This window comes from Gopherus evgoodei, chromosome 10 (genome assembly GCF_007399415.2).
Source record: "Gopherus evgoodei ecotype Sinaloan lineage chromosome 10, rGopEvg1_v1.p, whole genome shotgun sequence".
In the NCBI taxonomy this organism is placed as follows: Eukaryota; Metazoa; Chordata; order Testudines; family Testudinidae; genus Gopherus; species Gopherus evgoodei.
In genome coordinates, this window is record NC_044331.1 from 24,318,994 (window position 1) to 25,472,426 (window position 1,153,433).

Genomic DNA, 1,153,433 nt, shown 5'->3' on the forward strand with positions numbered 1-1,153,433 from the left:
TTAACTGTGCCTCTGGGATGCTGCGAGGAAGGTGAAAAACTCCAATTTGGCCTCTGTGAGAAGTGGCCAAAACAGGCAATTGGTCAGACCCGCAGAATCCACAAAACACAGCTCTGAAGCCACCACAACAGGGTGAGGAGCACAGAGATGTGGAAACAGAGCAAAAAGAGTCTCCACGTGGCCCAACCACAATCACTACCAGCCCCATCAAGTTTCCCACTGGTGATGTGAGAAAGTGCTAACTGACATCACTATTGATGGTTTGGAAAGAGTATGAGCAATTTCAATCTTTCTGATCAGTGTATTATAAAGAAACGTATTTGAGAGCTAGTGAAGGTACAACAGAAAACCTACTCCACTATGATGTTAGAGATGCTTTGTGGTAGCATTTTGGACTAAATCAGGCCCTGAGTAATTAGCTCTGCAGGAAAAGGAAACCATAGGTAGGTCTACACTTATGGTGGCATGTAGCGTGCAGATATTGTACGCCCAACTAGCACAAATATGAACAGCAGGGTAGACAGTGAGGCATGCCTTGGGTGAGTAGAGTGCTCTACCTGCCTGAAACCTAGGATACATCCCTAAACAGCTCTCAACACACCCAAACAGTGTCCCCTCACATCTACAGTGCTATCTTTAGCAGTGTAGAGGCCTTCATCCAGGGAGGCATGGGAAAGACTCCACTCTCACTGCATTTCCTCACTATTGGAGCCTTTCCCCACTGCCTCCCAGCTGCCAGATCATTTCACTGCAGTGTGTAGCTATACCTACCCTACACACTACCACACATGTAAACAAGGTCAATGAAAGAGTGCATGACAGCAGAATGAAGTTTTGATTAAATATTGTATTGAGTCCTGATACTGTGGGAAACTTGAATTTCTTTATTAGAAGGTTCTAGAAATATCACTGGTTCTAATGGTAGTCGCCATTTTAAACATACAGAATATTTCTGAAACTTGTAATGTTTCTAAAATCAGATTACACTTTTTAAGTATCAGAGGGGTAGCCGTGTTAGTCTGGATCTGCAAAAGCAGCAAAGAGTCTTGTGGCACCTTATAGACTAACAGACGTATTGGAGTATGAGCTTTTGTGGGTGAATACCCATGTATTCACCCACGAAAGCTCATGCTCCAATATGTCTGTTAGTCTATAAGGTGCCATAGGACTCTTTGCTACTTTTTAAGTACATTCACACTGTACATCAGTTGTGCTATGTATCATGGGTCATTTGAGATTTCATAGCAATAACAGGGATAGGACTTGAATGTACAGGCCCCATCAGTAAAGGGGAATCTCTTTTAGCAGTACAGTTATAGGGCCAGTTGTCTGACACAGAGAAGTTCTGAATCTTTCCAGTAGAGGGCTGTTATAGATGTACACACTAGGCTGTTCAATGGGATATGAAATATTGTATACTTGGGTCATTGGCCTTTCAACTAAAAATACCACCAGTGTTTTTGACAGATTACCGATCGACAAAATATGAAATAACCACCAAGGGCTGTAATACCTGTGACAAACCAAGTGACATCAGATAGACACAAGCTTGGGAAAATGGCTAGTCATCTCTTCATGTTTCTTCAGGGAACTCTTAGTCTCATCTTGCCTAGAGAACAGAGCTTTGTTCAGCTTATGTGCATTAATATGCAATGTAGGGCACTGAGACACTATTTAAAATAGGCTTATGGAGTATATAAATTGTTGACTGCATTCTATTTTACACTTGTGGCTATAACAGGAGACCAAGAACGGAAAGACTGAAATATCATGAAGCAGCATATCCTCAAAGCAATTCCCACTCCGCCAAAACCAAGAAGCCGAGCAATTTGCATGTAAAGCCAATTCTTATGAGTTTTGTAAGCCAACTCATATTTCAGAGACTTAGGTCAGACTCATATAAGCATATAAAAATGTAGATTCTTATCTACAGCTGTTCATACTCATCATACTAGTGATACTATTTCTGAACTAGTCAATTAAAAATGAACTGTATAATTTTACTAATTACACCGATTTCCTCAATACAGATTTACAGAAGTAAATCACAAAACTAAAAATGCAGTATGTAAATCCAGTGTAAACTAGTTATGTGTTGTTTAGTTGGCTGCAGGTACTGAGAAACCAATGTTTAGCTCTTTTGTTTTCCATTTCTTAAATTCAGTTTATGGCAAATATAAATTAACAAGCATCTATGCTGTAGGCAGATGACTAGATAGTGATTTCAAAATCATGTCCTCATTAGTGCTAAAGTAGAGTTTGTTATTCCAAGAAAGGATGTAACACCTCTGTAATTAGGGACTGCTCAGGACTCAGGGGAATCCTAATAAAGGAAATTTCATACATTGATATGCTTTCCATTGCTTCATTTCTTTGTTCTATTGCCCCTGTTGTTAATAACACCCTGCAGCAAAAAATGTTCATGAAGCCAAGAGCTGTCCAGATAAGAGAAAAGGTCATGATCCCCCTAGTGCGTGTTCATCAGTGAATGGACACCAATCTGAAAATAAGAGGATGCCTGTCAATATGGAGTGGAAGGCAGCAGCATAACATCAAATTAAAGCCAACGAATGCTCATACAGTTGTACTGGGCTCCAACCTTAACCAAAAATCAATAATCAACAAAGTATTATAATATAAAGTGACTGAATTGTTGGGGGAGGAGGAAGAAGAAGGGGGAAGCACTATGAAAGCTTTGCAAACACATTCACACACACACGCACATATAGATATATAAAAATATATGAAAGAAAATGACAGACCATCTCACCTTCTTACATTTTATTGAGAAGTGCAATATTAGCTATCGGGGGAAAGAAATATAGGAAAAGATTCCAAGCATGCCCATATAATTAATGGATGATGCAGCAGGTGCTTACCCCTCATCTTAAGCAAGGTCCTGAAACCAATATAATGTAGAATAAAAAGCCTTCATGTTTGATCTCAGCTCCAAACAGTAAGGCCGACTGGTAACCATAATTCATGTATATTTTATTACAATACAATTGCTTTGGATAATCACAGTAGAAGCAAGCATGTTGCAGAACAAGCAGCTGCCTGATGATATTGTGGGAAGAGACTTGTCAAGCTACTTGGCTACAATGAAAATAGTTTTTTTTTTTAAATATGAAAGATTTTGTTGGGACTAAACCATGTAGCTGATTTCCTGATAAAACTGCAACTCTCATGACCAGTGTATTCTACTTAAAAGCAGTTACAAATGTTTTGTGAATAATATAATCCTCTGACATACCTCATGACAGATTCTATGTTTCTAACTTTGACTCTAACTTCCTGCAGCTAGACGTTTTCATGCTTCCATTTTGGGGCACTGAGCATCTGATAAAAAAGCTCCTGAAATCAGTTGTAAGGACAATAACCTGGACTTTAGTTGTTGGGACATGTAATCACAAACTGTAGATGCCTCTTAAAAATAAGTAGTCATGTCCCCTTTCTTCTCTTCCTGCACCATTCCTGAATACAAAAATGCCAAACACACCAAATGCTGTAGAAATTATTAAAAGCAAATAGATATGCAAATCATGCTAGAGCGCCCAGGTGAGTGAGGTAATAGCTTTTATTGAACCAACTTCTGTTGGTGAGAGAGACAAGCTTTGAAGCCCCATAGAGCTATTCTTCAGTCAAGCTTGTGTAATGATAAATATTTCTACCAAGAAGTCAGCACTCTATATATGAGCTATAAGGGAAGTTTACATTTTTGATGGTTTGTGGCCAAGTAAAAATCATGCAGGTGGGTTGCTGTTGTCAGTTTTGTTCTGGTTACTATGGCCACCATATATTTGCAAGATTAATTTTACTGCTTAAAGCCCAGGCCTGCATATAAAAGTGCCTGATTTTGAAAAATGACCTGAATTACCCCCTATAACTCTGAACCCATAAGTAATTGCAGGAATGTTTAATAGCATTTGGATATCTAACTAAGAGAATGAACCTGCAAAGTGCATAGACAGCCATCTAAGTGTTATTAAATGTCCCTGCAGTCATCTGAACTTCCAAAATTACACAGAGTAGTATTTTTAAAGTTTGCAGTTATTTCCAAAATGGCACCCACGATACTGGAGGCCAAGTTGAGGCTCTTTTAAAATGATGGGCAAGTAAGGCTGTTCTCTCATGGCTTGTCAGAAAAGAAACTCTATGTATTGGTCTTTGATATCGTTCATCATACTTGAAAGCTTTTAAGAACAAATGGTTAGAAAAGCCAGTGCCTACATGGGAATAAAGCATCCAGTAAGGATCAGGGACTAATTGTGCTAGGTGATGTACAAATATATAGGAAGACAAAGTCACTGTCTGAAGAGCCTATAATTTAAAAAGACCTGAAACAGAAAAAGGGTGGGAGGAAGGGATACAGCGTACAGAGAGAGCAATCAAGGTGATAGCAGGCAAATGGCATGTCAGGTCCATTGGGTTTTGTTTGTGCCTACCTATATTTCCCTCCACCCTCGTTACAAACAATTATAAGTGATTTTGTGGAGGAACAATGAAGTCTTTAGACTCAGCCTCTCAGGGATTTAGACAACTACAGAATGAAAGGGGGTGGGAGAGCGCTCAGTCTTTTCCAAAGTACAAAATTTGTTCTTATAAGATACGCTCAGATCAGAACTACTTTGTTATCTGACTTCTTCATTTGGTCAGTGGATTATGTGGAGCCTATGTTGGAGCCCTTCATTTTACCTGAGCCATAAATTTATAGGACAAGTAGAGCTTGCAACCTCCAGTGCAGTCTTGATTCCAGTAACGCAAAAGCCCTTAGCATCTAATTTGTTGTTTGCGTTGTTTCTTCCAGGAATCATGCTCCTTCTCATCCTCCAGGAAAGTCCTACCTGGCACAAACAAATTCTGAAAAACTGCAGCATCAGCAAGTCTTTAAGTTTACTACCTTGTTAATTAGGGTCATTGCCACTAATAATTTAGCCAATAATCTGGTATTTTTAATCAGGCAGTTATTGCATTTATTATTTCCTTTGGGTAAAGCCGTAATAAACGTTATGAAATACTTTAATTTATGACAGTTTTACCCATCATAAAAGCTACTATAGCCCTACATTTTCTTTAAGCGGTTGCTTTTGTTTCTATTATTTCAGATCTTTTCTTTCAAACCCTAATCTAAAATAGAAATTCTCGTTGATGGCACACATTAAGGGCATGTTTACACTGCAAGTTAAAGCTGAGACTGCAGTGTGTGTAGGCATACCAGTTCTAGCTTTTATTGGGTCACAATAGCAGTGTAGATGTTGTGGCAATCCAAGTATATACCCTGGGTCCGTGGAGAACTTGCACTCCGATTGCTAGCCTGTGCCACCATGTCCACACTCCTATTCTTACCTGGGCTAGCTAGATTAAAATTAGCCTACCTGTGCTACAGTCACACCTTCACTTGCAGTGTAGACATACCCTTAGGGACTCATCCTGTAAATCCTTATTTATGCAAGCAGTACCTTAATCAATGAGACTATTTGCAGAGTAAAACACAGCTCAGTATGTGAGTAAGGTTAGCAAAATCTGGCCCTGTGTAAGTGGGGACCCTGTCTGGTTACTAAAGAGTTGACAGGATTGCAATATGGTAACACCTTGCTAAATAGAGATTTTGTGATTATATTACTACATTCTGGTTCTCAGAACAAAAGGAATAACTCAGTGTTGTAACTATTACTGTTCTATTTTGGATGTTTATGTGGCATTGATTTGTAAACTTGTTAAAACCTCCTAAATAAACATTTATTTAAAAGAAAAGAAAAGAAAAGAAAAGAAAAGAAAAATATATCAACAGGATTGTGCCAAGAGGCTGAATTTTAGTGAAGGAGTTGAGATGAAGAACATTGGGTGGCTCAACAGAAAAAATCCAACAAGCTATTCTAGTGCTGAACATATGTAATACCTTACACAAGTTGGAGAACATTGGAGAATTACCAAATGCTCCCACAAGAGAACAGAAATAAAATACATCTAATGATGCACAGTCCATGGGGATGCTAGCTCACCTCTACAGACACACATGTGTACAAGTTAAGGCCCTTTCCTGAGAATAGAACATTTACTATGATGAATTTCCCACAGCACAGTAACATCTTCAGAGATAATAAGCTTAATTGCTCAATGCTGTAGTAAACATAATGCTGATGCCCAGTTAACAATACTATTATTTTATTATTATTATTTGTACTGTAGTAGCTGAAATCAAGACCCCGTTGCTTAAAGTTTCTAAGTCTCTGCCACAATGACATTAGGATCAACGAGAAGCAAAGGGTGGGAGCAGGGAAGTATTATTAGCCCTGTTTTATAGTTGGAGAGCTGAGGCACAGAGATAAAGTGACTTGTCACATAGGAAGTCTACGGCAGAGCTGGGAATTGAATCCAGTTCTCCTGACTCCCCTTTCTCTATTGCTATATAATTAATAGTACTTTGTGCTACATATAGTGTCTGTCGCCCAAAAACCTCAGACTGCTTTACAAATACTAATTAAATCTAATGATGACTCTGGGATTACGCTAATTAGCATCATGCCCATTCTATGGGTCTAAACAAGCAGTTTCTAATGCACATCATACCAAGGATGCCAAATTACCATCCTGGCATGCAAAGTACCATCTCAATTCACACTCTGGATATGGAAGAGAAAAAAAAAAGTGCAACATGCCAGATGGAGGTTTGCAAAACTGTTAAGTACTATGTCCCTTTGGTTGGATGCTTAGCAGGCCACTCCTACAGCATAACCAAGGAGGTTCAGACCTGTGCCAAAAAGGAGAGATTCTGCACACAGGTGGACAAAAGAAGCAACATCTATTAACAGCCACAGTTGAGAAGGGACAGAAAGCAGCAGGGAGAATTAGAACTCTGGGCCTGAACCCCTTGAAGCCTCAAGCCAAAGGGCATCCACTGCACCCAAAGCAATTGGAGAGATTGCAAAGCAAGACCCCGTGAAAAACGGTGACCTAAACCACTGCCCTGCAAGGCAGATGCTGACATGGAATCCTCAAGCATATTTTTCTCCCTCATCCCTAGGTTGAGGTAGGTTTCTTTTTATGAGCATGATTACAGCTTAATTTATGACTTTACTTAATTGTCTGAGCAATGCAGGGTTAATGTCCTGTGCGAGGACAAGTCATCTTTCCTTTATTACAGCAATCACTTAATGTAAAGTTAGGCTGTTAGATTTTATCTCCATATCCTTGGCAATGACCAGTACTACTGGGCTTTATTGCAAATTCTCCTTTTACAGTGATGCATCACATAACACATTTAAAAATATTTTACAGCCTGCCTAAGGGCTGATATGCTACCACACAGAGACAACGGTCTGGGTGCATCCCTCTGACCTTGCTCCTCATGCAGGATGATAAGTTCAACTACTGAGAGAAGAATAAACTGATCTAGGGTTCGTTTGTTCAAAAGTGTAACTAGGTACTGCTGTTATGGCTTACATAGGGTGACTAGATGTCCTGATTTTATAGGGACAGTCCCAGTTTTTGGGTCTTTTTCTTATATAGGCTCCTATTACCCCCCCAGCCCCATCCCGATTTTTCACACTTCCTGTCTGGTCACCCTAGGCTTATGTTACCAAAGCGAAGCAAGAGATTAATAACGGTGGCAGAGAATGGGTGAGGAAACCTTCCTCCCTCTTGAACCAGTAGCATGGATCTTTCATTTCCTCTGTTATTCTCATACAATGCAAAAAACCCTTATTTTGAAAGCTAGCGCAACTAGGAACAAACAAAGTGCATTATAGGAGTCTTTCTCCTGTGTATATACTTCACTTTTCTAAGATTGAAAGACCCCTGAGAAGATGTTTCTCCTTCGATCCAGTGAAAAGACTTGGGATCAAGCTGTGTTTTGGCATAGGCAGGTGATAGTCCATTTCAGTTAACAGAGTTGTGCCCACTAACACCAGCATGGAGTTTGGCCCATGAAGTGGAGATACAGTAGGCCCATGCCTCAACATGAAGTCAGAGGAATACACAGTAGAACCCAGATTCCCTGAACACTCCAGGAGCCGCTCAAAACTTTCTGGTTAATAAAAATGTTGGTTAATCCCTGATATGAAATTATGTCCTTCTCAGAGTAGAGTGGGAACTACAGCAAACCCTGAGGGAGCACATCTAGCCTTCAGGTAACCAAGAGTTATGGTTAACTAGAGTTCAGCTAAAAAGGGTTTTATTGTGTTTGTATGATGTCCTTCTAGTAGCTAGAATCCATGCAGGCTGATCCTTGTGAAATCTGTGAAATGAAAGCTACAGAATCCTGAATGCCAATATGAAGCAGGCAGGTTGTAGAGATGTGAGTGCAGACAGGATGGTGTGAATGCTTTGTGGTGCTTGGGGAAAAGTAACAAAGTAATACAGTAATAAATTAGAGCCTAATTCAGACAGTTAACATCGTCCCATAAATATTTAAATTACAATTTTTAGAGACGCAAAACAGAACACAGACATTTAATTTTTCCCTTCTAAATATAAAGACAAATATCATTTTAGTTGGAGAATTCTTTCGATGGATTATCAAGGGACTGGCAAGGGAACTTTTGCACATAGCACCCCAAATACTTCATTCTAAGTGCTCATGAACGAAAAAGTGCAAGCAAGTGTACAAACACACTGTAGAAAGAATAGGCCCCGGAATTCAACGAGGGCCCCACTGATGGGTACCCAGGTGGGGTGCAAAAGTAAGAACAGAGACTGCATTTTTTATAATCATAATGAAGCAGTTAACATTGTTTCAAAAAATTAAAAATGCGAGCATTTGGAATGAACATTTATATATTTTCACTGCGTGCATTTCACCTGTAGAAGTAAACTGACTTGTCATCAAGTTAAAATAATCCATCGAAAGAATTCTTCAGCTAAAATGATATTTGTCTTTATATTTAGAAGGGAAAAATTAAATGTCTGTGTTCTGTTTTGCATCTCTAAAAATTGTAATTTAAATATTTATGGGACGATTTTAACTATATCGAACAATATTATAGTGAAACCTGATAGCACAAATTACTTGAGAGCTCTTTTAAAATCCTAATTCTGTCCAGTGTCTACTCCTTTGAAACAAACACTCTGCTATAATGACCCAATCTGGTTGTTACTATGAAGAATTATCACCAATATGGGCTACTTCCCTGGACATATTACTTAGAACTAAGCTGTTACCATCTGCCCTCGCTGTTAATTGTGAAGACAAAAAGAACATCTTTCATAATTAGTATAAGTATAAATATAAAGCGCTTTACAGTATGAACATGCAGCATGTTCTACATACAGTACAACATGGATTGATTATATGCTGAGCATGTTTTAAACATAAAAGGTGGGGAAATTGGTTCTATTTCCTGGGGGTTTTGTTTTTGTTTTTGTAGCAAACAGGACTGAATACAAGAAGCTTTTGCTAGATAGGTCATATTATCGTGCAAGAACTAAAGAATATACTCAAAAATCAAATAAGAATGGTCAGTGAGAATGTTTGTTCACCTATTTCTGAGCAGACCAAACAGTAATTGCAGTGAAAGTAGATTTCTCCCATCATGCCTTGTGCTCTATTGAGTTCACTCAAGATGTAATTGGAAAACAAATACAGCAACACCATCATCAGGACAGACACAAGTGCTTGTCTTGGGAATGGGTTGTTGTATAATGTGATAGGTCTTATTTCCACTGACACTCTTTATTCTTATCTAATAAAGTATGCCAGTACAGCCTTTGCAACCCTATAGTAATAATTAAATCTCATACATATATATTGTTATCCTGTGCAGATTCCAAGGGATATTTTAATAACTATTAAATGTTAAAAACCAGGGCAAGTCTGAATTAGGGTCTAATTCATTACTGTATTACTTTGTTAATTTAAAAAAAAAATCAGAGCAAGCCATAGGCAAGAGCTAATAAGAATGAATCTTACTTAAGTTTGGAATCTATCAATGAATGATATCCCTCTTATTAAACAGAGCTGACTTTTTGCTAGATATGCAATGTAATGAGTTACAAGCTATGTTTATTGTTAACTTCTACATGTATAGACATTTTCCTTGTGCCCAGCACAGTAGCAGTGTCTGAGTGACTCATAAGATTAAAGATATATCAGTATGTTTATTATGATTTCTATAATCTATAGAAATAAAAAGGAATGAAGAAAACATGGACCTGTGAGAAATGCCACACTATTTAAAAACACCACCAGACCTAAGAAGCTAAATTTGATAAGATTGCACATTTGACCGGACTCATTTGTTGGATGGTTTTAGTCTTAACAGACACTTGGCATATCCTGAAAGGATAATTTCAAAATAAATGCAGTGCTATTAGCTTCTGGACACCACAAAAATCTTACCAGAATAGTACTGCAAAGTCAACTGAACTAAAAATATTTCAAGAGACACTGTGACACTGCCAGCAACTGCAGCCAAGAAGCTTTTATCTGCTCTGGAAGAAAGGAACTGTTAGGCATTAAAGCATGTCTTGGCTACCTGAAGCAAACCTTCATTATTTTTTTACTGTCCCATGTATGTAGACATAACGTGTAGCATGCCGCACTACAGGAATCCATTATAATTTAGCATTATTTGTAACCACCTATCCAACATGACACTGTCATTAATTATGTTACAACCAGTAGGAAAATAACAAGGGAGCACAATTGCTGTTTCATGTACAACAGTTTAGAACGACACAGGGAGTTTACATGAACAAACCATATTAAAGCTATATGACCCGCTTGTACTGATAACACTAGCAATGTACATTATCTGACTCTTATAAATGTCCATGACATGAAAGGATTTCCCTCCCAATGCTGATAAATAGAAAACTTAAGATTTATCACAGGAAATGCAAAATACACAACTTGTCAAATAGCATTTAGCCTCACTTACATATCACAATTATTTGGTTATCTTCTGTCTGCTTCCTGTCTGCTAAGTGTGATGCTTTTGTTTTGTTTTTGCTTTTTCCCCCCCTGCCTAATATCCTGTGAAGGTGCCAATTACCCTGCTGCTTATCAGTTGAAAACTATGCTTTGTGCAAAGGGAGCATCAATTATTTGTGAGCAGAGAGCAAAGCGTGTTTGAATCATAATGATAGGATGCTGGGGTTTCCAGCAAATAGAACATATCAAAAGGTAACATAAATCTAATAAAGTGTAGGCCATAAGGGATCATCTCCAAAGTCCATGCTTCAATCTTTAATTGTTAAAATTATGCTAGTTTTACAAAAAGGCAGGGTTGTGATTGTATCTGAGCTCACTATAGGTTAAATGATTGGAAATAAACCACAGGAGAATAATGCATTTCCTTCAGTCATCTTTGTCTTTAAGACACGTTGTCTATTCCATTCTATTCATTCAAATCATTAGACTTTCTACTGTTGTGCTATCACTTATTCCTTGATTCTAAGTTGATAACCATTCTGCAGCAAACCCTCACTTCTCTCAAATCAGATATAAACATGTTTCAAGCCCTTAATCCTCCATAGGCTGCAGAGTGAGGCCATAAAATGATTTTGTGGGTACAATGGTCACTTTATTTTGTATCATTGATGCCTTTACAGAGTCTTTTTCATTCCAGGCTAGCTTTTGTGTTTTGGGGGATATGGGGCAGAGAGATTAGATTATTCTTGAACTACCTCTGTAATGTCAACTCAATGTGCTTTTCACACCCAATTTGAAGCTTTGGCCCTACTTTTTCCCTGCAAGGACTGCAATATACTAGGTTACTACTACAGACCATTATATCATCATAACAACCTACTCGAAGTGGTGGACTGAAGGGATAGTTCCTATGTACCCATTCCATTCTCTGTTCACCTGCTGACTGACACCACTTGACTTAAATGAGGTACAGGAGTGCACCAACCATTTATGGGATTATCATGTTTCTCCTTCATGAGGCTGATGATTCCCATTCTGATAGCAGGACAAAACTCGGAAAGCAATGGTCCTACAATAGATTTAATTCTTTTGAGAAACCCAGAGGTACATGCTGCAATATTTAAGGACCAAAACTCAGCAGTCTCATTATGAAGTATTATTTTATGTTTTGATTTGGGATTATTACATGGTTACTGGGCACAGTAGGAGTGCTGCTTCTAAGGTAATTGTTGGAGTTTACTAAACTATGCAGTGCAGAATATTACTTCACTGTACATGATCATCCAGGCCACTAAGCCTTAAACAAAATGTTATTCCTTCTTCCTGGTGAATATACAGACCACTGTATCAGTAATGTAAGAGAAAAATAGTGGTGCCACTCTCTCAAACTGGTCATTTTAAACATTGTAGCATGAACAAAACAAATCACAGATGCAAAGTCTGACTACCTGTGACTTGTGGTCACTACAATACACGGTTATGGAGGGGGTGGTGATGGGAAGTTTGGAACAGCAGGTGTGAAAGGGAAGAATGAGTGAAAGAGAAAGCAGAGCAGAGAAGCCATGGAATAGTGTCTTTCCTACCTAGTCTCTGTGTGGATTTACTTCTCTCACCAAGCTACAGTGTTCAGTAACCAATTATTATGTCTGCAAATCACCTATTTGGTGATCTGGATAAAAGGATATTCTTTAGCTGAAGAGTTTGCTCGCCAACAACACCAGGCACCTCACTTCAGAAGCCGTACCATATGTATAGCTTTGCAAATCTCTTCCCCATTCCTGAGCTCTGAACCCATGCAGAACACACAGGCAGTCTTTGACGAACCTGTAACTGCTGGTTGTTTCCAATCATTAGTGATCCTACAATATAGAAGGAACTAGTGAAAAAAACTCTCTTTGGCCTCTCTAGCCCTTCCTCACTTCAATTGTCACCTGTCATTTACCATCCTCTATTTAGAAAAAAAACTCACACTTTATTAATCCTAGTAAGAGGTGAGCTCCACCATTACATTACACTGCCTCCATGTTTTCTGTCTCATTAGGACACTGTGCCTTTTGCCTAACCTGTCTATGTTTTCTCCTGTTCATTACATGAATACATCACTTGGTTTTAAAGGGAAATGATTCAGAATGCCAACATCACAATTGCCATCATCAAGTGATGTATTCATGTAATGAACAGGAGAAAACATAGACAGGTTAGGCAAAAGGCACAGTGTCCTAATGAGACAGAAAACATGGAGGCAGTGTAATGTAATGGTGGAGCTCACCTCTTACTAGGATTAATAAAGTGTGAGTTTTTTTTTCTAAATAGAGGATGGTAAATGACAGGTGACAATTGAAGTGAGGAAGGGCTAGGGAGGCCAAAGAGAGTTCCCTACTGTATGTGTCATGGTCAGATGAGGTAACCACGGTACAGAGATTAGCTGCTGCTCAAGTCTGTAAAATCACAGCAAGGAGAGGGGAACAAGATCACCATAACCCATGTATAGAAGTACCCCTATAGAGCAACTATGTAGTTTGGTCTACAAGCCCATGCAGGGCAGTAAAGCCCCTCCTAATTCTGCGGCATGGACTACCAACATTGCCAGCTATGGTGGGTCACAGGAGTGAGGGGGTGCAACTTCCCCAGAGACTTCTCTTCTCAAGCAGGTAGAGAAGGAGTCAGGGGAGATGGGTGGGGAAAGTCTTGACTTCGCCCCTCAACACACCAACTAGAGAAGCTCAGCTGGCACAGAGCGAGATGTAATCTACTGATATCAACCAATCTCAAATGACTTCCTGCCAAGAGTTAGCTGGAGGAGACAGGGAGGAATTGTTTTCTCAGAGTCACAGTTCCCTCCCTGCTCTGATTCAAGGGCAGTGCAATTGCATGATGTCCCTTGCTCAGATTATAACCACTAATCTACCCCATAGGTTGTGCAGCAAACTATTAGAGTGTGCTAGTTAGTGACAGGCAAATACTAAGCCATTCAGATGTTCTGTTCTAATAAGCACCAAGGAGTTAAAATACTTATATATCCAAATGTCTTGGCATGCAAAACTAGACTGAAACGTTATGAAGGCAGGTCTCCTGTGAGATTTCTGGTACTTCCTGCTTCTGACTGAACTGGAAGTAGTACATGAATAACTCCTTGGTGTATTTGGGCTTCAGAGCCGGCTTTAGGAAGTGCCCAATTCAAACAATTTCGACGGGGCCCCAGCAGTGATGACTAAAAACTAAAAAACCCCAAAAACCATGTGTAAAAAAATACATGGGGCTTGTACTCACCGGGCGGTGCTCTGAGTCTTCAGCTGCTCTTGGGTGTTGGGTCCTTCACTCGCTCCAGGTCTTCAGTAGCACTGAAGGACCCATTGCTGAAGTGCTGCTGAAGACCCAGAGCAAGCGAAAGACCCACTGCCGAAGACCTGGAGTGCTGTCAGGTGAGTAAAAGTTAAAAAGGCACCTCTAGCCAGGGAAGAGATTCTCACTGGGCACGGGGCCCACTTAGGCACGGGGCCCGATTCGGGGAGATTGGTAGAATAAGCCTAAAGCTGGCCCTGTTGGGCTTCTATTCCCAACTGGAACCTACTATACTAAGGTTAACTTATCCATTTGGTTTGTTAATCATGTGCCCATTGCTATGGATGTATCTACTATTAATACAAAATGACAAAGATTCAACTTAACCAATATAGCCATTGAAAAGCTTTTCCACTCCACCCTAAGAAAGAAACAAGACCTCATCTTACTCTCACTCAGCACATGCCATCAGGAGCAGCCAGGCAGATTAGACTGGCCTTACAGTGACCATGCAAAGCAAATTAGCAGACTGGAGTTTTGCCAGACCAAGGGAGCCACTAATGCAATCTGAACATCCAGAAGCAGCCAGTGGTCCAACAGGACCCCTACAATGTGAGCCTGAGTGACAAAAGTTGGGCACTCTCTCAAAACAGAGTGTGGGTACCACTTCTGCCATTTCCTCTGATTGCCTCCCCAGTCCACTAGCATTAGCATTAGCCTCAACTTATTTAATCTGAGCCTCAGCTAACTTAATTTTCTCCAAGCTCTGAGCATTCGCTTGATACTGGGAAAGTCGAACAACTGCAACAAAATAGAGCAAAATACTGAAGGCACCATGACTTCCACCATCTCATTATCTCACTTACCACCTACATTTATACTGAAGAGGAGTGCTGGCAGGATAAAACCGGTCTGAGAGCCCTTAGGACAGGAGACAACCCTCCAGTCTTGTTAGAGAGAAGCACAACCACTCAAGACCACATCTCTCCATGTACTAATGTCAGTACAGTGGTGTCTATGACAGCTGTTAGACCACAGAGAATCTGCCTGTTCACTACATGTGTGTGCAGTGTATGACACAATGGGGCACTGTCATAAACAGATAGCTAAGGGTTAATGTCTCTTTCACCTGAAGCACCTGACCAGAGGACCAATCAGGAAACCGGATTTTTTTCAACTCTGGGTGGAGGGAAGTTTGTGTCTGAGTCTTTGTCTGTCTGCCTGCTTTCTCTGAGCTTTGGAGAAGTAGTTTCTGCTTTCTAATCTTCTGTTTCTAAGTGTAAGGACAAAGAGATCAGATAGTAAGTTATATGGTTTCTTTTCTTTGGTATTTGCATGAATATAAGTGCTGGAGTGCTTTGATTTGTATTCTTTTTGAATAAGGCTGTTTATTCAATATTCTTTTAAGCAATTGACCCTGTATGTGTCACCTTAATACAGAGAGACCATTTGTATGTATTTTTTCTTTCTTTTTTATATAAAGCTTTCTTTTTGAGACCTGTTGGAGTTTTCTTTTCTGGGAAATTTCAGGGAAATTGAGTCTGTACTCACCAGGGAATTGGTGGGAGGAAGAAATCAGGGGGAGATCTCATAGACTCATAGACTCTAGGACTGGAAGGGACCTCGAGAGGTCATCGAGTCCAGTCCCCTGCCCTCATGGCAGGACCAAATACTGTCTAGACCATCCCTGATAGACATTTATCTAACCTACTCTTAAATATCTCCAGCGATGGAGATTCCACATCTTCCCTAGGCAATCTATTCCAGTGTTTAACTACCCTGACAGTTAGGAACTTTTTCCTAATGTCCAACCTAAATCTCCCTTGCTGCAGTTTAAGTCCATTGCTTCTTGTTCTACCATTGGAGGCCAAGGTGAACAAGTTTTCTCCCTCCTCCTGATGACACCCTTTTAGATACCTGAAAACTGCTATCAGGTCCCCTCTCAGTCTTCTCTTTTCCAAACTAAACAAACCCAATTCCTTCAGCCTTTCTTCATAGGTCATGTTCTCAAGACCTTTAATCATTCTTGTTGCTCTTCTCTGGACCCTCTCCAATTTCTCCACATCTTTCTTGAAATGCGGTGCCCAGAACTGGACACAATACTCCAGTTGAGGCCTAACCAGCGCAGAGTAAAGCGGAAGAATGACTTCTCGTGTCTTGTTTACAACACACCTGTTAATGCATCCCAGAATCATGTTTGCTTTTTTTGCAACAGTATCACACTGTTCACTCATATTAAGCTTGTGGTCCACTATGACCCCTAGATCTCTTTCTGCCATACTCCTTCCTAGACAGTCTCTTCCCATTCTGTATGTGTGAAACTGATTGTTCCTTCCTAAGTGGAGCACTTTGCATTTATCTTTATTGAACTTCATCCTGTTTACCTCAGACCATTTCTCCAATTTGTCCAGATCATTTTGAATTTTGACCCTGTCCTCCAGAGCAGTTGCAATCCCTCCGTTTGGTATCGTCTGCAAATCTGTGTGTGTTGGATTTGCTAGCCTGATTTTGCATTCCCTCTGGGTGAAGAGGAAAGTGCTTTTGTTTCCAGGACTGGGAACGGAGAGGGGGAGTCACTCTGTTTGGATTCACAGAGCTTGTGTCTGTGTATCTCTCCAGGAGCACCTGGAGGGGGGGGAAGGGAAAAAGGATTATTTCCCTTTGTCGTGAGACTCAAGAGATTTGGGTCTTGGGGTCCCCAGGGAAGGTTTTTCAGGGGGACCAGAGTGCCCCAAAACACTCTAATTTTTGGGTGGTGGCAGCAAGTACCAGGTCCAAGCTGGTAACTAAGCTTGGAGGTTTTCATGCTAACCCCCATATTTTGGACGCTAAGGTCCAAATCTGGGACTAAGGTTTGACAAGCACTCATCCCTGATAGGGGCCTTAGGCACTACCACCGTACAAAGGACTTCTGATCATCATAACAGACACTTGGGGCCTCTTTCCTCACTATCTTGCACCTTACAAAATGGTAGCAATATATATCCATGTTGCACAGGTGCAAATGGCTGCCCAAGATACATGGCAGCTAAAAATGAACTCCATGATCTTCACCAGGTGTAGGGAGGAGATCAACAAGCAAACTGATTGATGCAAGTCTCTGCACTATACCAAGGACTGAAATCAAACATTAGCAAAACATACCTAAAACTTCTAAAATGGTTTGATTCGGGTCTTGGTGAAAGATTTGGAGTGGGACAGAATTTGTTTCATCTGGACTGGTTTACCCAGCCCTAAGAGAAGAAATATCCTCCTGAACATAGTGGCCTTTACTGTTGGGTCCTACACTCCTTACTGGGAGTGTAGACCCAAAAAGAAGCATGTGCAATTTCATGCAACCACTATAGTGTGACTAAGGCTGAGGAAGAAAGCTACTACTCTTTGCCTGATTGTTTTTAGAGAAATCACTCTTGGCTCCCTTCACCAAGCTATGTGGTGAAGGGTTATCTTCAAAGTGGGGATCCCCTACACACTGTGGAGCTCAAAAGCTTGTCCCTTCTACCAACAGAAGTTGGTCCAATAAAAGATGTTACCTCATCCACCTTATCTTGCTCACATCCTGGGACCAACATGGCAATAACAACACTGCAAACAAATAAATAATAATAATAAGTGGGACATGATTTTTTATCTAGAATCAGCTTTAATTAGGAAAGAACCTGACCATAATATACAGTGTTTTTTCCTGATATAACATTTACAGCTGCCTCTGCTCATATTGCAAACACAGAAGAAGAAAATACAGTAGGCAAATTCTATTAAACCTGAAATTTGCATGCTGCCCTCCTGAGCTCTCAGCATGATCCCTATTTATTAATTAATCTTATATTTTAACTTAAATGTTAAGCTCCTTGGGGGCAGATACCACCTTTTCATTCTGTGTTTGTACTGTACCTGGCACAGTGGGGTCCTGGGCCATGAATGAGGCTGCTAGATCGTATTGCAATACTAATAATATGTAAGTAAATAATAAAACTGAGAAATGATTGTATTAAAAATAACCAGCTGCCGAAGTTATCTTACACCACAAACCAGAACGAGAATATCAGTACACAGGTAACAGCCATGTGATTGTATCTAGGAGCTTCCGAACCTCCCACAGTTGGGAAATATAATGGGCAGGCTTATTCAAATTATTCCAGCCTTAGGAGAGAGCCCATTTCTCTCTACCAGACCCACCACTAGTCTCTTCATCCCCTAGCTATCTTGTGAGAAGGCTCAGCAGCCATTCACACACCCTAAAAAGTTTACCTGAAGAACGCTCAACTCCCCCACTCCTTCACTCACAGTAGTTTCTGGGGATGCCCCACAGCCAGGGCCAGCTCTAGGCACCAGCGTTCCAAGCATGTGGTTGGGGTAGCACTTTTCAAGGGGCGGCACTCCGGCCTTTATTTTTTCGCTTCAGTGCTGGCACTCTGGCTTTTTTTTTTTTTGCTTGGGGCAGCAAAAAACCCAGAGCTGGCACTCCCCACAGCTCCCTTTTCCCATGGCAGGAAATTTCAGATTTTGCAGAGGAAAGCTATTGGTTCTGCCCCCCCTCTTTCGTATGGAAGAAAAACCTTTACAACCTTTCGCATTAGCAGCAGCTCTTTTTGAGGAGAAGACTGTATGATCTCCTTACTACCTATAGCATTTTTCAGAAAACAGTTTCACAGACACTCCCTGCCAACAACAGAAGCAGCCGCCAACATCATCTGCGGTACTTTGCCTCTAGCTGATCCTTCTGAGTGTTCACACTCTGGGACTCTCTGAGCTTATACAAGATATGTGGATTCCCAGTTGTGCTGTGCATTCTGGGAGATCTGTAGGGAATGCCTCAGAGTGCAGCCTCAGCAGGTCAGCTTCCACTCTCAAAAGAGCAGATGAAATTGCAACCAAGTTTTCCTGTGCCAGAGAGAAAGATTTAGATTGGGTTCAATTTGTCATACAGGCTAAGGCTTGGGTTAGTGTTTATTTTATCTGAGCTGATTTTAGCCATCCTTAGAGATTTGTAAGCTACTTGCTAATACTGGTAAAGGCCCACTTCCTTTAAAAAAAAGCCTCTTCTACCTTGCATTGTCCTTATCATCCACTATTTGTGATATGACTATTTACTGCTTTGTCAGCACACAATTAATGGGAAAGAAAACAGAAAAAATAGGATCATTTACTGAGATTGCCAAATACATTTTTAACATTTCCTGAGTGTTACAGTGGCTCTTTAATATGATACACGGTCATCAGTTTTGTTAGTGTCTATATCTCAAGTATTAACTGTTTTATCTAGACTGAAGGTGCTAGTATCTGCATATGTTTAAGAACTCAAAGGGAGATCAAGAGAAATGTGTGGGTAGTAGAAAGTTACTTCTTTGAAGTATTTTTCCAGCTTTCTCGTGGATTCTGGGTACTGGTGACCTTAACCTCATTATTGCTGGGTAGTAAAAATAATAGACTTAGCCAACTATTGAAAACAGAAACTTTAAACTTTATGGGGTTTACAGACACTTCCTAGAGTATTACAGGACACTAAGGATGAATGCCAAAGAGGAATTTTTTCTCTCTCTCCTTCTTCCACTCTGAAACAATCATCAATTACCCTTATCCACCTGCACCATCTCATCTAAGTTCATTTTCAAGATGAAGTTTCCTCCTTGGATGGTGGCTGTCCAATCCTCTTTCTGTCCATCATGGACTGCTTTAGAGCTGTCCCCAGATTGACAGCCTGAGAGCGAATCAATAATAATTATCAGACTGCAACCACAGTGAGCTGTGTAATTCTGTGATGGTATAGCACTGAACAAACAGCCCCATGTCTGCCGCTGGAGCTTTAAATATGCTGTTCGGGGTTGTCCATTTAGCTGCTCTGATCATGTGATTAGTAGTAGGTTGTTGGCTTTTTTTCTTCTTACATGAAAACCTTTAAAAATAGCACGCTATTTTCTGTGACATATGACTGATGATACCCACAGAATTTCACTATGTAAAAAGCCATTTGCTAGCTGACATAAAATAAATCAGTGAAATGGAGTAGTAGATAATCAGGAAGGAGGAAGCAGTTGTTTTTCTTGATTTTGTCCCAAATGTGCACCAAATGTAACAGGAAAAACACTCCTAGGACACCACATATAAATTGATGTAACCTGATACAGCAATGTGACCACATGCATTATATTGCTTTAGAAATGGCACTCCAAACAGCGTAGTTCTGTGTTCTGTAATGGTGTGTGAAAGACAAAGGTCTCTATGCTTTCCCACTTAGTGACATAGGAAAGTCAGTATTTTAGTGTACACCCAGGTCCGAATGGTGGTACACACTATTTAGCGTAAAGTCAGATGGCAAGGTGGCCTTGAGGGAAATAGTGCAGAAAACTTGAATTAATGCTGAACTAATTGCTTTAACAATCAATAATATTTTCTGTGAGCTTGGGTTCATGGTTCAACATGTCTGAGGTAATCATAGGTCTGTGTGAGTAGAGGTAACTTTGTACAGTGAATGAGGTATTTCCAAAAGAGGCATTGGGGAGGGCTAGAGAGCTAATTTCTCTACTCTGTTGGAACATGTAAATACTGAATATTATCATCATGGACCCATAGGGTTAGAAGGGACTAAAAGGGTCATTTAGTCTAACCCTCTGCCATGATGCAGGATTTGTTGTGTCTAAACCATCCAGGACAGCTGGTTATCCAGCCTCCTTTCGAAAACCTCCGAATAAGCTTCCTCAATCACCCTAGGCTGCCTGTTCCATTGTCCTACTGTTCTTATAGTTAGGATTTTTTTCTTGAGATTTAATCCTAATCTGCTATGCTGGAATTTGAACCTTTTTCTGCCCTCTGTAGCAAAAGAGAACAACTTTTCTCCCTCTTTTTATGGCAGCCTTTCAAGTATTTGAAGACCACTATCATAACCCCCCTTAATCTCTTCTTTTCCAAACTAAACATACCCAGTTCCTTCAGCCTTTACTCTTATGGTTTGCAATCCATCCCTTTGATCATCTTTTTTGCTCATCTCTGGAACCTTCCCAGTTTCTCTATATCCTTTCATCATTCAGGTTAGTAGGAATTTGTGGACAGTACAGTTCTGCTGTTTCTGTGTGTTCATACTTTTGTCCAGGGACTGCTCAGTTCAACACACATGAGCCCAGTTCAACAAAACAAAACTCTCTACTCACAGAACTGCAGGCTGGGAACTTGCTATTCAGCTTAGTCAGTTGCATCACAGTAGAATGTGAGGGGAGGAGAACTCCCACTTGCAAAACAGGAAATAAGAGAGGTGTGGATCAGGGCTCTATCCCATAATACTCTAAGTAACCCAGTTAACTCTATCACGACCACTTTGCTGCAGATGAAAAATTAAAACTTGCAAAGTGTTCCTGCAAGAACTGTAATGAAGCATTGGCAGCATCTCCATGATCAATGCTCCCTCCCCTCAGCTTTTGTCAAATGTTTATGGGACTGGGGTAAACACTATATATGGATGACATTACTATCTGATCAGAAATTTAGGTCACATTTTATTAACTCAGCCTATAAAACTCTTATGACCATGGTACTGTTTTTGCCAATCTTGTTTGAAAGCAGTTTCATTTAGTTTAGCTAATGTCTATCACAACAGATTTCCAGCAAAAGTATTTATGAATGATGCATTATATTGAGATACCTCATGTCTTTAATTTGAGAGATATGATGCTGAATACCTTTTCAGCCAACCGTGCAATTTTCAGGTATAGGGAAAAATTCTCATAGCACATATGAAAATCTAACCTGTGAATCCAAAACTAATTGGCTATCTGCTTTTTAATGGCCACAAGCAAACACAACTACTTATTTAAATCTTTCAGATTAATTACATTGTTTTAAGTTTCATTATGCAATGTTATAAAATATCAGGAATGTAACAACCGGATTCTAATGAAATATTATATACAACATGCTACAAAGAAGGATCTTGTATATCTAATAGCTTTGTAGAACTCCACACCTAATGGCTTTTCATAAACAAGCTGAAACTGCTAAATCATAATAGTTCTGAGAATAAGATCACTGCATCACACAGTCTCATTCTGAATGTGTGTGCTTAAAAACCTCAGTCTGGAAGAAGAGGATGGGAAAAACTGGGGATCATGCACTGAGCATTTGAAAATAAATATGTAGTGGTTTTCTCTTGAAAATATTTCTATATTTAATAGAGGCTATAAAAGGCAAATGACAACGTGAAACTATTAGTATATTTACACCTCTTCTTCAGGAAAATGGTGTTCCATTCTGTGTGACAACAGTCAACACCAAATTATAAAGTGCTGCCTGAGGTTAGATTCTCTAGTATAACTCTTTTTTTAGTATAACTTGATGGAGTTGATTGCATTATCAATGGATTTACACTGATTAATACCAGCTGATGATCGGGACCTCAATTTTTAAGACTACCATAGTCTTTGAACTAGAAGCATTATTACTTTGGTGAACATGTACTTCTCTAAAATATTTAATTTTCCTCTCATTTTTATACTGTATCATCACTGTGATATCTGAGCGCCTGTATCATGGGTATCCTTTATTGTTTATCAGATGGGATTCTGAATCTCAGATTGGAGATATATGCCAAGTTTTTGTATTTTGCAGTTGTCTTGTCTAAAGAAGCAGCTGGGCATGCAGAGGAGTATGAGCAGGCACCCTTATGCTCTAGGAGGGACCATTCAGCTTCAGGTTATATTATAAGTAATGGAAGAACAGGATAGCTCAAGTGCTTGGACATAATGTACAGTATACTGGGACCAAGAGAAAGGAATAACCTGTCAGGGCAAACTGGAATTGAAGCAATTCTTAAGGCAGTTTTGAGTCTTGATTACAAATGTAAATGAGGCTAACTGAGGAAGAGTAACTATCACCTAGTTGATTCCGCAGTTAAAAAGAAAATTAATTAAAAGAAAAGGATACTGTTGGGTATTATCGTATGTGTGTTGGGAGCACTGGAAGAAATGTAAATGGATTGATGGAATAGGAACAATGGGGAAAAGTCATGGGTGTGCACTGGAAAGTGCTCTAAGATACATAGAGATGAACAGTAGAAATACATACAGCAATTCAGGATAAGAAAGAAAAATGTGTGTGATATAACTGAGAGACCAGATAGGTGATGTAATATCTTTTATCGAACCAACTTCTGTGGTGAGAGAGACAAGATTTTGAGTTTACACAGAACTCTTATTCAGGTCTGGGATATAACTTGCAGATATAGAGGAGGATTGGAAGGCTATTAGAATGAAGATGAGACATGATTATAAAGAAAAATTAAAAGAAAATGCAGAGGAGAAATACTGTCAAGAAAATTTTCATTTATTCCTTAAATAAGTATGTATAGAATCTGAGATCAGTGAAGTGGGGCTCTGAGGAGATTGCAAGGATAATTTACTGACACAAAGAGTGGACATTTCTAAAAATAAATAAATAAAATGAATTCTATACCTCAATCTTCATAAAAGGGGATGGGGATGGATACTTGATGCAGACATAAATTTCCCAGGGGAGGCAAGACAAATATAGAAGAAAATAACTTAGGGCTGATTTTGCAGTGCATTTCTCCAGTTTCACCACATTGTAACTCCATGCAATTCATGGAGTGACAAGTGGCAAATCAAGCCCAAGGATCATGCTTGGTCAGGCAAGGATTAGGATTTCTTAAGAAAGTCAAGTCACCATGCCCAAATGGTACCCATCCTAGGTTGCTAAATAAAGCGATAGAACAGGCCAGGGAACATTATCAGATATATGTTAAATACCCTGAGAAATAGTGAAGACGCCAATCTCACCTAGAGAAATGACTATAGTATTATTCTTAAAAGACAAGTTCATGGGGGAAAACAGGGAATTATATCATCTCAGCTATGAGGACAATACTGGCGGTTGATTGGGCAAAAAACGGACAAAGAGCTGGAAAGCATGATTTAACTAAGGATAGTCAGTTAACATGGTCTGAGCTCGTGCCCATTGAAATCAACAACAAAGCTCTCACTGATTTCAGTGACATGGGACGAGAGGGCTAGGGCACATCATAGAAATCATGGATAACCAACTGTGTTTTGCTGAGGGAGTGACAAGAAGCTGTGGACATAATTTAGATCACAAATTTAGACCAAATCCCCTTTACTATTAGGTGAGCATGTATGTTATTTGAGTTGCTTTTCTTAAGTAGTTAAACAACTAGCTGGGCTACTGGCATAGGGTAGCTAGACTGGAAGCAGTCTAACATCGGCATAAATAATATTACACTGCCACCAGTTCAATATTAGACCTTTTTATTATTACTCTTGGCAAAGGCCGAGGACAAAAAGACAAAGAAAGGGACTATATTTTGTTAAAGATTAGTTAATATATCAAATGGACTATCAAGGGCAGCAATACATGAAGATGATAAGTAGAGACTATTTACGAATAAAAAAGTATAATGAGATCCACATCTAGTTTAAATCCACCATAGTTGAATTTCTGGCTTTCTGACTGGCTAAAATTACCTGGCTCTGTGATCAAGCTAGCAGAATTATTGGCCATTTAGCAATCAGAATAAAACAAGAACTAAGAAAAAGCTTAGTGACCCACCAAAATGCAAGGACAGTGAAAAAATGGCCTAGTCAGTCACAGTATTGAAGTCAGGACATGGTCTTGAGTGTTACCTACCTTGCTAAATATTGGAAAGCCTTATGAGTCAGAAAGGCGTTGCATATTATGTGTGTGCGTGTGGAGGGCAGGGGGGAATTAACAGCTATAAAACTATTATTGAAAGAATGATTTCTGAAAGCACTACAGAAAATCTCACTCTTTAGTTCCAAATACAAAACAAGCTCATCATGTTTATCTTAGAATTCCCATGGAAAGTTCCCAAAATTCTAGCTTTTCTTGTGTTTTGTTTTGGTTTTAGGGATTTCTGCAGAAAAGTATTTGCTTCATTTAAACATGTGTAATTGGTCAATTTCTACTGGCAGGGAAAAAATTAAATGAAACAAGCCAGAGGCCTGATATTAATGTGGAGTGCATTAGAAGAAAAAATGACAATATGAACAGGGCAGTGACTGATTTATAAAATCAATCACTTACTTTTGGCTTGATGTGTTGTTATGAAAAGAAAAATAACCTTGTTTACATGAACAGGAAGATTAATCACTGGTTTTCTACTCTTTAGGATAGACATTTTCTGATTTTTTTTTAGGGCAGTGACTAAGTTGTTCTACAATGTAAATCTAATAATCATATTCTGATTATGTGATCCCAACAGGCTTACATACCTAAAAGGTCTGTCAGTAGCAATTCTAATACAAATTTACAGGCATTTCTAACTAATCATAAAAATTAATTCTGGGATTAAACTTGATTTAAGAAGTTTTATCAAAGGAAAAAATTTTATTAAGAAGAAATTTCTTCAGATGACAATAGTTGAATAGATTTCAACTCAAGCATTTTGAATCAAATTAAAATGGGGATTTTTTTGTTCTGTTCATATTGAATGGACACTTAAATTAACAAATTTTCAAAGCACTTAAAATGTAACTGCTCAGGGTTCAGCAGTTAATCATAAATTTGCAAAAGTCTATTACCAGTGTACAAGAGAGTTCTCTTTTACACTCTGCCAGCTCTGTTAATTGCATGATAACAGCCATTACTGAGATCTCAAACTAACTTTTAAAGCACATCTGAAATTTTGAAAGTTAATAAGTCTTCTGCACAGATTGTGACAACTCATACCTTTACCTCCAGGCGCTTCTATTTTCAGGGTCATATATAAAATAAGGGAAATTAGAGAAGGAAATACAGTAAAGTACTATGAATGATAATGAAATTAGAAATTGTATTGAGACCAAGGGGCAACTGTGTATAGTGTCAGCTTTTAAACATTGGGATCTTGCTACACTCTTAGGAATTCTGTTCCAAGGTAGACTTGAATTCTGTAGGAAAAGAGTTCTATGAAAGCATTTTAATACTACTGTCAGACCTATTGGCAGCTTTAAAGAAAGGGGAGACTGGAGTTCTCTTTGTGTTCCTAAAAGTGAGTGCTTCCCATTATGAGGAAGTTAGAATTCTGGTATTAACAGCTGGCATTCTGATCAATAACACAAATCCTCAGCACTCGTATCTCACACAAAAATAATGATTTGTACTTTTAAACAGAACAGAAGATTTTTTATGTAGTGTCAAGAGAAACACGAGCTTGCCTTGAGGCAATCCCTGTAAAGTTCAGGCACACATTCCTTGGGTCTCTATTTAGATTGTAAGCTTTGGGGAGCAGGAGCCATCTTTTCACTGATTTGTCTACAACAGCTTGCACAATAGAATCCCAGTCCTTGAAACAAATACTACTAAGTCTTTACTACATTGGCAGTTTTGCGTATAGAAGAACTGCAGGACTGGGCTTTGCGCTGATTGGAGCTTGAAAACTGACCACAGCCAGCACAAAAATCTCTCTCTCATTCTCTCTGAATGTTTATACCTACCCCATCAGCATAGTAGTAGAGCACCTAACAGATTGGCTCCTAGTCATAGGCCTGCTTAAAGAAAATGGGGAGATTTAGGTGAACCTCTGTGAATTGTGGTATCTAGTTACAAGTTGAATAAGAGATAGTACAGAGCCAAAAAAACCCATAGAGAGATCAAGAGGAACTGTGCCTCAAGGATTTTGCACCAGTCAAAAACTGGTTCATTTTTCTCTCTGAAATAGCCCTGTGGAGTTGATTAATGTAACCTCTTTCTTTCCAGCTTCTGTCATACCTTCATAGCCCCATTCCAGTCCATATGAACTGAATTTGCTAATATTTTCCTTGTCTGTTGCTCTGATCTCCTCCTCCTCTTTGTATTGTTCTACTTCACCACTTGATATCAAGCTTCTTATCCTCACATTCAAATTCTTTAACAGTTTTGTTCCTTATTGCATCACTCGTCTTTTATGCTTACCCATGAAGGTCAGGCTCAACTCAATCTTTGAGCATTCTTCCCCACTGCCCCTTATGCATGAAATGCTCTCCCTGAACTAGTCAATTATACTATGTCACATGGTGGGCTGGTGTTGCAGTGAGGTGGCCTCAATCCTTGCTAGATGCTAGACTTTGAAGCAGATACAAGGGACTCTACTCAGCTCAATAGAGAGACCTGCACAATGGCTCTTGCTGGAGCTCCAGGGTCAGAGAGATTCCAGCAGGAAAATTTACCCATTGTAGAGCAGGATAGATGGAAGGAAGTGCTAGGAGTCCGTCTGCAATTGGCCCAAGGAAGAGGTCTAGAGAAAGAGAAGAGGAAGATGGCTGTGGGAAAGGCTTAGTGACAGGCCTATGCAGGAAGTATTCTAGGGACGTGAAAAAGGGGGTCTGAGTAGATAGACCTTCTCTGTTTATTACAGTGTCCCTGAACCAGAACTCACAGTATAGAGAGAGTTTGGGTTTCCCTTCAAGACTACAGAGGAAGGTGGTATGAAAACCCCCTGACATAAGGGGCAGAAGGACTGTTGAGCATGGAGTCAAGGTGAAGACCCACTGTGAGGTTGCTGGACATCTCTTTTGTTGGACTTAATTGTTTCCTAAATCATGAAGTGGAGGATATTTTTGACTTTTAGCTGGAAAATCAAGTCACCTCAGTGATCCAAACAGTGCTGAGAGCCAGAGACTACCAGAGGAGACAGGGAGTTGGTCAGAGTGGATAAATTGAGGCAGGTGCAAGTTAAGGTAACCTGGTCACAGACTGCAACACTTTTTCTTATCTCTCCTCTGCTGTGATGCCTATATGAATTTCACTAATTAATGGTGCCTTGATGGGTAAAAGTGTCAACTGGTATATTATTAAGGTATTACTATTTTTATAATAGCTAAAACAATGGGAAATATATGTATACAGAAATCAGATCCTTTCCCCCACACTTTTGATGTATTCCCTGCCTCTTTAGATGCAGACTTTTTAGGGTAGGGATTGCATTTTCACATTTGTTTGTACATCATCACCTAGCTCTGTGGTCTATATAATAAATAATAATAATTGGAGATATACCAATCTCCTAGAACTGTAAGGGACCTTGAAAGGTCATCAAGTCCAGCCGCTGCCTTCACTAGCAGGACCAAGTACTGATTTTTGCCCCAGATGCCTAAGTGGCCCCCTCAAGAATTGAACTCACAACCCTGGGTTTAGCAGGCCTATGCTAAAATCCTTTACTGTATTCAGTTATTTATTTACATGTTTATTAAGAAAATGCAATATTATGGTTATAAATTTCACATTGCAAGAGACTTTACTGCAAAATATATTTTAAAATGTATTTCTGATCTTTACCAAAACTTCAAATAAAAAGTGCATTTCAATCCAGCAACAGTCAGCTAATAGAATAAAATAGCCTTAGTTTCTTAATTGAATTGGGTTGAATTGTTGTTCACTTTAAGCGATAGCCAGCAAAACATGAGGTTTTAGCGTGGTTCCAGAATATACACAACTCACTTACTGGATCAGACAACAAAAGGACTATTTCCTGCCAGTGAAGAACACACAAAAAAACCCTATTGTCAGCAGTGAGGGTACTTCTTTCAAATTAAAGAGCATTGACTGCAGACCCAGACTTGCATGGTTAAAATGAGAGTATATTAATATAATTTATCAAAACGAGGATGCAAAGAAGATCAAAGTTAATTGATTAAAACAGCATTGATTAAATACATGGAAAATGTTGTTAATCTAATCAAGGAGAACACATCCCTTTTTATAGAAAATCTGTAAATTGACATTTACAAGATGAGTGCTTCTAACAGTAGAGTGTTTATGCCTCTCATTGCATGGAAATCTAGCTTTCAGATGATACAGAACCTGCAGAAATCCTACTGATGCAGGAGATGTAGAAATAAGATAATTCAAGCAACAATTTAATTTGAAGATACTTTCTGGCATATGTTTTCCAAGATGATATAAGACAAATTCTGCCATCTCTACTTATATGGATTAATAGCCTATTTTCTAGGTAGTCTCATTTTAAATGGAATTACTCATGAAGTTAGTTACTACTCAGTATGAGTAAAGATGGCAGAATCTGGTTCATTGTAGCTAATTGGATTTATACTACAATTTTTTTAAAACAATTATTTCAAATATTAAACATTAAAGAAGGGTCGGTATTTTCTAAGAGACTTGTAACTACCCAAAGTCTCCAGATTGATAGCGTAAAATAAATCCAGCAGATTAACTGAAGTTGGCACATTATCATGTTTTCAGTCATTCTCTTTAGAACTGGGAGCTGCTTTATGCTATCTTTTTCTCAGTCATAAAAGTGTGAACTCTAGGGCATATGAAGACATATCCATCAACATCATCAACGAACAAGCATTTTTAAATAAGAAGGAAATTGATCTCCACCAATTTTATTAACCTATATGGCACCACTAGCAGTGTGGGGTAAGTACTTAACAGACAACTATGACAAGCCCTGAGTCTTCAGAGGAGGGGCCTTGCTTATATGGTGCACCAGCAGGGTGTAAATTTTAGCGCACACCAGAGTGTCATGCACTAAGTGTCCATGTGGACCCTGCTGATGTGCACTAAAAGTTCCTACTGCGCATTGACATACAGTCCATACAGACAATTTGTGCAAGACACACTGGTGCGCATTAGAATTTGCCCCCCCAGCTGATATGTGTTTTGTAGACACCACAGACAATATGAAGACAAGCCGCCTACTCTGAAGACTTACAACCTAAGGAGATCACAGGAGACAAAGGATAGAGGAAAGGGAGCTGCAGTAAGCAGTGTAATAAAGCATTATGGTTTCCATGTGTCTTTCCAATTCCATGAGTTCTGCTGAAATTTTTTTAAGTAATTGTTACACCACATACAGTTGTCCTGGTAACTTTCATTTCATTCTGAATGTCAACAGACCTCCACTGAAACTCAACGTAATTGAAACAACTATCAGAAGAAGGAGAAATAACCAATTGTCATGATTTAGATTCTCTTTCCATGACATGCATGACAATGAGCTTTTACACATCTATGGACAATTCACAGGCAAGAAAGCTTCATGGGATTACTTCAACACACATGTGAGTTAAACATTGTTAGCTCCCTGGACATCAGAGTCACGGATACAAAACATTCATCATAAACATTTTGAAATGTTGCTTTTTAGTTAATAAAAAAGTAAATTAGTCTATTTAAATCAAGGGGGCATCTTTCAATTATTCTAAATGAGGATTGTCCATCAAGAAGCAGATTGCAAAAGCTCATTCAAATGCCGGTAAAACATTACAGACTTACAGGCTCTTAAAGAAGACGCGATGAGGGCTCAAGGCCTGATGCTGTACCTTATCTCTTTCAAAACACAATACTTTAAGTATCATTTCAGATGTTGATTTGTTTGAATTATTTTATGTGTATAAAGTCTGACCCAAAGAAAAAGCAGTGAAGACACTAGATTAACTTGTTTAAATGGAAAGAATTTCATTTAAGTGCAATTCCTCTGATAGCATTAATTTGGTAAAACGCCCTGGTACGTGACCCTATCCTAACCTTATATTGAGCAGCCAAAGATAGCGAAAAAAAAAAAATCATTGTCAATTCCAAGCTGCAATTGCACTCATTTGCCACCAACAAAGGCACCTCATATCGTGTGTGCAAAGTAACTAATAAGGGCCTGATTGAAGTTTTGACTTCTATTAGTCTAGCCAAAGCCAGAGCAATTTTCTTGGTCTGAATGTCCAGGGTTTAGATGGATTCCCCTGAGGATGAGCCGGAAATACCACTAGACAGAAGATGCTATGTGCCTGAACTGCTTCTTCTGCATTCAGTGCCGTTCTGCTGTTTTGGCTGCTACTCCAGCCTCTCTACTAATCATGTTTTTGTATGTGAGTGGTGGCTTCCAACACAGTCAGGACATTATTCTTAAAGGATACATGAAATTTCATGTTAATCATGAAACTGCATTTTCTCCTGGTATATATTTCCCCATGCTTTCTTAGGGAGCATGCTCCAGATTATATCAGAGAAACACAATTTTTAGCAACCCAACTCTTGGCTCATTATTTCCAATTTATAAGTTTACAATAATTATTTTACTTAGGCATTCAGATGCTACCGTGACTGAGTTTAATGGGTTTTGGATTATGCTCTGTTGCTGTGGTATTTTAACTATGGTTAGCCCACAGTATATTGAGAACCCTGATTACACAATAGCCTATCCAATAATTTCTAGCCAGTTCTCTCTACCTTATATCTTGCAGGGGTTATGCCAAATTGCAAATTATTACTTGTTTTTATTAAATCGATTTTGAAGCCAGTGGGCTAAATCCTGAGGTCCTTACCCTTTCTTTCCCTCAGGCAAATGCTTAACCCCCTCCAACTACAACGGGAATTTGCTGAAGTCAGTGGGAGATGAATGAGGACCCGGTATGCATAGCAATTTTAGAACAATTTTTATTGACTGATTTATCATGTGGTAGCGGTATGCATCAGTTTAATGTGCCTTACAGTGGAGTTAACTTGTATGAGCATAGCAAGCTGGGAAAAGATTATACAGGATACGGAACTTCTTTACTTGTTCTGTAAATTGATCATGAAGAGTTTGCGCAAGAAGAAATTTTATTGAAGCTGTTACTTATTTGGTGATGCAGTCTGTGCAGAGCTACAAGATGTGCAAAGTTTACAACGTGCTGAACAAAACCAGAGCTAGATTAGCTGGGATGGATTTCTGTGTATTATTATATGGGATAACATCATTTGCAAAATGTGAGTCTAGAGCTTTAGGAGGGAAAGACAATGTTTTATGAGTAAAAGGTCAGATAAAGCAAGATTTTGCCCTGCCTAGAATGAAACTAAGAAATGAATTTATTAAAGCTTGAAATCTGATTAAAGAATAAGTGCCCTACTCCATCTGGGAATTTCTATTTATTATTAATTAATTATAATAATTATTATATTAATATTTTAATATTTAGACTGCAGCACTTAGAGGCACCAAATGAGAATGGGGCTTTATTGTGGTAGGTGCTGTACACACACATAAAAGACATTATATTTCCATTTTTACAGATGGCTAAATGTGGCACAAAGAAATTAAACGGCTTGCCCAGTCACATAGGAAGTCTGTAGTAGAGCTGAGAATTGCACCCAGATTTCACCGCACGATCACCTTCCTCTTTTAGAATTGAGGAGATGGAGGAAAATGAGGGGTTTCCAGTGTGGATCTCTCTTGTAGAAGGAGCTCCTACTGCCCCCGATGTCCATCCATTATGTCCACTGATACTCCTCTCCCCTGATAACCCTCCAATATCTCTTCTCCCTATTTTGGTGATCTGTTTGTGGGACCTAGCACCTCTGGCAATCTCTCTGCTATGTCATAAGTGCCATGAAAATTTTACAAGCTTTGTGGCATATGAGTGTCTCATTCAGCAGCAGTAGGGAAGCTGCAAAGCTTACTGATCCCCATCAGGCCACCTGCTACTATTGCTGCAGTGACCATCAGAAGAGAGAAAGCAACATGGCCCCCAATTCCCCTGGTGAAGAATCCTTGAGCAGACAGGGAATAAAGCTACAGAGTCCTAGAGAGAGAGAGAGGGAGAGACCTTTCTTTGATGATCCTTTTGTTTCTTCAGTGAGAGAGGAGCAACGCTTTAACTGGATCTTCAAAACAGGGCTGATTGCACTGCTTTGGCTAAAACAAGAATCAATTCAAACCTTCACCTGAAATAACAACAAAGCACAGGCTGAGCTGCTTTTAGGGCTCAGAAAAGGTAAGATAATGAATTGTCCTCATGCTTGAATAAAGCTGTTCATACACCCATGAGCAAGGACACATTTGATGTACTAGTGCTTGCATGCTGTGGATAGATTCAGATACCTATGCATGCAGGTGAGAAAATTTTCCCAATTTTCCCAAAATTGTCCAATGTGTGCTGGATTAGAATCTCTCACTTGAATAATCAGGTGTCACTGCACTAGAATCCTAGCAATAAATAATGCTATATATAGTCATATGAATAAATATCAGTCAAGTAGAGGCATAGCCAGTCAATTAACAAGAACAATGACATGTAACTTAGTTGCCATAATCCCTTCCCCTCAAAACATGTCTCAAGTTGTATAAATTACAGTATTTATTTTTACATAGTTTTTTTATTTGAATTTTAATAGAAATTATACCACGAGCAAAATAAAACACCATTGCCAGCTCTGTGGTCCAAAAAGCTATGGATTGCTGCAGCTGCACATTCATAAACTAATATACTTACATTCTGCCAGGACTGATACACATTATTTGATTTCTAACAGCACAAAAGCAGTGATATATGTTAACCTGAATATCTGATTTTCAGCATGGATACCTAAGTACTGCTTAATGTTGACAGTTATAGATGACTTAGCATTTAACTTGAGTCTTTCTTGACCTCAATTACCACATTAAAATAGTGTTAACAAATTTGGAGTTACACTGGCTTTTATTATACAAGATCAGGTTCACTCTGACTTAATTTACATATTGTCACCAAGATTGCCAGTTGCTTATATCCTGACATTGTCTGGAGGAAACCCGCCAACACGTTAATATGGGCAAGTCAGATGCAATTAAGAATAAGAGACTTTTTCTGCTATGGGATGTTTTAGCAATACATGATGGTTAAAATCCTGGACCCACTGAAGTCAATAGGAGTTTTGCCATTGACTTCAGAGGGGCCAGGATTTCACCCAACCATGGTGGATTTCTGCCAATTATTTGATTTCCCATTGTAATTTTAAAAGTTGATAGTATTAAATATAATATTATTTTACATTTATATAGCAAATTTCACCTGTTTAGAACCAAAGTGAATTTGCTTTTGGTTTTTTAACATGGCTTAAAGTCCGATGTATGATTTGCATTTTTTTGGTGTGCAATTGACTATTATGGTATGTATATTTTCACCAAGACCGACTTTACAGATGACATGAAAACCAAGTTTTCATATATAATGTGCAGTTACTTATGTATATAGATATAAACATTAAATATATGAAAGGTGTTTTTAAACTAAGGGCTGGGGAAAGCCAACAGGTGTGGAGGAGCACGGTGTGGACAGACATTTCTTAGGGAAGGATTTTTACGGATACTCTATGCCCTAATAAAGAGTAGATGATAGAAGTTGATAAAGTACAGGTAGAAGCTGAAAAGAAACAGTTAAACAAGAGTGTCCCATTCAGTGATATCACATGAAGGAAAACAACTACATTTTATAAGTGCTTGTACACAAATGCAAGAAAGTTTAACTACTAAGATGGGTGAATCTGAGTGCCTGGTATTAAATGAGGAGAGTGCTATAATAAGCATCACAGTAACAATGATAATCAGTGGGACATAGTGATACCAGGATACAAAACATGTAGGAATGACAGAGTAGGTTGCACTAGTGGGGAGGTAGCACTATATGTGAAAGAAAGAACAGAGTCAAATAAAGTAAAAAACCTTACATTAATCAAACAGGACCATAGAATATCTATGACTAGATATGTCGTGCTTCACTAATAAAAGTATAGCAATAAGGGTTTATTACCGACCAGGATACTGATGGTGATTGTGAAATGCTCAGGGAGCTTAAAGAGGCTACAAATACAGAAAACCCCAAAATAACGGGGGATTTCAACTATCGTCATATTGACTGGGAACATCTCACCTCAGGATGGGATGCAGAGACAAAATTTCTAGACACCATTAATGACTGTTTCTTGGAGCAGGTAGTACTGGAATCCACAAGGGGAAAGGCCATTGCTGATTTAGTCCTAAGTGGCAAACAAGATCTTGTCCAAGAGGTAAATATAGCTGAACTGCTCAGTATTAACAACCATAATATAATCAAATGTAACATCCTTCTAGAAGGGGAAATATCAAAGAAACCCATGACATAGCATTTAACTTCAAATTGGGAGACTACAAAAAATGAGGAGGCTAGTTAAACAGAAATTAAATTGTAGTCACAAGAAATGCCTGAAATGCCTGCAAGCTGCCCAGAAATGTATTTTAAAATGCCTAAATAGAGGCTCAAACTGTATGTATGCCCCAAATTAAAAGTAAGAAAAACAGTAAGAGGACCAAAAGGATGTCACCATGACTAATCAGAATAAAAGAGGTGGTTAGAGACAAAAAGACATCCTTTAAAAATTGGAAGTCAAATCCTACTGAGAAAAATAGAAAGAAAGCTGGGAATGGGTGACAGGGGAGGGATCACTTGATGATTACCTGTTGTGTTCATTTTGAAGAACCTGGCATTGGCCACCGTTGGAAGACAAGGATATTAAGCTAGATAGACCATTGGTCTGACCTAGTATGGGCGTTCTTATGAACATGAACTCTGGCAAGTCAAGTATAAAAGTATAATTAGGCAGGCCAAAAAACATTTGAAGAACAACTAACAAAAGACTAAAAAAATAACAGCAATTTTTTTTAATGTACATTAGAAGCAGGAAGTCTGCTAAACAACCAGTTGGCCACTGGACGATCGAGATCCTCAAGGAAGACAAGGCCATTGTGGAGAAGCTAAATGAATTCTTTGCATCAATCTTCGCTGCAGAGTGTTGTGAGGGAGAATCCCAAATCTGAGACATTCTTTTTAGGTGATAAATCTCAGGAACTGTCCCAGATTGATGTGTCAACAGAGAAGATTTTGGAACAAAGAATAAACTAAACAATAATAAGTTACCAGGAACAAATGGTATACATCTAAGAGTTCTGAAGGAACTCAGATATCAAATTGCAGAACTACTAACTGTGCTATATTATCTATTGCCTAAATCAGCCTCTGTAGCAGATGACTGGCAGATAGCTAATGTAATGCCAATTTTTAAAAAAGGCTCTAGGGGTTATCCTGGCAATACAGGCCAGTAAACTTAACTTCAGTGCCAGTCAAATTGTTTGAAACTATAGTAAAGGACAGAATTATCAGACACACAGAGGAATACAATATATAGGGGAAGAAGCAAAATGGCTTTTGTAAAGGGAAATCATGTCATCAATCTATTGGAATTCTTTGAAGGGGTCAACAAGCAAGTGGACAAAAGTGCTCCAGTGGATATAGTGTAGTTGGACTTTCAGAAAGCCTTTGATGAGGTCCCTCTCCAAAGGCTCTTAAAGCAAAGTAAGCAGGCATGGGATAAGACATAAGGACCTCTCTTGGATTAATAACTGGTTGAAAGATAGGAAGCAAAGGGTAGAAATGAATGGTTGGATTCTGCTGTGGAGAGAGGTAAATAGCAGAGTTCCCCAAGGATCTGTACAGAGAACAATGCTATTCAACATAGTCATAAATGATCTGGGAAATGGAGTACTCAGTGAGGAGGCAAGTTTGCAGATGATACGAAAATTTATTCAAGTGAGTTAAGACCAAAGCTAATTGCAAAGAGTTACTAAAGGATCTCACAAAACTGGGTGACTGGGCAAAATGGCAGATGAAATTCAAATGTTGATAAATGCAAAGTAATGCACACTGGAAAACATAATCCCAACTGTATATACAAAATGATGGGGTCTAAATTATCTTATCACTCTGGAGCGAGATCTTGGAATCATCATGGATAGTTCTCTGAAAACATCTGATCTCAATGTGCAGCAGCAACCAAAAAAACCCCCAACGGACTGTTAGGAACCATTAGAAAAGGGATAGATAAGATGGAAAATATCAGAATGCCACTATATAAATCCATGGTATCCCACACCTTCAACACTTCATGCAGTTCTGGTCATCCCATCTCAAAAAAGGTATATTTGAATTGGAAAAAAGGGCAGAGAAAGGCAATGAAGGGTGTAGAACAACTTCCGTATGAGGAGAGAGAGAAAAAAATGATGACTGTTCATTTTAGAAAAGCAAAGATTAAGAGCGATATGATAGAAGTCTATAAAATCATGAATGGGGTGGAGAAAATGATTAAGAATGTGTTATTTACCCCTTCACGTAACACAAGAACCAGGGATCACCGAATTTAATTAATAGGCAGCAGTACTACTTCATACAACACACAGTCAACCTGTGGAACTCATTTCCGGAAGATGTTGTGAAGGCCAAAAGTATAACTGGGTTAAAAAAAATTAGATAAGCTTATGGAGGATGGGTCTATCAGCAGCTATTAAGCAAGATGGTCAGGGATGCAACCCCATGTTCTGGGTGTCCCTTAATCTGTTTGACAGAAGCTGGGATTTGACGACAGGGGATGGATCTCTCGATAATTGTCCTGTTCTGTTCATTCCCTCTGAAGCATCTGGCACCAGCCACTGTCGGAACACAGGATACCGGGCTAGATGAACCATTGGTCTGACCCACTGTGGCCATTCTTATGGTGTTATGTAAATATGTGTGTACATACCTACACATTAAACATATGAAAATGCAATACATATTCATATACATGTGTTGTTCCATGTGATATACAGCTTTCCTGTATTTTAGAGTTGCTGTTGTCTTTTGTTTCACCTTATCCTTCTGACCTGTTATGTTTAGTTATAAATGCATACATAAGGGACAATTCATGAAATCTTCACTCAGTTTATACTCTATCTTTCAACAGAGAAAACTTCTAGTGACTTCAGTAATGACTTAGTGGATGACTCCAGGATTTGGCCTACTATTATTGGACAATGCAGAGAGAGATTACAGGTATTTCCATCCTGCCCTCAACAGCTACAAACCTAAAAGAGCATATAGTGCATTACAATAGATTTAATAAGAAATGCCTTGTTAAAGGAAGATTTCCAAGGCATATAATCCTTTTAGTAAAAACATCTGTTTATCACAGCATGCAATAAAAACTATAATGGCGAAAACAAACCTGTGAATCCAAAGAACAGCTGATGTCCAATGACGAATCGTAAATGTTTCTTGCGTCCTGTAGATTGTGCTGTTCTGTCTGATAACTTTATTTTGTGCTAGTTTTTTAATTATTATGTAGTTCTTGGGGGAAGGGGAGTGATACATTGTTATTCTTTTGGAATTTCATGAAACTGTGCCGGCCATTCACTCAAATTTTTATGTGATCTTTTGTTTAGTTGCAATATGATTTTATATTGACTCACCAACCTCTGTAGGTCTGGTATTCATTCATCCTGTTCATTTTGTTTTGTTTTGAAGAACTAAAAAAGTTATTAGGATAAATTAAAAAAGAGAACATTGTATGTAAATACACAGATGTGTCAGCAAGCGACTGCCTGACTGTGTGAAGAAGTTTTGTACATGAATCACAGTCAGAATCTGACTGTCTTTAGGAAATGTTGCCACATTTTCCTCTTCAAAAAAGCCTTTCCAGCATAAGAATGACACATTCTTCACTGTCACCCTCTTGTACTCCCAAATCCCAACTGAAAAACAAAGGGTTAACCCCCCTCCTGGCCTTCAAGCAGAGTTTTGACCCCAAAAAGGGAGACATGCCATAAAATCCAAGAAAGCCACTAGAGATTCAGTTATTGCAATTAATTTTACATGGAAGGCACTCAGAAACTATGGTGATGGGTGGCAGCATAAAATCCTAAAATAGACACATCTACCCTGTCTGGTTGAATGGATGACTCTCAAGCCCATTTTCCTTTACTTCTCTTCTTTGTTTTATTTTTTTCTATTTTCGTGCCTGATTCTGCAAACACTATGAAGAGGATTGCTATCTACTTTGATTAGTTGAATCATTGCAACTGAACAATATTCAGAAGTTGAGCTTAAGAACTGCCAATAATATAATGCCTATGTCATACTCTATTTCTCATAGTAAGAGAAAATATTTAAGGACTATATCCTGATTCTACCATGCATAGTGCTTACAACCATCAATAGAAGTCACTGGTTACCTTTCAACTCTGTGTGCAGGGCAAGATCTCACTTATTCAACTTTTATCTGTAGAAGCAATGTCCTTAATTTCTTGCATATGACAACCCAAGGTTGTATGTTGTGTTTCCATAATAAAAGAAACCTAATAAAATTAATTAATTTTTAAAAATGAAATTGTGACACTTGATTTCCCCCTACTTGTTAACTATTTTAAATCAGAAACATTTTAGTTTCACAGATAGGGAATAAGGATAGGACAGAGGATAATTACACAGACTTTACTACAAGGACAGGAGGTGAATACAAAAACATCTTCTTTTTATCATATCATTTCATTTTTATTCTAGTGCTAACCTGTAAGCTGGATATCTTTGCACAGCCACTTCCAAAGAGATAGAGTAATGCTGGGGAAAAGAAGAAGAAAAAAAATCAAGGAAGAAACCCTTAACCAAAATGTTTCTCCAGTTAGGGAGAGAGAAGCTAGGAGAAAATTCATCATCATCTGAAAACTGTAGCTTTTATCTTAATGTTCCTGGGGCTTTAATGGGGGACTAACACTGTGGCTGTCTGACCTCTCAGGGACATAGTAGAGGGTGAATCAGAAACCTAGCACTGTTCAGATCCATTACTGTTATTACCTATTTGTACAGTCCTTTCTTTTAAGTTCTTCCAGAAAGTGGCATAAGTTATTTCTAGTGCATAGAATAGCTACTTTGTGAACAATTGCTTAGTTGTTTACAGTGCCTCAAGTTTTCCATGCTATAAACTGAAAGAATCCGTGCAAGTCAGAACATTTGTGATAGCCAGATGGGATTTGTCATTTTTTTTCTTTTCATCTTCTATTTTTCCTCTCTTTGTCCCATTATCTCTGAGTTCTATTTTAATAAAATGCTGATTCAAAAGTTCAGTCCACCTTCCTTCCACAGCGTACTCTTTTACTCATGTTCATTTGCCCAGTTTTAAATTTAGAGCAAGAAACTGAGATTCTAGCCTTCAGACCTGAGGTTCTAGTCCCAGCTTTCCCATTAACTCACCATTTGACCATTGAGAACTCACTTGTCCTTTCTGAGTATCAATTTACTCATCTATAACTGGGTAGTGTCCAACTCACTGGGGCGGCCTGAGGCTTGATCAAATCATTTCATGTTGTTTGGAAATCTTTGGCTGAAACATGCTATATTTAATGCTAAGCACTATCATCACAAATGTCAGAAGCAATCTTAAGGTGTTCATGTCGATGGCTGCTACTTTTCATTACAGCTGCCTTTGGATTTCTACCCATCACAATATGAATTTTAGCCACACCAGGCTGCAAGGACTGACTGTGGGCAGAAAATTGTAAAGTACAGGAAGGGAAGAGTTTATATGAATAAGTTCTCAATCCCCTGAATTGCTACAGAACTTCCAGGTATAGCTTCTAACTTTCTGCCCATTTCCTCATCACCCGCACCAGACCCCTGAATTGATTGACCAGGAGTGCCTGGTCTTCCACAGCCTGCAAAGTTTTGATGTCTTTGGTTACAATAGACTACTCATAATAAGTAGACAGCAGATGCACTTACAGTTTCTAATTTCGATAGCCTGTTAAAAGGAACACTAGACTACTGAAGGATTAGTGAAAGATGGAAGCACCATAGCACCAGCTGCCAACAAATCATGTTACTCTAGCCACAACACCTCACCATTGCTCTTACAGTATCTCTGTAGTGTAAAATGGTTATGGGGAAGGATAATCAGAGCCTACTCGATGCTGAGCTCTCTGATACCACCATTGTCTGAGCAGGGCTTGCTGGCAACACCTATTGCAGTGAGATCACTTGATTGGATCCTATCTCCTTACATGTGTAGGAAACTGACCACTCCAACCTGAGGTAGGTGTCTGCATCTCCAATTTCCTTTTTCATTGGGGTATGTAGCTGTGCTCCTCCATGTTGCTGGTCCATGCAGAGTAAGTCTGACTCATAGAACATGTTGTAGTAGCTGGAGCAGCACACAGCAGCTTTAAGCCATGTTTTAAACAGGATTGCCAAGGTGGGTCCAATGTTTGTGCTGTCTGGTGTCTAATACTTGACCCTGCTTAATACTCAGGAAAGTAGATTTCTTTGTTTCTGACTTGAGATTTTCAGTGACTTTTAAAATCACTTTGTCTTTACTTTTCAGATATTGGTGAATCCTTATAATCCCCTTCATTAAGGCCTCAATACTACAACAATGGATACTTTAGAAATACCACTGATACTTATAATTTTTACTGCTCTTAGTTTTTAACATTAATGTGTGCTCCCCACCCAGTCTCTGAGAGCCCTATCAGTTATTAACAATTACAATATCAAATGGCACATCTCAGTCAGATTCAGCCCTTCTGCAAGACAGCAGCTTTTAATGTAAGATACCAAGAACCCCCTACTCACACATCAAACAGTACCTGAGCCTCCTCTAACCCTCTTCAAATGCCTGGTGAAAAAAAATGGGCTCCATAAGCATCCCCTAGAAATTGCCAGTTTCACACCACATCAGGCATTCCAGAGGCCTAGCGCCCACCCAGAGAAAGCCCAGCCAACAGACCCACTGCTACAGAAAGACTAATAGTTCTCACCTTCCTAGTCAAAGGACTTCTGCGTGCATCTTAGAGAAACGTTTCAATTTTATTATAAAATGACATTACTTCTTTTTATTGCACACTTAGTGGAGATTTCTTGTAGAGATTAATCATATGATTAACTGTTAGATGGACTTTTAATACTGTATGGGCCATGTATTGTTAAATGTCCTTCTTGACCCTTTATTTGCAACTGGAAATGCTCATGGGACACAATATGAGAGACAAATCAATACAATGAGATATTTCATCCAGAGCTTCCTCCCCTACCCTAAATGTACATTATTTTAAATCTGATTATTTAGAAAAAGGTACCAGATTAAATTCACAACTACCAAAAGCCATTAAAATCAATGTAGTTCTACCTGCTTATACTAGCAGTGAATCTGACCAGTATCATACATTTTAATCTTTATTACCTTGACCCTGCACAATGACCAAGGAGAGTTTGGCAATAAAATGGTGATACAGAAAAATATTTCCATATTTAAAGCTGTATCCAGGAGACAAGCAGCAATCTTCTGGAGAGAGAAAGTCCCATAAGGCTGCATATGGGGAGTATAAATAGAGTGATGCTATACAAGACAAACTGTCCAGTAGGGAAGGGCAAAACGAACAAAAATGGTCTGCACTCAGTACTTTCAGAGCTGTTCAGTGAAGATGGAGCAGGGAATATTCTCACAGACATTCATCTGCCGTGCCAGTGGTGCTGCTCCTTATTCTCATCTCCCTTCCCCAAATGATACTATGCAATTTCCAGAAGTTACTACAGCGTGGCTGGAAATAAGCAGGATCTGGTACCAATTTAAAAAGGAAAGCAACGAAAGCATGTGTCTGTGCATGGGCTTCTCCTGCACACCTTCTCCTTGATTTTTGTCTATGTCATGGACGGATGAACAGCACATTGCTGCTGAGTAGGTAGGCCCCTCTCCCTGAGTCAGGAGGCTGTCTTGTGACCTCTTCTCTTCCTTTATCCTGATATCCCGCTGAAATCCATTCAGAACTGTCAGACAGAGAGAGGGTGATTCCCGGCTCCAATAGCCACTGTGTGACTTTAAGCCATAGATCATGGTAGGGGTGATGTGGAAGTATATTGCTTAGATTGTAAGCTCTTTGTGGCAGGGACTGTCTTTTTGTTCTGTGTTTGTGCAGTGCCTATCATAGTGGTTGTGACAAGGGCTCCTTGGTGCTATAATATAATAATAGCTCAGTGATTGGGACAAGCATAAACTGCAGCTCATTAATGATCAGCCACCAAAACTTCCCACCAAAGGCAAGAAATGAGAGCATTTTGAGAGCTATTGCACTCTCCCCAGATTTTTCCAGTGGATCAGCATAAAGTTTAGCAACGCTGTTTCTGTAATTGTGATGCACTGAGAAAAGCCACTGTTCAGTAGCCAGCAAACTTATAAGATTATTTGTACGATGTGGTGGTCTTCAGAAAAAGGCTGGAAGTTGGTTCAAGATCTACTAGAATTGTATTCCTTCTTTGTTCAGTTAAATGTATATATTTCTGCATTTTCTGTCTCTCTTTAAAATATATTTTCTGCATCTTGAAATTCCTAGGACGCTGTTGCCTGCAAAAGTAGCTGCCATTTTATGAAGCAAAGCTATTAGTACATACTAGAATGGAGATTCATTCTGTGCTCTCTCGTGTAGATATTATTTTTGTTTCTTCTTAATTTTGTTGTTTTCCTTTAATCCGCCGTAAGTGTCCTTCATTATATGGTAGCTCTCTGTATATGGGAAACATAACAAAATGTTGATGCTGGGGCCTAACAAGTAGCTCAGACAATGTGCAAAAGCAAAGTTGAGAGATCTCCTAATTAAAAGGAAGAAAACCAAAAGAAAGGTAAAATGTCCACAAATGGAAATGTGGAAGGATTTCGATGTAATGAAAGAGTGAAATGACAGGATCATATATTCAGAAACTTGAATAGTATTTTTATACAATAATGACTGGAAAAACTTGAATCCCAAGTAGAATTAGTAGCGGTACCTAAAACAATGTGTACCAAAAAACCCAAACAAACTGAAGGATGTAAATTTTCATCTGAGAAATTAAATAGAAGGAGAAACTCTTAATTTCTTGCTTCCACTTTTTGACATTGTTCACTAGTATATGCTGGCTGACATATAATAATATTTATTATCTTCAATGAGCTCCAATGACATTAAGCACAAATGTTATAACAGTGATGTAGCCTAAATTGGCCTAGAACATAATCCTGTTCACTTATGCTAAATATCCCATAACACCTTGCATTTGCTGAAGTAAGCATTTGGCTTAAGCAGACAGGAAACTTATCAAAATCAAGATATATTTGTTCAATGTCTTAGTAGAAGCTGGGAAATTACCTCCACAGACCAGTTCCTGGAATGCTTGTACACAAGACAAAGATAAGGAAGGAACAGAACACTAAGTTAGGGAATTGGGACAAACTGATGGGTTGGATTTTAGTGATGTGTAAAGAGAGGTGTAACTTCATTGAATCACAGAATATTAGGGTTGGAAGGGACCTCAGAAGGTCATCTAGTCCAACTCCCTGCTCACAGCAGGACCAATCCCCAACTAAAGCAGACTTGTAAAACTATCATGTAAATGATATCAGCCGAAATGTGTAACTTTGGGAGCACACCTTCTACATAAGGTGAATGTAACATTGCTCAAGAGACAGCTTCCCAGAGACTGGAATCATATAGGACCCTTTTCCTGTACTATACTATTATTATTATTTGGTTAGAGCAAACCTGACTGACTTTAGTCATTCGGCTTCTTGAGTATATTTCATTCCAAACCAACGTGTGGTCAAGCAATTGACTATACAATTTATCAGCAACATTTTGGCAACCTTTTATCCATATCTGACCACCTCATAATCTTTACTGTATTTATCCTCACAAAATCCCTGTGCTATAGTGAAGTACTATTACCTCTATTTTAAAGATGGAGAACCGAGGCACAGAAAGACTAAATGACTTGCCCAAGGTCACACAGGAAGTTTGTGGCAGAGCAGGCTAATGCTCTAACTACTCTTCTTTTCCCAGCTTCCTACAAGCTCTTAGAGATCATTTTAGACCTTAGAGAGGCAGTATGACACAGTGGATAGAGCACTGGACTGAGACTCAGTAGACCTGGGTTTTATTGCCAGCTCTGGCCAACTGGGTGACCTTCAGCAAGTTAGTTCACCTCTCTGTATTTAAGTTTCTCTATCTGTAAAATAGAGTAATGATAGTTCCTGTGTGAAGTGCTTTGAGATCTACTGATGAAAAGTGCTGTATAAGAGATAGGCATTATAATTTCATTATTTTCTTGGTTCTGGGATAAGGAATCCAAAATTCAGAGAGAGGAATTTGCACTGAAGGACCTGTGGGTACAGTTTTAGTGTTTGAGTCCACAAAGAACAGGACTACAATTCAGACATGCACCTCTGTCAACTTGCAAAGCATGGGGGGTAAGGACCAGTCCATAGGTAAAGAAGATAACACGATTCACCAACCCACATGACATAAGCAAACAAGACAGATCCATGTTTCTGTTGCTTGGGAACATTGCAGCAATTGGAACAGTGTTAATCCTCTATAGTGCAGAACTTGTGAAGGAAACAGGTTGTCCAGAGGCATTGCAGGTGCTGAGCATCTAAAGAATGCATTGAAAGGAAATCTGTAATGCCTACAAGTATGAATCAGCACACTAGCTAGTGAACTATGGCACAACCCTTACTAGTAAGTGTCTCCTCACCTCCATGCACCGTAGTACCTGGGAGGATGGGTTGGGGTTAGTCCAGAGGAGCAGCAAGAGAGTCTCATGGATTTGAAAATCCTCATATCGGTCAGCCATTGCCCGTGGCAGAAGTTCAGGTGCTTCAGATGGTTACAGACTGAGTGCTTTGTAACCATCACAAATTTCCAGGTGAATTCCGCTGGGACAGCAGGCCTCTGCACCAGCCCTGAGGATTCCCTGATGCAGGACTCGTTCCAGGGCAGGCCAGAGACTTATCAAGCACAAAGGGCAGACTGGAGAAGAGAGGGCCATGCTGAGGGTAGAAAGTAGATTCTGTGCCCCAGTAATTCCCAGCTGCTGCGGCATCCATACAGACCATAGCAGCAGGGAGTACACATTAGGGTATCCTTCAGCCCTAGTGACAAATCCGCCGCAGTGACAAATCAGCCCCAACAGCCCTTGAATTGTGGAATTACAAATCCTCCTCTCTCCGCTCCCACACTGGGGTCTCCACCAGCGCAGGAACGAAGTCTCTTCTCTGTATTTTTATTTATTTACTCACAGTCTATTATCATTATTGAATTCTAGACTGAACCAAGTTGCTATTTCATGTCTGATGGACTCCATTCCCCTAAGGATATTTATTTGTCCATTTGTTTTCAATATAATACACATTTACATAGGGGAAAGACTCTACAGCTGCACAGCTTTTGAACCCCCTCCCCCCAAATGTCTCAGTTTCAGTTCTGTAGTCACAAAGGATCCCAATTTGTGAGTTAGAAACTATGGGACATTGTTCCTAGAAGGTCAATACAATGACGGATGGATTTGAGCCAAACTGCAGCAGAGGGCACACACTCCATTCTCTGTTGAAATAGCTGAAAAGACAAATTAATACTGAAGTAGAGAATATTGAATTGGACTGTCTTGCAATGCACCAAAATAGACTGGAGTAGATTACCAAAACTAGACATATACACTTCAATCAGCTAACAGAGCTCTGCAGAGTAAACATTAGGGGTCAGAAACAGACGTTGATGCAATTTGTTGGGGGGAAAATGGTGACTGGTTTGGTTTGGTAACTACAGTATGTGTTAGTTTTATATTTAAATACATTTTCCTCTCAACTTTTCTTACTCTGATGTACCTTCCTTTACTTCAGCAGAGCAATTCCTGATTTACGCTGGCAGTGAGAGAAGAATCTGACTCAGGAAACTGTAAAACTTATATTTCAGCTCTTTCACATTCTCACAGTTCCATAAAAATTTACAAATGACAGAAACTTAACCAACAAAATTTTAATTCATCAGCTCACTTTCTAATTAGATGGTATAAAGAAAGAACTTACATCCTTTCCCCTTTTTCCCTTTATGGTTTTTCATAAGTTTACCCATCTTAAACCCTTTCAAAAATAATCTTACATGGCTTTTATTTAAAAATAAAATGTAATTAGCTGAGTCCGTAATGGATTCTCTTTTTTTTAATATTATGATCTCTACTGTATTGTCAAATGCCAATATATTTAACTTCAAAAACTGAAGAATTTTAAAAATACTTTTCACAGGTTATACAAACTCTGCAGGCAAGAGTTACAAAGGTATTTATAGGCCTAAAGATGCAGCCATTGAAAGTCGATGGGAGTTAGGTGCCTAACTCACATAGGCATCTTTGTGAATCACACTAGGTGCCTATCTGCATCTTTTGGCACCTAAATACATTTGTAAATCTAGCCTTTCCACCTTTACTCATGTTGATAACAACAGGGCTATTCGGATAAGGTACTACTCATGGTAAGTAAAATTGGCAGAGTCAGACCTTATACACTGATTTCTAAGTCTTCTGCTTATTTGAATATCTAGAGTGGATTTTTTGAATGTTGTTAATAATGTTTTAGATAGTTTCATAAAAGACCAGAGTGTTGTTATTATTGCCTATGAGGTAGATATTATAATATTTTTTTAAATATTTACTTTTAAGCAATAAAGATAGAAATGCATGGCATTATCTGGTGAATTAATGACCAGGTGGGAATTATTGATGATCTGAGGGAAATAAGTGGCACTCTTCCATCTGAGTCAGAAATGAATCAGTGTCCCAGCATGATAGTCTGCAGTATTATGTTGTTGGAAGTGCTGTATTTCAGATCAGATGGATAACAAAGGCCCTGAACACCAGTTGTCATTAAGACCCCATGGCATTTTTTTAAACAAGAGTAGGAGATTAACTGTGGTGTTGTGGTCAAATATCCAAATTAGGTAGTTACAACCTGCCCACCCACTGGTACAATCCTGAAGTTTCAGTACAATTCTGCATCCTTCACTTCCTGTCCTCGATTGTTGGATAGCATTTTCTGTGCAGTTAAACAGCTGCCATATCCCACCCCAGAGGTGGCTGCGTCTCAGTAGTGAAATACTATATAAACCTATATATGAATGTGCTTTGGAATGTCTCAAAATGGATGCAATGTAATATTATGATTGTGCCCTCAGTGATAGCTTGGGAATTAGAACTTCTTTAATTGAGAGAAGAACAGTTCGCAAGGACTACTCTCATGGTAAAGTACCACTGAAATTTTAATCACCTACCTAACATTCACCAGAGACAGGTAGGAGGGGACCTTAGTTTAACATTTCATCCTAAAGATATTACTGTGTCAGTAAAGGATAGGAGCAAAATTCTGTTGTGGCAATTAAATACATAATGTTTGTCCCAGAGGCTAAAGACATATGGGTATCAGGACTTGAACCTGCACACACTTAGGCACATGAGTTACTCTATGCCCGATAATGCCTAAGTGGTTGCAAGATTGAAACCTTAAGCATCCATCTCTCATGATCAGGCCCAAGTGTTAATCCACTGTAAATTTGCTTTAAATCAGCTGAAAATCACAAGATACACAACGATTGATTCCTGATCTGCATCAAACCACTCCTAATAGAATCTGTTCCTTCACATCAATTGATGAGTTCATCACTGCTGTTCTCTGCTTTTCTTGCAGAGTAACCACAAGCCACAACATCTGCATTTCCAAAGTAGAAGGAACAAGAACAAAAATAAACTTAGACCCACAAGCTGGGACAGGTCTTTACCTACTATGATTATTCATCCATAGAGAATAAAGAGATTCACTTATTGGCAGTGTGCAAATTTTTCTTAACAGTTCCTTGCCAGAAGATGGTCAGTTACTATATGTTTAAGTATCATCATATGAGTCAGATACATTAGGGGACAGATTCTGGGGTCTAGCTCTAATGCATTTGTTGTGTGACTGCGTGGAGGGACCGGTGATTTAAAACTATTACAGGAGTGGGTGGGATGAGGTTCTATGGCCTGCGATGTGCAGGAAGTCAGACTGGATGATCATGATGGTCCCTTCTGGCCTTGAAGTCTATGTCTCCAACAAGCCCCCTAGATTTGAAACAGGAAGCAGATGATATAAGGCCGTCTTGCAAATTCACTTCAAGTGAAAGGCATAATCCTAGGAGATATCATACGGATTAGAAATCAATTCTTATCAGCAAACAATTTTTTTTTTATATTTCACAGACTCATCCTGAGAGGCCTGGATCCTAACCATGTTACAGCACAATGACATTTCTCTTGGTAGGATTAAGCAGCTTCAGTCTGGCTACTTCAAAACCTTGGAAACCCCCCCTGTAAACTTGAGTGAACACATGATCACTTACAGCTTGTTTAATATCCACACCTTTGAAGATTTATGAAAATAGCACAATTAAAACAAGTATTACGTAAGACCCATACTGCAGCAGACCAAAGGTCCATCCAGGGCTGGCGCTTCCATTTAGGAGACCTAAGCGGTCGCCTAGGGCACCAGGATTTGGGAGGGCGGCATTTTGCGGCCCTTGGCGGCAATTCTGCTGTGGGGGGTCCTTCCGCGCTCCGGGTCTTCGGCGGCAATTCTGCAGAGGGTCCTTCACTCGCTCTGTGACCCACCGCTAAAGTGCCCCGAAGACCCGGAGCGCAGAAGGACCCCCACCTAGGGTGCCAAAAACCCAGGCACCAAAAGCCCTGGCGCTGCTCCTGGGTCCATCTAGCCCAGTATCCTGCCTTCCGACAGTGGCCAGTGCCAAGTGCCCCAGAAACTGTCGGTGGCAGTATGTTTTAAATTGCTGTCAAGTGTGGGGTACAATTTTCAAAGCTAAAATGCCAAAACTCTTTCACGATGAGCCTCTGTGTGTGCCCAACGTCAATCCCTTTGAAAGGCTTTTTGAAGAAGCAGAGTGATAGAATGCATGACTGCTTGTCATAAGTTGTACAAGTGCTGTGTTGCTGGGTGTCCCTTGTATTGTCAGTATCTGAAAGGTTTCTTTTTCTAATCTATTTTACAGACCGATGCAACTATTGCTCAATGAATACATTCTACATCATCTCACTATTTCATTGAGAGAGTCTGATTTTCAACATCAGATTGGGTGCATATACACTTGCAAAATATGCACCAAAATTGTGCACACAATTATGCATGCACAAATACCCTCTATTTTAGCAGAGATGGTGATGGAGGAGGTGGTATGATTGTTGAGCAAATGGCCAGCCCTGAATTCCAAGGGAGGGTGAGTCCTCTGACACTAGGGCCTCTCAACCACTTTTCCTCCCCCATCCTAGAATACATATGAGGAATCGTGTGTAGACAGAGGCTGAGGAGAGTGGAACAAAGTCTCTGCCTCTGCTGGAAACCCATTAGCCATTTCATAGGAGGGACATGGAATCAACTGGCTTCAATGAAGCCTGCATTCTCTGTGTTAAGCATTCCTGGATGCACAGCAGCCATTCTTGCTGCTGAAACCTGGCCGATCCACCCTCCCATATAAGGGTTCTGTGCTCTCCTGACAATTCAGGCATGCATTTATAAAACACATTTGTGTATAAACTTCAAGTGTCAAATTTTGAAAATTAGGCCCACAATGCATACGCATTTGGCCTTCTAGCTCTCTGAAAAAGTGGGATATTACTGAATTCTAGGTTGTTGTTTTTTTCTGAGGCCCATAGATAAGTCTAATATTCTGATACCTGCACAACCTGATTCTGTCCTGGACACCCCATTAAGGTTGGTGCTATTGCACAGACATAAATGAAAGCAGAATACGGCTCATTGAGGTTGCAATGTATGTGTCCCTTGAAATGGCTGTGTGCATTGTGTCACTACCAATACTCTTCACCCATCAAAGTCTTTTTCTCTAACTTACTGAAGACAGGTTAGGTCAATTTTTCTTTATAAGTCATGCATTCAAATCCCTCAGTCATGTATTTGTTTGTCTTCCACCGCACTTTTTCAGGCTCAGTCAGCAATGTCCTTCTGATAATACAATTTGGAATTGCAGATAATGTTCCAGATGTGGTCTGACTAGTGCTTTTCATAGTGGTAGAGGAATGGCAGCAGATATCTATGTGCTTGTCGGCATTTGCACTTCTGCCAACATTTTCAGTTCAAGAACAAATTTGAATCTACAGTTTCCCAGGCTAGTTGGAAGTAAGAGCACCTCAGAATGAAAATGCCTGACCTCTGGCTGGGGCGATACGTCCACAGCACCCCTACTATGCAAATGCTTAGAATGGCACTGATAGACTTTCAGAGGGTGCCACAAGTCTGACCCCCCCCCCACTAGGATGTACGATGCAATCACTTTAGTCTTCTGCTAGTCACTCTAGGTATTGCATGATGCGGTGTTGTTGATTCAGTAAGTGATATACAACCATTTGAATTGGTTACTAGTATCAGTACCTCAGCATGTTACGGGGTTCTATATGGCTAGTGTTGCCGTCTTTTGGGTGAGATGTAAAACTACGGCCTGAGATCCTAAGGAGCATTTTGCAAGAGGTTTTAAATCTAAAGTCCTGAATTCCAACTCATGCAATTACCTTCTACCTATCAAAAACTCCCCTGCAGTTTCAGTTGGTATGGTATTTTTTTTCGCTTACCATCCTGAATTACAGTGTAATGTGTTGTGCATTGAAAAGGCTGGATTTCACCCCAAAGGGGGCATCATTTTAGCAGTGAGTGAAGTAATTCCAATGTATACTCTATATTAGTTCCAAGGTGCTTTGGGATGAAAGATGCTGTATAACGATCACAGCCAGTCCCCAAAAATTATTTCCTTAGTAAACAATTGTTTGATCCTTTTTGTCTGGGATTACTGCCCTAAAATCCCATACCTGATACACAACAGGGGCTCTTTACAGCCTACGCTTGTGTTTACCTGTTAGGATGACACAATGCCTGGTTGCTCACACAATGGTCAGACACTTCCTTTAAGGCAGGGCCGGCGCTTCCATTTAGGAGACCTAAGTGGTCGCCTAGGGCGCCAGAATTTGGGAGGGTGGCATCTTGCGGCCCTCGGCGGCAATTCGGTGGCGGGGGTCCTTCTGCGCTCCGGGTCTTCGGCGGCAATTCTGCGGCAGGTCCTTCACTTGCTCCGGGACCCGCTGCTGAAGTGACCTGAAGACTGGGAGCGCAGAAGGACCCCCCGCCTAGGGCGCCAAAAACCCTGGCGCCGCTCCTGCCCTAAGGCATATGTTCCAGGGGAATATGAGTTCAGATAGGTAGCCTAGATAATACTTCAAGTGCCATCTCTTTTATAGGAAGCCCTTTTCACTGTGACAGCTCTGCCACACTGGTGTCACATCCCCCTTTACACTTCATCACGCCTGTTCACACTTTGGCGTGATGAAGATGAATCAATTAAAGCATTTTTCCTGGTGCTCGCTCTCTCTCTCTCTCTTCTCTTTGCATCAGTAGGGGACAATCTGATCACAGAGACAAACTTTCACATTCTGCTTCTCAAATTCTTCCATGAGCTAATGAGAAAACATGTCTCAAATGCAAAGAAATTGACATTTCAAGACGACAGTGGAATATTCACATGGATTTGGTTTGGTTTGTTACAAAGTTTGCAGAGCTGTGACTGGTGGCCTGCTCCCCTAGAAATGCTAAATTCGAAGGAATGCCTGACTTCCTTTACCAGAAATGTACATGCAAGGCTTCACAGTATAAACAGTATAGCTTGATGTTGTGTGCTAAGACTCTTGTACGCTATAGCCTCACTACTCAGATACAAACCGTGGTGCCTCAAGTTAGCCTCTTGAATCTATGTTTAGGTATCTAAATAGAAGTGGCTTGATTTTTGGAAGTGCAAAGTACTCACAAATTCCACTGAAGTCAATGGGAGCATCAAGTACTCAGACGCTTTGAAAATCCAGATACTTCTAGTTAGGGGCCTAAATATGGTTCTATGTAAGTGCCTATGTTTAGGTTCTCATGTTTGAAAATGCTTGCCTCTCTCTCTCTCTCACACACACACAGTCTCTTTAGCTTCCTATACTGATGAAGTAGCCATGCTGCTGCTGATGTAATATTCTGGCACTTATAATGTAAGTGCAATTTTACAAATGAGCTGTGTCACAGTTCTGGGCAATCTCCCCCAGCGGGACAGTCACCATGCTGCTGTGGTTGGGTCCCAACAAGCTGGGTCCATGTGCATAAAGGTTCCCTAGGTCTCAGTAGGCTCCAGCCACCATTTCTGGCTTCAGCCCCTCTAGTACACTTTCTTGGTACAGACTTTCTGTTGGCTACCCCTTCACACAAGTGAGACCTGATGGGACCTAGGCCCCCAGGACCCTACCCCCAAGACACCCCAGTGGCTTAAGCACCCTTTCTCAGATCTCCAACCATTTACCTCTCCAAGGACATGGGATAGTTGAAGCACACAACACACAGGCTTTGCAAAACTTTCTAACGCATTTACTCTTTAGTTTAGATAGCTCAAGAACTATATATCTCTAGACAAAACAATAACACACTTGTATGCATTGCACTGCCTCAGTTTTCTCACCACTCCTGAGTGGTCTTTTGGCTTAGGTCAGAGCCCTTTAAGGAATCCCAGATCCTTCCTCTCCTCCTGCCTTCCTCCTCCTCCTCCTCTCAGTATATGGAATCTTCTATCACTCCTGCAACCAGTATGCTGATTCTGTTGTCAGTGTCTCTCTCTCTCTCCCCCTCTCTAACATGTTTGATGAGAGCCTCTTTCTTTTGTCAAGTGGTCAGTCTGATCAGTCTCATTTGGTGATCAAAGCCCTCCATCATGTGATCTGTTGCTTAGGTACCTCCTCCTGGTGTTCAGACTTGAAAAAATGGTTTGCCCTGGTTAGTGGCTGTCTCTTTGTTCAAGAGTGTTCCATGTAAATGGATGATCACCAAGATTTAAGGACTCTCTATTGTTAGCCTGGTGCTAAGTTGAAAAATTTCTCCTGTTCCCTCCTATGACAGCAGAGAAGGCAAGCAGGTCCCACATTCAAAATGGAATTTGCAGTCTGACATACATACACAAAGAGTCTCCAATATCAAACCAAATCCATAAACTCTACAGAGACAGATTCCCCAAATCATCACATCATCTATTTTTCAGAAGTCTGAGCACATACAGATTTAGGCTGAGGTTCAAAGCTCTCTAAGGGGTTTGCACACACTGTTGTGCTGGTGGCTTTGAAATTCTCACCTTAGTATTTTAATTAAAGGTTGGACTATGTTATGAAAAATAGATACAAATTTAGGCATAGATCTGAACATCTCCAAAGTTTAGCAGGGGAGGTTCAGATCTGGTGCTCTGATCTGGACATGGCTCTAATCTTAAAGTTTACTTTGAAGCAGACATGAAACAAGTGAAAAGTTTACCAGGTAGCAGGAAATATAACTAAAAAATGAGGGAATTTTGCATGACAAAAATGAGACTTCTACTGCCTTAAAATAAGGAAGAAAGAAATCACTCCTAAGATGAGGTATTAGCTCTAGTCATGCTCAGGACTGAGGCTCTGGTCCCTCAAAGAGCTCCACATGAAGGGACCCCAGCACTCCACTGAACTCTGCTAAAGTCGGGATCAAGGCTTAAGTTTGTGAATGCTAATGTTCAGGGCACTATAGTAAATATTTTTAATAATTCCAAAACAGTTCACTTTAAAGGACTAGCTGAGTGCAAAATGATCATGAAACAAAATAATGGGTGACCCAAAGACACTGTTACTACATAATAAAAAAAAAAAAAAGATTTTGCATCATGCAGTAGGACTATGGTTTGAATTTCAGCACCATGACAATTTGAAAAGAAAACACCCTGAACCACAGTCTAGTAACACTGCCCTATCATGAAGTATACATCTATAATGCAGATAAAAGGTTCAGACCTTCACTCCGAACCCCTGGGAAAATTCCCATTGACTTTAGTGGGAGTTTTGCCTAATTAGGATTTTCAGGATTGGGCCCTACCATAGTGTTAATTTCCAGCTATATGTTTTTAGAATGGTATGTAAATAGCTAAATTAAAACAACACATCACTAGTTACATTTATATCAAAACAACAGACTAAGCTTTTCCAGAACAATTTTATTTTAAGTAGGTGAAGTAAATGAAACTTGCATTAATGCTTCCATAACCTTTAATTCACTGAATTAAGTATTTCCCAATTAGAGAAGAAAGCCGTTCCTGGAAAAGTGACATGTGAGCATTTACTTTCTGTTTAAAGACTTTTTGGATTAAAAGATATTGGAACGGATAACACCACAAAATTAGTTTTTGCTGTGATTGCAAGGTTAAGGCTTCTGCTGTTGCTAGGATATAGTGCCCTATCATAGCCGATCTTGACGGTGAAAATTGGTGCCTTAATTTCCCAGTGGTCCATGCTACTTCTGACTTAGGCCTCATTCTGGTTAATCACACTGTCATTCTCGCTACAGATTGCCTTTTGACATCTTCATCTGCAAAAAGATTCCACAGTCAAGCCTGACTATGTTGAGTCAATTCAATGTTTCAGTGGTGATCCAGCCTACCCAGTGGTCAAGTTTACTGTTTCTTATAGCAAGAAGAGCCTCACTAAAGCATGAGTAATATTATAACTGAAGAGTTATTTCACTTTGCAGAGGTAGGTGTGACCACATCTGATCAAAATGAAATTGGAATATACTTGGCTCATTACACTGCAATGTTAAGACCCATTTAACAAGTGACCAAAAATATCAAAAGCTTGATTCATTCCTCACTTATCATCTTAACACCAGTGTAATTTGACTGGAGTCGCTCCTGACTTACATCAGGGTAACTGGAAGGTAGGTCAGACCTGATGTTGTCTTACTGTATAAATTCAGGTCAGAATGATAGCTACATTTCCATAGTTTAAATGTTAATAAATACCTGAGATTCCCTTTGAATTGTGGAATGACATCTTCCACTTTGCATTACACTCAATGACCAGATTGTGTTACTGTACAAGCTCTGTAGTAATTTCATTCCAAAGCTCCAGATCAGGCCTTTGGCTAGGGGCACATTTGAGATATGTCTCTCTCATGCCCATGCTGCATATGAAAAGGCAGCTTAGTGGGATATAACAGAGACTCAGCAGAGCATGCCCAAAGAATATATCACTGCTATCAAATGTTGTATAACAAGGCCTTTCAGAGACTGACTGACAGTTCTGAGAGAGCAGATTTCTCCTGAAGTGTAATACATATGGGTCTTCATGTAGGGTCCAGTCAGTATACTAAAAAGGAGCTATATGTCTGAAAAATGCTATTAACCAATATGCTATTAAATAAGACTTTAACCAGGATTAATGATATAAAAACTACAGGAAACCTGTCCCTGCAACTCTTTCTAAGCCAGCTAACTTATTTCCAAACACAGTCTCAGCTATTTATTTATACTGTGTCTTTCACCACTGTCTCTGAGCATCGGTTTGATGCATCCCTAATACATGTATATGCTTCGTTTTAGAAGATAACATGTGCAGGACGTCAAGTGAAGTTGTAACTATAGAGACATGCATCCAAGTATAAATGTGCTATTTAGCTTTAGGTGGGAGTGAACTACAGGCATATGAGTATTTTAAATAATTTATTAACATTTCTTTGAAAAGCAGATGCTCCCTCATTAAAGCTGCCTCTCTGATATCTGTTGTTCTTATTATCGATATTGGTTTTGGTGCCAGTTGTCTAATGTAGCTTCCCATAATTAAGAAAGTGTGCCATTCACTACAGAAATAGTGCAGGAGAACAGCTGAACTGATTTGCAGAAGTTTATCCTGACAGTTACTGTTACCTGAATAAAAAAGTGGTTGACATAGTCTGGTGTCTTCAAACACGGTACTTGACACACAGTGGGTCTCTTTGCTTATACCTGTGTTTCCACACAATCAGGTGAAATCTTCACTACATAAAATCTGAGGGGCAAGTTCTGCCATTCTCATTGGGAACATCCTCATTTAAAGTAAATGTGTCAGAATCTGGAGTCTCATTGGAAAAAGGAAAATTGAGTACCCCCTGAACACAGAATTGACCAAGAGGGCCAGTAAAATAGTTAAATGTGTAATGCTGGGTGTCCAGGTGCCAGCTCATGCCAAGGCCTTTAGGTTTCAACTGCACATTGACAAATACATAGCTGGAGCCAGTCTGGCTCACCTGTGTGTTGGTATTGTTAAAATAAGTATTAGAATTAAAAGAATGTTTAGTGTTTAAACTTTATGAAATGCTTGTAAATTGCTGCATGCATTAATCTGACATAAATCTGTATCCCATGTTATAAGGTAATATTTAAGTGCTTGCTCCATAACTGTAAATCACCGGAGAGGAGAGAAGCATTAATAAATGTGAAATATTAGTTTCCAAAGGGGGTATTATCTCCTGCCCAACAAAAGAATGCCCATCAACACCAGACATATCCTTGTCGGACATCAAAGGACAAAAGACTTTGATGATTACTCCTCATCAGAAGAGGAGACATGCAGCTGAATATTTCCCAGCAGGTGAATTTGCAGCTTGAAGCAGAAGTGGGGAAGGAATAAAAAGCCCTAATAAGGAGGAACTATATCTTTTATACTGCTTGGACTCTGAGGGGGTAAGGATTACTAAGCATAAGCCAAAGCTTTCCCAGGTGTTTGGCTTGGGTGAGCTCTAAAGGACATATAGATCTTGCCTATTATAGATGTTTCTATTACCTTTTCCAACCTAAGGTGAACTCATTTGTGTTTTTTGTTTACCTGCTTTAACCTTGTAAATAACTCTTATTTCCTTTTCCTAGTTAATAAATCTTTAGATAGTTTATTATAGGATTGGCTACAAGCATTGGCTTTAGTGTATGATCTAAGGTAATTGACCTGAGGTAAGTGACTGGCCCTTTGGGAGTGGCGACAACCTGAATATTATTGTGATATTTGGTCTAAGGGACCATCTTAGTCTAAGATTTTTGGTCTAAGGGACCAATTTGACAAAATGGCTTGGAGGTTCCTGGAAGGCGACATGGCTGGTAGAGACCCCAAAAGGCAATGGGAGTAACCAAGTGGATGGAACACAACAGAAAACCAAACCAGGTGCAGAAGCCTTGGGCGGGTGGTGGCCAACAGGACTAATGGGGCAAATACATTGGCCAGCATGTGTGAACCAAACAAAACTCAGTTTGAGTCTGAAGATTCTCCTTTAGGAATTGTGTCTGTTGCTTCCCATGCCAGGACTGTGCATTGTACTGAGCTCTCCCACAACTAGATAGTAGCATCTGTGGAGCTCAGTGTCTGGTATGGGGGTAGGAGATGCCACAGCCCCAATACCCTCAGTTTATTTCTTACTGCCTTAGGCATAACCAGCTCTTTGTTTTAATTCCCTCTCCCAGTAGTCCTACTCCTTATGGAAATGGGAGGGAAGGGGAATGGAGACTCCCCTATAAGCAGCAGAAAGAAACCCTTTTGCCCAGAGAATATAAATGTCTTGAGGTGGGCAATGTATGAGTGACGGGGTATTTGTGTGGTGGGACAATGAATCTGATTGTGTTTGGAGGGGCCATGAGAAAAAGTGTGAGAGAATATGTTGGGGCCTTGTGGATAGGGGGTTTGCGAGAAGGGACAGTGAGTATGAGTGGGTATCTGGTGCAGAGTGCAGAACTGACTTCCTATCTTGCTGCAGCCATAGAGATGGGGTAGTTTCTTCTTGAGACAACAGAGACTTGTACTCTCATTGACTTATACATCCTTGTATGCAAAGGTAAGGGTGAGACCCTGGAAATACTGATCAATAGTTAATTGCTCCCAGAGCAGGCTGATATTCAATCACTATTTACAATATCCATTAAACTTCCAAAGTCACTTCACTGATGTGTTCAGCCATTCTGTAGGGAATTCCATTTCCTCAGCCATCTCTGCTGGTATAGAGCTATTTCTGCTGACTCCCTGGTAGCCAGACCAAGTGAGTCCTATCAGTGCCAGCCTAGAAGATAAATGAGTTTGAGTTTCTCTTTTGACAAAGAGAGAACTAGGGGAAGACAGAGAATTCCTATGGGGAGCAAACCTAGAAATATTAAGGTCAGAAATGAGCATTGGCAGGAAATTTAGTTTATTATTTAAGTTGCTAACATAGAAAAGTCAAGGAAGGGGTAAGCTTAGACTCTAGTGTATCTGTGTGTGTGTGCTTGCACATATTAGCAGCAGGTTGGAGCTAACCTTTTACAGGAAGACAAGACAAGACAGAGTACATGGGATCCTCAGAGGTCCCAGCTAGGCTCATCAGCTTTGATACTGCAAACTCCTGGCTATGTTGGCAGAGACTCTGTTTGTTGCTGTTGTTTTTGCAAATAGTTCTTGTATTTGACCCAGTGTTTTTATATGACAGGAGTAAATGTGCCCCTGTAACAAAGATTGTGCAAAAGACATTGCTAGTGTAATACTGATATAAATATAAATCTGAGAAAACGTTTTTACATATTTATTCCAACAGTTCAAAAGTCAAAAAGGATTGTGTGAGTACAGTAAATAAGCTTTCTTTCTTTCTTTCTGAAATATAACCTCTGACAATAATACATAACAAACAAGACTGTAACAGGTATTTTTAACTAAGCTCAGAGCCACAACCAATCAAAAAGGCTGTCAGTTAATATCACTACAACGAACTCTGCCAATTCACACGTCCCATGTGTAAAGACCCCATTCTCTCTCTGCAGTTAAGCTAAAAGTGATATTCCATTTCAAACCAAAATAATCACATACACACCATGCAGATGGTAAACTATGGAACGAGGTGATAAACTGCATTTCTCATGTACCCCTGACTATCTCACATGCACTCTACCCACTATTAACCTTCCAAACCCCTCTACTGGTTTCAGACCACCATCATTTTTTTCAGATAATAACCTGCCAAAAATGTTTCCTTCCTACATATAAGAAACTTACCCTCAAAATGCATTGTTTTGGGGTTCAGGGCACCCCTGAACAGGTAACAAGTTTAAAATCTAATATCTCATAAACATGAAGGTTAGAAATGGTTGCTTTATCCAGTGTTTCTCAACAACCGGTCCATGGACCAGCGTCGGTCCCTGAGATTTCCCTGACAATTTAGAAAGGCAGCAAGTCAGACCTTGGGATCAAAAAGGTTGAGAAACACTTGCTTTACACAAATGGAGAAGAGAAAAAAATTCCCATTTCCAATTGTTGTCTAAAAGCCTTTTGATTTTCGTTCTGGTAGATCATAAAATGTCAGGCCTTAAAACTGCAATGTTGTTATGGACAGAAAAGCTCTTAGATCATGTTTACACAGCTCTAAAATTAGTTACTCACCTCTCTCTCTGAGGCCTGTACAGTTGAATTCCTGGCATGAAGGCAGGATGGCTCTACAGGGTGTGTGTGTGTGTGTGGGGAAGCCAATAAAATGTTTCAAAATTCTCTAAAAGTTTTCTAAACATTTCTTTACATTATGTGATATAAACAAAGCAGCTGCTGGGAGGCATAAAGTGCTGCAAGTGGGTTCACAGGGGTGCAGAACCCCACAGGGGTACAGAGCCTCTTCTGAAGTCAACAGGCTTTTGCTTGTATGGATCCAGGAGCAGGACTGGGGTATTTATCAGTACTCATTTAGGCTGACCTGTGTAACCCTACTGTAGCTTCACTACACAGAGGGTATGTCTACACTGCAAAAAAAAAAGGTATGTTTTCCTAACTCTGTTAGTTACCTCAGGTTGAAATAGCAGCAAAAACACCGCAATTTTGTTTTTTACTTGGGTTAACAGAGCCAGTTCAACCCCAGATTCCCCAGAGGCTTGAACTTGAGCTGCTAACCTGAGTCATTGTGTCTTCATTGCTATTTTAACCTGAGTTAAAAGTGTGCCATTTCTTGCACATTAGACATACCCAGAGATGATGTGTTCATGGCAATCACATGCCAATAAAATCCTTATACCACCCTTATCATATTTTTGAAGAATAAAATGTATTTTTAAAAGCCCTCTCACACCACAACTGAAAAAAAATCCAGTCTCATCTCCCTGATATGACGTTGGTGAATTTGCATGATACAGTGCATTGTAAGACCTCAGCAAGAAATAGACCTTTCCACACAGTGTGTACCGGTAGCTACTTGTCCTCCTTCCTTATTGCCCTATCGATTGCCCTCTTTCATTTACAAAGAATGTACCACTTGAGGAGGAAGACAAATGGCCGAGAGAGTCTGCCCTGACCCCTCCCCCTTCCTAATGAATGAGGAAATAGGAATGTGGAACATGATTTTGGGTCAGTGCCAAACACACCTGCTAATGAAAAAATAACAACAGTTAATCCACGCTAAATGAAGAGGAAAAGGCAAATCTGCATGTGCTGTCTCCCCTGAGCCAGCTCCACTTAGAAGCAAGCACCAAATAGAATTACCCTTTATAACCATATGTTTTAGTAAAAGTCACACTGTCTTTCTGCAGAAATCACACTTTGCCTTTTTATTTTGGTGCATGAATAGATTCAGTGCTAGTATAAATGTTAAACTGAACAAAATACGTTAGCCACTTCTGCAACAAGAAGACAATTTTGTAGTAAAAGTCATTCAATAAAATGTCAACTAAGTTCTCTCCTTTGAATAGCTATGTAACTCTCAGCTGACAAATGTAGAATACTTGGGGTTTCTTATTTCAGATGTTCTCCTTAAAACCTTTGTCTTTTCCCCCCTTTTCTTGCCTTTATGATTTATGACAGGAAGTGAACAAAGTAATTAACCTTCCTTCTGTTCTGTAACATTCTGAAATGGCTACTGAAGCAAGATGACACTTTCAAATAATCAGATAATCATTATTAATTCATTTGTATTCATTTTAACAACAGTAATCATGATGTACTAATGTTATGTTAGTGTGGTGCTAATATGGGCTTCTAAAGAAATTCAGAAAGGCACTGTAAAGATCAAGAAAGGATAGATTAACAGACCGACACTCAGGAGAGAACATAAAGATTTTTTTCCATCTGAAAGAAAAAATGGTTCACCACGTTCTTTAATTTGCCATTTCTACTATGCAGAATGTAGTTTGCCTTAAATTCAGTATAATTAGTAAGTATCACCTATAATAAATCAGTGTTTTGTTGAAATAAGTTATATGATGTATGAATAGTCAAAAGCTCTTGGCTTATAGTGAATTTCAAGGACTGCTTCCAGCTAACCATGTGTTTCTGTGATCAATGCCGGTCAGGTGTACACAATTAGTTTTTCCAGTAAATCTCACATGTACACTCTCAGGTTTTTAATCCTTGGATCCCTACAGAACAAGCTTCTTTAACCATTTGCAAGCCACATGTTCTGAAAAGATGTAAAAACTCGATTGATTTTCTAACTCCTTGAATCAGACAAGCTTAAGAAGCCTTGCCTGTTTTGTCACAGATATTGTCCTTCATTTGCGCTGTTTGAACAAAGCACCTCTGAGAGCTAGATTACACAGTAGTGTAAAATGACAAATATATTTGACAATTTAAGAGGAAAAGTGACTTTTTTACATTTAAAGCCAACCTAAATCATATGCTGCTCAAGACTAAATTCTGCTCACCATAATCATAGATTATCAGGGTTGGAAAGGGCCTAAGGAGGTCATCTAGTCCAACCCCCTGCTCAAAGCAGGCCCAATTCCAGACAGATTTTTGCCCCAGATCCCTAAATGCCCCCCTCAAGGATTGAACTCACAACCCTGGGTTTAGCAGATCAATGTGCAAATCACTGAGCTATAAAATGTCTGACTGAAGTCACCAAAAAATTGCCATGAATGAAGTCAACAGGATTTGGCCATTAAAAAAAGATCTTTGGTGAAATCCTGGCCCCACTGAAGTCAATGGGAGTTTTGCCGGTCACTTCAGTGGGGCCAGGATTTCACCCCTTATGAATAATGTCTTCCAAAAGATTCTGCTCACATCATAGACAATGGAAGCTTTGACACTGAATTAACTGGGACAGGATCTAGTCCACAGTTAAGTCACCAACTGATGGATTTTCTTATCAGTTTATTTTTCCCCCCACTATTTTTGCTTGTCGGCATGATCACTTAAGGATAGTCAAAACAACAAGGTCTCTACTTACCAAGACAAAAAGGTGATGCCTGTCAGCCACCCATCAAAGGACCTATTGTTACTCCTGCCACCTGTCAAGAACCAAATGGTGAATACTATGCCTAATTTCTAGTTATGGAGCATTTGTTATATTCCCTGGATACCATTTTTTGGTTACCCCAGTTAGCTAGTTCATCCTTGCTTCAGTCCACAATTTACAAGTGAGATCACACCAGGGCTGTGTAAGATATAGATCATTTTGGATCTACAATGAGATATGTTTAAGAGAAAATCAACAAAGTAAAGAAACATTGCAACCAATAGCAACCAAACATTGCAACATTGCAAGTCAATAGCAAACCATTGACTTGCTGCTTCTGGCTCATACAAAAATCCTTAAAACTCTACAGATGTACTAACAAAGATGACACCATAGTGAAAAAAAATGTATTTACTTTAAGATATTTATGTTTTATATAGTGATCACAAAATAAAATGCAAAAATTCTTAGAAACAATGTAAATTAAAATTTTGAACCCTGATTCTCACTCACACTAAGATTTCTTTGCACCTCCCTGTCAGTGAAAGGGAGTCCTTAAGTCAGTGTAAATTTAACCTCTTCATGATTATGTGGTTCAGAAGAGAGTGACAATTCATGAAGCCAGATTTCATAACAGATTTAGGCCGTTACCTCTTCTCTTTGTATAGTTCTATACAATTTTATAGACATCTATCTGAAATGTGTTTTGCACTGTTAGTAAGTTGGAAACCTGCTGAGTGTAGCTAGCAAAGGTTTATGGAAATACAGTACAGTAACTCCTCACTTAATATTGTAGTTATGTTTCTGAAAAATGCGACTTTAAGTGAAATGATGTTAAGCGAATCCAATTTCCCCAGAAGAATGAATGTAAATATGCGGGGTTAGGTTCTAGGGAATCTTTTTTTTGCCAGACAAAAGGCATTATATACATTTTAAACAAGCAATTTAATACAGGTATAAGTTTTAAACAATTTTTAAACAAGCAACTTAATACTATGCTGGGGGGGAGTAGTGTGCAAGTGCTGTGTGCTTACAAACATACTGTACACACAGCACAGTACTATAGTTGGGAGGTGCCCCTGCCTTACCCCACACAGCCACAGCCCACTGGCACTGGAGATGAGGCAGGCAAGAAGGCTGAAGGTGCTGTAGGCTAGGAGAAGCATGTTGTGCAGGAGCAGCAGCAACTTCCCCTACTCTGCAAGCATGGGGGGGAGGGGAGGCTCAACCCTCAGCCCGCCCACTCCCCCCCTTCCCCAAGGCCCCATCCTTGACCTGTCTTTTTTCCCCCCACCCACCTCCTCCCCCTTTACTTCCCAGGCTGTATCCTCGCTCCTCCCCCCTCCCTCCCCTCTCTTCTAAACCTGCAAGCCAGCTGATTGCCACCGGCAGGAGGCAGGGGGAGCCTGCTGAGTCCTCACGCCTCCCCCCTCCCTCCTGTCCCCGAAATGCCACAAGCCAGCTGATTATCATGGGCAGGGGGAAGGAGGCGCTGATCTGCAGGGTCTGCCAGCAAGTGGGAGGTGCTGTGGGGAGAAGGGGGCATAGGGAGGCTGCCAGCTGTGGAGAAAGCAGGCAGCCAAACAAGGTAAGAGTGGAGCATTGCACAACTTTAAATGAGCATGTTCCCTAATTGATGAGCAACGTAACAATGAAACAACGTTAACCGGGACGACTTAAAGTGAGGAGTTACTGTACAGTTGTTGGAAGTGTAAGAGTGAAAAATTGCCGAGTAGTAAAATAAAGCACCATACTGTGAAGCATTGCCTCAAAATGAAAATTCTGGAAACATCAGTGTGGTTAAATAAGACTAATACTCAAATTATGGATGGTACTTTATTAAAACAATAAAATGAATAGAATTACAATACTTCAAGGTGTGTTTTTAAGGATAAAATCACAGAAAGTCTTATAGCACAGTAAGTAAGCTAAGGAGTGCTCTTGAAGACACACAAATTAAAAATTTCTTTACCTTCATTCTTTATAGATTTTAGCACCATTTTCATCTACGTGTGCAGATTCATACCATTTTTGTGATCTAAATGATCATTTGCGAGCGTGCATTTATGTAGTATCTTTACTCTTAAAAGTTTCCAGAAACCTTAGGGTCAGATCCAAAAGCCACTGAAGTTAATGGAAATAATCACATTGACTTCAGTGGGCTTTGGATCAAGCCATTGAGCTGCATATATGGTATATACAAGATTTAAGTCTTCCAACATTGAAATGCAGCTGCTTCTTGGGATGTGTAGCACCTGTACTATCACACAGTACAACTGTTGCAGAAGTTAATATTGTTCAAAGACAGAAAGGCAAGCTCCCACTGTTAAGAAAATTGCCATGTATTCATTTTATTTTCATGGCAGCAGTTTAGCTCACACATGACAAACATTATTTCTTTACCCATATTATATATACCAACTGGAATTGTTGCATGCAGACTGGATACCCAGCTGCCCAGCTATTACCCAATTTACATGTGCAAATATAGACGTGTGGACATCTTTGTGATCACAAACATTTGAGTCCAGCCAAAAACGTGGCTGTTAATACCAAAACAAAGCAGACAGGAGCTCCACTTTTAAGATCCCGTCCAAAAGACCCCTACACAGCTGAATCCTGCTGCTTTCAATCCTCATGTAAGAAAATCTCCCACTGACTGTAATAGGAGTTTGCCTGCATAGGAACTGTAAGATTTGGCTTCTAATACACTGTATAGAACTTATCTGATTTTATCTTGTAAGAGTGAAGAGTTAACATGATCAGTTTTCAATAAAAATATTAATATGATGGGACAGGGATGTCCCAATGTGACTTTTTAATACCTTCCATGGACTTCTATACCTCATCAGCATTAGTATTTGCATTGTTAGCATGGGGCAGAGACATCTTCAGGTCCATGAGACTGAGCAAAATCTAACCAGAAACTGGCCTCACATTAAACAGGAGGAATGTAGATGAGAAATCATTTAAAAATAAACATTTTGTTTATTATTTATTATCAATTGTTTAAATCTGAGTGATACAAAATGATTTAAGTTTATACTTTTTCCAAAGGGAAAAGAACAATGTCCAGTTAATGCTTTGCTTGGTCGGAACTGAAGTGGGTTGTAAATGCACTGCAGAGCATATTCTCTGTGCTTTCCTTCATATGTTGTGATTATGTGTTCTGTAAATAGCATCTAGACTATGAAGACCTTGTGAAATTAAGCAACATTAACTCATTAAGTCAATAATTCATGGATTCTTTTATCTAAAGTGGCAACATCACACCATTAATTCACAAAACAGCCACTTCTCTGAAGTGTATGTGATGATAATAATGGATTTTCTAACAATAGTCTCTCAGAACAAGGTCACAGCGCACAGATGCAGTGGACACCATGATCTGACCTAGGTTAGCAAAACAAGCTTTATTATTGAACCTAATTATGAACTATCAAGATAATGGCCCAAACTAAACTGTTTCCTAGGGGATTATTTAGAAACTAGTCAGCCATTTTAGATTTAAATGTACTGTACAGAACACTACCTGCAAAGTTACAGCAGTTGCTTTTGGTACCATGTACTCTAGGTACAGTACATGTTTGCTTGTGGGCACACACATATGCATGACATTTTAAATATACACATAGCTCCCTCAGAAACCATAAATCACCCACACTATACATATTACAGTTGTCAGTGCACATCCAAAATACCAGAACTGAATCATTACATAGATATGTCAACCTGGTAATGGGCTCCTCTAAGAGGGGGAAGCATGAGAAGAGGAGAACAATGAGACGTATAAAGTTGCACTCGGCACAAGAGGGCACCAATGTGGACCAGTACCTCTTCCATGGAGACTTGGTTTGAGTTTGACCTGGATCGCAGAACCAGCAGTGTGTCACAAGCGTTGCTCTTAAAGTGGTTGCTTCAATTCTGTGGGTGTCCATCTGGTTTTGGAAGCTATCTGATGGTCAGCAGACTGTATCACAGTATGACTATTGTGGCTGCTTGCAGAGTATTTTGAGTCTAAAACTGGTTCCTTTGGATAGGTCATATGCGAGGAATTACATGGCATTTCTCAGCTGTCCCTGATTAATTACATTTATTGCATGGAATCAAGAATGGAAGAAGTCACTTTTGTGCAGCAGAAGCCATTTTAATTTGATTTTCCAGGGACAAGGAAAGCATTTTGGTTGAGCTTATTGCTCCATCTGGAACAATCATTAAAATGTTAGTTGCCTTCTCTGTAATTCTCCCATATATAGACAACTGTCTCATTATTTTATATTTCAGCTCATGTAATTATACCCCTGTTTTAAAAAGGAATACTTTCCTGAGATCAGAGTTCTTGGTGTGTTGGAAGTGAAGCTAACCCCTCAGTACTCCTGCAAGGACAGATCAGAGTTCTGGTGTTGCATTAAAATGGAGTCTTAATCCTGCTTCCAATTCTGGCAAACCAGTCAACCTGTGTGAATTAGCCTGATGTGCTTGACCTACACCTCTCTAATGAGATTTTTCAATCCAAGGGGAAACTGTGTTTGCTGAGCCCCAAACCTTTATTAATTGCATGGCCTGTGAACCCATGTGAACTGTGTCTCACACAAAGTTAAATTACCCCTTTCAAATCAAACTTGGAAAGGTTCACACCACTCTAGCGCTAATACAGCAACTTGAAGCAAATTTTGTAAGGCTTCATTCCCCACTGACATAATAGAATATCAGGGTTGGAAGGGACCTCAGGGGGTCATCTAGCCCAACCCCCTGCTCAAAGCAGGACAAATCCCCAGGCAGTTGTTTGTTTCCCCAGTTCCCTACATGGCGCCCTCAAGGATGGGACTCACAACCCTGGGTTTAGCAGACCAATACTTAAACCACTGAGCTATCCCTCCCTCCATGGCCTCAAGCTCTAGGCCAAAAAAAACCATGGGGGAAGAGTACATTTTCACAAAAATCAAGTTAAAAGAATGACCAGACCATATAGTGATAGTAAAAGTCCTTGGGAACGGAAATAAGGAAAGAAAAAAAAGCTTCCTGTACAAATTATCTCTAAATATCAGAGGGTACATTCTCTTCTTTGTGCCTCTAATCAACAGCCCTCCAGATGTTCTGTAGAAAGAGGCCTAATTCCTGTAGTAAGCCCTCTGATTTTTGTGGCACCCACTGCTAAATTCTGCAACCAACTGAAAATTCCATGGCAGTGTTAACTGATTGTGAAACCATTCCAGAACATGTGGTTTAAAGGAAATTTTAATATGTGCCACAAAACTGACATATAGTATTTTTACATATATGCTGTACTAGGACACCAAGCAGAATAATACATCCAGAAAGTTCCTGATTTGCAGCAAAGGACTAATACCTAACACATGTGGGCTCCGAAAAGCTATTGTTGTCACCTCACTACCCAGCTTTAGGCTGCAAAATTGTCATATTCCTGGAAGATGAAGTGATAATAGCAGATTTTTGCAGCCCATACACCAGGTGTGAGCAAAGGCAGGAATGAACAACCAGCATATAACCTACTGGAAAAAAACAGATGATTATAGGGTGAAACCACTTAGAAAGGTGAAAGCCAGTTAAAAACAACAAGAACAGGGAAGAGGTAATTTTTTTTTCAAAAACCAGGAAACCCCTTGAGGAAAGTTTGAGAGAACAGTAGCAAAATACACAAAAATGGAAATCATGAAAAGCCAGAGAACCCTAGAGAGGAGAAATACAATTACAGGGTGTGACCATATGGAAAAGAAAACATTAATAAAACTAGCATATCTTTAGAAGAAGAGATGAGTACAAGTTTTAAAAATTAATTTAAGAAAGAAATACCCCAAATATATGGCCTGATCCTCAGCTGGAAGTCAATTGAGCCACATCAGCTACAGATCCAGCTCATAAAAGGGAAATACGTTTTCAGTCAGTTTTTTTAAAATGGTATATTAACAAAAGAGAAACCTTGCTGGCTGGTAGCTTTCTTTTACCGCATCAGCCAGGACTCAGACACTTAGGAATGAGGCTGTGAACAATTTGGCCAACATTTTCAAACTTGGGTGCCTACAGTTAGGCACTTAATTCCATACTAGGTATCTAAATAAAACCTTTATTTTCATTAGTGCTGCACATCTACAAATCTCATGAACTTCAGTGGGATCTCTGAGTGGTCAGCTCCTCAGAAAATCAGGCCACTTTGATATATATTCCTAAATATGGATGTAGAGGTCCAATTTTAGGCACCCAAGTGTGAAAATGTGGGCTTTTGTTTACAACTTTCACAAGCGCCGTTTAAATCCTAATACATGTATACAGTTTGAGTTGGGCATGAAACTTAAGATGGCAGCTGAAATTATCTCAAACACAAAAGAAGAAATTCTGTGGCAGAAAAGAGATTTATGTAGCACCAGGGATAAAAGATAATCCAACATTCATGGAACCACTATAAAAACAGGGTATTCATGTAACTCTGGAGGACACTGGGGAAGTTTTATTGCTCTGAGCAACCCTGGAAGCACTGGTTCAGATCCCTGCATGGTTGACTCTGCCTCCCATCCTTGCAGCACAGATAAATTGAGTTCCTAGCCATGTTTCAGATAAAGTATTCAAAATAAAGAGCTTCTCATGTGCTATGGCTTTAGTGATCTCATGGCACTAAGAACACAAATGTGTGTACATAGTCCTTGCAAAAAACAAAAATGATCCTCTCCCCCCACCTTCTTACCCCCCACCCCACTGTGATACATAGACCTGCATGCTAATTTCCCGCCACCTGCCACACCACAGAGAAATGCATTTCAGTGAGTGGCGATGTGATGCTGGTTTGTATGTTAGGCTTGATTCAAATCCCACTGAAGTTGATGAGACTTTCCATTGACTTCACTGGGCTTTGGCTCTGGTCCATAGTTCGTTAAGCACTCTGGGAATACTGGGGATGGAATACATAGTAGGCAGAATATTATTATAAAACAGATTAACATTTGTGAGTGTTTTATGTAACTTTCTACAGGAAAGTTATTATAAAAGTCATAAGAGGGCAGTCATCAAAAAAGAAAGGGATACTCCTGAGATATGAAGGACACTAGGAGATGTCACATGATTTACAAATATCAATAGAAGCAAATACCTTGTGTCATTCAAAAGATTCAGGAAGAAAATACATGTTGGTATAAATACACCCAGGATCAACACTTCAATAGGTCAACCTTTTTCTCTGCCCCATGATACACTGGTGCTGATTCAGGCCTGCATATTGCTTCATACAGAAGTACAAGCAGCAAAATCAATGATCTAGAGCGTTATCTGATGTAGTCAACCAGTGGGAGGCACTTTACATTTTGCTTATGCCTATCCCTCTTCACTGTTTCAAAATAGAAGGGCTGAAAATTGTGTTAGCTTTCTGTGTACATTTAGCTTGGTATTATTTCATTACAGTTACTACATCTTAGGGAAGAATGTACGGAAGACAAGACACACCACAAGGCATCATTTCTAAGAAAGGTTGAATGAATTTATTTGATAGTGCTTTGAGCATCATTTCACTGAATTTCAGGTTAAAGAAAATAGAAGGTAAGAAGGAAAGAAATGAAGAATTTATAATGCTGATACCTCAATAGCAGAGGTAAAAATAAACCTGTTGATAAATTGGATGTATGTTTTATTTTTATTCCTTATTTCCTTTAAACCAGGAACTAAGGAATAAAAATAAAACATACATCCAATTTATCAACAGGTTTATTTTTACCTCTGCTATTGAGGTATCAGCATTATAAATTCTTCATTTCTTTCCTTCTTACCTTCTATTTTCTTTAACCTGAAATTCAGTGAAATGATGCTCAAAGCGCTATCAAATAAATTCATTCATTCATTCATTCATTCATTCATTCATTCCCCAGAACTTGATTGGAGACTAACCTTTTTTTATCTGATTATGATTGTGTGTAAGAATCAAAGTACTAGAGTTACTAAATACAAGAAGAGAATTCCAGTCTCACCAATTCCACTTTATTCCAATAAGCACTTCTTTTTAATTGCTCTTTGACAGAAATCAGTCATTTTTTATTAAGTGCAGATATATGGAGTTGCATTGATTAAAAATATGGCCTGATTCTTTGCTGACCTATGTCTTGTGTAGTCATTTACACCAGTGAAAACTGGGGGTAAAAAAATACCACATCAGGATGGTATTTTTTCTTTTAAAGTTTTCCAGAAGTTTGGCTACTTTGGGAGAGCAGTCGTGACTGCTACCATTAAGGTTATAAAATCCTTTCTAATGTAACCTACCTGTCATTCATAACTTTGCAACACAATTTCCCTTTGGCTTAAAATTTTGTAGATTTGGTCTTTACCTGAAGATTATTTCTATTTTAATTTGAACGAAAACTGTTCAGTTATTTTTGAGTGAGAGGAGCATGAAGAAAATCCACTTTACCTACTATTAAAAATATGCAATAATGTATTAAAAGACTACATTGTAAAGAATATACACAAAGGGACAACCTGTGGATTCAAAATTACCGTTCTCAACTTCTGACTGCACTACAAGAGTTACCATAATCCCTGATATCATTGTATAACATGTCATAGATTTCATGTCATTAACACATTGCTTTGTTTGTTAAATACATTGGTACTCAATAATATGGCTTTATGGAGAATACATTGCACCAGTTCTTTACTTCTTATTCAGACAATTATATTGCTCCAAAGAAGGTCCATGCCGTAACTAAAGTTAAAAAAAAATAGTTCTATATATCTCCAATGCACAACATTCCCACAAAACTGTTTGTGACTCTTATAATGACACGCCCAACTTGGGCCATGTCTACGCTACAAAATAATGTCAGAGTACAGCCACTGCAATTATTAAATTGCGTTGCGTGTGCACGTGCTCAGCTCCTTGTGTTGGTGTGCATCCTCACCTTGTATCGGTTGTAATGTCAAAGTGTGGCACTTTGGGATGGCTTCTGAAAGCCAGTAACAGTCAATGTAAGCAAAGCAATGTCTGCACTGACACTGCATCAACCTAATTACATCGACCATGATTCTGTGTCACTTGGGGAAGTGGTGTTACTAAATCAGAGTACAGAAGGACTTACGTTGGTGGGAGCCAATTTAAGTGAAGACATTTCCACGGGTAGGTTGAAGCCAGGCAGCTTACATCTATGTAACTGTGTAGTGTAGACCACGCCTTAGATATACATGGCTGACATTTCTGAGCTTCAGTAAATGATATATCTAAGTAGTGCAAGATTGGCATAAAAGCCACTAATTTTTACTGTAGATATAACTGATGTAAGGTAATAAGAGTTAGATCAGGGTGGTGCACGTCCATTAACTACTAATTGACTCCAAAATTTTAATAGCCTTAGGCCTATGGTTATTATTCTTTCAGAGATATCAGGCATCTTTGAAATTCTACAGTAAGTGTGAGATGTAATTTAAAATCTCTAAATTTCCAAGGAATATTGAGGATCTCCTTTCAAGACATAAATACAACACTTCATCTTTGACAATAAGATTACAAGAAAAATATAATCTTTTAATTTAATGTCCAAACTTGCAAGGCATTTAATTTTTTATCTGATTACAGCTACTTGTCCTTACTTCTTGTAGTGCACAGCACTGTGTATCACACAAAGAAATGAACAGGAAGATATTTTATGAACTAGTCATTGATCTATATGAATTTATTACAAACACTCTGAACCCTTATTCTAAGAACATCCTTGAAAGGTAAGCATTTTGAATGTCACAGGGAGATGTTGCTATAATAAAGGTGAATGTAATAGGCCTTCATGTACAGTATTTGACAGCCAGAGAATTTTCATCAAAGAGAATAAGATAAGAAAGAGCCTTATAAGGAAGGTAGATCCCATACATATTGCAGTTTGAAAATTTCTTTATATATTACATTAAATTCATACTAACTAGGATTCTGTTTTCTGATATTTTCAGATGTACACATATAAACATATTAAACTATGTATCCATATATGCTTTGGAAGGTGTATAATCTGCCCAACAAATAAATAATATATATCACGACAGTCTACCATGAAGATGGGTAGAGAACACTGGCATTATTGACTCAGTTTTACACCACTGAAGTCAGTAGGAGCAAGAACATGCCCTATAAATACCAAAATATATATACAATGTGGTCAAAATGTAAGATGAAAGTTATTTTATGTTTTGTCAATTGGATACTCATTGATTGTTAAAAATACGTAGCTCTTAGTTACAGTCTTGGGTGCCTAAACTGGGCAATCAAAGCCTATATTTGGGTGCTCAAATGGGCATTAACATAGCCAGAAAGAGTGCCTATTTGAGCTTCCGAATGTGGAATTTGGATTAGCAATTTAGGCCTCTAAAGCTGAAGGGTTATGCATATTTGAGATTAAAAACCTAAACCAAGGTAAATGATAGCAATAAGGCTTTGTTTGCATTTCTATGCAACCTTCCATCCAATGACTTCAACTCTAGGTGCTTTGTTTTCCATGAGCTCTGTTGATCCTGTGACTAAATTTCCAACTGCTTTAGTTGAGGTTTGTTCTTTTTAAAAAAGGGAATGTTTTTCTTTTGAAAGGTTCTAGACTTCCAGATTTATGGCATTGAAAATTGAAGTAATTATTCCAACAGGCAGGTATATCATTGGAAATGGCAGTAGTTGACCAAGCTTTACTGAAGTGCTCTCTCAATCCTGACCTGGAGGAATCACCCCTCAAGATAAGATAAAAATTAGATCTTTGGCATCTTTAACTGAGAGTGCCAATAAAGGTACCAATGCTGATGATCATTTTTGTGATATTGACCAATATCCATCTGAAAGAGAGAAGATTAATTTCAAACAGCCCAGTAATAAATTTTAGTCAATATCAATCTTCCAGGATTTGAGCCAGTGACCTACAAGTTGAAAGCTCTGCATTCCTTCCCATTGCTACTCAGATGGGCTATTCAGTCAACTGCAGGTCTTACATTCTTCATGTCAACTTGCAGTAAAGGTAACATTCAAATGACTTAAAAATGCCATAAGAATCTTGTGTTAAAGATTTCTATCTTTTTCATCTCTTAATTGAAACATAGGCTGTGAATAGTTTTGAGGACTTGCCCTCCTGGCCTTACTCACTGCTTCATTTCTCAGTACTTACAGGACAGCTTCATTTCTCAGCAGCTAAATAATGAAATAACTGATGTAGGTTAATGTTTTTTAAAACTCAGACAGTATATTTTTATGTATAATGTTTGAGTTGAGTGGTCTTAGTTACATATGGAAATTAAAATGTGAGCAGGTAACTTACTGATGTCGACAGAGCGGGAAAATGATGAGGACAGACACATGCATGGAATTAAGCGGCAGGTTGTAACTTTTATTAGACTTTAACACAGGGATCTACCCATCACCTGCTCTCCTATACCAGACATTTGAATGGTTCCAGTAAAGAGCTTACAGGGCTCCTTACCACATAATCAATAATGGGGAGTAGGCACTCCTGATCCTGCCTCCCAGGACTCAGCTCTCTCTTAGTTCTAGTACCATCCCTCCACCCCCTGCAAGGTGCAGCAGGGTGGGAACCTCGGCCTGTGAGGGCCATAAGGTCTGACCTCAGCCCACGAAGGCCACAAGGCCTTACCCTATCACATGAGCCCAAGGCCCAACACCACAATCCCAGGACTTTTACCTCTGGGAACTGTTAATTTTAGTTTCTTAACGCACTGGAAACTGGCCACAAGTTGCAACAGTTAAACAACTCCCCCCCAAGAATCTCAGCTAGGTACTAAATGAGTTCCTACTTAACCCACTGTGGCTTGAAAGTGTTGCAAGGAAGGCAAAAAAAAAGGACCTTCTGCTTCTGTGCCAATTGGCCCATGGGAGAAAAAATTCCTTCCTGACTCCCTGAACAAGCGATCAGCTAGACACGCAACATCTGTCAGGCGGGGGGCCCATTCCTAGTTCAAATGGGTAGTGTGGGCTGCTGGAATGGAACCAAAAGAGACTCCACATGGCCCCTGCACTGGGCTAAATCCTGGGAGTTGGGGAATGCTGGCCAAAGAGCACTCCTCTGCCTCAGCTGGTCAATGAGTGCCCGAGATTACCTAGGGAGTAGCTACCTATTGTCCCTTGGTGAGTCTTTCCCTCCCCTGCTACTGGAACTGTTCCCCTTTCACCACTGGCCCCATCAAGTTCTCCCACCTGTTGTTGCAGGTGGGTGGCATGTCTATGGGTAAGTTAAAGTTGGAAAGGGTCAATTTAACTTGCATCACTGTACTTGTATAAGTGCTCACTTTCACGTAATGAGTATTTTTACCCTTTGCTCTCTATTTTCCACACACTAAATGATAGTATAGCCCATAAGGAAATACACACATCTCAAACCTGAACTTATTTTAACAAAGGGCAAAATACTACAGTCTTACGCCCATTTCAATTATGCAAAAATCTGAGCTATACAGAGCAAACATGAGTTTAACAGTGTTGCTGGAACATATTGGCACCTATAGTTTACCACTTTGAAAACCTGGAATATTTCACAAAGCAATTCTCAAGTTCTGCCACTTTTCTCTCTCTCTTTTATTGTTGATCTGCACTAGCCACTGTTTGCCTTCAAAGCGCAAGTTAATCCAAAAAAAACAGAACAACCAAAGCCTTTCTGAACAATCAGTTTATCCAGCCTAAGTGCCATGCTTCCTTGAGCACTGTTGCTCCATTTCAGAGGTCTCTTAGTGAATTGTTCAGACAGCCAGCTAGGGATTCTGATGCTTTGCATATGACCACTTCAGCTCTTCACTGGACAGAAATCTGATTGTTTGTCCTTAATGCACAGTTCCCACAGGATATAAATGAGCTGACTGAACTGTCTGATTGATGGGGTCAGTACCAGTTCAAACATTTACACCTTCTTGTATATCAAAACTATGGGTTTCAAAGTGGTAGCTGTGTTAGTCTGTATCAACAAAAACAACGAGGAGTCCTTGTGGCACCTTAGAGACTAACACATTTATTGGGCATAAGCTTTTGTGGGCTAGAATCCACTTTATCAGATGCATGGAGTGGAAAATACAGGACCTGCTTCTGTATTTTCCACTCCGTGCATCTGATGAAGTGGATTCTAGCCCATGAAATCTTATGCCCAAACGAATTTGTTAGTATCTAAGGTGTCACAAGGACTCCGCATTGTTTTTATCAAAACTATAGTTTCAGAAAGAAAACGTGGACAGCAGGATATTTTTTGGCTTCTGTGAAATAGATACACCCCCCCAACCCTCACCCCCAAAAGTTGGCTGAATAGAAAACTCAGCCCCATAACCTTGGTTCTGGCAAATAACATAAAGCTAGCTGAATAATGTAATATTTGAATACAGTTTTCAAGACAAATACAAATAATGCATTTGATTAATGCATATATCAAAGCTTGGGACCTGGGTTACAGGTATAGTCCCAATGCACATTTGCCTGAATCTGAACTTTCACCTCAAAATTTATTCAATATTTTGTCTTATGAATACATTGATGAGAAAGTTTTCCATACTACATATGCAAGAGTATAATGGCTGACGTGTGCACAAATCTGGTATTAGTGCATGCTCTTAGCAATGCACACACAAATCTCCAATTGGCATGCATGCAGCAGGCATTGCACATGTGGATGTTGGGCATCTGCATTTTCAAAACTGTGGGCCATAATTATAGCTGGGATAATACTGTTCTGGAAAGCTCAGATACATATACTGTGAAGCTTAAGGAGAGGTGTTCAATCTTAAAGAGATTTATCACTGAGACGCAACTGATCATGAACTCAGGGCCGTCCTTAGGCATAGGCAGAATAGGCAGCTGCGTAGGGCCTCACTCTCCCTGAGGGCACCACTCTCCAGGCAGCCCAGACAGTGTAGAAGCAGGGCTGCTGGGTCCTAGAGAGAGCCGAATGCAGCACAGTCTGAGGAATGGGATTGGCTGCTGGGATCTCTGGGAAGGGGAGGGGGTAGGGTTGGGAAAGGAGCTCACCTGTGCGTGTGACTCTTTCCCCCCGGCTGAGGTGAGGTGAGGCAGGCTCTGTGGCTCTGGAACCAGTATCCTTTGTTGTCTCCCATAACATCCATTCTTCTACCCCCTATCCCACGGAGCACCCCCTCCTTTCTCCCTCCTCCCCAGCAGCACCCCTCTCTCTCTCCTCCCTCCCCTCCGTCAGGGCTGGGTTGGGTGAGGTGCTGGGAGATAGTTGGGGGGGAGGGGAGGCTGGCTGCCTGCCTGCTGAGGAATGAAAGTGAAAGTAACTCACTTCCGCTGCAGGCAGCCAGAATTGGAATGTCACACAGGGCTTGGCTGGGGTTAGCCAGATGTGTGAAAAATCAGGATAAGAAATTGGAGTAGGGTGAGCAGATATCCCTATTTTATAGGGACAGTCCCAATTTTGGGGGCTTTTTCTTATATAGGCTCCTTTTACCCCCCCACCCATCCCTGTCCTGATTTTACACACTTTCTGTCTGGTCACTGTAGGTGGGGGTAATTGGTGCCTATATAAGACAAAGCCCCAAATAACAATCCTGAATCCAATTTCAATGTTTTTTTTAAATCAATATCTTAGCCAAAAACAGAAAATTAAGTTGTTGACAATTATTAGTGACAGGTTTGATTTGAGGCAGGGAGTGGGTCAGTTTTCATCAGAGAAACAAAAAATGTTGACTGACTTTCCTGTAGCCTGTTACTCCTGATAAGAGTCCTCCAACAATTGTAATATGCTCATCTCCTTACTAGTGTATAAAGCAGGGTTCGGCAACCTACGGCACACCTGTCAAAGGTGGCAGGTGAGCTGATTTTTGATGGTATGCAGCAGCAGGCTGAGCGGCTCAGCCCATCACTGCTCGGGGGTTCCGGCTGCTGTCCTATTGCCAGCTGGGATACCAGCCATAGGCCCCACTCAGCACCTGCTGCTGGCCTGGGGACCCCCAAGGAACCCCAGGCTGGCAGTGGGCTGAGCAGGCCAGTTGAACCGCTCAACCTGCTGTCAGCCTAGGGTTCCATTCACTCAGCCAGCAGCGGGCTGAGTGGGCTGGTGGCGGGCTGAGCGGGCTGGTGGCGGGCTGAGCAGGGCCGGTGGGGGGTTGAGTGGCTCAGTCTGCTGCCAGTCTGGGATGCCAGCAGCACTCAGCCTACTGCTACTCCGGGGTTCTGGCTTCCGGCCCCTTGCCAGTCAGGACCTCAGCAGCCAGCCCCACTCTGCCTCCTGCCAGCCTGGGTGAGCAGAATCCCAGGCTGGTAGCTGGCTGAGGGGGGGTTGGCGGCCGGGATCCTGGCTGGCAGGAGTTGGTGGTCAGAACCCCAGACCAGCAGCGGGCTGAGCAGGGCCTGGGATCCTTGTCTAGGGTTCCAGCCACCAGCCCGCTGCCGGTTTGGGGTTTCATTTACTCAGCTGGCAGTGGCCTGAGCAGGACCGGTGACCAAGACCTCAGATAATAACAATAGTTTATTTATATAATATAGACATAGAGAGAAACCTTCTACAAACATTAAAATGTATCACTGGCACAAGAAACCTTAAATTACAGTGAACTTGGCACACCACTTCTGAAAGGTTGCCGACCCCTGGTATAGAGTGACCATATGTTGTACTAAGATTCTCCTGCTTTTTTTTTCCCTGTGAGTCAGCATAACTTTTGCCAGCCCAGAAGTTGGGCAGCCAATGTTTTACGTTTTCACAATGTTTTCTCCAACTTTCATAAAGTAAATACATAGTTAATATGAGTTTAAAAGGCCAGGGACACTTCTTTGTGAAGAATCTGTACAGCAGATCATGCCCATAGACAATCCAGAAAAGAAATTTGAGGTTGAATTTTTTAATGTTGTGATGGATAAAGCAGTATCTGCTGTTGATGAAAGGTTTAATACCTTGCAAGTACACCATGAACAGTTTGGATTTTTGTATGACATAGCTAAATTCAACAAAATAGGAAAACAAGAGCAACTAATGACAAAGTGCAAGAATCTAGAGAGCCTCCTGAAGCACGGTGATAGTTTTGATTTAAATGGACTTGAACTGTACGAAGAATTGAGTACACTGTCATCAATGTTGCCACATGCAAAATCGGTGATGGACATTGTACAGTTTATTCATACCCGCAAACTTGTTGACATATATCCTAACGTGTACATTGCCGCTCCTATTCTACTGACAATTCCTGTAACAGAAGCATCAGGAGAACGGAGTTTCTCAAAACTAAAGCTCATTAAAAACTATCTTCGCTCTACAATGAGTCAGGAACGCTTGACTGGTCTTGCTATTCTTGCGATCGAACAAGACATGACTTTGTCTTTGTCATACGATGACATTATTACTGATTTTGAAGCCAAAAAAGCCAGAAAGATTGCTTTTAATTAAAAACAAATCTTTGTTTCAATACCTCTTCATATAAATTTCCAATAAAATTTTGATAAATTGAAAAAATATATATTATTTGCATCATTCTGTCATATCAGAATTTTTTCTATAGTGCTGCTTCTTTAGTGCTAGTCCATCAGCATTACAGTGTGCTTAATTAAGTTAAACTGGTTTTAATAATGTGAATGTGGCAAGTTTTCCAATACTATAAGCTTATGTTTGTGTTGCTAAGAGCAGATCAGGCACAGGGGCATCAGTTTAATAATCTCGCCTAGGGCACCATAAATCCTAAGGCTGGCCCTGCATGAACTGTAGCATTTTTGGAAGTGGTGCCTTACTTCTGGGAATGACATCACAGTGCTACCTGACACTGAATGGAACTGGCTGATACTGGAGATGTTATTCTTCTGGAAACACCATGTCATTAGAAATGTGTTGCTTAAAAATATGTTGGGTCTTGCAAAGCTGGATGCCTGTAGTGAGGAAAGAGTCTGGGTTAAGCAGATAGTTCAGTCCTGGCCCTACTCTAACTTCACAGATTTTTTTTTTTAATTGATCTCATAATCTGCAGTGCAATGGTTTTCCGAGTGTAAACAATTCATAAACCAAGATATGAAATTCTGCAAATAAAACCTAATTAAGGCACAAAATTAGATGCCTTAAATGTCAAATGAATCTTCCACATTTTACCAGAAGTATAGTACCAGAAGACATTTAGTTGTCAAAGTATAATCTCTATTCAGCTATTCTTCAGAGTCAAGAAATTTACATAGCCATATATACAGGCGGTATTCTTCCTCATGTAAGGGGATACAATAACTCATAGCTCCCCAGGAAGAATTTTGAGTGACAATACACTTGATCAATGTAACAAGTACTATACATACAAAACAAATTAACTTTGGCTGAATATTCCATGAGGATGAGAAAGACATTGTTATCTAAAATTATTTGAATACTCATTTTAGATCTTTTGTCAATGGCAGCTATGTCAGAAGACACTTTTCCTTGCTGTGATACAGGAATTGACACCGTGAAATGTTTTTGTTTGCTTGCATGAGCATAACCAGTTGGCAGCAGAGATACCTAAGAAAATTATTCTAAGTTCATGATGCAAGTAAGACGAACAGATTTACTACTAATATGCTTAGCATCTGAAAAGAACTACACCACAGCTGACCACAGGCATTTCTTCCCAACAGAAATCCTTTCTATTCAGATAAACTGAGCTAGCAAGACATCTTCGGTAGTATATATCCCAAGCTGAGCTTCCTATAATCAAGATGTGTGAAGAAACAATTTAATGAAGTTCACAGTTTTCTCATACAGGTCTAATTTTCCTGGGAATCTGATAGATAGATAGATAGATAGATAGATAGATAGATAGATAGATAGATAGATAGATAGATAGATAGATAGATAGATAGATATGTGTGAAGAAAGGAGGAATGACATGGAAATATAAGTAAGGGAGAAGGAAATTAGATTCTCCATGGAATATGGTTCTTGAAGGAGGAGAGGCAAGTCAGTCTGTCTCCATGTAAAGCTTAAAACCTCCATCTAGGTAGTAAAGAAATGCAAATTAATTTAAAGTATAGCTGTGTCTATGAAGAAGCGTGAAGACAAAAATAACCCCTAAAACTATGCCTAAAGCTGTCTATGTAGAATACTCCAATCCTAATTTCCCACACTTCCTTTTCGGAGTGAGATCGGAGTCATCCACAGCCATAGAAAGAAACTTCCACAGAAGACGCGCAAATGATATTTGTCACCTTGGAATTTTATTTGATAAACCCTGGTAGAAATATTTATTTTCCATAGCTATGTGACATATGATAGGAAAACAGACATTTTCCTGTAACTTCAGCAATCAGAATGAATATTCACTATTGTGGAAAATGGATAACTGCTTAGCCAGCATGATATCATTCTTGAATAGGGGATTTTTCTCTTTGAATGGGCTTTTTTTTTTATACCTAGGTATATTTACATTTTGCATTTCATGCAAGTTTTTTTCTCGGGGTTAGGTAATTGCTTTGGCGAAGAAAAATAGTGGCTGCTTGTTAATGTTATTAAGGATATATTAGTATTTTTGAAATATGCTTTTCTGTTTTACAAATCATCTTAATCAAGGTTTATTATGAATATACTGTCAATAATAATATGTTAAATGTTTTCCTGGAATGAAAAAAATTCTCATTTTGCTAATGCATCATGTGACTAAAAATATTTAATTGACCTAATGTCTCTGAACAGTTAAAATTGTTCTATTAGTTTCTTCTGGAATAAGACTCCTAAATTAATCATGGGGAAAAAAAATAAAATAGCATCTTTTCAAAGTCTCTGGTCCTAATCCTTTGTTATGTTAAAGCTCCTTTTTATAGCTCCTGCAGTATAAAGAAGCCTTAAAGAGAATGTAAATATAATTTATGCTCACTTTAAGGTACCTTGTCAGAGGGGTAAGCTAAATTCAGTTGGTCAAAGAAACTTTTTTGCCTTAATATTTTTTTTAAAAATTAATTCACTTGAGAACACTGCATCTTTTGGGCCAAAACTTGACAAATTAAATGATGTAAAGATTAATATTATCTAGCGTCACAGAGTTAAAATATTTTGTTCTAATTAACATTTTCTGGAAAAATGACTAAATTACCTTTCTAGTAAAGATTAATGTTCCGGATAGACTTGATGGCTTAGTATTCCAGCATAAATCATATTGGGATGATGCTCGAAGAATTCATTTAAGTTTATTAATTGCAAATATATATATGGACACACACACACACACACACGCACACACACATCATTGCACTAGCCGAAGCAGCAGCAAAGAGCATCTACTAATCCAAAGCACTAATAGTTTTTAAATTACAACATATAATTTTTATACACTACATTAGAGGGTGAGTAAAGCAGACTAGCCTCCGGGCTAAGTTTCACAGCTGGCACTTACGCATTAGACAAACACTCACTGACCTTTGCGGCATTATGGAAATACTGTGTTTACAAGAATAAACGTCATCCTTTCCCTTAGGCAGTTACGCAGCTAGGAATTAATATTCCCTGACCCAGCTCAGCTTTTAAGGGGCACATGCCAACTAGAAAATCTAACTTCCCAGTGGGCAGTGACACAAAATCTCTGCAAGTCTAAGCTCCAAGGGTTTCACCAATGCTCTTTTCCAGGCTTTTATTTTTATTTATTTATTTTGTTGTTTTGTTATTTTATGTTATGTAATGTGTACATGTAGGACCTGGATCTGCCACCTTTACTCACACGGGGCAGTTCTTTATCCACAAATAGTTCTGAATGGTTTGAAGGGGATTTAACATTGCCACTGATTTCAATGTCAGTGAGAATGTTTGAGCGGAGCCCTTATTTATTTCATTTTATAGGGTTCCCATATGATAGGCCCCAATTCAGCAAAACATTGAAGCCTGTGCTTAAGTACCTTTGACTTCAAGTATGTGCTACAGTGCTTTGCTGAACTGAGGTCGTATCTCTTTAGAAACACTTAGACACAAAATTTAAATGGACATTTGATTTTTGTCCATCTCCGAGAGAAGATTATTGACTGAGATGAGCAGAATTTCGGTGCCACACCCAGGCCTAAAGTAAGATTAAAAGCTGTTAAAGAAATCTGAGTTCCACAGCTGTCTTTTCAACAGGACTCATGCCATCTGATTGCATTGGGATGGACTTTGTAATTGAAGAAGAAATGAAAATTGTAGTAGTACCATCTGTCTGTGTCATTTTAGCTGTTGGTAGGTAGGGATGGTTAGAAAATTTCTAAACATTCAAAATTTAATTAAAAAAATGAGGAAATATCTGCCAAAAAAAAAAAAAAGAATATTTTCATCCATTCTTTGACTGGCAAAAATGTTTAAAATCTCTGAAATTCAACTGTGGCCAGAAAAAAAAGGAAAACATTTTTCACCATTTTTCCCTATTTTTCACTCAGATGTGCTGATGAGTAAATTACAGTGGTACCACAAATACTACAAGCGAATCAAAGATTTCACTCACCCCCACAGTCAAATACAGTATTTCATCTCTTGTGGCATACTTGGAGAAGAGCACAGCAAATCCTGAAAAATATTTTCAGAGGCTCGTCAGTCATGTGTTTTAAACAAATTTTCTTCTCATTTATTTGTGCCTCTTTTGGTATTTTTTTCCATAAAAATCCTAGTGTACTGGAATGCTCTCACCAGTAGTTTAGTTGGTTTGTACAAGGTGGTGGTGGGAGGGCAAAATTAGGTCTAATTGTGTGTGTCAACACAATGTGATGGTTAAGAATTAATGTGTACAGAACACAGGAAAATTTACAAATTGATTTCCTACAGCAACATTTGGAAAAACATCAATGGCTACCCTGATATAACGCTGTCCTCGGGAGCCAAAAAATATTACTGCGTTATAGGTGAAACCGTGTTATATTGAACTTGCTTTAATCTGCCGGAGTGCACAGACCTGCCCCTCCAGAGCGCTGCTTTACCGAGTTATATCGGAATTCATGTTATATCGAGGTAGAGGTGTATTATATTTCTGTATATCTATCTAAATATCAGGCCAAATTCTGCTCTCAGTTACACTCTGGAAGGCAGAGAGGTTGTCCGGGTGTAACAAAAAGCAGAATTTAGCTCCTCATTTTCATTTCTAGCAAATCTTTCATTGTCTTTTTTTTCTGCTCTGCAAGAAAAATCAACACTCAATACCTCATTTGTCTGTTTGCTGGAAAATCAAGTTGTTTTATTTTTAAAACTGTAATCAATAATCTAGAGTATAGAAAGTATACTTGGAGTCAGGCTTTAGGCTTCTTAATAAGGGATCTGGGGTACTGAGATAAAGGAAACCAATGAAGGTGTTCAAAGTTGAACCCAGTAACAGGCCCTGATATTTATTTGTACCTCTGTTTGAGTGCTTCATGTTCACAACCATTACCACACCAACCATTATGAGACTTGAATTTGAAGGCTGTCTGTATTTAATTGCAGAAGAAACAATAACCTATAGCCTGATCTGATACAGGTGACATTTGCCCTGTTCACTAGGGAGCAGCTCTTTAAAGTGTTTGAAAGAACAACCGCCTACTACACTAATTTAATGGTTGCTTTGAAATTTTTGTGCAGATACAGTTATGTACAACATGATTGCAGGGAAAAAAAGAAAAGAAAAGAAAATCAAAAGGGGTTAACATTTATCCCTGTGCGTAGGGAATTACATGTGCAACTCCAGTCACTGTTTATGGGAAGTTTTGTGTCCAATTCCCCCCATGCTGTGCTGAGATCTTATCTCACCACACAGCTCAAGTTCGAATGGCAATATTTAGTGCTCTCTTATACATTTAGCATTGCAATTTTCATATGGTGAGAAATGGGGTAAATGAAAGCATGTTGCTTTGCTATCTCTGGGCTCTTCTATTTTAACTCTGATACTGAAGAGACTCAGCACGTGACCATTCTGATACTTCAGTGCAACACAATGCAGTATTTTGTAAATCTGAATATTTCCCTTCACATATAAGCATCCCAAGACACTTCACAAACGTAACAAAGCAACAGGCTATGGAATTTAATTTAAGTTAAAAACAACTGAGATACTCCTAAAAAGAAGCAATAATGAGTCTTGCCTTCAGTCTTATGTATTATTTATTTATGCAATTAAGTTACAATTTAGAATATGTTTATCACAGCTCTCACAGATTCTACACTCATTAAATTGATGGTCAAACATTCATTTCAAAGGCTGCAAGATTGGGTGCGTATTTACAGCAGGACTAACTCTTAAGAGTTAAGGTTGTATAACAGTTTCCATTTCAACATAGGCCTGGTCTACACTACATGTTTAAATCGATTTTAGCAGCGTTAAACCGATTTAACGCTGTACCGGTCCACACTACGAGGCCCTTTATATCGATATAAAGGGCTCTTTAAATCGGTTTCTGTACTCCTCCCCGATGAGAGGAGTAGCGCTAAAATCGGTATTACCATATCGGATTAGGGTTAGTGTGGCCGCAAATCAACAGTATTGGCCTCCGGGCGGTATCCCACAGTGCACCACTGTGACCGCTCTGGACAGCAATCTGAACTTGGATGCAGTGGCCAGGTAAACAGGAAAAGCACCATGAACTTTTGAATTTCATTTCCTGTTTGCCCAGAGTGGAGCTCTGATCAGCACAGGTGGCCATGCAGTCCCAAATCCAAAAAGAGCTCCAGCATGGACCGTACGGGAGATACTGGATCTGATCGCTGTAAGGGGGGGGGGCAAATCTGTTCTATCAGAGCTCCATTACAGAAGACAAAATGCCAAAGCATTTGAAAAAAATCTCCAGGCTACACAGTGCTGCGTGACAAGCATAACAGAAAGCCAAAGAATCAAACGGACGCTCATGGAGGGAGGGAAGGGTTACTGAGGACTCCAGCTATCCCACAGTCCACAGCAGTCTCTGAAAAATATTTACATTCTTGGCTGAGCTCCCAATGCCTATAGGTTCAAACACATTGTCCGGTGTGGTTCAGGGTATAGCTCGACAATTTACTCCCTCTGCCCCTACTTGAAAGAAAAGGGAAAGAAATCTTTTCTTGACTTCTTTGAATGTCACCCTGTGTCTACTGAATGCTGCTGGTAGACGCAATGCTGTGGCAGTGAAGAGCAGTATCCGCTCCTCTCCCCTTCCTGGTGGCAGATGGTGCAGTAGGACTGGTAGCTGTCCTTGTCATGAGCCTGTGAGTGCTCCTGGCTGGCCTCAGGTGAGGCTGGCCTGGGGTGCCTGGGTAAAAATAGGAATGATTCCCGGTCATTCCCAGTAGAGGTACAGAATGGCTGGTAACCGTCCTCATCATAGCAACTGGGGGCTGAGCTCCATCAGCCCCCTCCCTTTCCTGTGTAAAGAAAAGATTCTGTACTGCCTGGACTATCATAGCAGCGGGATGCTGGGCTCCTCTCCCCCGCACTGCTTAATGTTCTGCCTGAACTGTCATAGCACCGGGAGGCTGCCTCCCCTCATTTTATCTCACTAACAAGTCATTGTTTCTTATTCCTGAATTCTTTATAACTTCATGACTCAAATGGGAGGGACACTGCCATGTAGCCCAAGAAGGTTGGGGGAGGAGAGAAGCAACAGGTGGGGTTGTTGCAGGGGCACCTCCCGTGAATGGTATGTAGCTCATCATTTCTGCAGGATCTGACACGGAGCAGCTGTGCTCTCTGATACACTGGCTCTCTAGTACACTTGCCCCATATTCTAGGCAGGACTGACTCTATTTTTAGAAATCATAAAGGAGGGATTGACTAGGGGAGTCATTCTCAGTTTTGCCTTTGTGCTCCCTGCTGACCTCAGCCAGGGGCATCCATGATAGCAGCAGACAGTACAGAATGACAGATAACTGTCATCTTACTGCCAATTTACAATGGTAGCAGATGGTATAGAATGACTGATAACCATCTCTGCTATCATGCAAAAGCAAATGAATGCTGCTGTGTAGTGCTGCAGTAACGCCTCTGTTAGCGGCATCCAGTACACATACGGTGACAGTAAAAAAAAGCTGAACGGGCTCCATGGTTGCCATGCTATGGCGTCTGCCAGGGCAATCCAGGGAAAAAGGGCGCAAAATGATTGTCTGCCATTATTTTCCTGGAGGAAGGAATGACTGATAACATTTACCCAGAACTACCCGCTACAATGATTTTTGCCCCATCAGGCACTGGGATCTCAACCCAGAATTCCAAGAGGCAGGGGAAACTGCGGGAACTATGGGATAGCTACAGAATAGCAACCCACAGTGCAACGCTCCGGAAATCGATGCTAGCCTTGGACCATGGAAGCATACCGCCGAATTAATGTGCTTAGTGTGGCCGCGTGCACTCGACTTTATACAATCTGTTTTACAAAACCGGTTTATGTAAAATCAGAGTAATCCCATAGTGTAGACGTACCCATAGTGTCATTCCATATGGTTTTAGAACTTATTTCTAATAGGCTGAAATTTTCAGAGTTTTGGGGCCTGATCCTCCTCCCGTTGATGGCCCCAACTGAAAGCCCATGAAAAGTCAAGGGAATGACCCATATTGATGTCAGGGACTTTGAATCAGGTCTAAAATAGTGTTTTTTACATTGACTTGATGCATTGATAAGGACCGCAGTTTCTGCCTGAATATGTGAGTTTGTGTGCACACACATGTGTGTTTAAAGTGAAACCTCTCAGCCCACTGCCAGAGACACTGGGCTGGCGGGAGCCAGGGAAAGCCAGATTGCCAAAAGCCGTTCAGGCTGGCAGGCAGGGAATGGCCATTTCCATTTTCTTGATGGAAAATCAAAAAAATTCAACAAAATTGAAATTTTCTTGTGGAAAATTTGATTCTGTGAAAAGGGCATTTTCCATCAGCAAATCATTAAGCCAGAGAATTCCCAATCAGCTGTAATAATATTACCGACAAGCAGAACAGAAGGCCCAGATGACCACAATGCACAGAAGAAGCTCGGATAAACACCTTAGAACAAGCTTCAGTCATGTAACTGAAACCCAGAGCAATTAACATTGCCAGCTATTATGAAAAAAATGATGCAACCGTAAAGATTTCTGAAAGTGGAGCTAGTACATCAGGCTCAGAGTAAATGGTTTTTTTCTGAAATCTCCACAGCCAGTCTCTGTGGGAATGGAAACAGAAACTGTATATTCTTTTCTAACAAGGAGGAAACATTATCTTTTCAAACTGTATTTCCAGGTATAAAAGGTGGTACAGCTAGAGGCAAAATTAAAACTGTGAGGGAAAAGTAAGTCTAATATATGGCCAACTGCAAGTCAAGTAAAGCAGACAAATAATAATTCCAATAATAGCAGGGAACTTTCACAGGCCTCAGACATGAAAGCCTTCAATGTTTTCACAGTCGGGCAAAACCCTGAAGACATGTGGTTTAATCCTTTGGGGGTGCAAGAGAACTCTGGGGAAGCAACCATCTTTGTAGACAGACAGCAGAACTCTGGGGAGACATCAGACTCTTCAGACAAGGAACAGAACCCCAGGGAGGCAGCAAATCTCTAAAGAGGCAGCAACTTCTGCAAACAGGCAGGCAGGAGCTAACAAAGCAGCAGGCTTTGCACACATATATAGACATTGCAGGACATAATCAAGGTCTACAATGGGATTCAATAAAGGCCTCAAGTCTTGAAATAATAATATTTTTATTCTCCAAACAAAAAGAACACAACTTTCCACACAATTATTTCCCTTCGATGATTTTCTCAGAAACAATCAAACTCTGTCCTTCTTCCCCTTCCTAAAATATTACATCACATATTCTCAGGTGCAGAGGACATTTCAGCCTGAGGTTTCTTGGGTCTCACAGTGAGTTTCTTTTCTCTGCTCTGCTTCACATTAACATCCATTTACATAAACAAGAATTCCAGTTTTGAGATTTACCTGTGTACCCAAGTGAAAAGGTCTCAGCAACAGTCAGCTCTGGTGTTCTGAGCATGCTCAGTCCTTGGGAATAATTCTTTAGCAAACAAGCAAAAAAGGCCACTCTTCCCAATTTTCCTGGCCCCGCTATCGCATTACCCCCAGTAGGGTAAATTTGGCCTTATAAAATTGTCAGATTAACCAAGGGAATTCCACAAATCAATGCAGGGGATTTCAGCTGGCTGGAACACTGGATGACAAACGCTAACAATAATATGAAATGTTTTAACATGAATGTGTTGCACAGATGCTTAGGTGTACTAACATTTAAGAAGAGCATTCATACTTCACTTCCTAATTTTAAAGGGCCCAGGGTCCGCAATACATATTCATGTCGGTAGTAGTGTTGAATTCATTGGGACTACTCTTGTAATTAGGTAATACTCTGTGTGGATTGCAGAATTGGACCATTTGTTAGTTGGGAAACAAAGAACCAGATTCTTTCATCCTGATTCTCATATTGAGTATTACCCAACTCCACAGGTAGACCCACAATGGGGAAAGATGTAAGCCTTCCAGCCAGCATAATTCAATGATGAAAAAAGTGCATAAGCTTGAATGTATTGTACTACTTATATATCTTGCTCCTTCTTCTTCTACTTCTTCCATAAGCTCTTTGATGTTAAAGCATTGTGGATAAATACAGAATTGCTCCTGTAACTAATACACAGCAGAAAACTTTCACCACTTTAACACTACTGATTTATGGCATTTAAAGTGACAGTAAAGGAACATTCCCCTCCATCCTTTCCTGCACAAAGGTTTGTGAAAAGAGGGATATGTTCTGCTACGACTTGAATTGTCACCAGGCATTAAACCAGTCCACCTTCTGCACATGCAAAGAACACATTTAGTGTAGCAGCTGTTGTCACTGACCAATGAACAAACATCAACACAGAGATTGTACAGCCATAAGTGAAACATGAGGACCTTTTCACTAGGAAGATTCTGCTCTAGCTGTTGCAGATGCTGCTCCTGTTGCTGGTCTGGCAGCTCCTGATATACTGTAGCTTCTGACATTGATAGTGATGAGTGGTGTGTAATGTCAGTTCAAGACCTACGACATATTAGTGAAAAGGAATCCTCTGAACATGAATTCCATGATGCCACAGCAGCACTAAAGAGTCCTACTCTCCTTTCTAGGCGATGACTGACTAAAAGACCAAGCATTGAATTAATTTATTGCCAAGCTGGTTTAAAACTGGAAAAACAAAGATTTACATGTTTTCAGTGTTACCATGATGTTAAAGCACTTTTTTGGCAGAGGAATTCATTCTGAAGAGACGCAACCAGGGTTGGAAGGCCCAAAGTGACATATTTGTATTTGTTTGCAAGATACACACAAACACCAGTGTTCTTGTTCTAGTGTATTCCAGTATCCTAGAACTCAAGAGTGACCCTACAATAACTTAAATGAGACCAAGTTTAAGTCTATCCCTACATTTTGTTGCTCAGGCCTAGATTTGAGGTGAGCTTTAGAGACATTTATGAACATAGGGCCCTGCATGGAGTGGAACATCTCCTGTGAGTAATGACTGTTGAAGGATTGAAGGAGATGACCAGCATCTTGCAGGCTCAGATTGATAAGCAAAATTATTTCTCATCTTTTTTGGAGTGTAACTTTGTTTCTCTTTGGCATAGCCAATATGTTCAGAGTGGCCTTTCTTTTATTATAGAAGTGTTTTCTAATTACATTATTGAATTAATAGAAGGCCAGTTTTTATTTATTTCCTATTAGAGACCTTGAAGTTCCTTTTCGTTGGATCAGATTTCTTTTAATGACCCTTCATAGTTAAGTGTTAATCCTGAAGGACCTGTTCTGACTGTCACTGACACCAAGGACAGTTCAGCAGGAGGGATACGGATTACTATTGTTCTGTAAAAACAACAAGGAGTCCTTGTGGCACTTTAGAAATCTAAGGTGCCACAAGGACTCCTCATTTTTTTGCTGTTCTGTGTTGCAAGTTGATGATATTTCACAGTCAAATTTTGTAAAAAGCAATTAAAAATAAGTTCACTGACAAAGCAGCACTACAGCAGGACCCTGATTTTATGAACTGATTGACGTTGAGGAGCTCATAAAACTGAAAAGTTCATAAGATAGAACATCTCAAAATTACAGTAGGTTTGGTGCATAAATTACAGCATAATGCACTGCATGGCTTGCTTCTTGTCCTCCAAAGCACTGCAAAGCAATTTCCAGTGCATTGAAGGTACTGGAATGTGAAAGGTTGTTGACTTGCTCTTCATCAACATCACTTCCATTATGTGATTCTTTTCCCCTCATTGAGAAAAAGGTTCCTATAGCTGGTCATTTGTAAGATTAGAGCTCATAAAGTTCAGGTTCTATTGCATTCTAAAATCATATCAATTGATCCAATAAATAATTTTGTTTACATATGCAATGCTTTTTTAGAATATAGTTTTCTAGTAACCTACACTGCTGATAAAACAATAGATACTTATAGTAGTGTTGCTTTATTATTTTGCTGGTGATATATCCAATGGATGCTCAGAAGCTGTCAGCAACAATGAGCTAAAGGTGTGTTAATGCTAACATCTCTGATACCTTATCTGATACAATATTAACAGAGGAACTGGAAGAACTCACCTTAGGAAATAGCTCAGTGTTTGTTGCTGAGTTTTCTGAGGCTGCCTGACTCAAGGGATTCCTTGTACCCCTTTGGCCTGATCCACACTACAGCATTAAATCGATTTAAACAGCGTTAAATCGATTTAACGCTGTACCCGTCCACACTACAAGGCACTTTAAATCAATTTTAAGGGCTCTTAAAATCGATTTCTGTACTCCTCCCCAATGAGAGGAGTAACCCTAAAATCGATATTACTATATTGATTTAGGGTTAGTGTGGACGGAAATCGAAGTTATTGGTCTCATTCTTTTACTGAGCTACCTAGAGTGCACTGCTCTGGAAATTGATGGTAGCCTAGGACCATGGATGCACACCACCGAATTAATGTGCCCTAGTGTGGACGCGTAAAATTGATTTTATAAAACCAGTTTTATAAAACCGGTTTTAATAATTTCGATTTTATGCTGTAGTGTAGACATGGCCTTTGTAACAAGTTGACCAACTTCACTAAAATGTGAAAAAATCACCTCAAACAGCAAGTGCATAAGACTGTGATTGATCGAAACTTTGCTAGTGTATAAATTAGTTATACATGTGGTTTTTAAATTCAATTTAGTATTGAGAATCTAACCTTAAGGGTTTGAAATAATGGGACATTAATTTCACTGCCTTTTACAAACTACAGTGGAACATAAGTAAATGACAAAGATAAATAAAATAAGAATGATAAATAGTTTATGGTTGGTATTTTTTAAAAAAAATGTTACTGCCATTGAAAACCTAAGTGAAATGAATTTGGTCATTTCAGTTTAGTCCCTGGTGAACAATAGTCCACGTTTCAAAAGCATCACACATAATTTGGCAAAATGGGCAGCTTCTGCTCAGATGTGGCTTAGGTCTGAGTAAGCAAGCAATTCCCTTAGTGAGAATGTTCCTTTCCTTCAGGGTTAAGGTCAATGGCTAGCTAGTGTGGGGTAGGGAAGCTTTTTCTGCTTGCATTTCACCTGAACTATAGATACAGTATTTCAATTGCCAGAGACAGTCTTCCAGTGCTCACAAGAGTATTCACAGCCTCCCCTCAGCGCACACATACTTGACTCCTCAAATTAGTGAAACCTTCTCTCTCTCTCTCCAGCTCTTTCTATTCCATTTTATTATCCTTGTTTTACTTTTCCTTCGCATCTCCCTCCAAAGTTATCTTTCACCTTCTACTAGATCAAAGGGTTTCCCATTCTTGACCCAGAATTTAGCTGCTTTATATCCTAGTTTAATGGCAGAAAAAAGGGGCATCAATGGAAATGATAGAAAATCACATTGAACAGATGTCAGGGAGCTCATCCAGCATTGTAAGTATGTAGGATGGTCCATCAGACAAGATTATGGAGATGAAAATGCTGAGATCATAAAAAGAAACCACTTTAACTGTTTCTTATTCACTTCAGTGAGAACTTAGATGGCTCAGCTCTTCTCAGGCAATGCGTAGGTCCTTGAAGCGTCAAACCCACAGTCAGGTAGTTAAAAAGTTAAATCCCCTCATTTGATAATAGACCTAAAAGGACTTTATCATTTTGCAAATCGCACTTCTGCCCGAACAGCTTTGACTGACTGTTGTTGGCAATAACACTTGAGATTGCCATAGCTGAAGGGGATGGGAGAAAAATCTCTCTTTTGCTCTTTTTTCAATTTTAATTTGTATTTTTGGCAGCACTTTGTACATAATAAGTTTAATTATTTCCTTTGTGTTATCAGTTAGTAACTTTGACCTTGACTCAGGAAATCAACATTATTCAAGAAGTGAAATTAAGCACATGCTTAAAGTGAATTCATCAATAGAGGTAGCTTTAAGCGTGTGCTTCAGCAGTCCCTGAATTGTAGACTTTTCCCCACTTCTCTTTGGGTGTTTCCCACAGCAACAAGGGAGAGAAATATCATTCACAAAACAGGAAAATATGATTGTAAAATTACAAAACTGGCAGGAAGACTCAGAGACTGGTGCAGTGCTTCAAAGTATGTTTAACTATGTTTTTTAAAAATCATCTCAGTTTCTAGTTGATGGCGTCCTTTTAATTGCAGGTGTAATTTAGGGGTCATTTTGAGGTTCATTTTACAATTTAGCCCTTGGAGTGAAATGATGAGCTATATATGGATCACATTAGAGAGGGAGTGGCTTCAGGAAAGGAGAATCCTTAAGTGAAGCCAAACTCTTCTCCTTATTAGGATGAATTGTTCAGCCTTCTGTTAGTTCGTAGGTAGTTTTCAGACAGCAAAAAACAAATGTACCCATCATTTCGTGGCTCTCCTCATAGTCTTAATTGCTTCAACCAAGCCAGTCCAGCTCATCTTTAATTGGAATGAAACTGTTAATCTTTCACACGGAGCACCCAGCTGAGTCTTTGTATGCATTTGAATGTGTAAAAGGGCTTTTGGCAGTTCAGAGTGTGTGGCAGGCATTAGCTGGATTTAGCTCATTAGCAAATCACAATAGGCTCTGCTGACACTGTACTCTTCTGGGTAAAATACATGAGGCCAGCCTACACCCTGTGGATATGTACAGCATAACTGCATAATAAACAGGCATTTATTAATAATTTTATCTGTCACACATACAGAGGGAGGGGGTGAGAAGTCAAAAGCTGTCATATGTTGTGACAAAAGAGGCATAATTAAAATGATAAGTGTCATGTGATTATAACCCTTGAAGAATTAATCTAGCATGAAACAACAATGGTATAAATACAACAGCATATGTTCCAAAAATTAATTTCACATAATAGGCAGCTGATGTAGCACTTAGATTCAATTATACATGGTTATACAATGACAGCTGATGCATGGAAAATACTGTACAGCAGAATAATCCCATTATATATGAGTGAATAGATGAATAGCATTTGAATGAAAAACTTCCTTTAGTCTTACAGAATGTATGCCTGAGTGTGTGGGAATAGAGAGCTAGAAAAACTAGAATATATGTGGGAATAGACAGAGAGCTAGAAAAACTAGAATTTGTGAAATTATATATATTTTCTAGTTTTTCTAGCTCTCTGTCTATTCCCACACACTCACACAAATGCTATAGTCTCTCTCTGTGTCTTTCTAATGCAGTTCCAATTTTCATTTCCTTAAGGACATATTAACAAATAATTGTCAATTTTTAAAAATATATGCAAATACACTACATATTTGTTTACCTAACATTCTTACACATGCAGTTACACATTCTGCAAAAGCAGCATTTGTCGGTGCACTGGATAGAAACAAAAATATTATGAATGCAAGTAAGCACCTCCATGTGAAAAATTGGCCTTAGCTGTTTTTGGTTTTTTTAAATAGAGAGTTGTCTAATTTCATTATTTTTATTTTGCCCAGATTATTACCCTTCCAGTAGTATTAGTATTGCCAAGTTCTCAGTTTGAAATCAAATGCAATAAAAATATGAAATACTACAGAAGTGTGATGATCGCAATCCCTTATTTTCCTTTATCATTTAGTTCACTAGTTACTGAAATAAATGAATTTGGTTTATGTACATTGAGATATTCATTTGGATGCGCGAATTAATTTTGTCCGGTCAGTATTCTTTGTTCCTGGCATGCTAGATATGGAAATTTTGCACATAAATTTGATATGTTGGTGCCTTCTACTTAAACTGCTCATGTGCACAGGAGCTTTGCTCTATGCCTGTCTATTCACCTTGGCTCAGTTAGCGTGCCATGCAATGTGACATCCCAAGTTGCAGCTTGAGAGCACAATGTGCATCCAAAATTTTAACCCTGGAAGCACAGATAAGAATTCAGATGCACACAGATTACCTTCCGACAATGACAAAAATAAACGTATTCTGGAGAGAAACGATATCTATTGATTTTATGTTTGACCCTGAAATCACTTTGTCTGCTCGTTAGGGCAGTCAGAATGACCTGCCATATGTTTCCATAGTTGTGTTTCTTTCTTTCAAATTATGTAACTTTTAGTTATGAAACTGTGAACATATTTACCATTGACCAATGACATTTGATACTTTGGTGTCACAAGTGTTTCCAACTTCTTGTTCCAAACAGATGGATGGAAACAAATTCTGCTCATTGTGTCTCAAAAGTCAATGTACTAGGCAAGGAGAAAAAACAATGGCAGCATTATAGCATTATGACAAGAAAACAGCATGATCTACTCCTTGAAGTTAATGTTAAACTGTAAAATAACAGTGTTCTGATTATAGTACCAGACAAATCAATTTCAACATAGATGGAAGAATAGATATGGGTTAATCCTTACCACCATTCACATCAAAGCTGTTTTGAGAACAAACAACAAGTAATGAACAAAGTTTTTGTAATAAAGATTTGGTGAAGAAAACTATAGGACCTAACAAACAAAGCTCTTTTTTGGTCTACATGTTTGTATTTTCCATTATTTTGGTCCAAGTCTTATTCTTCAGCATCCTTAAATCATATAATAAAAAAGTTTAGGCTTACTTTATTAAACTGATTATTTTAAGAACAGATTAATTCTTATGGACTAAAACATACAGTATAACCAGCAAAAGTCAAATACAAAAAACCCTCCTGGGATTCTTGGGCTGCATAGCTATGCGTTGTTCCTCATTTGAGCTGACTTGTACCTCCAAATTAGAAGAACTGGACAAGATTTTTGGCAGAAATAAGTTTAACATTAGGCAGGCAAATAATATTGTTACGGCAGGGGTCATGATATGGCAATGGTACACATAGTCTTACAAGTTCTTTTTCTAAGTGTGTGAACAAGTTTTTAATCTTGGAATAAAATGCTTTATTGTTGTTGGTTTTCTGATGCAGTTTGTTTTGGGGGAGCTGTGGTTAGCAGCATGTGATTTTGCTCTCTGCCGTCATCTCTTGAACTAGAGTAAACTCGAGAGGAAGACTTGTTCCCTGAGAACCAGGCATTGGCACTGGGGATGAGATCCCAGAAAGAGGGGAAATGCCTCTGTGCTGTTGGTCATCACTTCTATTTAGGACTGTTGTAGATAATGCAAAATAAACAAGTTGCATCCCAGAGTTGATGTCACTGATTTCTTCTCCAGTGGGAGGAAACCAACCTGCAATGCACCAAAATCTGCTACTGCTTGGTGGAAAGGTGAAAATATTTATTTGAAAAGAAAAAAAGCATTAAAGAGTCTTTAAAACAGTAGGGCCAAGCACTAGCGACTTGAGTTGAAAAAGAATTGGCAAGTTGGTGTGAGCTTCTAAAAAGAAGGTGAGCTTCTGCTTTTTCCATTGCCTTAATATACATGTGTGTGCCTAGATTATTTTAAAATGTCAGCTGGTGTTCCTCATCTGTGATTTCATTCCTGTTGGCACAAAGTAGCTTATGATTACTTATTACAAATGACTATGTTAAGTTTCAAATCAAGTCAGTGCAGTAGGTATAAGGCAGAGTAGCATTGTGTTTCTAACTAACTGCCACTTTTTAAACAGCAACCCCCTTCCTTCTTGATGGCTACTGTGAGAATACCATCCCTGGGGATGATATGTCTGAAGGACTGTTAAAAAAAGTGATTGTTTAAAGTATTGCTTTCCCCAAGCCATGGGTCAGCTGTGCCAAACTCAAACTTGTTACAGCTGAGGGAAGGAGGCAAAGGTAGCTGTACAATTAATTTTCTCTCTCTTTTGATGCTGGGTCCAGCTGAGCCCCATAACAGCCCCTGGCAACAAATTAGAGCAGCCACAGGACTGCTCTGCCTTTTACTAGCTGTAAAGGTCTCTCAGAGAACTATCCTACACATTAGGAATTGCTGGAGCATGGCAGCAAGCTCTCTGGCCCCACCCCCTTCTGTCCCTGGCCATTCCTCCAAGCCAGCACATCTCCTACCAGGTTAGGGGGTAGATGTGTGGGTGGGAGTGTATTGAGCAGAAAAGGTGACCTACAGCCAGCTGAGATGGGGATTTCCTCAATGACACGGGAATCCACAGATGCTAGAGACACACAGGAGCTTAGATTGCACCAACCATCTGTCCCCAAGTCCTTAACTGGTTTTAGACTTATTGTAGTTAGGTGCGAACATTGAAAATTCTTATTATTACAGTTCTAGTAGATTTTTCCCCGTTCTTCTACTCTGTTCTTTCAGGATCTTGCACCCACTTTAGGATACTGCACCTATCACCACATTCATTAAGTGATAGGACCATCGTAACTGAAGCTCTAGAAAATGATGCAAGGTATAGAAAGGCCTTCTAGGGGGAGTTCAGCTGGGATGGTTTTGCATGATCAGGATTTGCACGTGGAGTTGTCGAACACCTGCAAGATGACATATATGGGTTTGAAGGGTTGAGAGCCATGGCTGTAAGTGAATATTACAAAGAAAATAATGAGTTGGAGGTCTTTAAAGTTCAGATCTTTGACCTCTAGGACTATTGTCAAAGCCAAGTCTAAAGCCCTGGCTATCATGTATTTTGTCATTTCTGGTTTAGATTCCCCAGTAGTTAGTTTCTTTTATTCAGGGAGAAGTTGCTTGATATAGTTTAAATAGAAGGATATTAGTGTGATATCATATCATCTGTTTACCCAAAGTTATATATAAAAGATTTCAGAATCAATGTAAATATATTTTTAACAGTGTTGAAGAAAATAGTGAGATGTACAGACATTAAAAGACTCTAAAATGAAGTATTTATATTAAATAGAAAAATACATTTACATCAAGTTGCAAAACTAGCATCAGTAACATTAATTAAAGAATTATTTTCTCTTGGTAAAAGATGTCTTCAGTGGATAAGCAACATAAGTGTACTACTGGAATTCATTCATTAAAATGAAAACAACACTGCTAATTACCTTACAACTACTGATGTTTTACAAATATAATAATATTACTCTCTTATGGATGTATTTCATTAGTTAAAAGGGTGACATTACTCACTATTAATGAAATACAGTGGGTATCCAAGTAGATAAACTTGGATGTATATATCCAATTTTAACTGAAAGATTAATTATGTTTCATAGTCAATAAAGAACATGTTCAGGATAGGAAAAAATTGCCAAGTATGTAGGGTCCATGGAAAAACTGTTCAGTGAGTTTATAATATATCAAATGGTTGCTTCTATGTTTTTAAATAGTATAAGTTCCCGATATTTCTTAGTCTCTTCAGGGATACTACATGTGAAAAGGCTGTAGAAAATCAAAGTATTGCCAGAGTTCCCTTTTTAATAAAGATGTTTCTTCATTGCATTTTTCTATTATTTTTTATTTGATACCTGAATAAATATTTCATTTCTTTCTGTGACTATTTCATGTTAATTTCAATAAGCAGCCATATAAAAGACCCAAGCTACGTACATACATGCAATATTATTCTGTCAATCCTTCCTATTATTCTCCTTCTTTTAATACTTGTGTAAGAGAGATTCCAAAGATATCAGAATGAAAGGGTGTTAGAAATTTGGAGTATTGTTAATTCTTTGGGGAAAAACACACCATTTATTAACAGCAGTTGGCCAGCTGGGGCTTCCAAGATCTGCATGCAAGCAGATTCAGTCAGTTATAGCCTGCTCAGAACTGGGCTAGTCATTTTCTAACTCTCTCAATGTTTTTTATTGCAAATAGATCGTGAAATCAGAAGCAAAGACTGCTCTCATCCTGATTTCTTGGCCTATGAGTCTATATTTATGTGCCATGTATTAGGTTATTTAGTACAAAACATTCCTGACTGTATTTCATTTAGAATGTGTATAACACAGGAATAGTTTAGAGCTAGAACTCACATTAAAATAGTTTATGTCTATTTATAATGGTATTGTGAATATGAAAAAGTCACCACTGATTCTCAGATGTATCTTCCTTACCTAGATATCACATCTCTTGTATGTAAGGGAGGTGCAAGCCACTTTTCAGGCACCATCCCAGCCTTTCCTTTCTATGTCCCAAGAGAATGTAGGGTCTGCAGTGTTACCAACTTCTGTGATTTTTACCATGAGTCTCATGATCTTGGGGTTTCTTTTAATGTCCCCAGTTCCTGGAGTCAGCTTCTTATCTGGGAATCTCAGCTTTCATTTTAAAAAGGAAGTGTCTAGACCTCATGGTTGTAGAGAAAAACTAGAAAAAGTGATCCCCCCAACACACACACCGCATGATCTCCAAGGATATTCCTCAGAAAAAGTAATATGGCCTAATTCTTGGAGCCCCCTCAGCTGCTGGGAATTGCCCCTTTAAGGATCTCCAGGGCAGCTCTGGCCAGAGAGCTGGGTTGGCTGAAAGAACAGAGATAATATGGAGCCACAGGGCCTCTGCACATATGACCCCAGCTTCCTGAAGATACCACTTGATCCATGGGCTTGGAAGTGGGCCCTTTAGATCTTTCTGCAGGAAAGCAAAGTTGTCCTACACTCTCCAATTGCACAATCAAGTCTAAATTCTATGCAGGAATCTTCATGGAGATTTCTCCATGGTTGTGCTACAGGAGGTCTTGGCTAAATATTTTTTTATTATTGTTAGGAGCACAATGCAAATCTTGCAAAAGAATATTCATCAACAATCTCTCAAATCTTAAAGCAAATTTTCTCTGAATAAGGTCATACTATTCAGATTCACTTCCTGTTAATAAGATAGTGAATGAATCTTCTGGAAGCAATTGTTGTGAACGCAGATCTTGTTAATCGTAGAAAATGCTTGCAGGAATCAAATTTTAACAAATGTTCTTGATTATAGGAATTATGTTCAACCAGTAAGGGAACAGCAACAAGACCATGTGACCTAGCTGCTGACTTAAAATTAACACTGCTTTTCGTTTTGAGACTTTGCAGATTGAATGTGCATAATGCACTGGTTATAAACCATCTGTAGATTACTCACAGAAACTATTCACTGAATGTTCAGTAGTGACTTTCCCACAGCCTTTGAAGAAAGGGCAATGCAGAGTTGCAAGGCTCTCAGACCAGACCAAGAACAAGATTGTGACTTAGTATCCTTGTCTTGTTCCTTGTTCCCACCTTGCTCTGGGAAGAGGAAGCAATTTGTACCAGTCCTATGCATGATGTGGGTTGCTTCCCCTGGCACATTGACTAAGATGTCCTGGCCAGTGGGGATTGGAGCTAAGATTTCATCCATTCCTTGCCTCTATCTGCATACTTGCATGAGACATTGAGTAGCAGCTCCAGGAAGGCAATTCATGCAAGGGATTATTTCAAATAGCAAATAAATTCAAGAAAATTGTAACTGCTTATAGGCAACTCACAAAGAGAAAAGGAGGCTAAATCTATCAAATTAATTATCCTTTATGAATTATTCTCACCACTTACCTGCTTTTCCTGGCTAACATATATCCAAGGTGTACTTAACACCATTTCCTGTTACCATGGAACTGGAACCATGAGTTTACACTCAGATAATTATGTTCACCCCTGGTGTAGCAGTACTGAAGTCAGTGTTTTGCCCAAAATTTGCCCAGAGCTTTGTAAGCAGTGTTTTCCCTCCCAATGGGAGGAGAGGATCTGGACTTAAGTTATTCATGTTTTCCTTGTTCAAAAGTAAATGGCATAATAGGTGAGTCTGGCTATTTAAAAATATATTCTAACATGAAATGTAAATGAGAGTGTATTTCATTGTAAATCAATAAAATATTCAAAATCCAGCTGCTGTTTGTGATTATAAGCAGAATTATAATCTAACTATTCCAGGACAGGAAACTGTAAAACTTAGTAAATTTCTATAAAATCTATAGATTGCCATATTTGCTAACATAGGCTGATAAACTAATGTTATAATTAACTAGTTAGCAAATATAAGCAGAAATTTCCTACTGTATTTGAAAAAGGAGCTGAAATAGCATCTTCTCATAGATCAAGAAAAGGCTTAAATAAAAAAAAAAATCCTCCTCATTTTGTGATGTTGCTCTGCTATAAAGTGCCCATGATTACCATTACCTCCTGTAGATTGGAGCTGTATGAACTTCATCTGACATTCCGAGCTAGTTTTCTAAGTCAATATTACCATTGAATAGAACCCATTGATCAACCAAGTGAAGCAGTAAAAAAATGGATTCCAGCCTGAGAAAAAATTCACTTGGGAAGCTGTAAATGTAGCTTGACCTGGCTTGGCAAGGCTGAATTCTTTGTGATTCAACTGGGTTATAACTGGGGCCTGCGAAGCCAAATAGGCCCAAGGCAATTACAATCTAGCTTTAGCAGCATGCTGCAGTTAAAATAGCTCCCAGACTCACAGAGTTCACTTGGGGAGGTCAGTAGATGAAGCCTGACCTGGCTTGAGTAGATTGAGCCAATGATATGGTTTGATATCGCTATGTGGTCAAACAAAAGCCTAGTTAATTATAGTGTTGCCAGGAGCTTGACTTTGTAATGAGAAGTTGGCGGCAGCATTGCTGGTTCCCTGAATGCCTTTCTTGCCTTTTGGTTTTTTCACATTTTAATGGAGAAGAAGAATAGGTATAAGAAGGCATGGGGAGAGATGAGGGAGGGGGAAGCAAAGTATGGGGCTATGGCCCAGCTGGTCCAGCACAGCTCACTTATGAATAAACTAACTAATCCTTAGCAATGGGTGAAGATTCGTCATGAAGAAAAGTGGCCATTGTGATAACCATCTGTTTTTGCCTTATAAACATCGCTGTGAAGGGTGATATACTTGCTGTACCTTTTTGGTACACAAACGGCTTCTTTCTTTAAGCAGTAGGGAAGAAGGTCAATAATAAATCAGCATGCAGGGGCTCCTTTAAGGTTAATCCTGCATAAAACATACTATGGCAACATAAGGGCAAGTTTGTAATGATGTTTAACAAACCAGGAAATAGAGCAGTAAATGTTACACATCCAGAATTATTGTAACGAGTTCTGTACTCTAAAAATATGCTTTCACTAGTTGTCAAGGAAAGCACAGGTTGGTTGGTTTTTTTTACTGTTAGCCTCACAGGGCAAACAACAAAGAACATCCACAATATTAGTCTGTGATGCTAGCTAATCCAGTGACGCTGATCTCAGGTGAAACTAGTTATTAATATCCCACTAAAAGCTATTGGGGACTGTTTAACCAAAGAAGTTCTTTACTTTTCTGCCTGCATCTTTCAAACCCTTTTGGCTTTTCATTCTTGATTTAAATAGCAGTGTTTGGTTTTGTATTTTAAATTAGCACCTTCAATCTCAAAACACGTTACAGATATACCACTCAGTAACTGAAGATACTGCTTTATTGTTAACATGCTGTGTATCTACAATACTAATTTAGAGAAGAGAAACTATTTTTTCACTGCAGAACGTTATCTGGATCAGAGGTGGTTTTCTGTTCTGTATAGGTTTTTGTATTGCCTTGATCACTTTCGTATCCTAGCACCTTTCAGTAATGCATTAAGTGATGTGACTAACCAATTGTCACGTTTTGTGTTTGGTTTTTTTGTTCTTATCCTCTCCCCAGGTGGAGGATTGAGCTTAGTGTTTTGTTTTGGTTGGGCTTTTTATTGTTGATTTTTATTTTATTTGGTTTTGTGAATAAACAAGTGCACAAACCATAAAGTTAAGAAAACATATAGTGTCTCTGTATGTCACAAAGATACTATTATTAGTTATATGTTGACAGTGTGCTTGGTACTGCACAAAGAACAAAGGACTGCATGGACTCCACCTTGGGGAGTTAAGGTTTGTCATGTGTCTTACAGAGTCAAGAACTCCCGGATAGTCTCACTGTACAGAGAGCATAAGGAAAACACATTTCAGTTTGGGGCTATTTATTCAAATCTGAAGGCGAATATTGACAGAAATATCCTAGAGGACTGATACAATACGAAGCATGTTATGTATGGGTTTGCTGGTCAACTTGCAAGTAATTTGTAAAGCCAAAGTCAGTCTTGACTTTGAAACATTGTATCACTGTGATTGAAATCAATAGTTCTTGCACTGTCATTTGTCACATATTTACAAGCCTGAAAAATAGTTCATTTCTTTCTGATCCCATAACTCAAAAGATTGAATCAGAACCCTGGAGGGATCTGCCAGTGCCACACATTCATTACTGATCACTAGTCTTTGGTAATTCTATAATCAAAGCCACACCAAAAATGGAATGCAAGTTCAAATTAAAACACCACGCCCTGGGCACTCCCATATTTCTTTTCTGCTCAAAATCATTAAAAACCAATTGGTAAACATAATCAGCTCCCCTATGTTAGAACTACCTAACAAGTGGATTTATTTTTGTTGCAATTCATTTGCTTGTTTTTAATCTTTCTTTTAAGAATAAATGCACAGCCTTCTTGTTTGAAATTTTTGAAAAAGAAATACTACTGTAGTTAACCAATGTTCATTAAGAAAACCAAGCCAATACATATTTGTATCCATTTATATTTCCTTAACTTAAACTCTGTCCAAACTGTTACAATGGAGTGAGGGCAACTCTAGTCTAAATATTCTTCTGTGAAAGGGTTATGTTCCAGTCAGGATGTGTAACCCGAATGTAGCCCATTAAGGGCCTGAGCAGCAACATTGAAGTCTGTGGGAGTTTTGCCAGTTATGTCCACGAGACCAAAATTACAGCCTAATGCAGACTCTGGGCTCAGTTCTGCTCTCATGACGGTCAGTGGCAAAACTCTCACTGAATTCTTTGAGAAGAGGGTTACCTCCTCTCCACACACCCTGTTTGAGGGTGCGTTCTGTATAATCTATGCAGCGGTTCTCAGCTAGGGGTCCAAGGCTCCCTGGGGGGCTGTGAGCAGGTTTCAGGGGGTCCGACAAATAAACCAGCTAGCAGGGCCAGCATTAGACTTGTCGGGACCCAGGGCTGAAAGCCGAAGCCCAAGCAACTTAGCTTCGCAGAGTCCCCTGTGGTGTGGGGTCCCGGGCAATTGCCCTTCCTGCTACCCCGCTAATGCGGCCCCTGGCATTTAATCTACTGGATATGCAGAAAAAAATGTTGTTGTGGCACAGGTGGGCCATGGAATTTTTATAGCATGTTGGGAGTGGAGGGCTCAGAAAGAAAAAGGGTGAGAACCTCTGGTCTATGGGATAATGTGGTCCTGCACTGCCAGGACAAGAAGAGGTCGGAACAGTCTCTGCTGCAGCTGAGCCTTACTCCACTGGTTAGGGTTCAAGAGGATGGCCATCACAATGCCTCCTCCCCACCCTCTGGGGAGTTCAAGGACTGCCATTATGAATGACCCTTGCAAGTGGGGAGACAACATTTTGCTAACCCCTCCACCCTTGCACATACACCTGTCACTATCTAACCCTCCAGAGTAGAAGAACAAAGGCCAATTTTCCCCCTGCCCTGCTCATGTTGTGTAGTGCCTTAGCAGGCAAGAAGCCCCATAGTAATATTTTCTAAAGCAATTTTAGGGTAGTACAGGTGGAACCCCACCCCATTGGAGTTTTTCAGCTCCTGAAAAGCAGGACTGAGCCTCTAGGGTTCTGTCTGCACAGCATTTTGGAGCCCAGCCATGGCAATGAGCCTTCAGCCCAGACTGGCAGACTCAGGCTCATGATAGCACTCTGAAAATAACCTGAGCTTTGAAGCTGTATTTTGGGCTGGAGCTTGGGCCCTGCAGCCCAACCCTTTCCTAGGAGCTTCAGCTCCTCGTGAGAGTCTGAGGCCAGGACGGAACAGACTGGAAGTGCCTACAAAAGCCAATAAGGAGGCTTCTGATGGCATGGTTTATACAGACAATTTACTGGGCCCATGAGGTTGGCCCAGTAAACTGCTCCTGGGTTGGAGGCAAATACTTGAAATGGTTGGAATAACAAACTGATGTCTCCTGCAAAACAAAATGCTTTTCCTGTGTCTGCTTTGGTTACTCTATTTCTTCCTACCTCCATGTATGGCCCATTAAAATCCAGATTCAGATATCTGAAATGATATCAAAGTCTTATCAGAGACATCTAAGAAATTTGTGTCTGATTATCAGCTGATGTAAATGAGTGTAGCACCATTGAAATCAAGTTATACCAGCTGAAAATCTGGCTCTGGATCTCTTTAAAGTGGTGATTTTGTGGGATTCCATGGTGAACTGTAATACTTCTTAAACTATTCCCCTAAACAGTGTTTGTGAATTCAGTTGTAACCATCATTTTGGCTTTCAAACTTTATTTGCTGTAGTTGAAGAGTTACATAAAACGATAACGTTTTTACAGTATACTATATTCCTGCAGTGTGTTTCTGTGTATGCCTGAGAAAGTATTGGGGGAAGGAAAGAGAGAGAGAGAAAGGCAGCAGGAGGAAAAAAGGTGGAGGGCAAAGTATCAGTATTAGATTAGGTAGTCCACGGATAGTTCCTCCTAAGGTGCGTGCCCGCACACCAGAGAATGAAGGGCCACCCATCTAATTAGTGGAGCTGCACAGGTTATTAGGTGTCTGGACCCTGGAGAAGACACACATGTAAGGTGAGGTGGGGGTGTTGGTTGGAATAAGGGGTATGTGGGAGGGGGTAGTGGGTTGAGAAGGGTTTGGGGAATTTGGCACGTGCAGGGCTGCAGCAGCCAGAGAAAGAGGTGACTTTCCCCAGCTCCAGGGCTGCGGCTGCTGGGGAGAGATGGCCCTCCTTCCTAGCCTCAGCTCTGTGGCTGCTGTGGCAGGAGAGAGCCCCTCCACACCCTTCCCAGCCCCAGATTAGGGGCTGCCGCGGTGGGGGAGAGAGGGCATTAGAAAGGTAAGACTGATATTAAAATATGAATTGTGTGCTTTTATTTGTAGAACAAAAATAGTTAATTATTATTAAGTTTTTTATATATAGTGCTTTTATCCAAAGTGCTTTACAATAGTTAGCTAATGGTACAAACAACATTTGGAAAGATCATGAAGTGGTCAGCCAAGACCCTCAGCAATTTTCAAGTGGTCTGCAAAATAAAAAAGTTTGAGAACCACTGCTCTAGTAAATAAGTTTTCTGGCAGAAATGTTTGTGAAAGCCAGAAAGGTTAAGCACACATGAAATAATCTTTATAATAAGCAAAAATGTTACTTGTAGTGCCAGGTCTGCATCCATCAGTGGAAACCCCATTCTGAAAGCTACACTTACTCATTCAGGGAAAAAGAAAAAAAACACCATGTGTCCTAAATGTCCCATCAAAACTGACCAATGTGGCCAGTATTTCAAATACAAAACACTGCTTGTGACCAATCTACACATTAATAATAATTTGGATCTATTATTCAGTGAATAAGTTCAAATACAATGTGATGTACTCCTGAGGCAGCTAACATACTACTTAAGTCACTCCTAAGCTCTCCAAATAGGGTATAATGTAGATTTTAAGCAGTGTATAGACTGCTTTCTGGTCCTTTTCATAGTGGCAAATTTCTTCCATTACAAATTCATTTGAGAAGATAACTTTTTTAGAAACTTCTATTTTGTTCTATGTTATTTGTTTTTAATATAGTAAAATTGTAGGTGTTTGAAAATAGTTCTAAGTATGTACAATAAGTTCCTTTCTTTAACTTCAGAAACATTCACTTGAATTTACTGAATGTTCTAATCTTGTTGCAATGGCTGCTCTAAAAGATTTTATACATCTGATGTATTTGGCTGAAATCTGCTGTGACGCTTCAGGTAGAAGCGGAATTGGCAAGAAAAGCAGATTCTTTTTTAGTTCAATAGGGAAACCTACTACTTTCAGATGCAAAGATCCCTGGAATCTTTCATGGCTCGGATAAATATTAGATATTTGCTGCACTCATACCCTTCTGTGTTCTGTACTGACAATGCTAGGTTCTGCAGGATGGGGATAATGGTACTAACTTCCTTTGCAAAGGGCTTTGAGATCTGCTGATGAAAAGTGCTGTAATAGGTATTATTTACTATTATTATTATATTCCTCTTAGAACTCATTTAAATCCCAGTCCCAGTCCATGTTTACTACAGGTGAAATAAAACCTGTGTAATGTGCCAACACAAGCCCTGTTCACTCCTTAATTCCAACTCTTGTGATGATCGGTGTCCAGGATCCAAAGAAATATATTTAATCTGAGTTCTATTTTAGTCACAGTTTCTACGCCACTGCAAACTATATATGTGCATATCTGTCCAGATTAAAAAAAAACAATTGAACTTAGGTATTTGCCAGTGACTTTAATAGGGTTAAGAGCCAGTAAGCTTTTCATATTCATTTCTAGTGTTAATCTGCACACTTCCTAATTCTTCATCTGTCATTCCATGAAATCTGATCCCCATTTCAGTAAATCTCCATCATCTTCATTTGTGAAGCCAGATGCAAACTAATTATTTAATATCTCTGCTGTTTCTTTATCCTCTGTTTCCTAATCCTTGCTATAGTATCATCCTTAAGAAGATCAATGTTTGCTTTTGACATTTGTCTCCTGAGTGTTCGTAGTACATGAGAACTTTTTAGTAACAGTTGAGATGGTTTACATTATTTGACACTAATTATTCATGATTACTTCTGAATTTATTACTTGCTTTATCTTCTTTTTATAATCTGATTAATCTTTTGTGACACAAAAGGTCAAGCAACATGACCTTTTCAACAATCAAGAAATCCAAATGTAAAAACCAAAGGATGATAAGGACGAAACTATTGCAACCCATGCGTTTGGTAGCAAGCAAGTTCCATCTGCAGATTTCTATGTTTTCTGTACAGTGTGCCTACTGCTTTTCTTTGTGGAATTGCATGTTGTTGAAATTCAGACAAATTGGACTTCATAGGTGCCAAATGAAACCCAAGTATATATAGCTGGACTGTTGTATAAATACTGTATGTATTGTGGATATTTAACCATACCCTATCGACTCACTTCAGAGAACTAGCTAGTGAAAGGTTGCATACAGTACCTACTTCTAAGAAGTATTTTCACACAAGAGACAATGGAAAAATGAGAAGAGATACATTTTGCCCATCTTATTTCATCAATGTGGCTCCCCTAAGCTTCTGTTCCTGCCTTTGAGTCATTGTACCACCCATTACAAATATGGATATATCTTGATAGTTTGTAGAATAGTGTTTAGATTAGAATACCTATGTAAAATATACATCACGAACTTGCAGCAATAGTGTTTTGTCTGCAAGATGGAGTGGCTTCAGGGAATTACAGAAGGCTACACTGCTCTTATCCATTGCTATTATACATATGGATGGCATGGGACATCCCACTGGCTCACCAGGAACTTTCATAACCAAGTGAGAGTTTGGAAAGAGAAGACAGGAGAACATGGGGTCAGGAAGCCCTTCAAAGTAGGTTTTACTTTAATATAGTTAGACCTTGCCCTGAAAAAATTGTCTTGTGTGAACATGAGGTAGGCATTATGGACTTGGAAAACAATGCCTGAAAATTACATTTTTGCTACCATTAAGCAAGATTAAGAAACAAGACTACGAGATTTTGTGTGTATTTAAGTAACGCTGAAGAACTGAAATGGAGTCATTTTTATATTAAACATGAGCATTTCCACATAGCTCTGCTTGTGCAAATAGACTAACAACAGACCCTTTCTGGTGGTTTGAAATGCTTGTATCCTTGGAAGGAGAGGAAAAGGAAATTAAAAAAAATTCTTTATTTTTAAATTGCTGTTAAGATAGAACAGCTGATTGCAGCAACAGTCATATTAACAAAAATGTTTAGAGTTACTTACGAAAGTTAGTTAGATTCTACAATGAACAAGGTTATTGAGACACTTTAACATTTACAAAGGGTCTTCTATAAACATGTATGTATTTACAACCCCAGTGGGTGTCTTCTATTAAGGATAACTTCAACAAACAGTAGTATATTAGCCTAAGGAAGGGAGTATCTACTGTTTACATGATAGTTATATAGGGTATGTCTACACAGCAATGAAAAACCCTGCTGGCTCATGTCAGCTGACTCAGGCTCACGGGGTGCCAGAGCTCAAGCTCCAGCCCGAGCCCAAGCATCTACATCACAATTTTACAGGCACACAGCCTGAGTCCTGTGTGCCTGCAGCAGGTGTTTCATTTCTGTGTAGACATACTGATAGATGTGTTTCTGTTTAGTCCTTTATCCCTTTCTCCGTGTCATCTGTCTTTGGATTTTGAACATCCACCATCCCTCCAAGTTTGGGGGAATTCTAGGGTTGGTTTGGACCAATATTAAACATAAGGTTTGTGCATAATTTGGATCCAGATCTGGATGAGGAGTTTGAAAGGGGATGCTTGGATCCAGCATTTTGGTTTGGGCCCAGTTCCACTGAAAGACCTCCATTTTCAGAAGTGACTAGTGGTTTTGAATACTTCCATTTTTGGACACACTTTCAAAGAAGTGATTTTCAGAATGTAGGAGTTCAGCGATTTCTGAAGATCAATGTCCTCATAATTTCTCAGAGCTTGGCCTCTCTTTTCTTCATATCCCTCTTTAAAACCCATTGTTTCCAGAAACCCTGCCTTAGCTGTTTTTCTTGTCCAATGTTTCCACCGTCTCCTGTACCTGAACCATTGTGCCATGTCTTGCCTTAGTAGCAATGCCTCCTTTGAAGACCCTCTCCTACCCACCCTAAAAAATACACAGGCAATCACATCTGTCCTTGCAAGTCCTTCACATTTTCTGGCTCACCCAACTCTAGCTATGGCAGCTTATATTAGACGCCACAGAAATTGCATTTGTAAATTCTATGCTTGAACAGAAAGGAAAAATTCATCAGACTAACATATGTCATTTCACCGTGCAGAGTAGTTAATCAACTTAATGATGGTAACCGTTTATCTAACTTTTATAGATTTGTCTTATGAAACAAGAAATCCTCTTTCTTTGCAAAGCACTTGAGACTTACAAATCTACTAATAAGGTGCCTCCTGTTGAGCCTATGGTTTAAATTGATCAGCACTTAGCAAGGATGATCATCTTGGTGAAAAATACTTTCTCTTATGCATTGCTTTCAAGCTACAAAATTTCTGTTCCACCTTTCTTGAGAGAGTAACGCTATTTAAGACATCATTTGTCATCATTATAGGACAATATGAGCAGCTGTTGCAAAGCCATTATCAAAATTGCTGAAGATGGCCACTGGTATCCTCCTTGCACACTCAGAAATCATTTCCCTTTCGGTAGGCTCTTGTCCCTTATTCGGGATCACTCAATAATAAAGTAAACAGGAAGCAAGGAACATGAGACTCATCTGAAATGGCTGAGCAGCACTCAGTCCAACGGCATGAGAGAGATTCAAATGGAGCTGAACAATAAGGCTTCACTTACACACACACACAACTCTGGAGAAAAAAGGCCATCCTCTCTGGACATAGCAAGGCATGCATTAATGCCTCTATGGTTACAGTTTCTCAGAATTTATTAACTTGGAGCATAGTTACAGATACCAGCACCGTCCAGCCATTAATAGCACCTTGATATTTTTCCTATTTACTTTTTAATTTACTAACTTCTCCCATAATACCTTAGGATGGTTTGCACAGGGGTTTCTTATACTAGAGAATTGTGAAGGCTAACAAGAAGCTCCCACTTTGCTGCTTATGTATCTATATAGAGCTATATCTTTACCTATATATAGGTTACCTGGACGATTCATCAAATCCCAAATGGTCGACAGCCTTTAACAATGACAGTCATACAGCCCGATGGTGAAAAAGCTGACACCCTCAAAAAGCCAAAAGTAGCTTTTGAGTAAGTAAGATGTATTGCATGCATCAATAATTTCTCTCACTGTGACCAATTTTCTTTTTACCACTAGCTCCTGCTATACTTTCCTCTGCCTGGGTTTGTGGAAGACCGTACAGTCCATCAGATGATGCCAGCAGCAGCAAGGTAGCACAGGGGCCAAGCAGTTGCTAAACAATAATGAGGAATTTCTACATCTGTTCTGAATTCATTTGCAGAAGGTGTCCAGTGTCCACTTCATACTGTAAATGCACGAGTGCATACCAAATTCCCTGTCGCTACTGCCAAATGGTGAATTTTGAATCAGCAAATTAAGTACAGAAAGTTTAAAAGCGAAGGTATTCTCTTTGTGCTTTGGGTAGCGGGAGAGCAGGTGGTTGGGTATGGGAACGTCAGAGCTCAGAGAGAATGCAATTATTCTTCACTATCCAGTGCAGCAGGGGGGAAAAATTAGAGAGAGAAAAGCAAGCAGCTGTGTTTGCTAACGCATCAACAAGAACTTTTATGAGGATGAGCCCATAGCACCTGGGAAGGCAAAACAGGTGCTCAGCCTTCTGATCACTTCATCACACAATATTTTTGAAATTCAGACATGCAAGACAGGTGTCCAGCTTAAGCCAAAAGGATATTGATCACTGATGGAAAAAGAAGTCCACAGCCTTCCCCCCACCGCAGGCACCAAGAGCAAGGAATTAAAGAGAAGAAAATTGCTTTTGTCTTCCCCTACAAAGCAGGCATTTTTCAAAATCAAAGATCAAAGTAAGCAGTGTAGTCTGGTGATTAGAGCAGAGTACCAGGGTTCAGAACTAAATCCATTTGTGGCACTGTCATTGGCTTGCCATTGATCCTGGGCAAGCACTGAGCCTCAGTTTACCCAGCAATATACTCATCACCATTGAGCCAATTTACCCATCACCATTGATACTGGGCAAGTAATGAGCCTCAGCTTACTCTTCAATAAAAGGGGCTGTTATGAAGGTTAGTTAGGTAATGCTCAGGAAGTACTTTGCAATAAAAGGCTCTGTGGAAGAAAAAGAAAAAGAAAACAGAAGTTATAAATAGGGAGAATATTGGCTTAACTCTTAAACACTGTCACAAAAGCATAATTAGTGGCCACAAAAAAAAAGGAGGAAAGACAAACCTATCCCACCCCATAAAAGTGATTACATGTATCTATCGACTTATATAACCCTTGGTACTGTAGTATCTGCCTACCTCACAGTCATTAATGGATTTTAGGGTCAATTCAACCTGGTGAGGCAGGAAAGTATAATCCCATTTTACAGATGGAAACTGAAGTCCAGGACAGATTAAATGACTTGCCTAAGATCACCCATGTATTCTGTGTTGAAGGTAGGGCTTAACTCCATGTCTCCTGAGTCCTAGTCTAGTGGTCTGCTCACAGACCGTCTTTCTAACCCTTTCTTCTCTTTGGTTGAGGAAAGAGAACTGAGAAGAGAAGAGAATCTACCCTCTTCCCCCCTCCACTTTGCTCCATCATTTGTGAATTTGTATTTCTCAAGCTCTCATATCAAACTGCACACTACCATGCATTTCATAGTATATGGAATTATAGTGAGAGAACAGGGTCCATAATTCGTGCGATGCAAAGCCTCAAGTGACTTTGTCTCTTCCCACTCATAAAGAGCTGTTATAATTTACCAATAACTTCAATTTTTAACTTGTGTTGTGGGCAGTCAGCACATTCACCTGTTCATCTGAATCAGTAACTCTGGAAATGGTACGTCTTCTTTGTAGCTTCTGAGTCACAGCTCTCCCTAATACTACTAGTGTATTGCTCCTGGAATAGTTGGGTTGAAGATTCAGAGCTCTGAAAGAAGCATTAATTAAAACAGCCACTTGTAGACCAGTTTTCACACTGAGCTCACCAACCTGCAACACAGGCAAAATATAAAATATTTACAGTGCTCATTAATAAGCCCCTCTTGAACATGGAAAGGCTGAGATGTATCTTCCCCCACATTTCCCCAGGAAATTAGTTAACTGTATCTGAATGTGTTCTGAAAAGGTTCACAGAGCTGAGCACTGTTCTTTATATGGGGCTCCTCCTCTTGAATACTTGGCACTGAGTTAGTCACAGTGTTTTCTTGCTACAGGCAGTTGTGTTTCAGAACACATAGAAATGTGTGTTTAAATAGACATGTGGTCCCAGCAGGGTTGAAGTTATAAGCCTGCACAGAACACGTATCTGAAGTTTTGTAAACCTATATCTCAACTGAACAAATAATAATACAAAGGAGGTTTACCAGTGTATATAAATCTTCAAACATCCCAGTTTTCAAGTTAGCCACAAATATGTTTGGCACATAACTGCACTTTCAGTCTTTGTAGAAATGGTTCTACAGAGATCTCTCTCTAGTGTCCATCTGTGATTTTTAAGATCTGAAAAGCTAAAAAATCTGATTTTTTTTCCCTTCGACATCCTGAAACAAAATCAAACACCTACTTTCAAGGTAATTTGGATGTGCAGAAGAATGGCAGGTAGACATGGGCGGCAGGTTTGCATAATTTTTGGTGGTGCCCAGAATGGGTCCAAGCAGAGTTGTCCTGTCCATAGGACGGACCGGGGCAACCACTCCGGGCCCCACACTTTGGGGGGCCTCCATGCTTTAAGGGGCTGCGAGTTCCAGGGCAACCCATGGGGCTAGCAGGGGTCCTGGCGCCAGCAGCAACAAGTGACCCAGCTCCACTCCACTCCACCCCGCTGGCTCCTGGCATCACTTGGGGGAGGGAGTGGAATCCGTAAAGAAGTGGGGCATGGGCTTGGGGAAAAGGGTGGAATGGAGGTGGGGAGGGGGCATGGTGGCGGAGCAGGGATGGGAAAAGGTGGAGCAGGGCGGGCTGAGACTGGGTCACTTGCTGCTGCCAGTGCCAGGCCCCCCACTAACCTCCCAGGCTGCCCTGGACCCCACATCCTCCTGAAGTGCAAAGCGCCCCAAAGCACAGGGCCTGGGGTGGTTGCCCCGCTCTGTCCTATGGATCAGACAGCTCTGAAAACATAAGCCCAAACATTGATGGAGCTGGGCCCATGTTCCTGAATATTGGTGGAGCACGGGCACCATGGATCCATATAACTCACCGCCTATGCAGGTAGATGCCTGCAAGCCTCCTAAACAAAAAGTGGGTTCCCTTTCCTTATTGTTAAAAAAATACAAAACAGTAGAAGTTTCTTCTTTCTCATGCTAAATCCTGTTTCTCTGTCTCTAGGAGCTGTGATGATGTAACGCTTCAGTGTACTAGCTCAGTCCTAGTCCTTTTCTAAATAGGAGCTGCCAAACGTGCCAAATTGTGGCAATTATGTGTTGGTTTTGTGATGTGGACCACTGCCCACTTGGGACTCAGCTTTGACAACCAAACTGATTTAACTTAGGACTGCAGGATGGATTACACTAGGGCTACAAGCACAAAGGCCACTGCTGTTAAAATAGTTTAATCTCTATTATAAACAGATACAGACTGAGACTTTGCTGAGTTTTCGTGGGGTTGATTTACAGATGACAAAACAGATCTAGAACATTATTATTTTAATTATTATTTGCTCAGGTTCCAAAGTGGTAGATCAACCATTTTAAATGTAGGTTTTTACTTATAAATAGGACTCCAATGAAAAACAAATATGGAGAAAGATTTAATAGGGCACAATATCTGTTACTTATCTTTATCCAACACAGCCATTCTTACAAGTAATGGAGTCACATTTTTCTTTTCAAATCCACTTGCGCCAAAAAGAAGTGTCAGAGTTCAGATTGGGACTGGTTAGATGCTCCTCACAGAATGCATATTGGGATTTTTAGTTTGTCACATATGTTTAATTTAATTACAATTAATGAATTACAATTTACCCTGAGGGAAAACTGGCTTTCCTTGCCAAAGAGATGTTTAGTGGATAGCATTCAAATTCATGACCTAGACCTCAAATTAACAGGCTATCCATTAAGAATGCATGAGTGGCTTTAAAGACTGCATTTATCTGTTATGGTCCCTTTAATCCCTTGTGATGTCTTAAAGAAGACAATCAAAATACTATAAATGGAGATTCCAATGTTGCCTTGGATGTATGTTTTTTCACTACAAAATATATTGAGCTCTACTCGGTTACAGGCCATAAAGAGATTTTCTACTAACCCATAGTGGAACAAGGTCCTCCTGTCTTAATCCTATTCTGCTGGTAACTCAGCTCTCTTAAATCCTGATGCCTCTTTGGGGGCAGGAAATAAATACTAGGACTTAAACTAGATTAATTGTTAGATATGCACTTCCCTGATAGCCGAAGAAGGAAACTACACAGAGCTATTTGAAACAGTTAATGTAGGCTTGAGCACAATGGAATCACAAGGTGGAGGTGTGTCAGAAGGACAAGCCTAAATAAAAGAAGAATTACAAATTACGAATTCCCTGTAGATCTCCTCTGTAACTACCAGATCACTGAACTATTTTAGCACCTGTTCTTTAGATGCTAATGTTAGTGGAGTGTAAAAATTAAGCACAACTTCAAGAAAACCTTGGCCCAGTTTTTATTGCATTCCTGTCCATAGAAACCTGTATAGCTACAGAGTGGAGACGCGCAGAAGTTTTTATATGGCGCAACAAGGGGGCGAGGGAGACTAAGTACCGAGAGCTCAGTTCACACCTACTATACGAATGACCTGTATTTATCGTTAACATATTATTTGCTTATTTCAGAGCTGAATGAAACAATTCTTTCATACAGGGCCAAATTCAGTCCTAAAGGAAGCAAGACAATCCCACTGACTTTACTGGAATGACACCAATGCTGAGTTTGGCTCATAAGGTATAGACCACTTTGCAAAGTATGTTGAGTTCCTTTTAGATGAAAGGATTATTTAAATGTAAACCAGCCTTACTGTAACAGTAGCCACTAAAGTCAGTGCATACTGGCCTATCATGTGAGATGGGTATTGATCTTTGTGAACGTAACCCTGGCTGGAGGCCAGGAAATGTCAAGTTTCTCCGCAGCACTCCTGTGTGTCACAAAGACTCTCATATAAGTATCATTATGACTAGAAATGTGCTCAAGTCAAACTCGCCACTCTGAATATTCCCCAAACAATGGGAAAGTTTAGACCAAAATCCAGATCCAGCCAAACTTCATAGCGGTGTCTCTACCTATATTGGACTGATCCAAAACCACAGTTCCAAACACCCTCAAACTGTGAGCAAGTCTCTGATCCAGAGCTGTATCGAATATTACAGCTCAAGCGCATCTCTACTTATGTATAATTTTGTAAAACTCTAGAAAGCAGCAAAAAGCAGCAAACTCTGAGTTTCTACCTCAGAAAAGCTCTCCTTTACTCTGACTTAAACCATGAGCACTAACACACTATTCAATGACATACTCTTTTGGCACCCACAAAACCCTGATAATTCCCTCATTGCTAGTAAACCAGTAATGCACGAGTTATTACAGTGCACTTCTTGACCTATTAACACCAAGCAAAAGATAGTCAGTACATTACTTTTATTAGCAAATATCAGCAAGCAGTCTGCTTAAGCCACCTCCGGCACCTGGGAAGAATGTTCCAGACTTTTCTAAAGTCAGATACCCTCAATGGAATGTAAAGGCATCAAAAGCCACAAGAGCTGAGTCAGATGCCCAACAACATGGCTAAATGTTATTTGAACTTGTCAACTTAGTTGGTTGGACACAAATCCAGTCACTTTATTCTAGGAATACTTTGGTCTTCCAAAGAAACTCAATAAGTTAAAGTTTGACTAACCCCAAAAGGGTTAGATGCCACCATCCCGATTTACATCCCAATCAAGTAGGTGAAGTGTACATAGCCTAGTTCGCTAGTTAGTCAGACATTTGTAATTGAAAGGTGTGATATGGCTGGGCTGTTCAGGTATCTGGGAGAAAGTGTCACAATATGAGGTACTGTAGGAGTAATGCATATTGACTAATGGCCAGATTGTGCATTCTGGCTGGGAGCTATGTGTGGGATAAAGGCTCAAGAGATACCCAGCATGAAGTGTGCATATACTGCACTATCCCTTTTGTAGGGGTAGCCTACAGACCAAGACAGCATGGGGTAGTGGAACCCATGGCTCTGCCTCCTTTGGGGATAGTTTAAAAAAAAAGCGATGATTGCAATCTGCAGCTCTACCACTGCCGCTTCAGGGTATGATCGACCTATTGTGGACTGATTTATTGCATCTAGTGTAGACGCAATAAAATCAATCCTCAATCACTCTGCCGTCAACTCCGGAACTCCACCGTGCACGAGAGGCAGAAGCGGAGTCGACGAGGGAGCGGCACCGGTCAAGTTGCCACCATCCTCATAGCCAGGTAAATCAACCTAAGATATGCCGACTTCAGCTACACTATTCACATAGCTGAAGTTGTGTATCTTAGGTCAACTCCCCCCCAGTGTAGACCTAGCCTCAGTCTTTGGTGGCAATTCAGCGGCTGGCCCTTCGCTCCAAGAGGAGGCCTGGTCTACGCTGGGCGGCGGAGGGGGGGAAATCGATCTAAGATACGCAACTTCAGCTATGAGAATAGTGTAGGTGAAGTCAACATATCTTATTTCGAGTTACCTCCCGTCCTCACTGCGTGGGATCAACGGTTGCAGCTCCCCAGTCAACTCTGCTCCCATCTCTTGCCCTGGTGGAGTTCCAGAGTTGACAGCAGAGCATTCGGGGATCGATTTATCACATCTAGATGAGATATGATAAATCGATCCCCAAAAGTTTGATCGCTACCCGCCAATCCGGCAGGTAGTGTGGACGTACCCGGAGTAAGGGACCCGCTTCCAAATTGCCACTGAAGACCCAGACATGCCGCCCCTCACCATTGGCTCCCCCAAGCATCTGCTTGCTGCGCTGGTGCCGGCCCTGGACAGGGCACAATCTGAACTTAAATCTATGCTTTGTCTGCCTGTTTTCCCAGAGAACAGAGAGGGTGTAATAGATGTTTTGATGTTTTTCCTGCATCTTTTTATCATGTTTTCTCTGAATACAATCAATCATAGCCAAATAAACTATCCAGGGACAAAAAAGTTACCATGATTATTCAAGTCCCTCTTGAAACTGACTAAGAGCTGGCAGAGAGGTGCAAAATTATTTTATTAGTGATAGTGTTTAGATTTCAGTTACACCCAAAGTGCTCTAGGTGTTTTTCAAAAGCAAACAGAGACACAATCCCTGCTCAGAAGCTTATGACTGAAGTAGACAAAGGTGGAGGAAGATAGGGGTACCTGTCTCACTGACATAACCTTATTCCCAGATTTGGACCTTAGCGTCCAAAATATGGGGGTTAGCATGAAAACCTCCAAGCTTAGTTACCAGCTTGGACCTGGTACCTGCTGCCACCACCCAAAAAAATTAGAGTGTTTTGGGGCACTCTGGTCCCCCTGAAAAACCTTCCCTGGGGACCCCAAGACCCAAATCCCTTGAGTCTCACAACAAAGGGAAATAATCCTATTTCCCTTCCCCCCTCCAGGTGCTCCTGGAGAGATGCACAGACACAAGCTCTGTGAAACTACACAGAGTGATTCCCCCTCTCCGTTCCCTAGTCCTGGGAACAAAAAGGACTTTCCTATTCACCCAGAGGAAATGCAAAATCAGGCTAGCCAATTCAACACACACAGACCTCCCCTGATTTCTTCCTCCCACCAATTCCCTGGTGAGTACAGACTCAATTTTCCTGAAGTAAAGAAAAACTCCAACAGGTCTTAAAAGAAAGCTTTATATAAAAAGAAAGAAAAAATACAAATGTTCTCTCTGTATTAAGATGATACAACACAGGGTCAATTGCTTAAAAGAATATTGAATAAACAGCCTTATTCAAAAAGAATACAAATCAAAGCACTTCAGCACTTATATTCATGCAAATACCAAAGAAAAGAAACCATATAACTTACTATCTGATCTCTTTGTCCTTACACTTAGAAACAGAAGACTAGAAAATAGAACTACTTCTCCAAAGCTCAGAGACAGCAGGCAGACAGAAAACAAAAGACCCCGAGACACAATTCCCTCCACCCAAAGTTGAAAAAATCCAGTTTCCTGATTGGTTCTCTGGTCAGGTGTTTCAGGTGAAAGAGACATTAACCCTTAGCTATCTGTTTATGACACGCCCCCCAAATTGCAGACAGTGGGGAAGCTCACTGGCGGCAATTTCCTTCTAGAACTTGAAAATAAACAGATTAATACAACACATGCACCTTTACATATACTACTAAGTATATAACTAACAGACTTTTACATTTTAAGAACACTTTTTAACTACTGGATTCTGGGAAACTCTCACGGGAGAGTGCATCAGCAACTTTGTTAGAAGCTCCTGTGATGTGCTGAATTTCAAAATCAAAATCCTGGAGAGCTAAACTCCAACGAAGAAGTTTTTTGTTGTTCCCCTTGGCAGTATGAAGCCACTTTAGTGCAGCATGGTCAGTTTGTAGTTGGAACCGCCGTCCCCAAACATATGGGCGTAGCTTTTCCAGGGCGTACACAATGGCATAGCATTCCTTTTCACTGACTGACCAGTGACTTTCCCTCTCAGACAGTTTCTTGCTGAGGAACACGACAGGATGGAAGTTGTGATCTGTTGCTTCCTGCATGAGCACTGCTCCTATACCACGCTCAGATGCATCTGTGGTTACTAGGAATGGTTTGTCAAAATCCGGGGCCCTGAGTACAGGGTCAGACATGAGCATCGCCTTAAGCTGGGTAAAGGCCTTTTGACACTCATCAGTCCACTTAACTGCATTTGGCTGGGTCTTTTTGGTCAGGTCGGTCAATGGGGCAGCGATTTGGCTGTAGTGTGGTACAAATCGCCTGTAGTATCCGGCCAAGCCTAAGAAGGATTGGACCTGTTTTTTTGACCTTGGGACAGGCCACTTTTGGATAGCATCCACCTTGGCCTGTAGGGGGTTTATGGTTCCTCGACCCACCTGGTGCCCCAGGTAAGTCACTCTGTTTTGGCCTATTTGACACTTTTTGGCCTTAACAGTTAGTCCTGCCTGCCTGATGCGCTCAAAGACCTTTTCCAGGTGTAGGAGGTGTTCGGGCCAGGAGTCTGAAAAAATGGCCACATCATCGAGGTAGGCAACTGCAAATTCTCCCAGTCCAGCTAGTAGACCATCTACCAGCCTCTGGAAGGTGGCGGGTGCATTTCGAAGGCCGAAAGGAAGGACATTGAATTCATACACCCCCGCATGGGTGACGAATGCTGACCTCTCCTTGGCAGGTTCATCTAGTGGTACTTGCCAGTACCCCTTGGTTAAGTCTATTGTAGAGATGAACTGGGCACGTCCCAACTTCTCCAATAGCTCATCAGTGCGTGGCATTGGATAGTTGTCCGGACGAGTTACCGCATTTAGCTTACGGTAGTCCACGCAAAAGCGTATTTCCCCATCTGGTTTGGGTACCAGAACCACTGGAGATGCCCATGCACTGGTAGATGAGCGGATTATACCCATGTTCTGGATCTCCCGTTCTATAGCAGCTTGGGCATGAGGAGACACCCGGTAGGGTGGGGTTCTGATTGGGTGAGCATTACCTGTATCAATGGAGTGGCATGCCCGTTCAGTCCGTCCTGGGGTGGCTGAGAACAATGGGGCGAAGCTAGTGCACAGCTCCTTGATTTGTTGCCGCTGCAGACGTTCCAGGGTGGTTGAGAGGTTCACCTCTTCCACGCCACCGTCTTTTTTCCCGTCGTAGTAGACACCGTCAGGCCACTCAGCATCATCTCCCTGGACTGTAAACTGACAAACCTGTAAGTCTCTGGAATAGAAAGGCTTGAGAGAATTAACATGGTACACTTTAGGCTTTAGTGAGGAATTGGGAAATGCTATGAGGTAGTTTACAGCTCCCAGGCGCTCTTGGACCGTGAATGGCCCTTCCCATGATGCTTCCATCTTATGGGCCTGTTGCGCCTTCAAGACCATAACCTGGTCTCCTACCTTGAAGGAACGTTCTCTGGCATGTCTGTCATACCAGGCCTTTTGCTCTTCTTGAGCATCCTTTAGGTTCTCTCTAGCAAGGGCTAAAGAGTGTCGGAGGGTGCTTTGTAGGTTGCTTACAAAGTCCAGAATGTTAGTTCCTGGAGAAGGCGTAAACCCCTCCCATTGCTGCTTCACCAACTGTAATGGCCCCTTAACCTCGTGACCATACACAAGTTCAAATGGTGAAAACCCTAAACTGGGATGTGGTACAGCCCTGTAGGCAAACAGCAACTGCTGCAACACTAGGTCCCAATTATTGGAGAATTCGTTGATGAATTTTCGTATCATGGCCCCCAAAGTTCCATTGAACCTTTCCACCAGGCCATTGGTTTGATGGTGGTACGGGGTGGCAACCAAGTGATTCACCCCATGAGTTTCCCACAGTTTTTCCATGGTCCCTGCCAGGAAATTAGACCCTGAATCTGTAAGGATGTCGGAGGGCCAACCTACCCTGGCAAAGATGTCTGTTAGGGCCAGGCACACAGTGTTAGCCCTGGTGTTGCCTAGAGCTACTGCTTCTGGCCATCGGGTAGCAAAGTCCACTAAAGTCAGTACGTACTGCTTTCCTCTGGGCGTCTTTTTTGGAAAAGGGCCCAGAATATCCACAGCTACTCGCTGAAATGGGACCTCAATTATGGGGAGTGGCTGGAGAGGGGCCTTGACCTGGTCTTGGGGCTTTCCCACCCTTTGGCATACCTCACAAGACCGGACATACTTGGCAACGTCCTTGCCCATCCCCTCCCAGTGGAAGGACTTCCCCAACCAGTCCTTGGTTCTGTTCACCCCAGCATGGCCAGTGGGATGATCATGGGCTAAGCTTAAGAGCTTTTCCCTGTACTTAGTTGGAACCACCAACTGTTTTTGCGGCTGCCATTCTTCCCGGTGTCCACCAGAAAGAATTTCCTTGTATAAAAGTCCTTGGTCTATAACAAACCGGGATCGATTAGAAGAGCTGAGAGGCGGTGGGGTGCTCCGTGCCGCCGCCCACGCTTTCTGAAGGCTGTCATCTGCTTCCTGCTCAGCCTGGAACTGTTCCCTTGAGGCTGGGGTCACCAGTTCTTCCTCAGACTGTGGACTTGGGCTTGGTCCCTCTGGAAGCGATGTAGGTGATGGGGTTGTTTCCGTTGCTGGTGAACCGCTCTCCGCTGGTGCACCTGAGGGTATTTCAGGCTCTGGCTGAGCCTTTTGGGTATGGCTGTCGTGTGCTTCTGCCAGTTCTGGCTCGCTGGCGCCCTCTGGCGTTGAGTTTGAAGATGTGGTTGCACTTGCTGGTGCTGGTTGCTGTTCCAGTTCCGGGCCTGGGACTGGAGATGCTGTGGCTGTTTCAGTGGTAGGCATGGAATCCGGGTCCACTACCTCTGTCTGGGTTTCTGGTAACACAGACGGGGCCTCTGTGGACGGCTCAGGAACAGGAATGGGTCTGGAAGCTTGCCTGGTTTGGCTACGTGTAACCATTCCCATTCTCTTGGCCCGCCTCACCTGGTTGGCCAAGTCTTCCCCCAGTAACATGGGGATAGGATAATTGTCATAGACTGCAAAAGTCCACATTCCTGACCAGCCTTTGTACTGGACAGGCAGTTGAGCTGTAGGCAAGTCTACAGCTTGTGACATGAAGGGGTAAATTGTAACTTTGGCCTTTGGGTTGATGAATTTGGGGTCAACGAAGGATTGGTGGATAGCTGACACTTGTGCCCCCGTGTCTCTCCACGCAGTAACCTTCTTTCCGCCCACTCTCAAATTTTCCCTTCGCTCCAAGGGTATTTGAGAGGCATCTGGGCCTGGGGATCTTTGGTGTGATGGAGGTGTAATGAATTGCACTCGCATGGTGTTCTTGGGACAGTTGGCCTTGATATGTCCCAGTTCATTACACTTAAAGCATCTTCCATCTGATGGGTCACTGGGCCGAGGTGAGTTACTGGAGACTGGTGAGGTTGAAGGGTAGGATATCTGTGGCTTTACTTGGGTGGTATGTGGGGTCTTTGGCTGTCCTCGGTTGTAGGGTTTATGGTCTGTGTGCCCCCTGTGGTAATCGTTCCCCTTGACAGTAGCTTTTTTGCTTTCTGCCAGTTCCATCCATTTGGCTCCAATCTCCCCCGCCTCAGCGATAGTTTTGGGATTTCTATCTTGTATGTACCGTGTGATGTCTTCAGGAACACCATCCAAGAACTGCTCCATTTGTATGAGGAGGTTCACTTCTTCCAAGGTTTGAATGTTGTTTCCTGTTAACCAGGCCTCATAGTTTTTTGCAATGTAGTAGGCGTGTTTGGGAAATGACACCTCTGGTTTCCACTTTTGGGTTCTGAAGCGCCGACGGGCATGATCTGGGGTTATCCCCATCCGGTATCTGGCCTTGGTTTGAAAAAGTTTATAGTCATTCATTTGCGGCTTGGGCATTTCAGCTGCCACCTCTGCTAAAGGTCCACTGAGGTGTGGCCTTAATTCTACCATGTACTGGTCTTCGGGGATGCTGTACCCAAGACAGGCTCTTTCAAAATTTTCCAAGAAGGCCTCGGTGTCATCACCTGCCTTGTAGGTGGGAAATTTTCTGTGCTGTGGAGCAATAATTGGCGCCGGGTTGTTAGGGGTGGCTGGCACATGCAGCCCAGCTTTTGCCAACTCCAGTTCATGTTTCCTCTGTTTTTCCTTCTCTTCATTTTCTTTTTCCATTTGTTTTTGTTGTTTTTCCATTTCTTTTTGGTGTTTTTCCATGTCTCGGCGGTGGGCCGCCTCATCTTCTGCTTGTTTCCTTCGGTAGGCCACCTCTTCTTCTTCTAGTTTTCTTTTGTGTGCTGCCTCTTGGGCTGCCTGTTCTCTTTGGAAGGCTGCCAGTTTCATGTTTTCTTCCTTTTCTTTTATCTCCATCTCTTTTTGTTTTATTTCTAGTTCCTGTTTGTGTTTTTCCATCTCTCGCCTGTGTTCAGCTTCTTTGAATTGGTCTTCGGCCTCCATTTTTGTCCTGGTAGACATGGTTCCTGTTTTCTTGTGTTGGGGTGCCCTCCGGTGTTTCTCTTTTGAACTGCAGGCTCTGTTGCCTCCTGAAGTCTGCCTAGCAACAGTGTTTTTTTTCCCCTTTCTCTCTCCAGCTAATGTTCAATTAAGGGAAACCAGAAAAACCACTTTATTTGCATGCATATAAGTGCTGGTACTTGCCACCTAATGGGAGGGCTATTGCATGACAAAAGACCCTCAACAGTCTTCTCGCTTAACATGCAAACCACAAACTGCTAGAGAGAGCAGAAAAAAAAATTCTCTCTGGTTCCCTTTTAAAACCAAACTGTTTCTCTCTGCTAAAAAGCCCTTAGCAGAGAAAAGAAAAATATAATATTCCTACTGGCTGTCTAGATCCCACCGCTGCTACACCATGACATAACCTTATTCCCAGATTTGGACCTTAGCGTCCAAAATATGGGGGTTAGCATGAAAACCTCCAAGCTTAGTTACCAGCTTGGACCTGGTACCTGCTGCCACCACCCAAAAAATTAGAGTGTTTTGGGGCACTCTGGTCCCCCTGAAAAACCTTCCCTGGGGACCCCAAGACCCAAATCCCTTGAGTCTCACAACAAAGGTAAATAATCCTATTTCCCTTCCCCCCTCCAGGTGCTCCTGGAGAGATGCACAGACACAAGCTCTGTGAAACTACACAGAGTGATTCCCCCTCTCCGTTCCCCAGTCCTGGGAACAAAAAGGACTTTCCTATTCACCCAGAGGAAATGCAAAATCAGGCTAGCCAATTCAACACACACAGACCTCCCCTGATTTCTTCCTCCCACCAATTCCCTGGTGAGTACAGACTCAATTTTCCTGAAGTAAAGAAAAACTCCAACAGGTCTTAAAAGAAAGCTTTATATAAAAAGAAAGAAAAAATACAAATGTTCTCTCTGTATTAAGATGATACAACACAGGGTCAATTGCTTAAAAGAATATTGAATAAACAGCCTTATTCAAAAAGAATACAAATCAAAGCACTTCAGCACTTATATTCATGCAAATACCAAAGAAAAGAAACCATATAACTTACTATCTGATCTCTTTGTCCTTACACTTAGAAACAGAAGACTAGAAAATAGAACTACTTCTCCAAAGCTCAGAGACAGCAGGCAGACAGAAAACAAAAGACCCCGAGACACAATTCCCTCCACCCAAAGTTGAAAAAATCCAGTTTCCTGATTGGTTCTCTGGTCAGGTGTTTCAGGTGAAAGAGACATTAACCCTTAGCTATCTGTTTATGACACTCACTTACAGGGAAAGCAGCTCTTTAGACCCCTCTCACTCCCTCTTAAGTGCAACCCACAAGTGACAGGTCTGGCTTCTTTTGCACCTCTCTCAAGGGTGAAACGTTGGCCCACAGCCCAACCACTCTTTCACACGTTCTCTAAGTGGCAGTCTCCCTACTGTGTTTGGCACCTGTAAGCCTTTCTCCTCCAAGGACTTGTGACAGCAGCTGATTAAAGCGACTCAAAAACAGTTTTGTTTTGTTTTGTTTTTTCAAAACAAAGCATTATTCATTCATCCAACAGTACATAACATGTAGCCCACAGGGTAAAAACAACAAAGACCTATACACATACATCCCTCTACCCCATGCTTTGTTACTCTTAAGTCAGGCATAAAGGGAATCCCCGGGCAGGAGAAGGAGTTTGGGGCCCTCAGCCAGAGAGCACTGAATTGTAAGCACGGTGGTTCATTCACACCGGATTAAAAATGTATCAAATGCTTGGTAATAACAGCAACAATACACACCCAATTATGTGTCAATGACTCTTCATTTACCACTCTGTGAAATTATTCATTTTCATTTTTAACAATGACAGTGTGCTTGACCTTTATGTATGTATGTGCACGGAAAGTGCAGAAGCATCCCTGCCTATGGTGGAAACCCCACCCAACAGCCCCATACTCTCTGTGGCAGCCCTCAGCTCCATAGTTAAAGTTAGAGCAGCAGCAATTGGAACAAGAATGTTTCCAGGCCTGTTGCTACACCAGCTGGGTGAAGAGGCAGTGTACCCCATGGACTGGGTGCCAGGGAAGTGATCTTCCCCTGCAGCACTAGGGGAATAGTCCAGCTGGCCATCCTCCAAATATCCCTAAATAGGAGGAAGAAGATGTTGAAGACATTGCAAGTAAAAGGAATAAAGGGTCTATCCCTTTCCTGTCCCCAGAGGGGGACACAAAATTCTCCTGAAGGAGAGGGTATGAAAGGGAACTATGACTGGCATAGAAACTTCACTCGCTTCTTCCAAGACTGGAGGGCTCTAGCTGACTAGGGCCCTCATTGCTCCATTCCCTCACAGAAGGTGGAAGAGAGACTTTCACTTCCCCTTACTCCAAGGTGTGTGTATATGTGGGGGGGAGGCAGGTAAGCACCAAGGAACACCAAGCGAGGAGATTTCCTGTTTTAGCTGGGGCAAACCATAATGTTGATAGGTAGCAGATGTACCAGTCAGCAAATATAAAATTTGATTTTTGACTTTCACAGGAGAGGTTAAAGGTCATAGTTGTCAATTTTCATCACTAAACACTTCTGGCCTTGTAGGTGTTTGAATGGAACAGATGTAAAGTGGCTCCAACATAGGGAATGAAAACGTCAATCAACCCATCAACAACCATTGTCCAGCAAGGGAGCTACAATGCAATGACTCACCTGCATGAGGCCACACCAGGGGAATTGCTCAACTTTGATTGGAGAGACTGAGCAATGCCCCCAGACATGCCTGGACTTGTGTTTTCCAAGCACATAGACTGAGGGTATAAAACAGACAGAGTGGATGCATACTGCCCCCACCCATGCTGCAAGCAACCAAGACACTGAGAAGAAGACAAGACTTCAACAGAGGAGATTGGCCCAGGTTAAAGGAACAAACCCGTATATTAAGGACTGCAATATCCAGTGGGGTGGGAAAAACTGCTTAATCTAGTTGTTGCCCAGTCTAATAGGGTTGAGAGTTTAGAGCGCGTGCTTATATTTTATTTTCTTTTGGTAACTAACTATCTTTTTGCCTATCACTTAATATCACTTAAAATCTACCTTTTATAGTTTGTATGAGGTGTGGGGCAAATCTGCTCAGGTGTGACAAGGTTAGTGTATGTCCACTTTCCATTGTTGAAGTGGTGAACCAATTAATAAATTGCACTGCCCAAACAGACAATTTCAAGAGTCTTATTCCAAGGTGCGGTGGTGGTGAATATTTTTCCTGGCTGTGAAATGGCTGAACATTTGAGATCAAAGAACAGATTGTGTAGAGGGTGAATTTCACCAATATCCTTATATTTCCTATACAGAAAAATTACTGCTCAAAGTACTGCTATTAAAATGGCAGTTCGTAAACTGTTTTTTTTTAATGTGAATTCAACTTCTGTGCATACCAAGAAAGCTTGGGTTAACTACTTTCCTCAGATACCCACTAAGAATCTGTCAGTGTCTGTATGGGAGCCCTTTGATATTTAGATACCAGAGAGATAAGATTTCTTCTTTAAATATTAGCTTGTCAAACTGTGTTATGTCTTATTATGTTCCATAGGACTGGATTCAGCACGATGAAGTATAACTGCACATGCTGAGAGCATATAAATATCACATAACTTAGTGAATAACGTTAAAGGACAATAGACCCAGGTACCTGCTTACCAATATTTTCAGAAGAATAAACTCCAGCCACACCAGTAAATGTAACTCACGTTTGCAAAACTGGCAAATACCTTGTTTCACCAGCTAGCTCATTTGTTTTGTTGCTGTTCAGAACAACTGCTGTGTGTACTGCACTATGTTTTTTTACTATTTTCAATCACAATAATATTTACACAGTGCTTTTAAGGAATGTATGTTTTGTAGTTCTCAGTGGAGCAAATTGCCATCTGACAGGCATCCTCCAGTTCGGGTGTGTCCAGTACAAATGAGATCAACATGAGAAGCAGTAAAGGGCAGGTTCTGAATTGTTCAGCAAGACTTAAGAAGCACTCTCCTATTTAATATGCTGAGTTCATTCTGTGCCTCAAATATCGTATACATTTAAACCCCTTTCACCAAGAAGAAAGGTTACTCTGCACTTTCAAAAGGTAACTGCTGAGTCTAACAAGTTGCTCCAAAGTAGGCTGAAAATCTGCCACCTAAAATTGTGCTCCAGAGTTCTGAGAGGAACTCAGTTTGGAACTCCAGTCCAGCCTGGAGGATATTTTTCTCATGTCAACTTTTATTTTCTCCAAATTTGGCCTACTAATTTATTAATGTCAGATGAATTTTTATTTCCTCCAGATTCAAAGATCACATTTTTAAAGGACAAATATTTATGTTTAGGGGGGAATTAAAAAGCTGACCTTCACTGGACTTTTTTTTCCAGTGGTTTCCAGACTAACTGCTCAGTACCTGACAAATGAGGCAATGCAGTTCTTCCATATTCTGTTTGGGGTCTATTGGCTGAGGAACTCTTGGTCATCCTACCTGCCTGACGTCTAGGATCATGATGAATTGTCTCCAACTCTAGCCTCAGATTGTTTTTTAACATTTAATTTAGTTTCTTCCTGTGCTTGGATGAACATGGCCATGTTATGGATTTCTGCTCTAATGTACACCAGCAGGTTGGAAGAACAAGCCTCAGCAAGCTGTGGAAATTAGAGAGACTGGATCAATAGTCAAGGTCACGACCCTGGCTCTGATTTTGTACACTGTCCTGAGATTTTCTTCCTTTAAAAGCCTCTGACTGCCTCTCATGTGAATCCAAGTGCGTGCATGCCGAGGAGGAAATTCATAACAATCCACCCCCAAAAAGGACAGGTGTATCCATATCCTCTTGCCTTTTGAATCTTACACATGGGGCAGACTAGAAATGGGAATTTCTGCATTTGGTATAAAATTCAGCTTATTGTAAAAAGCAACCTTTTTGATGGAGAGAAAGGACAAATTAAATGGAAATAAAACCTTTTGTTATCTAGTGCAATAAAAGCATAGGCAAAGAAAATAATTTACACAGTCATTTAAAAAACATCCCAGCTCTACAGTAAATGCAACATTACATTTGATTTAATCAAGGTGCAGAATGGTTATATCATCTGAATAGCAAAAGGGATTCACTTTGCAAGCATTTTGCATTGGATATTAGAGGTAGAAAACAGCATCATAAGGTGTTGTAAAAAGGCAATAAAGATGTTAAGTCTGCCTGCCTTTGTGTTGCAGATAGAGCTCTGAGTCTTCAAATACACAACAGCAATGCAATAAGGCACATTTCTGAGCGGGCAAGAATTTTCCACGGCAAGGCAGAGTCTTCTTGAGATTTAGGGCTTTTAAAACAGGAATTCAGACTCTTGTAAAAGAGTATTTAAGGTATCAATACTGAAAAAAAAATCCACTGATATAGATAAATCATCATATTCACTAAAATCCAGCTCAGAATGATGTGGAGTCAATATGATAAACAATTCAGTTTACAGTAGAGATGAGCAAAAAAATTTCTCACAGAAAAAAAAATCCAAACCTTTTTACTGTTTTTGTGAGAATGAAAAAAAAATAACTTTTCACTTAGTATCTGTTTGTGACTTTCACTTAGCGGAACTGAAAGCAGCACGTCACAGTGGAGTGAGGGAGCTGAAGGTCAGTTGGTAAATTCAGCTTGTTGCATGACATGGTCTTGATCTGAATCTGATCCACATGACCAGCAGTGGGGTGGCTGCCAAAGCACTGGAAGGAATATCTATTGAAAACAAATATTGCTCAAAATTTCCCCACAACAGGTGACAAGTGCTTATATGTATGATTTTGGTCTTGAACTTATCACAAAGTAATGGAGTGGGAGTTTATAGTGTTTTCTTTTGCTATTGAAACAAGTGTATGCAGACCAAAAGAAAGAGAAGGACATGTGAGCTATGGAACCATGACACAGATTAAAAGCCAACCCCCCGCCCCAAGAAGGGGAAGGCACTAATACAATACATACATAATTTAGGCCTTGTCTACACTGCCACTTTACAGCACTGCAACTTTCTCGCTGAGGGGTGTGAAAAAACACACCCCTGAGCACTGCAAGTTTCAGCGCTGTAAAGTGGCAGTGTAGACAGGGCACCAGCACTGATAGCTACTCCCCTCATGGGGGTGGTGTTTTTTACAACACCAGGATTGCTCTCTCCCAGCGCTGGTGCCATGGCTGCACAGCCATGTTAAAGCCTTGCTGTTAACGTTGTGTAGTTAATGTTGTGTAGTTTACGTTGCTAGTGAAGACATACCCTAAAAGTACCTCTCATTTGCCCATGGTACTCCTATTTCTGTTCCATATTAGGCAGTACTCCTCCAGACACTGGAGACTAATCAATGGGATTACCTCACTTGCATAAAGCTGTTCACATAGTTTGGAGGATCAGGGCCATAAACTGTAAACTCCTTGGGGCAGGAGCCTATCTTTTTACTTCCCTAGAATGTGCCATGCACAACTGCAGCGTGATAAAAGTTGTAAATAATAATATCATCCTGACACTACAGAATTGTAAGATATGTTAAGCACTGGAATAAATTGCCTAGGGAGGTTGTGGAATCTTCATCACTGGAGACTTTTAAGAGGAGGTGAGACAAACACATGTCAAGAATGATCTAGAATCTAGACTTTAGATAATACTTAGTCCTGCCTGGAGTGCAGGGGACTGGACTAGAAGATCACTTGAGGTCCCTTCCAGTCCTACGATTCTATGATTCTATGTTTGGGTAAGAGTAGTTGGGCAAGGAAACCAATTAAAATAGTTATCATCAAAGGTACCAAAATCACCAGAATTTAAAATGAACAAAACAAACAAATAACAGAGTAGAGTCGACAGAAGTTATAGTAATATGTCCACCAACTCCTATAACCTTGTTAGTGCTGCATTCTCTATCCCAATATGGCCCCTTTCTCTGCTCTATCAGGGGTCAGAAACATGACTGATAGAGCCAGGCAGGATTTTCCTGTATATAAAAGAAATCCTTTGGGTGATGATGCAGTGCAACAATAGGGAGTGTATGTAACCGTTTGATACTCCACAATCCTCACTACAGGAGGGTGGCCAGATTAAAGAGTCATAGCCAGATTGTCTCTATGCTGCCAGAACAGTTCTTTGAGGCCATTGCTAGTTGGGCGTAAGTTAGAGCAATCCTAAGGCTGCTCCATTTTCTGCTGGAAACTCAATCATCTCTTAAGTAGCCCCAGAACTAAAAAGCCACACAGGTGTCATAAAACCACTTTTGCCTTCCCTCATCTTTGGGCCCTGTGCCAAGCGCAGTTCAGCCAAACCCCAGAATCAAGTCCATAAGCTTGAAGTGTGGGATACTTTCACCTCCCGGAAGCAGCCATTCAAATTTCAGCAGTGCTAACTTGTAACTTCATTTTCCCAAGGAAAATGAACAGTACCGTGAAGTTAAAAGTGGTGGGAACTCAAAAAGGAACCACTACAAACCCTACTGTGCTCTCTGCTGTGTGTGGCCATTACATGTACCATGGTGGTTCCCACAAGACCCCAATGACTCTGTTCATTTTCCTTCTCCCATAATTGTGCAGTATGCAATATGCCAGTTGGCTGCCACCCTGTGCCATCAAAGAGGCTGAAGTTAATAGTGCTGTGTGATATGTATGTAATCTGTAAAGAACTTTGGGATCCTCAGGGATTCAAGGCACTATAGACATTCAAAAATAGCATCAAATATCCCTTCTGCATCCAAGCCACACCAGGCATGAACTCTTCATCTATCTTCATCTTACAGCACCTTCAGCATGGGGCTCTGCTCTGAATACTGCTACAACATGCTCATCCCCAAGAAAAAGCAAGCATGGCCATGGAGGGTGTAATGAGGCGGTGTGGCTCCCCTTCTCATCCGGGAGGGTCGAGCCCCGTCATTCACCCAGAGGGGGTGGGCCACCAAGCGGAAGTCCCACCCCTCAAAGGGTCAAGCGGTGACCCGGAAGGATAAAAGCTGGCCCTCAGCTCTCAGTTGGGGCCCAGCCGCTGTCAGGAGCAGACCTGTCAGCAGGAGCTCCTGACTGGGAAGCTGCTGAGGCCGCACGCCGGTGTCCGGACTGGCTGGGGCCTCCCAACGCTCGCTATACCGAGGAGCTGCCAGAGCTTCCCTACGCCCGCTACAACGAGGAGCTGCCAGAACCATCCGGCCCCTGCTGCGGCCCCGAGGACACCCCGGAACAGGCCTGGCCAAACTTCCTGGAGGAGCTGCCGGACTTGCCGCCCAGCCCTGGCCGTGAGGAGCCTCCGTGGTGGGGCGTCCCCGAAGCGGGTCCCACGAACCAGGTAGGGTCGGAGGGGGATACTGGAAGTAGCCCGGGGGCAGCCGACTCGAGTCAGGCTGCAGATTTCCCGATACCCATGGCAGTGTGTTGCGGTCAGGATCCCCACTGACCACCTGCAGCGGTGATCACCACTTCTAGGGCCCCAGGCTGCAACGCAGTGGAGTGGGTGGGCCTGCCCCCGGGCTACTTCCAGTATCCCCCTCCAAGCCTACCTGGTTCGTGGGACCCGCTTCGGGGACGTCCCACCACGGAGGCTCCTCATGGCCAGGGCTGGGTGGCAAGTTCCCTCTCCCCCCTTGGCCTGAAGAGGCCAGCTAAGCTGAGATAACTGTGTGTTGGTGCCCCGCCCGAACCAAGGGCTGGGCCCCCTTTGACTGTGCCACTGCTCGGTCCTGTCCCAAAGGGCCCGAGCGACCCGCACCCTTGCCAGCCCGTCCCTGAACCAAGAGGGCCAGAGCTGAGATAACTGTGTATTGGTGCCCCGCCTGAACCAAGGGCTGGGCCCCCTTTGACTGTGCCGCCACCCAGTTCTATCCCCAGTGACTGAGCTCCCCCCCCCGACGGTGGGCTACAGTTCCAAGGACCGAGACCCTCAGACGACAGGTCGAGGCCGGTGTGGCTCCCCTCCTCATCTGGGAGGGTCGAGCCCCGGCAACGCCAGTGGTACAGTTGGCACCTGACCAGGGACCTGAACCCTAGCCCCTGTGAGAAGAGGCTGGCAGGAGGGCGGTAGTGCGACCAGCCCTCCTTAACCGGAGACATGGATATCAAACGGCTGTTCCAGCTGCTGGCAGAGAGCCAGGAGTGCCAGCAGGCGGCGCAACTGCTGCAGCAGCAACAGCAGCAGGCCGCCCATCTCAAACAGCAGCAACATCGGGATGCCGCGCACCTCCAGCAGCAACTGCAGCAACATGCCGCTCAACTGGAGCGCCAGCAACAGCTGATACAGCAACTCGGAGGTCAGCTGCAGCTGCTCCTCGAACCTGCGTCCCGCCCCATTGACCCGGCCATGGGAGAAGATGTCGGGGGCTTCCGCCCGTCAGTTCCCCTGCACCTGACCAAGATGGGCCTGGGGGATGACCCTGAGGCCTTCTTGGTCACGTTTGAGCGTGTGGCCCTTGTCATGGGGTGGGCCCGGGACCAATGGGCCACTCTGTTGGCCCTGTACCTAACCGGACCAGCCCAGCTTGCCTATCGCGGGCTGGCGACGGAAGAGGCCAAGGACTACGATCGGGTGAAGGCGGCGGTCCTGGACGCTTTGGATGTTAGCCCCGAAACCTTCAGGCAACGGTTTCGGGGCCTGACCTACCTGGCAGGCACCCGGCCCCGGCTGATCGCCCAAGGCTTGAAGGAGGCCTGCCGCCGCTGGCTCCAACCTGAAACCCGTACGGCGGAGGAGGTAACCGAGCAGGTGGTCTTAGAACAATTTGTGCATATTTTGCCTGCCTGGGGAAGGGCTTGGATACTCCCCCACCGGCCAGCCACACTGCGGGCGGCGGTCTCCCTGATGGAGGACTTCCTGGCCGTGGAGGCTTCGATGGGGGCCGCCGTTCGGCCACCCACCCCGGGGCCTGACCAACTCCGTGGGGAGACAAGGGCATCCACCTTGTCCGGGCCGCAGCGCCCGAACCGCGGGCCAGACCCTGCGTCGACCTTCCAGGTCCAACGCCTGGACCCTGCCCCGCACTCGGCCCCGAGGGCCTCCCCCGCAGGCCTGTCGGGGCCCCGCCAAAGCCCCCCCCGCAGCCCTCGAGCCGCGGTCCCCGGGGCGGACGCCCGGAAATCGGACCCTGCTTCGGATGTGGGAGGGCCGGCCACTTACAACGGGACTGTCCCAAGATGGAATGTGACTTTGGGCAGGTCTGTGCAGGGGAAGGCCGGGCCCGAAGGCCCCAACCCCCCAAACTCACAAACCCGGTGGTCGTAAGGGACCACGCCACAACGGCCCTAGTAGACTCAGGCTGTGGGCAAACGCTGGTCCACCGGGCTCTGGGCCCCCGATCGACCCCGGTCTGGGGCCCATCCATTTGCAGTGCATCTATGGGGATGTCCGACCCTACCCAAGCGCCCGGGCCCGATTGACGGTCAATGGCCTCACTTGGTTGTTGGTAGTCGGCTTGGCTCCCCGACTAGTCTACCCCGTGATCCTGGGACGTGATTGGCCCGCCTTTGAGGGGCTCCTCCAGTCCATACCGGCCTCAGAGGCCGAGCCCCAGGAGCCCCCGTTGGAGACAGAAGAGGACTCTGAGGAGGTTGGGACAGGAGACACAGAGGCCGAAGGCCAGGGGGAGGAATCCCCCGCCAGGCCTCGCTTTGATATGGACTTCTGTCGGGATCAACGGGCCGACCCCACTCTCAGCCGGACCTACAATCAACTCGCGGCAGTCGATGGGTCAGTTGTTGACCCTCACCAGGCCACGCAGTGGCCACACTTTGAGCTCTGGTGAGACAGACTTTATCGAGTAGAGCGGGACCCCCGCACACAGGAGCCACGGATGCAACTTCTTGTGTCCCGCTGCCACCGACACGCCGTGATGAGCCTGGCTCACAACATATCAGCAGCGGGACACCTGGGGCACGAGAAGACCCTGGCCCAAATTCAGACCCGGTTCTACTGGCCGGGGCTCGATGGGGATGTAAAGCGATACTGTAACTCCTGCCCGGAGTGTCAGTTGGCCGCCCCGCCTCAGCTACCCAAGGCGCCCTTGGTCCCCATACCACTGGTCGAAACGCCGTTTGAACGCGTCACCATGGACCTGGTAGGCCCACTGCCCAGAAGTGCGGCTGGTTTTCAGTATATCCTGGTCCTTGTCGACTATGCCTCCCAGTTCCCGGAGGCTATCCCCTGCGGAGCATCACGGCCCGAACCATTGCGGGTGAACTAGCGAAGGTGTTTTCCTGCGTAGGATTGCCTAAAGAAATCCTGACCGACCAGGGCACTAACTTCACCTCCCGGCTACTGAAGCAGGTCTGCCACCTCCTGGGGGTAAAACAACTCCACATCTCCGTTTATCACCCCCAGACGGATGGGTTGGTAGAATGGTTCAATCGAACCCTTAAGGATATGCTGAGATGGTTCCCACCGGACGACCTACGCCACTGGGACCAACTCCTATCACCTCTGCTACAAGCCATCTGGGAAGTCCCCCAGACGTCAACCAAATTTTCCCCCTTCGAGCTCCTGTATGGGCAGAGGCCACGGGGCCTCCTGGACTTAATGAGGGAGATGTGGGAGCAGTCGGCCTCCCCAACCCAGGGCCTCCTCCAGTACGTTCTCCGGCTGCGGGAACACCTTACTCAGGCGGGGACCCTGGCGCGGAAAAACCTGAAGGTAGCCCAGGAGAGGCAGGAGCGGAGTTATAATCAAGAAGCGCAGGTGCAAGAGTTTGCCCCCAGAGACCGGGTTCTGCTGCTCCTATCCTCCAAGGAATTGAAACTATTGGCCCATTGGCAGGGCCCCTACGAGGTAATTTGGAAAGTGGGCCCCGTTGATTATGAGATTCACCAACCAGGCCGCCGGAAGAAGAAACAGCTATACCACATCAACCTGCTGAAGCCATGGCGGGACCGGGAGGGCCTCTTGATCAACCTGTGCCCACCGGAATTGGAGCTAGGCCCAGAGGTGGTCCAAACGAAGGACTTGGCGGAGACCTCACTGGGGTGTTCCCTGACGGACGAACAGCGTAAACAGGCTCAATGCCTCCTGCAGGCGTTCCGGCACACTTTCGCGGCGCTACTGGGTTACACGACCTTAACCTGCCACACGGACCAAACTGAGCCCGGGAAGGTCATACGGGAAACTGCCCAGCCGGTACCGTATCGAATGTGCCAGGAAATTGAGGAAGAGGTCCAGGCTATGTTGGTCCTGGGGGTCGTCGAACCATCTCGGAGCGAGTGGTGCAGTCCGGTGGTCCTGGTGCCTAAACCAGACGGCTCCCAGCTGTTCTGCATTGACTTCCGAAAAGTCAACGCCATATCACGCTTTGATGCCTACCCGATGCCCCGGGTCGATGAGCTGCTGGGCCACCTCGGGGAGGCCCGATCTATCACTACGCTGGACCTGAGCAAAGGTTAGTGGCAAATCCCGCTCGAGGAGGCCTCCAAGGAGAAGACTGCCTTCGCCACCCCGTCGGGACTTTATCAATTCACATGGATGCCCTTCGGTCTCCATGGGGCCCCGCGACCTTTCAGCGGCTCATGGACCACCTCTTGAGGCCGCATCAGGAGTACGCGGCCTCATACCTAGATGACGTCCTGATCTACAGCCGCTGCTGGGAAGACCATCTAAACCAGGTCGCGGCGGTTCTCAGAACCCTGCGGCAGGCGGGGTTGACGGCGAACCCCAAGAAATGCCGGATAGCCTGGCAGGAGACCACCTACCTTGGCTATACCGTCGGGCAGGGGCAAGTAAAACCCCTTGTGGGGAAAGTACAGGCCCTCGCAGAGTGCCCCCTCCCGACAACCAAACGACAGGTACAACACTTCCTGGGACTCGTGGGTTATTACCGGTGGTTTATCCCGCAATTTGCGTCCATTGCCGCACCGTTGACTGGGCTGCTGACTAAGAACAGCCCTCGACAGATACAATGGACCCCCGAGTGTGAGGCGGCCTTTAACATGCTCCAAAGCTGCTTGTGCCAGGAACCCGTCTTGTATAGTCCCGATTTTGATAGACCATTTATCCTCCAGACGGACGCATCTGATGTCGGCCTAGGGGCGGTCTTGTCTCAGGAAGGGGACGGAGGAGACCACCCCGTACTATACCTAAGCCGAAAACTATTCCCCCGAGAGCAGAACTACGCAGTGATTGAAATGGAGGCCCTCGCAGTGAAGTGGGCCTGCGAGGCCCTTCGGTTCTTCCTCCTGGGCGCTCCGTTCACTCTCATCACAGACCACGCTCCCCTTCAATTGCTCATGCGTATGAAGGACAACAACGCCCGCATCATGCGCTGGTACTTGTCCTTGCAGCCCTATGTGTTCACCATCCAGCATCGGGCTGGCAAGGACCATGCTAACGCAGACTTCCTCTCCCGCCTCGAGGAGGTGGAACTGCCCGGCCCCAACAAGCGGGAGCCCGACTTGAGGGGGGGAGCGTGTAACGAGGCGGTGTGGCTCCCCTCCTCATCGGGGAGGGTTGAGCCCCGTCACTCACCCAGAGGGGCGGGGCCACCAAGCGGAAGTCCTGCCCCTCAAAGGGTCAAGCGGCGACCGGAAGGATAAAAGCCGGCCCTCAGCCCTCAGTTGGGGCCCAGCCACCGTCAGGAGCAGACCTGTCAGCAGGAGCTCCTGACTGGGAAGCTGCTGAGGCCGCAGGCCAGTGTCCGGACTGGCCGGGGCCTCCCGACGCTCGCTATACCGAGGAGCTGCCAGAGCTTCCCTACGCCCGCTACAACGAGGAGCCGCCAGAACCATCCGGCCCCTGCTGCGGCCCTGAGGACACCCCGGAACAGGCCTGGCCGGGCTTCCCGGAGGAGCTGCCGGACTTGCCGCCCAGCCCTGGCCTTGAGGAGCCTCCGTGGTGGGACGTCCCCGAAGCGGGTCCCACGAACCAGGTAGGGTCGGAGGGGGATACTGGAAGTAGCCCGGGGGCAGCCGACTCGAGTCAGGCTGCAGATTTCCCGATACCCATGGCAGTGTGTTGCGGTCAGGATCCCCACTGACCACCTGCAGCGGTGATCACCACTTCTAGGGCCCTGGGCTGGAACGCAGTGGAGTGGGTGGGCCTGTGTTCCCCCTGCCACCCGTGGACGGGTGGCAGAATCCCTCTCCCCCCTTGGCCTGAAGAGGCCAGCTAAGCTGAGATAACTGTGTGTTGGTGCCCCGCCCGAACCAAAGGCTGGGCCCCCTTTGACTCTGCCACTGCTCGGTCCTGTCCCAAAGGGCCCGAGTGACCCGCACCCTTGCCAGCCCGTCCCTGAACCAAGAGGGCTGGAGCTGAGATAACTGTGTATTGGTGCCCCACCTGAACCAAGGGCTGGGCCCCCTTTGACTGTGCCACTGCTTGGTCCTGTCCCAAAGGGCCCGAGGCCCCCCCCCCCCGGACGGTGGGCTACAGTTCCAAGGACCGAGACCCTCAGACGGCAGGTTGAGGCTGGTGTGGCTCCCCTCCTCATCTGGCAGGGTCGAGCCCCAGCAACACCCGCGCTACAGAGGGTCACAGCTCATTGCAAATAGTAATATTGTTGCTATTGACAACATTAATGATTTAAATTGAAAATAAAGACGATGTTTGTCTCTTTCTCTATTGTGAGGATAATTTTTCCCTCCCAGGAGAGGATTTTCTCAGATTTGGTCCTGATTCACCCTCCCTTAAAGACCCTTCAAACTTTGCTCAGGTCCAGTAGAAGGCCCCACTGTGGTTCATAAGCCTGGTCTTGGTCCTCTTGCACAGACTCCCTTGATTCTTACAGGTCCATAGTTCCTAGCTCCATACTGTAGATGAAGACAGTACTCATGCTGTTCTTCACTTGTTCGATGCAGTTTGTGTCAGTGATTCCCTCAGTTGTGTTACTAAAAGAAAATATTTTCTTTTGTTGTCGCCCCAGGGTAGGCAAATTACACACTAAGAGGTGCACTCTAATGGACTGAGCATAGGACAAGCAACCAGGAATTCATTAGTTCCAATTCTGTGTTCAAATGTTCAAAATGGCCTCTATTTTCGGGGGCCTAATTGTTGGGGTACCCAGCTTTCAATATCTGTAGCCTGGTTTTTAGAGGCAGTGGGCACCTGCTGCAGTATTAAAGTCACAGCTACCACTTGAATATGCAGCTTTTTTCTAACATTATTACTTGCTCATTATATTGATTTTGTTCAGAAAAATAAACCTTATAAATAAAAAGTCTTTCCCTGTGGGGAAAGTCCATCAAATCAGCTAAAATTTCTGTGCTAACTTTGTCCCTGAAAGTCCACACTATTTGCAAAACAATAATCCAATACTAGGAACTTTTATCTCATGACAGTTCTATATAGACTTAAGAAGTGCAATATTTTCCCTTCTTATCTGATTAAACTAGATATCATTAAGGTCATCTCTCTTAACTGGGGGAATTTATTCTAACAGTCAAACCTAGGACAGGTAAACAATTTTATCCATAGTTTAAATTGGAATATTCTGTTGACAATAAAGGAGAGTTTCTTCATGTTAGGTATCTGTACGTCTCCTATAGACTGTTTGCACAAATAGCCACAATTTAGTTATGTTCTGGTGCATTCACAATAAAAAAAAAATTATTTTTCATTTCAGGCATTAACCCATTCCCGCTCTGAGGTCCGTATCTTAACATGTATGCAGTCTAATTCTGATTCAGGAGACAAAGGACTACATTATATGATCCTTTTTCTGCAAAACTCACTGTGATGTAAATGAGAAACAGGCATAGAATGGAAGCAGGTTTTCAAAGGCAAATGCATAGGAAAGACACAAACTGTGTCCCAAAGAGCTTAAAATCTAGATAAAGAATAAATCATAATAGCGTCTAGGGACTCCACTATCATTCTCAGGGAGTTTTCTGACAACGCTCTCCTGGGTAAAATTTACCCCCCTGTGCAGAAGGCCATATGAGGCCTAAGCCTCCTTAAATCCCATGCAAGACTTTTTTTGACTTATGTGGTGTATTGTCCTCACGCTACTCCAAGGCACATGGGTGAATTTCATCCCTTGAGAATATAATTTGTTATTTGTGATGAAGAAATGTAAGGAAGGGAAATGATCTTCCAGCTTCCAAAGGTAGAGAGCCAGTGATATTTTAAAAGAACAGAAAAAAGGATGAGGAGAAAATTGTCCTTAATTTATTAGAAAAAGACCATAGTCTTAACAATAGGAATTCTGTTAAAAACATTTGAGATTTTCTATACAGGCAAATTTGACCAATCCCAATGGTAATTTGCATATGTAAATTTAGGCACTGGAAGGCAGCAAATTCACATTTATATATTGCATTAATTTCTTATGACAAAATGTCTTTTTTGCTTTTGCAGAACATCAGTTGCTTATAGCAGCTCAAAATGCATTAGAAGACCGACAGCGATAGCTACCAGACTTGTATTCTGTGGGCCAACTCCTTCTGTGCTTATTCAGACAACGCCCCAGTCAATGGAAATTTTGCTTGAGTAGAGACTGGATTTGACCCAAACACACTGAGACCTGGCAGAGTTGGTGGTGAAATGCACAGCCTAGTAATGAGCAGCCAAGATCTGCAACCTTCGACCACTCAGGAAGGCTTATAAAGCTCAACAGTAGCCAGCAGCTAGCTGCAAGGGTAAGCACTTGAATCTTATTGTTGTTTCTGCATCCTGGAGTAGAGCTGAGCAACATGAACTACTCCAGGGAACCCTAAGCTAGAAACAGTGTTGTATTGTGGGAATTATATTTCTCCATCCACATGTTTTTTGTAAAATTCTCTAGGAAACTGTTTCACATAGAAATGATCTAGGTTTACTTCACTAACTAGTCAGATTCTCTGTGCTGAATGGATATTCTGAGTAGTTAGCAGGGGTTGGGGAAGTGTTCATATACCAATTAGATCAATAACATGTTTATTGAATGCCATACACATCTTGTTCCAAATTCCACTCTCATTTAGACATGTGTGAATGGAATTGCTCTGTCGTAATTGACAGTAAAATCTGGCCTCTTCTTTGCTTCAGTCTGTGGAAGCAGGAGGGAATGTGAGCCAGCAAAAACATGGAACCTGGGGATCTGCAAGGAACTTTGCCTCCATCCACCATGCTGCTCCTGGACGCTAATTCTGTCCTGTTCACCCTATTTCCACGTTCTGGAGCATGTGACATTGGCTGTCGTCCTTCCCCAAGCTGTAGGGGGGCATTAGCCAAAGAGCCACATTAACTTCAACTCAGCCATCTGTCCAGATAACCATGGGATTCAAAGTAGAGCCATGAGCATGCTGCCTATCTCAGTCTCCAAGTTCACAGAGACATGCAGCTTTGCAAAGAGTGGCTTCCCCAGTGTGTTTCAGCAGGTTTGGCAACTGCAACCCTCTCTCCTAACTTGTAAGTCAAGGGCTGGAATATGACCCTATGTTAGCTAATATTGTCATTGCCGATAGCAAGAAGGTCCACTTCTGAACCAAACTTTTTCCATCTTGTAATACTTTGCAAGGTAATAGTCTAAGAGGAGCATGTCTACTCTGCGGAGGAGAGGGAAGGCCTCATTCCAGCTCCTAGCTCTGCTTATGTTTGTCTCTTGGAATCTCCTTTTATACTACACAGATCTCTCTTTTTGATGAGTCTTAGTTCCATATTAAACCCATCTCTCTCTCTCTCTTGAACTCTCATTCTTCCACAGAGGGGCTCTCGCTCTTGATTGCACACATACTGTCTGTTTCTTATAGTGACTCTCTTCCAACGCATCTGAATACTGCTGTGACGGTGCGGGACTCATCCTTGGGGCCTCCTGCTGGTACCTTTTGGGAATTAGCTCTCCAGCCATCAGAGTGCCCTCTGCAGGCTGGTATCCCGCTTTTTGCGGCCCTCGTGTTCCTCCCAGACTCAGTGCCCCTTGCACACCGGGGCACTGCCCCCTGCCAGTACACCCCTCAGTCTCTGAGTCTCCCCTCCCAGGGAACCCCCACCCACTATCCCCGCCTCAGTCATAGGCTACTGCCAGTCATCAACTAGCCCCCGCTCATTGGGGCAGACTGCAGTATAAGCCACACATCAGCGGCAAGGACCTGATGCTTCCGCCTATAGTGGAGCTGCCCCTCTGCAGCCGTAGTACCCTCTAGTGGGCCCTTCCTTCGGCCTGCAGCCTGGGGCTCTGCTAGGCTGGAGCTCCCCAGCTCTTCCCCAGCACTGCTCCACCCTTGGTACCTTCCTCAGTTCTCCAGGCAGCCTAGTCCCTCCCTCTCCAAAGAATAGAGAGAGTGTCTCTGGCTTCTGGCCACAGCCTCTTATAAGGGCCAGCTGGGTCCTCATTAGGCCAGCCTCAGCCTAATTGAGGCATGGCCCCCATCTGAGGCTGCTTTCCCCAGTCAGCCTAGTAGCTGCTTTTCCCCCTGCCCCAGCCCTCCCCAGGGCTGCTTTTAACCCCTCCGGACTGGAGCGGGTGACCACTACAACTGCACAGAAATCCTTTTCCCCTTGAGACAGACTTTTCTTGACTCCCTCTATTTTCTTCCTGAGTTCAGTCTTTGAAACCCATGCACTGGGCTTGCTCTTTGTTATAGCTCAGTAACACACATAAATTATACAAAAGAATGCAAAATGTAACAGGCTAGAGCAGTGTTTCCCAAACTTGGGATGCCACTTGTGTAGGGAAAGCCCCTGGCGGGCTGGGCCAGTTTGTTTACCTGCTCTGACCACAGCCGATCGCTGCTCCCACTGGTCGCAGTTTGATGCTCCAGGCCAATGGGGGCTGCAGGAAGTGGCGCGGGCCGAGAGACGTACTGGCCGCCACTTCCCGCAGCCCCCATTGGCCTGGAGCAGTAAACCGCGACCAGTGGGAGCCGTGATTGGCTGGACCTGCGGACGCAGCAGGTAAACAAACTGGCCCGGCCCACCAGGGGTTTTCCCTACACAAGCGGCGGAACAAGTTTGGGAAACACTGAGCTAGAGTCATTCATAGCAATGCCCCTGACCAATTGCTACAGAAGAGACATGACCCTTCTTCCACTTTCATATTTGTTGAAATTTAGTCCTCTGATATTTAAGGACCATATTTTTAACTCTGTCATATGATGAAGATGAATATCCACTCACTTCCATGGCAAGTGTTTCATCTTTGCCATTTGTTCAATACCAGGTCCATTTTAAGTCACGTATATTGCCTTTTATTATGCACACCTATGCCCCACCTGGACACTTCTTTCCAGGACCACATGTACTACAAACAGTGCTAAACATCCCAATCAAACTGCTACTCTAAACTGGGGCCAGGCAAATTTTGGGTATCTGCTAACTCAGTGAGCAGGGGCAGCAGCAGGTAGTGCCCATATATATACCTTCATATCTGGGATAAACTTTTACACAGACAAAAAGCTACTAGCAGGACATTGTCATGTGCATTGTATTCAGGCTTGAGTACATCTGGTCCAGATGTGGCTTAGTTTTCCAAACATTCAAGGATATTGGGTCCATTATATATTTTGTCCAGATTATGACTCAAATCCAAATCCAATTTGAAAAACTGCTTCTCAGGTTGGCCAAAGAAAAACTGCTTAAGATCTAGGCATGGTAAAGCTTCATAGGTCTCAAAGGTAGAAGCAAAAAAAAAAAAAAAACTTCTGGAGAATTCCAATCTATTTTAAAACATTGTCTGACAGTAAAGTCAGCCCCAAGCAGCCTTTATCCTGGACAGCTGACAGCTTCACTTTTTAGAAAAAGGGACTTCTCTGTTTGGTCTATTGCAGGGGTAGTCAATAGACAGACCGTGAGATGAATCCAGACTGCCAGACACTTTTAAATGAACCCTGAAATGTTTTTATTTACTTCTTGCTGTTATTATAATCACCACCATTATTATTTTCTTTGCAGACTGGACCTTGACTATACCTTGACCAAGAAATTTGGACCTTGACAAAAATTATTGACTACCCCGGTCAATTGCATGTAATATTTTTTTTTTTCTTTCTTAAGGAGGCTACAGCCTCTAAACATTGCATGTGGGCTTAGAGGTTTATTGAGCCCCAAAATGTCCAGGTTTGGTGCCTGAAGCAATATTTTATATATGTAGGGACTCAAGCCTAAAAATGTTTAATAGATTCATAGATTCCAAGGCCAGATGGGACCACTGCGATCATCACTTCTGACCTCCTGTATACAACAGGCCATAGAACTCCAAAATAAATTCCTTGAGCAGATCTTGATTTAAAAATGGTCAGGGATGAAGAATCCCATCATGGTCCTTAGTAAATTGTTCCAGTTGTTAATTACTCTCATCATTAAAAATTTGGTTTGATTTTTATCATCTCTGCACTAACCCCTGTAGTTTTTCCCAATAAACAAATCTAAGCTGTCTGTGGACTTGCAGAGATTTCATAAAACAAATTCAGCTCTTTTCAAAAGTGATTCCCTTCCCCTCCCTGCCCCCTGCCCCACGTCAACCAGACTGGCCAGATGTTTGTGAAAACTGCAGTTTCCACAATCAAAAGTACAAAATTTACCATGGCTTTTATCAAAGATTTCAATTCCCCTCATCTTAAGGAAAATGACCCTTTTATTTTGTTGTGGACATAAAATTATGGCCCTTGGAAAATTGGAAGCATTTCTGTTGAAGGAAATCAATTTTCTCACTGCCATATATGATCAACATGTCATAGCCATCACCCAGATAATAATAGTAAAGTACAAGTAAAATGGTTGGTAATACTGGCTTCAGGGGGAAAAAAGGGAGCAAGATAACACCCTTCTTTTCCCAAATATGCAAAGGTTTTTCCTTTGATCAGAGCCTTTCAGATCAAGAATGTGTTATTTTGTATATTACAAGGCTAAAGCGTTGATGAAACTGGGAGAAATTTGTTCTTCCTGGAAAATGGTAAGCGCTTTATATGTAAAGCGCTCTGGCTCCTTTTCAATCAGACTGTTAATGGGTGGCTAATAGTAAAGAGATGTGACCAGCCTGAGATGACCCAGGAGTCTGTTTAGGTGGAGGTATCGGTAAGAGTATAGAAGCATCTTCTTAATTTGCAAACAAAAGGAGGCATCAAATCTGACCTTGCTGTGGGAGTGTTAATGGCTTCTACCCATCATTCCTCTGCCACTTAGCATCTTTTGTGCCCTACCTTGGGAAGCTTCCCGGCAGAAATGTGCATTAGCAGAACTCTGCAGTAAAAAAACCCTGGCCTAGACAAGGAAAAAACCATTACAAGTGATTAAATGATGGGTTGATGTTCACTACAATAGACATACTACGTCACTGCATTACAGGCAAACCTCTCCAGGAATGTTATATGTGTGTGCTTCACGTCAGTCGGAACTCCCTAAAACAAAGTGCAATCATTTAGCTTTGCTGGTTACAGAATAAATGCTGGCAAATAAAACCCAAGCAGGTGTATTGAAAGAAACCTGGGGATTATCAGAAGACAATGACAAAATATGCTGACTCTAATTTTCTATATGAGCTTCAAAACTCAGTGCTGTCCAGTGAGTCTGTCTGTCTCAAATATTGTTGCAGTAACTTGAACTTCGTAAGAGTTCAAATGGGAGATAGCATGTCCACAGAATGCTGCAAAGAGTGTCTACGTGCTATGACTTTGGGGTAGTGCTAAGGAGATGGATGAGATTTGGGGTGGCATAGATACATCCTATTAATCTGAATTGCAAACTGGTTAATTTCCTGTATTTTGTTTTAACACTCTTGGCTTTTGCAGTGATGCTTAATTGTTAGCCCTGGTAAGGTTTTGTCTTTTAATTAATTGTTATGGTGTCTACAGCTGGGTATAAATTTCTTTTTTTTTTTAACTTTATGCAGATCAAAATAAATTAAAAATAAAGAAATTGCAATATGCACAGTATCTGAAACCATTTACTGGTCAGTGACATGAGATAAATAGGAATGCTTTAGCTTGATTGAAGATGATTTGATTAATTGTCCTTCCTTACGTTTCGGGGGCTTAGACTGGCACTCTGACTTAGACTAGTTTGGTCTAGATGTCAACGGTTTTTAAAAAATGCAGTTTTCAACTCCCTTTGACTTCCCTCAGGCAAAGCACCCAGTGAAGACTGCAAGATTGAATACCCTTGTAACAAACCCAAAGGGTTAGATCCTCAGGTGCAGCCAACATGCACAGCACATTGGTCAGAAAGGGATGCTCAAAAGAGACAGCAAAGAATCCTGTGGCACCTTATACACTAACAGTCGTCTATAAGGTGCCACAGGATTCTTTGCTGCCTTTACAGATCCAGACTAACACGGCTACCCCTCTGATACTCAAAAGAGACAGTTTTCTCCTGTGCATGGCCCTGATACTGGAGCTGCTCTGTGCATGATTATTACTTGTGCTGTTTTAGAGTAGCCTGGGCCTCCTGGTTCTGACTGGGCCCAGAAGCATGGGAAAGGCTCTGTTCTCCAGCTGTGCTCATCCCCCAAAGAAACTAGAAATCTCATTAGAAAACATTTTCTTATGAGATTTTCAATTTACTTTTGTAACCCCAGACAGTTTAGTGAATGGATAAATAAGTATCTGAACATTTGGATGCTTTTATAGAGCTAACTGGAAGCTAGAAATTTCAGTTCAAGTGGTTTCGTTCAGTCTCCACCTCTGTGGGGTAACACTTTCACCTCCTGAGCTTTGCTTTGAGTTTAGGATTTGGCCAAACCCAAAAAACTGGTGAAGGAAACAAAAACAGTTGAAACCACTGAGTTTTGCCTGATTTTGCACCACAGCTACAAACCCAGGTTCAGAAGTATGATAAAACTTATCAGCAAACCTGGGCTGAATTTCTAGGGCTAGATTCCGAGATGCTTGATGTAGATGTAGAACCTTAGAGTGGAGGATCAAGAAAGGTGTTCCTCACTCTCTGACCACCCAAAAATGTTCCCTACACCTGAGTTGGGAGATAAGGTAACATGGAGTTGTTCTAATACTAGGACAATAGTATGAAATCCTCGTTACTTTCCACTGGAACCTTTACATAACTGCATATTATAATTGCTTTAGGGCAGGTCACTGTGCCAGAAGAGCAGCATAAAGGGGACAGAGCCAGTTTGTGACCCTTGAATTTGAATGCACAGATTGGGGAAATAAATAGTAGATAGTGCAGATCTGCACTACATGAACATCCTTCTTCTTTCTTCTCTGCTTTAATTGGCAATGAAAGTTAACAACATTGTCATCAGTTGGCTACAGAGATAACTTCCCATTTAGATGAATTGTGCCATTTACATCTCCCCCAGCCCTTGTTTCAAGCTCTTTCAAAAGACAAGATGTCACTACATCAGTTACACTCAGTTCACATACTGAAGGTTTTCTTTGCAACCAGATGGGTTACAAATGTGACTTCATAAAAAAAAAAAAAGAAACTTAGAGTCTGTAGCACAAGATTAAGACTCCATAAAAAATACAACCTGCCAACCTGCCATGATCCAGCAAGCCCAATTCAACTCCTAGTACTGCAATTTCAACCAGGCTACTTTTAAACGCTTTGTATTTCCTTAAGAATATTTTGCATAGTTCTAAAACTCAATCTCTCTTTATGATTAAATGCTGCCAGGAAATTTCACCTGAAAATATCTTTCTTCAGCTTTAAAGCTTACTTCCTCCTTGTTTTGTTGAGTCATGTATTAAATAACTACTGCTTTTCAGAAAGATTTTGTTTGTTTGTGTATACTTGGACAATTACCCAGAAATGGTAAGTTTCCAACTCCTCTGTTGAAATAGGTGGCAAGTGTTCTGTGTCTTTGTACATCTAAAATACAATAAGCATAATTGGTGTTACCTGAGAGTCTCAAGCACAGTTATCATAGACAGAGCTCAGGCAGGCTTGGTGATTCTTGGCAAATAAATGATAATTTCTATAGTGTGTATATATATATATAAATGATATTTTTTAAACAGAATGAAGTTATATTGCTACACCTGCTGAAGACTCCAAACTAGCATGTTTTTCAGAATCCAGCACATTGGAATTACTGCATTGGTATGTATTATTGTAAATTGCTTCAAACCATTTTTCGTCAACAGTTAAATCTAAAAGTCGGAAACTTTCTCTCAAGACTGAATCTTTTCCAAAACCTTTGTGCTTAGCTCAGCCACAAATGATGGACTTGATTCAGGAGTCACTGGGTGAAATTCTGTGGCCTGTGTTATGCAGCTCGGACTAGATATTCAGGACAACCTTGAAGTCTTTGAATCTTTATATCACGACAGGGTAGTCAGAGAAGCCAAAGCTAAACTTTGTTTCTTGTTAATATATTTAACTATAGAAAGCAAATAAATGTGATTGGAAATAAACTGAGAAAAACGATTGGGTATTTCTTAGCAACTTTGTTTCTTGGGTTATGGTGAGCCCTTTAGTATGGTGGTATAAAATGGTATTGGCTAGCTACATTTGGCATTTATAGAGGTTTTCGGTTCTTGCTAATGCTGAATGTTTAATATAAAAGATATTGAAGCAAAAATAGATCATACCAGTAACAATGACATACTATTGATGACATACTATTGATCGTAATGGCCTGGTGTTAGCAATTTTACAAAAACTTTATCAAAGGCACCAATTTATCACAGTCCTCTCCCACCCCACTCCTTCCTGTTGCATCACTGACTTTCTCACTAATATAAAATGTAGAGAAAACCTTTATACGGTTTATTCCTGAAAAGAGAAAAAAAGAGCGCAGTTTTAAACCGTACAGTTTCACCAATGGGTGGTAATATCTTTGTCAGCCATTCTCAAAAGTAGTCCTCTGTGCCTCTGCAACAAGCCTCTTCTGCAAACATTCCCCACTCTGAGCGTGAGGAATCACATCACAGCAGCAACATTCAGCTCACAAACAGTTGTCACATGTGAAACTTACTCTTCACTTGCAAATCCCCCTCTGCTGGTATACACACCTTAAAATAAAAATGAAAACATGACTTCTCATTTAAGCACTTAAGCACATGCTTATCTTTAAGCATGTGAGTAGACCTGTTAATTATTAACATGCTTACAATGAAGCATACACATTAAGTGCTGTCTAGTTTGGGAGCAAACTATGAATTTCATAAAAGAGCATTAGCACACAAGTTCACCAGATTGCTTAACTTTCAGCAAATAAGGAGCTCCACTGAAATCAATGGGGCTACTCAAATGCTTAAAGCTAAACACGTGCTTAACTGCTTTGTTGAACTGGGACCTAAGTGCACAGATTTTAAAAAAAAATTCTGTATGCAGAACTGCAAAGAGGCCTTTTGCAGAAACCTACTTCTGTGTAATAATTCATGGTGAATAAATGTTAAAATTTTAAAGCGTACAATTGATCATTCTAAAGGTATTGAAATACTGGAGACGTTCTGCAACTTTAAATACAATATAGTTGCATCTTTTTTTAAGAAGTAGGAAATATAGATAAAAATGTACTAACAACATGGCAAGGACCTTTAAAACCTTTTTAACCTTTAATCCATTATTTAGCGCTTCATTCTTTTAAGAGAAATCTGCAGTTATATCCACTCAGAAGCACAACCTTGAAATAAAGTGTTTTCAGACATGCACAGAAAGCATTAGCTGCTTTCATTGCAAGATGACACCTGTGTACCCATATGTCCTGATCCCTGAAGTCATACTTCAGAGTATAGACTTATTCATTCAAAAACACTTCACCTGATTTATATCAAAGTACCTGCTCCTGGCTACACAGACTAAGTAAATGTCCAACTTAGACAGTAAACATTGTTGTCTCAAAATCTTTCATTTTGGCATAGTATCATACATTTATCATTATGGTGTTTCATACCTATGTATCCATAAATATTTGGTTTTGGTGGTAGACAGACCTAAATGTCATGGAAAGTTGACCTGCAAGTGAATCAGAAGAAAATCTTATCTCTGGCCTTGGAGAAAAGGAGATAAAAATGAAGGGAAAGTTGGAATATAGTGAGGGAAACTTTTTTAACCTAAATTAAGTAAATGTCTTCTAGTTAATTATTAACTTTTCATGGTACATGTGGCTGTTTGGATTAGAAAGAGGTTATCTGCTCTAACATTTCTTAACACTTCCATAATGTTATCAAGCATTAAAAGGTAACATTTATCAAACATTTACAACATATGTGAGTCAGAACAAAGTGCAAACATACAGCTCTGATAACATCCAAGCTGTCATTATAAAACATGAGCAAATAATTCTGGAATATTTGCTTTTAGATGATACATTCTTTGTCATGAAAACATTTAACTTTTGAAATAAACATTCAGTTAAAGTCAGAGAACCTTACTTTCTTTTAATGATCCCTAAACCCAGATGAAATAGATGAAGAGATGGAGGAGAACTAGGAAGATGAGCCAGATAAAAAGGGGGCCTTTGCATGAAGAGATCTAATAGTCCTGTATATCCTTACATGATTACTCCTTATTCATCAATGGGACTACTCAGTTGAAGAAAAAAGTTTGTAGGATCAGGCCTTAAGGCTTCTGACTGCATGCCTCCTTTCTCAGCAAAGATTTGTGTTAGAAAATCCAGATCCAAAATCTCAATTGTAAGCGTCTGGCAATGCCTGAGAAATGGCAGGAGTAGGTATGAAGACCTCTAAAGGCTAAGAGTAACTCCCATTGAAGTTAATAGGAGAATCTCCTGTTATGCCAGTTGGATCCCTGGATGTACGAAATCCAGACAAACCACTATTATGGATACAGTCATAAGGCCAAGACCCCAACAGGTTTCTTTTGTACTAGGGGTAGAGCCTCTTACACAAGGATAGTACATTTAAAATCAGTCATTTAAAAAACAAACAAAAAAAAAACTACTGCACCTCTACATTTGGTAGCAACCTAGTCTACCTTTCTTGCCTCCTGTTTTTAAAGCAGCCTTCATTAGATATCGACACATAACCACACCCAGAGAGGACTTACTGTAGATGGAGAGCTGTCTCTAACTTATCCAGTAGTAGGAGTGGTGGCAATTCCCTTCTTCAGCCAGTCTATTCATAGAATTGTAGAACATTAGGGTTGGAAGAAACCTTAGGAGGTCATCTAGTGCATCTCAAAGCCGGTCCATAGTTTGTTCAGGTAAAGCCCTTGGCGGGCTGGCATGGTTTGTTTACCTGCCGCGTCTGCAGCTTCTGCTGATCACAGCTCCCACTGGCCGCAGTTGGCCACTCCAAGCCAATGGGGCTGCGGGAAGCGGCGCAGGCCGAGGGATGTGCTGGTCTCCCTTCCCACAGCCCCCATTGGCCTGGAGTGGTGAACTGCGGCCAGTGGGAGCCGCGATCGGCCGAACCTGCGGACGCAGCAGGTAAACAAACCTGCCTGGCCCGCCAGGGACTTTCCCTGAACAAGCAGCACACTGTCTTTGAGAACCACTGATCTAGTCCAATCCCCTGCTCAAAGTATTCTACTGATACTGCTGCAAAGAGTGACTGGGATGATTGTAGGATCTGTCACTGTAGTACAATTTAAAATGAAAAACTATTCTCATAGCATGCCTGTCATAAGAGTGAATGTAGAGTGTGCTGCTCACTTTCTAGACAAGGTGGCCAGGGGAGAGGGAAGGAACATGTAAAAACCTGATCTAAAAAAGCCTGGACTCTGCTGAAGTTCAGACCAAGATCCAAACCAAACATGCCCATTGCGCATTGCACCTGCACATCTGTGTTAACAGTTGTGTTTCAGACAACGGCAGCGGCAATAGTAAATAACTGAATAAAGAGCTTTAGCTACAGGCTGCAACAAATGAAAAAATATCAAATCAACAGTTTGTTTCACTGGTGCTGCACAGCTCCCCAGCCATTCAACACCTCCTGAAATTTTATCAGCTAATTGATTGGTTCTGGCTCATTAAAACTACACACCTTTCCTGTTAGTTTGCAACTTTTTCCCCCACCGATTTTAAAATTTGTAATTATTCATCATCATGGGGGTGTGCGGATGGAAGCATGTGGGGATCTTATGCTTCACTCTTACATCGATGAGAAGGACATAAGCTGGAGTCTGGCATATAGGTGCTATCATAAGGGGGATTTAATGGGGTAGGTGAAATTTTCTCCACTGCAAGAGCAGCATAGGGCCAGCATAGACAGACAACTCCTATGCTACCCCTATTTGCAGGTCCTGGCATAGGGGGCATGCTAGAAATGTGACTGCAATGGGAAGGCTTGAATCGAGGAATGGTAGCAGGCATAATTTTAGTCCTCAGCACAATTCCCTGGGACTGTTCCAATTTACACCATGGACTGTTTCTCTCACATCACTTCAGTGCTAAGGTGGCAAAAAGCTACCTTTGCCTACCCTGTACCTTGACTGTGCTTTCCAGGTTGATTTTCTCAAGAGAGGTAACACAGAATCTAGAGCTACATTTTCCTCTTTCCTGTCACTGGTGGATCTAATAATAAATAAATAAAAATAATTAATAAAAGATTAACAATGATAGACAGCTAATTTCCTCCACTATGGTTTAGGCACATTGCTGCGTCTCTCTCTGATGCATTAATGAGTTCTCAGTAGTAGATACTGGTTCTTAAACTGAATAAAACTGGTGTAACAGGTAATCAAGCCCAATACTGGTACCTTCCTGCTTTCTTTTCTGATGATAAACATTTACAAAAACCCCTTCTTGTACCTTTTCCAAGCACCGCTATGCATCAGCTTTTGAGAAATGCAGGCAAATTCTATTAAACATTTGTGAATCTCTTGATTCAGATTATGTTTCACATATATATTTTTTCATATATTTTGTACAATTTTGTAGAACCATTTTCATGAATCAAAACCCAGTGATATTCAATTTTATTTAATAATTGCTTGAAAAATATTGGCTGATTCTCAGAACCACACTGTTCCAAATATATTTTGGCAAAAAATAATTTTATTTATTTAAATCTTTGTGTAAACTGAGCTTCCATTTTTTACAGCCCAAGCAATTCAAGACTCCACAGAAAAGTGTTTTTCTGGGTTACACTAAATTCAGTTATTGTATTCATTAGGATACCATTGTCAGAATTAGCAATGCTAGGCCAGAACCAACAATCTATTCTGGGCCATGTTCTGATTCTAATTACAGTGGCATAAATGCAGAACCACTCTGTTGAGTTTAGTGAAATCACTCTGGATTTACTTTGGTGTAACTGAGATCAGAATCAGGCTGTGTTTTAAGACATTGTTCTCTCAGATGCCTAGCCAGATTAATTGGCACAATTATATCCTCCTTTCCTCTTCCCCCTCAGGTCAATCTATATGTCAGAGGTTTACAAGCTCTGTTGATTCAGAGCTGAACAAGTGCTGGAGGGAATGGGCTGCTATGATCTGCCTAGCCTGTAAAGGTCCAAACTGTTTTGTCTTTGATGTAGAAGTCACAAAAATACTCTAACCTTTCATTCACTCAGATTTCCCCTTCTTCGTTTGAAGGACTAGAGACATTTCCAGAATGGAATGGGCTGTCTCCCTTCACTTGAGAACCAGTTAATGAAACCCTTATATGCACTTTTTACTTCTCCAGCCACAAGACTAGAAAACATTTAGCATTCACAGTCAGAAAGTAATCTTTCAACTAGATTACTTAGCTTAGCCAAAGGGGATGGGCTTAGTGATCTAAACATCTAGGGTCAAAAAAAGCCCTGGTGTAAAAGGGAGCAACTCCACTGACTTCAGTAGGGTTCTACCCACTTATTCTGGGGATAAATTTGGCCACCAGACTCCATGGAAACACAGGTTCAAATCCTGACATGCAGCGATGGGTTAAGAATGGTTATGTCAATTCAGCAGCATAGGAGAAGGTATGTTACAAGCATCAAGATAGGGTGGTCTATTCTGAGTATGGCTCCTTATTTTGCTTATTGAGGTAGAAATGCAGCATGGCCATAAGTATAAATGCTTTGGTTTGTATGGAGCTATGAATTTGTGCGGAATAGGAATCTAACCTCTGTCTTGTATTTCTCTTTTTATTTTTGTTTGAATGTTCATTGAGTACATATATATATATAGATAGAGAGAATACACTGTAAAAATATTGCTTTCTCGTATTTCTGTATGAAAAAAGAGTATTTTATAAAGCTGAATTGGACTTAGGCCCACCAAAATATTGCCAACACTCCACTGTTCCCTCCCACCAACCCCCAAATTCTTCCTTCAACAAAGTCTTCTAACCTCTTGCTCCAGACTCTTCCTCTCTTCAGAGTTTGCTTCTAGTTCCAATTCCCCCTTTCCCCCGTGCTCCCAAGTCTCTTATTCCCATAATCTCAAGTCTCCCTTGGCCAGATTAATTGAACTGTCAGATAACACATACACATACACATTATACATATGTATATATGTATGTTCTTGGAGTCGCTATGATGTATTGACAATACTTTAAGGAAAAAGAGCAGAAGTGAAACCATTAAAAAGTTGCAGTGTTGTTTCATATCTCAACTCGTGTTTTACTTACATCAAGGCTGCAAAAAAGCAATAAAGCATATTCAAATTCACACAACCCTATTTCACGTAGCTATATCAAATTCTATATTACTTTATTGGAGGTTGAGGTTATTATGAACAAATGTGCCTGTATGCCAGCACACCTATGAATTCTATCTTAAGGTGAAGAACAGGAGTACGCCATCATTCAAAAAGAAACTGTATATCTGTCTGAAATTATTTGTATATTGCTACGGTGCCCCCTGAACACCAATGAATGTCAATTATTGCCATGTGCAGATGTTTTCTAGATACTGCCAAGTAATAATATACCATTATTAGGTCTTGTCAAAAAAATTCTGTCAGTTTTTCTTAATGGAAGAATTTTTTTGACTAAATTTTTATGACAATGTCCTCAAAACATTTTGATTTTCATCAGAAACCCAAACCTCAAAAGCTATTTTTATTTTGTGCAGCTGTCAGATGAAAATGTTTTAGGCCTTGTCTACACTATGGGGGAAATTCGATCTAAGCTACGCAATTTGAGTTAAGTGAATAGTGCAACTCAGATCGATGTAGCTTAGATCTACTTACCGTGGGGGCCACACTACGCGATGTCAATGGGAGACTCTCTCCTGCCAACTCCCGCTACTCTTCTCAATCTGATGGAGTACAGGAGTCGACGGGAGAGTGATCTGCAGTTGATTTAGCGGGTCTTCACTTGACCCGCTAAATCGACCACTGATGCATCAATTGCCTCTTGTCGATCCCTCACTAAGTGTAGACAAGCCTTAGTTTTCAGCAGTTTTAGACAAAAAGTTGTCAAAAAAATTGGTTTTCCAGTATTCTTTGTTTGGTTGGTTGCTTTTAATTAAAAGTTGAAATTTTATATGAAAAAAATAATCCTATTTCCAACCAGCTTTAGTCATTATGTATTGAGTTAGTGGTTTGTGATGTCATTACTTAAAGTATAAATATCATCAGCCACCATACTGCCACAAATAATTTTTTTCCTGCATCTTTTGGTAATGTCATGGTTATGTCACTTTTTTGTCTATTCTATTTTCTGTCACCTCAAACATTTGATCTCATAGCCTGTGTCATGGTATAATTCCCCACTCTGAACCTTAGCGTCCAAGAGATGGGGTACCAGCATGAATTCCTCTAAGCTCAATTACCAGCTTAGTACTTGTAGCGCTGCCACCAACCAGGAATTCCAGTGCCTGGTACACTCTGGTCCCCCCAAAACCTTGCCCGGGGACCCCCAAGTCCCAGTCCCTCTGGATCTTAACACAAGGAAAGTAAACCCTTTCCCTCACTGTTGCCTCTCCCAGGCTTCCCCTCCCTGGGTTACCCTGGAAGATCACTGTGATTCAAACTCCTTGAATCTTAAAACAGAGAGGAAAATTCACCTTCCCCCCTCCTTCTCTCTCCCCCTCCCAGACTCTCTCTGAGAGAGAAAGTAATCCTAACACAGAGAGAAAATTAACCTCTCTCTCCCCCTTCCCTCCTTTCTCCCCACCAATTCCCTGGTGAATCCAGACCCCGTCCCCTGGGATCTCACACCAGAATAAAAAAACCAATCTGGTTCTTAAACAAGAAAAGCTTTTAATTAAAGAAAAAAAGTAAAAATTATCTTTGTAAATTTAAGATGGAAGATGTTACAGGGTCTTTCAGCTATAGACACTGGGAATACCCTCCCAGCCTAAGCATACAAGTACAAATTAAAATCCTTTCAGCAAAATACAAATTTGAACTCCTTCCAGCCAAATACACATTTGCAAATAAAGAAAACAAACATAAGCCTAACTCGCTTTACCTATCTAGTACTTACTAGTCTGGACATATAAGAGACTGCATCAGAGAGATTGGAGAGAAACCTGGTTGCACATCTGGTCACTTTCAGAACCCAGAGAGGACCACCACCAAAAACTAACAGCACACACAAAAAACTTCCCTCCCTCAAGGTTTGAAAGTATCCTATCCCCTGATTGGTCCTCTGGTCAGGTGACAGACAGGATCACTGAACTTGTTAACCCTTTACAGTCAAAAGAGACATGAAGTACTTCTGTTCTATTAACCCGTAAGTATCTGTTTATGACGGCCTGCAACTCCTCATTAACAGAAAAACTATGAATGGCAACAGCTCCATTGGCCAGCTCAGAAATGTCTTTTTAAAAAATAATTCAGGAAAATTTTTTCTCCTACTTGTTTCTTTCTAATTTCTCTTGTCCTTTGTGTTCAAGGGAGTTATTTCCTTCTTTTTCCATTCCCATTCCTACAGTATTTCAGCTCATCTAAGGAAAGTGATCATATTTTAGCTTAAAAAGGGAGACCAGTAAATTAACAATAATACTAGAAATTCCTTTCTCTAACCTACTGTGGCTTACTTTCACATTCAGAAAAAAACCAACACCAGCATCTATCCTCTCCTGTTTAGACTTTAGACTGTTTAGACAGGGGAAAAGGCTGTTGCTTAGTGGAGTGCAAAGACAATGTTCCAATATTAGAAATCTCCCAACCAGAAAGTTGTATTTTGGATCTAGCAAAGTCCCTGGGTGCTGTTAGGTGGCAATTAAACCTTACGCAAAAAGATATTGCAGATCACTGATTCTTGCAAATCTCCTCTCCTTTTAAGTAGATGTATTTGCTTATGAATGAAGATACAAATACTTTCACCTTGAAATCACAGGAATTTATTCTTTCCATTTAGTCCTGGAAACCCATGAATTAAATGCTACAAAGATGCGGTAAGGCAGCTTGATCCTTTAAGCATTATCTAGGAAGGTGTGTAATCTTACTTGTCTGAGTAGTCTCAGTGATTTCTATGGGAATATTAACGCGAATAAGGATTACTCATGAAAAGTTTACAGGATAAAATTCATAATTATATGGGTCCAATCTTGCATTGGACCCAGGTGAGTAAGATTTATTCATGTGTGTAATCTCATTGACTTCAGTCTTAGACTATTTGCATGACCAATGATTCCTTATGGGAGGTGAACTTGCAAGACTGGGTGGTATGGAACTAAAGACTTATTTAGAATTAAATAATGGTAGAATTAAGCTCTTCTCCGATTTTATGGAGCATGGACTTCTGCAAAACTTGACCTGAAATTCAAATTGATTTGATCTTAAATGCAGGAGATCTCAGGTACCGTCCAGGCAAATATGCTCCATATGTTAAATACCAGTAAATATAGTTAAGTTCTCCATTGCCTACGAATGGAATACAGAGCAGATTTTCTGTAAAGACCAGATTCTCCCTGAGCAGGAGAGGATTTAAAAAGGTCAGTACTAGTAATGATCAACTGAAAACAAGGGTTTGCCTGAAAGCTGTTAGAGGGTTTGTGTTTCCTGTAGGTCCTAAAACCCCTCCTTTGACAAAGTGATTGAAAATGAAGTAGAAGAATTACATGAAATAAAGCCTCCAATTATTTCCTAGAGTTAATGCTGTTTGCCTGTTTATCATAGATTAAATAGCTTTTCACGGAAATAGTGCACCAAGCGCTTTAGTATTATCAAAACAATCCAAACTGTGATAAGACTCTTCAGAATTAGTATTTATTATAACATGAGCATTGTGACAGAAGGAGGCAGACCATGCTTCAGGGTACCAGCCACCCTCTAACTGATGGGAGTTAGGAAGGCACTTTTTCTATTGGCTGCTTATTTCATAACGGTCCCCTACATCGTTTTGCATTTCCCCCTAAAGCGTCTCATATTGACTCCCATCAGAGACAGGACTATATGAATGATAATGACCACTGGTCTAATCTGTTATGCAGCTTCTATGAATTTGTTCAGGATATCCTGTATTTTGAGGAAGAAGAGCAATACAATTTCTGTCCAAGAGACAGATTGTGTATTCAATGCCAAGAGCTGGCAGGGAGGGTGGGGTGGAGGTGGGAGGGAGAAAGGAGGAATGACAACAAAGTGTTCATGGCAGGAGGCTTGATGAAAGCTTTTGGGAACAAATCCTGATATGTTTACTTTATTTTCTTTTTAATGGGATGTCAGTTCTGGAGAATAAACAGCCCTTCCTACATCCAGTCGCATAAGCACTTACTGGTCTAGATGAAGTACAGAAAAGAAATATTATATACTGTGCACCATAAGTCATCACTATAGCTCTTCAGGTAAACTACCAAGGTATTTCTATTGCTGAGCTTTCACTGTGCAACTCTGTGGAACACAAATTGGTAAGCTAAGTACCAACCAAACATGGTTGTTGGAACAGTCCAGAGTTAACACTCACCAGCTCATCTTAATCTTAGCCTGTGATAGCTTCTTTGATGAAAGATTTTTCTGATACCATAACAGCAGCAGCTCTTCCCTTGGAAATTATACAATTACAAAAAAGACAGCAGTCTATAGCATATGCATTATACAGTACAATAGCTGAGAGGTATTTTGGGGGTCTGAAGGGCTTAAATATTTTTGTAGGGACTGGTACCCTGACATACATCTGACAAACTGTGAGGTGTTTTCAGAAAATTCTCTTAACAGTTGGGAAGGGTTTGGGGGTGCTGTGGAGGAGTCAAGACTCATGGTCTCCAAGCTCTGCCAAACCATGGGAAAGGAACCTCCCATTCCATGGATGCTGCTCCCATCCTCTCGCCTTTCTCAGCCCAGTTATTAGTGCAGAGTTATTTAGATAGCCACTGCCTAAAGAGGGGAGAATGCTACACACCGCACTCACGCTCTCATCATCACTGACCCCAAAGCCCAATGAAAGACATGAGCGTGATTTTCAGAGAATCTATGGAAAAGAGAGACCACACAATGAAGCATAAGGCCATTTTCTCTCCTGTCTGGGGTTACAATGTAGATGTTACAAGTGCAATATCAAGTACATTTACAGCTGAACAAAACTCTGTGAAGTATAGTCACATCTTCATAGGACCCCCTGTACCAGGAAGCAGCTAATCCAGTATCCTGTCTCCCACAATGGCCAGTACCAGAGGTTAAAGAGGAAGGCGAAAGAAACCCAGTATTGGATGATTAAGGAATATCTTGCCAGCTTCAAATAGGGATCTTCTTTTATCTCGTCTATCATTGAGGCCAACAAAAAAGAAAGGGCTTACATTAAATCTTTCATACAATCTCCTTGGCCTCGCTAAGTTTCATAACATTCTCAGGATAATTAAATACCAAACTATGTCTCCCTTAGTTCACCCTCAACTTAGCTGTTGAGAGTGATGCTCCAGTCTCAGCATTTCCTGTTAGCAATAGTAAACACCTGTCTCTTTTTATCACATTGTGGAGTGTATATAGCAAAAAGTGCAGCCCCTAAACTCCACGTGTCCTATAAACACAGCAATGTTGGAATGTTGGTTTGGGGCAAACAAGTCACAAGTCCCTTCCCGCTGCTTGGGGATAATCCTTTCTGCAAGTCAGCCTCCTGACTGCACTGAGGACTCTGGGCTACTTCCTCAGCTCATGTAATTCAGCATAGCCCCACTGACTTAATTCACACTGATTTATACCAGCTCTGGCCCTGTGTTTCACAGTGTCCCAGTGAGTCTAGTAGAACAAAACAAAACAAAAACCCAGCTAAAGAACTCCTTGTACTCTACTTTTTTCCGGATATCAAATAGCCCCAGATTGCTATTATTTCACTTTGTTAAACATGGCACCCACTTTGGAGCTTATAGTTTATCCTTTTTAAACAAAATATCACTGGCAGCATTTATATGTTTAAAGCAGCCATGCAGCTGCCACAGAGTTATTTCCAAATCCAGATTCTACTCCGGCATCATTTTTCATGCACAGGCTCTAATAACAATTTAATTGGACATCCGTAGCTTCATAAAATACTAAAATATTTGCATAGGGCAAAATGTGCTAATGAAGACATTGAATTTCAGTTTGCTATTAATTTTAGTTTGCTATTTATAAACAGCATATGGATTTAAACTTTCCCCTCAACACTGACACTGTTGAAACAACCACTTGATCTATTAAATTTTTTGAGTAGCTCTTTAAATTATAAATAGTGCTCAGTTGTTTATTTCAAGTGCTTTCAGTACTCCAAATGTGGTTTAATTGTATTTGAAAACTGCCAAATACCAATGGAGATCAATCCTATCCCATTGATCTGTTTATGCTGTTAAACATGTAGAATATCAGATTCAGGCTCTAACATATTTAAATACTCCTCTATTGATCAACTACTGCCATGATCTAGCTCAGAGGATAGTATAGATGATTACAGCAAACTATCTGCTTTGTTTTGTTCAACCAATACTTCTTATTTCAAAATGCCTTAAGAATGTATAGCAAAACCGATTCATAGTGCAAAACATAGAATACTAGACAAGCAAGCATGTGAGGTTGTTTTACAAAGATACTGATAATTTCAGTGTGAGAATTTTAGTATCTAAGATCATCTGGCCTGAAAAACTGCAAAAAAAAAAAAAATTATTGTAAAACACAAAGGGCCATAAGCACCAGGGTTAGTGCACCCACAGAAAAAAAATTAGTGGGTGCTTAGCAGCCAAGCTCCCTTCACTCCCCCAGTGCCTCCCACCTGCCAATCAACTCCTCCCGCTCCCTCCCAGTGCCACCCGCTCGCTGTGGATCAACTGTTCTTTGGTGTACAGGATGCACTGGGAGAGAGGGGGAGGAGCGAGGACAGGTGCACTCAGGGAAGGGGGCAGAACTGGATAGGAAGAGGCAAGGAAGAGCTGAGGTGGGGGCAGAAAGAGATGGGGCATGGGTGTGGCCTTGGGGGAAGGGGTGGAGTGGGGGCAGGAAGAGGCAGAGCAGAGGTAGGGGTGTGGGGGAAGGGGTGGAGTGGGGCAAGGTCTGGGGCTGAGCACTGCTGGGGAAAGTTGGAAGCTGGCACCTGTGCAAAGGGCTGTATTAAAATCCTGCACTTTGGATGCTCAGTGAGGTGTGTTAGAAGAGCATTGGTCTTATAGGAAGCATGGAGAACTTCTTCACCACAGAAAAAGTAGTCAAACACAAGACTGCAGTAGGAGTTTTGTTCAGCTCACATGCCAAGGCATGTCCTGCGAAAGAGGGTGTCTGCAGTCCCATACATGCACTAGACTCTCATAGAAGAGTACTGGACTATTCCACCAAACAGGGGCACAATTCCAGAGCTTACAATAATGCATGCCGTTGTTTGGGGCTAGTATATACTCTTGGGCTACTGTATAATACTCTAGTGGATTCTTTTTATAAGGCCTGACGGCAGGTCAGGGTGCACTTATGTCTAGCTCAGAAGGCCCATAAAAGTGCACCATATAGTCCTGTACTGCCAACTGACTACTCCACTCTCTTTCCTCTGTTAGGGACTGTAGATGACTAGATCATAGGGCAGCTAGCCAAAGCAGTGCTTCAGCACTCTATTTCTAGCATGCTAGTTCAACCAGAGCTAGCGTGGGTACATCTCCTCAAGCTGGAATGAATTTATAATGTTAGTCAGGGATTAGATTACAACAGAACAATAACAACAGTGCTAACTCTGAATACTCTACCCCGATCAGAAACAGTAACGAGGATGGTCATCCCTAGTGGTTGGAGCCAGAACAGTCAGGCCTAGTGGTCTGAACTGGAATCAGGAGTGCAAGGTGGGGTTTGGAGCAAGACCACGACTGGAGCAGGCTAAGGCTTGGGAAGTCTCCTGCCACTATCACACAGGAAAGAGTTCCAAGCTCTGGAGAAACATTGAGCAGACAGAGATGCTGTTCCTGCTGAAAGGCTTATATACCGAGTCTGGGAGTTACAAGACTGGTTCCTGGCTTGTGAATTGGCTGGAGCCTAGCACAAGAGTGACTCTTCAGTTTACAATACCATCCAAAGAGCCTTGGAGAATGGTGGTAAAAGCCACCAGGATTATCTCATTAAGGCATCAAAAGGCAGCAGGCCGGAGGAGGTTAGGAAATGGAGGTGGGTGGAGACAGCTAAACTGACCTAAAGGCTTGATTGGACCTGTAAAGGTGAGGAGGTAGGGATAAGTGATTGGGGCTAGATGGGACAAGAAAAAGCAGTGCCTCAGCAGAGCTGGTGGCCAGACATGGAAGTAATGTGAGTATAATATTTCCTTCCCTGGAGCCAAAAATGTCTCTCTGAAGTTTTGGTGGCCTGGTAGATGCCAAACTATAGGGCATGGCCTGGGATAAATAGGCAAACACCCACTCCAATAATCATGATTGGTGTGGGGAAGGGAAACATCATAATGCAGAATGTGCATATTACACAATGAGTTACTATTCCAATTAGTTTAAATATTTAAATTCATGGGAGTTCAGTGACTAATTCCCTTAGGTTCTTTTGAGAATTTCAGCCCTAAAAATTTAGTAACATGATAATGGAGAGGTCAAAGCATATAGGGATTACCTTTCTTAAGAGCACACCACTTCACCTGTACCTGCGTGCAAGGTCATGCTGGCAGGGGGCACAGTGATGCACTCTTCAAAATGACATTCTCTGTTGACACTGGAAAAAACATCCGGTTTTATCTGAGTACCGGACAGTGAACAAACCCTAGAAAAACAAGACTGTCCAGTTTCATACTGGACAAGTGGTTTGCCTAAGTTAATAAAAACAGTTATTTGGAATCTAACTGTGCCAATGTGATTCCCTCATTTTCTTAATGTTGTGTGGAAAGTGAGGACGCAAGAATTGGCAATGAAGGCAGGATCCTACTCCAGGAATAAAGAGTGACTGCAGAGCCTTAAAGAAAGAGAAATCAAAATTACAACACTGTCAGTGAGTAACCCTACGCATGAAGCTAGAAAGAGGGTTAAATATTTCTGCATGTTTAGGGAATTGACTTGTTTGATAGTTCAGTCAAGCATGGGCCACCTACACCAAAAGACAAGAATAGTTTGTAGAGGTAATGCTCTCGGATGAGAAAAAGGGAGCAGTTTCACTGAGTATAACGGGCTAAAACCCATAACTCGCTGTACTGCATAACAAGCTCCTGTTAAACAAACAGACAAAGTATTTGCTGCAGTTGTGGAAATTTCACTAAATCAGCTATCTCCCAAACCACTGGTGATTGTACTGTTTCTGCATTTAGAGCTGGAAGCAAAAAGAAAACGAAACAATTCCTGAATGTGGGGTTGCATTAAGGAAATAAACAGAGCATAACCAGTTTGGAAAGAGTTTAAATGACACAGTAAGGGAACAGTTAGTGTGTGGCATTCAAAATGAAGCAATCCAAATAAGATTGGTTACTGGGCTGATTTGACTGTATAACGTACACTAGAAATTGATGTTTTCATAGAAACTGCTACTAAAGATGCCAGAGAGTTGCAACAGCATATTGAAATCTGTGCAACAAATAAAATGGGGATCAAGCAGAAAGCACAATGTGGACAACATTCAAAGGTTGTGTGCCTTTGTTATGGGAAACAGTCTCACAATGCAAATAATTGCTGGTTCAAGGGCAAACACTGTAGAAATTGCAAGATATTGGGTCGCAGGACAGTGCAAAAAATCACAACCACTGCCTCACAAGGCAATACCAGAGAACCTCAGATTTATCAATTGGCAAATGACAACCTGGAATCCACTGAGACTGCTGCAGCATCTCTGTAAGTATTTCATTTATTGTCTTCTAAATTAAACATCACTTGGATTCCTTTACAAATGGAAGGAGTAAGATTTAAAAGAGAGTTGATATGGGATCTGCTGTTTCTGTAATTTCATAGCAGGATTAGCAGAGAGTATTTAAAAGGGTAAAGTTGCAGAAAACCTAAGAACATATACAGGGAAATCCTTGCTCCCCTGGGTGTTTTTACAGGGAAGGTAATGCATAACTGTAAATATCATGTTCTAAACCTCTATGTTGTCAAGCGAGGGGGGGGTCATGTATTACTTGGTAGAGAATGACAGAGATTCAATTGGACTGGCAAAGCATAAAGTGTCTGCTGGCTTCAAAATAAAATTATGAACTCCAGCAAAAATTAGAATTAGCTGAATTTGTAGACAAAGCACTTGATATCTTTCAGAATGGTATCAGACCCTTCAAACATATGAAAACAAAAATTGTCCTTGAAGAGGAAACAATTCCTAAATTTTGCGAAGCTCCTTTACTACCTTTTGCAATACAACCAAAGGTCGAGGTAGAACTTCGGCACTTACAGGACTCTGGAATTATATCCCAGGTTAACAGGAGTAAATGAAGTACTGGAGCAGTGCCAGTGGTGAAAAAGAACAATGCTGTCTGAGTGAGTACAGTCTCAGACCAAATACAGAAAAGTGTGATTTTTTTCAAAATTCAGTTACATATTGTGGTCACACCATTGACAGGGATGGTTTGTATAAGTCACAAGGAAAGGTTGAAGCTATCCTTAAGGCACCTGAACCACAAAGTATATCCAAGTTATGCCTCTTTCTGGGGATGATCAGTTACTTCCAAAAGTTCCTACCTCACGTAGCAATGGTGTTACGTCCCTTGAATGAACTGTTATACAACAGATGGAAATAGTTTTGGTCCATGCAGTAGACTAATGTTTTGGATAAGGCCAAGAAGCTATTATAATCTGAAATGGCCCTTACACTGTACAATGCATCTTTGACTGTAAAGTTAGTTTATGACACTTCCCTATATGGACTGGAAGCGGTAATTTTGTATGTTATGGAAAATCGCACTGAAAAGGCCTTTTGCTTTCTTGATCTCCCACTTTGGCAGAACTTAACTATGCTCAAATTGATAGAGGAGTTGGGGAGATAAGTTTTACCAGTATCTCGATGAGGAATTATTTACTCTGGTTACAGATCATTAGATGCTAGTTTCAACTTTTAACCCAAAGAAAGGAATACTAGCAATGGCTGCAGCAGTTACAGAGATGGGCAAAATTCTTGGCAACTATTGAGTTAAAAAAAACCCAGACAATCTGGAAATGCACATTGCATCTCACACTTGGCATTGGAAATGGCAGGTAAGGATACTGAAGTGGAACCAGAGACAGCTGATATGTTCCACATGGCACAAATTGAACCCTTGCCAGTGACAAATGCCATGGTCCACTGTGAAATTAAAAACGATCCAGTGCTAGCTGAAATGTCTGACATTATGATGAGTGGATGGACTCGTGCACAAACAACTGTGTCCAGAAGTCTTTGTTTTGCTTAAAAAGAACAGTTAAGTGTATGTCAAGGTTGTTTAATGTGTCGTACCAGAATAGTGATTCCTACAAATCCCAAGTCCCATGTACTTCAGGAATTACATGGAGGCCATTTGGGAATTGTAAAAACGAAAGTCGTGGCCAGGAGTTTTTTGTGGTGGCCAAGGAGTGATATATGTGAATGGGAAATGGCACAACAATGTCATGGTTGTTAACAAATGCAACACATGCCTAAACGTGCTTCATTTCATCCTGGGGATGGCCAGCTACCTTGTGGCAGCAAATTCTTATAGACTATGCCAGACCATTTATGGCAGTATGCTTTTGATTGCAATAAATGCTCATTCCAAATGGCCTGAAGTAGTTAGGCACAGAGGTTGGAAGTGTTAAAACTCTTGTTTTCTAGGACAGGAATTCCTGAACAGACTAAGTGACAATGAAACTCTGCTCATATCTGAAATGTTCCAATTGTATCAAAATGGTATCAAGCATGCCACCTCAGCTCCTTACCATCCTGCCACAAATGGACAGATTTTTTTCAGACATTCAAGCAAGCAATTCATGCTACAACCCCAGATAATGATAACTTACAACACAGATTGAAATTTTTCTGTTGGACTACAGAAAGCCAGTACATGCGACTATGAATTAAAGGCCAGCAATATTGTTTATGGGACATATTTTAAGGTTTCAGTTTGACTTGTTAAAGGCTGATCTTCAGAGGGACATTCAAAAGAAACAGTGTGATCAAATGGCTGCAAGTTGTCGCACCTGGCTGCACAGTTTTCACTCTGAGAAAAAAGTCATAGTATGAGACACCTGAGATAAATTGTGAAATCTGATGTTTTTACATCACAGCCTGGTCCTCTGTCTTATTAGGTAGAAGGAGCACTGAACATGTCATGGAGAAGACACATAAATCAGCTTTGGAGCACAAGTTCAGCAAGGATGTGCTACACCAGTGATGCCTGTTGAAAACCCCACTTCTACAGTACAGCCACAGACAGTGACTTGAGATAGCACCAGTGAGCTTGTCTGTTGTTTCTACTACAGGTGACCTCAACACGACAGAGCAAGAAGAAGTTGCTGATACAGCTACATTAAATATCAATTTCTGTTTCTAGGATGAGGTTCTTAGAAAATGAGGAAAAATGCCTTTTAAAGTTCTCCTAGGTGTTTTTTTTTAAAGGTTTTGATTTGTTTTGTTTTTGTTGACACCTTTGCTTGAGGGTTTAACAGCCCAATAATGGGTTGGCCTTACCAAATGCTGAGCCAGCACAACCGAAAGTTCCGCTTCAAGCTCTGATTAGTACCCCCCAAATTATACACATTTACATTTAACAGAATAACCCCCCCCCCCACACACACACAGTTAGGTTAACTATTCACATATTAAGGCAAAGCTTATGTCAATAAAGATGTATTGAATCAGTATGACAATGGAAGTTGCGTAACATGCAAGAATGAAAGTATCTTACCAAGTGCTACATGTGTGTATGTAAAGGTGTTGAGTTTTGTGATGTTAAATTGTTATTTGAGAACGAATGTGTGATGATATAATAAAAGGGTGTATTGTAAAGTGCACACACAGAGAGCTGAGTGAAGAGTGCACCTCCACTCTGAATGCTGACTTTTGCTGATTTCTGGGGATGTAATCATGCAACCTTCATGTTTTTTCTTAATGTAGTTGTTGGCACGGAATGTGCAGCAGCTGTATATAAAGGGCCTGATCAAAACCTCTCTGAAATCAATGTATTTCCTTTGACCTTAACAGACTTTGGATTAGGCCCATAGTGAATTAATAGTAAATATACATTGCTATAAATAGTTCTGTTTGCATTTTAAAATCATTTACAAAGTTTAATTTCACACATGCACACACAAATACACACACATACCCATCACAATGGAGCTTTCTTGGATTTATGTGCCATTCAAGTCCAAATTGGGCATTCAGCTTATGCTCTTGTAAGATGCCTCTCAGAATATCCTGTAGTGGCTTCAGAGTTATTACTGTTTCTTCAGGCTCCACTCTGTGCCTCGTCTATAGTTTAAAAGCACCAAGAAGCTTCTTGAGAGAGGAAAAATTACATTTAAGCACTTAATATAATTTTCCCCTTACTTTTACAGGAATGAGTGGCTGATAGCATCTGACTCTGATATCCTATTTATCTCAGTACTGATACAGCTTCCATCACTATAGTATGTGAGTGACTCACAAACATTAATGAACTTATCCTCACAAAACTCCTGTGAGGTAGGGAAATTTTATTAGTCCCCAATTTACAAGGGGAACTGAGATGTAAAGAGATTCTTGTGACTTGCCCAAGGTCAAATAATAAGTCTGGAGAAGAGCTGGGAACCAATTCACATCTCCTGAATCCTAGAGCAATGGCTTAGGTATGGAATCACCTTTATATATTGTTCTCATGCTCTAGGTACATTTAAGCAACTTAGCTACAGTGTATTGCTCTCACTTTAGTTTTCTTTTAATTTATCTATGTCTGCTAAGGAGAAGATCTATAAATACTTCACCTTACGGACTAATTTATGGACAGCTAATCTCAAGAATAATAGCTACCTTTATCAGGTTAGGCAGTGTGTTCGATCATAAAATATGTATATTAAGTTTAGTTTTTACATACAAGAAAAGAACATCCAATACGTGCAACTTTCCACTTTGTTTCATTTTAAGAAATATAATATTGTGTTTGAAAGGCCCAGTAGCTGTTGATGAGAGGTCATTCTTGATTCCTCTGTTCCTCTTCCAAGTAACCAGAATAGAAAGATGATTATATTCTCAGCTGTAAAATGTCTGTGTCAAAATGGTCAGGTCTGAGGCTCATCCCATAGTCATCACATCGTTGCTGCTTTTATCTGTTCTTAAAAGAGGCTGTGTGGATCATAATTATTCTCTTCAGATTGGGGTGTCAATTATAGAATAATCAAAACTACTTTCTGCAGCTGCCCTAGCATGGAAAGTCTCCCTATATAAATGCTGTCCCAGACCTATCCTGTTTACCATTCATTATCATTGTGTAAATTGATTTAGTGGTTACTGTGTGTCTGGTGCTGCACAATACACAAAGAAAAAAAAGACAATCCCTTGCCCAAAGAGCTCATATTTTTGAAAGACTGCTACAGAGAGACAGTCCAGAGACAAATCCAGAGACAAGCAGAACACAGGCCCTGAGCCTGCAGTCGAATCCATCAGCATGGATAATTGTTTCCTGGCTGAATCCCACTGTAAAAATGTATATGAACGTCCCCAGAATTCAGAGATGTTCAGACTCAGAGTTCTAGCCTGGCATGTTATAGAAATAGACTTGAGTTGGAGAGGCCAGATTTGGATCTGTATCCAGCCCTAAACTTCCCAAAGGTCAGGAGGCTTCAGATCAGGTCACTGTTTTTTGTTCCCATCTTTTTTTTTTGTGCCGGAGCCAAGCGCTGTTAGATTTCGAAGAAGCAGTTATTTCCAACCCCAGACCTTTCATTACATTTGCTGAGCCTCTGACTCTGAGATGATAATTAAATCCCTTTACAATGCTTTCCCCTTTGGGCAGAGGATCCATCCACGTTTATTATCAGACATCAAGTTCCCTTTGGCAGTGTTACTGGCTGTTTTCCCTCACCTTATTTTTCTCTCTCTCCTTCTCATTTTTATCACTTATTTATATTGCAGTGGTGCCTGGAGGCTCCAATCAGAATCCAAGTCATTGTATTAGGTGCTGTACAAATGTGCAGGTGATGTACAAACACTGTTTAACCCACACACTGTCTGTATGTTCCTTGCACATGGATGTGTATTTCTATGTATACTTGAATGTTGCATGTACATGAACACATTCACAGATATATGCTGTGTCAAGAGATGGAAAAAAAGAATGAATAGATCATGAAGCAAAATATACTAATTCTTAATTTCACAAATGTGGTTTGAAGTTTCCCAATGACACCAGCGAAGCACAGAGATACATGAATTAGATTAGTCTTAACCATGAAAGTCATGAGCATTCTTGATCTTGTCACTATGTTTTATCTGAACTCTAGCATACAGGCATATCACCCTGTGCTGTGATTTTTACCAGTAAGAGAAAGAGTCAGTTCCAGTCTGGGTTCACATCAGAACTCCAGGGAAACTGTAGCAGTGGGGCTGGTGACCCTCCTTTTATCACTGACAATGTTCTGGTGTGCTAAGCGTGGTGATGGGAGGTGGGGAAATGAAGTGGGTGCTGCCTTGTGGATGATGTAAAGCCAAATGCCCAACCATCTGATGCCACTGAAAATCGCTTGGCACTATCCACAAGAACACATCAATTGGATTTCACTCAGTTGTCACTTCTCCTAAAAACACTGATGTGTAACATCAGTGGTGTAGAATACTGAATCTTGCCACAGAGACCATTCCATTTCAGTAGCGGGTGAAGTGATCCCAGTACACTTTGCCAAACACTTTTGGGTTCTTACAAATGAAAGACGCTATATAAATGTCAGGTATTATACACCACTTAGGAGAAATGTTGCCACTTATTCCTCTGGATTTACTGTTGAGCATGTAGAGATCATAGTCATTGCTGGTAATTGCAGTAAGAATAACATCTCAAAGGCAGCAGTCTGTAGCTTGTTCTTTAGGCTCCTTTTTCCTTCTCTGTAAGGAGAGGTCGTATACTGATAAGTGGGAGGAATTTTTGACAATACAGTTATGGAGAAATAGCTACTTTCCACATTATATAGTCAAGGGGCAACTCTCAGAGTTATTTATATGGCTTCATCTTATACATTGTAGGATTACAGACCAGATGTCAGCAAAGAGTAGGTTGCTTTTTATGATGCTTTTTTCAGACTAATGTAATAAAGCCAACTCCCTATAGAAAAAACATCCTTTAAATAATTTGCTTTATATACCTTTGCATATTGGTTTGTATTTTATTAATTAGTTTCATTAGGTTTCATTCACTTAGTTGCATGCTTTCCTATAATACCTGTGCTATATTTCTATTTATAGTTCTTATTAAGTTAAAACTCCCATTTACTCTAAATACATCAGCGTAAAGTCACTCTACTCTGCATTTTCCTTAGCATAACAGAGCCAAATATAGCCCATTATAGACTTTAATGGGCATGTAACCAGGCTGACTAGTAATTTCAGACTGCTTGTGTTCTCCCCTATAGCTCTTATTGCTCACAGCTATAGTCTAGCAAATCAAACAGGTTTTAGAAAGCCAGAAAAAAAAATTCTATTCTAGGCTATCACCTGAGCCCTAGAATAACTGAATGCAAAGTCCTCCTTACTCCACCCCAACCTTGTTCTACTATCTCCCATGTAGCTACTCTTATAGACTTTTTGCCTTCCTGCTGGGGTATCTGATTGGTCCACAGTCTCCATCCCTGCCTCATTATCTTCTCCTGAACACCTGAGCAAGGAAAAGGCGAGGACAAGCTGGAATTAACCCCCTGATTGCTGCTGACCAAGAAGTGCCTCTGAGAGTTTAGCCCAAGTAAAGGCTTGGTGAGGATTAGGGACAAGACTGTGTAATGGAATAAAAATCTTGTAATCTGGGGAGTCAGGTCGGTGAGGTGCTTGGGCTAGATCCACAAGGCACTTAGATGTGGCAGGAATCAGTGCTGCAGCACCTACCTTTTATGTGCCTTGCCACCCAGTGAAATCCACTGTGCTGTGTTAGTCACTTAGGCTCCCTATGCCAGGGGAGTGGGAGGAATAGGTGCCTAAGAATGGGATCCACAAAAGACAGCATGCTGAGAAGGGAGGCTCCTAAGCTAGTCAAGGGAATGCCAAGGAGAAAGGTGGATCCTAAACCCCAGCAGTCAAAAGGAGTTAGGGGCTTAAGTCTGAGCCAGAGGGACGCGCCCATCTGCACTTGGGATTCACAGTTGTGAACTCTCTTCTGGCATTACGAGCTAAGTTTTTGTTGCAAGAAAAACAGGAGCCCCCTTAGGACCTTTAGTCCAGTGGTTAATCACTCTCTTGGGATGTGGGAGACCCACCTTTAACTTCCCTCCTCTGGCTGATGTGCAAAAGGGATTTGAACTCAGGTTTCCCACATTCCAGTTGCTTGCCCTAGCCACTGAACTATAGAGGCATGCTCTGGCTTCTTCTATATTTAATTATTTATACCCCATGGAGCTTTGCCAGGCAAGACTGAGACTGCCCCAGAATATCCCATAACCATAAGTGGTTAGGGCTCTCACATGAGAGGTAGGAAACCCAAGATCAACTCCATTCTCTTCAGCAGAGGGGAGAATTCAACCCACATCCTAGACATAAACCCTAGCCACAATGTTATGGGGAGGGGGAAACTGCCAGCCATTTGGTTTGGCATTAAGTATGTACTGAGAATACCTACCAAGGCCAGCCCCCATGGTGAGATAGGTGGGGGAACACTCAGTTTGAGAACCATGCTGGGGCTTAGGCATTAGATAGGCAGCCAGGTGCCTAGATTGAGGGAGCTGGGTGCGTGCTCACTAGCAGAAACATATGCACCAATGGGATTTTAACCGTGGAGGTGCCTCACTGGCATCTGAGCAGGAGTTTGGAGGATCTCAGTGGCACCTAAAATGGCAGTGAGACCTAAGTCCTTCCGGATCTAGCTATGGGCCTCTGCTATGGTCACTTGGCTCCACTGGAGCTGTGCAAGGAGACCATAAACTAGCTCTAAAGGGGCTGCTGAGGAGTCCCCTAAGCTGCCCAGCACAGAGTCCATGAAGGCATCAGGGGCAAACCCCAGAGCTCCATGGCTGCTCTTACTTGTGCCAGCATCAGGTACAGATCCCCAGTAGGCTTAGGATCAAGGAAAACTAAATATTGCTGAGATCCTTCTTTGCCTCCCCACCCTCGCCTGCACCAGGCATAAACTCAATGAGTTGAAGGTGCTTATTACTCCAGAGGAGATACTCAACACTTTGCAAAAACAGTTGCTCACTATGCAGATAGCCACAAGCCAGTCCTCCTAGAATAGTAGGTCTTAAAAATTATATGTGTCATGGTATATTTTATTTTATATATTATTTATATGTGCCATATTATAATTGCCCTGCATGGCAATTTACCACATGGATTTACCACAAGATCTCAGATTGTATCTGGGACATTGGTGTCTCAGTAATTTGGCCATTTTTAATATATTTATTCCTGGAATGGGGACTGTTACTAAGGTAGTTTACTTCTATTTTATTTTTGCCTTATTACCATGTATTTGTAACTGTGATGAGGTGTCCACTCCACACAGGACTGCAAGGGGTTAAGGTAGCCAGGGAGGCCAATTAACTCCACAGGGTGCACCTGGAGGAGTCAGGGAACAGAGAAGGAAGTGATTGCAAGAAGTTGTGCAGGAACAGACAGGGCCTATAAAGCCAGGTAAAGGGCTACAGCTAGAGGCTGCTGGGAAAAGGTGGACATTTCTGCAAGAAGGGGAAGAGTGTTTGATGACTGCAGAATGTGTAGCTACAGTCACTCTTTGGGAAAAGGAAGGAGGCTTTGAGATCTGGTAGATTAAGAAAGAGAAGGGGAACCAGGGGTAGGAAGCAACCCAGGGGAAGAGCAGTGAGGGTAGAGAAAGCTCAGGTGAGGTGAGGGTCCCTGGGCTGGAACCTGGAGTGGAGAACAGGCCTGGGTTCCCCTACTGGCCACCGAGGGAGCGGCACCATGGGATAGTGAGAGGGAAGATGAGGAAAAACTGCCTCAGACTGTTAGGAATATGGGACATTGCTACCTCAGAAGGGGAGAATACTGAGTGACCCAGCTGGATGGCTGAGTCAAGAACAGGATATGGTGATTCCTGGGATGAAAAAGATGCTGTAGACCTGTGTGAGAGACTACTGGTGTGCAAACTGTGGAAGGGGGGGTGTTGACCTCAAAAGCTAATACCAGAGTGACCAGGAGAAGGCTCCAGACCAATGGTGAGTGAAGAACCCCTCTGACAGTAAGTGACCAGTCTCATTGAAACCAGTGGAAGTTTTGTCACTGATTCTTTGAGAACAAAAGGAATGAATATGCTGACCAAAGCAGATATTTTTTGTCACGTGTTCAAAACAATCAATAAGGAAAGAAAAATTAGAGGTATAGCAGAACCAGGAAAAGAGCAATATCTGAGATGAATGTTTAGTTTTGGGGGCAGGCCAAAAAGATGGAATAATGTACAGTGTTGAATGTTTCATTGAGCTCAAAGAGAATAAATAAGGAGCCAACAGTAGCAAAATTTGCTTATGAAAAGAGCAGAGCAGTTTCCATGCTTTGGTCAGAGCAAGCCCCAAATTGAAATGCCTGAAACACATACAGGGGTGTAGTCTGAGACATGACTGGAGAGATGAGAGAAGCACTATAGGAACTTTGCTACAAAAGGGACTGTTAGAGTTGCAAGAACAATATTACAAATGCACCTTGTAACAAGAATGATACCACACAAACTGCAGACATGATATATCTTTTGAATGTAAACTATGTAAAGCTCGTTGCACAAACACATAAGCTGATCAAGATAAACTGATGAATGGCTATTAGCCAAATATGACAGGTAATGGATCAACCCAAATCTTCTCAGGAATTTCTTTATGAAAATGACTAAAGAACCTCTGTAATTTAATCACTTGTCACTGTAATTGTCTGACTGCCTGTTAATTGCTTGCGCAACTCCCAAATTGTCAGACCAAAAGACCATCCAGTGATTCATTGGGCTGTCAGCCCACATAACTAAAGCAACAAATATAAGAAACAGTTCCTGGAATGAATCTTCACTTGTGGTGTCTTCTCTAATGTCTTCTCCCAGTACACAATCCATTAAAAACCATTCAGCAACTTAAACAACTCAATCCTCACTGTGGCAGATCTCAAGTTCCTAAAGAGCAGATATACTCTGAGAAGTGACTGTAAAAACAGCACTGATTCAATATTCATTGCTTTTTCAGAGTCTCCATATCCTATTTTCTCAAGTAAATAGGTGGCTTTTCTAATTCTAGGCCTACAAATTCTATCTGTCTGGTATTTATATGGCTGCCTCCTTTACTGTGGTATTTAGGCACCTCACAATCTTTAAGAACCCCCCAAGAGTTGCGTCTTCCTGAGAAGCAGAAGCTAGGTTGATGGGAGAATTGTCCCATTGATCTAGCACTGTCTACACTGCGGCTTACTCAGTTTCACTGTGTCGCTTAGAGGTATGGAGCATTTATAGAGGCACCATTTTTTCTTAGCCATTTCCCTGACCATCGTCACACAATGAATACCATTCTCCTCATGGGATTTATGGATGGGCATATGCCACTGTCCAGAACCTTCATTATCAAATTTATAATTGCTTTGTTGCTACTCTCCTTACAGCAGCCAGTTTGAAGAATGAAAAGTTTTTCAGCATGCAGCTGGTATGGTAATGGAGTCTCCAACAACACACAGCGATTCTCTCCTATTTCCTAGCTGGATGTGCTGCTGAAATATACCAGGCCAGATTAAGTTCAGTGCCAAGCTTCTGCACTGTGTAGTAGAGCAGGGGGCACCCAAGTGGTAGATAAGCTTCCCCATTGTATGCCCAGCTCTGGCACGAGTTACCCACGTGACTCCATGCCTGCCCTAACCTGCAGCAGCTGGCACTGCTACCCAAAAGAATCACTCAGCTGAGGATAGTTTGAGCACAGTGGGCACCAGCTATGTCTTACTGCTGTTCCCTGTAAGGGTCTACTATGCCATTCAGCTATGTTGGCTCTATGAAGACTTCCCCCCCTTTCCCCACTAGGGGAATTCCTTCCAGAGCAGATAGCCGGATTCTGCCCCCTTTGCTTTGCCATGAACATGCAGCTAAACAGATGTGTACCTGTCTGCTTTAGAGAGCAGGCTACATTTAATACACTGTGTAGAGGGGCACCATCCTGGGAGAGCTCCAGCAAGGATTGTGCCCCAGTGCATTAGGTGGCTCTGAGGGCAGCACCCCAAATCTAATCCCCAGTTTTGTCAATGGCTTCATTTTGTGGTGCCTTTTTTCATAATTATTTGAGTTGTGGGAACACCTAGCAGTCCCAGTCATAAATCAGGACCCCATTGTGGTAGATGTACAAATGCAGAAGAAAGACCATTCCCGCCCCAAGGAAATTACAATTGAAGTCATTCCCAGTATAGACTCTGCCACTAGTATTACTAGTAGCTGTTGTAAGCCTGTGCGATGAGAACTATTATCTCTTAGGGCATTTGGCCTTCTTGCTACTCCAGCTGCTACTGAACTCAAAGCACTGAGGGAAGTATCACAGATTCACCCCCAGTAGAAGTCAGTTTGCCAAATAACCACCCTTCCTCTTCACCATTTAAAAAAATTCTTTTCTATTCAAAGGGACTGGAAGTGAATGTGCTTTCCTGAGTTTGCCCATGCAGCTGCTCCTGTGTCACTAGTCACTGCTTCTAATCACCTGTGCAATGCCTCCTTTTATCCAGCATGGCCTGAAAATGCTTCCACAAAGCCTCAATGAGATTTCAGCTGATGCTGCAGAGACAGAGGCTGTCACATGCTTAGTTTCACTGCTTCTCTTTCCAATCTTCTGTGCTTGCACCAAAAGTAAACGTGAGACAGCATACAATTCTATCCTATATCAAGTTATTCGGATGTGGACCCTCACACTGGGCTTTGCAGGATAATTTATACTATTTTCTATAAAGTACTATGCTTAGCAAAGCCCCTAGTGCAAGAGTCCACACTGTGCACCCAGTTATCTTTCCCTGCCCATCTTCCTTGTCTTTATCATGGACAGCAACCTACATAACCAATAGCCTCCTACCTTCAGCCATTGCTATTTCATAATCACCACAAAGAGAAATAAAAGAAGCGAATGCCCTGCTAAATCTTCACCTGCTTTGATCCCCCACAGAACCAATTTTGTACATGAAATCTAGCAAAGCAGAAAAATACTGCCGATTTAATGACCATAAACCAAATACAACAAAATGCACAGAGAACAAAATGTGATTTAGATTCATATTAATAGATATGATACATTGTCAGATACTGTAGAAAGCCTTTTAAATCTAGCTATTGTGATGTCATATGCTACTTAAAGGTATATGCAATCATGCTGATATTAATCTTAAGATCAGCCTTTTATGTCATGTCAACAAATATTCTTGAACAATGTGTTGTGGAATGAAGCTTCACTAAAAGCTGATGTGAATTTCAAGGCTTGAGTGTTGCTGCCATCTACATGGCAGGAAGACTATATACCAAAACAAACAGATGCATTGCATTTACTGGGGAGTTCTGTAGAGAGTCTGCCTGTCAAATTATATATGTTAGAGCTATGAACATAAATTACATGCTTTTTACTATCTTGATACTGTACATGGGAAATCTACAGTGACATTTAGTACAAAGAGCAACTTACCAACATCCCTAGGGTTCAGAAGTCTGCACATTACTTTGCAAGATTTGAAGGATAAAGGAAAATAGAGTGAATTATATTTTGTTCAGGATGTTCTTTATATTTTTGCTGCTGAGTTACTGTAACGGGAAATCTATCCTTATGACATTTGAAAAAACTATCAGCTTTATTTTGCATGGAACAGGAGTAATGGACATAGTAATGCTTAAATGTATTTATCACTGAGATGCTGTTTCCAGTGGAAGTTTTTCCCAAGGAGGGACAGCAGAATCCACTCCTAATTCTGCATGATTCTTAATGTAAACTCAGAGTACAACCATCTCTGCTTCAAATAAGCTGCTTAAAGGTACACAGATGAAAAACAGAGGTGCAGTTAAAATTTTATTCTCTAATTTGGACAACAATTGTGTTTCCAACCTCATGCTGAAACCATCCTACAAACATAAGTAAACTTGATAATCTTCTATAATCAGAAGTAATATTTAATAAACTGCATTGCTTCATCTCAACTAAACGTATTGTTTATACCTCTTGGCTGTCACATCTGCCCTACTATAGAAATGTCTGTGCAAAATAGATAATTGTGTAGGCATTTGGGAGTGCATCTGTATTTGCATACACTTGACCTTTTTCAACAGGTGCCATTCAAATTGCAAAAGTTATTGCATGTCTTAGTGAGAGAGGATCTCTGAGTCAGTCATCTGTTAAACTTCATGTTGCAGCAGAATGGAAATTACTGCCCTTAATTGAGGTGATGTATTTGAAATTCACATGCTAATAATGGAGCTGTAGTAATAACATTACACTCCGCACATTCAAAGTTTAAAAAATAAGCAAAACTATTATGAATATCAATGCTGTCATGATTTCTTAAAAATGTCATTGACTTGGCTCTTGCCTTTCACAGGGAAAACCTCCAGGAAGGGAAAAGTGGGAGGATCAGCTCATGGAGTTTCTTCTGCTAACACTGGGAAAAGATGCATGACCCATAAATTCAGCAAAAACCTTTGTCCTGTTTGAGAACCAGCCTTCTCTCTTCACAGATCCCAAACCAGTAGTAGCATAGAGAGCTGTCTCACTGTGGTGCTCTCTAGCCAATCCTTCAGACCTGGCAGCAAAACCACCTCAAGCTCTGTGTTCCCACTGCCTCTCTCTCCGAGTCTGCACTGTAACTGCCATACTCCTCCAAAGGGAGGAGAAAACACTATGGAGAGGTAATGCTGCTTATTTCATAGGAGACAAAATGCTGCACAGGGTGGCTGTTCCACTCACTTCATCTCTATATGCCCCACCCCTGTGTGCTTGCAGAAGAGCTTTCACAGGGCTGAGGTTTGAAAACATTGCACAGGCCAATTACTCTTCCCCTTCTCTGTGCACACTTCTCCTTTCTACCAGCATAATTGGAGGGGAGCATCTGCACCTCTGAAAGCAGCAGACGATGACTTCTTCTTAAAACGTTTCCCTGGAACACTCAAACACAACAGCATTGTGCAAGTACATATAATCCTGAAATTGAAACAATGGGTGTTTGTTTCACTGTTTAAGGCTAAAAGTAAGTCAACAGCACATCAGAGATCAAACTGCTGAATTTTGGACTGTTAATATGCATCCTAATCCAAATATTGCAATGTTTGGATCTGAGAATTTGAAGCAGCCCATTAGAAGAGATAGGAGCCAGGTGCAAAATTCTGATCTATATCCACATTTATACTGGAAATTTCAAGTTTCAAAAGGGTTCCTAGGTATGGAATTTTGGTTTGGACCCATCTCTAGTGAAAAGTAAATTCTATTTTAAAGTATATTTTAAAAATCATGCAATGGATTATGGGTAAAATTTTCAAAAATGCCCAAGTGACTTAGCAACCTAAGTCTCACTGACTTATGAAGATTTACTTATGAAAAATACTTATGACTTTTGAAAATGGAACTTAGGCTCCTAGCTCACCTGGGCATTTTTGAAAACTTGATATAACTGCAACCCTGATAAGGACACTAAAGTATTAGACTATGCCTTTCATCTTAATGGCATCCCTTTAACTTAATAAACTGAAAAATACATTTGCAAACACCTTGTAACTGCCTTATAAAATAAAAATATCTAATAAGTATCACTGCAAAGGTGCATCAGATTGCATTAGAATAGGGATGTTTTTCTTCGCCATTGTGGCTCATAGATACTGATCGTAAATGTAGGATGTTAATGCATATTTCTGTATATAGATGTAAAGTGGTTGAGTAGGTACAAATATGTTGTCCTAAGCAAAAGTTGGTCTTCAGCCTCTGTTGGTACGCCTATGTTTAAAAGGCATCCAAACACCATTTGGAAATACTCTCTAGGACAATAAATGCACCTAATAAAAAAGTTAATGCATTACCTTGCAGATACTTGCAACTATAATTATCACAAAGTGAATAAACAATGGCATGCAGAAGCATGTGCCAAACAGCAATCTTCACTGCAGAAAGCATTTCAAAGTGTTATCAGTATTGGCAGTCTGCTGGTATGCAGTGCTTTGTAGAATAAAAAGCAAGCAATCAAACATCATGTTGCACAAATATAATTGTTACCACAACAGGATATTGTGGACAATGCTAATTCCTTGATCTGTGCAACATCCTTTGACCCAGCATAGCTTTTTGGGAGACAGAGACTACTTCTTTGGTGGAAACAGTGTTGGGCCCAATTTGCAGCCTTTACATTAAAGAAGAGAATGAGGTGAGTAAGGCTTTGTCTACACTACACAGCTTTTAGTGATACGGCTGTGCCGCTACAAGGCGTGCAGTGTAGCCACTGTTTGTCAGTGGGAGAGAGAGCTCTCCTGCTGACAAAAACCTTCTTCTAATGAGCGGGGATTGCTCTGGCGGCAGGAGAACGCTCCTCCCGACAAAGCGCTGTTCATACTAGCGCTTTTCCTTGACAAAACTTTTCTTTTGGGGTGTGGGTGTGGCTTCTTTTAACACCTCTGAATGACAAAAGTTGTGTCGTTCACTTGCCAGTGTAGACAAAGCCCAAGTCTACTCAAGAACAGTAATAGTTACAGAATTCAGAACTGGATCCTTAGATAGGGATGTGACTATGCAGCACAAAAAAGAATAAGATGATCCAATGATAAAAGGTGCACTAATACAACACATGAACATGGCTGCAATACTCATAAGCTGCCAAGATGATGTGTTTTACGTAAGAACTGGAAAAGTTGTTAGAAGGATCATGGCTTAAGCAATGCCTCTGAAAGCATCACTACTCACAGAAGCAAACTATCAAGACTTGGGCTCCTGCTTCTAGAAATAAGAGACTGCCGTTAAGACTAGAAGGTGGTGAAGGCAAGAATGGGGCCTCCTCACACTCACGCATTTGGATTACTGTCTGCCATCTGTGAAACTGCATATTATATATTTTGCTAGGTGTAGTTATAAATTTATCATGTTTTACATTGTTGCTGTTTGCATTTCTGCTTTTATTATAAACACTGAGAGCTAGACTAACCCTCTGTTTATCTCAAGTGACAATATGGGTCATATCCTGCTTTCAATTACACCTGTGTAAATTTGGAATAAAGTCTAGTGAGGTCGGTGAAGTTACTCCAAAATAAGTGAGCAGAATGTGGCCCACGTTACACAAGATCCAGACAAGACTCAAGACAGGATCCAGGGACAAGCATGTAGACATGTGAAGTATGTGTATTTTCAGTGCAGATATAGATTTCAATATGTTTTATTCCTCATTCTGAGGAATGCGAACAGCACCTCTATACACTGCACCATTTCAGCAGGGGATGCTATGGGCAACTTTCTCCAAATTTCATATTGATATTGACATGTACACACAATTTTTCCCCCTAATATTGATTTCTGCAGAATCACTTACCTACAATGCAATCACATACATTAATTTTTAATTTTCAGTTTAATTAAATGCTTACATTTTTTTTCTTCAAATTCAGGCAAACATTGATGCACAAGTTGTTTTAAATATATTTGGTCTTCTCCAGGTTGAAATGTTATCAATAATAAATGTAGTTTAGTAACAAGACAGAACATTTAAAATTAATTGAAATCTTCAAATTTATGTCAAGTGTAATATTTACCAGCTAGATTTACGATAATACTTCTAAAGTGAATTTTACTAATAATGACAACATGTCTGTGTCTTGAGATTGGGAGTCATTCCTTCTGTTAATGGAAAAACATCTCAAGAACAAGGAATCATATAATGTTGCATACGTTAACAAAAATCTAGATTATATTCAATCAATGTGACTCTTCTGAAGGGCTATCATTGTACATGGAACCAATAACTAAGATGAGAAAAGCAGATATGAAAGACACTTTTGAAAATTAATTCTGAAAGGTACAGTGATAAATAATATAAATTGAATATTTCTTGTATCAAAACACAGTAAAGAAAATCTGTTGTCCTATGAAAGAGTCTTGTATTTTCAGTTCCTCTGCTGTACTTGACTACCTTCTAGTTCCATTGAATGAGCAGGCTTATTTAACACACCTTGCAGGAACACACATTGGACATCCAAGGATGCTGTTTCATCTCATCTGGAAAACAAATGTATTAATTTGACTTTGGAACATTCTGTGGTGTGATTAATAGGCACGATTTCACTTGTTTAAAAGAGTTTGTGATAAATCACTTTATAAAATGATAAAAACCCTCAACACACTTTGTAGTGAAATTAAGCTATGCATCAACATTATGCTAGTATTCAAGTATACCACAATCTACAACCACAAAATATTTTACCCCCTCAAAGAGCAGACATCACAAAAAGCAACATATAAGTCAAATTGGTTTAAGAGTGCATATATCTTCTCGAAGCAATTCAACACAAATTTTCTTTAGATGTGCAAAACTTCTCAATTTTGGAAGGAGACAGCTAATTCTTGTTAAATGCTAACAGATTATTGCATTTTCTCTTCACTTGCAGATGGAATGCATGCATTCTTCAACTGGACTCATTGTAGGATAATGGAAATAAGAGTAATAGTGATTTATACTATTCAGGTATGACATCTTAGTCCTGTCACAATTTATCAAGAGTCTACCAGAAATGGGAATTAGTCAATCAATCAAATTTTTAGTCGCATGAATTTTCCTAGCTGATATATGATAATCTTATAGCCTAAATTAAATATTGCTTGTTGTTAGGTATTTTATAAGCCATTGTTTAAGTGGATGTAATGAAGAGTATAGGTAAGAATAAAGAGAGAGAGATAAAAGGCAGTCAATTTTTTTGCAGTCCTATAATTACAGCCAAAAATCCAGGAGATTAGAGTCCCTAAAAGTAGATATCAATTTATATTGTTATAGATATAAAACATTTTTTCATACCACACTATGCGTCTTCTTGACTTACTCCCTAATTCATGTGAAAAAAACAGAATAATAATTGATACTTTGAAACTTAATGCTAATTGGCACATGGGATATTTTAATATTATCCTACAGTTACTATGATAAATGTTTATGAAGTTTTATTTAACACAGACCATGACCAATATGTGTTATCTGTGGTAATGATTAATGGGTGTCCACACATTCCACATTCTTTCTGCTTCGTGCATCATCAGCAACTGCTAAATTCCATTCCTGAATACTGTCTTGTTTAGTGTTACCTAATTTTTTTGCTGTGAATTGGTACCTGAGCAGAAAAAGGAAAAAATAGCCCTGATTTTTCATAAGGTGCTCCACAGTTGGAAATTTAATGGAAAAGCCTTGATTTGAATATTCAAGTTTCATACAAAGAGGATATTGATCTATAGCTGTAAATAGTATGCATTTATCTACATAACATACCTTAGAGTCCTTGCATAAACTGAGTGTTAATTCAGGTATTCTAAGGGGTAATTATAACCTGTCTCTTCACAACACAGTCACACTCAGTGCTGCATACTCATGGCTCTCAGGTGACTTGGCCATTGAATCTTTCCTTTTGATGTATTTTCCCACTTAGTGTAGCGCTATATCTCACGATGAAATCTCAGGGAGGGCCACAGATTGTTCTCCCCCACATTTGTGAGCAGGGATTTTCTGGTACATGAAACTAAGCAAGGTGTGAAACTATAGGGATTTTTCACTAGTGTCTGAAATACAAGCAGAATTTTATTCTGGTCAGGCTGGTCAGAGAATGAGGGGCAAAATATTTAGAAGCAATGTTTTCAGTGCGAAGTGACAGGAGGGATTTAAGATGCACAAATGAATGTTCTTGGCTTAACCAAGGAGGTACTGACAACACTTTTGAAGGCCATCACATAGGGTCCCACTCTCCTTTAACAGCACTAACCCACTGTGAAGGGGAAAACTCACTGCCAGTGCTGCCTAGTGGTCAGGCACGGGATATGGCAGGTTGTCTTCCTCCTGGGCACTCCCCCTTTCTCACTACACCTCTTCCCTAGGTGGTTTGTCCTTTCAGCAACTCAGCCCTCTGGCTAAGGCACACATTCAAGTCCACCACCCTTCAGGACACACATAAAGACTCCAATAATGTGGAAGTCCTTCAGAAATTAGCAAGGGTTTGTTCCCTTGAGACAGGTCTAGGGTCTGGACCTAGGGACCTTGGGGTCCTTCCCCAATTAATTCCCTGCTGAGGGACAGACATCTATCACTGTCACCTCTTTAGGTGCTGGTGGGGGAGCCTGGTCCTGCCCCTTATCACACTCCAATCCAGGGCCCAGTGGTAGGCAGCTAAGCCCTGTGCATTGAGGTGCTATGCAGCTGCCTCTCTGGATACACTCCTACAGTCCTCCTCTTCCCACAGGATAAAGTAAATAACTGAATATACAAACTAAGTTTCTAACCTTCAGAAGTCACCAGTCCCTCTTTGCACACTTGGCCAAGTCAGTACCTCAGGCAGCAGGAGCTCCTGTGAGACTTCCTTCCCAGGAATTCAGAGTGCACATCTGCTACTTCTCTTATCTGCCTGCCACTGAGCTACTCTGCTTCCCTTGTTAAGCTCATTCTCCAGCTTGTGCAGGCTTTGAGGGTGTGATGGGGCAGGGCTGTCTGGGCCCAGAGGGCCTCCTTAATCCCTTCATCTCCTGCATGGTTTTGTATACTCTATTACATCCACACAGGGGAGAAAATGTTCTGCTAGTTTCAGCCTCCAGTTTCTTACTCACTGTTCTATTGGAGGAGTGTGATGTGTCCCCACTATCGCTGGAAATACCTGGGTTTCTACCTGCTTACCTGATGAATATGGCAAGATTTGTGCTGGGAGGTCCAAAGTAGGCAAGGGACATTTATGCCAATGTGCATTGACTATGTTCTTCCACCTGGCCCCACTTGCTCTCATCTATCCCTAGACAACACTGGTCCTGCATGAGCCAGGCTTTCAGGGGCTCTCTTTCCTGGGTCTGTGCTAAAGGACAGCACAGAAGGCAAAGAAATCTCAGGCTGCATTAACTTGTGCTGCTTTCTCTCCATGTTCCAGTGGGTAAAATTCAAAGAATCTTTGTCTGGTCCCCTCCAACTCCAAGGAGCTAAATCCCTAAAATGCCTCCCAAGAGACTTTGCATGGTGGTAGGGGAAGTATGCCTGCAACGATACTCCTCCTGGACAGGTACCTAAGCCCCCATGAGAGGAAGCATGGTCTAGTGCTCAGGAGTAGGAGTAGGACATCTGGGTTCTATTCCCCAACTCTGCCACAGACCTTGGTGCATTAGCTGAACAAGTCCACTTAACACCTCTGTGTTGCGTTTCCCAACCTGCAAGAGGTGGTGTAACCCCTACTCACCAGGGCATTGCGAGGGCAGTTAATATTTGTAATGTATTTTGATATGCCCAGATAACCAGTTCTATAACATAGTGTTGACATTATTTGATTATTGTGTTACAGGCCAAAGCAGGGACAAGTTTAAAGAGCCATGGCTTTGCATGTTAGAGAGAAGTAGTCCTCAGCATGTAGGGAACTGGCAGACACAAATCTAATATTAGACATCTGGGACAGAAGCCCAGCATTTCCTCTGTGTGAGGGCTGATACAAACATGAGCCACTATCTCAGATAATGGCATCTTGTAGGTACATGCAAGAGAGCAACTAAAATCCAGTTTGCCCAGGCAAGAAACCCTAGTCTGATATTTACCTGTGTCTGGTGCAGGTGAAAAATGTTTACTAATGAATTATCCAAGAGGAAAGTGCAGGCTGAGGGGTTCTATTACCTGTCAGACACTAGTCATACCATATTATGAACACTGAAAATTACAGGTAAATCCCAGTTTATTTTCTTGGCTTGTCTAATGGATTCCTGCTATTCACCTGGGTATATGCCCTTTTCTGTGATTGCTTGAGGCCAAATTTGCAGCAGTGGGAGAGAGTGTATGTAACCCATACTGGTTCCAATAAAATATAGTAAAGTACCTTTCTAAGAATACTTATAGAGATCTTTGAAGATGCACCGTAGTACTTTCACCCTAACTTCATCAAAAGAGATGGTAAAGTCAATATACTCTTTACTGGTGTTTCTGTAGGAAATGCAGCATATGACAAAGTACTGTAAGCAAAATGCAAACTACTCTGCAAACATATATAGGTCATTTTTTAATAACAGCTTAGGTGGAACTTTTAAGTTTTCTTCCCAGGCTTTGAATTCATGGGACACAGATTCTGAAGTTGTAGGTTTCAGCAAGTCAAATGCTGACATCCTTCATGCTCTCAAATAGTAAAATATGCTACAAAGTAAAAACATGTGACAGACTAAAGAAAATAGTACCCAACTAAATGTTATGTTACTGTTTTAATGTTTGCCTACGAAAAAGTAAGTGGTAAGCTTCAAGCATTCTATCACCAAAATCTTTCTTTCAAACAAATGCTTCTGTCAGAAGTGTCTTAATTTCTTATCACAGAATTTCAATCCACACAAGGAGCAATAAATAATTCATGTTGCTGGCTCTTTGTTGTGTGTCCCTGAACTGCACAGAGCTGGAAGGCTGACAGCTGTGTCGGACAAGCACCAAAGATCTGACATGACAAGTGACTAACAAGTTCTTTCAAGTCTATAGTGAAAGAAGACAATGGCACAAAGTGCAAAAACGAAATCCTGAAACAAAATGAAACTGTTCTTTCTCTTTACCTAAGTGTTTGCTATGAGCTTATTTCCGACCCATAACCTCTGGTCATTTTATAGTACTGCCCAGCCCCCTTTACTCCTCACATTCGCCTGGCCATTTACGCCTGTCCACGGATCAATATGGAGCAATTCCTTGGAGAAATACAATTGCCCCAGGACAACCAAGCCACAAATTCTCAGTGGAAAAGCTGTGAGACCAGTAGTGAATCTCCAGAGATTTTCAGACCTACAAGGCAAGATGTCTTAAAATGCAGGAATGGGCAGAGAGAAAAGCCAGAGTAATTCATTCTTTATTAGCAGTTTAATGATGTCAGATGGACAGAATGAAACTCAGTTTTTAAGTTGAGATTCTTTATCAACACACATTTTTCCCAATCAATATTCACCACTGGACAGTTTTACATCCTTTTCTTTATTTCACACACACATATGGTATGCAGAACTATATATTCTACACGCCCATCCAGGGCCAGGCGCATTCAGTCACCCAAAACAACTTAAAGGAAGGTTACAATTAATATCATCTTTAGACAGAGGGAGTCCTAAATTAATTCTCACCTGAACCAGTTATGACTATAACCTTAATTAATTCTTTCTAACCTTCTATCCAAAATAGATAAAAAATGAGGCTGTACATTTGTTATCTGTAACAGTTCTAGAAAGGTTTCTGGACAGTTCCTGAAGGGCATAAGCCTTAAAGTACGGTACCATCAATGGTTTGGTATAACTGAAGTATGGAATTAAATGTGTCTCCTAACCCTGGTACCTATTATTTTTAAATCCAATGCTGCATTTTGCAGTGAAGTAGTGAGACCAAGCCAAAATGATTTGAAAATAGGTGCAGATTTACAATTCACTGATTTCACTTATTCTAAAATATACCATTGCTCATTTCTGTGGAAAAGACGAAAAAAATGTAGTTCAAATCAGGTACATGACAGCACTTCAACTCCCAGGGAATCTTGAAGGAGTGGAGTGCACTGAAATATAATCCCAGAGCCATGGGTCCTATCTGGGTTCTGAGATGACTTAGGGGACCTGACATGGATTTCAGACTGCACCCTTTCACTGAAAATTAAATCTCAGCAGCGCTCCTTAGGGAAGGATCAGGGGACTGTTGGCAGCTGCCCCCTGTCAGTGCAGGCTGCAAGATTTGGAAATCTCTTAACTAAGCTGACAGGCCGCAGAGAGGATGAATCAAAAATATGATACACGGATCAGCACACAAAGATGCAAGAGGGTGCACAGAAACCAGATAAAGCAGAAAGGAAAATATCAAGTGAAAAAAAGATGTTTAACTCTTTCACTAAGGGATACTGTGTACATGTTACGTACACGTTGGTATGTGGGCCAGACCCATACCTTGCTTACCTTTTTTAAATTTAATCACATACTATGTTTTTTAATCAGCCACAATTAGATGCAATTTACATTTAACTGCTCTCCCTTCAGATTCAATTAATATTATTACATATACCATACATAGATAGAGAAATAAGCAACTTTAAGTCAAAGTCCATAGCCACTAGAAGGGAATGCAGCTTATGTACATCACTGAAATTAATCATTTAATGTTAAAAATCATTATTGAAATAACTACTGTGAGTTGATTTGAAAAAGGAATCGGGTTATACACTGTCAATTTGGCTTTTCTCCAGACCTATAGCGTCCGAACGGCTACTTTATATTCAGCTATAGTAGGGACAATCCTTCTAATTTTTCATAATCTTACTCTACCTTCAAAGGGTCAGACACTGTACATATATTAACTAAGCAGTTTAGTCCAAAACTAATTATAATGAACTAGTAGTGTCAGTTTTCTTTTGGTCACAAAGCCTTTATCCTTTCTAGGACTGGAATGCTTGATGAAAGAGGAAAGGATAACAGCTCCACACTATGACCCCAGGAGGTGACCATTAATTTGACATTCCAGCTGCTAAAAAGGAAGCAGCATTACAATGTGCTTTATTTGATTGGCTCAAAAGCTGTGTCATATTTATCATTTGATACTCGGGGACTATCTTTAAAGGGCTCTCACCTGGACTCTCGGACTCTTCCATGACACATCGGTCAGGCATATACTCAACTGCTTGGAAGTTTGCCGAATTTGAGCAGCTGCCATGCTTGCCCACACTCACTGCAGCTATAAAGAAGGAAAAATAGGGTAGAAACTTGTAATATATTCACAGATAAAACCCTTCTCTTCTTTGTTACAGTTTTTTCAACACTGAGATAATTTTTTGCAAACAAATAATACATTACAAAAAATAAAACAGAACCTCTTAAATATTTATGGCAGGCACATAACAGTTAAACTCTACAGATGTGACTTTTTTGGGAGAGAAGTTTGAGGGATCAGCTTAAACGCGATCCCTTATTCGTTTTCCTTGCATAAGCCTGAAACAATAAAGTAAATTAGTAGTCCAACATAATGCTTCCTTCCTCCAGCAAAAGAAACCAGTAAATGGAGTAAACAATCAAATTAAAAGGTCTTGTAAATATTGGAGTCACACACTGGAGAGCGGACTTGTGTTTTATTTTGGTCTACATTAATATATTTTTTAAATGTGCTACATAAGACACCTCAAATGTGATGCTATTATTTTACAATATTTACATTGTAACAGCATAAAAGGAGACTGAATTGTAGTTTGGAGATTATCTAATTAGGAAAATATGTTTTTTTATCTAACTGGTAAACATTTGTGATTCTGAAGATAAGAAGCTACACTCAATGAGATCTGAATTTTAAAATTTGTTTATATACAATTTACCCTGAATATTCACATAGCTCCAATGAAAGTTTTCCTATACAGCAAATAAGCTAGAACTCTGTCCAGACAGTCACTGTCTTTGTCACAGGAAGTAAATGTTTCTGCATCATCTCTGCCCCAAACCTTTGCTGATCAGAAAACATATATTACATTGGTAATAAAGGTTAATTACACAGTTAATGTAAAACTGTTCCACATTATTTCATGGAACATACACAGTTAAGGCTTGATCTAAGTCCATTTGAAGTCCTCAGTCCTTACCTTCATTGGTAACACCAGTAACTGGACTTGAATTTTTTCTTAATTGTATAACTAACTTAGGTCCTAATCCTGAAAATTGATTAATGCAGATAGACCCTTGCACCTGCGTGCAGCCCCAAAGTAGGTGTTCTTCACAGACACCCTTAGGATTAGTTTTCAGGATCAGGGTTGTGGTCATGACTGTGTGCCAGTCAGCTTTTGCTGAATTTTGCAAGGTGAGTATGTGATATAAGAAGGGAATCCTCTCCAGGTAAACTTCAATGAACAGTCCCCAACATTAAAAGAAATCAGGTTTCTGCTCATTTCAAAAGAAACTGGTCCACATGAGATACATGGACCTTTTTTTTTTTCTTCTGTGCTTCCACAGCACCTAGCATAATGGAGTCCTGGTCCCTGAATGGGACTCCTAACTGCTGCAATGATACAAATAATTAAGAATAATAATGACCACACTGATGCCCTGCATTTTCCGTCAGTCTATAACATTTGGAGCCAATCCTGCAATCAGCTCTATTAGAGTGGACCTCTGCATCCACATGGAGCCCAACGTAAGCCAAGAATGCTCTAGATCCAACTGCAGGATTGGGGCCTTAAGTAAATAATATAGTAATGAAATATGTGACAATAATATAAAACCTTTCACCCGAAAAAAAAACAACTTTTTCAATGAACTGTATGTCTGGGGCAGCGCCAAGATAGCAACCAATCAGTGTATAGCAACTTGCACAATGAAGAAGGGGCCAAGGATATCAGGAAAACTTCTAATCTTACAAAAGGGTCTGTGGAATTATTAACATCCACACAAAGAAGAACTTTGTTTTTTTCAGGTCCATATGAAAAAGCTGACACAATAAACTGCATGGAACCTAGTGTATCTATATGGGAGAGTAAAGAAAGGGCCGAGTCAACTCTGAAGGGGAAGAACAGTCAATAATGAACAATGAATTGTTCACACAATGTCTTGTACACATGCAACAGAGGTAATTTGCAGGGGGTGGGGAAGAATTCACCCCTGTGCAGAGAAGGCCAGGGTAAGGTCTATGCATCTTGTCAGTCTCACTTAAGGTCTCAAATTAAAGGGAGTACAGGCCACTAGCTAGCCCTCTGAACAGATCTAAACACCAATTGTCAAAACATTCAGAAGAACAAAAAGCTCTTTGAGTGGCTATTCAAAATAGCAAATTGGAGAGAGGTACAAACTGTCAAACCATTCTGAATTCATGCAGAAGTTCATAGATGCTATTTTTTTGCAGTGTTCAACTAGCATGAATTCTGACTGAAATGCATAATTTCCTTCAGAAACATTATGCCAAAACCTGTATTTTACTGGCATATATTTTATAAATTCCAAATTTCCACATTTTGATAAAATTGCTAATTACTTGAAATGGAAGCATTAGCTTTTTGATGCTTTTGTCTTAAGCATCTTTTCTTGCAGTAAGAAATCAAGGAGTATAATGATAAATTGTTGCCCTGGAATACATTTTTGCCAAGGCAAAATGCATGTTTTGTTTTGTTATCCTAAATATGTATGTGTTTTTCAAATCCACTAACTGGGAATAGGGCAAGTAGTTGTGAAGAGAAGAATTCCTTGAAGTGTCCACAAGAAATATTTGTTCAAAAAAAATAATGAGAAATTTAAGCTTACATGCTGGATTTTGAAAGAAAAGTTTTTGTGCCCAAAGTAGTGGAGTGTTTTTCTAAAACAGCCCATCATATTAAATATCCTGGACTCTTTTGAGGTAAGTTATAGATTGGTTTGACAAGGTGGGTGAGATAACTTTTGTTGAACCAATTTCTGTTGGTAAGAGAGACAAGCTTTCCAGCTTACATAGAGCTCTTCTTCAGGTCTGGGAAAGTAAGGGTATGTCTACACAGCAGACATTAAAACACTGCCCCCGCAGTGCTTTAATGTTGGCTGTGTAGCCATGGCTCCAGCGGTAGGAGACAGCTCTCTCGGCACTGTAATAAAACCACCTCCAAGAGGGAATAGCCACCAGTGCTGGGAATGCCGCTCCCAGCGCTGTAGCACTGTCTACACCAGGGGTCGGCAACCTTTGAGAAGTGGGGTGCCAAGTTTTCATTTATTTACTGTAATTTAAGGTTTCGCATGCCAGTAATACATTTTACATTTCTGGGGGCCGGTGGACGGAACCCCAGTCTGGCAGCAGGGGTGGCAGATGGAACCCCAGACCGGCAGCAGGCTGAGCCGCTCAGCCTGCTGCTGTCTGGCTGTTCCGTCCACCAGCGCATGCCAGACAGGATCCCGGCCACTGGTTCCGCTCAGCTCACTGCTGACCCTGGGTTCTGTCCATCCATGCCGGCAACAGGCTGAGTGGGGCTGGCAGCTGGGACCCTGGCTGGCAGCAGAGTGCCACTAAAAATCAGCTTGCGTGCCGCAGGTTGCTGATCTCAGGTCCAGAATGCCACTTTACAGAGCTGAAACTTGAATTGCTCAGGAGGCTGTTTTTTCACACCCCTGAGTGAAGGAAGTTTCAGTGCTGTAAGTGGCAGTGTAGACAAGGCCTAACTCAAGGCTTGTCTTCACATACAGTGCTACAGCAGCTACTGTAGCACTGTAGTGAAGACGCTACAGATGCTGACAGGAGAGCTTCTTCCGTCAGTGTAGTTAATCCACCTCCCCAAGAGGTCACAGTTTTGTTGACAGGAGAAGTTCTCCTGTTGACATAGCGCTGTCTACATGGGGGGTTAGGTGAGTAGTATACGTCCATTGAAGGGTGTGGATTTTTCACACCCCTGAGCGATGGTGTTTTATATATATATATATATATATACACACACATACAGGTCTGTAGTTTAGATCTGGACTCAAGAGTGTCACAACTAAATATAAGGTGGAACAGATTGCTTAGCATAAGTAGTTAACACATTTTCAAGGGATCATTCAAGGTAAAGTGGCCTATTAACAAGGGTTTGTTAGTGGGTTATAGATAATAAGTCATAAATCCAGTGTCTGTTCAATCCATGACTTTTAGTGTCTAGCTAAATTATGAATTTAAGCTCCCAGGTTCGTCTTCTGTTGTAGAGGTTTCCTTCCTTTCCTCCTTATGAGGGGAGGGGTGTTAATAGGCCACTTTACCTTGAGTGGTCCCTTGAAATACGTGTTAACTACTTATGCTAAATAATCTGTTCCATCTTGTAGTTAGCTGTGACACTCTGACACAGGGCATGTCTACACTACAAAATTAAATTGATCTAACTTATGTCGGCATACAGCTGCAGCAGTAATTAAACCACTTGTGCATGTTTACATTTTGCTCCCTGTGTTGGTGAGGTGTATCAGTACCAGGAGCATTTGTACTGATTGTACTGTCAATGTGGGGCAATGCGGGATGGTTTCTGAAAGCCAGTAACAGTCAATGTAAGCAATGCAGTGTCTACACTGACACTGCATCAACCTAACTACATTAACATTGACTATGCCTCTCATGGAGGTGGAGTTGTTAAGTCAGCATAGTGAGGTAGTTATGTTGGCAGGAATCAAATTTTAGTATAGACACTTACATAGTTAGGTCAGTATAAGCTGTCTTGTGTCGATCAGGCCTGAGTAAGAGTTCTGTGTAAACTTGAAAGCTTGTCTCTCTCACCCACTGAAGTTGGTCCAATAACAGATATTACCTCACCCTCTTTGTCTCTCTAATATCCTGGAACTGACATAGCTACAACAAAACTGTATATATAGGCTGGGTTGTTAGTTATATACATGTGAATCTGAAAGTTAGAGCGGCTCAGAAGAGCATTAGGAAAGTTTCAAATACGGAATATTGTGGTGACAAGGGAACCTCTCACAGCAACTGCCTCCCAGCAGAGAATGAAAAAAATACCCTCCCCACCTCCGCCCCTCAAAAAAGTCTAACAATGACCACTAATGCTGGCCCATCCTCAAATCCTAATGGGTTCCTGGTGCAGCTCATGACTCTCCAGAGGGTAGGTGGGCTCTATTTTCACTTGGTAGTCTGCCTCAGATGAGGTGTTACTAGCCCTCTAAGAAGCCACTTAGTGATCCAGGTTTTGCTTGGGTTTTGGCCTAGGCCTGCAGTGATTATTAGAGACTGACTTTGTATAATATTTCACCCAGATAAGATGATATCACTTCTGTGACAGAAAATACTGACTTATAGTTTAGCCCAAAATGTGATGTGATATTGAGTCACATTTCACACTTCTGAGTCACAGTTCCTTTGAAATTCCTCTTTGGGGAATTATACTGCGGGAGGGGAGGGGAGTATACAGCGTAGGGCAATTACATACACTCTCATGCTCAGTCATCTCAGGTAGCCAAAACATAGGGGAGGTAAAGCCATGGCTTTCTTGGGGGGAATATTGGTGTAGCAGCCCCCACCCCGACCCCAAGACTTGTGATCCAGGTAATCAGGGAGATCAGATGTGTGGGGCGTTACCAAGGGGTGGGTCATAATTCAGTCCTTTTTCATTTTGTATATATGTATTAGTCACTTGTGCAAATTAGGCCTGCAATTTTACAAATGTGTTTGCCTTGACAACTGTGTCCCTGCCTATGGAGAAATAGTAGCAGAATTTAAAATCATTTGAGATCAAAATGAATAAACCAACATCAGTATTGCCAACCCCAAATATTCAAAAATTATGAGACCCAAAAATGAGATTTGACTTAAAAATCTTGAGATTTTTTTTTTTAATAAAATCAGAAGTTCTTTTTATTTTTCTTCTGGTTTTTGAGCCGTTATCCTTAGTGTTTTCAAGCATTTTTCCACATGCATCACTAGAACTTTTTTTTTTTAGGAAAACTCAGACTCTCGTGGAATCTCATGACTCTCAGAGCTCTGGCTTTAAGAAAAACACCAATAACATGAGACTCTCAGGCAATTCATGAGAGTTGGCAACGTTGTGAACGTAAATGTAGATGGATAATCATAGCATGTAATTTAGTCATAATTTAAACTACACAATTACTGTATGTACTGTACTACTTATAAAGAGTTTCAAATCTAATTCCGAAAAATCATTGTAACATAAGGAAGGTATTAATAAAAAAATCATTAATAGATCAAACAGCCTGCAGAGTTTGTGTATCTCTGCCTAGTCAGTGATACAGCAGTACACAAATCTCACCAGATAAAACTCAGATATACCCCACAGTACCCTAGTTAAATTATGTAATGATAATATCAGAACTTTTTTTTTTAAATATCACATATTTTGTGCACAATTTGAAGTGGAATGTTCCTTACAAAAAATCTTCTAAAAGACAAATGAACAAAGGGAATTGAAAAGTTAAAAATAAGAAAGGAACACTCTGGCCCAAATAAAGAGTGAAAGTCAGAACAGTATTAGGTAACACTGGAGAAAGTGCAGCAAGTTAAAATCTTACAACTGACACTATTTACCCTATTTTAAAATATCCTTGTGGCAGAAAAAGAGGATTTATTATAAAATATCAACAAACTGAAAAGATTCTTAGTAAGGTTCTGGTACCTAAAAGGAACTATAATCTTTCCCACAACATTGATGGTCATTTATTCTTCTTACCATATGTGCAATGTGCCTGAGGTGGCATGTGACCAGAATTCATCACCGAATATGGTACGCTGGTTGGATCATTAGCTTGCCCAGCTCGGCTAGGTACTCACAGTGTGTGCAATGTGAACAATCTGATCCACATTCACAGGAAGACCCCTTTGCCCTGCTCTGGCAGTATAAAGGGGCCTTAAAGTAGGTTTAAACTATATTTATGCCCACTTTAAAGCCACCTTACATTGCCAGAATGGCATAAAGAGCTTTAATAAAAATGAGGCTCAAAATCAACAGGGTCTGAGAGAAAGCTAGTAAACAAAGGGAGAGGTTTTGATAAAATCATTATAGTGATATTTTATTTCCACTCTATTAGCTGTAATGTAACTACATGAATAGGACCAACATCAATTTAGCCACAAAATTGAACTAAGAATAAATGGACACATTCTGTAAATGGCACATAAAAACTTTGAGGTTCATGAGAGCTAGGGTTGCCAGGTGTCCGTTCGGTGGTGGAGCGTGGCTAAGGCAGGCTGCCTACCGGGCTCCACACAGCTCCCCAGAAGTGGCCAATGGGAGCTGCAGGGGCAGTGCCTGCAGGTGGAGGCAGCGCGCAGAGCTGCCTGGCCACCCCTCCACTTAGGAACTGAAGGACATGTTTCTGCTTCAGGGGCCGAGGTAAGTACCGCTGGGAGCCCTCACCCCTTCCTGTGCCCCAACTCCCTGTCCAATCCTAAGCCCATACACCACACCCCCTCCCATATCCCAATCCCCCGTCCCAGCCCTGAGCCCCCTCTCACACCCAAACTCCCTCCTGGAGTCTGCACCTTGCATCCCCAGCACCGCAACTCCCTGCCGCAGCCCTGAGCCCCCTCCTATAGCCCGCACCCCACATCCCAACCCCGTCCCAGCCCTAAGCCCCCTCCCACACGCAAACTCCCTCCTGGGGCCTGCACCCCACACCCCCTTCACCCCAATCCCTGAGCACCCTCCCAGAGCCTGCACCCCAAACCTCCTCCTGTGCCTCAACCCCCTGCCCCAGCTCAGAACCCCCTCCTGCACTCCGAACCACTCGGACCCAGCCCAGAGCCCCTTCCTGCACCCCAATCCCCTCATCCCCAGCCTCAGCCCAGAGCTCGCACCCCCAGCTAGAGCCCTCACTCCTCCTCCCTGCACCTCAACCCCCTGCCCCAGCCCAGAGCCCCCTCCTCCACCCTGAACCCCTCATTTCTGGCCCCCTCCTAGAGCCCACACCCCCAGATGAAGCCCTCACCCCCTCCTGTCCCCAACCCCCTGCCCCAGCCCAGTGAAAATGAGCAAGTGAGTGAGGGTGGGGGAGAGTGAGTGACAGAAGGAGGGGGGATGGAGGAGTGGGGGTGTGGTCTTGGAGTGGAGGGGGAAGGGGTGGTACCTCAGGGAAGGGTTGGGGCAAGTGTTTTCAGTTTTGTGTGATTAGAATGTTGGCAATTCTAATGAGAGCGACTAGAAAAATCTTCATTTTACAGCATCAAAACTTGCAAATTTTAATGAAAAAAATTTGCTATTTTTCAACATCCTAACAAGTAGTTACAATATGGTTAGTGAAGTCAGTTGGCCATGACATCACATCAAAGGGCCCGCCAGGCAGGAAAATGTCACAAACCTTAATATGAAATCCAGATTTGATTGGCTTGGTGCCTTGAATAGCACAAGCATGTAATATAATCCTTATCTAAATTGAAACTTTATGTAAATGGTTTCATATTATTTCAATATTACAAACTCAAATCACAAAAAAAAAAGTACTTCAAGACCCCTCAGATACCTTGTGTGAAAGACACTTTTCAGAGATGAGCAGTGCTTTAGAGATACGCTGCAGGAATTAATCCCTGTCATTTCCATCTATCCTCAGTTTAAACTCTGAAGAGCCTTACTAGACTCTGGCTGGAAACACCAGATAGTGAAGTAAATATACCTTTGATCTCCATACAGATTCTGAAAAATGGGATATGGAGAAGAAGAGGCTTTTCATTGTATAGGTAAATAACCTGATCATGGTTTCATTTTGATTTTTAATAAGGCTACATTATTAATGATTTAAAGAGAGATCATAAAAGTCAGTGGAGAAATCTACAAGAAACTTGCCATCCTAGAACAAACTGGTGCAAAAACAAAAATTACCCTTCAGTCAAAAGAGAGGGAAGCTGGCCTGTGTGACTAGAGAACTAAAAGATTTATAAATGATATTAAGGTTTGATACATAAGATACAGCAACCTAAATATGAGTAAAGTCTGTAGTTGACCAAAAAGGGGGTTGGGGAATGGGTTTCTTCAGTAAACAAGTTGGAAAAAACCTGTTAGATGACAGTACTACAGGAATATGCAAGGACTACAACCTTTTACTATGCTGCACCTAGGAGGCCAAGTGCAAAGGTAGGGAACAAAAGCTAGTATCTTATCCTGAAATCCTATCTAATAGGTGTCAATCTCCAGAGAGAAGATTACTGCATGCCTCATAATATTAGTGAAAAACTGTACAAAATATCTTCAGTGTTCTACAAAATCATTTTGAAACAGGATATCCACATAGGACAGCACAAATATCCTTATTCCATATGGTACACCCTGCAGCGCACTGTGGCAGGATGCAGAACTATGGAAAATGGGAAGAGGATTCATAAAAATGGGAAAGGCATGGTTAAAAATGGGAAAGGCAGATAGCCACCTTTTGCCCCTCAAAACTGTACGTGTTCTCACATGGAGATGAGGGAGACATAACCATCCGGAGGTGCATTAGGGAGACATAGATCATGTCCCTGTATGATGTTGCACCAGTTTGTTCTACTAAGGTGTAACATCAGTGACACCTCTGTACCTTGTGTACACTGCAGGAAGGCAGCTGGATGCAGTTGTCAGGGGAACCAAACAAGAACAGCAAAGCAGGGAAAGGAAACATACTGCCTGGGAGGTGGCCTGGGAGGAGAGTAGATGGCTGGCCATCTGTGGGAAGTGGCACTATTGTTCCTTTAGAATTAATGAGCCAGGTTATACAGGGGCCCTCCTTGGCCCCCATCTTCTTTCCCACAGAAACTGCACAGAGTCCTCCAGGCGTGCTCTCACTGAAGCTTCACCAATATCACCACAGTTCCCTGTGCTCCCACCTATTTACAGTGTTTGCAAAGGTTTAGGCCCTCTCAGCAGGAACTGAGGAGAACAGAGGTTTCCCTACTCTGAGCCCTTTGTGTGACTAGCCTCAGCTAGCCCTGTTCCCCTCTTCTCCTCTCTTTCTGTACTTCCTTCCTGTTCCTCTTGTTATCAGCCCTGCGCTGATGGAGTGAACTGCGTTCTTACCCCACCCAGCCCACTAGCCTGATTGAATCATTACACCCCAATCAGCCTCTCCGAGCGGGGGGTGGGGACTAATTAGCTTCCAAGTGATCCGAGTGCAGGGTCACATGCTCACTCCCTGTACTGTCACACATGTCCTTTGCTGTTTGGTGCTGCAGCTGCCGCCACCCGCAGGACGATGTGGAAGAAGCAAAGATGATGGGGTTTTAGGAGTAATACCTCTATCCTCACTTTTTTAGTCTGGAAGACAGAATTGTGTTAGGGTGTATAAACCCCGCACTGGTGTCAAAGGGGTTAAAGAGCTGCTGTGGACGGGGCTGGCCTCAACTCTGAAGCCTCTATAATTATGTCAGGGGCAGAGTAAAGGTTTAAAAGCAGGAAGTCCCAGATGATTGTTGGGCAGCTCTGGGGGACAGCAAACAGCAGATCTACACTAAAACTTCTGTTTATGCAGATGGAGGCACCCTCTGGGTTTTGCAGTGTCCAGACAGCAGGAGTGTCCATCAGTCACCCAAGGACCACGACAGTGATATGGACCGCTGGTTCAAAATTCATCTTAGTAACAGGAAACATCAGTTTTAGGCTAATTACTGAATTTTGCTGTCATTTTCTAAAAAAAATCACTGATTTATGTAATTGGAATTTAACTGAGAACAGCCAGTTGTTATTTTACAGTAATTAAATATCAGATTGGCACAGTTTTCATTACCCTTTTCTTAAAAAAACAAAACGACAGATTAAAGAATTAATCTGTACAGTCCCTTAAATTAGGATTCTACAGTAAATGTAGCCACATATGGCAGTTGGTATCACTTTTAAATAAACTAATATAGAATGAGTCCATCTGGAAACTAAATGGAACTAAAGCAACAAAGTTAATAGCACTGAGCTAGGACAAAACATCAGCAATTATCCTGCAGGGCACAATCCTGAACTGGCAGGGAGAAGACTCGAATAGATAATCTAACAGGCCTTTTCCTTGTCTAATTTCTACAATTATGACCAAACATATTAAACAGATGCATAGTACTGCTCCTACCTCCTACTTCCCCAGAAAGTATCTGTAAAAAGCAGGCCAGGAGGAATCTCTGCTTACTAGCCATTAGTTCTTCCCATTTATGGATCACAAACTTGGCAATACAAGACTTAAGTCTTCCAAAATGAAATTATGTCTTGACTGTGAGGCAAAAATATTACATTTTAGCTGGTCCATAGAACATAATACAGATGAATCTGACACTAGCTTCCTAATGCGAGTGACAAGAAGGTATCCTAACACTTTGGAAACAGATGATCAAATCTTGAACAGAGTAATATAAAAATTATTCATGGTATCAGACGTCAGCATTATGTGGTTATCGTTAACTTGCCTCGTACACTTAGAAATGCATAAATACTATGCCATGTACCTGGCGCAGCCAGGGTCACTTCACTTAGCAAGGACTCATTTACTGTCAATGACATGGCAGAAACATATGACTTCCCCTGCACGCAATGAAGTTATGGGCACATCACGTGCATAGCCCACCCCACACTGAGTGAATGAAGACTAAAATGTAATGCAAATAATATTTTTTCCTTCTAAAAATATTACAGCAGATTTAAAATCTTTATATATTTTAAAAAGCCATGTCTTTGAGGACAGCACTTTCCCACGATGGTGAAATAGGAATTTTCTGTGATTCTTTCCCTAATATCCTTTGAAGTTTTATTCATCCAGAGGGACTTCCTTATTTCTCTCAACTAGATATACAAGCATGTAACGAATTATGCTTTAAAAGGATGTCCCATTTTTGTTTCATTAGTGCAATGAAACAGTCACTCAGTTTTTAAAGCAATTGACTTGAGCTTAGTTGTGATTTACACCAGTACCTGTCCACATACTGAATATACTATAAATAATAAAACACCTTACTAGTAAAATTTGTCTCTAGATTCTGCAATAGAAAATGGAATACTTTCACATAAAATCTTCCACAGTATTTCTTGCAAAGCACTGCAGTACAAACATCACTGAACTTTGTAAAGGGGAAAAAAATCAAGGAAGATGTAAGCCCCCTTTAATTGTTTTTTTTAATTAGACATTGCTTTTATTTCCTGGCTTTCTTCCTTTCCTGCAAAAATTGTTAGTACAAGTTTTCACTAAATATGGTGCAGAATTAAATTACTCACTCTGTCCTTGTTTATATCTATCTCCCTATTCCTCCCTCCCCCCCAAAAAAGATCAATGAGCGGCAGTAGAAATCAACTTTTTATGGGAAGTGGAGGTACTAGTAGTTTTTAATTTTTGTTACTATATACAGCAAGCAGAATTCCATTCACTTCAGCACTGGAATCAAGGGGGAAATATTGTATGTGTAATTATCCATCTGCATAGAAATACTTTTTGTAAAACAAACAAATAAACCAAAAGCCACTCATAACTTGACATTATAAAATATGAATATTGTCAAAATATTTCAGAAAACTTGATATACTTAGGATTCAGCACATTACAATATGTGTTAACGTGAGTCAAAATCTTTGTAGCTTAGATTCTGTTTTACCCCATTGCTGCAGAAGAATCCTAATCACACAGAAGCCAAAGTGTTTGGTTTAAAAAACTGTATCATGGCATTGAGTTATATTCCTTGGCACCATGTAAACATTATAGTTTGCATACTCTTCCCTCCTTTTAATCTATGATCCTACAAGCTAAACTCATGAAAAACAAATTTGGGGAGACTGCCTTGATTAACCTCTCTTGGCCATTATTATTATTTTGCATTATGACCTTCAAGATGTATTACTGATAGGAAGGTAAAGCCAACAGCAGCACAGCATGAATCTGCTGAATGGCTCCTGTATGAAAGTGGAAGTACTTATTTCCCAGATATTTCTTTTATGTTCCCTACTGCTAAAATGTTATCTGACTTTAAAAGATGTTCAATCCTATTGTAAGTAATAAGTAAACTCAAGCACTATGGTACAGTATATTGAAGAGTTTCACTTGCTGGTCAAACAGGCATTATTCCAAGAAACTAATGTTGTATAGGACTGCTTCCTGGTGGCTGAGATCTCCGATTGGCAAAAGACAGTGGACTTTTCAGTCAGCAAGCTAGTTACCGATGGATGTGGCTCAAGGCTGACACACAGATTGACTGGTTCACACTAATTTACTTCACACAGATTCCATTTATCTCCTAGAAGATCCCCTGGCAGCAGCTTATAATGGCATATCCTAGGATGCCTGCCTGCATGCGTTTTTAAAGCGGCAGAGCTTGATGAATCTAAGTCCAGAAAACAGTTCACAGATTGAGGACTAGGTGCAATCAAAAAACATCAAGTAGCACAGCTGGGACTTGCTAGCTTGCTTGACTGGTTTGAGCAGCTGAGCATTAACTACGCTTGCTTTCCTGCTGGCAGCCCTGTGTCACAAGGACAAATCGGAGCACCACTCGAAAGGGAAAAAAAAAAAAAGAAAAGAAAAGAAAAGAAAGAAAAGTATGGGCTCACACAAAGTAATATGCACAGCTGCAGGAATAACTCATTGGAACATTTAACCTTTAATCTTTAAACAACTCCAGGATTCTAAACTAGCTAATACTCTATTTAGCAAGTTTTAAAGTTAAAATGTTGAGCAATTGCTTTTGGTTATTCAAACAGTACTTAAGTAAAAACCTGGAAGAAGCTGAAACAGTTTCCACTGATTTTTTTCTGTTTTTAGACAAAACCATTTACCATCTGATAACACATGCACAGAGAATGACAGACACCAATATACTGAATTTAACATTATAACAAGATGAAGTACAGGTCAATAAAATCCCTCCAATCCCCCAAATGTAGAACAATTGGCTTTGGTATATACTGAGAGTCCTAGAAGCACAGAATTATAGAATATTATTTTTAAAATCACTGAAAATGTAGGTTTGCATTGCAGCTCACTAAATGCAGATGAACAGGAGATGATTCTTTAAAGACCCTTGTCAGAAATCAAGCAAAATTAATGTTATTAGACAATAATATTTGACAGCAAATGTATTGCAGGAGATCTAAAGCACATTTAGTACTGATGAGGTTAAAGACTTGGCTGTAGTGTTAGTTGATGAAAAAGTAGGATTAAGGCTTTAGTATGAGTCTTGACATGATCATGTTGTCTGCCTGCTGTCTTAAGCTTCGAAAAACAGCTGGGATCATCTTCTTATAAGCTCCAACTCAAAGATGTTTAAGCAGTTCCCAATCCAATTAAACAGAGGTAAATATAAGGAAGGGTCCTACTGAGTCCAATCATCTTATTTTTTAATGAAAAACAGCATAATTGCAGGTTACACAACTCCTTAATCTCACTTTAAACCTAATAGACTGCTGTTTTATATTGCACATGGAAGGCCCAGTTAGCCTAAGCTTTCTATATTGGTGTGCTTAATTTTTGGTCATTATCCTTTATTATGTTACTTGTAATCCTAAAAGCCTGTGATTGTGTCTAGATATTTGGTAAGGATTGTACCTGGATATACAGGGATTCATCTTCTAAGAATAATGGATTAGCTGAATTGTACTGTATGACTAATATAGAGTTCTCCAGTGAACTACAGTGCAGTTTGTAATTTGCCAAGTTCCTTAAATTGCTGCCTCTTTTTTGTCCCTCTCCTCTAAGCAAAACTGCATTCGTGAATAGTAGCAATGCTGCTTTAGGAACCTAAGCTATCCATGACATTTGAAAATACAACTATGACAGGGACTTCAGAAATAACTGCTAAATACAGTTACCTGCTTACTAAAATCCTGAGAACAATTAATTGAAGAGATGGAAATCCTATTTTACAGGTGCAGTGACATCTTAAATTTAAATGAGTGTCTCTCAGTCACACATAGTCTCAGTTAATTTCTGAGTTTATAGCTCTAGGCCACTTATCTCCCACAGTTAAAGGAGTTTGGGGGCATAAACGTGTGATCATATAGTGCATTTGTCCAGGTGTGTAGTTTAACAGTGATTTCACCTAATATTATAAAAGCATAAATCCATGTGTGTAATCCTCCTTCTCTATCATATAAATATGTACCAGGAAATTCTCTGAGGATGCTGTGAGGGCCAAGGAAAATCTCATCAGGGACTACTTCAAATACCAGTTCCTCATGTCCATAAAAGCTCGGAGGAAATTTAAATGATCTGGAGTGAACTGTTTGAGGTAGCTGTGTTACATTATGCATGATTCTTGACTGCACAGTATTTAATTAACGATTTTCAATTACATGTTAAGTTTTGTAGTGAACTGGGGTTTAAGGCAGTGTACTACTATCTAACATATTTTGTATTTGTTTCCAACTCTTTCTGAAGTAGATGTGCCCTCCCAGTGTAAATGGAAATGTCTTTTAAACAAGTGGGTCCTGATTCTGCATTTAGTTAAGCCAGTGTAAATCTGGGATAAATCTATTGATGACCCATCCACACTATTTACCTCTCTGTTGTGTCGCATGACAACACCTTTTGTTCAGTCACTAACAAAATAGCATAGGCCACATTCTGTTCTCAATTCTAGTGGTGCAACTGAGAACAGAATGAGGTCTATGCTGTTGTGTAAATGACTGAACAAAACGTGTTCCCATGCCTAAACAACAGAGACGTAAATCATGGCGATGATGGGCCATTAATGGAACTATCTCACTGATTAATTTGACCTCTTTTATTTTAGTGATGCCAAAGAGGAAGACAAAACTTATTTTAGTGATGCCAAAGAGGAAGACAAAACTTTGGGGAGCAGATCATCTGCCCTCTGTAAATATCACAGTATACAGAGCCCCTAAACCAATCTAGTGTTCTCTTATTTGCAAGATGCATCTGTACAAAGACAATGGGTCTGAATCCTTTTGAACTTTGGGTGAGTTTGAATCCAGATCTGGACATAAACACTAAGCGAAGATTACAGTAACAAATGATAGACTGTGGATGGGATACAGTCCATGGACAAAACCATATTGGAGCCCTCTAAGAGAGAAAGCAGCTAAAGATAATGCTGCCAAAAATGTTGGCAGGGTGGAAAAACTGGATGTGAGGAATCTTAATAAGTAACCGCTTTCCCCACAACTGGTGATGATCCATAGGTGAAATCTGTGGACCATTAGTGCTGCTGGAGGTAGCATTAGGGTATGTATGGTTTTACAAAAGGTGGATCGTGCCAAACCAACTTGATCTTCTTCTTTGAGAAGGTAACAGATTTTTTAGACAAAGGAAACACTGTGGATCTAATTTACCTCAATTTCAGTAAGGCATTTGATATGGTTTCACATGGGGAATTATCAGCTAAATTGGAAAAGATGGGGTTCAATATGAAAACTGAAAGGTGGATAAGGAACTGGTTAAAGGGGAGACTACAACGGGTCATACTGAAAGGTGAACTGTCAAGCTGAAAGAAGGTTACTAGTGGAGTTCCTCAGGGATCGGTTTTGGGACCAATCTTATTTAATCTTTTTATTACTGACCTTGGCACCAAAAGTGGGAATGTGCTAATAAAGTTTGCGGATGACCCAAAGCTGAGAGGTATTGCTAATACAGAAAAGGACCGGGATATCATACAGGAAGATCTGGATGACCTTGTAAACTGGAGTAATAGTAATAGGATGAAATTTAATAGTGAAAAGTGGGGATTAATAACAAGAATTTTGGTTATAAATTGAGGACACATCAGTTTGAAGTAACAGAGGAGGAGAAGGACCTCGGAGTATTGGTTGATCATAGGATGACTATGAACTGCCAATGTGAGATGGCTGTTAAAAAAGCTAATGCGGTCTTGGGATGCATCAGGTGAGGTATTTCCAGTAAAGATAAAGAGGTGTTAATACTGTTATATAAGGCATTGCTGAGACCTCATCTGGAATATTGTGTGCAGTTCTGGTCTCCCATGTTTAAAAAGGACAAATTCAAACTGGAACAGGTACAGAGAAAGGCTATTAGGATGATCCAAGGAATGGAAAACCTGTCTTATGAAAGGAGACTGAAAGAGCTCGGCTTGTTTAGCCTAACCAAAAGAAGGCTGAGGAGAGATATGATTGCTCTTTATAAATATATCAGAGGGATAAATATCAGGGAGGGAGAGGAATTATTTAAGCTTAGTACCAATGTGGATACAAGAACAAATGGATACGAACTGGACATTAGGAAGTTTAGACTTGAAATTAGACAAAGGTTTCTAACAATTAGAGGAGTGAAGTTCTGGAACAGCCTTCCAAGGGGAGTAGTGGGGGCAAAAGACATATCTGGCTTCAAGACTAAGCTTGACAAATTTATGGAGGGGATGGTATGATGGGATACGCTAATTTTGGCAATTAATTGATCTTTGATTATTAGCAGGTAAATAGGCCCAATGGTCTGTGATGGGATGTTAGATGGGGTGGGATCTGAGTTACTACAGAGAATTCTTTCCTGGGTGCTGGCTGGTGAGTCTTGCCCACATGCTCAGGGTTTAACTGATTGCCATATTTGGGGTCAGGAAGGAATTTTCCTCCAGGGAAGATTGAGTTTTTCGCCCTCCTCTGCAGCGTGGGGCCTGGGTCACTTGCTGGAGGATTCTCTGCACCTTGAGGACTTCAAACCATGATTTGAGGACTTCAGTAACTCAGACATAGGTTAAGGGTTTGTTACAGGAGTGGGTGGGTGAGATTCTGTGGCCTGTGTGGTGCAGGTCAGACTAGACAATCATAATGGTCCCTTCTGACCTTAAAGTCTATGAGTCTACACTACCCGCCGGATCGGCGGGTAGTGATCGATCTATCGGGGATCGATCTATCGTGTCTTATCTAGATGCAATACATCGATCCTCGAATGAGGTCCTCGTCGACCCCAGAACTCCACCAGGGCAAGAGGCTGACGCGGAGTCGACAGGGGAGCTGCTGCCATTGATCCTGCATCGTGAGGATGTGGAGTAAATGATTCTAAGTCAATCTAAGATACATCGACTTCAGCTACGCTGTTCTCGTAGCTGAAGTTGCGTATCTTAGATCGATCCCCACCCCCACCCCCAGTGTAGACCAGGCCTTAGTTCCTGCTGATTCTCTCTGTGGAGTCATGGGGCACAGCTCAGTGTTAATAAATTAACCCCTATACAGAAGAGGAAACTTTGGGCCAAGTCTATTATAATGGCAGTGCCTTAAATTATCAACTTTTTGCCAGAGAGGTTTATGGAATCCTGTAGAATCTTGGCAACATTTTGTTCAAAGCAATAAGGACCCTGTGTGGGGCCCGCAGTTTAACTTCACATTTGTCAGCTGCGGGGTTTGTGTTTTCAGGCTGAGGTTTTGTTATATTTTTTAACAGAATAAAAATAATACATGTGTTGTGGAAACTTGTCTTTGTGTAATGTTCATATTACCTTATTTTTAAATTCTAGGGGACAACAATTGAAATGTATTATAACCTTTATTGCTAGCCATGGCTTTTTATCTGTTGCTGTCATAGTTTATGGCTTTACAGAATAACAGTCAGGTTCTGAACCCATTTACCCACTGGAATTCAACAGTCAGGCCAGGCTTGTCCTAGTGTAACTGATATCAGGATCTGGCTATACAATGTTTGCTGTTTTTATTTTATACTCACTGTGGTTGTTGGGTTCATTTTTTCCCTCTCAGTTTAAATTCTTGTAGTGCTAAGAAGGGGACATTGACTGGATTATATACAAATTCTGCTTTGAATACTCATGAATCCCGACTCACTTATAATGGGTTGCACAAGTGAAAGAGCAGAATTTTGCCCCATGTGTATAATCTTAGAAATTCTCAATTAGGTTCTGTACCATTCATAGAATTGCCAAACCTGAGCATTCAAAAACCTAAGGCAAGCCTCCAAAAATCATTAGATTGGCTTAAAATCATTAGGTCTTTTTCAAAAATACTGTATTTTGGGTTCTTTATTTATTTATTTATTTTTTGTCTTTTGGTTTCTGAGCCTTTAGGGTGCACTCAGGTCACACTTTCAAGTTTTCTTCACCACTGTGAGGGCTAGAAATTTCTTCTTTTTTCTTTCAATTAACATTGAGATTATCATGTAATCACATCACTCCACGGACTGGGACTTTATGAAAAACACTAAATATTGTAAGAATTGCAATAAAACTGTGAGAGTTGGCAACACTGCATTCATAAACTGTATAATCATGGTAACCATGTAACTGGTTATTATTATTCATTATTTATATTACTGTCATGCCTAGGATCCCTAGTCATGGGGCAGGTCCTTATTTGTGCAAGGTGCTGTACAAACACAGAACAAATAAACTGTCCGGTTCCAAAGAGCTCACAATCTAAGTACAGTGTACAATGCTGTTGTCCTGATTATTTTCTTGGTTGTTCTGGAATTAAGGCATATGATAAGACATACTAACTGAGAAGTTCTTCCTCTCACTTAGCAAATCAGCACGAGACAGAGAGTTGTTAGAATGGACCCTATAAGGAATTGATTTAATTGTGAAGATTGTACCCTAAAAAAGGTAACAATGTCAGTGTTTCTTTCTTTTAAAGATGATGAAAATAATAACTGCATCACAATTTAAGAGATTTTGTAATTTTGGAAAGTAGTAGTTTATAGTGTTATTTCCAACTGCTAGACAGACAACAACAGGAGTTTGCTTTTAACTACCAGGGCCCTATTCTCAAATGAGCAACTCCATCCATGTACCACAGCTTGCTATGGCTTAGACTATGCCTTTTCTTCCTCAATGACATCTAAAATACCTTTATTGAGAATTTCTGAAATCTGCCTACCTTAAGAACTTATTTATTTGTGGGCATGTAAGTACCTTCTGTTAAGGGAACACATAAGAGCCCTCTTTTTATCCTATGAGATAAAACAGAGGTTGGTGCATCTCCAAATACACAATATACATGGTGCCATATTCTCCTTCCTATACAGGCAAATAGAAAGTACAGTGAAGACGGAACATTTGAAAAGGGCACAATTCTCAAAGAAAACCCTATGTGGTGTGTCTTCTATCTGCTTTCTGCTGTAGCTTCAAACCTATTTTCTGGTGCTTCTCTATCTGCTATTGGTGACTTGCTGCTGTTACTTTATCTTTTCAGCTACTAGTCTGTCTGCACAGTCAAGAGTGAATCTAGGGACTGTCATAACTGTCCTACTCAGATCTGAACCTTAGAGTTCAGAACATGAGAAGCTAGCATGAAACCTCCAAACTTAATTACCAGCTTGGATCTGATATTGCTGCCACCAGCCAGAATTCCAGTGCCTGGCTCACTCTGGTCTCCCCAAAAACTTCCCTGGGGAACCCCAAGACTCAGATGCCCTGAGTCTCATCACCAAGGGAAATAACCCACTTCCCTTCCCCCTCTTTACCTCCTCCCAGATTTCCCCACCCTGGGTTCCCTAGGAGATTCCCTGCTTCAACTCCCTGAAACACAAGTACCGAGAGATCAAATCTCTCTCTCCCTTCACCCAGAGGGTATGCAAAGCCGGGCTTTGTAAATCTAACACAAAGAGATATTCCCCCTCCCTTCATTTCTTAGCCTTAACCAGTGAAAAACACTTAAACAGGTCTTAAAAAGAAAGCTTTATATAAAAAGAAAGAAATGACATAAAATGGTCTCTGTATCAAGGTGACAATATACAGGGTCAATTGCTTAAAAGAAAAAATGAATAAACAGCCTTATCCAGAAAGAATACACTTTAACACATTCCAGCAACTACACACATGTAAATACAAAAAAACAATATAAACCTATTGTCTTACTATCCTTGTACTTACAACTTGGAAACAGAAGATTAGAAAGCCTGGAGATAAAAAGATCACTCTCAGAGCCGAGAGGGTCACCGAACCAAGACAAAGAACAAAGAACTCACACCCAAAACTTCCCTCCACCCAGATTTGAAAAAGTCTTGTTTCCTGATTGGTCCTCTGGTCAGGTGTTTGGTTCCCTTTGTTAACCCTTTACAGGTAAAAGAACATTAACTCTTAGCTATCTGTTTATGACACGCCCCCCAAATTGCAGACAGTGGGGAACCTCACTGGCAGCGATTTCCTCCTAGAACTTTAAAATAAACAGATTAATACAACACATGCACCTTTACATATACCACTAAGTATATAACTAACAGACTTGTACATTTTAAGAACAGTTTTTAACTACTGGATTCTGGGAAACTTTCACGAGAGAGTGCATCAGCTACTTTGTTAGAAGCTCCTGAAATGTGCTGAATTTCAAAATCAAAATCTTGGAGAGCTAAACTCCAACGAAGAAGTTTCTTGTTGTTCCCCTTGGCAGTATGAAGCCACTTTAGCACAGCATGGTCAGTTTGTAGCTGGAACCGCTGTCCCCAAACGTATGGGCGTAGCTTTTCCAGGGCGTACACAGTGGTGTAGCATTCCTTTTCACTGACTGACCAGTGACTTTCCCTGTCAGACAGTTTCTTGCTGAGAAATGCAACAGGATGGAAGTTGTGATCCGTTGCTTCCTGCATGAGAACTGCTCCTATACCACGCTCAGATGCATCTGTGGTGACTAGGAATGGCTTGTCAAAGTCCGGGGCCCTGAGCACAGGGTCAGACATGAGCGTCGCCTTAAGTTGGGTAAAGGCCTTTTGACACTCATCAGTCCACTTAACTGCATTTGGCTGGGTCTTTTTGGTCAGGTCGGTCAGTGGGGCAGCGATTTGGCTGTAGTGTGGTACAAATCGCCTGTAGTACCCGTCCAAGCCTAAGAAGGATTGAACCTGTTTCTTTGACTTTGGGACAGGCCACTTTTGGATAGCATCCACCTTGGCCTGTAGGGGGTTTATGGTTCCTCGACCCACCTGGTGTCCCAGGTAAGTTACTCTGTTTTGGCCTATTTGACACTTTTTGGCCTTACCAGTTAGTCTGGCCTGCCTGATGCGCTCAAAGACCTTTTCCAGGTGTTCTAGGTGTTCGGGCCAGCAGTCAGAAAAAATGGCCACATCATCGAGGTAGGCAACTGCATATTAGCCCAGTCCTGCTAGTAGACCATCTACCAGCCTCTGGAAGGTGGCGGGTGCATTTCGCAGCCCAAAAGGAAGGACATTAAATTCATACACCCCCACATGGGTGACGAATGCTGACCTTTCCTTGGCAGGTTCGTCTAGCGGTACTTGCCAGTACCACCTGGTTAAGTCTATTGTAGATATGAATTGGGCACGTCCCAGCTTTTCCAATAGCTAATCAGTGCGTGGCATTGGATAGTTGTCTGGACGAGTTACCGCATTTAGCTTAACGGTAGTCCACACAAAAGCGTATTTCCCCATCTGGTTTGGGTACCAGAACCACTGGAGATGCCCATGCACTGGTAGATGAGCGTATTATACCCATCTGTAGCATGTTCTGGATTTCCCGTTCTATAGCAGCTTGGGCATGAGGAGACACCCGGTAGGGTGGGGTTCTAATTGGGTGAGCATTACCTGTGTCAATGGAGTGGTATGCCCGTTCAGTCCGTCCTGGCGTGGCTGAGAACAATGGGGCGAAGCTAGTGCACAGCTCCTTGATTTGTTGCCGCTGCAGACGTTCCAGAGCTGTGGAGAGGTTTACCTCTTCCACGCCACCGTCTTTTTTCCCTTTGTAGTAGACACCTTCAGGCCACTCAGCATCATCTCCCTGGACTGTAAACTGACAAACCTGTAAGTCTCTGGAATAGAAAGGCTTGAGAGAATTAACATGGTACACTCTGGGTTTTAGAGAGGAATTGGGAAATGCTATGAGGTAGTTAACAGCTCCCAGGCGCTCTTGGACCGTGAATGGCCCTTCCCATGATGCTATCATCTTATGGGCCTGTTGCGCCTTCAAGACCATAACCTGGTCTCCTACCTTGAAGGAATGTTCTCTGGTATGTTTGTCATACCAGGCCTTTTGCTCTTCCTGAGCATCCTTTAGGTTCTCTTTAGCAAGGGCTAAAGAGTGTCGGAGGGTGTTTTGTAGGTTGCTTACGAAGTCCAGAATGTTAGTCCCTGGAGAAGGCGTAAACCCCTCCCATTGCTGCTTCACCAACTGTAATGGCCCCTTAACCTCATGGCAAAGTCCACGAAAGTCAGTACGTACTGCTTTCCTCTGGGTGTCTTTTTTGGGAAAGGACCCAGAATATCCACAGCTACTCGCTGAAATGGGACCTCAATTATGGGGAGTGGCTGGAGAGGGGCCTTGACCTGGTCTTGGGGCTTTCCCACCCTTTGGCATACCTCACAAGACCGGACATACTTGGCAACGTCCTTGCCCATCCCCTCCCAGTGGAAGGACTTCCCCAACCAGTCCTTGGTTCTGTTCACCCCAGCATGGCCAGTGGGATGATCATGGGCTAAGCTTAAGAGCTTTTCCCTGTACTTAGTTGGAACCACCAACTGTTTTTGTGGATGCCAGTCTTCCTGGTGTCCACCAGAAAGAGTCTCCTTGTATAAAAGTCCTTGTTCTACAACAAATTAGGATCGATTAGAAGAGCTGAGAGGCGGTGGGGTGCTCCGTGCCACTGTCCAAGCTTTCTGAAGGCTGTCATCTGCTTCCTGCTCAGTCTGGAACTGTTCCCTTGAGGCTGGGGACACCAGTTCTTCCTCAGACTGGGGACTTGGGCTTGGTCCCTCTGGAAGCGATGTAGGTAATGGGGTTGTTTCCATTGCTGGTGCACCAGGGGTTATTTCAGGCTCTGGCTGAGCCTCTTGGGTGTGGTTGTCTGCTGCTTCTGCCAGGTCAGGCTCACTGGTGCCCTCTGCTGTTGGGTTTGAAGATGGATTTGCAAGCACTGTCGTCAGTGCTGGCACCGGTTCTGGTGCTGGCTGCTTTTCCAGTGCCTGGTCTGGGACTGGAGTCACTGCGGCTGTTTCAGTTGTTGGTATGGGATCTGGGTCCACTACCTCTGTCTGGGTCTCTGCTAACACAGACGGGGCCTCAGTGTACTTCTCAGGAACAGGAATGGGTCTGGAAGTTTGCCTGGTTTGGCTACGTGTAACCATTCCCACTCTCTTGGCCCGCTTCACCTGGTTGGCCAAATCTTCCCTCAGTAGCATGAGGATGGAATAATTGTCATAGCCTGCAGAAGTCCACCTTCCTGACCAGCCTTTGTACTGGACAGGCAGTTCAGCTGTAGGCAAGTCTACAGCTTGTGACATGAAGGGGTAAATTGTCACTTGGGCCTCTGGGTTGATGAATTTGGGGTCGACGAAGAATTGGTGGATAGCTGACACCTGTGCCCCCGTGTCTCTCCACGCAGTAACCTTCTTTCTGCCCACTCTCAAAATTTCCCTTCGCTCCAAGGGTATTTGAGAGGCATCTGGGCCTGGAGATCTTTGGTGTGAGAGTGGTGTAATGAACTGCACTCGGTTGGGGTTCTTTGGGCAGTAGGCCTTTATATGTCCCAGTTCATTACACTTAAAGCATCTTCCAGCTGACTGGTCACTGGGTCGAGGTGAGTTACTGGAGACTGGTGAGGTGGAAGAATAGGGTGTCTGTGGCTTTGTTTGGGTTGTAGGAGGGGTCTTGGGTTGCCCTCGGTTGTAGGGTTTATTGTCGGTGTGTCCCCTGGGGTATTCATTCCCCTTGACAGTAGCTTTCTTGCTTTCTGCCACTTCCATCCATTTGGCTCCAATCTCCCCCGCCTCGGTGAGATTTTTGGGTTTTCCATCTTGTATGTACCATGTTATGTCCTCAGGAACACCAACAGAGAACTGCTCCATTTGTATGAGGAGGTGCAGTTCGTCCAAGGATTTAACATTGTTTCCTGATATCCAGGCCTCATAATTTTTCCCAACGTAGTAGGCGTGTCTGGGAAATGACACATCTGGTTTCCACTTTTGGGTTCTGAAACGCCGACGGGCATGATCCGGGGTTATCCCCATTCTGAATCTGGCCTTGGTTTGAAACAGTTTATAATCGTTCATTCTGTCCTTTGGCATTTCAGCCGCCACCTCTGCTAAGGGTCCACTGAGCTGTGACCTCAGCTCTACCATGTACTGGTCTTCAGGGATGCTGTACCCAAGACAGGCCCTTTCAAAATTTTCTAAGAAGGCCTCAGTGTCATCACCTGCCTTGTAGGTGGGAAATTTCCTGTGATTTGGAACAATCATTGGCGCAGGGTTGTTAGGATTGGCTGTGTTCTGTTGCTTAGCCTTTTCTAATTCCAGGGCCTGCCAGTAGGTCTCCCTCCGGAGTTCCAGCTGTCTTTCGTGGTCTGCATCTTTAGCTGCTTGTTCTCTTTTGTAGGCTGCCTCTCTGTCTTCTTGTTCTTTTTTGTAGGCTGCCTCTCTTTCTCTCTTTCTCTCAGCTCCATCTCTTGTAGTTTTTTTTCCATATCTCGCCTGTGGTCTGCCTCTTTGATTTGTGCCTCTGCATCCAGTTTTGCCTTGGAAGTCATGGTTCCTGTTTTCTTGTGTTGGGGTGCCCTCCGTTGTTTATTGTCTGAACTGCTGGCTCTGTTGTCTCCTGTGGTTTGCCTAGCAACGGTGCCTTTTTTTTTCTCTAGCTAATCTTTTAAATGTAAAGTAAACCAGAAAAACCACTTTATTTGCATGTTTGTTGTGCTGGGTACTTAACTCTCAATCGGAGTGCTATAATTTAACAAAAGACCCTTAATAGTTCCTTGCTTAATATGCAAGCCAAACTGAAACTAAGAGAACAGAAAAAAAAATTCTCTCTGGTTCCTTTTAAAACCCACCCTTTCCCTCTGCATAAAAGCCCTAGCAGAGAAAAAGAAAATAATATTCCTACTGGCTTCTGGATTCTTGTCTATCCCACACCACTGCCACTCATGTCATAACTGTCCTACTCAGATCTGAACCTTAGAGTTCAGAACCTGAGAAGCTAGCATGAAACCTCCAAACTTAATTACCAGCTTGGATCTGATATTCCTGCCACCAGCCAGAATTCCAGTCTCTGGCTCACTCTGGTCTCCCCAAAAACTTCCCTGGGGAACCCCAAGACTCAGATGCACTGAGTCTCATCACCAAGGGAAATAACCCACTTCCCTTCTCCCTCTTTACCTCCTCCCAGATTTCCCCGCCCTGGGTTCCCTAGGAAATTCCCTGCTTCAAGTCCCTGAAACACAAGTACCGAGAGATCAAATCTCTCTCTCCCCTCACCCAGAGGGTATGCAAAGCCAGGCTTTGTAAATCTAACACAAAGAGATGTTCCCCCTCCCTTCGTTTCTTAGCCTTAACCAATGAAAAACACTTAAACAGGTCTTAAAAAGAAAGCTTTATATAAAAAGAAAGAAATGACATAAAATGGTCTCTGTATCAAGGTGACAATATACAGGGTCAATTGCTTAAAAGAAAAAATGAATAAACAGCCTTATCCAGAAAGAATACACTTTAACACATTCCAGTAACTACACACATGTAAGTACAAAAAAACAATATAAACCTATTGTCTTACTATCCTTGTACTTACAACTTGGAAACAGAAGATTAGAAAGCCTGGAGATAGAAAGATCACTCTCAGAGCCGAGAGAGTCACCGAACCAAGACAAAGAACAAAGAACTCACACCCAAAACTTCCCTCCACCCAGATTTGAAAAAGTCTTGTTTCCTGATTGGTTTTCTGGTTAGGTGTTTGGTTCCCTTTGTTAACCCTTTACAGGTAAAAGAACATTAACCCTTAGCTATCTGTTTATGACAGGGACACACACCTAGGTTCCTTTACATTCAAGAGGATAAAAACAAATTTAGTGTTACAGGAAACAAAACTGCTAGTGCAGAAGGTCACGAAATATTGTACTCCAGTCTCTCAGATGACTGAAGTGGAAATATCCGAAGGGCTTCTGCACTGAAGGTATGAATGTGCAGCAGTATCTTGATTGTTATTTCAAAGGCACAGTGAATAGCTGTGGAATAATTAATAGCTCAGCACTAATCATTCCTTTAAAATGAATCATGAAATGACCACTGGCTGCTCAAGAGGCTGAATTCAGACTTCTCTTATGCCAGTGCAACTCTACTGAACCCAGTGGAGTTTCTCTTGCTAATGCCACATCTGAATTTAGCCAAAGAAAGTGAGGTGAAGAAAGATATATAGAACCACTGAAAGGTATGTAGCAATGGTTACAGGGGAAACAGTTAAAGTAAGATACCTTCCAGTAATAATGGGCAATAGAATAAAATGAAGGTTTACTCTGGCTGGAATGTAATTAGCACACTGGAATGCATTGAAAATAGAGATAGTTCAAAAGTACAACCTTCTATCTAATCCCCCACAAAACTTTAGCAGAATCCAAATCCAAACCACTCCTATAAAATATAAACTCAGCCTTCTTGGTCCAACAGCTTGAAACCTTCATTCATACATCACTAGAAATATAGTTGTACCGCTGTTTATCTGAGTTCTAGCTTCATTGTTTTCCTGAAATTCTTGCACTTAAAATCACATCCTATTATGCACATTTTAAATATGTAGAACTTGATGCTACATTTCTTAACTCAAACAAAACTCCTAAAGAGGTCTATAGAAGTTGTGCTTGAATAAGGACAACAGGATTTAGCCTCACATATTTTAGAACAAAAAGCAGTAAAGTCTAATTTCTCTTTACTGCTTTCAAACCTACTGACTACAAAAAAACTAATTATGACTAATTCTGCAAGATCAACAGATTGTCATGTGAAGAAATCAAAAAGATAATATTTAAATAAGATTGACATTTCTCAATAAGTATATGCAATAATAATATTACAGCAAAATTTTAGCATATGTACTAAACATTAATAACCACTTAAAATACATAGGCAACATACAGTAGAACCTCAGAGTTATGAATAACAGAGTTATGAATTGATCAGTCAACCACTCTCCTCATTTGGAACTGGAAGTACACAGTTAGGCAGCAGCAGAGACAAAAAGCAAATACAGTACAGTGCTGTGTTAAACATAAACTACTAAAAAAATAAAGGGAAAGCAGCAGTTATTTCTTCATAGTAATGTTTCAAGGCTGTATTAAGTCAATGTTCAGTTGTAAACTTTTGAAAGAAAATCCACAAGGTTTTGTTCAGTTACAAACATTTCAGAGTTACAACCAACCTCCATTTCCGAGGTGTTTGTAACTCTGAGGTTCTACTGTATTTAAATACTCCTCTCAGCTATGGTCTACTTTTCCTTTGTTCCCAAATTCACCAGCAGTCATTCTTGTTGTGTCACCTGAATTAGAACTCATGCATAAGACTGTGTTTGTAGAAGATCCCTCTCTGTCCTTTTCACCAGACTCAATTTTAATCATAACTATCCAGAGGATCCTAGGCAAAATCTCCAACAGTCCTGGAGGGTCAGTTTATTTTGGACAAAGCATCATAATTTAGAACGGCTATCAAAAAACTATTACAGATACCCTAAGTTAGACATATTTTGGGTTACAAATTTTAAGAGAAAGTCTGTTCTCACTGACTTTGCAGCTAAATTTTGACTCCCAGTCTTCTGTTCATGGGAAGTGGGTCTACTATGGCTTGCACAACACAGCTCAGACACAGAAAGCCAGCAATAAGGAATTACTGAAATCCCCACCCCCCATCTATTTCAAAGGGAGATGTTCAAACACTTCATAAAGAACTGCCTTAGGACAAGAATCAGACTGAGTTTGAAAAACAGCATCCAGTTTTGCACCCAGAAAAACCCGAATGAAGGCAGATGCCTAACTACCAAACTGCATTTACAAATCAATTAGTTAGACATCTAATTGCCATTATTTGTGCCCACAATTATTGGAGGGTACAAAAATTGCAGATATGAAATGAAAAGACAGGTTAAAAATTAGATTCTGAAGGTCGGTTGTTGCCTCCTATCAAGAAAACTCCAGCTTCTCCACTTCATCATATGTACTTTATCAAGGACAAGACCAAGAGGAATTCAATGATTTTCTGGAGTGCCTGACATTTTTTTTCTTACAATATTATTTTGTTTTTCTCTTCAGTGAAGAAATGGATCTCTAATATTGTGACTGCCAGGTGATTACTTATAATTCAGTAATTAAGTTGTATCATAATTAACATTACACCATTTTGTACTGTATAGAAATTTATCTTATCTCTGTAGTAATATTGCACAATTGCTTTTGACATCCAATTATCAATCTGATTCCTTTTACCTATAGTGATTGAATGCCATTTTCCACATTTTTCCTGACTAAATTTTAGATCTTTGAAACATTTTTACGATCATATGAAATGTATTCTTGACCTTTCCTGTACACACACCTCCTATAAAGTACCTTTCATGGACATGTAACATTCATAATATATGGAAGGATGAATGACAAATGCCTTTTTTCACTTCGTAAAGTACAATGGGATAAGTGCTAGGATGTTTTTCAGGTGTTAAGATAGAAGGTGTTTTTCAGATTCTGTCACAATAGTGTGAATATTTATTATGTCATGGTTACAATACAGTGTATGTAATAACAAAGGCTATGAATAGGACCCAGGGTTGCTCATATGGTAGTATATGGGGGCCACTCTAAATGAAGCAGAGAAAGCCATGTTCTAAATGTCACAATAGAATTTGAGACTGTTCTAGAAATAACTTGCTTTTTTGGGACAGTAACATTGATTTTGAAACAGGCAAGCAAAAATGACATGACCCAAAACATACAGAAGATTTCACAATTGCAAGGTACTGAACTTACCTATTTGACAATAAGGTCAGTAATTGATACATTGCAGCATCTTTGATTTAGATTTCCAGTAAAGAAAAAAAAGAACCCAAAGTGCTATAAAAACAACTATCAAGCATACAAAAAATTTACAATATTGTATGTTAAAGAGTTTGCCAGGTAAAATATGTTTCTGTGTTAACATTCAGTCACAGTAACACTAGACTCTTGAGCTGCTGGACATATTTGAAAGAAAACATTTCATTTTGATCAAACATTTATGTATGGCTTGACATTACATAGCTATTCTGTTAGACAACTGAAACTATCAAAAGAGAATAGCTGATATCCTGGTTGGATTTGGGATATTACATCCTTACAGGTGGCAGCTCTGGACTGTCAAATCTGATTGACTGCTAGACATTTGGAACACTAAAAATAACTATATAATAAACTGAGATTCCTGAAGAATTCAGTTATTCCCGATGTTTCTGTATATTGTTTATTCGGCGTATATTTATACAATGACAGATAAAACTCTTCTAAAATTTTTTGTAAGTGGTTAAAGTTCGCCATGTTTAAGATAAGTATACTTTTTGATACTTGAAAAAATAGATACCTTATCCCAAGATTTAACAAGCCATTGTTTCAGTATGAAATTACTAGGAGGCTTCCATTCCTAAACAAGCTGTATATGCAATAGTTTGCTGAACTATACATTGTATTAATACTTCACTGAACATACAAACATTAATATCAGCTATTTGTTTACTACCATGTCAAGGTTATTCATCATATGCAGTGTCAGAAAGCACACGCTGACATCTCATATTGTCTGCTTCAAGGGCAAGACCAATGTGACCTTTGACTTCTTCTTTAAAAAGAGGAATAATGCTTAACTGCAAAGCTTCCTTTAAGAATCCATCTGCCATCTATGTTTCCCAGTTTTCTGTAGCATAGCTTGTTAAGATGTGATAGCTAATTTTCTGTTAAAAGGAGAAGTGTTTTAATGTACCCAAAGTATGTTTCAGATTGGGATTCTTTTTAAATCTTTTACTCATTCATTCCAAGATGAAAACCTGAAATGGTCAGTTCTTCATGAAAGCATGCAACAAAAGGATTTTTTCTAGGGCAGTTAAATTTCTCATTAGGCTTCTCTTTGGGGATTAATGTGTTGCAAAGCATTGTTCAATGGCTTCTCAGATCTGGAAGACACCTTGAATCAAATCAGGTTTAAAAATATTTTAGGCTCTCACTTGTTTTTCTTTGCAAAATATATTAAAAAGACATAAAACCTCTCTTAGTTGTTTTTTCCTATAGTTCCTACAGCCAAGCATCTATAGAGCTGCATCAGCTGCTGGAATCAGAGAAATATCTGCCAGTGGCATCCTGCTTCTGCTGTTGTAAAAAAAGCTACCTAAAAGGATGAGTGGAGTGAAAACGGGAGAATATCTAGGAACTAAACTATTCTGCCTTTAGCCATTTCAAAACTATTATGGTTGAAAGTGTATATTCATTTTATAATCTACTTTATATGTAAGGCAGCTAATATTTTTTTCACAAGGTTAGCCAAGCACTTACTGTATGTATATTGAGGTATATGTAACATTATACAGGCAAACATTTTGAACTTTATCAATTCCTATGTATCACTTTTTTTTTGGAGGGATGGGGTAAGATTCAAATAAACTGGTAATCATATTATCTGTGCAATATACTGGTTTCACTATAAAATTCAACCAACTAGAATACAACATCCTTTGACCTAGCTGATAAAAGGTCAGAAAGCAATTTTGAATAATAAATGAGACCCGTTGACCTCATGACCCAAGTCTGGCAGGGTCAGTGGCAGCCCTCTCACCAGATGCTGATGGCAGATATACAGACACAGACAGCTCAACTAATGAGTTTCCTGAATATGGGTGCTTCGCTCCAAGGACATTTAAGTGCTATACACTATATAAAACAAACTTTGAAGTAATCTGCATCATGTAAAATTAAAATGATATTTGTAGGGAGGTGTAATACAATTTACATTGCAATCCTCATTAAAGCAGTCACTTTACAGCTTTTCCAAGCTGCCTGTTAGCCACATAATTTTGTATCTGATGAATGTTTCCTTAAGATCTTTTCTCCTTATATTTATGTGATTCCTATGATTGTGTTTGGCTGGGATGAAATCTCATTTAGCCATAGTCATCAAAACATATTAAAAATACAGTCATTTTATCATCCTTGAATTCATACTAAGAGGCACTGTTCTGCTTGTTCACCTCTCAGAGAGTGAAATTCACCTTTGGTGTGCAGGGCCAGCATCTCTCTCTGAACCACCTGAGCCCTTATAGTGGTGCCATTCAGAATAAGCCACAGAGTAGGTGGATCAAAATGGACCATGGAAGGGGCCACAAAATCCATTAAGTACATATTCAGTGGCCCAACATGCCACACAAGTTGCATGAAAGGGCTGTGTTCATTACTCCCTCTATAGGCTGGAATAGCAATCATGGAGGCTGCACTACAGCCCTGGGTCCTGGCTCCAGGTTGGGAGGTGGATATCACCTTCCCAACCCACAGGCACTTTCCCCATATAGAATCTGGTTGCGCTGGTTCTTTTGAGATAAAGAGGATTTCACTCAAGAAGCATGAATGCATAGAGATGTTTGCATATATGTTTTATATGAATTAGCATTTGAGACCAGATTTTTTAAATTTAAATTTTGTGATGGGGGTGCTCTACAGACTTTAGTAAGTTAATCCTTAAATCATTTTTGGAAAGTAGAGAAGTATTGGTATCCTCATTTTATGGAGGGGGAGATTGAGGCACTTGAGTTCATTATGTACTAAGGAAAAAAGTGTTTCCTTTTAGCAGTTTTAAATGTGTTGCCTTTCAGTTTAATTGAATGTTTGCTTGTTCTTCTATTATGAGAAGAGAAAAATAGGAGCAAGTGGTTGATTTACTTTCTCCAGATCATTCATTATACTGTAGATCTCCACCACGTTCACTCCTATTTGTTTTCTCTTTAAGCTAAGCAGTCTTTCAGAGTCTCCTTATGCAGAAGCCCTAATCAATTTCCTCGTACATCTCTCCACCCTATTCCTGCCATATCCCTTTTGTGATAGGGTTGACAGGATAGCTCACAACCCTCCCAACATAGGATATACCATCACTGTACATAATGGCACATAATATTTTCAGTATTGTTTTCTATCACGTTTTTCTTTACACGCTGACAATGTATTTGTTCTTGTGACTGCCACTGCAAACTGCCCATGACACCCCAGGATGGAATTTACCTCTGCAGTGGTTCAGAGCCTGGCGCAGCTATAGGGAATCAGAGTTTGTATGCTCACAATCCTGGGACTCTCTAGGGTCATTCTGGTTCTTTTAAACTGTGTTGGCTAAGGCAGCCCGGAAAATTGCCCTGATTTTGTATGCAGCTGTCCACGGTAACCAGACCTTGAAGCAGACAGAGAATTGAGGCACAGGATCATCTTGGCCACAGTTCCCACCCCTTAGATAAATCCTCTTTTCCAGGGGCTCTGCAGTGGACTTCCTTCAGAGGTATTTTACTGAGCCAAGTGCATGATGGGACAGGATTTTGAGTTCAGTCAGTGTTGTGTGAATACTTATACTGTGCAGACATCATCAATACAGCTCATCGTCTATGTACTTCACCACTGAGTATTTCTGCCTTGATTCAGGGAGTGCTGAGGAACTGGGGACATAACACTAACCAAACACAAATACCTGTACAGTGCATAGTGCACAGAATAGAAAACACATCCTTGTGTGAGAGATTATAAAATCCACTTGTAACCCTGCCCCACATATACAAGTCTATACCAGGCAAGGAAATTCTTGTTGTATCCAGGGCATCAGAAAACTACTTCATGCTCATTTGACATTTTTGATGTCATTAATCTACACATATGTCAGAAAAGGGCTGCCAAATTTCCTCACAAACATAGAATCTGTTCTGCTGCACAAATGATATTACGGAATGACAGATGCTCTATAGTTACAGCTGCAACTGAGATCTCTTTGTAAACCTGATTTTCAACACACTTCTCATCTCCTGCACCTCTCTGCTATTACCCATGGCAAAACTCATCCTAAGAACAAACATTTCTGGGATGTTTGGAAATATCAGGAATAGAGTTGGAAAGTTATGGAGCCAGATTCTCTTAAGGCTGTTCTATTTTACACCCAGTTGCATGGCCCATGGGAACTATTCTGGCAGCCAAAGATCAGCTGTTCACAGCAGCATCAAAAGCATGCTTCCTTTTCCCAGCCAGGGCCTTAGTGGTCCTGTGCCATCAGAGATTTCTCCCACATGGCGAAAATCATCCACTGTTTTGCATCCATTGGGTTTATTGCAACTTTGCACTGACAAAGCAGCACAGTCTGCCCATGTTGTTTTCATGTCTCTTGTCATTAACTCTTGACAAATACCCTATTTTTTTCTGACTCACCATATTTGGCAAATGGTTCAGCCTATAAAACCCAAGATTATTTGACTTTGCTGAGAAGATGGGTTTATTTTGCATAGAATTTGGGAGCCAAGGGGAAAAGATTAAGAGGGCAATTATGAAGATATATAAGGGTAGGCAGAGAAGGAACTAAGTAGAGGCTCACTAGAGCAGGAATATAAAGAAGAGGAAGCCAGAGAGCCATGTAGAAAAGAGCAATCCCTCTTCCTTCTCATCCAAGTGAGGAGACAGACTTGAGAAGCACGCAGGTTCCAGCCAAACCTGGGAAATGACCACCTTGCTCATACTCCTTTAAAAGGCTTTTTATATTATGCACTGTTCAGCGAGGGCAGAGAACCAGAAGGAACATTCAGGGGGGAGCATGGACGGGTGACTTGGAGCTGTGCTCCCGATGTCAGACTAGAGGCTCTGAAAGAGGCAGGAAGATGAGGCACATGGATTGGGAGAGGCAGTTAGTGAGGTATAGAGGTGATATGAAGAGGTGTAGAGGGAAGAGGTGTGGAAGACGGCAGGGTGCTGGGTATTTATGAGCCTTTGTCATTGACTTTGATGGAATGTGATCAGGTCCTCATATGGGATTGTTCTTGATGTGAAATCCACAAAAGTGGTACATGATACATAAAAGTCACCAGCTGGTTCAATGATGTGACTTCCCTAATCATGTCGTATATTCAGCATCTGTAAGTTAGCACTGGGATTTCCTGTATGTGATCAACAGATATACAGAGTATTAGAGACAATGGCCCAATCTTTCGAACATGAGCAAAACTTGGAGTGAATGGCCTTTGTGCAGGAAATAAATACAGATTGGAGAGCATTAAATTGTTCCCTCCCCATAAACTGGAGACAGCATGTGGAGTGGCCACACAGCTACTTTGTGTCTGCTACTGTAGCCTAAGCAGAGCTGGCTTTAGGAGGTGCGGGGCCCAATTCGAACAGTTTTGATGGGGCCCCGGCAGGGATGACTTAAAAAAAAAAACCACGTAAAAAAACATGTGGGGCTTGTACTCACCGGGCGGTGCTCCGAGTCTTTGGCGGCACTTCAGTGACAGGTCCTTCACTCACTCCAGGTCTTCAGTGGCACTGAAGGACCCACTGCCGAAGTGCCGCCAAAGACCCAGAGCAAGTGAAGGACCCACCACCGAAGACCCGGAACGCCGCCAGGTGAGTAAAAATTAAAAAGGCGCCTCTAGCCAGGGAAGGGATTCTCACTGGGCGCGGGGCCCTCTTAGGCACAGGGCCCGATTCGGGGGAATTGGTGGAATAGGCCTAAAGCTGGCCATGAGTCTAAGGGACTGTAGTAGCAATTGTGGCTCATTAGGCACCGTTTACGTGGGAGGTTTTGGTCAGTGCATCTGTCATAGCTTTCTTTCTCAAATTTGAACCTTAGAGTCCAGGAATGAGATACTAGCATGAATTTCCCTAAGCTTAATTACCAGCTTAGATCTGATAGGCTGCCACCACCCAAAAATATAGTGTTTTGGGGCACTCTGACCTCCCCAACCTTCCCTGGGGACCCCAAGAACCCAGATCCCTTGGGTTCTTAAAACAAGGAGAAATAAACCATTCCCCCACCTTCCCCCTCTCAGAACTTCCCTCCCTGGGCTATCCTGAGATACTGATCTAACCTCTTAAATCACCATACAGAGAAGCATCTCCCTTCCCTTCCATAAAGAGGCAAACAGATTCAAGGAAAACAGAGAGAGATTTTATCTCTCCCCCTCCTGTCTCCCCACCCGTCCTGGTGAGTTATCCCAATCCCCTGGGATAAAACAAGGGAAACAGAGAAAAAACAATCAATCAATCAGGTTCTCTAAAAGAAATTTTTTAATAAAAGAAAGGAAAAAGTAAAGAATTATCTCTGTAACTTCAAGATGTAAATATTACAGCTTACAGACACCAGAAAGAGACTTTCGCACCAGTACCAATACAAATCAAAATATTCCCAGCAACTACACATATAAAAGTTAACCAGCCAGATCCACAAATGCAAATAGTGTAAAACAATTAAAAAGCCTAAACCGCCTGCTTTACTTACTATATGAAAAGAAACTTAGAGAGCCTGTAGTAATGTCTGGTCTCTCTCACACCCTCCGAGAGAAGAACAAAAAACAAAGAACTCACACCCAAACTTCCCTCCACCCGAATTTAAAAGTATCTTTTCTTCTGATTGGTCTTCTGGTCAGGTGTCCAGTTTCCTGCTTGTAACTCTTTACAGGTATAAGAGACATTAACCCTTAACACTCTGTTTATGACAGCATCTGTGTAGCAGATCCCTAGGCAGGCCCTCCCACATCACCATTCAAGGCTGCTATGGAGAGAGCCCACCATAGGGCAGTGCTTCAGAGACTGCTGTGTTCCCCTGCCTTCTCCCTCTATGCAGCAGAAGAGCAGTAGTTAATTTGCATTTTGTGTTCCCCATACCTGTGCAGGGGCAGGGAAGGTAGGAATTGCACCAATATTTTTTCACCTCATCCATCTCAAGCATGCATTAATCTTATAAATCTCTACATTGTACACGAAGAATCTGTAAATTAGGACTAACTCCAAAAATCAGCCTAGGTTGGAAAAAGGGTTTTATTGACTGCTTAACCTATAACAATGTATTTTCTAAAGCAATTAACATGCTCAGCTTTCTCCCCTCCTATACATACACCCTTACAGAAGAAAACTAAAACCCTCTTTTCAGTTTAGTACAATCTGTCCAACTGTGGGCCAAACTCTACTTCTAGATACAAGCAATTGGTCACACATCAAAGGACAGAATCTGGCTTTTTGGGTTTATCCTCTAGCTTTATGTTAGGAAGCTACTTCACATACCTCCCCTCCCACACCTCTTTTTTCCCCTCCTGGAAAGACTATGTCAATACAGTAACACTTGCCATGTTTTAATTTAAAGCTGAATGTATAGTACAGTTTTCTAACTCTCATGAAATAATCCCACTGCCTGTCTTTTTCCCACAGAGAGGTGAAGACACTGTAATCAGCTTTTTACCTCAGGTGAGCAGTTTCTCTGTATGTACAAGCTGCAACATTTCTCACAGGAGTTCATAAAAAATGCCAGGGTTTCCCCCACTATTTACCCCCACATTGTTTAATAAGAAATTTATTTTCTATAACCACTTTTTTCTCAAAAAGGGATACTTAACAAAAACCATTGTCAACGTTTGTTATTTACAAAAGTGTTTTTTCTTTTTGATGTCTTTTGAGCTTAATATATTATAAATCCTAATGAAATTTGAAGAGCTGTACAGCAACATACGCAGTTTCTCCCATGCTGACCAGCTTTTGTGCTTATAACCGTTTCTGACTCTTTATCAGACACCAGGCTGAAATCCTTTTTGTACTGTATTGGGAGTAAAGCTCATTTGCAGACAGCTGCAATATGAGCTTCCTCACCCTGCCCTGCCATTGACCTTCAACCTGATCTAAAAGAACTACCTTCTTTCAGAGTGAGAAGTTATTCATTTACTATAATAGCTCTATTTTGGGCTTCCTCAGCAAAACTAGGCAATTGTGCCCAAATTGGGATGGGGTTGCCATATTGACCGTCATTTTACAGACTAAGACAAAACCGCCAGGATATTGCAGTTAGGACTGGCTCACAGTAGGAGATAAAAAAGTTGGTATTTAGAAGTATGGCTGATGTGCGGTATTTAAAATAATAATAAAAAACCTACAATGGAAGCGGATGATTTGTCTGGTTTATCTATAAGGGCTTGCACCCAATTTATTCTCTGGCCTTCGCAGATTTTTCATATGGTGAAATGCAGGCTGTTAGGAGTTAATTGGCAGTATGTTGCACTGCTTTCAAATGTAACCAATTGAAGAGAACAAGTGAAAAAACAGAAATAATCAGACTATTGGGTAATAATTAGAAATAAATAAAATGCTTCTGATGAAAACAATTAGTCCCAAGCATTACAAGTGGAAATGCAGTCCAGTGTTAAAGAGACAGTTTAGAAGCACATGGTACATTTATCACAGCTCCACAGACAAGTTATTGAGCTGTCTGTGAAAAACAGAGCCAAACAGGAAAGCTTTCAGCAGAAAGCAGTGGTTGAGGTCCTTGATTGATAGAGTTAGATGATGCAAAGCTGTCTGATGGCCTTTCTGAAAAATAAAGTGAAGGAACTCAAGGTCTTTCTTGACGATCTCTGACCACAGATGAACAGCTACTTTATTACAGCACAGATTGAGGTTACACCTTAGTCCATATTCTGCCACTTTTTGATGCACACGGTTAACTTTACCAACAATCTACTGTGTTTAACATAAGTGTTTGCCATCTTTGCAGTATTTTAAAAGGTTACTACAAGGGACAGCTAATTGCACTGGTTAAAAGCTTTGCTTCTTCCCCTTTCTGTTTAACCACAGTGACTGAAAATAATATAGTCGATCTTGCTACAGACTTCTCATTGCTATGACAGAATTGATTGTTCTGGGACCAGCCTCTCTCATTTAAAAGATACAGAAACAACTCAGTTGTGCATAATAACCAAAAATCTACCTGCTGTGCTGTTTCTTTCAGAAAGGAAGTTATTTACCTCCCCAGAAATGCAATCTCTTAATCTTCCTGAATTCATTTTAAAACTGGAGTCTAGTATGCACTGACAGATTTTTAAAGGCATTTAGTTCTCTAAGGATGGACAAAGGTACTTAGTAGGATTTTCAACAGCATCTAGGAGCCTAATGCCCATTGATTTCAAGGGTACACAGGCATCTAGGTGCTTTTGAAAATCCCCATAGGCATCTATGTGCGTATTTACAGACCCAGATATCTGTAAAAATCTGGCCATGGGTGCCTAGCTCTAGACATAGGTGCTTAACTTTGAAAATGCTGGTCCTAAAATTTGCAGATGATACAAAACTACTCAAGATAGTTAAGTCCAAAGCAGGCTGTGAAGAGCTACAAAAGGATCTCACAAAACTGGGTGACTGGGCAACAAAGTGGCAGATGAAATTTAATGTTGATAAATGCAAAGTAATGCACATTGGAAAACCTAATGCTAAGTATACATATACAATGATTGGGTCTAAATTAGCTGTTACCACTCAAGAAAGAGATCTTGGAGTCATTGTGAATAGTTCTTTGAAATCATCCACTCAATGTGCAGTGGCAGTCAAAAAAGCGAACAGAATGTTGGGAATCAAAGAAAGGAATAGATAATAAGACAGAAAATATCATATTGCCTCTATATAAATCCATGGTATGCCCACACCTTAAATACTGCATGCCATCTCAAAAAAGATATATTGGAATTGGAAAAGGTTCAGAAAAAGGCAACAAAAACGATTAGGGGTATAGAACGGCTTCCATATGAGGAGAGATTAATAAGACTGGGACTTTTCAGCTTGGAAAAGAGATGACTATGGGGGGATATGACAAAGGTCTATAAAATCATGACTGGTGTGGAGAAAGTAAATAAGGAAGTGTTATTTACTCCTTCTCATAATACAAGAACAAGGGGCCACCAAATGAAATTAATAGGTAGCAAGTTTAAAACAAACACAAGAAAGTATTTTTTCACGCAACACACTGTCAACCTCTGGAACTCCTTGCCAGAGAGTGTTGTGAAGACCAATACTATAATGGAGTTCAAAAGGGAGCTAGATAGATTCATGGAAAATAGGTCCATCAATGGCTATTAGCCAGGATGGACAGGCATGGTGTCCCTAACATCTGTTTGCTAGAAGCTTGGATTGGGTGACAGGGCATGGATCACTTGATGATAACTTGTCTGTTCATTCCCTTTGGGGCACCTACCATTGGCCACTGCCAGAGGACAGGATACTGGGCTTGATGGACCTTTGGTTTGGCCGTTCTCATGTTCTTATGTTCTAATTTCCCAAGTTATTTCTATTGCTCACAAAATGTTCTCTAATCTCCAAAATGACCTTTCTGTGTTCAATGAGATCCAGGTTATGAGAGACTAGGAAGGCAGGAATGATGGTGAGGCTCCTAGTGCTTATCCTCTTTGCTGTTTCCATCCCGACTGACATCTTTGGCATTAACTGAATGAAATCTCAGGAACCCTTTTTCAGAAAACATGATTCTGGGCTTGAGTCTATTCGCTGCTCTATTTCAATTTCATCCTATTCCATCCTCATTGCCATCATATCTGAGCCTCTTCCAGTGGTGCATTAGGTGATATGAATAACATAAGTCATGTTTGGTTCTTTCTTGCTCCTCTCTCCCCAGAGAAAAAACTGAGTACAGTAAGATTTATTTTTCTTTTCTTAATACATGATATGTATACTGTACTATGTGTTTATAGTAGTGAAGTCAAGGCCAAAGAAGCCTGACTTGCACTTGGAATGCTTTCATTTATATCTGCTTTCATTTGCACCACAGTTACACCACTGTAACTCTATTGCCTTCAGTGGAGACACTCTGATTTACAATGGGTTAAGTGAGAGTAGAATCGGAATAGAGCAGTTTACAGCAAGCCCCAGTAATCTTAATCTCTTCTCTCTCAGGAGCCATTAGAATATTGGGCCAAATCTTCAACTGGTGTAAATAGCAGAGCTCTAATGAAGGCTATGCTCACTTGCACCAGATGAGTATCTGGTACACTGGCTCTTCTTCAATTTTCTAGCAATTTCTACTATCCAGTCAGAATGGTATGATCCTTAATGAGGCCAGCCGAGAGTATATGCTTACTTTTTAGTGCTACTTTGGTTGTAATGTCTGAGTTATTCACTCCACACACCATTCTCTTCTTCAGAATACTTTTTTCTTGCCATCATCTTAGTTTAATATCCCCTTTAGAAACTGCTGCCTGAATTATATCTGGTTTTGGAATTAACTTTCAAATTATCAAAGCATAGATAACAGCAATGGAGGAATCTACTTGAATGTCTGACCACAGAGGAGCTGACACTACTTTTGAAGTTCAGAGCCACTTTCCACTAGCAGGAACTTTCAAATTTAAAAATATTTAAAAACAAACAAACCTCTTATTTTGATCCTGATCACATGCAGGCAACAAAACTTAGGTACAGGGACAGAAAAATAAGAAAAAGAAGATAAGATAAAGCAAAGAAATAACAGCAGAACCAAAGTTTGGAGCTATGCCATTCAGTATTTAGAAATTACGATAAAATACTATCAGCCATTTTGGGATAAAGTTGCATAATCTTGTGATTTATTTGATCAATAAAGCTCATGCAATAGATATCTTTCAAATTAGAAAATAAATACACAGAAATTTCTTCAGTGATGATACGGGGCAGTTGGGCATTTTGCAAAGAATCTTAATTCACTACCCAATCTGGGGATTCATTCTCATAGCTACCAAGTGATAAGGCGCCCCTGCTCTATGAGGAGAGGTTAAAAATTCTGGGCATGTTTAGTCTTGAGAAAAGAAGACTGATGGGGGAACCACATAATAGTCTTCAAATAGGTTAAGGGCTGTTATAAAGAGGATGGGGATCAATTGTTCTCCATGTCCACTGAAGGTAGGACAGGAAGTAATGGGCTTAATCTGCTTTAAGGAAGATTTAGGTTAGATATTAGAAAAATACTTTCTAACTATGAAGTAGTTAAGCTATGCAATAGGTTTCGAGGGCTGGACTTGATGACCTCTTGAGGTCCCTTCCAGACCTCCATTTCTATGATTCTATGTATGTAGCTTTGCAGCTCATTTACTTTAAAACTAGAATACATCCAATTATGCAATAATATACTTCACCGAAGGTTATAAATCATAATGTTTCAAACAATTCATATGGATTTACTTTGACTGATGGCATAGTCACTAGAATTCCTGCAATGCTTAATACAAAATGAGGTTCTTACAGTATCATTCAGGTTTTTCCTCATCTGTTTTCTAAAGCACTTCCCACACTGTAGTACAACTTGATAAAACGGAAGAAGCTCCCAGCGGCCAGTGTTAGATATTAGTCCAATGGGATTGTGGATAATGAAATTAACATTGATCACTATCAGCAGAAACACAAGCTTTTGCCTGCAAACTTAAAGTCCTAAAATGTGTTAAGTTGAAAACGGATATTCTGCTTTACTACCTGTCAAACTTGAAACTGAGATTTGGAAGGCATACGATTATTTTAATGTTGCTTTTCACCCTACTTGATACTAGTAATGCTGTTTTGTTTTGTTTCTCTCATCCTCAGGGTATAACGATAAACATTTCATATTGTTTCTTATTTCATTCTGTTTCATGCATTTCATCTTCAAAAATATCTTCAAACCTAAACATATCTACTTCATATAAATAAAGGTGTTTTTTAAAATATGTATTGACTTTTTTCATGTATTAAGCTTTTCGGATGAATCTGGTTGCTAAATGATTGTTCTAGTAACTGTCTTGTCATCTGGACATGTATTTAGATTGTTTTTTTGACATGATGTCCCTGCAGAAATTTGGGCAATACCACATAAAGAGCATGGGTTTGCCTATCACACTGATTACTTGACGTAATAGTAAGCAAGCTTAAGTGAACTGTGTGTCTTCAATCTTTCCAATCACTTAGGGATGGGCACCAGAGGATACCATCCATCATTCCTGGCCTGAAACATATGGTGCATCAGCAATCTTAGGCTGACCTAAATGATAGTAAAAGCTGCTATGCTGTTCACAATAAGAAATTGTTGTCCACTGAATTACAGGTTTGTGATTAGATTGCTAACATGGCCAACTTGATGTATAAGTGAAGTGTCCAGGAAAGATATTCTCTAGGTTCCTTTGAAGATTAATTTGTACTCTTGAAATGTGCACCAATCACAAAGTGAAAATAGGTCAAGATATTTTTCTTATGAACAAAAAAGCACTGCAGTGGTAACAGTTATTAATTTATTTCTGGCAGTTTTAGCTAACAGAATTCAATAAACAAGATTTTTAATGGTTTCTGGTTTGTCGCAAGACTTGTGTACTGCTTCACTTCTAAAAACATGGGATGCTACAAACACTATGACAAAATTCTTGACAACAAAACCTGCCTCTCCCGTTTTCTCCAGAAAACCAACATACAATCTTTCAAACATCTTGCAAAGACAAGTGCATTGGACATCACATTATTCTCAAAAGCAAAATAAAGAAAGCTTGCTGATACTGTAGGAATACATGTGGATATGTGTTTTATCTGTTGGACCCATAGTTTAAGTGAAAAAAGCATCAAGTATTTCATTTCCAATAGGACCCTATTTTAAGAGACTATAAACTAATATATTTGACTGTTGCTCCAAAACTTTACAGTCTTGTTTTTACATGAAACTAGAGTCCATATATGTCATCTTTATTTATTTGGTCATACAATAAAAAAGGCTTTACACAGCAGAATTAGGGTTCAGCTCTGGAATGTCTAGTGATTCTAGAGACATCTTATTTGAAAGGTTCCTAAATTTAGGACCAAACTATGCCTGTTTCTGTGTGGACATACTACAGGGGGAAAGGGCACAAATGGAGCTGGGGAACACAACGAGGGGCTAGTTTGTGCTGCCTACAGTACTAACGATCCCAAGAGATGTACCTAGCCAGGGCATGGGGAGAGCCAAGGGTCCACCCAGTATAGCAATCCAGAGCAGGGTGCTTAGTGAAAGTTCAATATATAATCATGGGAGGCAATGTTCCTTCTGGGAAGCTAAAAAACAAAAGATTTTCAGAGGCATATCAGACAGAGCAGGATACCATTTCAAGAACACCAATGCATAATATCTGGGAGCTAGATACTCTGCTAGGCAAATACTGAAAATAATTTCCCATAAACATCTATTTGAATTTTAAACTAATGAATGTATCCATGCTCTTAGCCTATTTGTGTTCACTGTCTGTGAAGATTCACATGGATGCATTTTAACAATAGCAAGAATGTTCATGAAAAGCTGATCACTGTCAGACAGATTCCTCTCCCCTGACTGTGGAGCAGTTGGGAAACCACTCCGTAATTACTACTTCTGACCACTGGGTGGATTAGCTTTAATGACCCTATTGCACAGTGGCTACCAGCAGGGCTGGGAATGAAAAGGAGAGTTCCATGCTGCAGTGAATCTCCTTGCACTTCACTCCCCCAGCCTTGCTCTGTCATTCCCTCAAAAGCTCCCTGTGTGATGCTGTGCAAGAATCCCTTTGAGAAAGAGCTTCATTGTACTGGCCCTTGTAATTCTGCTTTGGTTCCATTGCCAAGATATTTGTCACAGATACAGAGGCAGGGTTTGTCTTTACATTATTAATGTTTTTTAAAAAAACTTTCCCAAATATACAACACAATGTAATATAATATTATACTACATTAAAGCAAGTGGTTGCTTAGTTTCTTTTTTCTTAGTCATTTTTTGATATTCCTCAGTATCAATTGTCCTGCAACAAAAATCCTATAATATACAGTAGATCTGCTTAGCATACATACCCATTTTGATGGTAAAAGTAGAGCCTTTTGAACCTTCCCATTGGTACAAGCTAATTACAAGAGGAATCACTTCCTATGGCATTGTAGATGGCCATAATATGCCTAGACTATCTGGAAACATCCATTTGAAGGATCTCTCTCATTTCTGTCAAAATGTAATGCTTTCCTGAAAACAAGGATGAAAAGTGGTGCCCACTTAACTTACATAACAATACAAAAATAGATTGTGTTTTCAGTCAACATAAAGATTTATTGATCTTCATTGTCAGCATCAACCTCTTCAATCTGGCAAGATGTAAAACCTTGCCAGCAGTCCATTTTTAAAAGAAATGGAGAGTTTAGCAGTAGTGCACAATCAATTTTACAAAACCTAACAGACATGATTCACTAAAAAGTCAGGTCTGCTTTTTTGGGGGGAGAAAGGGCTGTAGGGAAACAGATCAGCTGTGGGGGAGAGAAGAGAAAGAGTACCTAGATTTTCTTTCCTCTTCCCAATATAGCACTGGCATGGAAGACCATAGTCCAGACAGCAATTTAATTTATTTATTTATTACACAAAACCCATCTGGCTTCAATGGGCATTCCATTTGTGGAATAACAATGTGATGTGGTTCTTAGGGATGATCTGTACCTGGGATGTGATGTGAGCAGAGTTTAGCAAATAGCAGGAAAAGTGTTCTGTGATAATTCATTGGAATTTTAGAACAAATTTCAATGTGACTGTATTGGCAGCCTTTTTCTGTGTTCATTTTCCACTGCCATATGAGGAGCCAGCCACTATAGCATGATGTGAAAAATGAATCTGAAACCTGAGTGCTCCAATAGGCTCCGATTCAGCCAAGCACCTAACCACTTGCTTACCTTTAAGTATGTGAGTAAATGCACTGAAGTCATGGGAATAGTCATATGTTAAAAGTAAAGCATGTGCTTATGCACTCTGCTGGAGCAGGGCCTTAAGAGGCTGAAAATGAATTGGTCTTTTGCTGGTCAATTCTTAAATCATCTTAGCAGGGAACACTATTACTACTATGGCTATTGTTAGTATCATTGTTCATTTGTTTACCAGCAACATTGTACTCAGCTGTGCACAAATGACAAAGACAGTCCTGGGCCTGAAGAGCTTACAGAAGCTCATTACTTCTGGTAACATATACACTAAGAACTCATAAATTGGAATATTAAATATCTTCTGGGCACTGTTTGTGAGCTATTCACATAGGAACAAAAGTCAGAAAACTTTGGACAATTACAGTAATTCTTCACTTAACGTTGTACTTATGTTCCTGAAAAATGCAACTTTAAGCGAAATGATGTTAAGCGAATCCAATTTCCCTATAAGAATTAATGTAAATGAGGGGTTAGGTTCCAGGGAAATTTTTGTCACCAGACAAAAGACTGTATTATATATATATACACACGCACACACAGTATAAGTTTCAAACAAACAATTTAATACTGGTACACAGTGATGGTGATTGTGAAGCTTGGTTGAGGTGGAGGAGTCAGAGGGTGGGATATTTCCCTTACTGCTAAATGATGAACTAGCAATTGGCTGAGCCCTCAAGGGTTAACTCTCTCACTCTACAAGGCAGCAGGAATGGAGGGAGATATGTGCATTTCCCCTTTAAGTACACTGTCTTGTTAATTAGATCAGCTTGCTGAGACCACAGCTGCTGCAAGCTCCCTTTGTCCTGAGCCCTGGTGTGTCCCCCCTGCTCTATGGAAGATGGAGTAAACAGAGTGCAGGAGCAGGGGGAAAGGGGACACCCTGACATTAGTCCTCCTCTTCCTTCCAACACATGGCAGTGAGGGGAGGGACAGTTGCAATTGCTAGCCTGCTGGGCAGCTGCTCCACAGGGAACTTAGGGGAGTGGGGATCTGATAGGGGGAATTGATAGGGGGGCTGCCGGTCCACTCTGGTTCTAAGCCCCTACCAGCTAGCTGCAATGGGCTGCTCTTCCTGCAAGCAGTAGACAAAGCAGGCAGCTGCCAAACGACCTTAGAAGGGAGCATGACACAAATTTAAACGAGCAATTTCCCTAATTGGTCAGCAATGTAACAACGAAACAACCTTAACTGGGATGACGTTAAGTGAGGAGTTACTGTAATAAATTCAAAAATTTTGCTAGCTGCTTTGCGAACTTTTCACTAACTGAAAGAGGCAAATTTGGTGAAATTATTCATAAGAAATTATTCCCCCAGCTATAACTGGAAATGATATACCTTTCTGCAAAGATTGGCTAAGGTTTGATTTGAGCCCAACTCCTACATCTCTTGGTCTCCTATTCTTGCAACTTTTTTTGAACAATTTACAGCAGAAAATCTCTCTCCATTCTGGCTCCTCCAAAAGCCTGTGGAAAGGCTGCCTTCCTGGTTCTCCATGACATGAGCTGCAAATATATGTAATGAAGAAGGGACAAGAGGGCTGAGAGGTGATCTACATACATATACAAGCACACGGAACAAGCCATATGTTATTTGTACACATGTCATAAACTAGTATGGAATGCACGAGGGACTGTTTGTACAGTTAGTCTCAGCCTATTGTGGGCACACATTTCCACTGCTTTGGAAAAATATAAGAGTGTCTCCTTTTAGTGCTTGGAGGCTTTCCTCTGCGTCAGCCAGAGTTTGGCCCAATAACTATTTCTATAGGTATGTTCATAGCTTGCAGATTCTGTTTGTTTCTTTATTGGTGGAAACTGGTGGATGGCAAAGCTGCCAAGAAGAATGTAGCAGCATCAGCAATGACCTAACAAGGAAGAACCTAGTACTACCACACCACCACACCTTTGTAAGGATGCTGCAATCATATCTTCACTCTCAGTCAGGGCCGGCTCTAGGTTTTTTGCTGCCCCAAGCAAAAAAAAATTTTGGCTGCCCCCCACCCCAGCCCTGGGCTCCCCCCCACAGTCCCCTGCTGCTCCTGCCCTGGGTTCTCCCCCCATCCACCCACACCCCCTGCTGCCCCAGCACTGGGCTCCTTTTTCCCCCCACCCCTCTGCCACCCTAGCCCTGGGCTTTCCCCCCAACCTGCACCCTCCTGCTGTCCCAGCCCTGGGTCACTGGTAACTCGCTCCCAGGGCAGGTCATTCAGCAAGAATTTTGGAATGTGCCCAGAACACAGACAGGATTGGTTCCCATACGGTTACAGAACTGCAGTAAAATGGAACAGTTTTCAGCTTGTGTGATTGGAGGATATCTGGATGCATGTTATAAGACTGCCCTACCTAAGTGAGGAAAAGTTGAGGTGCCTTTATTATTCTTTTGTTCCACTCTTTCTTCCTATGGGGAATTTGCCAATGCAATATCACTGTCTTCATTTTAAACAAACAAACAAAAAAAGGGAATGGCTGTTGAAAATAGCAATTCCAGTCCTAAAAACCACTGGGAAGCATTTCTTGCTCAATTTTATCCAACTTTTTCGACATTAAGTTACAGTGGATCAGTATATTTGATTTAGGAGAAATGAAGTAAGAGCTGCCCGAATTGAGCTTGAGCACTCCTGAATTTTGAGAGTGTTCAAATCTGGAAGGCAGGTGCTAGATTCCCTTTCTGAATATTAACTATATCTGGAAAGGAAAAGTCAATTTCTGCTTCCACGGCTCAAAAGTGGAAATCCTCCTAAGTCCCTGATATTGTATCTAAAGCTGCCCAGGTCCAGAGCCTCTCCTTCCTTACTTTTCATTTTAAATTCCAGTGGGATCCACATACCTCCCTACTAGGCTTCAGATAGAGAGGGGCACTGTCCATTTAGTCCACCCAATTCCTTCTTTGGGGGCTGCAAGGTGAGGTCACACCAGTATCCCTAATCAAGTCTGGGGAAGTCTTCTGAACAGGATATCAGGGGCAAAGCCTTCTACTCCTTGGGCACATTTGTTCCCCATTCACAGTCCCACCCCTTTCAACTCACAGCAAGCTACAGCATGGCTCACCTACCTCACTCCCTACCCCTCCTTTTCCTGTTGATAGCTGCCAAGGGATTGCTGGGAAATGTAATTATTTCCCTGCTCCAGGCCTGGCTCTACAGGCAGGGAGCTAGGCAACGAATTACAGCTCCCAGGGCCCCGTGGATTCTCAGATCCCATGCTGGATCCCCAGCTGCTCCGCAGCTCTGCTTCTGCAGGATTGTGAGAGGGGAGGAAATGAGTTTGTATTTTTTTTTTTAAAAGGATGGCCCAAATGCTGCCCCCTGCAAATGTGCTGCCCCAAGCACTTGCTAGTTTTGCTGGTGCTTCGACCTGGCCCTGCTCTCAGTCAGACTGTCATTTTGAATCTTAAAATAAATACTTTTTTAGAGTGACCTTTGTTCAGAGTCCCTGTTTGAGAAAGCTTTGGTGCATGTATGTATGCATGCAGCAAGTAATGCATTTGATTTCTTAGAAGATATACTGGAGAAACAAAACTGATTGCTTTCTAGCAGCATTAAGTTTACCTGTCATGTCTGTATGTATGAGAATAGATATAAGCAATCTGAAAGTAGCTAGTTGAAGAACAGTCATCCTCTTGCCTTCCCATTTGATTTTGAGAGTCAGACAGCTGCAAATACTGTGGTGAACTGCTTTTTCTTTCCAGCAGCTACAGCATGGCATGCAATTTTGTACTCCCCCAACATAACAGGAACCTGTATGCTACATCACAATTGTGATTATCTTTTGACTGCCCGGAAGATAAAAGGAGGTGCAGATGGAACATTTTTAGAAAAACACACACCAAACCACTAATTATTCACATTAATAAATTTTCTCATTAGAAAAATGAAAATAGTTTTAGAGTTGCCAACTGATACATTTCATGTTTCTGAAACTCTTTGTTCTGCTCTTTAAACGAAGAAGAAACAATATAATTCAATTGTTAGAATAAAATCTAGCAATTTTACTGAACACTGATCTTTCTGGTTCTTCCTTTCTTAACTTTACAAACTTTAACTATACCCTGGCCAAAGGGAGCTTGGAAAGGGCAGAGCAGGAGCGGGGACTTCAGGGAGCTGACTATGATTCCTATATCCTGGGCTGGCTCAGTTCCAGTTAAAGCAGCTTAGTGGTTCCTTTAAGTTGCACTTATGGCATAAGATCCCCAAAGAATTGCCATCTTGCTAGGGGAATTCTTTGCTGGCCATTTTCAGACAAAATCTGGCTACTTTACTCCACTTAAGTGGTGTTCCTAGGAATCTGGCTCACCATCATTAGGATTTTGCAGAGTATTTGAAACTACAATATCTTTCCATCTAATACAGCAAATATTTAGGACTGATCCAAAGTCCACTGAAATCAAGAAGAATCTTTCCACTGCTTTCAACGGGCTTTGGATCAGGTCTTTAATTCTTCAGTACTCAGAGCAAAGGTCAACACTTATTTAAAAACAAACGCATATGCAAGAGTGAAAAGGGAAAAAACAACACTGCTACTGAGACACAGAATCTTTGTTACTTTGAACAACTTAGGAAAAAGCAGAACATGGAATCAAACCTTGAGAGATCTCAGACTACAAAAAAGAAAATCAGTAGCAGACAGTTGAATAGAAATGTCGACTTTTCACCTGAAGTTCTTGAATTCCTAATAGCTGATAGCAAACTATTGAAGCATATACCTCCCAGTGCAAAGGTACATTTAATCTTTATTGTTCATATGTGTCAATCTTTTGTATTATGTCAAAATAAATTTTTCATATCTGTGTGGATCAAGTTTTCATATACATGTTTATATAAGTAAAGTTTGCTGCTCTGAAAATAACAAGCATGACATGGCATTCTTCTGCAAGTGCAGCCTAATTATTAGTGCAAACTGCTTGGAAACTGTAGTACATTAACTATATATATGAAAATCCTATGTAGATTAAGGCAGTTAACTCATTTTTAACTATTTGAAAAAATTACATTAAGAGTAAATGTAAGATTTATAAATATGCTGTACTGTGTACAGGGGCGGCTCTATGTATTTTGCTGCTCCAAGCACGGCAGTCAGGCGGCTTTCGGCAGCATGCCTGCGGGACGTCCACTAGTAACGTGGATTTGGCAGCATGCCTGTGGGAGGTCCACTGGTCGTGTGCCTTCGGCGTACCCACTGCCAAATTGCTGCCGAAGGTAGCCTGACTGCCGCCCTCACACCGACTGGCAGGTCGCCCCACTGCGGCTAGGCGCCCCAGGCATGCACTTGGTGCGCTGGTGCCTGGAGCCGCTCCTGACTGCATAACAGATCATTTATTTATATTCTATTTGTAAGTTTGACTGGTATTTTGAGATTTGTTCTTATATTTTGCTGAGAATTCTATTCAGCTTTGTCTAAAATGTGCAGTGGGCCAATTTTTAAGATTAGCTATGAGATTAGATTGTGTTTATAACTGAATGTTAGACATGACCCTCTACTATTAAGACAGCCAACAGTTTCCATTAAAACTCTCTTATTTAATCACTCACAAGTTTCTGAAACATTAACCTTTTGGCTGAAATTTTCCATATTAGGCCTCTGTTACAAAATGATTTTCTTGATGTCTTAAAAAGTTCGGCAATTTTTTCAAATAGTTTTCAGAGTACAAAAATATTCTTGCAATCTTTTTTGAACATTGGAAGATGAAATTTGAGTTGGAAATAGATTAACAGATTTGAATATTCTAGTGAAAACTGGTTTATGAGACTTTGAAAATCATGTGACACATACACAGTGCATTTTAAACTACAACGGTGGTAAACTATTGACACAAAGACTTTAAGCTTCTTCATTAGAACAAAATCCTGCTTTCTTCCACTGAAAATTATGACAAACTGACATTAGCTTCAGTGGGATGATATTTTGGTGGTTATATTTGTTAAAACCTTGGAGAAGGGACTATCTTTTTATTTGTATCTTATACAGAAACAAGCAGTCTGTTGACCAGTAATGACTAATAAATAGTATCAGAGGGTAGCCGTGTTAGTCTGGATCTGTAAAAGCAGCAAAGAATCCTGTGGCACCTTATAGACTAACAGACGTTTTGGAGCATGAGCTTTCGTGGGTGAATACCCACTTCCTCAGATGCATGTAATGGAAATATCCAGGGGCAGGTATATATATGTGTGCTAGCAAGCAAGCTAGAGATAACGAGGTCAGTTCAATCAGGGAGGATGAGGCCCTGTTCTAGCAGTTGAGGTGTGAAAACCAAGAGAGGAGAAACTGGTTCTGTAATTGGCAAGCCATTCACAGTCTTTGTTCAATCCTGAGCTGATGGTGTCAAATTTGCAGATGAACTGAAGCTCAGCAGTTTCTCTTTGAAGTCTGGTCCTGAAGTTTTTTTGCTGCAGGATGGCCACCTTAAGGTCTGCTATAGTGTGGCCAGGGAGGTTGAAGTGCTCTCCTATGCATGGAGAGGCAGAAGTGTGTACAAAGCTGAACACCTACTCTAGTCTCCTGAAACATAGTATCAGTTTCATGGACCAAGGCCATTTCTATGTGTTGATGGGCTGTATTGCCTTCAAATGATGGCTCAATGTTTGTTTGACAGTGATTTTGGGGAAGAATGAAGGTATCTTCCTGATTCTGTTGGGGTGTGTGCGCGAAGGCTTTTTTGGAGATTTTCCATGTTTGCTAGCAGAGATAAATGATTGACTCTGTTTGATTATTGATGGCTGGTGGAGTTAATTTATTTGTATTTGTGCTGCTGGAGGATTACCATCAGGGTTCTCACATTTGCATGTTAGTTCATTTTTAAAGTCAAATCTAAATAACTAAATATGATTTTTTAAAATCTACTTTTCCTTAAATTCAAAGAAAGAATTTTAAACATGGTAGAATTACAAATGTCTGTAACACATCTTTCATTTTCAAGCAGAAATTTCAAGGCCCTTCTGACAGACTGTACTGTGTAAAAACATGTCCCTTGCCTTATTGCCAAGTAATCATTGTATTTAGGAGTCTGTTTAATTTCAGGCTGCAGTTAGTTGAATTTTATTTTCTTCTCTTGTGTGAGTTAGAAGGATCTATGGGCATGCTGCAATTTCATGATGGAAGTACATTTCTAGAGGAGTCATGTAGTGTGATCTACATTCAACTAAAACAACTGTACATAAATTACACCATAAATATTTAAAAAAATATTTTAAGTCCCAATGGATAATAATAAATTACTTGTTTCACATCACACTGAAAAGGAAAAAAAAAATAACAGAGTCAAAATGCTACATGAGAGGCCAAGGTGAAGCATCTGAGGAAAGTTTATACTGACCATGGATGAGGTAACGAACAGAAGAAACTGTATCAGAAATGTTGCAGAGGGAGAAATTCAAATAGAAGTAGAGAAGCAATAACAAATTCTTGATTTAGTGTGGGGAATGACTGGAAATAAATCTTCCACAGATTTTTAGTGATCCTAGGTTTTTTGAGAGTAGAAGAGGCAGCGATGAATGACTAATAATGAGAAGGTAAAACTGAGGCAAGCATAAAGGCCCATCAGTCTGTGAGCAGTGAAGAGAAGAGTTTCTGAGGAAGCTCGAAATGGAAGATGTCAAAGTATCCAGACACTGAGGGCATGTCTACACTTACCAGTAGATTGGCACTGCTGTAATCGATGCAGTGAGTGTCAATTTAGCGGGTCTGGTGAAGACATGCTAAATTTATGGGAGAACACTTGTCCCCTCAAAATTCTATGATGTAATTAAGAATTAAATGTATGGCCAAAGCTGGGGAGAAAACAAAGGGAGAGATGGAGAAAGATGGATAGGATAAAGGCAGAAGAAGAAAAAGATAGAAAAATACCCTTCGGGTTAAAGCAAAGGGGGTCAGAAGATCTAGGTTGTAGTTTGTACTTTATTAAAGACTTCCTGTGTGACCTGCATGACTCTTTGTCCTGCACCTTCCCTAAATGCAAAACTGGGATAACAATATTTCCTTATCTCCCAGTCATGTTGTAAGGCTTAACTGATGAATATCTATAAGGTGCTTAGACACACAGTTACAAATACCGATAAATAAATTAGTAATGGTCTGAAATGTGATGAGAGTTTATTTTTCCTCATGGCACAAACAGAACTGAAGTATGCCTTGTATGGCATTATGAATTAATATTTTAATAGTGCACAATAAAGGAATTTTAAGTTCATAAGTATTAATATGTTTATGGAATACCATGCAACAGGATTTCCACCCTCAGACTATTGCAATGGGATAGTAGTATATTGCCCCTAGTTTATGTAAGCTGAGATTGTTGGATAAGGATCATGACATTCAAAATCCAGCCCTACCTTAATGTCACAGAAATGGCAATGCACTGGAAATGATGATATACCCGAAATGATATGACTTAAACCCTCCTCCTTCAGGATCTGACTTAACTTCATCCACCTGAACCCCTAACTAGATAGTCCATCTTATCTAGAGAGGGAAACAAACAATATTTGCTATATAACCCAAATAAACAAAACCAGTGACTAATAAGTGATGCCCATCCTAGAAATGTTAACAAAATGAAGCGAAAGGTAAATATGTACTAGCAGCACACTCCTTAGAACAAACACTACATATTACCAGTTAGATAAAAATATATACTGTACACATACACACAAACACAAATGCATACACATAAAACTTAATGAATATACTGATATTAAATCCAGTAAAGATAGCACTCATTTGATGTAAAGAATTAATGATTTTATGTTATGGTTATGAGTTATTATAATTAAAATGTCTTTACTAGAATGCTATTTTAAAGTTATATTGCACTAATGATTAAATTCTCAAGGAAGATTTTGATAAAACTGAGAAGATATATATACAGCACTGCAGTAGAGTGCTGCCGGGGCTTGACCCTCCTTGAAGGGGGGGTGGGAGGGGAGCCACACCGGCTTGCCTCACTCCTTCTGCCTCGGGCCCGTCCTTTGCTGCGGGGTTGAGCACGAGAAAAACACTATATATATATATATATATATATATATATATATATATATATATATATATATATATATATATATATATATATATATATATATATATATATATATATAAGCCCAGGCCTTTAGGCAGGGCGGGGCGGCACACAGTCTATGCTCAGGCCTTTCAGCAGGGGCTGAGCAACAAGGTAAACAGTATGTATATGAGCCCAGGCCCTTAGGCAGGGCGGGGCGGCACACAGTCTATGCTCAGGCCTTTCAGCAGGGGCTGAGCAACAAGGTAAACAGTATATATATGAGCCCAGGCCCTTATGCAGGGCGGGGCAGCACACAGTCTATGCTCAGGCCTTTCAGCAGGGGCTGAGCAACAAGGTAAACAGTATGTATATGAGCCCAGGCCCTTAGGCAGGGCGGGGCAGCACACAGTCTATGCTCAGGCCTTTCAGGAGGGGCTGAGCAACAAGAGAGCTGAGACGGCCTCCTCAGGTCAGGGGAGGGGGAATCTGCCACCCTTGGAGGGGTGGCAGGGGGGACGCAGGCCCTCCCACTCCACTGCGTTCCAGCCCGGGGCCCTAGCAGCAGTTAACGCTGCTGACGGTCAGTGGGGGATCCTGACCGAAACACACAGCCATTGGCTCAGGCGAGCCTGCAGCCTGACTGCGGTCGGCTGCCCCCGGGCCACTTCCAACCTCCCCCTCGCTGGGTACCTGCCCTCTGCCCGTGTCGTCCGGGGCATCCCAGATCATGGGTTCCTCAGGGTGTCCGGCGTTGGGAGGTCCGATCCACTCCTCGGGGTACTGGGCATCGGGAGGTCCAATCCACTCCTCGGGGTACCGGGCATCGGGAGGTCCGATCCACTCCTCGGGGTACTGGGGTTCTGGAGGCCCGATCCACTCCTCGGGGTACTGGGGTTCGGGAGGTCAGATCCACTCTTCGGAGTACTGGGCGTCAGGAGGTCCGATCCACTCCTCGGGGTACCAGGCATCGGGAGGTCCAGGCAGCTCCTCCACAGGCCGAGCGTCGGACCGCTCAGTCAGCTCCTCTGAGTGCTGACCCCAGGGGAGGTCAGGCCAGTACCCCTCCGGGTACCAGGCACGGGGTAGGCTGGGCCCAGCGGGAGCTCGGGCCCTAGCATCTGCTCTCTCTGGCCGCCTCCTCCTCACTGAGCCCTAGGGCCAGGCTTTTGTACTTCTTGTCCCGCCCCTTGACTTCCGGGGGGCGGGGACAGGCGGCAGTGACCTTGGACTTCCTGTCCTGCCCCTTGACTTCCGGGGGCGGGGACAGGCGGCAGGGGCTCCGCCCACAGCCGCACACTTTCTGGCCGGTTCTCCTCAGGAGCGCGGGGGAGTGGGGCCCCCTCGCTACAAGCACTAAGTGTACTACAAACATGGGTAACTCCATTCAACAAGCATCTGGGGCAGGTAAGCATTCCATTCACTTTACAGCCAGGACTTTCCTATATCTGCTTGTATCCTGATGTGTAATGTTTGTTTAAATGGTGTGCTGATAGAGGCACACTAGGCCCTGCAAAGGATGCTGTAGGTGTCAGGGCTATACTTTGATAGGACTGCATGACAAGGGGCCAAGTAGTTCTCTCAATGGGGTGTTCCATAAAACACACTTCACAGAGCCATTTTTCAATTGTCGTTTTATTCACAACCATTAATTTTTAATATCAGCAGTTTTGTCCTCTCACCACTCTCTAACTTTTGTTTTTCTGCAAACAGATGTTTTTTGTTTAAATAGTCTTTTGTAATTTAGTGTATGAAGAACATAGTCAACATTCCACATTAAGTATATCCAACTTTCAGCTACTTTATGCAACAGTCTGGGGCCCCTGCATTTATCACTTGATTCACTGACTCCAGCTCCTGACTTAAGTTTTCCTGCTTGAAAGACAGGCACTGCAGATCACACCCCAGTGCAATGACAATATTTAAATTACTTCCTATGCACAAATTAGCATACATTTCTTTGATTTTATGGTTGATAAATAAAGTCCAGTCCTCTGAAGACCAGTTCACACCATCATGACTGCACTGGCTAGGGCCATCTATGACACAATCTTAACAACCCTTAAACATCTCTCTTAGACAGTGCTTAATGCTTCCATGCACAGCAGCTTGAACAATTGCAGATAATAGTTCTAAGGTTATGGACCAGAACTGGTTCAATACCAAATTCCTTCCTCAAAGTTAGATAGTGTATGTCTGTAGAATTAGCTTCCTCTCTCTCTTTGCATCCTGGTGAGCATCTGGTTTCAGATCTGGCAAAAGCAGGATAGGCCTAATCCATTTGTGCCTTTAAGACTGTCAGTGTCCAGATTCTCCAAAGCCTCTGAAGAACAACTGCTCAGCTGTGAGAGATTTAAAAATAAAAAAAATCAATATTTTAGTTTTATAACATGCTTTAAAACCTTTATTTTTGCATCAAGAAACTTCTTTATCTCATGGCTTAAAATTTTTTGCCCCTGGATGATCTTGATCCACCAGCCTTTTGATTATGAGCTAAACTCCTTAGTCAATTGATCCATGATCAATTCTTATCCCCAGCACCCATACCTTTAACTTCAACCCATTAAAATATTCTTATGTACAACTTACCTGTGACTTGTCTCCGTACACCCTGACATTTGAACTGTAGGGTTCTCCTATCTGGTTTCTCAGACAATGTTGGGTCCAAGGATTGTTGTTATGCTCCTCCTCTGCACTGCCCTTGTGATCATTTTCATCACCAGTTATCACAGTTTCGTGACTCTCAAGACAGGTTCTGAGGTTTCAAGCCCTGGTTGTGTCTGCAGAATGGTGTTTCCTCAGCCCCCAGCAATTTTGCCTGTGTAACATCTCTTCATGAGCTGCTTTAATTGGGGGGAGGGGAGAGGAGGAAGGGCAGATTCAACGGCCTCTTAGGCTTTTCCGTCTTTAATCCACATGCCTTATCAAGCAACACAATGACTGTGCAACACTTTAACCAGGCACAGAACTTAAAAAGTCCACTGGTTTCCCTCCTTACGTAAAAAAGACCTTCTAGTTTAGTCACACTGGGGTGAGGCCAGCAGTCAAAAAAGGGAAGATGTAAGATTAAGACATTTGCACATTTAGTTTCATATATAAATATATACATGATTTTATATTTATATTATCAAAACAATGGTATCTGCTCCTCTGGCAAGGGCCATGTGTGTTTGTGTATGGGGCGTAGGTATATGGTCGGGGGTGTCCCTGTGACTATGCAAAGTGGCGCTTTATACTGTTGGCTTGTTATTCAAAGGGAGAGCATCAGAGATGCACTACTAACGGCTTTACTAACATTTTTGTACGTTAATCAGTTTCCGCTTGAAGGATCATGGTGCCATAGGTTTGGGGGTTTTCATAGTATTGCCCTCTTGCTATCAGCGGTAATGAGGTTAGGATCCAGTATGTTACAGGCCCCTAGTTATCAGGCTTTGCCCTGTGTTCTAACACTCCTCATGCTCTAGCAGGGGTCAGCAACCTTTCACAAGTGGTGTGCCGAGTCTTCATTTATTCACTCTAATTTAGGGTTTTGCGTGCCGGTAATACATCTTAATGATTTTTAGAAGATCTCTCTCTATAAGTCTATATATTATATAACTAAACTAATGTTATATTGTAAAATAAACAAGGTTTTCAAAATGTTTAAGAAGCTTCATTTAAAATTAAATTCAAATGTTGATCTTACGCCGATGGCCCGCTCAGCTCACTGTGGAAGAAGGAAAAGAATTGACAAGGATTTATAGGGGATCTTAATGCATGTCAGTTTGTTAGCAAGAGTTAGGCCAGTTGTAACCCTAATGACGTGAGACCTGTAGAAGCGAGGATAGTGTGAGGCGCGTGGAAAAGAACTGTGTGAGAAGTTGTCATGACCTTGCACTAATAACCAAATATGTAGACTGGTGTCTTCCAGAAGTGAGAAAAATAAGATAGCAGGATGGCCTATGTATAAACAAAATGCAGTTGTTGCTTATTATTGTCTGTATTATTGCTTGTTATTGTCTGTAACAAAGGTATAAATGCTTGCTGTAATTGTTTACCTGCTGAGAGACCTGTCCGGGACTGGGGCGACCTTGTGTCCTAGGGCACTCCCTCCCTCTATTGCAACTGCTGGAGAAATAATAAAGTATTTGATTTTGCTGCACCCAAACAAAAAGCAAGAACTGAGTTTTTCTCCGACACCACTGCTGGTCTGGGGTTCTGTTCATCTAGGCTGGCAGTGGACTGAGTGGGGCCTGTGGCCGGGACCTCGGCTGGCAAGGGTCCGGCAGTCAGAACCCCAGACCGGCAGCAGGCTGTGCGGGGCCGACGGCCAGGACCCCAGACCGGCAGTGGGCTGAGCCGCTCAGCCCACTGCCGCTCAGGGGTTCCATCCACCGACTCCTGCCAGCCGGGATCCTGACTGCCGGATCCACTCAGCTCGCTGCCAGTCTGGGGTCCCGGCCATACCTTGTCTCTGGTTCTGGCCCATTCGCTTCCTCTCTCTGCACTCAGCTGAGGGTGGGAGTGGACCGAGCACAGGGCTGGGGATGAAGGGTCTGGCCAGGAGCTGGAATGAGAGAGGGGGCTCAGGGTTGGGGCAGGAGGGTTGGGTGCGGGGCACTTACCTGGGCAGCTCCCGTTTTGTGTGAGGTGTACAGGTGGGAATGTGAGTGGGGGTGCAGGAGCTCCTGTTTGGTGCTCAGGGTGGGGGTGGGGATGTGCAGGGTTCATGGGATGTTGGGGGGCTGGGGATGTGGGAGTTGCAAGAGTCAGGGCTGGGGGCATGTGATGGAGGTACAGGTGTCAGGGCACGGGGGGGCTGGGTATGTGTGGGGGCACCAGAGTCAGGGCTCGGGTTGTGGGGGGGAGGGGGTGAAGAAATCAAGCAGAGGTCTGGGTGTGTATGAGGGAGGTACAGGGCCCAGGGCAGGAGCCCCCTACCTGTCCCCTGACTGCCCCAACCCTTATCCACACCCCACCCCCAGACAGACCCCTGGGACTCCCATGCCCAATCCAACTGCTCCCCGCCCCCTGACAGGGCCCCCAGAACTCCCAACCCATACAACCCCCTCCCTCGCTCCCTGCCTGCTGCAGCCCCTCTTCACACGCCTGCCTCCTGACAGCCCCCCCACCCCGAACTTCCGACTCATCCAACCCCCCCAGGTCCTTGTCCCCTGACCAGCCCCTCGAGACCCCCCCCTAACTGCCCCCCCCGGACCCTACCCTCTGCCTGTCCCTTGATTGCCCTGACCCCTATCCACTCCCTGCCCCCTAACAGACCCCGGAACTCCCATGCCCCATCCACCTCCCTGCTCCCCGACTGCCCCCTCCAGAGACACCCCCCCCGGGATCTCACCCCCTATCCAACCCACCCTTCTCCCTGTTCCCTGACTGCCCCCACCCCTTATCCACCCTCCCCAGCCCTGGACCCGTTACCATGAGGCTCCAAGCAGAGCCAGATACACTACTCCGCAGGAGTGCACAGCCCTGCCCCTCAGAGTGCTGTGTGCATGGTGGCAGGGCTCCCAGTCATCGGGGAGTGTCTTTTCCTCCCTGTGGAGCCAAATGCTGCCCCGCGGGAGCACGCAGGCCCGGCCCCCAGAGCTCTGTGTGCGTGGCGGCAGGGCTCCAGGGGAGGGGAGGGGCTGGCGGCCTGCTGTGCTCGGCTGGTGTTCCAGCCCGAGACCATGGTCCCTGCAGCTTACCGTACCGGGCAGGATTTTTAATGGCACGAGGGGAGTCCCAGCAGGCAGCCACGTACCATTAAAAATTGGCTCGCGTGCCCACACGTGCCATAGGTTGCCAACCCCTGCTCTAGATTAAGTTGTTGGAACAAAAAACATCGAAGTAGCTAGGGCAAAACACTTCTCTGTTCAATGCTGTCCAATGCTGTCTAATGTCTCAATTCTTCAACCCAATAACAATGTGCCTGGATCTGTTTTAATTAACTGGATGGACAGATGGCTGAATAGAGGCCTGGTGTCCTGGTATAATTTGTGTCATGTCTGTGCATGTACTTTATGCCTGTGCAGGAATCTATGCAGACTTTTCAAGTATGCATGGTGGGCTATCATGACTTTTAGTTTGGTTTCTCTGTGTGTGTCTGTTTAATGTTCAGTGTTGACTGCCTTGTTTTCACATGGGCTCTGGGTGTGCATTTTCCTGCACATATATTGTTTTCTAAAACAAAGTTGTGGATTATAAACTGGAAAAGCTTTTCTATTAAGTAAAAAGGGCATATTCCTTCACTTTTCCACAAAGACAGCTACTAGAAGGCATTAATCTTATCAAAGCTTTGTAAAAAGAGTGGGGAAGGGAGGGAGAGGCCTCCCACCATATCTGTGCAACTTTCTATTATTACAGGGGTTGGCAACCTTTCAGAAGTGTGCCGAGTCTTCATTTATTCACTCTAATTTAAGGTTTTGCGTGTCAGTAATACATTTTAACATTTTTAGAAGGTCTCTTTCTATAAGTCTATAAAATATAACTAAACTATTGTTGTATGTAAAGTAAATAAGGTTTTTAAAATATTTAAGAAGCTTCATTTAAAATTAAATTAAAATGCAGAGCCCCCTGGACTGGTAGCCAGGAACTGGGCAGTGTGAGTGCCACTGAAAATCAGCTTGCGTGCAGCCTTCGGCACACGTGCCATAGGTTACCTACCCCTGTAATAGTACTTCAGTCATTATCACCTGTACTCTTTGTCTTACGAAAGCTATTTTCAGGTATCTGTGTTACAATGGAGAGCTGCAACCTCATGACAGCTTCTCTATGCAGAGACAGTGGAACCAGAGACTAGTGCCCCCACAATGGACATATTGGGGAGAGCAGATCTATGTTTCTCCTCCCTGCCCCCACCCCCTAATGTTTTCTGCTCTCACAACATCTTGTGGAGGTAAGAACAGAGCAGGACCCAACTATGTTCCACCCCTGTGGAGGAGGGACTGGAGTGGCCACTGGTCCATCGCACATGAGAGAAGGCCGGTGACCAGATAGCAGGTAGGACTCCCCAGCCCAGCCTGGTCCTATCATCCAGACATCATCGGTCATGGTGGAGACACCGAACTTGGGGGAGGGGCATGAAGAACATGTGCATCCGCTACCAGGGTGGAGGACACAACACCTGGACTGGAGGGCAGGAGAGCACACACGGCGCCAGCCACTAGGGTGGAGGATGAGACTGCATGCCAGCACCTGGGCAGGAGCACTGGTGCATAGTGCACCAGCTGTCAAAGGAATGGCACAATGAACTACTGAGATGCCCCTTCTCAGCCTGGAACCACCTGTCATCCCCTGCAGTTCCCCGTCTCTTGATTAGAATTAGATTCAGTGCCACTTTAGCTGTAAAAACTCAGAACCAACATAAAAGATTTAAGAGAAATGGAGTGACTTATTTGCCTATATTAGATTAACAATTGAGGAAAGATGGGCCAAATGGGATGAACCAATTTTAAAAAAATACAAGCCCCAATAGGCTTCAAAACTACAGCTCTACTGTATTCTATTACTATCTGTGTTTGCTCCCTCTTAGTACGAATGCAAGGATTTCAACAATTCTTTTACCTTTAAATAAAAACCCTAATATTTGCTATCTAAGAACAAATGTGTATCATTATAAATACCTAAGTATTTTACAATTTTCTTTCCAATTAGGCATAAGAGAAAACATGTTGCTGTGTTTTTAGTCAACACTTAGATTTACAAACTGTTTCCCCCTCATTTAACCACTCGCTTTGCACACATTTTAGAACACACATCTTGCTCTCTTTTTACATTTTAGCTTTTCTTATGCTTTTCCTGGGTTTTGCTGAAGTTCTTTTTTATTCCTAGGGGTGGCGCTACCATTTAAGGCACTTGCTTAGGCAACTCGGGGCATATAATACATCCTATTAGTGCTTATTGCAAGTTGATCAGGATGCTGGGATAATAGCGGGCTAGGATCAGGGTCCTCTATAATTATACAAGTGGGAAAACACGTTATTGTGCTGAGTTCACATTTAGATTTACAAACATCCAGGTCCTTTAACAGGTCTCTCTGTATATATTTTAAAACAGCTTTTTACATTTTAGTTGCTCTCATGCTTTCAGCTGTACTTCATCATTTTAGGGGTGGCTCTACGTATCAGGCTTCCGGCTTAGGGGTTCTCGGCCAGGTACTAAATCATAGTGGTTTCCTGCCCTAAGCAAGGATGGGCTAGGGGCAGCCCAGAAGCTTGGCTCAGAACCCTTTCTAATTAAAATGTACTGGGGCTCTTCAGTTCACATTAGATTATTTTTCCTGTAACATATCTCACTGCATATATTTAAAAATCTCTCTCTCTCTTACATTTTAGCTGTAGTTTATCATTTCTAGGGGTTGTACTACTTATCAGGCCCTGGTTTAGGGGATCTGGGCCATATACTAGATTTTTTTGTCTCCCTCGCTAGGTAGGTGAGCTTTGAGGAAAGCAGAGGGATATGGGTAAGGCTCCCTTCCAACTGCAATATTTGGGGGGATGGGGGGTCGAGTTGGTTCTTAGATTTACAAATATCCACTTCTTTTATGTGAGTCTCTTTGTATGTATAGCTTTAAACATCTCTTTCTGTTTATGTGTTAGGTTTTTCATAATCTTAGCTATGTTTCTTTACCATTTCTAGTGGTGGTAGTACTTATTAGTCATTGGTTTCAGGTATTTGGGCCATACATCAAATTCTATTGGTTTCCTTCCCTAGGTAAAATGGGCCTTCCAGCTGGGGTCATAGGGTGGAAAAAGTTAGGTCAGACCCTGGAAAGGTAAAAAATGTAGGTATTAACATCCTTTTCAGTATATCACCATTTCCTGTGACACTGAGGTTTGGTGAGACTTCCAGAAATAATCATCTTTATCTCATTTATCAATCTTATTCATCCGGGGCAATATACAACTGGCGATAATAAAAATGTTTTATAATTTAAAATAAAAATGGAACCCTATTGTTATAAAACTGAACTGTACATACACACACCATCAGGAAGCATACCTCTTGTAATAAATAAAATGAATGCAATTATGCCTGATGAATGATAAAGTTGACCTGATACAACATAACATAATAATTAATACTTTATAATTTGCTCATTACTTTGTTACACTTCAACTATTCATGCAGATAGCTAGGAATACATATACACAAATACTATGTATATATTTTGTCATAGAATGATGTAAAAACAGCTTCCAAAATCTGCCAAGGTTATTAAGCTGCTCCAGATAAAAGCCTTCTGCAGCAACAAATACTATGCAGCTCTATTTAAAATGTATGGCTTCCTTACTGTTTTCTTGAACTATGTCCTGGTGGAATCCTATCTCTTCGGATGTTTTGGAGAAGTCTGAGGTGGCGCCTGTACAATCTGATTTCTGTTACAAATACACACCAAATCTGATTTCTGTTACATTAAGGACTTCTCTGGTAAAATATATGGAGCAAGGAATGAAATAAGCTGTAGTTTTACAATTGGTCTTCAAGCTTGCTTCCTTTAATAATTGACCACTAATATTAAAGAATATTGGATCAAAGTACAATTTTAATTGAATATATATATGAGATGATATAGTGGCAGAGTTAAGCTGCAGGTTAGATACAAAAAAATAAAATTGATCTGTATTCTTTTACTGGAAATATTTGTAATATGAAACTACTATAAAATATACTCATTTTAATGCATATTCAGTACAGGACAAAGCAAATTGCTGTCAGTGGCTTATATTCAGACTCCATTTATCAAACAGAATGCTTAACTCATTGGTTTGCTGTTGCAGGGATATAAAATAAAATACCAATGAATACCACTCTCATTAACAGTGGTGATATGTTGATGTGGATTATGCAATCATTTCTAATAGCTCTTTGAGATACTATCCATCAGATAATAATCGTCAATGTCAAGATTTTAAACAAAACCAACAATGGCTTGACTCTGAGAAGTGAAAAAAAGAATAGAAAAGTGCCTACAGTATTTTAAAATGATTCTGTTATACAGGAACTTGTATAAGGGGTCACATTTTCAAAACATGGTCTATAACTGTGTGCATGTCATTCTGCTTCTGCAGAGTCCACTGCTGCTTGTAATGAAATCAAACGAACTGGCTGGGGAACAGAAATTTCATTTTGCAGATGATTTCTTTCCAATTCAGAACAAACCAAAAAAATCTGAAATTCTACACAAAAGAAAATTAAAAAAAAATTAATATCACTGCAGTTGAAACATTTCTGTTTGACCAAATAAAAGAGTCTAGTTTCAATTTTGACTCTTTATGTGATGTAATTTTTTAAAGGCCATTTTAGAAAAATCAAAAAGCTTCATTCCAAAAATTTTGAAATGGGATGTTTCAACACTGTCGTAACTTATTCCCTTGTTTTTTACTCCAAAACAAAATTCTGGGAAAATTAACGTAATTTTACAAAACATTGCAGTATTGACAGAACTACATTTTCCAACTGAAAACTGCTAATTTTTTCTAATCAGCTCTAGAAATAAATGAGAGTTTGCCCTTGATTTTCATGGGAGCAGGATCAGGGTAAAAATTCTGAATACACCCAGAAAAAGCATGTAGTCACACAAAACGTGCACAAATACTATTTTCTTCTTCTATACTTTTTTACTTTGACCTTATTTTCCCTGATGGATTCTAAAACAATTTCTATGTGCATAATCTTTAAATCTGCTTCCTACCTCTGATTTCTCCACTCTTTGCGCAGCCGCACATTTTCAGCCACTTTTCTTGGACATCTTACCACCATCTAGGCTCAGTCCCTCTAAAATGGAATTTATCTTTTCCCCTAATTCCTCTTTGCATTTCTCCTCTATTAGCATTGACAATTTTACTATCTTTCCTATCTCAAAGTTGCTCAGCCTCAGTGTAATCCCTGGCTCTCCTGTCATCTTCTTCTCCATATTTACTTTTGAAGTAGAACCAAAATCTACTGTTTTCTCACTGTCCCAAGTACTGAAGTCCTATTCCATGCCTTAATCTTTCACCTTGAATACGGTACTCTATCCTCATCTCTCCAGTTCATCCTATATTTAGTGCAATTTTCCTCTCCCAGAACTCCAACCCTATTTTCCCAATTTTGACTCCGATCACTGACTTGATGTCTCTTAATAAATTCAAGCTCACCAACCTCACTTCCAAGGCCCTGCATAATCTTGCCTCCACCTACAGTGCTGTTTTCATTTCCTCATCTGACGTCTTGCTCCATATGTTCTTTTTCTTATCTCACTGTTCTGATCAACCAGTTCCTGCCCTGGCATGGGAGTATGAGGGAGGGGAGAAGGGCACAAGGAGAGAGCATGCCTTCCCTGCTCCCACCAGGGCCAGGGAGAATCACAGGCCCAGCAATTACAGGAATACAGGGACTGTGCCCCAAGACCCTAAGGTCTGGTCCATAAGTCCATTGCTACAGACATTTAGCATTGTACCTCCTTCCTCTTCAAAAGTTTCCATGGCTCAGAGCCTCCGCAGCTACTCACTATCACATTTAGCTGCTGAGTAGCCAGTGGAAGTGACATCTGCTCCCTGAGAGACCCAAAAAGCTTTGAGGTGGCTGAACCAAATAGTGCTGAAGAGCAAAGCAGCATAAATATTCAGGCCATTAGGGCCCTTCCCCAGCATGAGAACAAGCAACAAAATCTGGAATAGAGAAAAGCATGGAAAACAGGAACATATTTTTGGACTGGGAATGGAGATGGCCTCTGGAGAAAGCTAGGAATAAGAGGCAACAAAGGAAGACTGGAAGCAGGAGGGAGGAAGGTGAGATTACAAGGACATGGGACTGGGAGAAGAGGAACTGTTTGCTGGGGATGAGTGGGAGCCCAGATGCAAGACAAAGAATGGAGGAAGAGGAGAAGAGGGACCCAGAAGCCAGTCCAGCTGGAATGCCAGAGGTGATAACAGCTGGCTCAGGAGTTGCACTGGGCTAGTTTGGATGAACATTTCAAGAGTGGATAGGGTCAGGGAATGGCAAGGGGCCGGTTTTAACACTGTGCTTAGGGGCTCCTGTGCACTACACACTGTTACTCTCCTGTTCACAGGGATGTTGGAAGGCTTAACGCATCATTTAATTTGGTAAATTTTGTGATATCCTTGCGTGAAAGGAGTTCTATAAATGCAAAGAATTATTCATATTATCATCATTTAATTTATTTATTTTACAACATACACCTGCCTCTTGGCAGTGTTGGACCAATTCATATTTCAGCATTATATAAGCGTGAGGAGTCTCTTTGCTTTGACTAGAACTAGCCTTTTTGCTCTGTGCTTTCTGTAAACAGCATTTTGACACAAAGCAGCACCTGCCCCATTGAGTAAGGCTGGGGAAATACTAGGGTTAATGAAGAATGGGCTTTAGCACTGCCTCAGTGCTACCCATTCATGCTGCTGTTGCCTTCACATTCTCATCTGCTGGCGTCAATGCACACACCTGGGAGATGGGATGATGATATACTCTAGATCTTCATATGCCAACACAAAGATAATCAATCTCAATTCTCTTGAAAAATTGAACTACTTTGAGAAAGAAGCAATGAGAACTACCAGTTGCTCTAAGGCAATGAAATCTTTAAAGCTGTATGTATAGGACACAGCTTGGACCTTGCAGAAATATTTACATATAAAAAAGGAAAAAGGGAAATTTGTCTTCTTGTCAGTTTCACAAATAGGAAAACAAGAACAAAATATGAACTCTTCACTTGTTGCTTGCTGTTCCTTTAGAAACTTTGTCAGAACTGAAAAACACTCGTCAGTCCCATTTTAGTCTCTACCAACCATTTGTTTTCTTTTTATTCTTCTGTGTGATTTAAATATGTTCTAAAGAGTAAGCATCGTATACTGATGATCCTCAAAAACCTATGTTTTGAGGGGACATAGCCTCTTTCATACCTCTGCTTTTACTGGTTTCTCTTTTCTACCGCATTTCAATCCAAAATCCTGCAGTCTGTTAATACTTCCTCCATTCCTCTCCTACTTACTTACCCCATCCTATTGCCCCTACTTCCTTCATATCAGAAAATGGTTCAAAATCCTATCTTGAGATTTTGGCAATGACCAATTTGCTGATTTAAGCAAACATGCCTGCACTGCCATGTTTCATGTACAATTCCCTCTTTCCCCCGCTATTTTTTGGGTCTTTCAGTGTCTGTCCTGTCCCACTCTCTCCTCTTCAATCTCTTCTCATTCTCTCTCTCCTTAGTGCAAGTGATCCTTTAATTTTTCTCCCTCCTCAATGACTTTATTATTGCTTGTACAAATGGTCAGCATGCAAACGATGGGAAAACAGCACAAGTTGCAGAAGAGAATGGCACTGATAGCTGTCCCTTTCTTTGTCTATTTCAAATGCTCCATCATGTGATAGCTGCGCACCAGTACACTCACAACAGCCCAGACTTTGGTCAATGTACATCTTTTTGCTGGGTCTGGAACCCAAAAAAAGGATTCAGGAAAAGTATATTGCTTATGGAATGAGCATAGACCCAGACCCAAACTTGGAACAATCAGCCTCAAGGGCAAATGTGTGTGGGGGTTATCCAAATGTGGAGTCTGGTGCAGACGCTGCATCTAGGGATAAAGGATGGCTTGATTACTAAGAGAACAATGTTCAAATACCATCAGAGTTTAGGGTTCTGCAAGAATACTTTACCGATCCATACACATTACATTAATATCACTAAAAGTAAATAACAGAATGAAGATGATACCCTCAGCAAAACAACAGACCAAGGCCAAGTTCTGATTTAAAACTCATGCAATCCCAGGGAAGTTAATGGGCACAAACAGTGCTTAAGTAAGAGCAGAATTTGACCCTGGGTATTAAAAAACAACAAAAAGCCACAGAGGGGTATTTGGCCAAATGTAAACAGATACCTGGCTGGCAACCAGAAGGCTCTCTGAAAAAGAATTCCACAGCCACCCCTCCATCCCACACACTATCCACACCTTCTTAATCAGGAAGCAAGACCTCACAGGGGGTAGGGAGGATTCATTTGCTACAGATAAAGACCTTGTCACAGAATGCACAGGGAGGAGTGCATAAAGTACCACTTAAATGGTTTCCACAACCAGACAGATTTTCTTCTGAAAAACTCAGCAGGCAGTGGAAGTCTGTTCTCAGACCTTCTGCTGCAGAAGGCCACTGAACTTTTCTGTTGAATAGAAGCTTTTATGTGATGCTTTTCATTGATATACTATTACTGTCTGAATATGATTCTCTGTTTTAAGAAAACTTATTGCTATATTAGTTCATTGTGTAGATGAAAGTCTTTAAAGCTTATTTATGTAATAAAGATGATTATTTACAAGGTTTGTGTATCTGTTTCATTTTTATTAAACAGCAGTTTAAACAACTTTAATATTCAAACCCCACTATTAATTTCATAATGATATATTTACCAGCAAACTCTTCATTTCACCAAGAACCAATTTTTCTATCTAAGGGTGAGGGGGCAGGGGAGGGAAAGGGGAGAGATTCAAACTACATGCAAACAACGTTATAGCAAACAGTTTTTAAATATATTTGAAAATTTGAACCATTAACACTTTCTTAAATCAGGAATTTCAGACTACAAACACAGAAGTTATTGCAAGTTAACCTTTATAGTGTGATTTATATGCATTTTTGCATATTTAAAGCATTCACTAACCATTAAATTATAGACTTCTCTGCCACGGAGACAGAGTAAAATGAAGTCAGTCAATAATAATGTTAAATATTTAGGAATAAAGCCCATACTCCAATTTAACATCATACTGCACTTCTTCAATATTTGCATTTTTTAGAATAACATGACACATTTACCCATTTATATCAGCCCCCGCCTCCATCACTCTGGTGTCTGAATGCCCCACAATCTTTAATGTATCTACCATCATAATATCCTGGTAAGGTAGAGAATTACTATTGTTCCTTTCTAAGTGAAGTACTTTGCATTTGTCCTTACTGAATTTCATCCTATTTACTTCAGACCATTTCTCCCATTTGTCTAGATCATTTTGAATTTTAATCCTATCTTCCAAAGCACTTGCAACCCCTCCCAGCTTGGTATTGTCCGCAAACTTTAGAAGTATACTCTCTATGCCATTATCTAAATCATTGATGAAGATATTGAACAGAACCAGACCCAGAACCGATCCCTTCGGGGCCCCACTCATTATGCCCTTCCAGCATGACTGTGAACCACTGATAACTACTCACTGGGAACGATTTTCCAGCCAGTTATGCACTCACCTATGCACCCACCTTAGCTCCATCTAGGTTTATATTTCCCTAGTTTGTTTATGAGACAGAATCAAAAGCCTTACTAAAGTCAAGATATACCACATCTACTGCTACCCCCCCATCTACAAGGCTTGTAACTCTGCCAAAGAAAGCTATCAGGTTGGTTTGACATGATTTGTTCTTGACAAAATTCGTCCACTTAAATTATGACTTGGTGTGACTTAGGTCCAGATATTTAGAGGTATTAAGGTGCTTCATTTTCAAAAATCTCATTTTCAAAAGTGATTTAGGCACTTAGGAGCCTAAATGTCATTGATAGTGGGAATTAGACATCCAAATGCCTAAATCCTTTTTGAAAATGAGACTTAAGCACTGAGACACTGAGCACAGAAACATCTATAAATACACCTTTAAAAATCTGGGCCTTAGTCCCTAGGAATTATCATTATGACTCCACCTTAATTCGTGAAAAAGGCAACAATATTTTGTAATGATCTTTTCTGTCACAATTTATATAATAAAAGTGTATTTTCACCTGCTAAAATCGCCAAGGACTTGAACCAAAGTCCAACTTCTAAACATTCTTGAATGCAGATGTCTCAATGCAGATCTAAAATTCCCAGACAGCTTCTCAGTAACGGACCAACTCAAAACCCCAGATTCTAAGGAAGTTTGGATCCAAATCCAGATCTGAACTTTGGGGCTGGGACTATCATAAGTTATTCTGTCCCCAACCTCTTAAGGATAAAAGGATTAAAAAGATCTCCAGTAAGCAAAATATAACTTCAAAAGTGATAATTATTCAAAGCTTTAGCATTTTTGTATTAAATACAACAGTCCCAAGTTATGGAAGATATAATTTTTCTTTGTGACCTGAAACATGCATCACTGATCATTTTTAGTGTCCTGGAACAAGTAGATTGGTAACAAATTTTCATGACAGAAACACACACTCAATGAGATTATAAATTAGCTTCTTCAGAGAAGGCTCACTAATAAGATTAGATCTAAAATTTAGGTCACTTAATTTTAAGACTCAGCTAATGGGCTAAAAAAATGGATATCACTTCATAACATAAATTCAGATTCAATCTTTTCCTACCATAAACATTAGTACTATTATAAAGTTACAACGATTAAGTTTGTTGTAAAATGAAATGATCCAACTGTAAAATTAATTTGATTGCTTATTATATAGGCTCTAGTGCAAAAAGAGAAAAGATTCCATACCACATTACAAAGTTATAAAGTTTAAGCAATTAATTTTTTAGTATAATATAAGTCTATTCTCACTGAAAGATAAATTTTAAAATCTCTTCATTTCAAATTTGTAGTATACTGATTTCATCTCCAAACACACTTTCTTCATTTGTTTTCAATCAAATTAACTATTAAAAACATTGTAACAAAAACAATTCTCACCTTTTCTTCTTTAATTTTCATTACTTAAATATGATAATAGAATGTGGATGTCCTTTGAATACCTGACAATTGTATGAGAAAATTGATAGGCTGGTAGGTCAGAAACAGGGCACTTGGCTTGTCTTGTAGAGAAATAATATATTATGAACTCATATTCTTTACATGTTTTAAGTACTAGGAAAAGTTGTGATGAAAGAATATGCCAATAAATTTTGTACTTACTTGGAAAGGGAATGTTTTTAATGCATTTCACCATCTGCTCTGTCTGCTCAGTTTTTGCCAGTGTCTGCACCTCACTATTTCCATTGTCTATCATGGTCATTGGTTGATTGCTGACTGATGTCTTTTTCAAGGTTTTCATACTTCTTTGTACTTCTGCCAGTAGTGCTGCTTGTATCACTTCAATAATCTGTCATGGATGCAGATTATTAGTGGAAGATATTTGTATTTTTAATTATTTATATGGTTTTTTTCAAATGCAGATATTAGAAACACAATTTAAGACAGCTATAATAGTTGCCATTAGAAAATCAACATTTGTCAATAGTTGCCACCTAGTGATAAAAGAGATACCATCACTTTCCTTCCCATACTTAGATTAAGAAATAACAGTTAACTGGATAGTAGCTGAGTGGTACCTATTGTTAATGATGACTATCATACAGCACGAGTTTTTGATTTTCACTAGCTTTACTATAAACTAAAAGCTCCAATAAATTAGTATACTAGAGACTATGGGTCAGTTTTTTAGCTCGTGTAAATCAGCATAGCTTCATTGACTTCAATAAAACTCACCAAACTTACACCAGCTGGGGATCAAACTCGGTATGGTTAGTATGAAAATTCTCCAATTTTTACATACTGTGGGCAGCAATGAGTAATGACTGCATAAGGACTTCATGATTTGGCTCTGCCTTCTCAGAATTCCAGTTGTTTAAATCCTCAGTGCACAAAGTTGCATTTATGTTTTGCTATTAGCACTGGTATCATATGCCTGCAGCTGCACCTCAGCCAGGCTGGCGCTATATTCTTTTTCAAAAGGAAGGAGAAGAAAGCTCTCCACAGAACTTCTGTTACCCTAAAGGAAAGGTTACATATCTGCTGGAATTACGATTGGCCTGCAATGTGAGTTCAGCAGTATGTTCTGGCAGTTGATTATTTCTGCCCTTGCTTGGTGGTGTCGCTGCATTTCAATATGAATTAAACACAGAAAATCTATTTTGAATTAATAAGGCTGAACATTTTGAATTAAATCTACAGCATGGGAATTCTGTTAAAGCTTTTGTAGTACTCGCTCATCCTTGTGCCTAGATACCACAGCCTGGTTTAAAAATATCCCCATGCTCTGAGACTCACTGGATGGAAAACAGACGTTTCAATATCAAGGTATAAATTGGCTGAGATTCAACACACAACAGTTAATTGCTTTTGTGTGTTTAAGGCTTGACATGTTTTCACATATTTTAAAGTGTTAAATTTCCACACGATTTTGGATGACACCTTAAGCCCCAAACTCTATCTTCTCTACTGGGAGATTAAAAATCTCATAGCTCTTTTCATGAGAAAAGGGCTTTTTTCAGAGGTTCTTTTCTAAAATGTCTCTTTCTTCAACTGTAGTACACTAAGCTTTGTATTGGTTGACTGCTGCCCTGCATTTTAGAGGTGGCTGCATTTCAGTGTTGCATGGTATACACGTTAAGACACATCTTTGGGTCTGGCTGTGCTGTGCTCAGTGCAAGACATGATAGGAAGGGAGCAAAGGAGGCACTACGTCATCATTGCAGTTCTCCAAATCTGGGGATAGCAAGGGGCCAGGTCACCTCTGATGCAGTATGGAGCAACCTTAGAGCTACTCTAACCATTCTTCTGGCCACAGGTTGCCAAAGCTCAAGGCACTCTTTCCATTCACCCAACAAGCCTACTATATTACTCATGGGGCCAAGAACATAAAATGTAGAGCTGGCTATGCCAGCTATAATCATTTGGGAATTCCTGTATCTAGAGGGAATCCCCAGTCAGCTGTTAGTCTTCTTTGCTTTATGGAAGCAGCACAAAGGGGGACAGGATCTGGGATCTTTGGGATCATTCATGATGAATGATACAATGAAAATATTTTTTAAACCGTTGCAGTCTCTTTACTCACAGGGATAAGATTTGTGCTCTCTCTCTGCCCACAGTACCGGAACTTTAAAATTCCATATCATCTACAGAATGGAATGTCTTTTTTTTCCAAGTTACAGGAATTAAGCATTACATAAAGACATTCATTCTTCAGGGCAGGAAATTGCATGAAGGGCAACTAGGATGTTAAGACTTCAGGACTGTACAGCTGAGAGACATTCACATATACCCACAACTCTTTAGAGGAGGCCAGCTATGAATTTAGGATAGCGCTCAGTAAGAGCTAGGCCATTGGAGACTGATTGAAATAGATGCAGAGTCAGCGCATCACCCTACAGTCTAGCCCTACTCACTCCCAGGCTGGCCTCACTCACCTTTCTGACTGCACTAAATCCCTACTCTGGACAGATTACCTGTATCAGGAGCCCACTGTGTAGGAGTGAACTGAGTAAATTCACAAGGAGTGAATCCAGCTCTTTTGTGTTTTGTCAAAACACAAACACTCCAATTATTTATTAAAAAGTGTTTTATTTTGCAAGAACATTCCTTATGTTGTAGAGAAACAACAACAAAAAAAAAGAACATTTAGTTTGGATTAGACAGGAACCAAAACAAAAGCCACAGATCTAAACAACCCTCAACTTTGGGTATTTCGGACCCAGACCCTGCAGCTGGCTCCTGCAATAAATCCAGACTCTTCAAGAAAGAGAAGCAAACACAGAGATGCTGTCCTTGTTCTATGACTACTTCTGGCAGAAAATAAAATTTGACAGAGGTTCTCAAAAGAGTTGTGGATAGTTTGCAGAAAAACATGTTCCTTATGTTGATAAGACACAGTGCATACAGCCTAAAAATTATCTGCTTTTCATGGTTTTCTGATCTGCTAAAAATCTGTCACAAGTCTGGATCAGATTTTCATTGCCTGAATCACTACTGTGTACACTGACCAAGCAGTATTTTGTAATGTGTAATTTCCTCTAACATCTTAGCATGGAATAAAAAGTGTAGCAAAATGGCACAACATGATATTTTGAAGGCATTTGTAAATCTCTGCATGCAGCTTGTCTATCACTTTGTTGAATACACATTTCCACATCACTCCATGTGGTTTCACATCTTCAGCTATGTCTGCTCCCTGGACATCTCCCAATAACGTGAATATCTCTTCTAACTTTGTCAGTGAATTTGAAATTTCCCTTCAAGAGCTTCACCTGTTTCTAACAATAGACCCTCTTCACAGTTTTCCGCTAGTATCTCTTTATTACCTATGTGCTAATTTCTACCACTTATCCATCTAGACTCCATTTTTGTTATGATGGATGAATTTCTATATTCTGTTACTACTAATGTGTTTGCCCGAACTAGCAATGGGACAATACCTGTACTTTTGTAGGCATTATTGCAAATATTAGCTGCTTTTAACATCAGATAGTAGGCGGGAACCTATGGTGATATCTTCAAGGTGACATGGTCATTAGAAATAAATGTGCTACAAGGAGGTCTCACAGAGCATAAGTGATACACTTTGGCAATAAATATGGATACCAACGCATAGAAAGCAACTGTCTGATAATCAGGACCTACAACAGCAACACTATACAACGGTTTATTCTGCTTACCACATCTATATGAAATTATACTGACAGCTCTTTCCACAGTTGAGCAATTACTTCTAATGGCTACTGTTCTCTTTGTTAGGACTGGACCAGAGAAAGAGAGCATAAGAAACTGTTTCCAAATTCGTCAGGCCACAAACTCCACAGAAGTAAACTGCTGGTCTTCTAGAAACCATGTATCTGCTGTACTCATTCTATGCCACCAAAAGACTGTGGAGGGGAACGAAGCGGCTATGTAGGAGGGTTGCTAACCGTCTAATCGCACAAACCCAAACACCTCTACCCTGGACCTTCTCCAAGGCCCCACTTCCGCACACTCCATCCCCACTCCCTCCGTCGCTCACTCTCCCCCACCCTCACTCACTTTCACAGGATGAGGCAGAGCGCTGGCATGTGGGAGGGGGTGGGGGCTCTGGGCTGGGGCCGAGGGGTTCAGAGTGTGGGAGAGGGCTCCAGGCTGAGCCTGGGTCAGGGGGTTGGCATCCAGGAGGGGGTACGGGCTTGGGAGGGAGCTTGGGTGAGGGAGGGGGCTCAGGGCTGGGACAGAGGGTTGGGATGCAGGAGCGGGTCTGAGGTGCAGGCTCTGGGAGGGAGTTTAGGTGCAAGGAGGGTGAGGGGCTGGGGCAGGAGGTTGGGGTGTGGGGGAGGGTGAGGGGGACAGGTTCCAGCCAGGCGGTGCTTACCTCAGGCAGCTCCCGGAAGCAACTGGCATGTCCAGCTAGGCTTATGGGTGGCCAGGCGGCTCTGCATGCTGCCCCTGCCTGCAGGCATCACCCCCACATCTCCCGTTGGCTGCAGTTCCTGGCCAATGGGAGCTGCGGAGTTGGTGCTCAGGGTGGAGGCAGCACACAGAGAGCTTCTGGCTGCCCCTGCACCTAGGAGTCACAGAGATGTGCCAGTCGCTTCTGTGAGCCGTGTGAAGCCAGGGCAGGTAGGGAGCCTGGATTAGCCCCACTGCGCTGTCAACCGGACTTATAGTGGCATATTAAAATCTCCCGGATTGATTTCAGAAGCCACTGGGAGATTGATTCTGATTCCAGGAAACCCCTGGCCAATCTGGGAAGGTTGGCACCTCTCTATAAATCCCAGCAGGCCTGCAGTATCTACACTGTCTGGTTTGGTGTTTTTTATAGTCAGAGACACTGGCAACCACCATCCCACTAAAACAGGAGAGGAGATGGAGGCATAGGAGGGTGGAGGGGAACCACTAGCCACAAGAAGCTGCACTGTGCTAACCCATGTTCTTCTTAACATGCTTGGGAGATTTTACCTAGAACGCCTCCATCTTCCAGAACAGACTGCATGTGGACTATGTGCAAAGGGAACCCTCTGGCTAATAAATGCAGGCACAATTTTACAGGCTCAAATAACTGTAGGCACATTTTATAGCTTTACAGTACTTAAATTCCTAAGTGCTCCAAAACATGCACAAAGTTAGCCATTGGGGCTGTAGGGCCTTCAAAATCAGGTCCTAAATTTTAATAACAAAGGCTCTAGAAACACAAAAAAAAGTTCTTTTAAAAAAAATATAATACACACATAGAAAGATTACATATAAAATGTCATAGGATAGTGTGAATATACATTTATTTCATTCCTATTACTATTATCCAGACAAGATGCCCTGTTTATTCCAAAGCACAGACATTACATTGCATAACAGTTAAGACTGCTCAAGTATAACTAACACCCGCTTAAATATTAAAAAACATAGGAAATCTGGTTATGTCAGACACACCAAATAGCAGCAAATCAACAATTTACAAAGTGCATTCTTAATCCAGCTAGACCAGAATGACTGGGAATACAGGAAGGAAAATAAAGAGATACTTGGATTGGTACGATTAACAAAATAATAACTACAAATAAACTCTAAAATTGCAAAGGGAATGGATTGCCCAGTGTTTATGCCCAGGTAGTCAGTTTATTGCTAGGGAGTTTACTGGAGTTCTGTCCATTTCCTGGTAGACAGGTAAATATATTAAGGCCCTGCTCCTGCAATGTATAGCGTGCAAGTGGCCTGCTGAACCCACAGAGAGCTCTGCTCACTTCAGTGGGACTCCACGCAAGCACAGGAGTCTGCCTATGTGCTACATGCAACATGACCAGTGCCTACATGTACTTATTTTGGCTCCAATACTGCAAAACTTTATGTACGTGCACTTCACGCAACATGAATGGGACCGCTGACTAACAATAATATCATGTATTAGGCACTACCACAGTTACACTAAATGGCAGTCTTGGCAGAGAGACCAAGAATTGGATGGGAAGGGGGATACAAAGACTGAGGTATCCTCTTTCCAATAACTATAAGGTCCCTCCATGTCAGAAACTGAGGAGCAGTGTGGGGAAGCTTGCCGATGCTGTAACTGTTCTGTGGCTAGATAAAGGATAGATAAAGCCTCCAGGGATGTCAGTCCAGCATCTTTCATAAGGACTAATGTCACACAAAAAGATTTTGAAAGACCTGGGAACAGGACAGGGAGAACTAGGTAGTGGGGAGAACTGCATTTTTCTACATGAAATGACTCAAGGAGTGTATTTGAAATTCCAAATGAAGGAATGGGGAGGAGAGATTTGAGCATTTAACATTTCAAAGCTAAGGAGCCAGGGAGAATAGGAAGACAATTTTTTTTTTTTAATAAGAAGGATTCTCAAGGGAAATCCATGAATATATCTTTCTTCCTGCTAACAGTCAGCAACAGGGAAAACATAGTTTGATTGCACTATGGACTGACTGACCTGGGGGAGGGAACTGTCCTTTGGAACGCTGGGTTTTATTGTTTGCATTTGTAACTAGATCCTGCATAACAACTGCTATATAAATTAATGTATTAAATAAAAATACAACCCAATACTCATTGCGCAGATAAAGAAGGAAATAAATTACTTTTAGTATGAAGTATTAGCAGACAAGAGTAGCCTTTATTTCCTATATTAAATGCTATAGAGCAGATAGTCCAGTACATGAGAAGAGTGAAGGAATATATATGTTAGGACAATGTGGCAAGAGGGTGTTACATTTTATTTGAAAGAGCAATGAGCGGAGTGGTATAAAAAGATCAAATACGTTTTCCTTTAAAATGATGTGAGATAGATAAGCATGTACCTATGCAATATTAGTGTAAAAAGAAAACCTTTCTCAAATTAAATAAACATTTTAAAAATACAAAGGTAAAGCTGTAATTCTTGCCATGTACAATGGACTCTGAAAACATCAACTCTGCTTGAATTTTGTCACCACGTGACCACAGCATTAAGTAAGCCTTGCTCTTCAAATTTCTCTCTGTGTGTAGCCAAACTGCTGTGAATACTGTAACATCTAAAATCATTTGTGACATGTACAATAGGGGCCTCATGTCATCAGCTATTAAACCAACTCCCATTCATGCTTTATTGCTGGTAGGCTGGCTCCGTTAACCCCTTTACTTCAGGAAGCATAGGCCCATGGCCAACACATTAATAAAGGGAGATCTGAGGCATGGGCTGTGCAGGCAGCTGGTCACTCTGACAGATTTGTCCCAAACCAGTCTTCAGATCTGAAGTTTTTTGCTCACAGTTGCAGCACCTCTTACGAGGTGTCTTTGTCAATGCTCAGTCACATTTAGTGGGTGCCTCTGACTTCTGCATACCCGCCAAAATGTTTTGTGCTGACTGACACAGTACTTGCGTACAAACACAGCTGCAGCTGCCACAAAGGCCTCTTGGCATATCTGAGAACTAAGGGAACCTGCTGCAAATGGCTTAACCGGGACTTCTGCCTCAATAATGACACAGAAGTCTGATTGTCTTGCTGAAGTAGGCAGACTACCAGGAGATCTTGTTTGGATGTTAGGATGCTAAATCCACTCGTATGTGTCCATGTTCCTATGATCAATTATGGTTTTAATACAGCTTCCACTCTATTAGTGGGAAAGTACAAATGGAGAGACCAAACGCAACCACAAGTTTCCTGGATATCTGTCTTCCAATCCACAAATGCAAGAGATCAAAACGTTTCAGAAGCTGAGCAGGTTAGAGTGCTATTATGTGGCTCTCACCTGACAACTGCAGCTACTGACACTGACCTCCTATATTTGACTTTTCATTAAAAGGATTCCGAAGAGAGAAAAACCTTGGCTTTGGGGAAAAATGTTTGTGGGGGAAAGTTGAACTAATAATGTGGAAGATGATAGGACAGAGAAAGAGAATTAATAATCCTTAATAACTTAGGTACATCAGGAGTGTACAAGAGGAAGTGATGAACTCGACTTGGACGTGAATGTTTGCAGACACCACTACTATCTATTATGGCTAATAGTGTGGTACAGAGTATTATTTCTACTGTACCATGAACGCTTCTCAGCTGTAAAGTGGTATTCTCCTCACTGATACACATGCCATTTGAAATGTAGTATATGGCTACATACTACTACAAGAAATTCAGCAACAGAGTAAAACAGACAAGGAATAAGTTTATAACAGATACTGGACTCCTTCAGAGCCACTCTTTTGTGGATGCAATGTCGCAATCGTCAAGCTTATGCCCCTGAACATCAAATGACCCAGATCACAATGCAGGATCCACTGTGTATCTATTGTCAGTATGACATTGTGATGGGGGGGCCTCACACCTGGAGGCTCAGTGCAGCAGTGCAATTACATCTCTTCCTCAGTTTCCCCTAGTGGGATTTAATAAATCCAATGTCACTGGTGTATATTTCATAGATTCCATAGACTTTAAGGCCAGAAGGGACCATTATGATCAACTAATTTTAACCCTGTCATAAACAGATAGCTAAGGGTTAATGTTCTTTTACCTGTAAAGGGGTAACACCAGTAACCTGAAACACCTGACCAGAGGACCAGTCAGGAAACAAGACTTTTTCAAATCTGGGTGGAGGGAAGTGTCTGTGTGAGTTCTTTGTCTTGTGTCTGACCCTCTCGGCTCTGAGAGTGATTTTTCTATCTCCTGCCTTTCTAATCTTCTGTTTCCAAGTTGTAAGTACAAAGATAGTAAGACAATAAGGTTTATATTGTTTTCTTTTGTATTTACATGTGTGTAGTTGCTGGAATGTTTAAATTGTATTCTTTTTTGGATAAGGCTGTTTATTCATTTTTTTTCTTTTAAGCAAATGACCCTGTATTTGTCACCTGAATACAGAGAGACCATTTTTATGTCCTTTTCTTTCTTTTTTTTATAAAGCCTTCTTTTTAAGACTTGTTGGAGTTTTTTCTTTAGTGGGGACTCCAGGGAATTGAGTCTGCAACTCACCAGGGAATTGGTGGGAGGAAGAAGTCAAGCGGGGAAAATCTCTTTGTGTTAGATTTACTAACCTGACTTTGCACACCCTCTGGGTGAGGGGGGAAGTACTTCTGTTTCCAGGACTGGAAACAGGGAGGGTGGAGTCCCTCTGTTTAGATTCACGGAGCTTGCTTCTGTATATCTCTCCAGGAACCCAGGGAGGGAACACCCGGAGGGGGGAAGGGAAATGGTTTATTCCCCTTTGTTGTGAGACTCAAGGAATCTGAGTCTGGGGGTCCCCCAGGGAAGGTTTTGGGGAGACCACAGTGCGCCAGGCACTGTATAGATTCCTGGCTGGTGGCAGCTTTACCAGGTCCAAGCTGGTAACTAAGCTTGGAGGTTTTCATGCTAACACCCATATTTTGGACGCTAAGGTCCAGATCTGGGAAAAATGTCTGGAAACAGAAGTACTTCCCCCCTCACCCAGAGGGTATGCAAAGTCAGGTTAGTAAATCTAACACAAAGAGTTTTACCCCCCTTGACTTCTTCCTCCCACCAATTCCCTGGTGAGTTGCAGACTCAATTCCCTGGAGTCCCCACTAAAGAAAAAACTCCAACAAGTCTTAAAAAGAAGGCTTTATAAAAAAAAGAAAGAAAAGGACATAAAAATGGTCTCTCTGTATTCAGGTGACAAATACAGGGTCATTTGCTTAAAAGAAAAAAAATGAATAAACAGCTTTATCCAAAAAAGAATACAATTTAAACATTCCAGCAACTACACACATGTAAATACAAAAGAAAACAATATAAACCTTATTGTCTTACTATCTTTGTACTTACAACTTGGAAACAGAAGATTAGAAAGGCAGGAGATAGAAAAATCACTCTCAGAGCCGAGAGGGTCAGACACAAGACAAAGAACAAAGAACTCACACACAAACTTCCCTCCACCCAGATTTGAAAAAGTCTTGTTTCCTGATTGGTCCTCTGGTCAGGTGTTTCAGGTTACTGGTGTTACCTCTTTACAGGTAAAAGAATATTAACCCTTAGCTATCTGTTTATGACAAACCCCTGCATAAAACAGACCAGGGAATTTCTCCTATTGGTTCCTGCATCCAGCTCAATTACTTGTGGTCGAACTAGATGGAGTAAATCATCTAGAAAGATACCGCCCCTGATCTAAAAACTCCATGTGATGAAGAGTGTATTTCTATAGCCTCATAAGAAGATTCTTTAGGCCCCTGAATTGAACTTAATGGTGTGGAGGAGAGATGCAGATGTAAATGACTCTGGATCGTAGGTGGTTAAAAGCTCATATTGTCAAAGGAAGATGGATGCTAACTTAAACTAATATTTTGGAGTGATATACATGCAAGATGGTTTGTGTGACAAGCAATTTTGCCTGAAGCATAGCTGAGTGGCTGCAGCCCCCCAAAGAGTGGAATGAACTGACCATAATATATGCCTTGCTATGTGTTGAGCCAATCTGAGAACACTGCCAACTACTATTTTTAATATAAGAATTGTTTGCTTTTTCCTATTTCATTTTTTTCTTTCTACAAGAGACAAGATTTCCTTTTCCAGTTACGGGTAATGAAATTAATAACACATATTGATAATTATTAATAATCATAGGACTGGAAGGGACCTCCAGTGCTCTTCTAGTTCGGTACCCTGGACTGAAGCAGGACTAAATATTATCTAGATCATTCCTGACAGGTGTTTGTCTAACCTGCTCTTAAAAACCTCCAGTGAGGGAGACTCCACAACCTCCCTAGGTAATTTGTTCTTAACTACCCTTACAGTTAGGAAGTTTCTCCTAATGTCTAACCTAAATCTCCCTTGCTGCAATTAAACTCATTACTTCTTGTCCTATCTTCAGTGGTTAAGAAGAACAATTGTCAATCTCCTCTTTATAACTACACTTTGTGTACATGAAGACAGTTATATCCCCCTTTAGTTTCCTCATTTCCAGACTAAACACACATAATTTTTTTCAATCTTTCAGCGTAGGTCATGTTTTCTAGAACTTTAATCATTTTTGTTGCTCTCCTCTGGACTTTTGCCAATTTGTTCACATCTTTCCCAAAGTGTGGTGCCCAGAGCTTGACATAGTACTCCAGCGGAGGCCTTACTAGTGCTGAGTAGAGTAGAAGAATTACGTCTTTTGTCTTGCTTACAACACTCCTCTAACACACCCCAGAATGATGTTTGACTTTCTTCAACAATATTCCATTGACGACTCATATTTAGTTTGTGATACACTATAACCCCTGGGCTCTTTTCTGCAGTACCCCTTCCCATGCAGTCATTTCCAGTTTTTTATTTATGCATAGTGCTTTGCATTTGTCCTCATTGAATTTAATCCTATTTAATTCAGAACATTTCTCCAGTTTGTCAAGATCATTTTGAATTCTAATCCTGTCCTCCAAAGGGCTTGCAACCCCTCCTAGCTTGGCATCATCAGCAAACTTTGTAAGTGCACTCTCTATGGTGCCCCTTCAGGGGTTCTGTTCATTTAATCCAAAGGTGGAATGTTGTACAACTAGGCTGCCATCCCAGCATCTCTAGCTGGAGAGGAAAGAGCTGAGTTAACTTTAGTCCATGAACCCCACTTCTATCCAGGCCCCTTATCAAACAGGCCCTCTTGGTCTGGGACCATCTTCCAGAGCCAGGGCCTCTTGTCTTCAGCTGAGGAAGGATCTCTCCTCTTAGATTAAGGTCCCTACAGAGGTCAAACCACAACAACCCTTTCTTGGAAAAGCACATACATCTCTACCCCAATATAACGCAACCTGATATAACATGAATTCAGACAGCACGCGGTAAAGCAGTGCTCGAGGGGGGGGGGGGGCTGCACACTCCGGTGGATCAAAGCAAGTTCGATATAATGCAGTTTCACCTATATCACGGTAGGTTTTTGGGCTCCTGAGGACAGTGTTATAATGGAGCAGAGGCGTAATTCCCCTGATCTGAGCTTCTGTTGCTACCTGGTGAACTCCTTCCACACGAACCAGGCTTCACTGAGGCTTGGCATTCATAGATCCTCCACTTTGGAGTCTCTGCCACCTAGGAGTATTCTACTTTGGTTTCCTTTCCTGGTGAGCCCCTTTACCAGGTCCCCCCAAGAAGGCCTCCCTTTAGGAACTTCCTTTTTCTACATTCTAGAGACAGTTCCTCTTCCCAGGAACCTCTGCTCTCTAGCCACTGGGAGTAGGTTCCTTTTATTATGCCCAAGATATTATTCCCTATCTAATTATCTGCCTCCCAGCTACTTAGTTAATTAGTCCCAGGTGATCCCTTCCTAAGTTGCCTTATTTCCCCTTGTGAAACCTTCCAGAGGTAGGCTGAGCCCTTGACCTCTTCAGAGGGGCCACCTATTCTCTGACAGACATGACAAATAAGTCTTATGCTACAGTAAGCACCAGGACATCCCACAGATACCTAGAGTCTCAAACAGAGCATTAACCTGCCTACCATGGCACCAAGATCAGCACAGGCAAAGGTGCAAGTTAAATTGCCTTGAGAAGCTGGAACTTGCTCCCTTTTGGGCCTGCTCTTGGGGGGATCATACTGGTATGTAGCCCTGACCACACATTCTTTTAAGGAGGCCATACCAACTTCTTCTACAGCACATATGAAATTGAGCTTCCCTAGGAACATAAAACAGGCTTTTTTTTTTTTTTTTAAGATAACTTAAAAAGTAAAGATTATTGGCTGGAACTCACAACTTTTTCGTCAAATGAGCAACATTCACCAGATCAGACATACAAGCCCTGTGCATTTGAAAATGATTCCTGTTACTCAATATCACCTAGATTAGGCACTATAATGTCTACTATGCCATCTCCAACCACACACACTAAAAACCAAAATAATTTCATAATAAATATACACTCCAGTTTAACAAGAAAATTCTCTCTCCACAGAACATCTAAATGGCAAAATGTACGTGATCCCCAAAGTCCACATTTATCATATTACATCATGATATCAACATTCACACTAAATAGCAGTGAACATCACTTTAAAAATGACATTATTACAGTCAGTGTGCACTATTTCCTACCTTTATGGATTGGTCTCTCCAGCATGAAATGAGTTTCACCAGTGAAACATTCCCAGGATCAGGGAAATGGAATCCACTTTTATCTGAAAATATATAAAATGTTCTTTATGAGCCCACAGTAAAATACACATAAATAACAAATTGAAATTTCAAATAACAAATGAAATTTCAACCGGTCTTGCAGTATACATTTTTAAATTTTGTAATGTTCAGCAACATATCTGAAACAGAATCATTTGTCATAATTTGTTTTCATTTTATGCACAGACATAGCAGTGCAAGATATATATATCATGTACTATATATAATTACATGTCCCCTAACCCTAAATCTAATGGATACATTTTATTTATAAAGGGTTAGTCCATGGTGTCTACTAGAGCTCTGTGAAACTTGGTGTCTTCTTTTTGCAGAGGTTTCTGCAAACATTTTATTCTTTTTCAGTCAGTTTGCCAGTGCCCAAATAAATCTTTCCTCATTTCAGAACTGATATTGTGCACTAGCTTTCACCAAGATCATTCAAATAAGTCTTTCTCAACGTTTCTAGGACAAGTCATGCTTAAGCTAATACAAGGCAAAAAAGTTTTAGGAGAATATTCAAAATATGCTTAGCTATTTTCAATAAAGTCTCATATTTCAAAAAGAAGTTTGTTACACTTAACTCAAATTCCAGCAAAGACCTGACCCATGCTATCACATATTTAGTAAGTGAAATGGAAATTTCCTTTGAGTATTTTCAGATGAAGGAAAAGCAGGCTTAGACTCTCAAATTTGCTTTTATATTGTAACTATGGAGATTTCAGAGTAGCAGCCGTGTTAGTCTGTATCTGCAAAAAGAACACGAGTACTTGTGGCACCTTAGAGACTAACAAATTTATTTGAGCATAAGCTTTCGTGGGCTACAGCCCACCTCTTCGGATGCATGGAATGGAACATATATTGAGGAGATATATATACACATACAGAGAGCATGAAAAGGTGGGAGTTGCCTTACCAACTCTAAGATGCCAATTAATTGGTAAGGCAACTCCCACCTTTTCATGATTTCTGTATGTGTATATCTCTGTCTTCAATATATGTTCCACTCCATGCATCCGAAGAAGTGGGCTGTAGCCCACAAAAGCTTATGCTCACATAAATTTGTTAGTCTCTAAGGTGCCACAAGTACTTCTATTCTTTTAACTATCGAGAGGCTCTGGCCTCCTGCATGCAATGAATGTCATTTAAGTCAATGAAAGCTGTGACTAAAGGCTCTGCAATGGAGTATACATACAAAGTGGGGTAGTCTAATTATTGCTGATATTTTTGGAATATCTGCACTCAAATCACTTACATGCTAAACATATATGAAATAGAAAGCAACAGTTTATTTAATCCGGATAATGAGACAGATCCTTAGCAGATGCAAACTGGCATCATTCCATTGACTTCAATTGGAGCTAAGACAACTTACACTAGTTGAGGATCTGGCTCAATATTGTTACAAGCTGACTATAATCTTCAGTGTTGTTATGGAAAAAGTTTAAAAAGCATGCTATGGTTCAAAGTTTTATACATTTTATGCTTATATCACATTGTCTTCTTTGGTATAATTGAAGATGTAATACTGCTATAGAAACTAAAAGGCCAGTTTTCTTCTATATTCAAGCTGATGTCAGATTGTCTGACCTCTGGTAGCAGCAGAGGTGAATTACTGATTTACTCTAATCATGGGTATTGCATTTTATGGAAACCAGTTTTAATGTTTGGCCTGGAAGCATGTAGACAAGTGCTTAATGTATAGTAAGTCTAAAAAATTAATACAAATAAAGTTAAAATAAAAGAAAATATGCAAAGGAGAATAGAAATAATTTTCTGATTATATTTTAAATGAGATGATGAGTCCATGAGGAGTAGACACACAACAATAAGGCCATTCCAGCTGGCAGGTTCTACTATGGAGAAAGGGGGCTGTTTTAAAGTGGCTGCTGAAATGAGTTTGTTGGAGGTTATGGTAATGTTTCTTCCCACATGAGAGAAGGCAATACATGGAGGGAGGGAAGGGAAGAAGGGGTGTTGCATTAATCAAGGCTAAAGGTACGGATAAAATAATGGATAAAGATTTCAGCAAAGGTGGAGGAGACGTTTGGATATTAATATTTTACTAAATTTGCTCCTTACAGTGCTGAAATATCCAAGAACAATATAAGTATAAAAGAATAATTATATAATAAACCCTTCCATCCTTTGTAAGGTATGTGCTACACAGATAATCTCAGGCTGGTCTAAATTGTGCATCTGACTTCTCAGATGATTTTCAGAGCAAATGCATGGTCATGAATTGGCAGGACTCTCTTGTTTAATCCAGTTCTTCCTCATTTGAAATTTAACAGGCCAAAGCCATTCATCAGCTGCTTATCCCAATATTTGGCTAATAAGCGTTGCTGCTAAATAGATATGTTGTTTAGAGTAAGTGGGTTGTATCAACCTTTAAAGTAACATGACAATCCCTGAATATTAATGCTGAGTAAATGTTCTGATTACAGCCCTGAATTGTATATGGTAGCATTAAAACATTGTCAGAGACCTAAAGTATCCTGATAAAACAATACATTATCATCAACGTTAAAAAAAAAAAGTTGGATTGCCACAGTGCAGTTTGTGGGGTTTACAGAATTATGCAGATGCTTTGTGGAGAACATTGCAAAGTCTGTGGGGTGAATTAGCACAATCTGAATTGGTTCACTATGCTTTTCAGTTGATGGCTGTGTAAGTACAATTTCACTTGTATTGTATAAGTCCTTTTATAATATATAAAAGACAGAGATTGACAAAAGCAATCGTACAGTACTTACACAGCCATCCATCCATATACGTATAGGGAAAGAAAGAAAAGAAAGACCATGCAATGTAATTTTACAGCATGAAAGAAACAGGCACAAGAGGTTACTTGAAATCATATTTTTATTAACTGATTTGACACAAAAAAATAAAACATTAAAGCACATGTGAGAACTGCCCCGAGCCTGCCCTAACTTTCTTCAGGGGCAGAACAGATCCCTTTGCAGTCCCACTCTATAGCAGAGGGGTGGTCCCTAGAGGGAAGAAAGGCTAAAGGAGGTGTATATCCAACTTTGTTCTTCACTCTTGTCCTGTGCCAAAACACCAGACTTGTGAGTTGGCCCCAGTCAGTGCAAAGAGAGTGTAAAATGGTACCATTCTGAATTGGTTGCATTTACCCATCCATTTTGTACAGATATAAATCAGTATACAAGGTGCAAGGTAGAGAAGAATCAGGCCCTGGCATTCTGAAGGGAGGCAATGTCACCTTCATGTCACAGGATGTGGAGCGGGTACTCACTCTTGGAAAGAATGTGAGGTCTCTATTGCTCAGATCCAGTGATTCTAGCTTGCAGATCCAGAACAGAGGTCCAGAGAGAAGGAATCATCAGACTGAAGAGCCCAAGGCAATCTGATTCCGACCCTAAGGCAAAAATCCTCCATTTTATATTTCCCAATCACTTCCTGTCCCTTCTCTTTCCCCTTCCAGGCATGCCTGGATGGAGTACTGAAGTCTCAAGGGTAAAATAAACTCCATAATTCCTGAGCAGAAGACAGAGAAGGAAGGAGCCATAGAAAATTGGTTGTAGACTGAGGTTTAGGAGTTTATTTGCATGTATCCCTGACTTTCACATAGAAAAGGGCCAGGATTTTGGCCTTAATGAATTTGTGTTATAAAGTTACATAGGATTTACCATATAATAGAACCACATTATGTTTGTTTGGCAAAATAGGCAGACAAATAAGTCATCCATATGCTACCTCAAGTTCTTGAAAATTGTTTGGTTGGTTGCATATTATAAAAACAAACAAATATTGACTGGTTTTCAGGGCAAGATTGGTAAACTATTGCCTGAGCGATGCTAAAGTGCTGAGATCATTTTATTCTGCCCTAAGCCAAAAGTCTGAGGGCATTATCCAAACAGCAAGATGACTGCAGTATTACAAAGGAACAGTTTGCTTGAAGTTTGAGATATTTTGTTGAGCGGGTGTGTGATGGTGCTGAGGGAGATAGAACTGGATGGGAAAAAGAAGTCAGTGTTTGTTTCATTACATTCGCTCTTGTTTTTCACATGGCTAGAAAATGCCTTAGGAAATGCAACTGGATATTTTGTTGTCACGCAAAATGTATTCTTGATTCCACTTTGTATCACTTTATAGTCAACATGTTGTTTACATGCTTTTGTGATCATCACATAAGAAAAGAACAGAACACTTCAAGCTTAAACTCATCAAACTACTGTATTTGAAGAATTAAAAAAAAATTAAACTCCAATGAATGTAAAGGGCAATAAGAAAACTGTATTACTATAACAGGATTTCAGGGTTTATACTTATATAATGTGTTTCATCTAACAACACATAAAACAAATAAAAACAAAAATAATATATATATGTGTTTGCATTGCTGCATTCTTCTATACTTACAGTTTGGTAACTCTCCATAAAAAGTGGAAAATGAAGGGCTGAATGTTTCTGGACTTCTCCATTTGTTACGTACAGATTCTAATTTCTGTGGACTAAAAATCAACAAACATTAAATCACTACATAATGCGTACAAAAACTTTGACAAATGTACCATTAGCACATATTCAATTCTATACACTTATAACAGCTACCGCATTACTAATTATTATTCTTATTACTTTTAATATAGGAATCGATCTTACCATAACCATGAAAGGCACTTACTTTGGGGAACAGTCCAGTGCCCAGTAGTGTTTGTACATTTTGGCCCTTTACCTGCTATTTAAAACACACACACCTAAGCACACATATACAAACAAATCCTGAAAGGCGATAAGCCCTAACAACTCTCATTAACTTCAACATTGTCCATGTACAGATGGAATTAGAAGAAGATTTTCAATGACAGAAGAACTTTCATCAGTGTGTAGTGACTTCAGCATCTGGCCCACAGAACTTACTATGAAGAACTTTCTCATATTATTACACAAACAAAATACAATGAAAATTATGTATTCAGGATCTTTCATGAATTATTTGTACATCTTTAATTTTAGTACTGAGTAAAAGTGTTAGTGCAATAGGCAATTTGACTTTTAGAGCTAACTTTTATGATAAGTACAAAATATATTTTAATGGTACATATTAAAAGAATGTATTTCCTTTACTGTTTTTCCCATTCATTTCAACTAGCAGTAAATCATAAAATTAAAGGAGGTCTAAAAATACTGAACAATTCTAGAAGCCTCCTGTACTGGATAGTAGTATCTTTAAGGGATTAATATGGATATAAATTTCAAAAGGCAGAAAGAGAAAAAAAATCTTTGAAGATCTTTTACCTGCTACTTTGTCCTGCTCTTTCATGAGCATATTGATAAGAAGCAGAGTAATGCAAAAGGTCTATTGTAATGGTAACATGGCTAAAAACCTTACCAAGCAAGCATATCCCAATTGCTCTTTCCCATTTTATAAGCAGAGATATTTTACTATAATTTTCAGTGTAAGAAAGCTGATCAAATAGCAAAAAAACAGATTCACAAATATTTCCATGAATAAAAGCACTCAGCTCAGTTTATGATGATTTCTTGGCTCATGTGATTTGTAATTTGTTACTGTTTTTGGACAGCAGACTTCTGTGAAAATGTTTGTGAATCCCAACAATGTCATTAATTTTAGTACAGATGACTACTGGTCTGAAACTCTGCACAAGAAACATGTTGTTCACTGTTCATTATTCTCAGGTTCAAAAAGTTTCAGCCATCCAAGCAGGGAGAAAAAGAGATACTATGTGACTTACTAGACAACACAAATAACAAAACTGTAAGTAGTTAACAGTTCATAAACAAACTATAGCTTGAAATATATTGCAAACTATTAGGTGGAAACTTACAAATAATAAATACATTGGAAGAAAAATCGGGATGACTTCATGTTCTATGAACCATTCCTATTATTATTATTAATTTGTGCTGAAGTAGTTCCTAAGAGCCCGAGCAATGGACCAGGACCCAGTTGTGTTATGTGCATTTCAAAGTCAGAACAAAAGACAGTCTCTGCCCCACAGAGTTTACAATCTAAGTAATCTATCTTTGCTTCAATAGCATTGACAGAGTACCATAGAGGTAAATTGGGCTCCCACCCAAACCATATTCAGGGTGGCAGCTGTTGGTAGGCTTTTCTCCACCCTGATATTGTTGAGTTTGAATCCCTCTGGCTCAGCACTGGATCCTTTCCCATCTTTTCCTCCAGTGGAGGTAGTGTAAGTATCTTGTCTGCATCAGACAGACCATCTGTTCCTCCACCTCTCTTTTTCCCTGCCTTACTGATGGGTTCTTTCAGTGGCATGGCAAATTGGAATTGAATTTTTATTTATTTTTCCAATGAGCATCTGGTAGGCTCAACTGGGCCAACCATGCTACTTTTCAGGATAGGTATGTGCTTGTGATTTAAATTAGTCCAATTGGGCCAGGTGCACTTGTATAGTTTTACCACAACTTTTAATTGGGCAGGAGTCCACTACTGAATGGCTCATTACCCTTATTGTGGTTAGAGCTTATACTAACGTTGAGCACAAAACTAGCAATGAGTGAGGATGAGTTATGTGGGGAGGGCTGGGAAAGGAGACATTGAGCAGATTATTGCATCCCATTGTCACATCCTTAGTCTTCGTAAGAAGGGACCAGGTGAAGGCTGAGTCCGAAAGTTCTGAGGCATGCCCTGAGTCCCATTTGACTCTGGACATATTTTCAGAGAGCAAAGGAAACAAGGGTCTTCATAAGTTCCTATGAAAGGGTTGACTGCTGGGTAGAGAGACAGACATGATTTTGTTTCTGTATTGGTGATTAATGAAATAAGTTAATAAAAATTGGGCCAAAAGCTCAGCTATTGTAAATCAGTGTAACTTCATTGAAATCAATAGAACTATGTCAAGTTACTCCAGCTGAAGGCTTGCCCCATTGCACCCATTCATTTAAACCATGAATTAGTGAGTGGCATCTTTATTCCAGCCTTGCAGTGCTGTGATAATGGTTACATTTCATAAGGCAGGGGCAGACTGACCCTTTAATCTCTGTTCTTAAATTATAAAAAATATTTCAGATAGCACGTATTATTGAAAAGCCTTTACTATTACTCACACAGAAAGAAAACATGGTCATAGTGAAAGAGTACTGGGTCCTTTGTTTCCTTGCCTGACTTGGAATTTTGATAGCATTGCTTTAAAAAATACAAAAATCTAAAGAAAACTGGAGCTAATTCCTATGGCTGTACTCCATTCCTCTCCACAATGACAGCTAATTGTTGGTTTAAATGACCTCAACGCTTTTATATTAGTAACCTTGTCTAATAGTTCGACCCTACACAATTTTGATTCTATGTGAGTATAATGGTTCTTGACTGTGACAGGGCATTACTCACAGTTTTACTGATGCAGGGAAGCAATACAAAATCCTTTACACAACATGCGCTGCTCATATCTTGTTTATTCAGGAAAAAAAAAACAGGTGGTGGGGCTGACATTGTGACTGAAGTGTCTAAAGTCTGGAAACAGTTCATGGAGTTCAATGAAGGGTCAAAGTTCAGTTTCAAACTATACTAGGACAGAGAGATGGTGGGAATGAGGGGAATCTTATTAAGATGTCATCAGCATCATAAGAGGGAAAGGCTTGAAATAATTCAGAACCTATGGGATCAACTAGCTGTTGGCAAAAATGCAAGGGTTTTTGCAGTCAGTGAGCTGATTAGGATTTCTGGTGAGATACGCTGGGTAGAGCTTGAGAAAGTAGACCACATATTGCACTTCGCAGAGAGGCTACGAAACTAGATTCTGAAATTTGCTATGTCTGAGAGGCAAGGAGTAGGAGTGCAGCTTAAAAAATGGGCAGAGCTGGCTATAGTACGGCCAAAGCAGCCAGGAAATGCACTGGTTCCACATATGCCCTTGGGCAACCTCTATTCTAACTAAAACTCTCCTTTGCTGGAATGCCTATAAAAAACTTCACAACACCTAGGTCACTAAGATACAGAAACCAAAGCCTATCATGCTGACTAATATTGTCTCACTGCATCCTTATATTCCTCCCACATCCATATCCATTTGTTCCTTCTTGTCTTATATTTCATTTGTAAGCTCTCTGGGGCAGGGCATCCACCTGTGACTGACCTGCTGCCCGGAATCCTAAGAACATTAATGAAAAGCCATATTTTCCCACCTTTGCTAGCCTGCCTCTTATCCTGTCTGTCCATGTCAAAAGGAGCAAAAGTGACCACCCTTCACATCTCAGCCCTGTGCGATACAACTAACCTTTTCCGTCCTGCCCAACAAAAGAAGAGACTAACTGATCTCCTCTCTTTTAAAAGAGACTTTGATAGGCTTTGGTTAATTTTTCAAAATATGAACATTCAATTTCAACTTTAAAGTATCTTATAATTTGCTTTACCTCCTTTTCTCTTGCGTATTCTAACCAACAAATCTCCAACTTGTGGCATGCAGTTTCTTGTGTGTTTGCCATGGAACTAAGCAAACTGAAGTCTCTGTACCCCAAATCCCAAACCCTGGTAACATCGTCTAATGTTGGACAGTGACTGAGTCATGCTAATACCTTTGACTCTTTATACTCCATCTAAATTAATGGAAAACCACATGGCAACAGAAATACTGGAGTCAATTGTCCCTGAAGTACTCAACTGAGACCGCTCTAGGTTTGCTGAATAACAAGAGTCTATGGATGATATCTATTGATAACTAGGCGTGGTTAAAGAATGTTGAACACGTTATTTTTCCCTTGATGCTGAAAAAGCATTCAGCTAAGTAAATTTGTTTTGAGTAATGTAAATGGAATTTGGGACAGGTTCTCAAAACTAGGGGCAGATGATGCCTTCAGCATCAGCTCCTAGCAGCTACCTTTACTATTGGGTTTTCGTCTCTTTGCATTAGGCAAGGGAACTAAGCAAGGTTGTTTCTGTTTCTGATGTTGAATTTGCTTTGGCCATGGAGCCACTGCCTTGAGTGGCAAAGAAGTCATGTCAGCTATGGGGAAAAGGAAGTTAGAACAGCAAAGTAGAAGTCTGCCTATATGTAGCTGGCTGTGATTTTATTTTGAAGGGACCCAGTAGTTTCACTTTCGGTACTAGGGAGAAAGATTGATCTTGAGGTAAAGGCATGGGAATTGGAGCTGGGACATCCTAGTTGTATTCCCAACTCTGACTCAGACCTTGACAAAATCTGCGTGCCTGTGGTTTCTCTTCTGTTAAACAGAAAGATACTACTACTCACTCCTCTCATATTCTGAGAGAACACTTTGTTCCACCTTGTTAAACAGAAAGATAATACTACTCACTCCTTCATATTCCACCAAACTCTCTCCCTATTTCAAAGAATGTCCATGGAAATAAGCCTGAACAAGTTTGTTGTGAGCTCCATTGTATAACTGTCGATATTTAAGAATACAAATGCCTGGATTTTTTTTTTCATATCTTTCCCTTTATTAAGGAAAATAACCGATTAGAAAAAGTTCTTACCTGTCAATTGCGCTGGTGAATTCCAAAGGCAAAGTAACTATCCTGTTGACTAAAGATACTCTGCTTAACAAGTAGAATACAATTTGTGATCCCTGTGTGCCATCAGCATTATGGTGTAGTCCATATTTCTTTCCAGTTTGTCCTTGGCCTGCAGTGATGTACTTGTTTGACAAATCTAGTACTTTTCTTGAAAACAAGTTAATTGGCATGTGTTCTTCCACCACATCACAGTGATTACAATTCCATCCTGGCAGCATTAGTGATATGTGATTTCCATTTGACACTAGTCCAAAGGAAACTGGACACTGAAGTCTGAAGATATCTAAATGTCTAACACAGTGATTGTCTACTTCTTTATCCACACCCCATGGTAAGAGACATGACAAAAGCAGTTTAGCTGTGTCTGCAGTGATGTTAGCATCGATTTTTCCTGGTGGCTGCAGTCTAATCTTTTTTGAACTCTTCATTTTTTTATGTCTTTTGATGCCACTACTTTCTTCCAAAGACCTTGCTGCACTATTATGCCTATGGACTTTTTTTTCACAAGCATTTTTTACTTGCCCATCCATTGGGAAGAGGGAGCCAGCAGTTTTATTTCTTTTTAACATTAGTGTCTTTTTCTCTGCTGTGCTTTTGGCTCTTTTTAAAGTGTCATAACTGTGGAATGAATTTGATGATTTCAGTCCACTGAGTTGAGATGACAGTAAAAGTTCTACAAGTTTTTCCAGATCAAATAAGAGAACATGAAAGCTTATGTTGTTCCATTTTGTCTTTACTGGCAAGATAGTAAAAGGCTGTTGGACATGGCTGGTACCAGTTTGCTGAAATAAAAAAGTTATGTATTAAATGTCAAAATCAAATCCACAGTTACATAAAACTTTACCTAGTTGTAAGCTTAGAATTGCATATGGAATAGGCCAAATTCATTCCTCATTTAGCTCCACTGATTTCAACTAAACTACACTTATTAATTATGTATTCACATCAGCGTAACTATGTACCAGGCACTTTCCAAATGGTAAGCACAAAAATAAATGCCTGCTCTGAGTAACTTACTAGTAACTAAATGGTAGTGTAGACCGGCCCTAAGACATCATTCCTTGTTCCTCTAGACCAGGGGTCAGCAATCTTTCAGAAGTGGTGTACTGAATCTTCATTTATTCATTCTAATTTAAGGTTTCACATGCCTGTAATACATTTTAACGTTTTTAGATGGTCTCTTTCTATAAGTCTATAATATATAACTAAACTATTGTTGTATGTAAAGTAAATAAGGTTTTTAAAATGTTTAAGAAGCTTCATTTAAAATTAAATTAAAATGCAGAGCCCCCTGGACTGATGGCCAGGACCTGGGCAGTGTGAGTGCCACTGAAAATCAGCTCGCGTGCCGCCTTCGGCACCCATGCCATAGATTGCCTACCTCTGCTCTAGACTATACATTTTTAGTAATTTTTGGATAGTTACTTGGCGCTCAATACTCCTTTTCCTACTGCTCAGCGACCAAACAAACAAAAGAAAATACTCTGAGAATGTCAATCTGCCATTGCATTCTGTGATGCCACTGAGTATAAAGTCAGAAGAAATGCTTACTGGCAATGTGAAAGTTTACTGACATTGACCCAAATAATGTCTACCAAGTTATCTTAGCTTTCTGCCTCAGGCATTTCATCCCACTGAAAGAAGATGGACGTATAAACCTTAGACATAAGATACCATTTAGAAAATATGGACCAACTACTGCAGATAACAGAAGATTATAGAGAATGGAAGGCAGGCCATAAAACTAAACGTACACTCAAGAAGTGGGAAAAGCAACTGGTGAAGGATGTTGAAAGAGAGGTTAACAACTTACATTCTATAGATCCTTCGTTCTAAGGTTCTAAAATCACTTTACAAACATTACATAGAAGTCCTACAACATTGCATAATAGAGGTAAGTATTACAGATCAGGAAACTAAGGCATCATGCGATTTAGTCGCTTACCAAAAATCACAAAGTGAGCTGATAGCAGAGCAAAGGAGAGAACTTGGAAGGACTCTGAATCTCACAATCAAAATTTTCTGTGCTTCCCTACAACGAATAGGTGTCAATAATAATAATATTCCATTTTCTCTCATTTTTGCTCTGCTCATTGTAAATCAATCTCAGTTATTGTCAATTTAGCATTTCAGTCCAAACTGTTCAGCTGGATAGTACTAGGCCTATTCAAATACAAAGTCATTCACTCCTTCTCACTCTCAACCACTTGCAAGTTGTGCTGTATAAATAAGTCAAAATGAACTAATTTTATGACATAATATAATATGAAGGCTTACTTCTCAGTGGAACTGCAAATTAAACAACCATAACTAAGGTTTATTCAGCATCATACACATATTTGGCACTCAGCACTACAGACTACAGTTTGGTAATTCTTTTATTTTTAAATTCACTACAATTATTTTAAATTATAAGTAGCACCCCTTGGCCCTGTGTTACGTAGGTGATGGATTGGCTAAACTCTTTGTGAAAGATTTTTCCCACCACCAACATCCTATTGACTTCTATTATGTAGCTAAACAAACAAGAACCCATTTTTATTCTCTTAAAGCTAAAACTTAAAATAAGACAAATGCTACAGTATCCACTCAAAATATATGACTGTTCAAAGTCAATCCTATGGTCCTCCTCATAGGTTTAATTTATTTTTGGCTTTGCAATAGCTCTACCCAAATTTTGGGAAGCTGATCACTGCCCATTTTGTGGCTGCCCAGGTCTATGAATCTGAACTGACCACTATAGCTCAAAGCTGTGGATGCACTTGAGTTGTAAACACAAGGTGACACTCCCTCACTTTGTGGGTCAGGAGCAGCAACAAGTTTCACACAAGGCTATTGAATGATGTCAACAAGAAATTATAAGTAAGTAAGGGGCCAGACTTAGTTAGTGTCATGTCCTTAACACCCCATACCAGTTAGGTTATGATTATATTCTTGAGCAGAATGAATAAGTGTTGAGAAGATATTTGCTTTGCAGTGGTCATCTGATGGCTGATCCAGAGATGGGCAGTTTAAATATAATTCTAGTCTTTAATAGTGTAAAACATACAGGATGCTTTATTCCTTGACATTTTAAAATAGATTTTCTTTAGCAGTAATTTAGAAGGATTTTTATGATGATTGATATAGTCCAGAAAAATTCACATATACATATATTGTTATACATATATATGCATCTTCATCCATAATAGGTAGTAACTTCTGAAGCTGAGTGAAAACGATATCTACCCATGATTATTATTTAGTGGATCTGATGCTGTGCCCATTAAAGTTAATGGAAGTTGGAGCAAGTCCATAAGTTACACAATGCAAATATTACCATATTAGAAGAAGAGTTCACAACGAATAAGAGCTGAAATTTTACTCATGCCAGAATTATGTAACTCACTAACATTACAGGTGCACAAACATCACACATTCTTTTTCAATAATTTTCACACTAACGTTGCTCAAAGTTCCCTTAGACAGAGGCTCTTAATCTTTCAAGACTACTGTACCTCTTTCAAGAGTCTGATTTGTCTTGCATACTCCCACGTTTCACCTCACTTAAAAACTACTTGCTTACAAAAATCAGACATAAAGATACAAAAGTGTCACAGCAAATTATTACTGTAAAAATGCTTACTTTCTCATTTTTACCATATTCTACCATAAAATAAATAAACCGGAGTATAAATATTGTACTTATATTTCAGTGTAGTATACAGAGCAGTATACACAAGTCACTGTCTGTATAAAATTTTAGTTTGTACTGACTACAATAGGGCTTTTTACGTAGCTTGTTGTAAAACTAGGCAAATGTCTAGATGAGTTGACGTACCCCCTGGAGGACTTCTGAGTACCCCCAGGGATACATATACCCCTGGTTGAGAACCACTGCCTTAGACTGCACTTGCAGCCCTCATTTTTCATAAAATATTCATGCATACAGAATTCACTTGCACAAGTATCCACAGAAAAGCAAAGAAAAAAACTTTCTAGAAATGTACATTTGTGGTAGAAATGTTTGCATGGCCATCTTGCAATTCTCTTTGTGTGTTTAACGGCGGGTCCGAAAAAAAGATAGAAGAAGTAGAAATGAAACAAAACAAACCATAAGCATCATACAGTGTTTGGACAGCAAACTGCATCACATTCTTCCCATGAACTCCCAGAGTTAAATCTTCAGTGGCTTCTTGAAATCCACCTCCTATTTTTAAGATTGACATTCATCCCTTAAAGACTAGAAACCAGCGGTGTATCATCACCTAGGCCGAAAAGGCCTAGGCCTAGGGCGGCAAATTTACAGGAGTGGCAAATTTATAACAGCATCATTTTTGTAATCATGGCATCAGTGATTAAGAATTAAGATTTATGATTAAGAATTTGAGCAGCTCTGCCAAATATACAGTTAGAATTTTATCTCGCATGCTTTACTAAGGTGCCATGGTGAAGTTACTATGTGTAGAGAAAATACTTAAGATTTCACTCTCTTCACAATGATTTTACATAGATGAAACTTAGTTGGTTTCCATAATTGACACCTTAAAGATTATAAGTAGAATTTAATTATTACCATTCTGAACACCACTAGCTTTTGTTAAAAACTCAAAAGCAGCAGAGTACCTTTTTATTTTGTTTGGAGTATTGATGCACTATTTCAAAAAGAAGCCAGCAGCACAAGAGAGTACAACTGCAATTAACATATTAGCTAGTCCCAAAACAAAAAATAATGAATAAGTGTTTAAAATGTCCTTATAAGGACATGTATAATGTGTTTAAAATAAAATAACAAATATTTAGCAGAATTATATATTCCTCTTATAACTACTTTTTTAGATTAATGTAATTCAAACATGTAACATTTACAGAGGCCCCAGCTGCAGTTCCATAGTTAAGGTTGAGTTGAATTTTTCTACTTAAAATTCAATGTCTTTGCTATGTATAAAAAATGTGACATATCCTCCCCAAAATTATAGTACACACTCTGAGAACGGAATGAATTTTCTGAGAATTTACAGATAAAACCATTATTTTAAGAGTTAAATATACTGTCTAAAATTTAGCAGTAACAGGATTTCTCTTTTTGGAGGGCTTATCTTTTTCTTGACAAACCCCTATAATTATAAATGAAGTTCCGTATACTTAGGCTTATCTCTCAGTTTATGTTTTACATAAAAGGAGCACATTTTCTCTAATTATGCACACACACACACCGTACATTCTATGCGAAACTCTAAGCTTTATAAAGATGGGTAAGTATTATCCTCAACAGTCTCCAGGCACTGAGAAGGTAGGTAACTTTCTTTCAAGGCTTAAACTGAGATAACATTACAATATTTTTTCAGGAAAAACCATTAGTGTTTCTCTCATGACTGAACACAGTGGTCATCCTTAAAAAGCTAAGAATTGCTTTAATAATTAAATAGTCAGAATTAAAAGAAATTAATAAATACACAAGAGACCTATCTCCATACAGTCCTGATGTGGAACTTACAAAGTCTGCATAATAACTGAATTTCTATAATAATGTTTGTTGGATTTGAAAAGACAGCAATGTCCTCTTAGAGTTTCTTTTTCCTTCTTTCTTTTTTTTAAAGTAACTAATAAATATTTATATCCTTGGTTTGGTCTTTACGTTTTTGGTTGTCCACTAATGTCCATAGCCATTTGTCTAATGTTTCCTAAAAAACAAGCAAAAGTGATATGTAAAACTCAATAAACTATGGTGGGCTAAATTCACAATGGCTGGTGCCCACCCACGCTTGCCCTGCTAACTATCATCATCCTCTTCACAGATTGCAGGAGTTACAACGTCATAGGGAGACTGTAGCCACTTTGTAGAGCTACCATCTTCCAGTAGACTTTCCACAGCCATGTGTTTTGCACCTTAAGTCAAAACTGGCCTATGCATTTTGGATAGTCTTAATTCAAAGTGTAAACATATCTGAGAATCCACGTTGCTGTATTAGTATTAGCAGCATTATAGGGAAGTCCTGACTTTTATTCTGTGGGTGTGGGGGATCCTACACACAACTAATCTGGCACACGTACACTGAATACAGAGCTAGTAGAATTCTGGAAGCCCATGAAATGGGGAGCTAATATCCATGAATATTGCAAGTCATTCTGTGGCAAAGCTCACTGTTTGCCACCAAACAGACAATGTTTGGGTCAGGACAAAGTAGAGTCCAGTGTATTCAAACTATGCATATCCTTCTGTTCATGGAAGTGGGATGCAAGAGATATGGACACATAGTTCATTGTTGCTCTACAGCATGGGGGCAGTTTCTGACCTCCTTCCCTCCTCCCTGCACAAGCCTGAGTACACAGCCTAGGCATAAAGGGGATGATTCTTCCTCCCTCCTGGCCTCCAGCTACATCAATATATGCTATTAACTATAACTGGTTTAAGACAGACACACTGCATAAAAATTTCATGGAAAGAACAATATAAATGCTATTTTACCTATCTACCTTCTCATCAAAGATCTTTTCCACTGGGAGTCTACTTATTCTAGGAACTGTGGTCCACTTAAAATATACACTTCCATTAGCTCGTAGGGATTCCCATATTGTTTCAACTCCTCACACACCCATTTTCTCCATGCATGGACTTTCTTTAGCTTTAGCAGATGCATTCTGTTGTGAGTTTAGTGCTGAAAAAGGGATTTGACAAGAACTGCCTTGACATTCACTTTACATAGGAGAAGTAAAGTGGTAGAGTCACATGATGGATTTGAAAGCAAGCCTGATCCAAAATATACCAATGGGTCACCTCCCCTATAACCCTGTAAATAAAGGGTTTGATTCTTCACAGCCTTGTAGTTATTTATACCTGTGCAAAGTAGTGCAAAAGTATCAAATGCGAATGCTCCACTCACAGGGTTTCTGCCTTTTATATCTATTGTGCACTTACATTACAGATATATGAATGACTGCACAAAGTACAAGGCAATGAAGAAGGTGGCCTCAAAGTTGTTAGCGACTTGGGCCTGATTCTCCTGTCACCAGTGTAAATCCTGAACAACGTAACTGAAGCCAATGAACCAAATTCCCCCATAAATTATGCAAGTGTAAGTCTATGGTCCATTAATGTCAATTCAGTTCTTCTAAATTTACTCTGATGGAACAGCAGAATTTGGCCAATGGTGTATAACTGGATTACGTAAGAGAAGAATCAGACCCCTCAAATTCTTCAGAAGGAAAAAAGCTGGAGGAAATACGTGAGACATAATTTAGGTAATTAAATGTCAGGTGCAGAATTGCATTAAATCTCTATTACAAAACAGATGTACGGCCCAATCTTGTGAATAGCTGAGTTAAATCAGTTAAAGTTGAGGAAGATCAGCATCTTGAAGGACCAGGTATGGGGCATCCAAGGGGAATATGAAAATCTTTGCAGTAATGACATATAGATTGAGTTCTTTCATGGTAGAGTGTTTTTTATAAAGCCTTCTGTCTTTTGATTGTCTTCTAACATTTTATATCTTTACAGTTTTTCATTTGTAATTTGAGAACCATTAAGATATCACTTACATATAATTCTAACAAATGAAGGCCCCAATCCAGCAAAACATTTAAGCATGTGCTTAAAGTTAAGTGCGTGCTGAAGTACTTTACTCAATAGGGAAATACTTTTGTGTTTACGACATAACCAAATTGATAATTAGTGCGTTATTAAATGGACCGGCTGAATAGGAAGATCCATTAAATTTATCAACTACGAGTTAAATATCCTGACCCTAACATGTCTTTTTATACATATGTTGATTGAAGGCAGATTGACTGTGCAACTAATATATACATAATGTATTTATGCTGCAATGCCTCATTTTACACAAGTATTATTAAACAATACCTCTAGCTAATACAGATTTCAAAATCTCTATCTTCAACCACACCTTCTCTAAGCGATAATTTCTGAAATACCACAGTACTCTCACAAGGCCTTTTTAAAATTCAAGATCATTACGGATATTTCAATCTAATTAATAAACATTTCCTTTTGTCAGCTATCATGTCAACTTTGTCATTTGACTGTAAGATGACAAATTTTAAAAATCATTTATGTCTGAATCATTCACTGTTCAGTATTTCTGTGGAAATCAATACCATTTATGATAAAGACAAGATTTTATTTTTCAGCTAAAAACTGAAGAACCTCAGTTACCAGAAATGTAGGGGACGGGTGAAATCTACAAGCCAACATCTACTGAGGTTCATGGAATTACACAGAGCCAGATCATGCCATTCACTGCAGTCTGTGGGAGTTCAGAGCATTCATCACCTCTCAAAAAACAAGTCCTGCCCAACCGTAAGCTTGTAAAAACAAAACACCGCACAATGTCAGGTGTGACTGCACAAAAAAGGTGACAGTTACTTCTAGCCTCCTTCTTGCTTCTTCCAATTGCTGGGACTGGGATGGTGGCTGCAACTGAAGCCTATTTACTGAACGCTATGGAGCCCAACTGCTGTCAGTATGAAATTATAGTTCCAAAGAGAGATCATTTCTATTTCTCCACAATGCTTTGTCCTCTCTGGCAGGAAGAAATAACTATTTTTTAAAACAGATTTTATATTGATTGAATACATGGAAAAGCTATACAAAGGGCTTTGCTTATTTAGCACTTGCAGTTTCAGCATTTATAACAAAAATTAATATTACAGAAAGAGAACATGTGCAATCCTGTATTTTGTGTCATGGTTAAAGATGCCACATATTACACAAATTATTTTGCAAAATATGAAATATATGCTTCTCCCAAGGAATTATCTGACCAAATATACAAACAATGCACAAAATGGCTGGCATAGTGTAAATTAAAGCATTGGCCATTCATTTCTAAATCCTCTGAGCCCTGGGTTGCTGTAGATGGTTGTTGATAGTGAAAAAAATTGCCTCCTTCAAATGCGCCTGGTGGACAGCAGCTTGATGATTGGCAGCACAAATAGAAGACAAACGAGAAAGCCTTCAATCTGCAGCTGATGCACAAGAAGAACATGGGGAGCTGAGTTTACAATAGAGAAAACATTACCAAGCTAATGGCACAGGCAATCATTTGACCACCATGCATCTCTGGTAGCAGCAGGGCATCCATTTTCAGTTAAGTGTTAGAGTACCTTTTTGCTTTCTCTGACCACTGCAGGGGTAAAACAACATAGTGCGTGAAACCCAGTGACTGGTAATAAATTACTATATTGGATACTTTTTGTTTTCTTTCAGCAATGACTTTACTGTGTATTCCTGCTATCATTACCAATTAAAGTGGAGACCGTTTTAGCAAGCTGTATCTAACTGTATATCAGTCCCCATGCTCCAATTGCTTTGGCAAGTATCACAGGGTCAAGAGGCTCCTTTGACCTTTCTCAGCTAAGTCTCTCTGACCACTCACTATTTGCAGCAATCTCAGCTGAACAGATGGATACTTTCCCAGACCCTATAAAGCTTAGAATATAAAGATAAATGAAATTGTGTTTCAGGCTTCAAACTGGTTTATGAGCATAAAATATTGTCAGCAAGCTCCACAAAAAGCTCTTACTTCAAAGTGCACCCCCTGTATCTATCCAATAAATGTAACACTTCTCTTTTGTCTGTGGGCAAATTGTATTATTCTGGTGCAATTTTATTCATGTAACAAAAAGCTTTATATAATTTACATGGCTACTTATTGCAAAGTGACTTCAGAATTTCAGAAGATATGATTTAATTGTTAAAAAAAAAAAAAGCAAGGAAAGGATGTAACTCCAGCCTTACACCTCAGCACTCAGAGTAGGTACTGCAGATCATAGCGTATGGTCCAACAGACCATTTAAGGCAGCAACATTCTACAACAGTCAGGTACAACAAGAGTAATTAGGGACAGCTTCAATCTTCATTTCAGATTTCTGTGATTTTATAATTTCGTGAAAGGCAGAAGACCTGCAAGCACCTTACCAGTGTTAGCCACATTAACTTTAATGACAATCACATGTCAAATTCCCTGGGAAATGCTTCAGAAATTTGAGAACAAATGCTATTTCAACATTAGTTTTCCCCTTTGATTTTTTATATTAAATCATAGATAAGAATTACTAAGAGTATAATAATTTCTTACCTTCCGAATATAGGATTAATGGATTTTATGATTTGAACTAAACCACATCAATGGACCTACTAAATACTTAGCTGAATTTTGTGTATTACTTTTACATACTATTTTTAATAAAAATTCAGAAACGTAGAGCAAAGAATATGATCAGGTTTAGCATCATGTAATGTAATAGTCTCAAAATACTTTCACATTATGCCTATACTGTAATTCAATATTAAAAATGATAAACTGAACAATATGGATGAACCTTTATAATATTTACAAATGTTCTAATATTCTAGCATACTACTATTTTACAGTATATGTACTGAGTATATATTAATAACTAGATATAGGTAATGAGTCATAATGTGGATGAACTGAAACAACTATGTGAAGAAATTACTTTAACTGCAGTAGTTGAGCTCAAATTATCAATGGTTCAGGCTATACAGAAATGTAGGTAGACCAAGAGTGGTTCACTTTTTGGTCCATATTATCAATAATGAAATACATCTGGATTTGGCCCTGTTCAATCAGAAACAGTATGGATAAGAGGAATGAGGGTGGGAATACTTATTACCATGAGAATTCCACTGCCAAAACAGTTCTCTGGAGGTGTCACTCATGGAACTGGCTAACCGTCTTTTTTTTTTTTTTTTTTTTTAAAGCGTGGCTGAGTTTTCATCTGAAGAAAACAGTTAGATATAAAGGTAAGATCGCCATCCTCCTGCAGGTGGTCACAGATCTTTTATAAACAATATTGTCCCAAGACGTTTTCCAGTCTTTTGCCCTAATATTATATCATTCAATCAACAATTTGCAATAGTTGTGCTAAAAATGCTTAGTCACTTGCAAATGCACTGCTATCTTATTTTCATGCCTCACTGACAAGATACACAGTATGGAATCTGAGCAATAAAAAGGCAAATAGCTAGAAGGGTAACAGTGCAATTGAAACATCTTAGAGGTATACATTATCTCCTTTTGCCACAACCATGCAGTGAGAAAGGGTGCAATCAGTCTCCCACACTTCTGTCCCCCACACACGGGTTAGATATAATTTCAGGCCTTGAACTTAGGGATCACAACGACTGTTTCCATCTAGTGCTCGCAGCAGCAGTAGTCTCCCAAAAGGAACAGGCAATGGACCCACTCCCTCCAAAGTAGTGCCAGCCCCATGTGATGAGTGGGGAACACATATGCAAAAGGGTGCTGCGATGACCAAGCTCCTCAGTGACTCTTGGACACACACTGTGCCTGTCTGTGGCCCACCTCATCGAGCTACAGGTGGGATATTGCTTGTCCTCTACCATGCAAAGTGGCAAGTAATTCCTCTGTCTTGTATGTATGTATGCCAATGTGTTCAGAATGCCCTTTTCGGATACCTTTGGGTTTTTTTCTTCAGAGACAATGCTTTAAAATAATTTTTCACACTGTAGTGATTAGCATTTTTAAAACATGATGTGAAAATTTAGGACTCACTCACATGCTCTAGTTTTCCTTTGCAGATCAAGCAATACACTTCATGAATCCTCACATTTTTGCCCATACAGTTTTGAAGAGAGATCTGAATTCATGATGAATTTTCCTAAACTATGTGGTGGTTTAGGGAAAACATTAGATTTTGATGACTCAGATTCATGACCTACAAAATGCTATATTTGAAGTCAGGTCTGTTATCCCTTGTCCTCCTTTGTTCCTCTCTCTACACTATCACTAGGGAATTTTTGTCCACTCATACACCTTTGACTACCATGTTGCTGATGACTCACAAATCTATCTAGTTACCTCACACCTGTCTCCTTAGTCCAAACTCACATGCCTTTCTGACCTCTCCTCATGGACGTTCTGCCATCAATTTAAATACAACATGGCAAAAGCTGAACTCTTGATTCCCCCTATCCCACCCTCAAAGCTACTAGCTTTTACCCTTTTCTCCACCACTGTGGATAATACCAACATCCTTCCAGTTACCCCAACCAGTGTTTGGGGTGTCATCTTTGACAAGACCCTGACAAGATATGGGTGGATGAATCAAGAACTGGGTATTGAAAAACAGGATGTGTGGTAGGAAGTTCATGTAAAATCTATTAACTTTCTGGATATGCCTTCTAGATCTTTTTTCTCAAGCATGAAGAAGGCTGAAGGAGGGCTAACGGGCAGATTGCTGCATGGGGCTGATGCTTAAACATCTGGTACAGAATGAAGAGGTCTATTTCTTGGTGTGTGTGTGTGTGTGTGTGTGTGTGTGTGTGTGTGTGTGTGTGTGTGTGTGTGTGTGTTTTTCTCACAATTGTGCTCTGTAATCCAAACCAACTTCCTCTTCATTTTGGGGGTGTAACTAATGGTGTTGGTTTTAGCCTAAATTGTACTATTAAATAGGTTGGGTACTGGTCTCCCTATGTGATATTATGGCAGCTGAGATTGAATGAAATGATATTACTAATCTAGCAACACATTAGTTTAAGGGAGTGTGGGACATGTCATTTTTGAGGAAGGTTCCTCAACCCTGGAATATACTGCTTGAGCTTGAGAGGTTTTTTTGGTTTGGTTGTTTTTTTTTTTGGCTCAGAAAGAGAAACGAATAGTAAGGATGAGGGGAGAAATTTGGTTTTGGAGGATTGAGGCAGAAGGAACAGATCTAGAGGGCTCAATCTGTTAGATATTGAACCTAAATTGTTGTGCTTTTATAAGTACACAAGCACCAAATATACTTAAAAAAACTAAACTAAAATGAATTACATTTGATTTAACGTACGTGGTCTCTTGTCCCCACAGGAAGCTTCACAGCTGCCTACTATGGAGTTGTAGGGTTTGGTTGGGTTTTTTTTTAAAGCTTGCTTCTACAGCAGGTTAGCTCCCTTCCATGGACAGGTCAACTTGTTGAGTGAGTCGCTGCAGCCTTTCATTGCTTATGCAGTACAGAAGGCTGTAGCTGTGCTTTGTTGGACACAGTTCTAAGTAATTTAGTCTAGTTCTTTAATGCCAACTCAGCAGCTGTCTTTAAAAGCAGTCTGATTTGATACAAACTTATTTTATAAAACATTTTTTCCCCTAAAAGGAAAGGGATTCTGCACAAACACAGTTAAGAGCCTTACTTTACTCACAAAAGAGGAGATGGGAGAGAAGGGCTGTGATGCTCAAGTGAACTAAAAAACAAAAAAAAGTCCTATACACACATACAGCACAGAAATAAACCCATGACACACTTAAGGAGTTTCCTTTATCAGACCCAGCAGAATGCACTCTGATATTCACCAGCATGGCTTCAAACTAATACTTACAGCCCACTCATGGAGGTAAAGAGGGAGCCCCATGTTCTTATCACTGCTCTTTGGGGACTTACCCTGGTAAAACAATCCCACAATGGTATAGCCTACAATGGGGTTTTTGAGAAGCTCAATACACATTAATAGAAAGCACATTTTATGCCCTCTGACATTTACCTCCCCATAAATACGTAACAACGAAAATTAACAATAGTGGAGGACCTCACTCATTACAACTACTTACATTAAAATATACAGCATGAAGAGTCACCCTAACACATTTTAATTAAAAGTTATATTTTCTTGTTTCAGTCTAGCACTGTTTCTGCAAACTCAAAAATAATAGCAATTATTTTCTTTTGCACTTATAGTGGGTATTGTTAAAAATTCAAACATTTGCTGCCCCAGCTATTGATATTAAATGTGGTACTTTCCTTTATTTAGCATAAAAGCCACAGTACCACAACCATAGAGAAAGAAAACGTTACATTTTTAAATGGAGCTTATTGTGCTTACTCACAAATTAAAAACATATTTCCTTGTGATTATCAATCACCTTACAATTTTGGTATGGCTTTCACTCACAACATTATGACGTAAGTTAACATAACCTGTGAAATATGTTACATCAGATTTGTACAAACATTGAATGCCACTATGGTACACCTGCTTTTGAAACTATATCTCCTAGGGACTGAATGCTCTTAAGCCACAAGCTATGTGTATTTTAGTTTGTTTGATAGCATTGGCTTCTCAGTGCATAGGTAGCTAAATATGGTCTTGATCCTGCAAATACTTACACACATGCATAACTCTACTCATGGGAGTCGCCCTATTACAACCAATGGGGTTACTCCCAAAAATCAAATTAAATACCTGCTTAAATGCTCGAAGGAGTGGCACCTATGTTTTAATATTAGCTATAAGCATTGAGCATTAAGTAAATACATTTATAAAGTTAAACTGGACTCTGCAATTTTTTTCCTTTTTTATTCTAGTGTATGATTCTGAGATATCTTGGTTGCAGGTGAAACCTACTGTGCAGGCCCCAGTCCTGCAAAGACTTATACAACTGCTTAACTTTACACAATAGTCCAACTGATGTCAATGGGACTTCTGAGAGTATGTAAAATTGAGCAGGTGCATAAGTCTTCACTGGATGATGAGATTTTGTAATCATATAGCTTTATGTTATACTTGACTTCTGAAGTTCTCCATACATTTTAGTACACTGGAAGCATTGAACTGGTATGAAATTGAATAAAAACAATATTTTAAAACATAACTGATTTGCAGACAGAAGTAGACCAGCATGGGGAAATGTCCCTTTTGATGTATTACCCAAGTCAAATTTATGCTTCTCCCAACTTGGGGTCATGCCCAAGAAAACTGGGGAATTCCAGCTCATCCACAAGTACTAACCAGTAAGTTTGTTATCAGCCACAACTACCACTGCCACAGGCACTCTCTCCCTATGGCGAATGAAGGCCAAATTCACTGTTGATATATTAGCTGGTAAAATTACATGTTGATAAGAGAAAGTCTACTTTGGTGTAACTTTGTTACCAACGAGTAGGTGTATGATACGGTAGAAGTTGGCATATTTAGTTAACGTCATACTTTCAAGTGTGTGTGTGTGTGGGTTGGGGGGGAGTTGTTTTGTTTTTTCTTGTTTTTGGCAGCTGCTCTCTTCCAGCCCCCTGGTGTACATTTTAGAATAACTGAGACTCACTTCTGCATTTTACATCCATGGCTTTTAATGGAGCACTGAGGGTGTACTAGGCTAGGTTCACAGTGTTCTGGGGTGAAGTCAGAGCCTCACTGAGTTTTGCTAGAGAACTAGGCCACAGCTAGTGATAAGGGGTGTGCATGGTAAAGGGGAAGCAATTTCCAGCAATCAAAATATTGTTAAGGTCCATTATTATTCCACGGCTTTCATGGTCATAATTTTTGTTCACTTCCAAATGGAGAATTAGTGACAAATTAGTGTACAGATCGCCCTTCAGACTTTTAAACATAGATGTTCTAGTGTTTCATCAGCACGGAACAGGGTTGAATTTTCCTTTCTCCATGGTGTAATAAAGAAGAAATGTATATACACATGAAAATAGACAAGAGTTTCTGTCTTATTCAGACACTACTTATCTGTACAAACTGATCAAGCTTATCTCCTTATAACTGGGGACAGAGTCCCCTTGACCTAGAGAACAAAGGAACTTGTACTTGGAGGAGACTGTGCCAGAGTTTAGAGTTGTACTCAGATAGACTGAGAGTCCATTTATTTGGAAATAGGACACTGGCTTCCGTATCACAGCAAAGCTTTGGACCTCATGTGACTAGAAAGTATGGAAGCGTTTGGGATGTTTTCAATCATATCTTGGGATTGAAAATGTTTTGGTTGATATTAATTCAATGTGCTTAATATTTAATAATGCTATTTATTTCTCTCAATATGGCAACCTACCTTCACTACTTCAGTCAGTGCTCCAAATAGAATATGTTTCTACAGATTCTGTACAGTGCCCAGAAGTGGATAACAGTCAAATTAAATACTAGCTGGATTTTCAAACAAACACCTTACACATCACTTAGATAGGTATGTGAGGAATGAGATGAAACATCTCATGTGTGCCTTGATGCATCAACTGGACAAACCTACTGCCACAGTGATCTACCAAGCAGGGAAAAATTTGGTGAACCACAACACTGTTAGTTTGACATGGATGTAATATGATTAAGATATTTAGGAGAATAACGTTGAACTACTGGAGATGTGGCCACTGTGGGTTTAGAAGAAGGCTGACAGTACTGGAACAATGTATAGTGCTTAAAAAAGGATTCACAGGAACTGAAATTGTGAAAGACAATTCGATATGGCTGATTCTTGGGCTCCAATGGGATAACACATGATGTCCTGGGTGCTCCAAATACATATTTCACATAGGCAATTGGAGATTTTAAAGACTCAGTCCTGTGAGTATAATTTCCACCGAGACAATGGAAATTTTGCATACATAAGGACTACAGGATCAGATCCTGAAAATGTGACTTCACTCTACCAAGTTACTAACTAGGTATACAGCTACATATATGCAACTCTAACATCTTTATATTATGCCCTCACTGACACCTGTGTAATTCCACTGATGACTAAAGGAGTTGCAAAGATGTCAATGAGGGCATAATGTAAACACATTGGGGCTGCACAGAGGTAGCTGAAGGTTTAATTTATCCCACAAAACCTCTGGGAAAGAACCAGGGCAGACTGTCAAAGCCCAGGGTAAGTTTGCAGTGCCAGTAGTTAGAAGAGACATCTATTTATTTTCAATTTGAACAAATCTTATACGGAAATCATTGACACACAAAGTATATGGAATCCCACAATGATCCCTTGGCTTTGTCACATTTTAGTGCACAAGAAAACTAATTTGGACATATAAACCTGTTTAGCACTATTTTTCTTTTCAGACACAGTGAGTTTCAGTTAAGTAGCTCACAGCAGGCACCTGATAGCAAGTCAGTAGCATTTGCTTATAATAGGAGGTGTAAGTGTATGAAGTAAGGGGCCTTTTCAAACCTGGGTTCTGGGGCGGAATTTCAGGAGAAAACATCCTGCAAGATCCTCAAGATCCTCAATTCAATACTTAATTTCATATATATCTGGCTGCCTTACTTATGCTAAAGTCAAAATTCTCTTCTTTTGAATAGATACAAGGAGCAATGGGGGCTCAAGAATTTGTTAAACATCTACATGCATTTATATGTTTTTCCTGGACTAACTGAACCTGAACCAGGGAAAGTATCTAAAGGGCCAGGAGCCCAATGTTACTAAGGCTTTCATTTTTGTCAACCACCAGAAGGTGGAATATAATCCATTGGGCCAAAGAGTGCAGCCACCTCTGTCAATCAGAGAACACCACTCCATTCTCTGACAATCAAGATACAAGGCTCATAACAAAGAAAATGATATTGATAGCTATTGTTTCTAACAAAACCTGCAGACAGATCTAGTTGGTAATTGAAAGATTTGCTATAAAGATTGTTCCCACACAGTACATACAATAGAAATATACAGCTGATTGCACGCAATAGTACTATCTTTTGGTCTAAAATATTCCACAGGGGCTAAAACATCAGAATTATTTCCATGAAATTAAAAAAAAAAAAAAAAAAGTACCACCACAACATTCTTAATGCTTCAAATCAGGATCAAGTTAGATGCCCAGACAAGAAAAAGCACAAGGAACTTCTTTTTTTAAATAATTCTCTTCAATATAATATCAAAAAGAAATATTGTAGAAATACAAAGGTGGTCTCTAACTTGGCTAAGTAAATATCTAGGGCAGGGGTCCCCAATGAGGTGCCCATGGGCGCCATGGCACCTGCCAGGGCATCTAAGTGCACCTGTGTACTGGCTGGCGGACAAACATCCGCTGAAATGCTGCCGACAAGCTGCGTCATCCAGAGGCATTGCTGCCGAAATGCCACCGATTTTCGGTGGCATTTCGGCGGCGACACCTCTGGATGACGCTACTTGTTGGTGGCATTTGGCAGCGATGCCTATTGACGTTGCCACTTGTCAACAGAATTTCAGCGGCTGCTTGTCCACCACTATGGTCCTCCGTGGCTTGTTGTCTGGACGAGAAAGGTTGAGGACCACTGATCTAGGGTCTTATTCTCCAGTGCCTTGCTTGTACTGTTGTCATTTACATTGTATTAATACTTGAAGGAACAGGTCTCTGTGATTCCCAAGATACCTGCTTCAGTGAAGCCTCTCTAGGAAGGATTGGAGAACCCACCTTCACTGTTCCCTTCCTCCTACACTGCCTCTTCCTGGGATAGTGTGTAGCACAGAGGTGGGCAAACTATGGCCCGTGAACCCTTTTAAGCCAGCCTGCGAGCTCCCACTGGGGTACTGGGCCGGGGGATGCACCATGTGGCTTGGCCCCGCTTCGGTACTCCAGCTGGGGCGCTGGGTTGGGGGCCGCACCACACGGCTCCCAGAAGCCATGGCATGGCCCTGCTCCAAGGGTTGTGGGCCGCTTCATGCCTAGGAGCTGGAGAAGGTACATGCACTGCTTCTGGGAGCCGCTTGAGGTAAGCACTGCTTGGAGCCTGCACCCCTGAGCCTCTCCCTAAGCCCCAACCCCCTGCCCTGATCCCTCTCCCGCTGTCCAAACTCCTCGATCCCAGCATGGAGCACCCTCCTGCACCCCAAACCTCTCATCCCCAGCCACACCCCAGAGCCTGCACCCCCAACCAGAACCTGCACCCCAACCCCAATTTTGTGAGCATTCATGGCCCGCCGTACAATTTCTATTCCTCAATGTGGCCCTCAGGCCAAAAAGTTTTCCCGCCTCTAATGTAGTAGGACTGCAAGGCCTCCTGTAAGGAGTTGCAAAGATCAGGTACACCCCTCACATTGCCATTCTCCAAATATAAGAGGTAGAAATTAAATAACAGGAGTTTCCAGCTAGCTCAACATGTTTTTTCTTGTCACTCCTGTTTCTTGCTGTTTGAAATGTACCTTGGTGTTTACTATCCTAATGAAAAATAGTAAATTTAACTGGTACTTATCAGTAACCTTTAACTAACAACGTTATTTCTAGCTACCAGATCAGAATGTTATCACAAAACTGTTTTTGTACTGTAACAAACTATTATCTAATATTCTTCTATATTCTGAACTGTTTTTGTGTGTGCAGTCACAGTATAAGTGTAGCCACAATAAAAGCAACTGCAAGTGATAACAGTTTTGTTGCTATGATTACACATTAATTCTATAGTCTGTGGAATACCTGTCCCTTTTTCATTTTGCACAAATATAAGAAAAGCAAATGTTGGCTCCCCTAGTGAAAATACTTCTCCATTGCAGGAGATTTCTATCGAGGAACACAAATTATAGTGTTGTAGATCTTTAAGGCAGCATACACAAATTAATACAGACATTTATTAAAGAAAAGTCTCCTCAGGAACAAATATTAATTATGTCAATTTATAGCATCTAAAGCCTTCTTTCCCAAAAGGTACAATGTTTGTTACCTAACACTCTAATTGTGATTATTACAATAATAGTATAGATCCAGAATAAACTCTAATGGTCACTAAGAAAATTATGTTCGTAAAGGACATTTAAGTATTTTCACTGGACTTTTTGTAATGCTTATTCAACATTGCATGCCTTGTCAGCAATGGAAGATCAACACTTTTTTCAGAAATCTTTGTTAAGTGAAACATATAAAGCATTAAACATGTTCAAAATGTTCATATATGTGTGCATGCTCATGTGCACACGTGCATATCTAGAAGTATATTTCTCTCCACATCTTTGTGTCACCATTATATCCATAGAAATGCACAAGTTAATCTTAAATTACCTAAAATGGGTCAGTTCATCTCTGGTGTAACTCAATGAACCAATGACTACAATTACACCAAGGATTAATTTGATTTATTTTTCAAACTTTTCAAAGCTAACTTGACTTCCTCATTATGTTTGTCTATAAGACGTTCTAATCACAGCTTCTTAAATAAGTGAAAAGACCAGTAAATTGTCAAGACAGTTACATTATCAAATTAATTAAACTGCAGCTGAGGTTCTCACAGTAATGATTCCTGAAATACCAAGAGAACAGTTCTTAGGAACCTCACATTCTTATGAAACAATGAAATATTTATATGATCATATGAAGCATTTTTAATTTTTTTCAAGCTTTTCACGCAGTTGCATGTTTTAAAGAATAACTGTATTTAAAAGCATAACGAAAGTTCAAAAACACAATAAATGAAGAGGTCTTGTGTGGAGAGTCTACTGTAATTAAGACTAGAGATTCAATACCTATTGCTACCAGTCAGGTATCATAGCAACCCTGTGTCACTGAATACTGCTAGAAAACTGTTCAGCACCAGCAAGAGTCTGCTTTAGGAAAATCTGCAATGGCACTACATATTGTCAACATCTATGGTGTTGCCATGGGCACCACAACAAAGAAATCTATATTAAAAGGTACGATAGGAGAATTGACAAGAAGAATCCTGGAAGTAGTAGATAGCAAAAGATAAGAAAATATGAAGGATTGTTTTTATCAAAAGAATAGTTAAGTAACTTATGTATCTACATCCTAATATCCATTTATATAAGCAGGAGAGACCAAATAATATGGAATTATAATAGCGATTAAATATGTACCAGTCTTAGAAACACTACCCTATTGTATACTAAAACTCTGCACTTGTATCTTTTATTGCCAGTTTTAATCTGAAACTAAAACAAAGCCACTTTTAAAATAATATTTAAAACTTCCAGCTATAAACTCTAGATAGTCTTGTATAAATCTGCAGAAAAGAAAAAAGCAGGTTACTATGAACAAGAGCCCAATATTGATTTTTCTGCGGTGCAGTAAAGCATCTCCATTCTATTTGGCTGCTGTCAAAGCCACTCTTTAACAGCTGGAGTCAAATTGCACTATTTACAGCAAGAGCCCTTGTCAAGTGGACCATAAGTATTCTAACAATACACTATTCAAATGGCACTTTGCCACACAAATTGCTGACTTGATGAATACCCTATGTCAATGACTAAGGCCAATATAAAAGTTTCATTTTTATTAGAGGTTTTACATTCACACATTAACTAAAGCTTTCTTTGAAGAACTATTAAGCTATATATTTCAGGCCTTTTGACGTTGAAAATAATTAAAATCTGTTTAAATACATCAAGGGAATTTGACAACATTAATATGGATTTTGTGTTAACTGCATTTGTCACACTCTTCTGTTATTGGTACTCCCACTGGCACGTGCAATACAATAAAAGAATTAAAATGGCCAAAGCACCATGAAATCAAAGCATTCTTCTTTTGTATCTGTGATTTACATGATGACAAATGTTTTGATACAAGAAAGCCTTTGAAGTTGCATTGTGATATGAGGAGTTTTTTCCTTTCTTCCTAGCATGGGGTAAATGTGCATTCATTAATGTGCAGATATTTTTTATCATATAGTAATAATAGAACATACTATAGTCTTTAAAACAAAACCAGGGCACAATCCTGCTTGTCTTCCTCATGTGAATAGTCTCATTGTGTGAAACTGGGACTAACTTGCAAAAATAAGGTAAACAGGATTGGATTCCTGCTTTTCCACATTTCATGATTCTTCTTACCCATCTTTTGAATTGGAGTATATATCACACATTTTTATGCTAAAAGATGGAGGCAAAATGTAAACAGCAATACTGACAATTAAATATATTTTAGAAAAAGTTGAAAACAGAACATGTCCTATTCAGTATTTCCTGATAAAAATCGATGTATAATTAAAAACTTGGCATTGCCACTAGATCTCTCATGAATAGTTTGTCAAACAGGCAATTTGAGAAATCATGACAACACCCAGACCAGTTAAAAATCACATTGTCATTCAGATATTAGTGTTGTGAGATTTTCATGTTAATCTGAGATCTGAGGTTGTTAATCGGACAGAAATGAGGGGAAAAGTCCTTGCTCCATTGAAGTCAATATTAAAACTCCCACTGACTTCAATAGGATCAGGATTTCCCCAGTAATGTTTATTTGTAGACTGCAATATAAGATTATTTCAAAACATTGTTATGAATTGATGTGACAAGTATGAACTCTATGAAGAATTAAGGACTCCGACATTAAAAAAAAATACTATTACAGGGATATTTTATAACAAGTAATCAAATTATTTTAAATATAGGGAACCAGATCATCATCTCCCAAACCATAACCCAAAAGAGGAGGCCCTCTGTGAGGAAATATTCTGATAGCGGAGATCCTCTGCATCACCCATTGTTTGGGCATGGTCTTTTCCAACACAGAAAAAGACACTGGCCCTTCCCCAAATCTATTGGATTTCTTTTCCCATGAGGGTCACCAATAAGAAGTCCTGTGCCTCTGCACCCTCTCTGGCTCCTGTGGCTCTCAGTGGTTTTCTGGAGCTGCATTGCCAGGGGATTTCCTTTGTCATGTCTGCCCTCTAGTGTACCCACCCAATACCCAGTCCCAGGCAGTCTCCAGCACTTCCCAAACCAAATATGCAGACCATCCTCCGAGCTGTCTGGAGGAAGGGTGGAAGTGCTGCAGAAGTGACAAAACACCCTTCTGTTTGTTCTGTGAGGGGGTTTTCATGGGTGGGGAGTCCCTTCCATTTGTGAATCTCAAAGGGAAAATCCAAGCCACAATATCTACATTTAATACACATCAGGAATAAACAATACAAATCAAGCTTTTTTGGCAGACTTAGAGAAACCATCAATAATTTCCTTTTCAAAAATAGATTTACAAGTGGACAACAGAAATGCAATTAATTGCTGATGGTCAAAAATAAAGTGTGAAAAAATGGAACCCTACAGAACTGATAAGTCATTGCTTAAGAGACATGTTTATATAACTACTGTGCTATTTCATCTCCATCAACTATGAATAATAAAGCTATCAAATTATCATACATTGCAATCAGTCACAATGTGCCAGTTAAGATACCCATTTCTTAATCAGCTAAAAATCATGATCTTTTATCCAAGGGACAGTAGTTTTTCTTCTGACCACTCTGTTAAAATTACTAAGTTTTAAAATTAAAATGCCTTAGAAAAAAATCAAGCTTCACAGTTAACTCTAATTCTACTTGTTTCTGTTTTGATTATTCTAAAAATAATGTAGGAAAAAGCCATTCTTTCTGATAATGCAATAGTGAGAATCAGATTGTGTTAATAGCCTACTAGTACACCATCTGCCCTGCAAGATGCTCAGCAGGATTATGCTCTATTAAGACTTTTCAGCAAATGGCACTAAAAGGAACTTTAGACATCAGACTGAGGTCAGTCAAGGGTCAAAGATAAATACAATGAGTTTACCAGGCACCAGTCTAAACTGAACTGTACATTTACATTTATAAGTATATTAAATATAACGTCCAAAAAGTTAATGAGATAGGCCCCAATTCTGCTGTCCGTTCTCAGACTGAACTTCCCAGTTACGGAAACAAAAGGTTTTCAGGCACTGAAAGTAGTAAAGACAGTAAGCTCAGCAGAAGTAGAGACTATTTGGCTGTCTATTTTCCATATATTGTGTGCTCCTCTTCCCGACCACTATTGAGGAACACATTTTCGGTCTACATTCATTGGTCAGGAATAGCAGTTATGACCTGCTCTGTTCTACTGTCAAGAAGAGAATTCCCAAAGCCTATTGTTTTTTTTTAAAGTTATGATCATGAACACGCCCCGCACAGAGGCCTTGTATTTAGGATACTGTATATTAAGAATGCAGTGAATATACACTCATTGTGATGGGCAGATGGTACTGGGAAAAGATAAACAGAGATTCTATGCATAACATCCTGAAACACCCTAGAAGGGGTATTTTGGAACAAATGACAATAGGAATCTATGGGAGCAGAACTATAGTGAGAGTCATCCTATCATGATGTGAAGGGGGTCTGGATAGTAGTGTAGAGGCACTGGGTCTCTGTGAAAATGCCCTTGCCCTTTGTGAGTTTTCCACATGGGTGAAAGTGGGTCTCATCCCTCTCTGTTGTGTGAGTTGGGGCGAATGTCACCACCTCCTCCCCCTGTACCCTTCACTAGAACAATACGAAGGAAACTCCACAACAAATCTTGAGTTTCCTGGTCCCTTTTTGGGTTATCTCCCACAGAGAGAGAGATGGTAAAATCATTTGGACCACTATAAGTTTCTACCAAGTAATATTCTACTTAATCACCCTTACCTTATCTGAAGATTTTTCTGTGTGGGTAAGATTGTGGGACAGTGTGTCAAGTTTGTAAGAGCTGGAGGATTTGTATCCTGCAATTTTATGTTTTTGTGTATCTTGAGAGCCTGGAAGTATAGAATCAGTCACTAAACACTCTGACTCTTCACAGGAAATAAGAATTGCTTTTGCCATTTCATCTGTTTCATGCCGTTCCAGAGTCCCTAGGAAACAGAACAGAAGAGCTTGTGAAGTTTTTAAAAATGAAGTGCTTTTTTATTTAAAAATTACAGCAGATTTTCAGCAATCACATTTGTTATTAAGGGAATACACTAACTTTAATTTTGCCCTAATTTAACCACATATAAATTTCTTCTAAAAAATTTTTGCTGCAACTTTGTCAGACACAGAATGTATGGAACTTATGATGTATTGTACAATGTATGAAAGCATTTTGAAGGCCTTTTCAAAGTATGCACTGTATAAAACTGGAGAGAAAAATGTTATTTGCCTTACCGTGTTCAAAACATTTCATTCTACCTTTCATTTTACACAGTGAGAACAATGTGTCATGTGTTATTCTTTAACAACAAAACCAGTATTTACTATATGCATTATGAACCTTGTAATCAATAACAAACACTTATGGAATATTTTAGTGCTGTCCTCTAGTGTTCTAGATTACAAACAACAAGAAGAATCTATAAAACTTTTCTCTTCTTCCAGATTTCCAAGTAACATCTTTTCTCCATATTCAACTTTTTAACTCATAAACATTACTAGCTGAAACTATGTTGTCAAGTGGTGCTTTAGTCAGGATTATGACAGTATGGATCCAGAGATTTGGCTTTAATATTACTATCTGAATGGCTCAAGGGAATCTGGCTCAGTACCTGGATTGTTATATCTGGAAGCATGTTTCCCCATGTGATACATTTTCTTTGTCTCTTGCCTTTTCTTTCCTATGTTTTTCCTCAATCTTATTTTCCATTTTCCTCTTTATTCTCACTTTAGTTCTACTCACTCTCTCTTCTGGCTAGAGTATTAACCATTAAAACTCAACATTTGCCTGCTCTAACCACAGTTACCATAGGTATCTTATTCTCTAAGCTTAAGGAAAAGCGGCAGTCATCTCAGATACCACTGTGTTGCACCTATAAATTATTATTTCTTAAAGGTGATCACTTTATTTATTATTATTTCCTTTCCCACTTCATTCTTCCAATTGGTAATTGCCTAGATTAGTACAAATAGATGGAACATTGTCAGGAAACAGAGAGATGACACAAGAAGAGAATAAAAGCTTTGCATGGTATCTTGGACCACTAATGGTATTGATATTGGTAACCTTATTCACACATATGCCTCTACTGATTTCAAATCAATTAGATGATTCACATGTGTTAGATAAGTGGTATTTGGCTTTTAATATTTTTTTAGTTAGGTCAAAAAAAAAACCCTAAAATATGGCTCAACTATCTAAAAGGGCTGGACTTCGACTTGAATTACACACCTAGAGGACTAAGAATCCCCTTTATAGCCATGCACATGATACTCAGATCAGGAGTACAGGCATGCAAAAGTAATTGGACATTGATCAAATTGTGAACAATTTGCACAAACAGAAAAAATGGCTGTTTGGCACCAAATATTGGGCCAGAGTCACTGTGTGGCTGCATTGTGCTACCCCTTCGGCATTAAAGCATCATAGACCTGGCATACTGGGACAAGTAAGCCTGTCTTACTGCTGCTTTGCATTGCCAGAGCAGCATAATGCAGGCACTGTGAATCTGTAAATTTGGCTCATTATTTGCAACACATAATTCAACTAGCTTTTGTATGCAAAATAAATCTTAAAACTCCACAAATAAACAAAAAATAACATGAGTTATTCATGACTTAAAGAGGCTTATTATATTTCTGTGATAGTACTTTTTTGTGAGCTGTACTAAATACATGTTTTAACTGATATTGGGTAAAAATTGAGTTGTTCTAAATGCAATTTATATTATATAGTATTTACATAATTAGTTTAAACTAAGCTTTTTGTATATGCCACATATTTCCCATCTAAGCAGAAAGCACAAGAAATACTGATAGAATTTGCAAGTTTCCTATAAACGACAGAGATGAAGGACATCAGGTATTTTAAAAGTACTAACCATTTGATGTGAAATGGTTTTTGTTTCTAGGTCTGAATTTTTTGTAGCCTGCAGTTATCCAACACAAATTTTCTCTTTCACTGCTACCAAATAAAAGTATGTAACATAGACGTCCTACCAGTAACAGCTGGTAAAAAAATATTGGACAGGGACTGAGGGATCTCATAAGGTTTTTTTAAAAAAACCAAACTCATTTTGTCTGAAATTTTATTTCCTTGAAAACCCACCTTCCCCCTTCATCAAATATAATATCTCGTTCATTTCTTAGACTGGCCAGCGGAGCCTCTCTTTAAATTCCAGGCAAAGGGAAGTCGAAGGCCTGATTCTGCTCTCCTCCGAATATGATTCCATTGATTTCAATAGGGTTACTACCAATACAGATCAGGCTCAATAATTCATTTTCGAAAGTAAGTAGTTAAGTTACGTCCCTTCCCACAAGCTGCCAAAGCCAGAGTCCATCATGGGTAATGGCTATCTACCACAGCAAGGATGGCAATGTGCCCAAGATTCAGGATACGAGCATCCCAACAATCAGGCTATGTACAAACACCTCAAGTTAAGCTGTCTGTTCACTTATGTGCTCACATGGGTCCCATCACTGTAGTGTCCAAGCACTTCTCAAACATTAATGCATTCATCTTCACAATACCCTGAGACGTAGGGAATTCTCTCTTATTAAGGATCGAAAGGTTGACTCCCACCTCCAACCAGCCCAGAATGCCAGCCTCCATCGCCCACTTGTTAAATTTTCAAAACAAGCACCTTCACACTTTCTCCCATGTTGCTCATCCCACTTGGGAGGTGCTCCCTGTAAACATCCACAAACTAGCTCATTATCCTCCATCAAATTTCTCCTTAAAACTCTCCTCTGCCATGAAGCCAACAAAAAGTGGACAATCATTAGGCCTCTGGTGCAGTGAGACCACAGCCTATCATGCTGACCAATATCTGTCTGATTGTTGCCTGATATTCCCCGTCAATCAATCTGCCTCCATTGGTTGACTTTAGTCTTATACTTAGATTGCAAGTTCTTTGGAGGCAGGACTGGTCTTTTGTTCTGCGTTTGTACTGCACCTAGTACAATGGGATCCTGGTCCATGACTGGGGCTCCAAGCCGCTATAACAATTAATATATCTGCATCAAACCATTTTACAAATGGGGAACTGAGGCCCAGAGAGTGTCACATTATGGGTAAAATTTACAAAGGGATTTATATGCCCGAAGATGCAGATAGGTGCCAGATGGAATTTACAAAAGCACATTCACAGGTTGGGTACCCATTTCCCATTGAAATCAGCTCCTCTGGAATGAGCTTGCCCCCTATAAGTGCTGCTGTTGCCCACCTGTTTGTCCTTCCCCCTCAATCTATTGCTCCTACTTCCATCTCCCCTGGAGGTGCCTGCTGTTTCCTCCTCTTGCTCCATCCCACAATGTGCTGCTGCCTCCCTCATCCCCCATCCCACACCTTGCCCCAGAACTCAGCTCCCCACTTGCCACAGGAGTCTTCAGGAGGGGGCATCAGCAGTGACCTATCCTGCTGTCTTCAGGAGGTGGTGGGCTGCACTCCCCCTCTCCCCACTTCTTTAGCCTCCTCCTACCCAGAACAGCCCAGCTGCAGACCCACAGGCACACTGCCCAGGGGATGTTTCACCCCCATGGAAAGACCTGCATCATGGTAAAACCCTTCTCACTGGGGTGAAGTTTCCCCTGGGCCAGCAGGTCCAGAAGTAGGGCTAGATTGTGCTGGTTGAGTGGAGGCTGCATCCCTGCACCTGAAGATGGGGTGGGAGGAGCAAAAGCTCCACAGGAGGAAACAGGAGTAGCAGCTTATCACTAATTATTTAGGGGTGCTGAGAAACTTGAAGGGCCCATGGGGGAGCCAATTACTTGAAGAATTGGGACACTGCGAGTTTTTTGCCCAGAGAAAGGGGAGACAGAAATAAGAGCTAAAAGGCAGGAATGTGAGAGGCTTCCACTTATCGCAGGGAAACCTCATCCTTCTCCTGGGCTCTGCCTATGAAAGTTAGAGCCTTTGGCCATATGCCTTTTCCCTCTTGTTGCCTGGGGGCTAGCCTGGTGGACTTGACAGCTGAATTTCCTTGAGCATGATGGGACATATGTGTGTGTGGGGGGGGGGTGTAGAGGGATGTGTGCAGAATGAATAGAGGGGTAAGTGTTTAATAAATGAGTGCATAGAATGAGTTGCTTTGTCTAGAAATGTGTGTGAAATGAGTATGCAGGGGTTGAATGAAAAGGGGTGTGGAATGAATGAGTGAAATTAATGAGTTGGGATGTAATGGAATGAATGTGTGAAGTTAATATGAATGGGATAAACAGGCGACTGTCCTTATCCAAATGTATTCAAATCAATGCATCTGTGTTTATGTGTATGCAAACTAGAAGCATACCTGCCAGCAAATCAATACATTCTATCAGCAACTCTCAGACTCTGTCAGTCACTCATGACAATTCTGTCAGAGTCATCAGACCCTTTTCAAAATGGCTGCACTGTCAGCACTGCTGTTTGTGCCACTGGCACAATCAAGCCCAAAGTGAACTGGTAGCACATGCTTTGCTGTGTATATATCAGATGGTGTTTTAATGACTGCAGAGAAGTGAGAATTAACTGCTTAATTTAACAAAAAGCCAATTATGCAAAAAAATACACAGTATCATACTGAATGAGCAAGGATTTGGCCCTGACTACACTTCTTTATATAAGGCCCTTGCATATCTAAACAGTGAGCAAGCGAAGTGTACCCCATTATATAACCTCCCCATTCCTCAAGATCATAAGGTAGCATCTTCTAAATGGTTCTGCTTGTTTTAGTAGTTTTGCTTGTTTTTTTTTTATATTCTACAGTTCTTACTTATAATAGCTTTTGGTTTCTTATATATGTATAGAAGTGTGCTGATGGGATAGAAGAGGGAATACTAGAGTGCAGGAGAATGGACAGGGGAAGTCAGAGCATGATGATGAAAGAGAGTGGAGGAATGGGAATTCTTATGGAGTGTGCAGTATCCAAGGATAACAAAAGTACTTTACAAAGGTAGGTAGATTTACCCCTGTTTTATAGTTGAGGAAACCCAAACACACAGAGGTTATGTGACTTGCCCAAAGTCATACAGCGAGTCAGTGGCAGAAATAGGATACTTATCAAATCACTGGATGAATATAATTTAATAAAACAAACAAACTCAGTTAATTTGATAAGCCAACAAAGGCATTTTGACCAACATGGGAAAAAGGAATATGCCTTCTTCCTTTTCCAATCTCTCCCATTATTTATTTGGGGGGGAGAGGAAGTATGAATTGCGTCCTTTAAAAACTGAAGAAAAAAAGAGTCAGGGAGAAAAGATGACAAAAATAAGAGTGATCAATTTAAATATTTTAAAAAGTAAATTATCCTCAAAGCATTTTACTGGGGGAACACAAATAATGTGTAGAAAGGAATAAAAATATCTCTGAAGAGCAACAATAAAATAGTACTAAAAAACCAAACAAACCCACTACGTGCAAGAAAAAGGCAAGAAAGTCCTCTACCTTTTTAAAGCTGTGACCATGGCAACCAAATCTCACGAACAGACAAAAGTTGAGTATTTCACTCGCCTAAGCAGCTTTGGACCACCAGCTGGGGACAGTTACTACATCTTATTCTTCTTCTGGACCAAGTACTACAAATTGGGTCTCTTGGTGTTAGTGCTATCAGTGAACTTCTCAGGGCTTTGCTCTTACCAAATGGTGAATTTCCACCGGAAGGGCAATGTGCATATTATCATGCCTGTGGTGGCATCGCCACTCATCACATGTGCCCTCGTGGCCAGAGGTATTTCTGCAGGGTCCTCTCTCTGCTCTCTCTTCAAGGATCCTATGGAGCACCCTATAGTTTTTGTCAGGGCTATCACCAGCCAGCCCCTGAAACTAGGTCAGTAACAAAATAATTCAAAATAGTCTTCAATGTCCCAAACACAAGGTCCATCATAGTATCCTCATAGTTCATACCCACCACCAACATTCCTGTCATGTACAGAAATCTTATTCTGCTCAGCAGAAGCCAAGCTTTCTGGCTCAGGCTTTGTTCCTCTGTCTGCACACACCCTGTTCTGACAGGAAAAGCAGCCTGTTATACTACCCTCCTGAAAGTTTCCCCAGGAAAGAGAGAGGGAAGCCCTGCCCCACCTTACACTACAGAGGTCCTGATCCCAGGCCTTTAAAGTCACAGTGATCTGGAATCTTCCCATCTGCCTGCTAATTCCTCAGGACCACCTTCCCTTTTTCAGTTTCAGCTGGTGTGTCTGAGCTTGTGCTCATACTTATACTCCTGGAAACGGGTCTTCTGGCTCCCCTCAGGCTTAACAGGACACTACACCCCATTACAGTGTCTCCTGATGAGGTATTCATTGATGTTTCATGACCTGTCATGTCATCAGGCTTCACTGTTTTATATTTGCTATCACAGCTAAAGTACTGAAAAGTCATCCTCAATATTTTGATATTGCAATGACTTGGTAACTCAGTCTAGCCTTAGAATGTAACAAGAATGACCTATGTGAATGAAAACTGTTCTTGGAAATAATTTTATTTAGAGAGACTGAACTTGTGGTTTTCCGACTTGTTGCAGATGAAGTCTACATATGCTGCTTAACAGTAAATTTGCCCCTTTCTTGACGTTTGGGTTTACTGGTAACTGAAATAATAACAGAACATAAATTTCAGCCTAAGCTTCCTCCCTAAATTTGGCTATTCCTTTGGTTTCGTGCAGGTCCTTCCTGTCACCATACGCCTATTTCATCTGACCAGAGGTTTCACCACTTCTCAGATCCTGGTGGAGTTATCCAGCCACACCTGCCACAATGAGCCAGACTAACTCAGCAGCTTTAGGTTCTTCATCAAAACCATCTTGCAACCTATGACTCTACCATCCAGCTATAAAGACAGTGGAAATTTATTTAGCACCTAATTTTTTTTAATTTACTACTTCTATCACTCCAGCAGCAAGACGCATCATACCCGGCCAGGCACCATTGTGCCTAACACTATACATACAGTATAAGACAGACTCTGCTCCAAAGTCTTAGACAAGACACAACAAGTAGGTGCAATAAATACATACAGATGGGATGTGGGGAGGAAAGGTACATACAGCTCAAGCATAGCTTCAAAACCCCCAGTCACTCTCACTTTCAAAATCCCCATGGTACTTTACACATAATTTAACAGCAGCAACATGATTTGGATCCAGGGTGACCCAAATATGGTACAGGGTGCCCTAAATATATTTGCTATGTGCATGCGTGCACAGCATTTGGCCAATGACTGAGGGAAGCTGGTTTAGCAGTAACCCCCTTGCAACTGCAATGGAGATCTTAATCAGGTGGTCCAACTGTGGAAGGGGAGCATTGCTGACATAACTGACTTACTCCCTCAAAATATACGATGACTTGTGGGAAAATGCTCCCAGCAGTTTCCCCTATGAATATCCTCCAGCCAAGGGAAGAGCCATGCTAGCAGGAGAGCTGCAATGCAAGCTCTCTTACTGTAATACAATATAATGGTTTTCATATAGAGTAGGTAAAAAAAAGCATTACACTATCCCAGCCACTACTTAGATCTAAATTTTCTACTATAGCCTAGATCCACTCAGCAGAGCAGAACTAGAAAGACCATCAGAGTTCCAATTACAACTCCCTGATACATTTCCTGTCTCCAACCTACCCCAAGTCCTGGCATACACCAGCTGGCAAGAGTCCCCAGTGGAGGATAGCCAGAATGCAGTTCACTCCATTTGTGCTCTCCCTTGTTCCATAAGCTAGGGCTAGAAGGAGGAAGTGGAATAGAGCTAGTTTTGCCAGCTCTACACTCCAGCAGAGGAGATGTGGACAGTTTCTGCTCCCATCGCATCACCTAGGGAATGCAAAAAGAGCAAAGTAGGGAAGAGACTCCTCCTCTTAATTTTTAGCCTGACTAAGCTGCAAGCCCTTCAAGGCAAGGATTGTCTCCTGTTTATGACTGTACAGCACCCAGCACAATCAGATTTCAGTCCTGACTGAACATTGGGCATTTAATATATTTTAAATATATTAAAGTAATATAATATTAGGAACACAGACTAGCTGCAATTTCTATATGGAGAGAGTTCTTGCATTTCATTCTCCCAACCACATACATAACATGTAGCTGAATTTCAATTATTTTAAATAAAACTGTTATTAAAGTATATTTTAAAGGGCCAATGTCACATTTTGATATCATAACTTCATAAACAGGAAGAGTGTAGAGAATAGGTTTTCCTGGAGACCATAACTTCCTTGGCTTGGACAAAAGATGACAATGCCATTTTCTTCTGACACTCAGGGATTTGTCAAAGCTCCAGTAGCTTTTACTACTCTATATCACTAAATACTTATTGAACTATGTCACAATCAAATTTATACAGCCAGATAACCATTTAAATTATCTATTGCAAGCAAGGACTGAATTCAGGTTTACAAGCAAAAAACATAGCATATCATGAAAACTGCAAAAGAATGGCAAATTTTAACAAAATGGCTGCCAGAACTTATGTAATTTCCATAAAGAATCAGGTATATTCTCATTTATGAGCTATTTTGAGTTGCTCATATTTTCATATGCTAATAGGTTGTTTGCTTTTTAACATATACTAGTCAGTTTTTATTCTTTTTTAAATGAATTCAAGCTATAGTATAAAATATGCAGAGGAACTGCATTAAGTCGGCAACTTTCCATCTTCTTCCTGCATTTTATCTTTTGTGTTGTATTTCACCTCTACAACAGTTTGACTTTCTGGGCTGAACTGCTTTCCTAAAGACTATCTGTAGCAGAAAAAATGAAATTGTTTAATGTTGCATTGCATCTTCCCAGAACTCTAGTGCTCTGGGCCCAAGAAGTTCTCTTGTATTGGTTCAATAATGCAAAGCTGCGTAAACTCCCTCCCTGCAGGTTTTTCCTTCTCTACAATGAAGCACAGCTCTTAAAACACACACTCTTACCAAGCATGACAAAAATCAAGACCTCACCCCACATGGTTTCCGACCTGACTATTAATGTTGAAGGTCAAACCACTACCCTTGAAGAACAGAACGGCTAAATCACTGGAGCCTTTTTCAAATATGAAAAACTCCCTTCAGGGGAGATGTAAGCCTTTCAGCCCTCAATTAACTCCTTCTAGTGATGCAACAGGACATTTAACGGTATTTGAGCCATAGCTTTATCAGCTGTTAATTACTTATTTGGTATGTATGCTACAATAGATGATAAAGTTCCATGTGATATGATGTAGAAATATCATAGTTTTGGATTCTGACTTTAAAATTCATAGGCGATATGGGTGAAAATAAAGTGTGTTTTGTCTTTTTGTGTGAGCAAGCAGATACTTAAGCACATTTTGTTGGGGGCATTTATGGAGATTATTTGAAAACTACATCTTTAACTTTAAAATAAACCTTTCAATAGGTTATATGCATAATATGGTTACTAATATTACATTGTTTCTATGATCCTCAAATGAGATGATTGGGGGGAAGAGGGTGTGAGTATGTGAGAGGGACTCTGATTATTTAAATTTTGAATCCTTGGGATAGCTGAACTAAAATTAAAGAGGTGGAGAAACAAACTACAGAATGGTTTAGAAAAAAATATCAGTATTTTCCATATCTCATTTTATCTGAAAATACAGCATCTATTTGAAAACATTACACGACCACAGCTATTAATATATTCTTCTCTAAAACAAAACATAACACTGAGTTACTTTATAACAAGTTTATATCTTTGTTTATTATCCAAAAAATCTTTAATCAGAGTTCACAAAAACAACTGGATACCCATTTCAATCAAGTAACATTTATCATGGATCTTGGCCACTTGGCACTTTTGAAGATTTATCATCAGTTACAGATGAAGTTCATTGCCTTGTTCACATGAACTGCATAGAGATCGACCTGGTGCCCCTTCCTAACAAAACCATTTCACAGTTCCCGCATCTTACTCCAGCAAATATATAAATTGACTTGGATTTCTGACCAGGGGCATAGAACCCTAGAGGTATCAAACTTAGTTAACTAAAAAAAATATTTTAAATGAACTTTATACAAACTATATGGACTATAAATAGATATTTTGCTTCCAAATGTGTTTTATTGCAGCATGTAAAGTAGCTAGAAAAAAAAGAACATTATGTATTTTTATATAACTATAACTAAAACTATATATATATAGTTCCATAAAAAAGCTACAAAATACATTAAGCAACTCACAACTGAGCTTTGCAGCAGCCCAGACCTTTAGGCTATACAGAATGCATTTTAAAAAAGGCAGTGACTACTATGACCTTGACCCTAGCTACACCATAGCCCCCAGCATTTAAAAAGCAACTGCAGGATTTATCAGCTAGGCCATACTCACCCACTCAAATCTAATTCTGACCGATGACCTGAAGAGAAACAGAAAGAGAGAGAGAGAGAGGGGGAGAGAGAGAGAGAGGAAAAATGAAAAAAAGAGAGAGAGCGTGACACTGAGGGAGACTATAAATCACTAAAATTTGCAAGGACAAAAGGGTCACAGTGATGGAATTATAATTGCCTTTGACAATTACCTAGACATAGAAATAAAGTCAATTAATAGGTGGGTTTTGATACATTTCTGAGACTTTCATTAATATCTCCCAAATTATTTCCTCATGGGTACTGGAAGAGATCTTAAACGTGGTTTTATAAGGGTTTTAATTGCTAACTTCTCTCTAAATCTAGATAGAATGTTAATCAAGTTAAGTGAGGGTTGCTTTCTGAAAAGCTACATCATCACCATTTTTATTAGTCAGTCAGAGGATTGGTCAGGTTAATGATACTATTATTTTTGAGAAAATATTTTTGAAGACTGCTTTAAATAGTGACTACTGGATTAAAAAGAAATAATTTCACTTTCAAGTTTTCCTGAAATGTATTCCACTCAGTGAATACGAATGATGTATCTACATTTTATAAATCACTCATTTATTTTATTTATCTCTTCCTGTTTCTGGTCTCAAAACCACAAATAACTGGGAAAATTCCTAATACAATACCCACTGAAATGACCAGCAGTCCTTCCATTCACTTCCATGGGCACTGAATAAGGCATTGGGAGTGTAATTTGGTCAACCATGGGAGAAAGCACCAGGCAAAAGTCAATCCTTCTTCCTATCTACTGAGTTGCCAGGAGATGGACTGATGGATTTGTAATTGGCCCATGCAACACCCCTTTCAGCGGAGATATGGTGCCACCAGAGGCAGGGAGTGCATTACCACTCCTTGGAGCAAAGATCCTTCTGTATACTCGTCCTCTCTTCAATGGTGTTGGGTTTAATGGTAGAACAACTATATTAGAGATCCTGGATAACACGAGATTGCCATTTCAACTGTGCTTGACGACATACTCAGGACTACAGCCAAGCACCACAGGGATTTTCCCCACACTGCAAACTGGTCTGACAGCTGAGTTTTTTCACCCTCATTTGACTTGGGCATATACTAACTAGTGGCATGGAGGGCCACATTTTGTTGATTATATTCCACACCCCAACCCCCATTATTTTCAGGTTCTTACAGACTTCTTGTACATTTGTTTTAAATTCCCATCCGCAGGAAATTCCAATATGGCATAATGCGTTTTCGTACTGAACTGCGATGAAAAGTCAAAAATGAATTTTTTTCATAAAATGATGAGTTACAAACAATTTCAATTTGGAAACGTTGAACTGTTTTGTCATTTTTGATAGATTTCAACCAACCAAAACGTTTAATTTGGGTTAACCCAAAACAAAACATTTTGATTTTTCTTCTGGAAAAAGAATCAGTATATTGGTAAAAATTATATTTCCAATTATTTAAGCTCAGGTATCCCCACAACAGTTACTTGAGAGCAAAACTATCAAATGCAAACACCTCATTAAACAATGTAAATAACTGGCCCTAGGCAGACTGGGACCCCGTTAGGATTTATCCTCAAACCAAAATGCCAAAATCACTTGTTTCCTTGGGGCTATGAAGAACTGAGCACTATTAAGGGACTCTAATCTCTGCGTAATCATAAAAGTTGTTCTTGTGGCCTGTCACTTGCTGCATCACATGCCCAGTGGCTCCCACATTTGTGTTCGGGTTGGGATAAGGTATAGCTTCAGCACTATATCCATATTATAAGAACTCCTGCTCCACGACATTACAAATGATAAACAGAAACTACAGCAGATCAGGAATTTTCCATCAGTGGAGAAACTGCTTTTCCCCCTAAAAAAATATTGGTGATGTGCAGGCAGGGACTCTAACTACCCTGTGGAAGGGAAGTTTGGGATGATGCCATTGATGGAGGCAATCCCCGCTCTGCACAGTGCTAATTTATCCTCACCAGAGAAGACATACAAATATTTAGGAAAAGCATTTCTTCTCCCTTATAGTGAACTAAATTGTGTCATAAAACACATTTCTAACAAGTAAAAAGATCCAGAAAAGGATATTTCTTGTTCCACTACAGGCCTGCACCCTAATTCCCACTCCATTGATTATACAAGTTGTGCGCGATGCTGCATTGTCAAAACACAGAGTATATTTGTCAGGAACAAAATACTTTTATAGCAAAGTGCAGCTTAATATTAATTTATTGCTTCAAGCCTTGGTTAGAGTAAGCTTAAAATGGGAGGACAAATGAGAAGATTCCCCAGCTCCAAGCACACACACATGCACACACATATATCCACCATCTGCAACCACATCCCCTTCTAGTACACATCGTTTCTCATAGGCTATGGGAGAAATTCTTTTGTCAGAGATGCTTCTTAAAATATTGTCAACACATAACTGCCTAAAAAAAATCTTTAATACAGTGTTTGAAAATGTTCCAACCGCTTGCCTGCCAATATGATAAAAAGTTTTAATTAAGCTAGCACTACGATATTTGTGAAATAGAAAAGCTTTTACATTATAATATATATTTTCAAAGGTAGCACTAACATCTTCCTTTGCAGAAAACGTATTAGAAATATTTCACAGCATTCTTTTTTGGTTCTTATATAATAACAACAACAATAACATGGGTCAGATTACAGAAGAAGACATGGTTTTGCCCATGTTAAAAAAAATTTGTACAATTGTTTTATTGAGAAGCTCTAGTGTCTCCAGGCCCTGGAGCAGCAACTTGAACTTGGAGCAACTTCGAGGGCAACAAAAATTATTAGGGGGCTGGAGCACATGATTTATGAGGAGAAGCTGAGGAAACTGGGATTATTTAGTCTGCAGAAGAGAAGAATGGGAGGGGGAGAAATTTGATAGCTGCTTTCAACTACCTGAAAGGAGGTTCCAAAGAGGATGGGTCTAGGCTGTTCTCAGTGGTAGCAGATGACAGAACAGGGAGTAAAGGTCTCAAGTTACAGTGGGGGACGTTTAGGTTGGATATTAGGAAAAACTTTTTCACTAGGAGGGTGGTAAAGCACTGGAATGGATTACCTAGGGAGGTGGTGGAATCTTCTTTCTTAGAGGTTTTTAAGATCATACTTGACAAAGCCCTGGCTGGGATAATTTAGTTGGGGATTGGTCCTGCTTTGAGCAGGGTGTGGACTAGATGATCTCCTGAGGCCCCTTCCAACCCTGATATTCTATGAACAATTGACCCCACAATTCCTGAGTTTCAACATTCCTCTATTGTCAGCAATATTTGTGAAACCCACTGGCAATCTCTGTGTTTCATTCTCCTTCAGTGACTGGTCTAAATAGAAGATAACATTTTGCTTCTATCAGTCACTCTGTTAGCACAAGTCACAGAGATCTGTGCCACGTATATAAATATTCCATTTCTGATTATGACACCTGTAGAGGTAGGTTTAATTCTACATGATGGAATTTCTGGTTTTTTTTCCCCACTTTCTTTTTTAAATACCTAGAAAATTATACACCAAAAACTATGTTGATAGAATGCTAAGGTTGCAAAATCATGCATTCAAACCTGAATACAACTAACCTTAATTCTGGCATTCCTATCTTAATTCAGACCTCTTGGGCATATACATTATTATAAATTCTTTAATTATATGACCATACATAGTTTTTTTCCATAGGACAGCATTCTAGAGATTAACCTGGGTTGTTTACTGAAGGAAGCTTTTGTCTGCCTCCCTCATGTGTTGCAGAAGCTCCAAGGTGTATAGTTAATGAGGCAGGGGACTTCAAGAGAAGAAAGGCTGGTCTCATGGTTAAGGCACTTGAATGCTATTATGGAAAACTGGATGCTATCTCTGCCTCCAGCACAAAGTTCCTATGTGATGCCAGGCTCTTCACTTAAACCCAGCTTTTGACCCGGGACCACTAATTGAGTGTTTTTTATTTTGAGTGCCCAATTTGAGCCCCAGGGGCTTTTCACAGCTGCAACTGAAGTCACTAGGAGCTGTGTTCAGAAGATATAAAGTGCCATATAATGCTAAGTACAGTAGAACCTTGGAGATACGAACACCAGAGTGACAAACTGACTGGTCAACTGCACACCTCATTTGGAACCCGAAGAATATAATCAGACAGCAGCAGCGACAAAAACAACAACAACAAAACTGTATGACTAAGCAAAATGGCAAGCAAGGGCACAAATGTGTCACACTTTCAGTCGACATAAAGTTAGAAATATTTAAAAAACTCAACAATGATGTTAGCTTCAGCAACATAGTAGTAGAATATGGTATCAGGAAATCAACTGATAGGTCCCTCTTAGGAAAAAAATAGAGCAATTTGCAAAAGAAGCCAAAGACAGCAGAGCAGTAGAAAGTAGGTGTATTGTACATAATGATTTGATGATGCAATGTATCTGTGGTTTTCACAAGAGAGATCAAAAGGCACTCCTAAAAGCAGTGTGATGGTTACAGAAAAGGCAAAATTACTCTGAGAAATGTATCCAGACAAAAAATGAGGACCATTTTAAAGCAAGAGTAACCCACACACTTCCTGGGCGTGGTGTTCTGTGCCATCTAGTGGCAACAACATCACTTAGAGAGAGAGTTGAGAGAGATTAATGAGTTTGCTCTACAGCCTTGGCTAACAGGCAGTTGGCTTTTAGCTCATGCAGTGGAGGCTCATGTACTAAGCTCCAGAGGTCCCAGGTTTGATCCTGCCCACTGATGACAGGGGTCTGTCAGCATTATACAAGCACAGGGTGGCTCCGTCAGTTCAAAGATCAACATGGAATATAGCAGTTGAGGTTGCAAGGAGAGTCTCTGAGAGCTGACTCAAATGCCATTGGTGAATTTCAAATCACTGAATAAGGAAGTGGTCCTGTGAAAATAGTAGTGTGTTATCATGCAATTAAAAACTAACATTATGCATATGCATGTGCAGAGGGGGACTGAATTAAGGTCACACAGGCAGCCTTAATTATGGCATCACCTCACTTTGAGTTCTTGAGTTTGCAATCTTACTGTTCCTTTAACAATTTTTTTCCTGGGCAATTATCTATTTACATTTTCCTGTACTTTGCTCTTATGTACTTAACTGTTCAATGTTGTACAGAAATAATACAATTATTTCCTTTATTAGTGATTGATTTTTTTAAATTCCTTTAATTACTCTATATGTAATTAAAAGTACAGAATACTAACACATCAAAGATAAGGCACCGGCAAACAAATGAATCAAAGATAACGAAAATCAATTTATAAAGCTAACAAATATTTCACGAAATAACAATCCATATTAAAATATGTCATGTAAAATATTATCTTTCATATTACAAACAAATCTTTTCTGACAGTACATATTTTGTGGAAATAAAGTGAAATCAACAATGCTATCCACTGATCCACAGATTATGCAACAGGATCCCTAGGATTTCTCCAATTCCTAAACAGACTGGTAACCTAATGTGGAAAATGTACATCTTGTATAAAAAAATAATGATACTTGGATAAGTTAATATCTCTAAATATTGTGAATAAGTTATATAAGCTATAAATTATAAACTAAAGTGTTCAAGTTTCTTGTTCCCAAAAGCCTGGATAATTCAATTACTTTCTTAATGCTCCTGCAGTTATTAACAAATCTGGTACTACAGTGAAACTCCACTATAACGCGATAATTAGGGTCCAAAAAATGCGATTGTGATAAATGTGAGGTCGCTTTATAGCAGGGTTACGAAAATTTACCATTTCAAGCTGGTCAGTTTAAGTCTTGTAAAAAAAATAATGCTTATCCCAGCGTGTTTTAAATACTAAAGTAGTAATTTAATTACATTTACATGAAAGAAACATTATGAAATCAACTATACTAATCGTTGTGCAGAGTCAATCTGGTTGCATGACTCCATAATTTTAAATTTCATCATGTCTTAAAAAGGCTATCAGGTGTGGTCTGCTTATTTGCCACAGACTGTTGGCTTCTAGCAAAGTCAAGAATGCTTCTGAGTTGGAGGATTTTGACGCTGTCCACATCTTGAGTTTCCAACCACCTCAAACTGACTTCTAAGTGCTTTACTGCCTCGGACACATTTGGTGGGGGAGCTGAGATGCCATCATCGTCGTCGTCATCATTAGCGCCACTGGTTTTGGGCTGTGGTGGTGAAGCTTCATTCTTCCCGCTGACATTTGCAACAATTTCGTCATCTGTGATGTGTTCATATATGGGGCTGATGTCATCTGCTGAAAACCATTTGAGGATATCATGGTGACTGTGCTCATATTCTCTGAGTGCTTCTTCAGCTAAATTTACATCGTCTTCAATGAATCTTGTAAATTCAGGCTCGTCGTCATTACCCTCATGTGTAGATGCCGGAAAAGCTGGACCGAGACCTTTTATCCAGTATCATTCAGTGCAGTCCCATTCAGAAATGGGAACTCCTTCTGAGTGAGCCTGGACAAACCATTGATACAAGGCTGAAGTTAGGCTTTCATCATTAGCAAACTTGACTTTTTTACACTGTAAACCAGTTTCCTCTTCAATAATGCAGAGTAGGCTACGGAGCTTTTCTTCTTCTTTTTTCCACCCTTGCAGAGGGGACTTGCTAATTCCTAGATCTCTAGCAAGCTGAGTTTGTTGTTTGCCCTTCTTTAGTTGATCCAGGGCGTACAACTTCTCTTGGGCAGAAAACGACTTGCATTTGTGAACTGGCATATCAATAACAATAACATATTTTTTAAAATATAGGAAATTAATAACAAGTTAATAGGCAAATGCCATACACATGTACAACCCAAGAACTAAATGCAATGGGCCTGCAATGGCCATGAGTCACTTTATCCTGTAAGACCGGAAGAACATGGTTTATTTATAAATATCATTAAAAAAGTACAGTGCAGGTTTCTGGCAAAATGCAAACAGTATTACGGGGAGCAAACTTTTGATCGTGGTATATCCGAATTTGTGTTATCGCAGGGCGCATTATTGCAAGGTTTTACTGTATCTGAAAAGTAAAATCTTTTGCTTTATATGGGATGGAACAAAAAAATTCCTCTGATAGCCAGAAGTTCATAATAAACACAAGGTCTTTAAGGGTATGTGTACATTGCAATTAAAAACCCTAGCTGCCCTATGCCAGTTGACTTAGGCGTGCAGGGCTTGGGCTGCAGGGCTGTTTAACTGCATTGTAGAGTTCCGAGGGGTGCGGGCCAGCTGCAGGTTTTTAACTGAGTGTAGACATACCCTTAATGGACTCAGATTGGTCCTGGACATCACCGAATATTAACTAACTGCCATAAAAACAATGGTTGCCACAAGAAAAAAATGTAAATTGCTTTTATTACTGTAGTTCTTATCACATTGATATTTACCTCATTTCATAACCCCCCAGGAAGATATCAACTGATCGGGAAACAATAAAAGCAATATAGATAACTGAACCAGTTTCCTTGTTAAAGTGGATTTTAAGTGCAGAAAATATTTATTTTTTACAATTAGAATGAAATTTGTTATTGATTTTCATATTTGTCTTATGGTACATACAGGTTTGGAAAATACCTGTATATGCCATAGTAATGACTACCTCAAATGTACTTTTTGAATCTTTAAGATACACAAAAAAAGAAAGCTGGGACTGGATTGCACACAACAATACAAGTATACAGAAGTAGTTCAGGAATTCTGCATTTTGAAAAAGTATCTTATCAATTTAACAGACCTATGCAACATGTGGTATCATGGAAAAATAAAAATGACAAATACTTACAAATTTGATTAAAAGATGGAGCATTACCAGCATTCACCTTAACTATACACCTCAAAGATTATAATGTATGGCTTCAATATTATTCTGTGTGGATTTCTTCAGGGTGCACATGTGAATAGTGTCATTTCCTACATGTAACATTTATAAAAAGATACTCTTCAAATTTAACTTAGTTTTTTGTTCATAAAGCACTGACTGTACTAACAGCAGTATTCAAAAGTGCTCAAATACTGATAGAAGCAGCAGGGCTACATCCCCACATACCTTGTAAAAATAGCCCCTGGCACATAGTAAAGAGAGGCTGATATAACTGCATAGGGATGTTAGTGAAGCTACCTGAATGCTGGGATAAGCCCCAAAACTGGATATTTATCTTGTAGCTCAGTTTCATAATTCTGTGTGGGTAATTAACATATGCATTTGCCATGGGAAATGCTAGCATATATCTTCCCACTCCTGCACCCCCAGGCCCATGACATGTTCTCCCAAAATTATGGAGTCCGAAACTCAGACAGAGACTACTGCAGGTATCAAGGGTGGAAGGGGGGCAAAGGATGATGCCACTTGCTCTCTTTCAACTCATACCAGCCACTTTTGACCTCTATATGCATAGCTTACTTTTCCTCCATGTTATCAGGGAAGAAGTAGTGACATGAAGGTATATAATATGCTGCTTCTTCCTTGATAACTTGGAGAAAAATCAGAAGCTCTCTGCTACCATGATGAATGAAAGTGATCAGCCAGTGTACACTAAGTATCTGCAGCACCATTTTGTATAAAACTAAGAAATACTTTGATAGAATGAATTAAGTGGCAGAAATGGATGAATGAGTCCATCTCAGTCACAGAGAGAAAAATGACAGATATTTCCAAATGAAATAAGGGGGAATGTCACCTTCAGAGTTACTGAAGGTAAAAAGAACTCAAGATTCAACAAGAGAAATGACAAACAATTCAGGTAAGCAATTTGAAGAACCACCATCTGCTAAGATCCAGAATTAAGGATTCCACTGCCATTTTGATAGCTGAGAAATGAGATACTTCTTTTAACTTTGCCTTTCCTTCCACCAACAAGCCAGTATTTCTCTAATGCTATGCATTGCTTTTTATAGGCAAAAGAGCACTATCCCAAAATACATAAGCAGAAGAGACAGACTGTTGATTATCAGACATGCTACAGCTAAAGGCTCTACACATGCAAGTTCACCTTGTAAAAGCAGGGGAGGGAGAAATAATAGCAAAAATGAGCCACTAATGACCTCAGTGGAGTTAAACAAGGGATGAATTTGACCCACTGAGTTTGCAACAAAGAAGATCCTTTGGGTTGAAACCTTGATTGATTTTCATGGAGCTACACCAATTTACACTATTTAAGGATTTGTCCCATTGTGTCTTCCTATCTAGGTTTTATAAAGGTTGCCCATCACAGTCCAAGGTACTACCTCTGGTGAACACTAATACCGTTTTTAATTTATTAATAAAAGAATCTTTCACTCCATCATACAAGAGCTCCAGAAATGGCTGTGTCTACATTTGGTCCCCTGTAGGACCAAATATAGGTCAATGGAAAAAAATCTACGTATATACATATTTTATTTATATTTTTTCCACCTCAGGATATGTCTACGCAGCAGCTAGGAGGTCCAATTCCCAGCTTGGTTAGACATATGTGCACTAGGTCTTCTCAGAGCTAGCACCTAAAAATAGCAGCATGACTGGAGCAGCATGGATAGTGGATCAAGGGCATAACTAGGACCTTGGATGGAACTGTATTTGTGTGATTAGCTCAAGCTGCTGCCCAGGCTGCGACAACCACCCTATTACCTTTAGCACACAAGCTCAAGCAGAAGTATTTAATTCATCAGGCTGAGCCTTAAAAATGATTGAATGGAAGATATTTAATTGTGATGTACATATTAAACCCATGAAAATCCATTCATAAAAGGCTAACAAGGGGCTGTCCATAAATTATCTAACACTTTTTTGGTGATTTTCAATGCCCACCCACCCCTCGTAACACTAAAACAAACATGCAAAATTAAGGACCTGCCCAGCCCCTAATTTGTTATGTAATTTATGGACAGACTCCCAAAAGAATTTGAGAGCGGGGGGAAAAAACTTCAGCTTATTTTTCAAAAGAGCCTGGTAGGAAACCTGATGCCCTAGAAAATGCTAGGAGAGTCACAGTCATGCACAATGAAAGCTTCCATGTATAAATAGTGAGCCAAAGTCTCCTCTTAATTATTTTCCTGTGTTTGGGCTGAACTGATGTAACTGAGAGGAGAATCTGACCCAGAGGACCATGTTCTAATCTTGTCTGAAATGGTGTGAATTCAGAGTGTCTCCATGAAAGTGAAACAAATTACTGTAGATTTACACCAACAAAACTATATCAAGTACCTCTTGGAATTTTTTTGGTTCACATCCTGGAAATACTAGAGGTTAGCAACTTTCCGAGTTACCAATTAATTCTAATACAAAAATAACAGTTTTGTTTTGTTTTACTGCAAATGGTAATATACCAGTTTGACATAAAACTAGATTCCTAGTACGGATTTCACTTAACCTAAGAGGTAAAGAATTAGTCATGTAGTTGACTGAACAGCCAAAAGAATAACATTTATCATTAATTATCACCATCAAATAGTCTACAGCTTCATTCAAACACAGAATCATCTTCTGGCCAGTGAAAGCAGGACTCCCACTTAAATCAATGGGGTGATATGGGCCACACCTAGGCCATAGGTAATATATGACTCATTATGCTCACCTATCAACAAATATATTACTTGCAGCCTATAGTTAAAGTCTGCATTGTTTCCATAGACAATTCTTCATTTCTGTCTGATGATACTGTATTCATCTTTTCACATAGGTCTATATGAGGACCTAGACAATGCCTCTGTCTGCCTGATTGGCACTGACATATCTATATAGTTCTCAATCTAGGTCAGACCAATTTCAAGGATCAGTGCCATAACCTCCCATGTTCTACTGTTGTACAGATATAATTTATATTAACCAACTACAGTATATCCTAGGAGGAGTTCCCTAGGTATGCTAGGTACTATTTCAATTACAGACACAAAGTGAATCAGAAAAAAATCGTCAGTATGACAAATAATGGCTGCCTTGCTAACTTCTAGCTACTTCTCACAGTTTTAGTACTAGACTGCTTCATGAAGGTAGCAACAAAATATATAAAACAGTGATTTAAAATAGTCTATAGTTTAAAAATCCTACCTCTTGCACCCTTTATGAATCTATAATCTTTGTGGGCTATTGCATCATAGTACCTTCTATTTGCTTTGCTCACCAGGATGCACAGAAGTCACCATCCATGATACAGCCTATTCCCACTGGTGTACCTGGCCTATTCAGTACTAGTCTCTGCCTCCTCACCAACCTTTTTCACTCCATCTGGGGTACAATGAGTCCTATGTGGTGGGTAAGAAGGACCAGTTCCTGTATCTGGAATGCAGGGACTTGCACTTATGTCTGGCTGCTGCACAGGGCTACAAAAACGAGAGGGCCCTCTTTTGTGTCCCCATTCACACACAGCAGCTGAGTATGATCTGGTCCATGCTACTTAATTTCCATAACCTAGGACAGAAATGACTGACATTCACTTGAGTCCTTATCCTGCAAACCCCATGGAGGTGAAATTCTTCTTTTTGTATAGAAGGCCTATACACTGTTTAAGTCTCACGTTAGCCCTCAAAACAAGTCTTGCGTGGTGCATACACTTTATGGTAGTCCTCTCCACTGGAGTACAATTCATGCTGGGGGCATGGAGTGGCCATTAGCTTCAATGAGAGCTCCACATATGGAGTGCTTGCAATGGAGAGCTCAGAGTCTCATTTCTTAAATGACAGAGTGAATTATTCACTAACTAATTAATTTGACCCATAAAGTTTGAAACACCTATGATCCATCAGCACCATTTCTACTTACGTTTAAATGATCAGTAAAAAAGCAAGAACATTACTGAAGGCTGCAAAAGTCATTTAACTTCATAAATTTGGGAACTAACTTCTTGCACCAAATTTCATTAAATGTGAGATGTAACAATAATAAATTATAGCTTCACAATTTTCACCAACATATTCTCTTTGCTCATAGATCCAAAAAAAGCACTAAAAATGTTACATTTAAAAACTTTCCCCTTGATCCACCTACTTGTGACTGGGTATTGCAGAACACAGAGTTCTGCTCTGATATACCTTCTGCAGTCACTTCATTTTCATCCAATTTAAGTTCTAACAAAATTTAGCCCTTGGTATAGAATGAACAACCAATGATATGTAGTCTCTTTCATACAGGTAAAATAGGCAGTGTTGATGCTTTTAACTCTGACTTTTCTTCCTTGTATGAGTTTAATTTACATTCTTAACACAGTTCTTCTGGTTTAATTTCCTCTTTTAAAGTATTTTTAAGTATTTCATTGATATGCTGTAGGGTCTGAGTTTCCTTAGAATCCAATAGCATGTCAATAGCCCCTTTCAGATTTAGCTGAGTTGTGAGCTTTAGCCTTAATTCATGTTTATAGTATATGCTGTAAGAGCTCCTGAGAAGCTATTACAGTGTATCCTGCAAATACATATTAACAACAGCACAGATTGCATATTATGGATCCATAGTAACAAATACATACTAAAAACGTATATGAAAAATAAATATTGTGAATGCATAGTAGCGGTTTTAAGAACATTAGCATCTCAGCTGTTTTATTTTTAATATCCAAAGTGATTAACCCATGATATGAAATAATCCCTTGTAAAACTCATTTTTAAAACTATTGTAGCTGTGATTGAGAGAGAATTACAGTGAACATCAAGAACATCATGTACTTTATTTTGTCATTCTTAAACATGAACTTGGCCAGTTTTACTTCAGAATATGCTTCAAATGCACACAACAATTCTCTGGTTAAGATACTGTATGCCAGGTTTCATCCCCAAAATATATTTGGGTGTTCTGGTTCTAAAACCTTCAAAAAAAATAAGATTTCTATGGGAAATGTTGACAAATCTTTATCCTTCAGAATTAAGGAATTGTAAGCATTTCCTAGAATATCACCCTCATAAATTCAAATTACATTCCTTTAAAGATGTCTTATCTCAGTTAGATGAAAGGGGGCAAAATTCTACCTTCCGGTATTTGCACACTCAAAATTCTCACTGACTTCTACAGGAGTTTTAGATGAACAAGGAATGCAGGATTGCGACAAAAGGATGTTAAGATTTCTCTAATTTTCTCCCTTAAAAATGTCAGAATTTACCAACAACTACCACATAGTGGTAGGTAATTATTTTTACTTCCCTATTGTTACAAAAGGAAATTAGTCTCAGATTCTATTGCGGGTAAATGTTGATTTTTCTGCTGACGGCCACTGTGTAAGTCATTTGTGGTAAGAGGCATCAACTTTTAACTCCCTGTTCTCATCACCTTATTTACTCCCATTTTTTAAAGTACAGTGTGTATGTAGCTTAAAACTTTAAAACTTGTTTTTTTAAATGGGTAAGCAATAATATTTTTATGAAGAAAGTGCATAATCCTGTGCCAAGTAGTTTCAGTCTTAGATTTAGTGTCACAGTGAGACATTTTTCACATAAGAGAATGCCAACGTACTTGAGGTTCAGTGAGATCTCAAGATTTACAAACTATGAGGTGTAAACAGATTTGCCCAGTGCTGAATTCTGAGTAAAAGTAATTGAACAGTAGGAGCCTGCAATCTGATAGGCATTCCATAGCAAGAAATGGGAAGGAGTTAAAAAAAGTACCCAACATCTTCTATGCTTATATTACATAGAAGCGCGAGTGCACTTCAAATTCATTCTGATTTTAAAGGTATTACCAGTTTCAGAGCTATTGTTCATCTTTAAAATGGAGAACATAACTAGATCCAGTAATATCTCTAGAACCAGAATGGAAGTAAATGCATCCATTGGACATATGCTTCTGTTGTTTTTTTTTAATTAGTTTAATATGTAAACATATTATATTCATGGCTTGAGGGAGCAAAGTCAGTAGGTGGGCAGGAGTGGTGCAGTGATGGACAGCATTTAAAAGCTAACCAAAAGAAGTGAGTCTTGAGAAGGGTGGGAAAGGAGGAGAATGAGGTTGCATGAAACACAGAATCAAGAAGGTATTACAAGTGTGATGTATAGTGGAAGAAAAAGAGGGGACCAATACAGATCGAGGGTAATGTAAAGAAGTGACCAGACAAGCGGAGGGAGAATGTTTTGAAATCTACAAAAGCTCAAAGGGAAGAGATGACTGAGCAGGAGGGGGGAACTAATGCAATCTAATGTGTACCTGTTTGGAGGAAAACCCTCAGAATTTGGCCGGTCAAGCACATATTTACAGAGCAGACTTAATGTACAATAAAAACGGGAATCTTAAACATTATAAGTATTAATCAGCAATTACAATTAAGAAAAAGTGCATAACCAAATAAAAATATGAATGGAGAAATGTAGCATTTTCAAAACCTCCAAAGTGACTCCAGAGCACTTGAAAATTGCTTTTGAGAATATGACTCTTAAGCGCCATGTTCTCAAGCCACTGAGGCGCTTTTGAAAATTTTATTCCACAACCTTTTTCATTGCAGTAGGATTAAAGCTGTAAATGTAAGCAGCAGTTTTAAGTCTTTTACTCACAGAACAGCAAATAATAGCACAGTAGAAAATAAATAAGCACTACACACAATTTAACAGTCTCCTGAGGTCAGTGTGGCTCTCCAGCTCAAGAGCAACATCTTTTCTGTTTCTTTTGAACAAAAAGGTGTAATTTAGAAGCATTTTCAAAACCTAGATAAAATATTTTTGCACAATATGTCTTCAATACTGGGAAAAAAACCATACTGGTTTTGGAAAAAAAACATAGTTTTCAGCAGATTTTAAATGCTAATAACTTCATTTTAAGCTAAGCCAATTTTTTTTTTTTTTAAGATTCAGTATATTAGAGGAAAAATAAGTACCATATGCCTTGGCAGTTCCTATCCTAATTACTCAACTGTATTAAATAGCTTACTAAAATCCAGGTAGCATATAATTTATGCAGTCTGCTTTTTGCCAAGTACTTCATTGAATATTGGTATTTATCACATTTAAACAGGGAACTCTGTCTAAAATAGGTACTTTTTCAGGATAGCCTTTGACTTAGCTATATTAGTTTTAGAGCAAAATATCTTTATAAATGTTGTGAATTAAGTTTTGTATAGTGAATTTTGTAACATTATATTTCCCTCTAGTTAATTAATATTCTTTATATTACATGGCTTCTAAACTCATTATGTACTCTTTTTTCACAAGATGTGTTCTCACTTGCAGAGATAAACATTGTATTGCAATTTTCAATAACATTAAAGCTTCTAATAATTTTAAGTCTCTCAACATTCAAATAAGTACATTTACCATCCTTATGAATCAGCAGCCACCCTACTGAATCACCTGTGAACCCACAATTTAAGCTGAAATTCTCCGTGTTAGTTTTCACAACTCCACAGTTGTGAGCATTGCAATTAATTATCTTCCATTATTACTGATCATCAATTAACTCAAAAGGTTGCTAAGATTGTGAGTGTGCTGAAGAAGGCAAAATGTAATGACATAATTTGAGATTGGTAGGACAGTAAATTTCTCTCTTGTTAATAATTAAAGTAGATAACTTATGTTTTTATTTATAGCTTCTAGAAATATCCAGCTCACTTCTCTGTACTGCAATATCAGCTAATCATCTGCTTGTCAGGCTCTGACTCAAGCGCTTGTATTTTATTATTGACATATTCTATAATCACATGAAGCCTTTAATTCTTGCTCATTTATAATAAAAAAATTAAAGTTTCTAGTTAATAAATGTAATCTGTTACTATCTTTGCATGGCCCCACTACAGATCTGGGTCCATGTAACCAAACATCATAGATTAGAACAAAACTAATTAGCGAGGGCTGAACAAGAAAAAACACATTACCTGTTTCAATTTCCCAAACATAAACGGAATCATCTTCGCATCCGACAATTAGCAGATTTTCAGCAAGGTGCCATTTTATCATCTTCACAGGAAACAAATGCTTCCTGGCATGTAAGAGACATACTCTCTCCTGAAGGTGTAGAAGTGCTACTGAATGATCACTGCATATACAGCACACAATCCTGTGCCCGTTTAGCTGCAAAAACATATAAATAACTCAATTTTTATGATTATTTTTATTGTTTTTATTGTGGTGGCACCTAGGAGCTACAGTCCTGGACCAGGAGCCCATTGTGCTAGGCACTGTACAAACAAACACAAAAGAGTCCCTACCGCAAAATATGTTCATTTAGAAACTAGTGTTACGTTTCAGCCTGTATTCCAAAAATTGTTTAAAAAGATTAACTATAAATCTGATCTCCAAAGGAAAGATACACATGCAATTGCATGTGTATTTGGGGGGAGGGATAGCTCAGTGGTTTGAGCAGTGGCCTACTAAACCCAGGGTTGTGAATTCAATCCTTGAGGGGGCCATTTAGGGAACCAGGGTAAAAATCTGTCTGGGGATTGGTCCTGCTTTGAGCAGGGGGTTGGACTAGATGACCTTCTGAGGTCCCTTCCAACCCTAATCTTCTATGATCCTCTAAAAAAATCACACACATCAACAGGTACTTTATTAAAGCAGCAACTATATAATCAAATATACTTAGTAATAGAGGTTTTCCCTGGAAATAAATGAAAAATTACTTTAACCCAAATCACTATTCATCTGACATAAAATTATGTGTCAGTTCTTATGACACAAAGGCCAAAGGCAAAATATCACCAGTGCAAACACTGGGTATGTTATAATTGCATTTTGAATTATGTGAATCTATCTGTTTGAATTATGTGAATCTATCTGCCTTATTTCAACAAGTAATCCTGACACAGGGTGGAACTCACCCTCAGGTAAAATTCACCCCCATGCAAAGGACCAGAAAAATACCTAGGTGCCATTAAGTCCAACACAACCCCCAAAAACAGGGCTTAAGAGATCAGGTTACTACCTTTTGTCACGGAGTGATTTTCACCTAGCAGCGCAGAGGCCCTATGAACCAGTTAAGCCTTAAAACTCTGTGTACATGTAATTTTTGCCCAAAATCCTAGTATTTACTCCTGTGGCAAACCTGAACCATCACCTATTCTATCGCATCTACTCTGCTATTTTTAGTTAGCTAGCTCAAACAAAGCTAGCACATGTATGTCTACCCAAGCTGGAAATTACACCTCCAGCTGTAGTGTAGATGCACCATAAGTGGACTTTGTGTAGTAAATAGGTTATTGCGCAGGCCCTTTGAACTAAGGTTATTTCACCTTTAAGGGGTAAAATCCTTGTTCCACGGACTTCAGGGGCATCTCATGTAAGTAAGGGTTTGCTGTATTGAACCCTGAACATTTCAAAAATGCACAAGAATATTAGAAATTAAATAGTACTAGACGTGATCACTCATTCTGAAGTAAAAGATTGTCTCTAAAGCATCTAGTTAGACATGAGAAAAAGGCCAATAGAAATTTGCTAGGTATCAAAACAATCAAACACACACATTTATACATAACTGTTATTGGCCTGATTCTCCTCTCATACAGTTTTTACACCAGCATAACATTGAATTCAGTGGAAGCCACTTCAGATTTACACCAGCATACATAAGTGAGAAGAGAATCAGGATCTATGTGCCCTCTGGCAATTATGTTTATTCAGAATTAGTTCTCTCTAAAAATGCCACATTCAGACAGGAAATTCTTGATTCTCCACTCCAGTTCACCAGGTTGATGACTTAATAGGAATTGCACTGATTTAACAGTGGTGAATCAGTCCCCAAAACAGGAAGTCAACGTAGATCTCATACAAAACATAAAGTAAGTAGTTAGTAACTGGGAATTAAGTTACAAATAAAATAAAATTATTATTGAAAATATTACTCCCCCTGCCCTCCAAAAAAGAAAAAAAAAAGTCTTTACTTACTCTGTAGTTCTCTGGTGATAACAACAGGTTCATTACTGGACCAGCTTGCAGAGTGAATTGATGCAAAATTTCCTCCGTAAATATATCCCACCAGATCACACAAGAATCCTGGCCACCTGACACCAGCCAGCTTGGATCAAACCTGGCTGATTTACCATGTGGATAAAGTAAACAAGTAACACTTCTGCTGTGGCCCTTAAGAACTTTGGAAGGCAAAGTATCTGTAAGATAAAAATGTTAGAAAAATGATTTCTGCCCTTTACCAAAAAACAAACAAACAAATAAACAAAAATGCCTTACAGATTTTTACTGTATGTGTGCTTGCAGTCAGCAAAACTGTATTATGAAAAGCATTCAAGACTAGAGTTGGCACTAGGCATAAGCAGACTAAGCAATTGCTTAGCACCCCGAGCAGCTCACAGGGATCCCCATTCGCTTTAGTATGTGTTGTCAGGGGAGGGGTCAAAAATATTCCTGCTTACGACCCCCAATGGGCTAGTACCATTTCTATTCAAGAGCTCACTCCTAAATGAGTAAGAGTTTTAGGTCAATATAGCCCTTACTCAAGATCAAATTCTTTTCTCTGTGCCACAAAAGACACACAACAGGAGCACTGATCCACAGCTCCTGAGCGGCTGCCACTCTGCTATGTTTTTTCTTTTTGAGAGCGGAATCTGAGGTAGAGGGGACTTGAGAGGAGAAATGATCAAAAGGAGCAAAGCCCAGGATCTGCAGGAGGGAACCCATTAGATCTGAAACCTTCTGTACCTCTCTCAATTACAGAAAGACTTTGGAAACATCTGCAATGCAATGTCAGCCTAGGTTTAGATAAATTGAGTTAGCAGACCCTGGATTTGTTAATCTAGGGTTTAAGCGTCTCCACTCATTTGTAACCCCAGGTTAGAAATTGTTGAACCTTGTGTCCCAGCTTGGAGCACCAGCATCCACACTGCATTTGAGTCCTACCTACTACCCATATTCCAGACTTCCTTGCATCCTCGCAAAATGTGGCCGCTCTAGTCCTTTGTTCATGGTGCAATGTGAGAAAACTTGACTGTTCAGAGGAATCGTGGGGTACTTTTGGCAGAATCCCAGAGCACGAGTCCAGTGGGGCTGCATCTATACTGCAAAGTAATAGGGTTTGAACCCTGGTTCCCAGCTTGACTCAGGCTTGGACCCTCCACCCCTGGGGGGGTCCTGGAACCCTTCGTCTGAGTCCTGAGTTAGCACAATTTGTGTATAGACAGAAGAGGTATTAGGCTTGAAGCTGAGTTCAAATGCTGGGCTTACATTGCAGTACAAACATACCATCTGTTTCTTTGCAATATGTCACAGCCAGCTCTCCTGGATATGAACAGAGCATTGGCTGTGCAGAGCTGGGCTCTAATGCAGTGGCTGCAGAGGGGAGAAGTGGTTAAGTGCTGGAGGTGGGGGGAATACTCTTATAATTTTCCCCTTGGCACTCCCTGATCCTCACCCAAGGGTCTAGGGCTTTTTCAGCTGCTCAAGTGGAGTGGAGTACAGGGTCTTCAGTCTTACTTGGGTAAAAAACTCTCAGTAAGCAGGATTAAGTGAAGACTACAAAATGTCTCCACACATTTTTAAATACAAACAAAACTTAGGACCAGTCTCTGAAAATGCTTATGACTAGGCACAGTGTTTATGATCCCAAGTAGTTCTGTTGGTCCTATTTTCTTATCAGGCCTGATTCTCCTCTCAATTACACCAGAATAAATCCAGTGTAAATGAGAGGAGAATCAGGCCTGATAAAAATATTCATCACAGTAATGAATCCATGCTCAATTTCAAGTATTTGCACAATCAGGCTCCCACTTCTTTAATGGAAAAATGCACCTGGAAAGAACCTAAGGTGCATCAACATATGCATAGAACAAATTAAAAAAAGTGACCTTATTGTATTAAAAAGAAAAAAAATCAAACTCAACCGAAACACACACCAAGTTTTAAATACCTTCTGAAACAGGAGCAGAGGAAACATTTCAATACTTTCAAGATTGAAATAAAGATTCTTTTACATATGCTCTGAAATTCAGGATTAAAAAAATGTGCTATAATCTAGTATTATTTTTAATTAGGGTTAAAATGACAATTCATAACAAAAGAAGCGTGGATATAAAATACTATTCAGAAGAAGCTAGTCAACCAGACCCTGCACTTCTGAAAATTAAAATAAATTAAACCAGTGGATTGGAATAATTTAAAGGCAAGGTAACATGACCCATATTTATATTTGACTTACGGTGGCAATTTCTTCACCTATACAATGAAACAGTGCAAATATACAGACTGTACAATACTAAACAGATGATTCATGGCAACATATCCAGGGGAGAGCAGTATAAACATGCATTTGTTCATGAGAAACAGTATTAAATAAAAAGGAAAGGGCTCAGTTCTCCCTTAGTTTCATGGCTGCTGCTCTCAGCAACACCACCAGGACCAGGACTTGTGTAACTGAGGACAAAACTGAGCCCTCATGTCCCTACTTCCTTCATCCTTTTTCATTTAGAGGAATATGAAAAGATGCTTGATTAAAAATTAGAGTAAGTAGAATCGCATTAAAAACATACGTTTCAGCAAGGAAATGTCTTCTAAAATTCTTGCTTTGGCAGCATGTAAAGCAAGTGTTACGAAAATTTTCCCATCTTCACACCCACACACCAGCTTATCAAGGTTGGGCACATATATGGATGAAGTGACTGCTGCACTTTCGGTCCCATCTTCAGATGCACAAATATGATCAATAATGCCTTCTGACATAGCATGATGTTTGTCAAAATCGTCCTGTAGAGTCCAAGCTGCTGCTATAGGGATCTCTAGTAAAAATGAATAAATAGTCAAGAATAATTCACATGAAATTTCCAGGGATTCAAAAATAGAGAACAAGTCAGAGAAGTGACTGATTGTAAACAAAAACAAATAAATAAAAAGCACACTTGCCTCCCTGACCACCTCCTCCCAAAGGGCCTGTCTTTCATCCAGTGATTTGGAACAGTAATTGTAGTTTTTCCACACTAGTTGGAGCACATGGTCCCTCAGTGGGGTAACTTTCATACACTGGCCTATGCAGACCCAGCGTGACAGCCCTTTCCAATCTGTGCAGTCTGTGCAAGGACTGTGCCTATGTTTCTCCCCTCCAGACCTATGCATGGCTTTAATGGTGTGGAGAGCCTTGTGTTAGTTTTACAGACCAGAGATTAATTCTACCCTGAATGACTAGAGAAGCTCTACTTTCCCGGGTGACTTTTCACGAGAACTGAGCTAGCAACAATGTAATTAAAAATTGCACAAAATATAGAAAATTGCCTAACCTTTTGGAGAACCATCAAGCGTGGACACTGGGACATCTGGAACATGCCACAAGGTGATTCTTCCAGATGCTTCTCCAGAAAAAAGAATCTTATAGAAAGGTTCCTTTCTTTCATTCATAAAGCCCATAACAAAAGGAAAACTCTGTGACAAAAATAACAGCAACTAGTCAACATTTCCATATGAAAAAATAGATTAAGACAATATAGTCCCTGCTGCAAAATAAAACTATAACATCTGGAAATATATCTGTAAAAATAAAGGGCTGAATCCTCAGCTGTGGCTGAACTTTCCTCAGCCAGTGACTGCTCTAAAGCCAGGGGCTGCTCTAAGTTGCACTGGCTGGTATGACCCTCTTAAAGGCCACTAGGAACGCTGGGACTGTCAGAGTGCAGCATTGCTCTACCCACAAGCTTGCCACAAGCTATACACCAGGCCAGGAGTTGGGACTGGTGGGGAAAAGCTATCCAGGGTCTACACCACCTGTGAATTCTTCTACACTAGGAGAATCCACAAGCAGCTTGTTAAGTGAATTTTCTGCCTGCTTTGTGCTACTAGTTTTGCAGAAAACAAGCAGAATGGGGGCAGGAATTGAGCCAAAAAATTCAGCTGATATAAAACCTAAATTATCTTCATAACAAACAGAACAAAAAAGCCCTGCATTCACAGTAGATTACACGATACAAGAGAAAGCAAGTCTGGGGACAGTGTTTTGGCATAAATACTTAATGGCCTACAGTGTCATCATTTACTTCACCTGCAAGAAGTTACAGGGTATATGGCTATAATATATTTGAAGAAAGCAGACTTGTTACTGACATCTATCAACAGGTTTCTGCTTATTGTGTTTCATCATTAACAGTTACTGTACAACGCTGAGAGAAATATATGTGGAATACAAATGCTTTGTTTATTGATAGGTGAAGTCATACATTCTTCCACTAGTACTGGGAATCTATACACCCTGTTTAACCAGGGGCAGCTGAATGTAAGGACTAACATATATGATACTACATACTCAATTCCAGTGGTACCCAAACTACAGGCCTGTGAAGCATTTGACAGTGGATGCTCTCATGGTCGTTATTTCCAACTTTTAAACTGCATTAAAATACAGGTGAAAATACATTAACATTGAGATTTTCAAAGGCACGAAGAGCCATTAGATGGATATCTAGCTCCTACTTAAAAGTCAATGAAAGCTGAGCTTCTAACTCTTATTTTGGGGGAAGATTCTCTAAGGCCTCGTCTACACTACGCATTTAAACCAAATTTAGCTGCGTTAAACCAAATTAACCCTGCACCCGTCCACACAACGAAGCCCTTTATATCGATATAAAGGGCTCTTAAAACCAATTTCTGTACTCCTCCTCGACGAGGAGGAGCTTAGCGAATAGGAGCTGCTAACAGGGAGTTTCGCAAGGGAGTTTGGAAGGGGAGTAGGAAGGGAGTGGGGGTCCCTTGTCGGTTTCATCTGTGACTCATTGGTCCCCTGAACCTATAAACCAAGCCACATCCAAAACCTTTCTGTTTAAAGCAGAGCAGAGCGGACAGGGAGCTGCAGATGGGAATTTGAGAGAGTTTGACAGAGGGAGGCTTACGATGGTTAGGAGGACTTGCAACACCTGTGGCAGCACTGCTTCAGTCTCTTCCACCTGCGCCTGTAGCCAGACAGAGCACCAAAGCATGGATGCTTTTACCCAGATTCTGGTGTGGGTTTGCAAAGACTATAACTTGCAATTTCCACTTACTGATATCCAGGCTGGGGGTGGCATCCAATGTGAAAGGTGCCTACTGGTGGAATCTCTCAGGCAGCAGGTGGGAGAGCTACAGGAGGAGGTGGCTAGGCTGAGGAACATCCATATCCATGAGCAATTCCTGGACAGTATCCATGTGGAGACAGCTGACGTAGCTGTCCCAGTTCACAGGACTACTGACACACCAGTGGAGGAGGAGATGGCTCAGGGTGGACACTGGCAGCTGGTTACTTCTTGCAGCAGGCAGTGCTCCACCCCTGCTGCGAACCCTCCTGCTGTGGTAAAAGATAACCGTTATGCTCTTCTTGATACAGGAGAGAAGGAATAACCCCTAACAGTTAAGGAGGTGAAGCCTCGTACCCCTAAGGCTGGGAGGTCTGCTGCCACCACTGATAGTAAGAAACGTAGGGTAGTGGTGGTTGGAGACTCTCTGCTGAGGGGGATGGAGACACCCATCTGTTGCCCTGACCGTTCATCCCGGGAGGTATGCTGCCTGCCAGGGGCGCGTATCCGAGATGTTACAGAGGCGTTGTCGAGGATTATCCGGCCTTCTGACTACTACCCCATGCTACTCATCCATGTGGGCACAAATGATACTGCGAGGTGTGACACTGAGCAGATCAAGAGTGACTACAGGGCTCTGGGAGTACGGGTTAAGGAGTTTGGAGCGCAGGTGGTATTCTCTTCGATTCTTCCTGTCGAAGGTAGGGGCCCGGGCAGAGACAGATGCATCGTGGAGGTGAATGCCTGGCTGCAAAGATGGTGTCACCAGGAGGGCTTTGGCTTCCTCGACCACGGGATGCTATTCGAGGAAGGACTGCTAGGCACAGATGGCGTTCACCTTTCGAGGAGGGGAAAGGCCTTATTTGCGCACAGATTGGCTAACCTAGTAAGGAGGGCTTTAAACTAGGTTCGACGGGGACAGGTGAGCAAACCCCACAGGTAAGTGGGGAACAAGACCTGGGAGATGGGTCAGAAACAGGAAGGAGCATGGGCTATAATGGCAGAGAGAAAGGAGGGTCAGGGCAAAGCCGGGAGGCAAGATCAAACCAGTATCTTAGATGCCTATATACAAATGCAAGAAGTATGGGTAATAAGCAGGAAGAACTGGAAGTGCTAATAAATAAATACAACTATGACATTGTTGGCATTACTGAAACTTGGTGGGATAATACACATGACTGGAATGTTGGTGTGGATGGGTACAGTTTGCTCAGGAAGGACAGACAGGGAAAAAAGGGAGGAGGTGTTGCCTTATATATTAAAAATGTACACACTTGGACTGGGGTGGAGATGGACTTAGGAGATGGAAGTGTTGAGAGTCTCTGGGTTAGGCTAAAAGGGGTAAAAAACACGGGTGATGTCGTGCTGGGAGTCTACTACAGGCCACCTAATCAGGTGGAAGAGGTGGATGAGGCTTTTTTCAAACAAAATCATCCAAAGCCCAAGATTTGGTGGTGATGGGGGACTTCAACTATCCAGATATATGTTGGGAAAATAACACCGCGGGGCACAGACTATCCAATAAGTTCCTGGACTGCATTGCAGACAACTTTTTATTTCAGAAAGTTGAAAAAGCTACTAGGAGGGAAGCTGTTCTAGACTTGATTTTAACAAATAGGGAGGAACTCGTTGAGAATTGGAAAGTAGAAGGAAGCTTGGGTGAAAGTGATCATGAAATCATAGAGTTTGCAATTCTAAGGAAGGGTAGAAGGGAGTACAGCAAAATAGAGACAATGGATTTCAGGAAGGCGGATTTTGGTAAGCTCAGAGAGCTGATAGGTAAGGTCCCATGGGAATCAAGACTGAGGGGAAAAACAACTGAGGAGAGTTGGCAGTTTTTCAAAGGGACGCTATTAAGGGCCCAAAAGCAAGCTATTCGGATGGTTAGGAAAGATAGAAAATGTGGCAAAAGACCACCTTGGCTTAACCACGAGATCTTGCGTGACCTACAAAATAAAAAGGCGTCATATAAAAAATGGAAACTAGGTGAGATTACAAAGGACGAATATAGGCAAATAACACAGGAATGCAGAGGCAAGATTAGAAAGGCAAAGGCACAAAATGAGCTCAAACTAGCTATGGGAATAAAGAGAAACAAGAAGACTTTTTATCAATATATTAGAAGCAAGAGGAAGACCAAGGACAGGGTAGGCCCACTGCTCAGTGAGGAGGGGGAAACAGTAACGGGAGACTTGGAAATGGCAGAGATGCTTAATGACTTCTTTGTTTTGGTCTTCACTGAGAAGCCTGAAGGAATGTCTAATATAGTGAATGCTTACGGGAAGAGGGTAGGTTTAGAAGATAAAATAAAAAAAGAGCAAGTAAAAAATCACTTAGAAAAGTTAGATGCCTGCAAGTCACCAGGGCCTGATGAAATGCATCCTAGAATACTCAAGGAGTTAATAGAGGAGGTATCTGAGCCTCTAGCTATTATCTTTGGGAAATCATGGGAGACGGTGGAGATTCCAGAAGGCTGGAAAAGGGCAAATATAGTGCCCATCTATAAAAAGGGAAATAAAAACAACCCAGGAAACTACAGACCAGTTAGTTTAACTTCTGTGTCAGGGAAGATAATGGAGCAGGTAATTAAAGAAATCATCTGCAAACACTTGGAAGGTGCTAAGGTGATAGAGAATAGCCAGCATGGATTTGTAAAGAACAAATCGTGTCAAACTAATGTGATGCATTCTTTGATAGGATAAAGAGCCTTGTGGATAAGGGAGAAGCGGTGGATGTGATATACCTAGACTTTAATAAGGCATTTGATATGGTCTCACATGATATTCTTATAGATAAACTAGGAAAGTACAATTTAGATGGGGCTACTATAAGGTGGGTGCATAACTGGCTGGATAACCGTACTCAGAGAGTAATTATTAATGGCTCCCAATCCTGCTGGAAAGGTATAACAAATGGGGTTCCGCAGGGGTCTGTTTTGGGACCGGCTCTGTTCAATATCTTCATCAACTATTTAGATGTTGGCATAGAAAGTACACTTATTAAGTTTGCAGACAATACCAAACTGGGAGGGATTGCAACTGCTTTGGAGGACAGGGTCAAAATTCAAAATGATCTGGACAAATTGGAGAAATGGTCTGAGGTAAACAGGATGAAGTTCAATAAAGATCAATACAAAGTGCTCCACTTAGGAAGGAACAATCAGTTTCACACATACAGAATGGGAAGAGACTGTCTAGGAAGGAGTATGGCAGAAAGAGATCTAGGGGTCATAGTGGACCACAAGCTTAATATGAGTCAACAGTGTGATACTGTTGCAAAAAAAGCAAACGTGATTCTGGGATGCATTAACAGGTGTGTTGTAAACAAGACACGAGAAGTCATTCTTCCGCTTTACTCTGCGCTGGTTAGGCCTCAACTGGAGTATTGTGTCCAGTTCTGGGCACCGCATTTCAAGAAAGATGTGGAGAAATTGGAGAGAGTCCAGAGAAGAGCAACAAGAATGATTAAAGGTCTTGAGAACATGACCTATGAAGGAAGGCTGAAACAATTGGGTTTGTTTAGTTTGGAAAAGAGAAGACTGAGAGGGGACATGATAGCAGTTTTCAGGTATCTAAAAGGGTGTCATCAGGAGGAGGGAGAAAATTTGTTCACCTTAGCCTCCAATGATAGAACAAGAAGCAATGGGCTTAAACTGCAGCAAGGGAGATTTAGGTTGGACATTAGGAAAAAGTTCCTAACTGTCAGGGTAGTTAAACACTGGAATAGATTGCCTAGGGAAGTTGTGGAATCTCCATCTCTGGAGATATTTAAGAGTAGGTTAGATAAATGTCTATTAGGGATGGTCTAGACAGTATTTGGTTCTGCCGTGAGGGCAGGGGACTGGACTCGATGACCTCTCGAGGTCCCTTCCAGTCCTAGAGTCTATGAATCTATGAGGGGAGTAGCGCTGAAATCGGTATTGCCATGTCAGATTAGGGTTAGTGTGGCTGCAATTCGATGGTATTGGCCTCCGGGCGGTATCCCACAATGCACCATTGTGACTGCTCTGGAAAGCAATCTGAACTCAGACGCACTGGCCAGGTTGACAGGAAAAGCTCTGTGAACTTTTGAATTTCCTTTCCTGTTTGCCCAGTGTGGAGCTCTGATCAGCATGGGTGGTGATGCAGTCCCAAATCCAAAAAAAACTCCAGCATGGACCGTATGGGAGATACTGGATCTGATCGCTGTATGGGGAGACAAATCTGTTCTATCAGAGCTCCGTTACAGAAGACGAAATGACAAAGCATTTGGAAAAATCTCCAGGCTATGATAGACAGAGGCCACAGCAGGGACTCAGCACAGCGCTGCGTGACAAGCATAACGGAAAGCCAAAGAATCAAATGGACGCTCATGGAGGGAGGGAGGAGGGACTGAGGACTCCAGCTATCCCACAGTACCTGCAGTCTCCGAAAAGCATTTGCATTCTTGGCTGAGCTCCCAATGCCTGAAGGGTCAAAAACATTGTCCGGGGTGGCTCAGGGTATATCTCGTCAATTTACCCCTCCTTTCCCCCCGTGAAAGAAAAGGGGAAAAAAATTGCTTCTCGCCTTTTTTCAATGTCACCGTATGTCTACTGCATGCTGCTGGTAGACGCGGTGCTGCGGCGCTGAACAGAAGCACCCCCTCCCCTTCCTTTCCTGATGGCAGACGGTACAAAATGGTGGAAAACCATCCTCATCTTCCTGTGAGTGCTCCTGGCTGGCCTCGGTGAGGTCGGCCGGGGGCGCCTGGATAAAAATGGAAATGACTCCTGGTCATTCCCGGCAGATGGTACAAAAGGCTTGGTAACCATCCTCATCATAGCAGCTGGAGGCTGAGCTCCATCAGCTCCCACCCCCTTTCATGTCCAAAGAAAAGATTCTGTTCTCCCTGGACTATCATAGCAGCGTGAGGCTGCGCTCTCCCCTCCCACACCCTTTAATGTCCTGCCTGGACTATCATAGAAGCTCGAGGCTGCCTTCCCCTCATTTTATCTCGCTAAAAAGTCAGTGTTTCTTATTCCTGCATTCTTTATTACTTCATCACACAAATGGGTAGACACTGCCATGGTAGCCCAGGAGGGTTGGGGGGAGGAGGGAAGCAACGAGTGCGGTTGTTGCAGGGGCACCCCCTAGAATGGCATGCAGCTCATCATTTCTGCGGGATCTCTGGGGCTCCGACATGGAGCGGCTCTGCTCTTTGGTTCTCTAGCACACTTGCCCCATATTCTAGGCAGGACTGACTCCATTTTTAGACAAAACAAAGAAGGGAATGACCCGGGGAGTCATTCTCATTTTTGTCCATGCACCCCCGGCCAACCTCAGCGAGGCCAGCCAGGAGCACCCATGACAGCAGCAGACAGTACAAAAGGATTGATAACCGTCATCACCAATTTCCAAATGCAAATGGTGCAAAATGACTGATAACCATCATCTCATCACCAATTTACAGTGGCAGATGGTGCAATAGGGACGGTAACCGTCTCTGCTGCCTTGCAAAGGCAAATGAATGCTGCTGTGTAGCACTGCAGTACCGCCTCTGTCAGCAGCATCCAGTACACATACGGTGACAGTGACAAAAGGCAAAATAGGCTCCATGGTTGCCATGCTATGGCATCTGCCAGGCCAATCCAGGGGAAAAAGGGCGCGAAATGATTGTCCGCCGTAGCTTTCACGGAGGAAGGATTGAGAGGTGACATTTACCCAGAATCACCCGCGACACTGTTTCTGCACCATCATGCATTGGGATCTCAACCCAGAATTCCAATGGGCGGGGGAGACTGTGGGAACTATGGGATACCTACAGGATAACTACTCACAGTGCAACGCTCCGGAAGTTGACGCTAGCCTCGGTACATGGACGCACACCACCAAATTAATGTGCTTAGTGTGGCCGCATGCACTCGACTTTATACAATCTGTTTTAAAAAACCAGTTTCTGTAAAATCGGAATAATCCCGTAGTGTAGACATACCCTAAGGCACAAATAACATTCTTATATCACTTTTCCATATAAGCAATTGTTGGAGTTGCAACAAGGATGTTACATGATTGCAAATGGGAAGAGAAGTCCACAAAATTATAAATATGGGTCCCACTATGAAAATATTTGGGAACTCATGCTCTATGTTATGATGTAGCACTTGGAGGTCGAGGTGTACAGCCTCACAAGCTACTTTGACATCACACACTCAATTTTGCCATAAAAATCACCATGGATTTTGCCAGGAAGTTAATTAGACAGGACGAAGCCAAACATCAAAGAATAAGAACAGAAAATGGATAGAATGTGGATACTTGAAAACATTATTATTATTATTTTTTAACTTGTTGGAAAAAATATACATAAGCTGCTCTGCCATCATAGTGACACAGTTATTGCTAAGCCATGTATTTTGGCTGCTTCTCTTCCTTGATGGTCTTTATCTTTTGACATCCTTCAACAATTACTCTATCTGATTTTAGATTATAAGTGTGCGAGGGGAAAAATAAACTAATGGCTATTGCCCCTCACATAAAAAATGAAACCTGTCAGGTTTAGGAAAACTATGCAGCAAAAGTGGTGTCTAAAATCCTTTACCCAGCAACGAAAAGGAGGGACTAATAAAAACCTCACACAAGCCTGTATACACAATAGTGCTTTTGGTGGAGTACAAATAAAAATATGCCTTTCTCTCATAGTCCTGACAAATACTTTAAGGGCCTGATCCTGGTCCACTTAAGTCAACATCAAAAAACCAAAATTGACTTCAACAGGAACAGGTCTTACATATTTATTATTTGGCTATGAAAAAGTAAGTAAAATTCCATAAGTACTAAGTCTTAGCCTTGGTCCAATGCTTGCTGTTCTTACTCAGACAGAATCCCTGTTAAAATCAATAGGGTTTTGGTTTTTGCCAGAGTGGGGACTGCAGTAACCAATCCTTTATTTGTATCTTTCAATCACTTAATTTCTGTTCGTTCAACAGGCCATTATCTTCTCTAGTTACACAGAGAGGAAAGCAACCATTTAGATGTATTCTTTCCAATAGTGGAGTTGATTTGAGTCACGCTAGTCTCAAGCTAGTAACTAGTAAACTCGCAATTGGCACACACCCAGGCACACATTTACAACTGGAAGTATAAGGATTCTTGATCCATCCGACTCTTCAATTTCCTCAGTACGAACTTCCCTGAACTTTAGAAACAGCTTCTTAGGCCTTAGGTGCCAATCCTGCGAAGACTTACACATGTGCTTAACTTTACACACTGAGTACTGCCAGTAAAGTCTGTTCACACTGGAAAAAAAGTTAAACACACACATAGGTCTTTGCAGGATCAGGATAGGAATCTCTGTATAATGTAATGTGTTCAAAGACTTGATTACAAACAGTTTGTGGTGGATGCATTTTGTAATAACTATGAGAGTCCTTGGGCCCAGATAGTTATGTATGTGTAGTCCTATTGACTTCAATAGGAGAATTCACATAAGTAACTTTCTGCAGGATTGAGCCCCTTGGGTGTAAGAAATTCTCAATATTCTACCTTGCCTTTTAAATTATAATGCAAATTTTGAAAATTAACAAAAAATCTCAACAAAGAGCCTTTTATAAAATACAAAGTATATCATGAATTCACCATATTTGAAAGTCAAAATTAGAATCAAGGAGTAAGCCCTTTTTATTATATTAATACAACAACTAACCCAGTTTGACTCAATGCCTTAAATGTCCAGTTTGCTGAGAGTCTGTCTGGTCATTACAAGCAAAATATGAAGTAACTTTTGAAGCTCATTGTACAATATTCTCATGTTACCTTATTTTCTTTCACATAAGTGAAGCAGAGTAAATGAGGATAAACAGTTTCTTTGAGCACTTTTCCATCGGCAGGATATATGCTTTTAGAATGCCCACTGCATAATTAAAAAGAAAATCAAATGCTTTAGAAATTCGTCTTTTTAAAAGCAGATTGGTTGCATCCATGATTCTCAAGTTCAGCTAAAGTTGTTGGGTAAGTAATTACAAGTGATTTCTTTTTGAAACCACAGCACCAGCTGCCCAAGTTCTACACGGCTAATCTTATTCCTGTATCCCCTGCTGTGTCAAACAAAGACTGGGGGCTGTCAAACTCAGGGTAAATCTTCTAGTGCCAAAGTGTTTTTGTTCTGGTTTTTCATCATTTGCGACATGCGGGGATTTTCCATAATAAACTTCCCAAAGTTCATCTTGTACCTGAACTTTTTGTGTTCATTTCCAATCTGAGCCCACCTGTTCAGCAGCTGGTAGATGTAACTGTGACCATCTTCCGTCCAGATGATGAGTCTCCGAGCAGCTAGCACTTCACCACCAGCAAAGCACTGACCACTTTTGTTGAATTCAGTGCACAGCAAGGAAAAATCACAATAATCATAGACCTAAAGAAAGAAAAAATGATAGATAAACATAAATGAACACTACAATGTGTTTCCTGTTGACTATTTCATTTTAATGCAAACACTGGGTCTGAGCAAAGATTCAGAAAGTAAAGTATTTATGAGATCGTTTTTATTGTGTACATTCAGACCACCCTATTAAATTCAATGGGGTTACACTACTGTTAAAACACAGTAAGATCAGAATCAGGCCACATGATTCTAAGAAGAAAAAACTGCCAATTAAATAAAAACAACATTTAAGGCTTAAAGGTAGAATTACAGTCAGGGGTTGGGAGGAGGCAGGGGATTTGTTTTGTTTGTCGTTACAAAATTCATCCTCTGTGTAACTACATTGAGTTCAGGAGTGAATATGGCCCATTAGAACAAAACCTTCAAATTTCCTCTTGGGAGAACTTGTACATTCCTCTGTTAATATTATTTAAAATATTGACAGTTCTCCTGGCATGATCACACTACATATGTAGCTTCTTGAACCCAACACTGTTAGATCCACCCACAGTTCTGTCATCTGGGACACACACTTCTTCTTCACCACAGATTAATTTAATCACCAAAGACAAAGCATGCAAACCCACATTTGTCCAGGAGTGCATAGCAAAAGATGGCTATCCCACTCCCAGCTCCTCTGAAAACACATATGCTGCTATTCCACAGGGCCTCCTCTCCTGCAGTTGCACGAGAATGTAATGCAGTGGTCAAGGGGGCAGCATGTGGTACGGTTTGCATACTGACTTTCAATGGGACTTAGGAACCTAAGTCACCTGTAAAAGCAACAAAGAATCCTGTGGCACCTTACAGACTAACAGACGTTTTGGAGCATGAGTTTTCGTGGGAGAATACCCACTTCGTCAGATGCATGTAGTGGAAATTTCCAGGGGCAGGTATATATATGCAGTTGAGGTGTGAAACCAAGGGAGGAGAAACTGGTTTTGTAATTGGCAAGCCATTCACAGTCTTTGTTTAATCCTGAGCTGATGGTGTCAAATTTGCAGATAAACTGAAGCTCAGCAGTTTCTCTTTGAAGTCTGGTCCTGAAGTTTTTTTGCTGCAGGATGGCCACCTTAAAGTCTGCTATAGTGTGGCCAGGGAGGTTGAAGTGTTCTCGTACAGGTTTTTGTATATTGCCATTCCTAATATCTGATTTGTGTCCGTTTATCCTTTTCCGTAGCGACTGTCCAGTTTGGCCGATGTATATAGCAGAGGGGCATTGCTGGCATATGATGGCATATATTACATTGGTGGATGTGCAGGTGCAGGTGGATGAACCGGTGATGGTATGGCTGATCTGGTAAGGTCCTGTGATGGTGTCGCTGGTGTAGATATGTGGACAGAGTTGGCATCGAGGTTTGTTGCATGGATTGGTTCCTGAGCTAGAGTTCCTATGGTGCAGTGTGCAGTTACTGGTGAGAATATGTTTCAGGTTGGCAGGTTGCCTGTGGGCGAGGACTGGCCTGCCACCCAAGGCCTGTGAAAGTGTGGGATCATTGTCCAGGATGGGCTGTAGAACCCTGATGATGCGTTGGAGAGGTTTTAGCTGGGGACTGTATGTGATGGCCAGTGGAGTCCTGCTGGTTTCTTTCTTGGGTTTGTCTTGCAGTAGGAGGCTTCTGGGTACACGTCTGGCTCTGTTGATCTGTTTCCTTATTTCCTCGTCAGGGTATTGTAGTTTTGAGAATGCTTGGTGGAGATTTTGTAGGTGTTGGTCTCTGTCTGAGGGTTTAGAGCAGATGCGGTTGTACCTCAGTGCTTGGCTGTAGACAATGGATCGTGTGATGTGCCCGGGATGGAAGCTGGAGGCATGAAGGTAGGCATAGCGGTCGGTAGGTTTTCGGTATAGGGTGGTGGTAATGTGACCATCACTTATTTGCACCGTGGTGTCTAGGAAGTGGACCTCCCGTATAGATTGGTCCAGGCTGAGGTTGATGGTGGGATGGAAGCTGTTGAAATCGTGGTGGAATTTTTCCAGAGTCTCCTTCCCATGGGTCCAGATGATGAAGATATAATCAATGTAGTGTAGGTAGAGAAGGGGAGTGAATGGACGAGAGCTGAGGAAGCGTTGTTCCAGGTCGGCCATAAAAAATTGGCATATTGTGGGGCCATGCGGGTGCCCATAGCGATGCCACTGATCTGGAGATATATATTGTCATGAAATTTGAAATAGTTGTGTGTGAGGATAAAGGCACAGAGCTCAGCAGCCAGGTGTGCTGTGGCATCATCAGGGATACTGTTCCTGACAGCTTGTATTCCATCTTGTGTGGGATGTTCGTGTAGAGAGCCTCTACATCCATGGTGGCTAGGATGGTGTTTTCTGGAAGGTCACCAAAGTATTGTAGTTTCCTCAGTTTCTCCTCCCTTGGTTTTCACACCTCAACTGCTAGAACAGGGCCTCATCCTCCCTGATTGAACTACCTCATTATCTCTAGCTTGCCTGCATATATATACCTGCCCCTGGAAATTTCCACTACATGCATCTGACGAAGTGGGTATTCGCCCACGAATGCTCATGCTCCAAAACGTCTGTTAGCCTATAAGGTGCCACAGGACTCTTTGCTGCTTTTACAGATCCAGACTAACATGGCTACCCCTCTGATACTATGTCACCTTTGAAAATGAGACATGGGCACTGCAATACAGAGCAGAGCACAGCATTAAATGCCTTTAAAAATCCAGGCCTTTATCATCCTAGCTATGCAACTAAAATAATTAGTGAAGAAATGGAGCAAGCAAGTTTCCTCTGATATCCCAAATAGCTAGCGAGCACTGTTTCATTTGATTTAAGGTGGAAAATAACTACTTACATATAAAATCAGTCATGTACACTTTTCCAAAATGCTACTGAATTGCTAACAATGTTGTATAGGAAGCATAAAGTACTAAGTGTAATGCTGTACCTTCCAACAGTTTGCAAGCACGACTAAGAGGAGTCTTTCTGTGTATGTGCAAAATCTTATTGCTTGGCAGTTTGTACAGTCCAGAGCTTTGGATTCTTGTTCATATACACTTTGCCTCTCCTAGATATTAGAGGGAAAAGTAGTAGTATTAGACAAACAAGATATTCTGGATCTTCAGGCTATGAATTTTAGGAAAGAAACCAGCTATTGAAAACATTTTGTAAATACATACGTTGAAAATGCAATGCAAACTGTAACTTTTCATTAAACAGTGACTTGGGGGTAGGATTCATGGTCCCTGTAGAGATGATGGGCATTCTGTGGGGACTGCCTTCATACTCTCATTTAAAGGAGTGGCAATGAGGATCAGGGAGGGATTGGATCAGGGAAGAGCATAGGCAGCATTGATAGATCTGCCACTATGAAGGTGCACTAGCCATTGCTCCATGTAAAGCCAACAAAGCCATAGCAGTCTATAGGCTTGCAGTTTCAGATGCACAAAGGCCAACAGGATTCTTTTCCTACAGCATGCAAACAATAGTATTGCCACTTGAGTTGTATGCTGGGTAAATGATCTTGACTTAAATTAATACTTTCCCACCACTTTTAGGGTCATTATATTCCTATCCTTTTGGATTTGAATGCATGAATGGTTCGCAAAAGAAGAAATTCTACTTTTTGCCCTTTTCAAAGTGAATATCAAAGGCTCACTATCAAGGCTGACAGATCCAAAACAGTTATGTTGGAATTGTTTTTATTAATTATTGATCACTTTACAACATACTGACATTTTCTGCCATGAAACAATCCCCGTCTCATCATCAGTCCTCCACAAGAAGGTCTACAGTGGTCAGACAATCTCAGCTGTTAAGTTAAAAGCAAAACAGCCACTATCACAGGCAGGAATGTCATGGCATCCTCTTACTCACCCTTGCAGCTCCAGGAGGGAATTACAATTGATGAGAATTGTGCTCTCTAGGCATTTGAAGGAGCTGTAGTCTCACTAACTCTGAACCCCTCCCATTTCAAAGGGCAGAAAAGAAAAGAAAATGGTCGGCATAATACCTGCATATGCTTGTGTTATGTCCGTTTGTGACTGATGGTTGCACAGTCACTCAGCTTTAACAGCAATAATTTCAAGGCTGCAGCAGCACTAGTTATCTAGGACTGATACACTGAACGGAAATGTTAACAGACTTTTTAGAACAATGAACGTATTTGTAGAAGTGACCTCAAACTTGACAGCATCTCTATAAAGGTCTGATCCTATCCATTAATACGCACCTCCCGTGAGGTGCTCCTACATTAAGATATTAATGTAGCTAAGGGTACTCTGGAGAAAAGAGGTGTTGAAAATGTTGCTAGTGTGGCTAAAAAGGCAACCTTCCTATTTTAAGAAAAGGATTATACAAATTTGAGTCCTTTATTAGTGATAGTACTAATTTTTTTATATAACAATACAAGTGTTGTGGATTTCATTGCCACAGGACATTTTTGGGGCAAGAATTTAGCAAGATTCTAAAAGGAACTGGACATGTATATGGACATCAAGAATACCCAGATTTATAATAAACAGCAACAAAAATTTTGAAAGGGATATTAAACCTCATGCTTCAAGATTTAAGTCCATCCCTATCTATTACAGACCAAGATTTGAACTAGTATGGGGGCCACATCTGTCTACTGCAGGGTTCTGACATTTTCCTCTGAAGTATCTGGTTCTGACCACTGTGCTAGACTAGATCGGCTTATGTCTGCTTCAGTCTGGCCATTTTTATGTTCCTGTGTGCTTACAAAAAGCAAGACGTTGAATTCATCCACATTTTAATGCTATTGATGTCAGTGGAGTTACCCCATGGATGAATTTGGCCCAAACCATCAAAGTCCTTGGCCAAAAGTACTTGCAGATTAAGTGGAACAAAAGAAAAGCTAGGACTCCAGTTCCAGCACAAAAAGGTATCAGGGCAGCTTCAGTGAGAATATTCATAAACCATATACAGTAAGTACATTTAAGGAGAGAGGGGACACTTGACACAGGGTAGGTGAAAGGCTGTTCCAAATGAAGAGGATAGTATGAAAGAATATGAAAAGTAGACAGTGGGAGAAGGAGACAAAAATAGTATATAGGAGACAGAAAGAAGGACCAAGAGAGCATATAGGCAGAATTATGCAGAGCTTTGAACATAATATGGAAGGAGGGAAGAAGAGGTTTGGAGGAGGGAGTGACAAGAAAGGATTATAATCTTAGCATCAGTGTGGAAGAATAACAGGCAAGATGTAGGAAAACCAGAAGATGATGCAGTAGTCAAGGCAAGAGATGTACAAAGACATGGACTAGTGTTTAGTGGATGGATTCTAAGAATTGTATTGAGAATGAAGAGATAGGGCTTAGTAAGAGCCTCGGCCTTTTCAACAAACATGCTTACAAAAATAACTAACTCTTTAATACACATTCACAAGACATTATGTTCAGATTCAGTATTTTTCTATCCTGACAATACTTCCATGCTCTACATGTTACATTCATGTTTTAGGTTAAGACTTCATGTTTCATGCAAACTGACCTGTATACTGGTCACTGATGAGGATAAATCCCATACTTTAAGATCTCCAGTTACAGATACTGCTACTAGTGAATCTTCTATAAAAAGGTAATACAAAGCAGTTTAATATGAAACTAAATTTGAATCACTGTGACTTGAGCCAAATGAGACCACAAGTACCACCAATGCTATCTTAGTGCACACTGGAGCTCCTTTTGAAAATACCAACTTTAGTCTTTTGGATCTGATGTTCCAGACTGTACACACAAAACAGAATCTCTAATTTGTATGTGCAGTCACTGTATTGTGCAGGGAAACAGGATCCTTGTATACAGAAATGCTCAATCATGCACTTAACCATCAATCTCATGTGCAAACAGGATATTTGATGAAGGTAACTGTGTGAGCAAATTGGTGAATAATTGCACAAGCACTTTGTTAATGCAACTGCACATAAACCAGGGGAAGCTCCAGGCACCAGCAAGCCAAGCGCATGCTTGGGGCAGCAAGCCACAGGGGGCACTCTGCTGGTCGCCGCGAGGGCGGCAGGCAGGTTGCCTGCGGCGGCATGCCTGTGAAGGGTAGGCTGGTCCCGCAGCTTCGGCGGACCTCCTGCAGGCGCGCCGCCGAATCCGCAGGACCAGGGACCTCCTGCAGGCAAGCCACTGAGGCAGCCTGCCTGCCGTGCTTGGGGCGGCAAAATATCTAGAGCCACCCCTGACAAACTCTTTTGAAAATCAGGCCCCGCACACACATAATCTCTCTAATTTCACATTCAGATAATCATCGTCACAGGTAGCCTATTAATTGAGCTAATTATAAGCGAAGTGTAAGAAAATAATTCTTTCCAGCTTTCAGGTTTCTGCTTAAGAAGCAAAACACAGTAGTTTAAGTCTGATTAACATTAACATGTAAATATATCTTGAAGTATCGATATTGAAGTATTTTACATCCTGAACATATTTGTGAAACATAACAATATATTTAACTATAATTAAAATATGCTATAGAAAGAATCTTTAGGCATTTGTTGCTCTATATAAAAACAAGACATGACTGGCCGGTTTACATGTTAATTTCTGCATGTCACTACTATATGTACCTTGAATCCTCGTGGAGTGAACAATGCACATGCAACTGATCCAGTCAGAAGACTGAAAAGATATTAAAGTGTGAAGAACAGCCAAAGTCTTAGCATCAATAATGACAACATCTTGATATTGTCCACAACATAGAAGCCAGCCATCTCCTGTCATTCGGAAGGAGCAATGGTAATACTGTCCAAATGGAATTAAGCAAGAAAAGGTTAACAGAGAGAGCTATACAAGTTCACTTGCATATTATTTCTGGCTTTCATACACACCATTTTTAAATTTTTTAATTAACAATAAGTATTTTAAACACATTAAAACTTATTTTTAAACTGCATCAGAATCATACAGGTGAGCCAATTAATACCTGTATATAATTCTGAACAAACAGAAAAAAAAGCTTGTTTCATCTCATGACACTAACATTCTGAAATGCATGATGGTAAAATGAAATTAATGCAAAGGAATACTTATTGAGGAGGCCTCACGCAGATACCACATCACACCAGAGCTCCATAATCTATACTGGCTAACTATTAAATTCCTGGTGAAGTTAAAGGGGTTAATTTTACTCTATAAAACCCTAAGTGGGTTTGGGATTTGTTCAATTGAGAGATCTCAGCTCTCCCCATCCACTAGACACTGCTGCCATTCTGAAGGTGCTCTAACCTAAAACCTACCCATTTGAAAAAGAGGGCTGATGGTAGGTAATTTCCAAGAGGGATTTTCAACTATGGAATTCACTTGTTTAAAAGGAGGCCAAATTTGTCAGTATTCAGCAATTTTTGTTTTTTCAGGCGTCTGAGGGTGGGATTGGCTATTGGGTGGTAGATGCAGAGTAGCTAATGTGGGTGTTGTTTGGGGCAAGTATTATGGCAAGCATGTACATTTGGATTTTGTGTGATTTTTATTTGCAATTGTATGTGTAAATGTTGTAAAAATGCCTAGGGCCTGGAACTGTTGCTTCAGATAGAATCTAAATAAATAAAGTTGTCAAAATAAATTGAGTGATCATGTACTAGCATGAAAATATACTGCTGAATTATACTTCTTTATTCATTGTTGCTTAGCTATCTATACTTTTAGTTTAGGAAACTTACTCCATTTTGTTACAGTTAACTAAATAATATCTGAAAATTATAAAGAGTTACATAACTAACAAAACAGAAAAAGATATACACATCTACACACCACAAAGAATGCATATCTGGAAATGTTACCAGAACTGGAAATGTTACTTTGGCTCCATAGAAACACAGCAACAAATGCATTCAACCATTTGTAGCTACTGCTATTTTTTAAAAAGCAGCTTTTAACTGGCAGATTTGGACAGTCAGCCCTCTAGGAAGAGAAGATCTCACATTTACTGAACCATAAATGATTAACAGGCCTGTTGCTCCTTGTGTTCAAGTTTCATTTAAAATGGCAAATGTTCAGTTTGCAGTGTCCTGACATCTGCCATTTTCTGCTGAGGCATACATAAGTACAGAAGGAACCTACAAAACTAGATTTGTGAAATGTTAATTAGCAATCAAGCCACATTTTTCATGTGCCGATACCATCAAAATCGGCATGTCTGCACCTATCTCAGAGTAACCTCATGTAGGTAGGAATGCTCTCACAGATACTAGCAGCAATCAGTACTTCTGGAGCAGTAATACCAGGTAGTACTCACTTTTGAAGGCAGTTCTTTTAAGAATGATGATTCTTGTCCTACCTATTTTTTTTCCCCAATTTTCCTCTTAGATACCCATTTTCTCCTTTTATCATCTTTTCAATGTCTCCACATACCTCCTAGTGAGGGGTGTTACTCTTTCCTGGAGATTTGTATGTTGTTTCTCCTGCCCTCCCAAGCTACCTGGCATTGAGAGCAAGGTATAAGGACTCTATCTCTGATCTCCTATAATAGCACAATGGACTGGTATTAAACCAACAGGCTAGCCCACATCTGTACCTCTTTTTAATAGTTCTCCAGGTCCTTAACTCTTTACATCTAATTGAGCCATACCCCACAGCAGAACATATTGGACCCACTGTTCCAACATTATTGCTGTTGTATATGTATGATAATATGAATTGTTGAGGAGGGATTTTCATTACAATATGGCATGCAGGCCCCAAGTCTGTTGATAAAACTATAAAAGTGCTTTAATTGTTAACTGACAAGTTAAAGAAACAAGGTCATTTAAAAACTATCATTGACATTTATGCTTAAGTCAACCAGGCAAACTAAAAAAGTTGCATGGAAACAGTATTACCTCTACAAGCTTTGAAATATTTAAATTTTCCGGTAGCTTGGGAATCTCATGAAAGCTCTAAAAAGTTCTCAGACTTTCAGCACTTGCAAACTAGACTTCCACACTCAAGAAAAACAGCATTTTAATTAACTTAGGGGCCCTGAGCAATTCTTTCATGAACACATCCAGAAATAACCGAGCAGCTCTCCGAATCAGAGCCACTCCTAAATCATATACATACATATTTCACACACACCCCTCATTCTCTAGCATCTAGGTACTTAGCAAGTACCTGAATATACTTCAAAGCAGAGACTTGAAATGGAATTGACTGAAGAAAGATTTAAAGCAATTTGACATCTAAAAATAAGTGTTCTACTGAGCTCTGTCATGAATAAAAGTGTATTTTTGGAAAGAGGATCTAATACTTTCCTGGAGGTTAGCAGCTAGGCAATCAAAACCCTCCAACTAATTTATATAGGTTTAAAAGTAAGATCACTAGCAAACTGTCTTACAAACTGTTTGGCCACAGAGTTTGCATTTACCCATTTTCAAGACAGACGACCTTAAACTAACATTTTCCATGTTGCCCTCCTGAAGGCCAAAACAAAAACCACAAGAAATGGCCTTACTGTGCATCAATACCTGAAGCTCAAATGTCACAATCAATAAATATATGGATATTACTTTCTAGAAACATTAGTGGCTGAAAAAGAAATGCTTCTATTTGTCTGAGAAATAGAGGTGAAACACAAGGCGGAATTTTTTTTAGTTTATTTCCCAGATGGAAAATGAAACAGGAATAAATAATAAATGGTAAGATGCTACATACACGGCAACAATTTTTTTGATCTCTCTGTTTTCTTCCTTATGAAGTATGTCACATTCATAAACAATTTTCACACATATTTCCCCAAAATCAGAGATTTAATAAATAAAATAAAATAATAATAATAAATAATGTGCAACTCACATTGTAAAGCACTGAAATATTCAATGACAAGTTGCTATACTTACACAGATTGCTGTATGCCTATAAGGAAGGTTTGCGTTCCCAATGCACTGTCCACTAGTGACATTCCAAACACACATCTCCCTGCCAAAGATAACTTCATATTAATCTCTATCATTTCCACTCAATTGGCTGGAATAATTTTGTGCCACCAAGTTTTTCTTTAGTACTGCACTTTTGTGGCTTTTTGTTACAGATTACTGGGTAAGAAAATGTTGCGGTCATTAGCAAGGGATGACATACAGTATCTGTTTCTTTTTGTTTTGGTAATTACACCCTGCTGCCTTGCAGCAAACCCTACTTTAAGGCCAAGTCTGGCCTACAACAAATTGTAGGTATACTGCCATTATGGCTCATCAATGTGCCACCAGAACTATCATTCGCTGAAACTACATCCTCCTGAAAATGATTCATTTCACTGAACTTAAACTACACATTCTGAAAAGAATAATGCATCTTCCACAACACCAGACTTCAGTTCTTGAAATAAGCTATCATTTTCTGTGAAGAATAAACAGTGCCACCATGAGGCTGTATCTAGTCTATTTCATCAATACGATACAGCATTTCATATGTATATTACCTAATCAGTAATAAAAATCAAAGGTTAATATTTTGAGAACAAGCTTTCAAATATTTGTGTATGTTAGCCAATGCACTTTACTTAAACCATATTCAACAAGCTTTGGAATTAATGTCTAGTAGTTGTTCAATCAAGTTTACCTGGCAAGTAAAACCCTTATGAGGTATGTCAAGTTGTCAGAGCTTGGCAGCTATGGGCCAGTTCCACAAAGGTGTTTAGGCTCTTAACTTCCATTGATTTGAATGGAAGTTAGACGCTTCTACATCTTTGTGGATCTGGGCATACATGTTAAGAAAAAAAATCTACAGACTGAGATAAATAAATTGTAACCATTATTCTTGCAGCAATTTAACCAAACGTTATGATATTCAGAAAATAATTGTTTCACAGTGTTGTCTGGAAGAGAATATATTAGGTTCACATTGGAAAAATAAAATCTCTTTATTAATATATCAGAAAAACAATTTAGAGATTTAATCTTCAACTGATACTGTTAATTTTATACAACTGGCTAATCCAAAATGATTATTCGTGTTTATTTACCACTGTGTAGACTGTAAATAAAATCTGCGTGTGGTACGTCACAGGAAGTTAGCTAAACAGAATGCTTTCTAATAATCATTGCCTGGTGGCCAAATTCTTCTCTCATTTACTCTGGTGTAAATGAGGGATAACTCCACTGACTTCGGCACTGGATATCTACACTGCTGTAACTGAGAGCAGAATTTCACCCACATTTCCATATTTTCTGCATGTTGCTTTGAAACAATAAGAGTTTGTTCCCTTCCTAGGAGTAGGTGGAGAATAACACCTTATAAATACTGTATCATGATGCCTTTTTTCTCTGACCAACACTGTCCACATCAGTGGATACATGGAGGTGGAAATATAAAATCTTAATGGAATAAATTCAACATTTCCACACAAAAAAGGACACTAAGAATTGTCCATTATGCATTTTTCTAAGGAATGTCAGCAACAGAAAAGAGGAAAGGCCCTGACATTTTAAAATGGAATTAGAGGGAAAGCTGATCTTTTTCCATGCAGTGTTCTTAACCACAATCCAAGAAGACAGAAACTTGAAAGTCATAAAAGGAATGATCCACAGCCCAGAGTACACAATCTGACAAAGCTTGCCTCTGCTGAAGACAAGGCATCCTATCTGTATCATCGCAGCTTCATCTTGCAACCATCCAGAGCTCAATGGTGAATGTCTTGCCCTTATATCAGAGTGGTAGCCATGTTAGTCTGTATCAGCAAAAACAACGAGGAGTCCTTGTGGTACCGTAGAGACTAACAAAGTTATTTGGCCAAAAGCTTTTGTGGGATAGAACCCACTTCATCGGATGCATAAAGTGAAAAATACAGGGGCAGGGGTTGCTTTACCAAGTGTGAGGTGAGTCTAACGAAATAAATCAATTGACCTCACACTTGGTAAAGCAACCCCAACCTTTCATGTATTTATACCCGCTCCTGTATTTTTCACTTCATGCATTTGATGAAGTGGGTTCTAGCCCACAAAAGCTTATGCCCAAATAAATTTGTTAGTCTCTAAGGCAGTGGTCTCTAAACTTTTTTGATTGTGCACCCCATCAGTAAAAAATTTTTGAGTACACATCCTCTACCACACAGGCTCTACCATTTTTGCCAAAGGAAAAAAAAACAACGCTCCTCCTGCCGCGCACTCCCAAGGATCCTCTTGTGCACCCCCAGGGTGCATGCACTCCACTTTGGAGACCACTGCTCTAAAGTACCACACGGCTTCTTCCTTGTTTTTGCCCTTATATGGTGCACCAAAGACGTTGTCAGTGGTTTTGTGGAGTAAATATTTAAAGGGTTCTGAAGACCATTTGTCCTTATCTATATATGTCCCAGATACACAATAAAATCCAGCCAGTAGTGATCTTTTATTGTTTCTCCAAATAACACATACATATGAGAAAGTTTTTAGTCTTTTTCTAAGTCAATTTTTACATGTATATAGTATTTAAGCAACAAGATACTTTTCCCACTTAGCACTATATAGATTAGGGCCAGAAAAATGGAAGGTCAGAATTAAGATGACAGTTGACCTCACTTTCAGTACAATGGCCAGGATTAATTTTGGGAATATAGGGGGAATTATACAAAGTTAATTTTGTAGGTCTCCAGCCTTTTTCCTTCACCTAGCTACCAAACTTATCTTTACCACTATCTCATTTAACCAAGGCAGGAAGCAGAGAGATGATTTCTTCAGCGGCAGCCTCCTCTAAAACAGGGCTGGGAATCCAGCAAGCATAGATGGAGTTACAAGGTGGCTGGCCCCTTTAAGAGGAAATAGGACTTCAGCCCATCTGTGCCCAGATCAGCTCCCCTCCCCAGGTGGGTAATAATGAATGAGATAATGAAGTCATGGGATTAACTCAGGCTAGACCTCAGTTTATGAGAGAGGAAGGGATGGATTCCTGGAGTAGCCACTAAGGGAGCCTGAATGCAAGCTGGTAACACTCTAGGTAGGAGGATTAGGCAGGACAGAAGCCTGGAAACCTGTAGCTGGTTTGAGGAAGCAGCTGCAGGGAGCAAGACTGATTCCTGCAAGGAGTAAAGGACCTGAACCCAACTTCAGGATGGAGGAGTAGGGACTTCTGACTCAATAGGAGAGAGAAACATTGAACTGGGGTTGGGACTCTGAGGGTCCTTTATTTAGCGAGGACTTATTAAGTTGTACCTCAGAAGGGGAATATTTTAATTACTGTTGGACTGTTATGGTGAGTTATTGATAAGCTCTGTGAGATAAGGGAAATTGAGGCAGTTGCGACATTCTATACCTTGGGGGAGAGTCCTGTAACCCCCATATTCCTCATTATATTTAATTGTGATCTTGCATATAAAACATTCCATGTGAAGTCTCAGGGGAAAGGTTATGAACTGTTGAAACCCACTGTTCTATCTAAATATGCATATCTTTAGTGCATATAAAGTTATGAGAATTGTGTTGTATGGTTGTCACTAAAACATGCTGTAAATTGGGGAATCAGCCAGATATTAGCTCCCCAGAGACAACAGGAAGGAAAGTAACCAACACTCGGGCACAGTGTCAAACAACACATTGTCCAGCAAAGGAGCTACAATTCAATGACTCACCTACATGAGGCCACACCAGGGGAATTGTTCAACCTTGCCTGGAGACTCCCCAAGCACATTGGACTGAGGGTATAAAACAAATACAGTGGCCCCATGCTGGGCCTTTTTCCTTCACCCACCTACACTGTAAACAACAAGGACACTCTGAAGACTCCAACTAGCAAGGCATTTTGAGAGACAGCCCAGGCTGGAGAGAGTTCAGGGGGGCACAGCGGTCCCACAGTCCCAGGCTGCACCCCGGAGAACCCATCACAGCGGGGTGCTGCTGAGCCATGAGCAGATGCTTGAGAGACAGCCAACCCTGTAACAAGGCCTGGGCACATCAACCTCTCTCATAGCCTCATTCCCTTGAGAATCAGTATGATGCTAAAGAGTTTTCTGGTCCTGCCAATGCCCTCCCACAGCTCTGTACTCCTGGTTGGCATAGGGTCTTCCTGCCCCCTGACAATGCATTCTCTTGGGAAGGGGCTCCTGGCATCACATTGATTTTCTGGACTTGCCAGCCCTCTCTGCATTCCAAGGGATGGGCTTCCCATCTCCATGTTGTGTGGGGGCCAGCTGATAGTTCGGCATGGTAGAAGCAGAGACCCTCTTTGAAGAGGAATCCTATAGAATAACTTTACTATACTAAGTGACAATTGCAACTTCCCATGTCATGGGGGAAATGGATTGAAAGTCTGCTGCCAAATGCACAATTTGTTCTTAAGCCTTGCCATATTGTTTAAGATTCAAAAAGTAATTGAAAACTCATAGTTACCTACCCATTTTCAGTAGCACTAACAACATACGGTTGTTTCTCAAAGTCTCTTGCTTTCGCCAAGCATGTTACTGAAGCAGTATGACCAAAGAGAATTTCTTTAGATGAAATCTAGGAGAGCAATGCAGTTATTTCACTTAACTAAAACATCAGAGGTGTAGCTGTGTTAGTCTGGATCTGTAAAAAGCAACATGTTAGTCTATAAGGTGCTACAGAATTCTGTCGCTTTTAACTAAAACAGTACTTTTTTGTATAAATCATCAAGTAATCCAAAATTAAGAAACATCTTCATTATTAATTTTATTACTGACTGGTAGACAGTACACATTGTATTCCTACATAAGGCCAGATTGTGCCCACCAGCGCCACGGATGCATAAGCAGAGAAGTGTGTAAGCTGCATTTGCCTTTTGCACCCCTGCACACAGCAAGGCACAGCTGCAGACCCTGTGACCACGGTGGTATAAAGACTGCCCGTTTTGAGTGGTTTCTGGTGTGCAAGATGCTCCAAAAGAGTCAGAGAATAGGACAGCCCCAGCTGTGCCACCCACTACACACCAGATAGCAGAAGTGGCTGAGCGCACTAGGGATCTGATCCAGCAAAGCACTTAAGCAATAGGCTTCACTAAATCCAAAAGGACCTATATTTTGATGGGGAAAAAGTATATTTTTCAATTAAGTTAGCTTAACTTATTGGAAAGCCCCATTAAGATGCCAGCAAACATGAGTTGAAGCCGAGTTAGCTTAACGTCATTGAAAAGTCCCGTTAAGATGCCAATTAACTCATTTGAGCTAACATGACTTCAAAAAAGGCATGCTCCCTCTGTATACCTGCAAGCCGTGGGAGGAAATCTGCCTTAAGTCCTACTGGCAAGGTGCAACTTTGCAACACTTCCCAACCTATGTTTGTTTCTAAATGGCATGCTTGAGCCCAAACGAAGAACAAGCAAGACCATGCCTGAGAATACAGCAGAATCAAAGCCATACAAATGATGGATTACAGTAAATAAACATACTTTTGCTAACAAATTACATAACTGATATATTTTATACTTCAGCCCACTTGGTCCATCTTTCCTGAAACAGTTCATTTGTTACCTTGGGGAATGTAAGGCTTTCCATTTCTCTTAGATCTTTTATTCCTATCAACAACATTTCTATAATGAGTATCTTCTCTGGAACTAGAGGACCACACTTTTCCACTGATTTTAAAGAAGAACTCTCCAGAACAGGACCCATCATAATTATACAGATTTATTAACTGCCATCATCGGCTCTACTGGATCTCAAATTGTGGTCCATGGCTCACTAATTGTCCACGGAACACTCAATGAGGCCTGCAAAGAACTGGCTGCTCCCAAGAGATTTACATTTTATTTTCACATTTATTATGTTAGTTACTTCATTTTCTCCAACAAAAAGACTCCCCCACATTATCTTTTACACTAATCGCAACTGAGTTATATATAGTCTATTAATAATGAAAGGTGAAACTCCAGCCAGGTTATTTGACACACAACACCACAGTGGTCACAAACCTTTAATTCTGATGAGAGAGTCCAAAGACATATTTGCCCCTCTTGACTTCCTGTAACAATAGTCTGCTGGTCATCTGTAATCATTATGGCAGTGATGCTGTGAGAGGGTGCTCTTTTCCCCCAAAGTGCCACAGCCGGCATTGAGGTCTTCATAGTGTACAAAACCTGAAAAAAAAAGAGGGTAAAATAGTTATATGTAACACAGGCTTGCACAACTCATAAAGCGGCAAGGGCCATATTACTCCAAAGAAAACAGCTGAGGCCCAACCCCCCCCCGCCCCACCGACCCCCCAGCGCCGCCAAGCCCCCCTCTGAAACACAGCACCCCCCCAGTGCCAGCCACCCCGCAGAAACAAACCTTCCTTCCCCAGTGCTGCCCCACCGAAACAGCAGTATTGAACCTTGGTAATATATTATAGTGGGCCCCTACGGTAGAATAATTAAGGTAAAAGAAAAATGTCTTTTTGCTAGAAGTAGAATAAGATTTTCCCCCAACTTTGTAATCAATTGCCCTGTTGAATGAATGAGGTGTGCCTGAGGAAGGTGTGGAAGACAGCACCTCCAGACAGCTGCAACCCTGGGAGAGGGGATGGGAGCCAGACCAGATCAGTAGAACAGGTCAGCCACTGACTCCTCATTCGCCTCCTCAGCAGCCCCTCCCCCCCCGGCTCGCCTCCTCAGCCCCCGCCACTGCCCACCCACCTCTTCAGCCCCACTCCCTCACCTGCCACTTGCCTACTCACCACCACCCCCCAGGCCGCACAGTGAATCCATGCGGGCCGCATGTTGTGCAGGCCTGATGTAACACAAAATATGAAAAATATAATCCCAAGCATTTCAAAGGGGTGAGCACATGATACTGCTCAAGAAGCCAGGTTTCAGAGTGATAGCCATGTTAGTCTGTATCAGCAAAAACAACAAGGAGTCCTTGTGACACCTTAGAAGCTTATGCCCAAATAAATTTGTTAGTCTCTAAGATGTTACAAGGACTCCAAGCATCTGATGAAGTGGGGTCTAGCCCACGAAAGCTTATGCCCAAATAAATTTGTTAGTCTCTAAGGTGTTACAAGGACTCCTCATTGTTTTTGTTCAAGGAGCATAAATTGAGATTTTGAGTCAGGTAACTGAATGATGACTGGTTGCTGTTGCAATTACACTACTAATTTCTCATTACTGCTACCTAGTTATAAAAGATTAAAAATATTTTGGGAACAATATGGATTTAAGACCACTGCAATAAATACAATTAATTTAATTTAGATTAATATGATGACATTTTCAAAAATGAAAAGCATACTCAAGCCATGGTTGTCCAAGCAGCTTTCCCCATAACCACTCTCTTGAGATTTTCTATATGGCGAGGGGTTGAGTTCCAGAACTGCGCTTTAACTCCCTTTGTTTGGGTTTGGGTTTTTGCCTTGTGCTGGCTCAACTTGCTGGCCTAATTCATTCCTTGTATAGCTTTCATGGGTCAAAAAGCTTGAGGAACACCTGCTATCTCATATTCACGTAATGACTTTTTCACCACACTTTTTGTTGTTCGGGTTACTGTGCTCTAAAAAAAATGTCTAATGCAAGTCTGGAGTGCTCCCATTAATGTCAACTGCAAAACTCTCTTTGTCTTCAAAATAAATAATACAGAGATCTGAATATGGTTTGTTACATTGCCTAACTTGTCTAAAAAACACGGATCTTCAAATATTTCTCATTGTTATGATTCTTCAAGGTAGTAAATCTCTGCCCTAGACGTATGTCTTCTCCTGGTCATATCATGTGAAATGATTGTTGAAAGGGGGAGCAAATAAGTGCTTGAGTCCTGGATTTTGCACCTTTAAACGTAAGGGGTTTTTTTGCACAGGAACACACGTTTTAACATTAAGTTGATTATCCTATCATTATTTGATTGCTCGTGCTAGAACCTTAAAAGGACACCGTAAACTACAGTTTTAGAATTTGACTTCTAAAACTTTATTTTTAATTCTCTGTGAACTTATATAAAATATTTTTTCTTATCCATTTTTTCCTTATCCACTAAGCAATCACTGAAGTTTTACTTTTTCTTTCATTTCTACTACAAAGTAAACATCATATCAGCTTAACTAGGAATATTCTGTTAACAGCAAAGCAAGCAGGAGGAGTTCAGTGTTTCTGTACGTCCTATAAAAATGGTAGCTACTAATTTAACAATTTTAGAGTAGGTCAAATTTTGGATATGAGGATTTAAAAGTGTCCCTACTATCTAAATACAGTGGGACTTCTCCTCCTGGACCTTGCACTTTGTGTTTTGCTTCCTTTTTATGATGATTTGCACTAGTTTGCACTCACTTTGCACAGTTATAAATGATTACATTGGCACAAGGAAGCGGAGAATCAGAACCAGTATTTTTACCTGGATTTGATACTAAACAAGTCAAGAGTAACAAAAGAGTTTCAAAACCAGCTAAAATTGTAACACAAGTCTCTAGAATAGACTGGTAGTAAACAGATTTACTGTATTTATACATTTTTTTCTTGTTGTGAACGGCTGCTATGGATGAAGAACCATCCACAGTTTATTGCCAAACTATTGCAGAAGACAAAATATTACAATTAGAAAGGAAAGTAGGTTAAGTGTGAGATTTTATGAAGATATTTTGTACCTGTCTTTTTGTATTGTAGACTCTCTAAGTATAAAAGATCCATAGTAGGCACAGAATTAATGTAATATTCTTTAGCAGTTTATTTTTCCTCTGCTGATCTAAAGTCTCTTTGAGATCAAGTTCATCTGATTCATGAAACACAGAGCTTTACAAGACATTCCATTTTGCATAACAGTTATCCTGTTAGAATGTGTTGCTTTTGTGAGTTTTTAGAAATACTGTGTACACATAAACACTTTGTCTGACAGCATTTAGCTTTATCAAAGCTATTTTGTTATGAGGATGCACCTAGAGCAAAATTTCTTGTATTTTATCAACAGATTTTTATCAGAGTATACCTGTTAAAGGTATCATCTGTTTCCACAAAGTCAAATACTGCCAGAGGCATATCTAGCTACATACAGCTTATCAGCATGTGTTAAATTCCACCAGCTCTGTCCACTCAAGCATGTCTGATTCTTGGTATTAACCCATAACCTGACTCTCAATTAAGCTTCTTTGCAATGCTAGGAAGAGACTCAGCTTGGATCCATAATAAATACTTTAAACTTTGAACAAAAATGTACAAGGAATCAGGAAGAAACTAAATTTTAGTTGTTTGGGGAAGTGCGAGGTAGGAAGTATAATATGCACCTTAATATTGCAACAAGGTGCTGGCAAAACCCTGAAGTTCAAATATTCAGTGAAGAAATTCAAAATACTCATGTACCAACACCATGTTAGCAGATGCAGTTAACAGCAAATTAAAAATACAGAACATATGATTACAAGGTATTAAAAAGCTATACAAGTTTTCTATCATTCAAGACATTTGGGCCTGCTTCTTAGTTATACTAGGGCCCTTTTCTGCCACTCCTGCAGCATAAGAGGACTTACTGGGTATGGAAATGGACCTCTGAGAATATTACCTGAACATGGAGCCTCTTCAGCTAGTGCAGAGATACCAAAAGGGCTATGCACCAATCTGTCTTCCAGAACTAAGGCAGGTGGCAGGAACAGATGAAAGTGTGTAGGGAAGCAGGTCAGAGCCCACTGCACATAAGCTATTCAGTTTCTCGTAGGCCTCACCAAGATCAATGAGAAGCAGAGTGTATGTCAGAGTAGCCCTGAGGCCAGCAAGTATGTGAAAGAGCCTGGAAATTCTGAAATGAGCCTGATGGAATGGCTGACAAAGGCTACCTCCTAGGCCAGGACCAGACTCATAGACTTTAAGGTCAGAAGGGACCATTGTGATCATCTAGTCTGACAGCCCACACAGGCTTCCAGATGCAAAGACACCTTTACAATACTGCCCCAAGCACAAGAACAGATTACCTGAGAACTAGAGGCCATTATATAATTCTCAGGGATAAGAAGGTTAACCCTCCAAAGCTCTCTTGATGAGAAGTCTATGGGTGTCAAGAAAAAAATTGGCTCCTGTCACTGCTTAGGTGAACCATTTCCTTCCCCCATCCTGCTCCCTGTCCACAGCCTAATAAACTCCTTCCTTTGTCCCTCCAATGGACCATCATGATTACACTGCCCTGAAGTCTCCTCTCAAATGGTCATGTCGCCATCTTACACCAACCTACAAGCCAGAGCTTCCCCTCCTTGTCTTGCTTCCCTTGCTGGTTCCTGGTTCTAGGGAGGCCTTAGCAACAGTGTGTTCTACAGAAGTGCAACACAGAACATTACTAGCCTGAAAAAACTGTGTTATGAGTAAAGTACAGATCATGTAATTTAGAGGATTTCAGCAATTTTACTTTTGCAATTCTGGATCATTTGTACAGAATCTAAACTGTAATTAAAAACTGAAGGCTCCTCTTATGCAGGCTGAGCAAGACCATTGGAAGTTAGGGTAGGGGCTCTGAGGAACCAGACAGCAGGTGGGTCATGCTGTCCTGGTATGGATTTCAAATAGAAATCAATTCAGGACTCCTTCTCCTGATTGTTTTCTCTTTATGGATGGGGAATACCCACACAGGAGTGGTGGGAATGACCAGGAAGTCTCAACACTGAGCAAAGAGGAGAAGGCCGAGTCACACCATGTAGACTAGAGGTAGTTCCCACACGGGACTGGAGCTTACTTTCTCTGTAGAACCCCAGGATCCATAAGGTAAGCCAACCATAGCCCACCTCTTCCCTTACCCCTTTGGTCTCTGCCCTAAGGAAAGAATTTGTCGACAACAGACTTGCTAGGCAAGTCACACATCTCTGTGCTTCAGTTTTCTATTTCTAAAATTAGAATAACAGAGGCACAAAGGGAAGGTCTGAGGATAAATTTGTTAGTGTCCATGAGATGTTCAGATGCTAAGGAGAAAATCTAAAAACATGTAGTGAGATATGAAATGTAAAAGCTAAGCCTACTCCCTTTTGAAGTCAATAACAACTCCCCCCAGTTAACCTTTGTATTGAGTTTCCTCAAAGAAACACTCCTCTTTGGAATCTTTCATAGAGCATTACTTCATTTAGTGATAAAGAATAAATGATCCTCCTAATTGTGAACATAGACATCAGAGCCCACCGTTTCTCATATGTATCATCCTTTGAATGACGAATCCTCATCTCCAGGAATTGCTGCCTCAACAAGTTGGTGAAATGAAAAATTGATTCTGACAGATGCCTCACTCAGAAGTTACAGGCCATCATACAACATGTGAATAAAAGTTCCTCAAGTAGAAATTTATATAGTGTATAAAAAACTTCAAAGAGAACTCTGCAGGTAATACCGTCAATCTACCATCTACCAGAAAAAATCTTTGTGGCTTTACATTTGTAATTATTTTATCTTTGGTAGAATCATATTCTTGGATTACACATACACTTTAATTGTTAAAATATCTTAAGAAAGGCTTTCATATTAATAAATGCCAGATCTTTCAGAAACTAATTAATTGCAGTCAGCAAATACATTTCATCACCACAGGTGCAAGAACAAATTCATACTACAGACGTGTGATCAACAATAAAAGAATTGAGATGTGAAAGACTTACTGCTTTTATTAGGTCAACAATCAAACTATTTGAGGAAAGATGGGCTAAGTGGGTTGAACTAAATAAGAGCAACAGCAAGTTTGCTTCCTCTCAGGCTTGCAAAATTCTACTTACCCAGCGAGGCTAATATATTTTTGATAGGTGAGTAAAATATCCTTAGTTTTTTTCATGAGCTTCCTCATCAAGGTAGTACATTTTAGGCACAGGCTGGTAAATTTTCATGACAGTTTTGTAAGACTGCTGTAACCAAGATCCTATTTTATTTCCATGTTTCTGTTCCCTTCTTTGGCTTTGTTTTCCTGACACCTGTGTTTTACCGCTTATGTTAAAAAAAAGCAATGGTCCTGTCAACAGTTTTGTTTATCTTTATAACATAAAATTAGTTACTTTCAATAAATGTATATTTTGACCTGCAGCCTACAGTCCCAGAGTGCAGTACTCACACAACCCCCACAAGCTCCTTACACATTATAACAGTAACACACATCATCCTTAAGGGAATAGGTGTTGGTGGTAATTAACAGACTTTTCAAAGAATATAATATAATCATTTCCAGGGCTTTAAAATTCCATTCATTCACTGTCTGTAGCAAGTAAGAAATTCCCTGTGAGAGGCAGCAAAAAATAAATAAATAAATAAATCTTGCCTTAACCATTACATAACTTGCCAAATGAAAACCAGCTGTAGAATATAGTGCTGTCTTTCTAAGTCTCCAGAAACATAGCTCCAATTCTGCTGCTGTGGCTGCTAATAGCTTTGCTGTTCATCTCAGTTGTCATTCAGAACCCTGTTTGCAGTCATGAAACTTAGAAGCATAGGTTAACTGCACTCTGCTACTGCTTGGGGAGTGGTGGATGGGTGCGTGGACTTGTATGCAGGTGGGAGCAATGGAGGGGATAAATTAGGAAAAAAGAAATATGGTATTGACAGATATTTGATGGAGAAGTGGAAGTAGAATAGAGATATAGAAGTTATAGGGGAGGAGGTAGGAAACACAATGTTGAAAAAAAGAAAGAAAGAAAGGGTGAGCAAGAAAAGGACAAGAGGAAATGACAAGATAGGAAAAGAGAACCATGATAATAAAGAAAAAATGTTGTTTAAAAACAGAAAAAGACAAAAATTATAACAAAAGCAAGAGAAATGTATTAAATTACATTTTTAAGTTATTAAATAGGAAGTTGATTGACAATATATTGTCAAATATTGGCAATGTTTGTAATACTATAAACATTTAAGTTAGGGACGCATCCATCAGAAAAACTGAGGAGAAAGACCAGAGTGTTTTAGGCAATCACAGGATGACTCTGAGCCTTCAATGTTATGTGATCATGAAAAAAGGCAAATGCCATCCTTAGATGTATCTGGTGATGCATTTCCGGTAAAGATAGGGAACAATTAATGCCAGTGTATGAGATGCTGATAAAAACCCTAATGGAATACTGTGTACAATTCTAGTTACTCATGTTCAGGAAAGATTAATTCAAACTCGAACTGGTGCAAAGAAGGGCTAGCAGGATGATCAAGGGAATGGAGAGCCTATCTTACGAGAGGAGACTAGAATAGGCTGAGAGGGGTTATGATTGCTCTCTGTACACATATAAGGGCTGGGAACACACCTGGGAAGGGTAAGAGCTATTTAAACTAGAGAACAATATTGGTACAAAAACAAAATGGGTATAACCTGAATATGAATAAATTCAGGTTAAAAACTAGAAAAATTTTAACCATCAGAGGAGGGAGGTTCTGTAACAGCTTCCCTATAGAAGTAGTTGGGGCAAACAGCCTAGCTAGTTTTGTAATGGAGTTTGATAAGTTCATGAATGGGATTATATGAGAGGTTTGTCTGCATTAGTAGGGGCCTGAACTCAATGACCCAAGAGGTCTCTTCCAGTCCTATATTCCTACGTTATTAAATACAATACACAGTGGAGAGTGCACAACTGAATGGCTCCTTTAAGTGGAGGGGACATGGCCTAAGGGTGTATGAAGGCATAAGTATGTTTTCCTTGTTTAGCAAACTCTAAACATCAGGGTAGGGTGTGTTGGGTTAATTATTCCAACCCTGAACATATCGACCCCACATCCTCACTTCTAATGTTCCTCTATATTCCTGCCAGGACCCTAAGGATCTTACATATATTATGCAGTTCTGCTTTAAAATGCCTCCTCCCTTCATATTCCTCCTTCAGGCCCAGCCTGGCTGCCACTATACTTCTATCGTAAAACTTAATGGGACTCCTCTTGGGATCTGTCAATGCTACTCCTTAATCGGCCAGAGGAGTCACTGTTGAGTGACATACAGCTCTCCCCTGGGATATGAATGTACTGCCCCTGCAGTCCAAAGGAGCAAGAGACTGGGACCCGGAATCAATAAAACCCGTTTTAACTAGCAAGAACCACCTAGTAATACCTTGTTTGTATTTCTGGAACGAGTGACACAAGAAACACTTATTTCATTCCACACAGTCATTCACCACAATCAGAAGGAGCACAGTAAGGGCAACACCATCTCCCAGCTGCTGATTACATCAAAGGTTTGCAGCACAAATTCAATTTTATGATGTTAATCTCAGCCTGCCACTCAGAAATTTTCTCTGAGGGATATGATTTTTTGGTGGATTTCATTTTAAGAATGATTTTTTTCTTCTACAATCAATAAAAGTATGTTTTCATCAAAAGACTCTATCTTGGTAGAATTCAATTGGCCATTTCAAACCCTTTTGGTGACACAATATTAATTAAAATAGTTTATGTTAGACCTAAATTGGAAAATGGGGCAGTGAAAACAGCAGCTACTCAGAACACGTGTACTTAACACACTAGCATGGTATACAGTAGAATAATCTTCACCTCTTTGAGGTGGTCATGTTATTTTATAAATTATATCATTTTAAACTTACTGAAAAAAAGTAAATGCAAAATCAAAGTGTGTGTGAGACACAGTATAAATTTTGACCACCTTTTCCCTAGACAATGAAGGCTTCACAGAAATTATCCTCTTAGCTAAACATTTATACAGCCATCAAACTTATATTTTTTGTAAGCTAATAAAAGAGACTTGCTGATTTTAATGAGAATTTTCAGGGATTCTGTATTTTACTCATTTATTTATGGAACTACAAACTATATGGTCATGGAACCACAAACATAAATTATTTTCTATCAAGTTATTTACTATCTCCATCATTGTTTCATTTGAGTGCTTTTTAACATCTACAGCAACAGCATGAAGTAGCTACAGAAAATATTCTTTTCTAGTAAAGGAGTGTAAATTCTCACAGGGGTATGAACGTTTGGTAATTCTTAAATGAGTAATGTCATGGAAGCCTTCATGTATGGGACTCCATACAAGTTATTTATGTGCTGAAATAGCTTGCTGAAAAACTTTAATCAGGCTTTGCAAAATCCATTCAACAGTGGCAATAGGAAATCTTCTCTGATGCGCCAGGCCCATCTCTTCCTGCAGAATGAAAACATTGATTCTTTAAGAAGGCCCACTCACATTGACTACAACTGGATCCAGATTTCATACTAATTTGATAGCCATCTTTACAAGTACAATGGGTTTCTGAATGTTAACTGTTCCTAATGTGAACAGAGCTGTCTGTCTGAGTCTGCAGACAAGCAGCTCCACTGAATCTGCTGCTTATTATATCTGTTGTGTGGGCAGACCCTTGCACCCATGCAAAGCCCCCTTGACTTCAATGGGACTATGTATGGGCAAACGGATCTGCCAATATGGAGATGATTGCAGGATGAGGGCCACTGTTTGTAAAGTGCTGTGGAAAGACAAACACTATTGAAGTGCTCAGTATTACTATTATTACCCAAGCCATGTCAGCCCATGGACTGAAGCATGGAGTCATGTTTAATCTATGTTATCTTTGGTAGAATTTCATTTTAATGAGGAATCCTGGGATTCTAAAATGCATTAGCCACAATTAAGCCTGCAAAGCATGTCTGCAATTAGGTTGTTTTAAAGTGAAAAGGCAGCAAAGAGTCCTGTGGCACCTTATACACTAACAGACGTATTGGAGCATGAGCTTTCATGGGTGAATACCCATGACATGCATCCAATGAAGTGGGTATTCACCCATGAAAGCTCATGCTCCAATACATCTGTTAGTCTATAAGGTGCCACAGGACTCTTTGCTGCTTTTACAGATCCAGACTAACACGGCTACCCCTTTGATACTTAAAGTGAAAAGAAAGTCTTAGAATCCAACTAGAAGTCAAGAAGAAGTGGGGAATCTGAGAAAATAAAACTCCACAAAGTCTCATGAACAAATTGACGAACAGTGCACAGCCAACTACGCTTTAAGGTAGTCAGAGTTTTTCTCCCTTAGGTGACCTTGGACTTATTTAGCATAAAAACCTGCTGATCAAATAGGTGATGTTTTGGGTTCTGCTACACAATACCCAGTAATGTTGAAACAATAAACAAAACTGGAATCAGTTACAGAAAGGAAACAAAACAAATAAGCATTTTCCATAGCTATTCTATGGCCTCTAATTAGTGGTATAATCACCTCCGATTAGTAATGTAATTAATGTATCTTACTGAAGCTTTGCAACCCCAAAATTCCCCTTACATTTTCATTTTGCTATTCACCCACCTTTGTGTATCTTCTGCAATATTAAATAGATGACTTCCCTGTACTATTCTTTGTTATATGGCATACAACTGTTTAGTGTAAACATTTACCAGTGAGTTACACATACTTTGAAAACTATTTGTAAGCAGCTCCGATACAAAGAAACTCTGTTTAGAGTGAGGTAGAAAGAAAGTTCAAAATTGATTCAGTGCACTGAATGTGCAGATTGCAATACTGGTTACAGTGAGCACCTGCTTATAGTGAAGGTGTTGTGTCAAGGGGAAAAAAACTTCACTAGAAAGGCCTACTAGTGTAATCGAATATGCTCATATTAACTAGAAAACTTTTCGGGCAGAAGTAATACACTACAATGAATGTCTGTGCTATTAAAGTTCCTAAATATCACATTGGTAGCAAATTGGCATGTCAAAACTTTACAAAATGGTTATAAACGCTCTGTTACTATTAAGTATCAGAGGGTAGCCGTGTTAGTCTGGATCTGTAAAAGCAGCAAAGAATCCTGTGGCACCTTATAGACTAACAGACGTTTTGGAGCATGAGCTTTCGTGGGTGAATACCCACTTCCTCAGATGCATGTAATGGAAATATCCAGGGGCAGGTATATATATGTGTGCTAGCAAGCAAGCTAGAGATAACGAGGTCAGTTCAATCAGGGAGGATGAGGCCCTGTTCTAGCAGTTGAGGTGTGAAAACCAAGAGAGGAGAAACTGGTTCTGTAATTGGCAAGCCATTCACAGTCTTTGTTCAATCCTGAGCTGATGGTGTCAAATTTGCAGATGAACTGAAGCTCAGCAGTTTCTCTTTGAAGTCTGGTCCTGAAGTTTTTTTGCTGCAGGATGGCCACCTTAAGGTCTGCTATAGTGTGGCCAGGGAGGTTGAAGTGCTCTCCTACAGGTTTTTGTATATTGCCATTCCTAATGTCTGATTTGTGTCCATTTATCCTTTTCCGTAGAGACTGTCCAGTTTGGCCGATGTACATAGCAGAGGGGCATTGCTGGCATATGATGGCGTATATTACATTGGTGGATGTGCAGGTGAATGAACCAGTGATGGTGTGGCTGATCTGGTTAGGTCCTGTGATGGTGTCGCTGGTGTAGATATGTGGGCAGAGTTGGCATCGAGGTTTGTTGCATGGATTGGTTCCTGAGCAAGAGTTATTATGGTGTGGTGTGCAGTTACTGGTGAGAATATGTTTCAGGTTGGCAGGTTGTCTGTGGGCAAGGATTGGCCTGCCACCCAAGGCCTGTGAAAGTGTGGGATCATTGTCCAGGATGGGTTGTAGATCCTTGATGATGCTCAGAAGCCTCCTACTGCAAGACAAACCCAAGAGAGAAACCAACAGGACTCCACTGGCCATCACATACAGCCCCCAGCTAAAACCCCTCCAACGCATCATCAAGGATCTACAACCCATCCTGGACAATGATCCCACACTTTCACAGGCCTTGGGTGGCAGGCCAATCCTTGCCCACAGACAACCTGCCAACCTGAAACATATTCTCACCAGTAACTGCACACCACACCATAATAACTCTTGCTCAGGAACCAATCCATGCAACAAACCTCGATGCCAACTCTGCCCACATATCTACACCAGCGACACCATCACAGGACCTAACCAGATCAGCCACACCATCACTGGTTCATTCACCTGCACATCCACCAATGTAATATACGCCATCATATGCCAGCAATGCCCCTCTGCTATGTACATCGGCCAAACTGGACAGTCTCTACAGAAAAGGATAAATGGACACAAATCAGACATTAGGAATGGCAATATACAAAAACCTGTAGGAGAGCACTTCAACCTCCCTGGCCACACTATAGCAGACCTTAAGGTGGCCATCCTGCAGCAAAAAAACTTCAAGACCAGACTTCAAAGAGAAACTGCTGAGCTTCAGTTCATCTGCAAATTTGACACCATCAGCTCAGGACTGAACAAAGACTGTGAATGGCTTGCCAATTACAGAACCAGTTTCTCCTCTCTTGGTTTTCACACCTCAACTGCTAGAACAGGGCCTCATCCTCCCTGATTGAACTGACCTCGTTATCTCTAGCTTGCTTGCTAGCACACATATATATACCTGCCCCTGGATATTTCCATTACATGCATCTGAGGAAGTGGGTATTCACCCACGAAAGCTCATGCTCCAAAACGTCTGTTAGTCTATAAGGTGCCACAGGATTCTGTTACTATTGCTAACACTGGTTAAAAAAGTATCCTGACAGCACTGATGAATCAATGCAGTAACACCACAAGAGTTCACGCTGATCAGAGTAAATCTCATAGAGCAAATTCTCAATAAGAGCAACACAGAACCAGACCAGTTTAAAGGGGAATGGGAATCAACAATCAGCTATTTCAAATTGAATAGCATAGGATTATAACGTGAAAATAATAAAATGGTAGTACTGTACAATACTTTCAAACCTGTGTGTACAAAGTTCATTTACCTAAATATAAAAGTCCTCATTTGGATTGGAGAAGAGATTTTTCAAAGTAGTCTAGTGGATTTAGACACCTATCCTCCACTAAAATTAATAGAAGATATGAATCTAAATCCCCTACATCCCAATCTAGATGTCTAACTTCAGGCATCCAAATCTAAATATTACAAAATGATATAAATTATGGTATTTACCCTACATTCACGTAGGTCTAAATCCTGAGGTCCTTACTCAGTTTTTACAGTCTTTACTTTGACAAAACTCCCATTGACTGCCATGAGGTTTTGCTCAAGTAAGGACTGAGTAAAAAAGCGCATAATGCAATCAAGATCTGCAGCTTAGAAAATCTGATTTATATAGCAGATTAAAGATCTAAAAACATGCTGCAAATCATAATGATCAGAGATATCAAGAGCAAAGCTCTTCTTATCCACACAGAGGTAGAAAAAAAAACAACCCACCAAACAAACAAAAACAAAATAATAGCACAAAAAAATCTCATACCTACCAGAAACTCAGGGAACTTTCCTACCCTCCCAAAAATGCTTTGGGAAGCAAAAGCCTGTGATATGCCCCTAATAATGAGAAATGTAATTATTATTATTCTCATTATTAGTGCCTAACTGCAGAGAGGACACAGCTAGGGATCTAGGCACTGTATAAATACATCTCTACCCCAATGTACTGCTGTACTCAGGAGCCAAAAAAATCTTACCGCGTTATAGGTGAAACTGGGTTATATCTAACTTAATTTCATTAGCTGGAGCACGCAGCCCCGCCCCCCCTGCTTTACCGCGTTATATCCGAATTTGTGTTATATCAGGTCACATTATATGGGGTGGAGATGTATATATAAAAAGACAGTCCCTGCCCAAAGCCAAAGCACTTTCAGTCTCAGTAAAACGTCCTCCTATTGAGAACGATGCAACTCCCCCCATAAAATATTCACAGATTTCCTAGATGTCTTACAGTTCTGAACATGGGAGGCAGGGACGAAAACAAACAAACTTTAGTCAGAAGATGGTCCCCCCCCTCTCTAACCCTGTCGGTCTGGCACAGTGTGCAGAGCTGTCCCGCTAGCGGCGCAGGCTCTTGCTGCTGGAGGCAGAGGCTCGCAGGTCCCCAAAGCGGCTTGAACACGTAGCAGCTGCGGAATCTCCCTGGAGGAGACAACGCGCGCGCGCGCGCAAGCGGAGCGGCTCCCAGCTCGGATGCTGAGGGCAGCCCACGGGCACAGCGAGCCTTACCTGCGGCGGCTCCCCGGGCCCAAGGCGGGGCGCGGGAACCCAGGAGGAGGGGACGGGGCGCGGAAGAAGAAAGTGCAGCGACGTTTTATGCCGGCCCTGGAGCGGCTGCACCCTGGCCTGACCCCGCCTTGGCTGCGGACCGGCCGCCGCCGGCCTCCTGCGCTAGAGGTGGCCCCGCAGCGGCAGGAACTTGCTGTCCCTGCTCCCGACCGGCCGCAGAGGCCGAGCCCAGCCAAGGCCCGGGACTTGGGTAGCAAACCCGCCCCGGGTGGAGCCTGGGGCTGCACACAGGCTCCCTCCCACACACTGAGCCGCAGGAGCAGAGAGCGGGCTCCCCCGGCAGGGCCGGCAGCCAGCGAGGGTCCCCAGGGCAGGCCTGCTAGGTAAGGGCTTCCCGCCTCTCCCAGGCACACCCCCGCCTTGCTGCAGCGTCTGCGAGAGACTTGTCAGCAATGCGGGCTGTTTCTGAAATGGTTATTGGGCTTTGTGTGCAGTGGAGGTAGCCCCGTCGGGCCCAGGCTATTAGAGAGACAAGGTGGGTAGGGTTGTCAATGCTGGTTGGAGGTATTCCTGCAGATTTCATCACAGGACATAACATTTAATTGAATATTATTCTTTAATTCCTGGAGACTCCAGGGCAGTGGTGTCAGCAACCCTAAGGGCACATCTTCAATAGCAATGTTAAAAGCGCTGCTGTGGCAGCTTGTGTGGTTGCGGCGCAGCGGTGTATAAAAAACCACCTGCAGGAGGGGAATAACTACCAGCGCTGAGAGCATGGCTGTCTGCACTGGCACTTTACAACACTGAAAGGTCCAGTGCTCAGGAGGGTGTGTTTTCACACCCCGAGCCAGAAAGTTGCAGCGCTGGAAAGTGCCAGTGCAGACAAGCCTTAAGTGAGGTAACTTCGGTTGGTGAGAGAGACAAGCTTTCACAGCCACAGAACAATTCAGGTCCTGGGAAAATACTCCCAGTGCCACAGCTAAATGGGAGTTGGAACAGATAGACTATGTGCTAACTGCTTATGCTAAACTAAGGGACCATTCAAGGCTGAGTGGCTCACTAACACCTCTGCAGTTGTTGGACAAAAAGAAGGGGTGTGATAAATGGAGGAGGGAGGAGCTCCCTTTTATGGACACCCACTTAGCCAGTTAGCTATAAAATTCTTCTTAGTAGTTGTTGTCTACTTGCTTTACCTATAAAGGATTAAAAAGTCCATAGGGAGTAGGCACCTGACCAAAGAGCCAATGGGAAGGCTAGAACTTTTTTAAATTGGGAAAAAACTTCTCCTTTGTCTGTGTTGTTCTCCCAGAGAGACAGGGGTGAGCAGCTATGCTGTAAGACAGAGATCCGCAACCTTTGGCATGCGGCCAGCACATCCCTCGGCGTGTGCTGCTTCCCACAGCCCCGTTGGCTTGAAACAGTGAACCACGGGCAGTGGGAGCTGCAGTGGGCCAAACCTGCAGATGCTGCAGGTAAACAAACTGGCCCGGCCTCTCAGCGGATTTCCCTGATGGGCCATGTGCCAAAAGTTGCCAATCCCTGCTGTAAGAGCTTGGGCCAGGTATGAAAAATCGTCAGATCATACCTAGAAACTACTCGTTTGAAACCCCAGATATGTAAGTAGATCAGGAAATATCTAGGAAGACACAATTAGGTTTATCTCTTGTATTACTTTATTGCTTATGGATTCCTCTCTGCTAACCCCAGGTGCTTTTGTTTTTGCTTGTAACCTTTAAGCTTGACCTCAAGAAAGCTATTCTTCCCTCTTAATTTTTGTATTTTCTCTTTTTAAATCTAGCAATAGCCTAAGTTTCCAGATGTATTTTCTTTCTTTTTGTTTTTAATAAAATGTACCTTTTTTAAGAACAGGATTGAATTTTTGTGTCCTAAGAGGTTTGTGCACTTGTTATTTAATTAGCTGGTGTCAACAGCTGATTTCCTTTGTTTTCTTTCTCAGCTGTTCCTCGGAGGGGAGGCGTGAAAGGGCTTGAGGGTACCCCACAGGTAGGAATTCCCAAGTGCTCCCTCCTGTGTTCTCAAAGGGATTTTGCACTTGGATGGTGGCAGCATCTACCCATCCAGGGTCAGAGAAAAGCTGTAACCTTGCATCCGACAAAGTGGGTATTCACCCACGAAAGCTCATGCTCCAAAACGTCTGTTAGTCTATAAGGTGCCACAGGATTCTTTGCTGCTTTTACAGATCCAGACTAACACGGCTACCCCTGTGATACCTGTAATCTTGGGAGTTTAATACAAGCCTGGAGTGGCCAGTATTAATTTTTAGAATCCTTGCGGGCTCCCACCTTCTACGCTCGAAGTGCCAGAGTAGGGAATCAGCCTTGACAGGGGATCACTGGGTTACAGAGCATTGTAATAAACCATACAACCATCACTGTCTGACCTAGCAGTCTTTCTCCTCAAAGGAAACCTGCACAACACTTTCAAAAGATGAGCCTGGGAGCTTAAATTTATAACTTTGCTAGACACTAAAAATCACAGACTGAACAGAGATACTGGATTTATGCCTTATTAAAACAATCTGTAACCCACTAACCCCCTCTTTTTGTTCTAGGACTGCAGAGGTGATAACAGGCCAATTCACCTTGAAGGGTCCCTTAGAATGTGTGCTAACTACTTGTATTAAACAATCTGTTACACCTTTTATTTAGTTGTGAGGCTCAGAGTAACCCTCAGACCTGAAGAAGAGCTCTGTAGAACCTCAAAAGCTTGTCTCTCTCTCTCCAACAGAAGTTAGTCCAATAAAAGCTATTACCTCACCCACCTTGTCTCTGTAATAGTGCTTTGGGCAGCTGGAGTGAGGCTTGTGTAAGTGAATGTAAAGTTCTGCAGCATAGACAGGACTAGCACTTTCCCCAATGGGCAGGCTCAGGTGCAGAGAAGTTAAGACCAACATTTCCAAACATGGATACCTTAGGGCTTGTCTACATTGGCACTTAACAGTGCTGCAACTTTCTCACTCGGGTGTGAAAAAAGTGCCAGTGTAGACAGTGCAACAGTGCTGGGAGCTTTACTCTCAGCCCTGAGAGCTATTTCCGTCCTGGAGGTGTTTTTTTTATAGCCGCGACTACACAGCCACGTTAAAACGCTGCCACACAGCACTTCCGCAGCAGGGCTTTAATGTTGCTAGTAAAGACGTGCCCTAAGGTTCAGCTCCTAAATAATGTAGCTTGATTTTCACAGGTGTAGGTGTTGGCCACCCTTTGAAATCAATGGGGGCTGTTGAATTTCAACACCTTCAAAAATCAAGCTGCATATGTGACTGCTTAAATATGAATTTAGGTGTTTAACTGATGCACCCAACAGTCAAAACTTTTGGTTTAGGTGAATAGCCCAGGATCATACAGCAATGGCAAAGCATGGAATAGAAACCAAGTCCTGATTCGCTATCACCTGTTCTAATAACCAGTGTGCATCTTCCTCCCGTCAGATTTCCCTCATACAAATTGTCATAGGGAATGGCTACACTTGCAGATGTAGAGTGCTTTGAGTTAAACCAGCCTTGTAGAGTGCAGTAGGGAAAGCGCTGCAATCTGTTCACACTGACAGCTGCAAGTGCACGGGTGTGGCCACACTTGTGGCACTTGCAGCGGCATTGGGAGCGGTGCATTATGGGCAGCTATCCCACAGAGCACCTCTACCCATTCTGGCGCTGTGGCAAGGGGGTGGGGGTGCGGGGCATTCTGGGTCCTGTCCCAACGCCCCGTGATGCATTGCTTTGCATCCCAGAAGTCCCTCTGCTTCCGTCTACATTTGGCGCCATCTTTCAACAATTTTTGTGTTGCGCGCTATGTCTTCCCCTTTCGGTCTGCAGGAATGGAGCCTGAACTGCTGAGAACATGCTGACAAGTCTTGCCAGCATGTCACGTTTGGCAGTCAAGTTACTCCTTAAGATCCAAACTGACAGTGAGGACTCTGACGATGATATTGACTCAAGTAAGGCATATGACATGAGACTGCGGCCATGTCTACATCTAAAATTTTGCAGCGCTGGTTGTTACAGCTGTATTAGTACAGCTGTATAGGGCCAGCGCTGCAGAGTGTCCACACTTACAGCTAGCAGCGCTGCAAGTGCTGTTAGATGTGGCCACACTGCAGCGCTGTTGGGAGTGATGCATTGTGGGCGGCTATCCCACAGAGCACCTCGTCCCACAGCGGCGCTGGGGCTTGTGGGAAGGGGAAGGAAGTGTGATTGTCTTTCCGCTTCCTGTTCCTGTTCCAACGGCCAGCGTTGCTTTGGTACACATGCGGAGCACTGTGGCAGCATTGTGACTGTACAGCGCTTTTTCTGCATTATCTTTCAAGAATGGATCCTCAGCTACTGAATACCTTACTAATGACTATTGCCAGCACATCTCGCCTGGCTGTGGAGCTATTCCTTCAGCTGCTAAATGTGAGTGAGAGTGACATTGAGGAGTCAGACGATGATAGTGAATCGCATCAATGTGCGGACAGTACATTGCTAGTGGCAGTAACAGATGTGCTCTGCTCCGTGGACTGGCGCGTTTGGGCTCGGGAAACCAGCACTGAGTGGTGGGATCACATCGTCCTGCCATCATGGGATGACGAGCAGTGGCTGCAGAACTTTCGTATGAGGAAAGCCACTTTCATGGCACTTTGTGATGATCTCGCCCCCAACCTGCGGCGCATGAACACGAGATTTAGAGATGCCCTTTCTGTGGAGAAGCGGGTGGCTATTGCAATCTGGAAGATGGCAACTCCAGACTGTTTCCGATCGGTGGCGAGCCAGTTCGGAGTGGGAAAGTCCACCGTTGGAATGGTGCTGATGCAAGTTTGCAGGGCCATTAATCGAACACTGACCAGAAGAACCGTGACTCTTGGGAATGTGCAGGACATTTTAGATGGCTTTGCAGAAATGGGGTTCCCTAACTGTGGAGGGGCAGTAGATGGGACGCATATTCCTATTATCTCTCCACCCCACCTGGCATCAGAATATGTTAATCGCAAGGGGTACTTCTCCGTGGTTCTGCAAGCGCTTGTGGATCACCGTGGGCATTTCACTGACATTTACTCTGGATGGCCTGGAAAGGTGCACGATGCACGCATATTTAGGAACAGTGCCCTGTTCAGGAGGCTTAGGGCCGGGACCTTTTTCCCAGATCACAAGATAACAGTAGGGGACGTGGAAATGCCCATTGTGATTCTGGGAGACCCCGCTTACCCATTAATGCCATGGCTCATGAAACCATATACAGGGAAGCTTGACAGGAGCAAGGAACGGTTCAACTACAGGTTGAGCCGGTGCAGAATGACTGTGGAGCGTGCTTTTGGCCGTTTGAAAGCTCGCTGGCGCAGTCTCTGTGGGAAGCTAGATTTGATGGAAAGCAGCATAACCGCTGTTATATCCACGTGCTGCACCCTCCATAATATTTGTGAAGGGAAGGGTGAAAGGTTCAGTGAGGAATGGACCTCCGAGGTTAGACGCTTGGAGAATGAGTTTGCTCAGCCAGAGAGCAGGGCTAATAGGGAGGCCCAGGAAAGGGCTTCAAGGATTAGGGATGCTATAAGGGAGCAATTTGATGCTGAGAGCCAGCAGTAATGTTTGATGCATGTGTTGTGCTTTGCTTTACCTTGCTGTGTATAATTTACCGTTTCTAGCACCAATTAAACGTATTGAAAGAAATACAAACCAAAAACTTTTATTTGTCATACAGTAAAAAACATGCAAGGGGGTATGGGTGGTTCACAGTACATTAAGAGGTTTTACTATGTCCTATTTTACTCAATTGTCACTGTCTGATGCAAGTCACCATTACTTTGCTGCAGAATGATGGGGGTGGAGTGCACTGGGTAAGAATTATAGATATCTTGGTTAGTAGGTGATCTTATAGGTGTTGGGGGCAGCTGGTGATAATAAGGAACTGGCTGCTGCAGAAAGCTGTTTTGAGGATACACAGGGGGACAAGGAAGAGTGCTTTGGGAAGGCTGTGGGTTATCACGGTATATATTTGTCTGCATGGCTACAAGAGACTCAAAAGACTTGGTTTGGCGAGACAGGAGGCTCATCATCTGCCTGGCTATTTTTTTTGGCAGACAATTCCTTTCTCCTGCTTTCTCTCTGCCTCCATTCATGTACAGTATTTCTCCATTCCTCAGTCTTCCTACTTTCCCTGTTGTAGTGGTTCAGAACGGTCTTGATCAATTCCTCTTTTGATTTCCTAGGATTGCGCCTCAAGTTCTGTAATCTACATGAGGCCGGTGATACAGCTGCATTATTCGAGTTCCCTAGAAAAAATAGAGATAGAGACATGTAATACACAGGGGCATCATTGTTTATTATCAAATTTTGAAGGACATTTGAAACTTTAGGTAGCATCCCTCTCACATACCTCACATAACACTGTAAAGGTCAAGAAAGCTAAGTCATGTCGAGCAATGGGGTGAGTACTTTTGCTAAAATTTCTCCCATGTTAGTGGGATGCCTTGGTTCCTGCTTGGACTGCTGGCTGGGGAAACAACAGAGCACACCGCGGGGCAGGGTGCCTGCTTGGAAGGGGGGCTGGGGAAACAACAGAGCACACCGCGGGGCAGGGTGCCTGCTTGGAAGGGGGGCTGGGGGAACAACAGAGCACACCGCGGGGCAGGGTGCCTGCTTGGAAGGGGGGCTGGGGGAACAACAGCTAACACCGCGGGGCTGAGTGCCTGCTTGGACTGCTGGCTGGGGAAACAACAGAGCACACCGCGGGGCAGGGTGCCTGCTTGGAAGGGGGGCTGGGGGAACAACAGAGCACACCGCGGGGCAGGGTGCCTGCTTGGAAGGGGGGCTGGGGGAACAACAGCTAACACCGCGGGGCTGAGTGCCTGCTTGGACTGCTGGCTGGGGAAACAACAGAGCACACCGCGGGGCAGGGTGCCTGCTTGGAAGGGGGACTGGGGGAACAACAGAGCACACCACGGGGCAGGGTGCCTGCTTGGAACGGGGGCTGGGGGAACAACAGCTAACACCGCGGGGATGAGTGCCTGCTTGGACTGCTGGCTGGGGAAACAACAGAACACACCGCAGGGCAGGGTGCCTGCTTGGAATGGGGGCTGGGGAAACAACAGAGCACACTGCGGGGCAGGGTGCCTGCTTGGACTGCTGGCTGGGGCAACAACAGAGCACACCGCGGGGCAGGGTGCCTGCTTGGACTGCTGGCTGGGGCAACAACAGAGCACACCGCGGGGCAGGGTGCCTGCTTGGACTGCTGGCTGGGGAAACAACAGAGCACACCGCGGGGCTGAGTGCCTGCTTGGACTGGTGGCTGGGGGAACAGCAGATCACACCGCGTGGATGCCTACGTGCTGGGAAGGGCGGGGGGGGTTTGGGGGAGGGGAAACAGAGCGCCTTGGGCTGGGGAGCCGTGAATCTAGCTCCCTGCTCTCAATTATCCCTAAACTATCAACAGGCTTTCGTACTGCCAGACATATCACTGCTGCGTGTTACCTGGGAAGAGAGGGAGGGTCTTCTACAGGAATGTGGATACCGCCCTGGCCCCTATGCAGCTTGCCTTTGTGCAGCCATGGTCCCCCCACCCCTCGCTGCACAGTGGATCAGACGAGTTAGCCTGACCGGGACAGGGACCACGGTGGCTCTCCCTATAAACTTGAGAAAGCACATTGCCCAAGCTCTAGCTGCAACTTTTAAAGAGATTACTGAGGCAGATTACACAGATGTCATAGATCACATCAATGGGCTCTTCCACGTTTAGGCATGCATGCAGGCAGCCATAACGAAAATCCTCCTCTCCCAAAACATTGCAATCTACTTACCACGAGCACGATCCTCAGCTTCCTCATCAACGTCCGCTTCCAGCTGCTGTGACTGGCTAGTCTCCTCAGGGCTGGAGAAGAGCTCCTGGCTGCCTGTGTCCTGGGACTCCGGGGTGTCTCCCTCCATGCCAGTAGCATCACTGTATTCATCCTCTACACCATCCCCCACTTCTCCCTGCTCTGAACTCTCCATCGTGCTCCTAAGATTCACGGTGGGGTCACACCCAAGTATGGCATCCAGCTCCTTGTAAAACCTGCAGGTTGTGGGGGCAGCTCCTGAGCGTCGGTTTCCCTCACGGGCTTTGCAGTATGCACTCCTCAGCTCCTTAATTTTGACTCTGCATTGCAAGGCGTCCCGTTCGTGGCCCCTTCTCATCATGGACTGCGATATCTGACCATAGGTATCATAGTTTCTCCTTCTGGAGTGCAGCTGTGTTTGAACAGCCTCATCTCCCCACACACTAATTAGATCCTGCAGCTCTGCATTGGTCCATGCTGGGGTTCGTTTGGTGCGTGGAGGCATGGTCGCTGAATGATTGATTGATTAATTGCACTCCACGCCTGGCTGAGCAAGGTGATTTTTGAAATTTCCCGGGGCATTTAAAGGAGAGGTCAGGTGAGCACAGGGCAGAGGAGTTTTCTTGATTACCAGAGAGGTATCCTCAGGTATGCTGGGATACCTGCTTATTCCACGGAGGTCAAGAAAAGCGCTGGTAAGTGTCTACACTTGATTACCAGCGCTGGATCACCAGCGCTGGATCCTCTACACCTGAGACAAAACGGGAGTACGGCCAGCGCTGAAAACGGAGTTGCAGCGCTGGTGATGCCCTGCAGATGTGTACACCTTCAAAGTTGCAGCGCTGTAACTCCCTCACCAGCGCTGCAGCTTTGTGATGTAGACAAGCCCTGCGTGTGGCATTCATAGACATGCTCACCACTGTGGAACACTGCTTTTGGGTTCTGGAAACAAGCACTGAGTGGTGGGATCCCATCATCCTGCAAGTCTGGGATGACGAGCAGTGGCTGCAGAACTTTCGGATGAGAAAGGATATTTTCATGGGACTGTGTGAGGAGCTCGCCCCCATCCTGCGGTGAGCTGCCCTGACAGTGGAGAAATGGATGGCTATTGCAATCTGGAAGCTGGCAACTCCAGAGAGCTACTGATAGGTCACTAACCAGTTTGGAGTGGGAAAGTCTACCATTGGAATTGTGTTGATTCAAGTTTCCAGGGCCATTAGTTGCATCCTGCTCAGAAGAACCATGACTCTGGGTAACGGGCATGACATTGTGGCTGGCTTTGCACAAATGGATTTCCCTAACTGCTGAGGGAGGATAGATGGGACTCATATTCCAATTCTGACACCAGCCCACCTAGCCTCCGAGTACGTTAATCAGAAGGGGTATTTCTCTATGGTTCTCCAGGCACTTGTGGATCACCATGGGCGTTTCACTGACATTAACTCAGTCTGGCCTGGAAAGGTGCATGATGAACGCGTCTTTCGGAACACTGGCCTGTTCAGGAAGCTGCAAGCTGGGACTTTTTTCCCAGACCAGAAGATCACCGTAGGGGAAGTTGAAATGTTCATTTTGATCCTTGGAGACCCTGCTTATCCTTTAATGCCATGGCTCATGAAACCCTGCACAGGGAGCCTTGACTGCAGCAAGGAGTGGTTCAACAACAGGCTGAGCTGGTGCAGAATAACTGGAGTGTGCTTTTGGCTGTTTAAAGGGCCACTGGTGCTCTCTATATGGGAAGCTGGACTTGGCCGATGACAGCATCCCCCCAGTTATATCCACGTGCTGTGCCCTCCATAACATTTGTGAAGGGAAGGATGAAAGATTCACTCAGGCATGGAACTCGGAGATTCAACACCTGGAGGCTGAATTTGAACAACCAAAGAGCAGGGCTATTAGAGGGGCCCAGCACGGGGCTGCAAGGATTAGGGATGCCTTGAGGGAGCAATTTGAAGTTGAAAGCCACCAGTAATATTTGGTCCCTGCATGGGAGTGAAGTGCAGTGTTTGCTATGCTGACTTGCAGTGCCTGTTGCTTTTCTGGGCTAAGGTATCTTTTACTTTATGCAATAATAAAGAATGATTTCAAAGCCCAAAAATCCATTTATCGAAAACAAAATTCATTTATTGAAAAGAAACACAACTGCTTGGGAAACAGAAAGAGCAGGGGGGGTGGGGTGGGGAACAGAACAATCACAGATTTGCGTATGTCCTGTTATCAAACTTAGCCCTCCTGTCTGGTGTGCTGCGCAATGAGTGCTGCCCTACAGGATGGCTGTACTGCATGATGATGGGGGTTGAGTGTAGTAGGTAAGGGTCATAGTTTTCAAGGCTGGGTGGTGAAACTACAAGTGTTGGAGGTAGCTGATGGTGATAAGAACCTGGATGTTGGAGAAAGCGGGTTGGAGGTGACATAGGGGCACAAGGGAAAGAATTTTAGGACAAGGACTGCAGGTGGGAGCAGGCACGGTAGTACTCCACCGCATGGTTACGAGTGCCTGAAGAGAGTCTGCTTGGTGCTCCATGATGCTTATCAGCTGTTCCGTGCTTTGCTGCAGGAGCGCTGTGCTTTTGTGCCAGCACTCCTCATTCTGCTGGCAGATTCTCCTTTCATTCCCCTCCACTCCTGCATTTTTAGATTCTTGTTAAGTGACTGCATGTCTTCTTTTCTTCTGCGTGGTCTTTTCCTGATTCTTTGCAGCCTCTTGGCCAGTGATAAGACAGAGGGCTGAGATCTCAAGGTTGCATCTGTAAAGGCAAAATGCAACATTTATCAGAGGCAGCATTGTTCACATCAAACAGAGCAATGGTTCCCCCGTACTTAAGGAGGGCAAGCACAGTCTACACAATAGCATAATTTGCCCATCCCACACCGAGCGCACACAACCTATGGAAGCCCCAAAATGGTGAGTAAGCACAGGGGCAAGGGGAACTGATTGTTTCAGGGCTGTACTGCCCTCTGGGTTTCTGTGCCTTGGAGAGAGCCAACAGCTGCAGGGGGCACCTTATACTGAACACTATCCCCACAGTTTCAACAGGAGTTCGTCCTGAAAGATATCTCACTGCTGAGGGTGACCTGGGAAGCAAGAGAGGGCCTCCTACTAAAATGTGTCCTCTGCCCTGACCCATATGCAGCTTGCCTGTGTGCAGCAATGGTCCCCCCGCCCCTCACAGCACAGTGGCATGGACATAGTAGCCTGACTGGGACAAGGACCACAGTGGCTCTCCCAAGAAACCTGCTCAAGCACATTGCCCAAGTTCTGGATGAGACCTTTGAAGAGATCACTGAGGCCAATTACCGTGATGTGAGAGAGCACATCAATGCCATATTCCACATCTGGGTATGCATGCAGCCCTAACCCTTCTTGCCCCAAGAGCCCGCACAGAATAACTTCTTTCCCAAAATAAAAGTTGCTTACTGGGAACCTCCTCAGGTGTTTGTCCTTCCCCAAACACCAGCCGCCGTGACTGGCTACCTTTCTCCCGGCTTAAAAACAACTGGCTGCATGCATCTAGGGATTCCGGGGTGTCTTCCTCCTCCTCAGCACTCTCACTCCCACTTTCCTCCTCCTCCTCCTGCCTTGTTGAACTGGCCTTTGAAGTGTCCATGGTGGTACTTGGAGTGGAGGTGGGGTCAAAACCACGTATCGCGTCCAGCTCTTTATAGAAAAGGCAGGAGTGGCAGTTTGCCTCACAGGCTTTGTGTTAGGCATTCGGCAGCTCCTTCACTTTTATCCCGCACTGCTGCATCCTGGTCATGGCCCCTTTCCATCACGTCCCTTGATATCTGCCCGAAGATATCATAATTCCTACAGCTGGAGCGCAGGTGGGACTGGACAGCTTCCTCCCCTCAAACACTGATGAGGTCCAGCACCTCACCATTGCTCCATACTGGGGATCACCTGGCATGTGGAGCCATGGTCACCTTGAAAGATTCACTGAGAGCACTCCACGCCTGGCTGAGCAAAGAGGAAGGGGATTTTCAAAATTCCCAGAGAATTTAAAGGGCGGGTCTGGCGGTTGGTCACCTGAGGGCAGGGCAGTAGAGTTCAAACTGATGACCAGAGTGGCTAGAATGGGCACTTCTGGAGGCCGATCAGAGCACATTAACAGACCAGGGTGTCCACACTGGCACTGCGCTGCTCCAGCTAGGGCACATCACACATTATTCCCCTCGCCAAGGCGGAGTACCAGAAGCGCTCTAGCCGCGGAGTCAGAGCACTCTACGTGCCTTGCAAATGTGAACGCATCATAAGTTAGAGCGCACTGGGCTTCTTAACTGCTCTCTTACTTGTAAGTGTAGCCAAGCCCAGAGTGTGAGAACACTTTGTGACTAATCAGTTGGAGATGTACATTATGGGCCTAAATTTCAGAACGGACCAAAATGGAACTTGGACAATGTGCACATAAACCCATTTTGACTGCACAAATGCTCATTTGCAGGTTCAGTGTAGGTAGTAAATTCTGAAACTCTGGACCTGTAGATATTTATCTAGAGCTGCAGAGTTGGTTGAATAACACTAATCAAATTATATATATAAAAGAGATAGTTTAGAAAAAATATTTGACCTTCTTTATTTACAAACCATCCTGAAATTTCTTGGCAGAGCTCTAGGTTTCAATGACGTTAAAGAGCAAGCTAGGTTACAAGGACAAAAAGGTGTTCTGAAATATCATTTGGGGTTTATATCTCATTCCATTCTGATGTGATGCCATCACATTACACATTATGATTTTGTTTGCACTGTAAAGTTATTGTGGTTACTCCAGATTTACACAAAAAACTGAATTTGAATGGAATGTAACATAGTCTGAATGAAACTGATGTAATTATAGTCTCAGATAATGTATATTTTGGAGGTGAATTATTTAATGTGATCAAAAGAAATCCATAATGCATCTGAAAACTTGAAATATACATTTCTTTCTATCTACATGTAATTTTTGTTTGTTTTTGCAGTTCTATAATTTAAAATATCTCAGCAGGGTTTTTTAAAATTTAATAAAGCAAAACCCCTTTCACTTCTGAGATAAGATCTTTTATGCCAAGTTTCAGTTTCAAAGAGATTTTATGTGTGCAAGTTATAAACACCATAAAATATAAGTTTAATGGAAATGATGACAGATTCTTGATTATAGCTGTGCCAGTGAACAACCCTATAATATAATATTTTAGGTGAAAACTAACATTGAGATATAGCTTTCTCTGCACAAGCTATCAAGGTCAAATACATTTATTTGGATTTTGGTAGTATCCACACTGAAAGCAAAATGAGATAATCGCAGTCAACTTATTTAAAAAATAAACATTGTAGTAATTTGAAGTTGTCGGTGCTAACAGAAACTTCAACTATACGTTTTATAAACAATAAGACACTTATTGTGAAAGTGAAACAACTGTCTGAGGCCATGTAATGTAATGAATAAACCCAATGTAACTTTTCCTTTTGGGAAGTTCTTGTGAATTCTGCCTGTAATCCCAAATAAATGAGTTTGACAGCCTCTCCTTAATCATCGATAGATGGAAGTTTCCATAAGAAAAGCTGTCACATACATTTTAACACAATTTGACACAAAGGGAAGTTCACTGCTCAGAACTTAATTGGATCTCACTGAGAGGGTCAAAAACTCTATAGTCTCTGTTTTGTCTTTCAGCACCATATTTTCTTATCTGGGGAAAACTAGTCATTTCATAAAAATAACTACTATGCATATTAATACTGTAACTTAATATCCAGTAGAAACTTGATCTGTCCCACAAAATATATATTCACTATTTCCATTTCCTTTATACTAAAAGATTGGTATTAAAATAAAATGTTCTTGTTACAGTCACAAGCTGTATAGCACAAGGCATTCTATTTAAATAATATATTGTTCCTCATCAATAGTATATATTTGGAAGTTTTAATATAATACTCAACATGGTAGTATCAATATGATATAATGGATTTTTTTTTTTTAGTACTGATCTTAGGCAAAACCAAAAACTGCAATACCTATTATAGTCCCATTCTGAAGTTTTCATTTTCATCCTGTAGTAATGCCAAATAACTGTTGTTGAGCTAAAGTTTCTATGTGATTAAAATAGCGTTTATACCAGGGGTTGGCAACCTCTGGCACGTGGCTCGCCGGGGTAAGCACCCTGGCAGGCCGGGCCGGTTTGTTTATCTGCCGAGTCGGCAGGTTCGGCGGACTGTGGCTCCCACTGGCCGCGGTTCACCGTCCCAGGCCAATGGGGGCGGTGGGAAGAGCTGCGGGCTGAGGGATGTGCTGGCCATGGCTTCCCACTACCCCCATTGACCTAGGACGGTGAACCACTGCCAGTGAGAGCCGCAGTCCATCAAATCTGCCAACGCAGCAGATAAACAAACTGGCCCGGCCCGCCAGGGTGCTTACCCTGGTGAAACTGGTGAAAGTTGCACCAGTTTCACTAAAACTATGATGTTGCTCCAATGTAGCTAACCTGCTGTGTGGACACTTTTATGTACGTTTAAATCTGGCTTGCATCTGTTAAGCTTGCCCCAAACTGTTAGAGGTCAGATTTCAGGGTGGCCATACAGCAAGCTGCGCCAATTCAGCTAAGCGATTGAGTTAAATTGCTACAACTTCTGTATGTCATAAGTGCTCATGTAAAGCCTGACCCAACCCCCACTGAAGTAAATGAGACTCTTTGCATAGAGTTCAATAAGAATTGCAGTTTTACCAGATCCAAGCATTTAAAAATCATAAAATTGACTTAAAAGTCATGAGATTTAAAAAATAAGACATTATAGTTCTTTTTTACTTATTTTCTGACTTTCGCACCTTTAGGGTTTACATTTGCAAGCTCATGTCCACAGCCTTTCGGCTAAAAACTTACCTTTTAAAAAAAATGAAAGTTGAGATTCTGGTATATTCACAGGACTAGTCTAGAGTTTTAAGAAAAACACCAAATAACATGAGACTTATGTTAAAACTGCAAGAGTTGGCCACATAATGGGTTCATTCATTTTTGCATAACATTTCTCAAAGGGCTTCTCTGCTGGCCAGGGTCACCAAAGTGCATCATGCTTTCGCCTCTCCCATTTTGCTCTGAAATGCTCCTCCCTCCCAACACTCTTTTCCACCAGCCTTCCTGCAGCCCACTATTCTCTGCAAAGAGAATTTATAGATGCTGCTAGAAAGCAACTGTCAATTCCATTTGCACCACTGAAGTGGTGCAAAGAGTAATTAGGTCGAGCTGAGGATCTAGTCGTCTGAGTTTAGCAACAGTTTTAGGAATCCTTGTGACCTTCACTAATTATGTTCCAAATTAAATATTTGACCATACCCATACAAGTATGTATACAAAAAAAAATGTTATTGCCAGCGCTCTGGCAAGGGACACATAAGCTTATCAAGAGTTTATTTTTATTGTTGTATTTCTTTTCCTGTTTGTGTAGTTCTGGTCTGAACAGTAGTCTGCTTACTTTTCATAAAGATAGATCAGACTGACTGGGTAAATACAGACTAAGAGCAGAGATCAAAGCAGCTAGGTTGTATCTTAGAACCAGCAATAAAAGGTCTCATACAAATACTGTTTATGCAGAATTTGTGATGTATACAGAGTATGCTTGAATGTAATTTTTTTAATTGAATCGGAGCTGAAATGGATTAGATTATAAGTGAAAGTATCACCTATTACACTAGCTAAGGTTGCTGGGAAAAATGCACAGAGAACACAACTGATAAGTAAGGCTGGTCATGCCCTGCAAGGGCACTCCACAGGTCCAAGGATAATACAGGGAAAGGGGATATGCAGTGGGCAGGCTGGAGTGCTGTAGTTGGTAAAGTCATCACCTCAACTGCTAGTGGCATTCTTTGTGAATTTTTTCATAATGTATTGCGCATTGTTAGGTAGTTTAATATATGCAACTGGGAATGAGGAGGCCTATATTCTAATTCCAGCTCGGCCACCGTTTTACTTTGACTGTGACACCTCTCAGAGCACCCAGGACTGAGAGTCACCTTGTTGCCACCTGCCTCCAGCCCCACGGAGTCTTGCCTGTGTTAGTTGGGTGTTGGCTCCCTAACACAAACTGCCTGTCAGCCACTTAAGGCACTCTCCTCTGGTTTATACTAGCCTTCCTTTTGTCTAGCAGGTTGACAATAGATGCATCCCAGCCCCCAAGTCCCTTCAAAGTGTTCCCATGTGGTATCTAGCCCCTGATCACCACACACACACAGAATTCCCAGATCCTGTATTACCAAAGGAACAATGTACCCCAGTTTTACCTTAGAGCACTTCTCCTGTATTACATATAGCACTTGAGTTCAATTGTAATAAAACAAAAGGACATTTATTTAAGAAAGAGCAGAGATTCAGATAAAAACAAATATGAGTGATAGAAACAAATAGTTACATGTAAAACACAATAATAAATCATGAAGTAAGGTCTAGACTTATTAATGGTTACCTTTCCTAGCTAATAAAGTAGAGATTCTCACCCCAAAGTTCTGTCTTTTGCAGGACATATTAGCCCCAATGAGCTAGGACCATGTCTTTCATGAACCAACCCCATTCAAGATACTTCCTAAAGTGAAGGGATCCAGAGTGTCTTTCTCCACTGAGTCTTTCGTTGTTATTCATAGATAGGGCACTCCTCTCAATGTCCTTTCATTCCTTTTCACTTCCAAGTAGTTTTGATGTTTATAGTTTGTCTTTGATGATTTCAGTTGACTTTCTGCGTTGCTGCAAAGATAGACAATTGAGCAATACATTACATAATTAGCTAACCAGGGAGGGGTGAAATTCCTTCCTGCTTGAATGGGCCTTCACTAAGACATGTGACTCCCTGGTAACTCACTTCACTTCAAGACCACAAGACCATCAGTTTAAATATAGTTACATTATTCCTTAACTATTACCCATGCCCACATCTCACAATGGTTTTGAGTATTAATAGCTTGCAAGCTTTCAGTAGAGACCTTTATGGATAAGTATCATGAAAGTGGTATATTAGGTGTAGTGACTTTGTCAGGTCTGAGACAGGAGTTGCTTGTAAAGAACAGTGAGTTTTTTGCCAGTTGGCACCACAGTAACAATGATCATGTGCAATACACTTGGGGCTAGATTCACAAAGGGGACTTGGGGCATGTCTTCACTGGCAACATTAAAGTGCTTTAACATGGCTTATATAGTCACAGCATAGCTCTCCCAGCGCTCTAAAATCCCCCATCTCCATGAGGGGTGTAGCTACCAGCACTGGTGCACTGTCTATACTGGCACATTACAGTGCTGAAACTTGCAGCACTCAGGGGAGTGTTTTTTCAGGGAGTGAGAAAGTTTCAGTGCTAAGTAAAGTGCCAGTATAGACAAGCCCTTAGGTGTTGCAAAGTAGGTGCCCTGGTGGAGTTCCCAATTTTGACTTAGCCCAGGTTCCCCATAGGGAGAGTTAGGTACCTAGATAGAGATTCTCAGAAGCGAGCAAGGTGAGCAGCTAGGAGCACCAAAAGCACCCTAAAAGTGCGGGGGAGGTCACAGGCACCCAAGTCATAGCCCTGCCCCTGCACCACCCCTTCTTCCCAAGCCCCCACCCTCCTCGGCCCAATTCTCACACTGCCCCTTCTCCGTGAGCCCCTGCTCTTGCATTGCCCCTTCCCTGCGAGTCCCTGCCCCGCCTCTTTCCCCAAGACCCTGCTCCCATCCTGCCTCTTCCCCAGTCCTCTCCACCCTCTCCCCCCCATCAGTCATCTTTATGGCCGGGAAAAAGTGATGGGGCCCATAGCCCCCTGACTCCTCCTATTCTGGCACCCTTGTGAGCAAATGAGATGCATTAGGGCCCTGATCTTCAAAGGAACTTAGGTGTCGTGGCTCAGATCAAGTTAGAAGTCTAAATATGTTTGGGGATCTAGGCCCAACGGAGCTGGGCCATAGGCACCTCCCTCCACTTGGGATTCCCAGCCGTGAGCCCTCACCTTCAGTTAAGCACCTAACCCAGGTCAGCCCTAGATTTTGGAGCCTAAATATTGGATTAAGGGGCTTGAGGAAGCAGTTAGGAGCTAGATGAGCAAAGGAATTTAGGCTCAATCTCTCGTTAGCTAAATTTAGTTATTTGTAAACTGGAGTTAATAATATGTAGCTTTGAAAAAATATTTCAAGATCTTCACATTAAAGGTTCCATGTAAGTGGAAACCACTAAGGACCTGATTCCTGCAGAAGTTAATTGAAAGACACCTCTCTATTAACTTAATTGAACCTAAATTTCAGCCCCATATTCTCATCATATTCATCATCATAATTATTGTAATCAATCAATTCATTTCCTATGCTATTTTCCCTTTAAGTTAAGGAGCCCCCCTTCACCAAAATGGGCAGGAGACAAAGTAACTCTTTAGTAGAGTAAAATATTTGTCTGGCCTCCATTAGCAATCAGGACATGTTCTTGGGATGAAGAACAGCAATTAGTGGTTAACAATGTTGTTGACAGATGTCAGCATACTGTAACAAAACAGCATTACCTTAGATTACATCAGGGCTGAGTTGTCAAGGACTGAGGATTTATTATATGTCTAATGTGATGAAATATTGATGAAATATGTCACATTTCATGTCAATAAAGCTATTGTTTTGCAAAGATAAACTACAGGCATATACACCACTGGATACACTTCTGAATATTTAAGGATGCTGTTGATTAAATCACTGTTTTATGAGAATAAATGCAATTTCAAAAATTGGGGTAGGTACATAGATGAAAAATGTCTTTTTTTCTTGTTACATTCTGGAATTAAAGTAAGGAAACGCCTACTAATACAGAATCCCATTGTTTTTCCTCTCTTTCTTCTAGTGGATTTACTTGTTGTAAGCTATCATGAATTTTTGGAGAGGATAATAACGCAAAAACCTTTGAGTCCAAGCACATAGAGAATTCCAGAATAAGAACAAATACAATAATGACTTTACTGTATCTACTCTAATTGTAAAGATTCATGAGAAATAAATATAATACATACTGGAAGACACTAGAGGGAGCAACAGGAAAATGGTTGAAGGGAATAAGGTGGCTTTAACTGTTGCATTTTTGTGAGTTTAGCTGAATAAAGAATCTAGTTGAATCCTATTAACTAATTGTTTAGCTCAGCTAAAGTATGGACGCTGTTAGTTATAGCTGAATTATATTTAGACCTGATTTTATCCATGGTAATACACCACACCCTTTTTAAAAGAGTTCTTAACTTGCCCTAACAGTTTACTTTGGGGTTAAATCTGGCTAAATAAGATTTCAGCCCCAGGGACATACTTTCTTTTTAGAGAAGTAATTTTCTCTGGCTGTAGCCTTACATAATGAATGCATGTATCTGGAAATGAGTAGAGCTAGGCAAAAAACTGATGAAATTTAGAATTAAAAAATGCTTAAACAGCAGGAAAAAACTCAATGAAGTTCTCATGTCATTTTCCCATTTTGAAATTAAATTAAATTTTGATTTAAAAAAAAATCTCAATTTTAGTGGGGAAGAGAAATGAAAAACAGAAGAAAACCATTTTTAAAAATACTAGAAATCAGTTGTTTCAGACTCCTTTGTATGTATGTTTGTATTTATGTATTTTGTGTATAATTCAAAATAGCTTAGCTTTTAAGGGCATGTTTTCAGTCAGGCGGAGGCCAGGCCTCTTTGATCTTTTTGAGCCGGCAAAAATGAAAATTGATGCAATTCAGAGAGGATACATTTCAGTAAGATGTCTCAGAAATGAAAATTAGAGATGGCCTACTTTGTCAAATCAGTCCTAATTTTGTAATTGCATATAGTGACACGAAGTAGTTTGTAGTAGGTTACTAATTCAAAATATAATTGTATATGCAGCATTTTAAACACTAGTTATCCACAGTTTGAATCCAAAGCTCATCTAGGCCTCCTTCAGCCATTAACCATCTTGTTTTGGTAGAATACTGCAATAGGCACAAAGTGTGGTATTGAACACTGATTTAGTACAGCTGCACTTAGGAAAACAGAATAGGTTAATTAATTACACACTGTCATTCTTAAGTTTGAATTATCTTGTTTTTGTATCATAGTTTGTGTCATAGTTGTAATGATACTTACATGGTTTATTTAATATTGTGTGACTATACGTTGTCATCCAGATAAAGAATGTGGGTTTACTTGCTATACATAGTACTTTGATTCTATGATGCTAATGTAGCATGATATACTGCCGAGTTAATGTTTGTATCTTATATGAAATTTGTTCCAGATATTTACGGTTGAAGGTTTTCATCTAAGTATTTTGCTGTCAGGTAGCTAAGTAATAAACTAATTAAGAATGATAAAAATGCCATTAGGACAGAACAAGTTTCATATGTTGATAGTAAGGTCCTTTGCTTTTCTTACTCTCAACTGGTAATGCCTCTTTGGCTGACTTTGGGAAAATCCTCCAACTGAGTCTCTGAAAAGTTCAAAGAGGCACACAAAGATTGTCTTACACTTTTATATTTTTCTTGAACTCAGAAGATTGATGGGCCTGACTTCTCAGTAGCTTAGAACCACAGAGCTTCTTTTATCCAGATGCCCAACTTTGTCTCTCCCTGAAACCTAAAGTCAAAACCAAAGATCCCTCATCTCTTGCAAAGTATCAGGCACACCCCTCTAATCAGAATAACTGAACAAAATAACAAAATCTCAAGCACCTGCAGTTGCACCACCGCTGCAGGGAATCTCAAAGACTTTTTGGAAGTGAGGACATGCAACGTTTTGTGAAGTTAAAGAGATGCCATTTCAGGTATATCAGCTAGATCAGTGTGATCTAGTAAATAGATCATTGGATGGAAGTCAGGTAATTTGGATTCTATTTCCACCTCTACCACGTCCTTGCTGCATGTAATCTTGTACGTCAAAGGTTGTTACAAGGAGAAGGGAGAAAAATTGTTCTTCTTAACCTTTGAAGATAGGACAAGAAGCAATGGGCTTAAATTGCAGGAAGGACAGTTTAGGTTGGATTTAGGAAAAACTTCCTGTGAGGGCAGTTAAGCACTGGAATAAATTGTCTAGGGAGGTTGTGGAATCTCCCTCATTGGAGATTTTTAAGAGAAGATTAGACAAACGCCTGTCAGGGATGGTCTAGATCAGTGGTCCCCAACCTTTCAGTGTGGCGGGCACCAGATGACTAGCTGCAGAAATGCCACAGAGGAGCACGGGCACTGGACAAGCAGCTACCGAAATGCCACTGAGAAAGCAGCATCATCATCAAGAGGCATCGCCACCAAAATGCCGTCGAGAGCAGCGACATTTCCGTGTCGACACTTCTTGACGTTGCCGCATCTCAGCGGATGCTTGTCTGGCGCCCACGCTTCTCACTGGCAGGGTACTCTCTTGTCAGTAGGGCAGAAAAAGATGCCCCGATGGGTGCCAGGGTGCCTGCAGGCACTGCATTGGGGACCACTGGTCTAGATAATACCTTGAGTGTAGGGACTGGACTAGATGATCTCTCAAGGCCCCTTCCAGTTCTATGATTCTATAAAAATTGTGGGGCAAATTAATCCTTAGAGTAACCCAGTAATACCAGTTAATATAACGGTGTGAGAAATTGGTTGGATGGTTTGGTAAAAACTTATTTTAGTATTTCTTGTCCTGGTGATTTTGTATTGATTTTGGATCTAAAACGCTATTAAATATATCTTTAAATAAAATAGCATATTTTTATATAGTTGATGATTAATAAAAGGTAATGAATGTATCATTTGTAAGTAAGATCCCTTCTCTGTTTTATATTGATAGAACTATTAGGAATATTTTGCATGCAGCTGACTCATTTTGATATAGTAGATATGAGATAAATTCTGTGTACATACTTAAAATGGATTAGCTGCTACTTTGCGTTTGTCATTATGATATTTGTGGAAGCCAGGACACGTTGCCAATTATCCAGAGCCAAAATTGTACCTATATTTTGGAGGCAAAGACTGAGCTGATTTAATTAATAGTTCTTCTCTGCAATATTGCTCACCAGTTTCTCAGAGTCAGAAATCAGCTGATTGATTTTCTGTATGTCCTGTCGCTTTGAAGATGTATCTCCTGATAGCACATTTTGTTACTGAGTTCATTATTTCCATCTTTTATCACTTGTAGAGTCTCCTGAAAATTATAGTATACATCTGGGGAATGCAGAATCCATATTTCCAGGAGATCGCGATGGACGAGCTACCAATGCTGACTTTCCCCATTTTGCTGGGTTTACTTCCTTCTCATTAGCTTTTGCTAAATGTTTTATTTATTAATTATTATTATTTATTCATTCTGATGCTACTGAGTATCTTTAAAGTTTGCAGCATGAAGACTGAGTCAATCCCACAATCAGGGGCAGGCCTAGACTAGCTGTCAGCAGCTGGCACCCTAGGCAAACCATGCAATTGGCGCCTCCACCCCCAAACCCCCAAGGCAGATCTAGGCTGAAGTTTTTGATAAACTGGGAAACATATTGCCCCTTTTTTCCTTTTAATGTTTTCTAAGTGTTTTGGTTTTTTTTAATACAGAGGCTTAATTATTCAGTTTGTACATCCTTCCATCTGTCCAACCACGGGACAGACCGTGCATGGGAATTGAAATAATGACATCTTCGTTATTTTATTTGTATTTTTTCATCTTTTTCTTTTTTTAAAAAAATGGATTTTTACCGCCCCTCAAATTTGGTGCCCCATTTAACTTGGCCAACTAGTTCGCCTATATGGACGGGCCGTCCCTTCCCACAATGAATGAAGAACTCTCTACTGCACAAAGCCTGCTCTTTGCTGCACTGCAGGAGCAGGGTTAAAAAACAGAGATTATGTCTTTTATATGTGTTGGGAGGCCACTTGCATATTGAACCATCTGTTATCTAAGAGATGCTGGTCAAAGTTAGTGGGAGCAAAATTTGATTATATTGTATTGCTTGTGTTGACTTGTTATGTCCATGTAACTTTCTTTTGTTTGGAACTGAGTATTTTTTATATATTATGGTAAAAAAGCTACATTAAAAAGCAAAGATTGAATATAGGGTTTCCAAAAACAAATTTGCTCATAAGAAATGAATCATTAGGCGTTAAGGGGAAAAGTAATCACTAGAAATGATATTTTATTAATATGCAGAGATAGAAAAGTATAGGAAGCAATGAAATTTTCTCCAACACCTGCACTCTCTGTTTTTAATCTGAATGCTGCTACAAACATTTTTTTCCAGAGAGAAATTTCTTTACATTCTGTTCACTGTAACTTTGAAGCCTTCAAGTCATCAGCAACTGTACTGTATTTTCATTTCCTTCTGAGTTGAGAAGTTATCTTCCACATGTTTTTGTGATCAGTATTCAAATCTGCTTTGCTTCCTTGTTCACCACACAATAAGTTATATTCAAAACATGTATTCATATGTTTTGATGTGCATACTTTTCTTATTACCAGTATCCTGTAAAATAAATATTTCCTGTTAAGAACAATACATGGCTTTAAAGCCAAATAGATCATCAGACTGAAACTACTTTGTTGATGAATTCATAGTCAGTCATTTTGTTGCACTGGTGAGGAATACAATTTTCAATGTCTATACTATGTAAATCGGCTTATGGGCCAGTTCCTCAGCTGCTCCAATTGGTGTAGCTCCACTGAGGTGAAGGGAGCAGCTCTCATTTATATCAGCTGAGGATCTGGCCCATTTACAATAAATATCTGAATACAAGTCTTTGGTAAGCTGGTCTTCAGACAGTGTCAGGTACTGGTGTAGGTCCACATACTTAGAAATATAATTGCACCTAAGCACTGACTTGTATTGTGGAACCTTAGATGAGGTATTTAAAAAAAGGACAATTCCCTCTGTTTGTTTTGGGTAAAAATGCAAGGCAAATAATTCCCCTTCCTCTGGCAGAGTGAGAAGCATATTGAGTAGTTATCATTTCTGATCGAAGATCTGATCCCTTATCTTCAAAGTGCATGTTGTGAGTGTTCTTTGGCCAACATAGGAAAAATCTGGGTTCTCTCTATCAGATTATGTCCCATATCCCCAAATCACCTCTTATTCCTGTCTTTCTCATCTGCTCCATATTGGCTCTCCCGGCTGACTTACACACAGCAACGTCTTGCCTCCATTCCAAAATCCTCTACACAGCTCCATTCCAACAGTAATTGTGTCCTTTCCCTAGGCCCAAAGGAACAGCTACCTTGAATGACCCCTTGGAATATGTGCTAATTATACTAAACAATCTGTTCCACCTTGCATTTAGCTATGACGCTCCGAGTACCTTTCCCAGACCTGAAGAAGAATTTTGTGTGACTCAAAAGCTAGTCTCTCTCACCAATAGAAGTTGGTCCAATAAAAGATATTACCTCCCTACCTTATTATTCTATTAACCTGGGACCAACACAGCTACAATTACACTGCATACAGCTACAATAGTAATTTATAGCCTCATAGTGAAGTAAAGGGATTACAGGGCTGCTGTAGCTCTGTTAGCCTAAATATTCAATTAATTGTATTTAAGGAAGAAGAGGGTTTTTCTCCTTATACATTAACCAGCAAAAGTTCACTTCTTAACTGGAAATGGTGTCTGGTTTATGATGGTTCTTTGTGTTTTTTCCTGATTAATCACTTATATGAAGTCATTGTCTGAAAGTTTAAAAGGCGAACAGTTTCCGTGATGGAACTATTCTTTAAAAATATTGTGTGAGAGTAAAAAAAGTTTGGACTTTTGCAAAAGCAGACATATGTATTTAATGTGTGTCACAAAAAATGAAAGACATAGCAGAGTGTCAATAGAACACGAAGCAGGTTCTATGACAGATTCCACGATGCAAGATACCATTTTATAGCCTTTTTCATGTAAGCATCCAAGGATACAACTACATTGTATTACTGTCATATTGGTAATCAAGCTCAGAGAATGCCATTTTCAATTTTCTGATTTTTCAGAATTGCTAAGGAACTGTGTTTTCAAATATATTTTTATTTGTTTGTATCGCAGCTAGCATAGTGTGCCCTGTGGTGGACATGAAGCTGACATGTAATAATTTAGGAATACTGCATGTGACCTGGTTATTGGAATGTTTACTGTATACACATGTTGGGTTAGTGAATAGCAGGGCTTTTGGAAAAAACAGGTAGACAATGGCTCCAGATAAAACATTCCCTAGTAAATAAGTCAGAAAGTTAAGAGACAATACCTAAGCTATAAGTTGTGGAGAATCTGATTCCTTAACAGCCATCTTACACAACAGTTTTGCTGAGGCTGGGAACAAAAAGATCAAAAGGACCCTGCCTGTCCTCTGGACAGAGAGACTTTTATCGGGAACTGTTTGTGGGGAACAGACAGACACAAGCAGGAGCAGTGGCTGGTACACGGGGTACTGTAGCATGGGACCCATTTTCAGACTGGGAGAAATGTAGATTTGGGTAGACCAAAACGTTTAGGCAAATTCACATTAAATTTGCCAAATTGTTTTGGTCAGGGGAAAAAAAACAAAATCAAAACAAATTTTGAACAATTGAAAGGTTTCGTGTTTCAATTTTTCAGTTTGAAATAACTTTTTGTTTCAAATTTCACTTCAGTTTGATTCGTTTAGTTGCACAGTTCTTTACACATCATGCAATGGATACATTCTTAGGTACTTATGTACTCTTATGCCACTAAATTCTTTGCCACAAGTTCAAGTTAAGGGCCTGCTTTCGACTGATGTAAATCAGCATAGCTCCACTGATTTCAGAGGAGCTATACCAGATAAGTATCTGGCCCTGAATATTCTAGGCTGCTGTGAAAAACGTTTTCAAAATAAAATTCACAAGTGAAAAATACCAACAGATATTGATCCAGCACAAACAATACCACCAGGAGAGTATATTAGCTATAGCTTCATCATACTGCATGATAGTGTGATCCAAAAACAAATTAAGTAATAAAGATTTACTTAGTGAGGGAAAAAAATAACAAAAACAAAAAACCAAGGACCTGCAAGATTCTGGAGTAGGACCAGAGATCTCCATGAAATTGTGATATGAATATTGTTGAATGGGAGACATGGATTATGAAAAAAACAGAAGAAAAAATGTGACAGATCTATGGAATGAAATCTGCAAGATTCAATCTTCCTTGATTAAAACTAAAAATGACAGCATGCTGCAAGAATGGGTAAAAACACTACAGTTTACAATCACTTTTTTATAAAGTTTTGAACCCTCATGGTGGAATACTATTATATTTTTATAAATTTATAAGCTATATCCTTTTAGAATAGCAAAGGGAGACAATGGATTTTGAGGAGACCACTTAACTCACCTTGTTTTTCCATGTGAATGCATAGGCATTCCTTTGCACTGTACTCTAGAAAAATAAGCCCAGCAGCCTGATTTAGCATGGCATAGACAGTAGCAAAAGTAAGGTTTTCTATGTGAAGATCTATCTAGCTTATATAAACTGTCTTATCTATCCCATCTTCCACCTGAAATACTTTTTACTTGTTCAAATCAAAGTTTAAATATTCTGCAAAGTAACTGAACTGAAACATGTCATCTCATCTCATACTGCATTTGTATTATTGCTGGCAAAGTTGACACCCAGAAGTGTCTTTAGTCTAAAGGCAGCTGTATACAATAAATGGAGCATGGAGGGTGAGGAAACAGCTGTAATCTCTCTCTACTCCACTCCCATCTCCTAGACTGTATATACAGAGAGGAAGGATTTGGGATTGGTCTTTAAACCCATTGGTCAAATGGCTGGCTTTGGTCCAGGTGAAACATGAGAGGAAGCTGAGGGAAAGAAGGAAACACGGGGGACACACACTTTCTCTCCATCCTCCCTCTGTCTGTAACAGTGATCATCAAAGCAGGAATAAACCTCATCCTGTTGTAATTGTGGTTTGATTTTTTATTTGTTATTCTTTAAAATAATCTGCTGGAATGGAACTTCTTTGTGTAAAAGGTAAGTGTTTAATAACCAGATCATTCATCAGAGTAGGGAGCTGTTTGTCAGCACTTGCTAAGTACATTTCTGTGAAGCCTAGATGTGCACTGCTTATTAAAGAGAATGGGAATATTTGTTGCATAGCTTCCCCATGAGACAAGCTCCAAGCATCTGTAAATTCTACAGAGTTTTTAAGCACTTGCAGGCTGGTTGAATGGCTGCTTTGATTTGGCTCTGCTCCAGGATTTGCCTGTGGCTCACATTGCAACAGTTTGATACCATTTCCTCCTGAGGCCTGAGAGTAAAAGTTTTCACTGAGTTTGAGAACTGATGGAGATGCTCAGGTTGCTGAACAGACTGTGTAGTCCAACTTCGGAGGTGGTTTTGGGGCTCAGGGGAAAAAGGGTGGAAGAGAAGAGGAAAGAGAAGAGATGTGGAAAAAATGTAGAGATTAGAGTGGTAGGTGAGGGAAGCAGAACAGAATGCATGGGTGGGTTACAGGAGTCTTCAGCAGAGAGCCCTGATATTTTATTCTTATTTATTGACAATTACCTTCTGCAGTGACAGATTCCAATAGGGAAATATATGGCTATATACTAATGCATGTGTAGCACAAGTTTTACTTTTACACGGTGGTAGTGGCAACTGTTTTGCGCCCATTAAATCTGTCTCTTCGTTGATTGGATCGGTGGGAAAAGTTTAGAACTCTGTACCTGTTTTTAAAATCTAATTTTTAGTAAACTTTAATGGATATATTTGACTTAGAAATGATGACATGGTGAGACTTTAACAAGTGTGACTTCTATATAAGTAGCGCTGCTGATAGTCCTGGGGCTTTCTTGATCAATGGAAGTGACAAGAAAGCAGATCTATTACAAGTCAGACCCTAATATGTATGCTTTCTAGTTGGTAAAGGCTAGATAACATCTTTCCCCACAGACATATAAATGCCCATTTACAGCGCACATCTTTAGATGGCAATGAGAGCTATTTAGATTATGCAAAGCCTGTGAGCTTTTTGAGTGATTATTCTCCATAGATGTTCTTGAGATACACACCAGACTCAGAACCCACAGTTCATGGATGTCACACCTTACTATTTCTCTGGCCTCGCTTCACGTTATGTCCATCTGCTAAATAGTTGAAGTGGTCGTTTATACAATACTATGGCCATGTCTGTAGAGCATAGGTATAAATATAAATTGAATATTAAACAGGATTGTGCCACACAGCAAGAAGAGTCTGCTGGCCACAAGCTGTAGAAGGGTACTGTCATGATCACCTCCTAAGCACCCCCTGAGAGGTGAGTGTGGCTGTGCTGTGACTCATCTCAGTGTCTCATCCTGAAAGAGGTAGCAATGAGGTCACTCAAACACCCTGATCAAGGAGAAGCCAAACACTCTGCTTTGCAGCAGAGTATCTCTCTTTAATAAAGCCTTCTGAAAGGAGCACTTGTACACAGGTTCAAAAGGTTCTTACCTCAGAGTCAGGATAAAAATTAAGAGTTCTAAACCAAAAGTCTCTAGTTTACAGCAGAAGGAGTTACTGGTAGAAGGCCTCAGGTTTCTCAGGTGTCTGGAGAGCGCTCCAGTCCTTCACTCATTTGCTTGAGTCTCTCCCAGCCCTCTCTGCCTGGGAAGCTTTGTAGTCTTTCTCTTGCTTGTTCAGTCTCTCCTAGACCTCCTACCTGGAAAAGCTATTGCCTCATTCAAGCACCCCTCCTCTGGAGCTTCCTTTCTACTCAGGACCTTTGTTCAACTAAGCTCTCCTAAGCCTCTTTTTAGGCCCAGGTACCCCTGACTCAATTAACTGCCTTCCAGCTATTTAGGCAGTTAGTTATGCCCAGGTTGTCTTGAATTGGCTTGTTCTCTTCCGTGGAGCCTGTCACAAGTAGGCTGGGAATCTCACTTCTTTAAAGGATCAGCAGTCTGATACCGGCAGTGCTTGTTTGAACCTTCATGGAGTCTGCCCAGTATATTTACTTCCTCCTAGACATTGTTTAGTGTAAGTGATCCCCACCTATAGTTATAAGTGAGGACTTGTAATGGTCTTCATAGGATGCTGAGTCTCATATGAGGGTTATTTTGATTGTGTACAAACTCTTTATTCATGGGGCCATATTGTGTAGACCTAGCCCAGTATTGTAGATGCGTGGAGTCATGCTACCCCAGATGAGGTGTACCTCAGAAATCAGAAATCCCCCTGGAGTTTCAGGGAACACAAGATGAATATGCACAGCACTTTCTGGTGGTGCTGCATGCTCTCTTCTTCACAGCTGCCAGCTCTGGTTGCTGGGGCAAAGATGGAATGAAGCAACTGCCTTCCTCTTTCTCCACTCAGACAGAACTCCCTGGACTTCCTAGAGTGCAGGATTGCATATGGGGAGGATAGCACAGTTGGGAGGAAAAGTTCCTTGTGCACTCTGCCCCAGGCACAGTATAGACCATAGTGACCAGTACAGACCAGTACAGTTGACCTTCTATGGCTCAAGGTTTCAACCACAATATGACATGTACAATATGCTGATTTTTCCATCTGACTGTTCATTCCCTGACCATAGTAATGTTTCTTCTTGTGATGAGACTCTGAGGAGGGAAAATTTGCATGTCTTTGGAAAACAGTCTTCTTTTTCAACTGCAGAGACAGAAGCGTTAAATGCTAATGGAATCTTACAGCTCTTGTTTCAGCTTCTCATTCTTTCTGACACAGAGTCATTCAAATTTCTTGGCATTTGTCTCCCCTCAGTCTGCACTCAAACTTCAGAGAAACTTCACCTTCTGTCTCTATTTCCAGACCATACTTATTTTTAATTTCACCTCCTCATAAAAACTAACTATTGATCCAGAGACTTAGGGAGGAGTATGTAACAGCCTTGTGTTTCCTTATGTATATTACAAACATGGCATCTTGCCAGTGCAACTAACTGATGGGTGGGGAAGACAATCCTGGAAAAAATCTTGACTCTTTATAGCCTGTGCGCCCTTTAACATGTAAACCTACACTTTATTCTCCACAGACTTGGCCCCTATGGGCTTCTATCATGCCTGCTTACTTCATTGACAGAAATCAGGGTGTCCTTTTTTTTGTTCCTAACACTGCTAAAGCATCAGAGCTAGGAAGTGAACGAGATAGATGCTATTTATCTTTGTGCATCATCAACAGAATTATAAAGTACGTGCAGGTGGCAGCCAGATAACTCCCACTCCTCACCTTTTTGCTTGTAAACAAGAACACTTGATCTAGAAATAATTGGGAGAGAATCAGCTTGGAATACTACGATTCTGTCTTTACACAGTCACTTTTCATAAGAGAATCTGTTTGAAAGTTTTCTGTAGTAAGAATGAGTGGCCTTGGAATGGTGTGGCCAGCAAGGAGGGTCCTTACAGCCAATGCCTCAGTTTATAGGCTACTAAAATCTGATGTCTCTCTCAGTTTTGACAAAACAGAACTCAACCTGGTAGAAACATGGCCAGTGATGCTGGAGGTACCATCCCCTATAGTGATGAATAAGTCCTATCACATTTATCAGAAAGATAATCTAATGGTTAGGATGCTATCCTGGGACTTAAGAAACCTACACCCTAGAGTTTGTGTAGCCTTGGGAAAGTCTCACTTTGGGTATGTCTACACTGCAATGTAAACCCAGGGTTAGTAAAATCCTGGCCTGTTAATCTAGGGCTTGAGTGTCTACATGTGTTTATACCCTCAGGCTACGAATTGTTGACGAGTGGGTCCCAACCTGGGGCTCCACTGTCTATACTACTTTATGCAGGCCCAAGTCCAACCACTCATATCCAACACTTCCTAATGCCCTCCCAAAATGTTGCTGCTTTAGTGCTTTGTTCATGGTACAGCGTGGGAAAACTTGACTATCCAGATGACAAAGAAATCCAGCCTGTAGGATTATGGGATAATATTGGCAAACTCCCAGAGGAAGAGTCCAAGTGGGGCTACATGTGCCTTGCAAAGCAATAGGGCTTGAACCCTGAATCCTGGCTTGACTCCGGCTCAGACCCATATATCATGTTTATGAACAATAAATGTGACACATACAGTGGTAGCCAAGCAATTTTGGCTTCTGTTCATGACACAAGCTATTCTCACTGAAATGGTGCCTATTTTTAGCTGTAATGAGAAATAAATCCTTGGAGTTTTATTAATTTCACAGCAATATGGCTTTGCCACATATGAGTTGTTTCTAAAAATGCCATGTTGTAAACAACACCCTATTAAAATATCTAATTTATTTTAAAAGGAAGCACAGCAGCATTTTTATAAAATCTTAGTGGCCCAAATGCTGATTCTTAACTCCATAGGATGGTATGCAACCATCCTATTTGGGGGTGGGGATTCATCCTCATATTTGCACCCTCCAGTGGCCTTCAGTCAATCTCAGCCAGTATCATTGTTGATATGCCAATAAAAGCTCACCACCATGCTGCTCTGCTGAGTTCCCCGACATACAGTAATTGTCATAGATGGTAACCGGAAAAGAAGTAGGCAGTACAATCTTTATGCTGCTATGGAAAACCTAACATGGCATTTCATGACTTCCAGTTAAAATTTTAGCTCCAGAGCCAGTAAGGTGTATGGATTTTTCAAAGGCTGGTGGTGTTTGAAATAAATTATTACTAAAGTCAGTTGTTTAGCATGGTTTATGATGTCATTAAATCAATGCTTGTTGTGTTGTGTTTATATACCAGGCATTTACTTAAGACAATTTTTTTATCTTTCCTCAAGATATTTAGAGATCTTATCCTCTTGACAAAAATTTGGACAATATTGTGATATAAGATTGCTCTGATTATGTAATTTGATATATTAATACAGATACTACTTTGATATAGAGCTCATTTGCATCTTTAAATGATGAATAATTTTTAAGAGACTGCAATTTCTTAATTTTTAAAATAATATTTACGGCTAAGAATCTTCTAAAAGTATTATAGGAATTAACATAGTTACAGGTATTTCTCTTTTCATTTTTAATAGTGAAGAAAGGAAGGTTGAATGGAGCTGCTGGTAAGTTTGACTTCCCATACTCTAAATTTGGGCAAGCATCTTTTTTTTCTTTTAAGAGCAAATATGCATTGTGCTAAAATAAATCTGTTTAAGCTAGAAATAGCGGTAGGTCCTCAGTCTATCCGAGTTAAAAGAAATAAGGACATGCAAGTTTGCTATGCAAAATTTTCTACTATTTACAAGGAGAGAAATGAACCACAGCACTTTCCAAACAAGATTAAGGTCCATAATATGACATAACATTTACTAATGTTACTTTCTACCATACTAATGCTTGAAGCATATATTTGCATGGGAAAAAGCAGCCAGAAGGTCCTGAGACAAGTGAAACCATTGTGATGGGGGTGGGAGATATTGGTGGTGCAGGGTTTGCAGCTTCATCAAAGGTAGGCAGAGACTTTGGGCAATGGAGGCAATGAGGACAATGGAGAAGCATGGATGGGAGCAGAAGCCCAATAGATCTGTAGCTGGCTGGTTCAGATGGGAGCAATAACCCATGACCTCAAGCAAAGTCTGTCTGCCTGGCATTGTTTTCAGTCAGCCTCCAGGGCAATGGACAATGGTAGAGAGGCAAGACCAGACTCATGCAGACACAAATATTTCAGTGATCTGTATACTCAAATGCAGATTAAAACCTGAGTAAGGACTTAAAGATTTGGCATAATACAATAAAATAAAATGATACATTATCTTTAACTTGGGGCACTCCAGGACATTCTTAAGAAACAATGTGTGCCTTCTTGTATACAAGAATGAATAGTACTTGACAATAGACTAGGAACCTGTCACTGGTATCAATGATTTTGCACGTACCTCTGCCCTCTGCCTTGTACACCACTTGCATATTTAGCGAATAAGCAGATATTCAGTCTCCAAAGTGTACCTCCTTTTTCGGTGGCGTGTAAGTTAATTCCCATGTTACCCTGCTAGGTACCTCTGAGGACAAATTAATTCCATGACATCTTTGAGATTCAGTGTACAGCCTGTTGTTAAAACTGAGGTTCTTATGGTAAACTAATTCTGTGTAATGATTAGTTCTCTGGAAAAGTTCATCTATAAACTGATAAATGTAGTAAAATATGGCAGTCCCTGACTGACTAATGCCACCCTGTGGTAACCCTTGCAAATTGTTTTAAATTACTTGGATTAAAGAAAGGTGAAAGTTGAGGTCATTTGAACTACTATATTTAAACCACAGAAGTGGGGAGAGGGATAGCTCAGTGGTTTGGGCATTGGCCTGCTAAATCCAGGGTTGTGAGTTCAATACTTGAGGGGGCCACTTAAGAATCTGGGGCAAAATCAGTACTTGGCCTTGCTCATGAAGGAAGAGGGCTAGACCCAATGATCTTTCAAGGTCCCTTCTAGTCCTAGGAGATAGGATATCTCCATTAATTTAAAATATGATTCTCATTTAACTCATTGAGAAGCACAGTCATTATTAGTTGCATCTGCATTTCTGAAGTATAGAACATGGTAACATTTCTTTTCATCATTATAATGCATAATACTGTCACATAAAATGATTGCACAAGATCCAGCAAATGTTATGTTTCATCTGTTCTCTAATTTACAATAGATGCTTACAATTATAGCACTGCCTGATGTAAATTAAATAAAACGTTTTAATTGGCCTTTGAATGTTATTTAGCACTAGCTATTATCAAAGTTAACAGTGATGCAGACTGAAAGATAGATTCAGAGATAAAGGCCCAGAGTTTCCATTCTTGAGGAACTGCAGAAGAGGTGCCTATATGTGGGAATTAGAGGTGGTCTTAAGCCACCCATATGTTCCCATTATTCCACTCCTGCCAGTCTTCTTCTTCACATAAGTTAGAGCAGCTGTAAGGTTATTCTATCTCGTGTTGGCTGGCCATAGCTCCACTGGGCTATTACAGTAGTCAGGGATGAGCTAGGCAAAGGGATGACCCAATAGTGCTCCCTTTCCCCCAACTGTGGACCCTGAATTGGACAGAAAGGGAGGTGACATAGAAAGTGCAATGGCAGATTTGGGCTAACAAAGATTCCAATCTTCAAGTGGGGAGTTAACTGGAATTTACCGCTGCTTTTCACCACCAGGGTATACCAGTGAATGTGTCTCAGAATCTGCATTGTTATAATTTAAGGGTTTTGTGTGTGTCTCTGTGTGTGCATGGAGGCATGTGGTGAAAGATGTATTACAAATGTTTCTTTTTCTGAAGTTTTCTTAAGTTGATCCTAATTTGGTTCAATAAAAGATATTACCTCACTCACCTTGTCTTTCTTTTTCAAAAGTAACTGGTGAGATTTCAGGGAGAGAGAGAGATGGGGGAGAAACACTGGGGGAAATTCAAATGCAGAGAAGAGACACTGAGGTCTTAAGCATAGGAGTCAATCAAGGAGAAGCAGCTGCTTGAACATAGCAGATAACAGAGCTGTAGTAAGAGAAGAAAAAATGATAGTTCAGCAAGGCAAGATTTTCTTCAGAGGTCCTCAGCTATGTGGGAAAAAGTGCTGGGGAAGCAACAGAAATGTGAGCCAGGTTTGAATACTGGTGAGATAGACTTCAGCATGAGAGGGGAGTGAAGCCATCAAATGTGGATGAAAGCTTGGAGTTAAGGGTGGATCTAACAGAGATTTTTAAATACATGTTTTTAAAGGTTAATCTGCCTGTCTAATTGCTCTGTTTCTCATCCTTTCTGGCTGCATTTGCAAATTTGCACTGAATATTTGAAAAGACGTTAGCTTTAATGTTGGATGAAAGATATTTATGTTTTTGATATTTGTTTTTTGGAGATAGAAGATTAGATTTTTGATGGTGGTGTTCAAAATCACTAGATTTAGGCAACTGATTTATGATTAATGTGGATTCCTTCCCAATGCTTATACAGCCTGATGCAAAAGCCCAAAAATGACAAAAAAATCAAAACATAAAATAAAGATGACACGCAGCAAAGATACAGAAAATTTGCAATTTTCATTCTCTGTCAGGTTGTTTGGCGTATTCAGAGAGTTACCCTGCATAATAAATGAATTATATATTTAAAGCTTTTAATCCATAAACAGCCTCTGCAGAGTTCTAAAGCTATATTGACTTTGTCAATAGTTTGTTCAGTCTGAGAGCAATGACATGATATTTGAGATGCTTGGTATGCTGACAAAGAAATTAAATAGATGACTTGGTGAATGATTATTTAGTTTACTCACACTAATTTGTTCCCATTAATTTGTTGCCCAGTAAGAGCTCCCCTTTTGGCAGACCTAGACTACTGGTCAAGTGGCATCACAGGGTAGCCTACAGAGTGTGGCCTGCATTTTGGGCCCCAACTCACAAATCTACACTGGTTTAAAATGCCAGTGTGCCTTAATGAAATATTATCATTCGCTAGCTGTTGTGGTTATCAATCTTTCTGAAAACTTAAACAATAGATGTTAATGAACTGCAGATCTTTAAATGAAGGCTGTAGAACAGGGATTGACAACCTTTTAATGCGGCCCATCAGGAAAATCCGCTGGCAGGCCAGGATGGTTTGTTTATCTGCAGAGTCTGCAGGTTCAGCTGATCACAGCTCCCACTGGCCACAGTTCGCCATCCTAGGCCAATGGGGGCTTCAGAAAGCAGCATGGGCCGAGGGATGTGCTGGCCACCGCTTCCTGCAGCCCCCATTGGCCTGGAACGGTGAACTGTGATCAGTGGGTACTGAAATCAGCCAAACCTGCGGATGCTGCAGGTAAACAAACCTTCCCAGCCCACCAGCGGATTTCCCTGACTGGCCGCATGTCAAAAGTTGCTGATCCCTGCTGTAGAAGTTAGTGATGTTACTGAACCAAACCAGAATTGGCTGCTCTAATTTGTGCCAGACACCAGTTTGATTTTTATCCTTCCCCAAGATCGAGGACATTGAAAGATGGTTTAGAGCCACCTTTGCATCCTCCCACAACAGCAGCACCAAATTCTACTGTGATGCAACTGAGGACTGAGCCAAAAGCATCTTACCATTTATTGGAAGGGACTACTTTGCTACCACGTTTAGATATACATTGGTGCCTATTTTTGTACTTCAGTGATTTCATTCCCTTCATTGCAATGTAGACAGTCATATAATGTAACTTAACGTGATTTGGAAATATCTCAAAGTTACATTTACTCTAATATGCATAGTGTGGGGCAGATTTTCAGATGTGGCCTCCATTTTTGGACATGCAAAAATGCATGTACAACTTATTTACTCATTGAGTTCAATGAGAGCTAGGCACCTAAATACCTTTGAGGAGCTGGGCTTTTCCCATGATGTTTTGTAGCTACTGCTACCTAAACAAGGAAGGCATCTCCTTCTGTAAATAATGCACCACTTTTCTCTATACCTAACTATTAGAGAACTAACTACTTCCTCATAGACTCTTAGACTCATAGACTTTAAGGTCAGAAGGGACCATTATGATCATCTAGTCTGACCTCCTTCACAATGCAGGCCACAGAATCTCACCCACCCACTCCTGTAACAAACCCTAACCTATGTCTGAGTTATTGAAGTCCTCAAATCATGGTTTAAAGACATCAAGGTGCAGAGAATCCTCCAGCAAGTGACCCGTGCCCCCCACTGATGAGGGAGGCAAAAATCCTCCAGGGCCTCTGTCAATCTGCCCTGGAGGAAAATTCCTTCCCGACCCCAAATATGGCAATCAGTTAAACCCTGAGCATGTGGGCAAGACTTACCAGCCAGCACCTAGGAAAGAATTCTCTGTAGTAACTCAGATCCCATCCCATCTAACATCCCATCACAGACCATTGGCCATATTTACTTGCTAATAATCAAATAATTCCTCAGAACATCCTAGTAGCCCTTCTCTATACCTGTTCCAGTTTAAATTCATACTCTTAAACATGGACGACCAGAACTGCACACAGTATTCCAGATGAGGTCTCACCAGTGCCTTGTATAACGGTATTAACACCTCCTTATCTTTACTGGAAATACTTAGCCTGATGCATCCCAAGACCTCATTAGCTTTTTTAATGGCCATATCACATTGATGGCGCATAGTCATCCTGTGATCAACCAATACTCTGAGGTCCTTCTCCTCTGTTACTTCCAACTGATGTGTCCCCAATTTATAACCAAAATTCTTGTTATTAATCCCTAAATGCATGACCTTGCACTTTTTACTATTAAATTTCATTCTATTACTATTACTCCAGTTTACAAGGTCATCCAGATCTTGCTGTATGATATCCCAGTCCTTCTCTGTATTAGCAATACCTCACAGCTTTGTGTCGTCCGCAAACTTTATTAGCACATTCCCACTTTTTGTGCCAAGGTCAGTAATAAAAAGATTAAATAAGATTGGTCCCAAAACCAGTCCCTGAGGAACTGCACTAGTAATCTCCTTCCAGCTTGACAGTTCACCTTTCAGTATGAACTGTCCAATATGCTCCTGCTAGAAAAACAATTTATGCAAATTTTATAAGGTGGACACCAGACCTCAATTCATACCTCTAGCTGCTTTAGGAATGTTTTGTTTTAACATATTTTGCTACACAGAGAGCCATATTGTCAGAATATGCAAAAATAAACAAACAAACTAATACTGTGGCTGCGAGTCTCATCGCTTTGATCAACTGACTTGGACTTGGGGGCCCTCGCTACAGAGCTAAACATAGCACCATAGATGTTCGCACTCAGACTACAGCTTTGGCTCTGAAACCTGGTGAGGGAGGGTGAGTCTCAAAGCCCAGGCTCCAGCCAAGTGGGAAAGTCTACAGTGTGAATCCCACCAGCCCGAGTCAGTGCACCCAGCTCCTAGCACAAAACAATGAAACATGAAGTTAATGTGTTTGTTGTTTCTGTTTCAGACACATTTAACACCTATGTTGTTTTAAAAGTCCAAAATCTAAAAAGCACCACAATAAACAGAAAAGGAAGTGAACCTTGCTGGGAACAAGACTTCATGTTGTAAGTAACAGAGATTTTTTGTCAGTTAGTTTGCATTGTGTCATAGCTATGTTTATACAACTGAAAATGGATAATGAACTCTATGACCAAACACAGCCGGGAGCTCCAGGGAAGGGAAAATCTAGCTCAGGGAGAATGTGGGCTAGCCTCCTGGCCTCAGGACCCAGAACAACAGGAGTCAGTGGTGTGGGCTGTTCTGCTAGAATGCAGATCAAGGGGAGGAGAAGCCTTTGTGATCCAGTTTCATTAAGCTTATTTTAGCCCCAGTGAATAGAGAGCTCTAGGGTGGTAGACAGGATTCCAGTAGACACAACTTGTTATTTTCCATTCCATCCTCCAGCTTGCCCAACATATTATTTTAACTGATCATTGAGATTATCTTTTAATTGCTGACCTATTAGACCCTGTATTATGTTCTTCATGTCTCTCTCCAAATCTTGCCCTCTGCCATCTCCCTTGCTTGAGCAACCTTCTCCCCTTTCCACCCCACTGCTCCACCCCTGTTTTACTAATGAGTTTTATGGCTTCCCACAGCTAGATGGGCACAGGCACATATTCTGCCTCACCTCAGCTCATTCTGTAGATTCTGTTCTCAGCTGGGATTTTCAACGGAACCTAAGGAAGTTAGATATTGAATTCCTATGTGGTTTGGGTGCTTAACACCCTTAAGTTCCCCATATCCACATTTTCCTCTGCATCCTTGCTTCTGATGACCTCTGGTCATATCCTCATATGCAGCATCACATCTTGCTGCCTTCTCCTCTCATCACAGCAATATCAGTTTTACTCCTAGCAACTAGGATTAGTGGAAAATTTTCAGAGTTAATTTTTCAGATAGAAAATTCAAGCAAAGAAATTTTTGGGAAAAGTCTTTGCTTTCCTCAAAAATGATTTTTTTTTAAATCTAAAAACCTTTAACCAAAATTTCTTTTGTTTTTTTGGCCAAAATGTTTTGGGATCAGTTACCAAAAGAAAAAAAAGTTTTCAGGTTTTCAGTTTTTTGACAACAAGTTGATATTCTCAGTAGAAACCCCCACCCCAATCATTTTCCAGCCAGTTCTACTAACAGCCTTATCCCCTTTTTGTCTCTTCCTGCTAAGTCTCAAAGAAATAAACTCCATGATCTCTTTATTGTATGCTCCCTTAAACTCATCCCCCAAAAAACCTTTTCATTTTTGAAATTTTAATTTATTTTCACATTTTCAGGATTTCAGAAATTTGACTTGTTTTTTAAATAACAACAATAGTCTAAGATCACTGTTTCAATTTAAGAATCTTAATGTTTCTGGGCCTGATTCTCATTTACACCAAGTCCAGCTTATACCTCTCTGCCAGTGTAAAGGGTCTTTAAATGTGTGCAAGGTACATTTCCACCCTCTTTAAGGCTCCTTTGGACTTCTAGAGTTGCCCTACTTTAAACCAGGATCAGGTTTTCTGTCTGCAAATTGTTGTAAAGTTGTCATGTCTTGGTGCAGAACTTTCACTGGTATATAATACTGTGTTAGAGGATTTTTGTGATATTTACTAATCTAGACATACTAGTTTTACTAAAAATGTATTGCGCCTTTTTGCATGAGAAAGTAGGTATTGTGTATGAGGACAAATAGACATTAAATTTCAGCATTGGCCCCTCTCCATTATCCTTAATGCAGAAGCTACCTTAAAAAATATGTCTCTCTGATATTTATACAGGAGGAGAGCTGTTTATGGCCTGAGTCTTCTAACTTTCCTATAACTGTTGTTGAAAATTCAGTTCTTAATGAATTTGTGTTATCTGCTGTAAAACCTTTTGCTTTCAGTCACATTGTGTCTTTGTCACATGGCAAAGAAATTACAATTGCAATGGTAAATTAACCATTTAGTAAGAAACATCACTGGAGAATTGCACTAAATGCAAGGAAATGTGTTATTTAGGCTGCAGTTTAAATCTGACGGAACGATACAAAACCACCTTTCTGGCAGTGAAGAAAATAAACAGTTTGCCCTGTGATAATTAAAGCTCATTAGCTAAAAGTTAGAGGAAATCTCTTCTGAGCCTGCTGTGGCTCCATCTGCTGCTCACTGACACATAAAAGGGAGCAGCCTTTTAAAATGCCCTATAAATAGACACTTACAAATACATTTATATAGAGTCATGTTCTAGTCCATTTCTTTAAGTGCTCGTTCTCTTCAGATGTACCACAAGAAGCAAAAACACGAGTCAACAAGTGTGCTTTTTTTAACGTACACAGCAGCTTAAGCCTTCAGCATATGTCTCTGCTTTTTGATTGCCAATGCAACATTAACATCATCATAGCACTGAGGAGATGAAAAGCAGGATTTTGCTACCGGGGTAGCTCTTCACACCTGTGTAATGAGAATCAGAATAGAAATATAACACATCCATTTTGGACAGGTGTTAGTGACCACACAATGTATAAGGCAGCAATATATCAGGCCATGACTCTTCAAGTAACCCAAACGCATACAGTATGTAAACTTCTTGTGCAATGCAGCATGCATTGGTTATATATTTTCATATTTAATACTCAAATCAGGGGAACCACCCTTTGTTGCTTCCATAGTTTTTCTTTTTAAAGGTAAATGTGAATTCACATGATTTCACTGTGATTAACTGAAATAATTTATTGTTTAACCTAAGGATTTATTCCTGTTTGATTTAATGTGTCAGATAAACATTAGAAATAAAGTATCATCACTCATACCAGCGGCAGCATAGTTACATTGTTTGTTACTACTAACACTTAAGGAAATAGTTCATAGCTGTTCATGGTCTAAGTATACAAGATGGCAAGATGTGCCATCACGAAATAACTTGTATTTCTCTCTGGGGCTTTATTGTATTGATTTTGTATCAGAGGTAAACCATACAGCAATACCTAAATGTAGTTATGAATTCCCAAGGCAGAAGTGCATGATAAAGATTTGGTACCAACATTTCTATCTTTAAAACAACAAATAATAAAATACACATACAATATAGGTAGAAAAAAAAAAGTCCTAATCCAAAGCCCATTGAAGACAAGGATTCTTCCACTACTTCTACTATGATAGTCTGTCACCTCTAGCCGGGTATGACAGTTTAGAAAACCTATCCTAGTTTTTCCTTTATACAGTGATGGCAAGTGATAGGGTCAGTATATATTGGGGCTGGTCCCCCTTACTCCCAGGTGTCTGAGAGGGAAAGGGGCAGCACTCCCCAATACCCATGTTAATCATCTACAGATGCTGCTCTCTGCAGCCTGATAGAATGGGGTAACCACCTGAGCCAGTGTTGGAAACTGTCATTATTTCATGGACATTGGGCCATAACTGCCAAACATGCATTGAGTGGGGAGGGAGAAGTTTAAACATCAAAAAAGAAAATAAAACCATGTCTAGTCTTTAAAAAGATCTTCTGGGTTTTGCAGTCTGAGTCATTATTTTTTAACTTCTGGAGTTGGTGTTTCTGCTTAGCCCTGCCCTGTTAAGAAAAACAGAGTCGATGTGTCATAGAATAGGTGGCCTCTGAGGGTGTAAAGTACCCAGTCTACCTGGATTCTTAGCAGAGCCTGTCACACCTGTGTGTAGTTAATGACCTAGGTGGCTGAATGGCAGTTAACTAATAAAGACACACTTGCACTTAATAAAGGGTTATGAGGGCTGCTTAGTCAGGAACCTAGAACACACAGAGGTAACTCCTGAGGAGAGGGACTTCTGGGCAGAGCTGGTTAGAAAGCTCACCAGAAAAGGGGACCTAGGAAAGATGCTACTGAAGATATCTGGTTCCAAAAGGTCTAAGAGTGGTAAAGCCCTATGAAGACCTGGTCCCAGCAAAAGGACCTTACTAGACAGCAGCAAAGTGTTTAGGTAATTGGGGAACTATGTGTTGGTCCAGAGAAGGAACCCTTCCCCAGGTGATGGCAGGAGGCCTGACTCTGGAAAAGGGTCCTGGGTTGAGATGGCCTTACTAGTGAAGAGCCTGGACAGAGAAGAAGGAGGGAGTTATGGGGGTGGGGGGGCAGACTAACTAAGAAAGACCCCTCTACTATGATGCTGGAGTCAAGGTGTGTTTGCATACTGTGTTCAGCTTTTAATTAAATAAACTAGACCGCTGAAGGGGCACTAGTTACTATATAAAAGCCTCACTGAACTTACTAATAGCACATTAGATGAAACTGAGGGAGGGACCCAACTATGGGTTCACACTGGGCCACCCGGGGGTGCTCCGGGGTGAGTGCTTGCCATTACAGTGTCAAAACCCACCTAGCATCAGGCTCTGACACTACCTCACTTTCCCCTTTTTGGGGTTCTCAAACACCCAGATGCTTGTAAGTCAATACCTTTTTTGTGTGGTAGGGGCTGATGTACTAAAAAATCACAGTTCAAATTCCTGCATAATTCAAAACAAGTCTTTCCACAACTCTACAGTTTCTTCACCACTTGCTGGACTCAATCAACATTTTACTTCCAAACTGGGGTTCTGGTGTCTCCTTGAGCCTTTTTTTCTTAAATCTGCCTTTCACTGCAGGTAACTTCAGACAGTCCTTTCATCTGATATAAATTGTGACTGTGTGTCGGCCTTTCATCCAGGAAGCAGGTGACCTACAGGTTATCATCTCATAACGCAAGAACTAGGAATAACCAAATGAAATTAATAGGTAGCAGGTTTAAAGCAAACAAAAGGAAGTATTTTTTCACACAATGCACAGTCAGCGTGTGGAACTCCTTGCCAGAGGCTGTTGTGAAGACCAAGACTATAACAAGGTTCAAAAAAGAACTAGATATGTTCATGGAGGATAGGTCCATCAATGGCTATTAGCAGGGATGGTGTCCTTAGCCTCTGTTTGCCAGAAGCTGGGAATGGGCAACAAGGGATTGGTCACTCGATGATTACTTGGTCTGTTCATTCCCTCTAGGGCACCTGGTAGTGGCTACTCTGGAAAGACAGGATACTAGGTGTGACCAAGATCCTAGTGGGGGCCAGCTGTGGTCACTCAGTTTGGGTGAACTGCAGAGAATGGGGCAGCAAAACCCAAAAAGCTTGTGGCTATTCCAAAACTTAGATTTACCAAGCCAGCATAAAACAGCTTCCTTATTACCTTACTGGTTACTCAGAAGTCCAAACAACAGTTCCCTTAAAGTGATCTAGCCTCAGGCCTCTATCCAGATACCCACGTCAAATCTGATGAAAATTTCTGTAAATTTTATTTCATCAAATAAAAGAAAAGGTTCTACCAATCCCAAAGGATTGGACACATTACCTTCCAGGTTAATGAATATTTCAGATCTTACCCAAATAGATGCTAAAGCCAGTTCTGATTAACTAAACTAAAATTTATTTAAAAAAAAAAAAGAGAGAATATGGTTAAAAGATCAGTGTACATACAGACACGAGTTCAATTCATTTAGGTACAGATTCATAGCAGAGATGGTGAGCTTTGTAGTTGCAAAGAGTTCTTTCAGAAATAGTTCATAGTTTATAGTCCAGTGTCAAATATTGTATTCAGGGCCTACCAGCATAACTGGGACCTCAGTCTTGTGACTCCAACTTCCCCTGATGAAGCCTAAGCAGATCTGAAATGATAGAATCAGGACCCAAGGATCTTTTATACAATTTCATGTCTTTTGACAAGTTGGAGTTCCTCAGGGAACAAAAGGCAATTAGGATGATTTTGAAGGAGGTCCATCACCAGTACTTAGTTATACAATTAAAATAAGGCCATTTGCTTGTTCCTCCACCATTCACACTACATTTCAAAGAGAGATGAATACCAAGATATCCCATGTTTACAATTCATTTAAATATCAGAATATAGCATAGACAGGGACTGTTGATTACATTGTTGACCCTACTCATACATATGTAAATACACAAAACCACAAACATTATCTTCCCACGTGTCTTTTGAGGGTTATTTATTTTGCAGGATGTTTAACCCTTTCTAGCCGTATATCACAATAGGCTAGATGGACCTTTGGTATGACCCAGTATGGCGGTTCTTATCCCTAGCCTCAAACCCATCTCCTGGGAGTCAAATATCTGAGCACAGGTGGGACTAAGGCCATAATCCTTAAAGACCAGCTCACTTTCTGAACTGTAGCAGGGTGCTGGTGCAAAAGCACCTAATTACCCCTGCTCAGATGGCTCCAATCAAGGGAAATAGATTGGGGTTGGTGAAACAGACCTGATGCCTGGCCTGCCTGGGGATTGGCTCTACCTGCGGGCCTGACAAGCCAGCAGTTATAAGGATTGGGAGCCAGAAGAAAAGCCAGCTTGGGAAAGGTCAGACTCCTTGCTGTGGGCTGACTGCAGGAAAAGAGGGAACTAACCCCGTAAGCCTTGTTTATAGCTCAACACTGGTGGTAGAAGAATTGTGTATGTGTAAATAAGCTCATGGGTGCTGCATAACTGAAAGCCTCTCTGCACTTTAGCAAAACAGCCAGCGGGCTCTGATGATGCAGGTGTTGCTTTACCAGCAGCCATGCAAAATCTCTGCTATGGTCACTTTTGCATTTCAGAAAGTTTTATTTATTTTTATCCTTGTGTTTTGTGATTACTAAATACCCTGGGCTGATTAATTATTCATGTATGTATGGTTCTGTTGTAAGGAATCTGTTACCAATGTCTTGTCAAGTACCCCCCCCCCCAAAAAAAAGTCACAGATGGAGCTAACCCAAAAAATCCTTCTCCTCACCCCAATGATAATGGGACAATCAGGCTCTAACCAGCCCCTTCTTGTAACTAAAGGGTAATGTTTACAGATTCACCCCTCGGTAACCTAGGAACTGTTAGTTTCTAATCACAGATTTATTTACAAATAGCTCTTTCAATTGGATGAGAGCCCACCTTGGCCCTTTCAATCTGTTTCTCTAGCTATGTCTCAGAGATGCTATCAAGTTGAAAAGTTAGTTTTTTGTGAAGCGCTACAGTGCTATTACCTACCAATATTTAAAAATAGTAAATAACTAGAATATGGGTTGTAAGGAGGCTTGGAATTAAGTTACTGTACTAGTATTTAATTGAGCAGGTATTTCCTTAGATCAGAGGTAGGCAACCTATGGCACATGTGCCAAAAGCAGCACGTGAGCTGATTTTCAGTGGCACGCAACATTGCCTGGGTCAATTTTATTTTAAATGAAGCTTCTTAAACAATTAAAAAACTTTATTTACCTTACATACACCAACAGCTTAGTTATATATTATAGACTTATAGAAAGAGGCCTTCTAAAAACATTAAAATGTATTACTGGCACATGAAACCTTATATTAGAGTGAATAAATGAAGACTTGTCACATTGCTTCTGAAAGGTTGCCAACCCCTGCCTTAGATTATTAAAATATATTACACTAGCCTTTAGAGAGCCAACTAACTAAGGACTAGATACACAGGTAAGTCCTGTACCTATGTGAGCAGCTGCACTAGAGGTTGGATGTATGATTCATTCTAGCACACTGGTCCTGGATTCCTCCTGAGAAGAGCAGCTTCAAAATCCATTGGAATGTCAGAGCAGCAACACTGATCTGAATCAGTGCATCTTCTGCTTACACCTCCTTTTTTTTCTGGACTATGTCAGATTACTCTAGGTCAGTGTTTCCCACACTTGGGATGCTGCTTGTGTAGGGAAAGTTCCTGGCAGGCTGAGCCGGTTTGTTTACCTGCCGCGTCTGCAGGTCCGGCCGATCGCAGCTCCCACTAGCTGCGGTTCGCTGCTCCAGGCCAATGGGAGCTGTGGGAAGCGTTGGCCAGTACGTCCCTTGGCCTGCACCGCTTCCAGCAGCTCCCATTGGCCTGGAGCAGTGAACCGCGGCCAGTGGGAGCCATGATTGGCCGGACCTGCGGACGCAGCAGGTAAACAAACCGGCCCAGTCCGCCAGGGGCTTTCCCTATACAAGTGGCATCCCAAGTTTGGGAAACACTGCTCTAGGTTTTCCAGCAAAGCCGGAATATTGGCTGCTGGTACCAGTCTGCTGCCCCACTCCTGGCAGACTTTCTGACACACAAAGTGTGGAGCTGTGAAATAAATCAGTCTAGAGCCTGAACATTAGTACCTAAGTGTATTATTGACTTGGATCATGGAGGTTTGTGTTCATATCAGTGCCAGTTACTTCATATTTCACAGTAGAACCCATATTTTATTATATAATTGGAGATTGTTCATAAAATCAAAAAGTTCACAAAATTGAACATCTCAGAAGTACAGTAGGTCTAGGGCATAGGTTGCAGTATGGTGTACTGCACTGCTTTTTTCTTTCCCTTCGAAAGCACTGCAAAAAATTTCTAACTGAAGTTATCAGAATGTGAATCGACATCAACTTGTTCTTTATTGACTTCACTTTTGTTTGTGATTTTATTTTATTTTTAGTCAGGAGAAAGTGTTCATATAACAGGTCGTTTGTAAAAGTAAGGTTCTATTGTATATTGATAATTGTGTGTGGTTATAAAGCAGTGATTCAGAGTATTATAATGGAGCAATAATAAAACTACCATTAAGATTGCATTTTCAGACTTTCAGGTTTACTGTCCTAACTCACAATTATCTGTGGTTTTTTTGTTGTTGTTGTTTGTTTATTTGTAGTGAAATCAGCGATGTTGAAAAGGGCTTTGTGGTGGAGCTGTGGAAGAAAGGCTTGATATGGGACAAACTTTTAGGTTCTTTATGGATTCCCCTAACAACTGTGGAATATGCAACAGATGTAAGTTGACTTGCTGTGCAAATATGTTTTGTGTAAAATCGATTAAAAACTTATTTTCAGTCTCTCTCCTACTGTAATTAAGTTTATGGTTAATCATAAGTGACATCTCAGTTGTTTAAGGCCTTAATACTGAGAGACAGTGCATATGCAACTCTCAAAGTAATAGATGATATGCATAAGCTGTTTCAAATACTGAATCAGGTGTAATTCAGTCAGTGGGTTAAAGTTCACCAGTGTTCACTGGTTATGAGAAATGCAGAGGCAGTGTGGTTTATGTCAGTGTTTCCCAAACTTGGGATGTCGCTTGTGTAGGGAAAGACCCAGCGGGCCAGGTCAGTTTGTTTACCTGTCGCGTCCGCAGGTCCAGCTGATTGTGGCTCCCACTGGCCACAGTTCACTGCTCCAGGCCAACGGGAGCTGTGGGAAGTGGTGGCTAGTACGACCCTCGGCCCTCCAGGTAAACAAACCGGCCTGGCCCGCCAGGGTCTTTCCCTGCATAAGCGGCGTCCCAGGTTTGGGAAACACTGGTTTATGTGATTAGAGCAGGGAGACTTGGAGTCAGGATTCTCAGTCTGGCTCTTCCACTATTTCACTGTGACCTTGGGTATGTCACTTTACATATCTATAAAATGGGCACAATACAAGCTACCTATCTTGCCGGGGAATTGCAAGTCTTCAATAATCAGAGTGTTATGATCTTTGGATTAAAGATGCTTTATGGCTGAAAAATGTTATTTTGTTCCATTTTTAATTGCTGTTAAAAATAAGTGATAAACTAGCTGACAGCATGGTCAGAAGAGGCCTTAAAAAGGGCCCTCTTAAAAAGCAAGAGTTGTCTCATAGAGCAGAAACTTGCATCCTGTGAGGCCCACAGCTAAGAGGGATTTCTTGATTTATGAGGGCCTTTCCAAAAATCAGATTCAAAATGATTATGGATCTATGGAGCATACCTTCTCTGAGTGCATTTATCAACACTCTGATGCAATGATTGCTATTACAACCATCTCCAATAGCTGTCTGTCCTTAGGCCAGACCATAGCTGTGGTATCTGTGGTTAATTGTGCCTAGTCTTAGGTAGAAATACCGAAGAGAAGGAACAGTTAACACATTCTCCTGGCCATGGCTTTAAGTAATTTTTCCCTTTCCTTTTTATAAACTTATTTCCTGACATTGGGGAAGGAGTGAAAACAGAGGAAAGGTCATAGGTGGAAGGACAGAAAAGAGAAGAGATTTTTCTTGGCGGGGAGGGGGAAAGACTGAGAAGATGGGCTACATTCAAGAATAATTGTGCTGGGTATATACTTATGTAGGACTTTGGAACTGAGTGGGCTGGGTTCATGGTGGGCTGTCTTACTCGGAAAGCAGTTCAGACTGCTGCAGAGAATAGGAACTCTGAAGCTGCATGGCAGAGTGCTGTGGAACAGGCTGGGAAAGAGACAAGTCAGTCTGTTTTCCCAATATACCAACTTATTCAGGAAGCAGGTCACTGTTGTAAAGGCTAGGAATCCTGAGGCTGCATGGCAGAGCAACATAGAACTGCCTAGGGGTGGGGGCAGGAAGGGAAGGAGCCTATCTCAAATACTCTACAATCTATCTTGCTCTGCGCAATCCATGGGAGCTACAGAAATGCTCTCTGCTGCCCCAATAGTAGAGAGCTTGGGTCCAAACCAGCTCCTGGGACACTTTAAAAAATAGCAGCAATTTATGTCCCAACCCTTGTATCTTCTCTCCCTCTTCTCAAGAAATGGTGACTGGGAACTGCAATCAAACAGCAGCAGCTGTTGTTCTTTATTTTTATTTATATGTTTCTTATGGTACAAATTACCACAGGGCAGAGAGAGTCAGAACTTTCTTCAGTTTTTACTGAAATGTCCAGAAGAGAGAGAGGTCCCGGCTTTAGCTGTTTCTGTTCCTACTGGCTGGGATCTGTGGCTGGATCCTCTGCAGTTTCGTGCCATGGCCATGTGGAGGGGGGAGACAAGATCCCAGAGTTTGTGGGGCAGGGTCTCCCCTACACAGTTCTGGGTCCAGGAGCATGCTGGGGGGAGGGGTGGCTCCAGCTGGGCCCCATTTTATCCCTTCCCCATGGTGTAGCAGTCCCGGTGTTGGCTGCTTTTGTTCCTCTGCTTCTTCCCAGTCACCGTTTCTTTTTAGGAGAGAGGAAGTAGGTCTTAAGGGTCATAAGTGTCCATGTGTCATTGGCTGGCCCTTTAAGGAGAGTCAGGCACAGCTTTGCCTGTGATGGACAGCTACCCCCACAACTGATCCTGATGATCTGAGGATCAGATGGCTTGGTTCAATTATCAGACCTAGTTGGGATGGAGTCAGATGATTTCCATAAAGGGCTGGGAGAGGTTAGCTAAGGCTGATCCTGAAGGGAGAAAATGGGAGGAGAAGGAGGATCCAGTGGCAGGCCCTGGAGAAAGTCAACACCCCAGGCAAATGGCCTAGTGGAAGAAGGGAAGAAGGGTCTAGTCTGTGGAGAACCAGAGTGAACAAAGGACTCCAGGGAGGAGGCCCAGAGGGTCAGCAGTTTGGGTAGATGTTAGGTTTCCAAGGACAAAGTCCTGTGGGTGAGCACTAGATGAGAAAGTGGGGTGGAAGGGTGGCCCATGAAGGAAGATGCTTTTTTATGTTTTCTTTGGGACTATTGTTTGATTTTGATATCAAGACCCTGACAGTGGATGCTGAGATACAGGGAACACTGATGTGTATTAACTTGAGAAGACAGATCCTGTGTAGAAGGGCTATAGCCAGCTAAGGACTGGAATATATGATGCTATCTTGGAACCAGAACTGACCAAGGTCTCATACCAAACCAAGGAAGACTGAGGACCAGGAGGGAAACCAAGGTGGGAATGAGTGGTGCCAGGGCAGGCCAGATAAGAGTGCAGTGGAAGCCAATATATTTGTCTAAATTGACATTCAGCTGCTACTACCAGGGCTCTATATCCTCTCTGAAGCAGAAGTAGCCTCTGCATGATATTACCAATGAGGCCTGTGTAACTTCTAAAGAACAGTGGCTGCATAAACTGCTTTTCTGGAGGTCTGAGGGATAGGTTCCTATTATATTTACTGTACATTAATCACTTCAGCTTTCTAGGATGTACTTGCTGGTTGGCATACACAGGGAAAACTGTCAGTAGTGCTTATGCTGGGGCCTTCAGAGTGAGGGCTGTAACTTTCAGTACTCATGTTTCTTTCACCTACCCTTGAATTGATGTATAATCAAACAGAAAGCCTAATCCTACAAATACTTACTCATGTGAATAGTCCACATAAGGATAACTTACATGAGTAAAAGTTTGAAGAATCAGGCCAAAAATATTGCCAGCTGTCAGATCCAAAGCCTATTGAACTCAAGGGAAAGGCTCCTGTTGATTTCAGTGGGCTCTGAATCGGTCCTCTGTAGCAGAATGATAATGGTGGGTGACATAAATCCTACCAAGTAAACTTCAGTATATCCTTTGTAGGAAGGTTCGGGTGCGTGGTGGATACTACATTCTGAAGTCATAAAAAATGGAAATGAAATCTGTGGCACAAAAATACCAACGCAACATGAGATTTTACTGGATGTCTACTTTGCAATACTGAATGGTAAGTTACACACTAATAACCAAGTTAAATTTGAACAGTATGAGATGGAAGATACCAACTCATTTAAGTTCATGCAATGCCCAATCAAATATCACACTGTGTCTAGGCTTTTATAGGGCTGCCTATCACTATAGATTCTGACCACCTGATAATAGTAGTAGTGAAAGGAGCACTATAAGTGTAATACTTTTTTTTTTAAAAAAGTATTTTAAAAATAAGAGTCCCAAATTACTGATATCTGTGCTGTTTCATGATTTTTAAATAAAAGCCATTAAAGAAGTTATCTGGTTGGATTTAAATACTTCCCTCCCTGCTAGCTCAATGGCCAGGTTTGGCAATGACAATGCCAGGGACATGGTGTCTACTGTCTGCCATAGTCCTGAGGCACAGCATGTGGGAAGCAAGCTTACTGGATAACACAGCTTTGTGTGTCCCCATGTGAACTGTGGAAATCAAGGAAGGAACGTGTGTCCCTGTGACATCCTCCCTCCAGATGTTCCACCGTGAGTGATGAGCTCTGCACCCCCTATTTGGACAATGACTAGAACAATTTGGCTGTTAAACTGCAAAAATAATATCCCTGTTCTGCCACCTTTACTACCTATGTTGAATTGGAATTTGCTCTCTGAGTGGTCCCACTGACATCAATAGGACCAATTCTGTAGTTAACAAGGGTGTGCACAAGGGGGGGAAGGCAGAGGCATCCTCCCTCGGGCTGTGAGACGACAGATTTTTTGGGGGAAGCAGCAGGGCATCTGGCTGCCGCTTGAGTTTCTACCCTCATCCCTATAATCTGCAGCCAGCTGCTTCTCCTTCCCTGTTGCTGGAGTCCAGCGGGTTGCCTCTGCCTTCACCCCTTGACTTACCTCAGTGGGGGTTCTGCAGGGCAGGCAGAAGCTTTGGGACTCCAGCAGCAGGGAAGGAGAAGCAGCAGCTCTAGGAATCCGGGGAGGAAGAGTTTAGTCAGCAGCCAGCCAGCTTGCTACTTCCTCCCACCCCAGACTGCAGGGACACAGAGAGTGCTGCTGCCCAGGGGAGCTGCTGCCTCCTCGCTGCTGCACATCCCTGACAGAGGCATCCCGAGAAATTGGGGGCCGGGAGGTGTCACGTGAACCTTTCATTTGTGTGTGTTTAATGTGCCCCTCCAAAAGCGGCCGAATTTAAATTCCTGTGCACACTCCTAGTAGTTAAGGTACAAAGGGGATGTGGGGCCAGTATTCCCTCTAATTTTTTACATCCATGAGTGGAATGAATGTTATGTGCACCAATATGGAGGTGATTTGTGACACAACACCTTCATATTGGTGCACATAAGAAAATGTATGTAGTGGGGGTGGGGCCAAGGGGTTCAGAGTGTAGGAGGGGGCTCAGGGCTGGGGCAGAGGGTTGGGGTGCTGGAGGATGAGGGCTCTGGCTGGAAGTGCAAGCTCTGAGGTGGGGCTGAGGATGAGGAGTTCGGGGTGTGGGAGGGGGATCAGGCCTGGGGCAGAAAGTTGGGGTGCAGGGGATATGGGTCTGGGGTGGGACCAGGGAAGAGGGGTTTGGGATACAGGAGAGGTGGGTTTAGGGCTGGGGATAAGGGGTTTAGGATGCAGGTGGATCAGGGGCTGCAGTATGGATAGAGGACTCCCCTTAGCCCTCTCTGGCAGGGCTGGGCCGAGGGAAGAGGTCCTCTCCTCTCCCCCAGCAGAGGCAGGTCTGCGTTGGGGCAGGTGAAGAGGGGCGCCTCTCCCCCAGCTGGCCATGGTACATCTGCGCTGGGGCAGACAGGGAGGGGCGCCTCTCCCCGGCGCAGCCCTGAGCCCCTGCATGGGTTTAATAGGCGCCTGCACAGCTTAGAGGGGATTTAGGGTGGGGCCCAAGTAATATAATGGAAAGAACATCTACACTTCTTTACAGCGTGGATTCTCAGTGTGATCTGAAAATCAGGTCTCTTTCAGGTGTCTCAAGTTGGACACCCAGAATCACTGAACATTTCTGGAAATCTTGGCTGCTAGTTTTTAATATAAGGTATCGGACGTAACACGGACAAAGAAATAACTTTTTTAAATGATCACCACTCAAATTGTAACACTTCACTAAAAGTTTTCCATTATAAATCAAATTTACAACAAAAAATGTATAATAAACTTTCGGAATAAAATGTTGTGGAATTTTTTTAATGAAGCATATTAAAAGACAAATATGCTGATGTGGATACAAGAGTAACAGGAAATCCACCATAAGAGAAATATAAAATAAATTGATATACAGGAGAAGAGTGATACAAGCTTGTAATATTGGAAGACTGAATTTTGGCCTGAATCTTATCCAGCCAGTGGCTTGGAGGTGAGGAGAAAACCATGTGTAAGATGAAACTTTACCCACAAGGTTAACATTGGAGGGAATTCTTTTGCTGAGGGGAAAAATAGATTGTTGGGGCAATAGTGTTCCCATTACTTTCACTAGGACTACATTTATTTTTTTCCTAATAGCCAAAAAAATAGCACTGGTAAACTTTCCCTTCTCAGGATAACACTCTTCCTTTTGTATGTTGTAATGAAACCTCAAACAAAAAGAAAACTACATAAATAGTAACTTTTTATTTTTGCTATTCAGGTGTAGTTCTGTCTAGAGTATTCCTTGCCACTGGCCTGATCTAGTTCCAATTGTATTCAGTGGAACGACTACATTGACTTTAGCAGGGAAATTCAGCCTCTAACTATAAAAGAAGCAAAGGGGGCATATTATAAAGAGGAACACTCCAGTCTGGGATGGGCTAAAGAGACTCCAGGTCCTTAGAATTTTGTGCCACAGCATCCACTAGGACAAAGAGCTGATGGTATATGTTTTTCAGTGCCACACCTATATCCCTCATTATGGCCCTAAATCAGGAAAGCACTTAGCATGTGCTTAAGTAGTTTGCTGGATTGAGGCCGAACACAAGTGCATCAAGAGAACTTGCCCCAGCTGTGTGTTTATAGGTACTATTTTTCTCTCTTTTTGGCTCAGCCAATTACTAATTAATTTTTCATAGCCTGAGGTTTTGGTTCCAGAAGAACAGATGGGCAGAAATTAAGAAGCATGGCAGATAAAGCAAGTTAACTTTTTCTATGAGAACATATTTGAAACAGCAGAGAAAGCATTCTACATAGTCAAATGCTTGTGGAAATCCTGCAGAGGTCACTGTAACATTGTATTTCTACATAGGCAGGGGAAAACAGGCATAAAACACTAAGCTTTCAGATTCTCAAATGCCCCATCCATTGTTTCACCCTTTGTTTCTGCAGTACATTTGGTGCATCACATTTTGACTCTGATCTTATGCCTGATTTTCAGCCCGTTTGTTGAACATTTGGTTCCACATCCTAAGTTGTGGCCTCAGCGTTAAGATGATTTACAGCAATTGAGGATCTATGAAAGACAGAGAATATTTTTCATTGATTCATGAAAGGTGCCAGATTGACAGGTACCAATCCAAAAGATGAAAGTCTGTTTATTTACAGACAGGTATAACACATGCAGTAGAAATGCAAGAGTTCCCCATGCTGCCCGATCAATCTGTCTTAATCTGGAACTAGAAGAACCAGCTATAGAGGTCAGGTCACAGTTCTGTCTCTATACCAATTCATTCTCTTGGGAGCCTGCTGTGATTACTTCCAAGAGTGTTGTTGCCATTTGTGCTAGTGCTTTTGTGACATGGTCACTTGTCCATTGAGACCTGCATTCATGTCACATGGGGTACTGAAAATATCTCATACTTCTGAAGTTCTGCATCCAGATACACAGTGACAAAAAAGGTATGCTAGACCATCTATGAAGACTTCAGTAGAATTAGGAACATCATGATATTACTGTCACTTTTTAAAAGGTTATTAGAACTGGATAATTTGACATTTTGATTAAAACATAGCAATTTATTTGGTCTTGTGAAACTGTGTTCTTTTGAGAGAAGAAACTAATCTTGAAATGAAAAATAGATAAGCATTGTGTTCTGTTTTTTTCTAAAAGGGGCTGTGGAAGGCATAAATCATCTTTCTTCACATTGATCAAATAATAAAATTATGTACACTACATAATGAAATGCATTCATTAAAGAGGCACTGTGTAATGAAGCATGCTCTTCATCTCATAAAGCAGCATTTAGTTATATAGTTGAGAAAACACTAAAACTGCCACGTACATTGCACAATTGGACTGCCTGATCCATTATGGGAGCAATACCCTAATGTTTTGTTCAATGTTATTTATGTTTGCTTACATGTGTGTTAAGGGCTTAGTGTGCTTTTTGAGAGGGCTGAGAAGTGGTGTAGTAGTAGAGGTTTTTGTAGTAAGAATATTTACTCTTTGTGATTTCACATTTTTATAAGTGCCTAGGAACTTGGATGCGTGCTTTTAATAAATGAAGATGATTTTATATAGCATCAATAGGGCACATAGAGCTTTACAGATGTATGAAACAAGGTCCCTGCTTTAAAGCATTTCCAGTCTAAATAGAATAAATATTGCTTTCACACAGAGATGGCATGTGTGATTCCAAATACCACCAACCATGAATTTAAGTGTGGAGGTCCTAATCCTTATTTACAGAAAGATCACTGTACACCACTCTAGCAGTGTAAAGGGGCCTTAACCTAGATGTAAATTATTTTAAGGCCCCTTTGCATTGCCAGAGTGAACTAAAGCTGCCTTTGTGCAAATAAGAGTGAAGTCCAGAGCCTCTTATATTCTGCTTTGGGGGAACACAGTACTGAACGAATTCTTATTATGCTGGCCCCTTGACTATTAACCACATTTCTGCTTATGCCTTTTTTCTTTGTTCCTGGAGTGTGGAAGGCTTCCACTACCATCTCTTTAAAAAAAGGTTGTCCAAACATGTGCCTGTGTGATACTCCCATCGCTTCCATACCCACACTTAGCTCCTTTTCACAATACACATGAAGCATTGGAAAACAAGTGGGAGAAATTTCTTCCAACCCATTTAGAAAGTCTTTGTGCCAGTAGTTCACACCCCTCAACACTTTTCATCTGCTGTTTCATGAACTGACCACTTTCCTCAAGTGTCCACAGCCCATTTTTTAAAATGTGGCAGTCACAAGGGGCTCTGACAGTATGGCACCTCTCATTAACAGCCAGAACTGATATTTCAGTAGCAAGTTCTAGTTAATATAAAAATATACATATGCAATCCATGATTTTCCCTGAAACAGGCATTAAAAGGTTCATAAGTACAGATGAACTGAAAAGACTAAATTCAGTATATAGAGTGCTTATTACATCTGGAAAACTTTCAAAAGGGGGGATGGGGTGGGAATGTTTGTGATACTGTAGTAGTGCTTCTGCACTTTGTTTGAGACAGAATAAGTCAGAATATTGCTCTGGATTGCTGCCATCTCCTCATCCTGCCTGTGCAATTGCCCACAGCATAAGAGCTCTGTTCCTTTATCACCAAGGGTACGTCTACACTACAGGATTATTCCAATTTTACATAAACTGGTTTTATAAAACAGATTGCATAAAGTCGAGTGCACGCGGCCACACTAAGCACATTAATTCGGCGGTGGGCGTCTATGGTCCGAGGCTAGCGTCAATTTCTGGAGCGTTGCACTGTGGGTAACTATTCCATAGCTATCCCGTAGTTCCCAAAGTCTCCCCCACTCTTAGAATTCTGGGTTGAGAGCCCAGTGGCTGATGGGGCAAAAGTCATTGTCTCGGGTGGTTCTGGGTAAATGTCGTCAGTCATTCCTTCCTCCGGGAAAGCAATGGCAATCATTTTGCACCCTTTTTCCCTGGATTGCCCTGGCAGACGCCATAGCATGGCAACCATGGAGCCCATTCAGCTTTTTTTTTTTACAGTCACCGTATGACAAAGGCGATACTCCAGCGCTACACAGCAGCATTCATTTGCTTTTGCATGATAGCAGAGATGGTTATCAGTCATTCTGTACCATCTGCTGCCGGTGTAAATTGGCAATGAGATGACGGTTATCTGTCGTTCTGTACTGTCTGCTGCTATTATGGGTGCCCCTGGCTGAGGTCGGCCGGGGGCGCAAAGGCAAAAATGGGAATGACTCCCTGAGTCAATCCTTCCTGTATGGTTTCTAAAAATAGAGTCAGTCCTGCCTAGAATATGGGGCAAGTGTGCTAGAGAATCAGTGTGTCAGAGAGCACAGCCGCTACATGCCAGATCTCGCAGAAATGATGAGCTGCATGCCATTCACAGGGGGTGCCCCTGCAACAACCCCACCCGTTGTTTCCCTCCTCCCCCAGCCTTCCTGGGCTACGTGGCAGTGTCCCCCCCATTCGTGTCATGAAGTTATAAAGATTGCAGGAATAAGAAACAGTGACTTGTTAGTGAGATAAAATGAGGAGGAGGCAGCCTCCCGCCGCTATGACAGTCCAGGCAGGACATTAAGCGGTGCGGGGGAGAGGAGCCCAGCATGCTGCTGCTATGACAGTCCAGGCAGGACAGAATCTTTTCTTTACACAGGAAAGGGAGGGAGCTGATGGAACTCAGCCCCCAGTTGCTATAATGAGGATGGTTACTAGCCATTCTGTACCATCTACTGGGAATGACCAAGAATCATTCCTATTTTCACCCAGGCGCCCCCGGCCAGCCTCACCTGAAGCCAGCCAGGAGCACTCACGGGTTGATAACAAGGACGATTACCAGTCCTACTGCACTGTCTGCCACCGGGCACGGGAGAGGAGTGGATACTGCTCTTCACTGCTGCAGCATCGCGTCTACCAGCAGCATACAGTAGACATAGGGTGACATTGAAAGAAGTCAAGAAATGATTTCTTTCCCTTTTCTTTCACGTGGGAGGGGGGAGTAAATTGAAGAGCTATTCTCTGAACCACGCCGGACAATGTGTTTGAACCTACAGGCATTGGGAGCTCAGCCAAGAATGCAAATACTTTTCGGAGACTGCTGGGGACTGTGGGATAGCTGGAGTCCTCAGTACCCCCTCCCGCCCTTCACGAGCATCCATTTGAGTCTCTGGCTTCCCGTTATGCTTGTCACGCAGCACTGTGTAGCCTGGAGATTTTTTTTTCAAACGCTTTGGCATTTCGTCTTCTGTAACGGAACTTTGATAGAACAGATTTGTTTCCCCATACAGCGATCAGATCCAGTATCTCCCGTATGGTCCATGCTGGAGCTCTTTTTGGATTTGGGACTGCATTGCCACCCGTGCTGATCAGAGCTCCACGCTGGGCAAACAGGAAATGAAAATCAAAATTTTGCTGGGCTTTTCCTGTTTACCTGGCCACTGCATCCGAGTTGAGATTGCTGTCCAGAGCGGTCACAGTGGTGCACTGTGGGATACCGCCCGGAGGCCAATACCGTCGATTTGCGGCCACACTAACCCTAATCCGATATGGTAATACCGATTTTAGCGCTACTCCTCCCGTTGGGGAGGAGTACAGAAACCGATTTAAAGAGCCCTTTATATCGATATAAAGGGCCCCGTAGTTTGGACGGGTACAGCGTTAAATCGGTTTAACACTGCTATAATTGGTTTAAACGTGTAGTGTAGAACAAGCCACCAACCCAGCTGCTGCAATTCCAGAAGCCTCTGATTGGTGATCTAATCTCTTCTACTATCACAGGCAGAGTAGGAAGCAGAATGTTGATCAGAGTGTGTGGGAAAGTGGGGGAGAGCAGCTTGAGAGAGAGGAAAAATCAAGGAAGACCAAGAGGAAAGAGAGGGAGGAAAGGAGGGGGAGCAGAATGTGCTCAAAAGAGAGGAGAGGACTGAACAAACAGGCTATAGCACAAGAGAGCAAAGGTCTGAATTGCCAGACCTAATATAGGAAAAGTGAAATCAAAGATTAAAAACAGAACAGCCACCACTTGCTTTAGTCATGAAACTGTCCTGGTGTGTTGGGAGTGAAATTCACATCTGTTCCATGCAGTTATATGGGGCTTTGGCCTTTGATATCAGACCCTCAGACAGATCAGTTTCCAACTATCTCAATGGGAAAGTGGGGCTATTTAAAGTAATCAGAAAAATTGACTTACAATGCTGATGCTTGCCGTCCATTACAGAAAGGAATACAGGTGATGTGGCAAATTGAAGCAACCCATAAAGTTCAACCGGACAAAATACCTCCTTGCAAGTGATAGCTAGAATTAATGCTGCCATCTGTTGCCGCAGAGCTCTCTGCAGGTCTCCCAGCCAGTCCTTTCTGGAGTTGGACCCTTGATTGGGGCCAGGCTCTTTCAGTTTGGGAGCAAAAGGGCTATGTTTAGCTTTGCTCAAATGAGGTAGCTGGACATTCTCCAGAGGGGTTATGTTATCAAGCTATGCAGGTATTTCTGGACCAACTTTGTCTGATTCCCACTCTCATCTATCACCTACTTCAGATCAGAGTATTACAACCCAGGCTTCCTCATATTTCTAGCCTCAGAGAACCAGGGACAAGCAGAGCAGAAACCACAGAAACTTCAATGATCCAGTATTCATATGATTCCTATCCAGTATTTCTGGGTATCCCCTCTGCATGTTACCTGTTGGCACATATCTAGTTCTGTATAATCTCTGATCCAATAACTAGTGAATGCAAAGAATTACATTTTTTAAGGGCTCTCCCCAGGTCATTGTTAAGGCATATTGGCAAAGAGCTTAGTATAGTAGCATTCAGAAGCCAGCATTTAAACAGTCTATGCTTTATTTCTCCTGTGGATAAAAATCCAGGTGTGATAACCTGGCCATATAGAAGTCAGAGAGAGATTTTCCAGTGACTTTATTGGGGCCCAGGAGTTCCTGTGACGTTACACTCCATATTTTTTATGAAAATATGCTTATGATATAGATCTGACATAACTGAGATATACTTTATGCAAGATGTCTCGTGTAAGATATCATTGGAAAGGTTATGATTTACTGAATGTGTTTATCCAGTCTGTATGCATGTATAATTTCTGTATCTAAAGTTAGGAATAAGGACTATGTGTATTGGAAAGACACCTACCAGACAACAGCTGTTGGATTTGATGGGCCATTGTTAAGAAACAAGACTGTGAAAGCAGCAAAGAATCCTGTGGCACCTTATAGACTAAGGGTACGTCTACACTACGGGATTATTCCAATTTTATATAAACCGGTTTTATAAAACAGATTGTATAAAGTCAAGTGCATGTGGCCACACTAAGCACATTAATTCGATGGTGTGTGTCCATGGTCCGAGGCTAGCATCGATTTCTGGAGCATTGCACTGTGGGTAGCTATCCCGTAGCTATCCCATAGTTCCCACAGTCTCCCCTGCTCCTTGGAATTCTGGGTTGAGAGCCCAGTGCCTGATGGGGCAAAAATCATTGTCGCGGTGGTTCTGGGTGCAGCCTCACCCCTCCCTTTGTGAAAGCAGCAGACAACCATTTCACGCCTTTTTTCCTGGGTGAACTGTGCAAACGCCATAGCACAGCAAGCATGGACCCTGCTCAGATCAATACAGCAACAGCGGATGTTGTAAACACCTCTGCGCATTCTCGTGCAGTCTATGCTGAACTGGGACCTGCAAAGCCAGGTGAGGAGGCAGTGGCTACGGCAGCGTGGCGACGAGAGTGATGAGGATATGGACACAGAATTATCTCAAACCGTGGGCCCCTGCGCTTTGGAGATCCTTCTGGTAATGGGGCAAGTTCTAGCCATTGAACGCCGATTTTGGGCCCAGGAAACAAGCATAGACTTGTGGGAATGCATAGTTTTGCAGTTGTGGGACGATTCCCAGTGGCTACAAAACTTTTGCATGCGTAAGGGCACTTTCATGGAACTTTGTGATTTGCTTTCCCCTGCCCTGTAACGCCATAATACCAAGATGAGAGCAGCCCTCACAGTGGAGAAGCGAGTGGCAATAGCCCTCTGGAAGCTTGCAACGCCAGATAGCTACCGGTCAGTCGGGAATCAATTTGGAGTGGGAAAATCTACTGTGGGGGCTACTGTGATGCAAGTAGCCAAAGCAATCATGAAGCTGCTGCTACAAAAGGTTGTGACTCTGGGAAACGTGCAGGTCATAATGGATGGCTTTGCTGCAATGGGATTCCCTAACTGTGGAGGGACGATAGATGGAACCCATATCCCTATCTTGGCACTGGAGCACCAGGGCACCCAGTACATAAACCGCAAGGGGTACTTTTCAATGGTGCTGCAAGCACTGGTGGATCACAAGGGACGTTTCACCAACATCCATGTGGGATGGCCAGGAAGGGTTCATGACTCTCGCATCTTCAGAAGCACTGCTTTGTTTAAACTGCTGCAGCAAGGGAATTACTTCCCAGACCAGAAAATAACAGTTGGGGATGTTGAAATGCCTATAGTTATCCTGGGTTACCCAGCCTACCCCTTGATGCCATGGTTCATGAAGCAATACACAGGCAGCCTGGACAGTAGTCAGGAGTTGTTCAACTACAGGCTGAGCAAGTGCAGGATGGTGGTAGAATGTGCATTTGGCAGTTTAAAGGTGCGCTGGCGCACATCACTGACTCGCTCAGACCTCAGCCAAACCAATGTCCCTTTTGTTATTGCTGCTTGCTGTGTGCTCTACAATCTCTGTGAAAGTAAAGGGGAGACCTTTATGGCGGGGTGGAAGGCTGAGGCAAATCACCTGGCTGCTGATTACGCGCAGCCAGACACCAGGGCGATTAGAAGAGCACACCACGAAGTGGTGCGCATCAGAGAAGCTTTGAAAACGAGTTTCATCACGGGCCAGGGTACGGTTTGACTGCTGTGTTTGTTTCCCCTTCATGAACCCCCCCCCCTTTATTGACTCCTTCCCTCTAAGCAACCCACCCTCCCCCTTCGATTACAGCTTGCTTAAGGAAATAAAGTCATAAAGTCACTATCGTTTAAAAATCATGTATTCTTTATTAAAAAGTAATTATAAAAAGAGGCAGAGAACTGACAAGATATCCCGGGTGTGGTTTGGGAGGAGGATAGGACAGAAGGAAAAGGCCATTAAACACATTTCAAAGTAATGACAGCCTTTTGGTTGGACTGTCCACGGGGGTGGAGTGGGCAGGTGCACGAAGCCTTCCCCCACACGTTCTTACACGTCTGGATGAGGAAGATATGGAACATGGTGAGTGGTGAGGGTGGTTACACAGGGGCTGCAGCGGCACTCTGTGACCCCACTGCTCTTCCTGAAGATCCACCAGACGTCGGAGGATACCAGTTTGATCACGCAGCAGCTCCAGCGTTGCATCCCGCCACCGCTGATCTTCCTGCCTACACCTCTGATCTTCCTGCCGCCATCCTCTCATCTTGAGTGTCCTCTCCTAGTCCTCACGTTCAGTCCCTCCTATCCTCACTTTGGTCCCTCCTGTCCTCACGTTCACTGGCATCTTTCCTGTACTTTTCTACCACGTCCTTCCACTCATTCAGATGAGCTCTTTCATTGCGGGTTACTTCCATGATTTCTGAGAACATTTTGTCTCCTATCTTCTTTTTCCTCCGCCTTATCTGAGATAGCCTTCGGGATGGAGTAGGGAGGCTTGAAAAATGTGCAGCTGCATGAGGGAGGGAAAAAAGGGAGAGAAGTATTTTAAAAGATAGATGTTACAGAACAATGGTTATACTCTTTCACAGCGAACAACACTATTCACCTTAGATAGCACATGTGATTTCACTACAAGGTCGCATTTTGCATCTTAATATTGAGTGCCTGCGGCTCTGGCGTTACAGATCTCACAGATGCAGGTCCGGCATCAGAATTCAGTTGCATCCGGCCATGGGAAGCCATTGTCTTTTGGCTTCTCCAGCCTTCATATACACAGTGCCCTCTGATGCCTCTTTCCTGTTAACATGCGGCAGCAGAAGCCAACCCCCTCATCCAATTCTGTGAGATGATTGCTTTACCCCGCCCCCCACCGCATAGGTGGGAGCATGGAAGATCGCTGCTAACCTACTCCGCTTTCCTCCCCCCACCGCATGGCTGGTAGCTGGGAAGATTCCTGCTAGCCAAATGCAGAAAAGCTCTGCGCTATCCTTCCTTCCCTCCCCCCGCTTGGCTACGCGCAAGGAAGGATTTCTTTTAAGCAACAGCCCAGGAGGAAAATGGCCAGCTCTGTCCCCTTAATTAAATTGCTGAATTTCAACCAGGTTACCATGAACGATACCACTCTGCTGAGGATAACAGAGCGAGATAAAAAACGGATATTTCTTGAATGCCAGCAATCACCGGGACCATACGCAGCTATGCTTTGTCATGCAATGATACCTGGTTACTTGCTACATGCATGGTGTGGTAAAGTGTCCTAGCATGGTGGACGGAACAAGGCTGCCTTGCCCAGAAACCTTCTGCAAAGGCTTTTGGAGTACCTCCAGGGGAGCTTCATGGAGATGTCCCTGGAGGATTTCCGCTCCATCCCCAGACATGTTAACAAACTTTTCCAGTAACTTTACTGGCCACGAATGCATCCCAAGCCCTCATGGCAAATCAATCATTAAAAAACACTTGCTTTTAAACCATGTTTTATATTTACAAAGGTACACTCACCAGAGGTCGCTTCCATGGCTTCACTGTCTGGGCTAGTGGCTTGGGAGGGCTGGGAGGGTAATTCCTTCTGGGTCACAAAAAGCTCCTGGCTGTTGGGGCTAACAGAGTGCTGTGTGCTCGCTGCAAGCTCTTCCTCCTCTTCCTCCTCATCTTTCCCCTCTGCAGAATCGTCGGCCATGGTTCAGATTACAACCCCCACCTTGGAATCCACTGACAGGGGTGGGGTAGTGGTGGCACAGCCCCTTAAAATTGCATGCAGCTCAGCGCAGAAGCAGCATGTTTTCGGCCCTGACCCGGACCTTCCGTTTGCTGCTTTGGTTTTCTGGTAGGCTTGTCTGAGCTCCTTAACTTTCACTCTGCACTGCACTGAGCCCCTGGTGTGGCCTTTTTCCATCATAGCCTTGGAAATGTTTTCAAATATTTTTTTCATTTCGTCTTTTGGAACGGAGTTCTGTTAGCACTGAATCCTCCCCCCATATAGCGATCAGATCCAGTACCTCCCGTGCGGGCCATGCTGGAGCTCTTTTTCGATTCTCAGGAGACTGCATTGCTACCTGTGCTGATGGGCTCTGTGTGGTCACCTGTGCTGGTCAGAGCTCCACGCTGGCCAAACAGGAAATGAAATTCAAAAGTTTGCGGGGCTTTTCCTGTCTACCTGGCCAGTGCATCCGAGTTGAGATTGCTGTCCAGAGCAGTCACAGTGGTGCACTGTGGGATACCACCCGGAGGCCAATACCATCGATTTGCGGCCACAGTAACCCTAATCTGATATGGTAATACCGATTTTAGAGCTACTCCTCTCTTCGGGGAGGAGTACAGAAACCTATGTAAAGAGCCCTTTATATCGATATAAAGGGCCTCGTAGTGTGGACGGGTGCGGCATTAAATCGGTTTAACGCTGCTAAAATCGGTTTAAACGCTTAGTTTAGACCAGGCCTCACAGATGTTTTGGAGCAAGAGCTTTCGTGGGTGAATACCCACTTTGTCAGATACATGTGCCACAGGGTTCTTGCTGCTTTTACAGATCCAGACTAACACGGCTACCCCTCTGATACAGGACTGTGAAGATACTCATCTCTCTCCCTCCCAGGGGGTGTCCTGAGACATAACTGTGACACTATTAGGTCAGGTGGTCTTGTCTAGGGTGACCAGGTGTCCAGTTTTTGACAGGAACATCTGGTCAAAAAGGGACCCAGTCAGCACTGGGCTGTTAATGGTCCAGTTGGCAGTGCTGCGGTGCTAAGGCAGGCTAGTCCCTACCTGTCCTGGCACCATACTGTGCCCCGGAAGCAGCCAGCAGGTCCGGCTCCTAGGCTGCGGGCTCACAGTGCTCCATAGGCAAGAACAGTTCATAGAGCCTTCTTCCCCCCCCCACTCCTCTCCACCTATTAGTGCTGGACCTGCTGGCCACTCCTGGGATGCACGCGTTAAGACAGGCAGGCTGCACCACTGATCAGGAGCCCCCTGAGATAAGCCCATGCCCCAACCCCAAGCCCGTGCCCCAGCCCTAAGGCCCCCGAACCTGAAGCCCCCTTCTGCATCCCAAAGCCCTCATCCCAGCCCCACCCTAAACCCCACAACCTCAGCCCAGAGCCCATATCCCCTCGTACACCCCAACCCCCTGCCACAGCCCAGAGCCCCCACCAAACCTGGAGTCCCCTTCTGCACCCTAAAGCCCTCATTCCTGGCCCCAGCCCAGAGCCCTCATACCTCTGGACCCCAACCCCTTGCTCCAACCCAGAGACCCCTCCCAAATCCTGAACCCCTCATCCCTGGCTCCAGCCCAGAGCTCTTACCTCCTCCTACAGCCCAACCCCTACCTCAACCTGCAGTCCCCTCCCATACTCCAAATCCCTTGGTCCCAGCCCCAGCCTGGAGCCCTCTGCTCACCCCAAACCTCTCATTCCTAGCCCCACCCCAGAGCCCACACCCCCACCCCAGAGCCGTATTCCCTTCCACATTCCAACTTCCTGCCTCAACCCACAGCCCCCTCCCACATTCCAAATACCTTGGCCCTACCCCCCCAGTCTGGAACCCCCTCTTGCACCCCAATCCCCTAATCCCCCCCAAAGTCTGCACCCCCAGACAGAGCCCTCATCCCCTCCCGCACCCCAAGCCCCTGTCCTAGCCCAGTGAAAGTGAGTGAGGGTGGGAGACAGCAAGCCACTGAGGGAGGGGGAATGTGGGGAGTGGGGCCTCAGGGAAGTCAATATAGTACATTTCGCAAATAATAAACTTGCTCAGGGGAAAAATGTTAGGTTAAAAGATTAGTGTCATTCTGACACTGAGATACAAAGTCACACTTTTAGCACTGTTACATTTTACAGTGTAGACTAACTTTTACATATTTGAACACTTCTTTTATTGGCTTCCTGATTACACATAAATATAGTTGTAAATGTTTACACCTTTTTTAAGTGTAGGGGTGACATTGGACTGTAGTCAGCCTTGTGCTGTACTTCTATAGTAAGAAAGGACAAGAAACACTTTTCAGGGAAATATTCTATTGCTCAAATCAACAGTTAACATGTTTTCTACCAATCATTTTTGAACAATGCAGGAATAGTCTTGTGACAGATAGGGCAACTTTCTGCAATGTCTTTGGGAGACTATATTATATTAAGTGTGTGAATGATTTTTGTATCATTGTGGGCCAGGGATTGTATGCAATGCGTGAGTGGGGAAAGGTTACCACAGCTGCTCCAGGAAGTGAAAACAGTAGGGGATGATCAAGGCAAATTCACATGAACTTGAACAGCTTATAAGGGAGTATTGCTCATGAAATAGGAAATGAACAAGATCCCATTGTCTCCAAAGTGCTATCTTTGTTTTGTTGCTTTTATTCAAAGTAAAAGATAAGACCTAATTTCCTTCTCTGGCAACCAACCAGACAATTTGGCAGTCTCCCAAAGTGAATACTTTTGAAGGGAAATTAAACTAACTCCCCTAACAACTGATCAGAACAATGTATGTGAAGGGAAGGAAAGAATAATGGGGGCATCACATGAACTCTTCTAAACAATGAAAGAAAAGTTCTGTTGATTGAGGGCTGGATTGTGATACCCTTATAGTGAATCAGTGGGACTACTTGTGGATTAAAAGATGTTGCTTAACAATATTAAAAAAGGGTAACAGAATCTATACTTCGGGGAGTACAAATGACATGTCAACGTCCTATCAGGAAACTGACCGTGTGGTCCTATAGGAGGTGGAATTAAACTTCACATAGCACTCATGCTTTAAAAACAAACATAATTAAGACATCAGTTAAATACCTTTTCAAATTTGATTGGAAAACTGAGATTCAGCTTCCTCCATCTCCAAATGCTAGTTTGTTCCTTAACTGAGAAACATAAATTGTTCCTTCCGTTTGTGAATATGCTAAAGATAGTGCCCCAAACATCTCTAACTTATATTTGAAGGATACAGAAAATCAGAATGTGATCTTGATGCTGTGATTCTGATGATCTTGAAACTAATGTAATTTAATTATAGAAATAACTAAAAATCAATTCATGTCCAACTTGCTTATTTACATTAAAGCTATTGCTTAAGTTCATAAAACCTTTGATGCCGTGAAGTTAGATGATCACTTACAACATTGGTATTTTCAATTACTATAGGAAACAGTTTCTTTTCTGTGAAACTGATTTCATGCCTTTTGGCTATTTCTAATTTATTTTTTTCCCCAACTATCAAGATTCGGATTGCAGAAGCCGTGACAGGAGGGTTTCTCTCCAAGGTGCATGTCATTCACATCAGGACACATGCAGCAGCCTGTCACCCATGAAAAGTGCTCTCAGCGTGCAAGAAACAGAACTAAGGTATTGTACTTAGTAAAATCAAACATGTAGAGTGCATTTATTGTCACTGAATAGCATTTAGTATGTGTGTATGATATAATCAAGGATATGTCTACAATTTATGTAAGGCCTTATGTTTCCATCATTAGGTGATAGGGAGAATAGCAGATCTCTATAATCTATCAGTAGGAAGGTCAGGAAACCTACAGTATGGAACAGAAGTGGCTCCATAGAGCAATTAGGACTGTCAAGCAATAAAAAAAATTAATCACAATTAATTGCACAATTAATTGCACTATTAAACAATAATAGAATATAATTTCTTTAAATATTTTTGGATGTTTTCTACATTTTCAAATGTATTTATTTCAGTTACAACACAGAATACAAAGTATGCAGTGCTCACTTTATATTTATTTTTTATTACAAGTATTTGCACTGTAAGAAAACAAAAGAAATAGTATTTTTCAGTTCACCTAATACAGTACTGTAGTGCAATCTCTTTAGCATGAAAGTTGAACTTAAAGTTGCAGAATTATGTACAAAAAAACTGCATTCAGAAATAAAACAAGATAATCTTTTAGAGCCTGCAAGTCCATTCAGTCATAAGAACATAAGAATGGCCATACTGGGTCAGACCAAAGGTCCATCCAGTTCAGTATCCTGTCTATCAACAGTGGCCAATGCCAGGTGCCTGAGAGGGATTGAACCTAACAGGTAATGATCAAGTGATCTCCTGCCATCCATCACCACCCTCTGACAAACAGAGGCTAGGGACACCATTCCTTATCAATCCTGACTAATAGCCATTAATGGACTTAACCTCCATGAATTTATCCAGTTCTCTTTTAAACCCTGTTATAGTCCTAGCTTTCACAGCCTCCTCAGGCAACGAGTTCCACAAGTTGACTGTGCTCTGTGTGAAGAAGAACAGTCCTACTTCTTGTTCAGCCAATGGCTCAGAAAAACAAGTTTGTTTACATTTGAAGGAGATAATGTTGCCCACTTCTTCTTTACAATGTCACCTGAAAATGAAAGCAGGCATTCTCATGGCACTGTTGTAGTCAGTGTTGCAAGATATTTAGATGCCAAATGAGCTAAAGATTCGTATGTCCCTTCATGCTTCAACTACCATTCCAGGGGACATGTGTGCATACTGATGACGGGTTCTACTCGTTGACAATCCAAAGCAGTGCGGACCAACACATGTTCATTTTCATTATCTGAGTCAGATGCCACCAGCAGAGGGTTGATTTTCTTTTTTGGTGGTTTGGGTTCTGTAGTTTTTGCACTGAAGTGTTGCTCTTTTAAGACTTCTGAACACATGATCCACACCACATCCCTCTCAGATTTTGGAAGGCACTTCAGATTCTTTAACCTTGGGTCAAGTGCTTTAGCTATCTTTAGAAATCTCACATTGGTACCTTATTTGCGGTTTGTGAAATCTGCAGTGAAAATATTCTTAAAATGAACAACATGTGCTGGGTCATCATCTGAGACTGCTATAACATGAAATATGCGGCAGAATGCAGGTAAAACGGAGCAGGGGACATACAATTTTCACCCAAGGAGTTCCGTCACAAATTTAATTAACACATTATTTTGTTTTAATGAGCATCATTAGCATGGAAGAATGTCCTCTGGAATGGTGGCCAAAGCATGAAGGGGCATATCAATGGTTAGCATATCTGACATGTAAATACCTTTCAATGCCAGCTACAAAAGTGCCATGCAAATGCCTGTTCTCACTTTCTTATGACACTATAAACAAGAAGAGGATAGCGTTATCTCCTGTAAATGTAAACAAACTTGTTTGTCTGAGCAATTGGCTGAACAAGAAGTAGGACTGAAGTGGTCTTGTAGGCTCTGAAGTTTTACATTGTTTTGTTTTTGAGTGCAGTTATGTAACAAAACAAAATGTACATTTGTCAGTTCCACTTTCACAGCAAAGAGATTGCACTACAATACTTGTATGAAGTGAATTGAAAACTACTATTTTTTTGTTTAATGTTTTTACAGTGCAAATATTTATAATAAAAAAATATACACTTTGATTTAAAATATAAAATACAATATGCATGAAAATGGAGAAAAACATCCAAAATATGTAATAAATTTTAATTGGTATTCTATTGTTTAACAGCATGATTAAAATAGTGTTTAATTGTAATTAATTTTTTTAATCGCGATTAATTTTTTTTAAGTTAACTGCATGAGTTAACGGCGATTAACTGACAGTCCTAAAAGCTATACTATAGTTTGGCAACATCCTGATTTCTTAATATGCACACCATAGACAGCGGATCCTCAGTGGTCTGCAATGAGGATGCAGTCTGTGAAAATATAGGAGTTAAAGATAATCCAGCTTTTCACATGGGACCTATTTTTTAACTTCCTACAGAATAAAAATATTGCCTAATACTGTTGCCTGAGGCAGCAATAAAATCTGGATGGGTGGTGTTCATAGAAGACAGCACAGGTTCATACTTGTGTGCTATGAATGACAAAACCCTTTCTTACATTTTTTTCAATGATATTTTTACATTTCAAAATTAGAGCATCCTAAAGGTTGTACAATTGATTAGCTTCTCTATGTACTTTGAAAGAGGAGAATTACTGAAAGAAATTTCTCACATAAAATTGGTTTTGCGATTCAGCAGCTCCTTTTCTCCCATGTATCATTAAACCTCAGTTTTACACTCTGTAGAGTATGTAAATAAAAAATGGAGTGAGCTTTAAAATGTGCAGGCACAACACAGACTGGACACAGACAAAGTGCATACCGATATTCAGTCATAATACAAGGACTGATGGAATTTTGTGTCCTGTTAATTTTACCGTTTATCAAGGGCCAAATCCTGAAGTCTTTAGTCCTTCCTCCCTGAAATCATTGAGAGGTGAAAGCCTGGTTCCTATTGACTTCAGTGGGATGAGGATTTCACCCTGAGAGTTTTGCTTTAGGGAAGAGTACAGGAGTTAATAATGATCAAAGTACAAGATCACTTCTGATTTCTTGGTATATACAAAAAGTCCACTGAAATCAATGAGAGGTTTTATTTATATAAGGAATACAGGACCAGGCTCTAAGTACTTACAGGCACACATCTTGACATAGAAAATGTCAGCCCTAGCAGTTAAAGTTTGTCAAAGTTATAAGCTACTTGAAAACGGGGTCTAATAATGGGAAATGTCAGGTAACCTTAACCATAGGCATCACTGTAAACCATCTATAATATATCTCATTTTTATCTCAGTGAAATTAAACATTTAAAATACATCTGGTGAATCAGAACCATATCTGAATCAGGTCAAATCATTTTACAGGATATTAGCTGCGTATTTCTCACTGATTTCACTAGAGTTCCTTGGTTAAAACTCTGCAACAGGAAACCACTGGAGGCAGTTGGGAGTGACTCCTGTTATGTGATTGGGAGGGTTCCTTCAGAAACCTGACCACAGGGACTAGGAAATAAAGTTTCTATTTCCTGCCAGCACTCCTGTGTGTGAGGCCCTCCTTGTTACAAACACTATTAGAGTACCAGGGACTACTGTCCTAAAGATCCTATACATCACGACTTATCTTCACCACGGTTACTATATAACAGAGGATTTACCCTTACTTTACACCACGTTGTGCTTCTGTGAACACCAGGGCAAGGGCCCTGGAAATTGGAGGACTATGGAATTAGAAAGCTGCTGCAACGATCCCGTTACAAGGTCCTTGGAAGTAGCCAGATCAGTCCTAAAAATGGCCAGGGAGGCACTGCCAAGGCAATCAGGGTTTAGTTCATCTATTACTTACCCTCAGGAGCTGGAGAAATTACAGTGCTACACTATTTAAATGAGCAAATTTGATTTCAATGTAAATACCCATATCTAGTAAGTGAGAGCAACTCAGTAGCAACCTCTGCACTTCCCTGAGCACAGCAGCGATGATTGTAATCAACCTTTATGTCAGTCTTGCAATAGTGGGGTGGCTCCTTATTCCTTCCTCTTACTGCATGGCCATATAAGGGGTAGTCACAGTCTAGCCCCAAGTTATGAATAGGGCCCTACCAAATTCATAGACGTATCACGAACCATGAAATAAGCCCTCTCCTGTGAAATCTAGCTATTGGAGGGGAGGCGGAGGGGCAGCCCTAGAGCTTCCTGCAGCTGGAGGAGGTATCCGGAGGTGAGTCTGATCTCCCCTGAAAGCAGACAGGTGGGGGAAGAGCAAGTCCTGTCCTTCGCCAGCCCGGCTGGAACTAGCAGCTAGGACCCCCCGGCTGGAGCACTCCCAGCAGGACAGGGTTGGTCAGACCCACCTCCCCATCCAGGATCCTCCTCCGGCTGCAGGAAGCTCCATGGCTGCTGCCTTCAGAGCCCAGCTCTGGCAGTGTAGAAATGAGGATGGCAATCCTGCAACTGCCCTACAACAGATTTGTGCTCCTCTCCCCCCACAGGATCCCCTGGTTACAAAACATAATCATAACACAAGAACTAGAGGTTGCCAAATGAAATTAATAGACAGCAGATTTAAAACAAACAAAAGGAATTATTTCTCCACACAACACATAGTCAACCTGTGGAACTCTCTGCGAGAGGATGTTGTGAAGGCCAAGACTATAACAGAGTTCAAAAAAGAACTAGATAAATTCATGGAGGATAGGCCCATTGATGGCTATTAGCCAGGATGGGCAGGGATGGTCCCTAGCCTCTGTTTGCCAGAAGCTGGGAATGGGCGACAGGGGATGAATCACTTGGTGATTACCTGTTCTGTTAATTCCCTCTAAAGCACCTGGCACTGGCAACTGTTAGAAGACAGGATACTGGGCTAGATGGACCTTTGGTCTGACTCAGTATGGCCATTCTTATGTAACACTGTCAAATTTCAGATGTAAACATCTGAAAATATGAAATTGACTTATTTTTCAAATACTATGGCTGTGAAATTGACCAGAATGGACCGTGAATTTGTTAGGGCCCTAGTTATGAAAAAAGCCTATGTAAAAGTGAAAAATACACAATACAATGAATACAAATTCCAGACCCTGCCTCAAACTTCAAACTATACTCCAGTCCATCAAAAGGAAATGTGTGATGGGAACAGTGGATTTTGCAAATATTTGCTATATGTCTATATGTTATATAAACTTCTGTACTGTATAAGATAACAGTTAATGGAGCAGTAAGAACATAAGAACATAACAACGGCCATACTGGGTCAGACGAAAGGTCCATCTAGCCCAGTATCTGTCTACTGACAGTGGCCAATGCCAGGTGCCCCAGAGGGAGTTTATATGTTATATAAACTTCTGTACTGTATAAGATAACAGTTAATAGAGCAATAAGAACATAAGAACGGCCGTACTGGGTCAGACCAAAGGTCCATCTAGCCCAGTATCTGTCTACCGACAGTGGCCAATGCCAGGTGCCCCAGAGGGACTGAAGCTAACAGGCAATGATCAAGTGATCTCTCTCCTGCCATCCTCATCCTCTGATGAACAGAGGCTAGGGACACCATTCTTTACCCTTCCTGGTTAATAGCCATTTATGGACTTAGCCACCATGAATGTATCCAGTTCCCCTTTTAAACATTGTTATAGTCCCAGCCTTCACAACCTCCTCAGGTAAGGAGTTCCACAAGATGACTATGCGCTCTGTGAAGAAGAACTTCCTTTTATTTGTCTTAAGCCTGCTACCTATTAATTTCATTTGCTGACCCCTAGTTCTTGTATTATGGGAATAAGTAAATAACTTTTCCTTATCCACTTTCTCCACCTCACTCATGATTTTATATACCTCTATCATATCCCCCCTTAGTCTCCTCTTTTCCAAGCTGAAGAGGCCAAGCCTTTTTAATCTTTCCTTGTATGGGACCCTCTCCAAACCCCTAATCATTTTAGTTGCCCTTTTCTGAACTTTTTCTAGTAATAGAATATCTTTTTTGAGGTGAGGAGACCACATTTGTACACAGTATTCGAGATGTGGGCATACCATGGATTTATATAAGGGCAATAATATATTCTCAGTCTTATTCTCTATCCCCTTTTTAATGATTCCTAACATCCTGTTTGCTTTTTTGACCGCCTCTGCGCACTGCGTGGACATCTTCAGAGAACTATCCATGATGACACCAAGATCTTTTTCCTGACTCGTTGTAGCTAAATTAGCCCCCATCATATTGTATGTATAGTTGGGGTTATTTTTTCCAATGTACAGTACTTTACATTTATCCACATTAAATTTCATTTGCCATTTTGTTGCCCAGTCACTCAGTTTTGTGAGATCTTTTTGAAGTTCTTCACAATCTGCTTTGGTCTTAACTATCTTGAGTAGTTTGGTATCATCTGCAAACTTTGCCACCTCACTGTTTACCCCTTTCTCCAGATCATTTATAAATAAATTGAATAGGATTGTTCCTAGGACTGACCCTTGGGGAACACCACTAGTTACCTCTCTCTATTCTGAGAATTTACCATTAATTCCTACCCTTTGTTCCCTGTCTTTTAACCAGTTCTCAATCCATGAAAGGACCTTCCCTTTTATCCCATGACAGCTTAATTTATGTAAGAGCCTTTGGTGAGGGACCTTGTCAAAGGCTTTCTGGAAATCTAAGTACACTATGTCCACTGGATCTCCCTTGTCCACATGTTTGTTGACCTCTTCAAAGAACTCTAATAGTTTAGTAAGACACAATTTCCCTTTACAGAAACCATGTTGACTATTGCTAAATAGTTTCTGTTTTTCTATGTGTCTGACAATTTTATTCTTAACTATTGTTTCAACTAATTTGCCCGGTACTGATGTTAGACTTATCGGTCTGTAATTGCCGGGATCACCTCTAGAGCCCTTTTTAAATATTGACATTGCATTAGCTAACTTCCAGTCATTGGGTACCGAAGCTGATTTAAAGGACAGGTTACAAACCTTAGTTAATAGTTCCGCAACTTTACATTTGAGTTCTTTCAGAACTCTTGGGTGAATGCCATCTGGTTCCGGTGACTTGTTAATGTTGAGTTTATCAATTAATTCCAAAACCTCCTCTGGTTACACTTCAATCTGTGACAGTTCCTCAGATTTGTCAACTACAAAGGCTGGCTCAGGTTTGGGAATCTCCCTAACATCCTTAACCGTGAAGACTGAAGTAAAGAATCCATTTAGTTTCTCCGCAATGACTTTATCGTCTTTAAGTGCTCCTTTTGTATTTTGATCGTCAAGGGGCCCCACTGGTTGTTTAGCAGGCTTCCTGCTTCTGATTTTGTTATTACCTTTGGAGTTTTTGGCCAGCCGTTCTTCAAACTCCTCTTTGGCTTTTCTTATTACACTCTTGCACTTAAGCTGGCAGTGTTTGTACTCCTTTCTATTTGCCTCACTAGGATTTGACTTCTACTTTTTAAAGGAAGTCTTTTTATCTCTTACTGCTTCTTTTACATGGTTGTTAAGCCATGGTGGCTCTTTTTTAGTTCTTTTACTGTGTTTCTTAATTTGGGGTATACATTGAAGTTGGGCCTCTATTATGGTGTCTTTAAAAAGGGCACATGAAACTTGCAGGGATTTCACTTTAGTCACTGTGCCTTTTAACTTTTGTTTAAATAACCCCCTCATTTTTGTATAGTTCCCTCTTTTGAAATTAAGTGCCACAGTGTTGGGCTGTTGAGGTGTTCTTCCCCGCACAGGGATGTTGAATGCTATTGTATTATGGTCACTATTTCCAAGCGGTCCTGCTATAGTTATCTCTTGGACCAGCTCCTGCGCTCCACTCAGGATTAAATCTAGAGTTGCCTCTCCCCTTGTGGGTTCCCGTACCAGCTACTCCATGAAGCAGTCATTTAAAGTATCGAGAAATTTTATCTCTGCATTTCATCCTGAAGTGAAATGTTCCTAGTCAATATGGGGATAATTGAAATCCCCCACTATTATTGGGTTCTTAATTTTGATAGCATCTCTAATTTCCCTTAGCATTTCATCATCACTATTACTGTCCTGGTCAAGTGGTCGATAAAAGATCCCTAATGTTATATTTTTATTAGAGCATGAAATTTCTATCCATAGCGGTCCTATGGAACGTGTGGATTCGCTTAAGATTTTTACTTCATTTGAATCTACATTTTCTTTCACATATAGTGCCACTCCTCCCCCTGCATGACCTCATCTGTCCTTCCGATATATTTTGTACCCCGGAATGATTATGTCCCATTGATTGCTCTCAGTCCACCAGGTTTCTGTGATGCCTATTATATCAATATCCTCCTTTATCACAAGGCACTGTAGTTCACCCATCTTATTATTTAGACTTCTAGCATTTGTGTACAAACATTTTAAAAACTTGTCCGTGTTTATTTGTCTGCCCTTTTCTGATGTGCCAGATTCTTTTTTATGTGACTGTTTATCATCTGATCTGGCCGTTATGTTATCCTCCTCCGTCCTCTGTTCCTGACTATAACCTGGAGATTCCCAATCATCAGACTCTCCCCTAAGAAAAGTCTGTGTCTGATCCACATGCTCCTCTGCAGCAGTCGGCTTTCCCCCATCTCCTAGTTTAAAAACTGCTCTACAACCTTTTTAATGTTTAGTGCCAGCAGTCTGGTTCCACTTTGGTTTAGGTGGAGTCCATCTCTCCTGTACAGGCTCCTCCCATCCCAAAAGTTTCCCCAGTTCCTAATGAACGTAAACCCCTCCTCTCTACCCTAGTGCAGTGGTTTTCAAACTGGCTTATATGTACCCCTAGGAGTACTCAAACTTTTGTCAGGGGGTACGTGAGAAAAATCCTGTAATGGCAGACAATGCATTTTATTTATTAAGACTTGGCAATTTACTGCAGAGGTGTAGCGAGCGCCCTCCGTACCTTCCGACCGGAGGGGGCCCCGCAAGGAAGGGGGCCCCTAAAAGTGGCAAAAAAAATGTAAGGTATAACTAGGTAAGTGACCTTTATTGATGCTATTGCACAATCCATGTCTGTTTTACTGACAAAACCGTGAAGTCATTATGATACATCATAATGCTATTGGCTACATCAGTTGTCTGTCGGTCAGTCTCGAATTTTAGTTGGACCCATTCAAAGAATATGTATTTGTGTTCATAATGGCGGTCGGCAGATAAATGTTATTAATTTAGTTGTTTAGTTTTTTATCGTTTGCAACGCAGAAGCGTGCTTTGTGATGTCTAAGAGAATGTATAAGAGCGGAGCTAGTAAACAAAAGGCAGCAAAAGATGCCGAGAAGGAACTTGAGAAAATTCCAAAGTTGTCAATGTATTTTGCGCTGCAATCCAACGTACAGGTACAGGCACATGAAACGGACAGCGCTAGCAGCGACGAATCGTATCCAGAAGTATCCAGAAGTGCTTCAAGTGAGGTCGAAGGTGAAGCCAGTTGTTCTACCAAACAAACTGTGACAGATATTCCAGCTGCTGCCGGGAAAGAAGTATCTGAATCTGAACCACTGACTGATGATCCAGGAGACTGGCCGTCTATAATATCGGACAGGCAAGTGTGTGACATTGTTGCACGTGGCCCACCGCAGCAGAATGAAAGTTACGAATTTCCATTTAACGAGGAAAGACGGAGGTTCACAAGTACTCATTTCTATCAAACCATGGCAAATGGCGAGAAAATAAGACATTCATAGTTAATGTACTCAGTTCAGAAAGATGCCATTTTTTGTTTTTGTTATAAATTATTTGGCACTGGCGACATACCGCTATGTCGTGGAACATCTGCTTGGAAAGCACTGTCAAAAAGACTTCAGCAGCATGAAACAGGCAAAGGTCATCAAGACTGTATGGTGAAATGGTTTGACCTTCGGTTAGGCATAGTAAACCGTACATCTATTGACCAACTCGAATTGCAGGCTTTTCTGATAGAAAGAGATTTCTGGAGAAATGTCAAACGCTTGGTTGATGTCGTTATTTTCTTATCCGAAAGAAACTTCACATTTCGAGGAAGTAATGAAAAGCTCGGCGATCCTTCGAATGGCAACTTTTGGGGACTGTTTGAATTGCTTGCAAAGTATGATACTGTCCTCAGAGAACTTTTACAGAGGATTAAGAAGGCAGAGACACATGTTCAGTACCTCAGTCCACAGATCCAAAACGAGCTGATTCAACTTGTTGCCAGTAACATTCAAGAGGCCAACATAGCGCAGCTTAAAAAAGCAAAATATTATTCAGTTATTTTGGACTGTACTCCCGACGTGTCACATGAAGAACAGATGTCTGTGGTGTTACGCTTTGTTGAATGCAACGGTGAAGATGGTGTCAATATTCGTGAAGCGTTTGTTGGTTTTCTTAATGTTCATGATACAACTGGCGAGGGCTTATTGGAAGCATTTCTTAAAAAGGCAAACAACTTAGGAATAGACATTGCTGACATGAGAGGCCAAGCTTATGATAACGGCGCAAATATGAGAGGAAAAAATAAAGGAGTTCAAGCCCGCATGCTAGAAATAAATGACCGTGCCTTGTATGTACCATATGGAGCTCACACTTGGAATCTTGTGATCTCAGACGCGGCAAAGTCATCGAAATATGCCATTGACTTTTTCCATCTGATTAACAGAATATACGATATCTTTTCTTCTTCACCTTCACGTTGGGATATACTTCAAGAACATATGCCAATATCTGTTAAAGGGTTATTGGATACTCGTTGGGAGTCGAGAATTGATGCTGTGAAGCCATTGCGTTATCACCTTGAAGAATTGTGCAATGCTTTGTCATCTTTGCGAGAATATGCGCTTGAAAAGAAAGATGGCAATACAGCAACAGAAGCCGGTGCGCTTTTAGACCATGTTACTATGTGGCCTTTTGTTCTGACTGTGTACACGTGGTACGATATACTATTTCACATCAATAAAACCAGCAAATTAATTCAGACACCAGATATGTCAATTGACGTACTGCAGGCAGAAGTTGGTGCTACAATGAAGGTTTTGGAAGACTATCGAAATACAGGATAGAACTCTGTGGTCACAAATGCACGTGAAATAGCAGAGCATATGGGTATTGAGCAGGTGTTTCCAGAAACCAGGGTGTGACGTAAGAAGAGAATGTTTGATTACGAATGTGCTGATGATTCGAGTCGTCTTTCTGCCGAAGAAAAATTCAAATCGCAGTTCTTTCTTGTTCTCACTGATCAGGCCATATCTTCTGTTTCGTCGCGATTTGACCAACTCATGGAGTGGTATAAGTTGTCTGGATTTCTGTACAACGCTAACAGCCTGAAGCAGTGTCACAGAGAAAATGAACTGGAGAATCACAGCAAAAATTTTGAAAGAAAAATGGGAGACATTGATGCCAACGAACTCATAATGGAATTGAATCGTTTTATTTATGTCATCGAGAAAGAGAGAGGACTTGTCACGGCAAACAATTTTTTAACGTACATATACAAGAACAGCCTTCAGGAGATATATCTAAATCTTTGCATTTGCATCAGAATTCTTCTGAACACACCAGTTACTGTCGCTGGTGCTGAAAGGAGCTTCAGCAGAATGAAACTGATCAAGAATATCCTGCGCTCAACCATGACAGATGACAGGCTTTCTGCACTTGCAGTTATCTCAATCGAAAACAAGATTGCCAGATCTCTGGATTATGACGTATTGATTAACCAATTTGCAGAGAACAAGGCTCGAAAGAAGCGCTTTGCGTAAATACGGAATACATGTACACTGTAGGCCTATGTATACATAATATGAACCCTGTATATTGTATAAAATAAATACCGCATTCCAGTTTCTGCATTGTAAGGGGCCCCGGACATATGTTCAGAGGGGGCCACGTTCTTTGTTGCTACTGCCCTGATTTACTGATAGGTATATCATGACCCTATCTCAGATCAGGGTTCATGGTAGATGACATTATTTGGAAAGGGGTACGTGGCCTGAAAGGTTTGAAAACTACTGCCTTAGTGGCTAGAATACTCACCCAGGATGTGGAAGACCCGCAGTACCAGTTTCACCTCTGCCAGATAAGGAGAAGGGATTTGAACAGGGATCTGCCACCTCTCAGTTAAATGTAACCACTTGGCTATTCGGTATTCTGATGTGGGTCTCCCTCGATCTCTCCCACTGAAGTTGTTCCACTTTAATTAAATATTATTTGGGCCAGAGAAAGAGTGAGTCTCACTCTATAGCTCAGTGCCGAGGGCTTTCACCTGAGAAGTGGCAAATTTTTGTTCAAATACCTAATCCTTATGAGGCAAAGGTGGGACTTGAACCAGCAGTCTCCCACATCTCAAATAGGGCAGAGGTGCTTTTGAAAATTGTATCTTATATAGAAAAATGTTCATTATATTTTTTAAAAAATCAATTAAAACACTTCTCAGCTGATGTGAATGTTCCACAGCAGGGCTGAGAATCCATACACAAAGTAGTAAGCTGGTACATGACAAATAGAAACTGAAGCAGACAGAAACAAATTGATTAGTCTAGTTTCACTTTCTAAACTGAGTGAAATGAAAGCAAACAGACAAAACCAAAAAACTCCTGCCAGCATCAGGGGCGGCTCTAGGCATTTTGCTGCCCCAAGCACTGCAGGCAGGCTGCCTTCTGTGGCTTGCTTGTGGGAGGTCCCAGGTCCCATGAATTTGGTGGCAGCCTGCGGGAGGTCCGCCGAAGCCGCAGAACCAGCAGACCCTCTGCAGGCATGCCGCCAAAGGCAGCCTGCCTGCTGTCCTTGCGGCGACTGGCAGAGCGCCCCCCGCAGCTTGCTGCCCCAAGCATATGCTTGGCGTGCTGGTGCCTGGAGCCACCCCTGGCCAGCATGAATTAATTCTTTCTAAGTACTAATCTAAGGTGGTACTGTAAGGACCATATATTTACTTGTATTTTGACATGTCTTTAAGTCTAGATGTGAAAACCAGTCATATGACTGGATAAATCTTATTTACGCACACAAGTCCCAATTCAGCAAGCTATTTAACCTGTGCTTAACTGTAAGTATGGGAATAGCCCCACTGATGTCATGGTACACAGACAGTCCTTTAATAGCTGCCATTATTAGTTAAACTTTTCTTTGTATTTTATGTACAGCAGTCCTTACCAAATCATAGCAGAGCTATACAGGTAACGTTCACAATCCACTAGGTTTGTATAGGCTGATTCTATTATAGTTTGAACTTTTTGATGTTGTTTCCTCCAATTTAATGCTCATGTGACTATAATTGCTGAATGTTATAATGAGCAGACTAGCGCAAAAAAGGGACTTCACTATCTCCAATCATTGTCGATGTTGATTGTTATATAATTGCTTTCATTAAACTGATGTTCATTAAAATAATTAACAAGATACATCAACATGTCAATCGTTGCAAAGAACCTAAAACTGAAAAGAAAGCAACAATGTGATAAATTGGTTCTAAATTGGTTCTAACTAGCTTCTTAATCTTTAGATCAAACTGAGAGCCAAATGAATGCTTAAAAAGTCTATCCTCTTTAGACATAGGGCTTGGTGGAGGAGGGTCGAATCATTTTGTTAAGATCTAAATTCACCTTTTGGAATTCATCATTTCATAGAGTTCCTGTTTTGTCTGCAGATCTTTGTGCATGCCCACCTCTGCTCAGATACTGCAACAGTGGATAGACAGACAGAAAAGCAGTGAAAATCCATGAAAATCTCTTCCTACAGCTCAGATGCAGCTATCCCTGTGGATGAGCTGTGGGAGGGAAATACTTAAACACAGGATCACTGTACAGCCCATAGCTAGTTGTATATTTGGGGTTTTCTTTAAGCAGATATTGTTGGTTCATATCGATTTGTGTTGCAAAACCACAGTTACTTTTAATAATGTGGTTGTTCCAGTGCATTATCCCCAAAATTCACATAACAAAATGGCTAAACATGACATGACTTCTGTGTTGGATACCCCATCCACTCATGTTTACTGTCAACAAGAGCTAAGGCTCAAAAGAAATAACTAGGGAAGGCATGCCAGTAACATGAGAGGTATGTCACACACACACAAGCCTTTTAGCTATAACATGCCATGTAGTTCTCTTAGGCCACTGACTTAGAGCCGGAGCTATATATATATGTTTGGGGATTGGTCCTGCTTTGAGCAGGGGGTTGGACTAGATGTCCTCCTGAGGTCCCTTCCAACCCTGATATTCTATGACTGTATGATCAAAGAAATGTCTACACAGCTATTTTTAGCATGGGAGTGCAACCCACACTAGCACTAGTCTGTTGACCCGGGCTAGGAGGCTTGCTTCCAGATGCAGTTTAGACACCCCTAAAGGGGTTGGGCACATTGCTGATCCCTACCTCTTGCCTGACTTTCCTTCGATCACTTGTAGGGGCCTCATGGAGCTTAACTTTAGGCACCTAGGTTTGAAAATATTGGCCTTTATTTTCTGGGAGCTGGCTTTAATATGTTTGTTTTAAGTTGTAAAGGAATGTTGTCTGGGGGCAGCATGTAAATTAGACATATCCATGGGAGTTCAGTATGCATGAGGATTTATTTTTGCATTTCATTTCAGGAGATAAAAGTTTAATTTATTCTGTTTGTCATGTTGAACCTCTGTAGACAAAATTACCACCTTTAAAAGATACCCAAAAAAAAACCCCAGTTCCCCTCTTTCTACCCTCATCTTCCACAACTTGAATCCAGGCAAAGATTTGTGATATTTATGAGATAAAACAATTCTAGATTCAAATAGTGTACATGCAGCACAGAGAACCCCGATCCAGACTGGGATCCTGTGTTGCTAGGTGCTGTACAAATGTGAAAGTAAACATGGTCTCTATCTCACTTTTAAATTAATGCCACTACCTGGGATGCATAAACTGTAGTTGACATTTATGAGTATTGGATGTTTTATTTAGCAGTTTAGTGAAGAAAAATATGGGCTCGTCATTAAAGTTGATGATTTGCTGCATTTGTACAAATAACAGGACCATAAGTTCTTTGAGGCAGAGACCATGTTTACCTTCACAGTTGTACAACATCTAGCACTGCAGAATCCCAGTCTGGAATAGTGTTAATAAGGGCAGTTGTATGTAATTATAAGGCCAGAACCTCAGCTGGTGTAAATCTGCATAGTTTTCTAGAAATCAATAGAGCTATGCTGATCTACACCAGCTGAGGATCTGGCCCGTACAGCGGTATATCCCAGAATATTGTATAAAGCATCCAGTATGTGTATTTTTGGTAATAACAGACACTGATATATTTTTCAGAAACTAGCATTTGTACAAAAACAGTCCTGGAATGGGAACACACAGAAAAGTATATCTTGGCCAGAATATTTCAGAAGGAGAAAACCAGTATGTTGATAAGAGATGGCTGCAGCTCTTTGTGCTTTGATTGCTTTTCTACTGGAGTTAGAGAGGTTTTATTTTTTAACCAGATGCCATTCTGCAGTATGTAACCCCTGTTCCAGAGACATGCTAAAGTGGCTGTTTACATCTAATATCAAAATGAATGACTTCCCCAATGAAGTGAATCACGTTCAAATATTAAACATAGTTCCTTTTAGCAGTTTGGAACAGCTGTGTTTGCTGCTTTGAACTACTGGAAGTCATGTGGATAGGAAAGCTAACCTGCCTCAGGTAAAGCTTGACTTAGCCTTGTATACCATTTACTTACAAAAAAGTCCAGACATGCTCTTTCTCTACCACCAAGTATATTGTTTTTACTTTATTGTCCTTTGACATTTAAAAAAAAAATGTTAATAAGTGGCACACTCCACCTCTGTTACAGCAAAGTAGATATTTTTATTAGGCAGATTTGTAATAATAGGGCATTACTAGATTGCATATAAAATTAAGCTCCCTTGAATAACACTGAAATTTCTCTCAGTTATTCCATGGGCTTGATTCTCATCTAGTGATCAGACTGGCTCTGCTCATTGGTGGTCCTTTCTGCTCTTCTGTCTCTCCCTAGTTCAGTTCTGCTCCCTTGATTTACTTGATTGGGCTTTGCCTTCTGAACTTCTGTAACTTAGAACTGCTGCTCCTGACTGAAATCAGAGCAGTTTTTTTAAAAACTATTGGAGAAAATAAATCCTTTTAAAGAGTTTTTGAAGAGTATTGCAGTGGTTAGAGCTGCAGCACACGTATGAGGAAGGTTACATGGAGTGTTAAAGCCAGGAAGATGAGACATCAAGTTACTTAGGAGAAGATGTAGAACATAATCTTGAACAAGGGTGGATGATGTTCTGTCATAGACCTCAGTGCAGTATTGAATGTATGTTAAGAAGCAGGAAAAAACTATAAGGGCCATTATTGAACTTGTGAACTTAGTGGTGTGTGACTAGAATAAACTAGCAACAGTGGGCATTGAAGAAGGGCAGAAGCAAGTGAGCTGCACAATAATAGAGAAGAAATTGTGGTCAGGACTTTCGGGTGGGGGAGAGAAGGATTTCCTAGATCTTTGGTGCCATGCGACCTTCTAATCTTTTAAGGTGTCCCCTCTCTCTCTCTCTCTCTCTCTCTCTCTCTCACTCACACACACACACACACGCACACACACCAGTTTGCCACTCTGGGGTCATCTTTACTTGGATCCAAACTGATTGCTTCTAGCTGTTTTCAGTCATCTGAAAACTATTCAGTCTATAATGCTGTGTTGTTGTTTTTCTCTCCAGTCAGTTAAGTGATTGCTTATTGACATTAGCTTTTCATCCAGAAGTTCTAATGATGTGTATAAACACCACATATTTCCCTAGTGCATTGTCCTTGGAATTGCATTTCTTGATATAGAATAAGAGAAATATAGGGCTGGAAGGGACCTTGAGAGTTCATCTAATCCACCCCTCCTACTTCCCCCCCCCACCCTCATGGAGGCAGGACCATCATTGACAGGTGTTTGTCTAATCTGTTCTTAAAAACCTCTAATGACTGGGGTTCCAATTCAAACTGGAACAGGTCCAGAGACGGGCTACTAGGATGATCCGAGGAATGGAAAACCTGCCTTATGAAAGGAGACTCAAAGAGTTTGGCTTGTTTAGCCTGGCCAAAAGAAGGCTGCGGGGGGGTATGCTTGCTCTATATAAATATATCAGGGGGGTTAACGTTAGGGAGGGAGAGGAATTATTTAAGTTTAGTACTAATGTAGGCACGAGGACGAATGGGTACAAACTGGATATTAGGAAGTTTAGACTTGAAATTAGACGAAGGTTTCTAACCATTAGGGGAGTGAAGTTCTGGAACAGCCTTCTGAGGGAAGTAGTGGGGGCAAAAGACTTATCTGGCTTTAAGACTAAGCTTGATAAGTATATGGAGGGGATGTTATGATGGGATAGTTTAATTTGGGCAATCGATCTTGGATTATCACCAGATAAGTCTGCTCAATGGTCTGCGGGGAGATGTTGGATGGGATGGGAACTGAGTTACTGCAGAGAATTCCTTCTTGGGTGCTGGCTGGTGAGTCTTGCCCACATGCTCAGGGTTTAGCTGATCGCCATATTTGGGGTTGGGAAGGAATTTTCCTCCAGGGCGGATTGGTGGAGGCCCTGGAGGTTTTTCGCCTTCCCCTGCAGCGTGGGGCATGGGTCGCTTGCTGGTGGATTCTCTGCAGCTTGAGGTCTTCAAACCAATTTTGAGGATTTCAATAACTCAGTCCTGGGTTAGGGGTTGTTATAAAAGTGGACGGGTAGGGTTCTGTGGCCTGCCTTGTGCAGGAGGTCAGACTAGATGATCATATTGGTCCCTTCTGACCTACAAGTCGATGAGTCTATAACCTCAGCCTATTCCACTGCTTAACTCTCCTTATAGTTTGAAAGTTTTTCTTAATATCTAAACCAAATCTCCCTTTCTGCAAATTAAGCCTACATTCAGTGGGAGTGGGGGGCTATTGATCACTGTCTTCTTTGTAACTTGCCTTAATATATATTTGAAGAGTGTTATCAGGACCTCCTCAATCTTCTTTTCTCAAGACTAAATGTGCCCAGTTTTTTTAACCTTGTCTCATAGGTCAGGTTTCCTAAATCTTTTATCATTATTTTTTTGTTGCTCTTCTTTGGACTGTCTCCAATTTGTCCACATCTTTCTTACAGTGTGTCACCCAAAACTGAACCAAAACTAATACTCCATCTTGAGGCCTCACTAGTGTTCAGAAGAGCAGAACAGTTACCTTCCATGTCTTAGCTATGGCACTCTTCTTAATGTCCCAGAATTATATTTGCCTTTTTCATAGCTGCATCACGTTGTTGACTCATATTCACTTTGTGATCCATATGACTCCCAAATCCTTTTCAGCATTACCTGTACCCATTTTGTATTTGTATATTTAATTTTTACTTCCTAAGAGAAGTACATTGCATTTGTCTTTATTGAATTTCATCTTGTTGATTTCAGACCAATTCTGCAACTTGTCAAGGCCATATTGAATTCTAATCCTATCCTCCAAAGTGCCAGGGAACCTCTCCCAGTGTGGTGTTACCTGCAAATTTCATAACCATGCTCTCCATTTCATTATCCAAGTCATTAATGAAAATAGTGAATAGTGCCAGACTCAGGAGAGGCCAGACTCAGGAGAGACCCCCTGCAGGACCTCTCTAGATAAATCCTCCCAGTTTGACAGCAAACCACTGATAACTCTTTCAGTGTGTTTTTCAACCAGTTGTGCACCTACTTTATAGTAATATCATCTAACCCACATTTCCTTAGTTCCCTTATGACAGTGTTTCCCAATCTTGGGACGCCACTTGTTTAGGGAAAGCCCCTGTCAGGCTAGGCCAGTTTGTTTACCTGCTGCGTTCACAAGTTCGGCTGATCACAGCTCCCACTGGCCATGGTTCACTGCTCCAGGCCAATGGGAGCTGCTGGAAGTGGCGGCTAGTATGTCCCTCGGCCTGTGCCAGTTCCAGCAGCTTCCATTGGCCTGGAGCAGCGAACCATGGCCAGTGGGAGCTGCGATTGGCCGGACCTGTGGACGCGGCAGGTAAACAAACCAACCCGGCCTGCCAGGGGCTTTCCCTATACAAGCAGTGTCCCAAGTTTGGGAAACACTGCCTTATGAGAATGTCGTGTGGGACTGTGTCGAAAGCTTTGCTAACATCAAGATAAATCACATCTACTGCTTTCCTCATATTGATTAGGCCAGTAACCCTGTCAAAGAAGTAAATTAGACTGGGTTAGCATGATTTGTTCTTGATAAATCTATGTTGGCTATTACTCAGCACCCTATTATCCTCTAGGTGCGTACAAACTGATTGTTTAATAATTTTTCCCATACCTTTCCAGGTCTCAAAGTTAGGCTGACTGTTCTATAATCCTCTGGGTCCTCTTTAGTCCCCTTTTTAAAGATAGGTGCTATGTGTGCCCTTTCCCAATCCTCTGTGACCTCACCCATCCTCCACGAGTTCTCAAAAATAATTAGTATTGGTTCTGAGATTGCATCAGCTATTTCCTTAAGTATCCTAGGGTGAATTTTGTCAGGTCCTGCCAACTTGAATAAATCTAACTTATCTAAATATTCTTTCACCTGTTCTTTACTTATTCTGGCCAGTGCCCTTCCTCCCTGTTGTTAATATTAACTGTGTTAAGCATCTGGTTGCAATTAACTTTTTCAGTAAAGACTGAAGCAAAATAGGCATTAAACATCTCAACCTTCTTGCTGTTGACTGTTGTTAACTTTCCTTCCCCACTAAGTAGTGGACCTACACTTTCCTTCATCTTTCTCTTTCTCCTAATGTGTTTACAGAGCCTCTTGTTTAGGAGTTCTCAAACTGGGGGTTGGGACCCCCTAAGGGTGTCATGAGGTTATTACATGGGGGGTCGCAAGCTGTCAGCCTCCACCTCAAACTACTGTAAAAAAAAATGACCAAAGTCTTTTGTCATTCTGACACTAACTCCCATTTAAGACAAAGAGAATACAGTAGTAGATCAGAATATAATCCAAGGTGGTTAAACTATCACTGTAATCACTCAAGAAATTAAAAAAAGAGCAAGACTGTTAACATCTATTAGAGATCTTGTGATATTTCCCTGAAAATAATGAGACCTAATTTGAGCAATTGTAATCTGCCCTATTTAAGGGGCACAAGAGAGAGCTACTTCCCTAGACTCCAAGAGGAAGTAGTCTAAATCTTCTTGCAATCAATAGAAGATTGCTACGTATCTCCCCCCTGCTAGTCTAGCTGCACAAGATGACATATTGGGAAGGCAGAACCAATGCTATGTTAACTCCCCACTTTTCCATGTCCACCTGCTTAGGGGGTAAGGGAGGGAGAAGAGAGTGAGCAGCACCTTCTTACCCCTATGTACCCAAACTCAAGGTTTAAGTAGGCTATGTAAGGGGATGGGGAGGAGAGCAGGTTAACCCCTTAAAGCCACAGCATGGCTATACAACCAGGCCTCAAGGAAATACTGTGATCAGATGTTACAGTCTTTTCTCTGGCCATATTCAGTCAAAACTTCTACTGATTGATTTAAATAGGAGATTTCCTGGTTAAAGGCTGCAGGATTTGCCTTTCTCAGTCTGTCCAAGCTGCATTCAGTGCAGGATCTGCCAAAGAGTGAGAAAAAAGTGGAATGGAGCCTGATCTAAGTTATTCCTGTTGTAACATATGCAAACAGTACAAGGTCAAAAATGGAAGCCTGGTTAAGATTGGCTGTAAGAATTTGACCAAAATAATAACAATAATCTTTAAAACTAAGCTATGTTGGAAAGGGGTTATCTGTCTAAATGATCAAGTTAAATGAGCAATGATTTGGGGCTAACTTGGTCCCCATCCCTCAAAACCTCCTAATCTATGGAGAAAAGTCTGTCTGCAGTACATCTGACCTCTTTCTCCATCTCCCTTACCTGGACTGGTTCACCATGTCTTATCTTGCCTGTGTGTGTTTTTTTCCAACTGTGTCTGCACTGGGAGCAGTGTGGAACTGTGTTGTCCTCTGAAGAGATTAGGGAGAAACTCTGCCTCAGGCAAACACAATCCCTCTCTGAGTGATATGGTGCTGAGGAGGAACATGCAGGCTTGATCATGAGTAGGCCTCCGCCCTAATGCCTTTGGGGCAATGTGTATCCCCTGCTCTCCACTAAGTGGAATGACTACAATTGTGGCTGGCCTATAACAGAAGCAATGCAAGAGGCAGTGATCCTTTCTGTACAATCCTCCTGTCAACCCATAAAACGTGTCCCTTAGGCTGTAGGAAACCTGTCCTGCTGAGTTGGCAAAGTGCTATATAAATATACAGTGCAAAATAAATTGTTTTTTATAATAATGTGAGAGCTCACTTAATGAAGACTCATCAGCTAGGGCTCCATTTGGCAGATAGTTTGTTTCATTGGTTGCTTTTTAGACCCATAATTCCCAGATTGTTACAGGAATATTAGAATTTTTCTACCTGTAGAAAGAAGTTCTGTTGAGTTTCTCATTTAATTTATTTGAGACTAATATGACAGATTCACCAGCATCTGCTTACTTGATTAAATGTTACTGAATTTTAAACCAAATACCATCAATGAACATGTGAAAAAGCAAAGGAAGATCTATTCAGATATTTAGTGTAAATAGTACTACACCTTTTATAGCTCTTTTCTTCTAGGGATCATGCACGCTGTGTGTGGGTTGAACAGGTAATAGACTTCTATTGTCATGGAAACATTCAGCCATTGGCCTGACTCTAATGCAGCACACATGAAGCTTAAAAAATCATCCTCTATTGGGACTAAAATGGAAGCCTCTGGACTTCCAAGCACTGGATGTTCTCAATGTGCTGCTTTGTAAGTTTCAGAGAAAACTGAGACGTTCCCCAAAGGAACCTTCGTTATATTTTCACTTTGCTTCAAAAGAGGTCTTTGTATAGTACAGCAGATCATGAGGAGAGAATATTAATAATGTTTAGTCTATACATTTATGACAAGATTTTCAAAAACTCCCAGCACTAGCCTAACCCTGTTCTCACTAACTTAGGGCAATGCTGAGTGCTTTTAAACATCACACTCCTAAATTCTAGTGGAATTAGCAGTTCTAGTACTTAAGTGACAGTTTGTAGTTCAAGATAAAATAGCAAAATAAAAGCATATCGACAACATAGGTTTCTCTGCAATTTTAATTAGGTTGTGAATGGTGTAGGATTGACCGCCTTAGAGGCTGAAATCCTTTACTTCCTTTATTTAGCTGCAGAAAAAGCTAATACATTACAAGGTTGGAGAGGCCCCGTGTGATCATCTGGCCTGGCCTCATGTATAACATGGGCCATAAACTTCCCTGAATTAATTCCTGTTTGAACATGCAGTATAGTTTTTGATAAAAATCTTAGCTTGATTTTAAAATGCCTAGTGATGGAAAAACCACCTGCGAATGTATTTTTGTCTGACCAACAGGGACTACTTCTAGGTTGAAGCTTTATGTGACGTCCGTCATTGGCATCTTCAGTAAGACTCCACATTTTTGATGCCAGCTTTGTTTTCTTATATATCTATAAAAAAGATACTGCCTCTGAAATAATGACAATGCAACTGCTACTGCAATACTGAAGCATTTGCAATGTAGTTGAGTTGACCTATAGACACAGCTAGGTTGACAGAAGAATTAGTGCATTGACCTAGCTATTGCCTCTCGGAGAGGTGGATTACTGACACTGACAAACAATCTCTTCCATTGATGTAGGGAGCATCTATGCTACAGCTCAGCGCCATAGCCTGAGGCAAATATCCATTCCCTACAAAGCCAAAAAGCAGCAAGGTAAAAGTACTTAAATAATACATTAGTGATGTCCAAGCATCACCTTTTGGTGTTTCTATGATAATTATATAATCAGCTTTCTGCTTACTTTTGGAAAGCAGAATCTTTGGAATCTGTGTTTGATGCTATTGACTTCAGTGGAGTTATTCTTGATCTAAACCAGGGTAAGTGAGAAGACAAATAAACCAGACTTGTGTGAGTTTAGAGTCCCAAGTATACCCTGCTCCCATGATATGTTACACTATTTGACGGTGATCATAGATACCAGTTATCCACAGTCTACTTCATCTTCCAGCATGATGACTTAGTTTTTGTGTGACTTGTTTTTAAATTCCAGATAACCGTGAAAGGAATATTTATAATAAGAATCAGCAGAAAGTAAAAGTGAGCAGCTGGATAGTCTGTTCTTACCATCATTCATCCCTTTACTGGCTGAAAAGAATTAAAGCCAAAAGTTTAGTTGCCATGATAACATACAAATGATGTCATTATCAGATAACCTGATACCATTAGCATGAATTATTTTGAGTTGTGAAAATAATGCCTTGTGATTAGGCCAACTAACTGGGGTACACAATTCATGTTATTAAACATTATATATCTACATTGTAAGAAAAATCTTTTTGATGCTGACATATATCCCACCTTTATACTCAAACAAACAATGATCATTCCTGAAATATGTATTTGAGAATGAAGCTGAGTTTAAATTGCTTGGAGGAAGAATAATTGAAGTTGCAAAGCAGATTTAAGGATCTGTTTTATGCTTTAAAGCACTGAAAAATAAAACAAAGAATAATAATTTTTGTATCTAGCACTTTTCAGTAATGACAATGAACTAGAATAATGAATGGCCAGTTTTGCCAACACAAGCTTACTTAACACCTTTTGAAAGGGGACACTGCATTAGAACACTTATGAATGCTTGAAATTGCAGAGTAATGATTTTATTATTGTGATGAACATCTAATTAGATTGAATGGAACTTAACCCTGGAACTCTGCAGGGCCCAGGATAGCCAGAATGAAATGGTATGTTCTTTCCAGAGCATAAGAACGGATTATTGTGATAGGTCAGGTGTCCCCATATTTTGTGATTTTTCTTTTACTTTATTGAGAGGTTGGTGTGGAGTAGAGAAGAATGTGCTTTCAATGATAGCCTATGTGGTCTCTTTGTGCCAAAGGGCAGGAGCAGTCGATATATTTTGTTTAAATCTTTTAAGGGTTCCTGAAGATAAATGGGCTCCTGGGCTCCTTTACATCTTTTTTTTTTGCGAAGTGGGCTTGGGAGGAGAGCTGGAAGGGGAGAGGAGGGCAGGAGATTAGTCTTGTATTTTCATATTGAGTAAGAAGTAGATTAGTAGTAGTGAAGCTCCAAAGCCACTCTTTAAGATATTGATTACATAAATGTAAATTGTTCTTATTGTTGCTGATAAATAACATAAGTAACATAATATATCCAACATCTATTAGAGTAACCCTGAAACATCGCAATTATTCAAGAAAATAGACTGAGGTGAATAATTACAACAGTGTAGATACCATTTGGTTTTAGAATCACAGAATAAAGTGGATTCATTTAGAGATGTGCCTTAATATGAGTCTGGAATATTTAATTAGGTTTTAAACCAAGTCAGTTCTAAGATTTGAATTTACCTAAACGACACCCTTCTAAGCAGTTCCCATGAGATTTCACTCTTAAAGGGTAGAAATCTCACATGACATCTCTTGAATGATGGAAGGTTTGTGAGATTGTTCTTGGATTCCTTTGCTATATTTGAATTGGAACTGGAAAATAGGATCCTTACAGTTTTGGGTCTGACCTTCTAAAACCAGGGGAACAGGTTTATATCTGAAGGTTCGACTTCAACCCCTCCACCATCCCAAAATTAAAAATATCAGAATCAAAGTTTATTTTTCTAATGATGTTTAAATGTGTCATGCATATGCAACTGTGATATTTAGAAATCACAATTTAAAAAGTTATATTGTGATTATGAACATGGAGATGTACCAGTGTAGAGGGGAGTTTTAAGAAAACAGTTACATGCAGGAAAAAAAAACAAACCTCTACATTTGTTTAAAAGCATATTGTGTAAAATTGATCCTTAATATTATTGACCAGATGTGTAAGGCTTAGGAATGCAACAGTTTTTAATGACAAAATGACTAGAAGGTGTTTAAATAGCTGGAAACAGGGTTTCAAGTAGTTATACAGTGCTTAATATTGGCATGATCTTCAGTGTATCATAAAACTTCCTTAAGTGTCAGTTAGTCTTTGTTTACCCCCTGTAGATACCACAAGGTGATCTGTTGTGATGACACAGTGGGATTCAAGATTGATTAGAAGCTGACACATTATTGGACAGCCCAAATAACTTGCTGTTGTCTTATTGACACCTACATGTGTTTTTGAGCTTCCAATCCCCGCTGCTAGTCTTGGGTCCTGCCAACTGTCTGCTCTAATTATGTGTCCTTCTGCATTATATAACTGGGACCGGTGAGAGAATGAATATAACACTGCAGAACTGAAAAAATAATGCAGCTTAAGTTAGGATTGCCCAGTTATCAAGATTGACTATGGCATTCTCCACATCCAACAGACAAGCCTGGAAGTTATTTTGTGCTTGTAAAATGTTGTGATTGGCTTATTTCCTATCTGTGACAAACAAAATAAATAAGAACCAGTCTTTGTTGTAGAGCATGCTGTGTCAAAAGGAAATATGAGATATTACATCAGGATTACCAGCAACAGGTTCCAAACTGCTCATTTTGTGTGTGTGAGGGGGGGAATCCAGTCCATGACTTTCTGAATGATATGAACTGGTGTTTAACTATCCCAAACCTGGGATATTTGTGTGTCTTTAACTAAGCAATCAATGCTTTCTTGTATAGTAGTTAAGTAGGAGAAGGTCAGAGGTCTTGCTTAGCTGAACATTCTCTCCCAGCATATACTAATCAAGTTACCCACCTAATTTTGAGATATAAAACAATGCCTTATGGAAAAGGTGTATTTCAGTAATTAAGACAAATAACTCATCAACAGAAAATCCCCGGGCCAGAACATACCTAGATTTTCTGAAGGCCAGACTTCTGAAAGAATTTCAAGGATGTCAGAGTCTATTTGTCTTAGGAGATTTGTACCTCTGGGAAATTTTGCAGTTAACCCAGAAACATCACACCTCTGTGCACACTCTAGCTGTAATTGTATATAAATCTAGCTGATCTCCATATGAATCCCGGGTAGATTTCAGTGGTAACATCAAACTTCTGTGTAAGATGTTTTGCTCTTTTTGCCAACCATTAGAACTCTATAAAAGAACATTCTTTTAGCACTCTGGTTTGATAGTGAGAGAAACACAATACTTCAGTCATACTGCAGATTTGTGCCCTAGAGGTTGTATAGTTTGTCACAACATGTAAAGCTAATATAACTTCAGCTATTTCACAGTAGAGCCAACAAGAGAGTTTAAATGATAACTTGCATTATACCCTTCTACCTATTTTTTGCCATGCAAAATATTTACCTAAAGCATGAAAAATAAATTCCAAAGGTCTGCATCTGTTGAGGTGCAGGGAAAATTGAAAACATTTTAAGTTTCCCCACCCCTCCTCCAACTCATCCCTTTTGATGAGCCATTTCTCAATAAGAAACAATCCTGGACTCTCCTTCTCAACCATCAGCATAATTTCTTTTTCAAACTGATCATGATCCTAAAAAGAATTGCTCTGGTGCAGTTCCCCCATCCCTTTACCACTAATGGTAGCTGACCAGTTCATTGTAGAGCCTCTGCTTAATCCAGCTGTCTCCTGGCCCACTTGCTGCTCCACTCAGGCATCCCAAATTTGTAGCACTTCATGAACTAAAGCTGTACTGCATTGGGGGGACATCCTGACTCCACTGAAGCCATGGCAAAACTCCCATTGACTTCAGCTGGGCCAGGATTTGACCTCAAAATTCAATCAGTGCTTTGGTGTGAATGGGGACAGTAAGACTGACTTCTACTTGATCTTGATATGTCCCTAAGAATACAAGATGCCCAAGTTCAAACTCTTTTTTAAAACAATATTTTCAATACACTGAATCCATTCCACTCAACCCATTTAAAGACAGATAATAGCAAAAAGAAAATGTCAGTTGCAATGGATCTGCAGAAGAAGTCAGACTCCATCAAATGCATAAAAGTGGGTGGTTTTCTGTAATCTACAAATTGAAAGATCCAACAGAATTCTACAGTCCATATTGAACATAATAATAGATGAAAGTGTCCCAAAGGTACCTTGTCTAATATTTTTTCAGCCTTTTAATGAGCTTGTGAACATAAGGGGTGCGTTATATGGTTAAGAAGCCATGGTTACATGGTTAACCTGTGTGAACAAACCAGACAAGGGACCAAATCCTGAAATTTTTATTCAGTTCCTGTTCAGCCAAAACTGCCGTTGAAAATCAATGAAATTTGAGTCGAAACTAAGTAATAACTTTAGGATTTAACCCATAATTTGAAGGTTCTATCTGAATGAACATTCAAAAATGTGAATGCTTATTCAACTCTTATGTCCATAAATTGGATGGAACCTATCACAGAACAGGAGGAGGTCTCATGAGATTTACTTTTTGTTTCTAGTTGAGTTGAAAATAATTTCAACACCTCTGGGAAGAAACTACAGGGAGGCATGTACTGTAAAAGCATTGCTGACATTGCGCTTTATTTGAAAGTCTCCCAGTGTTGTACACTGGTCCAGCTCCACCAGTGCTAGCAACAGTGGGAGTTGTCATGGAGACCAATTGCAGGTGTTCTTACCATTGTTATTTAGACCTGTTCTGCAAAACAGTGGTAAAAATTCCAGTAGCTGCTCTACACAAGTGCTCCTGTCACTTATACCATCAGTTCATACTTATCCTCCATCACTGTCACTCATGCTCATACATTAGTGATAGATGATATTCAGAAAAAGCTGAATGTAGATACCATGTCTGTGAAAAATAAAGGCAACTGTAAGCAGAAGCTATATGAATTTCATCAGATCCCAATTCATCATCTTATTCATCTAAACCAGTTAATTCATCCCTAGGATTAAAATATGCATGTTTCAGAACCCCAGTTTATCCATCCTATTTTATTAATATTTATGAAACAGTCTTGATTTCTGAAAAATGCAACAGCAATATTTTCCTCCTTGAAATGCTCTGCTGCTCAAACTCAGTTTATAGTTTAACAGGAAACCTGACCATGAACTGAACCAAAAGGTTTTAGTTTTTTTTCTCTATTATAAGGAAGGAAACAAAATCACTGAGAAATATTATAGGAACAGAGGAATTGCCAGACTTGATCAGACCCAAGCTCCATCAAGTCCAGTATCATGTTTCCAACAGTGGCCAGTAGAAGATGCTTCAGAGGAAAGTGTGTTTAAAAAACCCAAAAACCTGCAGTAGGTAAATATGGGATAATCAGATCCCTGCATAGATCTCTTCCTCATCTCTAATAGTTAGAGATTGCCTGAAGCCCAAGGTTTAATATCCTGTCAAAATATTTTGTTATAAATAATTATGATAATTCTAGATGGGAAAAAAAACAACCTATATTTTGTAAAAAAGAATGTATAGTAATAGAAAGAGTGAGTTTCTGCTTTGTGAGAAAAACAATAGAATTGGGATAACTGTGCTCTATTAGCATGATTTATTTCCATTTATATTCAAAACTGACAAGATTAACTATTCACTGTTAATGCCAGAAATCGATGCAGATGTTCAGGGCTGTGTCTAGGAAACAGATAAGCATTTGAAGGACACCACTATTTGCCTGCATACAGCCATGCTTTGGCTGCTATATAATTAAAAGCTTTGCAACAAAGTCCTTAATGACATTTAATTTTGCACAAATGCTATGAAAATGCAAATCACTGTTGAAATATTGGACTAATTTTAATGTATTTAGCCAACTTAATTGAGAAGGAAAACAAATTTGTTAATTAAAAATGTCATAAAGCTCCATGCCCCTTATTTTTCTTGTCTTCTTATTATCAAAGCCTTCAGCTTTCAATTAGCCAGACTGCGAAAGGCTCTTACATGTGTTCACCGGAGTATGGGGGCTGGGTAAAAATATCCTCCTTTCTCCCTTGCAGATACTGCCGAAGAGCCAGTCACAGTTTCAGTCCTTGGGCTTAGGGAATCTAAAAGATTGCTCTTCTTGGATACTCCAGGTGATATACAGCACTCCGAAGAGAGGGTCCCTCTCTGCGCTAGCCCACCAACCAGGACAGCCACAATGGTGGGGAGCAAACTGCATCATCCTAAAAGATGGAGCAGCCTGCTTAGCCCTTATGCACCCAGGGAATTCAGAGTGGGATTTTGGTACCATAGGATGATTCCAATCCCTTCAATATGGGGCTTTGCCTTAAGCGGACAATGTATCCCTCTGTGTTCAATTCAAACAGCTAGTTAAATTAACACCTTCACTTCCAAGGGTCTTTCTAAAAAGCAGACAAACAAGGTGAGTAGATGTATTTCCCTGAGGTATGTTCTCTGTGGTTATCAGGTTCAATCTGATGATACAAGCAGAACAACATTCCATCCAATCCTTCCTCAGGCAGAAGTCTCAGTCCCATAATTCACTGACCTGAGTTAAATGAGGGTTTTACCCACAGCCTAGACTGTGATTTTAGACAGAGCCCAGAGCAGGAAATGATGCATATGTTACAGTTCCCTCCTTGCTTTCCTCTTGGCCCAGGAAGATAGTACTTTGCTGATGGCCTATATCAACAGCAAATAAGGACCCCTGTCAAATTGGCTAAACTGAGCTGCATTACGGAAATGGGGAAAGGTGCACAGAGACAAAGCTCTACCCTCTCCTACTCCACATCCATCGGTGCCTAGCTGTGGGGAGCAGCAGGTGCTGATTCCTGCATGCCTGGAACCACTGCACAGAGGTTCCCTTGCAGAGGTGCTTAGTTTAACTCAATCAATCTAGAAGTCTAGAGTCAGGCCCAAAATGTAAAAAAAAAAAAAAGCCCTTAATTGAGTTAATAAATTCAGTCTACCTAGGCCAGTAGCAATCCATGACATTTGTTGTTCTCCACAGTAGCAGTAAGACATGAATTTTTAGAATCATCATCTATAGATCTCCGTAAGAATGATGGGAACTGTATTACATTTTCATTGTCAGCCTCTGCACAGGCAGCAACAACATTGAACTAAATTTGCATTTCATAGGTAGAACCCACACATTTTTCACAGATACAATAAAATATCTGAATAAAACATCAGAATTATATTTCTCTGGCCTGTGTGTCTATACAACTTTTGAACATAGGGGAAATGAGCAGCTACTGGAATTTTTACCACTGTTTTGCAGAACAAGTCAAAATAACAATGGTAAGAACACCTGAAGTCAGTCTCCATGACAACTCCCACTGTTGCTAGCACTGGTGGAGTTGGGCTAGTGGTACACCAATGGGAGACTTTCAGATAAAACTCAACGTTAACAATGCTTTTACAATCCTTTCCTCTCAGGAATGCAGAAACTCAACTTCTGACCTCAAAGGATTGTAACAGAGTTCTACTCTGTCAGCAACAATGTAACTGGGCAAATGCAAGAAAACAGTCATTTTGCGCAATATTTCAGCTCATAACTTTGGAACATTAGTTTAAATGGGAAAAGTGCCGGAATTCTCAGAGGGCCCTGATCATAATGCTACTAAATGGAACTCACCTCTGTATGTGTTCGAAAACTACACTAAGACACATATGCTTATCCAGTATGATTTTATTTAGCTCATGCTTTGTGACATTCCCACCTTGGCATGTCCCAAGAATGGGGTAAACAACAGAATAGCCTGATCACTCATTCAGTTTCTAAACTTGCACAAAATGAGGATTTCAGGGATGTATAACAATAATTGTCATCAAATGTTTGGTTTGAATCCAACTTGATCATAAAAATTTCTGAACATACAAGCTCTCATTGGAAATGAGGAGACTTCCCTCAAGATTTGTTGTGTTATGATGAAGGTTGAGTGAAACCTCATTGAAACTGGTCTGTGCAACCGCCAGCCTTCATTCCAGATAAATTTATGAAGCAGGTAAGCTCCTTTTGGGTAAGATGGCTGCAACAATGGGAGCAACCACCCAAAACACAGGCCCACCACCAGCAAGGCCAATCAGAAACATCAACCTGGTGTGTTGATGGGTTTTGCTGAATATTGTTTGGAAGTTTCTGTGAGCAGAGGCAGCCAAAAGACAGACAGCAACGTACAGGAGGAAATCCAAGAAGAAAGAAAGGGGAGTACTGGGAATGTGGCCCTGAGAGAAAATACGGAGAGAGAGAGAGAATAAGCTTTTGGGACAGAGCACTGATGCCGCTTCCAGCACTGCTCCGGGCCAATGGGAGGTGCTGGAAGTGGCAGCCAGTACGTCCCTTGGCCCGCGCTGCTTCCAGCACCTCCCATTGGCCCAAAGCAGCGATCCGTGGTCAGGGGGAGCCGCGATCGGCTGGACCTGCGGACGGGGCAGGTAAACACATTGGCCTGGCCTGACAGGGGCTTTCCCTACACAAGCAGCGACCCCTGTTTGAGAAACCCTGGATTAGGCAATAGACACACAGGCCAGATAAAAATCTCTTGGCAGCAGAGTGGCTGCTGCTTATTCACATCCTCCTCTTACAGATAGCATCATTTCAGATCTAAGTAACAAACCCTCTCCCAAAGATTTCCTGCACTCCAACTTGCATAAGTACTTTGCTGAACCTCTCCAACGAACTAGACTATTTACTAGTCATGGTTCCCCCTTTGATTGATTGATAAATACTCATTCATGCAGTGCAGATTTTTCTTCATGACAGCTGTGTCCCTCCACACCTGCATTTCATGTAGCAGAGATTCAACTTTTTTCAGAGACTGCTTTCCTTGGTTTTAGGGAACACAGCTGTGAATTGTCACATTTTATTTTTTTAACTTCAAGCAGGTTTGCAAAAGTAAATGTCATATAAGTCATCTGATAGTCTGCAAATGACACCCACTTGCCACTTGGCTGTTTGCTTTGTTGATGTACAGAGAAACCCATTAGACTTGCTAATTTGACTAGCTGGTGTAGACTCTATATACATGACTATCCAATATTAACTATTGATCATATCCATACATGAGCCACATTTACATAATTTCTCACTGATTTTGCAGCAAACATATACATTTGACAATCACCAAGGCCCCCTATCGTGCAACCCTTGCAGATTTCATTGAAGAATTCAGAACAAAGACGGTCAGAAACAACTTCCTATTTACAAAAAACCTTAGTAACAACACAGCATATATTTTGTACAATGCATACACAAGGAAGGGGTTTCAGGGATAAATATACCATTATGTAATTCCACACTACATCCAAAGTGTTCAGAATAAGTGTAAAGAAACCTACAATATTTTCGAACTCATAAGTTGCTTTTCAGTGTATAAAATCATGTTAGGAATAACATTTGCAAAAGTGTCAGCACTTTGTGTTCAGCAAAAAGATACAGATCTGTCATTAACCAGCACAGCACCTGAATAGAATACTTTGCCTTTGATATTTTTCTATCTCTGTATTCAATTTTCAGCATAATATTTCAATAGTAAGGCATCTGAACACAGCAATGGTTACAATAATATGTTGCATTTCTTTACAGGCATCATCAGAGAATTCAAATTGCTTTGCAAACATTAATAAATTTGGACTTGCTGCGCTCCTGTGAAAGGGACAAGAATCATTATCTGCATCTTACAGATGGATAAATTGCAGACCAGAGAGGTTAAAGCTCAGATCCACAAAAGGACTTAGACTCCTAAATCTGGCGATTTGAAAAAAGTTATGGGAGTAGGGGGACTGGACCCTAGAACTCCCACCTCCCCGAGTCATTCTCGTGCTATTTCTTTGGTCAGTGACTCTTTAATTGTTTATCTAAAGTGGAACAGCTTCAGCAGGAGAGACTGGGGAAGTTCCACAACAGAATATCCCGTAGGCCAGTGATCAGGGAATTTCTGTAAAGTGGAGAGGGTAAAAGTGAAACTTTGGCTTCACACATCCTGCAATGAGTGCTCTAACCATTGGGCTAAAAATTATAAAGTAGGCACTAATGGCAGGAACGCCACCTCTTCCTCCTCCGCCACAGTGTTTGTAGCAAGAACAGTTTGGGTGCCTAAGCAACTTGTCTCTAGAGGGATTCCTGGCTGTGGCTTGCAAGCAGAGATAGGTGTCTGCCTGGTGTTTGGCACCTAAGTAGCTTAGCACACACTCTTCTTGTCAACATCTCCTATTGGCTAACTTAGACAGCTCCTTATCGAGCTTGCTCACTTTTATGGATCCCATCCTTAGGTACTTCTCTCTCCCCATGCATTGTATAGGGAGCCTAGGTGTTTAATTCAGGCTTTGTGGGTCTCAGCTGCAGTTCTAGTATTGTAGCTGTAACCTTACAGACTCTAAATTTCACCATCTCACACATTCAGTGAAGTTTATATTTTAGATTTCTTCTGTAATGTGTTTTTAGTATGTCACTCTGTTTGGATTTGGTTAGTATCTTGTTTTCAACCTGTGATTTTGACTGGGTTAAGTGGGTCTTGTCTAGTAGCTGAGTGGGAAGGATCTATAACTTAGAAATCATTCATTTTCATTTACTTAAAAAAGAAACAGTTTTCTTTCTGTCTATAGCCACAAATGCTGAATCATTTTGTAGTAGTTTTGTTTGTATGAAGACAATAGGTCCATTACAACACTATAGAGTTTGATCAAATACACCTCTATCTTGACATAACGCGACCTGCTATAACGTGAATTTGGATATAATGCAGTAAAGCAGTGCTCCGAGGGAGTCAGGGGGTGCAGGGCTGCGCACTCCGGTGGATCAAAGCAAGTTCAAAATACCGCGGTTTCACCTATAATGTGGTAAGATTATTTGGCTCCCGAGGACAGCGTTATATTGAGGTAGAGGTGTATATATCTGTTTTGACATACTTTACTTAGCTGAAATACTCATTTGAAAGCTGTTTATAGCTGAATTTTGCCCTGTTCACAAGGCTGGACCAAATGTGTTATAACCCTATTGGACCACAAGCTGGTTTTACAGTTTGAATTCAATTGTTTTCTGTTTAGGTCGGGTCTAAAAAGAGAATCATCATAATTACAGATCTCACTGCTTATCAGCTTGAGATCCAGATCTGCTTTGAAAGCAGGGTTTTTTCAGTTGGTAGTGTGTCCATAAAGATATGCTGTGTATTATATCTGTTCAAATTGTCTGTCTCTTTTCATTACCATTACTGTTGACTTTGGTTTGCTTCACAGAGAAGCACTGGGTTTTTAAGCTAGGTATTTAAAAATCAAAGAAATATTCATGTTTGGTGCTAAAATCTTAATCCCCTTAACCTAAGTGATGCTAGAATCAGATGAAAATTTTGGCTTGTTTTATATTGTTTTTAGATAACTCTGAGCTTGTTGCCTTTCTGGATGGTATTTGTCACTTAATTGGATTTTGGGTCCAGACTGATTACATATATGGGCAAAATTATTTACTTTCTCCTTCTATTGGCAGTTCGTGTTCTTTGATTTCACCTTCAGATTCTTTACAACATCGCCTTGTGTCCTCATGTCATCCTATACACCCTGTCATTCCATATCCTTCCTTCTGAGTGCTCGCTTCAAAGCTCATCTGGAACTATCAAGGCTCTTCTCAACTCTGCTCACATTTCATCCTATACTCTCTCTTACCATGTCTTCCCTCTTAAATGGTTGGGCTGAGTCCTCAGTTGTGCTGAGTTTTACACCTGACACAACCAAGGAGAAAGTGACAGATGGTTCCAAACCACCTTTTCTGCTCCATGCTGGGCTGCTGGAGTCCAAAACTGTCTTGCTGTATAACTTAGAGTAGGTGTCTTTGCCAACTGTAAGCCACCTAAGGATTTTCCTCTGTCAAAGGGAATCTGATGTTGCCCCATTAGAACTCTTTGAGGAACTGCTGGATCAAGGGTTCTTCCCCTAGTCTCAGCCTTTTTGCACTTTTTATGTATCATCCCTTATGCTTGTAACAGTCTCCCAGTGGTCTCCATCCAATCTCTCCTTAAAACTCACTTCTGCTGTGAAGCATTTCTAGGCTGATCTACACAGTCATTGCATCTGTGCCTTGTTGACTTGTGTTCCATATTAGTCTGACTCAGACTGCAAGTTCCTCAGGCCTGGAGCTGGTCTTTTGCAGTCTTTTTGTAAAGTGCTGGGCTTACTCTGAGCACTGTACACAGAATAATAACCACCAGACCTTAAAGAGATTCAAACACTAGATCTATTTTCTAACTTGCATTAAAAACAACAGTCATTTGATTGCACATGATTTCTGCCACTTTGGCTCACGTAGACATAGGCCATGCAGTCTAATGCCCTCACATGTTACCGCCTGCAGATGTTTCTTTGTTGATATAGTTTTTGTTTTTTAATTGTCTTCCTGGTTCTTCAGGATATAGTGAGAACCACTTAAAGAGTGAACATTTTCCATGCTGCAGTCGCTCAGCACTATCTGCTATTCTAAGTATTCTCTGGAAACTCTGTGAAGTGCTGACAAACCAGACTACCGTTTTGCAAATGTCTAAAGATATTAGGACTTAATAATCCTAATAAAAAAGCCAAACAAAAATCATTCTGATGTTCAACCTCATGACCTCATGTTGCTTCCCATTCCTCCTCCTACTTGCTTTTGTAAATTATTAACTCCTTATACTAACCTTGCCATTTGACTGGGATATAGGACTTTTTGTAACTGTGAGCTTTGTCAGATGAATGGGGCCAGGAAATAAAGTCGCTTACCAACCCTGCTGTGTTTCACTCCCTCAGTATAGGGTCAGGGATTGTGCACATCTTCCTATTGGTCTGTAAAGCATGTAGCAGTCTGTAGGTGCAATAGAAATAGCAAAGCAATAACAACATTTAAGCAGAGGCAGATATCTTTACTATACATAGAGTACTCAGGGTGGTAAATGTTGAGCTCTTAATGGAATCCTCTGTAAGTGTGATAGGAACATAGAAATTGCCATTCTGGATCAGACCAGCAGACTTCCTACTCCAGTATCCTAATCAAATCAGTGGCCAAACCTAGATGCTTCAGAAGATGGTGTAAGAACCCTGCAGTAGGCAGCTGTGGAATAGGCTGCTCTCCACATGGGTCTCATCCTGATCTGTAACAATTAGCAATTGACTTAAGCACAAGGTTTAATATCACTTCCAGAATGTTTATTGTCATTAATTACAATAAATCTGGATATTCTTGGTTTTCCATGAAAATATCTGATCCTTTTTTGTATCTTGTTAAGTGCTTGGCCTCAACAAGTTCCTGTGGCAATGAGTTCCACATGTTTTTTACATGTTCTGCAAAAAAAAGATTTCTTTTTATCAGTTTTAAATTTCCTATTTTTAATTTAATTGAACGTCCCCTTGCTATTGTGAAATAGGGAGAACAGATCTACCTTCTCTAGACCATTCTTTGTTACATATTTCTATCATCTTGTTTATCTCCGTTCTATGGGCATTTCTATATAAACACTGTGTGTGCCACACTGGCATATAAATTTACTGTGTTCCAGTGTGCCATGCACTAACTGTCCATATGGACCCTGCTGCTGTGCACTAAAATTTCCCTAATACACACTGCTGTACAGTGCTGTAGTTTTACATCCAAGCTTCCTGTTCAGTATGTATTAATGTAGACATGTCCTCTAAGGTAAGAGCTTCAATCTTTTCAATCTCTCTTCGTATAAGAGTTTTCCCATGCTTTGATCTTTCTCCTTGCTGTTCTCTGAGCACCTTCCACTTCTGCAATATCCTGCACTCTTGGTGAGACCACACCATTGATTGATAAAAAGGTGTTCTGATAGTTTTAGTGTTCTTCTCCATCCTATGCCTTTTGCATTCTAACATCTAACACTCTACCCTCTTTTGACCACAGCTGTGCATTGAACAGAGGTTTTAATTGAACTACAGTGCTAGCCAAGCCAGGTAACTTTCTTGGATCAATAGGGTTAATTTAGAACCCTACAGGTGTAAGAGTAATTTAATTTTTCCCCTTTAAAGAGCATTATTTTGCAACTTTTTCTTTTACGTGGATGTATTGGAGCTATCTCAGAACAGCAGTTTGCCCATGTATTGATACTTTGCCTGCCTTTTCCCCAGTCACTGCTGTGATAGTTTGGATTTGGAATCATTTTACATTCGCTTTGCACAGGTGTGAACTGGACTACACAAGAGGCAAGGGGAGGGTGGGAGTGTCATCAATTTCCAGATTTTGAGCACCTGGCAGCTCCCAGTCACTTCAACAGGAGCTGCTGAGTACACAGCTCCTCTGAGAACAGGGCTTCCATCTGACTATTTCTTATACTAAGTTTTATGTGTTGTGTTCCTCATATTTCCTATTATTGTTACCATTAAATTGCCAAAGAAGATCATACTTTGAATAACTATTGTGTCTCTCTAGCTAGACCTAACAGGACCCTTTTCTCTGAAATTACTTTTTTCTCCCAGTGCATAAATTGTGTCATAACATTGTATTAAACATTTTTTTTTTTGTAAAATGTTGAAGTTGGTAGTTGGACATTAGATTGTAATGGACTAACACTAGGCTGTAGGCTACACATAAGACTCTTGTAAGCATTTTCAGACTTCCCCTGTTTTTCAGTCTTTTGTAACATGACTGTAGAAATCGGCTCTGAGTTGAATATTTGGCATTTTGATCTTGCAAATACTTATGCCTGGACTTAACTTTTAAGCATGTTGAACTCACAGTCACAAAGTGGGGCACATGTGTAAGTCTTTGCAGGATTGGAGACCAAGACCTTAGCAACGGGAACAAAAAGGCTTGTCTGTAAAGGACAAACTACAAATTTGGTATTTTAGATGCTTTTTTGTGCTCTTATAGCCCTGAAATAATTTTGATTTTTAAACAAAGTCTAAGGAGGAACTTGTACTGATACTTAACATAAAAAGATTATGCACACAAACTGAATAGTCATCATTCTTATCTAAGGCAAAACTGTAAAGTTACCTATATAATGTTGGTATTGGCTGTATTCCTTATGCTTATTATAGCCTCTGCAGCATTACTCAGTTTCTAAGATGATGCTCTGTAATTGGCAAAGGCAATTGACAAAGGCTAGGAATTTTAGTAGTCTAAAGGAGTGAAGTTCTTTACTGCCATTGAAAGTAAAGGTGGTTAGGCAGGCAGCTCCCATTAGGAAGCATTAAAACTTCACCCAAGATTATAAGTGCAGGCACTTCGTGTGTGTATACATACTCACCTAAAGGGCCTGATAGCACAGCTCTGATTCCTGTAGGTTGTCCTAATGAAATATGATTTTTTCTGAGCTTGAGTCTAACTGCGGTGTTTCACTGTGATATAATGAAAGGTTCTGGATGCCAAATTGGACCCTTAGTAACAAGTGCACAGAGTAGGCCTCCTATGACACCCAGGTCACTCTGTTGCTTTCAGGGAGATTGCACAGGGATAACTTTTTGGTAATTAGTTAACAATGCTGCTGGTGAATCATAAGAAGGAATAGGGTGCATCTTGTTCCCTTTTAGCTATGTTGGTTCTGCAATACATGAGACAGAACTTGCTTTTGTCACTCAGTGTAACTCTGCATATATGATGGGAGCAGATCTGCTGACCGAGGTGTTCAAGGTCATATGGCAGAACCAGTAATAGAACTCAAATCTGACTCACTGTTCTGTTCATCAGACTTGTTAAGATAAAATCATACTTAATGTGTTCTTGGTTGTCTATCATTGGTGGAGGATGGTGAAGCGGCCCCCTTATTTTGCTAGTCTTTCCCAGTTATCAGACCTCTCAGCCTTCATGATTTGAGGCTATCTTATGACCTAGACAAATGTCTGCCTTCATTTTTATGCATTGGAGTGCCAATGTTTAGGTGTTTAATACTCTCTGGCTCTGGAAAAGATAACTTCCAGTGTGCCCTCTTTCCCCTCTCCCGACCTCTTCCCTGAAATTAAACAAGCTAATTTCAGAGCACCAGCAAGTTTCTAGCCTCTTTGAGAAATATTTTCTGAGGTGGAGGAAAAGAGTGAAGAGGGGACTGGACAAATAGTAGAGCAAAATTAAATGTGTGATGGGGACCTTTGAAGGGAGTGGAGGTGAGTGGGAGAAGGAAAGCAGAGTTCCTCCAGGCAGCAGGAGAGTTTGGGATTGAGAAGAGAGGTTTGGTGGAAGGTGAGAGTGGCAGACAAAGTGGGGGAGAATTGTTTCCTTGGGGATTTGAGGGAGAAGAGCGAGAATGACAAAGGAACAGAGAGTGCAGAGAAGGTAAGTAGATGGGGAAGGAAATGCAAAGTAAAATCTTATACTGTAAACAGTTTCAATTACCTTTAACAGAAACACAGAAATCAATTTAAAATTTTGATAATAAAAGAAGCTGCCGGGGGAGGAAAAGGAAAAATAAAATAAGCAACTAAACAGAAAATGTAGAAAATCTCATGAGAGAAAGTAACAGAAAAGAGATGAAAGGCTGGAGTCAGGTAACATTAAACAGCATGCTGAAACATGGCTTTGAGAGAGATGATTAAGAAAAATACAGACACACAGAGGGACATGTAGGGAAAAAGGGGACATGGTAACATTGTTTCAGTTATTGATCATAATTGCCATTGATCTACCTCATGAAACAAGGTGTCCATTTTACACGGAAAAAAGAATTGTCTTGGATTCTGGGAGTTTGTGGGTATTCTGCACCACTTGTGACCAGGCTCTTTCTCCATGTTTCATCATGCACTGCCTGGCTATGACACTGGGGGGTTACATCAGTTGTGTCTCTGCTGATAAGGACACAGCTAAAACAATTACATTCCTCACAGCACAGCAGTTTGATCAGTCTGCCTGCATTTCTGGACCTGCTTTTTCATTCTCAAGATATTACACCTGTTACAGTGATTGCCAGAGAATTTTTTGTACAAAACTAATACTTCATAAAGTACAGTAACAGTCTGTGAAAATTGAATATATTGTACCCTACAGTAAAACTAAATATACAAAATAGATATCAGTTCTTGTTCATTTTGATCACAGAAGCCTCATGACGATTATTCCAACGTATGCTTTATCAGAGCTGGTTTTAGACCTGCCTAAATTCCATTATATAGATAACATTATCTGACCATATTCTGATATTTATATACATTAACAATTGTTTTTTTTCCTTTTTCCTAGCAATAAAGATCAAGTTTACATAAGTAGTTTAACAAAAGCAAGATGGACCAGAGCTATTCAGAAGGTAGGCACTTATAATTACTAGCTATGTAATGTGCTGCTGTAACGTAGTTTTCTTATGTAGGAAAATATGAGCTTCAGATCCCCAGCTGTTATAAATGAGTGCCATTCCATTACACTAACTGAAGATCTGGCTCTGGAGAAGTTTTGTTCAGGGGTCTTTGATTCACAGGAACACCTCTCACTATCTCTTGAAAAGCTATTTTCTTCAAGATAATCTAATGACTTAATTTTGTTGGATAATTTTTTTAGGATTCTGAAGGTTATCTTTTACCATAATGTCAATTGTAGCTAGAGCATTTTAGCTGCAATTCTCTTGAGTCAGAAACATAAACTCTCTTCAGAAAGTGGTAGCAGAACAAATAAAGAGATTGCAAACAGTATGATGTATTTCATTTTAATGTTTAAAATAAATTGTTGCAAGAGATGTTCTATCCAGCAAATATTTAATAAAGCTGTATTGAAAATGTCATCAATTGAAAATGCATTTTGCTGCTGGTTATGGCAATTAGAATTTGCACAAACAATATCATTTATTAACAGAGTTCAATTGCTTTAAGTGCTTTCTCGTTGCCCTTTTCTAAGTTGTGTTCTGAGTAATGTAACTTGGTTGTCTCAGATTATTGGGCCCCAGGACACACAGCTTGTCATTTCTGGGTCAGCAGTTCATATCTTCCACAAGTTGGTCAGCAGTACTCTCTGTTGTTGTTGTCTAATGGTTGAAAAGGGTCCAGCTGGAGAAAGGTGATGGTATTAATTCAGTTCCTAGAGCGTGGTGGTCCACATCAGGTTCTTCACCTATCACCATTAGCACCTCTTGGTACACTCAGCAGGGCTGCTGAATGTGGTATGCACAGAACCGAAAGTTAACTACCTGCTCATCTGTAGAGATAGTTCCTTCAGGAAAGCACTGAGTTACAGTTTTGCTAAAAAATCATGACTCAGGCCTCAAATTATGAGACTGACTTAAAATCATAAGACTCTTTAAAAAAGAATAATAGTGTGGGGTGGGGTGTTGGCTGTTGAGTCTTTACAGTAGACTCAGGTGGTGATGTAGTGTGGAGAAATGCTCAGTCATGAGGGCTAGCAACACTCCTTTTTTCCCCTTCGTGAAAGCTGAGATTCTCATCACTTGACTCCAGGAGTCAGCAGCCCTTTTTGTATCCTAGATGGCTATAGCTGGTTGAAACTTTCTCATGCCTAAATGAGAGATTATGTTTAGCATATGATGTTTTTTCACTGCTTTCATTGGCGACACAACCACCATTGATCTCTATTCTCTAAGAATGGGTTTGAGTTGCGTTGTGTTGCTCCAAACAACCATTTAGCCAGTTTTAGGTGGTAATCTGCTGAGTTCATGTTTGAGGGTCAAAATGTGTGTCTGCCGCTCCCTTGCTCCACAAGCAGCCTTGCTGATGTCAGTGGGACTGCCAAAGCGAGTAAGGTTATCACACTCTAGCCCTCACTACATATTTTACCTTGTTTGGAGAGTTTTCTTAAAGGGTAAATTCAGTTGCCAGGGCCTAGCTCAATTATCTTGTCTCAGGATGAGACACTGCCTGACAGGAATCTGTCCTTGAGGCCAAGGAAGTGTAATGGAGCTGTGGGAGTAGCATCTGTATGCCTACCATCTTGGGATGATGATATGGATAGCCCCTGTGGAACTGGGTTTTTGTCTGCTTTTCTTTATCTTGTCTTCCATTTTGCCACCAATGCCAGCTGCATAACCACAAAGATAGGGGCAGGATCTGCTTCTATGTGCCTTCCACTGTCTGATCACTTTTATACAATGTTCAGCAACCAAGAAATAGCCTCAGCCTGCATATAAAGCCAGGCTCCTGTTGGATTCATTGCTTATTGCGAAAGAAGAGGCATCAGACAATCAGCATCTATTGATTATCTAGTGATGATCCCAGGTCCTGTTGCTACTCTGAAAAAGAAAGTCTCTGCTGTTGGTACTACCTCACAAGCAGTAAGTAACAGCAGACTTTGACCCACAGTACTGTAGGAGGCAATGAGCTCTATTTATAAGAGGAGGAAGAAACTTTGTAATTTTTAACTGCTGGTTTGCCTTCTTGTGAAATGCTCTTCTAAACTATAAAGCTTTATGGATAATCCCAACTGTACATACAAAAATGATGGGGTCTAAATTAGCTGTTACCACTCAAGAAAGAGATGTTAGTGTCCTTGTGGGTAAATCTCCGAAAACATGGACTCAATATGCAGCAGCAGTCAAAAAAATGAACTGAATGTTAGGAACCATTAGGAAAGGGATAGAGAATAAGATAGAAAATATCATATTACTTCTATATAAATGGATGGTACACCCACATCTTGAATATTGCATGCGGTTCTAGTTGCCCCATCTCAAAAAAGATATATTTGAATTGCAAAAAATACATAGAAGGGCAGAAAAATGATTAGGGGTATGGAACAGCCTCCATAGGAAGAGAGATTTAAAAAGACTGCAACTGTTCAGTTTGGAAAAGACAACTTCACATGACACAAGAAATGGGTTACCCAATGGAATTAATAGGCAGCAGGTTAAAAACAAGCATAAGGCGGTCCTTCACACAACACGCAGTAAACCAGTAGAACTTGATGCCAGGGGGTGTTGTGAAGGCCAAAAGTGTAGCTGGGTTCAAACAAGAGTTAATTTCATAGAGGATAGATCCATCAATAGCTATTAGCCAAGATGGTCAAAGACACAGCTGCATGCTCTGGGTGCTCCTAAACTTCTGATTGCCAGTGCCTGGGGCTGGATGACAGGATGGATCACTTGATAAATTGCCCTGTTCTGTTCACTCGCTTTCAAGCATCTGGCACCAGTCACTGTCAGAAGACCAGATACTGGCCTGGATGGACCATTGGTCTGACCCATTATGGCTGATTTTATGTTCTTATAAGCCAATTGGGCTCTAAAAAATGAGCTCATTACAGTGTTGGCTGCCAGATATACGATCAGCATCCTTCTCCGGAGAGGTAGGGAAGATGCTTGGCAGGGTGATGAAGCCAGATCCTCAGCTTTCTGCTGTGTTGAAGACTGTTTAATTTCTGCCGTTAAAGATCACTGATTCATGATACTTGACAGTTAATCTATGAGTGTAAATCACTTTTGGGGCCTATTGCTGCTTAATTGTGTGTAGAGATTTGAGAACAAGCTCTGGTAAAATCTCATCCAGAATTCTTATTTATGTTGTTAATATTTTTTTTCTGAGTGCTCTTATCCCAGAAGAAGAGAACAAAATGTCACTTGTATCATGGTGTTGCTTCAGAATAGAGAAACAAGTGAGTGAATAGCAGATACTTGTGCCTTTTTCATGTCTGTTTTATACAACAGTGTGTGTATTTTTTTGTAAGATTATATTTGCTTGAAAAGATATTTCTAAGCCATTGCAGAATCCGGAGCCGTGTTTTGACAAAGTGTTGAAATCAGCTTTATAATTAAGACTGTTGTTAGAATTCTAATACGTTCTGCTTTGGATTCTTATGGGTCATGTTCACGTGACACAATTTGTGTAGTTAACTTCAGAATTCATTTCTTTGTGACTTGCAGAGAGGCTTTTCTGCATTTCTCAACATTTTTTTAGGAAACAACATAATTAACACACAATGGGGAAAAAATGCAGACACATTAAAAAGTTTGGGCTAGACATTGATTTTTAAACTGTTTTGTGTCATCTTTTAATATTCTGTTTTTTCCCTGTTAGGAGCTTTCTTCCTTTCATATTCAGGAGAGCTTTTAATTATCTCAGGAATGTGTTTAAGGAAAGGTAGAGAAAATATAAAACAGAGATGCATTAGATATTTAGGAGAGAGAATCTCTTGTAGAATTTACTATAAAACAAAACCAAAAACCTTTTCTCTTTTTGTAATGTTCAACTGTGAAACCTTAGTCTATTGCAAACTGTGGCTGGGGAGTGTGACCATTTATATCTTCTCTGATCGTTTTTTGGCAGGCTGTCTTGAAAGTGCCATTATGAAATCTTCACACTATAACTTAGTTTATATTTCAAGTAAGAAAGTTACTAATCCTTCAGCAAAATGCAGTTTCAGACAATCATTAGTCATATTGTAGTCTACCAGCTGGTTTCTCCTCTAAGTAATGAGTGACTGCTTCATGCAATTCTGGTGGTTGTGTAAAACTGTGATTAGGAATTTTTCTGTTGCAGAAAAGTGGACTCAGTTAAATACTATGTGATAAACTCACTTATAATATTTAGCAAGTGTGAATGGCTGCTGCATCCATCAAAAAATTCAAAGGCCAGTCCAGGAACTTCTTCCACTAACTTCAGTGTAGGTATCCTGGATTTACTCTGGTGCCCATGACACCAGAATCTGGTCCCAGATTTACATGGTCCTGTACTGAAGTAAATTTCAAACTCCATAAACTATCCATAGAGAATTCAAGTGTAATTCCTATGCCATCTCTACCAGCTTTATGTCGTCTTTTGTGGCACCCCAATTCTATCAAACAGCCATAGCCGGAGCTCAGAAGTATCTGTACTGTGCCTTTTCCCCTCAGACACACCAAGCCATCAGGGATTGTAAAGTGTAGAGATGGCAAAGTTGCTACCTCAGCTCTGTGCCACCAAGGGAATTTCTGAGTAGCTGGTGATTCTGATAGGGTGCAAAAAGGCCATATCATAACAGGATATCAGTCTCAAAGAGCTCTCTGCTCTTTAGCTCACTGGGGCTAATGTATTTCCCCCACACGTATACTATTCAGCTATGCTTTCAGCTGCAAGAAACAGACAAACCATTTTCAATCTGATCATGTATTTATGAAGAAATAGCCTGTAAAAGTACATCTTTAGTTTAGCTACTACATGGCAGTGTGTGTGTGTATCTTCTAAGCATTGATATCACACTCGTTGCTGGGACTGTCATGGTATAATTCCCCAATCTGAACCTTAGAGTCCAAAAGATGGGGTACCAGCATGAATTCCTCTAAGCTCAATACCAGCTTAGATCTGATAGGCTGCCACCACCCAAAAATATAGTGTTTTGGGGCACTCTGGTCCCCCCAAAAACCTTCCCTGGGGACCCCAAGACCCAAATTCCTGGAGTCTCACAACAAAGGGGAATAAACCATTTCCTCTCCCCCTCCTTTCTTCCTCCCAGATCTTTCCCACCCTGGGTACACTAGGAGATCACCGTGATTCAAACTCCTTGAATCACAACACAGAGAAATCAGTTTTCTCTCCCCCTCCCAGGCTTTCCCTTCCTGGGCTATCCTGGAGAGATAGACAGATTCAAGCTCCGTGAATCGAAAACACAGAGGAAATTCACCTTTCCTCCCCCTCCTCATCCTTCCCTTCTCCCACCAATTCCCTGGTGAGTACAGACTCAGTTCCTTTGAGCCTTAACAAGGGAAAAAAATACTCAGGTCTTTTAAAAAGAAAAGCTTTTAATAAAAGAAAGAAAAAAGTAAGAAATCTCTGTAAAGTCAAGATGGAATATTACAGGGTCTTTCAGCTTATAAACACTAGAAAGAAATCTCCCCCCAGCACAAATACCAATCAAAATCCATCCAGCAAAATACACATTTGCAAATACAGAAAACAATCAAAAGACTATAACCACTTTTTCTACTTAATACTCACTATTCTGAATATATAAGAGACTGTAGCAGGGAGATTGGCAAGAAACCTGGTTGCACGTCTGGTCCCTTTCAGGACCCAGGGAGAACAACGCAAAACCCAAAAAACACAAACAAAGGCTTCCCTCCACCGAGATTTGAAAGTTTCTTGTTTCCTGATTGGTCCTCTGGTCAGGTGTCCAGGTTCACTGTTTGTAACCCTTTACAGGTAAAAGAGACATTAACCCTTAACTATCTGTTTATGACAGGGACAGCTGAACATCTTCCACAAATCATGACGTCCCCATGTCAGCAAAGCACTTAGGTACATGCTCAACTTTAAATATGTTAGTCTTACTGATTTAAATGGGACAGATCATGTGCTTAAGGTTAATCACGTGCATAAGGTTTTAGCTAACTCAAGGTCATAAATGAGTAGTCTGTGTAGAGTTTCTAAAACTGTCCTCTTGGCTATTTTCTCTTTTTCTAGGCACGTGTAGACAGGGTTTATTATTATTTATTGGAATTCTAATGCAAAGAAGTGATTCTCGTTGTTTGTTCTGAAGATAGGTTTCATGGTTATTCTGGCTTTTGGCATGGAGTTACCACAGCAGAGAGTGAGCTGCTGAGAAAACGGTCCTTTTTCTCTGGCTAGTCTTAACCTGACTTGAGCCCAGACTAGAACCTACGCAGAATACCATTGGTACTAACATGTAGCTGGTGCTAAAAAACCTTACTTTCTTCAAAAATGGAAGGAAAGAAATGAGCGGGTGACTGGAAAGCTCAAGAGCATCAGGAAATGTTTTGAGGGGGAGAGGCAGAGGTCCACCTCCCTCCTCAATCCAAGAACTTGGAAATGCATATTGATAACAGTGCCACAGGTTATGTCTACAATGCAATTAAAAACTTGCAACTGACCCAGGCTCGCAGGGCTCAAGCTAATGGACTGTTTAATTGTGGTGTAGATATATGGGCACAATCCAAAGTTTAGGCTCAGGGACTCTCCTCCTTCATGGTGTTCTAAAGCCCAGGCTCCAGCCCGAGCCCAACATCTACACTGTAATTAAACCACCCCTTAGCCTGAGCTCCATGAGTCTGAATCAGCTGACTTGGGCCAGCCATGAGTGTGTAATTGCAGTGTAGACATACCCACAGTGGTTATGATGATAGCACTCAGTGTGAACAGGAGTCCTAGCTGCAGGAGGTGAGTCACAAGGAACCCAGAAATCCACAAACATTCAGAAGCCAGTCTGACAGGCGCTTGAGGGTCTCACTTTACAAGGCACAGAGAGCAGGGGCGGCTCTAGACATTTTGCCGCCCCAAGCACGGTGGCATGCTGCGGGGGGCGCTCTGCCAGTTGCTGGTTCTGCGGCTGTGGTGGACCTCCCGCAGGCTCCAGCTGGGACCAGCGAACCCTCTGCAGGCACGCCTGTGGGAGGTCCACCGGAGCCGCGGGATCAGGGGACCATCTGCAGGCAAGCTGACGAAGGCAGCCTGCCTGCCGCACTCCCGGCAACTGGCAGAGCACCCCTCCGTGGCATGCCGCCCCAAGCACACTCTTGGCGTGCTGGGGCCTGGAGCCCCCCTGACAGAGAGACCAGCTTGGTGCATTTCAGTCCACAAACATAGCAAACACATCTCAGCAATCATATAATTCATATGAACTACCGAAAGGGGAGACAACCTGGACTAATTAGACTTTGTTTTGCCTGGAAGAGCCAGATACTGTCCCTGGTTTGTGCAAGCATAAGCCAGAGCTATTGAGGTTCTGGGCCCTTGAAGGCGTTAAGTTTGCCTGATGCAGGAGAGTGACTGAGTTAAGTACCCACAATCCCAACTCTGCCATGGGGTCTGGAGCCACCTCTAAATGTGAGCAAGGCAAGGCTAGGTCTCCTGAGAGTCTTTCTCTCGGGCAGTTTCCACCAGCAGGGCTCCTAGGGAGCCCAGATTGCTCTCCCTCATGGAGCTGCCTGCATTGGGAGTGGGGGAATGATTTCTATTTGAGACTTCTACCCCCACACCCCCAATTGGTGCAGATCAGGTGAATATTGTTTCCCACCACCACCATTGCTGAATGGATGAAACCATCTGAGTTCAGCTTGGCATGTGTTTCAGTGTATGTTTGGCCTCAGTCATAGGTGTTTTGGATGCCTGCGTAAAATCCTTGTACAGAAGATGATTGGACTACTCCTTGCCAGTCTATGGCTCAGACTTCAAATTTCAAAGACCATTAAGCCACAGTGAACTTGAGGCCCTAGAAACAGCCAGCATATGGCGAGGATCTGAAAATCAAGAGAGAGAAAGCTGCTTCTAATTGATGACTAACTCCCAGAAAGCCAAATCATCAAGTCCCTGTCTGGAAAAGGAAACCAAATATAATAAAGCACCAGTGATAATAAGTCTTTGAGTATGGATAAAAGCAACAGCTTTAGTGCTATGGGGGGAGTAACCTTGATGGTGAAAAGCACATGGTAATGGACAGACCAGTCTGATTTCAGCATAGAGCTATGGCTGAATATATAGCAAACCCTCTGGGAGCTTCCTGAGCCATTTCTGCTGTTATGGTATTTACTCTAGTTTTCATTATTCCCTCATCTACTTTTTCTGTACAGTTTCTTTTGTTAATGCACGCCCCCCCATCCTCCTGTTTCCAGTAAAATGAAACAGAAGGAAATCTTGAGTTTTACTCGTGTCCCCCAAAGGGAATATAAAGGCAATAATTTATGAATCACCACTATATTGTGAAAATGAACTGAGCTAAAATTTTCAGAAGTGACTTAACTGAAGTCACATTGACCTTCAATGAGACTTAAGCTCCCAAATGCCTAAAGCCCAGATTTGTAAAGATATTTTGGTATTGCCCCACTCAGCCTTGGAACACCTAAGTCTCATTTTCAAAAGTGACTTAGGGACATAGGAGCCTAAGTTCCCAGAGACTTTCATTAGGATTTTGGCTCCTAAATCAGTTAAACACCTAAGTGTCATTCCTCATTAGAGAAAAGCTTAAATACTTGTAAAAAATCTGGGCCTTGGGACCATTTTCTAAAGGGAACACCTTTTGAAAAAGAAAATAAAAGGGGAAAGATGGTGTTTTCAGAAAAGCAAGAAAATGATCTCAATGCTTGATTTGTAGATTTGGACCAAAATATTTCGCTAAATTTTGTTTGAAAATGGGAGATGTTCTAAACATAGGTAACTGATATCCAGTCAGGTGCTTTGGAACTAAAATTGGGAAAAGAACATTAATTCCATTTAGTGGAGGATTTTGAGAATTCAGAAATTTGGTTTTATTCCAGTTCAGAACAATAACCAATGTTTTTGTAATTCTCTGCAAAATGGAATTTCCATTGTCCTTCCAGCTCTGAGAATCCTTGTGCTGACGCATTCTCATCAGACCCCTGCCTGGTTTCTGACAGAATTTCATCAAAATCAACACAGTACCATTGAATGTTTTGATTTTAACGAAGCAGCAAATTCTGATTTTAAAATGTTGGGTTTTTAAAAAAAATTTTCCATCTAGTTCTATTCGGAACTGCTCTTGCTGAAAAAGAAGGGTCCTTTCAGAAAGATTAGTTTGAAAACTCTGATTTATTGATATTACCTTTCCATTTGTTCACTATCTTTGTTACTGATTATTTGTATAGCGGTAGCACAGGTGCCCACCAACGTGGTGTCTGAGTGTCTAGGCACTGTGCCCATATATAACAAAAAGGATATCCAGTCTAAATAGAAGATGAGACAACAGATAAACACCGTGGTGATTAGAGTAGTATGCAGAGGTCACAGAACACCAGTTGCATTAACCATTGTGAAATGATTTGTGGGCGTCTCATCCTAAGTTTAAAGGGTTTTCTTCATCTTCTGTCTCATTCAGCTTTTCTTGGGGTGAGATGGAGAGGGGAATAGTGGTTTAAAATATCATAAATATAGAGAACGGGGTTGATGTTTGGAGTAACAATCTTATCCCCTGTATGCTGGGTAAAAGGCTGGAACAATGTAAAGTGGGTCTAAAAGCCCTAAATCTCATCAGAGCAGACTCCTGTGGTGGGCCATGTTAATCCCACACTGACCGAGAAGTGGCTCGGGAGAGTTTGTGTGCACTGAAGTAGTGCTGACGGGGTAGGGCTATCAATCATGCAAGGTAGGGAGCTGGGCTTTAAAAGGAGGACACTGCATTACATAAGGGGGAAGCCCTGGGAAGTGAACAAGTAGCATAGCCCCTGGAATGGCAGCAGGGCCCCTTACTCCAGAAACCTCCCAGCTCTGGGAGGAGTCCAGCAAACCCCAGGGGTAAGCCTGGTAGGGAGGGGCTAATGTGGCTACTCAGCCATAGGGACTCCAATAAAGCTGCTATCCAGGCACACCTGAAGTAAGGTGGTGCCTCATATTTTTTTTTGCCTTTTTATTGACCTCAGGAGGGACTTGTTTTCTGTTGGCCTGAACTTTTGCTTTCCCCCTATCCAGAAGTAAAGTTAGGCAGGCCTACAAGGGTGAAGTTGCTACCAGAACTAAGATGCTATGGTCTGTACTAGGCCAACCCCATGTTGGAAACTGGGCATGGTGAGAGGGTCCCAGCCCAGTTAGGGAGACTCTTTTTATACTTCCCTTGGAACAAGGGACCCTGGTTCGTTGCAAGCCCTTGAGAAGAGAGTACAGTGTAGGCAGGAGGGCATACCAGGGCTGGGGTCTCTAAGACACATCAGAGAATCTTCCTCTTTTAATTTTTCTAAATTTGCTGCATTTGAGACATTACAGTTTGCATCCCAGTCATATGTCCCTGCTGCACAACTGAACCCCAGCAGCTAGAATTTCAAACTGATGTCAAATGATATAAAAAACTATGTCATGCTCAGATGCACGCACACACAAGCAATGCTTAATTTCTTCACTTAATGCACAGTTGCTGATGTAATTTCTCAGGCGCATGTCAAAATTGTGAAGTGAAAGTGAAATGCTGGCAAACAATAAATGTATTAGGCTTCACACAGAACTTATCTAACTCTTGTATTTGATAAATCACTCACAATGCATTTTTCTTCTAGAAAGTACAGTTTTATTTTTTATCTCCTTAATTGAAATCTGTCAAACTTCCTTTAGTATCTGCAGAAAATTGTGGCTGCTTTTTCCATTTATTACATTAGGCAAATTTACACACAACATTGTAGTAATTTTTCTGTAATATTCCTATTATTACACATCCTACTTTGAGACAGAATCTATGTTGTGCAGTTAATCCCCTGTCACTTTTAATTTAATTGTACAGCAAAATGGTTGCTGACATTGCCTATGATTCATTTCTTTATAATGAAATGTTTAACAGACTGCAGGTCTTGTAAAGAATTTCTGTATAAAAATTACCTAAGTAATGGATATATCCCATCTTTGTTTTGTGGCTCTTCCATTATCATTCATTTAAAGATTACACAAATGATTCCTTGATTCACATTACTGCATTTATTTTACAGTTTGTGTGTGTATGTGTGTGTGTATGTGTATATGTGTATATATACATGCATAGAGATGTATAAATCATCTTGTTACAAATTCCACAGGAAATACAATTGTTGGAGCCTGAACTTAACTTCTCCCAACTTCTGGAATTAGTATTTCATAGATAGGCCATGTGCACTTGGAGCTGTGTTTGGACATTCCAGCTCCGGATCTGGAAATGCATGACCAGCCTTATATCTGCAATGTTGTTGCAGACTTGAAGTAGAGCTTTGTGTAAGCTTGAAAGTTTGTCTTTCTCAGGAACAGAAGTTAGGTAAGATAGTATCTTTTATTGGACTATCTTGTCAGTCTTTTATATAGTATGCCCACTCTTGATCATTCTTGCCTAAAATCATTACTGACTAGGGAAGGTAAGCTTCTGTCTTTGCAATCCAAATAAATGGAGTAAACTACCTGTTTTGTTTTTTTGTTTTTTTAAACAGGAACCAACATTTCATACACTTTAGTTGTCTTATTTTAAGTCTTGACATTGTAAATTGAACTGCACTTGAAAGTTCTTAGTGTTGCTTACAATTCTAGAGTGAAGATCTGACCGTAAGTCTTACTTCTGCATTGGGACTGCACTAGAAGATCCTGATGCAGAACTGGAGCATCGTATTGTTTGCATCATACTGAAGTCTGCTGTTGTTAGACTGTACAACAGCCGGTCCTACAGGAGAATACACCTGTGAAGAAACATATTTTTATAAAATCACGAGTGGGAGAGCAGTGAGAGGTAGTATTGAGACTGGGCAAAATAAAAGCTTTAGGAAAGGTTATAAAACAGCAAATATCACTGTCGCTTTAGGAGTGAACTTCACCTGTGATCGCTTCCCACCCTGTCCCCATCTCTCTCCCGTGGACCCTCTTTCAAGTGTCAGGCCACTACCTGCACTCTGCAGTTCATCCCACTTTAGAGTGGATCTCCTATTCCCACCATCCAGCCATGGTTACAAGGTGAATGGTACTTTATATGCCCTGACAGCCCCTCAGAAGTGTACCCACCCTTAGGGTGGATCCCCAGGTGGCCACCTGTTTCCAGCAGCATTAACATGATTGGCCCAACTGTATTTGGCACCTGCAAGACTGTCCTCTCTAGATGCTTGTGACCAGCAGCTGACTAAAGAGGCTCACAACAGCTCCTTCCAAAGGGATGCATTGTCCTTTCACTCAGTGGTACATAGCAAGCAGAGGAAAGGGTTAAGACCACCTAAGGGTCTTGCCTATAGCTCTTCATCTCCCTCAAAGCTTAAGTGAGAGCAGCTGCCTCAGACACATCCTGCAGGTCTTCTGCCTTAATTTTACAGCCCTGCTGCATGTTTTGCTTATATCTGGTCAGGGAGATATTTAGCCCTCCTGTAGTTTTTCTCTCTGTTCTCACAGCAGGTCTCCCTGAGCAGCTGCTGCCCAGTCACCTTTTCTTTGTAAATAAAAAGTAGGAAGGAAAAAAGGGAGCAGTGGGGGAAGGGAGAGTCAGAAGACTTAAAATACAATAAACTACTGCCCTGAATCATACTACATGAGTGAAAATGATATTCACAGAATTTCATTTTTTTCTTCTTCCTTTAATCTTCATCACACAACTTCTGTATCAAAAGACTGATGCCTAGAATTTTGTTCCTCTTTAGCATCTTGTTTAAAAAAATAGTTCTATTTATCCCTTGGCACTGGCTGAATGAGTCCCCATTAAGATGGATTTATGTTCATACTGTCCTGATTAAGTTACGGTCATCACCTTTCACTGCTTCACCATCTACAGATTAATCAGTTCCCTGGGAGATCTCTCAATAAAGCATCTAACCTGACTATGTAACATTTAAGTGGAACATATTTTCTAGAAATTCCTTTAGACTGGCATTTTCAAAGATGCCCAAGGCAATTAGGTGCCCAAATCACACTTACACTCAATGAGAGCTGTGAATCTAACTCCCTTAGCTTTCTTTATAAATCTTCCCCTGAGTGTTTCTTAAACTGCTACTGTACACTATCCACATACTGTGAATAACACACTAGAGAAAATTAGATGAGGGAATGGAATTGTCCCTGGCATTAGAACACAGATTGTATCCATACACAGTGAAGAATTGCATATGCAGCCTTCCTACCCTTGGCTGGCTTGTACAAGGGCTTCATAAATTTGCATCCTCTGCATGCTGGAGAGTGCAGGGACTGCTCCCTTTGTGGTGCATATTGGCCCAGAGAGGAAAGGGAATGGTAGGCAAAGCCATGGAGCCAACCTCTGACTCCACCTATAGGCATGTATGAGTAAGCTGCACCTCACGAAGGTCTTCTCAGTGACTGCGCATGTGAAATCTCCCTCCACAGGTATTGCGTAGTTGCCTACTTACAAGGGAGATAAGTATCTTTATTCTTGAAATATCAAGGGAATAGTACACAGAAGGAAACTTCAGCCAGTAGCTCCATTGAAAAATATAATTATTTGACTGGCATGATTTCAAAAATCCAAAAGTCTTGCTTGAAGAGTAAAATTAAAAAGTAAAAATGCTAGTAGAAACATGCCATTCAATTCCATTTAATAAATTCACCTTGGATTAATGACAGGGTAAATGTTAAGGTGCTCCCTTTTAGAAAAGTAAACATAAAAATGAACTTTTGTCCATTATAATCATTGCTCCCATCAGACTTCCATAGTTCTTTAGCACACAAGTCAAAACAAGATTTGTCTAGGTGCTAACGTAGGGGGCTCAGTCTGATATCTGAAAATCAAGCTGTGTTATTTCTACTGTGAATGTTATAACCCCACTTATGCCAATGATAGAGATTCTGGAATCAGAATTTAGCTGGCAATTAATCTGATCCATAAATCAGATTTATTTTATATATATATACTGAGCATTTATAACAAATGCAGAGGTTCATCAGAATGTTCAACAACCCGTCTCCAAAATTCCCCAGTAAAGATGATGGAAACATTTGGGACGTGTTAAGAATGAAACCAGAACATCTGTCATGAAGGCATGCCAATGGGCAGCTGGAGGTACACTTGCATGGGACCAGGTGAAAGAATTTCTCCATCAAACAGTACTTAGAGAGGGATAATCAGTTAGAGTTAACGTAGCGGACATACAAAAAGCTGCCCAGGATAGGCAGAGCCTTGTTTGTGCCCTAAGCAATGTTTGACAGAACAGGAATGACTGATAAATCAGAATATAATATAGTTTGCTCTTCCACAACTATACTAGACCATTGTGAAATACATAAACTCCTACTGGGCCCTGTCCCCTCCTATGAACAGGTTTCACCCTCTCTCTCATGCTAACACCCTACCTTGTCTCCTTCCTTCCTTTGACCTGCTCAGGCTTGGAGTGAAATCCTCATACCAGTTTTCAGGTCTTGGTGCCCTTGATGACGCCTCTCCCTAGACTGGGGATACAGAAGATGGAGTTGCAAGCAGGAAATGAAGGAGCACAGTGAGGGAGTTCAATATGGACTGAGGCTAGAGTCAAATAGAACTGTGGAGGGTGCTCTGACTGGCAGGGGGCAGAGTGAGGCCTTCTCCATGTCTATATCTAAATCCGCCACCAACTATGGTAAGTTGGTAATAGGCAGGTATGACTGAGAAGATGCATCTGGCCAAAAGTTCATCCCATTGACATCAAAGGAAAAATTCCCATAGACATCAGTGGGACCAGCTTTGGCCTATAAGTAGAAAATATGGCAACAACTGCAAGGTGCCATTTTAATCATTAAAACAACACTTCAGTTCTTATCTCAAGCAAAATGTTTATCCCTTTTCACTAGTCTTCACTTGATGAGTCAGTGATACTCAATTCAGTTATGTGCATCATTAAAAATTTTCTTTTCACTTAGATGAGATACTACATAGAAACTGCTCCAATTCCCACTATCCACTGCTTCAAAGTCAGTTTGAGGTCTAAATTAGATTATGATAATATGAAGCACATCGATATGAATGGGAACATGAAACTGAGTTGTCATTGTGTCACTGATTTGTTTTCTGTCACCATGTATAAAAATCATGAGAGGATGTTCAGTGGTTAATCCCAGATCAGATGGAGACACTGATGTTGGTGACTGACAGTGTTTGAGGAATTGAAGGGTAAGGTGGATAAACAAAGAGATTAAGCCAAAGTCTTGTCTGCAGCATGTGTTGTAAAGAGGTGGAAGACTTGTAATCATTAAAAGTTAAGGGAATATCATAAGCTTAAATCTTGTTATTCCATTAAAAAATCTTTTTGACACTATAGCGTCAGGTGATTCCAGACATCTCAGTTACACCCACTGTTTAAGATAAGTTTGGGCCAGTTGTCAGTGGGGACCCCATGGAAATGTGGCTTTTAAGGGTGTCAGATCCCCTTGGAGAAAGGGGGAGGGGCATACTAAAATGATAGTTCTGACACATTTATGACCTGATGTTCAGGTGTGATCTTTGATACTGTGCATGCCATACTTTGCCCTCTACACAATTCAAAATGGACATTTTGTTGGACAAATGGTGTAGTTTGTGCCCCGAAAGGTACAAAATGTGTGCATGGTTTTGTGAATGCCATGTTGGAGGTTAGTTTGAACTCAATTGAAAACTTGGCCATTGGAGTGTAGTAAACTAAACCACCCCCCTCCAACGTACAATAGGTGTAAACGGCAAAGTTCATTACATTTCAGTACGTTTTGAACTTTGTTTCTGTATTCCCCTGGGCATATATACACTCCAAGTAATTTCTTACAAAGAAAAATGAAATATACTTCATTTAATGACTTCTCATTAAATATTTACTTGCAAATGGATTTTTACTGTAGAAATTAAAGATTCGGTATTTAAATTTTTCCTTTTTCCATTTTTCCTATTAGTTAATTTTGAATGTGGTTTTCACATAGTGAAATAAATACACACTATTTTTACATAATTTGAGATCTTTAAACTCAGTTCTCTAGTTACAAAGAGGCCAATTTTGCCAGTTTTCTCACTGTTTTTTCAATTAATCCTTTGAAGATCTCTGTCTTTAGCAGCTCTGCAATGTTGGTCTAATAACTAACTTATTTAATTGAAGTCAGTGAAATTTCTCACCTGCTCAAATTTAAGCAAGTGCCTAAGTGCTTTGATGGCCTAGAGCCAAAGTGCTCACCAACTTGTTAGACTGAGCGCATCTTACATAGATCTAGTACTTCTAAGGAACTGTTTATATTTGAAATCAAAGCAGTGGCAGAAGACCCAGTGACAAAAGTCCAAATGCTAAAATATCTACACTTTATCTATAGTAATTGCTCTCCTCTTTTTAAAACTTCACTGCTCCTCCACCCCTCTCTTTCTTTCCTTTTTTAATCCTAAATCATACCACTCTTGGGGCTCTGCATTAGCTAAGTAGGACTGGACTGGACGCCTGCTGAGCTCATCGGTGCTTTTCTATGATGTGAAGGCACTCTCTGTCCTCCAAGGAGTGAACACACTGAGCCAGCTTCTGAGCTCAGTGACACTTGTGTAAATCCTGAGTAGTTTTATTGAAGTCAATGTAGTTACTCCATATTTAAACTGGTGAAACTGAGACCAGGATCTGGCCCACTGTCACTGCACTGCTCAGAGCCCAGCTGCTTTCAGAATCTAGAAGTGAAGGCCAGGCAAATATATTAGTCTTTAGTAGCTTCATACTCTACTTAGAAAAGGCCATCTCAGCTTTTGTGTTTTTCAAAAATGTGTGTATGTGTGTGCTCACATGTTTCTTAGAAAGACTGATTGATTGCTTTACTAGACTTACCTCTGTTCCAAGGTGACATTTCATCCGCAGTACATAGTACGAATAGAGTAGACTGCAATAACCAATGAAATAGGATGCTAAATTTCCTGTAATAGATTGCTATTGATTGCCACACAAAATCTAAGATTATCAATTTTATCTAAATGATTCATAAGTTTTTTATATTTTTCCATACGAATTTCCATTAATGAAACAACATGGCCATTGATGTTTGTCCATTGAGCTAGATTGCAGTTGTCTAGCACACTTAGAATTTTAATTTTGCAACATTTAAAGTGTGTTTTTTCCCTATATTATGTAAAAAGTGAAACAGTAAAACTTCCAGGCTTACAATGTTTCCTACTGAAACTTATTAGTATGGCATTCAGTGCATTGTTAATATACTGTTTGGGGGGGAAAAACTCATTTGTGACCCACAATATTTTGGTCATACTTTTAATTAATGTGATACCAAAGCTAGAGACATTTCTGTTAACTTATTTACTAAATGATTATCTTGGAGCTGAGATCATGTAAGTCCTGATCCAAAGCTCACTAAAGTAAATGGAAAGACTTATTGAGTTCAATGGGCTGTGGACCAGGGCCATGCAAAGTTTATGCATTCCAGAGGAAGGATGGCTCAGTGGTTTAAGAATTGGCCTGCTAAACCCAGGGTTGCAAGTTCAATCCTCAAGGGGGCCGTTTAGGGATCTGGGGTAAAAGTCTGTCTGGGGATGGGTCCTGTTTTGAGTAGGGGGTTGGACTAGATGAGCTCCCTTCCAACCCTGATATTCTATGATTTACTTAGGCTTCAAGGAAGACAGGATGTGCTGCTCCACAGCACTTGGGTCATTTACTCTTTGCATCAAGGTCCTTCCCTATTTTTCCTCTCTTGCCTGTTGTCATTTAGCCTCCCGGCCTCTCTGTTCTGCCAATAAAGCCAGCATTTTCCTGTTGTCTTCTGCAATCCTCTCTATGCATGGAACATGCTCCCTGAAGTAATCCATAAGGCCCTGTCTTCCTTCCAACCCCTCTTCCAAACCCACCTTTGCTGTGATGCCCACAAGAAATCAGCCAATCAAGGATGGTTTTGCTGTGCATCAGTTGATGACAGCTGACTTATGAAACATATAAAAACATATTCCCTTTAGAAATCATCCAGTTGTGCAAGTCATCTCTAACATCATGTGACTGTATTTCAATTTCAGCCATTTTCCCCATCTCACTTGTGTCCTGTCTCCAGTTACATCGCTAGCTCAGAAATTCTGTGTGTTGGTGCAGTACCTGGGCCTCTAAACACTGCTGCAGTACAAATAATAATACTAGCAAGGCGTTCTATACCTGTAGTGGAAAGACTATGGTAATACTGTAAGCGCCTTTAGAACTGAGCCCTACCAATGTTTGGTTTCCTGTAATATATTTAGAACCGATTCCATGTTGTCACTTTGTCTGCCTGGTGAAGGGAAATGAAGAATGCTATTTCTTTGATTTCCACACTTGCATTGTAGTCTCTTGAGAGTAGCAGGCTCCACACATGAGCCATGACTTGGTATTATTATTGATTATAAACCAGTTTATTTTAATAATTCATCCTTTTGATATTTTTCATGAAGTTCAGTAAAGTTCAGTTATAGAATATATGTGCATCTGCAGCAGATTGGGAGGAATACTTTAGTGTGTGCTGGGATTCCCTCAGAGACCTTTTCCACTCTGCTTGTCCAGAACACCTTGTCCAGTTCTGGGAGAACACTTAAATCTCTGGAATCCAAAAAATGCAGTTTGACTCCAGATTTTGTCACTTTGGTTCCTTTATCTGGTATATAGCAAAGCTATGCTGATTTGATCAGATTCAAGCATAGGGAGTGGATATAGGTTGTACCACACATCCAAAGTTACACAGAAATCCCCTTCCTTTATATATATATATATATTACATTGCATCATATTCTTCATGACTGGCTTGGTTACTTTTCAGGAACCAATTCCTATACAGCATGCTCCGTCCATGTGCTATTCATATAAAACCTGATCTCTACATCATCTCTGCTTTCCTGACTTACCTTGTCCACTGTTAGTAAGTGATCCCCTGGTGTTCTCCCTCTTATCTTAGCTGGCTCAGACAATCTGTCTTTTTTTTTAGCTTGCTGACCTATTTACTTATCTGACTTAGGCTGAAAACAAAACATTTGTGCTAATGATCTGTTTACCTCCCCAGTTCTATCCTGCAGGAAATGAGGTCTCCCTCCAGGTGTTAACTTCTCCTGTCAGGCAAGGCCTCAGCTAGTGTGCAGTATGAAAACAACAAAACACAATCTCTTATTTTTCACGCTCTGATCTAATACTATCTTCATAGATTCATAGTTTAAGGCCACAGGGTCCATTAGATCATCTAGTCTGATCTTCTGTACATCACAGGCCTTTAAATTACTCCCTGTTACCTCTGAATTGAGCCCATATCTTGTGTGTGTGTGTGTGTGTGTATGCCAATACTTTTATTTGGCTAAAGCATGTCTTTCTGACAGCAACTTTTCAGCAAGTTAAGGTAAATTCGTCTTTGTTACACTTATACAACACAATGAGTCAGTGAGTTCACCTTAGCTTCAGTTACAGTGAATTAAAAAGACATATTGCTAGTGGCTCCATTAATGAATGGAGAAAGAGGGAGCCACTAGCAATATGTCTTTTTAATTCACTGTAACTGAAGCTAAAGTAAACTCATCTAGATAAGCTCTAATAAAGTTTTTGACCAGCTGCGTTAGCGTCTCACAATAGACATGTCCTGTAAGTCATTTATTCGGCATTAATTTGATCATCTCTCTGTGTTCTTATTTGTAACTACACTACTTGAGTTTTAGGCTGCTGTTTGAGAATTTCATGCAGGCCATTCCAGAAAGAGGAAAAAACCTTTAGCCTCTAAAGGGGAGGTGGTGAAGGAAAGGCGTTGGATTCTTGGGCCTGGTCTACACTACGTTTAAACCGATTTCAGCAGCATTAAACCGATTTAACGCTATATCGATATAAAGGGCTCTTTAAATCGGTTTATGTACTCCTCCCCGATGAGAGGAGTAGCGCTAAAATCGGTATTACCATATCGGATTAGGGTTAGTGTGGCCGCAAAAAGACGGTATTGGCCTCCGGGCGGTATCCCACAGTGCACCACTGTGACCGCTCTGGACAGCAATCTGAACTTGGATGCACTGGCCAGGTAGACAGGAAAAGCCCTGCGAACTTTTGAATTTCATTTCTTGTTTGGCCATTGTGGAGCTCTGATCAGCACAGGTGACCACGCAGAGCTCATCAGCACAGGTAGCAATGCAGTCTCCTGAGAATCGAAAAAGAGCTCCACCATGGACCACATGGGAGGTACTGGATCTGATCGCTATATGGGGAGAGGATTCAGTGCTAACAGAACTCCGTTCCAAAAGATGAAATGAAAAAATATTTGAAAACATTTCCAAGGCTATGATGGAAAAAGGCCATACCAGTGACTCAGTGCAGTCCAGAGTGAAAGTTAAGGAGCTCAGACAAGCCTACCAGAAAACCAAAGCAGCAAACGGAAAGTCTGGGTCAGGTCCAAAAACATGCTGCTTCTACGCTGAGCTGCATGCAATTTTAGGGGGCTGCGCCACCACTACCCCACCCCTGTCCGTGGATTCCGAGGTGGGGGTTGTAATCTCAACCATGGCTGAGAATTCTGTGGAGGGGGAAGATGAGGAGGACGACCTTGCAGCGAGCACACAGCACTCCGTTAGCCCTAACAGCCAGGAGCTTTTTGTGACCCAGACAGAATTACCCTCCCAGCCCTCCCAAGCCACTAGCCCAGACAGTGAAGCCATGGAAGCGACCTGTGGTGAGTGTACCTTTGTAAATATAAAACTTCGTTTAAAAGCAAGTGTTTTTTAAAGATTGATTTGCCATGAGGGCTTGGGATGCATTCGCGGCCAGTAAAATTACTGGAAAAGTTTGTTAACATGTCTGGGGATGGAGCGGAAATCCTCCAGGGACATCTCCATGAAGCGTTCCTGGAGGTACTCCAAAAACCTTTGCAGAAGGTTTCTGGGCAAGGCAGTCTTGTTCCGTCCACCATGCTAGGACACTTTACCACGTCATGCATGTAGCAAGTAATCGGGTATCATTGCATGGTAAAGCCTAGCTGCATATGGTCCCTGTGATTGTTGGCGCTCAAGAAACATCCGTTCTTTATCTCGCTCTGTTATCTTCAGCAGAGTGATATCGTTCATGGTAACCTGGTTGAAATTAAGGAATTTAATTAAGGGGACAGAGCTGGCCATTTTCCTCCTGAGCTGTTGCTTAAAAGAAATCCTTCCTTGCACGTAGCCAAGCGGGGGGAGGAGAGGAAGGATAATGCTGAGATTTTTTGCATTTGGCTAGCAGGAATCTTCCCAGTTACCAGCCACGCAGTGGGGGGGGGGGTGGAAAAGAGGGGTGATTAGCAGTGATCTTCTATGATACCAGCCATGCGGTGGGGGGAGGGGTAAAGCAATCATCCTAGAGAATTGGATGAGGGGTTGGCTTCTGCTGCTGCATGTTAACAGGAAAGAAGCATCAGAGGGCACTGTGTATATGAAGGCTGGAGAAGCCGAAAGACAAAGGCTTACCATGGCCGCATGCAAGCTGAATTCTGATGCCCGGACCCGCGTCTGTGAGATCTGTAACACCAGAGCCGCAGGCACTCAATATTAAGATGCAAAATGCGACCTTGTAGTGAAATCACATGTGCTATGTAAGGTGAATAGTGTTGTTCACTGTGAAAGAGTATAATCATTGTTCTGTAAAATGTATCTTTTAAAATACTTCTCTCCCTTTTTTCCCTCCCTCATGCAGCTGCACATTTTTCAAGCCTCCCTACTCCATCCCGAAGGCTATCTCAGATAAGGCAGAGGAAAAAGAAGATACGAGACGAAATGTTCTCGGAAATCATGGAAGTAACCCGCAATGAAAGAACTCATCTGAATGAGTGGAAGGATGTGGTATCAAATTACAGGAAAGATGCCAGTGAACGTGAGGACAGGAGGGATACTCAAGATGAGAGGTGGCGGCAGGAAGATCAGAGGTGTGGGCAGGAAGATCAATGGTGGCAGGATGCAACGCTGGAGCTGCTGCGTGATCAAACTGGTATCCTCCGACGTCTGGTGGATCTTCAGGAAGAGCAGTGGGGTCACAGAGTGCCACTGCAGCCCCTGTGTAACCACCCTCACCACTCACCATGTTCCATATCTTCCTCACCCAGAAGTGTAAGAACGCGTGGGGGAAGGCTTCGTGCACCCGCCCACTCCACCCCCGTGGACAGTCCAACCAAAAGGCTGTCATTACATTGAAATGTGTTTAATGGCCTTTTCCTTCCCTCCTATCCTCCTCCCAAACCACACCCGGGATACCTTGTCAGTTCTCTGCCTCTTTTTATAATTACTTTTTAATAATGAATACATGATTTTTAAACGATAGTGACTTTATTTCCTTAAGCAAGCTGTAATCGAAGGGGGAGGATGGGTTGCTTACAGGGAATGACTTTAAATAAAGAATACATGATTTTTAAATGATAGTGACTTTATTTCCTTAAGAAACTGTAATCGAATGGGAAGAGTGGGTTGCTTACAGTGAAGGAGTCAATAAAGTTGGGAGGGTTCGTGAAGGGAAAACAAACACAGCAGTCACACCGTACCCTGGCCCGTGATGAAACTCGTTTTCAAAGCTTCTCTGATGCGCACTGCTTCGTGGTGTGCTCTTCTAATCGCCCTGGTGTCTGGCTGTGCGTAATCAGTGGCCCAGTGATTTGTCTCAGCCTCCCACCCCACCATAAAGGTCTCCCCCTTACTCTCACAGAGATTGTGGCGCACACAGCAAGCAGCAATAACAAAGGGGACATTGGTTTGGCTGAGGTCTGAGCGAGTCAGTAATGTGCGCCAGCGTGCCTTTAAATGGCCAAATGCACATTCTACCTCCATCCTGCACTTGCTCAGCCTGTAGTTGAACAGCTCCTGACCACTGTCCAGGCTGCCTGTGTATGGCTTCATGAGCCATGGCATCAAGGGGTAGGCTGGGTCTGTCGGGTACACTTCTGGCTCTGTTGATCTTTTTCCTTATTTCCTCATGCGGGCATTGTAGTTTTGAGAATGCTTGGTGGAGATTTTGTAGGTGTTGATCTCTGTGATATAGTGCTAGTAAGAGCTTGCATTCTAACTATAGATGCAGATATGGCATTTGACTTGGAGAATATCAATTTACATTCAGAATATTGGAGAAACGTGGTTCAGAGAGACAATTTCAGAAGCAGATCAAAATAATCTGTATAAATCCTAAAGCATGTATTTGTGGAAATGTTGCAAAGACTGAGCCGATACCATTATAGAGAGGAACAAAATAAGTATGTTACTTATTACCCTTGCTATGTGATTTAATTATGAAACCATTTGCATAAAAGATTAGAAATTCAGGAAATAAGTGTATTGGTAAAAAAAGAACAGTTTCATTATATGCAAATGGTCTTATGTGTTTCATACAAAATATAATTAAATGTTTGTTAGTATTAGAAGAAATAATTGAAGCTTTCATCAAGAAGTGGGTATAGACTGAGTTACTGTAAATCAGAGAGAGTATCCCTCAGCTCCAAAGGTATTTAAAAGATGACAAGTTATAAAAGGTAATTAAAAAATTCTATGCTCAAATTGGAAACAAAGAATATCAGAATGGAATGGCTGGGATGTCCATTAGCAGTGGGAGTCCTGGGTACTGCCATATTTCAAGAAATACTTTAGGGTGGCACAAATCATAGCAGTGCTGGAGTTGATCTCTAATGGAGAGGATCCATCGTGGATAGACAGAGAACAGAAACTAGCGAGCATGATCTCATTATATAATTATATGCTTAAACCCAAGTTCCAAAATGCTGGGCACCTGTGAGACATCACTTGTTACTTAAAAGAACAGTTACTAATTGGGCACATGTGAGACATTTGACCAAACAAAAAGAGCAGATCTCAGTAATATTAAAAATAATAGTGCTTTCACACCAACGTATTTAGATGTTGGGTCAAATATCACTATTATAAGCAGAGGGATTTCTTCAGGGATGGACAACCCTTAAAACAAACAGATGTAGGCAGTATAGTTTTTTTAAAAAGAGAGAGAGACTACAAAGTGCAAAATGAGCTTATACCAGTTGTTTGTTTTATTAAAAAAACACTTTCAGAGAAGAAAGAAACCCTCAAAATTATCCGCTTTGGATGATTTCATACCAAGGGCTCCAAGTTTCAACAATTTAGTTTATGTCTAGAACATTTAACTTCATGGTTGTTTTTAAAAGACACACTGAATAATGCTATTAGGTTTGAGTGCAAACTGTATATGTGAAATAACAGCAAATGAATGGAATGAAATCATACAGACTATAAATATTAGCTCCAATACTGACCAGGCAGTAATGAAATTGCACACTCTAGTTCGCAGAATATTTCTCCATTTCTGTACAATAAATACAGAGACCTAGGACAATAAAACAGCCAGGCCCTCTTTCAAACACACAGTATGAAAATGTTGGATGGTAAAAATATTTTGGAACTCCATTCTGAAAGAAATAATAAATAAAAATATTTGAACCGGGCTTAAATGCATGTATTTACGGGAGTGGTCTGTTAAAAAGATTTAATATGGGAATAAGAAAGCTTCTGTTATTCTAGCTCTTTGTAGTGTTTGGGGGTTTTTTAAGAAAAAAAGGCAATCCTAAATCTGTGGGCAGAGACAACTTCTTCCAGTAGTAGATCACTGGAACAAACTGTTAGTACAATAATAATGGCTGACTTAGTATATTGTGAGAACAGTGCCAGACAAACTTACAAAAAAAACCCAACAGCAGATAAATTCATAGTACACCTTGCACAGGAAAACAGGATACTAAAATAATTGAAGTGATTTGAGATGGACATAATCTTATTTTTATAGGAACAATAACGGTCAAAAAGGGCATACACAGAAGGCAACAATTGAATTATACGCTCCCTTCTATTTTTCCATATTTCCTGTCCTCTGAGATTTTCCCTCCTCCCTCAGGAAAACAGTCAGCTTCCCAACAAAGGTTTTAAAATGTTAATATAAATGGTTAAATATACATTTATCAAGTTTGGATTGGGTAGAATTAATGTGAGAATAGGTGAAAGGATAATGACATAATGCACACTTAACGCTACAATCTGCTCTTAAATATTAATGTAACAAGGTATGTATTTGTGCCGTCTCACAGCAAATGTAATGTTTTATTGTAAATGACCAGAAATATTAATAAATAAAATCCCCCCTCTATCATGTCCCACCCCCAAAAATATCCTCTTTTGAAGGCTGCAGAAGGAATGGACCAGCTGGCCAGTATAAACTTCTGGAGCTGAGTAGGAGAGTTAAAGGTCCTTAGCCCCATGGAAATGCTATAAAGTGTTGTTTCTTTCTTTCTTTCTTTCTTTTTAAATGCAAAGGGCCTGCTGGAGGACAGAAACTATGATGGAAACGGTGTCCTCAGGTTAGCCTGACTCAGGTGTAGAACTCTTTATGTTCTTCAAAACCCCAGAGAGATTTCACTTTTTCATTGAAACCAAAACCGTAGACTAAGCTTTTGGCCTGAATTTCAGTATTGATAGGAATTTTTCTGCACAGCTCCACTAACAACTTTAACAAGCAATTTCTTTTACTTCCCCATAATCAAGTTTGAAATGAACTTCCTAAAGCATGGGCAATTATTATGTAAATATATGTTCAAGGGATTTTTCTCCTTTAAAATAAAGATTAGCCATAAGTAGAATCAAATGGTTTCTCTCCCACACCCCCTCTGTCCTTCCTGTATAGGGATAGCTCAGTGGCTTGAGTATTAGCCTGCTAAAACAAGGGTTGTGGGTTCAATCCTTGAGGGGACCACTTAGGGATCTGGGGCAAAATCACTACTTAGTCTTGCTAGTGAAGTCAGGGGGCTGGACTTGATGACCTTTCAGCTCTATGAGCTAGTTATATTGCCATTTATTTTATTATTATATAATTTTGACTGTATTATTAGCTGTTAATACTATTATGCACTGGCAGTTCCCTGTTTCTGTTGCTGACATATAATCACTTGAATACAAAACCACCACTTCTTTATGATCAATAAGGTCATTATAAAATGTGGAACATGGCAATTTGAGGTCTAATGGAAGCATTATGCAGGACACTGTTAATATTGCACCAAGGAGTTACCAGTGACATCAGGCCACAGACATCCTAGATGACCTTGGGCTAATCACCTCATCCTTCTGTGCCTCAGTTCCTCAACTGTAAAAGGAGAATAATAAGACCACAGGGATATTTGTAAGGCTAAATCCAAAATTTGGTGCTCCAAGAGTGCTACGCTGCTCTTCCATAAGTTTCCAGGTCAACATTAGGATGCATGCAGTAGACAGACATAGAAGAAAAATCCTCTGAAGCTTTAGTTTTGTCTACAATATTGATTTGCTGTCTCATTCAGAAACAAAACTAGATGAATGAACACTGAGGGTGAATGTGTTCAGTGATGGCAATCGGAATTACCAGGATTAAAAAGGGAAAACCATATTGTAGTTAGTGGCCAAGAGGATATGGAATTTAAGGCAAGTTTTCCTCTTGAATGGCTTAAATACCATGCTAAGCCTACTGAAATTATACAAAACATCATTCTCACACACATCAAGGCTAAATAGATTCTTAACATTGGTAGTGTGCCCCAGGTTACTGTTTGAATGCAAATGTAGGTTTCCAAGTAGGAATAAATAGCTATTTATATTTTAGATGAATCATTGGTAATGGATGTTGTAAATCTTGGTCAGTTTAAGAATCAATGAAAATGTTCAAGCTCCCAGGAGAATACTGATTGGGTCTAAAGACTGTCAGCTGACAAACTAAATTCTCCAGAAATAAGAGATGTAACCTAAGGATCAAAAATTAAATGAGATCATAAATAGTTGATGATTTAAAGGACTATGGAATAGGTAACCGGTGTTTTTCCCTAATGCCTGTAGAAAAGGTTTACCACCTTGTTATTGGGCTAGAGCTTTTAGGAAAGGGACAAAATGAGTTTGCAATTAGTAAGCTGCCAGTATGATTGTCCTGTGTTGTGGATGTATATTGTTTAAGTTGAGTTCTTAATATAAAGGCTCCTTGTCACCCTGAACTTGAATTTCCTTGAAATAAGGATGAGAACTGCTCTCAGTTCAATATTGCTCTGTTTGATTGTAAAAAGTGTGTTTGATTTTTTTTAATTTTCTAAATATATTAAATGAAAGTTAGAAATACAGTAACAAAGACATCTTTGTATTGCAACCCAATTGAAAACATTACACAAAATTCTCAAATGTGGGTGCCTAAATTAAGAAATTTAAGTTCAAAATTAAATTAAATAAAAGTGACCGGGTTTTCAAAGAGGTGCTTTTCTTACAGCCTGAGCTGGAAGGACAATCAATTTACATATGCTAGTATTTATGCCTAAAGGACATATGTATCCTCATTTTTTCCAAGTGCTTTTCAACAGCTCAAATTATGTCATTTTTAAATGATTCTGGAGATCAGAAAAGGGAGTGGTAGAAATAGTAAATGATATATCAGAATAGGCTTGCTAAGTCATTCTTAGGGGTGTCTCTTAATGGTTTAGAACCTTAGCTGGTGGTATGAGGAAGTTCTGCTTTTAAGCAGAACTCTCTTTAATTCAATGGGAAACTCTGGTTAAAAATTGATGCCAAAACAGGGCCCATTGTTATCCCTGATGCATTAAGAGGATGAACTGCATGATCATTTCTTGTGTTCAGTAGTTAATATGGTCTTGATTGTTTGAGAAGGAGGAGTAGAGCTAGTGAGCCAGATTCTCAATTGGTGTAAATCGAGGTGACTATTCAAGTAAATGAGATCTGAAGGGAATGGGATCAATGAGAATCTGGCCCAGTAATTACTTGTGAAGAAGTTACTACAGATTTTAGGTAATTAGTAAATCAACCAGCCCAGTTATTTATAATTAAATTTTATTTTAAAAATAAATTCTTCCATATCCTTTCCTCCATCCTAATCAGATCATTCTGCCCTAGGCTTCTGTTCAGTGGCTATTATCACCTGGCAAGGTAAGGAAATGCCTAGCTCTGCTTTGGGACGAACATTTCATGTTTTATAAGACACATAATAAATTCCTTAGTTAAGGCATGACGGAGATTCTTAATGAAAAGCATGTTTGCTAATATTCGATAAAAATCAGTCTGACTCCTTTATGGGAAAATGAGGATGTGCATTTAACCCCAATGGACTTTACATACCTTTTAAAAAAAATTCTATCCTTCTAACGTTTTTTAACATCTTCCTATATTGGTATCATTAATTTTTTTTAATGTTTATATTTCAAAGTTAAATTAATCAAGCTCTTGATAAGTTGGTGAGAGCATTTCCTCAGGAGAAGCTTTGTGTGGACTTCTTATATCTTTTGAGGAATCTGAGAGGCCAGTATGGAGGGCGCAACTAGATCTCACACATCCAGATATTTGAAAGCCTGGGGAAATAAACTGAGTATGTGACTATTCAAAAATGACTGCTTGCAAGCACTGCTTCAAAAACCATTACCAAAAAATCATGATTGATATTGAAGTATAGTAGAAACCTGAATGTTCCCTCTTAAGCTTCATAAAAGGAAAGCCAGCTTTTTTTCACTGTAGTGCCGGAGATGAGGGTTGATGAGAAATTTTAGATGTAACTGATGTGACTGAAGATACAAACCTGTATTTATACACAGCAAGGCACTGGGAAACATGAGTTCCTGGGCGTTCTGGGTGGTTTTGCAATCTTAGGATATGTCTTCACTACCGGCCGGATTGGCAGGCATCGTTCGATCCAGCAGGGATCGATTTATCATGTCTAGATGTGATAAATCGATCCCCAAGCACTCTCCCATCAACTCTTGTACTCCAGCTCAGCGAGAGGCGCAGGCAGAGTCGATGGAGGAGCGGCAGCAGTCAACTCACTGCAGTGAAGACACCACTGTAAGTCGATCTAAGCACGTTGACTTCAGCTACATTATTCACCATTCACCACCCCACCTCTTAGGAGGGTTAAGGTGGGATATAATAATGATGGAGGGGTTGGCTCCCTGCCATACCATTTAACCATAGTAGTTGTTTTCTACAGCATCTGTACGTTCAGGCATGCTTTCAAAATACGTTTTGTAGAACAAATGCCGCCTCAGCCTGCTCCCTGCAAAAGGAAAGGTTAAGGCACAGGGCTGCCCCTCATTCATAGGAGATGAGTCAGCAGTCACGCTGACCATTTTGCAGCAGTTTCCATTTCCCTCTAGAAATTTTTAACAGGGGAGGGATAGATCAGTGGTTTGAGCATTGGCCTGCTAAACCCACAGTTGTGAGTTCAATCTTTGAGAGGACCACTTAGGGATCTGGAGCAAAATTCAGTACTTGGTCCTGCTGGTAAAGACAGGGGCTGGACTCTATGACCTTTCAGTTCTATGAGATAGGTATATATTTCCCCCACCATAAAGCACAGAGCCATCATTCAGCCAGCCAAATACCCCCTGTTTAAAGGTGCAGGGCAGTCATTCTGCAAGTATCTGAATCATTGCATGTCTCAAGTCATCTTTTAATGAACATAAAACTGAGCTTGGAGGAGTTTATTGAAGAAGTTGAAGGTTCTAAACTGGGATGCAATAAACCAATATTCACATCTGCAGCTTTAATTTTTTAATTCAATATCAATAAAATAATCAGAGGACCTTGCATCCTTGTTCCCACAATGCGGCCTCAGTTCTTCTCTTTTATAGATTTAAAATTCAGAGACAGATTCTGCAGCCTTCTTTTTTCTGTTCTTATTTTTATTTATTTTATTATAGAGATTTGTGGGGTGTGTTTGGACTTTCTCGAATGATTTATTGTCTGTTTTATTGCCAGTCTATGGCCGAGTCAGTATGTTATTGAATTATATGGCTCCCAGAGCATATTTATAGTTGAATTATAGGGTGTCTTATGAGTGTTCAGGCTGACAGTTAGAGAGCTGTGAAGCGGAGTGGGTTTCTCATGGCCAAAGTTTGAATGTGAGAATCTGTGTCCGTTAGAAAGCTACTTGCAAGAATTGTACCATTTGACTGCAAAACAGGATGGTGGTAGTTTTTATTTTGGTTTGGTTTTTTGACAAAATTCAAAACATTTGAATTGTTTACAGTTAATAAACCTTGACCTCTCCCCGGTATATTCATAATTGAATGCTCCATTGTTACATCCAGTAAGATGTTCCATTGTGTACGATTCCCTTTTCAAGATTAAAGGGTTAGGAATGTTCAACAAATTGAGATCTCATTATTCTAATGGTTATTATAAGAGAAGTATGTAACTGAAATACCCAGTATGCAGGTTAGCTAATTGTATTAACTCATCAGAAATGTCAAGTATAGTGAAATTCCAACTGTATCAACTCAATAAAGAAATAATATTGGATTAAAACTTAACATGATATACAATGTGAGGAGGAAGAACACTTTAAAATTATCACTCCATTTTTGATAACTGCTAAGTTCTTCTAACTTCCATGGAATTACCTAAACTACTGTAGGAAATGAGAAAAATGGAAACCACTCAAACCCAAATAAGAGAATAGTTATACTAATGTAAAACTATTTAGTATACCACAAGCTTATTTGGGAAGCTGTATCTTCTGAAAACTTACGTTTTTGAGCAAATTGTTCCCCTCTTGATGCACAAAGCAAGTGGCAGTCTATAGAAAGCACAGTTTTGTGCAGCTGGAGCAGAAGTACAACATGAGTTATGCAACCTGCCACACTGGCAAATCTGAAGGTAGTTGAAAACTCTAACTTTCTCTTTTAGCCGTATGCTGCATTATCTGCCAAGCAATCCAAAGCAGTATTTCCTGAGGTCTTGAACCATGGGACCCAGAAGTTCTGCCTCTACGAGGCTCTGCAACATGCAGTCTACAGGGTTCTAAGGGAACTGGACAATTAAAGTTCTTAAGTTTGCAAAGTCAGAACAGTGACATCTTCTCTGGTATTTTAAAAGGCCTGATGTTACACCAGTATAAAACCAGTGTGATCAGAATTAGGCCTGGTGTCCATTCGCCATTGACAAAACAGCAGCATGAGGGGGAAAAGCGAAGCAGCAAGATCAGACACCTGAAGGACACATTTTGAAAAGCAACCAGTGATTTTAGGCACCTGATTTTTTGGATGCCCAGCCGGATCTCTCATCACAGCTGAACATTCAGTTGGAATCAGTGGAAGCTGCAGTTGCAAAGTACCTCTGAAAATCAGTACCAATGTGCCCCAAGATAGGCACCCAAAATCAATGGCTACTTTTGAAAATTTAGCTGTTTCTTTGTTTAAAACAAAGAAAAGGAAATTTTTCTTCGCATAATACAGTCAGCCTGTGGAACTCCTTGCCAGAGGCTGTTGTAAAGGCCAAAAGTGTAACAGCGTTCAAAAAAGAATAGATAAATTCATGGATGATAGATCCATCAATGGCTATTAGCCAGAATGGACAGGGATGGTGTCTCTAAGCTGGGAATGGATGACAAGGGATGGGTCACTTGTTGATTACCTGTTCTGTTCACCTCTGGTGCATCTGGCACTGGTCACTGTCAGAAGACAGGATACTGAGGTAGATGGACCTTTGGCTGATCCAGTATGGTTGTTCTTATGCTCTTCAGTTTGCAGAATAGATCTCCATCCAGGCATAAACAGAGGAGTGTTTCCATTTTGTGCATAGCCATTGCTAGGAAAAGTGTAATGGCTGAGACTTGCATATGCCCATATATAATGTGTGCCCACTTCTTGTGTTTGCACAGTTTCAGAAACTTTAGTCATTTGCACATCATCTGAACTGCACATATTCTGCAGATATGAGTGAAAACTGACAACAATTAGACTGCAAGAGAATAGGTCACAATCTATAGAATGTGCTGTATGTTATATAGTACAGAACATTTCAATTTACTATGGGTTGTGCTGAATGTGTGGGGAGGGGAGATTCCAGTAGATTGTGAGCCAGCAATCTGCATAGCATGCAGTGCATTCTCTTCTAAAATTGCAATATATTCATAGCAGTACTGATTTCTTCAGCAGTAGTAACACAGCTCTAAAAAAAGATTAAAGGAGTAAAATCCACACTCTGCAAATATATTTTACCTAAAAGAGAGTTGCTCCAAAAGATTCATTTTGCAAACTTTCCATATTTTCCCCTTGCATATGACCTGTTTGTTTCTGTATGTAATTTGTAAACAAAATTATCTCACACCTCTTTGAGAGTAACCTGAAGTGTTCTATTTGGCTGAATGGCAACAGTATTATGTTTTTGGAGAACTTATGCAACAGTCTTTATTGACATTGTGGACGAGGGGTTGCCGGGGCTCAACCCTCCCTGGGGAGGAGGGGAGCCACACCGGCCTCGTCTCGTCGTCCGAGGGCCTCTGCCCTCGGGTTCGCAGTCCGCTCCAGTGGTTCGGACCCTGTGTGTGGGACCGAACAGCTACACAGTTAAATACTAGGGGCCCAGCCCTTGGTTCGGGCGGGGCACCAACAAACACAGTAACAGTTAGCTCTGGCCCTTTGGAGCAGGGCAGAGCAGTGGCAAAGTCAAAGGGGAGGCCCAGCCCTTGGTTCGGGCGGGGCACCAAACACAATTCAGTTAGCTCTGGCCTTTGGAGCAGGGCAGAGCAGTGACACTAGGTGGGAAGAGGGGGAGTCTGCCACCTGGTTACGGGTGCCAGGGGGAACGCAGGCCCACCCACTCCTCTGCGTTCCAGCCCGGGGCCCTAGTAGCGGCTGACACCGCTAGAGGCGGTCAGTGGGGAGGTCCTGACTGAAACACACTGACATGGGCGCAGGGCCTTCTGCAGCCTGACTGTAGTCAGCTGCCCCTGGGCTACTTCCAGCCTCCCCCCCGGTTCCTACCTGGTCCGTCGGGGTGTCCAGTACCATGGGCTCCTCCCAGTCCGGGCAGGGTGGTAGGTCTGGGAATACCTCCGGGACGGCGGACCAGGTCTGGTCTAGCGGCTCCTCGGGGCCATAGTGGGGATGGGGCAGCTCTGGCAGCTCCTCGTCGTAGCGACTGCGGGGCAGCTCCCACCGGCCTCGGGCCTCAGCGGCTTCCTGGTGAGGAGGGTCAGCAGGCACGTCTGCTCCTGCCGGTGGCCGGGACCTGACTGAGGGCTGAGGCCCGGCTTTTATCCTTCCGGGTCACCGCCTGACCCTTTGAGAGGCAGGACTTCCTCCCAGCAGTTCCGCCCTGGGGGGTGATTGACGGGGCTCAACCCTCCCTGGGGAGGAGGGGATCCACACCGCCTCACTACAGATATACTTAAATATTAGGAATGCTTTCAAAATCTCTATTTGCAGGTTTTGGATACCTGTTTCCTTACGCTTTCAAAGGCATTTTTATGAAAACATCCAAAGTATCCAAAAGGATGCTGTTGTATCTTTTCAGAAATGCTTTTTGACCTTCTTCACAGAATAGTTAGATTACTGAACTCAGTAGAAATGATTTCATTATATTTTCAGCTCCCTAAATTATCAAACAGAAGACACTTGTTATGACGGTTGAAGAAACAGTATTCAGGGAATGTTACTCAAAGGTCACTGCTTTTCTTCAAATAGTTTGTTCATAGATGTCACAAAAAATGACAAACAAGCTCTGTAACTGGCCACATGCTATGTATTAACATATTTTGAAAGATGGTGAAGTTTCTCAAATATATGTGATTAATACATTTTCTGTTATTTTTTACTAGTTTTTTGCCATTGTTCTTTTTATTTACTTTTTGGTTGTTGCTGTTGCTAACTATTGATTTTTCCCCCCCTCCAAAATGAAAAGCATAAAGCATTGTGACTTAATGCAGCTATCAAAGGAATCACAATTCTGGGCTTTGCAAAATAATTGTTATGCCGTGCTTCCTTGGAATTAAACAATGTTCCTATACAGAACATAACAGATTTCAGAGAACTGAAGGGGTGAAGCTAATTCAGAACACACACTCTCTCTACACTGACCCAGATCCCTTTGAGCCAAGCAGAGTTCAGAGAACTGGAAGTGTGTGCCTGAGCTGGAATATTCCTTAGAATAGTTCCTTAAATAGTTCCCCTGCCTCCTGCTCCACTTTCCTCTCAGACAGGATGCTTTAAGGTCAACAAGATCCAGTGTAAGCTACTTTTCCCCCACCATTCCAGCCCTCCTCCTACCACATTCTCTTACTCTATTTTGTATAATCTTCCTCACCCCAAACCCTGCCCCAGGGACCTCATTCCATTCTGCCTCCTTATTTCCCTTTCCCCCAGTCTCATCCTTCTCCTTAAGTGGTCTATCTCCTCAGGCTCCTTACCCTCACAATACCAGCGCACCTTAGGGCTTGTCTAGAAGAGCCCTTAGCGCACCGCAAGCCGAGGTGTAAATCTGTCACACACAAAAAGTTCTTTAGTGCGCATTGACCTGCTCCCATTTCAAAACACTATAGAACAAAGTGCAGTGGGGAGCATTCAGTGCGCAGGAGCTGGGTTCATATGAACACTTGTGTGCAGCATGCTAGTGCACTGTAGATTTACTCCCCAGCTTACCATGCACTAACTGTTCATCTAGATGAGTCCTTAGTGTCTTCCATGTTAACTTAGATAAAACATAAGATGGAGTATTAGTTGGTGTCTACTACCGACCACCAAATCACACCAGGGAACAGAATGGCCATCTCCTTATGCACCTATCTATAACATGTAGGGGAAAAAAGCTGTGTGATCATGAGGGACTTCAGTTTGAGTGACACATGCTGGAGGTTTCATGTTGGTAGTATTAAAACATCCTTGTGTAACCCTTCTGCCCCTCTGAGTTGGCAGCAACAAGGGCCGGGTTCAGTATCCAGGGGTTCTGTTTTAATAACACAATGCATAACCGGCTCGAGCCCCCACCCAGTGACCTGGGACACTTACATACCACACCCTCCTGGGCACCTCTAGGAGGCAATACTTCCCCTCTCGCAAGCACGGAGTCTGAGTGTAGCAAAATCCTTTTAATAAAGGAAGGAAACAATGCAGCATCCAATTGGAGAAACACCACAAACAGGATTATAACACAAACCATAAACAAAACAATGTCCTTTCCCCTTTAGGGTCTTAAGTCCAATTACCCCAAAGTCCAACAACCCACAAGTCTCTGGTCAGTGCCACCACAGAATTCAAGAGTTTATCTGCGAGTTTTACCCCCTTAGCCTGGGTGGAAAGGGGGGGGGGGAAGAGTCCACACAGGGTGTTAAGGGGCACCTTACATGGGCCAGGGCCAAATGCTCCACCTCTCCGTGAAGTTCTGCTGCAGCCTTCACCATGATCCGCTCCACCACACCTGCCCTGCTGCTCCTCCAGCTGTCCATGCAAACCACTTCACTCTGCTCACTGCTCCATGGGCTGCTCCAACCACAGCTGCTCCAACATGCTGCAAACCGCTCCACTCTGCCAGCCACTTAACAATAGGTCTTCAGGCTCCCCCACAGGTTAACACAGCACTCAGTGATCTCAGCTCAGCTCAGCCCTTTCAGCTCTTAGTAGGGGAGCCCTGGTGTTGGTGCACCATGGACTCAACATGAATTCAGCTCAGCAGTCTTTAGATGGACTCCTAATGGAATCAAAATTAGCTCTGCTCTTCAACAGTAAAGAGAGAAGGATGTGCAATTGGTGGTCCAGGCCCTCACAAGGGGCCCATACCATCAGGTACACACATCAGACCCCAACCTCTCTCCCTTCATGGGGTTTTGGAACCCATGTCCCATGTTTAGCAAGTACCACCCAACTGAGGTTGAGTCATCTCTGTCACAAAGCAGTCCCACAGCTCCCCATTCACACAATCAGGGTGACAAACTTTTTGTTTTTTCTGCCCCAATAACAAAGAAATTGGGGATCCCAAAGCTGTTAAAATAACCATCCCAGTCTGCTGTGGGCTTATGCTAAGTGGAGGGTGGATGCCAATGCAAATCTTTCCCCATTCTTTGAAATTCTTGGAATTCTTTCCACATTCCCTACCATTCACCACCACCAGATGTCAGGGTAGCGCTCATCCTGACTCTGCTTACACTTGAAATTTTGGAACATCACAGATCACAATTTCTGTACTCAAATTGTTGTAGCTAACACAGGGCAATTCTTTATTAGACCTTGTCTTAACAGAGGAACTGATCACTGAACTAAAAGTTAATGTTAGCTTAAATGCAAGTGATCATGACTTGACTGCATTTATAATGTGTAAGCAGAATAAAGTCCAGACCAATAATATATATACTTAGTGCATTAGGGCCAATTTTACAAGGCTGAAAACAATTAAGAGCCAGATCAGCTGGGAGGAAGAATTTAATCAGAAAAATGTGAATGATAATTGAGAATTATTTAAGAACACCTTACTAAGTGCCCCAAAAGCCCTAATCCCACAACTGAGGATGAAAGCTGTATTGGTTAAAAAATGACCTGGTTCAGAGGGGATGTAAAGGCAGCTGTAAAAAAAATTATATATAAATAAATTATATATATAAAATAGAACAAGCTAAATGGGGAAAAAGGGAACTTGATAGTAATTAATATAAATCAAAATTAGTAATAGTAGAAAATTGATAAGGGAAGCAAAGGGTCACAAGAAAAACTCTATGGCTAGCGGAGTTAAGGATAATAACCTTTAAAAATATAATAGGTAAAAAAAAAAGAATCCTTGCAATGGTATTGGTCCATTACTAGATGAAAGTGACAGAATTGTCAATAAGAATGCAGAAAAGGCAGAAGTGTTCAATAAATATTCCTGTTCTACATTTTGGGGAAAAACAGATGATATAGTTTAATATGGTGATGATCATACTCTTTCTGTTCCACTACTACCTCTGGAGCAGGGATCTCAAACTCAAATCACCATGAGGGCCACATGAGGGTTAGTACATTGGGCAAAAGGCTGCATCACTGAAACCTTTTCATACAACAATACAAAAGTATAGTCAAAAATGAAAAAAATTAATACTAATATAGTATGCTATTAAAAGTCAATGTATTAATACTTGGGTAGTGTCATATCCAGTGATGGACCACTGGATAATGAGATGAATGCACAAATATCGAAAGCAAGCCAGGCACTTGGCTGTCTGCATGTCAAAGTTTTAAACTACCACATCTGGATGTCAACAAAACTGCTTGTGTACAGAGCTGTTGTTCTTTCATCTCTTTTGTATGGGTGTGAAACATGGACACTATATAGGCATCACATCAAGCGGCTCGAAGCATTCCACATGCGCTGCCTCTGCAACATCATGAAGATCCACTGGCAAGACAAAGTGCCCAATCTTGAGGTCCTCAAGAGAGCCCAGATGACAAGCATCAAAATGATGATCATGAAGTCACAGCTACGTTGCACCAGTCGTGTCACCCGCGAATGACGTCACAGAGCACCAGCAGCGCACAACCAACTGACCGCGAACTTCCCATTTACCATCTGTAGCAAAATGTGCACCTCTAGAATTGGCTTGTATAGTCATCAGAGGACACACCATGAGACCAACAATAGATGATCTGCACAGATTTGTCATCATCAGATCGATGGACTACCAAGAGATTAACTCCTTTAAAACTGTAATGCAAAGAGGAGTTTTAATAAAATATAAACATCTGTAACTATTCCTTATGTGGTCAGTAACACTAATGATGTTCTGCACTAACAGTTTATCAACATAGCTGTAATGGCAGGAACTTTTTAAAGTAATTATTCATATAAAATACATTGCCACTTTTAACAAACATTCTTCCCAACTACTCACAGCAAAGAATCATATATGCTGAACTTCATACCTCAGACTGCTCGTCTAGTCCATGAGACCCCACCCCTGCCCTGCCTCTTCCCACCCCTTCCCCGCCCCCATTTTAACCCCTTCCCCAAATCCCTGCCCTGGCCCCACCTCTTCTCCACCTCTTCCCCTGAGTGTACAGTTTCCCCTCTCCTTCCACCTCCCTCCTGGAAAGTCTTAAGCACTGGGAGGTAGGCGGACAATTTTTGAAAAGGGTAAATGGGATGACTCAGATAGTTATGGGCCTGTCAGGCGGAGACCAATGCCAGGCAAGATAATAGAGTGGCTGTTATGGGACTTGATTAAAAAAGAATTACAGGATGGTAATGTAATTAATATAAATCAGAATAGGTTTATGGAAAATAGATCCTGTCAAGCTTACCGGATCTCTCTCTTTTTTTAATAAGATTATAACTTTGGTTGATAAAGTTAATAGTGTTGATGTAATATACTTAGACTTTGACTTGGTGCCACAAAACTTTTTAATTAGAAAAATTAGAAGGATAAAACATTAACTTGGCACTCATTAAATGGATATAAAATTGACTATACAATAGGTCTCAAAATGTAATCGAGAATTGTCATGGACCAAATGTGCTTACAATGGCATCCTGCAGGGACTGATTCTTGGCCCGAAGCTATTTAACATTTTTATCAATGACCTGGAAGAAAACTTCAGATCATCACTGATTAAGTTTGCAGATGATCCAGAAATTGGGAAGTGGTAAATAATGAAGACAACAGGTCACTGATTCAAAGTAATCTGAATTGCTTGGTAAATTGGGCGTAAGCAAACATTTTAATGTGACTAAATATGTACATCTAGGAACAAATAACGTAGACCATTCTTACAAGATGGGGGACTTTATCCTGGAAGCTGTGACTCCAACTAAGATTTGAGCAACATGGTAAATAATCAACTGAAACTTCCAATCTTACACTGGCCAAAAGAGCTAATGCAATCCTGGAATGTATAAACAGGGGAATCTCAGGCAGGAGTAGAGAGGTTATTTTACTAGTACAACTGCTGCTGGAATGCTGTGTCCAGTTTTGTTGTCCACAATTCAAGAAGGATATTGACAAATTAGAGAGGTTTCAGACAAACTCAAGAATGATTAAAGGATTAAAAAACATACCTTATAGTGATAGACTCAAAGCAATCTATTTAGCTTAACAAAGAGAAGGTTAAGAGGTGACTTAAATACTGTCTGTAAATGTGGGGAACAAATATTTAATAATTTATACATACTTAATAATGGGTTCTTCAGTCTATCAAAGAAAGGTATAACATGATCCAATGGGTGGAAATGGAAGCTGGAAATAAGATGTAAATATTTAACATTGAGAATAATTAGCCATTGGAACAATTTACCAAGGGTCTTGGTGGATTCTCCACCACTGAGAATTTTTAGATCAAGATGGGATGTTTTTCTAAAACATCTGCTGTATGATTTATTTTGGGGGAAGTTTGATGGTCTGTGTTATGCAGGAGGTCAGCTTACATATTCACAGTGGTCCTTTCTGGCATTAGAATCTATGAATCAATTAACAGAAATCACATTTCACCACACTTGCCTCTCCAAGTAGCATCCCATCTTCTTTACCCTTTTACTTCTGAATGTATCGAATAACTGCTGCCTTGAGTTTCTCTCCTCCAATAGTATCCGTGATTTCCTCCAGTCTGATTTCAGCCCTCTTAACTCTATTAAAACTACGCTCACCAAAGTCTTAAAAGAGCTCTTCCTATCCTGATTCTGATGCCTCTGCTCCATCTTCATCCCCCTTGATATCTTAACTGCCTTTGATACCAGTGACCACTTTCCATTTTTTAAAATCTTGTCCTCTTTAGGATGTTTTGGAACCATCCTTTCCTACTTCTCTTTTGATTGATTCTTTAGTGGGGGGCAGAGGGAGTACTGGGGGAGATTTTCTCTCTCTCTCTAAATGGGATCTCACAAGGCTCATTTCTTGGTTCCCTGCTCTTTTTTCTGTACACTCTGCCTTTGGGTGCTCTTAACCAAAGGAATGACTTCAAATACTATCTTTCTGCCAATGACCCACAACTTTGCCTCTCCACTAAAGACTTTCATTCAATCCCGCATCTTCGCCTGTCTTTCTGACATCTCATCATGAATGACAATCCAGTACCTTAAGCTCAATATAGCCAAAATCAAATGTTTGATTTTCCTCCTCTCCTCTACTTCTCCATCACCATGGACAATACCACCATCCTCTCAGTTGCTCAGGCCTGTAATCTGTGTGCCATCTCCGAGTTAGCTTCCTCTCTAAACTCTCATATTCAATCTGTATCCAAGTCTTGCTGCTCCTGTCTATACACAATTTTAAAGATTTGGCATTTTCTCTGTCTGTCCGGACTGCTAAGGCTTTTGTTCAGGCCCTTTGACTACTTTGCTTTGACTACTTGCCTTTGCACCTGCCTTTTTGCTCCTCTCAAGTCTACTTAAAAGCTGCTGCTTGTATAATCTTCATGGCTCATTGCTCTGACCACGTCATCCTTCTGTTTGCATCCCTCTGCTAGCATCCCCTTCTCTACCCCGTTAAACGCAAGCTCAGTGACTTTGCCTATTAATGGTTTAAACCAGCTCTATTAATCAAATCAGCTAGTTTAGCAAGCCCTCAAACCATGCCTTTGCTCTGCCAAATGCTGTTTGCTTTGATCACCCACCACCACCACCACCATTCTCTTCTCCCTCAAGCACCTCCACGTGTTGTCCCATATTACTCCCTAAGCATGAGGAAAAACTCCTCACATTTCATTAAGCCACTATTCTATCCTCCTTTGAGGAACTCCTTAAAGCCTGTCTGTGCCAGGATGCCTACAAATGACTCCCACCTGACATTGGTTAAGCTAATGATGAACTGTGACTACTGCTTTTTTGCCAAATTCTGTTCACTTTATTTATTTTTATCTAATCCTCCAACCACCCCATCCTATTTGTTTCACCCACCTATTGGAGCCCATTTGACACGTAGATTGTGAGCTCACTGTCAGTAAGGACTGTTTGTTACTTGTCTGTGTAACGCCTAGCAGAATACGGCTCTGATCCTTAATTCAGTTTCCTAGGTATTACTGTAATACAAATAAAAAACAAAGGATAATCAATAATAGAAGTATTAGAATGATATTGCTTTCATACTATGGCCTGATCCTGCTTTCCTATAAACTGCAGGAGTTGATTTGCAATGAATATTAGTATATGTTCCTTTTGGGTTATAGCTCTTAAAATGCTGCCACAAGACAAATTAGTCAGATGCATGTATTTATTGTCCTTAATAAAAAATACATATGGCATCAAGTCAGAAAGCTCCAAGATTTTCCATTAATCAATAGCCCCTCAAAAGCAAAAAATATTGTTGTGAATACAACCCCTTAAGACTTTATGCAGAAAGCCTGTTTTATTAAACATTCAGAACACCGAATTGTAAGAGAGAGATCTCCAAGGCCTGGTCTATGCTGGGGGTCGGGGGGGAATCAATCTAAGATACGTCGACTTCAGCTATGCTATTCTCATAGCTGAAATTGCGTATCTTAGATTGACTTACTTCGCATCCTTGCAATGCGGGATCGATGGCCTCCACTTCCTCATCAGCTCTGCTTCTGCCTCTCGCCCTGGTGGAGTTCCCAAGTGGATGGGGAGTGTGTTCGGGGATCGATGTATCACATCTCGTCTAGACATGATACATTGATCCCCAATAGATTGATCACTACTCACCAATCCGTGTAGACATACCCCCAGACATCACGCTGATGTTTATAGACTTGGAAGTGTCTCATGAGAATTACAGCTGAAGACACGTGGAGTTGAAACATATGCTACATTCAAGTACTTGCATGCAAATAGAGGATATTTTAATCCATTCTAGCCCTTCCATAGCTTGAGGATTTTATTTAAGAGAAATTTATTTAATTAGCTGTGGTAATGTAATAGAAGTCTCTATCATTTTCTAATTGAAATTGACATTTTTCTCTTTTTTGTTTCATGGTTTTGATTGCATATGGATTTGCAGTATCTAGTAACAGTGTTTAATGGAGTTTTGTACATATCTATATAGAGAATAACAGCTCACTGAATTATGAAGCTGTGCTACCATTATCGGGTTCTGGTGAAGTCATAACTCATGAAAGCAAAGTGTGAGTGGTTGATGTAGTCATCAGAACTTTAAGATGAAACCAGGGCCCCACAATTCAATGTTTTCTTGTTAATTTACATAAACCCATCAGGGCACTTTAAATGAAGTTGCCACCATACTGTGGTAGATTATACACTCCTCTGCCTTGACAACAACATTAAAAGCAACCTTAGTTATACATTTATCCAGGCTCCAGAATGCCAGCTCCATCTTCTTCCTGGACTGATATTTTCCACTCCTTTCCCAATGACCTCCCCTGATGCTACCCACTTTTTTCCATCCTTCTCCCTCTTCAGATTGATGCCTCCTCTCTGTTTGTTTCATCCGTCTATTCTTTCTAAATGCTGCACCCCACTGCCCACATCCACTGCCAGCGTAACTCTTAAGCTTAAATTATTTTTCTTAATTCTTTCTTTTACTGCTGTGACTGGGATCCCAGGGGAGCCAGCTGAAGCCACTCAATTAGAGTTAACTGCAAAGGATGGGGAAGACAATCCCCAAAGCTGGTGGATATTCCAATACTTAGATTTACCAAGCCAGCACTAAACAGTTTCTGTTATACCCTACTAGTTAATCAGAAGCCTGAAACACAGTTCCCTTAAAGTAACCCAGCCTCAGGTCACCACCTAGTTATCCAAGTCAGATATGATGAAAACCTTATTTTGTCATATAAAAAGAAAGGTTCTACCAATCCCAAAGGATCAGACACATTACCTCCCAGGTTAATGAATATTCCAGATCTTATCCAAATACATGCTTATAGCAAATTCTTATCAACTAACCTAAAAATTTATTAAAAAAGGCGAGAATATGGTTTAAAGAGCAATACACATACATGAGTTCAATTCTTGAGGTTCAGATTCATAGCAGAGATGGTGAGCTTTGTAGTTGCAAAGACTTCTTTTAAAATTTAGTCCATAGGTTATAGTCCAATATCCAATATCAAATTCAGGATATTCCAGATTAACTGGGATCTCAATTTTACAACTCAAACTTCCACTGATGAAGCTTGAGCAGATCTGAGATTAAAAAAGGATTGGGACCCAAAGGTCTTTTATACAGTTTATCCACTTGACCATACGGTCCTGGGTAAACAATAAGCTTTTGGTGTAACCTTCTGTTTTCTAAACCTCATCGGTAACTAATTACACAAATTAACATATGGCAATTTATCTGTTGATCACAAACTTCAAAGAGACATATAGACAATGACATTTTCACCCAAGATTCATCTCAATGTTAATATTCCTTTTTGATCTCTTTATAGTTATAGTGACAGATAGATAGCCATGTAAACAGATAGGAACTAACATTTATGAGGACGCACAAACAATTAGTATCACTTCTAACAACATAGGTTTGCATTTCAAAGTTCTAGCCAATCTACTATTGAATGGCCCTCATTACCATTCGCATGCTTTCTAACATGACTTTAAAGGTGGGCTTTGTATTGTACTTTGCATAAGATTTGTTGCAATTATATAACTGTGGTAGCAATAACAAATTGCATGATTATATTTTAATTAGACAATGTCATAACTGCTGAATCTGTTTTAGGCCCCAATCTAGGATAGTACTTAAGTGCATGATTAAAACCATTCTTGTTCAGGAAGCACTCAAGCATGTTCTTAATTTTAAGCATGTGCTTACGTATCATTGATGGGACTTAGTGCTTAAGTGTTGTCCTGCACCCAGGATGCTTCCCAGAACAGCGGCCCTGGTGCGCGCACAGAGCTGAGATTGAAAATGTCCAAAGAGGAGAAAAATATAATTAGAGGTACCACATGCTTGCATATTGTTGAGGTTTATTTGGCTGCCAAAAAGAGGGAATGTGACTGAACTATTCAGAAATAAGGGAGGAAGAGTGAAAATTGACTTCTCTGCTTTTCATTGTGGCCCGTTACACAATACTATTTTGTAGAGTCTTCCTGCCAAATATCTCAAAATATTTTGCAAACATTAATGATTTAACTCCCATAAGTCTATGTAAAATAAAGAACAAATGTTTAAATTAATGTCAGATAATTTTAGGCAGATAAAAGGAAAAATTTGTGCACACAGTACAGCAGACCTGTGGAATTCAGTGCTTCAAGAGGTTAGATCAAATACTGTACTGGAGTTTAAAAAAAGCAGGGACTTGTATAACTGTGACAGGGTGTACCTGGCCCTTCAAGCCGCCATGTTTGAGGCCCCATAGTCCCACCTAGGAAAAGGTCAGTGAAGGTGGGTTCAGACAAATACATAGATACTAAGACAAATACACTTAGTATCTATTCTTGACTCTAACAATACAGGCCTACATGTCAAGGATTCTAGTACCTTGGCTTTGCTATCTACCTTCAAGCAATAGCCCTGTTGTTCACTTCAGTTCTCTTCTAATATGTCCTTAAGGGTTGCTTTCAGGTCAAGCAGCCTGCTGCTACAGCATTTCTCAAATGCAGTCACCAGCAGATTTTTTTTTTTCCAGTTACAACAGCCTCGAAAGCATGGGTGGAGATTGGGGGAGTGGCATGGGATGGAGTTGTGCTGCCAAACTGTATACATTGATGGATGGGGGGCACAATTAAAATGTTTGGCTGTCCCCTTCGCTGAAGGACTGGGGGAGGCAGGGACAGAGAGAAGGTTTGTCAAAGTGGCCACCAGCAAGAAACTTGTTGTGAGAACCCCAAAGTAAGAGTCGCACCCCCGAGAGGCCAGTTTGCACAATAGTTCTCATTATTACAGCAGGACTCCTAAAGGCACAGTAACACAAAGCATATTCACTAAAACGAAGGAACAGTTCTCGGCTGTTTGCTCATTTCCATGTAAAGAATTCAGGCTACTGCTTCCAAAAGACATGAAGGAAAAATTAGGTGATTATACGAAGAAAGACTAGATTATAAGTGTTCTTGTTTGCCTAACGCATATGGCCCCAGGCAAGGGAGTCAGAATCTCTAAAAGTGAGTGGATATGAAGAAAAGTAATGCAGCTCTAATTAGAGGAATGTTCTTTGAGAAAACATTGAGCAGTCTCTCTGAGTTAATGTAATATGAGAGTGATCAGTATGTACAGAATGGAGAAATGCAAAAAAGAAAAACCACAGAGCAAGAAAATGATTGAGACACATAAAGTCCATGGCATTTGTATACTATTTCAGAAGTAAAAGATCCTATTTATTCATCTCCTGTGTATGCCTGAGTTAGTTCTTCAGATAGACTCATAGACTTTAGGGTCAGAAGGGACCAATATGATCATCTAGTCTGACCTCCTGCACAAAGCAGGCCACAGAATCCTACCCATCCACTTCTATAACAAACCCCTAACCTATGTCTGAGTTATTGAAGTCTTCCAATTGTGGTTTGAAAACCTCAAGCTGCAGAGAATCCACCAGCAAATGACCCATGCCCCACGCTGCAGAGGAAGGCGAAAAACCTCCAGGGCCCCTGCCAATCTGCCCTGGAGGAAAATTCCTTCCCGGCCCCAAATATGGCGATCAGCTAAACCTTGAGCATGTGGGCAAGACTCACCAGCCAGCACTCAGAAAACAATTCTCTGCAGTAACTCAGATCCCATCCCATCTAACATCCCATCATAGACCACTGGCCATACTTACCTGCTGATAATCAAAGATCAGTTGCCAAAATTAAGCTATCCCATCATACCATCCCTTCCATAAACTTATCAAGCTTAGTCTTAAAGCCAGATATGTGTTTTGCCCCCACTACTCCCCTTGGAAGGCTGTTCCAGAACTTGACTCCTCTAATGGTTAGAAACCTTCGTCTAATTTCAAGTCTAAACTTCCTAGTGTCCAGTTTATATCCATTTGTTCTTGTGTCCACATTGGTACTAAGCTTAAATAATTCCTCTCCCTCCCTAATATTAATCCCTCTGATATATTTATAAAGAGCAGGCATATCCCCCCTCAACCTTCTTTTGGTTAGGCTAAACAAGCCAAGCTCTTTGAGTCTCCTTTCATAAGACAGGTTTTCCATTCCTCGGATCATCCTAGTAGCCCGTCTCTGAACCTGTTCCAGTTTGAATTCATCCTACTTAAACATGGGAGACCAGATCTGCACACAGTATTCCAGATGAGGTCTCACCAGTGCCTTATATAACGGTACTAACACCTCCTTATCTTTGCTGGAAATACCTCGCCTGATGCATCCTAAAACCGTATTAGCTTTTTTAACGGCCATATCACATTGGTGGCTCATAATCATCCTGTGATCAACTAATACTCCAAGGTCCTTCTCCTCCTCTGTTGTTTCCAACTGATGTGTCCCCAATTTATAACTAAAATTCTTATTATTAATCCCTAAATGCATGACTTTGCATTTTTCACTATTAAATTTCATCCTATTACTATTACTCCAGTTTACAAGGTCATCCAGATCTTCCTGTATGATATCCCAGTCCTTCTCTGTGTTAGCAATACCTCCCAGCTTTGTGTCATCCGCAAACTTTATTAGCACATTCCCGCTTTTTGTGCCAAGGTCAGTAATAAAAAGGTTAAATAAGATTGGTCCCAAAACTGATCCTTGAGGAACTCCACTAGTAACCTCCTTCCAGCCTGACAGTTCACCCTTCAGTATGACCCGTTGTAGTCTCCCCTTTATCCACCTTTCAATTTTCATATTGATCCCCATCTTTTCCAATTTAACTAATAATTCCCCATGTGGAACCGTGTCAAATGCCTTACTGAAATCGAGGTAAATTAGATCTACTGCATTTCCTTTGTCTAAATAATCTGTCACCTTCTCAAAGAAGGAGATCAGGTTGGTTTGGCACGATCTACCTTTTGTAAAACCATGTTGTAATTTGTCCCAATTACCATTGACCTCAATGTCCTTAACGACTTTCTCCTTCAAAAATTTTTCCAAGACCTTACATACTACAGATGTCAAACTAACAGGCCTATAGTTACTCGGATCACTTTTTTTCCCTTTCTTAAAGATAGAAACTATGTTAGCAATTCTCCAGTCATACGGTACAACCCCTGAGTTTACTGATTCACTAAAAATTCTTGCTAATGGGCTTGCAATTTCATGTGCCAGATCCTTTAATTTTCATGGATGAAGATAATCTGGGCCCTCCAATTTTGTCCCATTAAGCTGTTCAAGTTTGGCTTCTACTTCAGATATGGTAATATCTACCTCCATATCCTCATTCCCATTTGTCATCCTTCCATTATCCCTAAGCTCCTCATTAGCCTTATTAAAGACTGAGGCAAAGTATTTATTTAGATATTGGACCATGCCTAGATTATCCTTAACCTCCATTCCATCCTCAGTGTTTAGCGGTCACACTTCTTCTTTCTTTGTTTTCTTCTTATTTATATGGCTATAGAACCTTTTACTATTGGTTTTAATTCCCTTTGCAAGGTCCAACTCTACATGACTTTTAGCCTTTCTCACTTTATCCCTACATGTTCTGACCTCACTAAGGTAGCTTTGCTTGCTAATCCCATCCATCTTCCACTCCATGTAGGCTTTCTGCTTTTTCTTAATCACCTCTCTGAGATGCTTGCTCATCCAGCTTGGTCTACAACTCCTGCCTATGGTTTTTTTCACCTTTCTTGGGATGCAGGCTTCTGATAGTTCCTGCAGCTTTGACTTAAAGTAATTCCAGGCCTCCTCTGCATTTAGATTCACAAGTTCTTCAGTCCAATCCACTTCCCTAACTAATTTCCTTAATTCTTTAAAGTTAGCCCTTTTGAAGTCAAAAACCCTAGTCCAAGATCTATTTTTGTTTATCCTTCCATCTAGTTTGAACTGAATTAGCTCATGATCACTCGAACCAAGGTTGTCTCCTACAACCATTTCTTCTATGAAGTCCTCACTACTCACCAAAACCAAATCTAAAATGGCATCCCCTCTTGTTGGTTCTTCAACTACTTGGTGAAGAAATCTATCAGCTATCACATCCAGAAAAATCTGAGCCCTATTATTCTTGCTAGCACATGTCCTCCAGTCTATATCTGGGAAGTTAAAGTCTCCCATGATCACACAATTCCCATTAGTGTTTACTTAATTAAAAACATTAAAGAGGTCTCTATCCATATTCAAATCAGATCCCGTCGGTCTCTAGCACACCCCAAGCACTATCTCAGGGGAGGCTCTAGTAGCTTTCTTTCCCAGTGTGATTTTTGCCCAGACAGACTCTGTCTTATCCATTCCATCACTTCTTATTTCTTTGCAGTTAACCTCATCACTGATATACAATGCAACTCCACCAACTTTGCCTTTATTTCTGTCTTTCCTAAACAGCACATAGCCTTCAATACCTGTATTCCAGTCATGACTGCTATTCCACCATGTTTCTGTTATCCCTATAATATCTGGTTTCACTTTCTGCACCAGTAGCTCTAGTTCCTCCATTTTGTTACCTAGGCTCCTCGCATTAGTGTACAGACATCTTAATTTTTGCCGTTTGGCTTCACTGACATTCTTTACCCGGTTAGGCACAGACATTCTACCACCAGCATCACCTGTTAAACTGGTATCTACACTACCTTTCCTCCTTATGTCAATTCTTCTATCCACGGCTGTATCCCCTCTTACTTTGTTTTCTTCCCTCTCAAGGTTAAATTCCGGCATGGAGATCACCTGGACATCTCCCAACCATCTCCCCCAAATTCCTAGTTTAAAGTTCTCTTAATCAGTTGGGCGAGCCTCCATCCTAGAAGTCTATTTCCCTCCTTACTCAGGTGAAGTCCATCCCGAGAGAACAGTCTTCTGTCCATAAATGCTTCCCAGTGGCCGTACATCCCGAAGCCCTCCTTATAGCACCACTGCCTGAGCCATCTGTTGATCACCATAATCTTGTCACACCTTTGTTGCCCTTCTCTAGGAACTGGCCGAATCCCACTGAAGATCACCTGAGCCTCAATTTCCTTAAGCGTCTTCCCCAGTCTGACATAGTATCCCTTGATACGTTCCAGTGAGAATCTAGCCGTATCATTCGTTCCCACATGAAGGACAATCAATGGATTCTTTCCTGCTCCTGTTAGGATCCTTTTCAGCCTCAGGTCCACATCCCATATCTTAGCACCCAGCAGACAGCACACCCTTCAGTTCTCTGGATCAGCTCTAGTTACAGGCCTGTCTATTCTTCTCAGTAAGGTGTCCCCAATCACGTAGACCTGCCTTGTCCTGGTGACAGTGTGATTCTCCGGTCTATCCCCTGTACCCACTGGCTGCAAGTCCTCTCGATTGATATTCACCCTTGCAATCTTCCTGGGGCTCATATTTGGTGTTGCCTCCATTGACTCCTCCCCTCTTCCTGTGGGACTAGCGCTCTTCTCTTTTTCCTTGCCCTCTCTCCTTCAGCGACCACCTGCTGTGCCCCTTCTTCATTTTCAGACCTGTTCCTGAGTTCTATTTCTCCTTTGCTGGTCCGTCTTTTCCTCTGCCTGGTTCTCCTAGTCACATGTTTCCACCATCCACTTTCCTCACCCAGCAGTCTCTCCTCAGAATTCTTTGGTCCTGCTTCCATCTGCAAGTCTGAGCTTGTCCCTTCAGCCTCCTCATGTCTTTGCTCCATCATCTGCTCAAACCCCCTTCTAAACTCGACCAGAGTCTCCACCTGCATCTCCAATCCTCGGATCTTTTCTTCCATCAGCTCTATCAGGCGGCACTTCATGCAGACAAAACTCTTTTCAGATACCCCCTCCAGGATCATGTACATGCTGCAGCTTGTGCATCCAATCATCCTCATTGTGTCTTTCACTGCTGCCTCTGTATCGGTCATAGCCTTCCCACCTAAAACCTGGTAGTCCAAGAAACACAAAACAAACCCCCAACAGGCTCCAGAACACTGGCAGACCACCACCTTCACTAGCCTGTCAGTTCCTCTGACTAGGTCTCTTAGTCTGCCCCACAACCTCCCTCTGAAACTCCCCTGTTTACAGCTCTGTTTGCTGGCTGCTGTGCCGCTGCAGCTGTCTATGCCACTGCCTGACTGGCTGGCTACCTTTATAGAACCCCTAAGCAGTTAAGCCTCGCCCCTAAACTGTGACTCAGAGATGCTTGGTATTTGCAGAAGGTAATAATCAGGTAAGAGAAGCTTTGTGCAGTTTAAAAGCTTGTCTCTTTTACCAACAGAAGTTGGTCCCACATTGTGGGTTACAGTAATTTGAGGATGTTTGTCAGGGAAACAAAAAAGGTTATCACTTCCAAAACTCAGGAATCATCAGTATCACCAAAGCCAAAATGAAAAAGCAGCTTAGAACTGTGCATCAGCAAAAGTCACACACGTAAGTGTCAAGATAATGTCTCCCATTCTTGAATAATCAATTTTTTTTTTTTTTACATACAGGCTTCTGTTTAAAAAACAATACAGTAGAAGAAGGGGGGAAAAAAACCTCCTCTGATGCTATTGAGGGTCTGATTGTTCCCCATATGGCTCAGTGCTCTGTACCTCACTGTGGAAGCTTTTCATTATAAAGACTTTTAAATTATTGTAGCAGACATTACAATGTATTGAGTTACAAATATCTGAACGCCTCCTATATTAAGCACATGATTAGTTTAGAAAAAGCAATGTGATCACTTCTGACAAATCATTGTTAATATTTCAGATTGTGTAACTTCATTTTTGAGATCATTAGCATATTATTAATATATTTACGCAATCACTTCTGTAAATTACTCCAAGCTGTAAAGCAAAATAAACATACAAGAAGTCAATGCCAGTCCATAAAGTGGCCAGCAGGGGATGCAGTAGGAGCGCAATGGCTACACTTTCCTTTTTCACTGAAACAAAACCTTATACACACATACAGTATGTCCCCATCTCCTTACTGCTCAAATCCCCAGTAGGATTAAATATCATGCTTGTGTATCTGGTGATGCTAAAAACAGCTAAAATGTTTCAATGGAGAACTTAGTTGTATAAGTTTTCTCCTCCATTCCCACCTCCAGAACATAGTTAACCTTACATTTGTGAAGTTAATGGCATTGATTAGGTTGGAATGCTATATTTTAGAGTTAAGGATCAGCTCTTATCTTAATTGTGGTGACAGAGGTAGCCTTCCTTAATGGAGGGGAAGGAAGGTTGCCCCTAAAGCAGGTGGAGAGAAAGATAAGACTTCATTTTTGTCAGTTTTGCAGCCTTCCAGGATGAAATCCACAGAGGAAAAAGCAAATTATTGTTAAGCTACTAGTTCCCCAGCTATTGTGAAGTCACTACAGTGTAAGTATTATGTAACGGAGATGTAATTGCTATAAGATGTGATTTGGATAGATTATTTAAACACAAGTATTTGTCTGTCACTGTATAACACTGACATAAATTACTGCAGTGCAAGTTCATTCATTTGATAAGTTTGATATTCCAAGTAGGGTGACCAGACAGCAAGTGTGAAAAATCAGGATGCGGGTGGGAGGTAATAGGAGCCTATATAAGAAAAAGACCCAAAAATCGGGACTGTCCCTATAAAATCGGGACATCTGGTCACCCTAATTCCAAGTTATTTTTAAAATAAATAATATGAAATTTCCCCTGACCAGTACATACAGAGATGTTGTGCACATAAATCCTTATGTTTAACAGATATATTTTTGTCAGAGTTTTTCCTATAAATAACATCCATTGTAAATACAAGTATTTCTCAATTGTAATATTAGGCTCAGCCATTATAATATCACTTTGTATATAATATTAACCCTTGTTGTACTGGGATTTTGTCTAGTCTACACTCAAATGCATCATTATAAATTTGGTTACAATTTCTGCATTCTTCAGAATCAAGTGAATAATCCTATAACTGGTACAAACTGATATTTTTCACTCTTCAGAGTGTATCATCCTACAAGAAACTGGAGTGTGTTTGAAAAAAGGGTATCGCCTCTGAAACTCTGAGTTTAATCTAGAAAGCCTTAGTTGGGGGAAAAAATGAGTTTGGCCTAAAAAAGAGCTTTGGGGTTTAGCCTATTGAATCTATAGAGTGTTAGTGAAAGGCATTTATTACATGCATTCCTGAGTGCTACAGTAGTTCTGGATGTGGAACTCCATTGAAGTCAGTGGAGGAGTTTTCAGTGTGATTCCAACTGCAGTTTCAGGTTCCCCCCTCACCCCGCCCCCCCGCGAAAAGCTGCTTTTTTTCATTTAGAAGACATACAGTCAGTAATAGTCAACCAGGGAGGCAAGTCTCAGAATCTCTCTTACTTGAGAGGCATATAATGAATATGACTTTACATTTTAAAGTTCATGTTGGGGAACTTGTTACCTTGGGGCATGGTTGTGGCATATAGTTTTTCACCATAGGTTATTAATTTGAGTCAGGTATAGGCTGGCAATGACTGAAAGCAGTTACTGTTTAATGACAGTTCAATGGCTGATGAGAAAATGAGTTAGTGGTTTCAGTATATTTCCAGTTCCACAGTTGTCCACATCACAGCTAACACTAATTGGCACCATTGTTAGAACATATGGCACAGAGCCAGAGTACTGAACTAACCCCCTCCTGACAGTAGATGACCTCCAGGACAAAGGACTCCCAGGCAGAGCTGTGTGTGAAAGTTTTCAATACTGCTTTCCATGCTATCCCTTTGTGGTGGATAAACAGAAGACCTAATTTTTCAGGATCATTACATTGGTACTTTACACAGTCATTAAAAATTAAATTTAGAATGTTCTTTAGTGTCTGTTTTTCTTGTGGGAGCAAGATGACATCGGGGAAGGTACCTAATGATTTAAGTAGTTATATTACTATCAAACCCACATGATGATGTTGCCAGTGTATCTTGCATTGTAGGATGTAATTAGTTCTTTTTTTACCTTACACAAACACAGATTCTCAAATATTTTTTATCAGTGGCGTGGAAGAAAACATAAAACTGTCACTCATAAAATATGCAGGTGACACACAGAATGGTGAAGTACGCCCTGGTCTATGCTATGAGGGTTAGTCAGCCTAAGTTATGCAACTCCAGCTACATGAATAACGTAGCTGGAGTCAACGTAGCTTAGGTTGATTTACTGCAGCGTCTATGCTGCACTGGGTGGATGGGAGAAACTCTTCCATTGACTTACCTTATACTACTCATTCCGGTGGAGTACCAGAGTTGACTGGCTAGTGATCTGCAGTCAATTTAGCTGGTCTTCACTAGAACCGCTAAATTGACGCCCCGGTGCATCAATCGCTGTAGTGTTGATCCCCGGTAAGTGTAGATATACTCTAAGTAAGGGTGTGGACAGGTCACTGATGCAGAGCAATCTGGATCATTTAGTAAGCAAACATATTTAATACAGCAAACTCTAAATCTATATATCTATGAACAAAAAATACTTTCAGAATAGGTGACTCTATCCTTGGAAACAGTCACTCTGAAAAAAACCCTTAGGGTCATGGTGAGTAATCAGCTGAACATGAGCTCCAAATGCAATGTTGTGGACAAAAGGGCAGTAAGAGTAAATGAACCCAGTAGTTTCTTCTGGCAGTAGAATCCATGAAATATCATTTACAATATAGAATGTCAAAGTCAGCCACAATTGCTCCCTTTCATTGCTGCTAAGGTGTTTTCATCCCTATTGGTATCTTTTGCCAAATGAGGGCAGCTGGGTATGATTTACCAAATTCTAACCTTAAATGCTTCTCTCATGTGACAACCATTACAGTGACTACACAGATAGTCCTATATAACCAGATTCCACTTGGCTTTCATGCAAGTGAGGTGGGAGGAAAAAGGATATATTTTCACCTTGCTTGGCCCATATTAGGATTATGTTTTCTAAGGCAGTTTATTTCTTGATCACTATTTCCTTTATTATGAGAGCCCTTAGAAGATGATTATTATTTTTTTATTTATTGTCACTGTTAGTATGGAAGGCCTGGTCCTGTGATTCAGGACAAAGGAAGTAGGCAGAATTTCCTTTCTACACATTTTTCTAATTGCATGTTTTGTTTTTTCTGTCAGAGGCGACTTGGTGTGTAAACTACTCCATACCAGCTGCTGTACTAACATAACTGTTAGGGTAGGGTATCAGAGGGGTAGTCGTGTTAGTCTGGATCTGTAAAAGCAGCAAAGAATCCTGTGGTACCTTATAGACTAACAGACGTTTTGGAGCATGAGGTTTCGTGGGTTTGGAGCATGAGGTTTCGAAGGTACCCACTTCGTCAGATGCATGTAGTGGAAATTTCCAGGGGCAGGTATATATATGCAAGCAAGCTAGAGGTAACGAGGTTAGTTCAATCAGGGAGGATGAGGCCCTGGTCTAGCAGTTGAGGTGTGAAAACCAAGGGAGGAGAAACTGGTTCTGTAGTTGGCAAGCCACTCACAGTCTTTGTTTAACCATGAGCTGATGGTGTCAAATTTGCAGATGAACTGAAGCTCAGCAGTTTCTCTTTGAAGTCTGGCCCTGAAGTTTTTTTGCTGCAGGATGGCCACCTTAAGGTCTGCTAGAGTATGGCCAGGGAGGTTGAAGTGCTCTCCTACAGGTTTTTGTATATTGCCATTCCTAATGTCTGATTTGTGTCCATTTATCCTTTTCCGTAGAGACTGTCCAGTTTGGCCGATGTACATAGCAGAGGGGCATTGCTGGCATATGATGGCGTATATTACATTGGTGGACGTGCAGGTGAATGAACCGGTGATGGTGTGGCTGATCTGGTTAGGTCCTGTGATGGTGTCGCTGGTGTAGATATGTGGGCAGAGTTGGCATCGAGGTTTGTTGCATGGATTGGTTCCCGAGCTAGAGTTACTATGGTGCGGTGTGCAGTTACTGGTGAGAATATGTTTCAGGTTGGCAGGTTGTCTGTGGGTGAGGACTGGCCTGCCACCCTGAAACATTTCTGTTAGGGTAGAAATATTCTACAATGTGAAATTCCCTCCCTATGCATAAAGTCCATCTAATGGAGCTTTCTTTCAGAAATTATCTGCTTGGAAAGATGGAAACCCTCCCTCTAATCTAGCAGGAGACTTCAGGGCTGCAGTATCACCCTCCCTAGGCAGCAATTGGCTGGAAAGCCTGGGATTCCAGGTTGTTGGGTATGTGTAATTGTTCATGCTCTGGTCCCTTCAGGGCCAATCTCCAAACTGCCCTTCTGTGCTAGCCTATTCAGGACTGACATGAAGACCCCCTCAATGGAACACAGAGGTGCAAAGACCTAATACACAATCCCTCCATTCATAGGCTTACCAGGGAGATTTAATGGCACAGAGGGCTATGATGTCTGGGTGAGTTTCTGCGCCATACATGTTGGGTGACACACTGGTGAGATTTTACTATATAGAATTGTGCCTGTCTTTCCAATGTAAGGGACATTTGGAATCATGTGAATAGAAATACAAAACACCTCTGTTGTGAGGATCAATCTGGGCCTTTCTTGTTCCAAATAATCACTGTATGCGCATCTGTAAAACTTTTTGCATCAGGCAGGATTGTTAGAAGCAAAATCAACATCTTGCTGGATAAAACAAGTTCTCTATGACATTTTAATTCCAAGGCAGATCAGTAAAGTCATAATTGCCTTGAACTGACAAGTCTACATGCTGTACTTTTGTGTGTGTGTGTGTGTTAGCGTCAGCTGAAAGGCACTCAAAAGTGCAAAATTCTCTTCTGACTTTGGGAGTTAAAAGAAAATGATTTCCAATCTGAACCGGTCAGCAGATGTAAATCTGATTAGTATAAGCAATGGGTAAACACTGAAGAGCTGGTTTATGGAAAGCAGGATTAATCTATCTAGAAAACTAAATGATCACTGCAAGCAATATTGTTTGCACACCAAGTTTCGTAATATGTGAGTTGGGGTCTACATGTGCAGTAAGCAGCCTTCCTTTCCTCTTTCAAATCCTTCCCTAAAACTTACTACTTTGACTTAGTCTCCCAGCATGATCTCTTTGGCAATGTCCTAGTCTCAAGCCTGAAATAGATTTGTATGTGTTGTAATTATCTAACTGAGGACCTGACTTCAGTGGATGTTTGATGTCTGGAACAGATTTCAGGATTAGGTGCTTCCTTATTGCCTGATTCTTCAAATCTTTGCAAGAGCAGTTCTACTGCCTCTAAGGGGTCTTCAGTGGGGCTACTTACATAATTAGGATCACTCACCTAATTAAAGGTTTGCATGATCAGACTTTCATGCTAATGGTGAGTATTTCCCCTTGCCCTCCTTAGGTGTTATTTATTGTATGAATAATGAATGTTGTTTTCTTCTTTGCCTGTGGCAAAAATGTGCAAGCTTTGAAGAACTGTTGTATATAGATTTACATGAAATACTTTGGGTTAAAAACAAAGTCCATACATCATAGGCTAATACGCCATCAGCAGGATTTGTGTGACAAAAGGTGCATTAATCTGGTTCAGAACTATACATATAATTATGATGTAAATATGCCATGTTTATAGACCACAGAAATTACAACAGGACAGAGTTTTAAATTTATGCTTTGTAATATTGTTTGTCAAAATAATGCCAATAGACAGAAAACCTCTGAAAAATAACTTTATTATTCTAAATATAATTACATTATGCTAGAAGTATCTCATTTCATTTTAGTCAGTCTTCTGCACAAAAAAAACCATTGTTTTCTGAAAATCTCATTGTTTAGTAGTGATAATGCTATAATTGCAGGAAGTAAAATTTACCACTCATAAAGCTTAAATAATTTTTAATTATATATTAGTCATTCTTTAAGAAATATGTAACCAGGTCATTTAGTTATAAGTGCTTCAGTTATTACCAGCAATTAGAAAGTTCATATGTATGAACAAGTTTATATGAAATGTACCACTATTAAAATCTAGGTTTCTTTTAGCATTTAAGTGCTATAGATTTTGCAGTTAGTAAGAACTAGAAGTAAAGTGACAGTAAAAGAAGTTTATATATGTGCATATACTACATACTTATATGTAGATATGTAAAATTTTAACGTGTATAACAGATGTGTGACTTTTTTTGTCTCAAATGTGTTTGTATACAAGATTTTACTGAATGTGTTGGTATACCCTTTGAAGTGTAAAACTGCACTGGATGTGTATATATAATACGCTGAACATGTTTTGTGACCCTTATGTATATATTAAATCACACACACTGGTAAAACAATTGATATTTTAAAGTACTTACACACAATTTTGTTCTGAATGTTTGTTAATATACAGTCAATCAATTCTGACTGCCCAGCTGCCAGTAAACAAAACTTGAGTTCCTCTGTCTATTTATTGATTGCATACTAGAAGGTTTTGTATGTTAATACTGTGCACAATGGTGTGTTTATCATTATCTGGGAGTGCTATTAAATAAACAGAGAATGATAATTATTAAATCATTCTTCAGTTTCATTACCATCAATGACCAGCAGCTAATGAAAGCCCTGCTGGAAGAAATGTGTGTACAATCATTACTCCAAGTCACGTTAGACTGATAAATGAAAGGTTAGAAGAGACATGGCCCTAGCAACCACATTTCTTCTCCAAGCAAGAGGCAGCATCTTATAGTGTTATCAGTGTTATGGCCAGTGATGCACCTGCTAGCTTTCAGGAGCATCACGTGTGTTGTTTCTGTGAGCAAGGACTCTCACTAAGCCTATTTCAGTCAATCTGTGAAGCAGAGGAGCTGCCTTCTACACAGGAGGGCTGTGGCTATTGCAGTGAATACTGCATTCAGAAGCAGTGGCAGGAGAAAACAGTGATGGGTGAAGTTACCAGCATATAAAACACCAAGATGCTTACTATTCTTAATTGTTGATGTTGTATTTGAACAGGAATAGTGAAACTGACTCCCATTTTGCAGAAATAGAATTGAGATGCAGAGGGAAATAATATCTAAGAAGAGCAAAAATCAGTTTTATGCAAATAGCTAAGTTGTAATAGAAAAAAAATACATTATGCTGCCGAGGGAAAACGATGGAATTTAGAAGAACAGATTCCATTGCAGACTAATAGCATGCCTGATTGCACTTGAGTTGAATCACTGTGAAGCAGCTTCGTGTTGTTTTGTACCGTTTTATGGCTGGATGAAGAACTGGAGAATAGGAATGTGGTTATGTAAAGTATTTCTGCATAAAAGGAAAATATTGTAGAGCTGGTATGTAATTTTTTTATTTTTTAAGAAGAATTTAATACAGGTATGTACTCTTTCTACTATAGCACCTAGTAAGCATATATTCTATGTATTCCCTTTGTTTCTCCTCCTCATTTTCATTCTCAGTGTACCTCCCACTGTTCTAGCTAATGTAATGCATTGATTTGTAACAGCTTTTTTTCTAATGCTAAAATGTTGGTGATGCTATCAAAGCTTGCAGACTTTGAGTTAACACTTTTTATTAAAATGCTTTCACTTGCAATGTTATGATGGTGGTAAGTTCACGCTGTAAGATTAGTGAAATACCTTTCACAGAAAATAGATGTGCAGGAGGTGCCTCAGGTCTTTAACTCTGATTTTATTTTAAACAGAGTTAGAGCATTTTAAAGATAATGTTGACAAACAATATAAAAAAACCAAATGGAATGATTCAGAGATCTGATCAATAGTGAAAATATGGTATGTTTTGATTGTATTGTTCAATACTTTTTCTAGTTCATGATAGGATTAGCAATAAATTGAGCTTTACAGATGCTTATGCATTTCTGGGTCTTGATTAATCTTTCAAGATGAACACTCTGCAGCTTTGCTTTGAAGGGACAGCTTTGCTTAAAATGTAAGCTTGATTCTATTTCACAACTATACTCAGATGTATAAGAATACTATCTTCTTCCCCCAAACTCCATAGCTTAACAAAGAATAACCATTTAATACCCTTATGGATGTCACTATAGATTCAGTAAGAAGGCATCTTAAAACAATAAGATAGTATAGTATTTACCACCTTGAATTTCCAGAGATTAGCACTTAATGTTTTTACTGTAAAAGGTGCCTGTTTTTTATTTTGTATAAGGAAAGAGAAAGTTATTTGAAGCTCAAATAGAGGCTGTAGTGTTCATTGACTCTTCCTTCTACTTTCTTTAAAGTACTTAGAGTGATCTCCCGTGTTAAACAAATATAAATAATCATTTTTTTCCACTGGTGAGACTGAATATTTTATTTGTAGTTCAGACCAAATGCAAATCCCTGTGTCTTTAAAATGAGGGGACTAATACTTGTTTTTGATGGGCATGTCTGGTAAAATATATCTGAAACACAAGCATTTAAGCCTCGTAGAACAGTAATGTCCATTTGCTTGTTCAGTCCTGACATCTTTCAAAACATTCAGTCAGCTGCTTAATTTGCCTCCTGGCAATTTTTAAAGTAACATTTCTTCATAACGCTTTGTGATACAAAGGGTTAATATCAGTTTCAGATTCTTAATAATGACATTACCCCTTAGCTTTCAGTAGTTCTTGTGCCTCAAAAGCTTTTTTTGGCAAACACAGTTTGACTGTGTGGTAAAGTGTAAAAACCCTAATTATAAAGGTTTAATCATAATTCAGAATGAATGATAAATATGAATGGTAGATGTTTGTATTCTGAATTTTGCTGTCAGTGCTGATATAAACTAAATCTACTCACCCGTTTTAATATATTATGCCTGTATTAAATGGTACAATATCTGAGTAATAAAATAGAAGTTAAGGATACTGATTCATATGAGTGTTCTAAAATTAGTTCTGATTCTTACAATGTGAACAGTCCATATACAAGTAAAAATGTCTAGGAAAAAATTCTACTCTTTTTCTAAAAGTTGTAAGGAAAGTGTACTATAGTGAGCCTAGATAAAATGTGCATCCACTTCATGCTGCTTGCGTTACACTGAAAAGCAAGTTAGGAAAACAGATGTAATTAACCTTCATTTGGAAAGATTTCATACAGACACAAACCTGAGTTTAAAAAAGAAATTTGCACAGAAAACCATTTAATTTTCTATTTTCTTTTTGCTCATGGTTGGAGGTGTATGTACCCATGCAAGTGTTTCCTTTTTGACTATGTCTCTGATCCTGCAGTGAAGTCATTATGCTGTGCTGAAATCATTGGTTTCTTGCTGTGAAAATGCTGTGACATCACATATGTAGTGCTGGAACTTTGGAGCAGAATCTAGGAGACGGAATCAAGGACTGCTACTTTAAAACCATCATTTATAATTAACAAAATTATAACTCTGTGAATATTGCAAGGAACTTGGATGATTTAAGTGAACCATGTTTTAAATCTGTTCTTAAAAGTTTGTATTTATAAAGTAGTCCTGGATATAAGGCTATGATCTACTTTACTTTGCCTCTTGAGACCACTATGGCAAACTGGATATCTTTGAACTATAACAAATCTCTCTGAAGCGTAAAAATTCTTTGGCACCTAATCACATTTTTAAAAGGCTTTACCATATTTCCCACAGAATTCATTAAAGTTGGGGTTCAGAAGTAGACATGCTTATTTTTTAATAGAAAATTTAAGTAAATGTGTATATGGCTATTGACTGGTTTAACTCTCCAGTAAATGGAATCAAAAGCAAGTTTATTGTAATTTCAAAATAAATAGGTATTTTATGAATTACTACATGTACAGGAGTGTGGGGAAAATATTATTGTTTTTAATTTTGGAGCTGTGATAAAGCTGGCTTCCTCACTAGTCTGGGGATTTATCAGTTACAACATATTAGTGTTTAGCTCTTGGTTCTGGGCTCCATTTATTCTTCAGATAACTACAGACTCACAAAAGGAAAACACATACATCAAGCTGGAGCTTCCTGCCCAGCCACAACTCCCTAGGGCCTGGCACCCGGAGTCTTCCTCCCTTAGGGACCACTACAGAAGACTTTTCCATCCTGCAGTTTCCCTCTGCAGTCCCCCCTTGTCCAAGCCACTTGCTGGTTCTTATAATTACATACTCCCTTTCCACCTGGGTCTGACAATTGACCAGTGCTGAGTGGCCCCAGGACTCTGGCCTGTAATGTGGAAAACCACCCCTGTTAAAGGGTCCAAATCCTGATGTGTGCTTAACATCTCCAGTTCTCATTGACATCAAGGAGAGTTGCAGATGCTTAGCAAGGCTGAGATTTGGCTTCTAGAGTATGTGTATGTACGTATGCAGAACATATGATGCTGTGTTGTAACATAACTGTTCTCTCGGCATGAGTTAGGGTGTGATGGTGGCGTTTTTCTCAAGGGACAGTGCCCCAAGTGAATGTTACAGGCCAATTTAAATAAAAGCCATAATACTAACCCCACAGCATAATGTATCTTCCACATGTTTAATAGAACTACTATTTTAGAAGTGTTTAGGGAATATTTAACATATATGGACTGTTTTTGTATCACTTCACCTGTAAACAGGTTCCCTTAGTCTGTTTCACAGTTGTAGGGCAAAGGGGGGGAGAGTGGGAATATAACTCATATATTTTAAAACCTCTACAAATTACCTAAGATTGGATGTCCTATGAAAAAAAAAATTAAATCTGTCTCTGGTCCAGGTCGGAATATTGCCTGTCCTGAGGCTTGGACAATGTAATTCTGAGGTTAAAACTATGCATTTAGGGAGAAAGAATGGGGATTATTGGTTGCTAAGTGAGTAATGGGAAAAAATAGTGGCTGTTTAAACCTGCTCAAGGGTTTGGAGTGTTGGAATAAGTCTCAGAGAGGTGATTTAGTGGTCAGAATGGAAGTAAGGCAGTGAAAAGTCTACGATAAATGAAATTTTTTAGATGTGCTTTCAATTTATTACATAGCTTTCCTCTCTAAATATGTGGTATATGCAATTTAATGTCAATTTATTACTTACGCATTATGGGCCTGATACTGAAGTCCTTATGTGGGAGATTTCCTAAAGAAGGCAATGGGAGTTTGCCAAAATAAGAATTGTCAAGATTCGGCCATAAATATGATAATGTGTTGATAGTCTGTTCATTTGATCAATAAGAATAAAAATAAATGTATATTCTTTTATTGTAACATTGCACAAAACAATGAAGAATTTTATATATTCACAATTTAGTCTATACATTAAAAATCCTCTATCTACAGTACTGTGGTAAACATAAATTGGAATTATACTAAGTGATGTATAGTTATTAATATAGTTTATAATTTTTCTTTAAGTAGAAACTTTCTTTTCTCTAAATACTTCTATGTGTGGGACTTTACATCGGAATAGTCTTTTTTTTTTTAAAAGATCCATGCTAAATCTTACTAGCTTTTGATGAGAATATTATCTAAAATAGGTGTATGCATACAATTGTAACAGACCAAACATACCTTATGGCTGTTAGTTTTTTCTATTACGATTGTGTATGTTGATTATTTGATTCCCCCCCCCCCATGCTGTTTGAGTTAATTTTAGGGATAACTGAAATGCGATGAAGCCCAGTCAGAGTTTAATAGAGTAATATGGTCAACCATCATATAACACTGAAGCTATATGCCAACCAACTTCTGTTCCTTTAAAAATCTTGTGTACATTTACACTATATTCGGATAGCATACATTGAGCCACTTAGTAATGAGTAAGGCAAAATGGATATTATTAAAATTAGAAATCTACTGTAAGGTATCTTATACATAAGAATGAAATTTAAATTTAGTTCTATCATATTCTTTAAACCATGTATTCTGATCTATAGCTTTAGTTAAGATCACTGCTCCAGTGCCCTGAGGGCTAACTATGATTTTTCTAGTTTTAGTTATAAATTCCATAGTGGACAATTATTTCTGCGGAGAAAAATACAGGAGATATGCCTGCATCCTTAACAATTTAGTCCTGGTTATTCATCCACATTTGTGGATCACTTACTAGAATCATAATCGGGTGGGGGTTGCATAGCCTCTTTTCATTGACAAATGCATATGCTATAGTGAAGTAGCACATAAAAATCGGAAAAATGTAGTAGTGCTGCACAACTGAAAAGAGTATTGCAAAATAAAATGTTTATAAAACTCAGATATTATCTATACAGCAACCTATCATGAAAATATACCAGCCATCCTAACCCTCTATTTGCTCATGATATTGGTAATAAAGTAAAGAAAAATAAAATTTTATTCTCCGTTCAAAATAATTATTCACCCCAGATGGCTGGGAAATTATAGAAGGCTTCTCTGTAGATAGTTTGAAAAATATATTACTATATACCGTTAAGTAGTTCAAATGAAACAGCTATTGACTCTCAGAACCACTTGATGTAGTCACTGATTCACAATGTTCAATGATATATTGTATGGCCAAATTCTGATCTAAGCCACACTGGTGTAAATTAAGTTGATATCAATAGAGTTACATCAGTACTTTAGTCACTCCACTTTATTATCCATTATTGGGTTTCATTAGTGTAACTTAGTTCAAAATCTAGCCCATAGCTTATAAAGACATAAATGCCAAGTTGCTAAGTGTCTTGCAATATAGCTCTGCTGTGTGCTCTGTAGATTAGTTTGCATAACCTACTTGAAAAGCATACAGTCAAATAGATGGTACAGCATAAGTTAGGTGACAGTCCCATCTGATTCTTTTCCTTCTTTGACACTTATCTGTTTTGCTTATTCTGCCACTTTATAGAGTGCACCTATCATTAAACTTTAGAACATTAGCAGAGAGACAATCTCCTTAAGACATACAGGATGCAAACCATGAAGGGCTTTATAGGTTAAAAATAAGCAGCTTGAATTGAATGAGTTGGAAGTCAGTTCACTCAGTGGTGCACAGATGCGCTGGTAATATGCTGCATATAAGAAGGACTGCTGAATAAGTGGACAGCCACATTCTGCATTATGACTGAAGTTTCCAAGTGATCTTTATAGACAGCTTCCTAGGCAAATGCAGATGGGGAAAAGGCACTCTTGGCTGCTACTGCTATATGAGCATAAAAAAAAAAAGTAAGCACCTCTAGTTGGCAAATGTTAGCAGTAAAAGGATAGTATGCTCCTTCAGGTGTGTCTAGCATCATTTCTGTCCTATCCCTACTGAGCTGCAGCCTGCCAGCTCTCATTCAAGTCTCATTCTTGTATTGATACTGAGGGCAAAACTACACTACAGTGTTACATTGGCACAGCTGCACCAATGCAGCTGTGCCACTGTAGCGCATCTGGCGAAGACACTTATGCCGACAGGAAAGTGCTTTCCCATCAGCATAATTACTCCATCTCTGCGAGAAGTGTACACTATGTCGTCAGGAGAACATCTCCTACCAACACAGTGCCAGCATGGACAGCGCAAAACTTGTATCGCTCGGTGGTGGGGACAAGGCTTTTTCACACCCCGAGTGACATAGTGTAGACTTGCCCTGGGAGAGCTGCTCAACATCTGTAACATCTGGGTTCAGTAAAGCTGCTACATGGAGTTCAATGTCATTGTCATGATGATAGCACTGCAAGCCAAAGAATCTCTCTTTCCCCACTAATGGCCTCCTGTGTGAATTGAACAGAAAGGGTGACAGAACCCTGTAGTTCACCACACAGGAAAATCCCCAGGCAGATAGTTGTCCAACAGAGAAAAAGAGCCACTCTAGTGCGGTTCTGTCTTTCTTTGCCAGAGTTTTTGTAGCAAGGTCAACTATGCAGTACATACAATATTACACTAAAATGCATTTATGTAACAATCTTTACAGACAGGTCATGGAGCACTTCATAATGCAACACATAATTATCATTATTTAAGAACAGTAAAAAGCAGCAACAAAGTATTTCTTCAAATCAAATTCATATGAATCAGGCCTTATCTACAGAGGGTTTTGTTAATTAAATTATACCAGTGTAATTAAAATCATCAAGTATGGACACAGTTATACCAGAGTAAAAGGGCATATACCAATATATCTTTTTCTGGTTCCCCTGACCAGCATACAATAGACTAATAAAAGCATAGTTTTACTGTCATAACTGTCTACCCTAGAAGTTTTACCAGCATAGCTATTAGTTTAAAAAAATTGCATCCCTAGTGGACATAGCTAGGCTAGTAAAACTGAAGTATAGACTAGACTTTAGTGGCAGAAGCATGTCATGAGACTCCAGAGACCTGGGTTCCAGTTCTTAGTCTGATGTTGACTCATTGTGTGACTTGGGGCAAGTGAACCCCTCTGTGCTTCAGCATCCACAACTTATAGATTCCAAGACAGGAAGGGACCATGTAGTCTGGCCACCCAAACAATCCAGGCCATAGAGCTTCCCCACAATAATTCCTAGAGCTGATTTCTGAGTCTGTTTTTGTATCTTGATTTAAAAATTCTCAGTGATAGAGAATCCACCATGAGCCTTGGTAAATTGGGCCCATGGTTAAGGACTCTCAACATTAGACTGAAGAGTCCATTATTTAATATTTGCGTCCCATGTAGATAGTAATCAAATCACCCCTTAACCTTCTCTTTGTTAAAATTGCCATCTATTTATTAAGCTGTGTGAATTGGGTTGATTCTATCCTAGCCCCCACATAGGGTTGCTGGGAGGTGTAGTGAATCTATCTATCTCAAATGGAAGGTGTTTATGTAAGAGCAAAATAATAATTATTTAGGGCTTCATCATGCCATGTCTTGTGTCGGTGGTGGTGCAGAGCCTCATTGCTTTGGGGAGCTCTATGGGCATTCTGGCTCTCCCATAGCTTCCTGGTGTCTGTAACACACAAACTGCTACCTCTCATTTTAAGGGGGATGGGGAAAACAACTCTCTGGGCCTCCTGGATTGTGTCTGGCAGATTGAAAGAGGGAGCAGTGCCATGGATCTGCCTATTCCATGCCCCTCCTTAGTCCTTCGGGAGCACTGTGCTTCCCCAAGTTGGCCCTTGCATGGACTCTAGACAGAGGAAGGTGCTTCTCAGTCCCTTTATTTTCAGGCTCATGAAATGGACAGCAATAACTTACCCCTTAGTTTTAAATGTCTAAATGGGCTGTGCATTTTTATAGCTATAGGAAATTAAGTTTGACAAAAAGCATAATTGCAGAAACTTCAAGCTCCCCTGGTCTCAAGGGAAAAATAAATATCAAGCCACTTTTTGATTTTGTGAGAAGCTGACATAGACCTATAACTACAAAAGACTGCATAGGTACTTTGAGCTATAGCTATTAAAGGTCTGATCCTGCTTCCATTGAAGTTAATGAGAGTTTTGTCATTATACTATATGCATATAAAAATCACATCTTAATACAAACTTTTATAGGCAGATAATGTGAAGCTGGTAGCAATGTGTTAGCACAGTAGCTGCCTGTAAGTGTATGAGCTGCTGTAGTTTGAAAATAATAAGATTCAGAATGTCATGAAATAGTGAGGGAATTAAAACAATTAAGCCTTGGAAAACCAAAACATTTGCCTGCTATATCAGACCCTTCTGGTGAAACATTCTCAGCTTGGCTATACTTTGCCAGTGATACAACCACGTTCTAGTCTAGTGACATATCCAAGCTACCTATTCACCAATAAGTGCAATGTCAGTCTAACACCAGAGCCACATTCAGCTCTGGGTTACTCTAACTGGGTCTGTAGGAGAGGCTGCATAGGGTTCTCCTGTTCTGGTTCCTTCCCCTCCCCTTCACTTCTGCAGAGGGAGCACAGAACAGATTTTTCCCCTCGCCTGTCCTTGGCCATCCCAAACTTTCCAGCACAAAACCCGATACTTGGGCTATGCATTTGACTTAAAGTAGCTAAAGCCAACTAATATTTATTTGGGTCCAATTTCATAACATGGTGAGATGGTTTACAAGACACTAAATTGTACATCTTTTTATTTTATTTTACACCAACTTGGCATGATGTTTCAATGGGAGACTCAAATCTGGACAGACAGGTCACTGAATGAGAATTCTCTGATCACTGAGAAAATTCATTTATTCCTATATCCTTTCCACAAAGTGTGCTCCCCTACTTACATCCTTCAGACTGAACCTAGCAATATCTTACTGATTAAAAAATAAGAGACATGAACTTCATCTCTGTCAAAAAAGTGAAATGGATCAGACCCAAAGAAACCATCACCATTCTATGTGGATAAACATGATTTAAACAAAAGCATTGCTTGATAGTGCAACAATAGCCTGTAAGTGTATGATAAATGCTGCTATTTCCAAAGAAACTAATGTGAGAGAACCTAAGTCAGCTCCAATTAGCAAGTCTATGTACCTCTGACAATGCAGCTTTTAAATTGGTTGGGTGTTTTCTAAAACCTGACGTGAAATAAATCAACTTGAGCTAGACGAGTTTGCAATTGTGTATAAACAATGTTCTCAAGGAACTTTGATACAGAGCATAAATTAAACATTGGATGGAAGTTAGACATATCATTGGCTGTCAAGGAAGGAGTTATTAAGACTTGTTTGAAAATGGATGGTAATGTTCCAGGTTCCAATGATAGATTCATTATTCCATGAAGTTTTGTAGCCTGAGCAGTTAAACGTGCTTTAGTAGCCAAGCAGGAAGTGGATGTAATGCATATGTTGGTGTTAAACCCTATATTCCATCATAGATCTCTGACACTCACATCTGAGTAAAGATAGTTGGTTAAAGGAGAAGATTAAAAATGCCATGAGTGGAGTATGCAGAGTCAGTCAGTTCACAATCAGCTCTGAGGCCTTGTTCATAAAATAATTATAAAAGTCCACTGAAGAAGTTAAGAGGTTATTAATTGATCTCCCTACATTTACAAACATGTCTGTTAAAAAGGGCTTCAGGATGATTCCTTCCTCTGATAGCAACATGGAAGAATTAGACTGCCTTTGCTTTAAGGAGAACTTTGTGATAGTCCACCAGACACCATTTGCACTCCTTGAGAAGTGCATGCATTCTCATTGAGCATTCTGTAGCTTCCAAGGATTGCCCACCTTTAATACTCTTGGTTCAGAGCCTAGGAGAATAAGAAGTCAACATAGCTACACTCATTTACAACAGTTGAAAATCTGGCCCATATTCTAGAAAGGTGCCATCTTGTGTAAAATATCATGCAGCTGCCATGGAGGAGGAAGATGAGTGTTATCTATTCCTAATCTATCTGCACTTAGGCTAAATTCTGATGTGGTTGTAGTTGGGGGAGGAAACAAGGCTGCTGTGCATCTTCTGCCCCAGGACTGCTGCCAGCCTGAGTTCTATTAGCCAGGCCTGGGCACCATGCAGTACAGTTTGCTGCTTCAGTGTATACTACTAGCTAGTGTGTCCATGACTGCAACACAAGCAGTAGCTGGTTGGACAGTAGATGGGGCATATCCCCTAACTAGAAAACCAAGTCCTAAGGTGCGTGGAGTGCACTGTGCTTTCTGCAGTGCCCTGCTGCTTGCACAAAAGAATGAGATTCCATATACTCCTTTCTTCCTCTCCCCTTGCGTTCCATCATGGGGTAGGTGGTAACGGTTCATATGCACTGTATGTGTACCAGATTTCTTACCTCCTTTTTGTGCCAAAGGATTTTTTTGGTTTCAGAAAGATTTAGAGATTGAAATGAAATGGTCTCAAACTGTTAATTTAAAAACTAATGCATTCAGAGGCTAGTAATACACTGTATGTTGATGATATTAGAAAATATAGGAATGGGTGCCCCAGAAACAAACAAGTCAAAACCCCAGAGATGTTCTATCCTTTCCATTCTATCTATCCCCCATCTCTGTTAGTAGCTAATGCTGAAACCTTCAGATGAAGGCAAAAGAGGAAAAAGAAAAGTGCACCCAACTGTGTACAATACAATATGTACCTTAGAGAAAATGTCTTCCTAACCTCAGCTGGTGATCATCTTCTGCCCTGAAGTCTAAAGGTTGATTGTCCTAGTAGCTAATTTTACCCTATCTGCATGCACTATTATTGTTCATATAGGGGTCTTACTCCTTTTTTTGAGTATTATACTGTGGCAATGTGTTTCAGAGGTGAGTGACACCTGTATACAAAGAGTATTTCCTTATATCAATTTAAAATGTATTGACTCCTATTCTTGTATTATGAAGTAGGAGCTTCTATATACCACTGAATATTTTATACTTCTATCATATTTCCTCTTGCTTTTCTCCCTTTTAGACCAAATGGCTCTTGTTTGTAGCCTCTGTGGCCCTACACTAGTACACCAAATGTTGGCCTTTTTTTTAACCTAATCTAATTCTTCTCTGTGTGTATTTGAGACAGGCTGACTTAAACATAAGACAATATTTTGGATAAGATTGTCCCATCAATTTTCATGGTGATGATGTGACATTTTCCATATTGCTCTTTATCTCTTAGTACAGCCAGCCGAAAATCAGACAGCTTAAAATCGTAGGGTTATGGGTACATCCTGTCCTCTGCTGCACTAGGCTAGGCAGGACTGAAGGATGGAAGATGATACAGAAAGACTCTTCCACTGAGCAGAGTCAGAGAGGATACTTCCATAGGGCACAGGAGAATCCAGGTACAGCACTACCTGCACACTATGCTCTAAAGATCTGAGAGCTAGGAGAATTGTCTAGCCTTCCAACCAGCCAAGTGTGCATGCTACTGTCAAAAAAGCTGTGAAGTACTTCCCCAGCCCATGATCCTAGTTTGCCTGGTAGAATCCTGCCCTGGCCTACAGAAAGAACTAAACAGCATTTCTGTTCGCCCTCACTGAACTAGCTAGAGGAGGGTTTGGTCTTTAATCATTTTTTTGATTGCTGCTGCACATTAAACGGATGACTTAATTAAACTGTGCAGTTTATTCAGAGGGAATGCAGACAGAACCAAAAATTGACATTTCATCTCATTTTCAAGAATCAATTCAGGGCTAACCTAGTATGATATAAATATTGCTTGTTCTTTTATCTATAAAATATGACTCCAAGACTACAAAGTGTTACTAATGTGGGTAGTCCTATCGGCTTCAATGACCTTACTCAGGTAAGCCCAGCTAGAGTAATAACATGTTTTAAAGTCCTGTAGCAATTTCCAATTCACCAATTGGAAAAGGATTAAAATTCTCTCTGAATCCTCTTTGATGGCCCTTCTGGAAGTAGTTGTTCTTCATCTGAACCAAAAAAAAACCTGTGTGTATTTTTCTTCTGCAATTTTATGTATCTCATAAAACTGGCAATCAGTGTCCCAAAGGTACAAGAATGGATTTCAATTTGCCACCTATAAGTTAGTGGCTGTAAACTAAAATGATAACGATTTCTTTAGAAATAAAATAGAATCCTAGGTAGGTACAGCGCTACCGCCTATTGGCCTGATTCTCCAAACACATACACCTGGGTAACTTTATTCACATGAATATTCCACTAACTTTAGCTGAACATATTTATACCCACTTGTAAGTGTTTTGGGGAAAGAAGCCCAATATTTGTAAAATCAAAGACTGGGTGGATGCAGCAAGAGTTCTGTGTAATTCTTCTTTTAGACACATTTAATGATAAAGTTTGCGGGGGGGGGGGGGGGGAAGATTACCATCAGACTACACAAAAGATGAAACAGCCAAAAGTGCTCACTATCAATGCAATGTATCCAATTTGCCAACTTTACATTAATTGTCTGTTAATTGCCATTGCAGTGTTACTTGTTAGACAGTTAAAACTATTCTAACAGTGTACACCAAATTGAGCTCTGGAGTAAGCAGTTACAGCCCACATTGATATCAGTGAATTTTACCCATTTATACCAGGTATGTTTAGCTCAGTGTCTTCTGAAGCTTTTGATCCAAGGAAAGAATATCTTCCCTTAAAAACTCCAGCCCTGTTTGAAAGTAAACCACATTTTGTTGGGGCAAATTCTGGATGGCCCTTACATGGCTGTACAGTGCTATTGGAATGGGATAAAGGGCTTTCACCCTTATTCCTTGTGTGATTTAATTGTGGGCCAAGCAGAATTGTGTCCCTGCTGTCCAGGGAGCTCCAGAACTTTTCCATTCCTATGTCCCTGTGGACCCTTGATACCCCACAGTGGATGGAGAGGAGACAATGCCAGGGCTTTGACACTACCGTGCACTGATCCAGTGAAGCTGAGTAAGCTGCATCTTCCAGAGGATTATGGCAATGGGTGCACTGCCTCTGCAAACATATAATGCTCTTGGAACTCCTGTCTCCCAAGGAAGAACACCTGCCATTGCTCCCTGGGGAGCAGTGTAATGCCGCATTGCCCTGTATTAAGGTTTGTGGCTAAATGGCACAGACTAGCCCTTTGCCTTTATGGAAAGCATAGGCAACAACTGTGCAAATGACACTTGCTTAACATTTCTTACTTGAACTTATTGATTAAAGAGTTCTCTAATCAAGCCAGTCTAATCAAAGTGAAGAGGCTATTTGCAGTGGTATAACTCCATTCTTCTCCAGTGGAGGTTTTCCTGATCAGGCAACTATGCAATTTGATGAGTAAAGTGAATTCAGTCACCTAAAGTGAACACTGAGCCCCTTAAAGATTTTAATGACACATAGGGGTGACTAGTTAACTTAAAAAACCTAAAACAAAATTCTATAATACAAGCATTTTGTTGTTTGTAATTGCATTTAGGTCCTGATCCAGCTCCCAAGGAAGCTAATTAAAAGGTTGCATTGACTTCAATAGGAGTTGGATCAGGCATTTTAAAAGCCAAACTATTGAGACATTAAACAGAGATAGATAGATATAGATATAATGATACAAATTGTAATGCACGACATATCTGTGTTTCTCAATGACTAGTTCATGGACCAGTGCCAGTCCCTGAGATCTCCCTAAGTTTAGGAAGGCAGCAAGTCTGTCCCTGATATCAAAAAGGCTGAGAAACTCTGAAATCTGGTTTGAATGGGCATTTATTCTAAAATTAAAAGTTTGAAATAGTTTTTTAATTGACCTGCAGTTCAACATTCTGATCTATATTCTACAGTTTGTAGAATATTTATATCGGCACATCGGTCCCTCTAAGTGTCTTACTGTATCTCTGAAAATGAAAACTAATCAGACTAACTGAAATTATACCAATGGAATGCTATGGATGAAGCATTTAAAGTATTGCAATATTCTTTCTTTTCCAATGAGAAATATAGCAATGAAGATACCATTTAATAATCTTGAACCTACCATTTAATAATTCATTAAAAATCTATAGATCCACACAGCAAGAATGCTGTTTAATATGGCATTGCTGGCCCTACTATTGAATATATTAAGTTTGATTGTATTTTAAAATTGACGTGGTCTAGGTGGTTTCTCTTATTGCCAAATGTCACATGGATTTCAAAAATGTTTAGTGTTACCATGTAATGGATTAAATGATAAATTCTGTTTTGAAAGCCATAGTAACACTATTCCCTCCCTTTTAGACACTGCCAGGAGCCATGGGGAACAGAGCAGGATTTTACAGCACATTCAGGCCTCCTTCAAGATTTGGTTTCTGATGAACACACATGCTTTTTGCTGTCAAATGATACCAAAATATTGATAGTTTACATGTTGAGCACATCCTGCCTGTCTACAGTCCCAGCTGATAAAATGTACACTCACTAATGATTCTGTTGGAGATACAAATATTTTTCTGGATCCGAAATTGCATTTTTTGTGGGGAAAGGTTAATATAAATTGCTCTCCATGGTTTCTGACCTTTTAAAGAGCCTGATCTCATCTTACATATATAAGATTTACAAAGGAATGTTTACAAAGAAATTGGGAAATAGTACAAAAAAGAAAGAGAGTTCTCAGAGCAAAAAGGAACAAGACTTAACCCAGGTCGGACAGACAAAGAATCCAAAGTTTTCAAATACTTTGAAAAGCACCGTTAAAAAGATTGCAAAGTGTCCATCTGCTCGCAACTTGTCAACTGAAGAAGAGGAAGGTAATAAAGAATTTTCACTTTCTCCAACATTCAGTTACAGAGTTGCTATTGCCAATGGACTACAAAAGAGTATTTTTGTAACAAAAAATAATAAGGAATTATTTCAAGATATCTCTTCAAATGATAGTTCATATTCTGAGTCATTAAGTGAAGTAAAGGGTAGCAACAGGAAAAAGGAGTATTTATCACATACAATGCCTGTGAGACGCAACAGAAAGAGTTTGAGCAGTCTTGCTCCATCAGATGGGAGCTCTGATGGTGAACGTACTTTGCATACCCTAAAGCTAGGAGCTTTACGAAAACTAAGGAAATGGAAAAAGAGCCAAGAGTGTGTCTCATCGGACTCAGAGCTGAGCACATGGAAGAAAACATGGGGACTAAGAAGCAAGTCGTTAGACAGAACTGGTCGTCACCAGAAATCCAATGCCCTGGAACCAGGCTTTAGTTCAACTGGGTGTATTAGTCAAACACATGATGTTATGGAAATGATTTTTAAAGAACTTCAGGGAATCAGTCAAATTGAAACAGAACTTTCTGAATTAAGAGGTCACGTAAATGCTCTGAAACAATCCATTGATGAAATCTCTAGTAGCGTAGAAGTTGTACAAAGTGAAATTGAACAGTTGCGAACTGGATTTGTACAGTCACGAAGGGAAACTCGAGACATACATGACTACATTAAACAAATAGGCCACCCAGGAAACAAAGCAAGTCTTAGGTTTTTAAACGTGCCTGAAGACAGGTTTGAAAATATTGAAAATGTGGTTTACAGAATTTTAATAGAAAGAATGGGGTTCTCAGAGGCACAAAACATGATTAAAATTGATTTGGCCCATAGATTAGGGCAACAAAGAGACTGTCCCAATGCAAAGCCTAGACCTATACTTGTATACTTCGAAACAGCACAACAGAGAGATTTAATTTTAAAAAAATCTTATAAACTTAAAGGAACCGGCATTGGAATTTCTACAGATATCCTTTCCCATGACATGAGAGAGAGAAAAGAGAGAGGACTTCCTTCCTCTCAGACATATGAAAGTATGGATATGAAACCAGAGCCAAAAACTAAAAAACATGACTGGGTATCACCTGATGACAGTGATAAAGAGCTGGAATCTGATATAAATAGGAATAGTTATGCAAAGATATCAAAATCAGCATTTCAGATAAAAGCGAGCACTGCAAAGGGAAGTGTGAAGTCTCCAAATACCAGAATCCAAAGTAGGACTATTGATGGCAGCACCTTTCCAAATAAACCAAATTATGGTGAACAGTCACCAGAATTTGACAATGTGGATAAGCAATCAAAGACCTACTATTCAGATATGCCACCTGTATGGCATTCACAGAATGATTTTACAACTCCCAAACTTAGCCGTTCGGAGTCGGATTTTTCAAAATTGTGTCAGTCTTACTCTGAGGATTTTTCTGAGAATCAGTATTTTAGTAGAACTAATGGCAGCTCACTATTGTCTTCCTCAGATCAAGAGCTTTGGCAGAGAAGGCAAGATGAAACGTGCAACTGGTACGGTAGCTCACAAGATCAGACTTTTAACCAAGATATGCAGCCTTATCCAGAGCAAAATGAAGCTGAAAACACTGAAACTGTTGACAGTGGTGTAAGTAATGGAATAATGTGTGTATCTGGAGATAGAAGCCATTATAGTGATTCTCAGCTCTCCTTACATGATGATCTTTCACCATGGAAAGACTGGAATCAGTTGGATCAAAGCACAGACTTGGGCCTAGATTCATCCACACAAGAAGCTTTTGCTTATGATATGAGCACCCCTTCAGACCAACAGATAGATTTTGGAAGGTGCCAAAATTCTGACCTCCAGGATGACACTGAAAGCTATGACTTTACCCTTGATGGTAATTCTCCATCATGTCCTGGCCTCGACAGTGAAACACAAAGTCAATGGATCGGCCAATACGATGATTATCAGGAAACAAATTCTAATTCCCTTTATCAAAATCAAAACAGATTGCCCATGATGTATCGAAGTCAAAGTGAACTACCAAGTGATGAATCGGAGGAAGCACCTCCTAAATCATGGCATAGTCGACTAAGTATAGACCTTTCTGACAAGACATTCAGCTTTCCTAAATTTGGATCTACACTTCAGCGTGCTAAATCAGCCCTGGAAGTGGTCTGGAACAAAAGCACACAAAGTTTAAGTGGATATGATGATAGTGGGTCATCTTTTATGGGGAGATTTAGGACTTTATCCCAGTCTACTGCTAATGAATCAAGCACAACCCTCGATTCTGATGTTTATACAGAGCCTTGTTATTACAAAGCAGAGGATGAGCAAGATTTAAGTGAGCCAGGTGGTGACAATGAAACAGATTACGTAGAAGTAATGGAACAAGTTCTTGCTAAACTAGAAAATAGAACTAACACAAATGAAACTGATGAACAGGTTCAGGAGTATGAACTTGAACAGTTTTCATATGAAACTCCATATGCAACACTACAAGAAGATGAATATGACAAGCAGTTTGACCACCTGACCATCGAAGATGGGTTGGAACCTGCAGAAGATATAGCTGCTGAAACAGAAATCAGGGAAGATGAAAATCAAAATGTCCCAGTGATGCCTATTGAAATTACAAAGAAAAAGAGAATACACCCATCATTTAAAGAAGCTGCTTTAAAAGCCTACAAGAAGCAAATGAGTGAGTTGGAAGAGAAGATCCTTGCTGGAGGTACTGATTAAATATTGTCTGGTAAACAAACTTTGCTGTCATAATTAAAGATTACCCTTATTTTCTACATAGGGCCCAATCCTTCTCCCATTGAATTCAATGAAAGAATGCCTGTTGACTTCAGGAGGAACAGTTATTAGACTCTAATAAAATTCATATTTTTCAGTCTTGAAGTGAAATCCTGATCCTACTGAAGTCAATGAGAGTTTTGCAGTTGACTTCAGTGAAGCCAGAATTTCACTCTTAGACTGTATTCTGGAAGAATCAGTTGAATACTTTTTTGTTAGCTTTAATATGCCACATAGATGATTTTAAAACAATTTAAAATTTGTATTGTAAATGAATAGTGGATGAAAAATCAGCATTGTTTAATTGGGTTACACTCTCAATTAAGTTGACTGTATAGTCTGTTTTTAATTAATACATTTTCACACAACTTTACAAGTAGAATAACTAGGAACAACCCAAAGTGTTCTAATATGACAGTATTTTTCCAGCTGGCTTTCATATAGATGATTGGTTTTATGCTCGTCTTGATGAACATGTAGGTTAGATTTCTGAGTAACGTAACTTTCTGTGCTACCTTAATTAGTATATAAATCATTGGTCTGTCCTTAGTTATATGAATACAAGCCCACTGAAATTAGTCCTGAGATAATAAATAAAAGGGGGAAAAGGTATATATGATAGCTTCAGTGTAAATTAAAAATATTGGGCTTGTAACATGCTTAAGTCAAAGAGATTGCACAAACAGACACTACTTGGTCTACTAAATTTTATTTTCCTTATTAATGGTTCCATACTTAGATATCCTTTCAATGGTTATATGATTTAATTACTGTAGTAATCCACAGAAGAGAGTCCATTCTTAATATTCTATATTTTGAGTCTATTAATATACTAGAACATTTGCAATTAATTAGGACCACATAATTACCACGACTAGCAGATGGTAATTGTCACCTTAACTGAATCTTTGCTCAGTTTTTAATAGTTTCTGTGAAAAAATATAATCTGATATTTTCATTTGAAAGATGAAGAATTGTGCCTTCAGCTAAAGAAATTTATTTTGTAGTAATTAGTGCTTCAGAAGCTTTGAATGCTATAAAGTTTTTTGTACTTAGAAAATTATTTTTACAATAAATGCGCAGTCAAATTGAAAGTATGTTGCACAGACGAATAAGGACCATTCAACTAAACTTCATGTTGGATTTAAATGATAACATTTATCATAGGTTGGCATTTTGCAGACATTTCTTCAATACTATGCTAGGAACCAGATACTGTATTTATGGAAAATGGGTCAGCAGTTTGACATACATTTCTCTCTAGGCTTGTTACTAGTAACCAAAACTTAAAGACAGTAAAAATAGTTAGTCATGATGCTTAGAAAATATTATAGAATAGGGACAGGATAAAGGTTAGAAAAGCAGTTGTTAAGTAAGCTACATATAGAGAATATAATAGAATAAAACTCATATTAAAGACCACTTCTAGTAGACACAGTCCAGGTCTTAGAATATATTCACCAACAAATGAGAAGTTAGATGTGTGTTTTTATCTCCTATGATCAGCTTTCTGGAATGTAGAAAAAGTGATCCCTCTCTCACTCCTGCAAGTGAAAGGATGTCCACTGAAGGCATTTAAATAGAATAAATCTACTGAAGGCTTCCTCTTAAACAAAAATCTGGTATTTCTATCATAGGAATCATAGACTATTAGGGTTAGAAGGGACCTCAGGAGGTCATCTAGTCCAACCCCCTGCTCCAAGCAGGACCATCCCCAGATTTTTACCCCACTTCCCTTAATGGCCCCCTCAGGGATTGAACTCACAACCCTGGGTTTAGTAGGCCAATGCTCAAACCCCTGAGCTATCCCTCCCCCCCTGGATTGTAAATTCTTGAACCATTTCTGAAGGTATGTTAAAATCTGAGATGGAATTCTTGTTTTGTGCACCTGGCTATTCGCCAAGGGACCAGTGTATGGGGATAGGAGCACTGAATCCTATTCCCTGGATAGAGGACTGTAGGGCACAGAACACTTACATAGTTATGGCATATGAGGCCATGGGCTGTAGTTTTGGACAGGTCTATTCCATGCACCAGGAGGAAAGCACATGGGAACCAGAAGATCTGTGTAGTTGGCAGACCAGCTGGTGACATTGACTCTACTCCCCTGGCCTGTCCATGACCCCTGTGAGCACAGAGTGAGCCCTCTCAGAGTTTGGCTCTGCATCATGATGTGTGTTACTTCACTGTTTGGCCTGCTGTTCAGTAACATCTGAATGGTTCCACTGTTTAGTCCTTTCCTCACCCACAAAGGGAGGACATGGATTGCACCCATAATTAGTCATTGTTAGTAGTTAGGATGTAGGAGTTCTCAATTCCTGCCCTTTATTGCACCTGGCCATATTTACTAACAAAACATAACTGCCCATAGTGCTTGGTTTTAATGGTTGATGTAATGTTTTATGTTAAATGGGCAGTTTCACTTGGATCTAAGTGTTTACAATATACCCTGGATTTAGGTGTGTCTAGAATGCCCAGTAGTGTTGCAGGAGCCCTGATTTTAAACTTGTAATATATACATAACACTTGGAACTTTTTTATTTGCAAACTTACTTTAAAATTTTGTTCCCTGTGTTTTCCATTTGCTGAGTGACATACTGTACTGTTTCAGCCAAATCTTTCTTGCATTATTTTTCAGTGAGCAGGAAGATGGTGGTACAGTAAAGATTTCATTCCCAGATAAGGGAAAGACATTATTAGAGTATTTCGAATCTATATCTGAAGAAGGATGTCTTTTTAATACCATTTTCCCAAAGAAAGAAAACATTAAACTCCAATTTGTGTTTAAATTACATGGAAGTTTTGAAGTAATTTAAAATAAATATAGGAAACAAAGAACCATATTAAGCTTTATAGCCCTTCACCAGTCTGCCAATTTTCAACCCCCTTTTGTTTTTTACAGGCTGACTCTTGCCTGGCCAAAGAGCATTAAAATTCAGTTAGCTAATTAAGCAGGATAGTTTTGGGTATTATATTTATATTTGCAGTAACCAGTCCTATTTTTTAAAGAAATGTGACTAGTTTAGGGCTGCATTACTTCTGTGAATAGCTTGTTGATCATTTTCCCTGGTAACTGTGATTTATGTCAACTTGTGATTTCTTATTTATGGATAAGAGTTTTGGTCTCAGTTCAGCTGTTTGAAAGAATCTTTACTATAAAGCACACCATTTAAAGATTCCGACAATCTCTTCTTTATGGCCAAACTGATTGATGGATGGCATTCTGGTCAGCCAGAGATACTACTAGATAATATAATAGTATCATTACTCCAAATTGTGCCCACAGCAAAGCTCAGATAAATAGATACATTCTGTTATTTTCACTCCAGTAACTCATGAGTTAAATGTCACCAGGGACCTTTGGTTTTATTCTCTCTTTATAGCGAGGGAGATAACATACACAGTGGCCTCACTGCAGATGTATTTATTTCCACAAGTTCCTGTTGATCTGCTGAAGTGAGCGTAATCAGATGTATGTAAGAGAGGGAAAGTGAATAACACACAGATAATCATGAGATTAAAAGTTTTATAAGCACCTCTTAGGGTGTTTTGTACCACAAACTACAGCATTGTGGTTTGTGAAACCATCCAAACTCTAGATGTGTGTGTGTGTGTGCTGTGTAAGAATAGATGGGTTCCAAGAGCAATAGCAGGAAAATACACTTCAATAGGACAGCTGTTCTCAAACTATGGGTCAGGAACCCAAAGTGGGTCACCAGGACTGGCATTAGACTTTCTGGTGTCCAGGGCCAAAGCCAAAGCTCAAGCCCCACTGCCTGGGGCCAAAGGCTTCAGCCTCGGGTGATAGGTCTCGGGTTTTGGCTTTGGTCTCCATGCCCAGGGCGGTGGGGCTTGGTTGGGCTCAGGCTTCGATCCCCCCTCCTGGAGTCGCGTAGTCATTTATTTTTTATCAGAAGCGGGTCGTGCAATGAAGTTTGAGAACCCCTGCAAAATACTCTGGTATCAGAGATACCTCAGTGCAGTAACTGTAAGGAAATAAGAATGCTTTTTAATAGTGAGTGGCTGTGGATTGTGCCCTTTTTGTCTTATGCTAACTTGAGAGATGGAAGCCATTATTTCCTTGCCTGAGATGCCAGCTCTCCCAGGGATGCCGGAGGCTAGCTTCTGTCCACACTAGACTAACAAACCATGGTGAGAAAAGTTTCATTTGTCTTTTTTAATGACTCAGCCATTCACATGATCAAAAATTCAACTGGCATCCATTTGGGAATTTCATGTCCAGAAATATAGAGACTCAGGGATTGTATTGCCACCTTTACGTATGAAAGAATGTTGCTGCTAAAAAATAAAACACAGCACTTCTGTTTAAGTTAACTCTACCTAGCCCTTGGCTGGTGTCATAAAATTATCACACAGCTACGCTTAAGGAATCCCAAGTTTTTTGGCTGACATTTCTGTGGCTTTAAAATGATATACGTTTTGATCTGCTTTAGATGGGTTTTGGGTGAAAATCACACCTGGGCAGAGGGCCAGCACAAGTACTATGCACCACTTAAGGTCTGTTTTGAAGGCTTAAGGGGAAGTAAAGCTGTGCATAGATCTTGAGCTGGCCCCTGACACTGGGGTGATGTAATGACATTTGTTTTTTAAAAAATCCTCTTAGAGATGCTTTTTCTGCACAAAGCCTAACAGCAATTTTCATCTCTCCAATCAGGAAGACTCTACGTAAAAAAATCCACTGTTAATAATAGGTTGTATGTTGTCTTGGTGTTATTCTGAAAGAATAGCCTGGACAGAGGAAAGACTTTAGAAAATAGATGTTAATAATGATACTGAGCAAGAAAATTTTAGCTGTTGTGCCTCAAAATCTGAAAGTAAAATGTTCACTGGAACAAGGTTTTACTTGTACTGTACCATATACCTAAGGGATTTTGGCCTGGAGTGATTGAAGATATAGTGATAGTCTGATATTATCCTTTGGTATCCTGATCAAACCCTATGGATTTAAGATTGTCTACACTTAAGTTTGGTCCTTTAACTATGCTAGCATAGGTAAAGTGGTGCTCACACACGGACCAACTGTGAAAACAGTTATACTGATATAACTGTTGGGAATCCAAATAAACTATACCAGCATAAAACACCTTTATAATGATGTAGTATTGTGTAGACAAATTTATATCAGCAAATAAATCACATCCCCTACCCAACATGATTACCCTGGTAAAACTTTTAATACATGGACCAGCCCTGAAGTCCAACTACAGCACTTGCAAGTTGCTGTATTAGGGCTGCTGAAACTGAAGGAGAAGATCAAGCCAAGTGCTTTCTGGTGGAGGAGGTTAACACTTTGTGGCTGATAAACAGTTATGCAAATGTGTGTCCACCTTGTCACATCTTCTTCTCTTTCTGATAGGTTTCTTTTTAGGGAGCAATCACAGTTGGCCTATGTGCTAAAAGTCAGTGAGCATTTCTGGAAAGTTCTCTTCCCCCATTTCATTAAAAAAAAAGATATCTGCATTAACAGCAGAATGGCCACTTGTAAAATATCCTGAGTGTCATCTGTGATTTCTGAATTTTAAAAAAATAGTCTTAGAATTTTAAATTTAAATTGTCTCAGGTGCTTGAGGGATACAGAGAGACAGCATGATAACGAGCCACTAATGGATCATTTTAAGAGAGTCAAATCCTAGAGTTCCTTCCACAAGACGTAGCTCTCTGATGGTTGAGTTTTTTGTGAATATGGGGAGAAACTGTAAATTTTAAACTTTTAAATTCTCTGTGGGACTAATCCCCAAAACTCAGGGCAGGACCCCAAATGAGAAGTGGTCAAAGGTGGCTTTATGCTATCCTGATATCTCTCGACTCCTTTGATCCTGGGCCCTGGGGCAGGCTGGTGGCCAGTTTGGCTCCCAAAGCAGGTTAGAGCAGCCTCAAGACTCTACTAACTTGTATCTTCCGGCAGTGGTTATCTCAGCACCATGAATGAGCAGAATGAAGCAGTTCTCCAGCAATACTACCACCTCCAGCCATAGTTCAATACACCCGCAATGTTGGGGATGTATAGAACAGGGGAATCCCTGAGTAGCTGGTTCCATCAAACAGGAGGGCAACATCTAGTGCAATGTTGAACATAAATCTAATAATCTGACTATTCAATTGAGTTTATATTTATTTTCATGTTAAATGTATACATGGTAATATAAAATTAAGTGGAAAAGATTTGTCTCCATTTAATTGTAAGGAAGTATGTCCTGTCTGTTTAGCAAAGTCTATTAACTTTATCTAAGATTTTATTAGTTTGCATTTTTATAACATAAGCATCATTCAACCAAATTCTGTTCAGCCCAGTCTTTACAACAATGATAGTATTCATCTAATTATTGGCATTTAAAATACTTTGAAATGAGGAATAAAGTTTTGTTTTGTTTTGTTTTTAAAAAGAGTAGTCCTGCAAAGTTCAGTGTCCTTTCAGTAGAAACATTTAAAAATATATTTACCAGAGCTGAAAGAACACCTGCGCATGAATGTCAGTTTCAAGGACATATTTATAAATTGCACTGTGCTGTTCTATGGAAATGAGCACAAATTAATATTTTATCACCAAGCTAAAAGACAATTTCTGTTTTTAGTTCCAAAATATTTAAGCATTTTCCTTAGATCCCTGTATTTTAGAAATGAAAAATACTGCATAATTTTAATGTAATGACTTTGGGATAAAAGGGATCCACACTGCTATTTCTTGGTGTGGAAATTAAATTATCTGAATTACTAGAAGTATGGAGAGCATGTTTAATCCACCAGGAAAATAAAGACCCAGACATGAAACATTTTAATGACCGGAAAAACATAAATTGGTAAATAACTCATAGTATAGACTGTCCCTCTTGTTTTCTTTCTGTGATCTATTGAAAGAAGCCCAATATTACAAACCTTTGCTAGACTCAGTAGAATTTTTTGTTTGATTCTCGTGCTTCATTCACACTGCCTTTTGAGTGCCATATGTTCTTTGTGCTCAGTTCTGTAGATTGTCTATTGACCAAATTTTCATTGATTTCAATGGGACTTCCGCACATAGTGAAGCTAAAGAATTAGGCCCTGTGATAGAAGAACATATCTGCGCCAACCCTAGGTCCTTACTCAAGCAAAACTTGAATAAAGATTATAGACTTTGGCTCTAAAATCTGTAGAGTATTCATTAGATAACTTGGTGGTGCAGAACTCCTGTGAGAGCTACAAACACAATGTGGGGGACTAGAACAAGGCCCTACCTTTCTGCATTTCTCCTGGTGTCAGAGACTCCCATGTCTACCTCCTGGCCAAGCTGCTGCCTGATCCAACAGCTAGCAATGTCTCTCTAGAGGAGCTGGCCCACAAGAGGTAGCATAGTTGGGGTCTTCTGCCCTATGTAGTGCTGGAGGCTTCTGAGGTCTGGAGACCCGGTCATATTCTTTGTCCTGGTCCTTTTGTTGTGTGAACAAACAGCTATGGGGTGTAACCACTAACCAAGACCAAACAACACTATGCCAGGTTCCAATGGTGTCACAGAGATCCGGAGACTTTACATTCCCTTGATGCAGCTATTGATGCTGATGGTGCAATTTCTGGTTCCACTCTGGAAGAAGTTCTCCATCAGCCACATGGCTGGTGGGAGGGAAATGACTGAGGCTTTGTGCTGTCCTGCTGGTAACCACATTTGGGCTCAGGAAGCCTTGCTAGGCCAATCTTCACTCTCCTTGAAGGGAAATGTAGCTGTAACTTAGGTTAACGTTTCTTTATAACTTAATGATCTTAAACACCATTTCTACTTTTTCCAGTTAAACATCTAGAATTTTTCCTCTCTTTATTTTTTGTCTTATGCAAATTAAAAGGTGAATAGTTTGATTTGCAAAATGGAGAGAGGCAGCTTTCTGGGTGAGAGGGTTTATTTTTTACTATGATCCAACAAATTACAATTTCCTCTTCCGTATCTGACCTACTGTACAGTATGTAGAGAACAGTCCCCGTGTTACACATTCATCTTACAAGAACGGCAGAAGGAACATGGAGAGGAGACTGTACCAATAAGGTTTGGGCAAAAGTTAAAGCAATTCTTGAGGAGTGGTTTCATGTTCAAACTAAGGCTGGTTTTAAGTCCTAAAGCTTGCATCCTGAACTGATCTTTCCACATTTAGGGAGGGGATTCTGATCTAAGATGAAATCCTGGCTCCAGTAAAGTCAATTGGCAAAGTTCCCAGTGACTTTCATAGGGACAGGATTTCACCCCTCATGTTCTGGAGCAAGTTTGTCTCTATTCCAAACCATACAAGAGTTTTGAAAACCAAGACAAAAATATAAAGAGAAAAAGGGAGAATTAACCATAAAGTATAAAAATGTGAAACCTCTTATTTCCTCTCTTTCCTGGCACCATGCTATAGTGTTTAGAGGACATGACCAGGACCCAGAAACTTCTGAATTATATTCTGCCAGTTACCAGCTCTGTTGCCTCAGCAAATTACTTTGGTCCATATTTTCAAAAGTGTCTTCTAAGTGTGGGTGCCATTTTCAAGAGTTGCTGAGAACCTCCAGCTCCCATGAAGTTTAAAGTGAGCTCTGTCTTGGAAAATTAGGTATTGAAAGTTGGGCATCCAAAAATTAAGGTATACAGAATCAAAGGCCACTTTTGAAAATGTTTGCCTTACCCTTTCAGTGCCTCCTTTTCCCCTTTCTGTAAAGTGAGGATACAGCTACTACAAGGGATTAATTACTTAGCATTTTACAGATAACTGAAATTGTGAAGTGCTGCATATACGCTTACTAGTATTTGTGTGGTTTCTTTTCCATCCCCACCTCCTCCTAGAAGCGAATGTGGAAGTAGATGTGTTACCAAAGGGAGTTATATAGAGGCAGTGCTTTCCCTGAAAAGATCTTGCTTTCACCTGCAGGCAGGAAACTGCTGCATTTTCCCTTTATAATGTCTCTGCAGTTGAAGCCTTACAGTTTGCTAATCTTTCATGTGAGTGAGCCTAAATTCCCTGGAGGTGGGAACAGAAGTATACATTAATTCTATGTAATATATGGTTTAATCCCTCACCCGCTGACTTTGGCAATCATATTGTATCCTATTCTGCAACCATTACTCACTACTTTTCTTGGCTCATTTAGCACAAGAAGGAGGGAAAGGAATTAATGCCTCTCAAGAGGCCTCTAGGCAGTGTTGATTCTGGAAGTGCTGATTGGGAGCCGTGACAGGCCGGTTGGCTGGCTTGACCTTTTATTATTAAAAACAAGCAACCCCCCCAAATGCTAAACACTTGCTTTAAAAACAGTGAAAAAGGGTGGAAAGAAAAGCAAGATTTCAGCTGTCTCTTATCTCAGAAATATGCTTTATAGATAAGACACCTGTGTGAAAGTCCTTGTACTGCAGTATGAAGAACTGTCATCTCTGTGTGTGTGAGAACTGAGAAATGAAGAATATCTTAAGGTCTTGTATTATATACAGTGATTGCATCACTTCCGTATAGAGTATTCTGCAGTCAGATTGATTGTATATGCACCCCCTCAAGTAGGCATGTTCTATACTGCCCTTAAAACACACCTTTTTGCATGACAGCATTCTGCCAGCTCATAGCTCACATTCACTCAACACATCACACACATTTTACCCCCAGTTATTCCTTACGTGTCCTCTAATAACTTCTAATGAGCACAGTTCAACCAAACAGTGCACAGTATTGGACTTGGCTTATAGAGGTACCTATGGGACAAAAGTTGGAGTGAGGAGAAGTATCTTTATTCAAGGATGGCAATTGATTTGCTCCCATCAGTGCCATCTTGTTGGCTGTATCTTTTTTTACACATAATTATTTTTCCTAAATAATGCACTAACAGGAATTAGTATGATGGATAATAAAATCTATAAGAGCTTCACACTGTGAATATTCAGTAATATGTGATATATTTTATTTAGGTGACTATAGACTCAGTAACATAACTTCCTAATAAACATGCCTGTAAAGTATAGTATGAGCAGGAGATATAGTATATGAGTAGGCATCATTTCATACTAGAAATCTGAATGGGGAACAGCACAATAGTGAGACTCTTCAGTACTCTGTGACAGAGGAATCATATCATAGAAATCAACCATAGTGTGGTGCAGACAAAAACAATGCACAGTCAGAAGAATATCAAAAAAAGCTTGGTTTGTTTTGTATGTATTTGGTATACTTACAGCTACAGTTGTAAGTCAGATGCCATGCACTTGAGTTGGGAGGATGATGACTTTACCCTTTCTGACAACCATCTGTCTCGCTAGTCATAAATGACTGGGGCTCCTGAATATTAAAAAATTATAATAACATGGGACTGCCTCTGCTTCTTCTAGGCAAGCTCATCTCTTCAACTGTCCCATTGATGGCTTTGCCACTGTTCTGTTGTATTGTAATGGCAGGTTATTTCTAATTGGGAATTCTTTCCTTACCCTTAGGTCACGACACTCAGTATCATATGTGGTTGCCTGCTGCGGTGTGTGGCTTTTTACTTGTGTGGTTTTAACTCTAGAACTACTTGTACTTAATGTTCCTGAGATAGTTCTGAAGCTGTTTGCTATTAACCTAACAATGCTAGCTGTAATTGCCTGTTTGTTTGTTTTGAGATTGTTTGTTTGCCTTCTGTTCATAGCTGTTGAATTTCCTCTGGAACATGTTGTTTTTTTTATTTCTGAAAGTTCCCCTACCTATCGAGTTCCTGTAATTCTATCTGCAGTTTGGTCCTGAAGTCTCAATTTGGTGCTGACTCCGGTGAAACTCCAATTGACCGAGCCTATTTTTAATTGCTCTTCCTAGAGCTACTTTGGATTATGAGTGTCCATTGATGTTCTCTATGAGCAGTGTTTAGCAGGTCAGACTGTAGTGTATGCCAGTGGAGCTGGAGTTAGTATTATGTTGATTAGCATAGATGATGAAGTTGTGCATGAATAATCAAATGCAGGTGTAGGCCTGCTGTTGTGCAACACAGGAGTTTTGAAGCAGGCAAGTTGTTTCTATGACTTAGGGAGCCTTCTGAAGAAGGGGATTTGAGTTACTCACTGGTAAATAGTCCAGAAGAAAACTTCTCGGTTATTGAAAGTCCTGTAGTTTTTCCTAGTTTTGAGCGAATAAGCAACTGGATTCAAATTCTAGCTCACGCAACAACAATAGAATTACTAACGTACATCCAATCTTACTCTTTTACCACCCACCAACCTTTACTGAGTTTGGTGGAGTTAAAAAGGTATAACTGGGAGCAATTTTTTTGTGCAGAATCTATATTACCATTTGATGTGCATGAGCCTAAATGACCACAGCTTGACATTGTATCCCAGACTGAGTTGTCTGCACTGCACTTGAGTGGGGGAAAACATACTTTTTACTTGTAAACTGGATATGTTTAGTGTGGAGACACTGAGACAATACATATGCCACTTCTGCCAAATCACTTTTCAGCAGAGAATCACACTTTAAATTGTAACAGTGTTGAAACAGAAACGTTGAATTGTGCCTTCTACCATTTACTGAAGTGCGTACCCCATTTTTAAAATTCTCATTGATATTAATCATATTAACCCTTCAAGTACCATCATGAACTTAGAAGTGTTAGTAGACTCTGCTCCGAGCTCTCGGTTATGTAAACTTCAAAAGGTGTAGAGGTTTGATTCATATATGTTTATCATGACATCTTAGGTGTAGAAATAGGTCTAAAAATCAAACAAGAGCAAGTGGGTTTACAATTCTGATTGTATCAGAAATAATATAAAAATGTCCTATGTGCTTCCAGACAAACCCAAAACATTAGGATATGTAAATGTACATTTTTACCTCAGGAAAGGTTTCAGATTCAATTCAAATAATGGACAAAGGTTTTGATTGTTCATTTCCCCTGTTTCTATTCCATGATGAATTAGTCTCTGCAACATGTTTTACCATTTTAGGGCCAGATTCTGCAAGGCACATCCCTGCTGCTGCACAGAGCCTGATTGAAGACAATTAGGTTTGACAATGGTCCAAACTTGCACCCCTAGAGATTCATTGGCAGGCTGTAGTCCTTACATCATCGCTGGCATTAAAATGTTTTTATCAGGGGAAAATTGCCATTTTATTACAGGTATTGAGAGAAAGAGAGAGAGATTACGCTTAGTACAGGGCATATCTCTAACACTGCACAATGTTAATTTCTTTTTTTATGGCAAAAATGAACATTTCAACTACAACCACTGTAACTAATGCAATGTCTAATGATCCAGTTGTTAGGTATCTTAGATACAAACTTAAATATATTTATTCTGCTATTAATGACACAAAGAGCATCCTGTCTAAGCAAACAAGAAATAGGTTTACACATTAAAATACAGTACTAGGTATTGGTTAATGTGGATTAACAATTTAAATATGAAGAAATAATTCTGACACCTCATTTTTGCAACCAAATCATAGTGATATATAATTGTTTCAATTAGAGTTGAATGTTAATAATGTCTGATTATTATTGATCATGCAAAGAGTAAAATATGACCTGCAACTCATCATACTGTTTAAGTATCAGCATTGTATTTGGTGTAATGTAGTGGTAAATTGATAGAAAACATCTAGATATAATAAAAACATTTTAACTCTTGGATAGAGCTTTATGGGCCACATACTGCTGTCACTTACATTGATCTGAAACTAGAGTAGCTGATGTCAATGGAGTTACTCCAGATCTCTTCAGAGCATTCACAAGCAGACAAGGACAAACAGAGCTGCAGACAAAGTCAGATGCAGAGCTCAGGAATTTACAATCCATAAGATCACATTATTAGAAAGGAAAACAGAGCTGTAGGGAACATGCGTGACACCATCTTCTATTGTGCAGTGCAGAGGATATGGCTAAAATAAAAGGGCAATAGTATTCCAGTGAACAGGCATGAGACTGCTCATGAAATACTTGACAATGACCAGTTGCACCTTAAGCGAGGAAGCCATTGCCTGACTTGCTAGGGGAAAGGGTATATCACTTTAACATGGGAGGGAGGAGAGAGAGGCACAGCTAGGGTGACCAGACAGCAAATGTGAAAAATCAGGACGGGAGTGGGGGGTAATAGGAGCCTATATAAGAAAAAGACCCAAAAATTGGGACTAACCCTATAAAATCAGGACATCTGGTCACTCTAGGCACAGCTGCTGCTGCAAAAGCAGAGCAGGTCATCGTAGGATACTGACTCATCCTGCTGAGACCAGAAGGGCAAGAAGCTGATAAAGGGCAAGCCCGATGGGAGAAGCTTCCTCTTCTGCTGAACCAGGTGGAGTAGCATCCACCTGCCCACGCTTGGAAGTGGCACAATACCAGAGTTTATCTGGACTGGCTGTGGGCATTGCACGGGCTGCTCCTTTCTCAGGGGTCTGGGTAGGAATTTTGGCCAAGGTGGAGAGGGTTTTTTTTTCACCTTCCCCACGGTGGGAATGGGTGTATGTCATTGTTAGGGTTCATAGGGAAAAGAGTTAGACTATGATGTCACAACTCATTATATAAGTGTGAGGCGAGTGTTCAGTGCAGGTATTCCATAGGGAGGAGATAGTGATCAGAAAATGTCTTGGTAATGGACTTAAAGGACATGCTTGTTAAAGGAGTGGAACAGGGGTTCCTATGACTAACCCCCCTTCTGTATAGCCCACCTTAACCCTCATTTGAGGTGGGGGATGGTAAGGTCCCAGCAGCGGGCTGACAAGGGACCAGGATAGAAGAAGGGGGTGCTGACATGGATTTACCTGCATTTGACTCTTTTATCTGCCAGTTTATCCCAGACATCTGAGAAAGTTGCAGCTTAATTAAACCATATTCAGTGTCTCCTGTCTTGGTATCGCTGGATTAAGTCTACTAGCCACTTCTGTACAAATTCATCCTTTGCTCAGAGTGGCTATATTTTGAGTTGGATTTTTAATGATGATTTTCAACTTTTTGTGTTGATTTCATTGCATAATTCCTACCTGCTTATTGATAGCTGGTTTATGAATAGATTCAATAAATAAACAATTCAATGCAAAAATATTAAAAAGAGCTAGACTTGCATCTTGTGCATCTGCAGGTACTGTAGTAATACTTAAAACAAGAGCAGCTTCAACATTACTTTGTTGGGGGCAATAGTTCTTGAATTATCAGTCTCATTTCCCATTTGTTAGTTAATGAGTCCTAATTTCACTTTTCTCAAATATCATACATGTCAACAATGACAGGGGTTGGGGCTATTTTTCTATTTCGCTTAAAAAGAAAATGATTGGACCTTGTTAGCCTTTAGCCTAAGGACTTGTCTACATGAAAACTTCATGCACAGCAATCCTGGGTGTAAATCTCCAGCACAGTAGCTTGCTGTATGCTAAGTCACTGTGTGGAGCCTGCTACCTTGCACTAAAAGTTCTCTAGTGCAGGTAAGTCAAAGGGCACTACAAAACTTAGTGTGCGGTAGCAGGATCTGCATGATGAATTAGAGCATAGCAAGCTTACTGTGCTGGGGATTTACCCTCTGGTTTCCTGCCCTCTGTCTCCATATGGACAAGCCCAGACATAAATAATAAGACCTTTCAGGAGTTTCACTGAAACACTATCACAGTATGAGCAATACGTTTAAATTGTCATGATCTAAATGCTCAAATGCCTGTGATTTTGCTCAATAAAAGTATTTGAGTTGTAATGAGTTGAGCTTTTTAGTTTAAACTGCCCACAAAATCACTTTAACGGTTGATCATTTTCTGGTTGGCTCTCACACTGAAAAGAAAAGAAGGCATGGCAGCTGTTATTTACAAATCTGTGTAATAAAACACACCCCTGCCTTTTTCAGAAGCACATGCTGCCACAAATTCCTGAGGGAATGAAATGTTTTGTATCTCAGACATGCCCTTGTAATCCTTTTGATTTTTATGTATCCTAGGTTTACCAAGCCTGCAACCATTTCACAATGTATTTTCTCTACAAATACTTAATGACACCAATTCACCTCCTTCCACTGATTATACATCAGTGTCACTCCCTTGACTTCAGTAGTGCTACTCCTGGAAGATGGAGCCCAGTGCTTCTGTTGTTTAGTTGTGTGGTGATCCTTTCTGTATGAAAGAATGGGAAGAACCGTTTATCAATACTGCACGTTCTATGTGCAAAAAGCTTTTTCTCCCCTTGTAAGAGGACAGAACGTGGGCCTAAGGCAGAATTCAGCCTGACTGGTGCAGGGAAATGTAGATTTCACTTCCCGCACCAGCAAAGCTTACTGCAGTCTGCGATGGATTCAACCCTAGTAGTGTTTCTGCTGCCACCCTCTTCTAGGTGTTATGCTAGATAGGAAAGGTTTTACTTGCACTTGGGCTCCATAGGAACTTTAGTAGCAGAGAATATTCAGAGGGATTGGTGAATCAGCTCACATCCAACCAGCGAGGCCATATTAGCTCCCTGGTTAGTACTACCCGCTGCTGGCCTCTCTAGAATACAGCAGGTTGAGGGTGCCCTATGTTCCCACCTTATTCCCCTCCCCATATTCCCATGCCCTTCCACCGAAGTCCCTAAATGTCTACCAGTACATGCCAGGATTGAGTATAACCCATAGAGATGAAGTAGGGACTACCAGCAATATATCTATCCTCCACACGTGCATGAATGTGGGACTGCCTTGGACCTAGAAGGGAATAGTAGTCTCTTATGTGTTCCCTTTCATGAATGATCATTAATTTGTTGGATGCTGATTACTGGTTGCTGCTGTTTTTATTTCTGTGCCTCAAGACGTCACACAATAATCACCCTTTTCCTGCGCCTGTGTGGCCACTGTGCAACTTTATCATTTCATAGTGCTTTGAGATATGAATAAATAATTCTTAAAATGTGCAATGTACAGGTTCAGTATCATTCTGCCTGACCAACAGCTACTTAGCCAGCAAGGCCCCAAACAAAAGGCAAAAGAAAACCCAGTCTTTCTCAGGAACAGTTATTTTACAGAGCACTAGAATTGGAGAGACACTAGTGTTGTGCCCAAGTTTGGCAGTGAAGGGGTCATAGTAGACATTTTCCTAATAATTCCTTTTGAGGGAGATATTGAAAAGCACTTGGAAGTATTTAGGAGCACAAGAACCATTGCAAGTCAATGGGACTTGTGCTTTTAAATTCCGTAGGCAAAAATGTTCCTCCTTTATTTTGATTTAAAATATCAAATGTCCATGTTGGACAAAATTCTACTTTCATTTACACCCCTGCAACCTCCTAGTCTGACCCTCAATGTGTATGCTACTAATTTTTCTACCTCATTGCTAGTGAACTGCTAGCAGCAATTTTTCCATTTCTCCTGTCAACAAAGCTTTATTTAAGTTTGACCTTTTCTGTATCAGACAAGCATCACTCATCTCTTGTGATGTACTAGCTTTAATATTAGCTTTCAAGCACTACACTATATCTTCCGAGAGTCTGCTCTAGGCAATAGAACATCCTTTAGGCTTATCTGCCTTAATATTCTGCACTGTAGTGATAATTTTAGCTTCTGGGTACAACATCTATTATTTCTGCATGGCTTAATTGTATTATTGTTTTGGACAGGCAATCTATTTCCTTAATTTGGTGCCTTTATTTGGACTTACTTGTTACCACTTTATTTCCTCTACTTAGCAATTATATACTATTGTAATTAGGGAATTGTTAAAATCAAACTACCCAGTGCTCATGACCATAGATACCTTCAAACACCCACAAATTATGCTACTTTTGAACAGCTATGCTGTGATACAATTCCTGCAAATTCCATCTCCAAAAGGGTTTGTGTCAAGGAACGACATGATTGGTGTTGGTTAATAGTTCTTGCAACACCCTTGCAGAATTATCGTGTCCAAAAATAGTATATTGAGAGAGAAATTGAGGGATCCTTAAATCACTGTGCAATTCTGGTATTGGTTTGTACCGTGAGATAGAATTGTATGCTGCCTACAAGTGTTGGGAAATAAACAGTGTCGAAAGATTTTTAGCATCTGTTTGCTTGTTGCTGGAAGTTTTCCAAACTTCTTTGGCTGAAGTATCTCTGGTGACATATGGGGCTATAATCCCATCAACATATCATAAATCATGAGAGCAAACCTCCCTCTTCCACTTCAGTAGCCCCTTCTCGGCTGGCTTACCTTCTGCTATGGAGGTATGTGCTTTTCCAGCACTCCTCTCCTCTTCCAAGCTTGTTGTTTGAGAGTGGGAGAGTAGCAATCGGTTGGCCACACTGCATCTTGTACGTCATGAATGGCAAATGGTAATATTATTATTAGAAAGCAGTGGGGTGGAATGTTCATTTGCTAACAGTGAAAAAAGGTTGTTGTCCTCCACAGCAGGTCTCAAATGTGCTCAATTTTCAAATAGACTTTGGACCATGATTAAGTTCTTTTAATAAATGTTCATTGTGATGTTTGTTTAGCGACGTTTTGTACAGCCAAATTGATCCTTGCACAGGATACAACTGATTGCCATAAGCGAGGCTGGGATTAATATTCTCTCATTGTATAATCGATAATTGAGTTTAGGCAAGGCTGCTTTTCTTCGGACCATCTCACAGGGATCATCTGGCAGAGTGAATGTTACAAAGCCCTTTGATAAGGTTGCTTTTGCCTACACGCCCAATCCTGGGTTTCTCAATAATGCACCCAAAACACCCATTGCAGTCAGTGTGAATGGGATTCACAAAGGTATTTAGGCACTTAACTCCCATTATGGGTGCACAAGGAATGCAGTAACTGGCTTATGTGCATGATCTCTTTCCAGGCACTAGCTTGGGAACCAGGTGAAAAGGAGCAGATGGACTGAAGGAAAAAGATTTCACAACTAATCAGGAATATGCCAAAATACAGTCCATATAATGCTGAGTCTTTCTGCCATGAGTTTATATGCTGCACATCTTTAAACAAGGGATGCAGAATATTTTTGTTTCTATCATTTGCACCACAATTAATATTTTTACACAAATATGATGAGCTTCTTTCCAGGATGCCTTAATTCTGCAGCATGCTACTAGTAGGCAAAGTGGGTCAGCAGGTTTCATAGTTACAATTTGTAATTGTAATTATGCTTCAGCTATCTTTCAGGAAACCTTGATTATCATGTCTTAATGCTGTGACATGTTTCCTAAAGCTTTTATATTGTAGCATCATTAACTTAAACTCATTTTCTCTGAAGGATCTTTTATTTACAGAATGACATGTGATTCTGGTTTGTTTGTGTGTCCCCTGCTTTAGTCAGTGACTTAGTATTCTTCTGTTCTTTCTGTTTTAATTAAATTATATTATAATTAGGCAGACTTGGACAAGAGAAACATTGTAACAACTGAGATGCCTGTGAATCATTTTAAAATGCTCCCCCCTTACTAATTATCTAATTAAATATAATGGAGTTTGAGATGATCAGGCAGTTTGACAGGAGTGTAAAAGGAAAAAAAATATTGCCCCTACTACTTGACTTATGTATGTAGATAGGGAGTAGGGGTGAGAAGGAGATGGACAGTTATTTGCACCAAAGGCATAGATATGGAATGTCTGGGGCTGGAATACACACAGCTATGTAGGAATATCTCTGCACAAATTTACCCTCGAAGTATGTTAAGACATTGCTCATGGTATCTGAGATATGGCATTTGTTGTCGAATACTTACATTGGTTTATAGAAAAAAATATGTATTTAATGCACTTAGGGCTGTCACAGATTTCCATATTTTTATTTAAAAATACATCTGGATTATTAAAACATTCCGTATGAAGCTGTGTGTGTGTGTGTGTGTGTGTGTGTGTGTGTGTACACCTACATATGTCATTTGTGATTGTACAGTTTTGTTTTACTGCCTCATCTAGGAAAAAAGAATGTGCCTCTTTTGTATCTGCTTCAGGTTGAAGACTTGTTATCATTTATTCCTTCTTGATAATACTAAGTGAAATGAATCATTATGAGTGATGAGATGGGTCAGTGTGCCACCTCTCTGGGGAAACAGCTGCATGACCAAAACCTGCATCAACCATTTTTAGTTGTGGCGGGAAAAATAACTTTTACTTTGACTAAAATGTAGGCATCATTCAGAATTTGGTGACAAACCTATATATGTCTTAATTGTGCTTTTAAAATATTTTTGCACATAAATATCAAATCCCTCCCTGTAGTAACTCGATTGGCTTCAATGAAGTTGCATCAAGGAGGAATTTATACAAAATATGTAATCTAGGGAGAGGCAAATCAAAAAGAGCCATCTCACACATTTATCCAAAATTCCAGTTAAACCAGAACTTTTTTAAAGTTTATAATGGTTTAAATATGTTTTTAAAAACTATTTGTCACTGCAAGAGATTGGGTGGCACAGAGGATTCGCCTTGGAATACAGAGCCTTTGACTATCCATCAGTCATTTACCAGTTTAACCTATGAAGTGCCTATCACCTTGGTATCAATGCCCTAGTCAGTGGTATCTCATGGTTATTGGTTCAAGTCTGTCCTATGTGAAAGAACATTGTTGTTCTTTAATGGCAACCAAATATGATGCAGATCTGATCTCAGTCCAATACCCAGTTTATATCACAAAATAATAATAAAACTCTTCCAGAGTTCAGACTACTTGCCATCCAGGTTGGGGCTCAGCACAGGAGCTATCTCCTAGATGACATGCAGACCAAAGTAGTCTGTAGAGGTGTTCAGGCCTATCAGGATTGAGGCGCTCTGAAAGGCCATTTCTGTGGATAAAAGGAGCCAGTCATCTGGTACTTTTCACAAGTGCTAACTTCATAGGAAAAAATAATCAAACCAATAATGCCCTTCCCCTCCACACACATCTTCACTTGCCTATTCTCTTCCTAGTTTTAGGTATGAGTAGATGAGGATGCTTCATCCCAGTAGCCGGATGGGGCTGACTCACAGCAGCTCAGCAAGCCTGCACTTTCCCATGGTGACTCCACCTTGCTCCAGAGTTTAAGATTTCATTTTTAAAAAAAAGGACATAAGTCTCAAAAGCTTTGTTGGTTTTGAAGATAACTTTCTAAATGTGAACAGATTTAAACCAATGCACTGATGTCTGCCTGAGACTGCAGACAACTCAGAACAAAAGATCTGAGATGTGCAAACTGTCCTTCTTAATTTCAATAGTATGGTACACCTAAGCCTTATGATGATGACTGTTTAAATATCCACATTACTAACCATTCAGCTGCTGAGCAGAGCATGCTAGAAAGAAAAGAGACTATTGTATTAAGAAGATTTGCATCATTTGCTCTGAGTGGCATCTTATTTTGGCATCACAAGTGAGTGGAACTTAGGTTGTGGGCAGAAGCTGAACTCAGAACTGCCACGTTTTCTGCCTCTGTTAGATCCCTGGTCACTAGAAATTTCTAGAGCTATACCAGCCAAAGCAAGAAATGCTTTGAGAGAGCCAACAATAGAGCAAAATTTCCTGTCCAGTTTTGCCAACACAAACTTAGATGGCTTGGATAAGTACCTGTAAGATTGGATGTTTATATGAACCAGATCTCTGAATCTCTTGAAGTATGGCCATCATCAGTGAAAAATCTAATTTTTCAAAGCTCTCTCTCGCTTCACATAGCTGGATTGGCTATATCACTTCTAGCTGTGATCTTGTCAGATCTCATAAACAAAACCGGGTTATACCTGGTCAGTACTTGCCTTTGATATCTTCCCCATGGCTACTAGGGTGCTGGAAGTGCTGTGTTTTTAACATACAACCGAGATCCTCTCCTATGGCATTTTACACAGCAACAGAAGTTTTAACCTCAGTGTCCTGGCCAAATTCCTTTTTAGATAATTGCATTCTGTTTGTCTAAAAGCCCCCTTCCATCCATCTAACCTACATGCTCTAGTTTCTTGGCCACCCTTGTTGTATGTGCCTGCATGAAGCTGTCTATCTGTGTTATGTACAAACGTAATGGCTGACTTTCTGGCACACTCATCTTTCCCACCTCTCAAGTGCTTTGCAGGATGCCACCGTAGATTTACCTACTCTGTCCTAGCACCATTAACTCCTGAACGTCTGACCAGCAGCACAGCCACTGACTTCTGAAGGAAACATGGTTCATAAAGCTACTGCTTTACAACCTTGCCTAGCTGAGGAGCCCCATCGGCAAGAAGCTGGCTCTTCGGGTGAGGATTCGATTCTTGTTGTTCTGAGGAACAGCGTTTTTTGCAATTAATACCAGCATTCATGTTTAAGAAACTATTGACAGTGTGTTCGTGCAGTTTGTGTTTGTCATAAAAGTAAGGCAATCTTATTGTGTCTCAAGTGGGATTTAAACGATAACACTATAAAAGTATTAATTATTATAAATAATGTTAAGTTTACTAGTCTCTTATGATCTCTGGAGTCCTTTACTGGTAGCTGTTTTCAGCTTCAACCTTCACAATGAAATAGTATTTACATAACCTTGAAGGAAGCTATGTTGAAATCCCTACTAAACAGCAAGGGCTGGTATTCTGTTAATAAGAAATCTTGAGTGTAGTTGGTCATTCAGATTATTCAGCTGGATTTGCAGTACATCAATTCAGATGTAAAGCATTTAGCTTTGATTGTCAAAATACATTAAATGTAACTAAAACAAGAACAACTTCTGAGCCAAGAAGACCTGCTTCACTGTTTGTTTAATCCTTGGAATCTTATGGTGATAAAAATTTGTGAAGTCATGAATAATAACCATATGAGCGGAGACACTGTGTTGTCTGCACGAATTATAGAACCCTCACCTTTTAGTTAGCTAGATGGGCATTTGATCTGTCCTGTTCTTCTGTCATTAGTTGTTTTATAAGATAGTTCTTGCCTGCTACGTAGAACTTAGATGGAGCCCTGCCCACTTGTGTAGGAAGGATTCCCCCTACCTCACACCGCACAGCCTGCATTAAAGCTATCCTTATTGTAGCTCAAGGGAATGCAGACTGGCTCTGCCTCATATGCATAAACCAGCTGGATGGCCATAGGGTGGGGGTATGTTGCACCCCATAAAGAAGTGTCAGAAGTTACTTCTGCTGCAGTACAACCAGGGTGGCACTGTGCCTCCTGGTGTACCCATGAACTACTCCTGCTGTGGCCCACTTGCTAAAGGCATGATCTAGCCCACGTTACACTTCATTTATTCAGGGCAGCACTTTCATTCAATTGCTTTCTTTCACAAAATATTCACTTGTTTGCCATGTTTTCCTTTCACAACAAGACATTAGCCACAGACCTTTCAGTGATATAGGGCCCAGTCATGGGAGAATGGCCCATGTAAAAGCCTGTGCTCATATGACGTTTTAAGGGGATTGAATGTAGAATCCCAAGTCTCAAGGTGACAGCAAACGTCAGGGCATTCATGCTGCTGGACCATGTCTGGTTATTGCTGAATTTATAGGGAGCAGTAAACACTGAATCGGAGCCATGTGAATCTATGCCATGCACAAACTTACTGGCCATCTTTCTGACACAGCTACCTATCCTGCCTCTCAAGTGGTTTGCAGGGACCCATCACAGAGGCCTCCTTCATACTGCACATGGCATGCAAATTCCCACAGCGTAGACTGTCTTTGTGTCGTGTTGCCTAGTGGAAAGTGCATTTCCATGGCGTTTAGCCCACATTTGCTCACATACAGTATCTGAGCTCAGGATTTTATCCATTATTTTTTAGGCTGTGAGGTTTTCAGGGCAGGGAGTGTCTTTAACTGATTGTCTCTGCTGTGCCCATACCCCAGACCTAATAGTTTTCATGATTTACACTATAGCATCATTTTGATAAAATTTAAAGAGCGAAGTTTAAATAACCAACTTCTGCTAATTAAAATGAATGAGCCAAAAGCCAGCAGATTTCCTGAGTATTAGAAATCATCGTAATTAACCACCAGCAGTGACATTAATATTTTTCTTGATTTGATTTCATTTGACTTGAGCAGTCTGGGTAGCTGATATCCAAATGGAGTCTAGCACTTAAAATTAGAGTTGTAGGCACTTCAGCAGTTTCTGTTCACAGGGGACCATGAAAACATCTGTGTGTTTGCTTCCCTGAGTTTTGCTTTGAATATCAGCTTCAACAAACTCAAAGCAAATATCGGCTTTGTTATCTATATCTACCAATAAGTTATCTACATCTACATGAAAGTATTAGGTCAATGTCATAACTAACTTCTACTTTGCTTGGGGCTGAAACAACCCGGTTTCCCTAACTTCTAGTTCAAATATTACAGTGTCTTAATTCTGCATAACACTGAGCTTGGGTCAACCAGAAAGATAACCAGCCTGGCTCAGGTGTGTAACAAGGCCTAAAGCTAGATAAGAGAGTTTAGGTTTCATTTAAGAAGCTTCCTGTTTAAGCAGATGATGGTGATTTTGGTCAAGATAATATTCTGCTAAGATTAATGTAAATTTATTGATAAGAGCACATTGTGATGCATGGGGTTAAAGGGTAACATTTTCGAAAACGTCTAATCCCTTTTCAGAAGTGACTTGTGCACTTCGGATCCTAACTTCTATTGCCCTAGGGTCATAAATATCTTACGCATTTTAGAAAATTTTACCAATGTCATGAATCTCCCATATGTGTCGGATTCCCCATGTGCTGTGAAATGTAGGAGTAAATTGTCCCTCAATAACATGGATAATGCTTTAGAGCCAAAAACTGTTGGAATAACTTTGCACTTAATTGTCATAGATTTTAAGGTCTGACAAGACTATTTTGTTCATCAGGTCTGACGTGCTTCGTAACACTGACCAGGGAATTTCACCCGAAGGCTTACTAGTCAGGGCCGTGAAAAGTCAATCAGCAATGGCCAGATTTGCTAAGATATTTAAGATGCAGATAGATACCCAATTGCCATTGATTTCAATATAAAACCTAACCTGCTTAGGCACTGTCAAGGTTTTTTCTCCCACTTTGAACTTTAGCGTTCAAAAAGTGGGGACCTGCATGATCACTTTTAAGCTTAATTACCAGCTTAAATTTGATACGCTGCCACCAGCCAGAAGTCTGTGTCTGGCACACTTCTGTTCCCCCAAAACCTTCCCTGGGGAACCCAGGACCCAAACCCCTTGGATCTTAAAACAAGGAGAAATTAACCATCCCTGTCTTTCCCCCCCCCCCCCCGACTCTCCCCTCCCTGGGTTGCCCTGAGAGGCTACACAGATCCAAACTCCTTGGATCTTAAAACAAAGAGGAATTAACCCTCCCTCTTCCTTTCCCCTCACCAATCCCTGGTGAGTTTAGACTCAAGCCCTTGGATTCTAAAACAAGGAAAAAATTAATCAGGTTCTTAAAAAGAAAGCTTTTAATTAAAGAAAGAAAAGGTAAACATTATCTCTGTAAAATCAGGATGGAAAATGCTTTACAGAGTACTTATATTCATATAGACTAGAGGGACCCCTGCCCCCAGCCTGAGATTCAAAGTTATAGCAAACAGAGGTAAAAATCCTTCCAGCAAAAGAACACATTTACAAGTTAAGAAAACAAACATAAAACTAATCCGCCTTGCCTGGCTATACTTACAATTTTGAAACATGAAAGACTGATTCAGAAAGATTGGGAAAACCTGGGTGTACGTCTGGTCCCTCTTAGCCCCAAGAGTGAACAACGAACAAAACAAACACTTCCCTCCACCAAGATTTGAAAGTATCTTGTCCCCCCATTGGTCCTCTGGTCAGATGTCAGCCAGGTTCACTGAGCTTCTTAACCTTTTACAGGTAAAAGAGACATTAACCCGTAACCATCTGTTTATGACAGGCACTTTAAAAAAAAACCACTAAGCACCTTGTTATAGCTTTAGGCTCTTAAACATCTTTGTAAATCTGACCTAGTGGGCTCTGCCTGGGGATCAAACCCATGATTTCAATACTATTAGCACCAGGTTGTAACTGGCTGAGCTAGCCAGTCCACAGTTCTAAAGGGAATAATTTAGGCATCAAGGGGAGAATGGATCGCCTAGCTGAAAAATTCACAAATAAACCACTTATTTCTACTATATACTTTTTCTAGCTATACATTCATTTGCAATGAAAGAAGAAAAAAAATGATAATATGGGGTATTCATTTCTTCTTTATGGATGCTGAATTGCAACATTCAGACTGTGTGTTCTTATTATACATACTTCTGACATCTGTCTAAACTTTAGAGTGATTCTCAACCAGGAGTCCAGGGCCCCCTTAGGGGCAGGGCCGCCCGGGGGGGGGCAAGTGGGGCAATTTGCCCCAGGCCCCACAGGGGCCCTACGAGCCCTGGCCGGGAATCCCTTCCCTGGCTAGAGGAACCTTGTTAATTTTTACTCACCCGGCAGCAGTCTGGGTCTTCAGTGGCACTTCAGGGTGGGCCCTTCACTTGCTCTAGGTCTTCAGTGGCACTTTGGCGGCAGGTCCTTCAGTGCTGCTGAAGAGGCGGAGCAAGTAAAGGACTCACCCACCGCCGCAGACTCGGAGTGCTGCCCAGTGAGTACAAATGCCACAGCGGGTGGCACCTTTTTTTATATCATTAGGCTTTCTGGGGCCCAGGGTAGTAAGCTGAAGCCCTACTGCATGAGAATGAAGCCCAGGGCCCTGAGCCCTGCCACCCAGGGCTGAAGCCAAAGCCTGAGCAATTTAACTTCACAGGGTGCCCTGTGGCTTGGGACCAAGGCAATTGCCTGGCTTGCTATCCCTTAATGCCAGCTCTGGCTTTTTTATGCAAAAAACCACTTATTGTGGTGCAGGTGTGCCACGGAGTTTTTATAGCATGTTAGGGGGGCCTCCGAAAGAAAAAGATTGAAGACTCTTGGTCTGAACTGTTGCTATTTACATATAGCTGGAACACCTGCATAAAGACATTCCCCATTATGTGGTTCCTACAGTTTGACAGGCTACCAGCTCACAGGCAAATAATTTGATAGCCTCTGAGAAGCAAAAGCACGTCTATACTCTCACTGCACTGGACATATTTGTGGTTAACTTCTAAGCATTTTCTTAGGGATTGTGAATGTTCTTGCGTGGTAAGATGCCTTAAAGAAAAAGTCTGCAATATTGATGATTGGCTGAATTTCAAGGAACATTTCCATTTCAGAACCACGATGACCAAGGCTATCTAGTGTTAAATAGTATTAACGCTATCTTGTACTGTGAAACTGCATCACTCTATATGCCTTGAGTGTTCCCTATTCAGTTGTACGTAACAAAAAGTGCACCTGAATCACAGAATGTTTGTTTGTTTCTTTGAGATTGAAATAAGTGAGATGACTGCATGGACCATATGTTTATAGTAATAGAATATTTTTTTAAAGTACTAAAGTACAAGAGCTCTGGCCTAGAATGCCAGGTGTTGAGTGATGCTCCCTTACAGATGAAAGAGAGTAAAGACTATCCATGGATTCCTCATGTAAGAAATACCAGTATTAAAACCAGCTTTGTTGTTATGTAAATGTTTAAATCATATTAACATAGAATATCAGGGTTGGAAGGGAACCTCAGGAGGTCATCTAGTCCAACCCCCTGCTCAAAGCAGGACCAATCCCCAGACAGATTTTTACCTCAGTTCCCTAAATGGCCCCCTCAAGGACTGAACTCATAACTCTGAAGTTAGCAGGCCAATGCTCAAACAACTGAGCTATTCCTCCCCAACATTGTTTAATGGTTTTAAATATAACTCTGATCCATCTAGTTCCTCCCTGTAAAATAGAACATTCAACTGAAATATTTAAATTTAAGGGTCAATTAAGTTCTTTTCTCCTGATCATCCACAGCCTTGTAAAGTGTCTTTTACAGCTATCCCCCTATTTCCCCATACTCCATTTTGTTTTTGTTCTCCTCCTGTGGCCGCCCTGCCCTGGCTGTTAAGTTGCCAGGGCCCCTTGAGTTGTTTAACAAGAGCCATTGCCCTTCTCAAAGGGATGGCCACTTGTGCTGCGTGCTAAATGGGACCACTGCCCTGTTCAAAGGGTTAGTCCTGTTATCACCTCGTTGAACCTGAGCTCGGTGTAGGGCAGGCAATGTCCAGAGCTGCAAGACCTATTGTGTTTTTAAGATCCTGGGCATGAGTCATAGGCCTCATGTGCTTTTGAGTCACCTATTGCACAGGACTCTGCCCAGACATGTTTCTGTGCTCACCTGCCTGGTTTTTCCCTGTGCCTCCTCCCCTGTGACAGAGGGAGCCTATCAGGATTACTGGCGGGAAACTGCCTGAGTTTGCCTTTAAAAACAGACATTTTTGAAACCAACATCAGAAAGGTTCCTGCATTGCTACCTGGTCTGATCAGCCAGGGGTTCTGAGGGGTCCTTTCTCCGCTCTCGTTTTATTTTTTGAGCATAACCCCGTTTTTTGAACCCCCCACCCACGAAGAACAAATTGCTACCTGAAAGATCTCCTGATTATTGAGACTGTACGGAGCCCTCCTTGCTTCTTCTGATGTTGCTGCTCCTGCTTCTGCCTTTGCTGCTGCCTTGGGGACTGGTAAGAATCCCTCTGTGAAACTTTCCCTACTTTTATTTTATTATTTTAGCTGCTGGCTCTGTTTCCCCAGCACACAGACTCAAGCTAAACCTTGGTCTGTGTCTTAAAACCTCTCTTAAACTCCGTGGCGCTTTGCTGCTAAAAATAAGTTTGTGCCGATGCTAAGCTCTGCTCCTGTGGCTTTGCTTCGGGGCTCCCTGCGTTCAGCTGTATCCCTTGGCTTCAGCCACCATCCCTTGGCTTCCTTGGGAGCTGTATCCTGGGCATATACCACTCTGTCCTCTGTGACTTCCCCATATCATAAGGTGCACCACAGGTTTTGGTTTTTTTAGTTTAATAAGTCACAGTTTGTTAAGATTGTAGAGCTTGTAAGTTCACCTGCCTTGTTATAGTTTACTGTTTTGTTGCTCCATATAGTTGCTCGTTATAGTTTTGCTTAGAATTATGACATTTGTTGTTTTGCCTAGTCGTTGGTTAAGATAGATAAGGTTTTTGTTGCTTAAATTCGTCTCCCCGCTGTCCCGATCTCTCCCTGAACTTTCCCGTGTCTGTTTTTCCCCCGCTCCAATCTCCCCCTCTGTGTACTTCTCAGTGTCTATAGATAAGGTTTTTGCTGCTTAAATTCGTCTTCCCACTGTCCCGATCTCTCCCTGAACTTTCCCGTGTCTGTTTTTCCCCTTCTGTGTGCTTCTCCGTGTCTCCCTGTTATAACCCTTTGCTGCTTTTTTCCCCGCATCTGCACTCTCTCCGAACTCCCCAAACCCCTTGCTGCTTCTCCCCCTGTGAAACTTCCCAAACCCTTTGCCGCTTTTTTTCCTTTGTTTTTGGTGTCCAGCTTGTTGCTTAAACCTCTCTCCAGCCCTTCTCCGCTGCCCCTTCCCTACCAAAGATCACCATCACGCTACTCCATTGTCCTTACCTTGCAGGGCTTCAGAGTCCCTCGCTGCTTCCAGCCGCACTCTCCTCTCACCAGTTGCCACTAATCATTCACTCCCCTCCCCCCTCCTGTTCCTTGACAGATTATGTGCTATCCTAGCCTCACAAATTAAGTCATTACTTTTCTTTTATACTGTTACATTGCATAAATTCACTTATATTCACATTTTACTTGTAATTATAACACCCCATTGGTTGCTTCCACTTTTCTAATATACTTTGTATTTGCATTGATACCATTGTGTTACATTGTGTATAAGGCCACTAACCACTTAATACATTCTGTCTAAGATTGTTGACCATTTTATGTAGAAGCTACCATTTTATTTTGCATTTCTTTTTGATACGCTTGTTGACTATACTGTGTCCCATTGTGCTGAACCCCACTTACTGTACCCCACTGTTAGAACTCCCTACACTGTTCAATAAGAAGAACCCCCCCATCATTGTCTATTGTAAACACCCTATACACCCCATCCCATCGTATTTCATTGTTAAATTCCCACCACTTCCTTTTTCCTTTAATAAAGAAATTAATTGGCACCTCACCTGTTTGGTAATTGCTCCCCAAGATCCCATATACCTGCAGGCAGGGACATGAAGATGTGATATTAGACCCAGTTACCTAGCTCAATCTATTTAACATCTTCTAAAATGTATGTCAAGGCAAGGCCTACTGCTTCCCTTTAGGTTTTAATTCAAGCATTTTAACACATGCCGAAGTAGAACTGTTTTGTCCTGACAAGTACTTTATTAAGTGTTCATTAGGTCTAGCTCAATAATGTGATCTATCATCACACCTTTAAAACCTACTCTAAACTAGACCTCAATCTCTTCTCCTCTGCCTCTTCTGAGGCCTGGCCTACACTAGAAAATAAGGTCAGTTTAACAATGTCACTGTGAAAAATCCACAGTGCAGTATAGTTAAGCCAACGTAAATATTTATGTAGACAGTGCTAGACTGATCAACAAATTCTTCTGTCAACCTAGCTACCGCCTCTTGGGGAGGTTGATGGGAGAGGCCTTCCTGTTAGTGTAGGTAATGTCTACACCACAGTGCCACTATGATGTTTCAAGTGTAAACAAGCCCTAAGTCAATGAAAGAGTTCTTCTGTTGACCTAGTTACCTCCTCTTAGGGAGGTGAATTACCTACACCAATGGCAGAATCCTTCCTGTCGGCATAATTAGTGTCTACGTTGAAGCACTACAGCTATGTCACTGTAGCATTTTAAGTATGTGTGGGGTGGGAGGGAGTACCAAGTAAAAAAAGGCATACATTTTCCTGAACTTGTGAAAGAGAAGTGAAAGGAGGGAGCAGAGTGATGACAGCATGTTTCTCTCCCTCCTGTGAGGCAGTGCAAACTCATCCATATCAACTCCAGGCAGTCAAGGCTTGACAGGTATTCAGGCAACATAGTCAGGGAGCACCAGTACTTAGTGGAAAGCTTATGTCCGAATCAGGCACATGACCATATGGATAGGCACATGGAAATTAATGCTTATCAGCATTAACTCTTGCATTCTACTCACTCTACCCACTCTTGGTGAATGGGATATTGCACAGCAGGGCTGCTTCTAATAGAGCTTGAATGCCTGCAGGGAAGGGAGGCCGGATGGCACTGGTTCACTGAGTGGAGGCACTGAAAGATGTGCTATGGATCATCAAGCTCCATGGGATATGCAAGCCAGTCACTCTGCGTCTGCTGCAGGACTTCAGACCTCTCCCCATAAGAGAATATTTTGACTGAATCTCAGGGAGTGTCTACACTGCAATGTCAGCCCATGGTTAGTAGAACTCGAATTAGAAGACCCTGGGTTTGTTAGCCTAGAGTTTGAGTGTCTACACTCATTTGTAACTCCAGGTGAGGAATTGTTGAGCCCCGAGTCCCAACTTGAGGCTTCCAGCATCTATACTGTGTTATCCAGGCCTGAGTCCATTCACCCATATTGCAGACTTTCTATTAATTTCCCCAAAAGAGGCTCTACCTCTTTGTTTGTGGTGCAGTGTGGAAAAACTTAACTGTCCAGAGGACAAAGGACGTTGGTCTGTAGACTTGTGGGATACTATTGGTGGACTCCCAGAGCACAAGTCCAGTGAGGCTGTGTCTACATTGTAAAGCAACAGAGTTTGAATCCTCGATCCTGGCTTGACTCTGCCTTGGAGCCTCCACCCCCATGGGGTTCTGGAGCCCTGGATCTAAGTGCTTAGTTAACACAATTGGTGTGTAGATGGAAGGAGGGGATTAGGCTTGAGCCTGGGCTGGAACCTTTGGTTTATTGTGCTATGTAGACATACTCTGAGATTAAATCTGTGGATTATCTGGAGAAGATTTTCCCCTCCAGTGGGTTTCTTTGTGCAAGGAAATAATTAATGGAGTAGTGTTTATGCAATGTTTAGTGACAGTCATTCAATCGCTCTATCACAGGGAGTATACTCTGAATCCCAACACATGCAGCAGGTTAGGAAGAGTCAAGCTAGCCATCTGTACAACAAGCACAATTTGATAAATAAACAAGGAGTGGAATTGGCATTAATTGTAGAGGCAGATACTTCTCCAGTGAGGACCCTTCTAGGCAGAAAACGATTGAAAAGAAGTAGGGAAATTATTTCACGAGATACAATGGCAGTCCAAAGTATGGACAAATGTGGGCAGTGCGCAGGTTATGATAGTTACCCCAAGCAGCTGTTGGTATATGCTTTAGGGCCTGATTTACCATTAGAGATTTATGAAATCAATGAATTACGTCAGTGTAAAATTGGAATAAAACAGTGGTGAATCCGAAACACAAATTTTGTGTATTAATTTTAAATATATATATATATATATATATATATATATATATATATATATATATATATATATATATATATATATATATATATATATATATATATATATATATATAATGTACTTGATACAATATCTGGTTATACATAATATGTAATTTTAAAAGCATTTTAAAATACACCCCGCCCCCGGCCACGAGTTCCCAAAATATGAAGTACAATAAAAGAAAAATAACTCCCTTCAGGCAAAAGCCAGAGAAAAGGTGTGGGCTGTAATGGTCAACAAACTCAGATACCATTGGGCCATTCCACTGCAGAATGGGATCCTCAGCTAAGAATGCTCTGACTTGAGCCTCTGGACATTCAGTCCAGGCACTGTTAGTTCAAGAACCCTAGTTGATTTCAACTGACTCTGTGGATTGCAGGGAAAGAGGAAGTCATACATTAGTTTATAGATCCAATTCAGCACCTTGAACTCAACTCAGAAGTTGTCAGGGCACTGGTTTAAATTTTCCCTGAAATAAACACTAGCAAGCAGATGAGAAGCCGCTTGCTGGACTGGTTGTAGCCTCTGAGCAATCAACAGTGTTCCTCCTATGTAGAAAGCATTGCAGAATCCAATCTGGAAGTCACAAAGGCACGAAGAACTGTGCTAAGCTCCAGATCCAAAATCACAGTTGCTATATGAGACCTATGGAAGAAGGTACTTGTAGCCATTCATAGCATTTTGGATCAGCCAGAGAGCTGAAAGCATTCCCAAACAGTGAACATATTAGATGAAGGTTTAACAAATCCCCTCACCTCAGATGCCGGAAACCATCCCTGCCATGCCCATAAGATCCCTCTGTTAACCAACTAGCATCATCTGTTTTATCTAGATTAAGGTTCAGCCAGGTCACTTTTATCTAAGTTCATCTAAGTTTGGCTGGGCACAGGGAAAATAAAGAATTACACCATATGTTCTGATAACATAGTTATATGATTGGTTTTCTCCTGATGCAGAAGTACTTCAGATTCTGTAGTTATCTTGTAATTGGTTACTATCTACTTCATTAGTTTGGGTTCACATATATTTTCTTCTTCACTGATATATCTGCAGGGTGGACACTGTGGGCTTGGCTGGATGGAGAGTTAGTGCACGGCGAGCTGGGGTTTAAATGGACAGTGCACAAGCATGCTGCACATTAATTGGTCATGTGGCCCCTGCTACCATGCACTAAAAGTTCTCTAGTGAACTTTTATCTATTTCTGTTTCAGATCAGAGCAGTTCAAAGTGCACCATAGGGAAACTGTAGTGTGTGGTAGAGGGGTCCACATGGCCAGTTAGTGCATGGAAAACTACTGTGCGGTAGATAGACCATATGTGTAGACCTACCCTAAGAGGCATAGGGTACAATCTCACGCATGTAACCCAGCATAGCACACACTAACTCTCCATGTTGACAAGCCTATCGTTTGAACTAGTATGACTTGTTTTCCTTCCAGGGACATCTTTGCTTTCTGCCTGTATTAAGTTAAACATCAGGTTGAGGATTTGTTCAGTTTCTTAAGCCCAGCCATGTGTGGTACAACCCCATGTCCAATATTGGCTCCTTGCTTATAATACCTATCTATTATAAAAACTGTTTGAACTGAAAGGCAAGCAAAGCAAATTTCAGGTAGGGCTCATCCCCTTCTCTGCCAAGTCATGCCTGCCAGAGAAACTTTTATACTTGGCTCATAAAAATACTTCGAAAGAGAAGACGTTTTGAACTTTTGTATAATATAAAAAAATTATGCCCTGGAGGATACTCCAGACTCCCTGCCTTATGGAAAAATCCTGTAGAGTTGAATACAGAATGATGGTCCTTCTGTAAGTTTCTGTAGATCCTTGCCTCCAGTCCTGACCCTTTATGCCACATAAAAGGGGCCCAAAACCCTACATATGAAAGGAAGAGAAGGGACAAGTCTTCCAGTGCAGGTGCAGTGGAAGACAGTCACAGGGCAGCCTCTGGAGAACCCCTTCACTAGCCCTAGAATTGGCTGTGTATTGGGGGCATTAGGGGCATGTTGAGGGCCAGGCGACAGTACACAGTGCTATGGATATTCTGGACAGCACTATATGGGAGCCATAACTTAGGCTAAGCCTCCCTGGGCACAGTCTCCACCAACCCGCTGCTGGACACCTGGGCTGTGGTGGCCACGCCTCTTCCCCTCCCTGCTCCACCTTGTTGCCAAAGCCTTTCACCACTGCCTACCCCCTGCCAGAGTCTTTCACTGCATTGGGGAAAAGTCTCTGGCCAGGGTAAGGCAGAGGGACACTACACAGCTAACAATAACAGTGTAGATATGGGAGGCACTGCTTGGGTGTGTAGAGGGCTGTGTAAAGTATGTATCTTACGGGTCAGGATAGGGCACTCTACTCCCCTAATCCTTGCTTCACCATCTACACTGCTATTTATAACTGTGCTAACTGGGTGTGCATTGCCAACACACCATCATATGTGTAGACCTACCCTGAGAGGCGTAGGATACAATCTCACCCATGTAACCTAGCTGAGAGTTGTATCCGTAGACATTTATATAGCAGAAGAATATAGAATTCTGTAGGATGGCTTTACAAAAATCTATGAAAGGAAACCACTTTATTAAATTCTGTAGGCTTTTTGAGTAATGTCTCTAGACAGCTTTTAGTTTCAGCCTGTAAATTCATAGAGACTTATCTATAAAGCAGTGGTTCTCAACGAGGTGTCTGGAGGGCCATGAGCATGTTTCAAAGGGTCCACCAAGCAGGGCCGGCACTAGACTTGCTGGGGCCCAGAGCAGAAAGCGAAAGCTCCAACGCATGGGCCTGAAGCCTGGGGTTCCGAGCCCTGCCACTATAGGCTAAAGCTGAAGCCTGAGCAACTTAGCTGCATGGGATTCCCTGTGGTGTGGGAGCCCAAGCAGTTGCCCTGCTTGCTACCTCCTAATGCTGGTCCTGGCTTTTGTATGCAGAAAAACAGTTATGGCACAAATGGGCCAGGAGCTTTTCTAGCATGTTGGGGGCCCTGAGAAAGAAAAAGGTTGAGAACCTCTGCTATAAAGGATACAGAAGCTTTATTTTCCCCTTCTCATGTGCAAAGCAGTCACTTCATACATTGTGCTATATAAACTTTCAGGCACTGGCCCACTTTGGGGGAAATCCTGGATTCCTACTGCTACACACCTCATATCTCTCACATGCTCAAAGACAAGTCCAGTGCTTGCAAGATCAGCCAGCTCTGCTGACCAGTGCAAAGGGTGGAGGTCCATGAACCTTCTTCAAAATCAGTTTGGGTTGACAATGCCAGCCGAGAGCAGTTCTTGTGCTCAGGGGACCATCCATGCGCCTTGTCCATCTGCACAGGAGCCAATCACTGGACAGAATATTTTTAGGAACAAATAATTTCATTAAGCATATTCCATGTATGCTTATTTGGCAGATGGTATCTTTTCCTTGGTTTAGTTTACATGGGAAAACAGCTAAATATAGTGTATTTCCAGGACCCTTTCTCCTATCCTCTGTGTCCATGAACAATTGTAGTGCATGGAGTTTTATCACTCAACATAATTCCCTCTCAGAATCAAATTATTGGCAAGTCTGACTTTGGTTCTCAATCTTAACATGCTGCAGGCATCTGAGACCAGGAACTTTTGTGTTCCAGGTTTTCTTGAAAATGTTGCTTTGGAGTGGCATGAAAGCAAATGGCACTCAGTAGGAGGATATGCCCCCCCATTTACCTCTGTTCTATTTACACTTAAATTAGCTCTGAGCTTTATCTTGAACACATCGACGCCTACTTCATTAAAGTGCCATTGCAGCCAAATGCAAATTGAATTGGACCCAATTATTTTCTTTTTTTGAATGCATATTATTTGATAGACTAGATTGTTGGCTAAAGTCAACAGTTATGGCAGGTTACACCAGTTGACGATTAGGCCCACACATCTTTTGTTTGTTTTTCTGTTCTACTAGGTCCAAGGATAACTGGTTGCACATTATCTACAGATTTTTTTTTAATTGAATCTAAAGATATACTGCTTGCCTTACCCAAATAAAGTAAGGTAGTTTTGACTCTTTAGTACTCAAGTGATTTCTCCTAAGGTCTTCCATAAACACTTGCACCTTAAACATATGCCATGAAATCTATTCAGGTAGCTGCCCAAGAGCTAATTAAACCCTGCCCATGCCACTGAAGTCAGATCACATTACTGCAAAGAATAAATTACTTATATTTTCTATTAATCAGATTTTTTTCTTTTAATTTCCTTGTGTTCCTTAAAATTAAATGTTTTTCATCTGTTCAAAAGTACAATTTACCTGAGCTGAAGGTGGTCTGTAAATGAAATGCTAAATATTTCATTTGTTTCAAATTATCCTTCTGACATTTTCTTTGCTGCATAAAATTATGAGATGAATAAATGTGGATACTTGAAACATGTTTTTTTAGAAATAATACAATCCTAGAAGTATCACTTAAGAACCTATTTGCTGGTGCTGGAAATGACCACTTGACTATCTAAAATCAGAATTTTTGCAAAACCATACTGTAACAAATTATCCTGCTTAATAAATTGTAAGAAAAGAAGAAAGCAAATTAATTACAAAAGCCATTTAAATGGTTTCATGTAAATATACGTCTCACGGTTAAGTTTGAAATCTGTATATTTTTGGCACTTTTAAAAATTATAATGTACTTAAAATCTGTTTCAAACATATATAAAACTGAGATACTACTTATTGGATTTATACAATGGATTTCTTCAACCAGGAATTGAGGCAGAATATTGCTTGCATTAGTTAGGGGATCAGTTCTGCATTCCTTTTGCACTTAAGCTCACAGTGACTTTACTGAGAGTTTCAGATGCATAGGGAATGCAGGATCAGGACCTATGATTTCTAGTACTAAATAGATTGCAATTGAATGATAACTTTGGGTCTCCATTCTGCCCCCCTTCAAATCAATGGTCAAAATCTTAATGAACCTGAAGTGCACAACAACCATTGTGTGCGTGCATGTGTAATTAAAAAATAAACTAGACTCAAGGATCACAGTGATCCCTTCTGCCTTTTATAATTTATGGACTTCTCCCCCTGCTTCCCTTTTATCAGAATTGGGAATGAGTAATGAAACCTAGCCATTGAAATCAGCCATTGAAATTAGCCTATTGGATAAAAATTGCTTCTTAATATTGGGCATACTACAAAAATTGGAGGGCTGGTATAAATAAGATGTTATGATAATCCTATTAAATGCTTTAGCTTCTATCCTAAGAAAGTAAAGATTGGTCACAGTGTCAGGAAATAGCTTCGTAAACGATAACAGGGGAAACCAAGTGTGTCCTGTGAAAATTGGTTTCTGAATAGAAATAAGGATTTTGTCCACTGGGACAAAACGTAATTGTGTGCTACCTGAACAGTTCCTGGTTCCAGCGATCTGATACTTTACTGTTATAATTAAAAAGAATTAGCTTTTTTGGTGTATGTGTGTGCGCATGCGGGGGGACTTTAAATTTATCCTTGAGTTAAAAGAACAGTTTACTTGTTTTCTTTTTCCCATCTTACTTGCTGGGAAGTCCAATATAGTTGGCCCTGAAGGGAGCTTTCAGTTATATCCTAAAATAGACTCAGCTTACACGCTAGTATGCTCTGCTTTACAAACCACAGTTGCTTGGGAGGATGTTAAAGAAAAATTGTCTGTAAATAAATTGATTTAGTTTCCCTTCTATGAGTCCATGAGCCCAAATCAGAACATTTCTGTGCAGCAGGACAGTATACCGCAAAGAATGGTAATGAGTTTATTACCCTTACAATAGGTCCGTAGTGCAAGTCTAGCCCTAATAGGTAATGATGAAAACTTACTATCTGATAGAAATTCAGTGGTTTACAGCTCTAGGAAATTGTGGTATCAGTACAGCTGCTGGTGGATAAGTTTCAGAGTAGCAGCCGTGTTAGTCTGTATCCACAAAAAGAAGAGGAGTCATTGTGGCACCTTAGAGACTAACAAATTTATTTGGGCATAAGCTTTGGATAAGTGTGTCTATCACAAAGCACACATCATGCTTGTTATTAATTAGCAGACTTTTTAGGGAAAAACAACCCCCCCCAGAGAGCCCACTATCCCCCTCTCACCCATAAAGGTTAACCGTCAAATCTAAGATTGAGTCTCATCGGTGCGGGTGAGGTGATGGAATGTGAAGCACTTTGCATTGGTAGCCCCTCCTGCACTACTTGGTATGTCGTGAAAGAGAGGTCAGCTATGCCCAGCGCTGCCAATCAAATATCTTTCACAAATACAAATCTCTCATTAATATAACAAAGAGAGTTAATTTCTATAGATGAGCTGGGTGAGATAACTTTGGGACTAAAATGCTAGTCCAAGACTTCTGAAAAAACGGAGCCTGTGAAGTGAGAGAAGCGGCAGGGCATTTCATATTGTTGCAGTTAAATGGCCAAATTCACAGTTGGCATAAGGAGTCAACGTTGGTTCAGACATACTGCTTATGTGTGTTTGTAATCAAGCGTGTAGTTATGAAGGGAACAATTACGGTGGGTGGATGCCCTGAGAGCTCCGATATGTGTGGCTAATATTCTTCTCTTGTTTAGTGATGTTTTGTGTATTTGATTAATCATGCAAACACATTGTTTCTGTGCAAAAGTCAAGAAATTTGGAGTTGAGTGCCATGGCAACCTTTACTATCCTCCCTTTTGTACACATGCTTTATGATAGGATTGCTTGTATCATAGAATATCAGGGTTGGAAGGGACCTCAGGAGGTCATCTTGTCCAACCTCTTGTAATATGTGAACTAGGAGCTGCAGTATGGTGCCAGAGAGCCTTGTTCTATGGACTCTAACTACTACCAAGAGATGGGTCAGAGCTGAAAACCTTGCATCTGGACTTGAGCTTCCTGAGAATTCAGGTATCAGAGGGGGTAGCCGTGTTAGTCTGAATCTGTAAAAGCATCGAAGAGTCCTGTGCACCTTATAAACTAACAGACATATTGGAGCATGAGCTTTCATGGGTGAATACTTCAGTGGGTATTCATGGCATCCGACAAAGTGAGTATTCACCCACGAAAGCTCATGCTCCAATACATCTGTTAGTCTATAAGGTGCCACAGGACTCTTTGCTGCTTTCTGAGAATTCAGGTTTGGCTCAGGCACGTCTCTACTATTAATCAGGCTCAAACATATTTGAATGTTAAAATCAAACATAATCAGATGGGTTAGACTATCTGAACAACTAGAAGGACATGGCTGCCTTTGGCCTCCATCATGCAGACACCTAAGCACATGCTTAACTTCAAGCATGTGAGTTGTTCCATTTAAATCAATGGACTTAAAGCATGGGCATGTTTTCAGGATGGGGATCTTTAATTGCACCTTCCTGTGACTACCAAACTGTCTGTGCTAATACAGCTGCATTATATGTATTTTAGTTTGAGCTACTGTGTAGAAACTATATTGGCTTTGAAACATAGAATACAGTAATTCCTCACTTAACGTTGTAGTTATGTTCCTGAAAAATGCAACTTTTAAAAACAAACAATTTAATACTGGTACACAGTGATGATGATTGTGAAGCTTGGTTGAGGTGGAGGAGTCAGAGGGTGAGATATTTCCCTTACTGCTGAATGATGAACTGGCAACTGGCTGAGCCCTCAAGGGTTAACTCTCTCACTCTGGAAGGCAGCAGGAATGGAGGGAGATATGTTCATTTCCCTTAAGTACACTGTCTTGTTAATTAGATCAGCTTGCTGAGACCACAGCTGCTGCAAGCTCCCTCCATCCTGAGCCCTGATCTATGGAAGATGGGGTAAGCGGGGTGCAGGAGCCGGGGGGAGGAGGACACCCTGACATTAGCCCCCCTCTTCCTTCCCTTCCCCCTGCACCCAGCACATTAAGCAGGAGTCTCAGGGAGCAGCTGCAAGGCAGAGGGCAGGACCAGCACATGGCAGTGGGGGGAGGAACACAGCTGAACTGCAGGCAGCTGTTGCACAGGGAACTTACGGTCACGGGGAGCTGGTAGGGGGCTGCTGGTCCACCCTGGTTCCAAGCCCCCACCAGTTAGCTGCAAGGGGCTGCTCTTCCTGCAAGCAATAGACAAAGCAGGCAGCTGCCAAACGACGACCTTAGAAGGGAGCATTGCACAACTTTAAACAAGCATGTTCCCTAATTGATCAGCAAGGTAACAAGGAAACAACGTTAACCAGGATGATTTTAAGTGAGGAGTTACAGTATGTCTAAAATGTGAGGGATAGTTTTGTAGTGATATCATGCTGAGCGCTGCTTATTCTATAGAAAAAAATCCTAATGATTTAGAGGGCACATATAAAATGTGCATATTCCCTGGAAAAAATAATGCAAAGTTTGTGAAGGTGACAATCTTAACAATGCACGTTTATAACTACCTAATACATAATACAAATGTTGTGTGTGTAAAAGATAAATTTATTGATGGAAGGATGTGATATACATAATTTATTACAAGGAAACAATAAGCATTTTAAATATCTAAAAAAATGAAATAAATGTACATTTTCCATCGTAAATGTTTTATATTTGATGCTGGACATGAAGAATACTGTATGACCATGAAACAGATTGTATGATATATAATACATTTCAAATGCACACGATTAAATTATGATAGTGATTATTGGCCTTCCTCTTTTAGTTTCCTGTGTCTGCATGGTAGAACAGAATAGTTAGAATATAATAATTTTAATATGCCCATTAAATGCCTGAAGAGTAGTTTTATTTTTCTTTGTGAACAAAGCCCTACTCTAAATCTGAAATCACCACTTTTTATGACCATTCTTAATAACCACTTATGACCACTACCTTAATAAAATACATTTACTAATACTAACGAATGCAGAGGTATCAGAACTGGACATTAGATTTGAACAGCATTAAGTGCTAGTTTATAAGATAACCATAAACATCTTTAACGACTAAAAAGTCTTGTGTGAGTAACTGTGGTTCATTTATATATTAAAACATCTTTGCACTTATCAAAGTATACTGTCATAGCAATCATGTTAAAGAAAACTAAACATATATGTTACTCAGATTCTGTTGTTCCTTTCATTTCTACTTTAGCAAGCTAGAATTGTAGGAGTTTTTTTCATAACTTTACATGTTTTCTTGGAGACTGTTTTATCTAACCTTTATTTCCCCTCTTCCTGGTTCTCTTTCAGATAGCAGTTCTGTGGATGAAAAGGTTTAAAATCACATATTTCCTTAAGGGGTTGTGTATTTTGTTGATGTTTGTTTGTGACTTATTTGATCTGTTTGGTTCCTTCATTTTAGTTGTGAAATGTGCATGTTTCCCAGCTTTCCATTCTTTTGTTCTCCTTTGAGTGTATTCCAGATGTGTTGCATTTATAAACAGGATAGCCTCACTGTTGTGCTTATCTTATGAAATCATAGTTGCCAACACAGGGGTCTGCTACTGTCAAACATTGTGTCTGGATTTTTGCCTCTGACTAGCTATCATCTACACTGCACATATTCTGGGATTTAAAGGGCAGCGATATTTGGGAGGCAATATCTGATATCTTCTCCAGGGTTTTACCAGTGTTTTTCACTAAATGCTGAATGCTAATCATATGTATTTTAAAGCAAAAATTAATGTAGTTTTGGCCTGGAGCTGACCCTGCTTGACATTTTTCATATTAGGTGTTATATGTACGATGCAGTTAAATTCTATCCAAAATCTCTTGGCAGAAACTGAGTAACTAAGCTTTTTTTATTCTTCATTAAAGGCTCGAATAGTAAGTGGAAGTTCTGTGGATGCTTCCAAGTTTTATGCAATCCAGGCATTTGGCGGGTAAGTACAGTTATGACCATGAACTTTGTTATATATTGAACATAGTTTCTTAATATTATTCTTCATATCACTCTCTGAAGTTTATAATTGTGTTCAAATGTCCTGAGAAAATTGAACTTTTGCATTGTAACAGGAATATGAAATAATAGATTTCACTATCCTACATCTTTTCCATAAGTCCTCCAAGACCAAAAGAAATTGATGAAATGTTCTGCTGGACAAGTTCACCAAGAATAAAAAAAAATTGGTATTTCAAATCTTTATATATCAAATGTTCTTTTCAAACCCATACAACATATTTCAGTCTTGAATCTTCATTTCAGAAAACTGACTGGCTTTGCAGTATGCTTCTAATATTTGAGATCAAGAAAATGAAAGGAAAAGTGTGTTGTCTTGTTGCTGAAGAAAATGAACATGGTAGCTTACACATTTAAGTCTATCTTATTCTTGCTGGAGTCATCTTAAATTCCAGTCTAGGGACTTCCTTCTCCATTTCCTTCTGTTTTGAATCCCATTCTTCCCTTGGAGTTGCATACTTTTCCTTTTAAAAAAGTAATTTTACTGTGAAAGCATATGGATGCTGTATATCAGGTATACACTTCAAACTATCAAGAATTATACATTGTTCTCCTGCTAGTGTGGGCAGGTAGAGTTTCCCATGGTAACATTCTGCTTCAAATTTAAGGTACTAAGACAAAATTAGCTAATTTACCTTATTGTTTCCCTTTGCTCTTTTTTGAGTTAAACTATATGATGTAGCCTAGATACTATTTTTTTTTCACTTCAATTTCCTCTGCCCTCTTTTCTGGATACAAGGGAATAATTGAACTGCAGTTCATTTGTTTAATGTATTTCTCAGAATGCTATAGAAGAAATAATTACAGTAACACTTAACTGCAGTAGTTAATTTTGTGTAGTTTACTTTATTATTATTGCTAGACAACTCTGTACAGATAAATGAGCATCATCTAACTTTGAGTGGGTTAGGTAATTCCTGTAGTCTTTTTATCATGCTGTAGAAGTTGGTTTTTTTTTCTTTTGGGGCTGGTAATAATTCCACCAAGACAACAAAAAATAGTAGTGAATGTTTAAAAATAGAAGTTATTTTAAAAGAGAAACATCAAGGACAATTATTTTTGTTTATTTGAGGGAAATGATATCTTTAAGTTGATTGATAACAGGTGAAAGTTAAGGTTTTGTCAGGACCATATCTCCTAATCAACCATTCTATTTCATCTAATCTAATCTAATCTACCATGCCAAAACATCCTTCTTCTCAGATAGGGCTTTCCAGTGCTCTCCTGCATTGGCTCTTCCCATCTCTCTGAAATTCTATAGGAGCTAGAAGCTGTGCTTATCTGATGACACTTTTGCTTTTGATACAAAGTCTGTCTCAGTCCAGTAGCCTGGCAACACATCGGCTATGGAGGACCCCAGGGTACCTCAAAGGTGGAGACTAGCTTAGCACACCCAGATCTCTGTCCACAATGACCCTGCTTCTAGATACTATCTCCAGTTCCAGAGCTTGGTAGGTTGACAAATCGTCCGATAGGTCACTAGCCAGAAGATTTAGCCTACTTGTTGGCAGCGCTCAAAGAACTTAGGCCTGGCGTGGGTGGAGAGTTGAAGTATCTTGGAAGTTCCAGACGTGTAACAATTTGGAGAGATAAATAGCGGTGCTCAATTTTTGTGTGGACAATGTTTAAAAAAATCAGTCTGTGCAATTATTGCACAATTTTCAGCTTCATTATTTTGCAGCAGAGGATTTATATTTACAGTAGATGACAAAAATGCCAAAATATTAAAATTTTGTAAAAATGAATTGTTTCAGAGGAAAGATCTCTATTGCAGAGGCCACAAAACTCTTGACCAAACAAATCATATGCCACCAGGCTCATAAATGTTTGCTATACTGGACTTTTAGAGAGATTAAATTCACTTGTTTCTTTATTCTCAGCAGTATTTTGAGTGTTGGACAGCCTCCTGCATTCACCATCTGGATTCTATTATCTATTAGGCTGTATATAATTTTTCCCTGTGTTAATAGGACTACAGTAGGGCCTTGCTCTGTTTGTATATTGGAGATTATTGATGCTCACTGAGATACCACTCGGAAGTAAAACTGGTAGACAGAGCATATCTTTTGAGTTTTGACTGATATTAGTTTCGCACTTCGATCTGGGAGAAATTCATCCTTAAACAAGTTGAGAACTCCCATTGTTTTCTAGATTTATGTGTGTGGTCATAATAGAACAACTTCTACCAATTTCTTTCATATCATAAATATCTTGTTTTTTGATGGATGGTGTGAGCAGATCTGGACTGGATTGCTTGATGACTAAAACAATGCTTTGTCTAATATCTGGGCCTACACTTCAGTGTTGTGATGTTCTTTGTTTGTTCTAGTTGCTTCATCCTGACTTCCATATACATAAAACGTCCCTAATGTTTACCTTATCTGAAAGTATACTGATTGTTTTTTCTGCATAGGAATAGTATTATCTGAAGCAACTTTTTTTCTGTTGACACATCAGTGTCCTAAATACTTATCCTAAAGATTATTCCATGATGAATTAATTATCCATGAAAACATTTACCATAAACATAATTATTCATCAGTGTCTGTGTTAATGTAACTCTTGTAGTAGACACTTCATTGAGAAGGTGTACTGTCATCAAGAGGTTAGAATAAAAAGAAAGCAATAGAATTGCAGTAAATTGTGTCATTGTGTACCATAAGGTATCATGTACATCATAATACAGAAGCTGATGCACACACACCCACCCCACCCATTTAGAGGTTTTGGGTTTATTTTGCTTTTTGCAGTCATAATTAATTGAACAATAATGGACAGGGTTTTGCTGGAGCATCACATGATAGTTGGTTGCACTTTGTGTGGCTGATTTGCACTTATTCTAAGAATTCAGCATTGTTTATCATCAGTGTTACTTTGTTTATTCTTAGGACATGAAATGGATAATCATGATTAATGCCTGAGTACTGAAATTGTTAGTGAATTTCCCCAAAAATTTCTTCATCATTATTATTAGTATACTCAGGGCCAAATATAATGCTGATGGGAGGTGGCTGGGATCCCAAAATAAGTTATTTTAATCAATAGATATGTTACTTATAACTAAATGTGTGTTTAGCATCTCTCTGAAACAAGTACAGTTTCTTAGGATTTGCAGTTCAGAAACTTCTGTGTTTGTAGCCCCTTATTTCTCATCCATATTAATATCAGATCTGAAATGTTACAGGTGCATAACTAACATATTTATAAAATATACTTTAATAAAACCGAAGTTAATTTTTAATTCTCTTCATTTTCTCTTCTTTGGCACTGATCCTGCAGACACACATGGGCTTAATTTTCTTCATATGAGTGGTCCTACTGAAGCCAATGGAACTGCTTATGTGTACGAGATTAAAGATACATATGAGGGTTTGTAGGATCTGTGCCTAAATTTGCATACTTCGTACATTTTTTCCCTGGCTCCTTTATCTTATGCACCTTCATTACTTGTTGGAAGGCAATCTTTTCCTTTACTGATACAGAATAACTTCCTTTGCTTATGAAGTAGGTCTTTCACCATTTTGAATAGTGCTATGAACCATTCAGGTGCCACTTAATTGCAAAGCATGCTCAGAAGATTTGTATTATGCTGATACACAGCAATTATTTAATTAACTTTAACTTTAAAAGTGATCATCTTTTCCCACTCTTGACCCCTTTGAATCTAGTCGATGTAGTTCATCTCCATGGCATTCATCGCTTCTGAATAGTCATCTATTAACCATTTGTATGCTTCAGCTAATGGATATTTATTATATGGATTAATAAATAAGTGCTTAGCAGCTTTGGAAATTCACAGTTCCTGATACTAAAGTGTTTATTTTGAGAAGCAGTGTTGGCTTTTTTGTTTTGCATGTTCTCCTCCTCTTAAATATTCATCCTTGCAATCATCAATTGGAATCATGCTGTCACTTATCAGTGCAGATGGATGAACTATTCATAGCAAATAATTTATTCCGTGAATGTAGTCCTTCTTTGCAGTTTGTGAACTTTTTATCAGACATTGATTTAACAAATGTATTCATGATTCAGAAGTGTCGGACAAACGTACTTCAACCTAAGGGATGTTCATGAACTATTTGGTCTTCAGCTATTTGCTATTTGTTGTGGTATACAAGTGGTCACATAGCTCACATGGTATTGTTTCTGCTTCTTGATTGTATGGCTGAAATTTTTATGAACAGAATGAGAAATTGGAGATTTTAAGGTGGTGATGCAAACACATTCTTGTACATTCACAGTCACACAAATATTCAAGACTTTTTTGCTTTCTACAAAAATCCTATGGAACAACACATCTCTTATGCTAAATGTTCACAGAAAACAAGTGTAAGTGGTTGTGAATACTGTCAAATGTTTTGGTTTGAAATTATGTGTTTGAATACTTTCCTGAAGTATTTCCCCAGCTTTCATTGACTGTGGGATTTCTTAAGTTTTAGCCTTTCTCAAGTTTTGTGGTATTATTCTAATGTGAATGTTTCACTAGTTCATTGCATATGAAGGATGTGTGTTGTTCTTTTATTTTTATTTCTGTTGGGCCAAAATGATATCATATTATATGTTTTTAAAATTCAGCTAGCATCCTGCTCTGCAGAGATTTATTTAGTTATTTTAATTAAGCATATGTATCCCCTGTGTCCATAAAGTTGTTTACTCTTGATATGTAGATGCTTCTATGTATGGAGCATGGGAATTTGTTTATGTTAGAGATGCTGTGGATACTTGCTCTGTATTGCATGTACAACAAAGCAGGAAATTATTTGCCAGTCCATGGGAAGGAGATGAGTATTTTGCTATTTGCCCCCTTACCTTCCCATAGGCCTGTTACCATTTCTTCACTGATCATACTTATCACTAATATCTCCTCAAATACTTTTTCAATTTACTTTGGCAGATGTTTTGCTGATGTTGAAATGCTAATTCACAAAGAACATTCTTCCTGACTCAGTACTTGTGTAAATTACATTTGGGGATAGCGTATAAAAGTAGCATCTGCTAGATTTTTTTTTTATTGTTCATACATATCAAGAGTAGTTTATGTTTGATTCTTTTCTGGAGAGATGCTGTCTTTGGTTTCACCTGCGTGCCTGATGGCAAGATGTCAGAGAATGATCATTTTACAGTTTGGCCTAATCCATTTTGGAATTTGGCAATGGTGCAAGATGGAGCAATGCACAGACCTTTATACATTTACCTTTTCTTAAATGACATCTCGAATATGGTGAATCTTTAACTAATTTGAATTTCATTTGCTTACAGCTCCAATATAAATATTGGAAGGCCTTGAAAAATCAATGCGTATTCTATAGTGTCATAGCATGCTACATCTGTACTAAGTGACCTAACACAGCCTGTAATATGAAGGAGGTCAGACTAGATGATCTAATGGCCCCTTATGCCATTAAATTCTATTAAACTGTGAAACAGATACAGAATATAACTTGAAGTTTCTATTCTAGCTCAGATATTCAAAAACTTTATTTTTTTGGACCAGAAGATTATGAGTGCTGTTCTTTCTATATCAGGGATGCAGTCCCATGCTCTGGGTGTCCCTAAACCTCTGACTGTGATGCCAGGGCTGGAAGACAAGGGAAAGATCACTAGATAATTGCCCTGTTCTGTTTATTCCCTTTGAAGCATCTGGCATTGGCCACTGATGGAAGACAGGATACTGGGCTAGATGGACCATTGGTCTGATCCAGTATGGCCATTCTTATGTCATATGCACAGTTCCTCTGGTAAACATAATGTTTAATGGGCCATAGTCTCAGACACACAAATACTGTTGCTTCTTTGTTAGACTTGGCAACTGCATTCTGTATGTTGGCACTGATAATTTATCTATTTAAGTATTTTCTTTGTTTTTTTTCAATGAAAAGTGCATCATGTGCAATCTAATTCAGTATATATTAACTGTTACAGGCAGTTTTCAACAGAACTATCCAAGGATTAAAAATATGATAATAGATGTCAGAGTGATTTTAAAGTCTGTTCTTTACAAGTGTTAGGTGTATCCTTGTCTAAGTGCATGAGGATTTATGCTGATGAGAGTCATATTTCTTAATTCATACTCTTCAGGATGGAAATATTTCGGTAATGAGACAGGAAAAGGCATGAAATACATCGTTAGGCATAAATCTGAAGGCTGAGTACCATCACTGTATGTAGGTATAGTTACTAGAGCCATGTTCTTTCAATAGATAATTTTTTATGAGAAAAATGTGATATCAAATCTTTTTTAAATAGCAGTGTGAAGTGATGAAACTCATCAGTTAAAAGTCCAGCAGTAAATCCAGCACAAGTCCACAACTTAAACTTTGATTTTTTTCAGCAATGAACTGTGTTATATTGCAGACCCGGCTCAAAATTTTGTTAGTCATTTAAAATTAATATCCTTCTTCTAGCTCTTGCCCTTGTCACACTATCCTTTTATGTAACATTTCTCTAGATTGCCAACTTTCTGTCCTGATAAATTACTATCTGTGGGTGAAATTCTTCCTTTTTACTAGAGAGGAGACAAAACTGAAACATGAGTTGAAACTATCCCAAACTTCAGGGTATTTAAATTTGAAACCCCAGATTCATACTCACCCTTATGTTTCAGTCAGATGCAAAACTTCTTTTCAGGTGTGGATAGTGCTAGACCTTCTCCAAATTTGTTGTAATGCAACACTGCAGCTGATCTTGCATGATTTCAGACGTTTTGAGATAAAATCTCATGACAGTAGCTCACTGCCATTGACTTTGAATCAAATAAACCTGATCTGGATCCAAACACTGTTTCTTTGTTAGGGTTGCCAGGTGTCCGGTTTTAATTGGAACACCAGGTCGAAAAGGGACCCTCCCCAGCCCGGTGAAAATGAGTGTGAGTGAGTGAGTGAGTGAAGGTGGGGAGTGAGAGTGTTGGAGGGAGGGGGTTGGAGTGAGCAGGGCGGGGCCTCGGAGAAGGGGCAGGGCAAAGGTGTTTGCTTTTGTTCACTTAGAGAGTTGGCAACCTGTCCTCTAATATTTAATAAAACAGTGTGATGTGCTTCTCCATTTATTTACTGAGATCAGTATGAATTCTAAATTGTGATTCTTGCAAAATGAATGTTTTTAAAAGCCAGTTTTTTCCACCTTGCTGTTTCACCAGTATGTGACTTATTTATTTTTTTAAATCGTGTTTCTAATGCTGCGTTATAGATATTGATTTACCTTTATTTGAGAAAGGACAATAAAAATACAATGGCTATAAGATTTGCTAGCAGAGCCATTGCTCTGCACTAACCCTGAAAAACTACTTTCTACCGTGTCTCAGCTGTGCCTCTCAAGAATCTCTGAAGCTGTTTATCCTTTGCCTTTTTTGCAGGCATTAGCTATTGCTAGCAGTGTTATCAATGCAAATAGCATTGCAATATAAATAAAAATAAATATATAGTGACATTTAAGCTTTTTCTTAAAAGTACAATCATTCATTGTCCAACCCTATCAACCTGCTTCTCCTCACTCCAGGAGCACATCTTAGTGTTCTTCATTACATTATGAGAAATGTTTATGAGCAGCCAGTTGAGTCCCATGTTTCAGATTTACTCCCTCTCTAAAGACCCTGGGTTTAAAATCTGTGTTCTTCAGGCTTCTGCTTCTTTTTTTCCTTTGTTCCCCTCTTTCTTCCTGTATCCTCTGCGCGCGCGCACGCACGCACGCACGCACACACACACACACACACCCCTTTTTATGTTGTTACTTTTCACATTTTGCTGTCATTTTCCTCCATGTTTTCTACCCCTTCTGCTGTCTTAAAAAACTTGGTAGCTGCTTTTTATAACAACTCTTCTAGAGTGTTTTGTCTCTTTATTTCCATGGGAATGAACAACAGACATTTTAAAAAGTGCACAACAGTGGATCTAAGCTGATATAGAGTAATGTGAAAAGAGCTCTCCTATAAAAGACTGACCCACTCTGTTCCACCCAACCTCTCAGACAGAACTTGAGGATGTGAGATCGTCTATCCTAAGCCTAAAGTTAAGATATTGTCCCATTGCAAAGCATAAGATCTTTGGTGTCACTAAGGGAGCATTGTTGAACAGGTATAGAAAGTGATACACCTGGTGCAGGGGTGGTGTAAAGCCCAGGTCATGGCCCAACACATTCCTTGCCCAGCAGTGTCCTTCACATGCTGACTGGTCCTTTATGGGAGTTGAGCTCAGCCTTGGCTGTGATCTAGTAATGTACCCCAGCTGATCCTGATCTGGACTCATTTAAAATGAGTGATCCCAGCCATGGAAAAGTCAGAGAGAAGGAAGAGAATTCAATGAGAGGAGGAGATTCAGGAAAGAAGAGGCAGGGAGTCCCTACTCTGTAGGAAGGTCCTTGTGAAGGCAGGCAGAAAAGGGCCACAAGGATGGCATGAGTTCCTGTGTTGGGCCCTGGAAAAGGGGCAGGGCACAGAGAGATAGTTCTGGAGGTCAGCATTCCAGAGGAGGAGCAAGGAGCTGGGAGAAGCCTGGAAACCAGAGGGAGAAGCTGTATTAACCACAGGCTACCGGGAAACAGCACAAGGGGCTTGGAGGTAGTAAGAGGTCCAGGGAAATAGTAGCACATCTGAAGGAGCTGACCCAGCTGTTCAACACAAGTCATGCACATTGGGCTGCAGCTCAGAGCAGAGGGTGGCTCTTGGTTCCCCTTCCAGCCCCAAAGAAGGGGCATAAAAACCTCAACAAAAAAATATTAAGGCCAGAGGACAGTGAGGACTTAGCCAAGAGAATGAGTTGAGGAGTAGCCCGAGAAGGGATGCATGGATCTCTGGTAGGGATGTTGTTACACCAGAAGGGGTCCAGAGAGGACGCATCTTAGCCACGATGACACCAAGATCTTTTTCCTGATTTGTTGTAGCTAAATTAGCCCCATCATATTGTATGTATAGTTGGGGTTATTTTTTCCAATATGCATGACTTTACACTTATCCACATTAAATTATATTTGCCATTTTGTTGCCCAATCACTTAGTTTTGTGAGATCTTTTTGAAGTTCTTCACAGTCTGCTTTGGTCTTAACTATTTTGAGCAGTTTAGTATCATCTGCACACTTTGCCACCTCACTTTTTATCCTTTTCTCCAGATCATTTATGAATAAGTTGAATAGGATTGGTCCTCGGACTGACCCTTGGGGGACACCACTTGTTACCCCCTCTCCATTCTGAGAATTTACCATTAATTCCTACCCTTTGTTCCCTGCCTTTTAACCAGTTTGCAATCCTTGAAAGGATCTTCCCTCTTAAATAGTCTCCCTCGTCTCTCCTTTTTTCCACAGTAACATTCCAATAGGTTCCCATCCTCTCTTCTTTCCCCATGAATCTCCAATAGGCTCCTTTCTCCTCATGTCTCACAAACCTTCAGGAGGAAGGCTATGGCTGTTTTGTGTCTCCTAGAGTATGCAAGGTTTGAATTCACTGGCTGTACAAAGGTTTATGAAACTCTCAGGAAGAAGGTGTAGAGAATTCACGAGAGTATTCTGAGATCTAATGGAGTATTGTTAGGAACACTGGCTCTGTAGGAAGATTGATGGGTAGAGATCCATGGGTTTGGGGGAATGAGAGAGCCATATGCACATTGGTGTTGAGGAGAGAAGGAGTCTTTTATGTGAAGAAATTAAAACCTGAAAGAAGTTTGGTGTTTGAAGGAATGGGAGAAAGTTCAAATGGAGTCATTTCTTTAGAACGGCTTCACCCATATCTAGGTTTAATTAAATCAAGACCTCTAAGAAAATGATTAACCAAAAGTGCTTCAAACTCTGCATTAGTTAATAGGGAAGAGAGGGGCAAGCACATTATGTTTCTGCTACTACCACATTATAGGCAATATTTCAATATTGATAGGCATTAAACCACAAGTCTCAGTAGTCTGCTGGTAAAGACACTGCTTCAGATAATTCACTTGCCCCTACTTGAGTTTTGCCATAAGGAACTCATTAATTTCTATCAAGGAAAACAGATATTTTTGTCAGCCTATTGGATTCTTACCAGGCAGGGTTCCCTTTATGATGAAAATAGCTGATAACATCTTGCCTTTTTGGTCTCATGCTGTTTTTGTCATTTATAAGTTGATCCATGAAAATGTCTCATGAGTAATCACTGTACAATTAGAAGTGGATTTGAAATGTAAGTGGGAATGCATATTAAACGGTAGGGATGCTTTATGCAGATATGCAACAGAAGAGATTTTAGGACACTAATTTAAGTTAAAAAAATCGACATTTACTATGTCTTCTCACTTTAATTAGCAATTGTCTCTCACATTCTTATTCTTTGTCTAATTCCTTATACAAATGCTTCTAATTGCTCCTATTTTGCCTATGTAAATTGTTCATTCTTTATCTGATACAACTGCACACCTCCCCCTTCTTGTATTTGGCACTGACTGAGATATTCTGCAAACATCCCTTCCATTCTGTTCCCTTCCAAATATTGTATTTGTATTTCTGTGAGATTCCTTCTCATCATAATTTCTAAGCTTCTCTGTTTATTTTTTGATTGAGGTAAAACAGCCTGCATATCACTTTTGGTTGTCACTTGCCATACATGCTGCATTTATATTGTATAATATTATCTTTATAATAAAGTTAATCAGATTATTTTTTCACTAATCCCCAGATCATTTCTCTTGTCCAGTGTTTTCAAGTCTGTGACAATAGAGTATAACCCTCTCCTTTTTTTAAAAGTATCATTTTCCTAATAACCATTTTCACATTATTTTACATTTCTGATTCTAAGCCCTGCCAGAATCCAGAATTGCAAAAATACAGGTCTAAACATTTCAGATCCTCTTGAATGCTTCAAATTTATTTCTAATAATGGGTAAAAATGAACCACTTTGTGTATCCCTAGTATCATTAGTTTATTTTTAAGTCGGTCAAAATGCTTGTCCCACCTGCTTGGTCATTATCCGTAGTTCCTCAATTCTTTTTTCCCCTTCCAGCATATTCTCACACTTGTGCTTGTTGTTATATGTATATAGGTTTGTAACTATTTAATCAAACCAACCTAATTCAAAATCCTTATAGTCAAATATCTCAATGGTAGTTTGATGGCAAACTTCTTTTTGCATACCTCATAGGTGTAATTCTTTTAGATTATCTACTATAAGAGATAATTATATTCATCAGGCCAAATCTGCTCTTTGTACTGTCACAGATTGACAGGGTGAATGCTACATCCCTGGTCTTTAAGCATTCTGCTGGGAATCACTACTTTAGTGTGCAAGACCTCAACGGTCCACACTTCAAGGGCAGGACACACAGCCTCAATGACTCTGGGACCAGCACTCTGGGACCAGCACTCCCTGTTTCCCATCATGGGCTCCTACAGCAAGTCCACTTTAGTTCAAAGTCATGCAGACACTTTACCTTCTTGGTGAGCAGTGTAACCCAGTAAGTGTTTTCAGTGAAGCAGGACAGCCTTTTCAAAGCAACGTGGCATTTATTAGTCACCTGGAATATAGCATGAGAATGTTGTTGGGCTAGCATTGAAAAGCCGAACTTAAAACAAAGTCCATATTAGGAGAAGCAGTGGCTTCATCAGGCCATGATTCTCTGAGGCCCATCTTCACTCTCTCTGACCTTGATTGTCTCCCAAGTATTCCTGTGTGACCAGTTCTTAACACAGCCAGCGGACACCTCACCCCTTTGTTCTGCACTTCAAACATGTTCTGTTCAGCTGACTGGCTTAGTAGTTGTTATGTGTTGATGTTCAGTCAATGGAACTCCCATTGCCCCTTCCAGATCCTCCATTCATATATGTTGATTCTGTTCAGTCCATGTTCAGGTATCTGGTCTCACATCAGACCACACACCATCATGTCTTGTTCTCTTTTTTCCTCAAGGTATAATAATACAGAGTGGATAGGTTTGCTAAGTCAGACATAGAGTTCATAAAAAATATTACAAATAACTCCTTCATTCGTCACATTTACATCTGCTCTACCTCATTTCAAACTAGTCCTTGCTGTTGTAAGTGTTGAGTAAAACATATGGAGAACTTTGTTACCAGAGCGTTCAGCTTTAACAAATAGTATTAATATCAAAAGCAAAAAGTACTTTAGAGTGTCTGAGAGGAAGTGAGATTTAAACAGGAAAGTATCAGTATTGGATTTAGAGGGATCTGACTTAATCTAAAATTTTATAGTATCAATGTAAAATATTCTCTGGAGAGCTGTTATACACGCAACACGATTTTTCATATTCCCTGACAAAGAACTACTTCTGCCAATGGAAACTTTTAATAAGTTGAAATATAAATCCTTTCTGTAGAGCAGTGTAGCTGCAGCAATGTACAAAAATGGCATGATAAGAATTGAGATGTTTCTGTGCCTATCTGATAGGAATGTTTATACGGTACACTCAACAGTGAAAGTAAGTGTTGAGGAATTCAATTGCACTGTAGATTAAGCTTTGAGAACTGGACTGAGATAAAAAAAATTGCCTACACGAGGAGACTGGTTTTATTAATGTAATTTTAGTCTTTTTGAAGATCTCAACTCCCATGTAGCCTAACCTTCTGAGTTCTTCAGCGGCAGAATTCATCCACTGCCATGGAGGAGGCAGATCCTTGCCACACTCATGATGTTACTTGATGATACTAATGTGCTCATGTCATCTAATGCTAATCCTAACACTGATATCGGTGGTGGAGTTTTTGCTCTAGGGAATCAAAAGGAATCAGAATGTGTAACCTGATCTGTCTGTGTAGCTGGAAAAACACATTTGATGACAAATTAAACTGATCTGAAATAGATAGACATGTTATTCAATACTGTGTGCAATTCTGGTGTCCCATGTTTAAGAAAGATTAATTCAAACTGGAACAGATGTGGAGAAGGGATACTAGGATGATCCAAGGAATGGAAAACCTACCTTATGAAAGGAGACTCAAAGAGTTTGGCTTTAAAAGAAGGCTGAGGGGAGATAAGATTGCTCTCTATAAATACATTAGAGGGATAAATATCAGAGAGGGAAAGGAATTATTTAAGTCAAGCATCAACGTGTTTCTAGTTGGATATAAACTGGCCATCAACAAGTTTAGGCTCGAAATTAGGCCAAGGTTTCTGACAATCAGAGAAGTGAAGTTCTGGAAGGGGAGCAGTGGGGACAAAAAACCTAATTCGCTTCAAGACTGATCTTGATAAGCTTGTGGAGGGGATGATATGATGAGATTGCCTACAATGGCATGTGGCCCACTGGTGACTGCCAGTAGCAAAAATCCCCGAAGGCCAGAGACAGGACACTAGATGGGGAGCACTCCATGTTACTACAGAGAATTCTTTCTCAGGTATCTACCTGGCAGGTCTTGCCTGCATGCTCAGAATCTAACTCAGGAGTGGGGAACCTATGGCCAGATTCAGCCCGCTGCTTCATTTAATCTGGCCCATGGCAAGTTTCCATGCCATGGGCCGGAAGCCCTGAGCCTCAGCACCCCCCGCCCAACTGCTGGGCTGGAGCCGCGAGTGCCAGCTTGCCCTGCTGTTGCGGGGGGGGGGGCAGGGCTAGGATAGCCAGGTTGTTAAAAGTCTGGTCACACAGCTCCCAGAAGCAGCCAGCAAGTCCCTGTGGCCCCTAAGAGCTGGGGCCATCAGGGAGGCTCCATGCATTGCCCCTGCCCCCAGTGCCGGCTCCGCCGTTCCCATTGGCTGTGGTTCCTGGCCAATGGGAGCTGCGGGTGTGGTGCATATGGGAACAGGCAGCATGCACTGCACAAAGCCCCTTGGCCCCTCTGTCTAGGGGTCAGATATGGTGGTGGCTTTTGGGAGCAGTGTGGGGCCCCGGCAGGTTGGCAGTTTGCCTTAGCCCTCCCGTACTGCAGATTGGGAGCCTCCTGAGGTAAGCACTGCCTGTCCAGAGCCCACACCAAGAACCCCCTGCCACAGCCTCCATCCCAGACCCCTCACTCCACCCGCACACAAAGCCCCTGCCCCAAGTGGGAACCCCCTCCTGCACCCTAATTCCCTCCCAGACCCCACACCCCAACTCCCTGCCCCAGCCTGAATCCCCCTCCTGCACCTTGAACCCTTCATTTCTGGCCTCACCCAGGAGCCCTGGGGAAGCACCAAGCCTCCTCGCCCTGCTGCCCCCTGTCGGCAACCCTTGCTGTTCTCCCACAGGGCTGTGTGGGCCCCGTGACTGATTTTTTTCTGTGGGTCAGTCGCCCCGATAGAAAAAAGTTTCCCCACCCCTGGTATAATTAATCATCATATTTGGTGTTGGACAGGAATTTTGCCATGAGTCAGATTGGCAGAGAACCTGGGTTTTGGGGTTTTTTTTTATTTTTTTTTCCTTCCTCTGCAGCATGGGGCAGAGGTCACTTGCAGGTTAAAACTAGTGTAAGTGGTGAATTCTCTGTAACTTGAAGCCTTTAAACCATGACATGTGGACTTCAGTAACTCAGACAGAGGTTAGGGGTCTATTTCAGGACTGGGTGAGGTTTTGTGGCCTGCAATGTCCAAGAGGTCAGACTAGATGACCATGATGGTCCCATCTGACCTTAAAGTCTATTAGTTTAATAAACCTTATTATTGTCAAGAAAAGAGGGAGAGATTGTAATGATGCTCTTGTCCCCTTAAGCTCTCTGTGCTCCTAGTTGAGTGGGGTAGGAACCAGATTTTCCATTTCCTGAGAAATTCCATGATTTCAATTTTTTTCTGTTCTAAAACAAAATAAAACAAAAAAATTAAACTTTTCCCACAAAATATGACAAAATTTTTTTTCAATAATATCAAAATATTTCGTTCCAATTTAACTTCATTGTATATTAATATATAAATTTTAAAAAGTAAAACAAAAAAACTCATTTTGAAATGGTAAATGAAAATGTTCCATTCTAAAAAGGTCAAAATAGAATGTTTTGATATTATCTGAATACTCTGTTCTATTTTTTTAACAGAATTTAATCTAATTTGGCACACTTCCACTAACCATTTTGCTTCTGTTAAAAAAGCATTTTCTAATGGAAAAAAAATTCTGTGAAAATTTCCAACCAGCTCTCATTCCTAGAGCATGTTTTGTAGTTTTGCAGAACTAGACTTGTATCAGAAATTTTCAGGTTAATAAAGTAATCTTGAGTTACTTAGAAACCAATGAGCCTTATTTTGAACTCATTCCTACTTGTGTTGTTTCATTTACTCCAATGGAATACTACTAATGATTTACACCAAAATCAGGCCTATTATTTTGCCCCCAATGTTTATTGAAAACCCCTGAAACGCTACTTGAAACCATGGTAAATTGTACCAGCATACAGATTGCACTTTACAACATATTATGCTGTTTACACTAAGAGGGCACCAAAGCAACTACACTTCTGGCTGGCCACCGATGGTGATATTGAGGCATATTCCAATTTAGGCAAGGCCTAGATTCTGAATGTTTAACCATGATCTTCAATAGGTGTGGGGGAGAAGAATTGTTTTGTGGCATGAGGGTAGTTGGCCACCGACACACTGATTAAATAAGGCCAGAACATGTGTTTTTTGAAATTGCATTTCTTCCTCAATTTAAAGACCTAGTCAGATCCTGTAACTTAGCATTCATTTAAGAAATAAGTAGTTTAGAATTACCGTATATACTTGTTCATTAATCTGTTCGTTTATAAGCCGACCTTCCAAAATGGATAGGTAAAAATAGCAAAAACTATGGCCCTTTCATAAGCCGACCCTATATTTCAGGGATTGGAAAACTATGGCTCCCAGCCTGTCAGGGTAAGCCACTGGCGGGTCAGGACATTTTGTTTACTTGGAACGTAACTTCCTGACAATTCCCACAGCTCCCATCGGCTGGGAACGGCAAACCGTGGCCACAGGGAGTTGAGGAGCTCCATGCCTGCAGATACTCCAAGAAAACCAAATGACAATGAATTAGATATTCAATTCAATGATTCCATAGAGCAGGGGTCGGCAACCTTTCAGAAGTGGTGTGCCAAGTCTTCATTTATTCGCGGTAATGTAAGATTTCGCGTGCCATTAATACATTTTACATTTACAGGGGCCGGCGGATGGAATTCCAGACTGGCAGCAGGCTGAGCGGACTGGTGACTGGGACCCCAAGGCAGCAGCATGCTGAGCAGCTCAGCCCGCTGCTGGTCTGGGGTTCCGTCTATCTAGGCCAGGAGTGGGCTGAGCAGGGTTGGCAGCCAGGACCCTGGCTGGCAGTGGGCTGAGCCGCTCAGCCCACTGCCGGTCTGGGGTTCCATCCGCCAGCCCCTGCCATACAGGGTCTCAGCATCCAGCCCCACTCAGCTCACTGCCGGACCGGGGTTCCATCCATCCAGGCCGGCAGCAGGCTGAGCAGGGCCGGCGGCAGGGACACCAGGCTGGCAGCAGCGTACCACAGTAAATCAGCTCGCGTGCCACCTTTGACATGCGTGCCGCCGATTGCTGACCCCTGCTATAGAGTTTAAAATCATCAAATCTTGGTGTAGACCCATTTATAAGCCAACCCCTGCTCTTTACAAAAAATGTTCAGCTTATGAACGAGTATTCACACTTTCCTATCAGTATTAAAGGCAGATGAGAAACTAGTGATGGGTAGGAAATTTTTGACATGGCCTTATGTCACTAAAGCATAGCAGGAAAGGTTTTCAGATTAAGCATGCAACTTTAGCTGTGTAACAATCTCTACAATGCTTCAGTATTTTCTGACTGAAATCCCAAATTCCTCACAAGTGTCATTTCTTTGAAAACAGGGAACTTCTCTCATCATATTAATTTAGTAGCAAGCACAATGCTGTAGTCAGTAGTGATTCTTCTAAGACAAATTATTTGCAAAACCAGAAAATCTTGCTAGTTTTGTTGTGGCAAGCACACTAATTGAATCTGCTTCTTTTCTCTAATATATAAATAGTGCATAGATGGTATGCAACTTGAACCTTTTAGATGGAATTTAGAGAAATACCATTTATTAAAATAATTGTGTTCCCCTTATTCATTGTCCTAATAGTATAAACCATTATTTTGATAATGTAATTATTTACTGTGAAGTGCCCCAAATTTACCAAGTATCTCAAGATCTCAGAATATTTGAAAAAATTTTAAATAAAATACATCAGCTAACTGATATTTTCCCCTATATGCCAACAGTCCTTCCAAGAAGTCCCTCATTTTCTAATCTCTTACAGTAGGTATATTTTCCTTCTAGGTTGCTGTTGTATAAAAGAAGTAAATTGGCTTTGAAATCCTTCCAAGTTTACAAAGCTCAGAGCTGGAGATGAAGGCAATATTTTTTAAAACAAGGTGTCACAGGGTGGCTTTCCTTAGCAAATAAAGTAGGTCCAGCTCCCATAGGTCAGAACAGGTGCTCCCATCTGGCCAGAAAAGAGGTCAGAACTTCGCTGACAACTATGAAGGGCCAGGGAGAATCTGACGGGCAAGACCCAGTGAGAGAGAGAGCTGGTGAGAGTCTCTCAGGAAAACTGCAGAGAGCCACCTTAGGGCTGAGAGCAGCAGAGGGAGATACCTGCCAGTTTTTGGAGCCAGAGAGCTGGGGGATGGTGAGGGATGCTGGGGCTACATTGGAAAGTCACAGCCTGGTGAGGGGTGCCAGAGCTATATTTGCTGTATTGCCTGTATAGTGGTGTTGGGACTTACTATGGTCAGTGGGTTATCTTTGGTAATAAATTGACCCCACAAGGGCCAAAGACTGTATGGACTGTTTCTGGGAACTCAGAAGGAAGGAAACTGAGGCGGGCTGCCCTATGACACAAGGATATTGATGAGATCCCTTTTATTCATTCAGGAAAAATGTCCTGTTTTAAATCAGCTTCCAAGATAACCTGAAATAGAAGGAAGACTAGATGGGTTATTTTGAGATAGACAAAAGAGGAAATTTGCTAAATTGGAGAATATTGAGAATTCAAGGTTCCCAAAACTGCTGAGTCAGAAAAAATACATATCAAGAAGGAAGAGTCAAGATACAAAGAGACACCAGTCTCTTTGAATGATGATGCTCTTGCCACTTGAGAGTCCATCTACTGTCAAGGTCCTGAAGCTGATAAAGTTTTTATTAGTTGTTGGGACTCTCTGTCAAGGCTATTGCTCTAGATAAAGAGAGAATTCTCCTCCCCAGTATGCAGTTTAATAAAGTTGGCGCTCTGATTATTAAAGGATATCTGGGGAGAAATTCTTATGAGATGAACATAGGCAAAGGTTGTCATGCTAAATTTATATTTCTTTATTATAGTACAACATATTTGAATATAGTGTCTTGTGGAGCAATTAGAAGAGGTATAACTGTATAAAGTGAGCCAGTTTGTTTTCTTATTTAAGCATGGCTGAATGGAAAAGAATAGTAGTGTCTTTGCTTAAAATGCTGCAGTGATTGGACCACAAACAAAAAAGTGATTCTTTCAGATAACTTCCATTTACCATTGCAAGTCAAGACTACGACACAAGACTGCAAAGGCTTAAGAGATTATCATTATAATGACCAATAATAAATATTTAGATAGTACTGTAAATTTATGCAGTTCTTTACTAAAACAGACAAAGTGGCTTTCCCTCTCCAAAGAGTTTACAGTTTAAATATGTTGTCTTCAGGGTGCCCAAAAATGTGTGTTCTGAGCATCTCTGATAATGTTTAAATTTCTAGGAAGATGACAAAAACTGAATCTTGAAAAACAGACCTAGGCATGTAACACTAAATAACTAAAAGGAAATGGCAGTGTTTCTAAAGTCATCAATATAATACTGCTACCTTGGGTCATAGAAAACAAACCAGGACTCTGGGGATCAGATGAGAAAGACACAGGATTGTTCTTGTCAAGTCAAGAAGCAAAAGCTTCCTTTTAAAATCTTCTCTGCCAAATCTAAGGGCTGGTCTACACTAGGGGAGGAATCTATCTAAGATACGCAACTTCAGCTACGTGAATAGCGTAGCTGAAGTCGAAGTATCTTAGATTGAGTTACCTACCGTCCTCATGGCGTGGGATCGACGTCCGGGGCTCCCCCTGTCAACTCCGCTACCGCCGTTCACGTTGGTGGAGTTCCGGAGTCGACAGGAGCTTGTTCGGGGATCGATATATCATGTCTAGATGAGACGCGATATAGCGATCCCCAAGAAATCGATTGCTACCCGCCGATACGGCCAGTAGTGAAGACGTACCCTGAGTCTTCCCCAATGAAAGGAGGCTAATTCACTAATTGTGAAAGTTTAAATCACCCTTGCCCCAGGAATGAACTATGTGTCACTGAGGGCAATATTACCACTAAAGAAAAATATCACTGAGAGAAATGCTCCACATCACATTACAGCTGAGTTAGGAAGAAGCACTCTGAGAAGAGATCGAGATCTTTCTTGTTGTGCACTAGAAATAATGATGATAACTTCAAAAAGAAACAATTAAATTCACAGCATTCAAAGTTTCATTGCTTGGCTCAGTAAAGGGGTTGTGTGAGGCAAACAGATGCACACCCAAATAGTGGCCACAAATGGTAGAACTTACAAATCTACCCAATATGTGGGTGCAAAATTGAACCTAAACAATTACAGGACAGGTTGAGGTCCTGCTGAAAATCTGGCCCTCAGCATTACCTTGATTTGTTTAAAGAACTGAACTGATATTTTTAGTAGCAGGGTTTTTAACTGATGAAAATACACATTCCTTTTAGAGCCATTTGAGACTTCTGAGCAAATTAGTAGAGGAAGTGGCAACTTCTTATACAGCTAATATTGACAGAATCAGAGAACTTGTTAACAGAGACTTATCAGAATCACTATATTTTATAATGTCAGGGCCATAGATGCTGGAACTAGGGGTGCAGGGGGTGCTGTTGCATGCCCTGGCTTGAAGTGGTTTATATTATATCCAGGGTTTACAGTTTGGTTCAATGACTCACAGCACTCCCACTGTACACATTGTTCCACCACCCCATGTCAGGGTCTGCTCTAACAAAATTACTGCACGTTCAGATAATTATTTTTTTTTTTTTAGTGTTTTGTAGATTTCATGTTGTACAGCATAGGTGGGATTTGCAGAGTGTTGATGAGAGAGTTAAGTCTCATTAAATAAAGGTTCTTGGGTCATTGGAGATATCCATATCCAAAGTCCTTAATTCCCCAAAGTGTGTACAATGGAACAGCCTGAAAAATGTATATTTAATTTTCATTCTCTTTATCAACATTTCAACACTTATCATTTCCCCTTATTATTGATTTCATCAATGTTATATTTTCTTCCATATGAAGCTGTTTTATTAAATATAAAGCTGGAAAAGCATTTTAGATAGTAAATATTTGTAGTACACTTTATTTATAATAGTGTCTATCATTAATGGGATGGACCCTCATATAACAAGTTTGCCTCTTGATCACCTTTTGATGGCTAAGGAATAAAGCTCAGATGGGAGGAAGTTTCTTTTCATAGAATTTCCCACACATAGTGTATTAATAACTGAGAAAAAAATCTAACCTCCTACTTCCTCCTACACCCTACTCTCAGTAAGTGAGATTGGATCAAGCCATATATTAGGTTAATAGATTAGGTTAGGAATCACTGAAGGGCAAAAATCACTAGTGAACTGCAACAGGAACATTTAAGTATGATTAAAGGCCAAATTCTGCCACTGTTCCTCTTGTTGAGTAGTGTGGCAGGGCTTACATGCTGTGGGTTCCTGTCCTGCTGTTGCCTCAGTTTCCCTTCTTCTCTAGTTAAGAAAACCACATGCTGTGGGTGTTTCCTCAATCACGCTACACTTTTAGGGGGTCTAGTTTATTAATGTAAACTTCAAAACATCACAGAGCTGCTACCCAATCTTCCTATTTGGCTTACAACCGTTGCAAGGTTCTTGACCTGTCTGTGCACTGCCTTTCTACCAGTAGGTTTGCTCCCCCTCTTCCTAGCTGGCTTCTGCTCCCAGAAAGCCTGCACTCAATAGGTTGTCTGACTAGGAGCTAAGAAGAATCTCTCCGTATACCAGCTCACGCAGATCTCCTATTTCTTGAGTCTTTATCTACTGAATTCAGGCTACCATTTGTGCCTGCCAGCAAGTCTAGTTCTGAAACACATGCCCCCTCATCATGTGACCTCTGGACTCATTCCCTTTACCTGCAAAAGCAGATGACACCTGGCACAGATAAAAAGTCTTTCTGGTCTGGTACACAAGATATGTGATATAAAAATAAATTGCATTAAATGCTGCTGGAGAAGCTTTAATTCAAATGCTGCCAGAGCTGGAGCTGTGGAGCCTCATAGTAGCCAGTTCTGTCATGGTGTGGGTGCTGTATTTCAAAATTCCAGTGTGCAACATTACATCTGCATATATTAATTAGAGGGTATTCTTTCATTGTTCAGGAGTGTAAAAGTAGGGTAAGTATTAGCTATGAGTCACGGGGAGTCAATTCAGTACATTAATGTCAGTGAAAAACAGTGGCGTTTACTTTCACTTCAAGACTTGATAGTGAAACATTGCCTATTTTGTTATAGAGGAGCTAAATAATTTTATTGGTACAGTACTATTCCATCTTCTTTTCACCACAGACAAACACATATAAGCTAGCTTAATTCCCTGTGTGATTCCATTGACTTCAGTGATGTTACCCATGAATGAATGTGACCCATTCATTTCCAGCAGCCAGCTTTATTTTAATTATTACAGCTATCCCAATAGCTGTGGAAGCTTTGAGATTCCCCAGAACCCCAATCACAATTTCATGTGTCATTCATTGGGCCTAATCTTGATTCTGTTGACGTCACTAGAATTCCAATTAACTTTGTTGGGAGCAGACATAGGAGCCAAAGAGCAACTCTGTGGGTTGGGAAAGAAATTGTTCAGGATTCCCCAGAATACATCCTGGTTATTTAGGCTCTTTGCTGAGATTAATATTTGTCCCTAAGTAAATAGAATTCACAAAGAAAGTGCTAATAAACAGTGACCAAGATTTTCAAAATTGAGTGCCTAATATTAAGCTCCAAATTCTATATTTAGATAAGTGGCCTAATTTTTAAAAGTATTTAGCATCCAACAGCTTTCCCTGACTTTCAGTACCTTTGAGTTACATAAGCCATGGTTTGTGTTCAGGATGACAAGAGCAGCACAACGAAAAGATCTAAGAGACAGATTTTTAAAGATAGTGGGAGTTTTGCTGAAAGTTAGGCACCTAGGTGCTTTTGAAAATACCAGTAGGGTTCCTATATGCATCTTTAGGCACCTAAATTACTGTAAGAATCAGGCCCAATGTCCTTGACAGTGTTTAACTTAATGAGTTGTTGGTGGTTTGTTGATTAAAGTAAATGCTATGTTTTTACTAGACTGTATAAAAGAATTTATATTTTGGATATGCTTCAACAGGAACTTCTAACTTGAGGAAAACACCTAAGTCTTTTTATAGATAGATAATCAGTTATTTCATTTTTGTAGTTTATTGCTATATGGGGTGGGATTAAACTTCTGATTTATGTATCCTGAAAAATCTGAATGAGAACCAGCAGCAGGGCCACCCAGAGGATTCAGGGGACCTGGGGTCTTCGGCAGCGGGGGCCTCCCACTTCAGTGGTAATTCAGTGGCGGGGGGATCCTTCCGCTCTGGGACCCACTGCTGAAGTGCCCCGAAGACCCACGGCGGGGCCCCCCACCACCGAATTATTGCTGAAGATCCAGCACTTCGGCGGTGGGTCCCACTTCCGCGGTAATTTGATGGTGGAGGGTCCTTCAGAAGGGCCCCCACCACTGAAGACCCGGAGCAGAGGAAGCTGGGCCGCACAAGAATTTTCCAGGGCCTCTAGAGCAAGTGAAAGATCCCGCTCCAGGGGCTCCGAAAAACTCTTGTGGGAGCCCTTGCAGGGCCTGGGGCAAATTGCCCCACTTGCCTCCCCCCTCTGGGTGGCCCTGACCAGCAGTTTAAACAGACTCAGATGAACTGAATCAAAAAAGTTATACCTGAATCTTCAAATTGTTGTTTCTAGTGTTTTTACATATGTCTGTGTGCGTGTGTGTATGTGTATAAAATACATATGTATACAATTTAAAGAGTTTCTCCTTCTAGTTAGATTACAGGTGAATTTGGTTTGAGATGGGCACTGCTATGTGAGAATTGGATGCATTAAAGAATTGTTGGGGTTTTTAAGACATTGTGGTCTCCTTTTCATTTGGATACCCGGATGTTTTTAATTAACATTATCCCTTATTGTTCCAAGATATTGATAATGTTATGATTAGATGCTCAGATAGTCTGATGATGAGCACCATAGGAAACTATATTTATGAAGATAAATTGAGTGTAGCATCTGGTTACGGTCTGGCATGTATCCTATCGGAGGTCTCCATCCTGCTCTTGCAGCTGTTTCTGTCTCTAACTCATATGTTCTTATAAACTTTGTGCAAATAATTTGCCATTTTACCAGTTTGGTCCTGTACTGAGGCAGCGCATTTACAGATTTGTCAAGGGTAGCTTCAAGGTTTCAAAATAAACCTTTGATGTTACTATTATATTGTAACTAAGGAAGCAATGGCCAAGACAAAGATGTTTACCCCACCTATAAACATCAAAGTCAGGTTTCCCTCTTATACTAGTTTTACAGCAGTATGAGTCCATTGATTTCAGTGGGGTTACTCCTGATTTACACTGGTGCAAGTGAGAGGAAAGTCAGGACCCATATTTCCTGAGAATAACAACTTTGCTGTTTAAAAAAAAAAGTTTAAAAATTAGCATATAGCATTTCAGATTTTTTGAAAAGTGAACTATAGGGTTAGGTACCACATTGTGTTTAGCCTGGACAATTTTATTTACTGCACGCAAGTTTTAGACAAATTGGTATACTGGATTCCCTCTGAATCCAGGCCAGGTTTTTTTAACAGGCAAAATGGGGGTGTTAAAAGGAGATTTAGTACAAACGAATAAAAAAGCAAAAAACAAGGATCTGAAACTCTGGTGCTTTGGTGCAGTTTTGCCCAAAACTACCTGAAAGTCAGCTTCACTCCCAGTAGCGGTGCAGAGGACATGATAGGTAAAGGGGTGTGGCCAGAATTTTCTTAAACCTGGGTGGTCCCCACCTGTTGAAATGGCCCTGAAGGCCCATTAATCAGCTGCCACAATTTTTTTTTTGGTGGCCTCAAAGTGCGGTGGTGGCTGCTCTGACAATTTTTCCTAAAATACTTAATTAACTTTAGGAAAAACAAATAAATATACACATCAAAATCATTGTAATTTATTTATTGCTAGCTAGAAAGTCTGCCATAATGAACAGTTTTATTTTTATGTTTAATTTTTTACAGCCTCCCAGCTAGCTACTAAGTCTGCTGTGAAAAGTGATAATAACAAACATACAAGTATCATTTTTTAGAGCAGACTTACTCAGCCCTGGCAAGTCCGGGGACAAATTAAGCCCTGAGGGGAGGTGGATGGATAGGTAGCAGAGGCCAGAGGTGTTGAGGGATAGGGGTGACAGCAGGGAGCCAGAGCCTGAAGCCTAGGGACCAGGGCCCCAGGAAGGACCTTGAAGCTCCGGGGCCATAGCCCAGAGCCCTGCAGCCAGGGAATGGGGCCGTGCAGACAGGGGACGGGGACAGAGCCTGAAGTCCCAGGGCCCAGGGACAGAGCCTGAAGCCCTGTGGCAGGAGACTGCCAACCCATGGCTGAAGCCCGAGCCCCACCACCCCCGGGAAGGTGAGGAATTCACAGGCTGCCTACTCCTCCTGTGTTATGCCTCAGGTATCTCCAGAGGGGGGCAGGGGCAAGACCCAACCCCTGCTGGCAGCCACAACAACCAACACATCTAGAAGCAACAGGGAGTGGGAGGGTGGCTGCTTTGCCCCCCAATCACTGCCCATGATGCTGTGGCCTTAAGAAAAGCCCTTGGTGGCTGCATGCAAGAAATGCTGATTTAGAGCCTCCATTATTGACACAGCTCTGGCCTATTCCTTGGAACATAGTCCAGCATTCTCCGGTCCTAGCATCAATGGAACTCAAACCCACCTTTGCATCGTGCCCTCCTGAGCTAATTCAAACTGGCATTGGGTATGTATTAACATACTCTACTACATCACAAATTCACATATCTAATCTGTTAATATCACATGGTTATGTATGAGTATATATAATACAAATGGAAAACACACTATATAAATTAAATTGCCCAACACTGCTTCACACTTGTATTCTTAAAATTAATTTCCAGAATAAACCAAGTCCTTTTACATGCATCACTCTTCTCTCGCTCACTCACTTTACATAATTTGAATTGATGCATTTCCTCAATATCGCCCATCCCATTCTATCCTGAAACTTGTATTGCTGCTTTTCACATAGTGCTGAATTAGGTAGAATGATGTCTGTTCTGCAACTGAAGGATTTGATTCATTTTTGCAGTGTCTTAATGTGATATTAAGGCTCCTTTAATCCAAATCTGATTTGCAGAGGAAGTGCTAGGTAACTCTTTGGTGGCATTTTAATATACAGGAAAGCTGTAAATCCAGTCCCATAATCTTTTTTTATAGTGCTACATTTTTTTGTTCCCAGCTTTCATTTACAATGTTGCAGCTCATAAACATGTTTTTTTTTTATTTCCAACCTACCTTGTACCTATGGCATAAATTAATATATTGCTACATTGGGTTGGATTAATCCTTCCCAGGACATTTTTAAGGTGCCCTTGTCGGACTTCATAGTCCCAGTAATTGACTTGCATTATTCCATTCTGTTTTATGTTTCCAAGGGCCAAATCATTAGTTACAGTGTGCCTTACATTATGTTTCAGTATTGCTGAACATATTATCACCTCCTTCCCCTTTCACTTCCCCTTCCCCCACTGCCCAGCTGAAGTAAATTGTGGCATCTGTAAGTTCTATTAAAATTAATGGAGTTTTCTGTGTGCTAGGACTGCAATATTCATGAACTGAGTACCTGTTTTGGGTACATATTTAGGAAATGATCTTCATACAGTTAAATACAAAATGAGGGGGATGAGACTTCTAGTTTTCTATCCATTAAGACTTGTTATTCCCCCACACACACACTACAAACAAATCTATCCCAAATCTTCTAATCAATGTTGGTTGAGAGATTTTGGACTACCTCCATGAAAATATAAATTTTTTTCATCAGGGAATATCTGTGTTTTTTCTTCTGGAGTCTGGGAGGGGTAGTGATGAAGCTGGATTTTGATGAATGCTCCAATATGGAAGATTAAAGCAGCTCAATACTTTTTATAGTCTATATTTATAACATTCTATTGAACTCAATAAATAAAATTACTCCACAAAAGCCCTGCCTATAACCATAAATACTATAATTCCAAGCAAGCACTTTAAAAAATGAAATACGAAATACTCCCATAATCTTAAATGGTATGTGCAATACAAAGTGATTTTAAAAACATAAAACTATCAGAGCTCATCACATTTTCATCATTACTTTGGTCTGGAAATGAGTTAAATATCACTCTAGTACAAAGCTGCACTAAAATACCATTCTGACTCTTTCCAAAGAACTTATGCCTAGGGTGAGGAAAAAAAAGTTGAAAATTAAACTAAAAACCTTTTATGTGAAAAAAGATTCATGAGTGGAGAAATTTACATGCTAAAACATAGCAAATATGTCCATTTTTCATTTTCCAGCATCTTATAAGGGTATAACAACATCAGCCATTTTGATGCTCTTTAATAGTGATGGTTGTTGAGAATTAATGATGTCATGATGACCTGACCTATGTTTACTGTCAAAGAGCTAATATCGGTGAACCTATACTGTGCTAGAAATCATATTTAATAGTATTTTGCTGCAAGAGTAGTTCCACTGATAACAGAAATGGCTGGGTTCTATACTTATATAACATCCAAATCCATGCGGAGTAATGCGGAGTATTATCTCGATGATTTGTCTAACCTGCTCTTAAAAATCTCCAATGATGGATATTCCAATACTTCCCCAGAGAATTTATTCCAGTTCTTAATGGCAGCAGTTGTGCTACGCACAGATGGGAGCTTTTGTATTGCTTCCACCTCCAAGTCCAGGAACAGTGAAGTTAAAATGTTCTAGATTTAATGCGACGAGCATGTGCATCAAATCCTCATCCAAAAAAAGGGGCAAAGGATCATAACAAACTAGAGGTGGAAGATGGCATTTCTGATGCCAAAACTAGACAAAGCCAACAGACAAATGAACACTTTACCTTTACTTTCTCCCCAGTAACTATGGAAATACATACTCTTCCCACACAAGAATCAGGAATTATATGCTACATGTTTTGATATTATTTCATTGGTTAATAAGGCAGAGACACAGTACTGTTAAGATGCAGCTTTTGCTTCAAAATGAACTATTTACTCTGTCCCTTTGGAAAGATACAGCAGTATTCAAAAATAATTACAGTACATTGCTGACTCCAGACTAGATAGTGGCTAACCTCCATAGAGCTTTCATAAAAGCTGACCAAAATTTCAGCCCCTCTTCTTGAACGAGTCAATGGTTCTGAGGTGCTCCTCGCAAGAAGCATGTAGTGGGAAGAGCAATGGCTTCCGCTACCCTGCTGACTGGCCATCAGAACTGGAGTGCGCATGCTTGCTCTGCTCAGCAGTTTATATACTCTCCTCCATTCTGAGGAGTGACTGCACTACCCCATAGTGTGGGCTAAGCACCATTTTAAAAATCTAGCTGTGCTTGTTTGATATTCCATTGCTGGTCTTTTCCTGTCTGGAGGAAATAGGTGTTTTAGTCCAAATCATAAAATAAGACCTCAGGTGTTTCCCTCCTCCACCCCCGGTTTAATGCAGTTAGAACCTATGTGAATGCCTCTCACAAATGTCATTATCACCCCCAAGCATTTGAATTAAGCTTTGGAATCTTTCGTCTTTGTGATTTGAAGCTGTATCTTCTGAATTATCATGCATCTGAGGAAGTGGGTATTCACCCACGAAAGCTCATGCTCCAAAACGTCTGTTAGTCTATAAGGTGCCACAGGATTCTTTGCTGAATTATCACTGGAGACTTTGAACCATTTTATTAATGAAGAGACAAATTGAGGATTTGGTCATATTTGTTTAGGAGGACTTTGGATCAGAATTGGCCATCCCCAAATCTAGGACCGTAGCTTGTTTTATTTCTTTTTTCCATCTTCAGATTTGCTACTTGTAAAAAGGATTAAAAATAAGTGGAGCTACTATGCAAAACATAAGCTGTCGGAGAAAAACTCAGTTCTCACTTTTTGTTTGGGTGTGGCAAAATCAAATACTTTATTATTTCTCCAGCAATTGCAATAGAGGGAGGGAGTGCCCTAGGACACAGGGTCGCCCCAGTCCTGAACAGGTCTCTCAACAGGTAAACAATTACAGCAAGCATTTATACCTTTGTTACAGACAATAACAAGCAATAATACAGACAATAATAAGCAACAGCTGCATTTTGTTTATACATAGGCCATCCTGCTATCTTATTTTTCTCAATTCTAGAAGATGCTAGTCTGCATATTTGGTTATCAGTGCAAGGTCGTGACAACTTCACACACAGTTCTTTCCCACTCGCCTCACACCATCCTCGTTTCTACAAGTCTCGTGTCATTAGGGTTACAGCTGGCCTAACTCTTGTTAACTGCTAGCCTGACTCTTGCTAACAGGCTGACATGCATTAAGATCCCCTACAAATCCCTGTCAGTTCTTTCTGTACTTCCACAAAGCCAAGAAAGCTTTCAGGACCTTTGCAAAACAAAGGCTCAAGAACAGTTTTGCTTTTCTTAGAAGGAAGAAAATGTGCAGGGGTTTTTTTTGGGGGGGGTGGGAAGGGGTGAGCGGAAGGACAATACAAGAAGCATGTATATTTTTGCTTGCTTTGATTAAGTGCCACTGAATGAACAGTGATTCATTTCCACTTGATACTAGGAAGTTAAAAGGAAATTCAGAGAAATCTGGAATATTATAAATATTGCCTCTTCCATTTAATAAGTGTCCTTCATGATTTACTTGTAAGTCAGAGCTTTAACTCTCATTTTAGTAAAGATAAAAAAGTTCTCTTTAAAATGTGTTTACTTAGGGCTCCATTAACAAACTATCACCTAGGTTCTATCATCCTGTGGAAGAAGAATGAATGTCAACGTTCTTTAAAAGGTGACATTTACCAAGTAGTATATTAAATGGCATCATTTAAACACTAAAGGGCCACCAGTTATTCACAGCATGGACTATAAATCATCAAGGTTCATTATACTGTAGAAATATGACCATATAATCAACTAGTTCATTTTCACAAAGTCTGCCATAAACTGTAATCCGATGTAGTGAAATATTAAAAACAGGCTGGCATTGGCCCTGGGCCCTAGCAAGTCTGAAGCCTAAGCCCCACCATCCAGGCTAAGATTGGGCTTCAGATTTGGCCCCCCTGCCCAGGGTGGCAGAGCTTGGACGGGCTCGGTCTTCAGTCCCCCCTCTGGGATTTGGGTAGTAATTTTTGTTGTAAAAAAGGGAGTCATGGTGCAAGAAAGTTTGAGAACCACTGGTCTAGAAAAATAGTGAATTACATCAGAAATGTTTAATAGAACTCACTGGAGACCTTAGAAATATTGGATCTTTGTGACACAATACACATACTTTTTACAATAGAAACAAATGTAGAGAAATACAGGAATAGCCAGATCTTAAAACCTAGGTACATCACAAATCTGGTCAAAATAATGAGAGAGAGAGATTCTTCTTATTTGAAAATATATCAATATCATCATGTTTCTGAATGACTCATGTTAACTGTTGCAAGTGTGTGAGTAAAGTTTGTATTATTTTATTATTTGTGTGTGTTCCATGGGCTTAGAGGCCTCTATCAGATATTGTACTAGTCATCTATAGACATGGAGAAATTGTCCCTGCCTTAAGGAGTGTACAGTCTTGATTTATGACAATATGCAGCAAGATAAGTGAAGCAGAAAAGATGGAAATGGGAGTGAGGAAAGCAGGTAGGAGCAGGTAACATGAAACTATCAAGATTTTCCAAGTCCAGATGTTCAGTATTAGGATATAATATGACAGCATTTCCTGGGCTGTTATTGCAATGTTTAGAAGTCTTATACAATCAGTTTCATTTCTGTATTGTGAAATTTAGTAGAATGTATTGTTAAGTAGCATTTTATCATCTGAGAGAGCAAGAAGTGTAAAGATGACCAGTTTCCAAAAGAATGGTAACATTGCTCCCTCTTATTTTCAGATAATATTTTTTCCTGTTTGGCTTTCAGGGGTATGCTTTATCCTATGTCCAAGTGACTTTTGACGTTTCCTTAATATCTCAGTGTTAAATTGTTTTGTCTATTCTTGCTAATGGCAAGATCTTTCATCTATTGTCTCATTTTTCTCTGATGGATAAGGATCATGTTGCAAGCATCCTTAAAAATGATTGTCATTTAGATTATCTCTTGGATAACTTTACTTCTGTTAGTATAGAGAAGTTCAGGTAATGCAACAATTATTAAGGTAAACTTGTCTATTTAGCTAAAGCAAATGATCAAAAGTTAATGGGTGACCACCACCCCATTCATACTCCATGCAATCTCTGGTATTTGAGAAAAGGGATAATGTGATGTAGCTAAACAAGTATTGCTGGAGAGGAGACAGCAAGATATCTCTCACAATCACAACTTGCATTTGTGGCTGCAAAACCTAGTAGGCCATCAGGTTTCCATGGGCCAACAACTGCATGGGTAATCACAATTAGATCAAACTTACAGCTGTTAAAGGCAGTGTTTACCCACTATTGTTGTTTGTTTGCATTATTTGTAGTGGACCAGGACACCATTATTCTGGGTGTTGTATAAACACACAACAAAAGACGATTCCTGGCCTCTTAAGAGCTTACATTCTAAATAGACCTGACTGATACTGGGTGGGGGAAAGGGTATAACACACAAGCACAGTAACGTGTCTGATGGCAGCAATGTCATGTTAGTTCCAGAATTGGTTTATATATATGGGGTGAGTTAGGAGGGGATAAGCTAAAGCAGTGGGAGAAAAAGGGCAGGTGAAGGGGATGGGGAGAAAGGGGTAAGAGGAGTTACATTGAGATGAAGAGACTGTATGGGAGGGGGAGATTTGGAGCAAACAGCCTATCAGCACAGGGCATAGAAAATCCAGTCAAAGTGTAGACAGTTCTCCAAATGACCGAAGTTTCCTGCTTTGGAGGCTTCAGCCCCTACCAGTGGAGTCTCTGGCTGACTCCTCTTTACAGTTTGTTCTGTACTTGAACAACTGGGAAACTGGACATTCACATTAATACACCAGAAAGAGAGATGAAACCGTGTATCTGAAACTCATTTCTTGCCCCTGGAATTGGTAATTGTAACCATGATTTACCTTGGAAGATAATCAGAAAAGTAAGGGCAAAACTATCTCCTCCTAATTCAACTATCAGCACCATAGGTACCATGAAGTCATGTTTGGTTACTTTAATGCAAAAACAAGTACTTTGGTATTGTGTTATCAGAGCACAACCAGAACATCTGTAGGACAGTGTGCTGGATTCTGTTCTGGTTCATGAATCAACAAAATCATTGAGCTAAGTTTTCATTCTAGACTCTTCATTATTGTTGATTGATTTTGAGGTTCCATATTGAATTTGAAGTTACAGGAGATAGAAAACTATCTTGGTATGGAAAGTAGGCATGTTTTGTCTGGAAGCTAGAGAGGGAGGATAACTAGGGAATGCCCCTCCAAAAATCCTATTTATTTACTTTGAATGTACTTGCAGTTGAGTGTGATCAGTAGGTATTAAAAGTGAAATGTCAAACTGTTTTCTAAACCCCCAACAGTACATTTAAGCATTTGCAGAATATTGCTTTGGCAATGAGCTACGGTGATCACACCATAAGCTAAAACTTGTCTTTTAGCTAAACAATTCTAATTTATTTTCTGGATGCGTAAATATTCTGGGTGATTTCTCCAAGTTTCCACTTCAGTAACTGGTGCCTTACAAGAAGAAGCAGGTCACATCCCTTAAAACACTAATTAACCTGAGATATCGTCTAGGATGTGAAATGATTATATAATCAGAGCATTTGCCACACATCCATTGTGTATTGCTGATTAATAATGTATGAGTTATGGAAACTTCCTGCAAGACCTTCTCCATTGAGCTAAATAATAAGCCTCAGAGCTTAAAGGCAGCACACAGGAGGAAAGCCTGCCAGCATTCTTGGCTCATGAAACTCCTGGAGTTCACAAACCTTTATTAAGCTTTCTCCTGAGAAAACTGAATTTTGAAAAGCTTGAATGATACATTTCACTTTATTCTGTGTGCTTACCTATGGTTCAATCCTGCAAGGTATCAGGGGCCTCTTGTGAGTTGCTGAGTGGCATTAAACATTGAAGGTTTGGGGCGGCACTTCAGCCCCTGCAAAATCAGACCATTGAATCCTACAGATTTGGTTTGTGTACAGTTCTAAATAAGAAAATCGTAAAAGAAACAGCCTGAATTCACCTTCATTTCAGAACTGTGTTATGAATCAAACCACATCACATATATTTTCATAGTTTGTTCTCTTCCTTGCAAGAAAGGAGTGAAGTTTCATTGTCAAAGAGGATTTGCCTGATGAATATCAGTACTAGAGGAGACCTAAAGTGTCTTATGCCTGAAAATCAGATTCACTCTCCAGGTATCTTGAAAGCCTTGTCTATTTTGTCTTGCCTTTCAATTTCAAGTGAAGGGGAAGCATCAGCTTTTTAAAAAAATAATGGGGGGGAAAGGAAGTAGAAAAGGAAAAAAACTATTGAGAATCAGAGCTTCTAAGAATCATCGATATCCATAAATTAAGAGGGGTTTGCATTAGACTTTCATCATGTCACTTTTTAGAGCCATATGAATGAGTTGAAGAAGAAAATAAAACTTGCAGTGAGATATCTTTAAGGGGCTTTTCCCTGGAAAACAAAAATTATTTACAGATTGGAATATTAAAGTAGTTAGAGCTGGATGAGCTACTGTTAGAATCTGATCCCAAACCTGTTGAAGTCTTCAAGAAGATTCTCATTGATTTCATTATGCTTTGAATAAGACATTTAGATTTTTATGGCCAGATACTAATCTCATTTATACCAGTGCAAATCCAAATTGTCTTCACTGAAGTAAATGGAATTATTCAGATTTACAGGGGTGAAATGATTTTATAGCCTGGCCCTTAGCCTGTTACCTAAGAGCTAAATGTTACCTTGTAAAGAATGATGCTCAGAGTATCTTTTTGTGCTGCTACTAGGTGGGAGGGGAGATTATCTTTTTTCTCTATGGGATGTTTCTCTATGTCAACAGATCCAACTGTACAACAACCATCTGCCTTTTGAGCTTTATTATCTGACAGCTTTGGTGAGCTCTCCATAGAATTCCCATGTAGGAATGGCTCCTTAAGAAGATTTCAGCATCCTCCAAAGAATAAAGAATTAGCACCAATTGTGACAGTTGCCTTGTGCACCAGGGGAAGGGGGAATAAATGGGATCTAGTTTAGCTCCCCTAGTCCCTTCCCCATGCAGCCTGGATTTTAGTGCGTATGACCCTAGCTGCTTTAGTCTCTCTCAGAAGTTCTTGACTCTATGACTGCTTGGTGGAGTTGGGAGAGTGACTGGAGTCAGGGAAGGTGTGGCGAAAAGGGATTAGGTAATGGAAAGGTCCCACAGATCACTGGAATGTATGCTGAATTACTGAACAATAGGCCTTCTGCTCTCTTGAACTTGGCACATGGAGGGACTCCTTCCTGAGCTCTGGACAGCAGCACTGTGTGGAAGTGTCTTCCTGTCCCTGAGCCCCCGAAGCCCAGTGTGGAGCAGACAGTCCTGGGGGAAAGAGATTTATGCAGAGGGAGCTGACCATCATCCAATGGAGTTGAATGGCTAATTTATATTTTTTTAAAGGTGTGAACAATGGTAGGGAGAGGGGCAACTGGGGATAGTCTGTGTAGAAGAGGAAAGTCCCACATTAATCCATAAACTAATAGACAGTGAGATCACCTTCTCCAGAGGCAGAAGAGGAAAATATTAAGAGAGCATAGAAACATATGGCTTGATAGGGAGTTTTTAAAAGACAATTTGAAAAGAAATGTGTGTGATTGTGATCCAAGAAGCCACTCATGGTATACCTATGTAAGCCATGTGATCTTATTACTGTTACTCTCATCCTTGCTGAGTTTTACAACTCCAAGCAGGAGAGAGAGAAGTAGTTGTGTACATGCATTCCTATGGTTATACAGAAGCTATCCAGGTGATGCTGAGGGAAGATGCACAGTTACAGAAGAACAGAGAGCTCAAATGATGGTCATGTGCTGATGGATGAAGAGCTAATAAAGTAGTCTCCAGGCTTGCAGAAATGCAGCATTGGTTCTGTTCTTGTCAACACTGTATATACATATCTGTATATAACATTAACATTATTAATCCAGTCAGTGCACTGGGGATAGTTGTTATATAGCTAAAGTTCACGAGTATGGCCCACTGGTATATTTCATGTAACACAATAGTCTGTCTAAACTTGTAAGAGTCCTTACTGTGCATCAGGCAAGATTTCAGTGGGGTAAATCATTTGTCAAAGGTTAAATAGGATGCATTTCTCCCATTCATGCAAAAGTCCAGCTGAACTTATTTTTTCCCTTTGAAGTCTCTGAACCACGATTTGAGGACTTTAATAGCTCAGACATAGGTTAGGTGTTTATTACAGGAGTGGATGTGTAAGATTCTGTGGCCTGCATTGTGCAGGAGCTCAGACTAGATGATCATAATGGTCCCTTCTGATCTTAAAGTCTATGAGTCTAAAATACTTAGCACAATATTTAGTAAAATGTCCACTAGAAGAAGCTGAAGAAACTCTTTCTCATAATAGGATACATGGTTTCAGATGCAATGGGGCTTGTGCTGGCAGGACATGCAAATCTTGAGTATTCCATATCCATATCTATAACCAGAACTTCATTGTACATTAATAAAACTAAGCACACAAAAATAAATCTGCCCATGGCCAGAGCAGTACTTCCCTGTTAGGGAATCATATTATTTGATTTTTAGTATTACCTAGGCATTGCATGATATGTTCTGTATTGTAGGAGTGCAGTATACTAATCTGGCATATTTTGAGACCAGTTAAAAGGAAAGAAGTTTGAATAGTACTTGAGTGAATGATTAGTCTAAAGGCATAAATGTCTGTTACCATTCTTTGATCTTTTATTCAAGTTCAGGTGAAAAATTAGACTTTACCAGGAAAGGAGAGTTCCCATCCACCAGACTTGAGCAACTTACATATTCCTTTCTTAACAAAAATTATTGGTGTCCAAGTCCATTCACCTTGATGAGGTTTCAGAACAAAGCAATCCTGTTACACAAGATTATAGACTCACTTTATTTTAAGTTTCCAATAATTTCAAATTAATTTGCTATTTTTAGAAACAACACAGAATTCATTTGTCATTTGTCATTCTGGGCACCTGCCCATTCTTTTGAGCTACACTTCATTTCAGAATTGGTTACAAATCCACCCTATTTTACTGAATGCCTGATTGTGGCTTTGTTAGGTGAGAATGCCACACACTCAGTTCTGGTTTATTATTATTTTTTTGAACGAAAAGTTTGCCTTGTGATAACAATTACTATTAAAGTAATAATGACAGACATACCGAAAAAGACAGTGACTTCTCCTGGCACATAGGCAGGTCATGATTGATTTCTCCTATGGTAGTTTGATTGCCCCTTACAATTTGCCACATTTTATACACATCCAAATTACATTTTCATTCATTCATTTCCAATCACCTTTAAGTATTATGAGTATTACATATCTTGAGCAATTCTCCATATAGATGCATAAACTTCAATTGGAGTAACTTTTGCTGTCCTCACTATTTTCATGTTGTTATTTCTCTTTTCTACTTGGTTTGTTGCCACTGATCATGCACTAATGAAGAATGCTTAACCAGGCCACTCTTACCCTTTGCTTTGCCTAGGATCTTTTGCCGACTTTTCTGTTTTTCTCTAATTGCCCTTTGGCAGCTCATTTTTGTGGATCTGTTGTCCTTCAATCTAAGCACGTCCTGTGGTCAAAACATCTCCTTTGTCTTATGCAACGGCAGCTGTAAGCAAATATATTCAATAACAGGGTCACTAAAAGAGACAAAATTCATGTCAGGCAAACTAGGCTGAAGCCAGACAAGTCAGCACAAATATCTTTCTATCCAAACTTATACCTCAGACATGACTTTCATAACAATTCTCAATAGCTTCTACTTGCGTTATTGGAGGAAATCCAGAGTGAGCACAAATACCTGGTTAGACCAACATAGAAAAAAGCCACCAGAGGTTTCAGAAGAAGTAGAAGATCCAATGGCACCTGGAAAATGACATAATTATTGAACAAATATTTGAAAAACTCTCTCAATGACATGGATGAAATCAACCTAACTTTACCATCAATGCCTGTCCCTCACTTCTTCTTAGCCATGTTAAGTTTAATCTAATTTGTGCTCATCCAAATCCCAATATCAGGCAGACTCCAAGAAGGCAAAGACACTGCACTCAGTCTGATTCATATGAGACTCAGAAATAAATGACATTCACATACTGCTGTGTTTGTTCCAGAAGCCTATTGAATTGGAGGGTATTAGAAAAGAACTTTGAGCTATACCATGTGAGATACAGGGGGGAATACCCCAAACCATATGTTTCAGTCAAATAAGAATGGGAATCCTTGAGACCCATACCAGGCAGTCTGCATTTCTCATGTCAAGAGAACCTAATGATCAATGGCATTAGGGAGTGAAATCCTAATCCTATTGAAATCAATGGAAGTTTTCCCACTTTAGTGGAGCTTCATTTTCACCCAGGAATTTTTGACATATCAAAATAAAATTGGGTCTGTCAGTTCTGTGAGTGGACTATAAAATTGGTCCTTCACCCTGCAAGGAACAAAGGTGGGCTTTTTCATCTCTCTCTCTGTCTCTCAGGTTTGAGGCAGTGCCAAGCCGGGGGAAACTGGGACCAAAGGAATATTTTGGGGAAGCACTAGCCCTCTAGGCAAATATATTTGCCCAACTCTCTGGGTATCTCAAATCATTTCCTTCCATGGGACAAACTCTGCCAACCCTCCCTACAAGAAAAATGTATCCTTCTGCTGATCTTTGTATTGCTTTTACCTACTTGGGCAGGATATGACTCAGTTTGCATTATTTATGTATACTACACACACACCAGTTTTGTACTGTGTGCATGAAGTGGCCTTGGGCTTGTCCTGTAATGTTTTTAAGGTACATTCTGATATATGTGTGTGTGTAGTTTAAATGTTTGTGTGAATAGAGAAATCAAACTGAGCATAAGTAAACACTCCAAATACTAATGATACGGCCAATAAATCGACATTAAAAAGTTACAGTTGGAATTATTTACTGCATTAGATATTGTTTTTTCTGCAGTCCCATGCTAACACATCAAAAGATTTTATTGCATATACTCAGAATTTTTTATATAGTTGTACTGTATAAATGACAACAGCCTGCATTTAAATATCATTTGGTATATAGGCTCTCAAAGCCCCAAATTTTTACAAATATAATTGATTAAGCCTTACCACACTCTGTGTTGTAGTGAACTATTATGAAACCTGCCATACAACTACGTGAACAGGGCACAGAAGGTTTGCTTAATGTATCCAGCTTCTCAAGGGGAGAGCTAGGAAGAGATCAAGTCCATGCCTCTGATCACTAGAACTTTATTTTTCATAATTTTGAAAAACTACTGCTTCTGTCAGCAATTAGAATGTTAATTTTGCTTTTAACTATGTGTAACTCACACACCTCCTGGGTGTGGTGTTCTGTCCCATCTAGTGACACAGAGACCACTTAGAGAGAGAGAGAGAGAGAAAATGAGTCTGAGCTACTGCCTTAGCTAACAAGCCATTGGCTTTTAGCTCATATGGTGGAGGCTCATGCACTAAACTCCAGAGGTCCCAGATTCATTCCCGCCTGCCAACAACTGCGGTCTGTTGGCGTTACATATACAGAGATTAGTCATATTGTAGCAGGGAATATGGTAAATCAACAATGTCCTCCTTAAAGATACAAACTCCTAAACTCAAACATTTTTCATCCTCTCCTTTTATGTTCTCTTAAGGCCTGGCCATGGACTGTATGGAATTGACAGCATGCCAGACCTGCGTAGAAAGAAAAGTTTTCCCATCGTTCGAGATGTGGTGAGTAACCTCTGATAACAAGAAATTGTTAATTCATTTGAAAATCATCTCTAGCTCTTTCATGTAATGGCTACTGCGTTTGTGTGGAAAACTGTTGTATGGAATACAGTGTCTAGGAAGATGAATCTAGACAAAAGTAAGACGTGGTAATTATGAGCTACTAAATATGATTATATTTCACTTAATATCTACATTTGATTTTATTGAAATTATTAATAGAATCAGATAATACCTGAGTGTGTGTCTGTGTGTACCATACAGGTAATAAACTATTCAACATAATGCAAAATTAGCTAATGAGCACAGTGTTCCTCAGTGCTTGGGATACTGATTTGTTTGACTTACTGTGCAATTGAAAGAGGAAAAACAGACATTTAAAAACCCTAAATTTAAAATGATTTAAAGATTTATCTGTTATTTTGTTATAACATGATGGGATCTGTTACCTTAGCAACCCTTGTAGGGCATAGTAAGGCAAAAAATCATTCCAGCAAGGGGGAAGGAATTTAAATTCTGTGACCTCTGATTTATGCTGAGTTTCAGTCTAGTTGAGGTTAACTAGAAATCTTTCAACTCTGAACAATATTAATTGCTATTCAAGTTTCCTTAAAGAGCCTCATGAACAATTCCTCAAGTTGCAAAAAGGAGTGGCATCTGCTGAAATAAAGTATCAGAGGGTAGCCGTGTTAGTCTGGATCTGTAAAAGCAGCAAAGAATCCTGTGGCACCTTATAGACTAACAGACGTTTTGGAGCATGAGCTTTCGTGGGTGAATACCCACTTCCTCAGATGCATGTAATGGAAATATCCAGGGGCAGGTATATATATGTGTGCTAGCAAGCAAGCTAGAGATAACGAGGTCAGTTCAATCAGGGAGGATGAGGCCCTGTTCTAGCAGTTGAGGTGTGAAAACCAAGAGAGGAGAAACTGGTTCTGTAATTGGCAAGCCATTCACAGTCTTTGTTCAATCCTGAGCTGATGGTGTCAAATTTGCAGATGAACTGAAGCTCAGCAGTTTCTCTCTGAAGTCTGGTCCTGAAGTTTTTTTGCTGCAGGATGGCCACCTTAAGGTCTGCTATAGTGTGGCCAGGGAGGTTGAAGTGCTCTCCTACAGGTTTTTGTATATTGCCATTCCTAATGTCTGATTTGTGTCCATTTATCCTTTTCCGTAGAGACTGTCCAGTTTGGCCGATGTACATAGCAGAGGGGCATTGCTGGCATATGATGGCGTATATTACATTGGTGGATGTGCAGGTGAATGAACCAGTGATGGTGTGGCTGATCTGGTTAGGTCCCGTGATGGTGGACCCACCGACCGCTATGCCTACCTTCATGCCTCCAGCTTCCATCCCGGGCACATCACATGATCCATTGTCTACAGCCAAGCACTGAGGTACAACCGCATCTGCTCCAACACCTACAAAATCTCCACCAAGCATTCTCAAAACTACAATACCCGCATGAGGAAATAAGGAAACAGATCAACAGAGCCAGACGTGTACCCAGAAGCCTCCTACTGCAAGACAAACCCAAGAGAGAAACCAACAGGACTCCACTGGCCATCACATACAGCCCCCAGCTAAAACCCCTCCAACGCATCATCAAGGATCTACAACCCATCCTGGACAATGATCCCACACTTTCACAGGCCTTGGGTGGCAGGCCAATCCTGGCCCACAGACAACCTGCCAACCTGAAACATATTCTCACCAGTAACTGCACACCACACCATAATAACTCTAGCTCAGGAACCAATCCATGCAACAAACCTCGATGCCAACTCTGCCCACATATCTACACCAGCGACACCATCACAGGACCTAACCAGATCAGCCACACCATCACTGGTTCATTCACCTGCACATCCACCAATGTAATATACGCCATCATATGCCAGCAATGCCCCTCTGCTATGTACATCGGCCAAACTGGACAGTCTCTACGGAAAAGGATAAATGGACACAAATCAGACATTAGGAATGGCAATATACAAAAACCTGTAGGAGAGCACTTCAACCTCCCTGGCCACACTATAGCAGACCTTAAGGTGGCCATCCTGCAGCAAAAAAACTTCAGGACCAGACTTCAGAGAGAAACTGTTGAGCTTCAGTTCATCTGCAAATTTGACACCATCAGCTCAGGATTGAACAAAGACTGTGAATGGCTTGCCAATTACAGAACCAGTTTCTCCTCTCTTGGTTTTCACACCTCAACTGCTAGAACAGGGCCTCATCCTCCCTGATTGAACTGACCTCATTATCTCTAGCTTGCTTGCTAGCACACATATATATACCTGCCCCTGGATATTTCCATTACATGCATCTGAGGAAGTGGGTATTCACCCACGAAAGCTCATGCTCCAAAACATCTGTTAGTCTATAAGGTGCCACAGGATTCTTTGCTGCTTTTGCTGAAATAAATGGGTTTAACAGTAGTTATTAAAAGGTTAACCTTAACCAAGTTACCCCATTGATTACTTCAGATACCACTGTTATTTTCTATACTGGGAAATTACTGCACTATCTCAGATGTCACAAGGATGGTTTCTTTTAAAGCAGAATTACTTTACCTTTCAATGAAGAATAATGATAATGACATATTGTGGACAATACACCGTTGATTAAAATATATAGCCAATTGATTGACTACACTTATGGTTCATTATTACAAATATTTAAGAGACCAAAAAACCAGGCTTCGCCAAATTTATTGCATAAAAACAAAGTGGTGAATACAAAAATACACAGTTTTCTAGGGACTAATCCATGAGAAGGCATCTCCTATGCTTGTACCAAGGGCAGCTCATGTATTTGTCTTTGACAAGTGTCATATTTGCTAATGCCAAAAGCTTTGTAGAGTGGGATATCTGTTTCTTGGCATAAGTGAGCAAAAGTGTTAACATAATTGCCCACATGATGGATATAATAGAACATTAATGTGGTGCACCCTGTGCCTAACATGTGTATTGGCTAGCACCAAAAACCATGAATTATTTACTAAAGAAATAAATAGTATTAAAAATTTGATTTATTGAAATCAGGAAAACTGAATGTACATTATTGAAATTCACAGGGGAGAAAGTGAAATTTTTCAGATCTATGATAAAGTGAGAATTATTTGCTCCTTTCTGCCAAATTAAAAAAATCTCAGGACTCTTGATTTGTAAATTACTGTTTATTATAATGCTGGTGACTGCATCAATACTAACTGAAGAAACTGTGGACCCAATTTTGTAGTCTGGAGAATGAGTCTCTAGAGAATAGAAAGTAATGGCCAAAATTTTCAAATCTGGTTACCTGAAGTCCATATTTAGGCATTTAAATGTATGTGGCCTGCTTTTCAGAAGTGCTCACTACCCATAAATCTCACCAAACTCAAGGAGAGCTGCAGATGCTCAGCAACTTTGAAGATCATTTCAACTTGGGTACCTAAATATGGACTATAATTGCCTAGGTTTAAAAATTCCAGTCATTACTTTTTCTTTAACTAACCAGGTATGAAAATATTGCCCTAAAAGAATAAATAAATAGCAAAAATGTCAAGTTTGATAGATGACATTGCCAGTGAGGTACAGAGGCCCTGAAAAGGCACTGAGTACATTCTGTGAGATCCTGACCACTATCAAAACCACTGAAGTCTTTGTAAGTTGAGAGGGGGCTTAGCATCCTGTCACAGAAACCCCATACCCTGGAGAATCAGCCTCAGAATGAACATGCTATTTGAAAATACAGAGACTGTTGAAAATAACTAAGCTCTACAAAAACATGGTGCTTCTACTATATCATCAAAAACCTGATTCATCTTTTTTTAATTGAACATTAGATGGTAGCTGCAGAGCTCTTTAAAAAATTTTCCTAGTGAAAGTTATCACTGCCAGCTCAGAAATGACTGTATCTCTTAGTAGTGTGGAAGTTAAACTAATACCTGTTTATTTTTAGTACTGTTGTAAATAACTGTGTGCATAAATGTCACTCATGTGCCCACAAACAGGAAAAAATGAATTTTGGAATATCAGATGAGGAATGAGAGAATGCTGTTAAGAATTTTTACATGTGTCAATTTGATTATCTGTGAATCCTTCAGAAATGTGGAAATAACTAGAAGTGCTTGCTGCTCAGCTGCTTTGACACTGATCAATGTACATATCATTCTTTGACAGCTTTCATGTAGTAAATCTCCCTAATTATTAATGCTCTTTCTAATTTCTTCCATATCACCGCTGGATTTGTCAGGCTATGGTAAGTGCTTTTATACCAGTGAATGTTCTGAAATGTCATAGTCTTAAGGATTTCACAATTGCCATATTTCATGCTGATGTTTAATTGCAAATTAGAAATGCTGCTTTATGAGCAAGATGTTAATCCTAAATGAGGATATGGTTTATGAAAGTAGCCATCTGCTGAGTAATAATTTTAATATTACTAGAAATTAAAATATGTACATATCCTTTTCAAAAAGTTTTTAAATTAAAAAGCTTCTGGTTACAAATGGAAACAAGCAGATAATTTAAGGCCCAGTCCTGCCAGGCACAGACTACCTTCTCACGTGGTGCTTAGGATCCTTAATGGAAGTTGAGTATGTTCAGCATCTTGAAATTGATCTTGATTTAAATTGATTTTGAATTATTTGGACAATCTTGGAAAAAACTTGTTTTTCCAAAATAAATCAGCTTTCTATGCAGTATAGCATGAGCTATGCTCTGTATTTGATATTATGTAATGTGGAAAATCTGTTTTTGTAACTTCTCTTTTGTCCCCCATTGGAAAACACAGTGTTGGCTTAGAATGAACAGCAAGTAAGATGCAATAAGAGAATTCTACCTGAGCAATCACTCTCAAATGGTTTCTTCTATGCCAGGGGTTCTCAAACTGGGGGTCCGGAGTCCTCGGGGGAGGAGGTTAATACGGGGGGGAAGGGTCACGAGCTGTCAGCCTCCACCCCACACCCGCTTTGTCTCCAGCATTTAAAATGGTAAATATATAAAAGAGTGTTTTTAATTTATAAGAAAGGGTGGTTGCACTCAGAATCTTGCTATGTAAAAGGGGTCACCAGTAAAAAAGTTTGAGAACCACTGTTCTAAGCCACACAACACTTGCCATTATTAAAACCCTGTTTTTAAGTTGCTCATAACTTTAACAACTTTTAACTATTTGGGCTGAAATTATCCATGCAGGGTGTCTGCCTCAGGCTGAATATTTTTGGAAAAATTCAGCCAAATTGGTTCAGTCATTTACAAAAACAAGACTAGGAAAACATGTTGTTTTGCCCAGGTTACAAAATTCTGGTGACTTTTTTTTTGAGAAGCCTCCATACTTAGAAGCAAGGATGTGAACTTTGGCAGGATGATGGCTTTTGTGCCAGTAATATGGTTTTTGTAGTCTCCATGAAAACCCACCCCCAAATTTGGTCGAGTTTATAAGATTTTAAAAAATTGCAGATTGTACAAGCTCAGTAGAGGCTTGCTAGAGCTTCACAGATAAATTCCCCAAAAATTCTGTTTCAACTGGGCATGCTCCAGCTTGGGGCTGAATAGGACTTTCCTTGCAATTGTAGCTCTGGGTTGCTGTGGTCTGGGCCCTGGACTGGCCCTCGAACCAAGAGCAGGTAGTCTTAATTCTGGCATTTTCTGATATTTGAATGTTTCACTTTGCAAACTTGATAATGTTCTTTTAACAATGTGTGTGTATAATATTGTATTGCAAATCATTTTGCAGAAATTCAGAAAAATGGAAATTTACTTCTACTTTACTAAGATCCTGTATATAAATGTCATTTTATTTCTCTATAAAGTATCACAGTGTAAAAACCAAAATTCTTATCCAGTGGCTTCAATCACTTTTTATATATTTGATCCTTCCTTTGTGGTCACTGAGGTAATATACCTTTTCATTGACATCATTTAACTGGAAAATATAACTAATATAAACTCTTGGAATCTGAGATCTTTGCTCTCATTTGCAGTTAGAAGCTCCTTTACACAGCAGTATAAAGGGGTCTCAGTATAAATGTGAATCAGGACCTGAAACTATAACATATCTCGCAGGGTTTTCTTTCCCATTTTTACTCTTCAATACCGAGATGAGCTTTTACAGCTTATGGTGGGTTAGACTCACTTTCCATGAATTACTTTGCAGTCCTGTGTTTATTTTGGTCTGGTAGCATGAATCTTTCACACATAGCTTGAATCCCTCTGGTGGGGAAAAAGAAAGTCCAGATTAGTTGCCAAGATAGACTGGTAGCAGTAGATAGAATACTGTCTGTATATATATCAACTAGCCCCTAATCACCATATTATCTGAATGCCTCCTAAGTATTTTAAAATAGAGATAACAGTAACAGTCTCTTACACTCTGTCTCCCTTCTCAGACTGTAGGATAATATTCTCTTATAACCTTTAATGAGGGAGGCCCTTTGACTGGCCAGCAGGGAATGAAAGAAATCCAAAACATATATGTGGTAGGGAGGTGGTCCTCCTGCCCCATCTTCGATTCTCTGCTTAATCATTGGTTAGGCAAAGGTGAATGAAGCCAGCTGACTGAGTGTTGTTTGCCCTCCCCTCCCCTCGCAATTTAAATTAAATCCAGGCTTTTTTAAACCTCTTACCCAGGCCTCCCTCTCCTTAGTTGTAGATTAGGGGTTGTGTTGCTTATGATACTACAGGTCTGACCAATCACCTCTTTTAGGGATCAGGAAGAAATTTTTCCTGTTGGACCAAATTGGCAGGTAATCCGGTGGAGGTTTTGCCTTCCTTGCTGCCTTCTGGAGGCACAGTTGGGTTAGAAATGATAGGATTTGATGTTCCTATAATGCTGTTATGATTTCTGACTCGTCATAACTTATGACCAGTGTCCAGCGCAGGTAAAGGCTAAAAGACCCAGCTCCCAGAAGTAAATGAGATTCAGGATAGTACAGTTGGACCTTGTGGATAGCGGGAAAGAGCTTGAAGTCTTTCAGGACTAAAGGGTCCAATCTTGTGACCCTTCTCATTCCATGCCACCTTATGCTGTGTGTTTCACAACTGAGTCAGTGGGGTAGAACAGTGAAAAGGGTCTACTCTGAGCGGTTTGGTTCCTCTAACCTGCACTAGAACCAGTGTAGACAATGGAAAACAATGTTGTGCCACTCCCCAAGGTATAATTAATAAATTTGCAATCTGCCATTTAAACCCATCCCAGGTGTCTTTCAATCATTCATCTGTTTCCACTGGGCAAACAGTTTGATTAGTTTTGATCATGATTTTGTTTGTTGTTCGGGTGCATAAGTTGTTGAATGGATTGTGTGTGCATGAAGAAAGTATTCCAAGAAAGCTAGACACAAGAAATAGTTTTTCATTTAGTTCTGAAAGTGGTGAGTACCACAGTAATTCTTCTATCTTGCAGGAGAGTACCATAGTCTAAACCCAGCTGCAATGAAAGTTCTGTTTGCTGCAGTCATGAGCATTCCCTATTAGTTGGCATTGTTCTAAGTTCCAGTGGAATGTAGCTGCTGTGGAGATTATTGTCACTGAAGTGGAAGTAATCTTTCAGGTGGCTAGGGCCAATCCAATGGAGGATATTGAATATCAGGACATATACCTTGTATTCATTTGGGGAATCAGCACAGAGAGCACTGGGGTGATGTGTTCACAACAACCTCTGTTACTAAGAAGACAGGTTTTTGTACCAGCTGGAGCATTTTCATAGGTATGGCTTGATTCATAGAAAGGAGACGCAGTAATCCTAGGGAAGGTCATAAATGCATGGATCACTGTGGCCAGGTAGGTGGAATCATCTTCCGGCTAGTTCCTACAGATGTGAGCATTTTTCATCATCAAGGCTATTTTTCTATTCAGTAGCAATGAGGAGGTCCAAAGGCTCCAAGACTGCTGGCTGACTTAATAATCTGATGGAAAATGCCATCATAAAAGGAAAATAAAGGAGGCAAGTTTTTCAAAACACTTCCACCTTCCCACCAGCATTACCTCAGTCTTCCTAGCTTTACATTTCTCTGTCATCTGTACATGCAGGTGATTTCAGTGATCTTTTGAGAAATTTGGGAGTCATTGCTGGTTACATTTGACTTAAAGAAGATTATACTGGGTTTCATACAATTTCATACATATGTGTAAATTTCAAACATTATGTGAATTGAACTTCTTCCTTGTTTCTTGCTGTTTGAATGTCTCCCTTCATATGCTTACTTGGTTAAGCATTGACGTAGCATGAGTATGATACCAGAATGTTGGGTGAAATTTTTTTGATATAGAATGATTAATTCTTGATATTGTGGAAAGGTTCTGATTCCTTAGGGAGAATTCCAGGAGTATTGCTAAATCAGCATAAACCACAGGGCTTGACTGAAACAATAGGCCATTGTCACCTTTTTTCATATAAATTTCTCTCCCACAAAAAAAAATAATAAAAAAAATAAAAGATTGTAGCAGGAAACAGCAATGATAGGATAGATATTTCAAGATTTAAGACACTTATCTAAACCCAGTGGGCCAGATCTCAGCTCATGTCTACTGATATAGCAACTTTGACTCCAGTGGAATAACACTAGTGTGCAAAAGCTAAGATCTGGCTCTGTTTCTGTATTACCTTGAGTGTGATTATTTCACTTTCCTAGAGTATTCCTTAATTGTGCATAAAGTTTTTTATGAAAAATTCTTAATATTAGCTTGTTAAATAAATAAAGAAAATCATATACTTTTTATATCTGCTTTATTGAAAAAACAGAATTTGAGATAATGTGGAAAAAACATTGATTGTGATTAAATTAGTTCATTTCATACCTGTATGTTGCAGAACTTAAGAGTTAGTTGCAAGCACTGGTAGAAGTACTGATAAAAATCTCCTTCTCTTGCTTTCATTCTCTTGTTGGACCTATCTTAGTATTCAAGATGACCTCTATGAGGAAAAGGTCACATTCTGATGTTTGTTCTGCAAAAATGGATGGCAAGAGAGAATGTATTTTATTACAGTGGTTCCATGTAGTTAAAGCTGAGTTGCCATTTCTGACCCCGCTTTCTGGTTTAATATCATAGCCCTGTTAAATGCTTCAAGATCAGGCATCACCTTTTTTTTTTTTTTTTAAGAAAAATCGTAGGAAGGGGATAAATAATTTTGGGTGCCAGTTTGTTTTTTTTTCAGATGCTTTCCCCCTGTGTTATATATATTCTTTTTTTGCAAAGAATATAATTCAGATCTCCAAAGTAGTATATAAATTACCTTTTAATAGTTCAAAGAGAAGCTGTTTTGAAACTAGTTAGCTATTAAATGATGAAAACTAGCATGTGGAGAACCTACTTTTTGTCTCTTTCCCCTCGGCATGAGTGCCCTGAAGAAACCTTTAAATTACCTAATAAAATATGGTACTGATTGCTGAACAGCTACTCACATTTTTCTAGCTTTGAATTTCCTCTTTTTGGTTTTAATAATCTAAAGCTTTATCCACATGGCAAGCCAGATGTATTTTATTTTCTGACAATAATTGCAGGTTTCCAAGCTGTTTTGGAGCTACCACCAAACACAAACCATGTTATTACATAATATTCTTTTTTATATGTACTTTAAACTTCAGATGGACCAAATCCTCCTTTATTATATTGGGACATATGTTAAGAGTGATATGAATATTATGGAAAATTAATAGTAAACTCATATAGTAAGGTAGTATGATGGTTGCCTATCTTCTCTCCTTGATTTGTGATATTTTTGGGGAGCAGTATTTCTGTGTATTATTTTTACTACATATAGGACCTAATCATGAAGATTTTATCTGAGGCTTCTCTCTCAAACTGGAAATTCCATGGCAGAATCAAATGTGGAAATGTTCACATGCAGATTTTAATTGAATCCCATGTTAATATGACGAACACATTAATATTTGACTATAGCTGAGAATAATGAACAAACTAGGGAAATGCAACCTAGATGGAGTTACTATAAGACGGGTGCATAAATAGTTGGAAAACCGTTCCCAGAGAGTAGTTATCAGTGGTTCACAGTCATGCCGGAAGGACTTAATGAACGGGGTACCACAGGGATTAGTTCTGGGTCAGTTTTATTCAATATCTTTATCAGTGATTTAGATAATAGCATAGAGAATACACTTATAAAGTTTGAGGATGATACCAAGTTGGGAGGGGTTGCAAGTGCTTTGGAGGATAGGATTATAATTCAGAATGATCTGGACAAACTGGAGAAATGGTTTGAAGTAAATAGGATGAAATTCAATAAGGACAAATCCAAAGTACTCCATTTAGGAAGGAACAATCAGTTGCACACATACAAAATGGGAAATGACTTCCTAAGAAGGTGTACAGCAGAAAGGGACCTGGGGATCATAGTGGACCACAAGCTAAATAAGAGTCAACAGTGTAACGCTGTTGCAAAAAAAGCAAACATCATTCTAAGATGTATCTGCAGGAGTGTTGTAAGTAAGACATGAGAAGTAATTCTTCTGCTCTACTCTGTGCTGATTAGACCTCAGCTGGTGTATTGTGTCCAGTTCTGGGCACCACATTTCAGGAAAGATGTGGGCAAATTGGAGAAAGTCCAGAGAATAGCAACAAAAATGATTAAATGTCTAGAAAACGTGACCTATGAAGAAAGATTGAAAAAAATGGTTTTGTTTATTCTGGAAAAGAGAAGAATGAGAAGGGATATGATAACAGTTTTCAAGTACATAACACGTTTGTGACATGGAGGAGAGAGAAGAATTGTTCTTAACCTCTGAGGTTAGGACAAGAAACAATGGGCTTAAATAGCAATGCAGCAAGGGAGGTTTAGGTTGGACATTAGGAAAAACTTCCTAACTGTCAAGGTGATTAAGCACTGGAACAAATTGCCTAGGGAAGTTGTGAAATCTCCATTACTGGAGATTTTTAAGAGCAGGTTAGACAAACACTTTCACGATGGTCTAGATAATACTTAGTCCTGCCATGAGTGCAGGAGACTGGACTAGATGACCGCTCGAGGTTCCCTCCAGTCCTATGATTCTATGAATGTTGGCTAATAGGGACACTTACTAAGTTCAGAAAGAAAGGGGCTGGTGCTAATACCATATTTGAAAGCAAGACATCCATTAAAGTTGATGAGGGAAGTAGATTGGCCAAAATCACTTGCAACTTAAATGATCAAGTAAGTAAAACATCAGGTATAAGTAATTTGGTCAGAGCCAATGCGACGTAACTCACACTGATTTGACATTCCATTGGGTCTGAGAAGCAAGTGTACTTTATATATTCAGAGTGGGAGGGGTAATATAGCAGGAAAAGTAATTAGCCGGAAGGTGTCAGATAAAACATGCTTCTCTACTTTAACATTGACTCACACCATGCCCAGCACTTTCATGGCCAAATTAAACCCTGGCATGAGAGGCTACAATTCCCATTTGCTTTCTTCCCCATCCATTATACCTGAGTTGAATTTGGCCCAGCAGAATGCTGAATTAGTGCAAATTACACCCACTGAGCCAGTTATTTTAACTACTGGGAGGGAGACTTCAGAGCATCTCACAGTGGGGAGAGGTTATGACATCTGGAAAAGGAAGGAAGCAGAGGACCTGAAAGCTAGGAGGAAAGAGTGGGAGAAATGAGATTGCTTCCAGTGGAAAGACGGGCTTTTTTTTAACTGATGAAGGAAAGCTTGGATCCATGGGGGAGGAAAAATCAGTCTCTCTCTCTCTTTCTCTCATGAGTATGTGTACATGCGGGCTTAAACACCAATCTACAATGTTGTGAATCTTTTCCTTGTTCCTTGCTTAATTATGGCAAGGTCTGTCTACTAGGCACCTTCAAATCGTCTGGTATTCCATCTTGTCTTGTCTTTAGGTGAATGCTTCAGAACCTTTTCTAAGGACCTTCCCACTACTCTTGTTATTAATTTCACATTTCTGTAATATTATTCCTTTGGGCCTAGTGCACTGTCAACTTTTAATATTTTTAATTGCTTAATTATCTGCTCTGTTGCAATGGCAAAGCTTCTGAACATCTCACATTGCTCTCCGAGAAAATATATCTAAGTTCTTTGAATGTTGCCTTCCACTTATAGTGGCAATATTGAAGATAAAACTCCATGTAGGCCTCAGTCACGGCCATTTTCTCCTGCCCCTCAAGGCCACAACTGTCCTGTTGTAGGCATACTTGCTTTTTATGTATTTCAATAACTTCCCAGTGATCACAGATAATTATTTTAATTCCACTTACTCTTGTTACCTTTTTTGTTAAAATACTTGCACTCTATTATTTTTAGTCTCTGCCCCAAACAGTTTACAATCTGAGGCTTCAGTCCTGCTAATAATATCATCTGTTTATGTGTGAGGCCTCATTGACTTCAATAGAGCTCCACATTGGCGCTCCAGGACACCTATATGCCATCAGTTGCAGAAATGAGGTCTAAACAGACAAAAGATGGATGGAAAGGGATGCACTGTGCAAGCAGAGTGATGACTGGCAAACTCATTTAAGTTCCATGGTTTTGTTGTGTTTTCTTTGTTTGGGGTGGGCATTTATTTTAGATTTATTTACATACCTATATGAAATGTATAATGGGCCAGGTGTGAGGTGAAGAGGAAAGGCAGGAGGGATTAATTAATAAGAAACACCTAAAACGAGATTGTAGACATTGTGAGGGAGGGGAGAAAAGAAGCAAGAGGAAAAGGGTAGGGAGAAATATGGAGGGCAGCGAGATTGTGATTGACAACAAAAGATTTGTGAGGGGGAAACACAGCCAATCAATAGAGGGGAAAGAATATCTGTACCAATTGAAGGAGAGGGAGTCTGGTATCACCACTGTCCAGAGGCTGCTAGAATAAGTTACTGCTGGCACCTTTCTGGCTAGAGGATGGGTGGGGAGGAGGCACGATTGCAAAGGTCCAGCAGGCAGTGGGGAAATGGGGATCCTAACTACGTTTCATCTCCCTTCTCCACCAGCCCATGTGTTCCAGGAGGTTGAAAGCGTCTTTAAACTTCACTGCTGTCTTAGCTGTCCAACAGACCTCTTTCCTTTATGTCATCACGACAGGCAGCGTTAGTCACTACCATGACTTTTCACTGAACATTTTAATTGTAGTTTAATTCTAATCCCAATATGCTTCTGATCACTACTTTTCAGAGTTTCTGCTACTGTAACATCTTGTACAATTGTTTTCATTATTTAAGACCCGAGGCCAAATTCAGAGGTGATGTATAAGTTGCTCATTAGTCAGGGGGTGGGGACGGCGGGGAATGTGCAAGTGAGTGTAAGACTAGGTTGTTGTAACTTACATACCAAGGAGCTGAGAGAAGGTGTAAAAAAACCACAAGTTAAAATAGATAGTGTCCTGCTTTAACTAATACGTCCATACACCTTCCTTTTAGTTGCTTTTTCTTCTATACCCTTCTCTCTCAGAATTTAGTATGCAAATAACACCTGCATAGATTCCTGTACCCTGAGTGGACCAAAATCATAGATGATGATGGTGAGGTGCAAGCTGGTATTTGGATGTGAGCGTATGAGAATCTGGTGATCTAACTTACATACCAAGGGTGCTAGACAAAAGGTGTATATTAGACCAACTTATTTGGATGTGCCTCTTAATTTGGCTTCAGGTCTGATATCAACTATGTTAGTCGATGCACATATTGAGATCAAACCAATTCTTCATTGCCGCCTCCTAGTTTTTCCTTTCCATGGATAGGCTGTTAAAATTTCTCAGTATGACAACTCTTGGCCATTTCATGCTTTTAAAACATTTTTTCTATCAGCTTACATCCTAACTGTTGTTGTTGACGTATAGTATATCTTTTTCTTTCCTACTTCTCTTATATCCAGGCCATTGCCAAATCCTGCTATGTCTTTCTCCGCAGCATTTCCAATATTCATCCCTTCCTTTCCATTCCTTCTGCCAAGATGATAGTCCATGCTCTGGTAATTTCTTGTCTTGGCCTATTCCTCACTTCTTGATTTCAGCACTGGTCCCTTCCTGCCCTGCCTCTCCCCACCCCCACCGCCCTTCATTCCCCGTCTACTCACTTGCAGAGCTCTCTGTAACTCTCTCTCTGATCCCATCTTCTCCATCCCCCCTCTACATTCCACACATGCTTTTTCTCCTGAGTATACCCTTTGTCTCCTTTGGCCAGTCCAGAATTCCTGCTGCTCTGTATGTTGGATCAGTATCCTGGTTCACAGAGGCCATACTCCTTTCATGGAGCAAGTCTAATAACTTCTAGAGGAAAACTAGATTTTTTTTTCAACCTCCTACCCTCACTGATGCTCCCACTGCTCGCTCCTCTTCTTATGAAGTTCTTCCCATTTGCTCCGCCTATTCTTGAAGCTCCAGTTGCTAAAAAAAGAAAAACATACTTCATTGCTGCTTCTTTCATGTCTGGCCACATGGTTCCCACCTCCTAGATCTGCCTAGGACTCTTGCTGCCTCCTTTCAAAAAATCTCCTAAAAGGCCACCGGCTCCATGAATCATTCCATCTTCAAGGTCTGTACACTGTTCTATAATTGTTCTCTATTGTAGGATATTAATTAATGTCTGTGTCTTTTACAGTATGTCTACATCACAAAGAAAGACCCACAGTAGTGAGTCTCATGGCCCGGATCAGCTGATTTGGGCTTCCACTGCAGGGCTAAAAATAGCAGTGTAGACGTTGGGCTCAGGCTGGAGCCCAGGTTCTGAAACCTGGCAAAGAGCCTGGGCTCCAGCCCAAGCCTGAATGTCTACACTGCTATTTTTAGCCCTATAGCACGAGCCCTGTGAGCCCAAGTCAGTTGACCCAGGCTCTGAGACTTGTTACCAGAGGGTTTGTCTTGATGTGTAGACACATCCTGAGACTGTAAGTTCTTCATAGCAGGGCTGTCTACTTGTTGGAATGTTCCTTTAGTACAGCACAGCATATTCTGACAGTGCTACAGAAATAAAAATAATCCTTATAATAACTTTGCTCACTGAAATCTCGCTAAGCTCTGTCCGTAAGAACTCTTCACTTTTGCGCTTTTCTCACAAATCCCTCTTGATCAGGACATGCAGGAAAACGAGGAGAGACACAGGAATGGTTTAAACAGCAGGCTGTTATTAACTTAACATTAGGGAAGGGCACTCTCTCTGCCCTGGCTCCCTCATACCAAGCATCTAAGTAGGTCACAGAGTCATAGAGCTAAAGGTAACTAGGTCTGTGGTCTCCCAGTTTGTCACAGGCCACCTACTCTACTCACCACCCACACACTAAACCCAACAACTGAAATTAGACCAAAGTATTACAGCCCACAGAAGACTAGACTATTATGTGCCACAGGCAGAGAATAGGAAGGACAGAAGTGAACAAATTCTCAAGACCCCTGCAATGTCAGCAAATGGATTAAGTCAGATATACCCAAATAATCCTGGCAAATGACCCACACGTGGCAGAGGGAGGTGAAAAAATGCCCAGGTCACTGCCAGTCTGACCTGTGGGAAAATCCTTTCCATCCCCCTATCAGTTAGACCAGTGGTCCCCAACGTGGTGCCCATGGATGCCATGGCACCTGCCAGAGCATTTACATGTGCCCGCCTAGCATCCAGCAGGGGAGAGAAGCTGCGACCCCGAGCCTTTTCGGGACAGAGAACTTCGGGGCTGCAGGCTGCGGGCACCGGTGTTCTCAGTCCCTGGCAGGTGCGGGGCCATGGCTTAAATTGGAGAGAAGCCGTGCCCCCACGCCTGCTGGGGACAGAGAACTCCAGAGCTGCAGGCTGCAGGCGCTGGTGTTCTCTCTCCCTGGCAGACACGGGGCTGCAGCTTCTCTCTGGCTACTTTGGGGCTGCAGGCTGCGGGCGCCAGTGTTCTCTGTCCCCGGCAGGTGCCAGGCTGTGGGTGCCGGTCCTTGGCAGGCACAGGACTGTGGCTTAAGCTGAAGAGAAGCCACGGCCTTAAGCCTGCCGGGGACAGAGAACTCTGGGGCTGCAGGTTGCGGGCGCCGGTGTTCTCAGTCCCTGGTAGGCGCAGGGCCGCGGCTTAAGCTGGAGAGAAACCATGGCCCCACGCCTGTCAGGGACAGAAAACTCCGGGGCTGCAGGCTTCATTCTATGTTAAAGTAAGAATAATAAATATATTTGGACCAGCAGTTTTACTTTTTTAAAAATAAATGTGATGAAAAGTGCTTCTGATATTTATTTTGTAAGAACTCCTTAATTTTTCTTACAGGTAGATAAAAAAGAGCAAATTCACATGGTAAGGTGAAAGAGTAATTGCCAAATAATATAATTAATACCTTTTACATGTAAAATTACCTTTTTTATCTTATGGATTCATATATTATGTAATATTAAATATGATATTTTTCTTATTATTTAATGTACAAATACAAAATAAGCCTTGAAAAATTGTTGGCACCTGCCACACTCTTCTGAAAACATGAATGTGCTACTGGCCACAAAAAGGTTGGGGACCACTGAGTTAGACCCTGAATACTTGAGCAAGAACCAGCCAGCCAAGCTCTCAGTGCCACCTCAGAGGGCTGTCTCTCCCTGTCCAGTATCCCATTTCCAGCCATGGCCATCTCTGGTGCTTCAGAGGAAGGAGACCGAACTCCCTCAGAATACTTGGGGCTGAGGGGTGAATTCCTTCCTGACCCCTGTAGTTGGCTGGCTGCAGCTCTGAAATGTGCTTTCAGGAACATAAGACATAAACCACAAGTGAGCCCTGGGGCTATTGACCCTGCTCCCATCATACACTTGTACTTATACATTTGTCCAACTCTTTCATAAAACAAATTAAGTTTTTTGGCCCCAACAACTGTTCCAGAATCTCACTCCTCTGATGGTTGGAAATCTAATTTTCAGAACCGAGTTACAGGTTTCTGCTATATAACCCATACGTCTGTTACCCCTGCAAGGGGACAGAGCATGCCAAAAAAGGAACCTCAGTCTGCAAAGGCTTCAAGTCTCCCCTTTTCCCATAGATCCAAGGTCCATCAGCAAAATGCCATGTCTCTTCTGGGAGCTGGCCCTTTGGGCCTTTTATCCACACTGGCCACCAGGGGTGACAGCAATTAATTGGTTTCATCCCTACCCCCATTATGACTTTAGGCACTGTTCTGAGCAAGGGATAATAGGTAAGCTGTGCAACTCCTGGAGCAGGCCTGGGAGAGTTTGTGCCTCACAGATACCCCATTGAAGCAAATTCCCTCCTTGCTTCCCTTGTTTCTCTAGAAGGCTAGTAGTTTGCTGCTGGTCTACACTGATAGTAAATAACACCACTCCCTGCACTGGCTGGTGCATTGTTGTAGGTCAAGGTAAACATTCCATCCACTCCCTGCCTCACATGCTCACAGCTGAGGTTCTTACTCTCTCTACAGTCCTGCACTAATGCATAATCCAAGTCACTGTCTAACCTAAAATGAGTAGCACCATATATAGTAAAATGAAAAGCAGTGCCTTGTTTTGTAAGCAGAAGAGACTTAGAGGCTAGAGGGCACAACTGTGAAGGGAACTTGCTGCAAGCAACTTAGGGCTTGTCTACATCACAAAGTTGCAGCGCTGGTGAGGGGGTTACAGCGCTGCAACTTAGGAGGTGTACACATCTGCAGGGCATCACCAGCGCTGCAACTCCCTGTTTGCAGCGCTGGCCGTACTCCCGTTTTGTCTCGAGTGTAGAGGATCCAGCGCTGGTGATCCAGCGCTGGTAATCAAGTGTAGACACTTACCAGCGCTTTTCTTGACCTCCGTGGAATAAGCAGGTATCCCAGCATACCTGAGGAAGCCTCTGGTAATCAAGCTGGTCTCCTTCCCCGGTTTGCTCTCGCGTTCCCCGAACCCCGAGCAAGCAGGTCTCCTTCCCTGCGGTTTGCAGGGTGGTTCGGGGAACGCGAGAGCAAACTGCGGCGAAGCTGGTCTCCTTCCCCGGTTTGCTCTCGCGGTCCCCGAACCTCCGTGCAAGCAGGTCTCCTTCCCTGCGGTTTGCAGGGGGGTTCGGGGAACGCGAGAGCAAACCGCGGCAAAGCTGGTCTCCTTCCCCGGTTTGCTCTCGCGTTCCCCGAACCTCCGTGCAAGCAGGTCTCCTTCCCTGTGGTTTGCAGGGGGGTTCGGGGAACGCGAGAGCAAACCGCGGCGAAGCTGGTCTCCTTCCCCGGTTTGCTCTCGCGTTCTCCGAACCCCCCTTGAAGCCGCCCAACAGCGCTGCAGTATGGCCACATCTAACACCACTTGCAGCGCTGGTTGCTGTAAGTGTGGCCACTCTGCAGCGCTGGCCCTATACAGCTGTACTAATACAGCTGTAACAACCAGCGCTGCAAAATTTTAGATGTAGACATACCCTTAGCGTAACTGACCACTCTCCGGGCTTTAAAAAAAGAAATGCTGCAAACAAACCAACAAAATATATGTATTTAGCCTGCTAATTCTGTCTGAGTCCTTTATACTCTGGAGCTTCACTGGCCACCACTGGAGGTTGTTGCCCACCCACACAAATTTTGGCTACTCTTTGTCTCCTCTGATTTGTCAGCCCCACAGTATGCATCATTGTCACAGCAAGTTTGAAAAGCAAAGCCTGGGAGATATTTCAATTGTCTTTATCATAAACATTCTATTTTATCAGCCTCACCAGCACACACATTTTCAATGTGCCCTATTTATAGAAATAAAAGAGAGAGATGGCAACAGACAAGCAGACAGAATTATTTAGTTATTAATGACTGGATAAGAAAATTAATGCTGAATGAATCTCACAGCCTAGGTAAATTGCTTAGAATTTAAGAAAAAAAAATATTGCTTGGTTCATCTATTAACTGTAATAAGGTAGTGATGAAGCAATCAAATATTTCCATGCCAAGTTCTTTTTCTTACACCATAATTAGTTGCACAAGATTAATATTTTTATATCTCTCTGAAGTTTATTATTATCAAGGGAAACTTGTTGAAAATTGGATGGCTAGAGCAGCAGGAGAAGGTAAACATTTATAAAGTTAAAACAAACAGTCTTAATATATCTAAGTACAAAAATCCATTTCAAATTATCTCCAAGTTCAAAATTGAGTTTTCACTCCAGCTAAAACTTCATGGGCCAACTCCTCAGCTGGTATAAATCAGCATGGTTGTGGTCCAATATGTGGTCACCAAACAGATACTGTAGTAGGCACAATGGTTTAAATTAAGGATCTCAGAAGGAAAATTATTACTGGAATTTCTGTGAAAATGAATTCTAGAGACCTAGCAGGCAGCTATGTGAATGTCCCAATCAGGGCAATAGACTTGAGGGTCTGTGAGCATCTAACTGCTCATCCTTGACACCACTAGCCCACAAGAGAAGAGATGCATGACAAGGCAGAGGCTTGGTAAGAGAAGCGTAGTGATAGAAGCATTCAGACACTCTTGGAATGATTTACTTTGACTGAGAAGGGAATGTTTTATCTCAGCCTCAGAGGTAACAATATTTTACAATGATGCAATGGTATTCCTGCTGGGATTCTGTATAGTGGAATAAATCCTGTCTATTCCCCCAAGAATGAAAGGGGCCTTCTGGCTCTAGAACTGATGCAGTTCTACTACACAGCGATGCTGGCAGTATTCGTGGAGGCTGTGTGTGGTGCCTAATACCACACAAGGCTTATTTCCATGGTTAATGTTGAGGACCCATTTTAGGTGATCACAACAGCAACAAAGAATGTATCCTGGCACTGGGATAGCATATAGCCACCTTATTTTTTGTATAAAAGACTTTTTTACCTGCTTTTACGCATGCCAATTTGGAGCTTATGGGTAGAAATAAGCCACATCAGCAATCAGCAAGGTCTTAAGTGCAAATCTTTACTGGATCATTATTGCCAGGTGCTTCGCACCCTTAATGCCCATTTTAGCCATTGGAATGCACTCATGGAAGTGCTCAGTGTTATGCAGAATGGATCCCTATCATAACTCCAGATGAGTTACCATAAATCAAAACAAACAACACCCGACACTCCCCCCACCTGGATTTCATTCCAGTCTTCAGAACCCAGCAACCATTCTTATAGCCTCTATTCTGAACGGCTAGGCAAAGAGAGAGGAAGACGGGAGATAGAGTTAATCCCTTCCTAGCTCTAGAGCACTTTCACTCTACCCTTACCCTTTCTGAATGCTGAGTAAATATTGTAAGCTTCTTTGATAAAGACTTATTTTCTTTTTCTGTAGTAAAGTTTTCTGCAGCTTCTTTTAGGGCAGGGCAATATTACACACACACACGTTAAAAATGGCAGTGACTTAAAAAAAGAATGATTCAGGCTGGCAACTTGAATTCTAAAGCCCACTGCAAAACAATCTCCAAATTGCTGCAGACCTTGTCCTGCTACCACATTCTGCTAGGATGCCTATCCTTGTATCACATGAATTTGCTTGGCAAAGCGGAAAAGTAGTGACAGCCTGTGGGTTAAAAAACCCAGCCGTAAAATCCTGAATAACAGGTTTTATATTAGGAATAGCAGTTCAGCTAGGCAGTGCCAATAGAAACGATGATGATGGAAAGTATGTAACATTAAAAGTTCTGTGCAGTAAAAAATAACTGAAATTTATTCATCACTTTGTTACAATTTTGCTTAAACTCACATAGAATAATATTATCAACCTCTCTTTTTTCCATTAAATTCTATAGTTAGCATTGCAGGTGTATTTGTTAACTTTCTTTGTGTCCAATTTAAACAGACACTTGCTGCCCGAAAGTCTGGTATATCCCTGGCCATGGTTATCCGGACTTCCATAAACAATGAAGAAATGGTAAGTGCTTTTCAGTGGAACTTGTGTTCATTTAAATAATGAAGAAACTTTGATAGAGCTATTTGAACATCTATTATCAATGTTATGCAAAAGATGATGATGTTGACAATTTTGTTTTGTCTTGACTGGGCATTTTTATAGTTTTGCTGTTTGTTTATTTATATATTTTCTGGTAGCATCAAGATGCTCTTCCTAATGTTGCTAAGTGCTTTACAAACATATAGAAAGACATGGTCCCAACAGCAAATTTTACAGTCTAAGAAAAAAACAGCCAAAAAATCTGAGAAGTAAGGGACATCTAAATGTACTGTTTGTCTCTCACAAACCCAGGGCTTTTTGTCTTCATTAGTGCAAAATAAATAAGAAATGCTAAATCAGGCTCTTAGGATTGTATATTTATGTTAAAATAATAAATGACGTGTTATTTTAATCTTCCTAATATGTAGTTTGGTCTAATAATATATTTGGTTCCTAATATATCGGTCTAAGCATCTGGTATGGAACAATTGAACAATTGGTTCGAACCTCTTTAGAAGTCATTCAGCTCTTTGTCATTCCAGGATAGAGTAATCTGATTTATGTGCCATTTACTGTGTGGGGACTTCCAGATAAGACAATTAAAAAAAAATGAACAAAAAAACAAAACAAAAAAAACAAGGTCCTGTCTGATATGGCAGGACAAGATTGATCTTTTATTCTTTTTCATAAGAGCAGAGATTGATTCTACTCTTCTAAATTTTCCCTTCCCTCTTTGCTATGCAACCTGGCTAGTTAAGCAGCCTGGCTAGATCTTACAGGATAAAGGTGTTACATAAATGTAAGAGATTATTATCCCTAAGAGTGGTTTTGTTTGGTCTGTCTTTCTGAATCATTCCAGTCTGGCATTTAACCCCTATGTGTATTTTTGCAGAGTTAGAGCAGATTTAGAGCAGTGAGGGGAAAAGCCTGGACTGATTTAATTTGGTCTGTTGTGGCTCTCACTTGAAATGGGTCATGAGAGACATTTTTATTTTATAAAACATTTATATGCTTTCTGTTTATGGGAAACTGTCATTTTAAAGATGTTTAACAGTGCTGTGCAGAGGAAAAGTGCCTATTGCCTTTCACTCCTGTTACACTTTGTTGTGTCATAGTTTACCTATTAGATTAGATTACAAGGACCATGTGTAATTTTTCACTACTGATAGGCACCTAGCAGCCTTTTGGCTACTATAAACATAACCACCAATAATAATGAGTGCAGTGGTATATGGTGGACTAGAATGATTATTTCCCGCATAAATTTACAGTGACAATCTTTTGAAGATAATCATATTCTGATAATCTGGCCATAACCATTTCTCACCAGTATTTTGCAAAAGAGGGTTGTTTTAATCAAGAACACAATAGATGTCATTCTCTCAATGGAGATTTGAAGTGTGATGCAAGTAATTTTACCTGGCTAAACCTAGCATGATTAAACAAAAGCACTAATTTGAAGGATAAAGGCCACTCATGTGTCTCCCCGCAGTTACCAGGCCAAACACATTCTTCTATGGTTTATTCTCCTTTGAGAAAATGAAACACATTGCATTTTCTTATAATACAGTTAGGCTCCACAATGGACATGCTGCAGGTAGATAAGTGGAGAGGCTGCTAGTGGGCTACATCTTGATACTGAAGACCTTCAAAGGAGGCCCTGTAATTTGACTGGAGATGGTGTGGTGCCATTGGTAATCACAAAAGAATAAGCTGGTAGTACTCAAAAAATTGAATGATGAAGTGGAAAACAACTAGTGTTTAAAATTATCCTTTTCAATAAAAGCAGCAGTTACCTTGTACTGCAGTCTCAAAATAGCAACAAAGGTTGATAGGGCAAAAGCAAAGATGGAATCGTAAAAAAACAGCAACAACAAAAAAAACAGGCACAGAAAAATATAATTTATATAGACCAAAATACATCACACAACTAGTGCAAAATACACATCTTTTTCTGTTATTTATTTCATATGATTATGAAAATAGCTGGTCACATTTACAAAATGTAAAAGCAATCCATATGTATTACTAACAGATACCCATGAAAAGACAATTTCTAATCATTACCAACTCCTGTGACAATCAATATCCATTCAGCCACTGACTCAAATCAGCACAAAAAAGGGGCGGGGGAGGGGGAGAGGCAGGCAGATTCAACAAATTCATTTGCACAGCTTTTCTGTTTTGTTTTGTTTTGTCTTTGAAGTGATCAGACTCTCCCTCTAGAGAACTGTAAGAGGGAGCAAGCTCTAGAGCTGACATATTTATTGTTGACAAAAGCACAGTAATGCAGACGGGAAGGACTAATTTTAACCACAGTGTTCGATTCTGAATTAACTGTAACTACTCAGGGGAAGAAAGTGGGGGTCCTTTCAGACAGCTCAATGAAAATGTCTGCTCCATATGTGTCGGCAGTCGGAAAAGTTTAATACAGTGTTAGGATGCATAAAGAATAGGATGGAAAATAATACTGCATGTATTATAAGGCTGTTATATGGCTTGAGCTCGATATCTGTTTTCAATTCAAGTCAGCCCTTATCAAACAATGTGTACCAGAAATAGAAGTCTGAAAACAGATGACAAACATGATTACAAGCATAGGAAGACATCTACATGATGAGAGAATGAAAAGGTTGTCTGATAGTTTTAGAAAGGAGAGGAATAAAGGGAACCTGTTATATGACAGTTATATAAAGAATGGTATAGAAAAGGCAAACTGGGCACATATGGGGGATATACAATAAAACTGAAAGGCAAAAAATGTAAAACTTGATAAAAGAATATACTTTTCTACCCAATATATAAGTAACCAGTGGAACTCACTGCCACAGGGTATCATTGAGACCAAATGCTTAGTAGGATTGAAACAAGGAACAGACATTTACATGAATAGTGGGAACATCCAATTATAGACAATTAATGAATGTGTAAACCCTCAATCTTTAGTGAACAAGACATCCATTGGTTGACAGGAGTTAGGAAAAAGCTTTCCTTATGGGCAGGTTATCCCCTTATAGGGTGTTTTACAACTACTTCTGAGGCGTCTGGTACTGACCACTGTTCGAGGCAGGATACTGGGGTGGCTGGACAACTGGTTTGATCCAGAAAATTCCGATGTTTGACTTTCAGCTGATGATTTCCACCTAGAATAAATTGACACCTACCTTCCATAAATTAAACTCTGGGGATAGACTGTGTATAAGGATTGGTGCCCCATGCACATGCTACAGTAGTCAATACGTGTAGTCTATGACCCTGCCAGCAGGTAGGGGATCTTGGGGGACAACTACTGCACTGGTGGGGTGCAAAATAAACTTTATTAAGAAAATGCAAAAACAGGGAAAATTCAATAGTGAGGGGTATGGGGTTTGTTAAGGTAGACATTTGGGGAGGGGTTTCTTTTAGTAAATAGTATAGGGGGTTTCAATAGTGGGGTACAATACAGTGGGGTACAATACAGTTGGTAACCAATTAACACTGAAGTATAAATGTAACAGGTAGCTAACAATTTCTATGTAAAGGGTGTGTCACAGCAGCATATAACCAACTAACCGTTATGGGTAAAATGTGTTAAATAACCAACAACTCTAGGTAAAAATGTGTCACAGTGGTGTAAATGTAAAATGTGAGGTGTGTCAGAGAGAAAAAGGGTAACCAATGGGGTTTTATGCTAGACTTCAGTAATACAATTGAGGTTTGGCAGCAGTAGGAGCGTGGTGAACACGTAGGGGAAGGGATTAAAAGAGAGAGGGAGAGAGAAAGGCAGTGGTAGAGGAATGAGGTTGGGGGATGGGGGAAGAGGAGCACGTGGTGGAGCAGAGACCAAAGGCAGAGGCGCTGCGGAGGGAGATTTAAACTCAGGGAGACACAGAGAGCAGACAGGCTGCAAGTTTAAACAGCAGAGAGACTGCAACGAGTCACTGGGGAGCTCGGGGGGAGACACGGGCAAGCTTGGTGGGGGGTTAGGGCAGCGGGAAGACAGACTTAACCACAATTATACAGAACACAGCAAAATCTTATTTATGATCTAACTTAACTAAGACTACACAAATTAGCAAGTAACAGAACACAATGCAACAATTCTTTTTAAACCTAACTTACAGAGCACAATACAAACAATTCTTTAAACCTAACTTAACCACAGCTATGCAAAATGAAATTACAACTTATCTAGACTAAGAACCTGATTCTAATAGGTGCACCTTACACTATGCCGATTCTTTGATCGGGAGGGGGAGCAGTTCCAGAGGGCAAGTGGTGTGTGCCCAGGGTACAGCCCCCGGGGGGCGGGAGTGGCTGCAGCAGTGGGGCGGCTGCAAGCCGGCGGCCCAGGATACAGTCCAGGAAGGCACAGCTTAGCAGCGGCACAGGCTTATTTTTAGCAGCAAAGGCGCTGCGGAGCAAGAAACAGATTACAGATACAGACCAAGGAGTTAGCTTGGATCTGTCTGCTGGGGAAACAAGGCCAGCAGCTAGGACAGGGGGAGTCTGCAAGAGGGAGTTCTTACCAATCCCCAGGACAGCAGCAAGCACAGAGGCAGGAACAGCAGTAGCATCGGAGGATGGAGAGAGGACTCGATTCGCTTACAATAATCAGAAGATCTCCAGACACAAATTCGTTGTTCATGGGAGGAGAGTTTAAAAATGGGGGTATGCTCAAAAACAAACGAGAGCGGGGAGAGGGCCCCCCAAAGACCCCTAGCTGATCAGACCAGGTGGCAAAGCAAGGACCTTCTTCGAGGTCCGATCAGAAAATGTCCGGCTTTAAAGGCAAACTCAGGCAGTTTCCCTCCAGTACTTTTGATTGGCTCCTCTTGATACAGGGGAGGAGAGAAGGCAGGGAAAGGCTACAGGTAAGCAAGCATAGGCATGCCTGGGCATGTTCTGAGCCACAGGTATGACTCATATGCTTAATTAGTTGGCCACTTTAGGTCTTGCATTTCTGGGCAGCGCCTCCCACACCGAGCCCGGGTCTGAACAAAGGAGCCACACAAAGAAGCAAGAAGCCCCCTCCCTAGGCAGAGCAATGGCTCCAGTTAGTCTGTACAAGCCACTCCTATGAATAGGGCTGTGACTTTAGTTAGCACAATGACCGGGAGGGGCACAGGACAAACAGAAAGGAGAGGGGAAAAAAGGAATGCAGCAGGGGGACAGCTGTAACAGACAGTCTAAAGCCCTGATTCAGCAGAGCACTTAAGCATGTGCTTAATGTTGTTAATGTCACTGAGACTTAATTGTGTGCTTCAAGTTAAAGCATAAATTTAACTGCTTTGCTGAATCAGAGCCATAGCACTGTAGGTTTGTGGTATGTCACTGATGCTCAAAATACTGCTAACTGGAAGCAAAATTATTTGTTTTTGTCCTTTTCTTAAAAGGAACGGAAAGTTCAAAAAGCATGTGACATAATGCTTGAGTGAAATTATCTCAAATTGTCTAAGAAGAATAAGTGGATAATTTTTTCAGTATTGGAGATTTTGCTGTGTATTAACAGTGCCTAGATATTGCTGTAATTGGAGCACTATAAATATACATAATAGATCAGGACAGAATACTATTACAAATGAAAGCATTCTGAGGATCAGATAATAAGATATATAAAATTATCCTTTTGCTACATGTTAAATAGCACAGAATCCATTTAATTCTTGTTATTGTTTAGCAGGAGACTGTTCTTACCAAACATATATACACAAATATCATTTGTAATATAGGGCTGTAAAGCAATTAAAAAATATTTATGATTTAAAAAATTAATTGTGATTAATCACACTATTAATCACGCTGTGGAACAATATTAGAATACCATTCATTTAAATATTTTTGGATGTTTTCTACATTTTCAAATAAACAAGAGGTGAACAGCATTATCTCCCATAAATGTAAACAAACTAGTTTGTCTGAGCGACTGGCTGAACAAGAAGTAGGACTGAGTGGACTTGTAGGCTGTAAAGTGTTACATTGTTTTATTTTTGAGTGCAGTTATTTTTTGTACATAATTCTACATTTGTAAGTTGCACTTTCATGATAAAGAGATAGCACTACAGTACTTGTATGAGGTGAATTGAAAAATACTATTTCTTTTGTTTATCACTTTCACAGTGCAAATATTTGGAATACAAAAAAATATAAAGTGAGCCATGGATACTTTGTATTCTGTGTTGTAATTGAAATAAATATATTTGAAAATGTAGAAAAACATCCAAAAATATTGAATACATTTCAATTGGTATTCTATTGTTTAGCAGTGCAACTAAAACAGCAATTAATTTTTTTATCACATGAGTTAACTGTGATTAATTGACAGCCCTAGTAATATTATATTGTACTTTAATACATATGAGTAAACTTTTTATTTCAACGGCACAACTTGCAAACCAGTTATTCAGACAAAACATATTTTTATGTTCAAGTTTCCCATAATAGCCTGATGCTAAATAATAAAAAAATGAAACATGGATTATTTGGCTTCTGTGCTATTTACTGCAAAGCAAAAGGGTTATGTAAAATGTGTTCTTTTAAGAACTACTACAATTTATTTTGATTTCTTTACACAATGTAATGATCCAAATCTTACAAATGAAATATACCCTGTGAAAATCAATGGAATTGAATAGAGTGAAAGACACAGCAGGATTTGCACTGACATGATTAATCAGATCACATGTATTATAGCAATAAGTCTGCAAAGTATCTTCGAAGACACGGTCTTTTCTGTGAACTGTGTTTAATCAACATCCTGTATAAATTCAATTGGAGATGATTTTGAGGTTTTCTTTTTAACCTCTGTATCTGGTAAGCTGTGAAGGGGGCATTCTGGGAATTGGAAAAGGGGAAGGAATGGAACATGTTGTGCTTTAGAGATCGTGGCTAGCAGAGGAGCTCCTAGTTGTTATCTATCTGCCGGTGCAAGTTAGAGAAGCTTTAAAAGAATTACTAGCTGGGAGAAGACCTGACCCAGGCAGCTCCTGGTATGAGAGGTGTAGAAAAATTATGTAGAGCCACTTCCATAGTCTCAGCTAATCAGCACCATTTATTATTACTGATATTTCTATCATGGTAACAATTCAAGATCCACTTATTGGGACTAGAGCCTCATTCTATTTGGCGTTGTACAAACAACTATCACAAAAACAGTCCTGGATCCAGAAAACTTTCAGTCAAGACTTTAGACAGTATATGGCAGAAAAGAAGGGGAAGGAAGAGAAGGTCAAAGTTATAGTAGAGACGGGTGTGATGGCATAAATTATTCAAAACAACAGTCTGATTGGCCACAGTTGCTTGCCTGCCCAACCAATACCAGACACCAGTGACTCGTAGCCATCGCATAGGTTTTAAAGAGAGATAGGTGATCCCTTTTCAAATGTGGATGGGGATTTTGTCCAAGCATAATGGAGGAAGCACAAAGGTGTTTATGTGAAAAAACAGGCAATCAAGGCTGGTTTCATTGGCAGAGTGAAGGCGGGGGCTTAATGTCACAGTGAAAAATTAGATTTTTGAAAGGCAGAGTAAGGATCTATGTTGGAGAGCATTAATAAGGATGATGAGAAGTTTGCACATGGTGCATTGGAGAGCAGGGAACAAACAGGAAGACATGAAGAGGGGGCAAGGTGGCTTCTTGCAGTTTTTCTGACAGAGCTCATTATTCTGTTCAAGCAATTAGGTTTTTGTTTTTTTAATTAACCTCGCCGCCATAGCTGCTACAACTCGGGACAGCTACCTTGATGTAGTGAAGCTAGGCTGATGAATGCCAGCTGAGGAGCTGACCCAAAGAATTTAATACAGAATTATATCCCTGCTGTAAGATTCACCAGAGGGGGTGAGACTTCATCAGCCATAATCACAAGTGTGTGTGTGTGTGTGTGTATAAATACACAGAGAGAGAGAGAGAGAGAGAGAGAACATATGCCTAAGCTTATGAGTCATGACTAATAACTGCCCCCACCTGGTGATGGTTTTTCTGCTGCAGTAGAGAGCTGTCATGTGATGGTACTGATTGTGTAGCAGTGATACTAGGTGAGCAGTCTAGATATGTGCTCCAGAAAATGTGAGACTGTTTATTATTGTCAAAATATTCCAAGTGTTATGGGGAAAATATATATCCAGCCACAAACAAAAATATCTTCCCTTCTTGCCTCATTCAAAATGTTAATACCCCTCACTTACAGAGTACATTTATCAGAGCGCAGATGGCAGTAAGTAGCATTAAAGATGTGAAATCATCAACAAAAACTTAAATTCATGTGGTGAAATGAAAAAAGCTTCAGTTCCAATCCTCTTGATCTCTTCTTTGAGCCACATTTAATACATAAGTTTAATATTAAAATGGCTATTTCCCATTCCAGACATAGATTCCTATCTTGTCTCACGTCCATACCCTCAACACATACTCTCTCTCTCGCTCACTTTCTCTCGCTCTGTATTTTTCATAAGCAAACCAGCAAGATAACTTGGTGCCTCATTTGCCTGTGTTTACCAAGTCTTCGAAATATCCAGCTTCCCTCCGTGCTGTCTCTGAGACGACTGTTCCTCCTTCACAATAGATTTATTTCACTTATTTAGAAACAGACAAGACTATAATTCTTAATATGATGCTGTCAGCCATCTGCAGTTAATCAGAGAAACAAAGTTGGGGCCTAATCCTGTATGGTGCTGAACATCACCTAAGAGCTACTGAATTGCCTCTACTTCTACTGCAATCAGTGGGCCATGGGAGCACTCAGTACCTGGCAGAGCAGATGTTAACACGCAAAGCTAAGTAAACTTAATAGCAGAGAATGTTTTATATGGAAACATATAGAGTTTTATGGCCTTGTTTTATATGCAAACCTACAGGGGCTAGTTTGTCAGTGTTCAACAGGCTTTTGGCACCAATGAGCTGCAATTCAGCTTGTTTGCAGTGCTAATTAGTGTATAGTTGATAACTTTTGTCCAGAGGTGGTCACGAGCAGCAAAATTTGGATCCTGATCCAAAGCTGCCCAAGATCTGAGTGTTCAGTTCTGGGGTTTGATTTGGACCCACTCCCACTTCTGAGAAAAAGAGAGTCTTGACTCATAAAGGGAAAGTATTAGATTCAATACTGTGGGAAAACCGCCAAAAATGGAACTCATGAAAGATGCCCACTTCAAGCCGGTGGGGAGACAATACAGGAATGAGATTTAAGAGAAGGCACTTTCTACATAATAGAGAGACATTCCATGCAGTGTATATAGTCAGACAAGTTCTTGTAGGAAGCATATAAATATTCAGGAGCCCTATATTTAAGGTAATTGCTTAAAATAGATCTGCAAATATCATGCTAATGAATTTTTGCATTTTTGCCCTAAAGATGAAAAAATGAATTATACTGGACTCTGTGTTGAAAATATAATTGACTGATCAAATACATCTTAATGCTTCTGTAGATGTAATCGGTTAAACTAGGTCATCCAGGCAACCTGCTCTTCAAAGTACAAGATGACATGAGTACATAAGTATTTTGCTGAGGACTATGTAATTTAATTTATAATCTGATATTTTGTAAAGTTGTGATGTTCATAAAATACATTTTAACTGTAGTTCACTCATGTGGAAGAACTTTGAAATCTAAGATGCCTTTTATCGATTTTTCCCCCCCATTTCACCCAACAGAAAATGCATGTTTTCAAAAAGACATTGCAGGCTTTAATCTATCCAATGTCATCAACCACTCCTCATAACTTCGAAGTGTGGACGGCTACAACTCCCACATACTGTTACGAATGCGAAGGTCTGCTTTGGGGCATAGCCAGGCAAGGCATGAGATGCACTGAATGTGGTGTCAAATGTCACGAGAAGTGCCAAGACCTCCTAAATGCTGACTGTTTGCAGAGTGAGTATTTGGTGACAGCTGATTTTTTTACAATGCTTCATGCCTGTTGACATACTATATATTCTAGCAGACCCCCACTGAAGGGAAGGGCCAGCTCCTCAGTTGGTAAAGTCAGCGGAACTATGCTGATTTACACCATCTGAGGATCTGGCAGCCATCAAGAAGCACCTGTTGTTAGTTTGGTTTGATCATTTGAATAATTTAGTCAATTGCTTCTGCTGATCCTCTGCCGTTCAGTTACAAATAATGTCTTATGACACCGATATATTGTCAACTTTCTTTTTCAAACAATCTCACCAAAAGGAATTGAAATTGTGTGACATAATGCCCTGTTCATTTTGTTTCATTCAAAATCAAAAAAAGTCAGAACAAGGTTAAAAATGAAAATGCTGCTGCTAGTGATTACAGTCACAGTAATGTACTCTCTGCAGTCATATTCACTCATTAAAATTCTCCCTGAGTAGCCATGGTGAAAATATGTTCATCATAGTCTTTGGGATTAAAAATTGGGGAACTGAGCCACAAGTCCACCCAATTTAGGCTTAATCAATTTTCACCTTTATCGATACAATTTCAGACAGAATTATTGTCACTTATAGTGTCTAGAGGTACATTTATGCCAGACAGATAATAACAGACAAGACAGATTTGATAAATGGTCCCCTGTTTACTACATTCGGGGACAGAAGCAAGTTCTTCCATCTTCCGTGATAGTCATCATCCTCTTTGACCCCTAGATCTGGTCCTTTCATCCCATTCTTCAGTTTCTGGTCTGGTTTCTCCAGTTAAGGGCCCATGTTCACTTAGGCCTTTTCTACTTTCCTACATTGCTACATTACAGATTACTTAATCTTTATCTAATTGGCTTTTAGTGCATTAACCCATACATTACATGTGCGCAAGCTTCAGTAACCCAACTTCTGCATTTTTCCTTATGGCTTTGCAGTTTCTGGGTCATGGTTTTGTGTCACTCTGCCCTGGCTTTTCCCAGAAAAGGGAGGGGAGTATTTATCATTACATGTTTGCGTATCTTTTATTTACATCCTTCAGCATGACATGTTACCTTTGTTCTGTCAGCAATAACATTTTAAGAAGATTAGCAATGCTATGTAAAAGAAGAACTGGGAAAACCACACTTACGCCAGAGAGGCCTTGGCCGAAATGTTACCTCAACTGTGCTCATTTACTATACATAATTACAAATAATTAAAAATATAGCTATCAAAGCTCTTAATCTTACCATTAACAATTTTTCATTTTATATTTCAATGCTATAAATCAGTATATGTTATTCAGTGCTACCCTTAATCTATTAGAAAGGAAGTAAGGGGGTGGAAAATATGATTCTTTAATGTCAGCATTTCTTATATGTTTCTTTCATTCAAAGTCCAGTTTTATTTGTGAATCACTACTAACAAACTTCATTAGAAATTTGTGTGAATGCATTTTTTGGGGTATCTCAATTTTAGGACCTTTATATTTTGTTGCTTTCAGTTGTGCCCCAACAGTAATAAATAAATATGAATGTACCAGCTGTAAAAATAATGAAGTTCTCCCATTCAGAAATCTGCTATTTGGAGTGGTTGCAATGAAGGAATCTTAATGAATACATGTGGCCTGATACAATGAACATTATGTACCAGTTAGGTGCATTTTCCATAATATGTATCTGCAAAAGTACAGTGCAATTAAAATTGCAAACCTCTTTGAAATAGTGGTTAACTCTCTGCCGCAGTGTCTCAGGGGAAAGAACCCAAAAAAGAAGCAGAAAAAACAAAATAATGCAGTAAAAAGTATCTCTTCAAAAGAGCATAGTGCTTCTATTTACGGAGAAAATATTAGACAGCATGATAGTACACAAGTATTTTTCAGCCCCCCCTTTCCCTTTTTTCTATTATTTGGCATTGTTGCCTCTATTAATTACAAAATGTTTATCATCATAGCAACTCCTGCAACAAATACATTAATTTTTGAATCAAATATTTATTTATAATGATCTATTTATGGAAATAACTGCTTTCTTGACTTTATAATCTAATGGTTTCAGTACTGTTTTTCCCCTCTAAAATAAGGCAAAAGCGTGTTATCAGCAGTATTTAAGAGATAAGGAAGTGCTGCATACAATTTCTTTCTTTTCCCCCTCAATCCACTCAAGCTCTTAGTAATTTACCTTATTTTACTGGGATGAAACTCATTAATAACACAAAGGGATATTTCACTGGCATTTAAAACTCAACACCCTTATTACAATCCTCCTTGCAGATTCTGGTCTTGGTAACTCCCAGTCCTGTGTTTGGGATTGGGATGAATCAAAGACCTCCCACTAATGCACTCTTACCGCATTGGATTCCTGCCATCAGGAATACTAAAAATTAATTTAGATAATCCCCTGCCAAGTGATAACCCATCTTCAGATAGCTGATAGAAAAGCTGCTGAGCCCTTATCTGGTAGATGCACTCCATATTTACAAGCATAGTAGGGGACTATACCTTATGCCTTTGGTCCTAGTGACTAACCTTCCTTCATCCCCAGAGTGAACTTTGCTACCCTCTTTTGTCCCTTTTATGGCCCAATTGACTTTGGCCACGCTGAGCATCCCTCCCAAAAACTAACTTGGGAACATTTTTAGATCATACTAAATTTGGTAGTGTTTTATACCCACTATGCATTTTGTGCAGTGCAGGGCAGTAGGGAATCAGGACCTGCCACCTTTGTGACTTGTCAATTCTGGGGCTGAAAAGAGACTTTTTTGGCCCCCGGTATATGTTATAGCAGCCTAGGGTTGCTCTGTCTTATGCATAGCCATCACATCCTTGAGGGACCATTATAGCAGCTAGGTATAGCCAGAATATATTGATGTTCCAGCCACACCCTCTCTTTCCTAGCCATACTCTCTATACCATGGGTTATGATGCTGGATGGCATAGAGCCGTTCTTCAGCTTTACGACACCCAAGGATTCCCACTACGCAGGGGGAATTGCCAGCTGACCAGATGCACAGACTCAAAGGGGCCATAGCACTATGAAGAATTTGCAAATCAAACAGTGCCTAACCTTGGTTCCATATTACGGTTGAAACTGAGCTAGTAGCAACCTTGTTTTCCACCTGTATTGCTAGTATGCTTTAATTAAACAGTATGAAAAGAAGGTTGGTTAGTTTGTGCTAAAAGTCATGTTATAAAACTATGAATGGTGTGGACTAGGGTTGCTTCTGGCTTGGTTTCAAGTTTCAGCCATGTTTAATGTAAACAGGATGCTAACAAATAAGTCTTTTAACAAGTGTGCAGAACTTCTGTTTCCTGGGCAGTACATGCCCTGAGTAAGAGGAGTGTCTATTCTTTAATATATAGCAAGTGTCAGATCCTGTCTACTCTCATTTGACCAACTGATATATTTGATTCCAGCAACATTTTAAGACTCCATCTAAAAATAATTCATTGTGTATTAGACCATTGATCTCTTTCAGTTCTGTGTAGTGATTTGATGTAGTAGGTCTATTGGGAATCACTTGGCTTATACTGCTCTGGTTTTCAAGCATAAAAGTGAAATAAAGTTGCTGTCAGGTTGTCATGCTGCTGGCAACAGAATATGTACAAGTAATTTGTCGAGTAACTGCTTATCACCCTCTATACAAGAACCAAGCAACAGTGAGCTGCCATACTTAAAATTTTAATTGCCTCTTTTTCCATTTTTATTAGCATTGGATCCAGATCGCACCCTCCCAAAGAAAAGCCAAAGGGCCAGCAATAGGCAAACTCCACAAAGTGCCCGTCATGGAATTTTCCCTAGATTGTTCTATCAGGGGCATGAGGTTCGCCTTCTAATAGAATGGGCGGGGGTACTAGAACCAGAACTTGCAGATCTTGGGAGATCCTTATGGATCTTGGCAGGTCTAATAGAAGCCTGTCCCATCTGCATCTGCTTCAGGGAATCTTGTATCACTGAGTTTGGAGCCCTGCTGCCAGGGCTTTTCACACCTACCGCTAGAAACCCCACCCTCTTCTGTGGCACTGAGAGGACTACACAAAAAGAGCAGTGGGAACAATATCTGTCTCCTACAAATACTATGCATGGATCTTGGACCTTGGGTAGAATCGTATTCCTGGTCCCGGAGGAAAGGATGTCACTGCTGGATGGTTGTACCCCTTTTTTGCATTGGAAGGGGGAACTCTACATGCAGATCTAGGAAGGCAGGGACAACATGATCTAATTGTTTAGAAGCATTTTTAGCTTATATAAGAAAAAATATCATTGCAGAGTAAAAGGTTCACTCCTTTATCTGAGAGAATACATATTCAGAACATTTCAGTTTAACATTAATTGAAGTGAAATGATGGGCGATCACTCGTTACCAAGTATGATCATCTTCCATGGGAGTTATGGGCCTTCAGGTGGCTAATAAGGCCAATCCTTGAACCACAAGTTCTATTATAATGAGGGCAGGAGGCTGTTGACCATGACTGGGGACCAGTCTCTCCTTCCTCCTGCGCCTCTTGTCCTCTTGTCGGCGAGCAATTTCAAAATGCAGGGGACCATCACGTAGGAGTTCACTCCATTTTAAGCGATCCTGGGCAAGTGTCTCCCAGGTATCAATGTCAATATTACATTTTTTTATGTTGTCCTTCAGCAAGTCCTTATAATGCTTCTGTTGTCCACACACATTACTATACCCTTCTTTCAGCTGAGCGAACAGGACCTGTTTTGGGAAGCGATGGTCTGGCATCCGGACAATGTGACCAGTCCAGTGGAATTGCTGACAGATGATCATTGCCTCAATACTGGTAGTATTTGCCTCTTCCAGAACACTAATAATGGTGTGTCTGTCTTCCCATTTGATCTTCAGAATCTTAAGAAGGCAGCGTTGATGGTGCCTCTCAAGGACTTTCAAGTGGTGTCTATAGGTTGTCCATACAACAGTGTTGGGAGAATAATGGCTTGATAAGCAAGAAGCTTGGTGTCTGTTTGAATGTCATGATCCTCAAAGACCCTGTGCCATAAATGTGAAAATGCTGCACTGGCACAGCTCAGGCGATGTTGTATTTCTGCGTAAATATCTGCCTTGGATGAAAGATGACTTCCAAGGTACAGGAAATGATCAACATTCTTCAGTGCCACTCCATTGATTTAGATAGATGAGGCATGTAATACCTCATTTGGAGAGAGCTGAGAGAGCACTTTAGTCTGCTTGATATTAGGAGTGAGACCAAGACATGCATAAGCATCGGCAAACACATTCAAGATGGTTTGAAGATCTTTCTCAGAGTGGGCAAAGATTGCATTGTCCTGAGCATACTGAAGTTCCACAATAGATGTTGTGGAAATTTTACTCTTGGCTTTCAGCCTGCTAAACCTGAACAGCTTTCCATCCATTCTGTAAGTGATTTCGATGCCATCTGTAAACTTCCCAGCAATTAGGTAAAGAATGACAGCAATAAAAACTGCAAACATATTTGGAGCAATGATACAGCTCTGTTTGACTCCTGTTTGTACTTTGAAAGGTTTACTCTGGGAACTAGTGCTGTTCAGAACAGTCACTTTCATGTTATCATGAAGCAATCTTAGGACATTGATGTATTTATCAGGGCTTCCAATCTTAGAAAGTACAGTCCAGCGATCACAACGATTCATGGAGTCAAAGGCTTTAGTTAGATCAATAAAAGCCATGTATAGTGTTCAGTTTTGCTCCCAACACTTTTCTTGCAGCTGCCGTGCTGTGAAAATCATATCTGCAGTTCCACAGCATGATCGGAAACCACTCTGTGACTCTGGTAAAATTTCTTCTGAGTGGGCAGAAGATGGGTTGCAAGGATCCGCACCAGAACTTTGCCTGCAGTGGCTAGGAGGGAGATATAATAATTTCCACAATCCACTTTATCCCCTTTCTTGAACAAGGTGACAATCAAGGCATCCCTCATTTCACTGAGTATCTCCTCCTTTATCCAGATTTTAAGGATAAGCAGGTAAAGCTGCTGAATTAGCTCTGGTCCACTGTTTTTGAAAATTTCAGTGGGGATCCCCTCTAGACCTTCTGTCTTGTTGTTCTTCATCTGCATGGTAGTATTGTGCATCTCATACAAATTGGGAGGGTCTCTGAGCTCGTCCCTAAATGGTCATTGAGGGATTTGCTCAAGAACTTCATCTACAACCATAGAATTACAGTTAAGGAGATCTTCAAAATGATGGCTTCATTGTCCTTCAGAAGTGTGGTTCCATCCTTAGAGCGAAAAGGATTCATACCATGACCAATTGGCCCATAAGCAGCCTTGGTGGCACTAAAGAAACCATATGTATTGTGGATATCTGCGAGATGTTGCAGATCTTGCGCTTTCTCAGTCCACCATTTGTTCTTAAGTTCTCTGGTTTTACGTTGTACTTCTGCCCTCGCCTTGGCATGGGCTTCTCTCTTTATATTACAATTTATGTCATTCTGCCAAGCACAAAATGCCATTCACAGAGACTTTTCCTTGAGAAACTACTTAAGAACTAAACAAATTTGCTGTCACTGTACATGGTAGGAAATTGCAGTCAATTAGGCTATTTGTGTGCTTGAAGTTAAGCATATGTTTAAATGCTTTTTCTATATCATGGTCTGAATTATCAGTATCTTGCAGTATTGAGCCCTGTGTATGTGTGTGCGTGAGGGTGGGGGGGTTCCTACTTAAACTTTCTTACACCCAGCTGCTGGTGGTTTTACCTAGTACGTTCCTCTATTGAAGTGCCTCTGTGCATACACCCTCTAAGATTCCTTTTGACTCAGTTCTGCTATTTTACTCTCATTTATCAACTTGCACCACTTCAGACCTCACCCCTGCATCTGGATTGTTACCTGTAGTTGTTAGTGGGCCAAATACATCCCTAGTTTGGATCCACTGAAATCTAATCCTTTGTTTCTCAGTTTAATAATTGTTTACATTTGAAATTAATTTCAATTTAAAAGTTCAAAAATAATTTTTGGCTTGACTTTTAGGCATAATTGCTCTATAACAAATGTTACACCACAACTACATATGCACAAACATTTGGTAGACTTGTTTTTAACATTTACACATGGTACAAACTTCTAGAATTAGATGGTAAATATAATAATAGTCTGGACTTGTTTTTTTACATAGACTGTCAATCTGTCTATCTGTCCTTTTATTTAATAGATTTTACGGTCAGAAGGCACCATCTTCTGTGATATACAATACAGGCCATACAGTGCAGCATTTCCAACCTCACCTAAGTGACTTAAGAGCGCAAATCCCATTGACTTTCAATGGAGAGTTGGTATGCTGCTCCGATAGTGAATTACCATCACTATCTAAGCTTTACTGACTTCAATTTCCAGCCATTTTCTCTTGTTAAGCCTTTGTCTGCTAGTTTAACGATCCCTCCACTATCAGAAATCTTCTCCCTATGCAGGTAATTGTGAACCCTGATCAACATGCCGCTTAACTTTTTTAATAGCTAATTAGAGTGAGCTCCTTTAGTCTCCCATTGTTATTAGAAGGCATGTTTTCCAGACCACAAATCATTCTTGCTGCTCATTGCTAAACCCTGTCCAGTTTTCCAACATCTTTTTAAACATGTGGATGTGAGAGCTGGACATGGTATTCCAACACAGGTCTCACCGCTGCCATATATATAGAGGTAATAAACCATTCCTGCTTGACACATCCAAGGACCATGTTAGTGAGGTGTTTTGTTGTTGTTGTTTTGCCACAGCATCATCCTGGGACCTAATGTTCAGTTGATACTTATGCCATACATATCACCATGCTATCTGAGCATTTGGCAAAATTACAAACCTAAAATGGGCACACACATTTAAGGTAAAGGGTGTTCCTCTTTGGTTACTCTGCTTCTTCTCCTAGGCAAGGCATAGGCAGTTTTGATCAAGTAAACATCTACAATGTAAGCAATAAACAATATAAAAATTAAATCCACATAAGGGATCCAGTCTTTGATATTTTTGGTCCCCTGATCACACTTTTGGGTGCTTTAAGTGCCTAGATATCAATTTTGGCTGCCCATGTGTAGATCTGAGTACTCAAATGCAGGCTTTGGATTCTACTATGCCACCTGTATTTGAAAATTAGGTCCTTACACAATATGTTTTTTAGGTTGAATAGAAATTTTAAAGGTTCATCACTAACATGGAATCAGCCAGCAAAGAAAATTTTAAATATTTTTCTCAATTCAGTGAAAATTCCATGCTGTTTTTTGCCCCTGTGTGTGCGTGTGAGAGAGAGAGAATGAAGACTGCAACTAGCAGTATTGAAAAAGGAAAGGCCAGCGCCTCAGTTGATTTGACCTCAGTGGAGCCACACCCATGTACATAGTCTGGGAATCTGGCCCATTGTCTCTCTTTAACACCCTGCCAGACAATCTGTCAGGCTAGCAATCTAGTGATTGCTATGATGGATTGCCTTTCGAGCAGTGGCAAGTTGGTTTTAAGTGCAGATTGCTGTCCGCTAGAAGTGAGTTCAGAGAACAAGCTCAGTTGGGTTAGTATTACAAGACGGTCCTAGACTGATGTTAAACAATAAAATCAGGGCTCTGTTGATTAAGCTGCTCATCTTCACCAAGATGCTGCTTTCAGAAGTAGTTATGATATTAAGTCAGAATTGATCTCTGTCACATTGTTTGGATCAGTCCTTGGGTAAGAAGGTTTTGTTAATTTTATTGTACAATATAGGTCACTGTATTGTCTAAATGACTCTAATCAAAAATGCATGGACAGGGCTGTTGATGGATTGGCAGTATCACAGGATGTAACAATAGTTTCATTAAATTATGCAATACAGTTTGAAAATTGTAACTTATGTTAGTTAATGCATATTTCCAATTTTATCTGGATTGCCTGGAAAATAAGCATGAGTTTTGAGAGTGACCCATTACTGCCACATTGAATGTATCCATGATTTATTGTTACAGCAAATGATTTCCTCAGTCTGTGCTTATTAATGAAAGTCAATGATGGAAAATGAAGCATGTTGCTTTCTTGATGTCTAGCAAAAAGACATATAAGGTCAAAGGTATTGTATTTATCGCATTGTCGAAGCATTTCAACAGTCATCTTTCACCTCCTCTATACAATCGGAAATCACTTGAGGTATTTTCAGGTGGTATTTGTTTTGTGTTGGCACTTAACCTTCGTGTGCGTAAGGATTTTTTTTTTCTAAACATGTCTACTTTTTCAGTTTGAAATCTTTGCTCACTGGAATTTGTCTTCATCATTCAAAAACTACGCATTTGTCAGTACCAAGCACAGAGATTCTCAGGAATTCTCTAGATAGAGAAGCCATAGGAGATTATGCTACCATGTCACATACCCCATGGCATTCCACTCTCACCTCAGCCATTGCTTTTCCAATCTTGTGCAGTGGATCAAACCATGCCTCCCATATGGCCATAAATATATCTATGTCTTTGCTGCTCTGTAAAGTGCCTCGCATCTTTCAAGCACAATATAAATAATAAAAAAGAAAATAGAAGATGATTAGCTCAAAAGATTCTATAAGATTCCATTGAAGTCCCCATGATAGAAGACCCTTTCAATACTGTCAGACAGACAGCCTCTTCTTGAGTCATGACAACCTGAGAGAGCTTTAAAGAAAAATGCCATCAAAACAAAATAGTAGCTCTTGATAGCATCATGGAAAAGGAATTATTCTCCAGCAGATTAAGCACGGAGCTGGAACTCCCAAATTCTAATTGCAGAGCAAATCATTTAACCTCACTGCGTTTTACATTCACCTTGTGTAAAAAAGTGAAAAATAATACCTTCAGTACCTCCTGTGATGGGTGGGGTCACAGAGAACCCTTTGGGACTGCCACCTGATGTGCTGAGACTACCTCTGAGCCCATTTTCCCTGGCAGCTTGGGACTTCAGTACCCTGTCTTGTTGAGCCAGACACACTAGCCTGATGCAAACACAGAGCCAGGTCTGAACCACGTCCCCCAAAAGCCATAGGCTTAACTGAAAACAGCTTAAAAAGTGCTACTGTCTCCAGCACCCAGATGCCCAGTTTCCAATGGGGTCCAAACCCCAAATAAATCCTTTGTACTCTGTGTAAAGCTTATACAAGGTAAACTCATAATTTGTTCATCCTCTATAATACTGATAGAGAGATATTCACAGCTGTTTGCTTCCTCGGGTATTAATTACTTTCTCTGGGTTAATTAATAAGCAAAAATTGATTTTATTAAATAAAAAAATTAGGGTTTAAGTGGTTCCAAGTAATAATAGACAGAACAAGGTAAATTACCACGCAAAATAAAACAAAAACACACAAGTCTAAGCCTAATACAGTAGGAAACTAAATGCAGGTAAATCTCACCCTCAAAGATGTTATAATAAGCTTTTTTTTCCACAGATTAGACTCCTTTCTAGTCTGTGCCCAATACTTTCCCCTTGTTCCAGCTCAGGTGGTAGCTAGGGGATTTCTCGTGACTGCAGCCCCTTTGTTCTATTCCACCCCTGTATATGTCTTTTGCACAAGGCGGGAATCTTTTATCCCTCTCTGGGTTTCCATCCCTCCTTCTAAATGGAAAAGCACCAGGTTAAAGATGGATTCCAGTTCAAGTAACATGATCACATGTCACTGTAAGACTTCATTACCCACTTGCCAGCATACAGGTATGCAGGAAGACTTACAAGTAAACAGAGCCATTTACAACCAGTTGTCCTGGTTAATGGGAATCATCAAGATCCCAAGCCACCATTAATGGCCCACACTTTGCATAATTACAATAGGCCCTCAGAGTTATGTTTATATTTCTAGTTTCAGATACAAGAGTGATACATTTATACAAATAGGATGGACACACTCAGTAGATTATAAGCTTTGTAAGAGACCTTACAAGAGACCTTTTGCATGAAGCATATTCCAGTTACATTATATTCACACTCCTAAGCATATTTCTATAAAGCATTATGGGGTGCAACGTCACACCTCCATGTATCCCCTCAGGAATTGTATGAGGAAGGCTAATTAGATAATGTTTGCACAGTGTTTGGAATTGTAAAAGTGCTCTACAACTGCTAATAGTCCTGATGATTCTGCTACCCTCAGATATTGTAAATATTGAAAGAGTTCCTTACGGCGGAAGGCCAGCTCAGATGCCAGAAGACCTGATCACCAAAGATTAGAAATAGAAAAAACAAACAACACCAGCTACAAAGCACTGACTTTGGTATTCACCATACAAAGCTGCCTTATCAGGGCAAATGATCTGGCTCCCTTTTTGTTATGTGGAATAGATTTCTAACAATATTTGCATGCAGTCATTATTCTTACAAACTAGCCTATTTCCCTAGGTAACTAAATAATGTGACTTCTTTATTTGCAATGTTCTATAAGTTTTTCTTATACTAATTATATTTGAGGTTGTATAGTGTATTGTAACGTAACCTCATCTATTTAACTCAGGCAAAAACGGCACAATTATAAGGGCTTCCAGTATATTTTTAGTAAAGCACTCCATCTTTTTTTCTTGAAGCATGGGAAATGGACAGGTCTCCCCAGCTGGCATAGAACTAGGATTAGGTGGCTTTTGAGAGAAGCACGCACAGCTGTATAATAGATCCCTATACAAAATAGACACTTATTTGCTACATTTTATAAATGTGCTCATAATTTGGCTCCCTCGTATTCATTGGTTTCCTTTATCCAATGCAGACTGCAACCGTTCCCTTTTCTCCAACCAGTGTATGAATTTCAAAGTGCCTAGAGCTAAAACTGGCTATGGAGGAGAGGTTTGTGGACTGTGGCTATAAAAAGCCTGAATAAATTACTTGCCTCATTAAACAGGCACCCACATTTTCTGGTTCTATGAAACTTTTAATCCTTTATTTTAAGCAGCTATGTCAGTATAAATGTACCTGAAATAGCAACTCACTGTTGCAAGCAGCGTTAGACTGAGTGTTCTACATTATACTGCCTGTGTTGTACTGAAGTCTGCTATTGTAAGGTTATATGAGTTACTCCCTCCTGGGACCCTCATGGGGGGAAAAAAGCATGTATCTGAGTTGGAGAGTGCAGAAAGCAACATTTTAAATAAATAAATGTACACTGGGATAAATGTCAGTGGAGAAATACATAGCCAGGGTCCAATTCTATCATTCTAACTCAGGCAAATCTCCCACTGAAATCAAAACTAGTCTTACCTGAATAAGGAATGAATAACTGCAGAATTTGGTCCACGGTATTCAATAGTATGAATCGACCATCAGTAGCATCTATTCCCAGAGGACCTATTGTGAAAACAAGTGATGTGTCTATTACATCACTGTTTCATTGGTTAGAAAATCTTCTTTGTATTGCTCTGTCATCTTGCCATTCTTGACAGTCTCCATATGGCATACACACCTGTGGTGTATCCTGCTCAGTGATCCCAGCTATCTCACTTCTTTGCTGCTATCATTTTTAACATAGCATTGACCACCTGTTTCTTGTGGCATTCTGCTCACGGATGTGCACTATAGAGTTTGAAATGCCATGCCCCCACTTTCCCATGCCCTCCTCAGAGCTACGTTTCCTTCCTCATCCTCATCCTCAACCTCCACCTCACACCTTACTCTGAGCTGAAAAATAAACCAATTCATTATCAGACACCTAAAACGCTGCTATGTTACTCAAGTACAATATGCAGTGATGAGGCTGCCTCTCAGCAATACTTTCATCAGATAGAAAGGAGAGGACTTTACAATGGCGTTGTTAGCTCTGAAGTTCCACGGTGATCAGTGCATACATTTAGAAAAATAGATATCTTCAAAGCCCTGTAACTTCTCCATTCATGAATTACAAGTTCAGCCGTAAGCTGTGAAGAATTTTTAATGATGCCCTCTCTGGCCTTGTGACTCTCTTTAGGCACATGTGTCTATTTTATGTACTGGGGCAGCTCTAGCAGTTTTGCTGCCATAAGCAAACCAGCAAATGTCCCTGCCTACTAACCAAGTCACCTGAACAAAGAGATGCTGAAAGTTTTGCTCCTCCTAATATTCTGTTTCCTTCCTTGGCCACTTTCATTGATTGTAGAATACAGCTGGCCCTGCCCTACACACATACTGTGTATAAATTACAGTCACATAAGCAGTATCCTTTGGTCTTTTCTGCCACCCACCCACAGTTCGGGAAATGAACAATAATGGGAGTTGTGTTAGAGAAAGAAACTTTCTTAGGCTCTGGTTTCAGAGCTTTGGGACACATTGTGCCCTGCTGCTCCTCAGGTGCTCAAAGTAGGAAGGCAGTGGAAGATACAAGGAGTCCTTTATAGTTCTCTGCCACAGTAGGACCCATCCATTTCCCTATACTATAGTGGAATTCAAGACATGGCCAAGGAGAAAGCGAAGAGGTAGGACTATGCTCACCTCTATACATCGGCTAGCAGAACTGGAGGAGGTATGCTGCACCCTTCAAAGGGGTATGGTGTTGAGAGCTCTGTCTCTGCATGCTGTGGAGCATGAGGACATAGCTTGTCTCCTCCCTGAGATGAATGTCTCTAAGGGCTCCTGTTGGGAGGAGCAGCTCCATGTCACCCTATCAGAGAACTGTGCCTCAATTCAGCTTTTAGTGTTCAGCTTTCTTCCTTCAACTTTTCTTGACATTGAAGCCTGCTGTAATGTTACATTTCTGTGCTAGTTATGGATAAGTGCTATGTGACAGCTAAACAGGGCACAGGTGGGCTCTTTCCCCGAAGTGGCCCCATGACACCTATGGTCCATCATTAGGTTTCCATTCAGGAGTTACAGACAGTTGAAACAAAGCAATACATTTCTTATCTTTCTTGTGCCTTCACTGCTTTTAATAAAGAGCTTTCTCCTATTTTGATACATGCATGTACAGATATGTCTTCAGCTTGCTAGCCCATCCTGGGGAAAGATTGCAAATCTCTGTTTTGAAGCTGGCACCTGGTTATTGTGACAGCTGAGAACAGACTAATGAAGAGTCCCATCGTTTCTGAGTGTGATGGTTAATAATCATCCTTCGATTTATTTTTTATTAAAAAATTCAAGGTTCTGTACCCCCTCCTATCCCCCTCCCAAACCATCCTTCCCTCTGCTCTCCTAGAGCACCATTCTTTGCAAAATGTCTCTAAATTGTCCCATTGGTACAACTCTTGGAAGAAACGATATATCCTGAATAATTTACCCAATTTCAAACAGAAATGAATCAATAAGGGCCAGATATTGGCCATTATTTCAGAGGCCCAAGGGAATGGAAAGCTGGCTTAAGGAGCCAGCAGGGGAGTCTAACATGAAACCAGCTCGCCCCGCTTCTGCTCATGGCACACTGAGCTTTCCAGTAGCATCCTTAGTTGGAAGGAGATGTGACCAGAGTGTGTTGCCCTCCAGTGTTCCTAGATTGGCCTTCCTGTGCTGGCTTGGGAGAAGGGGCTGTTCTACTTGGCACAAGATAGAGAAGCCCTAAGGCTGTAAGCATTCAGGCTCTGCGTTGACAGAATGGATTTTATCTGGCTTATGTGGCTTTTGGATATGGTTTTGTGGAGATGCTCTGCCATGAGGGGATGAGGAAACACTTCCTCAAGTGTATACAGTGCCTGCAGACTGGAATTTACCTTTGAATTGTCCTGAAAGCATCAGAAACTGTTCATATTTTTTGCTCTCTGATGAGAGGGGTTTATAATGGAAACAGTGACTGTTAAATTTATAATTGTCCTGCAATGCTATAATAATATTTGGCAACTGTAATACACCAAATAGTCTGTGCCTTGAAAATCAGGGTTTCCCATTCAGCATAGAATTTCTTCTAGCTTCTTTTATCAGTATACCTAGCAAGTAGAATTTTAATAATTCTCTAAGGAAACTATACAAAAAAAGGAAATATAAATGCTATTATATTGAGTGCTCAGAAAGGAAGAGTAATATTTAAAGTATCTGAAAGAGTAATGTCTTTCAGACAGGATCAGATCCTGAAAACTCTAATATAGACAGACAACTTCCCCATCAATGAGTCATTTGACGTATATTCTTTCTCAATTATAATGGCCACTTAGGACTCATTCATCACCTAGTATTGCAAAATATGAAATACACTACTTATCAGTATCATCTCAGGTAAAATTGTTATCCTAGCCTTCAGTATAGAGAATTACATCACAGTGGATGGCACAGCGGTTCCCAAATACAATTTCTCTTGTGTGATGGCACCTTGGCTTCAAGTTTGTAATATTTGGAAGAGCTGTACTCCAGCATTGTACCTAATATTGGCTAGGGGTTATAGAAGTGAAAACCAGACATGATAATGTGATGTGTTACCTGCTCCAGTATTTCTTTGAATACATTGATCACTTCATTTATTTTAAAACTCAGGAGCTGCAGAGAAAAGTTCTAAACATGGTGCAGAAGATAAGACCCAGAATATTATTATTGCTATGAAGGAAAGAATGAAGATTAGGGAGAGAAATAGACCAGAGGTATTTGAAGTGATCCAGGAAATGTTCCAGATTTCCAAAGAAGATTTTGTGCAATACACAAAGGCAGCAAAACAGTGTGTGTTGGATGGAACATCCAAGTGGTCAGCAAAAATAACCATCACAGGTGAGATTTTTTTTTTCATATTGAAATGTTCTCTAGTTGAAAGAAGCTCTTTCCTCCCCAGTCCTATTGCTACAAGTTAGTGTTCATAGAATATAAGATGAAATTTCATGTTAAATTTTATCTCAGGGGTATCTATAAATAGTTGGTACAATAGCATATTAACTGGAAGCTTGAGTAATAGTCACGGAAAATCCTGTACTCTGTGTAGACAATGTCAGTAAAATAAATGCATATTTCCTTCAGACATAAATAACTCCTTCTGTTTTAGGATGGGAAGATAACAAACTGTTCTTTTTTCATCTGTTCTGCCTCCTATCAGCACCTCCTGTGCTTGAGATTTTGCTAATATTGATCAATTGCAAGAGTTATAGTTGATGATCTCCTTTATGGGTTTTTAATGACTGAAATGCTAAGAAGCTAACAATTCCAACCCCTTTGGTACGAGAGTCCCCATCCATTTTTGTTTCTTGATTAAGATTGCGTTCCAGCTAAGTAATATTCATCTAACACATCTGCTCAAAACTGCTGTTAACTGTACTTAACCTTTGAATTTGGCCAGCTGCTCACAAAGATTCCCATTTTGCATTAAAGCTCAGGAATCAGGAATTTATTCCTTATATATTTTAGTTTCTGAATTCAAATATCAGCACAGGAAACTTAAATATAATAAGTGGTTGCACAAACTGACCTCCAGCATACGATACAAGTGCACGAAATAACTTAACTACAAGTGTAAAGAATTAAAAGCTAGTGATGTGAAACATTAAATGGCCTTGAATTTGATTAGATTCAACATTAATTTAATTTAACTTTAGTGTCATTAAAACTAATCCATATTCTGATTTTAAAAGTGAATAATGCATTGCGTTCCTCTCCAGGATTTTGGTGTACTGTCATAAGGGATCAGAAGATAAGCTTTAAAACCCTTTCCAGCTTTCACCACTGACTTGTGACTACAATAAAATAAAACAAAAGTTTTGCTTTCTATTAAGCATTAATGTATGTGTTAGTGAAACAGATATAATTAATTTTTTTACCCATTGATCAATTTGCAAACTGCTGTGCTTAATTTAGTCCCATGTGATCAATGTTTTTTACATGCAGTATGCTGGGTTTTTCTAACATGGTTCACAATATACCTTCAAGAGTATTGTGATCACATATTATATTTTTTCAGTGGATCAAAGATCCAAACACATGCATAGTGCTGTAAGACCCGGGAATGTCCTTATTACTGTTTATGCCTGTGAATTAAGCAGAACAGCACAGCCAGCATAGAGGTGTGAAGTTATCTTAATGTGTTACTGAGGAAATATGTGAATCCATTCATACTTTACCCACAGTGTAGAATGAGATGATAGATTCAAAAATCCCTGCACCAGATTGTATAAAACTAGTTTAGCCATTAAGGGCTTGATCCTACTCTCACTAATGTCGGTGGTAAAACTCCTATGGACTTTAATGGTGCAGAATCAGGGCCATGAGATGAATGTTCCCTAATTTATGTAGCCAGGTCACAAAACTAAACCCCCCAAGGGAAAAAAGAGGCACCTTTTCTTGATGGTTACTTTCCTTGCTTGGAACTGATGTGTGAATGGAGCCTTAGAGACTTGCCTAAAGACAGCAAAGCTCTAGTCATATCTGCTTGGAGAGGACAGGACACATCCTGACCTGGGGCCTGATCCAGAGCGCATTGCAATCAATAGAAAGATTCTGACTTCAGAGGGCTGTGAATCAGGCCCCAGATGCTGGGGGACAGGCCAGGGTGGTTAAAGGCAGCCAGGAGAGTACTGAGGTGGGCTGGGGAGAGACAGAGGTTAAGTGGTCCAGGCTGGGAGGAGAAAGTAGGAGCGAGTCAGAAATGCAGGAGGAGGCTTGCTGAGCCAGAAGCGAAGGAGAGAACAAACCTTTTTTAGCTACCTTGCTTCTGCTGGGTTGGTGGAACTGCAACACAGCCCTCTGTGCATACAACTGTGGCTTTTCACATCCACTATACAGAGACTCACATTATACAAATTAAATGTTTCTAGAAGGGTAACAACACCAATAATAATATCATGAGAATAATGCTTTCTTATGAATTGTTTCTGTTGTGGCACCTAAGATTCTCACTCATGGACATGCACTGCATCTTGGTAGGCACTATGCAAACCCATAACAATGTTTTACCCTTGCACAGCACCTTCCATCTCAGGATCTCTAAGAGCTTACAGCATTAATGTATTTAGCCCTATCAGTCTGTGAAGTGAGAGAGACTTCTTATCCCCATCTTCAGAAACTGAACCAAAATAGGTTAATTGGTTTGGAAATGGAATCTATCTCCTGAGTTCCAGACACGGTACATTAACAACATAGCCATCTTTCCTCTCCTGCAAAGTGCAGACTCCAGTTCTACTAATAATTTAGAGTAGGAAGGGTAGACGTACCCCCACCTAGGAGGTTCTGTTTCATTACTCACAGTGTTACTACAGTGTAATTCAACTGTATACCGCTTTTCAAGGAAATTATTTAGCTTCAGTCCTGAGCCACAGAACTCTGGACACTTCTTTCCCAGGTTCAACAATCTGGCATTGTACTCTCTCCCTGCCATAAGAATGGAGTCTTGCCCTATATTCTTCTTTTGAACTGTTTTCCCCTAGCTAGTCTCCAGTGCACCCACCACAGGCAGGCTTGTTGAGGTATTTCAGAGTCTTCTCTGTGGCTTCTGATCAGCAGCAGCATAGCAGCACCTCAAGTAAGATGTGTATCATGTCCACACTGGATTTTCCATTGTTTGGTTGCACCAGAAGCAAAGACTCCCCTCAGATTTGCAGTCCAAATCCTCCCTTAAGTGACTGCTGTGTAGCCACATTACCCTCAGTTTATGCTCTAAGTTGTACCTGTGCAGGTTTCTTGTGTTCAGTGTGATTACACAGGTAGAACTGAGGACAGAAGTGGGTTACACAGGTGACCCTGCAACTGGAATTTAATTAATTCCAGGGGAGATTTTCCACAGGCACAAAAGGCACCCTGGGATATGACTTCATTGACAGTCAGTGGGAGTTGGGTGCCAGCTTGTCATCTGTGACTTTGCAAAGCGCCCTTTCTGCTAACAATGAAGTGCCAGGCAGAAGCAAATCCAGTTGAATCCACAGAAATGTGGTGTTCTATAGGGCCGACAGGAGTGAACAGTAATGAAAACTTACTTTTTTTTCACAAAAGTCAGCAGATTTGACTCTGAACACACACACACGGAGCAGATCTGCTGGCTCAGAAAGTGCCCTTTGTATACAGTCACTTTTCTGAGTACACGGTGAGCTTCATTATCCCATGTGATTGACAGCAGGCTATGTTAACTAAATGGTACCATCAAGATATTTTAAACAATGTGTTCAAAATAATAAAACAAATCTCTGCTGATGTTAGCAGCCATGTCAAGTTTTTCAGCTGCAGGTTATTCTGGTTTTGACAATTTTGCATTCAAATGAGAGATTTCCAGTGTTATGAATTATAATGGATTTATATAATTGTGAGTGATATGTATTTATATTTACCACAGAGTATATATACATTAGCCATCATAAACTTTGAAAAATGTTTACACAGCTAATGGAGAGATAAGATGGGTGAGGTAATATATTTTTATTGGACCAACTTCTGTTGGTGAAAGAGAGAAGCTTTTGAATACACAGAAGCAGAATTCTGTGTAGTTTGAAACTTGTCTTTTCCACCAACAAAAGTTGATCCAATAAAAGATATTACCTCACCAACCTTGTCACTCTAATATCCTGGGACTAATATGGCTACAACATTCATGGCTAATGACAGTTACAATTATTTTCCTTGAATGCAGTCTTTCCATTGTTACTGAAGGCTTTTGACTGGCTGAGTATGCTATATAGTATTGGGAAAATATTTACAGTTACATTGTTTTAGTCCCATGTATGCCAAGGAGGAACGATAGGGTGAAGTGCTCATTAAGGATATCCATGTTTAGTTCCAAAATTCATGACAAACATTCTCCCAGTGCAAGCAAAACTCCTTTCTTAGATTTTAAAAGCTTTTCCTACTATGCAGGGAATCGTAAGACTTGAACTGAGTTAGACTGTAACATTACTTTGCTTGCAGTGCATTGAAACCACAGCTTTAGAAGGGAATCTCAGTGATCAGTGTTGCAGAAAATACTTGCTTTGTATCATACTGGATAGTAGATAAACGCTGCAGTTAATCTTTAGATTATGGCACATTAGCTAGATTCATAGATTTTTGCAGCCAAAAGGGGTCATTATGATCATCTAGTTTAACCTTCTGCATAACAGAGGTCATGGAATACACCCAGTAATTTCTGCATCAAGTCCCCAGCTAACAGAAGTTAAAATGATATTCTCTTCAGCACTCTCCTTGATTTCCTACTAACCTTTCTTTTCAAGACTCCCTATACTGTGTTTTTTCTCCTTTTTTTTGGCCACTGTTGCATGTGGTCCTTTACTATGAAAGCTGTGGGGTGAAACCTGTTTGTTTCATTTTTTGTTGCAGTGGTTTGTGCTCAGGGTTTACAAGCTAAGGATAAAACAGGCTCAAGTGATCCATATGTTACAGTACAAGTTGGCAAAACCAAACGGAGAACTAAAACTATCTTTGGAAACTTGAATCCAGTATGGGATGAAAAATTTTATTTGTGAGTATAGAAGATGCAACAGTTTTTAGGTTAACTTTGTGATGTAATGCTATTGAGTGAGATTATTTCATCTGTAAATATTTGTTGTACACATCACACATTTCCATAATGGATTAACTAGTAAATCTTTGGTTGGAATGACTTCATAGATACTGAAATCTCAGTTATGTTATGACTGCCTCACATGGCGATGAGCAAACCAAAGTCAAGTCTAACAGTGAACTGATCTGTTTTGTTTATTGAGCTGGGGCAAATTAATTAAAATAATTATAGCTATTGTGATTGTAAATTCTTCTTAATTTTCTTTTAAACATCTATTTTCCTGTGCAATGTACAGCAAAAAGAATAATGACATTTAGGAGTAGATTTTCAAAGGCACAGATGGCAGGTAGGTGCCTAACTCTCACTGCTAGTCAATAGGAGTTAGGAGTCTGGCCACTATTTTTGCCTTGGAAAATCTTGTCTTTAATACCTTTGCTGAGTGTGAAACAACTCAATATAGGGAACAAGGGACCCAAAAGAATATCATGAGTTGTGTCTGAAAAACCTGGTCTTGCCAAGGAAAACATTACTGTAGGCTTATACAGGGCATTTCCCTGGCAGCTGATGTGAAACTGGCTTCACACTGGCTTGCAGGGAAGTGTCACCACATGTGTACTTTGTCACAAACAACTAAAGAGACCAATCTAAATCAGTGCTTAGGTGTCCATGTACCTGTTCTAGGTACCAACTGGAACACTTAAATGTAGAAATGGCTGCCCTAATTTACGTAGGAACATTTCAATAATGGACCCAGATATTGGAGGTAGCTGATAAGGGAATGGATTTTAGTGTGTGAAGAAATGAATCTGTGTATGCAGTTTGAGATGGTTTGAAAATATTACTATACATTATATTTACTGTCTCAGCACAGAGATTTCTTGTTATTTGCTCAGGATATACAGATAAAGAAGAGCCCAGCTGGGAAAATCCATTAAAATAAATTCCTTTTTAATAATGGCAGTCTAATGAAATGTTTTAAAAGTTATTTAGATATGTTATATATAAATAAAAATAGATAAAAGTTATATATATATATATATATATATGTATATATAATGTTACATTGCCCTTATACTTGTTGGTGTCACCTCATTCATCAATATGGTGTATATGGAAAGTATATTCCTATAGTGGCCAGTGTTCTATTTGTTTAAATGTCAGTGTGTGTGTTTGGATAAGGCGGCAGGCATTAGACTAATATGTTATAATAAAAATATTTTTAATAATTAATAAATATCAGAAAGCTAAACCCTACCAGAAATTTTTTTTTTACTGTGCATAGAAAAAGCCTTTGACTAGAACTGCTTATTACCTAATTTAAAAACTTCCTTTCCTTGCAAATCAATTTCTAAAATCTGCCCATGCTTAAATACTTTGTCTACATTTTAATTTTTCCTGAGCTATTGCCAAGTGTTTCACAGACTTCAGAGAGAGAGAGAGAAAAATCTCTTCTTGGCTTATCTTTCATTAGCACAATGCAAACTACTCTCATTTTGTTTAATGTTCAAAAGTTTATTTATAGTTTAATATTAGACCTCAAACTTTGGTTGTGTATGACCTGTGCCTGATTTTACACTACCTTTACGGCCTTCCCTCCTGTAATCCTAGGTTCAGTCAGAGAACTGGTGAATTTCCAGCATGAGTTAGACCAGCCTCAGGGCTGCTCTAATTTAAGCCTGACTGCCTCAAACACAACCGTTGTTTCCTGCAGCTGGGTATCACCAAGGATTGAGATGTCATGTCCATACCTCCTTTCCTTGGCTATGCCACCCTCACAGGGAGCCAGGGGAAGGGGTGGGCTGGAACCACTATAGCTTTATTACAACTTCCAAGGATTCCCTTACGTTGGGGGAATCTTCCACCAGCCAGTTAAGCCAGCTGTGCTGGATGCTGCATTTTTCTGGGAATGACATCAGTCGGAGTATAGGACCAGTTAGTACAGTTTATTACCTCTTTGTGTCTAGTAAGGAGTATATCAATGTCAATCCATTTTTCAGCAGGATTGCTATATGCCACAGTATGATATGATGTACTTAACTGTTATTGTCAAAGGCAATTAAGGATTCTGAATAGTAAATCGAATCTCTGGGTTAGTTTAGAAAATATAACTGAAAGAGAAATATTTATTTCAAGCAAGGTTTTATGTTTTTACGATCATTTTAGTATATGCAAGTCTGACCTGGTCTTATGTTGCTATTTGATGTTAGCAGATTTTTTTTTACCTGTGTGTGAAAAACGTTAATGTAAATTATGAAAATATGGACAAGAGTAATGAATGTCATAAGAGCAAATACTAACACTTTATATAACCACATAATATTAGTAATCATTTTTGCAGAAAATACATGCAAATTGGAGCAAATTATAATAATCTAATGATCCAGTTTTGAGTTATATCTGTCCATTAAACTGTTATTAATAATGCCATTCAAAACATAATAATAAGTATAATTTTATCTGGTGAAACTCCATGTACAGTGGTGATGCACATCATCTTCTTCATTATTATGAGATAACCTCAGATCATTTACCACAGAATTCTGCAAACCACTGAGGATATTGCAAATTGCTCAGAGGGATCCAACACCTTTCAGTCCATGACACTGAATAATCGCTCATTCAAGGTGCAAAATACTCTACACTCTGGATTATAGCAGTGTTTAATCTCTGCCCTTCCTCCTGTCTGCCTTTCTAAGAAAAAAGAATCTCTACTGGAAATTCCCTTTTATATGTAAAATATTAGCACCATTCTTTTTTATCCAGGAATAACTTTCCTATGTGAGTAGATAATATGAGTACCATGTGTCCATATAAAAGAGAAGCTTTATCTTCTCTAAGGTGTAAAGTTCCAGGAGACTAAAGACTACCCAAGAATTGATAGATGAGAGGCTAAATTCCTACCCACATAGGCAGTCAGAGCCACTCTTCTCTCCTCTAAAAGAATGAGGAGTACTTGTGGCACCTTAAAGACTAACAAATTTGTTTGAGCATAAGTTTTCATAGGCTAAAACCCACTTCATCGGATGCAGTGGGTTTTAGCCCACGAAAGCTTATGCTCAAATAAATATGTTAGTCTCTAAGGTGCCACAAGTACTCCTCATTCTTTTTGCTGATACAGACTAATATGGCTACCACTCTGAAACCTGGCTCCTCTCCTCTGTCTTTCTTGACTAGAATCCACTTTTCTACTTGTAAGAACTAACTATAGTATTCCCCCAGTCAAGGCCTTACTTGTTTATGCCCTCACTACAACAATCCAGCTATTAACTTATATATGTCAATTGGTCCCATAAATTAAAATACTGGAGTTGAGTAATTCACAGTAGACAATATATTCAAGAAATGTAGCCTTATTTTCTGCTCACAGAATAGCCACAAGCAGATCAATATTTGTATTTATTCAACAAATATTGTTGTGAATTTTTTACTTCATGGATTGATTGTGAATATTCTAAGACCAGACTTTTGTTGCCTGATTCGTCCCTCTCACTGGTCTGAATCAGGTTAACTCCATTGGAGTCTATTACGTTACACCAGTATAAAACAACCATGAAATCAGAATCAGACCCCTTTTATTTTCCTCCCTAAGGAAAATAACTGCAATCAACATGTAAAAATGCCAATGTATTCCAATTGACTCAGTCTACAATCAAGGCTACTTAGAATCCTAATTAATTTTTGTCAGTTTGAGCTGGTATTCAGAAAATTACAGTCCTTGATAACAAAACAGGAAAGAATGCATTCACAAATGCAAATACAACTGTCCTTTACATTTCCTGATTACTGCTGTTGAACAGTTTAAGTCCCAGTACGCCACAAATTTGGTGCATGTCTTAACAGTTCTCTCCTGCTTTCCAAACAGCTTAAGATTTTTATTTCAGTTATCAGAGGGGTAGCCGTGTTAGTCTGGTTCTGTAAAAAGCAACAAAGAGTCCTGTGGCACCTTGTAGACTAACAGATGTATTGGAGCATAAGCTTTTGTGGATGAATTCACGTGGTATTCACCCACGAAAGCTTATGCAATACATCTGTTAGTCTGTACAGCGCCACAGGACTCTTTGTTGCTTATTTCAGTTAAACAATCCTGTCTCGTTAATACATTCTCCCTCACGCAGTTCAATAATCTCACAGTCAACAATGAAGGATACTCTTTCTAACCCCAACAGCCAACTTAATCCTTGTCAATAACACCCATTTTCTTTCCTGAATGTCCAGTACTGCTGTGGTAGTAGAATGGCTTTCAACACCCTTATTCACTGACACCACAAGGAGTATATGGAGATCCCTGACGTTACAGTTGTAATCATTTACTGACCCCAGGGAGCTAGGCTGCAATCGTGGTTTCAGATCATACCGCTCATCAGCTGATACAATAATTAAATTGATTTAAATAAAGAAAAATCTTGAGAATTAACGATTTAACTTTCAAAAAGAATGAGCTTTCTATTAATTCACTGACTGCACTGAATGCTCAGGTGTGCAAAACTCTGACTTATATCATATAAATGTGAACAGAGAGGTGGTATAATGGGTATTCTGCATAACGTCAGATAAAGACGATGAGCATTACAGGATAGTTTTTCAAAGGCACAAACAACATTGAAAATTACTCAGAGTGAAGCACATAACATCCATCTGTGTCTTTGAAAATCCCACACTACATGATTTGACCCCAAAAGTTAATGCCTGAAAAGACAGAAACATAAAAATCACAGAGAATTTGGGGTCTTGTGACAAAATAGTATGTGATTTTATAATCAAAGACTATCATAATGCACAAGGGAGCCGAATTAACATTACATGGGCAACTTTAATTCAGGCATTTCCTACCTTTTGAGTGCTTGATTTTACAACCTTAATGTTCTTTTAACATGGGGGAAGGAGAGTGTTGGGGGAGTGTGGGTTTTTTTGGAGCAGGGGCAGGGGTTATGTCAGGTTCAACCGAAGAAATCAATTTTTAAACTCACTTTGCAAACAGATCTTGCAAGTACTATTAGCATGCCTCCCAGTTTGTTGATATCATTGATACATATTACAGAGAAAGGATCAAAATCAGTGGCAGCCTTTGAAAAGGATAATAGATATGCATGATGGTGGTTTTGAATAGAGTACGTTAACAAAGAAAAGGCACAACAGTTGTGAAAAGCCTGACATTGTTTTCCTATGCTTTATTTCACATCCAGAGAGTCCATAAAGAGGACTTCACCAAATGGAGAAAGAAGGCAAACAAGAACTTTAAACACACCTTTTATTTTTATAAAACATTTCTATTTTATTATAAAATACACAGTAACTCAATTCTGCTGTTTGCTATGTAGGGGAAACAGTGCTTACCATCAGGGGCGGATTAGTCACTGCTCCAATGGGGCCTGTGCCCAGGGACCCCAGTCAATTAGGGGGCCCCTGGAAAAATGGGTGCCCCATGCCCCGACCTGCTTTGCCTACCCAGCACGCCTGCCAGAGAGTGGGGCAAGCCCTCGCGACCCAAACCCACTCCCCAGCAGGAGCGCTTTGGAAGGGGTTGGGGGGGGATGACTGCAGGCAGATGGGGTTAGGAGTGGCCCCCCACTTGCTCTGGTCCAGGCCCCACAAACCCCTAATCTGACTCTGTTTGCTATGCATATGATGGATGTAAAAGAGAAGAGAGAGATAGGAAGGAAACAAATAAACAGACACACACAAAAGGAATTAAAATGCATTATTGAAATGGTCAGTCCTCTTTGAAGGGGACTTTTGCTGCAGATTCCGAAATAGTTAACTTGAATAGATAGTTCGTGTTCCTTTGGCAACTGTATATGCCTGAGGCCCATTATTTTCCCTGTTGCTGATGTAATAATGTTGTCATAAACAGATAGCTAAGGGTTAATGTCTCTTTCACCTGGAGCACCTGACCAGAGGACCAATCAGGAAACCGGATTTTTTCAACTTTGGGTGGAGGGAATTGTGTGTCTGAGGTCTTTGTTTTCTGGCTGCCTGCTTTCTCTGAGCTTTGGAGAAGTAGTTCTGCTTTCTAATCTTTTGTTTCTAAGTGTAAGGACAAAGAGATCAGATAGTAAGTTATATGGTTTCTTTTCTTTGGTATTTGCATGAATATAAGTGCTGGAGTGCTTTGATTTGCATTCTTTTTGAATAAGGCTGTTTATTCAATATTCTTTTAAGCAATTGACCCTTTATTCATCATCTTAATACAGAGAGACCATTTGTAATTTTTCTTTCTTTTTTATATAAAGCTTTCTTTTAAGACCTGTTGGAGTTTCTCTTTACTTCAGGGAAATTGAGTCTGTACTCACCAGGGAATTGGTGGGAGGAAGAAATCAGGGGAGATCGGTGTGTGTTGAATTGGCTTGCCTGATTTTGCATTCCCTCTGGGGGAATAGGAAAGTCCTTTTGGTTTCCAGGACCGGGAACGGAGAGGGGGAGTCACTCTGTTTGGATTCACAGAGCTTGTGTCTGTGTATCTCTCCAGGAGCACCTGGAGGGGGGAAGGGAAAAAGGATTATTTCCCTTTGTTGTGAGACTCAAGGGATTTGGGTCTTGGGGTCCCCAGGGAAGGTTTTTCAGGGGGACCAGAGTGCCCCAAAACACTCTAATTTTTTGGGTGGTGGCAGCAAGTACCAGGTCCAAGCTGGTAACTAAGCTTGGAGGCTTTCATGCTAACCCCCATATTTTGGACGCTAAGGTCCAAATCTGGGACTAAGGTAATAACATGGTGGCAGCGGGTGGGAGATAGACAGAATCCAGAAGCCAGTAGGAATATTATATTTTTCTTTTCTCTGCTAAGGGCTTTTTAGCACAGAGAAACAGTTTGGTTTTAAAAGGGAACCAGAGAGATTTTTTTTTTCTGCTCTCTCTGGCAGTTTGTGGCTTGCATGTTAAGCAAGAAGTCGTTAAGGTGCTATCACAAGTCTTTTGTCACACAATAGCACTCCCATTGAGAGTCATACCAGCACTATATAAATGCAAATAAAGTGGTTTTTCAGGTTTACTTAACATTGAAGATTAGCTAAAGGCACTGTTGCTAGGCAGACTTCAGGAGGCAACAGAGAGCCTGCAGTTCAGAAGAGAAACACCGGAGGGCACCCCAACACAAGAAAACAGGAACCATGTCTACCAAGGCAAAAATTGAGGCTGAAGACCAATTCAAAGAAGCTGAACACAGGCGACAACTGGAAATAAAACAAAAAGAGATGGAGATAAAAGAAAAGGAAGAAAGCATCAAACTGGCAGCCTTCCAAAGAGAACAGGCAGCCCAAGAGGCAGCACACAAAAGAAAACTAGAAGAAGAAGAGGTGGCCTACCGAAGGAAACAAGCAGAAGAAGAGTTGGCCCACCGCCGACACATGGAAAAACAACAAAAAGAAATGGAAAAACAACAAAAAGAAATGGAAAAACAACAAAAAGAGTATGAAGAGAAGGAAAAACAGAGAAAACATGAACTGGAGTTGGCAAAAGCTGGGCTGCATGTGCCAGCCAACCCTAACAACCCGGCGCCAATTATTGCTCCACAGCACAGAAAATTTCCCACCTACAAGGCAGGTGATGACACCGAGGCCTTCTTGGAAAATTTTGAAAGAGCCTGTCTTGGGTACAGCATCCCCGAAGACCAGTACATGGTAGAATTAAGGCCACAACTCAGTGGACCTTTAGCAGAGGTGGCAGCTGAAATGCCTAAGCAGCAAATGAATGACTATAAACTTTTTCAAACCAAGGCCAGATACAGGATGGGGATAACCCCAGATCATGCCCGTCGGCGCTTCAGAACCCAAAAGTGGAAACCAGAGGTGTCATTTCCCAAACACACCTACTACATTGCTAAAAACTATGAGGCCTGGATAACAGGAAACAACATTCAAACCTTGGAAGAACTGAACCTCCTCATACAAATGGAGCAGTTCTTGGATGGTGTTCCTGAGGACATCACACGGTACATACAAGATGGAAAACCCAAAGATCTCGCTGAGGCGGGGGAGATTGGAGCCAAATGGATGGAACTGGCAGAAAGCAAGAAAGCTACTGTCAAGGGGAACGATTACCCCAGGGGGCACACAGACCATAAACCCTACAACCGAGGACAGCCAAAGACCCCACATACCACCCAAGTAAAGCGACAGATACCCTACCCTTCAACCTCACCAGTCTCCAGTAACTCACCTCGGCCCAGTGACCCATCAGATGGAAGATGCTTTAAGTGTAATGAACCGGGACATATCAAGGCCAACTGTCCCAAGAACACCATGCGAGTGCAATTCATTACACCACCATCACACCAAAGATCCCCAGGCCCGGATGCCTCTCAAATACCCTTGGAGCGAAGGGAAAATTTGAGAGTGGGTGGAAAGAAGGTTACTGCGTGGAGAGACACGGGGGCACAAGTGTCAGCTATCCACCAATCCTTCGTTGACCCCAAATTCATCAACCCAAAGGCCAAAGTTACAATTTACCCCTTCATGTCACAAGCTGTAGACTTGCCTACAGCTCAACTGCCTGTCCAGTACAAAGGCTGGTCAGGAATGTGGACTTTTGCAGTCTATGACAATTATCCTATCCCCATGCTACTGGGGGAAGACTTGGCCAACCAGGTGAGGCGGGCCAAGAGAGTGGGAATGGTTACACGTAGCCAAACCAGGCAAGCTTCCACACCCATTCCTGTTCCTGAGCCGTCCACAGAGGCCCCGTCTGTGTTACCAGAAGCCCAGACAGAGGTAGTGGACCCGGATTCCATGCCAACCACTGAAACAGCCACAGCACCTCCAGTCCCAGGCCCGGAACTGGAACAGCAACCAGCACCAACAATTGCAACCCCATCTTCAAACTCAAAGCCAGAGGACGCCAGCGAGCCAAAACTGGCAGAAGCAACAGACAGCCATACCCAAAAGGCTCAGCCAGAGCCTGAAATAACCTCAGGTGCACCAGCGGAGAGCGGTTCACCAGCAACGGAAACAACCCCATCACCTACATCGCTTCCAGAGGGAACAAGCCCAAGTCCACAGTCTGAGGAAGAACTGGTGACCCCAGCCTCAAGGGAACAGTTCCAGACTGAGCAGGAAGCAGATGACAGCCTTCAGAAAGCTTGGGCGGCGGCACGGAGCACCCCACCGCCTCTCAGCTCTTCTAATCGATCCCGGTTTGTTATAGACCAAGGACTTTTATACAAGGAATTTCTTTCTGGTGGACACCGGGAAGAATGGCAGCCGCAAAAACAGTTGGTGGTTCCAACTAAGTACCGGGGGAAGCTCTTAAGCTTAGCCCATGATCATCCCAGTGGCCATGCTGGGGTGAACAGAACCAAGGACCGGTTGGGGAAGTCCTTCCACTGGGAGGGGATGGGCAAGGATGTTGCCAAGTATATCCGGTCTTGTGAGGTATGCCAAAGAGTGGGTAAGCCTCAAGACCAGGTCAAGGCCCCTCTCCAGCCACTCCCCATAACTGAGGTCCCATTTCAGTGAGTAGCTGTGGATATTCTGGGCCCTTTCCCAAAAAAGACGCCCAGAGGAAAGCAGTACGTACTAACTGTAGTGGACTTTGCTACCCGATGGCCAGAAGCAGTAGCTCTAGGCAACACCAGGGCTAACACTGTGTGCCTGGCCCTAACAGACATCTTTGCCAGGGTAGGTTGGCCCTCCGACATCCTTACAGATTCAGGGTCTAATTTCCTGGCAGGGACCATGGAAAAACTGTGGGAAACTCATGGGGTGAATCACTTGGTTGCCACCCCGTACCACCATCAAACCAATGGCCTGGTGGAAAGGTTCAATGGAACTTTGGGGGCCATGATACGAAAATTCATCAACGAATTCTCCAATAATTGGGACCTAGTGTTGCAGCAATTGCTGTTTGCCTACAGGGCTGTACCACATCCCAGTTTAGGGTTTTCACCATTTGAACTTGTGTATGGTCACGAGGTTAAGGGGCCATTACAGTTGGTAAAGCAGCAATGGGAGGGGTTTACGCCTTCTCCAGGGACTAACATTCTGGACTTTGTAAGCAACCTACAAAGCACCCTCCAACACTCTTTAGCCCTTGCTACAGAGAACCTAAAGGATGCTCAGGAAGAGCAAAAGGCCTGGTATGACAGACATGCCAGAGAACGTTCTTTCAGGGTAGGAGACCAGGTTATGGTCTTGAAGGCGCAACAGGCCCATAAGATGGAAGCATCATGGGAAGGGCCATTCACGGTCCAAGAGCGCTGGGAACTGTGAATTACCTCACAGCATTTCCCAATTCCTCACTAAAGCCTAAAGTGTACCATGTTAATTCTCTCAAGCCTTTCTATTCCAGAGACTTACAGGTTTGTCAGTTTACAGTCCAGGGAGATGAGGCTGAGTGGCCTGACGGTGTCTACTACGACGGGAAAAAAGACGGTGGCGTGGAAGAGGTGAACCTCTCAACCACCCTGGAACGTCTGCAGCGGCAACAAATTAAGGAGCTGTGCACTAGCTTCGCCCCATTGTTCTCAGCCACCCCAGGACGGACTGAACGGGCATACCACTCCATTGATACAGGTAATGCTCACCCAATCAGAACCCCACCCTACCGGGTGTCTCCTCATGCCCAAGCTGCTATAGAACGGGAGATCCAGAACATGCTACAGATGGGTATAATCCGCTCATCTACCAGTGCATGGGCATCTCCAGTGGTTCTGGTACCCAAACCAGATGGGGAAATACGCTTTTGCGTGGACTACCGTAAGCTAAATGCTGTAACTCGTCCGGACAACTATCCAATGCCACGCACCGATGAGCTATTGGAAAAGTTGGGACGTGCCCAGTTCATCTCTACAATAGACTTAACCAAGGGGTACTGGCAAGTACCGCTAGATGAACCTGCCAAGGAGAGGTCAGCATTCGTCACCCATGCGGGGGTGTATGAATTCAATGTCCTTCCTTTCGGCCTTCGAAATGCACCCGCCACCTTCCAGAGGCTGGTAGATGGTCTACTAGCTGGACTGGGAGAATTTGCAGTTGCCTACCTCGATGATGTGGCCATTTTTTCAGACTCCTGGCCCGAACACCTACTACACCTGGAAAAGGTCTTTGAGCGCATCAGGCAGGCCGGACTAACTGTTAAGGCCAAAAAGTGTCAAATAGGCCAAAACAGAGTGACTTACCTGGGGCACCAGGTGGGTCGAGGAACCATAAACCCCCTACAGGCCAAGGTGGATGCTATCCAAAAGTGGCCTGTCCCACGGTCCAAGAAGCAGGTCCAATCCTTCTTAGGCTTGGCCGGATACTATAGGCGATTTGTACCACACTACAGCCAAATCGCTGCCCCATTGACCGACCTGACCAAAAAGACCCAGCCAAATGCCGTTAAGTGGACTGATGAGTGTCAAAAGGTCTTTACCCAGCTTAAGGCGATGCTCATGTCTGACCCTGTGCTCAGGGCCCCGGACTTTGACAAGCCATTCCTAGTAACCACAGATGCATCTGAGCATGGTATAGGAGCAGTGCTCATGCAGGAAGCAACAGATCACAACTTCCATCCTGTCGTGTTTCTCAGCAAGAACCTGTCTGAGAGGGAAAGTCACTGGTCAGTCAGTGAAAAGGAATGCTATGCCATTGTGTACGCCCTGGAAAAGCTACGCCCATGTGTTTGGGGACGGCGGTTCAAACTACAAACTGACCATGCTGCACTAAAGTGGCTTCATACTGCCAAGGGGAACAACAAGAAACTTCTTCGTTGGAGTTTAGCTCTCCAAGATTTTGATTTTGAAATTCAACACATCACAGGAGATTCTAACAAAGTTGCTGATGCACTCTCCCGTGAGAGTTTCCCAGAATCCAGTAGTTAAAAAGTGTTCTTAAAATGTAAAAGTCTGTTAGTTATATACTTAGTAGTATATGTAAAGGTGCATGTGTTGTATTAATCTGTTTATTTTCAAGTTCTAGAAGGAAATCGCCGCCAGTGAGCTTCCCCACTGTCTGCAATTTGGGGGGCGTGTTATAAACAGATAGCTAAGGGTTAATGTCTCTTTCACCTGGAGCACCTGACCAGAGGACCAATCAGGAAACCGGATTTTTTCAACTTTGGGTGGAGGGAATTGTGTGTCTGAGGTCTTTGTTTTCTGGCTGCCTGCTTTCTCTGAGCTTTGGAGAAGTAGTTCTGCTTTCTAATCTTTTGTTTCTAAGTGTAAGGACAAAGAGATCAGATAGTAAGTTATATGGTTTCTTTTCTTTGGTATTTGAATGAATATAAGTGCTGGAGTGCTTTGATTTGTATTCTTTTTGAATAAGGCTGTTTATTCAATATTCTTTTAAGCAATTGACCCTGTATTCGTCATCTTAATACAGAGAGACCATTTGTAATTTTTCTTTCTTTTTTATATAAAGCTTTCTTTTAAGACCTGTTGGAGTTTCTCTTTACTTCAGGGAAATTGAGTCTGTACTCACCAGGGAATTGGTGGGAGGAAGAAATCAGGGGAGATCGGTGTGTGTTGAATTGGCTTGCCTGATTTTGCATTCCCTCTGGGGGAATAGGAAAGTCCTTTTGGTTTCCAGGACCGGGAACGGAGAGGGGGAGTCACTCTGTTTGGATTCACAGAGCTTGTGTCTGTGTATCTCTCCAGGAGCACCTGGAGGGGGGAAGGGAAAAAGGATTATTTCCCTTTGTTGTGAGACTCAAGGGATTTGGGTCTTGGGCTCCCCAGGGAAGGTTTTTCAGGGGGACCAGAGTGCCCCAAAACACTCTAATTTTTTGGGTGGTGGCAGCAAGTACCAGGTCCAAGCTGGTAACTAAGCTTGGAGGCTTTCATGCTAACCCCCATATTTTGGACGCTAAGGTCCAAATCTGGGACTAAGGTTATAACAAATGTACTGACTGTCCACTTGTACAACACATCTTTTTCAGGAGAAATAAAGTATTTCTCATACTTCAAATTATCTAGAGTTATACTAATAAAGATTTTTTTTTAAAATAGGGTTATTAATGATCATGTTTCAGGGTATAAGGCAGCCTCTAACTGAGGGGGTGAAGAAGAAACATGCCATATAGGCAAGTTATCCCATACATGTCTTCAAGGTTTTTAGCACCTTCCTCTGAAACATCTGGTACCAGCTATCATCAGAAACATGATGCTAGATGGACCGTAGGTCTGATCTGTTATGGTAATTCTTATCTCCTTATGAATTGGTTAAGAATTAATCATATAAGAATTATATAATCTCTACATGTATATCATCTATACTTGCCATCCAAGATTAAAATTTTCGCAGAAAGGCCTGAGGTTTTAGGAATTTTAATTCTAAGATTACAAGCATGGATTTATTTTATGTTATACAAACCTTTTTCTTTGACCCAGCTCAATCTTTTAAATAATCCTGTGCTTTATTTCTAAGAGTACATACAAAATTCAACAGTAGTGTGCGAGTTGGAGGGACATTTCTGTTTATATAGGTTAATGCTTCTAGCATTTCCCCACATAGGCCATGCATACAGCCAAGTGGCACATGGGATTTTTATCTGCCTATGGAAATATGTCCCTGTCTTTCATATAAAATATTTTTGGTTAATTGAAATGGCATAACACTTGAAAGCACAAAACGTAAAGATAGTGGAATGTATTTGGTGCATTGTGGTGATAGAGAAATAATTAGATAAACATTCATAAAAGGAAAAATTTGACTATCCAAATTTTATCCTCTTTCGAGATCATGTGAGGGATAAGTGTCATTTATTGAGTACTCTAATGTGTTGCTTGCCACATAACAGCACAATTAATGTAAATGCAGGCTTTTTCCCTAACAAAATTAAGGAAGAATAAACTAGTGAAGAAACTGTAGTGTCCTGCTCTGTAAATATAGTTTGAGGTACATATGTCACACAGCAAAAGAAAAACAGTTGTGCCCTTTGGAAATTCCAATAAACTCCTCCTCAGTCCATCACTTGGCTGCTAGTGATTTATACTGATCACTGTAGTTCCAAGTAAAAAAGTAGACTTTGACTCTTGCATTGCCCAAAAACATAGCTGCTGATTGGAACTAGTTGAAAATTTCTGGCAAGATCTTCAGCTAATCTTCAGCATATTTATATTGACTTCAGTGGAACTATGCCAATTTATACTAGCTCAGGATCTGATATTTGGAATATAATTTCTGTTAAGATATTTAAATGGATGAGGTTTTTTTATTGGCTCTTCAGCCAGCACTATGTTTGTAAAGTATGCATGAATGTAGAGAGCTCTGTTCATATTTCTTGGTTTTAGGTAATCTTTGTAGAGAGCTGATGTTGACAAAGAAATGTCTGACATTTAAAGCACTTTAAGAAGACTACAAAATAGTTGAATCTGTTTTTTAAAAACATTGTAAACTAGCAGGTAGAGTTCTCAAGCAGTGCAAAGTACTGCACTTAGTGTTATGTTCTGCATTTCAGCTGAATAAGACTCTTTATCCTGCTTATCTTTATCTAGGAGGCTGGTTTCAAACCAGCAAGAAGCTTTTAATTGAACCAGTGTTAGAGTTCAAATCTCACTTCATTTAATCTAAAACTTAATTCCAAAAATGGGGAAATAACTGATGTATGGTAATTCTAATCACCAGTTTATATCCCAGGAAGGACCCAAACACTAAACTATTTTTACATATCACCATTGTGGAAGAAGCGAACTCCACTCTCAAGTTGGAAGCAACAAAATCAGAGACAGCTTCATTCAAGACATGTAATTGCAAGGGAAGAACACAGCTGACAGAGAGCATCTCTGCCTCAGTTTCTTCAAAGTACAAGCAAAATCACACAAGCATTTATACCTCTTTGTCATGTGCGTTAATTAAAAACATCTGCATTTTCTTTAGGCTATTTGCTATCTATTCCAGTATTTTCTCACTTTCTCTTCTCAAACATTGTTATCTCAAGGCTGGGTCACACTGACTATTCTACTGTTTTCCACTTGCTTCTGACATGAGCCCTGCTTCTACAGGTCTCGAGATATTAGACTAAGACTTGACAGAACAGTTATTCTGTCTTTGACACTTAAATGGCTGCACTTAAACCCTCTCTTTCTTTCCCTGCTTCCACATTATGAGTCCAATAACTCCATATCTCACTACATCAGATTATGATATGAATAAAAGTAATATTTGTTGAATATAGTGTTCAGAATTGAAACATCCCTGGTGTATATGCAGATCTAAGACCATTGCGGGTAAACTGAAAATCAGTGTACCCAGACCTAATTGCCTTCCTTTAAGGTGTGTGTACTGATCTAAAATCTTCTATAAAACTAGAGGTGGCTTTATGTGCCTACGAAATCCACAGTGATGAAGGATTTCATAATCTAGCTAAAGCAGCTCAAATGTAACCCACATTTGCCTTCCAAGGGGAAGAAAGGAATTATGTCATTCATTTTGCTTCTTAATCAGTAGTAACTCTGTTTGGTAGACCTGACTGTCAAAGGATGTTGAGGCTTTCATCTCATTGCTGAGCATGCTGCCTGAAATGTGCATTGTTTGAACATTACTGTTCTGTAGTTCAGTGGTTCTCAAACATATTTGATCATACCCCCTTCTTTGTGTTTGTAGTAGTTTATACCCCAGTTCCCCATCTCCCAGTGCCTGGCCGGCAGCCACTGCTCTCTGGGCACTCAGCTTTGGAGACGGAGTGGAGAGCGGCAGCTGCTGGCCTGGTGCCCAGCTCTGATGGCAGCACCACCACCAGCAGCAGTGCGTAAGTAAGGGTGGCATGATATTGTATTTCCAACCTTACTTCTTTGCTGCTGCTGGCGGCGGTGCTGCCTTCAAAGCTGGGGGCCAGGCCAACAGCCACTGCTCTCGGCCACCCAGCTGTGAATGTGCACGTTATTCTTTTTCCTTAAAGCTTCTAATGCCCACCCAGAATACATTCCATGCCCCCCCACACCAGTTTGAGAACTTCTGCAGTAGTTTATAGCTACGACAAGAGTTCCCCTTCTGTTGCTCACTCAGTGATATCCCAGATGCTGAAACTCACTCAAACTGATACCAAGTGTTGACCCTACTCATCATCTGCCCACAGCTGTGGTTTTGATTCAAGACTCAATTATCTTCTTTTTCCATGAACATTTGTTTCCCATCATGATTGGAATCTAAATACCTCTTGCACTTGTGCTAGTCTTCAGTCTGCTTTTCCATTTTCCCTGTGAACTCTGCAGTCTTTCTCTTCAAGGAGGGGTTAGAATCTGATTTCTGACATGATCAAAGGGTAATGCTTTAGATCCAACAAATAGAAGGACAAAGAGAGAGAGATAGAAAACACCATTTTTCTTCTGCTGGCATATGTAGAACTTAACTGACAACAGCTTGTGTTGGTTTCCATTGGTACGTTTTCTTTCTGATCTTGCCTCTGCCAATAGGATCTTCTGTAATTCCTTTAGGTTGTGTCTGTAGTGTACTTTTTGTTAATATTCTGCTTGGAGCAAGTCTAGACACTGGGTGCTTTTGTTTCTTTGTTTTTACTCTGAATTGATTATGCTATTAGTAACATGCTTTGAAGCAAACTATGTAGTTGGAAAATTAAACTTCTGGTTTAAAGCCAAAAAAATTACTTTTTCTCTATACCTTTTAATGCCTATGGGTAGGATTTTTTTCTCTCACCATCCGATTTGTAAAATGTGTTTCTCCAGTTACTCTATGCATGTATGTAGGGAGGAGGTAGAGATTTGCTGAGTAAATATTCTTGTTTTGTTTGGACTTGGCTTTGAAAAACCTTTCTTCGAATTTACTGTATCGTCTGGTTTATATGCCAGTGCTACTCTTTTTCTTAAACTAATGTCTTAGGTCTTAATTCAGCAAAGTGCTGCACACAGGGCTGGTGCAACCATTTAGGCGAACTAGGCAGTTGCCTAGGGCGCCGAGATTTGGGGGCGCCAAAAAGCGCCCCCAAATTTTTTTTTAAATGGTTGACTGGCAGCTGCTGCTGGCGGCAGCCGGCAGCCCAAGGTGTCCCCCAGGTCAGGGGGTCCCCCGGGTCAGCACGCCACCGCGGCAGCCGGCAGCCCAGGGGGTCCCCTGGGGTCAGCGCGCCGCCGCGGCAGCCAGCAGCCCGGGGGATCCCCTGGCCCAGGGAAACCCCGGGCTGCCGGCTGCCACGGAGGCGCACTGACCCTGGGTCAGCGCGCACTGCCGCGGCAGCCGGCATCCCAGGGGTCCCCCGGGTCAGCGCGCTGCCGCGGCAGCCAGCAGCCCAGGGGATCCCCTGGCCCAGGGAAACCCCGGGCTGCCAGCTTCTGCGGAGGCGCACTGACCCTGGGTCAGCGCGCACCGCCACGGCAGCCAGCATCCTAAAGGCCCCCGGGTCATGGCGCTGCCATGGCAGCCCACGGTCCAGGGAGGTCCCCCGGGTCAGGGTGCCGCCGTGCCAGCCGGCAGCCCAGGGAGTCCTCTGGGTCAGGGCGTCGCTGCGACTGCCCAGAGGTTCAGGCTGCCGGCTGCGCGCTGACCCAGGGGAATCCCTGGGCTGCTAGCAGAGGCTCAGAAATCAGAATCCCTCTCCCTCCCAGAGCAGGGGCTCCAGCCTATGCAATTTTTCTCATGGGGGGGGGCCTGGGCAGAGCTGCGCAGCTCTGCTTAGCGCATGTGGTAGGAGCCCTGCGATGGCGCAACACAAGGGCTTCTGGAGGAAAGCGGGGGCTGCCCCCTGGCTCAGCCTCCACATCAGCCCCAGCGAGGGGCAGGAGAAGAAAAGAGCCTCAGCGGTGGTCTGGTGGAGTGGAGGAAGAAAGAAGACTCTGACGCTCATGTGCTGGGCAAGGTAAGCAAGTGCTTCCCCACAGCTCGGCCTCAGGCTCCTGTGCTCCTGCCCCCTTGGTCCTTGGCTTGTCCCTGCTCCTGCTCCCCTTGTGTGTGGGCTGCTCCAGAGAACAGCAGCCTGCAGAGCTGAGCTGCCCCAGTGCCCCCAGGCACCCCCCTTGACCCCATCCCCACCACAGCCCTGACCCCCAGCTCTGAGTTCAGCTCCTCTGAGCTGGAGACCACCCTGACCCTATCTCCTCACATCCCTGAGCCCAGCCCCTGTGAACTGGGCACCCCTGAACCCAGAGCCCAGCTCCCCACCCAGCCCTGGGCAACAACAGCACCACCCCCAGGCAGCGGCAGCCCATTGGTACTAACCATCACAATCACCCATCATCTGCCCATTATGTAATTGCAAAGTATACAGACCATTACAGCTTTTAATGTTTTTAAATAATGTATTTAGTGTATTTTCAAATTATTACAGGTTAATTTTTGAATGTATTTCACTAGTTATTTTTTACATTTCCTAATACATGTTACTATAGTATTGCAAATGTTTTATGGAAGGGGCCTCCAATTTTGCTTTGCCCAAGGCCCCCTGAATCCTCTGGACAGCCCTGTCTGAGTTTTAAGCCCTGCTGCTGTGTTTTGCCTGCAACAGGCAGGCCTAAGCCTGTGAGTGACCCCCATAGCAGCTGCCTGAAGAAGTGCTTGGGGGAATCATGCAAAAGGAGCGTGATATGTATTTGAGTTCTCCCCTCATGGAGGCTGTGCTCCACTTGGTGCAGGACAGCAGTCTCAGCAGGACTCTAGGCCCAGCACCTTGCCTCAGTTTGTGGACTTGTACTGCACCCATCACCGGGCTCAGTCTGGCACCGTTACCCCTCACCAGTGCCCAAGAAGCAGTCAAAAAAGTTGGAAGGACTGGTTAGGTTAGTTGTCGTGCTGTTGCTTGGCCACTGTAGAGACCACTGAATGCATAATATTCCTCTGTGATGTTCTGTCCTGAGTACAATTGGCATGTTATGAGGTAGTGCCTGTGAGGGACAGGTGTCTGTTTATGTCATCCAGCCATCATGTCTTAGGTCTTCTGGGGGGGGAGCTTTTCCATCCTGCTTTCATTGGATCAAAGTCAAAGATTATTTTCACAGGGAAGTTAGTAGGCATTTAGAGCAGATGAACATACCACCACAAAGAGCACTTGGCAACCATTTGAGTGTGTGTGACCTATTTAGTTAGAAAATGAAATTTTTCATTCAAATTGAGTTTGTACCATTTGATGTTTTTAATCATTTGGAAGTGCATGGCTAGTTAGGCAGAATGGTTCCGCAGCACTCCCAGTCAGATTTTGATATGAAGGAAGGACGTATACGTGACTAAAAAAGGTGTATTTCTGATTACAATCAACATTGCTTAATTTTAAGGGAAAGTCATCTTGATCTCTTAATCAATATTTAAGTCAAACAGTTGATGAAATTCAAATAGTTAATTATAGTAAGTGACATGCATTCTCTATCCTTTGCTTTTAATAGTGAACAAGAAAAAGGACTGATAGGAATAAAATTTCATTTTTTTTCGTTTACAGTTGATGCAGCCTCATGGCAGATTAAAAAAAAAAAGGTCTGGGGCACAATTTCGTGACCGTGTATTGTGTATAATGTATGTGATTTTTTGGTGGGGGGGGCGCAAGATGGAAGTTTCGCCTAGGGCGCAAAATATCCTTGCACCGGCCCTGGCTGCACATCTTTTAACTTTCAGCATGAGTAAGCCCACTGACATAATTGGGACCACTTGCATGCTTAGCGTTAAACCTTAGGTTTAGCAATCTGATGATAGTTTCTGTTTAAAACATCTACTATCACTAAAAATGAGTAGACATCAACTTTTTCAACAAAAATAAGTCAGGATGCTCTTGTGGTCAGCGGATGGAGCCTTGGGAGATCTGGGTTTAGTTCCTGGTTCTGACACAAACTTCATCTGTGACATTGGGCATGTAACTTAATCTCTTCGTGCCTCAGGTACCCATCTGTAAAATGATGATGATGATGATGGTGCTTCCTTTCTCTGCCTCACCTCTTCAGGGGATGATTTACAAAGGGGAACTGGACATCTGTCTCTCCTTTGGGTCTTTGAAAATCTCCCCCTTAGACTGTTAGCTCCTCAGACCAGGAATTACCTTGCTACATGTTTGGGACCCCTATTATGCTAGACACTGTACATTCTCAGCCGGGGACTCCGAGAGCTACTGTGATATAAATAATTATTTTCTTTTGTATACCAGTGTATACATATTTAAATTGAAGTAACCAATATGATAAAGTGTGCACATGTGTGCAAGCAAGAGTAAAAGAAAGCTAACGTGATTCCAAAGGGGCAGATCGCCTCATTTTCCTACAAAATCTAGCTTTCTGAATGATACCAGTGGAGTTTTTTTATGAGTCAAACTTAAAACGATGCTGCTGGGTTTAGCTTGTATTGTTTGGCTTCTCAGCATAAGGTGGTGCAAAATCAATGTTTCTGTGCATAAAAATGCACCTGAAATTCGGCTGATCTCTGGAAAAAACGTGCTTTAAGGGCATTCTGACAGCTGTTGTTGTCACAGTTGCAATACAGAGAGAAAGTGAAGTTCACCTTTCAGCTTCAATGCCTAACAAAGCTGTAGTTTTCTTACAAAGGAAAAACAGCTGGTACTTTATCCTCACTTTTCATGGCAGGCATTTGAAAATTAATATGGGAGAACTGATAGTAATCTGATGATGGAAAAAATGTGTATCTTACTTCTGGGAGATTGTTCAATATAACAGTCCTGTTCATCCCCATTTTTAGCGTGCACTGTTTGTCTGGGTTTTTATACAGAACTGTAACATAAAAATGCCTTACCTCTTTTTTGAGCAAATGTTTATTTGAGGAAAGCTAGGTCAAAGCAATGCGTTCTACATTTTTGTATTGAAGATATTGAGATTTGTGGTGATTCTAAGATGATTTGGCAGTGAGTTCCACTGTCATGGGCCAGCTTCCAAGAAAGCTCTGTCTCCAGCTGCCATGAGACTCACTTTTGTGATTGATAATTCTATTGTTCTAGTGAAATATAGCCGTCGAGCTCTAATGGTCACATTAATACTCTGAGGACAGTTGTACGAGGTAATGAGGAAGTCCCCTTTCTATAGCTTCCTTCGCGGCCTGATACAATACTACTTCTAGGAAAGCCACACACACACACACAAAATTCCCAATAAAATACTGATCTTAAGATATCTAAATAGTGATTAGTGCCAATATTGCTTAAAGCCAGTACAGTCTGGTGAGAGGGTTGTTATGTGTTTACATGCCTTCATGCATTTAGTTTGTTCACACTTATAATAAATTATTACACGGATGATGGGAAAAATTCAGTGTTGATAAAAGAGTTCTCTGCAAGCTAAATCATAACTGTAAAATATGCATTACAAAGGTACATATCACATAATATGTAAACAAAGATGAATGATGTGTGCATTATGTCAATCTGAACTAAAGTTTTTTTAATTGTTGTTGTTGTTGTTGTTCCTATTATTATTATACTAACCAAGATTATGAAGTATTATATTTAAGAGAATCACTCAAACTGCACTTAAGAGGACATTGTAAAGGTGACATCATTGAATCAATGGAGCTATTCCGATTTACATCTGCTGAGGATCTGAGCTGGTCATCTTTATGACTGGTGTAGATTTAAGGATTGAGGCTTAATGGACTAATGAACTAATTGGATGCTTTTATGAAGCAGAGGGGTAAAAGTTTGTGTCTGGACCAATCAGGAGTCGATGCAGCTAGGATGCAGCTAGAATGACTAGCGAGGAGGCAGGACTGGCATGACAGAAACAGGCAGATTTGGTACAAGAGTTGCAGTATTGTGCTCCTTTAGAGCTACAGCCTTTTTTGTTTACACTGCTGATGAAGATCCAGTTGGCATTTGCTGCCCTGTCTACCCACTAGATTTTTTGTCCCTGTTGTAAGGGCTACCTGAATACAGAGAGGCAGAGTGGTTTGCTTTGCTTGAGGAATGAACATGGGACTGGGAGTCAAGAGTTCAAATCACAGCTCTGATAATGATGGCTTGAGTAGGTGAAATGGAGACAATATTTGTTACACAACTCATAGGAGAGCTGTGAGGATAAATTCATTAATATCCCTGTAAAGCATTTGGAAATTAAGTGCTATAACACTTAAATGCCAAGACTTATTATTTAGCTACTCCAATAAAGATGATTTTGAGGAAGAACAGCCTTGAAAAAAATGATACTGCATTTAAAATACCCTATTATGTCTGTTGTGTTCAACATAGTACAGTTTACTCCCTTGACTTTGAACTCCAAGAGGACTGTCAGACAAACACTTGATCTAATAACTTACCCAAACAACAAGATGTCAACCATTCCTCCACCACTAGAGAAGATAAATGGATCTCAGTTTAATTACTTGAAAGGATGAACAGAAATTAAAGAAAGAAGAATGGATGGCCCCAGTACAAAGAATTGAATGAACCAACTTTAGAACAAGAGGTTTTTCTACTAGAAATCTTGTCTAAAATGCTACTGAGTGAGACAAGTGCTGGAAGAATTTGAGAGCCAAATTCATTCTCGGAATATTATCACATTGGGAATTATCTATAACTAGAGATTGCTTCTCAATTTCCCAGGGCAGATGAAAAAGACATTCCTGTATCAATCAAGATAGCATTCAGCTCAGTGTAATTAGCAGTAATAAATAAGCTTTCAGACTTCCAGAGATCATTACCATCCATATGAGCAGCTTGACTTCAACTGCATATTCTTTTCAGAAATAGCAAGGTCTTTTTTCTGGATATAATCTCTGCTACGCAGGTATGGGAGAAGAACTGAATACTTAGAAAAGTCTTTTACTTAGGAAGACATTCAATTTTTTATTTTTATACCTGCCAAACTATGGATGCATAATGAACATTGACATATATTTTAAGATTATGATTTGGGGAGCCATCTGTTGACAAAGAATCAATAGGGAACCAACTTCCGCCCCCCCTCCCCCGCCGAAAAAAAGCAAGCAGTGATGATAATTGAATAAAAGACTTTTTCGAATTTGGTTTAAGGTAGCTTTACAGTTTGTGGTCCCTCTGCTTTGAATCTTGCTTCTAAATAAGTCCTCTATCAGGTCTCTTCAAAGATATGACCCATTAATATATGCGGGCATATTCTATTATTTTACCTTTTCAGTGCTAGATACATTACTGAAGGAACTGAATTAGCTTGGGGTTCACTATAGAGTTAAAGTGACAGTTCTTTCTGCTGACTCTCTCAAAAAGCTGAATAGAACTGGCATCACAGTGCTAGACATTCCATTTAGTCTTATACAGTTGTTTCTACGTTGTTAGATCATTCCACATACCTTTATAGTGAATAGCTATTTTTACACCTAATATTTATGTTGGGTAAGATGTTCTGTTCTTATTACCTTTCCTCTAGGTTTAATAGATGTATCTGCCTTGTGATAACACTGTAGGCTCAACTATACATGAAACATGGGAATGTTTAGTCGGGGAGAAATCTTGAAGGGTTTAACTGTTAGAAGGACATTTTTTATTTGTTATCTTTGTTTTCCTGACTTATGTTTGGTGATGCATTGATCAGTAGAACAATATTAACAATATAGGCTCTCAGCTGCTAGGTCCATTTTCTTATTTCTGCTAGCAGGAAAAAACATGCACAGTACATTGACTGACTGTGGACTTCTCTTGTCTGGTATCAGAAATGTGGCAGGAGTTAACAGAACTGCCCTGAGATGGTTTCATTCATTTCTCTCAGGCCACACCAGGGAGTCATAATGGAGACATAGGCCTCCACCTCCAGAGGCCTCACCTCATCTGTCCACTTCCTATCCTGTTCAATATCTATATAAAGCCACTAAAGGAGACTGTGAAATAGAATGAACTAAAATGATACTAGATATCTGAGACCCAGTTCTTGGGAAGTGGGAAATCGCTCTTACCTCTAATATGCTACTAGCCCAGCCCTCTGTCCTGTGACTTGATCATCATCAAGGCAGCTATAAATCTAAAATTCAATTGAATTCTAGTACTATCATTATTTATTTTGGAATAACAGCATTTTGATTACGTATTTATTTCAAAAGTTAAGAATTACATCCCCAGAATATTAGTTTTGTAAAAATAAGGTATCTCGGTCAAAGCAAATTACAGCAGAATCTGAGTTCTGCCACAGAAACTGTGGTAAAGAAAGTGTTGGGTCTGATCCAAAGTCATTAATAGAAAGACTTCTCTTTACTTCAATGGATATTTGATGAGATCCATTATCTGAGAAGGGAAGGACAAAATTAAAACTATACTGAACTGGTTTGGAAACTAGCTTTCTTAAACAAAAACAGTAAAACAAATTAGACGGCGAGGAAAGGACAGAACTATTGAAGACAATGACAGTTAAGCCATTTAGATTCTCCAAGTTATGGCTTTCCCCAGAAATTCCAGTTAACAGAAACAGTACTATAAGAACTAGCAAAAGATCCAACTAGTGCTTCAAATGTTATTACCTATTTTTTCTGAAATATTTTCAAATCTCATCTAAATGAGATACTAAATTATTCATTATGAAATTTAATATGTAATGCCTCAAATTTAACCTCCACTTAATGATTTCTAAACAGTTGAAAATGGATTTCTTATTATGATTTTTTAACATTAATCCTATCACTGCTTCATAATTAAAATATGGCTGTTGATAAATCACAGTTAACTCGTGATCAACTAAAAAAAATTAATCGTGATTAATCACAATTTTAATCATGCTGTTAAACAATAGAATACCAACTGATATTTATTAAATATTTTGGATATTTTTCTACATTTTCATATCTATTGTATTATGTGTTGTAACTGAAATCAAAGTGCATATTATTTTTATTACAAATATTTGCACTGTAAAAGTGATAAAATAAACCGTATTTTTCAATTAACTTCATACAAGTACTGTACAATCTCTTTGATGTGAAAATGCAACTTACAAATGTAATTTTTTTTGTTATATAACTGCACTCAGATTCAAAACAATACAAAACTTTAGAGCCTACAAGTCCACTCAGTCCTACTTCTTGTTCAGCCAATCGCTAAGACAAATTTGTTTACATTTACAGGAGGTAATGCTGCCCTCTTTTTATTTACAATATCACCAGAAAGTGAGAACAGGCATTTGCATGGCACTTTTATAGCGAACACTTTAAGGTATTTACATGCTAAAGATTCATATGCCCCTTCATGCTTTGGCCTCCATTCCAGAGGACATGCTTCCATGTTGATGACACTCATTAAAAAAATGTGTTAATTAAATTTGTGACTGAACTCCTTGAGGGAGAATTGTATGTCCCCTGCTCTGTTTTACCTGCATTCTGCATAAATTTCATGTTATAGCAGTCTCGGACAATAACCCAGAGCATGTTGTTTATTTTAAGAACACTTTCACTGCAGATTTGACAAAATGCAAAGAAGGTACCAATGTGAGATTTCTAAAGATAGCTACGGCACTTGACCCCAGGTTTAAGAACCTGAAGTTCCTTCCAAAATCTGAGAGGGACAAGGGATGGAGAATGCTTTCAGAAGTCTTAAAAGAGCAGACTTCCAATGCGGAAACTACAGAACCCGAGCCGCCAAAAAAAGACAATCAGCCTTCCGCTGGTCACATCTGACTCAGATGATGAAAATGAACATGTCGGTCTGCACTGCTTTGGATTGTTATCAAGCAGAACTCGTCATCAGCATGGATGCATGTCCCCTGGAATGGTAGCTGAACTTACCCCTTTGTCTTTGAGAAATAGGTTTAGCCACTCCAGACCTGTACAGTAAACACACTTCAGTCATGATTTTAGCTTATGTTCATAACTTCACATATAATGTTGTTTACATACATTTCACCATGATATTATTGGCCAATGAGTTTTTAGTTTTCAAATGACACCTTACAAGGCATATTTTCTACAAAAATTATTACAATAGGGGTGTATTCCATCACAGAGTGACATCACATCAGCTGGGCTTCTGAACTCCATTGACAGGGAGCCACGCCCAAGTTGACCAGCAGAGCCCTGGTGGGCATGCAAGCCCTAGAAAGTAGAAGCTAAGCCTGAGGAGTCTAGTGGAAATCTGGAGGGCATCCAGGCTCCACCCAGGGGCAGCAGAGTATGCATGAGCATAGTGTGAACATATGTGTAACCTGCTGTGTCTCATTCAGGCTTGATTTTGAAATGGTACTACTCCTTGACACCCCCAATTCAACTCCTGCTTCTTGTGATTCAAATACAGTACTCTGAAAGGCGATTTGATATTGATTGAGTACATGGAATCCCCACAGCACATTATCTTTTCAGGTACATGTCTAGAATCATTCTGAAATATAAGAAGGTTTGCAGGTTCAGCCTTTTGCTTAGTGGTTGAGGGATAATGACTTAGTTTGTTTCCAGCTACTCTAGGATTTTCCCAAGCAGCTTATATTACAAATTGATAAACTAGCAAACTTATGTCTATTATAAGCATTTCTAAGGCACCTGTCACTGTGTTACCTAAGGCCCAGAGTCTCTGCATTGGTCAAGTTGTGATCAGCTCAAGTGGAAGGGCAAAGATAACTTTGAGCTACCTTTATGAGATAGTTAGGCACCAGCCTGGTCCCCTGTGTTTAAGACAATAGCCTGAAGTTTTCTCTATTTGGCATTGTTTGCCAGCAGCCCACAGGGGCCATTCAGGCAGCTAGGGATTGGCTCTGTACAGGAGCATTTCTCCACCCACTTCTTCCCTTAAGCCATACATTAAGAAAGGGATGGCATAGGAGCTATTACAGAAGCCCTGTGTCATCCGAGGATTCTTCTATGCAAGAGGAATCTATAATTGACCAGTTCAGCAGGATTTAAGGCTGAGTAGCACAAAGCAGCCTTAACTCCCCAAGCTGAGAGGAGCTGGGGAGCAAGGGAGTATTTTGTAGTAATCTAGTCTATCCTTTGTCTGGCAGCCTCCCACATTTCTACAGACTGTATAGCTCTTTTAATTGGAGTTGAGGCTGCAAAGTCTCCTTTGACCAGGCCTTCTCCTCAACAAAAAATGTAATGCTCTTTTGTAAGTACCACAAATTCACTTTATACATACTGTGAATGCATTTGTGTTTTATTACAGTGTTTCATGCAATAAGTTGAATCGCCCAGAGCTTAGGTTCTTGTAGCTTTTAGTTTAATCACTGTTGTATGTGAGGAACAACATTAATTGCTCACAATTTCATTGCATTTGTATTTAAATTAAATGAATAAACCACTGGAAAAGTTTCTGTGGTTTCCAAGGCAGCTGTTACAATTTGCAAAGGTGGAAGTTGGCTGGTAAGGCTGTTACCAAGTCTCTGGAGGGGATTGGAAATTTAACAGACATTTTAAATATCAGTCTAAATCACAATCTGTAGACTTGCCCCATCCCTAGCCTATAATAATCTATTAATTATTTCCTGAATTTTGCTAGTTCATTTCTACGTGAAATAACAAGAACATTTAGATGTTTTAAGAAAATTGATTTCCCTTTAGCAATATAAAATCGCTGCTTTAAAGATTCAGAGTAAATAATGCCTCTGCTAATATGAAGAGAGCTCTTCCTAAACACGATGAGGAGACTGTTTCTGTGATTAAACTACTGTTCTGCTCAACACAAATATATTAATTGCCATACAACAGCATTTAGTTGTGTTCTCAGCCAAATTCATTTTCCTCATTCAGTCTCTTGGTTTAGTTACCAACATCTTAAAATTAATGATAACTTGTATTTTGGGCAATTCTATTTGTTTTCTGATTTGAATATTAAAAGAGATAGACAAGATGGGTGAGGTAATATCTTTTATTGGACCACCTTCTGTTGCTGAGAGAAAATTTTCAGCTTATACACAGCTCTTTTTCAGGTCTTCAAAATATATTCAGCACTTCACAGCTAAATACAAGATGGAACAGGTTGTTTAGCACAAGTAGTTAACACATATTTCAAGGGACCATTCAAAGTGAAGTGGCTAGTTCACACCTCTCCAGTCATAGGAGGGAAAGGAGGAAGTAGGAAAGCTTGCTTGGATTGTGTGTTAGTGGGTTATAGATTGTTGCAATAAACCACAAATCCAGTGTGTCTATTCAGACCATGACTTTTAGCGACAAGCAAAGTTAGGAATTCAAGCTTCCAGGCCCATCTTTTAAAAGTGTTGTGCAGGTTTCCTTTGAGGGTTAGAACTGAGAGGTCAGATATAATGATTGATTTGTGAAAAGTGCACATCCGCAGGTGGTGATGTTTTTATCTTTTGTCACTTTTCTGTGTGAGTTCATTCAAATGCATAGTGCTTGTCTCATTTCACCCACATAGTTGTTATTGGGGCATTTAGTGCACTGGATGAGGTACACCGCACCTTCTGACAAGCTCCCAAACTGCTGTACTGGGCAACACAGTATGGGGAGGAAATGAGCAGCCCTCAGTGGTGAAAGAACAGGTTAAGGGCTATTTAGAAAAGCTGGATGTGCACAAGTCTGTGGGTCCAGATCTAATGCATCCAAGGGTGCTGAGGGAGTTGGCTGATGTGATTTCAGAGCCATTGGCCATTATCTTTGAAAATTTGTGGCAATCAGGAGAGGTCCCGGATGATTGGAAAAAGACAAATATAGTGCCCATATTTTAAAAAGAGAAGAAAGAGAACCCAGGGAACTACAGACCCGTCAGCGTCACTTCAGTCCCCGGCAAAATCGTGGAGCAGATCCTCAAGGGATCCGTTTGAAGCACTTGGAGGAGAGGAAGGTGATCAGAACAATCAACATGGATTCACCAAGGGCAAGTTATGTCTGACCAACCTAATTACCTTCTATGATGAGTTAACTGGTTCTGTGGATATGGGGAAAGAGGTGGGTGTGATATACCTTTACTTTAGCAAAGCTTTTAATACGGATGGTCTCCCAAAGTATTCTTACCAGCAAGTTAAAAAAGTATGGATTGGATGAATGGACTATAAGGTGGTGTAGTGAGGCGGTGTGGCTCCCCTCCTCCCCAGGGAGGGCTGAGCACAGTCAATCACCCCCCAGGGTGGAACCGCTAGGAGGAAGTCCTGCCCCTCAAAGGGTCAGGTGGTGACCCGGAAGGATAAAAGCCGGGCCCCAGCCCTCAGTCAGGGCCTGGCCGCCGGCAGGAGCAGACCTGCCCGCTGACCCTCCTCACCGGGAAGCCACTGAGGCCCGAGGCCGGTGGGAGCTACCCCGCAGTCGCTACGACGGGGAGCTGCCGGAGCTGCCCTGCAGTCGCTACGATGAGGAGCTGTCAGAACTACCCCGTCCCTACTACGGCCCTGAGGAGCCACTAGACCAGACCTGGCCCGCCGTCCCGGCGGTATTCCCGGACCTACCGCCCTGTCCTGACTGGGAGGAACCTATGGTGCTGGAAGCCCCAGCGGACCAGGTCGAAACCAGGGGGGAGACTGGAAGTAGCCCGGGGGCAGCTGACTACAGTCAGGCTGCAGAAGGCCCTGTGCCCATGTCAGTGTGTTTCGGTCAGGACCTCCCCACTGACCGCCACTAGCGGCGTCAGCCGCTACTAGGGCCCCGGGCTGGAACGCAGAGGAGTGGGTGGGCCTGCGTTCCCCCTGCCACCCGTAACCAGGTGGCAGACTCCCCCTCTTCCCGCCTAGTGTCACTGCTCTGCCCTGCTCCAAAGGCCAGAGCTAACTGAATTGTGTTTAGTGCCCCACCCGAACCAAGAGCTGGGCCCCCTTTGACTTTGCCACTGCTCTGCCCTGCTCCAAAGGCCAGAGCTAACTGATACTGTGTTTGTTGGTGCCCTGCCCTACCCAAGGGCTGGGTCCCTATTGACTTTGCCACTGCTCTGCCCTGCCCCAAAGGGCCAAAGCTGATAACTGTTACTGTGTTTGTTGGTGCCCGCCTGACCCAAGGGCCGGGCCCCTATTATTTAATCGTGTCACTGTTCGGTCCCGCACACAGGGCCCGAACCGCCGGAGCGGACTGCGGTCCCGAGGGCAGAGGCCCTCGGACGACGAGACGAGGCTGGTGTGGCTCCCCTCCTCCCCAGGGAGGGTTGAGCCCCGGCAACCCCTCGTCCACAGGTGGATATAAAGCTGGCTAGATTGTTGTGCTCAATGGGTAGTGATCAACGTCTTGGGGCTTGTCTACATCAGAAAGTTGCAGCGCTGGTGAGGGAGTTACAGCGCTGCAACTTAGGAGGTGTACACATCTGCAGGGCACCACCAGCGCTGCAACTCCCTGTTTGCAGCGCTGGCCGTACTCCCGTTTTGTCTCGGGTGTAGAGGATCCAGCGCTGGTGATCCAGCGCTGGTAATCCAATGTAGACACTTACCAGCGCTTTTCTTGACCTCCGTGGAAGGAGGAAGCCTCTGGTAATCAAGCTGGTCTCCTTTCCCGGTTTGCTCTCTCGTTCCCGGAACCCCGAGCAAGCAGGTCTCCTTCCCTGCGGTTTGCAGGGTGGTTCGGGGAACGCGAGAGCAAACCGCGGCGAAGCTGGTCTCCTTTCCCGGTTTGCTCTCGTGTTCCCGGAACCCCCCTTGAAGCCGCCCAACAGCGCTGCAGTGTGGCCACATCTAACACCACTTGCAGCGCTGGTTGCTGTAAGTGTGGCCACTCTGCAGCGCTGGCCCTATACAGCTGTACTAATACAGCTGTAACAACCAGCGCTGCAAAATTTTAGATGTAGACATGGCCTTGATGTCTAGTTGACCGTCTGTATCAAGCATAGTGCCCAGGTGTTGGTCCTGGGGCCGGTTTTGTTCAACATCTTTATCAATGATCTGGATGATGGGATTAATTGCACCCTTAGCAAGTTTGCACATGACACTAAACTTGGGGGGAGAGGAGGAGGGTCTGTGGGGAGCTTGCTTCTTGATAATGAGCTTAGAGACACTGGAGGGTGTTGGAAGAGAGCATGTTGGATATACAATATAAGAAAATACAATAGAGTTGAGGCAGTGTAGGTTACATTAAGTTTACATAAATATTACATAAGTATGTTTACTTATTATAAATGTTGTTAATCCAAATCTGCACTTTGAACTCACAAAAAAGGAGTAATGGGACCATTATGAATTCATGTAAAGCACTTTGTAAGTGTGAGAGTGCAGTAGAGTACCCCTCTTCTGTTGAAGAATTATGAAAACTTGCATGTACCATTTAGTATCTGAATATACTGCAACCTTTTCAGCTTTGGAATGTAGCTGTTCCCGGAATCTTTATGCACTAAATAGCAATTCACTTCTTAGCCTCCTCACGCTGTACTTTGCCCCACGTTCATCTTTTCTTACTAGAGAGTGGCTGGAGGAAGAACGCTTCTGTAAGGGGCAAATTTTATCCTCAGAGTCAGGATAAGCTGGGCACTAGACAGGTAAGTGAGGTAGGCAGGAGGGGGGAATCCTCCTCCCCCCCACACACACAAGGACGCATATGTAGGTTACTGTAGTTCAGTGACTACAGTGGCATATGTAGTCCGTGGCATAAGATGCTTGAAAGGATTCATGAAGTGGCACAGCCTTCATAATCTCAGTGGTAAATCTCCCCATAATCTTACTGCCTCCCCATGGAGCTGTGCACCTACTATTCAGCCTCCTGGGATCCTATCCCTTCTTCCACTGCAGAACCACACTGGTTTTGCTGCCTGGAGAGCCCCCATCCATGTGGAAGAGGGGCTGGATCTGGGGCTAAGGGCTCAGACATGATGATGGTATAAATGCCTAGATAGTAATGTGTCTCACTACAACACACTAAACAAAGGTCCAGAAGAGAAAAGGATACTTTTTGTGGAGTTAGGAAGTTCTCATGTGTCAAAGTTAGAATCAGGACTCACAATTTGTCAGACCACTCTGTTTATTAGTGCAGCGCTCTGCCAATAACATTCAGAATATGTGACTGGCCATGCAAGGCCCAAACAGTCTTATTTATACAGATAAAAGAGCAGGAATTAGACAAAGGGACAAAGAAATCAAAACAGTAAAATTCACCTGGGGCACAGCATGCATATCCTATTTCCTTACTAACTGTTATGGATCTAAGGCTAATTCTTCACCAATTGCCCTTAAACGGTGCAATTGTTCTATGTTAATGTCTGTATTCCTGACACCTGGTTGCAACATTCCAACAACTTTGCTTAAAGGTACAGACAACATTTCTTTAATCCTTTGTATTCTTACTATATAATTCATTCTACTTTTACACATGTAAGTTTAGCTTTAACCCCCATTGAAAAAGACACGAGATAACAAGCCAGGAACACATCTAGAAGAAGTGGCTCTACCTGACCCACCCATTACTAGGAGGTGCATTTGATATATTGCAATTTATCAGTATTTACCTTAACTTCCAATGAGAATTGTGCTTTGGTTCCTTCGAAATCTTGTGGAGTAATTAACCTTCAAGAATGAAAAAATGTGTTATACAAATATAAGCCCCAAACTTTAGTCCAAAAAGTCTTTGCTTACACTGTGATTCAAGTAAGCAGGGACCTGATCCTGCTGTCCCACCAAAATTGCACCCAGTGGGCAGATCATAGTTGCACTCCTCTGAAGCTGAGTTCAAGGCTGGTCTCCCAGCTTCAAGAGCATCCTCAGTGCTGTTCTTAGTTATACTAGCTGCAAGCAGCTCCAAGGGAGCCAGAACTACATGAGGATTGGTGTCACACTGGAATGTCACAGTCATATTCCCTTTCCTTTGACACGCCATCTTTCCCCGGCTACACCAGCAGCTCACATGATCCTCCTGGGGTGTAATCCATCTCTATGAGCATCAAACCAAAGTTTATATAACTGTAATACTTTCTTAATGCAATACCAAACTCTTGACACCAATCCAAAAATGGAGTCCTTGAAAAATGCCAAGAGAGAAGGAAAGATCTTTCAATTGCCATTGCAAGCTACCTTATTGTAGGACTTAAAAGTTGGAGAATGCTTTAACTCTCATTTTAGTTACTTCACCAGGATCCAGTCCTGGAGACACTTACACATATAAGTCACTTTTATCACATGAATAGTCATGCTGAGGCCAACACATCTTAATGGTTACCCTGAGGATTGGGTCCTATGATTTTAGATTGTGCAGTCTAATTAGTTGAATGGCCGTGCTCAAGGCCGTGTTGGCTTTCTTCAGAAAAAGAGAGCAGATAATTAACGCATACTGAAGTACAATCTACGGGAAGCTGGTTTTGTTTATTTATTGACCTAGATTTACCACAAGCTCCCATATCTTTTGAAAAGCACCTCTCCTATCACAGCAGTTATGATGTAGTTCCTTAGAGCAACCAATGAGGAAATATTCTTCAGGCTTTTTAGATTCATTCTGAAGACAAATAGACTTTTTAGCTACTCAGCCACACAAATCAAACACTAAAATAACCATACAATGTTTTATCTTTCTTTTCTTTCCTCAGTTAAATTAATCCTTGAATGCAGCTACAGAGGAGTGATGATATTTTGGGTATATCAGTCAAATGCAAACAGCTGATTATGCTGGCTTTCACATGCAGATGTGAGCTGAAATGCTTTATTAGCCTTATTAGTTAAAGTGCATTGCTAGGCTGGATACTTCACTGATAGGAATAGGAGGGAGCAGAATCTGTAGAAAATGGAGAGAGGGCTTCAGAATGGGGAAAGCTTGAGGGAAACTCTTTAGTCCTTTGGGATCAGGACTCCACAGCCAGTGAGGAGAAGGGATTCTAAGCAAGGGGCCGCAGGTTCTGCCTCTTTATTGTATTCTCTTCTCTGAGCCTGGTTGATATCGGAATGGGAATTAGCACTCCTCCAGGAGAGTAAGATATGGCAGTAAATTAGGAAGCAGGAAAATAAAAGAATAATTCTCTTTCATCTTTACCATGGCCTTGTTTGAGTTTTATGTCTCTCGAACTGTAATGTCTATGAAAATGTTCTCATTTAGTTTGCACTGTGTATACAATACGGGACTGTACGCTATAAATGCAATTTGGGGACTTTGTCCATGATGCTAGGCAATATTTTAGAAAACACTGGAGTGAATTATTATTATTTGTTAATTATCAAAGCCCTATACATTTTAAAAATTTGGCAGTTAGTCTAGCACAAGCATTTTTGTGATACCCAAACAACTGCTACAATGAAGCAAAGTAAAAGATGGGTGTGCCATATTTACTTATCAATTGGCTCTGACGGCAATAACTCTTACCACTTAAAGTGTTTACAGTGGCAAAGGTCATTAACAACCATAATTACTGCCTTTTTGGAACACTCCTGTGAAATGCCAGTTGGGAGGTAAGTACTCATATGACCACATTGTAATGCTCTGTACCTCGGGGGAACACCCTACACCCCCATGTTCATCCTTATAAAATGATGGTGTGGTATTCAATGCAACATTTGTCATGTTGAGTGTCTTTGGATGGCTTATGAGGCGCTGAGCATTGTTGTTATAGTAATGTTATAGTAACTGTTGTTACAGTAATGTTATAGGTTGTAATTTCGTATATATGGTTATGAGGCTAAAAATATGTCCTCCTGGCTTAAAACAAGCCCAGGCAAAACTCTCTAGGAAAGGAGGGGCAGTTCACACCTCATCAGGGCATGTATGGGACAAACTCAGCCCAGCTTCACAGGAACAAAGGACACTGGCCTAGGCATCAACAAAGGATCTGTTGGACTCTCCAGTGAGTCACTCCCATTCCCTTGGTCAGCCAGGGACTACGATGAGGTAATGCTCACCTGACTCTGAAGTGGGGGGCAAAGCCAAGAGGCAAGGAAGAACATGATAAAGGGAGAGACATTTGCCATGCTCTTCCTTTCTCTTCACTTTCATCTACAGACATCACCACGAAGCGACTGAAGCGCTGATCAAAGGGGAGAGCCTGGCTGAAGGCCATCCAGCCAGCCTGTGGTGAGAAGCATCTAAGTTTGAAAGAGCACTGCAAGTGTTAAGATCAGCTTAGAATGTATTTTGCTTTTATTTCATTTGATCAAATCTGACTTGTGTTGACTTATAATCACTTAAAATCTATCTTTATAGTTAATAAATCTGTTTATTCTACCTGAAGCAGTGCATTTGGTTTGAAGCATGTCAGAGACTCTCCTTGTGATAACAAGCCTGGTGCATATCAATATCTTTGTTAAATTGATGAATTCATATAAACTTGGAGCATCCAGTGGGCATAACTGTACACTGCAAGATGGAGGTTCCTAGGGTTATATTTGGGACCGGAGGTATGGGCTGGTGTCATTCAGTTTACACAATCCATGCAGCAACTGGCCAAAAGTGCCCACTCACGTAGCTGGGAGCAGCTTACATACCAGAAGCTGTTCATGAACATCCCGGGTAAGGCTGGCTCCCAGAGTCGAGGATTGGAGTGACCTGGCAGATTGCCGGTTCAGATAACACCAGGGGAACATCACACATGTTAATACTGGAGAAACGGAGACACTCTGTCAGTTAGTGATAGAGCTGGGATTGGAACTCAGACTAGAAATCTGCAGCCATTCTCATGCTTACTCCAGCAGACCATGCTAAAGATACCGGCTTATTATTGAATTAAGACCCGTTTTGCAGGTTAAATAAAACTAAGGTAACATTTTAAAACTTTTTTTGTAGAGTTACAGAATGATTTAGCTCTGAAATAATGTAATTGCTTCTACAAATAATGGAAAGCAAGCATCAGTCTAGCTAGAGTGTCCTAAAAGTGAGCTTGCCTATAAACTGACACTGCAGCTTGCTCGTGGTTCTGCAGATTTCCTATATCTGAGGATTCCTACTGATGGCATTAAAAAGCCAACACTGAGTAATAGTTGGCTACACAGTGGTTATATGAATAAGAAGTAACTGTCAACCTGATGGGCTTTACTACAGGAGCTGATGGGAGGAAATCTCTGCAAAGTTTCCTTTCTGAGTTTTCTGTCCTGTCATTGCATCAAGACAGTATGGAGTCTGCCTCTTCTCTCTCACGTAATATACTGTGGGGCACTTCTCTTCTCTCCCACCGCTCCCTCATATCCCTCAAATTTCTTAGAATCTCAGCAGTGACCAGAAGGTCCATGAGAGGCCATGTACATCTACATGGAATCTTTGTGCCTCTACAACAGTTCCAGGCCCCTGTGGTTCTTCTGGCCCTCCACTTTGGCAGCATGGGTCTAATGGAGCTGTTCTGCCAGGGTCTTTTCCTATAGAGGGGGATCTTCACCAGTGGTGTGGTGTCCAAAAATTAGTTGTGTTTTGAAGGCTACTGCTGTTTGTTTTCCCTTCCTTCATAATTATCCTTCCCTACCATCGATTGTCTCTTGTTTTATATTGTGAGCTCTTTGGGGCAGGGATTGTCTTTCTTGTTTTGTGTTTCAATGGGGTATTGGTCAATGACTGAGGTTTCTAGCACTATGATAATAAAATTAATAAATAATAAACAGTAATTCACAAGTCTGTTTGGGAAGATGTATCATGGCCTGTATCTTGTTGTGTGTTGTTTTACAGTGAATGCCATAATTCCACAGACAGAATAAAAGTAAGAGTCTGGGATGAAGATGATGACATTAAATCCAGAGTAAAGCAACATTTCAAAAAGGAATCAGATGACTTTCTGGGACAAACAATCATTGAAGTGAGAACACTAAGCGGAGAAATGGATGTATGGTACAACTTAGGTATTAATCATTTTCTATCACTTAAAATTAGTTTAGAAAAAATCTCAAGATGTATAGTGTTGTGAACTTCGTAATGAATATTTGTTGTATGAAAATAATACTCCCCTTAATATATAAAAAGTATACTCAGTTTGGATTCCAGGTTCAAAAGGGTGGAATTAGACCATACTTTTGAGTCAAATTTTAGAGATATAATTGTCCAACTATGCCAAAAGAAGGACAGGAGATATCTGCTATGATTTTATTCAGGTTGCAACTTTACTATTAAATGCCTGGGACTACCCAGAAGATAAAAGTATACAGTGCGGGTAACTCCATGTTCATTCAATATCTACCTGGAGGCTTCTGCCAAACTCCTTCTTAATATATAAAATTATACTCAGTTTTGGATTCCAGGTTCAGGTCAAGGTGGAATTAGGTCTCACTTTTGAGTCAGACTTAAGAGAAATAAAACTTTGTTTAAAGATTGAATAGCAGGCCTACTATTAAAGGAATTCCTACTCCAAAAGACAAATTTTTGATTTAATTCAAAATGAGATTTTTTCAAAGGATTTGGTAGATAGCTTTGCTACCGCTATCAGGACAGTATAAATAAATACCTCATATCACTTTATTCACACCTCATTGTATGTGAAATGAATCTACAAAGAGCCGCAGAAAAACATATGGAATAATTTGCTTACTCAATATCAAATAATAATCATAATCATGTTATCATTTAATATATGTTTATGTATAGTCCTAGGCCTAATTTTCCTTTGACATTTCACTTGTGCTATTCTGTTATCATTGGACTCTCTTCTCATTTATCTCCATGTAACAGAGATGAGAATGAGGCCCATGATTACAAACAATGTGCCAATTTATATTTGTTCAAATAATTAATGTTTGGAAGTAGATTTTAGCTTACTTAAAGATAAGCATGCAATATTGCTTTTTTTCTGGAAGCAAGTTTGTACCCACTAGATGTGCTGTAACTCAAGTGCTACTCTCCTCTATTTGTTTGATAATATAAATATGATAACAACGTTTTGTTTAGATTGCCCGCTCTGCAAAAGGTAAAGTATGTAACAGGGAGTTTGCCAAAGTTGGAACATGTGTTTTCTGGGAAAAATCTTTATCACACGATGTAATACCCTTATTTCTCCACCGTTCTACTTAATGTTTCATTAGCCATTGAAATATATGGACACGTAAAGAAAAATGTTTGATTCTTTGCAGCAGATTAAACAAATCTTTTAGCCATATGTTTTTATATTTGTACACAGAGTAATTTTTTAATAAGATCAACAAGTCATTATCATCCTGAAAGATTTCCTTAGTATCTTTCAATTGATAAAGCTGATACAATAATATAAAGCGATTGACAAAACTGATGCCTCAAAAATTGTTGCTTAACTGATTTGATTGGAAGCAATTTAATGTTGAAAATACATACCCTTATTGTATAACTGGAGAAAAGAAAGAAAAAGTATAGACTGCAAAGCTTTTAACTATCTTCTACAATAAATGTTATAGATGGCTCCTGATAATTGTAATATCTTAAAAAGGAGGCTAGTATATGTCATTCTAGTTCATGCACACACACATTTTTTGGGGGATGGAGGGGGAAGTTTCAAAAAAGAAATGCATCAGTAAGAATGCCAAATTCTTACTCCTTATACCTTTCCCTTTATTCATGATTCATTTCACTGTGCTGTACAAAAGATTTATTTAAAAAAAAAAGTCATGCTTGTTAAATCAGATTACACTGCTTGAATGGACTGGAATAATAATAGGTGAAATCAAAGAACAGCTGTCAGCATTAGAAGTAGTAGTAACTACATAGACTAATATAGATGGCTTCATGCAAGTTCTCCAGATGTTTTCTTCAGTATGATTCAGCCCCAGTTGAGGTATCACGTCTATGCACGGAACTTGGTGTTTTCCCTCAGGCATGGATGCCTTTGAGGCTGTTGGTGAAGAGGGCAATACCCGTGGGATAGCACCAATAGTAATAATAAAATAGTAAATAAGAAATAGGAGAATTAACTCATTTCCTTTAAAAGAAAGTAGTACACACATTTGTGTACAACCTATTTTGAGTTTGTTTGGGTGACAAATTATGGGAGATTTGTTACTTCTATTGTACTCCATAGCCTGGACCATATGGGAGCTCAGGTTTGCAAAAATGTCAAGAATGATATTACATTAGAAATTCCTAACTCTGGAAATCAATATATGTTGTGCTTAACAGCTGGACTTTGGGGACATAGATAACATTACAGCATTTGGACCAAAACAATTTTTAGAACTGCAGTAGTGTTTTTCTGTTTTGACAAAATGTATTCTTGGTAAAAATTAACAATTTTTTTTCTGTTTCTTCAGAAAAACGAACAGATAAATCAGCTGTCTCTGGTGCCATCAGGTTGAAAATCAATGTTGAAATAAAAGGAGAGGAGAAAGTTGCTCCATACCATGTGCAATATACATATTTACATGAGGTATGTTGGTGAAGTTTGTTCATGTACAAGATCATTTTGCTACATAGAAATTAGATAAATAGAGAATATAGGGCTATGAAGACTAGAACAATGATACATTTAGTTTCACTGCAACAGGTTTTTCAGTTCAAACTCTTGGAATATGTATCAGTGATTGAATCTCATGACCAGATTCAAAGTCATCGTATCCAAGGAAGAGAGACTGATATGCTACTACATCAGCAGATTGGTCTTGCCAAATGATCAGAAAGTAGAAAGAGGTGAAATGGCCACGTGACTTTCTAAGCTTTGCTTCCGCAGTTCTCTACCCTCAACATTTTAAATGTCAGTCACACGCTTGCTAATGTTATCAAGAATACTAGGATTGTATTTATTTATTTTTAAATTATAAAAATAAATAAATAAATAAAACCACCTCTAGAATGCATATGCTCCCACATTATCCATGGGAGACATAAGAAATCCGTGATGTAATGTTTAGGATAGTTGACACACAGGCCATAGCAATCCATAGGGAGCAGTATTTACCCTCCTGGGGCCTGACTGGTCAGTTTTTTCTCAGTCAGATTTCCAGTTAGTTTCATTTGGACTTTGTCTACAATAGAAGTCCAGGATCAAACTGTGTTGTCAGAGCTTTACATGGAATTAGGAAAGCATCTAATAAAATCTGAAAACAATATGGCATGACAGGAGGAAAAAAAAGTAATATTTTAACTACTGATTTGGGTGGCTTATTTCTAATTTTAGACCCTTAGGAGGACTTTTATGTGACTGGGAATAAATAATATGAAAGATAGGGGGTGGGAGAGCAAGGGAGACTCTTCATTCTCTGTGTTGAACAAAGGACAATATCTGTATTATCTATGTATGTCCCGGCCTTCAATTCATTGAAGGGTGCCTTACAGTGTACAGCAGCACTAGCAGATGAGCATTAATATGTCTGCAATAGTTCTGCAATGTCCCAGAAATATAATAATATGAGGCCAGGCAGAAGAATTCCTGGGAATGATGGTGAGAAACAAGCAGCCCCAAGAGTAGGCGACCTTTGACATAAATTAAAAGAAAATTCATCACAAATAAAAGCAGCAGCTACTTGAGATCATCTCTGTGTCTGTTAATTCCTGTTTGTGTCAGACTGGATTTAATTTTTATCCCCAAAGCACAAGAAAATAGATAAACTTTGTATGGGCATGCTATGAAAGTTACAGTACTAAAGCTCTAAAGAGTATCTACAAAATTGTCTCTAGGGTATAATTGCATTGGGCACCTGTTTTCATGCATAGTGTGTATCTAAGTTGTATAGGGCCCAGATCAGCTTCACTTTGAAGTGAATGGTGGAACTCCATTAACATCAGTGGTGCAGGATCATTCTCTACATGGTTATGGACTGGGCTAAAGAGAATTGGTTGTGTAAAGGTAAAATGGAGATCTCAGAGTTGTTGGTAGTCTTTTGTCATTGAAAATATCCAGGAAACCAAATTCAACAGTCCTGGTTTTTGGATTTGTTTGTAGATAAACCAGGCAATCTGAGAAAAACAAATTCTCTCTCATTGCATGCAAATTAAATGATAGCTCTTGCTGTGAAGGTTGCTAAACCCTAATCCTTGCTGTGTCCCTTATTCTTTGAGTAATTTCTTAGATATTCTTAACAAATTGCCTATAACTCAGAATTTTTAAATCATGAAACTTGAAATTAATTGGTTAAAAATCCATTTCAAGCTGCTGGACAGTTCAGTGAGCATTATAACATAATGTTATAATTCGTTAACAAGGGCACATAAGACAAAAGAGAAACTTCCTGCACTGTTTTGTACAGCATTAGAATTGTCTCTGTCGGCAATGGTTAACTGAAATGACCTTATGTCAAGGAGATAGATCAGGTTGCTGAATCACTAGCCTGCACTGGCAGAGCTCCATTTAAAATGTATTTTTAAAGCTTTAGTCTTTCCTCTCCAAGTGATGGTTAGTTTGGTATTAGTAATTGCAGAGGCAAACAAAATTTGAAATTAATGAATACGCTGAAAAATATTTTATAATATAGAATATTCTTACATAATGCCACATAGATATTGAAATTTCCTATTAATTTGAAAAAACTCTCTTACCTTTAGAACCTATTCCATTATTTGACTGAAGTTAAATCTAATGGTAGTGTAAAAATCCCTGAAGTGAGAGGAGATGAAGCCTGGAAGGTATACTTTGATGCTGCTGCACAAGAAATTGTAGATGAATTTGCAATGCGTTATGGAATTGAATATATTTATCAAGCTATGACGTAAGTATATCATTTCTAATTTTTTAAAAAATCTATCAGAGGGGAGTGAAGAATTCAAAAGCTTCATCCTTGTTTCTTCTTTTCAAATGCAATCCTGATAAAAAAAAAGTCTGTCTCTTAAATCTTTTTCTCAAAGAATACTCAGAGTGAAGTACTTCACAGTTAGTAGTAGAATGTGAAAGTGTTTTATTAGTTATTATTTTTATCCGCAGAGTATACTTACCAATAGACCATCATAATCTCTGTGGGCCAGCCCCAGAGCCAACTGAGGTCAGTGGAAAGACTCTGATTTTCATCATTTGACTTTGGCTCAGTCTAAATTATTTTTGGATTAATCAATAAATCAGTAGCTGTAGTGATAAAACATCAGTCCCAGAAGTACAGAAAACTTAATGATGATGTCACTAATACAATAGTACAAGTTCACAATTTTATATATGTTGCTTTTATGTTATATATATATATATATATATATATATATATATATATATATATATATAGAAAATATAAATAAATATAAAAGGTATGCTGACCACAACTTCTAAAACTTGTAGGTGATTTGTAGTCTGCACTAGATAATCTAAATTGTAATACCCTCTGGTCACTTTAGAACAGAGCCCCTTACTTAAGGGGCTTTGTGTCTGGAGCTTAAAGGAGAATAATTCTCCATTATCTACAGTATATATGCCCAGTGGAAAATCTGTCAGTATAAAAGGACCAAATTCCGCTTTCAACCATGCTCATGGAAATCCAGATTAATATTATTAAATTCACTGACACTACAAAAGTAGCTGTTATAGATTTTTTTTAATTATTATTGTTCAGGGCATGTATCTTATTTCCACCATTTCTTGACAGTATATTTTAAAAACAAATTATCTTCTCTTATAATGCTAAGGCACATAAACCCCAACATTTTTCCTCACAGGATTTAAAGGCACCGTCTATTGCAATGGTTATTTCTTTTATTTACTGCAGCTTATTGTTAAATATTGTACTGGATCTCTATCTGCAAGGTAGAAGGGCATTTTTGTATTTATATGCACTTGTTTAGTGCAATTCCTCCAAGGATCTCAAAGCACATTGGACAAATGAATTAGTTAAAGTTTGCAATTCCCTCTGGTATTTTTAAATCAATACTCCGTGTAGGGAAACTCATGCACAGGGTGTGCATACATAGAACCTAAACCTCAGATTCCCAGTTCCCTGCTCTAACCATTAGATGCATTTACACTGTCTCCTTTATCTTTCCATTAACTTTGTACATCGGTACATCTTGCTTAAAGAGATGAATTATTACTTAATGTCCTATTATAATTTTATAGCTAGATTTATTTCTATTGTACAATGTTCCCATAAATGATTTAGGACCAAGTCATTTAAAGAGAAATGACATTTATTTTATAGTATAAAACAATGCAGTGCATGGTGCCTACTGCCTTCACTTCCTTGATGAAAACAAAAACAGTACTGGTTTCTACTCCATGATAATCTCATGAGAGTTAAGGCCTGGGCATGGGATGCCTTTCTCAGAAAAAAAACAGGTCTGATTCTCTGTCACAAAGTTCCCATCTAACTATCCCTGGGGTTTGATGGGTTATCTCACTGGGGGATAAACGTGCATCACTCAGAGACCTTTCGCTGAAAAATGTCTTTACTGATTTTTTTTTTTTTTGTATTTTACTTCATGATGACTAGATAAAAAAAATCTATTGTAAAGTTTGAGAGTACTGTCATTTTTCCACAGTGTCGTTTAAATCTAACTATTTCTGGATTTCGAATATGATGTAAGATAGGGTTGTATGTTTGGTTCTTTTGGATTAAGGTTTTCATTTAGTAGTAGTAAAAATAGACAGATTAATTTTTCATGTAAAGAGGAAACTGCAATTTTTGATTGGTAAATAATGTAACAGCCTGATTTTCATCATAAAAAAAAGGAAGAGAAAGAGAACTGAACGGATACTGCAACACATTTTCTATGAATCTTCATTCACTTTATTTTTTATGAATTGGCTTAGATTGGTTTGTCTCCTTTTTGTGTTTGCCATCTACAAATATTCTATGAACTGATTTTGTCAGGAATTCCAAACTAGAAATTGTAAAGCAAATATTGTAGAATATTGCAGAATGTGAATTTCAAATTCATAATCACAAGTAATTTTACCCGAAACTGGGGACTAAGAATTATGATCATCCAGTCAGGGAAAAGAAGCCTATCATGACGTATTACATTTTAAATTTTGTGTGCTCACAGTGAATGGCTCATATATAAGTTACAAACCAAGTATTGTTTGTTTAAGTAATTGGAAGTAATTAATTTTGAATAACAAACATGTTCACAAACCTGTGGACAATTTGTGAATAAAAAACTGATAATTTATCAAGTAAATTTTGTGTAGTGAATTATTCAGCCAAATCTAGTGGGCAACTCATAAGAGTATGTACACTCATACAGCTCAAGAAAGCATCTTGGTAAAAATACTGAAGTTCTACTGCAGGGAGTTTTCTTTCAGAGTGATCATCAATTGGCTTTGCTTGTGTTTATAAAAAGACATCTTTTTTGTGGAGTATCTTTAAGAGAAATTTTGCAGTTTCTTGCTTTGGAGAATTGAGTGATCAGAATAAAGAGCAGATCCCATGTGGTAAATATATCTCCAGTCTAAAAGAAAAGCAATTTTCCAGTGTACAACAGAAAGAGAATTTGAATGTAATTACTTGGCTCAGAGGAACACTTTGTAAGCATTTGACACACCAAGCTCTGGTTTGCAGACTCTGTCCATTTCACATCTTTTGTTAAAATTCACAAAAAGCACAACAACTGGCACTGATTAATACCTTTGTTGTTGTTCTCTTCAGAGAGGTTAAGTGGCCATGGAGGCCCTTTCATCCTTAGACCTGATCCTTCCAGGAAAGGTCTGCGGTTAGGGTTTCCAGGTGTCCGTTTTTTTACCAGAACGCCTGGTCGAAAAGGGACCCTGCTGGCTCCCGTCAGCACTGCTGACTGATCTGTTAAAAGTCCAGTCGGCAGTGCTGCAGGTCTAAGGCTGGGAACCATAGCCAATGGGAGCTGGGGGGCAGTGTCTGAGGGCAAAAGCAGTGTGCAGAGCTTCTTGCCCCTCCTCCCTCAGCCCAGGAGCCGGACCTGCTGCTGGCCACTTCCGGGGCTCAGCATGGTGCCAGGACAGGAAGGGAGCCTGCCTTAACCCCGCTGCACTGCTGACCGGGAGCTGACTGAGATAAGCCCGTGCCCCAACCCCAAGCCCAAGCCCCTGCCCCAGCCCTGAGCCCTCCCCAAACCCAGAGCCCCCTCCTGCACCGCAAATCCCTCATCCCTGGCCCCACCCTAGAGCCCACACCCCTGGCCCCAATCCCTCACCCCCTCCCACACCCAAACCCCCTGCCGCAATCCGCAGCCCCCTCCCGCACTGCGAATCCCTTGGTCCCACACCCCAACCTGGAGCTCCCTCCTGCACCCAAATCCCCTTATCCCCAGCCCCACCTCTCTCATCCCCACCCCCAGCCAGAGCCCTCAACCCATCCTGCACCCCAACCCTCTTCCCCAGCCCAATGAAAGTGAGTGAGGGTGGGCGAGAGCAAGCCACCAAGGGAGGGGGAATGTAGCGAGCAGGAGTGGAGCCTTGGGGAAGGCACAGGGCTAGAATGTTTGGTTTTGTGCAATTAGAAAGTTGGTAACCCTATCTGAGGTACAATGGCTGGGGATGGAGCAGTGGGAAGAGGCTTGCAAAGCCACTGCTGGTGCAATAGCTGTTCTGTATGTCAGTCATGAATTCCTGTCTCCAGAGCTGCAGCTCTGCAATTCCTCCAGCTACACTTCCTTCACCATAACCATCCCTTCCTGTATTGAGCTACTGGTTCTTTGAGTGACTATACACATGGATTCTACTCCTCTTGGCTGTGCATGCACTCTGTGTGTGCAAGACCAGATTCTTTTGGCCTATAGTATCAGTTGGGGCTGCATCTGCAGCCTAGGGGTATGTCCACAGTCCACACCACTGAAAGAAGCGTGCAGTATATAGAGAACATACGTGCAGTCAGATAGAACAGAAGCAGTACATGGAGAGGAAGACATTTGGGGCAATGGAGAGAGACTGACAAAGAAGGGGGGCAGTAATGAAGGAAAGCACCTAGATACATTGAAAAGGGTTAAATTTTCCACTGGTCCCCCATTCTGAGGATCTGTATTACATATTGTAGTATGGGGATGTATGCTGCAAACTTGAAGGAGAATCATGTGAGTGAGGCTGGGAAACTTACAATTAAAGTGGTAACAAAATAGAGAAGATGCTTCTGTCTTCTTCCCCAGTCCAGTCTCATTTCTTTCCCTTTAAAAGAAATAGCCAAACCAGGGGCAAATACCCTGATGCTGAAATTATGTATTTGGAGGCCTGGGCATGTTCTATAGCAGAGTCAAGTACAATAAGCCTTGCATCTTCTCTTCTCACTAGCAAGTGTCAGCATGGACAGCCCCTAACTCTCCTATCTCAACAACATAATTCTCATTCCAGCAGTGTAATTTCCATTTGCTGTATCACTTCTTTTGCCTGCTAGTCTTTACTGAATGTGGCTGCATTGCAGGAAGCACACCAATCACCCACTAAGGTCATTTTCTTCTATAGCTTTTGCTTCATTTAGGTGTGCTCGTTAATTAGCCTGTCCTGCATGTGACTCTGTCAGCTTCAGCGGCTGATGAGATTCATTCTAGCATGAAGAGTAGAAGAGTCACAGGCCCTGCAGATTGGTTGTGATCTTACATTGTTTTAGGGCAGCAATAAATAAAGACAGTGGGCCTGGTTTTCAGTGATTCTGAGCAATCATACTCCAAATGAAGTCAGTGGGATTTCATTGCCTCTGAAAATCAGGCCCCAGGTCAGTTTTGGCTATAGATGCAGTAGCACCATGCCACCCACTGAGCAACTGAGAGTTTCCTTAGCTTTCTACCTGATCCAGCTCTCATTCAAGTCAACAGAAATGTTGCTGTTCACTTCAGAGAAAGTAGAATCAGATCCTTAGATCACAGGCTCTTCTTTCCAGGGCTTTAGGGGGAATTCACCCCTGTGTTTTGGCCACAAAGATACACCAAGAAAAATAGCTGAAAGCAGACTGCAAGCCACACTCCTGATGTAGGGAGTCTCTTTGACAGACTCCTAGTCTCCAGAACAGGTGATACACCATGTGTGTGGGGCGGGGGGGGTGGTGCTCCCAGAGTAGGCCAGGATGGTGAAGGGAGACATGTTGGGAACAGGGAACAGTCATTCCTATGCTCCAGCTATTCCTCAGCTGCTGACAGGACCATAGAAAGGACATACCATGGCAGCTGGGTGCTGGGGTGCCCTAACCAACTCCAGGAGTAAGCTGGACCCTAGCAGCTTTAGGATCAGGAAGCTACAAACTGCATTTCCTTATTCCTTGGATCGGCATGAGGTTTCTTCTGTGGAATATAAGATCAAGAGAGTAGACCAGGACCTTTATTCCCCATCTACTTGGGATGCTTAGGCTCCACTTCTCAAATCATATTTACTACAGTGCTAGTACACTTAGTCACCTATTTGTCTTGCAGTTTTGTGTGAAAAAAGAAAAATGTCATCTAATAACACTTAGAAAGGCAATAGAAGAAATTTTATATTTTCAAATGATTTTCCTTATATTCATGTTCTAAAACCCTGCAATATAAGACTATTATTGCAGATCTACTGCTGCTGAAAATATACCACTAAGCTCCCTCATTAACAGCAATTTAAATGTTACATACTTAGAATTTCAACTATGTTGATACAGTAAGGAAACTGCATTTAGATATTTTAAATTATTTTGACACCAAGCTAATTTTATTGCAAAATTGAAGCCAGAGTGCTTGATGTTAATAATCCATGCTTTTTAACCATGCTGTGGAAAAATGTAAGCATTTCTAAAGCCTGTAGTTTCATTCTAAAAAATAACTGAGATATTGGCATTTTAATTTGTTTTATCTTACAATACAGTCTAGTCTCATACGGTATCATTTGTGACCTACGGCACTCTTCTAGCCTATATCATTCCCCCCTGTGCTTTGGCCACTTGATGCACTAGGCAAAATGGCTGAAAATGGCTCCCAAAAGCAAAACACAAATTTCCTTTTATTAACCAGGTTACACTGATCTTATGGCTGACCTTAAAAAACCTGGGACTAAGCTTGCAAAGTGTAATTTATGTGATTAATCCATACTCATAGAAACAGTCCACTTCAGTGAGAGTTCCAGCTCTAAGGAAGTGCCACAATTAAAGGGCTGAGATCCACACCTTGGGCCAGATCCTAGTTCTTTCTATGTCCTCCCTACTCCAACTGTGTAAAGGGGGTCATAAAATTGGCCTAAATCATGAGTAGCTTGCAAGAGGAAGGAAAGTGGCTAGAGCACTACTGCTTTCTGGCAATCCACAGCTGTCAGAAAGGGCATTTTGAGGAACATTGCCAGCTGCTGCAAGTTAGAGCAGCACTGAGGTTGCTCTAACTTTCACAGGCAACTTAACCATCCCAAAGCCAGTTTTAGGAACTAGGGAGCTGAAAGGCAAAGTAAAGCTACCTTTGACTTCCTTGCGCCCTCTCAGATTCACACAATGTACTATTAAGCCCAGAGTCAAGGACTGAGGCTCTTGAATGGGCACTGACCTTTCAACTTCATACTTACAGGCAGCCCCACTGAATTCAGGGGAATGACATTATATACATAAGTGTTTGCAGGCTCAAGTCCTAATTCTCTTACGTTAGTATATCTCCAGTGAAGTATATGGAATTGTATCGGTGGTCTCTAAACGAGAGGTGCTGGATTGGTATGTCTAGTAGTAACCAGAACTTATCTTGTCTAATAATCTCTTTCCTCCTACTACATTTTAAATAACCAGATTTTATAGTTTTATAATTTGATTAATGCTTTATGCCAGCCAAAAAATATGACTGTAGAATATCTTTTTAGATTTTTTTGACTTAACATAGTATAGTATATTTATGCACATTTATTATCAACTCCTGCTGAGCAGCTATATGTACCTAAAGTTTACAATAGCATGTTCTTTAAACAGCTAGGATGGAGTTAATGTGTGTCAGAAAATAAAAACAATATGACACCAGAGAATAACAAAAAGCCATAAATATTAGATAAAATATTATGACTGTGAATCGTAGGTTAAAAGTAACTCTGCTAAACGGTTGCCTATGGAGAATTCCAGCAAATTTTGCAATTTACAATCCATGAAGTGCTAAGAACAATTTAAATTTATTCCATTCCAAAAAACAGACTCTTAGCTCTTTGGATTCCTATTTCTAAAGTCTTTGTCCATGTATTGTTAAAGGTACAGCCATTTTAGAGTGAGAGTAACATTTTCATTAAAATAAAAATATAATGATTTCTAAGTCTTGAACTCCTTGGTGCAATTTCTTCCTTTTTAATGTTGGTGAATGAATATATTGCTCTTGAAAATGAAGAGCTAAAGAAACTGATTTAAACCAAACTTCCCAGTATGGACCTTCAACCTCATGGGCATTTCTTGAGCAGGCACCACCGTTTATATTAAATGTTTAAGTGCCAGATTGTGGCCTGGCTTTTTTGATATTCCCTTAATCCCCTGCCTGTATTACCTACATTGCGGATAACACTTTGAAAAGGGAAGCAGGCCCCTCAGAGCCACAATGACCCTCTTCTGTGCAGGTGGGCTGAACATGGTGGAGATGGGACAGAGCCTTCACACTACCCCCAATGCACTGGCCAGAATAACTGTGCCAAAGAACTGCACTGAACCTATTTCTGGTGCAATTTACTCCCTCCTTGGGGAGCCAGGAGAGAGAGTGTGATTGAGTCACAATCTCTAGCCCAGGCTGCTCCAGGGAATGCAGTAACGCCTAGCCCTTTCTCAGGGTTGATCATATAGTCTCAATCTAACCCAGTGCCCAGATCCTTGCAGAGGGCGGGTGCCCCATACAGATGCCATGTTCTGTCCTCGGTGCTGGTGCCCTAGAGTGGGTCTTTTGTTGTGGAAAAATGGGATGCAGAATGAGATAATAAATGTCATTTTCATTTGTGACCCTAGGGCTAGAGGTTAATTAGAAGTGAGCAATGAAAATTCAAAAACGTCAAAAATGGAGGTGTTCAGGTTTTTTTTTAATTGCTCAATTTCTCTCACAAAAGTGAAATTTTGTTAGCCCATTTTCTCTCAGAAATCTGCCTATTTCCAACTGCATATGCAAAATTTAAAAGAAAAAAAATCAGGTTTTTCAGATCAGTGTCACTTCCCATCAAAATCATGAGAAACTTCTCATTTACCCTGTTACTGATGTGAAACTAGCAATTTGACAGAAATGTTAATTGTGCAACAGCTTGAAACAAAACTATGAAAAGGTTCATATGTAAAAATAGTTGGATTTGTTTGTACAGCTCTACCTTGAATCAGGGTCTCTAGAAACGAAGGGCAAGTGCAGTAACTCATTCGGGATACCGGCTACAGCCCCACTGTCAATCATACTGTAGTATCCCAGGTAATTAAACCAAAGAATGACATTGGGGAAAATTCTGCTCCTCGAGCAAATGTAGGCTTTCTCCAATGTCAGGGAGAGACAAAAATGCACCTCCAAGGATAGATTTTTTTTTAAAATTATTTTTAATTATTCCATTCGTTTTTGAAAGATGATGATGGCTCTATACTGTTGGAATATTGAAAGATTTTTTATTAAGATAAACAGCCACTTATTTTTAATGGCCTGGAACATATGCAAAACATGCATTCCTATTCCCATTTTTTATATTTTATAATTGCTCTCTTTTTTTCTGCCTTCGTATATAAGAAAACTCCATTAGTTATGATATAGAACACTGGATCCCTTGTCAGTTCAGCAACTGATAAACTCAAAATATTCCTGTCTAGAAAAAACTGTCTAGCAAAAATTCCTTGCACTAGCAAAATGTTTGCTAAATAGAACAATAGATGGAGAAAGACAAACTGATGTATGCAGTGCTTATGCCTAATGTATTGCTGATATTGTTCAAAGACCTGCTGCACTTTTTTTTTTAACGCACATTTCTTTGTATTTGTATTTTTTGAAAAGCGAGGACAAATCTTTAAGAAGTTTGTCTTTGTGTAAATACCATGGCCGTAATGTTGTTAAGGTTAGTACCAGACTGTAATACCTACAACATTAAAATTAAAGTCCCTGCTAAGGAACTATCAGTAGTTACATTTGCACATTGACATTTTTAGAGCACTTCCCAGGATTAGTTTCATGCATTACTTTAGTTGGTGCATGTGTTCCATTTCCTCCTTTTTCACTGCTTACACCCATTTTCATTCTTTTGGACTCCTAATACCAAGTAACTACCCTACTGCTGAGTAAATAGAGTTGGAATGTTTTAGCCTACGTGTATGAGTATTACGCTTCTCAGCTAGTCATACAAAAATAGTGTAAATATTGCATACCGAATATTTGAGCTCAGGCCTTAGGGAGGTTATGATCAATATGCTGATGACCAGTTTAATTCAGGTTTCAAGTGTTAGACCAGATTTTTAAAGGTATAGCATCAGCCCTAGGGGGATGCATCAATTGTTCCAGCCCCACAGCCTGGCTCATGGTTGGGAGTGAGGGATAGATTCATCCCTGCAACCAGTGCTCACTAACCCTTCATGGTGCCTGAATCCTCTGTGTTCTTAGCTGTTAAGAATTTTGCAACATATTTTAAAATAACAAAAACTAAATAGAAGGTTAGGTATTTTTGAAGACTTTTGTGGCTGCACAAATTAATGACTTGTTTATTTCTTGGAAGTCATGATTTTAAAACAAAACTATAAGGTTACTTGTCTTGAGTTAGTTGCTATAGGGAGTTAGAAAATTGCAGTATAATAATTTTTTCCAGCCAATTGCATTTCAATTACACGGGTCAGTTGATTACATCTTTCGTGTTATATTCTTCTAGAAAAAAACCTAAAATGTTTTAAACTAAAATAAAGACAAGACATATGGTTGTAGCATTTACTGGTGGTTGGAACATTTGGGGATACACTGGAATCTATTCTGACTTCTTTTGTGATGATCTTGCTCTGAGATCAATGGGATACAAGTCATTTGATTCAAGCTCAAATGTCTGTAGCACTGACTAATGTCCTTCCTGACTGGTTAAGGCTAGTGGGGAAGAGCTCTGTCTGGAGGTGCATGGGTGTGGTGTTCTGTCCCATCTAGTGGCATTGAGACCACCTAGAGAGATTAATGAGTTTGCTCTACAGCCTTAGCTAACAACCAGTTGACTTTTAGTTCATGTGGTAGAGGTTCATGCACAAAGCTCCACAGGTCTCCAGTTCGATCCTGCCCCCCCGATGACCAGGGTCTGTCAGTGTTACACATGGTGTCCATTTTAGGACATCTCAGGAGTTATGTAAAAAAGATCCAGTATTAGAGATCAGATATACTTAAGTCTGACTCCTGATTGTGGATTCCTGACTCTTGATGCCTGAGACTTGTAATATGGAGGTAGCAAAAGATGGTAATGGGAACAATCTCCTCATCCAAGTGTCTGCCTTGTTGGTGCTGCAGGTTTCTATCTTCTCTTATTCCCTGATGTGTTCATGAAGCAGATAGTGATTGGTACAGGTTTAAACTGATGTATCACCAACATGCTTCTGCCTCATCACTGAGGTTTTCCTCACATCAGTTTGGCAGGCATTTTTGCTTTAATTATTAATAATAATGTATATAGTGTTTGCAAAGAATTTACAAAGGGCCAGTTCCTGAGGTTTGAGTTTTCCTGGGTAAAAAATGAGTAACACCAGTGCCAAACCAAGCATTCAGTAATCATGCCTCAGGCCCACAAAAATCATGAGATTAGCTTAAAAATAATGAAAATTTAAAAATACTCAATTTTGTGTTTTTTATATTTGCTGCCTGGTTTTTGAGCCCTTTGAGTTCATGTTTTTGAGGTTTTCTCAACAGCCACCAGGGCTAGAAAGTTAGCTTTTCTTAATGAAAGCTAAGATTGTCATGTAATCACATCACTCCAGAAGTTGGGCTCCAAGAAAAACACCTTGCATTGAGAGACTGGCAATCAACTCGAAAGAGTTTTTGGCAACGTGACGGCACCCTTGTAAGCACCTCCCTGAAGGCCATTTGCTTTCTCCTCCACCCTTCTCTGTCCCCCCTGGATCCTTCAATCAGAGGTACTCTATCCTCCTCCTGAACCCCTCGTATAGTCTCCTAATTGCCCTCCATGCCAAAGGCTCCCTGCGTCTCATCCTCTGAACATACCATGCCAGGGGCTCCTTTGTGTCCCCAGTGAGGGAACCTCTCCTCCATCACAGAGACAACTTATTTTCCTCCCCCCCCGAAGGAAGTGGGACAGCTGTGTGTCTTCTCTCTTTCTCCTCCTCCCCCACCAAACATGATGCAGGATATAGCGGGGCGGCTTGTTGGGAGGAAGGAAGAAAAGGAAGCTCTCCTCTAGGCTCTTCTCGTTCTCCTTACTGGCTGAGCATGGAGGTGTTGAGTGGAGTTTTTATTTCTGAGAGCTGTTCTCACACAGCAGGGGGTTGAGAGATGGCTGCCCACTGCAGCTGACAGCAGCATTTTTGGCTTTGGTGCTGCAGACCTTTCCACACCAGTCTGAGAGCTAGGAAGGAAGCAGGAGGCAAGACAGCCCTATTTTCCTCTCTTAGCATCCCTTCTGAAATTATACCTATGCCTGGAAAAGGCCTCTTTTAAGACAGGGAGAGGTTGTGCTTGGTTGACATGAAGAGACAGACTGTTCCAAGAGATCATAGGAATCTGTGTTACTGAAGGCATGATGCCAGGAATGGTACCGTGGATCCTGACAGTCATTTTTCTCTCTCCAGCAGGGGGTTTGAGCAATGGCAGCTTTTGGGACCGATCAGGACATGATCAGTCACAAGCAGATTGAGGGAGCAGTTCAGAGAAGGGATTGGGAGCACCACAGGTGGTGAATAGGAAAGTCGGAAGATATGAAAGCAATGACATAGGCTGTGTGAAATTAAGTGGGGAGTTGTGGGAATGTAGAGGGATTTAATGTGTTTTATAAACAAGAATCCAGTGACAGGATTGAAGTGGGGGAGGAGATATGGACAAGCAGTGTAAGTGGAAGGTGACATTAGCAATGGCATGAGTTAGGATATTTGGCTTAAGTTCACCTATACAAAATTAAGCATTCAATGCTTGTATTACATTTTTTTTTCTGTACAATCTACAGTATTTTGTATTTTTCAAAGTCTTTTTCTTTTTTTTTCTTCATTCAAATGAAACAGAAAAGTGTGTACCAACAATAGCATCAACTTTGTTTTAAGTTCAGGAGAAGTGTTGAAATTGAACTCCTCATCTTTTTTTACCTAGTGTAATAATACATCTTTATGACTTATACTATGTTTTTTTAAGTGTTCTGTGACCTTACAGCTGACATTGTGTTCTCATTAGTTTATCAGTAATCAGAATTACATAGAACAACTACATATAATTAGATGAAACAGAATGATTAGCAATCGATAATGACTCTAGAAGAACACCATTTATTCTGGGTTTTGCACTCTCACCTGAGTGGAAATCAGATATTCAGTATTTTATTGCCTGGTGCACTACCAATATTGATGTTCTTTGGTTTCTTTTGAGTGTAAAGCAAGATGGAAAGATTTCTAGTGTCAATGACTTTTGGAAGTCCCACTTCTTGGTAATAAAATAGCCTAAAAAATAAGCCTCAATAATACTTTAGAAAAATTTCATCCTCTTTATACTTACCACCCGAACTCTTCCAACCTGAAACTAACCTGGCTGGTGTAGACCCATTGTAGCCTTCTGTGATATCAAATTTTATATTTGATAAACATTTTTCTTTTAATACAGTCAAATATAATGCTATACATAATCACATTTTATTTTGAAATTGATACAAGTTAACATTTCTAGTTGTATTCGGTTTTGAATCAGCAGTGTACAACCCATAGCAGTAGTATAGATCAGAGCTAGATTCTGATCTCATGTATGCCACTGTAAGTCCCAAGAGTTGCCATTTGGAGCTGATGATGTTACTTGGAATTTACGTCAGTGGAAATGAAAGCAGAAGCTGGCCAGAGAACAGTTGGAATGTATCTGCATAGCATACTTCTAATATTTTAATAGTAGTCTCTGTTTGAATTTTAGGCACTTTTCATGTCTGTCTTCTAAATACATGTGTTCTGGAGTTCCAGCAGTGATGAGTACCTTGCTGGCCAACATAAATGCTTTTTATGCTCACACTATTGCTACAACTAATGTGTCTGCCTCAGATCGTTTTGCTGCTACCAACTTTGGTGTAAGTATAATTTCTTTATCCTGGCAATATGATAGAATTCCCAGTATCTACTTTCTAAGAGTTGATGTAGGGATTATAATATTGTCCCTATGACATTAGGGATGATAATATTTTCAAAAGTGTCTGAGGCTGTATCTACACTTGGAGCTAGGGTTGTGATTCCCAGCTCATGTCAACATATTCACGCTAGCTCTCATTGGGCTAGCATGCTAAAAATAATGGTGTAGCCACAGTAGCGTGGGCAGCAGTGAATAGCAGTATGGACTAGCTTCCCCAAGCACATACTCATAGGGTCCAGGTGCGTTTGTACTTGAGCAGCTAATCTGTGCCACTACTTACTGCTGTCTGTGCTACCTTGGCTACATTACAATTTTTAGTGCTCTAGCTCAATAAAAGCTAGTGTGATTATATCTGCACAACCCTAGCTCCAAGTGTAGCAGTACCCTTAGTCATTTCTGAAAAAGAGACTTAGATGCTTTTGAAAATTTTGCTCCGAGTCTCTTTGATAAGTTAACATTAGCATACTGCGTACTTTGGTCACATCTTTTTTTTAAGCTCTTACATACATAAAGATTGGCATGCACATTATTTGTGACATTTTCAATGAAATTCACATCAGAAGAATTTTGTTTTGATTTAAGGTAGAAGCTTACAAACTCATCACAACTCTGTATTAAATCGATAGACCAGTACCTCAGATGGGATATTGGCTTCAGTGGATGTACTTGGACCCAATGGATCTGGCCCTAAATCAGCAGAATAGAACCTTCAGGGAAATTAGCATAGTGACTGTCTTTTAAAAAGTGTATTTTTTGCAATTTTGCATAAGTCAGTAATAGAGAAACATTACAGTGAAGATTCAGCATCTTTTCGGATGAGAGTGTTGCCATCGTTAGTGGAAACACCAGCTAAGATTTTTCCCTCTAACTAGTTACAGGAATAATTCTACATATATAATAGAACGTGTAGTCATCTTTCCTTTGTCTCCATCATTAGAGAAAGTGCTTGCAATAATTTTTTCATCTAAGAAACTAAAAATTACACCTGCTGTTTCAGGTTCAGTACTGAACTCTCTTTCTGAATGCCTCTCTTTTGTAGAAGTACATGGCATCATGACATGACTATTAGAAAACACAAATGATCAAAGTGTGCCAATCCTGTATAGGGAAGTGAAGTTAAACAGATTTCTGTTTGATATCATTGGAATGGCTCTTAAAGTTAGACTCCTGGTAGAATAATTTAAATAGGTTCATACACTATACAAGACAAGAAAGATGGCTTATCAAGGGTCGTTTTCACTTGTTGAAAACTCAGTATGGAATTAGAGTGTGCTGCATACTCAGGGCGAGATCATGAGATGATGTAATACCTACTCTCAGGAAGTGGCAAAGAAGTCCAGGAGAGAGATCATGACTCTCCTGGTTCCCCCCAGCACCTTCAGGCAGGGAGTAAACTGTGCTGTGTCAATACCTGGCATAGTGTGTACTGCCTGGTGCTTTGGTGGTAATAGAATTAAGGATCTGCTCATTTCTCCAATCTCCACTTCCCTTCCCCTAGCTACACTGGGGAGGTTGGGGAAGGAAGGGAAAGTAGCAGCTCTGGGGAGCCTGCTTCCACTCCCACACTGCTACTTATCATGTGGGTAGCCAGAGAAGGGGCACAAACACAATTTGACTCTGAATAATTAATATATTAATTCTTCATTTTTTTTAGTTTGCATTGCTATTATTTGTATGTTAACCATTTTTTAAGGAATAATCCTCTGATTCATTACCAAATGAAAATACACTAATGATTTCTAAAATATTATTTATTAACACCTATTTTAATACATTTGAGACTTAATCAAATATCAAACACAATTAATAGTAATGAAGTACAAATTGCAGCTGCATGAAGCACTGTCTAGCATTTAAACAAATTAATCGCGATTAATTGTGTGATTAAAAGAATTGTGATTAATCATGTGATTAATTTCACTGTTAAACAAAGTGTAATGAAAATATTTCCACTTCTGCATGATTTTCAGTTTATTATCAAATAATAAAAATGTGTTGTTGTTTTTTTACAACAGAGGACACAATTTTCAGACTATGGCCAAGAATAATTCCATCTGTGCCTGAAACAAATTTTTTGTAAAAAAAAGCTTGGAATGAATTTTCTCGACAGTATGCAGTAAATCAAATTTAGATTCATAACTTCATTATGTACAGCATTATTACATATTTTCTCCATGAAGGGCCTTGCATGCTTAAATCCATAACTGAAACTAAATATTTGTGGATTAAATGCAAACCAGCACCTTTATGAAGTAGGACTAGTATCTGTCAAACTCATTTGTATAGTAATCTTGTGGAAGAATGATTCTGCTTACCATTGCTGAGCCATTCCAATGGCCTGATGCTGCAAGTGTTTACCACTGTGAGTGGTTGATTATTAACCCCCATGTCCTACTGGGATAGTACTTACTAACACTAAGACATTTTCTAACGCCCTTTGGCAACTTACTCAGATCATCTTATAATTGTATTTTAAATCATATTTTCAAAAAAAGTCTTAATTGTTGCATCCTTTAAATAAATATTGAACAAATATTGTATTACATTTCCATTTGTTGTTGTTTTAAAATATGTTGAGGTTAGTGGAGCTATTCGGGGTAGCAAGCATTGCAGCCAATAATAAAGATTTGTAGGATCAGATCCCCAGTTTGGTGGCAGCGTCTCCCAGGACTGGGATTCAAACTCAATGCACCTCAGTTTTCCCCTCTATAAAAGAGTAATAATGATATCTGTTGTTGTGAAGATCTGTAAGATTTATAGATGAAAAGTACTATCTTACTATACATTCCTACTATTATTTAATTACTATGTTACCAAATATTCTCGCGGTGAAACTTAGATGTGTTTATCCAGGTTCTAATTTTAAAAGTACATTGATGGTTCGTTATTAGGGCTGTCTAGCGATTAAAAAAAATTGTGATTAATTGTGTGATTAAAAGAATTACTTGTGGTTAATCGTGTGATTAATTGCACTGTTAAACAATAATAGAATACCATTCATTTAAATGGTTTAGGATGATTTCCACATTTTCAAATATATTTATTTCAATTATAACAGAGAATACAAATTGTACAGTGCTCACTTTATATTTATTTTTTATTACAAATATTGCACTGCAAAAAAAAAAAAGAAATCGTATTTTTCAGTTCACCTAATACAAGTACCGTAGTGCCATTTCTTTATAATGAAAGTTGAACTTACAAATGTAGAATTACGTACAAACATAGCTGCACTCAAAAACAAAGCAATCCAAAACTTTTGAGCCTACAAGCCCACTCAGTCTGACTTCTCTTTCAGCCAGTCACTAAGACAAAAAGTTTGCTTACATTTGCAGGAGATCATGCTACCTGCTTCTCGTTCACAGTATCACCTGAAAGTGAGAACAGGTGTTTGCATGGCACTGTTGTAGCTGGCATCGCAAGATATTTACAAGCCAGTAAAGATTCTTAAGTCCCTTCATGCTTCAACCACCATTCCAGAGGACATGTGTCCATGCTGATGATGGGTTCTGCTCAATAACTATCCAAATCAGTGCGGATGGACACATGTTCATTTTCATCTGAGTCAAATGCCACCAGCAGAACGTTGATTTTCTTGTTTGGTGGTTTGGGTTCTGTAGTTTCCGCATTGGAGTGTTGCTCTTTTAAGACTTCTGAAAGCATGTTCTACAACTCCTCCCTCTCAGATTTTGGAAGGCACTTCAGATTCTTAAACCTTGGGTTGAGTGCTGTAGCTATCTTTAGAAATTTCACATTGGTACCTTCTTTGCGTTTTGTCAAATCTGCAGTGAAAGTGTTCTTAAAACAAACAATATGTGCTGCATTCAGTCACAAATTTAATTAATGCAGTATTTTTTACATGAGCGTCATCAGCATGAAAGCATGTCCTCTGGAATGGTGGCCGAAGCATGAAGGGGCCTATGAATGTTTAGCAGGCACGGAAGCAGTGCGCGATAACGTGGCTCGACCTATCCAACACCTTCGGGTCCATCCCCCACCACCACATCTTCAGCACGCTACAGGAGTTCGGGATGCCGGAGACCTTTCTACGCCTGATCCGGGAACTCTACGAGGACTGCAGCACCACCATCCATTCAGTAGAAGGAGAAACCGCCGAGATCCCAATCCACAGCGGCGTGAAGCAGGGCTGCCCTCTCAGCCCAATCATCTTCAACCTGGCCATGGAGCCTCTCCTGCGGGCGATCTCAGACCGCGCTGACGGCTTCGACCTGCACGGCGAGAGGGTGAGCGTCTTGGCCTATGCGGATGACCTGGTCCTGATCGCGGATGACCTCGAGAGGCTCCAGAACATGCTCAACACCATCGGGAGAGCCGCTGACTGGACAGGTCTCCGCTTTAACGCCAAGAAGTGCGCATCCCTCCATGTCGAAGGGAGCAAGAGAGACTCGGTGCAGACGACAGAGTTCCAGATCCAGGGCGAGTCCGTCGTTCCCCTGGCAGAAGGGCAGGCGTACCAACACCTCGGCACGCCGACGGGCGTCTGCGTCCGGCAGACCCCTGAGGACACCATCTGGGAGATCCTACAGGACGCTGCCAAGATCGATGCATCCCTGCTGGTGCCGTGGCAGAAGATCAACGCCCTCAACACTTTCCTGATCCCCCGCATCGCCTTTGTCTTGAGAGGTTCCGCCATGGCAAAGGTGCCCCTCAACAAGGCGGACAACACCATCCGGCAGCTGGTTAAGCAGTGGCTGTCCCTGCCCCAGAGAGCCAGCAATGAGCTCATATACATTGCCCACAGGCACGGCGGTGCCAACATCCCCTGCATGGGTGACCTCTGCAACATCGCAGTCGTCACACACCCCTTCCGCCTCCTGACGTGCCCGGACGCCATGGTAAAGAACGTCGCAGCGGCCGCCCTATGCACCGTCATCGAGAAGCGAATTGGAAGGCCTCCGTCTGGCCCGGATGTAGCCACTTTCCTAAGCGGCTCCCTAGATGGTGAATTCGCCCAGGACGGGGGCGACATCGCCTCGCTGTGGTCCCGCGCCTGCAACACCACGCGCCGGCTGGGAAAACGACTGGGCTGCTGCTGGGTATGGAGCAAGGAACGGCAGGAGCTGGGAGTCCTGGTGCCGCGGATCGAGACGGAGGGCAACACCATCGTCAGCCCTGGAGCCAGAGGCGTGCTGGAGAAGTCACTGAAGGCCGCTGTGCACGCGCTCTACGTGGACACCATGAGGAAAAAACCCGACCAGGGCAAGGCCTTTGAGGTGACCAGCAAGTGGGACTCCAGCAACCACTTTCTCCCTGCGGGCAGCTTCACCCGTTTCGCTGACTGGCGGTTCATACACCGTGCCCGCCTGAACTGCATCCCGCTCAATGGCGCCGTCCACCATGAGAACCGAGACAAGCGCTGCAGGAAGTGCGGATACACCCTGGAGACCTTGCCCCACGTCCTGTGCAGCTGCAAACCCCACGCCAGAGCCTGGCAGCTGCGCCACAACGCCATCCAGGACCGGCTGGTGAAGGCCATTGCCCCACACCTGGGTGAGATCGCAGTCAGCCGCACCATCCCCGACACCTACAGCCTGCTGTGCCTGGACATCGTCGTCACGGACGAGGAACGGATAAAGATCATCCTCGTCGACATGACGATCCCTTTTGAGAACAAGACCCCGGCCCTCTGCAAAGCCCGAGCCCGCAAACTTGAAAAATATGCCCCCTTGGCTGACACCCTGCGGGCAAAGGGCTACGAGGTTTACATCGACACCCTGATCGTCGGGGCGCTGGGTGCCTGGGACCCCTGTAATGAACGAGTACTTAGGGCCTGTGAGGTGGACCGTCGCTATGCACGGCTCATGAGATGTTTGATGGTCTCGGACACTATCCGGTGGTCTAGGGACATTCACACAGAGCACATCACCGGCCACCGCCAATACCAGGAGTGAGCTGGCATGGTTTCTTGCACCCACGGGGGGGGAGGAGGCCTATAACCCCCCCCCCACTGAACCATATCCCCTGAGCCCTAAACCCACTGAACTGGATTCCACCATGTGAGGGTCATCCTGTCCCCATTACCCAGCCCGCTTACTTATACCCATGACTGCGTATAACCCACAGTATGAGCGATGTACCCTCACTGCTTCCTTACTGCTTTCTGATCCCACCCACTGTACACCCCGCATTGGGGACCTTACAGTCTGTATATGTTATGTGCTAACCAATTTCCAAATACCAGCGTCCCCTTATACTCTGTATGTTGCCCTCAATGACCAATGCTGACGCTTCAAACTCTTTGTATCATCTTTATTTAAATATTCTCTAATAAACTTTTATATCTGACACAGAAATACTTTGCAATGCTGGCTACAAAAGTCCTTTGCGAATGCCTGTTCTCACTTTCTGGTGACGTAAATAAAAAGTGGGCAGCATTATCTCCTGTAAATGTAAACAAACTTGATATTCTATTGTTTAACAGTGCAATTAAAACTGCAGTTAATTGTGATTAATTTTTTTGAGTTAATTGCATAAATTAACTGCTATTAATCGACAGTCCTATTTGTTATGAAATCTTTCTGGCTCTTATACTTTTGTTGAAATGGCACTCTACTGTTTCAACAAAACCCTTTATCAGATGTTTTATGTTTGATCCAGCTTTTGAAATGTGAAGTTTTGCTGTTTATTTCACCCTGGATTTTCTCTTCTTTATTTCCATTTTGCTAGTAATCAGAACATTTTCTTTTATCCTCAGCTTGGAGGGGCAGATTAAGTCCTCTCTCTGATGTTAATGCCAATTTACCTTTGACGCAAATACCAATCCAATTCATAGTTCAACAGATGGGTAGAAAGACAGTATTTAAACATCCCTAATAGAGGTTCTGGGCTCTGTTTTCAAACAATTGACTTATAGGCAAAATATAAGATTATTTTTCTCATTTCTGAAGCCCTCTGGGTCAGGTTGCATGATAGTGGATAGCTGCGCACCATTCATCAAAAAGAACATCCCAAATTCAAGTCCTCAAGCCTACATCTGGGATGGATTTGCCTGAGTATTTCAGTGGAGATTTATAACATGGCAAAAACATCCCCTTGTGTTGAACACTTAATAAAACTAGGCCAGATCAAAGGCTTTACGTGTAGGTTAGTACTCCCCTGACATATGAGAGAGAGCATGCAAGTTATACCGTGGTCACATCATTGCATAGTTGAGAAGTGTGACAGAGGTCAGAACATATGTTTATGGATATCAGATCTTGCTACTTCCAATGGTCTGTATCCTTTGCGTATTCTGATGGTGTAACTGCATGTTTCTTTGCAATTGGATAAGGAGTGTAAGTGTTTCAACACAAAGCATGAAAGGCATACAACTCTTATTAACATTACTGGGACTCACACAGCTCAGTTGTGTGTATTGGACCTTTATATGCCAAAATCACAAGTCAATCTCCATTTTCAAAGGGAAAAGCTATTGCTCAGATAGGTTTCACAAGGCCACCAACTCTAATGGATCATTGTCTGGGTACACAGCAAGAAGGACAGAAGACACTGGTTATGGATTTTAATCAGGCCACAACTTTATTATATAGATGTCTGGCACTACCTGGTAGATAAAGTGTACAGTGCAGGCAAATCCATATTTATTTATATCAATTCTCCGGCGCATCCACCAGCTCCCCTTTGTTTCCATCTGGGTCCCCCAGCCAGGGGCGGCTCCAGGCACCAGCAAGCCAAGTGCGTGCTTGGGGCGGCAAGCCACTGGGGGCGTTCTACCGGTCGCCATGAGGGCGGCAGGCAGGCTGCCTTTGGCGACTTGCCTGCAGAGGGTCCGCTGGTCCCGCAGCTTCGGCGGACCTCCCGCAGGCATGTCTGCAGAGGGTCTGCCGAAGCCACAGGACCAGCAGACCCTCCGCAGGCAAGCCGCCGAAGGCAGCCTGCCTGCCATGCTTGGGGCGGCAAAATACCTAGAACCAACCCTGCCCCTAGCCGACCCATGGCTTGGACCTTACCATCCACCATCCTCATAAGAGGGTTAAGGTGGGCTATGAGAACAGGGGGCTTTGGCTCCCTGCCATACCAATTGTAGGAGTTCCCAACTCCCTCACGCATTCTGTATTTTTACCTCCTTGCTAAAAATCCCCTGTGCAAACAAATAATGTGCCCTACAGTTTTAAAAGGTCAAGCAGAGTTTTGTAAGGAGCTGAATACAGAAACAGAACAAGCTGATCTTTTCTGACAAGCCACACACCCATCACTGAAAACCTTGGAACTTTAATTTGAATTGATACTGTTGTTGTTCAGAGTCTTCTGACAATATTTTTTCAGTTTCCCCAGGTATTTTTGTTTTAATTATTTACTTAACAACGCATCAATAATTAAGATAAAGAAAAGCAGTTTAGGGGAAAGACTGCTGTGCATCACTAATGCATTTTAAGGCTGCATGATGGTTAATGAATGCCAGAAATTTGTGCTATATTAGATGAATCATGAAATATGGCAGAAGGCATAACACACTTACGGTTTCTGATATACTTACTGTTATGTCAGACCAATGCTTTTATACAAATAAATTGAAAACTGCACACTTTCCAAACAGATCCAGAATGGAAGGCAGCAGATTGTACGCTTTGTGATAAATGTGTAGGCTGTAGATTTACACACATAACTGCAGAAACTTGGCACCCCATTGTGTCTCATGTGCAAATGTTCATGTTTTCTTTGTACAGAGGGAAAAGTTCATAAAACTGCTGGATCAATTGCACAATTCACTGAGGATTGACCTATCTAAATACAGGGTATGTACAACAGATCCTACCGAGGGACAAAATCATACATTGTGTAATATAAATATATCAGTGCACTTTATCTGCTTAGACCAGTTTTAGACATTAGTATCTAGTCTGACATGAAGTTTGAAAGAATAAAGGTGCTCACACTGTATCATCAATCCTTGAATTAGAATTCAAATTTTAGGACGTCAGTGTTTTGATAAAACCATATTTTCTGTTCCTTCTTGAGATTAAGAGCTAAGAAAAGAGAGTCATAGTGTGATATTACAACTGGTGGGGCAGTTTTTTAGAGTTTAGAAAATCAAAAGTTTCATTCAGCATAAGTGTCTGTCTGTGGGTTCCTTCAGTGTTGAAGAATGATATCCACTCCCTTTCAGACTATAACAATAGTTGACTAGTCCTTTGATGGTATGAGGCCATTAAATGACCACCAAAAATGTTTCCTGGCTATCAATCTGCCTGCTAATCTAGGGAACTCTTAGTATTTCACATAAATTCCAATTAATTATGCTTATTATGAAACTACTAACTTTATTTCTGGAACTGATTTATACATGATGGAGAGCAAATAAAAGGGTTTCCTTTAAATCATGAACAGTGTTTCTTTAACCTTCTCATTGCAGTATTTTCTATGAGATTTTTAGAATTGACAATGCAATATTTTAAAACGTACATATTGTTATCACAGGCCCTAAGAGTTCCAAAAATGGTCACTTTGGGCCTCACTCTGCTCCCATAGATGTCACTAGGCATTTAACCATTGACTTCAATGGGAGTGTAGATGGACCAACAGCAAGCGCGGTTGATAATCCCACCCACTGTGTTTATGCCGTTCTTTGTTTCCCTGAAAGTTTTTTTTTCTTAACATATTAAGGGTCTCGTCCTTAACCTTAAACTTATTTCCTTTTCCCCGATTAACTAGGATAATTTTCCTGCCAGCAATTCTGAAAGGCTTCAAGACCTGAAATCAACAGTAGACCTGCTAACCAGCATTACTTTTTTTCGAATGAAGGTACCACACTTTATCTCTGTTACTGGCATCAGAGAAACATAGTGCACATTTATTTTCTAGGAAAGCCACACTGTATTTGTTGCTCTTGATCACTACTATGAAACCTCAATGATTAAGTTGTGCTCTTGATATCTTAGTTTGATGAATCCTGCACTGAGACTCAATTTAAGATACAGACCATCACTGGTTATAGTCTCTAAATATATTTCAGCTGCTTTAGTTTTAAATTAAATCCCTAAGCTTTCTGAAGATCTAGCTAAATGGAAATCTTATACTGAAAGAATGCAAAAGGGAGAGAATGCAGAAGTGATGCAAACTATCTTTATCTTTCTCTGGTTTAACTGAAGAGAGATTATTGAACTGTAGCTCCTAAGAATATACAGTAGAACCTCAGTTACAAACACGAATGGAAGTTGTTCATAACTTTGAAATGTTCATAACTCTAAACAAAATGTTATGGTTGTTCTTTCAAAAGTTTACAACTGAACATTGACTTAATAAAACTTTGAAACTTTACTGTGCAGAAGAAAAACACTGCTTTTAACCATCTTAATTAAATTAAACAAGCACAGAAACAGTTTCCTTACCTTGTCATCTGTTCAATGTTATGACCATTGCTGTTTTCATCTCTTCAATGCTATGAGCAACTGCTTTGCAAAGAGACTCTTTCATTGGTGGTAGGACTCCAGAAATTGCTTTTCTGATGCAGAAGTTACGTCTGAGTTAATGTTTTACCTTTACATAGCTGCAAATATTACTCACCTAGTCTGTCGAATCAGCACTTTGTTGACTTTTTATCATTGTTCATTAACAGGAAGCCATTCAAGGAGAGAAAGTATTACTGTTCAAATGACAATTGTCCTGTTTGCACTTTGTATCTAGCAATATTAGAAAATAAAAATCATTCTACTGGAGAAAGCAAAATAACTCCCAATCTCTAACATTTGTTTAAAATCAGTTAAAATTAGGTTTAAAGCTTTTCCATTGGAGTAAGATTAGGGCTAGGTTTTGTGAATAGAATAAGTTGAAAATCAAACAAAAGCAGCTGCAACACCTAAGGTATTTATCAGGAAGAATAATGTTTCCTATTGGAAACTATGTCCTAGTATTATTTCAAACATCAAAAAGAGGCTAATGACATTAGGCCCAAACCTACTTACCATAGATATACAAGCAGTCAACATCAAGGTGATTGTGAATAAGGTGAGCAAGATTTCCCCATGATAAGGAAAAAATACACATTGCTACAACTGGCTCAAAATATAGAAACACAAATCAAAATTTTCAATTTTTGTTAATCTAATAGCATGTTAACAGACACATCCTGTTAGCATCAAGAGTAATATTTCAGTAACACTTATGAGCTTCAGTAATGGACTAGGACCCTGTTGGGCTCAGTGTCGTACAAACACAGAACAAAAAGATGGACTATTGAGGTGAAAGTCAGCTTACCTAGATGTATTTTAATGGATAGGTTAAATGTTTATAGAAACCAATGCTTTAAAAATATGTAGCTGTTTGTGGACTAAGACACTGATTCAAAAGAGCATTCCTATTCGGGAAAACATTTAAAGATGTGCTTAGCTGCTTTCCTGAATAAAGGCCTAAAGGCAAGATCATGCAATCGCTTAGGCATGTATTGTACTTTCCTCATGTGAATAATCCTACTGAAGTAAACTTCAATGTGGGACTACTCCTATGCTTAAAGTTAAGCATGTGTTTAAGTGTTTCTCTGGACTGAGGCTACAGTGCATAAATCGATGTACTTTTTAATATTGTATTGATCTTTATTATATTTCATTGCTCCCAATTCTGCATTGGACAGATAGCTCACTACACATAATGTACACATTTTTCTAGTCCAGCTGTTTCTGAAATTCTCTTATTTTCTGATTTTATGAAATATTCTATAAGGTCCTGGAATTGCAGAGTCCACCTCGAGCCAGTATGGTTGTTAAAGACTGTGTCAGAGCTTGCTTAGACTCTACCTACAAATATATTTTTGACAACTGCTATGAACTCTATTCCCAGCTAATGGATCAGGTAAGACCAACTCTGGAATTTCTCGATGCCTTTGTTCATACTTTTTTTGTTGGTTTATATAAGGCAGGTAATAATACAATAAATACAGAACAAAAAGAAACCAGTTGTCCAATACATTCAAATAGTCCCATTTCATATAAGGACCCTGTCTAATTCTGTTATATCTGTAGAGGAAGGAGTAAGAAGGGAGGAAGCAAGGTATAATAAACAAACTCACAGATGGGTTATGAACACTAAAATAATTAACTAAATGAGTATCAAAATGAATGTAAAAATGTCAATCCAAAAATCTATTTCCTTGCATGGGGCAAGAAAGTAAAAATGTCCATGACTTTATGGAAGAAGAAATTAGATTTGATTACTGTATGAGGTCTGTAATGGGAAAATAAAAAACAAATCTCATATTTCTTCAAACAATGTAATGGCTCCATCAAAAGATTTTTATGTTTTTCACTTCACTGGCTATAGGCGAGAAGTCTTACAACCATTTGCTGAAAGTGGTATGTCGTCTTTCTTGTGCCTTAGATTTATATTTTAATAACTAAGGGTTTGGCTACACTTGCGAGTCACAGCGCATTAAAGGAGCCCTGGGCGCACTAGCTCACTCCCCGTCCACACTGGCAAGGCACGTAGAGCAGTCTGACTCCACGGCTAGAGTGCTCCTGGTACTCCACTTCGGCGAGTAGAAATAATGTTTGATGCACCCCCACTGGAGCGCCCCAGCATCAGTGTGAATGGGGTGCTGCATTATTGCACTCTTATCAGCTTCCGGAAACTTCCCATAATCCCCTTAAGTCAAGTGGCCACTCTTGTCATTGTTTTGGATATGCCCTTTGAAAGCTCCATTTGACAGCCATTACTGTCAAAGCGGCTATTACTGTGGAATGCTGTGTGTGTGAGACAGAGAGAGGCAGAGTGGGAGGGGGATGTCTGCTGCTGTCTGAACTTACAAGACAGCTTGCTGACATGCTCTCAGCTCCCCCAAAATCCACTTTCTCTCTCTCCCCACATACACACAATCCACTCCCTGTCACACTCCACTCCCTTCCCATTTGAAAAGCACGTTGCAGCCACTTGCATGCTGGGATAGCTACCACAATGCACTGTTCTCTGTGGCCATTGCAAGAGCTGCTAATGTGCCCACACCAGTGCATTGGCAACTGTCAGTGTGAACAGACTGCAGCGCTTTCCCTACTGTGCTTTACGAAGGCTGGTTTAACTCAAAGCGCTCTACATCTGCAAGTGTAGCCATGCCCTAAGATACATGCTTGGGGACCACTTTTTGTATTTACCTGAGGAGAAGGGAAATTCGGAACTGTTATTAAAAAAGAATAGTGTTACTGCTAGAAAATTTTTGAATAAGGGTCTATCAAATCTTAGAAATCAATACAAAATAATATAGCCTTTGTCATTTTCCAAATACCACCACAAACCCTTGTAGATGTCACTTTTTTCTGTAAAGTGCTCAGTCCATTTGATAAATGTTAAAATGATTAAGTTCACACCTCTGACCTGCAAAATACCCATGCCTATGTAGAACACCGTTGATTTCCCTGTGTATCATTTGTACGATACATTTGCCCTGTTGTGAATGTTTGACTGGAAATGATATTTCAGTGACTATTCCCACATTGGAAAGAGTAAATTATCCAGTTAGGAAAAGACATATATGCTGTAGAGTGTATCCCATATAAGAACATGCATATTATATATGATTAGATACAGCAAAAGCAAACTGCAGTCAGACCCAAATACGTTCTGACATACGTCTGTCTGAGTTCAAGAAGAGCAATACATTGAGTCCATGTTGTTCTGAAATGAGAAAGGACTAGCTATGTTGTTTGTCCTGTTTTATGAGCAAACAAATTTATCTCTAGATATCAAACCTTGAGTCAGATAACCTTTCAATAGTACCCTTGAGCAAAACATTTCCTCTCCAAAAATCAATGGAGCGAATTGAACTGCATTAAGGTCTGTCTGATAAAACACAAGATTCAGTAACTTTAAGCCTCCGAATACATAAAGAGTGTATATATAGTGAAAGAAATACTTCACATTTTTTATTTGTTCACCCTTGAGGAGTTATTGACTATTTTGTCAATACTGAGAGTGTTTCCTTTTACATGAGAGCCAAGGACTTTTTTATATTGTGCTTCAAAAAAGGCGGAAAAAAGGTTGTAATGGAAGCGCCTCATGTCTTGATATTGTAACACCCACACATTTATCAGAGCCCTGTGATAACACACCAAGAAATGTTAAGGATACAGTGCTGAATCTCCATTTCCACTAACCATAAAGATATATAGTTTCATAATACCTGTTTTATTTGCTTTCTATAAATAAAGTATGAAAATTTAATTCAAATCTCATTCAAATATTAAAGTGTTAGAGTATTATTTAAATATTCCTGTGAAAAGACAATGCACGTGATAAGACATGGTGCATTGCAGCAGGCTCTGCTGCATCAATGATTTTGAGAAGGAGGCTTCCAGTAGCCTCCCTGGACCATACGGTTATGTCCCCAACTCAGGCACATAATTAGGCACATGCTTAATTTCAAGCACATGTTTAAGTCCTAATCAATTGAAGAGATGCTTTCCTAAATCAGGGCCTGAAGGAAGAAGAGAATGTTCTCTGAGAGAGCTTTTTACTGCAGTATTAAAACTATTTCTCTGTGTTAAACCATAATGAGTTTTACTACTGGACTACTAGAAAAATTTTTTTTACTATTCCAAAGAAAAATTCTCTAAGTTAAATGACAGAAAGCAAAGAGTAGAAATAAATGGGCAGTTTTCAGAATGGAGAGAAGTAAACAGCGGTGTCCCCCAGGGATCTGTACTGGGACCAGTTCTGTTCAACATTTTCACAAATAAACTGGAAAAAGGGGTAAACAGAGAGGTGGCAAAATTTGCAAATGATACAAAACCACTCAAGATAGTTAAGTCCAAAGCAGACTGTGAAGAGTTATAAAGGGATCTCACAAAACTAGGTGACTGGTTAGCAAAATGGCAGATGAAATTCAATGTTGATAAATCCAAATTAATGCACACTGGAAAACCTAATCCCAACAAAATGATGCAGTTTTAAATTAGCTCAAGAAAGAGATCTTGGAGTCATTGTGGATAGTTCTCTGAAAACATCCACTCAATGTGCAATGGCAGTCAAAAAAGCTAAACAAAATATTAGAAACCATTAGGAAAGGGATAGATAATAAAGACAGAAAATATTATAATGCCGCTACATACATCCATGGTATGCCTACACTGTGACACTATACCCCGTATTCTTCATAGTAATATTATTATGATATAATTATGGCATAATGATGATGTGTTTTATGCAAGATAAAGCATGTGAGATATCATTGAAAAGGTTATAAATTACTAAATATGATTATCCTACTTGTATGCAAATATCATTTTGGTATCTGAAGTTAGGAATATTGTCTATGTATCTATTACAAATGTGTTTACACCTGGGGAATGCCCACTAGGCAAAAGACTTTCAGTCTAAATGGCTGGCTGGGAAGGGCCATTAGGGAGAACAATAGGTCTTAGAAGAAGGAGATAATCTCCCATTGGGGAGCCTTCCTGAGGTCACTACAAACAGCCTCCAAGTCATGGCTGTGACAAGATCACCTGGTACTGGACTCCATCTTGGAATATCAGTGTTCTTCCACTACTTAAGGCAGGGGAGTGACATTACTGAGGTTCTTCACTGACTCCCTGCCCAAAGGAGACTTTTTTGAAAACACCTGAGGAACAAGGACTGAACTGGAGGGAAGTGCTAGACCCAAGCTAGAGGGGTTTCTAGCCAGTGAAAGGAATACCTAGGGTTTCTAAGTTGCAAGCAAGGGCAGCTGGCCCCTTAAGAATCTCTGCAACCAGCTTAAATCATCATTTAGTGTGAGAATTTACTACTCAGATTCAATCTCTTTACTATATTAAATTTAGATTGTGTTTTTGTTTATTTGCTAGGTAACCTGTTTTGATCTGTTTGCTATCCCTTATAATCATTTAAAATCTATCTTTTTGTAGTTAATAAATTTATTTTTGCTTTATCTAAAACTAGTGTGTATGGGAGTCATAACTTGTGGCAGAAAGCTGTGTATATTCCTCTCCACATCGAGGAACGGGGCGAATTTCATGAATTTACATTGTACAATTCTCTGTTCAGCGCAAGACGGTATAATTTTGGGTTTACCCTCCAGACGGGGGTGTGCCCTTGAGTAGCTGGGCAGTTCCTTAGCTGAAGCCTTCCCATGCAGAGCTGATCTCAGCATCTGTATGTAGCTGCAGCTGGGTGTGTCCCTACCTATATGTGTGCTGGAGGGGGCTTGAAAACCTGTCACAGTATTATAGTGTAAAGGGAACCCAGGCTTGTAGGTCAGGCGGGGTCAGTGGTAGCCCAGTTCCATGTGGCACCGTGGGAGAAAATCTCAAAAAAGATATATTGGAATTGGAAAAAGTACAGAAAAGGGCAACAAATATAATTAACAACATGGAACAGCTTTTGTATGAGGAGAGATTAAAAAGACTAGGACTTTTCATCTTGGAAAAGAGATGATTAAGAGGAGATATGAGAGAGGTCTATAAAATCATGACTGGTGTGGAGAGAGTGAATAAGGAAGTGTTATTTACTCTTTCTCATAACACAAGGGTTACTCAGTGAAAATAATAGGCAGCAGGTTTAAAACAAACAAAAGAAGTACTTCTTCACACAAAGCATAGTCAACCAGTGGAACGCTTTGCCAGGGGATGTGGTTAAGAACAAAGTTATAAGAGGGTTAAAAAAAGAACTAGATAGCTTAATGGAGGATAGGTACATCAATGGCTATTAGCCAATAGAGGCAGGAATGCAACCCCATGCTCTGAGTGTCCTTAGCCTCTGATTGCCAGAAGCTGGGAGTGGATGACGGGGTGGATCACTCAATTGCCTGTATTATTCATTCCCTGTGAAATACCTGTCATTGGCCAGAAGACAGGATACTGGGCTAGATGGACCACTGGTCTGACTGCCTATGGCCATTCTTATGTTCTGAGAATACTGGAGCCAAAATCCAATTGACAAGTCAATGGGATTTAGAATAAGTGCCTGAATCCCTTTTGAAAATATTTAGGCTCCTAAATCAGTTAAGCATTGTACACAGGGCACTGTAATGCCTACATACCTTTAAAAATGTGGGCCTGGGTCACTTTTGAAAATGGGACTTAGATACTTCTTTTGTCTTTGTATCTCTATGGAAAGATAAGGACCTCTCAGATTTAATCTCTTTGAGCTAATCTGTTATTTTCACAGTTTACCTTTATTTTATTTTTTCTGTTTCCCAACCAGCTGTACTTGCACATACAGTCTAAAGGGCTGAGGTTCCCTATAGGTGAAATAAATTCAGTGTAGACAGCTCCCTTTGGCCTAGTCACGGACCCAGAATTGCGGCACTGAAAGATGTGGTGGAATGGTTGGGTTGGAGGCTTTGATTGATGTCTTTGTCAAGGGATGGGGATACTGATGCAGGCCAAGCCTGTGATCTTTACAAAGGATTTTAATGTATTTGGGAAGGTGCTAAGATACTTAAATATCATGGCACTTGGAATAGTGTTTTTTGGAAGAAAGTGCTGTATGGCTGAACATTTGAACATAGTTGCTCCTTAGATTTCTGTAAGATGTAAACTTTGCTGCAGTTTTTGCTGTTCAGTATCCATCTCTCCTAAATCACAGTAGGAGTTGTAGGAGGCTAATTGTAAATTACTAGGGAAAATATAGAGAGTAATGCTCCCCTAAATTGCTCTTCCAGCAAGGAAATAACCAATCCTTAAACTCCAAATTTCTCCTGACTGCTCAGAAGTCGTGGCAATATTATTTAGGACAGAAGATCAGTCACTGAATGGATTAGCAATGTCTCAAGCTGAAAATAATATACTGAGCGCTATGTACAGAAAGAAGTGTGTTCTAGTGACTCAGAGCAAGAGATGGATAGAGAACTCTTAAAGTCAGCGGAACTTCCCATGTGCTTAAAGTATATGAACACATGTTTCCAGGAGCAGCACCATAGTGGTTTTTCAGCAATATGATTCATTGATGCAATTCTGCTTGATATTAGCCATGACGTTTGCTTCTGTTGTGGAGATCATGTCATCTTCTGCTGTGAATTTTGGAGCAGTGACTGTATGCGGCAGTGGCATCGACCCAGATTGCATTAAAAAGTTTTAAACTGATTTGTCATTGCTTGTTATTGATTGCCACCACAGGGTAGCAAAAAAGTTCTGAAATGATTTAAATTCCTATTAAAGTACCTGGAATTGATCCTTATTTCAGTACCTTGAGACCATTAGATAAAACATGCAAATAATTTAAGTATAATTTGCGAACCATAGAGAATATTCATTTCTAATAAATTGTGTTGTTCTAATGTACAAAATTCTACTCAGATGCCTGATCTTTTCTTTCTTTGTTTCCTTGAGATTGAAATAATGGACAAAACACAAAAGAGAAGGTTTTAAAAACACTGAAACTACTGGACATTTCACAAAAAGGATTATGTGGGGCCAAATCCTAGCTCATGGTCATGTTGCAAATATGCAGGACCTCAGATGGGGAGGGAAAGGTGCCTGTAAAGTATTCCATGGCTTCTGGAACTCATAAATTAATAATGAATCAGTCTTTGATTGAGTGTTTGTCTGTGCATTTATTCTCGACCAGATTAAATTGCACAGTGTGTAACAGTCTGAGTTAGTAGGAGGAACAGTTGCTGAGCATCATAGTTTTTTGCCACATAACTATTCTTCTACCGCAGTCCTGGAGCCGTCTGCAGACAGAAATGACCCCCGCGTAACGCAGAGAAGCCAAATAGCTGCTTTAAATTATGTTTGCTACCGCAGCCCTACAGAGACCACTGCACAGGCTGAGGATCACCGGAGTGGGTCACATTCTGCCTCCATATACTATCACCCACACTATATCCTGCCAAGTGGGGAGGAACTGGAGGAATTGCTAGAAGCTGAAAATCTCACACCACTCAGAGGTTTTTGCTGCAGACAAAGAAAAAAAAAATCAAGAGCCAAACAAAAGAAACATTTAACAGAGACACACCTGCTACAGGCAATGAGCACGTAATAGTAGAACCTAGTGGTGTAATACCCTGACACCCCAGAGTACTGGGCTGGGCATTAATGGAGAATTCTGTTTGTTCCACATTAGAACAAAAATTAAACATTTTAAAATAGTTTCACAGAGAAAGAAAGAGACTCCAAAATATCCCAGTGGTTAGAGCACTCACCGGGGATATGGGAAACCCAGCCTCTAGTCCCTGCTCTGCCTGATTCAAGCTCTTGGCTATTCTAGGATGAGTCTCTCTCTCTCTCTCACTCTCATTTTGATCAGAAATTCCATCCTGCACTATGGTAAACATTCTGATGAAATTTTAATCAAAGCCAAAACCAATACATTGCCACTAAACGTTTCAATTTCAATGAATCAGCATTTTTGATGGAAAAACTTGTGTCAAGAAATTCCTGACCAGCTCTACAGAGCACCCATATTCCTGTAGCTCCACTAAACAAAAAGTATCAGAACTTGAGAACCAGAAGACTTTAGTGCTCTGTGATATGAGTTATGTCCATCTAAATCCAGTCACCTTTCATTTATTATCATGGGGGGAAGGGGAGTGTATGGTGTATAATTTAAATATGGGAAGTGGGGTGGTTAACCAAAACAGTGAATCTTGTATCCCTATTCTCTCCTTCAGTAACTCTCATGAACATCAGAGAGCTCCTGTGGAGAAGAAAGATTTAGCCTTTTTCCTCTACCCCAACATGAATTGAGGATTCTTTCAAATTCTTTGATTAAAAAAAATCAGACAGCCACAGTATGTGAAAGGTGTTTGAACCTCTGCAGATTCATCTCCAGTAGAAGCTGCCTTTTGCATGACTGGATGAGTTTGGAAGGGGATCCATGGACCCACAAGAATTTAGAAAATCCACTGCATGATTAAGAAATGGTTCTTTGTTCCCCTTCATACTGCAGCATTTCACCTCCTCTGCTCAATTCTGTTGTTTTTGTTTTTCTCCTTTCTCCTATAACTATTGTATTGAATGCTGATAAGTAATCTTCAGACATTAGTCTTACAGTGGAATCACTTGCTTTTTTTCTACTTGGATGCAGTTCTATTTATTTTATTTTCTTCAAAAGAACAAGAACAAGAGGTGGGAGGGGAAATAGTGGGCTTGTAGAAAAAAACTGCCGGAGAGGGTGGGAGAAGATATTTTGACACTTCTGAAATTAATAGCAAATGGGAACAAGTAACTGAGCATGATCTACATCTGCAATTATTTTGTTTAACTTTGAGAAGGCGGATTGGTGTATGGAGCTTTCCACTCCCACCCCCACCCTTTGTTGTTCATTAAATCTCTCAAACCCCACATAGCTGATCCTTGACACACCCTTCTCGTGACTTGTGTGCTATCAGGCATCTAGTTTTAAAATGTAGCCTTTATTTTAAATTTGTTGTTGCCCTTTATTTTTAAAATCATATCTACATTCTCTGAGTGTTTTTATTGAGATTTCATTTGGTTTATAAGTGTTATATAAAATGTACATTTGATTACCAGATTAATTGTGTTGAACACGTATGTCTTTAGTTAAAATGCTGCACACTTTCCATGGCTTCTTGTACCCAATAAATTAATCAGGAAACAGTCTTTGACTAAGTGCTTATACATGCATTTATTCTGCAACAGATGAAAGTGCTCAATGCATAACAATGTGAGTTAGTAGAAGTAACAGCTGCTGAGGGTCATAGCTTTTTGCCATATGGCAGTCACATTTCATTGTTAACATTTACTCTGCTGCAGTTGCAATCTGGTCTGTTCAATATAACAGGCACTACCATTGCACTGAGCCCAGTGTAAATAGATAGGTTTTACCACTGTATTCCTGCCACTGAAGAAAAATAGTTAAAATGGAATATGAACCAAAATCCATTTTATCAGTCTTATTATCACTTAGCATTATGGTACCATTTAAAGCTACGTGTGTCTAAAATCTCATTCACTTCCCTTTGTGTGCCTTTGAAAAATAGACTCTATCTCTGTTTCAGCAGGTGCTTCCAAAGAAATAGGAATGTTACAGTTTTTCAGTTTTTGTAAAGAATGGGAAATTAGTTTAGAGTGACACTTTTATCCAAGTTTCTTTTTTTAGGGCATCAGGGTAGGCAAGTGGTCATTAAAAATTCTCTCTTATGCCGGGGTGCCCAACCTACAGCCTGAGGCCGTACGTGGCCCACAAGAGCATTTCATAAGACCAGTGGCGTACTTCAACATAAGATACCACTGGCCGATTCACCAGCATTTTGTCATCATGTTTAAATCATTTTAGTTTACACAAGTGTGTAACTAGGCAATACTGTACATAGAAACAACTTAATTAAAGACATAAAAAAACCAAGCTAAACTTAACATATAAATCAATACAGGTGACTGTCAATCTTATTAAAACATTTGGCTCATGCAACAGTAACGCTGTAGGTGCTCTATGGAATCCTGGTAGACAGCCAATTGTCTTGTGTGCTGCCATAATCATAATAAGAAGAAATAACAATGATAATCAATATACCCTGTGCCGCTTATGCATACAGAACCAGAGTGCATACATCCCTAGCTATATATCATGCCTTACTTGGTATGTGTCTGTGTACTATACAGCGTGTGTGTGTGTGAGAGAGCTATCTAGGATTGCTGTACACTCTCCACAAGCTAGAATTCACTGAAGATATCTGCAATGGTATTTCGTGAGAAATACTGAATGTAGGAAATTTTTCAGTTCTCTGAATTTTAACTGAAAAATAAATGACTGTCTGAGATGCAATTAAATGTGCAGTCCTTGGTAGTTCATATAAAGCTCAATTTTGAGGACTTGTAAGCTGTGTGAAACAAATGGTAACAAAATTCACAAAAACCCTGTAATTATTTCTGTTGTCCCTCCTCACTTTCCCTTCTATCCACCACCACAGAGGAGAGCCAGATTTTCTACTTACTGACAGGTGGTTGTTAGAAAGGGAGTGTGTTGGAATGAAGTCTTACCAGTGTATAGCAATCATTTCTGGGGTGCAACATGGCGACTGCTAAGAGTACTACTGTTTTATGCTGGAAAATAAGGAATAATGTATCCAGCTGCTAACAATCAAATGATGACTATGATATGTAATGACACACAGACACATTCACCATCTTCACTGGCAGATCTCCTACTGGCCTCATTATTCTAGAGGAAATACTCTGGTGGGGAAAAGCAACTACTAGCAAGCAGCAGTGCATTCAACTCCTCGTGGAGCATCTGCAACACATTCACTTTCTAATGAACACTGGGCAGTGAGTGGAAAAGCTGGCTACCATACACTGAGGTGGATAGAAAAGTAGTTTATAAAGCATTTATAGGCAGTGTATAAATATGTCACTGTGACTATTATATTTTTCTGGAGCAAACAAAAGAATTGGCTGTTGCTCACAAACTCTGCAGTCACTTCGGTAATTCTTTTTGCAGCCTCTTCTACCTGGTGAGAAGGGTATAAACCAAATCAGCCTGTGCCTGTTCTCCAAATAGCTCTTGGATCAATACAAGAGATTTAGTATCCTTTAGTACCAGAAAGTTGCAGAAAGGTGCTGGCATACTCTATATCTGACATCTAATCTGTGTACTTTTAGGAGGCTTATTCTTTGTCAGTTATTATTCATTTTGTGTTGATTTTATAAATATATTCTAGCAAACCCATATCAATAAGATGTTCACTTGAAACAGCAGTCAATATGTTACATATTGAGTAAAATTTTCAAAGGGACCTACAGGTATGTCCACATTGCAATCGGAAGTGTAACTGTGTAATGCTGACAGACCCCTAGGACCTCTGGAGCTTAGTGAATGAGCCTCTACTGCAGCAGTGGGCCACAGGATAATCCTCTGCCGGGCTGCCAGACTGTTTATTTACATTTGCTCAGCCACCTGCAGCTCCCAGTGGCCACAGTTCACTGTTCCCTGCCAATGGGAGCTGCGGGAAGCAGCGGCCACCATGTCCCTGCAGCCTGCGCTGCTTCCCTGAGCTCTCCTTGGCTGGGAATGGCAAACCGTGGCTATTGGGAGCTGTGGGCGGCCGTACAAATGTAAACAAATGTCTGGCAGCCCGGCAGTGGATTACCCTGATGGGCCACATGTGGCCCGTGGGCCATAGGTTGCCCACCACTGCTCTACTGCATGATCTAAAATCCATATGGCTGTTAGCTAAGGCTGTAGAGCAGATTCATTAATCTCTCTCTAAGTAGTCTCAGTGCCACTAGATGGGACAGAACAGCACATCTAGCAGGTGTATGGGTTTCAACTGCAATACAGTTTGGCATACGTGTGCTAGTTTTAATCTAGCTAGCACAACTAAGTAAGCAGTGAAGATGTCATGGCACAGATTCCGCATGGGCTAGGAACACAAGTACATGTACAGGGCCCACAGCAATCACCCCATGTTGACACCCGTCCTGTCACATCTTCATTGCTATTTTTAGCCATACTAGGTAGATTAAAGCTAGTACAGACATGCCAAGCCGTGCAGCAATCACACCTCCAACTGCAGTGTATATATACCTTTTGTGACTTAGGCGCCAAAGTCACCTGGACTGTCAATAAGTCTTGGTCTCCTAAATTCCTGTCACTTTTGAAAATGGGACATGGGTGCCTAAGTCACTTAGATGCTTTTGAAAACTTGATCCAATTTTTCAATAAAGTAGAAATCAGAACAGTTTGGTGATCAGTTTCCAATAGCAGTTGTGTGATAAAGAAGGTATGTAAAATACAAATTAACTTCCAAAAAATGAGACCTGGAATAGAGTTACAGAATAATACGTGAATTATCTTCGCAGGTTCTGTACTTCAGAATTATTGTCAGAAAAATGCCAATGTCTGTGCAATACCAAATAGTCTTTGCAATGAGAAACTTTACCCCATTTTCATATAGTATTAGATGCTCTAAAAGGATTACCAACAATTGCTAAAATATAGTGAATAAAGGGGCACTTTGAAGCCTTTCAGTATGTTGTTGCAGTATGTTTGATGGGCAGCCTGCTAGCCACGGTAACAGGCAAATCTTTGATAAAGTGCATTAAGGCATCAGAGGAATATGTTCTTGCTGTGCTTCTCGCCACAGAAACTTCTCTCCCAGGGGGAAACTGAATTAAAACACTGCAGACAGATTCTTATACATAAAATTGCCTGTTAGAAGCATGTCCAGGCTGACTGGTTTGAAGGTAAAGAGAACAGTTCATCATCCACTGGCAGTAGGGATCGGATAGAGGAGAAAATAGCATAAGCTGTAAAACTTCTACATTGAAGTTAGGAATAGTGAACTCCAACAGTATTGTTATCATTAGGTTGTGAGGGATGGATAAACTAGTTTGAGCAAAGTAAGTAATAACCTGATCTTTTTCCCAGCCCTTAAATATTGTGGATTGCCCACACAACCAAAAATCAGACAAATGCTGCCATTTTGAGGGCTTGCAATCATCCACAATCCAGCCTCATTCGCTATGAAATGTATTCAGTGTTTTTACATATTTTCCATATACTTCAGACTATGCCAATATTGCTCAGATTATATAGATGCTCATATAGTAGTAGCTCCTGCTGTGCTTTGGGTCCATCTGCAGCCTTTGTGGGAATAACATCAAGCTTGCTACAAAGCTGCAGATCTGTAGAACCCTGGGCATGCCAACTCTACTGTACAGCACTGAAATGTGCGTGCAGCAGAATGGTGTCTTTGTGTATTAGGTAGCAGAACAGGATCAGCAATGAAGATTGCATAGTGAAACATACAAATGACCTCCACTGGCAGGATGGAAGGCCAATGAATTACAAAGTGTGTTTACCATAAAAAGCTGATAGATGGCTGGCAATCGCATGGTTGCCCAAAGCTTCAGTGGTGTGATAAGCACAGTGATACCACAAACTAAACCTCCAGCCAGACTGCCTTAAGGACCTAGTTAGAGATCAATCTGGATGGTGCTTGGTCTGCATGGAGGCTATGTCCTTTTGAGATTTGCCACGATGATGATATAGTTCGGACAAATGATTTTCAGAGTACAGGTTGTTCACAAACTGCCTGCTTTGATTATTTGTAATGTGTGATTGGTCATGAGGTGTTGTTTCAGCTGACTGTTGGATGAATGAAAAAACCCTACACAACAGAGTCCTGAAGCTACACAGAGCCCCACGAACTGCAGCGAGGCTCCATCCTCTGTTATTGGGGCCTCCATTCAGGTGCAGGGGTCTGGCTGCATAGAATTCCTTGCAAGATCAGAGCCTAGTTGTTTTATTTTTGAAGCCTCCAGGATTTGCATAAATTTTAATTCAAACCTAAAGGCCATCTGAATAGTCACAAACAACAATAGATATTTCCTCTGATCTTCCATTTTGCATAGTAGCCACCATCCTGTTTAACAATAAACACACTTTCAATTAAGTTTCTCAGAATTTTTCAATTTCACTGATATAAGCAAGCTTTTGCATCTAAAGGTAAACTTCATGCTACCCAATTGCATCTCCCCTTCATTCCTATGTCAAAATTCCATTTCTGGCTAGCTTTGTTGAACATACAGGCCCAAATGTACCAAATAGCACAAACAGATATGAACAAGTAATTTGTGCCTTTTATTATAAAAGCACTGTGATTACATGCATTTACACAAATGCAGTTCTCAAAGTTCCAGAACAAAGAGTGCTGCTTTGATTTGGCATCTAGAGGACCTGCTAACTGCTAAAACTGCTATCACTGCCTGAGTGACAAGACTTGCGTAGGATGTTAACTAAAGTCCTTAGGCAGGAAACAAAGTTTGTCAGCTGATGCTAAGGAGAACTGGCCTTTTGCCCTTTGGACCAGAAAACAATTTCATTTATTTTAGTGTAGTTGGATGTGATTGATCTAAATCTTTGTTTTTCCTTCTTTAGAAAGTAAACTTCATGTTAAACTCTAACAAATAATAAAGTTTAAACTACAGCATATAGTCATTTAATGAGCTGCTCTATAGTGATCTTCATGATTTTGCTCCACTGAAAAGCAGTGGGCCCACAATGACTGACAATTTAAAAACAATTTGAAGTTCCATTTGGTGTGAATTTCCTAAGCAGGAGCAACATTACTGTCCCTATGCTATTTAAAAAAAAAAAAAAAAAAAGGTACCCTGGTGTTATTGTGAACCTTTGTTTTATTTATTATTGTAGAAGACTTTCAGTTTAGGTATATACCTCACAAAGACTAGGGCATTATTACAGTTGTACTTGTGTGTTCTCAAAGGCAATGCTGGGTAGTAAAGAAACTTTAAGAGCAGACCCATGCCTACCCCCGTTTCTGGGATGGGGATTTGATAGGATGGTGAGCAATGTGAGGCTTATAATAGGTGGGAGGGAGTGGGATTTGAGAGCTAAAGGTGCTTCCTCTTTCCTCCACCCCATTCCCTTTACATAAGCAGAGCTACTGTTTGACTTGTTCATTTGGGGCTGATAGGGGCCAGCCCACACCACAGCGGTACCTAGCATAGTGTCTGCAGGTTGTGGCTCCTTTACTGCCATTACTGGATATATGGGAGAAAACAGCCGAGTCTGTTTTCTCTTCTTACTCTTAACCTGATTGTTCCAATATAAAAATATAGAGGAATTGTCTTTAAAATCTATTTAAAGCAGTTTAATGCCACTCTATCCAAAGGCTCCATTTTGACTCACCAATACAATGGTCTTTGTAATCTAATGGGGAGACTTTCAGATGTTCTGTATATATGGTGCTTTTCCAGACTTGTAATTATTGTCTTCCTGGTTCTTCTAGTAATGAATGGCTTCTGGTACCATATACCAGGCCTGGAGTGGATTTTCCCATACACACATTTCCAATACACGTTACAGGTACTTCTGAGGCAACCTCTCTGAGAACTTGGGGTCTAATGATGCTGGTCAATGCTCCCACAAAAAGAGGGAGCAAAGGAGGTGGTGGACTGGTAAATGGAGATTATGTAATGAAAACTGATTTTTCTTTATGATCTTTACATATATAGTCTCCATTACTTCAAGGCTCTTTGAAACGTAGACATTTCTGTTTTTTAACCAATTCTTTTCTTCTTCTCTTGTCAAGTGTTGATTTTTTTTCACCCATCTGTTTCTAGTGGAATGGGAGCCAAAAGTATTCCTTTTTTGTTTACTTCTGTTTGTAATGATGTCAGCAACAACATGCCCCTCTCTGTAAATGGTGTTTGATAGATTCTGGGTGCAGAGCACGTGGGAAAAGCTCACCATCTATTTTCAAGAATCTCATATGGTAGCTTAGACTTGTATTTTAATTTTGCTTCAGTGGACTGGTACAATCGTGAGAGAGATTTAGGAAGGTGAAGTTAGAACTAACTTTGTTGTTTTGATTCAGAAATAACAAATTGTGATGCCTTTTCTTCCATGAGTAGTTTCACTGAAGTTGATGGGAATACTTGTGGGATTTAGGCACCTCTCTCTGTAAGTGAGGATGTCATAAACTAGCCCTAATTGTTTGTTTCTAAGAACCGAATAGTATTGCTCTGTTTGGTGAATGGAGTGAGCTCACTAGCTCATATTTTTCAGTTGCAAGTGAGGAAAAATCACCAGGTGTCACTATTTTGTTTTATTTTCAAACATGAATCATAGAATTGTAGAACTGGAAGGGACTCGAGGTCATCTAATCCAGTCCCCTGCACTCATGGCAGGACTAGCTGTTACCTAGACCATCCCTGACTAGTGTTTGTCTAACCTTCTCTTAAAAATCTCCAGTGATGGAGATTCCACAATCTCCCTAGGCAATTTGAGTGCTTAACCACCCTGACAGTTCTGAAGTTTTTCCTAATGTCCAACCTAAAATACCCTTTCTGCAATTTAAGCCTATTGTTTCTTGTCCTATCCTCAGAGGTTAAGGAGAACATTTTTTCTCCCTCCTCTTTGTAACAATCTTTTATGAAAAATGAAGCAGGTATTATTAATCCCAATATATCTGCTGAAGTACCTGGACAAGGGTGGATTCAGTTCTTGGCTAGGGTGCAGACTGTTTCAATGGAATCCATTTTGTTCTGGATGCATGTTGAGAGGTTGGAGGGGGGAGGGGGGCGGCTGGGTCATGTGTTCTTTCTGTCTATTCTGCTGAGCCAGTACTGAGCTTCCACCTCAGTGTCCCTGATCACTGCAGATCCCTAAGATCCATCCCAATTTCAGGGAATTCATGGGTTCTGGAGCTGAACCCCTGTTTCTTTAATGGAGTCAAGGGTAACAGACTCTATCTTCCCCTGCTCCCAACCCCAATGGGAAAATTCTTTGGAGACTCAGTGGAATTATCTATCTAATCTGAAGACTATTTACATGCAAGAAAGAATTGGATTTTAAATATATAGGCTATCAATAAGCATTTATTTAAGTTAAATATTCTTAAGTGAAAAATGAACAGATACATTACCCTTTGCAGTAATTAAAATATATATATTCAAAAATGACAGCGAATTTGGTTCCAACGTCAGCCTTCAGATTGTTGCTTTAGCACAAAATTTCCAGCTGGACTCAAACTAGCCTCTTAGTTTTGCACATCCAGAAATGTTATGTTAGCCCCGACAAAAGTAGTTAATGTTTGAAAATGCAAAGCATTATTTAAATGCTAAGTTTTATTATATGAGACAGCTGGTCTGCATGGTTGTATATTGTAGATACATTATCTAACTATCAAGCCATTGTTACAGCTGCAAATCAGCTTCTAGTCTCCTGTTTTCACAGGGTTTATAAGCTTTTTAAACATTCAGGACTTAACTGTGCAGCCCTTACTCCCATTGGTGATCTGTCAGTCCCATGGAATTTAAGGTTACCTTATTTCAAGTTCCCAAATAGAGGAGAAAGGGTGGAGAAAGATCGAGAGAGGGGTACTGGCACTGCTGGGGGGTATTTGGAGGGTGCTGGAGGGGTGTGTGTGTGTGTGTGTGTGTACTAAGACAGGGTATGGGGGATGTGCTGGAGGAGGTACCTTGGGCTTCACTCTTGAGGTGGGGGCAATGTCACGCTCCCTCTCATGGTGGCAGGGTGGCTGGCACAGGCTCAGGATGCAGCGTCAGCCCATCAGTCAGCGCCTCCCTCTGGGATTCTCCCCAGGGCAGAGATCCAGGGCCTGGCCCTGTCACCCTTCCCAGCCAGCCTCTGATGCCCCTCGGCAGGGCAGGCAGCCTGGACGTGAGGCGCTTGGTGGCTCTGCTTACTGGCCAGGCCAGGGTGGGTGGGATCTGGCAGCTGTGGATGAAGGAGAGGGACCGATCAGGGCACAGAGACAGCTCTTTCTGAGCTGAAACATCTGTTCCGTAAAAGTCCTGGACATTTCCTCTTATTTGAAAAATCCACCCTGATGGAGGATCAAAAGAGAGGTCACGTCTGGGAAAACCCAGACATATGGTAATCCTACTATGGATGATCTCATTGACATCAATGGAACCACTCAGATAACTCGCTGCTCAACAACTTGTTAGATGGCCTGTGATGGGACACTAGATAGGGTGGGATCTGAGTTACTACAGAGAATTCTTTCCTGGGTGTCTGGCAGGTGAGTCTTGCCCACATGCTCAGGGTTTAGCTGATCACCATATTTGAGGTCAGGAAGAAATTTTCCTCCAGGGCTAATTGGCAGAGGCCCTGGGGGGGGGGTTGCCTTCCTCTGCAGATGGGGCATGGGTCACTTGCTGGAGAATTCTCTGCACCTTGAGGTCTTTAAGCCACAAGTTGAGAACTTCAATAACTCAGACATAGGTCAGGGGTTTGTTACAGGAGTGGGTGGGTGAGTGAGATTCTGTGGCAGAAGGTCAGACTAGAAGATCATAATGGTCCCTTCTGACCTTAAAGTGTACAAATCAATGAGTATGAGTTTCCCACTGTATCGCTTTGGGGCTGAAATTTCCCAGGCCTGGGGTCTGCTGGAGATATGTTTTTGTGGAAAGTTTGACCACACTGTTTAAGGAATGGGTCTACAGCAAAAACAGCTGAAGTTTGAAACTTCCCATGAGCATAGTCCTTACTGAGGAATAGTTCCTAAAAAGACTGAATTGGATTTACCAAAGTTATAACCATCTGAAAATTGTGAATTGATCATGCACATTAATGTTACCCCACAACAGAATGTCTACCACCTAGTGTTCTTTGTGGGGGCAGTGCAACACCATATTGCCACAATGTAGGGAAGTGCTTAAATATCACAGATTAGCCTACATTAAATATATTTGTTAATGTGACAGACCCAGACCATTGGAGTACAGGAGTCTGGTAGAGGGCAAATATACTGGTCACTGGATGAGTAGTTTTCTGTTCCCTGAGTGACCAGAGCAGGGGCTGCACTAGAGTAATCAGAAACCTGCTAGAACCAATTAAGGCAGACAGGCTGATTAGAACACCTGCAGCCAATCAAGGCAGGCTAATCAAGGCACCTGGGTTTAAAAAGAAGCTCACCCAGTCAGGTGAGGGGGAGCCAGAGGAGAGGAAGTGTGTGTGAGGAGCTGGGAGCAAGAGGCACAAGGAGCTGAGAGTGAGAGGGTGTGCTGCTGGAGAACTAAGGAGTACAAGTGTTATCAGACACCAGGAGGAGGGTCCTGTGGTGAGGATAAAGAAGGTATTTGGAGGAGGCCATGGGGAAGTAGCCCAGGGAGTTGTAGCTGTCATGCAGCTGTTACAAGAGGGCCCTGGGCTGGAAGTAGAGGGTGGGCCTGGATTCCCCCCAAACCTCCCAACTCCTGATCAGACACAAGAGGAGTTGATCCAGACTGTGGAGAGGATCACTGAGATGAGCAAATCTGTCAATAAGCGCAGGACCCACCAAGGTAGAGGAGGAACTTTGTCACACTAACTTAAAGGGAATCTGAATTTTGACTATTATTATTTTACTTATGCTGTAGCGGACATTTTGTTCAATAAAATGGTAAAGTCATTGATAAGAGAAGCATTCCTGTACATTAGCCCTTTCAGAATTGTCTCATAGTATTAGTTTTAGATTTTAATATTGCTTCACATTTTGACTGAGATTATTTTTCCAGCCTTCAGCCAGTTCCCTTAATTAAAAAATGTGTTTGCTTGTAAAGCATTTAGTCTTTTTTTTTCTTTGTGTTTTGGTGTTTATTTTACAAATATAATGTTTAAAAGTCTCTTCACAAAACAGCAGTCCATGTGCCATGTTGTTTACGTGATCCATTACATGTTTGGTCCCTTGGAAATTTGACTAACAGCCAATATCAAAAGAAGTTCTGCATCAAATTGAAAAACAATGTTACTAGGAGAGGTGTATTTTGCTACACTTGTTATGTGAAAAAATGCTCTTCTTCATTATGGTGTGTACCTGCTGTCTTTCAGATTACCGTGGTACAAAAGTTAATAGATTCATAAAGATTAAAACCAGAAAGAGACCATTCTGATCACCTCACCTGATTTCTCATGTAACACAGGCTGTACAATTTCACTCAACAATCATGCATCAAGCCCATAACTTCTGATTAAACAACATGATTTGTGCTCCCAGATAATTTCATTTTAAAAGCTATTTAAAGTTATGTTTTTCCAGAGAAATTACTAATCCTCCAATAAAATGTATAGCTAAGCAATTAATGCTTGAGCTGCTCAAAAAAAGAAAAGACAAAAAGAGAGAATGAAAAATTATACGGGGGCAGGTTTTTTGATCAAAGTACGAATAAATTCAACAAGCTCTAGCACTATACATGGTATTGATTGCAAAGGTGAGGTCCTTGATAAGGGATTATATTAGTTGTGGTATGTAATTTGATTTTCTTCTACAAAAACCTGAAATCTTAGCAACTTGATGTTGATGGCAATCTTGCCATTGATTTCTGTGGAGCCAGGTTTTCACCCCCTTTTTAATACGTTGCAAATAACTTTTCACAGACTCTTACTTATTCTCATTATAGTATAGCTGAGCTTTTTCCTGTAGTTATAGAGAGTTGTCAATAAGGCCACCATTGCATGACTGTTTTGTACCTTTCTCTAGATCAGTGTTTCCGAAACTTGGGACACCGCTTGTGCAGGGAAAGCCCCTGGCAGGCCGGGCCGGTTTGTTTACCTGCCACATCCACAGGTTCAGCTGATCACGGCTCCCACTGGCCGCGGTTTGCTGCTCCAAGCCAATAGGAGCTGCTAGAAGCGGTGGCCAGTACATCTCTCAGCCCGCGCCGCTTCCAGCAGCTCTCATTGGCCTGGAGCAGTGACCCACGGCCAGTTAGAGCTGTGATCGGCCGGATCTGCGGACAGGGAAGGTAGGTAAACTGGCCTGGCCTGCCAGGGGCTTTCCCTGCACAAGCGGCATCCCACATTTGGGAAACACTGTTCTAGATAATCAGGCATAAGCACTGGTGTACAGTGAGATCAGACTATCCAGTACTATTACTTCAGTGCATCTGTGTTGTGTTGTACTGGAATTACATGATGATAATATAAGACTTCTGAATGAGTAAGGAGAAAATGACTTTGAAATCCAACTTTCATACTAATACACTAAAACCGTAGTCAATCAAATTGCACCCACAAGATTATATAATATAGTACAGAAGTTTCCAAACTCTTTCATTTTGTAGTTCATCTTGATAGAGATTTTCATCTCATGGGCCACCTTACATCTCACTGACAATTGTGCTGATCACCTCCTTCCCATTTGTTATTTCATATCCCTGTGACAGCTTAAGCATTAGCTTAAATGTAATATAAGAAAATTCATTTGTGTAATTCATCTCTCTATGCTTACAAAATTTACAAAAGCTCTGCAGACCACCAGAAGTCAATGAACCTCAGTTTATGAACCACTGATATAGACAAATGAGTGGGATTTATTAACAATTTATTATGGAAATCATTATTAGATTGCTTTCACTGTCACAAATTTGGAGTAATGCAGAAACTGGATTCTATTTACAAACCTAACATCATATGAGTGCAACAGAAGTTAGTGAAAAGGCAATTATTGTGTGGTTCAAATCAGTATTTTATAGCGCTGATAATATTGAATTTCTGATGGAAGCTTAATTTCAGATGTGATGTTATAAACTAAGATCCAGGGTTCACTTCTAGTTGGGGCCCATATCTGCTTTTAATATTTTATATTAAGGATAATTCTAAAACTGCAGCACACTCCCCTTCAACGTTCAGCAGAGTCACGACAGGGTATCGGCAGAAGTTATGGTGCAGCACCTAATCCCATAATTTTATGCCTCAATAGTGAGAAATCTGCTACTTTTTGTTGTATTTGGGCTCTGACACTACACACCTTTTAGGGATTCTACCATTCTGCCTTGGATGAGTGGATTATTGAGCTTTTGATGGAGTGGCCTGTGTAACATCTTATTATGACACTGCCCCTCCTATTTGTATCTATAGTAGCTGGGGACTTCAAAGATACCATTATTGATGGTTGCGTTATTCATTAATATCTTCTTGTTTCCTTATGGCTGATGCAAAAGAAAGCAGCTTTTGTTAATTGACAGACTTTTATTATGGGATTGGGATCAGCACTCAAAAAAGATTTCCTTTATTGCTTAGTGCCTTAATATCTCTGATTTAAACTTATTCAGTAAATAATGTATCCTACAAAATGAAAGGAAGGCAATGTTAGAAAACTGTTCATTTAAAACGGTCACTAAACTGTGTACAATGTACATATGGACCATTGATGTCATCTTGATTTATTTCTGGATTTATGTTTCTTTCAAACTTGTTAAGAGAAAAAGTTGGATCTTAATAACAATGCCGTTCTCTAAAACATTAGACAGTATACACTGTCTCATATTACTTCAGCATCTCAATGATATTATAAATGCAAATGCTGCACAGTTTCCTAACTGATGTTGGGTACACCTGATACTAGATTTACATTTTCCCCAACAGAGCTTCTCTTTTGTGTATGCAGTTTGCATCTCCGAAGGGAGATTTGTAAGAATGTTACAGCAACTTTATTTTTAATCTAGCCATTTAGATTTCCCTTTATTAGTTAGTAGATCATACTGTTTACCCATGTTTATACTCTAGTAATTACCTTTTGCATGTTAATTATGTAAACTCTTATGTATTTCTGCTTATGTACAAATTAAATCTAATTTTGACATTATAAAAGGTATCTTCCATAACTACTAGTCCATTAGTGTATTATACAGTCATGTCTACTTGTTTTCTAAAAAGGAAAAATGCATGTTATTGGGAACTAAATAGATATGGAGATACTGCACCAGTCCTAGCTGTGTCATGACAATTGCAAAATTGCAGCAGACAAATGTCTAAGAGCACGTAGAAGGAAAAACATTACTTGTCTTCCCACTTAATGACAGGGTGTACTTCTTCACTGTTAATGACAGGCTAATGTTAAGCTTATGTCACCAGAACACAGGCTTCAGGAGAACAGCGTAGAAATGAAGCAAGGGCATCGTTGCTTGGTACTTTAATTCCCAACAGCAGCATTAAATTATAGTATCATTTTTCTCCTTTAAAAATGTTTCTTACAATCTCTGACAAGTGTTTGTTAAATAAGAGTGTCAGTAATTCATACAAAGCTGGACATTTTGCTATGTAAATATGACCTAAATGGTTTTGTTTTATCCAGCATTTATTTAAATGGTATGTTCTTACCAGACTGTAGCATATGGAGTAGTTATTATTTGGTCCTTTGCTTTATAGAAGATGTTTTACTTCAGTATATGGGAATTTCCAGGTGTTAACATAAGAATGAAAATTTAAATTATATATTAGATTTAGACATTTAAAATGTATTTAATTACAATCTATTTCTGTGCCAGGGAAGCCCATGGAAAACAGCCTTTATGCTATTTCTACTGTACAGAGATAAGAAATTTTTTATGTATTGGGGCATAGAATTTTCTCATCTGTGCCAAAGGATTGTTTCAGTTACATGTTGTAGTGAATTGTTTATCTGAAATATTGTTATTGAAATGTGTTAATGGACTGTCCCTATTAAATGTGAAATGGCTCTGATTTGCAAAACTGCATTTCATTTAGTTTGGGTAAAAGATATGATACCATTGTGGAAGAATGGTGCTAAAAATAAATCTCCTACTTTTGAAAATGCAGGGTACTGTAGTGAAGGTGTAATCTATGTGAGGTGAAAGACTTTGTTGTTGAACCTTAATGCTCAAATACTCCTGTCTCTCTTTTAAAAAGTCCCTCTGTGTGCAGGACAATTGCAGGTTGTCAGTGATATAAGTCACACCACCCATTGTAAATTTTACTGAGCATTTCCTTTAATTCAATCATATTAGACTTAGAAGCTGTAACATTTGGAATTCAGTTAGGTGTACAACAAGGTGATTAATGATACTTTTCTAATGTACTTCATGATGACCTCCAAAAAATAATTATAATTGCACATTGTTAAAATTCCATTTCTGTCTTTCCCAACTCTACATTCATAGATAAACTTTCAGGTTAAGCTAACAGTGAATTAATTTATTATGAGAATAATGTAGGTGTGTTTGAACAGATGCAATGTCTATTTCCTGTCATGTTTTGTTAAAAAATAAAAGGTACAAAGTACGTACATTTAAACATTCAAAAAAACATTATTTTCTGACACATTAACTGTCTCTATAGATGAGTTTGGTGAGACTTTGTTATGGATTGAGTTATCACTTCATTGAGATTTATAGATGTGAACTCTTAGTCTTCAGTTAACATAACTGTAAGAATAAGGCCTAGCCTAGGACAAAGGGGGGTTGTGAACCTGTCTAGGAGTTTGGACTGAGTAGACAAAGAGGTTTTTTTGAGTATTGTTTTAGGTAAGTTGCAAGAGGGGGAAGGGATAGCTCAGTGGTTTGAGCATTGGTTTGCTAAACCCAGGGTTGTGAGTTCAATCCTTGAGGGGGCCATTTACAGATCTGTGGCAAAAATCTGTCTGGGGATTAGTCCCCCTTTGAGCATGGGTTGGACTAGATGACCTTCTGAGGTCCCTTCCAACACTGATATCCTATGGAGAAAGGTAAAAAGCAAGGAAGCCAAGCAATATATGTGCATGCATACATATACCAGCAAATGAAAGAAGGTATCCCTACTACCACCTGTAGTTATCCAGGCAGGGCCATTACAAGTAGCTCTTTAAAATATGGCCATTGAACCTGCTCAGAATTATCATGTCTCACTTAGGAGTTAATTTGAAAGGTACTGTGCCCTCACAGATAATGGAGATTTTCAAAGTACAGGCATTATTTCATATACCAGCTCTTTACCTTTCTCATAGCTTTGCAACTTTCTGTTACTTGGTTCTGTGCAACAAATTTATTTTTGACTTTGATGTAAGTGTGACCTCTGTTGTACAGGTTGGTGTCTGAAAAGCCAAGAGCTGAGGTGTTCAGTTGTTTGGGAGACTAGATTAAAATTTGCTAAATCCAGACTACAGAGAGATGAAGTTTTTTTTTTCTGAAAGTGTAACTGAGTGAGGCAAAAAGGACAGCATCCTCAGTGAAAGTTATTTCACCAATTAAATCCTGATAGATACTTCCAGCTAGACAGTAGTGGTCAAAATATGTGCTTATGATGTGGGGAACTATATAGGGACTTTATTATTTGCTGGATTTGTTATTCATGAAAGGATTATTTCATTTTCAAAAAGATAAATAAAATAAAAAACACACCCAGAAATTTATGTGTGAATCTGTTTTATTGCAAAAAATTCAGAATCTTAAAACAAATGTTCCACCTTGCTGCTTCAGGTTATCTGATATAACACTTACTCTGTATGTGAGTTTGCATATAGGCTGTGATTCAGTAAAAACACTAAATGCATTTTAATCCATTCCTATTCAACAAAGGAATGAAGGTGTTTGAATTCATGGGATTTGGGCACGTGCTTACAGTGAAACACATGCTGGTGTTCTTTCCTGAATTGGGGGCAGAGTACTATATGTCCTCTTCTCTCTCTCTAGCAATGATGAATAATTGAAACCACACAATTTAGATATTTTCCCTGCATTTTGTTAAATCTTGTTAACAGGGTAAGAAGCAGGAAGTTCCTCGGGAAGAACAGGGACCAACCACTAAGAATTTGGATTTTTGGGCCCAGCTCATTACTCTGATGGTTACCATCATTGATGAGGATAAAACCGCATACACACCTGTCTTGAACCAGTAAGTACCCTCCTTTGGAGATTTGTATGAAAAAAATCAGGGATTTAATGAAAGGAAATACACTAGACTTCACATTTTCAGTTTTGATGTGATTAGATTTGATTAAGTGGCAAAACTTGAAAGGCAGTAGCTTCAAACAGCACTTGGTACTCTCTTTAAAAAACTGCTCTTTCCTCAAAAGTAGAATGTAAAAACTGTGAAGAAAATGACAACTAATTTCCTCCTCCTCAACTCAAAAATAGAAATGGATAGAAATAGACATGAGCTGAGTCCTTAAGGATATTCCAAAACCAAAAATCCTTACATCAATAACATCTTAAATTTCTGATCCTGCCAGCTGAGATAGACCATCATGGCCACGTGGAGCCCCCCTGTAATTGTCAGGGCCCTGCCTCCATGGATCTGATTGTAGAATCAGGGCGGAGAGTTAGGAGAAACCAGGGTATTTACCTGTCACTTCATTTCTAAACCCCAAGCTTTCCAGTAGTGAGTTCTTATATGTCTGACAGTGGCAAGTAATAGGAATTTCATTTTTCTCAAACATTTTTCTCCAACTTTTGAGAGTGCTAATTTTACATACTTTCTGGGGGCAAGAAAGCATTGTGCTAGAGCACTTTGAATAGCACCAGTCAACTGTGTGATTGATGAGACATGACTTGATTGCCTCAATAATTCCCTTGATTCACAGTGGAATTCCCCTGGGCTTCAGTGGGGGTCTGTGCAGTTTGCAGCCTCTAATGTGATTTAAGAGAAACACGCTCTTTAAGTGAATGCAACTCAGAAGAAAAACACGGTCAGTATTTAAATAGTAAATATTCTTTTTCTGTTAGGTTCCAGACTAATTTAATACTTGTTTAACTAATTTACAAGTAAATAGAGGATTCTTCCAGGTCTGTACAGCTAATGTCCTGCTCAGTACCTCCTGTAGCAGTAGCTGTCAGCAAAGGGAAATGGATGCTTTAATGAAAAGGGTCAGTGGACCCAAACCAAAACTCTGGATTGCAATATACCTGAGTTTTGGGAAATCAAGATCTATATCCAAACCTTGAATCTCTGGCCCATCTCTAAATAAGAGCGTTCTACTCGATTAACAATTTACAGTATATATGGTGAGAGAATTCATCTAGGAATTCTGTTCTACAGTACGGAACTATCAGAAGACCCACTTCTTGTAACACTTAAGTATTTGATGCTGCGTAAAACTTTGTGAGGCGTTATTGGGCTAGTTTCTAGGAATTAATACAGAACCTACTTTCTGTTCTCTGTATGTTGAATCTGGTATGAAATGTTCTTCTCTGGCTGACTCTGCAATAGTGGATGAAGAATATCTGTTTAGTCTTTTGCAATACTAGTATCTAATTGAGGGCAAGGATTCCAGTTAAAAAAAATAACTATATGGATAGGAATCTTGTGCTTAGCACCACACCAAATATACAAAAAGAGATGGGGCCCTGGGGTCATACAACTTAAATAGAAAGACCAATTGGTATTCAGTTTTTTAACTTTTGAAATGAAATTATACAATATTTCTTTGTTTGGATTATGTTTTATGGAAGAAGTGACATGATTAAAATATGCTGTAAAATGTAATTGATATTTGCTAGATAATGTTGTAGAGCCAAATAACAATGTCAGAGAAACTTACTGGATATACTTTCCATACTTTTTTCTGAGGGAAATTTCCAGGCTAATCTTATGAGAGACTAAGGAGCTGAATGCTTGTAGCTTAAAAGCTCTGTTGTGCTTCCCAAGAAGCAGTTTTAATAGTCAGGCACTGAGTTTGCCAACTGAAACTCCAAAGGGATCTCTAATTGTTAGGAAAGGATTGGAATTTCTGATCTAGTTGAAGATTTCAATTTTGGGTATAGTTATCATTGATAGTTAATACATGTTTAGTTTGATATTCCTGTATTTACTTAAGTTCTGGCTCTTATAGTAATACCTCTTCCTATTTTGTTCAATTTGGGTTCAGTTTTCATTTTCTAGATTTGAATATTTATATGTAGCCCTATATTAGTGTTAAACACTATGAAAACAGTGTAGCGCTTTATGTTTTCCCTTTACTTGTAGATCTGCTTTCTTCAAAACATTGAAGGGAAGAGCGTATAAAGTGGCTGCATTTAAAAACTCACAGTTTACTATTATAAGAGGGATCCAGGGAGTTGACCTGTAAACCTGAGACATTTAAACATTCAAAATAAGTGTTACGTGAATAAGTAGTGACAGTGAAACCTAATTTATTCTCTATTGACAAGTTCCACCAAATAGCTTTGTACGAGTTAGGGATTAAAAACTGTCATGCAAGCGAGAAAGATGATTTTGGCAGCAGGGTTTCAGATGAACTGAAATTTTATAGTATTTCTGTGAAAGTGACAGAGAAATTGGCAAAATGATGGTCCAAGAGACAGAAATAATTGTAACAAGAAGAAACAAAATGAATCATATATAGCACTGTCATGGAGGTCTGCTTGGCTCCCTGAGACATGTGAAGATTCATGACTGCTACATGAAACACTAAAATGCCTGAAGTAATATACAGTATGTTATGTGGTCAAAGTGTCCCTGTGGAAAAATGTATTGCCCTTTAGGGGCCAAATTCTCTAGTCCTTACTTGAAGCAAACTCGTTCTTTCTTTCTTCAGTAGCTTAGAGGTAAATGAATAAACTTTGCTTCAATAAAGACTGCAGAAGTTGATCCTGGGTTATTATTTTTCATTGGTGGTGTTTGGTTATGCAGAGTGGAACCTTTAAAAAGTCAGAACATGTCAACAGTTCTCACGCTTATCTCATTTTCCATATATGGAAAATGTGTGTGGGGAGGCAGATGGAGGGGATTTTCCTCAGCTTACTACTCTGTGTTCCAGAAAATGTTTGGATACAGGGAACATAGAGAACAATGCCCTGTAGCAGGGTGGTTACCCACTCCAGCCATGACAGGGTTGGAGGGCTGGGAGAACAGCCCAGGCTGAGTGGAAAGCAGGCTCAACTGGGGCCATGCCCCAATTAGGGCCCAGTTGGCCCTATAAAAACTTGAGCCAGAAGTTCAAGCAAACAGTCTCTCTCTGGCTATAGAGGGAGATAGGCCTAGCTGCAGGAAGCTAGAGACAGGGTACCTGAGTGGAGCAGGGCTGGGGAAAGGCAGAGGTGCTGGGGAGCTCCAGCCTGGAAAGCCCCAGGCTAATAGGTACTGGGGGTTGCAGAGGGCAGCCCAATGATAGGCAAAGGCAGCAGGTCCAAACCCAACCTTGCCAATGATGAGTAGGCTGATACTGCAATCTGCCACAGGGCATGGGGGCTAAGCAGTGACTGACAGTAGTTGTATACTGAGGTGAGGTGGGGATAGTGGGTTGGGGGGTCCTTGGGATGGGGAGACGCTAAGACTGAGGGGTTACTGCCAGGGGGCAGCACCCCAGATAACAGGGCAACGGGTCCGGGAGGGACGTGGGGGCCAGCGGTCAGGTGGATCACCAGCCTGCAGGGGGGGTGCTCCAGGACACTGGAAGAGCTAATTCCTGGAGACAACCAGCAAGGGGGTGCCGCAGGGATGAGTCCCACACGCTTACATGTCCCCACATTTACAGGAAGCCCAAATCCCAGAATCATTCAGATATAGGAAATAAAAAGTACATTCAATGATGTGTAAGCAGCTGGAACACAGACTTCACAATGCATATAAGGGTGGCAGGTATAGAACAAAAAGTGAAACCTAGATACTACAGTGATGGGGGACTTACAAAGGAATATAATAGTAGTGAACTGGGAGTGACTGGCCCATACTCCACTATGCAGTGTTGGGGAGGATATGGCCCATTTAAGAGCTAATTAGAAGGGCACCCCCTATGCATGCGGGAGCAGATTGAGGCTACAGAGGATTCTCTCAGGAGCAGTTCACTCAGAGGGTAGGGAATGGATAGGGAGTATGCCATCTTACATGCTGTCTCTTCAATGGATGCCACAGAATACTGTTATGGTTGGTCTTGGATGCACTTACTGCTCCTGGTTCAAACTCCAGTAAGAAAATACTTTTCCTCCTTTCGCCTGAGCAGTTAGCCAAAATCCAGGGCCTTGCAGGGTAGCTTCCATTAGGATAAGAAATCAACAATACAAAATTGTATATTCTTGCTGTAAGTGTGTTTGTTTACAAGAATGTACATAGTCTTGTTTTCCTGAACACAGTAGAAACATGCAGCAGCCAGCAGTTTCATTGCTCCGAAATCCCCAAATCTGCCACTCTAGTAAGCTCTGTACCCCAGAAACCCTGTTTCTCTGCTTCCTCTCAGGTAGGGTCACACTCAAACCCTTCTCCAGGCTTTTTCTGCCTCTAGCGCACTCAGCCTATAAGTGATATCTTAGCCCCTACATTTGCAACCCTGAAACCCCTCAGTGCACACAACTTAGCCTAGTGCCTTGGGCATTCACCGCCTTAGCCCTCAACTGTTCTTACTACATAAAAGGGATTGATTGTTCCTTCTGTTGAGCCTGAAAGTGTGGCACACTGCTGGATTTAATGAAGTCTGTGATTGTCTTTGAATCTTTCAGCCTAACACTAGTCATACTAAGAAACCCTTGCAGTCTTATTTGCTTGTAGAGTTCCGAAGAAATTTCAGTCCACCAGCTTCAGACAGTGTGTCTCATGAACCTGGTTCACCTTTCACTTACCTACACTGAAGTCAATTTAGTTACACCAGCACTGAACTTGTGTAAAGGAAAGGAGAATCAGGCTCTATGTATATAAATCTTGTTTTGTATCATCTCAGATATTCATAGAGTGAAATTCTTCACTGATGTTATCCCACTAACTTCAGTGTAGCTACACCAAGAACTAATTTGACTTATGAACGTTCACATTTTAATTTAGAAAATACAGCATCATGTAATAATCATCATGTCATATCCCTTACATTTTAGAAGTGTTTTTGTTTAGTTTTGGTTGATTTTTGCACGTGTGTGGTTTTTTTTCCTATGTATTTCTATATATCATGAAATTTGTTTTTAATTCCTTCTAACTTCTGGCCTTGAGCAGATGCAAATGCTAATAAATTAATGGTAAGGTTGGTTGTTCAGCAACTCTGACAAACAGGTCATGTGTTCATAGTCTGAAAACAGAATATTTGTGTTTTCTATTTCTATTCCTCCTCCGACATTTGATATCAAATATAAGAAACACCAGAGCTATGTATAATGACAATTGAAAGTTGTATCTATAGCTGTCAAATACTAATTTGGGCATAATGTAATGCCACGGAGAACTATAATATGCCAAGGAATTTGTAGGAAGCAGCCTCCTTTATAAAATGCTATTTTTGGTGCCTAGTAGCATTTTTTACAGTGGACACGAGAAGTCTATGATCTTTTCCATCTTCAGGGCCTCAGGCAGAGGTGGGCAAAATATGGCCTGCGGGCCAGATCTGGCCCATCTAGCATTTCTGTCTGGCCTGCCATGACTCCGGCTCAGCAGGGCGCTCAAGCAGGCTGCCTCCATCCATGGCCCCACACCACTTCCGGAAGCAGGCAGTTGCTGTTGGCATGTCTCTGCGCAGCCCTGGCAGGGGGGTGGAAGTGGCTCTGTGCACTGCCCTCGCCTCCAGCACTGTCCTCACAGCTCCCATTGGCTGGGAACCGGCCAATGGGAGCTGTGGGGGCAGTGCTTGTGGCCGCGGGCCATGCACAGAGACCCACTGCCTCCCTCCCCACAAGGGGCACGCAGAAATGTGTCAGCAGCAGCCGGCCGCAGCCACTTCTGGGAGCAGTGTCAAGCCACAGCATGCAGGCAGCCTGCCTGCCTGAACCTGGCTTTACTGCCAGCCGGGAGCCACCTGGGGTAAGCACCTCCCAGCCAGAGCCTGCACCTCACATCCCCTCCTGCACTCCAACCCCCATCCCAGGTTAGGATCCCCTCCTGCACCCAAGCTCCCTCCCAGAGCCCACACCCCTCACCTTCTCCTGCACTTCAACACTATGCACCAGTCTGGAGCTCCCTCCTGCACCCAAACTCCCTCCCAGACCCCACACTGCCTCCATTAATGTAGTAGACGTGTGGCCCATGACAACTTACCAAAATTCGTGGAGTGCCCCCCCCCCCGTGAAAATTATTGCCCACCCCTGGCCTAGGTATGTAACCCTTCTGCCAGGTGGACCCAGCAGCAGCCAGGGTCAAGTTCAATATCTAGGGGTTCCTTTCCACCGCTCCAACCCTGAACCAGCTTGAGTGTCCACCCAGTAACCTGGGAAATTTACACATTACCCCTGGGCGCCCCTTCCCCACTCGCAAGCACAGAGCCTGAGTGTAGAAAAGAAACTTTTTATGAAAGGAGGGAAGTAACTTGGCATTAATTTGGGGAAACACTGTAAACATGGTTCATAAACAAACCATGAGTAAAAGACCCACCCCAAGTAGTTTGGGAAGCGTCCTTTTCCCCTCAGGTTCTTAAGTCCAGCAACCCAAAAGTCCCCTTCACATGCCCGACCCTTCTCTGCACCCCACTCACAGTTGTTGCAGACTAGAGTTCAGCGGTGCATCTGCAGAGTGCAGACCTAGAGTTCAGAAGTGCATCTGCAGAGCTCACTTCCCACTCTGGGTTGGAGGTAAAGCAGAGGGGAGGGGTAAGAGGCATCTTATTCGCTCATCACACCTCTCTGCCACTGCCCTGCCAGCTGCCTTTTCGCAGCTTCCACCACCTCTTAAGGCTTGTCTACACTGGCACTTTACAGCGCTACAACTTTCTTGCTTAGAGGACTGAAAAAATACCTGTCCTGAGCTCTGCAAGTTTCAGCAATGTAAAGCATCAGTGTAGACAGTGCACCAGGGCTGGTAGCTAGAGCCCTCGTGGAGATGGTTTTTTAGAGCACTGGGAGAACTCTCTCCCGGCGCTCTGCCATGACCACACAAGCCACGTAAAAGTGCTGCCACGGCAGCGCTTTAGCATTGCCAGTGTAGTCTAGCCCTTAGTGCAGTGATTCCCAAAGTTGTTGCTTGTTCAGGGAAAGCCTGTGGCAGGCCAGGCCGGTTTGTTTACCTGCCATGTCTGCAGGTTTGGCCAATAGCGGCTCCCCCTGGCCGCGGTTTGCTGTTTCAGGCCAATGGGAGCTGCTGGAATCGGCGCAGGCTGAGGAACGTAGTAGCTGCTGCTTCTAGCAGCTCCCATTGGCCTGGAGCAGCGAACTGCAGCCACTAGGAGACGCGATCGGCTGAACCTGTGGACGCAGCAGGTAAACAAACCAGCCCGGCCTTCCAGGGGCTCTCTCTGCACAAGCTGCAGAACAAGTTTGGGAACCACTGCCTTAGTGATTTTAGCTCTGTGCAAGAAGCACAGTCCTATCACACCTGGTTTCAGCTCTGATTGAGCAATTAAAATAAAAGAGGTTCCTAATTAAGCCTATTTAGCTCTATTCTTTGAACAGCGAGGGGAAACAGGTTAAACCACACTAGGGAGGACTCTTGAGGGTGTGCAGTCTGTGGACTGGCATTTCTGCTGCCACTCCTTTACTTTCCTATTCGAGCTCTTGCTTTACCAAGGTACTTTAAACTGAAAGTGACTCTTTCCTTTGGCACAGGTTAAGCACAGTCCTTTTCTATATTTTCACAATCGTTACAAACATTGGAAACCATATTTCACTACCCCTGCATTCAGCACTAACAATTTGTGACTCAACACTAGCGAAACACCTCTCTATCAGCTGAATATCTAGCAAATCTAAGGCCTTGGCTACACTTGAGAGTTACAGCACTGTAAAGCCACCACCAGTGCTGCAACTCACTCCCCTCCACACTGGCAAGGCATATACAGCGCTTTATCTCCCTGGCTACAGCGCTGCTTGTACTCCACCTCTGCAAGAGGAATAAAGAGTATAGCACTGCTGCTGCAGCACTGGGGTGCCAGTGTAAACAGGGAATAACCTTAGTGAGCTGTAACTGACCTCCGGAAGCTTCCTCTAATCCTTTTTTAAGTAAAGATTACTCTTTGTTTTATTGTGATGCCTCTCTTTATTTTGTTGTCAACTCTGGGCTCCCAAGCTGCTTATCTAAAAAAACGAACACAGCTACTGTTTGCTGTGACGGAGCAGAGGCAGGCGGTGGGCTCCCTTTGGAATGCCCACAGCTACTGTTTACTTGAGGAGAGAAGCAGCGTGGCGGGCAGGAGGGAGGTGGGGGTCTGTTTCGGGAAGTGGCTGCTTATCTGGTCTGTGAGGAAAAAAAGCTGTTTGCTTTCAGTGAGTGAGAGAGGGGTTGGGGAGGGAGTCAGAACTTGCAAGGCAGGGAGCTGACACAATGTCGGCTCCAAAAATCCACTCACTCTCTCTCCCCCACACTCCCTGTCACACTCCACCCCACCCCCTTTTGAAAAGCACTTTCACTTAAACGCTGAGATAGATGCCCATAATGCACCGCTCCCAATGCCGCTGCAGATGCTGTAAAAGTGGCCATGACAGTGCACTGGTAGCTGTCAGTGTGGCCAGACTGCAGCGCTTTCCCTACTCAGCTGTACGAAGACAGGCTTAACTCCCAGTGCTGTACAGCTGCAAGTGTAGCCATACCCTAAGAAAAGCAGGAGCAAACTGTATTTACATAAACACACCCAGGGTCTCTTCCCCCTCTCCCCAACCCCCAGGCTAGCTGTCAGGGAAGCATTCATTCAGACCCTGTTTACAGGTATTAAAGATTAGGTTTTAAAGAGACAGTTTAAAATATTACATGTACAAAATATTTCTGAAAGCAAGATAGTCTGTAAAGATTATACAGTGTTGAATAGTGAAACAGATTAAAAGCTCAGTCCTCCTGTGCAGATACATGTTGCTGCATATCTTGTAAAAATTATGATATGTGCATTTTTGCACAGTTACAGTAGTTCAATTTATAAGCAGTTGGGCGCAGAATGTGTATTCCCTAAAGTGAATGTTAGCTTATGAAGGACTGAGTGGAATTTTTCTCCTATAAACTATGTTCAAGCAATAGGGTGACCAGACAGCAAATGTGAAAAATCGGGACGGGGTGGGGGGGGGGGGTGTAATAGGAGCCTATATAAGAAAAAAGACCCAAAAATCAGGACTGTCCCTATAAAATCAGGACATCAGGTCACCCTATCAAGCAGTGTATTTGTGACCTATATACTCTGGGTCAAATATGAAGGCTAATTTACCAAGCTGTGTCCCTTAGTCCATCTGGACTCCCTTCCAGGGATCGATGATCAGCAGTCCGACATTCCAGCCACCATATGCAACCACACACCCCAAAGTCTAATCCCTCTTGTCAGAGATCGGGCGTAGTCTATAATGGCCGCTCCCTAAGGCTAATGGCTGGGTGTACTGCAAGGAGGAAGGGGGAGACCCAGGCCCGCCCTCTACTCTGGGTCCCGGCCCAGGGACCCTCTGGCGTCAGCCTCGCTGTCCTCTTTCTTTCCCCTCCTCTGTCTGTTCCCCTGGGCCGCTTCCCCTACGGCCCCTTGCACCCGCTAGGCCCTTCCCTTCAGGGCCTGCAGCCTGGCGGCTATGGGCTAGAGCCTTTTAGCCTTCCTGAGCCTGCGCTGCGCTGTCCACGGTGCTAGTCTCCCCCTTAGAGACTGACCTTCCCCTGTCAAAGGCCTGGGACAGACTGACCGCTCCTGCTCTGGGCAGCTTTTATATATGGTGAGCCTGGCCCTTATTGGCTCCCCATAAGCCCTTTTCTGATTGGCTCCCGGGCTGCGCAGGCTCCCTGGCCTGCCACAGCCCAACCTCCCAGGGAGTGGGGCAGTCCGCCCCATTACACTTCGCCAAAGGAAGAGAGTCTGGCAGCGGTTGCATTGTAGCGCTGCTTATGTAAATAAAACCTTCACCACAGTATTTGCAATCTCAGTGGGACATTTAGATAATGGAGGCACAGTGGCAAAGCTTTTACTAGCAGGTTTTTTTTCCTTTTCTCCTTCTTCAAATATTTGATGAACATATTTCAACAGAAAAACAGCTGGAATTTCCCATTCTTGCTTACTTCCCATTTTTCTCTGAATAGTTATTATTTAGTGTATGTATTAATTCAAATAAGATCCCAGACCCTGCAGTGGACAGGACACAGAATTAGGATTCAGGAGACCTGCCTTCTAGTCCAGGCTTCGCCACAGACTTGCTATGGGACCTTGGGCAAGTGACTTCCATTCTCTTCCTCTGTTTGCCTTCCAAGGCACCATCTGTCTTCCCTGTTCAGACTGTAAGCTCAGGAGAGCAGTGATTATTCCTTACTAAGTGTTTTTACAGCACCTATCACAATGAGCCCCTAATCTCACCCCTATGCTATACTATAATACAAATAATGGATTATTTTTTAGTGTTGCATGTGAGTAACCTTAGACATCTGAATAGTCACACTGGAGTCAGTTGGACTACTCATGTATAAAATTACTCAAGTATGTAAATTTTGGCAGGATTGTGGCCTACTATACTTAATACAGAAGCTTCGTGTAAACGAATTGGGATTCACCACCCGCGGCACCTCCTGCTGGTGATTTTGGGAATTAGCTAAATTCCAGTGGAGCGCCCCCTCCAGGTGGTGTCCTGTCCATTGTTCTACCCTCTGCTCTCCGCTGCTGTCGCTGAACCCACATTGCTCCCTGCTCGGCGGTGTCCTCTTCGAGGCCACCGCCCTCCGGCAGTGTCCCTTAGTCCATCTGGACCCCCTTCCAGGGATCGATGATCAGCAGTCCAGCATTCCAGCCACCATATGCAACCACACACCCCAAAGTCTAATCCCTCTTGTCAGGGATCGGGCGTAGTCTATAATGGCCGCTCCCTACGGCTAATGGCTGGATGTACTGCAAGGAGGAAGGGGGAGACCCAGGCCCGCCCTCTACTCTAGGTCCCGGCCCAGGGACCCTCTGGCGTCAGCCTCGCTGTCCTCTTTCTTTCCCCTCCTCTTTCCCCTCCAGCTTACTAGAAAATACTGTTTTTAAATCAGTTGATTTTTTTCAGATTGCTGTGCATGCACTGTGGCCAAATAAAAGTTGTTTGTTTACATGTGTTTTTACAGTTGTGAAGTTCTTAGTCAGAGAAAATTCCCAAGACAACTGAATGATCTTAACAAGTGGTGATTAATATGGTCTGCCTATTGTATTTAAAAATTGTCAGCTACTGGTAAACTTCCATGTACTTTACACAGAGACATATGATACAAGTGGAGGAAGATAAATGTAGTCATGTCTATGGGTTTCCTGTAACCATAGCTGCCTGCCAATCACAGACTTTTTTAAAAAGAGCCATTTGGTTTCTTTCTTATGTTTTTTAGGCTTTGCAGCTTCTGGCAGGTGCCCAAAACAGGAAATAATCAATTGGGGACACTTTAAGCACTGGGAATGGGATCCAGTGGTAGTATTTTGGAAACAGAAATGAAAAACTCCATTAAGCTCCGATCCTAACAAACTTTTATGCTTACAGAGTTATCTTGAATCTCTGACCCTGGCCTTTTTCAAGTGCCCCCCTTTCAAGTAACAGGCTACCATGCCTTCACTCCTCTCTGGGTGCAATCCTGTAATTCTCCCATTCACAGCCGAGGTCCCAAGGCTACATTACCCTGTATACCAACTGTGTTTCCTCAGCAGGTCCAACTTGGTTAGCACTTGCAAGAGGCATTCTTTTGGAAGTTGTGTCCAGCAGGTAAATGCAGTGACTCAGAACAGTTTCTTCACAATGAAGATTTATTTATTTAGCCATAGAAACATAGCATTCACAGAGCAAAGGGTTAAAACAACAAAAACCTTGCATTTGTTTGTCTTATTTAAAGCTTAACATTTCCTTTAAGGCTTAGGCAGGCTCAACTTATCCCAGGTACACTTGCTTTGGGACTACCTGTTTCTCTGTGAACACTGCCTTCAGTCCCTTGTCTTCTCTAAACTTAAGGAAGTGTGTCTTTTTAAAACCAGGCAGGCACCTTTATTCTCGGTGTCCTCAAGTTGGGGACCCCTTCACTTGTCCATCCCAGTGGGTGGAAGCAGACAATCCTAGAGAACAATCCAGTCATTGTATCGTAAGTGTGGGTAGATGGCTGGCTGGCTATCTGAAATCATTGTGCTCCTTTCCTGGGGACATACGAGTAACTGCTGCAGGAAGTAAATCTCCTGATGCCATATGACAGACTGTACAAATAAACAGAGGAAGACATAATAATCATAAAAATAATACAGATATCTCCCATGTTCTTCACACAGACACTCTTGCCAATGGAATTAAATTGGACGTTCTATTAAAGATGATAATTTTCCAATTGTTTTTGGTTGCTCTAGTTCCACAGTTTTGCGTCAGTGTAAATGCAGTCTTAGTGTCACTACAGGCCTGCTTGTTTTCATACCAACATTGTAAATGGCAGTATCACTGATACGGGTGGGATCCATTGAGTCAGCACCTAATGTTGACCATGCTGAGGTGTCTAATGATATTTGTTACAATGGACATTGAATTGGTTGATCTCCACTCCGCTGAGACAGCTGTTTTCAGCACCTCATGGGACTTATCTACTCTAAAATTTCCCACCAATGCTGCCATTCGTTTGACTCCTCTAGTGCTAGCAACAATATAAATAAGGTGCCAGGGCTTTTAAGTACTAGGGATGAAATCCTGGCTCTATTGAAATCAGTGGAAGTTTTGCCATTGACTTTAATAAGACCAGAATTTCACTCTGTCCTGTAGACGTGCTCTGACTGGGGTTAGATGACATGGTGCAAAAAAATGCCTGTCTGAAGCTTTGTCAATACTAGAGCTCCCACCTTTCCTACCACCAATTTAGCTGCCCCAATGGTAGGAACAGTGGGAAATGTTTGGCCAAAAAGCCTATTTATAGACATTCCCAGGGGGAAGTGTAGAGGTGGGAAGCTCTATCTGACATCCAATATTAAACATAACAAATAGATAAGTGACTTAAGGCATTAACTAAGATCTTATTTAGTAATATTCACTCTTTTCTGAGAAATTTGTCTGTTGTAAAATAAGAATGGGTAACTTGAAACTTTTAAAATGCACATTGTCTGAACTCTCGTGTTTGTATGCAAAGTACATAAATGGTTGCTGAACTGGAACAGGAAACTGTCAGGTTATTTAGTTTTCATTTTTATTTAATATATGGAAGTCCACAGGTTTACTTACCTGTTTTTTAAAATTGCCTTTCTTGACCCTAGGCACTTGTGCAAAACATTAAAATTACCAACAAAATAAATTTCACCAAGCAAATTTATCATTGGCACTCAAAACGCTATATACAACTGTAAACTCAACTGTCCTCTAGTAATTAAGAACTCCGCAAAGGACCAGCTCCTACCACTCTTACTTGCACCAAGTAGTACCTTACTCTGTGAATAGTTAATTGAAATGAATAGAGCTACTAGTGCAGTGAGGTATATTCAATGTGAGTAAGGGTGGCCAAATCTGGCCCAAAGATAATAACTATAATATCCTCATCGCATCCCTTCTAAGTCCTTTAAAAAAGGATGAGCTTTGTGGTATGCACTGAGAATGAAGAAACCCAGGCTTTTTTGCACCAATGAGAGAAGAGAATTCTAGAGTCAGGGATCATTCCCCTCCCCTGCCACCACAGAGAACTCCCTGCCATCAGCCAACTTTCTTATGTATTAAGGGAATTCTAACTTGAATCCACCATTGATTATAGGTGGAGCTGGAGAAGGAGAGTTGTTTTCTGTGATGGTTCAGGCCTAAATGATTTAGATCTTTCTAGGTCAAAACTGATACTTCAAATTTTATTTGGGAACTAATCAATAGTCTTGGTGTAACATACTCTTTGCATGAGGTTTCTACTTTTCGGAGATGTAGGAAGATGGTATTTGTTAAAAATATTTTTTGTTTGCTGTAATGCAGCTGGATATCTATAACTGGAAATCCTTTCAGGAGGTGGGGAGGAGCCTCATGTACAATCTATTGTATAAGTTCTAGAAATAATAGACACTCGATAGCAATGCAGGAGATGTTATTTCTGAGGTGTTCCCAAATATTGACAAAAGTGAACACAAATTAATTACAAAGACCAAATCAAAGCCTGTCTTTCAAGGTCAGATACATAATAATAGTAATACCTAGCTTTTATTTGGTGCTGGTCATTAGTAGGTTTCAAAGCACTTTATAAATGAGGTAAGTATCATTATCCCCATTTTACAGATGAGAAAACAGAGATGTGAAGTGATTTGCACAAAAACTGAGCCCTGAATTACCAATGTGCAACTATGATTTCCATTTGATTTCTTAAACAGATCAGATTATGTATCTAAATCCCAGTGTTACCCTACAGGAAATATGACATTGTAATGGGGATCCCTATTACAGTTTAATAATACCTTGCTTTTATATTTATTTCTAGTAAAATATTTTGGTTAAATATACAAAAGTTGTCATTGCTACTGAAAACAGGAAAGATGAAAGAACAGTGTCAGATTTTCTGACAGTGCCATTCTTCATCTTAATATTCACTAAAAATAAAGGAAAGCGATCATCTTGTGATGCGACTCCTGAATCTGGTCTGACTTTGTCACTATACATTCAATGATCAGGTAGGTCTGACAACTTTAAATTCAGTGGTGTATCTCTGAAGCTTGATGCTTCTGCTCTTCTGGTATTGTATGACACTAGTTAAGAGCTCTGCCTCACTGCAAAATGAGTAAGCAATGAAGTTCTCACTCTTTGTCCTTTTAATTTTAAACTATGAAATTTTATGTTTTGAGTCCAGTGAAAAATGCCAAAAGATCATCTGACTGACCATGCGAGGAAACATATGATTTGGTACCCTCTTACTCAATAGATATCCTCTCAAAGTATACTCTGCATTCCATCAGAGTGCACTGGTGACAGAAACAAGTCTTTACTGCTTTTTGCACATTATCCATCTAGTGCCAACACAGCCAGCTGTCTCTCAGGCCATGAGTAAGTTGCATAGGTTTAATTTAAATAATTTTAAACAAATTTAATCAAACCACTGCAAACTCTCCTGTGGACATTATTTCAGTTTGAGTGCCTAGTTGCAATTTAGCTTAAACCAATTCCTATTTGACTTAAATTAAACTGAAATAAATCTGGGTTAAAGCAAATAAAAAGTGCCCACTCAAGCTTTTGAACTGGTTAAACCTAAAGCAGTTTAAAATCACACCTATAGGAAATCTGATGTAACTTCCTTGCATGGACAGGGCCTCAACAGATGAGAGAGAGAATGTCTGATATATAGAACCTCATAGGTAAGAACACCAGAGTTACAAACTGACCAGTCAACCACACACCTTACTTGGAACCACAAATACGCAATCAGACAAAAGTAACCACTTAAAAAAAAAAGCAGCATTTTTCTTCTACATAATAAAGTTTCAAAGCTGTATTGAGTCCACATTCAGTTGTAAACTTTTGAAAGAACAACCATAACGTTTTGTTCAGAGTTACGAACATTTCAGAACAACCTCCATTCCTAAGACATTCATAACTCTGAGGTTCTACTGTACTGTCCTGGTTTACATGTCATCAGCAGGAGAATCTTTACAAATGGTGATTATAAATGGCAAAAAACTTTTTTAATGCAGAATTAAGGTTGACAGATGATACCTAGTGCCCTTTGAGAACATCAAGGTCAGCAAAAATCAACTGAAAACCAGGAAATACAGAGTTAACTCCCTTCTTCCCAGTGTCTCACCTCTCCCCCCCATTCCACGTCCCCCCCACCTCCTTCCAACACCTGACACCCTCAGCCCTTCTCCTACCACCCATCCCCATTTATCCCACTCCCCATAATTGCCCTTTCCCTTGCTGCACCCATCTGCCCCTATTGCTGCCTACTTTTCCACCCCAATTACTTCCCCTCCCAGTGAGCATTTGTATATGTGATATTTATTTTCTTTTCAAAAAATAGTTTCCTTGCCTTCTGATTATTCTTCTGTATTCAGATTCCATTTCACCAAAATAAATAAACAAACAAAACTTTGACAGAGGCAGATTGTAGCAAGAGGTCTCCTTTTTTATTGTTGTTGTTTCAGATTTCTGCCTAGAGTTGGGATTTAATTTACAGTACCTCCTTGTTGCTCAGGTTCAATGGCTGTAACATTCCCCCTTGAGCTATTCAGGCCCTGTGAGTCATAGCTAGTTTTCAACCCCCTTAGAGTGACTCTCTGCACCTGCTCAGTGTAATGTCTGGCATGCGCCAAACTAGAGAACCGAACTCCTTGGCTAATTAGCCAAAGAGCTAATAACATTGTAATGAGATTTCCGCCAAAGGGCTAGTGGGTGAGGTGCACTCTGTTGGGGTGACCCTTGGGTGTCTGAGACCCTTGTGTGGTGATCTCAGCCCTGGTTTGATCTTTGTGTGCAGAAATACATTGCCAAAATACGTGGCTGTATCTTCGATCAGTGACTGAACCTCATATCCCCATGAGGCATACTAAATTTCAAGACAATGTGGCACTCCTGTAGATACACATTTTAAGATCTCATTTCGATTTTCCTGTCAAGCACAAACATCCAAATCAGATGTGTTTGTTTTTGATAAAATGTGATAATTCTATGTTCATGTCTCTGAAGTATAGCTAAGTTAGATATTTATTCCTGGTATGTTTTTATTTTATTCTTTTGGCATTTTTCTTTTTTGTTGAATGATCAGTTCTTCAAACATTTCATGCTGATTATTGCTCCCACTGTTGGAGTACCAGAGCCATAACAAGCATCTAGCTGGCCTCGACATCTGTGCCCATTTCAACTGATTTAATTTTCTTGTACCTATGGGCAATTCCAGTTGTCTGTACGTGGCCTTCAGCTCATTGCCAGAATTGATAGTTGCATCCTATCTCCCCCCTTTGGGCCATTAGTCTAGCTTATACCATAGGTCACTCTCATTAAGGTCACTCTCAGTAGGTTGCATAATCCTGAATGTTATTTGGTGTAGTATTTTGTATGTCTAACACAAAATACTTTATTTTTGGATGCTGAATCAGACAGACAAAATTATTATAATCATCTTAGCTTTTGCACAGTTTCATTTAATAGTGTATATATAGCACAGAAATTCAAAGGGCCCAATCCTGTTCCCACTAAAGCAGGATTGATCTCTAAATGGGCCCCCACAGTATAGCTATCACTGTGTCTCACAGCATTACCAGAGAGAATGGATGTGTTTGTTTACCGGAGATGATCCAAGGTGGCAGGTGGAGGACAGACCCATATTAGAAAGACTGCCAGCTTATTTGAAAAACTGAAGGACAGCCTTGCTTGAAGCTATTGAATGAACCAGAATTATTTCCTTAGATTGTTGATCATGGCGCATTTTAACAGGATTTGCAATCATGAGTCTTGCTTGTAGCTTAAGCTGATTTTGCTGAGAGATTTCAACTTTGTCTTTCTATATTAGAACATGGCGTAATATTTGTCACCACATTAAGTGTAGTGGGTGCTTTCAGTTTCCTGGGTTTCTTGATTAATTTGCTTCATGACATTTTACTCCTCCAATTTTTTTTTCTTTAGTCTTTTTCACCTCTTCACTAGACTGGGTTTTTTTTTTTTTTGAGTAATTATTTAATATCCTTCTTGGTGCTTCATTTTGTGCTTGTTCTTCAACCTTTGATAATTAATGGAGGAAAGATGATAAATTACAGTTCACTCAGAGAGAAAAGGAGGAGGGAAGGAAGAAGTTGTATAGAAGGGAAAACAAAATGGAGCTTTAAGCAGAGCTGTTACTGAGGCTACATCTAAACTTAAAATGCTACAGCGACACAGCTATAACACTTCAGTGTAGACACTCATTACAGCAACAGGAGGGGACCTCCCATTGTTGTAGTTAATCCATCTCCCAAAGAGGCAGTAGCTAGGTCGACAGAAGAATTCTTCCATCAACCTAGCACTGTGTGCACTGGGGGCTAGGATGACACAGCTCTCTCTTTCTGAGGGGTGTGAAAAATTGATGTAAATTTCCATTATAGATCAGCCCTAATTTTTTTCGACTAGTATATAAAGTATCCGAGAAAAGGAAGGATGCCAAAAGGAAACATCTAGTTTAAATCCCCAAACCAAGCATTTTAGGTGTTTCTTCTTTGGAAGAAAAAGTCCCAGGAGCATGTACACTCTGTACCTGAGAATTGAAAGGTAACGTTATATTTTTACTACGATTCACTAACAGAAATAAAAGTTGATTCTATGTAGCAAATAAACAAATAATAAAGTTAACTTTAGCAGTTACTGCTAAAGAAGATAACCTGGCAGAAATTTCTGTGATGATTGAAGATGGTGATTGTTTCCCATTGGATCGGGGATTCATATGGGGAAAGGGCTGTCAGCTCTGATTATGCACACCATCCTGCCACCTGCCTTCAGAGACTCCACCCATCTCAGGATTCCTTAATTTTTCCATACTGTGGAACCCATCTGTAGCGGGGCAGTAACCCCGCTCCTGCCCAGAGGAGTAAAAAGCAGCCCTGGAGACAGCTATGGCTGGGGAAAGGCTGACTGGGGAAGCAGCCTCAGCTGGGGCCATGCCTCAATCAGGCTGCAACTAGCCCTATAAAGGGCTGCTAGGCTGGAGCTAAGAATCTCTCTCTAGCTGCTGAGAGGGACGGGCCTGGCTGCTGGGAGCTGAGCTGGGTAACTAGGCTGGAGCAGGGCTAGGGAAAGGCCAGAGGATCTGGGGAGCTCCGATCTGGAAAACCCCCAGGCTGCAGGCCTTGTTAAAGGACAAGAAGGGTATTGGGGTTTCAGAGGGAAGCTCAAGGGTAGGCAGAGGCAGCAGGTCCAAACCCTCCTTGCCGATGATGAGTGGCAATTACACTGCAGTCAGCCCCAGTAAGCAGGGCTAGATAGTTACTGGCAGTAGCCCAAGACTGAGGTAAGGTGGAACTTGGAAGGTTTGGGGTTCCCCAAGGAGGGGAGACCCAGTGAGACTGTGGGGTACTGTAGGGGGCAGAGCTGTGAGAGAAGGGGCCCCGGGGTCTGGGAGGGACACGGGGGGCCAGTGGCAGGCGAGACACCAGCCAACAGAGGGCACTCCAAGGTTGGACAAGCTAATTCCCTGGATGACCAGCAGGAGGCGCTGCAGCGGTAAGTCGTCACCTCGCTACACCATCTTAGATAGGATTCCCAGAATCAGGAGCAAGCAGCAATTCCCTGAGAGCATGGCATAGTTGAAGCCTTGCTGCCAGAGAACCTGGGAGTCCAAAGGACCTAGGATCTGGTGCCAAAACACAGGGCTCAATAGGGATAGCCCTGGCATCCAGCAGATCCAAATCATTCCTTCCAATGGAGTTTTTCTCCTGGCCCCTTATGTGTACAAAGTGTAGAAAAAACAAACGAACAGTTCTACAGTGGCAGAAAGTGATTCAGACTCATGTGCCTTTGTGATAAAGAATTGAGATATGGATGGAATATTAGTATGACCATTTCCTTTTTCTAATTTATTTATATAAGGGAACAACTGCATAAAATCAAACAATAGAAGGTACTGGGGCAGGGGTCTATCATTTTATATGCACATTATATAAATCTGGAAAAAAAGGACAACATTTCAGGTTTCCTTGTTATAAAATATTTTGTGTCTTAGAAAGTGTTAGAGACAGCACAGTACTAGTATACTGTAAGATAATGGTCATATTGATATCTTCTTCTTAGCATGAGTGTCTCCATCAGAAATGCACCCTACATGCATTTGTACCAATGTAACAGGATGAAGGTTTTTCTCTTTCTATCAAGGGGCAATGTAATTCTAGCAGTGACTCGTTCAAATCTAGACCTGTACAGAGATTTCATTATAAACCTGAAACTTTAGACTGTCTACAGTAGTATGTTTGTTGGTAAAACTTTTGTCAGTGAGGAGTCTGAAAAAAACACTCCCCAACCAACATAAGTTTCCCCAACAAAAGTGCTGGTGTGCGCAGCACTATGTCAGCAGGAGACGCTCTCCTGCCAACATAGCTACCGCCACTCATTCGGGGTGGTTTAATTATGCCAGCAGGAGAGCTCTCTCCTGCCAGCATAGAGCAGCTACACAGGAGACCTTATAGTAGCATAGCCATAACAGTACACCTGTGCTGCTGTAAGGTCCATGGTGTAAACATAGCTGTAGCCAGAATGGCTGAAAGGCTTTTCGGTGAGCCTTTGGGAGAGTTTCTTCAATCCAGCCTAAGTGAATCTAATTTAGAAGTTTGGTACCTAAACTAGGAAAAAATGTAACTGAAAGAATTTCACTTTGACTTGTTGGGGTCATTAAAGCCAAAATTCAAATCAAAATGAAACAAAAAAGCCCCATAAAAATAGATTTCAATGAATATCTCTGCAAATCATAACCATCCATTACTAGCACTGCTGAGCCTATGAACACGAGAGACTGGGACTCCCAACAAATACTCAGTTATCTAGTGGCAGAGTTCTCCCTTTTTTCAATGAAGTTGCAAGTATATTTTATTCCAGAAGTGATAGATTACCAGAGCCGTACATACTCCTAGGGAAATGGATATGCAAATATAAATAAAATAGAAATTTCCAAAAAGAAAATTTCAATTTGTCAACATTGATTAAGAGAATGTTAAATTGTTTCATTTTGAAATGTCAAATTTCATTACAATATTGTTAAAACATTGTTTGAATAAGATAGAAAGTTGTTGACAATATTAAAATATAGAATATTAATTCAATATAAAGCAATATATAAATACACTATGTTAAAATTAATAGTATAATGTAAATCAAAATGAAATGATAGACAAAATTAAAGGTTTTGACGTTATCACAGTGAAACCTGTCCATTTAATCAAAATCAAACAAGAAAGTCTAAATAAATCATTTAGACTTTTCCCTTCAAAATTTTGACAGAATTAACATGGTCCTACTAAATGTTTAATTTTCGATGAAGCTACATTTTCCAACAGAAAACTGTTTTATCAAAACAAAAAGTTTGACTAGCTCCATTAGGCACTCAACTGCCATTGACTGTCATTGGGACTGGGGTACCTAACTGAATTTTGTGCCTTTGAAAAAATCTCCCTCTCTGTTCAGTTATAGCTGAATATATAGCTCTTAAATGTAGATTCACAATGCAAGTATAAAAATAAGAGTTAATTTTCAAATCAGATGACTGAATTTTATGTGAGCTGGTCAAAGAGGAGAGTGTTTGATATTGCTTGTGTCCTGTGATGAGTCACAACAGGTCAAAATAGTTTAGTATGTTAACATCTTCAGTTGTTTTCTGTTGCATGAATGAAGGGTATGTAATAGCTTTGGCAGGATGTTTATACTGATGGTTTTGGGTTTATAATTGGGTTTTATCTGATCATTTAAGAATACTTCAGCATACCTTCCCCAAGAAAGCTTGCTGTGAAATATACAATGGAAACGTATTGAACGGTTTACATTTACAGCTTATGTTTCATGTTAAATTGCCTTAGTACTACAAAGAACATGAATCCAAATGTCAAATAGGCACCCAGAGGTATTTTTTTTATTAACAAAGTCTAGCACTAAAGAAGAATGTAATTTGTCCTGTTTCTTTACATATTAGGGCTTGGCTGAACTCAATAGGAGGTTTTTCATTGACTCCAGTGAGAACAGGGTTGGGCCTGTGGCCTAAATTTTCAAAAGCACTTGCTGATATTGGACACCTTCATTTTTGGGAATCCAAACTTGGTTTTGGGAATGGAAGTTAGTGGAAGCTGTGGATACTCAGGCACTTCGAAAATCATGCCTGTTTAGGCATCTAAAAGTGGAGATACTCCAATCCAATCATTGCATTTGAAAATTTTGCCCCACAGACGTTGCTTCAGTTTATTATTGACATTCATGTACTTCCGATTGTCCTGACCGAGAGCCCTTGCCTGCAGTTTGTGGCCTCATAGTTGCTCATTTAAAGTACATCTCAAATGATAGGGGTTGTGAAACTTACCCCTTTAGCATTAGTCAAGTATTTATACTGACTATAGTGACATTAATTATGCCATATTTAGTGGTCTGTTTCCATGCTAATCCTTGTTTTGATTGATTCAGTAATTTCAATTATATAGTTTGTACAGGCTCAACATTCAGAAATACATTCTCCATTTAGATACAATTTTATCTAGGGAAAAAATTTCCTTGCATCTAATATTAGTTTTCTCTGAGTCTCAAATTTATTTTTTTACTCCCTATCTTAAAGAGTCTCACTTAAATGAAAAACTTTTAAAGGCTTGTCAGGCAATTATTCCAACAGTGCTTCACACATGTTCCTAAAAGTCAGCTGAAATTGTCAACTTGTTTTTTGAAAGAGTGACTATTCTCTATAAAAGATTTTTCCCTAATGTTGCTTTTTAGGGATCAGTATTTCAGCACATTCCATGAACTTTTAGATACTTTACCTCAGATCCCATAGATGTCAGTAGGAATTCAAATTAAAATTTAAATCTTAGCAGCTTCATTCACATTATACCTTATATGAAAGACACGATGCAGCGTGAATGGAAGACTGCTGCTCAAAACCTCATTGATTTCAATGGGATTATCTGTACTTACATTTACATCATTATTTTTTTCTTTTACTATTATGGTTCCATTGAAGCCAATTAGTGCATATTATAGTACCAATGTTCTTAACTCTGCAAAACTACAGCAAGATTAAAGAGTATGTTTGTGTATAATAAAAATATGGAGCTAGGTTCAATGCTGCAGATTCAGGGGGTGCATATTATAGTACTCTGCCACCTGTGAGAACAGCTGTGCCCAAGGAGATTTTTATTCCTGAGGCAGGAGAGTCTGTCCTACATGAGCAGCAAAGAATCCTGTGGCACCTTATGGACTAACAGACATTTTGGAGCATGAGCTTTCATGGGTGAATACCCACTTCGTCAGATGCATGTCCTACATGAGAAACCCTGCTTTAAATACCATCTATAAGAGCCTGACCAGTGGAGAATAGCCAGAAGATTCATTGAATCAGTCAATACATCTCCCAAATCATCTGACCCTTCTCTCTTCTGTACAAAAACCTTGCCCACTTTTGGGATTTTATCAGGCATCTCCAGACCCAGTAACATAGGAGGGGTTATAGGATGTTTGAACTGCTGCTTTCTTTATTCACCCCAAGACAGCTTTCCACCTTGGTGCCCACAGCAAATTTCCACCAGAACAAATTGGCAGGATCCAAAGGGTTAGTCTGGCCCCTGAATACCAGGCAGACTACTAGCTCATATTATAACCATATTGTCAGAGCCTTAACATATAGGTGAGCATATCAACAGGGAGAATAAATACCCCACACCATCCTTGCAAAAGGATTTCAAGCCCTTGCAGTGTAAATAGGAAAAAATACTTACATTCACATTGTTAAACTTCAGGAAAATTCTGCCATTATAACACCTCTATTGGGTTTTTCCCCCTTCTCTTTATAAGACTTCATTGCTATTAACAGATTAGCTTTTACCAACATTTATCACACTTGTAGCATCAGGGATATGACCATTATTTTCCATAGTACATGGAAGAACATACTGTGATATCTCAGATACCATATGTGGCAGCTACAATGACACTGCACACAGAAAGTAAACATAAAAGCTACTGTAAAATAAATTTAAGGTTCTGCCTTAAACCCAGGAAAGCAAGAGACCATGTAAGGTTGTCCCTTTGTCTTAAACTCACTTTTCAGTATTTACTGAAGTTATGGCAGCATATACGATAGGATTGTAATCCCACAACATCAGGATACTGGATTGTCGCCTTTAAATCACCGTATTCTTCCTTTTCCTGCATTTGTTAGGCATTAGTAATCACTTAAACATTTAGTGGTTTAATTAAATTTTGCCCAGTTTCCACGTTCAGTAAACATAATCCAGGCATTCTGAGGTTTTCTTTATCTTTTCCTCTTCTTTAAACCGGTCACATCCTTGACTAATCTGTCACCCTCCCTCTCTGCTCAACCCACTTAGAACTTTACGCACTTGTACTGTGTTATCTTTTCCTTACCCCACCTCACCCAAATCTTGTTCCCCTATGAATACAACCAGATGTATGGCTGAACCTTTAAATCTTGATTGAGTAACTTCCCATTATCCTCATGACTGCTTCCTTTTGTGCCCCACTTTCCATCCCATTCCTCATAATTAGGTCCTTGTCAGATTAATGGCCATGAAAAGCACATCAGGGACCATGAAATCTGGTCTTTTGTGTGCTCTTACCCTGTACTTTATAGGATTTCACAGAAGAGACCGGTGTTTCTCAAATCACGAGTAATGACCCAAAGGGAGCTGAGGGGGGGGGGTCACAAGGTTATTTTAGGGGAGGGGTCATAATATTGCCAATCTTACTTCTGTGCTGCCTTCAGAGCTGAGTGGTCAGAGAGTGGTGGCTTTTGGCCGGGCACCCAACCCTGAAAGGCAGCACCCTGCTAGCAGCAGCACAGAAGTAAGGGTGGCAATACCATACCATGCCATTTCACCATTACTTCTGCACTGCTGCCTTCAGAGATGGGCAGCCGGAGAGTGGTGGCTGCTGGCTGAGGGCAGCACCCTGCCAGCAGCAGCACAGAAGTAAGGGTGGAAAAGCCACACTGTGCCATCCTTACTTCTGTGCTTTTGCTGGTGGCAAGCCCTACCTGTGCTTCTGCTGGTGGCAGCTCTGCTGGTGGCAGCTCCCGGCCAGCAGCTGCTACTTTCCAGCTGCCCAGCTCTGAAGGCAGCACTGCTGCAGTGCCACCAGCAGCAGCGCAGAAGTAAGAGTAGCAGTACTGCAACCTCCCTACAATAACCTTGTGATCCCGCCACACACTCTTTTTTGGGTCAGGACTGCTATAATTACAACACCCTGAAATTTCAGATTTATATAGCTGAAATCATGACATATAGGATTTTTAAAATCCTATGACTGTGAAATGGACCAATAGACGATGAATTTGGTAGGACTCTACTCATAACCCTACAAGCCTCCCCACCTACCTTTGCTGAAATTCCACTGTGTCCAATAGCAAGTCTAGCATTTCCTTCTGAATCATCTATTGTCTTTACATCTTATGTATTGGGTCAGGAGCACCCCAGAAAGAATGGCATGGGAGGATCCAACGAGGTCTGATATGTGAAAAGAACAGCCTGGCCAGCTGAAATTGTTTGACCTGCTGAGAGCCCATGCTAAGTTCTGAGAGCTGGGGAAGAAGATTCCTTCTGATCTAAATTTCTGGAACGATTTAGATTTGCTAGGTTTCAGCCTTTCATAATTGTTTAGTGTTTGGCCGATACTCCTCCAAATTCTTAAGACTATTATTCAGTATTTGATTTATTTTCTATAACCCTGCACTTTTGGGTTGTGCTCACCCCAAGTGCACCACCTTCTGGTCACTCTGGGAATTAGCTGATTCCAGGTCAGACACCTCCTTTCCCCGTCTCGCCACATGCTCCGCCTTCTTTCTGGCTCTCAATGAGGCAAATGCCTTGTGTTCATGCCTTAGCCCTCCAGCCAGGTCACATGTCCTCCCCTTCTGGGTTATCAAAGGATCTTCTTATGAATGGAGTCAATCAGTCTTTGCATACACTGCCTATCTGGTGCCATTTCCCCAATGGCCAGTAGGGGAATGCAGGCCTACTCTCTAATCCGGGTTCCAGTTTAGGGACCCTCTAATCAGCAGCCAAGATCTGGTCCATGCTGAACCTTATTGGCTTTTCCCTGATGCTTTCCAATCTTCTGGCTCCGCCCTTCTCTGGGTTTGCCAGCCTCAAAACTCCATCCTTCCAGGGAGTAACTTTAGGCTACTTGCTTTTGTAGCCCCAAACACTCTGTTTTTATGGTGAATAACTACAGACTACTTCCCTGCAGCCTGTCTCTGCTGCGAACTTCCTGTCTTTATAGCCCAGTTGTTCCTCCTCACCTGGGCTACCTTATTATTCAGTCAGAGGAGTATTTAAACCACCTGATTTCCCTCAACTATTGCCTGTCTGGTTAATTGGCCCCCTTCTTAGTCTACATTAACCCCTTCAGGGCAAATGTGGGGGTGACTACACATTAAAACAGTAGCTAACTGCCGTTATATTTATTATTTTATATTTATCCAACCTACTTATCTAAATGTAGACTTGGAAGGATGAGCTTTTTATCAGTAAATATGAGTAAACATCAATGTCACTGTACACACTCAAACCAATGAAAACATATTGCCACTGATCACCAAAATTTACGGAAAAGTGAAGTAAGAAAAATGCTACTTGAGAACTTTGGCATGTGATTCTGACAATTTTTTTTTAATGGTTATAAAGCTTTAAGTTTTTGAATCTCAGTGTCTACTGTCACTAAATAATTATTCTCAGCTCCGCATTGTCTGATCTCCATAACTTCCCACAGCTGTGAAAATTTAAATCAATAACAAAATTGAAAAAATGCTTAAAAACAAACCACTGATATGTATCTATATCTATCTAAATGTAAACAATGAAAAATCTGTAGCTAAGTTTTTAACTTCCTTTGCAATAATTGGTGGAAAAGAGAGTAGAACAATTGAGTTTTGCATTCCATTTCAAAAAATGTAAATTACACAGACGTTGTCTTCCAATGGCATTCTTACAATGACTATCCATTCCTCTGTAAACTAAGAGTACTGGAAAAATATAGATTCAAATCCTACAGCAATACCTCCCTTTAAATGAGTTAGTTTTCACCCATAATAATTTATGTGTGCATAAGCACATTTAGCAGCAGAAGATAATTTTTACTTATTACTCAAACATGGTCCTGTGTTATGAATCTTGTTAATACATTGTTTCAGGGTAATGGGTTTTGCAGTATAAGATATTTTTAATTGGTATGAATCATTGTACATTAATAAACAGGATAAAGAATGTAGAGACTGCACAGCAAGTTGGTGGAATATACAAGGTTATTTTCTTGTGGCAACATAATGTATTGAATGACATATTTTATTAAATGACAAAATAATGCAAATAAATCAGCTCCTCATTGCTATTACAAATGAGTCAAAACAATTTGTTTACATAGGCCAATCACCACTGTATATTTCTCTCTCTCTCGCTCACTCCATCTCTAAGTACAGTGAGCTTGTGTAATGAATATTCAGGATAGTGAATGGTAGCAGTAAATGTTGAGAAATTCTGCTTGTTTACTTATGGCCATCACTAGTGTAATGCGATGCCTAACAAAGGTGATAAAATTTGGCCTATCATTGTTGTTTTTATGGTGAAAAGTTGGCATGTTCCTCTGAATCTCTTATGTACCTACACACTCCATTACATTCAGCATTAACAGAAAGTCCCATTTATCAAGTTAAGTTTATGTTCCAAACTTCCAAATATCCAATTTTTGGGCCATGAATTGCCCTTGCTCCATTCCCTGAACTCCCTTTGATATTGATATGAGTTCCACATTCAGAACAAGTGCAGGACATTTACGCACACATACACACCTCTTTTTTTTAACCTGGTACAAAACATACAGTGACTGTCATTAAAAAATCAGATTTTGCCAACAGCTACTGCATAATGGTAATTAAGGTAGCATGGTTTTTCCTTTCTTTTTCCTTATTTATTCTGCACTTTAATGTACACAAATATTGACTTCTTAATGGTAACCACTGTATAAACAGACTGTTTTCAAAGAGCATATTAAACATGAGATGAGTAGTAAAAGCTTTAACTAACGGTACAGTCTTTTCACCTATCTTACTTCACTTTACTTCTTTCTTCTGTGTCTTCAGATTGCCAGTAGTCCTGCAAGGAGTTAGGAACAGTTGTGTAGTCCAGGAACCAATCCCCTCCCTGGTATAACTCATTGGAAATCAGAGGATTTACACCAAGGATAGACTTTACTTCAGTATTGAATTAGGGCCCTAACATTATTACAGTTGTTCTGACAGTAGCACATATCTGAAGGCTGATCTTCGTAATGGTTAGCATAACTGTACAAAACAGAAAATACAATGCAGTGCATGTTTTCAGTGTGATTTTATACAAAAATATTTGCATTTCTGCTGTAAAGCTGTTAATATAATTTCTAGCAGCAGGTGAACTGATGTAATGTGATTGATTTCAGGTTCCCTCAGGAGCTGAACATGGGCAAAGTCAGTGCTGAAATCATGTGGACTCTGTTTGCCCAGGATATGAAGTATGCTCTGGAAGGTAATTAGTGCAAACTATTCATTAGACTAGAGAGCTCACCCAGACTAGTTTCCAACACAAATCACGCCTGGCATCAAATGTCTGGAAGTGTTAAGAGTTTTCACTTTCATAATATTTTTCCTGGTTTGGTGAAATGGAGAACTCAGACATGTGGCTGTAAAAGAAGAGGGTGGTAGCCCCAGGTGTAGAAGGCAGCCAGCAAATGAGTGTGAAATTGTGACTGGAAGAATGAGACAAAATAAATATTAAGGGTGAAAGGGTATATGGCATGAAAGATGGAGTGGTAGGAAAAGACCTTCGGCGAGTCATTTCAAATGGAAATACTATTACTTGCCTAAATTTGAAGTCTTAAATCACTAATGTCTAACATACTTGGTGAAAGGAATTGTAAACATTCAAAGATTTGTAAAAAGTGACAAAGCAATGTGTCTGATGAAGTGGGTATTCACCCATGAAAGCTTATGCTCCAGTATGTCTGTTGGTCTATAAGGTGCCACAGGACTCTATTGCTTATTACAGATCCAGACTAACATGGCTACCCCTCTGATATTCAAAGATTTGTTAAAAATATATTTTAAAATGTTAACAAACCCATAAAATATGACCAAAAAGATTTGTAAAGCATAAAGTTATGGAGAAAATGAGTTAAAATAACCCATGTGTATTTTCTATTATTTAAAGATTTCATTATATCCATCTTCTAAGTAAAAACCAAACAAACTCAACAACAGATATATAGTTTTCCCTACATTCAAATATAGTTTTCCCTACATTCTTTAGGAAAGCACTTAGGCAAAGAAATAGTAAATGCAACATAAATATTTTTTTCTGTAACAGACTAGATCCAAAGATAATGCATTGAAATCCATATAAAACAATATTTATAAAAAGAACTAAGTAAAAAAGAAAAGGCTGAGAATTCAAAAATACGTAGTCTGCTCAGGAGAAGAAAATCAATCAATATTCCTAAACTATGCACAAAAGTCCCTGTAGCCTGGATATATATTCATTGTGCTTATTAGGACACCACAAGAGACCTAGAAGTAAAAAATAGTTTTCAGAGTTTCTAGTGTATTTTTTTCATACTGTCAGAGACTTGTTGTTATCTCACAAGCTGAGCTCTACGAATTTCAGCCTTCATTTAAGCATGTTAGAGATTGAAATAGTTAGCTCCACTCAACCCACAGGAGAAAGGAAAGAAGAATTTGTCCCTACATAAGACACAAAGTGTTCAGTTCCAAAGTCTCTTTGTAGGTAAATACATACTAAATGTATGGCACTAAAACGCTGACTGTCAAAACTACATTTGATTGGAAAAACTTGTTTTTTTTATACTGTACAATAATACCTGGTAAAACAAACTGTTTGACTCCATAACTTGTGCAGCCTTGATGAACTGGTAGTTAAGCACTGAAACAAATTACCTAGGGAAATTGTGGAATCTCCTTCATTGGAGGTTTGGAAGAAAAGGTTAGACAAACACCTGTCAGAGATGGTCTAGACCAGCGGTTCTCAAACTTTTGCAACCTGGGGATCCCCATTTTGATTTAAAATTTTTCACAGACCCCCAAGCTGGCTTCTAATTTTTCCCTCGGGGTGCTCAACCCCCACTTAGCCCCAGAGCTTGTCCCCCGCTCCAGCCCTTCCCCCAAGGCCCCACCGCACCTCTTCCCACCCTTGTTTCACCCCTGCCCCTCCTCTTCCCCGCCTCTTTCTTCCCCCTCCCTCGAGCACACCCCATCCCCACTCCATCCTCTCCCTCCCACAGAACAGCTGTGCAGCAACCTGCAGGGGCCCTGAGAAGGAAGGGAAGGAGTTGATCAGCGGGGCCGGTGGCCCGGGGCATGACTCACGGACCCCCTGGAGTACCCTCGCGGACGCCCGTTTGAGAACCGCTGGTCTAGACACTACTTAGTCCTGCCTCCTTGCAGAGAACAGGACTAGATGACCTATTGAGGTCCCTTCCAGTCCTACGATTCTATGAACTTTCTCCCTAAAGGGAAAAAGAAAAGAAATGATGGCCTGTCACAAGAAGCAGTTATAAATCAATCAGTACTGTCTACCCTGTTAAACTCTTGGGTCAATCTGCTGAGGGCAGTGAGAAGAAATCCCATGTTCAGTGCAACTCTCCTGTTGCACATCTAGTTCCCCCCTTTTAAGTTGTTATTTACGATAATGGGGTTTTGCAAGTGAAACATGTTGTGTGGATTTGTTCAGCAGTAAACATAATAAACCAGATCCTGCAGTCTTTTTTGCAGGCAAAACTCTCCTTTGATTCAATCAGGCCCAGTAGTAGCTACAGAGTTGTTCCAGAAGGTAGTGAAAATAAGTATAAGGCAGTTATTTAGAAACATAGTAGGGTAAAAAAAAAAAAACAACAATATTTGAGAATTGAACTGCATGATATTTACTCCAGAGCATCCAGTGTAATAATTTGTAGTATGGAGCTTCTTTGATGATACACTCCAGATATTCGTGTTACTAATGTGATTAAAAAGAGGGACAAACAAGAAAGTCAGAAAACTCTGAGAGATTCAGAGAAAGCTATTAACTGGGTTTTTGAGGGAAGAGTTATTTTATTGTTTTGTGTTTCTTCTTATATCATGTTGGATAGAGAAAACATTTGTCTGTTCTGGGCATGTGTTTGTGGGCATTATCAGTCAGAAAAGATTTAAATGTGAGGAAGAAATGCTGCCTGTTGCCCTAGGAACAGACAGTCTTGTTCTGCATAGGAGGCTAAGTGAAAGATGGTGAAAAGACAGAAGCCTGAGAGAAGGCAATGAAAGCAGTTGTGAAGGTGTCATTAGTAATGGAGTGAAGGAGATGAGGAAGGACATAAGAAATGAAACCTAAGATGTAGACAGGGAGAAGTTGTGCAGGATACTGAAGGAGAGACCAAGAAGTTTAGTCCCGATGTGATAAGCTGTTGTAAGAGCGATCAGAGAAAATCTAGAGGGCAGGGATGTAAAGGCCAATGGAGGGTTGGGAATCATACTAAAGAAGGAGGGAGCGATGAGTGATATCAAAGCAATTAAGGAGCATAAGGACAAAGTAGAAGACGTGAGACTTGGTCAGATGAGGTTCTTTGAGGTTCATTTGTGAGAACAGTTTCTGTGTAGTGGAGAGTACAGAAGCAGAGAGAGGATTCCTGGAATGGAAAGACAATAATGGAATATTATTAACACAGTACAGATATTAAACAAAATTGAGTCCCAGATTTAGCACACAGATTAACGTGTATTTTCAAAAGCCATTTCCTCTTGTATCCTTTAACATGTAGATAATAATGATAGCACTCCCTGTATATTCACCCCTAAGCACACTGTTACAAATTAATTGACTAAATAGTAGTGTTTTCGCCCTATGAACTACAAAAGCTATTCAACAACTTGCAACAGCATACCCGGTTTTCTAATTATACCTTATAAATCACTCTGAGGACAGCTTCAGGTTAGGCCAGACCAGTTGTTTGTATCCTGGTTGTAAAGCACAGAAACATGGCATTCAAGCAACAGTTTATTACAAGGTCTTCTGAATTGCTGAAGGAATTCATAAGGCACTGAAAGAGAACTAATGTTTTAAGCTCAGATCAAAGAAAACATTTGTTGCACTTTACTGAGAATACTAAAGAGAAAGTGTCATATCTGTGGCCATGTAGAACATGTTCAAGAGAGCACTGGTTTATTGTAGCCAGCATGTCATATTTCAGAACTGTGATATTTGTTGTTTGTGCCAGGCAATTCAATGAGGTATTAAAGGATTAGTATTTGCCATTGAAGACTGATAACTGGAGCAAAACATGGCAGATTCGGGAAGAAAATAGAATGAAATCTGTTTTATTCCAGTTACATGCATCTTAAGAAATCCTTTCACATACAAATTTGAAGCAAATATTTTTGAATGTTTAAAATACTGTGTATGTTAGCTTTCTATCTAAAAGAAAATCACTGTCTATTGTGATATTCAATTATATTGAAAATAGTTGTCTATTGTGATGCCATTTTGTTCTGTGATCTTATCAGTCACAATTTAAGCAGGGTTGGGCTGGATTGGGACTTGGAAGAGAGACCCTCAAGAAATGCTCTGGCGCTGCAAGAAGTGGTATTGGTGGTTCCTTAGGTGGTACAAGTCAATCCTGATCCAATACCCCCAGAGGTTTTAGGGTGCCCTTTGTTGCTGGAGGTACTGTCTTTCAGAGGAGAGTGATAGTCAGGGTTCTGGGTACTTATGCTCATTGAAGATCCGATAGCAGAGACTAGGACATTTAAACCATTCATGAAGGGAATAATGTTCACTCTTTCTTAATAGGCAAACCCTGAAGGATGTAGGCCTATCCTTGATATTTTCCAGCTCTCAATCTCTTTTTTTTTTTTTCTCCCTGGATGGTACAAACTGAGGATTTGATTCTGCTTGTATTGAATAGGAAACCAATAGGATTTTGCCTTGATTCCAATGGGATTATGAGTAGGTCCTTAAGTATGGTCACATTTGATCCCTCCATTTTCAATGGAGTCCATCATTAAAATGCATTGCACTCTGGTGTGCCAGTACTGCCTTCCAAATGAATGTAGGCTACCATCTGTTCATATTTAGAGTCCACAGCAGCTATTGCAACCTTTGTGTGATCCAATTTACTATTAATCTCCTTAAGCAACAACACAACCATATCTTTCTGCCATAAAGTTGGGGTTTCAGTTGTGGTGGGTTGTTTTGTTTTGTTTTGTTTGTTTCATCTAAAATGGTGGTGATGATGATGATAATCCCACATAATTTGCAAGTGAAACTCTGACATTGATAAAAATCAGATTGGCCTGACATATTCCTCTTTTCTAGTCATTTCCTTTTCATATGTGTCCAGACACACACTGCCATCAGAATAATAATTAAAAAAAGGGATTGGGCAGGTGGGAGGGAGTAGGAGCGGGTGGCATGACATACTGGAAAAAGTGTAAAACACACACACGGTGCACTGGGTCAGCATGCCTCATAAGCAGGACTGCTTGAAAATCTAGCTTTTAAATAATCAGTGTCCCCTTTTTTTCTTCCTTTTAAATTAATAACAATATTTAGCTCCTTTATGGCATGAAAAGTGCTATGCAAGCATTAAGAAATTAATTCCGTGCCAGTTCTAATTCTCCTTATGGTGTAGGGATGTTTTCATTTATAGAACGGGTTGAACTTCTCTTTCTAAACATTTAATTAATTGGATTTGGCCTTTTTTTCCCTTTTCACACTTTTTCTGTGGACCCAATAGTGTTTTTCAGCACTGCGTTGATTATTCATCATTGTTTGACATGTAGTTTTTACAAATATATTTGACCCTATGAGGTTTTGGCAATTTTTTTGTACCTAGTACTCCTTTCAAAGTGTTATGTATTTATAGAGAAATCCTGTGCCCATGATGTCAATGGGAGTTTTGGCATTGATCTCAATTGGGCCAGAATTTCACCCTTACTCTGTAATTTGTTACCTGACATACATGGTATTGTTTCTGCTCCCTGACTAGATGAGGAGCAATGCCTGAAAACTAGAGGGGTGGAAACCTGGTGAGAGAGTTGAATTTAGCAAACATCTTCAATACGTACTTCTCCTGTGTATCTAGCTCTGCTCCTCAAGCACATTTTCCAAATGTTCTTTTACCTTTACTTTTAAATAAAATAGTTCAGTTCTGGTGTCCAAAATAAATTAGTCTGTTAGAGAAATTGCAAATTACTATTATTATTATTTAATATTTCTTGTAACACCCAGAAGCCCCAATGAGTATTGGGACAGTATTGTCCTAAGTGCCTTATAAATATAGAAGTAGACACAGTATCTGCCCAGAAGAGCTTACAATCCAAAATGGTAAGCTGTATGAAAAGTTGGGTGAAGGAAGAGAATCAGATATCCACAATTTGCGAATACTTGTGTAGATTTGCTGTTTGCCTTGTTCGTTCTTAATCTAGCATATAAGGAAGAGTCATCTTTCTCATACTGCTTCTCAGAATAATTTTTGTTATCTTCATGGCACAACTGGATTTAAAGAAGGGATTTGAAGGACTGGGCGGTTCAAGGAGGCCATTCCCAAGCAAGAGGGGTGCAAGCACAAAGACTAGAGCTGTGCACAGAAAGGTTTTGTAAAGGATTTCAAAATTTGGTTTCATTCTGATTTGGAACAAAAGCCAAAATTAAAAAAAAATTAGAAATTCTCTGTATAAGGGAATACAGCCCCAATTCCAAGGCATTCCACATGGAGGGCTGCCCCGCATAAGCAATCTGGAAGCCCTGGAGTTCAGAATCTGTGGCAGTCCGACAGCAGGCTGCTGAGGAGCTAGGCATACATGCTGGCAGGAAACCAGGCAGGTTTCAAAGCCTCTCTGGGTTGTGTTGGACTTTTGCTGAAATCAAAGCCTCTCCATGAAACATTTTGATTTCAACAAATCATCAAATACTGACGAAAAATGGTTGGTCCGAATTTTCTGACCATCTCGGACAAACACCTGTAGTAGAGGTCAAGGCTGGAATCATGAGAGTAGCAGAAAGGGCAGGGAGGGATGTGATAAGAGACAAGAATAAATAAGAAGGGGGTATAGATTTCTGTCTTGAAAACTGGGTCATTAAACTTGAACTTAGTATGGTGAAAGATGGGATTTAGAGAGGGGATGTGCTACAATCATCATGACAAGCAAAGAAGTTGTGTTTTGTATGCCTCAGAGAGGAGGGATAAGCGTCAGATACCAAATATCATTTATCACTTTTAAAAACATTTTCTTTAATTTTGCATGCTGTACCATATCATTATCTACTACTATAAGTACTGTAAAATCACTAAAGTGCAGCACTCCAAAAAAGTTAATGGTGCTTTATTTCTGATTACTGGTGTATATGGGTGCTACCAAATGGACCTGAAACAACAAAATACATCAGTAGACACCTGATATCATTATTTAGGTTTAAAGGATTAAGTTGTCATTCACTGTAGAGTTGTATTGCCCCAACATTGCTTATTTAAAGCGTTAGCCTCATTTAATTTTGTTTTTAACCACTGCATATTAATTTTGTTATAAAACTTTATTGTTAGCTTTTACACAGACAGGCACTGATGGAAAATCATTTGTGTATGTACTTTCAGTGCAAATTGCCTCATTATGGACGAGACCGTTACTTGTCCTAATGCCGTTACACAGGAAATAAAGCAGTAAATCATTTCCCCTCTGTATGCCTTGCCCAGATCACCACTTTGGGCAAGATGTGGGAAATCAAGCTCCATGTGGCCATTAACCCCTTCAACAACAAGTGGGTAGAGAGGGAGGGGAATTAGCATACCCTTGGATCCATCATCCCAGTGCACCAGCAGAGATGACTTGGTGCAGGGAGGGAGGGGAGTATAATACACAAGGAAAAGGGCTGTAGCAAATTACACCTCCCGTAAGAGCAATGAAGGAGCATCCCGGGTATGTCAAAGCTACACACTAGCCCATATCTCTGAGTTGCAATTCTTCCCCGAGACTACTTCTGGGACATCGCAGCTACATGGCAAAGGCTCAATCTGGCCCTATGGAATTTGTATCAGATACCTTTAAGACATCGTGGTTGGAAGCCGGAACCACTAAGGAGACAGATTTGTGTAGAATATGGCCATAAGATCTAAACGAGGGGCGGGCAAACTTTTTGGTCTGAGGGCTGCATCGGGTTTCGTAAATTGTATGGAGGGCCGGTTAGGGGAGGGGGGTCGTGGCCTGGCCCCCACCTCCTATCTGCCCCCCCAAGACTCCTGCCCCATGTTCCGCCCATTCCCTGACTGCCTCCAGACCTCCACCGTCCCATCCAACCCCTCCTCTCATTCCAGATGGCTCCCCCAGAATCTCTTCCCCATCCAACCACCCATTCTCCCTGTCCCCTGACTGACCCCAGAACTCCTCCCCCCCGCCATCCCATCCAACCCCACTCCTTCCTGACTGCCCCTCTGGACCCCTGCCACCATTCAACCCCCTGTTTCTCCCCCCCCATCACCATCCACACCCCTGCCCCCTGATCACCACCCTGAACTCCCCTGCCCTCTATCCAAACCTGTCCTGCTCCCTGCCCCTTACCACGCTGCCTGGAGCACTGGTGGCTGGCAGCGCTACAGTCGTACCACCTGGCTGGAGCTGGGCCATGCTGCCGCTGCCACCACACAGCACAGAGCACCAGATCAGCAGTGAGGAGCACCCAGGAGCTCACAGCCCTGCCACCTAGAGCATTGCGCCAGCCAGGGACAGCTATATGTTCTTTGTTGCCCCAAGTACGGCAGTCAGGTGGCCTTCGGCTGCATGCCTGCAGACAGTCCACTGGTCATGCAGATTCAGTGGGTGATCTGCCAGTCCCGTGCCTTTGGCATCTGCCTCCTAATTGCTGCCAAAGCTGCTGGACCAACAGACCTCCCGCAGACATGCCGCTGAAGGCGGCCTAACTGCCACCCTCACAGTGACCAGCACACCACCCCCCGTGGCATGCCACTGCAGGCACACGCTTGCTGCGCTGGTGCCTGGAGCCACCCCTGGCACCGGCAGCAGAGCAAGCGAGCTGAGGCTGCGGGGGAGAGGGGACAGCAGGGGAGGGGCTGGGGGTTAGCCAGCAGGAGCTGGGGACAGCAGGAGCTCAGGGGCCGGGCAGAACGGTCCTGTGGGCTAGATGTGGCCTGCGCACCGTAATTTGGCCACCCCTGGTCTAAACATTATTAAACTGAACATCACAAAACAACACTCCAGGGCAAATAGCCCTGGCAGCATTAGAAAGGAGTGGAGATGAATACTCATTTGGAATCAACTCATTCCAAACTCAGTGTGATAAATCTTTTATATCATATCTCTCCATCATGTGTTCTCCCTTTATCAAATCCTCCCATACAAAGTGCACATATATTTTTTACAAAAATATTTAAGAAATTATATTGACAAATAAATAAATGACTCTAACATAAAATCATCTTGAACTTCTAGGGTGGCTGGACAACATATGTAAAAAATTGGGATGGGGTAGAGGGTTATAGAAGCCTATATAAGAAAAAGACCCAAAAATTGGGACTGTCCCTATAAAATCAGGACATGTGGTCACCCTATGAACTTCCCACCCATGCCATTAAGAATAGACCAAGAAAAGTCATGAGTGTTACACTGTGCCCTGAATGGCAACAGACTTAACTACTGTCAGGAAAAAAAGATATACATGGTACACACACTAACACCAATATACATATTTATACATTATACGTAAGTGTAAATAATAGATAATACAATTACAATAACTTTGTGTCTGTATTATCTAACTTCTGAAACCATTTATATTGGTTTGATAAGCCTTTTGTTTCCTGTTTTTCCAAATAACATAATTGGTTATCATTTTTTCTGGCAAGAACAAAAGAAGAGAATATTCTATGACTTGAAGTAAACTTAAAGCAAAACTAGGATCCTTCTCACCTGCAGTTAGTTAACTGAAATGAGATTGAACAAATTAGAATATTCTTGAAAAAGATGATCTTAAAGATTCATAGCTACATTACATTTTAATGTAGCAGTCAGCATGAATTAACATGATCGTTTCTTCCTAATGATAACTTTGCTAAGGCAGGGAGTGCAAAAATATTAAATTTTTAGAAATATAGTTGATTAAATCTTCCTCTCAAGGTTTTATTATCTCCAAATTTCCATTCTCTTGGTGAGAAAACATTCTATTGTATATTCATATATCCTCAGACTTAACCTCATTTAAACAACAAAACAGTAAGAACATTTTTTGCATTCCACATTGTCTCAATTGCAGTGTGTTGAACACTGCACAGGAAAAAGGGCATTTTGCATCAAAAGAGATTTCTCTGACTTGAACTTGCTACCTGGTAAATGTATCCTGTGACAGGATGTACAATGCCATCTCTTTCCAAGGGGACTGGAGAGTGGGCTGGGCAGAGTTGGAAGACATCTGAAGCTAGTTAGTCTATTGGCAGTCTACTGGAAGAGAAAGGCAGCTGATAGGCTGCTGGGAGTGGGGAGACAAGCATGGGTACCAGAGCTGTCAGAAGACTCGTGGTTTGTGTTTCTTCATGCTCTGGGGGAACCCTGTAGTTGTTCCAGCCTGAAAGGGGCTTTCAAAACAAAACTGGTTTGGGCCTGGATTTCTTTGTTGTTTTCAGCCTGGGAATAGGTTTGGACTGTTATTTTCTGTCTGACTAGCTTGTCTTGGGTCTATTCTGATGGTACAGAGACCTCAGAACTTTTGGTCCCGTAAATGATCCTGGGAAGGCAGGAGAGGGCTTTTGGGACTTCTGCTTTCTCTCAGAACCCAGAAGAGGAGCTCCCAGCTGCAAGGAGAGTTGGGGCTGAGGGACAATTTGGAGTGACTCTCAAAAATGTTACCAAATCCTGAAGTTCTCATGCTAGCACTGCAGTGGAAGACTTGTGCTATTTCTGGGAAGGGTTAATATTTATAGTTTTAAGAAAACCCTTTCTTCTAATAACACATTTATGTTAGTTAGTGCAAAATGTACATCAGTCTAGTAAAAAATGTGAGATTCAGCAGTAACTACAACACATTGCTCTAAGAGATTATGAAATTTTCCTAACAACCAAAATGCTCCAACAGAGGGCAGTCAAGACCTCCTGCATATTTTATGAGACATCTCAACTTGGTAAAGAATTGTGGCTTTTCCTTTTATCTTTGATTAGTGTACTATGCCAGTAACATGATGCACTAATTTTACACATTTCATTGGAGTAAAGCTCCCATGCAACCTTAATTCAGCCATCTTGTGCTCCTGCATTGTAATACAGCTTTAATTACATGGTCGCACACAATTTTCTCCGCAGGATCTTGTCTCCATAGATAGTTCCTTTTACTTGTATCACACCAACTTCAACAGGTTTTGCCCAGCATAACAATAACAGCTATTAATGCTTATGGACCTGATTTATACAGGTGCTGATCACCCATCACCTCCGTTGAAGTCAAATGAAATGAGGGGCACCCAGCATCGCTGGTCCTACATGAATTTTTATATAATAGCTCTGTGTGCTTTACGGAACACATGGATCCCCAAAAAGCTTACATCAAGATAACACAGAAGAGGTCAGACAAAAGGAGTTGTGGAGTCCTGCTTTCAAGAAGACCCCTGACTAAGGCTTCACAGAAGAAGTGGGTTTGAGCAATGGGAGAGGGACGCTTGCCATGAAAGAAGATGCACAACTGAGGGTAGGAGAAAGAGAAGGGAATCAAGAGAGGAGATATGAATGCAGAACAGTATAGAGTGGGATAAGAAGAGTTGTAATTGAGTCTGTGGAGGCAGGGGGGTGTTGTGCAGAGGCTTCAAGGTGAGGGTGAGGAATTTGAAATAAAGGAAGGACAAGGCAAACTTATGAAGGGATTCAGTGATAGGAATGATGTGGCTGCAATGGCACGAATGGATGATGTTCTAGCAGCAGCATTCTGGATATGTTGGAGTTCAGCTAGCAGATAATGATATGTCTAGAATGACATAGTACCTTGCCAGGGTACAGTAGAAGTAGTATGTACATCCCAGGCTTCTGTGCTACTCCTGATTAAGTGACTCGTAGGTCTATGTTGGGCTCTAATAGAGAAGTGTTATTGGCAGCAACACTGTGAGAAAATAGGTCTAGATTGACAACCTGGGGTAGTAGGAGCTGTAATTCCACATTCTGTCACCACATAGATCAGTGATATTCAGCCCTCAGTGGTTCAGGATCCAAATTAGCTATCAACATTACCCAAAAAAGCTACAGTAGTGTTAATTCATTGTTTCATTTACTATTTTATATATATGTATATTATTTTCACAGCAAAATTACGAAGTATTCTACAGTTTATTAATAATCTAGTAAAAGCATTCTGATTGGCTAATGACTTAGTTTGGTTAATAATTGAATCACACAATGTTGTAATATTGTGCTGCAAAGAGTCACTTGTGGCTTCCGGGCTTCAGTCTGAGTATCGCTGACATAGATCATTAGATCAAAGGCAAAAGGGACTTCTCTGCTGTTTCTGGGAACATGCAGTGTCTCCCTCAAAACTTCTGTCAGGCTTTGGTCTCCTGCAGGCCTGCACTGAGAAGGTCAAGGCTTGGTACCTTCTTTCTGTCACATTAGTGATCGTATTCACTTACGGCAATGTACAAGCATACTTGTTAACAAAAACTTACTCAAAGGCATTAACAGCATGTTAGTTTCTTATTAAGCACTATCACTTTGTTTAAACAATTTTAAGATACTAAAGGACAAAGAAATTAGATTACACATATGTTAACAATTGTTGACAATTAATTAGAAAAGGCGTATTTTAAAATAAGCCATTCAAGTAGTCTGGTATGGAATTACACTTTAATTCTCTCGTTCTGTTTGGTTCATCTGCATTTCAACATCTATGTTCTTTGCTATCTTTTGTAGGTTATTCCCTATATCCCTTTTATAACATTAAATATCAATAGTGATCATTACTTCTGATACAAAATACAACTAATGACTTCAGTACATATGTAAATTTCTATTCAATAAACTCTTAAAAAGTGCTTTGAGCCAGCTATTCATGCTCTTTGGATTCATTTTTCTGTTGCTGTTAATTTGTTTAGACCTTTTATCATACATAGTATATAGACAGTGGGCGTTCGGTTTTAAAGAATTGTCAGTATATCAGTGAAGATAAACACTCTACATTCATGTCTGATCATCTGACTTTGTTTCACATCTTTAAAATATGTGTGTATGCTCTACAATTTTATTCAACAAACACGGGTAGTGAAAACAGGTCTTCAACCTAAAAGATTAATTTTGAACATGTTTTAAAATCCAAGTTGAATTACTTTGAAAAGCAATTCCATTCAAATGTTTAAAATCCCTCTGCCATGAAAATAAAAACTAAATAAGTGCATTTCACCACTTTAGAGATCAGTTACATTAAATGACTCATTCTTAGAGTAGTTCTTGTAAACCTAGAGTTGATGCCAGATTTCAGCCTTAAGTGATCTTACTGATTTGATTTGGTAGGATACCAAGTTCTATTTAACACATATCAGAATTCTCTGTATCTTAATTCATTTTCCTAGTGTCACTTCTTCTGGAGTAACAAGTGTATATAAAAGGGCCTTTAGAAGATAATTTTCAGAAAGAGGGTATTATCACAGTGGCTCATAATTTTAGCATTAATTGCCTGTCTAGTTAAATCTTAACCAGTGGCACCCTGAAGGTACCTTCTCATGCTACGTTAGGAATAATCAAATGTCAATAAGTAAATTTCCTCCACAATATAATTGCGCAACTGGCTATGTGCACTAAGGTTTGGCTTTTTGCCTTGCCATAAAGAATCAGACATTGCCAGAGACAGGATATCAAATATGAGGGATCAGTGTTCTACTCCAGTATAATATATGCTATGTTCTTCCAGCACCTCCCATTGGCCTGCAACGGCAAATCTTGGACAGTGGGAGCTGTGATTGGCCGGATCTGCAGACATGGCAACTAAAAAAACTGACCCGGCCCGCCAGGGGCTTTCCCTACACAAGAGGCAGCCCCAGTTTCAGAACCACTGCATGAGAACTAGATTCCTTACTAGTTTCTTATACAAATTTAGTTAGTCTTAATTATTCAACCTCTCTGAGCCTCAGCTTCTCCATCTGTAAAAATGGGGAACATAATACTTAATTGGTTCTGACAGCTGTTATGAGGCTTAATTCATTACCGTTTGTGAAGAGTTTGAAGACGTTTGGAGGAAACTGGCCTAGAAATGCAAAATCCTGTTGCTGTTTTCATTACAAAGTGTAACTTCCTCATGAAAGATGGGAAGAATACACATTTGGGAAACTTACAAATCCGCAGTTCAGCTGCAGTGTCTAGAACCTGAGAAAGGCAGTGGTGACAGAAATATGTATTTCACATTCATAATTTTAATCCTGACTTGAAGAGACAGGCTGTCTCAGAAAGGGCAATATTTGACATTATCAGGAAAGTGTTTAAATTATACTTAATTGTTAATTAGTTGTGTCCTACCCTGTATTTTAGATGACAGCCAGTGGTTTCTATTGCCTTTAGGAAAACAGTAGAAACACTGGGATAAAGTGTCTCATAGAATGTAATATTTTTCTTACTAAATCAACTGTGAATTGATTTATTCTATGTTTTGTTTCCTCTGGGGCCTGATCCAATTAATTTCACAGTTGATCAGAGTCTTTCTGTTGACTTCAGGTGGATATGGATTGGCCCATAACACATATAGTACTGTTACTGGGGTTTCATAAATTCTGTCAAGGAATATCATTCTTTTAAAGATGAAACTCCCCCTGCATAAAGCTTGAGTTATCAGAGGCCGAGGGAGGGATGAGTGTGTGGTTGTCAAGGCAAAATGCAGCCTTCCAATCTATGGCCTTGGCCCTGGGCAGCAGCCAAGCCCTTCAGCTTCTACTTTATGCCATTAGGATGGGGTGTTAAGGGCAGTGATCTGCTTAGTCCCAAATTTTGGATCTGTCTTGTCTTTTTGTCGTCCCTTCATCTTTCTCTCTACAAATGTATTCAATGCTCATCGCCCTGCTACCTGAGTATACCCATAGTATCAGATATCACCGTTGTTTGTTTGAGGCTGGCACTGAGCCCATGACCACCCCTGCTCTGGGGGCACAGGGACACTCCTGTGCAGTCACTACAGCTCCCCTTCCAGAGGGCAAATGCAGAGGTTCATGGTTTTGTGTGAACTGGATTGATATCCCTGGAGACTGCAGTCCCCTAATTCATCCAAATACTAGAATCAAGTGATACAAACAAGCTGCAGCACTACAAGCTTCCCCCTTCTTGGATGACCAAGAGTGAGAGCATAATTCAGTCTGTGTGACCTTTTCGGTACTTGGCTTCTCTGCAGATATTGCTTGCCACCTAATGTCAGTTAATACCAGTTGTGGCTGTGGATTTTGTGATAGGGAGACTTGTGCACAGGCTGGGAACTGAGTTGAGACTGACAATAGATTTCTCACAGGTCACTAAACAAGATTCACATGTTGCTAACAATGTTCAGTTGCTACTGACCAGAACAGGACTTGAACCTGTGACTAATCCACTGAGCAGTCCAGATCCTCTTTTTAAAGCTCCTTTTTATCATTTCTTTATTGTTCCAGATCCTGGCTGGAGCCTACGGGCTTTACTGTAATACAAAAAAATAATATTAGCAAACTCTTGTAGACTACATAGTATTGCTTCAATGAATGTAATAATCTATGGACTCAAATATGTGGGCTATAAATTACAGAAAGATACTTTTCCTGGATGCTTGTGGTACTTTAGTTTCTCAGTCCACCTAGTCTAAGACTACAGTATATATGAAATATCCCATATCCGTCCAGAGGTGGGAGGATCTGTCAGCTCCTTACTGAAAGTGATCTTTTAAGAAAAACCACCTGCAGTTAATTGAGTAACAATAAGATATTCTGCTCCACATTGCTTTTATTAGTAGTAGTATAATCCTATAATAATGCAATTTTGCTTTTAATGGCATTTTATGGTACATCACTCTTTTGAACTATTTTGCAAATGTAGTGGTCTAAATTCAGGCCTGGTTTCAGGGATGCAATACTTTTTATTCCAGTATTTGCACTCATTTATACGAGGTCGGAATTTGCCTCTATGTATACGGGATTCATTTCATTCAACCCTGAAATGCATTCAGGTCTGGTTTAGTACATGGTGATTTTCCCTAGAAATTTTATGTGATGGCAGATTATCCCCTAACTGTCTACCACAGAGTTTCTTGCACTTTCTGTGAAGGAGTTAATTCTAGCCACTATTGGAGACAGGATACCGGACTAGATGGTGTGACCCAGTATGGCATTTTCTATATTCCAAGTTATTTAACAACACATGTCAATACTTCACACCATTTTAGGATGAGAAGTTCAGAAAAAGTATTGTAAGTAATGGAACTGCAGGGGAAAGCTCAGATTCTGTAGCCAGAATGTTATTACCCAAATTGGAATTTGGCTAAGGCACTATAGCTAACTTCCTTACTCTAGTGAAAGTGCCTTTGGATCTTTCATGGCAAAGCAGCTTAGCTTTTACATCTCATGCAAAAAGTAACAGCTCTAGATCAGTTTGCCTCTTAACACCATGCGGGGACGTTGCTTCCATACTGACTCAGGAGGTGGAGCATCAACTGCTAAATCAGCATCATTTTTTGAAGCACCTCATTAGGGTCTCCCATTTTACCACTGATCCTGCAGACCCATGCTTAGCTGATATAGTCTGACACGATCACAGCCCAAGACATAAGGCAGAATGTTCTGAAAAAAGCAGGCCCTTAATTTTTTAGTGACAAAATATGCATAGTTGATACCTTTGAGAGTGGGTAAGCAACTGAGTGCAATATAGTTAAGCATAGTGCATGAATTTAAATGAGGGCTGTCATAGAATCATAGAATATCAGGGTTGGAAGGGAACTCATGAGGTCATCTAGTCCAGCCCCCTGCTCAAAGCAGGACCAATTCCCAACTAAATCATCCCAGCCAGGACTTTGTCAAGCCTGACCTTAAAAACCTCTAAGGAAGGAGATTTCACCATCTCCCTAAGTAACCCATTCCAGTGCTTCACTACCCTCCTAGTGAAAAAGTTTTTCCTAATATCCAACCTAAACCTCCCCCACTGCAATTTGAGACCATTACTCCTTGTTCTGTCATCTGGTACCACTGAGAACAGTCTAGATCCATCCTCTTTGGAACCCCACATCAGGTAGTTGAAAGCAGCTATCAAATCTCCCCCTTACTTCTCTTCTGCAGACTAAGCAGTTCCAGTTCCCTCAGCCTTTCCTCATAAGTCATGTGTTCCAGCCCCCTAATCATTTTTGTTGCCCTCTGCTGGACTGTTTTTTCCAATTTTTCCACACCCTTCTTGTAGTGTGGGGCTCAAAACTGGACAGAGTACTCCAGATGAGTCCTCACCAATGTCAAATAGAGGGGAATGATCACATTGCTCAATCTGCTGGCAATTGTCCTACTTATACAGCCCAAATGCCGTTAGCTGCCTTGGCAACGAGGGCACACTGTTGACTCATATCCAGTTCTCGTCCACTGTAACCCCTAGGTCCTTTTCTGCAGAACTGCTGCCTAGCTATTCAGTCCCTAGTCTGTAGCAGTGCATGGGATTCTTCCATCCTAAGTGCAGGACTCTGCACTTGTCCTTGTTGAACCTCATCAGGTTTCTTTTGGCCCAATCCTCTAATTTGTCTAGGTCCCTCTGTATCCTATCCCTACCCTTCAGCGTATCTACCAGTTTAGTGTCATCTGCAAACTACCAGTTTAGTGTCATCTGCAAACTTGCTGAGAGTGCGGTCCATGCTATCCTCCAGATCATTAATGAAGATGTTGAACAAAAACGGCCCCAAGACTGACCCTTGGGGCACTCTGCTTGACACCGGCTGCCAACTAGACATGGAACCATTTTTCACTGCCCGTTGAGCACAACGATCTAGCCAGCTTTCTATCCACCTTATAGTCCATTCATCCAGCCCGTACTTCTTTAACTTGCCGGCAAGAATACTGTGGGAGACCATATCAAAAACTTTGCTAAAGTCAAGGAATAACACATCCACTGCTTTCCCCTCATCCACAGACCCAGTTATCTCCTCATAGAAGGCAGTTAGGTTAGTCAGGCATGACTTGCCCTTGGTGAATCCATGCTGACTGTTCCTGATCACTTTCCTCTCCTCTAATTGCTTCAGAATCGATTCCTTGAGGACCTGCTCCATGATTTTTCCAGGGGCTGAAGTGAGGCTGACTGGTCTGTAGTTCCCCGGATCCTCCTCCTTCCCTTTTTTAAAGATGGGCACTACATTAGCCTTTTTCCAGTCATCTGGGACCTCCCCCGATCACCATGAGTTTTCAAAGATAATGGCTAATGGCTCTGCAATCACATCCACCAACTCCTTTAGCACCCTCGGATGCAGTGCATCTGGCCCTGTGGATTTGTGCTTATCTATCTTTTCTAAATAGTCCCAAACCACTCCTTTCTCCACAGAGGACTGATTACCTCCTCCCCATGCTTTGCTGCCCAGTGCAGCAGTCTGGGAGCTGACCTTGTTCGTGAAGATAGAGGCAAAAAAAGCATTGAGTACATTAGGTTTATCCACATCCTCTGTCACTAGGTTGCCTCCCTCATACAGTAAGGGGCCCACACTTTCCTTGACTTTCTTCTTGTTGCTAATATACCTGAAGAAACCCTTCTTGTTACTCTTAACATCTCTTGCTAGCTGCAACTCCAAATGTGATTGGCCTTCCTGATTTCACTCCGGCATGCCTGAGTAATATTTTTATACTCCTCCCTGGTCATTTGTCCAATCTTCCACTTCTTGTAAGCTTCTTTTTTGTGTTTAAGATCAGCCAGGATTTCACTGTTAAGCCAAACTGGTCGCCTGTCATATGTACTATTCTTTCTACACATCAGGATGGTTTGTTCCTACAACCTCAATAAAGATTCTTTAAAATACAGCCAGCTCTCCTGGACCTCTTTGCCCCCCATGTTATTCTTCCAGGGGATCTAGCCTATCAGTTCCCTGAGGGAGTCAGAGTCTGCTTTTCTGAAGTCTAGGGTCCATATTCTGCTGCTCTCCTTTCTTCCTTGTGTCAGGATCATGAACTCGACCATCTCATGGTCACTGCCTCCCAGGTTCCCATCCACTTTTGCTTCCCCTACTAATTCTTCCCAGTTTGTGAGCAGCAGGTCAAGAAGAGCTCTGCCCCTAGTTGGTTCCTCCAGCACTTGCACAGAAAATTGTCCCCTACACTTTCCAGAAACTTCCTGGATTGTCTGTGCACTGCTGTATTGCTCTTCCAGCAGATATCAGGGTGATCAAAGTCTCCCAGGAGACCAGGGCCTGCGATCTAGTAACTTCTGTTAGTTTCCGGAAGAGAGCCTCGTCCACCCGCATCCCCCTGGTCTGGTGGTCTATAGCAGACTCCCACCATGACATCATCCTTGGTGCTCACACTTCTAAACTTAAATCCAGAGACTCTCAGGTCTTTCTGCAGTTCATACCGGAGCTCTGAGCAGTCATACTGCTCTCTTACATACCATGCAACTCCCCATCTTTTCTGCCCTGCCTGTCCTTCCTGAACAGTTTGTATGCATCCATGACAGTACTCCAGTCATATGAGTTATCCCACCAAGTCTCTGTTATTCTAATTATATCATAGTTCCTTGACTGTGCCAGGACTTCCAGTACTCCCTTCTTATTTCCCAGGCTTCTTGCATTTGTGTATAGGCATTTAAGATAACTCACTGATCGTCCCACTTTCTCAGTATGAGACAGGAGTCCTCCCCTCTTGCACTGTCCTGCTTGTGCTTCCTCCTGGTATCCCATTTCCCCACTTACCTCAGGGCTTTGGTCTCCTTCCCCCCGTGAACCTAGTTTAAAGCCCTTCTCACTAGGTTAGCCAGCCTGCTTGCGAAGATGCTCTTCCCTCTCTTCGTTAGGGGGAGCCCATCTCTGCCTAGCACTCTTCCTTCTTGGACCACCATCCCATGGTCAAAGAATCCAAAGCCTTTCTCCAACACCACCTGCGTAGCCATTCATTGACTTCCACGATTCAACAGTCTCTACCCAGCCTTTTTCTTGCACAGGGAGGATGGACGAGGACACCACTTGCACCTCAAACTCCTTTATCCTTCTTCCCAGAGCCACGTAGCCTGCAGTGATCCGCTCAAGGTCATTCTTGACAGTATCATCGGTGCCCCTGTGGAGAAGCAAGAAGGGGTAGCGATCTGAGGGCTTGATGAGTCTTGGCCGTCTCTCCATCACATTGTGAATCCTAGCTCCTAGCAAGCAGCAGACCTCTCGGTTTTCCAAGTTGGGGTGGCAGATAGATGACTCAGTCCCACTGAAGAGGGAGTCCCTGACCACCACCACCCACCTCTTTCTCTTGAGAGCAGTGGTCGTGGAACCCCCATCCCTAGGACAGTGCTTCTCATGCCTTCCAACTGGTGGAGTATCCTTCTCCCTTCCCTCACATGTGTCATCTAGTCCACTCCCCGCATTAGTACCTGTGGAGAGAACATGAAAACAGTTGCTCACCTTTATCTGCATTGCTGGTACATAGACACTCCTCTTTCTTCTTCTGGAGGTCACACACTGCCAAATTTCTTCACTGCCCTTCTGTCCCCATTGCGCAGCCTGCTCTGATTCTTCAGAATGTTGTGCCCGTAGAAGCATATCCTGACATCTGTCCAGGAAATCTTCATTTTCTCTTATGCAGCGCAGGGTCAATATTTGTTTCTCCAGATCTCGAACCTTCTCTTCCAATATGGAGACCAGCTTACACTTTGTACAAACAAAGTCGCTTCTGACCTGTGGAAGAAAGATAAATGTGGTGCAATCTGTGCAGGTAACAACAGCTGAATGCTCACCTTCCATATTACCTTCCTTCTAAGAGCTTCCTCAGCTGTTGCAGTAACTACTCAGAGAAGCCCACAAGATGAAAGTCTCAGTGGGCTGTCCCCAGGCAAACTCTCAGGCAAACTTCCTCTGTTAGCCTCTGCTGTTTGCATCTCTGCTGGTTTGCTGCTGACTGCCTTTTTAAAACAGTCAGGCCCTCTCAAGGCCCATCTGGAACAAAGCACTCCCAATTCACACTTTTCAAACAATCAAGCACACAGTCAAACTGACACACTGTCCCCACAACAGACACTCAGATACTTACCAACACAGCCTCCATAATGCAGCACTTAAACAATAATAGAATACCATTTATTTAAAGATTTTTGGATGTTTTCTACATTTTCAAATATATTGATTTCAATTACAACACAGAATCAAAGTGTACTGTGCTCCCTTTATATTTAGTTTTTGTTACAAATATTTGCACTGTAAGAAAAATAGTACTTTTCAATACACCTCATACAAATAATGTAGCAAGCTTTTTATCATGAAAGTTGAATGTACACATGTAGAATTATGTACAAAAAAAACCTGCATTCAAAAATAAAACAATGTAAAACTGTAGAGCCTACAAGTCCAGTCAGTCCTACTTCAGCCAATTGCTCAGACAAACAAGTTTGTTTACATTAGCAGGAGATAATGCTGCCCAGTTCTTGTTTACAATGTCACCTGAAAGTGAAAATAGGTGTTCGCATGGCACTGTTGTAGCTGGGGTCTCAAGATACTTACATGCCAGATGCGCTAATGATTCTTCAACCACCATTCCATAGGACATGCATCCATGCTGATGATAGGTTCTGCTCGATACTGATCAAAAGCACAGAAGACCGATGCATGTTAATTTTCATCACCTGAGTCAGATGCCATCAGCAGAAGGTTGATTTTCTTTTTTGGTGGTTTGGGTTCTGTAGTTTCCTCATCGGAGTGTTGCTCTTTTAAGACTTCTGAATGCATGCTCCACACCTCATCCCCCTCAGATTTTGGAAGGCACTTCAGATTCTTAAACCTTGGGTCAAGTGCTATAGCTATTTTTAGAAATCTCACATTGGTACCTTCTTTGCATTTTGTCAAATCTGCAGTAAAAGTGTTCTTAAAATGAACAACATGTGCTGGCTCATCGTCCGAGACTGCTATAACATGAAATATATGGCACAATGCAGGTAAAACAGAACAGGATACATACAATTCTCCCCCAAAGGAGTTCAGTCACAAGTCTATTTAATGTGTTGTTTTTTTAACAAGCCTCAGCATGGAAGCTTGTCCTCTGGAATGTTGGCCAAAGTATGAAGGGACATATGAATGTTTAGCATACCTGGCATGTAAATACCTTGCAATGCTGGCTACAAAAGTGCCATACGAACACTTGTTCTCACTTTCAGGTGACATTGTAAATAAGAAGCAGGAGCAGTATCTCCCATAAATGTAAACAAACTTGTTTGTTTTAGTGATTGGCTGAACACGAAGTAGGATTGAGTGGACTTGTAGCCTCTAAAGTTTTGCATTATTTTGTTTTTGAGCATAGTTATGAAACAATAAAAATCTACATTTTTAAATTACACTTTCACGATAAAGGCAGTGCACTCCAGTACTTGTATGAGGTGAACTGAAAAATACTATTTCTTTTATTTATCATTTTTACAGTGCAAATATTTGTAAAAATAATATAAAGTGAGCACTGTATACTTTGTATTCTGTGTTATAATAGAAATCAATATATTTGAAAATGTAGAAAAACATCCAAAATATTTAATAAATTTCAATTGGTATTTGATTATTTAACAGTACGATTAATCGTGATTAATTTTTTTAAGTTAATCTCATGAGTTAACTGTGATTAATAGACAGCCCTAATTTAGATGGAATATTTTTCCCACAATTAATCCAAACTGAACTAACTTATGCTCAGCATTACTCCAGATAGATCATTTCCATTTTGACAAGCTACATCTATAGTACTGTAGCATTTACTCAATTGACATTCTAATCAATACTTGTCCCCTAGCTGATTATTATCTAAGTATATTAATTTGATTTACATATCACATGTGCTTTGTCATTGTTTATTCATCTCTGACATTTTATTTTTGCATTTTAAAGGCTGGCATTACAAGCAATTGGACAAATGGTATTGTTTGTTTGATATTTATATATGTTTATACACATGAACTAAAGGAAAAATATCTCTAGTCACCTTGGGAATTTATACAGAAAAATGACTGCTGTTGTGCTTTTTGTTCAAAAGATTTGAAGTATTCTTTGGAACCAGACAGTTATGGGATCCTTCATGCAATTAACTTGTGACTAGCTACTAAAGCAGTGGCTAGAATATTGTTGTGGAAAAATCTCCAGGGTCTCAGCTTGCCTAGGTAATACAGAAACTGAACAGAATACCAAACTGATTGAATAAAATCTTGTTTGGTTTTAAATCTCTGACTTATACAAAGAGTCTTAGAGTTTCAGTTTACATTCTAATTTTTATCAACTGAGACATATCAAAAGCTGTGCAGCCACTTAGTGTTTGTTTAAAACACCATTCTAAATAAAGCAATTTCCTTAAAGTTAAAATAGAGGTGAGCTGATTTTTGCAGCAAATAAGATTTTGTTCCAATTTAGTAAACGGTTCATGTAATATTTCCTTTGTGTCATATGCCTCGTTGAACAGGGCTGCTTAATAAGGCATTATTTCAGTGTCAGAGCCCAAACACTTTCAACATATAAACTCATGAAGATCAGAACACTGAGAATTGTATTGGCGTCTCTATTAACTGCTGAAAAAACCCTAAACTCTTTCCTTAGCAAGCTAATACTGGAGAAATTATCACTTGATATGTAATGTATAGCATGCCATATCTGGGATGTCTCTGTCACTAGTGTGCTTAAAGCAGCAATAGAAGTCCTAAAAGCTCTTCCTGCAGTACTCAAAAATCCTGTGGCCCAATTATCCGGTCAGTCATGCACATGCAGCTCACACTAAAGTCAACAGGAGTGCTGTGTGCAGGACTAACTGGATATTCAGACACCTATAATTTGTGTCTTTCATCCTGCTATGCTTAAAACAATGGTGTAAACCTGTTCTTCCAGCTTGCAGTTTGGAGCTTGCACAATAGCTCAGACTTCCCAATTATCACATTAAAAAGCTCAAGGAAGCATTTTGAAAATATTTCTGTATTCTTTATCTGTTATCAGTTCTGTGCATGCCATTGCTATGGTATTTTGGATGGGATTTTTGGTGGGGATGGGTAAGTAAGTACAAATGGAAGTCATCCCAACCTTCTTCCAAAACTTCAACCAAACTATAGACCCAGCTATCAGAGGAGCTGGGTATCCACAGCTCCCATTGATCTCAGTTAGAGTTTTATCTGTTAAGTTCCTATGAAATCAGGCCCTTTTGGTAGACAATTAGAATTGCCATTATAATTTGTGTTGTGGTAGGGGCTAGGCTCCCTAATTAGGGAACTGAGCACTGAGGGTACACACACAATGAAAAAACAGCCTCTGCCTCAAAAATCTTACAGCCTATGTAAACTCCAATATGCAGTAATAGAGAATGCTGTCAACTGTTACATCTGCATTTCAGGCAAGGTGCAGCAGTTCTTCTCCTGTGGCTGGAGGAGAATGAATCCTTCTCTGGCTGTGGATTGGCAGTGGAGCTGCTTTGCTGTCACTATTGCAATCCCCACTGTTTCTGCAGCCCCCTTTTTCAGAGCTCCTATTGGCTGATGGGGCTACATAGCATCAGCTCTACCAACCCTTCCCCAACACCTCTCCTGATATGCTCCTATTCTGCCCGTCAAACCCAACCACTCAGGGAAACCCAAGAGTCCACGCATAGCGAAGTGGTGTGTAGAACATCTGCAAGTGTTCCCCAAATCCTGCCACCTCCTCTCTGCAGTGGAAGTGCACTAGTTTAGGCTCCTCAATGGCCATGGAAAATGGGGTGAAGTTTGCCGTGTTGGATTATTTGCCAAATACAATGTCACCATGCCCATGCTTGGGAGATCATGTAACATACAGACTTAAATATATTAGTGCACTTGATGAGGCTTTTCTTTTTAAAAGTTTCCCCCTCTTGTCTGGTTAGAGGATGCTTCAGGAGAGGCTTTCCCCATCCTTTAGCATATAGGAATCCTCTTGGAGGGTGTCTCCATTCCCTTTTGCCCAGGAGAAGGTGTATTTCAGGGAGTATTCATAGGCCTCATCCTATTAGCAACAAGTATGAGTGCTGGGTTCACTACTATGAGTCTTGAAGAAGAATGTAGGCATTGGGACATGACTACCAGGGAAGACCTCATCAATAGTGTGATGAGATACCATCCTCAAAAGTTCAGAAAGGGAGAGTTAACCAAAGCTCTAAAAAAAGTTCCTGGATTGATTTGTGCCTCTTCTTTTACAGGGCAGAGCTTAGTCTAATTCATCCACAATTGCATATAGTGCAAAGAGAAGAGTAAAATTTTTTACTCTTGTGATAAAATGCTCAACTTTAACTTTGCCTTTATCAGGGTTGGATGGTTTGTTTTTTTTCTGTGCAGTAGAGAGGGAATTTATTACAGTGATAAAATGGCAGGGGGGGGCGCTTAGATTGGCAACTGCATTATGTCCTGTGAATAGACAACAGCTCAGAAGCCACAATGAGCAGGACTTTTTTCTGCCTGATCAGTAGGGTCCGTTTCAGAGAACGTGGCCTTTTCAGTCAATCCACCATTCCTTTAGATTGTCAGGTTCAGCCATGGAATTTGTTGCTGTTAGAAATGGATGAACATTGGGCGTGTGGACTTGGAGAATGTTTGCCTAGGCTGAAGTTCAAATGAAGAGCTGCCACTGATATTTAAATACCTCATGGTAAATATCCTGTGGAAGGGACATCACAGCAGAATAGTTTGGAAAAAAGATGATAATAGAAACAAACAATTTGATTTTCCCTTGACCCTTATTGCAGAAGGCCTTTGAAATGTGAACTAGGCAGAGCAGGAATTTTATTGTGCTTACTTTTGAGTCTTTATTTTTTAAGTTTCTAAAAAGCATTATGGTCCTAGAAAGAATTCTGATTCTTCATTAAGCCTTCAATAAGCTAATTCTGAAATACAGTATCAGCTACCCATTACTTAAGGATAACTGAGATATATTGTGGATGAAATACTTGAAGATTTACTGTCTGCCTTCTAGTCTGTCACTGCTCCAACACCTCAGCACAGTGTACTCTTCTGGTGACATTCATCTGTATGTTCCATGAAGTGTTGCATTTGCTGGTCTCTGACTAAACACAAATGTGCCAGTGATTGACATCCCTGCTCTCCAGCACGAGAGAACAGTGTGACATAAGTGGTGTGGTATAACATGGATAGGAAGAACAAGGAAAGTGAAAGAACTCCCACCGTTTTCTTAAAAGTGCTAGAAAATATGTTTAAAATGCTTCAAAGAACTTCTCTTTCTAAAGAAGAACAGAAATTGGTTTCAAAAAATCTTGAAGGGTCTCCGTTAATCATCTGCCGGGCCAGAGTCCTGAAAGGCAGGTGGAGGAGATGCATCATTCAAGTGCTGATGCTTGGAGATGATCATAATGCCTCCTGGGAGCTAGGGGAGCATACAGAGCAGGAGGCCACAGGTGCAACCCCTGCTCGCTGCAGTGTCCTCTCTCCAGCATGAATCAAGCAGGAGCATAGCTATGCCTAGTCATGCGCCTTATGGGAACACTGCCTATCTTAGGGTTTCCTACCCTGCTCACCATCACACTGCTGTGCTCCATTTTCCACTCATACTGGAATGGCCATAACTTGACTCATATTGTAGAATCTAAAAACAGCCTCCACTCTCTAGAGGTTGGCAGATGCCCTTTAGTCAGTAACCCAGATTGTAAGGCTTAAGTCTTGGCCTCCACTAGAGGTGGGGTGCAGAGGAAGGTTCCAAGGTGTGGGTTCTAATTTGTACCAGCTGATGGTAATTTCCAAGGGAAAATGTGTCAGCTGGGGATGGCCATGGTGCAGGGTTCTCCAGCCACCCTGCACTAATTGCTGCAGGGAGGGAGATATAGGAGCCAAGTATGCCATCTCTTTGCCCAATGGGGATTCCCTTCACCCTTTCCTCATGTACATGTCCTTCACATCCAAAAGCTTCCTGGTTGATACATAAAGGGAAAGGGGGGTTGGACCTTCTCCAGGTAGCTGCAGGAAGCCTGAAATTCCAAGTGAGAATGTGCCTGGCTCCTGCTCAGGGCGCAAGGAGGCTGTCTCCTTGCACCTTTTTCCATGTTTTAGCACCCAGGCAAGGCTCGTCACTGGTGAGCCCAAGGATTTAGTTATTTCCTGATGCTCATGATAATTTTAGTCCCAAATTAAATTGTCTCCAGCTGGCATCTCTTGCATAAATATTCAGCCATGTCTAAATATTGTTGTTTCAGCTGCTGCAAAAGCTGCAAAAGAAACTTGTACAACAGATGCTGCAAAATTCATCAAACTTGTAATTTTCAAAACATTTGGTATTTTTACCATTAAATTTGTGTCTGGTTTTGCTTGAGAAAACACAACTCTCAGAGTAGTTTTATTGTTCATATTACAGTCCTTTCCTTGATTGAATTTACTAATATTATCAGACAAGAATAGTGATTCTTGATCAAATTTACAATCCCAATTATAGAAATATGCACCAAGCGTATGGGTGTTGCATTACTGTACTACTACCCTTTATTTTCATCATGGTGCTAATTGCAAAGACACTCTAAGTTTGTAAAGATAAATAGCAATGACAGCTCAGTCAAACATTAGTATCTGTGCCTTGAGTCACATAAAATCACAGTTTGTAAAATATATCAAGGAGGCATTGAATTAACTTTGAAGCCATTAGTGCTCAAGCAGAATGTGAAAGCAGAATGTGACATTTCAAAATATTTAGGTGGAAATAGGAAGGAAAAACTGAAACTTCAAAGTTAAAGCTGAGCTATTCAGCAGATGGGATTTTTTTTTTAAAGCACTGCCACAGTTTAGGACATTAATAAAGCTACTGTAGCAATTTGAGCTTTTGTTACTCCGGTGACTGCTCTTTGGTTTCCAGCACTCTGTGTCAGGGCTGGAATCATGATTACAACATTAGCACTGAGTTTCTACACAAGGACACAAATGATCTCAGAAGGTCACTCATAGGGCTATTTGCTCCTGGATTGATAATGAGAAGACAGTCACAAGCAGTGTGACTTATTTGTCCAGTGGTGCTAGGGCTGTGCTGCAGGACATTGTATGGTCTTCTTCCCCCCCCCCCCGCCCCATTTAGATTTTGTTGCTATCAGCAGTGGAACAGTGCACAGAAAACAAATCAGTGAGCAGCGGAATAGCAGAAAATACTGTGGGATTTTAAATGCATCATTGTCCCATGTTACTTGAATTCCTGTTGCCACCCAGTGTTATCTCTTAATGTTACCAGCTATACCAGTTTGCTATAAACCAACAAAACAAAACAAAAGTTTAACCTATTGTCAATCTTATATAATTTCATACTATTTTATTGGGTGGAATGCAAAAAAAAAAAAAGATAAATTTGAGGCTATATATGAGTTTAAATATTTTAAAGACACTGATACCTTGGTTAACTTATTGGAAAATATATATCAATGGTAAACAACACTGATTTACAAATTGACAGATAATTTTAGTTGGAGGAGCTGATCTAAAGAGCTGTGAAAGTTCTCCTTAATTGTGTATATTTTGAATGATCTCACAATGGAGATAGATGGCCTTCACTGAATTCAAAGTTTTATGGCTTTCTCAAACTATTGCTCTGAGGGATCACAAACTATTGCAAATAATTGAATCTCATTGTTTTTCAACCAAAAGATAGCCTGTTTTAGAACGCCTCTCCCACCACCCCCACCCCATGGCTTTCACATGGCCTTATTTTAGGTGGAACTGCTAACAAAGTTTGGGTTAGGTTGCCTAACACTTTCCATTATAAGCTCTTGTTTTCAGTCGTTTAGCATAACTTTAATTGTTTGGTCTGAAGTGCTTGTTCTCTGCCTCAGGTTGAATTTTGTTTGATGTTTCAGCAAAAATGGTTCAGCTATTTATAACAACAAGGTTAGGTAGTAGTAGCTGAGGTGTTGCTCTAATTTGCACCAGCTGGCTGTGATCTCCAATCTGGGATAGTCAGAGCACAATGTTCTCCAGTCACCCTGCATCAGTGGCTGCAAGGAGGGAGCTATAGGAACCAGCTACACCAGCACTGTGCCAAGTGGGGACTCCCCCACTCCAGGAGAATCTCCAGCAGGAACATGAGTAGAATAAGGCAGATAATCTGCCCCAAAATATTGTATATGGCCACTTGACCTTTTTGAAATACTATGTTTGGCCTACAAGCTGAAAAGCTGGGACTCCACTGGTATAGGCCACAAATTTCAAACTTGAGTGCATCTACCTAAATCCATTATGAGGCACCTAAATAAGTGGCTGGACTGTCAGAGTTGCTACGCATGCGTAACTGCCATTAAAGTTAACAGGAGTTCAGCATCTCTAAGAATCAGACCATTTGTTTAGATTTCTAAACATGGATTTAGGTGCAAAACTTTATGCACCCAAGATTGAAATTTTTGGTCATGCCTTATTAATATCCTAAACGTATACAGAGTGTCATTAAACATACACATAGTAAATTTATTGACTTCTATACCATGTAGACCTTGATTCACAAATATTTTCTCAATGATGCATTGAGTTATCTGGGGGTAATGTACCATTAGCTCTAATGGGAAGTGGGCATGTCACCCTTACACATCTCAGTGAACAAATAAATTGCTTGATAGATACATTGCACTACTAGGAACATTTCACAGCACTTCCAAAACAAAAAGGTGATTAACATTAGGCTTCCACTGCTAGAGACCCCATTTGTCTTGACTCAAAAATGAAATGAATGTGATATTCCTAATGTGATCCCAGATGAACATGGTTGCAAATAAAAAACACTGAAGTTGGCAGATTTAGTTCAAGACTGGCTCAGTGCTATAAAAGAGGATATTACGTAGCAGGATTGAGCTATATTGGAAGGAATCATATTGTGACATCTGTCTTCATCATGGTTGGCTTGTAGTCCCCTGGTTCTCAGTCTCTCACCTTTATCATAGCATATACTACGGACACTGACATGAAATAGTCATAGTGGAGAGCTGGCTGACTGCTTATGTGCTACTGCATGTAACTTAACTGTAAGTCATATCTTGTGATATTGGTGTACAATGTATCCTCTAAATTTAAAAATATAGAGAAAAAGAATTTCAGTTATTCAAGTGTGATCTGTTGTACCTATTCCTAATGCATTGTATTTTAGGTCTGAATTTCAATAACTAAATATAAATGAAAGGTATTACAAAGCTTGTTCAGAGTTAGAAAAAGCTCATTTCTAACTCTAGAACAAAAATCTGCATGGCTTGTAATATCACTACAAACTTTAAGTAGTGTTTTGATTGAATGAGCCATCAAATACACAACATTTTAATGAGAGCATTGGTATTAAATTCAGAAATGTCTCTTTGTATTCCTGTATTTTGGGAATAGAGTATAGGTTTTGTGTAGAAGTTTTGATAAGGATTTAAACATTGCTGGTAGTGTAGAAACTTTGTCAGCAATTAAGGCAACCATAATATGCTTAGGACTAGTTTTACCCATTAGAACTCTCTTTACTGACAGGATGCACCGTCATCCAGAATATTACTTTGAAGACAAAGCATAAAGGACTGTCTACACTAGCACTTTGGGGGAAATTTCTCACCATTGCACAACCACGGAACAGTTTCACAAGTGAGAGCAGTGGTGGGAGTACTAGGGTAGACAAGAATGGATGTTTTTATTTCACTGGCCTCCACAGCTGCCGTGATCAGAATAGATGACACTGTGGTGAAGACACTTGCTGTATTTATACAAATGCTCCCACCATTACTTATGCTGACAATGATAGTGCAACGGTGGCAGGTTTCCAGTGAAATTCTAATAGAATTTAGATTACTGGACTTGGAGGGTCAGTTTACATCAGCACCCATATTTTTGTATAAACATTCAAATGTTGATGAGCATACAAGTGTCTCTGAACAGCTGGACTACCAAATCATAATGATCAATTATTATAACTACCCCTTGTTTCTACAGGGTCAGATGGTAGGTGTGCTTTGCCCTTTACAGACAAAGTAAAGAGGCTGGGTCCCTGCTCTGAGTAGTTTACAAATCCAAGAACTGCATTGCACCAGACGGGGACAGCCCTATCTGTAGGGGACTCTGCCAAAGTGCTCCACCACATTTAGAACTCAGAGAAGTATCATGCAAAATATACTCCATCTTGCCCTGAGATGGGATGTAATCTGCATCATCTTTTAAAATGGCACAGCATCCTCCTGTGTACCTGGCCTGCTAAGTACGCTAGGCCCAGCATAAAGATGCCATACTCCCACCTTTCCCTGTCTCCTTTTGGGCAGTGTTCATCCCTGGTGTACACAGAGGGAGTCTCTGCACTCTTGCACAGGGTCTGTGATTGTCTCTGGACTCTCTGCAGCTCTCTGGACTCTACATAAGCCTTCTCCCACACACTGTGTACTAAAGACAATCCAACCCTAAATTGGATGGGCTGTAGCCTTAACATAGGCAAACAAAAGGATTAGGGACAATGAAATTAACACAATACCTGACAGGAGATTAATTGCTTATGCAATGTACAGATAGTGCTAGTTCCCCTTTTATTTTAATTAAGTTGTCTGAGAAATGGGGAGCAGCAGGAAAGTGCTGGGTTTTGATTGGGGGATAAACACAGCTGCATGGCACATGGGCTCCAGGAGTTCATTTCCAGACCCAGGTGACAGTGTGAGAGAATACACAGGCTTCAATGGCCGTTAGATGCCTAAGTATGATATACAGAGCAGGTTAGGCACCTATTTGCATTTGAAATGCCTAAATACCTTTATAAATCTGATCCCTAGTCTAAAACTTTACTGCCAGCCTCATCTCTAGAATGGGCTCGATTAACACCCTGGAGCTACACATACAAATGTTGGGGAAGTTTGGATGCATGTCCATGCCTTTTGACTTGGACCCATTTCTGTTTGTATCTAATCACAGCAACAAAGATTGGTGAGTATGGAACAGCTGACCATCTGTTGGTACAATTTCAAGAGGAGGAGAGGCAGGGCATCTCTGGGACTCACTTCCCTTCAGTGTATGCCAGTGTGTTTATATGGCATCTGTAGGGCCCTACCAAATTCATGGCCATGAAAAACACATCACGGGCTGTGAAATCTGGTCTTCCCACCATGAAATGTGGTCTTTTGTGCGTGTTTACACTGTACTATACAGATTTCACGGTGGGGACCAATGTTTCTCAAATTGGGGGTCCTGACCCAAAAGGGAGTTGCAGGGGGAGGTAGCAAGGTTATTTGAGGGAGATTGCGGTATTGCCACCTTAACTTCTCTGCTGACTTCAGAGCTGGGCAGCCAGAGAGTGGCAGCTGTTGGCCAGGTGCCAAGCTCTAAAGGCAGGGCCCCATCGGCAGAAGTGCAGAAGTAAAGGTGACAATATCATACCATGCCACCGTTATTTCTGCACAGCTGCCTTCAGAGCTGGGTGGATGGAAAGTGGTGGCTGCTGACTGAGGGCCCAGCTCTGCAGGCAGCAACACAGAAATAAGGGTCACAATACCATACCATGGCATCCTTACTTCTGTGCTGCTGCTGAAGCAGTACCACAACCCTCCTCTACAATAACCTTGCAACCCCTCCCCCCCACACACACACAACTCCTTTTTGGTTTACAATTACAACACCGTGAAATTTCAGATTTAAATAACTGAAATAATGAAATTTATTATTTTTAAAATCCTATAACTGTGAAATTGACCAAAATGGACCGTGAATTTGTTAGGGCCCTAGGCATCTGTCCTGCTGAATCTGAAGACTTTCTTTCCTTTGATTGTACAACTGTTTTATTGCATACTGGGAGATGGGCTTCTGGTGATTTCTACTGTTCCATTTCCAGCGTTCATTGAGCAATGATGCCTTTTAAAAACTGAGATACATTTTAAACTGTTTTCTTGGTGCAAAGATATATCAGTGGAGTTTCCTCAGGGAGCTTTGGGAACATACAAGAAAAGGTGGAGTGAGTTCTCTTCACAAATAGTTTTTTCTATTAAGATAGGATGGGGAAAGCAAACAACATGCCTTACCACTTCGTGTTGCCATTTTCTCCATTGAGAGCTCAGGCAAAAGGGTGACAAAAACTGACAGCGAGAGATACCTTGTAATCAAGAATATTGATGTGTGTTGAAATGCTGGAAAGTAGATTGTGAGTAAGTGTCTGAAAAAGTGAATATTTCTAGCCTAATTTTGCTACAAACTACAGGTGTTACTAAAGTCAGTGGGAGGATCCCAATGCCTACCTACTAAGTCGGAATTTGGCTCTTTATATAAAAATAAGCCTTTAAGGAATACACTGTACCTAGCTAATGGAAAATAGGATTTTTTTTCTTCAGCTACATGATTAGATTAGAGATAACATAATTTTTTTGAAGCATTTTTATTCTTGTGGTAAAATAGTCCTAGCACTGAAGGTTTGGCTCATTTACGTTCCAGAGATGAAATTGTATACAAAATTATTACGCAGCAGTTTGAGGAACTACTTAAATGTTTTATTTTGTAAATTTAATGAGAGATTTGAATCTTAGTTGTCAAAATTAAATATGCAATAGATCTAGCTACTAAATAAATGTTAAAGAATCATTTAAACTCTATTGGACTGTGTAAAACCAACACTTACTTTCTAATCAATTTTGCATATCATGGTTGGGTTAATAAAAGTGCTGAAATCATAGCAAGTTAAGAGTCTGTGTTTGAATCTGGCTTTGCAATTCATCAAATGTAAAATTTTCTTGTTTGTTTTATTTTCATCTTTAAAGTGTTGGCTGGATAACTGCATGGAAAGACGTTAATATGAAGTCAAGTCACACACAAAAATATCTCGCTTTGGCTCTCTTTGGCTTATTTAACAAAAGTCCAACTCTAACATTTTCTACATTTTTGCAGTGGCAAAGATGTAGAGCAAAGATTGGGAACTGACTGGATAATTAGTTGATTTGTGGCTCACTACTATGGTAGTTTAGTGGCTCACTACTATGCAGGTGGTAATCTAGGACAGCAGAATACAATTGACAGAAAACTGTGGGCTGATAGGCACAGAGATTTGCTAGTTTGCCTCAGGCAACAGAACACTAGTACTAGCTTTGGATATTATGCAATTGCACAGTTTATTTTTAAAGGAAATTTGTACATGCTTATTCATAAAAAGGGAACTTGTCCTTCCTTTGATAACTACAGATTGTCAGTATTTTACATGAAATCCATACATGAAGTGTCTTGGTATTGATCATAAGCTCTTACCCATTCCTTGGTATGGAAACATTGTAAGAATATACAAAGTTGCCATAAACTAATTGTTCATTCTCTTACTCCCTGTTTGATGGCAAGTCCTTCAGTGCATATCTGGTGGGAGATAAAGGCATGCATTTCATGGTTCCTTCATCTACAGTAAGATGTTCCACATCCCCCCACACCTGGTCTTCTCTTGCATTCCCTTGCTGATTAGGTGGACCACACACCAGCATTATTATTAAAGTGGATTGCCTTCAAGATAGCTTTTACATATGTCTAAAGTTAGGATTATTACAGTTTTTGCAACTATCAAGTAGTGACATTCTCTGGTATTGGAAGTAGAGCTGGGTGCATTTTTTTTTTACAGTGAAAAATATAGTTTCAGGTGAACCAAAACATTTCACAAATTTGCATCCATTTCACTTAATTGTTTCAGTCTAAACATTTAGAATTTTCTGTTTGAAATCACTTTTCATTGAGAACTTTCCTTCAATTTTATTAAAAAAAAATGAAAATGAAAAAGCTCAAAATCGAAGTGAAACTTTTTGATTTACCTGAAAAGGGGGGCTGGGGAGGGGTTCAAATTTTTGAAACTTCCAAAATAGCTGTAGAGAGAGGCCCTTTATTCCAAAACCCGAATACAGAGTTGGAATTTGGTTTTAAAAAAATAGAAAGTGGCCACATGCAAAGCCTGCTTGCTGAGCCCAGGTGTAAAGTGATCCCTGGAAAGGCACAACTTTACCTTTGCTTTTCATGAAATTGAAATGCTGTAAGTAAATAGAGTTTACAAGCAACAAATACAGCATTTAGGAGCAGTGCCCCCATTCCACTCCCCTACTGTAATATCATTTCCGCACAACTGAGATACTGACAAAAATTGCTACCATGGTAAAAAACATCTTCTAGCTGTCCTGTGTATTGGAAGAAACTTCCCTCCCTTGTATCCCTCAATAAGAATATGTAGGCAAAGTGGAGGCACCAAATTTAAAAAGCAGTTTAATAAAATAACACTATCAAAATGGCTCTTCTATTGATGGTGCAGAGGAGGAAAAAAATCAACTATATTAAGAGTTGTAGGGGTGTCTTCTCCTTCCCACTACTGCAATTTATTTAGTGTTAACTACACACTATACAATGCAATCTGTTTAGAGCTACAGTAGTCACTTCTTCAGACTTTTCCAATAGTTATGGCTAGCTATTATTTTCTTTTGTTTATCTCATGCTTGCATTTTTATTTCTTGCCTATCTTCTTTTCCAGTGCACTTCATACCACTCTAAGAGGAATCAGAATAAGGGAAGAGAGTTTGATATAAACTATTAGAATATTCTCTTTTTATTCAATCTTCATTCTTCACTTTGGCAGCAAGACACTACAGCATTCTATTTACTCTGTAAAAGTATTCTCTTTACTTCACAAATAGCTAAAGATCATTTCAGTGGTGGGGGCTTCAAAATGTTTTACATAATTTGTGGCTTGACATTTTCCAGGTGCTGAGAAGCCACAGCTGAAACTGTGGGTGCTGAGTTCCTCTGAGAAATGCCCTTAGATGCAAGTACTGTATAATTTATTTCACTAGTGCTGGAAATGTTAGAAATGGCATTGAGACACAAGAATGTTATTTACAATCAGAACTTTATGAAATGTTTTTATTTTCTCTATTCTATAGAACATGAAAAGCAGCGGTTATGCAAGAGCACAGATTATATGAATTTGCACTTCAAAGTTAAATGGTTTTATAATGAGTATGTGCGAGAACTCCCTGCCTTACAGGATGCAGTGCCCGAGTATTCTCTGTAAGTAGTGGGGAGAATTTCCCCTGAGTTTGTGCTCTGCTTGTTAAGCTTTACTTTCTTTAAATATTTATCCATTATAACACTAAAAGCAGAGTGCATTTAAGCTAAGCAGCACCCATAATCCTTTCTTTATACTCTGCACATATTTTCCCCTTAATTCTTTATTCTCAAAAATAAGTTATACCACATATTTTTAAAATTGTTAATCATTTCAGATTAATATGTTTATTCAACAATTGCATTTAATAGAAGGGCTTCACAAATGACAAATTCTTAAGGTCAGAGGAGCCCAGGGATGGCAGAAAATGTGGATATGGCAACAGTATTAGTTATTTGTCATTATAGTGATTTCATGCCAAAACCTGGAGTAAGATACAGCACTAATGGGCAATAAGAGCAATAAAAGTTTGTATTCCATATGACTAATTTTCTTCTCTTGCTGCAGTGAATTCACGCTTTTAGTCCTATGCTCTGTCTTCATGCACATTCCTATGTCTTCTGATTTTTAGAATTCCAATAACTTGCCTCGGAAAGTTTGGGAGTCTGTCACTGGTTTCCATAGACCATAAATCCAAAACTGCAAATAAAATACACCATGACTGAGGTTTTACCAAAGTAAAACTACCTCCAGCTCATTCTATGATTAGTAAGAATCCAAAACGTATACTAAAAAAGAGCAAACAAAAAAAAAAACCCCAAAACCAATGGAATCATTCTTGAAAAAGGACACTTTCTAATTATCAGAGGATAGACGCTCACAGGCTCATGCACCTTGATCTGTGCGTGATGTTCCCAATCCTACTTGGCTGGGGAGGGAACAGAGGGGGAAAAGTTCATCTTCCTCCAGCCCCACAGAGATTCCTTAGAAAAGATAATACAGCCTCATTATCTTTGCTATTGAGAGCCCCCATTGCAAGGACCTTAGGGGCAGACACAGCCTGAGGGCTACCTTAGTAATATGATTCCAAATGCTTCCAGGATGATTCCAAATGCTCACCCGGGGCTAGAACTGTTTGTCTCCTATACTTCCCCCATATGCTACATGGTGATCCACAGGGTTTCTAGGCAGAGCTCATGGCCAATTCTGTGGCATTGACAAACTCCCAATAAATTAATAAGGAAGGCACTCCAGGAAAGAACCCTTACAGCTGTCTTTGCTCAGAATTCTTTCCTATACTTTCAACTGTGGGAATGGGTTATGAGATCCCATATGTTTATCTACATATTCATAGAATCAGAAAATATGGGTTGGAAGAGACCTCAGGAGGTCATCTAGTCCAACCCCCTGTTCAAAGCAGGACCAACCCCAACTAAATCATCCCAGCCAGGGCTTTGTCAAGCCAGGCCTTAAAAACCTCCAAGGATGGAGATTCCACCACCTTCCTAGGTAACCTATTCCACGGCTTCACCACCCTCCTAGTGAAATAGTTTTTCCTAATATCCAACCTAAACATCCCCCATTGCAACTTGAAACCATTACTCCTTGTTCTGTCATCTGCCACCCATGGGAACAGCTGAGCTCCGTCCTCTTTGGAATCCCTCTTCAGGTAGTTGAAGGCTGCTGTCAAATCCCCCCTCATTCTTCTCTTCTGCAGACTAAATAAGCCCTGTTCCCTCAGCCTCTCCTCATAAGCCATGTGCCCCAGCCCCCTAATCATTTCCATTGCCCTCTGCTGAACTCTCTCCAATTTGTCCAAATCCTTTTTGTGGGGGGGAGGTCCCAAACTGGAAGCAATACTCCAGATGTGGCCTCACCAGTGCTAAATAGAAGGAAATAATCATTTCCCTCGATCTGCTGGCAGTGCTCCTACTAATGCAGCCCATATGCTGGTTCTCTAGATATACACAAATTTGGTATTTATTTTAATATTAGTAAGGGGCAAGCCCTTCGTCACAAAATGCACATACAACTCCCATTTATAGCAATTAGTGTTTTAGCAGAATTCATGCTTATGATGTGAAAGCAGTTAAATAACAAATAGTAATGCTATTTAATAATTAAAACTGGCCAAAATAAAAGGATCATATTTGCAACTCTAATACTGAGTGTGACATCTTTCAAAATTACATTTTTGCACCTGCCAAAACTGAGTTTACACATGCAAATCCAAAGCATACCATACGCAGTAATGTATGAATGAAAAAATTATGGGGACATTTTAGAAGTCAGATCAAAATCTGAATGGTTGATATTATATATAATCACAATATTAAAATGCCTTAATATCATAAAAAAGCAATAACTCTGTGTATATTCCAGAATAAAATGAATATTTTAAGGCAAACTTGAAACATCAATGGTTGTAATTTTTAGATGGTTTGAGCCTTTTGTCATTCAATGGTTGGACGAAAATGAAGATGTCTCAATGGAATTTCTTCATGGAGCACTGGAAAGAGACAAAAAAGATGGAGTAAGTCCTTTTTATAAAAAAATTTATTATGGCAGGAAAGAGGTTTGGTATTACAACATGCCATATAGTATAGGTACTCCTTATGATGTGTCCTTATTAGATATCACACGCTATGCAGAGTCATTACGGGCCAGTACTTACCCTTTGATGCTAACCCTATGGCCAGATTCCAACTCCTGAGTAATTTTTTACCTACCTAAGTTCCCCTTGCAATTGCAGAACTTATTAGTTGCTTGCCCTACACTAGGGCTTAGTGTTGCATTGCACTGCCCAGCAGCTGCTACGTTTAATCTGTGAGGTAGCAGGCTTTCAGAGGTTCCTTTCTATAGTTTCTATTGGTTTATACAGAACTTTCAGATGAGCACCCTTTTGGATGAACATTTTTATAGAAAAATATCTTTGTCATACGTTTATTGATCCAGTGCAATGATAAAAAATATTACTACAGCAATGCCATATTAATATAATAGTAGCATTCTCCAGTTAGGAGAAGGAGTATCTACAGTTATTAAATTCAAGTCTCATAAGCTGCAGATGACTCGTTTCCATAAGATCATGTTGCTGTCAGACCAAAAAGCCATGGATAAAATCCTGGCCCTGTTGAAGCCAATCGGTGTGTTAAAATTAAATAATTTTTTTAAATTAATGGAGAAATTCATAGACTCATAGACTCATACACTCTAGGACTGGAAGGGACCTCGAGAGGTCATCGAGTCCAGTCCCCTGCCCTCATGGCAGGACCAAATACTGTCTAGACCATCCCTGATAGACATTTATCTAACCTACTCTTAAATATCTCCAGCGATGGAGATTCCACAACTTCCCTCGGCAATCTATTCCAGTGTTTAACTACCCTGACAGTTAGGAACTTTTTCCTAATGTCCAACCTAAATCTCCCTTGCTGCAGTTTAAGCCCATTGCTTCTTGTTCTATCATTGGAGGCTAAGGTGAAAAAGTTTTCTCCCTCCTCCTGATGACACCCTTTTAGATACCTGAAAACTGCTATCATGTCCCCTCTCAGTCTTCTCTTTTCCAAACTAAACAAACCCAATTCCTTCAGCCTTCCTTCATAGGTCATGTTCTCAAGACCTTTAATCATTCTTGTTGCTCTTCTCTGGACCCTCTCCAATTTCTCCACATCTTTCTTGAAATGCGGTGCCCAGAACTGGACACAATACTCCAGTTGAGTCCTAACCAGCGCAGAATAAAGTGGAAGAATGACTTCTCGTGTCTTGTTTACAACACACCTGTTAATGCATCCCAGCATCCTGTTTGCTTTTTTTGCAACAGTATCACACTGTTGACTCATATTAAGCTTGTGGTCTACTATGACCCCTAGATCTCTTTCTGCCATACTCCTTCCTAGACAGTCTCTTCCCATTCTGTACGTGTGAAACTGATTGTTCCTTCCTAAGTGGAGCACTTTGCATTTATCTTTATTGAACTTCATCCTGTTTACCTCAGACCATTTCTCCAACTTGTCCAGATCATTTTGAATTTTGACCCTGTCCTCCAAAGCAGTTGCAATCCCTCTCAGTTTGGTATCGTCCGCAAACTTAATAAGCGTACTTTCTATGCCAACATCTAAATCGTTGATGAAGATATTGAACAGAACCGGTCCCAAAACAGACCCCTGCGGAATCCCACTTGTTATACCTTTCCAGCAGGATTGGGAGCCATTAACAATTACTCTCTGAGTACGGTTATCCAGCCAGTTATGCACCCACCTTATAGTAGCCCCATCTAAATTGTACTTTCCTAGCTTATCTATAAGAATATCATGCGAGACCGTATCAAATGCCTTACTAAAGTCTAGGTATATCACATCCACCGCTTCTCCCTTATCCACAAGGCTCGTTATCCTATCAAAGAACGCTATCAGATTAGTTTGACATGATTTGTTCTTTACAAATCCATGCTGGCTATTCCCTATCACCTTACCACCTTCCAAGTGTTTGCAGATGATTTCTTTGATTACCTGCTCCATTATCTTCCCTGGCACAGAAGTTAAACTAACTGGTCTGTAGTTTCTTGGGTTGTTTTTATTTCCCTTTTTATAGATGGGCACTATATTTGCCCCCTTCCAGTCTTCTGGAATCTCCCCCGTCTCCCATGATTTCCCAAAGATAATAGCTAGAGGCTCAGATACCTCTTCCATTAACTCCTTGAGTATTCTAGGATGCATTTCATCAGGCCCTGGTGACTTGCAGGCATCTAACTTTTCTAAGTGATTTTTTACTTGCTCTTTCCTTATTTTGTCTTCTAAACCTACCCTCTTCCCGTAAGCATTCACTATACTAGACATTCCTTCAGACTTCTCAGTGAAGACCGAAACAAAGAAGTCATTAAGCATCTCTGCCATTTCCAAGTCTCCTGTTACTGTTACCCCCTCCTCATTGAGCAGTGGGCCTACCCTGTCCTTAGTCTTCCTCTTGCTTCTAATGTATTGATAAAAAGTCTTCTTGTTTTCCTTTATTCCCATAGCTAGTTTGAGTTCATTTTGTGCCTTTGCTTTTCTAATCTTGCCTCTGCATTCCTGTGTTATTTGCCTATATTCATCCTTTGTGATCTGACCTAGTTTCCATTTTTTATATGACACCTTTTTATTTTGTAGGTCACGCAAGATCTCAAGGGTAAGCCAAGGTGGTCTTTTGCCACATTTTCTATCTTTCCTAACCATCGGAATAACTTGCTTTGGGGCCCTTAATAGCGTCCCTTTGAAAAACTGCCAATTTTCCTCAGTTGTTTTTCCCCTCAGTCTTAATTCCCATGGGACCTTGCCTATCAGCTCTCTGAGCTTACCAAAATCCGCCTTCCTGAAATCCATTGTCTCTGTTCTGCTGTACTCCCTTCTACCTTTCCTTAGAATTGCAAATTCTATGATTTCATGATCACTTTCACCCAAGCTTCCTTCTACTTTCAAATTCTCAACAAGTTCCTCCCTATTGGTTAAAAACAAGTCTAGAACAGCTTCCCCCCTAGTAGCTTTTTCAACTTTCTGAAATAAAAAGTTGTCTGCTATGCAGTCCAGGAACTTATTGGATAGTCTGTGCCCCGCGGTGTTATTTTCCCAACATATATCTGGATAGTTGAAGTCCCCCATCATCACCAAATGTTGGGCTTTGGGTGATTTTGTTAGTTGTTTGAAAAAAGCCTCATCCACCTCTTCCGCCTGATTAGGTGGCCTGTAGTAGACTCCCAGCACGACATCACCTGTGTTTTTTACCCCTTTTAGCCTAACCCAGAGACTCTCCACCCTTCCGTCTCCTATGTCCATCTCCACCTCAGTCCAAGTGTGTACATTTTTAATATATAAGGCAACACCTCTTCCCTTTTTCCCCTGTCTATCCTTCCTGAGCAAACTATACCCATCCACACCAACATTCCAGTCGTGTGTATTATCCCACCAAGTTTCAGTAATGCCAATAATGTCATAGTTGTATTTATTTATTAGCACTTCCAGTTCTTCCTGCTTATTACCCATACTTCTTGCATTTGTATAAAGGCATCTAAGATACTGGTTTGATCTTGCCTCCCAGCTTTGCCCAGACCCTCCTTCCTCTCTGCCATTATAGCCCGTGCTCCCTCCTGTTTCCAACCCATCTCCCAGGTCTTGTTCCCCACTTACCTGTGGGCTTTGCTCACCTGTCCCCGTCGAACCTAGTTTAAAGCCCTCCTTACTAGGTTAGCCAGTCTGTGCGCAAATAAGGCCTTTCCCCGCTTCGAAAGGTGAACGCCATCTGTTCCTAGCAGTCCTTCCTCAAATAGCATCCCGTGGTCGAGGAAGCCAAAGCCCTCCTGGCGACACCATCTTTGCAGCCAGGCATTCACCTCCACGATGCATCTGTCTTTGCCTGGACCCCTACCTTCAACAGGAAGAATCGAAGAGAATACCACCTGCGCTCCAAACTCCTTAACCCGTACTCTCAGAGCCCTGTAGTCACTCTTGATCTGCTCAGCGTCACACCTCGCAGTATCATTTGTGCCCACATGGATGAGTAATTACCTATCTCCTAAAACTGGAAGGGACCCCAAAGGCTTATCCAGTCTAGCCCCCTGCCTTCACTAGCAGGACCAAGTACTGATTTTACCCCAGATCCCTAAGTGGCCCACTTAAGAATTGAACTCATAACCCTGGGTTTAACAGGCCAATGCTCAAACCACTGAGCTAGTGGAACCAGGATTCCATGCCACATATTTTGTGCAGAGATTCAGGTACAGCGCCAAAGAAGGCTAAATACTTATGTCCTAGTCCTGAAATGCAGCCCTGTAGCACAGTCTCCTTGGAGTGCTAATGAAGCCAGTGAGACTCCACACAGGTATAAGTGTCTATAGGAGTGTCCACACAGGTATAGGTATCTACACTAGCAGATCCCAGTGCAGGACTTTTGCTGTAGTTTATAAAGCTTCATCCTATTCCCAGAACAAAAGAAAAGAACACACAAAATCACTGTCTGTGTTACACCCTGTAAAAGTGCAAGCAATTTTTTTTTAATTTCCGTTTTCTGGCTCTAGGATGGATTTAAAGTGTTAGAAATTCAATGAATGCTGTTGTATTGTCAGAATGTGGGTTTGCAAATGTTAACTCATTTTAATTGGGGTTTTTGTTCCCTCCCCCTCTTTATTCTCCCCTAGTTCCAGCAAACATCAGATCATGCCCTTTTCTCTTGCTCTGTGGTAGATGTCTTCACACAACTCAATCAAAGCTTCGAGATTATCAAGAAACTGGAGTGCCCTAATCCTGAAGCACTGTCTCATTTAATGAGAAGATTTGCGAAGGTAGATTAAAATCAATGCCTCTTGACCAAGTTTCAGAGAAAGCGACATTCTATTGTCATTGTGCTTAAAAATGTTCTAATTCCCTGTTGCAGACCAAGATCCTTAGAGAAATTGTTTTGTTTTTATTCTTGGGGAATGACCAGTTTATTTTCTCTTAATTCATCACCCAATTTGAAGAACTCTAATCTCTGGACTTCATGTTTTAGTAAAACTAGATACGAGCATACTTGACTTCTTTGGTGTTCTTGTTAATCATTGAATCACTACTAAGATTTCAGAGCAATTCATCGGTGAAACATAGTGATCTGTCAGGTGTGTGGGATTGCTGGAAGAAATCTGGAGCCTTCCTTCTGCATAGTTTAGGCACCAGAGCATTGTTGGCTGAAGCCCCTCCAGAGTGTGTTTGTTTGTTTCTTGCTCTGCCACCTCATCAGCATGTTGGTCCTGCTGATGGATAGTTTGTCCTGTTGGACTCTTTTGGAAGCTTGGTGAATTTATGAGCTTTTCTTATAGACCCAGTGCAGCTAGTTCATCTCTTGTTCTTTGATGTCACTTAAAATAAACCATTTTCCATTTTCTGTGGATTGCTAAAGAATACATTGAAAAAAGTGCTGATCTCTGTGGGATCTTATGTGCTGCCTTCTCTTTCTCCATTTTAAGGTTTCACCACTGATAAATACTTCCTGCTTAAGGTCTATCAGCCAGGATTTCTCAACTTACTTTATTGTGCAATATTTCTAGCTATACAGTATCCTTCCAACATTTTGAGCCAGATCCTTGGCCCCTGCTAAGACCTTTTTGAATCTTCAGAGCAGCTTAAAAGGACCTAAACCAGTCCTAAAAGGGTTTCTAAAGATTCCCCAGAATAGGGATGTCCTAAGCTGGCGTAAAGCAGGCATAGCTGACTTTATGCCACTTACTCCCCCCACCTCTGATATAAGGGGAATGGGGAATGCATGATAGGAATGTGCTGGGACAGGAGGACCAAAGCAAGAACCCCAGGTTTGGAGAGCGGAAAATTTTCTTTGAGCCACCTTACCGCACCCCAACGGCATCAATCATCAGCTCAGCACAGAAGAGAATATGACCTTCTATACTTGTTAAAGCAATACTATAGAATTGCCGGATTGCAAGGGTCGTCAGGGGCCAGAGGCAGTACTATGACAAAGACCCTCATTTCCAACTGATCCCCTCAGGATCTACAGGGCTTGGGAGCAGGTTCTGTGGCCTATTTGGCAGTGTGTGATGCGGGGAGGAACTCTAGGAGGGAATTGTCATAGGTCTTTCCTCCCCAGGGCTCTCAGCTGTGGGCTTTGCTTTGGAAGGGGACCAGAGAACTGGACCAGGATTCAGGAGACTTAGGTGCTATTCCCAGTTTCAAATCCAACTGCCACTGCATTGTTAGGTGACCTTGGACAAGTTATTTTGCTGCTTTGTGCCTCAGTTTCCCCATCTGTAAAATTGGGGTAATAATGGTTGTCTCCTTTGTGAAGCACTTTGAGATCTGTTGATGAAAAGCACTATACAAGAGCTAAATATTCTTATTTTGCTCATTATGTTTCTCAAAATACCATAAGTGGTTAAACTGTGTCATGTGCTATTCACTTGCCATTTTTTTGTTTGTTTGTTAACCTAAGGTTATTTTTCGGTTTTATGGTCTGAGTCACAAGTTTTAGACCATAGACATGTTTATTTTTCTGAATGCCAAGGTTTAAACATATTTTTCTTTTGAAAATAGACTCCACTGCTGAGACCTTGCATGTCAAGTTCTAACCTTCTGAGGGTATTAACAGCTGAGTTTAGAGGTTTCTCCCTTAAAGACTTGCCAGTTACCTTAGTTAATTGAATAATATCACCTGAGCATTTACAGTATTTCTCTTAATTCCCAGAATAATAACTACAAGGAGGTAGAGGTAATAGTGCTAATACAGGGTGATCACTGTATATATGCCTGAAAAGCAGTGTTTGTTGTAGAGCCTTAACTATAGTCATAATAAACCTATCTGGAAAATGTGTTGCTGCATGCAAGTGAAATATCACACTTCAGGTAAAGGCCAAAAGTAATTTTCTCTATCATATTTGAAGACAAGTTTGAACAGCTGGGAGTGTATCAGCCGCCTGTTTTTTCTAGGGTTTAGTAATCTGTTTGATAAGCTTGCACATTTTGTTAGGCCAACTTTCTACTTGGATTGCCACATTCTTTTGCAAGCTTTAGAATTCCATTACAGTGCCAAGGGCTATGAAATAGTTTGTATTTACGCATAATTCTGTGCTTTCATCACAACTTTTCTCAGTCTGTAAACAAAGTATATATTCATGTGATTGTTGAGGATTAAGTTCACATTGCTGGGGTTTAAACATTCCTGCTTTGGTTCTTATTTGTCCACTATATTTTAATCTGTAGGTCGTTACCCTACAGCAGTGTTTCCCAAACTTGGGATGCTGCTTATGTAGGGAAAGCCCCTGGCGGGCCGAGCAGGTTTGTTTACCTGCTGCGTCCGCAGTTCTGGCTGATCATGGCTCCCACTGGCCGCAGTTCGCTGCTCCAGGCCAATAGGAGCTGCTGGAAGTGGTGGCCAATACGTCCCTCAGCCCACGCCGCTTCCAGCAGCTCCCATTGGCCTGGAGCAGCGAACCGTGGCCAGTGGGAGCTGCGATCGACTGAACCTTAGTATATGTCGCACAATGCACAAACTAGAGTCCCTCAGTGTTCTTACTTCTCAGTGTCAGTTTAACTAAATGCAAAGTGTTTCTGTTATAGAAAATTACATTCCATTAAAAAAGAAACATTATCCATTGTGAAGGGATTTAAAATGTGATGTGATGGGGCAAGGCCGGATGGCTACAGTAAAGTACTGAGGAACAGATATGTTAGCCTCAGGCTAAACAAATCCCTAGTACCTTGGTAACCAAATGGCAGTTGCTCCAGGTTAATCAAGGCACCAGGGGCCAATTAAGATCTTTCTAGAAGGCAGTGGAGATAGCTACATTGATTAAAACACCTGCAGCCAATCAAGACAGGCTAATCAGGGCACCTGGGTTTAAAAAGGAGCTCACTCCAGTTGGGGGGAGGGGGAAGGAGGAGCCAGAAGAGAGGAAGTGTGTATGAGGAGCTGGGAGCAAGAGGCACAAGGAGCTGAGACTGAGAGGGTGTGCTACTGGAGGATTAAGGAATTATCAGACAATCAAGCATTATCAGACATCAGGAGGAAGGTCCTGTGGTGAGGATAAAGAAGGTGTTTGGAGGAGGCCATGGGGAAGTAGCCCAGGGAGTTGTAGCTATCATGCAGCTGTTACAGGAGGCACTATAGACAGCTGCAATCCACAGGGCCCTGGGCTGGAACCCGGAGTAGAGGGCGGGCCCGGGTTCCCCCCAAACCTCGCAACTCCTGATCAGACACAGGAGAGATTGACCCAGACTGTGGGTTCCACCAGAGGGGAAGATCACTGAGGTGAGCAAATCCGCCAATAAGCGCAGGACCCACCAAGGTAAAGGAGGAACTTTGTCACAGTGACCTTTCCAATTTTCTAAGCAAATGTAAACTAAATTTTTGTAAATTTAATCCAGAACAATTTTCTATCATTTACAAATATTATCTGCTTTGAAAACAAGCCTCCACTTTCACTTGAATACTATTTTGTATTTTTACTTACAACTCTTCAGACTGTTACATGATTATATATCCCAATTAAACATTTCCTTTTCCACCCTAGACTATCAACAAAGTGCTCCTTCAGTATGCTGCAATTATTTCAAATGACTTCAATTCATACTGTGATAAAGAAATTTTGGTAAGTAAAATTTGAAAAATACTAATATTATTTCTGATATTATTTCTGTCTTCAAAATGTGCACTTAGAGCTCTTATTATATTTACTGGAAATATGATCATTTTTATTACAAGGAAATAATGGAAAAAGGGAGAGTTTTTTTCAGAGGATAACCTATTTTCCTTGATTGCATACATTGTAATGTAACAACTGACGAGGGTGGGGGAAGGAAAGGATAAATGAATATTAGAATGAGAAATACTATGCACAGAGAAGTGTGGAAGAAACTGTGATTTCCTATATTTGAAGTGATTACGTTGATGGGGATTTGCACCCAAAAACCTTAGCTCTAAATTGAGGAGGTTTTGTGTGTGACGGAATCCTATATTCTCTCCTAATATGACACATCCTCACCTCCACCCATCTACTCTTGTCCATACACTAATGAAAAAGAAAGGTAAACTATTGTGCTGCCTTGTTAGCTGCAGAGAATTCTTGAATAACAAGCCCGACGGACACAGCAGTAAATGAGACACAGACAGTGCAGTTAAATAAGAGTTGCAATATTATTAATGACTTAATATAACCTAGGAACACCCCCGAAGCCAACTGACCCAGGGTATGGTGTCACTGCTGTGCCATCAAGACCAATACACCCAGGAAAGGCCTTGCTGGGCCTTGCCCAACAAGTACCACATCGGGAGTTGGCACATGCCATAACTGTGATCTATCTTGTCCTCATCTGAATAACTGAGGTGCAACCAAAGAGGTACCTCATTCTGTCTGTACATTTAGGTTCAAACTCATATGCAGAACCTGGCCTTAATCTGTCACATCTTTATGCACAGGTATGGGATTATGTTAATTGTTCCTGGATCAACAGCAATGTTTGGGACAAATACATAGCTGTAAAGAGACAGTGTTTCTCCAGTCTCAAAAGATTGGGCCTTGCTTGTCCTCTGGGAAGATAGAAAATCCCAGACTGAATGGCTAGTCTGCAGTCTTGGAGAATCCTTTCTCAGCCCCTAAAAGGTGATCAGTTGAAATTCAAAGCCCACTTAGAATAGCACCAACAAATTAGGATGTGCAGGAACCACTGTGGGGAGGAGAGACAGCTCAGAAAAATGATGCTGAAAGCCAGGAAAGTCCTGCACTAAATAACTCTCTCCCAGTCCCTTCCAGAGAGGGAGCAGAGCTATTAGCCACCAGCCACAGCATCCAAATTGTCCTATTTGGCACTGTAGGGGACTGGCAAAGGACAAATAGGGAGCACCCACATGAAACTCAGAACACAGGAAAATCTTCCCAGAGTGCAGAAGGACTGTCTCACCTGTTGCTGGTCCCAGCAAACAGTCCCTGAATGGAGTGGGCGTTCTGTGATGTTCTTTGCACATCAACTCCTGCTAGAGTCTAGACAACATAAGGGTGTTTAGCACCTTGGAGGAGAATCCCAGCTTCTGGCAGGACTGGGCCCAACATCCTAAACTAAGCGAAAGAGAGAATTTTGGGAGAATGAAAAGCTGTTATTCAAAAACCCAGAAGTTCAGAACTAAACTGGAGCACAAATTATTTTTTTCACACATAGAACTGGGGGAGGAAATATGTTGGTGAGATTGGAACTGAACTGAATAAATGGAAAAATGGAAATAATATGCCCTCATTGTCACCGGAGCATAATATTATCATGATCCAAAGGTCACCAGCGTATACAACAAAAGAAATCAGAAATATGTTATAGCTAAATAGCTGTATGCAGTGTATGTTTCCCAGACCTGAAGAAGAGCTCTGTGTAAGCTTGAAAGCTTGTCTCTCTCACCAACAGAAGTTGGTCCAATAAAAGATATTACCTCACCCAGCTTGTCTCTCTAATAGCTAAAGAGCAACAGTCCTTGGTTCCTTCCTCTTCTAAACACCACAGACAACATTTGAAATATTAATTTTTCTACCAAACCAGAGATACCTATGGTGGAAAAATATTAAATATTCTCCGCTTACTGTGCAATTACATTTAATATGTCAATAAATAAAACTATGCGTAATGAAAGAGTTTAGAAACTTTTAACTTTAGTCAGTGGTTTTATATAAATATTTCTACAAGGGAATGAATTTTATTCATATGGATGTGTCATATTTCAGATTCCCTTTCTACTTCAAATATCTTCATCCTTGGAGCCCCTATAGAAAACATTGAAAAAGACATACATAAGGCAATTTCCACACAATTTGCATCTGGCAATACTTAAATCTTGCTTACATCAGAAAGAAGACACTAAGCAGCAGGCCAGGCTTGGCAGTCATTACTGTAATAATTCCAAGAGACACTGCTAGTCAGTTCACAACATACCAGAATACCATGTTGTCATAAGTTTGCTCAGGAGAGCATTTTCATGATTCCATCAAGGTTCTTCATCTTGTGAGCTATTGCCATAGGTAGTGGAAATAAGCAATCAGTGTAGATATAGATATATACATGCAAGTGTCGTGTGTCTTTACACAGATTCTCCCTACCCCCATGCATCTGTCAGTCATCCAAACCACCTGCTCCAGATGGTTGTTTATATATGAGTTTGGCCCCAAAAGTTGCCATAGACAATTGCACTTTACATGTGGTTTATAAGTGAATTAAGATTTGTAGTAGTGTACTTACAGTTCATTTCAAATTAATCCTAGCATTAAATCAAATTAACTGTTTTCTACAATGAATTCACTCTGATACCTAATGTTAGGTCATCAACTCTCACTGTTTGTGTTGCCTCTTAGTCTGTCCAATGGGATTTTTTATAATCATTGAAGTGATTGATTTCTGAAGTCACCCTGGAACGCTAATCTTTGCTAAGGCTTTGGATAAGATAAATCTCATTATGGCTTTGTAACACAGAAAAGGCATAAAGGATTACAACAAATGACTTTATAGAAAGATAACTTATTTTTATTAGAAATCATCTATTTGAAATTCGTATTTCTAGATTAATGAGATTTCATTTGATCTGGTGATCCCAAGTCTTTCATTTGATAGAAGGGGTTTAAATAAATATTGCTTTATGATTGTAGTTAAATGCAAAGTTATTAAATTTATTTTAGGACCATTTTATTAATTCCATTCAATAAAATTGACATGCACACTTTTCAAATAAAAAACAAACATAGCAGTACATTTTCTATGGTGTATATTTTTTTATTAAATGTATCATTATATTTCCCCATGGCCTGTCACTGTTTATGAACATATTTCAGTTTTATGCATTGTGCTTGGTATTCAGTTTTGTATATTCTATTTGGCTGTCTGACTCCTCTAAGTTTCCATAAATAGAACTTTAAGGTTCAACATATGCAATAAGCTGGGAACATTTTTGAGCCTCAGATGTACTCTCATTGAAGTCAATGGAAATTTTGCCAGTGAATTAACAGGTGCAGGATCAGGCCCTTATTGAGCAACTATGATCTCAGAGGAAACTGAGGAAAGATTAATACAACTAAGCAGTAGGAAACAAGTATGCTTTTTTTTCATGGGGGGTAATGTCAGAAATGACATACAAGGATGACCAGTGGTTTTCAAATATGCTCTTAAAAGAGAGAGACTCAGATGTGGCCGACCTCCAGGCTCAATCCCAGCCCACACCTTCCCTGCAGCAACTTTAGAGCTTGGTTGCTATGTATTTGTAGTACCCAAAAACAGTAGGTGCTTTACGTGCATACAATAAGATAGGTCCCTCCCCAAAGTGAACAAACGAATGACATGATCCTGCAAACACTTACAGCTAGCCATAGTGTTTATTTTTATGAATAGTCCTCATTGAAGTCCTCTGGCATGGGAGTTCTCACAGTAGTAAGCACTATGCCTGGTAGTAATGGGCCCTAAGTACACAATATGGTGAAAAAGAAATGGGAGAAAGGCAGTAAAACAAACTGCTATTTCTCTAATTTTTTTGAACCCAGACCCATTGACTCTATAATATTCTCATCCAGCATCAAACTTTCTTTTCATTATTTAAAATTTGGTATGTATACGCACACACAACTGTTGTACAGTGATATATAGAAAATGCAGATGTGTGTATAGATATGTAATTCATATGTATTACTAGGTATGTTTAGTTATTATTTATTTGTGTATTTATGTCTCTCTGTCTATACTTATTATTCACTATCCTCCTTGCTCATAAACCTTTTCGTCTTACCCACTGCTTTTAATCCTCTCCTACTGTTAAATTCTGGTTCTAATAGAATAGATCAGATGACAACTCTTTGGCTCATTTTGTATTTAGGTGCTGTCCTCCATCTCACCTGAATTTCAATGTAATCTGCAGATTTGATCATGGTTAAATATTTACCACAGGGCGCCCAACAATGAAAGGTTCATTAACAAATTTTAGTTCTCGTTCAGCAATATGAGCAGTGGAGCTCTTTTGAAGACTGATGCACAAGTAACTGGAATTCCCTGGATGGCAGATTTAGTTACCCACTGTTTTAATTGGGCATGCTTCCCCATTACAACAGATGTAGCTCCCTGGACAGAAGTGCTCCACAGATGTGAGCTGAAGAACCACTGAACTAGGATATATATATAAGCAGAATTGTTTCTAATGTTAATGTTTCTCATGTTTTCCAGGAAATGTCAACAGCCTTTTAAACACTGTTGCTTTGCTTATGCTTTTACGGAAATATCAACCACAGCGACATCCTAACCTTAAGATACAACAGACTCTAGTATTCTGTGTTTGCGCACTGCCTAGAACAAAGGGGCTACGTTCTTGGTTGGCACTGCTATAATAAACGTAATTCATGATAGAAACTGGCTATTTTCAAGAGTTTGCAGTTTATTTCCTTGGGGAACTAACTGGGGTCAGGGTCTTTTGTCTGGAATGTAATCCAAGATTGCTGGTGCTGAGTGCCCTCTTTCACATTCTTTCTGACCCAGTCCTTAAGATTCCAGCACCAATATCCGATAGAAAAAGGAGCAGGACTCAAGGGGATAGGGTGGCTGCCTCTTGTGGTCAGGGATGGGGAGGATGGTTCAATAGTTACATGAGGTCAAGTCACTTGTTGGGGGAGGACGAGAGATGAGAATCTCAGGACAGTGTGCTAAAATTTAGTGTATTCTATTGAGTCTGAGTGATGAAAGGGTTAAAAATACTAGATAAGGATCTTCTATTTTGTTTTCTCCAGTTTCATTTTTCTTTCTGACCCTGAGTTCCCTTAGATTTTGTAGAGTAGGATGCTGAATTATTTAAATGCTCTTCTGAACACTAAAGTCTACTCAAACCATGTTTCAGCCAACAGTGAGCTGCATCACCAACTAAAAGGGTTTTAAATGTATGTGGGTTGCTGTTATCACTTCAGCACCCATCGTCTTGTGAGGTTTAAGTATAGATGCATTATAGAAATTCATTTCTTGAAGGTTTGAATGTAATGTGCAGATGCACTGGAACAGTAATCCTGCCAAAACAGAAATCTATTATCAAGATTTTTTTTACATTACAAAGTAGTGAATAAAGCCATACAAATTTACAAAGCCCCCGTAGTAGAACCTTTTTTGCATAATTCCAAAATAATCCGCTTAATTTAATCTCTGTATCTGGCAATTGCTATCTTTTGCAGTGTGATTCCCTCGGTCTTTGGCATGCAGTTTGAAAAAGACTGTGGCTTAAGTGAAAAGTTTAAACAATAGTATTTTAAAAATAAAATATGAAGGCATGTTTATGTGACTAATCTTGCTTAGATTATTAAAGCACTTTTAAAGTAATGCAGAATGGTTCACCTATGGAATGATTTAGAGTTTGTTTTAGAATTGCCTGATTTATTCATATGCTGGGATCTCAAATGTTACCTTCATTGTAGTATATAAATGTATTCGTTTTATGATGGAATAGGAAGACTGATTTCCAGCAAAAAAGAATCAGATATTACAATCTTGAAACACTTTATTTATACTTCTTCCTTTTGGCCATTCTCAACTGTTATGTTTTAGTGTGTTTGTATCTGTTTGTTCATATAACAACACATGCTGTACTTTATTTACAGCCCTGTATCTTGATGAACAATATCCAGCAGTTGCGAGTCCAGCTTGAGAAAATGTTTGAGTCTATGGGAGGAAAAGAGGTAGGTGGTTTTAATTCCCTGCATTCACTGCACAGCTACTTAGAGATCATTAGCGGTATGTTCACAGCCTATCCACAGCCTTTGCTTCTGCTTGCCAAGAAAATCAAAATGTAAAAATAAGACATATTTTTTCAAACTTTGTAATATAATATTTTATTTAAAAGCAATGCCATGTGAGAACTACATAATGCACTGGAAATGTATGGGGAAACAAGTAATGCATTTTCATAGAAACATGCTAATGATCTGTAAAGTTCCACCAATATTGGATGTTTTATGTTGCATTCTATAGTGCCAGCTTGATTTGAATGTTCGTACTGGAATATATTTTGTTTTGGTTTTTTATGTACCAGTTTGTTTTGTTTGCATCTTCAAAATTCTGTAGAAAAAGTGCCTTGTGCTTTGTCTGTAATGTGTCATGTCTTTGTCCAATGCCTTTGACTTGCAATCCACTGAGCAGAAGAAAGAAGGAGAACGATTCTCTTATGAGGTTTGTGATAGTAAGCATCTTTTATTATACCTGACTATATTTCCTAAGACTAAGAACAGTTTCCTACTAATTTCCCTGTTTGTATTTAATAATTCCCTATAACGCTAACTACTATGTTTTGGCACTCAGTTTACACTCTGCATTAAATCTTTCAATATGCAAATAGTGTAAAGTATTCCATAAACCACAAGAAGGTTGTAAAATATATTCTTTTAAATGCACTTTTAATACCTGAAGTCCCAGTCTTGCAAATCTCATTCAAATGAGTAATTCTAATCCACTCAAGCAGCATTCCAGCAATCATTCCTACTCAGCAAAGCATGTGCTTAATTTTTAAGCATGTCTTTAAGTCCCATTAACTTTAATGGGACATAACCACATGCAAAAGAGATGCTTTGATGAAACAAGTTATCAAGTAGTTCCTTTGATGTAATTGATTACTCACATGAGTAAGGTTTACAGATATTCTATCCAGAACAGACCTTACATCTGGAAAGTGTTGATGTTGCTAATTACATGGATATTAATGTATTCTTTTTCAAACTGTTACATCCAGTTTGAATCACTGTACACTGATACAAGAAACATTTTAAAGCCTGATTTTTATAAGATTGACTTCCTCTTTTATGTTGTTCTATGCCCACCACCCACCCCAGACAAATGTGATCCTTGAAATGCTCTGCACTTCTAATTTTATTGTGATGTATGTTTGTTTAGCTAAAACAAAGGTCTGAAGACATAAATCTAATTCTTAAAGGACACTAAAGAAATGATTTGCAGTATAACTAACGAGTGCTTTCGATAGACTCTTGTGCAATATGCAGGCATTTTAAAAAGCTTCATATCCGAAAATCATGCTTTGCTGAAGTTCATATTAGGCTCAGTTTTATGTCAAGTAACTTAATACATTACTGACACAATATGATGTGACATATCCCAAGCTACAGGTCAAATAAAGTTTCAAATAATGATTTGCTCTCTGAAAATGGAGTTGCTTTGTAAAACTTGTTTTCTTCCTTGAATAAAGAAGACCTTAAGATTTGAGTGAGGTACTCAAAATCCAATTGCCTTACAATGATCATGTTATTGGTAATTACATATATATGATTAGAATGAAATGCAGCTGTTTTATCAATTTTCAGCTGTATATTAATGCTTCATCTCTTTAGGGACTGTATTAATCATAATATTTTAAGGAGCCAATCTTGCCAGTTTCAGAGCACCTCCCATGATACTGAAGTCAGTGAAAATTAAGAAAACTCATCATCTTTTAAAATTAAGCCCAAAATACATTACTTGCCATTCATTCAGTTAGCACTTTCAGGGGTCCCACAGCTAAAACATTTCTGCAAATTTTTGCACCTGATAAAATCAGAGTCAATGCACAATAGTGATGATAGGCTGATGTTCTGGCTAAAACTGGGGAGAGGCACATCAAACGTTTATAGAAATATTGTGGATTTACTGTTAGTATCTTTTTGTTAAATGGGCACTAAAATGTAATCAGCTCAGCTGTGTAAAAGTGGAACTCTTCCTATTTCCCATGAACAAATAGGGATGGTGAATGTTTTGTTCCCACTCAAGTGCATCTCTAATATTCCTCCTAAAGCAGCAACCTTTTATAGCTGTTACTGAACAATATTTTAGAGATTTTTCTCTCTGTTTAAGGAGTGGGAAATGAAGAGCTGCAATATTTTTGTCAATGCTTCATTATAAAAGATGCTAAAAGTGTATCAGCCAGATTCTTACTAGAAAACAAAAATCTACTGTGTTATATCTGAATTAATTTTGTTTAATTTATGTATCGTTACTTCATTTTGCAGCCATAGGTTAACTGTGCCACTCCATGTTGACATTAAAAATCAGATGCACAGGATCCACTATTCACTCATAAGTTCATTATTAAGTATCATCTGCATGATGATGCTCCTCGTAATGTGGTAGGTGCTTTCCAAATGGGACATTAGACACGATCTCTGCCCCAAAGAAAAATCTAAGTGAACAAGCATCTTGTAAAGGAGATAGCATACAATCAAGTTTATTTAAAAAAAAACTATTCCCGCTAGCTGTTTACCTAATCATTATGCCAGGAGATGAATAGAGGAAGATATGAAAAGGGAGTGGATGGCAATCATCTTTTTTGAGATAGTATGTGAATTCCAGAGGGAAGAGGGTAGGAAGGGGTGTCGGGTTTGAATGAAAGGGGTAAAAGGGCTGGAGGCGGTAACAAGGAAAGTTGCAAGAAATGAAAAGGCTGGTCAAAAAAAGGAAGGGCAGAAGTCACCAGAGGGAAGGGGAAGGAGGCCAAGAAAAAGTGGAATGGATTTGTGTTGGCATGAGGGGACCAAGAATTTGGAAGGGGAAGGAGGAGCTGTTGATGGCAAAAGGGTAGAGAAGTATAAGTAGTGGGAGATGGCTACATCTTTTCTCTTGATAATTCATGTTTGTAGACAGCAATTGCTGAAATGTTTCTAACTGGATTTTTTTTAAACCTCATTTCTCTATGACTTAACAGTTATCCTGTTTTCCCTCCGAAATTGGCTCATGTCTGAAATAGGGGAGAAAACGCCCTAAAAATTAAATTCTCTTTTTGTCATAAAGTTTCATGTGATTTTAAAAAAGAACAACTTCATTCCAGATTTACAGTGTTGTAACTACAATCACAATCTAGATCCCATTCTGATTTGACCCAAAGACCTTAATCCGAAAGACTCCAAAATTCTATTATCAGTCTCCTGAGTCATCCTATACTACTCATCCTGAGAGCAAATACACTCACAAAGTGCACCCGCCCACCTAATGATGTTTATTTCCTATTACACCACTTTAAATAGGATTCATCCATTTTACTCATGTGTTTGAATTGCACCAGTAATATCATTTCTCTATAGAACTCATCTCTGTTTCTAATAGTGTTACTAGTCTCAAACACCATAAAACACTGAAAATAGTCTGTGCAAGTTATGAACCCCCATCTCTATTACTTGAATATTAAGTTATATAGGAAATGAGAAATGAGAGTTGACACACTGAGAAATTAATTGCTGTATTAATGCTCTCATAGCTTAGATAAGTAATTGAATAGAGTAGAAAAGTCAAGTTTAAGTTAGAGAGCTACTTCTAAATGTTGTTTCCTTGAAACTCAGCAAGGATCTGCAAGCCCTGATTTGGGATAAAACAAGTTATCATTAATGTTATATCACAAAGGAAAGTACAGACTATTAGAAATTGGCAGAACACATATCAGACAGGAACATAACACGTTCAATGGTAAACCATTAATCATTAGTCTTAGAACCAGTTCAGAAACACTGCTCTGTATTCCAGAACTCAAAGGGTTACACCCCTTTGCCGCCTCAAACCCCATGTACCACTAAGTCCCACTTAACATCCATTTTGAGGATGTAAGTGGGACCTGAACCTGCAAAGAAAACTGTACAGATAGACACCTGCCCACATGGTTGGTTCTCCTTGCGCAAGCTGGGGCCTAAGAACATGCATCAGCTTTGGACTGGTCCTCTGCACAGAGGTGAATTTCACCCAAAGAGAGAGAAGAAATTGATAAGGATAGAAAAATGATACTGTACTGCTCTCTGTTTATGTTGTGTTACTCATTTGGATGAAGCATGAAGGGGACTAGTTTGACTATTGTTGGGTGACACTGGCATGGAGCATGTGTTCGTTCCTCAGTATAAAGATGGAAAGACCTGTTAAACAGATTAGTGGGTGGTAAAAGCTGTAATCTCTGAAAGAAACAAATTTAGATTTGCTGTATCCGAAACTGCTTCTGTCAATGATATTAACCAAAAAACCCACGACTTTTCATGTTACTAGTAGGATTTTCTGCAGTTGGAGCCGCATTAAAGAAAAACACAAAAAGGAAGTAAAGTATGAATGTAATAAACAAAAAAAAATGCCTAATGAGACTATAGCATTGAAAGTTCTGTGGACACAAAGGCTTTTCCCACATTGGCAAGTGCAAAATAGAGTGATGCATTCAGTAATGCTCCAATTAACCTACTAAGTGCAGAAACTAGAATACACTTACAGGAATTTTTATTACTGTAGATTCTTAAATAGATTCCACAGCTGAATAGAAGCAAATTAAAAAATTCTATAACCTAGAGAGCTAAAGTTTTTTAACACATTAAAAATTCTATTTTGGAAGTTTGTGGAAGAGATGACTATTTATATAAACCTCTTATACTCAGTAAATTAGTGTAACGTCAACATTTAGGAGATTTACTTTGGGATATATTTTCAGTTTATTATGTGTGAAATCCAGCCCATGCCAAGGCCCACAAGGCTCAGCACTAAGTGGATAGCCTATAAGTAAGTGGCACATATGCTGGCCCTCTGCACAGGGGCAAATTTCAACCGGTATACACTATAATTGGAGGTGTGATTGCTAGCTTGACTCTAACTAGCATACCTAAAAATTGGAGTGATGATGTGGCACAGACCCTGTTGTGGGCGATGGATGTGAGTGTGTACTCTGGGTTCCAGATGGGCTTGACAGCTCATGTGGAAGCCTGCCCTGCTGCATCTTTACTGCTATTTTCAGCCATGCTAGCTAAAGCTTGCACAAGGGTGCCTATACTAGCTGCAGTCACACTGCCAATTGCAGGATGGACATATCCACAGGAGATTTCAGCTGCACAAATTGAGTTGTGTTACTCACACTTTATTTGGAGCTTTTAAAATGCTATCCCTAGAGGAGATAGGATACACTGAAATAAATCCAGAATTGTACATTGAAATGGGATATGGTTTTATGGTGCCAACATTCAGACAGCCCAAATTCAATTTACTAAACTCGATCCTGGAGCCTTAAAATGACCACTGCCTTGTGGGGTGAATTCTATGAAAGTTCACTGACTTCTTTTTTTTGTTGTTGTTTTTTAAAATCTTCCTTCCAGGACAAATGGAAATTAAAGGCTCAAGAACTAAACATTTGTGTTTATACTTATACTTACTATGAAATACTTTTCCCTGCCCGTGACAAATTACTCATGTTCCACATGCACGGCACCCACTAAAGTAAATAAGAGTTATGCTTACAAGAGAGGGCATGCAGGATTGGGCCCATATTATAATCAGAGTAGAACACTAAGCTTTTTGAAGTTGTTGTTTCATGCAAGAATTTTAATACATTGACTCATTATTTTGTGTCTGTATGGGCTTAGACTATCTGCTCCATTAGTTACCAGAGAGAGAAAATGGCTTCATCAAGGTAGCTCTCAGAACCCAATAGCGTGCCTAATTCCTGCTTTAAATACTCGTGCGCCCAAAGTAAGGGGAACAAGTATGTTTGGTAGGTGATTAAAATAGGTTTTTCTTCCATCATTGCTTTTAAATCAAGTAATCTTTTAGAAGAGGAAAATATTGTATCTGAGAGAACTGATTCAAATAATGGTGCCTAGCTCAGGGGCCTAACACTTTATTTTATAAGTGAGGTGTATGTGCGTTAGAAAAGCAAGGTGTGTGTGTTGTTCACTATGAACACAGTAAATGGCAAAACAGCTTCAGCTTAGCTCAGCTGTACTCAGGGCCGGCTCCAGGGGTTTTGCTGCCTCAAGCAGCAAATAAATAAATAAATAAATAAAGCTGCAATTGCTATCTGCATAGGGGTGGCTCTAGGCACCAGCAAAGCAAGCACCTGCTCGGGGCAGCCCATTTGCAGGGGCGGCAGGGATCTAGCATGGGAGCTGTAGTTCCTTGGTTAGCTCCCTGCCTATAGAGCCAGCCCTGGAGCAGGGAAAAAACTACATTTCCCAGCATTCCCTTGGCCACTACCAACTGGAAAGAAAGGAGGGGGACGTCATGTAGCAGCATGCTGTGAGTGCTGTGAATGGTAGGGATACGATATTTTAACATTCAAAAAACAGGACACTGCATGGGGATGGAAGCCCCATCCTGCCATCATCCACTCCCTCCGACTGCCCCCCACAGAAACCCCAACCCATCCAACCCCCCCACTCCCTGTCCCCTGATTGCCCCCTCCCGGGACCCCTGCCCCTAACTGCCCCTTGGGACCCCAGCCCCTGTCTAAGCCTCCCTTCTCCTTGTCCCCAGCTGCCCCCTCCTGAGACCTCCCTCAACTTCCCCCCTAGAACCCCACCCCCACCTGTCCCCTGACAAACCCCTGGGACTCCCATACCTATCCCTGCCCATCCCCTGATTGCTCCCGAACCCCTGACCCATCTAACCCCCCCTTCTCCCTGCCCCTGACTGCCCCCGGAACCTCAGCCCCATCCAACCCCCCCACTCTCTGTCCCTTGACTGCCCCCGTCGGAACCCCCTACCCCTTCTCCAACCCCCCAGCCCCCTTACCATGCCACTCATACCAGCGTGTCTGGCTCCACGCAGCGCCAGACACGCTGCTGCATACATGCTGCCGTGCTCCCCCATGGAGCCCCCCCACCCCCCCCGCCAGTACCTGCCTTCCATATTTGAACACCTCAAAATTCAGGAGTGCTCAAGCTCAATTTGGGCAGCTGTTACTTCATTTCTCTCAAATCAAATATACCGATCCACTGTAACTTGCTGTAGAAAAAGTAGGATAAAATTGAGCAAGAAATGCTTCCCAGTGGTTTTTAGGACTGGAATGGCTATTTTCAACAGCGATTGCTTTTTGTTTGTTTGTTTGTTTGTTTAAAAGGGAGACAGTGATATTGCATTGGCAAATTGCCCATAGAAAGAAAGAATCGAACAAAAGAATAATAAAGGCACCTCAACTTTTCCTCATTTATGGAGGACAGTCTTATAAAATGCATCCAGATATCCTCATCACACAAGCTGAAAATTGTTCCACTTTACTGCAGCTCTGTAACTATATGGGAACCAATCCTCTTTGTGTTTTGTGCACATCCAAAATTCCTGCTGAATGACCCACCCTGGGAGCGAGTTACCAGTGACCCAGGGCTGCGGCGGAAGGAGGGTGCAGGTGTGGCGGGGAGAGTCCAGGGCTGGGGCAGCAGGAGCTGTGGGGGGGGCACTGGTGGGGAGGGCACTGGTGGGGGAGAAAGGGGGAAGCCCAGCTCTGGGGCGGTAGGATGTGGGGGTTGGGGAGAGCCCAGGGCTGGTGCAGCAGTGAGGTGCAGAGGAGGGGAGCTCAGGGCTGGGACGGGAGGCAGCCAAAATTTTTTTTGCTTGGGACAGCAAAAAACCTAGAGCCGGCCCTGGATCTGCGGCAATTCAGCACGAGGTCCTTCGTGCCGAGCAGGAGTGAAGGATCCTCCGCCGAATTGCTGCCGAATCCCTAAAAGTGCCGCCCCACTCCCGAGTTGCCGCCCCAAGCACCTGCTTGATAAGCTGGAGCCTGGAGCCAGCCCTGGCTGTACTCAGTGTTATCAAATATAGCTTGGAAAAAACCTGCCCATTTGTGAAGAACTTTGTTATCTTACTGCCCCTGTGATGGTGCTCAGATATGTCTTTCTGTACTGAATGAGACAGTCTGGATTTGGGAATGGAGGACGCAGAGGATTTATGTTTGCATTTACTACCCAAATGTTCAGTTTATGCAGAACAAGAAATAGTCAGGCTAGTATTAAATAGCTAATTGAGCCCACTGGATATACAAAATGTGGGTTCAGTAGTGGCCTCATGGAACTGCTCTTAGTTTAGTTCATATGTAAACTGCAATTATATGAAAAAGGGAACCAAATTATTAGGAAGTGTTTACTATCCATGGATAACTTCATAAACATGTTTCTGTACCAGTCATAGTAGAAGTTGTGGTATAGACAGATGCTTGCATTTTTACCACAATGCCACCTAACCCATGTAGCATGGTGATGATAGTGGCAATGCCCTGGCTATGCTATGCCTTTCACTGCTGCTACCACCAATGTGGCTCCATCAGTGCAGAAAAGCATGTACAGATTTTCCCAGGCAAGGTTCTCAGTCCAGTAACAATCCAAATAAATAAGCAGGTGGGAAGAGGAGAAATGGCTGAAGAAGTGCTCCATGTTCACCAGGCTGGCCTCTGCCCACAAAAGGAAGCACCAAAGCAGCATAGGCCATTCTGGCCCCATTCATATATGCTGGAAACCACACTGGTTCCACTTCCAAGGGACCATCTGCTAAGACCGCAGGAAGAGAGCAGTTAGAATAAGTCTTCTGAGTCACTGAGTGCTGTTATGGGCTGTGGAATGGAATATGTAGATGTGCATTTTTGGCTCACTGGTTTGATATAGTATTTTCAAGACTGGCCAGAATTTATCCACAGTTGTTTCAGAGAAAGGGAGAGTATCTTCCTCTCAAGTTATTTAATCATCATCATCACTGCTGCCTTATTCAGACTCATCTTCTGAGGCATAAATTAGAGAGGCAGATGTACTGCATATACTGGGAATGTTTCCAAATTCACCTTTTCAAAAGTCACATTTATTATCTGCTCAAAGCAGGGTCTTTCGGTCTGTAAGAAAGCACTGAGATGCATTCTCAGTACATGCGGGCAGAACGGGAACAGCGATTTGGGCAGAAACAGCCACAACTGAGTTTGCATTTCCCAGCGCAGTAAATGGTTTTCACTTTCAGTATATCAGGATTCTTTCATTGTTGAGTTTGCCTGGTTAGATCTGCCCTAAGAGAGCTGTTTACTTAGAAAATATGTTCTGTTCTAAAAAACATCAAGTTTTGAAGAGATTTATAACAGTCTAGCACACATCTTTTTTTTCACCCACCTGAGTGATGTAGGTAGATCACACTCAGGTTTGGGTGTTGACTTAGTATAGGCTCCATAATAGAGAATATAATTAATTCTGGCCCAGACTGTGAACAGAAGGAACTGAGATTCCACTGATCTCTTCTGGAGGAGAGAGGGAAGGCGCATAACTCCAAGGTATCATCCTCTTTTCTATGGGACCCCACAGAATTTCTTCCCTTAGAGCTGTTTTAGGGGCAGGGCCAACATGGAAAGGAGTGGAACAGGAGACCAACCAATCCACAGCAACCAACTACTTTAGGTAATATGGACTACAGAGTCCATACTACCTAAAGGGGCATTAACTCATGCAGATGACCCTATGGAGGGGGTTAGTTCAGATGTATCAGCTCCTCCTTTGCACCTCTCCGATTCTAAAGTTATCAGGTCTTGCTCCAGATCCTGTTTGGCCTCCCAGTAACCAGTCAGTGCCCCTTAAAGACCCTCTCACCTGAGAGAGAAACAGCTTTTCCTGATTCCTGTGCCCCTTTTTCATGGGTTTCTTGCAGGAGTGGTATATGTGGCCCTCTAACTTTTATGGTTTTCCCTTGGAATGTTTGAGATTTTTGAGGTGGAGCTACACCTAAGAATAGCGGGAAATAGACCAAAGAGATTCCCCTGGGAGACAGAATATACAGATACACCCAATAAGAAGGAAAATGAAACAGTTATGGTGGTGATGCATGAAGTGCATGCTTAAATAGGAGATCTTGGGTGCTGTCTCCTGAGATGATAACATTCAGGAACTTTGCTCTTAGCAGTTTCTGTTAATGGGGCCTTTGTGCAGTACTGAACTACAAATAACAACAATGTGCATCTACACTGTAGATTATTAGTTGCTCATTCTTCAAGTTCTCTAATTGTAGTGGCTTTGCTACTGGAGTGTTTTCCTTGAGGATAAAGCTTATTTAAATAGTAATGTTGTTAAGCATTCAAAGCTAGACTGTGAAAAGCAACTAATCATTACTATCCATAGCTACGTGTTAGGAAAAGTTAGGTTGATTTATTTCGATGCACAGGAATTATTAGATAATGAAAGAACACACGTTCGACACCGTGTCGAGTCAAGCATGAGGGTTTATTACGCACAGCGCTGGCGGAGTGTCACTTTGCTTATTAGGCTCAGTGAGACACTGCTAAGCAATTGATTACAATAGATTATATAGAATGCCAGTGGGTGGAGAGAAGCAACAGGGTGGGAGTTCCCAAGCCCCTGGATAGGTTCTAGCAGCAAGACGAAATTAGCACAATAAACCAATAGTCTAAAAGATTACATAATGGCTCCGCCCATAGCTCAGGTTAACATTTGGTAATACACAGGTGTTCTCCCTCAAAATTCTCCTCTTGAATGTGTAAGTTAAGTCCTGATTTCAGGTCCATAGAAATGACGCTGCCTCTTTCCAGACAGGTTGGCCCACAGGAACATTCCTGGAGGGTGTAAAACAAAAAGAACAGTACACAGCAATGACAATTGTTTATGGTTACCCTTGTGTTTCTACATCTATGAAAGGGAGGATGCTGTAACTCATGCTATCATGTTAGGCCTCTCCCTGAACTCTGGTTGGCATTTGGGGAGTATGTAGTGTTATCTTCTTCCTGCAAAAGGGAGCAGACTTTAAGGCTTCTGTCAGTGAGTTGTGTGCCTGTAACTCCTGGTAAACCTCCCAATCACTGCTCTCCACCTGGAGTTACGCTGTCTCAGCTTATTTTATGTATAGTTGAGACAAACAAGGCTGTCTCTTGCTTATCACAGCATTCTTTAGCCATGTATTGTCCATTGTTAAGTAGGCCTCATGCCTCAGACTGGGCTGTGGAGTATGGGCCTATGTGAAAGATTGTTAACAGAGACTGTGGTCGAGATCTTACATACATGTTATTGGGATTTTGGCCCTTCAGATAAATGGTCACCAGTCCATTTCAAATCTTGTAAATGGCCAAGTCATTCTCATTGTCCATAGCTTAAAAACATGCTAAGCATTCCATTAAGACTTAACATTGTTAGATTAATATTCTTCATGTGTGTAGAATTAATGAATTGGTGCCATTGCAAGAGCCAGTAGAATGAAAGTTGAGCAATTGGAAGGGGATTTTTAGTGTCTGTTTAAAATGTTTTTCATAAGGTCTGCTCCGCCTAAAAGACTAATTAACATTTTGGATAAAGGAAGGGTTTATTAAAGAAAGATTCCACATACTCAGTCCGTCTATTAAAAGGTATTAAGCTTATAGACATCAGTAAAGCCTCCTACAGGTTCTCTAGCTAAATCAGAGAAGACCAGATTTCACATTCTTGTTATCAATAAGATAAAACACAAGCAATAAAAAAACCCTTTAAACAGTTCTGTCCTCCTCGTATACAATAAAGTATAAAAAGGGCACAAGCCCAATTTTCACAAATCCCTTTGCAAGTCACCTCTAAGTCCTGCATTAAGGTTTTAAATTAGGTCTTTGAGTGAATTTCAGGTCAAGTCCTTGTTCAGTTTAGGGAATTTACCGGGAGTAAGGCATGAAGAAAGAACTCAAGATTTTGCCCTCAGTGATGAAGTGAAGCATAAAATACTTCACCTGCATAGCCCATATTCAATGTTATGTTTTCCTGTCAAGTGAATTTCTTGAAGGAAAGTGCATTCATGTTCAACTTTTTTCTTTTCAAAGTGCCACTAAAACGTTTCCCCTTGAATTGGAATTCTGAATTCCTAAACATTCCAAGAACAAACTCTACTGGCCAGTTTGCCTTATTGAACTAGTACATACAAAGAAACAAAACAATCAATAAAGCCTGTCAATGGTTTCCTAGCAAAGTGAAAATATAGTTACCTGTTGAGCTCATGGAAGGCACAACAAAACAGATATGATTTTCAGCAGAAAACAAGACCTTATATTGGTTAAAGCAAAACTAATTTTATACAAAATTGAAAGCTGTTAATCTCTTCAAGTCTACATCATGAAAGAGTGTTCAGCAAGTTTGCCTATCAAATGGTGCAATGAAAACTCTATAATAGAACAACAATCCCCACATTCAAAGCAGGACTGTTGGGAATGACAGGCCAGGGAACTCCATAAACAGAGAAAAACACTCAGCCACTAGCCATTAATATAAAATTCTCAGAAGTGTGTGTGTGTGTGTGTGTGTGTGTGTGTATCTGTATTGCAGAAATACAAATTAGCCTACTGAGAAGGGTACTGGAAGAAAAAAAAAAGTTGCTCCCTAATCAAAACAAGATTAATCTCTCACAGTGAAAAAAAGAGGTAGGAGCATGGGAACTGAAGCACAATTTTTTTTATCAATACAATAGGCAAGTGTAAGAAACCACATATGTAGGAAATTTGCTTTAGCGCCTTATCACATTACCCAGGGTACAATCTGGGCTATTAGATAGCTATGTCCTCTCAGTTCTCTACCTGGGGTGCATTTTACACTGCTTCATTGTGAAAGCAGCCACTCCTGGTCTGTTCACACAGTCTTCAGCATGTCAGTTAGCCCCAGATATACTGAAGAGTTCTTCAGCCAGTCAGACACTTTTGCATTATACTGCAAAGCAACACCAGCAAAATCCCAGACTTTCCCCCAGAAGTTTGTCTCTTGTACTGCACAAGCCCTGTTATCTCAAATGGAGCTCCCCAAACACTTCAATTAAAAAACACTGGATTAGATAAAACAATAAAACAATTTTTTTAGCTACAGAAAGCTAGATTTTAAGTGATTACAAGTTATGAGGCATAAAGGTCAAAATTGATTACAAAGAAATAAAAGGTAAAATGCAAGCTAATGCCTAATTTAACAAGCTAAGTGTATTTAAAGCAAAAAGGTTTCTCCCACCATATGCTTACAGCAGTCTGACTGGATTTCTTTCAGCCATGACCAGTTCAATGATGTTTCTTTTATCTTTCAAGTGTTGTTGACACCATGATTAGGGATGAGCAGAGAGAGGTGATTTGGGGCCTCTGTTCTTCATTTTTATATCTCTTCCTCCTCTTTGAGAATCATTTCCATCTGGGATTCAAGCAACAGTCTGTTTGCACAGGAACTTCCAGCTGTTCCATTGCGAAGATGTAAATTTCTCACTCACAACCTTCTTCCTGCCAAAGAATGGCTATTTAACCAGGTGATACTCCATTTGATGATGGTGACACCTAGCTGGGTTGCTGACTAGCCTTTTGTCTCTGAGGAATTGGTTTGAAGCTGTCATCCAAACTTGAAACATGTCTTATACAGTAGAACTTTATAAGTTTACATAAAATGTTGCCACACATTTTACCAGGACAATAATGTTTAGCAGACTGAGTTTTCAAATGATACCTCACAAGTCATACTTTGTATGAAATGTATCATTGTCTTATAAAAGTGGTGAACATAAGGATATTGACTGTCACACCGCTGTTTGTTTTAGTATAAAGGAGGATGGCCAAGAATCCATGCTAAATTATTAGTGAAAATCGAAGGTTCTGCTGAGTCCTAAAAAAAATAAATGTGCATCCTGCAGTTTCCTGTGCAAACTCTAGCAAATTTACAGTTAACAAGGTTGTCTCCTTAGTAGCACATTTTGTTTCAGGTTAAATTTCAGATGGGAATAGCTGACCCATTGTATAGAAAGCAGCCATGCAGAATTCACAGGCTCTTTGACACATTTCCAAGCTTTGGACATTTTAAAACTTTGTGACAGTTTTAGGCGGGTAGTATCTTGAAATCAAATAAAGATGTACAAATATTTCTTGAATTTTTTAGTTCTGCAAATTTATTCTGCCTATATTTAACATTCAGAATTAGTCCAACCACTAATGATATATTTAATAATCTTGAATTAATGCAACTTTATGAAATGTGCCAACTAATTTTAAGTAACTGTGTTCTGTTTTGGGTAAAAAATAACTATTATTTAAGGAAGAGTTAATGAGGCAGAAACATTTATCAAGATGGGAATATTATGTAAATTAAGAATTGATAGGAAAAAAGTGTTTGACGTTAACCTGTTAACAACCGTTTCCATGGCTGATACAAAATTTGCTATGGTCATGAGGCCACAACACTTAACAATTAATCAGATTACCAGTTTCTTTCGGGATTCAGCCCACATGCTGCATAGAACTATGAATGAACCCAAGCAGCTGGGGAATGAATGGGTCATGCATTCATGTTCCATTTTTTAAATAGATTTGAAAAGTTAGGGCCCACTGATTATTTTGTCTTCTCTCTATGACAGTCTGTTCCACCAATAATTTACTCTTTTCCTTAAAAGAGGGATAGTCGTTGGACTTCATTTCCATCTCCATCAAACTGTCAGAAGCACATCAGACCAGACTTCACACTTCATCACCTGTTAAAGAATAAAAACCTATACCAGACACTTGATTTTTGGATATCCACTACTCCTTATGCAATACCCTCTGAATGTGGTGGATGATCTATATCAAAAGGTGTCTGATCCACCATAATACTCCCTTTAGCAGCTCTTGCAATGGCCACAGAGAGAGTGCATTGTGGTAGCTACCCCAGCATGCAAGTGGCTACAACGTGCTTTTCAAATGTGGGGGATGTGGTGGAGTGTGACAGAGAGTATGTTGTGTGTATGTGGGGGGAGAGAGAGTGGGTTTTGGGGGGGCTGAGAGCATGTCAGCAAGCTGTCTTGTAAGTTCAGACAGTAGCAGACATCCCCTTTTCTCCCCACACACACATCTCTCTCTCACACACAGCATTCCACAATAATGGTTGCTTTGTTCTGGAGCAGATACGCATGCTGGCTGTCAAACGGAGCTTTCAAAGGGCATATCCAAAACAATGACAAGAGTGGCCACTTGACTTAAGGGGATTATGGGAGGTTTCTGGAGGCTGATCAGAGTACAGTAATGCAACACCTCGTTCACACTGACGTTGGGGCGCTCCAGCGGGGGCGCATCAAACGTTATTCTACTCACCGAGATGGAGTACCAGGAGCACTTTAGCCGTGGAGTCAGAGCACTCTACATGCCTTGCCAGTGTGGATGGGTAGTGAGCTAGTGCGCCCGGGGCTCCTTTAATGTGCTGTAACTCTCAAGTTTAGCCAAGACCAGAGTTACTCCAGAGATAACTTTGGCCCTTGAAATCAATCATTTGTTGGCAGTTGAAGTCTACGCAACTCTGAAAGTGTAGGAGTCAATCTTCTTAAAATGTTAGTACAAGTAACATTAGCACAAGAAAAGCTTACATGGGTTTTATAAAATTCTTCTATCTGTGTTCTTATCCCGCACTGCTCCCTGTAGTATCTTAGCGCCTATGTCTTGGCATTTATGTGGTCATCTGCAACAACAGTGTGTATGGGCAAAGATGTTGCCTGATTGGTTACTGCTCTATTAGGAGACAGTGTGGCCTAGTGTATAGAACACTGGACTAGGGCTAAGGAGAATTGGGTTCTCTTCCTGGCTCTGCCACTCCACTACTGTTACCTTGGGTAGTTGCTTCATCTCTCTGTACCTCTGTTTCCCTATCTGTAAAATGAGGATGAGACACCTCCTTTGTGAAGTGCTCTGACACTAACAGGTGAAAAGCACTCTGTGTGAACTAGGTATTATTATTACATTGCGTAGAGTGTCCTATAATACCAAACTAGCACAAGCCCTGCGGTTCGTCAGTGCCATGAATTGAGAACACCCTGGCTTTGCTACACTACATTCCCTACATAAAAACTTTCCTAAAAACAAGCAAATGTTATATGTCATGTTATATGCCACATGTCAGTACAACTTGTTGAAAGTAGTGGCAAAATAATAGACCTTTTATAAGTACAAAAATTCTCTTGTAAGATTGTTGTGATTTTATATTGCCAGTATTGTGCCACTGTCTCAAAATTTAGTCACATTGTGGACTTGAGTGTTTTAGAACAGTTAAGGAAATGACGGTAATGCACTGTAATTGCTTTCCATTTCCACTGAACGTTGTTATTTAAGTTACTTTGTTTTTTTAGTAATGCAACGTGTGCTTTGCATGTTAACAAACAAATGGATTGACATATCCATAAAAGATAAATGACCTGATGCGCTGATATACTTTGGTGCGGTACACCACTCCCCCAGTACAAAACTTCCTGAAAGCCAGCTTAGCCAGCCACTGGATCAGCTCTGGGCCTAGGAGGATCCTTTGAAAGTGTGGAGCCATAGGGTATGTCTACACAGTAAAGAAAGACTCGCGTCTGATCCATGCCAGATAACTTGGCTCACTGGGCTTGGGTTGTGGGGCTGTTTCACTGCAGCGTAGACTGCTGGGCTCAGCCTGGAGGCCAAACTCTGGGACCCACAGGGTTCTAGAGCCCAGGCTCCAGCCCAAGCCCGAAAGCCTAAACAGTAAAGAAACAGCTTCACAGCCCAAGGTCAGTGGGCCCAAGTCAGCTGACACAGGCCAGCCACCGGTTTTTCTTTGCTGTGAAGACAAACCCATAGAGGCTGCTCAGCTACACCCACCCCCACCCTGTGAGCCCAGCAGTAGGCATGGGTGAGGTAAATGCAGCAAGACTGCTGTCTGAAGGCCGCACTAATTTATGTTGGGGACCTGGCTGACATTTAAAGAGCCCGAGATAAGGTGAGTGAAAAGTGCACATCTTGGTTACAACCCAGATTATTGTTTTGTCCCATGAAGTATTCACTGTTATTAAACCAAAATAACTTGATGGTACCTCCAGATTTTGTAATCCTATAATCCTGAACTCATTGAATTGCCTATAGATGTATAACATATATCCAGCCAAGGAATGTAACTCTTTATATTCCACTTCTTTGAATGGCATTGCACTGATAAGCATGGCCTATGCGTATGCAGAAGGCTGGATTTTCTATCCATGGACCTCCAGTTTTGCATGCACAAACTTTTTCTTGCACTTTGAAAGCACAAACATTTGCTAAGAATTTTAAAACTTGCACACACTGTTTAAATATTCTAAGATCAGTGCAGAGTCAAAAGTTAGCATTTGCACCAACAAAACAATTTTGGCCAAGCAGTGTCCTGTTCCAGATAAATTTAGTAAGTGCATTACATTTATTGGTCTGTCATGATTGGTTATCATAACACCCACTCTTTCAAACTAATTGCATTCGGCTTTGTGGTCTTAGTTGCAAAGAGTGGGAGAAGATGGTTTTCTAACTTTTTTGTTTGCATGCCAGGGCTCTGGCAAGGAGTTTTGAAAACCATGCCTGCTTAGTATATCCTGTTCCATATAAAATATACCACATTCAGTGTGAATGCTCATATGTACAATTTAATATTTGCTATATGTCACAGGGGTTGGCAACCTTCGGCTCGCAGCCCATTAGAGTCATCCACTGGCAGGCCATGAGACATTTTGTTTACATTGACCGTCCTCAGGCATGGCTCCCCGCAGCTCCCAGTGGCCACAGTTCACCATTCCCAGCCAATGAGAGCTGCGGGAAGTGGGGTGAGCCACAGGGACATGCTGGCTGCCACTTCCCATAGTTCCCGTTGTTTGAGTGAATATTCAAGTGCAAGTGCTTAAAATCTTTTTTCCATGGGTATAGATCCATCACTCAAATGTTCACAAAAAGTAAAAACAAAGGGGAGGCAATGCTTTCATTGAATTCATTTCTAGATATTGAGCAACTAGTCACAGAAAATTCTTTGTATTACTCAGCCAACTCTAATATTGATTCCCAGTATGAATTATTCAATGAGATTAGGTTTCAGAGTGGTAGCTGTGTTAGTCTGTATCAGCAAAAACAACGAGGAGTCCTTGTGGCACCTTAGAGACTAACAGATTTATTTAGGCATAAGCTTTCATGGGCTAAAACCCACTTCATCAGTTGCATGGAGTGGAAAATACAGTAGGCAGGTATATATAGAGAGTACATGAAAAGATGGGAGTTGCCTTACCAAGTGGGGTGTCAGTGATAATGAGACAATACAATTAAAGTGGAAGTGGGCTGTTCTCAACAGTAGAATATCAAGGGAGGAAAAATCACTTGATGATGTGTTGGATTGACAGCTTGACAGAGCTAGAACGGACCCAGAAGTCACCTACTACAGGACAGGCCCAACAAAGTAACAGAACACCACTATCCGTCACCTTCAGCTACAAACTAAAACCTCTCCAGCACATCATCAAGGATCTACAACCTATGCTGAAGGACAATCCCTCACTCTCACAGACCTTGGGACACAGGCCAGTCCTTGCTTACAGACAGCACCCCAACCTGAAGCAAATACTCACCAGCAACTACACACCACACAACAAAAACACTCACCCAGGAGTCTATCCCTGCAACAAACCCTGTTGCCAACTCTGTCTGCATATCTATTCAAGGGACACCATCATAGGACCTAGCCACATCAGCCACAACGTCAGGGGCTTGTTCACCTGCACATCTACCAATGTTATATATGCCATCATGTGCCAGCGATGCCCCCCTGCCATGTACATTGGCCAAACCGGACCGTGTCTGAGCAAAAGAATAAATGGACAGAAATCAGACATCAAGAATTATAACATTCAAAAACTGATTGGAGAACACTTCAATCTCCCTGGACACTCAATAACAAACTTAAAAGTGTCAATTATTCAACAAAAAACTTCAAAAACAGATTCCAACAAGAAACTGCAGAACTGGAATTAATTTGCAAACTGGACATAATCAAATTAGACCTGAATAAAGACTGAGAGCAGATGGGTAACTACAAAAACTAATTTCCCCATACTAATTTCCCCTTACTGTTACTCACCCCTTCTTTTCAACTGTTTGAAATGGACCACCCAGATTACATTGGCCTCATTACCACTACAAAAGTGATTTTTCCTCCCTTGCTATTCTACTGTTGAGAATAGCCCATTTCCACTTTAATTGAATTGTCTCATTAGCACTGACCCCCCACTTCGTAAGGCGACTCTCATCTTTTCATGTACTGTGTATATATCCCTGCCTATTGTATTTTCATAGAATCATAGAATATTAGGGTTGGAAGAGACCTCAGGAGGTCATCTAATCCAATCCCCTGCTCAAAGCAGGACTACTCATACATCTGATGACATAGGTTTTAGCCCACAAAAGCTTATACCTAAATACATTTGTTAGTCTCTAAGGTGCCACAAGTACTCCTCGTTGTATTTTCAATTAGATTAATTTGTTTTTCCCAGCCATACTTACTAAGGAAAAAGATCATTAAGGAAGAAGTTTGCACTGTCAGTAAAACCATGTTTTACTGTAGGAGAAAGACCTCTCTGAACTGTCCAGTGGGTAAATATCAGAGCAACGTTAATGAGTTTCTTAGATTAAAAAAGTTTGGTCCAAGCCACAAGGTTTGAGTCCAAGTTTCCTCATCCAGACTTTTGGTTCAGTCTATTACAGAGGGAGGACCAACTGCAAAGTTTGGATCTGGGTCCACTTGAACTTCTCCAAACTTCAGAGGTGTTTGCTTCCAGGGTTTTGGTTTGAGCTCACAAACTTCTTTGTTGTTTACATTCCCTTGCTTGTATTATCAAATTGATAATGGGTATGCATTTCTTAACTTTAAGTACATAAGTAGTCCCATGGAGGCCCTACTCAATGGGACTAGCTGATGTTCATAGTTAAGTACAGACTTTGCTGTGGCCTATATAGTAACCCCACTCTTTCATTATTTCAGATTTTTGTTTAAAAAAATGATTATCTCTGATTTTCTGTGCTTGTAAAAAATAAATCTAGCAATAATATCATGACTGATTGACTTTGAGGCACCCATTCACTATAAGAAGAGGCTGAGTGGTCTTTTGGTTAACACAGTGCTAACAGTAGGGAAATCTGGGTTGTTGTCTGTGCTCTGTCACTGCTGTCCTGTGTGACCTTGGTTAAGTCACCTATCTGTACTGTACTGTAGGTTCTCAACCTCTAAAATGCAGATAATAATGCTTACCTGTTTTACAAAAGTGTTCTGAAGCACTCAGGAACTAGAGTAATGAACCTGTTCATAAATAAAACAAAAAATAAATACAAATACAGACAAGCATGATTATGTATTTCCTCCAAATGCAAAATTTCCTTTGAAATCATTGGGACTTCTGCATATGGAATTACTTCAGGATTAGGTGCAATATGTGACAATTATCATTAAAGACTATTCAATTACATTTAAATGTAGATTAACCAAAGAAGAGGAAGTCAGTTATTAATTCATATTTAAATGAACTATGCTGACATTCTTTTAATCACTCGTATACTATGATGGTCACAACTATTTTTTTTCTAAATTCCAAGATTCAAGGAGACAAAAATCTAGATTTTTTTTTTAATTTCAAAGTATTATTTAAAATGATTTCTGATAGAGATTTGAAAAAGAATGCATTACAGGTAAAATGTCCGTGCATGGATCACTAGCCCTGTACTTTAGAAGAGATGTAAATGTAAAATTAATTCTCTCCTGCTCCCTCATTTCCCCCTAAGGTGAGAAAGAACCTGTATTAAAGATACAACGGCACTTTTTCCTGATTCCACCACAGAATTTTATTGCACTGTGCTTGAGAGAAAGCTATTTTGGGCCAATGTGTGTCTTAGTTGCTTTAAGGAATACAATGAAGGAATAAAGGTTACTAGATTCCCCTCCCTCTTTTCCTATAAGTAGAAACAGCAGGGGTGGTCCTCAAGGCATCGTCCTCATTGCCAGATATTCTAGTCCAAGCTGCATTAGTGGAAACACTGTGAAAACACCTTCAATGTACATTTTAAAAAGTGCCACCTACAAAAGAGTAATAGGTACAAAAAAATAAAACCAGTTGGTTATTAAAACAAGCACTGTCGACCTTTTCATACATGATCCTCTTGTTATCGCTAGCATATACCGCCTTTGCTGAGGTGATTTCTGAAATTCTAAATATCTTGTGAACTGTTAACACTTTCTATATCAATCCCATAGTACCATTAATGATACTCTTGTTTTCTTGGAAGGTAATTCTTCCTTATTTCATTTGAACAATTTATTTCTGCATTGTTAGTGCTACACTAATTGGACATTAAGGCTAATTGAACATTTCCTATTCTAGTTGGTGTTTTCATATTTGTTTTCTAGTAGTGTAGTATAATGAATGTATGTAATGCCTAATCCATTAATTGTAACAGAGAAATAGACTGCATGTGAGAAGGATGCAGAAAAATAACATTACTCATAATCTCTTTCCAGCTGGATCCTGACGCTAGTGTTGTTCTCAAAGAACTTCAGGTGAAACTCAGTAACGTACTGGATGAGCTCAGCATTGCCTATGGTGCAAGGTAATAAACGTACTTAAAGAATTTGTGCTACAGTGATGGCAACCATTAAAAACACTCCATTGTGCCTCAAACCAGGCAGATGTGCATAGCCAAAAGCCAATCCATTGACTAGACTGGGTGAGTGTACGTCTTTTCACATACAGCTTGCTCCAGTGTAGCAAGAGCCACTGCATGTATATGTATGTGTCTCTGGCTGGCTGTACGTTTTGGAAAATACAGCAGTATCCTCACCTCCAAAGGACACTAAAACTAGTGTGTGGGCATGAATGGGTTATAGTGACATAGCTGGAAACTTTACTTTCTGCTTTTGGAAGATAAAAATGGCTTGATTTGTTCTTAACTAATACAACGTTCAACCTCTCTTTTACTGTGTGTGTATTTTGATTCCCTGAGACTGACAGCTTTGTCCAGTGGCTTGCCCCGGTCAGGTAGCCTGTCTGAATTGCCCCTTCTTCAAATGGTCACTGTGAAGCCCTCTTGAGTCATTTGCTCTACCAGTGTCTGGTCTGCTGGAATCCGCTAGTGAGCCTTACTCTTGAATCAGTGTGCATGCTGCTGGCTGAATGCGGCTTGCACTGTACCAGCAACATAGCTGAGTCTTGCTATCGGAAGCAAAAACCATAGGACTGTTTTTGTGTTTGCTTGAAAAGGAATATAAGAGAGAGTGATTGTTCAGGGAATCTGCAATGGTGGGAGGAAGGTGAAAGTTTTAGTTGCTCAGTAACAGTTAATGCCATAGACATACAGTCTGTGCATACTGTTTTCCTTTTCGGTGTGTGGCTTCATTAACTATGGAAAAGGATGGTTTGAATAAATACAATTGAGGAAGAGTCATGGCTGCCTCAGATCATTAATAGGCTGAGACAACCCAAATAATAGGGAAAATTAAGTGATTTAGTAAGAAGGGAAAATGTCAGCCAAGAATTAAATGGATGATACCTGTACTAGCTCCCTGTGGTCTCTTCTCTCCCTGTCTTAAAAGGTCACTGTTAACTAGATGAAGCCCCATTGGTGACTTTTCCTAAAATTAGTATAATCTTCTGGGTGAAATAGTTTTTTAATTTAAAGAGAATATCTATTACTTTGTTAAGATAAGAATGAGTGGTCATAATGGCTTATATTTTTCACTCTTTCGCAGAAAAGCCAGGCAAATTAGCACAAGTCATCCAACAGCCCTCATTCCCATTGCCAAAGTTGGTCAAAATGTCCCCAGTTTGGCTTTGTGCATTTCTCATGTGCTTTCTTCTCCCTTAAATTGGTCCATAATTTGTGCCTGTGACACCATCTAACCAAAAATCAGCACAAGGGCACCCTGATAGCTTCATAGCCTTACTCTGAAGAAAACCAAGAAAAACTTCTCTAGGAGGCCTTCTGCCACCTCTGAGTCTTATCTCATTCTTTTAGAGGCTGCCCACGTGGCCATGCGGAGCTAATAAGTGTGGCAGCAGTTTGCTCAGGATGGAGTTGTCTATAGCACCAAACAGAATGTTGCCTCAACTAATTGTGGTTGAACAAGATGCAGCAGTTTGGGTACTAGAGCAAACCCACTGCCTGCATAATCTGAATGAGAAAAGAGGTGGCTTTAAGAGCAGCACCGGCAGCCAGAAGAATTCTGAGGATGAACTGGAAAAGCAACTGTGCCATGCATTGGTTTTTGGGGCTCCCCTTTATTCATTTCAAAGTTGGTTTCTGAGTAGATGTCACTGGAAAAGCCTTCTGTCTTCTTGGCAATCAGATGTGTTCATGTGGTTTTTTGTGTTAGGTTTTTGTGGTGAAGCACAGTAGCTGGGAGTTTTCAGTCTGTTTTCACTTAGCTTGTTTGTTCTTTTACTAATTGTTTTTTGGTAGATTCTTTAGCTACAGGCTTATCTATTCAATTTGTCTATGAATGCATTTAGAATTGATTATCATATTTATTGCCCCAGTGGTACTTGTGGTACTTTTACTTCTCAGAGGCTGACTCTGAATACTCAGTTTTGCACTGCTTAAATGTACCAATCGATGTCCCCACTATGGCCATACTGCCCCTGTGTCACTCCTAGATTTTCTGTCAGGCAGATGCTGCTATATCGGAAGAAAATTGAACCTCTAGAAAAACAAGAAATGAACTAAATCGGTAAACTTACTTTGTGGGGAATTGAGAACAACTTCCACTCCCACACTTGTAAACAGAACTAGTTTATAGAGACCTATCAGTCCCCCATCTCCTCTAGTTTTTCAGCTGTGTGGAAGTCAATTCTTCTGAATCGAAAATCTGTTCCCACTTCTAAATTTAAAATGCCAAACATTCCCATAAAATGCATCTGGCATAGAGGTTATGAAGCAGTCCAAATATTTTTACTCTCTTAACTAGGTACAAAGTAGTAAACAAAACTTTGCTGTGTTGGCATATGAGTCATGAGAAGAAAAAGTCCAGTTTAGCCAGCTAGGACAAATTGCTAGAAATCTTGTTAATTTCTACCTTGAAGGAGGATATTGACACCAAATGAATATAAAATTTACCAAAAAGAGAGAATATTTTACAATATATGTCTTTAATCCCCTCGTACCAAAACTAAAAGCAAGAATAATTGTGCTGGCTAACACTGATGTCTACCTTAACAGCCAGTCATACCTCAGTAAAGTCTCTGATTCACCTTCTTATTGTGTAATTCCTATCAGAAAATAGTTACTAGGTCTCCTGTAGGGATAGGGACAATGTAAAAGGAAAACAAAACACAAATGTCAATGGTGAGTATATTATTTGGCCTTATACCATCTATAACTCTTCAGAAATAGTTATTTTCAGTTTCTAAAGCATACAGTGCCTTAAGCTTGTGGGCTTCATATCTGCTCACAAATGATTTTGTGTTCATCGATGAAGTTGATGGAGCAGAATCTAAATAGTCATCTTCTGTCGTATAATTCCTCCACTCTCTTTTTTCTCTTTAGTTTTCAGCTTGTTGTTGAGGAGTGTGTGAGACAGATGAGCTTTGAGCTAAATCAGATGAGAGGAAATGGAAACATATCGGCCAATAAGAACAATGCAGCTATCGATGCTGAGATTGTGCTGCGACCTCTCATGGATTTTCTGGACAAAATGTAAGTGTGGAGTAAAAAGGAGTAATTTTAAATTGCTGGATGCCAAGGAATTTTATTTTAAAAATTACTAAGAATATTAGGTCCTGTTTTGGCATATCATGGATAGTTAAAAAGTTGATAGTTGGGCGAAGTACGCAATCTAAATTTTATGAAATCAGTTACTTATAAAAAGCCATTTAAGTAGCTATTTTAAATCAGGACAATTGACCTATATTAAGAATCTTAATCCATTGAAATCCCACAATTTCTTTATTTACCAGTGCTTACTCCCTGTCTCCTTTCCAGGAATACATAGTCTAACCCAGGGGTCGGCAACCTTCGGCACGTGGCCCATCAGGGCACAAGACTTTTATGCATAGCCCCCTGCAGCTCCCAGTGGCCATAGTTCACCATTCCTGGCCAATGGGAGCGGTGGGAAGCGGTGTCCAGCACGTCCCTGTGGCCTGCACCACTTCCCACAGCTCCCATTAGCCGGAAACGGTGAACCATGGCCACTGGGAGATGCAGGGGGCCGTGCCTGCAGATGGTCAACATAAGCAAAATGTCTTGCGACCCGCCAGTGGATTACCCTGATGGGCCGTGTGCTGAAGGTTGCTGACCCTGGTCTAACCATTTGGTAATTAACAGGAGAATCTATTTGTCTTAAATTACAATGGCATTTCCATGTCTCAACAAAATTATTACAACATTTTTTAATTCTAATCCCTTGGTAATGTTTTAGTTAATTTTCTCTCACCAATCCATGCTGAAGTATTGGGGAGGTTTTTCCTGGGTTGGTTTCCTCTTCAGTCTTCTCCGTTCTTTTTTCATCTGTCAGTACTCGCATGCTTGTACAGATGGGCAGGATGTGTTGTGCAGAGCATGCTGTTTAAGCATGATAGCTGGGTGAAGGAAGTGGGATGGCAGGGCTCACTTCAGAGTTTTTTAATATCCTTCTTCCTGTTTCCAGGGAATTTTATGAAAACACACCTCTTTCAGACTTGCATAGATTCAAAGTTGATTGCTCTCATTCTTTCACTGGCTCCATGCCCTAGGGGTTGGCTTAGGTGACACCTTCAGCTCCTGAACATGCAGTCTGCCTAATGAACATGCAACACTATAATTGCCTTTGGTTTGGTTTGGCTTGGTTTTTTGTGGGGAGAAAGCATCAGATAATTTTTAACATTAATTTTAACTTTTTTTTTATTTAGTCCATTATGTGAGATAGTCATTCAATTTTATTAGCGTTTGACAGGAAATGAAATTCTGATTTCAGAAATTCTGAACACTTCTTTTCATTATAGTTAAAATTGAGTGTACTTAAATTTAAACTTAAGTACACTCACTTCTCACACCAGTCATTTCAAGATTCAGGAATTCTTATTGGGTTTAGTCTAAATAGTAATGAAAGAAGTTGTTTATTCTTCATAACAATTTTTGGAGAGATGATAATTCTTGTCTTCCTGAATTGGTTGAGGGAGGAGTTTGAGCATGCCAATTTAATTAATTCCCCATTATAAGAAATATTCTATACTGAAATGGCTTTTTATATTAGCAATTAGTTTAGCAAGGTCCTTAGATTTTAGGTTGGTATATAAAGCATTTTACCATTGACAATGATATTAGGAATTATATTAGGAATTATATTAGGAATTTGCATTTAACTAGCATAGTTGAAAGTCAGTCATTTCAACATTTAAGTGTTTGTCATTTCAATGTTTAAGAAAAGTTTAAAACATTTCCAACTACACACATTTTTCTCTAAAGTTTTAAGGACACAAGCAGAGGTTTTTCTTTTGAAAAAACGGGGTATAGGCTACTTTACCACGTTTTTCACCTTTTACCTCCTTTTCACAAACAGGTCTTTTCCTAAGACGTGAATCTTTTACATGGTTTGTTTTCTTGATGTGAGGATTTGTACCAAACTGCTATTTTATATAATGGGAGGTGTCCTGGTTTAGATAAGACACTTTTGCTGAACTGGCATGTCAATCTTTAATATGTGCTCATGGTTAATGCTTGGCTTTGAGGGTAATAATTGTGAAATATTGCTCAACAGATTGTAAGGTTTTCAGGTGTTATGACTGTAATGCTCAAAGGCAAAGGCTAATTCAAAGGATTAATTCATAATTGACTTTCTTCTTCGAGTGATAGTCCCCACTGTATTCCACTGTGGGGTACATATGCGCACCATGTGCCTGCAGCCAGAGATTTTGAAAGTAGTAGCTGCTGGTCTGCGCATGCATCCTGGCTCATCTTGTGCCTCTGATCAAGGGAATAAAGGGTGGGGGCAGATCGACTGTCTACTCCAGTTCCTTCTCACCGCCACATGGTCCTGGTCGGAACCTTCAGTGTCTGCAGCTTGGGCTCTGTCGTACAAAATAAGAATTATCTAGTTTGTAAGCAGTTTAAACAGTTAGAATTTTATAGTTCTTCAGCGTTTAGATTATTCTCCTGGGGGACCCCCCCCATACAACCCATTCAGGTACCAGACTATGCCGAGGACTCTGGGCTTCAAACTCTACGCTTCCTATGTGCAGTCCTTCTCAGTCATCAACAACCACCAATGCTGCCTGTACTGCCTTGGGGAAGCTCACAACACAGTGAGATTCAATATCTGCCAATCATTCCTCATCTGTGCATGAGAAGGGTGGGAACTTCATCTCTGCAAATACCTCATGGAGAAAGCCATGAGACCCCAGTCAGACCCAAGCCAGGGAACTCCCTCATACATCATCCTAATTCAGCAAGTAGTGTGCCTCCTGTTGCAAGCTCCAGCTGTGGGGCAGGAGAATCTACCCCTCAGAGGCGGGATCTCCTCAGGAAGCCAGGAAGCACTCTCATTAGCATGTGACTAAGTCATCTTCTAAATCTACTTCAAAGAAGTCTGATTCATCTCTAAGTAAGCCCATCACCTTGGCCCATGAGGACTTAGTATGTCCTAGGTCCCAGAGGCATTATGAGAAAGCCCATAAGCATTGGGCTGCATGAGTACCAGACCGCATTCCTTTGGTACGATCAACCGTGGCACCTCCAAAACCCTGGGATCCATTGACACCAATGAAATCTGATCACTGTTAACTTCGAGCATCTCCCTCACAAGAGTATTCTCAAACAAGAGTTGAACTACTTGTTGCAATGAGGAGCAATAGAACACGTCCTTCCTCAATACCAAGGGAGAGGGCTTTACTCAACTTACTTCCTACTATCTAAGAAGAAGGGCAGTTGGAGACCAATCCCGACTTCTGCCAGCTCAACCACTTCATTCCCAAACTCAGTTTTCGCATGGTCACATTAGCCTCTATAATCCAATCTTTAGAAAAGGGCTCATGGCTCTCAATATGAAGGATGCCTACTTTCACATAGACATTCATCCCACTCACAGATGATTCCTTGGATTCATGGTGGGCACCAAACATTTTCAGTACAGAGTACTCCCCTTCAGAATAGAGAGTGTTTACCAAGATATTCTCATTAGCAGCAGCCCATGTCAGATGTTGTGGACTCATTGTCTTTCCCTATCTCAACGACTGGATCCTTGTTGCCAAATCCTGCCAACATGCCTATGCATCAACTTCCATGATGCTACACCTTCTCTCCTCACTGGGAGTCAGTGTAAATGCCAAAAAAATCTGTTCTCATCCCTCCCCCCCAATAATCTCTGGTCTTCATCAGGGCAACCTTGAATTCTATCACCGCAAGAGTGTACCTGCCCAAGGACAGATTCCAGAACATGAACAATATCATAGCTTGCATCACAAGCAACCCTTAAGTACTGTTCAATACATGTCTGTCTCTCCTAAGTCATATGGCCTCATGCACCTATGTCAACCTTTAAATGTGGCTGCAGTCAGTATACTCCCCAAACCACCATTCCATGAACCCCATGGTACAATAGTGTCTTCCCTGCTATGGTGGAGAAATCCTCATCAGGTATGCATGGGCATCCCCTTTTCTCTCCAACCCTCTCTGGACAGGACTATTATTACAGATACATCCCTATTAAGTTGGGGAGCCCACGTTAACAGCCCCACAGCACAAAGTTCCTGGATATCTTGAGGGTCCAGAATGCACATCAATATCCTGGCGTTCTGAGCAGTTTGGAAGGTATATGAGTCCTTTCTTCCCTTCATCCACACTCCCTGTGTCCTTATAACATCAGACAACATTACAACTACTGTATCTTCTACACCAACAAGCAAGGAAGAGCGAGATCTGCCTCTTTGTGTGCAGGAGTCAGCCTCAGGAACTGGTGTATCGGCAATCAAATCATCCTATCAGCAGTCTACCTTCTGGGAAAGCAAAATGTGCTTGCAGACTCCCTCAGCACACATTTTCAGTCAACCACAGTGGGAGCTCGGGTACTGGACAATATTTTCACTCTATGGGGGAACCCCAACCAGGGATCTGTTCACTTCTCATGCAAACAGAAATGCACCACATACTGCTCCAGAACAACCCTAGGTCATCACTCATAGACTCATAGGTCAGAAGGGACCAATATGATCATCTAGTCTGACCTCCTGCACAAGGCAGGCCACAGAACCCTACCCATCCACTTTTATACAACCCCTAATCCAGAACTGAGTTATTGAAATCCTCAAAACTGGTTTGAAGACCTCAAACTGCAGAGAATCCACCAGCAAGCGACCCATGCCCCACGCTGCAGAGGAAGGCGAAAAATCTCCAGGGCCCCTGCCAATCCGCCCTGGAGGAAAATTCCTTCCCGACTCAAAATATGGCGATCAGCTAAACCCTGAGCACATGGGCAAGACTCACCAGCCAGCACCCAAGAAGGAATTCTCTGCAGTAACTCAGTTCCCATCCCATCCAACATCTCTCCGCAGACCATTGAGCAGACTTATCTGGTGATAATCCAAGATCAATTGCCCAAATTAAACTATCCTATCATAACATCCCCTCCATATACTTATCAAGCTTAGTCTTGAAGCCAGATAAGTCTTTTGCCCCCACTACTTCCCTCGGAAGGCTGTTCCAAAACTTCACTCCCCTAATGATTAGAAACCTTCGTCTAATTTCAAGTCTAAACTTCCTAATATCCAGTTTGTACCCATTCGTCCTCGTGCCTACATTAGAACTAAACTTAAATAATTCCTCTCCCTCCCTAACGTTAACCTCCCTGATATATTTATATAGAGCAAGCATATCCCCCTGCAGCACTCCCAGGGTGATGCTCTGCCTCCTCCTTAGTTGGACCAGCTCAGCTATGCCTTACCTCTGCTACTGCTCCTGCCACAAGTTCTATGCAAAATCTGTCAGGACAGAGCACGGGTCATCCTGATTGCCCGCTTCTGGGCCAGACAGTTTTAGTTTCCCAACCTCCTACATGGGCATCCTGACCACCAGTCATCCTCCCAACATTTCCCAAGCTCCTGACCCTGTGCAATAGCAAGATCAAGCACCCTGATCTGCATCCACTCCATCTCAGAGCTTGGTATTTTGATGGACATCATCCTTAGAACGTTCATGCTCCGTAACCGTACAAGACACATCCTCTCTAATAGTAGAAAGGACTCTGCTAGATGTTACCTAGCTAAATGGAAGTGCTTTTCTTCCTGGGTACACAAAAGAGGCATTCTCCAAGAAACTACAGATATTCCTCTCATCTTGGTCTATATTTTTTCTTTGAAGACATCAGGCTGTATTCCAATACCCACCTTCCTTCCCTTCTGCTTCAGATCTTATCTGATTTGCAGTAGAGAAGGAACTGGAGAGGTGGTCAGTCCACTCTGCCCTTTATTCTCTCAGGAAGAGACATGGGGTGAGCCTGGATGCATGCATGGATTAATGACCACTACTTTCAAATTCTCAGGCTCAGCGCATATTGTGCACATGCATAACCCACAGTGGATTACAGTTAGGGATCACACACTCAACGAACTTCCTGTTACAGGGAGTAACTGCCTTTTTTTTCTTTCTCTGAGACATAATTTTACACTGTTGTTGCTTCTAAAGGTAACGTCTTATGGGCTTTGTTTTCAGAGATTCTGAGCACTCTCAACTCCCATGAAAGTCAGTTGCAGTATCTCAGCACCTCTGAAAGTCAGTCCCTTTGTATGCTCTTCTGTTTTCCTTTTCAGAAAGTTGAGAGATTTTTACTCGCTGCTTTGTACTTTGAAAATATAATTTAAATGAGCATGTTTCCTGCTTGGGGAGTGTGAGTGATTTAAGTGGATTCCCAGAACGCCAAAACTAATAGACCTCAATTGAGCTTTTGGTGAATATTTCTTCCCAGAAGCTTACTTCTTGGACAGAGTCCAAGAAATAATGACTTGTTTTTCCACTGAGATTGCAGGCCCATGTTAGGGAAGCAGGCAGTGCATCTGAAGAAGGTGAAGACAATCTAAAAGGGCTCAAAAAGGAACTGCAAGGAGGGGAGAAGGAAATAGAAAGAGTTTTTTGTTTGCTTTCTGTAGGTTCCATGTAATATATTAAATACACCATAGAGTACTGAGGAAAATCTGGGAGAAATCTGTATACTCTGTTTATTTGGTTCTTTCTCAGTTGGCACTGGAGCTCAGTGTAACTGGCAGTGTGGAAAGTGCCCATTCTTTTCCCTTAATTTACTCCTAGAAGCTGACTGTTTTTGCAACACTGGCAGCTGCAGAAGCCAGATTCCTAACCCTCTGAGAAGGCTTTCCAGCAGCTGTATCTATATGTCAGCCTTTCATTTCTAACCATCTATCTAGTCCTGTGTGTAAAGCCGCTGGAAGCATAGACTTTCTTAGTCTGAATTTCCTTTGACACGAGGAACATGATTCTCTTATAAGTCTGTAAGAAGACAAAGGCCAAAAATCTTCACAAACACACATGATCTGTCCTTGAATGGTAAGAATGGAATGCCCCCTTTCGATTCACTTTTCTATTGCATCAAACCACAAATCAATATATATTGAAGTTACCTAACACACCTTCCTTGAAATATAAACAAATACAAATTTAATTTGTTAAAAGAGGTTTTAAATACCTGCCAAAGAGACACCACCATTTTTGTAGAATTTAGATGTATATTTAAATGTAAATATAATCCAAACAAACGTATACGAAACAAAGAACTGAGATAAAAATGCTTCTAAGGAGTATCACCTGCCTTGCAAATGTATGTGATTTCTGCTGTGATTATGTCTCTATTACTACCACTTTTCATATGCATATCTATAATAGATAGTAGAAAGATTAACTGGTACATGTACATACCTATAATGTGATTTGTACATCCTCTATGTTATATGCTCAGTTACATGAACAAAACTTACATAAGACTATAAGACTCCCCACATACATATTTACAAATTGCAGTTTTTTAAAAGAATAAACAGAAGATTTTCTCATTTATGTGCACTGCAGTAAAAGGTACTTAATTCCATATATAGCATGTTTCATGAATACCCTCTTAGATCCTAATAAACCTGTGACGGGGAAGCAGTCCTCCAAACACTTATTACAGAGCCTATTCTTACTACTCAGTAGTCCCATTGACTTCAGAAGAAATGTGTATGCATAACTGTAAGTGTTTCAAGGAGTCTGACCTAAATTTGTGTCTGATATCACAAGCAGTTTCAACTGCACAGATGCAACATAGGACAACAAAGGAGCTTTATCTTTTTAAGCAGAAACTAATTTCACAATAACCCTTTAAGTTTTAGTTTTTTAACTATACCAATCATTTGAGCATAACTTTGCAGTTCAACCATTATGTTTCATTTTCAATACATATGGTGGGTGCTGTTGGCTACATTACATTAAGCAGAGCATGGCAAAAGGATTGCTGGATGTTTACATGGAATGTTTGTTCCTAATCTAGAAGACAAGATTTGAAATGTTCTAAAATCCATATGAATAATGCTGTGAAATAACACTGATGTCTAAAAGGCATTATTGGTGTAGTGGTTCAGAGAAACTCTAACACAAGGTAGCTGTTAATCTGAGTTTATGTTAATTCAGAGCCTTTGATGTTTTAATGCTAGATTTGGAGACCAGCCTGTGTTTTACTTTATTCCAGTTTAAGTCTCTCTGCAAAAATCTGTGAGAAGACAGTTCTGAAACGGGTTTTGAAAGAGCTGTGGAAATCAGTCCTGAACAAAATAGAAAAACAAATTGTGCTTCCACCATTGACAGACCAAACCGTAAGTGTCCAAGCCATGATTCACACACATTTAAAACATTTGCAATAATCACATCTGGTAGCAGTTTTTTAAAACATCCTTCCAGAAAATTGTCCCTAAAGAGGAACTTGGTCACTACATGCAGCTTCCTGGGCACTTTTTCAGCAGAAAAGCTGGAGCAGATCTTTGGTAGCTGGTTTGCAAGTCCTCGCTATTGGGTGTCCTGCCTGCCCATCCTAGATTGGGGCATTCTCACAGTGCATTTCATCAAGGTGGGGTGCAATGTAAAAGGCAGGATTGCTTTCATAGAGCATGTTTTTAAATGTTATTGTGATGGCTTTATTGCTTGTGTTGAAAATTAATAGCCAGATGATGGCTCGCCCTTTGCAGGTGTGCAAGGACAAGAGAGAACACAAGCAACCAGCCACAGTGGGACATTTATGGGACATTTTTAATTTAGACTCCCTAATTCTCACGAAATTTTTAATATATGGTTTTTAGATGGACAGGTCCCTAATGCTTTTAAGGAAAATAGGACGATTTGAATTCCAAAGACACAGGATGAGGAGGAGTTAAAGAAGTTGACCTCCTGGAGACCACTAACAATTGGATCTATATGGATAAGAACTTACACCAAGATTTTAGCTAAAAGATTGTCGGAGGCAGTTAAAATATGTAGTAGACAGAAAGGTTTTATAGCTGCCTCTGGATGTGTGGAGAATATTGCAATTTTGGACAAATTAATGAAAGGAGCCAAACGCAATGGAGACGAGATAGCTATAGTGTTTGTAGATCTGGCTAAAGCGTTCGATTCGGTGGGACATGGACATATAGTAGCTGGTCTTAAAAGATTTGGAGTAGATCAACATTTTATTGAAATTATTAGAGACCTATATGATAATTGCACAACAAGGGTGTGGGTGGGTGATATTTATTCTGAGTCTATTTTAATTAGAAAAGGGGTGAAAGAGAGTGACCCTTTGTCCCCTATTTTATTTAATATTGCCATGGACCCGCCTTTAACTAAATTGGAATTAGAAGGGAGTGGTTTTTATGTCCAAGGCAATAAAGTCACGTCATTGGCCTTTGCAGATGATGTGGCTATTTTAAGTAGCTCTTATGAAGGGATGAGGAGAAATCTGAGTATTTTAGAGGGTTTTTGTAACAGTACCAATCTTCGGGTAAATGTGAAAAAAACAAAAGGTTTTCACATTTTAACCAAATATAAGACTTATATAGTGAATCCTAAGGAGAAGTGGAAAATAGGGACTGAGGAGATAGAATATGTTCAACCAGGGGATTTTGAGAAGTACTTAGGTGCTAGAATAGATCCTTGGATAGGTGTGGGTGGACCTTTGTTGAAGAAGAAGTTGAAGGATTGGAGTGAGAGGTTAATTGAAGCTCCTTTGAAACCAGCTCAAAAATTATTGATCCTGCAGACGTATATTCTACCGAGACTATTTTATAATTTGCTTTTAATTGAGCCTTCTTTTAACCTTTTAGATGATTTGGATATTTTAGTTAGGAAGAGAGTGAAGGAGATTTTACATTTACCACAAAGTACTACTGACGGATTATTTTATTCTAGAGGGAGAGATGGAGGGTTAGCTCTTACTAAATTTAGTATACAAATTCCGAATATGTTAATTTGCAAATGGAGGAGTCATATTGTTTCTAGAGATAATTGGGTAGATTTATCCTATTTGTATGTGGGAGAAAATCTTATCGATAAAATATTGGTATTTACTGCAGTAACTCCTCACACTAGGAAATGGAGAGAAGAGGAGTTTTTAAGATGGTCTTAGATGAGATGTCAAGGAATAGGGATTAAATATTTTAATAATGATAGACTTAGTAATTCGATTTTTAAAAATTCAGATAAAATTAAGTCTGCGGTATATATAGCGGCACTGCAACGTCGAGCGAATATCTATCCTACGAGGGAAACATTAGCGAGAGGTAGGGGTGGAGTAAACGCTCTTTGTAGGTGGTGTGGCAAGGTTCAAGTGACTATTCCACACATTTCTGGCCAATGTTATAAAACAAAGGAGGTAAGAATAAAACGACATAATAGAGTGGTTTTGGCAGTAATAGATAAAGTGACTAAATTAGGTTGGGAGGGAATGGCTGAACCCCATTTGAGAAATAGCAAAGACGAATTGAGAAAACCGGATATTATATTCATAAAGGGGGATACGGTAGTGGTGGTCGATGTCACAGTGCAATGGGAGGACAATGCAGGGAGTTTGGAGCAAGCTCACAAAGAAAAGGTGACCTACTACCTCGAATTAGAGGACGAGATTAGAGAGTTGACGGGAGGTAAAAATATCCACTTCTTTGGGTTTGTAGATGGGGCGTGTGGCAAGTGGAGTGAGGGAAATGATGATTTGTTATGGATTTTAGGTATTGATAGAGGGAAAATTTTTAAAGAAAATATATGTAGACTCGTTTTATATTCTACAGTTGATATGATGGCTATGTTCAGTGATTGGTAAAGATCCCAGAGTTTCCATTCCGTGTATCTTGCTAAAACTAAATTTTAGCTATTTTTGTTTCCATGTTTTAAATTCTATTGCTATTTACTATCTGTCCTTTTAGAAGATGGTTTTAATATATCTAATAAATACTTATTAAATGGATTAATTTTAATTTCTATTTTTAAATTATTAATTGATATATGCTTAATTTTAATTTTTAATTACCGGATATGGATGCGGACTGGCCGTTAAGAGTAACCAGGAAAGGGCAGGTAGTCACGCCTGTACATGAGTAGCTATTCTACTCATGTACAGTGGGCATTCAATCACTGTACTATTTCAGCACAGATGCTAGCCTTCCTCGGAGGCTAAGGGGTAGAGATACAGAGTGATAGCAGGCAGGGTCATGGCCTTGTATGCCCTTCCCCAAAAGCCTCCTGCTATATGACACCTCACCACCAACCCAAAATGCAGCCATTTCCCAGCCGATGACTCAAAGCCAGTCTGGCTCTAGATTTGCTAACCAGACCTAGAGAGGTTCTCTTCAGCGGCAGAGGAGGGGTTGCATTACCAGGATGACAGGAAGCAGGGAACATGGTACAGCTGGAGGGAGGTCATTGTGCTATCCAAGGCAGTAGCAAAGGTAGCCTGATATGATCCTCAAATGGGGATGCCATCTGGGGATATTGTACTTACAATAGGGGGGTTGTCAAATTCTGGATATACCTTTATGAGACAATGACCTCAGACTGGTGTGATTTTTTGGGGGGGAGGAGAGGTAGTGTAATAAAGAAATATTATTGTTGTTTGGTTGGTGTGGGTGTGTGTAGGAGGGTTAATCTTGCATTTAATGAATCTGCTGTCTTTTGTTACAAGTTGATTATTATATTGTTACAGTGTGTCCAGGGACAATGTTACTGTATGTATTGTTTTGTCATTAGAACTGCTAACAACACTGCAAAGGAGTCAAAAGTAAGAACTGAATCAATTACACTCACAGAGCTGCAGATGACATTTATAATATTTATTTGGTTTCAGAAATGTAAATTGTATCTATTAGAACACTATACAGCAGGGACAAGCTCAAATTCTAATGAAAAATTCTCTTGAATAAATTTAACCTTTTCTCTAGTAAATATAACAAAGTCCAAATCTCGCATTGATGATATAATTAATTACAACTTTCCAATAGCAACAATTAAAATTTTGTAATGTATTGTGACATATTATAGACAAATCAAAGAAGGGGTTTGTATGTATGCAGTGAAAGTGTTATTAAACAAGACTGCAGTTAAATAATACGGGACCATAGAGCAGTCCATATCGTGGGTCTGTCCCAGAGCCACTGACCCTGGAAACATCTCAGGTTGGGCAAATTGACATTTTCTGGCAAAACTCTGTTACCTCAGAAAATCCTTGACCATATCTAATCACAAACTATATGAAGCCAACAAGAGCCTTGTTAATTTCATAGCTGCTTACTGTAACCCTGTAGTCAACTGGGAAACTGACAAAAATCATGTCACATTGCTATTTGGTTAAGCTCTGGCGAAAGCTTAGAGTGAAAAGACCTGCCTGGTTCAGGCAGAAGCCAGGAAGAGAGGAGGTGGGGTAGAACCTGAGGACCCTCTTCCTTCTCATCTCCCACCCAATTGTCATGAGGCTTCTGGATGGCAGTTAGGGTCCAGTGAGAGTGTGCACCTTCTCCTTTCCAGGAACCAGATGAGTGTGGGGCTTCACATTTATCATCTACTAGCCAGAGGCCAAAATGGGCAGGGACAGACCTGGATAGAAGTCTAACTTCAGTGTCCTTCTAAACAGCAGGGTTGGATTGGGCTGGGCCCCAGAACCTCACTGGTTTGAAATACCCCTCACACACACCTTTAATATTGCCCCCTCACTAGTAGCTGTCTAGTATATTTTTGAAGCCTTGTTTAGCAGGTGCATAATAGAAGCAGAGAGATAAAATAGAGAATTTATGATCTGTAGTGGTCAAGGAAGGTAAAAATTAGTTACAAAAGAATACTGGACCAGTTTTTAAATATGATCACAGCACAACAGGTGTGTACAGTGCCTGACCATCTGTTAATTTCCAAATGTGTAATGTCTATAAAGTGATACACAATATGATGGATAAGGTGCATAGCCACAGGCTGGTTTCATTTTTTGCCAATCTTAATAATTAACCATATTTCAATCATTAATAGGATGCTTCAAGGAAGTCCCTTCCCTTTACATACACATGAATACCACTTCCCTTACCGGAAGTACAAGCACAGACACGCTGAAACAGAACTTGTTTTACAATGTGCAGAATTTTTCTCGTACCATTCTGGCTGCTAATAAGCAGTGAGAATTTAAGCTGAGTTTATAGATTTGAGAAGTAAAATGTCATTAGTAGGGAGACACAGAAACACAAAGACCAGTTTTGAAAATTGAGATCTTCTGGAAAAAAAGGAAAGATTGATTAAAAACTGTTCTATTGTCCCATGTAAGTTGAGCTGATTTCTGTCATTTGGCTTTCATGGAAGCCAGTCATCTACAACTACTCCTTGTTAAGCTGCCAAAAACCACTGGTAATTACAGTTCTTGGGGTAATTGTGCTGCAACAAATGTTTACAGTGCATTATAGTGGGATTCTAAGCAGATGGTTGTTTAACATAAAGGGGTAGCATAAGCCGTTTGGATCTTGCCAGGATTTGATTATTACAAAATATTGTTTTGTCTACGTATATGCTGTTCAAATATATTTCAACACAATGTTTCTGGTTCAATATAGGGATGCTTGGACTTTATCCAGCCCTCTTTACACAAGTGAATATTTCATAGAAGTCAATAGGAGTTGTGTTTTCAGGTTCTGCAGGATTGGGACCACTTTCCTCCACACTGTACTATATATTTCCAAATATTTTGCTTTGTCAACTCCATCAAAATATGACTTAATTGGAATTGAAGATTTTATTTAACTTTTGATCTGCAGAATACTGAATACGTGATAAAGGGCTTTTCTAAAAAAAAAATAATGGGCAGCCATTTAACAATAGTAATGATGTACAGATAAAAAGCAAAAGCTCTGTAGTGATGTTGAAAATTCTGTATCTTCAGTTTCAATTGTGTTTATTTATAGGGGCCCCAGATGATATTTAGTGCCGCTAAAGATCTTGGACAGTTGTCGAAGCTGAAGGTAACGTAAGTTAAAATAAATCTACATATGTCCTACTGTAAGGAAAGAGTGGATAAATTGTATGCCTACCCTCTTCTCCTCTCTCGTGCTTACTGTCATAACAGGCCCATTGAAGTCAATGGGACAGCTTGTGCGAGTAACTGCTCAACAAAGTGAGTAATGGTTTCACAATCTGTATCTGAATATGCACTGCACTGATCACTAGCTGCTGTCAGGAAAATATTCCTCTGATCTCCATATTGCACAAGTGACCAGGTGTAATATGGGTATTTTAAACCTTCTCCAGTGCAGCATTGGCCTGAGGTTACAGGGCTACGTGGATCTATTCCAGCATGGCAATTTGTACTGTGTGTTCCTGTGTGTCATACCACAGATCTTAATTGTAACTGTCTATTATTAACATTAAATTATCCTACTCTGTGGTTTGCTGCAGAATTAGTCTTTAATAGAAATTGTGGACCATTACATCTGGCTTCCTCCTGGGACCAGCTTTAGGGAAAATAAAAATAGTACATGACCACTTGTAAATTTGTCCTGCTCGTTGTCTACAAAAATATAATGGTATGTTCTGTGCTTACTTTCTTCTACATTAAAATTCTAGAGCACTCTCTTTTGATAGGCAGTAACTGGTGTTGTCTCTTCATGGTTCATTTCTAGTATTGACAAGCAGCTCTGATTAATCGGGAAAGGATTGGGTCTCATAAACTTTGACAGTTAATATAAAAAATAATTAATTTGTAAACAGCACAGTTTTGACATCAGCATATTAACACTCCTGAAATGTGCACAAAAACATGTCTATGTGTTACCACATACATAATACTTTACCCATATATAACAGTGTACCTAGAAAATAGTGTCACAGGAGTGAACCCTATAGTTTTAGTCTCACTTTTATTTATATTACCCTGTGCACAATATATAATGTACCCAACATTCTTTGCTATTACTCCTGCTCAGGTACAAACAGAACAAAAATTGCCCTGTAGTAGTTATTGAACAGAGGCTGTCACAGCAGCTGCGATGTGAACATAAACATAAACATGCAAAGCAATATAAATTGACGTTTTTTTTTAAAACACAAGGTCAAATTATGACTCTACTCCCTGCAAGGATGTGCAAGGGACCAAGAACACAAGACACCCGTTTCCCACCTCTTGTCTTCTGTGAATATGACTTGAGAGTTCAGTCACTACTCCTTCACAGTGATCTCATGGATACAAGGTGCCTGATACGAGCATCATGGCCCACATACACCTCTATGCTGGCCTCTAAATCTGTCCAACTCAAAGAATATAAGAATGGCCATACTGGATCAAACCAATGGTCCATCTAGCCCAGTATCCTCCAACAGTGGCTGGTGCCAGATGCCTCAGAGGGAATGAACAGAACAGGGTAATTATAGAGTGATTTATCTCCTGTTCTCCAGTCCCAGCTTCTGGTAGTCAGAAGTGTAGGGACATCCACATCTTAGAATTTCATCCCTGACCATCTTGGCTAATAGCTATACATGGAATCTATTCTCCATGAATTTATCTAATTCTTTTTTGAACCCAGTTATAGCTTTTGCCTTCATACCATCTCCTGGCAACAAGTTCCACATGTTGACTGTATTTTGGATGAAAAAGCACTTTCTTTGTTTTAAACTTGCTGCCTAATAATTTCATTGAGTTTGAGTGTTATGAGAAGGAGTAAATAACACTTCCTTATTCATGATTGTATAGACCTCTATCATAGCCCCCCTTAGTTGTCTCTTTTTTTTTAAGCTGAACAGTCCCAGTCTTTTAAATCACTTCTTCATGTGGAAACTGTTCCATATCCCTAATCAATTTTGTTGCTCTTCTCTGTACTTTTTCCAATTCTAACGTATCTTTTTTTGAGAAGGGAGTGACCAGGGTTTCACACAGCATTCAGGATGTGTGCATACTATCCATGGATTTATATAGTGGTACTACATACAGTATTTTCTGTCAGCTTTTTTGACTGCTGCTTCATATTGAGCAGCTGTTTTCAGAGAACTGTCCACAATGATTCCAAGATCTCTTTCTTGAGTGATAACAGCTAGTCTAGACCCCATCATTTTCTATGTATAGTTGGGACTATGTTTTCCAATGTGCATCATTTTGCATTTACCACCATTGAATTTCATCTGCTATTTTGTTGCCCAGTGACCCAGTTTTTTGAGATCTCTTTGTGACTCTTCACCGCCAGATTTGGACTTAACTATCTTGATTAATTTTGTATCAGCTGCAAACTTTGCCACCTCACTGTTTCCCCCTTTTCCAGATCATTTATGAATATGTTGAACAGCACTGGTCCCAGTACAGACCCTTGGTGTACCTGTCTCACTGGTGTGTGCTGCCTGGCTGCAGCACTGACCCTCCTCACCCCCATAGTACCCCATGGGGGACAAAGGGACTGAGTGACTCATGAGTAGAGCTGGTCGAAACTCTGAATTTCCTTTTTGTGGGAAAATGTTGACAATTGTTTTTGTTCTGATTGTAAATGAAAACAAATATTTTCAAAATTTCCCCGCAAAATGGAAATTCTGAAAAATGTAAGTTTTTTGGAAAATTCTCATTTTGAAAATTTTGAATTTTATAGGGTTTTTCATTTTTATATGTTTTAATGTTTGTTATTTCATGATCTGTCAGCAGGAGCAGTGCATAATAGTTGACGTTCTATTATTACTGTATTTTTAAAATGACTAAAGGCAGCTTTAGTACTGATTGAAACATCTTTTTTAGATCAAAGTTCTCCTGTTGTGTTGCAATGAAACAGTTTGACGCTGTGATTTTAAAAATAAAATTAGCCTGTTTCAACTATGTTGTTATATTATGGCTTGTCAGTAAAAATAGTGCATATTATGATTACTGATGTCATAAACAATATCATTTAAAAATGAAAAAAGATCTAATTCAAAATTTAATTCAGAATCTAAAACTAAATTTCAAAAATTTTCTGAAATAGATTTTTTTTCTTATGAGAATTTTGTCAAAATTGACATCGTTTTATTAAATATTTCAGTTTTGACAATAATGGCATTTTTCATTTAAAAAAATCAACCAGTTATAGCAATGAACACTTTCAAAGGGATTTGTGTCCCTGAATCATTTTGGCCAGTTGGGAAAATCCCAGTCAAAAGACATAACCTAGCACTTACTGCACTGCCTCAGATTCCACCCATGAGCACAAATCAATGTGTTACATTAGCAAATTACCCTACAATACCTAAAAACTTTGGCTAGACTCTTCATTTTTTACGTGATTTTACATTTGTTTTATTGATGTTCTGTACCAACTTGCCATGGTACGGTATCATTCTTGGGCACAGAAACATTCTCTTATCAGAGAAGTTAAAGCAGAGATAAAAGAACAGAAATGTAGCACTGAACCCATTCTTTGTATTCTCAATATGCAGGTAAATCTTCCTCTTCTAAAGGAATTCCATGTCAGCGTAAAATTATTGATTCTTTACACATTCAGCTGCCTCCAGGAATAGTACGTGTAAAATGACAATGAGCTCTTACAGCCATGCCTGCTGCAGTACAAATAAAACATCCTTCTGTGTGGGATAAAGCAAAAGGGCAGACTTTTGCCAATGGTTTCCAAAAGGTTGATTATTTTTCCTCTCTACACCAGTTTTGAACAGCGTAAGAAAGAAGCAGTTTTCTGTTACTCAACTGTGTAGGACATGAAATGCTAACATGAAAAAAAAGCTTCTGAGTTTGGTTTTTATGCCAGTCAGTTTCCAACCAATGCCAATTACTGGCATTTGAGTTTTGAAGAAATGTGGCGATTTGTGTTTCTTTGAATAACAGCCCAATCTAATACAGCAATTAAAATACAGCCTACGTATATAATGAGCTGTTGATTTTACAAAATATTTTTCAGGAATACAAAACCCCTTTTTTCCTTTATTTAATTTTCCTTCCAATCAGACTTTTATTTATGTTTGGGCTTCTGCCAAACACCAATTTCCAGTCAAATTTCATTAGTAAAACATGCAATTTTAATGGCATCCATGAGTATTCATCACGATTTATAATGTTTAATCAATTTTCTTTACAGAACAGAGAAACAACTTGTCTTTTCAAAATAATAGGAAAACACTTTACAGATACCCTAGCATTACATTTCAGTTTTTCTTTTCAATTCTCATTTTCAACAAACAATGGAATGGCTTTGGGCTGTAGCTTATTTTAAAAGAAAGAGTTGAAGGGTGGGTGCATACTTGCCAAATGTAGATGTTTTTTAAAAAGGCAAGAGAAGCAGCAAGACCTTAACAGCTGCAATATTAACATGTTTTTCAGGACCACGTCACTCGAGAGGAAGCTAGAAGTTTGACGTTGAGGCAATGTGCAATAATGGAGGTAGCACTATCTACAATTAAGGTACAGCTGTGTATGTCCTGTATGCATATATTGTGTGTCTGAATGAGCAAATATATGATGGAAGTGTTTGCAGTATGAGCTAGATTCAAGCTGGCTCTGTGTCAGTGTACAATGGTCTGGCATAAATGTACAAGGGTCATAAAGATCCTTGTCCTTCTGTCACAATGTGCTTGGGGAGCACAGACCTCATGCAAGGTGGTGCTGGACTCCCCAAGGTGGGCTGAACACAAAGCTATGGTCCCCAGGTCCCTCCCCCTCCCGAGGAGGTGGCAAACTGCAGGCAGAGAATGCACTGCATCCATTCAAGCAATAGCCAAGCTTTAGCTCTTTATTATCCTCCCCTGGTGGCCTAGAGTTAGTGTGGCTGAGTCAGATAGGTTGAGCTCTCCCTGTGCTGTAGCATGGCCTATCTATCTTCCTCAAAGCTGGGTTGGGCTTCATAGGCCCAGTCTACCCACAGTCCTGCAAACACAGATGAGAAAGGAAAACACTTCACAGCTGGTTGGAAGTCAAGGCATTTTTCTGTTGTACGACATACTATTTTATCCACAAATGTCCAATTAAATTTGTCTCTCTACTTTTGTATTCACCCTCTAATTAACTGCCACCTGTACATAATTGGATTTCTTTCAAGGATGTCTTTTAATTATTCTATACAGTGGCCCCTTTTCAGTGAAACCAATCACATCTGTCAGGCAGCTGTTAAGAACACAACTGAATCAATTAATTTTGTGCGTGTCCACAATCTACAAGATAATTACTTTAGAAAAATCTGACTGTTACAGTAAATGCTTTACAAATGGAGTTTTTTAGGGTAACCAAAATATTGTGAACAAAAAAGCTATTTTTCCTGTAGAAAGATTCTATCCAATCCCTACACTGTAGCTATCACAATATTAACAGAAGTAGAACTTATGTCATTGGCAAAGAATAGAGTCCTTTGCACTTTTAGTTTATCTTCCAGAAGAGGGTCTCAGAATGCTTTACAAACATGAAAGAACCCCCCTGCCCAAGTAGAAACTAGTATTGTTATCCAGAGGTAAAAGTAATATTAAGCACTTACCGGTACGGGGTCCAGCTCTGGGCCCCCGGAAGGGGCAGGTCCTTGGGCAGAAGGGGTGGGGCTGGGGTCAGCCTCCCTAGCCAGCCCATCCGTGCTGCCTGGCCCGCGCAGCCCTGGGCTGCAACGGTGATTTAAAGGGCCTGGGGCTCCAACCGCGCTCCACCATAGTAGCAGCGGCAGCTGGGAGCCACGGGGCAGCTGCTCCTTCCCTTCCTCCCCCTTCCCATTGGCGGCCCAGGGAGGGGCAAAAGGGGCAATGATGTTAAAGCATTGCCGTGGAGGCGCTTTAACATCGGCTGCGTATGGGCTGGTACCGGCAGCCACTTCTTATCGGTACACCATACCAGCCCGTACCAAATTACTTTCACCCCCGTTGTTATCTTTATTTTACAAACAGGTAAATATTAGTGTAACTGAGTTAACTGCTGGATTAAAATGTGGTTGTGATCAGAAAAGAGACGATTCTCTGTAAAATGGCAGTGTCTTCCTCAACAGATCTGACGTCTATGTGTATATTTGCTGCCTTGTATCACAAAAATCTTGTTGGCCAAGCAAAGCAAGGCCTTACACTCAACTTGATGGTATTTCTGTCTGTCTGTATCAGGGATCAGCAACCTTTGGCACACAGCTCGCCAGGGAAGCACTCTGGCGGGCCGGGCCGGTTTGTTTACCTGCCATATCCGCAGGTTCGGCTGATCGCAGCTCCCTCAGCCTGGAACGATGTGCCGTGGCCAGTGGGAGCTGCAATCGGCTGAACCTATGGGCACAGCAGGTAAACAAACTGGCCCGGCCTGCCGGGGACTTTCCCTACACAAGCAGTGTCCCAAGTTTGGGAAACACTGTTCTACTGCATGAAAACTAATTATTCAATTCCAGTTTTTAAAAAGAGAATATAGATAACTTACCAATGCCCTAAGTGATTTTCCATGTTCATATCCAATACTCTTGACTGTTAACCTGATCTTTAGAGGATTGTATATTATTACAGACTCGCCAATGATCTGACCAGAAGATAATCAGGTTCTTGTCCTGGTATCAGGCTACACAGAATTAAATGTAGAGAGTTCAATATTTTGCAAGGACCCTCGGCAAGAACAGTTAGGCAGATGACAAAGCCAAGGTTTAGAGAGTTTTATTAAAATAAAGGGAAAAGTTATCAAAGCTCCAAACCACAAAATCAAAAAGAAATAATACAGTTCAGGGGGTACCTGCAGTATCATTCCTTACAAAAGCTACTTGGACTGGCATACTCACACCCTTCCTTGGGGACCTGGTGATGAGACCAGCCTCGTCTCTGGCATGCCAAAGGAGTCTGATGGGCCAGGTTCCTCACTGCCCTAGATTGATGGTGGAGAGAAGGGTCAAATGTTGAGGGGTTAAATTACACTGACAAAGCTAAGCTAAAAGCTAGACAAAAAGAGCAAAAGGGAATTAGTTAGAAAGAGCCCCACATGGTGGATTTGCCCTCCTGTATGGTCTTGGCACTCTCCTGAATATTCATCTCATGCCCAACCGTCCATGCCCAAATTTAATTTTCTCACCCACAGAATCTTAGGATACGCTTTCTCTACAGGCTAGCATATTCATACATATCAATAGCATTCCACTCATATTAATGCCAATTATCTCATTCTCGAAACCTGTTACCTTTGGCCTGAATTGTTACTTCCTTGTCCTTGCGGTGTACCTTGTGGTTACCGGCAGATCCCAAAAATTGTTGGTAAGCACATTCAGTTCCCTAAAATCTAAAGGGTAGCCGGAAAGCCATTTAAATATGCCAACACTCATGCTAACTTGCTTTAGCTAAGGAGACAGGCCTGTAGGTTCCTTGTGTTATAGCAGGCACTGCACAAGACAGAAGTAAGGCTGCCTTTAAGGACCCCTTCACAAGCGCTGTTGTAGGGAGTGTGCCTGGGGGTAAGAAGGAACAGCATGATATGGAGATTCTTGGTGACTCTGCACGGGAAGGCAGCTCTAACTTAGACAGGCCCTGGGTCCAGTCTAAATTACACCAGCCCTGTGAACAGCCAAAGATTGGGAGGGCACAACGCTGCCTGAAAGCCACCTTTCCACCTGGGCTGCGAGTACTAAGAGGCACAACACAGAATCTTATCCATTGTATCATTCTCTTGTGTGTCTTTAACCAAGCCCAGTATTCAGATATTACTATATATAAAGTGAGACAATGTGAAAAAGCACTTAAACACAGCTGAATCCCTAGGGGAGGATCGTTTGAGAGCTGTTAGCCTTGATAGTGAAGTTTGTTTTCTTAGAAGCTGAGAAAAGGCGGCATGCCTCATCTCAACAGAGCTGTGCTTTTCTTAATGGTCTAGGAATGTACTAGCATGTCTGAAATATCAACCATAACTTACATCACTTTTAAATGCAGAAGTAAATAGCTATACCATGATCTTAGTGCAGAGATGACATTAGCCACTTTTATGCAATCCTCCTAGGTAGGTTTGTGAAAGGAAGGAAGTCACTTGAAACATTCGGACTTTATTATATATAGCACAGAGCACTCATGACTCACACCTCCCTATTGTCACCATGGGCCAGATTTTCAATGGTGCAGGTTGTCAAGCTCCACTGAAGTCCATTTACACCAGCCTAAATCTCTGGATGTAGAGAAAACCTGTAGGAGGATGGACTGGCTATATCTATTTTATATACTACATAGTTTAACGAAGAAGAGATATTCAGGACCAGTGTATTTGTCTTGTTTAACAAAGTAACGTCTCACCTCTTTGCACATGGAAGAGGTGCCAGACAATGCTGCCCATTGTTATCTATATTGTTTATAATGGATTTGGAACCTCTTGTGTAAGCAATCACAAAATATTTGGAGAGTTCTAGCATTGTAGCAAGAGGAGTACTTCAAAAGGCCGAGCGGATAATATCATTTTAATGCTAAGTAACCCAGTGGTACCCTTAGCTCACTTGATGAAAGTCATGAATGACATTTCAAAGATCCTGGGACCTATAATAAATTGGCAGAACCTGTGGAATTCTTCCCCTTGTATGAATTCTGCTCCAATGTCCTGCGAATTCAATGGAACTTGCAGTAACTACCAAAAGTTAAGAATTATTAATCCAGTATTCTGATCACTGCAAGCTTATTTCATAAACTGGAGTAAAATAATGGTCTTGTTGCATGATCATTTGTCAGATGTTACTGAACTGGCATGGCACCATAAGTTACCCACTGAGTCAAAACAGTATTTGCGACATGATTTTTCTCAGTCAACAGAATCACCGTCTTTTTCAAAATGGAATTTAATTGCCCTGGGGTTGTGCCAAGAGATTTGTCATTAGAAGATAGAAAAGCTCCTGTTTCCCACTTTTAAACATGACATGGCAGAAATTGCTTCATGAAGACACCTAATTTATAACATGAATGACAAAAGTGAAGAATTTCAGGTGACATGGGGGCATATATACTTTATTGAAAGGCAAACAAGTGCAAGTGAAACATGAGAATACTGATGCAATTTTGAGGGAGGAGAGGATGTTAGCATAGAAGTCCAGGAATTCATTGGCTTTCATTGTTTTTTTCCTGTTTGCGTATGTTTGTTGGGTTTTGCTGATATTGTCATGTGTGGATTTATATAACTTTAAAACCAATACGAGTATTTTTATACAGACTGTTCCCACACTCCCATCTATTACTGATTCTTTTTAGAGCTAAAAAATGAATTCACCAAACAACCTGCAATTATCATTTAATATATTATATTTGTGTTAACACTTGGAAGAGCATCACACTGAAAAATGACCATTCATCTTAAATATAGCATATTATCACTCTCCAAATAGTGTATTGTCTGTAGCAACCTTGACAGATATGTTTAGTATTAGGAAAAATGGCTCTCCTGGCTCAATTAAACTGTATAGTTCTTTATTATTCATATTTATGCCTTCCTCACACAGAATGAGAATCAGGTTTGCATTCCAAACACTTATGTTATGGAAATAAAGATGGGTTTGATTTCCAGACGTTCATGACAGCCAGGCGAAATGCTTTGCTGGACATACAGCTTGTGGTTTATATGAGCCAGTTCATCCCTAGCAGAGACTGATGGCCAGCTCCAGATTGTTTTAGCACCATATCATTTACTGTCTCTAAAAATAATGTAGCATAGAGAGAGACATTTTTAAATGCCTACCTTGGGAATATTATAAGAAAATCAGTTTCAATAAGCCATTGGAACCAGGTTGGAAAATCTATTCACTGCTAAACCTTATTCTGCTCTAGCTTTTCATACTCCCAAGCAATATAAAAAATGCAGGCAATCTACCATGTTTAAACACTATCAGACAAGATTTATTCATGTTTGTGGGGTTTTTTGAGGGCATTTAGTGATCAATTTAATCAGAATGTACTCTGGATTCTATGTCAATAAGAAACTTCACTTCATAGGCTATTTCAAATCAACTTTGTTTCCTATAAAAATGGAAAGCTAAACAGCAACTGCAATTTAGGAGGAGTTTAGATCCCAGAATAGGACTTCTGTAAAGTCTGCAGCAGGTAAAAAATAACTGCTGTACCTCCCAAAGCCAGGAGACCGTTCTGGGAGTCAAATTCTAAGTTATTGTCTCAGTTGTTCCCCTGGCTTGTTGTGTGAACTAGGACAAATCTTGTAACCTTTCACTGCCACAGTTTGCCTCTGTAAAGCAGGGTTTTTACACTTTACACATGAGTGCTGCAAGGCTTCATTAGTTGAGAGACTGGTTCTTTTGTTGTGATCGGATAGCTTTGTGCTACAAAGCTGCCCTAAAGTTAGCATAGCCAGCCCTTGGAGAATTAGCCCTGCATAAGGGGATTCTCAGAGGGAGTATAACCATTGTTGTGGCCCCCTACACCAAACTGCTTCCTGCAGCTGAGGTAAGAGGGGGCCAGGAAAGCCCTCTATCCTGGAATTGCTTTCCAAAGGGATGAATCATTTTAAGTGCAACAGCTGTATATCTATTTCCCAACACATCTTCTATCTAAAACCTTTTTATAAATGATTGTCTCCAGTGCTACCTTTATCATCCCTTTTCTCCCATGTCTCAGTTTTCCCAAGTTTTGTTCTCCTTCGCCTTCCCACCACCCCCCAAATAACTTTTCTCGAACTGCAGTTTTACAACAAATCTCTTTTTCTGTATGTGAATTTCCATTCCAGTACCCTGTGAATTGTTTTTTATAATATCTCTTGTAGCCCTCTTCTTGCTCGCTCCCCTTTCTGTGATTAATATACTTTGTGAAAGGGAAAATTGGTGATTTTTCTTGTAAAGATCTAGGAAAAAGATGTCCCACATATTGGCTACTTTGCCATTTGTTGTATGTATACATTTTGTTGTATGACTGCTTTCTAAATGCACACCTAGCATTTACGGACAAAAATGCACGTTCAGAATCACAGGCCTGGGCTAGGGTTCTTTCTAGGAATGCTTTTGTTTGCTTTTTACTTTAAGTTTCAGTACTGTGCTTTAGCAATTAGGATAAGAAGAGTCAGTGATTTTGGTATGAAGAAATATAATTAGCAATTTTTAGGGCTCATTGATTAAAAGGTGTAATGGAAACATGCACACACTTTAAAACATCCCAGACAAGGGAAGTTGAGAAGTGTGCCAGTAACTAATTCATTGGGAATTCACATGATTACACACTTCCATTGAATTCTTGAGAAAATTAGGGTAATGGAGGCAGCATTACTCCATTGCTGTTGGGTACAGCATGGGTGTACAGCTGTTAGTGAAATGCGTGGTGCCAGTTGACTTTTAAAGCAGATTCATAAGGTAGACAGTCCCACACTATTCCATGAAACAAACTACAATGAAACCAGGCCTGTTATTCCCAGAAACGATCTGTGAGAATTGCCAGCCATCGCCCCTGGCCACTCCACTCTTCTGTTTACTCCCACATTCATCATGGAATGATACATGTAGCTCCAGCTGTGTCCTTTCATGTTGATCCTTTGAACATGGCCAAGTACAAGCAAGCCTCTGCTTTTTGGTCTCAGCAAGAAACTTTTCTGAGTAATTGCCAAACTTCACCTGCAACACTAACTTGAAACTGCTGCCCTGTTGTAAAAAAGGAGCTTAGATAATCAAAGCACATATAAAGCAACTTTTCCATTGACCTTAAGTGTCAGCAGATGTGTGGATGAAGTGGTAGCCAACATGCTGCTGTGTGCATATCTATTTTGCCAGATAGTTACTACAGATTTTGCTGAGCCATATAAATAGAACACAGCAATGAGTTGTATCCCTCAACCAACCCTACCGCCCGGGTGTAGAGAGGATGTATTCTCTGTTGGCTAACTCTAGATCTATATCCAAGAGGGCGCATATTGTCTCAAGCTGCCTTCAAGTAGCCCCAATATCCTCCCAACACTCATTTCTTCTTTGTTTTCCTTCTAATTAAGTGTTGCATGAGAGAGAATTATCTACGTGGACCTTGATTCCTAGAATTTGAAGGAATGCAACAAGCTTCTGCAAATTGGTGTTGACGTTGTACAGCATTTACATCTCTTCTCCATGGATGATGATGGAAACCACCCTCAGTCTAACTTTCCTTTACTCTGCAAATCATTGTCCTGGGTTACACTTAGGAGACTGCTCCTTGTTTGGTGGCCTTCTTCACCTCTAGAAAAGTGGTTCTCAACCAGGGGGTACATTAACTCAGCTAGGTATTTGCTTAGTTTTACAAGAGGCTCCGTAAGCACTAGGGAAGTCAGTACAAACTAAAATTTAATACAATGCCTTGTTTATACTACTCTATATACTGAAATATTTATATTCCAATTGATGAATTTTATGATATGGTATGAACGAGAAAGTAAGCAATATTTCAGTAATAGTGTGCTGTGAGACTTTTGTATTTTTGTCTGATTTTGTAAGCAAGTCGTTTTTAAGTGAGATTAAACTTGGGGGTACACAAGACAAATCAGACTCCTGAAAGGCATACAGTAATCTGTAAAGGTTGAAAGCCACTGCTCTAGAAAAGTCATATCTTACCTTGCAGTCCCCTTATGACCTGCCCACCCCAACCTTTGTGCAGCTATCGGAAGAACACCTGGGGATGAGAATGATTAGCAGAGGTATCACAGGGGGCCTTCAGAATTGGTGATATGTGCAATCGGGAGAGAATCTTGCTTCAGTTTTCAAGCCACGGCTTTTTGGAATTAAAGCAAGGATGGCAATTAGGAAAGAAAATCTTTTTACTTGCAAATGGTATTTTTGATATAGACTCATAGTGGTTTAAAATTGAGCCTTTAGGCACAGCATAGAGGTGGCACAAAGTTGCACCACCCCAGGAGGAGAATCAGAAAGGAACTGTGACTCAATGTCACAATTCATCCTCTGTCCCTATCTTTTGAGCTGGAAGTGATAGTAAGTTAGTTCCTCTTTTTTGGGATGCAGCTTACTAAACTTCAGGGGGAATTTATACTGTACTCATTCCCTCCTCCCACCATCCCCTCTTTCCATACCCCAGATGTAATGAATAGCCCTACCACTGTACATGGGAGTGGGGTTTTACTTCTCAGCATGGCCACATTAGGGCGGGTCACAATCTAGCCCTAAGAGACAAAAACAACTAGGAGTTCTTGTGGCACCCTAGAGGCTAACAAATTTATTTGGGCATAAGCTTTTGTGGACTAAAACCCACTTCATGATATGCATGGAGTGGAAAATACAGTAGGCAGGTATAAAAATACAGCACATGAAAAGATGGGAGTTACCTTACCAAGTGGGGAGTCAGTGCTAATGAGGCCAATTCAGATAGGGTGGATGTAGCCTATGCCCAACAGTTGACAAGAAGGTGTGAGTATCAACAGAGGGAAAATTACTTTTTGTAGTGACCCAGCCACTCCCAGTTTTATTCAGGCCTAATTTGATGGTGTCAAGTTTGCAAATTAATTCCAGTTCTGCAGTTTCTCGTTGAAGTATATTTCTGAAGATTTTTTTGTTGAAGAATGGCCACTTTTAGGTCTATTATTGAGTGTCCAGGGAGACTGAAGTGCTCTCCTACTGGTTTTTGAATGTTACAATTATTGATGTCTGATTTGTGTCCATTTATTCTTTTGTGTAGAGACTGTCCAGTTTGGCCAATGTACATGGCAGAGGGGCATTACTGGCACATGATGGCATATATCACATTGGTAGATGTGCAGGTGAATGAGTCCCTGGTGTTGTGGCTGATGTGTTAGGTCCTATAATGGTGTCCATTGAATAGATATGCGGACAGAGTTGGCAATACGGTCTGTTGCAGGGATAGGTTCCTGGGTTAGTGTTTTTGTTGTGTGGTGTGTAGTTGTTGGTGAGTATTTGCTTCAGGTTGGGGGGCTTCTGTAAGCGAGGACTTGCTTGTCTTCCAAGGTCTGTGAGAGTGAGGGATCATCCATCAGGATAGGTTGTAGATCTTTGATGATGCGCTGGAGAGGTTTTAATTGGGGCTGAAGGTGAGAGCTAGTGGTGTTCTGTTACTTTCTTTGTTAGGCCTGTCCTGTAGTAGGTGACTTCTGGGTACCTTTCTGATGCTGTCAGTCTATTTTTTCACTTCCCCAGTGGGTACTGTAGTTATAAGAACGCTTGATAGAGATCCTGTAGATGATTGTCTCTGTCTGAGGGATTAGAGCAAATGTGATTGTATTTTAGGGCTTGGCTATAAACAATGGATCATGTGATGTGGTCTGGGTGAAAGCTGGAGGCATGTAGGTAAGTATAGCGGTCAGTAGGTTTCTGGTATAGGGTGGTGGTTATGTGTCCATCACTTATTTGCATTGTAGTGTCCAGGAAGTGGATCTCTTGTGAGGACTGGTCTAGGCTGAGGTTGATGGTGGGGTGGAAATTGTTGAAATCCTGGTGGAATTCCTGAAGGGCCTCCTTCCCATGGGTCCATATGATGAAGATGTCATCAGTGTAGCGCAAGTAGAGGAGGGGCACTAGGGAACGAGAGCTGAGGAAGTGTTGTTCTAAGTCAGCCATAAATATTTTGGCATACTATGGGGCCATGCAGGTACCCATAGCATTGCTGCTGACTTGAAGGTATCAATTGTCCCCAGATCTGAAATAGTTGTGGGTAAAGACAAAGTCACAAAGTTCAGCCACCAGGTTTGCCGTGACATTTTCGGAGATACTGTTACTGACAGCTTGTAGTCCATCTTTGTCTGGAATTTTGGTATAGAGACAATAACCGTAGAAACTCGCAATTCCAATTTTACAGAGTAGAATAAGACTGGAAGACTAGAAAGTAATCCTAATCCCTCACTGAACCTCTAGCTAGTCTCTAAATTTGTCACCATAACCAATCCAAAGATTCCCACCATGAATTATGCCTTTCTGCCAAACAGTGTCTTAGTTCTACACTTGGACAGATTTCTACCACACCAAGCATGCTGTCAAAGGAAATTTGTTTCTGTAGTTGCACTGTAAACCATAGTTTTCAGATGGCTGTAACTTCATGAACAGAAAAAACCCGCACATTTAACTACTTTTGAGTTATATACATTTTAAGAGGGATTAAAATAACACTTACGAGTTTTTTTGGGGAGGGGGGACCACACAAAAACTGTAATGTGGACAATAACAACTATCCCCAAAGATACAAATTGTAAATTTTAAGCACTGCATGAATCAGTTTTATTCTAGATATTGCTATATAAACATCAGGTCTTACCTAGAGATTTTTATCAGATAATCTACTTCTCTCAATGCCTTACCTATGTTTTTCTTTTTTAGCAATACTTTCATGCTGGAGGAAATGGGCTGAAAAAGAATTTCTTGGAGAAGAGCCCAGATCTACAGTCTCTGAGATATGCTCTTAGCCTTTATACACAAACTACTGATGCCTTGATAAAGAAATTTATAGCAACTCAGACGTCTCAAAGTAAGTGACTTGTTCATTGGGGCTGGAAATGTAGCAAAGATGATTTTAACATTTTAAATGAATATTTTGCTATTGATATATGCCAATTATAACTGTCAAAACATATTATGAAGTTTTAATAATTATGGTCTTGAGGTGGCACTTCACAGTAAGTATCTTACACGCCAAACGGTCCAACTGATTTCAGTTTGACTACTCAGTTTGACTACTCAGAGTAAAGCACTGTTCCATGCATTCCAGGAATGCTGGCAGTCTGCCCATGTTAATATAAGCCATGTTAATGCAATGGTAATAAAAATTCAATCTCAACAATAAGTAAACCCCGGGTGGATAATAGATTCTATGGTACATACATATCTACCTAGGCAAACAATGCAATGAGTTGTATACACTCAAGTGTGTGAGATTACCCTATGGGCCGGGTCCTCAGCTGGTATACGTCAGCAAGTCAGTGCAGCTAAGTTCATTTACATTAGCTGAAGCTCTGACCCTAAAGTTATGCATACACACCGACAAAGCTACGTGTTCAACCTTTACTCGTGTGGGAAACTGCTTGCTCACATGCATAGTCCTTCTGAAATCAGTGTCATCAGTGTCTGCAGATCACTACAAGAATTGCAAGGTAGCTAAAGAACTGGCTAAAGAGAAGGCACCTTCTGGTCTCCTTGTAGGGAAGACGGTGTTATGAGTTATATGGTAGAAATGCTGCACTGGAAATTACAAGGTTTCCAGCCAAAAGAGGGGTATGGTTTTGGAATAGCCTCCCATTAAGAGTTGTGGGAGCAAACAGCTTAATTAGCTTTCAGAGACAGCTGGAGAAACTTGTAGGTACAATTGGATGATGGGGTTGCTTGTGATGGGGGGGTGGGGCTCACTTTCAGTGAGTCTTATGTTCCTGAAAGTTCATGCTTCGGGGCATCAGCAAGCCCCCTGCAGGGGTCAGGCAGGGACTCCCCGTTACGTATCCTGGAGGGGATAGTCTCTTTCCTCTGAAGCATCAGAGATAGCCATGGCTAGAGATCGAACACAGGATAGGGAAGGGACAGTGCTCCAAGATGACACCAGGTACTTGGCTGGCTGATTCTTGCTCACATGCTCTAGGTCTAACTGATTGCCCTGAGTGAGGTCCCAGGAAGGAATTTTCTGCCAGATCCAACTGGCAGTGACTTTGAAGGAGGGGTTGCCTTCCTCTGCAATGGGTGAGTGAAGGTCAGTTGCCAGGATATCCATTTCACTTCATTTCCCTTCCATTGCAGGGGCCACAGGCAGCCATGCACCTCAGTTTTCCCTCATCTCTGTCTGTGGCACGTAATAGTCTACTCTCCTTTGGGCTTATTTTGCTGGTTGGGTTTAATGTGCGAATGCTGGAGGTCTGTGATATATAGGAAGTTGAACCACGTCATCTGGTGGTCCCTTCTGGCCTTAAACTTTAAGAGTGCTCACCAGCAGGAGTAAGGGCGACACAACTTAGCCTATAGTGTATACCATTACTGGGGAGAGGGACCCACTACATCATATTTTGGCAGCTATAGAGGTTCACAACATAAGGAGCTAAAGATTATTGGCTGCAAATATCTCTCAAATAGGATATGCTACATACTATTTTCTTTGAACCTGAGAATAATGAAGTGTGGCTCTTGCACATAACCTAGTGCTTTCACAGTCTGACATACATGCTGACTTTTCCATATAGTGCACACTTCAGCTCTGACTAGTAAGTACCCTAATATCCCCATTCCTAGCCTCCTAAGAGAAGAGCACTCACAAGGGATCTACCACCATTTGCAAGAGGTCTCAACCAAAACCTTGGACCTGGGCAATTTCAGACCCAGAGGTAAAGAGCATGGGCAGAGTCTGCCTCTTTTTTTGGCTCAAATGGGCTCCCATTGACAACAATGGGAGTTTATGATTGACCTACATAGGAGCTGGGCAAGGCTTACACAAGGTTCCCCATTTTTATGTAGGTTTTTCTGCCACATCCACCTGTAATAGCAGGGTGGCTTTCAGAGTGAAAGGCATTTTTTCTTTCCCTTATGTTGATTTTTAACCATGACAAGCTAAAATCACATCAGAGCATTTTTAAACATCTCCATATGACCATGTCAAATCTCTAATATTGACAGTCAAATTAAAGCAGAGAACAGCGTAAGAGTTTATGAGCTAGGTTACACTGCTCTAGCACTTTGTTTTACACTGCTACAGGAGTATAAAGGGACCGGAGTGTAAATGAGAATCAGTCCTTCTATGTTTAAGGTCTGGTTCTATCCAGTGAAGAGTAACAAGTACTTGAGAGGACATTTTCAAACAATGAAAGGGCTCCACATGAGTTCCTGCTGCTTTCAAAGGCTGCTATCACCTATTAGGAATTGACAATCCATTGTTCTGAAACAGGGTCGGTGCTTCCATTAGGCGACCCTAGGCGATCGCCTAGAGTGTCAGGATTCGGGGGGCAGCATTTGCGCGCTCCTCATGGGGCGCGCGGGAGCTTCGGGTTCTGCTCCCGTCGCACCACCGAAGAAGGACCCGCCGCCGACAGTGCCACGGAAAACAGCGGCAGGCAACTGAGCTACTGCCGACGTTTCGGCAATGACTGCCGTTGTTGCCTGCGGCATTTCGGCGGAGGGTCCTTCGGTGGTGCAACGGGAGCAGAACCCGAAGCTTCCACGAGCCCCGTGGGGAGTGCGCAAAATGCCGCCCCTCCCTCCCCCGAATTCTGCCTAGGGTGCCAGAAACCCTGGCGCCGCTCCTGTTCTGAAAGCTATAAGACATACATTAAAATTCCATACTACAGAGTTACTTCTGCGTACTAAAAATCAGCGCTAGATTTCACCAAATGTGAGGAACCTTTTAAAAATGGTTCTGTCCATCACTTACTGTCTTTGAGTGGAAATACAATTTGCTGATCTGTAATTATTATCTTGCTCCATCTCATGAGGGTGAGAACAGTTTTAATTGAACATTAACCTGGAAAGTAATTACTTTTACTTTTGAAGTGCAATTTGTTACTTTCAATTTAAATACCTGGCACGCAACATGAATTTTGCAACTTGCTCTCAAGATTCATTGTAAGGAATAATTTTCTGAGCAGCTACTCCATTACATTAAGGGTCTTCATTAATAATTCATGCATCGGAAAAATGCTTAAAACTCTAATGTATAAGGAAAATATTTTTCCCTCTCATAAGATAATACAATATAGATTTAGGCAGCAGATGAGTAATTACTAATTCTAACATACACTTTGCTTTTCCCTAAGTCATAACGAAAATGTGCATAAGAGAGAAAATTACACAGGTTGTAGTTATAAAATAAAGATCATTTACCATTTTCAAGCCACAAACCTGAAGGGCCTGATTTTCATTAACAGAAGCTTGAGGTCTGTGTGCATTGCTGTGCACATATTAGTGTGACTGTAGTTGCACACTTTTGTTAACATAAGTACCACCAGGGGATAAGGGCTAGGGAAATATATCTCCTAATGTTTTACTGTTGATGTTCCTTATGAAAGCAAAGATTCATCTATTCTCATTCCTGGTCTCTCCCAACTGTGGCTGTGCTATTGGCAGTTATAATGAATGTTTATGCAAATCAGGAATTTGCGTTCAGAAATAATTAGATAACTAACCAATTAGGGTAATGCATGTGCAAATGAAGACAAATGCACACACAAATTGTATGAGCAATAGGGTTCTACTTTTTTAAATATCAACCTCCGGTTTTATATTTTATGCTCTATATTTTTTCTTTACTAATGAATGAATGAGAAGCTACTTGTAAATTTAGTGATAACATCAATTGTTTTTACTGAAATTGATTTGTCTTTTTTAAGCTCCTCTTGTTGATAAAATCTAGTTTTCCCTTATATAATTTGAGAAGTACCCGTTTAGTAATTTTTATTACTTTGGTCATTCTTACTTAAAGTGACAGTGTAGTTTCCAAATACAGTAAAAAAAACCCACATTAAAAAGCAATTGATTGTGTCCAATCTTTTGCAAAATCATTTTGAATGGAGCAGATCAACCTCTGCAAACTTTTTCATATGAAAAGTTACAAATTGTTCAAACAGACAGAAAGAATGCAGAATAGATTTTTCAGGATTAAATTTCAAGTATATAGAGACGTAAAGACGTATAAAATACTCATATTTGCAAAATATACACAGATCTTATAAAAAATCTTAAAACTTAGCATGATTTTACTGTACACGCCAATTCTTTTAAGATGTTCAATGAGAAACCTGAGCTACCTGTGAATTCTAAATATTGATAGAGATCAGAAGCAACTCAGGTTCAAAGCAGCTTAAGCATAACTCTGCTTCCTATCTAATGTTGGTGGATGTCTCAGTAACAGAACCTTACATTTTGTCTGTTTTCTCTTGGCTGTTGTCTGCAAACAGATTATAAAATTCACTCATTTGGTCTTTATTTGAAATTATTTGCAAATTTCTTCAGCAAACGAATCCTGGTCTTCAAATTGTTAAACTACAATTTGCAAAGTAACTTATGAGCCTGAGCCAAAGCTTAACTGAAGAGAGCAAGGGTCTCTATTTTCTTCATTATTATTCTCAGAAATACCTTATTATATAGCTGCACTCCTGATCGTGACATTATAACCATGTCATCCAGTCAGCATGACTGAGGCAGCCACATCATTTGCAAAATATGTGCTTTCAGAGACAGCAGTGCCACCTGACTGCTGTTCAGTGGATAGGTCAAATAGTACTAATACTCATCCCTGGTTCTACCTCTATGGTTGAGGGAAGTTGACTGTACAAATTAGAGATTGGAAGTCCTCTCTTGCCATGATCATTTACATTTCAGACCCTGTTGAAATTCTGGATCTCACTTCCCTCTGTTCAACTCTTAATCCTTGACACCAAAGCCTAGTCAACCCCTTTTCCGGCTTCAGACTTCTAGACCCCTCCTTGCAGTAGATCTCCAGAGTGTCTCCAAAGCATGTCCCTCTCTCCTTCCCTGACACAGGAGAGTAAAGCTTTTGAGCCAAGATCCTCAGGTGCTGCAGAAATTCCATGGATGGAGAGGGACACTGCAGGGAAAATTCTTCATCTATGCTGAGTGAGGAGGAGTATTTTGCCCTTAGTCTTCTCATTTTATTTTTTTTTTGCTTTAATGTTGGTTTATATACAAACTGCATGTTTGTTAGTCAGATGCTGTCACTGTTTACAGTGAGCGGGTCAGACAGCAGTGAAACCCTCCTTCTACTGGGAGAAATAAAGGTGCAGACTTGGTAATGGGGTTTGACATTTCATTGTTAGATTAACTCAACACATTAGAGAGAAGGAGTTACAGACACTGCAGCCAGCATTTTCCCCCCATCTCTAGTTACAGCGCAGCACGTCTACAGTTTCCTCTAGAAACCTTGCAGTCAAAATGAGTGAGACAAGGGCAAAGAAGGTTGGCAGCACGTACTCGTTTGCCATTTAGATAAATAGTAAAATGAAGGGCTCCTAAAGCTGTACAAGCTGTTGTTTCATAGGTACAATCAGCTTAAATGTCATTTTAATTAAAAAACAATTGCACACAGCCAGACCATACATATCTTTTCTTCCCTGTTTCTTCATTTTAAAAGACTTAGCCCTTACCTACATGCACTCGTTATCCTGCTGTAACTATACTAGCTAAGTGACTGTGGTACAGTCCCCACAGCATGAATGCAGATCCACCAGTATGAAAGTGCTTCTAGAAGTACAACTTATTCCCTGACAGGAAGGGTAAATAAGCTAGAGCAGTAGAAGTTGCTTTTACATCTGTATAAAATGGCATCGATACAGGGGCTGTACTGCTATGACACTATCAAAAAAATAAAATCACCAGTCCAAAATCTGGTTGAAAGCAAGGTTTTTTAGGAAGTTCCAACTTCGTCATTCTGCCTACAGTTCTAAATATCATTTTTATTGTGTCATGGTGCTGGGAAATCTTTGGTAAAACATGGTAAGGGGCATTTGGCACACGCTAATTACCCCTAGGGACAGATCCTGTTGACTTCAGCAGGAGCGATATCTCCTTGTCTAAGGTCAGAGCACGGCCCACTTAATATGGACTTTGTAACGTCAGAGAAAAAAATTATCATAAACCAAAAAATGGATAATAATCAGGCATGTTTTTTAGGATCCAACAGTTCAAGGGGAAATTCTGCCCATTTGCTATAATTGATCTGGAATGATGTTGGAGGAACTGAAGGCAGAATTTTGTTCCATTTACATTTTGCCTACATTTAATAATACTCACATCAGAAAGATTTATTTTTTCCAGTTCATTGATGCCTATTGTATCAGTGTTGAATAGTGGTGATTTCCTGAATCAGTGCCTTAATTTTGCCCCCTTCTGTATACCATTAACAGAGTCTAGATTGTGCAATGAAACCACGTGAAAGTTACAGAGGTAACCTTAATTCTAGGAGTTCCTAACTTTGAGTACTTAACTTAATGTGAGGCAATCTTAACATTTTAATAGGTTTTTTATGTAATAACTATTTAAAGGCTAATCTGTTTTGTGATTTATTTGAAATAACAATCAAGGAAAAAATGTAATTGAGTACAGGCACTTTAAAAGTAAATTACTAGAGTCCAGATAGATAACATTATTAAAATGTACCATAAATTTATGATGGATTTTCTACTTCAAGGCTCTGCAGCATACCAGGATTATTTTCCCAACAGACAAGTGCTTAAGCAATAATTAAATGACTGAATGATGTGCATAAACCAGTTGTATTTTTAAACAATGGCCAATTTTATGTGTTTTACAATTTTACCACTAAAATGGTAGTGGATAGTATAAGTTCAGTTCTTTGGTTCATAGGCATATTGATAAGTCTGCAAGCTCAGCAGTATAAGTGAATGATAAGCCAAGAATCCTGGCTGCAATACCATACTGTAACTAGTGGACAGGATCAAAATGTGCACACAATTACCATACTGTTACCATACTGTAACTAGTGGACAGGATCAAAATGTGCACACAATTACCATACTGTTACCATACTGTAACTAGTGGACAGGATCAAAATGTGCACACAATTTACATGCCACACTCATCCTGAACACTAGCTTTAATATTTTTTTCTGTTTCATACAAGGGGACAGGGAAGTTCTTTTGTTTGACCATGCCACTGTTACTGTCCTGGCCATGCCCCTTTTCTTACCTGCTTGGAAGTTGAATGCTATTGGAGTTGTCATTTCTGCTTTAAAATATGTAGGAAAATATCCAGCCTATGTTTATGTGCTGATAAGGGCAAAAGGTGCCTTTTTTTTGGCCACTTGGCAATACAAATACTGGGATTTTATTTCAAGTAGAAAACTTACAAGCATTTAAGCTGTTTATTTTAACCCACACATTTAAAACTAGTTGAGCAATATTCTCTTTTGCAAAAAAAAAAATTGAATTGAATTCTGGTAATTAATTGAGACATGGAAAGTCACTTTCACTGGTAGTAAGCAACACACTGGAATTTTACAGATAAGTGATTATAAGCCGATAATGAAAGTTAGTTTTACTTTTTGTGCCAAGCTCAAATTCAGCACTTAACCTGATGTTAGTTACTTTACATTTCCATACAGTAGCATATAGAAATATAATTCCTCTGGAACACAAGCCTCTTTCTCTTTAGTCAACCATCTATTAGAGTTCAAAGCTGTTAGCAGCTGTAATACTGCTGGCAAACAGGTTGAAGCAGGATGATTTTAGCATTCTTTAGCAGTGTAAATTCATCTAGAAAAAACCCGAACATTTGAAAAATCTTGAATGTGGTTTAGAAATCCAGATTTTATGGCCAGAGTGACCACAGCCTTGCATCCTGTGTAGCCATTTCCATTTGTGCAAATAGGGTGTAAACACTGCCAAATCAGAATCCTGTAGTATATTGCAATCCCTTTACCAAAGTCCAAGTCCGTGGAAATTAAGACCCCATGTAGTCACAGAGGTCCCAATTTTGTTCCCTTTTCTTTTGTCTTGAGTAGGAAAAGTGGGCAAGTTTAGACTGGTTTAGGTTTAATATATTTAACACCAAAAGTGGGCTAGTTTAGGTTTAATATATTTGACGCCTTTACAAATGTTGGAGGCAAAGCAGTGTTTGGAGTGGAGGCTGACAGCTCGCAACCCCCCATGTAATAACTGACTCCCGGTTTGAGAACCCCTGAGCTGGAAGGTTTTACCCTGCATCTATACTAGAGAAAAGATGGAGAGTTTAGGTTCAAACTTGACTAGCATGTTATAGCTAAAGTTAATCTAAACTCTAGCACTTTTCCTAGTCAAGATAAAGCCTTTGAAGTCAAAGGCCAAGTTGTTTTTACCTTCAATAGGGAGCAGGAGCAGGTTGAAAACAACTAAAGTAGAACAGTTTCTATTTTTGTGGGTTGCGAATACTGACTGTGTCTGTGCATCAGAGATTTGATCTGTGGGATCAACCTCAGTAGATGTTTCTCAAAAATGGTTCCTAAAAAAGATTCATACCAGTTTCCTCCCAGCAATCACCTTCTCGTGGAACAAAGTTACACTTCACTTGTTACTTTTGGTTAGATCAGTTTAAAAGCTAGCTTGTGATTGATCTAGTGTACTAACTCTATAACAATTTTTCACATTTCCTTCTAACCCTTTCCATAATAATCAGTAATTATATTACAGTGGATGCTATTAAAATGTAAACACTGTCAAATTAATAACAGTATTTCCACTATTCCCCACTCAGAGAACTCTGTCCTTAGTTAACAGCAGCATAAATCCAGAATAACACTGTTAAAAAGTCAGTGGAGTTTTTCTTGATTGAAATTGGTAAACAGAGCATATTTATAGTCCCATGAAAACAGAATACACCAGATACAATGACAGAGATAAATACCACAGTAAAATGTAGTTAAGCTTTTTTGTATTTCAAAAATGTCTATCAATATGGAGCTTTTCCATGCTATACTATTCCATATACAGCATCGTAACATACTCTGATGAGTATGAGCAAGACTGAACCTAAGAATCTATTAATATTTTTTTAATTTCTTAAACATTTTCTTTTTGTTCTGTGTTAGTACAATAGAGCCCTAGTCCCTGACTGTGGCTCCTAGATACTATCAAAATACATATAGAATAATAATAAATTAATAATAATTTATTTTCAAACATTATAAATATTTTATGTACATGTTTAAAAGTAGTTTTTTAAAATATATCATCTACATTTCATATGAATGCAGATTCTTAGCTTTGATCACCAGTGTGAAAAGAGAGTGTCTTGAACACCAATAGCATTGCAAATTGCTCTAATCTCTTATTAGTAATTATATCGCTAAACTAAAAATCCCAGTATAACATCCAGAATGGCTGTTTACCAACAAGCATATCTATGGAATCTTTCCTAAGTTTTTACAACTAAAATATATTTGGATATACTGTATCGATCGGTATTAGGACAGAGAAGAAAGTACTGCACATACTTTATTTATTGTAAGATGCATACAACATAACAAACGTGGTTGCTGGATCGCAAAATATTTCTAGTTTGTGAGTTGGGGGCTTTCTTGAGGGTTTGTGCCATTAACTAACTAAAGGATCAGTACTCATCCAGTATCATAAAACTCTTAAATGCAGGACCTACTTTGTGCTTAAGTGGCTGCAGAGCAGTGTTGTTCCACATGAAATGATTACCAACAGCTTTCAATATGCCAGACAAAGGAGAAGGGAGCATCTAAAAACAAGAAGATAAAGTGTCTAGAACTGGAAAATGTTTGCCTAATGAGAAGGAATATACTATAACATCAGTTGCTTACATAAATCTAACTCTCCTTTATAAATAGGAAATGACATCATTAGAGGTGAACAGAAAAGTTTTCCAATTGCCAAACCAGAAGTCAAGGTTTTGTATTTTCCTTGTATGCATTGATGGTACAAAGGCAAAAGCAAAAGCTCCCTATATTCTTTAGGCATTAGAAATTAGGCTTAGATAATACATTCATAGGCAATTTAGAAAAAAAACTTATTGATTAGACAGACAGAGATATGTCATAAAATGTTTCAGGGCGAAAACAATAGTTAAGTTAGGTCTTGGCAGCTAAAACTGTATGTAAAGGAGATTTCAGCTCTATTTGAAAATGCATGATTACAGTTTTGAAGGCTGTACCCTTTCCAATATCACAGTGTCCTTGTCTTATCTATTTATTTGTGCAGCTACACTTTGTCTACAAAATATCTAGGAAAGAGCTTTAGTATATGCAAATATGAAAATCGGCGTGTGCATACAGGTAATAAGTTTTTACATGCTTCTAAGAAAAGGAAGGGAGTGAGAGTAGCAGAATAAGGACTATAGAATTCAAAAAAGCAGCCTTTAACAAACTCAGAGAGCTAGTTCAGATAAGTTAGATGTATTCAACTCTGCAGGGCCTGATAAAATTAATCTGAGGGTACTTATGGAACTAGCTGAAGCAATATCAGAACTATTAGCAGTTATCATTGGGAACCTATGGAGGAGGAGTGAGTCCCAGAGGATTGGAGAAGAGAAGACACAGTACCTATCTTTAAAAATGGGAACAAAAAGGACACATGGTCAGCCTAACTTCAATACCAGAAAAGATACTAGAACAAATTATTAATACAATCCCCCAGGACAGTCTCATAAGCAAGCTAGAGAAAAGTGGTCTAATGAAATTACTGTACAGCTATAGTTTTTTATACAACTGGATGAAAGGCCATATTCAAAGAGTAGTTATTAATGGTTTGCTGTCAAACTGAGAGAATATGTCTAGGGGAGTCTTACAGGGATCATGCCTGGAGATGCACTACTATTCAATATTTTCATTAAAGACTTGGATAATGTAGTGGAGAGTGTGCTTATAAAATTTGCAGATGACATCAAGCTGGGAGAGCTTGCAAGTACTTTGGAGGACAGGATTATATTTCAAAATTACCTTGTTGAATTGGTCTGAAATCAAAAAGATGAAATTCAATAAAGCCAAGTGCAAAGTTCTACACTTAGGAAAGAAAAGTTAACTGCACAACCACAAAATGGGGAATAACTGTTTAGTTGGTAGTACTGCTTAAAAGGCTCTCTGGGGTTGTAGTGGATCACAAATTGAATATGAATCAACAATGTTGGGCAGGGGACTGGACTCGATGACCTCTCGAGGTCCCTTCCAGTCCTAGAGTCTATGAGTCTATGAGTCTATAATGTGATGCAATTGTGAAAAAGGCCAATATTCTGGGGTGTATTAACAGGTATGTCAAATGTAAGGCACTGGCGGTAAACATCCCACTCTACTTGGCACTGGTTAGGCCTCAGCTGAAGTATTGTGTCCAATTCTGGGCACCACACTTTAGGAAAGTGTGAACAAATTGGAGAGAATCCAGAAGAGACCAACAAAAGTGATAAAAGGTTGAGAAAACCTGACCTACGAGGAAAGAGTGAAAAAACTGGGTTTAGTCTTGAAGATCACAGTAGACAAAAAAAAATAAAAAAGCCCCTGTTGGAATCCTATAAATGTCTTCTGAAGCAATGTAATACCTTTAAGCTTTGGCAGTTCTGCCTTTGTATTTGGCATTGTGCATATTAATGAGCTCTCTGACCTTTCTGTGCTCCTTAAGGGTGCTGCACCAATCTCTGTATAGGACATAATTATATCTGTAAAGCTCAGTGGCCATTCTCCAACTTGAGTTATGGTCCAGGCAAATTTTGTCCCATCCTAGGCACTTGCTATGATTTGTTTTTAACAGTAGGTCACGATCTTCCAAACATGTCCTGCAAATCTTGCCAGTGCAGTGCAGGTTTGTGAAAAAGTGGCAAGGTTCCCAGGGACAATGGGAAAAACAGGAATAGAGTCTATCATTGCCCTTGTAAAAGCATAGCTATAAGAGTAGGTCTGCTGTTGCAGCACATCTGCATGGTTAGGGTGGTGTGTAGACACACCAATAATGTAGATTAGAATCTACACAAATCATTAACCCATCACCTTTTTTTGGGATTCAGTAATAGTAAAAAATGAAAAAGTTAAAAGAAAACAAAAGTTAGGGTAATCACAGCTGCTGTTAATTGAGGCTGTAATTACTGTAGAGGAAATGACAAGGATAAGTCTCCACTAGAAGAACAATAAAAATGTTCCATTATTCCACCCCCAGCCCAAAACGTCAGACTCCTGTGCAATTCAAAGGGAACCAGTGTCCTCAGTCTCTTTCAGTTTCAAGCTTTATTACTCTTTTTCATTCTTCACAGTGCTAGAGATGTAAGTTTAAGATTTTCTCTTTGGAATTACCAGCAATAGAATATGATGACCACTAATGAGCTCGAAACAGTTTCAAAGGGGAGGACTGGCCACCAAAATGTAGGGTAGTCACAGTTTGCATTCCGTAATGAGAAGTGATGTCTTAACAACTGGTTACGTGACCATATTGAAACACTGTGCCCTAGGCGTAGAGCTAGTAAAAGAGGCATGCCTTTTTGAGCGGAAGTCCTGCACTGCTGAGGACCAGGACACATTCTCTTGGTGTAAAAGGAAGCACCACCACTGACTGCCATGAAGTTTGGGGAGTTTTATTAGTAGCTGAAAATTGCTGTATACTGCTATGTTGCTTTTTAGATACAACAGTCTAAGGTTGACCACTACAATATCTATCTTGAAAAATATATTGCAGGGTAAAAAAAATTGTTATAAATAAATTGTGCAATACTGTGATCACCCTCTAAAGTATGCGAGTTTTGCCTTAGACAAATAGATATGATTACCTAAGGAATTGCAGCATGAACTGAATTTTCCCATATTTATGCTGAAAATACCTCAAATAGGAAATGTTATTTAGGCAGGAATTTTTCGGACTCAAGTGTGTGCAATGACATGATTGGAAACCCTAGCGATTTGCACTTCCATGCCTCTTCACACATACACAATACCAGTTTACATGCATGGATTGGGTGTTGTGTATATGAAACTGATGACCGAGATTTTTTTCTACATGGAGTTTTAGAAATATGAGTCCTAGATGTTTATAGAAATTGACGAGTTTTAAAGAGTAACCACTGTGTATCTGGAAATTTTTGCAGCAAACTGTAATTATACACCTCCATAAAAATGCAATGTCATTAAAATTAAATACATAAATGAAAATTTTAACATGCATCTGCCTGGCAATATTTGAGACCTATCATTACTCTACGTACTGGACCTGTAGTACATTATAGTCCAGTAGAGTGGCATAGAATATACTTATACATTACTGCAAAGAGTGTCAAAAGGGGGCTGTCATGATATAATCCCCACTCTGAACCTTAGCGTCCAAAAGATGGAGTACCAGCATGAATTCCTCTAAGCTCAATCCCAGCTTAGAACCTGTAGCGCTGCCACCAACCAGGAATTCCAGTGCCTGGTACACTCTGGTCCCCCCAAAACCTTGCCCGGGGACCCCCAAGACCCAGACCCTTTGGATCTCAACACAAGGAAAGTAAACCCTTTCCCCCACCGTTGCCTCTCCCAGGCTTCCCCTCCCTGGGTTACCCTGGAAGATCACTGTGTGATTCAAATTCCTTGAATCACAAAACAGGGAGGACAATTCACCTTCCTCCCTCCTTCTCTTTCCCCCTCCCAGACTGTTCCTGAGAGAAAGTAATCCTGGCACAGAGAGAAATCAGCCTCTCTCTCCCTCTTCCCTCCTTTCTCCCCACCAATTCCCTGGTGAATCCAGACCCAGTCCCCTGGGGTCTCACCAGAATAAAAAAACAATTAGGTTCTTAAACAAGAAAATCTTTTAATTAAAGAAAGAAAAAACAGTAAAAATTATCTTTGTAAATTTAAAAAAAAATGGAATAGGTACAGGGTCTTTCAGCTATAGACACTGGGAACACCCTCCCAGCCTAAGTATACAAGTACAAATTAAAATCCTTTCAGCAAAAATACAAATTTGAACTCCTTCCAGCCAAATACACAATTAAACTCCTTTCAGCCAAATGCACATTTGAACTTCTTCCAACCAAATACACATTTGCAAATAAGGAAAACAAACATAAGCCTAACTCGCCTTATCTACCTAGTACTCACTAGTCTGAACTTATAAGAGCCTGTACTGGAGAGAAACCTGGTTGCACATCTGCTCCCTCTGAGCCCCCAGAGTGAACAACAACCAAAACTAACAGCACAGCACAAAAACTTCCCTCCCTCAAGATTTGAAAATATCCTGTCCTCTGATTGGTCCTCTGGTCAGGTGACAGCCAGGCTTACTGAACCTGTTAACCCTTTACAGTCAAAGAGATATAAAGTACTTCTGTGCTATTAACTTTTCTTATCTGTTTATGACAGGGGCATATATCTATTATACTTGCCAATGTGTGAGACTGGGAAGTAGCACACAACTCTTTTAACACATGGCTGCAAGTAGATTGCAGTTGAAACATGATCTTAAAAAACCAAAACAATTAAAGCCAAATTACTTGAAAGTCACATGCTCAGAACTAGAGGTGTTTTGTTTTTAAACTTGTCTGGGTTCCAACTTTCTGTACCATGACATTGCCAGCTTTCAGTGACACCATTTTTTGGATTTAATAATATTGCCAAAACTGCCATTCTACTGTTCCCATTTCTCAGATTGCCTGGCAAGGCTTCCAGAGCACAAAGGGAATGGCTCTCTGAAACGTGCCACTCCTGCTATTTCAAATGAACCACTGCCTCTCTGCACCATTGAGTAATGTCCTCTCTAAATGTCTCTAATAACCCTTCCTTTTAATCTATGACAGCCTCTCCAGTGAAATTATGTATTAAAAGGACTTCTTAAAAATAAATATATTGCACCATGTTATATGTGCTGCTCCTGTTTCACAGCTTCTAGATTATGATGGTAACAACCCACTGTGTCAATTTACTTGTATCAAAGTGCTCTCTATGGGTGGGAGATATACAGTCTGACCTGTCCTCGTTGCTCTTATTATTGTCTTGCACAGTCTGGAATATTTTCCAGGAGAGCCAGACAGTTCAAACTATGTGTCTATTTATCACATAAAAGAGAATTGTGCACAGTAGTGCTGATCAGTCAGGGATGTGTCCTCTTGCTTGGTCCATCAGTTCGCAGCGTAACTATACTGTATAACTTGCTCCTTATGTTCAGCTGGAATTGCGCCTTGTGGTTCAGTCTCCCCCAATTCCCTTCGTGCAGAAAGTATTCCCCTAGGGAGCTAAGACAACATGTATATTTATCATGTGCAAAAATAAAAATACAGAAGATTAGTGAAATTCCATTTTCTTCTAATATTGAATTCCATTGTGACATACATATATAAAATATATAATTCTAAGGGGGAAATAAAATAGAAGGGACATTTTAAAAGGAGATAGATGAAGATAAGTGAGAAGCTGCTATAGACAGCATAACCCTACCACAACTGAAATAATCCATTTTGGAAAGGAAAAAAGTTATTTTCTAACATACGAAATTGTCTGACATTCAGGTGTTGTTTATGCTACCTCATTTTCTCTGAGTCCCTTTTATTTCTGCTTGGCTAAACTTTTTTCCATCCAGCCCTAGCAGTTAGCTTCCAAACCTCCCCAGAGGTGACAAACCTAAGCTTTCCAGCATTAAGTAACTCAGGTGAGACAATGAACCCTTTTCCATACAAATGCACTAACACACGTATCTGCACTTACTAAAGTGACTTAAATGACTTTTACACTTAACAGATGTATAATTCTGTTTTACTTTGCAACAAGCATCTAGACAGAGCTGGTGAGGACTTTTGAGACACCTCAGAATTCCATGGCCACCAAGATGATTATGGGGCTAATCCAAATTGTTGCTGGCTCAACTCAGCTAGCCACTTTCTTGATCCAGTGTTTGGATTGGGACCGGAGGTGGGACAACTAGTAATGTTACACCATTAGCTCCTATGATATAAGATTGGAATATGGCGTCTGTTTTGAGCGTCCACTTCTAGAGCCTAATGGAACCCATTCTGGAAGGCTCTGAAGATGAATACTTGTTTCCCCAACTCTATCAAGGTTTTTATAGGATTGACAATGATCTCTTATATCCAGCTATCAATGAAGTGCCCTTAGATATCCTATCCCCTGGATTTGACAAGACGGGTCTCCTTGATTTGTAAAAGACCTGTCACAACTGAAATGAGAGGAAAGATGACTAAAGTGCTGGTGGATGAAGTAGCGTTCAAAATCTGATCCATTCCATCTTAAAGATTATTGAAAAGCTTATACCATAGCTATACAAGAGACAGAGAAGATTTATTTGCCTCCTTCATAGCACTAAATAAGTGTCAATCACCCAGCCATATTGTTTTGAATAGTGGACAATCTAGTTAAACCAGGCTGCTTTCCAGCAGTGGCTGATACGGGTCCCTTCCATTGTATTCAAATTTCTACTTTTGCAGAAAAAAATCAAGGAAATATGGACTTAAGTCTCTGCTTCTATGGATGCAGAGTGATTTCCGGAGGGTACATGTGCTAAGTCTCCTCTGGTGGAGTTTATGCCAGTGACATTCACTGAAGCACTCCAGATGCTGGGAATTCTGCATTGCATTTCCCTCCTTCCCATGGCACTTTGAACACATGTCCTTCCTGACTGGGGAAAGTCAGCAGGGAAGAATTGGGTCCATTGTTGATGAAGACTCCCTTATAGAGAGTCACCTCTATAAAAGACTGTTGTGCAGCCATCATTCCTACAAGTCATTGCTAGATGGTCATATAACGGTAACAACCAGAAATCCCAGTTTTTAATCTGCATGTAGACAAGAGGTTGCAACTGTTTCTTTCAGATGCAGGCCTATGCCTCTGTCCCCTCAAGATTAGATTATTGCAATGTGTTCTCTAATTCAACTCAAACTCAAAGTGGAGTAGAATGAGATGGCCTGTTTGTTAAGTAGAGTTTCTCATTGTGAACACATGACACCACTGTTCTGAGATCTCCACTAGCTGCCTTTTGGGTTAAGGGTTGAATGCAACACATAGTTTTGACCTATAATGGGCCTGGGACCTTTCAGAGATTGCCTTTCCTCTAACCCCTGCAATAGTCTACATATAATCAGCAGACACTCCTAAAGCAGGAGATTCCTTACTAAAAAAAAAGAGGAAGATCTTGGCACGGTATTCTCCATAAGTGGCCCTCACATCTGCTGACATGTAGAGCATGCACCAACATGCAGATCTCTTCCCAGGCTTTTGAGAAGGGACAAGTGCATGAAGCAGTCTGGCATCTGTGACTGGGCGTAAGTTTTTCCTTCTCCTTTTCCAGTTTTGTGGAGAATTTTTTGTTGCTTTACAGTAGAGTGACTGCATTTTTAACAGCACTGCTTTTTAATGTTCTGATTGCATCTCAATAAATAAAATGTAAAATCAGAGCTCTGGGGTGTGGGCAGATTCCACTGGTAGATAAGGCTTCTCAGTTTGAAGTCCATTAGTATGTTTATAGGGCTTTTGATGAGATGAATTGTAGTGTTAAAGAAGGGGAAGTACTATCATGCTCTGCAGCGCTATTTGCTGTCAGGAGAACTGATCTATTATATGGCTTAGGGTAAAAGCACCTTCCTCTAGAGTAATCTGAATTGCTGAGTGCTGTACTGTGGAGGCTGTTCCTGAACTGTGACCTCTCAGAGGCTGGCAGTAAGAAAGGAAACACAAACACACACACACACACACACACACACACACACAGACTTTAGCCTGAACTGTGATATTTCTTGGAGAGCTGCAATCTCTATCCAACTTGTTCACCAGTTCAATGAGAGAGAGTGCTGGAGACTGGAAAAATAAATAAATACCTTCATTTCGACATTTTATACTAAGTCAGCTTATGCTGTCTAAAATGAATTGTAGCAAGGAATCTCCTGTTTGTTGTGCTTAAAGCAGCTGTGCTAATTGCAATGGTTTTCAGTTTAAAAATCTTCATGATTTGATGTTTTAAAATATAGTATGAGATTTCTCTTATGCCTACAGCACACCGTATTATAGGTAATGTGCTAGGCATACACAAAACTTGCAGCACCCTTTAAAGGGCTCCAGTATATTAACAGCCACAAATGGGGCAAATAAAACTCTGTAGGGAAAAGTACTCTAGTTCATGATAGGAATATGTTGCTTAGGTTGACAGCGGTAAGAAACTGTAAGCTACATTTTGCTCTCAGGTTAGCTAAAGTAACTATGAAGAACTTTGCTTGAGTTAAATTCAATGGAGCTAGTGCAGGGTTTCATTGCTGTAACTGAGAGCAGATTTTGTCCCAATTTGATCTAGGGTCACATGCATTGTCTCTTATATGAGGCAAAAACCTGGATCAGGTCTAGCAGAGACTTGAAATGTTTCATTGCAAATAATATTTGTTGCTAACATAGCCTCCCCTCCCCGCCCCCATTTTTTTCTTTCTTTTTTTTTTTTGGAGACTTGTTCACCAAACAGTCCTGATTTCTGCAAATGTGAGAGCCACGGGTGGGTACGGTAATGTCTTTAATTGGAAATTGGACCTACTTCTGTTGGTGGAAGAGACAAGCTTTTGAGCTTCGCAGAGCTCTTCTGACCTGAAGAACTTCACTAACTAGACAATAGTAATGCTTAGTCAGATTCTGCCTTTTGAATAGTTCTTTACTCTGTGCCCTTGTCTTCACTACAGAAAAATAGGTATGTTCTTAACACAAGTTAGCTAACAAGTTAGTCTGCTTGAGGTGAAATCCTAGTCAAGATGCGGCAGTTTTTAGTTTCCACACAAGTTAGCAGGTCAAGTTAAAGCCTAAGCACACTTGAGTTAAGAACACACCTTTTTTCATAATTAAGACAAGGTCTTTAAGTAGCCCTACTGAAATCAAGAGGAATACATATATACTACTCAAAACAGGTAAACGGGCAGAATCTGGTCCTGCAAGAGTAGTGGTCGTGACAGCTGTGTTTTAAATGCATTATTTCTCTTGACAGAATATTTTGCATACAATTTTGTGTTCAGCTGAAAATTGTTATTCCAGGAAGCAGAAATTGAGTGTCATTGCTAACAAATAAAGGCTGGACAGTGATGAATGGGTTAGAGAACACTTTGTTTCCCTCAGAAGGAAAAATCAGATTGAAATCCATCCCTTCTAGCATATAACAGTTTCCTTTCTTATTGCTAAAGGCTGGTTTTATAGGATAGTCAGAGAAACTCAGTAGTGGTGGAAGCTGTTGAAACTGGCTAGTCAGTTTTTTAAGTTTAGAGATTCACTTGTTCTTGAACTATTTTATTACTGCTTTAACCCGTTTATTAATACTAATTGAGGAAAGATGAAGTAACTTGCATTATTTACTTTTCATTTATTGTGAACTGGATGAGTCAGTAGTTTAATTAGGGACTTAAGATAGTAAAAATTTCTCTGTGGAATTATCAAACTGCACTGCGAAGTCTAATGGCTGCCACTGAAGCTAAACTTCTTGTTACTAAAACCCGCTGTGTAACAAATTGCCTATTTACACATTTCATAAATGGTCTACACCATCTGGTTGATATTGGTCTATATCTAGAAACAACATTTGTCTGAGCACCCTGAGATTCAGAAGTGGCAGCTATGTTTCTACTGTTTAAGACATTAAAACAGTTTGTGGTGTTTTTTTTTTAATTAAAATCTGTGGTTTCTGGTTATGATTTTTAACAAGTGAACTCTTGACAGCATTGTGGCCCAACTCACTTAGCAGCTAGCAAATAGAGTGTTCTGTTCTCAAAGTTTCCGATCAAGTAAATTGAATGGTGAGTTCCCACATCTTAATAGGTCAGAAAAGAAGCTTGTTCTTTGATGCAGTAACCCATGGGATAAGGGTATTTAATTGTCCTTGCAATGCTGAGCCAGTGAAGAGAATGTAACTATGAATTATTCCAACCTGACCAATAAGCATCACTGTAGAATCACATTTCAAGGAAGCCACTGAGATGATGAAGCCTAGAAAAGCACTTTAGCGTATGGGAAAGGAAAAACAGGGCAAACACATTGGTTGGGATCTTTAATTTAGGGCAAGATTGTCACTTGCCCAATGCTCCCGAGCAGGAGTGTAAAGCGTCCCCTTAAACCCTGCATGGGTTACTTGTGTTTGTGGCTCGCAGGCAATGGGAGAGCAGCTTTTCTGGGGTCCTGTTGCTTCCCTGCTCACGCAAGTGGAAGGGGAATGGTTGGACAGAGCTGGGATGGTCAAGTAAGGAGTGGATGGCGTCTTGACTCTGCATCCTTAACTCCGCCAAATCTGTGTGTACTAAATGGTTGCCTCAGGTTAACTAATGATCACATTGTGACTACCTAAATCACAATTCATTCCCTTGTATAATCCTGGGACAGCGCAACTGTACAATGCACCTTCCTATGCAGATTGTATTGTTACAGTCCAGCCCACAGACAAAGACATTTGTCTTTATTTGACTTCATATTAAGATGCACTTTTCTGGCACTCCTTAAATAATACAGGAGCAGTTTTGCAAATATATACATGCAAGAAAACCTGGATGTGTGTATACATACAGAACTCAGCAAAACAACCAAGTTTCATGTTGGCACCAACTTTTTGAATCACAGGCTGAATTTAAGGTTCCTAATGACAGGTTCTCCTAGTCCTACTGAGAATACACACAGGAAGCAGATTTTGTGGTCACAAGGTGCAGCTGTTGAAAAATCACTTATAAAGCTATCCCTCATCTTATCGAGATATTGAATATATTCCAGATGGTTAAGAAAAGAAAATATGGGGGGAAATGAGAAAACATACTATTCACCTTACATTAATATAAAGTTATTTGTTCACCTGCATCTTGTTGTAACATACTGGTACTGTCTATTTTCCCCTGAGCTGTTGAGGAGTCAGCAGTATTAAACTACTGTTTACTTCTGCAGGTCATTCTACCAATAATACAGTAGGTGAGATCTCTGTACAGGTGGATGTCTTTACACATCCTGGAACTGGAGAACATAGAGTCACTGTAAAAGGTAAGTTTCAAATAGGGACTTTCAAGTAGTAGGAAGGTTATTTTACCTCTGTATTTGGTACTGATGCAACTGCTACTGGAATACTGTTTCCCAGTCTTGTGTCCATAGTTCAGGAAGGATGTCAATAAATTGGAGAGCGTTCAGAGAAGAGCCATGAGAATGATTAAAAGACTGGAAAACATTCCTTTTGGTGATCAGATTCAAGGAGCTCAATTTATTTAGCTTAACAAAGAGGTTAAGAATTGACTTGATCACAGTTTATAAGTACTCCATGGGGAACAGATATTTGATAATGGGAACAAATATTGGATGTTGGGTGCTTACAAAAGTCTAACAAGATCCAATGGCTGGAAGTTGAAGATAGACAAATTCAGGATGGAAGTATGCTGTACATTTTTAACAGTGAGGGTAATTAACCACTGGGACACTTTACCAAGGGTTGTGGTGGATTCTCCATCAATGACAATTTTAAAATCAAGACTGGATGTTATTCTCAAGGACATACTCTGTTCAAACAGGAAGCATTCTGAGAAAGTTCTGTGGCCTCTATTATGCTGGAGGTCAGACTAACTCATCACAGTGAGCTCTGCTGGTCTTAGAATCTAGAAAGGAAACCTGAAGTAAAAAGTTCTTATTACAAAACAGCAGATGGTAGGTATTAATGTACTTCCTTCCCAACAAAAATAATAGCAAAGGCTGTGTCTGGATTTCAAGTTCTCAGGGCCATACTCTGCCCCTATTGCTGACATTGGGAGTTGTGTCTGCAGAGGTCAGTATGCAGCATGGCTTCAGTGTGTATTTGCTAGTGTGCTGCGCAGCTGAAATTCATTAAACAGTTCCACCCACCAACACATAAGTTGTGATGTTCCAGATAACACCTCTTATACTTCAGGCATGTAATGTAGTTTTTAAAATGCTGCGGCAGAGTTAGATGTTGAATAATTGCACCAAGACTTAAAATATCCAACTTGTAATAAATACTGTCCAACATTGTATTGGTGAAGCTAAAGTCCACAGAAAACCAGTTATGTTTAGATTCATATCTGCTGGGTTTTTTTAAGATACAGTGAATCTGTCAGACCAAACCAGGTGAGAATGTAAATTATTTGTGAAATTGCAGACTGCCGGAATTGTAACTGATATTATTCATACTCCTAATTCAATGGGGAGCAAACAAAGCTATTGCTGGTTTGTAGAGTGTAGGTTATTTACCAGGAAGATCTCAGGTCATCCTTCTGTGACCTCTCATTGGCTACATTAAGCCTTACTATGTATTTAAGCAAGAATATTTACTAATATTTTGCATTGGGATTCTAAACGCATATCTAATTCCTCTTATTCTCTTTAGTTGTAGCAATTAATAACCTAAACTGGCAAACAACAGCTATGTTCCGGCCGTTTGTGGAAGTCTGCATATTGGGTCCTAACCTGAGTGACAAGAAGAGAAAACATGGAACCAAGACAAAGAGCAACACCTGGTCACCAAAATACAATGAAACATTCCAGTTGTAAGTCTTTTTTTCTTTTAGCTGTCCATTTTATATAAATTGTTACAATTAATTTTGCAGCTAAAGCTCTGAGAACTGAAAATGCTACAGTCCAAGACTGTATATTTCACGGACCATAAGTATAGACACGATTTCAAAACTAAGGTTCTTTCAGTATATAGCTTGTTTGAAAGTATAGCCTTGTCTTATGCAGGGATGAATTTTAATCTTTGTGTTTTGGGCCTGTAACACTCCTTTTTGAAGTTCCAGTTTCTGAAACATTGAAGACACGTGTACTTGGAATTAAGGACATTCTGGGAATTGTGGGGATTATTAGTTAGAAATGCACATGCATTTGCACACACAGATGAGAAGTTAGATACCTAATCGGGAGGGCCGCCCGGGGGGGGCGGGAGCAAGTGGGGCAATTTGCGCCAGGCCCTGCAGGGGCCCCCACAAGAATGTCGGAGGCTCCCCCCTCCTCTCTGCCTTCCCCCATCCCCCGGCGCCTCAGCGCGCCGCATCCAGGAGCAGCCCTGCTCAGAGCTAAAGCGGTGGGACTCAGGCGGGGCCTGAGCTCCTCCTGCTCAGAGCCATGTGGTAAGGGGACAGGGTCTGAGTTCCTCCCGCTCAGAGCTGTGTGGTAAGGGGGCAGGGCTCCGGGCCGAGCGGCGGGAGCTCAGGTCACATGTAGCCACGCCACTGCAGCATTGTCCAGGCCGCTCCTGGACATGGTGTGCTGAGGTTCTGGGAGAGGGGGCAGGCGGGGGTAAGTGGCATGGTAAGGGGACCGGGGGGGTTGGATAAGGGGCAGGGAGTCCCAGGAACAGGGAGGGGGCAAAGGTTCGGGGGAGGCGGTCAGGGGACAGGGAATGGGGGGTTGGATCGTGAGTGTTCCGGGGGTCTGTCAGGACTCGGCAGGGGTGGTGGATAGGGGTTGGGGCAGTCAGGGGACAGGGATCAGGGATCAGGGAGGGTTCGTGGGGGGTGGGGTTCCAGGGGAGTGGTTGGGGGGGGTCTTGGGACAAGGAGCAAGATGGGTCAGGGATTCTGAGGGGGACAGGAAGTGGGTGGAGATCAGATAGGGGGCTGTTTGAGGAGGCACAGCCTTCCCTACCCTAAAGCTAATTCAGCAGTCTGAAGCTTTCAGACAGCTATTTAACACAAAGAGCCAAGCTGTTATCTTTTGCCTTAGGGCTACCATCCCTTTCACTTCTCAAATGCCAAATTACAGTCTACATTTAATTTCAGTGCCATAGGGAGATTCATGTCAGGAGAGGGTAGCTTCATTTAAAATTAGCCACTTTAGATTAACAGCGATAGAGCCAAGAGAGTCATGAGGGAGGGATCACATGAGAAGAGCAATATCTTACACCACCTACCTTCTTCTCAACCCTACCAAGGGAGACTTCCCCGAGGCTCCAGAGGGGTTAATTCAGTGGCTCTCAAACTTTTGTACTGGTGACCCCTTTCACATAGCAAACCTCTGAATGTGACCCCCCCCCCCTTATAAATTAAAAACACTTTTTTATATATTTAACACTGTTATAAATGCTGGAGGCAAAACAGGGTTTGAGGTGGAGGCTGATAGCTCACGACCCACAGTAATAACCTTATGACCCCCTGAGGGGTCCTGACCCCCAGTTTGAGACCCCCCTGGTTTAATTTAATTTTAGCACACTGTGTCCATTCACATGCTTGTGCTATTTTGAGCATTTCAGTTTTCACAACATAGGCCTATCTCAGATTCTGGAACAAGCTTAAATGCTCAGTTCATGGAGTATGTACATAAGCTATACTAAAGACAAACCCACAGTAACCATCTCCAGTTTGTGAGGGACCCCGTGGAGCCAGTCTCTAGGAAATAGATAAATTCATGGAAGTTAAGTCCATTAATAGTTATTAGCCAGGATAGGTAAGGAATGGTGTCCCTAGCCTCTGTTTCTCAGAGGCTGGAGATGGCAGGAGAGAGATGACTTGATCATTACCTGATGGTTCACTCCCTCTGGGGCACTTGGCACTGGCCACTCTCGGTAGACAGGATACTGGGCTGGATGGACCTTTGGTCTGACTCCGTATAGCCATTCTTATGTTCTAACCGAAATGAACCTAAAGTTATGGACACAGATATGAGTCAAGGAAGCCAGCAGAGTATCAGAAACCTGGAAAAATCTCTGACTGGATGGGCTCAGGCGTTTAGTGACAAGCTGAGGTGTTTCAAAAGTTCTGGATTTTTTTTAAGCAGAATTTTTTCATTGTTTCTTTAAACAATCAAACACAGCAAGCAGCAAATATTTGCCCACACACTTCTGAAACCCCAATCCATGTTCAGGTTTTGGCAGACTAATTTCAGCTTTTCAATTAAAAAAACACAACAAATTTTGAAGGAAAGCAGACATTGTCTGTGATTTTTTCTGCTTTTAAAAAAACCTCTAGTTTTCAATCCAAAAAAAGTTTTGACGGAAAATATTTGTGCAACCCTTTTAATGAGTTATAGTGCCTTTTAGCACTAGCTAATGCTGAGAAGCAGTGATGCCTTGTAAAGGTGACCTGAAAAGAAGTTTTCTCAAAACTGGGTTTGTGCTGAGATGCGGAAGGTTTTTAAAATATTTATTTTTCCCAGGGCTGCCTGGGGCGGTGGGGAGGCAAGTGGGGTAATTTGCCCCAGCCCCACAGGGGCCCCCACGAGAATATAGTATTCTATAGTATTGCAACTTTTTTTTATGGAAGGTGCCCCTAAAACTGCTTTGCCCCAGGCCCCCTGAATCCTCTGGGCAGCCCTGCTAATTGGTCATTTGCATGTGCATTTACCTCGACTGCTAATGCCAGTTGTACATGCATTTCTATAAATCTGGGTCTTAAATGTTTGTAAAAGTCTGAAGATGTAAAATGATAACCAGTTGCTATTAATAACCACTTTTACTTAATCCCCAGAAGCCAAAGAACCTTTATATTTGATTTAGGAATCTAAATTTAGCAATTCCCCCCACCAAATCCTTTTACCTGCTCTCTACATCATCCTCCTTTTTCTCTTAGAGCCTGCCCATTTCCCAAGCACTAAAAGACCACACTCTGCCTCCACACACTGAGAGTTTCACTTTCTTGGCATCTCCTGATCATCAGCCTTACAGCTAACCATTAAGCTGCTTGAGGCTCTATGCCAGTGATTCCCTCTGCCCCAATTCAGTGGTATAGTCCTCAGTAGGCTGTACACTACTGGAGTGCTCCCACTGGTGTGACCTCATGCAGATGTGCAAGGTCACACTGTGAGGACACCATTTTGCTATACAAAATGGCGTGCTCTCTGCGTCGTGACCTCCAACGCGTGGTGTAAAAGTGCTGGAATGCTGTTCTGGTGCAGTCTGGCACTATACCTGTGCCCTGACTGCCTCATCAGTGTTGATTCCTGGCCTCAAAGACCATTTTATATAGCAGCTAGGAGGGCAGGCTGAGGAAAGCCAGTCAGAATTCACTGTTTGCAAGAATCCATACTTGACCCCAACTCCAAGGGCAGCAACCTTTCCTGCTCCTACCGCTATAACCCACTAAGCAGCCCTTAATAGCCTAGAAATCTGATGGTGGTTAACATCTTAGAACTGGCAAGTGTCCTCACAGGTTAAGCCACATTTTAGAAAGAGAGATGTGTAATGTGTCCTTTTGTGACAAATTATTCTTCTCATTTATTTGATGTGTTTGCACAGAGACAAATGTGAACAAAAGCAGCAGTCTGTTTACAAGAGAAATGTATTCAGAACAAATGTTCCCTTTTCCTACAACTCCAGGGTTATGGGGACACATGACATACAGGCATCCCTTCAGAAGACTGAAACATGTTTAATGGCAATTGCCAACAATTATCTTCCTAAAATTTGATTTTTAAAAGCACAGTAGTTGAAACAAAGATAGACACTGAGAATCACGTAATGCAGTAGGACGATCTTAAGGATCTAAAGCTGGGTAAGATGGGAACAACTAAATACAATTATCACCAGACTGGATGAGCATCAAATAGTCAATATATTTAGTGGTTTTCATTCTTTATAAATAGCTTAATCTCCAAATTGGTAGACACCCATCCATCCTCAAGTACCTATCTTCACTGGATCTGTCTTTACTTTGTAAGATTAGTTACATAATGAGTAAGAGGAAATCATCGCTATTAGAGGGAGTACTTACAGTAACATTAGAGAATGTGAGTTTAGGCTACTTTTTAATCGCATGCTTCACAAGCCTTTTGCTTTAATAACAGCAGTGTAACAAATGGATCTGTCAGGTACAGGATACTGAGCAGTACAGGGGCCTACGTTTTCCACATCTCTGTCTCCTACATCCAGTAGCAATCAGCAGGTTAACTTTAAGCATGAAAGAAATTGAAAGGATCTATAATAATTTTTTGGTAGTAAAAATCTATTCATGCAAAACCTTCAAACTATTCACCAGTCTAAGATAGGCCTGATCCAATGCCCTCTGAAGTCCAACTGAGCCTTTTCATTGACTTCAACATGGAATAGCTATTAACCTGTAGTTAATATCTCTGCTGCTACCATTCATAATAAAATAATGGCAAAGCAGAAATCAATGTTAAGAAGTATCCCCAATCTGTTTCATGCCACAAATTTATTTACCAAATAACTTATTTCAGAGGTGGGTAGCTGGATTTTATTTATTTTTTTTATGGGGCTGAAAGACATTTTCAAGCTATGCCTTCTTTTTAAATCTTTTTTAATGCTAAACTGTTAGAATAATACAGGTTTCTTGAGTGATTAAAGCCTATGTTCTACTTGGATTACAGCATAGCAGCATATCATTAAGTCAAGAGGTTTCTAGACTGCCTGGCATGCTGTTTCATTTTTAAATCAAAGGAAAATCATGTAAATCTTCCTAAGTGATAACCAGCCCTGTATACTTGTTTTATGTGCCTCAGAATGAGTGAAATCTTGCAGCTATAACTCAAAATATGCAATGAGTTTCATGAAACAAAGCACCACATATATACAGTCCTGCAGCCTTGCAGCTCTGTCTATCCTACAAAGGTATTACTGTGTGCTGCACAGTGAATACTAATGATGTGCTTTCCTGTAGTAAAAGCATCCAAGACAGTATTATAGGAACGGTAGCAATGCATATTATTGTTCTTGCCAGTGCAATGTCGTAACTGGCAGGTTTCTCCAGTTGGTTTGGTCCAACCATAACGTTAAGTATATTTATATTTAACTGCAACTAGCCACCAGCACATGGAGTGATATTAACCCCATTGCAGGTGCTGCACACCATTTAACACAGTTCTTAAGTGGTGCACAGGGCTTTGTTTGGCCCCCTATATTAGCATGAATTTCACCCTTAACACTCTGAAGGCCTTTTGTGGAACTTAATGAGTGCTTGTAAAATGCCTTGAGTTCCTTAGATGAAAGGTGCTAGAGATGCATTGTTGTTATAAATTTAGTGAGAATTACAAACCTACCAATTTCTCTTTCATTATCTGGGAAAAGTACCTGCTGCAGTTACAGTAGCTAAATCATAATGGAAGCCTGGCAACCAAATCGAGGCTGCAGAAAGAAAAGCTGCTTAAAAATAAATTAGCATCATGATGACAGCAGCAGATCACATTTTAGCCATTTCTTTCCCAAGCTAAATGCCCCTCCTCCCCCCCCCATTTTGTTTTGTTTTGTTTTTTACACAGTGGAAACAAAATATACAGCCACTTAACTGGAAATTATGATCAAACAGTACGTAACCTTAGGGCTGCTGTGAACCTGTCAGACTGAGACCTGAAACCCGACTTAACTGACACTGAGTTTCAATGCAAAGTTGAAACTCATAGAAGACTTTGATCAGACCCAGTCTCGTCTAGGAATCCCCTCAACTCTCAGCAAGCAGGGGGCTCCCTCACTCCTTCAGTAGCAGACCCTAGGATCCCTTCTTTCTTTATGTTGACATCTGAGACTAGTGACATGCTCTCCTACTGTCTATAGCAGTACAATCAGCTGGCCTCTCCCTTTTCTTCAAAGATGGGAGCTAGTCCATCCCACCCCTCCTGTTTCTTTGAGGGACCAGTCAATAGGCCCACTGCCCCAGCATGTGTCTATGGGACACATTTTCAGGAGAGCAGGATGCCTGTCCACACACAAATTCAGCAGCAGTCGGTAAAGAAACATTTTTTTTTGATAGATGTCTCCAAGCGCACATCGTGCTAATAGGGAAAATGCCTGTTCTGGGTTTGGGGAAGTGGGACCAATGATTACAAAACCAGCTCATTTTGTGAGGGTTTAGTGAGAGCTTTCTGGTTTGTCCCAAGCAAACATTGGCCAACTGATCCCCCAGCTGGGTTTATCACACTTATGGAAACCTAAAACAACCATCAGGGCTGGATTAAGGCAATTCAGAACCCTCCCCCATAGCCCCACTCACCAATATGGGCCCACACCTATTCGGAGTGCCAGTGCTGAGGTGCCTCTCTCTTCCTAGAGAGGCAAGGACAGCCAATTGGGGTCACTTCTCTTCCGTCCCCATTCAAAGAGCAGCAGTGGGGGACTCACTCTCCTTTGAGAGACATGAGTGCTAGGAAGGAGCTCCCAGTACTCAACCCAGCAGCTACCATGGATCTGTTAAGGTGGGTGGTGTCAGCCACATACAAGAACTCTTCTGCTGAGGTTGTGTTGGCAAGACTCCCGGGCTGTAGGTTGTAGAGCTAGCCCTCCATAGAGAGACATGGGACACAGTTCATCTCTTTCAGAGCTATTGTTTCAGGCTGTCTGCAGACGTCGCAGTATTGTCACACTCGGGTCACGTTCTCATACTTTTCTTTGTGGCCACAAGAAATAGAAACTCATTATTTTAAATGAAATCTGAGATTCTGATGTAAATACTGGACACACTGACCCTAGGCACTGCCTGTTTTATCTAAGATATAATCCATCTCTGACAATTGTTTCCATTCAGTGTTCATCTCAGATCTACAGTAGTTAAAATAAAAATGAAAGCCATTATAATACTAACCATTAAAATAAAAAGGTTGTTAGTTAGTACAGTATCTATGTGTTCTGAGGGTATAGTGCTGTTCTTGGAAACTAAACTGAATAGAAAGCTGTTCTATTCAGAGGCTGTACCTCACTGTTGGGATTAACAGTATAGCAAAAAAGTATTGTAAGACAAAATCCTTCAGTCAGATAGGGGGACATGGAAGGCCTTGAAGCAAAGCCAAGGCAGTTCCTATGTTCAGGGCGGGGACCAGAACACAGAGAGCTACACGGAGGATAGATCTGCTGGTCACCATAGAACGTTATGGAGTCTCCCTGATCCTAGTACACAGGAAGGTTTAAGGGCAAAGTGAGGAAACATCTAATGGCTCCAAAACTGCTCCATGGCTTGTGACACATTCCAGTCTCCCTGATTCCCACTGCTCTGTTCATCACCCATTTATTGGGGTGGAAGGGAAGGGACCAGAACTTGGCTCCTAGAAAGGAAACATTGTGCTATTGTGTAATATAACAAGAATAGTAAATTGTGGGTATTATTTTGTTTATAAATGAATACGTGACTCAGACTAAAGAAACATTTTTCATTTTCTGACTGAAAAAGGTCATCACAGGTGTTTATGTTGTGTTGAAAAGGTGTCCTAGGTAGATCATCATCAGGCTTACATGTTTTTTGGATGCAACTGATAAATATTGCTAGTCAACTTTTTACCCCTGGAAAACAGCTGGCATCCATACATTGAATCATATATATAAAATATGCAATCGGAGTAGAAGCTCAATACCAAATACTGATACACAATTTTGTACTGAATACACAGAGGATATGATCACATTACTCTATAAGTAACATTTAGAAAACAGACACCTTGGAGTGCAGAGCCTCCCCTATAATTGCCATATGAAAACAATTTGCCCCAACATTAAATTAAAAATTAATAGAGTAGGGAAAACAGATCAAAGATTTACTAGAAATCCAAAAAATGTTTAGCTGGACAGGGGGGAAAAGAGCCTAAATAAAGGTTAGCTGTGCTTTAAAGACATGTGAGATACTGTTCTGAATTCCTCTGAATTGCAGTTTTACATCCATTTAAACATTTCTGTTTGGGGTAAAAACACCATAATTGGTCTATCAACGCTTAAACAGCTGTCATTAAAATGTTGATCATCTGAAATATTTCTGGAGAAAGGGAACAGAGGGTCTGATTATGCCAAATGCTGAGGGAGTTGCTGAATGCTTTCAAACTTCCATTCAAGTCAACGGAAACTGAGGGCGCTCACTCAGCAGCTTCCAGGATCAATACAAATATAGTTTATAAATCAATATTTTGTTCGCAGATGTAGAACTCTCTCTGAAATGCATATTAATTTTTAAAAGGTTTCTAAGCCATGTTAACCCCTTGGGGGAATTAAACAACTTCCATTTTCAAAATCCATTCTTTTAAACCACGCAGCATTCTGAGTAACGAAGAAGGGCTGAGAGCCTATGAGCTTCACCTCTCTGTGAAAGATTACTGCTTTGCCAGGGAAGATCGCATTGTAGGAATGACAGTTATCCAGCTACAGAATACTGCAGAGAAAGGTAGCTGCGCATCCTGGTATCCTCTACTGAAAAATATCTTTATGGATGACATTGGATTGACAATCCTTAGAATACTTTCTCAGAGAACCAATGATGAAGTTGCTAAAGAATTTGTGCGACTTAAATCAGAAACAAGATCTACTGAAGAAACTGTCTGAATCACAAATAATGCAAGGGTGATACTGTCAAGAACATAGATACAATGTTGTTGTCTGAATAGTGCATGCATGTGCAAATCAGTGGGAATGTTTAATTAACTCTGTTTCAGTGTTTGCCAGTACTTACGTACTATATTTGCAAGGTGTGTTGAGGCGCTGTACACCTTTTATACATATTTTGGTCTTTGGAAAAGTAATTGTTACAATGAAGTGCCAAAACCAAAATTATGAGTAAATTATCAATGTTATATTTTAAAAAGTTGAGTTCATCTCATTGCAACTCCTTCACATTAAACATTTACTAATGAATGATTATTCTTTTGAGTTGATTAATTAGTTGTGTCTGTTAAATTACTGTGAGTTGCTTCTACATGTCTGAATTGAGTTTCTTCCCTTATCATTATAAAGATTTTTATCTAATTTCGTAATCATTTTATGCTAACTTCATTTTAGGTATCTTACCAATAACTTTTCTATCATAACTACAGATGCAGTTACTTCTAGAAAGTGTTTGTAATTTTATAATTACTGATATTAAGTAATGATTTTTGCATACAAACTGAAAAAGGGTGGAAATATTTTATGCTAACCCTTTTCCAAACTTTCATAAATATCACTGTGAAGAAATACTGTTAACGCAAGTTCTCAAGAAGCTACGCTTATCAGAGTTTGTTACTGATGTTAGATATCTTGAGATAGCTTTGTTTATCAAAACTGCCAAGGCAACACCATATTTGTATAGAAAGGTAAGTTGATATCTGTAGAAAAAGACTGCCATACAGTAGAGTATATATGCTTTACAAGAATTTCATTTTTTTAAAATGATACAGTACTGTATAAGAGTTAATAGTTCAGAAGATGTAAAGCTGGTTTGTGGTTTGTTTCTAGAAATCATTTATGAAAAGTAATGATGCTGTTAGCATTTTCACTCTTAAAGTTATAAATGTTGCTTTACATACTTAGCTGTAATATCAGTTAAGTGCTTTATTTCTTTTGTTTTAGAAAAGTTCAAGTTTGTACTTATGCAACATTACTATGTATTGCACTGAAGCAAAATCCATGTCTTGTAAATATTTAGTGAGAAATTGTAAAATAAAGTATAAAAGAAACTGCTTCTAGTTTTGCAATTGACATTATTTATGTGCCTGTAGGCATAAATTGCACTTGGAAGCCAATTGAGTGGGGCGCAGTGTTGCATTACGATATATCAAAGTATGGATATTAGTGTTTCTAACATTCCTTAAATATTTGCATCTTTGGTAAAAATAAGGTTTCATATATGAACAATACATGCAAAATTATAATAAATCAGGCACTTACTTTCTTAATGCACCCATACTATATGTTCTGGCACACGCGCACACACATTTTTCATTGGCTTTGGTTTCAACTATCTGTTATTCAGTTATTGGTTTGGTATTTTTATTGTTTGGGGGGGAAAGAACATAAGAGCATTGGTGGACTTGATTCCAGTTTGTTGATGAGGTCTATGTGATCTCATGTAGGTAAATTTTTCCAGAATTTTCTTTCAAGAGATTTTCATGGATTGTTTCAATATTTTTAAATCTTCTTGGTGAAAACACTCTTTCAGGCACGAAGTAGAGCTCAAAATTTAGAAAAAATATGTAGTCTCTCAAGAAAGTTGGCTGTACTCAACTAAGATCGCGGAGAGTGGGGAAAGGAGCTAACCATCTATCAACTGTTACCCTGTTTGTGTCTATACTTTGCAGAATATTTATTTAGGAAAGATGTTTTCACTAGTTAGAAAATCCCATTTTTTGCCATCAGCTCAGAAACCCTTTTAGCTAAAGTATTTCATAGCCATTGAATGTCAAACAGAGTATTTAATTAGATAGGTTATTGAAGTCTACTTCAGACATTTCTGAAGATTCAAGTATTAAAACCTACTAAATGTAGGTTGCAGACCCTGGCTGAGATTTGCAAAGCTGCCTATGGCGTTTGGATGCCCTATTCCCATTAAAACTAATCCCACCCACAGATGTTTTAAATGTACTCTCTGTACACTAAAACAAGGAGTCTGGTGGCACCTTAAAGATTTAGGCGTAAGCTTTTGTGGATTAAAAAAACTCACTTCTTCAGATACTACCCTCTGATATTCTCTGTACACTAAAATACTTGGGGGCAAATTGATCCCTGGGGTAGTTCTATTAATTTAATCAAAGATACACCAGGCTTGAATTGGGCATATATTGTACATCCATTGAAGTAACATTCATGTGGCCCTTTGGAAGTACGTGATAAGTCATATTGCTCTATGTATTTAAATAGATGTTCTTTTAAAAGGTATAGCTCAGTGTGTGAACACTAGCTGACACTTAAGTGATTAACACAGTTAAGGTGAAAGTCAAACTGCCTTGCAGTAGTACTCACAAAACCATTAGCAATCAACAAGACTTAACATGATAGAACATTAATAGACTCAATCTCAAATAGAAAGGGAGAACATCAGAGTGTGACACGGTTCCTGTAATACTGAGCATTACCTCTAGATAAAAGGCAAAGGATCGTACGCATTTAATCTACTGATATTTTTTTTAGTGCATTCCACTGTGATGCCTGAAGTTAAACAGGAAAGGCTGGATTCTACAGGAAAAATGGGTTTCCTGTTTGTTTACCTAAAGCATGTTTGTTGTATTTTTTCTGATTGTTGTATATTATGTTGTCAAATGTTGTACATTTTGCTGTATAATGTATTAATAAGTCACCATATAAGGTAAATGTTTATAATGCAGAACTACTTATAAAGGGATAAGTATTGAAGTTGCCAAGAAAATATATCACTGCTGCTAGCAAGAAGCAACTTGTTAGTTTTGCTTACCAAAAATCATCTGACAGTGTAGTAACCAAAAACCCCAACTTTGTAAACTACAAGTGTGAAGAGTTTATGATGTACCTTCATGTCTCCTCTTTTTTAACAAAGAAATATTTACTTACTGTATCAAGGTTTGTCTTATAACAGTTTGAGGTGGAAAATGTGTTATCCTACATTACAGAGCACTGTTATAAAAATGATTTAGCTATTGATCAAAGTGCAAATAAAATGCTATTCCTCAGTATATATATATAGCTTGAAGTCAAACATTTTCTGTGCATAAATTATCGATACTAAGCTAAAAGACTGATATATTTGGCTTCCAAAAGGTAAACATTTCATTATTTTAAAAACTAATTTGCCTTTATATATTAGGTCATTTTTCTGACTCTTGTGAAAAAACATTGATGAATGGGTTTCTGTTAACTGTTTCTTCGATTTAATTTCTCAGCTAGCAGAACTGATGCAAAACAATTTAAATCCTATTCATTTTATATTGGTTTTTAAGATATTAAAAATATGCAGTGATTGAATATCATTTAATTTTAAAATTGCAGAAGACCCCACTACTACTATCACCACCACCAATTTAAGAAGGAAAAATTTCTAAGCTGCAAGGATTAACCATTTTATGGAAATTTCTCAACCCATATGATATGTAATCAGTAGTAGCCATGCTGTAGTAATCTGCAGTGTGACAGCACTTAAGGAGCTAATGGCATATTTAAACATGTTGGAGTTACAGAAATGCTTCAAGAGTTAAACAGAGCGGTTTTATATTTTGTAATGAATTTTATAGGATGCAAGCATAAAGCCTTCAAGACTGAAGAAAAATTTTAGACAAGTGTGGTTTGGCATGAATATGAGCTATGGCTGTTGCCATATATGTCTATAGCATCTGCATTTTGTATTGTAACACCAGGAAGAGACCACAGAACAAGTTATTGCAATAGTCCAGAGGTCACAAACACATGAACACTTTACCTGAGTGGGACAAGAGCAGAGGTGAAAGGAAACCAGTATGGTACGGTACGGCATACCGCCAAGACCTGGTATGCCGTGCCAGACTGGACCGGCTTCTCCGGTGGTGATTTAAAGGGCCGCTGCGGGAAGTCCTGGGCCCTTTAAATCACCACCGGAGCTCCAGCAGCGAGGCTTGGGCAGCTTTTTAAAGGGCCCAGGACTCCCCACAGTGGCCGGAGCCTCTGGCCCTTTAAATCCCTACCAGAGCCCAGCAGCCAGTCTGGGGGGGGATTTAAAAGGCCCGGGGCTCCTGCCGCTGTGAGAAGGCCCCGGTCCTTTAAAGCGCCGCCACCGGAGCTCCGGCAGCTGGGCTCGGGCTGCACTTTAAAGGGCCCAGGGCTTCCCACAGCAGCCAGAGTCCCTGGCTCTTTAAATCACCGCCAGAGCCTGGCTTCCAGGCTCGGGCAAGAATGTAAAGGGCCCGGCGCTCCGGCTGCTGCAGGGAGCCACAGGCCCTTTACATCACCACCAGAGCTCCGGCAGCAGGGTTTGGGCAGCACTTTAAAGGATCCAGGGCTCCCCACAGCAGCTGCAGCCTCTGGCCCTTTAAATCCCCACTGGAGCCAGCAGCCAGGCTCGGGTAGGGATTTAAAAGGCCCGGGGCTCCTGCCACTGTGCGGAGCCCCAGAACCTTTAAATCTCCACTGGAGCCCGGCTGCCAGGTTTGGGCGGAAATGTAAAGGGCCCAGTGCTCCTGCCATTGTGGGGAGCCCTGGACCCTTTCAATCACAGCCAGAGCTCCATCAGCGGGGCTCGGACGGCACTTTAAAGGCTCCGGAGCTCCGTGGCGGCTCCAGCTCTGGGCCCTTTATTTCACCCCATATCCCTGGAGCTCCCAGCCGTCTCTGCAGCTGGTAGCTCCGAGGTGACTTAAAGGCCCTGGGGATCCCAGCTACAGCCGAAGCCCCAGGGCCTTTAAATCTTTAAAGGCCACGCCTCTTCTAGTTGGGATTACGCCCCCCACTCAGGACTCTGGTGTACCGCTAAGTCCTTTCAGTTACTTTCACCCCTGGACAAGAGAGGTCATAATAAAATAATATTTCTAAAGTGATAAAGCTCACCAGCAGAAAACAAAGAGAGCCCCAAAATGTAGCATAGTAAAAGGTTTTAATTAGTCTGTTTTGTATTTAACATGTGCCAAAACAGGTGGTGGTAATTCAGTGGGTTAAATACTGATAAAACCAGCTATGTAGCCAAACCCAGCATCCATTATGGACTCCGAAATAGCCAAAGATACCATGGGTAACCTCTACTTTTTCAAAAGTGCCTTGGGTGCCATCTTTCACCTGGATCAACACCAGAAAAGATCTCAGTATGTCACATTGAAATGACACCACCTTTAACGGCGCAGCACTTGTACTACACTGCCAGGCCTTTCTGTGGGACTATGAACCTATGACTCTGATGCCCCTTGAGAGAGAGATCTGTCAAATGAACCATATGGATATTACCCACTTAACGGGTAGTATGGTCTTTTAGGATGATTGAATTTCCATCAAAAATAAATGCTTGGATGGGGCCAGCATCAGGAGATGCAGTTGTCAGCATTTAACTCTGAAATTACCTGAAAAATTATTTCTAATTCTTTTAGACATTAATATCCATATGTTGTTTGATTTTGTTGTCACGTGTGTGTGTAAATCAAAAATTACACCTATGAGATAATTACACCTACATGGTTTATACAATGGCATTAAAAGTCCCTTCAAAAATATCACTTGGAAATGAGGCAATAAAAGCACACTTTGAGCTGTTTTGTTGAATCTTAGCTACAGAGAAGTCTTCTGGCAGCTCAGAAGAATCAATAAATCCTTTATGAAGACTGCAGAAAATAGTCTCTTCCCTCTTTCCCCCACCCTCCTCCCTAGTATCCATTCTGATACACAACCCAAGAGTATGTTACTTGTGCCTATCATAAAATTCTTTGTCAGTTGTGGTGTAGCATCCTGTTCAGTGGTGGATCAGCTAGAGAGGAAAGATATTTGTATATATTGAAGCAACAGTTCAGGCACAAGATTGATGGAAATAAAATCAAAGAACAACTTCTCTGAAAAATACACATCACATTTCCTCCTAACACATGAATGTTGTATCCTCATATGCATGGCTTTTAGTAAAGCAACTGAAGAGGGAATGCTTGTAAAGGTCATAATTTACTGAACCAGAACTGATACACTGAATAATGGAATTGAATTATAAATTTGACAGTGCATTGAAGATTAAAGAGTTGGAAAATTACTGGTTAATGACCATTACCAGTATATATTCTAGCCATACTCCCCCTTCCCACACACATGTACATATGTACTGCATTCAGTGAACTTATATCTACTCCAGTGGGCATAGTGCTAGAACTATTACAAGTGCCTGAATTGCTGAGCATCTGGGAAATGATAGAAAACACAAAATACCATACATCTGTCTAACCAGAAATCTGGAGAGATGGACAATCGTGGCTGTCAGATACAGCTGCACGTCTTTGAAGACAAAGACTGAGAGCAGAATTTGGTCCACAGAGTTGTTTATTGCTAATTATTTAAGTCTCAAAACTGAACTCTGTTTAATTTATTAGCCAATATTACACTTTGGTAGTCTCATAAACTTAAACTGGAATGTTTATTCAATACCCCATCTTTGCACTTCCAAAAGGGGAAAAATCATGAAATTGTAAGCTTGATAAAGCCTGAGAGCACTGATTTGTATTTTAATTTTATTTGACATTTTGGAGCCGCGTTGTTATAGTAATTCATCCTGCCTACTGTTTTCCAATAATGCTCAGACCCTCATGCTTTTGAACTGTTTTCCTATGTCTGTGTGCCCTGGGAATTTTTTGTTTGTTTTTATTTGGGACAAACTCACAAACCTTTACTCACACAAGTAGTTCCATTGAGGTGAATGAGACTACCCTCGTGAATAAGAGTTTACAGGATGGACCATTAGATTGTAAGCTTATCGGGCAGGGAATGTGTTTGTAAAGCACTGAGTAAATATACAGAGCTATTCAAACATTTTATAACATCATGGAAGGGGAGGAGAGATTCCAGAGGACTGGAAAAGTGCAAATATAGTGCCAATCTATAAAAAGGACCACTTGGGGATTTACTGACCTGTCAGTTTAACTTCAGTACATGGAAAGATAATGGAACAAATAATTAAGCAATCAGTTTGAAGACACCTAGAAAATAATGAGGTGATAAGTAACAGTCAGCATAGATTTGTCAAAAACAAATCATGTCAAACTAACCTAACTTTCTTTGACAGAGTAACAAGCCCTGTGGATGAGGGGAAGTGGTAGATGTGGTATATTTGACTTTAGTAAGGCTTTAGATACTGTCTCGCATGACTGTCCAATGTGGGAAATACAAGCTAGATGGAGTCAAGTATCAGAGGGTAGCCGTGTTAGTCTGGATCTGTCAAAGCAGCAAAGAATCCTGTGGCACCTTATAGACTAACAGACGTTTTGGAGCATGAGCTTTCGTGGGTGAATACCCACTTCCTCAGATGCATGCATCTGAGGAAGTGGGTATTCACCCACGAAAGCTCATGCTCCAAAACGTCTGTTAGTCTATAAGGTGCCACAGGATTCTTTGCTGCTAAGCTAGATGGAGCTACTGTAAGGTGGGTGCATAACTAGTTGGAAAACCATTCCCAAAGAGTAGTTATTAGTGGTTCACAGTCAAGCTGGAAGGCCATATCAAATGGGGCTCTGCAGGGATCAGTTCTGGGTCCGGTTCTGTTCAATATCTTCAATCAATGGTTTAGATAATGGCATAGAGAATACGCTTGCAAAGTTTGTGGATGATTCCAAGCTGGGAGGGGTTGCACGTGCTTTGGAGGTTAGGATTAACATTCAAAATGACCTGGAGAAAAGCTCTGAAGTAAACAGGATGAAATCCAGTGAGGACAAATGCAAAGTACTCCATGTCGGAAGGAACAATCAGTTGCATACATACCAAATGAGGGCCTAAGAAAGAGTACTGCAAAAAGGGATCTGGGAGTCATAGTAGATCACAAGCTAAATATGAATCAACAGTGTAATACTGTTGCAAAAAAACCAAAATCATTCTGGGATGTATTAGCAGGAGTGTTATAAACAAGACATGAGAAGGAATTCTTCCACTCAACTCTGTGCTGATTAGGCCTTAACTGGGGTATTGTGGACAAATTGAAGAAAGTCCAGAGAAGAGCACCAAAAATGGTTATAGGTCTAGAACAATATGACTTACGAAGGAAGATAGAAAAAATTGGGTTTGTTTAGTCTGGAGAAGAGAAGACTGAGATGGGACATCATAACAATTTTCAAGTACACAACAGGTTGTTACAAGGAAGATGGAGGAAAAATGTTCTCATTAACCTCTGAGGATTGGACAAGAAGCAATGGACTTAAATTGTAGCAAGAGTGGTTTAGCTTGGACGTTAAGAAAAGCTTCTTGTCAGGGTAGTTAAGCCTAGAGAGGTTGTGGAATCTCCATCATTAGCGATTTGTAAGACCAGGGTAGACAAACACCTGACAGGGATGATCTAGATAATACTACTCCTGCCTTGAGTGCAGGGGACTGGACTAGATGACCTCTCAAGGTCCATTCCAGTCCTACATTTCTATGATTCTATAATAACATGCTGTCCTCAGTTACCCTCATGGAGCCCCAGTGATTTCAGTGCAGCTGCACAGGTAGCAAAGGACAGAATCTGGGCCTAGCTATTTAATTTCAGTTTGGGAGTAGACGCTAAACTGCAGATCACTAAATAACTCCAGTTTACAGATATTAATAACACAGTTTATCATGCAGCTAATTAATAGTTTCCTCCCTCAGGCCTCGTCATACAGGCAGGAGAAAATTAACTCTAAATAGAATTACTGTGGAACCATGTGGCATCTACCTTTGTCTCTTTGCTCACTGCTATAGAGAGCTAACTAACTGACTAGGAAAGGTGATACATAAATCAAGATACACAGTTAAAGAAAAATTTCTTAACTTTCTTTCTCTCAGGCTCAGTCATACCCTTGACTCAGACAGAATTTTAACAAGTTCTGTGATTTCCTGTCATTCCATTGCAGCAAATTTACCAAGGTCATCTTTTTTAGACTGTAATGGGCATAGCATTTAAGTGGGAAGATATGTGTCACTCAGACTCCAGCTCTCATCTAGTCTCTCCTTAGCTCAATTTTTCTCTCTCAAAGGAGAGTGCTGAATTTTCAACTGAAGTGACAATTCATGGCGAGATTCGTACATGGACCATGTTGTAATTAAAAGTCATTCACCTTGCCCCTACCTCTCTGGCTTTCCCTTAAATGTAAGAAACACCTGCCAGGGTTAAATATTGTGCTTCGGGCACTTTTAGCTCTAGCACCTGAAGTAGCTCTGCAGCCTTTTCATAACTGAGATAACAGAAAAATAAGTTCCCCTCATCTGAATGTTCAGAGTAGTGATTTACAACAGTATTACAAACAAATATTAGTACTAATGATACCATGGTGAACTCCCATTAGTTTCAATTTGAATTAACTCTCACTTTTGCTCTCACAAGACAGCTTAAGTATATTTGCTGGTACAGTGAATTGGAAATAAAAATTTTTTAAATAGGTCTAAATATGATGAACAAATGCCAAATTGTATCTTGTAATTGTTGATGGATGGATGGTGTGTACAAAGATAATTACTATCTTCCCATAGAAGGAAACTGGTATCTTGATTTTTATAGGATGGTAAGAAATTGAGGGCAGGGATTTATCAGAGAGCATGCATTCCCCATACATTTTAATTTTATGTTTCCATATCCATGGTAGAGGTACAAGGCACAACAGTTTCATCTTTTTAGTAGTTTTCAAGTAAGTTATTTGCAAGTTGATAAAACTATATTGACAGCCCAAGGAGGTTTAGCTGTAAAGTAGTCTATCGTGTAGTAAATAAGTTATCTGAAAACTCACTAAAGACCAGAATTATTGTTGTTGTGGTCAATGACTGAATGCACTGTTAATCCAAGGGGTAGTATCCCCCTTGAGTTAGTACTACACCAGTGACCAGCACAGTGTTTGGAGGCAATATGCTGTCAGAAGTTGCTTTCATTTGAATGAGATGTAAAATTGAGGACCATTTAGTGTTAGTCTTGTAGCAGCTGCTATGCTTTCAAGAATTTAAAATGTTTAAAGTTCTGGCAAACCACTCTGGATCTGTATTTGCTGACAGTATTTGTCAAATGGAATTATCAGTAGTGTTGGTTTAAAGGATTCAGTGCACAGTGTGTGTGTGTGAAAATATTTCTACTGATTTCAGGCTTTAGTTATGACATGTTATTTGATGTGACATATTTAAAGGAAGAGTCGTATCAAGGCAACTCAGCATACGGCTATTTAAGCACTCCTTGCACAATCAAATTTCTGTGTGAATTCAGCTGATTCCCGTGGGACTTTTTCTTGTCTGTTTATGGAGTAACTGTCTAAGGCAGAGGTGGGCAAACTATGGCCCACCAGCCATTTTAAGCCAGCCCTCGAGCTCCCGCTGGGGAGTGGAGTATGGGGCTTGCGCCACTCTGGTGCTCCAGCTGGGGAGCAGGGTCAGGAGCTGCTCCACGCTGCTCCCGGAAGCTGTGGCATAGCCCGGCTCCAGTGCTCCAGCCAGGGAGCAGGGTTGGGGGGCCACTCCATGCAGTTCCCAGAAGCTGCAGCATGGCCTGGCTCCAGTGCTCCAGCCAGGGAGCAGGGTCAGGGGGCCACTCCACGCAGTTCCCAGAAGCTGCAGCATGGCGTGGCTCCAGTGCTCCAGCCAGGGAGCAGGGTCAGGGGGGCCACTCCACGCAGTTCCCAGAAGCTGCAGCATGGCGTGGCTCCAGTGCTCCAGCCGGGGAGCAGGGTCGGGGGCCACTCCACGCAGTTCCCAGAAGCTGCAGCATGGCCTGGCTCCAGTGCTCCAGCCGGGGAGCAGGGTCGGGGGCCACTCCACGCAGTTCCCAGAAGCTGCAGCATTTCCCACCCCCCCAGCTCCCACGTGTTCCAATGGCTCCCTCCAGCACTCCAATGGGAGCTGCAGGGGCAGTGTCTGCAGATGGGGCAGCATGCAGAGCCGCCTGGCTGCGCCTTCATGTAGGAGCCGGAGAAGGGACATGCCACTGCTTCCAGGAGCTGCTTGAGGTAAGTGCCGCCCAGAGCGTGCACCCCTATACCTCTCCCCATGCCCCAAACCCTGCCCCAGCCCTAATCCCCCTCATGCCCTCCAAACCCCTCGATTCCAGTCCAGAGCACCCTCCTGCACCCCAGATCCAACACCCCTAGCCAGAATCTGCACCCCTTCCCGCACCCCAACACTCTGCCCTGGCCCTGATCCCCTTCCCACACCCTGAACTCCTCATTTCCAGCCCCACACCGGAGCCAATACCCCAACCCCAATTTTGTGAATATTCATGGCCCACCATACATTTTCTATTCCCGGATGAGGCCACTCCTGGTCTATGACCCTTAAACAGTAGTCTGCCAAATGAGTAGTGAACCATAAAGATTCTGAGAGGCCATACTTGTACTAAGGAATGGGCTGATGTTTGCTTTCTCAACTAACTTTCCTCTGCATTCTGTCATATGCATAACCCAAGAACTGAGATAGTTTGGACTTGTAAGTCTTGATTGACCCCAAATTCTACTCTTGGTTATGCCAAAGTCGGAGAAACTCCATTGACCTGGAATTAGCTCTGGAGTGACTCTGATTTACAGTTGTATAACCAAATGTAGAATTTGGCCACTTAGGTGAATTCAGCAGAATGTGCTACAAAGTGACTAGAGAGATCTGTGTGGATAGGAGCTGTGAACAACAGCTGAATTGCATTTCCACTGTGGATTAAATGATCACTATACATAAACCCCGTAAAGTGCCTTGCAATGAAAGGTGCGCTTTCCACATATGAGATATAATTACTGAGACCTAGAATGGGAAACAAAAGAAAGAGACACGTGGACTTGCACCCAGAGCACTGTTTATAACTACATGGAATGGTTATCTCCAACACAGATTTTTCTCCTTCTAATTAGCTCAGCACATACGAGTGTTCTGAGTCCCCACCCCTCTTTTTTTTTAGTATGTTAAGTAGGACTGGTGCAATTTCTTTCTTTTTTCCTTGTAATTAAAAATCCTGTTTCAAAGCCTCAAAGGAGTCTTTTTACAATTAAAAACATCAAGACAATCTCAATAACCCAAGCAACCTTCTACTGAATGAACATTAAACTACTAATAATGGCTAAGAATTTTTGTCAAAGCAAATAAATCCTTCAACTATGTTGTGGTTGGTTCTATTCAAAATGTATGAGTTTTGTAAGTCTGATATTAAAAAAAAATACTGATAAATGTGAGAAACCATTTAAGTTTAAAGCACAAAATTCTGGTACAAATACAATCTACAAGAATGGGGAAGCTTTTTGAGCAACATTTGGTACAACAGCTCTGGGTTTTCGTAACAAAATAATCTATTTGCTGATACTAAAATATCTATTCACTGAAAAGTCTAATTGTTTCTCTCTCAGTAGAAAAACAAGGTCACAGAAAAAGGATATCCCCACAAGAGAAGCATTCCGCATTCCTTTCTAAAAGTATCATTCTAAATGCCAGGGCACACAAAGATCAGGTTATCGAGTCGTAACTGTTACTGTTCTTTCTTTTGCTGTCCTCATTATTCAACTCCACAAAAAATCCTGAAGAGAGACACTAGTGGCTGTCAAGAACAAACAGTGCCGGTAAGAGAAACAAGATCAGCCAGTAGGGCATCTTCCCCCAGGTACAAGTATTTCCCCCCCGTTTTATATAGTTCCTCAGTCAGGACACTAGAGGTGAAATCCTGACTCCATTTAAATCAATGGTTAGACTCCCACTGACTTCACCGGGGCAAGGATTTCACCCTAAACCTCTAAGGCCTGGTCTACACTGTGGCTTAGGTCAGCTTAACTACATCATTGTCGCTTAGAGAGAGAATGCTTGGTGCCACCTCAGAGGCCTGCCCCACCTCATTCAATGTCCCATCTCCAGGCTTGGCCACCCCTGGAGCTTCAGAGGAAGGAGATTAAAAAAGCAGAATATATTGGGGAAAGGTGAGGGGAGGGAAATCCCCTCCTGATTTTGCAATTGGTCAAGTGAAACCGTGAAGCATGAGCTTTTTGTAACATCGGACATAAACTAGAAGTGAGCCCCAAGGCTGCTGAGCCCTATGCCCACTACTATCATAAGAAACCCCATCATAGAATCCCACTCATACATTTGTCCAGCTCTCTCTTAAAATTAATTTTTTCGCCCCCACTACTTCTACTGGGATGCTCTACCAGAACTTCCCCTCTCTGATGGTTAGAAGTCTTCTAATTTCCAACCTGAATTTCTTCATGGCCAGTTTTATCCATTTGTTCTTCTGCCAACTTTGTCCTTTAGCTTAAAAAGCTCTTCACCCTTGCTGATACTTACCCCCTCCCAATGTATTTACAGAAAACAATAATATCCTTTCTCAGCCTTCTTTTTGCTACATTAAACAAGACAAGCTCTTGCAGTTTCCTCTCTTAAAATAGGCCCTTGCTCCCCTGATCACCTTTGGAGCTGTTCTAGTTTGAATTCATCTTTCTTGAACATCGGTGACCCAAATTATCCACAGCATTCCAAATACGGGCTTACCAGTGCCTTGTACAATGGTATTAGTACATCTCTTTCTCTACTGAAATGCCTCATTTGATACATCCTTGAATTGCATTTGCCTTTTTCACAGACACATCCCATTGATGGCTCACAGTCATCCTGTGACTGACCCACAAGCTCTTCTACTCTGTCAAGTCCAACTGATGAGCCCCCAGCTTGAAGCAGATATTCTTATTCTTAGCCCTTAAGACCATGCACTTCATACTACTGGATTTTATCAATAGTGCTTAGCTTTCCTGTTCTTGGAAAGCACCAATTACCGTGGGTGTAATCAGCTGCCAGCTTGTTTGCTTGCTCCCCTCACAGTCCCATGTGGCCTGTTTCAGCCACCTAAGTGTGTACAAATTAAACAGACCTAAACCGACATTGTAGATTTAATCCAGGTGACACGTGATGTCCTTGTGACTAGACTCCTGGACCTACTGGCTACAATAATGTTGAGAGATTTCCTTCACACCTACCTTTGCAAAAGGATTTAACATACAGTGTGTGCTCTTAGGGAATATTCAGTCCCACTCATATCACTGTGTCACCTAGATAATGGGCTGCTTCTCTAGATAGCAGTGAGCTCAATCTCCCCAAGGTGTATCATCTAGGCAGCCGGTGACCCCTGCAGCTGGCGACAACACTGTGGAGAAGTTGGACCCAAGAGGCCTTTTATAAACCTTTTTATTAACGTATCATGTTTGGTGCTCATAATCACATTAGCTTGCTCTGCTACACCTAACTACATTACATTACATACCCTGAACTGATTGGAGCTCACCATTTCAATGAACATTATTACATCCTGGACTTAGTTCTGCATGAAGTATATATGTGCGTGGCCACTACCGGCCCGCATTCACTGCTCCCAAACAGTAGAATGACCACACCACAGCCGGCACCTCTTTAGGAATATTTTCTTTTCCTCATGTCATTCTCATTAAAACAAAATGAGCAAGAAATAAAATAAGACATAATACCTATTTCAATTACATTTAAGGCAATAGCACTTCACTTGAAAAATCTCCTGGTATTTCCAGCAGTGAGACTGTACTAAACTGTGTTTTGAAAGGTTTGTTGTGCAGATGAGCACCAAAAAACAGGAAGCAGCCTATTCGCAGCCTAACTGATGAACAGCCAAAACAACAGATTTCTAGCACAGCATGTAACATATCTATTTATACAAATTAATGCCTTCAAATACCCTTCTCCACTCATTTACTGTTTATTTTAATAGGAAGTTATTTCATTTCCTCATACATAAGATCAAAAATTTATCCAAACACCTCTGCTCTGTAATAACAACATGTGTTATCAGTATCCATATTCCCCATATACATATTTAAGTGCATTCATAATTGTTGTTTTCCCTTGAACAGTCTGTTCTCTGATTTTCATTTAAAGAGAGCATCAGTTACACAGCTCTACGCAATGCCCGTATTCTACACTTAAAATTATAAGTAATTTAAAGGAACTTTTAAAAATTATAGTGATTTGTTCCCCCAACAATCAATAAACAGGAGATTTACATGGCTAATTTTCATGAGTGTTAATGGGAACTGATTGGCACCATAAAGCCTCTGCATATTAAAGGGGAGAATTGAATTCTTCATCTTAGTATCCATTATTATTTCCCTTAATTGGACCTACCTCAATGCATGCATCAACTCTCACTAAAGTAAATAGAGTTCTGGTCTAAGACTGTAGAATGGCCCAAGCATGGTGTCACTGTTACAGAGTGAGCTATCACATGAGGGAGTACACTTGAGAGAGACTGAAGGGGGTATAAATGACAGCTCGCCCTATAACAATGACATATGGCTAATTGGTTCATATGGCAGTTTCCTTCCAGATCTCTGGCTACCTTTAAGTTGAGATTACCTTTTAAAAAGTTAACATTGCCTTTTAATTGATGTACTTACAGAATCCTTAAGAGGGATATGTTAAAAGATCTTCCTTTATTAAAACAATATGTAATAAACTAAACAGTGTTTCCCAAACTTGGGATGCCGCTTGTGTAAGGAAAGCTCCTGGCGGGCTGGGCCAGTTTGTTTACCTGTCACGTCCACAGGTCCGGTCAATCGCGGCTCCCGCTGGCCGCAGTTCACTGCACGGGCCAAGGAATGTACTGGCCACCACTTCCAGCAGCTCCCATTGGCCTGGAACAGCAAACCGTGGCCAGCGGGAGCCGCGATCAGCCGAACCTGCAGACATGGTAGGTAAACAAACTGGCCCTGCCTACCAGGGGCTTTCCCTACACAAAAGGGGTCCCAAGTTTGGGAAACACTGAACTAGAACATGATTGAGTTTTAATATAATGGTTACAACTAATGCTAATTAAAGATATAATTATTTTGGTCTTAAGCACTACATTAATATCCCAGCTGGCTGCAGACAGCTCTAATCCATGCATCTGAATTTTTAACATTGACTCTTTTATAGTAAGAAGAAACTGTAGATTTTGCTTGCTCCCTGCTCAGATGCCCATCCTACACCCCCCAAGAGTAAATGAGACTGATTTGCATGTTATAATCCTGATGCATTTATATTTTTGAAAGGAAACAGCTTCAGTCTGTATATGTTTCTCTCATTTAAATTGCAAAACATTACAGTTACATGTGTTGTACAGACAAAACTACACAGGATCTTTTCAGGGGGCAAGACAAAGATGCCACATTTATTTTTTATTTATGACCAATAACTAATATCTTAATCCTTACACACACACACACACACACACACACACACACACACACACACACACCACCACCACCACCAGATGTTCTGCAGCTGCTGCATAGTTACCAGTCTTGGACATAGCTTGAGTTCGTGGCTTGATTTTGCAGCTTAGGTTCATAGCTTGTGGCAGCTAACTGGCCAGGAAAACCGCGCACAAGGACGAGCTAGGTCTCTGTTGGCCATACACCGATGCCCTTCCATGTTGGCAGCAGAATGTTACCCTCCGAAGTCTTCCATCTCATCCATCCTTTTTGTAAGTTTTTGTTTGAATCCAGAGTCTATAGGTCTTGCTGTGTCTTGCTGCCTCTGGGTTTCGTGGTTGATCACCCGTCAATTGCAGACGTGACTTTCAGCCTCGGACCTGGCTTTGATCTTTCTTCTATTGTACCTTTTCTTTTTAGCGTGGACTCTTCTTACTTTGTTAGGGCTCTTGTCTGCATCTTCAGCCGATGGTGTTTGAACTCTATTTCATCAGGACAGGCTGGGGTTGGAGGTTGATTCCATCATCCATACATGCCTCATCCACACATCTAACCTAAACTAATAAGATTACAGCAGGGTTTGCAAAAATGAAGGTTGGAGGAAGCTTTTACAAAATGGAGTGAGCGTTTTAAAATGGGGTTTGAAATTCAATATGGCAAACAGTGAACAGACGTTGTAATATAGACAAGTGTAGTGGATGGCAAACAGTAAACAGAAGTTACAATGTAGGCAAGTGTAGTGAATGGTGAACAGAAGTTACAATACTGAAACAGTGAAAGTCTCAGTGATTTAAGCAGGAATTGGACTGATAGTGAAATTTACAAAGGCAGCTGACTGAACAGTTATGGCTCTTAACAAGCATTTTTATTGTCAATTAGCCAGTTATTGGGGTAACCAGTTTTATGAATGAACGTTATGAAGTTATATTAATAAAATGAACAATTAAAAACAATTTCATTCATCAGTTCTACACATGTCACATGTGCGTGACAGCAGAACAGGGCCTAAGTTGGAAATTTGTTACTATACTGATTTTAGTAGGGAACTGTCAAGCATAAGTAGATGAGGGGAAAGAGTTTTTTGTTTTTTTTCCCCTGATCAGAAGGGGACCTAATCCAAACTCCACTCAAGTCAATGAAAAGACTCCCATGGGCTTTGGATCAGGTTCAGATACTGTGCTATTTAGACTGTGCATACTGGACAATTCTACATGGAAAAGTATATAGTCAACCAGTGAAAAAGTACTCAGACTGCTGTCAATTGTTTTGTTTAATCCTTAAGAGCAAAGTCAAGGAAGAAAGGAGATATTTATTAAAAAATCATAAATCAAAGCTTATTGGAGGGACTGTTCCTTTAACTTTATTAGATTAACAAAATAACATCAGGAGTTCACAGAAAAGAATAATAAACTATTGACTCTTTCAGTTTCTCTCCAGACTATTACCAGATTCTCATACTAGCAGGGCATGCTAGTTGCTATGGAAACAAACTTTGCAGACAGACACTAAAAGCACAATAATAATTTACCACAAGCCACACCATCCTGCGCTGAATATCCGCTTCTTATAAACTGCTTGAGACCTAAGGGGAGGAGCATGAACAGACATGGAAAACATGGTGTTACCATATTTATGGTGCTCAACTAAAGTGCATTTGATTAATGTAGATTCGGCTTCAGTCATACAATGTAGCTGGGCAAATAATGCAAAAAAATGTGAATGTATGTTCAGAGTCCATGTGAATTTTAGTAAATGAGTTTACTGGCAGGAATGTATGTGCTAACAGCACATTTTAAAGAACATTCATTGAAAGTGACTTTTGAAATGATAAGTGCTCATATTCAGGCTGGAAACCTGATTCAAAAAGATATACTTACCCACTCAGAGTGGAAACAATATCATATGACCTAGGGCTTGTCTACACTACCACTTAAGTCGATGTAAGTTACATCACTCAGGGGTGTGAAAAAGCCACTCCTCTGAGCAACGTACGTTACACTGACTTAAAGCAGTGTCCCCACTGCACTATGTTGGCGGGAGACGCCCACAGCCATTGCTTCTGCCTCTCGTTGAGGTGGAGTAATTATGCCAATAGGAGAGTGCTCCCCTGTTGGCATCATGCATCTTCACCAGATGCATTACAGCAGCGCATCTGCATTGGGGCAGCTGTGTCGATGTAGTGTCGTACTGTAGACTAGCCCCTACATGTCCAATCAAAACACACCTCACATTTCAAGCTATCAAATACTCAAAACAAACTCCTTCCAAGTGACCTGATTCCTAACAATCTTTTCAGAAAGACTCTGACCATCAAAGCATCTTATTAACCTGTTTTTGTGACACACACTTACAGCTAACTGGAATGAAATGCCTGGTTAAATTGAAGGCCAGTCTCCTGTTGCAATGCAAACCACTTAGTGCATCCATACTGAGCCAAGTAATCCCTTTTTCTTACAATTTTGGATGGCTCTGAAAATATTCAGAAATTTGGGCTTGTAAGGTGCAATAATATATCAGCTGGATCCTGCAAATCTGCCTACAAAATCAGAAGAATGTCAGGAAGTGGTGCATGTGTGACACCGGGGCTGTTGGTGTCACTAGGCATAAATCTAGGCCTTAGTGAACCAAAGCTCCTCCATGTTGAACTTTACTTGATCTAGAAAGCTAGCAGCTGTGAAATGAAATGTGTAACAGTAAGTTATCAGTTGCAGCACAGCTAAAACCGGTCTAAAGCAGTGGTGATAAGGCCTGTGCACTTTTAGCAGAAGGACAAGCTAACTTGCAGAAGGAAAACGTACTAAGCTGCCGCAGCCAAGATTACTTAATGCACCTGCACTTACGTAACTGCTACAGGGAGAGGAAGGCGGGGGGAAGAAAGAGAAAAAAAAACTTATAAAAAGAGAAAAGCCGCTTGTGTAGGTGTGCATGATTTGAGGCGTTCATCTCCTTGCACTGCTTTGAGATCTCAAATAAACTTTCCTTGCTTCTCCACCCTGGTGTGTGTTCATTGCCGCTTCACACTCTGGGCAACGAACCACTGTTGCTTGCCTCGGGCACCCTCTGTGCCTGCAACAGGCCCTATATTTAGGTTGGCTTATTTAAGGTCTCCAAAACTCTCTAAATATACTGGACCTGATTCTCATTTGAATTTAGGCCAATTTACACCACTCTAGTGTTGTAAAGTTAAAGCTGAGCGCCATAAAATGGGAGCACATTACTTTTACAAACACTTTAAGGCCATTTATACTGCTAGAGCTGTGTAAAGCAGCCTAGTGCAGTGAGAATCAAGCCCACTATGTATGACTGTTCTCCAGTTTGTCATCAAGTAATCAGTGGAAGTGAATGTACAGTCGGCGCCATAACAAAATTTAAATTAACTATTGCAGTATTTCCCTGTACAATGGTGTTTGCAGTATTCCCTAGACTTGCAGTGGAAAACATCATCAATAATATAATAATTCTGATATGCATATCCTGTTTTTATAGCACCATTCCCAATCCTGCTCCCACTGAATCAACAAAAATAGAATCAGGCCCTCTGAATACACATTATCAGCCTGATCCTACAACTGGATTCAAGTGGGCAGACATTGGCACTTGCATGGAATACTGTTGACCAATCACTAAATCCTGCTGCTGGACGGAGGATACTTGAAGTGGAGAACATCAGTTATTTCCAGGCCAGCTTCCCAAGCCATGAAAGGGTGTTTCTTGACAGCAACAGTATGTACGATTCATCCTAGAGAAGATACACTTACACGAATAAAGAAATAAATTGAATCTGCCTGAACAGTAATGCATCACCAAAGATTATAACGGTAAGCGAGCATATGAATATGAATATATGCTCACTTACCGTTATAAGTAGGATGCTAACACAGCTACTCTGATACTTGCAGCGGCTGTGGCAACTTTTGTCCCTTTGCACTCTGTAATGTTCCAGGAATTCTGTTAAATGATATTTTCCCTATTACACAGGAAGCGTTCTGCTGCAAAAAGCCACTGACTATCCAATAGCTGATCTTTAAGCCGCCAAGCCTAAGGTAGTGACATTAGGAAATCAAATGTCAGTTACTGGATAGTTGCATCAAAAATGAGAGGGGCTTGCTAAAGTAGCCACCAAACCAAAAGGTGCTAATGAAAAACCAGTGTGTCTTGAGCTCCATTACATGCCTGGAGATAAACATATTTCTGCATTTGGTCTGTGAGTAAAGCTATAGCACAGGGAAAGGGGATATTTGTCCAGAAGGGGAAGAATGGCATACACACAAGGCTTCTTAAAGGGATCGTTATCGATAATATGAATTTCTAAATAGCACAGTTTGGTCAATAAAACACCAAAATATATACATACCTGTGTGTGGCTGTATTTGCTCCAATGATATGCTTTTAAACATTTACTGATATTTCACATTTGTTCAGTTGAAAATGAATTTGATTGAAATATTGTGTGCTATGACTTTCCTTTGCTTTTACAATTATAATTATAACTTTTGCCTTTTTTTTTGTATGAAAAAGCCATGATTTCTTCCGCTTTTTGGGGTTGAGGAAAGGACAGCTGAGGACAGCATTTGCCAGAGTCATTATAAAAATGGCATGAAAAGAATGACTGGATAGGGTCCATCAGAATAGAGGATTACATGGTGGCGATCTAGTAGCTAACAAGTCTTCCAACACAAGTCTAGGCTTCTGTCATAAACAGATAAGTAAGAGTTAATAGAACAGAAGTACTTCATATCTCTTTTGCCTGGAAAGGGTTAACAAGATCAGTGAGCCGGCTGTCACCTGACCAGAGGACCAATCAGGGGACAGGATACTTTCAAATCTTGAGGGAGGGAAGTTTTTGTGTGTGCTGTTAGATTTTGGTGGTTGTTCTCTCTGGGTTCTGAGAATGACCAGACGTGCAACCAGGTTTCTCTCCAATCTCCCTGATACAGGTTCTTATAGATTCAAAATGATAAGTACTAGGTGGTAAGGCGAGTTCGGCTTATGTTTGTTTTCCTTATTTGCAAATGTGTATTTTGCTGGGAGGAGTTCAAATGTGTATTTGGCTGGAAGGAGTTCAAATTGGTATTTTGCTGAAAAGATTTTAATTTGTACTTGTATACTTGGGCTGGGAGGGTGTTCCCAGTGTCTATAGCTGAAAGACCCTGTACCTATTCCATTTTAAATTTACAAAGATAATTTTTACTGTTTTTCTGTCTTTAATTAAAAGCTTTTCTTGTTTAAGAACCTGATTATTTTTTTATTCTGGTGAGACCCCAGGGGACAGGATCTGGATCCACCAGGGAATTGTTGGGGAGAAAGGACGGAAGGGGGAGAGAGAGGTTAATTTTATCTCTGTGTTAGGATTACTTTCTCTCAGGGAGAGTCTGGGAAGGGGAAGAGAGAAGGAGGGGGGAAGGTGAATTTTCCTCTGTTTTAAGATTCAAGGAGTTTGAATCACAGTGATCTTCCAGGGTAACCCAGGGAGGGGAAGCCTGGGAGAGGCAACGGTGAGGAAAAGGGTTTACTTTCCTTGTGTTAAGACCCAGAGGGACAGGGTCTTGGGGTTCCCCGGGCAAGCTTTTGGGGAGACCAGAGTGTACCAGGCACTAGAATTCCTGGTTGGTGGCAGCGCTACAAGTACTAAACTGGTAATTGAGCTTAGAGGAATTCATGCTGGTACCCCATCTCTTGGACGCTAAGGTTCAGAGTGAGGAATTATACCATGACAGCTTCCATATCCTGGAGGACAAAAAGAGACTTCTTGGGGAGAAGCCTGAATGTTACTGGGAGAGGCAGACGAGAGGCAGCCATGTGGCTGAATAGATAAAAAAGGATAGCAATCAAGTGTGTGTGTTAAGTCAGTGAGTCTCAACCAGAGATACATGTACCACTGAGGGTATGCAGAGGTCTTCCAGGGGGTACATCAACTCATCTAGATATTTGCCTGGTTTTACATCAGGCTACATAAAGAGCACTAGCAAAGTCAGTACAAACTAAAATTTCATACAGACAATGACTTGTTTATACTGCTCTATATACGTTATACTGAAATATAAGTCCAGTATTTATATTCCAATTGATTTATTTTATAATTACATGGTAAAACTAAGAAAGTAAGCACTTTTTCAGTGACAGTGTGCTGTGACACTTCTGTATTTGTGTCTGATTTTATACAAGTAGATTTAAGGGAGGCAAAACTTGAGAGTATGCAAGACAAATCAGACTCCTGAAAGGCATATTCTGGAAAGGTTGAGAGCCACTGTGTTAGGTAGTCCTATTAACCTAGAGAGAAAACAGGATGGAAACCAGCTATGGTAGAGGTGGATGGGAGCCAAGTGAGGGGAGTCCTGTGTGACTAGAGAGAGCTAAAAGATTTTAAATTAACTGTAAACTTCCCTGTTCTCTACCCCTTCTCCCAAATTATGCCGCCAACTGTGCCCTTCAAAGGCAGAAGAATCACCAAGATATTTTTTCTGATACTGTACATGAATATTACATATCAAGGCATTCACCTGTTTGTACAAGTCAGTGTTATTCACACAGGCACTAATTACTGTGTTCAGTATATGATTAACCCTTTCAGTCATTGATCATTCCATATTATGTAATAAGCTACTGCATGAATAAAGGGATGCTTCCACCCTTAATATCATCCTGTACTAAGGTAAGTCTTTTCTAGGACATTTCATTTTCAGGCTTGTCTGCAGCAATTTCATCTCCCAACAAATATTTGCACCTACTTGCTAGGGGAAAGAAATCAATAAAAATTGCTAACTTTTTGAAGTTTGGAGCTGGAGCTACAAGCAATTCCTGCAAACGCTTCTGAATACTCTCTCTAGTTTCACTTGGCACCATTTAACATCTTGGTTTCTGTTGTGATGGGTGAACCATGACAATTACATGGTTCCAGTAGGCACATGTAACTGAACTACAGATGCCTCATGAGCATTCTCCTGGCCAAAATGGGAAAGCTGTGATTCACAGGGACCATAGAATTATGCCCTAAACCAAGCCTTTTAACCCACAATCTGTCGACTTCCCAAAGTGAGAGTAGTGGATGGTATTGATACTGGGCTGGTTAAATCTTAAGGTTTTCAAGGGATTCTTGGCCAAATTCTCAGCTGCTGTAAGTCTGCATAGCTCCACTGAATTAATAGATTCATGAATACCAAGGTCAGAAAGGACCACCTAGTCTAACCTCTTATGCAACACAGGCCACAGATCTTCCCAAAATAATTCCTAGAGCAGACCTTTTAGAAAAACATCCAATCTAGATTTAAAAATTGTCAGTGATAGAGAATCAACCACAACCCTTGGTAGTTTGTTACAATGATTAATTACCCTCACTGTTAAAAAATTACACTTTATTTCCTCTCTGAATTTGTCTAGCTTCAACTTCCACCCACTAGATTGTGTTATACTTTTTTCTGATAGACCGAAGAGCCCATTGTTAAATGTTTGTTCCCCATATAGACACTTGCAGACTGCAATTAAGTCATCCCTTAATCTTCTCTTTGTTAAGATAAATAGATTGAACTCTTTGAGTCTATCACTATGAGACATATTGTCTAATCCTTTAATCATTTTTGTGGCTCTTCTTTGAACCCTCTCCAATTTATCAACATTCTTCTTGAATTGTGAACACCAGAACTGGAAACATACCATATTACAGGAGCAGTCGCCCCAGTGGCATATACAAAGGTAAAATAACAACTTCTATTCTTACTCAAGATTCCTCTGCATTTGCATCCCAGGATCACATTAGCTCCTGTGGCCACAGCATCACATTAGGAGCTCATGTTCAGCTGATTATCCACCATGATTCCCCAAATTTTTTCCAGAGTCACTGCTTCCCAGGACAGAGTCCCCCATCCTGTAAGTATAACCTACTTCCTTTCTCTTTCCATTTAACCATATTAAAATCTGTATCTTTTGCTTGTGCCCATTTTACCAATTGATCCAGGTCACTCAAAATCAGTGACATGTCCTCTTCATTATTTACTACTCCCACAATCGGTGTGTCATCTGCCAATTTTATCAGTGATGATTTTGTGTTTTCTTCCACGTCATTGATAAAAATGTTAAATAATAAGGGCAACAATCTATCATACAGGACACATCTGCTTAATGACAATTCCCCGTTTCCAATTCCGTTTTGAGACCTATCAATTAGACTGTTTTTAACCCATTGAATGTATATGTTTAGTGGTACCATGCTAATCTACAGCAGGGACAATCTGACCCTATATCTTGGTCATGAGATCAGCTCACTGCATGCAGATCCTCAGCCAATAAGATTCTGATGGCTTAAAAAAATTAAGTGCTTTAAAGTTTCAAATGTAAAATAATCTATTACAAGGTGCTGTTTTACACAGCTTAAAGAGACCTTGATCATATTATATATAGTGCCCACACATTAACTATGGGGTTTTTTTTAAATTCATGTTTGAAATACTGTCTTACTATTAACTTGATTTAGGGCTCAAAATCTTGGCCCAGATCCACAGATCTGGCAAAGCTGGGCTTCGCACAAGACCCAGGGAGTTCCGCCATCTTTGCACTCACCCAATCCCTAGCTATGGCTGCCAAGTGCCAGAGCAGCTTCAGGCCTGCCCAATTAGAGCAGTTTACAGAGAGACCATGTGGGGACCAAAGATCTGGTCCACCGACTGAAATGAACATGCACGCATTTGCCAAATGCAAAAGAATAAAATTAGCTGGCGAAGACGTGCTTTAAAGAATGGAGAAATCACAAGCTCCCAAGGGGAAGTTACAAGAAAGTTAGCGTGGTGTAAGACATTCTCCTTGAATCTCCCAGAGCTGGTCAGTGCAACAGAGAAACTGAGGAAGGAGCAATTCCAGGGAACATAGGGGACGTGCAGGTACAGCATATCCACAAGGCAGCCTCCATCAGGGAGCTTCTAGTGGTGCCTTGACCATAACTCAAAGCTTCTCCCCTTTAGTAGGACCAGGTGATAACACCATGAGTTAATCCATCTTTCATCACCTTATTTAGTAGTATCGCGGTAGCACCTCTAAGCTCCAGAAACCACAGCTAGATGCAGTAGGTAAGCAACAGTCTCTGCTACCCAAGAGATTACAGTCTAGACAGGCTGGGAGGTGAAATGGAAGCACAGAGAGGTGAAGTGACTTGCCCTGCCCAAGGTCACATAGCCAGTCCGTGGCACAGCCACAAATAGAAGCCAGGTCTCCTGAACTTCATTCCAGCATGTCTGCTCCACACTAGAATCCGTCTTGGAGAATGTAAAAAATACAACTGATAAAATAACTTTGAAAAGTATTGGTAACATTTTTCAGTTCCTTGTAATGTAACTATTGACCCTGTACACTCTCAGCCTTCTCCAAAGCACATATTTTAGAAATTATCCACCAGATCCATTATGTGACAGATCTTTCAGAGCCACTACAGTTTATCAAGTGAACTCACACACACTTTCTATCAATATATTTTTTTCCTTCCTGTTTGTTTTAGAAATGACACTAAGGGACTTGGACCCTGTTGTGCAAAAACACAGGCACACATGTCTTGTAAAAATCAGCTATTGAATAATTGCAACAACAGTGGATTTCTCAAGTGAGACAACCCAGTGACCCAGTGCATGTGAACAGAAAACAATCTCTAAAAAGCATAATTAAAAATACATGAAACCCTCCATCCCCACCCCACACCATGTGGAGATATGACAACATCCACTGCTGGAGAAACACTGTCATCGCTTGTTCAATAAGGCAGATTAAAGATGTGGTGCTCCTAGTACTGTCAGCATAAACAAGGTCCTTAGGTCAAGATTGTGAGCAGTCCATGTACAGCCATTTAGGGAGAAAAAGAAGTGTCTCTCCACTTGCACAGGTACACAGGGTCCGTGTGTCATAAACAGATAGTTAAGGGTTAATGTCTCTTTTACCTGTAAAGGGTTAAAAAACAGGGAACCAAACATCCGACCAGGGGACCAATCAGGAGACAAGATACTTTCAAATCTCGGTGGAGGGAAGCCTTTGTTTGTGTTTTTTGGGTTTTGCTTTGTTCTCTCTGGGCTCTGAGAGTGACCACACGTACCTATAGGCTCTCTAATCTTCTATTCCAATTTTGTGAGTACAAAGGTAGAAAGTCGGTATAGTCTTTTTATTTGTTTTCCTTTATTTGCAAATGTGTAGTTTGCTGAAAGTATTTTAAATTGTATTTTGCTGGGGGGGAGGCTTCTTTCTAGTTTCTATAAGCTGACAGACCCTGTAATTTTTTACCATCTAAATTGCAGAGATAAACTTTTACCTTTTTTCTTTCTTTTTATTAAAAGCTTTGCTTTAAGACCTGTCTGATTTTTCTCCTAGTTAAGGCTCAAAGGAACTGAGTCTGTGTACACCAGGGAATTGGTGGGGAGAAGGGAAAGAGAGCAGGGGGGAGAAGGGAAAAGTGAATTTCCTCTTTGTTTTAGATTCAAGGAGTTTGAACCTGGATTGCCTCTGAGTGAAGGGAAAAGGGGGGGGGAAGGTATCATTCCTCTCTGTGTGTTGATTCAAGCAGTTTGAATCACGGTGATCTCCTAGTGTACCCAGGGAGGAAGAACGGAGGGGGAAGGGAAATGGTTTATTCTCCTTTGTTGTGAGACTCAAGGAATTTAGGTCTTGGGGTCCCCAGGGAAAGTTTTAGGGGAGACCAGAGTTTATCAGGCACTCTAAGTCCTGATTGGTGGCAGCACTACAGGATCTAAGCTGGTAATTAAGCTTAGGGGAATTCATGCTAGTACCCATATTTTGGATGCTAAGGTTCAGAATTGGGAATTATATTATGACACCATGCACAGCAGCAGCCTCTGTACTCGGGAGCACAAGGACCCTGTTCCTGCTTCCTATAGTTAGAATGTGTCAACGAGGTCATGCACTGCCTGTGGGGAACAATCTGGGATCAGACTGTGCTCCCTGCATGTGAAAAGAACAGAATTGGGAGATATTTTACTTGGAGTTGGTGCAAACTCCTCAAGGCAGTGGCTTAAAAGCCACAAGCCAGCTGTTACCACAATGGGCTGCATTTCACTGGCAAGTAGAACTACATTCATTTTCTTGTACCTATTCTACTCCTCGAGTTAAGATAAAATGTTCCTTCTCAATAATTACTTCAGTGGAATTATAGCAAGGATTAATGTGGTCCTCTGGGTGATTTTTAGTTGGCATCCCCACTCTCGTTGTCCTGGAGTAGTGTTTGAATCTGAATATTTGGATCCTGTGCTTTGTTTGCTTTGGGTTTATTATGACATTAAAAGTAAGTAATTTCTCACATGAGGTCAACATAAACAGGTTGCCTCTGAACAGTTCGCAGACTCTGAGGGTTTCCCTAAGCAACAAGTCTATCCAAGATTCAGCAGCACTATCCAGGTGGACTATCGTGCTGGGGAGCTGGGACAAATTGCAGTGATTGGCACCAACATGCTAATCTGTACCCAGATGATAGTATTAAATCGATACACTCTTAAGAGCACTCTTCTTTGCCTATACAATTTGTGGATAGAAACTCCGGTGTCACATTCAGCTTCCATGGTAACTGGACCAATATAAAATTGAGTTTTTAAAAGTCTCATTCTCCACTTAACCATTCTGACATTGGAGGCTCAATATTACAGGTGCCCCTAAAATGAATTAGAGTCAGTAGCAAAAGTGATCTTAACTCTTACCAAACATGCTCTATAATGTTCAATAGCCCATATAATTGCAGTGCATTCTCTCTCTGCTACAGAGAATTTCATTTCTGATGAGGGGAAATTCTACAAGCAGAAGAAATGAGCACAACAACAAACAATTAGTTTACATTTAATATGCATTTATATTCCCATCAACTGGGATAGGGGTACTATTCAGGAAGATCTGAACCACCTTGTAAACTGGAGTAATAGAAATAGGATGAAATACAATAGTGAAAAGTGCAAGGTCATGCACTTAGGAATTAATAATAAGAATTTTGGATATACGTTGGGGGCGCATCAGTTGGAAGCGACGGAGGAGGAGGAGGACCTTGGGGTACTGGTTGATAGCAGGATGACTATGAGTCGCCAGTGTGATACGGCTGTTAAAAAAGCAAATGCGATTTTGGGATGCATCAGGCAGGGTATTTCCTGCAAGGATAAGGAGGTGTTAGTACCGTTATATAAGGCGTTGGTGAGACCCCATCTGGAATACTGCGTGCAGTTCTGGTGTCCCATGTTCAAGGATGAATTCAAACTGGAACAGGTTCAGAGACGGGCTACAAGGATGATCCGAGGAATGGAAAAACTGCTTTATGAAAGGAGACTCAAAGAGTTTGGCTTGTTTAGCCTGGCCAAAAGAAGGCTGCGGGGGGATATGCTTGCTCTATATAAATATATCAGGGGGGTTAACGTTAGGGAGGGAGAGGAATTATTTAAGTTTAGTACTAATGTAGGCACGAGGACGAATGGGTATAAATTGGATATTAGGAAGTTTAGACTTGAAATTAGACGAAGGTTTCTAACCATTAGGGGAGTGAAGTTCTGGAACAGCCTTCCGAGGGAAGTAGTGGGGGCAAAAGACTTTTCTGGCTTTAAGACAAAGCTCGATAAGTATATGGAGGGGATGTTATGATAGGATCGTTAATTAGGGCAATTGATCTTGGATTACCACCAGATAGGTCTGCTCAATGGTCTGCGGGGAGATGTTGGATGGGATGGGAACTGAGTTACTGCAGAGAATTCCTTCTTGGGTGCTGGCTGGTGAGTCTTGCCCACATGCTCAGGGTTTAGCTGATCGCCATATTTGGGGTCGGGAAGGAATTTTCCTCCAGGGCGGATTGGCAGGGGCCCTGGAGGTTTTACGCCTTCCCCTGCAGCGTGGGGCACGGGTCGCTTGCTGGTGGATTCTCTGCAGCTTGAGGTCTTCAAACCAATTTTGAGGATTTCAATAACTCGGTCCTGGGTTAGGGGTTGTTATAAAATTGGATGGGTGGGGTTCTGTGGCCTGCCTTGTGCAGGACGTCAGACTAGATGATCATATTGGTCCCTTCTGACCTATGAGTCTATGAGTCTATGAGTATGGATATGGTGAATGATATAGCTTTGAACGTACACAAGTCAGTGTCACACAGGTTTCTATAAGTAGAGCTAAGTGAATAATCTGTAGTGAATAATTTACCAGATGAACATTCTTTTTCCTGTTTTCAAATAATCTATAAACAGCTTGAAATTGCAGCAAATGCAGTTATTATTTGTGACAATTACCCAAATAAAGTATGGGATTAATTCTGTCAGTAGAACATTAAGGAGCAGAATGGATTACAGAGCAATGTCTGAAACCCGATTGAACACCAAGACTCCTCCAAGATCATGAGAGAGACCTAGAAATCATAAACAGCGATATTTTAACAATGCAGAAGAGGAAAGCTGACCTGGAAAGATACTGACATTACTTGTTTAAGACAGACTCCAGGAAATGACACACATGTAAGATCACTTTGACAGTTAAGAGATATTTGATATCACATGCAAAATGGGAAACTACTCAGAAAGGTATGATTGAGGATAATTAGAATAGGTCAATATAGGCTAACAATACAGGAGGTGGGGATTGAAGAACTAAAACAACAACAACAACAATAACAAAAGTGTTTGGCCCAACTCCTGAGAGGTCAGATAGATTCTGTGTTCAGCACCCATCAGGATTTGACATTTAAGGCCTGATCCAACTCTCACTGAAATTAATGGAAATCTCCCACTGCTTTCAGTGAGTGCTAAATCAAGCCCTTAATGCGTTTCTTTGTGTTCCCACAGCTAAAGCAAGGCAGGGAAGGAAATTCACAAGGCTTTTTTCGTTCTCTCTTCAACCATCACAAGCTTTCAACTAGAAGTCTGCTTTCAGAGCAGCAGTTAATTAGGAATTACAAAATACTATTGTACTTGGGGTAACATGGGTACCATTTGATTTTCACATACAGCATATAGAATAATCAGAACAAGTAAAAAACTCTAAACAAACTCAGCACAAGGGCACGAAAACTAAAGGGTAACTCTGGAGGCCTGTAATCTAAGAGTGGGCAAGTTTGGAAAGCTTGGAATCTCCTCATTCCACCAGCCATGCATCAGAGATCCAGACATCTATTCTCTGTTCTGTGCCTGCTTGAGATGAACTTAGTTTATCCTAAATTCAGAGAGCCAGTGCTTCATGGAAAGCCCACTGTAGCTGATAAAGATAGAGAAGCCACTAGGTGCCATCTCCACATCCCCTCCACAGCCAGGCTTTGCACCAGTTCTAAGTAGTCCAGCAAGGTTAGAAACCCACATACAAGTCATGGAGGGGCAGCAGCCCCTCTCCAAGTGTGACAGGTTGGGTCACAGAGACTCCCTTGAGACTGCCACCTGATGTGCTGAGACTACCTCTGAGCCTGTTTTCCCTGCCAGCTTGGGACTTCAGAACCCTGTCTTGTTGAGCCGTACACACTAGTCTTCTGCAAACACAGACCCAGGTCTTAAAAGCTCCCCCAAAGCTGCAGGCTTTAACTGAAAAACACTTAGCAGGTATTCCTGTCTCCTGTGCCCAGACACCCAGCTCCCGATGGGATCCAAAGCCCAAATAAATTCATTTTACTCTGTATAAAGCTTATACAGGGTAAACTTATAAATTGTCCACCCTTTATAACACTGATAGAGAGACATGCACAGCTGTTTGCTCCCCCAGGTGTTAATTACTTACTCTAGGTTAATTAATGAGCAAAGTGATTTTATTAAGTATAAAAAGTAGGATTTAAGTGGTTTTAAGTAATACCAGACAGAACAAGTACATTACCAAGCAAAATAAAACAAAACACACAAGTCGAAGCCTAATACATTAAGAAACTGATTACAGATAAAATCTCACCCTCAGAAATGTTCCAGTAAGCTGCTTTCACAGACTGGACTCCTTCCTAGGTTTGGCCCAATCCTTTCCCTGGTACAGTTCTTGTTAGCTCCAGCTCAGGTGGGAACTAGGAGATTTCTCACAACTGGAACCTCCTTTGTTCTGTTCCATCCGCTTACATAGCTTTGGCACAAGGAGGGAATGTTTTGTCTCTGTGGGTCCTCACCCCTCCTTCTAAATTGTAAAGCACTAGGTTTAAGATGGATTCCAGTACCACATGACATGGTCACATGTCCTATGAGACCTCAAGCCTTCATTCTTCCTCGCCTGACTCACAGGAAGGCTTTCAAGTAAACAGAGCCATTTACAACCAATTGTCCTCGCTGATGGGAGATATAAAGATTCCAAACCACCATTAATGGCCCACACTTTGCATAACTACAATATGACTTCAGAGTTATATTTCATATTTCTAGTTGCAGTTACAAGAATGATACATTTATACAAATAGTATGACCACAGTCATCAGATTATATGCTTTGCATTTATACCTTACAAGAGATGTTTTTCATGAAGCATATTCCAGTTGCATTATATTCACTCATTAGCATATTTTCATAAAGTCATATGGAGTGCAACATCACACACAGTTCCATAGTTAGTGTTGGGGATGGGGGATATTTATCCAGGATTAAAACATTAATGATAACATTCATTGCAGTAGTATCAAGGAGCCAAGCAAAATCAGGGCCCCACTGGGCTAGGCACTGTTCAAACAAAGAATAGTAGATAGTCCCTGACCCAAATAACTTACAAACTAAACTCACACACACACACAGTATCAGATCTGGAGGAATCTAGGGAAGTTACTCAAAATGAAATGTTTCTAAAGCACAAATAAAAAACAAACACCAACCTCGTTAAATTTCTGCCTTGTGTATTGAAAATGAGTATGTACTTAAAATACCTTTTAAAAGGTATAATCAGATAACAACTACTTGACTAGTAATGATATTGACCTTGAATTAAACTCAGCCTTGAAAGAATTTCCTAAATGGATTTTTAGAAGGCATCTACTTTTAGAACACTCTGGTCAGAGCAGATTTATGTCCTGCAATATGTAGACCATTAAGAAAAAATGACTTATTGAAAGGACTAAGTGACCAATGTAATTCCACTCCTTAGTGTGATTACTTTTGTCATCCAATTATAGGCAAGAAAACACTCACAATGGGATTTATAACCTGCACAAGAGGGATGATCTCTATGAACCAGTGTCCTTGAGGCAGAAACATGGGCGGAAATTAAGAGATCTTAAAACAAGAATTAGAGAACATAAAAATCAAGGGAAAGACTGGTGAATCAAAGTCCCCTTTGTTTGCCCACTTTTAAAATGATATAATTTTAAATCATATTTGGACCATATTTTTCTGCATATTTGTAATATTATATATATATATAAATAAAAATAAAATCAGGTTTCCTTTGGCAGAGAACTGGGATCTGAAAGTGGTTTAATAGCTGAGAAGGGAAGAGATATTGATCATTTTTTAGTGAACTAGAAATCAGTTGGGATATTTGAGCTATGTGGAACTAGGGTGAAATTTACTCCATGCTGGGAGCGAATACTTGTCATATGCACCATTTACTTCCCACTTGAACTTTGCTAAATGAATTAACTTTTCATTTTCTTTTTTTAGGAGTATTTACAATTAAAGATTTGCCACTTCCTTCTGTATTTTTTCCAAGAGTTTTAGGCCTGATCAAAAATCCATTGACTTAAACAGAGTTTTGATTAGCCCCAATAAGAAAAGAGCCAAACATGATTATATAAAAGCAGGTATCTCAGAACACAAAGACAGTTTGCAGTTCCTTACATATAATCTGACCATCACTATTGGTATGTGCGTCATCCCAGGAGTGCTCCTCAAACAATCCTCCCATGACTTAAGTGATGTAACATCAGTGTCCACACGATCAGCCCTTGAGGTGCCATTTTTGAGTTTATATTTCTCTTGGGAGTGACAGTAACAATGGATTTCTGACTAAACATTCAGTAAGCCAGTGTTTACTAGTCACGATTTCAGGAATGATAGTAATATTTAGTGCTCATGCTGTTTACAGCCCACATCCCCTTCTCAGGTAGGCAAATGTTACTGTTTGTTTTACACATGCAAAAATTGAGGAAGACTGAATAAATCACAGTGTCCCTCTATTAGCCAGTCTGTAGTACTCTGAATAAGTAACCTGAGTGGGATAGAAAAGTTAACTTAAAATTGTGGGACCCCAAGTAATTTTATTTTAAAAGTTACTACAAATATTTAGTCCAGGGAAACAAAAAATGGTGGAATAGCGCTTACTAATTGCTCCTCTCGCTGCCAAATCCAGAGACAAATCAAAAGACTCCCATTAGTTTGATCACAGGGGTTCTTTTACATACAGGAGACATCAGGAGCAAGACCAAGCAAAATAATCACAATTACTAATCATGGCTATTTTATTATTTTTAAAAAAAAAGAAAGAAAGGTGTAAACAAAACAACACAAATAACAACCTGGTTCCATCCATTATCATCTCTTCTGTATGTCTCTTTGTAGAGAGCTTCTAACAGAGGTTACACCCTGGAGAGTGAACCCACCTTCGGTGGGGCACTTTTCTCTTGGTAAATTGAGACCAAGGTATTGTTTCCCCAAAATTATTGTGACTCAATTCTTTAGTAGATATTTAGCTAATTAAGAATGTTTACAAATGGGAAAAATCATTTTGTTTAAGAACATGTGGATCCTGTTGATTATTAATAAATAACCAGCCATTTATAGTTGGGCCCAGTGAGTAATGTTAACTAAACACTATGAAATCGAATAAAATATTTAAATCAGTTACTTCAAAGAAGCCATTTAAGGAGTTGTTTTAAAACAGACCAGTTACAAATATTAAGAATTTTAAATCCAATTAAATCCTACTATTTCTCTTTTTAACAATGTTTACCCCTCGTCTCCTCTCCAGGAATACATGGTCTAACTACTTGGTGTTTTAAAAGGAGAAACTGTTAGTATTTTAGGTTATAACACCATTTTAGTATCCCTATAAAATCTTAACAAGTTTAAATGTAATCCTTTGGCAGTGTCTTAGTTAGCTTTCTGTCACCAATCCATATTGAAGTCTTTGGGAGGCTTTCCTTGGGTTGGTGTCTTCTTGAGTCTTCCAAGTTCTTCTGTGTTCTTAGCTGCCTTTAGAAGCTTGTTTGCAGAGATTGACAAGATGAAATGAGTGCTTGTTGTTAAGCACATTTAGCAGAGGGGATAAGTGTCTAAGTGGTGCTTATGTCAGTTTTTTATACTCTTCCCATTCCTGTTTCCATGAAATTATAGGAAAACACATGTCTTTCAGGTTTGTTTTGATTCAAACTCGGTTGATAGCTCTCTTTCTTTGGCTTAGTAACTTCACGGGTTGACCTTAGGAACCTCTTCATCTTATGAAATGTAATTTGTTAATGTGTATTATGATTGTAATTCTTTCTTAACAGTTAAATTTCCTCTGTTTTTGTGGCAGAAGGTTCTCAGAACTCTCACTTCAAGAATATTCACTCTTTTACTCAGTCCATTTCCTGAGCTGTCCCTTCAATTATATTAGAATTCAACATGTAATGAAATTCTGATTTAAAAAAATTCAAACACTCCTACTCTTTACATGATAGATTTTAGTTCTTGAAACAGTCTTTTTAAACTAAACAGCTCTTAGAAGACCTTTAGCTTAAATGGTTGATTCTACGTGATAATTTTGGAAAGATGATTTTCTTGCCTTCCTGAGCATAGCAAGTAATTAATTTCCTATTAATATAAATATTCTATACTTCAATGGCTTCTTACATTAGTAATTAGTTTAGCAAGTTCATTAGATTTCAGATAGGTATTTTACTTACATAGCAATGATATTGGGAGGTTTGCATTTAGCTAGCATATTTGCAAGTATGCACTTCATAAAGGTGTTTGCCATTTCGACATTTTAAGAAATAAATAAAAGGTTTATCATACTTAACACAGGGAGGTTTTTTGGGGTTTGTTCATCACTTGTACATAAAGTGGAAGCAAAGTTGGAGGTCTAGAAGATAGAACACTGGACTGGGAAGCCTAAAATTTGCCAGTGCTCTGCTGATAACGTTGGACAAATTGCTTCACCTCTTTGGATCTATAAAATGGGGATAATGACCTTCTTTGTAAAGTATTTGCAGATCTAATGAAGAAAAGCACTACATGAAAGAGGTAGGTATTAATCATTATAAAATGCACAGTGACTGGTTCATTCTTTATGCCTCCTTGTGCACTACCTATGCTACCAATGACAGTCACTTGAATTTTGAGGGCATCTTCCAGGTCAGTCAAAATGTCAGGAAAAGAACACACGAGGATGGGGTGAAAAACTAAACACAAAGCAGGAATGAATAAAAGGTAATCTCCCAGACTTAATGCAGTTTCCATAATAAAACAAATGGACAGGAATCCCTAGAATTGTGTGGGAAAATATACTACAGACAGTATAAAACCAGAGCCTAAGTGGGCTGCTGTGAAGTGACTATGTGTGTACCAATGTTCTCTCTAATTTTTTGCATCCATATGTGGAATGAATTTTGTTATGTGCACCAGTATGGAGGTGATGTGTGGCCGGGGTGGGACCAAGGGATGTGATGTATGGGGGAGACTCAGGGTTGGGGCAGAGGGTTGCCGTGCAGGGGGTAAGGGCTCTGGGGTGGGGCTTGGGATGAGGGGTTCAGGATGTGGAAGGGGGCTCAGGGCTGGGCCAGAGGGTTGAGACACGGGGGCGGGGGCACGGGTGAGGGCTCCAGCTGGGGGTGTGGGCTCTGGGGTAGGGCCTGGATGAGAGCTTCAGGGTGTCAGAGGGGGGGCTCAGGGCTGGGACAGAGGGTTGAGGTGGGGGCTGGGGGCTCCAGCTGGGGGTGTGAGTTCTGAGGTGTGGCCAGGAATGAGGGGTTTGGGGTGCAGGCTGCCTCAGGGCTGTGGCAAGGAGGAAGGATTCTCCCTGGCAGCAGGAGCTCCGGGGCTGAGGCTTGGGCCAGGGGAGAATCTACACTCCTGTGACTGCACGACCCTTGATAGACTGCTGCGCAGCCACGCAGCTTAGAGGAAATTTAGGTTGTGCACCAATAAAAGGTACAGAGGAAAGTATGCAGCAACAGGGCCACTCACGGGGGGTGGGGACAAGTGGGGCAATTTGCCCCAGGCCCTGCAGGGGCCCCCATGAGAGTTTTTCAGAGCCCCTGGAGCAGGGTTCTTCACTCATTCCGGGGGCCCCGGAAAATTCTCGCAGGGCCCGGCCCCCTGGAGCTTATTCCGTTCCTGGTCTTTGGCAGTAATTCGGCGGATAGGTGTCCTTCCGCTACAGGACCACTTGCCGAAGTGTCCCAAAGACCTGTGGCGAGGGGTCCTTCTGCCTAGGACCCGCTGCTGAAGAGCTGGATCTTCGGCAGTAATTCGGTGGCGGGACCCCCCACCGCGGGTCTTCGGGACACTTCTGTGGCGGGGCCTGGAGCGGAAGGACCCACCACCACCATATTACCACCAAAGCGGGGAGCTCCCACCGCCGAGGACCCCAGGCCTCTGAATCCTCTGGGCAGCCCTGTGTAGCAAAGTGTTTTGACATCAAGTAAAATATCTTCTAAAACAAAGAAGCAAAATATATGTGAAGATAATGAATTATACACACCTCTAGAGAAAATTATGAAGGCCATAAAAGAAAACAATCATTCCAAATGAATCTGTGTATCCTCAGTGGAAACATAAGCTAAAAAGAATGAAAAGACAAAAGCTGACAGTGTGACAACAAATCTTCTTCTATAGCACACTGACAAAAAATAAGTACAGAGAGGGCAACCTGGGGAAAAACCAAAGAGAATTACCCAGATGTCTATAAAATGGAGCTAGAGACAAAGCATCCACACTTTGCATACATAAAGAGTAGAAAATTAAGGCTGGGTAAATGTTACCTCTGCTAAGAGGAACGCTAGATATAACAATGGAGATTATCAGGAAAACAAAACATCTAGTGGAAGGTCTGTGGCCTGTGTTATACAGGACATCAGACCAGATGGTCACAATGGCCTTGGAATCTATGAAGATGCACTCGATACTGAAATAATTTGAAGAAAGCCCTTTACAATGAAAGCATTTACTGAATATGTTAGAGGAAGAGAAGGATTTGGGACTGATAGAATCATCACAAAAACAACTGACCAGTTTATAAAAATACCTCAGATTATTTCAACAAATTAACAGATGGGTTTAAATTAGGAATTTTATCACAGAAAACCTGATTGGGTTAAGTGGTTAATGCTAGGAAATGCAGTAAGCCAAGTCCTGCCCTGATCTATGCTCCCAATGAAGTCAATGGGGTTGCAAGGAATGTACTTGGGGACAGGATTCGGACCAATAATCTTTACTTCTATTTCATAATTGATCAACTACTGTGTGTATCAGGTGAGACAACTGTTTACATGGAGCATAGAGCTCTAGAATTGGTGACTACAGATTGGTACCACACCTTAAATTAAATTAAAATGCCAAAGTAGAGCAGTACAGCTCAACCTATTTTAACAGGAGAATGTAAGAAAATGGGGTGCATCTATATTTCACACTCTTGCATGGTTGCTTCTCATGCTACAACCATGATCTCCAGCCCTCTCCATGTCCCATCTACATTCATAATATACTCCCTCACATAGGGCTCATTGGAGCCAATGGCAAAACTCTCACTGACTTTAGTAAGTGACACGTAATTTATAAGTGCATTTATGCTACCTCTTAAGTTGCCCCATTTATACCAGAGGAAAGGGAAAACAATTCACTTTCAAACCATGGCTGTGGGTAGCAGCAGCAGATCCTACCTAGTATGGATCCTCATATGACTAATAAATGCATTTGGTAGACTTTTTGTTCTGGCTTTAAAACTGCGGTTCTCCTATCCCTCTGTTTCTGGACAGGTGAACAGTGTAGTTTTAAAATTCTATAGCTGAGCATCCTCAAATCTCTCTTATGACAATTGCTAGCTTTGTCACAGTTCCTTTCACTGTGATTACAGGCTTTTAAAATTGTTTGGGGCTTTCAGCTCTTTGTTCTCAGCGGTCAATCACAGCATTCCCCCCACAGTGGCTCTATCATTCCACACAGGAGATAAAAACACAAACTAACAAAGGTTTATCTATAAATCATGAGGTTAAGCTCTTTCAAATAACTGGGTATTGTACAATCTCTCTGACCATAATTAGCACTTTTGATTTTTAAGAAACTGTTATTCGAGGTTGCATGGAGCTACTTCCCTTTCAGCAACGCCTTGTGAGCCCTGTCATTCACTTACTGCAAAATCAGGACCAGGTTTTCAAATAATTTAGGCATGCAACCGCACACACAAAATGTGTATGTAACTACATGCCAAATTTGTGTCCAAAATAATCAAAGTTGCAAATGCCCCTAATCCACAATTTGTATGGGCAAGTACACTGAAAGTTAACAGCCGTGGGCTATTTCAGACAAAGGACAACACTGTCCAGTTCCCAGGAAACAACTCTGTCCCCAAAATTGACTCTAGTCAGGGAAATTAAAGCAGGGAGCAAACCCTCTTGCTGTTTGCCACAGCTTCTCCCAAGGAAAGCACATCACAAAACAATACAGCAGTTGTTTGCACAGTAAGAAAAAGGACTTGTAAATGCACAATACACACTTGTAATGTGTAACAGTGCTCTTTGATAACTCCCACCATAACAAAATGTAGTTGTTATTGAAGTGTGTACTGTAAGTATAAGATAGTTATATATGTTGAGCCCCAGGTGCATGCTTGTTAGTGTACCATGCTCACATGAACAATTCGGTGATACCTAATGGATCTTATGTCAAAACTCAAACTGTCAGTGTGATCATACTTTAAAAGCAAAAGTCACAGCCCCATCTGCACATAAAAACATACACTGCACATTCTAAAAACACCCATTTTATATTTTTCATTAAATATAAATATTACTAAAGAAAACAATGTATTAATTTGCCTGACCTTTCTTTGCAAAATATTCAGTGATAAACAGGTTTATCTTACCATATCCATCTATTTTAAGTGTTTCTTAGGGCATCGATCACCAGAGCATCTAACCATGAAGTGCTTCTTCTGGATCTGAGCACTAAGAAAATCACTTGTCATTTCCTCTAATTAGATAAGTTGCCATTTGGTCAATTGTTAGGGCAGGTCCAGACTAGAGCTTTAAATCGATTTAAACAGCTTTAAATCGATTTAAAGCTGTAACCGTCCACACTACAGAGTACAGTAAATCGATTTTAAGGGTCCCTAAAATCGATTTCTGTACTCCACCTAAACGAGCGGAGTAACCCTAAAATCGATTTTATAAAATCGATTTTATGCTAGTGTGGACGGAAACAGAAGTTAATGGCCTCCGGGAGGTATCCCATAGTGCACCAGTGGCCGCTCTGCACAGGGAAAGGAACTCTACTGCTGGCCAGGTAAACAGGAAAAGCCCCGGGAACTTTGAAATTTCAGTTCCTGTTTGCCCAGCGTGGAGCTCTCAGCAGCAGAGATAACAATGCAATCTCCTGAGAATAGGAAAAGAGCTCCAGCATGGAACACACAGGAGTTACAGGATCTGATAGCAGTATGGGGAGAAGAGTCAGTGCTTTCAGAACTGAGGTCCAGCAGAAGAAATGAGAAAACCTTTGAAAAGATTTCTAATGCCAGGAGACAGAGAGGACACAGCAGAGACTCGTTGCAGTGCAGGGTGAAAGTGAAGGAGCTCAGACAGGCGTATCAGAAGACCAAAGCAGCAAAGGGCAGGTCAGGATCTGGCCCCAAAACATGCCGCTTCTACAAGGAGCTGAACGCAATATTGGGGAACTGTGCAACGACAACCCCCCCCCTTGTCTGTGGATTCAGAGGTGGGGGTAGTGATCTCTGCCACTGCCGAAGATTTAGAGGACAGCGAAGATCACGATGAGGACCAAGAGGAGGACGAAACAGCAGAGAGCACAGAGCATTCAATTCCCCCTAACAGCCAGGATCTTTTCCTAACCCTTACAGAAGTACCCTGCCAGCCCTCTCAAGCCAGTAGCACAGAAAATGATGCTGTGGAATTGTCCTCTGGTGAGTGCACTTTTTTTATTAAAAGCGTAGGCTGAATGAATGCAAGCCTTTTTTACTGAGTGATTTGCCATGAGTGCTTGCATGCAGTAGCTGGAATTAGAGTTACTGGAACAGTCTGTTAACATGTCTGGGAACAGAGATGACCATTCACTCCTTTCTTCTGTGCTGAGCCAGTAAATGAAAAACCTTTCCTAAAACAATGACCCAGGTGGTGGTTGTTAGAAAGCTGTTCATTCCTACGGGGTGGTGTCCCCTAGCACTTGGCCAGCATGAATCATCCCTATTAACTGCCATGGCAGAGGGGGGATGGGGTTAGGTAGATGGCATTAAAGCTAACTCCAAAGTGCAGCACAGATGATTGTGGGAGGGAACTTGTATTTCCCTGTGCTGCACCTTTTCCATGGCTTAAGAAAAGAAACCAGTGTTTTTCCTTAAAGCGCTTTGCCTCACTACTGTTCATGCTACCTGATAATAGCAGGGGGTGCTGGGTACTACAAGCCACTGCACGGTTCACTACCAAATAACTTACCATTGTCTCCGGACACGGTCTGTGTGCTCCCCTGACCTGCGGCTGAGCTGAAATCTCAGTCCTCAGCCACAAGCAATAAGTATTAAAAGAATCCTAAGGCGACCTTGTGGTAAAGTTACATGCTCAAGGTACGGTGAATAGCGCAGTTCACTGAGAAAGACTGTATCCATTGTTCTATGAAATGTCTCTTATGATTCTTCTATCACTCTTTCCACCCCCACCCCCCCACACAGCTGCACATTTCTCCAGCCTCCCTCTCCCTTCTCCTGTCCGACGGGGAGGTCACATAAGAAGGCTAAGAAAAAAGAGGACGCGTGAGGAGATGTTCACAGAAATTATGGCAGTAACCCGTACTGAGAGAGCTCAGCAGGGGGACTGGAAACAATTGGTTGCAAAGTACAGGGAGGCTGCCAGTCAACGCGAAGACAGGAGGGATGCTAAAAATGATTTCAGGTGGCAGGAAGATCAGCGCTGGCGGGCAGCAACGCTGGATCTTCTTCGTGATCAGACCGACATACTCCGCGATATGCTGGAAGAGCTGCGTGGTCTCAGGTTGCCTTTGCAGCCCATGTATAACCTCCCTCAGTACTCACCCTGTCCCACACCTTCCAGAACCAGGCGTGTAAGAACGTGTGGGGGAAGGCTATTTGCACCAGCCAACTACACCCCTGTGGACAGTCCAACCAGAAGGCTGTCATTACATTGAAAACCCCTTAATGTTATGTTTCTTCCCTCCTGTACTCCTCCCATACCTCTCCCTTGGCACCATTTACTTACTTTACTCTCAGGACATGCTATGCAAAGGCAGTGTGAGGGTGGGTTGTTAAAGAAATAAAGCATGCAGCTTTGCAAAGCTTCAGGGAAGCTAGTTTGCAGCATCAGGAGTAAACACATGGGAAGGTGGGTAATACAGGGAAAATAAACAAAGCAGTCATACCATACCATGGTCCATGATAAATCTTGTTATGTCTTCTCTGATGCGCCTTCTTCTTACCAACCTCCCTCCCCCTTCCTCCAAACCTCCCTCACTCCCTTCCCCGGAGAACCCCGAGTTATGAAATGTCATGCACAGGATTGTAACAGCAAGCATGATGATTGATTGCTGAAAGGGTCTGATTTTTAATAAAGAACTCAATTTCTTTAACAAATACCAGTAACTTTATTTTCAATAAGCAAGCAGTTAAGGAAGGGTGCAGGGAAGCTCGTTTGCAGCAGCCAGAGTCAAGACATGGGGAGGTAGGTAATAACAGGGAAATAAACATACCAATCACACCGTTCCCTGGTCCATGAAGCCACTTCTGGGCTTCCTTAACTGACTTTGTCTTTCCTTCCTACATCCTTCCCTAACCCTAGCCATTTACTATTCTTCTCCCAAAAAAACCCTATTACTGTAATTCTATTCGCAGGCTTCTAAATGCAAGAGGGAGGGTGCGCTGCTTACAGTGACTGTCTTTTAATAAAGAATTCAATGTTTTCCACAGACACAGACGGCTATTTTAATTACCGTAAGCAAGCAGTTGTGGAAGGGTGCAGGGAATGCAGCTTGCAGCAGCAGGACTGAATACATGGGGAGGGTGGTAATCAATGGAAAAGAAACTCAGCATTCAAACTGTACCCTGGCCCATGAGGAAGCTACTTTTCAGGGCTTCTCTGATGCGCACAGCATCCTGGTGTGATCTTCTAATTGCCCTGGTGTCTGGCTGCGCATAATCAGCGGCCAGGTGGTTTGCCTCAGCCTCCCACCCCGCTATAAAGGTCTCCCCCTTACTCTCACAGAGATTGTGGAGCACACAACAAGCAGCAATGACAAAGGGGATATTGGTTTGGCTAAGATCTGAGCGAGTAAGAAGCGTTCGCCATCTTCCCTTCAATCTGCCAAATGCACATTCTACCACCATTCTGCACTTGCTCAGCCTGTAATTAAACAACTCCTGAGCACTGTCAAGGCTGCCTGTGTATGGCTTCATTAGCCAGGGCATCAAGGGGTAGGCTGGGTCCCCAAGGATAACTATAGGCATTTCAACATCTCCAACTGTTATTCTCTGGTCAGGGAAGTAGGTCCCTTGCTGCAGCCGTTTAAACAGTGTAGTGCTTCTGAAGACACGTGCGTCATGAACCCTTCCTGGCCATCCCACGTGGATGTTGGTGAAACGTCCCTTGTGATCCACCAGGGCTTGCAGCACCATTGAAAAGTACCCCTTGTGGTTTATGTACTGGGTGCCCTGGTGCTCCGGTGCCAAGATAGGGATATGGGTTCCATCTATGGCCCCCCCACAGTTAGGGAATCCCATTGCAGCAAAGCCATCCACAATGGCCTGCACGTTTCCCAGAGTCACAACCTTTCGAAGCAGCAGCTTAATGATTGCTTTGGATACTTCCAGCACAGCAGCCCCCACAGTAGATTTTCCCACTCCAAATTGATTACCGACTGACCGGTAGCTGTCTGGCGTTGCAAGCTTCCAGATGGCTATTGCCACTCGCTTTTCCACTGTGAGGGCTGGTCTCATCCTGGTATTATGCCGTTTCAGGACAGGAGAAAGCGAGTCACAAAGTTCAAAGAAAGTGCTCTTACGCATGCGAAAGTTCCGCAGCCACTGCGAATCATCCCACACCTGCAGGACTATGCGGTCCCACCAGTCAGTGCTTGTTTCCCATGCCCAAAAGCGGCGCGGAACGGGTACAACCTCCCCCAAAACCGTCAGGAGCTCCAAAGTGCAGGGGCCCGGGGTGTCGGAAATCTCGTTCTCCAAGTCCTCATCACTGTCGTCCCCGCAGTCAAGCATTCTCTCTTGCATTTCTGACTCATGGTTCAGCATGGATAGCATGAGAATGTGTGAACTATTTACAGCATTCGCGATCAAGGATACGAGCACTCCTGGATCCATGCTTGCTGCAAAATGGCGTTTTCTCACTGCAGCCAGTAAAAACCGCGCGAAGTGACTGTGTTCCGCTGACAGGAAGGGAGGGGGTGAGGCTGTACCCAGAACCACCCACGACGGGGATTTTGGCCCCATCATGCACTGGGGTAGTAACCCATAATTCCAAAGGCCAGGGACCCGTGCAGGAACTGTGGGATAGGTACCCAGAGTGCAACGCTCAGGGAAAAGATGGACGCCAGGGAACATGGACGCTCAACATCGATGTAAGTAGCCCTAGTGTGGACGCGCAAAATCGATTTTATAAAGCCTGCTTTATAAAATCGATTTTAATAACATCGATTTTACCCTGTAGTGTGGACGTGGGCTTAGTTTCTATCAATCACAACACAGCATTCCAGTGTTTTCACAAGGGTTTTAGATTTAGGCTCAGTTGCACAAAGCTCTTTCTGTACCAAAAAAAATATATAATGAGCCAATGCATGCTGTCAATCTCTTAAGTAAGAAACAGAAGGATGGCATGCACCACTGACATTTTGAATTTACTGTACTTAACTGTGTTAATTAAGACACTATCTATACCAGGACATTTTTTTCAAAATTTTCTTACTATTGCTAACACAGAATCAGCTTCACTGAAAAAAAACTACATAGATTTTCCTAGTGTAGACAAGGTCTATATGTGCTGTTGTTAAGAAGTTACACATTAAACAAACCCATTGAAGGCTAGATTTTCACTGACAGCTGTGCAAATATAGCAAGCCCATGCCTCAGTTCGGTTGCAAACACATACAACTTGGCACCGAAAAAAAGTCCTAAGGGCTTGCATAGGCAAACCCATACGACACAGAGTCTCATTTTTGAATGCATGTATACCAATTATCTAAGGAGCATGGATGAGTGCAGTAAACCTTGTCCAAGGTTCGATACCATATGACACCTCAAGGTTCATGCAATTCTTAAGAGGAGGATGACTGGCTACTATTGTCTGCTTTTGGGCTGCAAGGGTAGAAATTCTGGAGTACTAGTAGTCTTGCCCATGCCTGGTAATATATCACTGATTCGACAAGTCCATTGTGAACTCCCCTGCACACTCAGCGATGATGCAATATTTGTATTCATACTTATAACCCTAGACCACTTGCTTCTCTGTCAGCTCTAGTTAGATGATGTAAGTCCCTTTAAACCCTCTGCTCCTGGCACTAACATTACATTTGTTTCCCTCTCTCTGGATTTAGCCTCCTCACAGGCGCTCTCTTAAAGGAGGCTGAATTGAGACAAAAGATGAACACAACATTTCGGGAACAGGGTGCTAGTTTTCTGAACCACAAGGGGACATTCTCAGTCTGTCTGTAGAGAGGCAAATGAGGGGAAAGAGAGGTGGATATGGATGAGATGTAAATGCCCTAGAACTCCCTTTTCTCCTCTTCACTTGCTTTCTTGGCTAAAGTGTCCAGAAAGCGGTGTTTAATTACAGAAGTGTACACTGGATTCCAGTTTTATTGTATTTTGTTCAATGCCCCAAGTGCTTCTTTGGCCCCAGTGCTGTAAGTCGGTAGGAGTCCACACAGGGTTCTACCCACAGAATCAGGGCCATGGAGAGGAGGGGTGGCAATTTATGTAGACTTGGATCTAATCCAAAAAATGTGGACTCAGTCCCCCCTACACACACACACACATTGGGGTGTAGGAGAAATACATACTCTGCCGTGCTCCAACATAAAGTTATTTCATCACTGTCAAGGTTTTCTCCCCACTTTGAACTTTAGGGTTCAAGAAGTGAGGACCTGCATGATCACTTTTAAGCTTAATTACTAGCTTAAATTTGGTACACTGCTACCAGTCAGAAGTCTGTGTCTGGCACACTTCTGTTCCCCCAAAACCTTCCCTGGGGAATCCAAGACCCAAACCCCTTGGGTCTTTAAACAAGGAGAATTTAACCACCCCCCTCCTTTTCCCCCACCAATCCCTGGTGAGTCCAAACTCAATCCTTTGGATATTAAAACAAGGAAAAATCAATCAGGTCCTTAAAAAGAAAGCTTTTAATTAAAGAACGAAAAGGTAAAAATTATCTCTGTAAAATCAGGATGGAAAATGCTTTACAGGATACTCAGATTCATATAGACTAGAGGGACCCTCCCCCCCCAGCCTGAGATTCAAAGTTACAGCAAACAGAGGTAAAAATCCTTCCAGCAAAAAGACACATTTACAAGTTAAGAAAATAAACATAAGATTAGTCCGTGTTGCCTGACTATTATTTACTATTTTGAAACATGAAAGACTGATTCAGAAAGATTGGAAAAGCCTGGGTGTACGTCTTGTCCCTCTCAGTCCCAAGAGCGAACAACGAACAACACAAAAAGCACAAACAAAGACTTCCCTCCACTAAGATTTGAAAGTATCTTGTCCCCCTATTGGTCCTCTGGTCAGGTGTCAGCCAGGTTTACTGAGCTTCTTAACCCTTTACAGGTAAAAAAGACATTAACCCGTAACCATCTGTTGATGACACGCCCCCCCAAATCTCAAACAGTGTGGAACCACACTGGTGGTGATTTCTTCCTAGAACTTTAAAATAAACAGATTAATAAAACACATGCACCGTTACATATACTACTAATTATGTAAACATTTTAAGGACAATTTTTAACCAGTTGATTCTGGGAAACTTTCACAGGAGAGTGCATCACCTGTTTTGTTAGAAGCTCCTGAAATGTATTGAATTTCAAAATCAAAATCTTGGAGAGCTAAACTCCGTCGAAGCAGTTTTTTGTTGTTCCCCTTGGCAGTATGAAGCCACTTTAGTGCAGCATGGTCGGTTTGTAGCCGGAAACGTTGTCCGCAAACGTATGGGCATAGCTTTTCCAGGGCATACACAATGGCATAGCATTCTTTTTCACTGATTGACCAGTGGCTCTCACTCTCAGACAGTTTCTTGCTGAGAAACACGACAGGATGGAAGTTTTGATCCGGTCCTTCCTGCATTAAAACTGCTTCCACACCACGCTCAGATGCATCAGTGGTTACTAGGAATGGTTTGTCAAAGTCTGGGGCCCTTAGCACAGGGTCAGACATGAGTGTTGCCTTAAGCTGGGTAAAGGCCTTCTGACACTCATTAGTCCACTTAACTGCATTCGGCTGGGTCTTTTTGGTCAGGTCTGTTAGTGGGGCAGAGATTTGGCTGTAGTGTGGTACAAATCGCCTGTAATACCCAGCAAAGCCTGACTTTGGGACAGGCCACTTTTGGACAGCATCCACCTTGGCCTGTAGGGGGTTTATTGTTCCTTGACTCACCTGGTGTCCAAGGTAAGTCACTCTGTTTTGGCCTATTTGACACTTTTTAGCCTTAACAGTTAGTCCTGCCTGCCTGATGTGCTCAAAGACTTTTTCCAGGTGTTCTGCCCATGCATCAGAAAAAATGGCCACATCATCGAGGTAGGCAACTGCATATTCTCCCAATCCTGCAGGAGACCATCTACAGGTCTTTGGAAGGTGGTGGGTGCATTTCTCAGCCCGAAAGGAAGCACATTAAATTCATAAACCCTTGCATGGGTGATGAAGGCTGACCTTTCTTTGGCGGGTTCATCTAGTGGTACTTGCCAGTACCCCTTGGTTAAGTCTATTGTAGAGATGAACTGGGCACGTCCCAATTTCTCCAATAGCTCATCGGTGTGTGGCGTTGGATAGTTGTCGGGACGAGTTACAGCATTTAGCTTACGGTAGTCCACGCAAAAGCATATTTCCCCATCTGGCTTGGGTACTAGAACCTCTGGAGATGCCCATGCACTGGTAGAGGGGCAGCACTCACACTGCCTGGGTCCTGGCCCCCGGTCCGGGGGGCTCTTCATTTTAATTTAATTTAAAAGAAGCTTCTTAAACATTTTAAAAACCTTATTTGTTTTATATACAACAATAGTTTAGTTATATATTATTGACTTAGAGAAAGAGACCTTCTAAAAATGTTTAAATAGATTACTGGCACGCGAAACCTTAAATTAGAGTGAATAAATGAAGACTCGGCACACCACTGCTGAAAGGTTGCCTAACACTGATCTAATCTGACCTATATTTCACAGGCTATTCAATGTCCCCCTGTTAACCCTGTACTAAGCCTAATAACTTGTGTGTGGCTACAGCACATCTTCCAGAATAGCATCCAGCCTTGATGTGAAGACCTCAAGAGATGGAGAATTCATCACTTCCCTTGGTCATTTGTTCCCATAGTTGTAACCTTACTCAGGGCTTACATTCAGCTGGAGCCATCCAAAGCAGAGCTTCAGTAAATATTTTCAAACCCACAGGAGTCCCAGCACCTCTCCGCAGGGCTGAAGCCCTCAACCACGGCACCCCACCTCACCCTGGGGCTGAAACCCAGAGCCCCAAATGGGGAGGGGGTCTCTGGGAAATAGTCTCTGAGATTTTAAACCCCACCTCCCCTGTTAAAATTTTGTGTCTAATTTCAATTTGAACTTGTCTCGCTTCAGCCATTAGTTTTATTTTGCTTTTTTCCTGATTAAAGAGTCATGTTAATACCCAGTATTTCCTCCCTGTGAAGACACTAATCTAGTCACTTCTCAATCTTCTTTTTAATAAACTGAAGAGATCGAGCTCTTTGAGTATCTCACAGTACGAGACAGTCTCTCAGTCTCCCCAGCCCTTAAATCATTTTTGTGGTTATCTAAATACTATGGTGACTTGGCATTCCAGAAGTTCCTAACACAGATCAGATAGGCCTTCTCTGATTTCCTTCCAGAATGGGAACCCCTTTTGCTCTATATTTACCTTAAGCTCAGTTGCAGCATACTGTTTTCATAATAAATTGAGATTCTGAAGCACAACAGTGTGAATTAATGAACTAGGACCTTAACTTCACATTTCCTTGCTTTCATTGGCTTCAGTTTAACCCTTTAAGCTTAATTCATTTTTTGTATCTTACCTGAAATGCATTAACATTTAGGACAGGCACCTTCTCAGGCTTAATTCTTCCATTAAGAAATCATTTACACAAATGCATTCCTAATTATGAAAATAAGATTATATGAGTATAGTATCCTGCAAAGAGGTAGATGTCTCCAGAGATGAGGCTATTCAGCATTACATAGGACAAAGAAACCCTGCCAAAGATGAAAATACACCATTACCTGTAAAAATAAAAAGAGAATTCAAACAGTCTGGCAGAATGAAAGTCAATATTGGCTCGATTCTGCATTATGCAGACAGTATAGGTTAGGATTTTTGCTATTTTTTAGCTATGTCATCATATCCCTAGTCTGGCCTCCATTCTAGAACGTAAGACTATAGCTTTTGAAATGAATTGTAAGGTTGCACCACATGAACCACTAGCATGGACACCTTTTTCCTAAGACGCTCCTATCACTTCCAGATGTGGGTATCTCATGTCAACACATGTCAGCTGTTAAAAAAGGAGGTGCCATTCCTGGATAGAAAGTGACTTTTTTGGCCACCATACATTTCTTAGTTCATGGCTAGTGTCTTAGGTGTTCTAAAATAAAGTTGTTGATGTTGTGATTATCACCACTGACTTTTTTAATTCAAAAATGTTTCTTCCTTCTCCACATTCCCTTCCTATCATTTACATTTTCAAAGGTTTCATTTCAACATTCCTTGTCACAATTTCAACCGTTATCTCGGCCAAAGTGCCTTGAGGATTGTTGCAATGTCTTCTTTTATGGGAATGATCTACCCAGGAATGCATGCAAAATCTCATAATATTTTTTCTGGATGAAGATGACACTTCTATTTACTGTGAATGCCATTTTTTCTATCTCACACAGCATACAGGCTGTGCGATCAGCTAGCTCAGTGTTTCCCAAACTTGGGACACCGCCTGTGTAGGGAAAGCCCCTGTCAGGCCGAGCTGGTTTGTTTACCTGCCGCGTCCGCGGGTACAGCCAATCGCAGCTCCCACTGGCCGTGGTTTGCTGCTCCAGGCCAATAGGAGCTGCTGGAAGTGGCGGCCAGCACATCCCTCTGCCCGCACCGCTTCCCGCAGCCCCCATTGGCCTGGAGCAGTGAACCATGGGAGCCGCGATCAGCCAGACATGCGGAAGCAGCGGGTAAACAAACCAGCCCAGCCCACCAGGGGCTTTCCCTACACAAGTGGCGTCCCAAGTTTGGGAAACATTGAGCTAACTTAACAACAATCTTTCTGCCAGTCTGGATAAAACAACAGGTATGTTTCCTTTCTGCCACACTAACTCAACTTTTCCAGTTCCAACACTTTCAGAGTACATGATGAGGGATCAGTTTTGAACTAACATAACATATCCTGGGTTGTGATAAAATGTAATTTCTCCCCCAGTAAAGATATAGGAAAACATACACTGAAAACATAATTATTTTCAGATTGTGCACTTCAGGTTCGTGTATTTTTTTAAATATTCTAATAGCCTGACAAAAATAAATTGTAGACATTCCCATATATAGAAGCACCCCTCTAAATGTTTCATGACATTCATGCCCCATATTCAGCAATGCACTTAAACACATTCTTACGTCCTTATGAAGGAGCAGTCTGGCACATCAGCAGTTAAAGAAAACCTGTGGGTTCATCTAGCCCCATCCTGTTATACCTGCAGCCAATGCCAGGCCTGGAGGAGGGAGAAAAGAAGGGAGCCTGGCTCAGTCAGGGGCTGACTGGCGAAGAGGCAAGAGCGCTCTGCTTGCCTGCCTGAAGGCACAGACCGGCACCCTGCCAGCCACGCAACCATGGGAAATGAGTAAGTCTTCCCCTGCTAAGGGGAACCTACAGCTAAGCCCTAACTACAGGGAAACTGGACTTTTGGGGCCATGCCCCAAACTTAAGGGCTTACATAGGGGGCAGCCCAGGAAAGAATCCTGAAACCCCGTGCCCCCCTCACGCCCCCCCAAGGCTGGGAGAAAGATCCAGCTCCACTACTTAGAGGTGTGAGCGGCACAGGACCTTGGGCCAGGAACTGAGGCAAAAGGAGGGGTCAGGTCTCACTATGGCCCCCTCACCCAATAATCTAGCCACTAGGCTGCCTGGCCACTGAAAGCCCTATCACAGTCTTACTGACTTGAATGGGACTAAACCACATTCTTAGACTTAAGCAAACACTCAAAGTGCACAATTGTCAGCCTCTAATTACTTTGCGTGCGCTCCCTCCCCCCCTTACCTTAATATAATGGTATATATAGAAACAACCAAAATCCCCTGCAGCTGCCAGCTGGATTCTTTCCCATCTTCCTACTCTAATCATCACTAACTACTGGTTTTATTTTATTACCTGGGCAGTAGCTGTGTGGGAAGAGGAACATCCAATTAAAACAGCTGCTAGCTGGCCTATTTGTCTTTTTCTATATGCCCTGATCACAAAGGAAACAGTCAAGGTTATGTGGATGGGGGCTGGTAGAAAACATCTTCCGGTGCCACATTTCCCCTCTATGTAAGGCCTTCAAGACAAGAACTGTCCTTTTTCTACATATTTGCACTGCACCTAGCACAATAGAGCCCTGATCCCTGGCTGTTGCAAATAAAAAATAATTAAGGTGTGGCCCATGAGCCTCTCTGGCCCCAGACAAGGCTTCATGTCTGCAGAATTATATCTTCTCCTTCTGCACAGCAGAGGAAATACATGAACCTTTTGCTGCCACACACAGGGGAATAGCACAGAGCTGATGAATTGGGACACAAGTGAGGAGGCCAGATCGGCAGCTGTACTAATGACAAAACTAGTACCCAGAAAATACTTCTTTGTCTTGTCACAAAAAGATCATGGAAAACAATGCGATCCTCTGGCAGATAAATGCCAAACATATACGACTTGTCATTTGATTTGGGCTTTTGTGGTATTGCATGATAATGCATTCAAGCTTTCATAAAGCGCATTGGGAAATAAGCTCACTGATGTTCACAGAAATTTTGAGTGTAGATTAAAGGGGGAATTATCCTCAGACCACCTGACTGTTAGCTTGCCATTGATTTGTGCAAGATGGAACCTTATTTTCTACTCTGAACAGACAGCTCTGATTGATCGTTGTTACAGAAAAACATCTTGTCACTCGTTGTTGTGACTCCTGCTCTTCCCCATGCATTATGATGAGGAAATGTTCATTTCAGAAAAGCACGTTCTGAACTGCACTGATCTGAAAGTCTCCTGAGAAAACACTCTTGTTAAAGGTATGGCCAATGCTTGACTACACTAAAAATGTTAGACAGACCAAATAATCAAACTTTGCCAAATTTATTGTCTAAAGACAAAACAGTAGACTACAGAAAGAAAAGAGTTACCACCATGCCAATCCTTCTGGGAAGCTTGTTTCTCATAGCGTGCAGTTCACCTTAACACAGAAGGTGTGCTTCTAAAATACGTCCACCCAAACTACCTCTATTTATGCCAGACTGTTTAGAAGTTAGATAGCTTTCCATAAATCACTGAGTTCTAACTGACCAGTTCGTACCAGTTCTGTATCATTCCTTCTCTTTTGTTTTGGACACTACATTCCAGATGAAGGCACCTCCTAAGCTTGTACACAGGTAGAATATTCATATATCTTGCCAAAGCTGATTTAGTTTTGCAAATTGTGGGATACTTGACATGAGTAAATAGAATTATGAGAAGTGCATAATGCACTCAGTTAACGTAACTTCCCAACATCTATATACCGTATTAATGTCATTAGTACCTATTAATGTGAGGTGCGTACCTCTCTATGTCAGCTAATAATTCCTATGACTAGTGAGACATCTAGTTCTCCCTGATTTTGACTGGGTCAGAGACACAGCAAGATCAGCTTCTCTCATGCTACTCTAATGCTTCATTTTTCAGTGCTGCTAAATGCCAAGGCATGCTGAAACTTACACAGGGGAATACTCATTATCCATTTTAAAATGCAAGAACAGAATTAGTCTCTAAGTAGAGATGGTCCCAAGTCTGAATCCAAGCACCTCTAAGTGTTGGGTGTGCTTGGATCTAGGGACCTGGATGGTAGCTATCCTTAGGGAATTTGTTTCCCATGTCCCTCAGGGAGCTTTAGCCTCTATCAGACAAAGGCTATAGGAGTCGGAGCAGTGAATCACTCCCCATTGCTCTGGGAATGAGAAGTGACTGATGCATGCTGCTGGACTTGCCTGGTTCACAGGGAGTGAAAATAGTCAGTTCATCACCGGTACTGGCGCTCACAGACCAGAATGGTGGCAACTACAACCTTAGCCTGTGGGGCCCTTATATCCATGGCACCTCCTACACAAACTTGCTGCTTGTTGAGGAGAGGGGAGGGACAGAGAACCAGGACAGACAGAGCGTGGAGGAGCAGAGGTAAATGAGTAAACAGAAAGAAAAAGTTGTGAGGCACAGGGTGGCCAGGAGAAAGACACTCACACCCTCTTCTGCTTGGGTGTGCAGAACTCAAATGGGGTAAAGATGAGAAGCCAGAAAATAGTATAATAGTCAATATAATGGTGCTGACTTCTCATTCAAAGTCTGTAAATGAAGCAACCACTGACCGGGAAAGCCAGTGCCCTGGTAGCTGCAAGAATACATCAGGAGTGGTGGGACTTAAACCCAGATCAGCAAAGTGGCCAGACAGTAGACACCTCTGTGTTGCCACAGCAACTGTAATCCAGCTGCTTGCTGAAACACACAGCAGACATACACTACAGAAGTCCTGCCTGAGACACCTGATTGGCAGCCACGTTGGAGGCTCCTGACTGGCCCCTTGACTCTATATAATGCTACAGGACATACCAGGACGTGTCCACACAGCAGCACCACAACCATCTCCGCTTCTTTCCTCTTGACTCCCAGCATTGACTTTGGTTGCCCTTTGCGCTGAACATGGAATCACAGCACAAGTTCTGACCTCTGGTATTGACCTTGGCCTAGAAAGTTGACCGTGAGCCTCCAACCCCACCCCAGGACCCTGGCAATAAGCACATGGAAGGGGTTAACAATTTTGTAAAAAGGGATAGTAATAATACCAAAAGACTAGCAGTGAAAAAATACTTGAGCTCAGCCCGTATTGGCAATGTAATTATTTTCCAACAGGTTCTACTATGAGAAGACAGAGGTTTTACTTATAATAGTAAAAATGCATCATATTATGCTAGTCTATATAGGTTCTTATACTGCCCTCATCAACATAATATCTGAGAGCCTCCCAGTAATTCAGTATATTAGGTATCATTCTAACAAATACTTTACCTTTAAACAATTACTTTAAATAAATGGACGAACATTTGAAGTAAACATTGATACATCCACCTTCAGTTCATGCTAGTGGGAGGCTGACTAGTCAAGTGGATAGAGCATTGGATTGGGACTCAGAAGACCTTTAATTTCTATTCCCAGCTCTGCTACTAGCCTGCTGGGTGATCTTGGGCCTTTCTGTGCATCAGTTTCCCCATCTGTAAAATGGGGCTAATGATACTGACCTCCTTTTTAAAGCACTTTAAAATCTACAGAGGAAAAGTGCTATATATGAGCTAGGTATTATTACTACTATACTGGTCCACTTCTTTGCCACACTTGATGGTATGAATTAAGGCTAAATAGCTTGCCTAAGCCTTAAAGATATGCACACAGAAAAATGACACATATTATAGGCAACTTAACTCTAAGAACAGAGATTCTATGTACAGAGAGAAAAAAACATTCCAAAACAGTAAAGAAAAAAATCCTGTGATGTTGCACGCTATAATGATTTTATGACAATATGCTAATGTAACTGGAATATGCTTCATGCAAAAGGTCTCTTTAAGGTATCAATACAAAGCTTATAATCTACTGTGTGTGATCATCCTATTTGTATAAATGTACCACTCTTGTATCTGAAACTAGAAATATGAAATATAACTCTGAGGGCCTATTGTAATTATGCAAAGTATGGGCCATTAATGGTGGTTTGGAATCTTGATGACTCCCATTAACCAGGACAATTATCTGCAGATGGGTGTGTTTTACTTGTAAGTCTTCCTGTGTATGTGTGTGCTGGCAAGTGGGTAATGAAGTCTTACAGTGACATGTGATCATGTCACCTGAACTGGAATCCATCCTTAACCTGGTGCTTTTCCATTGGGGGGGGGAAGGAGAGGTGGCAGGGGTGGCTCCAAGCACCAGTGCAGCAAGTGTGTGCCTGGGGAGGCAAGATGCAGGGGGCAGCAGTCAGACAGCCTTTGGCGGCATGCCTGCGGAAGATCCGCTGATCCCGTGGCTTCGGTGGCAATTCAGTGGTGGGTACGCCGAAGGCGTGGGACCAGCAGATCACCTGCAGAAACACCGCCGAATCCATGTGACCAGAGGATCGCCAGCAGGCAAGCCACCAAAGGCCACCTGACTGCCATGCTTGGGGAGGCAAAAAACACAGAGCCGTCCCTCAGGGGTGGGAACCCAGAGGAACAAAGGATTCTCACCTTATGCAAAAGATATATAAGTGGGTGGAACAGAGGAAAGGGAGAGCCATCATGAGGAATCCCCTAGCTACCACCTAAGCTGGAACAAGGGGAAATGATTGTGCCCAGACTAGGAAGGCATCCAGTCTGTGAAAGGGACTTATTGAAACATCTTTCAGGGTGAAATTTTATCTGTACTCAGTTGTATTATTGTATTAGGCTTAGATTTTCGTGTTTTTATTTTATTTTGCTTGGTAATTCACTTTGTTCTGTCTGTTACTACTTGGAACCACTTAAATCCTACTTTCTGTATTTAATAAAATCACTTTTTTCTTATTAATTAACCTAGAGTATGTATTAATACGGGGGGGCAAACAGCTGTGCATGTCTCTCTATCAGTGTTATAGAGGGTGAACAATTTACAAGTTTACCCTGTATAAGCTTTATACAGGGTAAAACAGACTTATTTGAGGTTTAGACCCCATTGCGAGTTGGGCAACTGAGTGTTAAAGACAGAAACACTTCTGTAAGTTGCTTTCAGTTAAGACTGCAGCTTTGGGGCAAGTAATTCAGACACCGGGTCTGCGTTGGAGCAGACGGGAGTGTCTGGCTCAGCAAGACAAGGTGTTGGGGTCCTGAGTTGGCAGGGAAAGCAGGGGCAGAAGTAGTCTTGGCACATCAGTTGGCAGTTCCCAAGAGGATTTCTGTGATCTAACCCATCAAGAACAGAGATTCTATGTACAGCAAGAGAGAGACAAACATTCCAAAACAGTAAAGAAAAAAACCCACAAAAGGTGGGGCAGAACCTGGTTTATGCTGCCTCGATGTAAATCTAGACCACAGACCACTATTTCTTTAATGAGAGAACGGAAGACACTTTTGATAGGATTGAAAACTATTCTCTCCCAAGTCAGTTTCTACTAGAAAACAATGTAATTCCAGCAACAGTTTTCAACTAATTTGACTTAAATTGCATATTTATGTTTAAGAAATTAGAAGTTCAATTGTCTTTAACAGTACGGGTCTTTTTGCCAATAATGAGGAAGTTAAGGAAGACAATAAATGAAAGGCAGACTTACGTTTTGGGTTGGCAGACTGGCCCCAGTAACCACAAGCCAAATTTTGTCCTACTTTACAATTGACTTCAATTCCAAGGGGTGCTGGGTCCAACTCAGGAAGAGAACTGTTCTGCTCAGTAACTCAAGAATGCCCAGCGGTTTCAGGTCATCTCAAAACATATGCTCAAGGGTGGGGAAAATACTCCATCAATATGTGATTGTGACCTCACTTATACCAATTTTATACTGGTGTAATTAAGGAGTTCAGTGGAACTTCTCCTATTTTAGATGTAATATTGAACAATTGAACTTCTAATGTAAGGGAGATCAGAATCAGGCCAGAAGTATTTGGGGCAGGTAGAAGTCTCTCAGCTGGGAGCTGCCAATTACAAATAGAGATGAACTCAAGTTGTTTTGGGAAGAAAGAGGTTATCTAACTGAGGATACAAATCTTGGCTGTGTGTACGTACAAAGCTTTAACTTTGAAAATCCAGGGCCTAACTGTAGAAACTGTACTTCTAAAAACCAAAATAATCCTGTATCTAGTGTCCGGGGCACTCATTTCCCTCCTAAACAAAGTTAATCAGCTCAATGTGCACTAGACACCTAACCCTGTGAAGAAAAGGCTTCATGCACAGTAGTGATATAATCTGTGTGCTAAATCTAATCATTTGTATAAAAGCGATTCACATTAAAATTATTCAAGCATTGTCACCTCACAATCTACACTCACCATAATAATCTAATTAATGACTCTGTTGCTTGACCTTATCACTGCTTAATATATGATCCGTCTGGAAGTTCACCCACTCTGATTGGATTGGCTTTACTTTTCCTTCATTGTATATTCCTTGTAAATGTTTGCAACTGGTGAATGCATTAGGTGTTCCTAGAAACACATGGTACTAGGAACAGTTTAAAATTAGGAGATGACAACTGAGGCTCACTGCAATTTAAGAATTTCACCGTGCAGTCTGAAATACTTTATTTTGCATGGCTTTCACACTGCAAACCTGTACTCAAAGAGTGTGACAGATTTTTGGCATCAGGTTATCCATGCCTGCTGAAGAGAGACCTCAATAGACAGGCTATTTTTCCACTTTTTCCTAATCTTATTCTGCATACTTAATCAGATGACTGGTGTGTAAATTTCTGCAGAAGGCACACTGAAACTGTCAACATCATAAAAAGCTGCTCTTCTATAATCAAATGACACAATTTCATGTGCCATTTGTCTTCATTATTTGACCTGTGGGCAATACGTGAGTTGAATGGTTTAGCTTCTCCTATGGACTGGATTGTAAAAAGTTTAAAACATGGTGCAACCCAGTATATTGATATTTTGACCAACCTGGTAAACAATTCTTATTAAATAGTGTTCTCTTTTCACAGTTTTCTACATGGAAAGGAGCGTGTCTCATTCTTACCCGACGAACATAACACTGGGTAAGAATGAGACATGTAATGGTATGGTTATGTGAGCTAACACAGGGGCTCCCATTAAACCGTCACGCGAAATTGGGAAATCATTGGCCCCACACCCAATTAGCACCCACACCTATGAGATTAGTAAATCACCATTGATATATTCATGCTAAAAAATGGTTCTCTCTCAAAATGTTTGGACATCTAGATAAACAGGATAATAGAAATATAGAGCTAGAAGCAGAGGAGAGGCATGGGGAACATGCAGGGTCACGTGTCCCCCACCAGGGGCAGCTCTAGGTATTTTGCCACCCCAAGCACGGCAGGCAGGCTGCCTTCGGTGGCTTGCCTGCAGGAGGTCCCCGATCCCGTAGATTTGGTGGCACACCTGCGGAAGGTCCGCCAAAGCCACAGGACCAGGAGACCTGCCGCAGGCATGCCGCCCAAGGCAACCTGCCTGCCGCCCTCGCAGTGACCAGCAGAGCGCCCCCCCATGCCTTGCCGCCCCAGGCACATGCTTGGTGTGCTGGTGCTTGGAGCCACCCCTGCCCCCCACACCAAATTTCTCTGGACAGCTCTGGCTGGGACATCCAGCAGCAAGGAAGCAGTGTTCCCCCTGGCGGCCGCACTCTGTCTGTGTCCCTACAGCCTGGGCAGGGAGGAAGCCACAGGGCAGCAGGCTGCCAGCTGAGCTCTTCCCCCCAAGCCCTGTAGCTGCTGTTTCTTCTTCCCTGCTGCTGGAGTCCCAGTGTTGCTGCCTGCTTTGCAGACCATCCACCAAGGTGAGTCGGGGTGGAGGCAGAGGTGATGCGTGGGACTCCAGCAGCAGGGAAGGCAAAGCAACCCCCTGTGGTTGATGAGGAGTTGCTCAGCAGGCAGCCAGCCGCCTTGCTGCTTCCTCCCTCCTCATGCTGCATGGTCACACTGAGTGTACCACTGCCAGGGGGGGTGCTGCCTCCTCACTGTGGGCATCCCCGCCTGAGATGTCCCAAGAAATCGGGGGTGGGCGCACGTGGCCCCCCCCAGCACTTTTCATCTATGCCCCTGCCCTCACTGGCTATAAGAGACCTCTGGAGATAGTCTAGTCCATCCCCACTTGCTGAGGCAGGATCAAGTAAGCCAGGTGTTTGTCTAAACATGTTCTTAAAAACTTCCATTGATGGAATTCCATCACCTCTTTAGCTAACCTGTTCCAGTACTTAACTATTCTTAGAAATAGAAAGTGTTTCCTAATATTTATACTAAATCTGTCTTGTTGCAAACTAACCCAATTCCTTCTTGTTGTACACATGGTAGGCCTGGAGAACAATTGATCGCCGTCTTCTTTATGACAACCTTTTACATCTTTGAAAATTATTACACACACACACACACACACACCCTTAGTCTTTGCTTCTCTAGACTAAACATGCCCAATTCTTTCAACCTTTCCTCATAAGTCATGTTTTCTAAGCCTCTTATTCTGTTACTCTCCTCTGGACTCACTCCAATTTGCCCACCCCCTTAAGTCTGATTCCCAAAACTGGACACAGTACTCCGGCTGAGGTCTCACCAGTGCCAAGTACAGCGAACATACGACACTCCTGTTAATACATCCCAGAATGACAGCTCCTTTTCACAGCAGCATTGCACTGTTGATTTATATTCAATTTGTGATCCACTATCATGCCTCCCCCCCCACTGATCCTTTTCTACAGTACTACTGCGTAGCCAGTTATTCCCCATTTTATAGTTGTTCATTTGATTTTTCCTTCTTAAGAGCAGTACTTAGTACTTGCCTTTATTGAATTTCATCCCAACATAAAAAAGAATAAACCATAGTTCCCTTCAGGTAAAAGAATAGCAAAACTCATGAGCCAGTTACCCAAAGACTATAAATTAAGTGGGACCTAAACTATATTAATTTATAATCTTGGTGATGGACAAACCATACTTGGGCTAGTACAAAGGTAACAATATAATTTGGGAACCACTTAAAGTTGCCAGTTGTCTGGTTTTCTACTGGACTGTCCGGTTAAAAAGGGACCCTGGCAGCTGTGGTCAGCGCCGCTGATGGGGCCATTAAAAGTCCAGTCAGTGATGCAGCAGGGCTGAGGCTGGCTCCCTGCCTGCCATGCCTCCGCATGGCTCCCGGAAGCAACAGCATATCCCCCTCTCCATCTCCTAGGCACAGGGACAGCCTGGGGGCTCTGCGCGCTGCCCCCGCCCCAAGTGCCAGCTTTGCAGCTCCCATTAGCCAGGAACCATGTTCAATGGGAGCTGCAGGGGTGGCACCTGGAGATAGGGCAGCACACAAAGCCACCTGGCCACGCCTCTGCGTAGGAGCCAGGGGATATGCCGCTGCTTCCGGGAGCTGCCTGAGATAAGTGCCATCGAGAGCCTACACCCCTGACCCCCTCCCGCACCCCAACTCTCTGCCCCAGCCCTCATCCCCTCCCACCTTCCAAATGCCTTGGTCCCACCCCGTAGCACCCTCCTGCACCCCAAATACCTCAGCCCCAGCCCCACCCCAGAGCCTGCACCCCCAGCTGGAGCCCTCACCCCCTCCGCACCAGCTCTGATCCCCCTCCCACCCTCTGAACCCCAGCCCAGAGCACCCTCCTGCACCCCAAACTCCTTATCCCTGGCTCCACCCACAGCCTGCATCCCCAGCCAGAGCCATCACCCCTCCCATATCCCAACCCATTGCCTCAGCCCAGAGAAAATGAGCAAGTGAGAGTGGAGAGAGCAAGCGACAGCGGGAAGGGGGGCTGGAGTGAGTGGTGGGAGGGGCCTCTAAGGGGTGGGGCCCTGGAGGGGTAAAGGGCGGGGCAAGGGTGTTCGGTTTTGTGAGAGTAGAGAGTTGGCAACCCTAGTTCCCACATGACTTAAGACCTCCCAGGATCCCTCACAAGTTATGTCAAGGAATTAAAAAGTGAACATATCTTCAAGTACCATATGCTTTTGTTGTTCTGTGAAATATCACTGCAGCTTTCTTAAAGTTGTTTTTGTGCTTGTAACTGTTAGTACTAGAACAAGTTATAAAAGTCAAAATGGAAACCACAAAAAAGGACTAAGGACAAAAGGAGAAACAATGGTGAATGATAGCAAATGAATTTTATTACTGGGGACATGAATCATCTTGTGGAAAATGTAAAAATACCCAACCACAAAGGACAACGGAATGATTGGTTGAGACTCTTGTTTGAACACATGCTAATTATAAGTAGTGAAAGCTGTTAGGGTCTTGGTAAAATTAAAGCATAATAAAGATGTAGTATTAATATAGTGTTAACAGGTCTGGTACCATTTGGTATGCATCACTTTTCTGTAAACATACTCTCATTTCTTAATCAATGCAACTTGATTTAATAAACACTGGTAACTTTACTATCTGATATCTTGTCAAATTAATAATTAATAATCCAAATTAACCCAATTATTTACAAGTTTAAGTTAAAGTCTTTAGGTACCTGGCTGGTCAGTTTTCTATGTACTATATATTAACTATCTAAAGGTGGGAGGGGATCAGGGCTGGGGCAGGGGGTTGGGGTGTGGGAGGGGGTCAGGGGTGCAGGCTCTCGGTGGCACTTATCTCAGGCAGCTCCCAGAAGCGCTATTCAGTCAACGCTACTAACATTTGTTTTGCCTGGGTAAGATTGGCATACCTTTAAGTAAGCCTTAACAATACTGGTGCACAAGCTTTTACAGACTCCAGTTATTCCATCTGATTTTAATGGTAAGGGAATATCTGGAGGTTTTGCATTGTTAAAATTGAACTGAATATTAAGGTGTCTTGAGCAGCTAGTATTAGTTAGGTCTAAAAGTTTCACATTATCACATTATCTGTGGCAGCACAGCAGAGAGAATCTACCTTGGTAGATAGTTAATAAATTCCCTAGGAAATATCTGTAGGTATGTTATAGATGCAATATATTCTGTGTGCTGTGTTAACACACACAAATTACATTTACACAGCAAAGTTGCAACACTTTACTGAAGCCAGGAAATACAAGTCTGAGGCCCACAGTCATCTTTTATTGTGTCCATGTATTTTTTTACGTACAGTACAGGATCTAATTCTTCTCTGACTGACCTTGATATAAATAAGGAGTAATTCCACTGAAATCAACAGCATTACTACAGTGTAAAAAAAGATTTGTAAATATGCTGCACTAATTGGATCCACAATAGACTGATGCTACATAAATCAGGTTACAGGTGACATGTCAAATGTTGGTTTTGGGGGGTTTACCAGTTAGTTCCAGCTACATCCATTTTCTTTGGGAAGTCAATTATGAACAATTTTTCATACATGTGCTAGAGTCACCACAATAGTTTGTATCAGATCAAAACTCTCATTTCCATGCAGCACTTCATTTGTGTGCATGTGTATACCTGTGCAGATTTTGAGCTAAGAGAGCTTGCAAAAGGCAGGCTTTCATATTAGAAAGACAGGTCAAGTGAGGTAATCTCTTTTATTGGACAACTCCCGTTGGTGAAAGAGACATACTTTTGAGCTACTAAACACTGCTAAACACAAAGTGGAACTGTGCCACTTGTGCCATATAGGCTATTTATGTAGCATAACTCATTACACAATCTATTCCACCTTGTATTTAGCTGTGATACTCTGAATACCTTTTCCAGATCAGAAAAAGAGCTCTGTGTAGCTAGAAAGCTTGTCTCTTTCACCTGTAGAAGTTGGCCCACTAAAAAAATATTACCTCACTCATCTTGTCTCTCTAATACCCTGGGACCAGTACCGCTAGAAACACGGCTGCAAACAACAATGAATTTTATACTGACAGGCTGCAATGGTGATGGAGAAAAAAGGATGGTACTAAGAACAAAATATTCATCTTAACCACAGACTCCTACAAAAAAAAAATCTCTGCAAATAGTGCAGGCACCTATACTATTGTGACACTGTTGGGCCTATTCTCCATTTCAGATGCTATTCTGGAAGGAAAGTTAAAACAGAATGATGCGATGCATCATGGCATTTGTACATTATTAAAGGCAGCTTCGTGAGGATTTTTTCATGGTTAATAAAACTAAAGCCTTTTCTTGCTGTGAATATATTTAATGCTCAATGCAGATATTACAGTGGTTATTCTTAAAAAGGAATTACACAAGTACATCTGCTGCTTCTCAGCAGATCGTTGAGTGTGTAGATTGCTCAGGACTGAGCAGGCATCGAACACGCTGCTCAACTGTCATTGTCCATTAGATCTACAAATCCAAGGTCAAATGGCATTCTGCCTGTTTACTTCATTAAATTTATCTCTCTTGCCACATGATTTGCAAGGATCTGGTCTGCAGTGCTACCTTCATGATAACCTACAAGTTGGCCCTGGGAGATAAGCTGTCAACTATGTAATTCTGCGATTATCGCTTTCTCATTCTCCATCACAGAAGGTGGTAGTCTCTTTTTTTCTCCAAGCTTTCATTTCTGTATTTCTGTGTTCATCTCTCTCTTTAGACTCTCTCCTCTCCCACTTGCTTTGTGGTTTGCCATTGAACTCTTCAGAAAACCCTGACAATGCTCTCTGTAGTAATTTAGCAAAGACAGAATAAATCACTGTTGGATGCGTACCTTTGTGCAAAATGGTGTGCACAAAGCAGTTAGCTTAATCTAGTCGTATGACAAGATGAATAAGCTGCAGGTTCATCATACAGACAAAATTCCTCAAAGACCTGAGTGCTATGAAGGGATAATGATATGATAGAGATTATCACAATTTAACATTTACACACGCTGCTCCTTCCCTTCCCTCCCCACTCAAATGGTGGCTCTTTAAAAATCAATATAGGGGGCATATTTACAAACAGAGAGGGGAAGGAACAAGGACACTAGAGATAAACTTCATCTTCAGAAAAGTGCCTTGGGAATTTTAGTAGCTATGCAGAACAAACAAGACTTCAATTCTGAAGATCTCAGATGACAGAAACCTACACATTAAACTTCTTGGTACTCAATATATCTACTTCAGAATGATAGAGGGATGCATCATCCCTTGCAGGTTCCAGAGAGTTTAGATATAGCAAACTTTATGCACAGGCCACTAAGCCATCATATAGTGCAATGTAAGTGATAGCTGTGCCCCTAACACAGTGACACTATTTAACAAAAACCTTATAATAATGGTGGGGTACAACTATACTTTTACGTAAGGCATCTGACGGGCACCCTGTGAATAAATTCAACGACAGCACCATGCCCAAGTGCATAAAGTGTGCCACCATAGGTACCATACCATATTTGAGGTATTTTCCATTCTCAAATCAGAGAATACCACAAACAGTGTTGTAGAGAGAAATACATCAGTATAGTAAATGGCAATACAAGTGTATATAAAGCTGAGAGCAGCAGCAATGACACATGCCTTTGTTGAGTTACTGGGGATCATGAATGTTATATTACAAAGCTAGAAATACCATATCCATACTGGCCAATTAAATAACATTGCAACCATGTCTGGGACATAAGGCGTCCTAAACCAGAAATTACAGATGATCAAATGTTATGGCAAGTAAATGTCAGACACTTCAAGGATAGGCAGGGAGACATCACCTAACCTTGCTGCAGAGATGTAGCTGGTTGGTCCCAGGATATGAGAGAGAGACAGGTGGGTCAGGTAGTATCTTTTATTGGACCAACTTCTGCTGGTGAAAGAACAAAGTTTCGAGCTCCACAGAACCATTCCGCAGGTCTGGGAAAGGTAATCAGCACATCACAACTAAATACAAAGGTGAAACAGATTGTTAAGAATAAAGTTAACTTATGTTGCAAGAAATCATTCAAAATGAAGTAGGCAATTAACACTTCTGCAGTTACACAATAAAGAGTGAGCTACAGATTGTTGTAACGAGTACATGATTTTTGTATCTAGCAGAATTATGAATTTAAGCTCCTAGGCTCCTCTTCGGAAGGTGTTGTGCATATTTCCTTTGAGGATGAGGACTGAGAGGTCAGATATGGAGTGATCATTCTGTGAAAAGTGTTCGCCCTCAGGTAATGGAGTGTTTTGTCTTATTTTTCTGTGTAAGTTCATTTGAGAGCATAGTGATTGTCTGGGCTTCACCTACACATTATGTAGTTGGGGCATTTTCTGCACTGGATGAGGTACACCACATGTTGTTACATGCATGTGTAGGACCCATGGATCTTGAAAGGTGTCTTATGGGGGATATTGATCATTGTCGCAGTGATAATATATGTCTGCAGGTTTTGCATCTATTATGGCACATTATAGATTACAACAATCTGAAACCCACTAACTCTTCTTTGTCCAATAACTGCAGAGGTGTAAACTTTATGTATTTAGCTGTAACATTACCTTTCCCATGTCTGAAGATCTCTGTGTAGCTCAAAAACATGTGTCTTTTACCAACAGAATTTGGTCCAATAAAACATTACCTCGCCCACCTTGTCTCTCTCATAACCTAGCTGCAGTCCTTCAAACACTTTCTATTTGGCCTGTCTATAATGTAAAGCATTCCATGGTCATTTAACAACATAAAAACTGCCATCACTATTATTTCTTCACCAGGTAAAGAGTGCCTAGTCCTATGCAAATACAAAGTAAAATATGGCACCAAACACTTTTCTCTGACACAGGCCATATGATAGATTGAAGAACCAATTACTTAGTGATGCAGAGTATAGGGGAGACAATCTTGAAAGTCCTTACTCTGTCAAAATTCCCACTAATTGCAATATGACTTCTGCTTAAATTTGCACTTTAGAACTGTGCCCACATTTTGTGTTAATATCATCAGATAACAGCTCGTTGAATTTTTATGTGACAAAAAATGCAGTTTCAGGCAAGCCAAAACTGTTCACAAATTCATCAAATAGTTTCAGCAAAATAAAAAGGGTGTGGGGGGAGGGTTCTGAAAAAGATGAAACATTTTATTTAAAGATTTCCAAAACAAAATGTTTTAAAACAATGTCTCAGTTAGAAATTTAGCTAGATTTAACTTTTTAAAAGGGAAAATAAGAAAAAAAATTTTCATTTTTTAGGTGTGAGGTTTTTGCTAAGGCCTGAAAAACAAAATAAACAAAAAAAAAACCAAGACAAAAATCAGTCATTTCAGGATGAATCAAATCCATAGTGGATAAAATTTGATTATTTTGTTGTTTGTTTGGGGTGGGGGAGGGGAATTAAAAAGTTGGATTTTGTCATTTAAATTGGATTTTGTTATTTAAATTATAAGTTTTTCTTTTTAAAAAATAAAACTGCTTAAAATGAGATCGGACTTTAATATAAAATATGTTAAAGCATAAATTTATTATAATCTCTTAAAACATTTCAATAAAAAGAAATATGCCAAATCCATGAGCTTCTATCGGTGACTTTGAGTTAAAGGTTGGTTTTTTATATAAAGAAATAATCAGGATAAAAAACATGTAACTTTTGAGGTCAAACTTTATAAATATGGCACAATAGATCAGGTACTGTATTAAGAGCTTGTCACGTTAAATAAAAAATAAAATGTATATGGTGGTGTATGTTTAATTAAATTCCATTTACCATCATCATAATGCAGCTTGATACAAGTCATGACCAAAAAGTTAATTATTTAGCAAATAAGCAATGGATCATTCACCATTTTCTAACATATTAAAAATGTACAAGTAATTAACAAGAATTTGAAAATATTAAACATTGTTGCTGCTTAAATAAATGTACATAATTACAGCATACCCTCCTAGGTAACAAAAAGATGTGCCAAATCTAGGGTAAAGGCTCTGTTTAGTTGTAAATCAACATGTTTTAATGGTTATGTCAACCAGTGAGAATGCACCTGTCTTTAGAAAGTAATTAAGTACAAATGGGAAATTTGATTAAAATTGATTATTTAAACTGACACTTTCCGCATGGTGATTTAGATCAATCCACCCTGCTCTAATTATTACCATACTCCGTCTTTTTGGAATATTACTGCTGAAAGGCTTAGTGGATGGAATGAGTTCTCAGGAGGACCTGAGTGTGGGTTGGTCCTCAGGTGCATAAGGAGATGCAGGGTCCCACCAACAGTATTCTGTGCCTTTTCTTCTTTAGCACTCCTAGGTATAATATCTTGGTGAGTAATCCTCTCGAGACAAAGACTATCTTCATTATGTTCACTATGTTCATTACGTTCAGCTCCGTTCAGAGCATCAGACTGAGCTTTCACACTGTGAACCATAAAAATCTACAGTACAATTATCAAATACTAAAGATAAAGGGAAAAGGCCACAATGTTATCGTATTGCCATTTTAAAAATATGAGGACAAAACTAGAATGTATTTATGTATTTGTTGAGACAGGATTTGCTGTCTTTGTTCATCTTACAAACTTACATTTCAGTCTACTGCAATCCAGTGATTAATATAAATTCAAAAATGTAATAAGTCCGTTCTAATTTCAGTGACTGGGTCTCTCAGTATTAACACTGAACTCTATCTATTATTCCACTATATTAGCTTTATCTTCAGCTCTAATACTTAAATTCACATTTCTTGTCACAAAATTCTTGTCAGATTTGTTGCACAGCAGTAGCAGTAATTATTTTCTTCCATGCTCATATCGGCTAAAATATCAAAAATGGTCTACCCAATCCACAACAAATGCTAAAATTCAAATGATAGCTGCACTAGTGAAACTGGGCAGAAGCAAGTATCTATTTTTACACACAACCATATATCCTCCCTCCCTGTTCCCACTATCCATAATTTATAGCAAGCTTTTCAGTTAGAGTTTCTTGTTAATTATGCATGGCTTTGAATTTTTAGTGAAATGTGAATACATTAAAAGACTTTCAAAGTGCTAGTTTTAAATACAGAATATAATGTCGCTCAAGTCATTTGTTCATATTGTATCATTTGTAAGTAGCACATAGTAAGTAATAAAATAACTAAGATGGTACCTGTGATGCATCACATTGTCCCACTTCCTGTATACAAAACATCCTCTCGCTCTACTGTTTCAAATCCCCTTTAAGGAAAACCTGAACTTGTGAAAAAATAGATGTGTTATTACTTTCTTATTTAACAAGTATAAGGAGATCATGAAAACATTAAAAATTCAGGTCTCGTCTACCTTGAAGACACTATAGCACCTAGAAAACTATGGAAGTTATGGTGTTGCAAGAGACTTGAAGCTAAACAATGGGGAAGGAATTTTAGTCATACTATTTACAACTGTTTTTGTCAGCACTCATGTAACTCCAATGCCTAACCAACACTTGGACTAAACAAACTAGGGACATGCAACCTAGATGGAGCTACTGTAAGGTGGGTACACAACTGGTGGGAAAGCCATTCCCAGAGAGTAGTTATCAGTGATTCACAGGCATTCTGGAAGGACATAACAAGTCGGATCCCACAGGGATCCCTTCTGCCTCTGGTTCTGTTCAATATCTTCATTAATGATTTAGTTAATGGCATAGAGAGTACACTGGTATTGTCCGCAAACTTTACAAAGTTAGGAGGGGTTGCAAGTGTTTTGGAGGATATGATTAAAATTCAAAATGATCTGGACAAACTGGAGAAATAGTCTGAAGTAAATAGGATGAAATTCAATATGGAAAAATGCAAAGTACTCCACTTAGGAAGGAACAATCAGTTGCACACATAGAAAATGGGAAATGACTGCCTATGAAGGAATACTGTGGAAAGGGATCTGGGGACCACAAGCTAGATATGAGTCAACAGTGTAACACTATTGCAAAAAGAAGTAAGCATCATTCTGCGATGTATTAGCAGGAGTGTTGTAAGCAAGACACGAGAAGTAATTAGTCCACTCTCCACCGTGCTGATTAGCCCTCAGGTGGAGTATTGTGTCCAGTTCTGGGTGCCACACGTCAGGAAAGAGGTGGACAAATTGGATAAGATTGAAAAGATTGGATTTGTTTAGTCTAGAAAAGAGAAGACTGAGAGGGGACATGATAACAATTTTCAAGTACATAAAAGGTTGTTACAAGGAGGAGGGAAAAAAATTGTTGTTCTTAACCTCTGAGGATAGGACAAGAAGCAATGGGTTTAAGCGCTGGAATAAATTGCTCCGGGAGATAGTGGAATCTCCATCATTGAAGATTTTTAAGAGCTGGTTAGACAAACACCGAGATAATACTTAGTCCTGCTATGAGTGCAGGGGACTGGACTAGATGACCTCCCCAGGTCCCTTCCAGACCTATGATTCTATGAAAATCTCTGCTAAGGGTTCAGCAAGCCACTCCTTCAATTAAATATGAGATCTTTTCACAACATATAGCAAATTAGTTATGCAATTTTTATAAGAACTCATACATGTCTAGTTGCTAGGCTACTTTACTAGCACATTTTAATGGGGTTGTCATGCCATCTAGGGAGGTGGTGGAACTACCTTCCTTAGAGGTTTTTAAGGTCAGGCTTGACAAAGCCCTGGCTGGGATGATTTAGTTGGAGACTGGTCCTGCTTTGAGCAGATGACCTCCTGAGGTCCCTTCCAACCCTGATATTCTATGATTCTATGAATTAAGATGAGAGATCTCAAAATGCACATTCTCAGAAACCTCCAAGAAGTTCTCCAGCAAACCAGGGAAGACTGGACTTCTTATTTTTGATACTTATAAAGAAAAAAATAAACTTAAGGCCTCTGTTATGTGTCATTTAAAAAAAAAGCACAGAACCAAATTTTTTAAAAAGGCTTTGTATAGCATTCATTCACTAATCAGCACATTGATGTTGGCTTACCTTCTTGTGTGTGAACTGCTCCATGTATCATATTTGACTTGGATTGTAAACTTTTTCACATTGGGGAGAAAAATAGTCACATACATTTGAGAGGATGAGGACTGTTTACCAGTCAAAGAATATTAATTATGTTATCAGTAGATTAATAAGAAAATAATTCATAAAATCCATAATCCTTATATGATTCAAAGCCCAATGAAGTCAGTGGATCAAATCCTGGCCCAACTGACGTCAATAGGTATTTTGCCAAAGAATTAGATAAGTTCATGAAGGATAGGTTCATGGAGCTATTAGCTAAGATGGTCAGGGACACAACCCCATTCTCCATGTATCCCTAAACCTCTGACTGCCATAAGCTGGGACTGGACCACTCAATAATTGCCCTGTTCTGTTATTCACGCTGAAGCATCTAGTACAGGCCACTCTCAGAAGACAGGATACTGGGCTACATGAACTATTGGTCTGACCCAGTATAGCTGTTTTTATGCCTTCAATGTTGTCATGATTTTTCAATCAATAACTTCAACAGACTTTGCATCAGGTCCTTGTGCCCTAGCTGTTGGTACATACATGTGCTGTACATATTACAGTAAGTGCTTTTAATTATGCCAGCACACCGACATCAGTAAAACAATTTTTTAATTTGATTTTTGGAATTGTGATGCAGTGTTTCCCTCCATGGCTTTTAATTCTATTGCCGGATTGGCAGATTTATAACAGCTCATTAAGATTCCCTTATGGACACACACAATTTCTAAAACAACATTTGCTCAATTATCCTTCCATAATTACACTAGATACAATTTTCCCTTGTCCTGCAAAAAACATGTTATAGATTTACCCTGGACAGAAGAAAACACAGTGCAAGATACATACTATATAAACTTAAGAAAACAATTGAGATCTTTCATTGTTTTGAAATGCTTATATTCTGAAAAGCACTGCATGTATTCATGGCACTCTATAAATGCTATGGAACAATTTACTCTGTCAACAGAATCATGTTCTTAAAATGCAAGCCACAGTTTTGTAGTTAATATTTTTAGTGTGATTACCTTCCAAATTTAAAGTGAGGCAGACTTTATTAAAACCAATCAGGAATGTGATAAAAACTAATCGCAAATGCATGGTTCATTTATTTTTGCAACATGAGATGAAGTCAACAAGTAAACATAAATACTAATGTTGCACTAATTAGTTGATAACATACCTGCCAAAAACCACCACAATACATTGTATAGGCTCTCACTCAGAATTTAAGGAACACTGTGAGCAAAGGCATGCTCATTTGAAAAAAGCTTCTTTAGGTTGGCGTAGTTTCCACGGATACAACCATTTTGAAATGTTAAGGCGGGTTTGTTTTCAAGTCAGAATTGTGCTATGGTGTATCATTTTGATATTCAATCTTCTGAAGTTTGCTATTTGGATTAGCATGACAATAGAGTTACATTCAATCACCTGATAAATCTTTAATGGAATCTGTCCAGTTTTACCACTGCAGATTATTAACGGCATTTGCTGTAACAACGTAGTTTTGAAAAATGATGACTACTGCCAAGTTACTGTGACACTAGGGGTGTCTTCCAAAGCCCACTACAACTGATGGAAAGTATCCCATTCACTTTAGTAGGCTTTAGATTAGACATTAGCTGCTTTCTAAACTTAATTGTTCTCATTTTAAACAAGACTTTTTTTTAAGTGAGTTTCACTCATCTAAGTAGCAAATCAAGAAAAGGGTCTTCAGAATCCCATCAATACTGTAGTCAATCAAACTGCATATTCACAGAAATCAGAGATGGACAGAAACTATTGTAGTAAGCCATCGAGTCCAGCCATCAATCCATGGATGTTGTTTCCTATATTATATTCTAGAGCTATCTAGTCTGTAGTTTTTAAAATGTCCCAGGTGATGTAACTTCCATAAGAAAACTGTTCAGTCTTCTATAACTCACTTTTCAGTAAGTGTTCTTGATACTCAGACTAAATTCTTCTTCCCTTAATTTCATTATAAAACCCTTAGTTATCTTCTTCTGTACCATTACCCTTCAGAAATGTGTACACCATTTGTACATTGTCACTAAGGCAAACTATAAGTGTTAAGTTCCTTTAATATTTCTTCATATGTCAGCTCTGACTCCTTGTCATTTTTATCACTTCTCTGAGAACTCTCCCAGTTCCTCTATATATTGTGGTAATGAAGTGACCAGTGATTAATGCAATATGCGAGGTGTAGTTTTACACGTCAGAGGAAGAGATTAGATCCCAGACAGGATGCCTCTGCACAGTCCATCCAAAATCACAATGGCTTTTTTGTTGTTGCAATATTACACTGCAAATATATATTTAAAGTGTAGTTCTCCATCACTCTTAGGTCTCTTCTGGCATTATTGCTATTCAGGTGCCTTTCTCCCAATGTATATCTGTATTTATATTGCTTTTTCGCTAGATTTTTTTAGCTTGAATTATTCCATTTTGTATTTCCCAGACCTATTCTAAGCTTCCCTATGCTCATTTTACTATTTTTTCCCTGAGGTCCATAGTGCTTTCAATATCTCCCAATTTAGTACCTTCAGTGAATTTCACTAATCAGGGAGGATGCTAAAGACCAGGCACAAACATTTTGTGGGCCTCATCTAGGCCCCTCTATCACCATTACCATTTTCTGACACATATGCTATTCCCCAAAGAATTTCTTTCAAAAACAATATTCCTCCAAAATAACAAAAATCAAGAAGGTAAAACAGGTCAAATCAGAGGAATACTAAAGACACAAAATACCTGTTCAACTCATTTGAGCCACCCAGGTACCTTCCCCAAAAGCTGTGTGATTCATCTTAAATAAAAATTTTGATTATCTACTGAGTTTATTGTACCATTCCCTGAATAATGATAAAAAGTACTTAAAATACCAAACCTCAGAATAATATTTGATCTTTCATTATCTACTATATAGTCAGACTAATTACTATCTTTAATCAGAAATAGGCAAAGTAGAGTTCACGATGACAGAGCTTTCAGCTGCAGGATATTTCAATTGACTACTGTGCTTTTTGGTTATTGGCAGGAGGCAATGAATTCAACCAATTTTCAAGTGAAAGAGAAATGTTTATGCTACTGCTGCTGATGAAACTTATTGAGGCAATATGTTAGATAACTGCTCATGTCTTTTGAAGAAATAAAATTAGATAAAGTTGTCATTCCCACTGCAAAATACTTTCACTTCAGTGATACTGCAGATTGCACAAAGTCATTCAATTATTTCAGAACGAGGGTTGTGTAAACCAAAAGATTAATGCTCTTACGTTCCCGAGACAAGAGATCTGTCAGTTCATAAAGCTGAAGCTCCAGACTGACAATGTAACACCCTATTAGCAAACGGTAAATAATGTAAAAGACAGGTCAGTGATACAGAGAGATCCAGATCACTTTGGTAAACTCAGCACAATGTAAAATGTATACATCTAGAAGCAAAGAACATAGTCCATACTTACAGGATGGGGGACTTTATCCTGGGAAGCAGTGACTCTGCAAGAGAGTTGGGGTTCTTGGTGGATAATCAGCTAAATGTGAGCTTCTGATGTTATGCTGTAGCCTAAAGAGTTAATGTGATCCTAGGATGCATAAAGGGGAATCTCAAGTAGGAGTAGCGAGGTTATTTTCAGGGCCAGCTCTACAGTTTTCTCCACCCCAAGTAGCGTGCCAAATTGCTGCCGCAGACGGCGGGGGCAGTCCATGTGCCCTTAGGGCAGCATGCGCATTTCCGCGGCGGCGGCAATTCGGCAGCAGCTTCTATGTTTAGCTGAAGCCACCACGGACAGCTAAATATAGAAGCTGCTGGCCAATTGCCACCGCCACAGAAACGCGAGTGCAGCCCTTACGGCACAGGGATTGCCCCCGCCACCCGCGCCGGCAATTTGGTGAGCTGCTTGGGGATAAAACAACAAGGACTGCCACCCTTTGCACATTGCTGCCCCAAGCACCAGCTTGGAATGCTGGTGCCTGGAGCCAGCCCTGGTTATTTTACCTCTGTATTTGGCACTAGTACTTCTGATGCCGGAATACCCTGTGATGTTCTGATGTATACAGTTCAAGAAGGATGATGACAAACTGGAGAAGTTTCAGAGAAGAGCCATGAGAATGATTAAAAGGACTAGAAAACAAGCCTTATAGTGATTGAGCAAAGAGCTCGATCTATTTAGCTTAACAAAGAGAAGGTTAGGGGTGATGCGATTACAGTACCTGCATGGGGAACAAATACTTAATAATGGGCTCTTCAGTCTAGCAGAGAAAGATAGAACATAATCCAATGACTGGAAGTTGAAGCCAGACAAATCCAGACTGGAAATAAGGCATTCATAGGGAGGGTAACTAAAGATTCCAATAGTTTGCCAGTCTTCCTTCTATCCTCCCTATTGCTTTCCCTGAAAGCCACCTTATAATACCGCTTTCACTTGCTCTTTTGTACCAAAATGAACATTCTATAAAAATATTTCAAAAGTCCAGTTTTCTCATGCTTCTTTTGGACAATAGCTCCAATTGTACTACAAGTAACCCATAGAATGTTGATATTCTGAGAGCATCTGACCCATAACTTTGTAGTTTTCTATTAGCCGGGCACTTTCTACATGCAATTATACTGTTCTGAATTCTCTGTATGCTAACAGTTATATTAGGTCTCATTAATTAAAAAAAAGAAATATTGAGTAAAGTTGCACTGAGACCACAGCTTAAAGGTCAGAAAAGACTATTAACTTTCCATTAATACATAATAGACATTTACAACCTAATTTATTCTGCCCACAAATTTAAACTCATACCAAATATATGGCATATCTGCATTACTGACCCATTCTGGAAAAAAAACCCAGAAGGTTTTATTAATATTCTATTGGTATCCCGTAGTGTGTATAACACATGCACTCTAGAAAGTGTAACTCAAAATTGAACTCCCTTTAAATATATTTTTAAAGATGAATTTCATGTATTGGATTGTCAGTAGTAGAAACTGCCCTCACCAAAACTAAACTTTTTTTTAACAAAAAGTTTGTGCTGTAGAAAAAGCTATTATCCATCTTCAACAAGCACACAACCTAACAAATATTGAACGCATGCTTGATTTACATTAAATTTATCTCCAAATTATACTGTGTAACTCAGTCAAAATGCAGAATAGTGCTAATATTGACAAGTAGGAGGATATAGTTCTCTATCTTTGGCTTCCAATATGAAAGTTTCTATATCACTTCTAAGAAAGATCCAGACAACAAACTCTGAAATCTTTGCCTCCTTCTAATCATCCAGTAAGAGGCATTAGACCCATCCAGTAAGAGGTATTTAGACACTAAATTCTTATGTTCTATGTCCAACGGCTTTTTCATATCAATATTGGGACTTGTCTGAGCACTCACTGTTTGCTTGTCCAAAAGTTCTTTGAGAAGCTTTTGGCCTTCAAAGTAAACTTGAACCCAAAACCATTCAGCGGATTTTTATCTGTGTCATACACCTTTTGCAATAAGCTATTTCCAAGACTTCTATGGTAAAAGAGTCTGACGGTCATGGATGCTAAGGGGTTCTCCCTTTTTCCAATTATTTTATTCTAAGCAAGCTGCTTCTGCATCTGAAAGGGCACATCTTTACCACTAAGGTGCCCCCTCCTGCCCGGATGCATCATTGCAGGGGATTTTGCCTCTAGTAGTCACTTCCTCCACCATCCCAACTGATCTCATCTTAACATTCTGTTACAGGCTCTTCTGGGGCTACAAACTCTGGCCAAGTCACACAACAGTTCAAGATTCAGCCCTGCCAAAGGTCTCCCACCTGTCCTAGGGCTCAACGTCAATTCTTCCCCCTTGTTGGGGTACTGGCCCCTCTCCCCCAAAGCTTTTCCCTGCTGGGTAGGGTAAGTACCACTTTAACTGGTGTTTCACCCCTCATGAGCTTCTATCTCATTCCCTGGTTCACAGACCCTAGGCTTGGGATTCTCTCCACTCTAGGGCCCTACCATAAGAGTTAGCCCTGCTCCTTTAGCTCTGCTTTCTGGTCACAAACAGTCCCAAACAACCAGACCTTCCTCTAGCCCCTTCCCAGGGAGAGGGAGAGTGCCCCTTCCCTAGCTCCTCTCCCCTGGATCTCCCCTCATTGAGTTACCAGCTCTATTTAAGTAGTACCCTTCCCTGTTTCACATGAGGGCTGGCATTAGACATGCTGGGGCCCAGGGCAGAAATTAAAGAGGGGGCTTCCAGCCCACCTCCCTTACCTACTCATATGTTGGCTTCAGAAACATTGCAGAAATCCAGTGCTCAAGCCCAAGGGTGCTAGAACAATTTGTACAGTGGCGGTGCTGAGAGCCAATGAACCAAACTGTAAACCCTGTATAGGATGGAAACCCCTTCACACCGGCGGATGCAGCAGCACCTCCAGCACACCCCTAGTTCCAGCACCTATGTTTGAGCCCTGCCATGTAGGGCTGAAGCCGAGCCCCGCCATTTGGGGCACCTTGTGGCATGGGCCCCGGGCAATTGCCCTGCTTGCTACCCTGTAACATCAGCCCTGTTCATCACAACAGCTGGGGTCATTTTCTAATTAAGCCTCAGTATACCGAGCTGCGGTCACTAACTAGCACTTATGTTGCCAGCTCATCAGTCAGGCAGAGGGATAGCTGTTAAATCAGCTCAGCTCGACTCAAAGACCTGCCAGCCTGTGACAGGATCTCTGGAAAGCATGGTACTTTCAACATTTCTGATCAGCTCTACTTAGTTATTGAAATAAAAAATTCTATGGGAACCATGTCATTTTCAGCAGAAATCCATCTGACTTAGCAGGTTTCCAACAGAACTGTGCCAGCCACTCAGGTATCAAAACCTGCCTGTATCTCGTCCATTCACCTCCTTGGTAACCATTTGGTGGATTGCTGGGGAGCTTGGATCTTCCAGGCTCTTGGCTCCATAGCAGACCCCACTCCCAATCTCCAGGCTCCTTGGCAACCCAGGCTCCTAGACAGCCCTGCAGGTGGGAGCTGGGGCTCCTCAGAACCCATAGGTCCAAGAATCCCAAGCAGCCAGTTCCCCTCCTGGCTTCCCAGGCTACCCTACTGGAGAATGGGCAGGCTGCCCAGCTCCCTGGCTGCCAGGTGGGTAGCCATGCAGCTGTTCTGCAGAAAACTGAGGGTTTTTTTCATTACTCTACAGAAAGAATTGTTCTTCAAAATCTAAGAATTTGTCACAGAGCAAAAAATTCCCATTTCAGCTCAACTCTATCAGTAATGTCATCAATATTCTTATTGATTCTTAATGTACAAGAAAAGGTGGAAGGGGTTAGTTGGCATTTAGGCTACAGTTTGCACATGGTGAGTTCAAATAACATAACAGGCAAAGATGCTCTATTACTTTTCATACAGAGAAAAATAATGGCCTGAATCGTTTGTCATTTACTCAGAAGTGACTCCAGTGAAATATTATTTAAGACACAAAATTAGAGACTGTGGCTGAAACTGTCAGCTTTTGTCAAGTTACCACATACAATGGTGTCTAAGAGAGCTCAGATTTTCCTTACGCATAAGAAAGGAAATAACTCTTGGTAGCTATATGGTAACTATTGTCAGCTTTTGGGGACAACCAATGTACACTGTGTTTCATGACACCTTACATAATAGGTAACGTTTTAAACACTATGCCAAAAGAAGTGGTTGATTTCACAACATTTAGTATCAGCTTATTTCCTCCATTGCAAAAGTGTGTGAGATTGTGCAAAACAAACAACCCACGTGCTGACCTCTCAGAGTCTGAAATATTTCTATAACTAAAATAAGGGAAAATTTACACTAAAAACCAACAATCCAAACAGCAATTCCTGTAGCTGTAATTTAAAAAGTAAGTCCAAAGTATCATTAAGAGCAATTATCACTATCAGATTCAACAAGATCTCTTTCATCAGAATCTGACACACTTATTGCTGATGAGTTCAGCAGTTTCTCGTTGGAGTCTGTTTTTGAAGCTTTTCTGTTGCAAAATTGTCTGTTATTGAGTGACCAGAGTCGTTAAAGTGTTCTCCTACTGGTTTTTGAGTTATGATTCCTAACGTCAGATTTGTGTCCATTTATTCTTCTGTGTAGAGACTTTCTGGTTTGGCCAATGTATGCAAAAGATTAAATGGACACAAATCTGACATCAGGAATCATAACAGACCTGAGGGTGGCAATTTTGCAACAGAAAAGCGTCAAAAACTGACTCCAATGAGAAGCTGCTGAACTCATAGACTCATAGACTCCAGGACTGGAAGGGACCTCAAGAGGTCATCGAGTCCAGTCCCCTGCCCTCATGGCAGGACCAAATACTGTCTAGACCATTCCTAATAGACATTTATCTAACCTACTCTTAAATATCTCCAGAGATGGAGATTCCACAACTTTCCTAGGCAATCTTTTCCAGTGTTTAACTACCCTGACAGTTAGGAACTTTTTCCTAATGTCCAACCTAAATCTCCCTTGCTGCAGTTTAAGCCCATTGCTTCTTGTTCTATCATTGGAGGCTAAGGTGAACAAGTTTTCTCCCTCCTCCTGATGACACCCTTTTAGATACCTGAAAACTGCTATCATGTCCCCTCTCAGTCTTCTCTTTTCCAAACTAAACAAACCCAATTCCTTCAGCCTTCCTTCATAGGTCATGTTCTCAAGACCTTTAATCATTCTTGTTGCTCTTCTCTGGACCCTCTCCAATTTCTCCACATCTTTCTTGAAATGCGGTGCCCAGAACTGGACACAATACTCCAGTTGAGGCCTAACCAGCGCAGTGTAAAGCGGAAGAATGACTTCTCGTGTCTTGTTTACAACACACCTGTTAATGCATCCCAGAATCAAGTTTGCTTTTTTTGCAACAGTATCACACTGTTGACTCATATTAAGCTTGTGGTCTACTATGACCCCTAGATCTCTTTCTGCCATACTCCTTCCTAGACAGTCTTTTCCCATTCTGTATGTGTGAAACTGATTGTTCCTTCCTAAGTGGAGCACTTTGCATTTATCTTTATTGAACTTCATCCTGTTTACCTCAGACCATTTCTCCAATTTGTCCAGATCATTTTGAATTTTGACCCTGTCCTCCAAAGCAGTTGCAATCCCTCCCAGTTTGGTATCGTCCTCAAACTTAATAAGCGTACTTTCTATGCCAACATCTAAATCGTTGATGAAGATATTGAACAGAGCCGGTCCCAAAACAGACCCCTGCGGAACCCCACTTGTTATACCTTTCCAGCAGGATTGGGAGCCATTAATAACTACTCTCTGAGTATGGTTATCCAGCCAGTTATGCACCCACCTTATAGTAGCCCCATCTAAATTGTACTTTCCTAGTTTATCTATAAGAATATCATGCGAGACCGTATCAAATGCCTTACTAAAGTCTAGGTATATCACATCAACCACTTCTCCCTTATCCACAAGGCTCGTTATCCTATCAAAGAACGCTATCAGATTAGTTTGACACGATTTGTTCTTTACAAATCCATGCTGGCTATTCTCTATCATCTTACCACCTTCCAAGTGTTTGCAGATGATTTCTTTAATTACCTGCTCCATTCTCTTCCCTGGCACAGAAGTTAAACTAACTGGTCTGTAGTTTCCTGGGTTGTTTTTATTTCCCTTTTTATAGATGGGCACTATATTTGCCCCCTTCCAGTCTTCTGGAATCTCCCCCATCTCCCATGATTTCCCAAAGATAATAGCTAGAGGCTCAGATACCTCCTCTATTAACTCCTTGAGTATTCTAGGATGCATTTCATCAGGCCCTGGTGACTTGCAGGCATCTAACTTTTCTAAGTGATTTTTTACTTGCTCTTTTTTTATTTTATCTTCTAAACCTACCCTCTTCCCGTAAGCATTCACTATATTAGACATTCCTTCAGACTTCTCAGGGAAGACCGAAACAAGGAAGTCATTAAGCATCTCTGTCATTTCCAAGTCTCCCGTTACTGTTTCCCCCTCCTCACTTAGCAGTGGGCCTACCCTGTCCTTGGTCTTCCTCTTGCTTCTAATGTATTGATAAAAAGTCTTCTTGTTTCCCTTTATTCCCATAGCTAGTTTGAGCTCATTTTGTGCCTTTGCCTTTCTAATTTTGCCTCTGCATTCCTGTGTTATTTGCCTATATTCGTCCTTTGTAATCTGACCTAGTTTCCATTTTTTATATGACACCTTTTTATTTTGTAGGTCACGCAAGATCTCGTGGTTAAGCCAAGGTGGTCTTTTGCCACATTTTCTATCTTTCCTAACCATTGGAATAGCTTGCTTTTGGGCCCTTAATAGCGTCCCTTTGAAAAACTGCCAACTCTCCTCAGTTGTTTTTCCCCTCAGTCTTGATTCCCATGGGACCTTACCTATCAGCTCTCTGAGCTTACCAAAATCCGCCTTCCTGAAATCCATTGTCTCTATTTTGCTGTACTTCCTTCTACCCTTCCTTAGAATTGCAAACTCTATGATTTCATGATCACTTTCACCCAAGCTTCCTTCTACTTTCAAATTCTCAACGAGTTCCTCCCTATTTGTTAAAATCAAGTCTAGAACAGCTTCCCCCCAGTAGCTTTTTCAACTTTCTGAAATAAAAAGTTGTCTGCTATGCAGTCCAGGAACTTATTGGATAGTCTGTGCCCCGCGGTGTTATTTTCCCAACATATATCTGGATAGTTGAAGTCCCCCATCACCACCAAATCTTGGGCTTTGGATGATTTTGTTAGTTGTTTGAAAAAAGCCTCATTCACCTCTTCCACCTGATTAGGTGGCCTGTAGTAGACTCCCAGCACGACATCACCCGTGTTTTTTACCCCTTTTAGCCTAACCCAGAGACTCTCAACACTTCCATCTCCTATGTCCATCTCCACCTCAGTCCAAGTATGTACATTTTTAATATATAAGGCAACACCTCCTCCCTTTTTCCCCTGTCTATCCTTCCTGAACAAACTATACCCATCCACACCAACATTCCAGTTGTGTGTATTATCCCACCAAGTTTCAGTAATGCCAACAATGTCATAGTTGTATTTATTTATTGGCACTTCCAGTTCTTCCTGCTTATTACCCATACTTCTTGCATTTGTATATAGGCATCTAAGATACTGGTTTGATCTTGCCTCCCAGCTTTGCCCTGACCCTTCTTTCTCTCTGCCATTATAGCCCGTGCTCCCTCCTGTTTCCAACCCATCTCCCAGGTCTTGTTCCCCACTTACCTGTGGGGTTTGCTCACCTGTCCCCGTCGAACCTAGTTTAAAGCCCTCCTTACTAGGTTAGCCAGTCTGTGCGCAAATAAGGCCTTTCCCCTCCTCGAAAGGTGAACGCCATCTGTGCCTAGCAGTCCTTCCTCAAATAGCATCCCGTGGTCGAGGAAGCCAAAGCCCTCCTGGCGACACCATCTTCACAGCCAGGCATTCACCTCCACGATGCATCTGTCTCTGCCCAGGCCCCTACCTTCGACAGGAAGAATCAAAGAGAATACCACCTGCGCTCCAAACTCCTTAACCCGTACTCCCAGAGCCCTGTAGTCACTCTTGATCTGCTCAGTGTCACACCTCACAGTATCATTTGTGCCCACATGGATGAGTAGCATGGGGTAGTAGTCAGAAGGCAGGATAATCCTCGACAACGCCTCTGTAACATCTCGGATACGGGCCCCTGGCAGGCAGCATACCTCCCGGGATGAACGGTCAGGACAACAGATGGGTGTCTCCATCCCCCTCAGCAGAGAGTCTCCAACCACCACTACCCTACGTTTCTTATCAGTGGTGGCAGCAGACCTCCCAGCCTTAGGGGTACGAGGCTTCGCCTCCTTAACTGTTGGGGGTGATTCCTTCTCTCCTGTATCAAGAAGAGCATAACGGTTATCTATTACCACAGCAGGAGGGTTCGCAGTAGGGGTGGAGCACTGCCTGCTGCAAGAAGTAACCAGCTGCCAGTGTCCACCCTGAGCCATCTCCTCCTCCACTGGTGTGTCAGTAGTCCTGTGAACTGGGACAGCTACGTCAGCTATCTCCACATGGATACTGTCCAGGAATTGCTCATGGATATGGATGTTCCTCAGCCTAGCCACCTCCTCCTGTAGCTCTCCCACCTGCTGCCTGAGAGATTCCACCAGTAGGCACCTTTCACATTGGATGCCACCCCCAGCCTGGATATCGTAAGTGGAATTTGCAAGTTACAGTCTTTGCAAGCCCACACCAGAATCTGGGTAAAAGCATCCATGCTTTGGTGCTCTGTCTGGCTACAGACGCAGGTGGAGGAGACAGAAGCAGTGCTGCCACAGGTGTTGAGGGTCCTCCTCACCATCGTAAGTCTCCCTCTGTCAAACTCTCTCAAATTCCCGTCTGCAGCTTCCTGTCTGCTCTGCTCTGCTTTAAACAGAAAGGTTTTGGATGTGGCTTGGTTTATAGGTTCAGGGGACCAATGGGTCACAGATGAGACCAACAAGGAACCCCCACTCCCTTCCTACTCCCCTTCCAAACTCCCTTGCAAAACTCCCTGCTAGCAGCTCCTGTTCGCTAAGGTCCCTGGTCGCTTGTGCGCAGCTTTATAAAGCCCTGGCCTGAGTGAATGCCCTGCCCACTGGTTAAGGCTCAGCCAATTACCAGAGGCTTCTAGCTTTCAAACCTTCCTTGGTAGCTCCACCTCCAACTGCCAGCTACAGCACATGGTCCTTCAAACAAACAAACCACCACAACAACCAAACAGACTGACAAACACAAGCTCAGCACACAGCAAGTAACCGCCAAACACAAACACACACACTGCAGACAGTCACTTACCCCACAGATGCTGTATGTGCTCCTCCTTCACCTGGAGAACTCCCTTGTGAAACTCCCTGTTAGCAGCTCCTGTTCGCTCAAACTCGAACAGATACAATTAACTTAGGCTTGAATAGAGACTGGGAATGGCTGAGCCATTACAAACATTGAATCTATCTCCCCATGTAAGTATTCTCACACTTCTTATCAAACCGTCTGTACTGGGCTATCTTGATTATCACTTCAAAAGTTTTTTTCTCTTACTTAATTGGCCTCTCAGAGTTGGTAGGACAACTCCCACCTTTTCATGCTCTCTGTATGTGTATATATATCTCCTCAATATATGTTCCATTCTATGCATCCGAAGAAGTGGGCTGTAGCCCTAAGGTTAGTCTCTAAGGTGCCACAAATACTCCTGTTCTAAACGGAATACAATACATTATTGTTGTTGCTCCTTCCTCCAACAGCAGCATTACCCCCTCTGCCAAGCAGCAGCAGAGGTCTAAGGCCTTGAAGGTCTGTTTTCTAGCAAAGGAGAAATCAGTGATGTGGAATCTGGTATACTCTAAATGTAACTTGTTCTGTTTACACCTGGAATGAAGGTGGTCAAACAGCATCCAGGAAATCTCTCGTTTCAATAAAAAGTCTAACACCAATGCCTTTTCCCCCAGGGAACAACTCTGCCTCAACAACTGAATCTAGCCAGAGACCAGGACAGACACCAAATACTACTGCTGCTCATAAAGCTCCCTCTCCAAAATAATCTGACACTACACAGAACTGTGCAGAACACTAACACTATCATAGTATGTCTTCCCAAGGCTGAATTTATGTTCACATACAAAGAAAAAGAACATAGAAAACTATGTGTAAATGCAACATCTACCATGGTAATGTTAACATTTAACATTTATACAGGCGTTGCCTAGAGGTGAACCAGTTTGAAGCCTCATGATTCCAGGCATACTACAAACATATAATAAATGCCAGTCCCTATGTTAATGCAAATATATTAAAAGAAAATTATGGAACTCAGCCAGAAGAAAACCTTGAACACTATAGAGGATGATGGAAAGTATGAGGAGATGGACTTTTACATACAAAAGCACAGCAATGTACACATGTCATTGCCATAATGGGTAAAAAGATTTGTCAAATAGAGTACCTGTGGTGAGGATAAGGGCCTACTATCACCAACTAAAAACAATTTAAGAAAAATTCGAAGTGTTATAACATCATCCAGGTCCAATGTTCCATTCCCAGACTCAAAAATATATGAGACATCGTATTTCCTCCTCGTTAAATAACAAAAACTAACACCTTTTATAAAACCAAGGTTCTCCTGAATATTTTGAATAATTTATTTAAATACACCATTGCTTATTGTTGCATTTTCAACCAGGACTATACCCATTTTATGAGTATAATATAACCCATAGAGCTAACTGGGCATTATTTTTAATGTATTATCATGAAGTTCAGCTTGCCTGCAGGTAAATCCACTGTTTTATAAACTGGTAGAAGATAGCAGTGAGGTTGGTGGTATATTATGAAATTCATCCAAATCTGGTTTCAAGAAATTAACTACTCTACAGAACACTTTGGTCCATATACTCTTTGTCTCTCTCACACACACACACACACACACACACACACACACACACACACACACACACACACACACACGCGCGAACAAGTTTGATTTAGCTAAGAAAGGTGTGACAGAGTGCACCAGACCCTTTGAGGCCCCTGCTGGAGGTCCCGCAGTCCTAACCACACCCTGCCCCAGGGAAAAAAGAGCAGTAGAGCTGGGTCCTCCAAGCTACCTAGAGAGGCTGCAGGGGAGGCAGCCAATCAGAGCCCAACAGGCTCATAAAGAAGGAGTTGCAGTGCCTGGACAGCTCAGTTACTGGCTAGTGCTAGAGGAGTGAGAATGATGCTCCTGGCTGGCTGAAGAAGCTGCAGAGCAGTCTGGACAAAGCAGTTGCTGGCTGGGAGTCTCCACAGTTAAAGAACCTGGGGAGAAACTCTGCTTTAGCAAGGATAGAGTTGTGAAGTTCTCCAGGCACAGAGGCCTGGGAGAGAGAGCCTCACAAAAGGGGCAGAGACTGTTATAAGCGCTCTAGGTGAAGAGGCCTGAGAGAGGCTTAAACAGGGAGCAGACAGAGGACCCAAGAAGCTGATGAGACATGGCTATTGCTACATTCCCTGGGCTATCAGTCAAGAAAGTAGCAAGTGGCTGCTAATTGTAAGGTCCCTAGGTTGGGACCTGGAGTAGTGTGTGGGCCTGGGTCCTCCCACCAGCCACAGGCGGAGTGGACAAAGCCCAAGAAAGGGAAAATTTTTGTTTGGGACCCGAGAAGGGGCATAGTGCTTAAACAGACCCAGAGGCAGGACAGAAGACACCAGGAGAGGCCCATCCAGTTGTTGGACTGTTATCCTGTAAGGCATTTGTTTGCTTCACATACAGGCTGTGTGGGACTCAGCCAGAGGGATGAGTTGCTGAAGACCAACCACAATTAGAGAGATAGAGAGTGTGCAGGCACATAAACTTGGATAGGGGGCACTCACAAGATGTTCCAATAGGACTTTCATATTTTGAAGGAATCATCTATTTAAGTGTTTTTACAGCTATTGTGTCATGTTTTCATGTGTGTCACTTCAAGCAGAATCAATCATGTCATTGATGGCATTAATTACCCATGAGACGTTTCTGGCTTGGGATGTCTTTTTGGAACTGATGTCATATCATATAATATGATGGATAAAACTTGATCTGACGTTTTATGTTATAACAGCACAGCTTAAAGAGTAGGAATAAAGCTGTTCTTTAAGGGGCATAAAATATCTCAACAACAAGGTGGTTGGAAAAAATCTTTTCAGATTATTAAGATAGTGCCATGGCTATTTAAAAAATTGCTATTCCATTACTATAATCTCTGGAGCCAGTTGAAAAAAACATGGAATTTTTTTTGAAAGTGTCTTTTTTTAATACAAAATTATTTAAATTAAACTTTATTCATGCTACTTTAAATCCTTGATGGGCCTTTGTTTTTAAAAAGAGAATACAAAAAAGAGAAAAACAGAAGATTATTTTGAACAAAATAATTAAGTTCTGGAAGAACCCAGAAAGACCATTATGGATATCTCCTGGCTCTGCACAGACTAAGATGACAATTTCATCAGCACTGTATAAATATCTCCCAGCTACATTTTTAGACCAACAAAGCCTAGTGAACACTCAAAGCCGGACCATGACCTATAGAGATCCACATATGTAGATTTATGGTGAGGAGGGGTTAGCGACTAATGCGGCATCATCAATGGGAAGGCCAGATGGGGAGCCAGGCAGGGGTCATGTATTGCCCCTGGCATCTTGCAGAGAAAGATCCTCAGGCAATATTAACTTTTCCTCAGATGCCTCTGGCTCTGGGAAACATTCCCTAGAGGCCAGGGCAACCCTACTGCAACCATGCAGTCAAGGAACTGAGAAAAGTTGTACACATCATTCCTGGAGCAAGTGTCTCTGAAAACAGCCTTAACCTAAAACCTCTCATGAGTACAATGGCTAAAATCCTGGCTGCTTCCATAAGAGGGAAGCTACCTGATGGAATAAAGAGTGATGGGGAATCTGAACTCATTTTCTTCCTCTTTTCCACACCTCCCCCAGGTTTTCCATGGGAGGATATGATTTAGCCTTCAGTCATTTGGATGTTTCTCCTCCCAACTAGTGGAAATCACCTAGCGCGTGAGTGTACCAGCCATTCCATGACTCATTCCTTACTCCATGAGTAATATCATTGACCTTAATGGGACTACTCACAAGAGTAAGGGCTGAAGGATCAAACCCAAAATCATTGTGTTGCTTAACAGTGACACCTAGAGGCCAATCAAAATGAAAATGATGAGGTATGAGTGCAGCTTAGTTCAGTGCTTCAGAAAAAAAGTAAGTGAGAATTCTGCTTGATCTGAGAGGAGATCTGTATCCTGGTGGATAATAAAAAAAAGTAACAATCTTTAATAAGTGATTTTAGAATAATATCCTCTGTGGAATTAATGTAAAACACACTGCATTTTATAAACTGGATTGCTTCTTATGTTTTGACGAAGATCAAGCTCTATTTTGCCAAGGGATTATATCCTGCCATTGCAAAGGGATGGCTCCAATCTACTACAACTTTACCTTTGCCATTTCTAATTATTTGAATCTATTGCATGAGAATGCCATACACTTGGGTCCCAGACACTCCCCTTTATTTATACTAACATTTATTTGAACCAAAAGTATGCCTTGCAAATCACAAATACTATTAAAGAAAGAAATGACAAAGAAAAAGTCAACAGCCAGTTACCTTCTCCTGGTTTTAGACCTTGTTGTTCTAAAAATATAGCTGGGAATAGCTGGGTTGTGATGGATTTATATGTGAAGCTTTATCTACCCCAAACAATCTGCAACATATTATATACATCCAAATTACATAATTACAAAAACATACATTGCATTATTTCTCATCTAATTAGCATGAAGTATTATGACTATTATGTGTCTTGTGCAATGCATACAATACACATGCATAAACTTCAACTGGCATGATGTTTGCTGTCCTTGCTATTTTCAAGTTATTTTTCATTTGTAACTAGTTTATTACCACTTATTATGCACTGATGAATTTTCATCAGGCCACTTTTACTCTTCTCCCAACATTAGGAACATTTTTGTCCTTCATCTGGCTTTTGACAGGACATTGTGTGTATTCATTCTATTCTAATTTAAGTACATTCTGTGGTCAAAGTAGCACCTTTGTCCTATGCAGCAGCAACTGTAAGCAAATGTATTTAATAACAAGGTCACTAAGGCAACAATCTTGTCAAAACTGGGCTGAAACTAGCCACGTCAATACAAATATCATTCAAACTTATTAATTTAAAAATGACCCTTATGTCAATTACCAATACTCTCCCTTTGGAGTTTTCCATTTATTGAGGGTTTCAATCCATTAGTTCAGGGAGTTGGATTATATAGTGTTGCAACTATGGTTCTCTCTGTTTCAGTTGCCAAACTACTAATATAAGTTGCATTCTGCAACACCTTATAAGCATGTTATAAGTATTATAATCAATATAACTTTCACCATTAATAATATTTTAAAGCTAAATGCTATAATAGGATGGACTCCAATAATATTTAATTCTTGCAATTAATTAACTGGTTTCAAAATGTAGTTGATTTGCTTAGTAAACTCATGCAATTATTCACCAAATATATAAAAGATGAACTCAGGTTTATTTCAAGAGAAACTATAAATGCAAGTCCAATTTTGCAATGGATATTGTAAAAATCAGGGAGCAACATCGCAGACTCATCAACAAACTTTGGTTGGCTTTCAGTTGCCACTGGGATAAATTTAGGTACTGGTATATCTGGTTTGAAAGACTGTATTCAGAGAATAGTTATCTATGGGTTGATGTCAAACTGGGAGACTACCTAGTGGGATCTTGTAGGTAAGGTGACCAGACAGCAAATGTGAAAAATCAGGACAAGGTGGGGGATAATAGGAGCCTATATAAGAAAAAGACGCAAAAATTGGGACTGTCCCTATAAAATCAGGACATCTGCTCACCTTACTTGCAGGGGGTCAGTCCTGCTTTGGTACTATTCAATATTTTCATTTATGACTTGGATAATGAAGCAGAGTTCATGCTTATAAAATTTGACACCAAGCTGGGAGGGATCGCAAGCACTTTAGAGGACAGGTTTAAAATTCAAAATGACCTTGACAAATTGGAGAATTGGTCTGAATTCAGCAAGATGAAATTAAATAAAGACAAGTGTAAAGTACTTCACTCAGGAAGGAAAAAATCAAATGTACAACTACAAAATGGGGAAAAATTGTCTAGGTGGTAGTACTGCCAAAAAAATCTGGCGGATTCAGTGGACCGCAAAAAGAATGTGATGCAGCTGCAAAAAAGTCTAATATGATTCTAGGGACTATTTAAAAAAAGTGTGTGTAAGATACAGAAGGTAATTGTGCTGCTCCACTTCATTAGTTCTCAACCAGGGGTCTGGGGCCTCTTGGGAGGCCAAGAGCAGGTTTTAGGGGGCCACCAAGCAGGGCCAGTATTAGACACAATGGGGCCCAGGGCAGAAAGTCAAAGCCCCACCATGCAGAGCTGAAGCCTGAGGCCCTGCCCCCTGAGACTGAAGCCAAAGTCTGAGAAACTTAGTTTTGCAGGGCTCCCTGTGATGTGGGGCCTTGGGCAATTGCCCTGCTTGCTAACCTCTAACCATGGCCCTGGCTTTTATATGCAGAAAAACAGTTGCCACAGGTGGGCTGTGGAGTTTTTAATAGCATGTTGGGGCGGGGGGGGCTCAGAAAGAAAAAGGTTGAGAATCCCCTGCTCTACTCAGTACTGATGAGGCCCCAGCTGAAGTACTACATCCAGTTCTGGGCACCACAATTTAGGAAGGATGGGGACAAATTGGAGATTGTCCAGAAGAAAGCAACAAAAATGATAAAAGGTTTAGAAAACCTGAAATATGAGGAAAGGTTGAAAAAAACCTGGGCATATTTGGTCTTCAGAAAAGAAGACTGAGTGGTGACCTGCTAACACTCTTCTAATAAGTTAGGGGCTGTTATAAAGAGGACGGTGATCAATTGTTTTCCACGTCCACTGAAGGTAGGACAAGAAGTAATGGGCTTAATCTGCAGCAAGGGAAATTTAGATTAGAGTTAGGAAAAACTTTCTAACTATAAGGCTTCCAAAGAAGGTCATAGAGTTCCCATCACTGGAAGCATTTAAAAACACACTGGACAAACACCTGTCCGTGATGGTTTAGGTCTACTTGGTTCTGCCACAATGCAGGAGACTGGACTTGATGACTTCTCAAGATCCCTTCGTGCCCTACACTTCTATGATTTATCAGCACAGTTTAGAGCTTTCCACATAGCTGAAAACGTCTTTATGTAAAAATATGGAAATGAAAGTTTTGCTGATCATGACTGTTGCCAGCATTTGATCACAAGACAAATAGACTTAGACCCAATAGCTGGAAATCAGTTTATCAGAATATCTCTCTTATGTAATTACTAATAAACTATAAGATAACATGACCAACTACACTTTTTTTGTTTTGTTTTTAGTGGGCGTTAACACTGAGTATGGCAACAATATACATTGAAAAGCAATACCTATAGTACAGTCACCTTTCCCACTCACCACATATGCACAGGGCTGGCTCCAGGCACCAGCGATGGAAGCAGGTGCCTGGGGCAGCCAATAGAAAGAGGCGGCAGTCTGTCCCTTGTTGGGGTGGCAAGTCCGGGTCTACGGAGGCAATTCAGCGGCAGCAACTCAATCTCCCCACTTCAGTCTTCGGCAGCAATTCGGCAGCGGGTCCTTCACTCACTCTCTTTGTCTTCAGCGGCACTTCGGTAGCAACTCAATCGGATTTTTCTTGCTTTTTTTTTCTTCACTGCTTGGAGCAGCAAAAAAGCTGGAGCCGACCCTGCATATGCACATTTTATAAGACTTGCGTGGTGACTCTATGAAGTAAAATCTGTCCTGTGCTGTTGCTTATGATAGATTCATAGTATAAAATACAAGAAAAACTGACAAGAGTGATAATCAGGCTACTCAGGTAAAAAAGCATATTGCTACCAAGAATTCTTTTAACTTAGTACATCTGTAGCTGTTAAGTTCCATATAAATTTGACTCAACTATAACAAAGCAAATATCTCGTAGGCACAATCCCTAACATTCAATGACAGCATTAGCAACAATCAGTCTCAATTTGGGTAGTTCTGCTACCAGTAGGACAAATGCTGCATTCTCCTTTAGCCTCTCTCATAATGTCACCCAGATAGGAAAAAAAGTAAAATGTAAGTTAATTTTCATGTAACAGAGTCAAAATTCAGAGGTGTGTTTTATGGCATGAGAGTGGTTCCCTTAAACTACTCACACCCAATTACCAATATGTGAGTTAGAGAAAAATCTTGCACTGGTGTAAACTTTCTAAACTGAGAAGCTGGAGGAAGCAGCAAGGTGACATAGATCTTGGCTTTTTTTTTTTTTTTTTAAACTTTACACCTTTGTACGCACTCCTGTTAAAAGTTCCTGTTTCCTCTTCAATATGTAGTTACACCAACTTAGCCTCCATTAGAGTCTGAAGATTGAATTCAGAAATGGACTGGAATGGTATATTATATACACTACTAACTGGTGTAGGATGAAGTAAGTAGCTAAGCATATCTAAGTCTAAAAGAGACTAAGTCTGTCTGATGAATATATTTGGGAAGAGAGTGGGTTTGGCAAAAAATTTACATTACAGCAACTAAGACTGCCTGTAGACTCACCTCTGAATTTGGCCTAGAGTTACTTGTTGAACTGATTATTCTGAACTGAATGTAGGTCAGAGGCATAATCCCCCATGGGATACTGTTTGTCCATTTGTCCACATACTTGGAAGCACCTTATATTTTGCAAAGCATGTGAATGATGTGGGGCTGACTTGTAATAATTTATGAATTCTGTATGCGACCTGGTTACTGGAATAGTTACTGTATGGCTATACTGGATTCTTGGAATTTTTATATGCATATGATTGTTTAATGTCAGGTGGCTGGGAAATAATCAGGAAGGCCAGATGAACATTTAAAGGATGAAGAGACAATGCCTGAGCTATAACTATGAAGAATCTACTTCCCTGGCTTCAGCCAAATGAGCTGGCCTGTTTGCTAAGGCTGAGAGCCAAAATATCAGAAGGACAATGAAGAGTAACATTCACTCACTCTGACCAGAGGTGAGGCAGTTGTTTAGGAGCTATTCAGGAACAGATAGACTTTGCATTGAAGGATCTGAAATATTAAAGCCTTCCTTCCATCCCAGGGTGATAGCGCTTTAAGTAAGATAGACATACATAAAGATCTTGCATTGTTTTAAAAATCCTTGCTCTCTTACATTATGCCTTATCGCTACAGTTAAGATTAAACAATACTTTTGTTTGAGAAAGCTGTCTGGTCACTGTGTTCATCACTGGTCCCGACTTCCAAGGGGAAGGAAGAAACCTGAATCCCTTCAGAGTCTTTGTGGTTAGCATAGTTGATCTACAGAGTTTTGTGGCCTGGGACCCAGTCTAAGCATGGGAACACCATTGATTCCACCCTAGAAAAGGTAAGGCCATGTGGGAGTGCTCTTAGAGAGGCGAGAGAAGAGCAAGAGGTGGACCTAGCCCTGTAACCATGACAAAGTGAAAAAGTATTTACAGTAATGAACTATTTTGGTTGGTAGTGACTGGGGTGTTTAAACAAAGCAAATTCACACACCAGACTTTACAATAAAATATAAACATTGTGAAAGAAATGCAACTTAATTAAGCACAATTAAGGGTAAAATATATTATAAGCTAGAGTCCCATTTCGAAACCCAACAGCAAATTTTCCTAATAATATTCTTACAGCGCCCTGCTGTGTTGTACCAGAGGACAGATGGTTCATTTGAATTTGAACTATGATGAAATTCCTGCTTTTTACTAGTTTAGTCACAATCTTCACAGTCTTTTAATTTTGTGAATAATAATATAATGCAATGGAAAAGTGTAAGTAAGCTAAGCCTTCCTACCATTTACTGGCATAATGAACTGTAATAGCCCTCCCAAAAGGGTCCCCCCCCGAAAGGCTAAAACAGCATATGTGAAATTCTCATACCGAAGTAGACAAGTGCGTCAAGCCACAGGACCTGCACAAACATGAAATTTCAAAAAATCAGCTAGACTTTAAAAAAAGCAGACTGGAAACAACTGGTTAAAATTAGGCAGCACTTTTCAATTTCCCCCCTGGACTAAGTATTCCATTTTCAAGTGGATTGTACCAAGAAGTTTACTTAGAACTAAGTCATGCCAGGAGTTGTTACATTAAGTGACTTGAGGTAAATAAACATCACACACTGAAAAACTGCTTTCTCTCTCTAACATAAAAATAGCAGGTAGAAGTGTTACAGTACCAAACTGCAACTGCTACCATGCAACTCTCAAACCAAGAGTAAGTTTGCTCAAAAGACAAAAATCAAAGCTTCCAGAATCTGCTTATTTGTTTGTAATAAAGGACAGCTCTTTTCCATCATAATATGTAACAAGTGTTTCAAAACTCCTAAAGTCACTAAAAACAATATTCTGTTGAGGCATGCCAATTACTCTGAAAGCTGTGATTAAACATTTACAAATTGAGCATGTCTCTAAGGAGCCATGGAAAATCTGTGAGACACATTCGTCCCACTGGCATCTGCTGATATCTTCACATATCGAAACTCCAGGTTCTAAATGCAATGTGTGTTCTTATTATTCATTTGTATGTAGTACCCCCAAAAATTAACTCCATAGATCAAATGTGGTCCATGAAGAACTCCCAGAGAGTTGATTCTAATAATTTTTTTTTAATTGTTGAATTGGAATTTTCCATTACCCCATAATTATGCTACTTCAGCTGCTAAAACAGATTAGCCATGAGCAATGCCTAGTATAATTATGCAGCCATTAGGGAAGCAAGCTGACTTAAAAACAAATTCAAGGGTGCTAAACCCAAAGAAATGTCCCAGAAAGAAGGCTGATTTTTATATAGACAAATTACAAAACAAATCGGCAACTGGACTAATTCTCCTCCCAGTCACTCCTGATTTACACTGACTAGTGTGACTCAACTGAATTTAGATACTAGTTTTACACCAGTCCATGTCAGAGGAAACTCAGAATTCCCTTTGTCATCCATAGGACTTATCTGAAAATTTAGGGACCACGTGCTTCACAGTAACTGCATAAATGTAAAACAAGAATAAAGACAAAGAAGAATGCAAGGGAAGGAAGCGGATCTCATGTGAAAAAAATAAACTACTATAGGTAGCTGGACCCCAAGTTTTGGCGGTTTGGTTTTAGGAGCATCTCTACTTTAAGCAAATCCCCTTAGTAAGAGTAAATCAGATGAGGGATTTGGAAGCAAAAGGATAGTTTAGACACTCTCATTAAGACCAATTATTTAAATAAATGGTATGTAATATACACTGAGGTAAAAAACTGAACTATTTTGTCTTCCACTGCACTATTTTTCCCTGCTCCGATTGACTATAAAATACACCACTTCTCACAGCAGTTAGAATGATTAATTGAAATCCCAAATATCCCCCCAGCTGCTTTGTACTGAATATATACATACAACATGGCCTAATATCAGTCTTGTCAAGGAGACAAGCAAGTCTTGAAAAACCTACTTCATATTCAAGGATCAGAAGCAGAACTATTAGCGACTGAGTCCCTGGGTTATAAAAATAAGTGCAATACATGTATTAAAACATTTTCTTAGTTGTGTTCACTCTGTTATTGTTTGGGAGTCTTCCAAGGGAAGAACTGAGCAACTGTAGGTTTTACTCACTCACAGCTGATTCAGATGGAAACAAGGAACAGATGGGAAACTTAAGAATGATTCAGTTCACTCACGGATGGGGAGGATTTTTAAACATGATACATTGAGATTTTTCACAATAGTCTATATTTTCCAGTCCATCAAGAAACAAGAGCCATTCAAAGATTATTGCTCTTATATGCTAAAAGAGCCAGTTTTGGTTCACAGAATTACACCAACTACAACTTCTGTTTCAGTAAAAACACTTCACCTTAAAATGATTTTAATGACAAAATGCCACATTTCTCTCAATCCCTTCAAATTAGAGAGTAGAAGTAATGTGTCTGTGTTCAGAGTAGTGTTGCGTGTTCAAAAGTCTTCTGTTTCATTTCTAGTGATTGCATCGGAGTCAACAACTATAACCACAACATGACTTCAGTGATTTTTTTTAATCTAATCTCCCATCAAATAGGGGGTGTTGACAGTACTTAGCTGATTATTAGATGAAAATTCACAAAAGTCATATAAATAAAGATTTTCCAAGCCAGGATAAGGTGGTCACTTGATCCCTGTAGGATGAATGTGTTTAGCTCAGACACCTGCAGATCAATGGCCAAAATACTGATGCAGCCCCAGTTCCATGGTCTGAAGCTGCTTCTTACACTATGTGGCATTGTCAGAGCCTACCAAGGGAAATTAGTGGGGACTGTTGCAAATAAAAAAGGAGAAGAAATATATATAAAGCAAATCCTAATATTGTGCATGATAAAATCATCATGGAGAGAAAGCAGTAACTAATACCTTATGTGACTAACCCAAACACTTCTGAGGACCAGAAGCCACCTAGAGTGAACTCAAAAGAGATCGGGGAATGTTCACATCCATTGCAGCCACAGATACACATTTCAGTCCATCTTCACAAGTGTCTCCATCAACAGGCCTGCTTACAGAGTCTTGTATACTAGTTCCAACTGTCTTCCCCAAGTACAGCCCCCAGGGGAAGTGGCAGTTCAAGTGTCCCCCAGCATTCACCAGAAGTGAATTTTCCCTTGGCACAACAACATTTTCATCAGCCTAGGTTCCTTTTTTCATTCATTCATCCCAAAGGAATGATGTGATTCCTAGTCAGGCCCAGCCTTGCTTTCTCTGAGCTCTTGATAAGATCACAGTATAAAGAGCTATGTATCCAGGTTGTATGCTACAGCAATTTAAATAAGGCATTTTATAGCGAACGAATGATCCACAGGCTTTAGGGGTGAACCTCATTGCGACGTCCATGACCCATCCCTGTGATGGAGGAATTAGGAGGAAACTGCGAATACAAACTCACACAGAGGAGCACAGGGTGGGTCCTCAGTATAACGAACCAAGGTCACAGGTGATAAGTAAGATGGTTTAAGTTACACAGTTACCAAAGGGTAACTTGAACCATCATACACATTACCTGTGTTCAGCTAATTGACATTATGATGCCCCAGTCACAATATGAGTCGAAGTGGGCAGGAGTCTGAACTGGCGTTAGAGACATACCAATTCGTAGGAAGAAGGTATAAAGAGGTACAAGTTTAAGCAAACGGTGGCCTACTTGAATTTACACCTACTTGCATATTCTAATAAGATGTTACTTCTCTTCCCACTGCTCAGCATATATGTTATTCCACCTTAGACTCCCTTCTACTCACCCAACATGTTTTTCATCATTCATATCTTTAGCAGCCGATTATGTATCTGTCTATAACCTATAATTAGAAGCCAAACTATGTATTTCTGACTATTTCAATCAGAACTGCTAGGTGCTGATGCTGACTTATTTAATTATGTTTATTAAAAAACAGATTATTATTTATTATTTGTATTGTGGTAACATGTAAAAGCCACAGTCCTGGACTAGCGCTCCATTGAGCTAGGTACTGTTCAGCATATCTAAGCAGCAACGTCCTGAAGCCATCAGTTCGTCTCACAGAGCTTGACTACCTACCTTAATACTGTTATTCTCATCCTCTCTCCACACCCTCTGTTTGTTGTTATACCAACTTGTTGTGACTTGTTTTAAATTACATTGTAAACTTCTTGGGATTTCTTTCTTTCTGATTTGTACAATACTTAAAACAATTGACTCTGATTATAACCCAGGTCTCTGGACCTTACCACAATACAAACAATTCATATTAGTTTATGAGTTGTGAAAAAAATCTAACGAATTGGTTACAGCAATAGTCTTCAAAAATAAACATGTAATTACATTATAATTATGCAAGTATCAGAGGGGTAGCTGTGTTAGTCTGGATCTGTAAAAGCAGCAAGGAGTCCTGTGGCACCTTATAGACGAAGTGGGTATTCACCCATGAAAGCTCATGCTCCAATATATCTGTTAGTCTATAAGGTGCCACAGGACTCTTTGCTGCTTTTATAATTATACAGTAACCTTCAAAATAGATGTTGGTCATGATACTAGGCTTGCAGCAAAAGTTAGTGGGTAAAATCCTGTGTTATGCAGGAGGTCAGATTAGATAACCATAATGACCCTTTCTGCCCTTAATTTCTAAGAATACAATTCACTTGTTAATAAAATTCAGCATGCTAGTTTTTTTACATTCACTATGTTTCTCACTTAGCTGCAGTAACACATTCTGTGACTGCTCAAAATTCTGCAGATACCTTAACTGGCCACAATTAAACAATATTCTTTTCTAGGGATTGTCATTGATATCCTAAGCACTAAACATAATATCACTGTGAATTAGAGTTCATCTACATGTTCCAAGCCTCAATCTCTTAGGTGTAAGGAAGGGTATGCATTGGCTTCTAACAACTAAAAATATGTAATATTGGAAACATGATCTCAGGATTGTTTACATAATGAAATTTAGTTGTTTAGTTATATGTAACAGATTTATCTCAAACCAGTGTAAAAACAATGTTATTGCTCAGCTTAATAACAAAAGTGCTGTATGTACAAGATACAAATCAATCTTGTGTGAAAATCTGATGGCTCACGTGATCTTTTTCATCTCTTATACAGGAACAAAACTCTATCAACTATTCATATAAAAACCTATATCATTCCTAAATGAAACAGCTTTGTGGCAAAATAGTCAGCTATGTGCCAGAGGAACTGAGAAGACAGCTGCATCCAGTTTTACATGGAATCTAGCTGTCATTACTGTGATAGAGTAATAGGAGTACCTTGCCTGTGGTCTGATTGATCTCTGCAAGCATAAAGGCCTCCCCAGGGCAGCTCAGTGGACAGAGCTAGCAGGATTTTGCCTAGAGAGGTATTCCCCAAAAGCATATTCCAGCAGGAGTTTTGCCTAGTCAGGCACTAATTTCCTAAAGGCTTTTCCCCCTAACAAAATAGCATATTGATGATACAATCATTCTGAGGACTTTAAAAGGTGTCCTATTTTTTTGATTTGTGGTAGCTTTTTTTCTTTTTAATAAAAACACTTCAGCACAAAATGGTAATAGCCTTGGAACTGTAATTTCCTCCACAGCACAGGCTAGTTTGTTGGTGCACCTCAGAGCAGAGGACTGGGGTTAATTTATTCCCTACTAGCAATATTACCTCTCTTCTTCTGGAGTTCTCTGCAATTCACTGACTACTTTTACTCTAAATGTTGTTCTCCTGTGCCTTGATTACATTGTTCTTTATCCATCAATGAATGCCAGCTTTTATACATTTATATGGGTCTTTACCAAGGATCCAGCTCCTACCAAAAAAACCCCAAAAGCTGCTGGATCCCATGAACTCTTCATTACATCGACTGCAGGACTGACCCTAATTCTGCATATATAATCAAATTCCCCATTGATTCCCACGCAAGGATGCCATAACTTAGAGCAATACCTAAGAATGTTTTAAATTGTACTGGCAGCCAGGTAGACCGCACAGCAGATCCATAATTTGGAGGACACAAAGGTGGCCTAAAGCCACCCTTATTCCTCCTGCTCCCTTCCAGCCTGTGCTGCCCAGAATCTGGCCCTAACTACCCACATTGGAATTTGGCCAGCCACCACCCATTAACTTCCTATTCTTGCGAAAAGTGCCAAGAAGCCCTAATAACAAGTGGCCAGTCAAGGTATTAGTTAGAGTCTCATCTAAGACAAAAAGAACAGGAGTACCTGTGGCACCTTAGAGACTAACAAATTTATTTCAGCATGAGCTTTCGTGAGCTACAGCTCACTTCTTCGGATGCATAGAATGGAACACACAGACAGGAGATATTTATAAATATGTATAAATATCTCCTGTCTGTGTGTTCCATTCTATGCATCCAAGGAAGTGAGCTGTAGCTCACGAAAGCTCATGCTGAAATAAATCTGTTAGTCTCTAAGGTGCCACAGGTACTCCTGTTCTTTTTGCAGATACAGACTAACACGGCTGCTACTCTGAAACTCATCTAAGATAGTGTCTCCAGCAGCAGAGTGCTATTAATGCTGCATTGTGACATTGGTTCAATATCAAATGAGTAAAGAACTCCAGAAACCCCTTCTTTGTGCAGTACCCAGATTTTCTTTGAAGCCTCCATTCTACCATTAGACACATCTCACCTTTGCAAGATCCAACCTGACGGGACTGAACTTAAGATCTGACAGAATCACAGCTCAATGTGCTTTTCCTATTTGAAGGTGCTACACTTGACATTTTGCTTTCCCTTAAGGCACATCTCTACAGAAGATATTATCCTATTAGTACAACATCAAATTATATTTTAGTCTTTCCAGCATTTCCTCCGTTGAGTAGTATGGCATGTTCTCAAGAGCTGCTAAAAAGTATGCTAGTACAATATTCTTACTGACACGTTTGTACATTTTTTTGCATCATGGTCTCCTTGTAATTAAATAATGACATAGAAAACTATACTCTATGCAAGGGTCATGTGATAGGGATATGCTAAAGGTGCCTGAAACCTGGGACAAATGTTTTTACATGCAGTTATAAACTAAAGCTAATAATAATCTGACACTATGACCATGTTGTAGGCCTGAGACTTCATAACCCACTCACCCCCATATTAAACCAGCCTTGAGTGAAACTCAGGGAATTCACCACTAAAATTGAAAAAAGGAATGCTCTGCTGCTGATAAAGCATCCCCACCTCAGGAATATCCTTCATGAGAGTTATAACCACCAAGGTTTTACCTATATAATGTAAATGAAAAACAATGTTCTTTGGGAACCATTTCTGGACTGCAGTTCACCATCAAGCTGCTGGAACTCTGATCCCTCTGCACAATCGTGACATGCAGAGGCATCACCGGGAACCCCCAGATGAATTAACCCTGACTGGCTATCAGGTGAAATTTGTCTATATATTGTGAGTGGTGAGCATAAGAGATTTGCTTGGTATGTATTCTATGTGTGTTGCTAATAAATAGATGTTTAGAGCACAACTGTGTAAGGCTCTTTCACTGAGAAAAGGTTCTGCGGATGCGTAGAGCCCTGAACCCCAAGGGAAAGGGCAGGTACTTAAATTGACCAGGTTTCTTTCTGGGCCCCATGAGTAAGGGTAGGGGCCTTACACCCTGAGCCCTCGTAAGGGAGAGGGTAGGGGTGCCCTAAATTGATTGGGTCATGCCTTGAGCCCTCGGTAGGGTATAGGCAGGGTGCCTTAAATTGAGCAGGTAACAATGTAATATTACTGCAGTTTTGAGCTGCACTGAGTTACATGGAGTAATTCCAGCTCAAGATTTCTGTGACTGTACAAAACATATGACGAGCACCAATCATAGCCTCCTTGCAGTTTTTTTTCCTGTAAATTGGCATGGTCCCTTTGGGGATCTAATCATGTTCCCAGTAAAGTCAATGACATCTCTCCTACTGGCTTTAATAGCCAGGTTGTGTTCTGAACTAAAAGCTTTGAAAACGTCATGATAATAAACAACCAAAGAGCACTTACTACAGAAGCAGTTTAAAGGAAGTTAAATCTCAAAACTCTTAGCCGATGTTCTCTCATATAAAAAAAATGACACCAACAAAGCTGTGATGATGACTAGACATACCTATGACCCCAATAAACACTTTGTCTCTCCCAATAATAAAGTCAAGTCCTATTCACTTTCCTCATGCACGCAATCCTATTGAATGAAACTTCCTACTGCACTTCACACAGAAATGTGTGCAGAAAAGGGGAATCCATGTGAGATCACCCTGCTCAGCAACCAGGAGGCAGGTGGTGGGACATCGTGCAAGAGCAGAAGAAAGACTTAAGGAAGTTTGCACAAATAAGATGATATGGTGAACTTCCCGACAACACAGCCGGTGAAGCAATCTGTAGTCAGTAATCCCTGAGCTGCTGCTCTGCTCTTCACTCTTCCAAGCCAGTGAATTACATCAGACACAGGAGACCCTGACAAGTGCAGTCAATAGCACAGCTTTATTTAACTAAGGCTCTGGTGGCCTTACTAATGGAGATGGCCACCAAGCATCATAGGGCAAACTGCCAGTAACGATGCCACACACTGCGCATCTTCCAGGTATTTGCTGCATCACTGATGACAATTTATGTGGGCTCCTGACAGGCTTAAACAGCCCCTGGCTAATGTGCCTGGAAGACACACATTGTCAGTGAAATGTTGGGGTGCACCGTAGCTTGGAGAAGAACAGCACTGAAAGGCAGAGCAGAACATATACCACACCCTTCCTGAGGATGCTTCTGCAGAGAAACCAAGTGCCTATTAAGAATGAAAAACCACCAAGACTTCACTTGCCCATCTCTTTGTATTCTGCACACGGGTGGTTGCAGGATGGTGGGAAATGATCTGCCTTTCCAATTTTAGCTGTTGGGTCCAGTTTATTACAAGCTAGCTGAGCAGCAGCAAATCAACAGCCTACACTAGTGTTTCTCAAACTTGGGACGCCGCTTGTGCAGGGAAAGCCCCTGGCAGGCCGGGCCAGTTTGTTTACCTGCCCAGTCCTCAGATCCTAGATTTTAGTGGTGAATTCCCTGAGTTTCACTCAAGGCCTGGAGCAGCGAACCACGGTCAGTGGGAGCCGCGATCAGCCGGACCTGCGGACACGGCAGGTAAACAAACCAGCCCGGCCCGCCAGGGGCTTTCCCTAAACAAGCAGCATCCCAAGTTTGGGAAACACTGGCCGACACCAACTGAGATATTAATACAAATGGTCAGGCAAATATGCTATTGTTTTAGAAGCTCTGAAGAAGAGCTCTGTATAAGCTCAAAAGCTTGTCTATCTCACCAACAAAAGTTGGTACAATAAAAGATATTACCTCACCCACCTGGTCTTTTTAATATCTTGGTACCAATATAACTACAACACCACTGCATACAACAATGCCATTGTTTTCCCATTTAGTTCAAACCCATGTAATTTTTTTTAATCACTACCAACCCCCTTCTGTGAAACGTAAGTTTTTCCTCAGCCATCTGCTAATTCTCTCTCTCTACAATCAGACTTTTATTTACAGCTATGGGTTGTCCTCCAATTAAAAATGTAAATCACTATACAGTTCATTTTTTACTTCCGACTAAAGAGATACAAGCTCAAAAGAATTCCAGGCAACAGTTAATCAGATCTGCATTTCTTTATTTAACTACCACTACAAGTGCAAAACTTAAGCTTGTGACAGATTCTTTGGAGTCAGATTTTTATATTTAACTAAAGTGTCTTTAAAGACTGCTCTCTATTTTTAAATTAAGGTCACTGAAATTTCCTACTTTTCATTAAGAGTGTTGTATGTAATTTTCTCTTACAGCCAGTGGAGTTAGACCAGGGATGATTTTGGACCAACAAACCACTACAGTATGGGAAATGCAAATTCTAAAAGATTAATGATCTAAGTTAAGAACTCTGTCCCGTGAATTTGTTACTAATTGCTTTTGCTGAAATCTGCCCTTCTACTCTCACCATTAAATGGTCCATCTTTCCCATTAAGCAACTTGTGATTGATGCCCATGCATGTTTCATAGCTTTTAAAATTTCTGTAATAATTTTTTCAGCAATGGAATTAGGCTGTTTTGTCTTCAGCATGATAAACTATCATTAGTCAGTGTCTAATATTTTGGCAGGCAAGAAAGGACATTTCATTTGGTCGGATTTTGATCAGGAAAGGTGCCATTTCTGAAATTATTACCATAAGCAGAAGCTTTGAGAATTATAACTAAACAGCCTATGTATTAGCAACATCTTTGTTAGAGTACGAAATCAACTATGCAGATTCAGACTACTTCAGAGTCTGTCTAGTACAGGGAAAAACTAAGAGGCTTGAGTTTAGATATACAGTAGTTAATACAAGAGACAAACTACATTAACTAACTGTCCTGCATTATATCCAAATTGGTTCTGCTGTGTGATAACACAACTGGGTCTTTCTCAGACTCTCAGCAATAATATTCCTTCATGTCTGAAAAAGGGACTGTTCCCCACATTAGAGGTCATTCACCTTCTGTAAAAGAACAATTCCCTCCAAAGAATGAAAAACTTTCAAGCATTTTTAAATGCATGACAGTTGAAAGTGAAAAGTGAACAGATGCAGATCATTATACCATATATTGTTATATAAGATGATTTTAAGTCAATCAGTTTGCAAGTTTCAATCAGTTCAATTCATAACAGTGTTTACTTCTGAGGATGTGGGGAAATCTCTCTCATGCTGCAGAAGATGGGTAGAGCCCTGAAAATCTGCAGGTATCCACTTTATATCCATGGACCATTTCTGCGGATAGCAACGGGGATGCAGATACAAATTTTGTATCCACGCAGGGCTCTGATGGTTTGAGCGGGCAGGCAGCTGTGAGGAACCACAGTGCAGATCTTCCACCTGCCCTGGGCAGAGGGTCTCAGAGGCAGGGCCAGGGGCCAGGGGCTTCTCGGTCCCCATGCCCAGGGCAGGTGGAGGGTCTGCTGTGGCTCCCCACATCTGCCAGCGCGTCTCTCCCCAACCATGCTCCAGAAGCAGGGGTGCCTCAAAGCCTCAGCCCAGCCCCCAGTGTAAAGCCCTGTAAATCCGCTAACATCCACAGATGATTTTTGCAGATTGCGGACTGGATTGCAGATACACATTTGTGTATCCATGCAGAGTCTAAAGATGGGCATCAGAAGGACTGCAAAAGTGGGGGGGGCAAGCCCCTACCACCTGCCCAGCCCTCCCAAAGCCCTTGAGAGAGTGCCCCACCAACAATCCAATCCTCCCAGAGCCCCTGCCTCCCCACCACCAACACCAGCCCAACTCCCAACCTCCTCAACCCCTGAGACCTCAAGAGAGCCTCCACCCTCACCAGGCCAACCCTCTTGGAGCTCTAGCTCCCCACACAATAGTCTTTATTTTACCTTCCCTGCTGATAAGCCTGGGGCCCTTGGGTAGCGGGTCCACCCTGCTTCCTATACCCAGCCAGTCCCCAGCATTGAGAGGAGCTACCACCACGTTTTCAGTAGCCAGTAGGTAAAGGCCCAGCTGCCAGCCAGCCCAGGCCATGACATGCTGCATCCCAGCCAGGTTTTAAAAAGTGGAGGGGCATGACCCCCCCTGTATAAAAAGAGGGGTGGGGCAACTGCACTCCCTTGTCCCCCCTCGCTCCATCTCCAGTGCCTATGCTGCAGAAGGAAGCAAGGGCAGGTAGGTGGGAATCAGGAATTATAAAAGAGTTGGGGAGAATCTGTCCGCTGGTGGTTTCCCTCCAAATTCTGCTTTATGAGAATGGAAACTGTAGGAAGAATTTAGTGGCAATTACTACTGGAGGGCTCACCCGTGTAGTCCTTACTCTGGCCAAACACTGAGCCCTACAGAAATATTTATTCTGAGAGCATAAGAAAGGCCCTGCCATGTTATCATCAAGCAGAACAAGTGAGTATATGAAGCAGGAAGGTTAGGTAATACATTTAGTTGATTTATTTCATTACTGTGTATCTACCCCTAAAGGCACATGGTGGGAGTTTTGCAGCAACAAGCACTATGGGACTGGAGGCTTCATCCCTAGTTTGTGTATAGGAATGGGCCCAGAGTCTCCAGTGGTAGGATTAGTTTCTCCAAACTATTTTGAACAAAAGAAAATTAGTGACACTAGGAGGAGGGAAGCATATTCAGAGGAAATAAAACCTAAGTCTGACCAGAGAATCCCCTAATATATTTTCATATACAGGTAGATGGATACAGTCAACTCAGAGACATGTTATCCTATTATGAACTGTAAGCTTTCTTTGATACCAGGTCTCTATTTTCTTATCACTCTAGACAGCTACCTCTTCTGGTTGACAATTAGGGCATTTAAATGCTGAAAGAATTTATCATATCAAGTAATTTTACTGTTAAATCTCATATTTTATATACTTATCGCTATTCTCAACTTCCCCTTCTCCCTTTTCAAAGTCTTCAGACTTCACATGCTCTGCATAAACTGGGCTTGTGCTGGAGAATGTTCAGTATACCAGAAAGAGTTGCCAAAATGGTTGATAGCCCCAAAATAAACAATAAATATATTTCACATTTATGTAACGAAGCCATTACTAATTAATTCATTTCAGCTGTAGGCTTTACGCAAATGAGAATATATTCAAATAGCAACTGTAATGATATATTGTCAGGAGGCTAAGAGCCAACAAGCATTAATGCCAGTAATTCCCTTAAAGCAATATTTGGATATACACATTTTCATCTTCTTCATGGCATCATGAAGGCAGAGTTAGGTTAAACAGGAATAGGACTGAATAATTTAATATTAGTAATTTATACGAATGTTTCTTTTGCTGCATCTTGTGGCTGGTGTCTAGTGCAGATACAGGGCCAAAAGGGCCAGTCTACAGAAATAAAAGACTTGGGATTTCATTGGTGAACCTCAAGCCTCTGGGAACAGGGGAAATCTGAAGTCTTCCCATACCAAGGTCCCTCTTTGATACCTTCTGTTCCCTTCACAGGGGGCAGTATAAGAGGATTCCCCAAAGTGAGCTGAATCCTGGGGTAAGCTGAGGAGCATCAACCCTGAGTTATGGGCTATATGATGGGAACTCTGCAATGGGCCTACTTAAATGCCTGGTATGGGGAGATAGCACCCCTTCCCAGTGTTATCTGCCCTAAGTTAAGTTATGGCCTCCCGCTTAAATCCATCTCTGTGTCCGTCCCCATTTACCTGCATGTCCTGATCAATGGACCCTGTCTCTGTTCCAGCTCTCACATCAGCTTTACTAGAGAAGCATACTGAGAAGGAGGCAGCAATATAAGTAGCACATGGGAAGTGGCAACATGGTCTGGTGGACTGAGCCTGAGGAAGGAAAGCAAGCTGTCCTGAGTTATTTCCTAGCTGTACTGTTGACTCATTGTGCAGCCTTTACCAAGTCCTTTACACTTAAATTTTCAAAAAAGATCAATGATTGCGGGGGTCTCAGGTTCTGGGTACCCAACTGGATGGACCCAAACCCTGTGACCACTTTTGAAAATGTTATTACTATTTGTATTATCATAGTACCTTTGAGCCTCAGTCTAGACCAGGATCCCATTGTACTAGGCACTATACAAACATGGAACAAAAAGCCAGTCTCTTCCTACAAAGAGCTAACAATCTAAGGGCATGTCAACACTACAGAGTTTTGTCGACAAAAGTCAGCTTTCATTGACAAAACATTGACAAAATACGTGGATGTGCAATGCCCCTCCCTCCAATTAAACTCTCCTGCTATGCCGACATAATAAAACCACCTGGATGAGAGGCATAGACATTTTTGCAACAAAGTTAGAGTGACACAGTGCCAGTGTAGACACTGTGTTCCTTATGTTGCCCTAAGAGGCCTCCAATACCCATTATTTGAACTCTGCTGCCTTGCAGTCAGATACACAAGCATGTGCCCTTCTTCTTTTAAAGGCCCAGGAATTTTTGAAATTCCACTTCTTGTTTACTTGGCGTGTACAACTCACATGGTATCTTCCTAGCTGATCATGGCAGCTCCCCGCAGCAAATGCGCTCCTGCCTGGAGTACACTGGAGTTGTTGGATCTGCTGGGTCTGTCAGGAGACGAGGCCATGCAGTCGCAGCTCTGCTCCAGCCATAGGAACTTTGATATCTCTGAGCAGCTTGGTCATGGCATAGTGGAGAAGGGGCACGAAAGGGACATGCAGAAGTGCTGTGCCAAGATCAAGGAGCTGAGGCACGTGTACCAGAAGGTGAGGGAAGCCAATCATTGCTCTGTGCATCGCCAAAGACATACCGCTAATACAAAGAGCTTCATGCCATCCTTGGTGGCAATCCCACCTGTACCATCAAGAACCCCATGGACATTTGAGGGAGGGGGCCTGGAGGAAGAAACCAGAGGAGTAAACCCCAAGGATGAAACGGTGGACAAGGAGGTGGAGCTGGAGGTGGATGGGAGACAGGTGACAGGGATGTCCGGTGGCAAGCCAGGACCTCTTTTTAACTACAGAGGGGGTCTAGCCAGTCCCAGCACTCCAGCCCTGGCATGCTTGATGCATGAGAGGGGAGCTCCAGTAAATATTCATGCTTTAATACTGCAGGAAAACAAGGGGTAGAACTCTGCTTCTTCCTTTGTTCCAGGGTAGGAGAGGAACAGAAATAACCCACACTACCACTGTTTGCATCAGCTTCTCATTCCCCTGTGCAGCTATGCAGAGACAACCTTGTGGAAAACATTGTGATGCACACCAGGATGTGAAGGGAATCCTCCATAGAGATCTCTAAGGAACTTTCCTGGAGGCACTCTGCAATTCGCTGCTGAAGGCTCCTTGGAAGGGCTGCCTTGTTCCTTTCCCTCTGCGGTAGGAAAGTTTGCCACACCAATCAGCAGTTACATCTGCAGGCACCATAGCAGCATATAGGCAAGCGGTATACAGACCCAGTCTGTAGTCGCAAACATGCAGGAGCTGACCCCTTGCATCCTTGGTTACTGTCAGAAGCATGCTATCAGCTGCTATCACCCCGCCTGAGGAAAACAGTGCCAGTATTCACAATAGTGGCCCCTGGGCACTTGTATTGAAACTCCTGTGAAACCCCCCCAGTCCTTTCTCCCATCTTGCCCTTCCCAACCCTGGCCAACTCACCATGGTTAGGGCTCTCGTAGTGCTGTGTGCGTGCCAAGGGGAAGTTAGAAAGTGGTGTATCAAACATGTTTGAATCAAGGCTGAGACTGCACTCAAAATAGTGTCTCTGTCTATTGTTTCTTTAGCTTCTACATACGATCTTTTGAGGGTTTGCTCCTGCACACCAGACGAGTGGCTCCAATTTATAAGGCGAGTAACCAGCAGGAATAAGGACAACATGTTCAGGGAGGTGTCACATTTGTCTGATGCAGTTGATAGCGAACAGAGAGCCTGGAGAGAGACTATAAAAGAAAGATTGAGAATAGATATCCAGGAGAGGAAAAAAGGGATGATACAGGGCAGGAGCAGATTATACAGCTTCAGGAAGGCCAAACAGGCATGCTGAGGTCCCTGATTGCACTAAAGGCAGAACGCATCCATGCTCACATCCCCCTGCAGCCCGTACTGAACTGCCTTCCGTATCCTCCCCAACCCCCACTCACCCACATATCCATTCTTTGCATGTTTCCAGGCTGTCCCAGTAAGCCATGCACTCCACCCCGAGGGACATGTTTCAGAATGACAGCTGGACATATACCCAGCTGTGAGAGCCTCATTTCGAAACATGCTCTTAACTGTCATGTCTCTTTTAGAAAACAGAAACATCTGTATTGTTGATAAATAAAAATATACTTATGGAAAAAAAATAATTTTTATTTGTCTAAAAATCAAGGTGGTTGCTGCTGAAATTCATATGCAGCGGCAATCAGTGTATTTGCCAAGTACAGTGAATGAACACACAGCACTCGTTACAAAGTCAGGCTCTGGTGCAAGAAAGCAATACCTGGCTCAAAGCATTACAGAAACACACCTTACTGGGCCTCATTGTCAAAACGCTCCTTCAAAGCATCCCTGATTCAAATAGCTCCCATTGTGCGCCTCTAACAGTCCTGGTATCTGGCTGCTCAAAAGCAACTACTAGCTGATCCACTTCAATGCTCCATGCCTCTGGGGAAACTTTTCCCCCTAACTTCGCAAATGTTATGCAAAGCACAGCAGGCTGCTATGACCATGGGAATATTTTCCTCGCTGAGGTCTAACCTGCCAAAAAGTCAGCAATAGTCACCCTTTAATCTGCCAATGGCACATTCAACAGTCTTCTGCACCTGCTGAGCCTGTTGTTGAAGTGCTCCTTGCTGCTCTTAAGGTTTCTGGTGTAAGGCTTCATGAGCAAGCGGCAGGCCAAGTCTCCCAGGATTACAATTGGCATTTCCACATCCCCAGTTGTAAACTTCTGGTCTGGAAACAAAGTCCCTGCTTGCAGCTTTCTGTACAGGCCAGTGTTCTGGAGATGCGTGTGTCACACACCTTCCCTGACCACCCTGCATTGATGTCTGTGAAATGACCCCAGTGATCCGCTGGCGCTTATGGGAAAGCAGCCCTTTCTGTCAATGTGCTGTGTCACAAGGTGATCTGGGGCCTGTGTGTGCCATCTATCGCCCTGCCACAGTTAGAGAATCCATTGCTGCAAAGCCATCCACTATTTCCTGCACATTGCCCAGAGTCACAGTCCTTCACAGCAGGATGCAATTAATGGCCCTGCAAACTGGCATGATTGCAAGCCCCAAGTGGACTTCCCAATTCCAAACTGATTGGTAGCAGTCTGTAGTTGCAAGCTTCCACACAGTGAGCACCACTCAATTCTCCACCATGAGGACAGCTCTCAATTTGGTGTCCCTGTGCTGGAGGGTGGGTGTGAGCTCCACATACAGTTCCAGGAATGTGGCTTTGCGCATCTGAAAGTTCTTCAGCCACTGTTCATCATCCCGTACCTGCATCACAATGCAATCCCAGCACTCAATGTTTCCCAAGCCCAGAACCGATGGTCCATCACGTGCAGCTGCTCTGTGAATGCCAAAAGCAACCTTGAATTGTTTCCTTCCACGGTAGAGAAACAATTCAAACTAGCATCGTTTCCCACTATCCAATAACAATTAATGGCAGATCAAGCATTAGCTAACTACACAGCAAGACTGCCTCTTCCTTTGTTTTTTAAGGCTACGTGGTGGATCATCTGATGGATGTAGTGACAGCTTTTCCTTGCTACACTTAGAATCCTCTGACATCATTCCCAGTAAAGAAGTTAGTACAGCCTAAGCACAACACACGATTAGAGACATCTTACAATGATCTTACAATGTAATGAATGGGAAACTATTCATATAGTGATAATAGGCATATGATACAACAACCTGTTCCTAAGTCTATAAACAGCTGGCATATTGCCCATGCTACCACTTTCTCCTCAACAGCAGCAACGATGCAACATATCAACATTAAAACACAAATAACTCAATTGGTGAATTTGATTCCAATTAGATATAAGGCTCTTCAGGGAAATACGGTACCCCTGTGTCATTAGCGTTCAGTCCATGTTTTATAATAATAGACAGTCCCCTGTATCTTCAGTCTTCACTCTGAACTAGATTGCTCTGTCCTCCCATCCTGTATTATGCCTGTTTTTCCTGCTTTCCAATGTACTTCTATGTTCCTCCTTATGTTGACTATAACAATTACATTTCCTGCAACTGTGTCATCACGTTAAAGAATCAGAGGTTTTTAAATGACTGACATTACACAAGTCTCTATCTTTGTAATAAGCAGCTTTGCTGGTTGTCCCTGTGTTATTTCTGCAGCTGTTTGCGCATCACATCATTTCCTGTTCTCACAATACAACATTAGAGTTTTCGTTACCAGGCCCTCTTCACACTTGCTTTCATCCTCCTAAAGTTGCCAACCGACTGTCCAGTCACCTATAGTTCATCTATTAGTCTCTATAGAAGGGAGAGAGAAATATTTTTGTCAAGGTCCAGACTCCACAGAAAATATAAAAATAAATAAAGCATTAGCAACTGCTAACTTTGTATCTTAATTTAGAGAGCTAAATTGATGTAAGCAGCTGTAAACTGGTTTAAGTGTGTCCACACTGGGGTTTGTACTAGTGCAGCAGTTCTCAAACTTTAGCAACCTGAGGACCCCCTTCTTGATTTAAAATTTTTCTTGGACCCCAAGCCAGCTTCTAATTTTCCCCAGGGGTGCTCAACCCCAGCTCAGCCCCAGGCCCCACCCCCACTCCACCCCTTCCCTCAAGGCTCCATCCTTGCCCCACCCCCACTCCACCCCTTCCCTCAAGGCTCCACCCTTGCCCCACCCCCACTCTACTCCTGCCCCTCCTCTTCCCCGCCTCTTTCTACCCCTCCCCCAGCACACCCTATTCCCACTCCTACCCCTCTGTCCCAGTGCCTCCTGTATGCTGCTAAACAGCTATTCCATGGCAAGCAGGAGGCACTGGGAGGGAGGGGTAGGAGTTCATCTGCAGGCCCGATGGCCCCTGACATGACTTGTGGATCCCCTGGAGTCGGACATGACTCATCGACCCCCCTAGAGCACCCTCCCAGACCCCAGGGGTCTGCAAACTCTGGTTAGAGAACCACTGTACTAGATCAATTTAAAAATTGGATTTTAGTCACATTGGTACAACTTCTGTGTTTAAATAAAGCCTTAGAACAAACACATTAAGCTACATTTTGCTGGAACTGTTTGTTCATGAAAAATATGATTAGTGAAAGTACAGTTCTATGTTTCAATCAACCTGACTGAAACAGGATGAACACCTTATAGGAAGAATCCTCCATTGGGATAGACAGATGAATGGACAGACAGACAGACAAGATAAATACACATGTATATTGATTTAATATCCTTGCCATTCACCACGATCTGGTACATTACAAAGGAATGTTTCTGCTTTGCAAAAGTATTTTTATGACCTCCATGTATATATCAGCTCCAGCAGATGTGATTTAACTGTATCCTGAGAGCTCTGTCAGAAGCCAGAAAATCACAAATCTTCCCTTCAATGCGGTAGTGAAATTTTAACTAGGGGCTGCATCACTGCACTAGGCCAAATGAATCTCCAGTGTATTGCCACTTAAATGGATCAAATTATGTCAGGGATGAATTTGGCTCACTATGTTTTCTAATATCAACCAAAGGGAAACAAACTCCCATGAGTGCCTAACAAGCTCTTCATTTCTCCTTTTCTGCCAAAAAGTACCTTGACCCATACATTAGTTTGCAGAACTCCTATAAAAAGAGATGCTCTATAAAATTTTGAAACTATAGCACATTCCATTGCAACACACAAAATTCACAGCTAAGTACAGTATAAATCAGTGGTTCTCAACCAGGAGTACATGTACCTCTAAGGATATGCAGAGGTCTTCCAGGGGGTACATCAACTCATCTAGATAAGGCTACATAAAAAGCACTAGCGAAGTCAGTAGAAACCAAATTTCATATAGACAAACTGCTCTATATACTATGCACTGAAATGTAAGTATATATACATACACATATATGTTCCAATTGATTAATTTTATAATTATAAGGTAAAAATAAGAACATAAGCAATTTTTCAGTAATAGTGTGCTATGACTTTTGTATTTTTATTTCTGATTTTTGTAAGCAAGTAGTTTTTAAGTAAGATGAAACTTGAGGTACACAAGACAATCAGACTCCTGAAAAGGGTACAGTAGCCTGGAAAGGTTGAGAACCAGTGGTATATATAAAAGGAGAGTTGGTTCCTTAGACCAGATTCTCATCTCTCTCAAAACAGTAATTCCACTGACATCAGTGAAGTTACTCCTAACTTACATTAATGTCAAGCAGTATCAGAGGCAGACATATGCTGAGCAAAACGTTTTTAAGCCTTCCAGATGTTGCATGAAACATTTATTTTTGTGTTTATTTTGTAGAAGTCTGATGTAACATTTATAATAAGATTACATGCTTGCTTCATTTTGCTGCCCCCCCTTTTTTTGAGTAAACCACTTTCTGAATAGTCTGTAAAAATAAGAGCTGAATGTGAATTTATTTTTCTGTACAAAGTTTTACTTTCATCTCATTTAAAACTAAAATGGGAGACTAATTTAATCCAATTTTTATCGTCTGTAGGTGTGACTGGATTGGAAAGACCCTGGTTTATGTATCTCTGGTATGTCTCGACATTTCCCAAATGAGTCCATAGAGTGCACAGATTATGACTATTGCTGGTACTTTTGAAATCTACTAAAGATATGGCAGCAAAAGTATATGATCCAAAAAGAATGAGGAATGGGGAGACTGGTTATGTCCTGATTGCTTTAATGCTAAAAATATGTTTTCAGTAATTTTTTGTCTAGTTTTCTAGTTTTAACCCTGAAAATCACCCTTTTGCAACTGTTGATTTATACTTGAATCACATCTTTTTACCTTTACTTGTACCACAGGGAGTCACTTCATTCTCTTTCCAATCTTTCACCTGAAAGAGCTGATCTTTTTTTTCTGACTGATACAGAATGACAACCTTTAGAGTTGTCTGACTTTCGTGCATTTAAACTGTTTGGTACAATTTTCCAGACTCAGACCTCCTGAGATTCATTGTGTCATCCTTTGTATTGCACATAATATATTCCAGAACAATGTCCTCTTTAACTGTGCTACAAAGAGCAGTTTTCAACCTGAGGGCTGAGCTATGAAGAGACTCACCAGTTGTTTTCTGAAAAGTCATGATATTGCTAGCATTACCTGTCTCCAGTCTTCTGCACAGATGGGCTCTCTCAGCTGTTTGCAACCAGCACATCAGATAGAGGCTGGTCAGACAGAGGATGTTAGAAGTGCCCCCTCCACTACTGCTTCCCTTGAGGTGCTGCAGGAATTGGTGCCTCTTTAAAACAACCCAGCTCGTGATTCCTTTGAAATTAAAGACAAAACTCCCATTGAACTCAATGGGAGCAGAATGGATCCACATTCCTTATTTTATCTCTAAAGGATCTGCATTTGAGTTACTTTTAGGATGCCAAAAATAAAGGATGGAGTGAAAATACTATGCTTCTGTTCAAGAACTTATTTCCTTTTTGATGTAAGGACTGGAGTCTACAAAACATCTGTGCATTCAGTCTACTGTGGCTAGAGGTACTCTGGGCACTGGAATTGTTTGAGAAGCATATGTCACCCATCCATCTTGCCTTGATCACCAGTTTTAATTCTCAGATCCTGTTATCACTTCATAAGATGAGAAAGTGAAGATGTTAGTTGGGAAAACAGAACATTAACACAATAAAGGCAGTCCTTGGACTTACGACACAATTGGTTCCTTATAATTGCATCATAAGTTGGAAAGTCGTAACTCGGAACTGCAATCTACTCCACTGCAGGACCGAGCATTGTAAATTTGAAATCTACAGTCATAAGAAGAATCAGGGTGTCAATGCAGAAGCATCGTAAGTGCCATTCGTTGTAACTCAAACATCATAAAATTGAGGCCTGCCTGTATTGCCACCATGATATCCCAGAGGTGGTTGGTTTTGTTACAAAAATGCTACATGGATTCATGCCAGTTAATTATAAAATAATGTTTGCTTTTGTAGGAATCTTTTGGGGAGTATGAAATGTACACCACCTTTTCCTGGCTACTGCATTTGTACAGCATATTCACTTTGAGACTATTCAGTGCCTCTGTTCTCACATTTAATCAGTTATAGCTGAAAAACCTGTCCACCTGCGACCCCATGTGATGCTGTCCCTCATGGGCAGAAAGGGGATTAAAAGCAGCCCTAGGGAAGTTGCGCAGGAGGCAGCCAATCAGAGAAAGGCTGAAGGGAGCAGCCAATCAGGGCTAAGCAGGCCTGTATAAAATAGGAGCTGAAGGGTAGAGGAGGTCAGTTCTCTGCTGGAAGCCCAGGGAGGAAGGACTGTGTCGTCTCTGGAGGGCTGAGAGAACTGCCAGCACACTGGACAGAGCAGTGCTGCAAGCAGGGACCAGGGAAGCTAGAAAGAGCTCCTAGCAGGCTGCTATGGCCTGCAGGCCAAGGCCCTGAGGTAAGGGCAGAAGAGGGTGCTGAAGCCACATGGGAAGCAGTCCCGGCATAATGGACTGCAGTTGCCACTGAGGGAAGTGGCTGGACAGAGACTGCACATCCCTTGGAAGGGGGAAACACAGTGTGGCACAGCCGGAGGGCAGTTTCATTGAAGAGGACACCACAGTCCAGGGAAAGACGTGAGTCCTAGAGCAGAAGTGATAGCAGCAAAGCACCACCCAAAGAGAGTGCAGTAACACGCAGTGCTAATTCCCAGGACAACTGGCAGGAAGCACCAGAGTGGTGAGCACACCCTGTCACACCCCAGCTGCTCCTACTTCTTTCTTCCTGGTGCTACTATTTCCAGGAATCTTCTTTTTTAATATTTTTAGCCTTAAAAGAGTTTCCTAGACTAGCAATTTGCTCTGTTGTACTAAGTCCAACAGAACGTTCCTTCAAGTCTCAGCAAAAGTATCCACTAACTCCTCTCCCCATTCTCTTCTGATCTGTAAATCTGAATCAAGCTGCAATTACTGAGAAGCGCTTGATGATATTGTATCATGGACAACCGATTAGCTATTCTGCTAGAAGCAAAAGTCGATCAAATGTCAAATGAACTATCATGATATATTTGGGAGAAAAGGAACTTTGGAAGATCTAAAAACAGAGAACCCACTAGACTACAGTACATTAGATGTCTAGACTAAAAATAACTACACCTGCTACTAAAAAACAAATATGGGTCATTCATGAATAGGGTCCTAACAAATTGATGGCAATGAAAAATGCATCACAAACCATGAAATCAGATTTCCCCTGTGAAATTTAGCTATTGTAGGGGTGGGGGAGGGGCAGGGATGGGGGCATCCCAGGCAGGGGTTCTTACCATGCACCATGGCCCAGCTGCTAGTCCCAGTGGGGCTGGGGAGGGACAAGATTTCCTCTTCTCCTGCACAGCCATTCTTGGGAGCAGAAGATCAGATTCACCTCTGGGAATCTCCCCTGACTGCAGGAAGCTCCGTGGCCATTGCCTTCAGAGACCAGCTCTAAAGGCAGCACAGAAGTGAGGGTGGCAACCCCACAACTCCTCACAACCCCCGTTTGGGTCAGGACTCCCATGGTTACAGCTTCATTAAATTTCAGATGTAAACATCTGAATATTAAATTTACTATTTTTAAAGTCCAATGACCAGGAACTTGACCAAAATGGACCATTAATTTGATAGGGCCCTATTCATTAATGATTTCATCTTGAGTGTTTGTTGACAATAGTGTGTGATTGACCACTTAAGTCACATGATATCAATTTCAGTTTCCTGAATGAATAGCTGAGGCTTCTAGTTAAAATAAGAAAAATAAGGAACAAATTGTACAAGATTAATCAAGAACACTTGTTTGTGCACAAAATAACTTTGTGTAACTCTTCTGCTGGTCAGAGGTAGCAGCATCAAGGGCCAGGTTCAGTATCTAGGGGTTCCGTTTCAATAACACAATGCAAAACCAGCTTGAGCCCCTGCCCAGTGACCTGGGACAGTTACATACCTTCCCCCTGTGCGCCTCTAAGAGGCAATACTTCCCCTCTCGCAAGCACCGAGTCTGAGTGTAGCAAAAGCCTTTTAATAAAAGAGGGAAACAATGCAGCATTATGTTGGGGAAACACCACAAACAGGACTCATAACACAAACCATGAGCAAAAGACCCACTCCCAAGTAAGTTTGGCAGTGTCCTTTTCCCCTCAGGGTCTTAAGTCCAGCAACCTAACAGTCACCCCACTCAGTTTCTGACCTTTGTCAGTGCAGCCCAATTGGTTCTTGAGTCCAGCAACCCAATAGACTCATAGACTTTTGTCAGAAGGGACCATTATGATAATCTAGTCTGACCTCCTGCACAATACAGGCCACAGACTCTCACCCACCCACTCCTGTAACAGACCCCTAACCTATGTCTGAGTTATTGAAATCCTCAAATCATTGTTTAAAGACCTCAAGATGCAGAGAATGCTCCCGCAAGTGACCCATGCCCCACGCTGCAGAGGAAGGTGAAAAACCTCCAGGGCCTCTGCCAATTTTCCCTGGAGGAAAATTCTTTCCCTACCCCAAATATGGCGATCAGTTAAACCCTGAGCATGTGGGCAAGACTCACCAGCCAGCGCCCAGGAAAGAATTTTCAGTAGTAACTCAGATCCCACCCCCATCTAAGATCCCATCACAGACCATTGGGCATATTTACCTGCTAGTCACCCATCCCACAGTTTCTGTCCTTGGTCAGTGCAGTCCCTCAGAGTTCAGAAGTTCATCTGCAGAGTTTACCTCCCCCTGCCTGGCTGGAAATCGGGGAGACGTGGAGGGGGGCAATCTTACATGCTCCACTGCTTAGGTTGATGGCCGATTTCCAAACCTCTCTGTGGGATTCTGCTGCAGTCTTCACCACCAGCTGCTCCACTCCACCAGCTGCCCTGCTATCCACTCCGTTCCGCCAGCCATGCCTCTTCACTATCCATTCCACCAGTCGCTTCTCTCCACTAGCCATTCACCAACTTGTCTTCAAACTCCTTCCCCTTAACACAGCTCTTAGTAACTTCAGCTCTCAGTGATTTCAGCTGGTAGTAGAGGAGCCTCAGTTATCATGCACCACCAGCCCAAAGTAGATCAAATCCTTAGACCCAGGTATCAGTGATTTCCGCTCTGCAGCATGTAACAAGACTGCTAATGGAGAGGAGGGATAAGAGTGGCGTTCAGGGCCCATACTACCAGGTACACATACCTGTCTCCAACCCCCTCTCAATTCACTTAGTTTTAGAACTCTTGTCCCTTGCCTTGTGAGTGCTGCTTAGTTGAGGGCAAGTCACTCTATCATCAAATGCCAAGTACAGTTCTACTGTCCTTGATTCAAATAACCAGGATAACAACCCTTTTATTACTCCTGACCCAATAACAAAGAGACGGGATTCCACAGCAGACAGCGTGACCTTTGGGGCCAGCAGTCCATCATGCTAGGCAGGGTGGGTGTGCCCATGCAAACGATATCAGCCCCTGAAGCACTTTTCCACAGCTGACCACCAGATGTCAGGGTAGAGCCCATTCTGACTCTGCTTATATTTGCATTCAAATTATAAGCATTCACATGAACAGCCATTCCCATTTCTTCCAAACAAAAACCTTTTTTGACATGTTCATAACAAAGAACAGAGAGAGGTGCTGGGAGAATCATGCATGTACATTGATTAAAAACAGTTAATAGCTACAATACTATAAATTACTTTTATAGACATGCTCAGAAATCACCTATTAACCTTCCTTTGTATCTGTACATACAGTACATACCAACTATCCATTTTCAAAATATAACTAAGACAAAATATAAATTCTAAATAAATTTATGGAGGCTAAAATCATGAAAAAAAAATCTTTGTTCATTCTGATGTTCCGGGTTATAAAAAAAAATCTACGAATCAGAATTATCCAACAGTGAAACAGTTGTTCTAAGATGATTGATTAAAATTGTTTTAGAAAATAAAAGGCACCAACCAATACATCAGATCAATCAAAAGAGAGATTCTCCCTCCCACTACCACCTCTCTACACTGACTTCAGGGGCTGAAGCTCCATAGTAGCCCAGAGGAGAATTCTCCAATGGCACAGATACAAACTGCCCTAGGCTTGCCCCCTTCACATCCTCTGACATAAGGGATGTGCCAGCATGTGGGGGAAAAGGCAGGACAATCCTGAGCCAATCTGAGTTTTGGAGCTGCCCATACAGCTGTACCATGCCCCAGTGAGCCCAGAATCTCAGATACAATAGTGCTCAAAGCACATTCCTCCAGCAAGTGCAGCACAGTCTGATTCCAATTCATTGGTGTGACAAACATTGCTATTCTAAATTATCTCATATGTTTTTAGTTAAGGATGAAAAACAAAGGGCCAACTTATACCTGAAAGGTACATGCCTGTCTTGCACATGGTCCACAGCCATACTGCAGCTGGGGTGCTTCAGGGAGGATTGTGCAACAAGAAAAACACCATCACCTGGAGCTCCACTGAGAACTAAGTGTCTTAACTTGATAAGTGCTGAGTCCCCTCAATTGCTGTTGAAATTAATAGGAGTTAAAGGTCTAACTATCAGTCTTAAAGGGGTAAGGCATGACTGTTTATAAGCGTACAGTCATGTAACAATGTTCAGCAGGTGCAGGATTGTGTGTGACAGTTTTCAAAATGTTACCTTAAAAAAGCTTTAATTATGATATATTCCACCAATGTTCATTTATGAGATTTACTGTACATATTAATTGTACAGCAGTGGAAAAATCAAGTATAAATATGTAAAAGTATTCCTTTAAAAAAAGTAATGGGTCAGACTACATTCTAATAAATATTAATCCTCATCATGGAACAGGATGCTTTATCTTCATTCTGTTTTCTTGCATTGAAAAGGCCGGCAAATATTACAGATAATTTTGCACAGATTAAATATCAGAAATAATGTCTGAAAGTCCAAAAACCCATGACGTTTTGTACGATTTGGGAAGCTATAAGAAAACCACCCAAAACTATGCATATGAATAAAATGAACAGAAACACCCAAAACAGAGAGTTTACTCGTGACACTGGATAAATGGGTCACATGGTGTTTTTAGAGTATTATCAGGAAAATACATGCAAACTAATAGGATATAAAACTGGGTTCTCGATAAGTAGGTCATGTAGTAGTTTTATAGTCTATTCAAATGTACGCATCCGTACTAATGGAATACAAAACTGGGTTCTGTAAAAGTAAGAAGATTAAACAGACCATAAAAATCCCATAACATAGACAGGGATGACTGAGGAGGCTGCACTGCTAGACAGCTGTATGTATTTGTCAGGGATAATCAGTTTTCTGAAACATTGTGTGTGTCTTTTCTCACTGAATTGTTTGATATTGTCTCTGGGGGAATATCATGTTTTCCTGCTAGCCCAGAGCAATAAAGATATAGCACTATTTTAAAATTGGATGTTACAAAGTTACTCTGCCTCTTCAGGGCTTTAAATTACCAAGCCAAAAAGGTGACAAAAAAGGAAAAAAGAAAGTTCAGAAGAATAGCCACAGAAAAAGAATTGAAAGGTTTGATTGAAAGACAGCCATTAATTCCTCTCTCAGTTTATATTCCTGATGATGGGGTAATTAAAACTAGTCCTTGTTAGATAGATGCATTATATAAGTAGAAGAAGCAAAGTATAGTAATATAAAGAAATACACTTTGCAATTCTAAAATATAGTACGTGCTTTCTCTTGCCTTTTTTACTTAAAGACAGAAATCAAATGTTTGAGTAATTAAATATGCTTGTAATTTTTTATATTAAATAACAAACTGAACTAGATTCAAATTTCCAGTTGCAGCATACCATCCATTTCTGCTCCCTTTCAGAGTCTATTGTAAATGGCAGAAGCAAAAAAGACTATTTTCAAAAGGCAGAAGGTCCAGCCTCCCCTTTCAGGAGCACAATATGTACATGCACAAATGAACTGTGTGCGCAAATTTGAATATTTGTGCCTCCAACCACTTGATTGTGGCCATATTGTGGCTATAATAACCCAAGTACTAAGATTTGTATTCACAATTTTACTGCAGGTATAACAGAAATTTTGCAGGTGCAAAGCTTCCTCCTCCATCTCTCCTCTCTCTCCAGCACATCCCTTTTAAAAAAATTGGCTCCTAAGGTGAATAACAATTTAAAAAAAAAATTGTATCTACAAAGTTTCATGTACAATTAACTTTAAACTTTTCCCAAATCTTCTACTCCAACAAAAAACTCTACATATATAGATGGATTCATATATATTTGAATGTGTGTATGTGTTTGTTTGTTCAAAATAGGGAAAGTTACATTCCTATTTACATTTCCATCATAATAAGTTGCATTCTTCACCCCTCATCACAGTGGAACTGCTGTGGGATCACCCCTTCTTTTCCCTCTAAGAACAGAGTGCACTGTATAATGTCAAGGGAATATACAAATGATGTCAGTGCCTGCATGACAGTGTATCTTTATCCTGGTCAAGACTTGATGGTTTCCCCGCTCTTTTGAACCTGATGGTCCTGACCCATTTGTAAACATACTCTGTATCTCTATCATGCTGTCTGCCTGGCAAAAACCAATAAAAAGAATTTTAACAAATAACACCATGTCTGTCAGGCAGGCAGATAGGGCTGGTGTTTTGGAATTGCCTGTCACAGGAAAGAAAAAGAGCAAAATCAAGCAGAACAAATTTGGAAAAAAAAAAAGCCAGACATCCTATCACTGGGGTGGGGGTGTCATTTTTTTTTTAAATCAAATTCTGGCTTGAGCTGTTCTTTCATCCTCACCTCTTGGGTACCTCAGCATTGTTTACTATTGCTAGCTATGGGGCCTTAACTGAATGATGGAGGCATATGCTGGAATAATGATAGTCACTATTCCCTCAAGTTATGCAGGTTTTTTTTAGTGACATCAATGAGTTGGTGTCGCTTAGAGATTTGGGGTCCAATTCAGAAGTGATTCGATGTGAGTCTAAATTAAACCTAATTTACACCATCTTCTTCAGTCCCCCACCTCCCGATGCCACCTTAGACTCCCGTGCTTACCTAGAACTGATTAATGAAGACTCACATTCATGTACTAATGTACAATTTATATCCTCCCACTCCTTTTTTTTCCAGATCATCTCTGAATTTGTCTCATTGCAGCAAACTGAGGGCTCATCTACACTTGGAAATTTACCAGAATAGCTATTCCAGAATAGTTATTTTAGTATAAGCCCCCACGTAGACATTCTTATTCTAGAATAACTGTTCAGAATAGATATTTCAGTGTATTTCCAAGTGTAGATAAGCCCTGAGTCTGAATGTAAAAGAGTCTAGCGCTGGTGTACATCACACATTGAGGGACCAGAGGAAAAGATGGCAACAAGAAACACAACAGTAAGGTATATTAATGAACAAATTAAAGTAGGCCAAACCCTTCCATTAATTTACACCTTCATTTCAGCGCCTCAGAGTGCAAGCTATGCCAGCAAAAACTCCCTTGCGTCCACTTACTGATATATGAACAAATGCAAGTCTGAATCAGCCTATGTGAGTCTAAACAAATCTAAAGTAATCTAGTTATATCACCTTGAACTTCACCTCTGAATTTGGCCCTTTGTTTCCACTACACTTTCCATCTCTTCAGTTTTATCCACACAACAAATCTTTGCCCTACCCTCAGTGAAATCTATCATAGCATACAGCATCTTCTAAAGAGCTGATATCCCTCACAGTTAGATCCCATGATATCTCTTCATTCTCTTTGCTATTGATCTTTATAGTAGCTATCAAGCGTCACATTATTTAAAGTTACAGAGCTTGTTTGAAAGGATGCTTTATTTTGCAGCTTAGTCAAAACCCTGGCTTGCTTTTTTACAGGAAAAGTGGCAAAGCTCTGGCTTTTGCAAAATATTTATTTAATGGGACATTCATATTTTTCTTTCATCTCCATATGAAAAGTAAACCTTTAAAACATTCTGCAGTACAAAAATCTACAGACTTTTAAAAGTTTCAGAATTATATGTCTGAACGTTCTCCTTGAATGTAAATTTTGGATAACAGAACTCTGATTACAATATTATTTTATATTAAACTTTCTACTGATCTGAAGCATTATGCAGTAGCCTGGGAGGGTATAGCCACGTATCAGTCTAGTATTCTCTTAAAATCCGAGGGAGTTCTAACCAGATTTTATAGATCCCAGAAGCCAGCCCTGTGGGGTTTTTTTCTGGGAGGAGAGGGGGATGCTGTCAGAATCAGGCAAATGTTGAAGCTGAGCTCAGTCCTTGATATATCTGTTTATGAAGGACTAAGCAGAAGGGCATCGCTACAAGCAGCAATGGTCAGTATCTCATTTTTCTGCTTAGGGAATATATGGCCATATTGTATAAGACACCTGGAACAAACTTAAAGGAAAGAGCCATAGTCGAATCAAAGCAGAGTTCCTGGAGACTTCCAATGGGAAAAAAAGAGTTTCATCTTATTTCTTCCTGGGGAAAGGGGGGGAAGGGAGAGAAATAAGGGACATAAGGTAGTGATACATCTCCCAAACATATAGTTAATAATTAAAGTTATAGTTTGTTACAGGCAACAAAACATGTAAAAGTCCAAGAGTGGTATCTATAGTTTTCAGTTGAAACTAACATGTTCATGGATTCTATCTGAAAAATTTAGTCACAGTAGATAACTTTTTCTAACCCTGTCTACAACACTCCTTGTCATCTCTTGTTCAGTTAAAGGAATTGCCTGTTTTCAAACCTCTGCAAAACCAGAATTTCAGTTGATTCAAAAAACATGTGTCAAGCAACTCATGTATTGATAATAAAACACCAGTTCATATCACTCTCATTGTCAAGAGAATAGGATTAGTGAAACAATATAGTCAATTTATTGCTATCTTTAAAGCTAGTCAGAGCCTGGGTCAGAGTACAATGCCTCTCATGGTGATTTTTAAGTAAAATGCATTCTGGGAGTTACTGTGAATGTCTATACATTTCATCTTTACTTAAAATTACACTGAAAGCTGATTTCAAGAACCTAGCAAATTTTGACTTCTCTTATAAGGCACTTGCAAGTACATTGTTATTAAAACCACAGTACAAATAATATTGTCAGTCACACTGAAAAATAGAATCATAGATTATTAAGGCTGGAAGGAACCTTGGGAGATCATCTAGTCTAACTCCCTGCTCAAAGCAGGACCAATCCCCAAATGGCTCCCTCAACGATTGAATTCATAACCCTGGGTTTAGCAGGCCAATGTGCAAACCTCTGAGCTATCCCTCCCTCTGAAAGTCTAGATTTGGCTGCCTAGAAAGTGTCATAATAGGGACTTCCTAAATCTGAATCAGTGACCAACCAGATATCCTGCTACCAACCTACATGCTTTGTTCTGGTGTTTTTCTGTGTATGCAGATACAATGCATTAAATAAAATAGGCCAGATTCTTAGGCTCTGGTAAGGCCCCTTTTCACTGCTGCTGCTGTGTGATAAGACAGCAACTGAAGATTCACCTGCTGGGAAGTGTTACACCACCTGCTATGTCCCCCTGAGTATAGGGGGTGTTTCTGGACAAGTCAGAAGCATGGAGAACACAATGTACTCTAGTAGAGAAGATCCACTGGCAAAAATCAGAGCAGCCCTAAAGCTGCTCTAACTTGTGCTGTAAGCCAGTTTGGTACCTAGTAACATCATGGATCAGGGGAGAAAGCCACCTATGACTCTCAACCTCTCAAGGTGTTCCAAGAACTGCATTGGAGTTTGTGGGGATCTGCCCCAATATATGAAACCGACATGCATCAAGTGAATTATTCTGTAATTATGTTAAAACTAGGATTGTCGATTAATCGCATTGTAAAACAGTAAAATACTAATTGTAATTTATTAAATATTTTTGGATATTTTTCTACATTTTCAAATATATTGATTTCAATTACAACACAGAATACAAAGTGTACAGTGCTCACTTGATATTATTTTTGGGGTGGGAGGGAACAGGCCTACATAATCAGACAGACCCTTCTCATTCTCCACCCCAATTATCTGCCTTTTCTACTTCTTATGCTCAGGGACTAGACAAGCTGAACTTCCACCCAAAATATGACATGAATCAAACTCAACTTTTTAAAGAGTTGGTGGTTCTGCCCCCCCGGCCTCCCTTCTCCATTTCGTGGACCTTTGGGCAAAAGTACCAAAATGCCAGAAGACAGACATTTCTCATACTATTTCTGACCTCACTGGAATGCAAAATTACTAGAAAACTTCTAGAAAGTAATTTAATCTACTAACGAGGAAAAATTTGTTGTAGACAACTCATGATGAAGCTTGAATCAGCTGCTGCTAAACCTGCAGCTAATGCACTAAATAGGCAATAGCTTGAATTAACCATTGTGCAAGTGGAGCTAACACTTTGAATGAAGGAGTCCAGGTTATCTGAAACTACCTCCAAACTACCTTCTGTGGTTCACCCACTACTGCTTACAGTTTTCCCATTTATTCTGTTTTTCAGTGTGAATTGTGCAAGAGAAGAAACTACAGATGCTCCAGGAATTATGGAGTTCAGAAGCAGGAAGTTCTGGCTCCTAAATAGCTGTGAGTGGGGCAAAGTCTCCTAAGAGAAGAATTTGGAGGGAATCTCCTTGAGAGTTTTCCTGTAAGCAAGGACAACATAGGTCTGAGTTAAAATAAGGCTATGTCTACACTGCAGCCTATGTCGGCATAACTTCTATGTCACTCATGGATATGAATAAACCAACCCCCTGAGCAACATAAGTTACACTGACATAAGTGCTTGTGTGCATAGTGCTATGTCAGCGGGAGAGCTTCTCCTGCCAAAAGAGCACCTTCACCAGACACACTGCACCCGCACAGCTGTATCAGTACAACTGCGCACGGTAGCGCTGTGCACATAGACATGGCCTGACTTAAAAACAAAAGTTTTTTTCCCCCTTTTAATTGTAGATGTTTTAGCCTCACATGTGCACTGCCAGGAGGAGGCCCTGAGGCTCATTGTCAACAGCTGAGAAACACTTACATTTCATGGGAGGATGATTTTTTAAAAAGGAACAAAGCTCTAGCCTGTGTGGGCAATATACTTCATTAATTAATTACAGTGATATTTTAACCTCCAATTAGCAACGAGTGCGTGAAAACCACTACGTGACCTTCATAAAGAAGAGTCACTATTATTCTTATGGATGTCATTAGCACAGCATTACTAACCAACTTACCTCCCTCTACTGCCACATTTTTTGGCTGGCCTCAAACCAATTTTAGGTCAGAACATTTGCAAATGCCTATAAATATTTTGTATATATAATGCTAATATGCATGCGTAACTCAGGTAGTTGGTCAGCCAATGCCAGATACAGAAGGGTGAACTCACTAAGTAAATATACAGGCCTGAGAGAAAAAACAAACTAGTTTATGAAACAAGCAGCCAAAAAAGGAGAAGAATAGTCTGATTGGGGGGTAAGGGGAAGCATTCTTCCTATGCAGTTTTCAGGGTTCCCACTTATGCTAGCTGCTGAAGGATTTATTTCTACCCTAATACCTAGCACATACTACTCTTAACTAGGAAAATATTGGCCATTTTAAAATTAAACACTTGAAAAAGCATAGAGTTAAATTCCAGCAAAATCCAAGGGATCCTGTAAATTTTCTGTACACATTTTGAGGAGCTTTACACACCACATCCACTTCCTCAGCACGTAGTGGAGATACCAGTGTGCACTGTCCTTGTTTTCACAGATGAGGAACAATCTATGGAGCTCAACTGAGCAAAATTTTAATCTAAAATATTTAAAATGTAATTTTGAGAGAGCTACTGAACATTTGCATTGTTACTTTGTGCTGCACAGTAAAATTGAACATTCGGTGCTTCCTACTGCAACAAATGTCCATACAGTGAGATATTTACATATCTCTTTACTTTGGAGCATCTCTACAGCTCTCTCGCAGGTGAGAGTATTACCCAATCTACTAGCGTGCTACAATTATCACAAGATATCCAAATAGCCTAAACCCAAATACAGACAAGGCATTTCCAGAGACATAGCAATAGTTACACCACCTTTAATTGTTATTTCTAGATTCACTAATTCAATTACTGTAATGATATATTTCAACACTGCAATATTCCTGATTTTTTTACTTTAATTCTAAAGGAAATGGGACAAACATAATACAGTGCCTAGTAGGATGGTGTCCTGATTCCTGATTGGCACTTCTGTGTGCTACCACAATATAAATAATAACAATTAAAAATGCAGATTTCACAGATACCCCAAAACAAAATGGAAATGAAATTAGCTAAATAAAAATACTTCTGATCACCTACTTTGCAATAACAGCATTAAAATTCAGCACCAGAAAAAAGGAGCAGATAAGCTAAAATGTAGAGCTTGTATTTATGTATGTTTTAAATTGGTTTAAAGATTAATTTGCTCCACCTGGGCATTATTTAACAACAGACCTGGGGGCATCTACAGATTTTCTTGTGCCTATTACGGCAGAAGGTGTGGTACTGTACAAGGAACATGCTGAAAGGAGTTAATAGCTCTTCATAAGAAATTATATGCTCTCAAACACATGTTGATAGCTTATTTTTGGTTTTCCACAGATAATTGATGAAAGCTTTTTAAAAGCTGCATTGACAGGATCCTTCCCAACATTTTGATTTCTACCACTTAATACAAAGCAGAAAATAGTTGTGCTTTTTGGAAGTTTTTTTATATTACATTAGGGAGACACTCTTACTCAATTGTAAAGTATCCTGTTACAATAGTGGAGTGATGGGAAGTAGTAGCAGAGGTTATTAGCCACTTAGTGGCTTGTGAATAGTCCATTTGTGTTTTATCATTTTTCTGTTGTGCCAAACCAAGAGATATTCTTACAGAATTGACAATATTTACTTAAGAGGCACTGGGAGAAAAAAATATACAGCTATCATTGTCATTATGCTAACCAGATAATTCCCCTCAATCCTGTATTTACATTAAGAGGAAGCAGGTGGCTTTACTACCTCTTTCTTGCCACAGGGATTTCCACTGCTTTTCCTAAAAGGGTGACACGAGAACCATCATTTTCAGGTGAGCACAGAAATTTGGTTTGCTTACAGTCCACTCCTTAGTGCAAGTCAATCAGCTGACTTTTAAAACTGGAAATTGGATCCAGGGTTTTGGTTAGGTGCTAACACCCTCAAACGCTGGGCAGTTCAAATCTGGACTGGAATTTTGCATCTCACCTCCTATCTCTGTGAGCTAAATCAAAATCCGGGATCCAAACATCAATGAATTCAAAGCACTTTGGGGCTGGGATGAGAGAAGGATTTGCTCTAATCTGTAATCTAGTCACATAAATCAGTGTAACTGCACTGACATCAAGGTTTTCACCAGCTGAGGATCTGGCTCAAAAGCAAACGTTGAAAGGTAAGTAATATTTTTTAAATAGCCATGGAGTGTATTTGCATTATGCTACTGTTTTTCAAACAGACTACTTTGTTCAAGAATTCTTCATTTGGATGTGTGATCCTGTTTCTTCCTTCCCATTGTCTGCTGCACTGGGAGATAAAAAGGAACAAAAAAGAAAGTCTGTGCTATTCTCTTCATTTTTTTCTTTTCTCTAGTTTTGTCTCAAAATAATAGCAAGAAAAGGTTAACACTGTTCTGGAGTTCGAAATATAGCCAGTCAGTCTAGAAATAACCTCAACATCAATTATTTCTTTGTGTACCATTTCTCCAGAGATTTAACTAGCAGGCTTGGCCCACATGAAGTCAGTAGCTAGAATAAATAATATAAGTAAAAGCTTCCTCTTTTAGAGCACTGTCAAGGAGACCATACAAAAGAACTTCTAACAAAGTCCTTCATTCAACAATACTTGCACATAAATTCAGTTTGGGGACTGATAGCTAGTAGATATGCCAGATACAACATGGTAGTTTACAGACACAGGTACTACGATTTCTATGTTAATTATTCATAAATTATGTTTGGCATAATGATTACTTGCAGTTGTCAGAAAGTAGGTCAACTCATCAGCAGAGATTCATCCATACTAGAAACTGATTCCAAGATTTTTATTGGCCCTTTAAGAAATATCTTTCTGAAACAGATGGCGACAACAAAATCACAGAGCTTTCTTATTTTCCTTAGTTTCAGGGACGTCTTGGGTGGTTTCCTGTAATAAATTCAAGATCCTTATAGAGTTGTTGCAGATATATCTCCTCCAGAATTGTAATTTCTGGACATTTATTTTTATAACGTGAGTAGACATGCAAAAATACCTTCTGTATATCTGTAGGACTCAATAATGAACCTCTAAGAGATATGCCCCAAGCAAGATACATTAAAGGGTTTCCCTTTCGTGTGCTCATCTTTCTATCTTAGCTACTTACATGGCCCCATCACTGTGTTACATGAGCATCTCATGCTTTTCAAAGTATTTATCCTCAACATCCCTGTGACTATAAGGTAGGGAAGTGCTACTGTCCCCATTTAACAGATGGAGAACTGAGGCAGAGAGAACTAAGTGACTTGTCCATGGTCACACAAGGGGTCTTTGTGACACACAGACCTTTCACAAATATTTCTAATGGCATGTAGAAGGCAGAGCTGTGCTCAAGGCAACCCTTTCTGATAACTGAGCTATCAATTAACTCCTCCAAAGTCATCCATTGGGGGCCACTTCCATAACTAATACATACATTAGAAAACATCAAAGGAAGCCTGACCATGCTGTATTAAATGCAATGGAGACTCACATCTCAGATTACTTTAAACTTTACTACAGTATTTATGTCATTTTAATAAAATTGGGATAGCTGCTAATAAAAGTAATACCTGCACATTGACAATTTAAATTGTAAAGTCCTTTCATTCAAGTGATTCTTAAAATCATTAAAGAAAAAAATTTCTAATGACCAGATCCTGTGAGATGCTTGGCATTTTGGCTACAGGAGGTCCAAATAGAGTAGCGCATTTTTTTCTAACTGTGAAGAGATATTTTTAATCTTTAACATTTGTACTACTGTAATATTGCTATGGTTCATTACAGGATTCATACAAGGTGCATTCAGCATATCAAAACATTGGGTCATTTCCAGCAAGACCCATAAATTAAATAATTCCATGGAGAAGTAGCCTAGGTATATGTTTAATTAAAGAGATTTATCAAGGTTCAGAATAAAATCACTCTTTCTGGGAATGGGAAAACTAGTCTGCAAAAAATAAGAATTCTCCCTTCACGACAAAGATTTTATTTTTTTTTAAAGTTTGGTTTAATATTTCCCTTCATTATTTTTAATGATCATAATATAAGACAACTATGCACTGCCATATTCATTGTGTGTTTTTCTCATTTGCAGGTTTGGGCCACAAGCAGAAATGGTGAAATAAATAAATACATTTATATAGTACCTTCCAACCAAGGCATTCAAGGTGGTTTACAATCATTACTGCATTAACTTACACTTGCAACAACCTACAATTTTCCCATATCTGAATGTTACAGATGATATACCATGAGAGAGACTGCAGTGGAGATATTTCTAACAGAAGCCAAAAGGACCATTTCATGATCCAAGTCTATTCAATATATCCCTTTATTCTTCTAATCTTTCTATGAAGTGCAGTTGCTGATCATGCTTCCTCTACTTCCTACAAGCATCTCCTGAAAGATATCAGCTGCTCTGTGCAGCAGCACATCTGAACTATGACTTGGTTACTAAGGCCATGGCTACAATTGCATGTGTGCAGCGCTGGGAGTTAAAGCTGTCTTCGTACAGCTGTGTAGGGAAAGCATTGGAGTGTGGCTACACTGACAGCTACCAGCGCTGCAGTGTGACCACATTTGCAGCGGTGTTGGGAGTGGTGCATTATGGGCAGCTATCCCACAGAGCACCTTGTCCCATTTTGGTGCCATTTTGGCACCGTGGGTTGTGGGAAGGGGACAGAGGGTGCGGGTCATTCTGCTTCCTGTCCCAACACCCTGTGATGCATCGCTTCACATCCCAGCAATCCCTGTTTTTCCGTCCACGTTTGGCGCCATCTTGACTCTCTCAACGGTTTCTGTGCAGCTCGATTTCTGTGGGAAATGGAGCCTGAACTGCTGAGGAGTATGCTGATGAGTCTCGCCAGCACATCACGTTTGGCAGTTGAGCTATTCCTTAAGATACAAAGTGATGAGGAGGCTGATGATGATAGGGAGTCGCCTGACGCGTATGACACTAAATTACTTCTCGCATTCATGGAACTGCTCAGCACTGTGGAATGCCGCTTTGGGGCTCGGGAAACAAGCACTGAGTGGTGGGATCACATCGTCATGGAAGTCTGGGATGACGAGCAGTGGCTGCAGAACTTTCGGATGAGAAAAGCCACTTTCATGGGACTGTGTGCTGAGCTCGCTCCCACCCTGAGGCACAAGGACACGAGATTGAGAGCTGCCCTGCCAGTGGAGAAGCGGATGGCTATTGCATTCTGGAAGCTGGCAACTCCAGACAGCTACCGATTGGTCAGGAACCAGTTTGGAGTGGGAAAGTCGACCGTTGGAATCATGTGGATGCAAGTTTGCAGGGCCATTAATCGCATCCTGCTAAGAAGAACCATGACTCTGGGGAACATGCAGGACATTGTGGATGGCTTTGCACAAAAGGGTTTCCCTAACTGTGGAGGGGCAAAAGATGGGATGCATAGTCCTATTCTGGCACCACCCCACCTAGCATCCGATTAACGTACTCGGAAGGGATATTTCTCTATGGTTCTCCAGGCGCTTGTGAATCGCCATGGGCGTTTCATTGACATTAACACAGGCTGGCCTGGAAAGGTGCATGATGCACGCATCTTTCGGAACACTGGCCTGTTCACGAAGCTGCAGGCTGGGACTTTTTTCCCAGACCGGAAGCTCACAGTAGGGGATGCTGAAATGCCCATTGTGATCCTTGGAGACCCCACTTACCCGTTAATGCCTTGGCTCATGAAACTGTATACAGGGGAGCTTGACAGGAGCAAGGACCAGTTCAACTACAGGCTGAGTCGGTGCCGGATGACTGTGAAGTGTGCTCTTGGCCGTTTAAAGGGGCGCTGGTGATCTGTGTATGGGAAGCTAGACTTGGGGCAAAGCAGCATCCCCATGGTTATATCCACGTGCTGTACCCTCCATAATATTTGTGAAGGGAAGGGTGAAAGATTCAGTCAGTCATGGATCTCCGAGGTTCAACGCCTGGAGGCTGAATTTGCACAGCCAGAGAGCAGGGCTACTAGAGAGGCCCAGCACAGGGCTTTAAGGATTAGGGATGCCTTGAGGGAGGAATTTGAGGCTGAAAACCAACAGTAATGTTTGGTGCCTTGCATGGGAGTGAAGTATAGTGGTTACAATGTTAGTAGGAATCTGTTTTTCCTAAGCTGATTTGCAGAGCCTGTTTCTTTCCTGGGCTAAGGTATCTTTGACTTTCTGCAATAATAAAGACTGTTTTCAAAGCCAAGAATTCATTTATTGAAAAGAAAATAACTTTATTAACAGACACACAACATTTTAGGAACTTAAAAGGGTGAGGAACTGTACAGTTACAGGTTTGACTATGTCCTGTCTGGAGTGCTGTGCAATGACTGCTGCACTTCAGGATGCCTATACTGCATGGTGATGGAGGTTGACTGCAGAGGGTAAGGGTCGTAGTTCTCAGGGCTGGTTGGTGAATGTGCAGGTGTTTGAGGTAGCTGGTGGTGGTAAGAACCTGGATGCTGGGGAAGGGGGTTTTGAGCTGACATTGGGGCACAAGGGAAAGAGCTTTGGGATGAGGGTGGGGGGGAAGCGTGGTAGTGCTCTACTTGCATGGCTACGAGCACCTGGATAGAGTTTGCTTGGCGCGCCTGGATGCTTATCAGCTGCTTTGTGCTTTTCTTCCTGGCCACTGCGTTTCTCTGGTGGATCCTGCTTTCCCTTCCCTCCAGTCCTGCAGTTTTTGATTCTTTCTGGCAGAATGATCCATAACTGCTTGCAGCAGGTCTTCTTTGCTTTTTCGTGGCTTCTTCCAGAGGTTTTGGAGTCTTTGAGCTGTTGATAACATGGGCAGCCGAGAACTCAAGGTTGCTTGCAGAAAGGCAAAAAAGGCAACACTTAACAGAGGCAGCATTGTTTATATCTCAGTCAGTTATTCCCACACAGTGAAGGAGTAACATTCTTCATAACAGCATAATTTTCCCAGACTAAAGAGAGCACACATAACCCACAGGAGCCCCGAAATGGTGAGTAAGGGGGACTGATTGCTTCAGGGCTGCAATGTCCTCGGGGTTTCTGTGCATTGGGGAAAGCAAACAGCTGCAGGGGGCACCTACACTGAACACTCTCCCAACATTTTCCACAGGAGTTGATCCTGGAAGATATCTCACTGCTGCGGGTCACCTGGGAAGAGCAGGAGGGTCTTCTACAGCAATGCGGATTCCGACCTGACCCCTATGCAGCTTGCCTATGTGCAGCAATGGTCCCCCCACCCCATGCTATTCCACATCTAGGCATGCATGCACGCATGCATGCAGAACCCTCCTTCCTCTCCTGAAAAATTTCCATCCTGAAAATAAAAGCCGCTTACCGGGAACCTGCTCCTCTGTTTGTCCTCCACCAAGTACCGGCTGCTGCAACTGGCTACCTTCCTCCTGGCTTGAGAAGAGCCTCCTGGCTGCATGCCTCCAGGGACTCCAGGGTGTCTCCCCCCACCCCAGTACCCTCATTCTGGGTTTCCTCCTCCCCTCTCCGCTCTGAAGTGTCCATCATGGTCCTTGGATTGGCAGTGGGGTCACCTCCAAGTATTGCATCCAGCTCTTTGTAAAAACTGCTGGTCGTGGGAGCAGCGCCGGAGCGGCGGTTTCCCTCATAGCTTTGCAATAGGCACTCCGCAGCTCCTTCACTTTAACCCTGCACTGCAGCGCGTCCTGGTCATGGCCCCTTTCCAGCATGGTCCTTGATACCTGCCCAAAGGTATCATAATTCCTACAGCTGGAGCGCAGCTGGGACTGCACAGCTTCCTCCCCCCAAACACTGATGAGGGCCAGCAACTGCCATTGCTCCATGCTGGGGCTCATTTGGCACGTGGAGGCATGATCACCGGGAAAGATTCACTGATTGCACTCCACACCTGGCTGAGCAAACAGGAAGGGGATTTTTAAAATTCCCAGGGCATTTAAAGGGCGGGTCACCTGAGGCCAGGGCAGAAGAGTTCGAACTGATGAGCAGAGTGGCTGAATAGGCATTCTGGGATACCTCTGAATACCTCTGGAGGCCAATAACAGCGCTTTTGTCGGCCACACTGGCGGAGCAACGCTGCATCACCAGCACTGCAGTTGTTATTCCCCAGGCAGAGGTGAAGTACAGCCAGCGCTGTAGCCAGAGAGATACAGCACTGTATGTGCCTTGCAAGTGTGGACGGTGAGTGAGTTGCAGCACTGTAAAGCCACCACCAGCACTGCAACTCTCCAGTGTAGCCAAGCCCTAAGGCTATGTCTACACTACGCAACTTTTAGCGACACAGCTGTGCCACTACAGCCGTGCTGCTAAAAGGCGCGCAGTGAAGCAGCTGTTTGTCAGCAGGAGAGAGCATTCCCACTGACAAAAACTTCTACTCCCATTGATCGGCATTAGTGTTGTCAGCAGGAGAGCGCTCATGCCGACAAAGAGCTGTTCACACCGGGAGAGGTGTTTTTAACATCTCTAAATGAGAAAAGTTTTGTCTTTCACTTGCCAATGTAGACAAAGCCTCATTCAGAGAATCAGTTGCGTACAGCAAGAAGCCACCATGTTTGCTCTGGAAACAGAACAATGTTTTAAGTGTGTCTATTGTACATGCTTACTCACATACACTGTATTTTGCATCACCACCATGGTAAGAGTGAAAATAGCACTCAAAATAATCCACCCATTTCTGCCAGCAGTGATAATTTTTTAGATTGATTACGCTGTCAGTTTAATATGAACAACATGTCAGTTATCAAAGCAGTGAAGCTTTGGCAATGCCAGAATCAACAATAACCTGGAATATTAATGTTGTTTTGGAGCTTACAACTATTTATCCATCATTTGACATCTGTCCTGCTCTGCTGGTGGTGGAAGATTAGTGTTCTGAAGAATATTGCTCTTCTAACACTAAACATTTTCTGTAATCAAAGTTCTGAAATCTGGAGTTTTTTCACACAGAGCAAAATGTATCCATTTAGCTTTAATGTTATCAGATACCTTTGCTTCTTGTGAGTGTTCATTCCCGCACATTAAAAGTTGTTATCTCCTGAGCACATTGTTACCCAGTAGTTTATCTGCCCTCAAAACTCCTGTTCATACAGAGACCTAGGCACATAATTCACAATGCATAGTTTATCTGGCTAGTTTAGCCCTTTTTTTACATTTGTGAATTTTCTGCAAACAGGCCATGAATTTCACGACATTTGCTCACTATTCATAAATGTGCTGTGAATCATTTTTTGCAAACAAATTAAAGCCTATGGGTTGTTTGAGAACTGGTCACCACTATGTTTTGTGATTTGTTATTTGACCAGTCACCTAAGTCATGCTGTATTATTTCTATTCCAGTTAGATAGCTTCATCTTTATGAGGTGAAGTACCTGAAGAACTCAGTGGGGCCTGGACTCTCTCCAGGAGAAAATAAACTTGGGAAGGAAACACTTTAGAAAGACAGAACTTGCAGATAATTTTACAGCATTTAAAATAATCTCCATCTTTTGCACAAGAAAGAGCATTACATGGACACTGGATTCAAAAGTATTATTTTTATTATTTGTATTACTGAATTTGTAGACCAGGCCCCCATTGTATGCGTTGTACAAACACACACAAAGGACAGTCCCAATCCCAAAGACCTTATTGTGTATAAAATAAGAGACTACAAGTGGATTACAGACAGACAGAGGGATATAAGAGAACAATGAGACAATGTTGGTCAACATGATAGGCAGTACTCATAGCACACCAGCCTCTTAACCTTTGTCAAGTTTTTTGTGGGTATCACCAAAAAAGGGAATGTAAAGAAGGGCTGTGAAAGTAGTAAAATTTGCTGGCGTTCTTGCTGAATAAGAAAGACAACTCCCTATCACCAGATGAAGAAGGTGGTGGTAACACCCCACATATTAGAAATGCTGTAGGAATAGCATACAACAATTCAGAATTTCATATGGCTCCACTCAGGCCCAAAGAGAGAGCTGCCTGTACTTGCTGTGGCCACAAAGGGTCTGTGCAGCATCCAGAGATCCATTAGCAATGCCCTGACCCTCTTCAGTGAGGATTCCTGTCATCCGCCAAATCATTCCATTGATTTTGCTCCTGGAAAGCGAAACCCTGACTGGTTCGAGTGGTGCTGCAAGAGAAACAACAACAAGAGCATGGCGCACTGGCAGAGAAAAAAAAACCACTGCACACTCTGGCAAGCAATGTTACCATGGCCAAGGACATGGTGCTCAGATTTAAAACACGACGGCTTCTTTCCTCCTCCTTGAGGAAGAGAAGCACACAAACACAAAGAGCAACTGAGGTGGTGGCTGAGCACATTCCGCTGGGCCTTTATTGAAGCACAAGGCGGAATCATGCTGCTCAGAGAGATGCACCGAAGCATGACAATAAAAGAGTTCCCCGTGGGACAGCCTTCAGAGAGTAGGGCTCATCAGTAATACCCGAGCTGCTGGAAGACTCTGCTGATGCTGGGCTGACACAGATGGTTCATGGATATTGCTGTGTCTGCCAGTACAGACTCTTTACTGCATTGGCAGCTCAAGAGGGATTTCTGACCTTGTTTCATACAGCTGCGCAATACTCAGGCTGCCCGCTGCAAGCATTTATTCCAAGCAGCTTTTTAGCATGGCAAGTGCTATAGCAACCAACAGAAATACATGCCTGTCCACAGGCAACAGAGGCTGGCAACCATTAAAAGGAATTAATACCTGCTTCTATGCAATTACCAAGTGCCAAAGCAGTTACCAAGTAGCAGCTGGGAAGAACAAGGAACAGAGGTAGTGAATAATCTCTTAGAGAAATAAAAGATACAACCTTCCCCATGGCGTATACCTGCTGGAGTCCATCTTATTTGCAAAGAATGCACAAACGCCACCATTTTTCTGCAGATCACTTGGCTTCAGTTACTTAATACAAATTCTGCTCTGAGCTACAACCATGTTATCCCTAAAACTTAGTGGGGTTGCCCTAATATTACTGCTGACAAAATCTAACTCTGGGGCCAACTTTTTTTTAATCATAGTTGTTGGGATAGGAACTACATGTTTTTAACCTTCCCCAGATAAACTATAAAAACAGAGAGTACCTTCAGCTACAACACAACTAGCATGTGACCTCTAGGTTGAATAAATGTCCAAGATGTAAATCCTATTCTGAACACATGACAGAGTCCATCTGCATAGATTTTATTACTGAATCTCAAAGAAGAATCAATGCCTTAAGTGATGACTATACTATATAACCACATGGCTGGTCTGAAACAATAGAATAAACCTTATTCTCTTAATATTAGATTCTTGGCTTCTTATGATGGATTCAATGCTTACCATATTTATTTCACAACTTGTAGAAAACAGACACTACAACAACAAAAAAAGCAACAAAAGCAACAAATGTCAAAGCAAAATCAAAGATAATGTAACCCATCCATACTCCTGATTAATGCATGCTTTTTTTAAAAAAGCACACACACACACAAACCGTACAGTAACTTCAGTAAAAATGCATTTGTCAAGCTGCTTCTGGCACACATGAAAATCAATAATTAAAGGTTCCCTTCTGATTTATAAACTTGGTTTTCTGGGCTATGGCTTTGAAAAGGTGAATTTTCTTTTCTGCTCTCCTTTTAATCCCACCCTCCTTGGATGAAGGTATTCTTAATTTTTCTTAATTGGCTGCTAGTTCAGTTTCTTTTACTGAATAAAAGTTTATGCAGATGGAAGGCAAGAGGTATCTCTTTTCTCATTATGGAATAGTTCCACAAAAGAATAATCAAGTGTTTTGTTTCTAAAGGAAAGATACTTCAAATCTTGTGATTCTGAAAATGTCTCTTTAAAGTCTTTTGTCCTTCCATAAGGAATTGCTAAAATAAAATTAAAATTCCTTTTACTGTGTCATAAAGGGAAAAAATCCAATTATTTGGGGATTATCTCTGTATGTGAATATGCAGTAAAAGACATGTTCACACAGCATTTGGCTCAAAGGACTTTTTATGGAGGTTGGTTCAGTTTCACGGAGATGAACTTCTCTTACAAAGTGCTCAGTATTCACAGGATCAAATCCATCAATGTGAAATTCCAAATGAAAAATACAAGACAACTCCCTAAATTTATGACACTGTCCTGTGCTGTCTACTGTACTACCTCCATACCCTACGGATTACAGTCCCACATCACTGCTACTGAATCTTACTGTAATGAATACAATAAAGCAACATGAGTGAAGTCTGTTCAGAGGTAAATTATCACTATGACATTCTCAGGCGTGGCTACTTTGTAGCAGTTTGGCATTGTAGCCTATAGACCTAGCATTAGCATTTTATTTTACTCGGCAGTAATGGAAAGGAACCCAAAGGCATATATCCTGTAAGACATAAGGTAAGCAGTTAGCGTAAGGCTTTGAGACTTGAGAATTTTGGCACAGATAAATGGCCTGACAGTCACCCTGTGTTCTGGGAAACTGGGAGAGGTATGTTTAGGGGGGAAGTTTATACCAGGTATCTGCATGGACAGTGAACTGATACAAGACTTGGATATTTTAGGATAAAATGTTAGCAAACGCTTAACTACAAATTTGCCTGAACAACGAATTGACGTATATGATGATTAGTTGAAATCATTAATATACTAACCTATAGCATAAAGATATCCCAATATTATTAGGGTGAGGAAGTTAGATATGGACAACGAAGGCTGGTTATTTGAATGAATATTCATGACAGCCCCTATACCCTATAATAAGCCACACCACCATGTAAGAGGGAGGTCTGAATCACTGGACCTATTTGGCATGCCAGGGACAGGGCTAGACCTTTGTCTCTTGCCACCAGATCCTGACGCATAGGTATGAGCATATAAACAAATATGTGAGGAATGGTACAAGACATCACCTTAACTCTCTATTTTTGCTATCTTTTTATGTGGCTCAGCACTTTTTGTCTTTCCTAATTGTGCTAATAAAAGTGGTTAAAGTTTTGCTTTGCCCTCAATGTGAGTGTCTCTATTGTGCACATTGGGGTTCCCAACCAGATATTGAACTTAATAACCTGGATTCTGTTGTGCCTGATTCTGGGACTAGAGCCTTACTTACAATCTCCCAGCTCTTTATGTCTGAATTAATTGCAAAGCAGTAATAATCAGTAACTACTTAAGAATCAGGCAACAGCATATGATGTCTGGAGTGAAAATCATAAAATGTTCTTTGGGAAGGTCTCTCCTTTTTGTTTGGTTTTCCCTATGTTACAGTAACTCCTCGCTTAACGTTGTAGTTACGTTCCTGAAAAATGCAACTTTAAGCAAAACAATGTTAAGTGAATCCAATTTCCTCACAAGAATTAATATAAATAGGAGGGCGTAGGTTCCAGGGAAATTATTTTCACCAGACAAAAGAACTATATATATGCACACACAATATAAGTTTTAAACAAACAATGTAATACTGTACACAGCAATGATGACTGTGAAGTTTGGTTGAGGTGATGAAGTTAGAGGGTGCGCGAGGGTGGGGTATTTCCCAGGCAATGCCTTGCTGCTAAATGATGAACTAGCACTCGGCTGAGCCCTCAAGGGTTAACATATTGTTGTTAATGTAGCCTCAGTCTGCAAAGCAGCATGAATGGAGGGAGGGGAGCTATCATGGTAGACAGAGAGACACACCCTGTGTGTGGAAGAGAGAAAGATAGATGCGCATTGTCCCTTTAAGTACACTGACACCATTCTAAGTACCTTGCCTTTAAAAAGATCAGGAAGTTGAGACAGCAGCTGCAGCCAGGTGAGCGCTGTCCTGTCCCCGCCCTGCTCTTTATGGAGAAGGGGTAAGCAGTGGAGCAGGAGTAGGGGGGAGGGGGACACCCTGACATTAGCTTCCCCCTCTTCCCCCCTCTCCCGCACAGCAAGCAGGAGGCTCCCGGGAGCAGCTCCAAGGCAGAGGGCAGGAGCAGCACATGGCAGTGGGGGGAGGGACAGCTGAACTGCCAGCAATTGATCTCCTGCTGGGCAGCTACTGCACAGGGAACTTAGGGGAGCAGGGAGCTGATAAGGGAGCCGATGGGGGGCTGCCAGTCCACCCTGGTCCAAGCCACCACAATCTAGCTGCAATGGGCTGCTCTTCCTGTAAGCAGTGGACAAAGCAGGCAGCTGCCAAACAACATTAGAAGGGAGCACTGCACAACTTTAAAGGAGCATATTGCCTAACTGATCAGCAACGTAACAATGAAACGTTAACCAGGATGACTTTAAGCGAGGAGTTACTGTATTTGTTTTGTCACTTAGAAACCATCCCCCATAACATTTCAGGGGCAATCACAGAGCTGTCTTCCTACAGCAGAACTTTCCTGGATAACAGACATTTCTGTTCCGAAGCTGAGGCTGATGAACTGTTCAGGCTGATATTCCCTGTCCAAACCAGCCGTATTCAGAACTGACAAAGATAACTCAATCATTGCTAGTACAGCTGTCCAACATTTTCTGAATATGGATTTTGATTACATTTGTTAGACTTTCAGTGCTCTAGTTATAGCCATCCTGAAGCACTGGCAAAGTCTAAAGACCACGTGAAAGACACAAATTTGAAGAAATAACCAAAGAAATAACCTTTTGTGATAGTATTTAAAAAGTACTTTCCAGTTGCAGTCTGTGATAGATATTACTTCCCTCCCATTACATCATCTTCTACTTAATTTGGTTTCAGACTAAAAACCAACATGACACAACAACTGTTTTGTTTGTTTACTAATCATGAGAACTACTTATGGTAGTTTACCTTATATTTACAGATCATCTAATTACAAATGAATAAGATGAGTACATTTTTCCTGTGTGTGGTGTTAACAATTAGATCAAGGATACATACAATAAATACTCAATGTATCCTTCATTAAAACACTCTGTATACAGGCCATACAGTAAGAAAGCTACAGAAAATTATCACCACAATAAATGAATAGGACATCGTATCACCATAATATTAGAATTAAAAGACCCACTATAGAAAGAGGTACATGAAATCCTGATAAATCTATTAATCTCTTTAGTTTCTTGAACTGTGGTCATGGTATCCAAGCGCTGGACGGAACTGTGCATATGGATGCTACCAGAGTGGTTCATGTGTATTCTCAGTTATTCCCTTCTGCAGTTTTTCCAAGGAAGGCCGCAAGACACTTTGCTGACATTGACAGGCTGCAGACACGGCCCCCACGCAGCTCCCAGTGGCAGCCGTTCACTATTCCTGGCCAATGGGAGCTCCAGGAAGCAGCTGCCAGCACATCTCTGAGGCCGCAGGTTGCCCACCACTGATCTATAGCCTTTTGTAACCATGGCCCATGCGAGGTGACAGGGGTCAGGAAATAAAGATCAAAGTCTCTTACCATCACTTTTGTGTGGTCTCACCTTTATTACAGGGGCAATCTGTCACATGAAGGCTTGGATCAATTTAACTTAGACACTTCTACTGCATTAGCGAATGCTTTGAATGTCTTTTGATTAGCAACTGGGATTGCAACAACCTAGGAGCTGAATCTGTGCGGTAGAGAATAACTGTGATGGGGAGTCCACCCCACAAAAGATCTGAAAGGATTAAGGTGACTAATGTGCCAATTAACTGCCCAGGTTGCACCTAGAGGAGAAGCCAGGGGGCATGGATTAATTAGAGATGAGCTCAGCTGAACAGGATGGGCCTGTATAAAGCCCAGGAGCCAAGAGCAGAAAGGGGGATGCAGGGAAGTGATCTGCAGTCACTCCCCAGCAGAAGGGAGTTTTGGGGCTGACAAACCCAGAGAAAATTAGGTTGGAAAAGGCTCAGGGAAAAAGCAGAAAGGTCCAGGATAGAACAGATCTTGGCTGCTGATTAGAGGGCCCCTGAGCTGGAACCTGGAGTAGAGGATGGGCTTGGGTTCTCCTACTAGCAACCAGGGAAGTGGCACAGATCCAGCAGTGGAGAGCAGACTGCAAGGCTGGTTCTAACTTTTTTGACGCCCCAAGCAAAAAAAAAAAAAAAAAAAAGAGCGCTGTCCCACCATAACACCCTCCCTGCGAGCGCCGCACTGCTGAACCCCGCCCTCAGCACCATGCCGCGGAAACCTCCACTCCCCTCTGTGTGCACTGCCAAAACCCCCACCCTCCTTAGCGCCGCCAAAAACCCCAAGCGCCATGCCGCCGAAGCCCCCACCCCCCCAAGTGCCACGCCACTGAAACACTCCTGCCTCCAAGCACCGCATGGCTGAAACAAAAACAAACAAACAAAACCCTCTAGCGCCGCCCCACTGAACCAAAAAACAAACAAAAAAATCCGAGTGCTGCTCCACCTCAAGCACGTGCTTGGTCGGCTGGTGCCTGGAGCGGGCCCTGGCAGACTGCCTGAGACAGTTCTTCCTGAAAGACTTTGATATCCTGGAAGGGGAGGGCATATGACTTGGCTGGAGGGCTAAGCCACTAACACAGCATCCTGCCTTACTGAGAACCAGGAAGGGAAGGCAGAGCGTGCAGTGAGAGGCAGAAAGGAGGGGTCGGACCTGGAATCGCTAACCCCCAGAGCAATCAGGAGGAGACACATTTGGGGTAAGCGGCCCCTGTGACAGTAATCTTTCCCAAAAATAGGTAATTCAACTAACCACCACCAAACCTGTATTGTATTCAGTGCTACTGGCAAAGAAAGAACTTTACTGTAAGGATTGTCCAAATTGTGATGGGGTCAGCGAGTGGTTCATGCCCTATCTGGATACTCAAACAAACCAAGGTTCTGACATAGATGACCGTTGTTAGCCAGGAGATCTGCCCTAGCAAAACATGGGCACTGCCACGAACTGAGGCTATTTGTCAGAGCCCTGCAAACCACCAGGCATGAAAACTAGTAAAGAATTCCCATTGCTGCCCAAGCTTTTATTATGTTTGCAGTTTAAATGAAATTGTGACTTCTCTAAACAAGAGTGTCAATCTCCATTCTTTGGCGTGCCACATCAGCTAAGGGTCCATCCTCCTCTCTGCACGCAGAACTCATACACATAGGGAGAATAGGTTTCCCCATTTAAAATGATTTAGGTGATATAGATAGAAAAACTCACTTCATTTGAGCATAAGAGACCATGGAAATTAAATTACAGCTATGAGATTTCATTTACCCCTAATCTGTGGGAATGGGGTTAAATTTAATCAGGAACTTGTAAGGGCAGTTTCCAAACATTTTTTTATGTAATTAGCTCTGTATTAGTAGTGCACCAATATCTTTTACCTGGCCTTCCTGTGTTTCCTGTGGTCTGAGAACAAAACAGAGCATGTAAGTGTCAAATGTGGAAGAATTATTGTGTCCACTAAACTGTTGCTCTCCACGGCTATTATATTAAAGCGGTCAGAATAAAAGCCTTTTCTCCTTAGCTTCGCATTTCATTAGGGATCAGTTTACACTGTGCACATAAACCTACAAAAGACAGACAATCACAGATACCCTAGCAATAAAAGCTTCTCTTTTAATCGTAAGCCTTGGCATTCTCAAAAAAATTATAGAAAATCTTAAGTCTGCAAGGCAAATGTTGCCTCTTAAATGTTTCTATTCTACAGGGGCAAAGAATTGATAAAAGATTGGAATTGCCTCAGGGCTGTAATTCTCAGGGTTATGAAGCATTCTAGAGCAGCTCAAGTAATTCAGAGAGGAAATGAATGGAGAGCTCTTTTCAAACTGTCATCTCAATTTAAGATTCAGAACATCTTCCACTCTTCAACTTTCAAAAACTCAGACAATGACTCTAGAAACAGTGGCCAATATGGCAGCAACCACAGTAGAAAACACACAAGGAAGTGCTTCCGCTGCAGTTAACTTTTGTGATGCATCACTTAAACATGGGAGTCCAAATGAAAGGGGTTGCTTAGATATAACAATACACAGAATTCTGAATTCCATAGTGAAAACTAAGAAAATGGTGGTTATTTATATCTTGAGGCAGAATAACTATTGCAATTTTTCCTATTCCTATCATTTGAAAGAAATTGGAAATTAAGTTGCTTACAAGAATTATTGTTTTCATGATCGCTCTGGATTTATGAGTTAGGTTATGAATGGTGGATTACTGACACTATGACAATTAAGTCATTTTTGCAGCAGGTGATCTCTTAGTTCTTGTTGTTTAAGGCCCTTTTTCCTTGCACATGAAACTGAGTGTACATGCCCTCATTTTTCACTCACACACCCCAACTCTTTGTAAGTGCAAATGGGTCATCTGAGACCCCAACTGTGAAACTCCTCATAACTTGCTATCTTAGATTTTTCTGTAGCATCCATCGCTGCTGTATCTGGCAGTCAGTCAGAGCCCAATCTTACTGACCTTCACAGCATAGTGCAATAAACATATTTTGGTCAGATATTTGAATGACTATTGATCATTAGCAAGAAGGTATTTCTTATGGTAGAGTCAGATTGTGTATATACGTGGGATCATAGAATATTAGGGTTGGAAGGAATCTCAGGAGGTCATCTTGTCCAACCCCCTGCTCAAAGCAGGGCCAATACCCAGACAGATTTTTGCCCCAGATGGCCCCCTCAAGGATTGAATTCACAACCCTGGATTTAGCAAGCCAATGCTCAAACCACTGAGCTATCCCTCCCCACATAGATGAAGGAGACTGTTATGATGTCTAACATGGACAGATACTTATGGTCCCTGCTCAATATATGTACATGTGCCATAGTGAATGGCACAAAAAAAAATCAATAAAATGAACTCAACTAAAAGTCTACATGAAAACACTGTATCCACTCTGAATGCAGCTACATGTCTCTTGAGCAAAGTGAACAGCTTTGACCACACACACTGTGGTCACCATTAGAAAGTCAATGTTTGCCACACAATAGCACCTGCAATGAAACATGACCCAGTTAACATGTATTCACTCCTCACCTTATACCATCTGCAGGGCCGGCGCTTCCATTTAGGTGACCTAGGCAGTCGCCTAGGACGCCAGGATTTGGGAGGGCGGCAGACTGCTCCAGTGGATCTCCCTCAGGCGTGCCTGCGAACGGTCCGCTGGTCCCGGTGCTCGGGTGGAGCATCCGCAGGCACACCTGCGGTAGGTCCATCGGAGCCCCGGGACCAACGGACCATCTGCAGGAACACCTGCGGGAGGTCCACTGGAGCCACGGGACCGGTGAGCCGGCCCTGCACCTAGGGTGCCAAAAACCCTGGTGCCGCTCCTGACCATCTGGCAGTTAAGACTGGCTGAAAAGATCTTGTTTTTTGTTTTGAAGCAGAATAGTGGTCTGGATTTACATTACTTCATTTCCTACAGCAGCAGAATCACAGCCACTCAGTCAACTTCTGCTCTTAAGATATACCTTTACATACCCAGAGAAGTAAATGGGATTCAGCAGGAGTAACTAGAGTATAGTAACCCACTAGATCTAGGAAATAGCTTTGCTGTTCAGGGAGGTTTTCCAAAAACCAGAAAAGGTGTACAAAATGAATTGCTGTTTACTGCCCTCATTATTAATCCTCAGGATATACACCGTATTAGGCTGGACTAAAAATATCCCAGCCTTTCAAATAACCATGAGACCATCAGATATCTTGGAACTGCCATTATCTTCAAATGTATTCTTCTCAACTTGTCCTCTGCTGATTCACTGACTTCTTCCAGAAGTCAAACTTCTAGTGAAAGAATTTCAAGAATGATTAGGCCATGAAGTTCAACCCAATACTCATTACACTTGCAGGAACTAATCCATTTCTGGCTTTTAGGACCATACCAGAAGCTTGGGTAGCTGACACCAGCCTGTTTTATATTTTGTACAATGGGAATCTTCTGAATTTCCATCTGCCCCTCATTCCTGTTGAATGTTCTATTAACACAGTCATTTTTGCTGTAAGCAACAAAGTCCTAGTATTGAATAAAGTAACTTTGTAACTTGCTTGCAACTGGAGAAGATGAAAAATATTTAATTTACCCATGAAGACCAAAATAGTCTTGGGTGTCAGCAATATGGGTTTTTCTCCTAAACAAAACTTCAAGTACCAAATGTGACTCCAGTCCCCTTTGATTTTTTTTAACAGTACTTTCCCAATTAAGTAACTTTGGACTTGGATGCAAGTAGTTATTCACTGCTGCTGCAAATTGATTTATCCCTTGATGACGGCCAAGCAAGCCGCTGATTGAAAACAGGAAGACAAAAGTTTTTAATGTAGTATTTTGGACTAAATTCAAGCAGCCATATATTTATTACCAGCCTAAACAGCTGCACAATTTTATTCTACCCGTCCTTTGTAACATATGGATCCCTTGATAATTTAATTTAATATATATGAATAGGTTGATGAAGATCCTGAAAAAATTAATTTGTGATGATAAATTTAACAAATGTTCTATATAGTTTGACTAAAATAACTAAGGGAGTGGAAGTTAACAGCCATCTATAAGTATATGATGTGTGCACATGGCAAGTTAGCAGGTGAAGGGATGATAGTACACGCTAATGTAGTTAGGGCTTAGAGAAGGAAAATATAGGCTGAATGGTTACGGCTTTTTGACCATGAAGACCCTTAGACAATGGTATAGTCTCCAAAGGGAAGTGGTGGAGATAGCATCACTTAATTCATTTCATGGTGGACTAAGCACTGGAAAACATGGCAGGGAACAATTTTGCACTGGCAGAGGTGGGGAGTAGGAGACCTATTAGGTGTTTTCCAGCTTCAATTTCTACATGAAGGATGGAGAAGTTCTCACTGAATATGCATTAGACTGAATTCCTATCATATAATCCAAAAGTATTTAAGTGCTTAATAAAGGACTTCAGTGCTTCATGAAATACAGAGCTGTGTACTCATCCTGTGAGGGAGGATGCAATTACATGTTCAGATTCATCTACGCCTAGAAAGAGTACTTCATCTGACTTGCTGTAGTAAGTGAAAGAATCAATCCTATTACAATAAACTTCTTTATCCATGCCTGTGTAACATATGACTCAGCATAAAAAACAAATGATTCTATCAGAATAATGTAATACAGTTAGAGGCTACTCTACAGAAGGCTCCAACAATGCCACTGAACATCAGCAGTTCTGTGTGCGCCACCTTTTCTTTCAAGTTGGCTGGACCATCTATAATGAAGCCCTTTGTCAAGAATGACATAGCCAATAGCTTTAGAAGCTAGTGAAGGCAGTTTTCAGATGTCAAGCGTTATTTCTTCCTTCATTCCTTAGTACTTTTTTTTAATATTTGAGGATTTTATTAAAAGATACCATAGTGTATCACAATTAGGAACAATACTTTCTCTCAGTTTGGTTGATGAGGTAGGGCCATAAAACCTGTCATAACCGCAACAGCAAGAAGGGATTCTTGTCCATAAGTTTTACAGCACACAGTAAAACTATACGGTATCTTCTGATATATGAACTCAGCATAAACCAGCACTAACACCCCATGCTATCTGTCTATCTAACTATAAATACAATTTGCTTTTTACTTGATTTTGAATAAGAGCAAAGATTGCCTTTTTCTCCCACAAAAATGTTGCTTTACTTTCCCATTTCCTTTTTTTTTTTGCATAGTTAAAATAATCTAGAATTGAGAAACCATTTAATGTTTCTTCTATCATTAAATTATTCCCAGATGAGTTTAAAAACAGTTTTCAATTGGGTGAAACATTCAATACATTGGATTATAGTAAATCTCATGGTGCCCAATACATTATGAAATACCTTGTAAAATGATTGGACAGATTCTGGAATATCTTTAAGTGAATTATTTTAATAACTCCAAGGGGAAATTATCTAGTGTAGGGATTCCAGTCACTGATATGGCTAACTTTTTTTTAAGTGCTCAAAAGCTATTATAGCTTCTGGGTGGTGGTTTTTTTGTTTTTTTGGGGAGGGAGAAGGCCAACTCATTCAGGTTTGGATCAAGAAAAAATAGGTTCAAACGTCAAGAAAATATTCAATATACACCACTCACTGATTTTTGTTTATAAAAAAAACAAACCAATCACATCTTCTTAGGTACAGGGTTACCTTGTGATCAGAGCAAAATGATACCATGTTCAATGGCTAGGGCCGAGTGAAATTTAATTTTATTTCATTTTACAATGGAATGGGAGGTGGGGGGGTTCAGATCCTGTGCTGGGGGCGGGGGGCAGCAGTGGAAGGTCCTGGGGTCAAGGTCAGGTCCTGACCCCAGGGGGGTGGAAGGTCTTGATTTGGGATGTTAGGCCCTGCCCCAAGGGGCTGTGAGGTCCTGAGGGTGGAAGGGAGGTGCAGATCAAGCTGGCTCCTGCACTGACTCCAAAGCAGCAGCTCCTGAACTACAGGGCTGGGCCTGGCTCCCTGCTTTGGACGTTGGATCCTGGTGCCTGGATTCATTGTGCCACTCAGGTTTGATTGGCATCGCAATCCCATGAACCAGGTCACAACGCCACTGAAATTTAGCTTGGCTGCAACCTTCTCATGACAATGGAGGCTGGGCCAAACTTGAGCCGCACTGCAACCCTCTGCACCAAGTCACAACGCCCAGAGAGGGAAGCCAGGCCCTGCCCCAGGACCGGCCCACAACATTTTGGCAGCTGAGGCGGGGAGCTCAAATGACACCTCCATGCCCCCTCGCTTAGGCCAAAACTTTGAAAGGTCTCAGTTCTGCCTTCTTCCTGTTCTATTCCAAGGAAGGAGAACTAACAACTTAAAATGCCTTGTTCAAAAATTTTAAGTAACACTTAACTTTCAAACACCTGAACAGCAAACACAATCTAGCACCTGGTTAAAGAATTCAACTTTGAATTGTTGTTTGGGGTCTCTTATAGGATTATGTCTTGCCTCGTAATCAAAATGTCTTCTTCGGTGACTCTTGTATTCTTGAATGGATGGGAAAATAGCTTCAGTGTGAAGTTCCTCTGCCAACTTCTGTACGCTCTTCAGAACGTTTTGAAAACCCTCATCTGACCAGTAAGAATGTAGGTATAACTGCTTTGTCCAGTTGTTCCATTGCTCCAGATATATCAAGGTCAACACCTTAGAGTTTCTTGCTTACAACATTTATTTCAAACAGTATGTCATAACACAACACTAAGCCACACAGAAATTTGAAGTTATGTATGTTTCTGGTGATTCCATTTCCCTCTGCCACTGTTATCCCATGAACAATTCCTGTCATAGCATTATCCTCCATAATGGCAACTCTGGCATCACCTATCTTCCCAATTTGGTGTTTGATAGGCTTTATCGCCTCCACTGGACTTTCCCATCATGTGGCACTCAGTGGTTTCAGTGTCAGAGATGATGTTTCCAGATGTTGGCTGATCTCAGGTGCAGTCCAGAATAACAGGGTAATATCTTGCTGACTTCAGATCCGCCACAATCTTCTGTTTGACTTTTGTTGCCAGTAACTGTATGATCTCATTTTGAATTGTTTTTCCAAGGTAGTGGTGTGTGTACATTTCTTGGGTGGTGACTCTTAGATGCTCCTGGAGTACAGCATCAAACTCAGCCATCAGCTGCACAATTTTAAGGAAGTTTCCATTGTTTAGCATATACAGCTGATCTGAAGTGCCATGCAGTGCTAGGTTTTGTGTAGCAAGCATTCTCACAATGGCAATGAACCTTTTCAGAACATTTTGCCACTAAAGAGAGACTGATGCAATCTTCTCTTGATGCTGATCATCTATGGTGGCCTTTAACCTTAGTCTCATCTCAAGCTCTTTCCACCTATAGAATGCTCTTTGGTGATTTGCTGCCTTTTCATGGCATGCCAGATTTCTAGACAGATTTTTCCAATCCTTTGTTCCTCTAGAAACCAATGTGGCTGAAACATTAGACTGGAAGAGTTTTTAATAAAAACACTATGAAGCATGCTGGGTTTTTGAGTACATAAGCCAGGGCCTCTCCACTTTGTCACCATTGGGGATTTCATACCAGTAATGTGTTGGATGGAAACTTCTATTTTTATTGTCTTTGGGGAACGTGAAGTTTTTCACTTGCTGTGGCCCAGGGAGTACAAAGAAGTCCCTCAGGCTACTTCTCAAGTGGGCCCACAGTCCTGGATCATCAAGACTTAAGGAACTAAACTCAGCAGCTGCTGTTTCTTGAGCCTTCACCACACTCTTCTCTGATCTACACTTTTCTTCAGGAATGTGCATGGTTACATCCATTTGAGATGGAGATGTGGATGCTGCAGTAGCTGCTAGGTCACCTGCACTCTGACTAACTGGAAGATCTGACATCTCCTCACCACTCACATCCTCACTGGGGCCAGAAGACTCATCGTGAACATTTGTGTCTATGTATCTCAGGAGAGCTCCTTCCTGCTTAGATAGAAAAGCTTTCTTCGCTTTCTTTCTTTTTCTGAATGCTGCCCCAGAAGGGCGTTTTCTTCCTTCACTCATGACTGCTGTTCTGTGCCAGCTATAGTGGCTCTCAACACTCAATTGAAGGGGACAAATAAGCAGGCTGGTAGCAGGGCCTGAATGAGGGAAGACATCAGCGTCTTAAGGGCCTAAGTGGCTCCTACTACTTCAGTTAACTGCCTGTTCTCCTCAAGTGGGTTCAGGGAAGCAGCAGGAAACAGGAAGCTCCCTGAGAAGCTGGTGTTAATTACCTGGGGGAACTAGAGAGGTACATAAGATGCTCCTTCTGCTTTCTGTTTTTCCCTCTCCCCTTTTCTCCTGCCTGCCTGTTATGTCTCTTGTGCCCTCCTTCCTCCAGCACAGCACTCCACCATCTCTGTGCATATAGAGCAGAGACAATACATATGCACCAGCAGCAGACACATAGTAAGGACAGCCCTGCCCAGCCCTGTGGGACAGGAGCTGCAGGATTTCCATAGCAGGGTAAAATTTATTTTGTTCTATTTTTTTAATAAGATTCACAAATGCAAAATAACAAATGCACTAATATTTGTTAGACAGATTCTTCTTACAATACTCCCTCATTTCACCAGATGGTGAGCGTTCATTTATTTTTTAATAAACAGTTACAACTAAACATGAAAGCTCTCGGAGCTTGGCTCTAAATCTACTGTCGGGCTTTATATAGCTATAGCTCACTTTTGAATTAGTAAAAAGTAATATTGGATAACATTTAAGGTTCTGCTTACACACAATAGTTGTTTTGTTTTTAACCTAATGTAGCTTGAGATACTGGGTTGGCTAGGTCTGTTTAAAAGTCTGGATAACTTATGTTTAAATGGAAAACACCACTTCCTGGGTAATTTGAAGGCAGAAGAATCACACCAGGAAACCAGTCAAAGGAATAAGAAGAGACTGTTCAGAAACTAGTCAGACTCAGCAGCAGAAATGCTTTTAGTTGCATTCGGAAACTATGAAATAGCCGTTGGTTGGGGAAGAGGGAAAAGTCAAGCTAGGCAGACTAAGAGATGTAAAGGGAACTGAGAAGAACATAAGAAGCTGAAAATTGGAACAACAGGTTGTGTTGTATTCTGGTTTGACTTCAGGAAATTAAAAGCCAACACTTTTCTGAAGCTCAGACACTGGAAGTCTTTTTTCCAATCCCGAAACATGATATAGTCCAAGATGAACGACGCAGTCAAATAACTTTAAATGGAATTTCATCAGTGCAAATTATTCTTCTTTTCCCTATTTTACAATGAAAATTCAAGTTTAAAATGTGGAATTCCTTGGGCAGATATTTGATTTTAAGTGACATGTATGTTATCTAAAGATAAATTCTGGTCTTAGCAGAAACAGGCCACACTACTCTGCTCTTGTAGGACCAAATAAATGTAGCTGAAATCAATGTGCCTATATCTCATGGCTCAAATCTATTTGGATATCACAATCCAATGGCAGTTGTCATATAATACTGAAATTATAGCTTCTGGGATGGGTGAATTGCTTCAGAAAATACCTGGCTGAAATATTAATCAGTTGAACTTGAACCTTTTTCAAAGTTCTACTTCATTTTCTCCTTTCTCCCCCCTTTCTCTCTTCCCCTCCTCAATATGGCTGAACTTTCTCTTCTGCAACCCTTCCAAATGAATTCAGCCAAGCTTAAGATTTATTTCAATAGCCACAGGTCTGTTGCATTAAAAATTTTGGCAAAATTTAGGACTTGGATCAAACATAGGTGCCCAAAGTTCGACACTTTTCTCTATATTGAAGGTACCTAAGCAAAAGTGGTTTGATTTTCAGATGAGCTAAGTACCTGGGAGCACCTAGTTACTTAGACCCAGACTTTAAAGCCAGAAGGAAACCTCATGATCATCTTGGATCTTCAACTTTTATTTAGGTACCTAAATACAGAATTAGGTGACTAACCTTTAGGCACCTGAGTTTACAGGTGTCCTATATTAAATTTTCTCTGCCTGGATGTTGTCTGTACAGCTAAATATTCTAATTCAGGGCATTTTATGGGGCCCATTTGGCCAACAAGGAATTGAATAATTTGCTTGATACTAGGGCTGGCGATTAGTCACAGTTAACTCATGCAATTAACTCAAAAATTAATTGTGATTAAAAAAATTGTGATTAATCGCACTATTAAACAATAGAATACCAATTGAAATGTATTACATATTTTTGGATATTTTTCTACATCTTCAAATATATTTATTTCTATTACGACACAAAATACAAAGTGTATAGTGCTTACTTTATATTTTTATTACAAATATTTGCATTGTAAAAATGATAAGAAATAGTATTTTTCAATTCACCTCATACAAGTACTGTAGTGCAATCTCTTTATTGTAAAAGTGTAACTTACAAATGTAGATTTTTTTTGTTACACGACTGCACTCAAAAACAAAACAATTTAAAACTTTAGAGCCTACAAGTTCACTCAGCCCTATTTCTTGTTCAGCCAATCACTAAGACAAATTTATTTACATGGATGGCAGATAATGTTGCCTGCTTCTTATTTACAATATCATCTGAAAGTAAGAACAGGTATTCACATGGCACTTTTGTAGCCAGCACTGAAAGGTATTTACATGCCAGATATGATAAACATTTGTATGCCCCTTCATGCTTCACCCACCATTCCAGAGGACCTGATTCCATGCTGATGATGCTCGTTAAAAAAAAGTGCCTTAATTAAATGTGTGACTGAACTCCTTGGGGGAGAATTGTATGTCTCCTGTTCTGTTTTACCCACATTCTGCCATATATTTCATGTTATAGCAGTCTTAGATGATGATCCAGTACATGTTCATTTTAAGAACAGTTTCACAGCAGATTTGACAAAATGCAAAAAAGGTACCAATGTGAGATTCCAAAAAAATAGCTACAGCACTCAACCCAAGGTTTAAGAATCTGAAGTGCCTTCCAAAATCTGAGAGGGACGAGGTGTAGCGCATGCTCTCAGATGTCTTAAAAGAGCAACATTCAGATATGGAAACTACAGAACCCGAACCACCAAAATAGAAAATCAACCTTCTGCTGGTGGCATCTTACTGACTCAGCTGATGAAAATTAACATGCATTGGTCGGCTCTCCTTTGGATCGTTATCGAGCAGAACCCATCATCAGCATGGATGCATGTTCTCTGGAATGACAGCTGAAGGATGAAGGCACATATGAATCTTTAGCACATCTGGCACATAAATATCTTGCAATGCCAGGTAAAACAGTGCCAGGCGAATAACTGTTCTCACTTTCAGGTGACATTGTAAACAAGAGGCGGTATCATTATCTCCTGCAAATTGTAACCAAACACTTTTGTCTGAGCGATTGGCTGAAGTAGGACTGACTGGACATGTAGGCTCTAAAGTTTTACATTGTTTTATTTTTAAATGCAGTTTTTTGGTACATAATTCTACATTTATAAGTTCAACTTTTATGATGGAGATTGCACTACAGTACTTGTATTAGGTGAATTGAAAAATATGTCTTTACAGTGCAAATATTTGTAATAAAAAATAAATATAAAGCGAGCACAGTACACTTTATACTCTGTGTTGTAATTGAAATCAATACTACAGCTGTCAAGCGATTAAAAAAATTAATCGTGATTAACAGTGCGATTAAACAATAACAGAATGCCATTTATTTAAATACCAAGCGCTCACACACTCTCTTTTAGACACAAAGATGAGCAGGCTCTAGTGGTTAGAGACCCAGTGGTCAGGTTACCAGGTTCAATTCTGTGTGACCCTGTGTATGTCACTGTCTCTATGCCTCAGTTCCCCATCTGTAAAATTGGGGCAGGAGAGAAACAGTACAACTCTACTTCAGAGGGAGGTTGAGTAAAAATACTGTGAGGTGCTCAGGTACTGAAGTTATGGGGGCCAAATAAGATGCAGGGTGTCTCAAACTCCATTGCACTGCAAACCCCTTCTGACAACAAGTTACTACATGACTCCAGGAGAGGGGACCAAAGACTGAGCCCACCCAACCCCTACTGCCCCAGGTCAGGGGGCCAAAGCCCGAGCCCCACTGCGCTGGGCAGAGGGCCTGTAACCTGACCCCACTACCCAGGGCTGAAGCCCTCAGGCTTCGGCCCTGGGGCTTGGGCTTCAGCCCCGGGCCCCAGCAAATCTAACGCCAGCCCTGGCGACCCCATTAAAACAGGGTCGTGACCTACTTTGGAGTCCCAAGCCACAGTCTGAGAACTGCTGAGATAGACAGAAAAACAGTTCTAATGAACTATCGCTTGTTTGCAGCACAGGTCAAACTTGAACCAGGGCTGACAGTAGCCTTTTGTTTTAAGTGTAACATTTTGTGCTCTACACTGTACTGATCCTATTTCGGATGAAGAGAGAGATTATATGTACAGGAGAAAATAAAATGCACCGCTCGGAAACTAGAGGTCTCTCGTGGCAAGAATTCCGAGAATATGAAAAAAAAAATAGGACTCAAGAATACACTTGTTTTCAGTTAATAACTTTTCAAACCAAAATGACAGATAAAAGACTCTGCTAAACAAAAATGTATATTTTACAACAGTCTAGTGGGATTATAGATCAGATCCTTATCATTGTAGCTGAATCTGCACTAGAGATGAATGAATTCATAACTAATTACTTACTCAACTAATTCAGCCCCTCTCTGCAAGCAGATAGCAAATTCCCCAAATATACACTTCAGTTTAATTTATTCAATAAGTAGCCTTTCAAATGAATTGCTCAAATATAATGAACATGAGTTATGCTGATTAGTTTTTGGGCACATAGATACAAATACCATATGAGTTATCCCTGGATTGCCTGGGCATACAAGTTTGTCCACTGAAAGTGCTTATATATGCAATTTTAAAATTTGGCTTCTCTGATTACTCACACATGTAATCTGGAATATCACTCTGAAAATTTTGTAAAAACTAAACCATGTTTGCAGAAAGTAAATACAAAAGGAGCATGAATTCATACAAAAATTACCATTGATATCTGTGGATTTGTTTGCATTATTCACCCAGCTCTAATTACCTATATATGCACACACTATTTTATATATAATGTGTACATATATATATTGTAGTGTACAATATATATATATATATACACACACACGCACACACAAAATATTAGTGTGTGGATCTAAATAAATAACTGTTGCTCTATATTATATTCTAGGGCCTAGAAGAGTTGTGCCTTTTACTCCAATCGCCAGTCTAAAAGCACTTAGCTAGAACTAAACAATTTCAGCACTGTATCAGGGTAGACTGCTAACAGTAACCTTGAGAGAACTCTCTGGCTTCAAGTATTGGCTTCAAAGTGAACAACACATCCTCTGTGTAGTGCTGTGAGTGCCCATGTAGAATATTAATATAACAATAATAATTGGAGACATACCAATCTCCTAGAACTAGAAGGGACCTTGAAAGGTCATTGAGTCCAGCCCTCTGCCTTCACTAGCAGGACCAAGTACTGATTTTTGCCCCAGATCCCTAAGTGGCCCCCTTAAGATTGAACTCACAACCCTGGGTTTAGCAGGTCAATGCTCAAACCACTGAGAATCCCTCTCCCACTTATCTCAGTTATCTTCTAGATTTCCTAGAGTGACTCTGACAAGAGTTGCAATGTTTCATAATACCCTGTCATTTTCTAGACCAGGGTGGGCAAACTTTTTAGCCTGAGGGCCACATCAGGGTTCCAAAACTGTATGGAGCGCCAGGTAGGGAAGGCAGTTCCCCTCCAAATAGCCTGGCCCCTGCCCCCATCCACTGCCTCCCACTTCCTACCCTCTGACTGCGCTCCTCAGGAGCCCCAACCCATCCAACCCCCTGCTCCTTGTCCCCTGACTGCCCCCTCCCAGGGCCCCCCACCCCTAACCACCCTACAGGACCCCACCTACCATCCCCTGACTGCCTCAACCCCTATCCACATCGCCACCCTCTGACAGGCCCCCAGGTACTCCCATGCCTATCCAATCCCCATCCCCTGACCACCATCACCCCCAAAACCTTCTCCCCATCCAACTGCTCCCTGTCCCCTGACTGCCCCCCAGTACCTCATGCCCCTTATCCAACACCCTCCCCCACCCACTCACCCACCCCCGCTCCCTTACCATGCTGCTCAGAGCAGCGTGTCTGGCAGCTGCGCCACCTGGCCGGAGCCAGCCACACTGCTGCGCTGCCCGGCAGGAGCTCGCAGCCCCACCGCCCAGAGTGCTGGTGGCACAGCAAGCTGAGGCTGCAGAGGAGCAGGGACAGCAGGGGAGGGGCCGGGGGCTCAAGGGCTGGGCAAGACGAGCCCGCGGGCCGTAGTTTGGCCATCTCTGTTCTATAATGTATTATACTGATGAGATGCTGACCCATTTACAACCCTTCACAAGGCGCATGCTGGAAAGTTCAAAGCACTTTGAACTTTAACAAATATATTTTTAATGGATTATTTTCAACTCTATGCGCTTTTCTGCCTATGGGAGTGTCAATAGCTCATCAGTGCGTGGCATTGGATAGTTGTCTGGATGAGTTACCGCATTTAGCTTACGGTAGTCCACGCAAAAGCGTACATCCCCATCTGGTTTGGGTACCAGAACCAATGGAGATGCCCCTGCACTGGTAGATGAGCGGATTATCTCCATTTGTAGCATGTTTTGGATCTTCCGTTCTATAGCAGCTTGGGCATGAGGAGACACCCGGTAGGGTGGGGTTTTAATTGGGTGAGCATTACCTGTGTCAATGGAGTGGTTTGCCCATTCAGTTCGTCCTGGGGTGGCTGAGAACAATGGGGCGAAGCTAGTGCACAGCTCCCTGATTTGTTGCTGCTGCAGACATTCCAGGGTGGTGAGAGGTTCACCTCTTCCACGCCACCGTCACTTTTTCCTTTGTAGTAGACACCTTTAGGCCACTCAGCATCATTTCCTCCCTGGGCTGTAAACTGGCAAACCTGTAAGTCTCTGGAATAAAAGGGCTTGAGAGAATTAACATGGTAAACTCTGGGCTTTAGGGAGGAATTGGGAAATGCTATGAAGTAGTTAACAGCTCCCAGGTGCTCTTGGACCGTGAGGCTTCCATCTTATGGGCCTGTTGCGCCTTCAAGACCATAACCTGGTCTCCTATCTTGAAAGAATGCTCCCTGGTATGTTTATCACACCAGGCCTTTTGGTTTTTTTGAGCATCCTTTAGGTTTTCTTTAGCAAGGGCTAAAGAGTGTTGGAGGGTGTTTTGTAGGTTGCTTACACCAGAATGTTAGTTCCTGGAGAAGGCGTAAACCCTTCCCATTGCTGCTTCATCAACTGTAATGGCCCCTTAACCTCGTGGCCATACACAAGTTCAAAAGGTGAAAACCCTAAACTGGGATGTTGTACAGCCCTGTAGGCAAAAAGCAACTGCTGCAACACTAGGTCCCAGTCATTGGAGTGTTCATTGACAAATTTACGTATCATGGCCCCCAAAGTTCCATTAAACCTTTCGACCAGGCCATTGGTTTCATGGTGGTACGGGGTGGCAACCAAGTGATTCACCCCATGAGTTTCCCACAGTTCTTTCATGGTTTCTGCCAGGAAATTAGATCCTGAATCTGTAAGGATGTCGGAGGGCCAACCTACCCTGGCAAAGATGTCTGTTAGGGCCAGGCACACAGTGTTAGCCCTGGTGTTGCCTAGAGCTACTGCTTCTGGCCATCGGGTAGCAAAGTCCACTAAAGTCAGTACGTACTGCTTTCCTCTGGGTGTCTTTTTTGGGAAAGGACCCAGAATATCCACAGCTACTCGCTGAAATGGGACCTCAATTATGGGGAGTGGCTGGAGAGGGGCCTTGACCTGGTCTTGAGGCTTTCCCACTCTTTGGCACACCTCACAAGACCGGACATACTTGGCAACATCCTTGCCCATCCCCTCCCAGTGGAAGGACTTCCCCAACTGGTCTTTGGTTCTGTTCACCCCAGCCTGGCCACTGGGATGATCATGGGCTAAGCTTAAGAGTTTTTCCCGGTACTTAGTTGGAACCACCAACTGTTTTTGCGGATGCCAGTCTTCCTGGTGTCCACCAGAAAGAGTTTCCTTGCATAAAAGTCCTTGTTCTACAACAAACCGGGATCGATTAGAAGAGCTGAGAGGCGGTGGGGTGCTCCGTGCCGCCGCCCAAGTTTTCTGAAGGCTGTCATCCGCTTCCTGCTCAGTCTGGAACTGTTCCCTTCCTGCTCAGTCTGGAACTGTTCCCTTAGACTGTGGACTTGGGCTTGGTCCCTCATGAAGTGATGTAGGTAATGGAGTTCTTTTTGTTGCTGGTGAGCCGCTCTTCGCTGGTGCACCAGGTGGTATTTCAGGCTCTGGCTGAGCCTTTTGGGTGTGGTTGTCTGCTGCTTCTGCCAGTTCAGGCTTGCTGGTGCCCTCTGGTGTTGGGGTTGAAGATGGGTTTGCAAGCGCTGGTGTCAGTGCTGGCAATGGTTCTGGTGCTGTTTGCTTTTCCAGTTCCTCGTCTGGGACTGGAGGCACTGTGGCTGTTTCAGTCATTCGTAGGGGATCCGGGTCCACTACCTCTGTCTGGGTCTCTGGTAACACAGACGGGGCCCCTGTGGATGGCTCAGGAACAGGAATGGGTCGGGAAGCTTGCCTGGTTTGGCTGCGTGTAACCATTCCCACTCTCTTGGCCTGCTTCACCTGGTTGGCCAAGTCTTCCCCCAGCAGCATGGGGATGGAATAATTGTCATATACTGCAAAAGTCCACATTCCTGACCAGTCTTTGTACTGGACAGGTAGTTTAGCTGTAGGCAAGTCTACAGCTTGTGACATGAAGGGATAAATTGTCACTTGGGCCTTTGGGTTGATGAATTTGGGGTTTACGAAGGATTGGTGGATAGCTGACACTTGTGCCCCCGTGTCTCTCCACGCGGTAACCTTCTTTCCGCCCACTCTCAAAATTTCCCTTCGCTCCAAGGGTATTTGAGAGGCATCTGGGCCTGGGGATCTTTGGTGTGATGGTGGTGTAATGAACTGCACTTGTTTAGGGTTCTTGGGGCAGTTGGCCTTTATATGTCCCAGTTCATTACACTTAAAGCATCGCCCAGCTGACTGATCACTGGGCCGAAGTGGGTTACTGGATATTGGTGAGGTGGGAGAATAGGGCGTCTGTGGCTTTCCTTGGGTTGTAGGTGGGGTCTTGGGCTGCCCTCGGTTGTAGGGTTTATTGTCGGTGTGCCCCCTGAGGTATTCGCTCCCCTTGACAGTAGCTTTTTTCTTTTCTGACACTTCTATCCATTTGGCTCCAATCTCCCCCACCTCGGTTACCATTTTGGGTTTCCCATCTAGGATGTACCTTTCTATTTCCTCAGGAACACCCTCTAAGAACTGCTCCATTTGTATTAGGAGGTGCAGCTCGTCCATACTGTTAACCTTTGTTCCTGATATCCAGGCTTCATAATTCTTTGCAATGTGGTAGGCGTGTCGGGGGAATGACACATCTGGTTTCCATTTTAGGGCTCTGAACCGCCAACAGGCATGCTCAGGTGTTATCCTCATTCTGAATCTGGCCTTAGTTTGAAAAGTTTATAATCGTTCATGTTCTCCTTAGGCATTTCAGCCATCACCTCTGCTAAGGGTCCATGGAGCAGTGGCCTCAGCTCTATCATGTACTGGTTTTCAGAGATGCTGTATCCATGGCAGGTTCTTTCAAAATTTTCTAAGAAGGCTTCAGTGTCATCACTTGCCTTGTAGGTGGGAAATTTTTTGGGATGTGGAACAATAACTGGCGAAGGGTTGGTAGGATTGGCTGTGTTCTTTGGCTTAGCCTGTTCTAATTCCAGGGCCTGCCGGTGGGCCTCCCTCTGGAGTTCCATCTGTCTTCGGTGGTCTGCATCTTTTGCTTCTTGTTCTCTTCTGTGGGCTTCCTCTTTGGCTGCTTGGTCTCTTTTGTAGGTCGCCTCTTCCTTGGCTATTTTTGCATTAATGAGTTCCACTCGTCTCTTATGTTCGTTGTCTTTCTCTATGGCTTGTAGCCTTGCCCGGTCCTGCTTCAGGGCATCCTTGGTACTCATGGTTTCTGATTTCTTGTGTTGGGGTGCCCTCTGGTGTTTATTGCCTAAAATGCTGTTCCTCTGCTGCCTTCTTAGGGTTGCTTAGCAACAGAGTCTTTTTTAACTTTTTCTAAGTAGCCTTCCCCGCTAAAGTTAGAAACAAAAAAAAAACCCTTTCATTTGCATATGTGTATTGCTGGAGTTCCTGTTGACTCACAGTTGGAGTCCCTTTTGTTTAACAAAAGACCCTTGTTAAACTTAATGGCCTTGCCTTCAGGCAATCTCTCTCCACAACCAGAAAGTGGAAAAGGGAAAAAATGGTTCTGGCTGTAGTTTAAATAAAACCCTTTTCTCTGCTCATAAGCAGCTAGCAGAGAAAAAAGAAAAATAATAATCTTCCTGGCTTTTTGGGTCCTACTTTATCCCACCTCTACCACCATGTCATGGTATCTTTCCCCAATCTGAACCTTAGAGTACAAAAGTTGGGGTACCAGCATGAATTCCTCTAAGCTTATTTACCTGCTTAGATCTGATAGCTACCACCAATCAGGACTTGGAGTGCCTGATACACTCTGGTCCCCCCAAAACCTTCCCTGGGGACCCCCAAGACCCAGACCCCCTGGATCTTAACACAAGGAAAGTAAACTCTTTTCCTCACCAGTGCCTCTCCTAGGCTTTCCCTCCCTGGGTTACCCTGGAAGATCATTGTGATTCAAACTCCTTGAATCACAACACAGAGAAATCAGGTTTGTTCCCCCCCCCCCACTTCTCTTCCCCTCCAGGTGTTCCCTCCCTGGGCTCCTGGAGAGACAGACAGATTCAAGCTCCGTGAATCTAAAACAAAGGGATTCCACCCTTCTCCTTCCCTGTTAAGTACAGACTCAATTCCCTTGAGCCTCAACAAGGGGAAAAAATCAGACAGGTCTTAAAAGCAAAACTTTTAATAAAAAGAAAGAAAAAAATAAAAGGTGTCTCTGTAATTTAGATGGTAAAAGTTACAGGGTCTTTCAGCTTATAAACATTAGAAAGAAGCCTCCCCCCAGCAATATGCAATTTAAAATACTTCCAGGAAACTACACATTTGCAAATACAGAAAACAATCAAAAGACCGCCTTTTCTACTAAATACTCACTATTCTGAATATATAAGAGACTGTAGCAAGGAGATTGGCAAGAAACCTGGTTGCACGTCTAGTCCCTTCCAGGACCCAGCGAGAACAAAGCCAAACCCAAAAAACACGAACAAAGGCTTCCCTCCACCGAGATTTGAAAGTATTTTGTTTCCTGATTGGTCCTCTGGTCAGGTGTCCGGTTCACTGTTTGTTAACCCTTTACAGGTAAAAAGAGACATTAACCCTTAACTATCTGTTTATGACAGGGAGAGATACAGATGAAACTGAACATTTGGCTCATGCGTGTCCTCCAAATACACAGGGTGAAATCCTAATTCTCATTGACTTGAATGGAGTCGGAATTTGATCCCATAACACAGACTGACTGAATAAGCATTGCTGAGCAATGCAGCAGCAAGGTGCACATTGTTCAAGGAAACAGACTTAGCTGTGGCTTACATTTCAAGACTGTTTTAATTGCCAGGATATTATTTGTCTTGAAAGATGTAAGATATGAACAACAGTAAACAAAAATGGGCAAAATGTACTAAATCAGAAAATGTAAATAATGACTTCTCTGAATTTTGGAGTAGCATAAAATTAAAGTTGAGTTACACTATGATTAACTGATTTAGAATTATTCCTGTGGGGTAATTATCCTCAATCAGATTCTGCCAATGCAATTTTATACAAATTGTCACTTTACATTTTGTTCTGTGGTTTCAGGTGCACACAGAAACCCATGTCATATGTAATACTGGTTTGCAAGATGAAAACTGGAAAACAGCATTTAGGGGCAAAACAAAAAATCTAAGTAGCCCACTGTATATCATGGCCTGGTAGGTAACAGCTGATACTGGCTCATATTGCAACCAAATGCATAATTCTGAGAAACTGAAAGACCAAGAGACATCTAGATTTAGAGATGGGCTACAAAAATCTGTGACTGACTTTGTCTCTATGGAGTGATTAACATGTAGGTCACAGGAGAAGATCAAATTATATGGCAACTTACAAAGAATATGTCCATATTGACAGCTCATGTCAAACCAATTAGAAAGGCCTGGACTATTGCAATCTAAATCCTTCCTGTCCAATTAAACAATTGCTTAGGACACGAGCAAGGCTGCACTATTCTTGTCTATCCTGAGCTGCTCTTTGCATGGCCTCTTTGTTGTTAAGTCCCATACATTATCTGTCTCAGAAGTATTCTTTTGGTTGGCCCCTTCTACGTGTTCTTCCAGCTGTCCAATAACATGCCCGTCATGGCATCTTTACTCTTAACACATGTCCCGGGTACTTCCATCATCTTTTCTAGATAATTTTAGAAATTGGGGTTAGTGAACTCTGATGGATCTTGGCATCGGTTAGAAATTCAGTTTAAGACTTAGTATTTATCTGAGGCATTTGCTTTCAAGGGTAAGCAGAAACCTCCACTGAAGACAATAGAAATATGTGACCTCACCCAGGCAGTGTTGATGAGCATAGTTATAGATAGGTTCTGAGTATGGGAATGAGGGAGAAGAGGTTAAACAGACAAATACTGGGAAAGTGCAAGACAGCCTGAAGGAAAAACTGAAAGCCTGTTGACTACCTCAGAAGAAATGGGTAGAGGAGGTTTTTGGGTCAGGGATGCAAGCTAAAAAGAATGTTCTTGGTGTTGTGAGCAGAAGAAGCAGTTTCCTGCTATTTCATTCCTTCTGCGTTGAGAAACACAAGACTTGGTACAATTCTTTGTAAATACACAGAACTGAATAAAATAAATACCTGACTATCAATTTCTCCTCCAAACTGTGATAATTTACTAGACCTCAAATTTTTGTCCAGCCATTTTGGTAAAAAAAGAAGAGGTAACTAACATTTTAAAGAAGAATAAACAAATACTGTCCTGGTGTAAAATTGTCCCAACTGAATTTTAAAACCTGACACTGGAATCCCAGGGGTTTATAGAAAATGATTTATGGCCTTTGCTTTCAGACAGATGGTAGACATTGATTTCTCATGTTCAGTGCAAGTCTCACAGCTGAAAAAATCAAGTATTGATTCCACTAAATGAAGTCATTTTATAGAGTTATAACTTATATATAACAATTAAAGCTGTATATTTCACAGTTTCTGAATAACTGTACCTATATTTCCCAGTCGTGGTCCTTGGCTGGCACCCACTTTAAGGTTTCTGTCTTCCAGCTGGGCAGGGACTCACATCTCACTCCCTTCTGACTTGAGTTTTTAAGGCTGCAAAGCTCCCTGACCTATACTGTGATATCTCCAGCAAGCCAGTTTGCCTAACAGACCAGTGTCTGTGCTTTGCTTTCTCTCCAAAGGCTATCACCAGTTAATTGCCCACAATTACAAGTTATCACAAAGCTCCTTTTAAGCAAGCAGATTTATTCTTAAAGTAAAAGCATTACTGAGAAAATGTATCAAAACAATAAAGGAACCCATACACATGCTAAACTTACCAGAGGTCACGTCCAGCTCCAACATTGGGCTCTAGCAAATATCAGTCCTTCAACACCCATTACTGGGTTTTCCCTGTGGTTACACGTTCACATCAGTCTTTAGATCAGGAACCAAAACAAAAGCCCCTACTCAGTTTAAGCACAGGCTATTTATCCAAAAAGTCCTTTCTTGGTCTGTTGGTCTCTGGAAACTCCAGTCAGAACCAGAATACAAAAGCCTCCCTGGAGGTGTTATAACCTGAGTGATTTGGCTTAATCATTTCCTACTGCTTTCACTTCCTGGAGAAGCTGTGGTAGCCCTCCCCCCATGGAGTGCATATAATCTCTGGCCCACAATTACACACAAACCCATTCATACACTTAAGACAATATGATCTCACAAAGATACTGCAGAAAGTTGCCCTCTCACTCTATGAATGAGAACTAAGTCTGACTGGGTATCCCATGTGAATCCCCCAACTATCCTTCATACCACTAGGTAATGCCATTAAAATTATATTTATTTAGTAATTTTGATATTCTGGGGAACAGCAGTTACTTGAAAAGGCTGACTTTACAGGAATAATGGCATATCAATCCGCACAGTCCTGGGACACACTACACCATGTTTAGGGTTTGGCATTTCTGACATCGGTGAAGAACAGATATCAGGCTGAAAGTAAAAATGCACATCAGGTGGTCAGTGACCAAATTTTCCTGCCTTATAACCACCTCTGAGTTTGTATGCAGAGATGGAGCTTAGCATATGAAAACAATAGCATGAAGGGAGCTAACAATAGCAATGCCAACAGATTTAAAGTCACTACTATATGTAGGTACCACCTTGCTTCTGGGCCAAACAATTTCACCCCAGCTCTCTTCTCTACTATGCCATTGATGAGCACTGTGCTTTGCAGACAAGAAAGAAGACAAGGTCTGTGTCCCAAGAATCTTCCATTACAAATTATTACCATGTAGAGGACTGAAATAATTTAACCTTCCAGTTGTGGGGTTTCCATGGAATTCTTCTGCTGAGAGAAAAGGATTTGCCCCCAAAAGGACAACAAGAGACTCAAAGCACAGTCCATGGATTCCTTAGGTCTATATACATCTCAAGAGGACATGTCATATGTAGGCAAGGAGCACTGATGCTGACTACCTGCTGACTTCAATGACCAAAGTGTTAAGTGCTTTTTAGTCTTATTACCCCACAGACCTAACACAACTACGGGTATGTCTACGCTACGAAACAGGGTCGATTTTATAGAAGTTGATTTTTAGAAATCGATTTTATACAGTGGATTGTGTATGTCTGCATTAAGTCAGTGGAGTGCATCCTCACTACCATGGCTAGCATCGACTCACGGAGCAGTGCACTGTGGGAAGCTATCCCACAGTTTCTGCAGTCTCCGCTGCCCATTGGAATTCTGAGTAAAGCTCCCAGTGCCTGATGGGGCAAAAACATTGTTTCAGATGGTTCTGGGTACATGTCGTCCCTCCCTTGCTCCCTCCCTCCATGAAAACAACTGCAGACAATCATTTCATACCCTTTTGCCTGTGTTACCCATGCGGATGCCATAGCATGGCAAGCATGGAGCCCACTCAGCTCACCGCTGCTGTTGCAAGCATTGTAAACACCTCACGCATTATACTGCAGTATGTGCAGAACCTAGCTAAGAGACGGCAGCACGAGGACAATTGTGATGAGGACATAGACACAGATATTCCTGAAAGCATGGGCTGTGGCAATTGGGACATCATGGCGGCAGTGGGGCTGGTTGATACAGTGGAACGCTGATTCTGGGCCTAGCAAACAAGCACAGACTGGTGGGACTGCATAGTGTTGCAGGTATGGGATGATCCACAGTGGCTCCAAAACTTTCACATGTGTCAGGCACCATGATGAGAACTGCCCTGACTGTTGAGAAGCAAGTGGCAATAGCACTGTGGTAGCTTGCAACACCTGACTGCTACCAGTCAGTCAGGAATCAGTTTGGACTGGGAAAATCTACTGTGGGGACTGCTGTGATTCAAGTAGCCAATGCAATCAATGACATTCTGCTATCAAGGGTAGTGACTCCGGGAAATATGCAGATCATAGTGGATGGCTTTGCTGTAATGGGTTTCCCTAATTGTGGTGTGGCAATAAACGAAACGCAATGCCAATAGTTATCCTTGGAGACCCAGCCTACCCCTTGCTCCCATGGCTCATGAAGCCATACACAGGCAGCCTGGACAGTAGTAAGGAGCAGTTCAACTATAGGCTGAGCAAGTGCAGAATGGTGGTAGAATGTGCCTTTGGATGTTTAAAAGCTCGCTGGCGCTGTTTGCTGACTAAGTTAGACCTCAGCGCAACCAATATTTCCATTGTTATTACCACTTGCTGTGTGCTCCATAATATCTGTGAGAGTAAGGAGGAGACATTTATAGTGGGTGGGAGGTTGAGGTAAATCTCCTGGCTGCCAACTTTGAACAGCCAGACACCAGGATGATTAGAAGAGCACAGGTAGGTGTGCTGCGCATCAGAGTTTGAAAACCAGTTTCATGACTGGCCAGGCTATAATGTGACAATTGTGTATGTTTCTCCTTGCTGCAAACCCGCCCCCTTTGTTGATTTTAACTCCCTGTAAGCCAACCACCCTCCCACCTTTGATCACAGCTGGAAAAGGAAATAAAGTCACTATTGTTTTGAAACCATGCATTCTTTCTTTATTAATTAAAAAAAGGGAGCTAACTGATAAGGTATCCCAGGTGGGGTGGAGAAGGAGGGAAGGACAGGGCCACATTGCTTATTGTAGCCACACTACAAATCAAAACTGTTTAAATAACAGCCTTCTGTTGCTTGGGCCATCCTCTGGAGTGGAGTGGCTGGGTGCCTGGAGTCTCTCCCCTCACATTCTTGGGCATCTGGGTGAGGAGGATATGGAAGTTGGGGAGAAGGGCAGGTGGTTGTACAGTAGATGCAGTGGCGGTCTGTGCTCTCGTTGGCTTTCCTGCAGCTCCACCAGATGCCTGAGCATGTCCATTTGCTCTCCCATTAGCCTCAGCATTGCATCCTGACTCTTCTCATCGCACTCATTTAATGCTTTACTGGCCTTTGCCACTGAATGCCTCTGTGCATTCAGCTGTGCCCTATCAGTGCAGGAGGACTGCATGAGTTCGGAAAACATGTCATTGAGAGTGCTTTTTTTTACCTTCTAATCTGCGATAACCTCAGGGATGGAGATGATAGGGGGAGCACAGAAACATTTGCACAGGCAGGGGGATAAAAAGGGAGAGTAAAATTTAAGATGATATATTTCTGATAACAAAAGGGAAACTCTTTCACAGTGAATCAAGCAATTCACAGCAGATAGCAGGTGCTTTAGGTACAAGGTCGCATTTTGCCTTTCATATTGAGCGCCTGCCAGTATGGTGACATCACATGCATCTGGGCAACAGGATTCATTTCCAGGCAGCCATGGTAAGCCAAAGGGTACACAGATTTGGCTTCTAATGCCTTGATAACATGTGGGAATGTTTTTAAACTGCAGTGCCCTCCTTTTCCATAGCAAGCAATGTTGGTTGGGTTTGCCATTTAAAAGTAGAGGTGTGGTTTTCAGGTGGATGTGCAGCACACACCTCTCCCCACCCCTCCACGTGGCTATTTGGGATGATCCCTCCCCCCCACCCCCCCATCACATGGCTATTCTCAGAGATGATCCCTTTCAGCCAAGCGCAAACAGCCCAGCATGGACAGGGTCCTTTTACTGTTCCCTTACAAAAATTCCCCTATTTCATCCAGGTTACCATGAATGATATCACTTTCCTGAGGCTAACACAGAAAGATATAGACTGAATATTGCTTGAATGCAACTAAATCCCAGGACCATTCGCTGCCATGCTTTGTGCTGCAATGATTCCAGACTACTTGCTACTGGCTTGGCATGGTAAAGTGTCCTACCAAGGAGGATGAAATAAGGCAGCCCTCCCCAGAAACCTTCTGCAAAGGCTTTCAGAGTACCTCCAGGAGAGCTTCATGGAGATGTCCCTGGAGGATTCCCGATCCATCCCCAGACACGATAACAGACTTTTCCAGTAGCTGTACTGGCCACAAATGCATCCCAAGTCTTCAGGGAAAAACATTAAACACTAGTGCTTTTAAATCCTGTACTGTAGTTACAAATGTGCACTCACTAGAGGGGCCTTCTCCGCATTCAGGGTTGGGAATTCTCTCTTGGGAGGGTATTGGCTCCAGGATGATGGAAAGCTCCTGGCTGCCAGGAAGAACGAATTCACCACTTGCCTGCTGCGTATTCTCCTCCTCCTCTTCTTCCTCGTGCATAAAATCCTGCTCCATGTTGCGTAAGACTCCCTCCTTGCAGGTGTCCAGGGACAGTGGTGGGGGTAGTGGTAGGGTTTCCCCCCCCAGAATGCCATGCAGCTGACCATAGAAGCAGCATGTATGTGGATCTGACCCAGAGTGACTGTTTGCCTCCTTTGTCTTTTGGTAGGCTTGCCTGAGCTCCTTGACTTTCATGCAGCACTGCTGTGTGTCCCTGTTGTAGACTCTGTCCATCATGCCCTGTGCAATTTTGGCATATATATTAGCATTTCTTCTTTTTTATTGGAGTTCTGCCTGCATAGATTCTTCTCCCTATACAGCAATCAGATTCAGTGTCTCCCGTTTGCTCCATGCTGGAGCTGGTTTGCGATTCTGGAGAGACTGCATGGTCACCTGTGCTGCTGAGCTTGCCACGCTGACCAAACAGGAAATGAAATTCAAAAGTTCCCAAGGCTTTTCCTGTGTACCTGGCTAGTGCATCAGAGTTGAAAGGGCTGTCCAGAGCAGTCATATTGGAGCACTCTGAGATAGCTCCGGAGGCCAATAATGTCTATTTGCGTCCACGCTACCCCAAAATTGACCCAGCAAGGTCAATTTTAGCGCTACTCACTTCGCTGGGGAGAAGTACAGAAATAGATTTTAAGAGCCCTTTAGGTCAACGGAATGGAGTTGCTTGTGTAGACACATTCATTATAAAATCGACCTAAGCAGCTAAATTCAACCTAACCCTGTAGCATAGACCAGGGCTAAGGGTTTGTCTACCCCATTCTACAGGGATGAGATTGCTAAAGTGCACTAACATGCTGTGCACGAATTGATTCATGTAGACCCTGCTAGTGTGCTTTAACAAAGCGCTGTTTGAAACAGTACTACATTAAAGCACAATCTCTAGTGCACACCAGCTTGGTGCTACACAGACTAAGTAAGTGTACACCAAGCTAGTGCATTTTAAAAATCACACCTATGTAAAGCACATTATCCCACCATGTAGAGCATGAGCTGGATTCTATCCCAGTTTGTGTAGCAACAGAAATATTCACTAAGTTCTATTTCCAACATTGTTTAAAGCTTTAAAGGCAAATTGGAGGCAATGAAGTTACACGGTTGAAGATGAGGCTGTTGTATGAAGACAATGAGGTTGAAGATGTGTGGCAGCATAATTAGGCCTGCAGAATCTTTAATAATGGTGATGAGGCATGAGCCAGGGGGGAAAAAAATAGCTGGATTTTCAGGTTTTAGGTTGATTTTGCTGGACTACCAATTTGGAAAACAAATGTCTATTTGTGAAATGAGCAAATTTGCCTGGAAGTCATTAAGACCATAAATATGGGCCTCAAATGCCATTTTTAGACTCTCTTTAAGGTGAAAAATCTGCACACATTATGCAGAAAACCAAAGCAAAGCAAAAAAGCCATCCAACTTTTGAAGGATACCATGTTTATAATGTTTAGAGCAACAGATTGACAGTCAGGACTCCCAGGTTTGCTACCAACTTGCTGTCTAACTCACAGCAAGTCACTAAACCTCTCAGGTTTCCTCCTCTGCAAAACGGAGATAATACCTAATTAGCCTTAGTAAGGGGCTTTCAGACCATCTGATGAAAGGGATGATACAAAAACTATTACTAAAACCCATGGATTTTCTTTTCTCTACATTCTAAATGTGTATGTGAATTTGTCCTCTCACCTGATTATTCAGGAGGTTTATTCCAGACAAAAGCTGGGTAAAGATGCCTTACAAAAGATTCTCATTGCCCTGAGGTTTTCATGAATAAGATTTGGGACTGGGAGAGAGGTAGGGAGCTAGTAATACCTGTACAACAATGGCAGCAGGGAAAATATAACAAATCTCTCAGGCAAGTAGAAGGAATAATCCACACTAGGGTGGTCCCCCCTCCAGTGACTGGTCCACATAAGATAAGAGTGTACTATAAACTGCCAGCAAAAGAAGTAGTTATTTAACTCAAGTCTTTTCCCTTTTTTAGCACTGTTATACAGTTATCAGCACAAAAATGGGACTCAGCGGTGAAAAATATATTTCAAATGGATAGTAAGTATATTTACCGAGGTGTATCACCATACGCATATTTAATTAAGAATCATCATGAGATTTTTATAATACATAGACCTTCCTTATCATGACTATACATGAAATGATCATAAAAGATGTTTTTAGGGTTGTGAAATTACAAGGGATTATGCAAATTAATCCCTAAAACTAAGGAAATAAGAATTGACAATCTGAGTTAAGAAAAAGGATGAGTTAGTGTATAGATACAACCTGGAGATGGGGAAATTATTTTGTCTTGATTACATGTTAATGTTTCTAAATATCTATCATTTTTTCTTAATGTTATAGTCACCTGGAAAATACCAAATTAAAAAAAAAAAAGTTAGGGCACAACCTTTTTAATAGAGGTACTGCTCCAAATTTCTTCAACAGATTTGCATTACTTGTTCAATTGACAATTTGAAGAAAATAAAATTAAAACACAGTGCAATAGTCTGACATTCACAATGTATTGCTAATTCACTTTAGATGCACCACAAATGCCAGGTGATTACTACTCAGTGTGCATGTTCCTAAAGCACTGGGGCATGTTTCAGAAATTTCACTGACTAACCCTTCATTGCTGCATATTTTATTACAGCCCCTATAGCACCAGGACTGTATCATAAACTAATGAAATCCAATTACAATGCGAAAATGCACTCATTTCTCACTGGCTTGTAGGATATTCAATGACTGCTATTTATGCAGAAACTTCAACAACTCAAAAAAAGCTAAATAGAATAGAAGGTACTGAAATGTACAACAGCTATAAAAAATTAAACCTCATTTCAAAATGGTCATAGTAACTATTTGAACAATACACAGTTGGGGCTAATTTGCCCCTTTCCCTCACTCCACGATTCCCAAAACCATATTTGGACAGACATACACAATGGATGAAATCCTGGCTCAATTTAAATCAATGAAAGTTTAGCTACTGACTTCAATAAAGCCAGGATTTCACACCTTCTCCTCAGCTTTTAGTGTGTTTTCTATAGCTTGACCAATAGTAACTGGAGTTTTGCACACACTTGCAGCTGATCCCATAATCCCTTAAATCGGTCCCTACCTTTGATTAAAACTTCTGACATTGGAAACTAATACTTATGCAAACCAAACCCAAGTCAGACAGGCTGTAGAAAAAATAAGGTTATCTTTCCCTCCTCTCACTTGTTAAACACAGAGTGTGAAGATTCTACAATGAGAAAAATCAGAAGATTGGATCTGCTCTTGCTGGGTTACATGAAGGATATTTGACTGCGTCATTATACTAAGCCATATCCTTCACCCTAGTAACATTCTTGCAAAGCAATCACGCTGCTGTCATTCCTCTCCACAGAGGCCCATGGGTTATTAAAAAAGGGAATCATATTTATGAGCGAAACTATTTAAGGGAAGAACAACTCCTCTTCTTATAAAATGCAGGCAAACGCTCTGTTTTTCTAACAAGTACCTCCACAATGACCTTGGGACACTTATTCACAACTGGGACTGCACATGATATCATTTCTAAACCACACCTGAATATTTTTCCGTTAGACATGAACACACACACAAACAATATTTCCTGTAACAGATGCCCAGTGTAACAGTAGGAAATAAATAATGACATTTATACAAGAAAAACACACACAACTATCATCCATAAATAGACAGTTATCAGAACTCTGGTGAAGTTCAGAAAAATTTTGTGCCTTTATGTCCATCTCCAGTTTTTCATTCGGCACAATACAAGACATATATCAAGACAGTCCCTGCCCTGGAATGTTACACTCTCAAAAACAGGCACAGAAAAATAAACCTTAAGGGGATGAGCAGTGGTAGTCTTTATAAACATTACCTACATACATAAAAATACCTACAAAGCACTAAGAGGTTTGAGAGCTTGTTACCCAAGGAGCTGCCTCTTTGTGGGATATCGAAACTGGAATCAGTGGAGTTGTTTGAACTGGAGCACACTTGATTTAAATGAAAGGTAGTTGCTGACAGGATGATTTCTTGTAACAGGTATTCAACTCTGGAAACTTGCATCAACTCTAGGCCCAACAGAGCCAAGATCTGTTAACTTCTCTGCATGCTGAAAATTGTGGGTTTATAGCTGGAGGTGCTGGAGAATGAAGGAGCATTTAAGAGGCAGGGTTATGGTATGGGGGGGGGTACAGACAACCTATTTCTTTATATTTGTGGAAGAATCTATTACCAGGAAGTTTGCAAGAGAATATTTGAAAAATCAAAGTAATGCGCTGATTTTTTAAAATATTTTTCCTATATATTATTTAGTGTTTTGAGGTATCTAGGGCCCTGAATATGTGCCAGAAAAACCAAAATAACTAATAGCCACTCAGATAATCAGACATGCAAACTGCTTTCTGTTCAATATAATCTTATTGACAATTAAGATATGATAAGATGATACAAGGGATTACATCCTGTTTAATGTTCTGCTCATTTGTAGCTGTTAGGATTCTAGAGTCTGCTTTGCAAAACTGACTTGGAAAGCAGCTACTGTGCCAGCAAGGGTGATATGTATGGTTTGGTGCTTTTCCCAGCAGAACTTCACTCATACAGGAGATGTTTTCCAGAGGTCCTGTATTTCATCTTTTTTTTCCCTAAGACCTAGCATAGTATCAATTTACTCCATCAGCAGAATTGTGGACCCAATCCATCAGCAGAACTGGTGCCAGCACGTTAGCAGCTCCCCGCAGAAACACACAATTGGGGCTTTCCATGTATGTAAGATGGCAAACCTCCCTCAAACTAGGGTACCATCACTTATGAAGGAGGGGAGCCCCAGTGAAGCCCACTCTCCAGTGGTGCACCATCAGCATCATTGGTTAGACAGGCCTGGAGAAAAAAACTGTAATATGGCCACCTCATTCAGCATAGGCCCCCAGGAAGACCCCTTGAAAACACCAACTACAAAGGGACCTGCGCACCCTTCCTTACATGCTCAATAGAGCCTGCAGCATGAGGCTCAACACTCCTTTTCCTCTTAGTGTGGAATGATTAGCTGACTGTGAGCATGCTCAAAACAGTTAGCTTCCCTCCATCCCTAAAGGAGCCCCTCACTATCTGAAACCCTTGCAGGTGCCCCTGCTCATATGTGTAGAGCTGCATAATGGTAAAATTGTCATGGATTTGTGATTTTGTCTGTGTGTCCATGATTTTCCTTTTGAGTTCATGATTTTAATAAACTCACCCAACAGTGACCGTTCCTGCAACTCTGGGCCCAGCTACGTGCTCCAGGCATTTGCAACCTGGCGCATGGGGTCACAGTGTTGCTCAGATTTGGCCTGGCTGCCGCTGCATCATGACAGGGAGGGAAGGAGATGCTTTGAGTGAGTAGCATTGCAACCTGGTGCCAGTCCCAGCCCCATGGGACAGAAGGTGCTGCCACGCCTGTGGGGTGAGTTCAGGGCAGGCTCTCCAACTACCCTCCCCTGCTTCCAGGCCTTCAAGGGCAGGACCCAACTCCCCCAGAAACCCCCCCCCCCATTATAAATAGTGTTCCCATGCCTTTACACACCATTGGCCCCTAAACTCGTGACTTATTACATTTACTGTGACGACTTTGTGACTTTTGAGCAACCCCCCCTGCCCCCCCCCAAAAAATGCTGTGACAAATGTGCAGCACTACATGGGAGTAATCTCACTGACTTCACAAACTCATTGCTCTAATCTTGTGGGGTTTGCCCAGCTCTAATTTCTATGGGCTGCACAAGCTTTAATGGGCTACATTAAGCACACAAGGAAGACAAGTGACTTGTCCCAGTCACAGTAACAGGATCCTGTTTTCCCCAGTCCTTTGCTCTGATAGCCTACATGACCCTGTTACAGTATATGCATCTTAAAAGGTAAGATATCCTTGAGCTACTTCAGATTGTGAAGGACCTGGTTCTGATCTCTTAGCAGTGGTGAAACTCCAGTGAGCTCATGCATAGAGTTCTACAGGATATGAATAATGATCATTGCTAATAACTAAGCATTGGATTTTAGAAAACTGCTCTCACAGTCCCCTGTAAAATGTGGTTATTGTACCTTGTGTAATCTTATGAGATAGAAAGATACACTATATATAAGTAAACTTCATACTGTATGTAAGAGGGTCAGCTGGTGTTAAGTATCAGAGGGGTAGCCGTGTTAGTCTGGATCTGTAAAAGCTGGTATTAAGTTACTCTTGAAATATTCCACAATCTCTGTGTTTTTCCAGGCAATAAAGTCATGGAGAGCTGCTATAAAAATAAAAGATTGGTCAACAAAAGAGCTGAATTTAAAGGGAAAAGCAAAGTAGCACATTTTTCTTTCAAACAAAATGGGTAAGAGGGTGATCAAATACAACAGCAGCGGCACCAGGATAAAGGCCAGGCTGGTTTTAGGTTTGTTTTAGTCTTTTACATATGGACCTTCTTTTAGAAATGGAAAGTCTTTCAGGTTGTTTGTTGTTGTGTGGTGGGGGTGGTGTTGTTGCTGTTGCTTTTAACAGATGCATTCCATGGCATCACACAGAAAGCCAAAGCTGTTCAGACTATTCTAGCCACCTAAACTCAATCCCTTGCATTCAAAAATGATTAGTGACCTAACTATCATCAAAAAAAGCTATTCCATTACTTTTTAAAATATCATTTGAATTTACTGCTGGTGAGAGGTGTCAGACTAACACATGGGGGGCTGAAGGCCAAATTCTCCATGGTGTAATTCCATATAAATCAAAGAATTTGGGCGACCAACTATCTATAGAATAGGTCTAGGAAAGGAAATGGCATTGCAAATTTCCCAACAATGCACTAAAGGCTGCCTCCATCTTGACCTGCATATCTGACATTGCCAAAAAAGGACAGTCATTTTTGTGATGTGAACACAAGATCCTCTATATACAGATTACCAGAACAGCCCAGAATTCTGGGGCTGGATTTGAATTGGTGACCTAAAAGGGAGCATTATTCCACCATCACCCAAGATTTCCAAGTGTGCCCACTAGGAAGAACAAGAGGGAGAAGAAGGAGGAGAGACCGTAAATCTGTGCTGGCCAAGCAGAGGCAGCTAAACAGCTGCACTTTCCTGCAGGATCAATACAGCATTACAGCCAACAGAGAAAATCATTTGAAATTAAATCTCTGTCTGAAGCTCTACAAATTTTTTGAATTTTGTCACACAAAAGGTAAAACTTAAAACCAGGAGTCACTGCATTTAACAGAGAAAGCAGTGCTGGCTCCAGGCAGTACCTCTGGGAACTTCAGCACCCTGATTCTGCATCAACTTCAATGGGAGTTGCTTGGATCTTGCTTGCAGAGCATCCTAAAATTCCTAAAAGAAATCTGTTCATGTTACAAAAGTGTTACTTTACTAACATTACTTTACTCTTTGTAATTTTTAAACCCTTAAACAGATGCAGTCTGGAATGGTCAATGGAGGAGTGGGAATCTCTTAACACCTGAGGATGAGCATAAATTTTGCATAGCACCAAAACAAATCAAAGATGAACTTTTCTAATTGCCAGTATTACAAACTGCATCTGGGTCTCCAAAATTACCAGTGCTCTTTCTGCCTCCAGCATCATAGCCATCCTGCAGTAGTTACCTCCTTCCCCCAAATGTCCATCATGAGGAGGCTCATTCATCTCTACTGGACTCGGCGGTCTAGGGATGGGCTCTGGGAAAGAGGCAAGGACTTCCAGTGCAAGGAAGAGGGGGACACACATCATTTCTGCTGAACCCGCCTTGAGGTGTCACTAGGACAGCCAGGGACAGAGGAGTCAGGGCACAGAATTGTTAGAGAGGCTCAGAGCCTCTGCATGGAGCCCCAAACATCTCTTGGATTTAGGGACAGGTCCTGTGTTGTAGTCTGTGGAAGAGGAGGGAACCCAGCCTCCACCACCCATGCCCAACTGAACAACACAGAAGAAGTTCCATGAGGAAATCTTCATGGAGTTTTCCTCACCCTCCCATGGGTTTTGCAGTGGGTGGGGGCAATCTGGGAGCAGCTGAAGAACACTTTGCATTGCTGAAACATCTTCCATCCAAGCACGTCTAAGCTAATCAAATCAGCCTCAACTATCAGGCAAGATTGGTAAGTACTAGTATCCCCATTTTCAGATATGGACACACACTGGGAGGCTAAAGGCCATATTTTCAAAAGCAGTCTTGTTTAGGTTTCCTCAATTTTTGGACACCCTTTTTTGGAAACCTACTTTTTAGTCGGAAGCAATGGGGGTTGCAGGTGCTGATTGCGATTGTAGTAAGGGTTTTCACCACCCCCGAAATCAGAAAATTAAAAAAAGAGGGGGAGGGGCTGTAGGGTAATCAAGGTTTGACAACAAAAATTAGAGGCCACTTTTGAAAATGTGAGCCTCAGTGATTTGCCCCAAAATCAACAAGTTTGTATTAGAGCTTGGAACAGTTCCTAAGTGATGTACAGAGATTCTCCAATCAGAGCCGGCTGAATTGATCATTTTGTTAGTGGTGCATGAGGCAGAGTAGAATCCAGGTCGCTTGTCCATAACCGCCAGTGCAGTGCCTGGGCAATAGTAATACTAACAACAGCTTGTTTTGCTTAGTAAAGTTCAGTGGCTATAACTGAAAGACGTACCAGGTGCAGATGCACATTGAACAGGTTGAAAAGAAGCTACCAGGTCTGTCCTGTTACTGTGTAATAACTCCACTACAGCATTTCATTTTCTCACTTGAAACACAAACATGTTCCAATTCTTGAAAAATGATCACTAAGATAAGGGACACGGCTATACTGATAACTTGAACTGAAGTCACATTGCACACCTTGCAATCCACACAATGCTGTCACATTTAACATTTTGGGACCTAAGGGGGTGAGCACAGGATTCTGCGAGCACACTAAGAAATCCCAGCTATCTCACAAGGGACAGATTCATCATTCAAAATCTGTAGGAGGCTTTACCATTTTCAAATGGCAGATACACGTATCATAGTGATGATGAAATACATCTTTGCCACTGAACATAGACTTGAAATTGCCACAGGGACTTGCTTCAGCTGAGGAGTTCATCTGAAAATGGTGGCCGCAGGCCATAAGTGAGGTAGAAGAATTTTGCAGCTCTTGTGATGCAGGGTTCTCAGGGTCTGCCACCCTTTTAAAGTGATGGCAATATATCTTCTGAATTGTTAAATGCATGTGGACTGCTTCCCTTATCTACTATCATTGTTTCAATGGCATACTCGCACAGGGCAGATGGGATTCTTTATGTTCTAGTTTTTCAGATGCAGCACACTCTTCATAGCAACCTTCAAATTCCCTTTCTTTGAGTTACTGCATTGCTGTTTTCAGATAAACAATATTTCAGTCCCTAGTGCTTCTAATCTTACTCAAATTGTGTTATTTATTCCTCAAAAGTCTTTTAGAAAGGGGCATAGTTTGAGGCAACAGCTCTCAGCGACCCAGCACAGAAACAGCCATCTGCAATGGTAAACTGGACAGTGTCTCTATCACAGAGCAAATCCTCAGTTATTTGGAGATGCTTTAAATGTAAATTCATTTCTCAAATCTGGCACAAGAGACCTGGAGGAACTGAATATCCTGCACCACATAAACAGAGTGAACCATAATCAGAACAGGGGAAATAATATATTCAACAAAAAAACTTTCCTATTTTTCCCCTTCAGAATTACTCATGATTTTCCCCAGAAAACAATTAACCTGCAAACTGTTCCAACTGTGAATTGTGAATTCTACAATTGGATACTCAATTTGTATTGTATACCTTTAGTTACTAAAGGTAGAAGAAAATAGAACATTTTCCACCAATATTTTGCACCAAAAAAATGTCTTATTTTTCACTGGCAGTATTTATTAAGACAGTTTTCAGACCAGCTCTATTAGTTATGTAAGTCATATGGTATAATGTTTCCTGACTAGATGACTTATGTAACTATCCAACACAGAGGGAATTATCTAGTCAGTTTTATAAAATTCTTAAACTGAAGTTAGCATGAAATGCAAATCCAAATTTTGCAACTTAATATAATCAATCAAAATGAGCATTCAGCAAATATTTAAACATTCAAGGTAAAAAATGTCCTTGTTGCAAGTATCTGCCCTAGAAAAACTCAAAATACTAGAATGTTTGTGGAAGTTAACAGAAAAAAAATTAGACATTCAAATTAAATTTGCTTCCAGTTCAAATAAAGTTTCTAAACAGAAATTCCACTATTTGCTGGACTGCAATTGTAAATGCACTTCAATACCTCAGTCCAAAAACTAATCCACTCAGTTTAGCTGCCAATATGATCATATTGGCCACATTTTCTCTAATCTATCCATAACACTATATCCAATAGTGATGTATCAGTTTATTTATTTAGCATCAGTTAGGGAGGTCTCATACATCCTAGAGAAAATTCAGGACGGAGCTAATCATGTTATATAATCACTGAATTCAGTGTACTGTTATGGTTATTCTACATGTAATCAATAGGTGAGGAATAGATTTAAGTTGTAGGTATAAGTGTGGGACCACCTAGGATAGTATTATAGGGGTGAGTGCATTAGGTATACAAGTGAGAGCATGTCTACACCATAAAATTAAGTTAACCTATGTTAGGTCAATTTACAGCCACCACAGTGGTGGTTCACGTCCACACTGCCCTTCTGTTGGTAGTGCACTTCCTCACCAGGAGTGCTTCTACCAACTTAAGAGGGGTGTGCGGGGGGCTGAGAGCCAGGGATCTCAGCTCTAAGCACAGCTCCCTAACAGTAGCCTGGCTCCCCACTGAGAAGGGAGCAGCCACACTGGGCTTCTTGGCTCCCCGCTTGGAAGGGGGAAACCAACTGGCAACCGGTTGCGGATCTCCCTGCCGGGAGTCTGGCTGCCCACTCAGGCTCTCAGCTCCTCACTCCCCACCAGGAGCACAGTAGCCAACTGGACTCCTGGCGCAGATCTTCCCACCAGGCACAGCCTTGCTCCCAGTGGGGAGCTAAGAGCCTGCGGGGGAAAGCCATGATCTCAGCAGAGAGGTGAGAGTCCAGGTGGCAGCATGGCTGGGAATGGGGACCCTGGGGGAAGCTTGAGTAGGCATGTGGGTGGCAGTCTGGGTTGGGGCAGAGATCAGGCAGCAGCCCAGCTGAGAAGCTAGGAGCCAGCTTTGTCAATTTCATGGCTCCAGCAGAGCTGTGAAATTGACAAGAATGACAGCCAATAGATGTAAGCTATGCAGTGTCTACAGGGACACTCCATCACTCTAACTATACTGACATAAGCCCTATGCCTCTCATGAAGTTATCATGTCGGTGTATTGGGGCACTTACAATCACTGGGAGCAGGCTGTAGCATGTACATGGATATAATTAGGTCGACATGAGTTGCCTTATGTGGACCTAATGCTGTAGTATAGACCTAAGATAAGGCTGTAAATCAAGGCCCACAGGCCTGAGGCCTGTCCAGTTTTAGCTTAGCCATATCAAGCCTTAAGTCTGAAAGAAGTTGACATGACTAGTCCAGGGTTAACCCTGGGTCAGCTACTAAAATTGCCAGATTATTATAAAAGATGCATTAATGAGTTATGTTCAGGAAAATATGCCACAATGTGCCGGTCGCTATCAGAAGGTGCCCGGTTGTAATATCATGGGAAATTCTGCAGTGACCACAAGTTAACATGGGGACTTGTTGATGTAAATGTTACTGAAGATAAGAGGAGCTAAGAGGATAGCCTATGAAAAGCAGGGCACCCCAACATTTATGAGGTGTGGAAATTCCAATAAGGAAAAAGAGGTTGAACCTTAATGCATAAGCATAAGGGTTATGAGCGTGAGTGTATCATAGAATAAAAGGAATTCTCCCAGTGTGAATAAGAAAGGAAGAATCCATCAGGGCTGTGAGTTCAATCCTTGAGGGGACCATTTAGGAATTAGGGCAAAAATCTGTCTGGGGATTGGTCCTGCTTTGAGTAGGGGGTTGAACTAGATGTCCTCCTGAGGTCCCTTCCAATCCTGATCTTCTGTGATTCTATGATCAGGAGACCCTCCACAAATGATCAGCTGTTGAAAGATATACCCACTCTCTATGGTACACTTGGAGATGTGAGTATGAAATCACTTATGCTAGCTGTCCTATGGTTTGTCTCTGCATGTGTCTCAGTAGTTGTGGCTTTGTTCATCTGCTTAATGAAATTGTTAATAAAGACTGACTGATAACTTTTGAATGTTTTTGTGGTCATTTCTATCGCTCCTCATGTGCTCCTAGAGTCTCCAAACCTAATGGTATTTTAACAGTGGTGCTCACACTGCTAATTCTGATATTCAGGGGTGGCTCCAGACCCCAGCACGCCAAGCGCGTGCTTGGGGCGGCAAGCCGCGGGGGGGCGCCTTGCCTGCAACGTGAGGGCAGCAGGCAGGCTGCCTCCGGCGGTTTCCCTGCAGAGGGTCCGCTGGTTCTGCGGCTTTGGTGGACCTCCTGTAGGCATGCCTGCCGTGCTTGGGGCGGCAAAATCCCTAGAGCCGCCCCTGCTGATACTGTAGCCATTAGAGAGAGTGGGAACCATTGGCAAAGGTCACTGGGTCTTAAGATACCATTGATAATACCAACCCATGAATATTATAAAGGCTATAAGTAATCCTGTTTAGGAGACTTGAAAGGGGCCCTGATCTTAAATAGTTCAATTAATTCCCCCGTCTGGTTTTGGCAATTTCTAAGATGACAGGCAGTGTCAGACTTTGAAACACCTCTTTATTGTTTCACCTCCTCCTAATTTGCATGACTCTGTACTTAGGCAGTTGTAACTAAAGAGAAAGTTGTCTAATCTCTGAATCTACCTTCGCTCTTCTGTGTAAAAATGATCTTTTATCTTTAATCAGTCCACTATTTAAGAATACAAGGTGGTAGGAGGGATGGGGGGTTGGCTCATACCTGGGATTAAAATAAGCTTCCTGACAGCATTATTAATTTATTGATTTATTTCTAGTACCACCCACAATGTGCTTGGTACCTTCCATCTTTTTGAAGATTTATTTTCTAAAGAAGACAAAACGAAAGAGCTAGTGAGTACCTGTGTCATTATAGCCTTGTCTCTTTTTTGCATCCCTTGCATTTTTTGTTTTGCGAGGAGAAAAAAAAAATCTATTGTTATGCCATGACATCTCCAATATCTAATTAGCTGCAATTTAAAAACATATCTTGAAAAATAATGGCGCACAGAGCGTTACAAATTGCTTTAAGCTAAGAAGCTAAATTTAATACGGCAAAGACAAGCTTGCAAGTTGAAATATTATGGCTCCAAATACTTTTCTTTAAACTATTGAAATGATATGAAACACCACAAGAAATACATGTTTTCAAAAAAATTTTCTTATTAAATTTTTTGACTATGTAAAAACATTGACTGATGCACTACACAACATGAGGATGCACAAACTCCTCTCGAGAATACAGCTAATTAACAGTCCTGTTTTATAGATCATGTTGGCAAATTTCTTATTCCATATTGAAATCTGCTGGAACTTCAATGTGTTATTAGGCTCACATTAACATACAATGTAGAATGAAGAGCAAAGCTGTGATTAACCTAAAGGAGAACGCACAAAACTTCTTCCTATAGAAAGCAACACAATCCAGACTTGATCTGGACTACAGTGTTCAACAGCATCTCCTTTTGGGGTAAAACCCATCTTCAATCCCACTACTGATGTTTGGGGCCAAAGAGCTGGCCTGTTTTCCTTTCACTGTGGGGTCTGCTAATCACAAGCAGTGTCCCAGCCCTGTTACCAGATTTGCCCATTACTTTGGGGTACACTAATTTATTAGGGTTACACTTCCGGGGGGTTCTGTAATTCTATCATTGTACTGCGTGTCACTTGTGTTTTCATACGGAGCTCTACTTCTCCCTTCTGCAAATTCTCCCCCAATGGCGATATCCTGCAGGACCTAGGTTCCCCAGGGCTGGGTTCTTCCAGCCCAATAATCAGACGAACACACACACACACACACACACACACACACACACACACACACACACACACACACACAGTGTGTCTGAGAGGACTGAGTTAATCAGCACTCCCAAGCTGACCTCTTATATGTCCCTGGACTCAGTAGGCTGGGTCAAGCATCACTTGCAAGCTGTCACCCTCCTATGCCACAGGTTCAGCATGTCCCTATCCCCACTTTCACATTACAATTGTCCTGGTAGTAACTCACTTAATGAGCAAACCCCATTTTTTGGCGATACAGGGTTAGCTTAGGTTTGATGAGCGTTGCTAGCGAGAGAGAGACAAAACGCCAACCAGCTTAACTATGGAAGTTATTTATTGCCAGGTAATACCATACAGGGAGCCAAACAAACAAAACCATTATAATATTAAATCTAATTTGAATTTGATTATAAAAGTCAGGTTTAGAAAACCATAACTGACCACACAGGTCAGGGTCAGAAGGCAATACCAAGAGAGAGAGTGAGCGCAAGGGGTTCGCACCACTCCATGAAGCTTGAATCAATTGAGGTTCGTAGGTGGTGGTGGTAGCTGAGGGTCCGAAGTGCTGGAGACAGGCAAAGCCCCCAGTATGGTCAGTCAGGAGAAGATGACGTCCCAGTGGAACTGATGCAGAGTTTGGATACAGGCATCAGAACACTTTCTTGAGCATGGGGAGGGGTTTTTGTAGGGAAAGAACAATGGTTCCAGGGAGAACACTAGATTTGTTTATGAGTAAACTGATGGCTTATGGGAGTGTACCAATGTTGTTTTGTTCAAACTAGACAATAGGAACTGATCATTCCCGGCTATGCGCAGTGTTCCTTCGAGGGAGCTCACAATGTAATTAGAGAGCTTCAGTATTTTGGATACCAATAAAGGATTTATTACTAGAATTGGTCTGCTAACTACTGAGCTGGCTGTGTGCAGGTGTGGGTTCATTAACATCTGGAGCAGAGATCCCCCATCATGCAGTGCTTCCCTGCTTTTCTGGTCTCAGAGTTCAGTGCAGTTCTTGCCTGGGAATCTCTGTTCCCCATTCTGTATGCTAATAGAAAGGCCTCCCTGTCCCATCTTTGATGCAAATGAGGCTAGGGGAGTTTCCTTAAACCTGGCACCCTTGTCCAGAGGGGTTTAAGTGTGTCTTCCACCACCTTTTCATTGCTTTTTGTAAGTATTTCTTCTGATCGTCTTCAGTTCAAGCAGAGGCTGCAGGGGGAAGGTCTTTTGTGAGTCAGAGAGGCTGGATAGTGCACCCTGGTTCCTCAAGAACACAGAGCTGATAGGTAACAGCACCTGCCTCAAATTCTCCAGTGTCTTCTAAGAGAGGGTCAAGAAATGACCAGAATCTCCCTAGCGGGAGATGAACCCATGCCCTTCCTGTAGCTGCCGCATAAGTTTGTTTCAGGTGTCAATTAATCATTTTCCTGGTAAAACATTTTTGACACTGCCTGTAGAAGTTGTTTTTTAAAGTGAAATATTCCAGTCAGTATCAAAAACTGGTTGCTTTTCTGTAAACCCATAGAAACATTTCGATGATTTCACCAGTGATAAAACTTGTTCACCATAACCCAGTTCCAGTGGGCAAATTTTGTAACCCTCATAGACCTCTTCAAACTACATAAATTATTAACAACTACTGGTGCTAATCACCACCATTGTTAGGTACTTTAGTCATTAGTTCAGTTTAATTTGCAGTTAGTGAAAAGACAGAACATGCTCAACTCTGCTCTGGGCTACATACACATTACCATCAGGGTAAAATCCTGACCCTATTAAAGTCAATGGCTAGTTTGCCACTCACTTCAATAGAGCTAGGATTTCACCAGATATTTCTCCTACACAATGAGTGCATTTCTGATGCATTCTAGAACCTACTAGTCAAAATTCAACTTGATACCAATACCAGTTTTATAAATGTTTATAATAAATCTGATGGAGTTAGCCAGCTGACAGAGAAGTTAGGCTTAGAAGCCTATTCCAAATATCTGAAAAGGGAGGTTCTGGAATCCCCATCATTGGAGGTTTTAAAGAAGTGATTAGACAAAACATGTGTGAGGGACTGTCTATGTATACTTGGACCTGTCTCAGTGCAGGGGGCTGGACTAGATGACATCTTGAGGTCCCTTCCAGCCCTATATTTCCATGATTCCATGACTTCCTTAGCACAAATGGCAACACACAGATTCCCTGCCGATTCCCATTCAGGTGAAAAGAAAGAAGTATGATAAATTAAATGCAACATTCTGGGAAGTGTCAAAATAAAGTATATGTATTATATTTTTAATTGTATGTAAATTGTCAATAAACATGTTTCTCACTTTTTTGATTAATATATGTTTACAGAGCACTTTGAAAATGCAGTGTGCTTTATAAGTGTTAAAACTATAAAAGAAAACACTAATATTTAAGTCAGATTTGGTCTAAAAAGAGCAAACAACATTAAATGTACTATAACATGATAACTGATTTCAGCAGCCTCAAGTCAGAGGACAATATCCTCAGTTCTGCTGATTTGAGCTTAGCATTTGACCCAAGGCAACAGGGGATACAGGTGCCTTACCGCCATTTTCACACTATTAGCCAAGATGCTCAGGGATGCAACCGCATGTTCTGGGTGTCCTAGCCTTTGACTAACAGAAGTTGAGACAGGGGATAAATCACTTGATGATTGCTGTTCTGTTCATTCCTCCTGAAGCAGCTGACATTGGCTACTGTCAGAAGACAGGATACTGGGCTAGGTGGACCACTGGCCTGACCCTGTATGGCTGTTCTTATGTTCCCTCATCCTGAGGACAGCCAGGGATGGTTTGCCTCTATGAGTACACTCAAGGCTGCTCCTACCTACAATAGCTTCTACTTCACCCACAGGCCCATTCCGCCAGCCCTTGATCATCAGAACATAAGATGATTAGGCAACATCTAATCCCATCCTTGATGGGCTCCATAATATTTCCCCAAATGTCCCCTACACAGGACTGAAAAGACATCATATAGAACTGGCTACACAGGCTACGTGCCAGCCAGGGAGTCCACTCCCTACTTGCCCACTTAGGGCAGCTTTCAAGCTCCTCTGCACCACAGAGGAGACTAGACTGAGAGCTGAGGATCTGTCCCAAAGAGTGTAAGTGAGCCTTTTGAGGAAAGCAGAATGCAATAATAAGTGCAGCTAGAGATATGTTCTTATCTCAGTGTACAGGGCTACAGGCTCAGCAACATTACTGGGAGTTAGGAAGCTAATACTTGCCTACTAAATAAAAAAAGTTGCTACCCTGCCTGGTGGAAAACATCACTCTTTAAAATAAATCACTATGGGTTTGATTCCCGTTTACCCTAATGCCTCTGCCAGAGTGGTGTAAAGCTGCCTTAGTGTAAATGAGAATCAGGCCTGACACATCTGAGAAACACAATACAACTGACTTCTCAAAGAAAAACAGTCACTCTATAAAACACATTCAGAAATATATTATACAATAATTTAACAGTGATCAAATAGCAAAGGAAAAAACATGACTGGCTGTGCACTTGGGGGCACGAATTCTTTTGATGGAAACCTGTGGGGTTTTTTTATTTGATGTGCTATTTCTCTAACAAAGAAGGGCCTGGAGTTCCATATTCATTGAAGCACTCAGCCTGCTGTCAATTATCTCCTCAGTAAAGAGGCCACTGATCACTCCCCCTTCTCTTTCTCCCTAGCCTTGCCTCTGCAAATCACAGCTTCTACCTACTTCATTGGCCTGCTAGTATTACTCAGGGTATGTCTACATCTACAATTTTGCAGCGCTGGTTGTTACAGCTGTATTAGTACAGCTGTATAGGGCCAGCGCTGCAGAGCGGCCACACTTACAGCAACCAGCGCTGCAAGTGGTGTTAGATGTGGCCACACTGCAGCGCTGTTGGGCGGCTTCAAGGGGGGTTCGGGGAACGCGAGAGCAAACCGGGGAAGGAGACCAGCTTCGCCGCGGTTTGCTCTCGCATTCCCCGAACCCCCCTGCAAACCGCAGGGAAGGAGACCTGCTTGCTCGGGGATTCGGGGAACGCGAGAGCAAACCGCAGGGAAGGAGACCTGCTTGCACGGGGGTTCGGGGAACGCGAGAGCAAACCGGGGAAGGAGACCAGCTTTGCCGCGGTTTGCTCTCGCGTTCCCCGAAACCCCCTGCAAACCGCAGGGAAGGAGACCTGCTTGCTCGGGGATTCAGGGAACGCGAGAGCAAACCGCAGGGAAGGAGACCTGCTTGATTACCAGAGGCTTCCTCAGGTATGCTGGGATACCTGCTTATTCCACGGAGGTCAAGAAAAGCGCTGGTAAGTGTCTACAGTTGATTACCAGCGCTGGATCACCAGCGCTGGATCCTCTACACCCGAGACAAAATGGGAGTACGGCCAGCGCTGCAAACAGGGAGTTGCAGCGCTGGTGATGCCCTGCAGATGTGTACACCTCCTAAGTTGCAGCGCTGTAACCCCCTCACCAGCGCTGCAACTTTGTGATGTAGACAAGCCCTCAGACACTAATAGCTAATACCCTTTAGCACTGCCATGTAACTTGAAGTTTAGACTTTAAAAGCTATATTGCCTAATACAGAACCGTCCAGCAACTAGACTATAAAGGAAAAATAAGCACCATCCAGACTAGAGAAACAGACCCATTCGACGTATGTTTAACAATATTATCTTCTAAATACCATGTTTCAGGATAAGCAAAAGACGACCAATGTACACAATTCAGCAATTTCAAGTTATTTTATGCACCTTTGATTTTTCTCCCTAAGATTCTCTTACATTCTTGTTGGTCTCTCACATTAGCTTTTCCAGAAAAATATGACAAAGCCCTTCAAATAATAATAATAATAATAATAATAATCTGAAGCTGATGGAGGAGGAGAGTGAGTAAGTGAGATCTAACGTGTCTTTCAGTGCTATTAGAGAGACAAGGTGATGAGATAATTTCTTTTACTGGACCAACTTCTGCTAGTGGAAGAGAAGCTTTTGAGGTACAATGCTTTCAGTGCTATTGGACGCTTGACTACTAATTGAAATGACATGGTTTAGGTTTGTGAGAAGGGGGAGGGGATTGATATACTTAACAGAACTAAAAATAGTTTCATCACATTTTAAAAATATATAACTAAGTTTAAAATATAAATATTCCCATTGCACTGTTCACTGGGCAATTGCATTATGGCGGTTTGAAGTTAATGAGATGTTTGCCTCAGTAAACTATTTTTAAAAATTCAATATATAATCCAGCGTGACCCAGTCTGATAATTTCTGTTCCTAGTAGACTTGAACATAGTATTGTATGTAGGATGTTTTTTACTTCTCCAAGCTCTAATCATTGTTTTAACATGCTTTTCATGAATCTATCTCCCACTCCAGCCTTGGGTCCACAACATGTTGTGAGTTCTTATTTTCTGAACACTTAAGTTGCAGTCAAAGGTATTTGCACAACATTTTTCTTGTAATATCTGCCTTTCAGCAATATTCAACTTAAAAAAAAAAGAAATTATAATGTGACTAATGGCAAAAATATCTGTACTAATTATGTTGGTATTTATGTTAATGCAATTGGAAATGCAAGAGACTAAGTTTATACAATGCTGAGGGAACACAGTTCAGCACCCACTATTTTATTGTATGTTATTATACTTCACATATATTTAATCTAGATGTGCTTAACTTTCTACTCTTTATTTACATGATTTTTGTGCACCGGTTTTGTCTTGCATGTAGTGTAGTGCTGTCTGAGGTGATAAATATATATTTAAGGTTCAATGGGAAATTATTCCATTGCACTTAGAAGTTCTATGTCATCAGATTTTTAAAGGCTGTAACATAATACATGCATACACGGAAACAGAGATTTATGCATACAACCTTTACACTTGTACTTCTGGGTGCTTAAATAGATTCATAGACTTAAGGTCAGAGGAACCATTATGGTCATCTAGTCTGACCTCCTCCACAATGCAGGCCACAGAATCTCACCCACCCACTCCTGAAACAAACCTCTAACCTATGTCTGAGTTATTGAAGTCCTTAATTCGTAGTTTAAAGACCTCAAGGTGCAGAGAATCCTCCAGCAAGTGTCCCATGCCCCATGCTGCAGAGGGAGGCTTAAAACCTCCAGGGCCTCTGCCAATCTTCCCTGGAGGAAAATTCCTTCTGGACCCCAAATATGGAAATCAGTTAAACCCTGAGCACGTGGGCAAGACCCACCAGTCAGCACCCAGGAAAGAATTCTCTGTAGTAACTCAGATCCCACCCCCATCTAAGATCCCACCCCCATCTAAGATCCCATCACAGACCATTGGGCCTATTTACCTGCTAATAATCAAAGATCAATTAATTGCCAAAATTAGGCTATCCCATCATACCATCCCCTCCATAAACTGATCAAGCTTAGTCTTGAAGCCAGATATGTCTTTTGCTCCCACTTCTCCCCTTGGAAGGCTGTACCAGAACTTCACTCCTCTAATGGTTAGAAACCTTCATCTAATTTCAAGTCTAAACTTCCTAGTATCCAGTTTATATCCATTTGTTCTTGTGTCCACATTGGTACTAAGCTTAAATAATTCCTCTCCCTCCCTGATATTTATCCCTCTGATATATTTATAAAGAGCAATCATATCTCTTCTCAGCATTCTTTTGGTTAGGCTAAACAAGCCAAGCTCTTTCAGTCTCCTTTCATAAGACAGGTTTTCTATTCCTCGGATCATCCTAATAGCCCTTCTCTGTACCTGTTCCAGTTTGAATTCATCCTTTTTAAACATGGGAGACCAGAACTGCACACAGTATTCCAGATGAGGTCTCACCAGCGCCTTGTGAAATGGTACTAACACCTCCTTATCTTTACTGGAAATACCTTGCCTGATGCATCCTAAAACCACATTAGCTTTTTTAACAGCCATATCACATTGGCAGCTCAGTCATCCTGTGATCAACCAATACTCCAAGGTCCTTCTCCTCCTCTGTTACTTCCAACTGATGCGTCCGCAATTTATAACCAAAATTCTTGTTATTAATCCCTAAATGCATAACCTTGAATTTTCACTATTAAACTTCATCCTATTACTATTACTCCAGTTTACAGGGTCATCCAGATCTTCCTGTATAATATCCCGGTCTTTCTCTGTGTTAGCAATACCTCCTAGCTTTGTGTCATCTGCAAATTTTATTAGCACATTCCCACTTTTTGTGCCAAGGTCAGTAATAAAAAGATTAAATAAGATTGGTCCCAAAACCGATACCTGAGGAACTCCGCTAGTAATCCTTCCAGCCTGATAGTTCACCTTTCAGTATGACCTGTTGTAGTCTCCCCTTTAACAATTTAATTTGCATTTATTTGTTAAAGAATGACTACAATTAGTTTTAACTAAAAGACAAAAATCAAGGGCAACTGGGGCCAAACATTAGCAAGCTGAGCATTTGTAGCACTGTTTACTGATCAGACAACAATCAGCCCAAGACCTAGCTGTTGCCAGCAGGGTCCAGAGGTTCATTCATGTGGAACTACTTGCAGATTCAGGGCCTGACCAAGTTTCTCCAAACCTGTGTACACACTGCATATATCCTTAAAAGCACACAATTTTAAAATAAAAATCTTTAAAGCAGCATAAACAGCTCTTGTCCATGATCAACTGCACTGTCCCCCAAAATTGGGTTTTTGGAAATGTCTTCAGCTTAAACTCATAGGCCTTAAATTTACTCTAACTGAACAATGTAAACTGTGAAAAACATTCTGAAAACACAATTTAGGGGGACACCACGAGGGTTAGGAGGCTTTTCAGAGACAAGAAAGAAAAAGTTAAGAGACAGCAAGCAGTTGGACAAGGATGGACTTAGGGTTACCAATCCTCCAAGATTGGCCTGGAGTCTCACAGAATCGGCATCAATCTTCCAGTGACTACTGAAAGCAATCCTGGAGATTTTAATAGGATATTTTAAGAAAATGACTTTACGTCATGTTGGGGAAAAAATCTCCCAGAGTAGCTCCAGTCAGAGTTGGCAACCCTAGATGGAACAACCAACTTTATAATTACTAAGCCAGTTTTCTTCAAAATTATACTTGTTTTATAGATTTAGCACTTAGTTTTGTATTAAGTTTGAAGACAATTGATGTGGTAGTTTTAAAGTTACAAATGTTTAATGGCAAAAAGTCCTGTGAGCACTTGGACTCAGATCAATTCAAAGCTATAGCCTTCAAAATCTGTCAATGTTCTAAATTGATTTAGCTTCGATTCATTTTAAAGAAAAATATGCAATTTAAAGAAAGTTTGTTGCCAAAATAATTTGGCATCAAAAATGGATTGAAACCACACTGTATTTCAAAGGTTAAGGGTCAAATCCTGATCTTGAGTTCTGCACAGAGGGCAAGAGATTACAGCAAGTGTGTTAGACTCAGATGTCCATCTAATGCTCAAGGATACCAGGAGAGCAGCCTGGCTTTCATGCTTGCCTATACTATTTTCCCCACAAGGGGATGTGGTGGTATGACGAGGAAGGTTTGGGTAGAACTCCCTGCATTTATTCTCAGCTGTGCTGTACATGTTAGCCAGGGCACATTCCGTTCTCCACAAATGTGACCCTTTCCTACTGCCTACTAAGCACTTTCCCACCCTGTACCAGCAGAACACATCTAGGAAACACTACATAACTAACTGTTTAACACTTCCCTCCAGGGGCAGCTCCAGGCCCCAGCACGCCAAACGCTTGCTTGGGGTGGCATGCCGTGGGGGGCGCTCTGCCGGTTGCCAGGAGGGCGGCAGGCAGCTCTGGTGGACCTCCCGCAGACGTGCCTGCGGAGGGTCCACTGGTCCCGCAGCTTCGGTGGACGTGCCTGCAGGACCAGTGGACCCTTTATCCAACATTCACAGTCCTCACAAATTGCACACATGTACGTTCTTATAACATCTCAGGGGCCACTTCTGACAATTTAAAATTATACACGTAACAGGAGCTATGTCCGTTACTCAGGATAACCTACCTGAGTTCTGCCTAGTTTGGAATTTGTGGGGACTGTGGTTTGTTTAGCTAAAGGAACTTATTGTTAAATTACAGTAAACCACATGGAAATGAATAATGCAAATTCTTTATATGTAATCTTGATATGGCCTATTAAATTATAGTTCTGTAAGAAAAGATGCACACAAAAACATATTAAAATAGGAGAGTTTAGAATGACTGAGTGAAAATGGCAGAAGCAATTCACATCACATAACCACTTCCTATCTTCCAGGAGATCTTTTCTTTTGGGAACCAAAAGCTGCTCGTCAAAGATTTTGCACGGTCTTCATTAATGCAACTTTAACATGTTGAGCACCTAAATGATTTCTTTCTCCTGCAGATGCAAACGTTACCTTGGGTGACAATTTGTCATTCTCAGCATGTACTCATTTGTATCACTAAGCAACGAGGTGCATCCCATGTTCTATTTAAGAGTTTGCATTTATATTCACAAACACCTACAAAATTAAGTGTAGAAGCAGTGGCTGCCTCCCTTGGTTTTCAGTTTTTGAATACAGCAATGCATGGTTTGAGACAACCTGGCCCCAAAAAACAGGTATTAAGTTGTTGAAGGTGTCAGGACTCCTGGGTTTTATTTCCAATTCTGCCACTGCTTTGCCATATGCCAGTTGACAAGTAACTCAACCACTATGACCTTCAGTTAATGCAGCTGTGAAATGGGTGTAATACTGCTTACCTATTTCAATAGATGTGTGACTGTTAATTGCTTGAAAGCTCTTTGACAGCCTCAGATAAAAGCTCAAATTATGTACTATCATCATATAAAATCCTTACAAGATAGGTGATTCTCTCGCTCTCATTTGAGATTCCTATACAATTATGCTCACATCCATATGCATTTGATGCTTCACTCCAGTAGTTTAACTAGGAGGAAGTAAGCAAATGACAAGCAGCTGGCCCAGAACATATATGGGAAAAGCAGAAGTGAAAGTGCAAGGAAAAAGGGGAGGGCATAATTTAGGGAAGACGAGGGGTAGCTGGAACACTGACCTCACCTTGACAGAGGACATCCAACTCTTGAGCACCAGCATAACATGAAGCTCAGACTCCTAACTGCACCTAGTCTATCTGTTTACACCCGTGGCCAAGAAGAAACATACCATTTTCAATTGTCCCAGAGGCTCTACTTGTTCCTCTCAGATGGCGATGATTATCTGTATCTTCTAATCTTCACTGCATTCTCTCATTATTGGCTCATAACATTAATAAGCTACCATTTAAAACAAACCAAAACAACAACCAACACCACCACAAAATCAGTTAATCACGCCTAAAGCCTACCTGAAATTTACACATAAAATAGTCTGGTTCCGTACAAAATTTAATCTTTCCCCACCCTCCCCATGCATGGCTGCTGCCAACAGTGCACTGCTTCTCGTAAGCACGTCTATTTCAAAACACTAAAAATGATCCCATGCATTAGAATACAGCTAGTACCCACAGAATTCCTCCTAGTCAGCTGAATGCATCAGGGAGAGACACAATGGCATAACACCACAGGACTACATAATGCACCTTCCTAACACAAAGGCCCTAGAACAGTGTGGGCAAACTACAGCCTGCTGGCCACATTCGGCCTGCGTGACCGTCTTGCCTGCCCCCTGAGCTCCTGGCCCAGGAGGATCATCCCCGGCTCCTCCCCTGCTTTTCTCCCTTGCCCGCAGCCTCAGCTCACTCACTCCGCCACCGGCGCAGTGCTCTGGATGGCAGGACTGAGCTCCTGGAGCAGCATAGCTGCAGAGCCCGGCCTGACTTGGTGCTCCGTGCTGTGTGGTGGTGGTGGCGGCGGCGGCTGTAGCCGCCAGCCACTGGTGCTCCAGCCAGCTCTGTAAGAGGGGAGTTTGGGGTGGTGGACAGAGGGTGATGGTGTTGATGGTGGTGGTGGGGGGGAAATAGGGGGTTGAATGGGAGCAGGCGTCCCGGGGGGCAGTCAGGAAGGAGGTGGGGTTGATGGGGTAGCAGTAAGGGGCAGGAGTTCTGGGGCCAGTCAGGACACAGGGAGAAGGGGTGGTTGGATGGGTCAGGGGTCCTGGTGGGGCTGTCAGGAATGAGAGAAGGAGTTGGATGGGGGCAACGGGGGCAGTCAGGGGTAGGGGTTCCAGGGGACAGGGAACAGGGGGGTTGGATGGGGCAGGAGTCCTGGGGGGGGCAGATAGGAGGCTGGGACCGGATCATGACCCCCTCCTCTAACTGGCCCTCCATACAATTTACGAAACCCGATGCAGCTCTCAGGCCAAAAAGTTTGCCCGCTCCTGTCCTAGAAGAGTCGTGCCTTTTACTCCAATCGCTAGTTTAAAAGCACTTAGCTAGAGCTAAACAATTTCAGCACTGCATCAGGGTAGACTATTAACAGTAACCTTGAGAGAGAGCTCTGTGGCTCCAAGTATTGCTTCGAAGTGAACAACACTATCCTCTGTGTAGTGCTGTAGGTGCCCATCTAGAATGTTCACTTATCTTCTAGATTTCCTAGAGTGATTCTGACAAGAGTTGCAGTGTTTCATAATACCCTGCCATTTTCTAGACCTTGTTGTTTCTGCTTCTCTGTCTCCTCTTCAACAAGTTCATTGTATTTTGCCACCTGAACTTTATTTTTGAAGGCTTCTTAGCTTTTTGGCTTATTTTCAGCTCATCCACCACTGGAAGCATTTCTGGCTAATTACAGGTAACCTTAGCTGGTAGTGGATTCTGCATCTCTCTTGCATCAATATGTTCACACTTTAGTGGGTGCTTCTTGTTATTCCCAGTCTGAATTTTTATTTTCCCTCTTAGTTACTGTTGTTTTTTGTTGTTGTGTTAGTTTTTTGTTGTTTTTTTTTAACAGATTTGCCCTGTGCAGACTGCATTTGATAATATGTTCTCTCTGTGCTGCTCTGCAAATGTCCAAAGCTTTTCCTATTGCTGCATCAGGCTCCTTAATAATCTCCCTCACATTGTCACCTGTAATTCCACATTCTGTTTAATTTAGTCTTCTCTCATGTTACTTGGCTGTAAACTTAAGATCAGTAGCATTATAAACTGGGTTTCACTTTGCCATCTCATAAATATTCTCCTCATAACTCATATGTGCAAAGTACATTCAAGTGGCCACAAAGTACATTCAAGTGGCCACAAAAAGATTTTTTTTTACATCTTTATCCTCTTCTGTTTCGTACATAACTCTCTCATGCATTCCTATTATAGTGCCCCTTTACCAGACGATTGTATGTTTGATTGTACCAGACCCTTTGTTATGTTTATCATCGGGTTGAAATGAGGTAGATGGAGCAGGGATTTCCATGCTCCTGATAGCATTCCTCCCTCTCTCCTCAGAGAGGATCCCGGCCCAGACACAACTGAAGAGCAATACTTTTTTCTCTGGAATGCACTAGACTACCCAAAATGGTAGATAACATTTTCTAGGGTTTGAACAGAGGGCAGGCGGGACCAGCAGGGGGAGGGTTTGGATAAAGGGCAGGGGAGTTCGGGGTGGTAGTCAGGGGCAGGGGTGTGGATGGTGGTCGGGGAGGAAACAGGGGGTTGAATGGGGACAGGGGCCCTGGGGGGCAGTCAGGAAGGATGGGGGGGTTGATGGGGTGGCGGCAGCAGTCAGAGGCAGGAGTTTCAGGGGCAGTCAGGGGACAGGGAGAAGGGGTGGTTGGATGGGGCAGGGGTCCTGGGGGGGGCCATCAGGAATGAGAGGAGGGGTTGGATGGGGGCGGTGGGGGTCCGGGGACAGGGAGCGGTTATGTGTGAATGGGGCAGGGGTCCTGGAGGGGCCATCAGGGAACAGGGGTGGTGGATGGGGCAGGAGTCCCGGGGGGGGCATATAGGAAATGAGGACCGAGCCACAACCCCCTCCCTTAACCGGCCCTCCATACAATTTACGAAACCTGATGTGGCCCTCAGGCAAAAAAATGTTTGCTTACCTCAGCCTTAGAACAATGTACATACATTGTCTTGCAGTGCCTTGCACACGCTCTGTTATACTACTGTGGTGCTGAAATTTGACACAGGTGAGTCATTTGGTTATCTAAACAGGGATTTCCAAGCAGCACTCTAATGTGTAGCTTTATATATTTATGTCTCTTCTATGATTTGGTATGTTCTGGAAGTACTCCTCACTTGTCATATCTGAGAAACTGACTGGCTGTTACCCATAGAAGTACCTGATCCTTGAAGGGCGATCAATCGCAGAGGTCAGCATGCAGTCCCCATTAAGCCATCTAACTGTGCAATATGCCATGGTTTTTTTTTCTCCCTGTTCTTAATAGGATAGGGTAGATGGAGATCATATGTCCTGCAGAATGAGTATGGAATGTCCTTATAATTTTATACTAGCTAGTATTAATTCAGTTGTTATTTTTGTTCCTATACATGTCTAATCCTTCACTGAAATTTCCTATGCTATTTGCCTCAGGAATACCCCGTAGCAGTTACAGACATTCAAATAAGAACTGTAAATATGCTTCATTATGGAACAAATTAATCTTGGATACAAAGGCCAAAGTGTCAGACTTGTAATTTTATTGAGAGGCTAGAATACAAAAGACACCCTCAAGAACCAAACTCTTAGTCATAGTAAGGAATCACTTGGATGACAATGTTCACAGTTGCAGTGCTCCATAGGACACTGAATATGAAAGGCTAGTCTGGTATGACAGGCAATTCTCACACAAGAATCAGATATTTTGAAAACTCTCATATTTTCAGCGCAACTTACAGCTGAGCTGCTTTTGGATTCTTACGGTGATAACAGTAGTTCTGAATAACCAACACACATTCTGGCTGTTCTTGCTACTTTAAATCACCATGGGCCACACCACATACTTGTAATCTTTGGCTGGTAAAAAAAAAAAATTCTATAGCAGAAAAGATTCAGTCCCTCGGTCACACACACACAGGAATGCATGATGCAAAATACCTCTTTCAAATAGGACACATTACGATTATTTGTAGTACAGCAACATCTTAGGCCTCAACCAGAATTGGGACCACATGGTGCCAGGCACTGTGCATACACACAGAAAGACAATCCCGTCAGAGAGAGCTTCCAAGCTTGACGAAAGCTGGAAGGGGAGACAGTGGCATAGCAAGGTGAAGTGGCATGCCTAATATCACGCAGTAGATAGGTAGCACACCCAGGAATAAACCCCAGGTCTCCCAAGACCCGAGCCCTGGATGACAAATGCAAGTACAGTACTGTTTATGCCAAAGATTGGGTATTGACAACACACAATTGCATCAAAGAAGTTGAGAGAGGGAGATGTAGTTTTGACAAATACTTAGGCAATAACTTTCAAGGGGGGGGGGGTACAGAGAAGAAAGAGGTACGTTTTGTTTCCTGTTCAGTTTTGCACTCATTCTGTACAAAGAAATGACACTCAATGTGTGCAAAGAATTGCCAGATCTGCTCTTTCTGTACCTATAGTGTGGCATATTGTTTAAATAATCCAAACAGATTCAGTTAAAAGGTTTTCTTTTGCCTTAATAAAGTACAAGAAAAGGCTACCTCAAGGGCTCTATCCCACATTCTTTGTGCCTCAACCTTCAAAGGAGTTTGTGACATACAAGAAATGCAGGAACAGGCCCAAAGAAAGAGAAGAAAAACAAAAAGTTGAAACAATGAAGGAGCAGGTGGCTAAATGTCTAACTTGAAGCCCTCAAATTCAGCTCTGAGCTTTCACTGTCTTTAGACCTTCTAATTAATGTATAGTGCATGGTACTGTATGTGAGATCAATGTGGAATACAGATTGTACTAGTTTCTTTTATATAAAAAGTCCAATTTCTGTTCAATAGTTCAAATATACTGGGGAACATTTTAATATTTTCCTGAATAACTTGGCAAATAAAAGTTATTTATTAACACTACACTGCAAAAAAATAATTATTTTCTCATGGCAGTTACTGGTGGCTTCAGGGCATATTATTACTTCCCCCAGCTAATGCCATCCTGTACATATAACTCAGCTGATGAAACTCTGCCTTATTTAAGGTCACTATAAATGATGACCCATCAGAGATTTCAGAGTCACACCAAATCTTTTCATGGTCAGGGATTTTGCCGCCCCAAGCACAGCAGGCAGGCTGCCTCCGGTGGTTTGCCTGCGGAGGGTCGGCTGGTCCCAGCAGCGCAGGCAGAGCACCCCCCGCGGCTTGCCGCCCCAAGAACGCGCTTGGCATGCTAGGGCCTGGAGCCACCCCGTTCATGGTCATTCCAGTTGGTTCCAGATAACCTTGTCTGTTTATGCAGGTTGACAGCACAACAAGAAATACAAGGCTTGGTCATGACTGCTTAGCCAATTTTACAATTAAATGTAGATGTTAAATATAAAGTGTCCCGATATGAACTAAAATTTCACTTACATCTACTTATATGTAGAGAAATAATACCTAGGGTTTTTTTATTAGCCTGCTTGGCTTGCTACTCACAAAGGTTTGGATGGCCATGTCTACATCTAAAACTTTACAGCGCTGGTTGTTATAGCTGTATTAGTACAGCTGTATAGGGCCAGCGCTGCAGAGTGTCCACACTTACTGCTAGCAGCGCTGCAAGTGCTGTTAGATGTGGCCACACTGCAGCGCTGTAGGGAGTGATGCATTGTGGGCGGCTATCCCACAGGGCACCTCGTCCCAAAGCGGCGCTGGGGCTTGTGGGAAGGGGAAGGAAGTGTGATTGTCCTTCTGCTTCCTGTTCCTGTTCCAACGGCCAGCGTTGCTTTGGTACACATGCGGAGCACTGTGGCAGCATTGTGACTCTAAAGCGGTTTTTCTGCATTATCTTTCAAGAATGGATCCTCAGGTACTGAATACCTTACTAATGACTATTGCCAGCACATCTCGCCTTACTGTTGATCTAATCCTTAGGCTGCTAAATGTGCGTGTGACTGACATTGAGGAGTGGGACGATGGTACTGAATCGCATCAATATGCAGACAGTACAATGCTAGTGGCAATAACAGACGTGCTCTGCTCCGTGGACCGGCGCGTTTGGGCTCGGGAAACCAGCACTGAGTGGTGGGATCACATCGTCCTGCAGTCATGGGATGACGAGCAGTGGCTGCAGAACTTTCGTATGAGGAAAGCCACTTTCATGGGACTTTGTGATGATCTCGCCCCCAACCTGCGGCGCATGAACACGAGATTTAGAGATGCCCTTTCTGTGGAGAAGCGGGTGGCTATTGCAATCTGGAAGCTGGCAACTCCAGACTGTTTCCGATCGGTGGCGAACCAGTTCGGAGTGGGAAAGTCCACCGTTGGAATGGTGCTGATGCAAGTTTGCAGGGCCATTAATCGAACACTGACAAGAAGAACCGTGACTCTGGGGAACGTGCAGGACATTTTAGATGGATTTGCAGAAATGGGCTTCCCTAACTGTGGAGGGGCAGTAGATGGGACGCATATTCCTATTATCTCTCCACCCCACCTGGCATCGGAGAATATTAATCGCAAGGGGTACTTCTCTGTGGTTCTGCAAGCGCTTGTGGATCACCGTGGGCATTTCACTGACATTTACTCTGGATGACCTGGAAAGGTGCACGATGCACGCATATTTAGGAACAGTGCCCTGTTCAGGAGGCTTAGGGCCGGGACCTTTTTCCCAGATCACAAGATAACAGTAGGGGAAGTGGAAATGCCCATCGTGATTCTGGGAGACCCCGCTTACCCATTAATGCCATGGCTCATGAAACCATATACGGGGAAGCTTGACAGGAGCAAGGAACGGTTCAACTACAGGTTGAGCCGCTGTAGAATGACTGTGGAGCGTGCTTTTGGCCGTTTGAAAGCCCACTGGCGCAGTCTGTTCGGGAAGCTAGATTTGATGGAAAGCAGCATTACCGCTGTTATATCCGCGTGCTGCACCCTCCATAATATTTGTGAAGGGAAGGGTGAAATGTTCAGTGAGGAATGGACCTCCGAGGTTAGACGTTTGGAGAATGAGTTTGCTCAGCCAGAGAGCAGGGCTAATAGGGAGGCCCAGGAAAGGGCTTCAAGGATTAGGGATGCTATAAGGGAGCAATTTGATGCTGATAACCAGCAGTAATGTTTGGTGCATGTGTTGTGCTTTGCTTTACCTTGCTGTGTATAATTAACCATTTCTATCACCAATAAAACATAGGGAAAGAAATACAAACCAAATCCTTTTATTTGTCATACAGTAAAAAACAGGAAAGGGGGTATGGGTAGTTCACAGTACATTCAGATGTTTTACTATTTCCTATTTTACTCAGTTGTAACCGTCTGATGCAACTCACCATTACTTTGCTGCAGAATGATGGGGGTGGAGTGCACTGGGTAAGAATTAAACATATCTTGGTTACTAGGTGATCTTAGAGGTGTTGGGGGCAGCTGATGATAATAAGGAACTGGGTGCTGCATAAAGCTATTTTGAGGATACACAGGGGGACAAGGAACAGTGCTTTGGGAAGGCTGTGGGCTATCACGGTATATATTTGTCTGCATGGCTACAAGAGAGTCAAAAGACTTGGTTTGGCGAGACAGGAGTCTCATCATCTGCCTGGCTATTCTTTTGGCAGACAATTCCTGTCTCCTGCTTTCAGTCAGCCTCCATTCCTGCAAACTTTTTCTCCACTCCTCAGTCTTCCTACTTTCCCTGTTGTAGTGGTTCAGAACGGTCTTGATCAGCTCCTCTTTTGATTTCCTAGGGTTGCGCCTCAAATTCTGCAATCTACGTGAGGCTGGTGACACAGCTGCATTACTCGAGTTGCCTAGAAAAAATAGAGATAGAGACATGTAAAACACAGGGGCATCATTGTTTATTATCAACTTTTGAAGGACACTGAAAACTGTAGGTAGCATCCCTTTCACATACCTCACATAACACTGTACAGTTCAAGAAAGCTAAGACATGTCTAGCAGTGGGGTGAGTACTTTTGCTTAAAATTCTCTCCTGTTAGTGGGATGCCTTGGTTCCTGCTTGGAAGGGGGGCCGGGTGAGGAAGAAGCACCCCGCAGGACACTGTTCCCGCTTGGAAGGGGGGGTGGGGGACGGACAGAGCACACAGCAGGGCAGGTTTCACGTTTGGAAATGGGGGGTGGGGGACGGACAGAGCACACAGCAGGGCAGGTTTCACGTTTGGAAGGGGGGATCGGCGAGGAAGAAGCACCCCGCAGGACACTGTTCCCGCTTGGAAGGGGGGGTGGGGGACGGACAAAGCACACCGCAGAGCAGGTTTCACGTTTGGAAGGGGGGGTGGGGGACGGACAGAGCACACAGCAGGGCAGGTGAGGAAGAAGCACCCCGCCTGGATGCCTACGTGCTGGGAAGGGGGGGGGTGGATTGGGGCAGAGGAAACAGACCGCCTTGCGCTGGGGAGCCGTGCTTCTAGCTACCCGCCCTCAATTTTCCCTAAACTATCCACAGGCTTTCATAATGCCAGACATATCACTGCTGCGTGTTACCAAGGAAGAGCGGGAGGGTCTTCTACAGGAATGCGGATACCGCCCTGGCCCCTATGCAGCTCGCCTGTGTGCGGCCATGGTCCCCCCACCCCTCGCTGCACAGTGGATCGGACGAGTTAGCCTGAACGGGACAGGGACCACGGTGGCTCTACCTATCAACTTGTTAAAGCACATTGCCCAAGATCTAGCTGGAACTTTTCAAGAGATTACTCAGGCAGATTACACAGATGTCATAGATCAAATCTATGGGCTTTTCCAAGTTTAGGCATGCATGCAGTCAGCCATAACGAAAATCCTGCTATCACAAAGCATTGCAATCTACTTACCACGAGCACGATCCTCAGCTTCCTCATCAACGTCCGCTTCCAGCTGCTGGGACTGGCTAGTCTCCTCAGGGCTAGAGAAGAGCTCCTGGCTGCCTGAGTCCTGAGACTCCGGGGTCCCCCTCAACGCCAGTAGTATCACTGCATTCATCCTCTACTCCATCCCCCACTTCTCCCTGCTCTGAACTCTCCATCGTGCTTCTGGGATTCACGGTGGGGTCACACCCAAGAATGGCATCCAGCTCCTTGTAAAACCTGCAGGTTGTGGGGGCTGCTCCTGAGCGTCGGTTTCCCTCACGGGCTTTGCAGTATGCACTCCTCAACTCCTTAATTTTTACTCTGCATTGCAAGGCGTCCCGTTCGTAGCCCCTTCTCATCATCGACTGCGATATCTGACCATAGGTATCGTAGTTTCTCCTTCTGGAGCGCAGCTGTGTTTGAACAGCCTCATCTCCCCACACACTAATTAGATCCTGCAGCTCTGCATTGGTCCATGCTGGGGCTCGTTTGTTGCGTGGAGGCATGGTCGCTGAATGATTGATTGATTAATTGCACTCCACGCCTGACTGAGCAAACAGGAAGGTGATTTTTTAAATTTCCCGGGGCATTTAAAGGAGGGGTCAGGTGAGCACAGGGCAGAGGAGTTTTCTTGATTACCAGAGAGGTATCCTCAGGTATGCTGGGATACCTGCTTATTCCACGGAGGTCAAGAAAAGCGCTGGTGAGTGTCTGCATTGCATTACCAGCGCTGGATCACCAGCGCTGGATCCTCTACACCCGAGACAAAACGGGAGTACGGCCAGCGCTGCAAACAGGGAGTTGCAGCGCTGGTGATGCCCTGCAGATGTGTACACCCTCAAAGTTGCAGCGCTGTAACTCCCTCACCAGCGCTGCAACTTTCTGATGTAGACAAGCCCGATGTCATGTTTGTGTCTGTACTTGAATTACTGTCACCTTCATGAATGCAGCACAATGAATTAAAGATGTATTTAGCATTTTTCATTTCCAATAGGCTTTAGGGTCTTTTGGCCAAATATTCTAAGGATCACATTGTCATTAAAAAAAAAAGGAAGGAGGAAAGGTAAGAGGAAATTAACAAAATAAGATAGTTTATGAGCCAGTTTATGAGCCAGTTTACAGGAAAGCAGGAGATTCTTCAGTCTTCCTGTGTAAAGTGATGTAACCAGCATATACGCAAAAATATAATACATGTTGCATATTATTTTTACAATCATTTATCTGTTGTACAAAACAAAATTACAGGATCCCTCAAAGCTATAATACAGTCCTACACTGGACAAGTGTCCTGCTGATGATGCAGAAGGGAGGTCAGAACATTTAAAAAAATCTTCTCTAGAATTCATTGGCCCATATGCATGCATTTCAGTAGTCACACTGTAGACCAAGAAGTTCATAGTTCATCAATAAAAGGGTTCTGGGAAATCTATCAGTCACTCTCTTAGTCACCACCTCCTAGCCACTCATCGAATTCACAAGACTGATATATTCTTTTGGAAACACTGTCATGAACTGGAACCTCTGAACTTCACTCTGGGACATTTTCTACAGTTAACTTTACACCACTGTCACATTTGTGACAATTTTCATAAATAATTCAATGAAGTTACCTAAAGTTACCAAGATGCCTGCGGTGTGTAGAGCCCAGTCTGTTTAAATTAAAAATATAAACAAAACATGTGCAACATTCTTTTTTTATCCTTCCTCCTTTTGTTCCCTTCCAGTAACTTACAGCACTTTGCTACTCTTGATAACTCCTGCACCCTAAACCCCTCATCCCCAGCCCCAGCCCAGAGCTCACACCCCCAGCCAGAGCCCACACCTCAAACCCCTGCCCCAGCCCACAGCCCTCTCCTGCACCCTAAACGTCTCATCTCCAGCCCCACCCCAGAGCCCATACCTACAGCCGGAGCCCTCACCACCACTGCCCCCAGACCCCAACCTTCTGCCCCAGCTGGGTGAAAATGAGTGATGATAGGGGAGATCGAGCGATGGAGGGAGGGGGATGGAGTGAGCAGGGGGCGTGGAAAAGGGATAGGGGTAAAGATGTTCGGTTTTCTGCAAATAGAAAGTTGGTAACCCTATTGACCACCTCCAACACTGCTACAAGCAACAGACTCCTAATTTCCCATCAGTAAAATTAAGTTTGCTTTTACTAATACAAGGGTATACTGTATATAATCATTCCTACCTGTGTGAGGTGTTTTCTTTTTTTTGTTTTTAAACGCACCCTAGCAGTTCTACCATATGACACTGGGCAGAGGAAACTTTTACAGAAAGCACAAAATAGTGAGAGAAAACGGTTTCTCACATACAGACTGCCAATTGAAAGCTGAAGTGTTTTGTTTAAGGCGAATGTAAATGTGATCTATTCTGTTTGCACTACAGTACCCTTCTCTGAGCTCTTCAAAAGTACCACATTTCGGAAACAGAGCTTGCCAGCATTGCTACATCACTATGTCACACTGCTTAGCTCCTGTGAGTTTTATTATCGAAGACAATGGTCCAAAACATGTATGCATCATGAATTTCTCACATGTATTATAAAATGCTTTGCATAATTGTTATGTATGATTACCTCTGACTTCCCACATAGGAACTGCTACAGTCAAATAAGCAGTACCAAGATGCAGATAAAACTCAATGTAAACATTTGCCATTCCCAGCAAAACAAACAAACACGTTATTGAATTAACTTTGGTGGGTCAACGTACTGTGACAATGCACAGAGTGGAAAATTCCAGCTCATTACTTATAAGGCTTCAACAGATTTCTGGAACAAAAGAAAGTGGGAAAACTTGCCAGTGGTATTAAGGAAGTTCAAGATAGAATTGGCAGATACCACCTTCAATAATGTGTTAGTTTGGTTGCTAGCTCCCAATATTGGAAGATAATGATGTACAGTAACTCCTCACTTAAAGTCATCCCAGTTAAGGTTGTTTTGTTGTTACGCTGCTGATCAACGAGGGAACATGCTCGTTTAAAGTTGTGCAATGCTCCCTTCTAACGTTGTTTGGCAGCCGCCTGCTTTGTCCACTGCTTGCAGGAAGAGCAGCCCATTGCAGCTAGCTGGTGAGGGCTTGGAATCAGGGTGAACCAGCAGCCCCCCATCAGCTCCCCCTATCAGCTCCCCACTCCCCTAAGTGCATCAGCTGCCCAGCAGGCTAGCAATTGCAGCTGTCCCTCCCCCCACTGCCATAAGCTGCTCCTGCCCTCTGCCTTGGAGCTGCTCCCCAAGACTCCTGCTTGCTGTGCGGTGGGGAGGGGAAGAAGAGGGGGGCTAATGTCAGGGTGTCCCCCCTCCCCTGCTCCTGCACCCCGCTTACCCCATCTTCCATGGAGCAAAGGGGACACAGGACAGGGCTCAGGATAGAGGTAGCTTGCTGGCAGCAGCTGCGGTCTCAGCAAGGTGATCTAATTAACAAGGCAGTATATTTAAAGGGGAAATGCACATCTCTCTCTCATACACACAGTATGTGTGTCTGCGATGCTCTCTCCCCTCCCTCCATTCCTGCTGCCTTGTAGATTGAGAGAGTTAACCCTTGAGGGCTCAGCCAATTGCTAGTTCATCATTTAGCAGTAAGGGAAATATCCCCCCTCTGACTCCTCCACCTCAACCAACCTTCACAATCATCATCACTGTGTACCAGTATTAAATTGTTTGTTTAAAACGTATATAGACACACACAGACACTGTATATAAATAAATAAATAAATGAGAGAGAGACATTTGTCTGGTGAAAAAAAAATCCCTGGAACCTAACCCTCTCATTTACCTTAAGTGAATCCAATTTCCCCATAAGAATTAAAGTCGCATTTTTCAGGAACATAACTACAATGTTAAGTGAAGAGTTACTATATATTATTAGCAGTAGCACTAAAGTTCCTATACTGGAAGATCGCACATTATTGAAAGTGGTATTGGCCTACTTTATCTTGAGTTTCTATTGCTAGTCTATCTCCAATAAGACCACCAAGGCATTAATATATCCGACATATCTTTCCCTAATAAATCAAAGCTTATTTTGAAAGAGAGGTGCCAATATAATGGCAATGGCACAGTCAGAAACTACAATATATTGTAGAGAATTATAGAAAGAAGTGCCAGCTAGCAACACTGTTTTTTCCACATTAAAAAAAAAAAAAAAGGGTATGTCCACACAACTAGTGAAACAGGCCAAAAGCAGATGCAAGCAAAATAATGTGGATTCACAGAATTAGTAATCACCAAGTCCTACTAATTTTATAAAAAATACCTTCCACCACAACGCACAAGGCATTTCAGAGTCTGAAGAGTGCTCCTTGAATTGCAATACAGCAAAAAAAATAAAATTAAATAAGACCATACCAATGCTGATTATCTATTTTTATTGTTAGCTTTAATAATTCGGGAATATTTTAGCTTCAGTTTAGATGCTGCAAAAACTCACATTTCACATTTTTGGAAGTTTATTTGATATTGTATTGGTGTATTAGCTTTGTATTTGTTTTACTTTATTGTCACAATGCTGGAAAACGCTGCCAAAAATCTGTCCAAAAATAGATAGTTTTAAGAATCTGATAAACTCCCTTGCAAATTATAGGAAAGGGAATAAAAAAACAGATCAAGAATTTCTAAAGAGATTTCCAGAAGGCCAATTGCGACATGGATGTGTGAGGGGAGTTGAATGAAGGGAGAATCATGTGCTCAGGAACCCAGCCGATATGCTGTATATGTATATTCTTATTTGCTATCACAAACATGTCCTGTCACTCCCTCTCTTATCATCCTTGAGTGCTCCATTAGCACCTCGTTCGTCCAGTGACCCCACTGGTTGTTTAGCAGGCTTCCTGCTTCTGATGTACTTAAAAAAAATTTGCTATTACTTTTCGAGTCTTTGGCTAACTGTTCCTAAATTCTTTTTTGGCCTTCCTAATTGTATTTTTACAAGCCATTTGTCAGTGTTTATACTCCTTTCTATTTTCCTCAGTAGGATTTAACTTCCACTTTTTAAAGAATGCCTTTCTGCCTCTGACTGCTTCTTTTACTTTGTTGTTTAGACATGGCGGCTCTTTTTTGGTTCTCTTACTATGTTTTTTAATTTGGAGTATACATTTAAGTCAAGCCTCTATTACGGTGTCTTTAAAAAGTTTCCATGCAGCTTGCGGAGATTTCACTTTTGACGCTGTACCCTTTTTATTTCTGTTTAACTAACCTCCTCATTTTTGTGTACTGTAGTTCCCCTTTCTGAAATTAAATGCTACAGTGTTGGGCCGCTGTGGTGTTTTTCTGGCCACTGGGATGTTAAATTTAATTATATTATGGTCACTATTGCCAAGCATTCCAGCTATATTACCTCTTGGACCAGATCCTGTGCTCCACTTAGGACTAAATCAAGAACTGCCTCTCCACTAATGGGTTCCAGGAGCAGCTGCTCCAAGAAGTACTCATTTAAGGTGTCACGAAACTCTATCTCTGCATCCCATCCGGATGTGACATATACCCAGTCAATATGGGGATCATTGAAATCCCCCATTATAATTGAGTTTTTTATTTTAATAGCCTCTCTGATCTCCCTGAGCATTTCACAGTCACTATCACCATCCCAGTCAAGTGGTCGGTAATATATCCCTACTGCTATATTCTTATTATTAGAGCATGGAATTTCTATCCATAGAGATTCTATGGTACAGTTCAATTCATTTACTATTTTTATTTCATATATATATATAATGCCACTCCCACACCAACAGACCCTTCCATCTGGATCCTGTTTCCTCTGATGGTCAAACAAGGAGAAGCCTTGCACATTTAAGACTTATTTCTGTATATGGTAAGAGATGCAGCCCTGAAAGATTGTAACACATTCACCTACAAAGATTAGGTTAAAAAATAATCTTGATGTTAGTTTCATGAATACTGTACCCAAGAAAGATAAAAGCCCGTCAAAGACATCACTACTTCATTTGCCATAACAAGGGTTGCCAACCCTCCAGGGTTGTCCTGGAGTCTCTAGGAATTAAAGATTAATCTTTAATTAAAGATTGTCACGTGATGAAACCTCCAGGAATACATCCAATCAAAATTGGCAACCCTAGCCATAACAAACAGAAGCCATAAGTAAATATGTAACAGTTCTCACAAGTAAAACTGGTGCCCAATTTTTTAAAAGTATATGTACACAACTGTACAGCTACTTCTGAAAATGTGGGCCTGGAAACTTGGAGAACACTCTGACACAGGGCAGGACTCTATGTATTAATAATCCATCCTATTGTGAAGATGCAGTTTAAGAGATCCAAGTTTGGCAATAACTAAGGCAAAATCCAGTATCCTCACAGCTGCAGAACCAACAAGGAAGAAAATAAAGAGGCAGCTAGTGTGGATGTCATTTAAAAAAAAAAAGCTTTCAGAAAAAAGAGGATTTCATAAAGTCAGCAGAGCTAACGAGCTAAGATAAAATCAGGGTTGTGAGAAATACAGTACTAATCAACCTCCTCCCACAGTAAGTATCCTGCATATTGGAAAGTTTGTAGAAACTTAAACAGAAGGAACCATTATGCAAATATGCATCAAATATCAGGTGCAGTCACAAAACTTTGTGAAGAAACTGCAACACAGAAGTACCTGTTTATGAGACCTGTGACCGGTTTGAACAAAATAAAGGTTGGAAAGTAACTATGGAACCAAATGAAAATCATTCCAAAGTACTGCCAGAGAAAGCATGACAAAAGGTCAGAAATAAATATGAGACAGAAGAAAATCTAAAAGTAAAATCAAGAGTGAAGGGATATCACCTATGAAGAGTGGTATGAGCACAAGAACTGTGGAATTTTTGTGATTGTTCAGGTAGCAGCTCAGGCTGCATTACAAATTAATACTTGGGAAGTGTTAAAGTTAGAATCAGGACTTACAATTTGTTAGACCACTCTGTTTATTAGCGCAGCGCTTCACCAATAACATTTAGAATATGTGAGTGGCCATGCAAGGCCCAAACAGTCTTATTTATACAGATAAAAGAGCGGGAATTAGACAAAGGGACAAAGAAATTAAAATAGTAAAATTTACCTGGGGCACAGCATGCATATTCTATTTTTTTACTAACTGTTATTGATTTAAGGCTAATGCTTTATTAATTGCCCTTAAACGGTGCAATTATTTTATGTTAATGTTTGTATTTTTGACACCTGGTTGCAACATTTTAACAACTTTGCTTAAAGGTACAGACAACATTTTTTTAATTTTTTTTATTTTTACTATATAATTTATTTTACTTTTACTTTTTTTTTTTTTTTTTTGGTCAGGCGTACACCATGACCAACCCTTACTGAGTTTTACAAATTAACCATTTTTTATTTTTTAGTTTATTAGCGATATTTAAAATTATTATATTAGCACTCTGTTTTGGGGCAGCCATCTGGGTGACACAATTTTGGATACAACAGGAGATTAACCGAAAGCATACAAAAATTACTAAGATTTTAAACAGGATAGTTAGGGCTTTTGAAACAACCAGTTTTTTATGCCAGAGAAATTGAACAGGTTACTTAGACACTTATATAAAGAACTTAGCTTTTTATGAGGAAGATATGCGATTTGTTTTTTGTGGCTAGCATGATTTATTACCTTATTGGTATTGTTAGGTATAAACACACAACATTTTTTTTTAATGAGAGCACAGGTTCCTTCTTTGGCCGCCAGCACTATGTTTAATGCTTGACGGTTTTGGAGGGCAACCTGTTTGATTACCCCTGTTTCTTTAGTCAGGGTTTTTAAACTTTCTTCGGTTTTATTTGCCATTATTTCAACCACTGCTTGTAATCTTAGGAGTCTTTTTGCGTGATGTATTACTCCGCCAAGTGCGATAAAGGAACTGCCAATAGCCTCTTCCCAGGTGTCATTACTGTTCCATATTGTGTTAAACGGACAAGGTCCTCCAGTGAGGTCTGGGGAATTGAGTGGGATAGCCAGGACAGGAACACCAATTTGAGAGTGGGCTGGGATGTGGCTGAAGACCCAGCATTTAGAAATAATAAGGGTCTGAGCTATCCACACTTGCTGCTGGATAAAAGAATTGTCATTGTGGACTCCCCAGACCTTAAGACACCAGCAGCCGAAGAACAGGCACCACCAGAGGCGCATGTTGGAGGCAGGGCCCTTCTGGTTCTGACAACCTCAACTGAGGGAACTGCAGTTACAGTTTTATGTCCACCAGGCAGCAGGCGCTAGGCTCACTACTGCTTCTTCTTGGGCCTTGCTTTATGTAGTCATCTGCTTCTGGCAACCCTTACGAGAGCGTAGATTGTAAGGTATTGCAGGTTGTTCCTCTACGTCTTCTTCTGGAGTCAAAAAATTGACTCTGCGTGATCCTGAGGTGGTGGTTGGTTCACTGGGGGTGGTGCATTCTTACACTGCGAAGCATGTATCCACTCTGAGATGCCAGACAGTTTAACAGCCATCCCTTGACTCTGGCTATAACAATGGCCTTTACACCTTATTTTTTCCTGATGCATACATTTCTCATTCACACAAATAGATTGAGAATACAAACAGTAGTATTTTATATCAAACAAGAAAAACATTGCAAATTAAACCTTGCTAAGTTTTACAATTGATAACTAAGACAATGTACATTGAGACCCAGGCCTTCAATGTTTCTCTAATTTACTTAACATAGACACAATAGAGAATCCTGTCTCTTACTATCTAAATTTTAAAACAAAGAGTTAGAGGGGGCCCAATTTGTAATGCATATGGGAAAACAGAATCTTATAGTCCCAGGGAGTCATTTATTTCTGCTATTTAAAAAAAGTGGCTAGCAGGATGAAATCAAATTATACTTTAATTCTTATGGGACATTATAAAATCCTGCTCCTACATATCCCCCTTTTGACACTAAGATTATTAATCGCCAGTGTCACTTTTTATTTAGTCCATGTAATAGAAAATACTGGGAGATGATTTGGGCATGTGGCTTTAGCTTTGCGCACATTTGTTTTATCCACCAGCACATTGTAAACATTTTAATTACACACATACAATTTAAAACCAAAAACACAATTAGGGGTAGGAACATTAGTATGCTAGTAGTTGTGGGAAACCATCCAGAAAATATGTTATACCAATGGTAAGCTATGATGTTTTTCTGTAGTGGCAATTCTTAACATGTCCCCATTTGTGTGTATAATATGAATGGTCCAGTAGGTTGCTAACACTTTTTAAACACTTTTTCCCAAGAATTAACACATACACATAGCCCATTATACAGTACTTTGGATTATCTGAAAGACAAAAATAACATTTTTCTATCCCTTTTTTTTGGGGTGGCATTGATTATTACTTAAAAGATTCCTTTCTTTTACAAATACCCTTGCTGATTGCAGGCAAAACAGAGGAATTACCCCATATTTTCCTCTGTGTGGTTTTTTTTGTTCTATAGGCAGGCCGGGTTTTAATGGCTTCTACTTTTTAAGGGTTATGCGGAAATTATTTCACTGTTTAGTTATTAAATTCATGAGGTGGTGTACCTCAAGTTTTTTTTCTTATATAGCAGACCAGGTTTGTAATGTTTTTTCTGCTGTGTTAAACTTTGTTTATTCACAGATAATAGCTGAGAAGCATTATTACCATATTACTTTAAAGGATTTTTTCAAAAATCATACACTTTAACTTGTTACAGGGGTACTTGCTAACATTAAATTTATTTTAATGTTTAATATTAACAACAATATTAGCATCAAATTTATTAAAGGTATTTTGTTATACCATGCCTTTTATGTAGGCAATTTGTTTGCTGACCAGGTATGTTATTTATTTGCAGCTTTTTTTGTGCTGGCAGTTTTTACCTTTTTTTATCAGTTAGGTAATTTGCATCAACACAGGCTTGACTTTTGGATTTAAAGCCATCAGCAGAGCTCAGAGACTCTTCTGTCTTAACACACAGGGATCTGAAAAAGAAAAAAAACAGCCTATTGCGGCTCTTTTCTAATCTAATAGGATTTTAATTCAGCAGCATGTTTTATTTGCCTTTTTTTTACCCCTTTTTACAATATACACCGCACATGTCCGAGGGAAAATGCACATTCCTTTTATACTATAACTTTATAAAAATATTAGCCATATTAATTTTTACATAAGGTGTAACTGTTTTTTTTTGTTCTTACAGAGTTTTCATGTATTCTTATCAAAGTGACAGTCTGATTTCACAGAGCCATTTTAAGGCTCA

At 40.9% G+C, this 1,153,433-nt stretch overlaps 3 protein-coding genes across 4 annotated transcripts; 2 read left to right on the top strand and 1 right to left on the bottom strand.

Annotated features, from left to right (window-relative positions):
* Positions 1 to 180,168: 180,168 nt before the first annotated feature.
* On the bottom strand, positions 180,169 to 376,346 carry WDR72 (WD repeat domain 72). Its single transcript, XM_030579063.1, has 20 exons — positions 376,251 to 376,346; positions 362,324 to 362,488; positions 360,791 to 360,897; positions 356,329 to 356,407; positions 353,086 to 353,260; positions 352,005 to 352,081; positions 349,441 to 349,560; positions 346,383 to 346,528; positions 345,931 to 346,027; positions 336,401 to 336,542; positions 335,660 to 335,905; positions 333,069 to 333,289; positions 331,061 to 331,256; positions 304,755 to 304,960; positions 280,643 to 281,463; positions 275,584 to 275,675; positions 271,117 to 271,199; positions 258,306 to 258,492; positions 187,340 to 187,444; positions 180,169 to 180,774 (listed from the first exon to the last, which is right to left on the bottom strand). The coding sequence occupies exons 2-20, from the start codon at positions 362,474 to 362,476 to the stop codon at positions 180,719 to 180,721; spliced, it is 3,309 nt and encodes a 1,102-aa protein (XP_030434923.1). The 5' UTR covers positions 362,477 to 362,488; positions 376,251 to 376,346; the 3' UTR covers positions 180,169 to 180,718.
* Positions 376,347 to 402,827: 26,481 nt separating this feature from the next.
* Positions 402,828 to 554,281, top strand: LOC115658899 (protein unc-13 homolog A-like). Its single transcript, XM_030578420.1, has 8 exons — positions 402,828 to 402,948; positions 407,923 to 407,952; positions 413,783 to 413,882; positions 422,442 to 422,559; positions 426,033 to 426,156; positions 442,331 to 442,454; positions 482,271 to 482,334; positions 554,196 to 554,281. Exons 1-8 carry the CDS (start codon positions 402,927 to 402,929, stop codon positions 554,268 to 554,270), a joined length of 657 nt encoding a protein of 218 aa, XP_030434280.1. The 5' UTR covers positions 402,828 to 402,926; the 3' UTR covers positions 554,271 to 554,281.
* A 176-nt stretch (positions 554,282 to 554,457) lies between these two features.
* UNC13C (unc-13 homolog C) lies at positions 554,458 to 946,090 on the top strand. 2 transcript variants are annotated; one of them, XM_030578418.1, is made up of 33 exons: positions 554,461 to 557,416; positions 597,787 to 597,809; positions 598,354 to 598,418; positions 636,545 to 636,623; positions 640,855 to 640,860; positions 657,243 to 657,314; positions 666,961 to 667,180; positions 682,501 to 682,728; positions 687,244 to 687,385; positions 723,634 to 723,803; positions 726,171 to 726,286; positions 728,398 to 728,561; positions 741,733 to 741,883; positions 750,630 to 750,698; positions 751,615 to 751,704; positions 753,619 to 753,747; positions 778,790 to 778,923; positions 806,889 to 806,974; positions 842,448 to 842,574; positions 844,889 to 844,985; positions 849,621 to 849,764; positions 853,479 to 853,556; positions 859,557 to 859,634; positions 860,095 to 860,124; positions 880,953 to 881,041; positions 883,973 to 884,122; positions 892,125 to 892,248; positions 897,832 to 897,888; positions 902,202 to 902,282; positions 913,072 to 913,219; positions 934,035 to 934,127; positions 935,476 to 935,635; positions 944,043 to 946,090. In XM_030578418.1, the coding sequence occupies exons 1-33, from the start codon at positions 554,461 to 554,463 to the stop codon at positions 944,326 to 944,328; spliced, it is 6,642 nt and encodes a 2,213-aa protein (XP_030434278.1). In that variant the 3' UTR covers positions 944,329 to 946,090. The 2 variants fall into 2 exon arrangements, with proteins under 2 accessions (XP_030434279.1, XP_030434278.1); XM_030578419.1 differs by lacking the exon at positions 860,095 to 860,124 and having other exon boundaries at positions 554,458 to 557,416.
* Positions 946,091 to 1,153,433: the final 207,343 nt, after the last annotated feature.

What these genes read in the sequence shown, in the direction of transcription:
- LOC115658899 (XM_030578420.1), top strand. Translation starts at nt 402,927, where the DNA reads ATGGAACTTCTTTGTGTAAAAG. An exon ending in TGGGAACAAGACTTCATGTT is followed by an intron (nt 413,883 to 422,441) that starts GTAAGTAACAGA and finishes GTTTATTTGTAG; the next exon opens with TGAAATCAGCGATGTTGAAA. An exon ending in CTACTTTGCAATACTGAATG is followed by an intron (nt 426,157 to 442,330) that starts GTAAGTTACACA and finishes CCAACTATCAAG; the next exon opens with ATTCGGATTGCAGAAGCCGT.
- UNC13C (XM_030578418.1), top strand. Translation starts at nt 554,461, where the DNA reads ATGGTTTCTGACCTTTTAAAGAGCCTGATCTCATCTTACATATATAAG. An exon ending in GGATGTATGGTACAACTTAG is followed by an intron (nt 723,804 to 726,170) that starts GTATTAATCATT and finishes CTGTTTCTTCAG; the next exon opens with AAAAACGAACAGATAAATCA. An exon ending in ACATAGAGTCACTGTAAAAG is followed by an intron (nt 934,128 to 935,475) that starts GTAAGTTTCAAA and finishes TATTCTCTTTAG; the next exon opens with TTGTAGCAATTAATAACCTA.
- WDR72 (XM_030579063.1), bottom strand. Translation starts at nt 362,476, where the DNA reads ATGAAGACCTCAATGCCGGCTGTGGCACTTTGGGGGAAAAGAGCACCC. An exon ending in CATCAGTGACCAGTATACAG is followed by an intron (nt 349,561 to 352,004) that starts GTCAGTTTGCAT and finishes TCTAATATCTAG; the next exon opens with GAGAGGCAAAGTGTATATGA. An exon ending in TAAAAACATTCCCTTTCCAA is followed by an intron (nt 187,445 to 258,305) that starts GTAAGTACAAAA and finishes CCTTCTTTATAG; the next exon opens with CTGCAGTGAGTGTGGGCAAG.